General features: G+C 40.1%; 4 protein-coding genes and 1 non-coding gene across 12 annotated transcripts; 2 read left to right on the top strand and 3 right to left on the bottom strand.

Annotated features, from left to right (window-relative positions):
* Positions 1 to 7656: 7656 nt before the first annotated feature.
* Positions 7657 to 39309, bottom strand: LOC118895689 (vesicle-associated membrane protein 714-like). Of its 4 annotated transcripts, none has more exons than XM_036853127.1 (6): positions 39178 to 39309; positions 34251 to 34321; positions 31132 to 31228; positions 29417 to 29518; positions 22440 to 22598; positions 7657 to 8475 (listed from the first exon to the last, which is right to left on the bottom strand). In XM_036853127.1, exons 1-6 carry the CDS (start codon positions 39253 to 39255, stop codon positions 8338 to 8340), a joined length of 645 nt encoding a protein of 214 aa, XP_036709022.1. In that variant the 5' UTR covers positions 39256 to 39309; the 3' UTR covers positions 7657 to 8337. The 4 variants fall into 4 exon arrangements, with proteins under 4 accessions (XP_036709022.1, XP_036709024.1, XP_036709025.1 ...); XM_036853129.1 differs by lacking the exon at positions 39178 to 39309 and adding an exon at positions 37549 to 38005; XM_036853130.1 differs by lacking the exon at positions 29417 to 29518.
* Positions 39310 to 240261: 200952 nt separating this feature from the next.
* LOC118895532 lies at positions 240262 to 716522 on the top strand. The gene is made up of 5 exons (XM_036852742.1): positions 240262 to 240397; positions 353550 to 353597; positions 449632 to 449685; positions 661280 to 661363; positions 716386 to 716522. Exons 1-5 carry the CDS (start codon positions 240329 to 240331, stop codon positions 716404 to 716406), a joined length of 276 nt encoding a protein of 91 aa, XP_036708637.1. The 5' UTR covers positions 240262 to 240328; the 3' UTR covers positions 716407 to 716522.
* On the bottom strand, positions 279743 to 280057 carry LOC118895531 (PHD finger-like domain-containing protein 5A). Its single transcript, XM_036852741.1, has one exon. It carries the CDS (start codon positions 280055 to 280057, stop codon positions 279743 to 279745), a length of 315 nt encoding a protein of 104 aa, XP_036708636.1.
* TRNAG-CCC lies at positions 315858 to 315930 on the bottom strand. The gene has a single exon. It is a non-coding gene; the product is annotated as a tRNA-Gly (tRNA).
* A 52520-nt stretch (positions 716523 to 769042) lies between the features above and the next one.
* RASGEF1B (RasGEF domain family member 1B) lies at positions 769043 to 804797 on the top strand. Of its 5 annotated transcripts, XM_036852738.1 has the most exons (15): positions 769043 to 769193; positions 772090 to 772143; positions 781175 to 781357; positions 783030 to 783152; positions 783562 to 783699; positions 789166 to 789378; positions 789870 to 789944; positions 791724 to 791819; positions 791932 to 792034; positions 793493 to 793572; positions 793718 to 793813; positions 799487 to 799582; positions 799952 to 800075; positions 801231 to 801303; positions 803617 to 804797. In XM_036852738.1, exons 2-15 carry the CDS (start codon positions 772129 to 772131, stop codon positions 803639 to 803641), a joined length of 1440 nt encoding a protein of 479 aa, XP_036708633.1. In that variant the 5' UTR covers positions 769043 to 769193; positions 772090 to 772128; the 3' UTR covers positions 803642 to 804797. The 5 variants fall into 5 exon arrangements, with proteins under 5 accessions (XP_036708633.1, XP_036708634.1, XP_036708635.1 ...); XM_036852739.1 differs by lacking the exon at positions 772090 to 772143; XM_036852740.1 differs by lacking the exons at positions 769043 to 769193; positions 772090 to 772143 and adding an exon at positions 769348 to 769486.
* Positions 804798 to 867144: the final 62347 nt, after the last annotated feature.

Raw genomic sequence — 867144 nt, forward strand, 5'->3', positions numbered from 1 at the left:
TTTCAGTCATCTAATATCTAAGACCTCTTCCTCCAACCTGTGTTGTAAGTAGTAACCTGTTCTTACATGGGTGTGCATTATCTTTTATTCAAGTCTAAAGTTAACTTTCAGAGTTTGTTTCCTCCAAGATGCTTTTCTTTCCTGTTGCTTTGGCCTCTGCCTGTAATCTTCCTCAGATGTTTGGTGATCCTTGTCTCATATTTAGGAGTGCAGCATTTTTAAAGCAGCTTGGATGTTGTGAATTTGTGTGTGGGGCTGAGGGATGGGTACTTGTCAACCATGGGGTTCACTACTGGGTGATTGGGCTGTGTCATTTTATTGAGGAACCTCTTGATACATTTTTTTTTTCCTTCCTTGAGCTGATCAGGTTCATCAGAGAAGTCTTTTTCTACTCTGCTGCCTGGAGGGTAAAAAACCTGGCTGCCAGTGTTCTGAGATCCCAGTGAGGGGAGAAACCTGAGGGATCTGAACAAGTAAACTACTTGAACTCCTTTATTTTCATCACTGTATGCCTATTGAGTCCGAAGACCACCCTCTTACCTGCTTCAGACAAGTTTCTGCCAGGATGGAAGAGTTCAGTTGTCCAGCAGTACAGAGGGGATCTGGAGGTTTAACTGCTTGTCAAACAGACTTTCAACCAATCCTCTTTTAGTCCCTTTCACCTCTGTTTACAGAGATACCTGGGCTGCTGATTGCTAATAAGCCTTTGGGGGTTCTGTGGTACAATCTGAAATATCCTCACTGCTGACAGAATATTCAGTTTTCTTGTCTCCTTAGTTGCCATTTATTCAAAGGTTTGCAACTTCCAAGATTTTGTAGTTGTTTCCTCTCCCATTTTCTTTATTTTGTTTGTTTTTTGGCTGCATGGCTTGTGGGATCTTTGTTCCCAGTCCAGGGATTGAACCTGCGCCCATGGCAATGAAAGCACAGAGTCTAAAACCACTGGACCGCCAGGGAATTCCCTCTCCCATTTTCTTTGACCTTATATATTTTTTATGTTGCCCCCCTCTTTTTTTTTAAGTAATGGGTTTTAGTAGGTTTTCAGAGGAGACCAGAAGTGGTATTGTTTACTTTTAGCACCCTTTTTGTGTGCAGTAATGACAGATTTGGGGAGACAAAATGTAAGTAGTCCAGTACCCTTCTAAAATTTGGCCAGCAAAGTAGTTTACAAGTAGTTTGCTAGTTTATTATAGAACAAATCTCATTTACCTATTGGACAGTGTTAGGAAGCTTTGATTTCAGTTCTCCCATCAGTTTTGTAGACCCTGTTAGAGCTACGAACCCCCCTTTCTAGGTCTGTTGTCCTAAGTCAAATTTTGATACCTTTTGGTTTACTAGATGTTTGCTACCAGGTGAGTTAATCTCTCTTCCTGGGGTTCTGGGTTTCCTCTTACTCCTTTTCTAACCTTCAGATATGTATTGTAACAGGTTTCCTGTTGCCACATTACTCTTTCCACATTCGGATGGCAATTGCTTCACTGTTCTTTGTTGTATACAAGTTAGAATATAGTGTGTGGACACCTATCCAGGTGCCATTCATGCTGAGATAGTTTTGAAAGGTAGTCTCAATAACATTAGGATCTGATTATTAGGTCTTTGTATTCTATACTTTATGAGCTTTGTTTTACTGCTTGGGGAAGTTCTTTGAAGTTGTCTTGTACTTCAAAAGTACTTTATGTTTATGGCCTTGAGGTATTGGGAATTTTAAAACAAGGACTGATCCCACTGTCCATCACAGTATTTGTGTTGGTCCTGAAATGTATAATGAGTTTATTTGGTTTGGAGTCAGATTAACCTGAAATGTAAAAATCTAGATCCATGCATAATGGACGCACATCTCAATAAAGTAAATTTCTTTGGATGCAGTTTACTTAATAGTGCAATTTATCAGTGTACTAATACTTACGGATGACCCCAGACTTCATGAAGACTGACTGTTACTACCTACTTTTGAAAAGTTGAGAAGAATGCATACTTTATCCTTTCTTCACTACTGGCTATAATTAGGAGTCTAGTCTGAAATTTTGCATGTGTAACATGATTCTAGCAAGATCCAGTTGTGTAAGTTGGGTTGGGCTGTATATTGCTGTCAATTGCCTATAATCTGGAAAGTTGGGGGAGGGTTGATTATAATCTGGTTGGTATTTCAAAGAGATCTGCAGGCTATTTATATCAGAATCAGTATTGTTTGGAGGTGTTCCCTGGGATTCTGTATTTCACACAAAACAAGTGATCTTACCTACACTGAAGTTGTAAGGACTGTTGTTTTAAGGTGGTTAGAGTTAAGCTTGCTGTTTCATAAGGATTTTTTGTTTTTCTGTTTTTACTTTTATCTCGTGTAAAGACAAATAAAGGTGCACGTTTCATAAAACTTATACCACTCAAGCATTTTAATCACGGACCCTAAGTCTAGCTTGAAAGAAAAAAAATAGACTTAGCATTCTAATGGGAGTACAACGAGCAGCAGCGTACCACACCACGCCGGAAGGGAGGTGGTGGGGGCAGGTGGTTGGTATTCAACCCTTCAGAGGCAGTACATTCCCCTGTTGCCTGCATATTGCCCCCTTTGGTTTGTCACTGACTTCATTCATTCATTCCATTATTATTAATTGGTAATCAGCAACTCTGTTTGAAACTGACTTTTTCTGTTGTCTTGAGTTGGGCTAGTTATATATTGCCCTATTGTCCATAAGCATCTTTTAGATTCTCATGAAGGAGATAATTCCAACAGCTTCCCTTTATAAGTGGCTATAGTATAGTAGCTTTGGGTAAAGACTGCAGGATCCAAGGGAATATATAACTTAGGAAGACAGAGCAGAGGGGTAACTGCTAAATGTTAATTTTCTCCAGTAAGCTCTGTAGAGGTGGATAATTTGGGGGGACAGGTGCTTAAAGGGCATGAAAAAAGGACTTTACAAAATTATTTTACTACTTTAAAAGGGTGAGATACTTTGTAGGAATGAAATCCTAAGTAAGAACAAGGTGTTCCTTGTTTCAGCAGTCCAAATCAGTTGTCATGGGAGGAATTCTTGATAGTCTTCAGAGAAAGTACAGATAGGTCCGAATTTGTTAAACATTGATATTAGGGTTATTGGATTCTATTTTGAGAAAATTACCTAAGTTGCTCGGTGTTGGGAAAGATAGTTTATTTCAAGGTTAGTTGATACACATTTTATTTGTGTAGGCTATATTCTGTTTGTATTTTAGAATTTGAAAGCAAGGTTACTTTCCTGGCTTTTTGAAATTTTTCTTTAAAATATTGGAAGACACTTAACAGTTGTGTTAATGCCAGTACCTAAATGTGACATTTAACATGTCATAGAAAGCTATGCTTTGAATAAATACTTGAGAAAAGGAATTTATATAATTGCCCCTTTGTTGTATGGATGGCCTTGGGTTACACAGGGCTTTATCACATTTTTAGAGAACATTTGCCAATCTCAGACTGATGAAGTGGAACCCTTTTAAAAGTAGAAATTGGAAGATGGCTATATAATTATTGCAGTGTAGTTAAGAGATTGGCTAAGGCAATAAGGAAAACTTCGAAATACTCAGAAATTTGTTGTAAACTGCTTCTACAATAATTGATAAATAAAGCATGCTACAACTAATTAGTTATATGTATTAAGACCTATCAGCATGTCTTTTTTTAGAACCTGGTTGACTTGATTCTAAACCAACATAATGTTCTCTGTACCATTTGACATTTTCAAGACATATTCTCCCTAAGCAGATTTTGTTGGAACCAAGTGTTTCCAGTTCTAGAAGCCTACTTCTAGAATCTTCATGTGAAGTTTATAGCGGGCTTTAATGGGGTTTTGATTTGCACTATCTTTTCTGAAAGATTGTTTAAATTATAATGGAGTGCTTTTGTCTTAAAATTAAACTCTTAACAGCAGTCATGCATTTTTTGCACTGTCTTTTTTTTTTTTTTTTTTTTTTAAGGTTTCCCCTCTTGGATGAATTTCTTGAAATAACGTAGGTCTTATTTTCTTACTTGGGAAGGTAAGGCAACTACTGTCATGTTTAAAATGACAATGTTAAATGATGGGATTCTTTTTAAAGTTAGCGATGCATACATAATTGGTTAAACAGTATTACAAGTTGAGATTTTGATGGAAGAAAAAAGAGCAATTTCCAGTTTTCTCCAGAATGTTCATGAGAAAGGATACCAAGAGTAGGAATATTTTATATGGGGATGTTCAGTCTTTAGCCTCTACTGGGCTTGCTGTCAAATTGTAGTGAAACCACTAAAAGGGCTGGGAATGCATTTACTCTCTATGCAGACAAATTTTTCAAAAAATGGCAAATCGAATTAGATGTGTACAATAGCAATAATGTTAACCAAGGTACCCATACTCAACGTAAATACAGAAAGAAACTAACAGTATCATTTCATTATTACATTTCCTACGTTCCTCTGAGAACTCTTTAAGGAATGTGGGTCACTCAGTGCTGGCTTGCCAAGAGAGGTTCCCATCATGGTGGGTCATGGTGTGGTGCTGAGCAGGGGCTTCACCTCAAACGACCTGTTTTCCTGTAACCAGCCTGTGATTTGTCTAAAATTCGGGCCGGAATTAAATAATGCATTTTGTTCTAGCTTCTGCGAAGACTATAATGAGATAACGAATTTTCAAAACAAGTTAAAATAATTCTTTCAGATTTATTAGAATGTGTGGGACATTCTATTTTGTAGATATTTTAAAAATTCTTGTTTAATATGTTGAATGGAATAGATATTTCAAGTGAATGGTTCAGAGGTCCCACTCTGTCATTTGCCCTGTGATGTTGGGCAAATAAAATTGAACTTCTCCAACAAGCATCAGTTTTTCCAACTGTAAAATTAGATGTTCTTTAGGTATGGACATTAAATGATAGGTATGTGAAAAGTGCTTTGATGTTAGTCGTTCTCAGCTTCATACACTGAATGGGGTTAAACACATACACTTTGAGGCACCATCCCAACCTTAAGCAGAATCTTCAGGCTTGGAGCCCAGACAGCCTACACTGTCTTATTAGGATCCCCAGGTGATTCTGATGCTGAGCGTTGAAAACCAAAGCTTCATATTTATTGCTGTGGTCATGTTTAAGAGCTATGGAAATCATGCATATGAAAAAGTGTCAAATGTTAATGTCTGTCTATATGTGCTAGGCAGTCCGAATACAAAAAAGGCTGGAGGGGAGTAGACACACATAGTTGTCCACCATGATGGGGATGAGTGCCCTTTTTGAAGCTTGCCTGGGCACCTGCAGGGACTCCCTACTTTTGCTTCTGTCTCTCTTCTGGGCTTCCCTGCTGTGAGTCTTCAGGAGATTTCATGTGGAAGCTCTGTGATTTTGGTACTTTGGGAAAAGGAGATAAGCACAAGGGAGGAGTCACAGTAGACTAAGTTCTAGATCACAGAATAGCTGTGATCCCCTATATAGACACAGGAGATAAGGTCCAGTAGCAGTTTTGTGGGGAAAGGAAGAAGAATATATACGAGTTTTAGGATTTAATATTTCAGGTGTTTGCACGTTATCCAAGTGGATGTCTCCAGTAGAGAAAATGGTTTGGAATTCAGAAGGAAGGTTATTGCTGGAGAAGGCAATGCCATGGGAGTGAATAAAAGCACCCTGGAGAGTGTGGAAAATGAAGAAAACGGAAAGCTGAGCTCTGCTGCAGTCCATCTGAGTGAATGAATGAATGCACGACTGAACTCCCAAGGTCTAGTCCACTTTCTCCACCCACACAGCAAGCAGTGTCTTCATTTGTTCATCTTTTTTCCTCTTACTATGTTAGCCCAGTGGACTCTGGCAAGTGACCTAACTTGTGCTTCAGTTTTCTTATCTGTAAAATGGAAATAATAATAGTACCCACCTCAGGGCTGTTGTGAGGATTAAATAAAAATAAAGTACTTCAACAGCTACTGGCATATCAGTGCTCAGTAACAATATTAACTGGACTGCCTTTACCTATTGAGATAAATTTGATTTCTAATAAGGTCCAATTCCCATCCCACTTCTAAGCATGCAGATCTTCCTCAGTGACTGGAGCCAGTGTTGATCATTATCTTTCTTGTATTTTTTCCCTGCCACACAATGCATCACTTAGTAGATGTTATTTTAACGTGTTTATGATCTTTGTTGGTCTTGCCTCCTCAACTGGAATGTACGCTTCCCTTAGGATCAGGACCATTTCTTATACTTCTATATATACAGCCGTTAATTTCTCAAACATCTGTTATCTCTATCAATGTGGTAACTTAGAATAAATCCTAATGATTTAGGACTGTTTTGGTGCAGAGGAGGAACTCAACAATATTTGAATGCATAAATGAAAAATCTAAGGTGGTCTTAATATTTGTTTCTTTCTACTCAGGTACATTCTGCTAGATGTTGCACAAATAGCAGGGAAACACTTTACTAAATGAGTGCTTTGCTTACTTCTTCCTAGCAGCTTTCAACAGTTCATAAAAATAGAAGTCATCTGGAAAACTCTTAAACTCTATTTAAGACTGCCTAGGAAAACAGGTATTACATGGGCCGTGCTGCCTGGAACCAGGGTGATAGCCTGTGCTTTAAACACGCTGCAAGTGGAGGGAGGTTGCAAAGGCATTTTATTTATTTTTTAGGCTTCTGGGTCTTGGCATCCTAAAATGTAAAATTGGGGGTGGTGTGGTGGCTAGATTAGGTGTTAAATTTGATGTCTTTTGGCAATAAATATGCTAGTATTCACTGGCAATCAGGATACAAATACATTGTTTTGTACATAATTATAAATTATAGAAATAATTGGAGGCAAATTTTATAGGGCTACAAAAATAATGGCAGCAAAATGCATGACAATATCTCCTCTCAATATTCCTTCAGATTCCTATCTCTACCCCCCCAAAACAACCTACTAACCTGGTCCAAAGCAAAATAGTACTGATGTGTGTTGTCTGGCCCACAATTAATTTAAGGGGTCAGATAATATACTCTGAGTTAAACATGTGGGTTTCGTGACTATATACCTCAGTTAGTACTTGAATCAGTAAAATCTCAGCCTTCTAGCTGTGTGATCTTGAACATGCCATTTAACATTGCTATTTTCTCATATGCAAAATAAAAATATGAACTAACATTACATAGCACTTACGTGCCAGCCAGTTTTATGTGCTTTACATTATACTATCTTAATAGTTTTTACCTCTTCATGTCATTGTAAAATTTAATGAGACACCTCTCCCCCAAAGCACTTAGTACATATGTCAGACTATATTTTTTTTCCTGGGTATAAATTACAGAAACTCCAAAAGTTTCTAACATTTAAAATGCTTTAAAAAGTATTTTGTGAATGCAAAGGTGATATTGTGCTGGAGGAATTGGGACCTATTTAAAATGCTGATATTTGATCATTATCAGAATTAAAATGAGTTCTCTGGTAGTCAGGAACCCCTGTTCTAATCTTTTTATTCTTCCCCATGAATCACTATGATTTTTATGATTTTTAAAACCTACTTTAGACCTCAAGATCCCACTTAGGAAATAGAATTCATGAAACTTTGTAACCAACTGCGAAGTGAAGTTGAACGTTTTGGGTTTTAGAAATCTTAGTGATTCAAGGTTATTGGATGAAGTGTATCAGTTAAAAAGAAAAAAAAGCTGTTAGGGTGGTAAAATAGAAGACATGACCTGTGATTTATTAGAGAAATGATAAAGTTTCCTAATTTTTTAATCTTTACCCAAAGAAATGCCTAGTATAAAACACAATGGTTTGAATTTTCATTTCAAATGAAAGAATATGTAGAAGAGGTGACTGTGTATCTGGACTGTACTCATGTAAGGATTCTTATTTCTAAGGGAATTTTAAGGTCATTTCTGAGTAAGCAGTAAGATGATGGGGATTTAATCAATGCCATAAATGCAATCATCTTTCCTATTAAGTAATAGTTAACACTTAAATAGCATTTTCTATGTGGTAGACAACAACTCTATGCGGTATTATTATTATTAGCTCCATTTTAAAGATGAGGAAACAGGGTCAAAGGTTAACCAACTTGTCCAAAGTCATCTATATGGTATGTGGCAGAGTGGAGAGTTGAAGCTTGGCAGTCTGATTTCAGGGTATGTGCTTGTAGTATTAACAAAGAGAAGAGTAGTGGAGCAGTGGTAAAAAAAAAACAAATGGGATTACAGAAATGGGAGAGGTACAAAGACAAGAGTCAAGGAACACTAAAGGGACAAGGAAATACTTCCAACCCCCTTTTCCTCCATTCCTCCTACCACTAGAGAAGGCTTTTGTAATCGTTGGTTGTAGAACTCTATAATTACATATAACAATTTATTGGTACCTGCTGGGGATGGGGAGAAGGGTCAAGTTGGTATTACATTTGTACTTAAAAGAATGATGATGACTGAAAGGAGAATGGCCATGGTGATGACTGTAATCTTTTTGAAGTGTTTCCACCATATCCTCCCAAGAATCTTTCTTGTTTTTTGGGATTCTTTGGCCTGAAATGAAAATAAACACAAATTTAATGTTTTCTTTCCATTTCTGGATTAATGTGCACACTACAATACTTATTAGAATGATTTAGAGGAACAGATTTAATTTGTGTTTGACCAATCACAGAAAGTCTCAATAAGTCTGAGCAGCTATTATAAAATGATGCACCAAGATTCTTTATTGTGTTCAGCTATACTTTTATTGGCTTTATTAATTTTGTGACCTTGAATAAGTTACTAACTCTCTGAACTTCAGTTTCCTCATCTTTACATCATGATTCTACTTAAATTCCACTATCCCCTACAACCCTATTTAAAATTGCTACCCCATCTCCATTCCAGAAGCCCTATTCCTCTTCAATACATTATTTTTCTCCAAAGTACTTATCTCTTATCTAACAATATGTACATTTTACTTAATTGTTGTTTGTTGAGAACGTAAGTTCTATGAAGGCAGGGATTTTTTGTGTTTCATTCACTGCTATATTCCCAACAGCAAACAACATAGAGCAGGTGTTCAATTATAATAGTATTTGTTGAAAAAATGAATGACTAAATCTATTAAATGAGGATAATAGCATCTGCCACATAGTAGCCCAGATTGTGAGGATTAACTGAGATAGTGAATATAGTATATCGAGACTGGATATTAGAATAAATTATGCCATTATTATAATTAATTAATATTCTGATGAATAATGAGATGGACTTCGTAAAGTATGATACAAAAAGTTTCATATCTTAACCTAATTAACCTAAACAAAATAGCTCACTTTTATTAAATTTTATTAAGATTATTGAAAGAATCCAAGGAGCAGTGGAGAGAAATGAAACATGGTCACACGAAATTGTGAAATCCTTCCCCCCACCCCCTGAAGTAAGCTTTATTGTTTTCATTTGGTCTACTCCTTTTTATTTTTAAAATATATGTAACTGCTTTTCATATAGTCGTGATACAAATAAATTGCTTGATGCTTACATGGATTTCTGCTATCTGCCACCTGGATAAGTAAAACTCTAACATATTTCAGTTATCTTTCTTCGTGCATCAGATCTGCTTTTTTACTCTCAGTATATATGGTGATTTCCCAAGAACAAAATCAAGGTATGTACATGATTACAGTGCATGCTATAAGTGGCATGAGTCCTGGTATGCCACTCAGATGGCCTCATGACTCTAGTATATGACAAGTTATGGGAGCCCCAGGTTTATATATATCCAAGATGCTGGTGGTTATTCTCAAGGATCTGGCGTATGGAAGCTAGTGACTACATATACTTTCCAAGATGTTATAATTTATTGAATGCTTAAAGTGCAGGTACTATAGGACATGCATTATATGTATTTTTGCATAATAATATGCAATACTTATAATAACCTTAGGTAAATATTCCTGTTTTATAGTGTTGAAGAAAATGAGGCTCAGAAAGGTTTAAGTTACTTGCCTCAGATTTAGAGTAAGTGGTGGAGCTGGAATTCAAATCTAGAATTGCATGACTCTATACTGCCTCGTGTAGAAACAGTGAATTAAGGTATAAATGGACTTTATATCTTTCTCTTAGATTATTTATTCTCTTTTATTAATGTAGTGTGTATATATAGTTTGAAAAGTCAGAATTCTGTAAGGCTTATGAGTAAAAACTGCATTTTCCTGCTCTGCTCCTTCTCAACCTGATCCTATTTTTCAGAGGTAATCACTTTCAGCTCTTTTTTGTGTGTTTTGTTAATTGCTGTATCTCTATTTCCTGGAACAGTGGTTCTCACCCGGGGATAATTTTGCCCTCCAGAGGACTTTTGGCGATATCAGGAGACATTTTTGACTGTCATGACTGTAGGGGTGCTACTGGGCATCTAATGGATAGAAGCCAGGAATGCTGTTGAATATCCTACAATGCATAGGACAGTCCAGAGTGTGCCACGGTTGAGAAACCCTGACCTAGAACAGTGTCTGACATATAGTGGGTGCTCAGTAAATACTTGTTGAATGCACCTCATTTAGCTGTTTATTTTTTCCTGCTGTTTGTTTTCCTCTGTATTGCTAGAAAACATATATATATTTTTTTTTTCTTGATTTTTCCTGTTTCCAACTATAGAAAAGGGGATTTAACTCCTACCATACCTCCAAACCCCCTTCCCCAAACACACACCTTTCCTTTCTTTCCTATTCTTTTTGTTTAATTAAAGCTTTGTAACTATTCCCTGAGACATGGAGCATGTTTGACTACATTGACTTTAATGTATAGCTTTTTGGTTTCTCTAGAGCTAATAATAGGTAGGTAGTTAAAATGTTTTCATTTATTAGTTTTTAATCTACCAACAAGTAATTCATTCCTAAACTCTCCAAAGGAGCTGGAAAATATCCTTCCTTTGATGGTTCCTCTGTTGGATCCTTCTGCTTTATCTTGAAGTTCCTCACAGAGCCTTTTGATCTTCTCCAATGTGGTTTGGTTGGGGTCTAGGTTTGCTATACCTATAGCTTTAATCTTCAGATCTTTCTGCACCAGTATCCTGGGAATGCCCTTCTCTTGTGCTGGGCCTTTTGTTTTTTCAGTCTCATTTCATTCCCTTTCTTGATTTATTTCCTTCTGTTGGTGAAAAATTTCTGCTGAAAACTGCTTAGAAAGGGTGAGTGGGAGATATGTTTCTGAGAATTTACATGCCTAGAAATGTCTTTATTCTACCCTTGGTAATTTGGGTATAGAAGTCTAGTGTGGAAATCATTTTCCTTCAGAATTTTAAAAGCATTCCTTTATTTTTGTTTAGCACCCATATATTGCTTTTGCAAAATCTGTTATTCTAATTGCCAAGTCTTTGTTTTTTCTCTCTCTCTAAAAACCTTCAGAATCTTCTCTTCCTTTTTAACGTTCTATAATTTCAAGATTACATGCCCTGCTATGATCCTCTTTTGTTGTTCATTGAATCTGTAAATTCATGTTATTTAGTTGTAGGATTTTTTCTTGTATTAATCTGATTTTCTCCCCTCTGGTTCCTTCATTTTCTTTTTCTGAAAATCCTGTTATTCACATGTTGGATCTCTTAGACTGATTCTCTGTCTTTTCTCTCTCTTTCTGCTCTGCTCTCTGAGAGAATATCTCAACTTTATATTATAATCATTCTATTTAATTTAAAAATTTTACTGTTGTTTTAAATTCCAAAAGATCTTTTTGTTCTATGAATAAGCTGTTATGTAGCTTTCCATTCTTGTTTCAGGGTTGTACAATATTATCTTCTATTATTTCTCCCAAGACATTAGAGAGGTCTTTTTTTTTTTTTTTAATAAATTTATTTATTTATTTTTGGCTGCGTTGGGTCTTTGTTGCTGTCTGTGGGCTTTCTCTAGTTGTGGTGGGTGGGGGCTACTCTTTGTTATGGTGGCTTCTCTTGTTGCGGAGCACGGGCTCTAGGCACACGGGCTCAGCAGTTGTGGTTCGCAGGCTCTAGAGCTCAGGCTCAGTAGTTGTGGCACATGGGCTTAGTTGCTCCGCGGCATGTGGGATCTTCCCGGACCAGCAGCTTTTACTGCTCTAATGAGGCTCGAACCCGTGTCCCCTGCATTGGCAGGCAGATTCTTAACCACTGCGTCACCAGGGAAGCCCTGTTTGCTTCTTTTAAGTGAAGTATAATTTACAATATTGTGTTAGTTTCAGGTGTACAACACAGTGATTCAGATATACATACATATGTATATGTGTGTGTGTATATATATATATATATATATATATATTCCTTTTCAGATTCTTTTCCACTATAGGTTATTACAAAATATTGAGTATAGTTCCCTGTGCTATACAGTAGGTCCTTATTGGTTATCGATTTTATACATAGTAGTGTGTTTATGTTAATCCCAAACTTCTAATTTATCCTTCCCCCCAGAGAGATTTTTTTTTTAAATGAAGCTTTCTTTTGCTTCTGCATTATCTGTTTTGTCTGAGTTCCTTTTTTCTGTTTACTTTGATTTTTTTTTATCATAGAGATTTTTCTCAAATATCTCATGATCTAAAATGATGATTGGAAACTCCATATGAGTGAGTGAGGGCTATCATTTGGTGGGCTTCACTATAGGATAATCTGGTATGAACCTGACTATTTCACTGGGGGAATGCCTCAATATCTGTTGGTCAGTATCTGTAGGTCTTTTTTCCTTGGCCTCGTGAGTTTTCTTAGGGAGGAATCCTCTAATCTCCTGCCTGGGTGAAGCTGACTGGGAGAGAGCTTGGGGAATGGTCACCCTATTCAGGATGTGGAGTTATACTTAGTCCACCTAATTTTAATATGATGGTCACTCTGGCCTTAACTGCACCTGGTAAATGAGTTTAGAATCTCTTAGGTCTGTTGTCTTTAGATAATACAATTTATTATCCTTTGTCAGGGGTAAGGAGAGGAAACTGTGGCTGTAAAAAGTCAGGAAGGGGCTCTACAGGTAAAATGTTCCTTTTAAAGACTTTATACCCAGTCTCTTCTTTCTAGACCCATACTGCTTTTAGAAGTACCGTGTGTCTACTTTTAGAAGTATGATGTGTGTCCAATTTCTGATCCTTTCCAAGGTTCTATGGCCTGGATCATTTGGCATCTTAATATCTTCTGCTATAAGCTTGTTTTTCGAGCTTTTACTGCTCTAATGAGGCTATTAAGTACTCAGAACCCATTTTCCTAGCTTCCAAAATTTTGAAATTTCTTTTCTCTTGTTCTTTTTCTAAAAAGTCCTAGTGGTTTATACATTAAAATCTCTAATTGTTGTTTTACCTATCATTTTATTGGAGTTTTGAGAGGATACCAAAATAAATGTATATGTTTAATCTGCAAGTTAAAATCCATGACCCATATTTATCTGTAGGCAGACTGACAGAAAGCCTATTGGCCTACTTTTTGTTAAAAAGCCAAATCTGCTTTTTAAGAATAGTTGGGTCTTTTACAAAAAGATAGAGAGAGAGAGAAAATTAATTTAGCTAGGCAAAAATAGAGGGTTTAGTGAGAATGATTATGTGATATCTGTGTGAAAATAATCTCAGAACAATAGTAAAATATTTCAGTCAAATTTCATCTTTATTTTTTTTTCCTATTTTTTTTTTTTTTTTTTTGGCTGCACTGCGCATGGCATGTGGGATCTTAGTTTCCCGACCAGGAATCAAACCGGCAGCCCCTGCAGTGGAAGTGGGGAGTCTTAACCACTGAACCACCAGGGAAGTCCCAAATTTAATCTTTTATTGAGCTGCTTCTACTCAACTGGCTTCAAAGAGGAAGTCATTTTTTCCCATGTAATCATGAAAATACAATGGATACATAAAAGTGGGATTTGTTTGGAAGGCAGTAAAGTGAAAAAAAAAATCTCTTAATTTTTTTGCTATAACTTTCTGGGATTTAGATGTTGCCTCTTTTCTGATAAGAAAGAAACATGATCTAATCTAATAAAAAAGTAATAGATCCAGTGATATAGTAGATTATGTAACCCTATAACCCTGACACTATTACTACTCAGAAATGCTAGATAAAATATAAGAAGCAAACTTTTAAATGCATAACTGATTTGGAAGAAAGTAAGAGTAAGGCCAAGTGCAGGAACCTAGGAAAGCAGTGAGAAGTTGCTCTGATGGTGCAGCTCCTCTGGATTTGGGAAGGTGATGATGTTGGCCTCTACCATGCAGGCAGGGCTTAGGATTTAGTGCTCACAGCGGGCTAACCCTTGGGCTCACGTGAGGAAAGCAATGAAACTACTCAATTTCCATCCTTCCTGTTAAGTAGGCTCAAAGCTTTGGAGTCTTTCTTGACTCTCTCACCTCATGGCCAATCTGTCAGCAACTCTAATTCGCTCCACCTTAAAAATATATCCAGAATCCAACCACTTCTCGTCACCTATATTGCAGTCAATATTCATTTAGTGTTACCTACACCTTTACCACTATCTATAGTTCCTTTAGAATTTCCTTTAGTGATAAACTTCCAGATGTGATAAAGACAGCCAGCTATCCACTGAAGACTTTAGTTCCCCTTCCATAATGTACAGTTGTTGCTGGCAAGAGACTGTCCAATCACAGACCACATTTCTCAGGCCTTTCACCCCACCCCTTGCTGTGTCCCCTCTCTACCCCATGTACCTATGCAAAGCTATAAGACTAATTCCTACCAATAGATTGTGAGTAGAAATGATGGGTGTCACTTTCGGGCTGAACTGGCTCAAAGCAAATGTGCTTCTTCCACTCCCTGTTTAACCAGCTGCCACCTGAAATTGAAAGATTCTGAGGGGCCAAAGGCAATGACAGAGTCACAAAATGGAAAAAACTTGGGTTTCTGGATTACCCTGTGGAAGTCTGCTCACTGAAAGCCTGCCTTATACTGTTATATACCGAGAAATTAACCTCTGTTGAGTTAAAACACTGAAAACTTGAGGTATGTTGGTATAGCCAATGTTTCTCTAATAGTGAAATTGTAGTAGGATGAGATGTTGTTATTATCAATACAGAACTCTAAAACATGTAGCACTGGCTTAGCCATCAGGTGGTAGGCACAGAAGAAACTGATATTAGAGTCTGGAAAGATAGAGACCAATGCTCTGCAGGGTAAAATATTTGCTAAAACTATTGCCTGTGATAATTTGGAAGGCAGACAAAATACTACCGAGTCTGTCCTTTTAGAAGAAAAGGTTGGAAAATAGAAAGGTAGTAGTGTGAGTTCTTGTTACTGGCTACATTTAGCAAGGCAACTGGCTGGTTTGCAAGAAGAAATGAAAAGGAATAGAGAGACTGCAGAAATGTGGAACATTGGAAGATTGGATAAGCTGATGGTTTTTGGGCCCAAATAATAAGACATTAGATTGAAAAGGCCTTTTAATGACAGATGCCCACTAAGATTCTACCCTTCCTCAATTACAAAACCCCCCCAAACCTATTAAAAATGGGCAAATGACTTGAAATGCAAATCAAAGTAAGATACCACTTCACACCTGGTAGGATGGCTATAATAAAAAAAAAGAAGGAAAAATAACAAGTGTTGAACAGGATGTGGAGAAATTGGAACCCTCTTACATTACTGGTGGGAAGGTAAAATGGTTCAACCACTGTGGAAAATAGTTTGGCAATTCCTCAAAAAGTTAAAATAGAATTACCATATAATCCAGCAATTCCATTCCTATGTACATACATAAAAGAATTGAAAACAACTATTCAAACAAAAACTTGTACACAAATGTTCATAGCAGCATTATTCACAGTAGCCAAAAGGCAGAAACAACACAAATGTCCATCAGTTGATGAATGGATAAACAAGTTGTGGTAAATCCATACAATGGAATATTATTCAGCCAAAAAGGAATGAAGTACTGATACATGCTACAACATGGATGACCCTCGAAAACATCATGCTAAGTGAAAGAAGCCAGACACAAAAGATAACAGATTGTATAATTCCATTTATATGAAATACTCAGAACTGGTAAATCCATAGAGACAGAAAGTAGATTATTGGTTGTTAGGGGCTGGGGAGTAATTGCTTAATGGGCATGAAGTTTCTTTTTGGGGTGATAAAATGTTTTGGAACTAGATAGAGGTGGTGGGTACACAACATTGTGAATGTACCAATTGCCACTGAATTGTATACTTTAAAATGTTAATTTTTTGTTATGTGAATTTTACCTCAATTACAAAAAGATTGTGCCCTGCATTAGAGATCAGATTAAGGGTATAAGCTTCCTATCCAACCAAGCCTAATGGTCTCAAGGTAGTTGCCTTTAACTTGAGAGGGAGGCATGAGCAAGGAAGCAAAGAAAATACATATTGGAAAGGATAAAAAAAAATCCAGTCATTTTTCATATATGATGGAATTTCTATGTAGAAAATGCAAATAAATCCACAGACAAACAATATTACCATAAAAGAGTTCAGCAAGACTTGGGATACAAAATCAGTATGCAAAAATTGACTGTGTTCCTATTAACCAAAAATTTTTTGAAAATGTAGTTTAAAAAATATCATATACAATAGCCACAAATACTGTAAGATATCAAGAAATAAATCTCAGAAGAGTTGTACAAGACCCTTAGGGGAAAAATTATAAAACTCTACTGAAAGATTTTGAAAGAGACTTAGAAAAATGAAGAGACATAGCATGTTCAGAGAAGGGAAAACAGTATTTTAAAGGTGTCAGTTCTCCCCATATTAATGTAATTCCAACTAATACCCCAACAATTTGTGTGTGTGTGTGTGTGTGTGTGTGTGTGTGTGTGTAACTTGAGATGTAGAATCTAAAGTTCCCCGAAAGAGAAAGAAGCAAGCCTTGCCAACATAATTTCCAAAAAAAGAGAAAGTAGACGAACTTGCCCTATAAGATATTAAGACTTCTCATAAAATCACAGTAACTAAAATGGTGTAGTACTGGCCCAAGGAAATAGAAATAGATCAGAAGAATATAATACATACGAATCAAAAGAACGAAAATTGTTTACATATGGAAACATTATACGTGGCAAGGTTGGCATTACAAACCAAATGGGAAAGGCTGAGCTATTTAATAAATGGTCATTTGGGCAACTGGTTATTTATACAGAAAATAATAAAATTTGATTCCTACCTCATATTTTATGCAAAAATAAAATTCCAGATGTTTTAAAGATTCATGTTTAAGAAGCAGGAATAAAAACTTTTAGGAGACAACATAAGAGCATCTTTATAACCTGGGGAAAGGAAGGCGTTCTTAAGACACAGAAAGCATAAAGGGCAAGACTGATACATTTGCCTACATGAAAGTTAAAGACGTCTGTCCTGATAAATGGATAAAGAAGAAGTGGTACATATATACAATGGAATACTACTCAGCCATAAAAAATGAAATAGTGCCATCTGCAGCAACATGGATGCAGCTAGAGATTATCATACTAAGTAAGTCAGAAAGAGGAAGACAAATACCATATGATATCATTATATATGGAATCTAAAATATGACACAAATGAACCTATCTATGAAACAGAAACAGACTCACGGGCATAGAGAGAAGACTGGTGGTTGCCAAGGGGGAGGGGGCTGGGAAGGGATGGATTGGAGGATGGGGTTAGCAGATGTAACCTTTTATATATAGAATGGATAAACAACAAGGTCCTACTGTACAGCACAGAGAACTATATTCAATATCCTATGATAAATCATAATGGAAAAGAATATAAAGAATGTATATATATTGTTATATATGTATAACTGAATCACTTTGCTCTATAGCAGAAATTAATACAACAGTGTAAATCAACTACACTTTAATAAAAAAAAATAGTAAAGAGAAAAGACTTCTGTCCTAAAAAAGACACTATACACAAAGTTAAAATCAAGCCACATACGGGGAGAACATATTTACACTTTCTACAACTAGGTGTTAGGATGAAGAATTATATACTCATTCATCATTCTAATAGTTATAACATTAGTATTTTATATATATACTAAATTATTAAAAAAGATAAGCACCCCATTAGCAAAATGGGCAAAGGATATCAACAGGCCACTCACAGAAGAAACTCTAATGGTTAATAAACAAAAATTGCTCTCTGTCATCCCAAATTAGGGAAATGCAAATCAAGACAATAGTTACTTTCTTTCCCCTACCAGACTGTTAAAAGTTATAATCTAATAATCTCAGGTTTTGGAAAGACAGTGTGGGGCGACGGGGCATCTCATACAGCGCCGATGGGAGTATAAACTGGCACAACACTTTGGAAAGCAATTTTGAAACATTTGGCTAATTCAAAGGTGCACATATTTTAAGATCCAGCAATTCCATTTCTATGTATATATTATAGAACGGTGGGTCAAAAATGGGATCTAGCATCCCAGGGGGTTGTAAAAGATGACCCACTGGAGAGCAGGAAAATAATATTAGAACCATATCTATTTGTTCATTTTAATCTAAGAAACAAGAAGGAAATGAAAATATTTAAAATTTAACATATGGATAGGCACTGATATCTTCCCTAGGTATGATGTAAAATGGTAAATCATGAAAGTTAAGATGTTTTGAGGGTAGAGAGGAAATTCCACAGTGATGCAGAGTTGGCCACTGCAGACCCCTTTGTCCACTCTCTTGTAGTGTATTGCAATACCTACAATTTATATGGGTAAGTGAATTATGGGTAATACATGGGTAATATTATTTAGTTTTAACTAAGCTAAAGTAGACATGTGGCTTAATTATACTAACAAGGCAAAGATAAACAAGAAAATGACAAAGAGGATATATCTCTGCTTCTAGTTTGAACACTCTACCTGCCATATTTAGAGACTTAAAAAATAGTCATTTGTAATCAAATCTGACTTTTAATCACACTATCGTTAAAATACATTATTAAAATTTTTCTTAATCAGAGAGACATAGTTTTAATTTTCTTAAGAAAAGTTATTTAATATTTTATTTCATCTTTGTCTCATTCTTTTAATTTCTACTTAGTATGTTTTAATATATAACATTATTATAGAAGAATATATATAATTTATATATATTTAAATGCATTCTCAAGAATATTTTATGAATAAGTATATATGATCAAAAAACTCTATAGACCATTGTCTTAGAAACATTTTGTGAATGTGTACTAAAAGACATGTACAAGGGTGTTCAGTGTAGTGTTCATAATAAAGAAGTTGGAATCTACATTAATATTTATTCAAAGGGGAAAGGATAAGTATTTCTGTATTTCTTAAAATAGTAATGATATGCTGTCAGAAGCTAAATTGATGAATTAGAGCTAAGTGTATCAAAATGAATACATTTCAAAAACATAATGTTGAACTAAAAACTGAGGTTTCAGAAGGATAGGTTCATTATAATGTCATAAATACAAAGTTTAAAAATGCAAACCAATACTACAGATACATATATAGCTACACATATATAGCAGAGGAATCAAAACATGCATACAAATGATTCAAATCAAATTCACGACAGTGGTTCTTCTGGTGAGGGAGTGGAATGGGTTTGGGAAAGGTACACAGGGGACTTTAATTATATGTATAATTTTATTTCTTTAAGAAACAAAGGCCCAAACCAAATGTGGCAAAATATTAAGTCCAGATAAAGCTGGCTGATGATTACAAGGGTATTAGATGTATTATTCTCAGAACTTTTTCATAGGGACTTCCCTGGTGGTCCAGTGGTTAAGAATCCGTCTAGCAATGCACAGGATGCTGGTTCAATCCCTGGTCTGGGAACTAAGATCCCACATGCCGCAGGGCAACTAAGCCCGCGCCACAGCTACTGAGCCTGCTCGCTCTGGAGCCCACACGCCACAACTAGAGAAAGGCCTGTGCACCGCAACAAAGAGCCTGCACGCCGCAACAGAAGATCCCGTGTGCTGCAACTAAGACCCAAGGCAGCCAATAAATAAATAAATAAATATTTTAAAAAACCCTTTTCATATACTTGAAATAAATGTTGAATGAGGTAATATTGATTGTGGAATTTTCTGACTGTAATTTCAAAATGCGTTGTAAAAATGTAGGTACTATCAGATATCCACTGTTTGGCTGTTATTTGGCTGTTATGCTTTATCCATCTATTATGACACTTAACACATACTTTATATTGCAGTTAGGTTTATACAAATATGTCTCCTGCAGTAGATTAAACTGTGGCAAGTATCTTATTCCATTCTTTTATCCCTGAAGATGACAAGCATAATATCCTGTATATAACAGGCCCCCAAAGAATGTTTATTAATGAACAATGAATGAATCTAAATGGCTTGGACAGTTTTATCTGAACTCTTGTGTTATAACTCTCATAAAGACAACAACTGCAATGCTAGACAATGATTTACTTTATTAATTCTTCTTTGTAGATTATATAAACTGATGTGACCGCATCTTTTTCCTGCTATAAAAACAATGTAGAGGATTGCTTTGTTTAAGTAAGTAGTGTTTAATTTAACTAACATTGAGTGCTTGTTTGCTGGGGTTGTGGCTATCATATTCATCCTTATTATTCTTAGTGCCTATTATAGAGCCTGGTAGACAGTAGATCTTCAAAAGATATTTGTTTAATCGATCAATAAATACAAGGTACAGGGATGGCATAGATGAGAGAGGCATAAACTCAGCCTGGGCAGTGGATGAGGAGATGATTCTTGAGTTGGGTTTTGCTGGATGAGTAGAAGTTTTCCAGGGCAAGGAAAAAGAGGGAACAGTATGCATAAAGGTGTGAAATAATGCAACAGGTATTTTGGAGAACTACAAATAGTCTGATATTTTTTGAGATTTATAAACTACAAGACATGACCTCTGGGTGATATGACTGGCAATATAGTCAGAAGAAAGCTCATTAAGTTAGGGAGGTTGGACTCTACCCTGCTTGGACAAAGCGGCACCACTAGAGGGTTTTAAAAAGGCTACAGATAACGCTCATACTTGCATTTTAAAAGAATACTCTAGTGTCGGTGTGGAGGATGACTGGAGCAGAGTAGAACCAAAAATAGGGAGAACAATTAAATCTGGGAATTACCATAGTCAGACAAGAGATAATTGATCTTGGAGTGAGACAGTGAGTAGCACTGGGATGGGCAGAAGGTGTGTTTAAAAGAGATTTAGCTATCTGTGGAATATTATTTAGCAATGATAAGGAGTAACATATTAACACACAACAACATGAATATAAAACACATTATATTAAGTAAAAGATGTCAAACACAAAAGACTGTATTGTATGATTCTATTCATACGACGTTGTAGAAAAGACAACACTATAGTGACAGAAAACAGATTAGTGGTTGGTTGGGGTCAGGGTTGGTGAAGAGTCAACTACAAAGGAGGGCAGATTTTAGGATGGAAGAGCTAGTCCACAACTTGATTGTGGTCACACAATTGTACACAATTACCACAATTTGTCAAACTCCACACTTAAACTGGGTGAATATATGTGAATAATACCTTGGTAAATTGTTTTGAAAGGTGAAAAAAACGAGGCTTAGAACAAAAAAGATTTAGGAAGTTGAATCAATAGAACTTGATGAGTAAAATGTAGTGTGTATACTTTGCTTTATATGGTGGCTGTGTTTCTAGAAAAGATCTGTCAAAATAAAATTTAAAATGCTCGAAGCGGGGGAATTCCCTGGCAGTCCAGTGGTTAGGACTCCGAGTTTCCACTGCAGGAGGCACAGGTTCGATCCCTGGTTGGGGAACTAAGATCCCACAAGTCTTGGGATGCAGCCAAAAAAAAAAATGCTCAAAAGGAACTGTTGAACACTTGGTGATTGTTTTAAAACTATTTTCTAATAGAGAGTTTCAGACACATACAAAAGTTGACAGGATGGTATAATGAACCCTTGTATACTCAGCATCCAGATTTAACCATTGTCAATTTATGGCCAATTTTGTTTAATTTATACACCATTCTACTCCTCCACTCGAACTATTTTGAAGCAAATCTCAGATGTTACATAATTTCATTTGTAAATATTTTAGTATGTATCTCTAATAAGTAATGACTCGTTTAAAAACACAACCACAATGCCATTATCACACCTAAAAATTAATTATATTCCTAAACCTCATCTAATATCCAGCTAGAGTTCAAATATCTATTTGTCTCATGAAGTTGTAAATTTTCATTTTTATAGTTTGTTTGAATCAAAATCCAAATAAGGACCACACATTGCAATTGATATACCTTCTAAGTCCTTTTATTGGTAAGTTTCCCTCTCCTTTTTTTCCCTTGCAATTTATTTGTTGACTAACCTGTGTGTTTCTTAATGTAAGAAACCATTCTGTTACACAAATAACCACTTTCTACTTTAATGGGCTTTAAAATTTGGATTGTTTTATAATTATTCTTTTAATATTTTAGTTGCATTTCAATAATTTTTGACAAAGCCATAGTTTGGTGACATAGGATTATCTCACCAAGTGTCCCAGTATGTTTTTGCTTTTGGCAGTTTGTCTCAAGGGCAATGATCCTATGACTTAGAGCACTGTTTGGGTATTAAGACAGCTGTGTAACACTCACAGTTGTTTGCAGATCATCTGTTCTATCAGTGAAGATATTCAATCTTTCTTCTCTTTCCAAAATTTTATCGATATTTTGGGTCATAACATTTTTTACATCAGTTACTTGACTCTTCAGTGCGGATATCAAGCTGTCCTCTTGATTTTTATTGTATTTCATCTACATAGAAGTGAAATATAATATACATTTTATTTTCTATAAATGAGATCTATTGTAATATATTGTACAAATTAGAACAAAGGTGTCAAAGGCATATCTCACTTGTATTTCAGCATAAGGAATCAACTAAGCCTCAAATTGTCCTACCATAATCTTGCAGAAAAAATGGGGGGTGGCGGGAGAGGGAATATATCAATGTATTCAATCAGCAGTGGATTTTTAAAGAATTTAAATTGTGTATTTATTTGAATAGACTTTTTAAAAGAGCAGTTTTAGGTTCATGGTAAAATTGAGTGGAAATTACAGAGTTCCTGCATGCTCCTTACCCCCCATACATGCACGGCCACCCTCACTATCAACATCCTGCACTTGAGTGGTCCATTTGTCACAATGGATGACCCTATATTGATGCATCATTATCATCCAAAGTCCATAGTTTCCATTAGGGTTCACTGTTAATATTGTACATTCAGTGGATTTTGACAAATGTCTAATGACATGTATTCATCATTACAGTATCATACAGAACAGTTTCACTGCCCGTAAAATCCTCTGTGCTCCACCTATTCATACTCCCTTTTCCCCTAAGCCCTGGCAAAAACTGGTCTTTTTACTGTCTCCATAGTTTTGTCTTTTCCAGAATATCATATAGTTAGAGTCATACAGTATGCAGTGTTTCCAGATTGGCTTCTTCCACTTAGCAATATGCATTTAAGTTTCCTCCATGTCTGTTCATGGTTTAATAGCTCATTTCTTTTTAGTGCTGAATAATAGTCCATTGTTTGGATGTACTGTAGTTTATTTATCCATTCACCTATGGAAAGACATCTTGATTGCTGCCATGTCTTTGCAATTATGGATAAAGCTGCTGTAATATCCATATACAGGGTTTTGTGTGGATATAATTTTCAACTCCTTTGGGTAAATACCGAGGAGCACTATTGCTGGATCATATGATAAGAGTATTTTAGTTTTGTAAGTAACTGCCAAATTGTCTTCCAAAGTGACTATACCATTTTGCATTCCCATCAGCAGTGAATAAGAGTTCCTATTGCTCCACATCCTTGCCAGCATTTGGTGTTGTCAGTGTTTTGAATTTTGGCCATTCTAAGAGGTGTGTTAGGGGTATTTCATTGTTGCTATAATTTGCAATTCCCTAATGACATACGATGTTGAGCCTTTTCATATGCTTATTTGCCATCTGTATATCTTCTTTGGTGAGGTATCTATTCAAATATTTGGCCCATTTTAAAAATTCGGTTGTTTGTTTTCTTATTGTTGAGTTTTAAGAGTACTTTGTATATTTTGGGTTACAGTCCTTTATCAGATTTGCCTTTTGCAAATATTTTCTCCCAGTCTGTGGCTTGTCTTCTCATTCTCATGACAGCTTCTTGATCCAGTTTGACAATCTGTCTTTTAATTGGTGTATTTAGACCATTAACTTTTTAATTTAATTTTAATTAATTAATTAATTAATTTATTTATTTATTTTTGGCTGAGTTGGGTCTTCGTTGCTGCGTGCAGGCTTCCTCTAGTTGCGGCGAGCAGGGGCTACTCTTTGTTGCGGTGCGCGGCCTCTCATTGCGGTGGCTTCTCTTTGTTGCGGAGCACGGGCTCTAGGCGCGCGGACTTCAGTAGCTGCAGCACGTGGGCTCAGTAGTTGTGGCTCGTGGGCTCTAGAGCGCAGGCTCAGTAGTTGTGGCGCATGGCCTTAGTTGCTCCATGGCATGTGGGATCCTCCTGGACCAGGGCTTGAACTGTGTCCCCTGCATTGGCAGGCAGATTCTTAACCAGTGCACCACCAGGGAAGTCCTAGGCCATTAACTTTTAAAGTGATTATTGATATAGTTGGATTAATATCTACCATATTTGTTACCATTTTCTATTCATTGCTCTTGTTCTTTGTTGCTATTTTTGTCTTCCACTCTATCCATATTAAAAATGACCTCTACATCTGGAGAAAACCGTAATTTGAAAAGATACATGCACCCCAATGTTTACTGCAGCACTATTTACAAGAGCCAAGACATGGAAGCAACCTAAATGTCCATCGACAGAGGAATGGATAAAGAAGATGTGGTATATATATACAATGGAATATTACTCAGCCATAAAAAAGAATGAAATAATGCCATTTGCAGCAACGTGGATAGATCTAGAGATTACCATACTAAGTGAAGTAAGCCAGACAAAGACAAATATCATATGATATTGCTTATATGTGCAATCTAAGAAAAAAAAAGACACAAATGAACTCATTTGCAAAACAGAAAGAGACTCACAGGCATAGAAAACAAACTTATGGTTACCAAGGGGGACAGTGTGGGGAGGGATAAATTAAGAGTTTGGGATATATACACTACTACTTATAAAATAGATAATCAACAAAGACCTACTGTATAGCACAGAGAACTACAGTCAACTATATTCAATGATACTCAAAGTACTCAATACTTTGTAATAACCTGTAAGGGAAAAGAATCTGAAAGAGAATATATATATAACTGAATCACTGTGCTGTACACCTGAAACTAACACGGCATTGTAAATCAACTATACTTCAATAAAAAATGATCTCTAAGATATAGTGTTATATTTAAAAAGTAAGCTGCAGCTGCAGAAGAGTATTAAATAATAACTTATCAAGCACTTAGTATGTGCCAGGCACTGTTTTAAGCACTTCACAAGTATTAGTTCATTTAATTCCCAAACCATTATATAAAGTACTACTCTTTTCATCTTTTATTTTCTAAATAAGAAAACTCAGACTGAGAGAAGTTAATATATTGCCCAGTGTTACACAGCTACAGGCAAAACAACGATTCAGACTAAGAAGCTCTAGAGATTAAGCCTTTACCTATTGTACTAATGATCCCAGTTTTGTGAATTTATATATATATATAAAATTCTGGAAGCTTACACACCAAACTGTTCAGAGTGTTCGCCTCAGGGGGGTTTGATTGAGATTGTAGGAGATATTTATATTTCACTTTATATACTTTTGTATTATCTCACTTTACTAATGAGCATTATTTTTTAAATATAAAAATGATATTAAAATCCCCTGCTCTTTAGCAAGTGATCAAATCCACCTTAAACAGAACTCTGATCTTGGTCACTGGACCATGCAACTTACAATTGATGTTCTGTGAGGAGTTCACTAGTTGGATGTAGAAAAGAGGGAATTCCTAGTTGAACTGTGTCCCCCCAGAAAGATTCTTTGAAGTCCTAATGCTGGATACTTGTGAATGTGACCTTATTTGGAAATAAGGTTTTGGTGGCTTGTGTTAGGAAATGTTTAGTGGATGCCTCTACGGCTCATGGGTTAAAATTTTTTTAGGGGCTTCCCTGGTGGCGCAGTGGTTGAGAATCCGCCTGCCGATGCAGGAGACACGGGTTCGAGCCCTGGTCCGGGAAGATCCCACATGCCGCGGAGCAACTAGTCCCGTGAGCCACAACTACTGAGCCTGCGCGTCTGGAGCCTGTGCTCCGCAACAAGAGAGGCCGCGATAATGAGAGGCCCGCGCACCGCGATGAAGAGTGGCCGCCACTTGCCACAAGTAGAGAAAGCCCTCGCACAGAAACGAAGACCCAACACAGCCAAAAATATAAATAAATAAATAAAAATTAAAAAAAAAAAAGAAACTGTAGGAGGATAAATGTTTAAAAAAAAATTTTTTTTATTAAGACATAATCAAGTTAAGATATAGCACAGGGAACTCTACTGAGTGCTCTGTGGTGACCTAAATGGGAAGGAAATCCAAAAAAGAGTGGATATATGTATACGTATAACTGACTCACTTTGCTGTACAGCAGAAACTAACACAACACTGTAAAGCAACTACACTCCAATAAAAATTAATTAAAAAAAAACATAATCAAGTTAAGATAAATGGTGAATCTTTGATTTTTCTTTTTATTCCATTTCTCTTTTTCTCTCCTTTTAAAAAATGCTTAATCTTTTAAGATTAAGAGACTCATCTAAGTTTTGTTAAGATAATGTATTCATAGTCCATTCAATGGCATTTGGTACATTTATATATATAAATATATTTAAAACTCTCTCAAAACTACTTTTTTTTTGCTGTGTGCATTTTGCTAATTATAGTATAAAAAAGTCAACACCTTTTATAAAATTTTCTACAGATTTGAAGCTCACCAGGTTAGTTTATACATGTTAAACAAATTTCTTTGATGTCAGATGTGTTAACTGCTTAAAATGTGCATATTTTCGCATGGTTTTCAGGGAGCTATGTTAATTATATATTTTAGCTGTGTTGAGTATTGCAGAATTCTCCATAAGAGAATGTAAAAATTTAATATATCTATCCTTAGTTATTTCTTCAGGCATTGTGGTGGACTCACCCTATGGGGACCTCCACTGAGTCACATCTTTATAAAATTCCCTCCCCTTCAGTGTGATCTGCCCCTAACGAATGGAAGCAAAGGGGATGGATGTCACTCCTGTGATTACATCATATTATATAATATTTAGCAGACTGGAGTGAGAGATTCCTCTGCTGGCCTTGAAGAAGCAAGCAGCTGTGCTGAGGACGCCCTTGTGGCAAAGAACTGCTATCAGTCTTTAGGACCGAGGGTGTCCTCCAGCCAACAGCCAGCAAAAAGCTGCAACCCTCGCACAGTTCTTAGGAGATAAATTCTGCAACAATCTGAATGAGGCTGGAAGCAGATTCTTCCCCAGAGTTTCCAGATGAGAACATAGTCTGGCTGACACACTCACTGCAGCCTTGTGAGACCCTGAGCAGAAAACCCAGTTAAACCATGCCTTGATTCCTGACTCATAAAAACTGTGAGATGATAAATGTGTGTTGTTTTAGGCTGCTGATTTGTGGTAATTTGTTACCATACACATTTGTTACCATAAATAGAAAACTAATGCAGGTGTACTTAAAATATTTTACTATGGAAAAGTTCAAACATATACAGAAGTAGAGTGAATTGTTTAGCGTACCCATCACCTACTTTCAGCAGTTATCAACACATGGCCAATCTTATTTCATCTCTACTACTACTGATTACTCCTTCCCCAAATGTATTATTTTAAAGCAAGTCCTAGACAGTCTATTATTTTAATCTGTAAATGCTTCAGTCTGTATCTCTAAAAGATATGGCCTTGTTTTTCTTAAAAACAAAACCACGACATCATGATCACATCTAAAATAATTCCTTAGTATCATCAAATATTTGGTTTGTCCCTTATACACTGATGATGGGAATGTAAATTGGTACAACCACTGTGGAAAACAGTACGGAGCTTTCTCAAAAAACTAAAAATAGAACTACCATATGACCCAGCAATTCTACTCCCTGGTATATATCCAAAAAAAACCCAAAAACACTAATTTGAAAAGATACATGCACCCCAATGTTCATAGCAGCACTATTTACAATAGCCAAGATATGGAAGCAACCTAAGTTTCCATCAACAGGTGAATGGATTAAGAAGATGTGGTAAAAACAAAAAAACAAAACAAAAAGAAGATGTGGTATACATATATACAATGGAATACTACCCAGCTGTAAAAAACAATGAAATATTGCCATTTGCAGCAGCATGGATGGACTTGGAGGGCATTATGCTAAGTGAAATAAGTCAGACAGAGAAAGACATATCCTGTATGATATCACTTATATGTGGAATTTAATAAATACAACAAACTAAAGCATATAACAAAAAAGAAGCAGACTGACAGATATAGAGAACAAACTAGTGGTTACCAGTGGGGTCAGGAAAGGGGAGAGTGGTGAGGTAGGTGTAGGGGATTAAGAGGTACAAACTATTAGGAAAAAAATAAGCTACAAGGATATATTGTAAAACATAGGGAATATAGCCAATATTTCATAATAACTATAAATGGAGTATAACCTTTAAAAATTGTGAATCACTGTACTGTACACCCATAAGTTATATTGTACAGCAACTGTACTTTTATTATGGTAAAACATACATATCATAAAATGTACAATTTTAATCATTTTTAGCTGTATAGTTCAGTGGCATTAAGTATGTTCACATTAAGTATATCACCACCACCTATCTCCAGAACCTTTTTATTTTCCCAAACTGAAACTCTGTACCCATTAAACAATAACTCCTCCTCCTCCCTTCCACCCAGGCTCTGGCAACCACCTTTCTACTTTCTGTTTCTATAAATCTGACCACTCTATGTATCTCATATAAGTGGAATCACACATTATTTGTCCTCTTGTGACTGTCTTATTTCACTTAATAGGGACTACTCTTTTAAAAAAAATTTATTGAAGTATAGTTGATTTACAATGTTAATTTCTGCTGAGGGACTATCTTTAAAATATTTAATTTAATATTTGTGTAAAATATTTACACAATGATTATGATTATTATAATTTTTAAAATTGTGTAAACTATTTACACGGTCCCAAGTCGAATTTGCAAGACAAGTTTCATTCAGAGAGGTCTAGTTTCTATTCCTGTCCCCATCCACACACAGGCAACCACTGAAATGTTTTTGGTTTATCCTTCCTTTGTCCCCCCCATCCCCCCTTTTTTTTGCTATAAGCAAACATATTTGTATTTATTCCCTCTTTCTTAAATGGTTGCATATAAGGATGGTAAGTAAATAACAGTATACCATATATATTTTCTCTGTCTTGCTTTATTCACTTATCAATATTTCATGGATATCATTCCTTATCATTATATAGAGATAGAAGTTCTTAGTTCTCATTCACCTTAACAGCTCTTAACTCATAATTCCTAACTGATTTGTCAGATGTAATACTGACAATGTTTAGGACCACACTTGGAGGTTACATACCATATACTTTCCTAATACTTGTTGAAAATCTGTAGCAACTGCATTTGACGGAGAAAAATGTTCTTGTGACATCAAAGGATTTCTCAGAAAAGTCTCACTAACCTGAGGAAATTAATGGAAATATTTAAATTATATAGATAATTTCAATTGGAGAATTACATAGCAAGTGTTTATTTGAAGCAAAGTCTGGCAGAAACTTGCAACAAAAGAAACCAGAACAGTTCTAGATTTTTGGTGGCAGGTTATCTTTTCTATTTTAAAGATGCAGTATTAATGAAAACTGTGCTCGTATCTCATATCTCGTATCGTGAGATTGCAGGTGCTACCTTGATTCTTTGGTATTGGTATTTCTGAAGACTTGAAGGGACTCGCAGATGTTCACCTCTGGCAGACAAGGAAGGATAGGAGTCACTTGATATTCTCTAAGTAAGTGCTTTTCATTTTCCCCTCCTACTCTTACCCTCAAAATCCATTCAGTGATAACAAAACAATCCCAACTAAACGTCATGAGACTATCGTCCAAACCCTATAGGGTTGTTATATGATATTTCAAAGCTTTAAGAAGGAATTCTGACAACTGTTTGTACTTAATGTTGTATCAACCCAAAAGTAGTGGTAAAAATCATGCAGTTAGTAATTTTGTGTCATCTGGTTTTGGAAAGTTGAAAAAGTTGGGATGTTTTTCCATAATGGCAGAGAGGGAAAAAAAAAATTAGAGTATAGTCAGTTAAATGGCTAACATTGTTTATCATGTAGATGCTAACAACTGTCTAGGCTTAAATGTAGAGTGAATTACAATATTAGGCCTTATAATCCTTGATTCTATATATGGTTACAGTTTGAGTTGTGTTAAAACAAGTTGGCACACTAAACAAATGAAATATATGCATAATTCATGAATGTGACTGGAGAATAATTATTAATAGCTATAGTACAGCTGACCGATTTTTCCATTAATATTTTTTGTTAAAATATTTTTCCTAAATTATATATTTATGAATAAAATTGAAGATTAGTATTATTTACTTTTTAAAATAAGAAAAAAACATATATTTGGATCATAAAATTACCAGAATAATGGTTTAGCCCTAGTCTGTCTCTGAGACTGCCTTTCACAGTCTTATTCTAGTTGGAAGTTAGACACTGGGTGATAGTCAGCAGTAGATGATATCTATTGAGAAGGTTAATTAGCCTTTAAGAAATTTATAAAATCTCATGTATCTATGTAAGTACATACACATAAGTACTCTATCATATTTCATATTTGTTGGCAACTTTCAGGTAAAACGTTCTCTAAAGGTAGTATATCTTGATTAAAAAAATTTTTTTTTCATTTAACTCATAATTGATTCATATTTTCTGCCAGAAGTGTCTTATCTATAATTATTTGAAAATTAAATATATATGCTATTGAGAAGGTATATTAAATATTAGTAAAGCTCAATTTTTCTTATTTTTAAAGAACAAAATAAATATGAGAGATTCCAAAGATGATCTGGGTTAATCATCTTTGTAGATCTTGCTTTAGAGTTAGGGGAATTGTAGAAGCAGAAGACAGATGAGGGATGAAGGTAAGAAATCTCTGAAGGTCATTAATGGCTCTGCTATATAGACAGATCTGCTTTTGGTTAGGGACATTATTACCAATAAACTATAAAACAGACCTCATAATTTCAATAACTGAAGAAGTCAAAGCAGTAAAAGAAATTACTTACATTTTTAAGAAATGCAGATGGTGTTACAGTATCTAAGGCATTGTCTGAGGCACATAGGTAAGTGATTCCGTCAATAAAGAGAGTATGGTAGACAAAGCTTTGAAAAGAATACATTCAGTTACATGATAATATTAAAGAAATTAAGTACTGATACAGAGAATTTAATTTCGTTTTCAAGCTCTCATTAATAGTATAAAAAAATGTAGATAACTTTATTTATAATCAGAATAATTAGAAATCTTTCATACATTTGAAAAATTAAACTATGTTAAATAAAAACTCTCTAAAATGTGAGTATGCATTTAAAATTGCATCAATAAAAATAAATTACAATAGAGAAAATTCTAATAATCTAATCATATATATGTATATTTCACATGCCTTTGATGGAAGTCACTCTCATTCCAAGACTGAACCTAGATTCTGATCAAAGAGAAAATGCTATGTTCACTGATTTTTACTATCCTTATATTTTTAGGTAGACATATTTAATTTTGGCACTTCTTGGCTTTCTATTATGATAGATTAGAATTTGAAAGTTGTAAATTCCCAAGACAAATATTCTAGAGAACAGGATGAGTCCGGGAGGGGGAATTAAACTCCCCTATAGTAATCCAAAGTGTAGCTTTTCCTGACCACTCCAACTTCTAGACCTTTTGTGCCTTCTCAGACTCACTTATTAGGAGGCTAGAAGACTCTTGGAAAGTGCCTCCATCTTTACTACCCAACAATCCAGAAAATTTAGGAATATGGCAACCAGAATAGTTGCTTGGTGCATAGGCTTTAATCTAGTCATTTTTGAGCACCCTATATCCAAATGGTTAACCGGCAACAGACCTGTTCAAATGCTAAACTGGATAGATATGAGAATGAGGAATCTCAAAAATAGGTAGAAAAGATAATCCCAGGGGCAGAAAATTTAAGATATGTGCCCCTTCAATATAAATCCTTGATATCATATCATGAATACAATATGCTACGAATATTTTTAATGATGATATTAATTGACATGCATAATATCCACTAGGAAAATATTTTTATTTTTAAATAGGGAGGAGTCTTCACAGGAAAAGAGTTGCTAATTCTGTCATCTCTCCAAAAGTTATATATGTGATCTAAATTGATACTGGACGTGATTTTAAATTTATGCTTAGTGTGTTATTGGTAACACTCAGAAACCATCCTTAAATATTAAAAATCTTGAATACCTGATGACTAGGGTATATTGTTAACTGAAAAATGCAAGATGGAGAAAAGTGTGTATGATGTACTGCAATTATGTATCAGTCTCATTTCCTAACATAAGGGAAGTACAAATATATGTATGTGTCTCTTATAGAAAAAAAGAAGAGGAAAATGATAAACTAAGAACTTATTCAAAATGGTTACCTACATAGAGGGAGAGAGAGTAGTGTGAAGAAAGCAATGAAAATTAGACTTTGTGAAGGAAACTCATTTTGTAGATTTGACTTTGGAGCCATATAATGTTTTACATAATTATAAAATGTTATTAAATGAAACTTTAAAGAGTGTAATCCTTAAAAATCAAAAACAAAATAATAAAAAACAAGAACTTAACTTTGTATCAAGTAACCCAAGCAAGAGATGGTGGCAGAGGTGGTCAGATTCTGAATACATCTGGAAGGTAAAGACAACAGGATTTGCTGATGGGCTGGGTTTGGAAGTAAAAGAGACAGAAGTCAAGGATCACAAACGTTTTAGGCCTGAGGAACTGGAAAGGTGATAATGTGGAAGACTGCAGGAGGAGGCTTGGCTTTGGACAGAAGTTTGAGATGCCCATCAGACATCCAACAGATATGTGGAATGAGCAGTTGGATATACAAGTCTGGAGTTCAGGGAAGAGGTCCTCAAAAGATTCAAATTAGAATGTTCAATATAGGTAAGCCAAGAGTAGAGGAGGAAAGAATCTCTTTTTGAAATCATTCCAGCTAATAAGTGAAAACAAAACTAGAATTATCACCATTATGCAACCCCCAATAAATTAATGGCTCTAGGGTGTAGGCAATGAGTATCAATGGCTACTAGCATGCCAAAAGGAGATATAAGCAGGTATTATATACCGTCTGATGAAAAAACACCTACAGTCTTGCCAAAGGGATTAGGCCACTGGATCCAGCTGCTTGGACCATGGTGAACTGCATTTTGAATATGCAATCAGCAAAACCAGACTGAGGGAAACTCTATAGGTTCTTCAACAATAAATTGTAAGGAAAGGAAAGGGGTGGAGGGGGAATATGTGGATTAAAGAGACTTAAAAGACACCAAATTAAAAAATGGGCAGGATTGGGCTCTCGTGCCTGAGGATGCTTATTTAGGTGCTGAGGCAATGAAGAAACAGGATAAGTGACTGCTACAGAATTTGGAATGGTGGTTGATTTGGGGGGAAGGGAGGAAACTGTGAATGGGGCAGGATACGTGGTAGGGAGTTTTGGGGATACCTGGCAGCGTTCTATTTTTTGGCTTAGATGGTAGTTGCAGTTGGTTGGGGGAGGTCCTTTGAGAAACTTCATAAAACTATACATTTGCTTGATGTGGCTTTTGTATTTTGTTTTATTTTACAATATAAAGGTTAAAACAAACCTCCTCTTAAAAAAACAATGATGAGTCTAAAAATAATAGAAGCTCTCTTATTCCCCACCTGTTTTACTAGCAAAATGTTTACTTGGAACATTACATGGTTTAAGCCATACCATGTGATGTCCCAAGGAAAGTAGAGTGATGTTATTAAAGATATTTTCAAGTGGAAGTTTCCTTTTTTATTAATGAAATATTTTGGGGATAACTAAAAAGGTATGGAGAATAAGATAACAAGAACACTTGTAGACCTACCATTCAGTCAAAGTGTTACAGATACAATTAATGTCCCCTGTATACCCTTCCTCAACTTCTCCTCCCTTCTCTTTTGCAGAGGTAACCACTATCTTGAATTTAATGTTCATCATTCCCATTCATGATTTTATACTTTTACATATAGAAGTTCTCCTTTCTGAGGGTTCAGTCAAGAGTCTGCACAAGAAATATTTTTCCCCATGTCATTATCATTGTAATTATCAGCTGGTAATGATTAAAAAATAGACTTTTATTAGAATATACCTTACCTTCCCATTTGAATTATGGTCTTTGGTTCAGCTCTAAGAAGCACTAGTTTAAGCACTGTTGCCGCTGCTTCCTAAAAATAAATTGTCAGCATTTACTTTTTAGAAGATCGTAGTCTTTCATTACTCATCTGCTTAATTTACCAATGTTCTGTTTAGTTTATTAAGGAACAACTGTTCACTAGGAGAACTAATGGGTGGTTATTCATAATGCATGGTAAGAGGCAAGTTATCAAGAAATGTTCATATGAATATGAAGGAAAATATTAAAATTACATAAATATACATATACTTTGTGTATATACATATAAGTGTGCAAATATAAGTTGCACTAATTAGTCCTTTTCACAGCACATTATTAATATGACTGGGAAGATATTTGACTATCTAATCAAATATCTTTTCAGTGACTTCTACGAAGCTATACATAAAATGTTAATGGATTAAAAGTATTCAGCTTTTAGTCTCTGAATAACCTATGCAGTCTTCTATCTTTTTTTTTGATTAAGATAAAAATTTTACTCATTATTATTCACTGACATCTTTCTATTAAACTAATAATTGCTAAGATCCCTTCTACTTATTTCTTCTTTTTTTGTTTGGCTGCGTTGGGTCTTCATTGCTGCGCGCGGGCTTTCTCTAGTTGCGGCGAGTGGGAGGTTACTCTTCGTTGTGGTGCGTGGGCTTCTCGTTGCGGTGGCTTCTCTTGTTGCAGAGCATGGGCTCTAGGCATGCAAGCTTCAGTAGTTGCAGCACGCAGGCTTAGTAGTTGCAGCACGCGGGCCCTACAGCGCGTGGGCTTCAGTAGTTGCGGCGTGCGGGCTCCAGGCACACGGGCTCAGTAGTTGTGACTTGCAGGCTCTAGAGCACAGGCTCAGCAGTTGTGGCACATGGGCTTAGCTGCTCCGTGGCATGTGGGATCTTCCCGGACCAGGGATTGAACCCGTGTCCCCTGCATTGGCAGGAGGATTCTTAACCACTGCACCACCAGGGAAGTCCCTACTTGTTTCTTATAAGGCTCATTCTTTGGGAGAAAATTTGCAAGGTATTATGATTATCCAGAATACCTTAAATACAGTTAATTATACGGAATCCCATTAATTGACTTTAGAAGTGTGAAAGGAACCTGAAAGTTACCTAAGAAGACTTGAATAGCCAAACTCCTGATTAACTTTTCATTTTCAAAAAATGACACTTGAAATAAAAACTTTTTGGGAGAGAAAAGCTTGTTATTAATGGTAGAGAGTAAAACTTGAAATTCTTGGTATTACCAGAAAAATCCAGGCAATATTCTCTAGGAAAGGATTTCCTAAGAAACATTAAGGGAATTAAGAGAATACATAATCTTTCAGTTACTCTATTCTCATCACTGGAACATATTCCCCTAGCCTTCCCAAAGTGTCTCTTTTACAGTATATAAACTATGAAATCATAGAAAAATGTGAAACAAAGCAAATGGCAACATGAGGCAGTAAAATAATCGACACACTGGACTGTAGTGCCATTTCTGGAGTTGAAGTGCTGCACAACCTAAGAAAATGACTTGTCTGGGTCTGTTTCCTTGTGTGAAGAATGAAAGGATTGGGTAAGATGATCTCTACAGTCCTGTCCAGTTCCATTTGATTTCATGATTAAGCTTTGGTAGGTACTAATATTTTCTAACGAGTATAAAATATTTGTGACATTAATATTTAGCACTGAAGGAAGATATGATAGAACTGTGCCTTAAAGCTCCTTCTCCCTGGTCAGCCTTCCACACAGCGGTCATTGCAGACCTTTAATCCTGTCCCCCAACTGCATACTGCTCCACCACCTTCCACTTTCTTACCTCCCTGCATGCTTCATAATGAGAGGCCAATGGGCTTATAAACTTCTTCAACCTTCTGACTCTCTCCCTTCATAATTAATGAAGTAGTTATTGAGAACATACTATGTCCAGGCATTGTCCACTGTAAGGACAGAGATGAAAACAGTCCCTGTCCTGAAGGAGTCCGATGGCAGAGACAGATAAGTAAAAGAAGATTCCAGTTCAACCTGGCAAGTAGTTTGGTAAAGGGATGTAAATTAGCCTGGGCATAGAGAAGGCTTCAAGGAGGAATTGAGAAACATCTCAGAGCACAGAAGAGGTGACACTGCTAAAAAATGGAGACAAGTGGGTTCAGGGAGAGGGAACAGGAGATTGGAAGGGAGACCTTGGTGAGACTGGAGAGCAGCGTGAAGTTCAGGATGGCTGGAGCACAGGGACAGCTGGGGAAGAGAAGGAGGTAATCATGGAAAAGCCCTACCAGGGAGGGCTGTGAATGCCAGGCTAAGGACTATGAACTTTACAATGAAAGTAATCAGGTGCCACCCAATGATTTTAAGCAGGGGAGTGACAAGTTCATATTTGCTTTTAGGAACAATCCTCTGAGCAGCAGTGTGGAGGCTGGTTTTGAGAGGGACAAGGCTGAGGTCTGGGAGATGAGTTAGGAGGTATCTTCAATAACCCTGGTGAGAAGTAATAAGGGCCTTGATGAAGATGTGGTTCAGAAACAAGGAGATGGATTCAAGATATACTCAGGAGATGGAACTGATAAAACTTGGTGGCAAAGAACACATTTGAGGGTGCAGAAGAGGGAAAAATGAAAGATGACTCCCAGTTTCCAGCTTGAATGGCTTAGTAGAGCTATGCGGCAAGATTAGAAATACACGAGGAGGAATCCGCTAGGAAAGAATTAATTTAGTGCTGGACATGATACGCTTGAACTTCTTCTATTAGGCAACCTATTCGTGGAGAGAGATTACCTTGGAAGCAGATTTGGCAGTGATCAAAATAAAGGTGTCCATTGGTGTGAACAAATGTGTCAAGTTAAAAGAGGACTAAAGTTAGAACCCTGAAGAACATGGCATTCAAGGGACGGGCACAGAGGAGAGCCTCAGAAGGAGACTAAATTCCATGTCTATATCCCCACCCCCTCCTTTCCCCAAGAGAAAGACAGCATTCCTCTAAACCAAGGCTCACATCTCTACTGCCACATTGGATTCCATCCCTTTGTGCTCCTTCAGGTCTTGCGCTAACCAATAATCACTGCCCCTTGTATCTTCAACTTCTTCTCCTCTCCATTAGCCTATATGTTTTCCCTGTATTAAAAAATGAGGCCCTTTGCTGGACCATACTTCTTCTAGCTTTCACCCTCTCTCATTCCCTTTCTAAATTCTTGAAAGAACAGTCTAACTTCACTCTCTCTACTTCCTGGTCTCCCATTCACTTGGCCTAAAGCCATCTGCCTCTACCTCTACCACTAACAGCAGGATCACTTACCATTTCCTAATTGTCAGTCCAATGAACACCTCTTGGATCTTGTTCAACTTCTTTGGGTCATGAGACATTCTTGTAATTTTCTTCTCTCAGCTTTCAGAATACCACTGCTCTCATTTGGTGACCAGCCTCTCTACTCTATTCTTAACAGTGTTCTGCCTTTTGGTACTCTTTTCTTCTCACTTGGGCAATCTTACCCACTTCTACCACCTTTAACTGTTAGCCCTGACCCTCTGACTGCTACCTATTGGAACTTTTAATGACTTAAATCTTTTCGGAATAAGGTGGAGGAATAAACACACAAGTAGACTGGCTATTTCCAACCGGCAACAAAACTCAACCTGTCCCAAATTGTACTTTCCGCCCTGGCATTTCCTCTGACTTCTTCCCCCAGAATCCTGCTCCTCCATCTGTAGTTTCTATCTTGTTTAATGCCACCTAAGAAAAAAATCTGACAAATCTTCACATTGTACACCTTCAACTTACAAAATGTTATGTGCCAATTATATCTCAATAAAGCTGGGGAAAAAAAGATTAAAAAAAAAAAAAGAAAACTGAGAATCATCCTAGGCATGGCCCTGTCCCCTATCCTACATATCCAACCAGTCATTAACTCCTGAGGATTAGTTTGCAAAGTCTCTTTAGGATCTGCCCACTCCTCTCCTTCTTCACTGTCATTGTCTTAGCTCAGGCCTTTAGATCGCCTAGATAAACTGTAACACCACCATCCAAACTGGTTCTCTTCCCTCCAATCCCCCTTCTGTATTGTAACCAGACCAAAATTTCCAGAAAATGGATCAGATCTTGCTATTCCTCCATTTATAAATCTTTAACCGCTCCCTGGTTTCCCTCGGATAAGAGAACAAACTGAATATAGGACCTTTCATTAACTATTCGCTGTCCACTCTTCTGACCTCAGCTTTAGCTCCTATATACTGCGATCCTGTGCTCTAGCCACACTGAGGTCCTCGCGGTTCCCCCAGACACGCCATTCTGTTCCCTCTGCATGGAGTCCCCATTCCCCTTTCCTGTGGCAGGCTAGCGCTCACTCTTGTAATACTTTTAAGCCAAGCACCTCCTCTGTGGTTGGCAAGCAGTCACCCGTCCTGAGTGCTACAGGAGCAATCTCCATCTCCCGCCATTGCAATACTTTTTACACTGGAGGAGAACGAATGCAGCCCTTGGGTATAAAAGGACAATGTGCTCGTCAAGGGACAACTCCAGGCGCCGTCTTCTCTTCGTTGTTGCATCCCCTACACCTTTACTCCGGGATTTTGCAACTAAAACACGTTCAATAAATGTGTGTTGAACTCCAGGCCATTCCTCCGCGGGGGAGAGAAAATCTTTAAGGGTCTCCGGAATTAAACGGGACTGCAAATCACAAGTATGTCGCGTGCAGCACCAGCCCTAACCCCTGGGCGGCGCACTTGCGGCTCGGCCGGCCGGGAGCGCGAGAGGCTCCCGCCAGGGATTCACCATCTCGCAGGCTAGGCCGTACCCGGGGGCGGGGCCTCACGCCTCAACAGCCCGCTCCGGGCAGCCCCTCGGCGCTCCGTCCTGAGGCGCGGGTGCAGTGGGCGCCACCCTCGAAAAGCGGAACCTGCGAAGGCCGAGGTGACGACCCAGGGGTACCTGATAAGAGCCGCCGGTTAGGGCCAGCTCCGCTAGCACGGCTCGGCCATTTGCAATGCAGCTGTAGGTGATCGTCATAGTGGGCGAGCTAGTGAAGTACAGGTTCCCGCCGGACCTAACCGCCCGCGACAGTCTCGGGGCGCTGACTGGGGCGTGGCTCCGGGAGGGGCGGTGTCTGCGCAGGCGCGAGGAGCGATTGATTGATTGGCAGGGAAGGGGGAGGGAGGCGGCGGGGGCGGGGGCGGGGGCGGGGGCCCTCCCTTGCCTGGGCTGAAACTGTGATGAGACCTGGCGAAGTCTCTGGAAAAACTGGCTTTGGTAAAGTGAAGCCTTTCTTCGTGGTCATCCTTAAAATCATTTATGAGCCAGTTACTTCACAGTGTTTACCTACGTAGGATTCATTCGCAATCTAGGACATGTAAAATATAGACCTTGATTTAAAATGCGATTCATTCATGAATTCAGCAAGTACTTGTTGAACTCCCACTGTGCGCTCCCTAAGTGCTTGGACTAACAGGTATGCAAAAAGATAGGTTCCGGACCCTGACTTTTAGGAGTTCATGTTCTAGTAGTGGTCGCAGAGGCACATGTAGACAAGTGCCAATCTCAAGTGATAGGTGTGCACTATGATTGAAAGATAAACTAATCGCACAAGCTGGAGTGGAGGCAGCTAATTCTCCCTGGGAGAGGGAGCAAAGCTTTCAAAGTCACTGTCCGATCGAGAGGGTGGGTTGGAATTCTCTTAAATGGGGAGGAAAGGTAGGACAGTCTAGGCAGAGGGAACAGCTCTGTGAAGGCTTGGAAGAAGGCAGGCGGGTTCAGGGAATGGATGTGAGTGTGTGGCAGAGGAAGGGTGTGTGGTGGAGTGGGTAGGAGATGAGAAGGGTAGGAGTGGTAGAATGACTTGTTATCCTAGACCTCGAGTTTCTTGACAAGAATTTTTAAAAGTGCTTCAGATAAGCTTAGATATTTTCTTTTTTTTTTTTTAACATCTTTATTGGAGTATAATTGCTTTACAATGGTGTGTTAGTTTCTGCTGTATAACAAAGTGAATCAGCTATACGTATATGTACATCCCCATATCTCCTCCCTCTTGCGTCTCCCTCCCACCCTCCCTATCCCACCCCTCTAGGTGGACACAAAGCACCGAGCTGATCTCCCTGTGCATAAGCTTAGATATTTTCATTAGCAAGACATTGTGGTAGAGTTGGAAGAAGCCAGACACACTTGGATCCAAAATATAGGCATTGCCATTTACTCTGTGCCTTTATCGTAACTTAACTCTCTGAGACTCGGTTTGCTAATTTATAAAATAGGGATAGTTCTCAAGTTTAAATTAAGTAATTATGCAAAATACTTAGCATACCATAGATATGTAGTTGCAATCTTTAGTATGATAAATACATTAATGACAACTACTTTCTTGCTTCCAATGGTGTAACTTTAAAGGAAAAACAGTCGATGTCCTTCTGGGGTGCCTGGCAGGAAGTGAAGACAGGTAGTTGACTGAGTTTATTTTAACCCAGCACAATCAAATTGTATTTGACAAGCAAGCAGCAAAACTGGTCTGGACCGTAGCGCCTGAGAAAAATGCCTTGTTGAATCATTTTATATAAAGGAAATATTGAATCAATGTGTCTTATCAACTTAGAGATAATATCTCATGTTACAGGTGGATTGAGTGAATTACAAGCACTGGTCACATTACTTATATGTGGGAAAATGAAATATGTTAACTCTGAGGTAATGCACTGGTATATTGTTGCTTACTGTAAAAATAAGCCTAATAAACTTGGCCACATTGTGTTGCTCCTTCTGTTTAGTAAATAGTGGAGCTGGAAGCCACGGGGCAATGAAATCATGAGCTGTAGTAACAACAACAAGCATCTGATAATTGGAGAGGTGTATATGGGACTGTCCCCCTCTTGGGCTGAACTTGTCATATTAAAACAATCCTATGAAGCTAGTGCGGTGGGTCAACTTTGCACAGCCCACAAATTCCGGCCTACAGCAACGTAAAACATAATTTATAACACAACTCGACCTTTCTCATGAGCCTCATGTTACCCGATATCTGAGCTTAATCTAGTCAGTGCGAGGTGTCCTCAGTGAACTCAGAATTTCCCCCTTCCCTGCTTTCTACATGGGGTGGGGGGGTGCATCTATGTGTGTGAGGAACTTGGTGGGGGGGAGATCTCCTGAGTCATGATCTTCGTCTCTCTAAGGTGGCATCTGCTGCTAATGTTTGTTTTCTGTCTGTGGTCATCAGTTCACACGCTCTACTTGGAACCTGCAGGCTCCCTCATGCACTCTGGTTCTCTCGCAACCGCTTTTGTGGCCCTCTTAGGGGCAAAGGACACTTTCTGCTGCTCCCTCATGCCATTCTGAGGCTTTGGGAGGTTCAAGAGGCTGTCTCAGGACTCTGGCCAACACAGCAGGCTGCCACCCCTCCTGTCATGCTGTCAGACTGTTGTCATGGGGGAGCAGCTCTCAGACTTCACCTCACCTGGGAAGCAAGCCCTTGGATCCCCAGTTGGCTGAGAGTCTTCGCATCCCACACTCCATCACCCCTCATCTCCCAGCCGGGGCTCTGTGGCTGGATTGCTTCCTGTGGACCCTCTGCCCTCCTCCAGCCTGGGGAGACTCCAGCAGGCCCAGGTGGGGAGCTGCCCACCCTTCAGGCATTCTTCCCAACTTGTGGCATTACTGTTGGCTTCTGCTGTCGCCAACCTTTTCTTTCCACGGACTCTCTCTTCCGGGAGTTTCCAGAATCTATTCTGAAAGATTTAGAGCTGAGAGTCTTTGCCTTCTCTCCCCGCTCTTCATCCTCTGTTCCTCCTCCACCTCCTCCTCCATTTTCTGTGTTTTCTATTTTTATGCAAAAGGAATCATTGAGAATAAAAACCACAGCAGGTAATATAAAACAGCGCAGGTATTTCTGTCTTTCCCTTGATTGTTTGGCAAAATCTTGAGGGTGGAGCAGAAGGAGAAGATGGACCCCTGGGAAGGAGAAGGGGGACATTTCACTTTCGTCCATTTCTTTTAAAACAAGCTTTTAGACCTCATGACTACTTTCATGGACCAGCAAATCTACGGTCATTCCTTTTTTTTTTTTTTTTTTTAATTATTAGCACCTTTTAATTATTTATTTATTTATTTATTTATTTATTTATTTATTTATTTATTTATGGCTGTGTTGGGTCTTCGTTTCTGTGCGAGGGCTTTCTCAAGTTGCAGCAAGCGGGGGCCACTCCTCGTCGCAGTGCGCGGGCCTCTCACTGTCGCGGCCTCTCTTGTTGTGGAGCACAGGCTCAGTAGTTGTGGCTCACGGGCCTAGTCACTCCGCAGCATGTGGGATCTTCCCAGACCAGGGCTCGAACCCGTGTCCCCTGCATTAGCAGGCAGACTCCCAACCACTGCGCCACCAGGGAAGCCTGTCATTGATTTTTAGAGACTAGCATCTCAGAAGGAAAAGTCACTAATTTTGAATCATCCGATTTCTTAGGTCAGTAGAGAGCTTCCGAATATTCCACAATCTGGAGACTTTCAAGCACTCACTAATTCAAGATGCTTCTTGCGAAGTATTAAGTTCTCCTGTAAAGGACTCTTCTTTACTTATTGTTGTTTTTCAGAAATGGAAATATTTTTATAGTATTTTTTCTTGTAGTGTGTGATCACTGTTGAAATTCAAACAATACAGCAGTAAAAGTCTCCTTACCATCCCATGAAAATAACCATTGCAGTAATCTAATTTATATTTGTCTTTTCTTTTTTATGCATTTTATATTTAACATTAATGAATAACATATTTTTTCTGAACTCTGTTTTTTTTTTTTTGACCGTGAGGTGATGTATGCAGGATCTTAGTTCCCGGCCAGGGATCAAACCCGTGCCCCCTGCAGTGGAAGCACGGAGTTTTTAACCACTGGACCACCAGGGAAATCCGTTTTGTTTTGGTTTATTTAATTAATTAATTTATTAATTAATTAATTTTTGGCTGCATTGGGTCTTTGTTGCTGCTCGCGGGCTTTCTCTAGTTGCGGCGAGTAGGGGCTACTCTTCACTGCAGTGCGTGGGTTTCTCATTGCGGTGGCTTTTCTTGTTGCAGAGCACGGGCTCTAGGCACATGGGCTTCAGTAGTTGTGGCTCGCAGGCTCTAGAGCGCAGGCTCAGTAGTTGTGGCGCATGGGCTTAGTTGCTCCGCGGCATGTGGGATCTTCCCGGACCAGGGCTCGAACCCGTGTCCCCTACATTGGCAGGCGGATTCTTAACCACTGCGCCACCAGGGAAGCCCGGCTTGACAAATTTTTAAATGTTTATTCTGGGGTACTTTGGGTGCTCTTGTTAGTGGAATTTGTTTTCCATTATGTTTTCAAGCTAGCTGTTTCTGGCGTGTGGAAAATCTGTTGGCTGCATTTAATTTATTTTGCATGTAGTTCCTGCTCCATTATATTGTAAACTCCTTAAGGCCAGGGCCCTCACATAATGCTTTGCTCGATATGAACATGACATAGGATACTATTGTTGACCGTCTTATTAGGCTTTTCCATTATACTCAATGACCAAGTGGAGGGGAACCTCAGGTAGCAGTGATATTTGTGGAAACTGGATCGTGATCGAGATAGTGGGGAGAGATTGAAGGGACCTTGGAGTCAAGCAGGCCTGGACTTGCATGCTGACTTTGCCACGTTCTGGTTGTGTCATCTTGGCATCTCTGAACCTCAGTTTCTTCCTTAGGCTCACCTCTGAACCTAATTCACAAAATGAGCTAACATATAAAGCATTTCGTGACTGGCCCCCAGCAGGTGTTCCATGATCATTATGAGTCCATATTGTCATGTAACCAAATCTATCCAATAAGAGGCACATTTAAGAAGGCATGATCTGGTATATTGAATTGATTCTTTATAGATTCAGTGAACATATTGGAATCATCATTCAAGGCACATGTTACAGAAATTTTCTAAAACTCTTCCCTTTGAGAAATGTGCTGTATGTTGGTCTCCTCTCTCTAACTTGTAAGTTTCCTGAGAGTAGAGGCCGAGTATTATTAATTTTTTTTTAAATTTTTTATTTATTATTTTATTTATTTATTTTTTATTTTTGGCTGTGTTGGGTGTTCGTTTCTGTGTGAGGGCTTTCTCCAGTTGCGGCGAGTGGGGGCCACTCTTCATCGCGGTGCGCGGGCCTCTCACTATCGCGGCCTCTCTTGTTGCGGAGCAGAGGCTCCAGACGCTCAGGCTCAGTAGTTGTGGCTCACGGGCCCAGTTGCTCCGCGGCATGTGGGATCTTCCCAGACCAAGGCTCGAACCCGTGTCCCCTGCATTGGCAGGCAGATTCTCAACCACTGCGCCACCAGGGAAGCCCGAGTATTATTAATTTTTAAATCTTCAGTGCCTCGCACAATTGTGGACACAATATAGGTGGGCTGCATTTCACAGTATGAAGTATAATAATTTATTTTATAGTTCCCTTTTTATCATCCCCCCCAACTTTTTGTTGTTGCTGATACAAAAGAAGTTGAACTCTCATCTTTGCTAGGAAGTGTAGCTAAGTTTAAGAGAGGATATGCAGATGGCAAAGATCTCTGCAGGCCACCCAAATGTAACTTTTATGGGGCAGTTGGTTTTAAATCTAACTACTGGTCAGGGCCAGCAGAGGGCGCACAGAGCACAGCTTTGAAGGAGAAAGCAGACTACAGCTGTGCTGGGGAAGAATTAAAAAGGCCGCTCAGGGCGTTTGCAGAAGGAAATGAGAGCTAGGAAGAAGGCCGTTCCTCGTTTTCATTCTCGTCTGCTTTTGTAACTCATTCAGGTCCAGACAGGTCTGTTCTCCTCTTTTCTTTGGCCCTTGCTCAGCAGCTTTTCACAACCCTTCCCTTTCATCTAGTTAATTACTCAGGCAGACCCACAAGTGCCCTCAGGTTCTCCAGGCTGTTTTCTCTTTTAGTCAGGTCGGTTACTTAGCTCAGATTCGGGGGATGGACATTGGTGAGGGTCCCAGAAAAACACTGACGAACCCAGAAGCCTCACTTCACCATCCCCACTGAATAAAGCCATGTGGGGGGTACTTACTGGGCAGAAATGAGGGCTGGAGTTGGGATCTTCTCTGCATGAGGAACTGAAGAGGCAAATGAGAGCAGGCAGGAAAGGTTATGGGGAGTGGGGACAAAATGCTTTATTGTCTCGCATAAGAAGGTCTGTGGTGGGTACAGAGCCACACGTGACATGCTCCAACCATGTACAAACTAACATAGGCCAGAGTTTCTCAACTTTTTCTGTGGAATGCTAGGATATTAACAGGTGTTATGTGGGAATAAAATCTGTGATCAAATAAGTGTGTGGAAACTCTGGGTTAAAAAAACTGAACCGGTTTCTCTACTGTGGGAGTCCTTAGATCCTTTGGTAGGCTAATTAATATGGTTTGTGAATCTCTGACAGAAAAGGATGTGATGTGAGATTTCCCAATCTTATGTGGACTGAACCTTTTTAACAAACGGTATCTATGGGATGAGTATTCTATGAATTACCTTTGGAAAGTGCAGAAATAGACTTGTCTAGTGTTTAGGAAATTAGGCAGTTACTCCATGAAATACTTTAACAAGCAGCCATGAAGCACTTTAAAAAGGACAGTGTTTTCTTCAAAAGTCTCTTGTGGCTTCCCATTCCTACTGAGGGAGGTGTGCAGGGATGAGTGGAGTGCTGAAAGAAGGAATATCAGAATTTCAAGTGGGTTTTTTGAAATTTCTCATGTCCCTTACCACCCTTCCTCCTCAGATATCCTGATATCGTCCTCACTACCTCATTCCCATATTTGAGGATCTCTTGAATTGTGTGCCATTGCTGGCACTGGGAGCAATTGCATCTCTCAAGTGCATTGGAAGAGAGAAAATGGTTGTGAACTGTTGTCCTACAAGTGGAGTCCAAAATTCTCTGTCTGTTGTTTAAGGTTTTCTGTTGTCTTCTTAAACCCCAGTATCTCCCTAAGTTTAACCTTCTTCTCCTTCCCACATTATTTACCACTATAGTCTGCTCACTGATCTGACATCATATTATGCTGATTCCAGGCTGGAAGCTCTTGGACATATAATCTTTCCCCACATTCTCCTAATTCCTCTTCCATCCTTCAAAATCCAGCTTAAGTGTTACTTCCTTCAGAGGGCTCCAGTTATCTACCAGCCTACACCACTTATTTTTTACAATATTGGTTTCAACCATTAATTGCAGACAGCTAATTTTTTGTTAACAAATCTGTTGGATTTAAAAAGTTTATAAAGTGATTGTTTGGAATGTAGAGCACATTCCTCTGCAGAAATATTGTAACTGAGTCAAAGTGTATTTGAAATAGAAAAAGTAGAAAACAATCTCTAGTGATTAAACAAAACAGGGAATTAATAAGATTGAATTAGCTTACTCTCATTTATCTTAGTGCTGGTGTAAGGAAGAGCAGGTTTAACTAAAGGGGGATGAAGAGGTGTTGGAAATTAGTGGGTATTCTGCATGGGCCTTATGGGACAATTTCACAGAAGACATAGGCTCTTTGTTATGTCTTCATTACTTCACAACTCCTAACTCTTCATTCCCATGATGCTGGGGTCTGCCTACTAGTGCTTTTGTATTTAGCTGTGGTTTGGATCATTTTTGGCTTAAAAAAGGTTATGGGAGAATGGCAGCAAAAATGGCAGAAAAAGGACCTCCAAAGATTTTCCCCTCCTTAAGAGCAATGGAAAAACTGTCAAAAATTTTCAGAATCAACTTTTTTAGAACTCTGGAAATTAACCAAAGGCTTGTAGAAACCCAGGAATTGTTTATTCAAGAAAAATGGCTGAATCTTGGTATGAACAGTGAGCTCTGTGGCATTTTAACTTGCCATAGTCCACCCCTCCCCCACTTTCCAGCTATGTAATAGCCTTAAAAACTAACAGCCCACATTTCTGGGCAGCTTGGCAAAATGTATATGGGATTTATTCAAAGGCTCATTCTTATAGAATTGTTATTATCTGGTTTGTCTGGTGGTTCCCTGGGAGACTTCACTTACGAGGCTAGCTCAGGGCTCACTCAATGCTAAAAACCTTCTCCTCCCACAGGGGGCATTATCAAGAACAATTAAAGGCAAAGATTTTAACTTTGCAGGTGCCTAAGATGGATAGCAGTTGAGGGAAACGGTAGACTACATTATGGTGAATGCACTGTTCATAGGGGCTTTGAAAAGCTCTGAAATATTCTTGGTAATTTAGAAAGCCAGGTACATGGAAGAGCTGTGAGCATGCTTAGAAAAGACCTGAGAAGGCCCTAAGCTCTCGCTCCTAATTGACCACGAGGTTCTATGCAAGCAGGAAGTGAAGGCTAAGGTGGAGTTATAAACTGAGTTTTAAAGGCATGCTCCAGTATCCACACAGAGCCACTCATAGCAAAACCTGGGAGATTGATTGGTTCCAGAGGTTTAAGGAAATTTCTGTCTAATCATTAGCTCACTAATGAGTTAACCAAGTAGAGACACTAACATGACAAAGAATGTAGACTTTACAGAATTAGTTCAGGAAAGTCACTAAACAAATAGCAACAACTGTAACAAGTGTAGGTAGTGTGAGCAAATCTGATTGCCAGAGTTGTCACTTTATATTATTTTAAATGTTTAGTTTTTAACAAAAAATTGTGAGACATAATTTAAAAATATTAAAAAAATCACAAGGCATAATTTTAAAAACAGAAGAAAGAAAATATGCCGTGTGCATGGAAAAAGTGCAGTCAGTAGAAATTGTACCTAAGGAAACCCAGATGTTGAACTTACAAGACAAAGGCTTTAAATCAACTATTTTAAATATTCCAAAGAGCTAAAGCAAACCATATCTAAAGAATTTATGTGTGATAACAACATCTCACCAAGTAGAGAATATCAATGAAGAGACAGAAATTATGAAAAGAAAAGAATGGAAACTCTGGAGCTTAAAAGTACAAAAACTGAAATGAAAGAAATCACTAGTGGAGCTCAACAGCAGATCTGAACAGGCAGAAAAAAGAATCAGGGAACTTGAAGATGAATATATTGATAGTATCGAGTCTGGGGAAAGGAATGAAGAAAAATGAACAAAGCTGAACAAACCAATGGGACACCAACAAACGTACTAGCATAAGCATAATGGAAGTTCTAGAGGAAATGAGGGTGAGAAAAGGGCAGAAAAAAAATAACTGAAGAAATAATGGCTGAAAATTTCATAAATTTGATGGAAAACATTCATCTACACACCCAAGATGTTCAAAAACTCCACGTAGGGTAAACTCAGAGATCCACACTGAGACACAACATAATCAAACCATTGAAAGCCAAAGGCAAAGATAGAATCTTGAAAATAGCAAGAGAGAAGGGACTCATCACACATATAGGAACCTCAATAACATTAACAGCTGATTTCTCATCAAAAGCCATGGAAACCAGAAGACAGTTAGATGACATATTTAAAGTGCTAAAAGAAAAAAAAAAAACTGCCAACCAAGAATTCTATATCTGGCAAGGAGAAATTAAGACATTGCCAGATAAACAGGAACTGAGAGAGTTCATTTCTAGCAGATCTGCCCTGTATGAAAAACTAAACAGTAAGGACACTATACAGTAACCCAAATCCACATGAAGACATAAAGAACACTGGTAAAGTGGGTAAACATAGCTAAATATGAAAGATAATAAAAATGTAGCTTTTGTTTGTTACTCTTTCCCCCTCTCATATCTGATCTAAGACAACTGCATAAAGATAACTATAAATATATGCTGATGAGTACACAATGTATACAGAGGTAATTTATGGTAATAACAGCATAGAGGAGTGGTGGGGAATGGAGCTGTTTAGAGCAATTTTTTTACATACTATTGAAATTAAGTTAAGTGTTAATCAGAACCAGATTGTTATAAATTAAGATGTTAATTGTAATCACCAGGGCAACCAGTAAGAAAATAACTCAAAAATACATAATAAAAGAATTGACAAGGGAACTAAAATGGAACACCAGAAAATGTCTATTTAACACAAAAGAATACAGTATTAGAGGAATCAAGAAACAAAAAAACGTCAGATATGTAGAAAACAAATAGCAAAATGGCAGATGTAAATCCTACCTTATCAGTAATTAAGTATAAATGGATTATACTCTCCAGTTAAAAGGTAGAGATTGGGGGAATTCCCTGGCTGTCCAGTGGTTAGGACTCCATGCTTCCACTGCAGGGGGCATGCATTCAATACCTGGTTGGGGAACTAAGATCCCACAAGCCATGAGGTGTGGCCAAAAGAAAAAAAAAAATAGTTGGGACTTCAATGCCCCACTTTCAATAATAGGTAGAACAAATAGGCAGAAAATCAACAAGGAAATTGAAGAATTGTATAACACTCTACACCAACTAGACTAATAGACAACTGTAGAATACTCCACCCTAAAACAGCACAATGTACATTCTTCTTAAGTGCACACGGAACATTCTACAGGGTAGACCATATATTGGGCCATAAAATAAGCCTCAATAAATTTAAAAGTATTGAAATAATTACAAAATATTTTCTCTAATCACAATTCAATAAAATTAGAAACTAATTATAGAAGAAATTTTGCAAAACTCAAAATGTGTGAAAATTAAATAACATACTCCTAAAATAACCAATGGGCCAAAGAAGAAATCACCAGAGATATTCCCTCATACTTTGACATGAATGAAAATGAAAACACAACATGCCAAAATATAGGATGGAGCTAAAACAGTCCTTAGAGGGAAATTTATAGAAATAAAAATCCTAAATACAAATTCTATAAACAAATAAATACAGAAGGCATGTTCTCATGGTGATAGCAGAGGAGCAAGTACAGATAAACTCAATCAAGCAAGCTCTTTCCAAGGCTCTGCTTGTGTTACATCTACTAATATCCTGTTGGCCACAATAAATTACGTGCCTGAGCCAGAGTGAAGGGGAGGGGCACAGCACACTCCCCACAGTGGAAGGGCCCTGGTGCTCTTCACTGTATTATACTTCTCTGTAATGTTGCTTGTTTCCATTTCCCTGCTTTTGAAGTAGGCATAGAATTATAAAAATGCAAGATAAAAGCAGTGAAAACCATGTTGCTTTCATTGTTCAAGGTCTGTGGTTGTGAATTACTACTGAGTATGAGTTCAAAAGTTAGAAAACTGCTTTAATCATGTATTCTAATCATTGGTGTCCATGGAGGAAAATATTTAACCTGTTGTTACACATTCTCTGATCAGCAGTGTCGGTTCTGTTCAGATGTCATCGTTTAAATGGTACTGGAAAATGATTCATTAATATGGCTTATTTTGAGATTGTCCATCTTAAAGTAGTGAGTTCTACTGGGGTTCTATTTATTAGCCCAGAATTAATAACCCTTCATTAACCTGTGAAGTTGGAGGATGGATTTGGAAAAAGCCTGAATATTGTATTGTATAAACCGATTTTTGTATTGTCCACTTGGTGGTAGAGTTGTTTTTAGAAAGCAGCGCGAAGAGTAACGAGCCAAGTAAAAGGGAAATAGAATCTCATGAATTTCTAGCCATGAGAAAAATGGAGCATACACTTTTAGTAGGTATTCTTCTAGGCAGCGTCATTACTTTTATTAAAGTATAAAAGATAATGTGATCCAGAGTAGGTATGTTCATATAATAGTTTTTTTGTTTTGTTTTGTTTTTTTGCTAAGGAGGTGTGATAATTCCATTTCCCAACACATGAGATGAAGCAACTTGCTTACTGGTTAGAGTTCAGTGCTCAGAAATATAGATTTTAGAGACTGTCAATTTGGATAATCCTGAACATCATTTAATCTTTATTATTATTTTAATTTAGAAAATCCTTGTGTAAAGTAACACTCCTCATACAATGTGGTCTAAGTCCTTCTTCCTTAAAGCATGGTTTCCTGATCAGCAACACGGGCATCACTTGGGAGCTTGTTAAAAATGCAGAATCTTGGCCCTCACCCCAGATCTACTGAATTAGACCGCAATTTAACAAAATCCTTAGGTTTTCTGCATGCACTGTGAGTTGCACCATTCTCTGTTGGTAGAATGCAAGCAGTGGATGATGAGGTACAAAAGGAAGAGAAGTAGGGCAGGTATCAGGACTGGAATCATTTAACAGATATTCACAGATTTATCCTGAACCTTTAGTTGCTTATTTGAAACCATCCTGTAATGCCCATGCTCCGGCGCTGGAGATTGTATACATGAAGCCATCCTGAGTTCTTTTAGATTGTAAAAGAAAGAAAACAGAGTTTTGTCAGTCATTCACACACTTGTCAATCAATCACTAAAATACAGGAGATTCTGGAGACTGGTGTTCTATTCTGGTCCAACCGGTAACTGATTGTACAACATTTGGCAGGACATTAATCTCTTAGTCTTTAGCTTCTTTATCTGAAAAATGGTTTGGTTTTAGGTGCAGTCAGGGTTGAGATTCAGTTGGTAAACCCAGGTAGCCCTGTACCCATCTTTATGCTGACATCGGTTTAGAGTGGCTGGTACTGATGCCCCATTGGTTGTTACATAATTTGACTACTGTCAGCTGATGATTTCAGGGGAACTAAGTGTCAGGGACTGTTAGGAACTAGTATTATCACTGTAGGTTCCAGAATATTTGCATGTCATAGACTCAGACACATGCAAATACAGACCTGAGGTATAAGAAAGCTGAACCAAGTGGTGCAGGGAGTAGAAAGTACATGGGCTTTCATGTCAAACAGTCTTGGGTTTGTATCCTAGTCCTGTTGCATACTAGCTGTATGGGTCTAAAGTATATTGCCTAAACTCACTTGGTATCAGTTTTGCTTTTTAGCTGAAAAATGGGATTAACATAATAATACATGGCTCGAAGTGTAATTATGTGGATTTAATAAGATAATTTATGTAGAGAATCTGGCAAACAGTGGATGCTCTATCAATGCTAGTTTCCCTTCACTTATGTATCCATACTCAGACTAACTTATGTATAGATCTTTTCTTCTGGAAACCTCTATAATGTGATATACTGAATGAACAGAGACACTATGTGTCTTAATAATTAGAAAAAACGATAGCTAACTTTTTTTTTTAGTCGCACCACGTGGCACGTAGGATCTTAGTTCCCTGACCAGGGATCGAAACTGCACCCCCTGCATTGGAAGCTCAGAGTCTTAACTACTGGACTGCCGAGGAAGTCCCAAGATAGCTAACTTTTAAGGTAATTCTGATAATTCTAATTAGGGCGGGGGATGTTATACATCCATCTAGGGCTCTTGCTAAAATCAAAGATGACTTTTCATCTTTAGGCCAGTGATCTTTAAACATTTTTGCTTGCACTATGCCCTCCCTGGGAGTTTTGAAAACAAGTAAACAAACAAAAAACAAACAAAAACTGCCATGTACTCCACATACATTTTTAAGGTGACATCTAAAATTTTTCATCATAAACTTAAATAGTTGCAAAGGCTGCAATTTCTGGTGTACTATAAATATTACCATTACAAACGAAACTATTGTTTATCTTAGATTTAGAATAAAGTTTGTAAAATGTGTGCTGGGAAATTTCAATCTGCAAGGTGGACCACTCTGTAGTTTTACAATTCTTATTAGCGATAAACAGCCTGGTGAGGAGTTGCTTTCACCAGTGTCTCATTCTGTGCCCTGGGTTCTTATTTATAAGCTTCATTTCAAGGAAGAGAAGGTGAAAAGTTACATGTTTATTTCTGACCGTTCAACATGGCATCTTTGAATAAAAGCAGGGATTGGCAAACTTTGTCTTAAAGGGCTAGATAGTAAATAGTCATACGGTCTCTGTCACAAGTATTCAACTCCCCCTTGTAGTGGAAGAGCAACCATACCCAGTACAGGAGTGGACAGGGCTGTGTTCCAATAAAATTACTTACCCTACTAGTTGTCACTCCCTATTCCCCGCCCCCCACCCCATTCCTAGGAAACTACATATTTACTTTCTATCTCTGTAGATTTGCCTAGGCTGGACTTTTGGAAGCTTATTTAAGAGCTCGTTATGGTGCGGTTTTGTTTCGTTTTTTTACAGTTTTATTTATTTATTTATTTGGCTGTGCGGGGTCTTAGTTGTGGCGTGCGGGATCTTTTCTTAGTTGCGGCATGCGGGCTCTTAGTTGCGGCTTGCGGGATCTAGTTCCCTGACCAGGGATCCAACCTGGGCCCCCTGCATTGGGAGCGTGGAGTTTTAACCACTGGACCACCAGGAAAGTCCCCGTTATGGTGATTCTGTATGAACCTAATTCTCTGTATTAAATTCCTTTCTGCTTAAAATGCCTTGAGCGGTTTCTGTTTCTTGTACTGAACCTTGGTTCAGTCAGAGTTAAAGGAGAAAGATGAATGATGTGGCATTTTCAACTTTTAAAGAGGAGCTTGTTTATTAATGTGTGATAATGGGTGTCAAATTGCTATGATATTTAGAATCAATTGTATACAGTATTTACAGCATACCAAGAACTATATCTTTTGAAAGTATTTCTATTTATGATGAAAACAATTTAGATGTTTCACTTAAAATACTATACAAGATAAATAGCCTTCAAAACTCTTATAGGGGGGCTTCCCTGGTGGCACAGTGGTTGAGAATCTGCCTGCCAATGCAGGGGACACGGGTTCGAGCCCTGGTCTGGGAAGATCCCACATGCCACGGAGCAACTAGGCCCGTGAGCCACAACTACTGAGCCTGCGCGTCTGGAGCCTGTGCTCCGCAGCAAGAGAGGCCATGACAGTGAGAGGCCCGCGCACCGCGATGAAGAGTGGCCCCCGCTCGCCGCAACTAAAGAAAGCCCTCGCACAGAAACAAAGACCCAACACAGCCAAAAATAAATAAAAAAACAAACAAACAAACAAACAAAAAAACTCTTATAGGTGAGATGCAAGCAAAGGAGTCTGGCGTCCTGCTTTAGGCTGGGCATCATTATCTCTAGAATGTCCTTTGAATCTAAGGACCATGTTTTTTGGCTTCAGTCTTTAAAAAAGTTTACTAACTTCTACAAATCATTTTTGTTTGATTCCTTCCATGACAAAGCAAAATGTATTTATTATTTAAAACTTTCAAAACAATACAGATGTGATGGTCCTACCTAGAACCACACTTTTAGAGGTAACTATACTTGCCAGATTTTTATCCTGAGATCTTTCTCTGATGCAGGAGCTATAGGAGAAACTTACTGGGTTCATTAGATGACCTCTTGAGGTGCCTCCTAGCATCTGAGATTGAAATACAAATTTGGTGCCTTTCTCTGGGCTCTGAATTCCTAGCACAGTGCCCTACCTCTGCTACTTAATGATCTTTGTTGATGTTGACCTCTATTTTAAATGATTCAAAACCTCTAAAAGGAGCTAAAAAGTAGATCATCTAAGATGTGAGTCTGAAGTGCACATCTTTCTGTGTAGTAAAGATCCTGTGCAAAGCTAGTGCTTTTTTTTTTGCTTTCTTTTTTTTCTTCTTTTTTTTCATAATTAAAGATTACATTCACTTTTTAAAAAAGTGGATAACTATCACACAGAAATAACACATGTCTTTTGTTATTTAAGTCAAGTATTACCTTCTTGATCTTCCCAAAATGAAGTGATGCCTCATGCTATATCATTTCAGTAGAGATAATACTGATAATACTTGACATTTATAATTGCTTTATATTTAACAAGTACTTTGAGATGTATCTTATTTGAGCCTAGTGGCACAGACTTAGTAAGGATTATACCCATCTTAGAGATAGGGGCTAAAAGAGGTTCATTAACCTTCTCAAGGTCATGTAGTTAATTGTAGAGCTTGAACTAAAACATTTTGACTTTAGTGTTCTTTTCCCCACCTACACATTAAACATTGCCCAGAAATTGCCTTTGTTAAATGATAATTTGGGTAAGATGACTTTGGGGGGCAATTATAGGATGGCTAGCATATGCTTCTGCAAACTTTGCTTATTCTTGCACAACTTTCCCATCTTGGAAGCTGAGCGGCAGTTTAGCACCATTAATATAACTCAGTACATTAGTTGTGGCCTCATGAGGGTGCTCTTATTCAATGCATGGTTTGAAACCTGATGTTAAATTTCACTTATAAGTTCACACATGGCTTAAATAAATATGGCTTAAATAAATGAGTGTGAGTGTGAGTATGTTTATCTTGGACCAAATAGAGTATTTCGGTTCAGTTTCACTTTTCTTTTTTTTATCTATACAAAGAACTGGAATCTTGTTTTTTCCCCTTACTTTGAATATAACACAGTGTAGATTTAAAACAATAAGGAACATTCCAAAGATTGGATCGATTTAACTCTGACTCCAGAGGGAGAGTGTGGAGGGGGGAAAAGAGGCTGGATCGGTTCAGCACTGAGAAGATGGTCAGCAACTAGTGAAACTTTTTTAAGGAGCCCTTTGACCCTCTTCCCTCAACCCAGACCTAGCAATGCAGACATCACATAAATAGGGTTCCCTATGTATGTGCAGGCCCTCAGTGTTTGGATTAGCTTGCCTAAATTTTTGGCTAACACCAAAAGTTATAATATTTACATTTGTGTTTTTTGATTTACTGATAGAAAAGTTAACCTGAGCTCAGCTTTTGTTTCTGAGCTGCCCATTTATGGACAGACTTGGGTAATACCTTCCTGACTGGGCTGATTCCCTTCCCCAACCTGTCACCATCACAAACACATGCACACAGGTCTCTCTTGAGCAGGTGCTGTCCCATCCAACTAGGCCTGGGAGCCCCTAGACAGTATAGGAATGTCATGTGGCCTTCAGCCCAATAATCACTCTCGGGGCTTCCCTGGTGGCGCAGTGGTTGAGAGTCTGCCTGCCAATGCAGGGGACGTGGGTTCGGGCCCTGGTCTGGGAGGATCCCACATGCCGCGGAGCAACTGCGCCCGTGAGCCACAACTACTGAGCCTGCGCGTCTGGAGCCTGTGCTCCGCAACAGGAGAGGCCGCGACGGTGAGAGGCCCACGCACCGCGATGAGGAGTGGCCCCCGCTTGCCACAACTAGAGAAAGCCCTCGCACAGAAACGAAGACCCAACACAGCCAAAAATAAATACATAAATAAATAAATTAAAAAAAAAAATAATCACTCTCACTGGCTAGTCTGTGGATAGTTCCTTAATTTATTGAAATCCATTATACCACAGTACATTGAGTTTCTTAAATAGTGTCAGACAGCAGTGACTTTGCCACTTCCTAGCCTGGAAACTCTGGGCAAGTGATTGAACCTCTTCAGAGTGGGGCTAATAATAGTACCTACCTTCAAGTGTAGTTGTGGGGATTTAAAGATTCTGTAGGAAAACCGACTAGCATATGGCCTGATAAATACTCAGTATTATTAACCATCCTCGGTTGTAGGTCCCAACCTTAGGGAGTAGGGTTTTTTTTGGGGGGAGGGGGGTACAGGACTAATAAGAATAATTTTAGGAACAATAAGTTGCAATAGGGACCAAAGAATAATTTCTATAAACCCACAAGCGGAAACTTAATAATAGGACCTTAAGGGGGGAAGAGATTCAGGGTCCACAAAGGAAATTAATGTTCATTTTGGGAGATAGCATCCTGGGTCTGAGTGGCAGTAAAGGGGGCTCAGGTTAGAATTGGAGGTCCCAGTGACTCCCTCCCTAGGCAGTCTACCAGGAAGGATGACTCAGTGTTAAGCATCTCCAGGTCGAGGGCTGGAGCAGCTCAAGTTCAGCTCAGTGCATGCATTATACACAGGAAGAGAGAGGTAGGAAAAGTGTACAGATTGGTACCTGAAATGATGAAATCCAACAGCGTTTCATTGCACATCTACCCTTTTTTCCCCTCAGTGTTTTACTCTTTCAAAATGTATTTCTATACAGTTGAAATAATGTATGTGTCTAGGAGTTTTTAGTCAAGAAAGTGTTTGAAGATCTCAAGTATTTTTGGTTTGGCATTCTTTTTTTTTTTTTTTTTATGGCTGTGTTGGGTCTTCGTTTCTGTGCGAGGGCTTTCGCTAGTTGCGGCGAGCGGGTGCACTCTTCATCGTGGTGCGCGGGCCTCTCACTATCGCGGCCTCTCTTGTTGCGGAGCACAAGCTCCAGACGCGCAGGCTCAGTAATTGTGGCACGTGGGCTTAGTTGCTCCGCGGCATGTGGGCTCTTCCCAGACCAGGGCTCGAACCCCTGTCCCCTGCATTGGCAGGCAGATTCTCAACCACTGCGCCACCAGGGAAGCCCTGGCATACTTTTTTTATGGCAATAGATTATTGAAATCTTAGAGCATTTGAAGTGGTATGTTTGATATGATACGATTTTTTTAATGCTGAGGAAGAGGACTCTCCCAATATGGATAAAACCTTCTGGTGATGTTCTCTTTCTTATCATCATTTAAATTCGTGTTTTAAACTTATCCTCACCTTCCTTTTCTGTTTTCAGCTTCCTCAATGCTGCAGAGAGTGAATGAAATAGAATGGATGTGAACAAGACTTCCCTGAGAAAGGAGCATCTATTAGAGAGATAGGAGGCCTAGTGGACTCAAGAAAAGATACCAAATAGTAGTGTGTATTTCTGTGTGTGTTTGGGAGATGGGCTGAGGATAGTTAGGTAAAGGGAAGAATGTGATCAACTTAGAAGAATTAAACCTCAACCATCTATCTATTTAATTAATTAATTAATTAGTTTATTTTTTGGCTGGGCCGCATGGCTTGCGGGATCTTAGTTCCCAGACCAGGGACTGAACCTGTGCCCCCTGTGGTGGAAACACAGAGTACTAACCACTGGACCACCAGGGAATTCCCTATCTATTTTATTTTATTTTTTAAAATAAAATTTATTTATTTATTTATTTTTGGCTGCATTGGGTCTTCGTTGCTGCATACGGGCTTTCTCTAGCTGCGGCGAGCGGGGGCTACTTTTCTTTGCGGTGCGTGGGCTTCTCACTGTGGTGTCGTCTCTTGTTGCGGAGCACGGGCTCTAGGCGCGTGGGCTTCAGTAGTTGTGGCACCTGGGCTCAGTAGTTGTGGCACACGGGCTTAGTTGCTCCGCAGCATGTGGGATCTTCCCGGACCAGGGCTTGAACCCACGTCCCCCTGCATTGGCAGGCGGATTCTTAACCACTGTGCCACCAGGGAAGCCCTCCCTATCTATTTTTTTTTTTTTTTAAAGATAATTTTTTTTAATTAATTAATTAATTTGGTTGCACCGGGTCTTATTTATTTATTTATTTTTATACTTATTTTTTTGGCTGTGTTGGGTCTTCGTTTCTGTGCGAGGGCTTTCTCCAGTTGCAGCAAGCGGGGGCCACTCTTCATCGCGGTGTGCGGGCCTCTTCACTATCGCGGCCTCTCTTGTTGCAGAGCACAGGCTCCAGACGCGCAGGCTCAGTAACTGTGGCTCACGGGCCCAGTTGCTCCGCGGCATGTGGGATCTTCCCAGACCAGGGCTCGAACCCATGTCCCCTGCATTAGCAGGCAGATTCTCAACCACTGCGCCACCAGGGAAGCCCCCTATCTATTTTAAATGACATTCTTGGTTCCAAAATCTTAATGAAGTGGAGTGTAAAATCACTGATGGAGATGTAGCAGTCAGGCTAGGCTAACTAGCTGAAAATCTCAGTGGAACAGAAAAAACTGAAAATCTCAGTGGCTTAACACAACAAAGGTTTATTTCTCTTTTCTGTCATAGTCTGATGTAGATTGGGTGGCTCCCCTGCTTGACTCTCCTCCACGTGGTGACTCAGGGATTCAAGTTGCTTTTATCTCGCAATTCTGCTGTCATATAGTACTTTGTTTCCAGCTGCATGGACAAGAGAGAGAGAGGGTATGGATAAGGTATATCCTTCTCGGATTAGAAGTGACACATCAGGGGGCTTCCCTGGTGGCACAGTGGTTAAGAATCTGCCTGCCAATGCAGGGGACACGGGTTTGAGCCCTGGTCTGGGAAGATCCCACATGCCATGGAGCAACTAAGCCTGTGCGCCACAACTACTGAGCCTGTGTACTACAACTACTGAAGCCTGCATGCCTAGAGCTGGTGCTCTGCAACAAGAGAAGCCACCGCAATGAGAAGCTCACGCACTGCAACGAAGAGTAGCGCCCACTTGCCGCAACTAGGGAAAGCCTGCGTGCAGCAACAAAGACCCAACACAGCCAAAAAATAAATAAATAAATAAATAAATAAATAAATAAATAAATAAATTTATGTAAAAATAAGTGACACATCACTTTAACTCACATTCTGTTGTTAAGGATTAGTGACATGATACCAGTAGGCTTCATGGGAGCTGGGAAATGGTGAGGAGCACATGGAGTTTTGGGGGGCATTAGCAATCTTGCCATTGACATATTGCCTCCATTATGTTATTCTGTGTCCTTTATCTTCTCATGGTAAATTTCTCATAGAATTAGTATCAGGAAAAAGTTTTCCTTTTCTGAAGAGTGTGCTTTACCTCCTAGAGTAATGAAAAAAAAAAAAACAAAAATACACAAATGGGACCTAATTAAACTTAAAAGCTTCTACAAAGGAAAGAAGCAAAGGAAACCATAAACAAAATGAAAAGACAACCCACAGAATGGGAGACAATATTTGCAAATGAAGCGACTGACAAGGGATTAATCTCCAAAATATACAAACAGTTAATGCAGCTCTATGTCAAAAAAACAACACAAAACAAAACCAAAACAACCCAATCAGAAAATGGGCAGAAGATCTAAATAGACATTGCTCCAAAGAAAACATACAGATGGCCAAAAAGCACATGAAAAGATGCTCAACATCACTAATTATCAGAGAAATGCAAATTAAAACTACAGTGAGGTATCACCTCACACCAGTCAGAATGGACATCATCAAAAAGTCTACAAACAATAAATGCTGGAGAAAGTGTAGAGAAAAGGGAACCTTCCTACACTGTTGGTGGGAATGTAAATTGGTACAGCCACTATGGAGAACAGTATGGAGGTTCCTTAAAAAACTAAAATAGAAATACCGTATGATCAAGCAATTCCACTCCTGGGCATAAATCCGGAGAAAACCATAATCTGAAAGGATACATGCACCCCAGTGTTCATTGCAGCACTGTTTACAATAGCCAAGATATTGAAGCAACCTAAATGTCCATCAACAGAGGAATGGATAAAGAAGATGTGGTACATATATACAATGGAATATTATTCAGCCATAAAAAAGAACGAAATAATGCCATTTGCAGCAACATGGATGGACCTGGAGATGATCATACTAAGTGAAGTAAGTCAGACAGAGAAAGACAAATATCATATGATATCACTTATATGTGGAATCTAAAAAAATGGTACAAATGAACTTATTTACAAAACAGAAATAGAGTCACAGATGTAGAAAACAAACCTGCGGTTACCAGGGGAAACAGAGGAGAGGGATAAATTGGGAGATTGGGATTGACATATACACACTACTGTATATAAAACAGTTAACAAATAAAGACCTATTGTATAGCACAGGGAACTCTTCTCTAAACTCTGTAATGACCTATATGGCAAAAGAATCTAAAAAAGAGTGCATATATGTATATGTATAACTGATTCACTTTGCTGTACAGCAGAATCTAACACAGCATTGTAAATCAACTGTACTCCAATAAAAATTTTTTAAAAATAGTGTGCTTTTTCTTTTTCTTTTTTTTTGTAGTTAGGAACTTTAAATTTAATGCTAATGTCTACCTGATCTCAGATTTTTGGTAGCATCCTCTATCCTATTCCTCTACTGGGTTTCTGAAATCATTTTAGGATGGTTTAAGCAATAAGGGCTTTATTATCTGACATGACAAGCCTGGCATTTCAAGGACTGGTTAATTCAATGTTACAGCAATATCATAGAGGACCATGTATGCTTTATTTTTCTCAGTGTTTGGCAGTGTCTCCCCTCCTTGTCATGAATAGCTTAGTAGTTCTAGATGTCACATGTCATGGTAGACCTTGGTCAGGCACGTGCCTTGTGTTGCAGGAGACAAATGATGATCACAGACTGGCCATCATGACTTGATTGCAATATAGTGCCACTAGGCATGCATCATGCCTAGTCATTATGTAATATTGTATTATATAACCCGTGGAAAATGTTGCAAAATGATGCTGGGGGCAGAGCAAGAAATTGTATCCAGAGTTGGATGTTAGATCCAGGCAAATGGCTTGTTGGGAAAGGTTTTCGCAATCATATAAAGAAATCGTGTTGGCGTATTAGGTGACATGTTTGGTGGGGGGTAGTAGTGATAGAAGTGGTGAGAAGCAGCTGGATTCTGGATATAGTTAGAAGGATTTGCTTATGATTTGGATGTGAGGAGTGAGAGAGACAGAGATGTTGAGAATGGCTCTAAGTTTTTGGTCTGAACAATGGGAGGAATGGAGTTGCTATTTATTGAGATGGGGAATATGGAGGAGCTTGGTGGTGTTTCATAAAATAAAATGTGTCAGGTTGTTAACACAGACTGGAGGTAAGACATGGCAAGGAGTCTGGACTGGGGCTGAGGTAGAGAGCTGAGATGGAGAGCTGGAATCAGAGTACTGCCCCAGGACCCAGACAGGTAGAAAAGGTACCTGGCATGGGCAAGTACTCTGGTATGCTGGAGGCCCCTCCCCTTGTCCCAAGCCATGGTCCCCTCCAGGCATGATTGGCTACAAGTGTTCCTTTTACAAAGAGCTCTGATACCCATTTTTCCACTCAACCCTTAGGAGAGCCCTGCAATGTGGCGATTGCTCTTATGCCTGTGAGCAAAGACTTGAAAACAATCTCAGAAAAGTTGTTATTCATGCATTCATTTAAAAAACATTTATTATGTGCTGGCTATATGTCAGGAAATAAACCCCAGTTCTTCTGCTTCAAGGCCAGTGTTCTTTCCATATATCTACTTCAATATGCTGATTCCTATTTCACTCTCCGCCTAAATTTGCCTCTGAATTATTCCCCATTCTGTTGTGACTTTGAAATGTCTACAAATTCATTAATACTCCTCTTTTTAAGAAGGGGAGCTTCATCTCCCTCCCTGTGAATATGGACTGGTTTACTTCTAATGAATTAGAATAAAGCAGAGTGATAGTGTGTGATTTCAGAGGTTATGCCATAAAAGGGACTGTAATCCCACATGCTGCAGCTAAAGATCCTGCACTCGGACTTCCCTGGTGGTGCAGTGGTTAAGAATCCGCCTGCCAATACAGGGGACATGGGTTCCATCCCTAGTTCAGGAGGATCCCACATGCCATGGAGCAACTAAGCCGTGTGCCACAACTACTGAACCTGCGTGCTGCAACTATGGAAGCCCGCTCACCTAGAGCCCGTGTTCCACAACAAGAGAAGCCACTGAAATGAGAAGCCCACGCACTGCAGCGAAGAGTAGCCCCTGCTCGCCCCAACTAGAGGAAGCCAGCACGCAGCAACAAAGACCCAACACAGCCAAGGTAAAAAATTAAAAAAAATTTTCAAATTGAGATATAATTGACATATTAATATAACACTGTATAAGTTTAAGGTATACAATGTGTTGGTTTGACACATTAAAAAAAATAAAATAAAATAAAGATCCCGCACGTGGCAACAAAGATCCTGTGTGCCACAACTAAAACCCTGCACAGCCAAATAAATAAATAAATAAATAAATAAATAAATAAATAAATAAATAAATAAATAAATATTTTAAAAAAAGGAAAAAAAAAGAAACTGATTTAAAAAAAAAGGGGGACTGCAACCTCCTGCTTGTTCTCTTGTTCTCTCTCTTAAATCACCTGCTTTGGGGAAGCCAGCTGCCATACTGTGAGCAGAACTATAAAGAGGTCCATAGAGGGAAGAATTGAGGCCTCTGGCCAAGAGACATGTCAGTGACCTTGCGATCAGATCCTTTAGCCCAAGCCCACATCTTGACTGCACCCTCCTGAGAGACCCTGAGCTAGAACCACCTCAATAAGCTATTCTTGCATTTCTAACCCTCAGAAACTGAGATAATAAATACTTGCTCTTTTTAAAAAAAAGTTAGGTTTTAAAGAAGTACTGAAAAATGAAGAAAAAAAAGACAATCCACAATCTCATGAAAAAGGATAATATCTATTCCAACAGCGTAGAAAGAAAAAATTAAAAATCTTTCTCTCTTCCCTGATCTCTACCTTCCCCCTCAGTTTTATTTAGATATAATTGACATATCCAAGGTATGCAGCAAAATGATTTGATGTATGTATCTATCTATTGTGAAATGATTGCCACAATAAGTCTGGTTAGCATCAGTCACCCTGATCTTTAGTTCTTCATCCCAAGGTGACCAAGTTACTCTTCCACAAAATTTGCATGCATATGCAATTTTCATCTTAAAATCCTTTTAAGATGTTCATTAAAAAATCGTATTACACTCTTGAAAAACTTAATATGTCTTGAAGATGCCTTCCTATCAGTACATACACATCTATCTTATTCTTTTCTGTTTTTTATAAATTTATTTATTTATGGCCGCGTTGGGTCTTTGTTGCTGCGCGCGGGCTTTCTCTAGTTGCGGCGAGTGGGGGCTACTCTTCGTTGCAGTGCGCAGGCTTCTCATTTCAGTGGCTTCTCTTGTTGCAGAGCACGGGCTCTAGGCCCGGGGCTTCAGTAGTTGTAGCTCTGGGGCTTAGTTGCTCCACGGCATGTGGGATCTTCCTGGACCAGGGATCGAACCCGTGTCCCCTGCATTGGCAGGTGGATTCTTAACCACTGTGCCACCAGGGAAGCCCTCTATCTTATTCTTTTTAATGGATTTTTCATTATTTGAATGTATCATATTTCTTTAAATCAGTCTCCATATACGGATATTCAGGATATTTCCACTTTTTATTCCATTACAAGAATGTTGTGGTGAACATTTTCATACTTTTGTGGGTACCCTCAGGTAAATTCCTAGTGGTGGAATTCTGACATCAAAGGGTATTGCATTTAAAGTTGATACTATCCACCTGCTTCACAATCTTTGTCTGCAGTTTACACTGACAAACTATGAGAATGCCAATTCCCCACAAACCTGTGAATATCGTTGATAGTAAGCATCTTTTATTAATTTGTTGCCATTTAGTTTTCTTCTTTCGAGAATTACTAGTGCCTAGTAGAGTGCTTGTCTTAGAATACATAACATAATACTAGCAACATACAGCATTTTCTGAGCTTTCTTGTACTTTACATATATATTTTAATACTTACAAAGACCCTATGAAGTAGATACTATTATCATCTGCCCATGGTTGGTGGGAAAACTGAATCTTAGAAAGATTAAATAAACTGCTCAAGGTCACACAACTAGAAAGGGTGAAGCCAGGATGTGAATGATACTGAAACTAAAAATAAAAGTGAATAGTTATTGAATGAATGAATGAATGAATGAATGACATGTTTGCTTTCTTTGCTCATTTTTCTACTGTGTTTTCTATTTTATTGGTAGGAGTGTTTTTATGTATTATGAATATTAACTTCTTTCCTATTCTATGTGTTAGAAATATCCCCTTAGTCTATTATTTGTCTTTAACTTATTTATTTGCCACATTTCTTGTTCATATTAGAAAACCCCAAAGCAGTAGTTAAAAAATATGACCCAAGATATTGTTGTTAAAATTTGCACTGGCCATTTGAAAAAAGTAGTGATAATAATTTAGGTGTACAGAGGAACTATGATGTGGGTAATAACAAGGTCTCACGAAGTTCATCTAAATATGAAAAGTAACCTCAAGGGAATTAATTTCTTTGTTCACATTGAGGTCCTTTAAAATTACAATTCCCCTTTAGGCATATCTATAATTGAAAAAGAAGGAGTTGGGGGTTTTCATATGTATTAGATTGGCATTTGGGGAAATGAATTTTTACTTCATCTTCAACAAATGAATCCCAATCAGTTAAGTGGCTCTGGGCTAAGGGAACTATAGCAACTTCCTTCGCTCATTTTGTTTCCACTTTTTAAAATGCCCTTTTTGGCCCTATGAAACCCTCCCATCCTGCCGACCGAGTCACATGTCACTTCCCTTGAGGCCTCTAACCCTCCTCTGATCCCCTGAAGCATTTTACACAGAGGCTTTGGCAGACATCTTTCTTGCTGTCAGAGCCCCAGATTTGTTTAGGTGTTTACTTTCCCTCCTGCGACCTCAAGGGTATAATCATGCTCTAGCTTCAGAGGTCGAATCAGAATTTGTCAAAGCCTAAGCCAGTGTTCTCCAACTTTAGCATGATCACCTTCACCTGGGGGGCTTATTAGAACACTGATCGCTGAGCTACACCCCCCAGTATCTGATTCAGTAGGTCTGGGGTGGGGCATTCCTAACAAGTTTTGAGGTGATACTGATGCTGATGGTCCAAGGGCCATGCTTTGAGAATCACTGATCTAAGCCAGTCATGATGATCCAGCATCCTTTGCCCATGATTGGTTTAGTCATATTATTCTTGATCTTCTCTGTTGTGTCATGCAGATTATCCCACCTGGAAAGTGACACAAAAATAATTTCTCAGATGAGAGCTCTCAATATGTACTGTGTAATATATGGTTACCATTTTATATGATTTCTGTTTTTGTTTCTGAAGATTGTGCACATAACACAGAGCCAAGTATTTAAATACATAGGATGCATAAAGATGTGTTTGTAGCTCTGTAATTCAGGTTAACTGGGTTTGTGAGGAAATCTGGCACGTGGACTTGGATGTCAGAGTAGCTGTGTTTGAACTATACTTTTTCTGCACTGCACTAACTTACATGAACTTGGGCAAATGACTTAATTTTTTGAACTTTGATTTTCTCATCTGTAACCAAATTAGAAAATTGAAATTTCAAAATAAACCATGATGAAGTCCCCATTTTTCCCAATGTCCCTCTGCATTTGGTACATACAGTCGATAATGTCTGATAATATTCATGTGACTGCTTCATGCATTATTACTAGCTATTCATCTAAAATCTAATTTATCTGTAGGACAAGGGTTTACTCTGTCTATTTTTGTGAAAACTGACTCTACAAGCCATTAGAACTTTTCAAATACAGATTTTCACTGCACTTGTAACTACTTCAACGTTGGCTTCCAAATCTTTTCTAGTGGTATTATGGAAACCTTTTAGAGTCTTGTATGGGTCATGTAATTACAAATTATACCTTTTGCTCATTTTGATGCTTTTAATATTCTTCAAAAAAACCTTGAAAGGCCAGGGAAAATGCTTCACAGGGGAAAACCAATATAGGAATTTTATTTTCTCTTTATCAGATCAATGCAATTTATTTTTATCTTTTAAAACCTAAGTTGCTCAAATTGCTGAACCCCCCAAAAAATCAGTCCTGAAATGAAACAACAATTCCAAAACTGGCCTTTGCTCTAGTTTTTCTAAGGATAATCAGATTGTAAATATAGTTTCTAATCAGTTTGCACATCATTAGAAGCCACACATATTAAACCGGTTTGGACTTTCTGTGATTATCACTCAAACTTATTTACTAATTATTTTTCTAAATAGCAAGATAAATCTGCACTCAGTCTTCCCCGCCTCTGATAGTCCCATAAGAAATCATTTTGCTATTAGCCTGGAAATGTTCCAAAAACAGAACAGTGTGGTGGCAGTCTGCAGCATGGCCTCAAGGGAGACATCAGATGTTGGTTCAAATGTGACTTTTATGCTCTTGATCCCACATCTGAAAGTAAAGATGCAACGTGTCTCTGTAAAGGTGGTGCTGAACGGGAGGGTTCTATCTCTGTCAGCTCATCAGCCTCTGGGGAAGTGCAATCTAAAAGCCGTCAGTGGACTCCTGGGCATTGTCTTTAATCTGGGTCTTTTTTTGTGGTCTTGAAATATGGAGGCAGTAACCAATTTAAAGCAAGCAAATGCTAATCATGCAGCAGCCAGCTGTATGAACACTTCTCATCTAGGGATTTAAAGACACTTTGCAAAACATAAGTCATTAATCTTCACAGTGGCCCTCTGGAGTCAGAAACATCCATCACCACCCATCTTTGCCACTAGGAAATCTGGGATTTCAAAAGCACAGGGAAGGGCTACGCCCAGCGTCCCAGGTAGGTACTGCAATACCAACTGTGATCTGATCATCAAGCTCTGGAATTAATCTCGTGAGCAAGAAACAGTGGGCCCGTGGGGAGATGTGGCTGACATGGGGGGGCCATGTTTGGGTCTCTGGAAGTGCTGGTTCTATCTGGACTCCACCCAAATGCTATGTTTTATTTGAGGAAATGTTAATGGGAAAAGACTGAGCTGTTATGTCTCATCTTTTCCTTTCACTGATTATTTCTCTCCCTAGAGGTTCTTTTCTCTTATAATCACTCTCTTAATTTGATGTCTCATGTCTGAAGTCATAGATTCACAGCCTCTCAGAACACAAAGAAACCTCAGAAGTTGACCGCTTTTAATCTTTCCATAAAATTTTGATGATCCTAGGCAGGGGTATAAAGTTATTGACAGTGAAAACCCAGGCATTAGGGAAGAAAGCTGTTTCTGTTGCTTTATCTTTTCTCGTGAAATTTTCTGGCTCATGGCAGTTGCTTCATAAATGTTTCCTGAGTGAATGTATGAATGAGTAAAATCATGTTGGGGATAAGGCTTGGAAGAAAAGGGATTGTGGCAGTGATAATTGTTCAGATATTACTTAGGTAAGGCTCAGAGATTTACTAGATCATCTTTTCTTGTTGTTACAATGGTGCCTGGGAACTTTAATCTATTTAAGGCCCTAACTTTATAGACCAAAATACTAAGGACACAGAGAGTTTAAGTGACATGCCTAAAGTCTCATAATCCTTAAAAAATATAGTTATATAGTAAAATATGAGAAATCACTGGGTTCTTTCCTGCTTTGTAGAACCTAAAAGTAACTGGTATAATGTCTCCTGAAGTGACTTAAAGTCCTAGCCTGTCACTTATCGTGTGTGACTGGCCAAGATCACTTAATTCTAATGAGTAGTTGTTTCTTCATCTGTAAAATGTTAATAATGATATTAATCTTACAGGGTCACAGTAAGGATTAATAAGATAATGAATATGAGAGTGTTTAGTAGATGGTGGAGTATTATATATGAATAAATAGGTATTTTATAATTCTATTTGAATATAAGGTTCTTATTGGAGTTTTTTTCCTGAATTACTGAATTACATATAGTAATTTATTCATAGTGACTCCTTAGACTTCCAGACAAGTTTGGTTGTTATTAAGCAGAAGAGTCTGTCACCTAGAGAGGAAATGTAAATGTGTCTGGGTAATGTCAACCATTCCAAACAAAAAACGATTAGGTATTGCATCACTGACAGTGTTGAAATGAAAATATTAGAAAGTATGTTGCAGGAGGTTGGTTGGAGGCTTCTTGCATGTGAGGAGACAGGGGAGTGAGCATGGCAAGGGAGATAGAATGTGTGAGAGTGTCGTGAGCCATATGTTGTGACACGTGGGCCTTGAAGGCAAAACTTAGGGCCTCAAAGTTTTTTAAAAAAGGCTTTATCTTTATGCAGATATGTAAACATGTATGCACCCCTCTACCCACCACCAGCCCCATCCATACATCCTGTATCTATAGCTGTCACTTGGTTGTCTACTCAATACATATTTTCTACCACCTCTTCCCATCTAGAAAAGCCCACCTCTCCTGAATGAAGCTAAAAATGCCAGATTCTCATTTTATTAATGTGTTTGCAGCTAATGATACAGGTATGACCCAGTTCTGGTCAATGAGATGTAAGAGAAGTCTGTTGGGATGCAGCTGGGAAAGATTTCTCCCTGTTAGAGAGATTTGTATGAGGTCATTTTTTTCCTCTTCTGGTGTTGTGCACTATGGTGTGAGGACATGATATTTGGAGTTGTTTTAGCCATCTTAATACTGTGAGACAACCAACCAGAGGATGAAAATCCAATGTGTTGAGAATATCAGAGCAAAAGGATGGAAAGAGCCTGTGACCTGGATGGTCACTGAACTGCTGGACCAATTCTTGAACTGTATGTCTTCAGACTTATTACTTGAGAGGATTATGTGTGTCTTTAGAGTTCAAATCACTCTAAGTTGGGCATTCTGTTAACTGCAGTCATAAGTATACAGAAGTATTCTTTTTTTCTTTTTTTAAAAATTTATTTATTTATTTATTTTATTTTTGGCTGCGTTGGGTCTTCGTTGCTGCGCACGGGCTTTCTCTAGTTGCAGTGAGCGGGGTCTACTCTTCATTGCGGTGCACGGGCTTCTCATTACAGTGGCTTCTCTTGTTGTGGAACACAGGCTCTAGGTGCATGGACTTCAGTAGTTGTGGCACATGGGCTTCAGTAGTTGTGGCTCATGGGCTCTAGAGCGCAGGCTCAGCAGTTGTGGCACACAGGCTTAGTTGCTCCGCGGCATGTGGGATCTTCCCAGGCCAGGGCTAGAACCCATGTCCTCTGCACTGGCAGGCGGATTCTTAACCACTGCACCACCAGGGAAGTCCTACAGAAGTATTTTTTTTTTTTTTAAAAGCACTTTTCTTTTTTATAGCTACTTTATTTATTTATTTTTATTTTATTTTTGGCTGTGTTGGGTCTTCGGTTCATGCGAGGGCTTTCTCTAGTTGAGGCAAGTGGGGGCCACTCTTCATCGCGGTGCGCGGGCCTCTCACTATCGCGGCCCCTCCCGTCGCGGGGCACAGGCTCCAGACGCGCAGGCTCAGCAGTTGTGGCTCACGGGCCCAGCTGCTCCGCGGCATGTGGGATCTTCCCAGACCAGGGCTCGAACCCGTGTCCCCTGCATTAGCAGGCAGATTCTCAACCACTGCGCCACCAGGGAAGCCCCAGAAGTATTCTTAATTCACCTTTTCTCTTCTTTGTCCCAGGAAGAATTTAAGGCACCCACGATATAGTGTGATTAAAGAAATTTGAAATAGGTAAAAAATGATGCAACATAAAAACATAAAAAAGGGTAGGGAAGAAAGACGGGATGAGGACTGATGTTAACCCACAAAAGGTGTGCCATGAAATCCTATATACTTTTTAGAAGAGTGCTAATATTTTGTGGTCAAAGAGACACTGTCAGAGCACAATATTCAGTAGTTTCTCTTAAAAGTTTGTTGAATGACTAAATAAGAGTACAGGGCCCCCTGGGAAGGGGCTGCCTCCTTCTCTCTCCCCTCTACTGAGTATGAAGATTTTAGCTTGGAGAGTAAGGGAAGTCAATGACCAGGCATTAAGACTGAGGCACAAAGGTGGTTTCCTGATCCTGTTGGCCATTCTGCCAGGAGGAGAGGAACTCTTCCACAGAACTGTGGAAGCTGGGAAGATTAGATAACAAGTCCTTGGATCCTGATTCTGTGACTCTGTTAAAAAAATTACAAAACTTGGAAAGTGTTATCATTACGTAATTTGTAATGGCAACAACTGGAAAGAAATTCCAACTTAAAAGTGTGAGGGGGGTGCTTCCCTGGTGGCGCAGTGGTTAAGAATCTGCCTGCCAATGAAGAGGACACGGGTTCGAGCCCTGGTCCTGGAAGATCCTGGAAGCCACGGAGCTCCTAAGCCCGTGTGCCACAACTACTGAGCCTGTGCTCTAGAGCCTGTGAGCCACAACTACTGAGCTCATGCACCACAACTACTGAAGCCTGCACACCTAGAGCCCGTGCTCCACAACAGGAGAACCCACTGCAATGAGAAGCCCGCGCACCACAACGAAGAGTAGCCCCTGCTCGCCGCAACTAGAGAAAGCCCGCACGCAGCAACGAAGACCCAATGCAGCCAAAAATAAATAAATAAAATAAAGTGAAAGGGTGGGGGGAATGGTACAGTAAATTGTGGTTTATCCATTTAATGGAATTTACACAGCTAGTTTTTATTTATACACTTCTACCTATATTTATTTATTTTTGGGGGGCAGTTCTGGTGATTTGTTTATTCCTCATAAACACTTGTTTCTACAGTACAATTCAGAGAATAAATAGAGGCACACGGCTCTAATTTCCAGCACAATCTGCTGTTGAGACATTCAGTGTGAGGATAAGGGGCTGGGGGTGGGGGGGGCATGTTTGGATCACAGGGTAACTGGAGGCCTCTGTGATGAACTGTGCAGGGATCCAATCCATCAAGATCTGATCCCTAGGCCTGATGGTCAAGGCTCATGGTGGAAGAGTTACAGTGAACCAAATGCTCTTTTAGTTCATTGCCATCCCAAGATGGGTCCAATTCTACCTGAACCCCAAGGGGTTGAGGTGGGTCTGACCTACTGGTCCACTGGGAAGAGGCTGTGTCAGCCCAAGCCATCCTTAAGGATTCAGTTCACTCCATGACAGGGCCTGATGGGACCCACAGATATCTGCCCTTGCCCTGGACTAAGTTATAAATAAAAGTTATAAGATGACTGTTTACATCGGTTTCTTTCTGACTCAAGCGATCCTTTCCCATGTCTAAGGAAGGAGAGAGGAGTACAAATGATCTGCTTGTAAAGTCAAGGGAGAGGGAAATAGCATTCACTGAACCCTTCACAGGGGCAGTAAGCAGACACGAGGACCAGTCTGTTCAGACACAGTGGAAGGCCTGGGGCCATGATGCCAACCAGAAGCGAATGCAGGGGTAACATACAGAAAAGCTCTGGCCTTGACTTTCTCAGGACCGCTGTACTGTCTGAGCCACTCCTATCGTTTTCCTAATTTCTCCAGGGCAGCATAGAGCACTGGCCCTAATCTGGGGCTGGGATCATCTGCCCCGAATAGAGGCAGAAGGAAGAGACTCTGCACCACTTGGCAGAAAGTGAAGTAGAAGGCAGCAGCAGGTCTGCACGCACGGTGTTAGGGACAGAGAGTACCAACGAGCGAGAGAAGGGCAGGGCACACCGGGTAACCACTGCTGCAGGGCCACCGGCCCGAGCCCCAGAACTTCTGTGATGGAAGCCCTGCCTGGCAGGTGACGGGGCCCCTCCGGGGGCTTCTGCTCCGTGGTCATGCTCATCTCCTCTCACAGCGGGTTCTTCCGTTCGTGACGAGCGGGTGGCGGGGCGTTGCTGTCAGCTGGGCGCGCGGGTGGTGAAGCTCCGGGCTGACTCGGAGGCGCTCTGGACCCGCCGAACCACCGCCGAGCACTTCTCGCGCCGCCAAAGCTTGTTGTTCTCGAACAGACCTTCGCTGCGGGGTATTCCTTGAGAACCATCAGGGAAGTAATTACTATTACTGTTGATTATTAATTTTTGTATATCCTTCTAGTGTTTTATCTAGGGTTATATGTTTATGTATACATATTTTCTTTGCGAACAGTGGGATCATACTGTTGGTCAATTGCTTTAAAATAGCTTTAATATATTATGAACATATTGCATGTCATTAAGTACTCTTCTACCATGTTCTTTTGTTTTTATTTATTTATTTTTTAAAATTATAGTTGATTTACAGTATTGTGTTAGTTTCAAATGTACAGCAGTGATTCAGTTATTTTTTTCAGATTATATTCTATTATAGGTTATTACAAGATATTGAATATAATTCCCTGTGCTATACAGTAAATCCTTGTTGCTTACCTATTTTATGCATAGTAGTTTGTATCTGTTAATCCCGTACTCCTAATTTCTCCCTCCCTCCCTCTCTCTCCCTACCATGTACTTTTAAATAGCTATGTACTACTCCACTGTATGGTTGTATCATAATTTATTGACTCAAACCTAAATTTAGGTTGTTTCCAAATTATTGCTGTCATTAGTGATATAGTGAATGAGATCTTAAGGTAAAAATTTGAACACAGTTCCCAGAAGTATGATTGCTGAATTAAAACAATGGTAGATTTTAAGGCCTTTGATATGAATTACTAAACTGATTTCTAAAATGACTGTATTACCTTATGCAGTTGCCAGTGGGGTATGAGATTGAATTTTTCTAATACTGGGTGGTTTTCTTTATTTTTTTATTTTTTATTTTTTTTAATTTATTTTTTTATACAGCAGGTTCTTATTAGTCATCAATTTTATACACATCAATGTATACATGTCAATCCCAATTGCCCAATTCATCACACCACCATCCCCACCTCATGCTGCTTTCCCCCCTTGTTGTCCATACGTTTGTTCTCTACATCTGTGTCTCAATTTCTGCCTTGCAAACTGGTTCATCTATACCATTTTTCTAGGTTCCACATATATGCATTAATATATGATATTTGTTTTTCTCTTTCTGACTTACTTCACTCTGTATGACAGTCTCTAGATCCATCCACGTCTCCACAGATGACCCAATTTCGTTCCTTTTTATGGCTGAGTAATATTCCATTGTAGATATGTACCACATCTTCTTTATCCATTCGTCTGTCGATGGGCATTTAGGTTGCTTCCATGACCTGGCTATTGTAAATAGTGCTGCAATGAACATTGGGGTGCATGTGTCTTTTTGAATTATGGCTTTGTCTGGGTATATGCCCAGTAGTGGGATTGCTGGATCATATGGTAATTCTATTTTTAGTTTTTTAAGGAACCTCCATACTGTTCTCCATAGTGGCGGTATAGATTTACATTCCCACCAACAGTGCAAGAGGGTTCCCTTTTCTCCACACCCTCTCCAGCATTTGTTGTTTGTAGATTTTCTGATGATGCCCATTCTAACTGGTGTGAGGTGATACCTCATTGTAGTTTTGATTCGCATTTCTCTAATAATTAGTGATGTTGAGCAGCTTTTCATGTGCCTCTTGGCCATCTGTATGTCTTCTTTGGAGAAATGTCTATTTAGATCTTCTGCCCAATTTTGGATTGGGTTGTTTGTTTTTTTAATATTGAGCTGCATGAGCTGTTTATATATTTTGGAGATTAATCCTTTGTCCGTTGATTCGTTTGCAAACATTTTCTCCTATTCTGAGGGTTGTCTTTTCATCTTGTTTATGGTTTCCTTTGCTGCGCAAAAGCTTTTAAGTTTCATTAAGTCCCATTTGTTTATTTTTGTTTTTCTTTCCATTACTCTAGGAGGTGGGTCAGAAAAGATCTTGCTGTGATTTATGCCAAAGAGTGTTCTTCCTATGTTTTCCTCTAAGAGTTTTATAGTGTCCGGTCTTACGTTTAGGTCTTGAATCCATTTTGACTTTATTTTTGTGTATGGTGTTTAGGGAGGGTTCTTATTTCATTCTTTTACATGTAGCTGTCCAGTTTTCCCGGCACCACTTATTGAAGAGACTGTCTTTTCTCCATTGTATATCCTTGCCTCCTTTGTCATAGATTAGTTGACCATAGGTGCGTGGGTTTATCTCTGGGCTTTCTATCCTGTTCCATTGATCTATATTTCTGTTTTTGTGCCAGTACCATATTGTCTTGATTACTGTAGGTTTGTAGTATAGTCTGAAGTCAGGGAGTTTGATTCCTCCAGCTCCATTTTTTCACTCAAGATTGCTTTGGCTATTTGGGGTCTTTTGTGCCTCCATACAAATTTTAAGATTTTTTATTCTAGTTCTGTAAAAAATGCCATTGGTAATTTGATAGGGAGTACATTGAATCTGTAGACTGCTTTGGGTAGAATAATCATTTTCACAATATTGATTCTTCCAATCCAAGAACATGGTATATCTCTCCATCTCTTTGTGTCATCTTTGATTTCTTTCATCAGTGTCTTACAGTTTTCTGAGTACAGGTCTTTTACCTCCTTAGGTAGGTTTATTCCTAGATATTTTATTCTTTTTGTTCCAATGGTAAATGGGATTGTTTCTTTAATTTCTCTTTCTGATCTTTCATTGTTAGTGTATAGGAATGCAAGAGATTTCTGTGCATTAATTTTGTATCCTGCTACTTTACCAAATTCATTGATTAGCTCTAGTAGTTTTCTGGTGGCATCTTTAGGATTCTCTATGTATAGTATCATGTCATCTGCAAACAGTGACAGTTTTACTTCTTCTTTTCCAATTTGTATTCCTTTTATTTCTTTTTCTTCTCTGATTACTGTTGCTAGGACTTCCAAAACTTTGTTGAATAAGAGTGGCGCGAGTGGTCGTCCTTGTCTTGTTCCTGATCTTAGAGGAAATGCTTTCAGATTTTCACCATTGAGAATGATGTTGGCTGTGGGTTGTCATATATGGCCTTTATTATGTTGAGGTAGGTTCCCTCTATGACCACTTTCCAGAGAGTTTTTATCATAAATGGGTGTTGAATTTTGTCAGAAGCTTTTTCTGCCTCTATTGAGATGATCATATGGTTTTTATTCTTCAATTTGTTAATATGCTGTATCACACTGATTGATTTGCATATATTGAAGAATACTTGCATCCCTGGGATAAATCTAACTTGATCATGGTTTATGATCCTTTTAATGTGTTGTTGGATTCTGTTTGCTAGTATTTTGTTGAGGATTTTTGCATCAATATTCTTCAGTGATACTGGTCTGTAATTTTCTTTTTTGTGGTATCTTTGTCTGGTTTTGGTATCAGCGTGATAGTGGCCTTGTAGAATGAGTTTGGGAGTGTTCCTTCATCTGCAATTTTTTGGAAGAGTTTGAGAAGGATGGGTGTTAGCTGTTCTCTAAATGTTTGATAGAATTCGCCTGTGAAGCCATCTGGTCCTGGACTTTTGTTTGTTGGAAGATTTTTAATCACAGTTTCAATTTCATTACTTGTGATTGGTCTGTTCATATTTTCTATTTCTTCCTGGTCCAATCTTGGAAGGTTATACCTTTCTAAGAATTTGTCCATTTCTTCCAGGTTGTCCATTTTACTGGCATAGAGTTGCTTGTAGTAGTCTCTTAGGATGCTTTGTGTTTCTGCGGTGTCTGTTGTAACTCCTCCTTTTTCATTTCTAATTTTACTGATTTGAGTCCTCTCCCTCTTTTTCTTGATGAGTCTGGCTAATGGTTTATCAATTTTGTTTATGTTCTCAAAGAACCAGCTTTTAGTTTTATTGATCTCTGCTATTGTTTTCTTTGTTTCTTTTTCACTTATTTCTGCTCTGATCTTTATGATTCCTTTCCTTTTGCTAACTTTGCGTTTTGTTTCTTCTTCTTTCTCTAGTTCCTTTAGGTGTAAGGTTAGATTGTTTATTTGAGATTTTTCTTGTTTCTTGAGGTAGGCTTGTATAGCTATAAACTTCCCTCTTAGAACTGCTTTTGCTGCATCCCATAGGTTTTGGATCGTCGTGTTTTCATTGTCATTTGTCTCTAGGTATTTTTTGATTTCCTCTTTGATTTCTTCAGTGATCTCCTGATTATTTAGTAACGTATTGTTTAGCCTCCATGTGTTTCTGTTTTTTATGTTTTTTTCTCTGTAATTCATTTCTAATCTCATAGTGTTGTTGTCAGAAAAGATGCTTGATATGATTTCAATTTTCTTAAATTTACTGAGGCTTGATTTGTGACCCGAGATGTGATCTATCCTGGAGAATGTACCATGCTTACTTGAGAAGAAAGTGTAATCTGCTGTTTTTGGATGGAATGTCCTATAAATATTAACTAAATCTATCCGGTCTATTGTGTCATTTAAAGCTTGTGTTTCCTTATTAATTTTCATTTTGGATGATCTGTCCAATGGTGTAAGTGAGGTACTAAAGTCCCCCACTATTATTGTGTTACTGTCGATTTCCTCTTTTATAGCTGTTAGCAGTTGCCTTATGTATTGAGGTGCTCCTATGTTGGGTGCATATATACTTATAATTGTTATATCTTCTTCTTGGATTGATCCCTTCATCATTATGTAGTGTCCTTCCTTGTCTCTTGTAGCATTCTTTATTTTAAAGTCTATTTTATCTGATATGAGTATTGCTACTCCAGCTTTCTTTTGATTTCCATTTGCATGGAATATCTTTTTCCATCGCTTCACTTTCAGTCTGTATGTGTCCCTGGTCTGAAGTGGGTCTCTTGTAAACAGCATATTTATGGATCCTGTTTTTGTATCCATTCAGCAAGCCTGTGTCTTTTGTTGGAGCATTTAATCCATTCACGTTTAAGGTAATTATCGATATGTATGTTCCTATGACCATTTTCTTAATTGTTTTGGGTTTGTTTTTGTAGGTCCTTTTCTTCTCTTGTGTTTCCCACTTAGAGAAGTTCCTTTAGCATTTGTTGTAGAGCTGGTTTGGTGGTGCTGAATTCTCTTAGCTTTTGCTTGTCTGTGAAGTTTTTGATTTCTCCATCGAATCTGAATGAGATCCTTGCCGGGTAGAGTAATCTTGATTGTAGGTTCTTCCCTTTCATCACTTTAAGTATATCATGCCACTCCCTTCTGACTTGTAGAGTTTCTGCTGAGAAATCAGCTGTTAACCTTATGGGAGTTCCCTTGTATGTTATTTGTCGTTTTTCCCTTGCTACTTTCAATAATTTTTCTTTGTCTTTAATTTTTGCCAATTTGATTACTATGTGTCTCGGCGTGTTTCTCCTTGGGTTTATCCTGTATGGGACTCTCTGCACTTCCTGGACTTGGGTGGCTATTTCCCTTCCCATGTTAGGGAAGTTTTCTACTCTAATCTTTTCAAATATTTTCTTGGGTCCTTTCTCTCCCTCTTCTCCTTCTGGGACCCCATATAATGCAAATGTTGTTGCGTTTATTGTTGTCCCAGAGGTCTCTTAGGCTGTCTTCATTTCTTTTCATTCCTTTTTCTTTATTCTGTTCCACAGCAGTGAATTCCACCATTCTGTCTTCCAGGTCACTTATCCGTTCTTCTGCCTCAGTTATTCTGCTATTGATCCCTCTAGTGTAGTTTTCATTTCAGTTATTGTATTGTTCATCTCTGTTTGTTTGTTCTTTAATTTTTCTAAGTCTTTGTTAAACATTTCTTGCATCTTCTCGATCTTTGCCTCCATTCTTTTTCCGAGGTCCTGGATCATCTTCACTATCATTATTCTGAATTCTTTTTCTGGAAGGTTGCATATCTCCACTTCATTTAGTTGTTTTTCTGGGGTTTTATCTTGTTCCTTTATCTGGTACATAGCCCTCTGCCTTTTCATGTTGTCTGTCTTTCTGTGAATATGGTTTTTGTTCCGCAGGCTGCAGGATTGTAGTTCTTCTTGCTTCTGCTGTCTGCCCTCTGGTGGATGAGGCTATCTAAGAGGCTTGAGCAAGTTTCCTGATGGGAGGGACTGGTAGTGGGTAGAGCTGGGTGTTGCTCTGGTGGGCAGAGCTCAGTAAAACTTTAATCTGCTTTTCTGCTGATGGGTGGGGCTGGGTTCACTCCCTGTTGGTTATTTGGCCTGAGGTGACCCAACACTGGAGCCTACCCGGCTCTTTGGTGGGGCTAATGGCAGACCCTGGGAAGGGTCACCCCAAGGAGTACTTCCCAGATCTTCTGCTGCCAGTGTCCTTGTCCCCATGGTGAGCCACAGGCACCCCCCGCCGCCTCTGCAGGAGACCCTCCAACACTAACAGGTAGGTGTGGTTCAGTCTCCTATGGGGTCACTGTTCCTTCCCTGGGTCCCGATGCGCACACTACTTTGTGTGTGCTCTCCACGAGTGGAGTCTCTGTTTCCCCCAGTCCTGTCAGAGTCCTGCAATCAAATCTCGCTAGCCTTCAAAGTCTGATTCTCTAGGAATTCCTCCTCCTGTTGCCGGACCCCCAGGTTGGGAAGCCTGACGTGGGGCTCAGAACCTTCACTCCAATTGGTGGACTTCTGTAGTATAAGTGTTCTCCAGTTTGTGAGTCATCCACCCAGCAGTTATGGGATTTGATTTTATTGTGATTGCGCCCCTCCTACCATCTCACTGTGCCTTCTCCTTTGTCTTTGGATGTGAGGTATCTTTTTGGTGAGTTCCAGTGTCTTCCTGTTGATGATTATTGTTGGGTGGTTTTCTTAAAAGAATTTTGAAAATTTGGTAAGCAAAATGATGCTTTCTTTCTTAACTCGTATTTCTTTAATTACCAGTGGATGAATGTATTTTCATGTTTATTATCTCTGTGTGTGCATATGTATATGCGTATGTAGACACACACGTACACATACAGTATGCAAGTGTGTGTGTATAAGTGTGTAAATGGCCAATTATGTCCTTTGCCCAAATTTTTCTTGGCATGTTGAAAGTTTTCTATATTGTGTAATGCAAATATCTTTTCCAGTTTGTCATTTGCGTTTTACTTTTGTTCGTAGAGTCTTTTGATGTATTCAGTCAAATTTAATAATTGTTTCTTTTGTGGTTTTCGTTATGCATGGGAAAGCCTTCCCCAGCCCCAGGGAAGAGGAACTTTGACGGGAGGTGAGTCTTCTGTGGCGGGAAGGCAAAAGGGAGTAGACAGAAAGGCTGATTAAGCCTGTGGTTAACTCCACAATCCTGACAAAGGCTCTGGAAGTGCGTCTTCTACCTCCTTAATTTTACAGATGAAGAAGCAGAGGTCCCGGGAGAATAAGAAATAAGATTGAAGTAGCAGATTACAAAGTCTCCTAATAAGAGCTTATCCATAAAGGGATATATTACATTTTTATAAGAAATAATTAATTTAGTGTGGGTGAAAAACAAAAAAAAAAGATGCCTTTTGTGTTCTTTCCTAGATTCTTATGTCGGTCACAACACTGAAATAAAGAATTTAGAATGCCCCTGAAAGCTGATTACATCTTCACACGTAGAATGGATGGTTCTAATTTCTTTTTATTGATTGTGTAGCGTTTAATAAAAGCTGTATGGATGTCATGGTGCTTACCCAAAGCAAACTCACTGCAGCAATCATCATCCATCTATAATTGTTAATAGTTCTACAAATTAAACTGGAGCGACTTGAAACTGAAGAGGAAGAACAGGCTATATAGTATTCAATATATGGCAGTTTGTCTTGTTGGCTCAAGGAGTAGAAACAAACAGCAAATGATGGAATATTCCAGAAGCATGCCTTGCATCAATGAGGTGGAATATTAACTAATCTATGAGGCTGCCAGATTTAACGAATAAAAATATAGGACACCCACTTAAGTTTGAGTTTCAGATAAACAATGAATAATTTTAGGGTATATCCCACATAATGCATAGGGCATACTTCACTGAAAAATTATTCACTGTCTATCTGAAATTCAAATTTATTGAGGCATCCTGCATTTTATCTGGCAACGCTGGCAAGCGGGACCTTTTGTTACACATATTGAAATACTAAACCCGTTGCACGCATTGTACAGGGCTGGTTCTTTATCATTCCTATTACACTAGCCAAATGAACAAGGTACTTTCAAGGAAAAGTCCACCAAGAATCTCACATTGATGTGAAAATTAGCAATGAGAAGCAGAGACATTGTATTAGTTTCCAAAGGGCTGCCATGACAAAATACCACAGACTGGTGGCTCAAAATAACAGAAATTTGTTGTCCCACAGTTCTGGAGACTGGCAGTCTGAAATCAGCAGGGCCATGTTCCCTCTGAAATCAGTAGGAGACCCCTTCCTGCCTCTTCCTCGCTTCTGGAGGTTTGCCAGTAATCCTTGGTGTTCCTTGGTTTGCAGCTACAGCACTTGATCTCTGCCTCTGTTGTCACATGGCATTCCCCTGTGTGTCTCTGTCTTCACATGGCATTTTCCTTTTATAAGGACACCAGTCATATTGGGTTAAGACCCATCCTAATGACCTCATCTTAATCTGATTACATCTGTAAAGACCCTGTTTCCAAATAGTCACATTCACATGTACTGGGGATTAGGACTTAAACATATCTTTTTGGGGGACACGATTCAACCTACAACAAATGTGATCACTGAATATCTTTGATGATATATAAAAAATTGGAAAGTAACTTTAACTGTACTCATTTTATTATTTGCTAATTCCAAGTACAGATACTTATTGGGCAATCAGCTTCTATTCAGTTGTTCTCCACTGGAAAGATTTTCATTTTTAAAAGAACAAACAGAAATTTTTATGTGGGATCCTTGAATTTAACCTTATACCTTTGGCCTGCAACCCAAACTTGATGTTAGAAGGAGGAAGCTCTGGGGACTGCAGAAGTTTATATTGCCCTGAACATAAGGTGAAATGTTTTTTTAAAGGAAGATAAGAGTTATTGCTGTGGACTTTCAGGTGCGATAGTCACGTGAAGACTCCTTCTGCAGTCCCAGAGGGACCCCTCATATCCACATGACTTTTAGTACAATTGTCCCAGAAAAGGAGGGGGAGATGTTATAAAGCCTTCAGAAACTTTTACTTTCAAAACGTGTAGAGCATTTTTATCTTAAAGTGCTTTGGAGGAGTCTTCAGACAACGACAAAGTCAGAGCAACTTCTTAGTGACAGCCAGGTTGTAAAGGAGAGGCCGGACCAGCGGCAGAGGTGGCCAAATAACACTTGGGTTTAAGTTATGATATTAACAACACAGGGGATAGTTAATCAAAGGCTAGACCAGTTCAATTTTCTAATTCAGAATAAGTCAAGGAAAGAAGGGCATTTGAATATGTTTATTTTTGGAAAGATGATATGACAACATTAAAGAAATATTTGAAAAAAATTACCCTAATCTCAGAAAAGTTATACAAATATGTTCGTTTCTGTGACTTTCCACTCCTTTTGTAATACAGTGACATACCATTTTAAGGTTAGTGTTTCCCTATGAAAAGTAAAGCATATTTTTTGTAAATGAAAATATTTCCTTCTTTGAAACTAAAGGCCACCCAACTTTAAAAGACATCTCCTGCTTGGGCCTGTTATGGAAAAGATTACAATAAAAAATGTTAATAAATTGTTTGACATGATAAATAAGGTTGGTTTGTCATGTCAGGGTCTTTGGTTGTCCTTGGGGAGGGTTACATACTGAGTGTCTTAAGTGCAAACTTGTGATTCAGATTTACAGATGTTTCACCCCACAAACTTAAGTCTAGATATAAGGAATTATTGTATTTCCCATGATTTTTAGTGCTAATTTGGAGTAGGAGGAACTGCTTTTTGAAATGGATTAATCTCTGGTATGTTAATTTTTCACAGTGTATTTTTAGGCAACCTCTAGTAGTCGCTAGCATTGTTTCTCTGACAGCTTTCACTTTGTAATTAGAGTAATGTATTTTCTTGGCAAATCCTGATCCAGTATTCGATGCTAGGGTATTTCCAAGATAGGAAGGGCCTTGATAAAGTGGTGGCGGAGTGATAGGGGAGCCTGTCTGCAAGTTGAACCATTGGTTGTATCAACCCTCTCCTATCATTCACTTCCTTTGCTTCACCTTTTCTGGTGCCTCAAAGCTGGTGCCACTGAAGCCGCTTATATATCCACCCCATCCTGGCCCAGGTTCAGAGCCAGTCCTCACTGAGACAGGACATGCACCGTGTCAGGTCCCTTACTCTCTGCTTAGCAATAGTCATTTTCCTAAACCTGAGACGTGAGTACTCTTGGAGGCCCTTGCCCCCTCCCTGGTTCTCTTTTGTTGCCAGCCCGGGTTTCATGCTTCAGTGACTACTGGGCTCCAACACTCTCTTCTCCATCCTGTGTGTGCAGTGACCTGCTCTGGCTGTCAGCTTTGGTGCCTGTTAATTTGTCTTGTTCTTGCCAAGCCTCCCGCAATCTTCTCCTGCACTTCCTTGGTGGAACTTTGTTTCAGCCACTGATGTTCATTCCATTGTGCCCAGCCCATGTTCCTTTGCTGACTGGGTCTGTTTCAGGCAACTGTCCTAACCTGGTTCTGAGGCATATCTGCAGTATCCTTTACCCCCTTCCTTCCTGCTGGGAAACTCCATCTGTCTGATACTGAGTTCTGAGACATAACAAGATGGGCCCATTGTTTCTGAACCATTGGTGGGTTTTTGTCTTGACATATTGAGTCTCCCAAAGTTCCTTCCACTTCTGCATTACCTTTTCAGAACTGTGGTAGAGAGAGCTTATAGCACATGCAAAAAGCATTTGTTAATTGAGTGCATGAATGATTGAATGAATGAAGGAACAACCCATTGAGGGTTGTTCAGCTAAAAAATCCAAAGCTCAGGTAGGATTTTAGCCAGAGGTCACTCACAGTAGATAGAAGAGCTGGGATTCCAAACTACTTATGCTTGGCTTCAGTGCCCATAAGAAAACACCAAAAGTGACAGCTAATTGATGTAGTGGAAGCGATACTCATAATTTTCTCCCTTGCTAGGGAGTGTTTCGACAGCTAAAGAGGAAACATTGATACGTTTTAACCTTTTTACATGGTTTCTAGTTTTATTGATTGTGCCTTTAAGTGTTGACTGTGAACTATTATACTGCTGCAGTGTTGATTATGCTGGAGAAATGGCAATTGCTTCGTGCGTGAGTGACCCAGGCAGTGTGTGATGCTCCTCGATGGCAGTGAAATTAGAGGGGTCTCTTGAGAAGCCCCTGAGAGGAGAAAAGCACCCAATGGGATTTGAGACTTGATTAGTCCTATGGTTATGTTGTAACATGAGGCAAACATGTACCCCAAACAATGGGCCTGATATTTTGTCGTTGTATCTCAGGGCTGTTTTTTCTTATCGTGGGAACAAGGATGTTTTTTCTTATCATGGGAAAGTCTTAGGAAGGTGTTTGGAGGCTCTTATATCTGCCCCGGTGCTTGAGATACTCTGTGCAGAGGCTCTTAATCTGTTCTCCATGTGTGTGTGTGTGTGTGTGTGTGTGTGTGTGTTTGTGTGTGTATGTGTGATTTTGTTTTGTTTTTGTACCGTGGATCCTTTCGGCATTTAGAAGAATGTCTTTGAATGCATAAAATGAAATATATAGGATTACATATATATGTAACCGTTTTTATTGAAATCTAGTAATCACAAGGTAGTAGCTCTAGTAACTGCTGTAATTTTGAAGTAGTGATGTGTACAAATAATATGGCAAAAAGTCAGCAACAATGTGATATGCTAGGAAACATCTGGGATTTCTGTTGGTGGCCAATTCCTAGATGTTTCTAATTACTGTGGTTTGTGCTCTATATTATAATAGAAGGAAACCCAAGTTAGAGGTTTGTGGGGGAAAAAAACGTGATTATTTCCAACCCAAGTTCACAGTGCGTTGGTGAAGAACCCCTTCTCTTTGGGTAGGGGGACAAACTGGCTGTAAAGCAGTCACTACAAACCCAGTCACCCAGGCCTCCTCATAGGTGGCAGAGAGATCCATAAGGCAATTACTGTGTGACAATTGCGCCCAGATTCATCACTTCACCTCTTTATGCATCTCTTTCTTCTGTGTCACTGAATGAGATATGCGGGCTCCATCTTTACCCAAAGGTTAAATGTAGTGATCTATGTCAAATAAAATATGTCACATGCCTTCAGGTCCTTAGAAGCAAAGTCAATATTTAGTAGGTGTAATTTCATCTAGACAAATGTAGGGAAAATTAAATGGGAGAGATTAGTTTTCATTATTCATGATTCTATCTTTACCCAGTTTTTTTCTTTGATGCCCTTCTTAATAAATATTGCCTCGTGATGATCATTTCCAGGATCATTTTTCCGGGATCATAATGAAAACAAACTGGTTAGTCTCATTTCCTCCTTTAGTAAAATGTGGTTTGTTATCATATTATTATTGATGATTGATTAAAAAATTTCTTTGTTAGTTGAAAGATACTTAAAACAACCCCCAAAAAAAGCCAAAATAAAGAAAAATCACCTTCAATTCCTCAACTATTCTGGGGAGCTACATAAAAAAAGAAAGGAAAGTTATCGTGTTCTCTGAACCCCTACTCCACAAGATAAACACAGTTAATAGTGTGGGTTTAAAAAAATTTTTTTTTCAACTTTTCTAGCCTGGTATCTGTGTGTGTGCATACTTATTTTTCTGTGTATGTGTGCATGTGTGTGTGCATATGTGTTTGCGTGTGTGTGTGTCTTCATGTGTGTGTGTGTGTGTGTGTGTATGTATTTTACTTATCATTGTAATCAACCATGGTAACTCTAATTCTTTCTATCTGGGATGCTTTTCTATACCCTTTCTTTGGCAAGATCAGTGTTTTTAGAGATGGCACTTCTTCTATTCCATGTGGTTCTTGGGGTTGGTCACAGAGCACTGCTCACCCCTGATACAGGGGTGAAAATTGAGACCTGAGCCTGGCTGGCTGTAGGGATTGATTAGTCAGGAACAGGCATTTGTAGGATATTATCTTGGTTGATTCACTCGACAACCTTTCAACACCTGCTTCCATTGCTCTCCTTTGCTGTTGAGTTTGGAATGCTAAAATTTTCCAGATACCTTCGCAGTGGCTGTGAGCGCATGACACCATTCAGCCAGTAAGAAGGAAACAAGAAACCTGCATATGGTTTGGGGGAAGCCTTTGTTTCCCTGTTGCAGATGCTCCTTCTTTCTTCTCAGCCTGTCCCCAGAGATGCGTTAGCTTGAGCAACAGTTGCCACCTTGGGACCACAAGGAAGGTGGAGAGAACTGCGTGGCTGTGAACGGAGGCCAGCAGCTGCCTACTCTGGGGACTTATCGTGGTTTGGGGGAAAGGCCCCAAACTCTTATGTGTTGAAACTAATATTAATTGGGTTTTCTGTCACTTGCCTCTAAATGCAAACCCTGACTAATTCAACCTGTGTCTCAAGCTGGAGCTATCAGTTCCCCCTCAGACTTTTCTTTGGGAGGTGAAGGGGATGACAGCCTCTTCTTTCTCTGGGGTTGCTCCGTTGGATGGATGGGAGTCTGGGCTTCCAAGGGGCCGCTTCAGCTACCCTGGGGAAAGGGTTTATTTGAAGAACAAAACTAAGGAGTGACAGCCCAGGAGAGTAAGACAGGCCTGATGCATCCTTTGAGTTCCTGGTTGCAGCCTTGTCTAAAGCCAGGAGCTCCAGATTTATAACATTTCCTTTTTGCCCTGCGTGATTTTTAGCTATGTTTCTCTCACTTAGGATCAACAGACTTCTGACTAATTGGGTCTATAAGTGCCTCATTCTCCTGCACTCACATATATGCCTCCATTCCAGAGTTGCCCAGGGTTAGTTTAAGATGTGTTTTCCAAGATACTTATATTTATATTTGTGAGATACACACATACAATGCATATATACACATAGGTAGTTTATATTTAAACATAAATGGCATCGTACTTTATGTATTTTTATGCATCTTAACAACACATTGTGAATATCTCTCTATTTTAGCACGTATAGATCTACCTAATTCTTTTTTTTTTTTAATTAATTAATTAATTTATTTATTATTTTTAGCTGTGTTGGGTCTTCGCCTCTGTGCGAGGGCTCCCTCCAGCTGCGGCAAGCGGGGGCCACTCCTCACCGCGGTGCGCGGGCCTCTCACCATCGCGACCTCTCCTGTTGCGGAGCACAGGCTCCAGACGCGCAGGCTCAGCAGCTGTGGCTCACGGGCCCAGTTGCTCCGCGGCATGTGGGATCTTCCCAGACCAGGGCTCGAACCCGTGTCCCCTGCATTGGCAGGCAGACTCCCAACCACTGCGCCACCAGGGAAACCCCTACCTAATTCTTTTTAACAGATGCTTAATATTTCATGGAATGGTTTTACCAAAAATTTGTTTAATCATTTCTCTTGATGGACATTGAGATTATTTTCCTATTTCTCTGAACACAGACAATGCTGCAGTGAACTTTCTTGCAAGAAATCCTTTCACAAAAGTGCAAATATCTTCTAGGATGCATTTTTACAGGTGCATCAACGGATTTTTTTACAGGGTGTCAAAGGATTTGTATGTTTTTATATTTTAATGGATTCTGGGCAATTTATTTGCACAAAAATTATATTAATTTTTACTCCCACTTATCCCCATATACAATAGTTGATTTTAAAAATGTTGTCAAAACAATAGTCAAAAAAGCATCACATTGTTTTGGTTACATTTTCCTGGCTACTGATGCAGTTGAGCTTATTTTAAAATATTTACTGACCATTTATAGTTATTCTGTGACCTGCTTTTTCACATTCTTTGCACATTTTTTTCTATGAGTTTGTTTGCCTTTCTCTTTATTACTTTGTAGGAGTTCTTTGTGTATTAAGGAATGTATTAATTTTTTAACGGCTATGAGCATTGCAAATAATTTCTTCTAGGTATTTTTTGGGGGGGTGTATTTTATTTTCATTTCATACTTTGGAAAAATTAGGCCTAACGTGGGTTTTCATAGTTTTATAGTTTTGAGCAATTTATTACACTAGCACCAGTGCAGATGCTCCACTTGTATATTTTGTATCAATAAGCATTCATTGATTATTTACTATGTTCAAGCGTAGTTTCTGATTAGCATTCAATTTTAAGTTTATTGTTATTATGGTAAAATATACATAACATAAAATTTACCATTTTAACCATTTTTAAGTGTACAGTTCAGTGGCATTAAGTACATTTACAATGCTGTGCACAGATCATTACCATCCATCTCCAGGACTTTTTCATCATCTCAAACTGATATTCTGTATCTATTAACAGTGACTCCCTATGTCCCTCTTCCCCCAGCCCCTGGCAACCTCCATGCTACTTCTGTCTCTATGATTTTGGCTATTCTGGGTACCTCATGTAAGTGGGATCATACAATATTTTTTTTGTATGTGTGACTGGCTCATTTTACTTAGCATTATGTCTTTAAGTTTCATTTGTGTTGTAGCATATGTCATAATTTCCTTCCTTTTCAAGGCTGAATAATATTCTATAGTTTTACCACAAAAACAAAAAGGTAACTATGTGAGTGATGGATGTGTTAATTAACTTGATTGCAGTAGTCATTTCACAATGTATATACATATATCAAATCACATTGTACACTTTATTTTTTTATTTTAAAAATTTATTTATTTATTTGCTGCATTGGGTCTTTGTTGCTTCGTGCCTGCTTTCTCTAGTTGTGGCGAGCGGGAGCTACTCTTTGTCGAGGTGTGTGGGCTTCTCTTTGCGGTGGCTTCTCTTGCTGCGGAGCATGGGCTCTAGGTGCGCGGGCTCCAGTATTTGTGGCTCGTGGGCTCTAGAGTGCAGGGTCAGTAGTCGCGGCGCACGGGCTTAGTTGCTCTGAGGCATGTGGGATCTTCCCGGACCAGGGCTCAAACCCGTGTCCCCTGCGTTGGCAGGCAGATTCTTAACCACTGTGCCAACAGGGAAGTCCCTGTACACTTTAAATATATACAGTTTTATTTGTCAATTATACCTCAATAAACCTGGAAGAAAAGAAAACATTGCTTAAAGATACATGCGTGGGACTTCCCTGGTGGCACAGTGGATGGGACTCTGCGCTCTCAGTGCTGGGAGCCCGGGTTCGATCCCTGCTCAGGGAACTAGATCCCACATGCATGCCGCAACTAAGAGTTCGCGTGCCACGACTAGGGAGCCCATGTGCTGCAACTAAGGAGCCAGCAAGCCTCAACTAAGACCCCATGTAACCAAATAAATAAATAAATTTAAAAAAAAAAAAAAAAAAAAAAAGATACATGCGTAAAAAATATTTCATTGTATGTATAAACTGCATTTTGTTTATCCATTCATCTCTTGATGGACAGTTGAGTTGCTTTTCCCTTTTGGCTACTGTGAATAATGCTGCTGTGAACATTTGTTTGAGTCCTTGCCTCCAGTTCTTTTGGGTATATACCTAGAAGTAGAATTGCTGGATCATACGGCAGTTTTAGTTTTAATTTTTTAAGGAACCACCATACTGCTTCCACAGAAGCTACACCATTTTACATTCCTACCAGCAAAGCACAAGAGTCCTAATTTCTCCACATCCTCATTAACACTTGTTGTTATTATTATTATTTTTAATAATAGCCATCCTAATGGGTGTGAAGTATCTTAATCAGCATTTCTACATACAAGGTGTAGTGATCAGTTATGAAGTCAATTATGAGTAATTTTTTAAAAACTCAAAGGTACTAAAGTTTATAAATGGTTTACTTTAAAAAAATAGAGTAGATTTAACATAATTTCTTTAATAATATCAGCTTCATCTCTTTGCATTCTAGTATGCTTTCCTGAGTGGAAAAGTAAAGGGTGGAAGTCTATTTCATGTGCCAGGAATGAAGTATAACCTATACATTCAGTAATCTGAGCATGTCCATTTCATGTGCATATGAATGTTTTGCCAGATGTCAGTGAAGCAGATGAATAAAACAAGGCCCTTTGTCGTCTATTGCATGTTTACAGATGTGGGAGAAAATGTTTTATTAATGCTGTTAATGGAATTTGATGTAATAAAATGGCTATTTCCAAGATATAGCAAGTCATTTATATTGGACATAAGTCTTTATACCCCTTCTCAGAGTCCTTGAGTCACCTCCTTCTTATGAAGGAGCCACCTCCTTTCTGATGCTGTCACCTCTGCTGGTTCCCTTCCTTTCTGGAGTCTGAGTTGAGGCCCTGGATCTGTCTGGCATTCACAGCCCAAATGCTGAGCCCCACCTGTATGAAATTAGCCCTGTACTTCTGCATTTGGGCACTCAGGGCATGGGATCCAGCCTCCTGAGTGGGTACTGAGGTGCTGGATGGTGGACTCAGAGAGACCTTGATCAAGGAGCATTGAAGATAGTAGCGAACTGGGCAAATAAGCTCTCCTTTTTCCCTGCCTGGACTGTTCCAGGGTGCTTACTTCTTGTAATCAATTACTGAGAAACTCCAAGTACTAAGTGAACACTTGGCTGAGTGACCCATTGTGTCTCTGCAGATTGTTGTGAGGCGGTCATTGGCTTGCACCTTTCAAGTAAAGTACCAGCACTTTAATCCTTACTGAAAGTTCTGCTTCCTGGAGGATTTGGGCTAAGACATCACTCAATGTGTATTTTGTGCTGAATTGTTTTGAACTAGCAGACTTTATGACTATGGATGATTATAAGACTTAGTGAATTCTGTTATTTCCAAAAATGTCTTTTCTAAAAGCAGCTCAAGCTAAGGTCCCATTTCTCCTTGGTATTAAGCTGTGATTATTGAAGTTTACTGAAAAAGTCTTATTAAAAATATAAGGTCATCACTCCTTTCATCATATATGATTATCTTTTCCTGATCATACATGTAATACATGTTCATTGCAGATATATCAGAAAATAACATAAACAAGGGAAAAGAGAGTCAGTAATCACAATGCAGAGACCACAGTTGGTTGATACCTTTCCAGGCTCTTTTCTATATATGTGTGTGTGTACATAAGCATGTATATATATCTTTTTACAAAAAGCGGGACCAAATAATCCATTCTCTCTTGAAACCAGCATTTTGGATTCAATATTTCCATGCCATTAGTTCTACAACATCAGTTTTTTGCCTGGCTGCATAATAGTTCATTGTTGTTATAGTGTGCTCTGATATTATTTTAGGTAGGCTGTTGTGAGAATCAGAATATTGAATGTAGAATAATATACTTAAAAGTTCTTAGTAAACCACTATACTAAAGTAAATTGTAATAATTATTCTTTGTTGCTGAACTAGAAATTTGAAAACCTTTTTTTTGTGGTTATGTTTTTCTGCCTAATGTATCATTTTAGTCTTTATCTTTTCTGAGTCACCAATTCAGAAGAGTTTAAAATAATACTAAATGAGTTAGGGGAACTTCCTGCTCCAGGACATGGGATTTGAATTCTGTTGCCCTGAAGAAAACTCGAGAAGGGTATTATGTGAGTGTAAGTCATCTTGTATCTTTGGAGGCTGGTGAAGCTGATTCAAAAATGAATCACTCCGTATAATTCTTTATGCATGCTCGTCATTTTACATTCCTAATAAAAAATGTGTGACCACTACATGCTATTAGTGGGCAAATGTGCAGTGTAATTTCAGACATATCAACCCTTTCTGACACCGCCTAATGATTTTTGCTGTGCAAAGAATAATGTCACCCGGAGGGGCTGTAATAACGAGCAATTTCTTTATCAATAATAGATAGAACTAGTCAGTGCCAAGGTCCAAATTGTTGGGTAAATTGGTCCCAAGTCCCTAGTGGTCTCTGGTGTTTCTCCATGATTATCTGAGAATAGTTTCACTTACTGGATGCATGGAAAGCTGGGCAGATAATTTATGAATATCTCCTAAGGGATACCCTTTGCCTGGTAGCAAATGCCTGGGTTTGGATAGGAATTGGTAGAACGTTGGGACCTGTGTGTTGAAGTAATCTTTAGTTAAAGAAGTTGTTAAACATTTGCATCTTTCTATTACTCAGAAGGAAACTAAGGCACACACACAAGCCAAATAATCCAGGAAGGTATTTTGGTTGGCAGCTGAAGACAAGGTTTATTTTGCTCAAGTGTTTGACTGTGGTGTTCAAGATATTCAAGGTATTTTCCAACCTTGAAGATCCTTTGGGGGTTTTACCTGAGTCAGAAAAACCTTAGTAAAAGGAACAAAGCATTTTCCTCAAGAGTAAAAACTTCTGAATTTGTCCCAGAAAAATATGGATTGGACTTTAGCAGAGCATTCTTTTTTCAGGCAGGGTTAATAAGGATTAATGTTTTATTTATAATATTAGCTAGAGAAAATGCAGAGATTTCTGTTGCTTCAGAAATCTGCCTGAAGAATTAAAGAGAGATGATCCCTCCCTTTTCTGGGAAGGACACTGTTCATTGTTATAGCCCAAGGAGGCTTAGGAACACCTCCGGGGTGCTTTGGGCCTACCTCACTTTCCAGGCTGCTCAAGAAATGGTCTCATTTCTATACTTTCCCCCATCCCACCCCACCCTAATTAGATTACATACTGGAGAAATATGTGTTTAACTGCAATTAAATATCTAGAATTTTATTGTTAAAAAACATATAATGGTCCCCAATCAACTTGCAATGTAGGAATAAAGCAAGGGAATCATGAAATTGACAAAAATTGTTCAAGTATTCTTAGTAGTCCTGATTAGAGTTTTGGATTCTATTCCTATTGCCTGTCAAAACACAAATCTACCTCCAGTGGTGCTTAGCATAATGTTTGCTTTTCTTATTTATCAATTAAGCACTTTTATATTTACCTTATTAGATGATTTTTTTTGAAGAGGGGTGGTAGCTATTTATTTATCGATGGTTAAAATGTTGAACTTGACTCTAGATCTGCTTTGTCCCAGAAAATAGATTCTAACTATGACTTGTGTCTATTCTTTGATGATATTTGACGTAGTTTTCATTAGCAAAGCTGCCCTTTGCTCAATTCCAGTAACTGTTTCTAAGTGATTTCTTTATACTCCTTTTCTTCTATGAGTCTTGGAGAATGCTCTCTCCCTACTGTGAGATGTCACTCAGCCATTAGGATGTGTCATTGAGGAGACAGTCTTAGGAGAGTTCAAGAGGGGATTCAAAGGGAGGAGGGTCCATGCTGACACAATGTCAACTCTGTCACCATTGTCTCTTACATTTCATCCAGTGAACTCCCCGTATTATTTCCAGAGACTTCACCATCCTTCTCTGTTCCCACCTTGGCGTTTATATATTTGTTACCTGGCTACCTTTTTTGCCCCAATTGTGGACAGGTAATAACTCCAACAAGAACCTACTCTTCAGGATATACAAAGGAAAGACATTCTTCCCCCAGTTTTTTTCCCCTCAAGGAGATAAAGATAAGAATTATTTGTCATAGCACAAAATTATAAATAATTTCAATATCCATTATTGGGGGACGATTAAATAAACCAATTTATCCATACGCTGAAATACTGTGTGAATTTTTTTAGAAAAAATGGAGTAAATCTACATATACAAACATGATCATCTACAATTTTTTGTTGAGTAAAAATATCAGGTTTCAGAATGTGACTTGAAAGATGATAACATTTATGTAGAAATAAAATCATCATATTATTGGATTCATTTTCTTTATAATGTATTTTTTAATGTTGGGAATAATTTGATATTTTGCTTAATTTTTGCATGTGTATTCTGTTTTTTTAAATTTAATTTAATTTATTTATCTATTTATTTTTGGCTGTGTTGGGTCTTCGTTTCTGTGCAAGGACTTCCTCTAGTTGCGGTGAGTGGGAGCCACTCTTCATCGCGGTGTGCGGGCCTCTCACTGTCACGGCCTCTCTTGTTGCGGAGCACAAGCTCCAGACGCGCAGGCTCAGTAGTTGTGGCTCATGGGCCTAGTTGCTCCGCGGCATGTGGGATCTTCCCAGACCAGGGCTTGAACCCGTGTCCCCTGCATTGGCAGGCAGATTCTCAACCACTGTGCCACCAGGGAAGCCCTGCATGTGTATTCTTAAATCAATTTGGTCTTGTATCAGTTAGCTTTTGCTGTGTAACAAAGAACTCCAAAACAACTCCAAAATCATAGTAGCTTAAAACAGTGGTTTGGTTGATTGGATGGTTCTCATTCTACCCCCAATGTGGACATTCTGCCTCTATCTTGTTATTGGTCAAGGAGCTCTAATGTGGACTCAAGAAAGATGCTGATGGGAAAAGCCATCTTACTTTAGAGCTGTTCTTCTTCAGTGATGTATCTATGCTTTATTTAATTATGGTTAGTATCAGGCCAGGCACATATTAGTTGCTTAAAAATATTTGTTAAATAGTTAAAAATAATATTTAACTTTTGTGGAGTGCTTACTGTATGCTGGGTACTATTTTAAGTGCTTTCTATGTATTAACTCATTTAATTTAACAAATAAATGAATGCTATGAAAGATAACAGAAGAAAATGCTTCTGAATTGGCAGACATTAATTTAGTCCATATTTTATTGAAATTTCTGAACATTTTCAAACTCACTTTTGAGGTTAGTAGGAAATATTTACTAAATGCAGCTACTCAGCATAATAAAAATTTTACTCTCAATTTCTGTGCTTGCAGCAGGTGTTTAAATAATCTCAGGGATCTGAAGAATCAGAAAATAAATTTCCATCTCTCTTTTCTCATGTTTGTTAGAGTGGTTGGATTTTTGAAAGTTTGGAAGTTGTTATTATAGACCAAAATTATTAATCTTATTAGTATTTTCTTATATATGTTTGAGAATGGATATTACAGCTTTACACCACAAAAATTTGTGTAATAATAAACTCTGAGTGGATTGTTTTGTACCTCTTTTGCAGGGAGAAAATAACTGCCCTGAATATTATAAAAATGACTCATGTGCATTAATAAACAACATGGCATCTTATGCATCTTATACATCTTTGTCCTAGTTCAGGGCCTTTAACTTAGAATCTTGATAAGTGATTGTTGAATTCAATGATTTGGAAAGCAGGCAAAAAATCATTCATATTCTCATCAATAAACACATCCACGGTTAGCATTTATGGGTATTTTATTCTGGATCTTTTTTTCCCAAAGGATAATGAGAATGTTTCCACATGTTATTATTATAATCTTTGTAACCATCATTTCAACATCTTTTTTCAAAATGGAAATATCGTCCTATCTTTTTTCTTGTTATAACAGGAAAGAAATAACAAATTCAGACCTTTAGAAATGCATCAAGTGCAAAATGAAAATTCTTTATAACTTCACTTCCCAAAGAGAAAGTGTTTAACAGTTTTATCCATCATTTGAAATACCTACTTATGATTCCATTCAGTGGGTTTACTTACCTAAGTAGTTTACTTAGGTTTTTCATTACTATTGGATATTTAAGATTTTTCTTCCAATTTTTGCTATTAAAAATGATACTCTAATGAATATCTTTGCACATAAAGCTTTTCCTATATTTATTTCTTTAAGATAAAATTTAAAAAATGGAATTATTGTGTCAAAAGCTATGAATGAACTTAAAGACCTTTGAAAAATATTTCCAAATTGCTTTCAAAATGGTTGTGCCAATTTAAATTTTCAACAATGTTAAAAGGTTGAAACCTGGCATAAAAATACCAGTTTCACAACACGGGGTCTGTATAGAATATTATCATTCAACAAAGCACTTCCTGATTTCATAAGAAAAATAGCACTTTATTGTGGTTTTACTTTGTATTTCTTTAATTTCTACTGGAACATTTCTCCATGTTTGTTTACTTGTTGTATTTTCTTTTGTGGATTGTCTATTTATATTATTACGTTATCCGAGTTGTGGGTTTCCCCTTGTATATACGAACCCTATAAGTTGTAACAAGAACAATAATTTGTCTACTATATAAGTTCTCAGTTGCCTTTTAATTTGATTTTTTTTTAACTTGGAGATGTTTCCATGTTTTAGGTAGTAAGGCTATTGATCTTTTGTTTCTTCTATTGCTTTTTTTTTAAGTGTTTTATTTTTTATCCTTTTATTTTATTATTTTTGGCTGCATTGGGTCTTCGTTGCTGTGCGCGGACTTTCTCTAGTTGTGGTGAGCACGGGCTTCTCATTGTGGTGGCTTCTCTTGTTGCGGAGCATGGGCTCTAGGCATGCGGCTTCAGTAGTTGCAGCATGTGGGCTCAGTAGTTGCGGCACGTGGGCCCTAGAGCATGCAGGCTTCAGTAGCTGCGGTGCATGGGCTCAGTAGTTGTGGCTCACAGGCTCTAGAGCACAGGCTCAGTAGTTGTGGCACATGGGCTTAGTTGCTCCACAGCATGTGGGATCTTCCTGGACCAGGGATTGAACCCATATCCCCTGCATTGGCAGGCAGGTTCTTAACCACTGCTCCACCAGGGAAGTCCTTCTTCTATTGCTTTTGAACTTAGGAATTCCTTCTCCCTCTAGAGGATTTATAGTTTTTGTATGCTCTGAATGTAACTGCTTACGTCTTTGATCCATCTGGAGTTTAGTTATGACAAGAAAGGCAACTCTCTATTGGTTTGTTTTGAAATTTTCATCTCATTTTCTCAACATCATGTATTAAATAATTCTTCCCCTCTCTACTGGTTTATGATGACTCCAATATCATTAAAAAATTTTTAGGTACCAACAGTTGGCACCAAAATTAGACAGGGTCTAATTCTGAGTTATTTATGTGAATCTAGGCATGTGTGCCTTTTGTTTATTTACTTATGTATTACATGATTTTAACTACCTGATTTTATAGTTGACTCAGGACATATTTATTGAGACTTCATATATATCAAGCTCAGTAACTTAGTAAAAACATATCTTTTGTACATTAAAAAAAATTTTATTTATTTGGCTGCACTGGGTCTTAATTGCTGTATGCAGGATCTTTAGTTGTGGCATGCGATGTTTTAGTTGTGGCATGTAGGATCTGGTTCCCTGACCAGGAATTGAACCTGGGCCCCCTGCACTGGGAGCGTGGAGTCTTAGCCCCTGGGCCACCAGGGAAGTCCCTCTTTTACACATTTTTATTTGATATTCTTACCTGCTTACTCTCTAGGATGAATTTTAGAATATTTAAAGTCTCCTCGGGCTTCCCTGGTGGCGCAGTGGTTGAGAATCTGCCTGCCAATGCAGGGAACACGGGTTCGAGCCCTGGTCTGGGAAGATCCCACATGCCGCGGAGCAACTAGGCCCGTGAGCCACAACTACTGAGCCTGCGCGTCTGGAGCCTGTGCTCTGCAACAAGAGAGGCAGCGATAGTGAGAGGCCCGCGCACCGCGATGAAGAGTGGCCCCCGCTCGCCACAACTAGAGAAAGCCCTCGCACAGAAACGAAGACCCAACACAGCCAAAAAATAAATAAATAAATAACATAAAATAAAATTAAAAAAAAAAAAAGAATGGCTTGTCTGCAAGGCTGAGGACAAATCTGATTCCATCTTTAAAAATAAGTAAATAAATAAATAAAGTCTCCGCCACAATTCTGTTGGAATTTTAAATGCAAATATAAACTTTGGAAGTTTTGACATTTTTACAATAATTTTACCATTCTTGTTACTTAAATCTTATTCTATAAATATTTATCATTTTTCATAATATGCATATTTCTCATGGAAATTTTCCCTTTTAAGGTTTTGTTATTTCTCTAGTAAATAAAATATATTTTAAAATTATATTATCTAACTGGACTACTATATAGGAATACTATTGACTTAAAGAAATATTTATATCTGGCTATTTTTCTAAACTCTTTTCTTAGTTCTACTAGATTTTAGAATTCTCTATTTGAATATTATCTTCAAATAATGATAATTTTATCATTTCCTTTGCAGCATTCATAACTTTTATTTTTTCATATAAACAGTGTGAAATATAGGTAGTAGAAAGTATCATTGTTTTGTGCTTAATTTTAATATTATACCTGTAGAATTTCTTTATTAACTGTGAGGCCGGTTGTTGGTTTGATATTAAAAATAGCTTCTATTTATTGGGTACATATCATGTACCTGGCACTGTGTTATGTGTACATGAGGTTAACAGTGGTGTTACTTGACCCTGGGTCTGTTTAATTTCAGAGTTTTTCCTCTTCTTTCTCCTATTTTAAAGCTATTAACAAAATCAGGAATGGAGGTTAATTTCATCAAATACCTTTTTGGCATCTGGGGGATTTTATTTACAGATGTAATGATGTTATGAATGCATATTTGATCCTTTGTATAAATTGATATCCATCCTTATTCAAAAAAGGATTTCAGTAACGTCCAAGTATTAAGATTGCAGGATAAAAAAAATAGATGAAAAGTTGGGGCAAATGATTAAATGGAGAATTATCTTATGGATTTTCTTGTTTGGCTTTTTATTATAGCATATTTTATTACTACATTTCTCACCACTGGGCCATTCTTACTTTCCCTGTTTAATTCTATTTGGTTACCTTAGATGATATTTTGTTGAATTATATCTGCTAATATTTTATTTATAATTTCACTCATATTCTTAAGTGAAAAATTTCTAGTCTCCTCTCTTCTTCCCTCCCTTTCCTTTCCTCTTCTCCTTAAAAAATTTTTTTGTACTGTCTTCATGAGGTTTTGGTATTAGGGCTATAGTTGCTTTTCTAGAACTAATAAGGTTGTTTTCCATTTCTTCTTTATGTTCTACAGCTGGGTCCATTCATTTAATATATTACTATTATTTAATTAATTAATTAATCAATTTTTGGCTGCTTTGGGTCTTTGTTGCTGCACGCAGGCTTCCTGTAGTTTTGGTGAGCGGGCGCTACTCTTTGTTGCGGTGTGCGGGCTTCTCACTGCGGTGGCTTCTCTTGTTGCAGAGCATGGGCTCTAGGCACGTGGGCTTCAGTAGTTGTGGCATGTGGGCTCAGTAGTTGTGGCTCACGGGCTCTAGAGCGCAGGCTCAGTAGTTGTGGCGCATGGGCTTAGTTGCTCTGCGGCATGTGGGATCTTCCCGGACCAGGGCTCAAACCTGTGTCCCCTGCATTGGCAGGCAGATTGTTAACCACTGCGCCACCAGGGAAGTCCCCCATTTATTTAATATAACACTCACTGTTCCTAAAATTTTGAGAGACTTCGCTTGTAAAAGAATGTGAGCTAGGGGCTTCCCTGATGGCGCAGTGGTTGAGAGTCTGCCTGCCAATGCGGGGGACACGGGTTCGAGCCCTGGTCTGGGAGGATCCCACATGCCGTGGAGCAGCTGGGCCCGTGAGCCACAGCTGCTGAGCCTGTGCGTCTGGAGCCTGTGCTCTGCAACGGGAGAGGCCGTGATAGTGGGAGGCCCGTGCACCGCGATGAAGAGTGGCCCCCACTTGCCGCAACTGGAGAAAGCCCTCGCACAGAAACGAAGACCCAACATAGCCATAAATAAATAAATGAATAAATAAAAATAAAAATTAAAAAAAAAAAAAAAAAAAGAATGTGAGCTAGGAATACAAGCATTCCTGTAAATAAGACAAGAAAAAGTGTGGGAAGATAGTATACGTATTTTTATTCCTTGCAAATGTCTGCCATTCTTTATAAGTTAATTTCCCCTCTCAAATAAGAATAATAACAAGGACCTCTGTACTTTTGTGATTAATCCATATTTTAAACTGGAATTTTCCTGCTGCAATAATTACATTTGCTGCTCCATCAGTTTAGACTTGATGGTCTCTTGACATTAGTGGTCCCTGAAAAGCTTTTTGGTGGTTTATTATTATGTTTCTGTTATGCCCAGGCAACAAACCTACTTTTTTTCTTCTTTGTTGTCATCTATTTGAGATCATTTCATTGTAATGACTCTCGGGGCTTTCCCAGAGGGCACAATGTCTTTCTCCTTTGAGAGACAGTATGGTGCAGTCCTGAGAGCTTGGGCTACTTTGGAGCAACCACACTGCTTATTAATGGTTGCCTGTTCTAAGTCTCATTTTTTTCATCTGTAAAATGGGATCAGCAATAAAACTTAAGCCATTGGTTTTATGAGAAAATGCTTTTAAAATGCTGAGCATAGATTCTGGCACACTGTAAACACTTAATAATGGTAGCTCTTCTTGATGCTTCACATTCATTGCCTCTTTTTTATTACACCAACAATGTCAAAATGTATTCAGGTATGTAAAAAAGGTTAACATTTTTATTTTAAAAATTAGCTTTATTGAAGTATAATTTACTGTTTTGCTGAAAGCCTGCTTTCGGTTTTAAGGTTCGTTGGATTCCCTGGCAAAATAACCACTCGTTTCACACAAACAAACAGCTTTAATCACTTCTTTAATGAAAGGTGATTTAACTTAATTTTAATAAACAATCATTAGAAGGAAAGGAATAAGAATATTAGAGAGACGTAACAGGGTATACATCACCGAATTGGGCCGACACCTATTTCAGATCCAAACAGCAGCTGGGGTCCTGAGTGACAGCAGCCCGGAGCCCCAGTTGGGAAGGGTCCTGGGCGGTACGTCTACCCCACGGGTGAGACTTCAGATTGGAGCTCTGGGGGCTTCCATTTATAATTCCAGGCCGCAAACTGATATCATCAGTTTGCATGCAGAAATGCAGCTCTGGATTTACTTTAACAATGCTGTTGCTTTCACCATGTGGATTACAAGATTTTCCAGACCCCTGGGGACTGGCTAAGTCCCCAGGGCTCAAGATATTCCAAGACCCACTCCCTTTCTTATAGTAAGTGCCGCTTGACTTGCTAGCAGCAATTGTTAGGTGTGCAAGCAGGCACGCGGTCCAGGCAGGGTCACAGGTCGGTCAGAGGCGTGCTTCTGCCTCTGGAGCCTGAGCAAGACTACTTTATTAATTTTCCCAATATTTACATACAGTAAAATGCTTCCATAAGTTTTGACAAATGCATACACAATCAAATACAGTACATTTCCATCTGCCCAAATGGATTCTATATGTTCCTTCCCAATCAATCCCCATCTCCCAACTCCAGTTCTAGGCAACCACTTGTCAGCGTTCTGTCATTATAAATTTGTCTTTCATAGTTTCACGAGAATGGAACTATGCAGTAGACGCTCTTTTGCATTCTGTTTTTTTCCCACTCAGCATGGTGATTTAGAGATTCAACTACATTGTTGCATGAAGCATTTTTTTTTTTTAAATTGCAACTAGGTGTTTTCAGTTTTTGGCTATTATGAATAAAGCTGCTATAAACATCCATGTAACAATTTATTTTTAAATAATTTTTTTTCATGTGGACTGTTTTTAAAGTCTTTATTGAGTTTGTTACAATACTGCTTATGTTATATGTTTCGGTTTTTTCTTTTGGTGGCGAGGCATGTGGGATCTTAGCTCCCAGACCAGAGATAGAACCCACACTCCTTGCATTGGAAGGCGAAGTCTTAACCACTGGACCGCCAGGGAAGTCCCTCATATAACAATTTTTTAAAAACGACATGTTTTGAAGAGATACTTGGGGGGAGGAATATTCCTGAGTCACATGGTAAATGCATGTTGAACTTTCTAGAAAGCTGTCAGATAGTTTGTCAAAGTGGTTATATTGTTTTACATTTTCACCAGCAATGTCTGAGAGTTCCAATTGATCCACATCCTTACTAATATTTGATATTGTCAGTCTTTTAAATTTTAGCCATTTGAGGAAGGAAGTAGTGGTATCTCACTGTGGTTTTAGTTGCATTTTCTTTACGAATAAAGATGTGGAGCATCTTAACATATGCTCTTTGGCATTCCATACATCACCTTTTGTGAAATTTCTGTTCAGATATTTTCACTGGATTATTTGTCTTCTTTTTACTGAGTTATAAGAGTTCTTATAAATTCTGGATACAAGTTATTTGTGTCAGATAGATATATGTACTTTGAATATTTTCTTCTAGAAGTTTTATAGTTTGGTTTTTATGTTTAGGCTTATGATTGTTTTCAAATTAAATTTCGTGAATAGTGAGGAAAGGATCAAGGTCCATTTTTTCCCTGTGTAGATATACAATAGTTTTATTACCATTTTTTATTGAACATACAGATTAACCATATATGAATGGGTATCTTTTATATTCTATTCCATTGATCTATATGTCTTTTTTGTGTGTGTGTGTGCCAAAACCACTCCATTTTGATTACAGTAACATTATATTGTCTTTAAACAAGGTAGTGTGGGTTCTTTGTTTTTCTTTTTCAAAATTGTTTTGGCTAGTGTAGGTTCTTTGCATTTCCATATACATTTTAGAATCAGCCTGTCAATTTCTACAGTAAAGTCTGCTGGGATTTTGATTAATATTATGAAGACTCTATAGACTAATTTGTTGAGAATTGACGTCTTATCGTATTGAGCTTTCTGACCATGATATAGGTTATATGTCTCCATTTACTTAGGTATTTATTTTGTTTCAGCAATGTTTTGTTGTTTTCAGTGTAAGAGCTTGCACACATTAAAACATTGTCTGAAGTATTTATTTTGATCCTATTATAAATGATATTGTTTTTTAACTTCAATTTCTAATTGCTTATTTCTACAATTTAGGAATACAGTTGATTTTTGAGTATTGCCCTTGCATCCTGCTACCTTCCTATTACACTTATCATTTCTAGCAGTTTTTGTCTAGATTCCTCAGGTTTTTCTATGTACATGAACATGTCATGTCCGCTAATAAAGACAATTTTATTTCTTTTTTCCAATCTGTATGTCTTTTATTTCCTTTTCTTTAAAAAAAAATTATTTATTTATTTTTAGGCTGCGCTGGATCTTAGTTGCGGCATGCGGGATCTAACCCGGGCCCCCTGCATTCGGAGTGTGGAGTCTTACCCACTGGACCACCAGGGAAGTCCTGTTATTTCCTTTTTTATCTGTTACATTGGCTAGGACTTCCAGCAAAATGTCGAATAAGAGTGGTGAGAGAAGGAATTCTTGTTTCTAATTTTAGGGAAAAAGTATTCAGTCTTTCACCATTGTGTGTTGTAACTGTAGGTTTTTCATGTATCAGTTGAAGAAGTTCTGTTCTATTCCTAGTTTGCTGAGAGTTTTAAACATGAATGGATTTCGATTTTTGTCAAATGTTTTTTCTGCATTTTATGAGACAGTCATTGCATTTATCCCTTTTCTGTTAATATCATGAATTACATTGGTTTTCTAATGTTAAACCTTTCATTTCTGGGACAAACTCCATTTGATCATGGAATTTTACTCTTTTTACATATTGTCCAACTTAATTTTGCCTGAGATGCCAATCATTTCATAAGATTGGGGTGCAGATCACATAGGATTTCAAGTAGCATTGATGCTGTTCAAAGAGATAGTAAGATGCAAGGTGTAAGGTTGAAAAGATGTTTCTGTAAAACTGAGAGTAAGATTGTAGCCATCAAGAACAATGGGTGATGTGTTTTATTGCCATAGTATTAACTGACACTAAACCAAAGCTTTCTGTTTTACAGAAAAGTTTTTAGAAATGTGGGAAACTTCGTGGTGAATATAATTTCATAAGGCTTTTTCTTCCTTATTTTCTTGTTGAAGTTGTCAGTTTATATTCCTGCTAGTGAACTGTGGAAAGCTTTGCAAATGGACTTCAGTTATTCTACCTGACTTGAGAGCTGACAAATGCAATAACCTAGATATTTTACCTAGGCACTGCAATCCAATACCAAGGCCTTTCTTACCAATAGAATTTAAGTAGTGTAAACAACAAAAAAGGGGCATGGGGGAATGGAAATGTGCAGAGCAAGGTCCTTAGGAGTAAATCAGTTTTGAGTGGTGATCCAAGGGTTATACTTGTGATGCTTTTGAAGATTATTCTGCATTGCATTATCTGAGGCTATAACTGTAAAATGGTCTTTAAGATTGCCATTAAATTTGTCACAGTGGAATCCCTCTCTGGTAAAAGGTAAAGTTCTAACCAGAGCCTCCAGGGCAAATGGGTTGGGAGCACTTAAAATATATACAAGAAAAAAATCCCTTAAATTTACACTGAAGCGTGTGCATCCTTTTTTTGAGAGTGTCATCATCTTTTCCCAAGGACCTCCAGATTCTTCTAGTGCCCCATGCTGTGTCCATTTACAGAAAGGGATTGCCATTCCAAATATTAATCCAGAAGGCATCTTGCAGTAAAAAATCAGCACGAATCCCTTTATGTAGGAGACTCAGGAGTTCTACTCTGGTTTGAAGACTTCTTGAAAGCAAGCTCTGCACACCACTCAGTGAATGGTACATCGTAGGGCTCAGGAAATGTTTGCTAAAAGAATGTATGGACATTTCCATGAAAGAATGTGTTTGCTAATTTGATCAGAAGTTGTGATGTCAGAAATACCTGTATCTGTTACTATAGATACAGTCCAGTTTCCGGGTTACAGATTTTTAATAGCTGAGGAACATTAACTCTTTATCAACAGAAGAATATTAGATGAATGAGGACAAGAGGGGTTTGATGCCACATGTTTAACCTTATAAGGAAGTCACCATAGATCAATGGTTCTCAGAGTATAGTCTGTGTTCTGTAGACCAGCAACAGCATTATTACCTGAAAACTTAGAAATACAAATTCTCCGGCCCTACCCTAGATCCCATTGAGTCAGAAACTCTGGAAAAGAGGCCCAATCATTGGTGTTTTACAAGCCCTCCAGGTGAGTCTGAAGCATAGTAAGGTTGGGAACGCTGTTCTAGGGCGTGGGTTCTCAACCATGGCTGTAAAGGACAAGCTCATCTGAGGAGCTTCTAGAAACGTACTGATGGCTGGGCCCTACCCTACATCAGATAAGTCAGAATTTCTGAGAATTGGGGCCAAGGCATTGATGTTTGTTAAAGATTCCCCAAGTGAGTTTAATATTCAATCAGGGATGAGAACTACTGACCTAGGGCACTGGTTTTGTTTTGTTGTTTGTTTTTGTTTTTGGTGTTTGATTTTTACTTTGCTATTGAAGAAAAAACTTACAAAAAAGTAGATAAGTTACAAATGTGTATCTTGATAAATTTTTTTTAAAATAAATTTATTTATTTTTGGCTGTGTTGGGTCTTCGTTGCTGCGCGTGGGCTTTCTCTAGTCGCGGCGAGTGGGGGCTACTCTTCCTTGCGGTGCACGTGCTTCTCATTGCGGTGGCTTCTCTTGTTGTGGAGCACGGGCTCTAGGCATGCGGGCTTCAGTAGTTGTGGCTCGCGGGCTCTAGAGCCCAGGGTCAGTAGTTGTGGCGCACGGGCTTAGTTGCTCCATGGCATGTGGGATTTTCCTGGACCAGGGATCGAACCTGTGTCCCCTGCATTGGCAGGTGGATTCTTAACCACTGCACCACCAGGGAAGTCCTGGGAGTATGAATTCTTAACAAATTCTACATTTATTCTTTGCACTAAAATTTGAGAACTGTGAATACAATCATTGCTAACACCTTTTGAGAATCTTCTATGTGCCAAAACTATTCTATGTGTTCTTCATATATCTAACTCATTAAATCCTTACATCAACACTCTGAGGTAGATCCTAACATCATTCTCATTTTTCAGAGTATGTGAGGTTCCCTCAGTTAAGTGACTTGCCCAAGGTTATACAGCTGGTGAGAACTAGCCTCACTACACTCAGTCTCCAGAGTCTGCATGCGTTACCACTATCTTATTCTGTTTTGAGTAGGGAAACTAGGTGAAAAATGCAGATGCATCAGAATAACACTATCCCAACTCTAATCTTTTTCTAAAAATTGATATGGAATTAGGGAACATTCCAACTTTTTTGAGGACCACCCTTGTTTACTCACATTTCTTTTGGTGTTCTTTCATTTTTCATAAGTTGTTTAAGATTCCCATGTGAAGAAGTCATTTGAGAAAATAATAAAATTATTGTTAAAGTTTTAGTGACTTAATTTACTACCCCTCTAAATGGTTTCTTAAAAACTGAATCTACTCAGTGCAAAAAAAATGAAGTTTGAATGCAAGAATTTCAGGCCATAGTAGATGGGTAATTTCAGGTGGAAATGGGTATGTTTTGGGGCTTGGGGTCACATTAGGATTCGCACAGCCTGTTTCTTATAGGTTCTTATAGATTGTGCCGTGTAGCTCCTGGTCTGTTCGGTGAAAATGTCTGTTAGGTAGGAACTGCAGACTCATTCATGCAAATGAAACTCAGTTTCATCTTTTTAGAACAGGGGTTGGCAAATTCTAGACCCTGGGGCCAGATCCAGTCTTTGAGCTATGAATGGTTTTTACATTTTTAAAATGCAAAATTTAAGAGTGTTACCCTTTTTACTAGAACAATTATCTAAGAATTAAGGACATTGCTTCTTGGTTCATAAAGCCTAAAAATGTTTGCTATCTGGACCTGTATAGCAAGTTTACTGACCCCTGATTTGGAAGATAATTCTGACATTTCAACTTTCACCAAAGAAAAGTACTGCACTCATATTTGTTTATAACATATAAACTTAATTGAATTAGATGTGTTTGTTGGAGGGATATCATTGTGTTTGGGGTGTGTGTGTGTGTGTGTGTGTGTGTGTGTGTGTGTAAGCCAAAGGTCTAGGATCCCCTGCTTAATGGTGTTTGAGTGTAACCCAATATGGCAGCCCCATAGGGCTGATGGTGTCCTGCTTATTGACCGGCCACCAGCCTACTTGAGTTTAGCTGCCCTCAGGAGGTTAGGAGTTAGGTTAACCTCTTCCCATGCACATCTATATTTTCAAAGGCCTACTTATTTCCTTCCTAAGAAATCAGTAAGCATTTGATAACTATTCTTACAGAGTACAGCCTAAGATTTGATTATAGTCTCTCAGACAAGCTTGGAGCTTGTTGGGAGAAATGAACTTTCCCAATCTGTTTTCCTAAACTCCCCACATTACTGATTGCCTTCCCAGTGTCAGACATTGGTCTCTAAGTGTGTTGCATTATTTCATTTAATCCTCCCAGCTTCTCTGCGAGGTATTATTAGCTTCCTTTTACAAATGAAGAAATGCGAGGCACAGAGACTTTTCCTTGGGCTCTGGCTCCGATTCCTTAAAGTGAGGTGCAGGGATAAGGGACCCAAACAGGTGGAGCCAGAAACACAGAGGAAATCCCCACACTGAATAATAAGCCAAGAGAGCATTATCATCCAAATGCCAAATTCATCTATAAATAGGAAATCTATTTTTTTCTGGAATATGCAAGCAAATTAAAAATCATCCTTTACGCACAGCCGGATTTCAGAACAGATGTGTGCACTGTTGCTCAGTTTTCAATTTGAAGGCCATGGCAACAGGCCAGCTCTATATGTAAGTGGAATAGGAAACCGCGCAAATGCCTGAAATCTCTACAGCAACAACATGGGATTTAGGAATTTGAGGCAAGGGGCTTCCTTCCACTCCCCAATCCTTTCTGGCTACTCACTGATGCTTGAAGTATATATAACAAGGGACAAGGACTTTGAATCACTAATTGGAGGAACACTTCCTAGTAGCCACTCCCCGAGGCTCTCCTTTCGTTCTGTATGCTTTAATCCTAGTCCTTAGCACAGTGTATAGACCAGGACTGTGGGTTATATTTCTATGTTCCCAGCATCCAGCCCAGTGTCAGACCTAAAGTAAGGTGATTATTAAGTATTTGTGGAGTGAGTGGAAGTTACACTTACGCTTAGGTTTAAATGACTAATATCAGAACCTTCGGTGATTTTGAAAGGGTTTTGAAGGGGTTTGGGTAGGAAGGGGCCCCAGAAGGAGGAGGCTGAGAAGACTAAAGCAAACTTCAGCTCCTTCACAATTTTCCTTGCAGTCAGCCCCAGCTTGGCTGGCTGAGAATGGAGCTGCCTGAGCGACACGGGAAAAAACCTGTACAGTTGTTCTTGTGCAAAATGAAAAGTGATGGGTCCAAGTCATTATGAGTGTTTCCTCTGGTGCCCAAAGTGCATAGCACGCTACCTAGAACTGTAATCCTAGGACAGTAGGGAAGCCCTCTTTTGGACATTGAGTCTTAGCATAGTACTTGTTTTTGTGTGTGGCCAGATTTTTTTCTTCAGTGATGTGGCTAAAACCATATTTAGGGTTTGATGTTAGTGGCTGTTGACATCACTAACTTAATCGGCAGTTTCTCTGGGGCTGGTTGTGGGGTAATGCGGTCCCTTGCCTAGCAGGCTGGAATTAGTGACCCGTCCAAAGATGACCAGAAGTGCTGGACCAGAAATACCCAGGAATTCATCCCTCCAGGGAGCAACCCTCAACCAATGGCTGACGGGAGTTTGGGGACAAATCCCCCTCCCCCTTGCCTCTCTAGTGGGGTGGCCTGGGAAGGTGTGTTTTTTACTGTTTCTCAGTTTCCCCATGGGATTAGATGCCAGTCACCCCCAGTGGTGGTAGGTAGCTTGCCATCACACTTTCATTGCCCTCCTTCCCTTCCCTCTCTCACTTCCCAGTCACTTGCTGGAGGCAGTCAGTGCTTCCTGCGCCTCCTGAACTTGCACTTGAAAGGTTGCCATAGGGTCAAAGGTTGCTTCTAGGGAACCCAAACGAAGACAATAGGTTTTGCTCATTCCAGAGTGGACACTAGTGTCTTGCGGTCATCACTAAAGAACTGCTGGATTTGTTTTTTTTGTTTTTGGCAAAGGTTGGGAGGAGTGCAGGGTGGAGGGGGAAGGATAAGGATGTATGGGTTTCTGGTGACACTTGACTTCCCTGGCATGCTGTGGACTGTTAACTCATCAGTATTGAGGGGGTGAGAGTTCTTCTCATCTCCTAGTAATTGCATCATTCAGGAAAATCTCTTCTGTTTCAAATAGAGTCCTGTATGACCAGCCTATTCGTCAGTGTTAGCGAAGCTGATGTCAATGGCCTTGCTCAGGAGCCCCTCCTCAGAAAAGCCCAGATGAGAAAAGCCATTTAGCTTCCATTTCAATCAGGTACCAACACCCCTTTGCCCTCGTCCTCATGCACTTCCTTTTCCTCACCCAGGCAGTGTTGAACACACACAAGCGCGTGGCAGAGCATTTAGGGGAGGTGTAAGGGCTGTTGCTGCTCTGAGCTGCACAGCTTAGGCAGCGCGGGGAGTGATAAGACAGCACTGTCAGAGTATTACGAACGTGTCAGGATGATGAATTCACTATAACAATATCACCACTGGCAGCACACGCAATGCACTATATCTCAATCTGTCATTCTCCATGGTCATGCATTGTGTGGAATCAAGCTACTTTTTTTTCTTTTGGTTTTGAGTGATGTTTGTAATGGTGGTGGTGAGAAAGGCAGAAGTAGATAATGATTTTGGACAGCCTTGTTTGAGTTAACTGTTGTTGCCAGGAGACAAGGGGCTGTGTGTGTGTGGGGTGTGTGTGTGTGTGTGTGTGTATCTGTGTCTGTGTGACACACACAGAGACAGAGAGACAGAGACAAAGAGAAAGACAGAGAAAGAGAGAGAGGGTGTGAGACTAGGAAAGGGTGAAAGGGGATGGAAGCAAGATTATTATTAAAGCATTTAAGTCCTGGGGTAAAGTTTTTATTCCATTTAGGAGACTCATGCAACATATGAATTTGCCTGTAGTCCCTTTCCAGGGACAGCTTGCTCCAACAGAAGGTGGAAAGTTGGAAGCTTTTATTTGCAACCCCTATTCGGTTATCAATTTGGAACATGATCTTTAGCATCTCATGCTTTTCTCCTTTGCTTTAACTCTGCCATGACCACTCCCCCCCACTCACCCTGTGACCGCTGATAACTTCCGGGAACTCTCAGACACATCCCATTGGCAAACTGCTTCTTCTCTGGAAAGGGACAAGCAGAGAGTTTGATATGGACAAGGCATCCTTCTCATCTCCTGTCATATTTATTTATTCTCCACTCTTATTACCCACACCTCACACAGGGTGGTAGGAGTGTATTTGACTTTCTTTGCTGAAAAGTTGTGGAACAATTAAAGGAAATTAAAAGGTAGGAGTTGAAATTTTAAATCTGTTTGGTAAATATGACCTTTTAGAGGATCTAAGAGGAAAACATTGAAGAAATTAAATCCTTCACAGGAGAGTGCCTGTAGTAAGCTGAATAATAGCCACACAAAGATATCAGATCCTAATCCCTGGAACCTGTAAATGTCACCTTATAAAGAAAAACTCTCTGCAGACGTGATTGGACTAAGGATCTTGACACAAGGAGATTATCCTGGATTATTTAGTGGACCTTAAATCTGTTCACAAGTGTCTTTATAAGAGAGAGGCCAAAAGGAGATTATACACTTATATGAGAAGAAAACGTGAAGGTGGTGGCAGAGATTGGAGTGATGTGACCTTAAGGAGGAATGTTAACAGCCACCAGAAGCTGGAAGAGGCAAGGAAACTGATAGAATCCTTTTATGGGTATACCCCTGTCCTCAGAATTATTCCTGTTTCATATACTTTCTTCTTCTAATTTACCTCCCCATGAGAATCTCCAAATGCTGTTTGGGAAACCTTACACCTATCCATAGGAATTGATCTCATCCTAGGAACCATTCCTCTTCCCTCTTTCCCTCTTGGGAATCTATTTTCCCAAGTCTGAGTGGTTGGGCCTAAAGTAATGGCAGCACCCGCCTCCCCTGCCCCAGGGGAGATGAGATAGTAGATCTGAACACAGTAGAACTGTCTAGATGGAGGAGGGATTTTGGTAATCCAAGTCTCACACTGTGGTCCGGAGTGGGTGGGGTTCTCCCTTTTGTGTCTTCATCAAAAGAGATCTTAAAACCAGTTATGGGGCTTCCCTGGTGGTGCAGTGGTTGAGAATCTGCCTGCCAATGCAGGGGACACGGGTTCGAGCCCTGGTCTGGGAGGATCCCACATGCCGCGGAGCAACTAGGCCCGTGAGCCACAATTACTGAGCCTGCGCGTCTGGAGCTTGTGCTCCGCAACAAGAGAGGCCGCGATAGTGAGAGGCCCACGCACCGCGATGAAGAGTGGCCCCCGCTTGCCACAACTAGAGGAAGCCCTCGCACAGAAACGAAGACCCAACACAGCCATAAATAAATAAATAAATTAATTAATTAAAAAAAAAAAACAAAAAAAAAACCAGTTATGAGTTGAGTTACTCCTGTTTCCTCTCCCAAACTCATGCACACACACACTTCTTTTTTTTTCTTTTCTTTAAAAAAAATGATTTATTTATTTATTTATTTGGCTGTGCCGGGATCTTCATTGCAACTTGTGGGATCTTTTTTTTTTTTTATTTAATTTTCTAATGACTTTTTTTTATTGGGGTAGAGTTGTTTTATAATGTTGTGTTAGTTTCTACTGTACAGCGAGGTGAAGTAGATGTTCCCTGTGCTATACAGCAGGTTCTCATTAGTTATCTATTTTATAAATTTATTTATTTATTTATTTATTTTTGGCTGTGTTGGGTCTTCGTTGCTGCACACGGGCTTTCTTTAGTTGCGGCGAGCGGGGGCTACTCTTCGTTGTGGTGCACAGGCTTCTCATTGCGGTGACTTCTCTTGTTGTGGAGCACGGGCTCTAGGCATGTGGGCTTCAGTAGTTGTGGCATGTGGGCTCAGTAGTTGTGGCTCATGGGCTTAGTTGCTCCACGGCATGTGGGATCTTCCTGGACCAGGGCTCAAACCTGTTTTCCCTGCATTGGCAGGTGGATTCTTAACCACTGTGCTACCAGGAAAGCCCTAGTTATCTATTTTACACATATTAGTGTATGTATGTCAATCCCAATCTCCTAATTCATCCCACCCCTGCCTTTCTCCCATTGGTGTCCATATGTTTGTTCTCTACATCTGTGTCTCTATTTCTGCCTTGCAAGCCGGTTCATCTGTACCATTTTTCTAGATTCCACATATATGCGTTAATATATGATGTTTGCTTTTCCTCTTTCTGACTTACTTCACTCTGTATGACAGTCTCTAGGTCCATCCACGTCTCTACAAATGACCCAGTTTCATTTCTTTTTATGGCTGAGTAATATTCCATTGTATATATGTGCCACATCTTCTTTATCCATTCGTCTGTTGATGGACATTTAAGTGGCTTCCATGTCTTGGCTATTGTAAATAGTGCTGCAATGAACACTGGGGTGCATATATCTTTTCAAATTAGAGTTTTCTCTGGATATGTGCCCAGGAGCACACGCATTTCTTTTATGGACAAATATAAATTCCCTCCCAGACCCATAAGGAGAAGGAAAAATAATATCCCTAACTGCCTCATAATTTGTAAGGCGTGGTGCTCTCCACGGAGTCAGTCTGCTACACTATTATGCCAAGTGGTACCGGTTCATTTCCTTCATCCTCCCTTCCTAATTGTTCCCTGTTGGGGTCTGCTGGGAACAAGCAGAGGGTCTGGTGCTGGACCATTTGGCTCTTCATGGCTGTCCCCTTATTACCCGAAGATAAACACTGAGGAAACTGCCTTGATAAGGACTCAAAGTTTTCTTCTCATTTCTGTCTGGCAGAAGGGAGGTGAGTGACCTATTTTTCCAGTTCATTCAGTTGACTAGACCTGTGGGATTCAGTTCAGGGGGGCTGGGAGAGAAGAATTAGTCTCATGATAGGCATAGGAAGGGAAAGGTCTGGTTTGCTTGGAGGCTGGCATTTGATCATTGGTGAGATTTAGGGGAGGGCTAAAATGTCTTTTGCCTTGAAGACTTCTTAACCTTCTTACCAGCATACAATTGTACTAACTCCCCTTTCTCCTTGACTTGACATTCTCACCATTAACAAGAGCTTATTATACTACAGAAAGGGAGGTGTTGTCTCTAGAAATCTGGTTTTCTGGAAAGCAAAGTGGAGACTTAATTGGACTGTCTTCTCCTAGAGCCCTCACCCAGAACACATTAGCGATACATGAGAGTTTCTTTCTCTTAACATCTCAGCTGATTAAAAAGATTAGACATTTTAATCTTTTGCCAGATTTTCAAATAGGAAATAGTATCTTACTCTGGTTTTAATTTGCATTTCCTTCGTTATTCGTGAGGTTAAGCATCTTCTCGTCAGCTTATCAGCCATTTGAATTTTTTCTTCTACAAACTACCTGTTAACAGCGCTTGTTCCTTTTCTATTTGTGCAATTTAGGTTTCTCATATTAATTTATATGTTCAAGATACAAACTGATGTTGAATTATCTTAGGAGTGATTTTATTAAGATGGTGACGTGGGTGTTCCTGACTTCAGAGCCCCACTTCCCTGCTCCCATCACAAGAAGACCAATTAGCAACTGCCCACAGATAAAATACCACTGTGAAGGTCCTAGAACATGGGAGTGAAGCTAAAGCACTCCCTTGGACAGTAGAGACTGAGACAGATGGCATCTGAAGGGTGAAAGGAGCAACTACACTTTGACTGCATTGCCCCTCCCCCAGGCCAGCACAGTGCCTGTCACAACCAAGAGGGCCCCATGGTTTCTCCAGTGGGAAAAAGAGAACCCAAGGTGGACCTTCAGCTTCCCCAGCATTATGAGATGCTTCCTGGGAGGCTCACTGGGGTCTTACTTCACAGGGATCACTGGGGGCCTGCAGCTCCTCCTGAACTCCAGAATCCAGCCAATGGCACAGCCTAAGCCCCCACCCAGTCAGGAGAGGTTGTGGTGCATGGCCCCCCCCCCCCGAGCCCTGCCCAATTGTGGCATCCAACCAGTGACACTACACTGCCAGCAAGCACAGCCTGCAGCCCCACCTGACTAGAGGTGACTGTGGAGCCCGGCTAGTGGCCCCACCTGACCACGGAACACAGCCAGCAGCCCTGCCCCACCAGGGAGCCCACCCAGAAGCCCTGCGTGAACACACAAATGAAACTACAAAAGACCCTGAATAGCCAAAGCAATCCTGAGGAAGAAGAACAAAGCTGGAGGCCTCAGACTTCCTGATTTCAAACTCTCCTACAAAGCTATCAAGCAAACAGTATGATACTGGCAAAAAAAACAGATACATAGACCAGTGGAACAGAATAAAGAGCTCAGAAACAAACCCACACATGTACAGTCAACAAATATTTGACAAGGGAGCCAAGAATACTCAATGGGGAAAAGATAGTCTCTTCAATAAATAGTGTTGGGAAAACTGGATATCCACATGCAAAAGAATTAAACTGCCCCCCTATCTTTTACCACTCACAAAAATTAACTCAAAATGGATTAAAGACATAAATGTAAGACCTGAAATTGTAAGACTTCTAGAAGAAAACATAGGAGGTAAACTCCTTGATATTGGTCTTGGCAATGAGATTTTGGATATGATACCAAAACCACAAGCAATAAAAACAAAAATAAACAAGTGGAACTACATCACACGAAAAAGCTTCTGCACCGCCAAAGAAACAATCAACAAAATGAAAAGGCAAACTATGGAATGAGAGAAAATATTTGCAAATCATATATCTGATAAAGAGTTAATATCCAAAATATATAAGGATCTCATACAACTCAATAGCAAAACCTCCAAATAATCCAATTAAGAAATGGGCAAAGGACCTGAACAGACATTTTTCCAAAGAAGAAATACAAGTGGCCAACAGGTACATGAAAAGATGCTCAACATCACTAATCATCAGGGAAATGCAAATCAAAACCGCAATGAGATATCACCTCACACCTATTAGAATGGCTATTATCAAAAAGACAAGAGATAACAAGTGCTGGCGGGAATGTGGAGAAAAGGACACTTGTGTACCATTGGTGGAAACATATATTGGTATAGCCACTGTGGAAAACAATATGGAGGTTTTTCAAAAAGTTAAAAATAGAACTACCATATGATCCAGCAATCCCACTCCTGGGTATATATACAAGGAAAATGAAATCACATAGCGATATCTGCACTCTCATGTTCATAGCAGCATTATTTACAATAGCCAAGACATGGAAGCAACCTAAGTGTCCATCAAAGGATATATGAATAAAGAAAATGTGACATATAGAGAGAGAGTTCAACCGTAAAAAAGATGGGACTTCCCTGGCAGTCCAGTAGTTAAGACTCTGCGCTTTCACTGCAGGGGTTGTGGCTTCGATACCTGGTTGGGGAGCTAAGATCCCATGTGCCGCATGGCACAGCCCAAAAAAAAAAGAAACAAAATACTGCCCTCAAGGTAGTATTTTGAGGGCATTATGCTAAGTGAAATAAGTCAGGCAGAGATAAATACTATGATTTCCCTTATATGTGGAATCTAAAAAAACCCAAAACTCATGGAAACGGTAAATTGGTGGTTGCCAGGGGCAGGGGTGGGGTGGGAGAAGTGGGTAAAGGTGGTCAAAAGGCACAGACTTCCAGTTATAATATACATAAGTTCTGGGGATCAAATATACATCATGATGGCTGTAGTTAGCAGTACTGTATCGTGTACCTGAAAGTTGCTGAGTAGATTGTATAATTCTTTTTTTTTTTAGTTAATTATTTAATTTAATTAATTAATTTTTTTGACTGCGTTAGGCCTTCGTCACAGTGTGCAGGCTTCTCATTGCAGTGGCTTCTCTTGTTGTGGAGCACGGGCTCTAGGCGCGCGGGCTTCAGTAATTGTGGCTTGCGGGCTCTAGAGCGCAGGCTCAGTAGTTGTGGCTCATGGGCTTAGTTGCTCCGCGGCATGTGGGATCTTCCCGCACCAGGGCTCAAACCCTTGTCCCCTGCGCTGGCAGGCGGATTCCTAACCACTGCGCCACCAGGCAAGCCCACTGAGTAGATTTTAAAAGTTTTCACCACACACAAAAAAATGGTAACTATGTGAGGTGTTAACTAATCTTATTGTGGCAATTATTTTTCAATATATGTATGTCAGATTATCATGTTGTATACCTTAAACTTATCCAACTGTATATGTCAATTATATCTCAATAAAGCTGGGGGAAAAAAGGAAATGTCTTCTCTCAGTCTGTGGTTTTTCACTTTATTTTTTGCCATATGGGTTTTTAAATTTTAATGTAATTGAATTTATCAATCTTTTTCTTTACAGTTTGGCTTTTTTTCTATCTTATTTGAGAAATCCTTTCCTAACTTCAGATCATAATGATATACTACTATATCTCCCTGCAAAAGTTTCAGATTTTTCTTCATGTTTACATCTTTTAATCCATGTGGTTTTTAGTTTTTGTATACAATATAAAGTAGGGATCTAAATTATATCTAAATTTCTATTTGGAGTCCATTGTTTTAGCATTATTTAATTTAATTATTAAAAATGAGATCCATGCAATATTTCTTTCTGTGTTTGCCTTGTTACATTTAGCATAATATCTTCCAGGTTCGTTCACTTTGTTGCAAATGGCAGGATTTCCTTCTTTTTAAAGGCTGAATAGCATTTACTGAATCAAATTTGGGTCCACTCTTCTGTGCATAGTAAAGCCAATCTACTGACACCGGGTCGTGGTGAAGGAAAGTATAGCATTTATTGCAAGGTGTCCAACATGGGGCTAGGTAAGGAGAACAGTCAGCTCATGCTCAAAAAACTGGGTCTCCCCAAAGGTTGTCAGGGAAGCATTTTAAAGGCAAGGTGAGGAAGAAGATCACAGGGTGTGTGATCAGCTTGTGCACATCCTTCTCATTGGTCGGTGGCAAGGTAACAGGGTGATATTTCAGAATTTCAGTTATCAGTTTTTTGGCCCCAACCCATCTGGGGTCTACGTGCTGGTGGTCAGCAGGCAGTTAACTTCTTTGACTGGTGAGGGTTTTAGTATCTGCAAAACAGCTGAAGGACATGGCTCAGGATATTATCTATCACCCTCGAGGAGGAACTAAAGTCCTTGACTTTGTTTTATGGCTAACCTATTATTACTTTTCCTTGCTTGACTGTTTTCCTTTGTTTCTGCATTTTCTCCTCTGATGCAATTTGCTCTTTGGAACTCGGGGAAGGCCTAGGAGGCTAAAGCTTTTCTACAAACAAGAGACAGGCAGGGGGGATGTGGCGGTCTGTCCCCGGGAAGGACCCACCCGGTCCTGCTTGGTTTCAATACCACCTTTGAAGACTATACTTTCAGGGATCATTTCTATAGTTTGTCAATACCACCTTTGTTTATATGTGTGTGTGTGCGTGCGCGTATGTGTGTGTGTTATAAAACTTTTGTCAAATTTTATTTACGATAGCTCATACTATTTCCCTGTGTGCTGCATCATATTTTATTTAGCCATTCCCATATTGCTGGGCATTTAGTTTATTTCCATGTTTTCCTATTAGAAATAGCATCACCATAATGAACGTTTTTGTGCATAAAGTTTTTTTTCCATCTTTAGGATGATTATACTAGAATATCTTCTCAGAAATGGAGTATAATTATTAACAACTTGATTTTCAAAAGAATTGTACATTCTCACCAGGAATATTTAAGACTTTACATTTAAGTGCAGATCTTCATCGGCACTGGGTACTCTCATTTTTAAAATGAAAGAATAGCTCATCCTATTTAATAATTTTGCCTCTAGCTGGTCCTAAAGAGACACAATTTTCTAAAAACACTGAGAAATATTCCTAAATATTGAGGAAGGAATGGGCTAGCAATAGTTGCTTGCATGGGGATGGAATTTGAAGGAGGGAGAGAGGAGAGGAGCTTAAAGAAATTAATCCTAATGTGGCTTTTTTGACTTGGTGTCAGGCTTCAGGATATTTCTGTTGACTTCACTAACTGTACCTTCATTTCTTCCTCATGTCCCATGATTCCATATGCAGATTTTAAAATATAGTTGCTTTTTGACAGATTATTTAAATCCCAGTGAGGTGGAACAGTATTCAGATTGTTTATAATGACTATCATCAGTGGCAAATTAGTTTAGCCTGTCTCAGTTTATTCCCTTTGACAGCTTCATGTTTATTTCATGCCATAGAGGCTGAAAAAGAAAACACATATAAAGACCTTATTTTGTTGTCATTTAATTATATGAGTAATAACACGATCAAGAATGTATTTAGAAAAACAAAACAAAACAAAACAAAGCAAAAAAGAATGTATTTAGGACCCTGTCCCAGCCTCAAAAGGAAACTGGACCTGAAAGACCAAGCCAGTTAGACCTTTTTAATAGGTTTGCTTTATTGTTTTTTCTCACATACTAGTTTTTTATTGAATTCTATCACATCTATATATTTTTCCAGAAGTGGAAACAGGAAATAGACAAGTCATGGTAATTGCAAACCATCCGTTCCTTGGCCCTTGGAATATACTGTATGGAATACCACATCCTTTAGCCACGAGTTTGACAAAGGATACACTTTTACCTATTATTGCAATTAAAAAGTTAAGAATATATTAGGTCTCCAGAACTCATTCATCTTGCATAATTGAACCTGTACCATTTGACCAACATCTCCCATTTCCCTCTCTCCTTCACCCCTGGCAACTACCATTCTACTCTCTGCTTCTGTGAGTTTGACTATTTTAGATTCCACATAAAAATGAGATCCATGCAATATTTGTCTTTCTGTGTCTGCCTTGTTACCTTTAGTATAATATCTTCCAGGTTCATTCACATTGTTGCAAATGGCAGGATTTCCTTCTTTTTAAAGGCTGAATAACATTTCATTGTTATATATACACCATATTTTCTTTATCCATTTATCCACTGACAGATATTAAGGTTGTTTCCGTCTCTTGGCTATTGTGAATAATGCTGCAATGAACGTGGGAGTGCAGATACCTCGCTGAGATAGTCATTTTATTTCTTTCAGATATATATCCAGAAGTGGGATTGCATAGGGCAATTTAATTTTTAAGTTTTTGAGGAACCTCCATACTGTTCTCCATAGTGACTGCACCAATTTCCATTCCCACCAACAGTGCACAAGGGTTCCCTTTTCTCCACACCCTCACCAACACTTGTTATCCCTCTCTTTTAGATAATGGCCATCCTAACAGGCGAGAGGTGTTGTCTCATTGGAACAGCATGGTGACTACAGTTAACAGTACTGTATTGTGTACCTGAAGTTCACTAAGAAGGTAGATCTTAAGCGTTCTCGCTATCAAAAGAAAGAAAGAAAAAGCAAGAGAGAAAGAAAGAAAAATAGTAATTAAATGAGGTCATGGATATGTTAATTAGCTTGATTGTGGTGATAATTTCACAATGTATACAATGTTTTGATATCAAAACAAGATGTACACCTTAAATATAAGCAATTCCTATATGTCAATTATAACTTTATAAAACCGAAAAATTTTTAAAATCAAATTTAAAAAGGGTTAAGAATAATTTTTAATGTACCTATACATTTGCCTGTTGATAGTCTACTTGGGTCCTACATTTTCTGTGAGTTATTCCAACAGATATTTAGTTCTAGGTCTGTCTGTTTCATCCCTTCTAGGCCGTGTCTCTATTCAGCGCAAGGTAATATTGGTATTAGTATAAGCAGAACACAGTAAGAAAGAGAAATCTATTCATAGAAAGCATGTACAATTTTCTTCCAAAAATCTGCTTCCACTGAGAGAATGTGGGTATATCTACCTGGGGATGGACATTCACCAACACAGGAAAACAACCATTCACCACAACCACGTGCACGAGAGGAAGTATAGTGATGAGATAAGGAAAAGGGCTGCCTAAGCAGACTGTCTGGGTTTGTAACTTGGCACCACTACATACCAGATGTATGATCTTTATCAAGTTTCTGAATCTTTCTGTTCCTCAGTTTCCGCATCTGTCAAATGAAGCTGTAAATATTAAATGAGTTAACGTGTAAATTGTTTGACACATGTAAATACTCAGTAAATGCTGGCTGTTACTTGTTTGCATCTGCAACCCTGAGTGAAGTCCAAAAGCAGTGAACACATTGGGCCTCAGGGAGACTTCTCAGGCCTCATTCTGTTCTGAATGAATTACGTGCTAGTGTCACAGGTTGAGCTCCCGGGGAGCAGCCTCTGAGATGGAGATTGGCATGTTAGTTAGGGACTGTTTTTTGAGATCATCACCTGGGAAGGGAACGAAGCAGAGGTTGGGCAGAGGTGGTTTTTGTTTTCCTGATTAGATTTTGACTGATCCCTTCTTCCTCCCCCAGTTAGCAAGAAAACTGAGAGGGTAGGGGCTTTGTTTGGTTTTGCTCATGGAGGTATTACCTGGATTCAGCACAGAGACTGGAAGAAGCTTCAACAGCACTGCAGCCATTCTCAGTCCTGGACTCACTGTCACCTTCCAGACTATTCTGTGAAATCTCAGATGCTAACAACACATTCTGATGACAGTTTCAGGTTTTCTGACTCTACTTTCACTGCAGTTCAAAAGCAGCATAGCAAATGCAGAAGTTATGTCTTCTTTTTATAGTAACCTTTAATTGGAAGTAATATAATACTGTGTATTTCTTTTCCTTTCCTTCCTTCACTCCCTCCTCTTCTTCCCCCTTCTTGCTTTTTCCCCCTCCTGCTCCCCCTCCTCCCCTCCTTCTTCCTCCTCCTCCTCTTTCTTCTTCTTCTTCTTCCTCCTCTCCCTCCCCCATTTCTTTTGCCATGGCTGCCTGGAAGCCCAGAGCCAAATCTTTCACCTGAATATGGTAGCTCCGTCAATCACCCATTTATATTATTGGCTACATATTTATTTACATGGCTGCTAGAGTCCAGGTACCAGTGTTACAAAGATGAGTAAGATGTGGCACCTACCCTTTAGGAATGCTAATAGAAGAAACATGAGTACACATGCTATAATAAAACCAAGTCTAGGAGTTCTGTTGGAATGCAGTGGAAAGGCTGACTAATTCTGTGGAGGTATACGTAAGCTATCACAGAGGGTATGCGTCTTGAAAGATGGACACCATTTCTTCAAGTAGATAAGGAGGGGAAGGCAGTCCAAATAGAGGCAACAGCAAGAGCATTATTAGTATCAAGGACTAGGAGAGACTTCTTGGGCCTTTAGAAAGGTTGCAAAAGGTAGCTCAGGTCTGGAGTGCTATGTGGGGAGGGGCAGATCTGAGAGGGGAAAGTTGGGCCAACCAGATCATAAGGGCCCTATGAACTTTGCCAAGGAGTTCAGCCATCATACTGTGGTGATGGCAAAACCTTTGAAGGGTTAAAGTAGGTGAATACCATGATATAATTTGCACTTTATACATATAGTACAAATGAATCAGAGAGGTCTCAGACCAGAGGCTCTCATAATTATTTAGGCAAGAAATGATGCCTGAAATAAGGGGTGGTTGTGGGCTTGGAGATGAGGCTATATAGATGAATATATTTAAGAAGGTAAAACTGATAGGAGTTTTGGGTGAGTGCATGTTCTGGAGCCAGGTTGCCTAGGTTTGAATCTTGGTTCTCCCTCTTAGTAGCTGTGTGACCTAAGGGTACTTCTTAGGCTTGATGCTTTCATTTCTTCATCATATCCTATGGTAAAGCTTCAGTTACTTAATACATTAAAAAACCAAGTTAGAGCAGTATTGGCACATAGGAAATTATATTGAGTGAGGCAGGGATGAAATCAGGATGACGCCAGATTTTGGCTTGGAAGACACGATAAATGGTAGGCCTATTAATTTAGGAAAAAAGAAAACAGAAGGAATATCATGCTGGAGGTAGGGTAGCCTGAGTTTAGTTTTGGCTTTCTGCATTTGAGAGGACATCAGTTGCAAGCTGTGAACTGACCTAAGCCAATTTGTTTTTGCATTAACTATTAGGTTCTTTTTGGTTAATGATAGTAAGGACTCAAAAATCTAAGGTGGCTGAGGGTCAACTACTTTTCTATAGACTGATATCAGGTTACATTGATGGCAAGTCTTAGATCAATTTCTGCCATACACACAGACTTTCATGTTTAAGTTAAGAATTTATCAGCAAGCAGGCACAAAATAAGTCATATAAACTGTTGTGTAACGTTGATAGAGTCTTAGGACTCTGTCTTATTAGCTGTCACAATGACATCTTCATAAAAGGTTCACCTGGAGCAGGTACGTGGGGCAACTAGAGTCCTCAGTCCCAGCGGTTGCACTAAGTAGAGGACTATTGGACTATTTAAGTATCAAATCTCAAGCATTGTCCATAAAGAAACAGACTATGGGCTCTGCTATCTTCTCATTCTCTATTCTTATGAGGGAGGAGAGTGTCTCAAAAGTATTTTATTGAATAAATATCAGTGAAATACCACTAATTTCTCCATCGAGAGCTCATTTCTAATATCCTCTGGGCTGTTCATTTACCAGTGAAAACTTGTTTTTTAGCATTCATTATGCTAATTAGTCAACCTCTAGTGTTGATCAAAGAGATAAAGATAACAGAAGCACATGTAATAGTTGCAGCTGGAGCTGGAATTCTTTTTTTTTGAATTTTTTTTTTTATACAGCAGGTTCTTATTAGTTATACATTTTATACATATTAGTGTATACATGTCAATCGCAGTCTCCCAATTCATCACACCACCCCCCCCCCGCCCCGCCACTTTCCCCACTTGGTGTCCATACGTTTGTTCTCTGCATCTGTGTCTCTGTTTCTGCCCTTGGAGATGGAATTCTTGATTAGAGCACTAGCTGACCACCCCTAGGATATAGATTCCTGATTAGGTTAACTGATAACACCTAAAGTGCAGCTTAAACTTACTAATACAAATATACATAGAACATTGTCTATGTTGAAGCACTTTATTTATTTATTTATTTATAAAAATAAATTTATTTATTTATTTATTTTTGGCTGTGTTGGGTCTTCGTTTCTGTGCGAAGGCTTCCTCTAGTTATGGCAAGTGGGGGCCACTCTTCATCGCGGTGCGCGGGCCTCTCACTGTCGTGGCCTCTCTTGTTGCGGAGCACAGGCTCCAGACGCGCAGGCTCAGTAATTGTGGCTCACGGGCCCAGCTGCTCTGCGGCATGTGGGATCTTCCCAGACCAGGGCTCGAACCCGTGTCCCCTGCATTGGCAGGCAGATTCTCAACCACTGCGCCACCAGGGAAGCCCTGAAGCACTTTAAAATACAAATATATCATAATTCAAGTCCAACAGGAAATAGGATTATGTAAGGCTGGGGCTCAGGGGAAAAATCTGAATTGGAAACATATTTTTGGCAGTCTTTCAGTTGGCATATTCATTTCTACTTTTAAAAAAAATCACTGCTTTCCTTTTTTCATTCCTATTTTATGAACTTTTTAATGTACACTTATTCTTCCCTGTTAAGTTACTTTAAATCTTTTTTTAACATTGGAGGCTATAAATAAATATCAATAAATAAGACCTTCCCCCCTTCATATCACTTGTTTTAAATTTCTACTAAGAACTATTTCTTCTGCAACTAACTTTTAAAACTATGTGCAAGGTATTTATTGTCCCTGCTCTTTTTGTCACTTTCTTTAAATTCAAATTTTAAGTCAACTTCAGATGTGGATACACACACACTTTTGCTGTTGTTATTGCAAACCATGTTTATTTTGCTCCTATTGGAAATACCTCACAATAATGAAACGGATGCACTTTGCCACACAACTGAGAAAAGCAAGGTTTTACTCTTCATATTTTCAGGCAAGAACGTAAACCTAAATTTTTTTTTTTAACTGCTTCCTTCATATAAATTACTCTCTCCTCAGTTGCTAGCCCTCAATTTAAATGTCACCACTAGGTATATGGTTATGATATTTTTGTATTATATACTTAAAGGAGCAACAAATATTTTGATTTAGTGATATTTTAGGGATTTTTTTATAGGCTTGAAAAAACTTTTACATTGTTTTAAATAACAAACATACAGAAAAGTGAAAAATTCTAAGTGTATAGCCTAAAGAATTATCACAAAATGAACACACCTATGTATCCTCCACCCAGGTCAAAAAATAAAACATAACCAACACCTCCAAAGCTGCTCTTAGACAGCTCCCTTCTTCCTGCAGACATTTGTGTATGAGTTTTTGTGTGAACATATGCTTTCCTTTCTCTCTGGTAAATACCTCGGAGTAGAATGGCTGGGTTATACCTTAGGTATATGTTTAACTGTAAGTGACAAACTGTTTCCCAAAGTAGTTGTACCATTTTACATTCCCAGCAGCAGTATATGAGAGTTCTAGTTGCTCTACATTTTCTCCAACACTTTATTGGGTTCTTGGATCCAATTTCCATGTGGGATGAGGCATTTCCCCCATGCCACCAAGCAGTTCCCAGACTCCAGCTGGCTGTCCTACAATTCAGCTTAATTCTGATACTATCTTCCTAGAGATAGCATAGATTCCACAGGTTACGAGCTCACAGTCGGCAAGGGCACAGTCTTATGACTGTGCTCCCTCCACCCCCCACTTCAGATGCCAGTCGGAAGCCCAGGTTGTCACCTGTGCTTCTGACCTACCAGCTATAGATTGGGCGTTCCAACGTCTCCCTCCTTGGGTTCCGTTAATTTGTTAGCTTTTACATGGAACATTTAGATGCTTACATTTAATGTAATTACTGAAATAGTTTGTTATAAATCTATGATCTTCCTATTTGTTTTCAACTTCTTTCTTCTTGCCTTCTTTTGAATTAAAGTATTTTTATTATTCATTTTTCTCTATTAATAGGTTAATTATAAAATATTTTACTGTGCTTCTAATGTTTACTCCTGATCACAGATTACAATCTGTCCTTGACTTAACGAAGTTTAATATAAATAAGTACTTTCACCTTTTCCAAGAAAATTCAAGAACCTTTCAAGAAAATCCAAGAATTCTTTAACTCCATTTATACTCATCCTGACCTATTATTGCTGTATATTTAATTCTATCTGCATATTTAATTTTATCTGTATTTTAAGCCCTGCAAATATTAGTGTTATTGTTTTATACAATCAATATTTATTTTCTACTTTTTTCTCTCTTAATTCCTTTATTTCTTAAATTTTTAATATTCTACCTGGGATTATTTTCCTTTTGCCTGTAGGACACCTTTTGATATTTCATTTTGTGTGGGTCCAGAAGTGGCTTTCTTGTTTTTTTGTTTGCCTGAAAATGTTATTTTACTAGCATTCTTTTTTAAAAAAAATTTTTATTGAAGTATAGTTGATTTACAATGTTGTGTTAATTACTGCTGTATAGCAAAGTGACTCAGTTACACATGTATATACATTCTTTTTCATATTCTTTTCCATTATGGTTTATCACAGGATATTGAATATAGTTCCCTGTGCTATACAGTAGGACCTTGTTGTTTATCCATTCTGTATGCACCAGTTTGCATCTTTTACTAGCATTCTTAAAGGACATTTTCACTGGGTATAGTTTGGCAGTTTTTTTCCTTTTGAAGCACTTTGAAGACATTATACATTGTTTTTTGGCTTCCATTGTTTCTGTTGAAAAGTGATATTTTCTTTTTAGAAGGCAATATTTATTTTGGGGGAGCTGCTTTCAACATTTTTCTCTGTCTTTCTGTTTCAGCAGTTTTACTATGGTTTGCTTAAGTGTATTTTACTTTGCATTTATCTTGCTTGAGGTTTATAGGTCATTTCAGAGCTTTGGCTTGATATCTTTCACCAGTTTGGGAAACCTTCTCAGCCATTAACTCTCCATTTCTTTTGTCTTCTTCCTTTTATATTTAAATTACCCTTTCATTATATCCCCTATATGTCTGACCTATTTTTTTTATCCTATCAGTCTTCTTGTTTCTTTTTCATTCAGTTTGGACAGTTTTTGACTTATCTTCCAATTCATTAATTCTCCCTTTGACTGGGTCTTGAGTGCTGTTTAACACATATAAGAAATCTTTAATTTCAATTATTTTATTAAAAAATTTTATAATTCTCCTTTAGTTCTCTTTTATCATTTCTGATTTTCTTCCCAAATTAAAAATCTTGTTTTTTGTATCCTTGAACATGTTAAGCATAGTTATATTAATATTTGGGTCTGTTAACTCCATTTCTTTATCTCCAATAGGTCTGTATTTGATTGCTGTTGTTTACTTTTGTCTTTATTCATATTGTCTTGTCATCTCATGTTCCTTGATATTTTGATTGAGTGCCAAAGATTATGAGGAACTGGAGATAATTTGTAGCTCTGGATGTTATCTCACCCTCAAGGAAAACTTGTATTTGCATTTATGTAGGCTAGGTAACACTAGTAATCTCAGACCTTCTTAATTTAATCAATATTTGAAATGAAAGGAAGTTGAGTTTCCAGCTCTGTGGGGGCTGATCTGTTTTCAGTTCAGCCTTACTCATAATAGACAGGTCCTCGAGGATGTCAACCCTATGCCTTGGGAGGTGGGGGGAGGGTGGTGGATTTATCAACCCTATCTACTTCCCAGTAAGCCGTAAATTCCAAATTTTGTCCTCCTAGCCTTGTGAGTCTGTTAAAAACTCTGATCAGTTTCTCAGCCTCTCAACTGCTTCTGCTGGAACACTGGCACAGTTCTGTGGTAGAAAAGTGGCTCCAAATTCCAGGCTCACTTTTTGAGTATTCTTATTCTTCTGGACCTTGGCTATGTTATTTGTCACTGCCTTATTATTTCTCTGTGCCTTCAAACATTTAAAAAATGTTTGTTCAGCTTTTCAAGTCATTCTCAGCAGTAGGTTTGGTCTGAATCACCCAGTCTTCATTGATGAAAGCAAAAACCATTTAGAATGTGCTTTTAATACCCAAAGGACTGAATTTTTGCTACTCAAGAATTTCTGGAGGAAATACAAGTGAATGCTTTAAGTTAAGATGATATTATTAATTTAAATTTGCTTGAATTTGAATAAAAAGAGATACCTGTCTATAAAATCATAAATTTTCATGATTGAACTACATATCATCTTTTTTTTTCTTCAGGAACCATATCATCTTTTAATGTCCCCGGTTCTCTTTCAGGCTGGTCCCAAACATAGGGAAAATGACCTAAAATACCTTTGTTTAGTTCCTCTTAACACATTTGAAATAGGATGTTAAATGAAACAGGGCTTATGAACTGAGTGAGCTGGGACCTGGAAACTATGCTTTGTAAGTTTAAACCTTCAGTTCTCTGGATTTTTTCATCTCATTTGGAAATTAACTCTAGCTTCTCTGATATGGGGACAAATGAAATGGATTTTGGTTTAATACACATTTGAGTCATAATATTAAAGAGCATGCCCCTGAAAGTGGGAATGTTGATAACAAGATGGAATTGGAGAAAGAGACTCTTTCACAAGAGCAGATGAAACTGAAGAGGAAATAAACAAGCTTCCTACCAATCTACCACTCCTCACTCAGAGATTTTCCTTCCAGAGATGCTTTTTGCTCCACCATTGTAAAGGTTTGTCATTTCGTGCAATTTCTCTTATTTAGTAGACAGAGCTCACTGTGGATCATTAGATCATTAATTACTATTATCTATATCATATTACTATATCATCATCACTTATTAGCTGTATTATCCTAGCTATGCAATGTACCACATGTACCACCAAACCAAGGGAAATTGAGCTGATTAATATTCTTCTTGCTTTGATGAACCTAGAACACTTGGGGTTTGATTTTTTTTCGACTGGGGAAACAATAAAATTTATGTAGAAAACATCAATTCTCCAGAGACATATGAGCAAGCCAGAAGTTAATTCTTTTTTTTTTTTCTTCACATAACTAGACTGACAAATGACTAGGTAAATAGCAGAGAAATAAAATAAAATTTTCAATGTGGAGTCCAATGGAAGAATTTTAATGTCACAGCTTATCACAATATGGATAGATCAACTATGATATTTGGACAAATATTGTCAGAGAGAAAACAAGATGATTTCTTATTTTACGGGGCAGAAAATGCTCTCAGTACTTTTTTTTCATTTAGTAATACATGCAGACTTACACATTACTTCTGATTACACTGGTTACTTATGGCTTTTCGTATGTGGGTTATTATCATTTTGTAGTTTATATATGCACATTATATTGAATATTTCTTTAGTGTCAATGAGAAAATAAATCATTGGTATGAGAAAACACTGGCATTACAAGGTATTCATCTGGAATTATTCAACCTTTCACAAGCAAATGAGAAAGATTATAGGATTAGACCAAATCCTGGATTCCTTTTCTTCTATGCCCATCTGTATTCATTAGAGTTGAAAGACAGACAAATGAAACTATTGGTAGCTCAGTCTTTAAAGCTTTATTACAATTTAAAAGCATTAAAATAGAGAGAAAGTGGAAAAATCTTATCAAAGGCTGGAAATGATCATCATACTGAATAGTTGAATTTTCCGGCTTAATGACAATGAAAAATGAAGATAGGTGTTGTAAAGATATGACTTCATTATTGGTATCACTCAGTATTCTCAATTCCAAAGAATTGAGCATAGAGCTTTTAAAAGCCTCTGTCAGAATATAGAACTGACAATTGGGCACATCACTGGAGGAAATGAAATGGGTCAATGATTTTCAGTTCTATATAAACTGCATAGGACAAGCCCAGAGCCTTGGCTAAAATGCATACCAGAATCCAGGACTCCTCTGGACTGTTGCTCTGGTTATTGTTATTGCTTCTTGGACCCCAGGAATGTGGATTGAGAAAAGGGAAAGGCTGGAGAGCACAAAGCTGCTACATGAAATGCAGAGGATATTGTTAGTTTTCTCCCAGTATTCATTCTTCTCCCTCTTTCCAAAAGTACCTCTCTTTAAGGAATCTAACCTTTGCCACCACAGCTTAGGGACCCCAAGGGAAGTTGAGCCCACCCCCAGTTCCAGGGTAGTTCTCCAGTGCAACAGTGATTGATTCTGGAATAGACATGTGTCACAATAACAGATGCTTGCTGGAGACCTTGGGTAGAGTGTTTTCTTTGGTTTTGTGAGAGAGCCACCAGGCACGAGGATGCCTTCTCTTCCTCTGGACATACTTATGATGTTAGTCCTGAGACTACTGCAGCCAACTTGAAGCAGACACATGGAAAGAGGAGAAAGATAATCGAAGAGAAATGAGCCAGAATCCTGATCAAATCATATCTGACCACTGCTTTTAAGAGCTCTGAGTTAATACATTTCTTTAATTAATCATGCAAATTTAAGCGGACTGTTTCCTGCAGCCAAGATTATTTCTACTGGTAGAGAAAGGTGGTCCACTTCAAGCCCAAATTGCTCCTAATCCAGAGGACCACCCTCAAGGTCTATCTCAGGGATCCCTTAGCCAATTTGATCTAATGGGAGGGTCACAAAGATGCTTTCCTCTGCTCTGTACCAACTTTAAAATTTCACAACCTTTTGTGGTCATGCTCTTCAAAGTTCTCTAGTTTATAAGCCTAGAGCACTCCTTCAAAGGCTGCTGGAATGGATGCTTTGGATGCAGTCTGATCCAGGTCCCCAGCCTTGGGTCCAGAAATGCCTGCCACAGTTACCTCCAGCCTGTGGAAAACAGATCAAAGGGTTCTTCTCTCTGGTAGTCCATCATCTCCAACACAAAGTCTAATGAGAAGACCTTTCTGTGGGAGATGCATTCTCATTTAGACTCATTCCTGGCTTCTCTAATTTTGCACGCAACTTTGATTTTTACAGTAATTTTCGTCTAGGCACACAATCAGTTTTGGGAAAGCCTATTGAACCCTTATCAGCTAAAAGTGGAAGCTATTGTGATAGAGACAATTTGGGAATGGAAGCTATTGTGATAGAGACAATTTGGTCAGTTGTGATAATAAAGCTGGCATCCTAAGTGATCTCTAACCCCAGTAAGAATAGATGGATTGCATTCCAAGAGTAAGATACCTATTGTGGAGCTGCTATATAATACAGATAAACTTTTACAGTGAGGGATCTGTGGTGTGCATGGTGTATAATATTGTGAGCCTGCAATCATATGGGCAAGTTTTGTACTTTTGTGTAAATAAAACTAAGTCAAGACCAGTGGTTTTCACACTTGGTTGGGAGTTGTGGTGGGGTGAGGGGTAGAGCATTTGGAAGTCATGGTACTTTAGATACAACACCTTAAAGCAATGCTGTATTTATTACCATTCTAAACACAAGGCAGATTTTGGAGGCAGAAAATTTGACTCTAATGTCTATAACCCCAGTGATGCTGGACCTTTTTGTTCTTACCTTAGAGCCTGTCTCTATTCATTATTCCAGGCACAGAAACACCAGTCTAACATGTAAAAATAATTGCAAAGCAATTTAAAATTTTACTGTAGTCTCTTGGACAGTGCGAAGTGGAGATGACATTCATAAAACACTGCAAAACTTTAAAAAGTCATTTACCCATTTATCTTCTCAAAATCTCACTTATCATGGTGTGGTATGTGGCCCTAAGCTCTCTTATTCACCCCCCAGTTTTCAGAACTTCAAAAATAGCCCGTGCTGGCCTTTATCCTTTTGTCCCTACTCTCTTATCTTCTGGTATATTTTCTTGTCTTCTAGAGTAAAATTTTCCCTTTCCTGTAAAAATGAATCAAGCCAATCTAGGATTCTCTTATATCTCTTTGTCACCCATTACTTAGATCTGCACAAAGAGGCCCAGGAATTTCGCATGTGAGGAAGGAATTCTCCTTAGCATTATTTTAAAAGTCTTATTTATTTATTATTTTTGTTCCTTTTAGCATCAGTTTTTTTTTTTTTTAATTTTTAAAATTTATTTATTATTTATTTTTGGCTGCATTGGGTCTTTGTTGCTGCGCGCAGGCTTTCCCTAGTTACGGCGAGTGGGAGCTACTCTTCGTTGCGGTGTGAAGGCTTCTCATTGCAGTAGCTCCTCTTGTTGCCGAGCACGGGCTCTAGGCGTGCAGGCTCAGTAGTTGTGGCACACGGGCTCAGCAGTTGCGGCTCGCGGGCTCTAGAGCACAGGTTCAGCAGTTGTGGCACACGGGCCTAGTCGCTCCGCCGCATGCGGGATCCTCCCAGACCAGGGATTGAACCCATGTCCTCTGCATTGGCAGGCGGATTCCCAATCACTGCGCCACCAGGGAAGCCCCTTAGCATCAGTTTTGATCTGACCAACATCCACCTGTTCAACATCATTTCCCATGACAGCCCCACAGACGTGGCACACTTCTGCCACAAAAGGAACTTAAGCAGAGAAGTGGTGTGATCATATTTGCATTTTAGAAGGATTACTCTGAATAATCAGAGTTTGGAGAATGGATTGGGCTTTTGCTGGGGTGGGGAGGAGGAGAGGTAGTAGGGAAATAATTAAGAATAGGATTGTCTAGGAAAGAAATGTTGGTGGTTTGGACTAGGATGGTGGCAAAAGGAGACAGAAATAAGTTGAAAGCTTTGAGATATGTTTTGCTAATTTCTGGATGGAGAAGAAATGAGGTTGTTATCCAGAGTACAGAATATAGACACATCTAGTTTAGAAGGTAAAATATTGAGATTAGTTTTGGATATGTCGAGTTTGAAGACCTATGGGATATCTACTTGAAATGTTCATTAGGTATTTGACTTAGATAAGTCTGGGGGTCAGAGCTAGAGATATGGATTTGGAAGTTGTCAGTTTATAGATGGCTGTGGAGCCCATGAGTTTTTCTGAGCATATCCCAGGAAAGCTTACACACTGAGGGCATTAGAGGGCTAACGACAGAACCCCAGGGGAGGTACTGTCATCTTAGGACACCTGGGAGAAAACCAGGAAAAAAGGGACAAAATCTGAGAACTATTGTTTTAGACCAAGGAAAGTGGAGTCCTAAAGATTGATTTATTGATCAGACCATTGTAACCAGCAGAATACAGTGCTCAATTCTGAGCCCCAGCCTTTTACACGGACATCGATAAGCACAGTATGTCAGGAGGAAGGCCATCAGGATGGTGAGAAAATCCTGAAACCATGTCAAAGCAGAGTGGCAAGTGCTTTCACATATAGAGAAGTTATTTATGGGGCACATATTTGCCAAGTGGAAGGGGAATTTAGTTTTGTTTTTATGTTTCCAGAAAGAATAATGAGGAAGTACAAAGAAACACCAGTCAATATGAAGAATTAGTTTACAAGCTGTTAAAAAATGGAATAGGTTGGCTTGTTTGGCACGAGAACCCCTTTAGTAGAAGTGTCTGAGCAGGAACTGGTGACCCACTGATCAGGAATGATGGGGTAGGGATTCCTGTCTTGAGTAAGAGATTTACCTATTGAGGTAGCTTCTAATTTTAGAAGCCAGTGATTCTGTGAAATTTTTGTTTTTCTTTCTCTCTCTCTCTCTCCATATTCAGTGCATATATTGCAGGTCACTACAAACATAGGGCCAGTGTATCATGCAGTAAGCTTCGGGTGACTGTAAGGAATGACATTTTATTCTTTGGAGGCTCTAAGTGAAAGTGACATGAGTCCTCACCACGTTGATATCAGTACACATGAAATTTTGTTGAGAATTCCTCTGAGGGAGAACGTCTTAGTATTGAGTCAGTTTTGTGGCCTTGAGCTGAGACAGTTGACGAGACATCTTATAATAAGAGGGCAAGATGCCCTAAGGGTTTCACATGCATTTATATCAAAATGCTGTGAAGGAAAATCAATATTTTGCTTCTGGCAGTGAAAATCCAAACCTCACCAAATTCCTGGGATGAATACTTTATTTTCAAACACCAGAGAGGGGGAAAACACCCCAAGTTGAACAAATGCTTCACTATGGCTCTGGATGTAACATGGGGTGATAGACTTAGCAATGACCCTGTTTTGGAACTACAGTGACCTAATTCCTCCTTCCATTCAAGTCTTTTTTCAAAATCACCTCAGTGAAGCCTTTCTCTATCATGCAATCTGAAATTTCACCCTACCCAATACTTCATTCCCTCTTTCTCTGCCTCATGTTTTCCTTAACACTTGTCTCGCCCAGAAGCAAGATCTTAGACAAGGGTTTGAGTGCAAGTGGTTTACATGGTGATCCCAGGAAGGCAAGTCAGGTTAGGGTTAGGGTTAGGGTTAGAGTTAGTAGGAGAGTGAGACCAGGAGGGGAAGGAAGGCAATTAAGGGTATGGCAATCAGAGGTTACTACTGTGGGCAACTGGGACTCAGTCCTGCCGGGGAACTCGGGGAGACTGCATGGACATGCCTTGAAGTATGTCTGAGGCATAAGGAAGTGGGGTATTTATCCACCAATTCTCATCAATCCCTGGTTGAGGGCTGCCCTGGGGATGGGGGTGTGGAGCTGGGACTTTAACTTCCCAGCATTTTGCATCACTGCGCTTGGGCATGTGTCCTCCAGCCGCCTGAGGAAGCCTTCTGAGGCTCACAATAGGAGCCCTGGGGTCAAGTTGGGTGGGAATGGAGTCCAGGGGATCTGAGAAGGCCACTGGTAACATCTGCTGGAGAACTTGTTCCTCTTTACTGGACTGTATATTTTACTTTTTATCATCTGTCTCCCACTGTAACGTAAGCTTCATGAAGAGAGGGACTTTTCTCTGTTTTGTTCACCGAGTGGCATTGGAAACATGGTCTCTGAGTTGTTTATTCAATTTTAAACAACATTAAATTAGTGCCTGCTTGAACCAGGTACTGCCCTCACATCCTTTGACACTATGATCTCCAAGGGGCGGATTAGATCTCCACCATCTTTATAGCTAATCCTTAGCCTATAGTGAGTCAAGATTAAGAATTATAAGGCAGAGGGAAGGAGCATGTTATAACCAAGGGAGATGCCCTAGACTGGGATGTAGTGGGGTGGGGCAAGGTTATTCTGAGGCAAATGTAAGATAACACACCTAGTGTCTGGCACACAGGAAGGCCTCCATAGGCAGGGAGAGGAGCTAGGAGTTGGAAGAAGGAAGAAGAGGTGGTGGATGAAGAGGAGGAAGAAGACACAGACACATAAGAAGCTGGGATCCTGGGTTCATGAGCACCAGAGAAACCTTTAAGAAGAAAGAAAGAAAAAAAAAAGAATCACAAGTAAAGATGATAATTAGACAAACGCTTTTGTTGTAATGCGAGCATGAACTGCTAAATCAGAGAAGGATCAATAGCGGGTGGAAGAGAAAATGCAAACGAGAGATCAGAGTGCTTATTCTAACCCCAGCTTCTGCAAGGAGCCTCCTTGCTAACTGGGTCTGCACACATGGAACCCCAGTCCAAAGCCTACCTCTTCCCGGCAATTGGGTTCAGGTCTCAGGAGGAAGTTGCAACCTTAGGACCGTAATCAAGGAAGATGCTTTTGCTTTGGACTCCATGCTTCAGTTAATGCAGACTTAGATCTGCCAAATGGCACGGATGACTCACTGAGTAGTCAATTACTCTTCCAGAGTGTTTTAAAAACATGTATGACTGTTGAGTTACATCGCACCTGCTCTGAACTTTTCCCCTGCAATTCTAAACCCAAGTTTAGCATATTTTTAGCATATGCAAGCCAATGTTTAGCTCTCACTTATCTGCTCTGTCTTTTGACTTTTCATCTAATGCTTACTCCCATCCCACCTCCTGCCCTTTCCAACACACAGCAGATATGATTATTATTCTTGAAAACTCTGGGTCCTAGTGTATTTAAAATGTTTATCAATAAGAAAAATATAAGTGAATTTTGATTATACATTATTTGTATATAGGCACACCTCTTTCCCTTATATTAATGGTGTTTATCAAGGATTGACCAGACCGAAAATTCTTTCAAGTTACATTTCCACAATTTCTAATTTTGAATTTTTCCTCTGGGGTCAAATCTGCAGGCAGCCAAAGGTATAGATACATAACCCATAGCTCCAATTATTCTTGTTAAAATTTTTTAGTGTGGTTTTTAACTGGAGACTTTTCTGTACCCAACATGGGAATATGTACTGTTTTAAAATCATTCATGGGAACCCCTAGAGTGTATCCTCAAGGTTGGGGAGGAAATTTATTTCTAAATGGAAATGCAAACATTTTAAGTGTATAATAGCAGGGAAGAAGAAAATTTGGACATTTGTTTTATGCAGGCACATCTGGCTTGGAAGTAAAAACTCAGGAAGAGGTAACTTAGGGACTTTGGCAAATTAGATCATCATCATCAAAATAACATTTCTGAATATTATTTATCATGTGTTATTAAGCTGTGCATTACACAAAGCAAAGTGGTCATATCGAAATGCCTGTAGGAGAATTAAACATGGCTAGGAGGTTGTGTACCTTAATGCATCAAGGTTTACTGAGAGTGCCTGTGAGTAGAGGAATTAGTATTTCTGGGATCCTTCTCTCCCAAAGATGGTATTTAGACCACAGCAAATCAGCCAAATCATTAGGTTATGTTTGGATCCACCAAAGGCATGTAAGTCTTGCGAGACTTTGGCCTTTCCACTCCCATAAGTAACAAACAACAGTGGCACAAACAAGCACATGGACAAACCATGTGGTTGTACAAACACCAAAAAATAAATTAGACAAATAGAAAAAAAGCTTTTACATTGTGTTAAAAAATTTGGGACAGCAAAATGTACGTTTTTATCTGTGAGCTACCTTAGTATTCCATAAAGGTTTTCTCTCAAGTAAAACAATGAGCTTACTGGTGTGATAAATTAGCAGACACCTCCTTTGGTGTGAAGTATGCCTGTGTTGCAAATCACTGATTTTATTAGATGGCAGCTTTAGCAGCAATCTAATGCTGCCTCATGAAAAATCCATAACAATTCAATCTAATTTGAATGGTTCTGTAAACTAATAGTACATATTTGAGAACAGTCCACTTGCTCATATTCCCACTTTCTAGTCATGTCTGTTAGTGTGAATGTGATTCATGGACTTTTGTGGCTGTTTTTTTAAAAACAATGTACAAACCCCCGCTCGGTTTATCTTTACCTGCGCAATTCACACGTCATCTCTCCCCTCAGCATATTTCTTGCATCTTGCCTATGTTTCCGGCTTGTTTACTTATTCATTTGGTTTCTAAGCTCATCAGAGGAAGATCAAAACTAATTCAGTTGAACATTTGAATCCATTATGACACTTGCTCACGGAAAAGATGCACATAATGGCTTACATTTTTGTTGTAGAGAATAACTGAAAATAACTGTACCAACGATTCTCCTCAGACATATAAGAGAACCGGAGGATTTTCTAAGATAAACAAAAAATTGATGAAAGCCAATCTAGGAGTAGACTGTGACTCTGACTTATATGCCTTCTAATTTCATTTGTTTTCTTATGTGTAGATCTTTATTCATGTGACGCCTTCATTGTGTGAAAGTCATGCTATTTCCCTGTCAATGAAAACCCTCTGGGAATGCACAAGAGCCTGATGTGTACTCTCAACTAGATCACTGTCTTTTTTTCTTTGACTATAGTTAGAATAATTTGTCTTCCCCCATGGGCCCAATATTGGAAAAGAACAGGACGTTACTGTGTTTTTGTATGTTCCGGTGCTTGTGTTAGCACCACTGTTTATCCATTGATTAGACCATACACATCCTTCAAATATCTCAAGAGACTATGTTACTTCTCGAGTTCCACAGTTGTTTAAATTCCTTTTCTAGATATACATAGTTATCAGAACCTGTTCTTTGCATGATTTTTCCTGTTAGGAGCATCATTTATCAACAGCAAATATTTAGTCTACTAATAAAATATTAGTTAGTCTGTACCTATGTTTCTCTTACTATTTTCTTTATTTACGTGTGCTTTTAGTGTTATGTATTTTTATTGGCAAACAATTTCAGCAGTATGAAGACTGTTGATATTATTCTTTGTTTTGTTACATTTTAATGGTTTTAACCACCATTTGTTGTCTCCTGCTATTAAGAAATCTATCCTTTAATAGATATGCAGTACTTTGAAAATAGGTGGTAACAAGAATTTCCTGCGAGAAAATCAGAGTACTGAAATAATGATAGAAGTTTGTTCGGTTGCCTCAGTTTCCCCAGTGAGACTTAGAGTAGCTTCGTCTGGAGAGATATAGATTGAAACAAATGCAGTTAATTTGTGGACATTGCTGTGCAGGTGTGCACGCCTATATAGGACCATTTGCCCAACTCACCATTCTTGGAGGTTAGGGAGGTCACATTCTGTTATCTCACGTAATACATAATTAGCACTTTTGAAAACATTGGTGATCATTCCTAGAGGTGCTTGCCCTTTCAGAGGTCAGATTCCATCTATTTTTCTAGTCCTATATTCCTGAACTTTAAAGCCCAGTATACTTGCCTTATCCTATTGTCCCTCAGGTGAGTAAAAGATTTATTAACATACAAAAAGATAGAGAGCATAATCAAGATAGCCTGTTTATCTGGAAAACTATTGGACCATACCATATAAAAATCTACTGTCAAAAACCCAAAGGAGAAATAAGTAACTTAACATAAATTTTGGACGATATTTCTTGTGTCAGATGAAAATGTCAACGAACCATTCATGAATTCTCCAACAGAATTAGAGTATTCTGTTTTTTAATGGATTTTGTTTTTTTTAAGTATGAAAATATTTTTTTTAATTCAAATTGCAAATTTATTTCTCTAAGTATGAAAATATCTTACTGCAGCATTTTTTTTTTTTCTCCAGAAATATCTGCTGTGGAGTAGGCTGTGGGATAGTTGAACCTTTATCTTCTCCAGCCCATTTCACTATTGGTATTGATATCTTCAACTTGTAGATTCAGTCTCTCCAATTCCTAAGTCAGTCCTTGATCAATCCTGAGCAAGGCTTTAGAAAGGTATAATGGAGGGGCTTTATAATGGTAGACTTAGGCTCATGAACTGGTAGGTATAGAATTACTGGTCCAGTGATAGGTTCTGTATCCAGGATGCTTGGAGTAATGCTTGGGTTGTCAGCAGAGTTTGCTTTAGGGGTCTGCATGCTTTAATACAGATACAGTATTTATCAAGATGATTGTTTCTTTTATATGATTCATCCTAATACTAGCACATTGCCCTCTTTGTGACCGCTTTTCCACATGTTCTCGCTTGGTCTCCAGCCCCACTTTCAAGAGACTTAATTTGCCTGGATATAACAATAGGAGAAATACAGTTGTCCAGAAAGTAGTAAAGAATATCTCTAGAGCATATGGGGAAATTTTCCGGGTTTGGCCTAACATATTCACACTCTGAATTCTTGTAGTCTTCCTTATACCTAGGGAGACAACTTGCACCTTATGCTCACCATCTCCTCTTTTTTTTAAAAAAATAAATTTGTTAATTTTATTTATTTATTTTTGACTGCGTTGGGTCTTCGTTGCTGTGCGCGGGCTTCTCACTGTGGTGGCTCCTCTTGTTGCGGAGCACGGGCTCTAGGCGCACGGGTTTCAGTAGTTGTGGCTCGCGGGCTCTAGAGCACAGGCTCAGTAGTTGTGGCGCACAGGCTTAGTTGCTCCGTGGCATGTGGGATCTTCCCGGACCAGGGTTCAAACCTGTGTCCCCTGCATTGGCAGGTGGATTCTTAACCACTGTGCCACCAAGGAAGTCCCATCACCATCTCCTCTTAACTTTTCCTCAGCTTCTGAAGTTCTCCACAGTATCAGAGTAATGGATCCATGATGCTTTTGGTGGTTGGCACTGGTGTATGGGGAAGGTGTTTCACATGTTCCAAGAAATATATAAAACCATAAGACACATTGGTACAGTTCCCCAGAGGTCAAGCTATTACTTCTTAAAGTTCTGCAATTTAGGTTGGGCTTAGCAGGGTGGTTCTTCTCCACGTGGCAACTGCTGAGCTGGAGTATTTAAGATGGCTTCTTTACTCATGTGTTTGATGCCTCAGCTGGGAAGGCTGCATGAACTGATGGCTAGCTAGGCATCTCTCTCTCTCTTTCCACACAGTCTCTTGATTAGGGTTGCTGGACTTTTTTACATGGTGGCTCAGGGCACCAAGAGAAAGCATTTCAAGAGGACAAGCCCTATTGTGAAATCCCTCCTCTAGCTTCTTCTGTTTGCATCATACTTGCTAATGTTCCACTGGCCAAAGTCAGCCACATGGCCCAGTACAGACTCAATGTGAAAAGGGCTTGAATACTGAAGGCCTGATTCATTGAAGTTTGCCAACCTAACAGTATGGAGTAATATGCCAAATTTACATGAATTTTAAAGATGAAACAGGTGATTTCAAGACAATTAGTTTTATGGTGGGCCAGGACTCATCCACTGTGGATAATGCATTTACTTTTTTCCTGCTGCTGAGAACTGACCCAAACCAGCTTGCTGTGCACAACTATTAGGTTCTTTTTGGTATATCTTGGGAGTTTTAATGGTTGACAGTAATGAGGGTTAATTGCTCTCTCATAACCTTGTATCAGATTATTAGGAAAGCAAGTCTCAGACCAAATCCTGCTACTCATATAGACGTTTCTGCAAACAGGCACAAAACAATCATAAACCACTTCTGCAAACATCATTTAGGGATATTACCTAGGACTCTATTCCTAAGGATAAAGATTCCAGGGCTCACTAGAGTCTTACCTCCTGTTCTTGCAAGCACAGAGAGTATCTGTAAATTTTATAGCCAATTCACATTTCTCCACTGCCACTAATTTCCCAAATGAAAGCCTCATTTTTATCAATTAAAAAGCCACAAATTCCACCAATGAGAACCCACAAATTCCACCAATGAGAACCCACTACTGACATTATGCTGATTAGGAATGCTCTTGTATTGAAGGAGAAAACGATGACTGAAGACCTTTTAGTCATTACCCCTAGTGTATGACTTTTCTAATAATGCTTAGCTAATCATCCCCAGAAGGTGGGTTTCTGGTTTGGGCAACATTCTGCCCCAAGAGTGTAATTGTAACTGACATATACTGTCTGCACTAAAGAATATTAAAATAAAGTATAGATACCATAACATGTGCCTTAAAGAGCGCTTTGGTGGAAAAATTTGAGATGCTTTCACCAGAGTATAAGAAATTAGGACTTTAGAATTAAGCTTTGTGGATTCATTACTTTTGGAAACAGCAGCATTCCCAGCTATCAGGTTTCCAGAACTAAGTTTCATGTACATATAAAAAGACCATAGTTTAAAATTTTATTAAAATATTTATTTAATTGTTTTTATTATCTATTTTTGAGCATACACAAAAGTAGAAGCTATTCCCATCACCCAGCTTCAGTGATTATCCGTTATTACCAACAATCTCTACACCTCTCCTCAACTTCCCTCCCAGCTGCATTAAAGTAAATCCCAGGTACGTAATTTCATCTGTAAATACTTTGGTGTTTATTTCTAGCAACAGGTAAGGATTTTTCTATTAGCATAAGCATAACACTATTAATACACCTAAAAAATAAATAGTTCCTCAATATCCAGTCAGCGTTCATGTTTCTTTGAATCATAAATATCTATTTATAATTACTTTGTTTGATTCTGGATTCAAACAAGGTTCATAGATTGCATTTGGTTGATATGCACCTTGGGTCCTGTATTTCTTGAGGTTGGCTCAGAACTGGGTTTCCTAATCTCAGCACTATTAACAATTTGGACTGGATAATTATTTGCCATGGGGGGTTGTCATGTCACTGTAGGGTATTTAGCAACATCCCTGGTCTCTACCTACTAGATGCCAATAGCACCACCTTCCCTGTGTGAAAACCAAAAATGTTGCCTACTGTCCCCTAGGGGCAAAATTGCCCTAGTTGAGAATAGTTGGTCTAACATTCATGTTTCATATTTTAGCAAAAATATTTCACAGTTGGTATTGTATTTTTTTTATTGCCTCACAATTAAAAAGCACAAAACAATTGGTTTTTGATTAGTGGGTCCAAGTATTGTTTACCTGATTTGTCCACGCTACAGTTTGTCATTTACCTTTCACCCAAGGATTTTAATAGCTATTGATGATCATCGCCTATATCCCTTGTTTTATTAAGGATTACAGAATAGGGATTTTGTAATTTTATCATTATATCTACATTTATTAGCTGGGACTCTTCCATAAAGAAGAATGTTCCCTCATCAACAATTTGATTACACTGTAAATGAGGAAATACTGTGTTCCTCTACTCATAACACTGTAGGGCTCAGTCTCACAAGACTGCCCCCCACTTCAGATGCCAGTTGTAAGTCCCAGGTTGTCACTTGTACTTCTGGCCAGCTGGTTCTAAATTGGGGGTTCCCATGATCCATTCCTTAGGTTCATTCTTGAGCCTAGAATGGCTCACAGAATTCAGGGAAACACTTTACTTACTAGATCACGAGTTTATTATAAGGGGTACAACTCAGGAACAGCCAAATGGAAGAGATGCATAGGGCAAGGTATGGGGAAGGGCACCAAGCTTCCATATATCTGGTATATCTACCTGCTCACCTACCTGGGATCTCTCAAACTCTGTTGCTTAGGGTGTTTATGGAGATTGTGTCAGATAGGCATGACTGATTAAATCATTGACCATTTGTGATTGAACTCAGTCCCCTACCCCTCTCCCCTTGGAGATTGGGGGTTGGAGCTGGAACTTCCAGTCCTCTAATCAGGTGGTTGGTTCCTCTGGCAACCAGCCCGCCAACCTCCAAGAGTTACCTCGTTAGCATAAACTCAGGTGTGGTTGAAAGGGGCTTATTATGAATAACAAAATGCACTCCTTTCACCCCATCACTCAGGAAATGACAAGGGTTTTAGGAGCTCTGTGCCAGGAACTGGGGTGAAGACCAAATATTTCTTATTATGTCACAACATCACAGTCCCCTCTGGTTTTTGATACAGATCCCGTACAGTAAAATGACTATAAATATCCAAAGATACTGGCACAATACTGGAATCCATTCAGTCATTAATGATTATCCAGTCCATCATCGTACTGGATGAAAATGTCTCCCAGGGAGAGGCCACTCAGATTTGCAGAATTTCATTCAGTCTTGTCAGGTTCCAAAACAGGAGTCATCTCAGCAATATATGTTCTTCATTGCTTTTTTCACTTAATATATCTAAGAAAATGCTCTATAGTAGGGATTGTCCACTACTATGGACCAGACAATTTTTTGTTTTGGGTGACTGTCCTGTGTACTGTAGGATATTTAGCAGTATCCCTGGCCTCTACCCACTAGTTGCCAGTAGCACTTCTATCTGCCATTAGACAATCAAAAATGTCTCCAGACATTGCCAAATATCTCCTGGGAGGAAAAGTCACCCCTAGCTGAGAACCAGTGCCTTATAATGACACTGAGAGCTTTCTCCTTTCTTTTTATGACAGCATTATACTCCATTTTGTGAATGTACCATAGTTATTCAAGCAGTTCCCTATGGTTGGGCATCCAGTCTTTTACTATTACAAAAAGTGCTACAGTGAATGGTGTCATGCCCACATCATTTTGTATTTTTGCTAGTGTTTCTTTGGCAGGATTCCTAGAAGTGGGATTGCTGGGTCAATGGGTGAATGCATATGTAATTTATCCAGATATTGCCCAAATTCCCCTCCTTGGGGATTGTTCTATTTTTCATTTCCTACAGCAAGGTATGAGAGTGCATGTTTTTCCATAGTCTCATCATAGAGCATGTTGTTAAATATTTGGAATTTTGTCTCTATATTTAAGGGGCATTTGCTTTTCATTTTCTGTGAATTATATCATTTACTCATTTTTCTATAGGTATTTCCACCCTCTAGAATCATTAAGACCTCTTTGTATATTAGAGATATTAACACTTTAGGAGTGATGTAAGCTGCATTCCCCCCCTCAGTTTGTGTTTATCTTTGGATTTTGTTTATGTTATTTTTTTCATGCAAAAGTTGCTGTTTTTTGTGGTCAGATTTATCCCTTTTCCTTTATTGCTTCTGGATTTTACATCAAAGAAAAGTTTTCCTCATTTCCAAGTTATAAAAGAATCACCCATGTTTTCTCCTAATATGCGTATGTATGTATATATGCATTTAACATTTAGATCCATTTAGAATTTATTCTGGCATACAGTGTGAGAAATAGTTTCATTTATATATTTTCCTATATAACTAGACAGCTTTCTGTTAGTTCATTTTTTTGCTGTACTGATTAGAAATTGTGCTTTTGTAACATCCTAAACTTCCATGTTTGGTTTGGTGTGTTTTTGAATTTTCATTTCTTTTTCTATTGCTCTATCAATTCATGTGCCTACACTGAAGGCTTTATAATACGTTTTAATATCTAGTAGGGCTGTCCTCCCTGCTCCATTGTTTTGTTTTTAGTGTTTCCCTGGATATTCTTTTTTTTTTTAAATTTAATTAATTAATTAATTAATTTATTGGCTGTGTTTGGTCTTCGTTGCTGCACGCAGGCTTTCTCTAGTTGCGGCGAGCGAGGGGCTACCCTTTGTTGAGGTGCACGGGCTTCTCACTGTGGTGGCTTCTCTTGCTGTGGAGCACAGGCTCTAGGCGCGCAGGCTTCAGTAGTTGTGGCATGGGGGCTCAGTAGTTGTGGCTCGTGGGCTCTAGAGCACAGGCTCAGTAGTTGTGGTGAACGGGCTTAGTTGCTTTGTGGCATGTGGGATCTTCCCGGACCAAGGCTCGAACCTGTGTCCCCTGCATTGGCAGGAGGATTTTTAGCCACTGCGCCACCAGGGAAGTCCCTCCCTGGATATTCTTGGTTGTATGTTTTTTCAAATAAAATTTATAATCAACTTATCTAGCTCTGGAGAAAACACAGTATATATTTTTATTGAGATTATGTTAAATTCATAAAATCACTTAGGGAGAACTGACATTTTCATGATGTTGAGTTTTCCTATCTAAAAATGTAATATGTCTTTCCATTTGTCCAAACCAACTTCTGTGTCTTTCAGGGGTATTTTATAGTCTATAAACACTTTGGCTATCATACAGTGTGAGGAGTAAGGCTGTCCCTCTCCCATTTCACACACAACTTCCAAGCACATACGTGTTTTGAGACTCATCCTCTTACTTTTGTAGCTATGATCATTGAACCCTGATTCTACCTTTCTCGAAATTTGGGAGGTAGGAGAAGAACTGCATGTAGAGCAGCTAGCACAGTACCTGGCATTAGAAAGAGCTCATTTTCAGTGGTAGCTGATACTTGTGGGCACTAAATCATCTCAGTCTGTCCTGGTCATGGACAATTTCCAGTATGGATTGAAGACCATAACACTGGCCTTCTGCGTGTGTTTGAAAGCTAGGTGTCCATACATTACACATATATTTAAAAAAATAAATCCATCCATCTTCTGTCTATGTTAATTTCACTGGTTCCTGGCAATACCATGCTCTTTCGAGCTTTTCCTTTTTCCCATGAGTCGGCATTTTTTTTAACTTTATATTTTGTCTCATTTTTATAAAATGCTGGAATAACCTGCAAGTCGTCGTGGAAGCTTCGCTCATCTGAACAGTGATGGATCATCTTTCCAGGAAGCCATCAGTCAACAGCAGCTAACAAGAATATGGAGTGGGGCAGTAGTGGGAGGGGGTCTGAAGGTCACATTACTCGGTTCGCTGACTACATGCTGTGAACCCTTGTGATTAATATTGTGGAAATTTCTGCTGATTGCATCACTATTTCAGGTCAGGGTTGACTTGCTTTCCCCAAGCAGAGTTCTAATTTTAGTTGAGAATCAGCATTCTGAACTTTTGAAATTTCACACAGCAACATTAATCGAGCAGCCACTGTCTACTGAGCACTATGCAGCAGAGGTAGATGTAAGCGGAAGAGCAAGTGACAAGCTGTTCCAGGCTGGCGGTGCTGGGTTAGGCCTGGCCCTGCTCTGGGGATGGGGGCCTGGCTGACTGGTCAATTTACAGATTTGAGGAAGGTGGGCTGGTGAGTGCTGAGCTCCCATGGCGGGTGCGGGACTGGGAGTGCTGGTTCACCAGGGGAGACTCGTCACAGGGAAACCGACGTAAGGAGCAGGCATGAAGTCGGGATCCTTTACTGGAGAACAGGCAGTGAAGTTTGGTGCCGTGGCCAACAGAGGGAGAAGAGGCAGTCTGTAGTCTGAAAGCCTTGGTTGAAAACCGTGGAAACTGAGCAGATGGTGGGGCAGGAGTTAGGCCAAGATTAGAGGCAAGTAGCCAGCGTTTCTCTGGGGAGTGGGTTGTGATGACAGCGTGTGAGGTGCAGGGCCACCTTTTTCAAAGGGCAGCACAAGACATCCCTGGAGTCAAGCCAGTAAGGAGCTGTCCCTCATCTTAATGGGACCCTGTCATCAGGGTCAAAGAGATTCAGTGTCTGGAGCAAACTGTCTTCATCCTCTGTAAGCAAAGGCTGTACACAGCAGGGACAGAATCATATTAGTAATAATAGCACCTTCATTTATTTAGTGCTTTTAATACTTCAGAGTGCTTTCTCCTCTTTCACTGCACATGTATAAAGTGATGCCCTTTCCCTAGGAAGACGATGCCAATGGCTTCCCATTAACTCTGTCTTTGGTGTTGTTTTTCCAGAAGTGTTTATGGACTTGGGTTGACTAAACCACACTTTTTGGTCTCCTAGTAACCTCCAGGAGTTAGAGGTGTCAGAGTGAAACTATGTATTGTCTAAATACTCACACTGCTGTGAAATATGCATACATGCATGCATTTATTCAACTAAAAATTTTTATTATGCACCCACTAGGTAGCTGGCACTGCCTTGGTGCTATAGACGTACGAATATCTCTCTATAAAAGATATTTCTCTGTGTTTATTATCCTATAATATCACCTCTTATCCAGAGGTCAGACTGATGGCAGCCTCAACCACTCAGAACATAAATTGGAAAAAGGCAATGAGAGAGGCTTGAAGCTGCAAAATGCTGAAGACTTTATTTTGCAGGAAAGACAGAATTGCCCTCAGGCAGTTGCTCAGAACAACTGTGTATATAACGCAGCAGATGATCGCAGCAGGACTCACTGACTTCGTGAGAAATGATAGCTGACAGCAGACGGAGGAGACAGAAGAGCTCTCGAGAGCGGAATAATTTCTTTTGAATTCTCCCTAGTTCTTCAGCACAATGATCTGAGCCATTTAGTTTAGGAGAAAACGATGACAAGGGCTACTCTAACCTTTGAGAGCGGTACTGCATTAAATAGCACCATAATTGATGATCATAATGCTACTAGCTCAAATTTGCATAGCTTTTCTTTTTTTAAAAACACACTTCTTTACATTATGTGTAACATTACATTAAGTCAACACAAAATCCATGTGGCAGCGTGCATCAGAATCTTTACGTGTATAACTGAATCACTTTGCTTTGCTATACACCTGAAACTAACACAATATTGTAAATCAACTATACTTCAATAAAAAAAGGATCACCTGGAGTGTTTGTTAAAACACAGATGGTTGGACCCCCCCCTCTAGAATTTCTGATTCAGTAGATTTGTGATGGGGCCGCCAGATCTGCCTTTTTTTTTTTTTTTAACATCTTTATTGGAGTATAACTGCTTCACAATGGTGTGTCAGTCTCTGCTTTATAACAAAGTGAATCAGTTATACATACACATATGTCCCCATATCTCCTCCCTCTTGCGTCTCCCTCCCTCACGTTCCCACTTGCTGCTGATGCTGCTGGTCCAGGGCCACACTTGAAAACCACTGCCCTGTAGGGTATGTTTGCCCTGCTGATTACTTTTGTCTCTGTTTTACACAGGAGGAAATGGGATTTCAGAGAAGTTGAATTACTTAACCAAGGTCACACAGGTGGCAGATTTCAGACTCAAATTTAGATCTTCTGAGAATAAGCCATAGTGCTCTTTCAATCTAGGTGCTGTTGTTTCAGATTTATCCCTTAAGAATTAAGAGAAGGTTTAATACATTTTAGATTTTCATCAAAATACTTGCAACTAAAAAACATTGTCATTCTGGCTATTATCAAAATGACAAGAGATGACAAATGCAGGTGAGGATGTGGAGAAAAGGGAACCCTTGTGCACTGTTGGTGGGAATGTAAATTGGTGCAGCCACTATGGAAAACAGTATGGAGGTTCCTCAAAAAATTAAAAATCATATGATCCATCAATCCCACTTCTGGATATTTATCTGAAGGAAATGAAAGCAGGATCTTGAAGAGATATCTGCACCTCCATGTTCATTGCAGCACGATTCACAATAGCCAAAATATGGAAACAACCTAAGTGTCCATCAAAAGAAGAATGAATAAAGAAGACGTGGTGTATATATGTGTGCGTATATATATATATGCACACGTATATACAGGGTATTTTTATATGTATATTATATATATATATATATATATATATACACACACACACACACATAGTGGAATATTATTGTCATGAGAAAGAAGGACATCCTGCCATTTGGGACAACATGAAATCTTGAGGGCATTATGCTAAAGTGAAATAAATCAGGCAGAGAAAAACGAACACTGTATGATCTCACTTATATGTGGAATCTAAAAAAGCCAAACTAAGAGAAATAAAGTAGATTGGTGGTTGTCAGGGGCTGGGAGGTTGGGGAAATAGGGAGATGTTGGTCAAAGGGTGCAAACTTCCAGTTATAAGATGAATAACTTCTGGGGATCTAATATAGAGAATAGTGACTATAGTTAACAATACTGTATTGAATACTTTAAAGTTGCTAAGAGAGGAGATCTTAAATGTTCTCACCACCCATACACAAAGGTAACTATGAGGTGATGGATGTATTCGCTAACTTTACTATGATAATCATTTCAAATATATACATATATCAAATCATCACATGTATGCCTTAAAGTTTCACGTGAATTATATCTCAATAAAACTGGAAAAACTGCCATTCTAGCTTATTAGAACATTTATGTATATGGCATATATTCTTTTTTCACAGTGCTGGATGGGGTTTTTGGTATGTGAATTCCCTATAACACATGGAACATTTAAATTGAGGACTAAGAAATTAAGATGAGTGGATGGGAAAGGAATACAAGGAGGCAGTGGGTTTTGGGTTGACTGGGGAAGGTAAAAATCTTTTGGAATAGGGCCATGAAAGAGAGGGAAAAAGTGAGATTTAGTGGGTCAGGAGGAAGCTGGTATTTTAGGAGCATTTCCCTGCGTAGATGATTAACCAGGAATACTGTAATCATGTATCGACTTTGACTTCATGTTCCTCTTCTCTGGATGGAGCCTGCACTGGTCTTATCTAATTGAACATACATTCTACTTCCAGGGTTAGGATGTCTAAGAAAAATCTATTCTGTTCGTATTTATGTGCTCATTTTCCTTCTCTGGGAGTGATTTCCTATGAGCCTCTTTGTCTCAAGTTCTTTCTGAATCAATTAGAGAATTTTGATGAAGCCTCCTAAGAAAGAATCTCTAAAGGCATCTTAAATAAAATTCTGAGATCATTCCTTTCATTTCAAGACCTCAGTGATAGCTACCTCTCATGCGAAGAAATGACATTAGTCTCTCAGCCATAATCAGGCTGTATCAGCAGGGTTCAGTCAGGAAAACAAAACCACTGTAGGTATTTTAAACATGAAGAGGTTTAGTACAGGGATTGAGGTACTTACAAAATCATGGGAAAGGCCAGAAGAGTGAAAATCATGGAGATTACCACTAGGTTCAGGTTCACTGCCACAAAGAAGTGAAGAGCTGCTACCACCTTGAATCAGGAAACTGCAGGGAATGTGGCGGGTGGCCTCAGAGCTTCTGCCAGCTCTAGTGGCTGAAATGACAGGGAAACAAAGAGGCCTGTTTTAAAGACATATGTGGGAAACTCACATATCCATCTATCAGTGCTGCCAGAGGAAGAAGAAAGAATGCATCCTCTCTTCTACCTCCAAACTCTTGCAGGAGTGCAATCTCATTGTTGAAACCTAAACATGAGATTGCACTCTTGCAAGATTTACTTGTTTATTTAACTTGCTAAACAGGATCCACTTGGAAAGTAAAGTTTGTGTCACTCTACAGATGTGGCTATGGCCTCTTCCTCAAATTTACCAACTAGGGGTGGATACGTGGAGTCTTGCCGGAAGTGGAGGTCTCCACATCTCATTACCAAACCTCTGAGCCATGAAGTCTCACTGCACTTGCAGTTCCTGGATTTGATTTTGCTGGACAGATATTAATGACTTATTATTGATTGTATTTTAAATTATTGTAAAATCTTAATTCATAAGAATCTTGCTAAAGCATAAGCTTCCATTAATTAAATTTTCTCTCTCTCCATGCCTTATTTAGAAAGTTTTACCACTAGAAAACAAGCTCAATGAAAAGTATTAATTTTTATCCAAAAAATTAAAAAACATACCCAATTACCCAATTAATACATATTTATTGCACAAAATATGAAAACAAAATATTTTAACGTATATTTACACAGGTAAATATATTTGTTTAATCTGTCTCCTTTTATTAGAACTCTACTTCGTTACAGTTTTTATTTTTTGCTTTATTTACCAATGTTGATATAAATACTCCGATACATGCATCCTAGAATAAGCAATACCCTTGAATAAATTACTAGAAGTGGATTTTTAGTGCCTAAAATGATGCATTTTTAAAAGATTTTTAAAGCTTCTGGAAAGAATAGGACACTTTAAATCTCTTACCAGTTGTAAATAAGAGCCCCCAGTTCCCTGAACTCTCACCAACATTGACCTTACCATATTTAAAAAAGCTTTGCTAACCTGATAGTTAAAAATGGTATTTAATTGTCTTAATTTGATATTCCTTGATTGTTAGAGAGGTTGAACATTCATTTGTATGTTATTTTCTATTTATATTTATTTTCCTAATGAAATTATACTTTTAGCTTATTTTTTCTACTGGGTTGTTAGACTTCTATAAAAATTGACTTCAGTAGCTTTTTATGTATTAAGAATAAAATCACTTACTTCTTGTACATGTTGGAAATATTTTTCTCAAATTGCTGTTTGCCTTTTTGCATTACAACGTTTTATTTTCTAAAGAGTTCACATTTTTTATTTCATCAAAATTTCAATCCTTTAAAAAGTAGTATCTGCTCTTGAGGCCATGCTTTGAAAGTCTTTCATCCAATATTATGTAAATATTCAAGTATATATTTCCATGCTTTTAGAGTTTGATTTAAAATTTTTACACTTTAATTCCATTAGGAATTTCTTTCATTATCATGGAAAGATGAAGCCAGGGATGATGTTCAAAATATTTAACAACCAGTATGCCTTGGGTGCTGACCAAGCACCAAGCATTGTATGGTCAGATTGGTAGTTTTTGCTGAATATCAGCCCTGGTGAAATTGATTTTTTTTCCCCAAGTGATCAGCTGTTGGGCAAACACATATTACATATTTTCCTCATTGATTTAAAATGACTTCTTTATCCTATGTTAAATATTCTTAAAATTAGAATCTCTTTCTGAAGTTTACTATTGACTTCCCATTACATGACTGCCTACATTACCTATTCATAGTGAAGCAGTAAACTCAACACTGCTTCAGTTACTGTAGCTTCAGAAAACATTTGACTATCTGGTAGAACAATTCATTAATCTTCTTTTCAAATCACTATGACTAGCAGGCAAGGAAAGGTATCACCACCCTGACATCTGATCATCAGGAGGTGATAGGGCTGCTGTTACACACTGGGAGCAAGAAAGAATATTTTGCTCTTAACTGTTCCATTGGGACATCTTTTGAGGTTTCCATCCCAGTTTCAAAGGTAAATGGACAGTGAGAGATTGGTTCAAGATGACGGAGTAGAAGGAGGTGCGCTCACTTCCTCTTGCAAGAGCACTGGAATCACAACTAACTGCTGAACAATCATCAACAGGAAGACACTGGAACTCACCAAAAAAGATACCCCACATCCAAAGACAAAGGAGAAGCCACAATGAGACGGAAGGAGGGGTGCAATCACAACAAAATCAAATCCTGTAACTGTTGGGTGGGTGACTCACAAACTCGAGAACACTTATAACATGGAAGCCCACCCACTGGAGTGAAGGTTCTGAGCGCCATGTCAGGCTTCCCAACCTGGAGTCTGGCAACGGGAGGAGGAATTCCTAGAGAATCAGACTTTGAAAGATAGCGAGATTTGACAGGACTTCGACAGGACTGGGGGAAACAGAGACTCCACTCTTGGAGGGCACACACAAAATAGTGTGTGCATTGGGACCCAAGGGAAGGAGAAGTGACCCCATAGGAGATGGAACCAGACCTACTAGCTAGTGTTGGAGGGTCTCCTGCTGAGGCGTGGGGTGGCTGTGGCTCACTGTGGGGACAAGGACAGTGGCAGCAGAAGTTCTGGGAAGTACTCCTTGGCGTGAGCCCTCCCAGAGTCCGCCATTAGCCCCACCAAAGAGCCAGTTAGGCTCCAGTGTTGGGTCATCTCAGGCCAAATAACCAACAGGGAGGGAACCCAGCCCCACCCATTAGCATACAAGTGGATTAAAGTTTTACTGAGCTCTGCCCACCTGGGCAACAACCAACACTACCCACCACCAGTCCCTCCCATCAGGAAACTTGCACAAGCCTCTTAGATAGCCTCATCCACCAGAGGACAGACAGTGGAAGCAAGAAGAACTACAGTCCTGCAACCTGTGAAACAAAAACCACATTCACAGAAAGATAGACAAGATGAAAAGGCAGAGGGCTATTTGTAATATGTTACATCTGGTAATATGTTCCTATTACCAGATGAAGGAACAAGATAAAACCCCAGAAAAACAACTAAATGAAGTGGAGATAGGCAACCTTCCAGAAAAAGAATTCAGAATAAAGATAGTGGAGATGATGCAGGACCTTGGAAAAAGAATGGAGGCAAAGATAGAGAAGATGCAAGAAATGTTTAACAAAGACCTAGAAGAATTAAAGAACAAACACCTAGAAGAATGAAAGGACAAACAAACAGAGATGAACAATACAATAACTGAAATGAAAACTACACTAGAAGCAATCAGTAGCAGCATAACTGAGGCAGAAGAACAGATAAGTGACTTGGAAGACAGAATGGTGGAATTCACTGCCGTGGAACAGAATAAAGAGAAAAGAATGAAAAGAAATGAAGACAGCCTAAGAGACCTCTGGGACAACATTAAACACAACAATATTTGCATTATAGGGGTCCCAGAAGGAGAAGAGAGAGAGAAAGGACCTGAGAAAATATTTGAAGAGAGTATAGTCAAAAACTTCCCTAACATAGGAAAGGAAATAGCCACCCAAGTCCAGGAAGTGCAGAGAGTCCCAGGCAGGATAAATTCAAGGAGAAACATGCCAAGACACATAGTAATCAAATTGACAAAATTAAAGACAAAGAAAAATTATTGAAAGCAACAAGGGAAAAATGACAAATAACATACAAGGGAACTCCCATAAGGTTAACAGCTGATTTCTCAGCAGAAACTCTACAAGCCAGAAGGGAATGGCATGATATATTTAAAGTGATGAAAGGGAAAAACCTACAACCAAGATTACTCTACCTGGCAAGGATATCATTCACATTTGATGGAAAAATCAAAAGCTTTACAGACAAGCAAAAGCTAAGAGAATTCAGCACCACCAAACCAGCTCTACAACAAACACTAAAGGAACTTCTCTAAGTGGGAAACACAAGAGAAGAAAAGGACCTACAAAAACAAACCCATAACAATTAAGAAAATGCTAATAGGAACATACATATTGATAATTACCTTACACGTGAATGGACTAAATGCTCCAACCAAAAGAGACAGGCTCGCTGAATGGATACAAAAACAAGACCCATATATATACTTTCTACGAGAAACCCACTTCAGACCTAGGGACACATACAAACTGAAAGTGAGGCTATGGAAAAAGATATTCCATGCAAATGGAAATCAAAAGAAAGCTGGAGTAGCAATACTCATATCAGATAAAATAGACTTTAAAATAAAGAATGCTACAAGAGACAAGGAAGGACACTACGTAATGATCAAGGGATCAATCCAAGAAGAAGATATAACAATTATAAATATATATGCACCCAACATAGGAGCACCACAATACATAAGGCAACTGCTAACAGCTATAAAAGAGGAAATCAACAGTAACACAATCATAGTGGGGGACTTTAACACCTCACTTACACCAATGGACAGATCATCCAAACAGAAAATAAATAAGGAAACAGAAGCTTTAAATGACACAATAGACCAGATAGATTTAATTGATATTTATAGGACATTCCATGCAAAAACAGCAGATTACACTTGCTTCTCAAGTGCACATGGAACATTCTCCAGGATAGATCACATCTTGGGTCACAAATCAAGCCTCAGTAAATTTAAGAAAATTGAAATCAAATCAAGCATTTTTTCTGACCAGAATGCTATGAGATTAGAAATCAATTACAGGGAGAAAAACGTAAAAAAACAAACACGTGGAGGCTAAACAATACATTACTAAATAACCAAGAAATCACTGAAGAAATCAAAGAGGAAATCAAAAAATACCTAGAGACAAATGACAATGAAAACATGATGATCCAAAACCTATGGGATGCAGGAAAAGCAGCTCTAAGAGGGAAGTTTATAGCAATACAAGCCTACCTCAAGAAACAACAAACATCTCAAACAATCTAACCTTATACCTAAAGGAAATAGAGAAAGAAGAACAAACAAAACCCAAAGTTAGTAGAAGGAAAGAAATCATAAAGATCAGAGCAGAAATAAATGAAATAGAAACAAAGAAAACAGTATCAAAGACCAATAAAACTAAAAGCTGGTTCTTTGAGAAGATAAACAAAATTGATAAACCATTAGCCAGACTCATCAAGAAAAAGAGGGAGAGGACTCAAATCAATAAAATTAGTAATGAAAAAGAAGTTACAACAGATGCCGCAGAAATACAAAGCATCCTAAGAGACTACTACAAGCAACTCTATGCCAGTAAAATGGACAACCTGGAAGAAATGGACAAATCCTTAGAAAGATATAGCCTTCCAAGACTGAACCAGAAAGAAATAGAAAATATGAACAGACCAATCACAAGTAATGAAATTGAAACTGTGGTTAAAAATCTTCCAAGAAACAAAAGTCCAGGACCAGATGGTTTCACAGGTGAATTCTATCAAACATTTAGAGAAGAGCTAACACCCATCCTTCTCAAACTCTTCCAAAAAATTGCAGAGGAAGGAACACTCCCAAACTCATTCTAGGAGGCCACCATCACCCTGATACCAAAACCAGACAAAGATACTACAAAAAAATAAAATTACAGACCAATATCACTGATGAATACAGATGCAAACATCCTCAACAAAATACTAACAAGCAGAATCCAACAACACATTAAAAGGATCATATACCATGATCAAGTGGGATTTATCCTAGGGATGCAAGGATTCTTCAATATACACAAATCAATCAGTGTGATACACCATATTAACAAACTGAAGAAGAAAAGCCATATGATCATCTCAATCGATGCAGAAAAAGCTTTTGACAAAATTCAACACCCACTTATGACAAAAACTCTCCAGAAAGTCCTCAACATAATAAAGGCCATATATGACAAACCCACAGCAAACATCATTCTCAATGGTGAAAAACTGAAAGCATTTCCTCTAAGATCAGGGAGAAGACAAGGATGTCCCCTCTCGCCACTATTATTCAACATAGTTTTGGAAGTCCTAGCCACGGCAATCAGAGAAGAAAAAATAAAATAAAAGGAATACAAATTGGAGAAGAATAAGTAAAACTGTCACTGTTTGCAGATGACATGATACTATACATAGAGAATCCTAAAGATGCCACCAGAAAACTACTAGAGCTAATCAATGAATTTGGTAAAGTAGCAGGATACAAAATTAATGCACAGAAATCTCTTGCATTCCTATACACTAATGATGAAATATCTGAAAGAGAAATTAAGGAAACAATCCCATTTACCACTGCAACAAAAAGAATAAAATACCTAGGAATAAACCTACCTAGGGAGACAAAAGACCTGTATGCAGAAAACTATAAGACACTGATGAAAGATATTAAAGATGATACCAACAGATGGAGAGATATACCATGTTCTTGGATTGGAAGAATCAGTATTGTGAAAATGACTATGCTACCCAAAGCAATCTACAGATTCAATGCAATACCTATCAAACTACCAATGGCATTTTTTACAGAAGTAGAATAAAAAATCTTGAAATTTGTATGGAGACAATAAAGACCCCGAATAGCCAAAGCAGTCTTGATGGAAAAAAACCGAGCTGGAGGAATTAGACTCCCTGACTTCAGACTATACCACAAAGCTACAGTAATCAAGACAATATGGTACTGGCACAAAAACAGAAATATAGGTCAATGGAACAGGATAGAAAGCCCAGAGATAAACCCACGCACCTTTGGTCAGCTAATCTATGACAAAAGAGGCAAAGATATACAATGGAGAAAAGACAGTCTCTTCAATAGGTGGTGCTGGGAAAACTGGACAGCTACATGTAAAAGAATGAAATTAGAACACTGCATAACACCATACAGAAAAATAAACTCAAAATGGATTAGAGACCTAAATGTAAGACCGGACAGTATAAAACTCTTAGAGGAAAACATAGGAATAACACTCTTTGACATAAATCACAGCAAGATCTTTTATGATCCACCTCCTAGAGTAATGGAAATAAAAACAAAGATAAACAAATGGGACCTAATGAAACTTCAAAGCTTTTGCATAACAAAGGAAACTATAAACAAGACGAAATGACAACCCTCAGAATGGGAGAAAATATTTGCAAACGAATCAATGGACAAAGGATTAATCTCCAAAATATATAAACAGCTCATGCAGCTCAACATTAAAAAAACAAACAACCCAATCCAAAATTGGGCAGAAGACCAAAATAGACATTTCTCCAAAGAAGACATACAGATGGCCAAGAGGCACATGAAAAGCTACTCAACATCACTAATTATTAGAGAAATGCAAATCAAAACTACAATGAGGTATCACCTCACACCAGTTAGAATGGGCATCATCAGAGAATCTACAAACAACAAATGCTGGAGAGGGTGTGGAGAAAAGGGAACCTTCTTGCACTGTTGGTGGGAATGTAAATTGATACATCCACTATGGAGAACAGTATGGAAGTTCCTTAAAAAACTAAAAATAGAATTACCATATGATCCCTCAATCCCACTACTGGGCATATACCCAGAGCAAATCATAATTCAAAAAGACACATGCACCCCAATGTGCATTGCAGCTCTATATACAATAGCCGGGTCATGGAAGCAACCTAAATGCCCATCGACAGACAAATGGATAAAGAATATGTGGTACATACATACAATGGAATATTACTCAGCCATAGAAAGGAATGAAATTGGATCATTTGTAGTGACGTGGATGGATCTAGAGACTGTCATATAGAGTGAAGTAAGTCAGAAAGAGAAAAACAAATATCGTACATTAACACATATATGTAGAACCTAGAAAAATGGTACAGGTGAGCCGATTTGCAGGGCAGAAATAGAGACACAGATATAGAGAACAAATGTATGGACACCAAGGTGGGAAAGTGGCTGGGGGGTGGTGGTGGTGTTGTGATGAATTGGGAGATTGGGATTGAGATGTATACACTAATATGTATAAAATGGATAACTAATAAGAACCTGCTGTATAAAAAAATAAGTAGAATAAAATTCAAAAATTTTAAAAAAATTTTAAAAAAAAAGAAAAAGGTAAATGGACAACAAATATAGCAGCCATGATCTAAGAAGGGCATCATAACAAGAGGCTCAGATCCCACAAGGATGTATATCTGAGTCATCTCAGCAGGCAAGGGCCCACCAGAGGCACTTCCCTTCTCTTCCCTTACCCCCCTTTGCCCAATTGCTTTTCTTTTCTTTTCCCAGACTCCTTTTTTATTTATTATTTTAAAAATGGCATATGAAGTATACAAATATATATTTATTATATGCCATTTACACCATAGAGCTTTTAGTTTTAGATGCTCATTTCTTTTTTTTAATTGAAGTTATAGTTGATTTACAATGTTGTGTTAATTTCTGCTGTACAGTAAAGTGATTCAGTTATACATATATATGTATAAATATACATTCTTTTTTGTATTCTTTTCCATTATCGTTTATCACAGGATTTTTTTTCCTGGGGTTTCTAATCTTTTTATTTTTTAAAATTTCTTTAAAAATTTCTTTATTTTATATTAGAGTATAGTTGATTTACAATGTTGTGTTAGTTTCAGTTGTACAGCAAAGTGATTCAGTTATACATATATCACAGGATATTGAATAGAGTTCCTTGTGCTGTACAGTAGGACCTTGTTGTTTATCCATTCTGTATATAATAGTCTGCATCTGCTAACCCCAAACTCCCACTTCATCCCTCCCCCACCTCCCTCCCCCTTGGCAACCACAAGTCTGTTCTCTACGTCTGTGAGTCTGTTTCTCTTTCATAGATAAGTTCATTTGTGTCATATTTTAGATTCCACATATAAGTGATATCATAAGTATTTATCTTTCTCTTTCTGACTTCACTTAGTATGATAATCTCTAGGTCCATCATGTTGCTGCAAATGGCATTATTTCATTCTTTTTTATGGCTGAGTAATAGTCCATTGTATATATGTACCACATCTTCTTTATCCATTCATCTGTCAATGGACATTTAGGTTGTTTCCATGTAAACAGTACTGCTATGAACATAGGGGTGCATGTATCTTTTTGAATTACAGTTTTGTCTGGATATATGCCCAGGAGTGGGATTGCTGGATCATGTGGCAGCTCTATTTTTAGTTTTTTGTGGAACCTCCACAGCGTTTTCCATAGTGGCTGCATCAAGTTACATTCCCATCAACAGTGTAGGAGGGTTCCTTTTTCTTCACACCCTCTCCATCATTTGTTATTTATAGACTTTTTAATGATGGCCATTCTGACCAGTGTGAGGTGGTATCTCACTGTAGTTTTGATTTGCATTTCTCTAATAATTAGTGATGTTGAATGTCTTTTCATGTTCCTGTTACCCATCTGTATGTCTTCTTTGGAGGAATGTCTATTTAGGTCTTCTGCCCATTTTTCAATTGGTTTTTTTTTTTTTTTTTTTTTTTTTTTAGTTGTATGAGCTGTTTGTATATTTTGGAAATTAAGCCCTTGTCAGTCACCTTGTTTGCAAATATTTTCTCCACTTCCATAAGTTGTCTTTTCGTTTTGTTTCTGGTTTCCTTTGCTGTGCAAAAGCTTTGAAGTTTCATTAGGTCCCATTTGTTTATTTTTGCTTTTATTTCTATTGCTTTGGGAGACTGACCTAAGAAAACATTGGTATGATTTACGTCAGAGAATGTTTTGCCTATATTCTCTTCTAGGAGTTGTATGGTGTCATTCTTATAATTAAGTCTGTAGAGCTTTTATTGATCATAAGGAGTCTCCTTGTGTATTATAGATATAAATTAGCTACAAAAAGTATTTTCTTGGATTTTGAGTTAAATGAAAGTGAGTTATCTAAAACTCCCCCACCCCCATCATTCCCTAAATTTTTCCCACATGTATCATGTAGCCTGTGTAGATAATATGGAATATTTTTACGGTAAGAATCTTCAGTTTCATAAAACTCATAGTTCTATATGAAGGCTCTGCCCAGGGAATGACAAAATTAGGGATAAAACTACAGGCAAATGCAAGCTTGGCAACTGGGGTCTAGTTTAGGCCACATGTGAAGTATTTGGAAATCACTGATCAAATGCAGTCGAAGGAATGTTCCCAACCTTTGGGAAGTTAAAAAGATTAACTAGATGTAGATTTCTTACTTATAAAAGTCATATATGCTTTTGGTAAAAAATTAAAAGTACACAGAAGACCTTCCCACACCGCAATCCCACTTCCAGAGTTGACTACTCTTAACAAATGTCTTGTGTATCCTTCAGAAAGTTTCCATGTATACAGAAAAATATAGAATATCCCTTAAAATACCCTCCCCACTCCACCTCCCACACAGGATAATACTGAATGTGATGTTCTACATCTTGCTCTGTCAATTAACATGAAATCTCAGACCTCTTTTTACATCACTGTATATGTCTGTTACTCTTTATTATACACAGTAGTATGCTATGTACATATGCCATAATTTATTTTACTAGTTGCTTTTGATGCTCATTTGGTTGTTTCCAGGGTTTTGTTCTAAGAAAAAATGCTGCAGTGTGCATTCTTGTATTTATATTTATGTGGATTGTTCAAAATATTTGTGGATAAAATTTCAGAAGTAAATTCTTTCAGTAGAAGGAATGTGCATTTAAAATTTTGATAGATATTGCCAAGAACCAATTTATTTCCTTACCAGTAGTGTATAAAAATATACCGGCCGAGATGCATGACCGGAATCTAATCATGAGGAAACATCGGACAAAACAAATTAAGGGACATTCTTAAAACAAAACAAAATGGAACACTTGGCTTATAATCTTTAAAAGTGTCAAGGTCTTGTTAAAATAAAAATTAAAAAAGGGAATATAAAAGCAAAATTTTAATAATAAATGAGGTTGGTAAGTATGAAAAAAAAATCTTTCAGTCTTTTACTGAGAAGTGTAATGTTGGTTGTGGGCTTGTCAGGTAGGGCCTTTGTTGTGTTGAGGTATGTTCACTCTACTCACTTTGTTGAGCATTCGTGAATGGTTGTTGAATTTTGTCAAATGCTTTTTGTGCATCTATTGAGATGATCATATTATTTTTATCTTTCATTTTGTTCACGTGGTATGTTGTATTGATTGATTTGTGGATGTTGATCCATTCTTGCATCCCTGGAATAAATCCTACTTGTTCATAGTGGAAAAAAAAAAAATAGTGTCAAGGTCTTTAAAGTCAAAGAAAGACTGAGGCATCATTCCAGACTGATAGAAACTAAAGAGTCATGACTAATAAATGCAGCACATGGTTCCAGACTGGACGTTCTGCCTATAAATGACTTACTGGAAAAATTGGTAAAACTTGAAAGAGGTCTGTGGATTAGATGATAGGGATGTATTAATGTTAATTTCCTGGTTTTGATAGGTGTTTGGGAGGTTGTATAGGCTAATTATCTTGTTTGTAGAAAATATACACTAAGGTATATTTAGTGGATGGGGGTGATGGGCATCATTTTGGCAATTTCTAAAATCGTTCAGGAAAAAAAGTTATTTTACTACATTTGCAACTTTTCTATAGATGTGAGAGTGTTCAAAATAAAAATCTGAAAAACTATACAAAAGAAAAAATTTACAGGGTAATTTAAAATGTATATTTCATTAAAAATTTGCTCACCAAATAGATCAGATTTATGCAGTTTCAAACTAGAGTGCTATACTAGGCTTTTAGAAGCCAAGTTATATGAGGGAATAATCCAAAAATGACTAGGGGGCTTCCCTGGTAGAACAGTGGTTAAGAATCCGCCTGCCAATGCAGGGGACACGGCTTCCAGCCCTGGTCCGGGAAGATCCCACATGCCGCGGAGCAACTAAGCCCGTGCACCACAACTACTGAGCCTGCACTCTAGAGCCCACGTGCCACAACTACTGAAGCCCGTGCGCCTAGAGCCCATGCTCCGCAACAAGAGAAGCCACCGCAATGAGAAGCCCGCACACCGCAAGGAAGAGTAGCCCCTGCTCACCGCAACTGGAGAGAGCCCATGCACAGCAACGGAGACCCAGTGCAGCCAAAAACAAACAAACAAATAAATAAATAAATAAATAAAATTTAGAAAAAAAAAAAAGACTGAAAAATTAGAATTATTTCAAAAAACAGCATTAGTAGACAATAATTCTATAAAATTTCCATTTTTGAGTTGTAGCTCTTTCATAGTTTTCCTTAGGAGATTGTTTCTAATATTTCAATCATTCTTAATATTTGGAACATTTTGTTATTCATTTATCTGACTCTAATTTACCTCTGTTTTTCTTGATTTAATTCCCTTTAATCATGTTGAATAATTTCTCCCATTTCCTTTTTATTTTTAAAGGTGTTTTCGTAGATTAGCTAACTGAAATGCTACATTTTATTTATTTATTTATTTATTTATTTATTTATGGCTGTGTTGGGTCTTCGTTTCTGTGCGAGGGCTTCCTCTAGTTGCGGCAAGTGGGGGCCACTCTTCATCACGGTGCGCAGGACTCTCACTATCGCGGCCTCTCTTGTTGCGGAGCACAGGCTCCAGACGCGCAGGCTCAGTAATTGTGGCTCACGGACCCAGTTGCTCCGCGGCACATGGGATCCTCCCAGACCAGGGCTCGAACCCGTGTCCCCCACATTGGCAGGCAGATGCTCAACCACTGCGCCACCAGGGAAGCCCCCATTTCCTTTTAAAAGTTATTTTGTGTTCTCCATTTCTTACATACTCCTTAATTATTTTTTGTGTGAATCTGCCTTCATGCCTATATCATATGTGCCCACATTAGTAAAATGATAGTGCTGCTTGATATTATCTTGAAATGTCTCAGTATCTTCCTTGGTTAGTAAAGCCTTATGCATGTCTAAGATTAGTTATTGAAATAATAATTATTTATAAGACCTAATGTGATTTGGTTATTTTTGTCATGAATGTAAATAATAACGTACATTTAGATGTGATTTAATGTAACTCTTGTTTAATAAAATATAATCTCTGTAAGTAATTAATTATTGCTCACATTCTTCACTGATGGCCATTCATTAAAAATTTTTCAAAGTAATTCTGACAGCTTTACATTTCATATATTATTGAGTAATCTGTATAATGAACTTGTTTATTTGGAGAAGACAACATGATTTCATAGTTTCATGGAAAATATTATGATGAGATCTAGCAGCAATAAAAATATGGTAACAAATATTATTAACAGTTGTTATGTCTGGGTTATGGCAAGTTCTGTTTTTCTCCTTTTGCTTATCTATATTTAAAATTTTATTTATAATAGCCACATATTGCTTTGTTTAAAAAAAATAACATTTAAAACAGTTTATTTTTCAACAGAGCTCAGAGATCCATGAAAAGAGAGATAAAGAAGGGACTGCAGAGCATAAGGTTGTAGTTCATGGTTTGCAATTCTTTTCCTTCACTTGTTCTTAAGGGAGATGAACAAAACTAATCCTTATGTTCTTCACTCTTTCTAGGAATGCATTATTTAAGCAGGTGAACATATTTAATTTTTCAGTATTTATGACCTTCTATATGAAAAAGAAATGTGAGTGCTGGAGACTTTCTACTTGCAAATACTCTTTTTGGTTTTTCCTGACCACAAGAATATGCACTCCGAAATGAATACACTAAGCATCTGCATTAGTTTGCTAGGGCTGCCATAATGTATACGTAGACTGGGTGGTTTAAACAACAAATTTATTTTCTCACAATTCTGGGGGCTAGAAGTCTGAGATCAAGGTGTCAGGGGAGTTGGTTCCCTCTGAGGGCTGTCTTCTCCATGTGTCTTCACGTAGTCTTCCCTCTGTTGGTGTCCACGTCCAAATTTCCTCTTCTTATAAGGACAGTAGTCATATTGGATTAGGACCCACACTAATGATCTCACTTTAACTTAATTACCTCTGTAGAGATCCTATCTTGATATGCAGTCACGTTCTGAGATACTGGGGGTTAGGACTTCAGCATATGAATGTTTGGAGGGGCGCAATTCAGTCCATAAGAGCATCTGAAAAACATGCCTATTGATTCAGATGCTCTTTGGTTCCATAACCACACATGGCTCATATATAGTGGTATTTAGGTGCTTTTGAGTTAGGGACTATTCAGAATGAAAAGTAGGGGGCTTCTACCCAGAGAAATGCACATGTACAGTGAATTTCACATCAGGGAATTTACAGACATGCCCTGGACCCTGCCTCCTCACCCTGTCTGTGGATCCCTAAGGTCTAGATCCCCTGGTCCTGATGCTATTAAAACCACAAAGTCAGGGAATTCACTGATCAAATCCTTCACACTGGTTGTTTGTAAGTCACAAAACTTAGCAAGGTTAGCTAGTAGTAAATGACAATTTTAGATCTTTCACCTAAATGTTTATAGTCCATTGGCTATGAACTTGACAATTCAAGGAATTGAAAGTAGCTCTGTAAAAGGCATCCTCACCCTAGCAAAATCAAACTCCAAGTGCATGCCAGCAACTCTCCTGAATGACTGGAGCAGTTGTCTTGGTTTCCAAAGATGTCTTTTGATGCCAGATTTTAAGCACACATAAATGGTGAGGGATGCCAGGCCTGCTCTCAGGCGGTGCCTGGGTTTGGGCCTCTTAAGAATGACATGAGGCCACACCTGGCTACATCTGGAGCTCCCTTGGAGGTGTAGTCTGGCTTTGGCTAATCGGTGGATCAGAGGATAATAGGCTAATTAGGTTGATTTCCAACCGAGACCTTCTTCCATCTAAAACCTGAAGTCCTTTGGGGCTTGAGGCTCAAGAGGAACTCAATATTACTTGAGGCTGAGTCAGATTTCCAAGGGCTGGGCCTCTAACCAGTCCCTCAATGTGAGCAGGATTAGGTACCTTTAGCATTGTTTTTGCTTGTAAATAAAGACAAGGGAAAAATCGGAGCCAGCATTTATAGAAAAGAGCTCGAGATGGGCCCTATACCGACTGTCTGGCGCTTCCCATAGAATGTATGGACTTGAATGAATGTTTAGACCTGGTGCAGAGAAAATTTTGACGATCCTGCTTTTTTCTGGTACGTTATATAAATGTGTCCATCTGAAGCCAGTTACTGGTTTTTGTGTTGTTGGCAGAGCACTTTGGCAGGGTTTATGAATCAGGAAAAAATTGATATTTGGGTTCAATTTATTTCAGGGTTCTGAAACATGTGGTTCTTTCCAGCTTTTGTCTTACAGTTCATTTAGATTTGATTTAAGTCCATTGTCAAAATGAAATTTAAAATGCTTATTCAATAATACAGTGAAACTGGAAATCTCATAATTCCACATTATATAGCTACATCAAAATTCTGTATATAGGGCTTCCCTGGTGACACAGTGGTTGAGAATTTGCCTGCCAATGCAGGGCACATGGGTTCGAGCCCTGGTCTAGGAGGATCCCATATGCCGCGGAGCAACTAGGCCCGTGAGCCACAACTACTGAGCCTGCGCGTCTGGAGCCTGTGCTCTGCAACAAGAGAGGCCGCGATAGTGAGAGGCCCGCGCACCGCGATGAAGAGTGGCCCCCGCTTGCCGCAACTAGAGAAAGCCCTTGCACAGAAACGAAGACCCAACACAGCCAAAAATTAATTAATTAATTAAAAAAAAATTCTGTACATAGCCAAAAAATATAGTGAAGGAAAAAGCTTGCTAATCTACGAGAAATTCTTTAATTAAATTATAAATTTTTAATGTATCTTTTGTTTTGTGTGAGTGTGTTTTATTTTCTTTGTCCTTTTTTATTTGAGGTATAGTTGATTTACAATATGTATTAGTTTCAGGTGTACAACAAAGTGATTCAAAATTTTTATAGATTATACTCCATTTAAAGTTATTAAAATATATTAGCTATATTTCCTGTGCTGTACAGTATGTCCTTGTGGCTTATTTATTTTATACATAGTAGTTTGTACCTCTTAATCCCCTACCCTGTCTTGCCTCTCCCCTCTTCCCTCTTCTCACTGGTAACCACTAGTTTGTTCTCTGTGAGTCTGTTTCTGTTTCTGTTTTGTTATATTCATTTATTTGTTCTGTTTCTTAGATTCCACATATAAGTGATATCATACAGTATTTGTCTTTCTCTGTCTGACTTATTTCACTAAGCATGATACCCTCCAGGTCCATCCATGCTGTTGCAAATGGCAAAATTTTTATTATTATCATTATTTAAAAAAATTTGTTTAGCTGCATTGTGTCTTTGTTGCTGCACGTGGGCTTTCTTTAGTTGAAGCGAGCGGGGGCTACTCTTTGTTGTGGTGTGTGGGCTTTTCATTGCAGTGGCTCTCTTATGGTGGAGCACAGGCTCTAGGCTCGTGGACTTCAGTAGTTGTGGCATGCAGGCTCAGTAGTTGTGGCTTGCGGGCTCTAGAGCGCAGGCTCAGTAGTTGTGGTGCACGAGCTTAGTTGCTCCATGACAGTTGGGCTCGAACCCGTGTCCCCTGCATTGGCAGGTGGATTCTTAACCACTGAGCCACGAGGGGAGCCCAAAATTATCATTTTTTTATGGCTGAGTAGTATTCTGGTGTGTGTGTGTGTGTGTGTGTGTGTGTGTGTGTGTGTGTGTGTGTGTACACCACATATTCTTTATCCATTCATCTGTTAATGGACACTTAGGTTGCTTCCATATGTTGGCAATTGTAAATAATGCTGCTATGAACATTGGGGTGCATGTATCTTTTCGAATTAGTGGTTTTGTTTTTTCTGGATATATACCCAGGAGTGAAATTGCTTGGTCATATGGTAACTCTACTTTTAGTTTTTTGAGGAACCTCCATACTGTTTTGCAGAGTGGCTGTGCCAATTTACATTATCATCAACAGTGTCTGAGGGTTTTCTCCACATCCTCACCAGCATTTGTTATTTTTGTTCTTTTTGCTGATAGCCCTTGTAACAGTTCCGAGGTGATATCTCATTGTGGTTTTGATTTGCATCTCTAATAATTAGCGATGCTGAGCATCTTTTCATGTGTCTGTTGGCCATTTGTATGTCTTCTTTGGAAAAACGTCTATTCAAGTCTTCTGCCCATTATTAAATCAGGTTTTTTTTGATATTGAGTTGTATGAGCTGTTTATATATTTTGAATATGAACTCCTTATAAGTCTTATCATTTGCAAATATTTTATCCCATTCAGTAGGCTGTCTTTTTAAATATCTTCTTCCTTCCTTCCTCCCTCCTTCTCTCCTTCCCTCCCTCCCTCCCTTCCTTCCTTCCTTTTTCTTTCTTCTTGAGGGATCTTAGTTCCTGCACCAGCAATTGAACCCGTGCCCTTGACAGTGAAAGTGTGGAGTCCTAACCACTGGACCTCCAGGGAATCCCATTTCATTTTTTAAAATTTAAGTATAGTTAAATTACAATGTGGTGTTAGTTTCAAATGTATAGTTATACATATATATGTATTCTTTTTCAGATTCTTTTCCATTATAGGTTATTACAAGATATTGAGTATATTTCCATGTGCTATGCAGTAAATCCTTGCTGTTTACCTATTTTATATATAGTAGTATGTATATGTTAATCTGAAACTTCCAATTTATCTCTCCCCGCCCCCTCACTATTCCCTTTGGTACAGTAGGTTTTCTTTTTGTTTTGCTGATGGTTTCCTTTGCCATGCAAAACCTTTTAAATTTAATTAGGTCCCATTTGTTTATTTTTGCTTTTGTTTCCTTTGCCTTAGGAAACATATCCAAAATATATTGCTCTGATTTATGTCAGAGAATGTTTTGCCTATATTTTCCTCTAGGAGTTTCATGATTTCCTGTCTTACATTTAGGTCTTTAATCCATTTTGAATTTATTTTTTATATGGTATGAGATAATGTTCTAGTTTCACTCTTTTACATGTAGCTGTCCAGTTTTCCCAGCACCATTTATTGAAGAGACTGTCTTTTCTCCATTGTATATTCTTACTTCTTTGTCATAGATTAATTGACCATAAGTACATGGGTTTATTTCTGGGCTCTCTATTCTGTTCTATTGATCTATGGATCTGTTTTTGTGCCAGTACCATACTGTTTTGATTACTGTAGTGTTGTAGTATAGCCTGAAATCAGGGAGCATGATTCCTCCAGCTCTGTTCTTCTTTCTCAAGATTGTTTTGGCTATTCAGGATCTTTTATGGTTCCATACAAATTTTAAAATTATTTGTTCTAGTTCTGTGAAAAATGCCCTTGGTATTTTGATAGGGCTTGCATTGAATATGTAGATTGCCTTGGGTAATATGGACATTTTAACATTATTAATTCTTCCAATCCATGAACACAGTATATCTTTCCATTAGTTTGTGTCATCTTCAGTGTCTTTCATCAGTGTCTTACAGTTTTCTGAGTACAGGTTTTTTGCCTCCTTAGTTAGATTTATTCCTAGGTTTTTTATTCTTTTCGATGTGACTGTAAATGGGATTGTTTCCTTAATTTCTCTTTCTGATAGTTCGTTGTTAGTGCATAGAATTGCGACAGATTTCTCTGTATTAATTTTGTATCCTGCAACTTTACAGAATTCATTGATAAGCTCTAGTGCCTTTTTGGTGGTGTCTTGAGGATTTTCAATGTGTAGTATAATGTCAATGACAGTTTTATTTCTTCCTTTCCAATTTGGATTACTTTTATTTCTTCTTTTCCAATTTAGATTTCTTTTATTTCTTTTTCTTGTCTGATTGCTGCAGCTAGGGCTTGCAATTCTATGTTGAATAAAAGTGGTGAGAAGGGACATCCTTGTCTTGTTCCTGATCTTTTGGCTTTTAATCCTGAGTTTTAATCCTAATTTTTCCACTTAATTTTGGGGTGTTGGTCAAGTCATCTAAACTCTCTAAACTTCAGCTTCTTCATCTGTAATATAGAAATAATAATGACAGTAATACCTATCTCACTGAGTTGTAAGGACTAAATGTGACTATACAATGAACTGTAGTAATGACTGTCGGTATTATTGTTACTTACCATCTATTGACAATACTAAAGAATAGAGAGTTATCTAGAGAGCAGACGGTCAAAGATGATTTTTAAAAATGGGGGAGGAGGAATGGCATAGAAAAGCCACAACTTGAAAAACCCACTCAAAAATAAGCAGCAATTGATTGATGAGTAAAATTAAGAAGCTTTTCTATTTCTTGCCAGCATGTTTACATGAAAATGTGTAACATGGGGCCAGTTTTGTTACTTGGCATGTTTCTGGCCATTTGTAACAAAACGTCCAGCAGCAGTTGCCCTGGGAGGCTTAATGGATGGATGACATTTATGAATATGGTGATTTTCAGATGGAGAAACTGAGGCACCACGTGGTTAATTGTTTTTCCACATCCATGAAACATCCAATTTGAAATGATAGTTCCTGGATATATTCTGCCTTCCAGCTCTGCGCTGCAGAAAGGAATTGCCAATGGATGAGATGGTAAAAATGGGTGCTTCCTCTGAGGGAGGCCAGTTGAAGAGCCGTGCTTTTGTGTCTGGTACAGATGGCCAACTGGTAGTGCGTACCACTGGCTAGTGCTGTTAGTGCGTACCAGGGCTTCCCTCCCCTGCAGCCACCCACCCTCAAGTGACACCTTTTTGCATTTCCTTTTCTAATTAAACCACCAACGGAGAATGCCAGTTATATGCTTGCATGACACCTCTGAATATTAAGTAGCTTTTGTAATTAATTATTTTTGAAAAGCTAGATCCTCCATAATTAAAAAAAATCTTTGAGAATTAATAATAGATTAGCACGATATATGGACTAAAAAACACCATGAGCAACAACTTGGCAGTGAGGGAACAATTTTGCATCCAATATAGTGTCTCTATTGATTCATAATGTATTGTCTGAACGCTCCCAATACTAACATCACGATGTGTTTTCCTTCTTTTTCTTTTTTTTTCTATATTCCGTGCACCCAAGTGGAACCAATTGTTTCTGCACAGGATAAGATATAAAAATGTAGATAACTTAAATAACATACTGCCCAACAAGGCAGTCTGTGTCATACACGAGAATATGCCGCAAGTAGCTGCCCGCCTCGTATTGCCCTCTGGGTTATGACTGGGATGCCATTTAGAACCTTTTGCATCTTTTTGTGCTGGCGGTGACATTGAGGCCAGACAGTGGATTCTGGCAAGATCTTGAAATCAAAGGCATGGAAAGAGCGCCTTTTATCAGGTGTTTGTGTTCTCCGATGGTGAGTTTGTGGGTTGGAGCAGAGCTGGCCCACCCCAGAGGACAATCCATTATGCTACTACTGTCTAGATGCAGGGTCTGCTCTTTTGCCCTTGAGGGGTTGGGCAGCTGGAGAAGCAGGAGAATTGCTGCTGGGAGACAGTCTGTCTCTGGGCCTGGTGTTGTGTGATTTTGCTTTTTTGGTGGAGGCTTTTTAATCTTAGTCTGTACGGTCTAGATTGTTGGCAGCCAAAACTAGATTGTACAGGTGTTTAGCCAGAAGCAGGTGGGGGAAGGGAAGATGGAGTTAGGTGAGAAAAATGGGAAAGGGGGTCATACTCACATTTATATTTAAAGGCTACTTCCTGCCTTTTCCTTTCACTGGGTCTCATTCTCCTCCCTTCTTCCTTCTTTCCCTATCCTTGTCTTTCCCCTTGCCCACTTGTCCTGATTTTGCGTTTTTGTTTTAGTGGTTGGCACCAGTATTGTTTTGCTTAGATATCAACTTTGAGAATAGCAGGATCATGCCTCAGCATAATAGAATTTTAGATCTGGAAGGCATCTGGGGAGTTCTGGACCAGCCATGGAAAGTCTTGAATCTTAAAGATTCTGGGAAGATTCCAGGGTTCCTTCCAGGGGGTTGACTTTTTGTTAGATGAACCCAGGAGTGCTACCTGGCTGAGAAGCTTAGATGTAAAGGTGATGGTTCTGAAGATAGTTATCATTATAATGATTAACATACATTGACTGATGCACACTCTGTAAACTTTGTCTTTTGACATTTTAATTTTTTAACAGGTAATACATCACAATGCAAAATTATAAGAGATATTTAGTAAAAGTTTCCCTCTCCCCTCCACTGCGTTACCACCTCCCAAAGAAATAAATAACTGTTATCCATTTATTGTGTCTCCTCTCTGAGATGTTATGCATAAATAAGAAAATATGAATATAAACATATATGGTTTCCCCATGTTTCATGGCCAAGTAGGAACACATTATACATTGTTCTTTGCTTCACGTGTTGTCTTTACTTAATCCTCACAGCAGTCCTATGTGGAATGAGCTGTTATTACCCTATTTTACAATTAGAATTAAGCTCTAGCTGAGTAACTTGCTCAGGGCAACATAGCAGTGTGGAGGAGCTGGGATAACCCCGACTGTCTAACTTGATCAGCTGTCATCTCCATCACTAGGCTGTCCTGCCTCGCTGGGGCTGGTACGGACTCCCCAGGGTTCCTACTGATTTGCACAAAGTCCCTGGGGGCTCAGTGCAGTGCTGGCTCCTAACCACCAACTCCAGCCAGCAATGAGGGAATGTGGCAAAACTTAGCTCTGAATCAGTTGGCATTTCTTTTCTTTCTTTCTTTCTTTTTTTCATGAAGTAATGATTTTTAAAAATTGTGGTCAAATACTTATAACATAAAATTGACCATCTTAATCATTTCTAAGTGTACAGTTTAGTGATATTAAGTACATTTACATGATTGTGAAACCAATCTCCAGAATTCTTTTCATCTTCCTGGCAACCTCTGTTCTGCTTTCTGTGTCTACGAGTTTGACTACTCTAGGGACCTCATATAAGTGGCATGATACTGTATTTATCTTTTTGTGATAGGCTTGTTTCACTTAGCATAATGTCTTCAAGCCTCATTCATGTTGTGGCATGTGTCAGAACTGCTTTTGCTTTTAAGGCAGAATAACATTCCATTGTATGTATATACAGCGTTTTGTTTATTCATCTGCCCGTTGGTGGGCACTTGAGTTTCTTCCACATTTTGGCTGTGGTGAATAATGCTGCTGTGAATATAGGTGTACTAATATCTGTTTGTGTTTCTGCTGTCAGTTCTTTTGGATACATACCCCAAAGTGGAATTGCTGGATCATATGGTAGTTCTATTTTTAAATTTTTGCAGAATTGCCATACTGTTTTCCATAGTGCCTACACCATTTTACATTCAACAGTGCACAAGGGTTCAATTTCTCCACATCCTTGCCAACATTTGTTATTTTCTTCTTCTTCTTGCTTTTTTTTTTTTTGCTAGTAATCATCCTAATGATTGTGAGGTGGCTTTTCTTTTATAACACATTTCTTAATTCTTGTATTGGGCCCACCTGTCAAAGAATTCAGAGTTCTAGCCTCAGTCTCTCTTGCAGGCAGAGAGAGGCCTATGGATGAACCACCAGGCCGGAAGCCAGGTGAGACTCGTGGCTCAGCTCAGTATACCTGGCCAGACCCCTCCACGCACCTGGGTCTTTGGTGACCTCACTCTGTGCTTCGGTGTGGCTGCATCTTCTTGCTGGTTATTCCTCAGCAGAAAGATTTTCTTGACCTTTGCCAAAAAGACATGACGGGCTCCCAGAATGCAGAGGAACCTTTCCCATCTCATACATAACTCGCATTCTTTATCCATCCTTTCCAGGTGGTTGTTCACTTTGTTAAAGTGGGAGGTTTTTTAAACCTAGTAACATTTTCATTCAATAAGCCAGGTCATTGTTGGGTGTCCATCTTTCAATGTATGTTGTCCTTTGTATTATCCTCCCTGGGAAGAAGATGGGAATGTTTCCCACAGTGTAATATGCAGGATACATCATGTCTCATGTGGACTCCTCAGGTAAGTGACTCAGTCTGACACTTTAGGTGAGCCATTTTTTTCCCCACCTCCCAGCCCTGGGCTCTCTGAAGGTGTTTCTTGGGAATGATTAAGTGGCTTTAATAACTCAGGATCCAAGTGTGGCCTCAGAGCAGTACCAGAGTGAGGTATTTGTCTGTGTTCCCAGCTGCGTCCCCCGCATCTAATCCAAGGCTTAGCTGCCACTAGAGAGGAGGTGGAGCGCCTTCCTTTGTGGTGTAATCCATTCTTAACCTATCTTCTGTGCGTCCCTGAATATAGCCATTTTAAAAAGTGGTACTTTTGGTAAATACAAAAGCTAATACATGTTTAAAGCAGAAAACTTGGAAAAGGAAGAAAAACACACTACTATAAATATTGTACTGCATAGGATCATAACATAGGTACTGTTTTATAGCCTGCTTGTTTGCTTAAAAGATAGTGTGATCTTCCTACACTAACAAATATCCCTTTACCATATGAGTTTTAGTGATAATCCTCATGGCATAATATGGATATTCTATAGTTTATTTTAAAAGTCCTTTATTGTTGGAAATGTAGACAACATTCTCTTTTGACTATTAGAAACTTTCATGAACATCTTGATACATATGAATATTATACTATTTTTAAATGCTATTTTTGGAAATATGTCTAGGAAGGTCTATTTTATTACAGGTCAGCCTGACTGCTCAGGAAGGTGGGTTGACAGTGTAGGGACAAATGTTGATAAAAGGGAGTGGAAAGAGAGTGCCTTCTCTTGGAGTTTTAGGACAGAGTGTCCAGGCACTGACACCAACTCCAGAGAACTCAAGACACAAAGAGCATCACTATTGGTTTGCCAATTTCATTTGACACCCAGAGTTCTAAGATGTTCAGGATGCTCTGTTTTACTCCCTCTCTGCTGTTCATGGTCCTGATTAGTGGAATCTATGGAAATATCTCTCTAACAAATCAAGCCAATAGCCACACCCTCAAAATATAGATCTATGCCTTCTTTTGATTGTTTTGTGAGACGTTAGATGATCATAGCAGTGTATTTCCTGAAGTAGCCTATATTTCCCCAGGACATTTCTTTAGTTCTTGTTGCACGGACAAAGAGCATTATATCATTTTTTTTCTCATTGTTATTCTGGGTGTATCCTCTCTCTTGGTGATTTACTGCAGACAATCCTGGCTTTTTTGCCCCAACACATTCTTGGAGACTGTGTCCTCAAGCAGATTTTAAAAAATCACATTTTCTGATGAGAATAACACCACAATTGAAAGCCTGCAGGTTCCTACCAATTAACTTAGAATCACATAAGTCATAAGTATGGCAAATAATATGACATTAAAACAGAGAAACATCTTTCTAAATCTTCCTTGGAGCTATCAGAGTCATTCAAAGTGCTTCCACTAATTCAGGTCATATAAAGTGAGCATAAATGTATGGCACGTATTGTTTATTCAAAGGGCCCCAAATATACATAGAAAGTAGAAATACTGTAAGAACACAATTCCACAGCATGATAAAGTTAGCCCACGTCTAGATCTTTAGGGCTAAGGAACTTGAGAAAGGTCTATCTTGCCTTGTGTGTCGGATAAGGAAAGTAGGTCCCACCGCCTCAAGTGACCTGCTGAAGGTCACCATGCTGACATTAATTCAACATGTAATTAATGACAGTTTTGCCTCCTTTCTGAGACGTAAGTAGATCGTGTAGTGTGCTTATGAGAATCTCCCTTCAGGACTGAAGCCCTTATTACCCCAACTACTAGGAATATTGGCAGTGGGCAGTTCCCAGCTGTTTCTCTCCCGGGACTTGCCCTGGGCTGCAGAAAGCCTCTTTGCCCAAGGGTAGCTCCCATGTGATGAATGGGCTGCCTGGCTGATGCAGAGGAATAAAGGCCTGGTGCCCGCCCCCTCCCTCCCGGCCCCAGCTGAGAGGTTCAGGGTTCTGAAGGGCCAGTAGGATCAGCTGAAGCCTAGGTCGTGCATTGTGGCCTAGTTTCTCCCTCTGCCAATGCTGCTTCCTTCCCTTCCCTCCAGGTATTGATCCTGAGAGCACTTTCTAATAAATACCCCGCATGCAAACTCCATTTCAGGGTTTGCTTCTCAGGGAACTGAACTGTGACGTTAAACCTTTGGGGGATATTTTGGATCATTGAGTCTTTCAAAGAAATGTGTATCATGAAGTTTGAACTGACGTCTTATTTTTAATATTCTCTTTGTAAATTTTCTTAGAGAGTAAGCAGAGGTATTCAAAGTGGCTGTGTTAACTCAGGTTGGAATATATGTATACTAATATATTGTATTAATAATTGTATATAACATGTATTGTATACTAGTACACACATATTTCTGGTAATATTGCAGCATCTCAATAAGGACTTTAATTTGGAAAAGATGTATCATTTTTTATTGAAGTATAGTTGATCTACAATGTTAGTGTTAGTTTCAGCTGTACAGCAAAGTGATTCAGTTATATATATATATATTTTTTTCAGATTATTTTCTATTATAGGTTATTACAAGATGCTGAATGTAATTCCCTCTGCTATCCATAATTCTTGTTGCTTATCTATTTTATGTATAGTAGTTTGTATTTGTTAATCCCATACTCCTAATTTATCCTTCCCCCCTCCCTTTTCCCTTTGGAAACCATAAGTTTGTTTTCTATGTCTGTGAATCTGTTTCTGTTTTGTATATAGATTCATTTGTATTATTTTTTAGATTCCATATATAAGTGATATATAATATTTGTCTTTCTCTGTCTGACTTACTTCACTAAGTATAATATTCTCTAGGTCTATCCATGTTACTGCAAATGGCATTATTTCATTCTTTTATATGGCTAATATTCCATTGTATATATATACCACATCTTCTTAAGCCAGTTGTCTCTTTTTTTACATTTAATTAAATTAATTAATTTATTTTCTAACATCTTTATTGGAGCATAATTGCTCTACAATGGTGTGTTAATTTCTGCCTTATAACAAAGTGAATCGGCTATACATATATACATATCCCCATATATCCCACCCCTATCCCACTCCTCTAGGTGGTCACAAAGCACCAAGCTGATCTCCCTGTGCTATGCGGCTGCTTCCCACTAGCTATCTATTTTAGATTTGGTAGTGTATATATGTCCATGCCACTCTCTCACTTCATCCCAGCTTACCCTATCCCCTCCCCGTGTCCTCAAGTCCCTTCTCTACGTCTGCGTCTTTATTCCTGTCTTGCCCCTAGGTTCTTCAGAACTTTTTTTTTTTTTTTAGAGTCCATATATATGTGTTACCATATGGCATTTGTTTTTCTCTTTCTGACTTACTTCACTCTGTATGACAGACTCTAGGTCCATCCACCTCACTACAAATAACTCAATTTCGTTTCTTTTTATGGCTGAGTAATATTCCATTGTCTATATGTGCCACATCTTCTTTATCCATTCATCTGTCGATGGACACAGGTTGCTTCCATGACCTGGCTATTGTAAATACTGCTGCAATGAACATTGGGGTGCATGTGTCTTTTTGAATTATGGTTTTCTTAGGTTATATGCCCAGTAGTGGGATTGCTGGGTCGTATGGTAGTTCTATTTTTAGTTTTTTAAGGAACCTCCATACTGTTCTCCATAGTGGCTGTATCAATTTACATTCCCACCAACAGTGTAGGAGGGTTCCCTTTTCTCCACACCCTCTCCAGCATTTATTGTTTGTAGATTTTTTGATGATGGCCATTCTGACTGGTGTGAGGTGATACCTTATGGTAGTTTTGATTTTCATTTCTCTAATAACTAGTGATATCGAGCATCTTTTCATGTGCCTGTTGGCCATCTGTATGTCTTCTTTGGAGAAATGTCTATTTAGGTCTTCTGCCCATTTTTTGATTGGGTTGTTTGTTTTTTCGATATTGAGTTGTATGAGCTGTTTGTATATTTTTGATATTAATCCCTGTTGGTCACATCGTTTGCAGCTATTCCCCAAGTTCTGTGTTTGAGAAAAAGGGAGGGATGATTGCTGGGAATAAAGAGATGAAAGATAATTATGAGGTGATTTTATGGAAATTAAATCTGAGGATTAAAAAAATATAAAAAATAAAATGATGTAACAAATATCCATATATCTATTACACAGAATTAATATGTTAATAAATTGTCATATTTGATCTTTTAAAATATGAAATAAAAAGGTACAGACAGAGCACTTAGGATTTTCTCTTAACAATATCGCAGAGCTCATCCTGCCTGCTCTCAGTGCTTGGCTGAATCACTAGACACACAGCGGCCCATCTTTGACACCAAAAACACCAAAAGGGTAAATGTGGACAGGACAGCATTGAATGAGCAGGGTGATGAAATAAGTGTTGAAAGTAAAACACGTCTTCCCTGTATGTGGACATTTACCGTAATGGAGTCAGGAAGATACAAATTGAAATCTAGGCAGTGCAACTGCAGAGAACAAACTCTTTGGGAAAATACCTCTTTTTATAATACAGCCAGTAGCATTTAAAAAGTCTTCTGAATCTGCAGACGTTGAATGGCTTGTGTAAAGGGGTTTGGAATTCATGATGAATTCATAATTAACTCATCATTTCCCAAACGAGTTTTTCCTTCTCATTTCCTGTTTCAGTAAACTTACTGGCAAATCACATGAATCAGAGACCTGGAAACCTCCCTAGAATTGTCCTTATCTGACACACCCAATTGCTTTAGCCTTCTAAAGAATCGTTCAGATCCATTCCTTCCTCTTTTTTAAAAAACTTATTTATTTATTTATTTAGGCTGCTCAGGTCTTAGTTGCAGCACGTGGGATCTTCGTTGTGGCATGCAGGATCTTTAGTTGCGGCACACGGGATCTTTTAGTTGGAGCATGCAGGCTTCTTAGTTGCGACCTGCATGCGGGATCTAGTTCCCCCACCAGGGATTGAACCCGGGCCCCCTGCATTGGGAGCACGGAGTCTTACCCCCCTGGACCACCAGGGAAGTCCCCATCCCTTCCTCTTTATGCTTGCTTCTCCAGTCCTTATTGGAATCTCGTCAGTTCTGAGTTGGACTGTTATGGAAGTCTCCTAACTGGTCTTGATACCTTTAACCTTGCTTCCCCTACAATCTGCCTCACCCCACCTCAGAAGCAAGATTCACACCACCACAAGCGAAATCTTCCTAAATTGCAAATCTGGCGTATCATTCTTAAAAAGGAAAAATTCTTAGCAGTTCCCCACTGCTCAATAAATGCAATAAATAATAATTCAATAAATAAATTCAAGGTACTCCATGAGGCATTCAAGCTCTCCACATCCTGGCCTCTGGCCTTCAGTTTCATGCAGCACAACGCTGGGCTTCATACTTCAGGATCCAGTGATGCCCAGCTGATTGGATACACCCACACCAAATATTTCACACTTCTGTGCCTTTGGTCATGCCTCTTCCTTTTCTTGAACTAAATCAATCCTTGCTTCTACTCCTTCAGTTGGCAAACTCCCACTCATACTTCGAGACTTGACCTTAGAGTCTTCTCCTTGAGAGAGTCTTCTCCTTGAGAAAATCTTCTACAATTTCTTCCAGCAGGGCTGAATATCTGTTTTTATGTCTGCCCCTTATACTCTGGTATAAACTCTCAATCCTTTAAACTCTGCATCCCAGCATCAAACACAGTACCCACACTTAATATATGCTTCTAAATGTTTGTTGAGTGCTGGCTCAGTGCAGCTGGGAAAGAGGTTGAATTCAGAACACCAAGTGGGTGACCAGACCTAGCAGTATGTGGACTGCGGGTTGCTGGATAGAGCATCAGTGGGATGAGCTGGGGCATCTCCAGCACAGGGGTGTCACCTGCAGTGGTCTCCTCTCTAAGAATGAGGCAGAAGGCTGGGCACCAAGTATGTTTTTAGTCTTTGCCAAATCTCTGCGAGCCTCTTGGGCTCACATAGGCTAAATCACTGGAGTTGGGAGAGATAGTGGGAACTTCATGTCATTGGACGAGTGGAAGGGAAAACTGGAGGTGGTGGATGGAACAAGAGGCTGCTGAGCACTTCAGGAGTGCACAAGAACAGTAGCACATTTTCCTTGGAATGGACCAATGTGGAGCCATTTTCTTCCTCCTTCTCTTCATCTTCTTCCTCTTCCTTTCCCACTCTTCTCTTTCCTTCACTTTCCTTTTCATTTCTCTTTTTTCATCTTCCTCTGCCTCTTTCCTTTAGTTTTGGTGACATATTACGTTTTATGTCCCAAATAACCATTTACTAGTAGTGGTATAGAGAAAAAAGGTAGAGAAAAATCTGTAGAAGTGCAAAATAAATTTGGGCTTAAAGGGAGGTTGAAATTAAAGAGATGACAAGTAAAGTGGTTCTGTCATTAAGTTGTGCATCACGAGCTTTAAAATCAATTGTAAATCAAGCACTTGCATTATGTGAGGCATATTGCCTTGGTGCATAAATCTAGTCACATTATTGCTGCTAAAATAGAGTACAAGTCCAAGATGCTGGGTTATGAACCCAAATAGGAAAATACATAGTGTTAGGTGATATGGCATAATGCTTAATCTCCCTCTTATGCATGATTGACACAATCATGCATAAGATATTGAGTTTCTTTGGTCATTTGTGGATCGGAATTTGCATAAAAAATTTATGACTTTTCGCGAATGGTTTGCGAAGCTAAAGACTAATACTAAACTTCAGGGCATCTGCATCATAGGTGAAACCACCAGCGCTAGAATTAAACCACAGCAGAATTTTCATGCTGTTGAATTTATGGTGTTTTTGCTTGAAGGAGTTGTTTTCTGTATTTAGTTTAAAATATATCCACAGGCCAGGGCATCATTTCAGCCTCTTTACTCATGGTTTCTCACAACATGGGCCTTTGACCTGCATTAGAAAAACCTGGGTGCTTGCTTTGGTCCAGATTCTTGCGCCTCCCCACTCAGATCTACAAGATCAGAATACCAGAAAGGGGGTGCTGGGGTTCTGCAGTTGGCTTTAAAGCCACCAGGGCCCATTTTCTGCAGCACGCCCAAATAGAGCCTGCTGACTGTGTGTTATGAAAGTGATGCTTAGTGTGCAACTAGCATGGACTGAAGTGATGAAGCATCATGTCAGCTCTAAATCAGGTTGGCTGGAAGATGTGGTTTGTTGTCAGAAATTATTGGAGTCAGAATTGTAGATAATATCATTTGTGTCACACAGATGACAAATCCGGTGACCTAGTGACGGGCAAGGGCTCCTGGGTGGCTGTGGGAAACCCTTCCCTACTGAGATGACAAAGCAGTGGCTTGAACAGTTTCCATGACCCTGGAGGGGCCCCTGCCAGAGGGTCTTAACCACAATAGTGTTTGGCTGCCTGACTCATGCATGGGAGGTTTTTTCCAGAGTGTAATCCTGACCTTGAACAAAACCACACAGGGAAGCAGTCTGTTTTGTAGGCTGTGAATTGTATCCAAGCCACAGCCAAATTTATCTGCTGCTCTGTGCATCTCCTGAGCCTTCAGCTAGCCAGCCCTTCTGCCACTGCAGGGAAGCAGGTCTGCAGTAAAGCTTCGGGACCAGATGCATGAACAGCTGGCCTGCCATATCTTAGTGCATGGAACAGAAAGTCATATCATGATCCCTCTTCATGGCATTCAACCCATTTGATGGTATCCCAGAAGTATTTAAACATATTTTCGTTCTCTGATCCACTCCCTCTTCTGATAACCAAGAACATCACTATATCTTTCTGCCCCTATCAATGTAATTCCTAATAAAGTAGGTCATTGAAAATGCACCCCCTATTTGATTTATTAGAAGCATTACTGTCTGTGATATACTCACATGATGTCTTCGAAAAGGATATTGGATTTGTTCCAAGAAATTGTCAGGTTACTCTAGCATTGGGGAGTGTGTGAACATTCAGAACTAATTCTAAAAGTGGTTGTTTCCCTATTGTACACCCGACCAGATGCATCGTTGTTGGATCGCTTGTTTGGGCTCTGGGAGTTCCTGTCTGGCTACAAAGTAACACATTTGCAGGGCCCTCGAGGACTTGAACATGCCGCCATTCTGACCTCACAGAAACCAGCAGCTCTGCTCCTGCACCTGTCTAGGTTAGAGCCTTCCTGCAGACTCAAGATTGTCATGCTTGTAACACACTTTTGTAGGCTCCAGCAGGGCTGCCCATGCTTAGCTGGGAGGGAAGATAAAGTAAGGCAGAGAGCAAAGGACCTCTAATCAGGGCCTCTGATAGTCTTGCCCATTTGTTCCTGGCTTCTTGCTTTTATCTCTGACCTTCCAGACTCTGGACCTTATCTGTCTTGAGCTATGGTACCTGCCAGTGCCTCCCAGCTTTAGCTGACCTCTCTGGGATGCACCCCTTGTAAGACTGATTCTTTCAGCCTCATTCACTTGCCCTGCATCTCTTACTGATAGTATCTGTCAGATCCCCACCTGGCAAAGCAGGCCTCTAGTATACTGACCCCTCTTGGCTGTCTGGATCCTGTTTCCACTGGAACCTAGAACTTATCCACACCTTGACTTAAGCTCTATATGGGTGGGCATTATGTTGATTTGCTCTTTATTTCCTGGAGCAGTTACTCAATTAATGCTGGCCAAATGTTGAATGAGGCTGTGTAAAGACTTTCACATTTTAAAAAGTGAGTATAAATTATAGGATTGGCAACCTAGAAGGAAAATTATTTGAATAAAGAACACGAAAGCTGTGATTCTCTTTCTTCTGTTCACGGTAATTCCTGTGGTCCCCTCTGTTATCAAGAGATATTTCCCATATTTGTTTCAGCTCTTAGGAATAACAGGTAAAAACTGATTTGCTGTTCCAAGATACTTACCTAATAGGATTTCCTCCCTGTAATATGAACTGTTCGTAGAAGCCTAAAATTTACAAAAGGTCACTGTAATTACTACTCCTGACTCTGAAACAAATACTTTTCTTCTCCTCCACCCCTCCCCCTGCTTAAACTCGCATGTCATATGAGCCAACTTTTCCACCAGAAATTCTTGATACATGGTGTTGAACCAGAATAGAGTCAATAAATACATATTTTTTCTCAATTCTTACTTGCTGTAAGATAGTAAGAAAAATCACTTATGATCTTACTGCCTTACTTAAATCAACTGCTTGCCTCTATGTTCCCTCAAATTGGAGTATAGAGTCTTGTCTGAATTAAAGCCCAGGCTGAACCAGCATGGTGCCAATTCATCTTCCTATTTATTTATTTTTTAATCTCTGACTTGGCTTGCCTTCTTGGTGGTCATTGCAGCTTGTCAAATGAACTCCTGGGGCTGATATCACTATGAAAAATGTGCATAGACTGTTCTCTTAGAAAATTTTATTTTTCCTAAATAGTAGGAACTAGATAAACACACAGATCCTTAAGACAAAGCCAAACTCTGGATAAGAACGTATGTTTTTACATAGAATTTAAAAGAACAGAATGTACCGCAAGATGGGAATAGCCCAGTGAACTCTTAAATTGGTCTCTGCTGTGTGTTCATGAGGAGGAAAGATGGTTGGAAAAGGGATTCTCATATCTGACCTAAGGACAGCTCTAAGGGGCCAGCATCACAGTAGCGATTAGCACTGGTACAGAGCTGTAGGTCTGCCCATGTTTCCTTCGCTGAGTCTCTCAGCAATCTTGCGATGTAGTTGGATAGGCAAGATGGTTCACTAACATTGTCTTCTAAATAAGAAATTGATGCTCAGAATGTTGCTAAGTCTCACTCAGCAAATAAGTGTCAGAGTTGAAAATCAAACCTAGATCATTTGACCATAATTTTTCTTCCTTTCCACACACCAACTCCTGGAATAGTGACTGCTATACATTCTTCTAGAGCGAAGAGCAGGCCAACCAGTCTCCTTTGCCGTGGATTGCCTGAAGACTGGGGTTGGTGTGAGATATTTGCTTTTCATCCAGTTTTGTTTTGAGTTTCTTCTCTGAATATTTTTTCAAGACGATTTCCCTAGCATACTGTTGCTTATTAGGTCCAAATTCCTGAATAAATATTGGAACTTTACCTTCCTGGAATTAATTCAAATAAACTAATATCTTTGATATAAGCATAAGTCAAGCTACGATAAAGAGAAATTTGAAGCATGTTCAAGGGGTTCGGATTTCCTTCTTTGGCTGCTTTAGAACTGGGATGTTGGGTTTAAATAAATAAATAAAAATAAATAAATCATAAATCATAAATCATACTGTTCCTGACAGGAAATAGAATGGAAGCCTCATGGAACTGCCGAAATATATGGTTTTCCTTTAAATTCCTCATTAATTATGACTTGTGCTTCTTTTCTGTGGGAGGAAGAGACATTAAAGCAGAATTATTCTATAGCTAATTCTTGATTATACTTGTTCACAAACCATTACCTGCAATTATGAATTCCAAAAGGCTTTGAAAATCCTAATTTTCCCCCCATAATTTTGGTGCAGACTTATTTGGTGGAAATACAAGGTCTAAACTGAAATGAGACTATTTCTGGTCTTTATCCCATTTAATGTGGATATTTATGTATTTTGCTGCAGAACTATTAATACAAAGTGCCGCCAAGATCCTGTTTAGTGTATTACCTCAAATATGGTTGCACAATAACATCTGCAAAATTCTGAATTCTGAATGCATTTAGCCCAAGTGGTTCAGAGAAGGGACTGCAAAGCTCTTCTCAAGAAGAGAAGGGAGATGTGTGAGTAACACAGAGTAATGGAGAAACACAAGCAGTCAGCGGCAGAACCTTTCACCCACATTGATGCCCTCCCTGAGAGAAGATTACACATCTCCATCCTGTTGAACTCACGTACGCTCATGTGATTGATTTTCTCCGGAAAATAAAATGTGAGCAGAAGAGACGAGATGAGTCATTTCCAGGCAAAGCTTTAAGAGCCAACGTATAGCTCTGCATTCTTTTTCTTCTTCTGCCATGAGCTCAGCAGTGCTGCAGATGAAGGCTGGGATCCATCAGCTTGGATGCCCAGTGAAGCCTGGCACGGAGCTGTGGCTGATCAGCGCTGGAGATGTAATGTGACTGAGAAAGAAACCTTTGTTGTTGAAGCCTCTGCAGTATCACCTAGTCTATCTTCACTGACGCTTGCAAAATCAGTGCCCTCTGGGATGGAGCCATCCATTAATGTAACATCTGTGGGCACTGACACAATGAGCAACAAACAGTGTCCTCTAGGGGTCTGCAGTCCAGCTAAACAGATAAATAGTTAAGAAGTCAGGTCTGGCCTGCTGCAATGCTATACTCTCTCCTCCACCCCAGCATTGGTTTCCATATCTAGGCCCAAGGCCAGATGTCTCCTGCCTTCACCTATCCAAACACATGCTTGGATACTAATGCACATTTTTCATTCTTTATTGGATTTAACAAATTACGTAAGTAATTCCTGCTTACTATAATAAATTAAACAACACAAAGTATATAAAGAAAAAGTTTATTCTCTCTTCCTCTCTCTCCTTCCAGTGGTATGTATCCTTCTACAGCTTTTTATGTTCTAGGCAAATATATATAGATACATAGGGTCATTTTTTAATATTATCCTACCGTGAACATTACCCCGCCAAGGACATCTGTGCATTCATTTGTTAGCCTTAACTAGACGATTAATTCTTTTAATCATTCATAATCTCTTTTACTGAGTGCTTACTATGTCCAAATCACTCTTGAAAATACTTTATTTAATGCCTTTGTGAACCCTGTGAGGTAGGTACTGTTATTATCCGCTTTTGCCATTTGAGAAAACTGAGGCCTAGATAAACTGAGTAATTTGTGAGACTCACACAGATCAGGAAGCGGTGGAGTGAGAAACCCAGGCAGTCTGACTTTACACTCCACACCTTTAACCTGCAAGTTTTATCACTTCTATAATTGCATAGTAGTCCATGAATGAATGGACTATAATTTATTCAAGCATTTCTCTGTTGATGGAGATTGAGGTGATTTCCTGTTTTCCTCTTTTTATCTTGCTACTGCCAACCGTGTTGAAATAAACAACACTGAAATACATACCGATACTCTTTTTTTCTGTTGAAAGAGCCCCACGTTAATTTCTTCCCGCGCCTCATTTGGGAGAACACCACCAACTCTGACAGCCTCAGTCCTGCTTAGGCAGTGGGTCCTGGTTATCATAATTCATATTGCAATGACCAGTTAGGAATTTTTGTTTCACCAGTTCCTCTGAACCCTCCACATATCTCTCTAGTACAGGGCAGAGTGGAGAGGCCTGTTTAAGTCAATGCAGCTTACATTTAGAAACAGGAGGAAGTGAACTGTAAGGGATTATCTTCTCCTAGATGTGTCAGATGCAATCACACAGCATAGATTTATGAAGCGGAGTGAAATATTTGTTTTGATTGCTCACTGATTAAGAATACCTAATCTTGACAGACATCTAGGGCAGCTACACTTACTTTAAGAATCTGGGTCAGGGGTGCCCAGCTTCTTCTAATTCAGCAGTCTCATTTCATTAAAGGACTATGCAAAAAAACCTCAGTTTGGGTCTGTACAATTGGCTGCTTCATCTTCGGTATTTCACATTGCAGGAGCCCCAGCAGTCGCCAACGTTACTGTCTGTCAATTTGTAATGTCTTCTTCATAGTTGTTCAGTATAGAGTTTGGAAAAGTATCTGAGTATCTTAGGAAAAACGAACATACCATATGAAAAGTGGACATATAATTTAATACTAAAATAATTTATGAAGATATTTGAGGTAAGGTGTTAGACCAAACCCCACATGTTGGAGATGCTTAAAAGTGGGGTTTTGCAAAAACCTGAAAATTATTTAAAAGGAAATGGTTAAAAATCTCAAGAGGTGTGTTTTAAAAATTTAATCTAGAAGCTCTGCAGGGTAGGTATTTATCAACAGATTGCTATGGTGTGCTACTACGTGAAAATTGGACAGTAAAACACATTTGGTTATTTTAAGTTAAATTATCCAGTGAAACACAGAGGGGAAAATCATAGCATAAATTGGGAGATCTTGTGTCTGTGGCTGGGTAGTACTTTTGTATTTTTGTGTGAGGTGGTGGGTAGGGGTAGATAAGCATGTGATCGCCTTAAAATTTTTTTCTTTAGTACAATGTAAGCTTTAGGGTAACCAGTTGTTACTCTATACAGTCTATGTTTGAAAGAAATGTATTCAAGACCTTAAAAATTAATGATTACATATGTAAGAACTTCTGCTTTCAAAAGCAAAACATCACATCATCTCTGTCCTGAAGTGTTAGTGTGTCTGTTTACTCAGGAGCATTTAAATCAAAAGCCTCACCCTTAAGCATACAGGATGCAGGCCTCAATCCATTCTTTACTCTGTTCATGCAAGGGTGGGAAATGTGACAGATATTTTAACCAACCCACATTATCTTTAATACCACTGTTTTCACCAGCGAAAGCCTGTTTCTACATCCACGGTGCGAAGATGCTGCTGATTTCACCAAAGGAACTCAATTTCTGAAATTCTTTATACTCATTAGCAAAAGCACAGGTGAGGACCAAGAAATGAATACCCGAAGTGCAAGTAGCAGCAGTTACTCTGGTGTGTGGGCTTTTACTCCATGAATGTGGGTTCCTGATTAGGACATCTGGCTGTCCCTTGAGTAAAGCTGAAACCAGCTAACACATTATTGGGTCCCATGGTCTATGCTGAAGATTTTAAAGTAAATTGTGGACATTTATCTGTGATGGACCTACACAAGCCCTTGAACTCAGCTACTGTCCATCTTATTTCTTTCTGTATTCATTCAGATTTGCCTTTGGCCCCATATTATTCTCATTTCTAGCTCAGCTCCTGCCCCAGATTCATGCATGATGACACTTCCCTCTTTATACATAAGTATATTAAAAAGTATGCTTACTGTTTTTTGTTTTTTTTTTAAAGATTGATTTATTGATTGATTGATTGATTGCTATGTTGGGTCTTTGTTTCTGTGCTAGGGCTTTCTCTAGTTGCGGCAAGCGGGGGCCACTCCTCATCGCGGTGCGCGGGCCTCTCACTATCGTGGCCTCTCTTGTTGCGGAGCACAGGCTCCAGACGCGCAGGCTCAGTAGTTGTGGCTCACGGGCCCAGTTGCTCCGCGGCATGTGGGATCTTCCCAGACCAGGGCTCGAACCCGTGTCCCCTGCATCAGCAGGCAGACTCTCAACCGCTGCACCACCAGGGAAGCCCATGCTTACTGTTTTGAGTGATCATTTAGGTTACTTTATTTACTACTGCCATTGTGCTAAATGCAATAAGTTTTCACCTGAACGATTTAAAAGCTCTGCCAAAAGAGGAAAAAAAATGACAAGTTTCCCTTTGGTGCGAAATGAGTGCCTTCCACCTTAGTCTTCTGGGGCTCTGCTTCCTTTCACCTGCAAAGTGAGGAATTTGGACCAGAATAGCTACTCTTTCCCTGGGAGCTCTGATAATCTGAGATGTCTGTCCTAGCAGTTACACCTTAGGCTCAGGCTGCAGCAGCCTGTGAGGCAAATCCATGGAGGGCTTGCTGCCTTGGGTGTGGGTCTTTCCCCTTGTGGTGGTGAAATAGAGGACTCCAGACATCACTATTTGATAATCCAGCTGGCTATGTTCCTGTCGTGACTAACGGATGAGTCTGGTGATGGTGCTAAGACTCTGCCATAGGTGCGCCATCCTTTAGACCAGGAAGTACATCAAAAGGGGAATCCATGGGATTCAACTGTCTGCCTTCAGTTTTGACGCAGTCATTGATCAAATAAACATGAAGAGTGTAGCACATCTTCCCATCTTTGCCTTTAAACTGAGTTCTGGTCCCTCAGCAGGTTGCATAATTTTTTCCAAGGCAGCAAAGACCCTTTGCCTCTGAATATCCAGCGTTGTCTTTGAAGGAATAATGGGCTGGAGTTGATGTCTGTGTTTAATCTCAATTTAAATATTATTTTATAATAGGCTTTTGTTTCAATGTCCATTTAGTCTTTTTTTTTAAACATCTTTATTGGAGTAAAATTGCCTTACATTGTTGTATTAGTTTCTGCCGTATAACAAAGTGAATCAGCTATACATAAACATATATCCCCTCTCTCTTGCGTCTCCCTCCCATCCTCCTTATCCCACCCCTCTAGGTGGACACAAAGCACCGAGCTGATCTCCCTGTGCTATGCGGCTGCTTCCCACTAGCTATCTATTTTACATTTGGTAGTGTATATATGTCAGTGCTACTCTCTTACTTCGTCCCAGCTTACCCTTCCCCCTCCCTGTGTCCTCAGGTCCATTCTCTACGTCTGCCTCTTTATTCCTGGCCTGCCCCTAGGTTCTTCAGAACCTTTTTTTTTTTAGATTCCATATATATGTGTTAGCATATGGTATTTGTTTTTCTCTTTCTGACTTACTTCACTCTGTATGACAGACTCTAGGTCCATCCACCTCACTATAAATAACTCAATTTTGTTTCTTTTTATGGCTGAGTAATATTCCATTGTATATATGTGCCACATCTTCTTTCTCCATTCATCTGTCGATGAACACTTAGGTTGCTTCCATGTTCTGGCTATTGTAAATAGTGCTGCAATGAACTCAATGACCATTTAGTCTTTTTTTTTTTTTTTTAACATCTTTATTGGAGTATAATTGCTTTACGATGGTGTGTTAGTTTCTGCTTTATAACAAAATGAATCAGTTATACATATACATATGTTCCCATATCTATTCCCTCTTGCATCTCCCTCCCTCCCACCCTCCCTATCCCACCCCTCTAGGTGGTCATAAAGCACCGAGCTAATCTCACTGTGCTATGCAGTTGCTTCCCACTAGCTATCTATTTTACGTTTGGTAGTGTATATATGTCCATGCCACTCTCTCACTTTGTCACATCTTCCCCCTCCCCCTCCCCATATCCTCAAGTCCATTCTCTAGTAGGTCTGTGTCTTTATTCCCGTCTTGCCACTAGGTTCTTCATGACCTCTTTTTTTTTCCCCTTAGATTCCATATATATGTGTTAGCATACTGTATTTGTTTTTCTCTTTCTGACTTACTTCACTCTGTATGACAGACTCTAACTCCATCCACCTCACTACAAATAACTCCTTTTCATTTCTTTTTATGGCTGAGTAATATTCCACTGTATATATGTGCCACATCTTCTTTATCCATTCACCCGATGATGGACACTTAGGTTGCTTCCACGTCCTGGCTATTGTAAATAGAGCTGCAGTGAACATTGGGGTGCATGTGTCTTTTTGAATTATGGTTTTCTCAGGGTATATGCCCAGTAGTGGGATTGCTGGGTCGTATGGTAGTTCTATTTTTAGTTTTTTAAGGAACCTCCATATTGTTCTCCATAGTGGCTGTATCAATTTACATTCCCACCAACAGTGCAAGAGGGTTCCCTTTTCTCCACACCCTCTCCAGCATTTATTGTTTGTAGATTTTTTGATGATGGCCATTCTGACTGGTGTGAGATGATATCTCATTGTAGTTTTGATTTGCATTTCTCTAATGATTAATGATGTTGAGCATTCTTTCATGTGTTTGTTGGCAATCTGTATATCTTCTTTGGAGAAATGTCTATTTAGGTCTTCTGCCCATTTTTGGATTGGGTTGTTTGTTTTTTTCTTATTGAGCTGCATGAGCTGCTTGAAAATTTTGGAGATTAATCCTTTGTCAGTTGCTTCATTTGCAAATATTTTCTCCCATTCTGAGGGTTGTCTTTTGGTCTTGTTTATGGTTTCCTTTGCTGTGCAAAAGCTTTTAAGTTTCATTAGGTCCCATTTGTTTATTTTTGTTTTTTTTCCATTTCTGTAGGAGCTGGGTCAAAAAGGATCTTGCTGTGATTTACGTCATAGAGTGTTCTGCCTATGTTTTCCTCTAAGAGTTTGATAGTGTCTGGCCTTACATTTAGGTCTTTAACCCATTTTGAGTTTATTTTTGTGTATGGTGTTAGGGAGTGTTCTAATTTCATACTTTTACATGTAGCTGTCCAATTTTCCCAGCACCACCTATTGAAGAGGCTGTCTTTTCTCCATGGTATATTCTTGCCTCCCTTATCAAAGATAAAGTGACCATATGTGCGTGGGTTTTTCTGTGGGCTCTCTATCCTGTTCCATTGATCTATATTGCTGTTTTTGTGCCAGTACCATACTGTCTTGATTACTGTAGCTTTGTAGTATAGTCTGAAGTCAGGGAGTCTGATTCCTCCAGCTTCATTTTTCGTTCTCAAGATTGCTTTGGCTATTGGGGGTCTTTTGTGTTTCCATACAAATTGTGAAATTTTTTGTTCTAGTTCTGTGAAAAATGCCAGTGGTAGTTTGATAGGGATTGCATTGAATCTGTAGATTGCTTTGGGTAGTAGAGTCATTTTCACAATGTTGATTCTTCCAATCCAAGAACATGGTATATCTCTCCATCTATTTGTATCATCTTTAATTTCTTTCATCAGTGTCTTATAATTTTCTGCATACAGGTCTTTTGTCTCCTTAGGTAGGTTTATTCCTAGATATTTTATTCTTTTTGTTGCAATGGTAAATGGGAGTGTTTTCTTAATTTCACTTTCAGATTTTTCATCATTAGTGTATAGGAATGCAAGAGATTTCTGTGCATTAATTTTGTATCCTGCTACTTTACCAAATTCATTGATTAGCTCTAGTAGTTTTCTGGTAGCATCTTTAGGATTCTCTATGTATAGTATCATGTCATCTGCAAACAGTGACAGCTTTACTTCTTCTTTTCCAATTTAGATTCCTTTTATTTCTTTTTCTTCTCTGATTGCTGTGGCTAGCACTTCCAAAACTATGTTGAGTAACAATGGTGAGAGTGGGCAACCTTGTCTTGTTCCTGATCTTAGTGGAAATGGTTTCAGTTTTTGACCATTGAGTATGATGATGGCTGTGGGTTTGTCATATATGGCCTTTATTATGTTGAGGAAAGTTCCCTCTATGCCTACTTTCTGCAGGGCTTTTATCATAAATGGGTGTTGAATTTTGTCGAAAGCTTTCTCTGCATCTATTGAGATGATCATATGGTTTTTCTCCTTCAACTTGTTAATATGGTGTATCACGTTGATTGATTTGCATATATTGAAGAATCCTTGCATTCCTGGAATAAACCCCACTTGATCATGGTGTATGATCCTTTTAATGTGCTGTTGGATTCTGTTTGCTAGTATTTTGTTGAGGATTTTTGCATCTATGTTCATCAGTGATATTGGCCTGTAGTTTTCTTTCTTTGTGACATCTTTGTCTGGTTTTGGTATCAGGGTGATGGTGGCCTCGTAGAATGAGTTGGGGAGTGTTCCTCCCTCTGCAATATTTTGGAAGAGTTTGAGAAGAATAGGTGTTAGCTCTTCTCTAAATGTTTGATAGAATTCGCCTGTGAAGCCACCTGGTCCTGGGCTTTTGTTTGTTGGAAGATTTTTAATCACAGTTTCAATTTCAGTGCTTGTGTTTGGTCTGTTCATATTTTCTATTTCTTCCTGGTTCAGTCTCAGTAGGTTGTGCATTTCTAAGAATTTGTCCATTTCTTCCAGGTTGTCCATTTTATTGGCATAGAGTTGCTTGTAGTAATCTCTCATGATAGTTTGTATTTCTGCAGTGTCAGTTTTTAATTCTCCTTTTTCATTTCTAATTCTATTGATTTGAGTCTTCTCCCTTTTTTTCTTGATGAGTCTGGCTAATGGTATATCAGTTTTGTTTATCTTCTCAAAGAACCAGCTTTTAGTTTTATTGATCTTCGCTATTGTTTCCTTCATTTCTTTTTCATTTATTTCTGATCTGATCTTTATGAATTGTTTCCTTCTGCTAACTTTGGGGTTTTTTTGTTCTTCTTTCTCTAATTGCTTTAGGTGCAAGGTTAGGTTGTTTATTTGAGATGTTTCCTGTTTCTTAAGGTAGGATCGTATTGCTCTAAAGTTCCCTCTTAGAACTGCTTTTGCTGCATCCCATAGGTTTTGGGTCGTCGTGTCTCCATTGTCATTTGTTTCTAAGTATTTTTTGATTTCCCCTTTGATGTCTTCAGTGATCACTTCGTTATTAAGTAGTGTATTGTTTAGCCTCCATGTGTTTGTATTTTTTACCGATCTTTTCCTGTAATTGATATCTAGTCTCATAGCGTTGTGGTTGGAAAAGATACTTGATACGATTTCAATTTTCTTAAATTTACCAAGGCTTGATTTGTGACCCAAGATATGATCTATCCTGGAGAATGTTCCATGAGCACTTGAGAAGAATGTGTATTCTGTTGCTTTTGGATGGAGTGTCCTATAAATATCAATTAAGTCCATCTTGTTTAATGTATCATTTAGAGCTTGTGTTTCCTTGTTTATTTTCATTTTGGATGATCTGTCCATTGGTGAAAGTGGGGTGTTAAAGCCCCCTACTGTGATTGTGTTGCTGTTGATTACCCCTTTTATGGCTGTTAGCATTTGCCTTATGTATTGAGGTGCTCCTATGTTGGGTGCATAAATATTTACAATTGTTATATCTTCTTCTTGGATTGATCCATTGATCATTATGTAGTGTCCTTCTTTGTCTCTTGTAATAGTCTTTGTTTTAAAGTCTATTTTGTCTGATATGAGAATTGCTCCTCCAGCTTTCTTTTGATTTCCATTTGCATGGAATATCTTTTTCCATCCCCTCACTTTCAGTCTGTATGTGTCCCTAGGTCTGAAGTGGGTCTCTTGTAGACAGCATGTATATGGGTCTTGTTTTTGTATCCATTCAGCCAGTCTGTGTCTTTTGCTGGGAGCATTTAATCCATTTACATTTAAGGTAATTATCGATATGTATGTTCCTATTCCCATTTTCTTAAATGTTTTGGGTTTGTTATTGTAGGTGTTTTCCTTCTCTTGTGTTTCTTGCCTAGAGAAGTTCCTTTAACATTTGTTGTAAAGCTGGTTTGGTGGTGCTGAACTCTCTCAGCTTTTGCTTGTCTGTAAAGGTTTTAATTTCTCCATCAAATCTGAATGAGATCCTTGCTGGGTAGAGTAATCTTGGTTGTAGGTTTTTCTCCTTCATCACTTTAAATATGTCCTGCCACCCCCTTCTGGCTTGCAGAGTTTCTGCTGAAAGTTCAGCTGTTAACCTTATGGGGATTCCCTTGTGTGTTATTTGTTGTTTCTCCCTTGCTTCTTTTAATATGTTTTCTTTATATTTAATTTTTGATAGTTTGATTAATATGTGTCTTGGCGTGTTTCTCCTTGGACTTATCCTGTATGGGACTCTCTGTGCTTCCAGGACTTGACTAACTATTTCCTTTCCCATATTAGGGAAGTTTTCAACTATAATCTCTTCAAATATTTTCTCAGTCCCTTTCTTTTTCTCTTCCTCTTCTGGACCCCTATAATTTGAATGTTGGTGTGTTTAATGTTGTCCCAGAAGTCTCTGAGACTGTCCTCAGTTCTTTTCATTCTTTTTTCTTTATTCTGCTCTGCAATAGTTATTTCCACTATTGTATCTTCCAGGTCACTTATCCGTTCTTCTGCCTCAGTTATTCTGCTATCGATCCCTTCTAGAGTATTTTTAATTTCATTTATTGTGTTGTTCATCGTTGCTTGTTTCCTCTTTAGTTCTTCTAGGTCCTTGTTAAATGTTTCTTGCATTTATGTCTATTCTATTGCCAAGATTTTGGATCATCTTTACTATCATTATTCTGAATTCTTTTTCAAGTAGACTGCCTATTTCCTCTTCATTTGTTAGGTCTGGTGTGTTTTTACCTTGCTCCTTCATCTGCTGTGTGTTTTTCTGTCTTCTCATTTTGCTTATCTTACTGTGTTTTGGGTCTCCTTTTCGCAGGCTGCAGGTTCGTAGTTTCCGTTGTTTTTGGTGTCTGTCCCCAGTGGCTAAGGTTGGTTCAGTGGGTTGTGTAGGCTTCCTGGTGGAGGGGACTAGTGCCTGTGTTCTGGTGGATGAGGCTTGATCTTGTCTTTCTGATGGGCAGGTCCACGTCTGGTGGTGTATTTTGGGGTGTCTGTGGCCTTATTATGATTTTAGGCAGCCTCTCTGCTAATGGATGGGGCTGTGTTCCTGTCTTGCTAGTTGTTTGGCATAGGGTGTCCAGCACTGTAGCTTGCTGGTCGTTGAGTGAAGCTGGGTCTTGGTGTTGAGATGGAGATCTCTGGGAGATTTTCGCCATTTGATATTACGTGGAGCTGGGAGGTCTCTTGTGGACCAGTGTCCTGAAGTTGGCTCTCCCACCTCAGAGGCACAGCCCTGATGCCTGGCTGGAGCACCAAGAGCCTTTCATCCACATGGCTCAGAATAAAAGGGAGAAAAAATGGAAAGAAAGAAAGAAAGAGGATAAAATAAAATAAAGTAAAGTAAGATAAAATAAAATAAAGTTATTAAAATAAAAAATAATTAAGAAAAATAGTTTTTAAAAGGAAAAAAAAACAAAACAAAACAGACGGACAGAACCCTAGGACAAATGGTGAAAGCAAAGCTATACAGACAAAATCTCACAAAGAAGAATACACATACACACTCACAAAAAGAGGAAAAGGGGAAAAAATAATATATCTTGCTCCCAAAGTCCACCTCCTCAATTTGGGATGATTCGTTGTCTATTCAGGTATTCCACAGATGCAGGTACATCAAGTTGATTGTGGAGGTTTAATCCGCTGCTCCTGAGGCTGCTGGGAGAGATTTCCCTTTCTCTTCCTTGTTCAAACAGCTCCCGGGGTTCAGCTTTGGATTTGGACCCGCCTCTGCGTGTAGGTCGCCTGAGGGCGTCTGTTCCCCACCCAGACAGAACGGGGTTAAAGGAGCAGCTGCTTCCGGGGCTCTGGCTCACTCAGGCCGGGGGGAGGGAGCGGTACGGAGGAGGCGGGGCGAGCCTGCGGCGTCAGAGGCCAGCATGACGTTGCAGCAGCCCGAGGCGTGCCGTGCGTTCTCCCGGGGAAGTTGTCCCCGGATCACGGGACGCTGGCAGTGGCGGGCTGCACAGGCTCCCGGGAGGGGCGGTGTGGAGAGTGACCTGTGCTCGCACACAGGCTTCTTGGTGGCGGCAGCAGCAGCCTTAGCGTCCCATGCCCGTCTCTGTGGTCCGCGCTGATAGCCAAGGCTCGCGCCCGTCTCTGGAGCTCGTTTAAGGCGGCGCTCTGAATCCCCTCTCCTCACGCACCAGGAAACAAAGAGGCAAGAAAAAGTGTCTCGCCTCTTCGGCAGCTGCAGACTTTTTCCCGGACTCCCTCCCAGCTAACTGTGGTGCGCTAACCCCTTCAGGCTGTGTTCACGCCGCCAACCCCAGTCCTCTCCCTGCGATCCGACCGAGGCCCGAGCCTCAGCTCCCAGCCCCGCCTGCCCCGGCAGGGGAGCAGACAAGCCTCTCGGGCTGGTGAGTGCTGCTCGGCGCGGAGCCTCCGTGCGGGAATCTCTCCACTTTGCCCTCCGCACCCCTGTGGCTGCGCTCTCCTCTGTGGCTCTGAAGCTCCCCCCTCCGCCACCTGCAGTCTCCGCCCACAAAGGGGCTTCCTAGTGCATGGAAACCTTTCCTCCTTCACGGCTCCCTCCCACTGGTGCAGGTCCCGTCCCTATTCTTTGCCTCTGTTTTTTCTTTTTTCTTTTGCCCTACCCAGGTACATGGGGAGTTTCTTGCCTTTTGGGAGGTCTGAGGTCTTCTGCCAGCATTCATTAGGTGTTCTGTAGGAGTTGTTCCAGGTGTAGGTGTATTTCTGATGTATCTGTGGGGAGGAAGGTGATCTCCGCGTCTTACTCTTCCGCCATCTTCCTCAGCCTCCTCCATTTAGTCTTTAATGGTAGAGTTATTCGTCCTCACAGAGAAATTAAATAGACTGAAACTTGAAAAAGAATTTATAGATATCAGTATTTATTCAATATATGTTGCCTGTTGACTGAATTCAATTCAAGGAATGTGCAGCTCCCGTGGCTGGTATTCTAATGAAAGGACTTCTTCGTTTGTTCGTTTGTGGCTGTATTCTACCTGTTGTTTTTCTCTCTGTTCTCTCGGTCTTCAGTTGTCATGCTTTTGCTCATCTTCCAAAGGGGGCAGCTTAGCTCATGAGCCTACTATCCCCCAGAAAATATGGGGAAAGAGGATTGGCAGAAACTGTTGCTTTTTCAGCTCATTTTTTCCCCCTGGATAGTTTAGTTCAAATCTTCGCTTTTTCTTTAAGTCATCAAGCTATCAGGTCAAGCAAAGAAAAAACCAACCACACTTACAGTCATGTTTTGGTTACTCTTTATCAGAAAGTACAAATTTAAGGATATAATATTATTTTTTAATAGTCTTATTAAGTGTAATTTTTTATTATATTTTAAGCCAAGCTCTATCTCTCTCTACCTCCCACCCTCATCTTTTGGAATAATCAACCTTTCTTTGCCTCTTCTTGCTGACCCTGAAGAAATCTCATGACACCATGATCCTCACTCAAATTCATGTTTGGTCAATCTATTTCTTTTTTTTAGGTACACTCTTCCACCTTGTTCTGTGCCCCGGTGGTTGGACGACTTCACCAGACTACCTCACACTCTGGCTCCAGGTTGGTTTGGCCAGTGGGAGTGTTGGCAGGAATTAGAGCGAGAGAGGAGACAGAGGCCTGTGTGTTCATCACCCCTCCCCTCTCTTTGCAGCGGCCAGCGCATTGGCTCATTCTGGACTCCCTTATATTTTCTGTAAAATGTCTCTCCCCACACAGCCTCTTTGTTTTCAAATTCCAGCAGCCACCTTGCCCCTTCAGGCTTATGGGTGTTAACAGGGACCACTGGTACCAACTCTTCATTGTCTCTTGAGGTTCCCTACACCCTGCACACCCCACTGTAGACAGGCCCCATATTAAACTTTCCTCATGGTGTTAATTTGGAATGTGCCATCTGTTTCTTGCTGGAGCCCCGACGGATAGAATAATTCAATGAGTGCTTATATTACTGGGAGGTAGTATGGCATAATGGTTGTCTTCCATGTGACATCCGATGGATCTAGGCTTGAACACATCCCCATCACTTGCTAACTCAGGGTGGAGATTATTTAACGACTCTGAGCCTTAGCTTTCTCTACTTTAAAGTGGAGATTAGTATTACCTACTTCACAGAATTGTTACAAGAATATGTATGAATACTCAAAAATGTTAACTATTATATATAATAATATACAATAACATTAGAGAAATATATAATACTATATATTATAACATAAAATATTGTATAATAGCATATAATAATATTGTATTATCTATAATAACATTATATATAATGTTTTAGTTTCCCCTCAGTGTATACTGAATCACTTCCTTACTGGTAATGCCTGAGCAATTACAAAGCAGTCATTTTTGGTTCCTCTCCACCTCGTGCTGCTGATCTTGGTGTTTCAAGTTCCGCAGACCTCCTCTTCCCTTGTGCCCCACAAATTCCTGCTTATCTTAATGGTAGTTTGCTTCCCACAGGTGGTCCTGGCTGCTCTGGTAATCTTCCCTCAAGTCTGTGGAATTTTCACATGACTCTTCTTCAAAGGGTGAGTGCTAGACACAGGGGTCCCTGGTGAAGTGAAAATTTTTTGCTTATGTTTTAACCCTAAGCGTTGGCTACTTTTCTGCACAGGTGCTAGGCATCACTGGGTAATCCCATTGCTTTACAGCAGAGCTGTTTTTTGTTTCTACCTTCTTTAAACAATATCTCTAAACTGTTCTGAGAGTACTGGCTAAGCCCAGAGAAGTGTTGCAAGGATTAGCTAATTGATTATTTTAAATGCTTTGAAACTGGCAGAGTTTAGTGAGAAGGATAGGCTAAATAATTTTTGCAGGCTTGATGGGAGTACAAAGTGTACCAAACGGCCCTTCCAATTTGCTTTGGTATGTAGTAGAACTTGCTTATTGTATAACATGTCCCATTAAAATGAGTTATATATGTTACTGCATTTAAAACATGACTTGCGGAAATGCTTTAAAACAAAGAGAGGTGTTTGGAGGATATACAAAGCTTTTGTCAAATGGAGTTGCAGGTACTGAAACCACTCGGGATTTTCTGACTCAAGGGAAGTCCTATGAAGCACGATTCATAACATTTGTTTTCTCAGGGCCTGCTGTGTGTCGGGGTTGCATTGGTCACCATGGTTCCCAGCCTCCAAGGCCTATAGACTAGAAGAGGAGACAGATATACAGACAGTGAAAACCCTTTGATAGTATGTCAGAGAGGCTAAGATGGATGAATATACAAGGTACAGAGTGACGAAATCAGGGGGTAATTATCTGAACCTGGGGGAAATCAGGGACGATTCATAAAGGAAGAGAGGCTTTAAAGGGTAAGAGAAGTCTGTCGCATAATAAAGGGGTGAAGGACATTTCAGAGGGAAGAGCATATGAAAAGGCTCTCCTTCTCTCTCTCTCTCTGTTTCATTCAAACATCTTTAAGAGTCTCTACTTCCTCTATATCTAGCTCTATCTTATTCTTTGCACATAGTAGATATTCAATTAATACTTATAAATGTATAGAATGAGTGGTAGGATTATAGATAGTGATTTCAATTTTATTCATTAGGTTTTTCTTTACTTTCTAAATTTTCTGTAACAAACTTGTCTTTATTTTGTAATCGGAATTTTCTAAAATATTAAGGGAATGGTTATCAGAGTCGGTGGCTACCTTGGAGTTGGAGATGAATGTAGTCAAAGAGGTCAGTGAACTCTGGGCCATGAGGACAGTTGTTCACGTGGTGAGGCAAAGGCTTGAGACTGTGGGAGGCATCACTGGAAATGAAGCTGGAATGATAGTTTAGGAACTTTGGACTTTGTGTGGTAGACCACGAGAAACCATTGAAATTATTAGTCAGGAGGTCTGTGTTAAGGATTCTCTGGCAATACAGTAGAGCATGAACAGCTGGCTGCAGGAGAGGCTGGAGGGGAAGGACCAATTGTGACACCTTTATAATCCAGGTGGAGAAGTGCTGAAAGTTTGGGTAGTTGGAGAGAAGATAATGAGTTTGATTTTAGACAGGATGCATTTGTAGTGTCCGTGGGACAGTCTGTAGGAAGGCCGGTGGGGAGGAATCAGCGCCTAAAACATGACTGACATCAGAGACCTTGGAGAATTGGAGGCAAGGAGGCTCTGGAAAGCCCATGAGGCAGTGAGGACCATGGACAGCATGGTCACAAAGGCAAGAGAAAAACAAAAGAAAATGGTGCTGTCGAAATCATGAGAGAAGAAAAGGGAGAGGTGGTTCAGAAATGAGCAAATTATCTAGTCAGGAAGTATATTATTTTTCTTTCTCCAGACATTCCTCTTCCTCCCTGCCTTCAGGTTTCTGCTCAAAAGACATCTCTTCAGAGATGCTTTCCCAGACCACCTACGTAAAGCAGCACCCTTCGTCACTCCATGCTACCTTCCCTGAGCACTGTTTCAAAATGTAGGCTTTATTATTATTCAGGTATAGTGAGGATCAGGAGGTGATTGCCATTGAAAAGGTATAATAGTTTGTTACTCACAGTTTCTGAGGAGGGTATATGCCACGCTATGCAGGGCCACATGGGGGAAGCACCAGGGCCAGTCAGGAGGCAGAGGGAGGGTAGAAACATAGGCTAGAGATTTACTGTGGTTTCCATGGTAAGGAACAGGTGAGGCAGGAGGCAGGATAAGCAGACTTAAGATTGGCTAGTTTGAATAATTTTGGTGGGCCCTTGGGTGTAAGGGCCATGCCTTGTTGTCTGGTACCTGCCCCTGGGTGATTAGTGATCAGAAGCTAGTGACCTGAGTGAAGTGGTTGGGGTATGGGCTTGGATTGGTTGGTTTGCATATGAAAGACTTGCTGGAAAGGTGAGTTGTTTACTATCTCTAGGAACTGGCTAGCCCTTGGAGGGGTGATGAAAACATCAGAATAAAAGGCACGCTTAATAGGAGCACCACTTGACATTATACTGCATGTTTATTTGTTTGCAAAGCAGTGCCAGGGCTGAGACTGTGGTGCAGTGAATGAGGCATTCACCTTGGGCACAAAGTGTAAGGGGGTGGGTGCCAAAGAACTCAGTAATCAAGTTCAATGTATGTTGATTTAAAAAAAAATCAAAATGAACACAAAAATATACATGATGAACAAAATACCAAAATTGTAAATAAAGACAGGACCAGTCACAGTCTGTGCTGAAACAAAAGGAAGAATCAGTAATATGGATCCTGTCTTTTTGATTTTTAAAACTGTTACATTAAAATTATCCAGCCTTAAAAAGGAAGGCAATTCTGACACATGCAACAACATGGATGAACCTTGAGGCTAAGTCACAAAAAGACAGATAACTGTATGATTCCACTTACATGAAATACTTAGAGCAGTCAAAATCATAGAGACAGAAAGTAGAATGGTGGCTGCCAGGGGTTGGGGGAGAGCGGATTGGGGAGTTAGTGTTTAATGGGTATAGAGCTTTAGCTTGGGAAGTTGAAAAGAGTTCTGGAGATGGATGCTGGTGATGGTTGTACAGCATTATGAACGTTATTTGATGCCACTGAACTGTACACTTAAACGTGGTTAAGATGGCTGATTTTATGTTATGTGTATTTTACCATGGTAAAATAAATGTGAAAAAAACACTATTGCATTAAAATAGTGCTTATCTTGATTACTTGTTGGCACTCCTTTACATTTTGCACTGGCCCCCCCTCATCTTGAGCCTGGGGAGCACGGTGGGAGGAGCTGGGTGTAGGGAGGAAGGTGGTGGGGGATCAGGAACTGAGGTTTGGCCGTCCTCCTTCAGAGGAAGTGAGCCTTTTCCACTTATCATTGTTTGGAACCGTTTAGTTTGAAGGAGAAGAGGAACTGTATCAGTTAAGAATGTGTTTGGCTGCAAATAACAGAATACTATGGCTTAAGCAAATAATGGCTTATTTTTCTCACACTCCAAAATATCTGGAGGTGACCACTGCTGGGGTTGGTTCCGTGACAAGGTGGTTGGAGCCAATGTCTCTCTGTTTGTTTGTTTTGGGGGAAGGAGCGGCACCATATGCACCTGTCCTTTCCATCAAAGAAGCTCAAACCTTTTTGGAAACACACCTCCTAATAACTTCTTCTTAAGCTTCATTGTTTAGTCCTGAGTCAAATGGTACCCTGTCCCCCAGCTGCAAAGGAGGCTGAGAAAGCACGGTACAGGATTGTCAAGATTGACCAGGACCGATCCTGATCCACTGCGTATGTCTGGGCAGAGTGCCCTTTGAACAAGATTGGAATTGTTAGCAAGGAAGCAAGAAGGGAGGGAACTCCCCGGCGGTCCAGTGGTTAGGACTCTGCGCTCTCACTGCCGAGGGCCCGGGCTCAGTCCCTGGTTGGGGAACTAAGGTCCCACAAGGCACACGCGGTGCGACCAAAAGAACCCAACAACAACAAAAAGCCAAAAACCAAACAAACAAAAAAAGGAAGCAAGAAGGGAAATGGACATTGTGAAGGTAATTAACCATGTCTGCTACAGGGTCCTTGACTGTTGACTTCCTTCCATAGAAACGATGATACTGGTACCTTGGCATATTTGTATATTTTTCCTCTTGCAAGAGGAGTAAGCATTTTCTTCACTGTACTGTGTGGCATCTAGCAAATTGGTTTTTATGGGCTTAAAACCCTGAACTATTTAAGGGGTAACCCTATGGTACTGCTGTGGGACAGGTCCACCTCTCTAGCCTTGAGAAGTGATTAACATGGAAAGCATGAAAAACATGGCCCATTTTCTTTTTAGATGACTTAGAATTGGCTTAGTGTCTAATCATTTACTCCCGCCAGGCCTTCTGTCTTGTGTCCTGACCTCATCGTTGGAGACAGATGACTTTGCCGCACTGGCGAGCCGGGGAAGTGGATCATTACATTTTTCTTTTTAACTACACGCTGAATAAGCAACCTGCTATTTATTGATTTGGAAAACTTTCTATCTAGGATTTAAGATCCAGTCGAATAGGATGGAGATGTCTGAGGTTCTTACAAGACTTCATTAAAAAAAAAAAGATTATACAGATTCCATGGTCTAGATGTCCCAAGGTCAAACTCATATCCGGCTACTTCCCAAATATTTTTATGTGGAAGAAATAAAAACTGGAAGAAAGAAAGAGATGGGCAAAACATCCTGAAGAAGTAACTTGTCAGCTGAGATGCGGGCAGGGAGAGCAAAACCCAAACCCCGGGTGGCTATGGCAGGAGGAGTCCACACCGATGATGGGCAAGTGCCATGGGCCTCCCCATCAGTGCCGACTTGCCACGTGCCTCTTCACCCTTTTTTCCTCTGCTTCTCTGAGCCACAGTGAATTCAGAACCTCCATTCCTGGCTCCCATGATTACCTTCACTGGTAGGTTTGCAGGGGAGGCTCTTCATTTTATGCACATAGAGCACAGCTGTAGGTTGTACCATGTTTTACTACAAATCCTTAAAGTTAGGTGGGTCCTAAAGAAGGAACTGAGTCTAGAACTTCTTGCCTTCTCCTTTGAAAGATCCGCCCAGAAATGGATGGTGTCTCCATCCAAATAAAGAGACTTTGGCAGGGCTTTTTCTAACTACATTCATTGCAAACTACATTTAAAAGCCCTGATAAATATATAATTGCACATGGTAGTTTTCTAGGCAATGTACCAAGAAAGAGTTCCAGACCTGTCTTCTGGATACTTAAAATCGAAGAAGAAGTATAAAGTGTAGAATAATTGATGGGAGTGACTGTTTTAGTTCTTGTCTACAATGCACAGACATTATTATTATTAATTGCTGATATTTTCAAGAGTGTGAAATGGAACAACTCTCTCACCAGTTCTGCAGTGACAGTCTCAGAATGCCTTGCTTCTTGCTCAGAACCTTTCCTTTGCTTGCATTGACACTCAACTTAAGAAATCAACCAATCCAAAGATGCACCTGCTTTTGATATCCTAAGAACTCTAAGACCAACCTATACGCTATAAAAAAATGGACATTCACTTTCCCTAATGAAACACTATTTCAGAATTTGTGTGGTGCTCTCTTTTGCTTCAGTAATTCAATAAAACTCAAAATAATACTTAAAAATAAAACTCAAAATTAAAGTTTGCTTACATTCTCATAAGGGCTTTCTCATGTAGATAAAATAAATGCACCTTTTGAGGGTCTGGAGGAAGGTTGTGGGTGAGAGTGAAGTTCACATGCAGTCTGGATCTGCTGACCAGACTTTTGAATGTCCGGGTCTTTTCTGATCACAGCACCTACTTCCCCAGGTTCTCTGTGGCATCCCCAGGGGAGCTTCTTCCAGAATCATTTCAGTATATTTTAATAATTCTTGGCATAAATATCTGTTGGATAATCAAAGGGCTGAGCATCAAGGTTCTCTGAGCTTACAGAGGACTCAACATTTCTGAAGACCATCTCTGGAGATATTCAAGACTCCCCAGATTTACGAACACCTCTGTAACGTATTATTCCCCCACAAAATGGGTATTCTTTCCACTGGCTGGAGCAGTCACTGAAATAGTTTCAGGATACCCCTCCCCCCATTTTCATATACTGCATATTGTGGACTCTTTCAGGTCCTAGATCCAAGTTCATTGCTAAATTTAACATTCTATCCTTTAATGTATCCAAAATTCCCCTGGAAACTCATTCCAATTCCTCTAAGGAATCCCCAGGGAATTTCAAATTATGCTCCAAGTGGTAGGTATCTTTCATTCATCTTGCAGCATTTACTCTGATGCTACAAGATGGTACCTTGTCCATCCTATGTCAGCTACGCTGGCCACTGTGACAGTGTTCCTTTTGCTGCATGTCCTGAGAGTGGCTCCTATGTGGCTGATGTCAACTGAAGGCACTGCCAAAGCTAGTGCCTGTGTTGCTGATGCCAGCCAATACCTGTTCCCAGGATGCCTGGATGCCAATGCCCGATGGTGGGGCCCTGCAATCTGTACCAGGGGTGCTGGCTCCCAGGCCACAGAGCTGCCTGTGCCCACACCGAGTGCCTTGTCTCAGAGATTATAACTGTGTTGTTTTTCTTCTCACCAGGCACCCTTCCTTCCTTAACTAAGCTGAAGTACAAAATAACTCAAGATAGAAGAAGAGTCAGAAACCTTTGTAGGATAACAATATACAAGAGAAATGTTAGGAAGAGGTCAGTTTTGGCAATGTGAAAGGTCTGGTAGTCTTTATAATTGTTGGTATATTATAATTGTAGTATACCAAACTTGGGGAGTTTATTGCTTCTTCAGTTTTAAGGAGTAATTGTATTCTATACTGTGGCTAAATTCTAAAGCCAGGATGTAAAAAAAAAAAAAAGGAAAGTAGACAAAGTAGTCTTGAAATCCCCTTCAACTGCTCATAGACTAAAAGTATCCATGGCCATATTTACATGCCACAGTGAAGAGTGACAGGCCATCTTTTGATGAATCTAACACAGCTGGTTTTCCACTGGCATTGAAACAAACCATTTTTTCTTTGACTGACTGCTAAACGTACTTGACTTGGGTATAGGAGCCATGTTGTATCAGAAATGCAGATCTCTAGGTATCACAGTATTGTGGAATCCAGTAAGATGTTTTAATGCCTATGGGAGGCATTAAAAACCAAAGGCAACTAAGGGAAAAATGTGATGTATCCACTCTTTTCACAGCATAAGATTAATAAATTAACATTTATTGAAGACTTATGCGGTTGGGCACTCTTTTAAGCACTTTACATGTATTAACTCATTTAATTCTTACAACAATCCCAGAAAGTGTTTGTTGTTATTATATCCGTTTTTTGGAAAAGCAAGACTGAAGCACAAGGAGGTCAAGTGACTTGCACAGTTAAAAAGCGGCAGAACTGGAATCTGAGCTCAGGCAGCCTGGCTCTAGCGCTCTTGCTCTCACTTGCTTTGCTCTATACTTTTAACCACGACTGCACTACTTAAATGACTTTTTCTCTCCTTCTTTTCACTTTGGATGGAGTGGAATTTACCAATTTAGTGTTTTTAATGATGTGACTCGGTTGTGCTTTCTTGCTGTAGCAAAAATTCAAAGTATACTGAAAGGCATAAAATATACAAAAGGGTGATGTCCCATGTTCTCATCCTTAGATAGAACAAATGTTAATGGCTTGTGAATTTTCCCCCAGGATTTCTTTTATGCACGCACTTGCACACATATTTTGTTTTTGTTTGACTGTACTTTACTCAATTTCCTCTTTCACTCATCAGCGTCATAAGACCCCTTGCTGTCAGAATACAGAATTTCACCTCTTCCTTTTATTTTTCATTTTATTTTATTTTAAAAAATTAATTTATTTGGCTGCGTCGGGTCTTAGTTGCGGCATGTGGGGTCTTTCGTTGTGGTGCCTGGGCTCTCTAGTTGTGGCGTGCAGGCTCTAGAGTGCATGGGCTCAGTAGTTGTGGCACGCAGGCTTAGTTGCCCCATGGCACGTGGGATCTTAGTTCGAACCCACATCCCCTGCATTGGAAGGCAGATTCTTAACCACTGGACCACCAGGGAAGTCCCACCACCTCTTCCTTTTAAACAGCTGTTTTAGTAAGTACATATTATTCCACTGCATTAATAAACCATAATTTACCTTTGCATATTCCCTTACTGATGGATAGTCAGGTTAAAAATTTTTTTCCCAAGTTTTTACTGTTATAAACTCTGTGGCAAACATGCTCATTTGTTCTCCTAGTATTTTGCAGATTTATTTTTTAGTTTTAGATCTTTAATCCACATGGAATTTATTTTGTGCTGGAGGTGAGGTGGGGATTACAGCGATTTCTTGACTTTCCTCATTCAAATGATTCCTCACCTGAAGAGATTCAGTCTCCAGGCACCTGAGTAAACACGTTGCATCTGGTATAGAAATACACTGAAAATTGTAATAAGGAGAATCTCTATGGTGGAAAATAGTAGGTAGTGTGTATTGCGGAGAGGAAGCTGAAACAGCAGGCTCTACCAATACGGACTAGAGATGAGAGCTAGGCTTTCAGGTTGGAATGCTGCATTTTAATTAGCAATATTATTCCCAAATGTTTAGCTCCAACAGTGTGGGGATTAGAGACCCCTGCTTGCTTACCATAATTCAGAACCTGCACATCAGAGTGCCTAATTAGATCTTCTCACTTTTGAAAGGTCAACCAATAAAATTGTCGTGTTGTGTCATTCAAGGTCTAGAAGTTACTCTGCTATAAGCTTGATGGGTTTTTTTTTAAAGTTAAAAATTGCCTGTTCATGTCTAGGGTCTGTAAGTGAGCTTTGCTGGCCTAAGATTTTGGCAGGCCATCATGCAAAGGATCTCTGAAATCTTTCTGCCACTTAGAACAATTCGTGTCCTTTGTATTTTTTTCTTTATCACTTTGGACACTGCTAGAGAGAGCCTCCGTATCTTAAACCGTTTCGTAGATTTTCCTGCTCACAAGGAAAACAGCATTCAGTTCAGTCTTTGTTTTGGGTCTTGGGCTCTGTAATTGAATATTACTTTCAATTAATTTCCATGGGAAAAAAATCCCTAAATAAGCTGTGCTCTTCTGGACATATTATCATCATACAGAAATGAATGGAGCTAGATTTTCTCAATTTTAATTACTTGGTTATAAGCTAAGGAAGTTAGGGAGCTGTCTTAGTTCTTTTAAGCCACTAGGATCTTTTTCTTTTTAATTTTAATTTCATATTGGAGTATAGCTGATTAACAATGTTGTGTTAGTTTCAGGTGTACAGCAAAGTGATTCAGTTATCCATATACATGTATCTATTCTTTTTCAAATTCTTTTCCCATTTAGGTTATTACAGAATATTGAGCAGAATTCCCTGTGTTCTCCAGTAGGTCGTTGTTGCTTATCTATATTAAATTTAAAATAGAAGCCACTAGGATGTTAATTAGGATTCTGTATGAGGTGACAAGTTCAGAGGAAGAAACCGTGAATTATGGGCAGCCCTTCCTTATGACAGTTGCTGTTGTCTCGCTTGGCTTACCCTGCCCCAGTAGAGCGGCTGCCTCCTGGGGTTCATCAGACCTCACACCAGCTATCTCCCTGCTCAGAGCTGCGGGGCTTTTAGCCTAAGGATCTGAGATTAGGAGGAGGGGGTGGGGTAAATGATCATTACTCCTATTTCAGTTACATTAAGGATGAAATTGGCTTTTGTGGGCGTATAAAGAAAATCTTATCGCTACTAATAATGATATTTTCCAAAGTGTGGTTGCATCAGAAACAACTGGGTGTTTCATCAAAATGCCGCTTGTTGGAGTGCTTCCCAGAATCGGAATCTCTGGTGGTAGAGCTCTGGAGTCTATTTTTAACAAGCCTCCTATGCTATTCATTTGTGCATTAAAGTTTGAGAACATTTGATTTATAACATTACTTCTATGGGAAAAATGGACTCTTGCTTCCAGCCAGTCGGCTTCAAAGTGTACCTTTGGAATTTAGTGTGTGGGTACGTTGGGGCTTGCCTGTGTGTGAAATCAGTGGTCTGGATGACAGTCACATTTTAAAGGTGTAAAGCTAACAACCGGTGAGCAGATTATGGCTCTGGGTATTCAGGTTAATTAAGTTCTAAGGTATGGAGCTGAGGAATTAAAGCACACAGTGGATATTCAGATAGAAGGTGAAGCTGCAAAAATAGTTTAAACATCTGTACTCAGATGTCAGCTGATTACTCTGACACTTGAGCTTCAGATAAGATGGCTTAAACCCTTTTCTACATCCCTTGGAGTGTCCAGTACTCTTTCCAAGATTTCTGCAAATCCTGGAGGACTTACCTTCCCAGGATTACTTCTGGGGGATCCTTTTTTTTCTACTCTGCATCTTATGATGGGCCTTTATCTCTGTCCGGTATAGAAGGCCCCTTCTTTTTGATTCCTCCAGCAACAAAGAGCTGTTTCATTAATCAGAATATTCACAGAGGTTGGAGGAATCACTCTGCCACAGGGTAGGAGTCATTCTGCCACATCACAGATTACGACTTAACAGTCGTGTATTAAACATCCTTGTCCTTTTTTTTTTTAATACAGCAGGTTTTTATTAGTCATCAATTTTATACAAATCAGTGTATACATGTCAATCCCAATCTCCCAATTCATCACACCACCATCCCCACCCCCCCACCCCGCGGCTTTCCCTGCTTGGTGTCCATACATTTGTTCTCTACATCTGTGTCTCTATTTCTGCCTTGCTAACCGGTTCATCTGTACCATTTTTCTAGATTCCACATATATGTGTTAATATACGATATTTGTTTTTCTCTTCTGACTCACTTCACTCTGTATGACCATGTCTAGGTCCATCCACGGCTCTACAAATGACCCAATTTTGTTCCTTTTTATGGCTGAGTAATATTCCATTGTATATATGTACCACATCTTCTTTATCCATTCGTCTGTCGATGGGCATTTAGGTTGCTTCCATGTCCTGGCTATTGTAAATAGTGCTGCGATGAACATTGGCGTATGTGACTCTTTTTGAATTATGGTTCTCTCTGGGTATATGCCCAGTAGTGGGATTGCTGGGTCACATGATAGTTCTATCTTTAGTTTTTTAAGGAACCTCCATACTGTTCTCCATAGTGGCTGTATCCATTGACATTCCCACCAACAGTGCAAGAGGGTTCCTTTTTCTCCACACCCTCTCCAGCATTTGTTTGAACATCCTTGTCCTTGAAGGTATCTTTGGCTACACCCTCACAGGGGTGTGTCTTACTGGCCCAGCCACTTCATGCCATATCTGGCCTCTCTCCATCTTGCTGACTCCTCTGTCTCCTTTGCCTTGGCTACCTTTCCCGGCTTGCTCTCCCAACTCCAAATTCTTCTCATTCTTTTATTCAGAAAATGTCGACCCTCTCATGCCCCTCACACCCAAACTCATCCCCAGTACCACCTTTGCATATCCAACACCAGCCAAGGCGCTTGACTGAGCAAAAGGGCCATCCAGTCTTTTCTTTGACAGAATCCATCCTCCTTAGAGTACAGTTTGGGGATTAAACAGAATTTTCCTAAGATCTATTATGTATTTCTTCCGTGGAAAAATTAATTCTGTCTAGGTTCTCCTGAATGCTCAAGAGCTGAGAAAGAATCTTTTCTCTCTACATCATTAAAGAATCCTTTTTGTTGGGAGAATCTCATCTGGAAAAAGTTAAGCAGGATTTTTATAAGGTTTTAACAGGCAGGTGCACATCAGTGCGCTCCCATTAGTTAACCTCATCAGTCTTTACAGCGCTTCTGCTGACATGTTTGGGACTAGAGCATCTCTATTTGTAACCAAATAAATGCAAGCAGAATTATTTCCCACTTGCCAGCAAAAAGAGTGCTACTGACCCCAGGTGAGTGACATCTGCAAGGCCACTCAGGGCATTCTGTGTCATAAATCATATCTTGAGAATAAAGCAACAGAGTTAAATTGTTTTCAGAAGGGTTTGCTTTCTTGCTCTCTTATCTTTTGTATATCTGAGAGCCTTCTGCTTTGCTTGAAATGGAAAGTCATTTCCCAGACGAGAGATCATTTTATTTAGTGCTCTTATTTTCTTGGTAAGTATTCTGAATTTTTTCCTATTAATTTCTATATTTATGCACAGTTGTTCTCAATTGGTGAGAAAATTATGATCTCATAATATCTTTTCCTTGTACTTGCTGAATGATTAGCCTCATTTGCTGTGTGAGTTCCACTTCACGGTTGTGAAATGATGACTCTCCCTGACTCTGGCTAAGCATGTCGGCTTGATGGCTTTGACCTTTTCCACGAAAACAAGGGAGATGAAAAGATGTGACATGTGTGTAAATTGTCACTCAAGTGGGGTTATTTTGGCTAACGGCTCGGAATACATGCTTTGCTAAACTCCCAGAAGGCACCAGTGGAATGTTTTGTTTAGAGTTTTCTAAGACATTTGACAGTCTTGTTATTTTTAAGCAATGAGAAAAAATCCTGATTGGTCATTAAATACAAACAATAAATTTATATCCTGAATCAGAAGCTGTGTGAATAAATGCATTACAGATTCCCAGGAAAAACCCTGTTCTCAAGTGGTGCAGTTAAGTTGGCTTCATCTGCAGTGTGATGGATATTACTTCCACTGCACTTAATTGGGATAACTGACAAATTTAGATTCAGAACATTTCAATGACTCCAAGGGATGTATAAATATCTCACCAAATTCATTTAAATGCTATTCTGGATTTGGTCAGGGGTCTCACTGTAGTAATTTGCAGGTGTGACCGATATTAACTTATAAATTTCCCATGAATGGTCCTTTGTTGATTTCAGGCTTCCACCCTGTTCGGTAATGATGGCTCAGCAAGCATATTTTACCTTCCTTCTCTGCAGGCCCTTTATTGCTTTGAGATGTGCCTGGGTGTGTGTGTATGTGTGTATGTGTGTGTGGGCATACACACGTTTTTAATAGTAATGCATGAGGCAGTATTTCCCACTAGAGCATATTCATATGAGCTTGTGGAGCTGTTTCTTACTTGACATATTTCTCTCCATTTGTCTGTGCTTTTAGTTAAGGGGACTCAAACGATGTTTGACTGGATAAAGAATGACAAAACAATACCAATAGTAGAAGTATACACATGCTCTAACGATCTGTACATATCACACTTGACTAATGATCCTATGGTATGATTTTTAGTAATCACCAACAGGGTAGGTTTGAAGGTCAGCATAATAACCCTAACGTGTTGCTGTAATGGAGCCGATAAATTTACATATGGGTGGAAATGATTAATTTTTTAAATTCTTTTTCTTTTTCATGACTGAAAATGAGATTCTCATTCCCTGACATTAGAGCATAATCTTTCTATCATTTGCTCTTTTTTTCTATCACTAGAATTTTAAACTATATTGTATATGGTTGAATTTAGTTTTTGACTTATATTTCAGAGACTTGGAAAAATGAACTGTTACAAATATGTAAGATTATTTAAGGCAGAACTGCTTGACTTGTCTTATTAGTAATCACTGTCCTCAGCTAGTATCTCTCTGTTTAAATGAAGATCTTTAGGGTATTTCTTAGTACTTCAGTTAGATTTGAACCAGTTTTTTCATGAATTCATTCAAAATATATTTATTTATAACCAACTTAATTTTTTCAGATTTATTGATGTATTATTGACAAGTAAAAATTATACACACTTAGGTTGTGCAATATTTTTTTTTTTTGAAGTAGAAAAGAATAGCTTTATTGCTTTGCCAGGCAAAGGGGGCTACAGTGGGCTAATGCCCTCAAAACTGTGTGTCCCTACCTAGAGGGGGTAGTGAGGAGTTTTATAGTAATGGTTCAAGCAGGGTGTGATCAGCTCATGGACATTCTTCTGATCGGTTGGTGGTGAGGTAAGTGGGAGCATTATCAATCTTCTGGTTCCAACCTGTCTGGGGTCTACATGCTTGTGGGCAGCACACAGTTAACTTCTCCCACCTGGTGGGGGTTTCGGTATCTGCAAAACAGCTGAAAGATATTGTTATGTGTATCCCTTGAGGGGGAGCCAGAACCCTGCCCGAAGGCTGCACTATTGTTTTTTGTCTGTTCCTCCCTTATCTCTGCATCGCATCCACTCCCCTCACTTCCCTAATTAACAACTGTTTGAAATTGCCCATTGGAACTCAGGGAAGGTCGTGGAGGCTGAATGAATCCTGTTTCCTCTAATCAACAAATGCGGGACACAGAAAGGCTTTTGGAACTCCACAGGGTCCGGCTCAGTTTCAGCTCTATTTGGTAACACTTTGTTAAGTATTTTTGTGTCTGTATTCATCATGGACATTGGATTTTAGTTTCTTTTTTTTATTGTCTTTTTCTAGCTTTGGTATGAGGCTAATACTATACTCATAAAATGAATTGGGAAGTGTTTCCTTGTCTTGCATTATTCTGGAAGAAGTTGTGTGGAATTCTTGTTACTTCTCCTTTAAATATTTGTGGAACCGTCTGGGCCTGGAGATTCATTTTTTGGAAGTTTTTCAAATTATGAACTCAAATTTCTTAATGATTCTAGGACTATTCACATATTGACGTATTCTGCATAAGGTATGATGGTTTGTGCTTTTTTTCTGAGGTATTGGTTCATTTCACCTAAGTTGTCAAATGTATGTATAGAGTTGTTTGTAGTTTTGCCTTATTATCTTTTTGAGGTCTGCAGAACCTGTAGTAATATATCCAGTTACATTCCTGATCCTGGTAATTCAGTCTTCTCTCTTTTTTTTCTTTGTAAGTCTTGCTAGAGGTTTGTCAATTTTACTGATTTTTGAAAAAAACCTGAAATCTTTTATCATTGATTTTCTCTACTGTCTTTCTGTTTTCAATTTTATTTATTTCTGCTATTATCTTTATTATCTCCTTTCTTCTACTTACTTGGAGTTTATTTTGCTCTTTATTTTCTAAGTTCTTTTTTTTTTTTTTTATGTAACAATCTCTAATGGCTACACTTTATTAAGGGTATTATCTCATTTAATTTTAACTCACTTTAAGCTGCGGAAACTTCTCCGAGAGGTTAAATAACTTAACCAAGGTCACTCTGTTAGTTCACAGTTCAGCCAGATCTGCCTGGTTTCAAATCTATGCTCTTAATTGTTCAGGTCTTGGGATCTTAGGAATCTGGGGGCTTCTTGTATGATTAGTGGTCAATGCTAAATTGCTAACATTAATCTTAAGTGGTGTAAATAACAAAATATACCTTGTAAGATATATACGATGGTTAGTCTATAGGTCTACCTGTGAGATTTTTTTTTTTTACACACACACTGTGTTTTATTTTTACAAGAGATAAATAGACTGACACCAAGCATCGTAAATGGATGACCACAACAAAAGCAACAATGATTGCAATTACCAAACACGAAACACACTCATACTATGTCATAATATTGACACTCAGTCCAGTAATCCTCCACTGTAACAGCTCCTTTACTTTGCAGTGAAAATTGATTTGTATATTCTTTGCCTCTGAGTCCTTGTGGGATTTTTTTTTTTAAAATTCAAACAGAAAGTCACAAAAATTATAATCATCCTCATCAGTTCACTCAGCTCCATGTAATTAATTTTTTTTTTCATCTTGATCTTTTGTTAGCACTTTTATGAGTTCATCAGTTTTTCATTAGAGTTATGAAAATTCTTATTCATTCAGTTCAGCAGTACAGTTACCAGAAACCTGTACTTGTCAGAGTCTTTTCCATGAATTCCTTGAAGATGAAACCCTTTTATAGGAACATATTTGCAAAAGCATCAGAGTACACCCAGAACTGTCTGTAAATGACAAAAGACTTAAAAATGACCACAGTTAAAGATTTTATGAAAGTTCATAATAGTACAATTGACAAGGAAATTTAGTTATTTCTGAGATATACATTTTAAAGTAATAACTAGAATTATGACTTATAACATTATACCAGAACATATAAGATTTTTAGAAATTTCACGTAATGTCTGAAACATTTATATTAACATATTTCCATACAGATAACCCAATGAAAGTTTAATATTAGTTGTTTTGTTTGTTTGTTTTTTTATACTGCAGGTTCTTATTAGTCATCACTTTTATACACATCAGTGTATACATGTCAATCCCAATCGCCCAATTCAGCACACCACCATCCCCACCTCACCGCAGTTTTCCCCCCTTGGTGTCCATATGTCTGTTCTCTACATCTGTGTCTCAACTTCTGCCCTGTGCAATATTTTTTAATGGTGTACAATGTAATTTAATATACATATATTTTGTGAAATGATTACCACAATCAAGTTAATGAACACGTCTGTCGCTCCACATACTTATCATTTTTTTAAAAAGATTTGAGCCATTCTGGTGGTAAAACAAATTAGCAGAAGAGGTATTTGTATGGCCCTGTACGTATGGATATATCTTTTGTTAATAATGAAGAAGACAGACATTTCTAACATTTACTATCATTGAGGAGGCTTAAGATGAGCATAAAACCTATCTTAATGAGATGAGCCCTAAGATAAGGATAAAACTTCTAATAATAATAATAATGGCCATTATGTAGCAACAGTGGTTAATACTGAGAACTTATATATATGACAGTCGATGTTCTAAGTGTTTTATGTGTGTATGAACTTATTTAGTGTTCTCAAGAATCCTATGAGGCAGATATTTATTATCCTAATATTAAAAAGAAGAAACCAAAGGACAGAGAGGTAAATTAACTTATCTGAGTTCACACAGCCAGGAAGCCACAGAACTGAGGTTTGAACTTTGGTAGAATTGCCAGATTCAGGGGAAACACACACACACACACAAACACACACACACACACACCCCAACACAAAGCGCCATCAATACTTGCCTCCTTTTCTGCAATACTTGGGACATACTTAAACTAAAAAGTTATTCATTATTTATCTGAAATTCAAATTTAAATGAATGCCCTGTATTTTATCTGGCAAATCTAAACCTAAATCGTCTAGCTTTAGAGACTATGTTTTTAACCTTTATGCTAAGTCTGCCTAAAACCCAAGCTTAACTGATCAGTGTTGACTTGCAGGTCTCAGGTCAATTCCTTTTTTTTTTTTCCTTTTTAAACATCTTTATTGGACTATACTTGCTTTACAATGCTGTGTTAGTTTCTGAGTTATAACAAAGTGAATCAGCTATACATATACATATATCCTCATATCTCCTCCCTCTTGCGTCTCCCTCCCACGCTCCCTATCCAACCGCTCTGGGTGGTCACAAAGCACCAAGCTGATCTCCCTGTGCTACGTGGCTGCTTCCCACTAGCTATCTATTTTACATTTGGTAGTGTATATATGTCAATGCCACTCACTCACTTTGTCCCAGCTTACCCTTCCCCCTCCCTGTGTCCTCAGGTCCATTCTCTACATCTGCATCTTTATTCCTGTCCTGCCCCTAGGTTCTTCAGAACCTTTTTTTTTTTTTCAGATTCCATATATATGTGTTAGCATACGGTATTTGATTTTCTCTTTCTGACTTACTTCGCTCTGTATGACAGACTCTATGTCCATCCACCTCACTACAAATAACTCAATTTCGTTTCTTTTTACGGCTGAGTAATATTCCATTGTATATATGTGCCACATCTTCTTTATCCATTCATTTGTCAGTGGACACTTAGGTTGCTTCCACGACCTGGCTATTGTAAATAGAGCTGCAATGAACATTGGGGTGCATGTGTCTTTTTGAATTACAGTTTTCTCAGGGTATATGCCCAGTAGTGGGATTGCTGGGTTGTATGGTAGTTCTATTTTTAGTTTTCTAAGGACCCTCCATACTGTTCTCCATAGTGGCTGTATCAGTTTACATTCCCACCAACAATGCAAGAGGGTTCCCTTTTCTCCACATCCTCTCCAGCATTTATTGTTTGTAGAGTTTTTGATGATGGCCATTCTGACCGGTGTGAGGTGATACCTCATTGTAGTTTTGATTTGCATTTCTCTAATGATTAGTGATGTTGAGCATTCTTTCATGTGTTTGTTGGCAATCTGTATATCTTCTTTGGAGAAATGTCTATTTAGGTCTTCTGCCCATTTTTTGGATTGGGTTGTTTGTTTTTTTCTTATTGAGCTGCATGAGCTGCTTGAAAATTTTGGAGATTAATCCTTTGTCAGTTGCTTCATTTGCAAATATTTTCTCCCATTCTGAGGGTTGTCTTTTGGTCTTGTTTATGGTTTCCTTTGCTGTGCAAAAGCTTTTAAGTTTCATTAGGTCCCATTTGTTTATTTGTGTTTTTATTTCCATTTCTCTAGGAGCTAGATCAAAAAGGATCTTGCTGTGATTTATGTCATAGAGTGTTCTGCCTGTGTTTTCCTCTAAGAGTTTGATAGTGTCTGGCCTTACATTTAGGTCTTTAATCCATTTTGAGTTTATTTTTGTGTATGGTGTTAGGGAGTGTTCTAATATCATTCTTTTACATGTAGCTGTCCAGTTTTCCCAGCACCACTTATTGAAGAGGCTGTCTTTTCTCCATCGTATATTCTTGCCTCCTTTATCAAAAATAAGGTGACCATATGTGCGTGGGTTTATTTCTGGGCTTTCTAACCTAGTCCATTGATCTATAGTTCTGTTTTTGTGCCAGTACCATACTGTCTTGATTACTGTAGCTTTGTAGTATAGTCTGAAGTCCAGGAGCCTGATTCCTCCAGCTCCATTTTTATTTCTCAAGATTGCTTTGGCTATTCAGGGTTTTTTGTGTCTCTATACAAATTGTGAAATTTTTTGTTCTAGTACTGTGAAAAATGCCAGTGGTAGTTTGATAGGGATTGCATTGAATCTGTAGATTGCTTTGGGTAGTACGGTCATTTTCACAATGTTGTTTCTTCCAATCCAAGAAAATGGTATATCTCTCCATCTGTTTGTATCATCTTTAATTTCTTTCATCAGTGTCTTATAGTTTTCTGCGTACAGGTCTTTTGTGTCCTTAGGTAGGTTTATTCCTAGGTATCTTATTCTTTTGTTGCAATGGTAAATGGGAGTGTTTCCTTGATTTCTCCTTCAAATTTTTCATCATTAGTGTATAGGGATACAAGAGATTTCTGTGCATTAATTTTGTATCCTGCTACTTTACCAAATTCATTGATTAGCTGTAGTAGTTTTCTTGTAGCATCTTTAGGATTCTCTATGTATAGTATCATGTCATCTGCAAACAGTGACAGTTTTACTTCTTCTTTTACGATTTGGATTCCTTTTATTTCTTTTTCTTCTCTGATTGCTGTGGCTAAAACTTCCAAAACTATGTTGAATAATAGTGGTGTGAGTGGACAACCTTGTCTTGTACCTGATCTTAGAGTAAATGCTTTCAGTTTTCCACCATTGAGAATGATGTTGGCTGTGGGTTTGTCATCTATGGTCTTTATAATGTTGAGGCAAGTTCCCTCTATGCCTACGTTCTGGAGGGTTTTTATCATATATGGGTGTTGAATTTTGTCAAAACATTTTTCTGCATCTACTGAGATGATCATATGGTTTTTCTCCTTCAATTTGTTAATATTATTTATCACATTGATTGATTTGCATATACTGAAGAATCCTTGCATTCCTGGGATAAACCCCACTTGAGGATGGTGTATGATCCTTCTAATGTGCTGTTGGATTCTGTTTGCTAGTATTTTGTTGAGAATTTTTGCATCTATGTTCATCAGAGATATTGGCCTGTAGTTTTCTTTCTTTGTGACATCTTTGTCTGGTTTTGGCATCAGGGTGATAGTGGCCTCATAGAATGAGTTTGGGAGTGTTCCTCCCTCTGCTATAATTTGGAAGAGTTTGAGAAGTATGGGTGTTAGCTCTTCTCTAAATTTTTGATAGAATTCTCCTGTGAAGCCATCTGGTCCTGGGCTTTTGTCTGTTGGAAGATTTGTAATCACAGTCTCAATTTTAGTGCTTGTGATTGGTCTGTTTTTATTTTCTATTTCTTCCTGGTTCAGTCTTGGAGGGTTGTGCTTTTCTAAGAATGTGTCCATTTTTTCCAAGGTTATCCATTACATTGGCATATAGTTGCTTATAGTAATCTCTCATGATCCTTTGTATTTCTGCAGTGTTACTTCTCCATTTTCTTTTCTAATTCTATTGATTTGAGTCTTCACCCTCTTTTTCTTGATGAGTCTGGCTAATGGTTTATCAATTTCGTTTATCTTCTTGAAGAACCAGCTTTTAATTTTATTGATCTTTGCTATCGCTTCCTTCATTTCTTTTTCACTTATTTCTGATCTGATCTTTATGATTTCTTTCCTTCTGCTAACTTTGGGGTTTTTTGTTCTTCTTTCTCTAACTGCTTTAGCTGTAAAGTTAGGCTGTCTATTTGAGATGTTTCTTGTTTCTTGAGGTAGGATTGTATTGCTATAAACTTCCCTCTTAGAACTGCTTTTGCTGCATCCCATAGGTTTTGGGTCGTTGTGTTTCCAAGGTCATTTGTTTCTAGGTATGTTTTGATTTCCTCTTTGATTTCTTCAGTGATCTCTTGGTTATTTAGTAACATATTGTTTAGACTCAATGTGTTTGTATTTTTTACAGATTTTTCCCTGTAATTGATATCTAGTCTCTAGCGCTGTGGTTGGAAAAGATACTTGATACAATTTCAATTTTCTTTAATTTAGCAAGGGTTGATTTGTAACCCATGATATGATCTATCCTGGGGAATGTTCCATGAGCACTTGAGAGGAAAGTGTATTCTGTTGTTTTTGGATGGAATGTCCTGGAAATATCAATGAAGTCCATCTTGTTTAATGTATCATTTAAAGCTTGTGTTTCCTTATTTATTTTCATTTTGGATGATCTGTCCATTGATGAAAGCAGGTGTTAAAGTCCCCTACTATGATTGTGTGACTGTCAGTTTCCCCTTTTATGGCTGCTAGCATTTGCCTTATGTACTGAGGTGCTCCTATATTGGGTGCATAAATATTTACAATTGTTATATCTTCTTCTTGGATTGATCCCTTGATCATTATGTAGTGTCCTTCTTTGTCTCCTGCAATAGTCTTTATTTTGAAGTCTATTTTGTCTGATATGAGAATTGCTCCTCCAGCTTTCTTTTGATTTCCATTTGCATGGAATATCTTTTTCCATCCCCTCACTTTCAGTCTGTATGTGTCCCTAGGTCTGAAGTGGGTCTCTTGTAGACAGCATATATATGGGTCTTGTTTTTGTATCCATTCAGCCAGTCTATGTCTTTTGGTGGGAGCATTCAATCCATTTACATTTAAGGTAATTATCTATATGTATGTTCTTATTACCATTTTCTTAATTGTTTTGGGTTTGTTATTGTAGGTCTTTTCCTTCTCTCGTGTCTTCTGCCTAGAGAAGTTCCTTTAGCATTTGTTGTAAAGCTGGTTTGATGGTGCTGAATTCTCTTAGCTTTTGCTTGTCTGTAAAGGTTTTAATTTCTCTGTTGAATCTGAATGAGGTCCTTGCTGGGTAGAGTAATCTTGGTTGTAGGTATTTCCCTTTCATCACTTTAAATATGTCTTGCCACTCCCTTCTGGCTTGCAGAGTTTCTGCTGAAAGATCAGCTGTTAACCTTATGGGGTTTCCCCTGTATGTAATTTGTTGCTTTCCCCTTGCTGCTTTTAATATTTTTCCTTGTATTTAATTTTTGATAGTTGCTTAATATGTGTCTTGGCATGTTTCTCCTTGGATTTATCCCTTGTGGGACTCTCTGCTCTTCCTGGACTTGATTGACTATTTCCTTTCCCATATTAGGGAAGTTTTCAATTCTAATCTCTTCAAATATTTTCTCAGTCCCTTACTTTTTCTCTTCTTCTTCTGAGACTCCTATAATTCGAATGTTGTTGCGTTTCATGTTGTCCCAGAGGTCTGTGAGACTGTCCTAAATTCTTTTCATTCTTTTTTCTTTATTCTGGTCTGCGGTATTTATTTCCACTATTTTATCTTCCAGGTCACTTATCCGTTCTTCTGCCTCAGTTATTCTGCTATTGATTCCTTCTAGAGAATTTTGAAATTTTATTTATTTTGTTTTGCATCATTGTTTGTTTGCTCTTTAGTTCTTCTAGATCCTTGTTAAACGTTTCTTGTATTTTCTCCAATCTATTTCCAAGATTTTGGATCATCTTTACTATCATAACTCTGAATTCTTTTTGAGGTAGACTGCCTATTTCCTCTTCATTTGTTTGGTCCGGTGGGTTTTTACCTTGCTCCTTCATCTGCTGTATGTTTCTCTGTCTTCTCATTTTGCTTAACTTACTATGTTTGGGGTCTCCTTTGTGCAGGCTGCAGGTTTGTAGTTCCTGTTGTTTTTGGTGTCTGCCCCCAGTGGCTAAGGTTGGTTCAGTGTGTTGTGTAGGCTTGCTGGTGGAGGGGACTGGCGCCTGTGTTCTGGTGGATGCTGCTGGATCTTGTCTTTCTGGTGGGCAGGAGCATGTCCAGTGGTGTGTTTTGGGGTGTTTCAGACCCTATTATGATTTTAGGAAGCCTCTCTGCCAGTGGGTGGCTTGTGTTCCTGTCTTGCTAGTTGTTTGGCACAGGGTGTCCAGCACTGTAGCTTGCTGGGCTTTGAGTGGAGCTGGGTTTTAGCATTGAGATGGAGATCTCTGGGAGAGCTTTCACCATTTGATATTACATGAGGCCGGTAGGTGTCTGGTGGAGCAATGTCCTGAACTCAGCTCCCCCACCTCAGAGGCACAGGTGCGACATCTGGCCAGAGCACCAAGACACTGTCATCCACACAGCTCAGAAGAAAAGAGAGAAAAAAAGAAAGAAAGAAAGAAAAATAAAATAAAATAAAGTTATTAAAATAAAAATTAAAAAAAATATTAAAAATTTAAAAAATTACAAAGTACAGAAAAAAAGAAAGAAGGAAGAGAGTAACCAAACAAAAAACAAATCCACCAATGATAAGAAGTGCTAAAAACTGTTCTACGAACAAACAAAGAAAAAAAACGGACAGACAGAATCCTAGGACAAATGGTAAAAGCAAAGCTATACAGACAAAATCATGCAAAGAAGCATACACATACACACCCTCAAAAAGAGAAAAAGGAAAATATTGTATATATCTATATATAAAAAAAAAAGGAAGAGAACAACCAAATCAATAGACAAATCTACTAGTGATAATAAACTCTAAATACTAAACTAAGGTAAACATAAAACCAGAAACAAATTAGATGCAGAAAGGAAACCCCACGTCTACATTTGCTCCCAAATCCACTGCCTCAATTTTGGGATGATTTGTTGTCTATCCAGGTATTCCAGAGATGCAGGGTACATCAAGTTGACTGTGGAGATTTAATCCGCTGCTCCTGAGGCTGCTGGGAGAGATTTCCTTTTCTCTTCTTTGTTCGAACAGCTCCTGGGTTCCAGCTTTGGATTTGGCCCCGCCTCTGCAAGTAGGTCGCCTGAGGGCATCTGTTCTTCACTCAGACAGGACGGAGTTAAAGCAGCAGCTGATTCGGGGGCTCTGGCTCACTCAGGCCGGGGGGAGGGAGGGGTATGGAATGTGGAGCGAGCCTGCGGTGGCAGACGCCGATGTGACGTTGCACTAGCCTGAGGCGCGCCGTGTGTTCTCCCGGGGAAGTTGTCCCTGGATCTTGGGACCCTGGCAGTGGCAGGCTGCAAGGGCTCCTGGGAGGGGAGGTGTAGCTAGTGACCTGTGCTTGCACACAGGCTTCTTGGTGGATGCAGCATCAGCCTTAGCATTTCATGCCCGTCTCTGGTGTCCGCGCTGTTAGCCACGGCTCGCGCCCATATCTGAAGCTCATTTAGGCGGCACTCTGAATCCCTCTCCTTGCTCACCCCCCCCAATTCCTTTTAAAATCTAGACTGTTCAAGAAGATTATTCTTTCTAGAGGTAGCACTGCTGTCTATGATAATGAGAATATATAAGTTGGCAAATACGTACTTTTAATTTATTCCATGTTCAGTGATGTGTCAAAGATTGGTGAGATGTGGTTTTGACCCTAAAAGAGTTCACATCCCAGTAGATGAGATGGTTATGTAAAAAGCGAATTGTACTGCAATACAATAATAGCTTTGCTGAACTATGAGCTGTTGGCTCTTCCTAGGAGGTTTGGGGAAAGCATCACAGAGTGCGGAATATTTGAACTGGGTCTTGCAAGATGAATAGGAGTTCATCAGGGAAAGAAAACAATGGGTAGAAAGGAAACAACATGAGAAAAGGCAAGGATTTATAAAAGTGCATGGTGGAATCATTTTTAAAAAATGTAAGGTACATGTGCTCTACCTAGTAGTGGGTGATAGAATTGGAGAGTGGGATGTGGATATGACCTGAAGGACTTCAATGCTATACTCCAAAACCTTACCCTAGACAACTGGGAGCCAGCGAAGGTTTTTAAATAGAGAAGTGATCAGATATGTGTTTAAAAAAATAACTCTAGTAGCAGAGAGGCAGATAGATTGGGGAGGAAAAGATTCTCCATTCATCCATGGGACACATCATCCATGGGTCATTCATTTGGAAAAGACAGCTGTGGCTTGGAGATGTGGGTGAGTCATGTAGGTGGGTGGGTTTGCTCAGGAAAGTGTGCAGAACAAGGAGAGAAGAGGGTATGATCACATCCTGGGGAACGCTGAAATTTAATTTGGGAGCAGAATTAGAGAAGCCAGAAAAAGAGAATAAGAAAGGGCAGCAGAGTGTAAGGAGAAGCAGTAAAGAGCAATATTATGAAAACCAAGGCACAATGGGTAGATCAATGATGTCAAATAGTATGTGGGCAGAGATGATGCCATTGGATTGGACAACTGGGCCATTGTAATTTATTTTAGAAGTTTCAGCTTTAATGGGCCATTTTTGATAGCACTATTGACCACCTCTTCTCTGGGCTGGTTTGACTGTGGAGTTTGCTACAGGTAAGGACTTAAGTCACATGCTCTGAGTTACCTTCAAGTACATATTCTATAAGAACCTATTTGTTTACATGATGCTCCAGCTTCTAAAATGCTTACTTATTGTGTATAAAACAAGAAAACAGTTTACATGGGAAATTGTATGGTCTAATACTAATGCAGAATACTTCAAGGTATAAAGAAATTTGACTATTTCTTAGTGACATTAGAGAAAACTTGCCACCTGCTATTGAACAAATTCTGTTAGCTAATCTGCTTTGCTGGGTCTCTGCCTGCTTGGCCCTCCAGAGCCTCTCTTTGTTCTTGTCCAGGCCGAGGAAGCTGGCCTGTAAGGACTGCCTTACGGAGCTGCCCTTGCCTTCTGGTTTCTGGTTGCATTTGACCAATGGAGTGAACTGACAGGACATCTCAGAGGGGGAGGTGAGTGGAGTCCTGGCTTCCTCCCTCCTGGGTCATCACAGCTCGGCTGCAGCCCTCGCCTGAAGGTCACAGCTCCAGAGTTAGGCATGGGCTTTTCCACAGAGCTCTTCTCCCTGGGTTCTGGTAACCCATACCCTGTCCTTGCCTTTGTATGGTTCTATCCCTTCCTGGTTTCCCTAAACCTTAAGCCCCGCCCACACCCTTGTAAAGTCTCTTGTCGGTGCAGCAAGATTTAGGACACAGTGGGAGATGCTAACCTGGGAAACCTAAAGAAGGAAAATGCAAACTTCCTGAGAGAGTTGGTGCTTCCTTAGGTCATTTGTGTTGCAAGAATATTGAAATTTTTTTCGTTTTTTGTTTTTTTGGAGGAGAGAGTAGATTGTCTTAAATCATCAGAGTTCTTCTGCTGGCTTTTAGACGTTATATTGGAGAAGAGAATAGCTCTGTGCTTGTGTGTAAGTCCTTGAGGGTTCCTAGGGCTGTAAGAGAATGTAGTCTAGCATGGTACTGGGCAAATTAACCAAGCTTAATCCAGTGCCTCTGAGTCTTGGTCATCCTACATTAGCTTCTAAATTTTATTTTGTTAGAGGTGAAATAAAATTAGAAAAAAAATTGAGCCATAAATGCAAGATATTTCAGGAATGTATGTTTAGGGTATTACAAATCTGGGAAGGAAAACAAATTGTATAAGCTTAAGTATGGAAAGAAAGATCTGGATTTATATTATTAGTAAAATAAAGGTATTGTATAAAATGAAACACCCATTCATTTCATCACATGATATTAGAATATGCAGATGACTATAATATGCGTTGGGTAGGAAACAAATACATGTGAAACATTTTGCAAACTATGGCATCCTATATAAATGAAAGGTATTATAATAGTAATCCTACTTTTCAATATTATGCCATTATTACGATACTCTGTCTAGTCCTACTTTCCAACTTCAATTTAATTCTTTTAAGGAAACACTTGAGGGCCATTTTTTGATCAAGATGGCTTAAGTTTAATTTCATTTGCTGCAAGGACTTTATGATCTCCTAGGTTACCTTACAACCTTGTGCTTCTGTGAGATATAGGACATATTTCAGGAAAGATGATATAGCTCTCGAAAGGAAATATGAACTATATTCTAACGATCACATTTTGATGATGATGATAATTTTTGAATGTTCTGGATAAGCAATAGGAAGTCTGACCTAGGTAGAGAGGGTCCAGTAAAAATGGTCCGACTGCCATCTTAAATGCAGGTGGGCCTCAAAGGCATACAGTGTCCACACCTACACGTGTTCTCCACGGCACTTCATTATACCCCACCTGGCAGAAAAGGAAGTAGAAGCTGTTTGACTCTGGGTCCCAGAGCTAGGAAAACTGGGGCTATAATCCAAGCCTCCTAACTTTCACTTTTATGATAGATTGTCCCCATTTTCACTCTGGAATCCTACAACTCTAATGGGAAAATGTGCAAACGAGTTGAGGGAGAATGAAACCAAAAAGCCTGGGTCCCTCTGTAGTTAGTCTTTTAAAATTTCGTGACTTGCTGCTGGTGAGAAAGAGTTAATTTGGCAACAAAGCCACCATCAAGTTATATTCATCTGAGAACCATGTAGCTGGAATCCAACCCAGTCCTGTAATTGCCTGTTACAACAGGCTCCCTATCTGTAGCTCTGGAGCAGAGGATAGCTGTTGAATTCAGAGAAGGAAGGCTGATTTACATCTAGGGTCTCTCCCTAGCTGCTTTTCCTGATAGTTTTTGCCATCAACTCAGCTATGTTTGTGTTTGATAAAGTGACTCTTTCTACTTTAAATGCTTCAAATGGTCAAACCTTTATTTTTGACTTTTTTTTGGGGGGAAATCTCCTGTAAATAAACAGAACTCCAAGAGCCAAATGAATAATAGTGCCCAATTGTAAAATTTAATGTAGTGAAACTAACAGTTACAGCAAAGCTGCTCTCCAACTCAAGTAAATCAATAGCTTCCTAGTTGCATCTGTAGTCGAGAATCATTGTGGCAGTAGCAAATTTACTACTGCAAACTTGAACTGTGAAGAATTAATACCAGTGACATAGTATTCTATTAATGTTGCTGTGGTCGCCCAGCTGGAGTAGGGAAGGATGCTCTGGTGCACTTTTTATGGCCACTGCGAATTAGTAGGTAGTTGTGGGAATAAAGTTCTCTTCTTGATCTATGGCAGGAGATAGCTAATCTGCAAGAGTTCCTTTCAGTCTGTAATTAGTTCATTCATTAAGATTGGGGAATTCAATGACACAGCTGCATGAGGTACCAGTGGAAAGCTACCTGAACATATGGCAGAAGGATAATGCAAATTTAGTTCCTGAAAGAAAAAGGCAAAATGTTACCGCTTTGTGCTTTTGTTTTACATCCTGCAGTGATTTCCTGAAGGGGGGTGGTAAGCTGATTACACTCCAGACCTTCTAATATACATTGATTTTAGATTGGGGGGGTATTTACTTTCCTTGAATGTTACATATAACATATATAAATGTATATAACACATCCCAGTACACATCCCTAGACATCTAGATACATACACAAAAGACTGAATGCTGTTCTTTCGTTTCTAGCAAGAAAGGCTAACACCTATCTCTGTTTATAGTTTCTTTCTCCCCTTTTGTTTTTATCATTAATTATTAATCTAACAAGGTGTTAACTGATTAGAGGTGCACATACAGAGGTAAAATAAAACTGTTGGTTATATCTGACTTCTGTAAGACTTATGGCTATTCATACATGTAAAATTCAACCTTGCTTGTGAAATGCAAGCACTTGGATAGCAGAGATTCTCTTAAATCTGTTTTTTGTACTGTAAAGGCTAATCTGACTTCAGATGTAGCCATAGTTATGTAAGATTTAGAATCCATATAGTACTTGACTTACAAAAACCGAGGCCTCTAATTCAAGTAGGTTATAGAAAGAATTAAATCTGCATTGTTAGGAAGGAAGCCCAATAGGTTGAAAAAATTGATTGGAGCAAAGCAAAACTCAATTTGAACCATTAACCAAATTATTATTGTGTATCTCTTTATATTCTTCAGGTGTCACTAGTAAACATTCTCAGTGAAAATGTTATTGAAGTCAAAGCATTCAACTAGGGAAAAAAAACAGGTGTGGAATTGTGACAGATCCTGCAATACTTTTGTTCTTGGCAATTGATTTACTCTATTTTAGTGCCAAAAGCTATTTATCAACTATGCCATGTGCTCACATGGTTTCTTCTTCTTGTAACTCTCAATCCAAATTGATGGCTAACACGGATGAAACAAGATTCTTCTGCCAAAACCAAGATGTTAAATTAGGAAGGAACTTACAATGCACAATAAGATGTACTCGTGATTATTCCTTGGGTGTCTGATTATAAGGAAGCTTTGCATCCTATTTTGTGGTTTTCTGTGTTGTATAAATTTTGTTAAAGTATGTGTGTGTGTATGTGTGTGTGTGTGTGTGTGTGTGTGTTGCTTTCATAATAATTCAAAGCCTTTCAATTTCAGGAATGTAAATTTACTTCTGTGCAGAACCTAACATTTGTGGTTGTGTCTCTGAGCGATGAGAGGTGGCTGTCAGGGGTACACTTGTGGGTAAATGGGCAGGAAGGGGCAACCACAGCTCTAGGTGGCAGGTTAGGGAGATGGTAGGGAATCAGAGTGAGGATGCGATCTGAAACTAACACGCCTGTCAGAGCAAACCTAGCAGCAAATTCAGCCAAGTAATGGGTTGAATTAAGTGAACTTATTAAGAATCAAGTGGGGCTGCCCTCGTGGCGCAGTGGTTAAGAATCCACCTGCCAATGCAGGGGACACGGGTTCAAGCCCTGGTCGGGGAAGATCCCACATGCCGCGGAGCAACTAAGCCCGTGCACCACAACTACTGAGCCTGCGCTCTAGGGCCCGCGAGCCACAACTACTGAGCCCACGTGCCACAACTACTGAAGCCCTCGCTCCTAGAGCCCGTGATCCACAACAAGAGAAGCCACCGCAATGAGAAGCCTGCGCACCGCAACAAAGAGTAGACCCCGCTCGCCGCAACTAGAGAAAGCCCGCGCGCAGCGACGAAGACCCAACGCAGCCAAAAATAAATAAATAAATTTATTAAAAAAAAAAAAATCAAGTGATCATACAGGAGATCAGCTCCGTGCTCTGTGTCCACCTAGAGGGGTGGGATAGGGAGGGTGGGGGGGAGCCACAAGAGAGAGGAGATATGGGGATGTATGCATATGTATAGCTGATTCACTTTGTTATACAGCAGAAAATACCACACCATTGTAAAGCAATTATGCTCCAATAAAGATGTTAAAAAAAAAGAATCAAGTGACGATAAAAGTCAGGGAGTCAGGCCAGTAGCCTAATCCAGGATCTAGTCTGATGGTGGTCAATGAGAGCTGAAATGAATCAGAAGTCAGATGGTACAGATTCCAGATTCTCCTGGAATCAGGAGGCCCTCCTAGATAAGGCAGCTTTCTACCTCATTCTCCAAAACTTTCATATCTTTAGATAAAATAATCCCCACGACAGGGAGAAACCTACTCAGATGTATATAGGAAGAGGCAAGTGGAAGCGCTTTGATGGAATAGGGAGTACAGGGCTTGACCCCAGTTGCATTTATAGTCCCTGGTGTTAACTGCATGAAGATATTACTGTAGAGAATAACAAGACATTTCTCTGACAGTCAATGGACCGTTCTGCAATTTTTATTTTTTGTCTGTTTAATTTTTTCATTGAGGTATAGTTGATTTACAATGTTGTGTTAGTTTCAGGTATACAGCAAAGTGATTCAGATATCTATATCTATATCTATATAGATATAGACACACACATATATATATATATTCTTTTTCAGATTCTTTTCCCATATAGGTTATTACAGAATATTGAGTTCCCTGTGCTATACAGTAGGTCCTTGTTGTTTATCTACTTTATATATAGTAGTGTGTATATGTTACTCCCAAATTCCTAATTTAACCCTCACGCCAACCTTTCCCCTTTGCTAACCATAAGAGAAAAATAAGACATTTCTCTGACAGTCAATAGATGGTTCTGCAATTTTTAAAACAGTTTTTTCCTCCGGGAGTGAGGAGAGAAGCTGCAGAGTTCTGTGTCTCCAGGGATCACATTAATTTAGCTAGGTTGTATTGTGGGTTTAGTGTCTGGACTGTTCTGTCCTTCACATTGGGGATGGTGAAAGCTGTTCCTCCCCAGAAAATGTGTCTGCTAAGGAGTATCTATTAACTGATTCCTAATTACTCAATCCTCTACTGGTGTTTTGTGTCTGAAGAAGAAATAAAAGTTACAATCCCTGCCTTTGGGAATTTTATAGCCCTTTTGTGGAGGCAAGATACAATCGTGCATTCATTTTTACATTCATTCACTCACTATGCTAGAGGCCATGTCTGTAACAATAAATATGGTGGATACATCCTTGTCTTCAGGGAGATAATAGTCAAATGAATTAAGTGTTGCAGAACTTCTATTCTACTTGCCTGCTCCAAATGCCCTACCTTTTTTGCTTGTCACTTTTTATTTTGCAAATGTGGAATAGAAAAAACTTAAATAAGGCTTTGTAGTGTTAAAGCTTTGTTAATTTTACAAGGTGGTTTCAGCACATTTACTAGTGTCTGGTGAAGAATTGTGATAATTAAAATTCAGCTATACTAATTAAAACAAGTGAAAAAAGTCTTTAATGTTCTTTTCCTCACAATTTTTAATTTCCTTTTTGCTTACTCCTGACTTTGCAGAATTCTGTAATACTCACTGGGGTTTTTACTGTCATTAGGGCAATTTATGAAGTTATACAACTCAGGAAACCTGAAGAAATTCTATACAGTAACAGTAATATTTGAATAAGTGTAGGTTCCTTTGGGTCAACTTCTCAAAATCAATGAATTTAAACTGATACGTGTTCTGGAAGTCAAACTTTCATAAGAAATTCTGACCAATGTTTATTATTTTAATATGCTAAGGTTAAAACTGAATCCCCATGTGCTTTCCCAAGTCTGCTCAGGAATTAAAAGCTGTATCTGTGATATGAAATCAACTAAATAAAAACTGCACAGAAAAGAGACAGAAGGAAATTATACAAAATGCTAATACGGGTTCTCTCTGGGCACCGAGATCATGAGGTCTTTGTTTACTTGTTTACATTTTTTCTATATTTCTAAATCTCAGATTTAGCATATGGGAGATTTAGAAAACTACAATAACAGCAAGTGCTAAATGCTTTTAATGGTTGAGATTTCTGCCATAGATGGGACTTTTCTTTCAAAGGCAGGTCTCAACCTTCTTTCAAACAACCCATTCACATTTACAGTGGAGGCATCCTTTGGCTTATTTTGTTTCATGAATTGGTGTTTCACTTATTTCTTTCTTTAGAAAGAAATTTGCCAAGAACATTTATTTCTTTAGAACATTAACTCATCAGGTCCTTTCTGAATTAGTTTGATAATTTTATATTAATTTTATATAATTTTATATTGGACAACGGAGTGCTCAACTTCATGTTTTTAATTTAGTCTACCCTTGAAAATGTAGTGCTGCCTTGTATTTAGTATAACATCAATAATAATAATAATAATAAATAATGCTTTTACAAAGTGCTGAATCATATAAATGGGGGAGTTTTGAGGGAAATCAGATTTCCCCCTGTCAATATAATTCCCAATCCCACTCCCCACTTACCATGGAGGAACTTGGTAAACGGTTCCAAATGAAATGAGAGAAAGAGTTTGGCCCTGGCTTCATGAGTATGGGATGAAGTTTCAGGCCATGAGTCATGTACCCATAAGGATATGGGCTTTTGAATCTAAGAGCTGGTTTCAGCTTCTAGTTCTTTCACTAGGTAGCTGTGTGACCTTTGATAAATTATTTAACCTCTCTGAGCTTCCTAATTTGTGAAATGTAGAAGGTAATTTCTACCTTTCAAGGTTGTTTTGAGTAGGTAATATGCACAAAATGTTTACCATTTTGCTTGGCACATGTGGCTATTGTTGGAACAGGAGAAAGATGCCTATGGGTGGAAAAGTCCTCATGTAAGTTAATATTCCTGACTACCTGATTTAGGAAAATCAACCTTTCTCAAGAATAATTGTCAACTCTGACAGGAAGTTATGAAGTTTTGTAATACAGGATGTATTACAAAGCACTATTGGGGTGTAGAGTCTTGTTAATGTCACTGAGTGGTCCTCCAAGCATGGAATCAGAACTGTTGCCCACACAACGATTAACTTTACCCCTCATTAGTAATGTGCCTGCAGACATTATTTCTTTTTGCTCTATCTTATCTCACTAGGATGCCATCCAAGAGAACACTTAAATAAAAATCCAGTTGTTATGTCTTGCTGTTAGCTGAACAAGTGTAAGGTAAACACCATTAAGGTTAAATGTATTACGCTAACCTCCATTGCATGAGTGACAAGAAGGCCAAGAAGAACTCTGTCTAAGCTGAGGAACAGCTAATTTTGAGTGACAAAATGGAACCTTCTAAACTTGGACCTGAGTTCAATTAGGGGTGTTGGGCATTCTTACCTGAAATCACAAGAGAAAAACTAAAGTTGTTCCTTCATTTGGGGTCTGTTTATTACCTATAATTATTTTCCCTGTTCAAAATTACAATTGAGGATCATTTATATTTTTCTCTTCCTCCTTTTCCTTTTTCATTCTCATCAAGAATTATTTACTGAGCATCTATTATGGTCAAAATACTAAGCTAAATTTTGAGAGAGCCAAAAGCACAACAGAATTGCTCCTCTCCATACCTGTTTGGGCAGTTTAGTTACATAGGGGAGAGAATAGCCATAGTAGAAGGTAGTTTTTGATGATGAATGCCAGATGAATTTCTATATAAAATATTCTGAGTTAGCAGTTTAGTAAAAGAGATTGAGCCTGTAGTTCCCTCTAATTGGTGAAAACACATTATCTTCAATTTTCCCAAATCACAGCTGCTGCCTTGATCTACCTTTTTTTATAGGCATTAAAATTCTAAGGTGTCATCTGGAATTTGAGAGCCATGCTCCATTAACACTAATGAGTGACTTTTGGTTAAATCTTCATGGATCAGGCTGAACATCTCCCTGTAGGTATTGGTTCACATTTCATTTTGGTGGGCATCACACCAGCCTGCACTAAAATTGTTTGCTTCATTTAACCAGTAAGGGTGTCCAACAAATCTATGATTTATGGTTTGGAAAGTATCCAGCTTAGTCCAGGTTGTTACTGAAAATTTCCTGGTTTCTTATAGTTATAGATTCATGTTCAGGTCAAATACAATTGTAGATTTCCAAGCCCTCTTCGTTTCCTGTAGGACTTAGTTCAAAATACTTTATATATGGACTGATATGACTTTAAAATGAGTGTTCTAACAATAATGGAATCATATAAATTTACTTCTGAAAGCTAGAGGTTTAAGTTAAACATCCATGACAATTGAGTTGCCAGACTGTATATTTTTGTCATTGTAATGATTTGTAAAATAACCTTCAGATTCACAGGCATGTGGGTGGGCAATTTTTTAAGTTCTTTCATGAAAAACCCAAGGAACCTCCAAAAAAATCATTATTTCCATTTCCTACATAACTCTGAATAGTGTTTATATTAATTGCATCTACTTTGATTGCAAACGTAATGTCAGGAAACATTGTTGAGATGTGTCATTCAAGGTTAATAAGAAGGTGTTCGGTTATATGATTTAGTCATGAGCCACAGCTTGAGGCCTCAGCCTCCCACCACTAATGAATTTTCCTCTAAAGCTCCAAGATTTTGAAACTTTGAAGTGCTAGGGGTCGAGGGTGGGTCTTTGTACCTGTGTGTCTGCCCTTTTGTTTGGGGAACTGGTCCTCACCAGCATTTTCTTAACAAGTCAAGTCCCTATTGCAGTGTGACTGTTAGATTAGGAGCCATTAATAATTGGCAATTTGTAGCTGTCATAATGACGCTGGAGACTTTCCAGATGGCTTTTCCCTTTCTCTCTAGAAGGACTAAGACTTACGCTTATTCCCTTTGATGGGGTTTTAATCAAGCAGACATTGGTCATGGCCCTTGACCCGTAGTAGTGACAAGACTCTGTTGGCTCATCTTTGGTCTGGGGACAGGCCTGTGTCTTGTGTTCCCTAGGACAGACTCACATGCTTATCAGAGCTTTGGCTTTCTGATAAAAGGACAAGGCTTCGGGAGGGTAGGAATCGGGTATATTAGAATGGAGGGGTTGGAAGTATGGGGGTGTTGCAAGTATACCTTTGAAGGAAAAAGAAAGAAAGAAATGTCCAAGTGAATTTTTGAAATAACTAAACCGGTTGTGAAGGGAACAGGAAGTAGGAAGATGAGGGCATTCTCTCTCCTTTGGGCCTGTCTCTGTACTACTCGCAGGCTAGGCACTTAATATAAGTTTAGATTAGGAACAAAATGAGAGTTTCTGCTATTAACTTTAAAAGCTAATAATTTTCTCACGTCCAACTTTGTTCCCCTTCTTTTTCCATTACACCTCCCACCTAACCTTAAGAGAAAGAGAAAAAAATGGAATTTTCTGTAGAGTTTTATAGTTAATGTTACCTGAGCAGCATTATGCTTCAGAATAGGGATAGTGGTAGGTGGGAAATATCTTTCCTGGGGAAGTGATGAAGGTTCCAGTGTCAAGCTTCTTTCTGCCTCACAGTTCTCGTGCCTGGGCTGCCCTTTGACTAAGATCCTTGTCTTTGCCTTCACTGAGGTCTCTGCTTAGACAGTCCCTCCTTGCCTGCTCTCCCTGACCTGCTCCATCTGAGCTAGAGTCTCCCTGCCTGGCCCACAGTCTCCTCAGCCACCTCACAGTGCTTTCTGCTCCGTGGTGCTCATTGCTCTCCGGGAAACTGCTTCTCCCACCAGAAAGTAAGCTCCCTGAGGGTAGGCACTGTGTCTTACTGCTGTACGCTCAGGGTCTGGTACCTGGTAGAGGTTCAAAAAATATTTATCGAATTAACGTATTCATTTCTCACCTTAGGCTCTGTGTGTAGAAACTGAGTCTCTATAAAAATGCTGCTCTGCTCTGCCTGTTGGGGTATCTTAGATGTGCTATTCCGAGATGTGCGGTTTTTCACATTTTCACATTTCTGAAATCAGGATACACATTAAAAATACAGATTTAATTAGGTGATGGTTATCACCCATCAAAGCTGCAACTAAATCGATATACATCTTATAATTAAATGTGCCTTAGAATCAAGGACATTGTGGTAGACAGAATGCCCTCCCTACCAAAGGTGTCCATGTTCTAATTCTTGGGACTTGTGAATATGTCACCTTACATGGTAAGAGGGACTTTGCAGATGTGATTCAGTTAAGGATTTTAAGATAGAGAGATTATCCTGGGTTTTTCAGTTTGGCCCAATGTAATCACAAGGGTCTTTATAAGAGGGAGGTAGAATGGTCAGAGTCAGAGAGGAAGATTTTATGATGGAAGCAGAAGTGGAGTGATGCAGGACCACAGGCCAAGGAAGGCAGCCTCTAGAAGCTGGAAAGGCAAGGAAATGGATTCTCCCCTAGAGCCTTCAGAAGGATTGTAGCTCTGCCAACCATTTTAGACTTCCACCTCCAGAACTATAAGATAACAAATCTGTACTGTTTTAAGCCACTAAACTTGTGGTGGTTTGTTATAGCAGCCACAGGAAACTAATACAGGCATGTTATTACAGGCAATAACATGTATTACATTTAATCTCTCCAACAAGGAGGGGTGAGAATTGGTAGATACATGTCCTGCATCTCTGCCCCTCAGTGGGAATGTTCTGAGGCATGTTTCATACAATCTCCCAGAGGATACCCTTCAAGATTGAACCCTAATTGCTCACAGCACTCATTAGTGACCCTCTTATTGACTTGCCTTGCTACCTTGTCTTCAAGCTTCCTGGATTACTTCCCAAATAAGCCTTTTGCACCCTAATCCTCCCCTCAGGTTCTGCTTTTGGATGAACTCAAACTGGGATGTCACCCTAAGCTCAGAGCCTTGGCAGCAAGCATCTGGACCCTGTCTTCTCCTCTCTCTTCATCCCTGCTACCCTCCCTTTTTGGGCAAGGTAAAAGTTTGTTGACTCTCCATTTCTCTTGGCCTTTAAGATCTAATTATCTATTCTTATTCCTCTGAAGGGATTACAGAAACACAGTGAGCCCCGTGAGCAGGCTCTATGCAGGGTGCTTTCTGTGTGCCATTTCATTTCAGATCTGGCTCTAATGGCAGAAACCAGTCTGAATACAAAGAGATCTGCTGTGTGTGCTTGTGTGTGTGTGTGTGTGTGTGTGTGTGTCTGTCTGTGCGAGTGTATGAGAGATTGAAAGCGAGAGAGAGGGAAGGGGGGAGGGCTCGGCTTTCTCTTCTGACCCTCTGTCTGATCTGCTGTGAGTGCTGGACCAAACCATTCAAACTCCCTGTGCTCAGGGATGCAGTGAGGATTCCCCAGTTAGTGACAGAATCTGAGTGATTTGTAGGCGTTTGTGTACTGATTGTCTTGCCCTCTAGGAATGAATTGTGTTGTATCAGGAGGGCAAGAGGGCTCCAAATAGATTTAATATTCCTTGTATGAGCTTCAACCATCTGCCTGCCAGCTCTCAGTGTGAACATAATACATGTTTCCAGAAATCAAACACAAAGAATCTGTTTTTTTTTTTTTCTTTTCTTTTTCCTTTATTCAAAGGCTTTTAGTTTAGTTCATTTGTCTTTCCCTTGTCTTTTGGGGTAGGTCACTAGGGTCACCCTCTCTACAATTATATTTACTTTCATTTTGTTTTCTGATTCCTCTGGCATAGTTAAATAAATGGATTTCCCTTTCCCAATTTCCATGTACCCACTACAAAACTGTATCCTTGAAATTGGTGCATATCTATGAAATCTTGTGATGCACCTATGAGGTGGCTGGGATTGAACTGCAGGCATTCCCAATGGGTACAGATTAGACCCTGGACGTCTGAAAATTCTTCCCAGGCTAAATCTAAATGCTGTTCTCCTGAGTGATGAAACTTTAACTTTTTCCCTTCTTTCAAGGGAAATCTTGTGACTGTTGATGGGACTGTCCTAGTAGCTATAGCTCATTGAAGGACTAAAGTTATTTGGGTGTTGAGTGTCTTTGTCCTGGAACCCTTGTGTCAGTTAAGGTAACTGACACATGGGGGATCTTAAGCTCTGAAAGAGATGAAAATAAGTTAAAAGCCAATCAAACAGAGTTCTTAACTTAGAGAAATTTAGCAGGAGATCTGGGAAGCTCTTTACGTGAAAGTTGGGTGGGAACACAATTAGAGCTCTCCTAGCATTACTCAGCAAGCAGGTGTTAGGCACGGAGTGACTAGTGGAAAGTGAACTTGTAATATTCTCTTGTAAAAGCCTCAGGGCATAGGGGTCAAAATTCTTCAGTTTTGCTCATTTTCATTTAGTCAGCAAAATTTGCATTGTTTTGCATTAGACAGTGTATATTTAAAAACTGCTTCCTCTTTAAATGCATTTCACATTCAATTCTTCCTACAGGGGAAGGCTAAAAGAGCCCCATCCCTTGCTGCTCTTCTAGTCTATGTTGATGGAGTGTGGGGGAAGTATGTGGGTTCTGGAGGACTGCCCGCATACCTGGCCAGCCTCCATGTCTCTCTAGCTACGTGACCTTGGGAAGGAAATGAACATCTTCGTGCTGTATTTTCCTCAGTCGTAAAGTAGGGTACGATAGTGTCACTCAAAGGAGTTGATGAAATGATCAAATATAATAATGCATAATGGTATCTGTAAAGCGCTTAGCACAGTGCCTTCCACATAGCACCGTGTTGGGTATTGTTACTGTCATTACCATAGAGATGAAGGCTGGAGAAAATTGGGAGTGTGGATTTCCCATCATGACTTGTGCTGTTTGGCTGTGGAAGATGTCGTCTGAGACACCCCTCTGCCCGTGGAGAATTGAGAGGTCAGGGCTGACAGGGGAAGGAACAAAGGACATAGAAATAGTATTTTTTTTTTTAAGAAAAGCTTTGGTTTAAATATGTGGCTCATGGAGGTGTGTGGTTGGATGGGAACCATCCTTTCCTTCCTTTCAGGTTGGTGCCGGCTTAGCCTTGCCCTCTCCTCCTTTCAACCTCCAGGTGTTTAGATTTGGTCTGAATTTGAGTCATTTTTGTTTTGGTTGTGAGACTGATGGAGGCCTAGGGGCGACCTTGTCCAGAACCCTTTAATCTCACTGAGTGTCTAATGCAGAGCAGATCTGGGCCTCTGTGGATAGTTAGAACTGAACCAGCCTTATTAGGGGAATGGTGTGATTTGGGCCAGAGCCAAGAGCCTGTCCATTCACTGTCCCAGCTGTCTTTCATGTGGACTTTTTAAGGACATCGGCCACACCAATTAGGATGGACCAGTCAAAGGAGGGATTTGAAGCAATGAAATACAAAAAAAAAATGGGGTTTGCCTCAAGCCTCTTCTCCCCCTCACCCCCCATCTTTTGGATCTTTAGCTCTCTGGCTCCCGTAGGATCTCTCCTCAAGTGTTCAGGTCTATCCCTGCAGCAGCTCTGCTCTTTAGTGCTGCCTCCCTCTCTCTGCTCCATTGTTTGTGCCCTCTGTGGCCACCATTGCTCACGCGGTGGTGCCATGGCCCTGGCCTTGATGTTCCTTTGCCTGGTCTTAGCTACACTCCTGCCTGCTGCTGCCCATTGGTGCACTTGGCTCCAAGGATTTCATATCGATGCCCCACTTCCGTCCCAAGTGCACTTTGGCTCTGCACCCTTGAGCCGTGTTTCCGCAGGGTGTGGCCTAGCCTTGATGCCACTGTGGGTTTTGCTGTCATTATGCAGTATTAGTCCCCTCATTGTCATTGGTTCTAACCTAGGCACTCCCACCATTACCATGATGAACCAGGCCCTTTCCCACAAGTATAATGACACTTACATTAAGCCCCACACTGGGGGAGGTGTAACTTATTCTCTTAGTCTCTTATCACACCTGTAATACTGCAACTTTTCCATTTATTGATTCAGTGTCTCCAGACTGCACCTCTCTTGTGAGTCAAAATGTAAGTTCCCTCCAGGGTTGGGTTAGAAGGAATGACTTAACCCCTTAGATAGCCCAACTTCCTTTTGTGCTGACTGTCAGCCAATTATATTGGCCTAAACCGTGAATCTTTCCCATATTTCTCCTTCCCATCCCAGACAGCCAGAGCAGGGCTGGGAGGATCAGGTGTACCGCTTTGCTCATTAAAGAGCCTCTGGCCATCAGCTTCAAATATCTTGCAAAGATTCTTCCAGGGAGCCCCATTATAGCTTTTCAAATAAATAAACCATGGCAGTTCCCTGTACCAGGACTGAAAGCCCAAATTCCTGCATCAAAGGAGTAAGCTTGGCTGTAATGTGGGAGTGGTACCTAAAGGACAAGATACTGGGTCCTTCTCCATCTCCCTCCTCCCCTCTTTCTCTCTCTCTCTCCCTCCATTCCTCTCCCTCTCTCCCTCCCCTTTCTCGTTTTTTTCTTTTGTTTTGCACCTAGCTCAAAGAAAAGTTTTTTGGGGGCTAAATCAGCCCTGCCGTGATTTAGTGAAGATGTGCAGGGGCGCTGAGGAAGTAACTCAGTGGAAATAGTGCAGGTTATCAGGAGGTTTAGACTCTGGGCCCCACTACTGCTAATATACTAGCTGTGTAAACTTGGGCAAAAACCTGAATCTCTCTGTGCCTCTTATTCTGTCAAGTGGGGTTGGGGGAGGAGGAAGTGGTAGATTGGACTAAATTCTTAAAAACATTCTCTTTTTGATGGAAATGGGCTTTTAGCAACTAGTGATGGAAAAGGCCTAGTATGCACTAGACTTTCCTACCACCTTCTCGGTAAGGCAGAACGGGGGCCCAGACAGAAGCTACATGCTTGCTTGTTGTACTAAGAAAGAAGTGAGGCAGATATTAAGTTTAAATCAATAGTATTACTTGAGCACAGAAAATGGAACTATTTTCCCCCAAACTGTTTTGATTGCTGCCAGTAGCTGCTATTTGGTATGAAATCCATTCAGATCATCAAAAGTCAAAGGAACATACAGTGCATGAAAAGATGTTGTAATTGGCACCATTGTAACTCTATACGGTGTGTGATCTTAGCTGGGAGGAAGGGAGGGTTGTCAGATAACTTGTAATCTAATTTTCTTTGTTGTAAAATAGAATGTTACCATTGTATTCCTGTGGAATTATAATTATATCATCTCAGCCAAATAGAGCGCCTTTCTCAGGAGGTGCTTAAAGAGCTCAATAGACATCCATTCAGCCTTGTAAACATAGTAAAACCTGGCTCGCTTGCATTTCTGTCAACTGAAATTTCCTATCAGCCAGCGTGTCCCCTCATCCTTCCTACCGGGATAAATGATTTTATGCTGCTGAACCTGACGCCCCAAGAGACACTGAAGTACCTTCTGAATCATCAAAGAATTATGAAACCTTCAGTAGAGTTTCGGTGTTAATTGCAATTTATGACAGCCTAATTTTTTGAAAAGTGGTAATTCAAGTGTTGCATAGCTGATAATTAGTTGGAATAGTTGATTAATCAGACTGCTCTATTTTCTGACCATACTGAAGTACAGTATTTACAGTAACTGCAACACTGGCTCTCCCTGAGAGCCAGAAAGGAGGCAGGGTTTGAAAGTAGTATTCTTTATTTTATCTTTATTATGTTTTAATTGAGGTATAATTGACATACAATATTATATTAGTTTCAGGTGTACAACATAATGATTCAATATTTATATATTGTGAAATGATCACCACAATAAGTCTAGTTAACATCTGTCATCAAACATAGTTATAGAATATTTTTTCTTGTGATAAGAAATTTTAAGATTTACTCTTAGCAACTTTCAAATATGCAACACAGTATTATTAACTGTAGTTGCCATGCTGTACATTACATCCTCATGACTTATTTACTTTATAGCTGGGAGTTTGTACCTTATGACCCTCTTCACCCATTTCAGCCCCCACCCCACCCCCAATCCCTGTCTCTGGCAACCACCAGTCTGGTCTCTGTATCTATGAACTTGTTTTTTTTTTTTTTTTTTTTTAAGATTCCACATACAAGTGAGATCGTATGGTATTTGTCTTTCTCTATCGGACTTCTTTCACTTAGCATAATGTCCTCAAGGTCCATCCATGTTGTCACAAATGGCAGGATTTTATTCTTTTTTATAGCTAAATAATATTCCATTATAGATACACACACATATGTAAGATATTTTCTTTATCCATTCATCTGTTGATGGAGACAGTAGTATTCTCTAGACTTGGCAGGCGTACATTATTACTCATTCTGGGCAGATGATCATTTCCAGAACTTATTCTTGAACTTCTACATTAACTTCTAAAATAGATGAGAAGAGAAAATAGGAAAATTATAAAAATAGACTGTATTTGCTTCTTACGGCTTTGCGATCCCTGGGGTCATTGCTGATAATTAGACTGTTAGCTCTAACAGTAAAGGTGAGTGTCTCTGAAACTGAATTTTGTATGATATTTAGTAGAACCTCTTTACAAAGATTCCTTAAGGGGAGTATCAGTGCAGTAGATTTCATTGCATTAATTGGTCCATTCTAAATGTGTTACTAAAGGGATAAGATCTTAAATCAATTAAGATTAACTTGATAACTTTTTTTTTTAATCTCCAAGTTCTTAATGATGGGATCTTAAAAAAAAAGTATTAGAATTGGTGTTGTGCTCAGGTTCACTGCAAAGAATAGAAAAATTCAGGAATATGTAAGAAGAAAATAAAAAACAATCCATTATTCTATCACCCAGAGAGAACTATGATTGCCTTTTGGTATGTTTCCTTCCATTTTCTTCCTATGTATACACGTAAACATTTTACAAAGTTAGCATATACTACATGTACTGTACGCTGTCCCCCACCAACATTATGTAAGGGACATTTTCTAGGTCAGTAAATATTCTTTAAAAACATATTTAATGCTGACCATTTTTATGAATCAGAATTTATCAATCCAATCTCCTGTTGTTCGACTTTAGGTGGTTTACAAATTTTGGCTTTATAATGCTTCAACAAGTATCTTTCCTCATTCATTTGCCCATCCATTTATTAATTCAATCAATTTTTACTAAGTACTATGTGCCAGGCTCTGGATCAGTAGTTGAGGCTATATCATTAATCATAATCCTCCTAATACAGGGAGTTAACATTTATTACCATTACAACTATGGACCAGGAACATTATTAGTACTAGTATATTAATTATATGAATATGTATTAGTATCATAATCATTCTAATAAGCTAGTATAATAGTATTAACTAATTAAATCCTTATGAGGTAGGTATTATTATCATCCCTATTTTCCAGATAAGGAAACAGAGGCTTACATAATTGAAGTGACTTGTCCAAAAATCACCCAGTTGGGACTTGGAAGAGCCAGAATTTAAAGCCAGGCTGCCTGACCCCAGTCCTGCTCTTTTAACCACAGTGGCTACTATGTCAGTAAAAAAAGATACTCCCCTGCCCCTATGGACATGAAACAATTTTAAATGTAATACTCTTTGAGTTATTTTGATTATCTGATTTTTTGATTTGATTCTCTGAGTATTTTCTTAGGATAAAGTCTAGAAACAGAAATGCTGAGTCAAAGATTATGAATAATTCTAGTGAATAATACTGTGGTTAAGGTCCTAAATGGGGGAGGACCAAGGATGACAAGATTATGTATCTATCTATCTATCTATCTATCTATCTATCTATCTATCTATCTATCTATCTATCTATCTATCTATCCATCCATCCATCCATCCATGCATCCATCCTGGCTCTCTGTTGTTGCTCTACCAGCAAGGTAGACAGCAGGAAATAGGTGTAGTAATGATTCAGGCCTGGGCAGGCCCCGGAGAAGGTCTGGGCAATGCTCTTCCTATCAAGGCAGAGTCAGTGGGTGGCTGGCTGCCCTTCAGAAATGTTTCTCTTGACACCAGAAGATGCAAGATGGCAGAGGAGAGGCAGCACGGAGAGGAAGAGCTCATCAAAGAAATGAGTCTGGACCACAAGTGAACGTACAGCCCCTTAAAATGAATATCATCACAAGAAAACGCCTCTACTCACTAAAAATCACGAGTTCAGTTAAAGACTTTCTTATTTCAATTAGTATTTAGTATAGCCTTCCTTGCACCTAAACCATAAATTACTCACATATGGCAAATGACTATCTGTAAATATTCTTTCTGTTTCTTAAATTCCATACTTCTTCTTAAGTTCCACTCCCCCAAATGGACATTACCTGTTCTTTGCCAGCTTTCTGTGATGTAGTATCATGTAATAGCAAAAACACAGACTTGATTGGCAGCTGAACTAGGCTTAATTCCTGGCTCTGCCGCTAACCTGCTGTGTGGTGTTGGACAATCTTTTTAATTCTCAGTTTCTTCCTTTTAAAATAATACAGAGCTGTAACGACAATCAAATGAAGTGCCATGAGCAGAAAAAAATAACAGCTAACCTGTATTGAGTTCTTATTATAAGTATCACAAAATAAGACACTCTTCTAAGTGTTTAAAATGCATACATGTACTTATTCCTCATAATAATCACATGGTAAGCTGGATTCTAGATAGCTCTATGGCTTTCACCCCTGCTGTTACTTCTGTGATTATGTTACATTATGTGGCAAAAGGGACTTTGAAGATGTGATTAAGGGACTAATCAGCTGACCTTAAGATAGGAAGATTATGTAGGTGGGCCTGGATATTATAATCATGTAATCACAGGAGCCTCTTTAAAGCTAAAAGTTTTCTCTGGCTGTTGGCAAGAAAAGAAGTCAGAGAGATTTGAAGCATGAGACAGACTCAAGGCACTTGTTGCTTAGAAGATGGAAGAGGTCACTTGAGAAGGAGTCTGGGCAACCTCTCCAAGCGGACGGTGGGTGCCCTGCTGACAACTAACAAGGAAACAGGGCCCTCAGACCTATAGCTGCAAGGAACTGGATTCTGTCAACGACTTGTGTTTGAAAGTGGATTCTTCTCAGACCCTCCAGATGAGAGCCCAGCTGGCTCTATCTTGGTTTTGGCCTTGTGAGATCCTAAGCAGAGAACCTCCCCAAACTTCTAACCCACAGAACTGCGAGATAATAAATGGGTGTTGTTTTAAGATGCTAAGTTGTGACAGCAATAGAAAAAGAATACAGACCGCACGCAGTAGCTACCTTTATTCTTATGCTCGTTTTGCAGATGAGGAAACTGGAGCACAGAGAAGTAAAGTCACTTGCCTGAAGTCTCACAGCTATTAAATATCAGAAGTGGGATTTAAATTGAGGTAGTCTGTCTCCAGAGCCCACAGCCGAACACAGTGACACAGTGCCTGAGACATTTGTAGGTACTCATTGTGTATTAGTTTTCTTTCTCTTTTTAGTGTAGCTTAGAGGGCACCTAGCTGCCACAATTCTCGAGTTTGCTGCTGGTGGGGCATCTGGTGCTTCGGCAGTGGGCTTGGGATAAAGATAGTATACTTGGAACATTAGTCTTCCTCGTGGGAGTAGGTCTTTTTATATTATAACAAACCTGAATATTTCATAGGCTAGAATGCAAAAGATAAAACCAGAGATGTCAAAGAAACTTTGTTTTTGATGATCTCTTTACTGCGAAAAATACTTGATTGAAAAAAGTTTGAGAAGCACTGAGCTGATATATTCAAACTAATTTACACCTTTCCTTCTTATATTATTCCCTAAATTCACAGTGGGTTTGCTGTACCAGCTAGAATTCTGGAAAGAGAATCAGGAAATCTGGACCCAGTTATTCATCACCATCCATCCAACCAGCCATCCTCTATTCATGGAGTCAGACAATAATTTGTAGAGTGTGCCTATATGCCTGGAGTGTCTCTAAGACAATGTGACTTGATGAAGTAATACAAACTCTTCTAGTTCTGCTTCCTTGCATTTAAAACTAGGTGATATGACAAAACTTTCTCTGTCTATTACCAATCGAATGCTTTTACAGTTCTTGTATGTGCTGACCTCTGGATCTGACAAGGTAGGGTAATGTTTCTCAAAGTCCAGCCTGGGTACCACCTGCAGCAGAATCTCCTGGGTGCTTAATAAAAAACAAGCAGATCCTGAGGTTTCCCCAAATCTTCTGAATCAGAAACATTGGGAGTTGGGGACCAGGACTTCTGGTTTTAAACAAGCTCTCCGGGTTATTCTCATGCACACTTTAAGTTTGAGATGTACAGCTATATGGATGCAAAATAAATACATAACATAGGTCCTGTGTCCTAAAAATATCTCCCTTATTAAAAGACAAGCGTTATAGGTTTGGAGAGAAAAACAGGGCCATACCTTTCTGTATCAGTCTCCTGGCCCGGCTCATCCGTCCCCTACCCCACCCCCATCCCAGCCAAGGCTGTGATTCTGGGTCGTATCTGGCCCAGACCCTGTGCGACAAAGTCACCTTTCCTCTTCTGGGGTTTACCTGTGCCTGGCCGGTTCATTAAGAGGGGTCAAAGTGGACGTGAGCTGGAGGTCCCCCTCCCAGGCCTCGGGAGGCTTTTCCCTTTCCCTGAGGCAGGGTGGGGCTGGCGCAGGCCGCCGGGGGGACCCCTGCGGGCAGCTCGCGCCTTGCAGCCGTAACCCGCCGGGTCAGCCGCGACCTGAGCCAGCCTTTTCCACCTCCTCCGGCGCGGAGACGGGAAACTGGGGAAGTGGGGCACCCCGGCCGACCCCGTAAGCAGACGCTCCCCGGCGCTCGCCTCCCGCTTTCCCGCGGAGCGTCAGGCCTCGGCTGCAGCCGAGCGCTGTGGCTGGAGCGGCGGTGGCCGGGGCCGGGCCGCCAGTGCCCGTGCCTCGGCGCTCTGCCATCCGGTGCCCTTGCCCGCGTGAGACGCCAGTTCTGCGGCGCGTTGGCCCTCCCGTCACCCCCTCGGCGGGGCCCTTCCCTTTACTCTGGTGACAGTGACATTCAGCGGGAAAGGCTAGCGCAGACGGCAGCGCCCCGCTCCCGCGGCGCGGGAGGCTGGAGCGGCGGACCCGGCCGCGCGCGCTCGCAGCCCGCGCTCCGGGCGGCGGCGGCAGGGCAGCAGGCGAGCTCGCCCCCGCGGCGCCCCCGCCCGGCTCGGCTGCCGGCAGCCCCCAGCCCCGGGGCGCGCTGGCCGGCCGGCTGCGGGCGAGACCTCGGCGCCTGGGCTCTCGCGCCGGGAAAGGACGGATCCGGCGCCTCGGGAGAGCCCCTGCCTCACTGCTCGTATATGGCAAAGTTTCTCGCCAAGCTCCTGGGCTGCACGTTGCCGAGCAAGGGCGCCTCTCCCATGTGTGAGGTAGGTGGAGGGTGTGTCCCCGCAGCGACGGCAGTCGGCGGCGGCGGGCGAGCCCTGACCGGGGGCCCTGGACCGTCTCACTTGCCTGGTTTCCACCTGCAGGTCTGGGGTGGGGCGGGGAGGATGGCCAGGGGGAGGCCGGAAACCCGGGAGCCTGAAATCTAGCTCCTCTGGACCTCAGTGAATCTTTTTTTTCCCTTCCCTAGTTGACAGGCGAACACGTTTTCTGTCAATCGAGTTTTGGGAGTTGCTCTTTACCTAAAAGGCCAGGAATGTCTGAAAATGAGCGGGATCCTGTAGTCCCTCTTTGCTGCCTACTTTGTTTCTTCCTTTTTCCTTTTCGTCTGAAAAACAACAACAACAAAAAACAAAAGCAAAACAAAACAAAACAAACCCAGTACGTGCAATCTTCAGGTCAGAAGGCTTCCACCTTGCCGCCTCCTCTACTCCCCTCCCCCAGCCGCCAGCACACCGCAAACTCCACTGAACTTAACTCATTTCTTCCTTCGGGAGTGAGATCCACTGGGGACGAGAAGGGTTAAAATGGGATTTACCAAATCAGGTGAACAAATCGCAGTTCTGAAGGCAGGTACATCTAACTGCTCACCTGTCTGAAGAGGCAGTGACGCTGCTGTAAGCATGTCTACAAGGAGTCGTTTATGGGAAGGCCGGCTTGCCTCTCCTCCTGGGGCCAGTGGTGGCATAAACTGTTTTACAGGAAACCTATAGCGGCCGCTCAGTAGGGACCTGCGTCACACTGTGCACAGCCCCCCCGCCTACCCCCTCCCCCACCCCACCCCACCTCTACAGTGGGAACAGTGTGTGTCCTTTGTCTCCGTCTACTCCTGCCCTCCCCCAACAGGCTGCCGGACAGCTAGGCCTGGGCCAGGGGAAGTTGGCTGCGGCCAGGCTGGCGAGCGCTGCAGCGTGTGCCTGTGTGGCCTCTCCTCGCTGCGTTCGAGGCCCCGGACAACTTTCCCTGCCAGCCTCAGGCTGCTTGGGAGCTGCTGCAGCCCTCTGGCCTCAGTTTCCTGACTGGCCAGAGAGAAGCAGAATTCGGTCTCTTCTCTCGTGATGCAGGAGCTTGTCCTTCAACAAGCCAACTCTTCCAGATTCAAGCTCGTAGTCTCTTCCCTGGCTGCTCCTGACTCCATTCTCGCCTCTGGCAGCTCTAGGTATTCTTACCCTCTGAGGTCCTTTGGTCACCTTCCTTTGACTTTGGAGCTCAGGTTGTTCAAGCCAGGATCTCTGCTGTGTGACAAGACAGTTTTGAAACAGGGAGGTCCCAATAGTAGGTGATGAAGAGGAGCTGGGAAAATGAGAGCAGACTGGCAGAAACCAGACTGAAATACCTGGGTACTTGGTAGCCCGAAATCTCAAAAATAATGAAGAGCCCGGAGAAGTAAAGTATTCCAGGCCTGCAGCTAAAATTAACTGTCTCCTTCGGCATGTGGCATCTCTGCCCACTTGCTTCTCTGTGACATAAATGTTAGGCAGCATTTGGGGGTCGTTCTGGAGACTGGACGTACTCATTTTAAATTGCTTTTTCTCTTCACTTGTATTGGATTTTTGTTCTCAAATTACCAGAACCCATGCCAAGCGATTTCAGTTCTATGGGTTGCCTTTGGCTGTATATTCCTCCCTGTTGTATCCTCCAGCCAATAGATGCCCCACCTTGATTTCTTAGAATAATTGACTCCCAATCATGGCTGGGAGGAAGGGGCCTCAAAAACTAGTCAGAGACCTATTTAGATAGTTAAGAAAATGAGTGGCTGTTTTGTCTTTGAAGAGCTCTAGGGAGAGGGCATTCCCTCAGTCCTTGGTAACTCCTTGTTTCTTGCTTTGTGTTATTTTCTAACCATCTAGAGGCAGGAGCTACTGTGGCATCTGCTCTCTGCTTTCCACAGGTGATTGATGCAGTGCTGGCTGAATTAACCCCAAACACTTCACCCCGGTATCACTTTTGATCAGTGCTGCTGGAAGAGTTAAGTGATCATCCCTTTCCTACCTTTGGCGGAAAATCTGTGCCCCCAAAGAGATGAATAACTAAGTCAGGAATGTGTTTCGAGGATGCTTTCGTCTCAGGCAACAACTCCTTCAGCACACTCTTAGTCATAAATGAAGAGGCAGTTGTTGAGAGCTCTTGACATCTGGGAGGGAGAGAAATGTGTAAGAGAGAGATTCTTAAGCCTTTCTAAATATTCCTTTTCTAAAAGTGAAAGTAGTGCTAGGATATGAGAAAATTTTAGGCAGCTTTTCATTTCCACCGAATGCTCTGATCCTAACTTTGGAGGTTACCTTTAGTTTCAGGGAGATCAAGAGCAGAGATGGATGTTTTCATGATGCGTGGCCTTTGGTTTCATTTTGGTTAGGAGGTGGCCAGAATGCAGTTTCTTCCTACACAGGCCAAGTAGGTTTGCACAGAGGAGATTCTGCCTGAAAGAGTACTGAGTCCTGACAGGACCTCCGGTGTGTTTGCAGTTGTCTGACAAGGGAGAATGGGTGACAGGCTATGGAGAACATGGGAGCAAAAAAGTCACTGTGGTTGAAAAAACAATGCCAGTGCGTATCCTGCTGTGTCATCTTCAGAGGCGAAGACAGATGGTGTGCATTTGAAACACAGAGTGTCTCCATGATCATTTTGTTAACCTTTTTATTAGTGTTTAAGTTTACAAACCAAGTCTTTGAGAAACAGTTTTTTTAAAAATAAATTTATTTATTTTATTTAATTATTTTTGGCTGCATTGGGTCTTCGTTGCTGCGTGCAGGCTTTCTCTAGCTGTGGTGAGTGGGGGCTACTCTTCGTTGAGGTGTGTAGGCTTCTTATTGCGGTGGCTTCTCTTGTTGCGGAGCATGGACTCTAGGCGCGCGGGCTTCAGTAGTTGTGGCACGCAGGCTCAGTAGTTGTGGCTCACGGGCTCTAGAGCACAGGCTCAGTAGTTGTGGCGCACGGGCTTAGTTGCTCCGCGGCATGTGGGATCTTCCCAGACCAGGGCTCAAACCCGTGTCCCCTGCATTGGCAGGCAGATTCTTAACCACTGCGCCACCAGGGAAGCCCCTGAGAAACAATTTTAAAATTTCAAGAAAAAAGCAAAGGATGATAAGTTTACCCCCAGCCACAGCAGCATCCTGAGCACTGGGCTAGATGTTTGGAATAATGTTTGCACTGCACCAAGGCAGAGGTCCCGCAGAAAGAGTGGGCTTGCTGTGTATTCTGACGTCTAGAAAGGTAGGACATGCTAAGCACACGGGTAGGTGGTTTCAGACCCAGCAGGTCCTACTTATGTGTGTCCTGTATGCTTGGATGGATGAATGTCTGGCCCTGGCATCCATTCCTTCCCCTTTAAGTTCTGACATATGAACCTGCCACCCACCTCCAGCCTCAGTGTTGCTTTGCTTTGTGCCTCAGGGCTAGTCAGTGATGGGGGCTGGTTCCAGGACAGGTAGTGTCAAGAGAATCAGATAGTCAGAGGTGATGACTTTCTCTCCTCCCAGAGCCCTCTTCCCTTAGTCTGCAAGCGTGCCTCCTTAATCCTGCCATCCTACACCATCTAACCTAGTGGGGCACCTTTCAGGAGCCACATCCGTTGGGCAGAACACATCTGGCTCCACAGAAAAGGGCTGTCAGTTCCATGCCACTGTCATGGATGTGGTCTCTAGAATTGTCACACCTCATGTACATTCTACTTATTTCCACATTCTCTTTTCTGTCTCCACCAGTATTGCTGCCTAACTGTAACTATAGTTTTATTTACGTTTTTACGTAATACATAATAACTATCATTTATTGCCTACTCTGGGCCAGACATTGTTCTAAGGGCATAATATACGTGATATCAGCTCTCCTCTCAATAGCTTCACAGTTTAGGTGTTAACAACCACGTTTTACAGATGAGAAAATTAAGGTTTAGAGAGTTTACGTAATTTGCTTCAGGTCACTCTAGTAATATGTGCTAGAGTGAGGATCTCAAGGTTCCCCTCCCTCCTTCAACTATAGTTACTCAGTACTTAGTTTTTTTGCTTTGTTTTATTTTTTATTTTCTGCCTCGGCTTCATTTCTAGATACACTCTTTCTCTTTAGAAGTAGGAAAGGCAAACCCTCATTTCTCCACATTCTTTCTTTCATTCTTTCACTCCCATTATGTTACCATTGGGATGGCATGAGTACCTTACTCCTGGAAATGTTCAATCCAAGGCTGATTGAACTCAGAAGAATTGTTAAGGGAAAGATTCAAGTTCAATCGCTGTGACGCTTTACAGATAGCATCCATTTATGGAGCATTTCCTGTATGGTGTCCTGTCTTATTCCCCTATAATATCACGAGGGAAGTCGTGTTGTCTCCCCTGTTTAAGAAGTGAGGAAGCCAAATCTCAGAGTCATTACATGAATTGTCCAAGGTCACTTACCTACTGAGGGTCTAATCTGGGAGATAAATCCTGGATTCTGATTCCACATGCTTTGCCAGCCAGCTGTACTGGTTTACCTAACCTTTTCCTGGCCTCTGATCTCTGTCTCATCCACTTTGTCTTTTGGGCTATTGCCAAAGTCATCTTCCTTAATAGCCCAACTCAGCACAGTGCCCATTTATATACCCCAAATTCTTTGATGGATCTGCAAGCAGATTCGTCAGGGTATGCAATTCCCCTCGATAGTGTGTTCCTACCTAATTTCCTTGTTCACTCATACCTTCTTCCTATTATCCTTCTACCATTCCAACAAATTTAGTCTATTCCCATTTCTTGACCATATCCTCTCACCTCCAAGCTGTTCCTCTGCCTGGAATATTCTTCCCTTAATATCCACTTATTGATGTTTCCCCTTTCTTCAAGGTTCAGCTCCAATCTCACTCCAGATCCACCTCTTGGACAACATCCAGCCCTCTACACGAGCCCACTGAATGTTATTTGGGCTTGTATCTGTGAGACCTTGGACAACTTCCTCTTGTAGCTTCTTTCAGTTTTCTATCTTCAGTGGGGCTAACAGCAGTGCTGAATGCAGGGCGGTGAGGGTCAAATGAGTTAATGCCTGGAAAGTACTTAGAATAATGCTCAATATATGGTACTTGCTGAGGTTCTTGCCTGGGTGTCTCTGACCTCTTCAGCCTTTAGAACTAAGTACTTTTTCCTTCCACAGCACCTAGCAGAGGATTTTGCACACAGTTTTGCATCAGATAAATGTCTGATGGGTTGAATTGATCTTTTAACCTTGAAGGTTCATGATTTTCTTTGCCCTTAAATTATTTGTTGATTATCTGAAGTTCAGATTTAACCAGCATCCTGGGTGTTTATTTGCTAAATCTGGCAACCCTGTCTAGAGTCCAAGCCCATTCAATTGTGGAAGCCTTTTCCGCATCCTTCCCTCTTTAAAGCCCCTTCTGTGTCAGAGATCCTGTCCCAGACCAACAGTACCACCTATATGGAATTCCAGCTGGGCAACTGTCTGTCCCCACTGCCTCCCTAGCATGGAAATGTTGGAGTGAGGAAGCTTTCTACTGCAAGTGCCAGGGCTGTGCCTGAGAGAGATCTATTACTGGCATTCTCTTTATTCATTCTTCATGTGTTCACTGGGCCATTCAATCATTCATTCCTTTAACAAATGTTGTGAAATGCCAGCTTTGTGCTGGATGCCCCGTGGAAGCCTTGCTAAGAGACACTCAAACTGTTTTGACTGCGACCCACAGTCAGAAATATATTTTACATAGCAATCCTGAATGCACAGAGCTATTTATACCTATAACACTGAAGTTAAATTTCAAGAATAATACTTTTCCTTATGACAGGGATGTACTCTGAGCTTTACAATTTTGTTCTTTCCCTTCCATTACATTTATTACATTCTATTAAGAATTAAACTGGGAAAGACTCACTGTATCGAGTTCATGAGTTGTGACTCATAATTTGAAAAGCACTGCTATGGAGGATGGTAAGATTCTATTTTTATAGAACAATTAGTATTACTTCATTATCCCAGTACTATACTTACACCTTATTACACTATACATTAGGAGATTTTTGTGGCCTATCTTGGGAAGCCAGTCACCATGCATAACATTATTTTTGGGGAGAAAATGTTTTCTGAGTTTCAAACAATTAACTTACCGAATGACTTTTGATGAATATCCTGCCTCTAAATTCGGTGAAAGGTTTGGTATGTTACCTGATCATATTTTATGACATGGTTTTTTATTTTGAACACTGTACTCAAATTTTAATTTATTTGTCTCTTTGCATCCGCTAACAGCAAATGTGCTCCACTGGTTGGATTGATTCCCCAGGCTACATTTTTTGGATCTTTCTAGTTATATATTTTAATTGACTCCATCCCTTCTCTCTTGAAGGAAGTTGTACTTTGAAGCAGTTTTTTTCCCTCTAATTTGCCTGGTGAAGACCTTGATTTCATCCATTACAATGAGCTCCTTTGTCCATTTAAATGAATCTTGCACACTCTCACCCACTTGGTCATTCTGATCGCTTCAAGCATCTAAAGGAAGAACCATGTGGTCCAGCTGTTTTGAAGGCCAATAGCTTGGATGAGTGTGGCTATAGCTTCAGTGATTGGAGGTTGGTAGATGATCATAAAGGAGAAGTTTACTTTGAGAATAATAGCTCCTGTTGCCACAGCTGTGATTTCTATGAGGGTCATTTGAATTTTAAGCTAATGCATACTGAGTTTGTCCTGTAAATTCACCATTCAGTTGGTTTGAGGGCCAATTGGATGGCTGTACCACATCTGAGCCATTGTATACACACAGACAACTCTACTTACCTTTTGTGTTAGCTGCTTTTAAACTCTGCATGTGGTCCAAAATGCACGCATTTCATTTATAGGAATATTTGGTCCCATTATGATTACATCTGTCTAATGGCTTCTTGCTGAGAAACCGTTACATGATTTTTTTCCTTTTTGTATTTTGATAAGGAAAGGCTGGTGTTTCACATCTGTTAAATTACCAGTGCTGGTTGCATGTCATAGGGAGCATGGCTAGGAGCTTAACTCTTTGGTTTACTTCCTTTTGCTTAGGTCTTTTCAATTTGTCACGATGTTCTTATATATTATGTATCTCTACTTTCTGAATCTTTGATAAGATACAATAGGTCTAGTAGTGATGTTTATATTAAGGAAGTTCTACCTGCTTAGATTTGGTTATTGAAGTGGCCAATAAATAAAAGCATAACTTTAATTTGAATTTTGTGATGAGTACGGACTGTGCTTCCCACCCTTGGAGAGTCTTAAATGTGTTCTAGGCCTATTTCTCCAAGTATCTATAGTTTATTAACAGTATTCTAATGTCCCTTTCAAACCTCTACATTTTCAAACCAAAATGGAGGACTTATCATCCTCCCTGCTGCCCACCTGAAACCCACTTTTCCTTTCCAACTCCGTCGTCAGCCAAAAACACCCCATGTCTTCTTCTTACCCAGCGTAGCACTTTGGTGTCACCTTGCTTACTCTCTTTTCTTTTTCCTTTGTGAACAGTCTGTCAGTGACTCCTGCAGATTTCGTCTTAGATTTGTACCTTTCTTTTTATCCCTACTAGTTGTCATCCACTGATCTGACATTTATTGAGTATATGCTGTGACCAAGGACTAGTAGGGTCTGTAGGGGATTTTTTTTTTTTAATATATATTTATTTATTTCGCTGCTCCGGGTCTTAGTTGTGGCATGTGGGATCTTCGTTGCCACGTGCAAGATCTTTTTAGTTGAGGCATGTGGGATCTTTTAGTTGCGGCATGCGGGCTTAGTTGTGGCATGTGGGATCTAGTTCCCTGACGTGGGATCTAGTTCCCTGGCAAGGGATCGAACCCGGGCCCCCTGCATTGGGAGCGTGGAGTCTTAACCACTGGACCACCAGGGAAGTCCCTGTAGGGGATTTCAAGATAAGCCACTAATTGGTTTGCTCCCCTGAAGTCTCCCTCCTCTCCACTTTTCCTGAATATGCAGCTGGTATACCATGGTGCCTTTTCATTGTCTCTTTCCTACAGAAGAGTCTACATGACCTTCTACTTCCAAAGGCTCAAGTCTCTAAATTCCGCCTAGGTTATATGTAAGGTATTCAGTTAAATGTCTCACTCTGCCTACCCAGCTTTACTTCCTGCCATTGATTTCCTTCAGGGATACTCACATGTCAAATACAAATTCTTGCCCTGGGCCTTTGTTTATGCTCTTTGTCTATCCTGCAATATGACAACCTATCCTCATTCTTTCCATTCTTCCTACCTAAACACTATCTAATTTTCCGAGCCATAGTAAAGACCCAGTCCTTCATGGAGCCTTAACCAAATAAAGCAAAGAGGCTAAGTGTACACAGGCTGGGAAATCAAATACTTGACTTCCAATCCTGATTCCCCCGCTTCTTAACTATGTGACCTTTTAAAAAATTTTTTTTATTGAAACATAGTTGATTTACAATGTTGAGTTAGTTTCAGGTGTACAGCAAAGTGATTCAGTGATTCCGTGACACACATATAAGAATATATATATTCTTTTAAGATTCTTTTCCATTATAGGGTATTACAAGATATTGAGTATATTTCCTTGTGCTGTACAGTTGGTCCTTGTTGGTTATCTATTTTATATGTAGTGGTCTGTATATTTTAATCCCAAACTCCTAATTTATCCCTCCCCCTCTTTCCCCTTTGATAACCATTAGTTTGTTTCTATTTCTGTGAGTCTATTTCTGTTTTGTAAATAAGTTCATTTGTGTCATTTTTTTTAGATTCTACATATAAGCAATATTATATAATATTTGTCTTTGTCTGACCTACTTCACTTAGTATGATCATCTCTAGGCCCAGCCATGTTGCTGCAAATGGCATTATTTCATTCTTTTTTATGGATGAGTAATATTCCATTGTGTATGTGACCTTAATAAGTAAATTACTTCCTTGTGTCTCACTTTTATTTTCTGTAAAATTAAAATAATAATAGTACCTATCTTATTGAGTTGTTATGAGGATTAAATAAGATAATTCAAATAAAATACTTAGCATAGTATCTGGCATGCAGTAATTGACACATAGTAAATAATAATAATAATAATAGTTATTATAACATATATTCTCACCTTGATCCCCATACCCTGAGTATTCCCTCTTCTTTGACTATCTTACAACACATCTTATGCTTTTCTGAATTCTCCACAGTGCTGAGCACAACATAGGTGCTCAATCAATGCTTAGCAATTTTGAAAACATGCCACATGCTGTTTTATCAAAATCTGGGAACCAATTTATTTCTGGATATGTTAAATTGTATTTCATGGAAATGTGACAGCCATTGTCCTTTAGTGACTTTGTCCCCCAATCTATGGGATGTGTGTTGATGCTAACTTAGGCTGCAGTTGTATGAATGATGATCATGTATTTTCACATGCAACTGTGGCAGAAGCAGTACTTGAAAAATGTGCCAATTGTAAATGCCATTTAAATGAAATTCAACCATAGATTGCAATGTAATTAAACACAGGGTAATTTTAAGTTTTCACTTGGTTTGCAAAACATGTATCCTCAAAATAGGTCAAGTGAAGCAAAACCATGCCGTAAGTCAAGATTTTATTCATCAGACTTTTATGTTCCATGCTGTTGGTGGAGAATTCTGCCTTAAAGTCAGGTTAGATTATTCCAAAATTAATGTGCTCCAAAGGACACTTACCCAGTGGGCTTCCTCATCATATTTCCAGTGGGAAAGAGGGAGTAATGACGCGCTGCTTCCCTGGAAAACTCTGTTGGATGGCTGAAAGCATGGGAATTTACTTTCATGGAGATTATTTGAATTTGGTTGAAAGTCAAGTGAGGGTACCTACAGAGAGGCACATGGGGCTGAGAACTAAAGAATGGCAGCTTTATGAATTGCAAAGAACCTGCACCCGGAGTCTTAAGATCTGGATTCCAAGGCTGGCTCATCTCCTCACTGGCTGAGTGCAACTGGAGGAAATCTCCTTACCTCTCTGATTGTCAGTTTTCATAGCTCTAAAATGCAAGTATCAATATTCGATTTGCTTTATTCACAGAAATGATGTGAGGCTCTAGTGTGGTAATAGATGTGAAAGTCCTTTATGAAATGTCAAGCATTATACAAATGTGAATTGCCACCACCGGTACTGTAACAAAGAGGACGGAAACATAAGGTGTATACTTGGCATGCTGGGCATGCAGGAACCTGCTGGCAAGTGGACTGTTGGGGATGGTATGAATGGTAAAGAATAGAAATGCTTCTGTCTGAAAGGTCGAGAAAGAAATATGAAGCAGTCATAATTTACAACTAGAGCTTTAACCCTTGTGCAATAGCTCCTGGAATCTCTTTGTATCCAGAGATTTACTTCCAGAATAATGCACTTTTTGAGAAGTAAACTTGAACTAGGTTTATGAACGAAATTCTATCAACATAGGGGGAGGAATGTAGATATCAGTGACAGAAGGCAAATTGCAAGGAGGGACTGTTGGACCAGACTCAGAAAGAGGGTCTGAGAGTATAGGACTACAGATGGAAGAAACATAGTGACTGCTGTTTGAACTCACCCCCTACTCCTTTTGTCCCTTGGGTCTAGCTACCCTGTGGCCAGAAAAAAGAGCCTGACATACGATGACCTAAGCAGTCTTGCTGTCGGCCAATTCAGAGAGCAGAATTCAGAGGAGGGATCCTTTTCAAGGCAGGGGATCCACTGATAGTCTGGCAGAGGGGCAGTGAGTAGTTTGTGGCAGGAGCAGTACAGACATACAGGCAACCTGGAGCCAGCATGGTCCAATGGCTGCCTGGACTGGTTTGAGAGCTCACATGATGTAATTTCCCCCAGAGGAAACCTACCGATACCAAAGGATGAAGGGATCCTTGCAAGAGAATCTGACGTGCTCAGGGTTGGGGTGGGGTTACGTGGCTAGCAAAATTTGGGTGTAAGTGATAAGGTGACTTCATTTGTAACCACATTTGGGTACATAAAACTGGCCCAAATAATCTTGTCAATTTCCTTCTTTCCTATTCCATTCTTGAATCAGGGTAGGCCTTTTGCGAAATCTAATCCCCCAAGCCATTTTTTTTTGGCCCAACAAGCTTATTCTTGATGTTTATTTTAACCAAATTTCATATGTGTTAACGTGTATTGTGTGTCTGTTAAGAGAAAGTGGAGTGGTGTGGGAGAAGTCAGATGCACATACAGAGCCACACACAGACAGAGAGACACAGACACACAGTGATTTATTTGCTCCTGGAATGGCCAAGATGATTAAACAACATCATGATCAGTGGTTAAAATGAATCCAGAAATGTCTCTGATTTTATTAACCAACTTTGCTCCAAAACCTTAAATGTGCTTATGTACATGAGGCCAAGCTCATGGGACACTTCTCAGGGGTTAACAAACTGAACTTCCTCTCCCTTTGAGTCTCTCTTTTGCCTCCTTTGTCTCCTCAGGCTTAGGGAAGTCCTTTCTGAGAATCTGTGACATAGCTGTGTGCAATTTTCATTTTTTCCATCTCACTCTGCAAATAGAAACTGATTTCATTTTTGCTCATGTATAAAGAAATAGTGCATCTGATTTCACAAGCCAGAAAGAAATGATTGGAAAGCATCCAGCCAGGCCCTAGGGAAGCCCCTAAAATTATCCTCTACCTTATGGACTGTCCAGATTGTTCGTATGTGTGGCTGGGGAAGATGGAGGCAGGGAAGAGGGATTTGGGAAATAGAATTTTCTTGTGCCCAGATGCTATGAGTGAGTCAGATGGCTGAGTGAGTACCCCGATGCCTACTGTGATTTTTAGGAGTCCATTTGCTCAGTGCCAGGTTTGGATGTCCAAGCAGCTGGGTGGAAACTCTGGGGTTCCTAGCTAACGCAGCTCCCGCTCTCTGCACATGTGTGGACTTCCCTTATGTGTGAATACTTCCTGCATAAATAGACTTCTCTTGGCTTACCTTGAGTTACATCTTTGATTTGGAATTGCTGTGGGTTAGAATGACTAAGAAATATTCCCTCACTTAGCAGAGTTGACGGATCATAGACAATAATAACAATTCTTTAGAATTCACCAAAACAGGAGGACCTTCAAGATGGCGGAGGAGTAAGACGTGGAGATCACGTTCCTCCCCACAAATACATCAAAAATACATCTACATGTGGAACAACTCCTACAGAACACCTACTGAACGCTGGCAGAAGACCTCAGACCTCCCAAAAGGCAAGAAACTCCCCACGTACTTGGGTAGGGCAAAAGAAAAAAGAAAAAACAGAGACAAAAGAATAGGGATGGGACCCGCACCAGTGGGAGGGAGCTGTGAAGGAGGAAAGGTTTCCACACACTAGAAGCCCCTTCGTGGGTGGAGACTGTGGGTGGCAGAGGGGGGAGCTTCGGAGCCACGGAGGAGAGCACAGCCACAGGGGTGTGGAGGGCAAAGAGGAGAGATTCCCGCACAGAGGCTCGGCACCGAGCAGCACTCACCAGCCCGAGAGGCTTGTCTGCTCCCCCGCTGGGGCGGGCGGGGGCTGGGAGCTGAGGCTCGAGCTTCGGAGGTCGGATCACAGGGAGAGGACTGGGGTTGGCGGCGTGAACACAGCCTGAAGGGGGCTTGTGCGCCACAGCTGGCCGGGAGGGAGTCCGGGAAAAAGTCTGGAGCCACTGAATGGGCAAGAGACTTTTTCTTGCCTCTTTGTTTCCTGGTGCACAAAGAGAGGGGATTCAGAGTGCCGTTTAAACGAGCTCCAGAGACGGGCGCAAGCCTTGGCTATCAGCGCGGACCCCAGAGACGGGCATGAGACGCTAAGGCTGCTGCTGCCGCCACCAAGAAGCCTGTGTGCAAGCCCAGGGCACTCTCCACACCGCCCCTCCCAGGAGCCTGTGCAGCCCGCCACTGCCAGCGTCCCGTGATCCAGGGACAACTTCCCCGGGAGAACGCACGGCGCGCATCAGGCTGGTGCAACGTCACGCCGGCCTCTGCCGCCGCAGGCTTGCCCCGCATCCGTACACCTCCCTCCCCCCGGCCTGAGTGAGCCAGAGCCCCCGAGTCAGCTGCTCCTTTAACCCCGTCCTGTGTGAGCGAAGAACAGATGCCCTCAGGCGACCTACACGCAGAGGCGGGTCCAAATCCAAAGCTGAACCCCGGGAGCTGTGCGAACAAAGAAGAGAAAGGGAAATTTCTCCCAGCAGCCTCAGGAGCAGCAGATTAAATCTCCACAGTCAACCTGATGCACCCTGCATCTGTGGAATACCTGAATAGACAACAAATCATCCCAAATTGAGGAGGTGGACTTTGGGAGCAAATGTATACTTGGGGTTTGCTGTATGTGACTGACTACTTTCTGATTTTTGTGTTTATCTTAGTATAGTTTTTAGCGCTTGTTATCATTGGTGGATTTGTTTATTAGTTTCGTTGCTCTCTTCCTTTTTTTTTCTTTTAATTTTAATAATATATTAAAAAATTTTTATTTTAATAACTTTTATTTTACTTATTTTTATTTTTTCTTTCGTCTTTTTCTCCCTTTTCCTCTGAGCCGTGTGGCTGACAGGGACTTGGTGCTCTCGCCAGGTGTCAGGTGTGTGCCTCTGAGGTGGGAGAGCCGAGTTCAGGGCATTGGTCCACCAGAGACCTCCTGGCCCCACGTAATATCAGTCAGCGAGAGCTCTCCCAGATATCTTCATCTCAACGATAAGACCCAGCTCCACTCAATGACAAGCAAGCTCCAGTGCTGGACACCGTAGGTCAAACAACTAGCAGCACAGGAGTACAACCCCACGCGTTAGCAGAGAGGCTGCCTAAAATCATAATAAGGTCACGGAAACCCCCAAACACTCCACCGGATACGGTCCTGCCCACCAGAAAGACAAGATCCAGCCTCATCCACCAGAACACAGGCACCAGTCCCCTCCACCAGGAAGCCTACACAACCCACTGAACCACCCTTAGCCACTGGGGGCAGACACTAAAAACAACAGGAACTACAAACCTGTGGCCTGCACAAAGGAGACCCCAAACATAGTAAGTTAAGCAAAATGAGAAGACAGAGAAACATACAGCAGATGAAGGAGCAAGGTAAAAACCCACCAGACCAAACAAATGAAGAGGAAATAGGCAGTCTACCTCAAAAAGAATTCAGAGTAATGATAGTAAAGATGATCCAAAATCTTGGAAATAGAATGGAGAAAATACAAGAAACGTTTAACAAGGACCTAGAAGAACTAAAGAGCAAACAAACAATGATGAAAAACAAAATAAATAAAATTTAAAATTCTCTAGAAGGAATCAATAGCAGAATAACTGAGGCAGAAGAACGGATAAGTGACCTGGAAGATAAAATAGTGGAAATAACTACCACAGAGCAGAATAAAGAAAAAAGAATGAAAAGAATTTAGGACAATCTCAGAGACTTCTGGGACAACATTAAATGCACCAACATTCGAATTATAGGAGTCCAAGAAGAAGAAGAGAAAAAGAAAGGGACTGAGAAAATATTTGAAGAGATTAGAATTGAAAACTTCCCTAATATGGGTAAGGAAATAGTCAATCAAGTCCAGGAAGTGCAGAGAGTCCCATACAGGATAAATCCAAGGAGAAACACGGCAAGACACATATTAATCAAACTATCAAAAATTAAATACAAAGAAAAAATATTAAAAGCAGCAAGGGAAAAACAACAATTAACATACAAGGGAATCCCCATAAGGTTTACAGCTGATCTTTCAACAGAAACTCTGCAAGCCAGAAGGGAGTGGCAGGACATATTTAAAGTGATGAAAGGGAAAAACCTACAACCAAGATTACTCTACCCAGCGAGGATCTCATTCAGATTTGACAGAGAAATGAAACGTTTACAGACAAGCAAAAGCTAAGAGAATTCAGCACCACCAAGCCAGCTCTACAACAAATGCTAAAGGAACTTCTCCAGGCAGGAAACACAAGAGAAGGAAAAAGGAAAAGACCTACAATAACAAACCCAAAACAATTAAGAAAATTGTAATGGGAACATACATATCGATAACTACCTTAAATGTAAATGGATTAAATGCTCCAACCAAAAGCCATAGTCTGCCTGAATGGATACAAAAACAAGACCTGTATATATGCTGTCTACAAGACACCCACTTCAGACCTAGGGACACATACAGACTGAAAGTGAGGGGATGGAAAAAGACATTCCATGCAAATGGAAATCAAAAGAAAGCTGGAGTAGCAATTCTCATATCAAACAACATAGATTTTAAAACAAAAAGACTATTACAAGAGACAAAGAAGGACACTACATAATGATCAAGGGATCAATCCAAGAAGAAGATATAACAATTGTAAATATTTATGCACCCAACATAGGAGCACCTCAATACATAAGGCAAGTGCTAAAGCAGCCATAAAAGCGGAAATTGACAGTCACACAATCATAGTAGGGGACTTTAACACTCCACTTTCACCAATGGACAGATCATCCAAAATGAAAATAAATAAGGAAACACAAGCTTTAAATGATACAATAAACAAGATGGACTTAATTGATATTTATAGGACATTCCATCCAAAAGCAACACAATACACTTTCTTCTCAAGTGCTCATGGAACATTCTCCAGGATAGATCATATCTTGGGTCACAAATCAAGCCTTGTTAATTTAAGAAAATTGAAGTCATATCAAGTATCTTTTCTGACCACAACGCTATGAGAGTAGATATCAATTACAGGAAAAAATCTGTAAAAAACACAAACATATGGAGGCTAAACAATACACTACTAAATAACCAAGAGATCATTGAAGAAATCAAAGAGGACATCAAAAAATACCTAGAAACAAATGACAATGAATACACAACGACCCAAAACCTATGGGATGCAGCAAAAGCAGTTCTAAGAGGGAAGTTCATAGCAATACATTCCTACCTCAAGAAACAAGCAACATCTCAAATAAACAACCTGAACTTACACCTAAAGCAATTAGAGAAAGAAGAACAAAAAACTCCCAAAGTTAGCAGAAAGAAAGAAATCATAAAGATCAGATCAGAAATAAATGAAAAAGAAATGAAGAAAACGATAGCAAAGATCAATAAAACTAAAAGCTGGTTCTTTGAGAAGATAAACAAAATTGATAAACCATTAGCCAGACTCATCAAGAAAAAAAGGGAGAAGACTCAAATCAATAGAATTAGAAATGAAAAAGGAGAAGTAACAACTGACACTGCAGAAATACAAAGGATCATGACAGATTACTACAAGCAACTAACTATATATCAATAAAATGGATAACCTGGAAGAAATGGACAAATTCTTAGAAAAGCACAACCTTCTGAGACTGAACCAGGAAGAAATAGAAAATATAAACAGACCAATCACAAGCACTGAAATTGAGACTGTGATTAAAAATGTTCCAACAAACAGAAGCCCAGGACCAGATGGCTTCACAGGTGAATTCTATGAAACATTTAGAGAAGAGCTAACACCTATCCTTCTCAAACTCTTCCAAAATATTGCAGAGGGAGGAACACTCCCCAACTCATTCTACGAGGCCACCATCACCCTGATACCAAAACCAGACAAAGATGTCACAAAGAAAGAAAACTACAGGCCAATATCACTGATGAACATAGATGCAAAAATCCTCAACAAAATATTAGCAAACAGAGTCCAACAGCACATTAAAAGGATCGTACACCATGATCAAGTGGGGTTTATTCCAGGAATGCAAGGATTCTTCAGTATACTCAAATCAATCAACGTGATACACCATATTAACAAATTGAAGGAGAAAAGCCATATGATCATCTCAATCGATGCAGAGACAGCTTTCAACAAAATTCAACACCCATTTATGATAAAAACCCTGCAGAAAGTAGGCATAGAGGGAACTTTCGTCTACATAATAAAGGCCATATATGACAAACCCACAGCCAACATTGTTCTCAATGGTGAAAAACTGAAACCATTTCCACTAAGATCAGGAACAAGACAAGGTTGCCCACTCTCACCACTATTATTCAACATAGTTTTGGAAGTGTTAGCCACAGCAATCAGAGAAGAAAATGAAATAAAAGGAATCCAAATTGGAAAAGAAGAAGTAAAGCTGTCACTGTTTGCAGGTGACATGATACTATACATAGAGAATCCTAAAGATGCTACCAGAAAACTCCTAGAGCTAATCAATGAATTTGGTAAAGTAACAAGATACAAAATTAATGCACAGAAATCTCTTGCATTCCTATACACTAATGATGAAAAATCTGAAAGAGAAATTATGGAAACACTCCCATTTACCATTTCAACAAAAAGAATAAAATACCTAGGAATAAACCTACCTAAGGAGACAAAAGACCTGTACGCAGAAAACTATAAGACACTGATGAAAGAAATTAAAGATGATACAAACAGATGGAGAGATATACCATGTTCTTGGATTGGAAGAATCAACATTGTGAAAGTGACTATACTACCCAAAGCAATGTACAGATTCAATGCAATCCCTATCAAACGACCAATGGCATTTTTTACGGAACTAGAACAAAAAAATCTTAAAATTTGTATGGAGACACAAAAGACCCCGAATAGCCAAAGCAATCTTGAGAAAGAAAAATGGAGCTGGAGGAATGAGGCTCCCTGACTTCAGACTATACTACAAAGCTACAGTAGTCAAGACAGTATGGTACTGGCACAAAAACAGAAATATAGATCAATGGAACAGGATAGAAAGCCCAGAGATAAACCCATGCACATATGGTCACCTTATCTTTGATAAAGGATGCAAGAATATACAATGGAGAAAGCAGAGCCTCTTCAATAAGTGGTTCTAGGAAAACTGGACAGCTACATGTAAATGAATGAAATTAGAACACTCTCTAACACCATACACACAAAAAAACCTCCAAATGGATTAGAGACCTAAATGTAAGGCCAGACACTATCAAACTCTTAGAGGAAAACATAGGCAGAACACTCCATGACATATATCACAGCAAGATCCTTTTTGACCCACTTCCTAGAGAAATGGAAAAAGAAAAATAAAGAAATGGGACCTAATGAAACTTAAAAGCTTTTGCATAGCACAGGAAACCATGAACAAGACGAAAAGACAACCCTCAGAATGGGAGAAAATATTTCCAAACGAAGCAACTGACAAAGGATTAATCTCTGAAATTTACAAGCAGCTCATGCGGCTCAATATCAAAAAAACAAACAACCCAATCCAAAAATGGGCAGAAGACCTAAATAGACTTTTCTCCAAAGAAGATATACAGATTGCTAGCAAACACATGAAAGGATGCTCAACATCACTAATCATTAGAGAAATGCAAATCAAAACTACAATGAGGTATCACCTCCCATGAGTCAGAACGGCCATCATCAAAAAATCTACAAACAATAAATGCTGGAGAGGGTGTGGAGAAAAGGGAACCCTCTTGCACTGTTGGTGGGAATGTAAATTGATACAGCAACTATGGAGAACAGTATGGAGGTTCCTCAAAAAATTAAAAATAGAACTACCATACGACCCAGCAATCCCACTACTGGACATATACCCTAAGAAAACCATAATTCAAAAAGAGTCATGTACCACAATGTTCATTGCAGCTCTATTTACAATAGCCAGGACATGGAAGCAACCTAAGTGTCCATTGACAGACGAATGGATAAAGAAGATGTGGCACATATATACAATGGAATATTACTCAGTCATAAAAAGAAATGAAATTGAGTTATTTGTAGCGAGGTGGATGGACCTAGAGACTGTCATACAGAGAGAATTAAGTCAGAAAGAGAAAAAGAAATACCGTATTCTAACACATATATATGGAATCTAAAAAAAAAAAATTGGTTCCGACGAACGTAGGGGCAGGACAGGAATAAAGATGCGGGCATAGAGCATGGACTTGACACAGGGAGGGGGAAGGGTAAGCTGGGATGAAGTGAGAGAGTGGCATGGACATATATACACTACCAAATGTAGAATAGGTAGCTAGTTGGAAGCAGCCGTGTAGCACAGGGAGATCAGCTCAGTGCTTTTTGTCCACCTAGAGGGGTGGGATAGGGAGGGTGGGAGGGAGACGCAAAGGGGAGGAGATATAGGGATGTATATACATGTATAGCTGATTCACTTTGTTATACAGCAGAAACACACCATTGTAAAGCAATTATACTCCAATAAAGATGTTAAAAAAAATAGAACAAAGATTATCTGAATGTTAAATACATGTTGGGATTTGGAAGGGATCCAGCACATTTCATGCAATCACTAGACAGTAGTTTGTACTCATGACACCATTACAGAAGCTTCAGGGAAAGATGGGACTAGTGTAACTCTCTAAGAATCTAGCCTTCTTAGAGGAAAGAGGATTGTGTTACATCTATTTCCCTTTGCATGTTTAGTTCTTCATCTTTCTCCACTGTGTACTCCAGGAAGTCAACCTGTATGAAATACAACCACAGAGTTCTCTTGGTCTCAGCATCTAACTGAGTTTGGCCAGTGGGGAGAATTGGTTACAAATTAGAGGGAGTGGACATTGTGAGGGCAAGATGTTTATTACCCTGACTCTCCAGTTGCAAGGTCACCTTGAGCTGGTTGTCCCTGTACCTAAGATCACAGCTCCTGTAAGATGGCCCTCTCCACATACCCTGTCTCTAGCTTCCTGCAACTCTCCCTTTTCTTACTACTTTAAGGGGGGTAACTGGGTATGTTACTAGTCCCAAGACATTGTACCATGCCTTGTGGTTTTTCTTACACCGTTCTTGCATCTCTGAATTTTACTTAACTCTCCTTAAATTACTCAATTTGAGTATGTCATCTGTTTCCTACAAGAACCCTGAATGATAGAGGAACAATAGCAACTTCCTCTTGAAAGGTCAAAGTGACGGTCTGAATTACTGGTTTGTAAAACATTCTGCCAATTCATAAAAATGCTCTGTAGCTTTCTACATATTCAGGTGAAAGTGGGTGAATTCACAAGAATGACAAATAAAGACGTGGCTTGTGTTGGTTGTGACTGTAGTTATATGGAATGTCATTTGGTTCGAATGAGATGTTATTAGAGCTTCAGTAAATGCCAGAGTCTTAAAAGAGCAGAGCCTTTAGAGATGGAGTGGGAAGCTGAATGCATTGCATCGCAACTTCTCAACTTGCAGGTGAGAAATCTGAAGTGACAAGAAGTTAGATGAGTTGCCTAGATTAGCTGATTAGTATGTGGCAAAGCTGGGTCTTGAACCATCCTTTGTGACTGTAAGGCTAGTGGTTGTTTTACTGCTTCAAATTGTGGAAAACAGTTAAATTTAGTTTCCATTAAGCAGAATACATGGATTTGACGTTAATTGGTCAGCTTGTAATGAACTAGAAGTGTACTTGAGCATAGTGTTGTGGGTTTTGATTTGTTTTTAAACAGGAAATTAAGTGCAAGTGAAGAATTTCAGTTTGCAATAATTCATCTGTCATATCAGTTTAGCTAAATAGAACAATGTTATGAAGATGTTAATACTGTTTTAGAATTGGTCTATTCATAACGGAATTTTTTTGCTGTATAGTACTTTTAGTTTCAGAAACTATAATTTATACTTGTGTTGAGTGATGGATTATAAAAACGCTCAGAAAACAATCCTAATCTCTGAATGTAGTTCATTATTAAAAGAGTTTGGGGGGAACTGGTCTCTCATACACTGTCATACAATAGAAAAATGTTTGATTTTCTATTGTGTATGTGGTGTGTGTACCCTGAGAATTGGTGTAGTTGTTATATGGAAGGTATCAATGTTTCTGCCCTTAAGATAATAACAGCCTAATGCTGTTACATGGGATAGAGATTATGCCCCAACTGGAAAACAAACAGGATAAAATTCCTGCTTAATTCAACTGTTAGGAAGACCTGCAAGATAACCCCTTCAATTAAAGTGTAAGCCCCTGATGTCAAGGGTGAAAACTTATATTTCTTTCATAGTCTCTTCTACCTCTTTGCATAGTGGGCAAGGAAAATGATAATTACTTAGTAAATATTTGGTAAATAAATAAATGAAATCATGATAGATGTTTTTGTAGTATTTCAGGAATAAGAGAGGGAGTTCAGTCTAGTCTGTTGTTTTATCCAGTTCATAATTGCTAGGCTAGATGGCTTACACAGTGGGAGTATTACTTTGCTATACATTGTGTGTGAGTATGTTTTTTTTTTTTTCTATTTAGGTTTGCATATAGAAAAATTGGATTGTTAATTCAATATTATCTTTTTAAAAAATTAAAGGATGAAACTGTTTAGGTAAACAAATCAATAATAGGTTGATTTAAATCAATTTTACTATGAAACACCATCAATTTTCTTATATATAAAACCTTGAAAATTAATAAATATAAGCGGTTTGTTGGCTTCAGTTTTTGGGCTTTGATCCATAAAAACAGTGACTCACATCAACTAGATGTGTTATTTTTCCTTGTACCTTTGTAATGTGCTAGGATGGTCTTTGCTTTAATTCTGCTTTTTTGGATAATGCTGCACATAACCATATTACATGCATAGTTTAGAATTTTGAACTACCAGTTTTGCCCCGTGTGATGCAAATATATGTCATTCCCTTTAAAACATCATAAATGGGTCCTTTTTTTAAAAAAATGGTTGGCTTAATTATCTTTTGAATGGTGGAGGCTTCAGAGAAACAGATCTGTTGAAAAGATGACAGTCATCTGTACGCTTATCCATATGTAAAAATTGTATTTTGATAGTGACATTTCCTCCAAAAAGAAAGTTAAATAGAAAGTTACGCCATAGTCGTCTGGGGTGAGTATTCAATGTTACCTTATTGCTCATCCTACCAAATTACTTCTCTTCCTCATTTGACCCCAAGGTGGAGGAATGTGAATCTGACAGGTTGCAAGCCTCAGATCGGGCTATATCTGTGAGTTGGGGGAGTTTCCGTATGCATATCTGTCTCTTTTTCCTTCTTCCCTTCTTCTTTCTAAAATGGTAAGAACTTCCACTTGTGAAAATGCCCAGTTAACTCCCCCCCTTTTCCCTCTTTTTCTGTCTTTCTCTTTTGTACAGTGAGAGTAGGAAGCTGTTCCTTAGAAGAGGTACAGCAGGCTTTCTTGCTATCTCCAGATTCACTCTCTTCATTCCACACTGCCACAAATGTGGAGTTGCTGTCCTAGCAAGAAGCCCAATACTAGACAGAGAGAAGAACCGTGTTTATTTCTTCACTGTTAGATTCCCATCACATGGCAGTATTTCCTAGTGTAGACTTGTAGAATTAATAAACAAATGAATAAATTCATAAAACCACACCATACCTTTTCCACAGACCTTCCTCTTTCCCCATCACCAAGGAAACTTGAAAAATATTAGACTCTATGAATGTACATACTTAAGGATATAAGATACTTTTTTGATGAACTCCTTTCTCCTTTCGCTTTGGCCTTGAAAGCTCAAAGATTTGACTTTCTTTTAACCTGACTTCATTTGCTTTTAAATATTGAGGTGGATAGAAAGCAATGTTAGAATGTGATTTTGCCATCTTTGGGGAAGGCACTGGACCCTAAAATATTTTAGGATGACTTTGATGGTAAATTCGAAGACATGTTATGATAACAACTTTAACACTGTTTAAGTTGATTAACAATATTTGTATGTGTCTGACATTTTTAGTTGATACAGTTGAAACTGTTCATTATTTTCAAGTTACCAATATTCAATTGAAGAGCAGAAAATTTAATGTACTTTTAATTCACTTTTTTGTTAATTTTTGTGTGTCTATTTACATCTTTTGAGGCATTTCCTATATAAATCTTCAATTACTATTCATTGGAACACTTCATAGATACAGAGATTTCTTCACAAATTGTGTTATATTCCAAGATGTTCATAATTTTTGAAAGGTGGTTAAAAAAAATGAAAATGGAAAAATTTTCTTATTATCATAAGTACCACATTAACCTGAAGTAGTAAAACTGTGAACTTTTGCTACAATGGCTTCTAAAACACTTGGTTTTTCTGCTTGAATCAGTCATTTTCCTCCTTGTGACTGTCCATGGTGCTGAAAGCCTACTGTCTTAGATATAGTCATAAAATTATGGCAACATGAGAAATTTCCAGACTAATGCCCCCATTTTCAATGCAGAATTATAGAGAAGCAAACTCACTTACCTAATCTGTTATCATTTGTAATGGCTGATCAGGACAAGAATCCATGTGTTTTTTCCTACTATGCCAGGTTGGCAAACCTGGCTTCAAACCTAGAGGACCCCAGTAGTGTTAAATGCACAAAACTCTAGGGTTCAGTTTGAAAAAGCAGTTTCTTAATTATGGGTCTTCATTAACCCTTTGGACACAGGAAATTATATGGAGATTTTTTTTTCCTTGTTGGGGGTGCAGTGATGAGATTTCATCAGCTTGTAACAACTCTATTGGTGAGGGCTATAAATCCTTTTGGAAAAAGAAATTTTAAAAACTTTTGGATCATTTCTCACATTTGAGTATTTTGAAAGCCTTCTTAAAATTCTGAGTGACTTTGGAGTACTTTCCAAATATGAACAACTACCTCATTATCTTAGGACTAACTATTTAAATTCAGTGTCCACTCATGGTTTTAAAAAAACATTTGGGAAAGGTAACAAGGTATAGAAGAATAAATCCTGAGGCTTCTAGGTAAAAATTCTGAGATAAAATATGAGCCACCCTTATAAATGATGCTTAGAAGAATTTTATCTGGTAAAGGTTTTATTTCCCTTCCTAATAGTTTGAGATGCTACTTAGTTTGTTCTTGCACATTGGATTGCTAATTTTATTTTTCTCTTTATTTTTATCTTGGTTTGACTGTCATTTGGAAACATTTGAAATCAGTTTTGATACCTCCTTTGAAAAATTAATAAGATTACTTGTATTCTATTTAGAATATGGGGAAATTTTTAGAGGAATTCAGACATTTTGTCTTCCAAATGTATCTATAGGGAAAATAGCAGAAACATCCCTTAAGTTAAACCTATATATTTATTGTATTATGCAAGTGCATACTATTTACTCTTTTTTTTTCTATTTTTTTTGGTTGTAATATTCTTTAAAAAAAAATTGAAGTAGGGAATTCCCTGGTGGTTCAGTGGTTAGGACTCAGTGCTTTCACTGGTGAGGGCCCGAGTTCAATCCCTGGTTGGGGAACTAAGGTCCCACAAGCCACAAGGCGTGGCAAAAAAAAAAAAAAAATTGGAGTATAGTTGATGTACAATATTATATGTTACAGGTGTACAATATAGTGATTCACAATTTTTAAAGGTTATACTCCATTTATAGCTATTATAAAATATTGGTTATATTCCCTGTGTTGTACAATATACCCTTGTAGCTTATTTTATACATAATAGTTTGGACCTCTTAATCCCCTACCCCTATATTGCCCCTCCCACCTCCCCTCTCCTCACTGGTAAGTCTGCTTACTGGAAGTGACAAAAGCAAACAAAAATCAGTTGTTCACACAATGTAATTTTATTGCTGAACTCTCTATTGTGTTCCATTGATTTATTTGTGTACCTTTGTGCAAATACCAAACTATCTTGAATACAGTAGCTTTATGATAATTTTAAAAATCAGATCCTCTCACTTGGCTGTTTTTTTAAAATTTATTTTATTTTATTCATTTATTTAATTTTTGGCTGCATTGGGTCTTCGCTGCTGCACACGGGTTTTTTCTAGCTGCTGAGATCGGGGACTACTCTTTGTTGCGGTGCGCAGGCTTCTCATTCCGGTGGCTTCTCTTGTTGCGGAGCACGGGCTCTAGGTGCATGGGCTTCAGTAGTTGTGGTTCGCGGACTCTAAAACGCAGGCTTAGTAGTTGTGGTGCATGGGCTTAGTTGCTCCGCGGCATGTGGGATCTTCCCGGACCAGGGCTTGAACCCGTGTCCCCTGCATTGGCAGGCGGATTCTTAACCACTGTGCCGCCAGGGAAGCCCCTGGCTATTCTTTCTCAAAGTTGTTTTGCCTATTCTAGGTTCCTTGAATTGCCATATGAATTTTAGAATCAACTTAATGATTTTTACAAAATAGCATCCTGGGATTTTTTGGGGATCTGTAGGTTAATTTGGGGATAATTGATCTCACAACAGTATTGTATATTCTGACCTATAAGCATGATGTATCTCTCCATTCATTTAGGTCTTTTAACATTTTTGTCAGCAACATTTTATAGTTTTCCGTGTATAGGTTTTACATCTTTTGCATCTTTGCATTGTATATCTTTTGTCAGATTTATCCCTAAGTATTTGTATTTTTAATGTTGTTGTAAATTGCATTGTTTTTTGAATTTTAATTTCTGATTACTCACTGATTGTATATAAAAATACAATTGGTTTTTGTATATTGATCTTTGATCCTGCAGAATTGCAAACCTCACTTCTTAGTTCTAGTTGCTTTTCTGTAGATTCCATTATATTTTCTACATAGGCAATCATATTGACATATTTTTCTTTTATTACTTTAAAGATGTTACTCCATGTCTTTTTCTGTACCCTGTTGCCCATGAGAAATCTGCTGTCATCCTTATATTTGCTCTTGGGTATATAATATGTCTGTTTCCTTGACTGTTTTAAAGTTTTTTCTTTTTATCACTGCTTTGAGTGATTTTATTATGATGTGCTTTGGTGTCATTTTCTCATGTTTCTTGAGGTAAGTGAGCTTCTTGGTTCTGTGGGTTAATTTCAATTAAATTTGTAAAATTTTCATCAGTTATTCATTAAAAAATTTTCACCCCCTATCTCCTCTTCTTTGGGACTCTGGCACAAGCATATTAGACCTCTCAAAGTTGTCCCACAGCTCACTGAGTCCCCATTTGTTTTTAAAATTCTTTTTTTCTCTCTGTGTTTCATTTTGGAAAGTTTCTATTAATATGCCTTCAAGTTAATATTTTCTTCTACGACATATAACCCGACATTAATCCCTTCCAGTGTATTTCTCCTTTTAGACATTGTAGTTTTCATCTCTAGAAGTTGATTTGGGTTTTTTTTTTTTAATATCTTCCCTGTCTCTATTAAGTTTTTGAAAATATGAAATATAGTTGTAACAACTATTATAATGTCCTTGTCTGTTAATTCTAACATTTGTATCAGTTCTGTGTCAGTTTTAATTGATCGATTTTTTTTTCTCCTTAAGATCTATATTTTCCTGCTTCTTTGCATGCTTGGTAATTTTTAATTGGATGCCAGACATTTTGTATTCCTGTAAGTATTTTTGTGCTTTATTTTGGAATGCAGTTATTTGGAAACAGTTTATTCTTACCTGGTCTTATTTTAAAGATTTGTTCAGCTCACCTAGAAGTGTGTTAGTCTAGGGTAATTATTCCCCACTTCTGAGGCAACACTCTTCAGTACCCTACCCAGTGACCGATGCAGTGTGATGTTTCTCTGTCTGCCTTGAGGGAAGAGGCACTATTCTCAGACTTAGGTGAACTCTAGGTACGGTTCTTTCTAATCCTTTCAGGCGGTTCTTTCCCCAGCCTCAGATGATTTCCTCACATTTATGTGCAAATCAGTACCTTGCTCAATTTTTAGAGATTCTCTACAGATCTCTGGAGTTCTCTCTCTGTGAAAGTGTCTTTACTAGTTTTCTGTTGCGTACATTCTAGCTACTTTGGTCTTCCCAGGCTCTCACTCTGTCTTTTCAACCCAGGGAGTCAGCTGACTTCCCCTGCTGGATTCCCTCTCCTTGGGCTGCAGCCTGGAAATTCTCTCAAGGCAGTATACTGGCACAAATGTAGGTCTCTCCTTATTTGTTTCTTATCTCTCAAGGGTCACTGTTCTTCGTTGCCTGCTGTCCAGTGTCATGAAAATCATTGTTTGATATATTTTGTTTGGTGTTTTGGTGGTTTCAGGCAGAAGGGTAAATCTGGTCTCTCTTACTTCAAATACCCTTATTATTACTGGGGGATAATTATATGCTAAACCATGTGCTAGATACAATAAGTATAACTGTAGGAATTAAGTAGAAATAGAAGTAATTTCCAGAGTGATAGGAGAAGGATACATGAAAGAAGAGAATGAACTCATATTTGAAGGTTAAGTAGGATTTGGATATATACAGTGGAAGTATCACATCCCTTTAGTCAGAAATAGTCCTCTTATCGCAAAAGAACTATGGAGACATGAATGAGCAAAACTTTTGCTGTTGACTATTTTAAGGAACCAGTCTAGGGACTTCCCTAGCGGTCCAGTGGTTAAAACTCTGTGCTTCCGCTGCAGGGTGCATGGGCCGAATCCTTGGTCGGGGAACTAAGATCCCACGTGCCACAAAAAACAAAGGAGCCAGTGTACATGTTTACTTCAAGGAATTCTTTTTGCTTATCCATGTCTTTTCAATGGAAACTGTTAAGAGATACAGTGAAATGTAAATTTTAGCCATTTGGGGATAGGTTATTTGTTAATACCAGGTTTTAATTTTTCAACATCAAGTTATTTTACAATATGAGTTTTTATTGTAAATAATAAACAAATGTTAAATAAATGGGTTTTGGAATCAAGCAGATCTGTATTTGAACTGGCTTTGTCATTTATTAGCTGTGTTTCCTTAGACTAGTCACTTGTCTTAGTTTCAGTTTTCTCATCTTTAAAATGGGAATAATGAAGGTTGTTATCAGGATTAAGTGAGGTCATTCCTGTAAAGTACTTGGAACAGAGCCTGGAACGGATTGAATCCTCCATAAATGTTGGTTGCCCTTATATGTTATACCATGAAGGTGGAATGGCAGTTGCATTAAAATATTTTGTGGTATTTAGCTTTCTGACATAAAACTATCCATTTGTTTTTCTCATAGACTCTTATAGCCAAAAAAAACTATATTCAAGTGTAATATTCTTCTATTCATTTCTTAAGCTTCATTTTACTTAGTATTCTTAGTCTTTGCCCACATGATAACAAACATCTGGATAAAAAATGAAAAAGTATTAGATTTGGATGACTGGGTTCATCTTAATGGTCATGGATTGACCAGATGACCTTACCTGAATTAACTGTATTTATGTCTGTTTCCCACCTCAACTTTTTATCTGATCTTTTCTTTTTTCGTCTCTGTTATCCCTGTCCTGCTGAAGTTGGCATCTCCTCCCTGCAGTTTATCTTTTGTGGGTTTCGTTCTGGAAGGGAGCTGTGTCTGATTAGTTTTGAGGCTTTGTAGGAACCAAGCTCCCCCAGCCCCTCAGTTCTCCTGTTACTGAGAACCTATCGCACTACAAATGGAAATGTACTGAGTTCATCTGAGTTTCAGCCACTGCCTTCACATCGGCCCACTGTGTTTTCCAGTGAGCACTTGTTGGCCATTTTTGGGTTTTCCTGTTCTCAGATCCATCAGATACTCTTTGTTTCTTTCTCTTTCCTCCTACATGACAGGGAATACCACACGGGTCTTGCGGCTGCTGGTGGCTTATCCCAATCTGCTCATGTATTCAGGTTCCTGGGGAAATCTTATCACTTAATTGTCACTATTTGATGTAAATATTGTTCATAAGTTTTTGGGTTTGGTATCCTAGTTGCTCTGTCTGTTTTTATGGGGGAATTTGGGGAGATTTAAAAACTGTATTGTGGCTGCTGTCTTATTCCCAGAATCCCTCCATGATCAGAATGTTTTTCACATTTATCTCTCCATTTGAGACGTAGCCAACAGTTTTCTGGAAGCTCTGACCCAAAGGTTAATGAAATGGAAACTAGACTGTGATAAAAGAAACTAGCCTAGCTGGAGGTGGCTGGCTAGTGGGATTATTTTAATGCAACCATTTAATTTTTCTGGATGTGTCTTTCTGTGGCTTAGGAATACATTACTTCCTTATTATTTAATTTGCAAACATGATGACAGTGTATATATCATTTTTATGCATTTTAGATATGCCAAGAGTCAATTTCTGCTCTCCTGCTCTGTAAACATGAGAATTACTCAAAAATTTCTGATACAGCACCATTAGCTTAAAATTCAGGTATTGCTTTTATTCCCTATCACCAGAATTGTAAAGGGATTTTTACAGTTTTTACCACTTTGAGCACTTTTTTTTTTAGTCTTCTTGTTGAGCTGGGGTTGCTTTCTTTTCTCTTGCTGACCTCTTGTTTTTCTTGGTCTTAAAGATCATTCAGGTTGGAAATGTAGGAGGTAAAAAGCTTTTTAGGGTTTTCATTGGCTTCAAACCTAGAGAGTGTCAATTAAACCAATCCAATTACTTATGGAATTTTTCCTTTTTTTTTTTTTTTGAGGAAATTAATCACTGTAGAAATAAACATGTCATCTGGTCATTTGAAACCTTATAGATTTTTGTTCAAGTTTGAAATTGATTAGAAGTACTGGTAGTGGTGTGGGGTGAGTGAGAAAGGAAGGGAGCAGAATTAATTATCTCCTGAAATCTATCACACTCCAAGGGCATTTTCTGTAGCATCATTATTATGAGTGTATTGTTAGACCTCACCATGGAAGGCAAGTGTATTAGCAATTTTCCCTGATTCACAGGAGAGGAAAATAGGAATCTGAGAAATTCTTAAAAGTCCAGGAAGATATAATTAATTCCCAAATGTCTTCCTTGTGTTCTATGTTCTGCCACAGAAACAGCTGAACTTTTATCAGTAGTAATCATTAATGACCTATACTCTGTCTTACAATACCAATTTTCACTTAATTTTCAGAGGGATTCAGAAAGCTCTCATTTTGGAAGCCGTAGAAATTACTACTGACCACACACATTTTTGTGCACCAGTGAACTTCGAGGTACTTGGATGATTTATAGCAAGGAGAGGTTTTCTCTTTATCTGATTTCACTGCTTTGCTCCCAGTACAGCCCATGTGCTCCTCTCTTGAGTCTTGCTGTGCGCGGTACCCAGTTCATGACTGTTTAATTCCCAGTTCACCACCCTTGCCAAGCTATTGTCCGCTGCCTGAAAATCCTCCTAACATCAGCTTTGTTAATAAGAGTTAATCTCTCCATTCTTATCTAGTTCAAAACTCAGTTCCTACAGGAAGTCTTCTATTAAATGCTATTTATTCCCTCTGAAGTACCATTGGGGCAACATCCCTTCAGCACATATATTTTTGATTTGAATAATAATGCTTCTCACTGCATGTAATATAGCTTTTAGTCCAAACTGAGCTCTTAATATATGATTATTAACCAAGTAACCTATTACCTTTCCTTGTAGGAAAACCAGTAAATAAGCCTCATGTATCAGAAGTCTGTATTTATTGTTTTGAGTGTTTGAGGGTAAAACAAATGTTCAATGAAAACAAAAGGTGGATGAGTTTAGATGAATTGGGTTTTATACTAGAATTTGGCCATTTGCATGCCAACATTTAAGTATAACATATAGTAATAACTCTATATATGCTTTTCGGATGATAAAAATAGCTGCTATGTATTACTATGTACCAGGCATTCTGTTTAGGAACCTGGATTATCTTGTCTTATCCTTCCCATACTTGGAGGTATGTTTATTATTATAGTCATTTTACATGCAGGTGGTGATGTTGGTGCTTAAAGAAGCTAGGTAACCTGCCCAAGATCACCCAGGTACTAAATGGCAGAGATGTGGTTTCATTACAATCAATCTGCATCTAGAACTTATGTTTTTAACCACTCCATTCAAATCTTAATGCGAAGAAAAAGAACACCATGGTGAATCATCTTTTTTCCTGTCCATTTTATAATACCCAGGCAGATTAAAATAGTCCAGAGCAGTGTTTTATGAAAACTTTCCAGACAATGTGAATCAGAGACACTATATTGTAGGACCGATTCACTCACTAAGCGTGATGTAATCTAAGTGCAGCCTAAGTTTTTTCTCCCACTATCCTGGTTGTATTCAGAGGTCCACTTTACATTGAATCTTGCTTTAGGAGGTCTTCTTGGGCAGGACCTAAAACGGTGAAAGGCCTGCTCTCTCTCCCGTGTGGTCCACCTGTTCTAAAGGAAACGCACGTGCATCTCTTGCGCCTGTAAATTCTGAGAGTACGGACAGATCGTAGCCCCCAGCCGACTAGATTCTGTGGCTTCAGGGCACTTTGACTTTTTCAGAGGTAAGTGGAGCCATCTGTCTTTCAATGACCAGGAATACATTGCAAGTTCTGGGAGTGATCTCATGAGAGCCCCCTCTCTCTTTTCATACTCTGACTCTATTTTACTTCCTTATACAGATGAGGCATTGAATGTCATGGAACTGTTTTGAAATTTTTCTTTTGTAAATTCTGTGCATAGAAGGGGTGGGTGAGTAGGTGTGTTTTTCACTCGCTTGGTATCTATTGTATTGGTGCTTATGCAGAATACCTTCATTTTGTCCCTCCAGACCTGCTCTCCATCCCTATCCATCCTCTTGTGTGGCCCAAGACACTGACCTATTTGGACTTCACCAATGGACTCCCTTGCCTTCTGGCTTCATGTAGGGTTTGGCCAACAGGGAGTCTGGGGAGAAACCAGGAAGAAAGGAGGAGAGTGAGGTTGGGTTCATAATTCCCTGGCTCCCTTCCTACTGGGTTCTCTTGGGCTGCCAGCATCCCTCAACCAAGGCTTTTTTGTCACGCAGCCCTATCCTCTTCTCTGATTTTGGTAACAACTCTCTTCCCTTGTGTTTTTGGGTCTAGGGATGTTGGCAGTTACCATGGTGTTACTAGACCAGGGGCACTGCATCATCCCTGTGGTTTCCCTATAATCTGCCCACATCTTTTGTGAATACTCCCTTTATTGAACTTTCTTCATGTTACCCAGCTTCAGTATGCTGTCTGCTTCCTGCTGGGATCCTATATGATATGACACCTTAGTTGAAACTGACATAGAGATGCTGCCATTTTTAACATCCTGTTATATGTATTAAAAATATAGATTCCTTAGGCCCCCATTAGACCTACTGAATCACAATCTGTGGTCATGGCATTTGGGATTCTGCATTACTTTTAAAGATTTATTTTTATTTATTTATGTATTTTGGCTGCATCGGGTCTTAGTTGCGTCACGCGGGATCTTCATTGTGGCATGCGGACTCTTAGTTGTGGCATGCATGCGGAATCTAGTTCCCCGACCAGGGATCGAACCCGGGGCCCCTACATTGGGAGTGCCAAGTCTTACCCACTGGACCACCAGGGAAGTCCCTGGGATTCTGCATTTTTAACAAGCATCTCAGATGATTCTAATACTCTAAAGAGTCAGATTTAATAGAACTCTAACATCAATTCAGGAAGTAGAAATCAAATTTTGAGCGAGGCCCAACCTGCAGGGATTGAACTATTTTGCCAGCCTAGAAGGCTCACTGAGTTCAAATTGGTAAAGTGCTTTGAGAGTCAGTAATTGAACAATATTGTGTTCATACTATCCATGTAGCATTTATGTTTTCTTTTATTTTCTCTAAACTGGGCTGAATTCTTTTAGGTGGATTAATTGATATTTTTGACTGCCGCACATAGCTCCTATGCATGGTTATTTCTTATACTTTCCTTGTATAGACATGGCTTACCAGTATCAGTTCGAGTTAATTGTTGGCCTAATACATAGATCTAATACCACTTGCTGATACTTCAGTTTAATAAGCAATGTTTGAAATAACTATTACTGCTACATGTTTCCAGAACAACATTTCTTAAAAGGGAGATTTTTGGAATTAATTTTAATAAGGATGTGGCAGGCATAATATGGCCCACCAAAAGTGTCTATGTCCTAATCTCTGCAACCTGTGAATGTGTTAGGTTACATGGCAAAGAGGAATTGTGGTTGTAGATGAAATTAAAGTTGCTAATCAGATGACCTTGAGATGTTGAGATTATCCTGGAATATCTAGGCAGCTTCACTGTAATCATAAGGGTCCTTAACAGTGGAAGAGAGAAGCAAAAGTTGGCACACCGTGATCTGAGAAGGACTAGATCTGTTGGCTTTGTAGATGGAAAGGGGCCATGAGCCGAGGGATGAACTCCCTCTAGAAGCTGGAAAAGACAAGGAAATGTGTTCTCTCTTAAAGCTTCTGGGAAGGAACACAGCCCTGCTGACACCTTGATTTAGCCCAGTGAGACCGTGTTGGACTTCTAACCTACAGATATGTAAGATAATAAATTTATATTATTTTAAGCCACTAAGTTGCTGGTAATTTGTAACAGCCACAATAGAAAGCTGATACACAAGGTTAAAAGAAATGAGGGGAGGGAGATTTCAAGTAATAAATCCATACTTTAACTGGGGTCATTTACCCTGCAAACCTTGAAGTACGCAAAGGCTGTAATTGTCATGTCGGAATGTTTGAAAATGTAATTCATTCCTTAGGAGCTTTGGTGGGTGCCGTCAGGACTTTTTGATACTGTAATTATGGGGTTGGTACAGGAGCTCATTATACACAGAGAGCGAGAACTGGGAATGTGTGGCAGGCTCTTGGACCCATCCTAAGCCACATCTTGACTGCCCAGAATGTAGATGACCTTCAGTGAGTGGCAGGCCAGCCCTCTGAGAGATGATATCTCTATAAAGACCCTGTTCCTTTGTGTCTCTGGGAACCTGTCAGCCCATCGCCGTGCTGGTTATGGAGGCTAGGCGAGGAGCAGGAGTACCTATCTGATTATTTTGCTTATCTTTTCCATTTTCTATAGTATTTTTTGTTTTTCTTATTACCTCCCAATTCTCTTTTTTTAAAAAAATAAATTTATTTATTTATTTATTTATTTTTGGCTGTGCTGGGTCTTCGTTTCTGTGCTTTCTCTAGTTGCGGCGAGCAGGGCCACTCTTCATCGCGGTGCGCGGGACTCTCACTATCGCGGCCTCTCTTGTTGCGGAGCACAGGCTCCAGACGCACAGGCTCAGCAGTTGTGGCTCACGGGCCCAGTTGCTCTGCGGCATGTGGGATCTTCCCAGACCAGGGCTCGAACCCGTGTCCCCTGCATTGGCAGGCGGATTCTCAACCACTGCACCACCAGGGAAGCCCTATCTCCCAATTCTCATATTAAAATCTTTGCATTTGCTATCGTATTTTTAATTCCCAAGAACTAATTTTTAATTTCTGGGTGATGACAAGGCTTCACTGAGCCCCCTTCTTGACTCTGCCTCTCCATGGCCTGCCAGCCCAGTTTTAGCAAGAATCCTGCTAAGCTAGTTTAGTAAGAATTCCCCCCCACCCCGCCCCCCGCCCTTGGTATCCAATCAAATTCCTCATCCCCCCAACCTTTGATACCTAACAAATTTCTTCTTAGTGATTTCCCATCTGCCGACTCCCTCATCCTGCCTATGGGCTCTAAATCCCCAGCTGTCCCTATTGTATCTGGAGTTGAGTTCAATCTCTCTTCCCTACTGCAAATAGTCTTGATCCCTGTTGCAATAATCCCGAATAAAGTCTTCCTCGCCTGTTTAACTCTCCAGTGCAATTTCTCTTTGACAATGCTTCTTTCATATAGACTCTTTCCCTTATTTCTTTCAGTTCAGTATCTTCTCTTACCAATCAGAGAACATTAGTGACGGGCTTTTTAAAAAAATTTTTTTTTCTTTTCTCTGCATTTAAAAAAATACAAACCTAGGTTTATTTGAAAAACAATTTTTTTTTTCTGTTTTTCGTATTTAAGAAGCGGGCACTAAAGTTCTTATTGGAAGTTCTGTGTGTGACTTGTCAACTGAAAGGCTTCAGTGTAGGATGATTAGGCTAGGCCATTTCAGTTGCCTCTGCCTCTTCCTGCAATCCCCCATCAATGCCTGTGGCTCCATTCTCTGGAGCTGGCAAGTTTTTCCAGAGAGAAATTTCCCAAACTCCTGTCTGTTGGGAAAGAAATAAAAGCCTAGCTATGTGATTTCTGGATGCAAGGGTGGGTAAGTAACTGGGAATCTTACCTTTCAATATGTGGCTTTTATATGATCATCCTATCTTTAGTGTGATATCCCTTATTCTCTGTGTCCCTGGTGTCCTCTAGCCCATAATCCCTTCCATTCTCCATCTCCAGAGAGTGAATCTAGAGTCCTCTGTAGTTTGGGGAGGAGCAGTCTTGTGCAGACTCCCAATCAATCTTCCTGTTTTTAACCCTGCTCAATTTCCTACTCTTTTGGAGGTATATTACTAGTCTTCTACGTCTTTTAATCATTCTGAGGAAATAATTGGTTTGCTTTTGGTTTCTTTCGGTGCTGCTTTAGGATTAAGTTTTCTCAGGTCTGCTAAGTCAGGATCACTTGTCAATCTGCTCTTCATCCTCCAATATTCTGTTTCTGTCTTCTCCTAACTTTTCTTTGTCTTTCCTAAAATTGGAGTATCAGAAACTGTTCAATGCATCATGTTTAACTGGAAGTAGATGTACATTTTAGAAAGGTTTCAAGATATTAGCTAATTATCTTCTGGTTTCCTCTCAGTCAATAAGATATTCAATTTACCTTAACATCCCAGTTCCTCCCAACAAACACAGAATTAATAAATGGTGATGGAATGATTGAGTTATTATGTAAATAGACACACTGTATTTCCTTGACACTTTTTAAAGGATGTAAAGAAGTACCATATTAAATAAATCCAATTGAAGGCAAATAATTGACAATAGAGTGAATTACACTGCCTCACCAAGCATATTGCATTAGAGCTGAGGATTATCTCAGTAATCACCTAACAGTAGGGGTCCATATTGATTTTAACTGCTAATTATGTCAGGGGTATGCCCCCGAGTTAGAATTTTAAATCTCATTCTGTTTAATCTGAAAGCACTTCCTGAACTCTGAGTTGTAATTTAAACAGAAAAGATTACAAACACTGGCAAAACAACAGATCTGAGTAGCTTATCCCACAAGAACTCATTAAGAACTTTTTCATCATCTTTTATGATGGCAGAGTCTGGCCTTGTATTTTGGACCAAGGAGTCACAAACTGCGATACTTAAGGCCAACCCAAGTGGAGTAAAGCGCCCAACAAACTTAGAATTAATAAATGATGATGGAACTATTCAGCCATTAAGATTGGATATTTCCCTTGTTTGTCAAGGGCATTTGAGTATAATTTAAGGAGTAAAGTAAAGAAGAATGAAGAGTAAACATGGAGGAATATAGTGAGTTCCTATTTGGTAAAATCCAGGACTCATTTTTCTCTGCAATAATGCCGCAAATCCCTGCCTTTGTTTTAAAGGATATAGAAGAAAACACTGATGGCAGCATTTTCTCAAAGCCAAGAATGATTCTTGGATCAATCTTATCATGTTCTTCATTTACATAAATTAAATTTGATAGTGGCTGAGATTTTTAAGAAATATTTTAGGTCATTATTGATCAGCTCAGCCACTAAAAGGACCCTGTTTAAAATAGGTTCCTGAAACATCATATGAATGTTTCATTTCCTTGCATGTCTAGATCCAAAACAGGGCTTAAAATATCTTATTGGTAGATAGTTATGAATTTTTGGCTGTTAAGGAGATGTAGAAGATTAGTTGAATTAACTCCTGCTTCACTCCATTCTGAACATGTTATAATGTTCCAGAACATTTCCAAATTTTAAAAAATGCTTCTTATTGAAAACAGAGTTCAATAAGTTGATTCCAGGTGGTGAGGAGAATCTTTTACCTGTAAAATAAAACTTACATTCAGATACTCTTTCAACAAAGCCAAATAGTTTTCCATACAAGGAAATGTGTACTAGGTATGTTCATGTTGTGTCTTTAGTTTCAATACAATGAAACAGACTTAAACATTTTTTTGAACTACATTTGTCAAATATCCAGTTAAACTATTGCCTTGTCAATATTTCAGTCTGCAAGTATGTATCAATTAAATGTCTTAACATGCCCTGGGTTACAGAAAAACATGTTTTCTTGTTTAATTTTATGAAAACATCTACCACAGTGCCTTCATATGATAGGTGCCTATTAAACATTTTCTGGACTTCCATACCTGTTAAATTTGTTGACTACCCACTGAAAAATAAAAGGTCTTCAGAAATAAATTATTAAGCAAGACTTAGGCCTTTTAGGCAAGTGAAGATGAAGAAATGTTCAAATCATAATCTTAAAGTAAATACGTTATCTATAACTTACCCTTAGGCGCAATTGATATTTAGTTAGTATTGGATGTAAAATATCAACTATACCAGTTGGTGTATAACCACTGTTCTGAGTACCTACCTCTCTCTCTGCCCTCTGCATCCTGGACCTTCCTACAATCCAGTAATTAAAGAATTACAGCCTGGCACAGTAGGGGGTTTTCATGGCCTAGAGTCCGTTCTGACTGACAGATGTCTGGGATATACTGAGGTTAAGTATCTTGACTATCACCCTCTTCATTTACCAGGTGATGCTTAGGGAATGCAAATAAATTTGCTTAGGGAATGCAAATAAATTTCAATAGTAGCTGGATACAGATTTTATTAGCATGCAAATTAGTTTTTGGGGGGACTGGGGGGAGTAGAATTAGCATTTCCCAAGCTCTTTTTCACTGAAATATTGTTAGTTTACTTGAAAAATGCTGGATTGGGCAGTTACACCTATTCTTTGGTGTAGGACTTTTCAGAGCCTTTAATATTTGACTTTACATTTTTAATCTCTAGGATTTAAGGATTACTTGACTATGAAACCCTTTTTTCCCCCATGGAACACCAATTAATGTCAACTGATATAATGTGTATTAAAACTCTAAATATTTAAGATAGCCCTTGCTGCTTCTTATATATATATATATATATATATATATATATATATATATATATATATATGTATGTATATAAATTAGCATTATTCACTCTCTTTGTTTTTTTGGGTTTTTTTAATTTATTTTTTAAATTTATTAATTTTTGACTGCATTGGGTCTTCGTTGCTGTGCACGGGCTTTCTTTAGTTGTGGTGAGCGTGGGCTACTCTTCATTGCAGTGCACGGGCTTCTCATTGCGGTGGCTTCTCTTGTTGCGGAGCATGGGCTCTAGGTACACAGGCTTCAGTAGTTGTGGCTCGCGGGCTCTAGAGCGCAGGCCCAGTAGTTGTGGTGCAGGGGCTTAGTTGCTCCGCAGCATGAGGGATCTTCCTGGACCAGGGCTCGAACCCGTGTCCCCTGCACTGGCAGGCGGATTCTTAACCACTGCGCCACCAGGGAAGCCCAACTCTTTTTGAATTATCAATTTTATGGCAAGGCAGAAGAAAAGTTAATGTTGATTAAGGCAAAGAAAAGTTAGAGTTGACTATTGTAGTCAGGGTAGGCTAGGTCAAGCCATGGGAACACTCGATCCTCAAAGCCTAGTTGGTTTAACACAACAGTGGCTCACGCAAAGTCTGCTGTGGTTCGAGACACTGTCCTTCAAGTAGTGACCCAGTGATGTGGCTGCTTCCTTCTTACGTTGAGGAGCTGACGGAATGTTTGGTGAGACTTCCTGTCTCTGCTGAAACTGTACAGCAAAAATCAGTATTATGTAGTTTAGTATGTTGATTGTCCTTCATTTTAATTTTGGTAAATACATAAACAACAAGCTATGTGTTTTTACCTTGCTCCAAAAGTACTTTTCCCATTCTGCAAATTAGCCATGGGAAAGTATGAACTGGCTTTGCTTAGCTCATTCTTAGAGTGTCTATTCTTTTTACCATTACATGTTCAGGTTTTTAAATATTCAATTGATGCTGTAGACACACAAGAGTTGAGAGTCTGGTTATTAGATTTCTTGCTTTTTGGCATCTTGCTTACATATCAGTATTGTTCCTTTCAGTGTTACTTATTCTTTGTGGCTGGTTAATTTATGTGTAGATACTTAAAAAAGAACTCTACATTTTTTTCCTAAACATCACAAGTGCTTTCTCTTACCATGATTATTTTCTTTTTTGCATGAATCCCAATACCTTTATTCTGAATCACAAATTCCTGGGTGACTAAAATTCCTAGAGTTAAGATTAAATTGGGAAGGGGCTGACTACCAGAAAATAGGCTGACTACCAGAAAATAAACACCTGCTTTATTAATACAATAGCAACAGAAAGGGTTTCCAATTTTTAGAAGAAAAATAACATGAACCAGCACCACCTGGTGGGTGTTACAGATGAAATGCCCACACTTGTTGTTCTGAGAGCCCACTACCACCCTGCAGATGTTTCATCAAGGACAACTGCCATCAGAGCTGCTGCAAGAACGTGCTTCTCCCTGCAGCTAGCTTCACAGCTCCTCAAACAGAAGACTGAACTGATAGATCATTCCTGTTTTAGAAGCTTTTGGTGTACAGAACTTCTCGATGTGGATAACACAGTCTTGCTTCTTGAATTTAAGGAACGCCATGAACCAATCTATCCATTTTTCTGTGATACAGTCTGCCAGAGTGCTCTGAGAAGAATCTTTTTTTTCCATTCCTACCATGGCTGGGTGAGAGGAGAGGAAAGGGTGGAAAGGTGCCAGTGTACTAATAGGCAATTCCGGTAATGCTGTGTGCTCCATTTCCTTTCTGTAGGCATCTCTTTTGGCAGCTGCAGCAGCTTGATGGGGGGAGGAAGAGGCAGCCCACCAATCACCTCTTCTTGAAGCCCTATTTTTTGCGTTCATAGAAGAGATCTGTCTTAGAGCTCCCAAAACTGACAATCTTTGGGCAACCATCTCTGTCTTTCTCCTGGATGGTGCACTCCTTACAAAAATAGGCATCTGAAACTCCGGGGCCTCCACGGATCACACAGCGTCCCTGGTAAGAGCCATAGTTACATTCATCACACATGCGCACCAGGGTGCAGGGACACACATAGGAGTCACAGATCACACACTTGCCATCACATCTTTCACACAGTCTTCCAATGGCAACACGAGCCTGCTTGAGGCAAAAGATCAAGTCCGGGTGATGTTTAGCCATAGCTCCCTCTATGCCACCCATGATTATTTTCTAAAAGACACTCGCCAAGTGAGAAATATTCCCTGATTTTGTCACAGCTGACAGTCTCTGTTGAAGAAAGATTCTCGTCTTTGTTATCAAGGGAATAGTGCAAAGGATATGAACACCGATAGAACTTCATAAGAGGAGCTGAACTTGGTATCCTGTGAGGCCTAGTCTAAATCCATGGTTACTAATTTTTCAGTTTTGTGAGTAGCACATTCACTCACAGTTCTTCACATGTTAATAAAGCCTCCAGTATTACCTCCTGCCTCTCCCTGCGTGTGAACACTTTGTTGGAAGGAAAGGAGCTAACCTTAAGCTGGTGTAGACCGAGGCTGAGGGGTGCTGTGGTGAGGGAAGGGAAGAGCCCTTTCTACCCATTACTTAAATATTTTTCGGAAATGATTTGGACTTAACATGGTATGCTAATATAGTTTTTCTTCATGATGCTATAGGGGAGGAAAAATCTTTTCCTTCTACTCTTCTAAGTTCTTGGCTGGGACCCCTATAACAAGACAGATTAACAAGAAAAAAGCATACAAATGTATTTAATATAACTTTTACATGACACGAGAGCCTTAATAAGGAAACAAAGACTTGAAGAAGCGATTAAGCCAGAGCGTTTTCACGCTAGGTTTGATGAAGAGTGGAAAGTCGTGGAAAGATGCGATAGGATAACAGAGTATGAGCTAAGGGTAGTACATGGGAAAAGAGCAAGGCCTGTTCAGATTCCTTTCAACATCCTTCCACCTTGGAAATAAGGATGTTCCTTTCCTCCCTGCATAGGGAGGGCCCCTCTCCCATAAGGGTTTTGTGACCTACTTCAGGGGAAGTTCAGAAAGTCCTTCCTGCATGTGACATTTCTTAAATTTTTTTCAGTTTATGCCAAGGTGCCATATCTTGGGGTAGGTTTTCCTGAACACCATCAATGTTGTAAGTAAACATCCAGGAAACTCATTAGCTTCAATTGTACTTGATACTTTCCTTCTTGGGTTTCCTTACTCATCTTTCCCAAGTTCTCCCAGCAGGTATGGCCTTCTCCAATTTAAGAAATTCATAATGAATAAGTAGCAGATATAGTAAGCCGTAAATGGTAATATTTTCTCCTAGCCTTGTGAATTTGAGAACATAATTTTCCCTACAGAAAAGTTGGAGATGGGGTTTAGAGTCTTTAGCCTCTTGTATCTTTAAAATTAAAGATTTTAAAAAATTTAAATTAAATTAAAAAGCAATATATTTTCATTGTAAAAATATTAGAAATGACAGATAAGGAGAATAAGGAAAAAATGCATCCTTAACTGCCACCACTCTCCTACACAAAAATAATTACTATCATCATATCTGTGTATATTTTTATGACCTTTTCTCTATAGATATAAATATACCTATATAAATAATTTCTCAAGGTTGCAGTAATAGTATAGACACAATTCCATGTTTTCTTTTGCATTTACATTTTATAAACTCTTTTCCATGTTTTTTACATAATCTTCATAGTTACTATTTTAGTGGCTAACACCATTATTTGAAATTGAGTTATTATTAGAAGAAATGGATTCTTTGAGAAACGTGTCCCCTTCTATCCTTTTAGTTTGAGCAAGGTTCTGGAGTATATAGGACATTTTCCTCTCCGCCTTGGGCATGTGCTCACCCATTTCCTTATTCCCCTTTAACTTAATACTAGAAATATTTTTTCAATCAGGCATATGAATAATATTAGAAATTTATTTGGAAAGAAATAATAAATGAAAGAAGTATTCTCTGAGGAGGATCTTTTTGGATAGGGTTGAAGACAGGGTTTTTCATTTTATCTGCCATTGGCTTCCAAATGAAAATAGAAGGAATGGCAGCTGTATTTTCACTACAGAATTGTGCATATATGTGTGTCTGAGGAACTTTATGAAATAGCTTAGAAAATGATCATCAATGCCTTGAATAGATTCATCACAACGTGTGTACTTATTTAAGCATATTCTTGGGTACTGTGCATTCACATGGCCTGATTTGTAATATATGCCATTTTTTCCCCTGAGTTTGCATATCAGAGATGATGCCTTTTTTTTCTCCCAGTACTGCTGCTTCTGCCTCTACCTGGGATTATGCAGATTCTGGTTTAAACCTCTTTATTCTTTTCTGCAAGTGCACAGCATGATGGGCTTCATTTCTGAGAGTAAATGATAATGGATTTCAGCTTTCACCAGTGACATTTGGAAACTACAAGTCTTTAATAATATGTGTGCCACACAATGAAAATGGTCACCCTGTTCCAAGGATGTGAAAATGTAAATAAAATAGCAGTGCTGTAAACATGTAGAGGCTAAATCTTAAAATGAAGGTGGGGGTCCTAATTATTTTAATGGAACCAATTTTATGATTTTTCAAGTGGGATGTAAAGGACAATCTTATCTATAGTGGGTACTTGGGATAATCAAGGGAAAGCTCTTAGAAAGGGTTTAATTTATTCTGTCAGATATTCAAGGCTATAAAACATTTCAACAAATCAAAGCCATCATTTGAGAAATAATAAAGATTAAAAGCCAACATCAGACACCACAAACTTGGGTCCTTCCTGCCCTTTAATCTGAGTACCAGTTTTATATTAAATAAAGCGTGCTTATCATCGATTAACATTTATTTCTGTCTCACTGGGTATACAGTGCTTTTTGATGGTCCGGATGTAAAGGGACCCAATTTCTTGTCTAAAACAACTGAGTGTCTATCTTTTGTTGATAAACACAATGTGTGAAGGTCGTAAAGAGAGAGCTTTGATAAATTTGTCAGACCTGGGCTTCATGGCTGCATCTGCAGAGGGAGGAGAGGCAAGGGTATCTGAAAAGAGCAGGGGTATTTCTCTAAAGAGCAATGACCTTGAGAGATAAGATTACTGAAACCTCAAATCCCAGTTTTGGGTCTTGAGGTGAAGTAACCTTTGCCTCATTCCTGAATTTCCATTTTCCTTATTCCCATTTACTGCTAGCAGAGACTGGGAATCAGTTTCCTACCTTTACGAAAACCCAATTTATTGGGCTTCTCACTCCCATGCTACCTCTTCTGTAAGAGAAAGAGGAGGCTTTTCTGCTCCAAATGCCTGGGGAGGACCTTTCCTCATTTCCTATTCCTGAATCATCTGGGCCTTTGCACTTGAGTATTGACTGGTGGCAGTGACACCTCCACCTTGGTGTAATATGTCTTTCAAGCGAGAAGCCTTTCCTGGTCAATACTGAATCAATTTGCTCTGGCAGTCTAATTGAATGCCTCCCTCAGACAAATGGGTCACTGGGGGAAAGGGTAAAACCTTGATATGCAGATCTCAGTCGAAGCCCCAGAGAAGGCTGTTTTAAAAATATATATTCCTCTTGAGAAGCAGCCTATGTAACGAAAACAGTGCTAGTTATTTGCACAGCAAAATGGACATAAATCAATGTGTTTACATCTTTCTTTTTGTTGGACTACTATCTTACTTTAACTTGATCCCTGGAGAGAGAGTGAGACGGACAGACAAACAGACAGACAGACAGAAACAGAGGGAAGAGAGAGACCAAAGCTCTAGCATGACCCCTAGGATGAGAAACTTCTTGCCTTAAAATTTGGGGTATGTTGATCTCTTTTTTAGAATTCACGCCATTTCCATATAGCAAATTACATTGATGTTTAAATTGTTTGATATCCTTAATATTAATAAAACACAGCTTTTTCCTAAGATGATTGTGTTTTTTTCTCAGTGTTCCTTTGGGGGTTTATAAGAAGAAAGGGGCAGGTGAGTGCCCAGCATTGTGTTAGCTTGTTTGTAAAAACTCTCTTAGTCCTTACTCCAGCCCTATGAGAAGAGTAATCCCTGATTTACAGAGAAGGAAACTCACTCAGAGAGCTTGGTAACTTGCCCAAGGTCATTTAGTTACTTGTCGGTATGAACCGGAGTCTGGTATCTCCAAGGCCAGTGCTTCTTTTCCCATAGGGTTGGATTTTGACTCACTTTTTAAAAATAATATCTTGGGGACCATTGGTATCTTATTCATCTTTTTACCTACATGGTGTGAAAATGTATACATACTTTGTATGTTAGTTTCCTGTTGCTGCTGTAACTAATTGCCAAAAACTTAGTGGCTTTAAACAAAACAAAATTATTATTTTTCAGTTCTGGAGGTCAGAGTCCAAAAATGGATCTTACTGGGCTAAAATCAAGGTGCTGACAGGCTTGCGATCCTATCTGGAGGCTGTAAGGGAGAATGTGCTTTCTCACCTTTTCCAGCTTCTAGAAGCTGCCCTCACTTCTTGGCTCATGGCCCCTTCCTTCCTCTTCAAAGCCAGCAATGGCCGGTTGAGTCTTTCTCACGTTGTATCAGTCTGACTTCTGCTTTTGTCATTGCTGTATCAGTCTGACTTCTGCTTTTGTCATTGCTGTGATTATGTTGGGTCCAAGCGGATAATCCAGGATAATCTTCACAGCTCAAGGTCAACTGACTAACAACCTTAATGCCATCAGCACCCTTAATTCCCCCTTGCTATGTAGCCTGACATAGTCATAGTCAGGGGAGTAGAACATGGATGTCTTTGGGGGACCATTATTCTGCCCACCGTATGTTATGAAATCTTTTAACAGAATAACACAGTAGTGAGAGATCCAGGATTTGAAGTCAGATTGCCTGAGTTCAAGTCCTAGCCCACTGCTTTCTCACTGTGTGGTCTGGGGCAAATCAATTACATTCTCTGTGCCTTGGCATTCTCATCTATCAAACGGGAATAACAATTTGTGGTAGAGATTGAGATAATGTATACAGAATGTTCAGCATTACTAGCACATGGCATACAGTAGATGTCCAATAATTCTTGGCCGTTATTGTTTATGAAACAGTACATGGGTGCATGGTACATTGTGCTGCACAAAAGGTTTCACAGATATTATTTTGTTAGATTTTCCACTGCTCTGGCACTTACTGTTAATACATTTGTAGTTTATTGTGAAGTTATTTTTAATCCAAGTTGAAATTGTAAAAAAATATGGCTTAAAATTAAAGGGAATTTAGGGGGAAATCCACTTTTTAAAACTTCATTTTAGTTTCTTAATACTTATAAGTCTTTGCCTACACACATTCTATAGTTATTTATGAGCTTCTAGAAAGTAGAGACAGTGTTTTTGTTCATTCTCTAGGCACTGGCTTGAACATAATTAGCATGTAATGAATGCAGATAAATGCCTGAAGGGAATCCAAAGAAGCTGAAATGGCCAGAGGTGAGGGCATAGGCTGGGAAGTGCTGAGGCTTTTGCATTCTCTCCCTTTTTTTGCTGCATTGAAAGTCCCCCTAGTGGGTCCCTTGACCTTGATGTGTTTAAACTTTTCAACTCATTGAGGACATAGCAACTTATTAAGAGCTGCCTTGATCAATTAATTGAATTTGGCTTTAGCCATGTGCAGGTAACAGAAAACTGGTCTCAAATTGGCTAAAACAATGAGGCATTTATCAGCTCACGTAACTGAGAACTCACAGAGGTAGGTCAGGCTTCAGATCAGGCTGGAGCCAGTGGTTCATTGAGTCCATCATTTTGTCTCTTCCTTCCTCTTCTCTGTTTTCCTTATGCCTTGTGTGCTTTGCCACAAGATGGCTGCTAGCAGCTTCTGGCGGCTCTGTGCTTCCTTGCTTACGTCCTGCAGGGGTAGACAGCACAACTTTCAGTAGCAGTCACAAGAGAGCAAAGAACTATGTTTCTTAGAAACCTCCTCCAAGAAGGAGTTCTCCATATCTCATTGGCTGGGGTGGAATCTCACCTTCTTGTGACATCCCTGAAGCAATCACAGTGGCCAAGGCAGAGCAATGTGTTGATCAGTTTATACCAATTAGAGGTCACCAAGAACCACTGTGTGTGTGTGTGTGTGTGTGTGTGTGTGTGTGTGTGTGTGTGTTCAGCTTTTTCCTAAAAAGTTGCCCGATGAAATATAGGATAGAAAAAGTACTGAAGCTGCATGGGGGAGAGGAGGGTTCTGAGCGGCCAAACCCAGCAAAAATGGAAACAGCCCAGCACGTCTGAGGGTGTAAAAGAAGAAATTCTTCTCCTAGGTAGTGAAATCTGGCTGAGTTGGGGTCCTAGTCTCTTATACCATTATAAGCAGGTCTCTTGAGTCATCCTTCTTGCTCATCATCTTGTTGATTTACGGAGCATTTCCTAAAGCTTTTGAGTTTTCCTGTTAGAGTGTAAGTGCTTCATTATTCATTTGCAAGGATTTATCCGACAGCTACTCATGAGAGCTGCTCTTCGAAGCACTGGGGAATTCAGAAGTGAACAAAACATAGCCCCAAACTTTAAGGATCTTACCACCAATAGGAGAATAGAGCCCCCAAGCTTCAGGATCCTTGGTTAGTTTCAAGGGTAAAAACTTGTTAGAGTCTCAGTCTGACTATAATTGGGTCAAGAAAGCTACTTGTACAGGAGCATGAAGAACCCACTCACTTATCTCAAAGGGAGCGATTTAGGGAAGGACTCAAGTATTGTGGATGAAAGGTGAACAGTCAGTAACAGAGACAGACGTAGTTTAAACCTCTCATACTAAAGTCATAAACATAGGGTGGCCGGGAGCGGGACGGGGTGATTGAGACTGGCGTGCTGAGAGAGGTGGAAGCCTGAAATGCCTTCCATGGGGGCCTGGTGTGAACTGAACTGAAAGTGGTTTGAAACCGTGCAGTTACATCACAGTTCATGACCTCTATTGGGAGGTCCTAGACAGGAACCTAGGATCGAATCTGTCAGTTAAAATCCTATTTTCTCTCCAAGAAGTAGGCCCTCTGGGTCATCCTGTGAGCTTCCACTGATGATGAACTTCACATTTTAACTGCTTTCTCTCTAAGTAACTACCTCCCTATGGTGGAAGGTGTGGATCCCTTGGTGCATACAAAACTTACTGTAAGCAGTGAATCGACTTCCTGCAGGTCAGTTCAGGAAAGCCCACAGGGCAGGGTCTAGCTGGGGGCAAGGACTAGGGTTTAATCAGGTTGCTTAGACTGTATCCACTCAAGTGGTTGCCATTTTTGTAATGTTTGAGTGCTAGAAGAACAGAGGAAGACTAAATATATGGAAATACATTTATTAAATTTAACACATTACATTTCAAAGAAAAATCAGATGACCCACATGAATGGTATTTTTAGTAGTTATTATACATATGACAGTTAGTCATAGTGGAATTTTTTTGCCAGTTATTCTAATTAGTATTATTTTGACATAGCCAGACCAGTTTTGGGTGTTCTCTTTGCTTTGTTAGTTTTCCAATATCCATAAATAGCATTAACGTTTGTTGGGATCCTTGAAGGGAGCCTATTAAATAAAACCCTTTGTCCTGCCTGAGTGCTAAGAAAAGTAAGAATTAAGACAACAGAGTAAGGTAGATGAGAGCTCATCTTTAGTTACTCATAAAGGCTCAGTTGGAGGATAGATTTAATCCTACTTTCCCACCTGGTTATGGGCTGTGCCGAACCATGGCCGAGTCTCTGTGGGTGGGGCAGGGATGGAGGAGAAGGGATGTCAGGGCATGACTTGGGGCTACCCTGGAGGAACACAAGGGAACCAAGAGGTATAAAGGAAGAGCTGAACTGAGCATGTCCAGTTTATTCCTTCAAATTTATCAATCAGATAGGTTACTCCCAGAGAGATCATGGGAATTACACTGAATGAGTTCCCTTCGTCAGGAGGAGAGAAGAAGTATTCCCTTTAACTTTGTAAACAGTTTTTCTAGATGTTTTGTATAGTTTAATCCTCTCTTTATATACTGACTCAACCATACTGTCATCCAAAGACAAGATCTTGGATTTAAAACAGCCATAGTATTTCCTTTATCCTCTATCATCCTTTCTTCTACCCCATTCCTCCTCCTCTTACACTAAATCTGGCCCCGGAGCTCAGGCTTCTTGAGGTCCTTTTCTATATTTATTTAAATTATGTATATGAAATCCCATACTTAATCCCATTCAGGAAGTTCATAGCTTGTCATGTGCCAGTCATTTTATATATGTTATCCCATTTAATCCACAACAAACCTGGGGAATAGGATTTATTCTCATTTCTAGATGCAGAAACTATCTCTCAGAGAGGGTAATTCATCCAAGGTTAAAGAGATAGTAAGTAGTGAAAACAGCATTCATGTCCCTTCACTCCAAAGCCTGAGTCCCTTCACTCCAAAGCCAAGCACTTTGTTCTAGTCTTGGCAGTAGTGAAGAATGGGCGTGAGTGTGAGATGAAATGCCTCTGCATGAAATGAGCAAGGTCACATGGGTCTTTGGTAGAGGTGGGTACAGGAAAGAGCATAGTTGGACATGGAGCTCTCTGAAAAGGTGGAAGGAAGGTGAGAGAAAAGTAATTTGCATTTTTAATATAGGCATCTGTCCTCCTAACCCTACTCTATGTGGAGAGAAGTTAGAAGCTGGGCAGGCTACAGAGTTAACTTTTCTAACTTTCCTGTATGCCGTAGGACTTGGACTTGGGAAAGTCTTGATTTGGCTTTGGGTGGCAGCCCTGGGGCAGTGATGTTCAGGTGTGTCAACAGTTGAGTTCAGTAGTTTTTTGACCTACTTTTCTTAGACAAGGATCTTTTTTCCACTGCTGGCCTCCAAAGGCCTCTTCTCTCCTAGGACACCTCTTCCCTACCCTCCTCGCTTTCCTCAGGCCAGGAAGCTGGCGGGAGAGGAGTGCATTGCAGCCTGCAGTGCTAAGAACTCTTATGGTCCACGGTTAATAGGGCTTCTCTGTTGTTGATGGAGGAGAGAGAAAAGAAAGTGTGTATTCTATTTTTCTTTCTTGGAGAGTGGATAACTGTGCCCTTGCGTGACTGTTTTTGAGGACCTATGGTTTCCTGACCATCTTTGTCTCTGGAACAGAATGTTTTCCTTTACTTTCTTCTGGGTTGATAATGCCATAAACCTTGTCTTACTTTTTTCTCTGGGAGTGCTGTGTGTGCCACACCGCCCCTGTCACCACTAAACTAAATATTAAGACAATCAGTCATTCAGATCCCATCTGCCTATAGTAGTGCACTAGGAATAGTCACCAGGTTGACTGTAGCATGTGAACAGAATTTGCTTTTTGATTCAACAGAAACTTTCAAGTGTTATAGCTCAGGGATAATGTGCTGGTATATTTATAATAACTAGTTTTCTTCTTTCCCACTTACGTGGATACCTGATTAGAATAATAAACATCTCACCCAGAATTATGGGCAAGATCCTAAGCTTGTAGTGTGACAGTGACTAAATACTTGGCTGAGACTTATGAAATCCAGCGGTAATTTACTGGTCTGTTGTATGCTATGGGCCTGAGTTACATCATGAAATTCTTAATTACAGAGGGGTGGCAAAAGGAGATTTTAGAACATAATTGATAGTGTTTCTGAAATACTTAGGATTTCGCAAAGCAGGATCTTATTGCTTGATCTCTGGTCCATTTGTACTTCTATGGTCCATTGGCCTTTGTAGATTTATTCATTTTTCCTGTTTATACTAAAAAGTAAAATAAATAAAATAAAACACTAAAAATCCATTTTCTTCATTTCCACACTGCCCAAAGAGACTACACAGTAAGTACTCTAGGAAACTTATCTTGATTTTAAATTCTATCAGTAAACATGAGAAAGAAAAAAAAAACCATTTTTGATTGATTTCTTTCATTCTGCATCCATCTCCTTTACAAACAAACTGGAAACTCTGACAAGATTCTATTCCACTGATTTTTTTTCTTGGTTGGGGTGATGAGGGAGTCCATTAGTCATTTCTTTAAAATTGTATCTTTGAGATATCTGTGTTGTTCATGAAGTACTTATGAGTTTTGTCCTTGAACTGATTCCCAAGCAGGAACTCACTCACAGACTTCAGTAGAAGTATGTAACCCACATGTCCTTGAGTTTGGCAGGACCACTGGAAAAGTGTTCACATGTTATGTACAATATATCTTTTATAAGGCACCTTAGTGCCATGTCATAGATTGAAATGGGCAAGGTGATTCCGGTCAAGAACATATAGATTGTTGCTAGCTGGGGCTGGAGACGTTTGGTATATGTTTAGCTTGAAGTTTCCCTATCACCAAAGAATAGTTTGACTCAGTTTTCTTTGTATAACTGCAAAGATGAGAAAAAGTTGGGGGGAAATTCTTTAACTTTCCAGACAGTCCCCTTATCATCTTTCCTGTTAAGAATAGCTCATATTTCTTGAGAGCTAACTATGTGCTAGCCCTTGCACTAAATGCGTGGGTACACTGGTAAATGTTAAACAATCAGCTCTCAATAAAAAAAAAAAAAAGTTCTAATTTGTAGCATCTGCCAGTTTCTGTGGTGTGAATACTCCCACCACGACCAGTGCCAGGCCATATGTGTGATGTCACTGAAGGGAGACTTGGGAAGAGATGCTGCCCAAAGGCTCTTGTGAGCTAAAAGGAGTCAAGTCCAGCACACCCCCGGCTAAATGTTTTATAAAACATGCTAACTCTCACAACAAGTCTATGATTTGGGTACTGTAACAGCCTCGTTTCAAAGTTGAGAACACTGAAGCCCTGAGAGGTGAATTAACTTACCCACGTTACACAGCTAGCATGTAGGACAGCTAGGATCTGCACACAGCAATATGGCTCCAGAACCTGTGCTCTTAACCACAGTGCCGTGTCACCTGCAGTCTTTGTGGTGGTTTCGCCTTCAGTTCAGGAATTTCGTGGAAGTACTGTTTAGGAATATGAGGTGGTTGAGTGTGAAACCGATAAAGTAGAAAATATTTGTATTAATCTATACATTCACACCTGCGTAAGTTCATCTCTGAAAAATTACTTTAGGTAGTGGTTATGAGGGGCCATCATTTGGGGGCTAGTTAGTGCTCACATGGGGAAAAGCCTCTAAAAGTAAGTAAAAACCATCTCAAGACAGAGCGTATGAGTAGAAAGGTGGAGGATGGGGAGACCCTGTGGATGGATGGTGACGACAGGAAGTAAGGTTCTGTGAGCAGAGACAGACAGCCCAGGGTCCTGGCTGTGAGTCAAATGCCACCAAACTGGAACAGCTTCATGGAGCACTTCTACCTGGATTTCCTAGAGGAATGCTTCTGCTTGTCTGCTCACCTGCCAGTGAGCTTCAGAGAGCAGCTTGAACTCAACATACCGTAAGTGAGGGTGTCTCCATTACTTGAGCCATGAACTCTAAGAAAAGCTAATATGCTCCCTTAGTAACCCCTCTTTGGCTCCTTGATGTTGCAGTTTTCTTCTATGGGTGTAGTTATGTATGTAGGATTTTTTTTTTTTTTTTTAAAGGAGCCTGAAAGAAAACACTCTTTCTGTGCTCACAAGACTTCTGACACCAAATAGTTTTTTTTTTTTCCCCCCCGCACCATGCAGTTCTCCAATTTTCAGCAGACACCAACTGGGTATCCTACAGTTTCACTCAATTTTGACACTAACTGCCCGGAATTAGCTAAAGACAGGCTAAGGACTCAGTCCCACAAGACTGAGTCCCCCACTTTGGTTGCGACTAACTGGCTGTAAATTGGGGGATCCCACAACCCCCTCCTCAGGTGTGATAGTTTGCTAGAGCAGCTCATGGAACTCAGGAAAGTGTTTTACTTATTATTATTGGCTTATTATTAAGGATACAGCTCATAAGCAGCCAAATGGATAGATGGTTGGGCAAGGTATGGGGTGAGGGTACATGGAGCTTCTACAGCCCCTTTGGATGCACCACCCTCCCTGCACCTGTATGTGTCCACAGATCTGGCAGCACTCCAGACTCCTGCCTTTAGAGTTTTTATGTAGGTGCATTATGTAGGCATGACTGATTAAATCATTGGCCATTGATGATTAACTCAATCTTCAGTCTCTCTTTCCTCCCTGAAGGTTGGGGGCGTGAGCTGAAAATCCCAACCCTTGAATCTCCTTGTTGGTTCCTGTTGGTTCCGTCCTCCAAGAGTTACCTCATTAGCAGAAACTCAGGTACGGCTGAAAAGAGCTTGTTACGAATAACAAAATACACTCCTCTCAGGGCTATCACTCAGGACATTCCAAGGGTTTTCAGAGGTCTGTGCCAGGAATGGGAGATGAAGACCAAGCAGTGTTTCTTATTATATCACAACATCACAGAGCCTTTTCTCTGATTTAGGCAAAAGGGTCTGTAAAAAAGAAAATTATTACCAATCATAATTACTGTTTTTGACATTCAAAGTCTATACACTCACGCTGGTAAAATCCAGATGTCTCTCAAGGGAAGTTGTTTCCTGGTCACCTCTGGCTTCTAGTTCTGTTTGTAAATCAGCTACTCACTGTTTCACATGTGCTGTCCCACTATTGCCTGAACTCTAGTTTTCTTCCATTTTCTTGGTTTTCTGTTTCTCAATTTTTCTTTACTGGCTCAGCTACTCTTAAAAGTTCTCCTATTTCTTTGTGTGGTTTTCTCTACCTACCCCCTTCAAAGTCAGCTCCAGGCCTCTCTCTGCAAACTAAAGACCCATTAGTATACTCTGAAAAGCTTGGGCCTTTCTTCCTTCTCTAGTCATCTTTAATAGAGAAGAAACAGTGCAGAATAGATCCCCACTGGTATGAAATATGCACCCATGTATCCCCCCATCCCCTACCCTCCACCCCCCTGAGTAGAACTGGCTCGCTCACTTTGGTTCTGGTAACATTTAATTTGATTTTCCGTTTTCACATGGAACAAATATAATTCTAGAATTTGCTCAAATGCAGTTTGGCTGTAGAATAAGTAGTCACGATATGGCAGATAAAATCATTGCTTAGTGTGATTGTCTAACTACACAATCTGTTCTGTCCCTCAGGGGCTCAGTCTTATTTGTGTTTTCTTATCTCAATATTGGTTTTATCCTTTAAATCAGTCCATTAGCATAAAGGTAGGTTTACTAGAATATAGATTATAGAATTGTCTGGCAAGAAGCAGTGTATCCAGGTATGTTTGGAGGGTGGGTTCCTTTTGTGAACAGGCCTAAGCCAACTTGGATATGCTTTGGGGTAGATATCAGTAGCCCCTGCTAGTTAGAAGGACATGATGATTAGCCACCTCTCCCCTCCAACACACACAGACTCTTGATGCCAGGTTATAATGAATTATACTGAATTTTTCCCCACATGAAGGTGTTTATTAGCAAGCACAGTCGTACAAATTGTTCTGCAGGTAGATGAAGCTCCAGTTCTATCCTTTTTGGTCACCTGAAAGGTTTACCTTTCTTACCTTTTGCAAGAAAGGTTTACCTGAGGCAAGTGTGGCACTATTGCAGTGTCAGGATTCAGTGAACTGTGGGGAAACCAAAAGTCCTCTGACCCACTGGCTGGGCACAGGATGTTTAGAGATTAGGCAGCAACTACAGGACTTATTATATTACTATACTGTTTTCATGTGTACCTAGGTGAGTGTCCCAAATCATCTGTTCTGAATAATTCTAATTTCACCAATGGTAACCCATTTCTAGCACCTGTTTTGCTAATTAACAAGCCATTAATTTCACCAATGAAAACCCTTTTCAATACTTGTTAAGCCAGTCGTCAAAACCTCTGGTGTTGATCAGCGATAAGAATAGCTGAAGGCTTGTAGAAGTTGCCTCTGATTCAATGGTGACTGACTACCCCTGGAGTATGAATTTCTAATTAGGGCAACTGTAGTTAGATTGTAGTTTAAACTAACGATGATACAATACCATGCTGTAAACAAATAGGAGTTGTGAGGGGAATACCTCTTGTCCCAAGATGTTCAAGTATTTTGAATGTTCTTTCTAATCACTGGGCATCCTTACTCCTCCCTTCCAAAGAATGTCTCCTAGACTACAGAGAAAAGTGACAACTTTCCTTTCTCAGTGGTGCAAACAAAGAAGAGCAGAGTGCACTGTTGTAAATAGACATGAATGGAGACAGTCTGGTTTGATAGAAATACATTTGCAGCCATTGTAATGGATAAAATTGTAGAATTTTCTAAAGGGATAGGTATCTACTTTTCTGGCATGTAAACTTGGTCTCCTTAAAGTATGTAGTAAAAGAAATACTAGAAAAATGCAGAAAATAAATCCCCAGAAACCTCGATGTGGTTCCTTGTTTCTCATTTTTTTTGTGGTAAATATTGCTCACAATTTGCAGACCAGATAAATGCGTAGCAACTTGAAACTCTGACCACCATTAAGTCTGTTTTTTTCTTGGTAATTTTGTGTGCCAGTTCAGACAAACTGATGGCTTGTCCCATTAAGGAGAAAAAGACAAATAAAGGGAATAGACGATAAACCTTCCTAACCAACCTGAAAAATAAAATATTCGTGGAAACTAGGGTTCTTAATTAGCCAAGGGCGATGAAAAACAAGTTTATGAAAGGCCACTTGAAAATTAGGATTGCAAACCCATCTGAATTTTTACATTGTTCAAGGTAGATAGCAAATTAATTTCCCTAGTTAGGATCTCTAACAACTCAATGATAAAAAACCTTATGTCAAGTTCTTTGGGAGGATTTGGATATGAGTTAATGATTTTGTTGATACTCGTGTCCTAGAGAACAGGGTTCAAATTATGATGTACGTTATTTTAAAGACAGATGTGAATGAATGGGTTACTATCAATCATGGTGGGCTGCTTATTCTTGGAATAATTCTGCACTTTGTAGATGCCACATCTTTGAATATATTTCCTCTAGCCTGTACTGTTTTATTCTTGTTCTCACCCTGGCCTCTCCAATCTGAACTATATAATTTTTATTGTGCTAAGTTTAGGATTTCTTCGACAATAGGATAGTGAAGCCAGGGAGGAGACTTGGATTTGGATCTGTATCAATTCTGAGTCTTTGAAGTAGGGTCAGAGGGACAGATCCAACTGCAAGTGCTGGGAAGTAGGTAAGTGTGGTAAGTTAAACATGGTACCGAGTGAGGAGGGTAATGAAAAGATAATAGTCTGTGAAACAGGGTTAGGAAGGATACAGCCCTTGTACCCACCAGCCCTACCCTTCCATGCCAAGAACAGCTATCACTAGTTGATCATGACGTCCTATTTTCTGGAACCTAGACAAGGCCTTGGACTTCTTTCCAACAAAGTGTTCTAGGCAGCTAGTACACTGGAATGCATCGATATTTGTGGTCTAATTGGATGACCCATGTGGGGCATAAGAAACTACAGAGCAGGCAATATCTGAAGCAGCAGGCAAACAGGCCATAGGCATTTTTGGAGCAGGCTCCTGTCACTAAGTAGCTTGGAATGCCAGTCCTTTGGAGAGTGACAAGCAAAAGCAAGGCATGGAGCCCTCAATTGTTAAGGGTCTGGGATGTGGGCAAGTAACCAAGCTGGGGAACAGGGCAGAGTTCTTGAACTAGTGGAGCCAAGGGCTCAAGAAGAAAGAAAAGTCCTGTTATCAGGACCGGAGAGCAACACTGAAGCCGGTTGACTGCAAGGAGAGCTTGGTGCTATTCCCTGGAGTAATGGGAGAGAAAGGAGAGAGAGAAAAAAACCATCTTCATTGGGTGCCTGCTGTGTGCCAGGGACCGTTTGGTCCTTTACAGACCTGATCTGATTTCACAGGCAGCTTCTGTAATCCCTTCTGCCTAAGAGTAGATTTATTCCTGGGCTGGATCCAGGCCAAGCTGCAGAGCCTCGTGCCAGGCCAGAGCCATCACTTGCCACCTACACTCATTACTTGTCTTTTGAAACCCCCAGCTGGATTTTAAGCACTTGAGGGAATGCTTCTTTGTATTCTCCTCAGTGTCCTACTTGCTTTAGGCACTCGGTAAATATTTGTTAAATGATTGCTGTATCCTGGTACATGCGACATCTGCATTAGAAGAAACCTATTTCTGGGGATTGTGTCTCTGAGACCAAATCCTGATTGTCCTTGCACCACTATCTTATGAAGTCATTGAATGAGCAGGTAACAACAGGAAGAAGTAAAGTCCAGATCTAAATATGTTATAAGTGATTGGACAGAATCCACCCAATGGACGCTCTCCACACTAACCTTCTATGTAAGGAAGTGTCTGGGCTGAAAACTACAAAAGTCATGAAAGGAAACAGTATAGAATTCTTACCGCCTCTCTAAGCTGGGACTTCACGAGTCCCAGGATATGTCCTCCACACCCCCTCTTAACCTCAGTGTATCTTTTGTGTTGTCTGAATTTCCCATAGTGCTTACTTGCATCTTTGAGTCAAATCCACGAGAGTATATGTTAAAATACAGTCAACGTCTGAAGATTTAAATTAAACCAGTATCAGTTCTCTGTTTTGCAAAATCAAGATTTTATTACTCTTTCTGTTAGGGCTGTCAGGTGTGGCAAAATTATTTGAGAGGATACTTGTGTCTAAATTAAAAATAACCCTAAAAGACAGGCCCAGTCACCATTCCTCAATCTGGACCATCTCCCTTTAGGTATCCATGGTGGGTACTGAGACATGCAGGTGAAATAACAGGGGCTTTGGTCTTAGTTGGTAGTTTTACTTTGCCATTTACTTATTTGGGCAAGGTAATTAACCTCTCTGATTCTTTTTTTTTTTTTTTTAAACATTTGCTTAATCTTTCAAACTTCCTAAGCTGCTGTTTCTTTTCTTTCTTTTTTTTAAAATTTATTTATTTATTTTTGGCTGTGTTGGGCCTTCGTTTCTGTGCGAGGGCTTTCTCTAGTTGCGGCAAGCGGGAGCCACTCTTCATTGCGGTGCGCGGGCCTCTCACCATCGCGGCCCCTCCCGTTGCGGAGCACAGGCTCCAGACACGCAGGCTCAGTAGTTGTGGCTCACGGGCCCAGTTGCTCCGCGGCATGTGGGATCTTCCCAGACCAGGGCTCGAACCCGTATCCCCTGCATTGGCAGGCAGATTCTCAACCACTGCGCCACCAGGGAAGCCCAACCTCTCTGATTCTTGGTTTTTTTGTCTCTAAAATGAGGATAACAATGCCTGCATGCACAATTTTTATAAGGATTTAAGAGAATGATACAAACTGTGCATGTAGTGGATGTCCAATAAAATGTGGGTGTTATTACTAAACTTTTGATTGGTTTTTGGCAGTTAGGAGATGAACCCCTTCTCATCTGTTTTGATTCTTTTCTGACTTTTCCTTTATCCAAAAACCAAATCAACAAACAAAATACAAAGTCATTGTGATACATTTTTTGTTCTCTTTATTAATTGGATATGGAAGTATTTATCATTTATTCTTTTATCTCTCAGGCAACATGTACCATAATGTATGTGCAAATGCAAACATTTACCTATATGCTTATAGTTAGAGCATTTTATACAAACCACTAGGGAATTCACAGTAGAAAGACAAGGGCAAGATGTGTCTTTGATCTACGGATGCTGCTGAAAGAAGCAAATGTGAATCCCAAAATGCAAATGCTGAGGATGTCCCCCTACCACACCCCCATCTCTGCCATGTTCTTCCTTTAAAATTACAGTTTTGAGTATTTGTTCTAGCTTTCAGCCATCTTTCAGTCCTAAGTGATCTTCTTATTTAGGAGCTGTCTCTCAGATCTCTTAGGCAACCATGACAAATCAGAGTGAGACATACTAAGGCAATTCTAACCCAACAGCATCTTGGTACATCATTTTCACTTAAAGAAGAATACAAACTCATGATAAAAGAGAGCCTGCTATGTTGTATGTATATGTGTGTGGCCCTAGTCACTATAGAACTGTTTAATATTCTGCAAAAATATTTTTACAAGCTTAGTTTCAGTTACTATAATCATGACAATAAATTTTCACGCCCTGGCACCTATTAAATTAGCAACCAAGTTCTTTTCTTGAGCTATTATTCAAATGGATTCAGTTTGCATTCAAATTAATCTCAAGATCATAGAAATTAACAATGGGAAAAGTACATTAAATCACCTAGTCTATTTCTTTGCTAGGGGAGAATTGATCTTTACATCATAATCTCTAGTGCTTTGTCCAGTCTGTTTTAAATGTCTTGAATAAGCGTTATTCTGATTCTGGGTGGTCATCTCATCAAATTCCAGGGGAAATTCTTTTTCACAGCCTGCTAGAATATATATGGATTTTCCGATGCTGTGCAATTTGCCGGTGTTCAGAGCCGCCAGGAATCAGGCAATGAATTTTTCAGAGGAGTATGTGTGTGCATGTGTGCAGGTACGTGTATGTGTGTGTGTGTGCATGCGCATATTGAAGGGGGTTGGGTAGGCCATGTGAGGGGGAGAGAAAGACAAAAAGAGGACATCCTGAGAAGGATGGTACGTTTGATTATATTTGCGATTTGACAGTTGTTTGTTTTCATTTTGTAATATCCTGAGCGGCTTGGGGAATTCGAGGGAGAAGTTGATATAATCACAAAGCCAAGAGAGAGGCAATGCAATTTGAGTAGTAATTGTGAAGTTTTTATGAGGTCAAATATCTACAAGCCAAATAAAAAAATCTTTACCTTAAGGGTATATTTTATTAATCTTACATAGGGATAGTTTAAGTTATAGGCTGTAAAGCAGAAAGAGTGTAGGCATTCTAATGTTAGCTATTTTTCTGTCTTTATAATTCAGTTGCAGCATTCCAGTTAGACAAATAGGAAGGTAGATAGATAGACAGACAGACAGACAGACAGATAGGTGGAATAAGTTTCTATATTCACCATCCAGCTCAAGAAACAGAACATTAGTACAATGAACGCTTTCTTTTTTTTAATTGAACTATAGTTGATTTATAGTGTTGTGTTAATTACTGCTGTACAGCAAAGTGATTCAGTTATACATATATATATATATATACATTCTTTTTTTATATTCTTTTCCATTATGGTTTATCATAGGATATTGAATATAGTTCTCTGTGCTCTACAGTAGGACCTTGTTGTTCATCCATTCTATATATAAAAGCTTACATCTGCTAACCCCATCCTCCCACTGCATCCCTCCCCCAACCCCCTCCCCCTTGGCAACCACCAGTCTGTTCTCTATGTCTGTGATTCTGTTTCTGTTTCATAGATAGGTTCATATGTGTCACATTTTAGATTCCACATATAAGTGATAGCGTATGGTACTTGTCTCTCTCTTTCTGACTTACTTCACTTAGTATGATAATCTCTAGGTCCATCCACATTGCTGCAAATGGCATTGTTTCCTTCTTTTTTATGACTGAGTAGTATTCCACAGTGAACCCTTTCTTGACTGCTGTTGTATTGAACTCAAATGTTCTCTGTTTTCTTATTTACAAAGTGAGATAAACAGAAGGTATGAATCAAATCAATTCATAAATGTTAGGGTGCAACAAAAATAAAACACGTTTTATGATCTTATTACAACATGTGTGTTATTCAAATTTAACAAGTCTAATAGAAGACAGGGAAGGAGTTGGTGCCCCAGAACTGACGTGAAAAGCATAAGGCTCTCTTCCTTAAGAATCTCATGGAATCTAAGGATCAGAAAGCACTTTAAATTCATTCATTCAATCATTCATTCATTCATTCTGTTGTGCTGCTTGAATTCCCACTTTAGCATCCAGAACAAGTAGTCATTCAACTCCTGCTTGAATATCTTCTGTGATGAAAAAATCATTAGTACTCAAGGCTTCAGTAATAATGGTTTGAAGGTTCTTATTTCCAATGAGACCCAAACTCTGCCTGCCCAACCCTTTTATCCATGGGTCTAACAGTTAAGGGCTGAACAGAACTAATCTAATTGCTTATAATAGCTCTTCACACGTTTGAACACAGTTGTCATTGCCTCTCCCTCAACCCTCTAGGTGCTCCCACCCCCAGTTCGTTAAGCTAATCCACTCTTTCCCAGACAAGGTCACTCCTTCTGCTTGGCTTGCACCCGTCTTAAGTGGTGGCTCCAGGCAAACCCATTCTTCACCGTTTTCCTGAAATACATTCCTTCAGTGCCTGAGACGTAACAAGGGCTTAATATATAATTGCTAAATGGATAAGCTTAGTCTAGCCAATCATGAAGCATATTTATCTATACTGTAAACCTTAGTCTAGAAAAACTCATTTTCTTTAGTACCTCCCATATCATTCTCTTTCCAAGTCTCAGTCCTCAGAAAAGATGAAAATAGACTATCCTACAGAGGGAAGTAAGTCAGAAAGAGAAAAATAATTATCGTGTATTAACCTGTATGTGTGGAATCTAGAAAAATGGTACAGATGAACTGGTTTGCAAGGCAGATGTAGAGACACAGATGTAGAGAACAAACGTATGGACACCAAGGGGGGAAAATAGGGGGTGGGGGTGGTGGTGGTGGTGGGGTGAACTGGGAGATTGGGATTGACATGTATACACTAATATGTATAAAGTAGATGACTAATAAGAACCTGCTATATAAAAATAAATAAAATAAAATTTAAACAAAAAAAAAAAAAAAAAAGAATCCGCCTGCCAATGCAGTGGACACGGGTTCAAGCCCTCGTCCGGGAAGATCCCACATGCCACGGAGCAACTACGCCCGTGCGCCACAACTACTGAGCCTGTGCTCTAGAGCCTGTGAGCCACAACTACTGAGCCCACGCACCACAACTACTAAAGCCTGCTCACCTAGAGCCCATGCTCGGCAACAAGAGAAGCCACCGTAATGAGAAACCCGTGCACCACAACGAAGAGTAGACCCCGCTCGCCGCAACTAGAGAAAGCCCACGTGCAGCAACGAAGACCCAATGCAGCCAAAAATAAATAAATAAATAAATTTATTTAAAAAAATAAAACTCTACTAAGTTGCTGTTTAAAAACATATATATGTTCTCTTTAAAGGAAAATAAAAAAGTTTAACATAAAAAAAAAAAAAAAAAAAAAGAAAAGATGAAAATACAACCTTTGCTTCCAAATTCTTCAGTCTCTCAGTAACGGATCCATTCTTTCTGATAAGCCAAAAACACAGCAAGCATTATTTCAAGGCTTCCTGTCCTCCACCTACTCTTCGAAGAAAGGAAAACAGTTTGCATTGAACATATACAGAATTCCCTCAATGGCCAGCTAACAGGTACTGGATCTGAGCTGTGCCCACACTACAGAGCCCTCATATGACCTCTAGAGGACGTGGCATAGATTTTACAGCAGTGGCTGGTGTTACTCAGGTTGCTGCTGGCGTCAGGGAGGTCTTTGTGCAAAGCAGTAAAAGGGGCCCCTCTGGTGCCTCAGAGAAAAGTCCCCACCCCAGTATTCTGGCAACCCCACTTCCTTCTCCATCAGGCACCTTGTGGGCTCAACTCTCAGACAAGCCAGTAAACCAGATGACTGATAATAGAAAAAGCTCTTGGAAACATTTGTTGGTTAAAGGGTGATGTTACGAAAAGAAACAGACCAAATGCTAATAATTACTTTAAGGGGAATGAACCACACGAATTCCTTTACATTTAGCGATGCCTGCAAATCCAGTCCACTTTGCTCAGATGTGTGCATTTTTACACAGAAAAGTGTTAACAGAGCCCTGAAGGATGGGGAAGGCTTGTAACCTGAAAGGGGACCTGCTATGGGTCCTGATGCTATTGAGCCCCACTGCCTACAGGATCACTGCTTTTTTTTTTTTATAAATTTATCTATTCATTTATTTATTTTTGGCTGCGTTGGGTCTTTGTTGCTGAGCACGGGCTTTCTCTAGTTGCGCCCAGCGGGGGCTACTCTTCATTGCGGTGTGCGGGCTTCTCATTGCGGTGGCTTCTCTTGTTGCGGAGCACGGGCTCTAGGCATGTGGACTTCAGTAGTTGTGGCGTGTGGGCTCAGTAGTTGTGGCGCACGGGCTTAGTTGCTCTGCGGCATGTGGGATCTTCCCGGACCAGGGCTCGAACCCACGTCCCCTGCACTGGCAGGCGGATTCTCAACCACTGCGCCACCAGGGAAGTCCAGATCACTAGCTTTTGCTGTTCAGTTAAGTGTTGCTGCACAGACAGGATGTGGAGATGTAACTACCCCAGCAGGTTGCCTGCTGCTTGATGGTCCCGAGACTCAAGCCCACATATTTGTCTGGTGATGAAAAGCTGAGCTCATAAGGAAGTGGAGAGTGCTGGGAGAAAGCATGAGCACATCCCTTGTAGGGAGGCCAAACGTTAGATCAATCATGTCTTCCAGCCACTGCAGTGACTGGGGGGAATGAAATGTTAATTTCTTTCTTTTTTTTTTTTTTTAAACTTTGGGTTTATTTATTTATTTATTTATTTATGGCTGTGTTGGGTCTTCGTTTCTGTGCGAGGGCTTTCTCTAGTTGCGGCAAGTGGGGGCCACTCTTCATCGCGGTGCGCGGGCCTCTCACTATCGCGGCCTCTCTTGCTCTTGTTGCGGAGCACAGGCTCCAGACGCGCAGGCTCAGTAATTGTGGCTCACGGGCCTAGTTGCTCCGCGGCATGTGGGATCTTCCCAGACCAGGGTTTGAACCCTTGTCCCCTGCATTGGCAGGCAGATTCTCAACCACTGCGCCACCAGGGAAGCCTGAAATGTTAATTTATGCTCACCACCATCAGCAGCCTGGAAGTGAGTTCTATAATCTGTCTGATTCTCAGGCCCACGTAGCTGCCGCTCTCTAACATTTGGGCTCCAGTCAGGGGCAAACCCTTCCACTGCTGTGGCCATCACTGGGATTAGCAGACCAGGCCCTCCTTCCTAACTTCCTTTGTGCCCCCTGTGCTCCCCCACGAATTCTTCCTGCCTTCCCCCTGTAGGATGCCCTACAGGGGGAAAAAATCTGAGATGCCCTGGTAGTAGGACAATAAGGAAAACTTCGCATCCACGTAGAACAGTTAGTGACTGACTGAAAATGCTTTTCTACAACCCACAGGGACACAATGATGTGTGTGAAAATGAAATAGGTTTATTTCATGTGGTTTTAAGAGGCCATTTGGGACATCAGAAAATAGCACCCAGCTTTGTAGCACTGGAAGGTTGAACTTGCAGTTTGTTTATAATTTTTTTCCCCAAGAAAAGCCTATAATCTGTTTTTTTGGGGGAGGGGGATGGAGAAGAGGTAATGGAATGATCAGCAAGAAAACCAGAATTCACCCTCTAGCAATATGAATAATTGGAAGTTCTTGAATGGAAATTGGCAAGGTTACAGATGACACAACATTTGTTGATGTAAAATGGGATGTCCCCAGAGGCATAGATAGCTTTAATTGTTCTTCTCCGAGAGCTTTTATGAACCCGGGAATAAGCTGTTATTTTGTATTTTGTAGTATCTTTGTGGCAGGTGCCCTGGATAGCAACAGAGATATATTTAATAAAGTTCTCTTTCTAGACAGAGCCAGAAGACTCACAGGGCTGTACTTTGCACTGAATTGTGAGTATAATACGCCAAGGCTAATTTCCATTTGGTTTTTGTTTGTGTTCTGTCACATATAGGGCATCCTGTACAGTTTAGCCATGTGCTTGACCTTGATGAAGTTCTCTGTTCATTTCCTGATTACTGCAAGTGTTTCTTCCTCGGAGGTGCTGGGAGGAAAGGTGACATGATCGGAGTTTTAGAGAGGCGGGTGGGAGGTGTTCTTGGCAGGGTGTGTGGGAAAGTCAGATTGAGCAGACTGAGTGAGGGACTCCTGCTGGGGGGACCTCTTACACTGATGGCTCCTGCTCCAAGAGCTTGGAAAAATGTTATGGCTTTAGGTCATGGAGGACAGGTTTGTGCCATTATTTCTAAGGCTCGTTGGCTCTTGCTGTCAAGTTGCCATGGTTCAATGATTATTCCCCAAATCACAAAGAAACCTGACCTCAAGGGGCGATCTCTGCAGTGTGTCCAAATTCATATTCACTAATTTCTAAGCCTTCTACAGATCATGTCTCAGTAGAAATCATCTTTGAGCATACTGTATCCACGTTAATGTGCACTTGTCTTCTCCGTGCTCTGGTACAGCGGCGAAGACATTCCCGGACTGTGAGAAGTGCATCTTACTTCCATGGTTCCTCCGTGGGCACAGGCTTCAGCGAGGACTGGTCCATCTCTGAGGCCCAGACACTGCACTTGTCGCTCTTACCCACTCTCTTTGCGTTGCTCTTAAATCTTACATACTGGCCCTTTGATCTCACTGAGATGGCTATGCTCTCACTGAGATGGCTATGCTCTGGATTTTCCTCCTGGGTTTGTCAGCACTCTGATCTCCACTGCTTGCTCTTTCCAGGCTACATTTCATGGCTGTCTCTTTCATTCAACATTCCAGTTGGTGGAAGTGAGCTGTCCACCAACCTCACGTAGCTCAAAAGTAGAGGAGCCAGCCCTGGAAGGCAGGCAGACTCCTGGCTCCAGATCTCATGGCGTATGCTTTTAACCCCTGTGTGGTATTAGAGCACTAACTCATTCTCTGAAAATTGAAAAACAAACAAAAAATTTGTTAACTTGAGTCACAGGCACAATGTCTTCTTCATAAAACTATATTGTTTTTGAGAAATCTCTTTATGATCTAAAAGGCAAAGTAAACATTGAGCATCTTTCTCAGGGTTCTGGCTGACCTGCCAAGCACTGGCAAGGCTGGCATCCGGAAGTCAGGACCCTTTGGCAGTAGGAGAAGCCTTAAGCTAGCAGGAATGGAAGGGGGAGAGAGAGCCCTGAGAGACGCATTCTTCTGTTTGGTAGGAAATATGATGAGAGATATGATGGATATATGTCCTCAAATTTATTTGCATATTTTTTTCATATCTTTCCCCTCTCAATCAAATTTTCCACTTTGCTTTTTAAGTAAATTTTAACAAATGCTTCATCACTTATTTACTGTAATTAGGGATGTGGCCTAATCTCCCTGTGCCGATTTCCCCCTCTGTAATGATAAACTTACATCAGGAATAATGTGAGGAATAAATGAGTGTGTGTAAAGCTCTTAGCATAGTGCCTGGCATATGCATTAAAAATGTTCAATAAGTGTTAGCTATCATCATCATTATTCTTTTAAAAAGTCATGGTAAACTTATGACTGATATATTTCAACATGAGCCAAGTTTGAAACATATACGCTGATCATTTGGGTTAGAGATTTATTTTGTTCTAATTAAAAAATGTAAGAAAAAAGAATATTTATTGAGCCTCATTGTACATCAGGCCCTCTGCTGGGAGTTTACATACCGATTACCGACTTGATCTTAGCTAGCGTCAAGCCCATGAGCTACCTAAAGCAGAAACAAAGATTATTGCCATTTGATGTATGTGGAAACTGAGGCTAGAGAGAATAAGTGATTCTCAAAGTCATTCAGCTGATAAAAGGCAAATCAGGACTCAAATCCATGTTTTCTGACTTAAAACCCAATGCTTTCTCCATAGTACCAGTCTGTCACTCTCCCCTGACCTGCATTTGTCCGTCTCTGCTGATTACCATGCTTTCCCCAAATTCTGGCTTTGGCATAATGGCAACCTCAGTTCCTTTGCTGTAGTCTTCAGGATCTGCTTTCATTCTCCTTGCTTTACAAAGAATTTTAATTCTTAAAAAAGTTGTTTCTTTTACATGTGAAATTTCTTGTCTTGCAATTTCTCAAGTCTATAAATTCACTGTCTATATCCTGTATCTCATTAAAGAATTGGATGATGGCTATATGAGTAATCTTTAGGGTTTATGCTGAGTAACTTGAAAAGGATCATTTTAAGATGAAGGTAAATTCAGAGCTGGTAGCTCTGCCATCTATGAGGAAGACTCAGAGTACCACAGTGCCCACGTGTGTGTTTTAGGTAATGAATGAAAATCTGCCGAGTTGTTCAGGTGATTGTAGCAAAAGAGTACATGGGAGAATGTTTCTTTACAGAGTGAAACTTTAGTTTTGCAAAACTTAGTTTAGCTTGACTTTCGGCCTGGTTTTAATTTCACTCTTGCCCTTCCTCTTCTCTGGGCACGGCTCCATCCACTGTAACTCCCAGTGTCTCAGTCTTCCTAACAGTCCACTTGCTTGAATCCTGAAGAGCCCCGAACGGGTCCAGCAACAGTCAAGGCTGCTGCTGTGTGCTGCACGGTTGCACTGGCTGCAGAAATGCAGCAGTTTGAAGGGGACTCCCTGTCAGCTGGGTCCTGAGAGGGATGGGGCTAAACCCCTCAAATCCCTTTGTCATAGGCTGATGTCAGAGAATTACTGAGTAATCTGGACAGTTTCTTGTCTGTTCCCGTGGGGAGAAAGTGGTAAGGATCAGACACATAAGTGAGTCATTTGTATATTCATCCATTCATCAAAAAGTTTTCCAGGCCTGCTATGTGTTTCTCTCTAGAATGTAAGCTCCCAATACCCAGCACAGGGCCTTACATGACAATTTTCTCTTGATTCAATCAATGAATGAGTGGAGAAAAAACATTGTGCTATGGGGCAAGTGAGAGGGAGACTTAATTCCTCAGAGAAGACTCCAGGAGGAAGAGCTGTGTAAGAGGAGACTTGAAGGACGAGTAGGCATTAGTCATGAAGTAAAGAAATGTTTGTTTGAGGATCTGTATCCCCCAGAGTCCTCATCATCAGAGAAGGCAGAAAGTGGCAAAGATGGGCACAGCCAACCACAGAGAAACACTCCAGAATGAGAGAGGCTGGCAACACAAGAATAGAGCTGGACGTGGGAAAAGGGGTAGCTAGATCTATTTTTTATTTGTTTATTCGACAAATACTTATTAGCACTTAATATGAGTTGGGTATTCTTCTATGTGCTTTATAAATTCATCCTCATAGCAAAACTATTATTCCCATTTTACAGATGGGAAACCAAGGCACAAAGAAGTTAAATAACTTACCCAAGGTCATGTAGTAAGTGGTAGGTAGAGCCAGGATCCAAATCCGAGCAGCCCGGCTGCAGGGCCCATTTTCTTAATCCCATCACGATGCTAACTCTTGTGGATGAGCAAAATAGATGATCAGAGACTTGGTCTTTCAAGGCAGGAAAGGCGTAGTTATACCTGGACTCCTAGAGGCTATCTTTATACAGGGTAAGGAGGTTTCCTCTACCAAAACAGATAGATACTTTGTTTTTTTTTGTTTTTGTTTTTTTTGATACTTTGTGATAATACAGTAACCTACTTCCTGTTGCATTTAAAGAGGAAAAGGCTCTTCTTAACCTTTTCTGACTTTTGCTCTTGTTTGTGTGAAAAGGAGGAATAAGCAGAGAGAGAGAGGAGACTGGCTATATAAATGGGGGAAATTCTAGCTCAGCGTTTTGCGTATTCAGCCAGACTCTTTGTTCATTCCCAGAAAGTGATTCCTGCCAAAGCGTGCTCCTGTGTGCCCCAGTCCAGGTCTGGACTGTCCCTTCTGCTCTACATTGCTTCAGGAACAATCAGAATCTCCGAATGATTTTCCTTTTTTATTGTATCATGGTAAGACCACTTAACATGAGATCCACCCCTCTAACAAATTTTTGTGTGTACAGTACAGTATTGTTAATTGTAGGTACATCGTTGGACAGCAAATTTCTAAAACTTATTCATCTTGCATGACTGAAACTTTATACCCATTGCACAGCAACTCTCCATTTCTTTCTCCCCCAGCCCCTGGAAGCCACTACCCAAATAATTTTAAAGTGTCTGAAATGGTGGTGAGCAGAGTCGGTTTCAGAGACAATTTGAGGTTTCCTTCCCCCAAATTACCTAGACAAAAGCTTGATGGACATATTTGCAAAGTTCTAACAGATAGTTGTAATTACTACCCAGAAATAAAGAATTTGCCTATTTCTGACATTTCTAGAATGATACTAAAACAATTTCTATGTTTAAAGTTTAAAAAATGACGGCCAATTTCTCTTATAAACTTTTCCCCATGGAGCTCTTCTGACGTGCTGCATTTGCCAGTGAGTGTAATGCTTACGACAGAGTCAGGAGGAATCACTGAAAGGCCAGTGTGGGTAAGATTCACGGTATGAGCCTGTTGAAGGAGCGCTGGTGATTCAGATTTGCTGGATTGACAGAAATGACTTTTGGTGAAAACAGCATGTAGCTATTGTTTCCAATAGATTTTTCTTCTAACCTGTATTTAGTGAGTAGTCCCCACAGCCAATGGTCTACTGGCTTCTGGACCCAGGAGCTCAAGCTCATTTTTCTCTCCCTAAAAGCACTATCGTTTCCAGAGGGCAGTGCGTGTTAGAAACCTGTTCCTGGGGCTGCTTTGTCAGGAGAGGGAGATACAGTAAGAGTCTGTCGGGAACAAACAAAGACATCCTTGACAATGGCGATTTATCTTGCTACCTGCAACATGCCCTTTGGTTTGATAGCTGCCTGGGTTGGCTGGGATTATTTATCTTGCACGCACACTGATATACGGAGGTGAGCTCCTGGCAGGCTTCCTTCTTTTCTTCCTTCCCTGCCTGGCCAGTCTCCTCCGTTCACTCTTCCATATCAGAGAGCTGTCAGCCAGCGTTGTCCTGGGCAATGAGAGGGGAGGGCAAGTGCCTAGAAGTATCTTAGGAGAAATGATCTTCTTTGCAAGCAGGACTTGATCTAGTTTCTTTTTTCCTGTCGGTTCAGCCTTGGGAAATCAGAGATGCCTAGGAGAGTATCCGGCAGGTGTAAGGAATTTAGAACTGTGCTTCTCTCCAGCAGTGATCTCCTTTCAGCAGACCCTCCCTGTTCTTCTGCCTTTTCAAAGAATGGCTTCCTTCTGCTTCTCTGTGCTGCTTGGACTTATTTGCTAACATGTGACAGTTGCAGCAGAACCCCTGGCAGCAGCTCTACCTCCACTTGTGCCTTGGAAAATGCTACTCCCTCTGTTAAGAATCTTGTCTCCCCCTTACTCCCGACTTCCCCTGGATAACTCCTGCTGGATATTACATATTCAGCTCAGGCATGACCTTTTCTTAGCATCGCTTGTCTGGTTTCCCATCTCAGATTGTGCTAAAAGTTTTTCAGGGCAATGGGAAGGTGGAGAAAGTGTTATTGTTCAGGGTCCCTGAGCATCTTTCCCCACTCCCAACACAGGGATGCAGTACAGACAGACAGACAGACACACACACACACACACACACACTTCTGCGCTCTGCCCCCCAATGAGAATGGGGTCATAGCCTTGCTTTAGTCTACAAATCGTGAGCCTAGGGTCTGTAAATGTTATCAGGATGGCAAGAAATGGAAATTGTTTTCAAAAGACTTAAGCTGAGCAAAGTTTAATGAAGAGAGTTTCCAGCAGTGTGGGTGAATTAAGGAACCAACAAGGGGTAAAAAACTCAGGGACTGGTGACAGGAGGAAGGGACAAGGCTCAGGAATAAAGCTATTGGAGCCTTGAGAGAGATGGAGCTGTGGCTGCAGAGAAATTAAATCTCCCCTGGAAGCCTAGTGAGGCAGGGAGGGAGTAGGGGGAAATTCATATATCCTCCAAGTTGGGGAGGGGGAGTAGTAAAGGAAACCTGGGTGGTGAGTCCATAGAGGGTCACACCTGTGGGACACAGAGCAAGGCAGGGGAGAGTGGAGAGTGCAGGGCACGCGGGGCAGGGATGCAGGGGAGAGGTGGTCGTGGTGATGGGGAACGTGAAATGGCCAGCATATGAACATACCTTTTCTTCTATGAACCCCTTTGGCGATCTGGAACGCGAACAGATCCTTTTTCAAAATAATGTTTCTAAATGCAAAAAATAGAATACATAAGATTACAAAGGAAACTAATTATACTGAAATACAGTTATCAGAATACTAAAAATACAAAATTGTGATACAGTAATATATAATGCTTGTTTATTAACACATGGACTACAAAATCTAGGGGCAGAACTAACAGTTACCAAGCTTTCTAAGTCATGATAAGTGTGAATTATATTTCAAGATATCTACAACAGTTGAAATGAATATGAAAATATCTGGTGTTTTAATTGGTGATAAAGTCTTAGGCACTTTTAATACTACTGTGCTTTATTGCCTACCTTCATAGTTGAGGAAAATGCTAAATTTCAGCTGAGTAGAACTTAGCGATATAGATCAATATATATAAATATAAATTGTATTTATATAATATATTCAGTATATAATGTTTAGCCTAGTGCCTAGCGCCTGGCGCATGGTAAGTGCTCAATAGTTTGGAGCAATTATTATTAATTAACCACTAAAGCAGTGCACATCTAAGTTCACAGACCCTGAATTCTGTCCCAGGGCTCCTGAGGGGTCTGAAGGCCCCAGGTTGAGAACACTTGCTTTAGCTATCAGTGGAGGGATGTTAAGTTCTAGCGGAGTGGTGATGGAAGCCTGAGGATGAGAGGGCAGCAGTGTAGCCAGAATCCCCCTTCTTAACAGGAACAGGATCCAGGGCCCTGGAAAACCCATGCTAAGAAATGATGCATCTGCTCAACCCTCTGGTCATGATCTACTTCTGTTAAATACTATATCCTCGGGTCCGCTAGAATGTAAACTTCATGAGGACATAAAATTTAAAAAACTGGTTATTGCAGTATTATATACACATAAATATAAATGTAAATTTTATCCACCGTGTGGCGTAATGAATTTTCATGAACTGAACACACTGGTGTAGGCAGAACCTGGCTCATTATCAGCACCCCAGAAGCCTCCCTCAGGTCGCCTTCCTGACACGCCACCTCCCCTAAGGATAACTACTGTTCTGATTTCTAGCAACACAGAGTAGCTTTGCCTGTTTTGGTTCTTTTTATAAATAGAATAATATACTATATACTTTTTTGTGTGTCTGGCTTCTTTCTCTCAAAGTCATACTTGTGAGATTCATCCACGTCATTCCATGTAGCTGTAGATTATTCATTCTCCTTGCTGCATGGCATCCTATTGTGTGAATATACCATAATTTACCCATTCTGCTGTTAATGAGGATCTGGATGGTTTTGCATTCTCTGTCTTTTTCATTTCTGTCATTCTGGTGGTCGTGTATTGGTAGCTCTTTGTGGTTTTTTTTTCCTGGTGACTAAATACATTTTTACCCAGGTATTGGCCATTTGGATATCCTTGTTTATGAAGTGTCTGTGTAAGTCTTTTGTCTATTTTCCTAATGTCTGTATTTAGACAAATTATTTAATCATTCTCAGTTTCCTCATTGTTAAATTAGGACATTAATAGAACCAGTGCAAAGGGTTATCGTGACGATTAAGAGAGGTAGGCATGTAAAATGTTTAGCCTAGTACCTAGTGCCTGGCCCACGGTAAGTGCTCAATAATTTGGAACAATTATTATTAGTTAATCACTAAAGCAGTGCACATCGTGGATACTCTATGCTTGCTGCATAATCGAATTTTTAAAATATCACTGTAACAGCACTGTGAGTAGAATCTGCTAATCTTGGCTATAGCTGGGTGCGAAGCCCAGTGGCTTGGGGATGGGATGAAGGAGAATTTCTTATTTTTTATTCTCTTTGGTACCTTTTGAATTTTGTACTATGTGAATGAATTTTCTATTAAAACACATGAAACTGAAGTCCAAAACGAATAGCTGAAATAGAAACGGAAATAATCTAGAGTTCAGTTGAATCATGAGCTATGCTACTTGTGCTGCCATGTACACCCAGGATGTACATGGAGAATGGGCATGTTTAACTCTGGTGAAGAGGAAACCTTTTGAAGAAATAGATTGAGTTAGTAAGGTGTGATGTCTGTGTATTTCGTAAAAGTTATGATAAGGGAAGGAGGAGTAAATTATGACATACGGTTAATGTTTGAGTGACCTTAATGACATGGGATGTGAATTTACTGTTGGGAAACGAAAAAATATCAGGAGAGAGAAGTGGGATGGAATGCCTTAGTCATGTTCAGTCCAGCCTCTCAGGGTTCCAAGAAGTTTGAAAGGACATATTTTGGTCCAGAGTTCTCGAGGGTGAAGGCACACATCTCTGTGTCTCTTGGAGCTTTGTTATGCATAAAAATGCATTTGCCTTTCTTGGTGAATTTTATGTTGCACTTATCCAAGATAGGTCGCTTTTGAGTGACCCAGAAGGAGAAGCAACAGAACTCTATCAGGGTGTGTTTCTAAATTATTATTACTGATGACAGTACTGAAATTAACATCCTAATTTGCAGAACGTTTTTCACAACGTATCAAGTACTGGTAAGTATGTGCTCTTATTTGCTTTTCGTACTAACTCCTCAGAAAGGTAGCTGTGGTTATCTCCATTTTACAGGTGGAAGAACTAAAGGAAATGAGGGAGCCAGGACTAAAAGCTAGGTTAGTGCTGGAAAAAGTCCAAAGTACAATTCATAAGGTGACTGTTACGCCTGTGACAGTCACCTTGAGACGAGCTGTTTGAATGGAGAATGATGACTGGAGAATAATGAGAATAATGAATGGAGATGTTTGAAATGGAGAGTTCAGTGACTGCCACCACCCAGAGGGATGGTTGTGGGACCATGTCGTGTGGTGTGCCTCTGGGTCTGTCCATTCTGAACTTTGATGATGTCCCAGGACAGTGACTTTGTACCAACATTCAATTTAGTGACTTTTAAAATGGTTCTGCTTTTCTGTTTAGATAGTATTTTTGTGTTTGTGATTATTCTTAAAATGCATCATTTTAATCACCACGCTTCCTGAATCTTCTTTTCCTTTTGGATTCCTTCAATTACACCATCTCCCCTTAAACGATAATCACATTTCATTCTACCTGATTCCCCAGGCCAGTTACCTAGACTAATGGAATGATAGACCTGGGCAAGAGATTCAAGATCACTTAAGACAACCTCTTGAGAATTCTACAAATGAGGGAACTAAGACCCAGAGAGGCAAAGCGACTTGTCCCACATCACAAAGCTGGTTAATGTGGAGGATAGAATGAAATAAGCAGGAGGAGAGTAAGAGGGCAGAGTTGATTTTTCACAGGGAAGATTTTCTGTAGAAGTTGATTACGTTGAGTTTTCAGGAAGGCAAATGTTCTGGTAGTTCCATGGAAAGAGGAAGATTGCTCTCTGGACCAACAAGAATTTTACCCCACTGGCTGCCGGGTAGTAATGGCAGATGGTAGCCACAGGGTTATTGTAGGTATGGACTCATGAGGTCTCTAGTCACAGCACTCACTGATACACCGTCAGCTCTGCACTTTGATCCTGAACCAGTGCTGAAAATAGAAACTCCTTCTGAAAGGACGTGGCAGAATACTGAGATGCCCCCAAGATTATTGCCCCCCTTTTCACACATTCTTTATAATGCTCTTCCCCCTGAGTATGGACAGGTCTGTGTATATGACCAATTTCACTCCCATGATGAAGTTACATTACATGACAAAGATGAAGACATTTTGCAGATATAATCTCAGATCAGTTGATTCTGAGTGAGTCAAAAGGGAGATTATCTGGGATGGACCTGATTTAATCGGGTGAGAGTGATTCAGAAGAGACTGAGATTCAAAGGGAAAGAGATTCTCCTGCTGGCTTTAAAGAAGTAAGCCTGTATGTTGTGAGAGACTTACATGGCTAAGACCTGAGACAGCTCCCCTAGGGTGAGGTCAGCTGAGGGTGACCTCTGGCTGACAGCTAACAAGAAACCAGGCTCAGTCCTACAACCACAAGGAAGTGAATTCTGCTAACGACCTGAATGAGCTTGAAGAAGACCCCAGCTCCTGATAACACCACAGCCCCAGCTGACACCTTGAGACCTGGTGAGACCCTGAGCAGAGGACCAAGTTAGGCTGTGTCTAGACTTCTAATGTACAGACATTGTGAGATAATAAAATTTTGTTGTTTGAAAAAAAAAAAGTACCACTTTCCTGGAATGTCCCCAAGTTCAGGAGTGTAAATTCAGGCAAGAACAGCCCCTTGGGGAATACCTTGTTTCCACTTGGGGTCAGGGCTGATGTGTTTCTTTATAGTATAACCTATTAATTATGCGGCCGAGAACAGCAGATTTTCAGAGACTTAGCTCATCATAATTTCTGTGAATCATTTTGCAGAGAAACAATTTTCTAGGCAGACAAATCAAACTTTGTTAGAAGCTTTACTTTAGGGAAGATCATTTGCCTATTAGAGATTTGAAGTACATCTTCCCCTCTTGGATACAGCATTTCTTCATTTTAAGCAAACTCTTTGCTTTCCGATATATGAGGGAGCACACTTGTGCTTTTCTGCTCTGTTACCCTGTTTTCTAGACTACCTCTTAATTCTGACCTCTACTTACTAAACAGGAAATGCTAAACAGTATTAGTTTCTATTTGGTGCAAGGCATACTGGGGAGAGAAGGACTGAGATGTCTGAAACGGACTGGCCTTTTTCTTCCCTTTAGACAATGCCCCTTTGTTGAGTGGGCTCTCTCAGTCAACTGCATTTCTGATCATGCCCCTGCGTCAAAGCCTCTGCTCCACGATACTGGGCCCTCTCTGTTGTGAGGGGAGAAGGGGGTTGGCAATATTCTTGCTCAGGAAGAGCCGCTTGATGGGAGTTATTTGTGACATTTTCAGTACACAAATTTAGAAACGTAATTCTCAGTCATGGCTGAACATCTGTAAAGAAAAGATTGTTCTAATCATGTTCAGCTGTATCCTCCCGATTACCCTAGACGTTATGAATATTCAGCCCAAATCAAAACCAAAGACAAACTTCCTGCTTTGTGGGTCTCACAGAATGGGGCTTTGAGGAATCATGTCTGTGATCAAGGGAGCCCTAAGATATGGGGGCGCTGCATGCTTCCACAGTGCAATGCCCAGGCTCCTTTGTGAGATGCAGGCGATGAGGGCAAAGGGATGAAGTGAGAACACCGCCTCTGAGGAAACATGCCAGATTAGTTCGAGTTCATTTGACCGTCAGAAATAAGTCTCTAAGTGAGAATCCTTAACAGGACTCCACTCAGGAAAGCAGGAAGAGCACTGGCCTAGGCGTCCTTTCTTTGCTGTTCTACCAACCAATTGTGTAACGTTTGCCAATTTATAGAATCATTCCGAGCCTCAGTGTCCTCAGGTGTGAGCATGGGTATTTCTGTTAGCGGCCTTTGTCTGCAAGGAGCAGAAACTAGCTCTCACCAATTTAAGCAGAAAAGGACTATTTGGAAGGTGCTGGGCTGCTCACAGAACCTGTGGAGGCTTGAGACCCAGGCTGCGGAAGGGCAGGAAGCAGAGTGGGTCTGGGGTCTATAGAACAGGAGCATCTGCCACGGTAGGGACCACACAGCCTTGGTGGGCTCTTGGTTGGAGACTCTTGGTTGGAGGCATACTTCTTTCCCGTGTGAATATAGACAGTCCAGGGCTGGTACGGAGACTTCACAGTCATTGAAGATCCTCCTTGTCAAGTCCCTGGTTTTTGGTTTCTCACTTAGTGCAGATCTTTGGATTGACGATATGAATATGTAAATTAAAAGAAAAAAAGGTGGACTTTCCAGTCTTTCCTTTCTGGAATAGTTTCTCTTCTGGAATATATGCATTTGTTCAGCAAAATTTTGATTTGATCGAAGTTAATACAGTTTCTACCAACCTGAAGCTTGAAATGTTTAATGCAGCTCTAATTTTATTATTTAATGATATAAATAAGATGGAGAAGGCTCTAGGCTTGACAAGCTTAACATTTAAATCTAACTTTGCAAAACAATCTAGTAGGCAAGAAAAGTATTTCCTAGGCTTCCTCAGGTCTGCCTGGATATGTGGTTATAACATGGTAATGAGCTTCCCTAGAAGGGGCAAAATGCATGACTGAAGTTGCATTTTTATTTTGTGTTTTTTTGAAATAGATTCTCTAGATCAGAGACCTTTAAAATTATGTTTTCTCTGTGTTTTAGCCATAGTTACTATTAGAATTATGATTTGGGAAATATTTATAAGGAAGTACGCTGGCACTGAATACATCAGACCCTTTTTTTTGCTATTCTGAGAGTCAGTGGGAACTCAGTTTAGAGAAGTGCTGGTTTTAAGGAACTGAAATTCACGCCATTCATTCAGTTTACTGTATTTTTACAAATATTTATTTATTTATTTGGCTGTGCCGGGTCTTCGTTGTGGCATGCAGGATCTTCACTGCGGCATGTGGGATCTTTAGTTGCAACACGTGGGATCTTTTAGTTGCAGCGTGCGGGATCTAGTTCCCTGACCAGGGTTCGAACCTGGGCCCCCTGCATTGGGAGTGCAGAGTCTTAACCACTGGACCACCAGGAAAGTCCCAGTTTACTACATATTAATCACTTACTTGGGAGTTTAACCTTTCAGATCATTTTCTTCATCTAAAATGACTGAGAATATTTGTGTGCTGATGCCAGAAATATTTTTCATCAGCTATGTTAATCAGCAAGTATTAAGTAACTGCACAGATTTTTTTTTTTTTTTTTTAATACTAGGATATGGGTGAGGATCACAAGAGCCTCAATCTTGGCTTTACAGTCAGGTTTAGGAGACTATGGTTTATCTATGTATCTAGTACTTTCAAACAGCATTGTCCTCCCAATCATCAGTGACTAAGATGCGCTGTAGAAACGGGGTCTGTTGTTTTCCCATCAGATTCCCCAGGGAGCATCTCCCACAGGCACAGACTACCATGCATCCCCGAGTGATGGAGAGCCCACCTGGTCCCCATGGGAAGAATGTGGCAGAGGGGGCTAGCTGTACCCCCAAATTCATGCTTCTCTTTCTATAGTATGTAGTTGTCCCTGCTAAGTAGCTATCTAGCTGAGGTGAAATTTCCCAGCCCTTTTTTTTTTTTTTAACATCTTTTTCAGAGTATAATTGCTTTACAATGGTGTGTTAGTTTCTGCTTTATAACAAAATGAATCAGCTATACATGTACATATATCCCCATATCCCCTCCCTCTTGTGTCTCCCTCCCTCCCACCCTCCCTATCCCACCCCTATAGGTGGTCACAAAGCACGGAGCTGATCTCCCTGTGCTATGCGACTGCTTCCCACTAGCTATCTGTTTTACATTTGGTAGTGTATATATGTCCATGCCACTCTCTCACTTTGTCCCAGCTTACCCTTCCCCTTCCACGTGTCCTCAAGTCCATTCTCTAGTAGGTCTGCGTCTTTATTCCCATCCTGCCCCTAGGTTCTTCATGACCATTTTTTTTTTTTTTTAGATTCCATATATATGTTAGCATACGGTATTTGTTTTTCTCCTTCTGACTTACTTCACTCTGTATGACAGACTCTAGGTCCATCCACCTCACTACAAATAACTCAATTTCGTTTCTTTTTATGTCCCAGCCCTTTTTGCACCTAAGCATGGCCATGTAGCTATTTCTCACTAATAGAATGTGAATGGGGATGATGTGTGTCACTTCCTGGCCTTAACGTTTGAGAAGCGGGGATGCTTCCTCCATGTTCCTTCTTTCCTGCTCTACTGGCTGGATGCAGATGACTCCACCTGGGCACGGTGGAGCCACAGGATGGAACAACTGTGAGGAGCAGCGCCACCTGTCAGCTGGGAACATCTACCTTTTATTCTTACCTGAACAAGAAATAAATTTTTATTGTGTTTGAGATTTTGTACTTCTGTAGGTCTATTTGGTATACCTACTAGCATTACCCTATTATAGGAAATAGATTCCCTTGGGTAGACCTCTGATCTTGCTACCCTATATTTATTGAGTCTTTGAAATCCTTTGTCATTTTGAACTTACAGTGGAAAGAGAAGACTAGTCTACATCTTCTGTGCTTGTCAGATCTACAGACGTATGATTAAAAAATTGGCACTTCCCAGATTTATAAATCATCGTCCTAAATTCTCCTGAAATTTTAGCCTGTTGAGAGACAGTGTGACCTAGTGGTTAAGTGTGTAGGCTATGGAGACAGCATGCCTGGGTGCCTCTGTTGCTTACTATCTCTGTGAACTTGGGTAAGTTGCTTAACCTTTCTGTGTCTCTGTCTCTTCATCTGCAAAGTAGGGATAACAACACTGCCTACCTCAAATGGCTGTTATGAGGATTAAATGAATTAGTACAGCTTAGTGCTTATGGTGGTTTCTGGCTTGAAGTAAGCACACAATAAATGTCATTTCTTATGATTATTGAGGGTCCTTGTTGTTGTGGTTTAGCCTAGGATTTCTAAGGACCTTTGCATTTATATTTGGTTCTTGCACCTCAGTGTCAGGAGAATCCAGGAAGCTTATATATGAAGCGTGATGCCATTGTTAATGGCACAGAGGCAAATCTAATATTAAATAAAATGAACTACAAACACTAGCTACCTTGTGGATTAGAAGATCTAAAAATATGATGATGATAGTTTATGTTTTATAGTGCATAATAAGTGTTAGGCATTGTTTTAACTTCACATATATTAGCTTATATAATTATCACAATGACCTTTTGAGTAGGTATTATCATTTTTCCTATTTTATAGATAGGGAAATTGAGGCAGAGTGAGGTTAAATTACTCACCTCAGGTCACATACCTAGTAAGTGGCAGAGTTATTGCTTCAAATCCAGGCAGTCTGACTGCAGAGGCCATGCATGGGAAACTCCTATTCACCTTTAATGCCTAGTCAAGGGGCCCCACTTCTGTGAAGGTTTCTGTGAGGTCTTTCCTGATCTGTTCAAGAGGTTGTTCACTGCTTTCTATGGCCGTCACCACTCTATCTTGGACTGACTGGATTGCAATTGGAGCTGTGCCGTATTGTAGTTATTTGTTCATGTTTCTGTGAGATCCTTGTGCACATAGACTACACTAGTGCTTCTCAAACTTCAGTGTGCCTATGAATCATCTGGGGACTCTTGTTAAAATGCAGATTCTGATTCAGTAGGTGTGATGGTTAATATTAGGTGTCACCTTGACTGGGTGCCCAGATATATGGTCAAACATTATTTCTGTGAGGTGAGTCTGTGAGGGTGTTTTTGTATGAGATTAATATTTAAATTGGTAGACTGAGTAAAGCAGATTGCCCTCCCCAACGTGGATGGGCCTCACCCAATCCGTTGAAGCCCAGAATAGAACAAAAAGGTTGACTCTTCCCCAAGTAAGAGAGAATTCCTCCTGCCTGATTGCCTTTGAAATTGGACATTGGCATCTTCCTGCCCTTGGACTCAAATTGAAACATCAGCTCTTCGTGGGTCTCAAGCCTGCCAGCCTTGGACTGGAGCTACACCATTGGCTCTCCTGTGTGTCCAGCTTGCCTACTCACTCTATAGATCTTGGGACTTGTCAGCCTCTATAACTGTGTGAGCCAATTCCTTATAATAAGTCTCTTTGTGGGCATGTGTGTGTGTGTGTCTATATATATTTATCAATCTCCTATTCCGTTTCTCTGGAGAACTCTGACTAATACAGTGGATCTGGGTGGGGTCTGAGATTCTGCATTTCTAACAAGTTTCCAGGAGACACCGAAGCTGCCAGTCAGTGGACCATATTTTGAGAAGCAAAGAGAAGACTGTCTCATTTACCTTTTTACCCTTGGTCTCTCATACAGAGGGCACCCAGTGAATTTCTTTTTCTTTTCTTTTTTTTTTTAATAGTTCTTTATTGGAGTATAATTGCTTCACAATACCGTGTTAATTTCTGTTGCACAACAAAGCGAATCAGCCATATGCATACACATGTCCCCATATCCCCTCCCTCTTGAGCCTCCCTCCCATCCTCCCTATCCCACCCCTCTAGGTCATCGCAAAGCACCGAACCCATCTCCCTGTGCTACGCTTCTGCTTCCCACCAGTCAACTATTTTACATTCGGTAGTGTATATATGTCAATGCTACTCTCACTTCACCCCAACTTTTCCCTCCCACCCCATGTCATCAAGTCCATTCTCTATGTCTACCTCTTTATTCCTGCCCTGCAACTAGGTTCATTAGTACCATTTTTTTTTCAGATTCCATATATATGTGTTAGCATACGGTATTTGTTTTTCTCTTTCTGACTTACTTCACTCTGTATGACAGACTCTAGGTCCATCCACCTCACTACAAATAACTCAATTTCGTTTCTTTTTATGGCTGAGTAATATTCCATTGTATATATGTGCCACATCTTCTTTATCCATTCATCTGTCAATGAACATTTAGGTTTGTACCATGTCCTGGCTATTGTAAGTAGTGCTGCAATGAACATTGTGGTGCATGTCTCTTTTTGAATTATGGTTTTCTCAGGGTATATTGCCCAGTAGTGGGATTGCTGGGTCATATGGTAGTTCTATTTTTAGTTTTTTAAGGAACTTCCGTACTGTTTTCCATAGTCATTGTATCAATTTACATTCCCACCAACAGTGTAGGAGGGTTCCCTTTTCACCACAGCCCTTCCAGCTTTTATTGTTTCTAGATTTTTTGATAATGGCCATTCTGACTGGTGTGAGGTGATACCTCATTGTAGTTTTGATTTGCATTTCTCTAATAATTAGTAATGTTGAGCATCTTTTCATGTGCTTCTTGGCCATCTGTATGTCTTCCTTGGTGAAATGTCTATTTAGGTCTTCCACCCATTTTTTAACTGGATTTTTTTTTTTTTGATATTGAGCTCCATGAGCTGTTTGTATATTTTGGAGATTAATCCTTTGTCTGTTGTTCCATTTGCAAATATTTTCTCCCATTCTGAGGGTTTTCTTTTTATCTTGTTTATGGTTTCCTTTGCGGTGCAAAAGCTTTTAAGTTTAATTAAGTCCCATTTGTTTATTTTTGTTTTTATTTCCATTACTCTAGGAGGTGGGTCAAAAAAGATCTTGCTGTGGTTTATGTCAAAGAGTGTTTTTCCTATGTTTTCCTCTAAAAGTTTTATAGTGTCAGGTCTTACATTTAAGTCTTTAATCCATTTGGAGTTTATTCTTGTGTATGGTGTTAGGGAGTATCCTAATTTCATTCTTTTACATGTAGCTGTCCAGTTTTCCCAACACCACTTATTAAAGAGACTGTCTTTTCTCCATTGTATGTTCTTGCCTCCTTTGTCGTAAATTAGGTGCCCATATGTTCGTGGGTTTATCTCTGGGCATTCTATCCTGTACCATTGATCTATATTTCTGTTTTTGTGCCAGTACCATATTGTCTTGATTATTGTAGCTTTGTGATATAGCTTGAAATTGGGGAGCCTGATTTCTCCAACTCCGTTTTTCTTTCTCAAGATTGCTTTAGCTATTTGGGGTCTTTTGTGTTTCCATATGAATTGTAAGATTTTTTTGTTCTAATTCTGTGAAGAATGCCATTGACAGTTTGATAGGGATTGCACTGAATCTGTAGATTGCTTTGGGTAGTATAGTCATTTTCACAATATTGATCCTTCAATCCAAGAACATGGTATATTTCTCCATCTTTTTATGTCATCTTTGATTTTTTTCAAAAGTGTTTTATAGTTTCCTGAGTACAAGTCTCTCTCCTCCTTAGGCAGGTTTATTCCTAGGTATTTTATTCTTTTTTTTGCAATGGTAAATGGGAGTGTTTCCTTAATTTCTCTTTCTGATCTTTTGTAGTTGGTATATAGGAATGCCAGAGATTTCTGTGCATTAATTTTGTATCCTGCAACCTTACCAAATTCATTGATTTGTTCTAGTAGTTTTCTGGTGACATCTTTTGGATTTTCTATGTATAGTATCATGTCATTGGCAAAAAGTGACAGTTTACTTCCTCTTCTCCAATTTGTATTCCTTTTATTTCTTTTTCTTCTCTGATTGCTGTGGCTAAAACTTCCAAAACCGTGTTGAATGGTAGTGGTGAGAGTGGGCAACCTTGTCTCGCTCCTGATCTTAGAGGAAATGGTTTCAGTTTTTCACCATTGAGAACGATGTTGTCTGTGGGTTTGTCATATATGGCCTTTACTATGTTGAGGTAAGTTCCCTCTATGCCTACTTTCTGGAGGATTTTGATCATAAATCAGTGTTGAATTTTGTCGAAACCTTTTTCTGTGTATGGTTTTTCTCCTTCAATTTGTTAATATGGTTTATCACATTGATTGATTTGCTTATATTGAAGAATCCTTGCATTCCTGGGATAAACCCCACTTGATCGTGGTGTATGATCCTTTTAATGTGCTGTTGGATTCTGTTTGCTAGTATTTTGTTCAGGATTTTTGCATCTATGTTCATCAGTGATATTGGTCTGTAATTTTCTTTTCTTGTAGTGTCTTTGTCTGGTTTTGGTATCAGGGTGATGGTGGCCTCGTAGAATGAGTTTGGGAGTGTTCCTTCCTCTGCAATTTTTTGGAAGAGTTTGAGAAGGATGGGTGTTAGCTCTTCTCTAAATGTTTGATAGAATTCACTGTGAAGCCATCTGGTCCTGGACTTTTGTTTGTTGGAAGATTTTTAATTATGGTTTCAATTTCATTACTTGTGATAGGTCTTTTATATTTTCTAAGTCTTCCTGGTTCAGTCTTGGAAAATTGTACCTTTCCAAGAATTTGTCCATTTCTTTGTGGTTGTCCATTTTATTGGCATATAGTTGTTTAAATTGTGTTACTATTTTCTGCCATTTTATTGGCATATAGTTGTTTAAATTGTGTTACTATTTTCTTATAATCCTTTGTATTTCTGCAGTGTCAGTTGTGATTTCTCCTTTTTCATTTCTAATTTTATTGCTTTGTGTCCTCTCCCTTTTTTTCTTGATGAGTCTGGCTGAGGGTTTATCAATTTTTTTTATCTTCTCAAAGAAGCACCTTTTAGTTTTATTGATCTTTGCTATTGTTTTCTTTGTTTCTATTTCATTTATTTCTGCTCTGATCTTTATGATTTCTTTCCTTCTACTGACTTTGGGTTTTCTTTGTTCTTTCTCTAGTTGTTTTAATGGTAGGGTTAGATTGTTTATTTGAGATTTTTCTTGTTTCTTGAGGTGAGATTGAATTGCTATAAACTTCCCTCTTAGAACTGCTTTTGTTGCATCCCCTAGGTTTTGGGTCATTGTATTTTCATTGTCATTTGTTTCTATGTATTTTTAAAATTTTTTCTTTGATTTCTTCAGTGATCTCTTCGTTATTTAGTAGCTCACTGTTTAGCCTCCATGTATTTGTGTTTTTTATAGTTTTTTTCCTGTAATTGATTTCCAATCTCATGGTGTTGTGGTCAGAAAAGATGCTTGATATGATTTCAATTTTCATAAATTTTCCGAGGCTTGATTGGTGACCCAAGATGTGATCTATCCCGGAGAGTGTTCCATGTGCACTTGAGAAGAAAGTGCATTCTGCCACTTTTGGGTGGAATGTTCTATAAATATCAATTATATCTGTCTGATCTATTGTCTCATTTAAAGCTTGTGTTTCCTTATTTATTTTCGGTTTGAATGATCTGTCCATTGGTGTAAGTGGGGTGTTGAAGTCCCCTACTATTATTGTGTTACTGTCGATTTCTCCTTTCATGGTTGTTAGCATTTGCCTTATGTATTGAGGTGCTCCTATGTTGGGTGCATAAATATTTATAATTATTATATCTTCTTCTTGGATTGATCCTTTGATCATTATGTAGTGTCCCTCCTTATCTCTTGTAACAGTCTTTATTTTAAAGTCTATTTTATGTGATATGAGTATTGTTACTCCAGCTTTCTTTTGATTTCCATTTGCATGGAATATCTGTTTCCATCCCTTCACTTTCAGTCTATATGTGTCCCTAGGTCTGAAGTGGGTCTCTTGTAGACAGCATATATATGGGTCTTGTTTTTGTTTCCATTTAGCCAGTCTGTGTCTTTTGGTTGGGGCATTTAATCCATTTACATTCAAGGTTATTACTGATATGTATGTTCCTATTACCATTTTCATAATTGTTTTGGGTTTGTTTTTGTGGGTCTTTTTCTTCTCTTGTGTTTCCCACCTAGAGGAGTTTCTTTAACATTTGTTGTAAAGCTGGTTTGGTGGTGCTGAATTCTCTTAGCTTTTGCATGTCTGAAAAGCTTTTGACTTCTCCATTGAATCTGAATGAGATCCTTGCTGGGTAGAGTAATCTTGGTTGTAGGTTTTTGTCTTTCATCACTTTAAGTATATCCTGCCACTCCCTTCTGGCCTGCAGAGTTTCCACTGAAAAATCAGCTGATAGCATTATGGGGATTCCTTTGTATGTTATTTTTTGTTTTTCCCTTGCTGCTTTTAATATTTTTTCTTTGAATTTAATTTTTGGTAGTTTGATTAATATGTGTGTTGGTGTGTTTTTCCTAGGGTTTATCCTGTATGGGACTCTCTGTGCTTCCTGGACTTGGGTGACTATTTCCTTTCCCATGTTAGGGAAGTTTTCCACTATAATCTCTTCAAATATTTTCTCAGACCCTTTCTTTTTCTCTTTTTCTTCTGGGATCCCTATAATTTGAATGTTGCTGCATTTAGTGTTGTCCCAAGGGTCTCTGAGATTGGTTTCAATTCTTTTCATTCTTTTTTCTTTATTCTGCTCCTCAGCGGTTACTTCCGCCATTCTGTCTTCCAGCTCACTTATTCGTTCTTCTGCCTCCATTATTCTGTTATTGATTCCTTCTAGTGTATTTTTCATTTCAGTTATTGTGTTGTTCATCTCTGTTTCTTTGTTCTTTAGTTCTTCTAGATCTTTGTTAAACATTTCTTGTATTTTCTCAATCCGTGCTTCCATTCTGTTTCTGAGATTCTAGATCATCTTTACTATCATTACTCTGAATTCTTTTTCAGGTAGATTGCTTATTTCCTCTTCATTTTTGGTCTTGTAGGTTTCTACCTTGCTCCTTCATCTGTGACATAATTTTTTGCTGTCTCATTTTTTTTTTTTTTTTAATGAGTGAGATTGTGTTCCTGTTTTACTGGTTGTTTGGCCTGAGGCTTCCAACACTGGAGTTTGTAGGGTATTGGGTAGAGGTGGGTCTTGGTGCTGAGATGAGGAACTCTGTGAGACCTCACTCAGATGAATATTCCCTGGGGTCTGAGGTTCTCTGTTAGGCCAGTGGTTTGGACTCGGAGCTCCCACCGCAGGAGCTTCTGCCCGACCCCAGGTTCGTGAGTCAACACCCCCACAAGCTGCGTGGGGTGGCCAAAAAAAAAAAGAACAATAAAAAAGTAAAAAATAAAATTAGACTGGGAAACTAACAGATATGTTAGAAAGAATATAAAAATTAAAATATATATGAATCAACAACCGGAAGGTACATCAGTACCACAATAGTAAAAAAGAGGAGGAGGGAAAAGAAAAAAAAAGGGGGGGGAAGGCCTTCACTGTGGAGAGCTGGGCCTAAGCAAGGGTCAGGTTTGGACAGTGGGCAGGGCCAATGCTCAGGACCCACAGGGCTGGAAAAGGCCCTGGGGGATGTGGGGGGTGGGGCTTAGGCTCAAGGAACAGAAGGGGCCCAGGCCTGCCCCCCACCCTAGTCTCAGAGGGCAGGGCACCTCACCTGGGAGCCCAGCAGGCTTACTGGGCTGGAGTGGACGGGGCAAACACCCTCTTCTCCTTTCCTGCTCCTCCGGTCTGGGGTCTGGGAGGGCCCCTCCCACCTGCCTCTTCTGATCTCCCCGGCCTCAGGGGCACTGATCTTGTTTGGCCTCCACTTCTCCTCCCCGCTCGGTACCCCTGCATCCCACTGGTTCACTGTGGGGTTCCTCCCATCTCCTTGGGGATCAGAGTTGCCCACCAGCAGCTGGCAGGCCCCTTAGTCGTGGGGAGGTGCTAACTCTGTGTCTTCCCACACCACTGTCTTGCCAGTGAATTTCTTTTGAATGTTTTGGATGAAGTTTTCTTACCAGGTGAAAGATTCTGTAAACGAAAAGTCAAGGAAATAATGATAAGATGAAGTGATTTTGAAAACCGTGACTTCAACTTTAGTATAGTCCAAATTTGACTTAAATAAAGGGGAGAAAAGAGAAGGGAAAATCAGGAAAACAGCAGATTGTAAGGGCTAAATATCTAGGAAATGGAAAGTAAGATTAATGAGACTGATTGGAACTGACTGACTCTATCAGCATAGAGTATAGAGAAGAAATTAGTTTTAGCACTTGTGGTTTTAATAACATGGATTTGAAACTATGCGCTGCCTGTGTGTCTTAATGTTATAGAAAATTTAGTTCCTTGCATTCATGCATTGAAAGTCATTTTAATCATTTGTAAGTATGATAATGTAGCCATGAAGTTTGAGCCTGATAACCTTCAGTTAGTTTCATGGGTCATTATTTTCTGATGTGGAGATGGTGTGGCTCATTGGCTTTGTTTCCTCTTGGAACTTTGTTCCTGAAGTTTGGTTATGCTATAATCAGCTCAACAAATGCAGGGCTTAATTTCTGTATAGTAAGTGTTGACAACATGTTTCATCATTGCCTTCGCTTGTTTTCTCCTAGTAACTAAGGTTTATTTACCAGATTTACAGACCTGTGACTCTAAGACTGAAATTTCCCCAGGAAGCACATAAAGGATAAAAGTGCTAAAACAACAACAACAAAAGAAGACAGTAGGGGTGAGACACACACACAGACACACATATACAATTTAAGATGCTTTGATTGTAAGATGTATCATTAAGGTATGTACCGCTAAAATTGAAAAAAAAATGCTGCACTATAATAATTATATTATTATGTTATAATAATGTCACATTATTAGATTATAAGATACATTCCAATTTCAGAGATGTTAACATGTGAAAAAATGTGCATTTTAGAATTTTTGAAATACATTGTGTGTTTTTGTGTACATATACATATCAGTGGATACATAAATAAATATATATATATATATTTATAGATATCCACTTGGATGTATAGGCAATATTAAAAGCTATATGTCTCTATATGTTGAAGACCAGATTCTGTCTAGAAGGCTACAGATACTCTATGCAGAATGTGCAGAAAAATGTGTTTCCTCTGATTCTCTAGAGCTAGAATAGGAGACCACTAGTGATATTTTTAGCTTATTTTAAATATTGGGAATGATTGAAACAGAGTCCCACTGTAATGTTCCTAGGGCTTAATCTATTTTAGGCTTCAAAAGTAAATATTCATTTTGACCTATGAGATTGAGGATCTCTAGTTAACAAAGAAAATTATAACTCAAATAAAAGCTATTTGGTTATTCATATGAAATACATGCTCTGTGATATCTTTATGCTATCTTGGTTTTTCCAGACATTTTAGTACAAATCTGCCACTTTGTAAAATCATATTTGATCCAAGGTGTCACTGAAATTGACCCTGTTAATGAAACCAAATTGCCAAGGCTTTCACTGCCTGACCTTGGTTAAAATTGCAGGGCAAGTTCAGAATTGCTTCACACATACAGAGCTCCCCAAAGTTCAGTAATGATCTTTAGGGTATGTGGACTTTGTGACAAGTAGCAATGGACTTTATGTGAGAAGCAATTAAAATAGCATCAATACCTACTAATATCTTGCACCAAGGGATCAGAATTGTGAAAAAGCTATGAACCCTAGGAGCATGATGGATATCATAGGCAAACCACAGTTGTCATGGAAAAGCTAATGATCATTATTTTTCATGGATGAAACTTTCACACTGCCAATAAAACCTTTCAAATGGTGGACATGTGTCCCCCAGGAAACATGTTTAGGCATTGTTAGGATCTGCTTTCTTTCTTTTCTCTCCCTAAAGTCCCTTTAAGAATTGATTATTTAATGTTGAGCCTTGTTTTATTTCATGTTGCTTTCTGTTGATATCTTGTATTTGAATTAAGAAGACTAGCTTATTTACTGCTAAAGCAGGAGATAGAAGAGGAACCTTAAGGGGCTACCAAGAGAGTAAGACTATAGAAGTCAGTAACAATAAAACCTCATTTTTAAGGAGAGAAGGACCATGGGAATTTTGTAAAATATTATTATTATGCAAAGTAAAGGGTATTTTTGGTCTTGAAAAAAGAACCCACGCTATTTAAATAACTATAGGATAGGCAATGTACTTGTAATTAACAGGAATTGAGAGTTTCCTGTGAGCCAGGCACTGGCAACAGTCTTGTAAGACAGATACTCTTACTAGACTGGTTTTACAGATGCAGACATTGAAGCACAGAAGCATTAGATAACTTACCTAAGTGTGTCAGTTAAGGTTCTGGCAAGAAACACAGTCAAGTTGGGTAATTGGAGGAGAGTGCAGTAAAAGGATTATTTACAAGAGTATTGGCGGGGTTTAGGGAAACCAACACAAAGTTAGCAACATCGGGGGTCATTTCTGCTCCTAGGATTGAGGGGATGGGGGAAGGAACAGTTCCTGGATCCAAAGCTATATAGAGAGGACTACCTGACAGGATCTGTGGATTTTGGGAGAGATTTTGCAGGAAGGGAGCTGGGGCAATAAATATACAACCTTGCTCTCCTTCTGCCCTTCGATATCCTGCTGGTGCCTTCCATTGACTGAATCCCACTGGAGCCAGAGGGCAAAAGACCCCATTGATGCAGTCAGTCCCTATGACTCAGCCTCCTGGAATACAGAGTAGGATGGAGTGTGGTCTAATTCCAGGACCGGTGCTTTTAACCACTGCCTTGTGGCAGACGCCTTCAGTTCACCTTCAGAATGAATCTAGGATTAAAAAAATTCCATAGAAATGTCTTAGCCACCCCAAACATCATAAATTTGTTCTTTATTTTTCACTTAAAATTTTACTGAGCTTCCATTCTAGTATTACAAAGAACACTTTGTCCTTCTTTCCCTGGGTTGCATGAAGTTCAGGTTTATCTTTGGCTTTCAATGACTATGTGTTTTGTTACTTCTTCATCCCTTTGTGCAGTATTCTTTTATTTTTGGAAGCTCATTCCTAATAATTATTTTAGTTGAGAAGAAATAAGTTCTTATCTTAAAGTGATCTATAAGCCAGGTAGATTTGGGAGTATTTTGCAGTGTCAAGAAAGTGTTTGTTTCTAAAAAAGACAAGAAATTGCCTTTAATGTATGTGTCAAAAAGCTAAATCGTCTGGAAAAAATAATCCAGATAAATGATTATCCATTTTTGTATTATAGTTATTCCCATAGATACCTGATTCATAAGGATTATTTAGACAGTTGTGTTTTCCAAAGTCTATTTGAATTATATTTGGCAATGGTATAATAAACTTCTAACTTCTACTCAAATACTTCATGTTTTTCTTTAAAAAATTAATACAGATTAGTTTAATAAATTCAGCTTTCCATTTTTATATTCCCTTGCTACAAGATTCATTTTGGAAATATATTAGAGCTAATTAGTTACAATGATCTTGATTTTTATTTTTTTATTGTTGAAAAAAGTGTAATGAAGATTTTATGTTTTATATGTTGATGAGTTACAATGATCTTGATTAATATTTTTTTATTGTTGAAAAAAGTGTAATGAAGATTTTATATGTTAAAAAGGGGTGGTATTATGCTGATATTTTGACCAGAGCAAGCTATTCTTTGTAGGAAGTGGGGAGCCCCTGGTTACCCATCAGTCTACATCTGGTCTTGGGGTGTATGGTAGTCACAGAACTTAACATGGCTTCTGGTGGCCCTGGTAGACTGCCAGTTTGGTGAATATCCTGCTTAATATAAGTAATAACTAATATTTGTATACAGCTTTAAAGCTTACAAGGTACTTTTACATGCATACAGTATTTGATCTAATCTTCAACCTTGTGAGGAAGTTAAGTTTTTATCATTAAAATACAAACAAGGAGACTCATTGTTCATTTTTACAGCTAGTAGATGTTAAAGCCAGAATCCTAACAAGTTTTCTGACTCCTAAGTTTGGATCTCTTTCTGATTGTCTAACACTGACTCACGAAGTATCACCAACCCACCCAACTGATCAGACAAACCTGAGTTTATAGCTTACCACAGTGAAGAATACCATCTCAACAGAGCCTTGGCCGTGTCTCCTTCAACCTTGCCATGGCTGGGATTTTATTGAGAATTGGAACTGTGGTTAATGGTGGGTCTTTCAATGAGGGCACTTGATTACGATTGAGTAAGGATGGCAGTATAATAGTTTAGGATTGGTGAAAACAGCAAGGTGAGGGGGTCCAAGAGTGTTGATACTTATTGAAGAAGTGATGGTCTTTTGGGAGATTCTTGTGATGAACAATCAAGGTACTTGTAGCCTCAGCAAGTGTCCTCTGGGATAGTAAAGTAATGCTAATGAGGACAGTGGACTAGACAAGTCATGTTAAGTGTAGACAGCTGTGTGTGTGTGTGTGAAAGTAGGTAATTCCAAGACATTTCTTTAGTGTCCAAGTTGTGCATTGGAGGTACAGTTATTCCCACTTATCTGTGGGAGATACGGTCCAGAAGCTGCGGTGAAAGCCTGAAACCATGAATAGTACCGAACCCTGTATTATACAATGTTTTTTCTTATAGATGCATACCTATGATAAAGTTTAATTTATAAATTAGATACAGTCAGAGATTAACAACAATAACTAATAATAAAATAGAATGATTATAACAGTATACTGTAATAAGAGTTGTGTTAATGAGGTCTCTCTCAAAATACCTTTTCCATCTTAACTAACCACTTATCGTGCACTGTGGTCTTAACTTTTACCCTTTGAGCTGTGACGGCAAAACTAGCGTGAATTTCTTTTTTTTCACAATTTCACAGATAGAAGATTTGTTCTTACTGTAGATCTTAGCATATGATTTTTTTCTTTCCTCATTAAGTTGAGAACTTTCACCTTTTCACTTAAAGGAAGTACTTTAAGGCTTTTCTTTGGCACATCCAAATTACCAGCATCAATACTCTTGCACGTCAGGGCCACTATTAAGTAAAGTAAGGGTTGCGTGAACACAGGTACTGTGATACTGTGGAAGTTTATCTGATAACCCAGATGGCTACTAAGTGATTAAGGTGCAGGATATGCTGGACCAAGGGAGAAGTCATGCCCCAGGTAGGACGTGTGAGATTTCATCATGCTACTTAGAACTGCATGCAATTTAAAACTTAGAATTGTTTATTTCTGGAATTTTCCATTTAATATTTTCAGACTGTGGAAGACCTTGGGTAACTGAAACTGCAGATAAGGGGAGACTATTGTAGGTGGTTTAGGGTTCTTGTGTCCCCCTCGTGGCCATTCTTCAGCCTGAACTGAAAGATAGGTCAATTATATCTGGGCGTGTGATCAATCTAGGTCTTCACCAGTGTTTGAGGTATCACATTTGCATATCAAGTATCTGGAGGTGGTTGTTTCTACCTCTGTAAGTATCAAGTTTTCCCACTCTTTTTGCTCAATGATCGCTTGTTAGGTCATGAGGCAGAGGCTGCAAAGCAGCATTTAAGACCCTGGAGATCACACATCTGAACACTGTGACACAAATACTAAAAGAAGGCTTGTGGTCAGAGTTTGTAGTCTGCTTCTCAATCAGAAATCCAGAGTGCCCAGATTAATCCAAGAGATTAGGCCCCATACCAAATGTGAAGAGCCCACAGAACCAGATATGGGGTTATTATCTCCATTACCAAATTTCCTTTGCTTCCTGGATCATTTTTAGTGCTATTAAAGATCCAAGAGAAGTCTGTAAGGATGTAAGTACAACCTTCTTCCCCTGTAACAGCACATGCCCCCCTCAAAAGGCCAATATTATATCTCAGGCAGTCCTGTTCTGAACCACTGTCTGTCCAATTTGTTCTTACTCTTGGTCTCATTGTCTAACTTACCTGCGAGTCTCTGAACCATGGCATCTAGGATTCTTCTTACTTTCCTGGACTCTTGTAAATCACGATGTGAAGAGGTTTGAGAAAAGGAGAAGACAATCAAGAATTTCCCTGAGAAGTTATGATTTTAGTTCTCATATTGGGGTTCAGCTTTTCTCCTTTTTCTTAGAGTACAAACTTGATGGGTTAGAATGGACCCTGCGTGACATCAGGGACAATCCTGAAAGCAAGCATTAGTTTACTACAGTAAGAAGTTCCTGTTCAGTTCCTGGGTAGTTGTCAGTAGCTTATCTTCCACAAGTACAGGACCAGTCATTAGGGGCTACACAGTGATCTACTTTTGGCCCAAATACTCCTATAGAGTTATGAAATAATATTGTAACATTTTGGCGCCACTCAGGTAGAGTTTAGCATCACACAATGAAAATTTGTTATATTGAGATCATTAGGTAGGTGTGAAGCAAAAAAAAGAGAAAAAAGTGTCATACTTGTAAAATCTGTGAAAGGGAGACAACTTTCAAATACACACCAACTTAATAAACCACAACTACCTGTCCTAGTGGTGAATATTTCTCAGAAAATGAAGTAATTTTTTTCCCTGAGAATTCACTTATGCTTTCAATTAACTTGGGACTTTTTGAAATATGTCAGGCATTGCATATGTTGCAAAAATAATTGTCCAAGACCTTCTTTTTCCTTTTTTATCATACTGGAAATAAGTAGCATAGCTAGTGAACCCTGCATGTAGTGCAGCCCCTTCTGCTGCTATTGTGACCCTGATACACGCTCCTGTCTCAGCCCTCTTTGTGTTCCCATGGCTGCCCAAGTACTTCAGAATCCTGCAGTATACTTATGTGGGTCTGTGCTCTTGAAGCTGTATGTATTTTCAAATATGTGTTGATAATTATTTGGGAAAGGGAATTGACAACTGGGGAGGGAAAAAAGAGATCAAATGAAGAACACAGAAAGGTGGAAGATGTTTTCACAATGCAGCATTAAATCATGGAAAGAAACTGAGGTCTTGGGACAGCATTCCTGTCTTTTAGGACATAGCCCATGTGAAGCAATCTCGTGAGCCACATCAGAGTATCTTGCTATGTTTTGATGTGTTCTTAAAGGAAAGTATCTTGGGCTGAGTTACAGCTAGAGAACTTGTGTATTCAAGAGTGGGCTGAAGCAATATCATGAAGGCACATGCAGATTACACCTTAGCTAACAATACTATTACCACCACCACTGCCTTAACAACTATCATCTCTTGTCTGCTTGCTCTATGCCAGGAAACGTGCTAAGGGCTTTATGGCGTTTTCTCATTTAACCCTATAGCAACCTTATGAAGTGGCTATTATTAGTACTTTCATTTTACAGATGCAGAAATCAAGGCCTAGAAAGCTTAAGTAACATAGTCAAGAGCATACAAGCAGAAATATGGTAGAGCTCGTGTTTGAGGACAGGTCTCTCTGGCTTGGCAAAATGTATTAATAAAATCCAATTTGAGCATCCAAGTGATGGTATTTGGGAGCAGCCCCTATGAGATCTGAAAGTGAATCTCAATAACTTGGCATAGTTAGCAAGATCCCTAAACTCATAGCATGTCTGCAGTGGTGTCATAGAAGTACCAAGGGGGCTTTCTGGCGAAAGGGAGGTTTTAAGTAAATAACTGGGGAATTTATGTTTAGTGGCTAAAATTCCTCTGGGAGTCCTTTACAGAACTGATGTCTAAACGGGGTTGGATGAAGGAGAGCTGTGACCCCAAAGCCAAATCAAAGTGTTTGAATCCAGAAAAAGTAGAATCATCTTTTACACCATTGGAATAGACCAACAAGCAGAATTTGTAGGAAGTGGTGGACATACATCAGTCCTAAGAAATTGCCATATAGGTGGGAGTGGAAGTCTGATACTGAGATTTATGATTGGAGAAATCCAAATTGAAGTTTTATTATAGAGTAGGTAGCAGAGGAATGGATATACTTCAGAATACCAGGATTTTATTATACTTTTGGGGTCTCTGAGCCCTTCTTGTGAAATTTGTGGGGACTACTCTGATGTAGGAAAAGAACCCCTTGTGAAGAACACGAGATGCTTCTATTGGATACTTTCGGAATCTAGACTTCGTGTGTATTTCTTTCCATCATCTTGAGTGTTGGAAGAGGGAGCCACGGTAGTGAGAGCATGGAAATACTGGCCATAGCATACTGTCGTCTATCCTTTTAAGAAAATATAGGTTTTATTATTTGGTACTCACATTAAATTCTCCAACTAATTAAACAGGAAAATTGGAAGATCAGTATCTACATTTCAAAGGATCCTGTGCTTTAAAGAAAAGATTTACTGTAGGATTTTTTTTTTACACAGAGTTATTCCTTGGGCATTCAAGTATACATTTATAGAGCATTAATTGATTCAAAGTGACTAAGGAGAAAAGGAACCTAAATGTGAAGCTTTAGGAGCTGTTATCAACTGGAGATCAGTTATAAACAAAGATAAGTTTCTCTTAAGGCAAAGTGTGCGTCAATAGGAAAACCAGATTTGATTTACAAAAATTCTATTCACATAGCTTATCAAGCATACTTGTGCTGGTTTTGTGTAATGCTGTTGCTGAGTACCTTTCTTTGTCTTGGTGTTTTTTTGTGGTTGATTCCACAAACTATTATAGTCAGGAATGGGCAATCAGCTTTCAGTAACAGTACATTAAGGATCCCCTTCTTGGGTAAGGAGACTGCCCCTAATATAGTCATAGATCTGTCATCTGTTTTTATAATTTCAAGTCAGCACTCAGTGCTGACAGCCTATGGAGTAGAAAAATAATGGTGCCCTACCTATCTATAATCTATATTTATGAAATTTCTACATAGGATTCTCTACAGACGAGTTCAGTGTTGTGGTTGGAACTTTGTATTTCCTACCTTTTAGTCATTTATACATAATACAGAGACTGATAATTCATCACATAAATAATACAGAGGCTATCCATGACCTTATTTCTTTTTATTACCATTATTCCTACTTAGACCATTATAATATATATTTGAAGGAGAAATGGAATTAGTCCCTACACTTTTGAACCCCCTTTGTTTATTGTCACAAGGGAAGACATGAAAAATAAAAACTGAAATAACCTTAACCATTTAAAAAAACAAGTGAAATAACTAAACATTAAGGCAGCAGTCATTGATATACCAGACATTATGTTCAAAAGGTAATCTGCCTGTTTGACTTCTCCCCTGAGATGCCTCACAAACATCTCAAAAGCAGCATATCCTAAATGGAACTCTATTTTCTCCTCCAAACCTATCCCCTTATCTCCAGTTTTCCATTTCCACAAATGGCACACACATCCACCCAACTGTTCATGTAACTGTTTCTGATACACCTCACATACAATCTATAAGCAAGTCCTGCTGATTCTGAAATGTCTCGACTCCATAAACTTGATCCATGGACATTGCCATTTTCTTAGTCTAAGACATTCTTATTGTTCACCTGTACTATTACATTAGTGTACTCACTGGCCTCCCTTCTTCCACTCTTGGCTCCTCCCATCAATTATCCACCCACAGAGAGGAATGATTTTCCAAAGATATTTATCAGCCCATTTTATCCCCCTGGCTCTAGTTCATTAATAGCTTCCCATTGTACTTGGACTAAAAGCCAAAATCCTTTTAAGGGGCTACAAATTCTTACATGATATGGCTCTTCTCCTCAACCACTCACTTTCTAGTCTTCAGCCAACCCTGTCAAGTATCTTGAACACATCATGGGCTCTCTGCCTTAGGGCTCTGCTGCATCCCCACATCACACACCCAGTGTACACGTGGCTTACTGCTTTCCATCCTGTAGGTCTTGGCTCAAGTGTCAGCTCTTCAGAGAGACATTGCCTTATAGTTTTCACTTTTACTCTCTTTCTCAGTTTCTTTCTTTTTTTTTTTTTTTTAAAGATATTCACCATGTATTTCTTCTTTAGGTCTTTTTTTTTTAAATTTATTTTTATATTTATTTTTGGCTGTGTTGGGTCTTCGTTTCTGTGCGAGGGCTTTCTCTAGTTGCAGCAAGCAGGGGCCACTCTTCATCGCGGTGCGCGGGCCTCTCACTATCGTGGCCTCTCTTGTTGCGGAGCACAGGCTCCAGACGCGCAGGCTCAGTAGTTGTGGCTCATGGGCCCAGTTGCTCCGTGGCACGTGGGATCTTCCCAGACCAGGGCTCGAACCCGTGTCCCCTGCATTGGCAGGCAGATTCTCAACCACTGCGCCACCAGGGAAGCCCCTCAGTTTCTTGTTGTTTCATTTATAGCACATAACATGTTTGTAATTTTTTTTGTCTGCTTGCTTATGTATTTCTCACTTCCCAACCAGTATGTAAATTCCACAAGAACAAAGTCTATTCCTCTTGAACAAGTTCCTTGCTTAGTGTCTTGCACACAGTAGGTAACCAGTAAATATTTGTTGAGTGAATCATCTTGGAATTCACTGTCCCACAGAAATGTTAAAAATCATAGTTCATTTCTCAGGCACCTCATAAAAGCCTATTTATTTCAAAGATGTAATTTATCCATGGCTCTAGGATTAGCAGCTTGAGTTATGGGTTCTGAGAACTGGGGCTATGAAGTGAGGCTCAAGAAAAGGAGAAGGATAATTTGCTCTCATTTTCTTTCTTTTTTCTTGTGATGAAAATTTTTCAGATTTACTCTCTCAGCAACTTTCAAATATACAATACATATTATTAACTCTAGTCACCATGCTGTACATTACATCTCCACAATGTACTAATTTTATAACTGGAGGTTTATACTTTTTAACCCCCTTCACCCATATCATCCTCTCCCACCCCTGCCTCTGGCAATCACCCATCTGTTCTTTGTACCCCTGAGCTCATTTTCTTTTTTTGTTCTTGTCTTTTTTAGATTCCACATGTAAGTGGGATCACACAGTATTTGTCCTTCTCTGTTTGACTTTTTTCACTTAGCATAATACCTTTAAGATCCATCTATGTTGTCGCAAATGGCAAGATTTCCTTCTTTTTTATGGTCAAATAATATTACATTATATATATAATGTAATATTACACACACACACACACACACACACACACATACACCACACCTTCTTTATCCATTCACTTATCGATGGACATTTAGGTTGCTTCCATATCTTGGCTATTGTAAGTAATGCTGCAATGAACTTGGGTGTGTGTGTATCTTTTCGAGCCAGTTTTTTTTTTTGCTTTCTTCAGATAATATATCTAGGAGTGGAATTACTGGATCACATGGTAGTTCTCTTTTTAGTTTTTGAGGGACCTCCATACTGTTTTCCACAGTGGCTGCAGCAATTTACATTCCCACCAATGGTGTACAAGGGTTCCCTTTTCCCCACATCCTTGCTAGCAGTTATTTTCTCTTATCTTTTTGATGATATCCATTTTAACAGGTGTGAGGTGATAATTCATTGTGGTTTTGATTTGCATCTCCCTGGTGATTAGTGATATTGAGCACCTTTTCATGTACCCATTGGCCATTTGTATGTCTTCTTTGGAAAAATGTCTGTTGCCCATTTTTAATTGGATTATTTGGGTTTTTTGCTACTGAGTTGTATGAGATCCTAATATATTTTGGATGATTTGAAAATATTTTCTTCCATCCAGTAGGTTGCCTTTTCATTTTGTTGATGGTTTTTTTGCTGTGCAGAAGCTTTTTAGTTTGATGTAGTCCCAGTTGTTTATTTTTGTTTTTGTTGCCTTTGCTTTTGGTGTCAAATCCAAAAAATCATCACCAAGGCTGATGTCAAGGAGCTTACTTTCTTCTAGGATTTATATGATTTCAGGTCTTATGTTCAAATCTTTGATCCATTCTGAGTTAATTTTTGTGTGTGGTATAAGATAGGGGTCCAATTTTATTTTCTTATATACAGATTTAGCTATAGGCAAATTATTAAACTGATAAAGTTTGTCTTAAGCATCTTTATAATTCCTTCCCTGCAGCCTTCTTTATTTTATATTGACTGTTGTAAGGGACAGAGATCTATTCATGAAAGGCGAGAAAAAGGAGGTTATATAATGGGCAACCAAGGAAGGAACTAGATCTCAGAGAAAGAGGAACTGGGAAGCCATTGAGAAAAAGCTCAGTTTCTCTCTTTCTCCCTGTCTCTCTCTCTCTCTCTCTCTCTCTCTCTCTCTCTGTCTCTTGGGGCCCCAGCTATTCTCTGTCATATGTTCTATTCTCTGCTGTCTTGTTTACTCTGCTTACTTATAACTTGGGTTTTTAAAAAGTCATCACGGCCAACACTTTCTAGGATCCTTTTATACTGTAACTCTTAAGCTTTAGTTCCAATTTTGTACTAACTACTTCAGACTGCCTTCTGAGAGAGAGAGAGAGAGAGAGAGAGAGAGACAGAGACAGAGACAGAGAGAGCGAGAGATCTTATTGGTCCTCTTCATCTTTCTGAGCCAGGCTATAGGCTGCTTTCTAGTCTATTTGTTGGCTTCCCATTGGGTTACTTGTCTATCCTTGGACCAATCATCTGTGCCTGAGGTAAGGTGTGAGGCCATGTGTTGTGAACATGGTCATGGAGGCAGCAGGTGTTGTGAGTTTTTCACACTCCCTTAGAAAGGAATATGCATGGGCAGGAAAGATCTACATCTCCAGTACAATGTCTCAATTCATAATGCCCTCTTTCCAACCTACCGGCTCCCTTACTCTGGCCTAAGCATCCATTCCAAGCCCTCAACCTAAAACCTGCCCAACACGACCCATAAGTACCCACCCTTGTAACCCACCCTCTTCGTTCACTTAGAGCCCTTTACCCAGATAGGGTGGTTATGATCCCTATGTGACAGGCACTGTACTAGTCACTTGAGATACAAAATTGAATAGAATATGGTCCCTACTTTCAAGGAGTTTGCAGTATGGATTAAGGGGATGGTCCAGTATACCATCAACTACTTTTTCGTGTGCTCAGTGGTATTACAGATTGGTATAACTAAAGTGTGTTTTCAGAGTCCAGTGGTGAAGGTTAATAATTCTGCAGGAGTAGAAAGAGAGAGCAGGATAGGACTTCACAGAAGACCTGACATTGCAAGTGGGTTTTGAAAGATGAGTTGGAGTTGAGAAGGGGATGAAGTTATTAGCAAAGCGTAGCGCTGTAAGTCACAGCTTGTTAGACAACAGCTCTGTCTGATGTGTGAAGTATATGGAACAGGAGTTCTACTAAGATATGGGCTGGAAAACCGGGGTGGAATCCAACTACAGGTCATGGTGAAGCAATAGGTGCTTATTAAACTAACAATAGGTGTTTACTAAACATCTAATATGTGTCAAAAAAGAGCTCAGAAGAGAGCTACATTTATATGACATCATATTTAAACACACGGGTGTAGATGATATCTTCCAGGAAGAGCATGCAAAGAAAAAATGAACTGGGGGTGGTGGTGGAGGAGACACTGACATGAAAGATATCACAAATAGCATATTGACAAAGTAGGAGAGAACCAGGGGAGAGTAGAGGTAGAGGCCCTGGGAAGAGATTCAGGAAAGTAGGAGTAGTCAGCGGTGTCAGGAGCTGCAGAATGATCAGATAAGATGAAGACTGCAATTTGGCATTTAGGAAGTTTATTATGAGTGAGACATAGAGCGAAGAGGCAGTGGGGATTCTGGGGATAGAGGGTAGCAGGTAGTCACCTCCCAGTTTTGCCTGGAGCTGACCCTGCCCAAAGGAGTCTCATTTAAGTCAGTTTGAATACTTTGTTAGCAGCTCTTGGAAAAGGTTTGTTGAGGAAGGAGATTGAAGTTCTTGGCTTAAATGAAGGTTCTGGATTATTTATGGATTTAATTTATCCCTGTGACCCCCATGTCCCTAGTTGACACAAGCTATCAAGAGTTAGCTGCATTTTTTTCTTCTTGAAAAAGTAGGAAGAATATTTAATCACAACTGAGTTACACTAATAGAGATTTTGATGGAACTGGGCTGGGCTAGGACTGGGAGGTTGCATAAGCTACCTGAGAGTGAACGTTCCTCTGGGTGCACTCTGTGCACGGGCATAATTCTTAGGACTGATATATACTATTTAACCCAAAGAGCTCACGGGGTTTTCATAAATGCAGTTTAATTTAAAGTCCATGCAAATATGCATAGTACATAAACAGAATTTTCTGGGAATTTTAAGCCTCCGTATAACTTAGATAAAACGTAAAAAGAAAATGTTCGATAAATTTGATAGCATGGGTTTTTCCCTGGCAGTCCAATGGTTAAGACTCTATGCTTCCACTGCTAAGGGCCCAGGTTCGATCTCTGGTCGGGGAACTAAGATCCCACACACCAGATGCACAGCGTGAGAAAACCAAACAAACAAACATGAAGTCTCACCAAACAAAGAATATCAATAAAGATAAAAACTATTAAAAATTTTTGATAGCTGGCTCATTTAAGTTAGTTTACCTTCCATGGAAATCAAGGTAAAGACTATTGACTGAAACCCCGTCTCTCCTTCTACATATTCAGCCTTTTTTGAGGATAATTGAGAGGGTCTGAAGAATTGTCACCATCTGGAGCTTAGGGATCATTTCATACAGCTTCCCCATCGTGCAACGAGGAAACTGAGGGCCACAGAGGAGAAATGATGTGTCCAAGTGCCTAGCTGTTTCATGCCAGAGCTGGAGAAAGAATTGAGTTTAGGGTACTTGCTATAGGGTGAGACCCACATTCCTACTGATGTTAGCAATAAAAAAGCAACATGGGTACAATCCTATTAACTCTCCTAGCTCCTCTCTAGGCCTCTTTAATACTGCCAGAGCTTTCTTTCCAAAACAAATCTGTCTGTGTTATTCCTTCTGTATAAAATTCTTCAGTAGCTTCCCACTGCCTATGGGATGAAGTCCAGATTCCTTTGGATAATAAACGCCTACCCATTTCTCTGGTCCTTTGGGCCCACTTCCTGCTCCTCGAGCTCTGCCTTTCAGACACACTTACCTGTGGGCAATCCCAGACTCACGTTCTCATACCTTTTCTCTATCCCTTTCAGGGATCCCCCTGCCCCTCCCAGTGCTTACCAATGCCTGGTCATCGACCAAACTCAGCCGAAGCACCACCGCCTCCCAGAGGCCTTCCCGTACCTTTTCCCTTTGTGCTGTCTTTCTAGGAGGTTGCATATCTCTGTATAATACCTGCCACATTGATTGGAAGTCATTTGCTTATATGTTTGACTATTCGACTAGGAGATCCTTGAGTTCAGAGAGAATGTCTTACTCATTTTCACATGAGCGCACAATGCCTGGGATGTGTAGGTGCTCAGTACATGATTGTGGAATTGAATTGAACAATAACAACAAATCCGGTAGTTGTGAGCCCCTAATAGAAAATTTAGGTGAGATTATCCCACGAGCCCTTACCAGTTTGAAACTGCCCTACTTTGCCTACCTCTTCCATCTGTTCTTCACAGCCTTATGGAGAAATTGGTAAACTTGTTATTCTCCAGGGACACCACGTGCATTTATTCCTTCCTGCCGTGCCCTTGTCCGTGGTGTTATCCCTGCCTGGCAAGCCTGTCTTCTTGTTTATCTAGGAGTTATTGACTACCTATATGTCTGACGTTGTGCTCAGCTCTTATCTTCACCTGTCTAAATAGGACCCTGCCATTCCAGGTCACCTCAAGTCCTATTCACACTTGCATCTTCTAACCAATGCCCTCTTTATCACTTCCTATAGGTCCTGTGTATTTGATATTTAATATAAACTATCTTTTATGTTTAATTTTCATTCTGGGACTATTACGTACCTATTCAACTAAGTTATAAGACTCTCGAGGGCAGGAACTGTATCTTCAGCTCCTAACTTTAGGAAGTGCCTTAATAAATGTTGACCAGTGATTGAGAGGACTCAGGGGACTTTTCCATGGTGAGGATTTGTGATTTTGCTACTGGATTCAGCTGAGTCTGATTCTCATGGAGGCATTTCAGGCTGGCCATGGTCAGGGATTCTGGAATTGAAGGGTGACTTTCAGAAGCATAATTGTCCATGTTCATTAAAACTAAATATCTCCCAGATGGGAAGACTAGATCATGTAGAGATTTTTCCAATTTGCAGTGATTTATAGACATAATACAATAGCAGTTAAAATCTGATTGGGTTGGAGAGAAGAGTTTATCTGAAAGAATAGCCAGAATTTACAAAAGAATTTCTATTTTTGAAAGGCTGTCCCTATTAGATCTTAAAGCACAAAAAGTTATAGTAGTTAAAATATTTTTGTACTCATCCACAGATTGAAAACATACCAGTCTTTTGTTGTACGTATGTTTCATATTATACTATAATGCATATGTAAAAAATGCGTGTAACTGGTCTCATCTTGCTCTCAGTCTTCACTGGACCAATAGTGGAAAAAACCTTAATATGCTTTTTCCTTTCCCCTTCCTAGGGACAGCAGGGGAAGGAAGCGGATTATCCAAGAAAAGGTATTGGGAAGTATTTCAAAAATCCATGTCCCTTTCCCATGAAAATTTAGTTATATGAGTGAAGAGATAACATAAAACAGTGGCGAAGGGCAGATTTTTTCTTAAAAATATTGTTGAGATGACTACATAGCAAGTTGGGGGGATTAATTTAAGGTATCTAGTAAAATAAGTACCAAATAGAGAGTACAAAAAGAAAAAAAAAGTAAATATAAAAAAATCAGACCACAGTCTAGCATGAAGAAAATAACCTGAAGATTTATCGAACTTTAGGGGGGGGGGTGTATGTTACGTGTTTGGGGTTTAGAATGGCTTAATGATGACCTTGTAGCATGTAAAGATCTACAGTAATTGTCCTGACTATCCGGCACCGTGTCCCTAAGAGCACCTGGAACAAAGTGGTTCAGTAACTACTTGTAGAAAGTGGGGACACGTGGATGTCTGAGCGAGTGTGTACACCCTGCAGTGTTATGAGCTGTGAGAGTTCTCTGGGTGCCTGTTTTGACTCCTTTTGAACCCTGGAGAGAGGAGGCGGAAAGACCTCATGGGGCCATCACGCATCACTTCTGACCCTTCAGGGCTGTGCTAGTCTTCATATTCTATGGGAAGAAGGCAGAGGAGGATGAGATCTTGGAATCAAAAGATAAAAATATAAAGCTCTTTCAAGGATGTAGGATGAGGAGGGAGTGGATTGGTGGATGAGGTGAATTTCTAAATACTCTTTAATCTTTTTTTTTTTTTTAATAAATTTATTTATTTATTTATTTTTGGCTGTGTTTGGGTCTTCGTTGCTGCGCGCGGGCTTTCTCTAGTTGCAGTGAGTGGGGGCTACTCTTCATTGCGGTGTGCGGGCTTCTCATTGCGGTGGCTTCTCTGGCTGCGGAGCACGGGCTCTAGGTGCATGGGCTTCAGTAGTTGTGGCACGTGGGCTCTAGAGCGCAGGCTCAGTAGTTGTGGCGCACGGGCTTAGTTGCTCCGCGGCATGTGGGATCTTCCCGGACCAGGGCTCAAACCCGTGTCCCCTGCATTGGCAGGCGGATTCTTAACCACTGTGCCACCAGGGAAGTCCCTAAATACTCTTTAATCTGAATCCTCTTCTTTTTGTTGTGGTAAGTAAAACGCTCATGTCCCCTTTTCTTGCTAAAATAACTAATAGAGCGGGGCGAGTCGAAAAAGGCATTCCTTCGTCCGGATTTTTGTTAGTTTCATGAATAAGTGCTTACTTTGTGCCTTCAGAGAGCTAGAGAGAAGAAGACAGACATAACCCTTGCTTTGGAGTTTATCATGTGAAAGTAACTGGTCTTTATTAGTATTTTCCTTGTGGCATTGTGTTTTCAGAGAACGCTCAATGTTAGACTTCGGCACATTAATTAGCCTTGGAAGCGTATGAATCCAGAATACATTGTAGTCATTTGTCTCGGCCTTGCTCGTGTGCTGCGTTCATCTTTGTTTTATTTTTGAACACGGCTCCTTCTTTCCCTCTTGTCTGTTGCGTTATTAATAGTAGTAGGAGCTTCCCGGCTTCAGTCAGTGGCGTGCCTGAGGGGGACGTTCAAAAGAGATAGGAGGGATTCATCTCCCAAGTAATGTGTGTGCCAGGGAGCACCACTCCCTAGAAACCCTGTCCTTTGTAGCTGACGTGGTTCCCGATAGGGCTGGCATAGAGGGTGAACCACGGCCCCCAGGGTAGACAGGGAGAAACTGGACCTTAGAACTAAAGCCCTCCTCCCCGCCCCTCCCCGGGTAGACAGGTGCTAGGAGAGCGCCAGTAAGAGGCACCAGCTGACAGTGGGAAGAAAGAACAGGCAGGTAGGCAGACCACGGCACCCAAGCCAGGGCAATCCCGGAGGAGGGTGTGAATGTAGAGAGCAGGCAGCGGGGCATATGGGAGTTGATGATATTGCAGTGGTTAGGAAGGGCAGCTTTTAGAAGCAACACAAATGTCCATCGACAGATGAATGGGCAAAACGTGGTATATACATGCAATGGAATATTATTCAGCCTTAAAAAGGAAAGCAGTCCTGACATATGCTACAATGTGGATGAATTTTGAGGACATTATGCCAAGTGAAATAAACCAGTCACACACAAAAAAACACTGTATGTATTATTCCACTTATATGAGGTTCCTAGATTAGTCAAATTCATAGATAAAGTAGACTAGTAGTGGTTTCCAGGGGCTGGGGGAACTGGGGAAGGAGGCGTTATTTAACAGGTGTAGAGTTTCAGTTTCGTAAGATGAAAAAGTTCAGGAGCCCAGTTGCACAACAATGTGAATGAACTTAATATTACTGAACCGTACACTTAAAAATGGGTACTATGGTAAATTTTAGGTGTATTTTACCGCATTTACAAATTGGAAAAAAAATCAGAGATGATCTAAAAGGAAAAAAGGAAGGCAGCTTTGAAGACAGGCTGCCTGAGTTCAAATCCTGGCACAGACACTGACTAGATGGGTGCCTTTGGGCAAATCAGGTAACCTCTCTGAGCTTTGGTTTTCTTTTTCAAATGGGACTGACAATAATAATACCCATACTATAGGATTTGTTGTGAGAATTAAATGAGATACTATATGTAAAGCCCGTGGCACTTAGAAGAACACAACAGTGTTAGTTTTCACCATGATTATCAGAATAATATGTGACCTTTTAAGCGTACAAGCAGGCAGTTTTCTTTAGGATGTCTGTCAGCATTCTAAGGGCATAGGGTCCCAGATACCAGGCTCAGATTGAGGGATATGACTTCAGTTCTTAGTGGGGCCTATAAAGAACAAGGTGTGACCTCATGCCAGAGTCAACAAGTATTTATGGAGTACATGCTAGGGGCTGGGTTCTGCTCAAAGTGTAGAAAGACAATAATATAATCCTGCTCACAGTATGGTGGGTGTATTGTCAAGTTATTAAAGGGAAAATCCAGTTATATGAATTATGATACCTAATAAGGACTTAGATATATTGCAGAACCCCAGTCAGTTATTAGAATTATACCACAAGATAAAAATTAGATTAAAAACAAAGGTGATGCTATTTATTAAGATTTTGCCAATTCCTAGTGCCATAAATCCCAGTTGAAACTAGCTTGAGCACATAATTTAATTTACTGCTTTACATAGTGAACATCTGGTTGTATACCTGGCTTCAGGCATGGCTGGACCCAGGTGTTCATGCATTTTTCTTAGGCAGTTCTTTGTGATGGGAGTAACGTGGCCACTAATGCCCTTGGTTTATATTTTATAAAATCAACACTCCTGTTCTTCCTCTTTCTGTTTCTTTTCTTCCTCCAGTCTTTTCCTTTCCCTTTCTGAACCATTCCACGTAAAAGCCATTAAGTGGGGCTGAGCAACCTAAGACTCTGCTGGGGGCAGGGGTGGAAAGCCGAGGTGGCACAGAACAAGGTGTTGGACCCGATGGGGGTGAGGAGGGCATCCCAGAGGGAGGGTGTCCTGTGCAGGGGGGGATAACAAGAGCGCCCAGTAGGACGGCTGCTCAGTGTATTGTGTGAAAGCCTGAGTGGGGTGAGGAGGTGTCCATCCAATGCAGGTGCTGGAGATCAGGCAGGATCAGGGGGTCCAGAGCAGAGGATGGCCTGGCATGGAGTGTTGGAGCCCAGGCGGGATGAGGAGGGTATCTGTGGACAAAGGTGGCCCAGAGTGGGGTGCCAGCACCTGAGAAGAGTGACAAGGCTCTCCCTGTGCAGGCAGGCAGCTCCCGGAGAGGGTCCGAGCCCAGGCAGGGAGAGGAGGGGCCGGATTCCCGCTGTGAGAGAAACGTGGTGCAAATATGGAAAGGGAGAAAAATAAAATCAACCCTGTGATACTGGATTGGAATTGGAGGTATTGGTGTGAATTCATGATTTTCTGGTTGTGGATGGATGGATGGATGGATAGATAGATGGAAAGATAGAGATGTAGAGTAAAAGATCAATATAAATGCAAATGTGTGTCTCTGCAGTAGATATTGCTTTTTAAATATAAATATCCTATGGTTTCTAAATACCATTCTCCACTGAAAGGAGCCAGGGATTCTTGGAGAAATGGCTGATTGAAGGGTTGGGCAGGGAAGGCAAAAGATGAACCTGCAACATTTTGTGCATGAAAGTAAGGAAGCACTCAGAGAATGAGAGGGGCATGTCCAAAGGACTCAGGAGCAGTTAGAAGGGCTCCACAGGCCACATCTGGGACAATTCGAACTTCAAAAATAAATAACGACACTAAGAGGTTAATACCCACTGAATAAAACAGGGAACCATGAGTTCAAGCTGACATAGATAGAACGTTGATGAAGAACTATGAAGAACAGACCCATTAATAGTCTCACCATAAAATACTTATTCATTACGAAGGGAAAAGGCAGGGGGAGGTGGCGAGTCCTAAAGAAAGGCTGAAGTGCTGGTGCTGGAGATGTCCCGTTGCACGGGGAGGCTGACTTCTACAGACTCCTAAGTCCCTCGTCCTCTGGCTTCCACCCGCGTTTGGCCGATGGGCTGTGGCGGCAGGTGCTGGGAGGGTGAGGGGTAGACTTCTCTGCCTCTTTGCCAGCTGGCTTGCGGTGTGGAAGCTGCAGCGTTCCCCATAGTGCGCACTCCTAGGCTACAGCTCTCCCTTCGGTCAGCGGTGATAATTACTGACCACTGATGTTAGCTTGGGGTGCGTCCCCACCACCCCTTGCTGGTTTCCCTTGATCCTGTCTACACCTCCATGCAACATCCCTCCATTCAACTCTCGCTAGAGTGCCCTCTGTTTCTTGCCGGGAGCCTGACTGATACAGCCATATGGCACTGTTACCAGAGAGAAGGGCAGACAGATGTTCAGCAGCAACGATGGTGACTCACCACTGCTCCCAGATTAGACCATCCCGTCATCTCCCTTCGGATGGGGCTGGGTCCAGTGACCCAAGGTGTGAGAAGAGAATAAAATCAGAGAAAGGGAATCTAGAACGACCTGACAGCAGCTCAGTGACCAGAGAGGAACTTTGTCCCAGTCATTTATACTGGAAAGGAAGGACTCCTTAAACTTCTGCTGGAGAGTGCGATACTTTCCCTCTCCCTCAGTTAAGGAGGCGGGGCCCTACATGATGAAGAATCGCAGTTCAGAACATCATAGGCCTTTTGAGTTCAACCGTCTTTATGATTTCTTCCAAAGAGGATCCGATTAAGAAACAATCCACAGGGAAGGGGAGTATCTTCTTTCAATACCGTGCAGTCTTGACTGCGCTGTTATCACCTGGGAAATCATTAAGTGGCAGACGCTCTTGTTTTTGGAACCTTTCTGTTTCAGCCATTTCTTCTTTTGTGTTCTAGAAGGCAAGCACAGGCAAGGACGTGAAGTGGGAGGAGTTTTAATGTCACATCAATTCAGAGGTGTCCCTTGTTCCAACCTCTGAACATGGGGTGACACTTCTGAATACAGCCTGCTAAGAGAGCCGGCTAGGGCTCACATGACTTATTGGGTTGCTAATCACCCCATTTGAGAGTGAGCCCATTAAATTAGCCTGCAGCTCCAATTAAGGGAACTCAGACCAGAGACCATATTTAAGAGGGCTCCCTTGTCAGTTTCATCCAGGGGGTTTAAATTGAATTCTTACTGTTGATAGGGAAAACTGAAACATGTCCTAATTCTGCTAAAAGTAGCAGAGAAATCATATACTGGGGTGCCTTTTCCGATGTGGGCAGGATCGCTCGTGGGGAGAAGGGGTGGTATTTGCTGGGAGAGGTCACTTACATTCCCTTCTGGTTTCCATTCAAGTCCTGCTTGCTATGTACTCAATCATGACTGCAGACTTAGATGTCAGAATGCTCATTTTCATAAATAAGTCTGGAAAACAGAAGCACATTCATCTCTTGCTGTTTTCAACTTTGGAGTAACTTTACAGAACCCACTGTTTTAATTAACACTGACTTAACAAGAGTTCAGGTCAGAATTCCAGGACAGCTTGGTATAATTTGACTGTAGAAGAAAATCAAGGATTTCTTTTATAATGTTTCCTTCAGCTGCTGCTGCCACTTTTTTATGTACGCTGTGTGTATGTGGGGTGGAGGGTTAGCCTTATGAGGTAGGCCATTTTTATTTAAATGTCTTGAAGACTACAATAAAATACCATGCAGGCATTCCCCAGATTAGGTGCACCTGATTTGTGAATGTTTGTTGCAGATGTGGTGCCAGTTAATTAATAACCCTTCCCCTTCCTGCCTCACCACAAAGCCGCTCTGCTCTCCTTCCCTTCTGCCATTTGCTGCCTCTAGAGAACATCTTGGGGTCCTTGGCCACTGATGCCAGCTCAAGTCTGACTTGGGTACATTTCTGATCTACTACCTTTTCCCTACAACTTCCTTTCTTTCTCTTGAAACGATTGTTTGTGCAACACAGTTTCTGGGTATTCTCTGATTTTCACTACTCTAGACTTTGCTAAATTCTTCCCTGGGCAGTTATTCCCATATAAATAGTGTAGTAGTTTTTAAGACCATGGGCTTTGAATCAGACCAACTAGTTCAAGTCTTGGTTCTGCCACTTAACAACAGTATGAGTTTGGGCAAATTATTTTGCTTCCTATGCCTCAGTCTTCCCCTCTATAAAATTGAGATAGTAATACAATTATACTTATCTCTTAGCCATGTTATGTGGGTCCTGTAAAAGATGTAAGTTGGATGGTGTGCTGGGAACACATTGTAAGTGCTCAGAAAAGGTGAGTTGCTGATGTTGTTTATTATTTTTATTTTAGTTTCTTCTTTATCTTTCTTCCTTCCCCATCTTTCCTCTCTTTTCAATCTTATTTATTTGAGGAAAACAAACTTTTTCCCCCTTTTGATTGTCTCCCCTGATTCTGTGTTGGACCACAGGTGGCAATGGGCAATAGTCAGTCCCCAGTGAGGGCTGGCCTGGGCACAGTGTGCCCTGCCACAGGGAGATGCTTAACAACCGCTTTGTTTTCCTGCTTTTCTTCACCCCTTAGTAGTCCTAAGTGACCCTATTCATAGCTGCTACAGAGCAGAGTAATGCTGGGTTGCACTTGAATCAAGAAAAGCAAAACCATCTGCTTGGGAGGGGACGTGCGGGGGGAGCATCAGACATGAGCCATCATTCATTAGCAGTGAATACCATTGTCCTGAAATTTCTAGTAAGGCCACTTCAGAATTCCAGAGTTTCTACCTTAGTCTCCATCTTCTTCAAATTACACATGCTTTTTTATTGTTCAAGATGTATAGAAAAAGCAAAATGGTTTCTTAACTGATTTTTAGTATTTTTATGCTTTGTATAGGTGTTAGTAGTGTGATAGTATACTATTTTTTTTTTTTATTGAACTTGCGGAGCATTTTGCTTATATCAGAGGTTATATAGGCCCTTGTGTTGTAGCCTGTAAAACTACTTCTATGTGGAAATAAGCTCTAAGTCCTTAACACCTAACTAATGAAAGAAATTTTTAGAAGGCCACACTTTTGTAAGTGTGGACTTAATGTATAGCATGATATGTACAATGCAGGTGGTATTTTACCAGGCCCAACCTCCATTCTGTCTAGATAAGACATTTACCAGAAGATATCAAAGAACTCATTTAATGTCAAATGAAAATGTTATTTCTCTGGAACTGGATTGGCTTTTGTATTAATCAGGGTTCTCCAGACAAACAGAACCAGTAGAAATATATTTCTCTCTATATATATCTATATATGTATATATTTCTATGTATGTATATATTTCTCTCTCTTTCTCTCTCTCTATATATATTTCTTCAAGGGCAGGAAAAGACGGACCTCCCAATTCAAGAAGATAGGGAATTTGTTCTTCCTTAGCCTTTGCTCCCATTTGAGGCCCCAACAGTTTGGATGGTGCCCACCCACACTGGTGGGGCTGGACCTCTTTTCTCAGTCTGCTGAATCAAATGTTAATCTCTTCCAGGAACATCCTCACAGATATACCCAGAAATAATGTTTTACCAGATATCTGGGCATCCCTTAGCCCAGTCAAGTTGACATAAAATTAACCATCACAGCTTTTAATCCCTTTTATAAATGGAAGTCTTGTCTTTTAGGTCATGTTTGCTATTATGACTTTGAGTTGAGTATAAAGGCCATATTCACAGATGTTTATGGCATTTAATATGGTATAGAAACCCAGCTAAATTTCTAAAGATATACATAAACACAGAATCTGTGTGCTTATGTTTTTAAACTGGAGAGGTTAAAGAACCGTTGCAGATCTGCTTTTGGAGTAGTTTGAGTACTTTACCAACATTCAGCCTGTTTCAATTATCCTGTGCTACCCACTGGTTCAATCAGATTAAGAATTTTAACACCAGGCATTTAAAAGAGAAAGGGGAAAGAGGTTCATTTATTTGTATTCTTCAAAGAGAAAGAGAGAGAGAGGACATTAACGCCATTTTCCATATTTTCCTGCTTCTCATCCCAAGTTACTACCATTCTTCGTAGGCAAGTGGTCCTCAAGTTGTAGTTAGTGGACCATGTATCTATTTGAATTTCCTTAGATGCTTGTTAGCATGCACATTCCTGGGAGCCACCCCAGACCTCCTGACTTGGAATTTCTGGAATTGAGTTTCAGCAAATTACATGGTTAAGAGCCCCCTAAATGATCTTTGTGAACTCTAAAGTTTAAGAACCACTGATCCAGACATTCTTCCTTAGGGTGTATGTGGTTGACAATGAATGTGATGATAATGGCCCCTTTTGATTCATGACTTGGTTTTGCTGGGCTTCCATTTTTGGATTCTTTTTTAAAATTTATTTATTTATTTTTGGCTGTGTTGGGTCTTCGTTGCTGCACGCAGGCTTTCTCTAGTTGTGGCGAGCGGGGGCTACTCTTTGTTGCATTGCGGTGGCTTCTCTTGTTGTAGTGCACAGGCTCTAGATGCGTGGGCTCAGTAGTTGTGGCTCGCAGGCTCTAGAGCGCAGGCTCAGTAGTTGTGGCGCACGGGCTTAGTTGCTCCGCGGCATGTGGGATCTTCCCAGACCAGGGCTCGAACCAGTGTACCCTGCATTGGCAGGTGGATTCTTAACCATCGCGCCACCAGGGAAGCCCCCATTTTTGGATTCTTGACTTCTTTGGGATAGATTTGTCAGGGTCTATGTAATATCAGTTTGCTAGGGTTGCATAATAAAATGTTACAGACTGGGTGGCTTAAACGACAGAAATTTATTCTCTCACAGCTCTGGAGGCTAGAAGCCCAAGATCAAGGTATCAGCAGAGCTGGTTTCTGGTGAGATCTCTTTCTTTGGCTTGCAGATGGTGTCTTCTTTGTCTTCACTTGGTTTTTCCTCTTCATTTTATAAAGATGCCAGTCATATTGGATTAGACCTATCCATAGAACCTCATTTTACCTTATTTACCTCTTCACAAGACCTATCTCTGAATATGGTCACATTGTAAGATATTGGGAGTTAGGAATTCAACATATTAATTTTGGGGGGAAACAATTCAGCCCATAACAGAAGGAAGTGTACTCCTGATTGGTCTCTTGGTCTCTCTTCTAAGGCAGCAGGAAGGAGGTAGGGACGATTACAACTTGCTTTTCGTTGGCTTTGCTCCTCCTAAGCTCCATTTCTTTGAATGTCTAATTACTTGGATAGTCTAATTACTATTGACTCAACTGCTTTAAATGACTAAGAGCAGCAGTTCTCAAAGGAAATATGAGAAGCCAAAACTCTCTTCATAATTTATATTAAGAAGATGTTCTTTGCTTTTTTTACTAGGTAACATCTGCACTGATTGCGCAAGAGCAATGGTGGCTAAAACTGTTGATGCTTTAGCATGGATTAAGGCAGTAGCACCAAGTTGTACTAGTAGTCATAATTTCACCACTGTGCATTTGTATTGCAGGAAATAAAATAGCAGTTTCACTTAAAAATGCCCTTGATGAAGTAGGGAAAATTAAGTTTACTAGATTTCAGTCTTTGAAATTTTCGTATCATCTTTTTAGTATTTTATGTGACAAAATGAGAAGTATGCATAACGCGCTTCTACTGCATATAAACATTCAGTGGCTGTTTTGAAGAAAAGCACTTTGATTGAATTGTGAGCCAAATTAGCCTTTGTTTTCATGAAACACCATTTTAACTTCAAAGGACAAGTGATAGGTGAACTCTTAACCAGGGTCTTATTCAGACTCATGTAGCTGGCAGACATGTTCGCAGAAATGAGTGAAGTGAGCCTGTCGCTTCAAGAAAAACAACTGACAGTATTTGTTACCCATAATAAAATTCAAAGCTTTCAAGAGAAAATTAGAAGTTTGGAAAACTTGTATCTGTTACTGTGAGCTTGATAGTTTACCAAGAGTTGAAGATTTTTCTGGTGAGGCTGGTGATGAACAAACGTGAGTTTTTTCCATATTATGTAATGAAATGTGTCAGTGGTTGGGAAATCAGCATAACTCACTGAACCACTGTTTTCCAGATGATCCAATGCATGCTGCTACAAACATGTGTGGGTGAAAAATTTATTCAAAGTGCAAGATAGACCAACCAGTTTTTATGTAACAGAGTATAAAAAAGTTCATTGGTATGATTTATTCTACATAGTAACTAACCTTTAAGAAACTACCAATTGTCAAGTTTTGAGGTCATATCAGAGACGAATATTCACAATTATTTGAAAAGATTATTACAAATATTTTTTCCTTTTCCAACTACATAACTGAGCGAGTCTGAATTCTGTTCATTTACTTCAGCCAAAAACATATCATATCAAAATAGATTAAATGCAGAAGCTGGTATGAGGATCTGTCTTCTATTTAACCTAAACATCAGAGATTTGCAAAAACATGAAAAATATACCATCTTCTCACTAATTTTTTCTGTTTAGGAATATACATAAAATACATAAAAATATGTTATTTAACATGTAGTGGGTTTATTACTGCTATTTTAAAATGAATTAATAAATGCATATTTTAAAAAATTCTCATTTCCAGTTGCTAGGACAGTGATTGTCAGTGGATATAACCTACATAAACAAAAGCTCTTTGGGGACCCCTATAATATTTAAGAGTGTAAAGTAATCCTGGTATCGAACAATTTGAGGACTACAGACTAGGCTTTTTTCTAGGTACAGTGTAGTAATTCGTTTAGAGTTAACTTTGATTCATGGTACACTTAATGCCAAATGTATTCACTATCTGAATGCTAAACATAGTAAGCTTGATTTTGCTTTTTTCTCACTGGGAGAAAAATCATAATGGTATCTATACCAAAATATTCTTAATTAATGCTTGTTTTACCTTTCCTAATTCCAAATAAGATTAGATAATCTTGAACAAGTTGGAAAATAAAAAGCCCTCTATAAGAACTAATGTTTTTGAGAGCTTCTTTTCCACCTACTGAAAATACATTTAAATTAGCAGAGATTAAAATCTCTATTGAAGTGCACTTGAAAATCTTGCCATAAACGTGCCCTTTTCTTCATTCTGCCTCTATTTTCTCTTTTTTCCAATTTATAGAGCATTTTTTTTTCTTTTCTCTCCTTCTCTTCTTTCTTCCTTTCCTCTTCTTTTATTCATTTCCCCTCCTTTCCCTTTGCCTTATTATAGCTGGAAGTTATTTGCTCATGCGTTGCAGTTTTCAGTTTCTGCTGGTGTCCTCTAAGAAAGATGCTGAGTCGGTAAATATGAGGAAGGCATTGACAAAGTGTAGGTGCATCTTTGCTGTCTCAGCTCCAGGACTTAAGCAGTCTTCCATTCAGTATGTAAAACTCAACACTGGAGTCTATGCTCTGCTTCTATTCTTAGATTTCCGGAGGCTGTGAAGGAAGGTTAGGGGAAAGGATTTTTAAAAATTAATTAATTAGTTTTCTTTTGGCTATTAAATGAAAACTTATACCTTCTAGAAGAAATGACTTCAGAATAAGTTCTACCATTATATTATGTTCTTCATAAATTTCTTTCTCATTTTTCCTCTAGTCCAAAAGTCACTCCCGAGTTGGCCTGAAATCAAGCACCAAGCAAAAGGTATGCTATTTTCCCCCTCTGCATTGCTCCTTTAAAAAAATAATTAGTTTGGTGAGTGCTTATGTTTTTTCCTGAAAAGAATGACTTGTTTTTGGAAGGCGAGGATTACCCAGAAACAAAGTGTTTTTGGTTTTCATTTACTTTGCCTGCATAATTGCAAAAATGAAATTGGAGAGAGATCCTTGAATGGAAATGGAATCTAGCAGCCCAGTGACAGAACCTTGGAATTGCCATGGCTTACAAACCATTCTGAAAGCAAGGTCAGAAGGTACTCTCCCAGATTCAGCTCTTTTATTTTCTTAGCCCTTCACAGTGAAGGGATTTGTTCCTGTCTCAGTTCATATTTTTACTAAACTTCATTCTCTCAGCATCTGCTGTGGAGAATGACCCTCACCTATGACCTGTGGTGAATTGGCTAAATCATGAGCTCCGTGAGTCAGAAAGAATTGGCTTCAATTCCTGATTCTGTCACTTAACTAGCTATGTGACCTTGGATATATTTGTATGAAGATGATTGCACCTCTTAATGTAGTGTATTTTAAGGATAAAATGATATAATATATGTGAAAGCACTTATAACCCAGTGCCTAGCACAAAATAGGCACTTAGTAATTTTTTAAATTCTATAATATTTCATTGATATTTTAGATGTACAAAACAATAGAAAATTTGAAATTCTGGAATTTTAATCCTTAGATGCACACATTTTTTTTTTTTTTAGAGATGGAGTTGGGCTCTTGGTCTGAGGCTAGCAGGCTGCCACTCCTTCTTCTTTTTATTTTTAAATTTAATTTAAATTTTTTATACAGCAGGTTCTTATTTGTTATCTATTTTATACATATTAGTGTATACATGTCAATCCTAATCTCCCAACTGATCCCCCCCCGCCCCCCCCAACTTTCCCCCCTTGGTGTCCATATGTTAGTCCTCTACAGCTGTGTCTCTATTTCTGCCTTGCAAACTGGTTCATCTGTACCATTTTTCTAGATTTAACATATATGTGTTAATATACGATATTTGTTTTTCTTTTTCTGACTTACTTCACTCTGTATGACAGTCTCTATATCCATCCATGTCTCTACAAATGACCCAATTTGTTCCTTTTTATGGCTGAGTAATATTCCATTGTATATATGTACCGCATATTCTTTATCCATTCGTCTGTCTATGGACATTTAGGTTGCTTCCATGACCTGGCTATTGTAAATAGTGCTGCAATGAACATTGGAATGCATGTGTCTTTTTGAATTATGGTTTTCTCTGGGTATATGCCCAGTAGTGGGATTGCTGGATCATATGGTAGTTCTATTTTTAGTTTTTTAAGGAACCTCCATATTGTTCTCCACAATGGCTGTATCAATTTACATTCCCACCAACAGTGCAAGAGGGTTCCCTTTTCTCCACACCCTCTCCAGCATTTGTTGTTTGTAGATTTTCTGATGATGCCCATTCTAACTGGTGTGAAGTGATACCTCACTGTAGTTTTGATTTGCATTTCTCTAATAATTAGTGATGTTGAGCAGCTTTTCATGTGCCTCTTGGCCATCTGTATGTCTTCTTTGGAGAAATGTCTATTTAGATCTTCTGCCCAGTTTTTGATTGGGTTGTTTGTTTTTTTAATATTGAGCTGCATGAGCTGTTTATATATTTTGGAGATTAATCCTTTGTCCATTGATTCGTTTGCAAATATTTTCTCCTATTTTGAGGGTTGTCTTTTCGTCTTGTTTATAGTTTCCTTTGCTGTGCAAAAACTTTTAAGTTTCATTAAGTCCCATTTGTTTATTTTTGTTTCTCTTTCCATTACTCTAGGAGGTGGGTCAGAAAAGATCTTGCTGTGATTTATGCCAAAGAGTGTTCTTCCTATGTTTTCCTCTAAGAGTTTTATAGTGTCCGGTCTTACATTTAGGTCTTGAATCCATTTTGAGTTTATTTTTGTGTATGGTGTTTAGGGAGGGTTCTAATTTCATTCTTTTACATGTAACTGTCCAGTTTTCCCAGCACCACTTATTGAAGAGACTGTCTTTTCTCCATTGTATATTCTTGCCTCCTTTATCATAGATTAGTTGACCATAGGTGCATGGGTTTATCTCTGGGCTTTCTATCCTGTTCCATTGATCTATATTTCTGTTTTTGTGCCAGTACCATATTGTCTTGATTACTGTAGGTTTTTAGTATAGTCTGAAGTCAGGGAGTTTGATTCCTCCAGCTCCATTTTTTCACTCAAGATTGCTTTGGCTATTTGGGGTCTTTTGTGTCTCCATACAAATGTTAAGATTTTTTGTTCTAGTTCTGTAAAAAATGCCATTGGTAATTTGATAGGGAGTACATTGAATCTGTAGACTGCTTTGGGTAGAATAATCATTTTCACAATATTGATTCTTCTAATCCAAGAACATGGTATATCTCTCCATCTGTTTGTGTCATCTTTGATTTCTTTCATCAGTGTCTTATAGTTTTCTGAGTACAGGTCTTTTACCTCCTTAGGTAGGTTTATTCCTAGATATTTTATTCTTTTTGTTCCAATGGTAAATGGGATTGTTTCTTTAATTTCTCTTTCTGATCTTTCATTGTTAGTGTATAGGTATGCAAGAGATTTCTGTGCATTAATTTTGTATCCTGCAACTTTACCACATTCATTGATTAGCTCTAGTAGTTTTCTGGTGGCATCTTTAGGATTCTCTATGTATAGTATCATGTCATCTGCAAACAGTGACAGTTTTACTTCTTCTTTTCCAATTTGTATTCCTTTTATTTCTTTTTCTTCTCTGATTGCTGTTGCTAGGACTTCCAAAACTTTGTGGAATAATAGTGGCGCGAGTGGTCATCCTTGTCTCGTTCCTGATCTTAGAGGAAATGCTTTCAGATTTTCACCATTGAGAATGATGTTGGCTGTGGGTTGTCATTTTTGGCCTTTATTATGTTGAGGTAGGTTCCCTCTGTGCCCACTTTCCAGAGAGTTTTTAATCATAAACGGGTGTTGAATTTTGTCAAAAGCTTTTTCTACATCTATTGAAATGATCATATGGTTTTTATTCTTCAATTTGTTAATATGCTGTATCACACTGATTGATTTGCGTATATTGAAGAATACTTGCATCCCTGGGATAAACCCCACTTGATCACGGTGTATGATCCTTTTAATGTGTTGTTGGATTTTGTTTGTGAGTATTTTTGCATCAATATTCATCAGTGATACTGGTCTGTAATTTCTTTTTTGTAGTATCTTTGTCTGGTTTTATTATCAGGGTGATAGTGGCCTCATAGAATGAGTTTGGGAGTGTTCCTTCCTCTGCAATTTTTTGGAAGAGTTTGAGAAGGATGGGTGTTAGCTCTTCTCTAAATGTTTGATAGAATTCGCCTGTGAAGCCATCTGGTCCTGGACTTTTGTTTGTTGGAAGATTTTAAATCACAGTTTCAGTTTCATTACTTGTGATGAGTCTGTTCATATTTCTATTTCTTCCTGGTTCAGTCTTGGAAGGTTATACCTTCTAAGAATTGGTCCATTTCTTCCAGGTTGCCCATTTTATTGGCATAGATTTGCTTGTAGTAGTCTCTTATGATGCTTTGTATTTCTGCCGTGTCTGTTGTATCTTCTCCTTCTCATTTCTTATTTTATTGGTTTGAGTCCTCTCCCTCTTTTTCTTGATGAGTCTGGCTAATGGTTTATCAATTTTATTTATCTTCTCAAAGAACCAGCTTTTAGTTTATGGATCTTTGCTATTGTTTTCTTTGTTTCTATTTCATTTATTTCTGCTCTGATCTTTATGATTTCTTTCCTTCTACAAAGTTTGGTTTTTGTTTGTTCTTCTTTCTCTAGTTCCTTTAGGTGTAAGGTTAGATGGTTTATTTGAGATTTTTCTTGTTTCTTGAGGTAGGATTGTATTGCTATAAACTTCCCACTTAGAACTGCTTTTGCTCCATCCCATAGGTTTTGGATCGTCGTGTTTTCATTGCCATTTGTCTCTAGGTATTTTTTTATTTCCTCTTTGATTTCTTCAGTGATCTCTTGGTCATTTAGTAATGTTTAGCCTCCATGTGTTTGTGTTTTTTACATTTTTTTCCCTGTAAGTTATTTCTAATCTCATAGCGTAGTGGTCAGAAAAGATGCTTGATATGATTTCAATTTTCTTAAATTTACTGAGGCTTGATTTGTGACCCAAGATATGATCTATCCGGGAGAATGTTCCATGTACAATTGAGAAGAAACTGTAATCTGCTGTTTTTGCATGGAATGTCCTATAACTATCAATTATATCTATCTGGTCTATTGTGTCATTTAAAGCTTGTGTTTCCTTATTTATTTTCTGTCTGGAGAATCTGTCCATTGGCGTAAGTGAGGTGTTAAAGTCCCCCACTATTATTGTGTTACTGTCAATTTCCTCTTTTATAGCTGTTAGCATTTACCTTATGTATTGAGGTGCTCCTATGTTGGGTGCATATATTTACAATTGTCATATCTTCTTCTTGGATTGATCCCTTGATCATTATATAGTGTCCTTCCTTGTCTCTTGTAACATTCTTTATTTTAAAGTCTATTTTATCTGATATGAGTATAGCTACTCCAGCTTTCTTTTGATTTCCATTTGCATGGAATATCTTTTTCCATCCCCTCACTTTCAGTCTGTATGTGTTCCTAGGTCTGAAGTGGGTCTCTTGTAGACTGCATGTATATGGGTTTTGTTTTTGTATCCATTCAGCAATCCTGTTTCTTTTCGTTGGAGCATTTAATCTATTCACATTTAAGGTAATTATCAATATGTATGTTCCTATTACCATTTTCTTAATTGTTTTGGGTTTTTTTAATAAGTCCTTTTCTTTTTTTTTATAAATTTATTTATTTTGTTTATGATTTTTGGCTGTGTTGGGTGTTTGTTGCTGCGTGCATGCTTTCTCTAGTTTTGGCAAGCGGGGGCTACTCATCGTTTGCGGTGCGCAGGCTTCTCATTGCGGTGGCTTCTCTTGTTGCAGAGCATGGGCTCTAGGGTGCACGGGCTTCAGTAGATGCGACATGTGGGCTCAGTAGTTGTGGCTCACGAGCTCTAGAGTGCAGGCTCAGTAGTTGTGGCGCACAGGCTTAGTTGCTCCGCGGCATGTGGGATCTTCCTGGACCAGGGCTTGAACCCATGTCCCCTGCATTGGCAGGCGGATTTTTAACCACTGCATCACCAGGGAAGCCCTGTAGGTCCTTTTCTTCTCTTGTGTTTCCCACTTAGAGAAGTTCCTTTAGCATTTGTTGTAAAGCTGGTTTGGTGGTGCTGAATTCTCTTAGCTCTTGCTTGTCTGTAAAGCTTTTGATTTCTCTGTCGAATCTGAATGAGATCCTTGCCGAGTAGAGCAATCTTTGTTGTAGGTTCTTACCTTTCATCACTTTAAATATATCATGCAACTCCCTTCTGGCTTGTAGAGTTTCTGCTGAGAAATCAGCTGTTACCCTATGGGAGTTCCCTTCTATGGTATTTGTCATTTTTCCCTTGTTGCTTTTAATAATTTTTCTTTGTCTTTCATTTTTGTCAGCTTGATTACTGTGTGTCTTGGCGTGTTTCTCCTTGGGTTTATCCTGCCTGGGACTCTCTGCACTTCCTGGACTTTGGTGGCTATTTCCTTTCCGACGTTAGGGAAGTTTTCGACTATAATCTCTTCAAATATTTTCTCAGGTCTTTCTCTCTCTCTTCTCCTTCTGGGACCCCTATAATGTGAATGTTGTTGCATTTAATGTTGTCCCAGAGGTCTCTTAGGCTGTTTTCATTTCTCTTCATTCTTTTTTCTTTATTCTGTTCTGTGGCAGTGAATTCTACCATTCTGTCTTCCAGGTCACTTATCTGTTTTTCTGCTTCAATTATTCTGCTATTGATTCCTTCTAGGACATTTTTTCATTTCAGTTATTGTATTGTTCATCTCTGTTTGTTTGTTCTTTAATTCTTCTAGGTCTTTGTTAAACATTTCTTGCATCTTCTCGATCTTTGCCTCCATTCTTTTTCTGAGGTCCTGGATCATCTTCACTATCATTATTCTGAATTCTTTTTCTGGAAAGTTGCCTATCTCCACTTCATTTAATTGCTTTTCTGGATTTTAATCTTGTTTCTTCATCTGATACATAGCCCTCTGCCTTTTCATTTTGTCTATGTTTCTGTGTATGTGGTTTTCATTCCACAGGCTGCAGGATTGCAGTTCTTCTTGCTTCTGCTCACACACATTATGCTTAAATCATGTTAGTTGCTGGTGACACATAGGGCAGTGATGTAAATAGGTTTTTAGGATTTGGAGAAGTTTATGCTAAAAAATTATTCTTCTGATGTTGATGTTTGAACTCTTTGGAGACCTTGCCTAACCTCTCAGGATAATGGCTACCTTAACTCAGAATACCTTTCTTGATGTCAATTGATAGAGGAAAAAACACTTAAGAGGTGTTTAAGAAGACTAAAACAGGTAACATCTGTGAATGCACTAAGCCTAGTCCCTAAGTAGGTGGTAGCTATTCTTATTAGAGAAACATCATGTTGACTGGAAGAAGATGGACAGACGTGGGCTCTAACCCAGCTTCAACACTTTGAAAGTAATAGCTGACCTTGATATGGCCAATCCTGTGCTCCAGGTACAGTTATGAGCACTTTACAAGGACAAACTCATTTAATACTCTCAGGTAGGTGTTCTTGTGTCCCTCAGGTTCAGCCAGGAGAGTAAAATCATGCCAATAATTTGAACAGAGTGAATTTGATATGAAGAACTGTTAAGTGGTTATAAAGTTGTGAACCAAGTAATAGAAAGAGTGAAAAGAGAGCTCTAAGGTATAGGGTAGGGGTAGCAGTTCCAGGAAGCAGCTATTACCCCCAGGGCTGAGGGAACAAAGGAAAGAGTAGGGATTACTAAAACTTCTTAGATACTTAGAGGAAGGGCCCCACTGAGCTGAAATGCAGTCCTCTGAGGAGAGGGTGCTGGCCAGCAGACTCTAAGGCTGATTCTACAAGAACAGTACAAACTGGATTCAGTGGCTCTGCAGGAAGGAGAGAAGGGTGGGGCCACTGACTGAGGCTCAGAGGAAACACCCAGGAAGGAGCAAGTACCTTCTTCCTCTTCCAGCTTGGCAGCCCTCTCTAGCGCCCTCTACTGACAGAGCTAACACGAAACCAGCTGACTAAGCAGGAATGTGTTTTGCAGAGTCCCTGGCCTAGCATCACAGATCTATCTGGTCACAGAAAGATGGGTTTGGCTGTGAGAGACTGGTACACTTACTAGCTCCATGTGTGTTAAGCTGTGTTTACCCAGTGCTGTAGTGTGAATGTTTGCGTCCTCCCTCCAAATTCAGATCCTACCCTCCAAAGGTGATGTTGTTATTAGGAGGTGGGGCCTTTGGGAAGTGCTTAGGTCATGAGGGTGGAGCTCTCATGAGGGGAATTAATGCTTTTATAGAAGAGACCCTTCCACCATGTAAAGACACAGCGAGAAGTCTGCAACCCTCACCTGACCACGCTGGTACCCTGATCTTGGGCTTCCAGCCTCCAGAAATGTGAGAAATAAATTTCTGTTGTTTATATGCTACCCAGTCTGTGGCATTTTGTTATAGGAATGGACTAAGATGCCCATCTAGGAAGAGGCAGGGTCAGAATTTAAACCTAGGCAGCTTGGCTCCAAAGTTCATGCTTTTCAACCTCTTGAACAAGTGACCACGGGTAAAAACACTCCTCTAAAGTTTACTTTTAAAATGTTCAAAATGAGGATGATAATTTCTAAATTGTAAGGTTGTTCTAAGGATTAAATAAACAGTGTAAATGATGTGTGTATCATATTTCCTGGCACATAGCTTACTATATATGGCATTTTTCCTTCTTCGAGTATTCATTTTGCCTCAGTGAATATATGTGTAGTTTTGAAAGTATTGCCTTTGCCTTGGGGTGATCCCATCTCAAATGGGTTGTTTATTTAGTTGATTATCTCTCCAGCTTAGCATAGTTGGGTGTTTACATTGGAAAGTGAACAGCAGAGAGAATTTAGTGCTGGAGCTCGATCAGTGGAGACTTTATTGATGATGTCCTTAAAATCAGAGTTTATCAGGGCCTGTATCAGAGCACTGAGTTAGTCTTTCTCTTTGGATGTCAAGTGGTGGGGGAAATCATTGAATGCATTCATTCATTCCTTAATGCAACAATTATTTATTGTGTAGTTAATTGCAGCAGACACTGTGCTAGGCATGGGGGTGATATAAACAGACACACAGACCCTGCCCTAAAGGCTATTTCTTACAGTCCAGGTGGAAGAGTGATGCAAAAATTCAAGTGCTCATTTTCCCTCACTCCTCCTTGGCTTTAATAGGTGTGCATGTATGTATGTTTCTTGTTACGTAGATATAATGCCATCATGTGGATGAAATATCTATTGGGCCTACTATGGAGTCAACCAGTATCCAAGGGAGATTGTAGGGGGGTAGAGGTGTGAGGGGAAGGCCTGTCCTGAAGGACAAAGTCACTCATTAACCAGGGGAGAGGCAAGTCTCAGAACAGACACAGGGACTGGGAGGCAGCAGCACTGGAGAGCTCTTTGGTCCCTGGTGGTAGGTCATAAGATGTTTGTGTGCAGGGGTATGAGAGTTAAGGGCTCCAGGGTGTGTACTGTGATGCAATATGGGCCCATTTTCTCTAGAGTGTTCTAGAGAGAGCCTGGAATGGGCAGGGCCTTAGAGCCCTGGAAGTAGCTAATTGGTGGGATCAGGAGCCTCTCCTGTTTTTTTGCTCTATTTCCCCTCTATGTTTATTTTCTTTTTGTTTATAAGTGCAAAATATCTTAGCATCCCTAAGGGAACTAAGGGAAGGGCTTTTTGTGTGTGCTTTGGCCAGAACTTTAAGGGGAAGCTGGCCTTGGAGGCTAGCATGGTAGTAAAGGCATTCAGGATGCTCATGAGAGAACCCCAAGGTCGTGGTCATGTATTCAAGGTCATACTAGGTCTTGTTGATCTTTCTAGAAATTCTGGTGAAAATTAAGGAGGTTAGGTTATATTGAGATGTGTTTTGTAGGACATGGGAATGCCAAAACCTGTTCTTGACCCCCTCAGCTCAAGGGAATCAGAGGAAAATAAATACTTAGAGGGCATAGACAGGCAAATGAATATTCTATTACCCCAATGTAGAACCTCAGTGAGCTTTGCTAAAATAAATAGAAGACTCTTTTGTCTCGTTCCCACAAAACTTTCTGCTCCCCAAGTGTATTTTCAAGATTAATAACAATATTAATGGTAAAAATAACATGCAATCAATGTTCTGGTTGCTTTGCAAACACTCAGTGGTAGCACTGTTTTCCTTAGATTTTAATCAAAAAGAAAATTGAACTGCCAAAGCCTACAGTTAACAGATTATTTTAAATATTCTCAGTCTCCTGCCCAAACATTTCTGTGGCGTTCAGTGATCTCAAGTTTACTATATCCTTGCTTCCATCAAAGCCATCTCCTTAGATCTGAAAAATAAATTCACAGTAAGTTACACTTGAATTGTATGGCTTAAAGTATAATCTCTCCTAAGGGTATTTGCATTTTAATAGGTGACAGAGCTAATGAAATCGAGTTGAAGGGGTGGAATTCATGGCATTAGCAAACAGGGAACAATTTTTCGTTGGTAGAAAGATCTTATCCTTGCTCCTAAAATTACATCGTTTACTTATAAGACTGATTCAGAAGGAAACATTAACTGGTTAGATGACCTAGGGTCACAGATGTGTATAGTTGGTAGGGAGTCAGTGCTCCAGTTTGGAGCACGGAGGCCAGCCCTAGTCTGTTCAGCCCACGATCATCTCTTCCTCCCATCGCATTCCCCACCAACCTCATTGTTAATGAGTGTAATGTCCCTCTTTCCCACGGAACTGTAAGCTCTCTTCCAAACACAAATTGTGTTTTCTTAATATTTGTACCTTTCCTCTACCCCCTTCTCTCTGGCACCTAGTTTCTGAGAGCTCCCTAAATGTTGATAAGCATACTGAAAAACACCCCACGCCCCATTTACACCTGAGCAATCCATGCCATGGCCAGTAATGGAGCTCAGTGTTAGTCTCAGGTCCCTGGAGTAGTAGCTTCTAGCTTTTCCCGCTACAGAAGAAAAAGGCTCTTGAATGTTTTCCGTGGTATTGTTTTCACTTGCTAATTCTATCTTCACGCTCCACGAGTGGTGTTCTCTTGTCCTTCTGATTCCTCCATTCAGCTCCCCGCCCCCCCAAACCCCACCGCAGGACCGGCCTCCCCAGCTCTCAGTATCCCGCACCACAGTGGTCCATTTGTCCAGATTGATGAACCTACACTGATGCCTCATTATCACTCAGTCTTGGAGTTCGCTCTTGGTGTTGTTCATTCTATGGGTTTGGACAAATGTATGACATGTATTCACCATTGTAGTTTCACATAGAATAGTTTCACTGCCCTGAAAGCCCTTTGTGCTTTGTCTGTTCACGTCTCCACCCCCAACCTCTGGCAGCCACTGATCTTTTTAGTCTCCACTGTCTCCTTTTTCAGAACGTCATGTAGTTGGAATAATACAGTATATATAACCTTTTCAGATTGGCTTCTTTCACTTAGCAATTTAATGTTCCTCTGTCTTTTCATGGCTTGATAGCTCATTTCTTTTTAACACTGAACAATATTCCATTGTCTGGATGTACCACAGTTTGTTTATCCATTCACCTACTGAATGGATAAAACTTGATTGCTTCTAAGTTTTGACAATTATGAATAAAGCTGCTATAAACATCCATGCACACATTTGTGAGTGGATATAAGTTTTCAACTCATTTGGATAAATACCAAGGGGTACGATTGCCACATCCATTTTTCTTTATAATTTTCTTCTCGCGAATGACTCTTAGCCTTTGCTTGATTGTCCTCAAGTGTCTGCCCCAACTTGTGTGTTTTCCCACTTGTGCTTCCTATTCTTGTCTGGGTATTTCCTGAATTGAGCCTCTGGCATCCCCAAGAATGATCTGTGCCCCACTTGGAGGAATATAAGGAAAGAGAGAAACCCTATGAGAAAATAGCACAGAGAAGGTTTTAATGTAGCAGCTAGATTTGGGCAACTTAAGAAGAAGAAGCCATAAGCTGAGTTTATAGCACCCAAGAGTTAAATTCTGTCTGCTCATGCAGTTCTTACTGGCATCAGAAAGAGTCATTTGGGCCTTTTACATCGCTGTGAGGATCTGAATGCCAAATCTAGCTTAAGGGAAATTAAAAGTCACTGCTTTCTGGTAGCGACAATTCCCCTTGAAAGTCCTGACAGGCGATGGAAGGGAAATCAGGCTCCCTGAAGTGGAGTCCATATTATCTTTCATCCATGTTATCTTTTCGTGGCTGTGAAAGATGCCCAGTGGCTTTCTGGAAGATGCAGCCTGAATAAAAAATGACAAAACCAGCAAGATGAATTTAAAAGAGATGGAGATCATCTCTACAGACTCACAACAATAGGGGTTTTAGGAGAGCCTACTATTTTTTTTTCCCCAGTAAAACAAACAAATCAACCTGAATTAACATTTTTATATTTCAGTTTTTTAAAAATACTATTTCATTTTTCTAGAAAGAGGGAAGTTTTTGAGACAAATATTGTTTAAAGGACCAAAGGCTATGTGTATCAGACACACTGACACTAACTTTTACAGTCATCTCATTTCTGAATTTTAACCATAGAAGACTCAGACGAACAAACTGGGCATTTCAGCAGTGTAGGTCAAATTCTATTGCCATGTGCTCCAGGGAACTGGCTGTCCAGTGCCTTTCTTCCTCTTGAACTTGTATTATATTGAATAGTATTTGGCAAATACGAGCTTTGGGCTGAGGCTTTGGGAGAATATCATGGATTTTTTTTAAAATTAATTAATTAATTAATTAATTTTTGGCTGTGTTGGGTCTTCGTTTCTGTGCGAAGGCTTTCTCCAGTTGCGGCGAGCAGGGGCCACTCTTCATTGCGGTGCACGGGCCTCTCACTGTTGTGGCCTCTCTTCTTGCGGAGCACAGGCTCCAGACGCGCAGGCTCAGTAGTTGTGGCTCACGGGCCTAGTTGCTCCGTGGCATGTGGGATCTTCCCAGACCAGGGCTCGAACCTGTGTCCCCTGCATTGGCAGGCAGACTCTCAACGACTACGCCACCAGGGAAGCCTCTATCATGGATTTTTAATGTGGTATCTGTTAAGTGGATATTGGAATCATTTCGCTTTTCACTTCTTCCTTTTCTTTTCTCTCACCTTGGTGGAGAGCAGCCTGTCTTACCAAAGCTTGTATCCCTCCATGTCTCATTCCCCCGTGGTCCCGATCAAGGGTTCCCTTCAGTCCTGTCTTCTCGTCCTTAATTCTCCAGTACCCCGAGACATTCCAGAGATAGAATGCATGCTCAGGCTTGCTTTGGTTACAGCTTAGCATCTCAAACTCAAAAGAGTCAGCTTCAAGGGTGGTGCACGCCAATGGTTTTAAGAATCCCTTTCATCAAAGAGCAAATGTATTCGTATAAATCCTGTGGGAGGTGAGGCCTGAGTGGAATTGCTCAAAACATCCACCTTGTATTTCTGGAGCAAAGGAAAAATAATAATGCCTCCGAGTGTAGCTCTCTTTGTTAAGTATTAAATATGGTCACGGCCCAACTCCCCTGTGGTTCTCTGAGTTTTGGTAGGTCTAATGGGCTTTTCTAGCCTGTGAGTTACACCCAGTGTTTTGGAATGAGAGTCATTCTACAAGGAGAACCAATGAGCTTAAACCTAATAAGAGGTAGAGACTAGGTGAGTTTTTCTGGGACATGACACAAAGGATCTATAAAGCAATCCAAATGCAATGCAATCACTTCTCTTCACCGAAGGGAATATTAGCTCTGAAAAATTCATGGCACTTCAACTCAGAAAAGTTGGTCAAATACCCTTGTGTCAGGCTGTTCTGAAGTCAAAACTTTGATTTTGTGTCCTCAGTTTCCTCTAAGTAGCCTTTTCTTTCAGGTTCACTAAAGCAAAGAAGGTGTTTTGATTTGCAAATATTAAAATCTTCCACGCTTCAGAAATGCTCTAGATAGGATTTCAGAAGGAAAGAATAAAAATGTACCCTTTTCTCCCTTTTCTTTATAACAAAGATGACTCTCTTTGCGGAGGTTGGAAATTCACAGCTTAGTCGTGTCTTGTTTTGCCCATTTGAGTGATTTTTTAAAAGTACTGAGCCAATATTTTAAAAGGTGAGTGTTTTCACATAAATATCTGCATTTCGGGCTTGTCCTGAAAAATTGGAATATCTGGCAGCTTAGTATAGATTTCCAAATGACAATAATCTACTGGAGCTAAGGGGCCACTGCGCCCTCTGAACAGCGCACGGCACCTCCACTTCACCATGTGCCTCATTTTCCATCCCCTCCCATCTTCCCACGCCCTCCAACTCATGCCTTTCACTGCTTTCCCGGCCTCAAGAGGCATTTGAGGTTTTGACCTGTATTCTAGGAGATATTATGCTACTTCTTTCCTTTAAGAGTTCTAAGTCCTCATATATCAATAGATATTTTAACTGAGATCAACCCCGGGCTGTTTTGCAAACACATTCTATTTAGCAAATTCATTAATTAGGGTTCAAGTTTCCTTAGCAACGAGTTAGGCTTCAGCAAAGAGTTACTTTAAACATTCTTTGGTTTAAACTTATTTTCTTCTAAAGTATTAATGACATTTAGACTTTTTTGGTAAAAGATAATTCAGTTTCATAACTCTTCCATTTTGTATCAGGTACTTGACTTAAGAACAGCAGTTCTGCATTCTATTTAAGCTAAGAATAAATTTCCTTTAAAATGAAACTAAGGACAGGTGTCTAATACATGAAATATGCTAGCTTCCTATATAATGACATTAGTCCAAGCCCAGACGTTATTCCAGATACAAATTTTGCAAACAAAAATATTCTCAAACCTCAATAACTCAATTACACAACAATCAAGATAGGGATAAAATAGGACAGAGAAATAAGGTAGTCCACAAAAGGAAGGAGTAGCAAGGGAAATCTAGACATTAAAATGCAAATGACAGGATTCTCGAAGGCTCCTGCCTGAACCGATGGTTCCAGAAGCACAGCATCACTGCCATAACCAGGTACAGATCTAGAATGAGGTGAGTGAGGCAGGCGCAATATTTAAGAGGGTGCCAAGAAACTTAGTAGTCACGATAAATAATGTAATATTTTAAAATGTTAATGCACTATTTTATACATCGAAATTAATGCAAAAAACCCATGATGGATAAATGGTCTTGTTGGCCCACAGGCTGAAATTTGGGCAGCATTTAGGAGTTACTCACCCAATGCCAGGTATGGTGCTAAGCATTTTTCATGCTTTACAAAAACTTAATATACAGAACAGCTCCATGAGATAAGTTCTATTATTTCCTATCTTTCGCCACATTTTATAGCGGAGAAAACTGAGGCTTACAGATGTTGAGTAGCTTGCTCAGGTTAGAGCTAATAACTGACGGGGCCAGGATCCAGGCAGCTTGACTCTAGCAACCGCTCATGTCCACGGCACTATCCACCTCTGTGGGGATGGCTCAGCCCCCAGGTCATCAAGTTCTGTCATGCTGACGTGCCTCCACTATCCTGGCGTTCCTCCTGGATCGAGGATAGGCTCATGACCTCAGAGCAGCCATGTGTAGGGGGAGAGAGAGAATCCGGAAACACACACACACACACACACACACACACACACACACACACACAGAAACCTAAAGACAGTGAGGATAAGACAATGAGTAAATACCTGCTGCTGGGAGAGGCAAGAGCAAAGAGGAAGAGGCAGTTTCCCCATAAAGTTCAAGCCCAGTATGGAGAACAAGGGAACCCTGCAGCTGAAGGGAACCCAAGTAACTCAGCCTTAGAGCTGTAATGAAATGATGCTCCAGTCTCTGTGAGTATGCCTGAGTTCACTCAAACCTGTTTTCTGGCTTCCTTACTGTGTGTTCTTCCCCACTCCTTCTCTGAACATCCTCATCATAATAGACAGCTTGAAGTGTTCACCACGACCTGAAATAGCCCAATGGGCCCTCATTCCCAATTTCCCAGTACTGTCCTCCCAGTCTAAATTGTCCTGTCTTACCCTCCTTTCACTGCCTTCCCTCTTTTCCTGGCCACCCCGCCTCGTCTAGCTGTCACTGCACTTTGATGGAAGAGCATTCATCAGTGGAGTGACACTGGTTTTTTCTTTCTTGATGGCCCAGTTGTCTGTGATTCTTCAGCTGACTCTCCAGGTGCTTCAGTATCTGTCAGTTTCTCCACGCCCACAGGGCTGGAAGCAGAGGGTAAGCAGCTGAGAGGGCTGACCAGGAAGGGAGTCGTGTCTGAGAAGGAATGCATGGAGAGGTAAAAAAGAAGTTCAGTTAAATTAGCAGTACCCTGTAAGCACATCTGCCTACTTTATTTTATTTTATTTTATTTTTTTAAGAGATGGGACTCTTTTTTTAAAATTTTATTTATTTATCTGTGGCTGCATTGGGTCTTCGTTTCTGTGCGAGGGCTTTCTCTAGTTGCGGCAAGCGGGGGCCACTCTTCATCGCGGTGCGCGGGCCTCTCACTATCGCGGCCTCTCTTGTTGCGGAGCACAGGCTCCAGACGCGCAGGCTCAGTAATTGTGGCTCATGGGCCCAGTTGTTCCGCGGCATGTGGGATCTTCCCAGACCAGGGGTCGAACCCGTGTCCCCTGCATTGGCAGGCAGATTCTCAACCACTGCGCCACCAGGGAAGCCCATGCCTACTTTATTAGCATATTTCCCATAGAATATTTACCTTCAACTTCACACTTGCTGCTACTGCTACAACCAGATTTCATATACATAGGATAGATTTTCCAGTACCACTCAGCTCACTAAAAATAATAATTAACTGTCTAACTGAGTGGTTCTCTGTCCTATCAGATCCAATAATGCCTTTTGGAAATAAATGCTTAACAGACATTTTGTAATGATTCCTGTATTATGTGTGTGGCTAATATAACCTGTTTACACATACTTTTAAACAATGCTCTAACTGTACAAAAAAATGAAAAGAAAGTAAATTAAGTAAAAAAAAATAAAGTAAGTGTAAATTCTTGGGCAGGACTATATTAGAGACATATAAGGTTGTCAGATATTTTCAGCTCTCTTTCAGAGGCACTGAGAAGGAGACTGTGAATAATGCAGACTGATGCAGGTGTTTTATATTAGCGACTCAAAACCCACGAGCGGTGTGACAGTCAGTGACATGATTTCCCCAAGTGGTAGCTGTGGTAAGCAGAATAATGGCCTCACTGAGGAGGCTCATATGCCAATTTCTGGAAACTGAATACGTTACCTTATGTGGCGTAAGGTGCTTTGGAGATAGGATTAGGTTAAGGATCTTGAGCTGCAGAGATTATACTGAATTATCCCAGTGGGGTCAAGGTCATCATGAGGGTCTTCATGAGAGAGACAGGACTCTGACATGGAGACTCTGACATGTCTCTGACATGACTCCTCATGTCAGAGTCAGAGAAGATGTAACAACAGAAGAAGAGGTTGGAGTGGTGCAGGGCCATGAGCCAAGGAATGTGTGCAGCCTCTGTAGATGAAAAAGGGAAGAGAATGGATCCTGCCAGAACCTTCAGAAGGAACACAGCCTTGATGACCATAAAACCGTCAGATAATACTTATGTTTTGTCTTAAGCCACTAAGTTTGTGGTAATGTCTTACAGCAGCAAAAAGAAACTAATACACTGACCAATTCTTAGAAAATTCCAAACTCTCGAAGTTCAGTCGTTATAAAACTTGTATGATAGTTTCCTTTCTGGAAAAGTTATTGCGTAGTCAAAGTGTGCAAAAAATATTTTGTGATTATATGTAAAATGGAGCTCAATTCTAGACTGAAATAAGTATAAACGTAATTTTCACTGTGTTCCCAGGTCTTCTATTTTCTCACTCTTTTATCCTCTCCCTTCTCTTCTCTCACTCAATTGCAGTTTTGGGTTTATGTTTCGTTTAACTTCCATCTTGTTGTGAGGTCTCCTTGCTTTGTGGCTTCACCTTCCCTTTTCAGGGTAGCTTTTCAAGATGTTTTCCACAAACACCGTTCCCTCTAAAAGGCTGCCAGCTGTTAATATTCTTGTTCCAGGAGCACACTCTTCCTCTAGCCTAAAATGACCTTCAAAATGACCTTCCCTAGGTTTGATAGATGCCTGGTGGATCCTTCCAAAACTCAAGAGCCCTCATTTCCAAGCAGCTTCTTTGATCTTCACTGTCACTGGTAGTCCTCCTCTTGGGTTTTCATTGGTCCCTGAACTTACTTACCCTTATCACCTATTTTTGTTTTTTCTATGTGCAGACACTGTGCTAAGCACTTCAGATATACTTTGTCATTTATATCACGTACCAGTCCTATGGGTTAGTTATTATTTATTCCCATTTTACACATGGGGAAACTGAGACTCCAAGAGTAAACGTTTAAAATCTAAAGATTAAAAAAAAAAAGAATTCTTGCTCTTAGGATTCTTTATGTTCCTGAAAGATTAAATTTCAATGGATTACATTAAAAAGCATGAAATGTTTATAACTTCTACTCATTAGTAATCATTTATTATGCTTATATGTACATAGAGAAAAGTTTCCAGACTGTGCCCCAGATGCTTCTGGATGCCTGTTTTTAGAGTGGGCGAATGGTTTACTTTATGCATTTGCATCATTTGAACTTTTTACAGTGGTCAGTTAGTGAAGTCAAATTTATTTGTCTTTTGTGTATAACTTCTAAATAAAAAAAAATTTTTAAAGATAAAATTTTTATGGTAGTTTAAACCTTTTCTAGGCCAGTTACTTGTGTTTATGTATAATTTTTCATATGTAGGTACAAATTTAATTCACTCATGTATTGATTTGTTCCATACTTACTTACTGAGTGTTACTCTGAACCAGTTTCTGTTCCAGGCACTGAGGATGTGGCAGTGAACAAGAAAGACCAGGGAACTCACATTCTAGTGGGGGATATATTCAACAATACATCCAGTACCATATACTAAGAAGAGAAAGAAAGTAGGATAAGGTGATAGAAAGTGGTAGGGAGTTCTCATTTTATAGTCAAAGAAGACCTCTCCAAGGGGCTGTTATGTGAGCATCTGCCTGAATGAAATGAGGGAGAAAGCCTTGTGACTATCTGGTCAAATGTGTTCCAGAAAGTAATTTGTAATTTTTATGCAATAGTTTGGGATTTATTTTAAAATCAGAGTTAATCATGTCAAAAGTACTTATTGAGCATGTACTAGGTGCTTGGTGGGCTGTTGGATAACAAGGAAATACGAGATCTGAATTTGGCCACCTCATTTACAACCTCAATGGGAATTGAGAACAACACATATAAAAATATCAAGTGGTAAAACAGTGTAGAGTTATTTGGTGCTAAACTGTGTGACACAGATTCTAGGTTTTGGGGGTCCCCTTTGGTTCTTGCGTCTTCAGAAATGAAAGTCTAATTTTGCTAGATTCAAACATTTTTAAGGACAAGGCAGTAGACTGAAACCAGAGGTGGTAAAAATGTTGTTTCATGCAACTTTAGTTCTCACTCCTGTAGGGATTTCCTCCTCTTAGGAGGTGATTTATATTTAGAAATACAGTTCTAATTGGGGATGGCAAACTCTGTTGGGAATCCAGACCATTGATTTACCGTTTATGGCATCCTAAGAGGTGGTAGCATTCCTTGGACTGTGTTGCTACGGGATGGTGGGAAGGGTAGCAAATGCATTCTTTTCCCTGCTTCTCTCCCCCATTGCTCTCCTGTGCTGTGAAGTAGGAGTTGCCGTCTTGATTTAGACTTATAATCAGATTGAGACTATCCATCGTCTAGCACACAACTCTCAACAATGGTTCCCATTCTGGGCTCTCAATAAATGGTTTGTGGCTGGAATACCAATATGCTGCCAGTATTTGGGCTAGTGGAATTATGACATTTTGGCTGTTTTCCAAGTTTTCTGTTTTCCACAAATCCCAATCGCTCATAGCAGAGTTTCTGATTGTGCTTCAGTTTCTGATTCTATTACCATGGAAATTTTAAAAAAGGAAAAAATACTCTAATGATTCAAACAAATCATTGGATTCATTACATTAAGGAGTGCTTGTTCAGTGTGCACAATAGACTTTTCTCTGCTAAATTGTTTGTGCTTCAAAGACTCATGCTTGAATAAACTTTTTCTTTTATTTTGATCATGAGTATCATTGCAAGCCTTAATTATAATACTTAGTGTTCCCACTATGATTTTCACCCAAAATTGTAGAAACATATTTTTAAATTCAGTAATCCCTTAAGCTTAAACCTAGGCAGCAACATTTCTTACATTTTATAGAAAGGCTTGGAGGTTAGGTGACTACAAGAACAACAAACCAGATACATCTTTCTTCGACCTGATTGGAAATACATTTTTTTTTTTTGCAAAGCTGCCTAGTCCGTTCCCAAAGCTGTTCCTAAGGATGCTAGTGAGAAACTTTTCTGAAATAACATTTAAGTGCTGCTACAAACCTGAGTCGAAAGGCTTTCCCTGTGGTTTTGATTTATAATTTCATTAGCTGCACGATCAAAGACTAGATTCGCCCTTGTTTTATTCTCTGGTTTTAGAATTCCTGGCAATGACCTTGACGTGCTGCTTCTCGCGTGGGGGACCTTTGATCGTCTCAGATCTTTGTTGCAACGTTTAGTATGTCGATGTGCTGTGTCTCGTTTGCCTGCGTGTGCCTTCCTTGCCCTTCCTCTGCTCTGCTCCCTGTGACGGGGATCGAACCTGGCAGGCCAGATTGATTCCCAGGTTGCTTCTTGTCAGTTGGTCTTTGGTAGGGGTCCACCAGTGGGGGGGACCTGAAGGTGGGAAGAGGGCAGGGCACCAGCTCCTCCAGGGCACCCCAGCTGCTGCCTCCTTCCTTCATCCCTCTCGCCTAGGGCTGGTCGTGGCTTTCTGCTGCTGTTAGTCTCTGGGCTGCCTCACTTTCCTATTTGGTTTCTCAACAGCTCTTCCATCGCCTGTGCCACCACTCACCGGCTACTAAAGTCCCTGTTTTAGGTGTGTAAAGTAGTTTCTGATTTCCTATAGACCTTGATTGATACAGGTATCAGTTGTCAGGGATGAGTGTCAGCAGAATGAACCACTGTCTTTGTGAGAATTCTCAGAAACTTAAAGTTTATAAAATTTACTTCATTTTAGAGCTCAAGGAACAAGATAACATGGGAAAACCGAGAAAATAACTTTATCATTTTGTAGGCACGTACTTCTGAGCTGATGAATTATTTTATAGACTGCTATCAAATGAGACATGTTAATTACATCGACCTGTGAGTTTCTTTATTGTCCCTCTTGGATTTGTAACACTTTGTAATTAGTGAAGGATATAAAGCATGCTGCTAAAGTATATTAACTGAAATATTTAAAAGTTTATACCTATTGTACAACATGGGGAATATAATCAATATTTTGTAGTAACTGTAAATGGAAAGAAACCTTTAAAAATTGTATAAAAATTTTGAAACATTAAAAAAAAGTTTATACCTGAAAGCACCTTATCTTTGCCCTTATTTGGGGCAGGGACACTTCTTAGTAGTATTACTATAAGATATACTGAGAAATAAGTTTACGTGATTTTTCTGAGACAGAGGAAAAACGTCTGTCCTGGATGAGTGACCAGTATTAATAAGTAAGGGGATAGTATGTAGTGTCTTCTACATTTCTTTAACTACGTGACGTTCGGCAGTGGGGAAACCACCAGATCAGGAATCATAAAACATAGATCTTATCTTAGGTTGGGTTCCCGAGAAACAGGGATGTGCAAATGATTCATTGAGTGAAGGACCAGTAAGGAAGTGAGAGGACAGGACAGGGAAGGGGAAGAAGATGAGCAAAGGTGAAATCTAGCCTCGGCCCGATCACATGGGGAACTTGGGAGCGTGAATGACACCAAAGAGAAGTCCTACCTTGGGCAGGGTGGCTGGGCTTTGCTAGCTCTTTATCAGTCATTCACTGCGGGAAGCCCTAGAGTGGGGCAGAAGTACATACCCTCTCAGGCATATCTGTCCGAGGAGGGCAAGCTCTGGGGAGAGGTGTAGCTATGCGCTCTTAACAGCAGCACCTACAGCAGCTGAGAAATGGAGACACTGACCTGATAAAGGAGGTATGTGTGGGGCACCCACAGCATCAACTGTCAATATCAGGACACAGAGCACCCTGTCCCCGCCTTGTACAAACCCTTTGGTGCTGGAGGAGACACATAACCTCTCCAAGCCTCAGCTTCCTTATTTGTTTAAAAATGAAAAAGACTGGGAGTTGGTAATAACAACCACCCTATCGCTTTCCTTATCACTCATAAGTGTGCTATTTCTTTATTTGAAAGAAGTAAAGTTCTGTGGAAGTGTTGTCTCCCTGAGTAGCTAGCCTACAGGGGGAGAGGAAATGTAAGTTTGTAAAGTTAACTTGAAAATTCCAGTTAAAACGTGATCGCAGTCTTCCCTTGGATTCCTGAAAACATAGTCTGAAACAAGGAGGTAGTTTACTTTGCAGGCGACCCTAGCAGGCAGGACCGAGGGGCTGGGGAGGGTGAGCCAGGGACAGAGGAACAGCCAACCTACAGGGGGGCCATGGGGGCCTGCGGGGCTGTGGGTTGGTCACACACTGAGCTGCCGTCAGCAGGAAGCGGGTCAAGGCCTGCCTGTCACTGTTGGCCCAGCACACCAGAAGTGTCCTGTCTGCCACGCCGTGCTGTTGACACTGCTCCGATCCAGTGATGCTCTTCATTAATTCCACTGTCACTGTTCTTCAAGGACTAGGCTGACCCGTGCCTCGAAGGAGAGATTTAGCAGTGTAACAAGCCACAGTCCTCCTTGCTGCGGTGGATTCTGCGGCCACAATTAAAATCCGTCATCCTCCCTTATGCCCTCACCCTCACCCTCAGTTCCGAGGTTGTTGAGCCAGTAGGTGACCCAGACCCTCACCCTGTAGGGGTCTGAGACTAGGTTGATTGACTTTTCTGCAATCTCCTGTTCCCTGTGATCAGTGGGTACAAAACACCAAGAGATGCCCCAGGGAATCCCTCGAGATCCGGACTTTCACTTCTTTTTTTCCCATTGTGTAGCAGCGACCCTATCTCCTCAGATTATCACAGTCAGTTTCTCTGCCAATATAGAAACTCCATTCTTTGCCCGTGGTCCATGGGCATGAAGAGCCTGAGTGATATTGTGGAGTCGCAGCTTCTGGCTCAGTGTCCCGTGGAGAGACGCCCTCTAAGAGCCAGGACCTCTATTCTAGCAAAGTTTAAAGGTGTGGAAACAAGCAGTCCAAGTTAAGCAATTGTGTTATGGGGAGTGATGATGAGAAGAGCCAACCAATGCGTGCACCCCTTGGTGCCCAGACCTTTGTTTTCTAGCTTTGGGGTACACAGCACCATGTAGTGGCTATTGTTTCAATGCACAGAATGCATCCTGGAGAACAGCATCCCAACGCTGCAGGTTGTAGGCATGAGTGGTGCCACAGCTAGGCCAATATGAGGCCATTCTAATATCCTACTAGGCAGGGTCCTTCTGGGTGATGTGATATATGATAGGACCAGTGGATCCTGGTGTCATATTGGGTTGGCCAAAAAGTTCGTTCAGGCTTTTCCTTATGATGTTATAGAAAAATCCGAGTGAACTTTTTGGCCAACCCAATACATCCACTGTTGCATCATCTCTAGGAGAGGTGGTCATTATAAGGTGAGTCTAACTCACACAAATGTCCACCTCAACCATGGCTGAAAGCAGAGGTGAACCCCAAAGAATGTCAGTCGGGGCACCCATGTGTATCTACTATAGTCACTCTCACAGATCTTTGGTGAGATTCCTCCTTGTGTGTGATGCTGGGCCAGGGACTGTACTCACGAAGTGCTCCGGGAAGCACTGGCTCTGCCCCCTTTGGTCTTCTATCCCATTCACATATCACTGAGGAAATAGCAGGTAATTCTTACGTGCCAGGTTCTGTGTTAGGGATGCAAATATGAGTTAAGTTTCTATTCTTTGGGAACTCACCACCTAGCGCAAGGAACAGATATATAAATAGTGAACTATATTTTGTAATTGATATTTTAAATATAGAGAGCACCAAAAAGAGAGTAATTAATTCTTCATGGAAAAGTCTGGGAAGGCTTCAGTGAGGAGGTGATATTTGAGTAGACCATTAAACGATGGATAAATTTCCAAAATAGACCTTGGTAGATAGAATGCAGGCTGGGTGGATAAAACAGCATCGGCAAAGGCATTGAGTCGTGAAGGAACATGGCAAGGCTAGGGTTGACAAGGAGGTTTAGGGACTAAGTAAAGCGTGTGTGTTGCTGGTCGTGTGGGAGATGGGAGAGGGTAAAATGTGAGGAAGAAGGAAAGGCCGAACGAGGCCAAATTGAAAGGCCCTGTATTATATTTGAGGAATTTGGACCAGACAGGTATCTCCAGGTATGTGTATAGACCATGTGGTCAGCATAATGGAAAGGATACACCGGATGTGCACGGGTGGACAAGGCAGTGTTGGAGTGAGGGCTTCAGAGCCTGTGCCGCAGCACTGACAGATGGTGCAGCTTGGAGGGGCCTCCATTTTCAGATGTGTTTCAAATGAATCCTACGGTGGAAGTCAACATGGTCTGATGCAGTCAGAGCTGTTCTGATTGAAGCAATGAACGCAGTGGGGGAAAGGGAGTTGGATGGGAAGGGCCCCAGAGACCTATCTGAATGTCCCTTTGCTTTCTTTGTTTACCAGGGGAAAAAAGAAAAAGTCCCATGAAATCCGGTGTGACTCCTCTTAGGCTAGAACATGAATCTTTGAGAGTCTGAAACCCTTTCGCCTTATATTCTGTTTATATTCTTCAGGTATCAAAATGTTGTGTTGTAGTCTTCAGAATCTCAAATGACATGCGTGCAATTTTATTTCATAAAATGTTGAGTGGTAGTGAGCGTCCAATCAATGTTGGGTATCCTTCTTTTTTTAAAATTTTAATTAACCCAAGTGCTCAAACAAGTATGTTTTGGAAGCAGGTAAGGGGGAAAGTGAGGGAGAAATATGCTGAGTCCCTGCTTGGATGGGCCTGGGGAAGGGAAATGGGAGTCCCTAGTGGTGGGAAAGTTGTCAGAAGTTGTCTCTGATGTGCTACATTCCCGGCATCTGAAATTATTCCTCAGTCTCAGCAGTAAGCTTGGAGAATCAGCAAATAATGTGGAACTGGAGGTGACACCAGTTGGAAGGTGGTGGAGGCAAATTATAAATACTGCATCTCAGTTGCTCTGAGTCCTTATCTTTTGCCCCGTGGTGACATCTTCTTCATTTGATCCCTAAACTAGTTATCTCTGTTGGATGAGAGGAGCAGAGGGGGGAGGGAAAGGGAGAGGAGGAAACACACCTGTGAGGGCGGTAGCAGGACACAGGTGCCTGCCCGAATTACCTTGGGGATTTCTTCACACGACCCACCGTTCTTCCTCCATGAGCAGAAATGCTAATCACGCCCCCCTGTGGCAGAGGGGAGCTGACTAGCGAGTCACAGCAGAGTAAGCCCTGTCTCCTAGGCGTGGTGGGGAGAAAAGAGGTTCAGAACCCCTGATCTAACCCTTGCTTTTCCCTTATCTCTCTGATAGATTCTGGGGAGAATCCTGTCTAATTTCATGTTCTTCATGATATCAGAAAACTGCTAGCTCCCGTGCTTGTTTGTGTATTATAGCCCTTATAGTTTATAATTAATTCTAATTAATGATAGCATGATAAAAATGATGAATATCACTGCTAAAAGTCTTAGGCTCTGAAGGTAGACGGTTCAGGACAAATGTCCCCATTTCTTTCGTGTTTTAGCGATGGAGAATGGAGTAAGAGGGAGGAGGTTTCATATGTGTTTATTGCGATACTCTGTCATAAAGGCACCTGCAGTGTTCTGAGTCATTTTAAACACCTACAGTTAAGGGTGAATACTAATGATATGAAAAAGAAAGATGACTGCACAGGGCTTTGTATTTTGGTAATTGGTGAGCCATAGGGTGGATGAGGGGGAGGGATTAATAATTTACTACCAAATCTTTTAAATAAAATGTTTAGTACAAATGTGCAGCTTAGTTCCAGGAATGGAAAAGGTTTTTATTTCCCCAGTGTATTTTAGACATATTTAAGTTGTAAAAAGAAAGGGCACAGCGTTAACTGTACTGTAATTTCATCCAACTTTTTAAACTTAACATATATTTTTAAAATTTAACGCACAAATACATGCACTTGGTTTTAGAAGTCAAATGATGCTAAATGTGTGTATATATATATGTATATATATATATATACACACACACACACACATATATGTGTATATATAAATATAAAATAGTAGTCATTCCCTCCCTCACTTAATGCCATTCTCCAGAGGCAATTAACTGCTCCGAACTCTTTATTTGTTCTATGACTTCCTATTTTATGAAGCCAGAATTTTTAGTCTCATGCCCTATCTTCTCACCTCCTGTGTCCTTTTAATATAGTTATTTCACAATTTTGGGCACGGTTTTTAATATTTTTACTAGGAAAATATTATTTTTTCTGAGCCAAATAGTAGGCGATGATTACATTTGCTTTATTTTTAGTTTTCCTGAAATTAATAATTGCCTCATTCATTGTTTTTATTTGCTTCACTGCCTTCAAATTTCTGGCCCAACTCTTTCCCCATACCCTCCAACAGCTTTGTAAGCTGCCTTTCTTAAAGTTTTTCTTAGAGCCAAACCTATCGAACAATCATAGCCCGTCTTCCTTTTTATTTGTATTTTTCGAGACATATATTCTGTCGCCCTCAGGACTCTGTTCCATCCTAGGGTGGTTGCTTCCTGCTGCAGAACTGCCGTCCTGTGCCCAATTCACTTTGCTTCTCTCTCTTGTGCCAGGATTCATGTCATTTTCTCTCTTAGTTTATTTCTTCCTCCTCCTCAGTTTCCTGAAAAGCCATAGGAGGTAAATTTCCTGAGACTTTATATATTTGAAAAAGAGTATTTATTCTACTTTTACACTTGATTGTTTGGTAAAATCGAGGATCTTTGGTGGCAAATTATTTTCTTTCAGAATTTTGGAGCTCTTCCTACAATGACTTCTAGGTTATAATGTTGCTTTTGCACTTGATTGTTTGGTTAAATCTAGGATCTTTGGTGGCAAATTATTTTCTTTCAGAATTTTGGGGCTCTTCCTACATTGACTTCTAGGTTATAATGTTGCTTTTGAGAAGACTATTGCTTTTCTTATTTCTGAGTCTTTGCCTGTGACCGGTTTCTCCTTGCTGGAAAACTTTAAGATCTCTTTATCTCTGGTATGCTCAACTTTTACACTGCTATCCTCAATATGAATTCCTTTTCATTTATTTTGCTGTCTTTTAAGCAAGAAATTTATATCCTTCAGTGCTGGTAAGTTTCCTTGAAATGTTTCTTTGAGAACTCCTTTATCAGTGCTTTCTCTGTTCTCTTTCTGGCACTCCTATTGGTTGAACTGAACCTCTAAACTTCTTAAGTTTTTTTGTCCTATTTTCTATCTCTTTGTCCTTTTGTCCTACTTTCTAGGTGAAATCCTTGACCTAACCTTGCTGTCCTTTTACTGTTTTTTATTTTTAAATTTTAGCAATACTTTTAATATATAAAAGAATTTTCTTTTTTAACGTTTATTTTTATAATGTGTTTTTATTGCATGGGTGTAGTTTAAGACATTATGTTTAAATTGCCTATTTCTCTTCCTCTGTCAATAGAGAGTTAATATGTCCATTTGGAGGGAAGGAAGGAACTACTGCGCCTCTTAGGGATGATGTCATATCCCTTAGCATGCTGGGAGAACAGCTTCAGAACTCCTGAGGACGTTGAATAGAGTGTCTTTGTAGTTTTCCATTTCTTCCTGCATTGTCTCTGTTTTTTCTGAGTTCCTTTTAGTTTCTCATTATTTGTTTGCTTGTCTCACTTTAATATTGCTGACTATCCTCAAATGCCTAGAGGCCTTGGCTGTCCATTCCTGTTTCTGAGTGAATCTTTAGAAAGCTGATTGGAAGTTCTGTGTCTATTCATTGGACTTTTCGACTGGTGGCTTTCACTGTAGGGTCATTAGGATGATACAGCTTTTTCATCAGAGACCTTCAAACGTCAGAATTTGTAGTATTTTGTCAGTGGGGCATTCAGTTTTTCTAGAGAAGATTCCTTCAATCTTTTGCAACTTCTCTCTGTTCAGTCTGCAGACTTTCATTTAATCTCCCTGTTTTCATTTGTGTGCCTCACCTCCACTCTCCCTTTTACTTCTTGTCTCTGAGTCTGGCCCCTCACTTTCTCCTGCAGGGGTGTGGGAGGAATAGTCGGACCCAGCTTTACCCCACCTTCTGTGGTACTTGTGCTCCTAGCCTGTCTGGATTCTGTAGGTATTTTTGACTTGCCTCTCATCATTACATTCCTTTGCAAGCACTTAGATTTATTCTTCCTTCTCTCTAGCAAGCCATTTTCTTCTCTAATGCTTTCTGCCATCTTATAATTTAGTTCAGAATTAAAATTGTTTCCTAGACTGATCAAAGATTGAATTCTATTTCTGATTCTTACTTCCTTGAGCATTAGGGTGATTTTTAAGATGAGAGAGGTTGGAAAATGTCTACCGTCTTGAAACTGAAAATCCAGTAATCATCACTTTAATTATAATGGAGAATGATGGGCTAAATTAGTTGTTGTATGGAAAGACTTTTTTCTTCTTAAATTCCCCTTCTGTTGAAATCTGGAACACTGATATCATGAAAAAATATCTTTTTCTTAAATTTGTGAGGGTAGATGGGGAAACTGAAAGCAATTGATTATGGCTGAAAATCACATTGCAGCCTTTTTTCCCATCATTGATGGGATGGCGATTTCTTCCCTGCTTTTCATACAAATTCATACTTTCAGATCACACCAAAGTTAGAATACAGTGGAAGGAAACTGTGAATTTTTAGGCGGTCCATAGTACCCTGCATTTTTGCACAGAAGTCCCAAGTACAGTCTTAACCTGTGAGAAGAGTGGTCAGTATTCTGACATCATCTAAACTGATGCATCATGTTTAAAGTAACAGAGCCAAATGGCTGGATTAGGTTGAGGGAAGTATGTTAAGGTGCTTCCTGAGAGACAGGAGCTAGGTTCTCGGTGGTCAGATGATGCGGAAAATACCGTTACCTCTGTTTCACAGTTTAGGAAGCAGAGAATGAAGTGACTTGCCCCAATTTCCGCACAACCAGGATTCAATCGCTGGCAGTCTGATCCTGGAGCCTCTGCTACTAACCTGTTCTGTGGTGATGAAGAGCCATGGAGATAGCGAGTATAAAAAGGGAAGCAGCAACGCCGGACAAAGGACAAGAGAGGCAGCCTGTCCTGACACCATTCAAGGAAACTGTACCCCAGGGGTCTTGTGAGTATCGCTGAGAAGAGGGGGTGAGGAAAGGAACTGCATAAACATTTGCTTCTGCTTGAATGCGCACGTGCCAGCACCCCTCCACCAATTAGGAGAGCCGTCTTGAAGAATGAAGAATGCTGCCTTGGCTTCTGAAAAGAAGACCCCAGGACATGCATTAATGAGAGGAGGGGGAGTCACAGCTGACAGAAAAATAAAGCTCTCAGCAGGAGCCCTGTGCCCCCAGCCAGGCCTGAACTTGTTGACAGAGCAGCAAGAGACCCCTGCCGTTGGGCTCCCCCAACTCCGTAGCTGTTTCCTGCTGCATCTTGGAAGACCGCGCTCTCCCCCTGTGACTGGCCTTATATGGGACAATTAATGAGCAGTGCAGTGACAGCAGACACCTCTCCATATTGTTCAGAGCTTGGGCTTGTGACCAGACAATTTGCCGTTGCCCTCCGGGTTCCACTGAGGAGAAGTGCCTTCTCAGCAGTTTGTAGAATTAGGTTGTAAAAGCAAAGGGTACAGCGTTAACTGCATCACATCTTTCATTTATTTAGTCATCTGCTTTGGTGAGAAGCATAGGTTTAGAAGGGAGGCCTGTCTTGATCTCAGATGGAATCCTTCCTTGGTCAGTATTAGGACGCTCATTAAATTACTTTTGATGAGAGGGACTGGATTCTGTTACCCACTAATTCAGTACAAAAGGAAATCCCATAAAGTAGTTTTTGAAGGGCTTTCTTTTACTTAACCTGTTTTGATTCCAAGAGGAAGGTATTATTATTCTCTTTCAAAAGATGAGGAAACTGAAGCTCAGAGATGTTTATGTAAGGGCTGTACCCAGGGCCACTAGGGGTTGAAATGGAAGAGGAACTAAGGTTGACTTGCTTATAATCCTGGGCTCTTTCCTCAGCACCACGCTGAGTTGCTAAAGCCAATAACTCCTCAAGGTTTAAAAGGCCTGTTGTCACGAGGCCCTGGGAGATCATCCAGGAAGATCAGTCACTCACTAGGCGTTTCTTTTTTGATTATGTAAGTGCTCAGTACACTGCTAGGCACATGGAGAAAGGTCGGGTTTTATGTCTCTACTGAGTTTTCAGTCTCATTGGAAGATGAGTATGTAAACAGAATATTTAAAGAACAATTACGTTCTTAATTACAGCTAAATGGTAAGCGTAGAGTTGCTCAGAAAAGGGAAAGAGATGGCGCAGGCTGGAATTCTTCGGGAATGGAGAGGGTGGTATGTGAGTGGATATGGAGGGGTGGGTGGGGATGGAAGATGGATGAGACATAGGAAGGCAAGAAGAGGGTTTTCTACCAATGGAAACACAGAATTAGAACAGGAAAGGGAAGGTTCTGAGCCAGCCTAGGAGTTTGGGGTCATGATGTATTGGTAGAGGGAGTGAGGTATGTGTGTGTAGATATATATTTCTTTTTTTTTTTAATTAATTAATTAATTTATTTATTTATATTTTTGGCTGTGTTGGGTCTTCGTTTCTGTGCGAGGGCTTTCTCCAGTTGCGGCAAGCGGGGGCCACTCTTCATCGCGGTGCGCGGACCTCTCACTATCGCGGCCTCTCTTTCTTGTTGCGGAGCACAGGCTCCAGACGCGCAGGCTCAGTAGTTGTGGCTCACGGGCCCAGTTGCTCCGCGGCATGTGGGATCTTCCCAGACCAGGGCTCGAACCCGTGTCCCCTGCATTGGCAGGCAGATTCTCAACCACTGCGCCACCAGATATACATTTCTTTGATCTCTTTTGCTCTGCTTTTTTTTTTTTCCCTCTCACCGGAAAGCATAATTTAAAGTGAGACTGAGAAAGAAAAATGCCACTTTTTCTTGCACCTATACTTATTGTATTTCTTTCTTTTTTTTTTTTTTTAAAGAAATCGAAGTTGTGGTTTATTTATTTATTTATTTTGGCTGTGCCATGCGGCATGCGGGATCTTAGTTCCCCAGCTAGGGATCGAACCCATGCCCCCTGCAGTGGAAGCACAGAGTCTTAACCACTGGACCGCCAGGGAAGTCCCTGTATTTCTTGATCTATCCATTGTACTAACTAGTTTTCAAAGGCAGAGGACAGAAGTGCCAAATACCCAAAAAATTATTTTTAGGAGAGTTATTAGTAATCATTGAATATATTATCTGATTTTAAATTCTAACAACTTCCCCTTCCCTAATTGGTTTCAGGGATTTTTTTTTTTTTTTTTTTCAGAACAGGTCTCTATCAGAGTGTCCACATGGAAAGAATTTGTATTAATGTTATAAATTTGAAAAACGTAAGTAAAAATAAGATTGCCACGTAAATATCAGTGCCTCCCCAGGGGAGAAACTCCATAAATGAGGCCAGGCAGAGCCAGTCTTTCCCCCTCAGTATTTCCATGGTGTGAATAATCTCTCTTCCTCGCTGTACCATGAGCTCCTGGAAGGAAGAGACCATGTCATGTGCGTCCCAGTGTCAAGTATATACCTAGCTGGTAGAGGTTACTCAAATGACCTCTACCACTCATTTAGTTGAATGGATAAGTGAATATGTAAGAGCAAGAATAGCTTTCATCTCCTGTGCTAATTAGGGTAGTGCTAGCTGCCGTGACAAGTAAGCCCCCCAATTTCAGTTTTGTGCAACAAAACTGTAGTTATCACTCATGATAGTCTAACGTTGATGGGTGGCTTTCCTCTACTTGGTGATTCAGAGAGACACTCAACATCATGGAGAAGTATGGATTTTAGTGGACAGTTGGCCGTCTCTGCCGCATCTGGCTTTCAGCACTTCCTAGCTGTGTGCTCTTAGGCAAGTTCGTAGACTCTCCAGGTGTCAGTTCCTTCCTTGAAAATGGGGGTCCCGTAAGGTTGTTGTAAATATTGAATGACACAAGTATTTGAAGTAGCAAGCGGTAGTGCTGATGAGCATTTGCTTATATAGGAGAGCTATTATAATATTGTTACTTTTCACGTTCCAGTTCAATTAAGATATTTCTTGGGTTATTTATTTTTCTTCAGCCACGATCACGGCACATACAAAACTAGGGCAACGCAAGGAGACCACGTACTGTCACGTACGAAGGTAGAAGAATAGGTAGAGACTTTTAAATTAAGACATCCTACTGGGGCCATGGCACGTACTGAGGTTAGGGTAACATGTGGTACCTGTTTGGTAGTGTGAACTTTAGATGAAAAGGCGAATTTTCTCTTGAAAATTTACTGCAGATCTGCTAAGAGTGGGTGTGTACTGTCAGTGATTGGCTTGTAGATACCACCCCAACCTAGTGGAGGTAGATGGAATGGAATTATTACAGACTTGTCCCAGGGAACAAAGAGAATAAGAGGCAGGACCCTGGGGAAAGGAGAACAAAGGCGTGTAAGGACTCAGGGCCATGGGAAGAGAAGAGAGGGAAGGGTAAAGAGAGGAAGGGAAGGGGAGCAGCGCCTGGCCCCCTGGCTCTCCCTTTCAGGACTGAATTACTCATTCCCCAGCTGCCGGGAGCGTGTCAGCTTCTGAGAATCCTGGCTGAGTCCTCTCCCAGAAACTGTCCTTGGTTGAAGGGAGCTGCCTCGCCCAAGGTTACAAATCCCCCTAGTCGAGGTGGCACTACTAAGACCCATGGTGGGCATCTCTGAGGGCCATCCCAGCTTTGCAGTTCCTGGTGGGGTTGGCTGAGGCCTCAGTGGCAACTGAGTTCAACCTCTCCTTCTTCTCAGTTCTGCCCTCTCATCCCTTCACAACTGTGGTTCCCAACGCAGTTCCCAGGAAGGTTCCTGCACAGGGCTCTGCATCTCAGAGTCTGTGTCCTGAGGAACTGGACCTGTGAGAGTAGAGAAGGGAAAAGAATGGAAGAGAAGGGGAAGGAGAGAAGGCACAAGGAAGGGGAGAGGACCCACCGGAGAGGGCTTTTTTCCTTATGGATTGTCATATGCTGCAGTCCCCAGAGACATCAAAACGAGGGGATTCCTTCCTGTTTACCTCCGGGAAAACTCAGTGTCATTAGGCAGTATGATTCCAACTTGAAGTTAAGGGGCTCTGTGTGCATTCTTCTGGATTCTCTCAATACACTTGCCCAGCTAACGGTGAGTTTGTTCAATAATGGATTGTTACGCTTACCTTCCACTATCAATGGCCAGTACTGGTGTCATATAGTAAATCTTTATAAAGAATTGACTTTTTACAGAATCTGTTTTCTCCTTCCCTCCTACTCCCCACCAAACATAGTCTAACTCATCCAGTTCTGCTCTGAACAACAACAATGTACCTTCCAAATTCATGTGTTGGAAGAAAAGGGAAAATGTCTATTTCTGGCGTCTGTGGTGAGGGGCTTTCACTGAGAGGGCTTATGCTGCCTCTCTCCGCTGCCAGGAGGGTATGGAAGTGGGTTTCATGACCTTCTGTGCCAAACACACAGTGGGCCTGCAAAAAAGTGCATTTTAAAATGAATTGCACAGAGTCTGTAATATGTATGATCTCCCTGACTGGGGGTGAAGGGGATTCCCTGGAAACCTGACCTTCTGAGGTCATTCACTTTTAGGCATTCTCACCTTTACCTGTTTGATGCCTTTTTTGGAGACTTGTTTCACAAGAGCTCCCACTTCAAGGATACCGTAAATACTGTGAAATTTCCCTTTATTTCAAGAGGTTCCCTTTTCTTTGTGGGTGGGTTTGCCACTGTCAGATTCAATTTCCCTGATAGAACTGTGGTTTCTGGCCTCCCATGTGTGATTAATTCAGAGGAAACCTTTATCTGTTGTGATCTAAATGTGTATTTGTTTTACCCTCAGCCAACAAGACAATAACAAATGTCTTGCCTGCAACGACAGGCTTGGAAATGCAGTTGTCACAGTGAAAGCCACAAAGCGTATGAGTTCCAGGCTCTGTGCTGGCACTTGACTAGCTGAATACATTCAGGAGCCAGAAAGTGGAAAATTTTTTACAGGAGATGATGAATGCTTTTCTGTCCCCACAGAATCGGCAATGGGCTTTGCTTGTGCCTTAATTTGACCCAGAGTTGTTCCTGGAAGTGTGCAGGGTGACATGACTGTTTAACTTCCCTACTTTACTATGTGCCCGTGTGTATGTACTCCAAGAATATTAATTGTGGGGAAGTGTCCTGCCTTCTTCCTCCTGCCTCAGGGTTCTCATGGGCTCCAAAAGCTCTGATGGGCACCAGCATTTGGGACAGACACTGAGTAGATCTTGGAGAAGTGACTCATTCTGTATTCCGGAACTGGGATAGGGCCGGTGCTCACAGGGAAAAACTCACGGCTGGAGCGTCTCCCTTGCTATCCTGGAGAAGGTGGGGCCCTACTGGAACATAAATCCACGTCTCTCGTACTTATTTGCCCCAAACCCATTAGTCCTCTACTGTCACGTACTTAACATTCACAGTAAGTACTTTTCTGCCCGTAGTTCTAAAGACAGAGATGATGATGATGATGAAAATATACTGATAACTGTGCCATCTTTGTTATAAAAGCTGGAAAGAACATGACTTAGTTGGTGCCCTTCCTAGTGACAAGCCTGAGTGTTTAATGCTACCTTGAGATGGTTCCTTAGGGAGCCATTTTATGTCATTTTCTTGTAACTGTCACTCTAATGTGCTGGAGGGTAGTTTTACTGTCATTTGCATATTCTGAAAGTTTACTGAATTTTAAGAGATGTGTGCCTGAGAAATAACTTGTCTTGATATATTTAGGAATTTAGAGGGTTTTTTTTTTCCTGGTTGGAACTGCCAAGCTTGGCTGCTACCCTAGTCATTTATATAGTATAGCTTTATGTGGATTTAGTCCAAATACTTGGGATTTAAAGAGGATTAAATGATTCAGTGAAATGAGGGGACCGTATATGGGAGCAAGTACTTGGAGTCCAGAACCCTCAGCAGAGCTTCTACCAAGTGCTCTGAGAGTAGAGAGAAAGGAGGAGGGAAGAGCTGACCAAGTCACCATGGGATCCTGTCACAGTGGGAATGGCACTTGAACTAGGTTTTGAAGAATAATTCGGAGTTTGGAGGATGGGGAAAGGTAGTGAAGGCCACCCCAGACAGGGGGCAAAGCATGAAGAGGTGAGGAGATACAACACAATGGGATATACTTGTGGATTTGACAAGTGTTCTGTGGGCAAGAAGACACCTAGAGATTGTAAGCTTTGTAAGAGAGTCTAGGGGATTTGAAACTCAGACAGGTGGCGCCATGGAAGGCTTTTAGGCAGCAGAGCGAGCGTAAGAGTGAGCGACGGTCAAATACTGCGTGGAGAGTGAGTGAGATGAGAATTGAGATGTGGCTGCAGACAGGTCAGTCACGGGCCCTGGTGACCTCTGAGGGAGCAGCTGCAGTGAGGTGGTGCTATGGAACCAGGCTGCGAAGAATGACAGAGTAGGTTGAAGGTCAAGAATATTAGCGATAAAGACAAAGGGAGAGTGTGGTATGGTAGAGAGAGGATGAAGGATGGTTAAGGGAAGGTGGGATGGTGAAGATTTGTGTAAGTGTCACCACCCCTATGAACTACTTGTTATTTGTATGCTCTTCTGGACTTCTGTGATATATTTGACCCCCCTGCATTCCCCAAGTAGAGATGAGCATTGCTTGAACTTTCTTCTTGGCTTCCGAAATACTAGAGAAAACTTAGCTGCTTACATGTTTGCCTTCCCTTTCCAGACCATAAACAGTTTGAGGGCAGGGATTGTGTTTTATTAGTATTTGTATCCCCCATCCCTGGCACTTAGTAGGTGCTCAGTTGAGGTTTGTTGAGGAGGGATTGAGCTTGAAAAGCTGTAGGAAACTTCTTCCCCAAAGAAGGTGGGAGAAGAGGAGGCAAGGGAAGTTGCAGTAGTTCATCTGAGAAAGGCTTTGTTAAGAGAAGACAGCGTCAGTAGTAGGGGAACAGGTTTTAAGGGGAATAGAAATCATTCCAGGGAAGTTCTCTGAAGAATCTTCTAGGAAATATACCAGGAAAATTTTAGGGCCACCGTGGAACCAGGAATAGAGTAGATACCGTGGTCTCAATGAGCATAATTATGTGAATTTCACTGCTTAAATAAGAGTGTCCACTTTCCTCTTCCCATGTCTAGTATGGGTATAGACATTTTTCAGGTTATGGGACATCAGTACTGATCCCTGTCTCCTGATGCGATGATCCTCATCAGCCCCTTCCCCATCAGGAATTGATGCATGGCTTCTCTTGCTGTGGGTAGGATGGTGAGTGCTGACATCAAAGTAGCAGCTTCCTTGAGTTTGCCATTTCTTGCATTAGGGCGAGGAATCCACCACCCAAAGTCCCCCTTCTTTCCCAGACAGTCTGGCACCTCCAATTCTTTGACCCTTAGACATAAAGGGTTTACCATATCCCATCTCAGGGAATAGAACATTCCACTTGCCCCCTTTATCAAAGGGAAGCTACTGCAAGGAGGGTCTTCAAGTGTTTCCTAACCCTTCTCTTCTTTGACCTATTAACATTCATTACATGTCCAATACCAGACATCAGTGCTAACTGCCTGTTTTTCTACTGGTGACTACTCTGATTTTCTTTTCAGAGATTCAAGGGTTCTCATGGAAAAAAACATTAACAAACACAACAACAACAAAAGACCCACACACAAAAAAGAAAAAACAACCAAACAAACATAAAAACCCCAGTAATTACAAGCAGCAGCAGCAGCAGCACACAGGTGTAATCCCTGGCAGGCATGCTGTGGTACTCGCTGTGCACTGCTATGCTGGACCCTCTATCCCAAGGTCCCTCTAGTACGTGCTACACTAAAGGACGGGCTGGAAGGTTAAAAATCTTCTGAGGGTCTCTTCCCAGCATGATTTGGATTCCTCCTATGGGGCCACTAGTAAGAGACCTGATGTATAAAAGGAGCAGGAGGCAAGGTGTGAGGTCCTACTTTCCTGATTCATTGGCTTCTGCAGCTGCAGGGCTCTCTCCATCCTGGTGGAGGAGGCTTGCTTCCATCAGCAGCTCCCTGATGGGCTAGTTCAGCCAGGATGCAGGAGCTTTTTAGATCACAACAGAGGCTGAATGATCATGGGAGCTCTTCTTGGAAACTTGACTTACTCTGTTCCTTTGTCTCCTTTAATGATTGTGTTAAGCACCTAAAACCCAGCAGTAAAATATATTTTTTGCTTAAACAAATCAGGTATGGCAGTGTATGTTGTCCGCAACTGGACCTAAATGGATACAGTATCCCACCAGACCCACAGGTTGAGCTAGGAAGTCAAGAAAGAGATGGCTGAGTGTTTTCAGGCTTGATGAGTGGGAGAATAGGTTCGGTGGGAGGGGTGGGGCGTGAGGGGGGGAGGGAGGAGGGCGGGAGCCAGGACTCAAATACGCATTGAGATGGTGAAGCCAGGTGGAGACCGAGAGCTGGGAGGGGAGGAAGCCGCCTGGCACTGGGGGGTCTCCATGAAGGTAAAGGCTGCTTTCACTGGGTATAAACAGGGGAGGTACGCCTTGGCATCAATCAAGGAAACATATCAATACTTTTGTGAATCTCACAATATGCTATTACTCAGGTAACATTTAAATTTGATCACAGGGCAGTAAAGTATGACTGAAAAATTAAATGAATCTCTTTTAGACACCTTGTAATGCTTTTTCTGGGTGTGATTATGCATAGAGAACAATAAAACTGCAGTGTGACGTGCATGCTAGGCTATTGCTGGGTTCATTTACCAAGTTCATCCTCAACGAGCCGACTGGTATGTCAGGGCCCTGTAGGGGTCACTTGCAAATAGTGAAACCACAAGTACGAATGGGGTTTGTTTTATATGTTAGTTGTTGGCTTGTTTTTTAGTTAAACTAATAGATTAGATAATAAGTATGCTAACTAAATCTTTACTTGCTTTTTAAGTATTTCATATGTTGGTCAGAAATTTGTGGTTATTTAATGAATACCTGATAATTGAATTATTAGCCATACAAATGTAATTGAGACCTTAAGAGTCTATGGGTAAAAATGAAATCATCTTATCATTAATGTCCCATTTATAAAGCCTGAGCTGCTTTCTTATGCCTTGAGTGTCTCAGATCTCCCTCAACATTTTCCTCATTTATAACTAGCAAAGACCTGGGTTTGTGTAAATAGCAAATATTTTTATGGAATTTGGTCAGATAATTAAAAGATGTATCACTTCTGTTCTTCAGTGGGCTTCATATTTAAATAATTTATTACAAACCGAAGGCACTGTAAATGTGTTTTCTTTGCATGACTTTTATAAAATGTTTGAATTCATTGCCAAAAATAAAAATCAAAAAATCTTACCAGAAAACCCAGGTTTCCTAACAACATGGGTACCCTTTCTGGCTGGAGCAGAGTAGCGGCTCTGCCAATGGGAGGCGTATGGCAAGCTGGCTCCAGGCAGCCCCAGCCAGGCTTCCCTCATTTATATCGCCTGCCTGACTCCTGGGGGCATTTAAGTTTATGACCCATGTAATAGCTTATGATTGAATAAATAAAAGTTGTCACCTAGAACTGGAACATGGGGTCCTCTTAAAAAATCACGATGTTAAGAATATGCAGCCATTGGTCATTAAAATTGTACTTGTAATGTCATCTTCTTTGTGAAAAAAAATTATTTGGATTTCTGTTCTGGGATATGCAGGTTTTCAAGATTCACCAGTTAATTCCTATGCTACACTATCATTAGCCTCTTTATCCAGCACTCATTGAGCACCTTCTATTGCTAAGTTGTTATTTATGCAACTTGGAAAACACTTTTGAAACCATGGTATTTATTTGCCTGGTCCTCTTGGATTGTTCATTTCTTCCATCTTTTAGGAGTGTCTATCCTTGCCTGTTCCTGGGGGAGCTGGTTCTGCTCTGTTCCCTCCTCTTTCCTCTAGCGCATTGTTTTGTGCACTAATATCTGTATCAACTTTTTTTTTTCTCACTTTTTAGCTTGAAAAATGTATCACTTAATCATGAAGTGTATCCCTGGAAAATAAACATATACCAACAGTCACTATTTCGATAAAACGTAAACAAAAAGCCAGTATAGCTACTTTAATATATATCAAGGAATTAAATTTATTCATTCATTTGTTCACTCAGCAGCTACTTCTTGAGCACCTAATGAGTGCCTGATGTCTGTAGATCCTAAGGATGCAATGGTGAACCAAAGAGAACAGCATTCAGCTACACTCTAGTGGAGAGAAGGCACTCAACAGATGACTTATATCTTGTGAATAGTGCCAGCACTATGAAGAACGGTGATGGAGGGGAGGTGATCGAGTCCCATTGGTGCTATTCTAGATGCGTGAGGCAAGTAAGGCCTCGCTGAAGAGGTGACATTTGAGTAGAGACCTGAATGAAGCAAGGGGATGAGCCATGTGGATGTTTGTTGGTGCTTTACTGGGTGTTGGAACAGCTCTTGCAAAGGGCCTGAGGAAAGAACGTTCTTGGTGTGTCCCTTGAGGCTAGTGTGGCTGGAATGGAGTGACTGTGGGAGAAGGTTGGACGGGGTCCGGGTTCAGGTTAAGTAGGCTTTGCAGGCCATGAGAAGGAATTTGGGATGGATTTTAATTGTGATGGGAAACCATGTAAGGAAGATTTGCTTGTCTGTTCTTAAGATGGGAGAGCCCTGAGCATCTATGAGTATACATGCAGAGCAGAGGAGCTGGCTATGGAGAATGCCTGATCAGTGGTGGGTTGGTTCCCGGATTCAAGCTCAGGTTCACATGATTGAGGTGGAACACAGAGCTTGCTGTAACTATGGCCGGCTGTTGCTATTGCCCTGCCAGGGGCCCCCTGGGCTCCTTCCCTTCTCCCTGGCTCCCTCTTGCTGGTGTAGGGTATTCCCTGCAGAGTGTATCAGCACAGTGCAAAAGTGGGGCATGCCAGTTTCTCATACATTTGTGATTTGTGGTGTACCTGCCTCGGTGATCATTTGAGTCTTCCCGGGAGAACATGGATTCCAGGAACCACGTCTACATATTTGAATATGTGATCTCACCAGTATGAATACCTGAATGCTCACTCAGGGATGCACCCACGTTTATTGGAACTGACGGCGGACCCTGGCTCTGTGGCATCTTGCTGTTCAGAATCCTCCAGTTGCACATTTGGATGGGTATGCATTTAGGCAGGTGTATCTATCAAGAGGGATAATTTTTTTTTAACATCTTTATTGGAGCATAATTGCTTTACAATGGTGTGTTAGTTTCTGCTTTATAACAAAGTAAATCAGTTATACACATACATATGTCCCCATATCTCTTCCCTCTTGCATCTCCCTCCCTCTCACCCTCCCTATCCCACCCCTCTAGGTGGTCACAAAGCCCCGAGCTGATCTTCCTGTGCTATGCGGCTGCTTCCTACTACCTATCTATTTTATGTTTGGTAGTGTACATATGTCCATGCCACTCTCTCACTTTGCCCCAGCTTACCCTTCCCCCTCCCCATATCCTCAAGTCCATTCTCTAGTAGGTATGCATCTTTATTCCCGACTTGCCCCTAGGTTCTTCATGACCATTTTTTTTTTAATTCCATATATATGTGTTAGCATATGGTATTTGTTTTTGTCTTTCTTACTTCACTCTGTATGACAGTCTCTAGGTTCATCCACCTCACTAAAAATAACTCAGTTTCATTCCTTTTTATGGCTGAGTAATATTCCATTGTATATAAGTGCCACATCTTCTTTTTTTTTTTTTTTTAGGTCAATTTCTGTTTTTGTTTTTGTTTTTAAACATCTTTATTGGAGTATAATTGCTTTACAATGGTGTGTTAGTTTCTGCTTTATAACAAAGTGAATCAGTTATACATATACATATGTTCCCATATCTCTTCCCTCTTGCATCTCCCTCCCTCCCACCCTCCCTATCCCACCCCTCTAGGTGGTCACAAAGCACTGAGCTGATCTCCCTGTGCTATGCGGCTGCTTCCCACTAGCTATCTATTTTACATTTGGTAGTGTATATATGTCCATGACAGTCTCTCACCCTGTCACATCTCACCCCTCCCCCTCCCCATATCCTCAAGTCCATTCTCTAGTAGGTCTGTGTCTTTATTCCCGTCTTGCCACTAGGTTCTTCATGACCTTTTTTTTTTTTTCCCTTAGATTCCATATATATGTGTTAGCATACTGTATTTGTTTTTCTCTTTCTGACTTACTTCACTCTGTATGACAGACTCTAACTCCATCCACCTCATTACAAATACCTCCATTTCATTTCTTTTTATGGCTGAGTAATATTCCATTGTATATATGTGCCACATCTTCTTTATCCATTCATCTGTTGATGGACACATCTGTTGATGGACACATCTGTTGATGTCCATGTCCTGGCTATTATAAATACAGCTGCAATGAACATTGTGGTACAAGACTCTTTTTGAATTATGGTTTTCTCAGGTTATATGCCCAGTAGTGGGATTTCTAGGTCGTATGGTAGTTATATTTTTAGTTTTTTAAGGAACCTCCATACTGTTCTCCATAGTGGCTGTATCAATTTACATTCCCACCAACAGTGCAAGAGGGTTCCCTTTTCTCCACACCCTCTCCAGCATTTGTTGTTTGTAGATTTTTTGATGATGGCCATTCTGACCGGTGTGAGATGATATCTCATTATAGTTTTGATTTGCATTTCTCTAATGATTAATGATGTTGAGCATTCTTTCATGTGTTTGTTGGCAATCTGTATATCTTCTTTGGAGAAATGTCTATTTAGGTCTTCTGCCCATTTTTGGATTGGGTTGTTTGTTTTTTAATATTGAGGTGTATGAGCTGCTTGTAAATTTTGGAAATTAATCCTTTGTCAGTTGCTTCATTTGCAAATATTTTGTCCCATTCTGAGGGTTGTCTTTTCGTCTTGTTTATGGTTTCCTTTGCTGTGTAAAAGCTTTTAAGTTTCATTAGGTCCCATTTGTTTATTTTTGTTTTTATTTCCATTTCCCTCCCTAGGAGGTGGGTCAAAAAAGATCTTGCTGTGATTTATGTAATAGAGTGTTCTACCTACGTTTTCTTCTAAGAGTTTGGTGGTGTCTGGCCTTACCTTTAGGTCGTTAATCCATTTTGAGTTTATTTTTGTTTATGGTGTTAGGGAGTGTTCTAATTTCATTCTTTTACATGTAGCTGTCCAGTTTTCCCAGCACCACTTATTGAAGAGGCTATCTTTTCTCCACTGTATATTCTTCCCTCCTTTATCAAAGATAAGGTGACCATATGTGCATGGGTTTATCTCTGGGTTTTCTATCCTGTTCCATTGATCTATATTTCTGTTTCTGTGCCAGTACCATACTGTCTTGATTACTGCAGCTTTGTAGTATAGTCTGAAGTCCAGGAGCCTGATTCCTCCAGCTCCGTTTTTCTTTCTCAAGATTGCTTTGGCTATTCGGGGTCTTTTGTGTTTCCATACAAATTGTGAAATTTTTTGTTCTAGCTCTCTGAAAAATGCCATTGGTAGTTTGATAGGGATTGCATTGAATCTGTAGATTGCTTTGGGTAATAGAGTCATTTTCACAATGTTGATTCTTCCAATCCAAGAACATGGTATATCTCTCCATCTATTTGTATCATCTTTAATTTCTTTCATCAGTGTCTTATAATTTTCTGCAGACAGGTCTTTTGTCTCCTTAGGTAGGTTTATTCCTAGATATTTTATTCTTTTTGTTGCAGTGGTAAATGGGAGTGTTTTCTTAATTTCACTTTCAGATTTTTCATCATTAGTGTATAGGAATGCAGGAGATTTCTGTGCATTAATTTTGTATCCTGTTACTTTACCAAATTCATTGATTAGCTCTAGTAGTTTTCTGGTAGCATCTTTAGGATTCTCTATATATAGTGTCATGTCATCTGCAAACAGTGACAGCTTTACTTCTTCTTTTCCAATTTGGATTCCTTTTATTTCTTTTTCTTCTCTGATTGCTGTGGCTAAAACTTCCAAAACTATGTTGAATAAGAGTGGTGAGAGTGGGCAACCTTGTGTTGTTCCTGATCTTAGTGGAAATGGTTTGTTTTCCACCATTGAGAACGATGTTGGCTGTGGGTTTGTCATATATGGCCTTTATTACGTAGAGGAAATTTCCCTCTATGCCTACTTTCTGGAGGGTTTTTATCATAAATAGGTGTTGAATTTTGTCAAAAGCTTTCTCTGCATCTATTGAGATGATCATATGGTTTTTCTCCTTCAATTTGTTAATATGGGGTATCACGTTGATTGATTTGCGTATATGGAAGAAGCCTTGCATTCCTGAGATAAACCCCACTTGATCATAATGTATGATCCTTTTAATGTGCTGTTGGATTCTGTTTGCTAGCATTTTGTTGAGGATTTTTGCATCTATGTTCATCAATGATATTGGCCTGTAGTTTTCTTTCTTTGTGACATCTTTGTCTGGTTTTGGTATCAGGGTGATTGTGGCCTCATAGAATGAGTTTGGGAGTGTTCCTCCCTCTGCTATACTTTGGAAGAGTTTGAGAAGGATAGGTGTTAGCTCTTCTCTAAATGTTTGATACAATTCGCCTGTGAAGCCATCTGGTCCTGGGCTTTTGTTTGTTGGAAGATTTTAAATCACAGTTTCAATTTCAGTGCTTGTGATTGGTCTGTTTATATTTTCTCTTTCTTCCTGGTTCAGTCTCAGAAGGTTGTGCTTTTCTAAGAATTTGTCCATTTCTTCCAGGTTGTCCATTTTATTGGCATATAGCTGCTTATAGTAATCTCTCATGATCCATTGTATTTCTTCAGTGTTAGTTGTTATTTCTCCTTTTTCACTTCTAATTCTATTGATTTGAGTCTTCTCCCTTTTTTTGTTGATAAGTCTGGGTGATGGTTTATCAGTTTTGTTTACCTTCTCAAAAAACCAGCTTTTAGTTTTATTGATCTTTGCTATTGTTTCCTTCATTTCTTTTTCATTTATTTCTGATCTGATCTTTATGATTTCTTTCCTTCTGCTAACTTTGGGCTTCTTTTGTTCTTCTTTCCGTAATTGCTTTAGGTGTAAGTTTAGGTTGTTTATTTGAGATGTTGCTTGTTTCTTAAGGTAGGATTGTATTGCTATAAACTTCCCTCTTAGAACTGCTTTTACTGTATCCCATAGGTTTTGGATCATCGTGTTTTCATTGTCATTTGTTTCTAGGTATTTTTTGATTTCCTCTTTGATTTCTTCAGTGATCTCTTGGTTATTAAGTAGTGTGTTGTTTAGCCTCGATGTGTTTGTATTTCTTACAGATTTTTTCCCGTAATTGATATCTTGTCTCATGCCGTTGTGGTCGGCAAAGATACTTGACACGATTTCAATTTTCTTAAATTTACCAAGGCTTGATTTGTGACCCAAGATATGATCTATCCTGGAGAATGTTCCATGAGCACTTGAGAAGAATGTGTATTCTGTTGTTTTTGGATGGAATGTCCTATAAATATCAATTGAATCCATCTTGTTTAATGTATCATTCAAAGCTTGTGTTTCCTTATTTATTTTCATTTTGGATGATTTGTCCATTGGTGAAAGTGGGGTGTTAAAGTTCCCTACTATGATTGTGTGACTGTCAATTTCCCCTTTTATGGCTGTTAGTATTTGCCTTATGTATTGAGGTGCTCCTATGTTGGGTGCATAAATATTTACAATTGTTATATCTTCTTCTTGGATTGATCCCTTGATCATTATGAAGTGTCCTTCCTTGTCTCTTGTAATAGTCTTTGTTTTAAAGTCTATTTTGTCTGATATGAGAATTGCTACTCCAGCTTTCTTTTGATTTCCATTTGCATGGAATATCTTTTTCCATCCCCTCACTTTCAGTGTGTATGTGTCCCTAGGTCTGAAGTGGGTCTCTTGTAGACAGCATATATACAGGTCTTGTTTTTGTATCCTTCAGCTAATCTATGTCATTTCGTTGGAGCATTTAATCCATTTACATTTAAGGTAATTATCGATATGTATGTTCCTTTTACCATCTTCTTAATTGTTTTGGGTTTATTATTGTAGGTCTTTTCCTTCTCTTGTGTCTCCTGCCTAGAGAAGTTCCTTTAGATTTGTTGTAAAGCTGGTTTGGTGGTGCTGAATTCTCTTAGCTTTTGCTTGTCTGTAAAGGTTTTAATTTCTCTGTCAAATCTGAATGAGATCCTTGCTGGGTAGAGTAATCTTGGTTGTAGGTTTTTCTCCTTCATCACTTTAAATATGTCCTGCCATTCCCTGCTGGCTTGCAGAGTTTTTGCTGAAAGATCAGCTGTTAACCTTATGGATATTCCCTTATATGTTACTTGTTGTTTTTCCCTTGCTGCTTTTAAAATTTGTTCTTTGTATTTAATTTTTGATAGTTTGATTAATATGTGTTTTGGTGTGTTTCTCCTTGGATTTATCCTGTATGGGACTCTCTGTGCTTCCAGGACTTGATTAACTATTTCCTTTCCCATATGAGGGAAGTTTTCAACTATAATCTCTTCAAATATTTTCTCAGTCCCTTTCTTTTTCTCTTCTTCTTCTGGGACCCCTATAATTAGAATGTTGGTGCGTTTAATGTTGTCCCAGAGGTCTCTGAGACTGTCCTCAATTGTTTTCATTCTTTTTTCTTTATTCTGCTCTGCAGTACTTTTTTCCACTATTTTATCTTCCAGGTCACTTATCCCTTCTTCTGCCTCAGTTATTCTGCTATTGATCCCTTCTAGAGAATTTTTCATTTCATTTATTGTGTTGTTCATCACTGTTTGTTTGCTCTTTAGTTCTTCTAAGTCCTTGTTAAATGCTTCTTGTATTTTCTCCATTCTATTTCCAGGATTTTGGATCATCTTCACTATCATTATTCTGAATTCTTTTTCCGGTAGGCTGCCTATTTCCTCTTCATTTGTTAGGTCTGGTGTGTTTTTACCTTGCTCCTTCATCTGCTGTGTGTTTTTCTGTCTTCTCATTTTACTTAACTTACTGTGTTTGGGGTCTCCTTTTTGCAGGCTGCAGGTTTGTAGTTCCTATTGTTTTTCGTGTCTGTCCCCAGTGGGTAAGGTTGGTTCAGTGGGTTGTGTCTGCTTCCTGGTGGAGGGGACTAGTGCCTGTGTTCTGGTGGATGAGGCTGGATCTTGTCTTTCTGGTGGGCAGGTCCATGTCTAGTGGTGTGTTTTGGGGTGTCTGTGGCCTTATTATGATTTTAGGCAGCCTCTGTGCTAATGGATGGGGTTGTGGTCCTGTCGTGCTAGTTGTTTGGCATAGGGTGTCCCAGCACTGTAGCTTGCTGGTTGTTGAGTGGAGCTGGGTCTTGGCGTTGAGATGGAGATCTCTGGGAGATTTTTGCCACTTGATATTACGTGGAGCTGGGAGGTCTCTTGTGGACCAGTGTCCTGAACGTGGCTTTCCCACCTCAGTAGCACAGCCCTGACACCTGGCTGGAGCACCAAGAGCCTGTCCTCCACATGGCTCAGAATAAAAGGGAGGAAAAAAAGAAAGAAAGAAAGAAGAAGATAAAATAAAATAAAATATAATAAAGTAAAATAAAATAAAATAAAGTTATTAAAATAAAAAAATTATTACAAAAAAAAATTTTTTTAAGTAAAAAAAAAAAACCAAAAAACGGGCAGACAGAACCCTAGGACAAATGGTGAAAGCAAAGCTATACAGACAAAACCACACACAGAAGCATACACATACACACTCACAAAAAGAGAAAAAGGGAAATATATATATATATCATTTCTCCCAAAGTGCACCTCCTCAATTTGGGATGATTCGTTGTCTATTCAGGTACTCCACAGATGCAGGTACATCAAGTTGTTTGTGGAGCTTTAATCCACTGCTTCTGAGGCTGCTGGGAGATATTTCCCTTTCTCTTCTTTGTTGGTACAGCTCCCGGGGTTCAGCTTTGGATTTGGACCCCCCTCTGCGTGTAGGTCGCCTGAGGGCGTCTGTTCTTCGCTCAGACAGGACGGGGTTAAAGGAGCAGCTGCTTCGGGGGCTCCGGCTCACTCAGGCCGGGGGAGGGAGGGGTACGGAGGAGGCGGGGCGAGCCTGCGGCGGCAGAGGCCGGTGTGACGTTGTACCAGCCCGAGGCGCGCCATGCATTCTCCCGGGGAAGTTGTCCCTGGACCACGGGACCCTGGCAGTGACGGGCTGCACAGGCTCCCGGGAGGGGCGGTGTGGAGAGTGACCTGTGCTCGCACACAGGCTTCTTGGTGGCTGCAGCAGCAGCCTTGACGTCTCATGCCCGTCTCTGGGGTCCGCGCTGATAGCCGTGGCTCGCGCCGTCTCTGGAGTTCGTTTAGGCGGCGCTCTGAATCCCCTCTCCTCACGCACCCCAAAACAAAGAGGTAAGAAAAAGTCTCTTGCCTCTTCGGCAGCTGCAGACTTTTCCCGGACTCCCTCCCGGCTAGCTGTGGCGCACTAGCCCCCTTCAGGCTGTTCACGCCGCCAACCCCAGTCCTCTCCCTGCGATCCGACTGAAGCCCGAGCCTCAGCTCCCAGGCCCCGCCCGCCCCGGCGGGTGAGCAGACAAACCTCTCGGGCTGGTGAGTGCTGCTCGGCATCGAGCCTCTGTGCGGGAATCTCTCCGCTTTGCCCTCCGCACCCCTGTGGCTGCGCTCTCCTCCGTGGCTCCGAAGCTTCCCCCCTCTGCCACCTGCAGTCTCCATCCGTGAAGGGGCTTCTAGTGTGTGGAAACCTTTCCTCCTTCACGGCTCCCTCCCACTGGTGCAGGTCCCGTCCCTATTCTTTGCCTCTGTTTTTTCTTTTTTCTTTTGCCCTACCCAGGTACGTGGGGAGTTTCTTGCCTTTGGGGAGGTCTGAGGTCTTCTGCCAGTGTTCAGTAGGTGTTCTGTAGGAGTTGTTCCACGTGTAGATGTATTTCTGATGTATTTGTGGGGAGGAAGGTGATCTCCGTGTCTTATTCTTCCTCCATCTTGAAACTCCTCCCCCAGGAGGGATAATTTTGACAAAGTCATTTGTGATACCCCATTCATCGAATGACAAAAGCACTCACTTTCCCATACTCCAAAGCACCTCAGTAATTACTTAACTGTTTGGAATTATCATTTTCATGTTAAAGACCTTATTACTTTCTCTCTTGTACCACTGATTTACCTGTTTTTCCAGTAGAGACGGTGGCCCACCATTGAGTTCTAACTAAAGCGCACTGATAATAAGTGTTCCCCTTAGCAAAAATTCATTGTCATCATAAGTTCGAAAATTATTAGTGTATTGTTTTGTTCCTATTTTTACTTTGGCAAGATTTTTAACTCAGAGTAATACAGCAGCGCAACTCAGAATGTTACCTCATCTCCTGCTCTGTCTCTTGCTCTCTTCAGGACCCTGGCTTTCCTGTTTCCAGCCTCGGTTTTTGAACTTGCTGTTTCCTCTGTGTTGAACTCTTCCCAATTCCCACATAGCTCCATCCTTCATTTCCTTAAGGTTTCTGTACACGTGTCTGCTCACTGAAGCCTTTCCTGACCACCTTTTGTGAAGTAAATACCCCACCGTGGAACTATCTCTTTTGCTCTGCATTGTTTTTCTCTGTAGTGTCATCACCCCTTGGCATGCTGTTTATTTACTTGGTTACTTGTTTATTGCCTCCTTCACTAGAATGTAAGCTCTGTGAGAGCAAGGACTTTGTGTTTTCTGTAGGACTTTGTTTTGATCACTGCTTGTATCCTGAGTTCCTAGAATGGTGTCGCACACAGAAGAGTCATTCAATCAGTATTTTAAAAACTGAACTATGATGGTTAATGGCTGGTGAAGTGAAGTTCGAGCTCTCGACCGCCATTAGCAGCATATGCTTACCAACTGAGCTGGTTGCCTTGGAGATTTGAAAGCCCAAAGTAAGCAATTCTTCTAGCCACAGATTTGTACCGGACAGTTTTCTTTGGATATTGGGTTGTTTTCGCTTAGGAAAGAGACATTTGCCAGTGTGATTAACAGACTGTATTGGAGCGGGTCTCTGAATCCTTGCTCCTCAGAGCATGGTCTGCCCACCAGCAGCAGTGGCATCACCCTGAGCTCGTTAGAAATGCAGGATCTCAAGGCCCACCCAGCCTCCTAAATCTGAATCTGCATTTAATGCAGGTGATTCCTATGTATAATTAAAGATTGAGAAGTTCAGCTCTTAAGTCGCCTGACTTTGACCTAAAAATCAGAAGATATCTTTTAGAATTTGGTCACTTAACTTCGTTTTGGAAATCATCATTATTAAAGGGACCATTTTAAGTACTCTGTAGTCTTATTTTTTCTCTTTAAGTTGAGAACAGATGTATTTTGAATTGGTCACTTAATCTCTCTGTCCTCAGGTTCTTTGTCTCTATGAGGAGGCGGTGGTCTAAATGTGTGTGTGTGTGTGTGTGTGTGTGTGTGTGTGTTTATGTTTGGTGTGTGCCTTTCAGGCCCTAGTCAGAGCAGATCTGTCAGTTCTACTTTCCCCTCCCAGTTTCCTACTTCTATCCTTCTAGTGATATGTAGAGCCATAGATGGAGAAATTGACTTTCTGGGGAAAATGGTGACCATATTCTATTTGAAGAGAGCAGTCAAATGTGCTTGTCCCCAGAAAGAATCTCAGCTGATGTGTTAGTTAGACTGAAAAAATTACTATTTGAGCTCTTACTGTGTCTCAGGCACTATCTATGTGCTTTACATCATAAGCTTACATAATCCTAACAACATCTTGGTAAGATGAAACTGGTGCTATTGTCGTCCTCATTTAAAGTTGTGGAAACCAAGGCCTGAAAGGAGTCAGTACTCTGTCAAGTTCACACAGTTGCTAAGTGGACTGGCCCCCAGACCTGAGCGCTTCACTGTTTCTGAGGGAGAATCTTGCAAATTTACCAATATCTATTAGACAGAAGTATGGATGAAACGTTGGTCAAAGGCAATTGTAGTTTCTTCAGTGAGACTGAAAGTATGAAATGCTGAATCTTTAGCTGAGTGATCAAGCTTTATTTCTTTTGAGGCTCGTATTTAAACCTTTTGATATGCAAAGCTGCTGATGTGATTTTCCGATGCAAAACTCTCCAGCATGATGAATACATCGAATATATTTATTCTTATTATTTTTATTGAAGTATAGTTTATTTACAATGTTGTGTTAATTTCTACTGTACAGCAAAGTGATTCAGTTATACATATATACACATTCTTTTTCGTATTCTTTTCCATGATGTTTTATCACAGGATATTGAACATAGTTCCCTTACTGTAACTATGAACAAGCAGAATGACTTGAGATTCTTAAAGTTGCTCTAGCCACCTTCAGGCAATCCTGAACCTGCAAGGAGAGGTAGCACAATGGCAATTCCACAGCAAATTCCATGGCGACTTGGTGAGGGGAAGGGGGGAGAGTGAGAAGGAACCCAAGAAGTTTGTTCCACACCTGTGCTAGGTGTCTTACGTGCATTATCTTGTTTAATCTTCACAACACACCAGTGAGGTAGTATCATCTCCTCCAGTTTACAAAAGAGGGTAACCAAGGTTTGGAACCATTAAGTACTTGCTCTGAATCTTACAACAAACTCCTAACTGATGGAGGCAGGATTCAAGCCAGGTTCACTTGATCTCAAAGCTTATCCTCTTCCTAATTTAGCACTTTGGAGAAACATTGGGAGGTGCATATGGTGAATATGTTTAAAATATTAGAAATATGGACTTCATGTCAACATATTTATTTAAAAAAAAGATATCTCCCCATCCTGGTAAAATGATGCTATTCTCACTGCCTCCCAGCTCAGATTAGTTGACAACAGTAATATAAGTAAATTAAAAAAAAAAGATGAATGTTTTCCAAAGACATCACTGATTGACTAAAAACAAGAGTAGCGAACAATTGGTTTACCTGTAGTCAGACACATTAGCTATTACATCTCCAGTCCTGGTAAATTATCCATTTGTTCACTTTATTTGTGGGGGAGGTTGGCTGTGCTTGGAGGTACTTGAAGCTATAAATACACACGTATGTCTCCAGCCACCTTCTTAGCAGGGCACTCCATGGCCGGTGTGCATTGATCTGTGCTGCACACACGCCTGGCAGGATATCCACCGCAAGTCTTCATTCTAGTGATTTGCTTTGTTGGATGCAGTTGCCCTAATGCTGGCGAGTTCTCCAAATTAAAAACCCATGCTGAAAATCAAAACTACAATGAGGTATCACCTCACACCGGTCAGAATGGCCATCATCAAAAAATCTACAAACAATAAATGCTGGAGAGGGTGTGGAGAAAAGGGACCCTCTTGCACTGTTGGTGGGAACGTAAATTGATACAGCCACTATGGAGAACAGTATGGAGGGTCCTTAAAAACTAAAAATAGAACTACCATACGACCCAGCAATCCCACTACTGGGCATATACCCTGAGAAAACCATAATTCAAAAAGAGTCATGTACCACAATGTACATTGCAGCTCTATTTACAGTAGCCAGGACATGGAAGCAACCTAAGTGTCCATCAACAGATGAATGGATAAAGAAGATATGGCACATATATACAATAGAATATTACTCAGCCATAAAAAGAAATGAAATTGAGTCATTTGTAGTGAGGTGGATGGACCTAGAGTCTGTCATACAGAGTGAAGTCAGTCAGTGAAAAACAAATACCATATGCTAACAAATATATATGGAATCTAAAAGAAAAAAAAATTGTTCTGAAGAACCTAGGGGCAGGACAGGAATAGAGACGCAGATGTAGACTGAGGACACAGGGAGGGGATAGGGTAAGCTGGGAGTGGCATGGACATGTATACACTACCAAATGTAAAATAGATAGCTAGTGGGAAGCAGCCGCATAGCACAGGGAGGTCAGCTCGGTGCTTTGTGACCACCTAGAGGGGTGGGATAGGGAAGGTGGGAGGGAGACGCAAGAAGGAAGGGGTATGGGGAATATATGTATATGTATAGCTGATTCACTTTGTTATACAGCAGAAACTAACACACCATTGTAAAGCAATTATACTCCAATAAAGATGTTAAAAAAAAAGAAAAGAAAAACCATGCTGATTTTACCTATCCTTGTTCTTAGCTCCTACCACAGCATAGGAGACTTTGACCAACAGGTCAGCCCAGCCATCCCTATAAGGTGAGATTTCTTGACATATTTCCAAGTATGTTGATAAAGCAAAGTCTGCAAAGGAGAGGAGAATCTCTTTTTACTGAAAATGCACAGTATTTTTCACGTGCTAGAAGGAAGGGAGCCGAGCCTCTCAGTCACTGTGGAGGCATGCGGGCTTTCTGCATTTCGTAAAATGCCTTTCATGAGGTAGCAGCCCCAGAAATTGCTAGGGAATCAGCACATTTCCCCCATTCCCAGTTTAAGTGGTTTCTTCCCTTTAAAACCAAGGACTTCCTGGAAGTCCTCAAAACAACCCATTTCTTTGCTGCATCTTCCTGTGGCCTTTCTTATAGAGGAATCTTAAATGTAGTAAGTTGGGAAATTATTTTTGAATGTAGAGTTATCAGAGCTTGTAGAGTTATCAAAGCTTACAGAGTGATCATTCTAAATAATTTGAATCACCCTTGCAGTGTCTGGTGCAGAATGAAAAAGGGAGGCCAATCATGTCTTGGCTCCTTTCCCCCGTCGGGGCTTCTCAAAATCCTCTGGGTTATTCTCTAGTAACAGTATTTTTCAGCCTCCCGAGGCAGCTAGTGAAACTGAGGTAAAAGGATTTGTCGTTTTGATTCTAGTCGAAATGAAGCATTTTTTTTGTACAGTACATGAAAAAATATAGAAGTCTTTTCAGTGGATGAACAGCCTATTATCCATAGCAAAACTACTGTGTTTTATGTCTGTCTGAGAATTACTGATTGTTACAGCCCAGGCGGGAAGCAACTGAGCTGCTGCTGAATTGTCCTGGGGCCTGGAAATGTATGGGAGCTTTATTTTTTAAAGTAGTTTCAATTGGTGCCATAGTCTCCATTTTCTAAAGTACAAATGAGCTCCTTGCTTAGAAACCCTGATGGTAAAAGGCAGCCCCATAAATGGAGGAGACATTCTCTGACTGCCCGGTCAGTTTTGGAGTTGGAGGGGAATGATGGATCACCCATTCATTCCACTAGTGACAAAGCTGCCTCTTTGAAACCAGTTTACTTTTTCAGGATGATCCATCAACACTTCCCAGTTGTGTCCCTGATGAGCACTTTGAGAGGAAGATCAGTGCCTTTTATGACTAATATGCCTAAATTTTGGCAAGAGCACAGAAGTCTTTTATGGAGACTTACTACAGCTTCAGTATTCAGATGTCATGGCCACCAAGGTTTAAGCTTGCCTTTTCTGCTCCTTGGGTATAAAAACTCTGACTCCGGGAATGGGAGACAGGAAAAAATTTAATCACAGAAGGAGTCATTTAATTGAGAAATTGTAGTAATCCTAATGATATCAAGCTTTCTATTCCTGTACGCAGGGTCCGCTTCATGGTGTGCAGCCCACACAGTTGCACGGGGCTGGCTTTCAGAAGGGCCCTGTGCTTGGTTTGATGCCCTGCTGTCACCTTCTTGAAATTCTTAATTTTTGAGCAGGAAATCCTTCATGTTTATTTGTCACTAAGCTCCACAAATTATGTAGCCAGTTTTGCTTGTAGTTTAGTCTTAAAAGATGGTAAAGCAGGGACTCTGACCAAGTATTCCCACTTCTTATTTATTACCAGTTGACTTCTTTTTGACTTTTGTTCTGCTTTTCTCCTTCTGTTTCTTCCATACAGAGAGGAGATTTATACAATGTATAGATGAGACAGACTGGGTTGAGGTCATTTCTCATTTACTTGCTGTGTGACCTCAGACAAGTAACTTCATTTCTCTAAGCCTAGTTTAATTACTTGGAAAATGGGAATGATAATGGCATTTAACATAGGATGGTTGTGAGGATTAAATTAGATAATGCTTATAAAACATCTAGCATAGTACCTGGCAATGGTAAGCACTCGTTAAGAAAGAGCTATACAGTTTATCTTTTACTGATATTCTCCAACATTTTATTATGAAAATTTTCAAATATACAAAAAAGTTAAAGAATTTTATAGTGAGTACCCATACCCATGTCCTAGATTCTACCATTAACATTTTACTAATTTACTGTATCGTATATCCATCCATCTATCCATTTCTCTATCCATCCACCAATCCATCTTATTTTTGTGATCTATTTCGAAGTTGCAGACATGAGTACACATCTAAATATTTCAGCCAAGTAAATCATTAACTAGAGTTCAATATTTGTTTACATTTTTTCTTTTGAGGTAATATTCATAGAGTGAAACACCCAGATCTTGTGTATAGTCACTAGTTTTGACCAATGCTCGTACTTGTTTAACCCAAATTCCTATTGTTATAGAACTTTACCATTACCCCAGAAAGCACTCTCATGCTCCTTCCCAGTCAATCCCTGCCCCACTCTCCACCCCCAGAGGCAACCATTGTTCTGTTTTTTTTAAAACCTTATTAGTTTTGCCTGTCCTATAACTTTATATAAATGTAAACATACAGTATATACTCTTGTGTAAGGCTTCTTCCACTCAGCATAGTGTTTTTGAGATTCATCCATGGTAGTGTTTATTTGCTTTTCTTGATGAGAACTATTTAATATATGATTATACTACAGTTTGTTTTTCCATCTGCTATTAATGGACACTCGGGCTGTTTTCAGGTTTTGGCTATTATGAATAAAGCTGCTATGAACACTCCTGTAGAAAATTTTTTGTGGAATTTCTAGGTCAGGGAGTAGGTATATATTTCGTTTTATAAGAAATGGACATAAATTATCCCAAAGTTGCTGTACCCAGTGGGGTGTTGGTAAATGTTTATCAATTGACTCTGCAAAAAAAAAAAAAAAAAAACAGAAACAACAAACAAACAAGGAGGAGGAAAAGGAGAAATAGGAAGAGGAGGAGGAGAAGGACAAAAAGAGGAGGGGAAGGGAAAAATAAGAAGGAGGAGAAACAAAAAGAAGAAGAAGGAGGAAGGGGAAGAGATGGAGAAGACAACGATGATGCAGACCACTCATAACAGCAAGTGCAAAGTTGTCAGTTTCATGAGGTAAATACTCCCATTATGGCCAATTTCAGGCTACCAGTGTGAAGTCATTGAGAGCTAACATGGGAACAGATGTGCAGGATTGGCTTTTGTGAACCAGTGCAGACTAGCTCCTGCACGCCACTGGTTGTACTGTTTTATATTCCCACTAACGATACAGGAGAGTTTCAGTTGCTCCACATCCTTGTCATCATTTGGTGGTGTTGGTCGTTTTAGTTTTAGCCATCTTGGTGGATATTACTGGTATCTCACTGGGGTATTTTTAATTTGAATTTCTCTAATGAGAATGCAAATTTGCTTATTGGCCTTTCATATAACTGCTTTAATGAAGGATCTGCTGAAATCTTATCCATTTTTTACTGGAAAAATCCATCTAAGAAACATTTACCTTCTTCCAAGTGTGGAAGATATTCCCTACCTTTTCTTGTAAAAGCTTTATTATTTAACTTTTATGATAAGTTTGTAATCTATTTCTTTTTTTTTATAAACCACTTTATTGAGATAATATATCACACAATTCTCCCATTTAAAGTACACAATTCAGTGGTTTTTAGTATATTCACAGACTTGTGCAACCAACACCAGAACCAATTTTAGACCATTTTCATCAACACAAGAGATAATCCCACCCCCTCAATAAGCAGTCATTCCTCATTCCTGTCACCCCAGTCTCTGGTCACCACTGCTCTGTGTAATCTATTCCAAATTAATTTGTATTTGGTATGAAGTACAAATCAACATTCATTTTATTGCATATAGATATCCAGTTATTATAGCAACATTTGCTGTGACATTTTGTGTTGTCAAAAATTAAAGGAGTGTTTCTATTTCTTGTCTCTCTATTCTGTTACCTTGATTTGTTTGTTGATTATGCCAATAACATATTATCTTGATTGCTGTAGCTTAATAGTTAGTCTTGAAGTCAAGTAATATAAGTCCTCCAACTTTATTCTTGTTTTTCAAGATTGCTTTGGATATTCTAGATCCAGTGCACACATTTCCCCCATATTTTCCACTAATTTCAGTCTGAGAACATAGCAAATCATTTTTTACAATAACCTTTCCACTTTAAGCAGTTAAAATTTCCTTTTTAGCATTTAGCATATTATGAATATTTTATAAATACTCTGTACCCAATCAGCAATTCTCCAACACTGCAGTAAAATGTTGTCATTACTACTTTATTTCATGCAAAGAGTAGCTGGGGCAGAGGGGTTAGTTGATAATTGCTATATGGCAATTCAGTGGGGGTAGGAATCAGGTTTTCTGCCTTTAGAGACAGTGAATTCCATTAGATCACACTGCCTGAGGCAGTGCGATAAAAGGATACTAGATTTTCTACTGGTCTGCCATCAGGTAAATGTCTCTGACTGTTTCTGAAGAATAAACATGTACAAATAATTATTGGTTATTTTCAGTGACCTTTATTACCTTGCATCACTAGTATCACAGATTGGAAGGAAGTGGAACAGTGGACTGTTCCAAACAACATCCCCACTCCAAACACTATTTCCCGTCCATGTTTGAATCCCTTCTGAAAAATGTTAGAGCTTAAGGGAGCCAAGTAACCGCACTCCTCTTCCTTTTAAATTCTGAGCCACTTAGAATACATATGGAAGTTAGATGAGAATCAGACATTGACTCTAAGGCTGGCGAAGGTGGTTCAGAATTATGTGGTCAAAGTGGCTTCCTGTGTCTTATCACCTGGATGGAGTCTCTCACCCAGGTGCAGACTATACAGCTGGATGACTGGCGTTCTCCCCAGCCCCACTGGGTCAGGATCTGTCCTGTGAGCAGTCACACAAAGAGGAGACAGGATTTCGGAGAAGATGTGATCCATGTAGAGAGGCTCTGAAAGGGAGAGGCTGGAGACAGCCTTGGCTAAACGTGACCACCAAGTGTCTTCTCCTCCCGTGGGGAAGAGGAGCACAGAAGGGTGAGTAAAGAAGGCAGAGCAGGTTTTCCTCTAAAATGAGAGAGATGGGTCCAAGACAGGAACGGTGGAGGAAGAATCTGCTTGTCCCTTGATTTTTAAATACCTCCTCTCATGATAAAGCTCTTCCTTATTTCAAGTTAAAGCTGCCTCTTTAAAGTTCTACTTTTTGGTCCTAGTTCTGTTTTCCTGATACACATGGGATAAACCTACATATTGTTTCAGCAGACTTGAAGTACTTGAGGTGCTTGTTGTTATAGCTTTATTCCTTGGTCTACCTTTAGCCGTCCTTAACTTTCTCAGATTCTGAAATGTACACTATATGTTTTCACCTGCCCAACACCCATTCCCTCATTCTCACTTCTTCTGGTAACAACCCTCCGATCTTTCTTTAGGGAACCCCCCTCTTTCCTACCTGAGCTATTTAGTTGGATGGGATTGAACACTTTCTCCTTCCACTTCCCTTGCTTTTAGCTCCAGAAGTGGGTAATTGATCCCATGCCAGTCAGTGGATTTGAAATCACTAAAGTCGAGAACTCATAAGAACTTTCACTTCCAGGAAAATAACTGCATTCATTCCTAGAATATTTATCTTCTGGTATACTGCAATATCAAAGCATTATGGGCACTCCAAATATTTCATTGATGCCAAGTTTAGTATCCAGTCAATTTTCAGGAAGAATTAGACACTAGGTAAATATTTCGTCAGTTCCATCAACTTGCTATTGTTGGAGTGACCTCTACAATGGCTGGAGAGACAGTCCTTGGCAGTTAATATCTGGATCCTCTGCCCCTTGATAGCACACAGATGGCTATGAATATACAGGCAAGGTCCTTTCTGCTGGGTGAGATTGCCTCAGTGAAGCTGAACTGTTCTACTCTATAAAATAAAACGAAGTAATCTGTACTTCCATTTGGAGTCCTTTAATGTACAATGAATGATGAAGTTTTAAATTTTGCCCTCCTTATTTTCCAAAATTGAGAATGAAATTTATTTAGTGAACTGTACTGGCTACTTAGTGTTCCTGCATTACCCAAGGTAATTATTACTCAGAGCCAGTTCTTTATTGCTTGCATTTAAAGGTTTATTCTTCTTTTGTTGTGGTTTCTTGGCTTTCCTTCTGGCAGGGCAGACAAATTAATAGGCATCAGGTACTAAAGTATTTGCAATTAGAGCAAAGTGGTAATAAAGGTCACCTGTTCCAAGAAAGCTTTTCTTTAAAATGAAAAAAAACCCACAAAATCCTGCTTAAATCAATGCACATTGTGTATGGATTGTTCTCTTTGCTGCAACCCCTTTTCCGTAGTCAGGTTTTAAATATTTTTATGCTAATTTAAAATGGGTAATGATTGCAAATGTTAATCTTTAACTTTACCACAATTCCTTGATTGTTATCAGTTGTGTTTTGAGCTAGATTTCTCTGATATAAAATAAAAGAAACAGAAATAATGGCATCTATTTTAGCCCCCATCCCATTCATTTATTCAATAAATATTAATGGCGTACTTCTTATGTGCTCGCAGCTGGGGATGTAAAGCTGTAAGGCTAAGGACTTTCCCCTTGAGGTGTCACAGGTCAGTAGAGAGAGAGAGAGAGATAGAGGGAGGAATAATTGCTGAGCTATGTGGTTAGCTCAACAACAAAGGAATGTTGGAAACAGAGGGGTGGCTTTGACTAATTCCATCTTGAACAGTAGTCTTTAGGAAAGAAATGTGTTTTAAGGGGTGAGTAGGAATTCTTCCCCAAAACAAGTGGGAGAATAGCCTATTGGGTGGAGGAAGGAGCCTATGCAAACCAAGGCAGTGTCCAACAATCTTTCTCCTTTTGAGAACTACAAGCAGTTTGATGTTTCTGGAATGTAAGGTCTGAGGTGGGAGATCTGGAAGTCTAGGCTGGGGAATTACGTTGTGAAAGAACCTATGTTCTACCTGGGTTGAATTTTATCTTTTGGGGATAAAATGATTTTTAAAGCAAGGGAATGATGTGATTAACATTGAATTTGGTAAGATCCTCTGGAAGCAAAGTAGATGTTATTTGCTAATTTTAATGGACCATGTAGTCAGCAGCTGACTGTTTATGACAATATGGGTCTAGGAAAGCATAAATAATTGAAATTCTTGCTTGAAAATTATTTGGCATAATAAGTAAAAAATAGATATCAGGCTGGGTCCCATTCCATTGACACTAAGTAACTGTGACTTTGAGAAAGTTATTTAATGTCTCTTGGCCTTGGTTTCCTTCTGTTTCCTCATCATCTGACCAATGATGCAATTGAACACATTCTCTGAAGTCTCCTGCAGAATTAACTTTGTGGATGTCACCCAGTGGATGACATCGTTCCTCGCCATACCTTTTAAGAGAGCTTAAGTGGCAAAGAAGAGTGAATGTCTGTGGCCCTGTGCTACCACTATAGGATAGGACATGTTACATTCCCTCATAATAGGATAGTTTATTTTGATTAGCAGACAATTGCTGGGCCTCCTTCAGGATTGTTGTGCTTGGCTAAATCCAAAATTTCATATCCTGGGTTCCGGCTAAACGTTAAAAAGTCTGAGATGATTAAAGGCAGAAATCATGTTTTATTTATCTGTCTCCACTATCCTATAGTGAATTTTCTTTCTAAAGATGTAACTTGCAGAAATCTTTTTGGGCCCTTTTTTTAATCTTTTTTTAATGGGCTTTCTCGGTGCTCATCATATTTTCTATGCATCCACTCTTCTATTTCCTCTTAGTTTGAGGTATTCCTTTTTGTTTATCTCAAAGGTTATAGATTCAACAGAAAAGGCAGTGAAATAGCTGTTCTGTGTTACTGGAATGGGTTGAATGAAGAGTAGGCTTTTTCATGTAATGGTCTTCATCCAAAGTCAAAATGATACAGTGTCAAACTAGCTGTTCCTAAGTAAAGGAGTTAGCCAATGCAAATGACCTCAGAGAATCAAATACAGTTTGCTGCCATCTAGTTCGTTGGTATATGAGTTAGGATATACTCGTGGTCAGACTGAGTCTTTTCACCTTTACGTAATGTGACATACTTAACTTTTCATGTAAGTGATACTTTGGCCTCTCTCAGTACACGTGCTAAAGGGAGATGATATACCATATGAAGGTGGAGATCTGGAAATAGAGTCCTAGAAGACACTTAAAAACCATTGTAACATGACCATAGTGTTACAAAGATTACAACATTTTTCTATAGCATTAATTTACATTTTTTGAATATGTGACTAATTCAGTTTTCTATGAGCTAAAGTACCTAGAAAATCATATTATTGTGAAATTCACACTTAGTCCCTCACCGCTCGTTTCAGAAGGTGTTTATGTAAGGCTTAAAGAAAGAAAAAACAACCGCAGCTTCTCTTTCCCTAGCTTCATGCAGATTTGCATAGTTTGCATATGATTTACATAATTTAATGTCAAAATATACAGTCTTCTTCAATCTTTGCAGCTTTCTCACCAGTGTCTTTTAGTCTTACTTTTTCCTCTAAATAACTTAAACCGTGTTTCTTGATTATATTTACTTGCTTTTTAGTTTCTAGGATAAAATAACCTGTAGTTGGAGGAAATCCAATCTTCACTTCATCTAATAGTATTCTTTTTATCTGTGCAAGTTTCAGTGGGTCATTTGGCTTAGGATTGACTGGCTTCCTCATTATCCTAGGTTTTTGGGTATATATTTACTGACTGAAGTATACTACATAAGGACATTTTGTGATTGGCTTCATTCACGTGGAAGAGTAATAAATGACTTCCATTTAGGGAAAACATGTACTGTATGTTAACAGCATGAGGCAGTAGGATGTGACAGATAACAGCATGGGTACCAGATCCCAACTGGCTGGATGTGAACCCCGGCTCTGTCATTTATTGGTTGTATAAGCTTGGGCAATTATTTAAGCTCTCTGTGCCTCAATAGAGATAATAAACTATATCTATCTTAGAGAGTTTGTTATGAAAACTAAATGAGTGCATTCATTTAGAAGCTTAGATCTGTGTTAAAAAATATTCGCTATAATCATTATTTCATAATAATAATAATTAGACTTATTACTATTCCAAACACATACATAATCCTCTGTGCCACAGTAATCTATAATGCTGCTCATTCCTTTTCAACTTGGTACCAGAAAGGGTTATGGGAAAAGGGATCTGAAAAGTTTCTATTTTTTAATGTTAAGAAGGGCTCTGCACAGTTAAATGTAACTATATAAAACTGAGCTGCCTTTAAGTTAATCTCTGCCCTCTGTCACTAAGAACAAGCCAAAAAAAACCCCCCCAAAACAAAGCAAAACCAAAAATAAAACCCCAAACACCTTTCTAATAGTGCATTAAAAAATGCTAAAAATAAATTGTAATTTTGCGTCTCAGATAACCTCTTTATACAGTGCAAAGAAGGAAATAAAAACCCTTTCCCAATCTCTTTTTCTTTCAAGTGTATATTTCATCAGTGCATACAATAATGATGTACTTTGTGAATAGTAGCATCTCAGATGCAATGAAATAGGATGTCTCACGTGGCATAGCAGTTGCTCCCAAGACTTCTTTCCTCAAAGGACTCTGCTACAAACAATCTGCATTGTTTTTCGTCTCTCTCATTGTCTTCCTTGCATTTCTGGATCCCATTTTGCCTCTTCTCCCCTCTCCCCTCCTCTCTTTCCTCTCTTGATACAAATCACGTTAGCTGTTCTGACTCTTTCTGTTCTCTAATTCATCCTGTACCTCAGATCAATGCAGTGAAAGACCCAGGCCTGGCAGCCATCCTAGCCACAAAGACCCATTTCCCTGGTAAAGTAGAGGAAGGGGAAAAGTTATGACTACATTAATTTTGTTTTACAAATGGTTTCACAAGTATATCTGCAGAAGCATGTTTCCAATCCAGTACTCACCTTCCAACCTGATTTATCTGAGCCCGTTACCACTTGTCTGTAATCCCCTTTCTTAGACATCACCAAATTAGAGAGCATATACCCCCTCCCCCTCAATCTACTCTTGATAGAGAGCATGACTCACTATATTAGCACAGTGGCAGGTCTCAGATTTCCTGAGATTTATTTTGGAGTTGAAAATAGCTTATGTTTTCCTACAGCCTTTTTTCTCATATGGTTGTAATAATCATCTCTGCTTCATTGCTGAAGTGTTTGGAGCATAGAGCGATCAGTGGGAACTCACAGGAGGAATGGCCGTCTACCTGACGGGAAGGGATTTGAGAAGAGGTAATAATTCAAACGTATATTGAGAGATGAGTGAGTGTTGAATAGGCAGTTTGCTGGGGGAGAGTTAGGAAGGGATTGGGTAGAAATGAGGGAACATAAGATCAGTTCAGGTGAAGATATGAGCAAATACATAGAGTCAGGAGACTTTCAGAAGAGCCCATTCAGTGAACGATGAGGAGTTTGGTTTGTGTGAAGCGCAGGGCTCAAAGGGAGGGCAGGGAAATTTGATAAATTTAGTTTAGATGTGCTGAGTTTGTATGTCTGTAAATCACCCAGGTGAAGAGATCTAAGAGGATTGTGTATGGTTTGGAATAGTAGTAAGTCTATGAATGGAAATATAGATTTGGGAGTTTTGAACAATTTAAAGAACAGGAGTTGTTTGGAGAAATGGAATAATAAAGATGGATGGGCAAATGATTGTGGTCATAGATTGTTATATTACAGTTTAGGATTTTAGAAGTATTTTTTCCTTTAGAATTATTTTATTAAATCATAAATATATAACAGCTTCTTAACTTTACACATGCACTTAAATATTTTTAAAGGAAATGTGTTATGTCTTATTACACCATGATCCTGGCTGATAGCTTTTCAAAACTTTGCAAAAAATCTTCAAAAATGTTTCACATGTCACCTGTCCTGAGTGATAATAAACTCTAGGATGAGAAAATTAAAATTAAAATGATGGAAAATAGTGTAATTGATCGCTTTTATAATCACATTTGAAAATGACTTTGCTGTTTTCGGAATTCTTTTCAAGTAAAATAATGAAGAACATCATAAGAACTGGATTAGGTGTCCGAATATCTTCTTTTCCAGCTGCTCTGCCTAATTTCTTGTACAACTTAGCCCCTGGTAGAAAGTAGCCACTCTTAGGCTTATATAAACCTGGAAGTTTTTTAAGACTTCTCTAAAGGAGGGAGTAGGTTAAATCATTTGGTGCCTATAAAAGTGCTTCATGGGCAAAATAAGTTGCCAGCAGTAATATAATGAAGACATTAGAGATTAACTGTCCATAGTGAATGTTAATGTGTCCCAATATAGGAGGAAAGGTGATGGTCCAAGGCAGGTCTGAAAGTGACTATAACAAGAGATGAGATTGGGGCTTTCTGAGGACTGCTTCTAGGTTCTGCTCCTACTTACAGTGAAATTCACTTGGGTCATAGGTGACCGTGGGTTCCTGATCGTTATCTTATGAGAATGTTAATGAACTTTATATTGATACTCCTGCCTGTTCAGAGACTGTACAAGTTGTTTTGTCCTCAGGCCTTCATGAGGGACTGGTTTCTACCCTCTCCCTTACTTCATTCCATACAATGGTGCCCCATAGACGTTATGTTGTATTCACCATCTGAAGTCTTTTGGAGCTGTAATGGTTTAATCCCATTGCTGATCTATAATATACTTATGTGTTAATTATTAATTATATCAAGATGATTTTGATCATGATTAAACACTTTAAATACTTAACTGGCCATTTACCCAAAACTAAGGAGCTGTAAAGATACACACACATGCACACACATACACACACACACAATAAAGATTAGGCAGATGCATTCTCCTTATTACTGAGGTTTGAGGTCACAAACCATCCTGCAGTCTCCAGGTCTTCTGGACGGCAGTGTGTATGACCACTTCCCCCATAGTAGGTCTGAGGCTCAGACTGAAGACATGCGCCTGCTACTTCCTCAGCTTTCTTCCTGAAGTTTCACTCTGTACCATTATGTACATCTTGGAAGACGTACTAAAGGAAAAAGGAAAAGGAAGACATGTCTCTGGTGGCCTAGCACAGAAGGGCCGAGGCAGCTTCTACAGAACTCATTTATCCTGGGTCTAACGCCAGTGTCTGTTTGCCCTTCTAAAGAGGGGATATGTGGAGGCAGTGAAGGAAGAGGAGAAAAAGGATGGGGAGAAGAATGGCACCCCTACTGTTGGGCAGGAGTTGGGGATCCAACAGGAAGAGGGCAGGAGAGAGAATCCTAAAAGAAGTCAGGATTCTAAATCACCAGAAGGCAGACCTTTAGCCCATGTTATACCCAACACTTCACCCTCTGGGACCCAATATACTGTCCTTTCCTCCACCACCCCCATAACATGCTCTCCTTAGAAGCAGAAGTAGGAAAACAAGGGAGGAGCTGTGGGCTCCTTCTAGAGATCAACATTTGTTTATTTGTTTGTTCAACACATATTACTATTTATTGAGTACTTATTTGTGCTGGCGTTTTTCGAGACACTGTTGTACAAATATATGACGAGTGAGAAAGAGAGATTGAGAAGAGAAACTGAAATTTTGATTTTTTTTTTTAAGTTTAATTTTATTTATTTATTTATTTATTTATGGCTGTGTTGGGTCTTCGTTTCTGTGCGAGGGCTTTCTCTAGTTGTGGCAAGTAGGGGCCACTCTTCATCGCGGTGCGCGGGCCTCTCACTATCGCGGCCTCTCCTGTTGCGGAGCACAGGCTCCAGACGTGCAGGCTCAGTAATTGTGGCTCACGGGCCTAGTTGCTCCGCGGCATGTGGGATCTTCCCAGACCAGGGCTCGAACCCGTGTGCCCTGCATTGGCAGGCAGATTCTCAACCACTTCGCCACCAGGGAAGCCCATGAAATTTTGATTTTTATCTCTGGATTTATATGGAATGAAAAATACTCTCAATTACTCTGATATATTTAATCTTCCTTATGAACAAGTGTTATATAAAATGTGGGTGGGTAGTTTCTATATCATCAACCTGTGAGATATTAGAGTCCTTTGCTTCTATATATTTTAAAAGATTTTATTAATATATTGTATTGAATTACTATAGATTAGGAAATTAAACAAGTCTATTTTCATTCTAAGTTAAGAAATTGTATGGGAGATGTACCAATTTATTGTCTTGGCGGGTTGCTTAAAATGGCTGTATGGTTTTTAGTCTTCTGATAGCCAGGTTGAAGAGTGCCAGGTTATTTGGCAAGATTTCTGTCCCGCTGTGCAGTCAGACAGACATATGCTGAACTGTGGAATAAACCCAAAACTTTTCTTGGACTGCGGACCTGTGGACCCTCTGAGGATATAGGTCATAGTCACTAATATATAGAACTTTACATTGAAGACCTGCCAGTACATAGCTGAGATGGTAAATTTGTGGCTTTCTGTTGGTTGAGAGAAGATATGAGCCATTCTGACATGAGTTTCTGGACTGCTAGTAAATTAGCTAGAGATTACCAACACAAGGGTGTCCCCATGCTGATATTTGGCCAGAAAATCTTGGCACCATAGAAGGCTTTCTTGGCCAGCCCCCATGAACAAACTGGCCTAGAGTCTGACATTGAGAGTTGACAATAATCCAAGACTAAGGTGCATCTATTGAAGAACGTGTGAAGTCCTGTTTTTGCTCATCTTATTTTTATTTCTTTCCATAATTCATTTCTCTATAAATATTATAGTTAATAACTGAATGATAATTTTTTCTCTATAAATTTTTATATTAATAACTACATTTGAATTCAGCTATCTGCTCTTCTGTAATACTTTCTAAGTGAAATTGTCAGTTATTTCTAAAGAGAGAATTGGTATGGTGTTCCCTTTGTTTTCAGTTAAGTTTAAGAAGTTGAATTCTGTATCTTTGGGCAGTTTTGGAGGTTCCATACACTTCTGATGATGGGGTTTGGAAATCTCTTCCTAAGTGCGTAGGAGTAAAGAGTCTGTTAGGAATAACTGCATGTGAAAATATAAAATTAATGACCAAATGTATCATCTTATAATAAGTTTCGTGCCCCTTGTAGTGAACGTCTCTGTAAACATGGAGAGTGTGAACAGCAACAGGTTGCTTCCTTCACTTAAGTCATTAATTAAAAGTCCTTGATGACAATGGGGAGGTTTCCAGCAGGAGAGCAAAGTCTGCAGTGTTGGCGTGGTGTGCTGGAAGCTAGACAGCTCTATCACCTGGACCAACCTGGTCCAATCTTTTTGCTACTTGTTCCATGTTTTGAATAGATTAGTGTCCCTCTTGAGTGCATATATATTTAATCATTCATTCACATTTGGCTCTCTTTCTCTAGGTCTTCATTTTGCCTTGTTTATTGCAGGTTTTCATAGTATTTCATTATATGAAGACATGACTCATATATGTCTTATTTAATTATTTCTCCTGTTATAGCAGAGATCAATGACTTAATAACTTAGAAATATATATAACCAAGCATCAAAATACTCTCTATGAAAAAAATCATCTTCTTATAGCAAAATAATATAGAAATGCTAAAAGATAACTGTAGAAATTTAGCTGATGAAAAAGTTTCAAGCATTTTTCCCCCTGGAGAGTCTGTAGTTTTTTTAAACTACGGTGCAATAGTGTATTCACAGTAACTCTTTGGAAGAGGTTTGACTGAGAATCCTTCTGGGACGTCTGTAGTAGATCAGCGGAAAAGCAAATGCCTCTGTACTGGGTAGGGGCCTCATGGCTGCCCAGCTGGCCTGGAGGCTGAAGGGAAGTCACCAGCCTTCCTTATGACATATCCAAAGATGTGTGATGTACATCCAATGCGCTAATCAAACTAGATTGGCAGCTTTTCCCCAAACACTGCCACCACCCTTTATACCTCTGAGCCTTTGCTCTTAGCTGTTACATCTGTCTGAAATTACTTACCTACCTTTTTCATCTGCCTAACTCCAAGCCAGTATAGAAAGGCCGGTTGATCTTGAGTAGGTTAAGCGGGAAGTTGTAGTAACGTTTCACCTGCCTGCTCCTCTTTCTTTCTACTGTCCTACCACCAACCAAAAGCAAAACTAACAAAATCGTCTTCTCGCTGAAATGTTGTAGCACTTTTCACTTCTTTGTTACATTCTAGTTTTTACAGCAGTTGTTGTATATTATAATTTCTATTCCCTAACCAAATTTCAAACTCTCAAGGAAAAAAACACCCAGCCTTTGTCATTCACTTTTCATTGTTCATTCTCATCTGCCCTCTCCCTCCTCCCTTTCCACTGTACTTTGTATAAAATAGATATTCAGACAAATATTAAATTATCCTGATGATAAATTTCATTATTAAATGAAATAAGGTCAAAGCACATGGAATGCACCATTTAAAACTCTCTGAAATGGGAAGTTAAATCAAAGAAGGTAAAAGAACCAAGGGCCTTTTTCTTAACATCTTTATTGGAGTATAATTTCTTTAAAATGGTGTGTTAGTTTCTGCTTTATAACAAAGTGAATCAGCTATACGTATACATATATCCCCATATCTCTTCCATCTTGCGTCTCCCTCCCTCCCATCCTCCCTATCCCACCCCTCTAGGTGGTCACAAAGCACTGAGCTGATCTCTCTGTGCTACGTGGCTGCTTCCCACTAGCTATCAGTTCTACATTTGGTAGTGTATATATGTCCATGCCACTCTCTCACTTTGTCCCAGCTTACCCTTCCCCCTCCCCATGTCCTCAAGTCCATTCTCTAGTAAGTCTGTGTCTTTATTCCCATCTTGCCCCTAGGTTCTTCATGACCATTTTTTTTTTTAGATTCCATATATATGTGTTAGCATACGGTATTTGTTTTTCTCTTTCTGACTTACTTCACTCTGTATGACAGACTCTAGGTCCATCCACCTCACTACAAATAACTCAATTTCGTTTATTTTTTATTTATTTATTTATTTATTTATTTATTTATTTATTTATTTATTTGGCTGTGTTGGGTCTTCATTTCTGTGTGAGGGCTTTCTCTATTTGTGGCAAGCGGGGGCCACTCTTCATCGTGGTGCGCGAGCCTCTCACTATTGTGGCCTCTCTTGTTGCAGAGCACAGGCTCCAGACACGCAGGCTCAGTAGTTGTGGCTCATGGGCCCAGTCGCTCCACGGCATGTGGGATCTTCCCAGACCAGGGCTCGAACCCATGTCCCCTGCATTAGCAGGCAGATTCTCAACCACTGCTCCACCAGGGAAGCCCTCAATTTCATTTCTTTTTATGGCTGAGTAATATTCCATTGTATATATGTGCCACATCTTCTTTATCCACTCATCTGTCAATGGAATCTTAGGTTGCTTCCATGTCCTGGTTATTGTAAATAGAGCTTCAATGAACATTGTGGTACATGACTCTTTTTGAATTATGGTTTTCTCAGGGTATATGTCCAGTAGTGGGATTGCTGGCTCGTATGGTACTTCAATTTAAGGAATCTCCATACTGTTCTCCATAGTGGCTGTATCAATTTACATTCCCACCAACAGTGCAAAAGGGTTCCCTTTTCTCCACACCCTCTCCAGCATTTGTTGTTTGTAGATTTTTTGATGATGGCCATTCTGACCGGTGTGTGATGATATCTCATTATAGTTTTGATTTGCATTTCTCTAATGATTAATGACGTTGAGCATTCTTTCATGTGTTTGTTGGCAATCTGTATATCTTCTTTGGAGAAATGTCTATTTAGGTCTTCTGCCCATTTTTGGATTGGGTTGTTTGTGTTTTTGATATTGAGATGCATGAGCTGCTTGTATATTTTGGAGATTAATCCTTTGTCAGTTGCTTCATTTGCAAATATTTTCTCCCATTCTGAGGGTTGTCTTTTCATCTTGTTTATGGTTTCCTTTGCTGTGCAAAAGTTTTTAAGTTTCATTAGGTCCCATTTGTTTATTTCTGTTTTTATTTCCATTTCTCTAGGAGGTGGGTCAAAAAGGATCTTGCTGTGATTTATGTCATAGAGTGTTCTGCCTATGTTTTCCTCTAAGAGTTTGATAGTGCCTGGCCTTACATTTAGGTCTTTAATCCATTTTGAGTTTATTTTTGTGTATGGTGCTAGGGAGTGTTCTAATTTCATTCTTTTACATGTAACTGTGAAGTTTTAGCCACAGAAATCAGAAGAAAAAGAAATAAAAGGAATCCAAATCAGAAAAGAAGAAGTAAAGCTGTCACTGTTTGCAGATGACATGATACTATACATAGAGAATCCTAAAGATGCTACCAGAAAACTACTAGAGCTAATCAATGAATTTGGTAAAGTAGCAGGATACAAAATTAATGCACAGAAATCTCTTGCATTCCTATACACTAATGATGAAATATCTGAAAGTGAAATTAAGGAAACACTCCCATTTACCATTGCAACAAAAAGAATAAAATACTTAGGAATAAACCTACCTAGGGAGACAAAAGACCTGTATGCAGAAAACTATAAGACACTGATGAAAGAAATTAAAGATGATACAAACAGATGGAGAGATATACCATGTTCTTGGATTTGAAGAATCAACATTGTGAAAATGACTCTACTACCCAAAGCAATCTACAGATTCAATGCAATCCCTATCACACTACCACTGGCATTTTTCACAGAACTAGAACAAACAATTTTACAATTTGTATGGAAACACAAAAGACCCCGAATAGCCAAAGCAATCTTGAGAAAGAAAAATGGAGCTGGAGGAATCAGGCTCCCAGACTTCAGACTATACTACAAAGCTACAGTAATCAAGACAGTATGGTAGTGGCACAAAAACAGAAATATAGATTAATGGAACAGGATAGAAAGCCCAGAGATAAACCCACGCACATATGGTCACCTTATTTTTGATAAAGGAGGCAAGAATATACAATGAAGAAAAGACAGCCTCTTCAATAAGTGGTGCTAGGCCTTTGTTTTTTTTTTTTTTTTTTAAAGCACTTTTCTTTTTTATAGCTACTTTATTTATTTATTTTATTTTATTTTTGGCTGTGTTGGGTCTTCGGTTCATGCGAGGGCTTTCTGTAGTTGAGGCAAGTGGGGGCCACTCTTCATCGCGGTGCGGGGACCGCTCTTCATCGCGGTGCACGGGCCTTTCACTATCGCGGCCCCTCCCGTTGCGGGGCACAGGCTCCAGACGCGCAGGCTCAGTAGTTGTGGCTCACGGGCCCAGCTGCTCCGTGGCATGTGGGATCTTCCCAGACCAGGGCTCGAACCCGTGTCCCCTGCATTAGCAGGCAGATTCTCAACCACTGCGCCACCAGGGAAGCCCAGGCCTTTGTTTTTAAAGTCATTTAAATAAAAATAATGTTAGTAGTGTATCTAGTAGAACATTAAAAGGGCTCCTATTTGACCCTCATGTCAGAGTTCCTGGAGGCACACTCTGACGTGGAGATTTGTGTATAAGAGGTTTACTGGAGAGACCACCACCAGTGTGAGACCAATACCTGTGGGTGGGAGGAAGCAGGAAGCAGGACTGGGAGGTTCCGGCATAGTCCTCAGCAGATCCCCCGGAGATCCTGTAGCTGGATGTCACTTCAGAGTTATTCTATCCCACGTCAAGAGGGCCAAGTTTTTATACCACCAGTTGACCACTACTGGAAAAGTGTTGTGACCTTGGGCCAGATGGCACCTTTTGGCTCTGGAAAATGACTCAGCTGAGAGCCATGAGCTTCTTCGATGTGGGTGGTGGGGTTGGGTGGCTCAGTTCCAAAGAGGGGGTCTGGGTGACACAGCACAGCATCCACTGATGCTATGCCAACACGATGGGGATACTGGTTGATTAGTTTAAAAACTCAGTTAAAGGAGAGAATAGTAAAAAGCAATAAATACATCAACAGAATACTTTATTTCAACTTAAAATGTATAAATGTGTGTTTATTTGCCAATCTTTTCAATATAGAAACAAGGCCTTTCTTTGAGCAAGAACTCTCTGGTTGATGTTTTACATCTTTTGGCAAATGACATAGAAGATCATTGTGTAAAACGTCCTATTTCAATACTTGTGAATCATTGTTATCCTTTTTACACATAAGTTTGAAGGCAATATTTTTAGTGGTTTGCCTTTGTATGTCTTGGTTTTAAAATTTGATTTTATATTTTGTCATAGTGTAAATGCACATATATATTAAAGTATCAAGTAGTTCTATAAGCCTTATAATTAAAAACAGCAGTGCTCCATCCCACCTACCTCCCACCTTTGATTGTCTCTCCATAGGCAACCACTTCAACTCTCTTTTCTCTTTGTCACCTGGATTTACATCCGTATAAACATCTCTATGTTTATGTTGTTATTTTTGTCTTAATTTTTCAGTTTTGATGTTTTCTCTTGATGTCTACTATAGAAACTGATGATTTAGTTTTCTTATGTCCCCTATCTCTGTCTCCCTTGCCGCATTCTTCAATACATACTTCCCCTGATCTCTTTCAAATATGGTTATGTTCTAAAGTTGTGGTTTATATTATTGAGCCTATGTTACTGTCATTTACAGCTGAGCCATGTAGTATGTGTTATGATTGCATTTACTTTTCTATGTAACTTTTAGGGGGTTTTTGGAGTTAGTAATTACCAGAAACTCTCTATGCCTCAATTTCTTCAACAGTAAAATGGGGATAATAACTGGACCTACCTTATAAGGCAGTCAGAGCTATATAGGTGTTAATTGTTAGTTTTCATTGACCTTTTTTTTTAATACACCAATCCCTAAATCATTTCAAACTTCCTAACAGAACTGTAAATATGCTTTCAATACACTTCATCACATATTAAGTACTCAATCAATAAGTGCTGAAAAATATGCATACCCATTACTCATGAACAGCAAAATAGTTTGAGAGAACAATGCGTTTGGAATTGGGAGGCCTGGTTCGAGGCCTAGATTGGCTCCTACCTAGCTGTATGACCTTGGGCTAGCATAGTTGAATCGCAGTTTTATAATCTGCAAATAAAAGAATTGGATTAGATAATCCCTAGGGCCACTTCCAGTTCTGTGATTCTGTTAATGAAATAAAGGCTATGCAGAAAATAGCAAACATATTAAGATTGCAGTGATATTAGCTGCCACCACTTCTAGCACCACGTCCGGAAGACCTCTTAATAACCTCTGTCCGGCAAGAGTATGGGGACATCACTTACACTGTGATAAATGAGAATTTTGCTTAGTCATTTGATGGGAGCAATTGTCCCACCCCTCTGGGGCAACTGGTTGTAATTTGAGGGAGCCACCACTAAATGTCGCTATAGGTTACATAACTAGGTGGTCAGGAGGCATTCTTAAGTGTCCTTTTCCAAGCCTCAGAACTATCATGTGGTCTCCTTACAGATTTAGAACTACACACTTTAAATACTTAAACTCGAACATCAAAAACACTTAGATGGAAATTAACTATCATTTTAAAAAGAAGATGGTAATTCCTTCCAAATTCTTCCATTTGCTTGTGCCCTCAAATGCTGTTTCTACATATCTAGTTACTGGTGTAAACTGGGTAAACTGGTATTTAAAGGAATTCCCAATTGAGCAATTGCTTGACTGTTTGGCCTACACCTTCATGATATTTTTCCCCTCAAGATAAATAGATTAAGCTGCAGAAGGCAAGTATGGGATTCTTTGTATCCCAGTTCTTGCTTCTGTTGTGTCTCTAAGCTTTTCTGGAATCTTAGATACTTAGTGTATTTCATTGATTTTATGAAAATACACACATATTTTCATATTTTAACTTTTCTGAAATTGTGATGCTTCATAGAGTCAATGGAAACATATGATTAGCAGCACTTTTTCTTTTTTAGTGGTGTCTTATAATCCATGATGTCTTTTATGTGATAAAGTATTGTATCTGGTATTATGGTATATCCATCTTAATTTATTAGCAGTCAGTGCTCTGTTAAAAGTTTTTTGACAGATAGACTTCCTTTTCCAGTCTAATTTTTTAAGGAGCTCAAACGGGAAGAGAGAGCAATATTTATTGAATGTCCACCAGTGTCTGAGCTGTGGGCTATGCATAGATGATTGCATTTGATCCTTATCATACTATGAAGTAGGTTTTTTGTTTCCATTTTACAGTAGAGGAAACTGAGGACCATAAGGTTCAGTGACTTGTACAGTCATGCTGCTAGTGTGGGTCACTGCTGAAAACGGTATATTTATGTGTTTTGACTACACATCTTACACTTTTTGTGCCATATTACATGGATATTTTAGGGCACAGCACTTCTCTTTAACATCAGGTTTTTTTGATGTATTCCATAGAACTTAGCCCTCTTTGAATAGTGCACAATTGTTTTTTGACAGCCTTCTTTACCACTGGACCATCAGGGAAGTCCCCGGTTTATCAATTTTAGAACATGGCTCCCATCAGAGTCCACGGTGTCCTGGAGAGCCAAGCTGTATGCAAGATGTAGTTGGCAGGAAGGGTTTGGTCCCTCTCGCTTAACTTTCCAAGGGGCAAGGCTGAGAAACAACAGCACATTCCTTTCATACATCTTTGCTTTGACAGTCCCCTGTATGCAGATGGCACCCACTGGTAGTCAGGAAGGACGAGAGGGTGGAAGGCAGTTTACATCATGATCATCATTGTGTTTGCACAGGCCCAGGAGAGCTGAATTTTCAGTTCTCAGCAACTCTCAGAAATTGCTGAAATACATTCCATTGCCGAAATACATTCCCTGCCTCATGTCCTGAAGGGCATTTGTTGTCTACAGGCTGTACTTATGTTTTCCATTTCCAGTCCCTTTTATTTCAAGTTCTCATTTGTAAATCTGAAGACAAAACATTAGCAATCTGTCAGAGGTTCTGTTCCATTCATTTGTCTAGGGATTTATCATCAAAGTATTCCTTTTATATCAGCAACTTGGGGTCTTATGGTGATAAATAATCTGTGGTTCTACTTTGCAAGGATTCCTCAGATACAGGGCATATGATTATAACATGTACAGGATATAATAGTCAAAAATTCAAGGTCACTAAGCAATGAGTTGATTATAATTATTTAAAGTTCCTTGGCTTAAAGAGAGTACTATTTGCGGAAGTAATTTTGACATGATGTGTTTAACTTTCCATCTCTTAAGGGAAGTAATGACTCTAAAACTCTTGAAACTTCCAATGTGAAACTCAGGAGGGTTTGTGGGTATATGTGGTAACACCTAAGAATAGAAGTCACGCAGTATCTTCCTGAATACTAGAATCAGGGGGCATCTTTCATTCTCATCTTATGTGATTTCTTGACTGCATTTCACTCATGTATTTAATTATTCATCTCTTCAACTGTTCCAACAAATATTTATTGACCAGTAGATGTGTGCCATATGCTGTCAATAAGACATAGTCCCTGTCTTTGGGGAGCTAATATTCTATGAGGGTTGCAGACAAGTAGACAAAGTCACTGTGATAAGCCCTCTGACAGGGTTTAGTATGGAGTGAGGTGAGAGCACATATAAAGAGGATTCTAATCCTGATTTGAGAAATCAGGGAGAGCTTCTTGGAGGAAGTACTATCCTAGGTTTCTTTCAGGAAGTGCTATTCTGTGACAATACTATGGCTCTTCCACTCCTCTGACAGCTTTTCTTAATTTCCCTAGCTGGTTCTCCTTTCTTTTCACCCTAATAAATATCAATGCTCCCTAGGGTTTTGTCTCAATCCCTTATTTCTTATAATTATACATTTCCTAGGTACTTAAAATCATAACCATGGCTTCAACTACCCTTATACACAGTTGGTGCCTAACTATATCTTTAACTAACCTTAGACTGTTAAATTAGTGACTCATTCATTGTTTTAGCAAACATTCATTGACTATCTACCACATACCAGACTTTGCCCAGGGTAACAGAGATGAAGTTGACTTCTTAACACTCACTGAGTTTTCAGTCTCACTAGCAAGAACTACATTACGAAACTATAAAACATGTGAGAATTAAAAACTTTAGCAACACAGGAAGGGAAACTACTAACTGCTCCTGGTAGCGTCAGAAATCTTTGCAGAGGGAGGGAGGAAGGAATTGGCTAGGTGATTTAGGAGAAGAAATTTCAGGCAGAGGGAATGTAATAGTATGTGCAAGGACATGGAGGTCTCCCTGGCTTGTCCAGAGAACAATCAAACATTTAGTGTGACTAGATTTTAGGATGTGTAGTGGAAAACATCAGAATCTAGCCCGATGAAACAAACTGCAGTCAGATTGTCAATAGGTACCATGCTCAGAAACAAAGACATTTTCTTTTAGGCATTAGGGAGCCAGGAGAGATCTCTCAACTGTCAACCTGCAGAATCAGATTCTGCAATATCTGGTGGCATTGTAAAGGCTGGTGGTGGCATGGAGATCTGGTAGGAAATTAAATAAGAGGTGACAAGGATCTGAACTAAGGCAGTGGCAAAGCAATGAGAAAAGAAAGCTTTATGACTTGAGAGTTTTCCAAGGTCAAATCAATAAGATGTGGTAGGTAAGGAAAAGAAAAGAATCAAAAAAGACACTGAAATTTGTGGTTGAAAGAGGGAATAGATGGTCTCACTGTTAACCAAGATATGAACAACTGGAGACAGATTTGCAGTAGGAGAATACAGTGCATTCAGTTTTGGAAAAGTCAAGTTATAGATGCCTGTGGGACATTCCAGTGGAGGTATTTAATAGGCAATTGGAAATACAGAATTTGAAGCTTGGGAGGGGATCAGGGATGAATACACACATTAAGAATGAACATCATATAAAGAAGATGTGGTACATATATACAACGGAATACTACTCAGCCATAAGAAGAATTAAATAATGCCATTTGCAGTAACATGGATGGACCTAGAGATTATCATACTAAGTGAAGCAAGTCAGAAAAAGAAAGACAAATACCATGTGATATCACTCATATGTGGAATCTAAAATATGACACAAATGAACTTATCTATGAAACAGAAGCAGACTCACAGACATAGAGAACAGGCTTGTGGTTGCCAAGGGGGACGAGGGGAGGGAGAGGGATGAATTAGGAGTTTGTGATTAACAGATGCAAACTATTATATACAGAATGGATAAACAACAAGGTCCTACTGTATAGTACAGGGAACTATATTCAATATCCTGTGATAAACCATAATGGAAAAGAATATGAAAAAGAATATATATATATATATATAAAACTGAATCACTTTGCTATGCAGCAGAAATTAACATTGTACATCAACTATACTTCAATAAAATAAATTAAAAAGAAAGAATGAACATCATATAGCTAGTAGTTGAAGCCATAGAAGTGGATGGATTATGTTCATATTCAACAAAATTTAAAAAAAAAATCTATATACTAGCCATTGTGAATATGGGAAAAATTTTTAAAAAAAATCTATATACTAGCCATTGTGAATATGGGAATGTGTGAACTGTGAATTCACATTGTGAATAGGAATATTAGTATGGCATGGCCATCTGCTTGCAGAGTTCTCTGGGGCAAGGGGCATAATCAAATAAATACAATATGTTGTGGAAAAGGTTATTATAGAAATGTGTACAAGGTACAGAAGTGGCACAAAGGAAAAGAGATCACATGGGCAGGATGGAAGACACAGAAGAGAGGAAACCCAGGATCAGAACTCAGTAGAACTTCTTCAAAGAATATGAGAAGCTTCATAGATTTGCTTGTTATTTCTTCAAGGTACATGTCATATCTCATTTATCAGTATACTCCCAGCAGAACCCAACCTAATGCTTGCAACATAAGTGCTCAGTAATGTTTGTTGAGTAAATGGGCCCAGGGCAGTTGGAAAGACATGAAAAAAAAAAAAAATGAAGCTTGGGATTTTCCCAAGCCCTGGGGAACACTTTAATCATCTCTTATTAGCCTTTCACATGGAGAGCTGATGCAGGTGGAGCTCAAAATAAACTCTCTGAAGAAATGAAGATGCAGCAGTTTAGAACTAGGTTAAGGAATGCATCTGTCAGTACTCTAATTATGAAATATGCTTATGGCAAGCTAGACCTTTTATTTCTGGTGTGCAGCAAAATTGTGTAGCCGTCGATTTCCTGTCAAACCATCACTGAGAGTGCCTGAGAATGCCACATCACCATTCATTGATTAATGACAGTGCTGGTCTTTTAAACAGGAACCATCACATTGAGTCTTGCAACCTCCATTCTTGTTGTGCGTCCATTTAAATGATTTGTAATAGCTAGTAATTATGAAAATGTCTTTCTTTCTTGACCTTCTCCCTCCTCTCCTCCCCACCCACTGAATTTACAGGTTAGTATTTCATCAAGTTGGATTACGAATTAACATACTGTTTTTTTTAAAGACAGATCTATTTAGGTATATATTAGTACACAGAGTTCCTATGAAAAAGAAAAAGAGAAAGAAAGACACTGTGTGAAAGCCTCATGATAAAAGATATTCCTACCACTCTACCAGTAAGAATCCCTCCAGGGGCTGAGTGCCTCAACTTCATTGCCCAAGGCTGGCCATCGGTTTCATTAACATCTTACCTGAGACGTTTGAAGGAGGCAATCTTATCATCAAGCACCTACAACTAGGCTTGAGACTAACAGTGCTTTTTAACTACCCACCCCCTCCAAAATAACTAAATATGGTGTAATGTTTTTCATTGTTTTATCTGGCTGACATGTAGCTTTTCCAAGTTAAATTTGTTTTCCTGATCGTATTCTCTCTCTAGCTGCTGGAAAGATCCTGCTTTTCTAGAGGATGAGCTATAGAAGCTCCTAAAATATTTTCTCAATAATTCAGACCTGCAACCATAACCGTATGCGTGTATTGAAAGCGATCATTCATATCACTTTTCTTTCCTGTCAGGTACTGCACAGTATTCACAGTATAAGTCATTATCCATCTGGTTCAACCAGGAGCATGAAAATTTGCCAGCATATAATAACCTGGAGATCATTCGAGGGAGGAGAAGGCCAATCCCTCCTCCCTGCCCCCAGCCACTTGCTCTTGTAGAGCCCAGGCTTCAAGTAACCTTGTAGCTTCTTCCTTGCTTCCTCATGCACCATTATGGGTTTTAGTGGCACAGGTGTATCTGTGCCACTAAATAGGCATTTGTGAAGTCTGCTGAGTACATGTGGCTGAACACAAAGCTGGAGAAGAAGTCCAGAATGCTCTGAAATAATCATAATAGCTACTATTTTTTGAGTGCACGTCCTCTTAAATTCTTACAAATTACTCTAAGGTAAAGGGTCTGGTTCCCATTTTACAGATAAGGGATTGAGGCTCAGAATTTAAGTGATGAGCCCTAGCCACATAACATGGGCAGAGCCAGAATTTGAGCCCATGCCCTTTCTATTAAGCACCCTGCTTCCAAGAGGGATACCTTTGGCCCAGCCATGCTTTTCTGTGGGCATCTTTTAGAAGAAGGGCATCAAGTTGCTAAGAGATACTCAATCAGCATGGCTTTCTTCTCTGTTCTTTTGAAGGCGGGTGATGTGCCAGGGTGGAGGTGGGAATGGAGAAGAAGGCAACAAAGAGGATGAGGCTCCAGACATTGGTGGCAGCCAGGAATCGGCAAAAGATGTGGATTCTCTCCTATTCAAACATGAGTACGGGGAGTCAGGAACTGAGGATACGTTTAGTGACAACACTTGTTTCTACATCAAGGAAATGCACAGTCTTAGGGATGAAGGAGAATCAGAATAATTAATTTGGAGTAAAATCCCTATTTTCTAAGGACTTATGACCATGACCGGTTGTGCAACTAATTTGGAAGGGTCTTCTCTCATCTCCTCAAGGGCATAACTTAGTTCCAGGGAGATCCACAGTCCTATGCAGTGTGAGCAAAATGATATTTCCTCCTGTAAACTATTTTCTTTATTCCTCAGTGCTTTCTTTGGCTTTACCTTGTGCCAGACCTGAAAATCTGGAGCTGTCAGTCCAGCCCCTGCAGAGCCCAGTGGCAGGGTTCCAATTCCATACGGTGGCAAGTGTCAAGACAGTGCTGCGTGCAGGGTAATATTTATGGCTTCGTCAGCTGTTGGCACCATAGAAAGGAGCTCAAGAAGGCCAAAGGAGCTTTAGTGGATGATGAATGTTTGTTTAGAATGATGACCTAGGGAACTGAGTTACAGTACAGCCTCTCAGCAGAACAGTCCCTAAAAGAAATTCTTGGTTCAGCCATAGCCCCGGGTCAAATGTGACCAAAGACAATGAACATTTGCCTTGGAGTTGCTGTTTATCCCAGAAAGTCCTTCATCTGCCCACATCTTCCTGCCCTCTTGCCTGATCCATCTGAAGATGTGGGTGATTGAAGAGGCTTATGTCTTTGTTTCCACTCTGCCCTGGTTGCATGACTCAGAATCACTTGATCATCACCCTGACCTTACTGTTAATATTTATTTCTGAAGAGTAAGTCAGAGCTAAATATATCAAAGTATCAGTAGTGTTAACCATATACAAAGTATTTTAAAGTATATGATTTTTATCTTATCCTCATAACCTTCCAGGTGGGTAAGGAAAGGTTTATTTTGCTCTTTTGAAGATGAAAGTCAGTGATTTAATCAAAGTTACGAGAATAATAATCAGTGGAATCAGGACTAGAGCCAGGTGTTTCTGATTCCTAGATCCGTACCCTGGGGTAGACAACCTATAGCTTACAGGCCACATCTGGCCACTGTCTGTTTTTGTACAGCCTGCAAGCTAAGAGTAGTTTCCACATTTTTAAATAGTTGGAAAAAAACAAAAGAAGAACAACAATATTTCATGATACGAAAACATATGTAATTCAAATTTCGGTGTCTATAAAATAAACTTGTATTGGAACACAGACACACTTATTCATTTATGCATTGTCTGTGACTCCTTTTACGCTACAGTGACAGAGTTGAGTTGTTGTGACAGAGACCTTATGGCCCACAGAGCCAAAAATGTTTTTTATCTGTCCCCTTTTAAGGAAGAGTTTGTCAACCGCTGTAATAATGATCAATAAATAGAGACCCATGGTAGAGTCTCTCTGTACTAGTTTGCTAAGGCTACATAAAAAGTACCACAAACTGGGTGGGTTCAAAAAACAGAAATTTACCGTCTCACAGTGCTGGAGGCTAGAAGTCCAAAATCAAGGTGTCTGCAGAGCCCTGCTCTCTCTAAGAGTCTGAGTAGAATCCTTCCTTGCCTCTTCCTAGCTTCTGGTGGTGGCCCACAATCCTCGGTGTTCCTTTGTCTGCATCTGCCTCTGTCCAGTCTCTGCCTCCGTCATCACTTGGCTGTCCTCGCCTCCTCATCCCTCTGTGTGTGTCTGTGTCCAGATTTCCACATTTTTATAAGGGTACCAGATATATTGGATTAGGACTCCCCCTAATGACTTCATCTTAACTGGATCATCTGCAAAGAAACCCTATTTCCAAACAAGGTGACATTTACATGTACCAGGGGTTAGGACATCAACATCTCTTTTGGGGGGGGGACACAGTATAACTCGTAACACTTTTCCCCATGGAAGGTGTAATCCTGACATCATCATCATTCTTCCTTCTTTCCTTGCCCCCTCCCTTTGTACCTCCTTCCCTGCTTCTTCCTCTCTCCACTCTCTTGCCTCCCTCACCTCATTCACTGTACATTCAACAGACATTTATGAAGGTCCTACTGTGCCCTTGTCCCTATGCTCATCACTATGCTAAAGTGTAGTGCACAAAAGTGATTAAGACTTGGTTTCTGGCCTCAACTGTGCAATGTGGAAAAGCAACCATCAGTGATAAGTCCATCAGAGGGGTTTGTGTAAGGTACAGTAGAGATTTAGAGGGATCTTAGGAATCTAAATTCCCAAATATTGAGTCATAATCTTTTAAAATAATCGATGTGGTCTTATTTAAGGTACCACAGCTATTGACTCAAAAATTACAGATGCTAATATACATGGAATTGTAGGGTAGAGGTTCCTCACTATTCTATTCAAGTCATAATGTACGGAAATATTCTGCCCCTCTTATTTGCCTTAATTCCCTCAATCTCTCTTCCCTTTAGCACTTACCATGTCAGGTTAGGATTCTCTGCTCTTGGAAAAAACAGTGGGATGACCCTGAGGAGGGGGCTCTAACCTTGTTAGATTAAGTTGGATGGCTTTAGGGAGACTTGTCTGCAGCTTTGTGGGATGAAGCTCGACAGAACTCAGTGCGTTTGTCCCTGTAAGTTGCATTTTGTTGTGTCTTCTTTGAGGCTCTTTGTTGCTCTGCTGTCTCCTCCTGCCACTAATTGGTTACATTCAAATATAGTTGTGAAATGCATGAAATGTGTTCTGACAGTTTCTCCTCCCCTTGCCCCAGAGCTCAGCGTCTCGCTGGTCTGGCCGGATCCTCCTGGGTCAGGGGTGTGAGGGCGCAGCAAGGGAGGAGGTTCATCCTCTCTGCGGCGGTTCTGGTGGGGGCTCTTTGTGGACCGCATCCTCGGGTCCTATCGTTTATCTCTGTGCAGTTTGTAAACCATGGAGTTACTTTCTGCTCCCTGCAGATTCAGAGCTTCCTACTGGTTATCAACCCCAAAGATGCTGACCTGGTGAAAACATCAAAGATCCACTCCGTGCGGGAACAGGGGAACTGGTGCTAAAAAGTAACACCTCTTCTCCCAATGGCGTTCTCTTCCTAGGGTTCATAGTTGCTGCTGACCTTTACTTTGTGTCTGGACTTTATATATATATTTCTCAGTCTCTGTTCTACTTAGCCCCTTCTTTTTTAACATCTTTATTGGAGTATAATTGTTTTAAAATGGTGTGTTAGTTTCTGCTGTATAACAAAGTGAATCAGTTATACATATACATATATCCCCATATCTCTTCCCTCTTGCATCTCCCTCCCAGCCGCCCTATCCCACCCCTCTAGGTGGTCACAAAACACCGAGCTGATCTTCCTGTGCTATGCAGCTGCTTCCCACTAGCTATCTGTTTTATATTTGGTAGTGTATATATGTCCATGCCACTCTCTCACTTTGTCCCAGCTTACCCTTCCCCTCCCCGTGTCCTCAAATCCATTCTCTACATCTGCATCTTTATTCCTGTCCTGCCCCTACATTCATCAAAACCTTTCTTTTTAGATTCCGTATATATGTGTTAGCATACGGTATTTGTCTTTCTCTTTCTGACTTACTTCACTTTGTTTGACAGACTCTAGGTCCATCCACCTCACTTCAAATAACTCAATTTCGTTTCTTTTTATGGCTGAGTAATATTCCATTGTATATATGTGCCACATCTTCTTTATCCACCCATCTGTTGATGGAATCTTAGGTTGCTTCCATGTCCTGGTTATTGTAAATACACCTGCAATGAACATTGTGGTACATGACTCTTTTTGAATTATGGTTTTCTCAGGGTATATGCCCAGTAGTGGGATTGCTGGGTCATATGGTACTTCAATTTTTAGATTTTTAAGGAACCTCCACACTGTTCTCCATAGTGACTGTATCAATTTACATTCCCACCAACAGTGCAAGAGGGTTCCCTTTTCTCCACACCCTCTCCAGCATTTATTGTTTGTAGAGTTTTTGATGATGGCCGTTCTGACTGGTGTGAGGTGATATCTCATTGTAGTTTTGATTTGCATTTCTCTAATGATTAGTGATGTTGAGCATCCTTTCATGTGTTTGTTGGCAATCTGTATATCTTCTTTGGAGAAATGTCTATTTAGGTCTTCTGCCCATTTTTGGATTGGGTTGTTTGTTTTTCTGATATTGAGCTGCATGAGCTGCTTGTATATTTTGGAGATTAATCCTTTGTCAGTTGCTTCGTTTGCAAATATTTTCTCCCATTCTGAGGGTTGTCTTTTTGTCTTGTTTATGGTTTCCATTGCTGTGCAAAAGCTTTTAAGTTTCATTAGGTCCCATTTATTTATTTTTGTTTTTATTTCCATTTCTCTAGGAGGTGGGTCAGAAAGGATCTTGCTGTGATTTACGTCACAGTGTTCTGCCTATATTTTCCTCTTAGAGTTTTATAGTGTCTGGCCTTCCATTTAGGTCTTTAATCCATTTTGAGTTTATTTTTGTGTATGGTGTTAGGGAGTGTTCTAATGTCATTCTTTTACATGTAGCTGTCCAGTTTTCCCAGCACCACTTATTGAAGAGGCTTTCTTTTCTCCACTGTATATTCTTGCCTCCTTTATCAAACATAAGGTGACCATATGTGTGTGGGTTTATCTCTGGGCTTTCTATCCTGTTCCATTGATCTATATTTCTGTTTTTGTGCCAGTACCATACTGTCTTGATTACTGTAGCTTTGTAGTATAGTCTGAAGTCCAGGAGCCTGATTCCTCCAGCTCCATTTTTCTTTCTCAAGATTGCTTTGGCTATTCGGCGTCATTTGTGTTTCCATATAAATTGTGAAATTTTTTGTTCCAGTTCTGTGAAAAATGCCATTGGTAGTTTGATAAGGATTGCACTGAATCTGTAGATTGCTTTGGATAGTATAGTTATTTTCACAGTATTGATTCTTCCAATCCAAGAACATGGTATATCTCTCCATCTGTTTGTATCATCTTTAATTTCTTTTGTTAGTGTCTTATAGTTTTCTGCATACAGGTCTTTTGTCTCCTTAGGTAGGTTTATTCTTAGGTATTTTATTCTTTTTGTTGCAATGGTAAATGGGAGTTTTCCTTAATTTCTCTTTCAGATTTTTTGTTGTTAGTGTATAAGAATGCAAGAGATTTCTGTGTATTAACTTTGTATCCTGCTACTTTACCAGATTCATTGATTAGCTCTAGTAGTTTTCTGGTAGCATCTTTGGATTCTCTATGTATAGTATCATATCATCTGCGAACTGTGACAGTTTTACTTCTTCTTTTCTGATTTGGATTCCTTTTATTTCTTTTTCTTCTCTGATTGCTGTGGCTAAAACTTCCCAAACTATGTTGAATAAGAGTGGTGAGAGTGGACATCCTTGTCTTGTTCCTGATTTTAGAGGAAATGGTTTCAGTTTTTCACCATTGAGAATGATGTTGGCTGTGGGTTTGTCATATATGGCCTTATTATGTTGAGGTAAATTCCCAGTATGCCTAGTTTCTGGAGAGTTTTTTTCATAAATGGGTGTTGAATTTTGCCAAACGCTTTTTCTGCATCTATTGAGATTATCATATGGTTTTCATCCTTCAGTTTTTTAATATGGTGTATCACATTGATTGATTTTCATACATTGAAGAATCCTTGCATTCCTGGGATAAACCCCACTTGATCATGGTGTATGATCCTTTTAATGTGCTGTTGGATTCTGTTTGCTAATATGTTGTTGAGGATTTTTGCATGTATGTTCATCAGTGATATTGGCCTGTAGTTTTCTTTCTTTGTGACATCTTTATCTGGTTTTGGTATCAAGGTGATGATGGCCTCTTAGAATGAGTTTGGAAGTGTTCCTCCCTCTGCTATATTTTGGAAGAGTTTGAGAAGGATAGGTATTAGCTCTTCTCTAAATGTTTGATAGAGTTTACCTGTGAAGCCATCTGGTCATGGGCTTTTGTTTGTTGGAAGATTTTTAATCACAGTTTCAATTTGGTCTGTGATTGGTCTGTTTATATTTTCTACCTCTTCCTGGTTCAGTCTCGAAAGGTTGTGCTTTTCTAAGAATTTGTCCATTTCTTCCTGCTTGTCCATTTTATTGGCATATAGTTGCTTGTAGTAATCTCTCATGATCCTTTGTATTTCTACAGTGTCAGTTGTTACTTCTCCTTTTTCATTTCTAATTCTGTTGATTTGAGTCTTCTCCCTTTTTTCTTGATGAATCTGGCTAGTGGCTTATCAATTTTGTTTATCTTCTTAAAGAACCAGCATTTAGTTTTATTAATCTTTGCTATTGTTTCCTTCATTTCTTTTTCATTTATTTCTGATCTGATCTTTATGATTTCTTTCTTTCTGCTAACTTTGGGGTTTTTTTTGTTGTTGTTGTTGCTCTTCTTTCTCTAATTGCTTTAGGTGTAAGGTTAAGTTGTTTATTTGAGCTGTTTCTTGTTTCTTGAGGTAAGATTGTATTGCTATAAACTTCCCTCTTAGAACTGCTCTTGCTGCATCCCATAGGTTTTGGGTCGTCGTGTTTCCATTGTCATTTCTTTCTAGGTATTTTTTGATATCCTCTTTGATTTCTGCAGTGATCTCTTGGTTATTTAGTAGTGTATTGTTTAGCCTCCATGTATTTGCATTTTTTAAAGTTTTTTTCCTATACTTGATATGTAGTCTCATAGCATTGTGTTTGGAAAAGTTACTTGATATGATTTCAATTTTCTCTAATTTACCAAGGCTTGATTTGTGACCCAAGTTATGATCTATCCCGGAGAGTGTTCCATGAGCACTTGAGAAGAAAGTGTATTCTGTTGTTTTGGGATGGAATGTCCTATAAATATCAATGAAGTCCGTCTTGTTTAACGTGTCATTTATAGCTTGTGTTTCCTTATTTATTTTCATTGTCGATGGTCTGTCCATTGGTGAAAGTGGGGTGTTAAAGTCCCCTACTATGATTGTGTTACTGTTGATATCCCCTTTAATGGCTGTTAGCATCTGCCTTATTTATTGAGGTGCTCGTATCTTGGGTGCCTAAATATTTACAATTGTTACATCTTCTTCTTGGATTGATCCCTTGATCATTATGTGTGTCCTTGTTTGTCTCCTGTAATAGTCTTTATTTTAAAGTCTATTTTGTCTGATATGAGAATTGCTACTCCAGCTTTCTTTTGATTTCCATTTGCATGGAATATCTTTTTCCATCCCCTCACTTTCAGTCGGTATGTGTCCCTAGATCTGAAGTGGGTCTCTTGTAGACAGCATATATGTGGGTCTTGTTTTTGTATCCATTCAGCCAGTCTGTGTCTTTTGGTTGGAGCATTTAATCCATTTACATTTAAGGTAATTATCGATATGTATTTTTCTATTACCATTTTCTTAATTGTTCTGGGTTTGTTATTGTAGGTCTTTTCCTTCTCTTGTGTTTCCTGCCTAGAGAAGTTCCTTTAGCATTTGTTGTAAAGCTGGTTTGGTGGTGCTGAACTCTCTCAGCTTTTGCTTGTCTGTAAAGGTTTTAATTTCTCCATGAAATCTGAATGAGATCCTTGCTGGGTAGAGTAATCTTGGCTGTAGGTCTTTCTCCTTCATCACTCTAAATATGTCCTGCCACTCCCTTCTGGCTTGCAGAGTTTCTGCTGAAAGATCGGCTTTAACCTTATGGGGATTCCCTTGTGTGTTATTTGTTGCTTTTCCCTTGCTGCTTTTAATATTTTTTCTTTGAATTTAATTTTTGATAGTTTGATTAAAATGTGTCTTGGCGTGTTTCTCCTTGGATTTATCCTGTATGGAACTATCTGTGCTTCCTGGATTTGATTGACTGTTTCCTTTCCCATGTTAGGGAAGTTTTCAACTATATTCTCTTCAAATACTTTCTCAGACCCTTTCTTTTTCTCTTCTTCTTCTGGGGCCCCTATAATTTGAATGTTGTTGTGTTTAATGTTATCTCCAAGGTCTCTGAGACTGTCCTTAATTCTTTTCATTCTTTTTTCTCTATTCTGCTCTGTGGTAGTTATTTCCACTCTTTCATCTTCCAGGTCACTTATCCATTCTTCTGCCTCAGTTATTCTGCTATTGATTCCTTCTAGAGAATTTTTAATTTCATTTATTGTGTTGTTCATCATTGTTTGTTTGCTCTTTAGTTCTTCTATGTCCTTGTTAATCATTTCTTGTATTTTCTCCATTCTATTTCCAAGATTTTTGGTCATCTTTACTATCATTACTCTGAATTCTTTTTGAGGTAGACTGCCTATTTCTCTTCATTTGTTTCATCTGGTGGGTTTTTATTTTACCTTGCTCCTTCATCTGCTGTGTATTTCTCTGTCTTCTCAGTTTGCTTAACTTACTGTGTTTGGGATCTCCTTTTTGCAGGCTGCAGGTTCGTACTTCCCATTGTTTTTGGTGTCTGCCCCCAGTGAGTAAGGCTGGTTCAGTGGGTTGTGTAGGCTTCCTGGTGGAGGGGACTGGTGCCTGTGTTCTGGTGGTTGGGGCTGGATCTTGTCTTTCTGGTGTGCAGGGCTGTGTCCAGTGGTGTGTTTTGGGGTGTTTGTGCACTTAGTATGATTTTAGGCAACCTCTCTACTAATGGGTGGGGTTGTGTTCCTGTCTTGCTAATTGTTTGGCATGGGGCATCCAGCACTGGAACTTGCTGGCCGTTGTGGGGAACTGGGCCTTAGCGTTGAGATGGAGATCTCTGGGAGAGCTCTCGCCAATTGATATTATGTGGAACCGGGAGGTCTCTGGTGGTCCAGTGTCTTCAACTCGGCTCTCCCACCTCAGAGGCTCAGACCTGACACCAGGCCAGAGCACCACGACCCTGTCAGCCACATGACTCAGAAGAAAAGGGAGAAAAAAGAAAGAAAAAAATAATAAATAAAAAATAATAAAATTATTAAAATAAAAAATTAAAAAATTATTAAAGTAAAAAAATTAAAAAGTAATAATAAAAAAAAGAAGAGAGTAACCAAACCAAATAACAAATCCACCAATGATAACAAGCGCTAAAAACTATACTAAGATGAACTTGAAAATCAGAAACAAGTTAGCTGCAGACAGCAAACCCCAAGTCTACAGTTGCTCCCAAAGTCCATCCCCTCAGGTTTGGGTTGATTTGTTGTCTATTCAGGTATTCCACAGATGCAGGGTACATCAAGTTGACTGTGGAGATTTAATCCACTGCTCCTGAGGCTGCTGGGAGAGATTTCCCTTTCTCTTCTTTGTTCGCACAGCTTCTGGGGTTCAGCTTTGGATTTGGATCCGCCTCTGCATGTAGGTCGCCCTCAGGCATGTTACTGCCCAGACAGGATGGGGTTAAAGCAGCGGCTGATTAGGGGGCTCTGGCTTATTCAGGCTGGGGGGAAGGGAGGGGTACAGTAGTTATAATTGGAATGCAGGGCGAACCTGCAGTGGCAGAGGCTAGCGTGACGTTACAACAGCCTGAGACACGCCGTGTGTTCTCCTGGGGAACTTGTCTCTGGATCATAGGACCCTGGCAGTGATGGGCTGCACAGGCTCCCGGGGGGTGTGGATAGTGACCTGTTCTTGCACACAGGATTCTTGGTAGCTGCAGCAGCAGTGTTATCATTTCATGCCCGTCTCTGGTGTCTGAGCTGATATCCACAACTCGCGCCCATCTCTGGAGCTTGTTTAGGCAGTACTCTGCCTTCCGTGGGCAGACAGGGAAGGAATCCCCTCTCCTTGCGCACCCCGAAACAATGGTCTCTTGCCTCTTAGGCAGTTCCAGACTCTTTCCCAGACTCCCTCCCGGCTAGCTGTGGCACACTAGCCCCCTTCAGGCTGTCTTCACACAGCCAACCCCAGTCCTCTCCCTGGGATCTGACCTCCGAAGCCCGAGCCTCAACTCCCAGCCCCCACCCATCCCAGTGGGTGAGGAGACAAGCCTCTCAGGCTGGTGAGTGCTGGTTGGCACCGATCCTCTGTGCGGGAATCTCTCCACTTTGCCCTCGGCACCCCTGCTGCTGCGCTCTCCTCCGTGGCTCCGAAGCTTCCCCCTGCCACCGCCCCCCCCACCCCATCTCCGCCAGTGAAGGGGCTTCCTAGTGTGTGGAAACTTCTTCTCCTTAGGTGCAGGTCCCACCCCTGTTCTTTTGTCTCTGTTTTTTCTTTTTTCTTTTGCGCTACCCAAGTACATGGGGGGTTTCTTGCGTTTTGGGAAGTCTGAGGTCTTCTGCCAGCGTTCAGTAGGTGTTCTGTAGGAGTTGTTCCACATGGAGATGTATTTTTGATGTATTTGTGGGGAGGAAGGTGATTTCCACGTCTTACTCCTCCACCATCTTGAAGGTCCCCCATACTTAGCCCTTTTAAGGGAGCTTTTTTATAAAATTCACTTTGTATGCAAAGACTCTTCAGCTTTTATAAATGGTGCTGAGTAAAAAGAAATTAATATTTACCTATTGGTAAAGAACCTTTGACATTGATATGAGACTACAGTGACCTTGCTTTGTTAATTTTAAGTGAATTTCACATTTTACCCTAATGCTCCCAGAGTACGATTCTCATGGCACAGTCTACCCCAGAAATACTTCTGAAGGCCAGTGACCTGAATCTTGGTTTAACCACTTACTAGTTAAGAAAACTTGGACCAATTACTTAACCTCTCTGTTTTCTTATTGTCCTACAATGGGTGAAACAGATACTCTATAGGGTTGTTTGGAAGTTCAAGTGAAACAATATGTGTCAAGGGGCTTTAGAAATTGGACGTTTTATATAAATGTCACAAGGTATTAACCCTATTGTCCTAATTATAATTAGGCTATGGAAATTCCAGTCAGATATACTTCTTCTTCTTTTGTGAGATCATAAAAGGCATAGTTATCATTGCCATTAATTTGCTTTGAGTATTTCTTAGACCACTGGTTCTCAAGGTATGGTTCCCAGACCAGGAACATCCACCTTGTGTTAGAAATGCAAATTCTTGGGCCCCACCTCAGACCTCCTCAATCAGAACCTCTGGGATTGGGGCCCAGCCATCTGTGTGTTTTTTTTGTTTTGTTTTTTTGTTTTTTTGTTTTAAGAATTATTTATTTATTTATTTTTGGCTGCGTTGGGTCTTCGTTTCTGTGCGAGGGCTTTCTCCAGTTGCGGAGAGCGGGGGCCACTCTTCATCACGGTGCGTGGGCCTCTCACTATCGCGGCCTCTCTTGTTGTGGAGCACAGGCTCCAGATGCGCAGGCTCAGTAGTTGTGGCTCACGGGCCTAGTTGCTCCGCGGCATGTGGGATCTTCCCAGACCAGGGTTTGAACCCGTGTCCCCTGCACTGGCAGGCAAATTCTCAACCACTGCGCCACCAGGGAAGCCCCCATCTGTGTTTTAACAGGACCTCCAAGGAGATTCTCCTGACACTAACGTTTGAGACCCACTGGTTTAGAGTTATACCCAACTGCGTGTGTGTAGGCTCTGATTTGGCTGATGTTTCTTTAACCTGGCTTTTCTTTCAGACATGGAAGAGATTCTGAAGGACAAAATGTGTGTACCTAAGATTGAGTTGGGACCAACAGTTGACTTCCCAGAACATGCCTGCCAGCTAGGTGTGCCGTTTTAAGCATTGACATAGATCCTAGGAGCACAGGTCCTTAAAGCATCCCCTTGGTTAAACAACACTTGCTGGAGATATGCTGAGGGTCCAGAGAGACTTATCCTACTTAAGTGGGATAATAACAGTTGAACGAGATGAGTGGTGAACTATTTGGTGAAATTCAGTAGAGCTGCACTGAGCTTGATTCCTATTCTGGCTACCCTTGAACATCAGGTGTCTCCTTCCCTCTAATAGTCTTTGGTCTTCCTCAAATGAACCCCCCCACCTATTAATGAGTCTGGGGCCCACTCCTAAGTGCTCTGACAGGTCTTAGAAATAGCCAGGTGCCCCACTGCACACCCTGTGCTTTCCCGTCATACCCCTGGATTGCAGCTATGCCATGGCTGTCCTGACAGACAGATGGACGGTAGTTACTTTAAAGTGAAAACCAGAGCTCTAAAGGTAATTAAGATGGAAGAAGGAAAGTGGTAGGAAAACATTAGGGAAACCATGGTGCTGTCGGGTTGATCCACAAGGGCAGAGGTGCATGGTAGGTGTACAATAGCTACTTACGGAATGAATGAATGAGGACGGAATTTTGTGTTTTGGGAGCTATCCTGCCTACTTAACTTACGAGCATCTATCTTATTCCAAATGAACAGACATTATGCCTTGATTGAGTGAACTATTAGATATGTTTAGTTTTAAATGCAGACATAAATAGATTTGGTCTTTCTGTGGTTCGAATTTCCTCCCATCAGCTTTCCCTTAATTATCCACAAGTGTTCCAAACCTTCATTAGCTAAATAGGATGCAGATGATGGTCATTAGTCTGGGATGTAAATCCTGCTGGCACATTCAATAGCTTTTCATTTGGTTAATTGAAATTTTCAGTATTCATGGACTACAAGAAAACACTGTAATTTTATCATTTATTCAGGGGTATAATTTTTTTCCTTTAGCAGGTTGTATTTTATAATTATGCAGTTAAAAAAAAAATATGAATGCCACACTTTTCCTGGAGGGGATATCACTATTTTCAGTGCACATGTGTCAGTACTAGTCTACTAAAGCATGAAGACCAAATGGAAAGTCATACTTTGTCCAGAAATCCTAAAATTGACCAACTAAAATGTCTAAGAAAGCATTCAAGTAGTATGCACTTTGGGGACCCATTGATTCAAGCGTAAGAGACTTCCAAATTGTTAGTAATATGTGTGGGTCTGGTCTTGACATCTACCAATGAATAAGAAATCATCCAGTTTTCTGTGGGGTGCAAATTTCAGGTATCAAATGGAGATGCTTTATGCAGGCATTATTCCTTTAAATGGTTCTTAGCTTTCAACTGCATTTGACCATTTATCAAACCTAGCTGGCCTCTGGTGATATTTGGTTGAGAGTCACACACACACACACACACACACACACACACACACACACACACACACACACACACACACACACACACACACACACACACACACACACACACACACACACACACACACACACACACACACACACACACACACACACACACACACACACACACACACACACACACACACACACACACACACACACACACACCCCTGATACCTGAAATAAAATTTCACAAAATTACCAACTATCTCAGAAATTCAGTTTCTGAATTCCTTAATTTTTATAATCCAATACTTAAGCAATACTCTCTGCTTGCCCCCAACTTTGTTCCAATTTAATCGAGTAAGTGTCATATGTTTGCTGTTTTAAAAACATAAATCTTAGTTATAGACATTGCATGGCAGAAGTTGGCTCAGTAGAGGCAGGGTATATCTATTTCTGTTCTTTTTCTAAACCTAATTTAGTGGGAATGAAACAACATTGTAATAACTCTCAGAGGTAAACTCTCCCTTAAAAAGGAGTATAGAACATATGAAGTCTCTTTTCAGTGCTCAATCACTTTGCAAAACACACCCACCAGTGAGAATCAGGTAAGCAGCTGCCCTTCTAGAAGTCTCTTTTTGTAGGCTAGACTGGATGAACCATTGATCACTGGTCTTGTGTCTAGGTTGTCTTACCAAGGCCTTATCGGTCTCACTTGTTTGTCCCAAGTCACTCTTCCTTCTGGGTTGCTTTGGCCTTTTTGCCCACTTCGAATATTTCTGCAAACGATTCTTAATGTTAATTTAAGGAAGACATGTTTAAGCACCTCAATCTTCTAAATGAATCATTATTTTATATATACATAGATATATATAAGATATATATCTTAATAAATATATAATATATAAATATATTCAATATATAATATATAAATATAAATATTTGATATATATCTGTCAATATTTAATTTATATCTGTCTCAAAGTTGAATATAAAGACATTTTATAAGTTATGCTTTTGTGAATTCCCTGAAGAACTCTCTGTGCCTCTGTAGATAATCAAGAGCTGACCATGTTATTCAGCCAGATGTTCTATCCTCAGAGGATGGAGGAAAGAAGTAGGCACTATGCTCACTGATTTCCAAACAATGTGCCTGATAAGATCCAGCCCATTTTCTTCAAATTAGCCAGGGTTCTCATGACCTAAAAGGAAATGAATAGGGGTTTCCTCATTTCATAATGAAGAATTCAAGACCGCCAGGCCAGCAATCTGTCTTAAGCTCACAAAGTTAATAAGCTTGTCTCTTATTAAGAAGAGACAAGCGTTAAATGCCTAGACTCCTGAGCAAGTAGTCCATTTGTCTAACTGTCCAACGAGTCTGTCATAAAAGACCAGCAAACATATAAGCTCTAATAAGGGGTCACATTCAACTAGAGCACATCAGCCATAACCAGTATCTGCCCTTGGCAAAACTGTGTCAAATTAAAGTGTATTGTAGTGGATGGAGCAGTGCTTCACACAGACCTTCTAGCACGCTGCCCTCAGCTGTCAGCCCTTTCGGGAAATTGCCCTTGGCTGAACAAAGGCATCATGCCTAGGGTCTACCCAGCTTCAGAGTTCCCCACTGGGTTTGCTGAGACCTTTGTTGAACTTGCACCACAGCCCAACTCTCCCTCTGCTCAGTCCTGCACCCTTCCCTTCCCCTCTCCAAGTGGAGATCCCAGAGCATGCCCTAATAAACATCCTGCCTGCTAATCTCCATCTCACAGACTGCTTTTTAGGGAGACCACCCTGCGACCTGTGTGATCTTTTCCTTCGCATTGAGTGTCTTCATGATCTAAGTCTTCATTTCTCTCCTATCACAATCTGCTTTTGAAATTAATAGAAGACAAGAAGATTCTGCTTGTAGGAAAGGGAATGAATAAATTCATTCTCTCTAAGGTGTAACAGACCAACGAATATAATACTTGAAATTTCCAACTTTCCCGTTTGCGGTGACTCTTACACCCTAGTATCCCTCGAGGGTTTGTCTATTATGATTCAAAGCCTTATGCTAAAAACAGAGCTCTAATAAGTGAAATTTCAGGCATCAGTATAAAAATGGATAACAGTGGGGCCTCACCTTTCTAGATTCATTTTGGGAAATTGCTATAACTGTCCATATGTAATACCGTACACCCCATGCTGGTCGCCCTGCCAACAGCCTTAGAAGTCAGTGCTCTAAAAAGTCATTGTGCTTCATTGTGACAAACGCAGCATCAGGCAAACTTTGGTGGAGGGGACCCATTAGGAGTTACCTCTTTAGTAGAAAAATATTGATGCAACAATCAAGAATGTCACAGCATGGGTAAGTCACCATGTTTTGAGTCTTTCATTTTCCATAATTAAAGTGAACATATTATCGGAAGGTTTAGAAAGCCCACTCAAAGTCATTCACAGTAGCTGCAATTAGGAAATTGGAATGCGAGCGAAAGACTTTCGACGGAACGAAATGAGACTGACCAAGCATATAAGTACTGTCCCCTTAGAAAATGGCCAAATTAAGGATATGGACTCTCTTTGACCTTTGCCATACCTCTTTCACACTCATTCCATGTCCTGAGATTTCACTGTATGTTTGTCTTTTGGCTCAAGTGGTTCCTTGCTGCAAATGTAACATTTAGAGCTACCTGTATTAATTTTTTTTAGTGAAGCCAATTTCACCCATCTCTGACTCTCATTTCTCCTCCAAACCTGTTTCTCAGGTTACCTGAGACTGTTTTTGAAGGTTGAATGGTATTGTTTAATTTCGAAGATCATTTCCCCTGGGGCTAATGTCTGAATTCTTAGACGTGTCCATTAATTTACTCTCCCCAGTGATGTATCTTAAGCTTAGTTAAAAATGCAATTAGAATCGCTCAAGTTGCGCCCACATGGGCAACCACACGGAGTCTTCAGTAGCTGGGATTTGTTTCTCCCCTAGTGTTCTATTATGCTGCCATTTAGGACAGAGAGTGAGACTTGAAATCAGGAGCAGGAAGAGAAATTCCCACCGTTAGACTTCTGTTTCCTGGAAAAAATTTAGTTGCACTAGTCAGGGAATCAGAATCATTTCCATAACTAGCTCCTTTAGAGTTTAGACCTGTTGTTCTCAACTGGGGGTGATTTTGCCAGCCCCCCACCTCCCAGGGGACATTTGGCAATGTCTGGAGACATTTTTGGTTGTTGTGACTGACGTGGGGAGGGAGGTGTGCTACTGGCCTCTGGTGGGTAGAGGCCAGGAATGCTGCAAAACATTCTAGGGTGCTCAGTACCACAACAAGAATTATCCAGTCCAAAGTGTTCATAGGCCCAACGCTGAAAAATTGATTTAGCCAAACCAAGTGGATACTAGACAATAGATATATGCTAAAGAGAGAGGAAATGTATTTTACTACTATTCAGGAGCCTTTTGTGTCTCTCCCTTGGCTTCACTTTGTAATGCTATGACACGTGAGTCTGCTTTTCCAGCACTCTGCTTCCAAAACAGTGTTTTGGGATAAGGGCTGCAGTCATTTTTTTCTGTTGTTGTTGCATTTTCCCATCGAGTGCATATTTAGTGGATACCCTTTTTTTTTGTGCCAGGCACTGGGCTAGGTAATGGGGCTACAGCAATGTCCAAGTCTTGTTGGGTCTTTCCCTCCCTGGAGCAGAAATCTGAGAGTGAACATTGAGGTCAATCTCATGATACAGGGCTCAGTGTACAAACACGTAAAAATGACAAAAGTTTACAAACACGTAAAGATGACAAAAGATCACGAGGAAGGCATTTGGGGGGAAGATTGTAGGTGGGGTGTTTCAGTGTTACTTGTGTGAGCTGTTTGCTTCTTTGGCTGTTCTCTGTCTCCTTACTGGCTCAGTCTTGACTTTGGCTTTTCCTCTTTTTTTCTCAGCACCAAAATTCTCTCCTCCTTTCTCTTTTCCCCTTTTAATTCAAACTTTCTGAATATGTACCCCTTCCTTCACAAACAAAATAAAAACACAAATAAAAACGCCAGCGATCCAAATTTAAAGACCACACCCAACGTAAACCTTAAACTTAATTTTTCTTCATTAAAGATACTTTTTTTTGTATGTTTATCCATGTCTGTGTTTTCTGTCCTTTAATACTGTGTATTATTTTGGGCCAGAATATGTGCTGGCCCAGATTCTTAACTTTTTTTACTGCTTGTCCGAAAACAAATCAAAACCCTAGATGGGTTGACAAATATTTTTATGTTATATGAGGAAAGAGTGGGAGGAAGATTATATACATTAGATCTTTGAGCCATACCAAAGTCTCTGTTATACATTTCTTTTAGTTCTTTTGACTCTATTCAACCAAAATAAAATTATCAGTGGTATGTATAGATATACACATATATATACATACACACTGTATGTATATATATATACACACACATATATGTACATACCACACATGTGTACATGCATACATACACACATATACATAATACATATGTATACATATATGGCATATATATAAAAGAATATTTATTGCAAAGCAAAAACAAAAGAATAAAATCCTGGAAACCATCAAATATCCACCAATAAAGGAAAGCATACATAAAGTATGGTATATCCATATTATGGAATGTTATACAGCTATTAAGAAGAATGAGTCAATCTATGTGAACTGACTGGAAAGATGTTGATAATATAGCCTTAGTAGGATGGTATGGTCTCAAGAAGGAAGAAACTTCTCTATGTACATGTGTAATATAAAACACACAATTAACATGTAATACATGCATTTGCATAAAAATAGAGAAAGTGTGGAAGGATGAATATAAATTTTTACTACTGGTTACCTCAGAAGAATAGGTTAGAAAGGGGATTGGCTCATTAAGAATATATATTAGTTTTGTAATTAAAGAAAAAGTAGAAAATTTTACTGAAAAAAAATTTAATACCATTATGTCCATTGAACTCTTCATAGGATAGTCCAAAAGGAACAAACTTGCATGTAAATTCCAACGGGCCTTGAATGCCAGAGTGCCTTTTTAGTGGCTCATGAGGCTAAGACAATATTGACACAACTGTAAAAAGTCAATCACAGGGAGAACGAGTGAGCTAAGGAGAGTGGGGATGAGACGGCAAGAGCCCTGATACTGCTGTTCAGACTCAACACATCTCATGGATGGGGAGAAGCTCCGCTCCATCACTCAGGCTATTCACAGGTGTCATTTGAAAGATTTTGGCATTTGACAATATGCGCATATCTCTTTAAGATAAAGAGAGTGCCGTGTGTGGTTGAGAAGGTGGGTTTTTGAGTCAGACTGCTTCACTTTCATTCCCGATCTAACTATTTCCTAGGTATGACAATTAACCTAATTGTGCTGTGGTCCTTTATTTGTGAAATAAAGATAAATAAGAGTCTTTACTTCACTGGATCATCATTGGCCCATAGTGGATGTTCTGACTTGGAGGGGGTGGCAGTGGGAGCAGTGAAGGGCAGATACTTTAAAATCCAGAGAAATCAGTGGGGTCATAGGAGGTGGTACCCACCTTGGACTGGAGATGCATGGGGCAGGGTCAATATCATTACACTTTGCCAGTTCTAATGTGTCTCCCACCTTCTTGTTTTGCAGACCACCATTCTCAGCACATTGGCTAGTGAGAAGTCCTTATCTGACTGCAAAAAGGTAAGTCAGCCTCCAGAAATTGCAGCCTGCTGTCAGAGTAATAAAAAGCTTCAGAATTGATGACGTTCGGTTGAAAAAGCTGTGGTATCAATGAGAATGCTCTGCTGACATATTGTAGTCCTCTTTCCTCAGAGATGGAAATTCGAATGGTTCTCTTTAAGGCTGTGGAAAACTCTGTTATTGTTTGACAGCCTCTTCTTCTAAAGAAGCTCTGTTTCCATATATTTCTATCTCGCTATTATCTGATATTTTATTCTGCAAGGTGAGCATCAAGGGAGTTCAGGGCAAGCTGCATTGCAGGCGTCTCTATCTTTGTTTGCAAATGTAAATCTAATAAACCTAAACCCAATACAATATAAAAATGATTTCATATTTGGAAAGCTGATCATATAGCATAAAAATCTGGTTTGGATTCACCAGAGTCAAGTTTGAGAAGCTGTCATGCTTTGCGAAAGGATTAGCCTCACTGGCATCTGATGGAAGCCGTCCTGTAATGGATCATGTCTGAGGGCTGCCTGCTAGAGCAGCAGCAGCGTGTCTAATTCCTGGCCTTCGCAGTCCAGGGGGCACTTTTATCCGCCTCTTTAATCTCGGGTTTAACTAGATCTTCTCCTTCTGGAGGGGAAAGAAGCGATTTCACAGTCTGAAAGCTCAAATAAATTCTTTGACGCTATCTATTGATATGGAAAACCAGGTGCATTAGGAGTTGACCTGTGCCTGGTGTATTAGTTACTTGGCATTTCTAAGGATTTGATACCATGACATTGTTTGCTGGGCTGTTTCCGTTTCTGAATTTGCTTGATATGGAAATAGGTAGCGGGGAACTTCATCTTTAAAGGTGGTGTGAGGGCCCACTGTTCTGAATGCCATCGTTTCATTATCTTGATCGTTTTTTTATTGCCTATTAAGTCTCCATCTTGATTGAGTTCTGCTGTGTTTGTCTTGCTCTCAGCTCCCTGAGAGCAAAGTCCATGTGGAATTCTTAAAATTATACAGCTTAGAGAACAAAAGGACTTTAGGGGTTCTCTAGTCTCCCCCTTTTCCCACAGCGGGACTGCCATCGATATAATTTATAAATGGACCTCTAGCCTCCACTTGAATATTCTACTGATGGGAAACTTAATGACCCTACCTGTTCGCTAGTGAGACAAAGGATTAGAGAGTTAGTTCTTCATTTTACCGAGCCAGTATCTGCCTCCTTTTGATTTCTGCCTACCGATTTAAGTGTGAAGCCAGTTAATATGCTTTCTTCTGAATCTTCTCCCCACCCCATTGCAGGGCTATTCATTTTTCTTCTTTATTTCTAATAGGACATTGATAATGATTGATTTCCAAAAGCGTGGCTGCTGGGAGCTGGCTGTGTGGTTTCAAAAAATGGCTCTACCACTTGTGACTTACGTGACTTTGGGTTGGTGACATAACCTATTTGTGCCTCACTTTTATCATCTGTAGAATGGAGATAATAGTTGTACATACCTCATGAGGTAGATGAGTTAACATACATAAAGTGCTTAGAACAGTGCCCAACACATAGAAGTGCTATATTAACTATTATTATTATGGCTTCTAGAGCAGGTTATCCTTTTTTTGGGGGGCATAGTTTTTATAACCAATGTCAAGAATTGTGCTTTTTACTCTTCATTCAGCAAGCTGTGTTTACAAACTTTGTGTATGACAGGCACAGCAGAAGACATGGTCTATGATGAAAGGATAAGCTGTAGGCATTCTTGAGTGCAGCACTAACATTCTACTAATACACTGAAAGATGGCACAAGTTTCTATTTAAAAGCCATATCCTTCTGTTGACCATGTGAAGCTTAATGTCCTTCCATGAGCCCTTAAGACATTTTTACATGAGTTGATATTAAAACATGAATCTATTTTATATTTACATAAATGATTCTTTTAGTATGGATGCAGGCCATTATGTTTATTTTTATCCATTTAAAAAATTTTGATCAATTAAGGTAATTTAGGGCTTCCCTGGTGGCCCAGTGGTTAAGAATCCGCCTGATAATACAGGGGACACAGGTTCGAGCCCTGGTCCAGGAAGATCCCACATGCTGCGGAGCAACTAAGCCTGTGCGCCACAACTACTGAGCCTGCACGCCACAACTACTGAAGCCCATGGCCCTAGAGCCTGTGCTCCGCAACAAGAGAAGCCACTGCAGTGAGAAGCCCGTGCACCACAATGAAGAGTAGCCCCCACTCGCTGCAACTAGAGAAAGCCCGCATGCAGCAACGAAGACCCAACGCAGCCAAAAATAAATAAATAAAATAAAATTTAAAAAACAATTTAAAAAAATTAAGATAATTTATAAACCCAGGCCTGTTATCCAACTTATTACCACCTCTCCCAGTTCTACGTCATGTACAAATTAGAGTAGCGTAGTTGGTCTCTATGATTTCACTTTCATTCATCCATTCATCCATGTTGTCCATTCATCCAGTGAATAAGGGTTCACTGAGCATCTGCTATGGGACATGAACTGGAATATGTGGTAAACAAGTCACATCTGATCTTCACCCTCATAGATCTAGTAGATGGTCATTAAATAAGTAAAATTGTCATGGATAATATATTGTGATAGCAAAATTGTGACGGATAATATGATTTTTCTAAGTTGGGAGGTTAGAGATCATATACCAGGAGAAGCTAACCTAATCATGGTCAAGGAAAACTTTCCTGAAGAAGTGACTTTCACACACAGTAAATGAATGGGATTTGGCTGTGCGAAGACAAGGTAGAGGCAGAAAAACAGCAAGTGTGAAAGTCTGGAAGTGAGAGGTAGAGAATTACAAAATGTTCAGAGTGTCTGGAAATTACAACTTGAAATCGAGGATGGGAACAGTGAGATAAAAGGCAGCCTGGTCATGAAGGGCCTTGTAAAACCATAGGAAGAGTTTAGATTTATTGTGAGGGTAACAAGAAATTTTTAAAGGACTTTGAACTTGGGAGGGTAAGTACGTATGATGTGATATGATTTTTATTGTGAGATCACTTGGCTACTGAACACAGAAGAAGCAAAATTTTAGTTATGAAGTCTAGGTGAGAGGCTATAATCTAGGCAAGAGATGGTAGTGGCCAGAATCAGAAAAATGGCAGTGAGGAATCAAGAGATATTTGGGTGATAAAATCAACAGCATATAATAATAGTGTGGATACATGGGAGAAGAAGTAGCTAAGGATGATTCCCTGATTTCTGACATGGGCAATGGGCAAAATTGTGGTGCTATTTTCTAAGACAGGAACAGGGTTAGGGAGGAAGTTGGTATAGTTCAGATGAGTTCAGATGAGTATTGATTGGTATATGTCAAATGAGTTCAGATTGGTATATGTCAAATTTGAGAGCTCTCCTAGTAAGGATGGCCAGCAGGCATGTGGGCATGTAGATTTATAATTCAGGAAAGCTTTCTGGGCTGGAGATATGAATATGGGAGGAATATGCATGTAGAGAATGATTGAAAGAGTGGGAATGGATGAGATTGCCCAGGGAGGGTGTGGAGAGTGAGAATGAGGAGGGTTTATAAGACTCTTGAGGAATATTGATATATAAGGGCTGGGAGAAGACTGTGGACCTGTGAAAGGAACTAAGACAGCGCCATGGAGGTTGAAAGAAACGAGAAGAATGTGATGTCACAAAAGTCAAATAAATTTTAAAAAGTTGTCATTAAAAATGAGGCAGTAATTAATATCAAAACTGTTGCTGGAAAAAAAAAAAAAAACCTGTTGCTGAAAGGTTAAGTAAAATAAGGACTGAAAAGCATCCATTAGGTTTATCAATATCATAGGTCGTGTTGGTTTTAGCGAGAGCAAAGTGATGGGTGTAGAAGCCAGGTTGCAGTAGATTTAGGATTGAGTGAAGAAGGAAATAAAATGGTAACATAGAGTCTTCTTTAAAGGAATTTGTTGCGAAAGGAATGAGTAGTTGGAAGGGGGCTATAGGGTTGAGGGAGGGTCCCTTAGGATAGATTTGAGAGAGCGTGTTTAAATGCTGTTAGAAAGAAGACAATGGAAAGGTAAGGAGTAAGGTTCTTAGAAAAGAGAGGGGGAAACCTGTTGAGTGAGGTTTTTGAGAAGATTGAAGTCTTTGAATTCTAAAGCACAGAATTAACCTTAGGCTGATGGAGGGACACGTCTTGCTCTCTAACAGGAGGGAAGGAAGAAAGGATAGAACTCATGTAGGTAAGAATTATGGGAGCAGGGAGCTAGAATGGGGACATGCCACTGCATGACTCTGGTCAATTCATCTACTTTATTTTCTGTTTTTGTGTGGGGAGGTGGGATGATTATTCAACCAGCTTTGAGTCTGCACAGCTATACTATTTCAACAGGATGGAATCTACAGATATTCCCCCTCATATTTTGCTTAGATATTGCCATTCACATGATCAGCAATCTCCGGGCAATCTTGCCTGCACAAATAAGGTCTTTTTAAAGAAAATCACTCTCAAGTCTGTCCCAAGTATTCATGATCTCTTCCGAGGCCTAGATCTGTGTTGCTGACTAACTAGTAAGCAGATCTTGTCCACATATTCTCTCCCATCCTGACCTTTCTTTTTCTTCTCTTATAGTCACCACTTCAGTTAACGGCTTCACCATTCCAAACTAGAAACCTTGGTGTTATCCAGGACTCCTCCCTTTCCTTTCCTTCCCACATCCAACTAGCTATCAAATCCCATCAACTCCATCTTGAAATGTTTCTGGAATCTCTCCATCATCTCTTTCCTTGCTTCCTCATCCATCCTTTGAAAGGTTGTAACAACTCCCTGCTCGCTCTTTCCTTATACCAAGTTTTCCCTTCTCCACTCCATTTTCCAAAACACTGCCAGGGTTACTTTCCAGAAGACAAGCAAGAAACACAGCTGTGTGTGTCAAACCCTTACTTAAAAACATCTAAGGGATTTCAGTTTTTCTTCAAAATAGCCCCCAAACTCTGCATCACTTGGTCAGTCATTCCCGTTATCTTTAGCCGCATCCCCTGATGTTTTTCTAGGTGCTGGGGTCTGGAGGCCTGGAGCAGACTGCTAGAATGCCCTTCTGCCCTCTCATCTGCTTGGAAAACTTACTCTTCTGTGGAGGGACCCCTCCCTTTGTCACTTTCTTTTCAAGCATTTTTAAAAGACTTTCTTGGTTTCTCCAGGAAAGATGAGTGGTTTTACCTCCTTGCTGGGTTCATAACATTTTGTACCGACTCCAAGTATAACCTAACAACAACCACACCACTTGTCAAATGTTTACCATGTTCGCAGCCCTGTGAGAAGTGCTTTGCATGGATTATCTCATTTGATTTTTATAACGGCCCTCACAGGTAGGTAATAGTATTACTGCCATTGACAGGTGAAGAACTTGCTGGAGGAAACTCCAGTAGAAGTTGTTGCAGTCAGGATGTGAATCCAGGCTCTCTGACCTCAGAGTCATTGCTTTTAGTGTTTGTCACCTCCTCTGCTATTGGATTTTAAATCCTTATTTATGGGTCCAGATTCCCCCTAAACTATCAGCTCTTAGAGGGGAGGAACATGACTGATTCTGTTAGGAATAATAAAAAATACCCCACAGGTAGTAAGATCTCAATAAAGGTCTATTTAATGACTGGATTTGCTACATACATGGTTGTCCCTTAGCATAATATTATTATGGGGCCATTTTGTTCTAAGAAGTGTTTGTCTTTTTTCCTTTTCATAGGAGTTGAGAAAAGAATATTTTATATTCAGTGTTCACTATAAAGGTAATTTCTACATTAAAATAAGTTGTTAATGGATAGCTGGTGGGGATTGAAATGTTTAGCTTAGCCAAAGATAGCAAATATTCTAAGGCTTACTTCCTACCTTATACAGTTGTAAGAACCCTATTCTTATTTTCAGCCAAAGACCAATTCACTCCATAATTTGGAAAACCTAAAAACATCTAGGTAATATACATAAATTCATTCATTCATTCATAAGTATTTATTGAGTACCTCCTATTGCAAAGCAGTTGTTATTGTTAACATGTTATAGAGGAAAAACGAATATGCCAAGACATGAGATGACTTGCTCTAGGGCACATGTTAAACTCAAGGCAGACTCTTAGAGGAAAGGCCTAATTCAGATCCTCTGATTTTCTCTCTCTAAAACCACTTCACCCCACAGTTTTTAACTAGAGTTGACACATGGAGGGTATGTATTGGGTGGGCGAGCTACAGGGAATGATCCTCAAGCGTGCTTCATGATGTCTCCTGACACCTGTTTTATGTTCATGGATATTTATATTTTTGTGTCTTGATTCTTTTCCATCTCTCAGGGCAAGATACTTGGACCCAGATGTGTTTGACTCAGCAGGTTTCGTGTGGGGACATTCTGACCTAGCACTATTGAACTTCCAGCATTTTAATTGGAAGTTATATGTAAAACAGATATCCTTACCCCTTCTCCAAGGCTCCTCACTCTGACCCTGCCCCCCATCCCTGGGGCACAGGTCAGAGATAGTCAAGGGGTGACAGATAGGTGAGGGTGATGGATGGGGTGAAGGTCAGGGATAAGATGAATCCCAGAGATGGGTCAAAGGTTAGAAATTTCCATTTCACAAATTACTTGGAAATGAAAAGCAGTGGTTTTCCAGTTTGACATCAAAATGCCCTACCTTATCCTGCTGTAAATTCCATCTACGTATGGTAACCTAGACTCCCAACCATATAATAGTAGTCATATAAATAGGCTTCTCAGGTTGGAGAGTTTATTTTAAAAAGTCAGCTGTCATTTGATGGTTTATTGTACCTTGTGTGTGTGTGTGTGGTGGGCTCCATTTCTCTCTCTGTCTGTCTCTCTCTGTCCTCTCTCCTTGGACTTCTGATATTTTAACCCATATAAATGACAACCTTTAAAAAAGTAGTACATTTAGGAAATGTATCCTTATCATGTTAGAAGGTATTGGTTTGGGGAATATGTGCGAACCTAGAGGAGATCCGTCTGTTGATGGTGGTAATTTGTGGGAGTATTTGTGACTGCGTTGACTGTCCTTCTCTTCCATCTGACCGTTTGCTTTGACTCGGTCTCTCCACTGTTACCAGTGATGTATGAGTATGCAGAACACGTGCTTATGTAATTGCTTAACCCACTGGTTGATGTTTTTATTTTTAATAGACATAGGCTGTGCTTCACTCACATAGGCAAGGTAATTTTCCTTCAGGAAGAGGTGATTAAAATAGACAATGTAATGGGCTTTTGGAAGTTTTTCATCCATGTTGATGAATGGGTCTCTGTGTAAACACAGCCCAAGATTGTAATATCAGTGGTTAAGATGTTTACTTACAGTTGGTTCCTCAGCCTTTGAGACTATATTATATCTGGCTTCCTCTTTTAAAGACCAAGACTTAATGTCTAGACGGCGTTCACTGACCTCCACAGCCGGCTGGGCAGATTCCCATGACTCTTGGCCTCTTGGCAGAATTTCCAGGCTGGTAGGTCACGGTTGCTTCTTCCCATGCCCTGAGAAAGGGCACAAAGACCAAATCAACCCTGTCAGCATCGAGGAAAATTTTCAGTTCCCCCCTGAGAAAGACAGCATCCCATGTTCTGGGGCAGTCACAGTGAAGGGTATCATTTCAAGTACATTTAAATGCTATTTACTTTTTAAATAGTTGTTTTGGAAGCTACGAAGGTTCGTTTTTGGCAGAGTACTGTTTTGCTGACTTGCCGTAGGGCTCTCTGCTGGATAAAGGATGATACATACATATTTGCAAAGTTCTATCCGTTTTATCGTATGTGCCAACACAGGCCATCAATTTATGGGAAGGAAAGTTGTATTGCTTTAAACAGAGGGGCACCATTGCAGCCAGCCCCTCCCCACCTTCCTCCCACTTCTCCTCTCACTCCCCCAGCGAAGAATGGGCTCAGTGTTCATTTGCAATATTTGGGATAAGGATGGGTGATTCTGGATTCCATACACTCTCCTCTCAACTCTTATTGGTTGGTTTTGGTTCTTATTATTGCATTTTCCCATCCTACTCTCCTGAGAGGCAGTATGGTGCAGGGTTAAGAGCACAGACTCTGGAGACCAATGTCTGTGACTGGAGTCCCAGCTCTACCACCCATGAGCTCTACAACTTTGCCCAAGTCACTCAGCCTCTCTGTGCCTCACTTGTGTCATGTATAAAATGAGACAAATAATGGTATCAACCTATGGAATTGAGGTAAGGATTGAATAGGTGGATCCACATAAATTCTTAGAACAGTGTCTCAGTAAGAGATGTTCATTATTATTCCATCCCTGTGCTTGCAGAGAATAATTTGAGCTTTGGTATTTTGAATTCCACTTAATCTTTTTGCTCTAAAAGACCAACAATATTAAGGAAAGTACATCAATAGACTTGGGCTAACGTCAGCATTTGGAAAAAATGTAAACAGTAATTACATTGGAGAAGTACCCTCATATGGGCCTCTAATTCTTATTTACTCTAATTCTTAATTAGAATGCACTCAAGTTCAATATTGTTACAAGTTCCAGCTCCGTAGAAGCAGAGTAACTTCTTAATAAATGAAAGATAAAGCCTTCTTAATTGTACAGTGAATATACTTTTCTGTATCTCTAGCACCTGACACAATTTTGAGCACATAGTAGACATTTAATAATGCTTGTTAATTCATAAGCTCGGCTTGGTATTATGCTTCCCAAAGCCTCCAGAAGAAGGCTTGAAATGGAAAAGAAAGGAAGAGGAAGAGTCTACTCTTTGTAGATGGGCTTGTGGCTTTTCTCTTCATTGAAAGGGTTTGGGTTGGTGATTACGAAAAAGTGCTGTGGAAATGTTGGACTTCCTTGCTTTCAGTGTAGTAGCCATGGAGATAATTGAATAGAGTGAACATTGGTGATTCCTCCATAATATTATCGTTTTATATCCCTAGCCTAGGAATTTTTTGTTCTTGACCTTATGATCTTGAAATTTTCAAAGAAAGGCACATATTCCCACGGTCAGACCAAGTAGTCATAGGTCACTTGGTTTGGGATTAAAATTGGTTGTGGAAAATAGTCTTAGGACCAGATGAAATTCATTGCCTGTTTTTGTGTATGTCCTACCTTAAGCAAGAATCAAAGAATAAATTATAATCATTTTTTGGATGAGGTATAATTTACAGCAAATAAAACGTACTGATAAGTTTACAGTTTAATGATATAACTATAATTTTTTTAAATTTAAAAACAGAATCCCATCAGTAGCATTACCTTATGCCTTTTGGGGTGTGGGCATTTTCATGAATTGAGCCTTAGGGCTAAGGACAGCACCGATGATGCCAGAGCACACGCATTATTCTCTCCCAGCAGCTGCTGTAATTGTCACCATCCTTTCAGAATAAACAGCACATTTAGATCCATAGATTGTATAATATAGTCATTGTCCGCAACAGTAACACTGCTAATAGGAAGGAAGGTAGTTAAGGACAAATGTCATGAATTCTGTTGGTCTAATCCCTTTTGAGCTCTAATTATCCCTCTGTGTCTGCATTTGAACAAGTTTCAAGAATATGACCTTCGGCGTCTGTGGTTCATGCATAACTGCTCATGTAATATACATTTTAGGATATATTTGAAACAGTAATAACTAACAGCACCCTCCCCACCACACACACCTACACCTGAAAAAAACTATTTTGAGCTTCCAAAAAAAACTGTGAATTTTTGTCACAGCAATTCCGATTCGTTTAATGGGGTGGCAAAAATAAAGGGATGTTGACTAACCTTGCAAATTACACATGCAAAAGGGCATTTAAGAATTGTTTTATATGTATGTGTGTATATATATATATGCATTGTTTTATATGTATGTGTGTGTATATATATATGTATTGTTTGTATGTGTGTGTATATATATATGCATTGTTTTATATGTATGTGTGTGTGTGTATATATATATGCGTTGTTTTATATGTATGTGTGTGAGTGTGTATATATATATGTATATGCATTTTTTGTGGGGAGGGGATAAATGTCCAAAAAAACTACACTGTTCAGCTCTATCATCACTAGCTTGATTTCACTAGTTTCTTTATCAAGTACTAAAGATATTAAGGTGAGCTTTTGGCTGTAAATTGTGTTTCCCTCTTCATTCTAGAGAGTTTCCTTTTGGGCTGCTGTATTGCTGAGTCTCAAGGGCACTATGACAGCTTTCTCTCTTTCTTCTTTTTACCCATTTTGTTTTTGGATTTTCCAGACTCTTACATAATCAGGATTGGACTATAGTTATTTAAACAGGACTGTGTGCTTACACACACATATACACATTTAATTTTACATAATATGCTCTGAGAGATGAGCTTTCATAGAGATATTTACCTTGTTTTCTGAGTCTACAGCACAGTGTGCTGGATGTGAAAAGAAGCAGAAAAAAAGAAAGATGAATCAGTAAGAAGAATGGAGCAGAGTTTGTGTAAATTGGATCTCTACACTGGCTTACAACTCTTTATAGAAAAGTGGAGTAGTCAGAATACTTAATTTGCCTCAATTAAGACTGATCATTCTCGCTATTGCTGCTCAAAATGGGACCAAGTCACTCTACAATCAAGCTAATTGTAACCTCTGATTTAGCGGCTTAGCTCTGTGCTTTGCCTTTGTTTTCATAAATGATCTGTACAGCCCAAATAATCCCTCCCCCCCATGTTGATTGTTTCTCTTAATTGTTTTAATTCCACACTTAGAGGATTGCTATAATCTTCTGAAGCCGCTGCTCAAGCCAACCACTAAATAAGACAGCTGTGATGAGAGCAGAGTGCTCAGACAGGGAGCCAGTGTGGTGGCTGCATTGTGAGGTCCAGAACCAGCCCTGAGACACTGCTCTAAGAATTTTATGTGGCTCCACCTATTCAATCCTTACCTCAGTTCTATAAATTGATACCATTATTGGGCTTCCCTGGTGGCACAGTGGTTAAGAATCCTCCTGCCAATGCAGGGGACACGGGTTTGAGCCCTGGTCCGGGAAGATCCCCACATGCTGCGGAGCAACTAAGCCCGTGCGCCACAACTACTGAGCCTGCGCTCTACAGCCTGTGAGCCACAACTACTGAGCCCGTGTGCCACAACTGCTGAAGCCCATGCGCCTAGAGCCCGTGCTCTGCAACAAGAGAAGCCACAGCAATGAGAAGCCCGCGCACCACAACGTAGAGTAGCCCCTGCTCGCCACAACTAGAGAAAGCCCGTGCACAGCAACAAAGACCCAATGCAGCCAAAAATAAATGATAATAAATAAAATAAATATTAAAAAAAATTATTATTTATTGATACCATTATTGATACCATTATTTATCTCATTTTATATGTGAGAAAAGTGAGGCACAGAGAGGCTGAGTGACTTGGGCAAAGTTGTAGAACTCATGGGTGGTGGAGCTGGGACTCGTCACAGACACTGGTCTCCAGAGTCTGTGCTCTTAACCCTACACCATACTGCCTCTCAGGAGAGTAGGGATGGGAAAATGCAACAATAAAAAACCCAAACCAACCAATAAGAGCTGAAAGGAGAGTGCATGGAATCCGGAACCGAATATTGCAAATGAATGCTAAGAGCTCTTTCTTTGCTGGGCAGTGAGAGGAAGGGGAGAGGAGGAGAGGGAGGGAGGGTGGATGGGCTCCGCTTCTCCCCCGTGTTCAACAATGATTCAGCTGTATCAGCGTATCAGCATCTTCTCAGTGACCACCCTATTCAAAATTGCAACCTGCTCCTGTCCCAAGAACTTCCGAGTCACCTATGTTTTCACTTCACGTTCTAAGATACTATGTAATTCATTTTTCCTGTATTGTTTATTACCCGTCTCCTGACAATAGAATAAACTACAAGATGACAGGGGTATTTGGATCTGCTTTTTTCATGGATATGAACTGAGACTTGAACATAGTAGCTCCTCAAAAATACATGTTAAATGAATTACTAGGACTACTATTACCACCACCACTATCCTTAGTCATAGCAAGTAATAGCCATAGAGTTTTAGAACTGGAAGCGATCAGAGATCGTCTCTAGTGCAGCTCCTCCTTTTGTCAAGGCAGAGACTACTGAGTCATGTCCTGGGTCAGGGGCTGGAGGATGGTCTTCTCAAAGACTTGCCTGCGCCATGAAATGAGCGGGATAATTCTCCAGTTTAAAGTGGATAGCACTTTAAATATTGTCTTGGGAGATCATGCACTCTGTCTTGCTCTGGGGTTGAGCCTAAATTTAATGATCTTTAAAACCACAGACCATGATATGTTGAAAAAAAAAAAAAAAATGGTGCTGCTGGTGTGGAACTGTAAGATAAGCAGAGAACCTAGTAAATGACTCAGTGGGAGTTTTCCCCAAGGGAAGGGTAAAGAAAAGAGTGTACTATTTTTTGGCAATGGAAACTGACACTTAACATGATTATTGCAACTCCAGACACTTGGCTTTTCCCACTGGGGAGATCAAACGTGATAAAAGCAGAGCTGCTCTTCCAAAACTGAACCTTCATGAGCTCCAGTCTCCAACTGAGGTGTCAAAATGGCCAATATCCCTGGCAAGAAGAGTGTTTTAATTAATTAGAGCCGTGAGCTGGCAGCTTGCCACAAAAGTGCCTGACCACGGTTGCCTGTGAAAAGAAGTGCAGAGGGTCCCTGCCAGTGACTTGTTGATCCCCCAGGAGCGTCCACCCGTCTCCATGGGAAAGGCAGGTGTCGTGTCCTCCTGATGAGGGACCTGTTTCCCCTTCACGTTCTTTGGAGAGAGGTTTCTGGCAAAGTCTTTCCTCTCACGTAGTTCTAGAGGTGGGAAAAAGCTGAAAAGGAAATTGCTGTTCTCCAAGTGTGGAGAGCCACAAAGGTCAATATCTGGAGCAAGCAGAAGATGTCCAAGGAAAGGTTGCACTTCTAGCTGAATCAGAGCTCATCATCTTGCATTAACTCTGGAAATCCCAAGGTTATTTAAGTAGGGTGAAGTCTTGAGGCTCTTTAGTGTCAGTGAGTGATCTGGCATTTTGAGGCACGACCCCTGTGATCTCTTAAGGGACTTGGGGACTCAGTTGTCAAAAGCAGCATTGCCAGGTGTCTCAGTGGAAGCACACGCCCTTGTTTTGCTTGCATGCAGTACCTTCTGCTTCTGTTGCTACAGGGGATGCCCTTTTGAAGATGGGTTTCTGTTTACTTAGAGAAGCGAGAGATGTGCTGGAGGACAGAGCTGTGCTCACCTCACCTTGCAGAGACGTGCTGAGGTAGAAGTCATATGATTGTAACGAAGATCAGTGATACACCTTCGGGTCCTGATCCACCCAGAGCATCTGGCTCCCTTCCTATCATTTGATTCCTGGGCCATTTTTAATCTTGGTGGGGGCAATGCTTTCTGTGACCATTTCCTCAGTGCTCCTCTCAGCTCTCTAAAGTATTTCTAGAAATCTTTTAAGCCTCTAAAGAACACGATAATTTACTTTCACACAACAAATAGAGTTATTATAGATTTACTTGTCACATAGGCTACGTAATATGTAGAATATTTATTTATTTTTTAAACATCTTTATTGGAGTATAATTTCTTTACAATGGTGTGTTAGTTTCTGCTGTATAACACACTGAATCAGCTATACATATACATACATCCCCATATCTCCTCCCTCTTCCATCTCCCACCCACCCTCCCTCTCCCACCCCTCTAGGTGGTCACAAAGCACTGAGTTGATCTTACTGTGCTATGCAGCTGCTTCCCACCAGCTATCTATTTTACATTTGGTAGTGTATATATGTCACTGCTACTCTCTCACTTCGTCCCAGCTTACCCTTCCCCCTCCCCGTGTCCTCAAGTCCATTCTCAACGTCTAAGTCTTTATTCCTGTCCTGCCCATAGGTTCTTCAGAAACTTTTTATTTTTTTTAGATTCCATATATATGTGTTAGCATACGGTATTTGTTTTTCTCTTTCTGACTTACTTCACTTTGTGTGACAGACTCTGGATCCATCCACCTCACTACAAAAAACTCAGTTTTGTTTCTTTTTATGGCTGAGAAATATTCCATTGTATATATGTGCCACATCTTCTTTCTCCATTCATCTGTCGATGGACACTTAGGTTGCTTCCATGTCCTGGCTATTGTAAATAGAGCTGCAATGAACATTAAGGGGCATGTGTCTTTTTTGAATTATGGTTTTCTCAGGGTATATGCCCAGTAGTGGGATTGCTGGGTCATATGGTAGTTCTATTTTTAGTTTTTTAAGGAACCTCCATACTGTTCTCCATAGTGGCTGCACCAACTTACATTCCCACCAGAGGTGCAAGAGGGTTCCCTTTTCTCCACACCCTCTCCAGCATTTATTGTTTGTAGTTTTTTTGATGATGGCCATTCTGACTGGTGTGAGGTGATATATCATTGTAGTTTTGAGTTGCATTTCTCTAATGATTAGTGATGTTGAGCATCCTTTCATGTGTTTGTTGGCAATCTGTATATCTTCTTTGGAGAAATGTCTGTTTAGGTCTTCTGCCCATTTTTGGATTGGGTTGTTTGTTTTTTTGATATTGAACTGCATGAGCTACTTGGATATTTTGGAGATGAATCGTTTGTCAGTTACTTCGTTTGCAAATATTTTCTCCCATTCTGAGGGCTGTCTTTTCATCTTGTTTATGGTTTCCTTTGCTGTGCAAAAGCTTTTAAGTTTCATTAAGTCCCATTTGTTTATTCTTGTTTTTATTTCCATTTCTCTAAGTGGTGGGTCAAAAAGGATCTTGCTGTGCTTTATGTCATGGGGTGTTCTGCCTCTGTTTTCCTCTAAGTGTTTTATAGTATCTGGACCTACATTTAGGTCTTTAATCCATTTTGATTATTTTTATTTTTGTGTATGGTGTTAGGGAGTCTTCTAATTTCATTGTTTTACATGTGGCTGTCCAGTTTTCCCAGCACAACTTGCTGAAGAGGCTGTCTTTTCTCCATTGTACATTCTTGCCTCCTTTATCAAAGATAAGGTGACCATATGTGCATGGGTTTATCTCTGGGCTTTCTATCCTGTTCCATTGATCTATATTTCTGTTTTTGTGCCAGTGTCATACTCTCTTGATTACTGTAGCTTTGTAGTATAGTCTGAAGTCCGGGAGCCTGATTCCTCCAGCTCCGTTTTTCTTTCTCAAGATTGCTTTGGTTATTCGGGGTCTTTTGTGTTTCCATACAAATTGTGAAATTGTTTGTTCTAGTTCTGTGAAAAATGCCATTGGTAGTTTGATAGGGATTGCATTGAATCTGTAGATTGCTTTAGGTAGTATAGTCATTTTCACAGTGTTGATTCTGCCAATCCAAGAACATGGTATATCTCTCCATCTGTTCGTATCATCTTTAATTTCTTTCATCAGTGTCTTATAGTTTTCTGCAGACAGGTCTTTTGTCTCCTTAGGTAGGTTTATTCCTAGGTATTTTATTCTTTTTGTTGAAATGGTAAATGGGAGTGTTTCCTTAATTTCTCTTTCAGATTTTTCATCATTAGTGTATAGGAATGCAAGAGATTTCTGTGCATTAATTTTGTATCCTGCAACTTTCCCAAATTCATTGATTAGCTCTAGTAGTTTTCTGGTAGCATCTTTAGGATTCTCTATGTATAGTATCATGTCATCTGCAAACAGTGACAGCTTTACTTCTTCTTTTCCGATTTGGATTCCTTTAATTTCTTTTTCTTCTCTGATTGCTGTGGCTAAAACTTCCAAAACTATGTTGAATAATAGTGGTGAGAGTGGGCAACCTTGTCTTGTTCCTGATCTTAGAGGAAATGCTTTCAATTTTTCACCATTGAGAACGATGTTGGCTGTGGGTTTGTCATATATGCCTTTTATTACGTTGAGGTAGGTTCCCTCTATGCCTACTTTCTGGAGGGTTTTTATCATAAATGTGTGTTGAATTTTGTTGAAAGCTTTTTCTGCATCTATTGAGATGATCATATGGATTTTCTCTTTCAATTTGCTAATAGGGTTTATCACACTGATTGATTTGTGTATATTGAAGAGTCCTTGCATTCCTGGGATAAACCTCACTTGATCATGGTGTATGATCCTTTTAATGTGCTGTTGGATTCTGTTTGCTAGTATTTTGTTGAGGATTTTTCATGTATGTTCATCAGTGATATTGGCCTGTAGTTTTCTTTTTTTATGACATCTTTGTCTGGTTTTGGTATCAAGGTGATGGTGGCCTAGTAGAATGAGTTTGGGAGTGTTCCTCCCTCTTCTATATTTTGGAAGAGTCTGAGAAGGATAGGTGTTAGCTCTTCTCTAAAAGTTTGATAGAATTTGCCTGGGAAGCCATCTGGTCCTGGGCTTTTGTTTGTTGGAAGATTTTTAATCACAGTTTCAATTTCAGTGCTTGTGATTGGTCTGTTTATATTTTCCATTTCTTCCTGGTTCAGTCTAAGAAGGTTCTGCTTTTCTAAGAATTTGTCCATTTCTTCCAGGTTGTCCATTTTATTGGCATATAGTTGCTTGTAGTAATCCCTCATGGTCCTTTGTATTTCTGCAGTGTCAGTTGTTACTTCTCCTTTTTCATTTCTAATTATATTGATCTGTGTCTTCTCCCCTTTTTTTCTTGATGACTCTGGCTAATGGTTTATCAATTTTGTTTATCTTCTGAAGGAACCATCTTTTAGTTTTATTGATTGTTGCTATTGTTTCCTTCATTTCTTTTTCATTTATTTCTGATCTGATCTTTATGATTTCTTTCCTGCGGCTTAACTTTGGGGTTTTTTTGTTCTTCTTTCTCTAATTGCTTTACGTGTAAGTTTAGGTTGTTTATTTGAGATGTTTCTTGTTGCTTGAGGTAGGATTGTATTGCTATAAACTTTCCTCTCAGAACTGCTTTTGCTGCATCCCATAGGTTTTGGGCCATTGTGTTTTCATTGTCATTTGTTTTTAGGTGTGTTTTGATTTCCTCTTTGATTTCTTCAGTGATCTCTTGGTTATTTAGTAGTGTATTGTTTAGCCTCCATGTGTTTGTATGTTTTACAGTTTTTTTCCTCTAATTGATATCTAGTCTTATAGCATTGTGGTCAGAACAGATACTTGATATGATTTCAGTTTTCTTAATTTCACCGAGGCTTGATTTGTGACCCAAGTTATGATCTATGCAGTAGAATGTTCCATGAGCACTTGAGAAGAAAGTGTATTCTGTTGTTTTTGGATGGAATGTCCTATAAATATCAATGAAGTCCATCTTGTTTAATGTGTCATTTAAAGCTTGTGTTTCCTTATTTATTTTCATTTTGGTTGATCTCTCCATTGGTGAAAGTGGGGTGTTAAAGTCTCCTACTATGATTGTGTTACTGTCGATTTCCCCTTATATGGCTGCTAGCATTTACCTTATGTACAGAGGTGCTCCTTGTTGGGTGCATAAATTTTTACAATTGTTATATCTTCTTCTTGGATTGATCCCTTGATCATTATGTAGTGTCCTTCTTTGTCTCTTGTAATAGTCTTTATTTTAAAGTCTGCTTTGTCTGATATGAGAACTGCTACTCCAGCTTTCTTTTGATTTCCAATTGCATGGAATATCTTTTTCCATCCCCTCACTTTCAGTGTGTATGTGTCCCTCAGTCTGAAGTGGGTCTCTTGTAGACAGCATATATACGGGTCTTGTTTTTGTATCCATTTAGCCAGTCTATGTCTTTTGGTTGGAGCATTTAATCCATTTACATTTAAGGTAATTATCGATATATATGTTACTATTACCATTTTCTTAATTATTTTGGGTTTGTTACTGTAGGTCTTTTCCTTCTCTTGTGTTTCCTGCCTAGAGAGGTTCCTTTAGCATTTGTTTTAAAGCTGGTTTGGTGGTGCTGAATTCTCTTAACTTTTGCTTGTCTGTAAAGTTTTTAATTTCTCCATCGAATCAGAATGAGATCCTTGCTGGGTAGAGTAATCTTGGTAGTAGGTTCTTCCCTTTCTTCACTTAAATATGTCCTGCCACTCCCTTCTGGCTTGCAGAGTTTCTGCTGAACGATCAGCTGTTAACCTTATGGGGATTCCCTTGTACCTTATTTGTTGCCTTTCCCTTGCTTTTAATATTTTTTCTTTGTATTTAATTTTTGATAGTTTGATTAATATGTGTCTTGGCATGTTTCTCCTTGGATTTATCCTGTATGGGACTCTCTGCACTTCCTGGAATTGATTGACCATTTCCTTTCCCATATGAGGGAAGTTTTCAACTATAATCTCTTCAAATATTTTCTCAGTCCCTTTCTTTTTCTCTTCTTCTTCTGGGACCCCTATAATTCGAATATTGGTGTATTTAATGTTGTCCCAGAGGTCTCTGAGACTGCCCTCAATTCTTTTCATTCTTTTTTCTTTATTCTGCTCTGCGATAGTTATTTCCACTATTTTTTCTTCCAGGTCACTTATCCATTCTTCTGCCTCAGTTATTCTGCTATTGATTCCTTCTAGAGAATTTTTAATATCATTTATTGTGTTGTTAATCAGTTTGTTTGCTCTTTAGTTCTTCTAGGTCCTTGTTAAACATTTCTTGTATTTTCTCCATTCTTTTTCCAAGATTTTGGATCATCTTTATTATCATTATTCTGAATTCTTTTTCCGGTAGACTGCCTATTTCCTCTTCATTTGTTTGGTCTGGTGGGTTTTTACGTTACTCCTTCATCTGCTCTGTATTTCTCTGTCTTCTCGTTTTGCTTAACTTACTGTGTTTGGGGTCTCCTTTTTGCAGGCTGCATGTTTGTAGTTCCCATTTTTTTGGTACCTGCTCCCAGTGGGTAAGGTTGGTTCAGTGGGTTGTGCAGGCTTCCTGGTGGAGGGGACTGGTGCCTGTGTTCTGGTGGATGAGGCTGGATCTTGTCTTTCTGGTGGGCAGGACCACGTCCGATGGTGTGTTTTGGGGTATCTGTGAACTTAGTATGATTTTAGGCAGCCTCTCTGCTAATGGGTTGGGTTGTATTCCTCTCTTGCTAATTGTTTGGCATAGGGTGTTCAGCACTGTAGCTTGCTGGTTGTTGAGGTTAGCTGGGTCTTAACGTTGAGATGGAGATCTCTGGGAGAGCTTTCACTGTTTGATATTATGAGGGGCCGGGAAGTCTCTGGTGGACCAATGTCCTGAACTCAGCTCTCCCACCTTAGAGGCTCAGGCCTGACACCTAGCTGGAGTACCAAGACCCTGTCAGCCACATGCCTCAGAAGATAAGGGAGGAAAAAACAGAAAGAAAGGAAGAAAACAAATAAAATAAAATAAAATAAAGTTATTAAAATAGAAAAAAATTATTTAAAATAAAAAAATTAAAAAGTAATTAAAAAAAGAAAGAGAGAAAGAAAGAAGAGAGCAACCAAACCAAAAAAGAAATCCACCAGTGATAACAAGCATAAAAACCGTACAAAACGAAAAAACAAAAAACGGACAGTCAGAACCCTAGGACGAATGGCATAAGCTAAGCTATACAGACAAAATCAGACAAAGAAGCGTACACATACACACTCACAAAAAGAGAAAAAGGAAAAAAAAAATATATATATAAGGAAAAAAAAAAGGAAGAGAGCAACCAAATCAATAAACAAATCTACCAATGATAATAAACTCTAAATACTAAACTAAGATAAACATAAAACCAGAAATAAATTAGATGCAGAAATCAAACCCCAAGTCTGTAGTTGTTCTCAAAGTCCACCACTTCAATTTGGGGATGGTTTGTTGTCTATGCATGTATTCCACAGATGCAGGGTACATCAAGTTGATTGTGGAGATTTAATCCACTGCTTCTGAGGCTGCTGGGAGAGATTTCCCTTTCTCTTCTTTGTTCGCACAGCTCCTGGGGTTCAGCTTTGGATTTGGCCCCACCTCTGAATGTAGGTCACCTGAGGGCGTCTGTTCCTTCTCCAGACAGGATGGGGTTAAAGGAGCAGCTGATTCGGGGGCTCTGGCTCACTCAGGCTGGGGGGAGGGAGGGGTATGGAATGTAGGGTGAGCCTGTGGCAGCAGAGGCTGGCGTGACGTTGCAGCAGCCTGAGGCGCGCCATGTGTCCTCCCGGGGAAGTTGTCCCTGGATCACAGGACCCTGGCCATGGTGGGCTGCACAGGCTCCCAGGAGTGGAGGTGTGGAGAGTGACCTGTGCTTGCACACAGGCTTCTTGATGGCGGCACCAGCAGCCTTAGCATCTCATGCCCATCTCTGGGGTCCGCGCTTATAGCCGCGGCTCACGCCCATCTCTGGAGCTCGTTTAGGTGGCGCTCTTAATCTCCTCTCCTTGTGCACCGGGAAACAATGGTCTCTTGCCTCTTCGGCAGGTCCAGACTTTTTCCCGGACTCCCTCCCGGCTAGCTGTGGTGCACTAGCCCCCTTCAGGCTGTGTTCACGCAGCCAACCCCAGTCCTCTCCCTGGGATCCGACCTCCGAAGCCCAAGCCTCAGCTTCCAGCCCCCACCTGCCCCGGCGGGTGAGCAGACAAGCCTCTTGGGCTGGTGAGTGCTGGTCAGCACCGATCCTCTGTGCAGGAATCTCTCTGCTTTACCCTCTGCACCCCTGTTGCTACGCTCTCCTCCGTGGCTCTGAAGCTTTCCCTCCGTCCACCCCCTGTCTTCACCAGTGAAGGGGCTTCCTAGTGTGTGGAAACTTTTCCTCCTTAGGTGCAGGTCCCATCCCTATTATTTTGTCTCTGTTTTTTCTCTTTTCTTTTGCCCTACCCAGGCACGTGGGAAGTTTCTTGCCTTTTGGGAAGTCTGAGGTCTTCTGCCAGCGTTCAGTAGGTGTTCTGTAGGAGTTGTTCCTCATGTAGATGTATTTTTCATGTATTTGTGGGGAGGAAGGTAATCTCTGTCTTAGTCCTCCACCATCTTGAAGGTCCCCCCATGTGTAGAATATTTACAGCATTTGGTGATATATTGTCCAGTTTCTATGTAACTACTAATGACTCTGGAGCCAAACTACTCTAATAAAATGGTACCTTAGCACTCATTTGCTCTGTGATGCTCATCGTTACTGAAACCTCTCTGTGCCTCCATTTCTCCTCCCCTCCTTCTCCCCCACCTTCTTCTTCTTTTTTCGAGAAACCATCTGTACTTTAATAATTTAGAAAGGTCTGTCTCATTTATATTGCACAACTCAGTAGCAGACTTCCATACTGTCCTCAAGAACAGTTCAAAAAGCATTTTATGCAACCTACGATGTCAGATTGAAATCCAGAGTTAATGTGTGCTTTGTTTTCAAATTTGAAAAAAGACATAAATGCAAGATTAAAATATTCTGTTACTGAGTGCCTGAGTTAGCAAATTGTTTTGGTCCAAAGGAGAAAATAAAGCTTGGCAATATATGGATTTTTGTGTGTTTTCCTTACCATCTCTTCTTAAAATCAACATTCTAAGATACTTTAGTATTACTAATGATTTCAATTTGGGAGTGAGCAACTAAGGATATAGTTATTAAAGCTTTGAAAGTAAATGTAAACCCTCAGACATACTGAAAATACCAAGGTGCAAATCAAGGTGAAAGAAGTTGGGGAACATCACTATTTATGGGTCAAAGAAAGCAATGGACCAAAATGGAGACAAAGCTCTCAAGCCTGTAGAGAGGGCCAGAGAGTTTGAAGAAGCAGAGAAAAAAAGGAAATCCATTGATGCAGGAATGTCGTAGAGGTGGAGAGGAAAGGGTATTGATCATGGGAGCCAGAGGGTAAGTGCAGAAACTAACCTTGAGCAGGAGACACAGCACACCTGCAAAGAGAACATTTCAGTATGAATGGATTTGGGTGTGGCATCTCTTCATTCTTAAGATGGAAGTAACGATAGCACCCAGCTCATAGGGTTACTATCCAGCGATGACCTCAAGCCCAAAGTCCAGGACCTTGTGAGAGTCTCTATATCATTTCCAGATCTAGCTTCTCTTGATCTAGAGACAGATCTACCCACCCCCTCCACGGCAAATTATCTACTCCGCCCCCCCACCACGAAACAGGCAGTGGTGGAACAGAAACGAGATAACCACATGCAGTCCTCCTTGCAGAAAGGGGGAATCCAGATGCACGTAGCAGCTGCTGCGGCTACAATCCTAACATCCGTGCAGGCGCTGACTCTTGGGTAAGCCTCACTTCTGTTTCCAGGAGATAATTTCCCAGGCCTCTGGCTCTCCCTCTCAGAGGGTTTTCTTTTACTAGTGTCCTCCTTGACCACATGTGAAAATGGCATTAGGGACTATGCCCTCCTTGGGGGAGGAGATTCTGTCTCAGCCTTCTCCCTGCTTGTTGAATAGCCACAGTTCCTTTTCGTCCCAGGCTCTGTAACTCACTAGAAAACTTAGTAGGCTTTTTCTTGTCTGATTCCCAGTCAGCTCTATGTGCTCGTAGGCATACCTACAATTCTTGTATCTATTTATGTTAATTTACATCCCCTGCCTTTCTTTCTTTTTATTGAAGTATAACTCACATATAGAAAAGGCACATATTTAAAGTATACCAGCGCAAGCATTTTGTATATTCTCACTACCCATATTGGGAGATAGAATTTTCCAGCACCCAGAACTTTCATGCCCCCTGGTAAAGTTACCACTCTTCAGATTTCTCTCTCTGACTGTTGATCAGTTTTATTTGTTTTTGAACTATATATACATGGAATCATTGAATATTTACTCTTCTGCTTCTGGCTTCTGTCCAACATGATGTCTAGGAGAGTCATCTGTGGTATTGCGTGTAGCAGTAGTTCTTTTTCTTTCCAATACTGCTTCATATTCCATTGTAAGATACACCACAATTTATTAATCTACTCCACCGTTGGTACACTTTTGAGTTGCTTCAAGTTTTAGGCTATTGTGAATGACACTACTATGATTATTTTTGTACCTGGTTGTTTTTTTTTTTGTTTTGTTTTTTTTTTTTGGTGGCCACAAACACTCTTTCACCTGGGCCTACACACAGGAGTGGGATTTCTGGGTCATAAGGCATACATATGTATGTGTAACTTTACCAGGGACTTCCTAATCATTTCTGCAGTGGTGTGTCACTCCTTTTCATAGGCAGTAAGGGATAAATTACACTGACCTAAAGCTCCATGAGGCTGCAAACTCTACACCACTTATAATAGGTCTCGCCCCATTCTCCAGTGTTGTTCACAGAACCTGGATGAGGAATGTTTTTGACCAGAGCCCCTTGCTGGCATGAGCTACTTCAAATCCTGGTATGCTCCCCTCCATTCGGGGAATGGGAAGGTGGGGTCTGTTCAGGGTTCCAGGAAGTGTGTTGGCTCCTTGGTCCCCTTTTTGGGGGTCTCAATTAAGCTGCACCTCCTCAAGGGCCATCTTCTACTTCTTGGACTGGCGTTTTCCCTCGACCCTCAAAAAACCGCCAGTTCTCCTTGCATCCCAGGCATTACTGGTGAGAGGCTGGGAGTCACTCTCCTAAGTGAACAGTGATTCTAGAACTTCCATAAGAATGCTATTTATAGCCCATGTGCCACAACTACTGAAGTCCACGCGCCTTAGAGCCCGTGCTCCGCAGCAAGAGAAGCCACCGCAGTGAGAGGCCCACGCACTGCAACGAAGAGTAGCCTCCGCTCGCCGCAACTAGAGAAAGCCCGCGCGCAGCAACGAAGACCCAACGCAGCCAAAAATAAACAAATAAATTTAAAAAAAGAAAGAAGAAAAAAAGAATGCTATTTATAGATCAGCTGCCCCTTTGTTCAGAGAGTCTGTGGGGGGCGGAAGGGCACTGTGTTCTCTCATCTTTGGGGCTTGTTTCCTGATGTTTAGGGGGTTTATGGAGGCCAGCAGCCCTGACTTTGCCCAGACTGAGCCACTGGAGCCTCATCTCATCCTTCTTACCTTTTGAGTATTTCCTTCCTGAAGGACCTACTGACTAGTGACTATCAGAGCATCCAGCCTCCAGTTTATTCTCGTGAGTACTGAAAGGATTGAATTTAGCTCCAAGGTCAAAGAGTCTGAGGAACTGGTCAGGATTCTGGCCTCCAGGCCTGTGCCCAGGGTCTGGGAGTCCTGGGGATAGAAGCGGATGAGGGGAAGGAGAGGACCGTGCTAGTCCGCCAGGTAACGTCTGCTGGAATTTAGTCGACCCGGGGCTTTTAAAAAATGGAGCTTCACTTTTGTGTGATATGATTGGGCTCATCAGACTTAAAGGCAGAAGGGGTGGACAAATGTGCCTGAGGAAATTCTAGGGAGTGACCTGTAATTCCCAAAAGGCAGCCTGCTTGAGAGGAAGGTCAGAACCCAGATCTTTATGCTGTTAAGCTGGATGACATTTCTTCCTTTAGCTCACTATCCTTTTATTTCACTTGAATTCTTCCTATTAGATTTTAAAATGAGCAACTATAGAATTCCTTGCTTTATCCAACGTCTTCTACCCAAATGTCCCAGCTTTCACCAGGCTGTAAATACAAACATCAACATTGAATACTATATTTTGCCAGCTCCTAGCACCCACCTGTTGACGTAAGAAACTCAATTCTTTTTTTTTCTTAATTTTTTTTTACCTTTTAAACTTTATCAATTTGCATATATAAATTTTCCTTAAAGAAAAGTGGACACTGTTTTTCTTATACAGAGGATTTTCTCTAAAAATTGTTGATGCTAGCTACTTTATTTATTCCATCCTACAACCTTTTACATTTTATTTATTTATTTTTTTTAATCAGCCATCAGTTTTATACACATCACTGTATACATGTCAATCCCAATTGCCCAATTCAGCACACCACCATCCCCACCCCACCGCAGTTTTCCCCCCTTGGTGTCCATACGTTTGTTCTCTACATCTGTGTCTCAACTTCTGCCCTGCAAACCGGTTCATCTGTACCATTTTTCTAGGTCCCACATACATGTGTTAATATACGATATTTGTTTTTCTCTTTCTGACTTACTTCACTCTGTATGACAGTCTCTAGATCCATCCACGTCTCAACAAATGACTCAGTTTTGTTCCTTTTTATGGCTGAGACTCAATTCTTGGCCAAGTTTCTCTCACTGTGTGTTTCTGAAAGTTCCCAAGAGTTTTTCACATGGATTTCTCAGGTTTCTTTATGGAAGTCTGCTGACTAGAGTCACCTGAGGGAAGCTTGTCACTGCCTCGGCTGTCAGCTCTCCATGAAAGCCCTGCTTACCTGTCAGTCTGGAGGGCGGTGGGCACCAGCCCCAGGTAGCTCTCTCTACTCCAGAACCTGCAGACTGCTGCTGTGCTTCAGCAATGAAAGGGGAGAACATCCCTCTTCCCAGCTCTGGGAAGAATTGGGGCCCTTAGGTCTCAGAACAGCATTGTTCGTTCTCAGAGTTTCACAGCCTTTCCTGAACGCAACGCCTTTAGCTTCTGGCCTTAACTACGGTCCCCACTGGGCTCAAGACAGGTTCCTAAATCTAAGAGGAAAGGTCTATGCCACAGCATTCCCCTCCATTAAGCTCATCTACCCCTCCTTGTCTATATCTTCCCTTTCTCCTGAACACTCTTGCTCCAAAATTTCTGCCCCTTCATCTAGAAACAGCTCCCGGATATCTTTGTCCATAAACATATGTGCTCAGATGGTCACCAGCCCAATTCCATGAACAGGGAACCTTAGCATTCTAATCTAGACAGCTAGGATGCTCTGATAATTGGCTTCTCCAAGCTGGTGAGTAGCCCAAAGTCTGGGCTCAGAAGACTTCTAGTCCCAGAAAAGTGTTCGAGTTAATTACGCAAAATGTTGGTCTTTTTGTTCCTCCAGACACCAGTCAGTTGCTAGAGGAAATCCATGTTTATGTTTCTAATGCTCTTTATCTCTGTAATGTGCCTTTCAGCAGTGTCTGGATTTACAGGATTGAGAAAGCCAGAGTATCTGTCGATTCTTATCTTGACCTCCACTCATAGGAAAGGAAGCTAGATCTTTTATTGAGCAACTCCTTCGACATCCTTAGAACCAAGTTTGCTATCTCAGCATTTTAAAAGTTGCCTTTTGTCTCCAAACAATTTCTAGTGGAATCAGCAAGTACCAGATAAAGCCATGACCTGGCTGGGAAAACCTGTTAGTTTGGCTTCAACTTAATGTCATTTTATTGCCGTTTCTTACTGTGAAGTTAAAAAAATTTTTTTAGATGAAGGAATAGACATAACTCCAGGAGTAAAGGAAAACTGAAATTAGATCAATTCTATGAAAATTAGCCATGTGTGCTCTGGGAAAATAATATCAATTGATTCAGGGGAGATTATGTTGGAGTTAGCACAGGTAGTATAAAGACCCAGATCTTAGATCTGGTTTCATCACAGTATTTTTTTGTGTGTTTTGGGCACAGTGTCTTAATTTTAGCATCTGTTTCCTCATTCAACAAAGGATTATAATAGCATTTAGGCCCAATACACCAAGTGATTGTGAGGATTAACTGTGTACCTGCCAGAATGGCACGAATATGGTTTGTGAAGGTGAAGGTGAAGAAGGTGAAGAAGAGGAGACAAGGGAGGGTGCAGAAAGGAAACCGGTTTTGCTTTCTTTAAGGTCCGTGGGAGCACAGATGGGGAAGATTTTAAAAATTGTTGCAGTTTCTATGAAGGAAGGAATAAAGCAGAAAGATCTGATTAGGGGAAGTTTGTTCAGGCGTTTCATGCCTTCCTAGTGAGAGAGGCTGGGACAGTGCCCTTCCTTATGAAGCAAAATGTGGTGAGCCCTATGTACTACTGGCTCCTCCAAGCAGGAACCACAGTGTTGTCATTTCTGTCCTCGCAGCCCATCCAGACCAGGTGCTGGAACAGAACAGTTTTCCAATAGATGCACACTGAACAATGCAGCAATGAATGAAAACGTTCGGGTATCGCTTAACCACGTGAGGGTACAGAGCAATCTCCAGATGAATGCTGTTGCATGAATGAATAAGTGAATGCACAACTCATATCTGATGATTGTGCAATGAGGTTGATTTGAAGACTGTGAAGTATACAAATAGGTGGGTACAAAACAGGGAAAGTGCAAAATACCAGTAAAACATCAGGGAGACTGCTTTTAACCCCTGCTGCTGTTCAGGGTGGTTACGAATTTGTTCACGTTAGAGGAAGTGACTGTGTAAACACAGTTTGGGGACGTCCAAGTGATAACAGAATCTCTTTTGTACTTTCATCCTGAAGGTTTTTCTTCCAAAGCCCAGGGCTATTTGTAAAACCCCAGTGACCACAGTGATATGCAAAATGTGTGCTGGAAAGGACCAGCAGTCCCTGTAAAATTGGGTGAATTTGTAGATTGGCTCAAAGCTGTGTTCAAGTATTGAAAAGTCTCACCTTGAGGCATTTGCCAAAAATGTAGACTTTAAAGAACTGTAAACTCACCAGGGCTTTCTTTGTCCATTGTTGAAGCTGTGTTTACATTTGTTGCATGAATGAGTAAGTCAAGCGAAGTTGGATCAGAACTTCTAGAATCTTCTGTTCTTCTGTTAACTTACCAAGACATTAACTCCTAGAGAGACTGGGCAAATAGTGGATTGAGTAGATGGAAGGCTGTGATATTTAAACAGCTCCATTCACAGATCTGTTTAGCACTTGGCTAAACAGAATGGGAAAATGAGGTTATCTTCAGGCCTACATATTTTATTTAAGAACAAAGAATTTTAGCCAGTATAGGGAACAGCCAAGGTAAGCAGATATAGATATGACTCAGGAAATCATTTGAGTAAGAATATGCAGTCACGAGATGTGTTTTAGGGGTAAAAAATGAGAACAGTTGAATTTCTTGGGTCAACTATGCAAATTGACAAGAGTTTGCCGTCCTAGGGCAGAGACAAATACTAAAAGCCTACCTAGCTTTAGAGGCTCAGAATGAAAGAGAAAGAGGAGCTCCGATACTGGTAATGCCAAGCCACTTGAATTAGCTGAGCTGTCTTAAACCTCTGAGTCCTTAGTAGGCTGTTCCTTCTATGTTTCCCTCTCACTCTGCCAGGAAAGCTGTCCATTAGGATCCTGCTCACCTGTTACTTCTCTGACAGAGCCTTTTGTGATGCTCCAGGCTGCTTCCTATTCTTTGTTCCCCAGCACATTGGACATTTGTTTTGACAGCAGGCATTCACATACTCTCATTGAGCACCTACATAGTGCCAGGCAGTGTGATGAACAAGACAAAATTGTTGCCTGCAAGGGGCTCAGAATCCAGTAAAGGAAATAACATTTGCAGTAGAGTAATTAGAAACAGAGTACAGAAGATGTGCTGTGTGGAAGGCAGCTTGGTGGGGAGTAGGGCGTAGCGAGCATTTCAGATGGAGAGAACAGCTTCGGTACGTGTGGGGAGGCTAGAGGCGCCTTGTGGGTGCATTTCTAGCATTGTCAGTAGTTCAGTTTGTAACTGTCAACCTCATCTCCTGCACTTTAAATCGATGTGCCTGTAATGTAAACACACATGCTAGGTGACGGTAAAGAAAACCGCATGGGGCCCCGGCCAACCCCATCCCGCTCACATCCACGTGGGATCCAGACCTGCTCGCTTTACTGCTCATTCTTGTCATCCTGATTCTAAATTCCTGACTCTGCATCTCCACTGAGATAGAGACTCACCTCTGGGACCCCCCTCAGGTGGTCCCTGCTTCCTGACCCTCCTACTGGTTTCCCTTTCTCATCTGGCCCTTGTCTCTTCCAGGTGAACTCACTTACCTTAAGCCCAAGCAGTGCAGGTAGCCGCCTCTGCCTGGCTTCTCGGCTGGTACCATATACCTCCTGGGAGGCTGGCTTTCTGTCACCCGCCAACATGGAGCTACTACTGCCATTTTTTTTTACTGCCTGCGCCTGGGAAACACAGGCCTGGGTGAGAAGAGCATAACTTGGGCACAGAGGGCGGCAGATGGCTGTGCTGATGGGCACAGAGGCTGAAGAGAGAAATCCGGGTGGCAGAGTGGTGTGCGTCCCCGCCCCTGAGGTCAGGAGCTAAGGCGGAGGTCATAGGTCCTCACTCTGATTCAGCAACACCTGAGGAGAATGAGCAAAACCAGAGACCCCTGAGCTCGCCTTCCCTCCCTGACACTCTGATTCAATTGTCTTGGCAGGAGGCCTGGACACTGACAAATTTAAAAGCTCTCTGGAGGAGTCTACTGTGCAGCCAGAGTTGAGAACCACTGAGTTAAAGGAGCGAGTGGGTTCCCATGTCTAAGTCCATTTTCGGGTGAACTGGCTGTGGTGAAGTGGACCCAGCTTGCTACCCAACCTGGTCTCCCTCATGCCACAGGCACTGCTCCCAGATCCGCACTGCTGGGGAATGGAAAGCCCTGATACTTCCCTCATTGGCCTTTACTTGACACCACCCCTAATGGGACCTCACTGCTGTCTCTGTCTGGGGTTGTTTGAATTCACCTTGGATTCCTTAGATCTGCTCCTTAAAGCTCAAGTCCTGAGGGGTCTCTCTAAGGCCCACCTCATTTGGACTTCAGAGGGTGACAACTGGAAAGCACCTATCTAGGTGCTTGGAAATTCCTGAATGGGTGCTGCCATTCTCTTTGTGCAATGCCTCACTATCTTTTCACATAGTGCTTCTCAACAGAGACGTATGTCAAAGCCACCTGGGGGAATTTGTCTAAATATATTTACCCATCCTGACCAACCCATCCAAGCAGAATATTGGGTCTGTGAGTAGATCCAGATAGGATTTGTACATATATGGTTAGAAAAAACGTCCCAAATGACTCTAATCGTCCAGTCTCTGATTGAAATCCTCTGCTAAAGGTGCATTTGTTGGAACCAACATGATTTGAACATTACCTGAAAGAGACCAGTATGTATTTGAACTCCCGACCTGAAAAGTGTATCCACTTAGGATGGAAACTGCTAGGTTAGCAGCCCACCAAACCTATTCATCCCTTCTTCCATAGTAATCAGGGCACATGGCTATCCAGATAGGAATGACATTTCCCAGCCTCTCTTGCAGTTAGTTGTGGTCCAGGAGACTGCTCACTAATGGAAATTGAGTAGAAGTGATGTTTGCTTCTTCTGGGCTGGGGCTCTTAATACAGTGAGCAGTGAGCAGCCTTCCCTATAGTCTCTCTACACTTTTCCTGCTGGCTGATCTGAGCAGCCTTGGAAGCCACATGTGCAAGGTGGCAGAACTGTTGTCAGCCCGGGACCCTGAGGGACCAGCCAACCTGAAACACTCATCTCAGACTGTTATACTACAGAAAAATTAACCTCTGTTCCTAAATGATGTACAACTTCTGCCTGATCTTGACTGTTTCCATTGAAATGCATGTCTCCAACAATGAAGTGGCAACAGTTTTGTCCCCAAAGAAATGTTAGTTCCAAGTTAACTTCCCCATAGTTTGGAAGCACTACCTAGGAGAAGACCGTCTCCTATGACTATCCAGGGACACCAACAGAGCCTGGAGCAGCAGGGCAAACAGGTACCTTGACTAAAGCTGGGTCAGAAAGGCCTCAGTCTTCCAATATGGAGCTTTATATCCACTATACATCTGGCACATGAATGATCAACCACTTTTTCTCATGAGCCAGAATATCAGGGGGTGACAGAAACTCTGTGCTCTGAAAGATGTACCAAAGATCAAGGATACATTTAGTGTTCTTGAATCCATTTAGCAGCTGTAAAATATGCCATTCAGCAGATTTTCAGAGGAAATCTGGTGGAGTCAACCTGCAGATGCTGAATACTTGCTGGAATTCAGACTGACCTAGGGATGGCTTCCAAAAGGTATTAAATACAGAGATGGTAGAGTCTTGTCTAATGGATTATTTGTCTGTTAGTTATTTATATAAACAGGCAACTCAAATACTGTAGCTCTGCCGAATTGCCATATTACCAAACTAGCTGGCCTTTAAAAGCCATTCAAGACCCCGAAGCATGGCTATAGGGACTTCTGGTAGCCCTAGCTGGCAAATCCCATTTCTGCACAGCAACCGTCGAGATACACGTGCCTGGGCCAGACACACCCAGAATTCCGAAGGGGAGAATAAATTTGCTCTTAATTCACAAGGGCTGATAGACTATCATTATGATGAATTTCATCATGGACCTGCTCCCTTCCCATGGCTACAATGAGGGTTGATACCCTCACCAAGATGGCAGAACACAGAACACATAACAGTTAGTTGTACTCTGTTCCTTAGGGGAATTCCTTCTCCGCAATTAATATAAAACCTGACCTTTGATTCCAGGTATTTATATCATGAATCTAGAAGGCATGGTTCCAAATCCTGCTTGTCCAGAACCATCTGCCCTCTGAGGCTCATCCCCACATGAATGGTCTAATGGACCATATTGTGGCCCCTTCTACATAGAATCTGGCATGCCATGGATCTCAACCCTGCTAAATCTACGTATAATGATTTACAGCATCTCTCCATACAGAAAACCCTACAGTTTCTCTTATTTTTTTCTGCACCCCAATACTACCACAACCCCAGCATCTGGCAGGTACCTGGAAAAGCTACCAGTTACTTAAGAAGACCTATAAACACCATTTTCTATGTCAAGAAGCCCTTCAGTTCTAATTCTTACAGGCTGTGGGCATCAGGACAACAGTCTGAATGGAAGAAACCTTATTTTTCTAGGGGCCCACTCTTTGGAACTATTTAGGATCAAGAACAGTGATGGCATTCCATTTCCTACTATCCTGTGCCTGTGGACCCACCCTGGCTTTCACTGCTCCCTGTCCCATCTGCCCCTCAGAAACTCTGTTCCCACCCTGATTCTCAATCTACCCCTCAGAGCCTAAGGTAGAGAAACAGAATATGTGTGAGTGGAGTTGGCCACCACAGAGAGCAATGACAACTTCCAACACCTGCTGCAGGGATTGGTATGGGCCTCAGCCCACCACTCATCTCAACAGTTCCTTAGTGTGTGCCATCTGACAAATCTGGGGCAGCTTCAAGACCCACTGCCCAGGGACAGGTCATGAGAGAAGGGCATGTACAACGTTTACCTTATCTAGCCTTTTAAAATGGAGCCAACTATGAACAAAAGCTGCAAAGGCTAGCTGGTTGTGTTCAGAACTTCCACTACATGTTCCTCTTTGACTCTGACCCCCTTGCCCTCACTCTGTCTCTAAAATCTGCCTCATATCTGATTTCAACAACCACCTGTACACTTTTCCATATTTGTCATGCTTTCTACCTTTCCCACCAGGATTGTGGACTTCTAGTCTCCTTTAGGTCTTCTGGCTTAGCTCACTCACCCCACTTATCTTTGTCTATTCTGACTGCTGTAACCAAATATCATTGAAGGGTGGTTTAAACAAGAAATATTTATTTCTCACAGTTCTAGAGACTGGAAAGTCCAAGATCTAGGTGCTGGCAGATTCGAGGTCTGGTGAGGGCACATTCCTGGTTCATGGATATCTTCTTGCTGTGTCATCACATAGTAGAAATAGGGCGAAAGAGCTCTCTGGTGTCCTTTTTATAAGGGCACTAATCCTATTCATGAGAGCTCCATCCTCATGACCTAATTAGTTCCCCAAAGTCTCACCTCCTAATACCATCACATTAGGATTTCAACATCTGAATTTTGGGGGGAAGCAAACATTTTGTCCATTGCACCACTGCCCACCTGTACCTGAATATACATGCACAGGTATGCACACATATGCATGTGTATTCATAGGAATGCACACAGAGATATAGGTCTATATTCAGGGATCAGATGACAAATGGCCTCCCAAGTAGTTTGGATTTCATCCTGCAGACTGTGAGGATTCACTGAACAATTTTAAGCAGGAAAATGATCTGATGCGCATTTTAGAAAAATCTCCCTTTCTAAATGCAGTGTGTAAGATGCTTTAGACCTCATTAGGTCTAGAAGCAAATGCTAGTGTGTTAGCTGAAGCCTTTCCTTTTTACCTGACTCTTAGATCTTTAATTCACAGGATACTCATTTTCTACCTCTTCGTTCTGCCTTCCATATACTGGTTGCTCAATCAATGTTTTTAAAATTAAGCCAAGAAAGCAAGCTGGATCGGCACAATGGATGTAAATAAGTCTGGAACTCTTAGAGAAGTAGGCAGCAAAAGGGGACCAAGAAAGTGGGGGGAATAATAGGAAGGTGGGCTTTCACTTGGGACAAGGAGAGACAGGAGTGGGTAAAACATAAAATTGCTGGGGAAAATTAAATGCAAGTTAGAGTAGCCCATATGACACAAAAAGCATCAAGTGAGGGAGACTAACAATGCAGATTATGTGACTGGAGAGAAGAGAAACTTGATGTGATTTTAGTTCCAACAATCAAGCTGAATACAAAGGGGGAAGTCATTGTTCCTAAAGGAAGACAGGAGAGCTATACCAAGGTGAGATTTCTCTTGCATGGAATCTGAATTGGAAGATGTAGTTCATGAAAAATAAGAGACTTCTGAATGCATGACTTCTTCAAAAGATATGTAAAATGGAAAATTTATTTAAAGGCATACACCTTTCTGCACTATAAAAATGACAGTTTGGGGGAAGACATTAATTTACATCTTGAGAAAAAATGGTGGAGCCCAAAGCAACCAATGCTTGATATATGAAGCCAGATGCTTAGAATAACTTGATCAGAATATGGCATTGAAGCACAACATTCAAATGGAGTTTACAATATGGACATAAAATGAGGAAGCTGATTAATGAAATCAACAATAATTATATATCACAACCAATAACAATAGATACAAAATGTAAAGTGAATAAAATACTTTTTGAAACTCCAGCTATAGCAACAACTGATTTTTTTTTTTTTTCCTAAAAAGCTGGAGAAAGTTGATGGGTAAAAATTTGAAGCTGTTATAATTCCTATTAGAACAATGAAGAGAAGGGTACTCAGCTTATTATATGAAAGCGGACAAAGTCAAGTGACACTGAAGAAAAGCTGCGAAACTAGAAAATTTGATTGGGGAACTATCACATGGGCGTGAAAAGTGATTAAAAATGGGAAGAGGACAAACAAATCTCAGGCCCCCCAAAATGAAGAAGTAACAAAATATTTAATAGCAGGCATGGTAGCTTAGGAAGTGAATAGCACAATTGAGTTTTGAAGAATATAAGCATTCCCATGCTTGTGGATTTGCTGTTGCACTATACGAAGCTTTTTGAGGACCTTTGGCAAATAGGATGAAGGAGAAATAAATAATGAATGTCAAAGACTAGGAAAGATTTTAGAAACTGTAGGCCACCACCATTACTGAAAATTTATTACAGCAGATTTTACTTGCAGGACTACGTGCTGTGGTTGGCTAGATTAACAAAGGGCATGTCACAGGGTTTTGTAATATAGCCTATGTGATGGTAAAAACATGAATTGAAGAAAAATCCCAGAACATCCCAAAGGAAAAGAATAGAATCCACATTATATTTGAATTAATGATACCTTTTATTTTATCCAACAAACTAGGATTATTTTTCTTTAAGACCATGTAAAAATTTATGGTGCTAATAAGACAGGTTGAAAGATCTTTAAGTTACCCTCAGCCCATGTAACCAGCCCATGTGACCATTTTTGAAATTATTGAATAGAAGGGGGAGGAAATGAAAGCATGAGGGCAGTGAAACATGGCAGCCAACACATGGCTTTATTCTATGTATAGTCTATTGATAATCTCTGTATTCACCCAGATTTCACTGAGAGAAGCAGGACCAGGAGGAGACATATATCAGTAAATTTATTTTAAGGAATTGGTTGCACAGCTGTGGGCTGGCTAGGCAAGTCTGAAATCCATAGGGTGAGCTCAGGACAGGAAGGATTGAACTCTCAGGCACGGGCTGAAGCTGCTGCCCACAGGTGGAATTTCCTCTCCTTCTGGAAGCCTTATGTCTGCTCTTACGGCCTTTCAACTGATTGAATCAGACCCACTCAGGTTATCTAGGATGAGCTCCCTTACTTAAAGAGTCAACTGATTATGGACTTTAATCACATCTACAAAATACCTTCACAACAGCTAGATTAGTGTTTGATCAAATGACTGGAATTGTAGCTGTCAGATTGACACATCAAAAACCATCCCTGTTAAGCATTCCCATATGCTGTTGAGCTCTGGACCAGTTCATAGTAAAGCTGTGTTGGAAAGACTTCAATCTCCTGAAAGAAGACTATAGAATTGAAGTTTATCTGTGGCTGTTATATCCTTAAGTTTGGACATTTAACAGACCTTCTATTTTAACATGGGTCTGATTTATTTGCTGTTTCATTTTCCATAAAATTCAGTTGATTTAAGAGTTCATTTCTCTTACTGCATATCAAAATAGAAATTTGAACAATTGAAAAAAAAAAAGACTATCAAACTCTCTTAGGGAAATTTGATAAGAATGAGGTGTTAAATGAAAAGGGATATAATTATAGGAGCTCAGCCAAGGAGCATGCTGTTCATTTATTGTGACAATAAAAGAAAGAGAGAATGCATTTAAAGTATATGACTAGAATTTGAGAAATACCAGAGGGAGCAAAAGTCATTAATTCACTCACTTAATCATTCACTCACTCACGCATTGGGCATTAATCACACATTTGTTAGCTAATGTATGAGACATGGAGGTTATAACAATAAGACACAGCCTCTTCCAATGAAGAGCTCCCAGCCTGGTGGGAGAGACAGGGAAGTAAAAAGGCATTTATAAAATGCGTATTTTAGAACAATATTGTCGAAGCGTGTATATGCTATGGGAACAGCAAGGAAGACCAATGAGGATGGTAGATAAATGGATATGAACTTGTATTGAGGTGTAGAAATAGGTGATAGGCCAGTGAGAATTCTTAGTGTATGTGATAAAGGCTGAATAAAGAAAATGGCACTGACAATAGAGGAAGTAAAAAGTTAGCAGGCACGGGAGGGTAACATTTCTTATGCTAATTTTTCTCTCATGCATTCATGATGTGTGGTTCCTCCACCAATACACCAAGAATATGTGTGATCCCACCAACAGTAATGAAGATCCTTTTATGGCCTGTGGAAAAGTAGCACAATCTCAGAGGGCAGCTGTGCATCTGCTAGGCTAGAAGGAAAAGAATGTGCTGTATAGAATTTTTTCACACTTCAAGGTTACTGAATTACAACTTTAAGAAGCCAGAAGATAAGGATGATGGTTGAGTGTATGGGTAACTGAAATACCAAGTGCTTGAGTTGGCTGAGAAGACTCCACTGGAAAGAAGTAAGGTTTATAGTGAATTTATCTGTCCCCAAAGGCACCAAGTTATGTTTGCTCCTTTTCCTCCTGTCTTCCAAAATAGATCTCCACTGTATTAACTTGGACTCTTGATTGCAAGGAACAGAAATCAATTCAAGCAGGCCAAACAAAAAAATGATTATTGGTAAGAATGCAGGAATAGATCCTAGAACCAAGAGTGGGAAGGTAGCCAGATCTCAGACTGGAGGGTGGGTGTCTGGTATTTTCACCCTCACTCTGCTTGTCTCCTATCTGCTCATTGGCGGCTTCTTCCTCCCTGGGAACCAGAGGTCTTTTGTCTCCAATCCCCATGGTAGAATATCTGCCACTTCGTGGACTATTTGCTCCACGGTTAACAATTACAGCTGCAGCCATGCGCAGAGACTTTCCCAATTCTAAATCTGATTGTCCTGTTTTGGATAAGGTAGCTGCCCCATTCAGTCAGATATGGCCCAGGATGGGGGCCAGAGAGGGAGAGATGTAGGGGGAGAGATGGGTCATGGGCTAGTTAGATGTCTCCAGAGAAGCTCACAGAAAAAGAAGGGAGACATGGAGCACGTTATACACTTTCAGTCCCTCCTGTGAAGTTCTTGATTCCTATCTTTATTCTTTTTTTATCCTGACCTATGGGTGGGCCTTATTTTTGTAGCCCTAGAGAACTATGATGCCTAAGATCTAGAGTGAAATCCTTAGGAAACAACAGCCAATGTGCTTCATTTGTTTTTCCATTTTAGTAAAACCATGATAACACACTGAACTAAATGGCCACCCTTTTGGCTTCTCTTTCACTTTAGTCCACCTACCCCAGGAATTAAAAGACAAAAGCTCAGTGGGTCATTACGTGTCCTCCCATGTGTTTAGCATTGTGGAGATCAATATCAGGAATACAGAGGAAGCATAAGACATGGATCTTGCAAAATATAAAAAAGGCTTATTATTATCTACTGAAAAGAATAAAAGGAACGATTGAGAATAAGCCTTATTATACCAGATTAATATTCTAATACAACATATTAATAAAATATATATAATATCAGAAAGTACTAGAGGAATGAAATATTTGGGGAACTCTTTTCTCTGGGCCTCATGTGTACCTGTGGTCAGTCTTCTGGGCACAGGGAGAGAGAAGGCTCACCGTGTGTTTCCTCCCTCCTCCGGGAGAGAGGAGAAAGCCTGGTGAGATTGGGGCAGAAACTCCGAGAAATGCCTGGCTGGGGAGAAGGTGAACGTGTATGTGGAAATATTTCTGAGCCTGCCTAGTGGTTTTTGAAATCAAATGTATTAGACTTCTCTCCCCATTACGCCATACTGCCTCTCCATAGATCTATAAGTGATGGTAATTGCTCTATTTTTCTGAGCTTTAGCCCTCGTAATAGTCTTATAATGATAATATATTTTACATGGTAATATCCTAATAAGAATACTACATATAAGATTAGGTGAACTGCATTTGACAAATTTAATTTTAAAAAGCTAACAGAAAAAAACCCACATCCCAATGAGATTAAACTCTGACTTAAGTCCTCAAAGCGGGAAATTGCTGGAGGGTTAATTTTGCCTTTATCATGGCTCCACTGCCTCCTCCCAGAGGGCTTTGCAGCTGCTCTCAGAGCCTGCGCTCTTGCCTCTGAAGCACTTGCGGGGTCCTGGGTGAAAGGCAGGTGAACTTCAAAGTGAGTTTTTCCTCGTTAACGATTACTGCTTATCTCTTAATGGACCCTATAAAGATCAGTAAACAGATGAAATTTAAGTGAATGAATTTAGAGGTTTGTGGGGAAAGATGATCAATAGGTTTAAAAATAATTTAATATCCTCTGGATCATTTTCACCTTCCTTTATAAATAGTTCAACAGAGTAAAATCTCTATTAGTTTTTGATAGGAAGGGGCTGAGTAATTTTTCAGCATATCCGTAGTTTCAGAAGTTTGGTTTTGTAAAAAAAAAAAAAAAAAAAAAATCTCAGAGTGTAATAAATTTCTTGAAGCTAAATTTGAGTTTTGAAAGCAAACCTGTCACATCATGCTTTTAAGGAGATGGAATGGAGTCTCCCTCAGAAATAGTACCAGAAAGGGAGACAGCTCTAACTGCAGTCACCTTCTAAGGGTGTGAAGGAAGCAACTCGTATTGTAAGGACTCACTGGGAAACAGCCACAAGTTTATTATAATAAAGTAAATATAAAATTAAATTTAATGGTAATAGGAAATACAGTATTTTTGCTCTTGTCTACAGTTGTACCCAGTGTAGAACATAGAATATTCTGTCTGAGGTTATGATATTTCATGTGTCAACTTTATGATATTTTATGTGTCAACTTGGTTGGGCCACAGTGCCCAGATATGTGGTCAGATGTTATTCTGGACGTCTCTGTGAGGGTCTTTTTGGATGAGATTAACATTTAAATTGGTGGACTTTGAGTAAAGCAGATTGCCCTCCATAGTGTGGGTGGGCCTCACCCAATCATTTGAAGGCCTGAATAGAACAGAAGACTGACCTCCCCTGAGCAAGAGGGCATTCTGTCAGCAGAAGACCTGTGAACTTGAACTGCACCACTGGCTCTTCCCTGGGTCTCTAGCCTACAGGCACCCCCTGCAGATGTTGGATTTATTTAATTCCTTAAAGTAAATCTCCGTCTCTCTCTCTCTCTCTCTCTGTCTCTCTCTGTCTCTCTTTCTCACACACACACACACACACACACACACACACACACGCACCTCCTATTGGTTGTGTTTCCAAGACTAACGCAGAGGTTGAGTTCTATTATTTAAAGGAAAAAAAAAAGGAGAGAGAAAATGAAAAACAAAGCAGCTCCCTTTAAGAGTAGCTCCCCTTAAGAATTTCTTTAAATGATATAGACCCTATTACTTCCTTTAAAACACTGCCTCTTGAATGTAAGTTTATAAATCATTTAAAAGGTGCTTTATTTAAGCAAGCACTTAATGAACAAAAGCTGCAATAAGAAGTAGATTATGTGGGGATATATTTTAACAATTATTAGATTGTGAACTCATGGAAGACAAGGTCATTTACATCATATCAAGTTCAATCTCTGATCTATTGTACTGAACCATATGAAATTGCTGATATTTGAGTGTTTCTGACCTATTAAAAAAGAAAGCAATTACATATGGTTCAATCCAATAGAAGTATATTATATTCTTATATGATAAAGGCCAGAAAAGTGCATTTCTCGGTTTTTTTCCCTTATAGTTTTATTTGTTTATTTATTTATTTTTGGCTGCATCGGGTCTTCGTTGCTGTGCGCAGGCTTTCTCTAGTTGCGGTGAGCAGGGTCTACTCTTCGTTGTGGTGTGCGGGCTTCTCATTGTGGTGGCTTCTCTCATTGCGGAGCACAGGCTCTAGGCATGTGGGCTTCAGTAGTTGTGGCACGCAGGCTCTGTAGTTGTGGCTCGCGGGCTCTAGAGCACAGGCTCAGTAGTTGTGGTGCACGGGCTTAGTTGCTCTGTGGCATGTGGGATCTTCCTGGACCAGGGATTGAACCCGTATCCCGTGCATTGGCAGGCAGATTCTTAATCACTGTGCCACCAGGGGAGTCCCTCCCATATAGTTTAGAATCAGTTTTTTGTTTTGTTTGTTTATTTTTTTAGAACCAGTAAGGTGAGCGTAAGATGAAGGTAATCAAATACCTTATGGGAAGAATACATAAACTTGGGCAGGATGATTATTCTTTTAAGTATTTTTCATCAAATCTTGAAATTTCAGCTCTTTTTTGAGTATACTGCAACACTCTCAAAATCACAGATACAAATTCTTTTCCCCCTTAATTAGTTTCCACCTAAGGCGCATTCCATGCAAGTGGCCTGGCTGTGTGCCAGGCATTCATATAGATGCTATTGGAGTGCTAGTTGATGTTCAGTGTGTCTCTTAGGTGTTATTGATAAATCTGCACAAGAATAATTTATGACATCCCTAGTGATCCCTAGTAGGGCAAGATCTGGAACTGTGTAACGGTACCTTACATTTGGGTAGCACTTGACAATCTAGAAAACTCATTCTCCTTTCATTTTCACACAAACATCATAAAATACATTGTCTTTCCCATATTTACAATGGAGAAGATGCAGCCCAGACAGCTGAACTCACTTGCTGAGGTTACATAATTTAATGGAAGGACCTGGAACTTTAAATCACTCTGAGCACTGTTTCTTTACCACCGAGAGATCAATTTCCAGCTTTCTTGCACTTCGCTCTTCCTCTTCCAATTTCCTTCTAACCCATTTTGTGGATTAGCTCCCCACCGGACCCTGAGTTGCTCATGTCACAGGATTCTGTAAACATTTTCAAGGCTGTGTTTTCAAAGAAAATCTTAACAGTTCCCTGCTGCACTCTGGTGAATGGTCTCATCTGTTTCTGAGCTTGTTCATGTCCCAAAATACAGTGCTGACTTTGCAAACGGCCCATAAAGCAAGTGTACTTTGAAATCAAAGCCATCTGTGTGCAACAGAGCTAGAAATGTGGCATCAAGCAGCCAGCTGTTTACAAGACCACCTCACTTGCCTAGTCCATTCAAAGAAGAGACAACATCAGCATACCTCTGTAGCTGTTGTGTAGCAAGCTGAATTCAGAAACTGTGGAAAATGAGAGACAAAAAATTGGTGAGGGACTTCTTAAGGTCCTGCGTCAAGTGCTGGAGAACAACAGGGACTAAGTGGGAAATATGTGGCCATAGACCAGCCTCGCTGTTACCGACTATGGATGGATGAGTCCTTTAACAGCGAAGGTGCAGACAGACGGTTGGTCTCCGAGAAGACGCCCTGGAGTGCAAGGGCTGTGCCTAGTTCCGCTTCGTGTCTGCCAGAGGACTGTGCATACAGCCCAGACGCACAGATTGGAAGAAAAAAATTGTCAAAATCAGCAGAACGTTCTTTGTGGTTACAGAATACACTGACTCTCTAATTAAGGAAAAATTATCCACCTCTTTGCTTCAGTATGTTTTAGCACCTTTGCTGGTATCTTTTATTCTTGGAAGGAAAAAAAAAAATTGCAGTTCTTTTTTGCTATGGGTTATCCGAATCTGTCTTCACTACTGTATAAATTCACAGAGTTTGTGAATGTGTCTTCAGATTTAGTTCTCAATTTCCCTAATTATAGATTTTCTTTCTTGTGAATTTATTTTTTAGGCTTTTGCCTAGACATTTATAGTTGCTTCGTTCTTTCTGGCTCAGTGCCACAGGGACAATTCTGGCACAAAACAAACATTAGCAGGCTAGAATATAAGATCAATCTCTTATCTTACTAATTACCACCCATTCCCACTGACAAAGTCTTCAGGTCTTAAAGAGAAAATAAAGAATTTACCTGAAAAGCAGAGGCAGTCTATGTGTGTAATTTCACCTGGCTGGGTGTGTTCTGTCAGGAATTTTCAGTGCTGACTTTCCGGTTGGTACAACTTGAACAGCAATTGCAGTCACAGGTTCGCCTCTGGCCTTGAGTCTCTCAGCTAATAAACTGAACCACAATTTCCCCACATGTAAAATTGGAATAATCATAGCTACTTTATAGTGTTTGAAGATCAAATAAGTTGATGAATGAGAAATGGCTTCGTAAGCTGTAAAGTGCTCTAAGAGCTTTAGCTGTTGTCATGATGATTGCTATGATTTTTGGAAGTTAGAGAGCTTCTACACTGTCAACTTTAAGTTGTTCTTTCCTTTTTTTGTTTTCTTAATGAATGAACTTGTTTATAGGTATTACAATAAGAATACAGACACACACATACCACATGCATGATTCCTTATAGATTTCTTTATAAGAATTATCAAAAGATTGGTTTTAAAAATCACGACTAAGAGTATTGAGACGGGTTGGCAAACTATGGCCCACAGACAAAATCTGTCCAGCTGCCTGTTTTTGTAAATAAAGTTTTATTGGAACACAGCCTGCCCATTTGTTTACAAATTGGCTATAGCTTCTTTTGAGCTACAACAACAGAGTTGGCTACTTGCTGTATACTGTATGGCCCAAGAAGCCTAAAATATTCACATCTGGCCCTGTACAGAAAATGTTTGGTGACCCCTGAATTAGAGCAAAGGATTTGGCAAAATAAAAGAAATGTTAACTCCTCAGTCTGAACATATCCTATACTATCCCCAGTGGTTCAGTTAAGTGGACATTTTGATACACTGGTGGTGAGAGTGTAGCCTTTTTAAAGGGCAATTTGGCAATACGTATCAAGAGTTTGAAAATTTGTCATCCAGCTTTAATCAATGAATATAAATACAATGAATGTTAACAGTGTTTACTTCTGAGATACGGTACTTCAAATGCTTTTAAAAAGAAACAAACAAAAACTCTTCTCTTAAAATTCCCTACCGTCATTTTAGAATCTTCATAAGAACCTGATAAAAACACAAACATACCAACTTACATGATGTTGTGAGGAAAATATGCCCCTAGTTCAGTGCCACTTCAGTGGCTGTTGTTTAAGGAGCTATAGAGGGAAGCCTTTTTGTATGTGGATAGGCAGCCGGCATGTTGTTTTGCAAGTTTAGAGCCCTATTTTTAGGTTTCCTTTGGATCAAACAGATCCAGAGCTCTAAGTGCTTTTATGTACCTTCTGATCAAATATTTCTGTTTCTCTTATAATTGTACACACACATACCCAAAATCACAATTCAGTATTAGTAACAAAAATATTATTATCTGTTTTCAACTTCTCTTTTTCTGGAGCAGATAATTTCATGTGGAACATCCTCGTGTTTAACCAACAATTTCTTTTCTTTGAAAGGACTTACAGTGGCTGAATACATTATTTTAAAGATTCAGTAAAAACATTTTTTTCTGGTTAGAGCAGCTAAAGTTGGAATAGCAAAACTTTGCCCTCAAAAAGAAAAAAGAAAAAGAAATGGAGTACAAGTTTAGAGCCTTTGCTATGGTTTAAAAATGACTTTATCCTGGAATCTATTTGCATTTATTATTCTTTTGTAGTCAGTGGTAGTTCCCTTCATTGCTATCTTAACATTCTTCCTCCAGGGATAAATGCATCAGAGAAACTGGTAACCCATGGCAACCAAGCACTGTGTGAGAGGGGCAAACTAACTTGGAGGTGTGCTTAATATTTTCTTGGTGAGGAAACCTTGTGGAAATGATTTCCCTTTTCCCTATTTTCCTATTTTCATAATTCACAAGGAGCGCATGTGGAATGTCATAATGAATGCACTGTGAGATATGATACTGGTGGATGGAACCTAGTTTTCAGCTTCTGAAGTTCAGTTTCAAGACTGCGTAACTGCCTTAGAAGGCCTGGGGGCTTCTAAGTGCATATGCAAAAGCTAAATGAGTGCTTATCAAAAGCATGTGTTTTCTCACTCTTAGAGGTGCAGTTTTGGTGATTACTAAGTGACTTTTGCTTCAAGAAAGAGTCAGGAACCAGGCTTATGAAAAAATAGATTGTGTATTCTGTGTGCATATTGATTGAGATAAGCATGCATGCACAAATACGATTTATAGATAAACATGCCCTGAGTATAGAGATGGAGTGCTACTTTCATGGAAGGACTGGATATCCTGATAAAAATTTCTAAGAAAGACCTGTCCTTTCCCACTTACATACATAAACACATCACAAGGTGTTAATTGTTTCGCTGTGGAAATGGAGTATTGTTTCTGTTCTTACCATTAATTTTTTTTCTGCAAAATAGGAAAGCTTGACAAGCCAGTAATTAAATCTAAGAATATAGATGAAAGCATGAAATAGGATGTAGAGGAAAGGGCTTTCTGTACTTCACTCTTTAGAACAAAACTCAGCTACTACTCTTCTCAAATAAAAAGAAACCATTACGTCTTGAAGGATAAGAAATTAATGTGATTCTTTACGTTTGCAGAATGTACTACCTTCATTCCATGGGTCATGAACACATGTTGGCCTTATTAATTGTACTTTGCCCTGTGGGTTAAGTAGCAGAGCAGATTTTACCACAGGGGATAAATATCATTATAATATCTGTAAGTGTGTATTTGTGATATATGTGTATGTTGTGATATATATGTATTTGTGATATATATGTATGTGTGCCTACATATGTACATATATATCATACATACATACTTCAGCATTATTTGCAATAGCAGAAAACCCGAGGATCAAACAACTTAAATATGTGACAATAGGAAATGGGCTAAATAAATCATGGTTCTTTGAAGAACCTTTAAAAAGAATGAAGTTTGGAGGAAAGTGGTCAAAAGGTACAAACTTCCAGTTATAAGATAAATGGATACTAGAGATGTAGTGTACAACACGATGGCTATAGTCAACACTGCTTTATGATATTTAGGAAAGCTGTTAAGAGAGCAAATCCTAAGAATTCTCATCACAAAGAAAACATTTTTGTCTCCTTTCCTTTTTTTAATGTTGTGTATATAGGAGATGGTGGATGTTAGCTGAACCTATTACAGTAATCATTTCACACACAAAAAATATGTAAATCAAACCATTATGCTGTATGCCTTAAACTTGTACAGTAAGGTAGATCAATTATTTCTCAATAAAACTGGGGAAAAGAAAGGAATGAAGTAAATCTCTATCAGCTGCTATGAATGTTCTCCAAGATGTAAAATTAAGTAAAAAGAAAAAATACTAAACAGTGTGAATGATTTCATTTATATAAATAAAAGGATATATACACAGACACACATATGCTAGCCAATTATAACTTTTGGTTTTGGAAGGATGCATAAAAAACTATTGTTAAGTTAGATTTAGAGACAAGGTTTGGAGGAGAGAGAATTTTACATCTCATCTTATATTTTCCTAAACTACATGAATTTTTTACTATATGTGTGTAATGATTTTATCATTTAAAAATATTAAGGTTTATCTGGGGGTAGAAGTTTTGTTCTATATGCTTTTCAGCATTTGAAAATATCTATGTTAATAAAAATAATATTTGTTAGCTATAGTGGCAGTTGACAGCCTTTTTAGCCATACGGAATAGTAAGAGAATTTTAAATTTGCGTTGCTTTTTGTTCTACAGTTAATAATGAAGTCAAGTGGAACTTACTGTCACCCTCAGCCCTCCAGTCATTTCCATTATCCACAGAGGATGCTCTCTGCAGGTCTATCTGACACATGTATTTAACCACCACAGTTGCAGCTACAATTTCACATCTGACAACGCACAAAGTTGAATAGATCTAATAGCCAGTACTCTGATAATTGAAAACATCCAGGCTTGTAGTTCAGGGTTTAAATCTTGTAGAGGCTTCTAATTCTATAATCAAGAGAGCCCAGATTTCTGAGCTATGACTCCTCACACAGAAGAAATGAGAGAAAGAGTGAAGAGATCAATGTAACATCCAGGGGTAACCATACATCTGTATTATCATCTGTAGTATCTGATTTCTATATTTTATGTAGATAATATGACTCCAGCAAGTATATAAGTAAAGTTTTCATCAGTTTATAAACGTTTATTTGAAATCATGTTGTGAGACAAATCAGGAGGAAATATCACTAAAACATAGGGGTTTGTAATTTAGATTACTTTGGAGTTAACCCTCTTTTGGCTCATTCATGTAATCAATATTGTAAGAGAGAATAACCCCAAATCCACTCACATTAAAGGAGGGAATTATTGACTCATCTGTCAGGGAAGTCCAGTGGTGACTTCAGACATAGGTAGATGGCTAAATCAAGGGATCAAACAGTGCTATCTTTATGTTCTTATTTCTGTTCCATTTTGCTTGCATGTTGATATAATCCTTTGCTACTTCGTACTTGCCTTTTTTTCTACGTAACAAAAAAAATGGCTCCTGGAAACTCTCAGCTCATTGGGTTATACTTCTCTGTCCAGTGGGATAAAGACAATCTTTTTCCTAATGTCCATTATTAAAATAGTCCAAGGAGGACTCCTGTTGCCATCTTGAGGGTCATGTGCCAGTTTCATGGCTAATCATTGGTCCTAGAGGATGTAGTGCTGTGACTGGCGTGGCTTGGTTCATCTGCCCACTTCTGTGTACGGGGCTGGTGATTGGAGGGATTTCAGGATAGGCAACCCCAATAAAGTTCTTCCAGGGAAATAAAATTAAGCATGATGCACAGCATTTTGGAAATGAAAAAACTACAGCTTTTGTAGTCTCTATAAATGGCATCAAAAGCCATCATTTCCCTTTCATGCTTACCCTGAATGTAACACTATATACGCTTGTATATATATACTTGTATATATGTTTGTATATATACACTTGTATATATGCTTGTATAAATGTTTGTATATATACTTGTATATATACGCGTGTATACATACTTGTATATATGCTTAGATACAAGTGGACTGAGGCAAAGGATTAAGATGGAGTTTTGGCACTAGGTTTTCCAAGTATCTTTCATTAATAAAAGACTTCTTAAATCTCATTTTCTCTCATATTTTATAATAAAGTATTTTATGATAAAGTATTGAGAATTTTCAAAGCCAGGACTTCTTAATTTTTAGAAAGTCTTTGTCCTCCCAACCCTTCAATTAATAAAGATTGTTGAGAAACCAAAACAAAACAAAAATAGGCTTATTAAGTTACCCGGTTGGCCCATCAAATGAAGGTCAGAAGTTAAAGTGACGTCAGCAACATGACTGAATAAGATGCCCCTTGCGCGTATCCTCTCTTCAGCAACAACAATTTGGCATCTGTCAATGGATAAAAGTAGCGTTGTGTGAGCTCTGGGATCCAGCACCATACACTAAGGCATCCCGGGAGGGGTGTCACCCCTGGTACAGGCTGCCCAACCTCGGTCTGTGCTGTGGACTCTGCAGTGGCCCATGAATTGACCCTAGCCCCTCTTGGCTGTGTTCTGGCAGCCCCTGGAAAACACCATCTTAGACAATCACCTACAGATGAGAGAGCCTTTTTGGAAGCCCAGGTTTCCAGCACAGAAATTCCAGCAACTTCTGTTAGAACAAAAATTACAAGTTTGTATGCACTGTGGAGGTTAAGAGATGCAATTTGATTTTCCCAGTGTCCCCTCTCCGCCAAGATAGCACATTTCAGTGCCAAGAGAGATCTTCTCGACCGTGATTTCTTTCTCCGGTGAAAGTGGAGTGCTTGGCTTCTTCAGCTGTGCAGGATGCTGCCAAAGAAGCCCATTTCTCTCTCCCTCCATTCAGAGTACTGAATCAGTTAGCTGAATGACTGGGGGTGGGAAGAGGCTGGGAGATTCTCTGAGGGCATTAAAGGGATGTGGATCCTATTAACGGTGTCCGGGGTCCATGGAGAATCGTGCCCATGAGCTGCTGGCACACCTTGCCCATGGATCCCTGCAGCTGGCCCGTGAGCATCCCGGGTGCTGCGTGTGCCTCACCCCACACCCCCTCACGCTGTGGCCCGCTCTCTGTGCATGCTCCTGACGGTGGCGACACTGAGCTTTGGCAGATGGCTAGTGATCATACATAGACATACAGATGGCCAACAGGTACATGAAGACCTCACTGGTCACCATGGAAATGCAAATCAAATACTAATCACTAATCATCGTGGAAATGCAAATCAAAACCACAGTGAGGTATCTATCACTTCACACCTGTTGGAATAGCTATTATCAAAAAGACAAGAGGTAAGTGTTGGCCAGGATGCAGAGAGAAGAAAATCCTTGTCCACCGTGGACGAGAATGCAAATTGATGCAGCCACTTTGGAAAACAGTATGGAGGCGTCTCAAAAAATTAAAACTAGAACTACAGTATGATCCAGCAATCCCACTTCTGGGTATATATCCAAAGGAAATTAAATGAGGATCTTGAAGAGATACCTGTACCCCCCACCGCCCGCCATGTTCATTGCATCATTATTCACAATAGCCAAGATAACATCCTAAGCATCTGTTTTTGGATGAATGGATAAAGAAAGTGTGGTTTACATAGTGAACGGAATATTACTCAGCCATGAGAAAGAAGGAAATCCTGTCATTTGCAGCAACATGGATGGGCTTTGAGGACATTATGCCAAGTGAAGTCCAACAGAGAAAAACAAATACTATGTGATATCACTTATATGTGGAATCAAAAAAAGCCAGACTAATAGAAACAGAGAGTAGAATGGTGGGTGCCAGGGGCTGGAGGATGGGGGGAAATGGGAGATATTGGTCAAAGAGTACAAACTTCCAGTTATAAGATAAATAAGGTCTGGGAATCTAATGTACAGCATGCCTGGTGGTTATAGTTAATGATACTGTATTACATACTTGAAAGTTGCCAAGAAAGTAGATCTTCAATGTGCTCACCACAAAAAAAGAAATGGTAATCATGCGAGGTGATGGCGGTGTTGGCTAACCCTACTATGGTAACCATTTCACAATAGATAAACGTATCAAATCAAATCAATACATTGTACACTTTAAACCTATGCAATATTATATGTCAATTATATCTCAGTAAAGCTGGAAAAAAGTCAGAAGAAGTTAATCATGAATATAGAGTTTATATCTTACTATGCATACTTTCATTACGTTAGAGATGTGGAGAAATCCCCAAACTTGAGTAGAGCAAATCCCAGTGGGAGATTTGGCTTTTAGGGCCAATGGTGATGAAATCAGGAGACCACCATTGCTTTATGACATGGCATTGGTTAGAGATGATGTGGAGGACATCAGAAAAGTCTATTTCTTTCTCCTTTTTTTCTGGTGTTTAAAAAGTTTTTATTTTCTGTTTTCTTAGAAATAACATTTTATTTCCTTTATGCATTGTGGAGTGTACTTGTTTCCATTGAAAAGTCTATTTCTTATTGGGGAAATGATTAAAATTTTGTAGACACTGGGTCCTTTTCTCAAGGGCTTTGTAATCAGTGCTTTGCATAGCCATTCAATTGATAAGCTGCCTGGAGCGCTAGGTGAATATTTCTTATTTCCACAATTGTTTCAAGTCTCATTCTAACTAGGGAGCTCTGATCCAGGACAAGTTGCTTCAAATAATTTCTCAAGTATGATGTCCTCTAAATGACTTGAGTGTAATTTAGAAACTAAATTATAACATATCAAAGCTGTAGAATCATAACTTTTCTAAATATACTTTCAAAACTTTATTCCATCTTTCTTCTAAAAAAAAGTGCATATTTGAGTCTGTTGGTCCAGTATTTTACATGAAAAAACAAGTAGGTTTCAGACATAACTATGTTACTGAGGGAAGCAGGAAGGTACAGAGGTTACAATTGTTACAATTTGAGTCAGGGAATCCTGAGTTTTTATTTTGACTTAGCTGTGTGACAAGTTTCTTGGACAAAGTTCTTTACCTTTTTGAGTCTTGATTGTCTTCTTATTAAACATCAGAAATACTTATTAGGTAGTGTTGCAAATGCTAATGAGATAATATTGATAAAGGACTTACCCCAAAATCAGATATATAGTAAATGTGCGTGTGTGTTTGTTTATTGTTGTTACTTTTTACTATTATTATACATTTTAAATATTATAGGGAAAAATCTGTCAAAATCTGTACAGGATTGTGTGTCCCCTTTATTGATTTCTGATTCTGTATGCTTATTTATGGACCCAGCTATGTGAACCTAAAATTTTTTCTTGGTAAGTAAGGTGACTAGTTTAACTGTTACTTAAACCTCATCAGCTTCCATCTTTTCAGATGTTTCTGCATTTGCCCTGAAATTGTAAAGATAATAATTTTCTGTTACATCACCAAGTGATCCCTGCTCCCTCCTTACATAGGAAATTTCTATCAGAGTTTGGTTCTAGGAAAAGCTCTGTCTCCCTTGGGAAAGTAGTGAGTTTCCTCTTCTCAGATCAAAATGACTTATGTGATTTATCACATGTTCCTCTTAGTCTTGTTTGTCAGGAAGATTACAGTTGGTCTTTTCACTCAATCTCAACCACTAGACTCATTGTTATATTTTGAATCTTTACTTTTTTCCTCCTGTTTCCCATTAAAAATCTTAGTTTACTAATTTATTTTTTCTTCCTTTTACCAAGTTCCTCATATCCTTTTGGGAAATGGGGAGGCAGAAATATATATATATTTATATATATATTATATAAACGTGTGTGTATGCATATATATATATATATCTTCATGCATAAATATTTTTGTATTAATTTTTATTTAAAAGTTTGACACCCAAGTTTAAGTTCTGATATTAGCAACTTCTTTAATCCAACTACTGCTCTCTTTCCCCTTTTTACATTTCCTTCATACGTTTGTCCAACAAATATTTCTTGGTGCCTAATATGTTGGATTTTTAGGTGGGGAAGACTCTGAAAATGAATCAAATTGTCATCAGTGAGCCATATGTGCTGCTGGGGGATATGGAATCTTGAGAGGAAGAACAGGCCTAATGAGATCAGAGTGGCTTTCCATAAAAAATTTGAAATTTGAATACCATGCTACTTCTGATGTAAAATGACAGGTAGGAGTAAGGCCTGGGTTTTTTTCCTGACATTATTACTGAATCTAATGGGATTCCACTAGTTTGCCCACAGCCTCAGGTGAAATTGGTTTTTCTGTTCATTATCTTGGTGCCTTTTCTACAGTAGCTACAAATAAGATGCCCTTTCATATCTGCGAACAAAGAGAATGAATTTTGTTTTGTCACATCCCTGACTATACCCTTTTTTTTTTTTTTAAAAGATATTATACCCATTTTTTTTTTTTTTTAGTTTTTATTTATTTATTTATGGCTGTGTTGGGTCTTCGTTTCTGTGCGAGGGCTTTCTCTAGTTGCGGCATGTGGGGTCCACTCTTCATCGCGGTGCGCGGGCCTCTCACTATCGCGGCCTCTCTTGTTGCTGAGCACAAGCTCCAGACGCGCAGGCTCAGTAGTTGTGGCTCACGGGCCCAGTTGCTCCGCGGCATGTGGGATCCTCCCAGGCCAGGGCTCGAACCCGTGTCCCCTGCATTGGCAGGCAGACTCCCAACCACTGCGCCACCAGGGAAGCCCTGACTATACTCTTAAAGACAGGGAGAAAATATGGCTTAAGAGCCCCTGGTTGTTTAATCCCATTTTCTTGTCATAGTGTACTACACTTTTAGGATATTTCTCAGGAAAACTTACCTATCCTTGCTTAACGTTGTCATATTTTCATCCCCATGGTTGTTTATAGCAACAAGAGGCCTTTTATCCTATATAATGAGGAAATGCAATCAATTATTTTTTTTAACATCTTTATGGCAGTATAGTTGCTTTACTATGTTGTGTTAGTTTCTGCTGTGTAACAGAGTGAATCAGCTATATGTATACATATATCCCCATATCCCCTCCCTCTTGCAACTCCCTCCCACCCTCCGTATCCCACCCCTCTAGGTGGTCACAAAGCACTGAGCTGATCTCCCCGTGTGATGCAGCTGCTTCCCACTAGCTATCTGTTTTACATTTGGTAGTGTGTACATGTCAGTGCCACTCTCTCATTTCTTCCCAGCTTACCCTTCCTCCTCTCCATGTCCTCAGGTCCATTCTGTATGTCTGCGTCTTTATTCCTGTCCTGCCCTTAGGTTCTTCGGAATCTTTTTTTTTTTTTTTTTTTTAGATTCCATATATATTTGTTAGCATACGGTATTTGTTTTTCTCTTTCTGACTTACTTCACTCTGTATGACAGACTCTAGGTCCATCCACCTCACTACAAATAACTCAATTTCATTTCTTTTTATGGCTGAGTACTATTCCATTGTATATATTTGCCACATCTTCTTTATCCATTCATCTGTTGATGGACACTTAGGTTGCTTCCATGTCCTGGCTATTGTAAATAGAGCTGCAATGAACGTTTTGGTACATGACTCTTTTTGAATTATGGTTTTCTCACGGTATATTCCCAGTAGTTGGCAATCAATTATTAACGATTATTTTATTCATAAGTCAACACTGCCTCAGCAGAGCCTGGATCACTCCAAGGATAACTCCTCCTGTGTAAAGGGAGGTTTTCAGGTCATGGGTCTCTTTAGGGAAGTTTCTTTTCATCTCAGAGAATGTTTTTGACTTTAACATAATGGTACATTTTATTTAGGAAAGCAGCTCCCCTGTATTAGGGATAATGGCGCTTGTTTTGTACTTATATTCTCAATGCCTTTTGAACTGCCATTGTGATTTTTATGCCATGTTGGGACCTGGACTGAACGTAACTGCAATATTTTGTATCTTAAAACTGTAGTGAAGTCTGAAAGTAAGAATATAAGGTAGTTTGTAGGTCTATAATTTTTGTTGGTCTTCTCTCACGCTCTGATCCTAAGAAGAAATACTGGATATGGGAGGGGCTTAATGAATTTGGTATAGACCCTGTTATTGAATTTGGGGTGACCAATGGAACCAGTTTTTAGCACTGAAAATCCTGGGTCCAGGAAACCGTCCCTCTCGGGCACACTAGCATGGTTGGTCATACTGAATTTGAAGCTCAGATAGAAGCCGTGTCATAATAGGACCATAAGGTGGCTTGGACTCTAGGATCTCAGTTTCACATAATGCATAAAAACACAGCATTTTATTTGCAAGGAAACTATACCTATTTATTAGCTTAAGTAAAGAGGGTTTATTATAAGGAGGCTTATGGAAATAAAGAAAAACTGAGCAACCAGGGCCCAGGAGAGGTGAGACTCAGGTGGCTCTGAGGACCTCAGCAGCTTAAGTTCAAGGATTTTAATGTAGTGTTCTGCCATTAATATGAGCTAGCTCCCAACTCCCTTAGGCTCTATGCCTCTTAGTTCAAATTTTTGAGAACAAGAATTTCAGTGACTCAATTATGCCTATGAATTGGTTACTCTTTGGTCTTGTGTCCAAACCTGGTCTGCTTAGCAGCTGCCCAGGGCCCAAGTAATGATCATTGCAACTGACTGCCCAGCACCCATCACCCCAGCTGACCATGGTCATTCTGTTCCCTTTACCTGTGGTTGGCTTAGGAATGGATATGTTCCCAATTCTGGTCAGTGAGAACTGAGGGGAATCTTCTGGAGGACTTTTGGGACTGGTTCATAAATCCTCAGAATGAGAGACAGTGTCCTCTGCATACTGTTGTGTCTACTTGTGTTGCCTGGAACTACGGAAGCCGTCTTGCTAGTGTTCTGAGAATGAGGGCAACACAAGAAGGGCAGAGCAGAGAGAATGAAAAATCCTGAGTCTTTGATGAAATCTTTGAGTCAGTGAATCAACCCAGAGTGCGCCCTTCCACTGGACTTAGAGAGGTAATTAGAGAGGTAAAAATATTCTTCCCTTGTTTAAAAACATATGATGTACCCTGTATCCTAGGATGTATAATGCATCCTAGGGTAATAATAAAACATAATAATAATAATGATGATGATGATAGTAATCCTAACAAACACCAGTTGGCCAGTGGGAGCTGGTAGGGCTGCTCCTATGGGTGGATTGTATTCTTTAAGAAAGCTTGAGAAGAAAGAAATTGAGAGGTATTGCTTCTACATGGGTAAACCAGAGATTCACTGCAGTTCTTCTTTTTAACCTCTGCCTTAATGACTTGAATCCTGTTTTGAGTGTGCTGGATACATGCCCCCTCTCTCTTTAAAGAGAATAAGAGATAAAAGATCCTACATCCTTTTACTTACAGATGCAGTGGCTCTAATCACAACCTAAGAAGGGTTCCAATAAGCAGTGAGCCCTGCTATCTATTGCTTGCCAGAAGGAAGCACCTCAAAAAGAGAGTCATCATGATAGCTTAGACATCTTCTAAATATTAACTGGATTATAATGAACTCTATTCAGGAAAGCACCTTATCTGGTTACCCAGGACACATTTTGTAAGCAGTTCATTTTAGAATGTGTACAAGGAAGTTTCATTGCTCAAGGGCAAATGTTTTACAGGTGCTTTGCATATGTGTGTATATATATATTTTTTTAATGGTCAAGCTAGACATTTTATGATATCTAATTTTGTAACTGTCCAGGCTTAGAATGTTGCCATGTTTGTGTCCTTGAGCTCTGGATGTCATGATTGTTGATTCATCTGTGAGTTAGACTGGGAGAATCTTGATAAGAGGGAAGCTTCATGGGAAGGAGAGTATTCTTTCCAGGCCACCCAAGGGCATATCTTAGAATAATCTGACTAGTTGTTAGAGCATGTGGTCAGAGTTGGCTTCACAGGTGTGTGACCTTATACAATTACACAGGGCCCCTCCTTCAGAAAGGCCTTGTGCTTGGTTTAATATTCTACTACAGCCATCTTGAAATTCCTAATAATTTTGAACAGGGGGCTCTACAGTTTTATTTTGTATGGGTTCCTGCATATGATTCCTTACTCATCTGGATCTGGCAGCACCAAATAATTATATTCTTGGTCCTGATCAGAGAATAGAATTTTGAACACAGCCCTTACTTCTTATCAGAGCTCATAAAACAGCATTTGTGGGGATTGGCTGAAGGATTTGTGGCCTTTCTACTCCTCTAAACATGCTAAAATCAATTTCTGTATTAATCCACTGATTTCAGTGCCTGGACCTCACCATTTGCTACTCTTATCGCCCACCCCTGCCCCCATTGCTTTACTGAATTGCTCTTTGGGGGCAAGCCCTTGTATTGTGAGATGTCTAAAAAAGTCCGTATTGCATTCATCGTTGTATTTACTGGAAAGATATTGCTTTGTGACCACCTAGAGGGGTGGGATAGGGAGGGTGGGAGGGAGGGAGATGCAAGAGGGAAGAGATATAGGAACATATGTATGTGTATAACTGATTCACTTTGTTATAAAGCACAAACTAACACACCATTGTAAAGCAATTATACTCCAATAAAGATGTTAAAAAAAAACAAACCCAAATCACCCTGTACAGATTACTCATATAACCACTTTTATGACATATAAGAGGATGGAAAGAGGATTTCTCAGGGTACTAATTAATTATGAGCACAGTAACTTTGCTTTAAAATTAGTGATGTTGGGACTTCCCTGGTGGCGCAGGGGTTAAGAATCCGCCTGCCAATGCAGGGGACACGGGTTAGAGCCCCGGTCCAGGATGATCCCACATGCCGTGAAGCAACTAAGCCCGTGCGCCACAACTACTGAGCCTGCGCTCTAGAGCCCGCGAGCCACAACTACTGAAGCCTGCACGCCTAGAGCCCGTGCTCCGCAACGAGAGAAGCCACTGCAATGGGAAGCCCGCACACCACAACGAAGAGTAGCCCCTGCTCGCCGCAAGTAGAGAAAGCCCGCGGGCAGCAACAAAGACCCAACACAGCCAAAAATAAATAAATAAATTTATTAAAAAAAAAAAAAGTAGTGATGTTGAGCAAAAGATAACAGAAATGCGAAGGCATTTAATGCCTTCAAAACAGGTTTCGACTCTCCTACATCATACTTACTCTAGAAAAAAGGCATGGCTAAATTTTTCTCTTAAATTGGAAGTTCACCCTGAATAAAAGACACCCAGCTCAGGCAGTGATTCTAAACCATCAGTTGGCGGATCAGCTGCCTGAGAATGAGCTGGAGAACTTGCTAAAATATTGATTTTGGGGCCACACTCTTGAAACTATGACTCAGTTGATCTTGGTGAGGCCCAACTCTGTGTGCATATTAAAAGTTTTTTATTTCTGGTGGGAGAATGGATTAGATGATTGGAGAAATCTTTCCTGATATTCATTTAAAAATGCACAGTAAGATAGTTAAAATTAAAAATATCTATGTATTGCTCTTTGTAAAACAATGACAGAGAAAGCCACAGAGAGAGAGGAGGGGAGGGAGAGCGGAGAGAGAGGGAGAGCGGAGAGAGAGAGAGAGAGAGAGAGACATCTTGGACTTCAGGTCTTTAAAACTGTGAGGAAATAACCACACACACATTTTATCAGTAGTTGAGTTAGAAGCAGAATTATGGAATTCTTTGGGTTCAAATGTGATAAGGAAGCTTGACTCAACAGAATGAAGCAAAGTGCCAACCCTGGCGTGACCTGGGGTCTCTGCTGATTGTGGGTGGTCCACAGCCTGGGTTTTAATAGTCCACATGTGTGCTGCAGGAGGAAACAAAGTCTAGGGTCCCAAGCATATGGGAAGTCAGATCAGAGTTTGCACGCGAACCCAGAACTCTCCAAAGGCAATATGCTCAGGGTATGCCCAAAAATTGTCTGCCCCCGAGGTGATGTGGGTATGCACGTGTTTTAGCTTTGGTCCTGGGTGGAACAAATAAATAAAGAAAATTGCCTCCTCTGATAACCCCTGAGCACAAGCTCACACTCATGCAGGATTGTGGCTTGAATTCACACTATCTTGTAGGCGCCCAAACACTCCCGGCAGTGTATTGGATGTGAGATGGCCCTGGCTGGTGTGGCCTCCAGGTGGCAAGTAGAAGCCAGGCAAAACCTCCCTGAAGGTGCGCACTTTAGACAGGGCCTCCGGAAATCGCAGGGGTGGTGTTCCAAGTCAAATGAACTCAGAACGTAAAAAATCCCTATAGACATGAGGAAATAAGCCACTGTAAGTGAGAAATAGCAGTAGCAAAGAACTGCAGAGGCAGATGGGCAAACACTACAGGCATTGGAATGATCAGATATCAAGTATAATATGTAATAGAAAATAGAAGGTATTCATTTTACGATCAAGAATAAGAAGATGCCCACTACTGTTGATCTGTGTTCTCCACCGGGGCAGGAATGCAATCAATGAACTGTGGTTTACGTTGGTGTTTTTCTTATTTATTTAATTAATTTATTTATTTTGGCTGCGTTGGGTCTTTGTTGCTGTGCATGGGCTTTCTCTAGTTGCGGCGAGCGGGGGCTACTCTTCGTTGTGGTGTGCGGGCTTCTCATTGCGGTGGCTTCTCTTGTTGCGGAGCTCGGGCTCTAGGCACGTGGGCTTCAGTAGTTGTGGCTCGTGGGCTCTAAAGTGCAGGCTCAGTAGTTGTGGTGCACGGGCTTAGTTGTTCCGTGGCATATGGAATCTTCCTGGACCAGGACTCGAATGCATGTCCGCTGAATTGGCAGGCGGATTCTTAACCACTGCGCCACCAGGGAAGTCCCTATGTTGGTGTTTTTCGGACTTGTAAACAAATAAGAGTAAAATATATCTGTATTAGTCCGCTAGGGCTGCCGTAACAAAGTACCACAGACTCGGGGGCTTAAAAAAACAGAAATTTACTTCCTCACATTTCTAAAAGCCTGAAGTCCAGGATCAAGACCTCTCTCCTTGGCTTGTAGACAGCTGTCTTCACCCTGTGTCTTTACATGGTCTTCCCTCTATTTATCTCTGTGTCCAAATTTTCTCTTTTTATAAGGATACCACTTATATTGGAGTAGGGCCCATTCTAATGACTTCATTTGATTATCTCTTTAAAGACTGTATCTCCAAATACAGTCACATTCTGACGTGAGAGGGTTAGGACTTCAGTATGTGAATTTGGGAGGGGGGGATGTAATTCAGCTTATACCAATGTACAAGGGTGAAAAAATGCAATAGGGAAAAATCAGGTGGGGAAAGTGGCTGGCAATATCTAGAGGCTGCAATTTTAAATTGGGTTGCCAGGGAAAGTTTTGCTGAGAAGGTGACACAAGCAAATATCTCAAGGATGTGAAGAAACAGACTATACATATGTCAGGGAGTGTCTGGAGTGTTCCAGAAAAAGCAACAAAATACCATTTCATCTCCATGATATCATCAATAACTAACAAGTCTGAGGATATCAGTTTTTGGCAAGGATGTGGAAAAATGAGAACTCGTATACTGCTGGTGGGAAGGATATAAATTGTGATAAACACTTTGGGAAATATTTAGTCATTTCCAAGTAAGATCGAAGATGCCTATGTCCTGTGACTTAGCAATTCTATTCTTAGGTATACTCACAAAGAAACCGGTACCTGATTATTAGGAGAGAAGTATTAGAATATTCATGGCAACATGGCAAAATTCATAGCAGCAAAAAATTGGAAACAAACAACACAATGTCCATCAACAGGAGAATTAATGAATAAATTAAAGACTTAAATGTAGACCTGAAACCATAAAGTTCCCAGAAGAAAAGATAGGCAATACTCCCTTTGACCTTGGTCTTAGCAATATTTTTTGGATCTATCTCCTCACGCAAGGGAAGCAGAGGCAAAAATGAACAAACTGGACTACATCAAACTAAAAAGCTTTTGCACAGTGAAAGAAACTATTAACAAAACAAAAAGGCAGCCTACTGAATGGGAGAAGGTATTTGCAAACAATATGTTCAATAAGGGGTTAATATCCAAAATATACAAAGAACTCATACAACTCAACATTAAAAAAACAAACAACCTGATTTAATAATGGGCAGAGGACCTGAATAGAGACATTTTTCCAAAGAAGACATACAATGGCCAACAGACACATGAAACAGTGCTCAACATCACTAACCATCAGGGAAATGCAAATCAAAACCACAATGAGATATCACCTCACACCTATCAGAATGGCTATCATCAAAAAGACAACAAATAAGTGTTGATGAGGATGTGGAAAACAGGGAACCCTCATGCACTGTTGGTGGGAATGCAAATTGGGGTAGCCGCTGTGGAAAACAGTATGGAGGGTCTTCAGAAAATTAAAACTAAACCTTCCATATGATCCATGAATTCCACTTCTGGATATTTTTCTGCAGAAAACAAAGACAGTAATTCAAAAAGATATATGTACCCCTATGTTCTTTGCAGCATTATTTACAATAGCCAAGATATGGAAGCAACCTAGGGATAGGTTAAAGAAGATGTATATATACATATGTATGTATGGTATGTATGTATGTGTGTATATATATATATGTGTGTGTATGTGTATGTATGTATGTATGTATGTATGTGTGTGTGTGTGTGTGTGTGTGTATATATATATATATAAAGGGATATTACTCAGCCATAGAAAAGAATGAAATCTTCCCATTTGCGACAACATGAACAGATCCAGAGGGTATTAAGCTGAGTGAAATAAGTCAGATAGAGAAAGACAAATACTGTATGATCTCTCTTATATGTGGAATCTAAAAAACAAAACAAATAAACAAAACAAAACAATGCACACTCATAGATACAGAGAACAAATGAGTGGTTGCCAAAGGGGATGGGGCAAGGGAGTTGGGTGAAATAGGTGAGGAGGATTAAGAGGTACAAACCTCCAGTTATAAAATAAATGAGCCACGGGATGTAATATACAGCATAAGGAATAGGGTCAATAATATTGTAATAACTTTGTAAGGGGACAGATGGTTACTAGACTTATTGTGGTAATCATTTCATAATGTATGCAAATGTCAAGTCCCTTGTGTAGTACATCTGAAACTAACAATACTGTACGTCAGCTGTATTTCAATTAACAATGCAAAAAATAGATGTATTAATAAATGAAATAGTATATAGCAGAAGAAGTGGATGAAATGCAGCTATGTCTTTCAACATGAATGACTATCAAAGAAACAATGTTAAGCATATATACAGTATGCTTCTGCATAAGTAAAGTTCAAAAACAAGTGAAACTAAATGATTTCTTTTAGGGATAGACGCACACAGATGCACATGCGCATAGCACACACATGTTTGTGATAAAGCCATGAGGAAAAGCAAGGGGGTGATTAACAAATATTCACGATGGAGTTTACCTCTAGTGGGGAGGACAGGAGATTAAGTTGGGAAAGAGTACACAGGGGAATTTAAAGGCCTTTTGTTCTATTTCTTAAGCTGGTTTGTCACAGCATGGGTATTTAGATATTCAAATACCAAAGTTCATGACATGTTAAAGTTTGTATAGATAAAGTATATGTCATGAATTAATACATAGAAGATAGGTTAAGAACAGAATTTTTTCCCCTACATTGTCTCATCTGGTAATTAATTGGGAACGTATATTCTTGATTAAATGAGTGCTAGAAAATAGTGTTTTCTTTAACTACAGCCTTAAGTCTTGAATGGTGTTTTCGTTTTTAATTTAAGCATATATTTTCTGCGAGAGCTGGGAGAATTCTACCTAATTTCTCATGGCCACAGTAATGCTATATTTATTAATGTGCTTTTTCTTTCCACACGTTAAAAAAAAAAAAAAACCTAACATTTTATCTGTAAAAATGTTGAAGCAGATTCAGCACTAAGTAGTCAGGACCATAGTCTGATTCAAAGCGGCAAAGCTTTATTTGAAACACTAACCAAGCATAATTAACCCCATTTAAACATTCACTTCTTTTGTTTCAACTAACAGGGGCATTTAGTTTCTCTGACCAGCTACTTCTGTTGATGACCCAAGTAAACTCCCAAGGGAGAGAATATCAAATAAATTAAACTTATATTCCCCAGCATTGGGGTATTGAATTTGTGTGATTAAAATTTGAAATCATTTTCCTTGGTGGTATGTCTTTAATCATATTGTTACATAAGCTTTATAGTTTATCTGTAAGCATGTTCACATGTGTTTCCTGACTCGAGCCTTAAACCCTTGTAAGAGGTACGTACACAGTTGAAACTACGGAGGAGACAAATGTTCCTAGTGCCGTTTAGCCCTTTCGTTAATAAATGGAATGGTCAGAATTTGAGTCCAGTTCTTTGGACTCCTACACCTTTTCTCTTATAACATCTTGCCTTCATTAGTCCCTCAGTTTTCAGTTTGGGAAATACTTCATTTAGGAAGGGTTTGTTTTGTTTTGTTTTGTTAGAAGTAACAGAAAACACAATAATTGTGGTTTACATAAAGAGTGGCTTATTCTTTTCACAAGTTCCGAGCAGAGGTAGGTACTGCCAATGTTGGTTTAGATTAAAAGCTCAAAACTATTCTAACTGATGTCTCTGCTCCCTCATGATCACAAGATTGTTGTGGCAGTTTCAGATGCCATGTTCGTAATCAAGGCAAAAAGACAAAAATTGGAAAGGTGGTACCAACCAATTTCCATTTACATCTTTTTGTCCAGAGGTGTGATCTATAAATATCTCTCATTGAAAGAGATGCTGGGGAATTATTTTGTTTCGTTTTGTTTTCCGATCTCTATAGCAGAGGCCAGCAAAGGAGAATGGGGTTAAGACTGAGTTGGGTTTTGCATAAGCCAAAGCCTACAGTGCTTGTCGCAAGAAATTGGAGGCATAGCTTGGATGCTGATGTTGAAAGCTTTGATTAATCAATATCTGCACAGCCATTTCATTTTTAATCTTAAGAAATTCTTTATAAACCCTTCTTTATGGGTTGTTCCACAGTGAACCATAAGTAATTACTGAGATTCTGTCTATCGATTAAAAAGGGGATTACTGGGAAATTTAGCCCAACCATTAGCAGTGTTTTTCTCTGGTCACGTGACTTCCTACTCAATCTCTTGTAGGCAGAGAAGCTGGCCTTGCCCTTGGGTACTTACAGCTTTGCCTTTTGCTTTTACATCGCATCAGACAACTGGAGATTCAAGAGATCAAACCAGGGTCCAGATGTTAAGGGCTGTTCTTTGATTTTGTTTTTAATTCAGCAAAACGTAACTATAAATAGTCATCATTACTCTCTTGTGCACATTTATCTAAACCCTTGCTCTAAAATAAGGGCTGGCAAACTTTCTGTAAAGAGGCAGATAGTACATTTTTAAGCTTTGTGGGCGTTGTTGCCTTTCTGTTGGAACTAATCAACTCCGCCATTATAGAGCGTAAACAGCCACAGACAGTAGGAAAATGAATGGGTGTGGCTGGGTTCCAATAATGCTTTATTTCTAAAACAGGTGGAGGGCTGAATTTGACACCTGGGCCGTGGTTTGCCTGCTCCTTCTCTGGAGAGGTGCTCTGGAATAACTATTATAACTATTACAACGATACCAAATGATAGGCAAACGCATACGGTATTTATTATGTTCCAGACCTTGCTGTAAGCCCTTTTCAGATATTATTCCATTTTGTCCTCATAATAATCATCTGAAGTAGATACTATTATTGACTCATTTCACATCTGAGAAAATAGACACAAGTTTCTTTGTCTTGCCCAGCACCCTCAGGGAGTAGGACGAGAGCCTGGCTCTACTGTGTACATTCTCCTAAGATGGTTTTTGTAACTGTCTTTTGAGGAAAATTAGATAGTTAATAAAGCAAAAGTGTGTCCGCCTTTTGTCCACCCTTAGATCCACCCATCCATTCATTCAACCAAGTTAACAAATATTTCTTTACTGCCTCCCATGCAGTAGGCCTGTTCTAGGCTGTGGAGACATATCAGTGAACAAGACTGAGAGAATTTCTGTCCTTAAGGCTTGTTGTGAGGCACGCAGAGCCACACGGATAAGCCGGTGAGCCAGAAAGTGAAGACAATAAGCCTGGTTGAGGTGATAGTGCCTGGGTTGGCCAGTGAAGGCCTCTCTGCGGGGTATTATTTGATTTGACGCGCAAATCATGAGGGAAACTGGCCACGTGAAGATTTGGGAGAACGAGAGTTCCTGGCAGAGAGAAAATCAAGTGCAGTGCCCTGAGGTGGGAATGAGCTTGGCTCAAGGGATGCATAGAAGGGTGCAGAAAGGGTGTTACAGACAAGCCGTGTGAGGGAGGTCGGAGAGTTAGTCAAGGGACGGCACATAGAGGGCCTTTTAGGCAAAGATGGAGAATTTAAGTCTTATTCTAGGTTTGGTGAGGAGTCGTTGAGGATTTGGAATAGGAAAGTGAGTGATGTGATTTTCTGTTTGACATAATTACTCTGGCTTCTCTGAGGAGATTATGGGAGGGAATAGAGAGGCAGGAGGAGGGCAGTTAGGAGGCCAATGCATGAGTCCAGTGAGAAGAGGGTAGTTGTTTGGCTTAGGGGTTAGAAGTGGAGAGGGGAAAGAATACATAAAGTTTGGGATTTTACTTTTGTAGGCCAGGTAGACAGAAATGGTTGAATAGATTAGATATGGGGTCCGGGAAAAAGGTAATCCCAGACAATTCCTTCGGGTTTGGCCTGAGCACAAGGTGACATTTACAGAGGTGGGAAAGCCCAGGTGAGAGCAGATTTGGGAGGGAAAGAAGTGACCAGGAGCTCTATTTTGAACAAGCTTTTGAATGACTATTACATATCCAGGTAGAGATGTCAGGTAGGCAGCTATATATATGAATGTGTATTATAGAGAGGATGTGGATAATTTCAGAGTTATCTGCATGTAGGTGATTGTATCAATTACAGTATTTCCTGCTGCATGTAACAGGAAACCCAGATCCAAGGAGGTCAAATGATAATGACACATAAGAGTGTTACTGAACTCAGGTCTGCCTGCTCATGGCTCAAAAGCAAATACTTGAGAGGCAAATGTTGGTAAGAAAGGAAAGGTTGCTTTATTCCAGAGACTGGCAACTGGGGAGAAGGCGGACTTGTCCCCCAAAGCCAACTCCCCCTGCTGATCAGGGGGCAAGAGCTTTTAAAGGGGAGTTTTTCAGGGGTATAGAGGCAGGGAGAGGGGGCTGTATACAGAGCGGTACAGTCAGCTCTGACAGTCATCTTGAAATTGGTCCTGTGGTGGTCTGATCGGCTGCACCTTGATTGTTTTAAGTACAGTTAGTCTTCAGTTCCAGTGTCGGTTTCTTCCCATTTCTTTGAGGCCAATTCTTGTGCAAGATAGAGCAGCTTATGTCATGGCTGCAGTCTGGCCATCATGTAGTTAACTTCTTCCACCTGGTGGGAGTTTCAGTATCTACAAAACAGCTCAAAGGATTTGGCTCAGAATATTATGTAAAGCCCTTGAGGAGGAGCTAAACGTCCTTGAGCTTGCTTAATGACTAAACTATCATTATTTGGTCTTGTTTGACTACTTTCCTTTGCTTCTGCATTTTCTCACTTCTCTGATTAAATTTATTCTTTGGCTAAAGTTTTTCTACAGACAAGAGGCAGGTAGAGGACATAGTGCAGGTGGGGGTCTGTCCTGGGAAGACCCCATAGGGTCCTGCTCTGTTTCAAGAGGAAGCCCAGACATAGGTCAGGCTTCTGGTTTGGTTTATTCAACACTTCAGTGATGTCTTCAAAGACCCAAATGTTTCTGTCTCTTTATTGCTCTGCACCAGTGTTTTCTGTTTCCCAAAGTTGGTTTTGTATGATTGACATCAGAGCTATGGGTTTCCTCACTCCTATGTGAAAGGGAAGAGATAGACAAACAGAGAGACAGACAGACAAACACTGACTGGCGAACTATGGCTCTCTCTTAAGAATAAAAAAGACTTCTTGCCCAGGAGCTCCCAGCAAACCTTTGCTCACACCTTAAAGGTCCAAACTGGCTTAGACTTGCCCATCCCTGAACCGGTCACTGGCAACAGTCCTGGGGTTTCTACTACTGACCTAGACAAAGCACCTGGAGTGAACCCAATCTGGGGAGTCAACCTCAATGTCCACTGTTTAAACCCATGTGATCACATAGGGAAAATGTAGAGATAGCAGATGGAAGAGAATCCAGGCATGCCCTGTGGAATTCTAGTATTTAGAGACCAACCTGAGGAGTAAGTAGGAGGAGATGGTAAAGTAGACCGAATAGCAGAGGGCAGTGAGGGAATAAGAATACCAGGAGAGTGCCATGGCACAAAGGTTGAAAGAAGAAAGTGTGTGGAACTGTACAAAATGCTGCTCAGGGAAAATAAAGTGAGGCAGAAAAGTGATCTTTGCATTTTATTAGTGTCCGATGAGGCCATCAAACTGTAGGACATTCACTCTCTATTGGGTTGGGGCTGGAAGCAGGGTACTAACTCCACGTTCATAAAGTCCACTATTGATGAGTTATTCTCTCTGGATGAAAGGTAAGGAGCAGTAAGAGTTTATGGTTCTTTTCTCCATTTAGTAACTGTGAATTGTTAGTCACTTGGAAGAGTAGTTGTCCATAACTGGTCTTGTTATGCAGGTAAAAATGGCTCTTTTTCAGACCTTTATAGAGACTAGGGATCAGGTTTCACACATCGATATCCAGGTTTGTGATCCTTTATCACACCATATGCTGGAATTAAAAAGCAAAATGAATATGAACATTTAAAAATCTGATTTCTTTATCATTCTTCCTGGATTTCTATACATTCTTTTTTATTCGTAAGTGCCTGAGTAGACCACAGCTGTGCGAAGGCAGGTTCATCAAAATTCCTTGTGACTACACATTTGAAATTTTCATGGATGTCAGTGACAATTCCATGTTCTCTTATGCTGTGAGATAAAATCGGGGATGGATGGATGGATGATGATGGATGGATTGATGGATGCGCTATGATGGATGGAATACTAAAATGCTGCATGTTCAAAATTTCTTAATCAAGCCCAAGGCAAGACAAAGTCATAAGCCTTATAGATGAGGTGAGGGCCCAAAAGGAAAGGGAATATGGAAGAACGATAATATAGCAAGTTTTGCAGGGCGTTTGGACTTCTTTGTGTCTATTTGTTTAAAAGTCTGTTTCTTCCTCGAAATTTTTAACTCCTTTAGGGAAAGGACTGTATTTTATTTATTTTTGTATTTTCAGGACTTAAATAGAGTGCCATGTCTGTAATAATGTTAAGTAAATGTCAGGAGGAAGGTTGGATGGAATGCGATGGGTTGGCATAGGACTGAAGTTACATAAAGGAAACCAATAGTTTTGCATCTTTGTGTGAAGCCATTAGTTGTGTTGTGAAACCTGACAAAAGAACCCCCATGTTAAGAAATAAAAAGTTTCCTAGAAGGCCCCATCAACCCCATTAAGCCAGTGGTTCAACTAGGGGCGATTTTGCTCCCCAAGGCATAGTTGGAAACATCTGAAGACATCTGGTACCGTTTTCTGCATAGTAAACTGTGCATTTGTTTCCTGTTTCCTTGTAGAGTAGAGCCTTTAGTAATGATATCTGGAGAGGAGCAGAACCAATCCTAGATTCCATGGCTATGTGGAGCTTTTAAAAATATTCCATGTGGTATGCTTATCTGGGATTTTCAGACACCTTGGCTGTAAAGAAGTGGAGCTTCACCTGCTTATATTGTTTCTCTGGATAGAGACTTCATCATTCTTTACAGGAGGACCTAATCAAGACACCTCGAGTACACAACAGATTAAACAATGATTAAATTGTTTAATGAAATGTGCTCCCCACTCCCTGTGCTGTACTCAAATGGCATAGCACTTAAACATGCCACAATGCTGCTGTGTCCACTCGAGTTTCCCATTTGGAAATGAACAGCAGGTGGTGTCTGACAAGCTAAAGGATGCTGAATAAAGACTGCACAGCTGTAAATAGTAGGGAGCTCCCCAGGATAAGGCAGGGAGTGTTTGGATTCTTCCAAATCTTGCAGGCTTCTGTGCAATCACATCTGCGTGCGTGGTTGCAGTGTCTCTCATTACAATTTTAAATGATGAGCTTATTTTTTAATGCACATAAATTGCCTTCAATAGACTTGGTGATTGAACACAGTAAATATTTTTCTGTGCCACTAAAAATAGTAAGCACAGAAATGCTCCGGGTAGCGTTTCTCTTTCCTTTTCTTGCAAAGGCTTGTCTTTCTGCAGAGCATGAGCTCTTGAACACGATCTTGACACACATCCTTCTCACTGTATTTTTTGTCATCTCCTTTACTAGGGTGAGCTCTGTCAGGGCTTAGTTGAACCCCACTGCCCTTCATAAGGCTGAGCTGGTCCAGGGAATCTGTTGCCCTTGGTGTGTGTGCGTGTGCAGTGGGAGAAGGGCAATGCCTTTGGGAAAAGCTGCTGGACTTGGGACAGAAAGGGTCCTCCCCTAGCCGGCTGCCTTGTCACATGTCTGGGCTGCTGCACCTCTCTTCCTTATGGTAAAAAACCGGCTTGCTCTTTCTGCCTATTTTAAAGGGCCTGCCTTCTCCCAAGGAGCTGCTCATGCAAATGATATCTGGCAAAGGTTGTCCTTCCGTCTTATGTTTTCTGTGCATACCCACCTTTACGTTGCTGTTAGCAATCTTCATGTCAGTCTAAGGGGTCCCCATTACCCAGACCCCAGCAACTCATTCCTGTAAAATGCCCTTGGCTGGGGGAAGGGAACTTGTATAAAAAGAATCTATGCTTAGATGGTTCCAAGTATGATTGTTTAGGATAGCACTGAATAAAATAGCTTTTCCTCAAATTCATATAAAGGACAAGTGGATCGGAAATGAGAAATAGAAATCTACAGCCTAGGACAAAGTTCACAGATATTCAGAGGGATAGCCTTTAGACATTTCACTTTAATGTCACTCCGTATTTCCAGAAGCTGGTGCATTTCTATATCGCCTAATAGTTTCATGAAATTAAAGTAAGTTATTGTGCAGGAAAAATGGGTTTCTGTTGATTCTGTCACTTTGTTTTCTCATGTCAACACTTTTATATTTTCTCTTATAGAGGAAGTGCAGTAAATATTGCTAATATCTTCCCCTAACATTTGAGAAAGTTCTCATTCCACTGATGTCTCCTTTTGCGGGGCTGGAAGACAGCCCTTTGGACAAGCCATCCCAAGTCAATGGCAAGAATTCAGTGCAGGAGGTGGGTAGCAGCTCTGCCTGAGCCTTTACTGTCAGTCTCTCTTTTGACTCCTAATAGTCTACTGAGTTCTTTCAGCTCTAAGATGAGGAGAGCATGAGGTGTTCTGCCCCCTCTCCTACTTCTAGACCTTGGACCCCTGGACTGTTCATTGGTGAAGGTGAAGTAGGCGCTTATTCCTGATAACATGGTGATTGGTGCCTCAATCAACTCCATTCAAAAATTAGAGGGGAGATGTTTTTAAAGTCCCAGAGAAATTGCAGTGTCTGTTCTTTGAGGGGAAGATACTGGCTGAGAATCCTTCCCTGTCTGAGGGGTGTGTGTGTATGTGTGTATGTAGAGGTCACAGAAAGCTGCTGGAGTGGAGAAGGTCTTGGGCCCAAGTGCCAAGTGGGTCAGAGGAGTAGGGAAAGGACTTTGGGGCTTTGCAGCTGTGAGATGTGGTTCTCACCACTGTTGCTACAGTGGCAGCAGGCAAGGGATTGCCTCAAATATGCTGCTCAGAAGCCAAAGGGGCTTCTTGCCAGAGAGGCTGCTGCTGGGCAAGGCGAGAAGAGCTGTGAAATGTACCCCCCGCTGGCAGTGGGTCTGGTGGTTGCAGAAGGGCAGGCTTCATGCACAAAGCAAAGGAGCTCCGGCCATGATTTCTGGGTGGACCCCTTCTGGCAACTCTTCCCTGGAGCTCAATCCACAGGAATGACTAGATGATATAGACTCTCAAGTCCTCCATGAAAACAGATGTACTATTAATACATTCACAAATAAAATAAATTTATGAATGAGATTGCCAAGAAAATGACATCCACATAGTTATCTCTTTATTTCCAGTAAGTGTGTAAAACACTCCATGGTGTTTTTGAAAACTTTAGGACTTTGTGTAATGTTAAATTAAGACTCCAAGCTTTAGAAACTAGCTCGCTTGAAATTCTTCAGGCATCATTGTGAGGAAAGCAAATGAAGACACATCTCAAGAGAAGGGAAAGGGTGGACCCTGCTGATTCCTAGCACACAGCTCTACACATTCACCTTCTGTTGTGGGCTGATTGTGTCCACCCCCAAAGTCAGATGTTGAAGTCTTCACATCCAGCACCTTACAAATGACTATATTTGGAGACAAGGTCTTTAAAGAGGTAATTAAGTCAAAGTGAAGTTATTGTTGGGGGGCCTAATCCTATGTGAGTGGTGTCCTTATAAGAAGAGGAAATTTGGACACAGATGTGTACAGAGGAAAGGCCATGTGAAGACAGAAAGAGATGATCGCCATCAGTGGGAGGAGTCTCAAGAAGCCAACACGGCCGACTCCTTGATCTTGGACTCCTAGCCTTCAGCACTGTGAGAAAATAATTTTCTGTTGTTTAAGCCACCCAGTGTATGGTATATGGTGTCTTGGTAAGGCAGCCCTAGCAAACTGGTACACCTACCAATTCAGTTGAGAGTGATATGAAATGGGCTACAAATCTTAGCCCAGAGTCTTCCTTCACCCCATATGTAAAAGAAAATATGATTAGAATGTATTCTTTCAGTCCATCCAGCAAAGCAAAGAAGCAGATCAAGGAATATTAGCCAGAAGAGTATTATTCTCAGTAAAGAAGAGCAGCTAGACTATGATCCGTCAGCTAGTCCTCTGAACACTTCCCTCTCCCTCCTCCTTTCCCATCCTTCTCCCTTCCCTTCATCCCTCTACCCACATCATCTGGGTGGGAGGGAATAGTCCACATTCACTGGAGAACTGAAGGAGGCCTGTGTGGCTGGAGAGCTGAGAGCTGAGAGCAACAGAGACTGACATGCAACAAGGTTGGAGACGTGGGCAGGGAATAGATGAGTGTAGACTAGGGCAAGAATTTGTATCTTAATCCTGATAGCAACAGAAAACCATTGAGGGACTCTTAATTCAGCAGGTAACATAATCAAATTCGTATTTGAAAGGATCACTCTATCTGTGGTGTGGACAATGGATTAAAGGATGCATAGAGTAGATCCAGGTGTATGCATTTCTGTGGGATTGCTACAAGCCAGGCTTGTGGCAGTGGAGATGGAAAAAATGGATTCCAGAATTAAGAGGTTCACTTAACACCCATTAGGATGGCTACTGCCAAAGAACCAGAGAATCATAAATGTTGTTTAAGGATGTGAAGAAATTGGAACCCTGTGCACTGCTAGTGGGAATGTTAAATGGTACAGCCACTATGGAAAAAGAGTGTAGCAATTTATAAAAAAAAGTTAAAAATATAATTATTACATGATCCAACAATTCCATTTCTAGGTATGTGTGCAAAAGAATTGAAAACTAGGACTCAAAGAGATATTTGTGCACCCATGTTCATAGCAGCATTATTCTCAGTACCCAAAGGTGGGAGCAACCCAAGCACCCATCAACAGATAAATGGATAAACGAAATATGGTATATACATACAATGGAATATTATTCAGTCTGAAAAAGAAAAATAATTCTGACACATGCTACAGTATGGATGAACCTTGAGGACATTAGGCTAAGTAAAATAAGACAGTCACAAAAGGACAGATACTCTATAATTTCACTTATATGAGGTACCTAGGGTTGTCAAAGTCATAGAGACAGAAAATGGAATGGTGGTTTCCAGTGGCTGGGGGGAATAGGGAATGGAGAGTTACTGTTTAATGGGTATGGAGTTTCAGTTTTGCATGAAAAAGTTCTGGAGATTGGTTGCATAGGAATGTGAATGTACTTACTATTGAACTTTAAAATGGTTAAGGTAGTAAATTTTATGTTATGTGTATTTTACCACAATAAAAATTCATCTGAAAAAAAACCAAAAACAATTAGGAGGTAAGATGGAAATCACCAGGTCATGGGTTGGATATGGGGTGATAGAGGAGTATCAAGGACAGCTTCTAGGTTTCTGACTTGCATAATGGCTAAAAAGTGGTGTTACTCACTGATGTAGCAGACAAGATTATTGGACCCAAATCATAAATTCCATCTGGACATCTTGACTTTGAGATGCATTTGAGACATTCACATGGTGACGTGGAGTCGGCATCTGTATATATGAATATGGAGCTTAGAGAAGCAGCACAGGGTCGAGCTACAAAGGTCAACAAGTTACGTGTGAGTGGGAATGTGGGGCAAGGGATTCAAGGAAGGGAGGCCAATCAGAATCAGTTAATCAGGAGGTCATTTAGTATCTGATGAACTAAGTAATGATAGAAAAGAATTTCAGAGACACTTGTGATGTAGAATTACAAAAATATAGGGACCAGTTGGAGTGGGGGATCCATTCGAGGGTCATAGTTAACTCCTACAAGTTTCTAATTTTTGGAATTGGGTAGATGGTGAGGTCATTAACTAAACTCAGAAATTTAGGAGGCAGAAAAGAGGTAGGAAGGCATCCTATGTTTCAAATCTGTTGACCGAAAATATCCAAGTTGAGACATGTAATAGGCCGTCAGATAATATGTCTGGGTCTCTGTCAGGAGCTCTGTCCTGGGGAGACAGATCTGGAAATCAGCTGTGTACAAGTGAGAGTAGAAGGTGATTCTGAGAATGAGTAGCACAGGCCAAGAGAGCAGGCACAGTACAAAATAAGAAAGCTAATACAGAACCCTGAGGGCACCAACAGGTCAGGCAGAAGAGAAGGAAACCCAAAAGGAACATCAAATTATAGGAGAACGAGGAGAGAGTATTGTTACAGAATCCGGGGGTGAGGTTAGGAAGGGAGGAGCTGCTAACTGCTGTGACAGTGGGTGCAGCAAGGCCAGTGAGGTTAGAACTGAGAAATGTCCCTAGACTGGTCAATAAAGATGCCCTTGGTGGATGTGAATAAGAAGAGTCTCAGGAAAGTGGCTAAAGGGCTGGAAGGGTTTTAAGTGGTTGGGGAAATGGATGTGCAGTAAAGAAATGGAGATAGTGTCTGTAGATTATTCTTTGTAGAGATTGGCCAGAAGAAGACGACAGAATGGGGGAACTGGCTAGAGGAAGACACTGACTTAAAGGATGGTTTTTATTAATTGGAAAGGGGTGAGAAGATTTTGTAGATTGAGAGGAAGGGGCTATTGAAAAAAAGCTTAAAATATGGGAGGAAAAGGCGTGGGGAGGCCCAAAGAATGTTGGAAAAGGTAAAATTGATGCACAGAAAGGGGAACGTATAGTCCTCAACCATGACAGGGAATGAGGTTGGGAGAAGCATAACTATGGATAGTTCTGGTGATGGTGAGGAAGAGGAGGACGTTGAGGGGATTCATGCTTGGTGGCCTCTTTTCCTGTGAAGTAAGACTAAAGCTCATCTTCTGAGAGCAGCAAATAAGGGATGGGATCAGGGGTTCTAATATAAGGATGAAATACTGAAATATTGGGTGAAGTGCAAGAGAAAGTTCACTAGCTCAGGCCAAGGAATTGCTGGGTGGTCCTACAGTCTGCAAAGCTTGGAACCATAAGCTGTACCGGTTGATATTATGGTGTAATCTTCTCCAAAAGTGATCCATGGTCTGGGGAGAGGAACACAGAAAGCAGATGGTCTGTGAATTAAGGAATTTGAAGGGCAGGTGCCAGGAAAAAGTTTCAGTGGGTGAAGGAATTATAGATGGTAGTCAGTGAGGAGTTGAAGTAATCACGTCTTGTTGAGTCAATCCTGGGAGCAGGAAATGAAGCTAGGAGGAGAAAAGTGAGAATTCAATCCATATGAAATCGGAATGAAGTCTAAATACAAAGGTATTCAGAGTTAGGGATTTGAGGGCTCGTGGGATAGTATTTTGTGGTCAGAATGTGACATTTTGGAGTATAAGATTTTGGAGATGGAACAGCACCAGAAGAAAAGATTATGGTGGCAGAAAGGATTATTCAAGTAAAGTGTGGTTAAAAGTCATTGAAAAAAAAAAGGAAGAGGTTCATTTTTTTTTTTAAACATCTTTATTGGAGTATAATTGCTTTACAATGGTGTGTTATTTTCTGCTTTATAACAAAGTGAATCAACTATACCTATACATATATCCCCAGAAGAGGTTCATTTTTATCACAATTTACCATGAGAAATAAAACAAGGTGAAATATCCATGAGAAGAGACCAGTCAGGGCTGGGATTGCAGAAGATGTACTTAATGATGATTAATTATGAGAGATTTTTCCCCTGAGGAAAAGGCGTTTGCTTACTTATTTATTTTTGTGCATGCTTATTTAAATAAAAGGAATAGACAGTCTGGTTTTTCCATTTCTAATGTCAAATAAATCCCTAGGAACTGGAGAAAAAGCAACACAGATGTGATTCCTGCTCTAAATAATGAATTCTCCCTTAATGCCACCAAATTGCAAATGAGTCATGATACACTCATGATTATTTCTTTAATGAAAATGTGACATTAAGACATTCCCAGTGACACAGTAAACTTCTGTTTGCTGATACAGCCGGCCTTTCATTAACCTTTTCACACATGCCATAGGATCCATTTTCGGTTCATCAAAGCTTTATATTCAAATCCCTCATAAATATTATATAAATATAAACGGACTTGGAGAGTTTTCCTTTCAGCAAGTGAGAGAAGAAAGTAGAAGGCTCTACCTCCCAGTTCTACAAGCACCAAATCCACTAAAAGCAGGATTGATGGCTGAAACAAATTGAAATCTTGAATGACAGTTGTCGTGGAGAATTTTAAATCCCTATAAAATTCTCTTAGTGAACTGCTCTTACCTAACTAGCTCAGTGTTAGCCTTTATGTTTTATACTATTTTCTGTTTGCTTGTCTTGAGAAGGAAGTTGATAGAGACAGAGAAAAGAGGTGAGATAACTTGAAAAATGCTTATTTAGGTTAAGAAAAGTCTCTGAGACCGATCTATTTGGTTTCTAAGACTCAATTCTCTCCCTTTTTTAATTTTTATTTTTTGTGTGACTTTTTTTTAACCATTTTTTATTGAAGTATAGTTTATTTACAATATTGTGTTAGTTTTAGGTATACAGCAAAGTGATTCAGTTATATATATATATTATATTCAAATATATATGTAAATATATATATACATATACATATTCTTTTTCAGATTCTTTTCCATTATAGGTTATTACAAGATATTGAATACAGTTCCCTGTGCTATACAGTAGGTCCTTGTTGTTTATTTCTTTTATATATAGTAATGTGTATATGTTAATCCCAAGCTCCTAATTTATTCCCTTTCCCCCACCTACTATCCCCTTTGGTAATGGTAAGTTTGTTTTCTATGTCTGTGAGTCTATTTCTGTTTTGTAAATAAGTTCACTTATATCATTTTTAAAGATTCCGCATATAAGTGATATCATATAATATTTGTCATTGTCTTGAGTTACTTCACTTAATATGATAATCTCTAGGTCCATCCATGTTGCTGCAAATGACATTATTTAATTCTTTTTTACAGCTAAGTAATAGTCCATTGTATATATATATATATACCACATCTTCTTTATCCATTCCTCTGTTGATGGACATTTAGGTTGCTTCCATGTCTTGGCTATTGTAAATAGTGCTGCTATGAACATAGGGGTGCATGTATCTTTTCGAATTAGTTCCCGAGACTTGATTTTCTCACTTTTAAGTGATTTCTTAAACATATCAGGTCCAGGCTGTGCTCTGTAAATTGTCCATCAGGAGCATTCCAAACTACTTACGGTGCAGTTTTCATCTTCAGAGCTGTCTTAAACTGCTGCATAGAAAAAGCCAAAGCAAATTTACCTGAGCATGGCCTCTGTCAGCTGGTGAGGCATTGAGAGGGTCAGGGTGCTAATGAAACATGCATTTCTCAGGCTTAATTTTAAAGGGCCAGAAAATAACCTGCTCTTGTTCTCTTCTGTGTGGTTTCATGTTATACATTGTCGGTGATGCTGTCGTCAGAAAGTTAATTGTGCTGGTCTGGATCAAAGAGTTTAGTCAAACAGTGTGGGCCGAAGGAACACTGGAGAGCCACTGAAATGTTATTGGACAGAGCCAGAGATGAGGGGTGCACAGCAAGCAAGATTGTTCAGCTGACTCATGGGCTGCCCAGGGGACAGGTTCACCCAGCACAGATTCTGCAAACTAAGTGGAACCTCCCTCCCTGCACCTCCCCCAGGTATCTGGGGGTCTTGAATCTTTTCAAATGGACTCATGTTCCTTATATCCATACTGATATTTCCTGAAGCTGGCTGTTATTCTCATGTACCCCAGGCCACTGTTCAATGTCAAAGCATATAGATCTGCTTTGAATCAACAACACAGATTGTCTGACCTTGAGTACCTGATCTTTCTCTGGTCTAATCCCTACCAAAAGCTTGGTTGCAAGAAATCGTAATTATAACGGAACATTTGCGGATGTTACAATCCACCCACTGCTCCAGATATAAAACGCTTTTCCCTTGGATGAAGAAGACCGTCTACCTCCGCCTTTATTATCAGCCTTTGTTGAAGTGCTTTAGCCGGATTGCACTTCAGAATTTGAACTTCTCTCTTTGGCACAACAAAGGAAACCATCAACAAAGTGAAAAGACAACCTACAGACTGGGAGAAAATATTTGCAAGCGATGCTACCAACAAGGGATTAATTTCCAAAATATACAAACAGCTCACACAGCTTAACATTAAAAAAAAAAAAACAAAAAAAAACCCAGTCCAAAAGGGGCAGAAGACCTAAACAGACATTTCTCCAAAGAAGACATACAGATGGCCAACAGGCACATGAAAATATACTCAATATCACTAATTATTAGAGAAATGCAAATCAAAACTACAATGAGGCATCACCTCACACTGGTCAGAATGGCCATAATTAAAAAGTCTACAAATAATAAATGCTGGAGAGGGTGTGGAGAAAAGGGAACCCTCTTGCTCTGTTGGTGGGAATGTAAATTGATACAGCCACTATGGAGAACAGTATGGAGGGTCCTTAAAAAACTAAAAATAGAAGTACCATATGATCCTGCAATCCCACTCCTGGGCATATAACCAGACAAAACTATAATTCAAAAAGACACATGCACAAACATTCATTGCAGCATTATTTACAATAGCCAAGACATGGAAGCAACCTAAATGTCCATTGACAAATGAATGCATAAAGAAGTGGTATATATACACGATGGAATATTACTCAACCATTAAAAAGAATGAAATAATGCCATTTGCAGCAACATGGATGGACCTAGAGATTATCATATTAAATGAAGTAAGTCAGACAGAGAAAGACAAATACCATATGGTATCACTTATATGTGGAATCTAAAAAAATGCTATGAATGAACTTATTTACAAAACAGAAATAGACTCACAGAAAACAAACTCATGGTTGCCAAAGGGGATAGTGCAGGGGCAGGGGTATTGTGGGGCGGGGGAGAGGTAAACTAGAGTTTGGGATTAACATATACACACTACTGTGTATAAAATAGATAACTAGCAAGGACCTACTGTATAGCACAAGGAACTATACCCAATATCTTGTAATAACCTATAATGGAAAAGAATCTGAAAAAGAGTGTCTCTCTCTCTCTCTCACATATATATATATGGCTAAATCTCTTTGTTTTTTCGCCATTAGAAAGTTAGAGCTAAATTTGGGGCATAGCTCTAAACAGTATAATGCTAATTTACCCTTAGCTTTATTATATTCCCTTCCGTTTTACCTTATGTCAGCTCCTTCTAGAATTTTATATCCTTTTGTGATTGACATAATAACAAAATTGGCATAAACAATAAAAATGTGATTTTATGTGACTACAAAAAATTTCTCTCTAATCTGAAGAAATGATATGCAATCGTAAGAGTCTGCAAGTAAAGTAGTAAAAATATAGCTCTGATGCTTAAAGAAAATGAAAGTAATGAGCCCACACGAAGGAGCCCAGGAGTGGGCCTGGCTCAGTTCAAAGCATACGTACGTTGCAAAGAATGTCTGCCATTCAGCTTCATGTCATTTATTTTAAGTCAAAAAGAAACTAACACACCATTGTAAAGCAATTATACTCCAATAAAGATGTTAAAAAAAAAAAAAAAAAAAGACTTGGCTAGAATCAGTGTTCCCAGCAGTGTATTCCATAGGGCATTAGTTCTTAAAGGAGTCTATGTTCAAATATGTGTGGGACACTCAAGGAATATATTTAACTTTTTTTTAAACCTAAACTGTGGGATTTCTGAAAGTTCTTAACATACATTCATTGTGAATCTTCAGGAGGCAGACTGTGGTGCAGAGTTTCTAAATTTATTTGACCGTTTATTTTTCCTGGAGCATGTCCAAGAGCTAATCTTCTTTGAGAAATGCTAGGGTAGAATAATGCCATTATAATAATTATTATTACTAGAGAGGACTTTCTGCTTTCTCTTAAAAAGTATAGGGTGATGGCTTAGCTATTTATTGCTAGTATTCTTCATTTCTTATTTTAAAATTTAAAGTGAAAATGCTGAAAATAAAAGCAATAAAAACCTTTATAAGCCATGTGAGGTGTTTTGTGCATTTATTTAGTGGAGTCTTTCATATTTAGGTTATTCGTTCTTAATTTAATGTTCAAGTTTCTTAACTATAGGATAATGTGATGTTGAGATGGAATCGTTGGCAACATGCTGATTTGATGACATAATTACACTTCAGGAAGGCAGAGGAGTGAGTGGTTGGAGTCTGGAATAAGACATGGGTTCAGTTTATGGTTCTATCACTTATTAGATATGTGACTTACTGGATCTGTGACCTTGGGAAAACTATTTAAATTCTATAAGCCTTGGTTTCCTTGTCTGTAACATGGGGATTATTATATACCTATCTCATAAGCTTGTGAGGATTAAATTAATTTGTGTGTGTGTGTGTGTGTGTGTGTGTGTGTGTATGGTGCATAGCACAGTGATTTTCATATCATAAGAACCTAATAAATTGTAATTGTTATGATTTTTGGTTATTCAGCAAACATTTATTGAGCAATTGCGAGGCAGTGGGTACTGTGTTGTATGTATGGATGTAAATATGAATGAGTCCTAGGCCCCACCCTTGAAGAACATAGTGAAGTAGACAAATAACAGACAGTTACATAAATGTATAAAGTGAAGTGTTTATGGATTAATGATAAATATAAGTACAGAAAGAGTGGAGTCAGAGAAGAGATGGTTGTCAGTTCTTTTGGAACAAGGTGGAAGGTGGCTTATAGAGGATCCATGGTGGTTGCTCCATCACAGATGAGTTTTAAAAGGTGATTAAGTGTTGGCCAGGGAGAGGACAGTGAGGCCACGGGTGCTGGTGAGAGGGATTCCGGGCTGGCTTATGAGAATGAACAAAGGCAGAGTAAATTCAGGAAGCTGTAAGTAGCTCAGAATAGCTGTGAACGGCATGTGTGGTGCGGAGGGGTGGGATGAAAAAGAAGGTGGCCAAGGATGGCAGGGGCTAGATCATGAGGGTCTTAAATCCCAAAGTGGAGCGTCTGTAAATTGTGCTGTAGGCAATGGAGAGGCATCAAGGCATGTCAGCAGTGGAGTAACCATATCAGGTTCGTTTTAGATCAGTCTGACTCCGTGTGTGGGCTGTGTACTTGCTGTGTTACCATCACCTGAGAGCTTTATTAGAAATGTCAATTCTCAGGCCCCACCCAAAGCTACTGAATCAGAGTCTCAGAGTCAGCAGTTCATGTTTTGGTAAACTCTCTAGATGATATTTTGGTAACATTAAGCTGGAGAAGCACTGTTTTAGATAGATCACTCTACGCACTTTGTAAATGATAGGCTGGACACTCTCCAGTTAGAAGCAGGGAGATGAATGCGTGAAGAGCCATTGCTCAGGTGAGGAATGATGGCAGGGTCTGAACTACACCAGAACTGGAGAAAAAAGAGGAAGAGACAAAGAATAGAAATATTAAGGTTTACTTTATGGAACATTAGTCACCACCTGTTTACTGTGTGAGGGAAAGGGACAATTCAGGGGTGACCCCCAGGTTTCTTGCTTTATTAATAGGGTGATGCTATGCATTGAGATAGGAGTAAAGGAAGAGTATAAGGCTTTTTGCTTTATTTATTTATTGTTTGTCTGTTTGTTTGTTTTGGCAGTGAAAGGGCTAAATTATAATGAGTTTTGTTTCCAATATACGAGAGTGCCTGTAAGACATCCAGATGAAGGTGTACGGTTGGCTTTTGGACATGTGGCCTCAGTGCTGAGGAATGAGGTTCTGACCAATGTTATGGATTTAGGGGTCATGAACATCACAGGTTAGCTGTAGCAGCAGGAAAGGATGAAATTGAAAAGAGATCCAAGCACGTGATTTAGTGGGCCTTTATTATCAGGGCACGGTTTATCTCTCCGACCTCATCTCACACCACTTGCTCTCAGCAATCTACATACCAGTCAAATTAAACCACTTGAGGTTCTCTGAACACACATGCTATCTTAACCTTGAGGCCTTTGCACATGCTGTTCCCTCTGTCAGGATTGTCCCCTGCCTCATTCTCTTGCTCAACTCTCTGTGTCTAGCAAACTCCTATTGGTCCCTTAAGACCCACCTCCAAAGTAATCCTCTCCCCGGGTAAAGTGCCCCTTCCATGTGCTTTCCTAGGGTAACTACATTAAGTAAAATGGACATTTTGCTTCTCTGTTTCCTTTATGCTTAGGTCCTGCTGGTATGGCCTGTGTCTGGTTCAACATTTCATACCAGTCCCTGGCAGAGCGCCTGACACATAGCAGGTGCTCGATAACTAATTGTTGGCTGAATTATGAAAGAATGGTCAGATGAAGAAGAGTTGTCAAGGAGGACTAAGAAAGCATCATATTAGAAATAGAAAGAGTACAAGGAAGGAGTGATGGCATGGAAACCAGTGAAGGACATTCTAGAAGGGAGTGGTCAGTAGTGTCAAAAGCTTCCTGGCAATCATGTAAGATAAAGACTGAAAATGTCCATAGGATTTGATAATGAGGTCAGTGGTGCCCTTTGCCAGGATGGTTTCAGAGGGCTGAGCTGTAATAGTAGAAATCAGATTGCAGTGTTTGAAGAACAGTTGGCAGGTAAAAGTATAGCCTGAAGCTATGAGGAACTGGCCTAGGATAGACAGGATGGAAGGAGACATGGGTTCAAAAGAAAGCTCTTCAAAATAAGAGATGCTGAGTAAGAGGCTGGTATAATGAGGAACCTAAACTAAAGGAGGAAGAATGAGAACTGAATCCGATTCTGGCTTACAGGAAGAGATCAAGCTTCCTGAAGGAGGATTAATCTTGCTGGAAGAGGGCCCGGAAGGGATTGGGGATGGATGTGGATGTAGACACATTTATAGGGATGGGGAGGACATTTTAGAGAGTTGAGGATTGATAGCTTAATTTTCTCAGTGAAATAGTGGGCAAGCTAGAAGTTCCTGTTTATGAACTTGTGTGTGTGTGTGTGTGTGTGTGTGTGTGTGTGTGTGTGTGTGTGTAGGGAGTGGTTTGGACAAGCCAGGGGGTACGCTCGTGAAGAGGAATGAAGGTCCCAAGTAAGACCTGAGAGAGGGAGCTGACCAGAAGCACATTATTCTTTTCTTAGAAAAGGAAGTCCTATCAGTTTAAGGTTAGTGCCCCTTATGAATTCTAAGAGTTTATTTATTTAGATGAGAACTCTTTATTGAGTACATAGGGAGTGCCGTAAGGTCATTATTGACTTATGATATTATGCCTGAGAGACTATCAGTGAGGAAAAAATATTTTTAAAGGGCTATGCTTGAATAATTCAAAGAATGCTATTTGTCTCACCATCATTTATACACTATGTAAATGACCTGAACACTTAATAACAGTGTGACGCATGTCACCCTCCCACATTACAAAAGGAAAGGGAAGAATCCAACCATGTTATTACTTTGGTTGAGTTTGTCATATCCCTTAGTTAAATGCACGAGCAAGCCATGCCGGGCTGCCTTGAACAAGCTATTAATCAGTATGAAAGTAAAAAGATATGCACCTTAAAATTATGGTTTAATGTCCCAAGTGGTACATTAGCATTTATTGAATTCTTACAAAATAGTATCCTATAAAATTTCCTAGTATAATCTCATTGAAACTTCATAATCATTTCAGGAGGCAGGAAATATTTAAGTCCTATTTTATAAATAAAGAAACTGAGGCTTAAAAATAGGTACCTTTCTTCTCTTTTAGTTTGCCATTCAGAGGAGAATATGTTAAGTTCAGAGGGCCCGATATTTAGTCAGAGTTCTGCATTTTAACTGCAATTTTGAAACTTTTTCAATATTACAGCATTGAATTTCCTGTGTAGGGCTGTTTAAAATCCTGGACTAGGGCTTCCCTGGTGGCGCAGTGGTTGAGAATCTGCCTGCTAATGCAGGGGACACGGGTTCGAGCCCTGGTCTGGGAAGATCCCACATGCCGCGGAGCAGCTGGGCCTGTGAGCCACAACTACTGAGCCTGCGCGTCTGGAGCCTGTGCTCCACAACAAGAGAGGCCGCGATGGTGAAGAGGCCCGCGCACCGCGATGAAGAGTGGCCCCCGCTTGCCGCAACTAGAGGAAGCCTTTGCACAGAAACGAAGACCCAACACAGCCAAAAATAAAATAAATAAATAAATAAATAAATAAAAGAGCCTTCCCTAAATTAAAAAAAAAAAAAAAAGAAAAGCAGCTTCATTATTAAAAAAAAAAATCCTGGACTAGCCCTCTGATCATGACGGACAAATACATGAAATATGTGCCTTCCCATCCCACTCTGTGCCCATTGCAGACATTGGTAATCGATCGTAGCACACCTTCCTTGGGGCTCAGAATTAGTGTCAGAAACCCTCATGAGGTGGTGATCCAGGCAACCAGTACTAATTGATTTGTCATCCAGAAGCTAATATACCCAATTATTTTGTGAATCTCACTTGGTGGACAGAACTGTGTCTTTTCAGATCCTCTGAGAAGCAGCCAAGATGGGATAAGACCTACAAGGGCTTTACTGGGGGAAATGCCCATGAAGATAAAGGGGAAGGGAGAAAGGGAGCCGTTGCAGAAAGGGAGGGTCTTCAGACTACAGTGCAGCTTTGCCACTGGTGAAAGGAAGGAAGGATTGGATAGGTAGGGCTTCTGAATATAGCCCAGTTCTAAGAAAGTCTCAGCCAGGATGATGGGTTTCCTAAGCAAAGGTGTCTCTTAGAAGAATCCCGCCATGGGCAGGAATGGGCTGGCTCTCATTCCTGTTCCCCTTACCATGTTCAGTAACTGGCTGCGGGGAAACACGGCCTTGGAGCTGGAAGCCACAAGTCAACTAAATCCTCGGTGAGGATTTGAGTGCACACTTCCATGGCAGCCATGACAAATATTCCCTGGAAATATCTCAGCTGATCCTCTATTGATCAACTAGGAATGATTGTGCTACCAAAGCTGACAATTCACAAAGCCACCGAAGGTGTCTTAGCAGCTAGAAGATTAGAACTCCATTTCATTTTCCTGGAGTAGTGGCTCATTTTCGTGAGGTTTAAGGAGTTGTGTGTGGAAGAAGTTCCTGTTTGTTTGTGGAGCCTTGATTCCTCCCCTAACCATCAAGTTCTGAGAAAGAAGAGGAAGTGGGAGCCACTATTCTTCTCATTTTGCCAACTGATTCCTGGTCTTATCACTTCCTTCGGTTGGAAATTATGTCTCACTTTTTCACTTAGCAAAAGCTAACCTCTCTATGTTACAAGAATCGTAAAACAATAACGTGTGATTTATAGAGTATCACAAAACATTGGTATCTACAGGGAATATGTTTAAGATCTTCAAATATTCCCTAAAATTACAAATATAGAAGTATTTAAACAGCTCATTGGCTTTCTCCCAAATTATATTTTCACTGAAAGACACAAGCATTTATCTTTATCATGAGATGGACATTTTTTTTCTTAACAAAGAAACAAAGATTTTGCCACTTTAAGAGTCACTAACGAGAAGTAGCAACTCAGCAGAGCTGGTAGTCTGGTAACTAAGTTTATTCACTAGTTAAGTGAATCGGTCCTGTACATCACTCTCAGAACGTGTGGAATTCAGATGTACTTTTCATTAAGATTACACTTTACCACACATTGTAATGAAGACAACAATCAGTTATTACCTACCATCTATTTATTGCTCATTGCCAAGGCACCGTATCTGAAATACATTAATATCAGATATATATAACAACCCTGTGAGGTAGATGGTACTACCCCTTTTAGAGAGAGAGGACATTTTTAGAAAAGCATCAGAGAAGTTAATGAAGCTACAAAAGTCAAATAGGAAGTGGCAGAACTAAGATGTAAAGTCACACATCCTTTGACATTAAAAATAGAAAACAATTTCTCTGTTTTTCTCAAAGTTATCTGGAGGCCAAGGGTGGTGTTATAAGCTCTAGGTGAGCAGACTCTAGGTCTGGTTTGTCCCCAGCTCCTAGCACCACGCTTGGAACATAAGGGAAACTCCATATAGACATAGCATGAAGGATTGCTGGCACATCTGGCTGCTGATAAAATGTGATACTCACTTAATAGAAGATTATAGGCAGGAAAAGAATATTGTAGGCTCACTTAAATTAAGATGGGAAAAAAAGTTCGGAAAGTTGGATGCCCTGAGTCTGATCAATAGTCTACTCTTCTTTGAGGTTGAGGGTGGTTCTTTGTAGATTTGATGTTCCTAAAGGGCTCAAAAAGGGGCAATTGGCTTAGCCATTGAGAAGAGAAAATGAAAAGGAACATCTGACCAGTATTTTTTTAAATGCTTTATTACAAGTCCTGGAAAAATGTGTGCAGATCAAAACAGCCAGGTGTTTGGATAACAGCCCTCTGGGGCCAGCTGGCAGAGGGAAGCTGGTCATCAGAGTAGATGGAAAAAACATCTTCTAAAAAATGAGGCGTGAGCCTAAGAGTGGGGCCAGGAAAACACCCAGTGTGGAGGAGGCTATGGACAGACCATAAATTATGAGGATAAAAAAGGATTAAAGGAGCACATTTTAGAAGGTGCTGGGGTCTAATAAAAGGTCTCTTCAATCAGCAGAGGCAGTCAGCTAGGGTGTCAGTTGACCCTTCCGGCGTTGGTGGGTCAGAAGACACGCACAGCCTTCAAGAGCGGGAGAAACTTACTTCAATGCCGGCTCTCATGACACTAAGCACCTCCAGCAAATGAACCACTGAACTCAGGGTTCTAAATTACAAGGCAAGCCTCTCCAGGTTGAATGCAGGAGATTGAAAACTACTAAAATTGAGACAAATACCATGTGATTAATGGCCTTACGGGGAAGTAATCCAAAATATCCATCTTGGATTTTGAACTTCTCATCCAGTAAAATTATGGATTGTATAGCTGGCTCTCCGTATCTGTGGTTCTGCATCTGCATATTCAACCAACCAGGGATGGAAAATATATATTTTTTTAAAACTTCCAGAAAGTTCCAAAAAGCATAACTTGAATTTGCCTCATGCTGGCAACTATTTATATAGCATTTACATCGTATTTACAACTATTTACATAGCATTTACCTTGCGTTAGGTATTATAAGTAATCTAGAGACTATTTAAAGAATACAAGAGGATGTGCACAGGTTATATGCAAATACAAATACTATGCCATTTTATATGAAGGGCTTGAGCATGCATGGATTATGGTATCTGCAGGGGCCCAGGAACCAATCCCCCTCAGATACTGAGCGATGATGGTATTTATAAAGAAGAAGTTTCAAGTATTACTGTGGTCTCCCTTTTGTCTACCCCCTCCACTCTCCTCTGACCCCACTTACATTTCCAAGCCAACAACATACTGTAAATAACAATAACTAGCATTGTTTGACCCTGTTCTAAGTGTTTTACATAAATTAACTTGTTCATCCTCATAGTAGCCCTCTAAGATGATACTTTTATTACCCCTTTTTACAGATGAGGAAACTGAGTCACAGAGAGGGAACTGACTAAAGAAAAAAGAGCACCTAGCACCCAATAGGGTAAGAAAATGTAGTCCCACCATTATTAAAATAAGCAGCTGGTTACAGTGACTGAGAGCTGGCAGACGGGAGAAATGGGCAAGAAATGAGACTAGAGGAACAACCTTTTTAAGAGGGTGAAATACTAGTCTTAAAAGAAGAAAAGTAAGAAATACGTCTACAGTCTATAAAATTAGACCAATATTTACTTATTAAAGGGAATTTAGAGCTAGAGGACCATCTCTAAACCTTGAAAATAAAACACATTTGGTCTGTTTCCTCAACTCAGCCTAATGAGTACAAACCTTGAAAAAGCACTGAGAATAAAAGGAAGTGACAGAGAGGGGGAAGGGACAGCACATGCAGGGGTGCAAGAGGATGCAGAGTCGTGCTGTTGACTGTCGGAGATGCCCATCTGTTGTGGCCTGCAAGCCCTCAGGGCTTTGGCTTCCAACCCTGAAAACTCTCACATCTTCTTTGGGGTCCTCGGAGGGAATTCACCCCACCCGCCCCCCTCCTCCGGCCCGACAGGCTGTTGTTACACATAGGTTCAAACTGCGACCTTGTCTTCTATGAGTAGCTGGTTTTCACTTACACGTGTGTGAGCTGAATCAGCCAACCAACCACTTGGGGTCCCGGGCCATTCCTAGCTGATGTCTGTCCCAGTCACCACACTTGCTGGGCCCCCTCCCCAGCTTCCACTGTTGCCTTTGAAGCAGGCCCACCAACGCCAAGTCCTATAGACTCAACTGGTCCATGTTCAAGGGCTCTCTCTGCCTCAGGATTCTTATCTCCAGTCACAAGAGACACCGTTGCCAAGAACTAGGCCAGTGAAAATACAAAGACATTTTTCAACCAGGCAAAACTAAGCAAACAAACTGGTTTGAAGGGAGGTGTGAGGCAAATCCAGAGTCTTCGCTTCTGAGCTGGAGCAGAGGGAGAGAATTGGGGAATCCATGTGCTTGTAGCTCTGAAGTAGAAATGTAGGGAATCCCTGGCTTTGAGTATCTTTGTGGAGCCTGAAAACTGAAAAATAAAACCAGAATACAGCAAACTTCATCACACTGACAAGTCCTCAAAACACAAGTTTAGATTAAAATCTCTCTTCTCTCGTTTCGTAAGATGCCTAATGTTGCTTATCTGAAGGCTTCACATAGCAAATATGGAAGGGTTCTTGCTCCTTCTAATTTCCTCTCTGCTCTCGTGTGACTTTGGGAGCACCCGATTCCTGGCTACTCCATCCCTCGTCTGCTGTATAAGGAGAAAATCTCCTCCCTGCCATTTTTTTTTTTTTTTTTTTTTTTTTTTTTTTTAGTATCTCAAAGGTCACTATCTCTTTTGTGAGGAGTTACCTAATCTCCTGAACCATGATGTTGAGGGAATGAGATGGGCACAAACAGTAAACTTCCTGAGAGGAGAGAGGGGCAGAAATACCTCTCTCAGTTAGAAATCATAGCAAACTGGGGCAAGCAGAAGGGCGTGTGTGTGTGTGTGTGTGTGTATGTGTGTGCGTGTGTGCATATCAACTGATTGCCAGCAACATCTATCTGGTCAATTTATCAGGTAAATCTTCAGAATTAACTGATTACAGACCTCTATGTAGGCTTCTTTGTTTTCTCAATGTATTGTTATACTCAGGCATAGCTATGTCGTTTAGTCCAACAGCAGTTGTCAACATTGGCTGTACGTTGCCATTATCTGGGGAGCTTTAAAATACCCTGGTGCGTGGGAGAGTCAGATTCAATTGGTCTGGGTGTGACCTGTGTGTCAGGACTTTTAAAAGCCTTCCAGATGATTCTAATTCAAAGACTAAGTACCGAAGGTGTAGCGTTACTTTCTAATGAGAAACTGAGGAGGACTCCTCAGGCTACTGGGCCAGACGAAAGGACATGTTATAGTGACACCATTAGTCAAAAGGAGGAAGAGACATTGGAAGTAAATATCTAAATGCAGGCCTTTCTGTTTACAAAACAGCAGCAACAACAGCTCTGAGTCCATAGGGGAGGCCACAGAAAACACTTGATCTCTTCCAAGTTTCCTTCTTGTCGTCAATCTGTTGGCATTAAGGTGTGTTACTGTCCCCCCTCTCTTAAATACTAAGAGATGCTCAGGCAGCCTGGAAGCCAAAGGCACAGCTTTATTAGCAAAGTGTCCACTGGCTCTCCCTGGAGTTCAACAACAGAATAATCACTACAAACAAACCCCACTGCTTTCAGTGCACATCAAGATAGACACCAAAGCCAAGCTGTTTGGTCTGTCACCCCTGATGTCCAGGTGAGTAAACTGTGAAACCAGAAAATTATGCCGCTGAGGGTTTGGACAAGACAATGTCAGTCAGATTCACGAGGTCTTTCTGCATCTTGGACACCCAGGCAACTTTTAAGATATGACTTGAATTTAGTCAGGGAATTCCCTTCCTTACAATTCTATCAAATACTATCACTGCTGTGTATATTCCAGGCATTCTGCCAAGGGCTTTATATGGATTGTCTCATTTCATTGTCGCATCCTGAACAGGAAGTAGATGCTGTTTTCCTCATTTTATAGGTGAGGAAATTGAGACTTACTGTGGCTTTGTGACATGGGCATTATTTTGTAGATAGTAGATGATAGAGCAATGGTTTGATCTGGATCTGTGACTTTAAAATCCAAGGTTCTATCCCTGAGCCACTGCCTCTGGTTTATAGACTTCCGGGAAAAAACAATTCACTTCTGCTTCTTTTTCAGTCTCTTGGTTTATCCCTTCCTAGAATCTGAACCCAAGTCATTATAATGATATGGAATTTTTTTTGTGGTTGATTTCTTTAAAAATGAGTCTTTCTCAAAGAGTTTGCCAATCCATACGTGAACTTCAAGCAAAAGCTGACTTTACAACTGAGGATTGAGATGTCTTTATGCAATCCGATTAATCACAAGAAGGAGGCAATAGCAATAAAAATTTAAATAGTGGCTGAATAGGCTCATGTGCTCACTCATACCACCGGTGCTGCTATTTTGTCAGCACTGAAAATTGGATTTTATACTTTATACCGCTCCTTTTCTGTTTTAGCTAATGATTGTTATAACATTTTGCTCAATCTGCCGGAGATACTTGAAAATCTTCCCAAAGCTATCATTAGCAAGTAATGCAGGACAGGGCCAGCCAGCACTTCTCTGCCTACCAGTAGGTGGGTGTATTGTATGAATATACAAGGCGCGATGATACCTGAGTTTTCTAACATTGATGTATTGCTATAAAGTAAACAGAAAGGAAAGGAGGACCGCGAATGAAGGTTTTGTTAATTTGCATTCGAATGTATGTATATAAAGGGGTCCCCATGTACACGTCTTCTACAAACTTCTGTCCCGCACATTGAATGTATGCCCAGCCTCTGAGAAGCGGTGTGTGCTGAGTGAATAGCTTGGCCTTAACTACTGTCTGAGCTTGCCCTGTCCTTCCTAGGGCCTAGATGGAATGGCCCTTCTCTGACAGGGATGTTTATCTGGCTGTTATAAAGTGGTCAGGGGGTCTTGCCTGGGGCTCTGCACTTGAACTCACCATGTCAGTGGGTGAAGGCCGTGCATGTGGATTTATGGAGTCTCTAGCACCTTTAAAATCTGTTGCAACTTGTCAGAGTCTTCTGAGGCCAGATAGTCTAGAATAAATAAATCTCAAAGATCGGTTTATTCCCTCTGAAAGGTTTTACTCCTCTGAGGACATGACCAAATTTTTTTACCTCCCCAAATAAAGCATATAATGACGTGTCCTTTGGTGCTGTGGAATCCTCTAACTTCTGAGCTCAAGGACAGGATGGAATTGAAAAGAAATCTTATAGACTCACTGTGGACACGTAGAGAGAACAAGAAATACTTTTTTCTTCTTTTGTTATTTGAAACTACTGAGTTATGGGGTTATTTGGATTGACAACATAGTCTGATTGACAAGAAAATCAACATATTAAAGCTCCCATATTGAGGGGTAGTAGAAATATGACAAAGGAAATTGCTTGAGAGGAAAGACTTGGAAATTTGTTTGTTTGTTTTAACCTTAGGAACTGCTGGCCAGCAAGTGTGGGAAAAGATTGAAAAGATATTAAAATGCCCAGGCCAAGCCCTATAAAGCTTCTGCTTTTAAAAAAAGTTGTAGTAAAGTTTGCCATTTTAACCATTTTTACATGAACTGTTCCGTGACATTAAGTACATTCACACTGTTATACAACCATCACCACCATCCATCTACAGAACTTTTTCATCATCACAAACCGAAACCCTGTACCCATTAACAATAACTCCCTGCTCCCCCTTCCCTAATCCCCGGCAACCACCGTTCTACTTTCTGTCTCTATGACTTTGACTTCTCTGGATACATCATATAAGTGGAATCCTGCAGTATTTGTCCTTTTGTGTATGGCTTATTTAAAGCTCCCCCCTTTTAAAAAAAAGATTGCATTCTAGTTTTTGCTAGCAACCCCTCTATCTGTCTAGCTATTTCTAAGACAGTCTTTGCTCAAAGAAGAGGGAGGGATGACAAGAATCTGCCTAATCACTTACTCTGGCAGTGGGTTGAAGTGCCTGCATGCTTTCTAGGCCAGAGGTTAGCAACCTTTCTAAACTGGGATGTCAGAGTTCCAAGCCCTGCGCTTCCTTTGGGTCAGAGGTCAAGGATGGTTTCAAACCCTGAGTGACCAGGTTTTGCCTCCTGCTGATGTGGGGAAGGCAGATTGCTCTCCTGCAAACTGAGGTGGAAAGACAGCTTTGATTTCTCTCAGTTGTAGAGGAAAGGTTGAGCCCAGTGACAGCAGGTGGTTATAGCTTTCAGGAGAAGATGTGACAATGGTGACAGGTCAAGTCCCAAAGGCGTAGAGCACCATCCCATGGGCCATCCAAGAAGGAGGGAGCTTCTTTACCACTCCTTTCACCTGAAGAAAAAAGTAAGTTGTCAGAAGTTGCCTGGGGAAGTGATTACCTTTTTGGTCATTGCTTTTCTTTCTTCCAGAATTACAGTTGTTAGCAATATGCGGATAGCCTAAGGTGGACCTTGGAGGGGTGAGGGGTCAGAGGATGGCAAGTTGGTGGATGCGAACTCACCTGCATTGATATGGTGCCCAAGATCCTGTTCGGGGAGGTGGGCCACCCTTGGAGGAGACAGGTGAGCCCTGCAGCCTGCCTCGGAAATCTAGCCTCTGCCTTCTCCGTGAGATCTGAGGGCCACATGGGCAGAGTGGTGAAATCCCTGTCTTCTGATAATATTGAAGTTTTTGTTTGGAAATTAGCAGGATCGGAGGTTTACTTTTTTAAAAGGGTCATAGGAAAGTTCCATAATTGCTGTAGAGATAATAAAACTGTGCTCTGGTTTACGCGTTTGCTCAGTAGGTATCAACTTTGTGTCAGGCAGTTAGCTAGGTGCTGAGGATGTAGCAGAAGCATAAACACACGTGGTTTCCTCCTTCATGTAGCGCCCAATCCAGGGAGCAGACAAATATTAATCAACCTATAAGTCAGTCAGTAAGTATTTATTGAACATCCATTATGTTCCAGACACTGGGGATATTACAGGAAGCTAAGCAGACACAAATCATGTAAAGCAAATGTCAGATTATAACTCTGAAGAAGGCTAGGAAAGGGAGGTGTTCTGTACCACGAGAGCCTATGATCCAAGCTTAATAGCCAGGGAGAGCTTGTTTGGAGATCTGAGGGATGGAAGAGCTTCACTAGGTAAAAGGGAGACAAGAGTGCATACTACGTAGAGGGAACAGCACATGCAAGGATTCTGTGGGAGGGAGCTTGGTGAGGATGAGGGTGAAGGAAAGCCATATGTGGTTGGAGGATTACGAGAGGGATTGGTGGACAAATTAAGGTTGGAGTGGTAGGTGGGAGCCAGTCAGGAAAGACATCCGCATAAAAGTGAGAGGAGTCTGACTTGTCATTTTTCTTGTTAGAATGTCTTTTTGTCCTCAGCACAGTACTGTTTAAGAACGTGGATTCTGGAGCCAGACTGCCTAGGTCAGATCCCTGCTCTCCCACTTACAAGCTGTGTGACCATAAGCCTGTTACTTAACCTCTCTGTGCCTCAGTTTTTAAATCTGTAAAATGCTGAATATAATAGTTCCTACCTCATAAATTTGTTAGGAAAATTAAATGAGTTTATGTATATAAAGTGTTTAGAACAATACCAGACACTAATTATAAGCGCCACATAAATAAGTACTGTTATTATTACTCTGTATGGTAGAGAGCATTATTATTCACCAGATATTCCCCAATCAGTTTATAAATAAGAAATCCACACTGAATTATATCCAGAACACATAAATGTCTATATCACAGACAGATAAACCCTAAGACAAACTGTAGGTCTCTTTAATGTCCACTTATGGTATGGAAAAATGCATTTCTCAAGTAAATCATCTTGGAAAAGTGCCTTTTCAGAGCCGAGAGAATTAAATGCCTTATACTTTGCTCCATGTGTATTTGAAATTTGGGGAAGAAATTGCACTCTTGTTAATGATTCAGCTGATACTCAGAACTGACTAAGGGCAGAAGGTACCTCAAATTCTTGCATCATTTTATCAACTGATGGAATTGAGCAATCAGAAAGGTAGAGCCGGAAGCAACCTTGGAGATCAGTTGGTCATTTGTTCTGATTTAATTGACTATTGGTTTCTGCTTGAAATGATCACATTAGAAGAAAGAGCTGGAAGCTTAAGAATTTAATAGGCAAGTAAATTAATTTAACTGAGACGCCTCTGTGAAAATCATAAATACCACCTGCAGCTTCTCCTTTGGTAGGTGGTAATGCACTTTTGCTGAAGTTTTTCCTTTTTTTTGGTAACTATTTTTGAAAAATAAAAATAACAAGCAGTGTTACTTTGTACCTATAGATTTTGTAACATTGTAAGTCATCAAGTCCTCTGTGTGCACAGTGGTATAGTACTGAACAAACAAACTTTTATTGAAAGCGCTCACTATGTATGAGGCCTTCTGATGGATGCTTTTGTTTTTTTTTTTTTTGGCTGTGTTCGTTTCTGTGCGAGGGCTTTCTCCAGTTGCGGCAAGCGGGGGCCACTCTTCATCGCGGTGCGCGGGCCTCTCACTATCGCGGCCTCTCTTGTTGCGGAGCACAGGCTCCAGACGCGCAGGCTCAGTAGTTGTGGCTCACGGGCTTAGTTGCTCCGCGGCATGTGGTATCTTCCCAGACCAGGGCTCGAACCCGTGTCCCCTGCATTGGCAGGCAGACTCTCAACCACTGCGCCACCAGGGAAGCCCTGGATGCTTTTATATGATGCTTCATTTAATCCTCACAGTAATTATATGGAGTCTTGGAGCCTGTATTGCCCTTCCTCTGCTTTGCTGTGTATTGCAGGGGCCTGGATCTTAGAGCTGCATTTCCTAGCCTCTCCTGTCCACTAGTTCCTGGCTGGAACTGGGCACTGGGAGGCACTGGTGGAGGTGTAGGGTGAGATGGTGAGAGAAGTTGTATTTCTCCCATCTCTCTCTGCCTTGGGCTGCATCTTCTCTATGGCTCCAGTTCCCATGGGTCTGGCAGACCACAGTTCTAGCTTCCACCTGGTGGATCCACCCCTAGGCTCCAGTAACACTCTCTCCTCCTTTGGTCCCTCCAGCCACGGGTTGGTAGAACTTTCTGCTCTTGTTCATCTCTGGATTACCCCATTGTCTGCTCTTTGGCTTACAGTCTCCATCACCTTTATAACCAGTTCCCTGCATTAAACTCCCTCTATTAAATATAACTGAAGTAATTTGTTTTTTTCTTATTTAGGCCATAACTGATAGAGTTCAGTATAATTATACCTGGTTTTCTTTTTTTCAATCTATGAGGAAACTGAGGACCATACAGGCTACATGTCACAATATTAAGCCCCTCATCACAAATCTACCAATTAAATCAAAGTTGTTGCACTTCTAAGTTCATATATACTTCTTCTACTATTATACTCTGGTGACTTCATGACTTTCTAGAAAGGGGAAATCTGTTTTTATAGGGGATAGCCCCCTCTTGGGTCATCAGAACCAGGAGTTTTACTACAATCTCATTTTAGTTCAGTTGGATTGATGACTTACTGCAGGATGAGTTTGAGGGTCAACGTCTTACATCTCTCCAAAGACAGAATTATTAGACCCTCATGCAGCAGATCAGAAAGATGCCCACTTGGATGTATCAATACACCAAAGCTGGGTTCCTTGGGAAATTCTATACAGATTCATGGAGCCACCAAGTTATGGCCACTCTTCCAGGCCAGGTGATAGACTCCCTTTGTTTCAATTCAAGTAGAAAATTGAGATCTTTATTCTTCACCTTGAATTTACTCAGAATCAGGATAGGAATACTCTTAAATTATCGTTAATCCCACATAAGATCAAAGACTTTGGACTTTACCATAATTTTAGGCTTAATTTTTAGACTCTTTTCATAGGAGTAAATCATAGGCTAAAATGTCTGTGGTCTGAAAACACTGAGGGAATCTTAGGATGCCATTGATTTACATATAGAGACTCTTCTTATGAAGAAGTTGGCATTCTAAAAAGGACAAATAAAATGCTAAACCAGCAGTAGAAAAACAACCTCTGAATTCTCCCTGTATGTTAAATAGTAAGAATAGGTAAATAGGACCAAGTAGTGGAGAGTGATGAACTCTTGGTTAACGAGTGTGTGTGTGTGTGTGTGTGTGTGTGTGTGTGTGTGTGTGTGTGTGTAGGGAGGCGGGTACAGTGTAAAGCCATCAAAGCAGTGAGTGATTTAACTATGTGTTTAGGAAAACAGGTAAAATTGTGTTGGTTGAACTTAGAGATGGGGAAGAGGGTCTGGATAGAGGGTACTATTATAATACTACTATAGATTGTATTCATAGCAAATCTATGTATCATTATACTGTATGGTAGTTAAGAAGAAAGATGAAGACTTGAACTGAGTGACTTTGAAATGGAAGCTACAGGTGGATGCGTGAGGGTGATGTGGAAGTAGAATTGATAAGATTTGATCATTGATCGGGTAAGAGGTGAGGGAGGAGAGAAAACTTGAGGGTTGTTCTGAGGTTTGGCGTCTTTATGACTCTATTTTTTCTTTTTTCATATAATATCCAACTCAAATAACTTTGCATCCTGTTGTGAAACTTTCATACTACAACTGGAAACTGGTTGATAGTCATTCTTCTTTGATTAGAACAGAGAAACCTACCAAGTGGCTTTAGCACAGCTGCATTTCCATCTGAGGCAGAGAGAGAGCAACTTGGAGATTCTGAAGTCATCAGTACTGCTGACCATGTACTGAGACCATGGATGTAAAGTAAATGGGGCACCTGGCATCTATTCATCACACAGAGAGCCACAAAAAATCAAAGGGCTTGACAGTATTTTTATTCTTTTTTAATATCTTTATTGGAGTATAATTGCTTTACAATGGTGTGTTAGTTTCTGCTTTATAACAAAGTGAATCAGCTATACGTATACATATATCCCCATATCTCCTCCCTCTTGCGTCTCCCTCCCACCCTCCCTATCCCACCCCTCTAGGTGGTCACAAAGCACCGAGAGCTGATCTCCCTGTGCTATGCGGCTGCTTCCCACTAGCTATCTATTTTTAGATCTCTAGGTAAGAGCTAAAGATCTCTGGGAAAGAATTTTGTACAGAGTCAGACAAGGGGTGAGGTAATTACCCACCTCAGATTCACCTGGAGTCGGAAGTAAGCCTTGCAGGGTGGTTCTCTTACCTAGCACAGGCCTGCACTCCAGTCGCGCTGGTCTATGCACGGCCTGAGGACAGATCTTGTCTTCTCACCGCCGTCCTTGGCCGATCCCCTCACCTGCAGGACCTACTCCTCACCACCATTCATATCCTCCCTCCTCAGAGCCTGAAAGCCTCCTGCTGCCCAGTGTCCTTCTCAATACTTTGCTTTCCTTTAAACTATTAAGTTGTGTGTATTTCACGTTATTATGTACTTCATTATACATTGCATTTTATTACCCTTTCATTTTTCCAACTGTGTTAGTCTTGTCTTTCAAGTATCTCGCAAACTCCTTGAGGGAAGGACTATTTCTTACTCTTTATCATCCTTCACAACACCTAGTATAGAGTGAATACTTGTTGAGTAATTGATTTAGTGTGAAAATTTTCCCCAGTCTGCCCTAGCTCCTAGCTCCTGATCTGCTTAGCTACCTATTGCTTCCTTCTTGAGCTGTTGGGCTGCGACCACACAGTACAAGTTCTGAACACTCAAATATTTCCTCCAGAACATAAAGAGCTCCAGACAGGGTTGTGAAGAGGGAGGGAGAAAGAAAGAAAAATGCATTTAGAAACACAGCTTGTTCTTTGACCTGGGAGAACTTGTTTGCCAGAAGTTACTGAAAAGCAAAGCTGCTCAGAACAATTATCAGTCCATCTTCAGACTCTGGGATGTCTTAAAACAACAACCCAATAGGAAATGACATAAGCCAAGATATTCTTGGTGGAACATTTGGGTAAAAAGGGTTTTCTGCTTTAAGAACATTCATTAGCGGAAGACTACTGTATAGCACAGGAAACTCTAACTCAATATTCTGTAATAACCCGTATGGGAAAAGAACCTGAAAAACGTATATATATAACTGAATCACTTTGCTGTATACCTGAAACAAACACAGCATTGTAAATCAACTATACTCCAATATAAAATAAAAATTAAATTAAATTTTAAGAAAAGGACATTCATTAGCTTTGATATCACTATGAGAGACCAGTAGCTATCATTTCTTGAGCCAGGAATGTTATAGCAAGTTGTATCTACATGTTGAAGTTTTCACCATTAGTATAGGTGTAGTATTCTAAATTCCACTAAAAATGAGAAAACTTAGATCTAGAGAGTTTAAGTAACTTAACATTAATATATTGCCTCCAAAGGAAACCATAAACAAGACCAAAAGACAACCCTCAGAATAGGAGAAAATATTTGCAAATGAAGCAACTGACAAAGGATTAATCTCCAAGATTTACAAGCAGCTCATGCATCTCAATAACAAAAAAACAAACAACCCAATCCAAAAATGGGCAGAAGACCTAAACAGACATTTCTCCAAAGAAGATATACAGATTGCCAACAGACACATGAAAGAATGCTCAACATCATTAATCATTAGAGAAATGCGAATCAAAACTACAATGAGATATCATCTCACACCAGTCAGAATGGCCATCATTAAAAAATCTACAAACAATAAATGCTGGAAGGGGGTGTGGAGAAAAGGGAACCCTTTTGCACTGTTGGTGGGAATGTAAATTGATACAGCCACTATAGAGAACAGTATGGAGGGTCCTTAAAAAACTAAAAATAGAACTACCATACGACCCAGCAATCCCACTACTGGGCATATACCCTGAGAAAACCATAATTCAAAAAGAGTCGTGTACCAAAATGTTCATTGCAGCTCTATTTACAATAGCCAGAACATGGAAGCAACCTAAGTGTCCATCATCGGATGAATGGATAAAGAAGATGTGGCACATATATACAATGGAATATTACTCAGCCATAAAAAGAAATGAAATGGAGGTATTTGTAGTGAGGTGGATGGAGTTAGAGTCTGTCATACAGAGTGAAGTAAGTCAGAAAGAGAAAAAACAAATACAGTATGCTAACACATATATATGGAATCTAAGGAAAAAAAAAAAAAAAGGTCATGAAGAACCTAGTGGCAAGATGGGAATAAAGACACAGACCTACTAGAGAATGGACTTGAGGATATGGGGAGGGGGAGGGGTGAGATGTGACAGGGTGAGAGAGTGGCATGGACATATATACACTACCAAATGTAAAATAGATAGCTAGTGGGGAGCAACCGCATAGCACAGGGAGATCAGCTCGGTGCTTTGTGACCACCTAGAGGGGTGGGATAGGGAGGGTGGGAGGGAGGGAGATGCAAGAGGGAAGAGATATGGGAACATATGTATATGTATAACTGATTCACTTTGTTATAAAGCAGAAACTAACACACCATTGTAAAGCAATTATACCTCAATAAAGATGTTTAAAAATATATATATATATATATATATTGCCTCCTCCAAGAAGCCTTCCGTGGACCTTCAGGATGGGGTAGGCACCATTATGTCTCCCATAGCAACCTGTGACTATCCTAGCTTTTACATACTATCTTACGTAGTAAATGTAGTAATGCAATATAATAATCTGTTTCGTCTATCCGTCTCCTCTATTAGAGTGCAGCTTCCTTGAGGATAGAGAAAGTTCTGTTTCCAAGTCCAGTGCTTTTTTTCTCTGTGTTACACTGCGATTCTCATACATGCCATAGACCTGGGAGTTTTAAACCACAGAATGCCCTTCAATCATTGAGGAGAATTACTAGCTTTATCACACAGTCAAGGTTACTCGGTGTGTCCTCCTTCTCTCTGGAAGGGAATGTTTAGGACATTTGCTTTCTTATGAGACACCCTCCCCAACTGCATTTTAGTGGAGGGGGAGGCTCTGTTTCCAGAAGTTAACATCAAAAGAGGATTGCTTATAGTTAGAATTGCTCCCTGGAGGAAAGGTTGCCATGGACACTGGAGAACATGCACGGTTAATTTCATAGAACCATGGCTAATGGGACAAATAGCTCGGCCATGGAGACTCCTCAAGCTGAAAGGGCATAAAGAGGTGTAAAGAGGGAAGCAGGTCATGGACTCTGCCCCGGGATTCTGAGGAGGTTCACGGCCAGGAGAAAGCAGGCAGCTGTGATGCACTGCGTTGGCTGTGGGCGGCGTTGGACTCAGCTGTCACAGCTGGGCTGACATCTGCAGCATGTGATTGACATCAGTGCAAAGACAGCACCAGCCAGCCGAGGGTGTGTGGCAGGGACAACCAGGGTCTGAGCCTGTGAGAAGAACATCTGTTGGGCGACACCAAATAGCAGCAGCGAGCCCTCTCTTTGTGTCTAAAATCCAACCAGGCTCAGCTGACTTGGAGCACATCAGAGAGGTGCTGTGACTTGTCCTAGATCACACAGAATGTTAGAGGCCAGGTGGGACTAACAACTGGGTGGTCAGACTCTCAGGCTGGTGCCTTCTCCATAGACCCTAGAGAAAGGGAGACATAGGCAGATTTTTAAGAAGTTGTGAAATCAGGTTAGGAACAACCTGACTCTTGCTTCTTCAAAGCACAGAAGGTCTTTGGGGTGTTCAGTGACTGCAGTGATTTGACACAGCAGCTTGTCATTATTTCCTGGAGGTGATTCTTATAGATTAAGTCAGAAAAATATTGTGGTAGTGCAGTCATCATGCATGTGCTGATCTTTGTTGATGTATAAGAAGCAACGACCATGATGCATGCAAGAAAGAGATTTAAGTGGGATCCCTTCCTGTAGAAGCAACACCATGGCCGTCAAACAGGAAGCAGTAGTGCATAATTTAAGACTAAATAGACATTTCTTCAAAGAAGACATACAGATAGCCAACAACCACATGAAAGGATGCTCAACATCACTAATCCTTAGAGAAATGCAAATCAAAACTACAATGAGGTATCATCTCACACCAGTCAGAATGGCCATCATTAAAAAATCTACAAACAATAAATGCTGGAAGGGGGTGTGGAGAAAAGGGAACCCTCTTGCACTGTTGGTGGGAATGCAAATTGATACAGCCACTATGGAGAACAGTATGGAGGGTCCTTAAAAAGCTAAAAATAGAACTACCATACGACCCAGCAATCCCACTACTGGGCATATACCCTGAGAAAACCGTAATTCAAAAAGAGTCATGTACCACAATGTTCATTGCAGCACTATTTACAATAGCCAGGACATGGAAGCAACCTAAGTGTCCATCGACAGATGAATGGAGAAAGAAGATGTGGCACATATATACAATGGAATACTACTCTGCCATAAAAAGAAATGAAACTGAGTTATTTGTAGTGAGGTGGATGGACCTAGAGTCTGTCATACAGAGTGAAGTAACTCAGAAAGAGAAAAACAAATACCGTATGCTAACACATATACATGGAATCTAAAAAAAAAAATGGTTAAGAAGAACCTACGGACAGGGCAGGAATAATAAAGACACAGATGTAGAGAATGGACTTGAGGACACGGGTTGGGGGGAAGGGTAAGCTGGGACGAAGTGAGAGAGTGACATGGACTAATATATACTACCAAATGTAAAATAGATAGCTAGTGGGAAGCAGCCGCATAGCACAGGGAGATCAGCTCGGTGTTTTGTGACCACCTAGAGAGGTGGGATAGGGAGGGTGGGAGGGAGACGCAAGAGGAAGGAGATATGGGGATATATGTATATGTATAGCTGATTCACTTTGTTATAAAGCAGAAACTAACACACCATTGTGAAGCAATTATTCTCTAATAAAGATGTTTAAAAAGAAATCCAAAACTATAATATTCTTTAAAATAATTTGTAAAGGTAATAACCAGCTTGAATTTGCTACATACTTCACTTACTCAACATGCTTTGGCAAATCCTGTCTCATTTCACCTTTATAGCTACTTCTACATAACTTAGGAGGCAATAGCAGTCCCCCATTCTGTAGATGAAGAATCTGAAACCAGAAAGTTTTGGTGATCTGCTCAAGATCACACAGTACTTACTGTCAGAACCAGGACTAGAATTTTGCTTCTTTATCAAGTGTTGTTGTGTAGGAAAGTTCACAATCCCTTCCTTATCTGAAATTCTGAAATCCAAACAAAAACAACAGAAGTCTATTTTTCTTTCCCTAACTTACTTGGTGGCAAAACTTTACCTGTCCTGAACTACTTTGGCAACAAAACCTGTTTTGAGATGATGTGAAGCTCTTTATTGTCCTCTTTAGGGAGAATATTCATATATTTTATTACAGAAATTTTAACATATTCAATTACAGGATGCCCCAAACCAGTGTGTCATCTTTGTTATATGAGCTATCTTACCTTTCTAAAAGTCCAAAAAAAAATTCTGATTTTAGAAGCAAATCTGAACAGAAGAGTTTTGGATAATAATTGTAACCCTGAAGTAGACCAGCTCTATAATCTGACGGTCAGGAAGTGAGGTTTTTATATTAACCAGATATAGTCAATATAGGTGCCATACATGCATTACTATATCGAATAAATTAGACTATAATGAAATAAACTTAATACCGACTCAGCAGTTGTTGTGAGGGTTAAATATGATAATTCAGGTAAGTCATTTGGCACAGTATCTGGTTTACAGGACACATTCCGGAACTAGAGTGTTAACTGTTACCTTTCTTGATAAACTTTGTATCCCCAGGAGAAGGCGGTGACAGGCAGAGAGGTTAAGTTACTTGCCCAAGGTCACATGGCTAGGAAGTGGCACCGCCAGGACTGGACACAAGGCTGTCTCTTCCGCCCAAAGCATATGCAAAACCAGTAGGGTAGAGATAATTCTGGGATCTTCCAGGGGGCTCTAGAAATCCTTCCAGATCATCATTATGAAAATTAATTACCGAATCATTGGACTGGAGCATGTGGAAGTGCTGTTTAATAGCCTGCTGGTTAAGCCAGCTTTTGCTGGCTATGGAGGGAGAGAAAGAGAATGAAAGGAAGGGAGGGAGGAGGGAGAGGGAGAAAGAGAGAGAAAGAGAGGGAGAATGCCTTATAAATTAAAATGTTGGAATGACCTTACGGAGTGATTGGCAAGCCTCTATTCCAGAGAATCTTTACAAGAACATAACTTCCTTGGATATTCGTGAGGTCTTTCTGGGGATTAGAGCAAAGAAAAGACTTTTCTTTCCCAGGACTTTCCCCCCAAATTCTGTGAATTAGGGCAATGAAATCTATGGTTTGGGAGGAAAATAATCCACTCCCATCCTGCCAGCTACCTTCACAATGGCTTTTTTTGCCTTCTCCACGTCCTTACTTTGAACCCAGGACTTTCTGTTTTCCGACCACGCTTTGGACGTGAGTGCTGACGTGAGGGTGGGGAAGTGGGAGGGAGAAGGACAAGGATGACAGACGCCTATGATGCAGAGACACGGGAGATGAGAGGAGGGCAGTGCTTGCCTCACAAATGGCTTCTCATCCCACAGCTCCTTCTGGTCACAGCTCACATCCCAGATGGTGGGAGGAGAGCTGTGGTCTGTCAGGACGGGCTGGCGCGAAAGCGAGCCCCTCGGCAGCCCAGCCTGAGATTAAGGGGACCTCGGTACCATTGTGCTGGCAGCTGCTCAGCCTCACCCGTGCGCCACGCGGCATCGGTCCACGTCTGGTCTTATTTGCTGTTGGGGAGGCGACACTTGAAAGGTGGCCCCTCCCCCAGACTCCTTGACATTTGTCCAGAGATTAATTGGGCTAATCCCCTTCTTGGAAGAATAGGTTGGAGAATATGTGTTCGGGGAGGGTGAGGAGGCCGGCTGGGATTGAGGAGACAGCATTAATGAAGGCGCTGGGGCTTACTGGAGCCTTTGAAGGAAGAAAAGAGCAGATTCTCTGCTGTTCCCAGACGAGGCTGACAGGTGGGCAGGGAGACTGCAGTTCTTCTGTTCTGCCCGGCTTTGCCAGAAGGTCTGTGCGCACCAGCAGTAACGACTTCTGACAGCACCAGCTGTCGCTCAGGGAGGAAGCACTCCCAGCTCACCTTGGCCTGCCGTTCTCATCTCTTGTAGCGAGGGCAGAAGGTGAGAGTCCCAAGCTGGGCCGTCCTGGCTAGCTGTTTCCAGAGCGCACGTTGCTTAGATCCTTGTCTGGGATACTTACAAACCTACATTTAAATTTCATTTTGAATCAAGCATTCAAAATAAGCATCATTTATCATTTGAGGTTTTTGGCAGGGGACCGTAGACAGTGTTTTCTTGTGCTTTATGCAGCTGTCCATATTTGGGAGGGGATGCAAAGCTTTTCACCTTATTGTCTAATAAGAATAGCTAGCATTTATTGGGAGCTTAGTAGGTGCCAAGGCATCATTTTAAACATTTTACATGTATTAATTAATTTTTTAATTCGTAACAACCCGTATGAAGTAGATGTTAATATTGTCTTCATTTTACAGAGCTAGTAACCTGCCCGGGATCATTGGTAAATGGTGGCACCAAAATTCAAACTCCTACAGTCCAGTTCTCAGCCCCACCCTCTTAACCACTGCATTAGTCTGTGCTGCTAACAGAGAAAAGGGAATAAGCATTACCAGGTTAGAACATGACTTCAGTGAGATTGAACAGTTAATTGAGGATAATGCACCCCAGGAGAACTGAGGCTAAAGATACATGGAAATACTTTGAGGTCCCTGGGAACCTCTGAAAGATACATGCTTCATTGTACTATAGGTGGAAAATTTCTTCCGGTTACAGGATTCCAATCATGTGCTATGTTTCTTTGTAAATTACTGCAGACACTGGCAGAACGAATATGAAAAGAGTGATGGTTAATCAAATGAACTCACAAGAAGAGAGTTCTTGAAGTAGGATTTATATTGATGCCCATTCTAAAAACTATCAATAGTGAGGAATTTTTAGAATGTCACTGCAAGGTGAAAGGAAGTCGGCAAGGGCATGAATATCTGTTCATCCTTTATCAGACGTAAGATAACGAGGTGGCAGAAATTGCTTTGGGGGGACCTGAAATGACAGATGCTAATGTCAGAACAATGATTGGAGAGCTGGGAGCAGATCTGTGGTTTTTGAGCACGAGGGGCAATCTTTGACTTAGGAGCATCTAATTTAAATGTGTTTCTCCCTTCTATGTCACCGCTGTCCACCCAGCAGGCAGCACACACGGCCTCTCCTTTTGCAACCATGTTTCCCCCCCTCCCCCCCCCGTTGTGAGGATCAGTTTCCGGGCCCTGGAGACCAGTACGGATTCTCAAGTGGGGTAAGGAAGATAAGGGAGAGTAGATGTTAGAGTCAGCTCACCTCCTGTTTGATCTTCGAAACCATCCGAAGAAGGAGTGCCGTCCTCACTTGATGGTGAGGGAACTAAAGATCAGAGAAGTTGCTAAGCGGAGACTATCCAGTGAGTAAGTAGCCAAACTGGCTTTGTGTACAGGCAGCAACGCCCAGAATGCGGCTTCCACAATGCGTGTCCGGCACCAGGAGGTAAGGATGGGGAAGGAAGGAAGGGGAAGACTTCATCCTGCCACCTTGGTTCCAGCCCCCTCCCTCCTCTGCTTTGCTGCCAGGTCCTTTTACCACACCCAGAGTCGTCTCCTCGCTGTAGGAGGGGAAGGGGGGGAGGGGAAGAAAGTGGGCATCCTCCCCTCCTAATTTCTCATTTTGTAACTTTCTCCCAGTTCCCACAGCTCCCCTCCCACCTCCCATCTCTGCTCGCATGCCACGCAGAGCCTCACTGCTCAGTTGGACCTACGAGAGGCTCCACCGCTGTTTACTCCTGCAGATAGAAAAATCACTTTAGATTTCTTCCTCCGTAGTGGGGAAGCGGGAGGACAGCCTCTAGGTCACCACGCGCCATCTGCGCCTCCGGGCACCAAAGTGCCTGCTCAGCGGCCGGCGCTGTGCCACCCGCCTGGTGTCTTGTCTTAAACAAAAACAGAGACAACAAAACCAAACCCCCCCAACTTTAATAAAGACAAAAAAGCAAACTCCAGAGGGAAAAAAAATAGAAAATGATTTTAGTCATCTTTACTAGACTCCTGGGCCTGACAGATCTGAGGGATGAATCCTTCTGTGTACTCAGCTGTTTTTCGATAGTCATCACCGATGCAGGGATTCCGTTGAAAGTTTACTACACTCAGAAGAAAACTTGATGCTACAGTTTTTCAGAAGAGAACCTGTTCCAAACAAACTATTGAAACAAGCTCTTTCTGAGTCGGGAATCACTAGCCCCATCTCCTGTGCCTCCATATATAGAGTCTTTAGTTTCTGAGGAAATGCTCAGTGGTTTTCAAGTTGTACTAACTTTTGCACAAGCTCAATGTCTTAATTCCACAAAGTAATGTCTCCTACATCCATTTGACTTTATTTTAACATGGCTTAATTCGATAAGTGACAGGATCAAACCCAACCTTTCCTCCCTGGTGCCTTGGGCACGCATACCCCGCTGCAGTCATTCACTCACGTGCCTTTGACTCACATCAGATGTGAACTCTTTGGTCGCACAGACCACGTTTTAACTTATTTTGCATCTTAGCGTAACATCCTTCTGCTCTTACCCTGTCCAATCCATTTTCCACACAGCAGCCTAAGAGAGCTTTTGAAAACATAAATCAGGCTGTGTCACTTTCTTGCTTAAAACTTTTCAGTCTCCCCACTGCCTTGAAATACAGTGTGCACGCCTGGTTGGGGGTCCTCGCCCCCTGCAGGTCTGGGCTCTTGTCTCTTCCCCAGCCTTGCTCCAGGCCTGCTGGCCTTTGCTCAGTGCTCTGCTGCCTCAGGGCCTTGGAGCTTGCTGTCGCTCCGTCTGGAATGCTCCTCTCCTGGCTTTTGCATATCTGGCTCCTTCTCTTGCCTCAAGTCTTAAATGCTTAAATGTCACCTTAAATGTCAGAGAGACCTTTCCCTGAATGCTCCATCTGAAGTAAGTCTTCCCTGTTACTTTCTATCTCTGCATTCTGTTTAATTTCTTTATAGTATATATCGCAATCAGCAATACTTTATCGACTCGTTTTGCGTTCTCTATTTCTCTTATTAGAATGCAGGCATCGTAAGAGCAGGGCTCTCGTCTGTTCACAGATCTATCTTCAGCACAAAGAGTAGTCTTGGCTTGGAGCCGTATGTCTTATGTGTTTAATAAGTCTATGCGTTTAATAAATGAATGCTTGAAAAAACAAATGAACAGTCCCAGAGCTTTTTTTACAGTCATTACCCAAAAGGAATTATGTGTAAAGATTCTACCAAGGGTTTGTAACTTTTGTGTGTACCCAAGTGGAGAGTGTGACCCATCACATCTGTGAACAGACCAACCAGAAGGAACCAAGAGAAAGACAGCTCTTACTAGAAGAGCACTGCTTGAGAGCAGAGATGGTGTTCAAGGGTCCCAGTGCTTCTCTGCTGCCAGACTCCTCCTGCTGAATCCTGCATCTTTCCAAGCCCGAGATGGCCAGACTGCCTTCGGACGCTCTAAGTACAAATAAGAATGAATTGGGAGATTCTCACTCCTGAATTTGGGAAACTCTTACTCATAGCTCTTTAAATAAAGTATCTGTTTTTAAGGGAAGTTTTAAAATCAATGGGAGTGGGTAACTGGGATCTAACCCCTAAGGCTGCTAGCTGATGCTGACCATCTTCAGAAATGGGTTACTTGTACTGTCTTATCTAAAGCCCAGTGTCTCTCTTTCAGGTCTGTTTTAGCATCCTGAGAAGCAAGGGAGTGAGTCCCACTAAATCTACAAGCATTTAGGGTGACTTATTTTTTGGTTCAATCGTTTATCTTAAAATAAAGGAAAGATGACAAGACCCCAACAGACCAGGGTGTCCTCAGTACCTCTGTTGCTCGTCAGTTTGTGCAGGAAGGCCCTGGGAGCCTACCTCCCCCCAAGCATGGAGAATAACTGCCCCCAAGCATCCAAGTTGTATAGGTTATTTGAAATGTATTTTCTTGGACGAAGATGCTATTTTGTCTTAAACTTTATATATGTCTATATTTACAATGTTTACCAGAATTTTCAGTATGGCATTTTGGTTAAGTTCCTGGAGCACTATTAATGATAACTAACATGGACTCAAAATAGAAAATGACAGGGATTGTTCTAAGGAAAAATTTATGTCATCCCTGCATTATCAGCTCTTTTGAGATCGAAAACTAATTGCCTAAATTGTGGCCTAAGGTGATAATCTCCTAAATACAGTCTCCTCCCTCAGTGAAAGAGTTGGAATCCTTACTTTGTTTATTGCCTTTGAATCATTTATGGATTTAAAGCCACCCCACTGAGCACCAACTCATCTCTGCCAGGTGCATTGGGCCTCAATGGGTTGGAAGTGAGATGTGGGGTCCCAAGCAGGGAAAGGGACGGAAACCACAGTCACAGTTTATTTGCTCACAGATGTTCACATAATAGAAGCTGAAATTTAAGAAGTAGCTTCTTTCTCTTTGTATTTGACAGAAACAAAGAAAAACAGTTGTGTGGAGGTTGGGAAGGCAAGAGTCAATGAAGCCGTGAGAAGCATTGGAAATACCCATGTTCCCCAACCCTGGCAAGACAATAAACTCCTTAACAAGAGTATTGATTTTCATTCCCAGAAACACAGACTGGGCATTTGGCTCTGGATGGTTCATCAGCCAAGTGACTTTGACATGAGGAAGGAACTAGGGCTGATCCTGGATGAGGACCTGACCATTGATTTCTCCCCTCTCCCAGTGCCCTGAAGAGCTTCGAGGGAATCATCACACAGCATCAGGGTCATGACAACGCCTGATGCTTTGTGATACTACTAAGATGTCAGCTACAGATTTCCCCTCTGACTGTTGTCAGCGCCGTCAGCTTTGGTCTGTGTTTACCGCAGTGACTTGTCACCTTGTGGTACTGAGTTCTCTGTTTTCTCATGCAAGAATAGGTGGGAGGGTGTGAGTGAAAGGGAGACATCTGTGACTTTCTAGGCTCGGACTTTCTAGGCTAGAGGTTTAGAAGCTGTTCTGTCTCCTCCAGTGTGTGGTGGTCTTGTAATCGTGGTCAATGATCAAGCAAATAATTGCTTCTGAATTATGATTTTTATGGTCTGAACAGCTAGATTTCTTTCAGGTGTGGTTAAGTGAATCACTGTTTAAGATGCTTTCCCAGTATATTATGATTCTCCTAAAAATTGTATTTATCACATCATATGTTAATTTAACGTCACCCTGGGGTCTCAGGTTTGGATTTCTTTCCTCTCCCTTGCCCTAGCAACCAGTGCTTATCTCTACTGAAGCTGCAGTGCAGAGGGGACCATGCTTGATTTTCCGGTCCAATAGACATTATTCTGTTGACATCTCCAAGTATCTTATTTTTATCAGTATGAAACTTAAAACAAACTTATACATGCAATTGAACTCATATCCCTTGCTTTCTCTAAGACTTTCACTTTATGAATAGTAGTAGTAATACTCACCAGTAAGGGCAGGCTTACTGCTGTATGAAAAAAACCTCACACTTCAATAGCTTAATACAATAAAATGTGTGTTTCTTATTCAGATGGGAGGGGTGAGGAGATGTTCTACTCAGCCATTCAGAAACTCAGGGTCCTTCCATCCTGTGGCTCTTCTAGAGCCTCAGTGACTTGTCCATTCAGCTGGTGATGAGAAGAGGATTAGTATTATGCACTGGAGCTGTTGATGGGTCAGACCTGGAAGAGTCCACAATACATCCACTTAATTTTGTTGACTAGAATTTGATCACACAACCACACCCTAGTATGAGGGAGGTTCAAAACATAGCCTCATATAAGGCACTACGTAAACTTTTTAAAAGATGGCTTTAAGCTGCTATCAATGCTGTAAATTTGGTAATAGCTACACATGCCACTGGAACAACATTAACTACAAGATCAGATTGTGCAGAGTAAGTATTTGTCGAATGACGATGTCGAATGCACACTCATCGGCATTATCTCCAGCAGCATCTCCATCCAGAGGTGACTCAGGGGCACCTGGAGTCGAAGCAGTAGCAGATACAGATGTTGTAGGAGAACGTTGGATGCCTTCTTTATGATGTTTTGATGTATGCTTCTGGTGGAGATCAGTTTAGCTCATAGATATTTTGTTGACTGGCTCACAACATTGAATAAACATTATAAATAGTAGTTGAGGATAGGCTATTGTACTTAGGAATTTCTTCTTTTGTATTTCTCAAGAGATTTTTGAGTTAATGATAGATTCACTTGGCCAGTTAAGGAAATCCATCCTAACAATCACCTTGTGACTACCAAGATCATGGGAGGTAAAGATGTTCTGTATTACTCTACTTTTGACTAAAGTTGAACCATTGGGGTATCTGGGTTACTAAATACTGGATTATCAGACATCTGCTCTATAGTAAAATGATCTATGTTATGTGTTTTTGGCCCATTGACTCCTTGAGCCCTGGGACTTGTTTTATTCATATTGTGCCCTTAGCTCCTGGTTCATTGTATCTGACGCTGTAGGCCTTCAATAAATGCTCTGTAGTGGTTCTCGAAGTTTGGCCCTGAACCAGGAACATTAGCATTTCATGGAAACCTGTTAAAAATGCAAATTTTCAGGCTGACCGTAGACCTACTGTGGTAGAGCTCTGCAATTTATGTTCTAAAAAGCCCTCCAGGGTGCTAATACATGCTAAAGTCTGACAACCACTCCTTTAGTAAACTGAAATGGGAAGATCCTAACAATCATATATATATTGATGTGTGTGTGTGTGTGTGTGTGTGTGTGTGTATATATATATAGTGGGTACTTCATTATTGTACACTGTTGTCAATCATGTTTAATCTGTCCTTGGTTTTACTTCGAGTTTAAGAAAAATACATTGAGAACCTTTTCTAGAATTGGACATTTCTTTGATTTATCCATAATAATGGCATTTCTTCAGTTTCACCAGATGTCCCATAAAGTCCCAGTTGATACCTTGATTTCGGTCTGGTGATGCTGATTTTGGACTTCTGGCCTCCAAAACTATGAGAATAAATTTCTGTTGTTTATGTCACCAAGCTTGTGGTAATTTGTTAGAAAGCCACAGAAAACTAATACAAGCAGCATTCTCCAAATTTTTTGTTTTTGTATCAGCAAAATGTTTTGAGCATATCATACAAAATATGTTTACTCATAAATATTTACACATAACATTATGCCAATATATTATATACATTATATGATACACAAAATAAGAAACAAAAATTAACTGTTAAGAAGGGAAATAAATATCTTATAAGTAATTTATATTACTAATGATATAAAAATATTTTATTTCTACTAAGAATTATTCTATTTTAGTGAAAGCAATGTGATTGAATATGCTTCATTAGTTTAAAATTTTTGCTTTAACACTTTGTTAAAGATCTTTGTTAACACTTTGTTAAAGATCTGGTTCAAAGTTGAGTTTATTTAGATATTTTATTCTAATGGCTATTGTAGCTGAAAAAAATACCTCACAAGGATATGCAGATCCAAAAGAAAGAAGTGCATCCTTGACTATGCTTACGGAATTAGGACATTCTTTTATTTTCCAATCCCATTTACTAATTTTGCAGATGAGTTTATAATCTCATTCAGATAATGCGTTTCCACCTTAACCTTGTCAATCAGTTGCTCTTCGAAACTAACCAGATGATGTCAAGGTCCTAAACTTTCAACAAATAGGTTCATCTCACACTCGCCTAACAAATAGGTTCAAACCCTACTGAATGTCTTTATTTGGAAGATTTGAAAATAGATGCAAATCTTTAAAAAGAGCAGATAAGAGAATATTTTAAGTGAGACATAGTGTTTTCGGACAACAGGATCACGTAATCATGGAAATATTTCTAGACATCTGTTTTCAAAATGTTCCCTTTTTTAGAAAGCAATTTTTAAATTCATCGCTGAAATACTCCTCTATCATGGAGGGGGAGATTGAAGAGAATAAAGAGAATTAAATCTTTGGAAAGTTAATTGGTGGATTTATTGTTTTGAAAGAATATCTTCTAGATACCTACCAGGGTAGGCAATCTCTTGTATTACAGAAAACAGAAAATTTGGACATGTATTCTTGAAAAGAGGACTATGAAATTCATCATCAAATGTGACAGCTCTTCAATACTGCCGTGAAATAGCCAGTGAACCTCTGTGGAGTATGGGAGTTCCATGGGTACTGCTGGTTCCACTGCAAAATACTCAAAGCAGTTTATGGATGGTAATTGAATGTATGTGGGTGTGGAGGAGGGTTTACTCCAAGCATTTTAAATAAAATACTTAGAATTTGGGACAAGAAAGATGTATGCAAGAAGAGAAGAGGAGAATCCTTCCTTCCCTACAGAAAACCAAGAGATCTTTAAAAAAACTCATTTGGGGGGCTTCCCTGGTGGTGCAGTGGTTGAGAGTCTGCCTGCCAATGCAGGGGACACGGGTTCGAGCCCTGGTCTGGGAAGATCCCACATGCCACGGAGCAACTGGGCCCGTGAGCCACAATTACTGAGCCTGCGCATCTGGAGACTGTGCTCCACAACAAGAGAGGCCACAATAGTGAGAGGCCCGCGCACCGTGATGAAGAGTGGCCCCCACTTGCCACAACTAGAGAAAGCCTTCGCACAGAAACAAAGACCCAACACAGCCATAAATAAATAAATTAAAAAAAAAAAAGTTAAAAAAAAAAAAACTCATTTGGGGATTGACATATATACACTACTATATGTAAAAGAGATCTAATAAGGTCCTACTGTACAGCACAGGGAACTCCACTCAATACTCTGTAATGACCTCTATGGGAAAAGAATCTGAAAAAGAGTGGATATAAGTATATGTATAACTGATTCACTTTGCTGTACACCTGAAACTAACACAACATTGTAAATCAACTATACTCCAATAAAAATTAATTTAAAAATAAATAAATAAAACCCATTTTTTATTCCAAAATCTTTAGGTCCTTTCAAACCCCTAGGCATTTCTAAACCAAGGCCTGAATCTTCTCTCTGCTGCTGGTGGTCAGTCATAAAAGGGCAGGTGGTCCCTTGTTTATAGTAGCCCAGGGGTGGGAATATCAATTACCTATTAAGAAGGGACTTGAGGTCCAGAGGAGACAGTCAACCCACCAAAGGTCACATGAGTCAATGACAGCTTAGGACCTAGAACATTAACTGGAGCTTTATTCACTTGAACACCCAGTTTTCCAGGACAGAAAGCAAGCTGGTTTCTCCTCAAAGATGGATACTTTTTCTGTGGTGTCTGACACTCCATTTTTCTTAATTACTTAGTTGTGGTGCTCAAGAAGATAGGAGTGTGTCTTTGTGGGACTAAAAGAGAAAAGTCAGACTGTTCAAATATGAAACATTGTGTGAACTGAAAGGGACATATTATCATCAACAAAGTGTCAGAAGAAATAATCATGAAAAATTTCCTTCGAAGAAAACTGATTTCTTTATCGAGAGGAATCAGAGTTTCCAAATAATGTGTGATGCTATATATGCACTAGACTGGGCCTTAACCCATACCTTCCCCTGGGGCATAAACAGCAGCCCATGAGTTGTATAGCTCAGAAGTCCTGGGGCCCCATGAGGGCAGTGCCAGGCACATAGTAGGTACTCAACCAATATTTGCTGGATGGATAAATGCATTGGCTGCTCTCTTCAACTTCCAGAATCATTTTCCTGCTAGACTGTAGCAAACCCTCCTCTAGTCTTCCTGGTTAGTATGTTAAAACACAGGTGGGGTTGTGTGACCTATTGTTTACAAGGCAGGTACCATTATTATCTTCCTTCCATAGATACGTGTGTGAAAGGCTAGTGTACTGAGGATTTAGGAACCAGAATGCCTCTGGTTTCACCTTTGTCCTAGAGCCCTGACTTGCTCTATTGTCAAATAATAGTGAGTTAGCCTGGACCTACACAATAGTGGCCATCCAACTAGCCATTCGACAAGCACCTTTTGAAGACCTGCTATGGCCAGGCATTAAACTATACTGGGCGGGGTGGGGGGGTACAAAGATAAATGATACAGACTCTGCTCTCAATTAGTTCATTATTTAGTACCTGGCAGCCCCCAGAAGATTAAGGGGTTGTAGGAAGGGGGTAAGTCTACCAGTACAGGGGCTGCCCGAGGTATGTGCACTTGAAAGAAGGCTGTGCTGCTGGCATCTTTTGTGGGCCCCTTGGGACATAGTGTAAGATGGAGCTGTCAAAATTGAATTTTAATGATATTCAGGGAAACAAATGAGAAAGATGAAGCTTCTGTGGCTCACTCTTAGCCTTACCCTCTGTTCCCCAAGCGTGAACCCGGGCAATGGTCAGTTTCCCTACCCAAGGCTGGGCCCACAAGGATCCCTGTGGCAGCAGTGTGAGAACGGCAGGAGAGTGAAGTTGAAGTCTGAAGAAAACACGACTGGTTTGGGGGCCGTGGAGGAGTGGTAGAGACGTTACAGAGAAAAGGCTGGGTATGAAAGATGTGCTGTGTGTAAAGAGGTCATCAAGATTGATAAATAACTAATGTTTATTGAGTGCTCACCATTTGTCAGACACTGTTCTCAGCACTCTACATTCATTATTTCCTTGAGTCTTTACAACAGCCCTATGTGGTTGCTATTATTATGATGATGGTGTTTTTCAGAGGAAGAAACTGAGGCATGGAGTTGCTAAGTTACTCTCTCAGGGATCCACAGCTAGGAAGTGGTAGAGGCAGGTTTTGAACTCTTAACCTCTACTCTATGCTTCACTATACTTGACTGATTGGATGCAAGAAGTGCGTTGAAGAGAGGGCCCAAGGTTGACACAAGGTTTCTGGCTTAGAAACCACTCCCCATGATGTCTTCACTGTGGTGGGGAACACACAGGAAGAGCAGATTCGGGAGGTCAGGAAAGAGTGTGGTCTGGGACCATTTGAGAATGAAGCACCTTTGGGACCTGCAGATGGAGATGTTCGATTAGCGGATGGCATACGGTTCTGGAATTCAGGAGAGAAATCTGAGCCTCAAATAACTTGAGCTAGATCTGAACAAACAAAAACAAACAAACAAAAAACACACATAGCAGGAAACCAAACATTTTTAATAATACTTGAAAAAAAAATTTTAAATAATTCTTGAAAATTTGACGTTGTATTTTGACCTGCTGATATCCAGAGTCACCAGACATCCCAATCCCTGGCATTTATACAAAACTGGCTCTATGCACGGCCGGCATCATTGGTAGAGTTTGTGTCCACGGAACTAATCAACATATAGAGACATCAGATGCAGGGCATCTGGCCCCCTGGCACCACATACCCACCAAAGGGGCTGACCGGACAGCAGTACCAAGAGAGGGGATGCTGTTGACATTTTTACTAGCCTGTAACAATGTTTCAAGTCTTATCTAGTCAATAAATCTACTTCCAAAACGGATGGAACATTCTATATTGTGGGGAAGATAAATTAGCCTCATGCCCATGCAGTTCTTTGTTCCCCATTCAACAAAAGGGGCTGCCCACATGCAACTGTTGCCCACAGGAAACTGTATTTCAGTCTTTAATCAAGGATGTCCTTCAAGGGCTGCAAGTGCACCCTCTCCAACCCCAGATCAGAATAGGTCCCCGTTTTCTGACCTTTGTTGAATGCCTATCAGGGAATCAGTTTCATGGGGATCTTAGGTGATGAGTGGTGTAAAACCACAGGTCTTGGCATTAGGTCAGTGATGGCACCCTGTGGCAGGAAGTCATTCCCGTAAACTCACAAAACTTCTCTCCATCTTTCCGAGGGGCAGGGTGGTAGACAGTACTGCTCTACACCAGAACTCAGAACCCCAGGGACATTACTAGCGAGAAAATGGACAGAAAATTACCAAGAGAAAGACACCAATATGTTAAACACCCAATACATTAAGCGGTGGAAATTCACTCTGAAGAAAAGCTGTGCCTGCAGATTTCTGAATAAGCAGGATGACAGGTGCCCCAGGACATGCCTCTCTTTCTCTCTAATAGGAATTGCCTAAAGGGCTACTCCTTCTCATCTCTATGTAGCCAGGATAGCTGTTGCTAAGGGATTTACCTCTGAGAGAAACCCATGTTTTTTCTGAAAGGAGATTAGCATTATTCTCCCTTCTCTCTTTAAGCTACAAGTCTTTAAATTTTTTTTAACATCTTTATTGGAGTATAATTGCTTTACAATCGTGTGTTAGTTTCTGCTATATAACAAAGTGAATCAGCTATACATATACGTATATCCCCATATCTCTTCCTGTCTTCCCATACCTACAGAAAAAATACTTGAGTAAAGATTCTCAATAAATGTATGTATTCTTAAATTGTGTGTATGTGTGTGTGTGTGTGTGTGTGTGTGTGTGTGTTATGAACATTATAAAATTCTACCCCTTGCTCACTTAAGTTAACCATATTGGAATGCCCATGAGTGAGACTGGCATTATCATTTCAGTTATTAATTGTCAGTAATTGTTAGTGAAAAAGAAAACTTTGTTGTAATGCAGTCTGTCCATATATGTCTCGATATCCCAAACTGAGAAAGCTTGGATTGGACACAGAAAAGGCTGAGAGGGACTTCTGCTGGAGTCCCCAGAGGAGCGATGGTAGAAGTCAGCACATTGGTCTGTTTAACGGGTATGCAGTGCACACCTACTTTGTGCCTTGGAGCAAAGCAAGTCCCATCTAAATGGACCTCTGCTCTCAGCTGAGGGGGCCCAGCTGCCCTGTTACGCGACTCAAGTGGGTGCCATTTACAGAAGCTACATGGAGGCCCTGGGAGGGGGTGGCGTTGGTGAGGGAAGTGAACGAGTCTGCTGGGTCAGGTAGAATAAGCTCTGAGGAAGGATGGGGCAGAGTGAGGGGGAGGAGAGCACGAGGGACTGCTCTTTCTGATGTGGGCAATTTTCTGAGAAGGTGGAACTGAGGTTTGACCTGACTGCGAGGAGGCAGCTAGTCCTGCGGTCTCCGAGGAAGAGCATTCTGGGTGTTCATTCTGGGTCCCTTCCTTGCATCCCTGGCTGCAGGTGACCACAGCCCAGCGGGCCTGAGGGCCTGAGAACGACCTCCTGAGGGGCTGGCCGGCTCTGGGCGACCAGGAGGCCCATCCTCAGCAGCTGTGAGCTGCCACGTAAATAAGGCACCAGAGCTTTGTTACTCTCAGTCTGCTCCCTGTCAGCCCGACAAGGCAGCCCCCTCTGTGCTCGCGAATGATGGATTTGCTTTCTGAGGCGCCATCCGGTTCTGAAGCATTAACAGTGAACTGGTTAAGCCCAGCTCCTCTCTCCCCACTTCTCCCTCTACAAGGCCAGGTCCTCGGAAGTTTTAAAGACTTTTACGAACGAACGTGGATTGCCATTGTCTTGTATAAAATGAATGTCCAAGACGTGCAAGCAGTTTGATCCCCAGCTGGCTAGCTCTCAGCCTGTAGTTACCCAGTGTTTTAGACAAATGGGCCTATAGGATACCGCTTGTAAGAAGAAGCCGAGGTAAGAAGTATGAACTTTTGCTGTCAGGACAATCGGGAGTCTTCAGAGTGTTTCCCCATATGTTTCTACTGAACTTTTTTTTTAAATTACAGATATAACATATTTCTTAATAAGTCCAAGAATACAATGGTATTTTAAAAATTAACAATTTCCAACCCTATCCTTCTGTAATAACTTGTATCATAGAATAGTGCAGAGTCAAGAGTATAGGCTCTCAGTCAGACAGCCTGGTGTAAAGCCTGCCTGCCACTTGCTAGCTGTGTGACCAGCAGGAGTTAATCTGTTTTGGCCTCAGTTTCCTTATCGGTAAAATGGGGGAGATAACTATCCTACCTTATGAGATTGTTGTGAGTATTAAATGAGTAGCACGTAATGCACTTAAAATAAAACCTGGTAAAAAAGTAAGCACTCTATTCATATTATGAGATGTCACTTCACTTTTTTTCCTTTGTTTTCTCTTAAATAGAATCATCGTATAGAACTTAGCAACCCTTTTTTTTTCCACTTAATCTCTTACAAGCATCTTTCTAGATCCAAATCCAAACATATATAGATATTATTATCAATTTTTAACAGCTGCGTACTACTATTTAATATGAATTGCCAATTATTTGTTTGAACATTACAGTTTTTAATAGGCATTTGGTTGTTTCTAAGTCTTTACTCTTACAAACAAGGCAGTAATAAAGACCTTTGTACATCTATCCTTTTGTACTTTGCTTTTGTTTCTAAGAGATTCTTAAAAATGAGAATTCTGGACTGAAAGTCATGAGATTTTAAAATGGTAAAAAAAGTCCCAAAATATCATAGCAATTTGCACTCCTACCAGAAATATATGAGTGCTCATTTCCCCATGTGCTTACCAGCAGTGGATATTATCAATCTTTAATGTTTTCCAGTCCACCAGGCAAAAAATAGAATCTCATTGTCCTTTACATTGACGTTTCTCTGACTACCATTGAGATTGGGTGCATTGAAAGCTTCTAAGCTGCGGCATCAAATAGTAAGATTTCTGCTTTGGAAGCTCACCGGGGCTACAATATGGAGAACAGATTAGGATGGGAGTGGGGAAGGCTGATCTGGAACAGGGGAGAATGGTCAGGAGGCTCTTTCTGTTCTCCTACATTTACCCATCATTTTGACAATAACCTCTACTCCCAAATGTCAGCCTCTAACCTTTATTCTTTGTCCTGGGTTCCAGCAGCACATTTCTTTTCCTGAATTAGACATTACTCCGTGGGTGTCAGTTGTAGAGGCAGCTCAAACTCCAGATGTCCAGAATAAGTTCCTATCCTCTATTTCCCCTCTCTGCCAAACCAGTTCCTCTCTCTTATTTTCTTGACTTAGTTCATGGCCTCACTATCCCCCTAACTCACCCTAAGGTTAGGTTTAGTTAGTCTTGCCTAAACTACAGAATTTGGAGTCACTTTCCAGTCCTTATCCTTTACCTCCCACAGCTAATCCATCCCTAAATCCTATGATTTTACCTCTGGCTGGTCATTCAAGTCCTCCCTGCCTGCCATTCTCTCTGAGCTGCCATGTGCTTACAGCTTCATCGTCCTTTCCTTGATTACTGTGTACCTTCATGAGTTCCCAGCCTGATCATGTTTCTTCATTTTATTCTCTCTGCTTGGAATTTTCTTCCATCATTTACCCCCAGATAGGGAAGCGAAACTTTTTTCCAAGCTCAGTTGAATGTTCCTTTTCCTGTGAAGCCCCCTGTGAAGCCCACACTCCTAATCCAGGCAGAACTCATAACTCTTGTGCACCTGCTGTGCTCTTTACATTCTTAGGTTGCAAGACTTACCCCCTGTGACCACCACTTGAATCCATAGCATTCTCTTTCTCCTTCAGATGCCTGTGACCTCCTCGAGATCATGGGCCATGACTTCCTCAGCTTTTTATGCAACACACTGCCTGGCAAAGGTAGCAGTTAACAGTTTGTTGAATCAAGGAAGGTACCCCGGGTTAAACTTTTGCCACTAAGAATGAAATTATTAGTAAAATATCTTATCTTTAGAATTCTTTAAAATTTTAAATTGTAAAATACCACTTACTTCTTGTAGAAAATTTAGGGAACATAATGAAAAGTAGAAACAAAAAGTGGTAGCAAGTCGTCCATGCTCCCATTTATAATTTTATCTTGCCTTTCCCCCTCTTAGTTTAATGATTACATAACAATCTATAGTGGGATGAGTTGCCCCTCCACTTCCATGTCCCCATTCCTAGAGTCTGGGACTCTAAGACTAAACTAAAAAGGAGGGAGCCTGCTGTAATGTCAATGAATACTGGGAAGAGAAGGGCAATCCCTTAATATAATAAAAGTAAAGAATGTTAGCAGAAAGTTAACCTTCACAGTTTTTTGATAAGATGTAATATTTTTCAGTGTGGTGCCACAGGGTCTAGAGTTAAGTTCTTGTAGGAATTGAACTGGAGATGAAATGAATAGATTATGAGTGCTCATCTTGACTCCCTACCACTCAGTGTATGCTTTATCACTCATCATGTGTTGTTTTCCTTAGCAATAGTATTTCTCTGGTGAGGTTCTACTTATCTGCCTTTTTCATTTTCAGTGACCAACTAAAACAATTGAAACAGGAGGGAAGGGGAGAGGGTACAACCTTTAAAAGAATGACATAGCCATAGGATATAACAAAGACTGCTTAGAACAAACTAGGTCCAAGATGATGGAAGATTTGACTTCCAGTAGACCTTGAGCCTCATTATACGCTCATGGGAATCCATTAGCTAAATGACACACACACCAGCACCATGACAGTTCTAAGGCCAACCATCAAAGGCCAAAAAGTGGGCAGTGGCCCAGTTCCTGGAAATCCCCACCCCTTCCCCCAAATAATTGGAATAATCCTCCCACTCATTAGCCTATGAAATTACCCAGCCCATAAAAACGAATCACGCCAGGTTTAGGAGCTCTCTCACCTTCTGAGATGGCCCACGCTCTGTCTGTTAAGTACTTTTCTCTCTAATTAAAAACCCACTTTTTACCTATCACTTCATCTCCAAATTCTTTTGTGACAAAGCAAGAACCTTAAATTCACCAGGACCACAATGAGCAAACTTGTATTTGTTGTCTAATTTATAATAGGCTTGAGGAAAGACAAGAGAAATGGGACGAATCTCATCCTACCAGATCTTTGTATCATTAGACCCAGAAACAAACAAACAAAGCTGTTGAATTTCCTTTGGGATTTCTGGTGGATGCTTCATCAGCTATGGCAGTAAATCTATTTTGTAACTCACTTTTCTCCCTCTCTCTTCCATGATGAGGGATGTGACTGCAATTTCCATTTGTTTGATGTAATATCTTAATTTGTGTACACAATGCCATGATGTTGGACATTTAAGTTTTTCCCTTTTTTACAATTATAATTAATAAATATTTGAGGGATTAGACATTTTTCAGTATTTCAGCTTTATATCCTTAAACCTGTTCTAGAATTACTGAATCAAAGGATAAGAACAGTTTGAGGTTCTTAGTACATTTTGCTCACTTTTTTTCCAGAAGAGTTTTTCAAATTTATACTCTCTCCTGTAACGTACAAAAGGGGCCATTTTTGTCACATCATTTCCAAGAGTGAGTGTTGACAATTAAAAAATAAAGCCCTGCTAATTTTCTAGGTGATAGGCTGTTACAGAGTTTTTATACAGTGTCCCTACCTCTTCAGGAAATCTCTAAACTGACCAAGAGTGTTCGTCTCTCTGTAAAGGTTTTAACTGGGCAAGAAGTCTATTATAGATGACTTTAAATGTTCTGATAGTCCTATATTTCTTGGCTACCTTGAGCGTTATTCCCATTTACAAGGTGCACAGTTGTGCTTCAAAAATGGATAGTTATAAATAATGTGGGCTGTGTCATCTTTGTGTAGGAGGAATAACTGTGTAAGAGAGATGGCAGCTGGAGGCCCCAGGGAGAAAAGAAAGGAAAGAAGATGTTTGATTAGGGATAAGTTAGGTAATCTGGGGAAAGATTAACTCACCGAAATTTGCTAACCATAAATCATAGTTTTATAACCAAAGGACTGTTAGAGAGTATAACTAAGGGCCTGCTTTCTTTGGCAGCTTAAAAAAAAAAAATCATATGTATAATCCTCTAGGTAAAGGCAGGGGATTGGAAAGGAGGGAAAGACACAGCAAAAACCTTGGGAATCTGGACTGCCTTTATTTATTTATTTATTTACTTATTAATACATTTATTTATTTATTTATATTTATTTTTGGCTGCGTTGGGTCTTCGTTGCTGCTCGCGGGGCTTTCTCTAGTTGCAGCGAGCGGGGGCTACTCTTCGTTGTGGTGCGCGGGCTTCTCATTGCAGTGGCTTCTCCTGTTGCGGAGCGTGGGCTGTAGGTGCGTAGGCTTCAGTAGTTGTGGCTCGCGGGCTCTAGAGCACAGGCTCAGTAGTTGTGGCGCACGGGCTTAGTTGCTCCACGGCATGTGGGATCTTCCTGGACCAGGGCTCGAACCCATGTCCCCTGCATTGGTAGGCAGATTCTTAACCACTGCACCACCAGGGAAGCCCCTGGACTGCCTTTAAATTAGAACACTCTGAACACTCACTGGGACTCATTGAGTGTCCCTGTCTTTCATGACATTTGGTTGCTTCTCTAGCTGTCTGCCTTTCCTGAGTGTATACAATGCAAAACGCTAAGTTTGGATTTCAAATCACCATTTGGAAAATCATTTTGAAGCCCCCAGAGTAGGAAGTTGCTATTTGTGGCAGATGCTTCTCAAACATTTTCTAACACTTCACAGATATTTTCTCACCAATCACCATGTATTTTTGTTGCTGTTTTTTAATAGGAAGGTTGGTCTGGTGGGATGAGATTCTGCTGTTCTCCCTTATTAATTTTCAATTCTAACTAAAGCAATCGACGAATGTGTACTGTTGTCTACTTTGTGCTGGATCTTGAAAAGGATCAAGAAGGCTGGCTAATGAATCTCATCTCACCAGATCCTTCTGTTCAGGAAAAAAACTCAAGATGATTAGTAACTAAATAAAGTGCTGCTTTCAAACAGACTATGGTCAGGTTTGGTAGAGAAACATGTTGTACCAATAATGGAATTGTTTCAGTGTGTGATGATTAGGTACCAAATGTTGGGGTACAAGTGTGAATGCAGTTCAAGATTAATAAATAACAACTTTTCTAGAGCCTAACAATTTAGAAAGAACTTGTAAATAAATTATTCTTATTTGAGCTTCACCAAAACCCTGTCCAGTATTTTAGTCCCCACCTTCAGCTAAAGAAACTGAGGCTCAGAGATTTTAAATATCTTGTTAAGCAGAACCCCGTGAGTAAGGACGTAGACAGGAATAAACTCACAAGTTCATGACTCAGTGAGGAGATTCGCCTACCTGGATTAGAGGATTCTACAAAGTGATCTGCAGAGAATATGATTTCAGAAGTAGGGTAGAGCCTTTGGAACTAAATTAGAGGTCTTTGATTTTTTTTGAAAAGTTTTAGGCAGGAATATGAGTATTAAAAATGATGCCTGGTATAGGTATACAGGTTGAATTGGAATGGGGAGAAGTTGATTTGTAGAGGTTGGCTAAATAATGTTGTGATAGCCCATGTATGATACACTGGACTTAAATGTGGATGGAAGGATGATGTAGGATAGAGAGGAGAAGAACCAAATGAAGGAAATATCAAAAGAAAAACATGGAGGTCTTAGTAATGAAACGGACATGGTTGCTGACAAAGAAGGGGAGAATAAAAGGTGATTTGGTTTTGAGACTGGGAACAAGAAGAATGGCAATTCAGCTGACACAGAACTGCCTCCTTGAATTCTCAGGCAATGAAGCAATTCCCTGAAAGCATTTCTGGTGCTAGAGGAACACAGAGGTGGAGAGTAGTCACATAGCAGGAGTTTTCTGGCTTGTTTATAGTCACTAAGTTGATTCGATGAGGGAAGCTATCAAATAAGAGATAGGGAGGAGTGACTATTATTATTATTATTTTATTTAAATGGTATTTCCACTGTTAATGAGGAACAATAACAATAACTGTTACAAGAACAATAACACTAAACTACTTTATCCAGTTTTCTGCCTTGTTTGGAGATGGTATTTCTTCAAGCCGCAACCTGAGACAGATAGAGACTAGAATTATTTAATAACAAGGTTTTTATTTGTGAAGATTTGTAAAGTTTTCAGTCTCCTTGAAGAATAGTAGATATAACTATTATGACAATTTGTATTTCTCTGGCTTCTACTGAGTAGCACAGCTTCTGAATGTACCTTTAAAACACATTACTGCTATTTTAGTAATGTGGGCATTTGAACAAGTCAGTAATAACAGAGGCCTTTGAATACAGGGGTGTCCTGAGCAGATTTCAGTATAATTAGTGGCTCATAGAATAATTATATTCTCAGGTTCCAGAGTTTCCCTCATTTCAATAATGAGAAATGTTATATAAGGGGAATATTCTATAACCACATTTCACAGCTTTTGGTGAATAATGGTGAGGAGGCGACATTAGGCATCTTCCATGGACACAGAAGATCAGGACTTTTAAATGGCTTTTTAATTTACCTGAGTCTCTTGAGTGAGGCAACAAAGCAAAAAGGTAATAGGAGTTTTTAAGTCCTTTTGTTCCAGATCTTTTTTGAGTGCCTGAGACCTTGAGCCAATACAGACACTCCCTGACTTAACGATGGTTTGACTTAGATTTTTCGACTGTACAACAGTGTGAAACTGATGTGCATTCAGTAGCAACCATACCTCGAACTTTCTGGATCTTTTCCCAGGCTGAGGACGCTCGGTACGATATGCTGTCATTACGCTGGGCAGCAGCAGTGAGCTGCAACTCCCAGTCAGCCATGCCGTCCTGAGGGTAAATGACCGATACACCTTTATAAAATAGGATTTTTGTTAGATGATTTTGCCCAACTGTAGGCTAATGTAAGTGTTCTGAGCGTGTTTAAGGTTGGCTTGGCTAAGCTATGATGTTTGGTAGTTTAGGTATATTAAATGCATTTTCAACTTCGAGAAATGTTTAACTTACACGATGCGTTTATGGGGATGTAATCCCATTGTAAGTCGAGGAAGATCCGTAGCTGTAATCAGTGGCTTCCAGATGCAGACGCTTTGATCTGAAATGAAAAAATTTAAAAAATGGAATGTGACCAATGACCTTCCAGTGTCTGGGGCAGAAGAGAAGCTGAGACCTCTTTCTTCCTCTTCCTTCTCCACACACTCTTTCTCCTCCATCCAATGGCTGGCTCCTGCATTCTCCTAACTTTGCTAGGCTGTCCGTATGGACTTCCTACTCTGGAAACTATTACAGATTGTGTCCTAAAAGTGTATTCCAGGTTCTTTACAGCAAGGTGATGAGAATTTCCTGAAAACCTACTGTATGCCCTGTGCTAGTTCCTGTGCAAAAAATCTCCTCAATGTTGACAGAGTCTGGCTCTTTGTCTCTATGGAAACCTTGATAGAAAGCTAAGTAATACTCCCAGTAGGATGCCATTCGGTTTGGGATTTGGACAATGCTGGGACAAGAGTTCCTTAGTGAATTAGTAACATATGCTACTGAGACTTCTCAGTACTAGATTCCTTTCAGCAAGTATGAGCCTTCCCTGATATATATATATATATATGTCATAACGTATGTATCTCATGCATATAAATATATATGCCAGAGGCTACTATTAAAGAAACAGAGACAGGATGTAGTGAAGCAGTGAAAAGAGACCTTGAACAGAGGATTTCTAGATTGGAATTTCCCTAACCTGCTGCGAGGCTTTATCCTGGTTGTCTGACTCTGGGCAAATCCTTTGGTTTCTCTGTACCTCAGTTTCCCCATCTGTAAAGTGAATGGTTTGTCTAGAGGTTGCTTGTAATTTCTGCCCTTTCCCCTAGCTATAGCATTCTGTTATAAAATATTATACAATTTTTGTTAGGAAAAAGTGGTACCTTCTATACCCTCAGACTGCAGTAAACTGATATAAACTGTATTAAGATGATAGTATTAGTAAAAGATGATTCAAAAGCACACTTTTTTCCATTACTGGAAAATAAATCTACTTGAATGGATTATTTGTGTGATGTTACTCTCATGTCTCTTTTAACTTGGATGTTTTATGTATAGAAAATTAGTGTAACTTTTTTCAAAAGAGATAAAGCCTCAGCATTCAATCAGACCGTTTCACTGCATCTGCTATCTGGGGGCAGTATATTTTCGGTTTTTTTCAGTAGGCTAATATGGGCACATCATATTTCCATGGTGGGAATGGGGAATGAGGTTGGTATGTAGGGTTGAAAAAATACAGAGGAGACGGAACTAGGTAGGAACACAATGGACCCTATTAAGTCTGTGTTTCCTTTCAAAAGGAAAAAAGACGCAGCTGCTCCTGTGAATCTAAAATAAATAAATAAGGATTTGTTGTTTAATTATTCAGTTACATAATCCATGTTAGTCATGAGAGTGAAGGGAACTGAATAGTCTATTTAAATTAAAGTGTCACAGGACATTCTTCTGGGCCTTAGCTGCTTCTCTGACTCATCCTGAGAAGTCTGCTTTCATCTTTGGCATCAGCCCAACCATGATGGTCATGTTGCCCTTGACAGCGGGAAAACTTAAGTGGTGGGGAGGCGGTGGGGCGTGGGGCAGGAGGGGGCTTGGGACACTTGCACTTATCTTCCCAGACTCAATCAGGGAAACGCACGCCCTGTGAGAATGCAAACCCCTGCCTGGCCCTGTGATACAGGGTACCCTGTAATTCTAGGGCAAAATCATCATTCTTTTGGTTACTTTTGAGACCTGTTCTTTTGAATCAAAGTTGGACTCTTCCACAAGATTTCCTACCCAGAGTTTAAAGCTCCCTCTAATCTTTCCCCGATTCACTGCAAGCTTTTATTCTGTTGCCAGGGTTCTATAACCGTCAGTTACAAGACCCAGGTGCGATTTTGTTAGCAGCTAAATCTGGTCCCTTGATAACTACCAAAGGCAATGGCTTCCAGCAGAGGCTGCCCTGGCCTTGGGCTTGTTGTGTGGTCAGACTACCAATTGCTGCCTCTGACATTTGTCACAGATGCTTAGGAATGAAGATATTTTAGTCTAAGATTCTTTTTTCTACGCTGCCTGTGAATTCGAAGTTGCACATAGATGGTTCTAAAGGGGAGCAAGTAGGTTGCCTGAGGTCACAGTTCCTCTCTGGGTCTCACATTCCTCATCTATATAGGAGAGGGTTGTCTGAGGTCATTGCAGCTCTAACATACCAAGATATCACAATATCCACATCTTTATCACTGTTTTCCTACCAAGTTCCTGCTCAAACCCCATCCACGCTCTGAGGTCTCTTTGTCCCCTGTCTCCATCAAAATTAATGTCTGTCTTTGCAATATCATCTCACCGTGTTCTATTTTAACCCTCATCACAGCCCGCTTTATGTTTCAGACCTTGGATCTGTGTCTGTCTCCCTGACCAGACTGTTAACTCCTGGGTATCAGGACAGCTCATGTCTTATTTATCTTTCCATTTCTCCCAGGGCCCTCTGCATTGCAGGCAGGCACTGGAGAAATGTCTGAGTTGAACAAAAGTTTTCACTTGCAGGAAGCAATCTGTAAGCAGGTCCTTAGGAATACAACAGGTAAAATCTCAATTCCTATTAACCTCTTTAGAAGATTAGCCATTGAGGAAGCCGTTAACTCCTTGCTCCCAGGCTGAAGTTAATTAAAAGGACAGTTGGCTCCAAGAATTCTAGTTCCCTAATGCATTTTTAAAGTTCTGTTGCAGATAAGGTTATTTCAATTCCTGCCAGATTAATGACCCCACAGAGAAGCTGCCTCTACAGATAGTCCAGAGATAGCATGTCTTGGAATCCATTGAAAACAGAGAGCGGTCAGAGCTCTTTTTTATCCTGTTGTGGCAGAAAATCTAAAATGGTATCATTTCAGTGTATTCTTCAAAGATTTATTGAGCCCATGGTATGTTCAAGGTATGGCAGGACATACAAAGATGAGGGAAACACAGCCTCTGCTCTTAGGAGCTAGTGGCTTTATAGAAGTTTATAAGAAATCGCTTATATGACTCCAATGCAAGGCTGAGTTTAATAATTGCAATTAGCAAGTGAGAAAATAACAGTTATGGGATTCAGAGGAGAGAAAGCTCATATGTGACTGGACTAATTCAAAAAAGCTTTTATTTTAGTTTAGTTTTAGTTTTATGCAATTTTTAGAGGTTACTTTCCATTTATAGTTATTACAAAATGTTGGCTACATTCCCCACGTTGTAATACAATACACCCTTGTAGCCTATCTTACACCCAATAGTTTGTGCTTCTCACTCCCCTACTCTTACATTACCCCTCTCCCTCCCTCCCCACTGGTACCGCGAGTTTCTTCTCTATATCTGTGATTCTGATTCTTTTTTGTTATATTCATTAGTTTGTTGTATTTTTTGGATTCCACATATAGGTGATATCATACAGTATTTGACTCTCTCTGTCTGACTTATTTCACTTAGCATAATGCCCTCCAAATCCATCCATGTTGCTGCAAATGGCAGAATTTCGATCTTTTTAATGGCTGAGTGATATTCCATTGTATGCATATACCACATCTTCTTTATCCATTCATCTGTTGATGGACACTTAGGTTGCTTCCATATCTTGACTATTGTAAATAATGCTACTGTGAACATTGGGGTGCATGTATCTTTTGGAATTAGTGTTTCATATCAAAAAAGCTTTTAGAACGTAGAATTTGAGAATGGCATTGAAGGATAAATGCAATTTTAATAGATAGGGGAACTGTATGAGCAAGGTGAGGAAGTGGGAAATGTGGAGAAATAATAGTCTAGCTTTTTCAGAATGGAGATTATGTATTTCAGATACATAGTCTAGCTTTTTCAGAATGGAGATTATGCCTTAATGGGAGATAAGGCAGGGGAGGTAGCAGGGGTTCATACTGTGGAGGAGATTGAATCCCAAATGGATAGTTTTCTCTGGAACTGGTAGGATAGGGTGTGAGAAAAAAAATTTTGAGAGGGGAGTGAATATTTTAAACGAGAGATCAGCAAGCTTCTGCCTGTGGGCCAGATCCAGTCTGCTGTCGTATTTTATTGGAACACAGCCATGCCTGTTTATGTATTGTCTACGGCTGCCTTTCAGCTACATGGGAGAGTTGAATAGTTGTGACAGAGACACTGTACGGCCCACAAAGCCTTAGCTATTTACTCTGTGACCTTTTATAGAATAGTTTGCTGACCCTTGACATAAACCTCATTCATTCATTCAGCCATCCATTTATTTACTCACTTATTGATTGATTCAGCAAACATTCAGTATTTAATAAGTGCTAGGGATACACTCTGGTATTTTTCCCCATTATTTAATTTCAGGTTGGGTCCTTATTCAAATTGCCCTTTAGAATTGTTCAGAGAGATTTTAATTCTTGTGTACTTCTTTGGTAATCCATTATTAGACATGCAGTTTCTCCAAATGTCATGAAAATGTTCCTTCTACAAACATTCTTGGCTAATCTTATCAGGGCTAAAGTTCAAGCAATGTTTATATCAGTGATTCAGGTGGAAAGTGATAATATAAGATTATAAATTAAATAATGCAGCAGAGAAGGTTAACTACAGTGTAAGTTAAAGACAAGGAGGCCAACTGTACTATGTAAGTAAAAATTAGTTTGGCCTCTTCATCGATAGCCGGTTGTCTTAACTTTTCTTCTAAGGAAAGATGGCAGCAGAAGGGAAGAGTGTGGCCCCGTCTCCCCACAGCCTCACCGCCCCTACAGCTGCTGTTACCACCACTGTGTGTGCCACTTCTACCGTTACCTCTTGTGGTGTTCAGCTATGGCACATGAAAGTAGCCCTACGATAGCTGTGTTAGTTTGCTAGATCTGCTATAACAAATATCAGAGACCAGGTGGCTTAAATAACAGAAACTAATTTCCTCACAGTTCTGGAGTCCGAATGCCCAAGACGAAGGTGTCAGAAGGGCTGGTTTAATTCTGAGGCCTCTCTCTTTGGCATGTAGATGGCCGTCTTCTGCCTCTGTCTTCACATGGCTTTTCTCTATGTGCCCACCTGTCTGTATCTAAATCTCCCCTCTTCTTCTAAGGACACCAATCATATTAGATTAGGGCCCATCCTAATGACCTCATTTTACTTTTATCACCTCTTTAAAGACTATCTCCAAATATAGTCACATTCTGGATTACTGAGGGTTGGAACTTCAATATATGAATGCAGAGGGTCAATTCAGCCCATAACAATGACTAATTTGTAAGATATGTACATTAATTTAATTCAAATGGTAACTATTTATGAGAACCTATTACGTTTTAGGAAGTACACTAACCTCAGTTCCATTTATGAGCAAAAATTGTGACACTGTGGCCATGGAACAGAGAGAAATCAGCCTACAGATGTATTAATCCATGGCTTCCATCTCTTTGGCACCATCCTTTGCCCAGCTGACCTCCAGCAGAGAGAGCCTCTAGTCTCCCTCACACCAATGCTGTTGGATTCATTTTTCTAAAGGGCAACTCTGATTATGTCTCTCCCACCACAGTGAGCATTTTAAGGGAAGGAATTTTGTCTGATTTATCTATGAACCTTAGGAACCTCGCTCATTTCCTGGTGAATAGTAGATACTCAGTGAATGTCTATGGAAATGAAAGTGAGATGCTACACCTGTAAAATAGGTACTGTTCTAGCTACTAATGTTGCACAGTAAGTGACTCCAAAATGTAGTCACTGAAAACAACAACCATTTTGTTATTCACGGATTCTGTGGCTCAGAAATTTGAACAAAGCACAGCAGAGATGGTTTGTGTTTGCCCCACATGTGCAGAACCTTGGCTGAAGAGATTTGAAGGCTTGGAATGACTTGATGGTTGGGACTTCTTGACTCGGATACCTTGTGCCTGGGCAGAGCTGACTTGACAATGCCACCTAGAGCACCTATTTATGGGTTTTCTTTGTGGTTTGAGCCTCACAGCTACAGGGTAATCAGGCTTCTTACCTGCTGGCTCAGGGCTCCAAGCACAAGAGTTTTAATGAATAGAGCAGAAGCTGCATCTCCTTTTATTGCTCAGACTCAGACATCGCACAACATCATGTCCACCATACTCTAGTGGTAGATACCAATGTGTCACAGGCCTGCCTAAATTCAAGGAGAGTACTACTTGATGGCGAGTGGTACTCTCACATGGTATAAAAAACGTGGGATGGGAGTTATTGTTGTGGTCATCTTTGGAAAATAAAATCTGCCATTTAAAAAAAAAATCAAACCTACCCAATCAACAAATACTATACAGAATTCTTTTTAGTTACCAAATGTTAAAGAGGCTTGGGAATGAATACTAAATTACTCATTTAATGTCAACAATAGAGAAATGGCTGGATAAACCCTCTCATTGGTCTTATCCACCTATCAAAAAAGCTGTTTATTTACAAAGATATGTTATAACATGGAAATTTAGCTACATTACTGGTTAAGCTAAAATGGAGGAAGCAACTCGACTTATGGCCACAATCAAGCTTTCTATCAATTCCCTTCCTGAATTAAACTCTTTCACCCAGAATTATAAGCCATGTTGCCTCAGGATAAGAAGAGCCAGGATATATGCTTATGCAATCATACAGATCCTGGAGGTAGAGAACTTGTGTGTTGAGGTTTTTACCCCATTAACTCCACCCAAATGGAGTTTTATGTGGACCAGTGGCACAGTGGACGTCAGATTCACCAGCTCACGAATCAGATCCATCACTTCCGCACATAGACAGTGAGACTGCACGTGTTTCTCCTACATTTTCCCTATAAGGGAGCACTTTCCCCTTCAAGTGAAATATGAATAGCACAGTTGTGTTCTGCAGCTAACATTTATGTAATAAGTGAAAAAAGCCCATAGCAAAAATATGTGATTGTAACTGTATATATAACATCTGTGTATTATATATAGTGCCCTCTCTCTTTTTCTCTCTCTCTATATGCGTATATATAATTAAATATACAGTTATATCATCAAATGTGATATATATATCACTATATAACACACACACATGCACATATGCACACACACACACATATTTAAACCCTATGTATAAAGAAAAGGAGACTGAAAGAAAATAAACCAAAATAATAATACTACTTATCTTTTGGTTGTAGGATTAGGGATACCTTTTCTTTTCTTCATGTTTTAGTATTTATCAAATTGTCTGTAATTAATATGAATTACTCTTTAATGAAAAAGTATACTTACTAAAATTTATAAAGTAAATTATTAAACTATTCATTCCTCGACAAGTTATTCATGACAAAACTGTTGACACTTCCCACTACCTCTCTAGGAATAAGCTCTGCCATAGAATTGCTGCAAGAATCAATGAAGCACCTTGAGAAAGAATATTCTAAGAGCATACTTCTCTTTCTGGAAAGTGAACAAAGAAAGTCAAAATCTAAAACTTGGCTAATCTAGGAAGAAGTGAAAAACTAATAAGAAAAAAATAAGAATACAGAACAGGTAAAAATACAAAGTTCTAAACATAAATATATTTTAAACATTGTTTCCAGAAGGATTATGCTAATATGGCAACCCTGATTATCTCTGGGTCTTAGACTTAAGTGCCTCTTGCTCTCTTAATTAATACTTTGCTGTGTTTCTGTCATGATGATGTAGTACTTTAATAATCAGGAAAAAAGAAAGGCAGAGTATTCAAGAGGTAGCTTGTCAGCAAGATCAACAGAGAGGTCCAATTAGGGCACTGCCCTGGACTCGGGTTTGGTTAGTGTAATTTTTGCTAGCAAGATAAGGAAATTTCTTCCATAGGAAAGGTAGTGGAATCGAACACTTTTCCCCCAACTTGAGCTTGGTCCTGGCCTGGGTTTGGGCTCAACAATCTGGGGCTTTTTGAAAGTGGAGAACAGTCATTTTCCCCACAAAGGCACAGAACAAGGTTCCCCTGCAGGTGCCTGGGGTATGCAGACAGTGGGCCTAAGCCATGAGTGCAACCCACTTGTGTTTTTTTTGGCCTGAGTAGTGTCTTAAGAAAATTGGGAAATTTAGGAAAAAAATCTAGAATTCTATCTTCTAAAAAAACCTGAAAATATTCGGTACGCATTCCAGCATGCCCCAGCTACCGGTGTAAGGCAAGGGGGCACGTTGCTGCCTCTGGCCCCTGTTATTTCCCAATGCTGTCATAGAGTTGTGGTTGCAATCCATCATCACACTTGTACCGCTCCTTTGAATAGAAAGCCAGGCCGCAAGCACTTCGTGTGTCAAGAAAAAAGTTTTCCTGAGGGAAAAGTGAGGTGTTAGTAAACCTCTGATATGAATGCATCGGCCTTTTACTCATTTAGGTCACCTGCCTGCCCCTGTAGTGATTTGAAGGGGTGACCCTCCTGTGGACATTGGGGAAGTGATGCTGAGAGTCTCCCAAGGGATAACAGAGCCCAAAGGAAACAGGTATCACAGCGCAGGCCCAGGCTGAATGAGACTGAGGGGAGGGGGAAATTGTAGGAGTACTACATGCGTCCCTCTGTCGTCCTCCCACAAGTCCTGAGGAGGGCTTTACCCTGGTGAAAAGCTGAGTCAGCCAGAGAGGCTTGGTGACGCTATGGAAACAAATGGCCCTCAAATCTCAGTGTCTTAAGGCAGTGGGTTTAATTTCTTCCTTGCACCACACATGTCCATTGTGTGGGAACTGCAGGCTCTGCTTTGTGCCAGCGTCACTTCAGCATCTCAACTGACAAAGCAGGCACCACCAGGAGCAGTGCCAACAGCTGGGACAGAGGGAAAGAGAACTATGGCAAGTTGCTCCCCGGCTCTTCAAACTCCCCCTTGGAAATAACACATGTTATTTCTGCTCACCTTTCATTGGCCAAATGTCATGTGGCCAGGTCTAACTACTACGAAGATTATGCTTCATGCAATCCTACCATGCCCAGAAGTCAGCGAGTTGGAAACATTTGGTAGATAGCTCAGAGGACTAGGACATTCACTTCTAGAGAATCTCTTTCAATTTATTGATACTGCAGAAGGAGTTTGAATCAGTCCACCTTAAATTGAACTTTAGAAAGAAATGACTGATAAAAATTCACGTGACCAGTCATGTTGACAGCCAGGGAATCAAAGACCACATGCTTGGACATGAACTTTGAGGAAGTGGGCCCTGTTTGTCCAGTAGGAGTTGCCCTTTGGCCAACTGAGCCTAGTGAGCTTTTAAAGGATTTCTAACCCAAAGCATTCAAAGCATTCCCATTGTGACAACACAGCAGAAGGACTGGAGCTTTTGTTTTCTTCCAGAAAGAAAAAATATATAAAACCATTACTTTGGCCCTTCATTGCTCTCTTTCTCATCTCACCCTCAATATGACTTTCAGCATATATGCTTTTGGACATGGCGTGATTTGAATGGTGTTGACAATTTAGTGTATTCCTTTAAAATTCCATAAAATGTACACAGACAAAAAAAAAAAGAAAGAAAAAAAAATTTACACAGACATTCCCCAAGTATGTTTGTATAGTGGTAGTAAATAGCTTGTTGAGCATTTAAAATTGGATCATCAAATAACCAAGTATGATTTCAGAAAACTCTCAGGACTTCTAATCACTAAGTCAGTGCACTTGACTGGTTTATATTTTCCTAAGGGAATTCATCAGTATTGTTCCCTGAAAGATGTTGGTGGTGTAGAGGTATTCAAACAGACATCTTCATCTTTCAGGGGAATTTTAGCTGCTGAAAAGTCACAGCTACTGTCATCAAGATTTATACTGCTTTTTATTTTTAAAGTTCCTCTGTATGATTTATCTTAGTAGAGAGAAGGTTAATTACTGAATGTTCATACAGAAATAAAAGTATATTGCCGAAAAATGTGACCAGCAGCTGGGAGTAATGTGTGGTCTGACCAGACATTTATGTTCTTTACTCAAGGAGGGGTGATAAGGAATATTTCTATATATTAGTTAAATAGAAGACATAGAAGACACAGATAACTGAAGTTCCACATGTTGGGGGAAATAAATGCCAGAAAACTCTATTTTGTTTATGTATAATTTGAAGTTCTTTTATTTTCATCAAAGAATCAAAAACCTTTTTGTGAGTCTCTTTATGTTTTACTTAGCTTGTTAACAAGGAGAAATGAAAAATATAGTTAGAATTTCTTTTTCTATACATCTTTTTTTCTAAAACACTTAATCCATAATGACATAATTATTTGATCTCCTCAAGTCAAGATCCATGAAAGACCCAGAAAGCAAGATCACACAACTCAATTTGATTGGTCGTCTCATATTACATGAAAGGTCCTAGTTTGAGTCATACCTATCAATGGATTTCTAATGACTGGCTTTGTGTAAGTATAAACCCTTTGATTAAGAGCAGGAATGAAGATGTCCTCAACAAAAGAGACAATAGAATCAACTGTCCATTTGAGAGAATTGAATGTAACCACCCTGAATGCCAAAAAACAAATTCCCAAAATTCTCATCTGGCATCCTGGCTTCCTGCAGACTGGTTGTTTTCAGACTCCTTCTGCGGGGCCAGTCCCTAGGTGGCCTTTAGGAAAGACATCTGGTACTCTCGTTTCCCCCAAAGAAAAGCAATTCTATTCATCCCAGGAGCAGGAGGTTGCATTTCTTCTTTCCATAGCAATACGTTCCTTCTTTTCATCTAAGGATCGCTGGAGGACTTTGCAAAGAGTAAAGAAATACTTGCAGATCATGGAAAGCATGTTATTCCATTTTACAGACAGAGAAGCTGAGCCAGAAAGACTTTAAAAAAAAAAAAAAAGCTATTTTCCCTAGTACAGCAGAAACCAGAAGGCATAAATCATGACTGATTCTAATGGAGTGATCTGATTAAACCGCAATTCATAGCACTTTTGTTTTGTGTCTTCAAAATCAGCCCTGCAATTAAAACATAATTATGCTTTGCTCTTTCATGATACCTTTCACCCAGGGAACAGAAAGTGCTTTACCAACATTAATTAAGCAGCAAAACATCCCTGTGAGGAAGGTAAGAATTATCCTTCTCTTAGATGTTGGTGACATGGAAATTGAAGAATTTAGTAACTTATCCATGATTACAATGGGAATTGTCGCTCAAGGTTCCATATGGGTGAAGTCTCTCTGTGGTCTTATCCTTTAGTTACATAGTCTTTGAAATGTATTAATAATCTTTTGTGAAAAGTATTTTTGACTGTTTATTCTTATTAATATTCAGTGTTTTTTTAAAAATCTATGCTTTTGTGAATCCTTTTCATTATATATATTATAAATTTTAAGTATGAGCTTAATGATAGGGAACTTTTTAATATTTTTATTGGTTAGAGTACTCTAAATATCTAGGGTCTCACCTGAACCTGAAAGTCATGAAAATATCTTTTAGTAAACTTTTTATGGAACTATATTGAAGTAATACGTAGATACAGAAACAGTGCAAGAATCAGAAATATAAGGTTTGATGAATTTTCACAAAGTGAATACATCTGTGTACCAGCACAGAGTGTTCACAGCACCCAGACCCACTTGCCCTGGGTGCCCCCTCCCAGTCACCTCCTTCCCAAAGGTAACCAGTAGCCTGTGTGCTAACAGCATAAATTACATGTGCCTGTTTTTGTACTTTAGATGCATGAAATCACACTGTAGGTAGTTGTTTGTCTCTGCCTTCTTTCATTAAGCATTATGTCTGCGAGATTCACCCATGTTGTTACCGACAGTTATATTAAGTTCATTCTCATTGCTATAGAGTATTCAACTGTTTAAAACGCCACAATTGTCTCCATACTCCTCCTGGAGAACAGACCTTAAAACCTTGAGAGAGGCAGAATAACTAGGAAGAAGTAAAAGAGAGAAAAGTAAATGAAAGTCCTCAGAGAAGAGAAATGGACAGGAACTAAGTGATCAAAGCAGGCAGTGGTGGCTGTGTCCACTCTCTGACCCACATCCAAGTGTGAGTAAGAACCGTGACCTTCCGTTGCTTTGGACCCTGTTCGATCCTCAGAGGACAGGAAACAGAGTTGGCAAGCTGCCCCCTCCTTCTACATTGATTGATGAATTTCAGGAGAGACCTTCAAGATGGTGGAGGAGTAAGACATGGAGATCATCCTCCTCCCCAAAAATGCATCAGAAATACATCTACATGTGGAACAACTCCTACAGAACACCTACTGAACGCTGGCAGAAGACCACAGACTTCCCAAAAGATATATATATTTTTTTCGTTTTCTCTTTTTGTGAGTGTGTATGTGTGTGCTTCTTTGTGTGATTGTGTGTGTATAGCTTTGCTTTTACCATTTGTCCTAGGGTTCTGTCTCTCCATTTTTTTTTTTGTATTGTTTTTAGTGCTTGTTATCATTGGTGGATTTGTTTTTTGGTTTAGTTGCTCTCTCTTTCTTTCTTTTTTTTATTACTTTTTAATTTTTAATAATATTTTTTATTTTTTAGTTTAATAAATTTTTAATTTAATATTTTTTTTCTTTCTTTCTTTCTTTTTTCTTTCTTTCTTTCTATTTTTCTCCCTTTACTTCTGAGCTATGTGGCTGACAAGGTTTTCGTGCTCCAGCCGGGTGTCAGGCCTCTGCCTCTGAGGTGGGAGAGCTGAGTTCAGGACACTGGTCCACCAGAGACCTCCCGGCTCCATGTAATATCAAATGGCAAAAGCTCTCCCAGAGATCTCCATCTCAACGCTAAGACCCAGCTCCACTCAAGGACCAGCAAGCTACAGTGCTGGACACGCTATGCCAAACAACTAGCAAGACAGGAACACAACACCACCCATCAGCAGAGAGGCTGCCTAAAATCATAATAAGGTCACAGACACCCCAAAACACACCACAGGATGTAGTCCTGCCCACCAGAAAGACAAGATCCAGCCTCATCCACCAGAACACAGACACCAGTCCTCTCCATCAGGAAGCCTATACAATCCAATGAACCAACCTTAGCCACTGGGGGCAGACACCAAAAACAACGGGAACTGTGAATCCACAGCCTGCAAAAAGGAAACCCCAAACACAGTAACTTAAGCAAAATGAGAAGACAGAGAAACACAGAGCAGATGAAGGAGCAAGGTAAAAACCCACCAGACCAAAAAAAATCAAGAGGAAGCAGGCAGTCTACCTGAAAAAGAATTCAGAGTAATGATAGTAAAGGGGATCCACAATCTTGGAAATAGAATGGAGAAAATACAAGAAACGTTTAACAAGGACCTAGAGGAACTAAAGAGCAAACAAACAATGATAAACAACACAATAAATGAAATTAAAAATTCTCTAGAAGGAATCAATAGCAGAATAACTGAGGCAGAAGAATGGATAAGTGACCTGGAAGATAAAATAGTGGAAATAACTACTGCAGAGCAGAATAAAGAAAAAAGAATGAAAAGAATTGAGGACAGTCTCAAGACCTCTGGGACAACATAAAATGCACCAACATTCGAATTATAGGGGTCCCAGAAGGAGAAGAGAAAAAGAAAGGGACTGAGAAAATATTTGAACAGATTATAGTTGAAAACTTCCCTAATGTGGGAAAGGAAATAGTCAATCAAGTCCAGAGAGTGCAGAGAGTCCCATACAGGATAAATCCAAGGAGAAACATGCCAAGACACATATTAAACTATCAAAAATTAAATACAAAGAAAAATATTAAAAGCAGCAAGAGGAAAACAACAAATAACATACAAGGGAATCCCCATAAATTTAACAGCTGATCTTTCAGCAGAAACTCTGAAAGCCAAAAGGAAGTGTCAGGACGTATTTAAAGTGATGAAAGGGAAAAAACTACAACAAAGGTTACTCTACCCAGCAAGGATCTCGTTGAGATTCGATAGAGAAATTAAAACCTTTACAGACAAGAAAAAGCTAAGAGAATTCAGCACCACCAAACCAGCTTTAAAACAAATGCTAAAGGAACTTCTCTAGGCAGGAGACACAGGAGAAGGAAAAGACCTACAATAACAAACCAAAACAATTAAGAAAATGGTAATAGGAACATACATATCGATAACTACCTTAAATGTAAATGGATTAAATGCTCCCACCAAAAGACATAGACTGTCTGAATTCATACAAAAACAAGACCTGTATATATGCTGTCTACAAGAGACCCACTTCAGACCTAGGGACACATACAGACTGAAAGTGAGGGGATGGAAAAAGATATTCCACACAAATGGAAATCCAAAGAGAGATGGAGTAGCAATTCTCATATCAGACAAAACAGACTTTAAAATAAAGACTATTACAAGAGACAAAGAAAGACACTACATAATGATCAAGGGATCAATCCAAGAAGCAGATATAACAATTGTAAATATTTTTGCACCCAACATAGGAGCACATCAATACATAAGGCAAATGCTAACAGCCATAAAAGCGGAAATTGACAGTAACACAATCATAGTAGGGGACTTTAACATCCCACTTTCACCAATGGACAGATCATCCAAAATGAAAATAAATAAGGAAACACAAGCTTTAAATGATACATTAAACAAGATGGACATAATTGATATTTATAGGACATCCTATCCAAAAACAACAGAATACACTTTCTTCTCAAGTGCTCACGGAACATTCTCCAGGACAGATAATATCTTGGGTCACAAATCAAGCCTTGGTAAATTTAAGAAAATTGAAATCATATCAAGTATCTTTTCCGACCACAACGCTATGAGACTAGATATCAATTACGGGAAAAGATCTGTAAAAAATACAAACACATGGAGGCTACACAATACACTACTTAATAACGAAGTGATCACTGAAGAAATCAAAGGGGAAATCAAAAAATACCTAGAAACAAATGACAATGGAGACACGACGACCCAAAACCTATGGGATGCAGCAAAAGCAGTGCTAAGAGGGAAGTTTATAGCAATACAAGCCTACCTCAAGAAACAGGAAACATCTCAAATAAACAACCTAACCTTGCACCTGAAGCAATTAGAGAAAGAAGAACAAAAAAACCCCAAAGCTAGCAGAAGGAAAGAAATCATAAAGATCAGATCAGAAATAAATGAAAAAGAAATGAAGGAAACAATAGCAAAAATCAATGAAACTAAAAGCTGCTTCTTTGAGAAGATAAACAAAATTGACAAACCATTAGCCAGACTCATCAAGAGAAAAAGGGAGAAGACTCAAATCAACAGAATTAAAAATGAAAAAGAAGTAACCACTGACACTGCAGAAATACAAAAGATCATGAGAGATTACTACAAGCAACTCTATGCCAATAAAATGGACAACCTGGAAGAAATGGACAGATTCTTAGAAATGCACAACCTGCCGAGACTGAACCAGGAAGAAATAGAAAATATGAACAGACCAATCACAAGCACTAAAATTGAAACTGTGATGAAAAACCTTCCAACAAACAAAAGCCCAGGACCAGATGGCTTCGCAGGCGAATTCTATCAAACATTTAGAGAAGAGCTAACACCTATCCTTCTCAAACTCTTCCAAAATATTGCAGAGGAAGGAACACTCCCCAACTCATTCTACGAGGCCACCATCACCCTGATACCAAAACCAGACAAAGATGTCACAAAGAAAGAAAACTACAGGCCAATATCACTGATGAACATAGATGCAAAAATCCTCAACAAAATACTAGCAAACAGAATCCAACAGCACATTAAAAGGATCATACACCATGATCAAGTGGGGTTTATCCCAGGAATGCAAGGATTCTTCAACATATGCAAATCAATCAATGTGATACACCATATTAACAAATTGAAGGAAAAAAACCATATGATCATCTCAATAGATGCAGAGAAAGCTTTCGACAAAATTCAACACCCATTTATGATAAAAGCCCTGCAGAAAGTAGGCATAGAGGGAACTTTCCTCAACATAATAAAGGCCATATATGACAAACCCACAGCCAACATTGTCCTCAATGGTGAAAAACTGAAACCATTTCCACTAAGATCAGGAACAAGACAAGGTTGCCCACTCTCACCACTATTATTCAACATAGTTTTGGAAGCGTTAGCCACAGCAATCAGAGAAGAAAAAGAAATAAAAGGAATCCAAATTGGAAAAGAAGAAGTAAAGCTGTCACTGTTTGCAGATGACATGATACTATACATAGAGAATCCTAAAGATGCTACCAGAAAACTCCTAGAGCTAATCAATGAATTTGGTAAAGTAGCAGGATACAAAATTAAGGCACAGAAATCTCTTGCATTTCTATACACTAATGACGAAAAATCTGAAAGTGAAATTAAGAAAACACTCCCATTTACCATTGCAACAAAAAGAATAAAATATCTAGGAATAAACCTACCTAAGGAGACAAAAGACCTGTATGCAGAAAATTATAAGACACTGATGAAAGAAATTAAAGATGATACAAATAGATGGAGAGATATACCATGTTCTTGGATTTGAAGAATCAACATCATGAAAATGACTCTACTACCCAAAGCAATCTACAGATTCAATGCAATCCCTATCAAACTACCACTGGCATTTTTCACAGGACTAGAACAAAAAATTTCACAATTTGTATGGAAACACAAAAGACCCCGAATAGCCAAAGCAATCTTGAGAACGAAAAATGGAGCTGGGGGAATCAGGCTCCCTGACTTCAGACTATATTACAAAGCTACATTAATCAAGACAGTTTGGTACTGGCACAAAAACAGAAATATAGATCAATGGAACAGGATAGAAAGCCCAGAGATAAACCCACGCACATATGGTCACCTTATCTTTGAGAAAGGAGGCAAGCATATACAGTGGAGAAAAGACAGCCTCTTCAATAAGTGGTGCTGGGAAAATTGGACAGATACATGTAAAAGTATGAAATTAGAACAATCCCTGACACCATGCACAAAAATAAACTCAAAATGGATTAAAGACCTAAGTGTAAGGCCAGACACTATCAAACTCTTAGAGGAAAACATAGGCAGAACACTCTATGACATACATCAGCACAAGATTCTTTTTGACCCAGCTCCTAGAGAAATGGAAATAAGAACACAAATAAACAAATGGGACCTAATGAAACTGAAAAGCTTTTGCACAGCAAAGGAAACCATAAACAAGACCAAAAGACAACCCTCAGAATGGGAGAAAATATTTGCAAATGAAGCAACTGACAAAGGATTAATCTCCAAGATTTACAAGCAGCTCATGCAGCTCAATAACAAAAAAACGAACAACCCAATCCAAAAATGGGCAGAAGACCTAAATAGACATTTCTCCAAAGAAGATATACAGACTGCCAACAGACACATGAAAGAATGCTCAACATCATTAATCATTAGAGAAATGCAAATCAAAACTACAATGAGATATCATCTCACACCGGTCAGAATGGCCACCATCAAAAAATCTAGAAACAGTAAATGCTGGAGAGGGTTTGGAGGAAAGGGAACACTCTTGCACTGTTGGTGGGAATGTAAATGATACAGCCACTATGGAGAACAGTATGGAGGTTCCTTAAAAAACTACAAATAGAAGTACCATGTGACCCAGCAATCCCACTACTGGGCATATACCCTGAGAAAACCATAATTCAAAAAGAGTCATGTACCAAAATGTTCATTGCAGCTCTATTTACAGTAGCCAGGACATGGAAGCAACCTAAGTGTCCATCATCGGATGAATGGATAAAGAAGATGTGGCAAATATATACAATGGAATATTACTCAGCCATAAAAAGAAATGAAATGGAGGTATTTGTAATGAGGTGGATGGAGTTAGAGTCTGTCATACAGAGTGAAGTAAGTCAGAAAGAGAAAAACAAATACAGTATGCTAACACATATATATGGAATCTAAGGGAAAAAAAAAAAGGCCATGAAGAACCTAGTGGCAAGACGGGAATAAAGACACAGACCTACTAGAGAATGGACTTGAGGATATGGGGAGGGGGAGGGGTGAGATGTGACAGGGTGAGAGAGTGTCATGGACATATATACACTACCAAATGTAAAATAGATAGCTAGTGGGAAGCAGCCACATAGCACAGGGAGATCAGCTCGGTGCTTTGTGACCACCTAGAGGGGTGGGATAGGGAGGGTGGGAGGGAGGGAGATGCAAGAGGGAAGAGATATGGGAACATATGTATATGTATAACTGATTCACTTTGTTATAAAGCAGAAACTAACACACGATTGTAAAGCAATTATACTTCAATAAAGATGTTTTAAAAAAATAAATAAATTAAATAAATAAATAAAATCTTCCAACAAACAAAAACCCAGGACCAGGTGGCTTCACAGGCGAATTCTATCAAACATTTAGAGAAGCGTTAACACCTGTCCTTCTCAAACTCTTCCAAAACATAGCAGAGGGAGGAACACTCCCAAACTCATTCTACGAGGCCACCATCACCCTGTTACCAAAACCAGACAAAGATGTCATTAAAAAAAGAAACTACAGGCCAATATCACTGATGAACATAGATGCAAAAATCCTCAACAAAATACTAGCAAACAGAATCCAACAGCACATTAAAAGGATCATACACCATGATCAAGTGGGGTTTATCCCAGGAATGCAAGGATTCTTCAGTCTACTCAAATCAATCAATGTGATAAACCCTATTAACAAACTGAAGGAGAAAAACCATATGATCATCCCAATAGATGCAGAAAAAGCTTTTGACAAAATTCAACACCCATTTATGATAAAAATCCTCCAGAAAGTAGGCATAGAGGGAACTTACCTCAGCATAATAAAGGCCATATATGACAAACCCATAGCCAACATCGTTCTCAATGCTGAAAACCTGAAAGCATTTCCTCTAAGATCAGAAAGAAGACAAGGTTGTCCACTCTCACCACTGTTATTCAACATTGCTTTGGCAGTTTTAGCCTCAGCAATCAGAGAAGAAAAAGAAATAAAAGGAATCCAAATCAGAAAAGAAGAAGTAAAGCTGTCACTATTTGCAGATGACATGATACTCTACATAGAGAATCCTAAAGATGCTACCAGAAAACTACTAGAGCTAATCAATGAATTTGCTAAAGTAGCAGTATACAAAATTAGTGCACAGAAATCTCTTGCATTCCTATACACTAATGATGAAAAATCTGAAAGAGAAATTAAGGAAACACTCCCATTTACCATTGCAACAAAAAAATAAAATAACTAGGAATAAACCTACCTAAGGAGACAAAAGACCTATATGCAGAAAACTATCAGACACTGATGAAAGAAATTAAAGATGAAGCAAACAGATGGAGAGATATACCATGTTCTTGGATTGGAAGAATCAACATTGTGAAAATGACTATACCACCCAAAGCAATCTACAGATTCAGTGCAATCCCTATCAAACTACCACTCGCATTTTTCACAGAACTAGACCAGAAAATTTCACAATCTGTATGGAAACACAGAAGACCCTGAATAGCCAAAGCAATCTTGAGAAAGTAAAACGGAGCTGGAGGAATCAGGCTCCCAGACTTCAGACTATGCTACAAAGCTACAGTAATCAAGACAGTATGGTAGTGACACAAAAACAGAAATATAGATCAATGGAACAGTATAGAAAGCCTAGAGATAAACCCACGGCACATATGGTCACCTTATTTTTGAATAAGGAGGCAAGAGTATACAATGGAGAAAAGACAACCTCTTCAATAAGTGGTGCTGGGAAAACTGGACAGCTACATGTAAAAGAATGAAATTAGAACACTTCCTAACACTGTACACAAAAATAAACTCAAAATGGATTAAAGACCTAAATGTAAGGCCAGACACTATAAAACTCTTAGAGGAAAATATAGGCAGAGCACTCTATGACATAAATCACAGCAAGCTCCTTTTTGACCCACTCATAGAGAAATGGAAATAAAAACAAAAATAAACAAATGGGACCTAGTGAAACTTAAAAGCTTTTGCACAGCAAAGGAAAACATAAACAAGATGAAAAGACAGCCCTCAGAATGGGAGAAAATATTTGCAAATGAAGCAACGGACAAAGGATTAATCTCCAAAATTTACAAGCAGCTCATGTAGCTCAATGTGAAAAAAAAAACAACCCAATCCAAAAATGGGCAGATACCTAAATAGACATTTCTCCAAAGAAGATATACAGATTGCCAACAAACACATGAAAGGATGCTCAACATCACTATCCTTAGAGAAATGCAAATCAAAACTACAATGAGGTATCACCTCACACCAATCAGAATGGCCATCATCAAAAAATCTACAAACAATAAATTCTGGAGAGGGTGTGGAGAAAAGGGAACTCTCTTGCACTGTTGGTGGGAATGTAAATGATACAGCCACTATGGAGAACAGTACGGAGTTTCCTTAAAAAACTACAAATAGAACTACCATACGACCCAGCAATCCCACTACTGGGCATATACCCTGAGAAAACCATAATTCAAAAAGAGTCATGTACCACAATGTTCATTGCAGCTCTATTTACAGTAGCCAGGACATGGAAGCAACCTAAGTGTCCATCAACAGATGAATGGATAAAGAAGATGTGGCATATATATCCAATGGAATATTACTCAGCCATAAAAAGAAACAAAACTGAGTTATTTCTAGTGAGGTGGGTGGACCTAGAGTCTGTCATACAGAGTGAAGTAAGTCAGAAAGAGAAAAACAAATACCGTATGCTAACACATATATATGGAATCTGAAAAAAAAAAAAAAGTTCTGGAGAACCTAGGGACAGGACAGGAATAAAGACTCAGATGTAGAGAATGGAGTTGAGGACACGGGGAGGGGGAAGTGTAAGCTGGGATGAAGTGAGAGAGTGGCATGGACATATATACACTACCAGATGTAAAATAGCTAGCTAGTGGGAAGCAGCCACATAGCACAGGGAGATCAGCTCAGTGTTTTGTGACAACCTAGAGGGATGGGATAGGAAGTGTGGGAGGAAGATGCAAGAGGGAGGAGATGTGGGGACATATGTATATGTATAACTGATTCACTTTGTTATAAAGCAGAAAGTAACACACCATTGTAAAGCAATTATAGTCCAATAAAGATGTTAAAAAAAAAACCCACAATTTTTTTTTTTTAAAGGTGTAGACTTATTTATTTATTTATTTTTGGTTGTGTTGGGTCTTCGTTTCTGTGCGAGGGCTTTCTCTAGTTGCGGCAAGTGGGGGCCACTCTTCATTGCGGTGCGCGGGCCTCTCACTATCACGGCCTCTCTTGTTGCGGAGCACAGGCTCCAGACGCGCAGGCTCAGTAATTGTGGCTCATGGGCCTTGTTGCTCCGTGGCATGTGGGATCTTCCCAAACCAGGGCATGAACCCGTGTCCCCTGCGTTGACAGGCAGATTCTCAACCACTGCGCCACCAGGGAAGCCCGCCCACAATTTCTTTATCCTACTCTTGATGAACAATTGGTGGTTTCTAGTTTGGGGCAATTTAAGTATTCTTTTAAAGGTATGCTTCTGTACAGGCTCTTCTTCAATTAGGTTGAGATATATCAAAAGTATCTTTTTCACATGATTTACTATGAAGGCATTGTGATAAATGAATGATGTGTACTAAGGAGTTGCCAGATGTTATTCACATAAAGAGGAATGAGAGTCTTAAGAACCTGTTTCCCAATTGCAGGGTGGGGATAATTAAACTTTTTCTCTAAACCTGAAAATGTTACCTGCCTGTATTCGTTTGTTGAGTTCACAAGAGGCATCTTAGAGAAGTTCAAAGAGCTCAGATACCAGGTAGACCTGGGTGTGAACTCTATCGCCACCACTTACTAACCATGTGAGCTTGGCCAGCTCGGCCTCACTCAACTCCACTTTCCTTAACCATCAAATGGTCTCTAGGCTTGTTGAAAGATATGAAGTTAAAATATTAATACATATCATGAAGTAGGAACTCAGTGAATTGCATATATTATTAGATATTTTCTGACCCAATATGACTCTAAGTCCTACCAAATTGTAGCCTGACTGAACTGGGTTATAGTTTTGGATTACTAAGAATGATTATTTGAGAAATTCAATAAATAACTGTACAGTGAATGTAGAAACATCTATATTCAAAGAGACCTCCAAGCTAAAGGGACCACCAACATTAAGGATTTCTATATTTCTTTGTGAGATATATTCATGTTGAATATACAGTGGTCAATTGATTCAATCTTGGCCTCCTTGAAAGAGTTTATCATAGATGTAATAAAAGAGCAGGCCAAGTATCATTACAGACATACTCTGTAAACAGCTTGATTTTAATGTATGGTTTAGGTTGGAAGATTGTTGGCTCTAAGCTCAGGATTCTTTGGAAGTGGAAACTTGGGCAGAGAATTGTTATGCAACTTTGCATGTGTTGGCTCCTAGATCAAGGAGTCTCATGTTAAATGATATTTTAGAAATGATAATAGTTGGAGTGAACTGAATGAGAGAGGTGGATATTTTTTTGTGCCTGATACTCATGTGACTGGCTGCCAATTAAATTAAATTCATTTCGTATATTCTTGAATTTCCACTGGAGAGTCATTTGTCTGAATCACTACCTTGTCCTGTTCTACCTTTTCCCATCTGAAGAAATGGTACCCAGTTGCTGAAGCTAGAGCCTGAGTGTTCTTGACTCCTCATTCTACCCAGACCCAACCAATCCAACAATTCTTGCCCATTCTACCTCCTAAATGTCTTGTGAATCTACCCACTTCTCCCTGTCCCATTGCCATGACCACAGTCTAGTCTGCCAGTATCTCCCACCTGGAGCACTTCAGGTGCCTTATACCTAACCTCCCAGCATCCATTTTTGCCCTTTCACAATTCTATCCCTACGTTACTGCTAGAAGTGATCTTTTAAAACAACAAAGAGATCAGTCCTGTCTTCTGCTTCAAACCCTTAGTTTCACACTGAATTTAGGGTAAAGTTCATAATCCTTAACTTAGCCTAAAGAATGACCCTTCTCTGATGCCCAGCCCCAGAGATTTATGTTACAGCCACACAGGCCTTCTTTCTGGTCCCTGAATGTTGTGTGTTCTTCCTTCACATGCTTTTCTCTGTACCCTCTCTTTTCCTAGCAAACTCCTACTAATTCATCAGGTCTCAGATTTAACACATTTCTTTGGGAAATCATCCCATGATTCCATGCATTAAACTATTAGGTCCTTCCTTTGTATACTTTCATAGCACTTTCTACTTATATTTATGATAATGTTCATACTTAGAATTTTGCATTTAATGTTACTTTCCCTACTAGTCTATAAGTTTTATGAGAGCAGGGATTCTGTCTACTTTGTTTAATTATGTGTCTTCATTGCTAATTGCTCAATAAGTATTATTGATTGATGAGTCATGTATTTCTATAGGATAAGATTAGGTTGTTTATATCTCCAGAGGAAAGAGTGGACACATTTTTATGTCTTCATAAATGTTGAAATAATATTTTAAAACAGGGACAGAAATTGTCAGTGTTGTTTGTGAAATATAGAAAACCCTTCAAAAGGAATTATAATGGTTTTATGCTGCTACTTGTTTTGACCACTTTTCCTGATTTATTTTGTTAGCAATAGATAGGAATTCACAGTATAATTTAAACAACAACAAAATACATGTATACGGTCTCTGATATCTCAGGGATAACATGCAATAGCAAAATATACCTTGAAGGAGCCCCTTTTCCTACCTTTTCTATCTTCTTAACTACTTCTCTTCTCCATATACTGAGCGTCTACATCAAGGCCATCTGCAAGCTCAGAGACGATGCCTCTTTCCTTTGCTACATCAGCAGGTGCAGTGTTAGTTCCTCAGAGTGGAGCACACAGAGCATTTCATTCAGAATCACCTGGGGTTTTAACTACGAGCACAGATTCTTGCTCCCATCAGAAACTCTGGAATTAAAATCTCTGGTGGATGAGGCCTAGGGAACTATGTCTTTAACGAGAGCCCAACGTTTGAAAACTATCAGCCTAGTTCCTAGACATTGCAGGTTTAGGAACTGACATGGCATACATAAGGCTGACTTTGGGGAGCACAGATTACAATTCATGCATGCCTTCGTCAGCAAGGCCACTCTGTTGGCTTTAACCTTGAAATAAGGAGTCATACAAACACAAAGATAAAAGGACCTTAAAAGACCGTTTGATTAAGCTTTATGCTTCAGGCATATTTATACCCAAACCACATAGGGCTGCCAATGGTCTGTTTTCTTGCTGGAGATGTTTAAGGACAGAGAACCCATTAATATATCTGGGGTTTATCACTGAGACAATCAGATACTCTAAGGTGGTCTTTCAACTCGAGAAACCTTTCGGCTTTACTTAGGGTCCATTTCTTCTTGTTGGTACTTTGTAAACATGGAGAACAGACTAATATTCTCATCACCTTAAAACAATACATGTAGACATCTCATCATCCATCAGGACTCGTTCCCGAGAGGAACCTTCCCCACTGCACACAGACTCATTGAGTTAGAGCAATCTTAGGCACCACTTAAGTTGACCTCTTCATTTTACAGATGTGTAAACAAATGCAGGGATTAGATGTCATTCAGTTACAAATCTGACAGACTTATGAGTGTATTTCGACATCTCAGATTCATTTTTATCCTGGGTTATATTTTCCCATGGTGCAATTTGAAAGTATCTGGTCCATCTAAATTTAGATCTGGTTCAGATCCTTCTCTATCACTAACTACCTGTATGATTTCAGCACATTATTTGACAAACCTGAGCTTCATTTTCATCATATGGTATATGAAGATAAAAATCTGTGTTGTATAACTGTATTGAGGATTAAGTAAGAAACAGCATAGTGCCTAGCACATAGTAGGTGCTCAGTTAGAAAACTGTTGTGTTTGGTGTTGGTACAGTATTTTGGAAGGCAGTTTGGCAACATGTATCAAAATGTAAGTTATGCTTTCCTATGACTTGGGATTTCTACTCATCATAAAGAAATGAGGCACCACATACAACATTCCAAAAAGCAGCTCACTATTACAAGGCTTTTGTTACACAGTGGGTCAGAGCTTATTTTCTTAACCAAGAACCCAGAGTAAATCTTGATACAAGCCAAATATCCTAGAACAGTGGTGCTATCTTCTGACAACCTTCTGGAAGAATTTAACTGCAGCTACTTTAGTCATAAGAAGAAAAAAATGGTGATAAATGAGTTAATAGTTTATGTAATGTGTATTATGTGCCAACCCTAAGGTTATTCACTTAATCTTTGCCATAACCTTTTGACACAGATACAATATTATCCATTTTTTTAACATCTTTATTGGAGTATAATTGCTTTACAATGGTGTGTCAGTTGCTGCTGTATAACAAAGTGAATCAGCTATACATATACGTATATCCCCATATCTCCTCCCTCTTGCGTCTCCCTCTCACCCTCCCTATCCCACCCCTCTAGGTGGTCACAAAGCACCGAGAGCTGATCTCCCTGTGCTATGCGGCTGCTTCCCACTAGCTATGTATTTTACATTTGGTAGTGTAAAGAGATTAAGTAACGTGTGCATCTTTGGGGGGGTAGTAGCGTGTCAGCGGTTGTCACATAGTTTGTTAGCAATTGAATCAGGATTTGAACAGAAGTTGTTTTGATTCCAGAGCCAAGTACTCAACTCTGTAACTCTTACATGTGGAGATGAAAACAAAACAAACATTAATGTAAGGGCCCATCCCAGATTTTCTGAACCACAAAGATGCAAGACAGGCAGAGTTGAGAACAACCGTTATAACCATTATGCTTTTCTGTCTCTATGTGCCTTGTATGTGGTCTGCTTACTAGAAAGAGAATATACTACTATACATGACATGAGATGACCTTCATCACTTATTGTGGCCCTATTTTCACCCATCATACCCTCCAGACAGCATCTTTGAATTGCCTCAGGGTATGGGGTCCCCATTTGAAAGATCTTGATGAAAAACCCTAATTAGGTACAAATGCACTTGAATGTTTGTTTTACTTACTAATGGTTGGGTGTAGGTTTCCTTCTTTTCCCTTGTCAAGGAAGCTGAGGTTCTGAGGCAGCCACAGACTACAACATAAATATGGGGAGGAAGGGAAGAAAAATCTTGGAAAACTCAATAGCCTGCTACTTCCCAGACGAGACCCAATCTGCTTTTGACGTCACTCCAAAAGGAGTGGTTTCCATAGCAGAATGTAACTTAACGCGATCCTCCTGGAGCCATTCCGCATTAGACGCTTAAGACGTTCGCTTTTTCTTCCTTGCAGCCGGGGACTCTATTCTTCAGTTCCACTTGCTGGCTGCTAAGAGAGGAGAGGGTAGTTGGGCTGTGCAGGCCAACAGCTGTCTTCATGGCAGCCTTTTTGTCATTGCTGCTTCCTTCTCCATCAGCATCACTAGGTCCAGTGGGAATGATTTGTGGCCCCAGGTTATACGTGTAGTTGACAAGTGTTCACTAATTATAATCCCTCCTCTTACTTCTAACGACCCCTGCCCGGTAAGCAATCTGAGAGCTAAAACAGTTTCTCTTTACATTTGGCAGCAGAAAAGACTGAGAAAGGTTTGGGAGGTGAAAGAGTCTGCCCACGGCAGCATGGGGATGGAAGCGGAGGCAGACAGAACTCAACTCTTAGCGCTTCCAATCGATTAGGCGAGATTACCTCCCAGTTTGCCATGTGGGCTGTCTCCTTCTCCTTGTATCTTCTGACCCGAGTTTTCCTTCTGAGACCCACAGCAAGGTTGGAGGAAGGGTCAGACTCGGGGTGACTTGGCAATAGCTTCCATTATGACTGCTTCTTTCTCCAGAATGATGAAATTCAATCTCACAGTTTCAGTGCTTGTCCCAAAATATTTCAAAATGTGAAATGCATGCGAGCCAAATGACAAAAATGTTTTTTAAAAAAACAAAAACATGGGCTTCTTGTCATACACCACACTGGCTGTTTCAGTGTCTGTTCAGTCAGTAAATTATTCTTTCTGATCTTCATTTCTGATGATATCCAGATGGTCTAAAAGTCAATCTTTTTCTGCAAGAGAGAAATTCTCTGTGAAGTTAAAAGTGAGTAGCCCTCATGTTCAGATAGTATTGCTAGGAATTAAGTGGAATGACATAGGATTGTCTGTACCCAATTAACATAATATTTAAATAATTACAGCACCTATATATTCAGCTTGAGGTTGGGCTTAATTATTAATGTTCTTAACTCTTAAAGGGAGGCTGTATCTTTCTCCCTAAATTATAGGACACTTTGTAAAAACCAAAATTGCTAATGTTAACTTTTCTTCCTTTCTATTTCCTCCAGATCTTCTAGAATTAAAATACTATTTTAATGGGTTCAAAGATGTTCTCTAGAATTGAAATACTATTTTGGTGGGTTCAAAGATGTTCTCTAGTCGACCTACCACAGGTCGATTCTGAGGGCTTGAAATGGATCATGGAGTGGATGAAGATCTTTAAGATTTATTCTGTTTCTTTTTAAATATAGCCTTAAAATGACTAATTCATAATAATAACGAAATGTTAATATAATTTTTAAGTCACCATTATTTATCAGACTTTGAAAAAAAGATAATATTCTTTTTCAGAATGAGCAGAGTAATATTAGCTTCTATTTATTGAATCTACCACGCACTAAGCATTATAATAGATGCTTTCATTTGTTATCTCATTTATTTCCTTTTAGAACCCAAAAGATGGACATAATTATCCATATCTTATAGATGCAGAAACAGAAGCTCGAAGAACATCAGTAATTTTCCCCAAGTTGCAAAGGTTTTAAGGATAGGAATTCAGGAATGTTAGGCTCAAAATCCATGCACTTTCCACTATTCTAGCAGTTTACCAAATTAAAATCATCCACAGACTATGTTCATATACAGTAAAAGCAAGGTAAGCTTTGTTACAGTTGCTCATTACTGCTAGTAACCAAATGAAATAGGCGATGCTACACTTCCCTTCCCACACACAGATATGTTCATACTGGGTTCTAGAACACAAGTTGGTAGTTACTGATTTTCTTACTGGCTGGAGTTCGAGGGAGAGGGCCCTACATAATTGTACATTATATGGCAGATACTTAGACACAGAACTTCAGAAATGCATTTAGTTGTGAAGATCAAATAATAAAATGTAAGGATTTGAAAAATACTCTGGGGGGAAGAAAACTGCAAAATAGATGTTGCTAAACACAGATTGAATATTTGGAGAAGGTCAAAGACCTAAAATCTCCCACTTTTCCTCCCCTTTTCTTTTCCTCCTTCCCTCCCTCCCTCTCTCCCTCTCCCTCCCTCTTTCTTCATCTCTCTCTTGCTTTTGTTTTTATTCTCACTCCCATGCTTTCTGATTATAAACAATTTTCTTCTCTCACTCACCAGGAGTTTTTTCTTCTCACACTCAGTGTGAGAACTCACTGTCACCATAAATGGAGGTGGCTTGCACACCGATGTGGAGTTTGAAGTAGCTCCTTAGATCCTTGCAACTCAGAGTGTGGTTTGTGAATCAGCAGCATTTGGCATTACCTGGGAGTCTGTTAGAAATGCAGAATCTCAGACTCTGTCCCAGACCTAAAGAATGAGAATCTACCTTTTCACAAGATCCTCAGGGATTTTATATGCATAGTAAGTTTGAGAAGCACTGTCCTAGAAGAGTCTAATAGGTCTTTCCCTCTAGAGCAGAATCACTACTCTAAAGGAAAAAGGGGTCATCAGAGAATAGCCGTCCCAGGCTCCTTCTGTAGTCTGCTGTAGTCAGAACCGGGGCTGTTCTGTGGGTGGGGAGAAAAGTGTTACTGCAGGTAACAGAATAGGACAACCTGTGCAGATAGCAGAGTGTCTCGTGGGAATTGTGGTTACCATTCTGTTACCACCATTGACAAGGTTGCCACAGTGAAGGTCCTTTAGGGCCTGGGCTCTTGTGGCAGCCACTTCCTCAAGTTCTTATCAACAGGCGCATACGCACACACACACACGCGCGTTTGCACGAGTGCTGCCACCCACGTCCCAAATACCCGTGTGTGCACCTAAAGGAAAGGGAGGAGAGAAACCCAAATGTCTTACATTTCCTGTGTGCCAGACATTGCAGCAGGTGCTTTCATTTTAAAGACTAGACAGCATATAGAAAATCAGATTATTGTGAGCACACGTTCGATTACTAGCCAAACTTTATTAACCAGAACCTCCGTACGTTAAATAGAACCTCCAGATCTGTAACTGCTGTTTTTAATGATGACCTCATTAAATGATTAAGTTAAATGATGAGATCCTAAACATCTAAATCATAAAAGAGTAATTAAATTATATTAATTATATTAATTAGAGTTCTCATGTTTATAACATCATCTTAAAAGACAGTTTCCAAGTGACTTCAAATGCAAGAAACATATTCTAGTCTAAATATTATACACTTAACCTCAGATGTTAGTGGCTTGAAAGGGACCCTCTTTTCTAAGAGTAGCTTTCTGAAGTTGGAGACTATGCTGTGAGTACTATAATTTAAATAGTTATTTCCTTCCCAGTCTCTGGGAAGCCTGTCTTTTACAATATTCCTTCAATATTCCTTTCTATTATGGGACCTAAAAGTTCCCCAGTGCTTACCCTCTACAAGGACCAGTGTTCCCAGCATGGAATTGTGCACAGAGTCCTTGAATGGATTCTAGTCCTGTAACTGCTCTGATTGGCTGGGAGGTTTGGGGCTGTCACTGAATCCCTTTGGGTCCCAGGTTTGTCCTCTATAAAAAGTAGTGAGCTTGACTGGACTCTAAGATCCTTTCCATCCTACGTGAATATTCTGGAGTCTGTAGACAGAATATTTTAAAATAGAATACGTCAACAGGGATTCAAATAGATTCAGCTGGGTCTCATCACATGCTTCTGGTGTTTCCAGGCATCCCAAAGTCTGCATCTCTCACACCACCTCTTCCCACAGGCTTGGCTTGTGTCAGACGGCAACTCAGCTACTGGACAAGAGGCAAGACAGCAGGTGCTGAGGTACTGATTGGTGATCACTAAACAGAGAATGTTGGTGTCCTGACTACACCATGGCTTTTCAGAAAAGGATTAGGGTCTCTGTAATCAGTTCATAGGTTACATGTTTAATATTTTCTTTTGTTTTTGAAATTTTCACCAAAAATTCAGGACAATGCAAAATGTGTTTGTTCTCATTATTTGAAAATTATAAACCCAGTGATAGTATAGGGGGTAACTCTCTACAGAAGCAAGTTTTTGATTGACAACCCATGCAAGAGAAAGAATATAAACTTTGAAGTTGGAAGGACCTGTATTTGCATAGTACCCCTTACTAGCTGGGTGACTCTGGGCATGACAGTTACATTATCTGAAACTCAAATTCCTAATCTCTTAAGTGGGGGTAATGATATATACTTCGTAGACTTACTATAAGGAATCGAGACAATGTCTACAAAGCTCCTGGCATATAATAGATGCTCAATAAATGTAAGCTATGATTTGCAATTAGAAAAATGGTTACCAAATGCCAGTTTGTGAATCAGCATGATCTTTGACACCATTTTACCATTCTGTGATAAACAGTGTAAAATAATTACAGTGTAGCTAGTTTTTCACAAATTTAAATTTATATGGTGTTTCTTTTTTATGAAATGATATTGACAGTGGATGCTAACGATTGTTTTTAAGTTATTTAACAAAATTTTAAAAACTGGTAATTCTAAGACATCTGCCCATATTTTCCTTGTCTAATTTGTCTGATCTACAAGTCCAAAATAATAGGTCTCACTGAATTAAGACATCCTAATCATACTGAATATTAGGGTCAATTGAATCAAATGACTTTCACTTTTAAATCATTTTAACGGGGGCAAGGGGATTCTGAGCATTCCTTAGCCACTTTGTACTGCAACCAGTTATTATCTCCTGAATTCCTGCAATACCTATCATCGGGATAACTCGGTTCACACTGTGTGTGTGTGTGTGTGTGTGTGTGTGTTCTTAACACCAGTACTCCATTCAGTCTCAGTGTGTCTTGTATCTGTGTCTGATTTTGGAAACACAACAATGCAATGAAGCCATATACTGTTGTAATAGAGTCTGGGCTCTGCAATCAAACTGCCTAGGTTCAAGTCCTAGATTCACCACTGGGTAGCTGTATAATCTCAAACAACTAACTTAGCTTTACTGTGCCTCAGTTTCATCACCTATCAAGTTTCGAAACTAACATTACCTACCTAATAGGGTTGTTCTGAAGATTTACTCCGATAATCCATGAAAGCATTTAGTATAATGCCTGATACATAATAAGCACTCAATAAATAATAGGAAAAACAACAGACAAATAACAAGTAAACAGAAAACTCTAGGGAGTCAGACAGGCTTGAGATCTGACACACCCGCCTCTGTCACCAACCCCTCCTCCTCCATTGCATTGCATGGCTTTAGGCAAGTTACTTAGCACCTCTGCATCTTATTTGCCTTGTCTATATAATGCCTACCTCACACATATGTTGTCAGCGTCCAATAAGTTATTATATGTAAATTATTTAATATTATGCTTGACTCATTGGAGTTGCACAATAAATGTTTTATCAGTTCCTTCCACTTTTACAAATCTGTATTCCACACAGCTCTTCCTCTGTACTTTGCACATAACAGTAATTAATAAATATTTGTTGCAGCCTTGTACCCATCTCTCTGTCTTACTGCCTGTCACCTGCTTTGTCAGTTATTCTACAAGGAAGAATAGAGACTAAACACAGAACAGGAATCTTACTGGTTGGGAGTCGGATCACTTAGACCTGTTGGCCATTCCTCTGCTTTGGCCGAGATCGATCCTGATAGATTTCTCTGATGACAAGACAGCTAATCAGAAGGGACACTGCATTGGGACATTTTGTGATATCTTGTCACAGATGAGAGAGTTACGGACCCAACACATTATTTTAAAGACAAACTCTTTTTTAAGAAGTTTGTGGTTTGGTGTCTCTCTCTTTCCTGAGAGCTCCACCTCAGCCTCTTCCTTTATGTGATTCTCACATTGTCAGCTCATGAGGAAAAGGTGGACTGCCTTGTTGGACTTGACCACCAAGCCTGGCACGCATGCGGAAAACTTGTAGGGCATATTTTCAGGCTTATCCCGATAAGTTCCTCAAGTTAAATAAATTCCATTGCTCTTTTAAAAAAAGGCATCACCCTTTCAAAAGCCATTTTGGAGCAAGATAATGTTTATTTTCACTGCTGGAATGAAGGTGAGTGATTACAGAATAAATCACTAAAATAGTTTTTAAATATTAAAAAAAAAAATCCTGCCTTGACATTAACATTCTAATGTATGAGGATGCAGTGCATTAAACTCTGGTCCTGTGTCTTTTCCTTTTCTCAACCTCTTCTTTGCTGGAATATGTTTCTTTTCCTTTTTTCTTTTTAACATTTTCTTTCAATCAGTGCAGCATTTTAGGAGAGACTCCTCCTAAAAGTGAGAATTTAGAAGGGGTGGTTAAAACGGTGACTCTTTGTGATTCCGAGATGTACTCTGACAGTTACGGGGTTATAAAGCAGAGGGTACATTCTTCAATGTGGGCTGCAGATCTGGCGGCAGAGGGCACCTTGCCAAGAACAGGAACCACGGATGTTCACTTTGGGCACATTTATTACTGTGTGTTGATCCTCAGCTGTGTACCATTTCCATTGCTCAGGATAGAATGTTCCTTTACTACAATTCAAGCACCTACACCAGCTCCAAAAACACTACTGTTTCCAACTGTTGGGAAAGAGGTTTTGTAAAATTTCATTAAATATTGACACTCTTGCTCTGCTGTCAGAAGAATGAATTTAGACTTGCTTTGGTGCCCTTTCTAGGGCACCCTTCTTAACATTCCTTTTGGCTACTTTGTGACACTTTCTTTTTTTTTTTTTATTACATTTTCATTATTTTTATTTCTTTTATAATTGTTTCCCTTTTTTCTCTTGGCATAAAAAGCTAAATAAATTTCTATTTTTTATTTTTTAAAAATTTTTATTGGAGTATAGTTGCTTTACAATATTGTGTTAGTTTCTACTGTACAGCAAAGTGAATCAGCAATACATATACATATATCCCCTCTTTTTTGGATTTCCTTCCCATTTAGGTCACCACAGAGCACTGAGTAGAGTTCCCTGTGCTATACAGTAGGTTCTCATAGTTATCTATTTTATACATAGTGTGACACTGTGTCTTGAGTAAAATAAGGTTAGGATCTCAAAGAACATCACCCCCTATCAGGGAGACAAAGAAGAGCAAGAAAACAAACCTTTGTTAACATGAACCAGACTAGATCAGCTTTTCCCAAACTTAAGTTATTCAAAGACTGTCATGATTTTTCCCTTATCTGTATCACTTCTCTTATAACTTCATAGGTTTTTTTTTTTTTTTGCTTTAAATTGATGCACTTTTAAAAAATATAGCTCTGTCCTGAGGAATATCTAAGAAATTATAGGTTTTATGTTCTAATTTCCTAACACATATAAAAAGAAACCCATGACAGCTAAAATTAAATTTTTAAGTATGTGTGTCACTTAAAATCATCCCGTGTAACACTAGTGGTAGCACTAAACTTTGGGAAACTTTGAATTGGGTTGTCTGCTGTTGAAGCTGATATCAAGAATCAAGACCACATTCACATTCCTTACATGGGATTAAGAATGTAGGAGTTCATTTGCAAAGCCAAGGTTGGTAGAAATACCTGTAGGTGTGCCAGTTATTTAAGGCCTCCTTCCCTCTCTGTCTGCTTTCAACCACTCTATTTTAATCCTGTGTGTCTGAACCTTAGGACTCTCCCTCCTCTTCTTTTGTGTTCTTGACCTCCATTCTTAATCACTGCCCTTGCTTCACCACTGACTGTGCTCTGTGAGCTGCCAGCCTCAGACTGAAGACCTGATGCCTACATATAGACAGCCCTTTGGATTGGTTTACTTTTGGCCTTTTTGACAGTGGGCTTTCCGTCAATTTCTCTTATTATGGAGGTAGTAACAGCAAATTAGTACAAAACAGCAAATTAGAGCTGAAACTGCTCTGGGAAGAACCTGATCTGGAAGGACTTTGTGTGACTAGGAATGAGGCCATTATCAACTGAAACATAAAATCTCGTGAGAAGAGAATTTGTGAGAAGCTTAAAATAAAAATAGAGTGTCTGCTTATATCTCTCATAAACATTTTATATCTTAGCTGTGAAAAATGTGGGCCACCCTCACTGTTCCTCTCATTATCTCCTGAGCCAAAATGATGTTCCATGCTGCAAGGGTCACTTCCAAATATTCTTAAACATGAGTTCACCATTCTTCACATGCATCTCCAGGGACCACGGACAGTTTTAGGGCTGGAGGAATAGGAGTTCTAAGACATTGAGGAAATGTACTAGTCTAAACCTCAATCTTCTACATACTGATTTAGGACTCTCTTCACTGATCTTTGTGTCTTCATTTTTCTTAGCTCAAAATAATTTGTATAGTTTGGCATCAAATAAAAAACACCTAAGACTTTTCTTTTAACAAGATATTCTCTGAACAAGATGTGGATTTTTTTTAAGGGACAAAGTCTGTAAATAGCCCTGCTAAGTAGTATTAGAACTGTAGTTGGTTTGTTCAATTCACAAGAATGCCTTTGATAAAAATACCAACTGAATGCTATACTTCTGGTAAATGGGATCACATTCTGGGAACATGAGATTCCACTATCTGCACTGATAGTTTTCACCTGGAGTCTTTTTTATGCTGATGCAGTTGTGCAAGGCACCTTTTAGGCAAAAAAGAGTCACGTCATCAACATAAAAATGGAGGTATATCCAGAGAACCCAACACTTTTGGATTCTTCTTCCTCTTAAATGTCTGAATTTTAACTGGGCTTTGGAAATATGAAATTCCTGAGTCATACTAACTAGCATAAGCGAATTTCAAACCAAAGTGGCATATCCGTGAAACGTCTGCTGCCAAGGGCTGAGGTAGAAAAATGTCAGTGTCCTTGAGGCCAGGGCAGAATATTATTCACGTGTGTGAGCAGCTGTTGCGTTTGGAATCCTCTGAGAGATAGCAGAATGTGCTGTGCCTGCGCTACTGACTCCTTTTCTCTATCCCAGCTGCGTAGTTGCATGCAAGCCCTTTTCGATGGCATCTACAAATTCTTGCTCTTGGTTTTGCTGCACACAGTCATCAAGAGCCAAAAGGACTAAAAAGCATGGTTAGGAGAAGCAGAAATGGAAACCTCTCACCAAGTGTTTCCATCAATTGATAACGCTGAAAATGTTTACTCACATAGCAGGATCAAAACCGGCATTGTAGGTTAAGAATATCAGAATAACGGAGACTTGGTCTTGACTGATGCCACCCACCCAAAAATGAACAGAGAGACTACTTCCAAGGAAATCTAGGTCAAATTTCCCTTTTTACTAGTCTGTGTTTCTGTCTCACCTCCACATTCCCCATACATCTACCTTGTGTCTCCACAGTTTGTAAGGCAAGGATGAAGCCCTTTAAGATGGAAATGATTTGTTTATTTGTAATTCAGTTCATAACTCTGCTTAAGTAAATGAACTAATAAATAATTGCAGAGTTCCTTAATCCTAGCACTCTTTCTTTGGCCAATTAGATTTCTTTACTTGACTTTAATACCATAAACACTGATAATTCATGTACGGAAAGAAAAGGACTAATGTTTTTTGCTGAGCAGCAACCCATAACAGCTCCATCTACCAAATGTCTGCAGATACCTTTCAGAAAGAGTCTGCCCTGATGGTACCCATCAACAGGATTCTTACACTCATGGGTGAGAATTCAGGTTGCATCAGCTCAAAACCCTCTGTGGTCTAAGTAAGGCAGTACATCACAGCAGAAAGAGCACTCGAAACATACTTTCAAATTCTGGTTTTGCCACTAACTAGTTTTGTGACTTTAAGCAAGTTATTTAACCTTTCTGGACCTCACTTTTAATGAAACACAAATGTTAGATCAGATCTGGGCTTGTCTCAAGTGCTAATTCAAATTTATTGGTAGTAGTATGCTGGAGAATGTTGAGAACAATTGTAAGTCTGTGTCCAGGCACAGTGGGAATGAGTATCCTTATTGACTGATTCAGACTCAGGCTTATCCTAATAGATAAGCTATGTGTGTCCTGTACAGGTAATGGCAGGAGTACCTCGTATGTGTTAACCACAACCAGAAATGCACTCTAAGGTGCATTTCATCTCTATTTGAGAGAAGGTAGAAACATTTCAGAAGCAGCAAGATTATTTTATAATTTTCAGAATCAGAAGTAGAAAATTCTCTTGAACAAGACAAGTTTTCAGAGACAATTCTTCCTAATTCCTTGGTCCAGCATTTCATAGTTTCCTTCTGACTATTAATAACTAGTTGGAACAAATGGCCAGATGATGCACCCTGCCTGGGGAATAAATGGAAGCACCCAGAAATTCCTTCCTCACTCACGCTGATTAGGCAGGACTTGGAAGGTTTACTTTGCTTACCAGTCAACGAACTCATAATATGTTAGTATGAAGTGTTTAGAGTTAGTTGTAAACTAGAATTTATATAATTTTCATTTGATGGGATCAACTTTGAGAGGTCTTTAAATCAGGCAGAAATCATAAAATTATTTAATTCTACACAAGCTTTAGGAGAAAGTTTGCCATATAAGTGTAATATTGACTTCTACACTTTGGAATTCATGGTAAGTGCCCTGAGTAGCTTCAAATACACAAGTCTGTCTTTTGTTAGTTTGTTTGTTTAATTTTACTACTTCCTAAAAATCTCAGAAATTTGAAGGAGATTTGGACCACTGTTTATCTATCCATTAGACTAATTTGCTTGAATTAAAGCTGAGGCTTTGGAATCACCATTCATTACCACTTGACTGTGTACTTAATATTTGACTAAGAGTCAGGGTTTGGGGCTTCTGGTCCTTTGTTTTTTTGTTTTTTTGTTTTTAACTGGATCTATTCCTAAATTTAGGAAAATTGTTGAAGCACAGTCTGTCTGCTTCCCTCTCCAAACAATTGGATATTTGCTTTTGCCCCTTGACCTCAAAGATATTCGAGGAATCAAAGAAGTTCCAGGAGGTCCATTGAGGGTCTCTGGTGAGAGTCACTCATGCCATTACCACTGTTGTTACCTAATCTGTGCCTTCATCTTTTTTTTTTTTTTTTGTAATTTTATTTATTTATTTATGGCTGTATTGGGTCTTCGTTTCTGTGCGAGGGCTTTCTCTAGTTGCGGCAAGTGGGGGCCACTCTTCATCGCGGTGCGCGGGCCTCTCACTGTCGCGGCCTCTCTTGTTGCAGAGCACAGGCTCCAGACGCGCAGGCTCAGCAATTGTGGCTCACGGGCCTAGTCGCTCCGAGGCATGTGGGATCTTCCCAGACGAGGGCTCGAACCCGTGTCCCCCGCATTGGCAGGCAGACTCTCAACCATTGCGCCACCAGGGAAGCCCTGTGCCTTCATCTTCAACAGCCCTGCGTGTTCTCCTGAGCACAGTGATGCCATTTACATGCCATTTACATCACCCAGAAACTATAGAGGCTCAGAAGAAATCATTTTGACTGTGAAGTACTACTACAATTTTTATCTTAATCCACGAAACAAGTTCATCTACTTTGTGATTTCTCAAATGTCTGGGAGAATTTATGCAACAAAAGCTGCTACCAGGGCATAAGGGTGTGTTGGCAGATGTCCTAAGCAGGTTTTATACCCTCCAGACTCTTGTAGTCTCTTCTGTTATGTTCGTTTTTTCTGTTAAAGGCAAAAAGGAACAGGAGTAATGTGTCATGGCTTCATTTTCCTTAAAAATCTATTAACTTCGAGAGGACAGACGCATACATCTTCAGAGAATATGATTTTATTTCACTGGTCCTCTCCTAGACTATAATTTTAGTGGATTTTCTACATATTATTACACTGATTGACTGTTTTGCTGCCAATATCCATTTTTTCTCCTTCCCAACCACTCTCCCCATTCTTTATTCCATATGAGTAGTGGTGCATGAGTCAAGGCTTAAAAACTGGATCTCTGAAGACAAAAAAAAGAATCATGATTTGTAGCACTTGCCAATTTTGTGGTGTGAATACTCCCGGCATGGCCATTTTTGTGTTACCAATATGGCATCACTGAACACAGAATTGGGAAGAGATGCACAGTAGATACCATTGTATAGTATTACCACCACCCAAAAACAATAGATGTAAATGAACCTGAGAGCATAGATAATAGTAAAACGTAGTAAAATAATTAGGAAGTGATGTTTTTAGTATATATTACCCTTGTTTTAAACATAATTTATTTGTTAGTGCATATAATTTAATTTTTAATAACAGCCATGTTTAACAACCGGCTCACCAATTTCCTGAAAATGTAAGTTGGTTCTTATGAGCTGGCGTGGCTTGGTTCCAGCACACCAGTACAAATCAGTTACTTAGAGACTGAAGTTTATTAATTCCCTGGGAATGCTTGAAAAACTGGGCAGGGAAATGTAAGTGATTCTAAACTCCCATCCTAAGCAAAGTAAATTAAAGAGCAGGAAAGAGCAGGGATGTATCCACTTAACGTGCTTTATTTGGTGCCAGTACAAAGCCCTGGCATTTGTGCATTTAATGCATAGATCATATCAATAGCAAAGAGTGGGGACACCAGGCTTGCCAGATAGGCCACTCCTAAAAACATCAAAAAGACTCTTTAAAATTTTGAAAGGAATATAAACACAACTGGACATGAAACCAGAAGAACTTGGAGAGAGAGATTTTTTAAAGTTAGTTTAATCTAGACAATATAAACACAGAGATAGTATTAAATCTGTCTGGGAAGGCAGCACTGTAGATATCATTGTTCATTGTGTATGAAGTGAAGGAAGTAAAGAAGACAGGCCAAAAGGAAACAGAGCCTTAGAGTCTGATGTGTGTAGGTAGATTAAGAAAATATTATTTGTATCTGCTTTGGATGCAAGTGAATGGATCTGAGACCACCGTAAGTCAGTCTTCAAAGCTTGGCTGCTTGGTTAGAATAGCTCAAGTTTCCAGGAGGGAACATGAACTCTACTGTGTCTAGCAATAGTGGGAGAAGAAAGTGAAAATGGTCTTATAGTCTACATATCTTTCTTCTCTTCCTCCAGAAACTGCCTCCAAGCCACACACTCTCCAAATCCTGTTGATTCTGCCTTCTCTCCTCTTGCCAAGCGTTTACTTGGAAGTCTCTTTCTTGCCTTGTCTCCCTCACTGTCTCCTCCCAACTTCTGCTGTTCTTGGAATTGCAGCTTGAGTATCAGTTCCAGGAAGCCTTCCTTGACCCCCAAGTCCTGGCTGGAAGACACAATGAGTTGGCATTCTGTGTTTATTGGTATGTCTCTCCCAATAGACTTAAAACTGCTTACAGATGGAAATGTATCTCATTCTATTGTATCCTACGTGCTGAGAGCAAATCCTGATCGTGTAATGGGTGTTCGACAAAGACTTTCTCTGCACGAGTAAAATAAATGAATCAAGGCCCATAAAGGAGATAGAACCCAAAGGAACCTGGGAGGCTTCCCATTGCTTACGACACATAGTAACACCTATATTGCTGGATGATAATCCTGCTGGTACCACCCTCTCTGAATAAATGAGTAGAACAAAGTCAATTATGAATTTTCCTTCAATGAACATACCTTCTGTTGCCTTTCCTCATGCCAGTCCCTGTTATTCTCCCATCTCCCATTAACATCCTTTTCCCTCTTTCCCCTGATTGCCTTCTGGAACTCCTTGCTTACTGTACCAAGTATAAGAGATGGTCTGTAATTACCTGGGGTGAAATGAACAGTAGGTTCCAATGGGAGGGACTCGCCACCTTTGAGTGCCTGTGTCACTTCTCTCTTTACCTCTACCTGAATAATTAAATGCATGCTCTTCTGTATTTCTCTTCAGCACTCTGGCAAACACTGCTCTCTACATATTCATGGAGACAAAATAAAATGGAGTAAGGAAAAAATTATAGGTGAGACAAGTGTCTGGTGATAGCCTAAGTTATTATCTTTGCAGAAAGCTAAAGGTTGACATAGGCCTTTTACACACCTCCAAAGACATGAAATTCAGGTTCTAAATTAGAGGTAGAATTACATTATGTAGCTTGATATTTTATTCTCAGGTGTGTGGGAGATGTCTGGAAGTAAAATAGCTTTAGCCCCTGTTAGACTGGTGCTGTTTAAGTTGGGAGGTATGTCACAGGCATTATTTTTAATAGGCAGAGATGCCCTGAACTTTGACTTTTCAGAGATTTACTTCCTGCAGCCCACTAGGGTAAACATGGATTTTCTCAAAGCCATTTAGGCACAACTGATGACCATCTGTCAACACTGAGAAGAACTTTTATTCCTTTGTGACCATAGCATGTGGAATGTCCTGTTGGCATGGGTGAGATTATCAGTACTTACCTACACTTTTTCTGCTTGACCTTATTACCTCTACCAGGTACGAGAGTCTCAGGTACCCTCATTACTCCTTCAGAGGCTTCCAGAGCAAAGTGAACAAGCCTTCGGCATTGAGGTTATCTCCTTTGCCATTGGAAATGGCCATTTTTTCAGCTCTGGGTATTTTTTAATGGTCTCCTTTCTCTTTGTTGAATTAAGTAGCAACTTTTGTAACTGGCAGTAATTTAAAACCGGGAGGTTCCAAAAGAGATTTATATTCAACTTTTTTAAAGGATCAAAAAGAGTCCGAATGTGCTTAATGTAGAACTTTGTCCCCATCAACCCTTTAGGACACCACCCAAAAGTTCAGAAGAGTTTATATCCGATTACATCTCAGGAGTATTGGTTCAAAATATTTTATCTGTATGAATGTCGTTAAGAAAATATACAGTAATTATTTTCAATGCAGTCTTTAAAGCACTGTTTCTCAAAATGTGGACCAGTCTTCCTGCATCTTACTTGGAGAGCTTGTTTAAAATGCAGATCCCTAGGCCTGATACTAGATACTGTGATGCAGAATATCCGAGGATGGGACCTAGGAATCTGCATATTTAGCAAGTTCCCAGGTGACACTGATGTACTTTACAGACTAAAGACCATCAATTTAAAACATTAAGAAACAAAATGCAAGAAATACCCTGTCATTTTTCTTTAAACACGTTGCAATAAGAGCCTTCCTCATTACTGCTGTGAGTTCATAAAAGTATATTTATTGGGCAGCCATGTAGGTGAGTGTGTGTGACAGAATCTGAGCCATGATGGGTGGGAGTTTGATGTAAGTTCTAAAAATTGGTAGATCTGTGAATCAACAGCAGAATGGCCTACAACTGAACATTATACACTGTGCATGAAATGGCCTATGTAGAAGAGTCAGATTCAATAATCCAGGTGGAACTGAACAAGTAAGTTTCCTCATGATGTCTGTAGATTAGGTGAGATAAGGGCAAGATTTCGTAGGACTATTCATTCATTCACTCATTCATTCATCCATTTGGCAGATAATTATTGGGTACTTACTTTGTCTCAGGCACTACGCTGGATTCTGGGAATATAGATGTGAGCAAAACTGATGTGGTCTCTGCCCTCATGGAACTTAGATCAGCATGAGAAGCAAGATTTCAAATAAATAATCCTAGAATCACAAAAATAAGTACATAATTATAATTTGTGGTAAATGCCATGACGAAGAGTTACACGGTGCTGGGAGTGACGAGAGTATCTAATACAAAGCAGGATGTAACACTTACATTGGTAATGAAACTGATAACTCTGGCAGAACAACCTGAGTGCTTCTCCTCCATCTCTTTTTTATCTATGTAACAAATATCATCAAAATAATAGCTAACATTATTGAGTGCCAACTATCACTCTTAGCACATTTTACAAATGTTTTCTCGTTTGACCTTCTCAGTGACCCTATGAGTTATGTCTCAGGTCACACATAGAAAAGTCGAAGCTCCCAAAGCTGTTAAATGCCTCCACTGGGATTCAGGTCTGATCTATCTGATCCCAATGCCTATATTCTACTCACTGTTCACTCTTCATTAGACAGATGCCATAGATTCATAGAGTGTTCAGGGATGGAATATCAGAAATCACTGAGCCCACTACCAGACACTCTATTTTGCAGATGCAAACACAGGGATTAAGCACCTATCAAAACTCTTGTCGCAACTTGTTGATAGCAGAGCTGAATCTAGAACCCATGTCTAGAGTCTCAGTCCAAAGCTCTTCTCACTCTATCATGTTGCCTCTGTGTCTCACACATAATTACTTGTGCCCTAATAGGAATTTGGCATTTAACTGATTCCCTGTGCTAGATTTTTAAAAACTGGTTGGTTTAGGTGGCAGAAATAATTCCCAGTTATCAAAACTTGCCCTTTATTGTTCTTATGTATCAGCACCGTCGTACTCCTAAGCATTCGAAATCCACCTTGTGATCATTAGTAGTAACCTGCTGCTTTTTAGGTGCAAATAATACGCTATTGGTGCACTCTCTGGAAGGAAGGGACCTCTCCGTTGTATTTTCAGTAGTGGAAATGGATTTATTTTTTCTACTTTTTACCCTGGGTTACAGTAATTCCAAGGGCAATGGCAAGGTGCCTGGGACCCGTAGACCTGCAAGATAAATATGGTACATCTTCCTAGAGCATTAATTTAGCCAACAGCAAGTTTTTTAAACCCCTTTCTTTAACATTACAGCAAGCATGAATACATTATGGAATAGAATGCAAAATTAGAGTGAATTTTTTAGGTAAATAAAAGACTTCAAAGAAATTATGTGCATGCAGCCGAATGCTTCAGACTAACATCCTCAAAAGCACACCGTATCTCCTTCCCTCCAACATGTGCTCACACCCACTTATCCACATACCTTCACTCTTCTCTGCCGTTAGGGATGATTTGTTGAAAAAAATTAGATGAAATGTGCCTTAGATTCATTACACTCTCAGGCCTTTGTCTATTCCTGAAGGCATGATGTAGAGGAAAAAATTTGTGCTTTGGAATCAGTGAGACTTGAGTCTGAATCTTGAAATCACAACTCCCCAGCTGTGTGACTTCTGTACTCCGAGCCTCAGGTTGTTCAGCTGTATATTGGAGATGTACTCTGTACACCACAGGCCTATTTTGATGATTAAATGAGATAAATGTAAAGGTGCCAGTGTCTGGGACATAGAAGGCACTGAAGAAATGGCAGGTGATCATGAGCTGATGTCTCATGGAGGGGCATGAAGGGTGGCCAGGGAAATGAGAAAGCTACTGGTCCCAGAAGGGTTTCCACCATGTCTTGGCTTCTGGAGCATTGAAACAAGACGCAAGAGCAAAGTACACACACACACGTACACACACACACATACTCATATACCTGTACTCATGGGAAGAGAGGAGAAGCAAATGGGTGGGAAAGATTGAACCATGGGAATGAGGCTTATGTAGCTTGGAGCATTTGAGATATGAGGCGTATGAATCAAACTTTCATAAGAAGACCAAGAGTTACTCTTCCATTTTGCTGCTTCTTCTCAAACACCAATTTATAAAAGGTTAAGGAAACAATTGGGATAAGATTTTTTTTTCTCCCACAGACATTTTGTTTTAAATCTAGTCTTTATTTTCTTCACAGCTGTTGTGGGACTGATATTATTTGTGATGTCAGGATCAGAAAATACATTGTGCCAGAACTAGTGCCACTCAGATTTTGCCTTAAATCAGAATGTTTTGATTTTCTGGTTTATTTTCCCACTTCCCGTTTCCAAAGCCAAGAGCTTTAAAAAGATCAGAAAATAATAATCACACAATATTAGGCCCATAGGAAAAAAATGTTTTTAGGAGTCAAGTGCTAATTCGTCAGAACTGTATAGCTTAAAATATCTTCAGAGGCTATATATAAGTTTGTAGGCAAAAAACCCCTTGGATTCGATTCATCCAAGCTATGAAAACTCTGTCAGTTGACAAAACCAGCTGACAAATTCCTATACTCCCTATGCATTGTGTTTGTGAGTGCCTCCCACCCTGGCACCACGCATGGTGTGTGAAGGCCCAGACAACAGTTCTGTATAGATCCACCTTCGGTCTGGTTCTTCCAGGGAAGAAGTGAAGAGAAGGCAATTGCTCTGAAGATCAGAAGAGTGGTGAGCTTGGCTGTTGGCCTGGGGGAGGTAGATAGAATGAATTCCAGACTCTCCTCCAGAGAAGATACTCTACCCACCTCTGTTCTATGTCAACTGTGTGTCAGTCTCACCACAGTCTTCAGTATAAGACTATAAGACTATCATCTCCCCTAGCTCTAAGAGAAGACAAATTCACGGTCTCTATCTTCAAACCAGTAACATCTCCGTGGGTTTCTTGATTAAACATATAAGGAGTTTTAATATCTTTGTATTTCTTATAAAAGTTTTAATGTTACTTCTAAAAATAGAAACATCTAAGAGAAATAAGAACCTCCCTAAACCACATTCCCCAGTGGCCCTGTGATACCTGTTGCTCAAATGTACTTCTCAGGGCCTCTTTTCATTACGTCTTTTGAGGCTATTCAGAGATACCTGTCCCTTTGAGGAAATCAGAAATAGGTGGAGGTGACAAAGCTCTCAGAAATGCTTACCTTTTTTTCTTCCCTGCTAAACGTCTCTGAACCATTGCATCACACCCAGATCTAACAGGGAAAATTCTTGCCTAGCTGGAAGGTGTCATTAGCTGGCCTGCTTTGGAGAGAAGATCCACTGATCATCTCAATAGCGTATGACTAAAGTATAGAGGCAAGAAAATGCTGACAGTTTTGATCAAAGACAGAGGTGGTCTAAACCGGATGCAGGCAATTGTCAGGACTAAGAGGTTAGGCCCGATGAATCATACTTGCTTCACAGACATGGTATGAGGCATAGGGACTTAGGAACTTGCTCTGTCTTGTGACAAGGTGAAAAGAGAAGGTATTGCAGGTATCCTAACAAGTACTTTTTGAACATCAGCTTCCAAAGAAATGACTGGGTGTTTGATTTTCACACGGTAAAGAGTTTAGACAGATTTCCTTCTCCACTCAATTGACTGTCATGTTATAGACACACATAATTAGGAATGTTTATTTTCGTAATACGTACTTTCAGATGACAACTCTCAGGGCAGAGGGTCAATAACGTGAATTAACTGAGGTCAAGAGCACTTGGCATATAGAATGAATTATTGTTGCCTACCTCCCTTTCAGCAGGAGAGGAAAGTTTAGAGTTTGAGGCTAGGTACAGGCTTTCCTAAGACTCTTCTTAGACATGGGTGATTACCTACTAAATGTGATACGTGGAACATTTCTTCATTCCACAATTATTTATTGAGCCAGGCACGATGCTAGATGCTGGGAGAAAACAGAAGAGGAAAGTCCCTGTCCTTGCAGAGCCTATAGACCCACAGGAGAGAGGCACATCAAATATTCACACAGGTGGCTGGAGGCCCAGACCTCCCAAGGGCCCCCACCAGCTTCACTAAGTGCTTTGATTTCTCAACTCTGTCAAGAGTGTCCTCAAAGTTTGGCCCACCGATCTGCTATATCTTTGTCTCCTGGAGCTTGTTTGCAGTATATATTTCTGGGACTCACCCCGGTCCTACAGAAGAAAAATCTCTGACCTTTTAACGAGTGTCCCCAAATACTTCTGATACCATAAATTGTCTCATTGCACACTTTAACCATGATAAGGCTTTATTTTACAATGTTTCTGCAAGAGGGAACACATGAGCAAACATGTTGGTTTGTGATGGAGTGAGCACTGAATCTGTGGCTTTTAGACATGGCTTTGAATGTTGATTCCTCCAGTTACAGCTCTGCTTTAGAGTCTCAGTTTCTTTATCGCCCAGCCCACTGAAGGATTGTATGTGACAGTGCCAAGTCCACAACGTGTGATCGCTCCTTTTGGCTTCTTTATCAAATAATTTACTCATAAACAACGTTAAAACATAAGCCAAGGACAGGGAGAAGATACTTGCAATATTTATATATAATACGCAAATTACTATTGTTCTGAATGTGTAAAAAAAAAGAATTCCTACAAATCAGTAGACAAAAGACAAGTAATAGAAAATTGGGCAATGGATGTAAGCAGACAAGTCACAGAGAAGGAAATTGAATCAGAAAAAAAAACCTCAATCCGTTACAAGGAAATGTGAATCAAACCAAGCATGAGGCAGACACCTTTCATTGCAGACTGACATTAGCAAAAACTAACAAGTCTGACAATTTCAACAGTTGTCAGGGTGTGGGAGAAATGGTATCCTCCCTCATTAGTCTTGGGAATACAACGGGATACACCCACTTTCAAGCTATATTGACAGCATCTAGTAAAATTCAAGATTTAATACCTAGGTCTCAGTAATTCCACTTCTGTGTATATATCCAACAGAAACTCTGGTGTATGTGCACAGGGTCATGTAATAGGGTGGGCATTGCAGCACTGCTTGTAAGAGTAAACAAAGTTGGAAACAATTCACACTCCACTGTAGAGGAATACATGGGCAAATATAATGAACAGGTAAAAATGATCATCTAAATCAACTGGTTAGAGCTCAAGAACTTTATGTGGAGTGAAAACAAGGAGAAGAACAAAACAGTCAATATGAATCACTTATATAAACAAAAGACAAAAATAATATTATATTATTAACAAATATATGAATAATAATAAACAATAACATATTCTTAATAAAAACAAAAATATAATAATATTATGGGTTGTCTTATAATCCATGTTTATGTATGCAAATTTTTAACGAAATAAAAGGAATCAAAGCTCATGATATTTGTTGCCTGAAAGGGTAATGGAAAAAGGATAAGGCTAAAGCTCTTGGACTATATCTGTCATGTAATTTCGTAAAAACAAAATATTAAAACCTGGAAGAGATACAACCAAATGTAACAGTTGCTACAACCAAATGTAACAGTTGCTAAGTCTGGATAGTAGGACTATGAGGGTTTGTTGTTACGTGATTCTTTGTAGTTTTATACAACGCTAATTTTTTGAAAATGAATAAATGACACTGATTAGTCTCCATTGTCTCATGGCTGAAGAAACTATCTGGACAGACAAGAGGTGGTCACTGACCTGCAATGCAGTGACGGGTCCTGGTTTACCTACCGGAGGGTCCAGGGTTGGCTGGAGGGTGTTGCGGGGCCCCAGAAGACTCCCATGGAGGGAGGCTCCAAGAATGTGAACCGTGTTTGTAGTATGATTGTATTTGTTTTTAATGCTCTCAGCTACTGTATACGTAGACAGTGAAGTTACCACTCAGAGACTCAGAAGGTAAAGAGCTCTCTCTCTTCTCTTCCGCGTCCCCCCTTCTCACCCCCTCTCGTCTGTGGTTTGGCAGCCCCGCTCGACTGCTTTACAGTTGGCTGCTCTTCTCCATTTCGGTTTTATCTTCCTGTCTGGTAGGTGGCCTGCTGTGGGAGTATGAAGGAGACAAGGAAAGGAGAAAACAAAGAGGGAGAGTGTAATCAACTCTGGATAAAGGAAGGACATCTCTTGGTTTCTCATGCAAAGGGTCAAGTTTCATGCCCTGACCCGCACATGATTTTAAGGATGGGGACACCAGGGATTTTTCACTTCCAGGCCCCTGAGCGGTTTTGTAGCGATCCTTAATTTTCTTGCAGCCTGTCCTCCAGAAATGCGGCACACAGAGACACAGAGGCACGCACGCATACACTCGATCCACACTCCCACCTCCCATGCTTGAGGAAGACCTCCAGCTTGTTTGGGCAGCATCTATACCCATGAATAAAAACCAGTGTTCAAGAGAGTGGAATAGAAGGCATCACATTCATTTTCACCTGCTTCCCCACATATGCATTTAACTTGCAAGCTCCAGGTGATATAAGTCAAAGAAAAAGAGGGCCTTTGCAATTAATGTGTTATCATTTGGCTTTGATATGCCTTCTAGGTTTTCCTCTTCTTGGAAATAGGATAGATGATTGTTGATTCTGTCCTGCTAGAAAAGAGCTGCCTTGGTAGAGTATAAAGCAGTGGTTTCCAAAGTGTGTTCCCAGTACTAACAGCGTCAGCATTACTGGAACCTTGTTAGAGATGCAAATTCTTGGCCCTACCCCAGACCTGCTACTAGGTGAAGGTCCAGCAATCAGTATTTTAACAAGCCCTCTGGGTGATTCTGATGCATGTTAAAGTTTGAGAGCCTCAAGTATAAAGAAACAGCATGGAACCAGAAATCTGGAGATACAAGTTCACATCTCGACTCCTTTACTTACCAACTGTGCCACTTTGGGCAAATAACCCACTAGGGTAGAGTATTTTTATAAAATGTAAACAGCAGCTAGTTACTGAATGAGTCATGTCTATGAAAGTTCTCTGAAAACTGTAAAAGGTCATGTAATGTACATTGTTACTGTTGGTGCTATCCTGGGAGTGCTTTTGTTTGCTAAATCAGATGCCCTGATTTCAGCATCTCTTCTGCTACTCTTAGAAGCTGTTTACTACTATCTACAAAAAGCTGCCAGATCCAGCAGATAAAAATACAGGACACCCAGTTAAATTTGAATTTCTAATAAACCGCAAGTATTTTTAATATAAATATGTCCCAAAATCGAATGGACATACTTATACTGAAAAATTGTACATTGTTTTTAATAAGTCCTATATTTAATCTGGTGTCCTGTATTTACTCTGGTGACCCTTTTTTTAAGGTGTCCTTTTTAAGGTTAGGGACCAGTTTTTATTAATTTCAAAATGTTCCTGTATAAAAAGAAATGCTTTAAGCTTGAAGTAACAGAAACTCTCAGTGTTTTTAACAAACAGAGTTTATTTTTCTAACACAACAGGTAGTCTTGGAGGGAGGTGATTGTGGAAAAGGTTCAGTAGCTCAAAGACATCAAGGATCTGGTTCTGGGTTCCTGTGATTCTCTTGGTCTTTCCCTCATTATCACAGAATGGCTGCAGTAGCTCTCAGCATCTATCTGCACAAGCTTTCTTGTCAGATGCCTTTATAGTGTCAGGAAGAGAAATATCTTTCCCAAAATCTTCCTAAAAAACTGGTTAAGTTACCTAGCTTTTCCAGTCTCCAGAATGGAGGTAACCAAGGAGGGATGGGCTAGGAAAGCACTTGCGGTAACTCAGTGAAAGTGTCTGCCAGTGTTGAGCAAACATTTCTTGAGTGCCTACTGTATGCCGATCTCTGTGCCTAGCGTTAGAGACACAGAATGTATAAGACAAAGTTTCTTCCCTCCAGGAGCTTATACTCTATTCAGGAAGGCAGATGTGTGTTGGGTGAATTGATATGATTAGCTATGTGCTTTGTTAGAGTTGTGTGCCAAGTGTAATGAGAGCTCACAAAAGGGCCACTTCTCTCGGACCAGGAGATTAGAAAAGGCCTCTGGAAGAGATTCTGCTTAGCACGTAATAGATACTTGGAATCCTGTGAAGATTAAACCAGTTTATGTACATACAAATCTTCATTGTGGTTTCTGGCACGTATTAAGGATACAATAGATGTTAGCTGTTATAATGATTATTATCCCACCCAGGGAGCCAGTGATTGGCCTGTCACATGGGTGCCCATCTAAGTTAGGGTGTGTGACCTGCCTTACCTGACACAGGATTAGGAAGTTGAACAAGGAGTGGTGAGAATGAGCAGAAACTAAGCAGATGGCAGAACCAGGGAAATTAAAATTCATAGATCTGAAGAGCTGTCTAATCAGTGGTTCTCAAGATTTTTACAGCCCTTGCTCTTTTTTGTATATGAGTGTGTGATCTTCATATGATTATTGATGTGAATTGAAATTTATTCAAAACTGTAACTAAAAACAAATCAAAACAATGGGATAATTTGCTGCTTTCTTTTCCAGTTGTATCACGTCTCCCCTTGCCCCACAAAACCCATTTAGGTAACCTTCGTCTGCCTACTGTGTTAGTTTAATACATTATTGCTTTGAAGATCATATGGTTTGGTGGGTTTTTATTCTGTGATTCCTCAGTTCTCTGGAGGGTGCCATAGAACTACCTCAGGGACTAGTGAAAAAGCCAAGTTTTCTGCATTCTCTTGTATTAAGAATCTTACATGCCCCCTTCCCCAATAGCATAAACACAGACACACACACACACACACCAAACGGGACTTCCATTTAGCCTGGGGGTTAAGAACCAAGGCTGGAGAGTCAGACTCCCTGCTCTTTCCTAGCTGTGTGATCTTGGGCAAGTTTCTTAACTTCTCTGTGCCTCAGTTTCCTCATTCATAAAACAGGAATGATAATTACATCTCGTATTTTATACTGTTAAGAGTGAGAATTTAAATGAGGTCGTCTGACACAGATGTAGAGAACAAACTTATGGATACCAAGGGGGGGAGGTGGTGGGATGAATTGGGAGATTGGGATTGACATATATACGCTACGATGTATAAAATAGGTAACTATGTATGTAAGATAGAGAACCTACTGTATAGCACAGGGAACTCTACTCAGTATAAAATAGATAACTATGTATGTAAAAATAGAGAACCTACTGTATAGCACATGCTCTCTGGTGACCTAAATGGGAAGGAAATCCAAAAAAGAGGGGATACATGTATACGTATAGCTGATTCACTTTGCTGTACAGCAGAAACTAACGCAACGTTGTAAAGCAGCTCTACTCCAATTAAATTAATAAATTTTTAAAAATCAGGTCATCTACCTGGAGTGCTTAGTACAAAGCCTGGCAGAGTTTAAGTATGCAATTATTGTGAATTATGAGTAGTAGAGATATTGGGGGTTTGAATATGATTTATGTCAAGAAAGAGTTCCACTGCTAAAAAAAAATGACCACTGTTCTCATCAAACCCCCTTGTTCTGTTGCTGAAGCCATTGAGATCCAGAGAAGCTGTGACTTGTCTGAGGTCATTTGGTTAGTGGTAGATTTAGGTCCAGGCGCCCGGTTCCCCAGACTCTCACTGCAGAGCCTGTAGAGTCTCACAGTGCACAAGGTTTTTACAGCTCAAAAGAATTTTACTTGAATTATTGTCACACTGGCAACAGATAGCAGGCGTTTGTGGGAATATGCTTCAAGCACGGGTTTCTGTGCTTTGAGGTCTGATGTGAACAGTGGGTATACCTACTTCAACAGCAGGTATTAACATCCACTTGGCCCACTGACAGGATTCCCTTCCAAATTTCTTTTCAGTTGCTACCCCAGACCCAGGTTCACTCTCAGTGCTTTTAGAAAACAGTCTCTCCTATCCAGCTGACCTCTCACTGAGCCACATACTCAGAGAGATGGGCTAGAAAACGAACAAGTTCTCCCAGAGGAGAAAGTAACCCATACTCCTTATAGGTAGTCCCGTTCTCACAGGCTCCCAGTCTAGAGACTCAGAATTTATTTCTAATTCTTCTTTCTCTTCCCCACATTTCTATTTTACTTTCTCTAAAACCTTCAGAGGCCTTTTTCCAAAACCTTGGTCTACATGGTTTCACTAATGTGATCTCTTACATTAGCCAGGTCATTCTCTTCCCTGGACCCAGCAAGTAATAAATCCAATGAAAATGGGCTTAGACAGTAGGAGTCATTGTCTCACACGACAGGAAAACTAAGGAAGGCAGTTAAAGAGTTGATCGTCAAGGGTGGTACAGAATCTGTCTGTAATTTTCTCATGTTCATCTCATGGTACTAGATGGCTACCACAACTCCAGGGCTTATGTCACTGAAGAACAGTGTCCTGGGCAGGATTTTCCCCCCACCTGTCTCTCCTTGTTCGTGATAGAAGAAGACTTTTCCCAGAATCCCTCAGTAGACTTTCCCTTTTGCGCCAGGATGGGTGCACTTGTCCATGGTTTAGCACCGAGGGCAGTTGGGAGACCCGACGCTGGAGGTGAGCTCTGCCAGGTAGAAGATGGGAGGGGAGGAGTGGCTGATTAGTTTGCTCAGGCTGCCCTCACAAAATACCAAGACTGGCTGGCTCAAACAACACAAACTTACTTTCTCACCGTTGTGGAGGCTGAAAGTTCATGATCGATGTGCTGACGGGATTGGTTTCTTCTGAGGCCCCCTCTCCTTGGCCTGTGGTTGGCTGTCTCCTTGCTCTGTGCTCACGTGGTCTTTCCTCTCTCTGGTGCCTCCCTGTGTGTACAGACCTCCTCTTTGTATAAGGACACGAGTCAGGTTGAATTAGAGCCCATCCTAACGGCCTCATTGAACTTAATCAGCTCTTTAAGGCCATATCTTCAAATACAGTCACATTGTGAGGTACTGGAAGGGTTAGAGCTTCAACATATGCATTTTGAGGGGGACGGAATTCAGCCTATAACAGAAGACAAGCAGCTGTACCTGTCGTATTGCCAGTGACAGATTCCTTTCTACCTCTCCCTGAGCCTTTATTTGTTCCATCCTTATTATCCAGAATTACTTTCTCTTCTCCAGATATCCAAAAGACATTCATTCAAAAAAAAAAAAAAAAAAAATTCCGAAGCCCACCTCTCCCAGGAATCCTATTCCTGCACCTTTTCTCATCTTCCCGGTCCACTTCAGTGGAACTCTGCCTCAATCCATATGCATGCATCTTTATCACTGAAGACTTGTGAGCCCGGGGATAACTTGATTAGAGCCGAAGAAATATTATAGACAAGTCATGCATCACACAGTGTGAGTTATTGTTTAGACAAAACCTGGGTTTGAATGAACTTTGGCTGAAGTAGGGGAAAGTCATCGTGCTGAGATGGGAATGTGATCTGAGATCTCTTCTAAAATCTGCATGTTAGTTCATCAGTGTTGAAGAGAGAACTTCAGAGGAACTTAGAGGTCAATCTGGAGTCTTTCAAGGGGACTTTAGAATAAGCAACTGTAAAACCAGTTTTAGTTACAAAAGTGGGATCGGTTGGGCACCGTTTTATTTACTGTTGAATTCCTGATGCTCTCTACCTATTATCTTGGTATAATGTATTAGTGTGGAGATGGGAAAATGGCAATTTCAAAATTTAAAAACTCAGCTCATAGACTTTTGTAGCAGCAACCCTGGCACAATGGGATTTTGAAATGTGTAATTAACTTCTTAGTCCTCTACAAAAAGAGTGTTTCTCAGAGGAGGGATTTGGAGTCCCTTATTGATAAGATCCTCCTGGGTCTGGAATTCTTATTTGTGACAGTTTCTCTTGGTGACTTTTTAACATGGATTATTGCAAGATTATTTGAATCTGAACTTAAAAAAAACCTGTTACTGTGTGGGCCTGCTTAAGGCATCACGCTTTCAAGCTTGCTCCCCCCTCTCAGTGCAAAGGTCTTTTTATCTCTGATCAGTGCTGGACTTCAAAGAGAGGGACACGTTTTGCACATCTTGCCTCCCCACCACTCCCTTTCTTTGCTGCTTCTGTTGAAAGGAAGCCAGCTCACACCTACACACAGGACATGCACACAAAATACCAGGTGTCCTGGGCCAGGGCCTTCCAAAGGCCACCCACCACCCCTATCCCAGTAATGTTATGAGCTGTGAAAATGGTCTTTCAAGTCAACAGCACTTTATTGTCGGACTCATAAGGATACAGCATCAGAAGTTTGGTTTTATGTTGGAACAATCCACTCTTTTGTTACATGCACATTTGCCGTGCTTTCTTATTTAAAATCTGCAGCAGCCTATGAACTATAATACACTGTGCTAAGTGCTAATGACTGGTATAAACGAAGTGCAGCAGGAACGGTGTTGTGAAGCACCAATAAATAAGGTACCATTCGTTCTGTCTGACAAGGGAAGACTCCTAGACAAGTGGAGTGGGAAGAAAGCCTTGAAAATGAACGGAGAAGAATCTTGCCAGGTTGGAAGATAAGGAATTCTCGGCAAAGGCAAGAGCATAGAGGAGTGAAAATGCCAGGTCTATTGAAGGAAAGAAGAACGGTAGCACTGAGGTCGGGACAACAGGACTGCGTGGGTAGATAAAACTTTAGAGGGAGGGAATAAATGCACAAGTTAGGTCTCCAAGGATGCAGCGTACTGAGAGCGGAAAAGGGAACATCCACGGAATAAAAAGCACACACACAGAAAGATCTTGGCACTAATATTTTACACAACTGGAGTGACTGTAGACTCATACTTGTAAAGCAGTTAGAGAGCAAGAAAAGGATTGTATTATCATGTTCTCAACTCAGTTACCCGGACTGTAAGTGCATATTTAGATACAGGGTATGTTCAGAGGTCAGTATATTCAAGGAAGTCTTCCTGGAGTGGGTGGAGATGGGCCGAGGTCTGGCAGGTGAAGACTTGAATTATCAGAGAAGGGAGGAGAAGGCATTCGCCCTGAGCCAATGAGTAGGACTGTGGGAGCAAAGGTGGTAGATATGAAGGACAAAAAAGAGATCAGCCTAGCAATTAGGAGGCAGGCTCAAGCTGGGAGTCAGTTGGTTTGTTTCTGTGCTTCTCAATCTTGACTGCACCTTGGAATCGCCTAGGGAGGTTTTTAAAATATTGATGCCTGGATCCCATGCCCAGAAGTTCTGACTTAATTGGTGTGGATGTGTCCTGAGCAACAGGGTTTTGCAAAGCTCCCGCTGATTCTAGCGTACATCCAGATTTAGTACGGAGAACCACACGTTCCAAGCTGAGGAATTTGGATTTGGCTCCATAGGCATCGCATGTTCTTAGGTGATGGAGAAACAGAATAAATAAAGAGAAGTGGCCTGTTAGAAAGAGGAGGCTGGTGATCGAAAAGTGGATTGGAAAGAGGGTGAAGCTCATGGAAATGACCCCAACCAGAAATTCATGGAGAAAATCCTGGCGTGAGTTATCTATCTGAGCATCAGGCCAGCACTGTGTCTGTGGGAAAGGAAGGGGCAGGGCAGACCCCAGAGACACATCAAAGAATCATCTCGGGAACCTGATGACAGGGACAGCAAGATTTAGCAGAAAGAATGGTGATTCTGGGAGTGAATGGACCTGGGTTCAAATCGCAGCTCCACCCAATTTCCAGCATTATGAGCTGGGCAAGGCCTTTAACTCCTCCTTTGTATCATTTCTCTGCTGTAGAGACAGACATAATAATACTGACCTAGCAGAGGTGTGGTGAAGAGCAGTGAGATTATGTATACAAAGTACCTGGCATAGAGCGAGTCTTCAAAAAAAGCGATCTGTGGTACCTTTCCTATAGGGAATAAGAAAGCCGGCTGGTTAAAAGCATCCACTTTGAAGACAGACCCGTGACCTAAAGCTAGCTCAGCCCCTTGAGGGTTGAGTGACTTTGGATAAGGGACGCAATCTCTCTCAACTTAAATTTTCCCATTTGTGAAATCAGTGCTTACTTCCTTTCTATGGTTGAGTAATAATATTCCATTGAATGAATATGCTGCATTTTATTTATCCATTTCTCAGCTGATGGACATTTGGGTTGTTTCCACTTTGGGGCTTTTATGAATAATGCTGCTATGAACAGTTGTGTACAGATTTTTGTGTGGACATGTGTTTTCATTTCCCTTGGGTCTATACTTGTGAATGGAATTGATAGATCATGTGGTAACTCTGTTTAACATTTTGTTTTCCACAGCACCTATACTATTTTACATCACTACCATCACAAAGGGTCCCAATTTCTCCACATCCTTGGCAATGCTTTTCATTATTTGTGTTTTTTATTATAGCCATCCGAGTGGGTGTGAAGTGGTATCTTGTTGTGGTTTTTTTTTTTTTTAAAGTAAAAGCTTTACTTTTATTTACTTTTTAAAAATAAAAATTAGATATATTTAAGATGTACAACATGATGTTTTGATATGCATGTACACAGTGAAATTATTACTATAGTCAAGCTAATTAACATATTCATCTCTTCATAAAGTTACCATTTTTTTTGTACTGTATATGGCAAAAGCACCCGAAGTCTACTTTCTTAGCAAATTTCTAGCATACAATATGGTATTATTAACTGTAGTCACCATGTGGTACATTAAATCTCTAGACTTATTCATCTTACATAACTGCAACTTCGTACCATTTAACCAACATCTCCCCTGTTTCCCCTACCTTCCCACCCCTGGTAACCATGGTTCTACTCTCTGCTTCTATGTATTCAACTTTTTTTTTTTTGACTTATCTTAAACATTTTATCAAGAAGGCACTTTTTTTTTTTTTATACAGCCGGTTCTTATTAGTCATCAATTTTATACACACCAGTGTATACATGTCAATCCCAATAGCCCAATTCATCACAACTTGTGGTTTTGATTTGTATTTTTCTAATAGCTAATAATGTTGAGCATTTTTTCATGTCCTTACTGCCATTTGTAAATCTTCTTTGGAGAACTGCCTATTTAAATCCTATGCCTGTTTTAAAATTGGGTTATTTGTCTTTTTATTGTTGAGTTGTACAAGTTCTTTATATATTCTGGATGCATATCCTTTATCAGATGTGTACTTTGCAAATATCTTCTCCCATTCTGTGGTTCACTTTTTCACTTTCTTGACAGTGTCCTTTGAAGCACAATTTTTTTTTTAACTTTGATGAAGCCTAATTTATCTATTTTTACTTTTGTTCCTTGGGATATTGTATCTGAGAAGATGTTGCTTAACCCGAGGTCGTGAAGATTAACTCCTATGTTGTCTTCTAAGAGTTTTAATAGTTTTAGTTTTTACATTTAAGTCTGTGATCCATTTAGAGTTAATTTGTATCTACAGTGTAAGGAAGGAGTCCAGCTTCATTTTTTTACAATGGATATGCACCATTTGTTGAAAAGACCATTCTTTCCCCATGCCATTATTTTGGCACCCTTGTCAAGAATTTATGTCTAGTCTTATGCTGCCTTATCTTTTGAATGAGAAAATAATACAAGTTTGGGATATCTTACAGGACTTGCTGCTACCATTCTCTTCTGTTAGATTTATTTTATTCCATGGAAACATTTTCAGTGATCTACCATTACCTTTTAAAAATGTGATTGATCTGACTTAGACTTTATTCTATATTTCACATTAAAAATTAGTGGTGAGAAAATTATTACCAGTTTTTGTTTTGTTTTTTTTTTTTCACTTTTCCAAGAGAGAAAAGCAAAAAAGCACACCGTGGAGATCTGGCTTGAGGTCACAGCCATGGTACACACACTGCTTACCGTCTGTCACACATTTCCCCAAACATCTCTCTCTTGGCATTCTTTCCTTAATGATAATCCCACTGGAACAACAGTAGGTTTTGTGGCTAGGTAACCATACTTAATTCTTTCTGTATGTTCAGCAGTGTGGATTTTCAGTAGACCTCTGGCGGTCTTGTTTACCCCAAATATCTCAAAAATCCTTTTGAGAATGTTCATTGTTTCTCTGCCCTGAAGGTAAAACACAGCAACCTTGTTTAACAGCAAAGCTCACGTGGCTAGTAGTTCAGGAACAGAAGGACTGATTGTCTTTCCTCTGGGCCTCGTCCTCATTTGCTCAGCTAAAGAATGAGGAGCAGAGCTGAAATAGGGCGGCCAGGCTGGCCGGGCAGAGCCGCTCTCCATTGACGGGAAGACAGCGCATGGGGCTGCCTTTCATGGGCCTGCGGAGTGTGTGAGAGGCAGACGGTGGCCGCAGGCCTTGGGGCAGAGTTAATCCGTATCCCCAAGGGCACAGACCATTTCCACATCTTCAAGCTGCCCGGGTTGTGGTATCGGGACCCCAGACGAACAGAGCAGAGGGTGATTTGGACCCAGAATGGACAGTAGAAAGTGATTCTGGAATGGAACTTGGTATCTACCGATCCCTCCCCTGGCCCAGACTCTCAGTGATTATCTCCTTAGTGACATATGCTATGGAATTTTATCTTTCCCTGTAGGGAGGAGCAAGGTGGACACACGGGGAAATGAAGTTTAAAGCATCCAGTAATAGCACTAAAAAGACAGACAAAATCTGATCAGCCTTGTTTCATTTTTGTGAGATGAGGTAAGGAATGAATGCTAGGTTTTGTTTTCTCGGAAGCTAGTGCCTGGATAACTCTTTAAAGTAGCCCAAGAAATTAATTTGCTGACAATTCTGAAAGACAACAATAATTATTCCATTCACATAATTTGTGCCAACTTCTGCTTTCTTCTCTGTGTGTGCTCACCAGACACATGGAATTGGCCTACTCTACATCAGAAAAGAGAACTTACATCCTTGCTTAGGTTATTTCTTCTTTGTAGGTGAATAGAGGATAGAAAGGTACAAGTAACGTGAATATCATTTATTTAATTTGGTTTTTCCTTTGAAGAACTGTGTATTTATCCATTTAATTTGTAAAGTGGATGTCTTCTGAAGCACTTACCTTCAGTCAAGCTTTTTACTCTGAAGTTCTAGATCCCTTTTCTAGATCTAAACCTTTTCTAGGCTAAGAGTTTCCAGTCTTCCTTGGTTGAGAGATGCTTTCAAATTCAAAATACTCATGAGCAGGTTGTCAATGGTGGACAGTCTAACCTGTGGAGGGTGTTTAGAAAAGTGTTGTCACAGAGACTGAGGGGACAACTGGACCGTAGTGGACGGGTCAAGAGATGCTAAACGTCTTGCTGTGTGAGGGACAGTCCTGCACAACAAAGAATTCTCCCACCCAGAATGTGAACAAGAGGCCCCTCTCCCACCCCGCACTGAGAAGCGGATCCATTCACTTGAGGCTGCGTCTTATCCCTGGGCTTTCGAGTGGGCTGATGGGTACTTGTCTGCATATCCTGAACCAACAACCATAAAAAGCAGTCACAGGAAGGTCGGATGCAGTTACAGCATCACCTGGTCTATGGTGCTTATTCCCCTTCCTGCTTCCCCTGTGATCCAGACTCAGTCGAACTGTCTTCCCTCCGCAGCCTCAATACTGCCATCTGAAGCAGGATATTAATAACAACTAGCATTTACTGAGTGCTTAACTTGGCATCAGGGCAGACACTGGATGATTTTTTATATATTATTTTCTTTTGCTACCACCGTAATCCCAAGAGGACATTATAATATCCTTCACAAAAATGTTTTGAGGGGTTAAATAATTTGCTTACAGTCATACAGAGGGAACAGAGAAGACGCGGAGCTGGAATTTGTTCCCACACCTGTACACTTACTTACAAAACCGTACCCTCAGATCTGCTGCGCTGCTTCCCCAGCCTTTGTCTCTTGGCGACAGACCCTGCATTGGCTCCGCTGCCGGCTCCCTTCCTCGCCCTACATATCGCTCCCTCTGTTAGGAAACTTCTTCCTTCCTCATCCTCATCCCATCCTTCACTGCCTGGCTGATTCCTACTTGGTTTCCAATCTCACTTCCTTGGGGGAGCCTTGGTGACTTTCCCCATTTTGAGTTAGGGGCCTCATCTCTGTGCACCCTCTACTTCCCCAATCGTGGGCAATAATGGCACTGTTATCAACGCAGTTCACATGTCTACACCCCTTACTAGACACTAAGGGACTATGGCTTGTTCGACACTCTGTCTCTGATGCCTAGCTCTGGGCCTGGCACAGACCAGGTGCCACACGGATGTACGTGGGGTGTGGAGAGGGTGGCCTGGGCTCACCCCTCTAGCTCTTACCGTTCCACGAGTGTCTCCGTGGGTACTACCCCCAACCCCAGCCCTCTGATCACAACTAGCCTTCTTGACTGGGGCACTCTGCCAGGCCAGCTCTAAGTGGGAAGCATGAGCGGAGCTTGGTTGGGGAGACCAGGACTGATGGATATAAAGGCAGGGGTTTTCATGAGCGAGGTGGCTGGGAATTTGTGGTCCCACAGCAGGACCTATAGGACAAATAGGACAAACTGTCATAATGTGGACTCCCTGGGCCACAGAAGGAAGTAGAAATGGCTTCCTGATCCACTAATTTCCTCTAACCGCATTGTGCCCTTAAACTAAAACCCTAACTGGATCCAATGGGGTTCCTACCCCCCAAAACCTCCAGGTGACTTGATAGGGAAAAAAGCTATGGGTTTTATGAGAAAAACAGTAGAGAAGAGACATTTCTTGAGTAATGCTGTTGGCATTTAACACGAAAGAAAACCAGTTCATTACTCAGAAGTCAGCAACTCAGGCACATTTTTATAGGATTATATAGATCCCCCACGTAATTATTACCTTATGATGGTGCCTACTATATGCTAGGGACATTAAACATACCTGCGTGGGTTCATTCATTTATTTCTTTTTCTCTCTAATGTTTACCACAATCTTACGACGTGGGTATGATGTCCCCTATTTTACACAAGGTTATATAACTCACTCAAGGTCATGCACCTTGTAAAGTGGCTGAAAGGGAATTTGAACTCAGGTCTGTCTGAACACAAAGTCTGATGAGTTGCTGGTTGTCTCATGCAAAAGCATCACCCGTCTCATTATGTACCAGCCCCTCCACGCCACAGCCCTTTCACTTCCTCATTCTTGCAGTGTCCTCTGTCACCTGCGGTGAGCCATGTGGCCCAAGAAAGCATGAGCAAAAGAAGACTCAGGCATGACGGGGTGGGTGTGTGAAGAGGAGGAAACCTGGCCTTTCTTTGCCAGAAAAGGGGATAAAACCTCTGCCAAGTTGCAGGCGGAAATGATCTGTGATAGGAATGGGCAGCCTTTCTTTTCCTTTAGGACCACTCTTCATCCAGCAGAAAGGATTGAAAATGCTCCAGATCAAAGAATTTCCCTAACTTTGTTTAGTCTTATCCAAATTTTGTTTTTTAAATCCGGAACAATATTCAGTCTGACTCAGCCAGGAAACCTATACTCATAAAGAGATCCTCCTGAACATTATCAAAATGATATTTTCTCCTCTGGGCTAGACCAGCCCTGGCTGCCTGACTGCAATGATGCATTGATCTGCCAGTCTCCTGTGCCGTTTCATTTTGTCAATCCACACTCATTTCCAGGTTCTGCAAAGAGTTGGCTTTTTTTTTTTTTTTTTCCTCCTGCAGCTCAAATCCTCCCAGTCTCCAGAGGCAAACATGACTGCTGTAAGTCAGATCGAATTTGCAATTCCCAGGGGTGCCTTTATCACTGTTGTGCAAACACCATCCTCCTGAAAACCTGTCTGGAGCAGCATTTGATACCTTGGTGTCACCTGACTCCATGAGGTCAGAGTAGAAAAGTTCTCTTTCCTCCGCACACATTCTTGTGACGCCAGCACGGATTGGGCCTCATCGTATCATGAAAGGGCTGTTCTTGTCTGGAGTGTCCCCCTCATAGGTGGCTCCATGAACACGGTGGGTCATCACTTAACACAGGAAATGAGGGGGTGGAAGTGGGGATTGTACGCGTTCTCTGGAGGTTAAATATTTTAAGTGTGTACATAAGTGTGCCTGCCTTTGTCAGAGTCCCTTTCTGTCCCGGGTGCCCCCTGTGAACATAGGACAACGTCAGGCGGTGTGTGACGTGGATCATTACACGACGTGCTGCACGGACATATTTACAGTTTGTCCGCAAGAGCACTGTGCCTGCCAGGCAGGTAAGGGCTCTGTTTCCACGGTCCAGAGAGAGAAACTGATGAGAGGAGGAGGACGGCATTATAGCCTGTGTCTGTCGGCACCGATGCAATCAGCTTTCGATAATTTAGGAACTGTGTTTCTGTTCGGTGAGTGACTTAGGGCCTTTTATTCTGTGATTGCGAGCACTTCTTCCACCAGAAGGGCAGAGGGAGGGGAAACGAGACGAAAGCGAAACACGTCCGTGTTCCAACTCATTGGCAGTTTTGCCAGTAGCTGTGATGCCTTGGAATGGTTTTTGCAGGAAGGATATTTAATGTATCTGCATCACTCTGTTCATTAGAGTTGACACAGATGAGTTTTTTAGAAAACCAGGAAGTTGGAGCTCCCATTTCTGTGCCCCAACTCTAAGGTATAAGAAGAGAATGTCCAGGTCACTGTGATTAAAGGTCTCGCCCAGCATTTGGTGCCATAGTACACACCCTGCTTCTTGAAACTGTCTCTTCCTCGTATTTCCCTTAGCCCGCACTCTCTACTACCTCTTGACACATCCTTAACCTCCTTCGCTAATTCCTAATTTTTTCCACTCAGCTCTGTGATGGGGGAACTGCCTTAGGATCTATAGTCACCTCCCTTCTCTGTTGCATCCTCTTCCCCAGAGCGATTCCATCCACTCCTATGTCCTCAACTCAAACTTAGGTCCTTTCCTGTCCGCGCTGAGCATCTCACTGCCTGCTGGGTATCAACATGCAGACGCCCAGCAGGCCTCTTAGACTTGATTAGTCAACAATGGAACTCAACTACGGTCCTTTCTTTCCCCTGTACCACCCAGGCCCCCACTCCTCACAAGTGCACATCATCACCAAGATTCCTTTTATTGCTGGTAGAGCAAACATTGCTTCACATTCTTTCAAAAGAAATCTGGAAAACTCAGTTACAGTGAAAAGTACATATACTTTTTAACCCAGCAATCCCACTTTTGGGTTCTCTTATTGCAATCAAAGCACACCTCTATATAGGAGTATATACGTAAGGATGTTTATTGTGTGTCATGGTGGGAACTTGGGAACAAACTGAATGCCCATCGGGGAGAATGGATGACAGTGAATTAGAGCCATTATGCAGCTATTTGCTGTGGAAAGATGTCCATGATGTATTCTGAAGTCAAAAAGCAACTTGCAAAGTAATAGGTATAATATTATCTATTATATTAGGTAATACTATGTAATTATTGTACAAAGTAAATATAGAAAAGCCCTATATGTGTATATATGTTTGCATGCTTGAATGGACACGAGGAAAGCAGTAGATGGATATTCGGCAGACTGTTAGTATTGTTTCCCTGGGTGGGGCAGCAGCCAGAAGGACGGAGCATATGTTGCTTTTGTAATACTTGGAAAAATATTTAATTGCTCAACCTCCTGTATTTCTTGCTAGTCACTCAAGTAAGAACCTTAGCATCATCTTAGGCACCTCCTTCCCCCTTCCTCTTTCCAGTGAGTCATTGTTTTTATGTTTGCATTCTTCACTAGGCTATAAAGTCATTGTGAGCAAGGGCCTTCTGCACAGAACCCTGCATATATCTCTCAGTATATGGTTATTGATGTGAAATGAAGATTTTAGTGTCATTGTTCCATATTTCTATTATATGTCTATCCCTAAGCTGTTATTTCTAATTCAGAAGAATACCAGTGCTTTCGCCAAAGCCCTCAAATACACATCGCCTTCCCCCACCCTGCTCTGGAAAATGTGCCCTTGGAATATGAGGTGTTACGTCATGTACTCTTTCGTCCCAGGTTTACTTATTTGATCTTCTTTTATGTGTATTCTTATTCAATTCTGCATCCTGCTTTCAGTATCATTTAGAGTTCCTTGGATGGGAGGCAGGTAAACAGGGGATAAACAGCCCCCTGAAGGGCTATGTGCGTATTGGCACTGAAATAAGCAAAGAACAGCACGTGTCAAACATAATGATGAAGAAATTCGTCCAAACATCCAGGTGTCTCCTGATGTCAAATCTTTGGCAATATGAAACCACAACATTCAGACATTTTAGAACCAATTCTTAAAATAGTCTAATCTCTATAATAAAGGTTATACAGGGAACATTTTGCCACACCCAAGGAAACCTTTCAGCACACCCACGACCTTCATACACCCACATCCACACCCACAGCCAAACACACACACACACACACACACACACACACACATTGCATTGAACTTTACCTGAACCTCAACTTGCTGGATTATGATTCCACTGGCTTAGGTCCAGTGGCTTTCCAGGACTGAAGGTTCACTTCCAAGTCGCCGGAAAGGGCAGTGGTTGATGTGCAGTCAGACTTGATGGGTGAATTGCTCCTATTTCGGTCTGCATTTCAGAACCTCGAACAGATCCTGATACAAAGATCTGTGATTGACCATCCTCACAGTGTGTGGGATCGCACAGCACATTGAATGACCAGGCATGAGAATAAACAAGAAAGCAGATTGAGTTAAATCATTGGCATGCTATTTATATCCCCAACATTTTTCAGACTGAGGGTTCAGCATAATAGCAAATATCAATCACAACTCTCCTTTGTTCCTGGAAGTTGCTGTTTATCACTATTGCCATTTTACTAATAGGGGAATAGGGAATAGCTCATAAGAGATAGAATCTGGCATTCCATTAAAGAACATAAACTCTGCAAATAGTGAGACCCAAGAAGTGAAAAATAATTGATGTGAAACAAATTGTGGTTTTTTTTTTAAGAATGCTACCCTTTGTGATGAGATCTATACATAGTTATATCAATAAGTTCCAGGCTGAACATAGCCAACGGATAGAATTTCATGCAGGAGGTATGCTTCTTGAACCCTCTGTGTATGTGTTCTGCGTTTTTAAGGGTTGATGTCAAACTGGTACCTGTTAGGGGGCTGTATCTCCCTCCACTGGTAGTGAATTCTGAACATGGCCTCCTCACTGCAATCAGTTGACTATTCTGATTTGAGTCAACCCCTTGGAAAGATATTCTTATGTACCTTGGCTCTTTATTGAGCCCTCCTTCTCTACAACCCCCCTCCCCCAAAAAACAGGAAATAAATACCACCTGAAGCTTCAAAATGTCCTCGGAGTGAGCATAATCTCCTAGCATCAGAAGTTAGTGGGAGCTTTGTCGAGGGAGAGGAATTAGAAATCAGCCCATAAAAATAAATGAATCTGTTTCCATAGTGACGGAGATCTTTCTCCTCATAGTTTTTACCCTGTGTTCCCCCACGGATCCCTTAGGCAGAATAACAATAAACTCGAAGAAAACATTTTATTATCTTAATGGAGTCTTAATTTAACGGCAAAAGCCTTTACATCATCTTCCCGAGGATACTGTTGGCCATAACTTTTGGAATTGAATACCTGAACAGAGTTGCAGGAGGACTATCACCTCTTAGAACCCAGCCCAGCGGGGGGAGACGGAGCGGGGAGGACCTTGTGGGTTACACAAGCGTTTTGTATGCAGCTTTCCTGATGGGTAACGCACCTGTCATGTTTAATATTTCATTGGTGGAGGAAATGTGCATCTGTCTGTGTTCATCTGCCGAGCGAAATTCTGCATCGATGGAACCTGCGTGTGGTGAACACAACAGGGCTCCCTCATTACGCCCCTAAATCGTATTCTGCAGCAACCAGGAGGAATCCAGACTAGCGGCAAAGCCTGAGCCACTGCACTTTCCCCACCAGCCGGCTCCAGGGAGCCCTTTACCTATGTTTCTGCAGCTGCAGCTGGGCCTGCCTCTGCCATCACACGGTCCAGCAGCTTTACTGTCGGAAGGGTAGCTGCAGAGACAAAGGATCCAGAGGAGCAAATCCCTGGGCACCTAAGGTGCAGGAATGTCCTAGGGTGCAGGTGAGGAACTGGGAACCCCTGGGAAGGCAGAGCTAGTGGAAGTGTCCTGGTGTCAATGTGGCAAACTCATAAGACAGGGGGTCGGTCCCTGTGTGGAATGGTACAAGCCCACATGAGTGGAAATTATTTCAACTCATTGCAAACAGAAGGAGAAAGGTCTGAGTAAATACCCTCGATTTTCTGAGAAGTCATCTCAATAGAAGAAAAGTCACGACTCCCTTCCTTATTTCCTTATGAGGGTGAACATAGGTCCCAGTTTTCTTGGAAGGTTTAAGGTTCATGTCTAGTGTCCCAGGATAACGATTAATGCCACCTCTTTCCGTTCTCAAAAGTATCTCAAAGGTTTGAACAGTAAACGCTAAGGTCACCCTACTTAAAATCCACAAGTGTAAGTCTAGTCTTCCACCACCGGCATTATCTCTGTTTCTTTCCATAAATATTACATGCTGTTTCTAGACAGATTTGTGCCACTTTCCCATAATGTAGCAGCTGCCAGGTGTAGACTCTTTCAGGCTAAAGATAAGTGGTGCCATGAACACATGATTCTCAAGATGAAAAGTGGAGAATGGAGTTGCTTCTTCCTTACATTGTAATACTTAAGTTGTAAAATAAAAGCCCATGAATTACATTTGTACCCTAGATAAAAATTTCTTGAGGACAAAGAAAGAGTATTACTTATTTTTCTATTGCCAGGGGCATTTATAGGCATTCAGTAGAAGCATGTAGCTGTAATCATAAATGGATGAATACAGCAGTAGTAAGGAGAGAGTCTGTTTGGGCCCAACACCAAGCAAACTTTGGAGGAGTGGGGTTGGATAGTAAGTAATACATGACAGTGGAGTAGATAAGGCAGGGGAAAAAAGAAATTTCAGAGACTATCATTTTCTTTCTTCCCATCATTCATTAACTTTAAAAAAATTATTACATGCTTCTTGTATAAAATTAGAAAGAGAAACAGGCAATAGGAAAGGAAGACGACTTAAAAAGATCACTCACCTCCCAGAATAATCACGATGAACTTTTGGGGGTGTGGGTGTCGTGTGTTTCTCACTCATATTCGCGTATGTGTAAATGCGTGTCTGTATATTTGTGTGGTTTATTGGCATCCGGTCTCTCATCAGGATCACTGGTCTGGGACGGACTGCACTGTCAAGACTTGTCACGAAGTGCAGCCTGCCACTACTTGTTCAGGTGGCAAAGGAGCGCTCAGAGTCATTTGGAGAATTTATATGAGTACTCCAAGTGATGGAAGAGAAACTTGAAGAAAGAGCAGGGATTGGTTCCATTACTTTATTCGGACTCAAGTTTTCCATATCCTTTTCAAGGATACTCTGCCTTTGCCAGAGTCTTCTGACACTAAGATCAAGTGAGTATGGCTGGGAACACTGGACTTGGAATCAGAAGATTGGTACCTATTCTGAATTAATCACTTATTTGTTGTCTGAACCCGGGCTAGTTCTGTAACCATTCAGTTTTATCACCATGGAGGCATTGATTCTCTCCACATAGCATCAATATAAGGGTCAAATGAAATCAGAAACATTCTCGATAGTCTAGAGCATAGGCAGTGATCAGTACACAGTGGCTGATGTCAAGAGCGGTAAAGATGTTATTTATAGTTCGGTGTTTTCATGGGAAACAAACGACTTGGGACATGGAGTTGGGTTTGAGATTGTGCTTAGCTCACAATGACTCTGTGATTTTAAGGCAATTTATTTAACTTTTTTGAGCCTTTGTTTTCTCATCAACTACCTGAAATCACTTACATAATAAAGTGTTAAATTAACAAATCAAACTTCACATAATAATAATAATAATAATAATAATATGATGATGATGATGATGGTGATGATGATGCTAGTTTCCTTATTGGCCGAGTTGAATGGAGAAGGAAAAGAGGAGGAAGAAGGGTTTATCATGCTATTATAAAGTTAGATGAGATGGACTTCCGTGATGGCGCAGTGGTTGAGAATCCGCCTGCTGTGCAGGGACACGGGTTTGAGCCCTGGTCCGGCAGGATCCCACATGCCGCAGAGAGGCTGGGTCCGTGCGCCACGGCTGCTGGGCCCTGTGCTCTGGAGCCCGCGAGCTGCAACTACTGAGCCCATGTGCCACGACTGCTGAGGTCCGCGCGCCTGGAGCCCGCGCTCCGCGGCAGGAGAGGCCACCTCAATGAGAAGCACACGCACCACAACGAAGACCCAACGCAACCAAAATAAATAATAAATAGGTAAATTTATTTTTAAAAAATAAAGATAGATGAGAGAATGATATTTTTATTATTATTCCTTAAGTCCTACACTTTCAAACTGAGGTCTATTTTATTTCAGCTATTTTCAACCATGGCTGTGCATTAGAATCACTGGGAAAGTTGAGAAAACAAGTAAAAAAATAACAAGTGAGACGTAGTTAAATGAGAGGCTCGGAGGGGTTATGTTGGCTATCATTATTTGTAAAAGCTCCTTAGATCATTGTCATAAGCCGTCAGGGCTGAGAACTGCTGCTATATATACATGCTTCCAGAAGGAAGCTACTGGTAGGAAGTATGACTAATTTTCACAACTCAGAAGGGCTCGGACAGGAAACTTGTTGGGACCCAGTACCCTGTGTTGGCAGGAAGATGGAGAAGCTGGGGAAGGCAGCCAGTCTGTGGAAAGTAGCCTCCTCCCAAGTTGCTGGGTGTTTTACAGAACCAAGTTCATAGGCAGCAGCGGTGAGCTCAGCTCAGCCGGGAAGGCCTCACTGTGATTCTGGGCATTCAGCCCACATCTGCATAACTGCTGCAACCCCCTCACAGTCTCCCCGTCTCTAGTCTTAATCCTTGCAAAGCTGTTTTCCACACAGTCCAGCAGAAGCCTGTGTTTGTTTTCTGCTGCTGCAGAGCAAATCACCATGAACGTGGTGGCGTAAACCCACACCCACTTGTGAGCTCACATTGCTGGAGGGATGGAGTAGAAGGTGTCTCTGCTCAGTACCTCACCAGACTGAAATCAAGGTGTTGGTTGGCTGTGTTCTCATCTGGAACTCAAGATCCTGTTCCAAGCCCCTTCAGGTTGCTGATAGAATTCCGTTCCTTTCTGTTGCAGGACTGATGCTCCCATTTCCCTGCTGACTGTCAGCCAGGGTCTACTCTCAGCTCCTGTGCACCATTCCCACTCCTTCTCACATGGCCCCCAAGCAGTGGAGAGTCTCCCTCGTGTCAAATTTATCTCATGCTTTGAATCTCTTTTGCTCAGATGAGCACAGTCCCTTTGAAGGGCTCACCTGATTAGGTCAGGCTCACCTAGGATAATCTCCTTATCTTAAAGTCAACTGACTTGGGACCTTAATCACATCTGCAAAATTAGTGTTTAATTCAGTAACTGAGAGAAGATAGGTGTACACATTGGGCTGGAAATTTGAGGGACTACCTTAGAATTACAAAGTCCAAATATATGCTTCCTTTTCAGTGGGCACTCATTTTATTTATTAAATAAAACCCATGCTCCTTAGTATGGCATACAAGGCACTAATAATTTGGCCTTTCTCTCCAGACTTGCCTCTAGTCACCCTATGCTCTGCACCTTACTCCAGCTCCATTATATGTGTCTGCACCAATTTGTTCATACTCCGTGTCTTTGTACACTGTTTTGTTTCTCACTTCTGAGCTCTAGCTAGTGCTGTTCCCTGTGCTGAGGATGGCTTTCCCATCTGTATTTATATGAAAATCCTTTATGATTCGGCACAGGCTTCATCTCCTCTAGGAGACTTTCCCTGAATTCATTCACTCAACACATATTTATTGAGCACCTACTATGTGTCATTCACTATCTCAGGCACTGGAAATATAGTACTGAATCTGGTAATGTCTCTCTCCCTCTTGCAGAGCTTACCCACCAGTGGTGGAGACAGGAAAAACACAAAAATAATGATAAAGTCTGTCAGATGGTGATAGTCCTATGAAAAAGGATAAAGCAAAATAAGAGAGAGGGAGTGATGGGCAAGTTGTCATTTTATATACCATCAACCCATAATGCTTCTGTCACAGGTGACATTTAAGCAGAAACCTGAAAGAAGTAAGGGAGTAAACATCGCAGAAGTATGGGGAAGAGCCTCAGGGTCAGTCTTTTCTGTTTCTTTTGTGTCCATGACTTGCTGAATGGATGGATGAATGAAAAAAGTGTGTTCCAGGCAGAGGGAAGAGCAAGTACAAAGCTCTAAGGTAGCAAGTCTTTCAATGCTCAGTTAATATTTACAAGGCCTGATATGAGCAATTAGACTTTTCAGGGTAGAACTCTAGCCATCGGAAGCTGAGAGGGAGGAGAAAGAATGGAAGTCATGGTCCAGTTCCTGGGCAGTGACACTGGCAAGCAAGACAGGGTATCATCAAGCACCAGCTAAGTAGTCTGGATTCACTGTGGAGTGTTAAGTCCCATGGGGTCTCTAGGCCTGAAACAGGGAAACTGAGGCTGGAAGCCTAGCTGTAGGGACAGACTCAACACACTGAGGGTAAGGAACTCAGGGACAATGGGCTGACCCCTGGCTGTGGCTGCTGATGTGAGGTGTCATCCCGGATACTCACTTTGCAAATCTCTTTTGCCATTTATCTCATCTCATTGAAAATATGGTTTACAGGCTTGTTTCCTGGCCTCCTGGAGGTGGGAATCAGTAAAGATCTTGCTTCTGTTCTGGTTTCTGGCACAGTTGCCATCAAACGTCTCCTCTGGCATAGTTGTTGGTTCACACCCCGGGAGCTTCCCAGATGAGATTAGAAAGTGGCCCCAGACAGGGAGGGCAGGGAGAGACTGAAGATAGAGGCAGACCGCTCCACTTTGGTAGGTGGTGATTTTAATAAGCAAGAGAACTAACGTAGAGCTGTGTCTTGGGTGGCCATAAGATGAGTAGATCTCCACGCCTACCCACCAGAATCTTAACGTTTATATAGAGGCCCATCTTAATGGGATTCAGCCACATACACAGTCCAGATGGTCTCAACAACACACTGCTCTCTCAAGGCTGAGTCCTTGAAGTAGCTTTGGCTGTGAGAACAGTGGGCAGAACATTCCAAGGACAGGGGAGGGGGTGGGGAGCCTCCGATTGCTGGGGTTCAGCTCACAGATCAATCAGTGGTCAGGGACTTCCCTGGTGGTACAGTGGTTAAGAATCTGCCTACCAATGCAGGGGACATGGGTTTGATCCTTGGACCAGGAAGATCCCACATGCTCTGGAGCAACTAAGCCCATGCGCTACAACTACTGAGCCTGCACACCACAACTACTGAAGCCTGCATGCCCTAGAGCCCGTGTGCTGCAACTACTGAGTCCACATGCTGCAATTACTGAAACCCGTGCTCCTAGAGCCCATGCTCCACAACAAGAGAAGCCACCACAATAAGCCTGCTCACTGCAACAAAGACTAGCCCCCGTCTACCACAACTAGAGAAAGCCCATGTGCAACAACGAAGACCCAATGCAGCCAAAAAAAAAAAAAAAAAATCAGTGGTCAGGTCCTCTCCATGACCTCTTTCAATAATGCCAAATGGAGTGTGGTGAAGCACAGAAGCTGCCAGGACCAATAGGGTCTGGCCGTTGACTTGTCTTTTCTGATTTACCTTCTCAAGGTGACTTGGGGGGAAGTGTTTGTTGTAGGGATGTATATTGCTTTAGTATTCTCTTTAGAACTAAAACTGGACAGCTCTCGTGGTACAACTCTAGGGGGTGATAAGGAACACTCGCTCACCTTCTTTCTCTCTCCTCTCTTTTGGGACCCATCTCTGAGTGTCCACTTGTTTTGCTTTCTTTGCTATGAGGCTTTTTTTGCTTGCTCATAGTTTCTATTGCCTCATAATTTTGAATTACATGTGCCTTTGGCTTGCCATGAACCATGCTTCATGGCTTTTTTCAGCTTCAATTCATAGCACCAGCTGGTATACTCTGTCTGCATGACTTAAGTCAGACTTAGGAGACAGAGAACTTAGTCAACCCAACTCATCTTTTTTTTAACACCAGCAAACCAAAGGCTTAGCTTTGCTCAGGTTCTCACCATTAGCTTAAGTACCTGAAGCCTGGATGGTAGGAGGAGGGAAATAAAGAAAAGGGATTGTGTGTATACAATGTAGTGGCTTAGCTATCAGGGGCTGAGGGTGGGAAAATTTCCCTCCAAAGATGGTGTAGGTGAGGAGACATCAGTTGACATCTCTTATTCGGAGAATGAGATGAGTCCTTGAGGGGGAATTGAGAGTTAACTCAAGAGTTTAAATATCATTCCTAAGTGCTAAGTGTCAAGAGTAGGCTTGTGAGGGAAAAAATGAAACCAATATTTAGCAAAGTCCAGCAAAGTCCAGTTAGGAACAGAAGGCAGTGAGCTGTCTGAGGAGGAGTCAAAGGAGCAGCTCTAATGGAGGCTGATCTATTTCTTTTCCAAGTTAGCACCTGCCACTCCTATTTTATTGGGCAATGGAAGAAATAGGGCAAGTCCTCAAGGTCATACACATATAGAGAGATGTATCGGACTGATCCAAGATAAAAGCTGAAGGGAAGCTGAGGGTTCATATAAACGTAGGTAGTATGCTCCAATGGCCCTCATTCATTGAAGACTTAACTCAGTACTCGGTTCCAGGCATTGTCATAAATACTGGGAGTATGGCAACTCTTCCTCACCATTGACACTCCCTATCCCCCTTCCCTGGTCTATTTTTGCTAATACCACTTTTAACTTTCTGAAATACTACCTATTTCACTTACTTCTTTATTTTTTATTCCTCCCTGGAACCTGAGATCCATGGTGTCTAAGCTCTGTGAAAGCAGGGATGTTCTCTACTTTTTCAGTGTTACATTTGCAGCTCCAGAAAGTGCCTTGCTCAAAAATAACTTGCTGAATAAATTAATGAATTCCATAATTTATCTGTGTTACTTGTGCAGGATAGAAGAGAGATCATATTCGTAAGTCAGAAACTATCTGAGTGTTCCCTGGAAACATCGATGAGGCATGTATACATTTCTGTATTAATTAGAGGATTTTCCTCTCTTATTGGGCATAAATATGTCTCAACATGTTTACCAGTATATTAATCAGTATAGGCTACAGTATGCTGTGATAACAAATTAGCCCCTAAATCTCAATGGCTTAACTCAACACAATGTACGCAGTGTTGGGTAGCAGGAGGTTCTGTTCCATAGAGTCACTCAGGAACCTAGGCTAACAATGTCTCCACCATTCTTTGACGCTAGCACCTCAAAATGGTACTTCAGAGTTTGCTGCTGCAAGAAAAAGGAGAACAAAGATAATTTACAATGCTCTTCATGTTTGCTCACAGCTTGCTCCTTTCTCTAGTAGGACTACATCTTTTCCCAACATGACCTCACGGGAGGCTGGGAGGGCTTTCTACATATCCAGGAGGCAGAGGAGAACAGTTACAGTAAGCACACATCTCTAGCACAGCCAGTGACCAGTACTGTGGAACTATCACTAATGTTTAACATAAAAAGCCCTTGGAGAACACAGAATTGACTTTTTGGGGTTAAGTTGTTTGGTTTTACAAGATTTGAAATACAGGGCTAGAAATAAATAATGATAATTACATAAATGTTACTGCATATGTATGAACAACACTTGAAACAATTTTTTCAGTTAATTAAAGGAAAAAAATCACACAAAGATGCCAAAAAGTAGTCACTGACCCACTCAAGTAATTGGGTCAAGACTCTCTGGCCTGTTGTGAAAATTTGTATCTGAACCAGCTCTCTCAGTACTCATTTCCTTTCCTCTCACTGAGAGGGAATTTGTTTTCATCTGCTATTAATGTGAAATTGCTCCAGCAGAATCCATCTTTCTGAATAGAGATGTCTATTTGAACCTGACCTCCAAGGCCCCATTAAGCAGGAAAAGCGAGTGCTTACTATCTTCTAAAGACAACAGATTCTGGCTTTTTATCTTATTGTGAAGGAAATTCCATCATACGAACAGTCACTGACCTTGAACTCTCAGGCTTGGCAGGAGGAGTTGTGTGTAGTCTAAACAAGCTCAGTTATCATAAATTCACCCTACGCTTCATGGGAGATGTTTGCAGAAACTGGTGGTAGAAGCAGGCAACTGATGAACTTATACTGACACATCATAATCACCCAAAGTCCATAGTTTACCTTTGGGCTCATTCTTGGTGTATAATAACATGATAACATGTATCCAACAACATATAGTATTACACAGTAGTTTCACTGCCCTCGAAATCTTCTGTTGTCTGGCTGTTGATCCTCTCCCCTACCTCTTGGCAACCACTGAACTTTTTATTGCCTCCATAGCTTTGCCTTTTCCAGAATGTCATAGAGTTGGAATCATGCAGCATGTAGCCTTTTCAGATTAGTAATATGCATTTAAATTTCCTTCATGTCTTTTCATGATTTCATAGCTCATTTCTTTTTAGCACTGAATGATATTCCATTGGTCTGGATGTACCACAACTTATTTATCCATTCACCTACTGAAGAACATTTTGGTTGCTTTCAAGTTCTGGCAATTATGCATAAAGCTGCTATTAGCATCCACGTACAGGTTTTTGTGTGGACATAAGTTTTCAGCTCCCTTGGGTAGATACCAAGAAGCATGACTGCTGGATTGTATGGTAAGGGTATGTTTAGTTTTGTAAGAAATTGCCAAACTGTCTTCCAAATGGGTTGTACCATTTTCCATTCCCCTGTTGCTTCACACCCTCGCCAGCATTTGGTGTTGTCAGTGTTCTGGATTTCAGTCATTCTAGTAAGTGTGTGGTGGTATCTCGTTGTTTTAATTTGCATTTCCCTGATGACATATGATGTGAAGCATCTTTTCATATGCTTATTTGCCATCTGTATATCTTCTTTGGTGAGGTGTCTGTTAAGATCTTTGGCCAATTTTTTAACCTAGCTGTTTTCTTGAGTTTTAAGAGTTCTTTGTATATATATATATATATTTTTTTTAAGATCTTTATTGGAGTATAATTGCTTTACAATGTTGTGTTAGTTTCTGCTGTATAACAAAGTGAATCAGCTGTATGTATACATATATCCCCATATCCCCTCCCTCTTACGTCTCCCTCCCACCCTCCCTATCCCACCCCTCTAGGTGGTCACAAAGCAGTGAGCTGAGCTCCCCATGCGATGCAGCTGCTTCCCACTAGCTATCTATTTTACATTTGGTAGTGTATATCTGTCAATGCTACTCTCTCACTTCGTCCCAGCCTACCCTTCCCCCTCCCCATGTCCTCAAGTCCATTCTCGATGTTTGCATCTTTATTCCTCTCCTGCCCCTAGGTTTGTCAGAACTTTTTTTTTTTTAATTCCATATATATGTGTTAGCATATGGTATTTGTTTTTCTCTTTCTGACCTACTTCACTCTGTATGACAGACTCTAGGTCCATTCACCTCACTACAAATAACTCAATTTCATTTCTTTTTATGGCTGAGTAATATTCCCTTGTATATATGTGCCACTTCTTCTTTATTCATTCATCTGTTGATGGACACTTAGGTTGCTTCCGTGTCCTGGCTATTGTAAGTAGTGCTGCAATGAACAGTGTGGTACATGACTCTTTTTGAATTATGGTTTTCTCAGGGTATATGCCCAGTAGTGGGATTGCTGTGTCATATGGTAGTTCTATTTTTAGTTTTTTAAGGCTCTGTGTATTTTGGATAACAATCCTTTATCAGGTATATTCTTTGCAGATGTAGTCTCCCAGTCTGTGGCTTGTCTTCTCATTCCCTTGACATTGTCTTTTGCAGAGCAGAAATTTTAAATTTCATTGAAGTCCAACTTATCAATTATTTCTGTCATGAATTGGTGCCTTTGGTGCTATATCTAAAAAGTCATCAACATACCCAGGGTCACCTAGGTGTTCTCCTATGTTATCTTCTAGGAATGTTATAGTTTTGGATCTTACATTTGGGTCCATTTTGAGTTAATTTTTGTGAAGGGTATTAGGTCTGTGTCTAGATTCACTTTGGATGTGAATGTGGATGTCCAGTTGTTATAGCACCATTTAAAACACTATCTTTGCTCCATTGTATTTTCCCTTTGCTCCTTTGTCAAAGACCAGTTGAGTATATTTATGCTAGTCAGTTTCTGGGTTCTTTATTCAGTTCCATTGATTTTTTCCCCCCATTCTTTTGGCCAGTATCACTCTGTCTTGATGCTGTAGCTTCCTTCAGTCATTTTCATTTTTATTTGTACACACACACACACACACACTTCAGGAGATTGAAGCAAATGGGCATGGCTGCAGTTTACAGCTGCTTTGAGTGTAGACTATTTTCAAATCAAATTCACTGTCAGAGTGTATGAGAATTCTCAGACCCTCAAAATCAGGACACATGCATTGGACTGACATAAGATACAGAAAAGCAGGTAAACACCTGCAACTGCCCCATGATTTTCACTAAATTAACACAATTCAGAGCTACATTTCGAGTGTGTAGATGGTACCTTCAAAAAGTAACCAAGCAAGTGAATCCTCTCACTCCATGACAAGGTTTAATATTAAGCTGAATTCTTAGTTAATGTTCAGACTAACACTGACCTTAGCTGGATTACAATATTTCAGCCAAAACAAATAGATTCATGAGACCAGAGTTCAAATTCAGTCAAAGAGCAGGGAGAGGGACTTCCCTGGTGGTGCAGTGGTTACGAATCCGCCTGCCAATGCAGGGGACACGGGTTTCAAGCCCTGGTCTGGAAGATCCCACATGCTGCGGAGCAACTAAGCCCGTGCGCCACAACTACTGAGCCTGCGCTCTGGAGCCCGCGAGCCACAAGTACTGAGCCTGTGTGCCCACAACTACTGAAGCCCACGTGCCTAAAAGCCTGTGCTCCACAACGAGAGAGACCGCTGCAATGGGAGGCCTGTGCACCACAATGAACAGTAGCCCCCGCTCGACGCAACTAGAGAAAGCCTGCGTGCAGCAACTAAGACCCAATGCAACAAAAACTAAATTGAAAAAAAAAAAAAAAAAAAGAGCAGGGGGAATCTCCTGGATAAAAATTGGTAAAACAACTCTTCATATCAATTCTGTCATGTTTTCCATTACTCTCTCATCTATTTGGTGGTTAGGAACAGAAAGTTCTTTGTTCTTATCATGCCAGGTCAAGGTGAGTCCAAGTATAGACCAAATGTAATGATAAATTAAGGTAGATCAACTTCTGTTTTTCTTTTCTTTTTGCTATTTGTATACACACAGTAATATTAAAGGGTAAATCCTGAAGTTAAAAAAAGAAGGTTAAGAAGAATATAGTGGCTGTGTTGCCATGTTTAATTTGTATTTTTAACTTTCTCTAAGACTTTAAATAAAGAAAAGCCATTAAAATCATACCTTGCGGAATAAGGAATTAGAGGGAGGGTGACTCAGAGAAACAAAACATCAGGCTGGCACATGAAACACCTAAATACTAGGTTCCAAACCAGCAGTGGTGCCTCATCCTCTGAGTTTCTTAGATGGATTTTTGTTTAAATTCAGATCCTAAATGGATTGTTTTCCATCAAGAGCTGAATTCTACTTCAATCTGTCTTTATCTCTCAAGTGCACTTTTATGATTCAGAAGTCATTTTATAATATTTATGATTATAAATTAAATGGAGACACTCAGGAAGAATAAACTGTCCAGAATATTGAGGATCAGGAGAGTGTTACTTGAATACTATTAGTGGGGTTTGTATTTTCCTGGTGATGCGCCAGTGGGTTTTGCATCTGCTAGATGTCTGCCCTTCTCCAGAGGAAGATGCCTTTCCCCAAAAATTGGAAGGCGTTTCCCTGCTCATAAATACGACTGAGGATGAAGCACATGAAGGTGTTCAGACTTACCTGGTGTAAGCTTGAACTTAATGACACAACTTGTATCTAGCAATCACTTGTCAATTATAAGCAGCAGGCAGCAGATGATATTATTACTGTCTGCTGGATAGTAATTTTTAGAGAGGAACGTTCAAAAACAGAATTGGTGTAGGAAACAATGTAATTAAATAAGCAGCCAAGAGAAAAATATTTCAACTGTTCTTATTGCCCTACTCTACCCCTCTCTATTTGGCTGACAGAAGTCTTTTCTTAGGGGTTGATTGTTACTAGCAATTTCTAAGTGGATTCCAATGTTGCCTTTTGATGTGACATGATTTTATAATAGCAGCTACATGATATGCCAAAGCTATTCAATCTAAATTGTTTCCTTTAATGTTATCTATATTTTAGAATAATAGAAACTTAAGAGAATTAAGGGAAATTCCACCCAAGGGGGATCCTCTTTATTTTAATAAACTGTGCCTGGATCAGTAACACTCTATGGCAATCAAACATCAAAAAACTATCACCAGCGTAACAACAGCAACAAGGCCAACCAAGCAACAAACAAAAACACATCAATCTCATAATCGTAAAATTCTTACAGGTTAAATCAGTTCGATATTTTGAACTGAGTCAGATTTAGTGTTTATCTGTAAAAAATGAAACAACAGAAAACAATTATATTCCTTCTCTACTCTGTACTCACTCTGAAGAAAATGGCATCTTTCAAAGAAAGACTTTGGATGGTGAAGAAACATATACTCTTTACGACCTAGCAGTGTTCTGACCTATAATGTTTTAGAAAGGGTGTAAAATATTTTATGAATATGAATTACCATTATTACCTAAGACTCTATTTAGCAGAGCTGGAATGCAGCATCAGTATGTGCCAGTAACTGAAGAATATTGGCAAACAGTTTGTAATATGCTCACCACTCCCTGGAATGTTCACCCTCAGACACATCTACCTCCTTGCTTAGGATGCTCTACAACAGACACTGGGAAAAAATAAAGAATCCCGGAAGATGGTTGCTGCTATTTGATGTCATTTAGAGTTAACAGGATCTGCTCTAAATGTCCTTCTAAATTAATCAACTATTTTCTTAGCTTTTAAAAGAGCAGTTATCAGTGTGATATATTGGTGAACAGCATAGATTTTGGAGGCAGACAACGTTGGGTTCAAATTCTTGTTTTATCATTGTATATAGATGATCCTAAGCAATTTACTTCAGTTTATTAAATGTCAGTTTAATAAATGATAAATGTCTGCGTAAATGTTAATCATACTTACTTCACAGGGTTTTGCCTAACCCAGTGCCTGGTGTATCACTGTCGAGTGAGAATGATTAACTAGGGTTATCTCTGGATATCTTGCTATCGATCTAGGTGTGTGTGTGTGTGTGTGTGTGTGTGTGAACACTTAGGCACAGTACCTGCTTAGTAAGTAATCAATATAAGGTAGTTACATAGTGGCCTCAGGGCCTTTTTCCTCATTACTCTTTTTTTTTTTTAATTAATTAATTTATTTATTTATTTATTTTTGGCTGTGTTGGGTCTCGTCTCTGTGCGAGGGCTTTCTCTAGTTACGGCGAGCGGGAGGCCACTCTTCATAGCGGTGCGCGGGCCTCTCACTGTTGCGGCCTCTCTTGTTGCGGAGCACAGGCTCCAGACGCGCAGGCTCAGTAGTTGTGGCTCACGGGCCTAGTTTGCTCCGCGGCATGTGGGATCTTCCCAGACCAGGGCTCGAACCCGTGTCCCCTGCATTGGCAGGCAGATTCTCAACCACTGCGCCACCAGGGAAGCCCTCCTTGTTACTCTTACCTGTAACACTCCCCTCCAGGTTTTCCCACATGTCTTGTGAAGTTCTTATTTGCAAGCAGCAGGAACCAGCTCTGGCTAATAGAAACAGAAAAGAAATGTATTAAAAGACATTTTCTAATGAAAGTTATATAACGTTATAGATCAATGTTACCTCAATAATAAATAAATAAATAAAAGACACTGCTAAAGGAAGTCTAAGTTTGGTGAAGTGCATGTTGGTACAACCACTTTGGAAAACTCTTTGGCCTTGTCTACTAAAATTGAGTATATACAGAGTCTGTGATCTAGCAGTTTTTCTACCACATAGAAAAAATATACATATGTGTACCAAAAGGCAATGGTAAGGACGTGATAGCAGTACTATGTATAATAGCTCCAAACCGGAAATAATACAAATGTCCATTAGCAGTGATGAACGGATTAAATTGTGATATATTCAGAGGATGGTACTACACAGCAATGAAAGTAAATGGACTATAGCCATACACAATGCCATGATGAACCCCCCAAAAAATAATGTTAAGGAAAAGAATGGAGATTCAAAAATATATATTCTGGGGTAATTTTATTCATATGGAATTCAAGAAGGCGGGGAGGGGCAAGTGTGGGAAACTGTGGTGTTAGAAATCAGGATAGTGGCTTCCTTTGAGGAGTGACCAGGAGGAAGCATGGAGGAGATTCTACCTGGATGGGACCTTGACTGGCCCTCGGGTTGCTGAGCAGGAGACCATCTTTCCCAGGGAGGCAGAGAAAACATCTATCCTCCTTGTCCTAGCGATCTGGTAAGCCACAGACGGTCTTGATTAGAGATGTGAGAGGAGAGTCAGACCCACTAAGGGACAAGAGTCAGAGGTGACTCCATGTCCTAAAATATATCTGCTTTAAAAATTTTTACCTTTCATAATCAAATTCAGATTAAAATGTCACTGGCATGCATCCTCTCTACTAAAATACCACTGTACATTCCATTTCTTTGTTTGCTTGAGAGAAACTAACGTTTGTGTGATACTATACATTCTAGTTTTTAAGTCATGCTCTTCGGCTTTGTCTCATGTGGAGTATTGCTTTGGGAGTTAAAGACAATGTCAAACATAACCTCAGTCACTGTGCTGACCAGAGTGGCCATTCATAACAAAGCTCTGAGGTGGGCAGGGCAGGTAAGAGAAAAGTTGTAGCAGTGTCTTTACTTTCTTTTTGAGGAATCAAAAGAAAAAAAGGCTCAAACCCAGATCTTCTGACACTAAATTCTGTGCCCTTCAACCTGAATGCAATTGGATAATGGATCACAACTTCTAATAAAGAAAACCAAGCAAGCTGATTTAATGATTGAACACATACACATGATGCTGTGACAAGAACCCCACACCAGATGCCTCCCTGAGCAAGTCCAAGTAGGAGTCACCTCTGCTCTTGTTCTAAAGTCCAGCCCAGAGAGGGCTATCCTGCCATCAGGAAGAACTCGTCTATTGATGAGTGAAGAACTGCTTCCATAAAACACCATTCTTGTTCCTGAGAAGTATAACCATAATAACATTTAAATACCTGAAATAATACAAATTGCATGGTATGGAGTCTACAATGTGGACCATTTTAGGATTTTTTTCCCTATTAAACTGGAGATTAAAATGGGGAAGACTGCTTCTGGCCTATAAATCAATGTGACATGTAACACATGACAGGGAACGCCAAGATGCAGTGATGGGGCAGATGCGGAATCTGGTACCCCACTGCGTCTCCCTCAGTTGCAGTCATTGGTTACTCCTCCTCGCTCTATTTCTATCAAAACCTGATCTTAAGAGATTATTCTCCCTCAGTCATGTTCCCCTGATTGTGAATTAAAACCAACATGCCATCTCTCCCAGGGAATTTCACACATTAAACCTTTTGCTAACTGTTCATTACAGAATGAATGTCTTTTCCTAGAAAAGAAATTTCAGGTGCAGATAATCAAAGGGTGGGCTTCCTTAACCTCTGCACTTGAAATTGTATCACCTATCTGCTCTCTGAGAGAATTATGTCCATGGGTTATGGTTCCATTCATGATCTGCCAACTGACCTCACTTAATTTCTAGTAACACAAGAAATTTTAAGGATGACTAGTTAAGGGCTATTATTGTTTGAAAATGTATTACTGTACACATCTCTTAGAAATGGTAGAGGAACTCTGAGCAATATTGTAGCTTCAAGGAGAGAAGTGTGATAAGATATTTTTACTTTACTATGTTTAGAGCTGAAAAATGAATCCAAGAGTCACTATAAGGAAGATTTAGAGTAGCAGGCAAGGGCTCCTGGTGGTGCAGCGGTTGAGAGTCTGCCTGCCAATGCAGGGGACACGGTTCGAGCCCTGGTCTGGGAGGATCCCACGTGCCGCGGAGCGGCTGGGCCCGTGAAACCATAATTGCTGAGCCTGCGCGTCTGGAGCCTGTGCTCTGCAACAAGAGAGGCCACGATGGTGAGAGGCCCATGACCGCGGTGGGGAGTGGCCCCCACTTGCCGCAACTAGAGAAAGCCCTCGCACAGAAACGAAGACCCCAACACAGCCATAAATAAATAAATAAATACTTAAAAAAAAAAAAAAAAAAGAGTAGCAGGCAAAATGCATCTGCTTGGGGAACAGAGAAAAGCCCAAAAATGTGAGAACAAAAGCTTATTCCCTGTTCTTTAGAAGTTGTATCTGAGTATAAAGCATGCATGGATATTTTCATTTTAAAATTATTTTAACATTTGCATAAATTTAATTAATATTAATAGATTTTTATCTTTGAGAACAGAAATTTGTCTATATAGTCTCAGAATCCAAAGCTTACCTTGAGCCTGTAGTTAGAGCATTCCCAGGTGCTTGGAACAGATGAAGCTCATGTATTTTCAGACAGATCATTTTTAGTGATTTTGGAATCCAATTTGACTATCTTTGTTACTTGTATTTTACCTGAGCTCCCGACTTGGAAAAAGCACTGCAATGTATCAAGTACAGTTTGTCATAGTCCCTCTAACATTATATCAAGATAAATTTGCCTAAGAGTGTAATTAGGCCATGCACACTGTGGCAGTTATATATAGATAAACCAGTTTTAAAATGCAAATAAAAGACAAATATCATATGTGGATATCATATCACTTATATGTGGAATCTAAAAAAAATGATACAATTGAACTTATTTACAAAACAGAAATAGACTCATAGAAAACAAACTTATGTTACCAAAGGGATAGTGAGGTTGGGGGCGTCAGACAGATAAATTAGGGGTCTGGGGTTAATATATACACACTACTATGTGTAAAATAGGACCTACTGTAGAGCACAGGGAAACTATACTCAATATCTTGTAATAACCTATAATGGAAGAGATCTGAAACACTTTGCTGTACGCTTGAAATAACATAACATTGTAAATTAACTATGCTTCAATAAAAAAATTGGTCAGGGAGGTAGTTTACTATTCCTTTAAAGATAAAGCAGTTGTATATCATGACTTTTCCTTTCCACCTAAACTGATTAATGTTGTGTCCGTTACAATGTGTCATTAAAAAATAAAGCTTAAATTAATGTCACAATCATGAAAAAAAACACAGTAGCATTTTGTTAGCAATTGAATTTTGTTAGCAATTTTTTAAGTGGTTACCAACAGGTTTGGTGATTGTCTTACTGCTGTTTTTGGTACCCTGGCCATGCTTAGACTTTCAGCAGGCCCCTTGGTTCAAAAAGCAGGGAAAAATGCTGTTAAAACATACTAAAATATAAAGTGTTTTCCTTTCTTCTGCAGTCTCTCTCTCAACTTGTCATGCTGTTCTTTATTTGCTACTTGTTGTCATTCTAAGTAAAGAAATATTAAATCAAATTATTAGTATGAATTTTATCATTTATATCTATATTGTACAATATCAGCTTTAAATGTCCGTGTAAGAGCATTTAACTTGTATGCAGACAATGCATGTTTAGTAGCTTGTGCACGTATGAGTATTTCATTCTTAGCAGAACGGTGAACCCACTGCACAACAGGGTGTGTGCATGGGAGAAAGCAAAAAAATTTGGTGGCAGCGAAAAATTTTGAGTCGAGGTAAGAAGGCAAGTTAAGACCAAAATGTAGTACACAATTTACATCCAGAATAATACATTTAAAATCAGGACTCTGAAGTGGTGAGCGCTCTTTGCGCCTTTTGGTGCCTGGGCGTAACCTGATGCAAACGAACTGCCCCTCACCTGCACCTTCCCATCATGTCCTTCCCTTCTCCTGGAGTCTGTCAAATCTGTGCTCCTTGTCTCTACTTTCCTCACCTCTAGACCGCCTGTCTTTCCTGGTTTGTGATAACGGTAGCCTAAACGTTTACCAAGCTTACAGTCTTTTCCTCCTCTCAAATGCATGCTCCATCTCCTGGCCAGGTAATCCATTCAAACACTATTATAAAGGAATCGTGGGCTTCCTGCCTGCCTATCCAGGGTCATCTCTCTGCACCTCTGTCTCACTCTTTAAGATCTAACAGCCCCAAATGAATCTGTGGTTCACATAAAACTCAACATTTATTTTCATTTCATACCTCTTGCCCTTATGACATTTCCTCTTCCTGCACACCCATAAACCTCTTTCCATATCCCCAGGCCCTCCCTCCCCTCCCTGCCCCACTCCACTTCTTTGACTACCTAACTTTTGTTCTGTCCTTCTATCCTCAGCTCCTGTACTGCCTCCATCTAGAAGCCTTCCGACCCCAGGAACTCCTCTCTTGGCTGAGTTAGATGCTCCTCCCTTGCTCCCACTGCATCTTCTATATGTTGGACATCTTCTCCAATGTCCTGAATATGCACCACTCCTTTTGAATGTTATTTGTTCATCTCTCTCCCCTACTAGACTTGGGGGAGCTCCTTGAGAGTAAGACAGCATCTTATTCTGCTGAATATCCCCAGGGCCTGCTCAGTGCTGATGTACAGAACTCTGCCCATTCAGACTTCTGCCTCTGCTTTGTCACCAGTCACTGCAACATCTTCTCCCAGTTCATTTGGAAACCGTTCCTACACTGACTGCCTAAAAGCCCCAAAAGGCATCTCTTCTAAAGGCCCTTCCTCCTGATACTGAATCTTTTTATTTTTTTCTAGGAATCTTTTTGTTAGTTTTCTAGGGTTGCCATAACCAACTACCACAGACTGGGTGGCTTAAACAACAGAAATTTCTTTTATCATAGTTCTGGAGACTAGAAATCTGAGATGAAGGTGTCAGCAGAGGTGGTTTCTTCTGAAACTTCTCTCCTTGGCTTATAGATGGCCATCTTCTCCTTGTGTCTTCACATGATCTTCCTTATGTGTGTATCTGGTCTATAATTTCCTCTTCTTATAAGGGACCCAAGTTATTTGAATTGTGGCCCATTCTGATGATCTCATTTTAACTTAATCACCTATTCAAAGGCCCTCCCTCCAAATACAGTCATATTCTGAGGTGCTGGGAGTTAGGACTTCAACGTATGTTTTTGCAATCAACTTAGACTTGCACTTACCCACTGATACCTTTCCCGAAAGGTTTGGTGCTGGTCTCCAAGTAGCCCCCATCTCCCAAGAGGCAAGTACAGCATCCCAGCTCCTTCCTCACTCCTGAAAGCTCCGTGTGATTATTTTAGATTGGACCTCTCAGGAGGCCCATACTTCGGGATCATTTTGCACATGAAGTTGAACCTCCAGTGATACGTGGGAACTGTGGAGAACTATTTCTTCTCCTATGTGATGTTTTCTCATGTTTGAATAAATGATGACTTTGCATTTTCATTTTCCTTCCTATTTTTTCTGAACTCCTAGAGAATTTAGGTTCGTATCATACAAGTGAATGGACTGTTGTATGGTGTAACAACCACATCTTGATTTTGAAGTATCAAAAAGATGTACAATTTTATGTATTGTTTGATTTGAATGTTTTCAAATACATTGCCTTATTGGATCTTCTAAAAAATAGCAAATTATATACTATACATTTTATTGCTAAAGAAATATGGAACCCCAAAGAGGTCATATATCAAATGAGTATCAAAGCTGTTCTCAAATCCAAGACTTTGGAATGGGGGCCAGGGCGCTTTCTACTTTATCATTATTGTCTTGTTTATAAGGTCCTTCGAGCCAGACATATACTTTTTTTTTTTAACATCTTTATTGAGTATAATGCTTTATAATGGTGTGTTAGTTTCTGCTTTATAACAAAGTGGATCAGCTATACATATACATATATCCCCATATCTCGCCCTCTTGCGTCTCCCTCCCCGCCTCCCCTATCCCACCCCTCTAGGTGGTCACAAAGCACCAAGCTGATCTCCCTGTGCTATGCGGCTGCTTCCCACTAGCTATCTATTTTACATTTGGTATGTATATACAGACATATACTTTTAAGATAAGCATTTTAACCTCTGTGGCCCTTAGTGTCTTCATCTATAAATATGAGGTTAACTGTGGCATCTTCCTCATAAGTTTGCTGTGTGGAAAAATGTGTGTGTGTATATACATGCATATATACATGATACATATATGATATATGGTAGCTGTGTAAACTGGTCCAATCCTTTTGAAAGCAGTACAGGTAGAAAATAGCAAGAGCCATAAAATGTCCGTATCTTAGGCACAGGAACCCTATTCCTGGAAAAATATTCTAAAGAAATGATTCAAAAGACCAAAAAGTATATTTTCACAGGTATTATTTACAGGGAAAAGTAGTTTGATAGTTCCTCAAAATGTGAAATATAGAGGTGTCTTATGATCTGGCATTTCCACTCCGAGGTGTATAACCAAGAGAAATGAAAACTTGTGCATGAATGCTCGTAAATGCCTTATTCATAATAGTCCCAAAGTAGAAACAACTCATATGAATAAACAGATGCCTAACATGTGGTATATCCATTCAATGGAGTTTTTTTGGCAGTGAAAAATGATGAAGTGATGATACATGCTACAACGTGGGTAATCTGAAAACATTACACTATATGAAAGTCACAGAAGACAACATAGAGTGTGATTTCATTTATATAAAATGTCCATAATAGGCAAAAATATAGGTAGAAAGTTGACTAGTGGTTGCCTAGGGCTTGGGGAGGGGACAGGAAGGATGGTGAAGACTCCTATTAGGTAAAGTGTTTCTTCTGGCAGGGGACACAAATACTCTAAAATTACATTCTGATGATGGCTGCACAACGCTGTGAGTGTATTAAGAAACATTGAATTGTGCACTTTAAATGTGTGGAGTGGATGGTATGTGAATCGTATCAATAGAACTGTTTTAAAAACTTCAAAAAAAATTAGGGAGAAAAATGGAAATAATCAAAATATGTATCAAGATAGCAAATACATTATACTCCATCCTGTTGATGGAACATGATGTAGTCACTAAATATTATAAACCCAAAGACTATGTAAAAACACAGAAAATATGTAACGTGATGTTAAATGGAAAATGTATAAGAGTGATGCGAAATGGCATTGTAGCTAAATATACATGCATTTGGATAAAGGCTGGCTGGAAACTCAGAGACAGGAGAGTATGGTGAAGGAGATGTGCCACTTTCTTTCAAAAGTCCCACTAATGGTGTTGAGTGTTTCGAAAGCACTTGTTTTAATGTTTCTCGTAATGGCAGCCTTGTGGTAGGTACAGGTGGTACTGAGGATGCATAAAACATAGGAAAGGAAGGAAAAAGCACAAGGGACATTTAAAAAATTCACATGTAAAAATCTAAGAAATAGAAATTCAAATGCAAAAATTCAGCAGAGCATTTATGGGAAATGGGTATTGAGGGAGGTGCTGAAAAATGTATAAGCAGGTCAGGGTCTAACAAGATTCTGCCCAGAAACTTAAAAACCGGAATGCTTGTGAGGCTCTTCTCCCCCTGCCTCTCTCTGCTCACAAGTTTTGAGGGGAGGGGATTTTCATATACCAGAGCTGGTGTAGGTCTGTGATAATAACCCAAAGGAAGTAGGAACATTTAGCAGTGTGCACAGTTTACTTAAGTTCACCAAAATTGTACTGGAATGTGGAAAAAGGGAGGAAGTCTGGTCAAGCCTGAGTGAGTCAACATTTAATGGCCCTCCACCCAGCTCTCCTCCCTTCCCAAGGCCACCTCACCTCTGCGTCTGTGTGCTTGACCCTTGCTAAGAAGGAACTCCAGCTGGCGTGGGTGGGGCGAACCCAAATTCCTGTTCATTGGCCTCAACCATTAGGTTGGGGGGGCCAGAGAGAAGAGGAGTCAGAGCAATGGGGTCTGGCCCTTCCTCTCTATATATCTATATCACGTCCCTTTTCAGGAACTTTCTCCTTCCTTGGTTCCCAGTGAGTGTTTGAAATATCACAGTTCTCTCAATGTCCTAGGTCCCAGGAACAGCTCAGGTTTCTGTGAGGAGCAACTAAACTGCGGTGTCAGCAGTTCTTTGAAAGCACTCTATAGATGGAAGGTGCAGTTGTTTTTATTCCAGGTAAAGAATGGGTGACAAGTTGAGGCTGGATAGAAGAATGGCAGTCTTTAAAGTAGAACCTGCTTCCATCTCAAAACAGATTACATTGTTCCTAGCCCTGAGGTGGGAGGAGAAGGGACAGACAGTTGATGGATATCCACTTCCATGTTTTCTGTAGGGTATAAGATCGAGATTTCTGAGGGAAGACGCGTTCTTTCCTTGGGAGTTATTAGGGTCGTTTGAGCTGGCCAGGGACGCACCCTTAGGCAGATGCCACCTGGACGGATTCCACTGCTCAGCCAGGTAGCTGAGTTGCCAGATGATCCCGGCATCCTTCCTCATCAAAATCCTAGATTATTTCTGTCCTTTGGCGCCAGGAATTGCCCTTATACTTCAGACTCCAGGGTAAACACTGAAGGTTGTAATTACAGTTCACAGCCTTAACCACTTCTTTGGTCTCCTTTTAGGAATCCAGTCTCAGAAAAGTGACCCCAGGTACCTGTCATGTGGAGAGCTCTGAGTGGTTCTGTAGCTTCTCAGGAATGCTCTGAAGTTATGATGGGAAGAAGATAAAGCGGCAGTTTTGCCCTTATTTTGCAGAGAGCTAGAGAGGATGGCCGACTTGCCTGAGGCTTCAACAACTTTTCTCTAATTCTCTCGTTCCACTTTGTCCAAGTCCATCCTCAGTGCCCTGTCCCCATATTTAGGTGAGTTAGATGGGGAACAACTCTTACCACTAGCCACTCAACCATCCAAACAACAGCAACAGCAAACCCTGTGTGGAAAGCCTGAAAGGAGGAAAGGAGATAGGGAAAGGGAAATAATATTTAGTAATAACTATATACCCCTGACTACTCTGCATTTTGCGTGTGAACCCATTATTTCAGAAATACCCTTTTATATATGGCGCAGAATCATCACATATTTTCCCACCACACAAATAATTTCTAGGTAAGAAGTCTATGCTTTGTGACTCTTGGGTTGTTTTTGTCTTAAGTATACCCAGTGCAATCGTATCAAGGGACTCTTTGGTCTAAAGAAAATCAAGCTCCACAACAACCTAAGAAAATGAGTTACATGTTGCCATAGCAACCGGACCAGCCTCAGAGGGAAGGGCAGAGTTTTTCAGATTCATCTTCTGCATCTGCAGATTGACTTCCTTGAAACTGAATCATGTGTCCTGATCATCAACACTGAGCCTGTTATTTTCATTAAAAAAAAAAAAGTTGCAGTCTCAGTTGATGTATTTTGGCCTTTTCCCTGGTGCCATTCAATGTCTTTTTATCTCTGAAAGGTGGGATTGGGTAACTGGATCCTTTGGAACTTTCATTCATGCATGCATTAACATGGTTGGGACCTAGGCCAGTGGGTTTGGTAGTAATTAAACTTTGATGGCTGGAACATGACCTGTGAAATGAGTTGCTCGTCTCAGTTTAACTCCTAATGGACGGAAATCCATATCCCTCGGAATCCAACCATAACCCCTGTTTCCAGACCACGGGAAGAAGTCAGAGGTTTGAATGGCTTCTCCTGGGGGTAGACTGCAGGGCCTCTTCCTCAGGAATTATGCTTTGCATTTCCAGGCCACAGATAGCTCCACAGTTAGTCTCAAAATACCCTGCGAGATGTGTGTAAATAACACAAACCACATTTACAGGCAGGGCCACCCTGGTCGAAAGTACAAGTAATTTGCCCAGAGTAAGATAATTAGTAACAGCAGGGGTAGAGATTCCAGAGGGTCATACTCCATTCCTTTGCTAAGACCACTGAAAAATTTTCCTTTCACTCAAGAAACATGGCCAATTAATGGACAGCGGGAGGTGGGGATGGGTCAATGCTTGCTGATTCATTTTTAAAGGTCATTTTTATTTTATGGGGTTGTTGGTACCTATAGTTACGTTTTCTTTTCAATAACAAGTCTCTTGATGTTTCCTCTAATGACACTGAAAAATGTGTGTAGTGAGAATCAAAGCTGGGGGCTGGAGAGAGCCGGATCTGCTGGGATGTTTCTACATAAAGAAAAGATTCAGCCGACGAAAGGGAAGAGTGCTCTAATGGAAAGCACCTACATCTGTGTCTTAGTCCCTTCAGGCTGCTATAACAAAATACCACAGACTGGGGGTCTTATAAACAGCAGATATTTATTTCTCACAGTTCTGGAGGCTGGAAGTCTGAGATCAGGGTGTCAGCATGGTCGAGTGAGGGTCCTCTTCCAGGTCGCAGACTTCTACTTGTATGCTCACATGGGAAGGGGGCCAGCAAGCACCCTGGGACCTCTTTTACAAGGACGTTAATCCCATTCACTTCCCAGATCACTTCCCAAAGGCACCACCTCCTAATACCATCACTTTGGGGCTTAGGATTTTAACATATAAATTTTGGAGGGACACATTCAGACCAGAGCAATGCATGAGATCTGTGTTAGATTGTGAAGGATACAAAGATAACTAAGACATGAGTCCTGTCTTCAGTAGCTCACCTTCCCAGCAGATAGTGACAAGTACTCTAATAATAGTATGGTAAGTCCCCTAAATAGGAACGAGTTCAGTTCCAAGAGCACGTTCATAAGTCCAATTTGTTCCTAAGTCCAACAAAGTTAGCCTAGGTACCCAACTAACACAATCGACTATATACCGCTGCTTTTACATTAGCTTCCAGACATCCTGGGCTTGAAATAAAGATACTGTACTCCTGTACTTTATACAATACTGTACAGTAAAGTACACAAAAGCACAACCACTTGTAGAGGATGCACGCACGTTACAATGTATGCCAGACACGTGAACTAACTTACGTGATTGAACATGCGAACGCATGTTCGCATCTTGAAAGTTCACAACATGAAGTTTCATATGTAGGGGACTTGCTGTATGTGGATCCTGTGTTAGGGAGAAATGTATTCTGACTCTCACCAGAACGGAGGAATATAGAGAAATGTTTCTTAGGGAATCTGAGCTGGGCTTTTTAGGACAGGTAGGAAGTCATAAGACAGACAGTGAGGAAAGGATCTTTTAGGAACTAGGAACAGTATAAACAAAGGCATAGATTGGAGTCTATTTAAGAATAACACATTGGCCAAATGTGGCTTGAGGTTTAGGTTAAACTGTAAGACAGAGTTGGAACTAAAGCAAAAAAGTGAAAAAGAGCCACATTTTGGAGTGTTCTGAAAAGCAGGTAGAGAACTTTGGACAGTATCCCATATAGAATCAGATATTTGAAAACCAGAAGTTTAACTGTGGTCAGTGTTTTTATGCAATGAGATGAGATATTAATAAAGTTATTTTTTTAAAAAAGATTCACATAGCCTAATCTATGTTCTAGGAAGATGCCTTAACAGATTAGGCTGAAAATATTCTGCACTTTTGTCAACATTCCTTCAAAATGTCATAAAAGGTTTTGTAATATAACCCTGTAAAAGGTTAAATGAGTTTGCACAGACTGCAAACTGAAGATGCCTGTGCATAAATGCTGACTCAGGTATTTCAAGTGACAACCATTACGGTTAAGTGCTTGAGGCACTATTGTGGGAAGCAGGGAAATGGCTTCATGCAGCAGAAAGGCCAGCCAAGTCCCTGAAATCTCTCTCTCTCTGTTTCCTTTCTCATAGGAACAGCAATGGAAATCTTCAATGTACAGCAGCATTACTCCAATCTGCTTTACAAGCCCTCCAATTGAGAAGCCAATTGGCAAAGTAAGAATGAATTCATTTCTTGTTGAACAGTATGATCTGAGCCTGTTGGCTCTTCTTTCTGTTTGTTTTGAGCTACCTGGGTGACATAATCAAATTGATCTCATAAAAGTGGCTGATAAAAATCCAAATTTTGACCTATTTGGTTTGCCCTAGTTGCATTTGCCCTAGGCAAAATGTTGAGCTGAGTGACATTGATCTGAGATTCCCTGGCCTCAGCTTCTGCCCCCACGTGCATTTTGATGATGTCCTCCCCAACTCCCTTCAGTGCCCTGCTTTCTCAGCTCTTTGACCACCTTCCCCGCCTATCAGAACTTACTAGAAAGAAAGAGGTGGCTTTTAGTCATTTACATTGTAGGAGAAGGAAAAATTCTTTTTCCTCTTCTCTTCTAGGCTTAGTACCTGGGGTGATGGAAATTAAACAAAACAAAACAAAAAAAATGGGTAAACAGGAGGAAAGATTTATTATCATGAATAAAGAGGCCTTCATAGAAAAGAAGTGAAGACCCAAAGAAGCATTTGTATTTGGGGCTTATATACCATTTTAACAAAGAGTGATTAACTGTGGAGAAGTGACAAGAGAAAGGAAAAGGGATTTGGGCTTCTCTGGGCCATAAATTGTGAGATGGTAAATATGTGGGGACAATTAATGGAAGATTAAGTGTTATTTCGTAAGGTTTGTTATGCAAACTCACGTTGGTACCTTTTCTATTGATAAGAATCATCTCCAGTGATCAAAAGTCATCTTCTTCCTGGTATGGGAAAGACACCTTTACAAATTTATGTTACCTTTACAAAGGGAAATTTATGTTCTACTTTTAGACAGAAAGGGAGAGGGCAGAGAGCTTTTCCTACATCTGCTCTTTCTCAATTGCCTTTGACTCAAGATAATCCTTATGCCGTAGTGGCATATCTTGGGGTGCAAACTCTGATCCGCTTCAACGTCTTAGTGTGAAATCCAACCACCATACTACCTCTTTCAAACATATTTGCTTTATTTAAATTATGCTGTGGAATGAAAGACTTTGCCTCCAGAAGAGAAACTACAGGTATTTGCCTGAACTGCAAACTGTTCTGAACCTGAAATCACACCCATCAGTCCCACTAGGGAGTGTGGAGCTGGATGATTAAGAGTGTGGGCTTAATGGCGTCCGGCTGCCTGGGTTCAAATCCTGGCTCCACCGTTCACTGGCTCTGTGACTGAGCAAATCACCTGTAAAGGGGGCTTCATAATAATAATACTGCCTCACGGGACTGTCATCAGAATTAAACAATTTAGGGCTTCCCTGGTGGTGCAGTGGTTAAGAATCCACCTGCCAATGCAGGGGACATGGGTTCGAGCCCTGGTCCAGGAAGATCCCACATGCCACGGAGCAACTAAGCCCGTGCGCCACAACTACTGAGCCTGCACTCTAGAGCCCACGTGCCACAACTACTGAAGCCCATGCGCCTAGAGCCCGTGGTCCGCAACAAGAGAAGCCACCGCAATGAGAAGCCTGCGCACCGCAATGAAGAATAGCCCCCGCTCGCCGCAACTAGAGAAAGCCTGCGCGCAGCAACAAAGACCCAACGCAGCCAAAAATAAATAAATAAATAAATTTATTTTTTAAAAAAAAGAATTAAACAATTTAATATAAATTCACAAGAGCAAGGATTTTTTTAACCCATTTTATTCACTGTGTATCCAAATACTCAATGAATTATGCAAATGAGTTGAATGAATCAATAAATGAAATGCTATACACATGGTAAACTTAGAGGAAACACGTGCTCAATTTGCTCATCCCAAGAAATGGGAGCTGGGGCGTGTTATATGTCAGTGTTACCGAGTCCAAGCTTGCTCTGCTCACCTCACAACAGGCCAATAAATCGGGAGACAAGGTGTTGAGTCAAGGAATACGACTTTATTCGGAAAGCCAGCAGACCCAGAAGATGGCAGACTAATGTCTCCAAAAAACCATCTTATCAGGGTTTGGATGCCAGTTTCTTTTATATAACAGAGAGGGGGGAGGAGATGAGGAGGTAAAGTAAAAAAAGGCCGTAAGTTTTGCAAATATCCCCTGGAATGGCCAGCCTCCGGGAGGGGATGTGTTAATTTCTTCTTTCTTGCAGCCATCCACAGGTGGATAGGCTCAGGATGCTTCCCTGAACAAAGGCACTTTGGTTTAACATTTAGGCAGAGGGGCAGGGTTCCCCGAGGCAGGCCATTACATATAGACAGTATCCTTTCAGTGAACAAAAGCAGCGGAAAGAAAAGGTTAATGTAAAAGAAACAGATCCAACATGTAGTTAGATGTGGCTCTTCCCTGTTACATCAGGAAGGGAGGCAAAACTCTGGCGAGTTTGTCAAGGACACTTTCCAGGCACACCTTAACTGAAGGGCCAGTCTACCTGGGATAGCAGCCACCTTCCTATCCTTTGCTACAGTGGTGCGTCTCTGGACCACACGCGCTCCAACAACTAGGATGAGACATAGCCACTGTCCAGACAAGTCAAACACAAACAAAAGTTCTTTCAATAGGGCTTTTCTCTCCAACTTATATATATATGTGGGCAGAACTGAAGCTTCTGTAGTTTTTAAAAGGAAATGAATCTATTTTCCCAGCAATTCCTGGTAATTTTGCCTTGGCGGCAAGTCCTGCCAAGACAGCTTTCTGCAGGGCACAAGCTCCCAGTCGAACAGGAAGTCTCCTGCCCGCTGTCAGCCCGCTGAGGTTTTGCAGGCGTAGCAGGGGAGCAACCCAAGCTTCTAGGGACTGACTTTCTGTACTTCGGGTTCAGTAAGGTCTGCACTTCCCCTCTGCTGACTTTGGTTCCAAGTAAGGGGAGTATCCTTTGACCCAAAGATTAAAACAACAAACAAACAAAACACTCCCTGAACATCACAAAATGTGCTGGCAACAGCTCCATTTCACTGCCTTCCCCTGGCCTCCGTCCCCTCCAGCCCCGCCTCCTTTGACTTTTTATAGGTTCTAAACAGAACACCACTCTGTGGGGATGGAAAGAAGCTGTTTCAAAGACTGAGGTCAGAAGTCCGTGAACGCTGGAGGGGTCTTTTCTGACTAAATTGCACTTCAATCCAATAGATAGTCCTGAGTTTACTGGATGTTTTCCTAGACCTGATTAGAAACACTAACAGCAGTATAGAAATGGTAGAGAGTAACTTTGGAAAATGCTTGTCAGAAAGCAGAAGGAAATCAAGTGCAGTATGACCATTCTTGGTTCAGTGATATTTCACTGTGTGTTCCTCAGGTCTCCCTCCCCCCCAGGGCAGAGTGAGCAGGTAGGTGTCTTTCTGCACAGTGACACTAGGACTGTCCTGGGGTGAGTGGGGCTGCTCCCAAAGGATACTCTTGCTCTCTTTTCTCCCCATAGCTCTGGCTTCTGGGCTTAACACACGTTCTGTAAAATACGCTAATGAATTCGTTTTGCAATCAGCTCTGTGATCCATCCACCTGGAGGGGAAAATGATGCCAAATATGTAAGAAAGTCAAGCTTTAATTATAGGGGTCAGTGGAAGCCAGCATTGTGGGTGGATAATTAAAACCTATGGTTAATCTGCCCAGAATCCAAACTCTCTTCCTCACTGCCAAGAAACTTTCTGTTGGGTAAAAAGCTGCAAGCTGGACCCAGAGGCAATGTCTGCCACCCACATTAGGGTGAACCAAGCTGAACCAAGGACCAGTGTTTCCTTCCTACGGGTGGTGGAGGGGAGGAAAGGTGTTGAGAAAACACCAGTTGGAAAACAGAGGATTCCAATGTGAGCTCATAATAGAAAAAAGAATATTTCGGGGCCAACTCCAATCTTACCATTAAATGATAACTCTTTTCATTAGTGGTTATGATTAGAGGGTAGGAATAAAGGAGGGAAACTTCCTTCTTTTCAGGGGAGAAGCTTTGGAAATCACTCTGGGCAACAAGCAAGCCTGGGTTGTGTGATTATCCACTCTCAGACATAGAAGAGTTTCCTCTTTTATTTTACATAATTGGAATCAGCGCCTTTTGAATGGAGCATACAAATTTATGTAAATAAGAATGCAAATGATAAAAATACGTGTCTTGGGATTTCCTGGGGATGACCTGGCAGCTTTATCTTTCTTGACTTCGCAGCAGCTAAATATTGTTGTGAAAACTCAGGATGAACTTATTTCCCCAAATGCCACAATGTTATAAGTAGAGGACTTTCTTTGTAATTTGTAAGAGATACTCTGGAGAATGAATTAAGACAGACTACTTTAATGTATTTGACAGTAAACATATTCCCCCCAAGAGGCTGCACAGGCTAACAGTAAATGCAAAAGGGATTGGAGAATTTCAATAAATTAATGGCAGATTCAAAGTGGACTGTTGAAAGGGAATTAGAGAATAATGATGGAAACAAAAGCAGGGATTTAGGGAGATAGGTAACATTGGAAGATGACATAAAATTCAACTTCCAGGCTCTCCCACAAAATTCTCACTGGTGCTACTGACAAGACAGGAGAGTGGGCTGAGAGAAGTATTAGTTCAACTCAGCAAAGCATTGCGCAGCTCATGCCAAGTCAAAACGACCCAATAAAGTGCCTTGACCTCTGAAAGCTGCATAGAATACACAAGCAGAGGGAGCTGTTTTGAATTAAGAGCTGCCCATGACCATGGCTGTGCCAGCCTACCTTTCTCAGTAGAATTTAAGTGACAGGTATACTTGTCCTCGGTCTAAAGAAATGTAACTTTAATGCATTATTTGATTTTACCAGAAGGAAATGGAGGGAGATAAACAGCTTTGCAGGATAGCAGTGTTATTACATGGAAGGGTGGCTAAGAAAGTTATCGAGGCTCCCTGGGCCTTCTGTATTTCTGGGTGAGTGAAGGGGAAACTGGAGGAGCTAGATGGAAGTAACTGGATAAACAACAGATAAAAAGAAAGGAACTGGTGAACTCAGAATCAACAAAATATAGAGCTGCTTTATTTCAAAATTGGGAGGCATCTATGAGAAGAAAACAGACAGAGGTGTCCCTTTTTGCAGATTGATCTTTAGCTTCTTTTAGCACTGGAGAATTTTTCTTACCAAAGGAAAATTTAGCTTAGCCAACAAGGGCCATTTTAAGAATAGTCTTCTAAGTCATGGCCCGTTGAGAATCACTGAACGTTACCTCATTATATCATGGCTGGGTCTGAATAGACAGCACCAATTCTATGAGAAGTAGCTTGGGACTTAATATTTAGGGCTCTAAGTGACCCAGGAAGATGGAAAAGCCAACCCACAAGCTACTCTGTGGCCTATTGCTGCTTCCAAAAACAATACCAGAAGTCAGGAATAGAATAATCAGAAGATAATAATAATTTTGAGCTCAGGAAGCCACTATAATTGCTACAGTTGTAGATAAACAATTTTTTGAGGGTAAGTGCCCCTGATTTTACTGGATCTCTTTCTTTATACATTTAGCTTCTGGTCACTGAGGCAAAATACATTAAGCCAAATATTTTTCTTCTAGGCCTTCTTGTGACAAGGTGAAAGAAACTTTCAAGTTAAGGGGTCAATTTTCTTCTTCCTCTAAGATTGTGGAGGATTTAGTTGGGCATACGTCCACCCAGCTAAAGAGCACATTTTTCAGCCTCCCTTGCAGTTAGATGTGGCCATATGATGAGAATGTGGCCAGTGGGATATGAATGGAGGTGATGTATACAATTTCTCAGTCATGCCCTTCATAAGAAAGGCAGACCCCACTTGCTGGCTGGAATACAAATATGGTAGCAGAAGCTGAAATAGCCACCTTAGACCAAGAGAGGATGGCAGAGAAACAACATAGAACCATTGCCTGCTGTTTTCCGACTGCTATTGCCTGAGACAGAAATCAACCTCCACCTTGTCTACACCACTACTAGTTTGGCCATTGGTACAGTAGCTGCAGTGGTATCCTAGCACACAATTAAAGCAGGGGAGAAGTGGACTGCATGCCCTATAAGAAGTCACTTAGGATCAGTGAAAAATAGAAGGCAGAGGCCCGGTACAGTAAATATCAGTTAAAGGGATGAAAATGCTGAGTTGCTGACACCTGTCTTCCAAATCAAGCCTGGATGAGGAAGAAGAGATAAGGAGGCTAACTTCTGGTTCTGAGGATAAGGTGATAAACAGAACTCTGCTCAGCAGAGATCCCCATCTTTGAGCTCTAACATAGTAAACCTAGATATCTATCATATCCTGAATTTTGGAGAAGCTCTCCTTAGAACTGAAGGAAACAAATTTCTACTGAAAATACTCAAATTCAAGCGCTGTAGTGGAACCCGTTATCTGGTCAAATAACATTTCTATTGATACTTATTGTATGTAGGAGCTGTCATTAGTTTGGAAATATGTATAAGTATCTTCATATATTTGGCATAATATTCTATTCTTTCATCATCTGGAGCAGGTATGGATTCCCCGGGGCTCTAGGGAATCATCTTGGGTTTCAGCTTTTGCTGTAACTCAAGTTACACAGGATTTTATGGGACAAGTGCATTGTTTACCTCATACCTCATTCTAGATCAACTCTCCTTTATTAATATAAAATAAACACATTGTTTTGGTTTAGTAAATTAACCCTCTAAAACATCAACATCATCAGGGACTCTTACTGCTACCCCACATTAGAGTCTGTGTCATTTTCCCCACCATCTCTTCCCCCAAGAATTCCTGACCAGTGACATTCACACAGTAGGCAGGTAGTATTGTCCTCTGATGGTTACATGAATATGGAATTTTAGTTTGTTATCCAGCTTATCTTCAATCTTCTTATCCTGTTCACATGGTTGTTGAATAGTATTCTATGTGAGTGGGCTACTATATCTACAGAAGACAAGAAAAAATTTTAATCAATACCAGTAGCAACTGTCCTATAAGTATCAAGTAACTAGAGGTGAAAATAGATTTGCCCGCTAATTTAGATTCCTGGATTCTCACTACCACTCAAGCAAAACCTAGGCCTGAAATTACTACAATTAGGTCCATTGGTAAGAGTTCAACTGGTAAGAATGCACCTGACTCACAGAGGACAAGAAGTCTGTCCATCCTAACATTCCTAACAGGCAGATGACTCTATAAACAGACTTTGTAAGCTCCAAAGAGTTGGAATAAGGTTGAACAGGTAGATGAATTAAACCAATGACAGTTCAATTTATGTCCTCCTGTAAGCACAGAAACATATTCAATTCCAGGTCCCAAGCCTACAGGAAATAAGTGAAACAATATCTATAGAATATATTTTATTAGGCTTATAAAATTCATTAATTCAGAAACAGGTAGATGCTTATACACTATAAAAATGGGAAATAGCAAACTTAAAAATCATTCTTGTTCTCTGATCTTGCTTTACAGCTTATCTCTAACGGCTGAAATGTATGATACAACATGTATGACCCAACTGCAAAGTACTTGATGTTTAAATTTAAATGTGAGATAAATGTCTTGTTAACAGCACATACATACACACGTAATCACCAGACCCTTAATATTGGGGACCGCGCCATTATCAAAGGTCTCAGAGTCTTATTTTTATTATATGGAACTATTGTTTATTCTTTCCTTGTCTCAATGTGCTGACACTTCCCCATTAACGGTGCCTTGATTTCTCTCTCAGAACCTGGTTGCAAAATACCATGTGGAACTTTTGATGGAAAAATGCTAAGTAAAACTACTGCCTGTTCTGTTTTTGACCAAAAAAGAAACTTTAATTTGTCCCACCTGGAAACAGGGGAAAAAAATGACCTGGGATTGGCATAGTATGCGTGTACTCTATTCACATAGATCAGAAAAACATAACATCACTATATTCTGAGACATAGCACTACAGAATTATCAGCAGAATTTATGTAGATTTGCTACCTTCTCAGTACTCGGGGTACCCTTGAGAAAGCCAAAGGAAGCTCCTCTTGGAAATATTGCATTCTAAGCATTCTATGCCAGCTGCTTATTTCCATTAAGAAATAAACAGACATTGAATGTCTTCCAAGTGTGAGGCCGTGTGCTATAAACAGTAATTCAGGGCAATTGGGTATAAACAATAACAGCAATAATCATTATTATAATAGCTTCCATTGTTTGAGAACTCTGTGCCCAACACTACCCTGAGTTCTTAATATCCAGTCTCTCATTAAATCGTTTTACAAATGAAGCCTGGAAAGGGTAAAGAACTTATTCAAGGTCACAGACTGGCAAACGGTACAGCTGGCATCCAAAACCAGCATGCTTGACTTAAGAACCTACGCCTTAACCACCTGCTGGAGAGATTTTTAAAAAAATTTATTTGGACAATCTCTTTTTTATTCCTAGTTGAAATATAATCAAAGTTTCCTGAGAGGATGCAGAAGGATGCCAAAAAAAGTATGACCTGGCTTATATTATGCGTCACTCTGGCTACGGTTAACCAACCTTAGATTTTCAGTTTCCAAAAGGCCCATTATAATAGCAACCCTGCACAAGTGGGAAATAATGTGTGAGCATGCAGCGTTAGGTTGCCCCTGTAAAGGCAGTTGCTTTACAAAGGACTTTAAAAGGGGGTATGAACTGCAAAGATAACACCATGAGGTTACTCAGATCAAAATAGTATTCCTCAGAAGCCATTCCATATATTTGGGTGTCCCAGTTTCTCTCCTCTGGAGAAGGAGGCTTGGTACTCACCTAATCCATGAGGCATGCATTTAATTTTAAGAACTTTAACACTCTCAATGAAAAGGGTCAAAGTGGTATTATTAAGTACAATGTAACAAAAGAATCACCATACAGACAAGGGTAGAGCTGAAAATCTCCACTTGCCATAATGCCTTTTTCAGGTAGGCAGTTTGGATGCCTGGTAAAATAAAGGCATCTGTTCTCTTTAGTGAACAGAGAGCAGATTCCATAAAAGTTTATGGTCTGAAAAGTAGGGAGGTAATTAGTGGTGGGATGAACTCCCCAATTGTGTCTATGTTTTTAAAGGTCATTTCCTGGGTTTTATGAGAGATGGGGAATTACATTTGGGCCCCCATAGAACTTTGCTTTTACTGCTATGAACGTTTTTTTCAGCCTACCTTACTTTAGGGTTGGCTGATTGCGTGTCTGCCTTTTTGCAGGGGCTTGTAATCTCCTTGTGAGGGGGCAGAATTGTGCCTTATTCATTATTTATGTCCCCAGAGCACCAAGCGTAACTCTTTCCATATCTTAGCTGGTTATTGAGGAGGGGGAAGTGGTAGAAAAAGAAAGGGAAAGAAATTCTCATTTTGTTTATCTGAGATCGCTGTTTTCAAATTACCTGGGTTCAGGCTGCTTTTCATTAAATGCCTTCTGAAACCTCTCTAACCAACAGCTTAGTGAAAAAATTCAACTTTACCTTAAAAGACCTTACTAACAGAATAACTCTTAAAGGCTCTATTCATTTGCAAAGGCAGAAAACTGCAATTTTTACACTAAAGACTTTCAAAGAGAATCAGATATAAGAGACATGTTGAGATTAAAACAAAATAGAAAAAGAGAGAGAGTGAGAGAGAGAAAATGTTCTCATGCTTTGTGGCATGGAAGTTGTTTCCTTCCTTCGCTGCACCAGTGAAAGTGATCTTGCCAAGGTCAACAGGAAAATCCTAACTGCTAAACCCAGAGTACACTTCAATTCTTTTCGAACTTGACTCAGTTGACCTCTTCTCGAAAGTTGTTCCTCTCTTGAGGGATTTTATGAGAGTTGACTGTTCTAATTCTCATCTGACCTTCTCAGTCTCTTTTGCTATTTCATCTTCCCTCAATAATACCTCCAATTCTGTGTTCCCCAGTGTTCCATTCCTGGTGCACTTAAAAAAAGAAAATCAACTCTCTCTCCTTGAGCAATATTCTTTATTTTCTTGTTTCATTTGCTCAACACGATTGAAACTAAACTAGTCAGCGCCTCTTTCTGGTCTTCTGATTCCCCTGCTCTACAGATGTTCTGTTCCTCTCTCAGTGAATGTTCCTACCTTCTACCCAGCAATTCAAGCCAGGTTCTCGGGTATCATCCATAATTCTTCCCCCCTACCTCATCCTTTCAGTCAGCCATCCAATTGGGATGGTTCTAAAGCCTTAATATCTCACCCTCTCCTTCCCCGTAGTGATTGCTGTAATTAAGGCTTTCCTCATCTCTCATCTGGTTCTAAAGGAACCGTCTAACTGGTTTCCCTACCTTCACTTTCATCCTCTTCTTTCAGTACCTCATCAATATCACTACAGAGTTAACCTTTCAAATTGCAAATATGATCAAGTTACTTACTTGACTAAAAGGTGGAATGGCTTTCCACTGACTACTGAGCTAGTCTGCATCTCTCTGAATGGTCGGGGGAGGCATGTGTGAAATACTCCCCCTCCTCTCGCCTCAGCTCGCATTGCTCATTTCCCCCAAATCCTACACGACACTCTATTTCACGACTCTGCCATTGTGCATGCTGTTCCTTCTACTTGGTCCTGCCTAATCCCCTCCTCTTTTTGAAAATCTGTCTTAACAGTTTACTTCTACTTCTCTTTTGTCCCTCCTACAACCTCTATTCTGAGTTAAACTGCACTTTGTATATTTCCTATTACAGCACTGCTCTCACTTTGTTGAAATTGCTTGCACCTCTGCCTCCTCTTGGTAATGGAGTATGTTTCTTATCTTGTATTCTTCCGGGTGTGGCACAATGCGTGCACACGCCAGGATTGGACGGCCCAGAAATCCTGTTGGTGCCTGTGAATATCTTGTCCATTTCACCGCAAACCCAGAATTCAGAGCTCATTCAAACCCACAATTTAGAACTCTTCTCCCCACTTACACATTTTAAGATTTTCTTGGCTAGTGTACCTGACTCTAAACTTTCATTAATGAGGAAAGTAAACACTACTCACAGGTGATTAATGCCGATTCCTATGCTGAAGCTCATCATAATAAAGGGGAGATTTTTATCACTTGGAAACCATGAACACAGCACCCTGGCCTATGTGAATTCCTTCCTCTCAACTGGTAGCAGTGAGATAACTGAGGAGATAGACATATGACCTTGTTCAGGTAAATCAACCAGATCTATTTTATTAAATAGAATTGCAGTGGGAGTTAGAAGTGCCCGCAGTGCCTTTAGTAGGCAAGAGTGATCATGGTCAGTGTTTCCAGATGCTGTCTGTACAATGGGAAGGAAAAATGGTTACTGGCTCCAGCTTGGACTTTGGATGGCAGGTCAGTTACCAAAGAAAGTTCAGCCTTTTGTACCTTGAAAATATCTGACCAGTTTAAAATTACGCATTCTGATAGGGAAATGCCAAGTGTGAAAAGATGAGAGCTTTGAATATACCAATTTAAATGTCCCACAATGGAGAGTTTGTAGCACTAAAATTTGTACTCTTTAGTTTTAGTCAATATAGCAATCATAAAAATAAAATTTAGTGGTATGCTTCTTTTAGAGGAGAAGAGATGAAAAAAAAATCAAGAATTCTCACACAACTTCATTTTAGCATGGAACGATTCTTACTATGAGAAAAATACACACTTATATAATCAAAAATGTTTATTAAATATAGTGCTAAGTATTCTGGGAGACACTAAAGAAGTTATCCTGTCTTAAGGGATATAGAATGACTTATTCAGCACTGGAAGCTAATTTAAATGTCCTCTAGCTCAACTTCTCATCTAATGCTTAAATATATCCTACAAATACCTGCCAAATCTCCTCTGAATATCTCCATTTAGAGGGAGCTTTCCACCTCCTGAGGCAGTTCATGTCATATTTAAATAGCTCTTATTATTAATGATAATAAATAAAATTTATTGAGTGCTTACTATATGCCAGACACTGAGCTAAGCATTTTGTATTCAAAAATCCTATTTAATCTTTATCACAACTTTATGAAATGGTACTGTTATTATTTCCATTTTACAGGTGATGGGGAAACTGGGCAACTGCCCAGCATCACATAGCTGGCAAGTGGAAGACCCAGCTTTGACTGTGTAGTTTGCATTCTTAAACAGTATACACATGCAGCCTCTCTAACTCAACTTCTTCCCTATGATGCCCTGAAATCTGCCTTCTTATAGCTTCTATTCATAGGTCCTAATTTTTTTTTTTTTTTTTTTTTTATTCACACACACACACACTGTATTTTATTTTTACAAGACATAAATAGACTGACACCAAGCATTGTACATGGATGACCACAACAAAAGCAACAATGGTTGCAATTACCAAACATGAAACACACTCATACTATGTCATAATATTGACATTCAGTCCAGTAATCCTCCACTGTAACAGCTCCTTTACTTTGCAGTGAAAATTGATTTGTATATTCTTTGCCTCTGAGTCCTTGTGGGACATAGGTCCTAATTTTTAATGAGATAACACTAAACATCTCCAGTCTTGTTCCACATGTTAGCTCTTCAAATAGTTGAGGGCAGTTATCTTATCCACTCTACCCCTTCAGTATTTCTAATGGATACACAATTGCATTGCTTTCCGTTTTTCCTTGTGTGAGATGGTCTCTAGGCCCTTCAGCATCATGATTATTGTCCTCTGGACAAACCCCACTCTGGGGTCTTATACATTTAACACAGCATCAAATCATATAAGCTTTGTTGTAAGAGTGGAAACACAAGGTTGAGTCATATGCTTGTGGTCAACCAAAGCCACTAAGCGTTCTGCGTATATGTTGGTAAGCTATATCTCTGCTATCCTCTCTTCACACAGCTGGTTTTTTGGAACTTGAACTTAGAGCTTTGTACGCAAGTCAGTTATATTTTATCTCAATAGTGTAGTTTATGGCTGTAGAATGCTAAAATCTTCTAGGATCAAGATTCTGCCATGTGAAAGTTTTTACCCTTTGTATTCATTAATGTTGCCATGTATGAAGCCATCCCAAAGTTAGTGGATTAAAAAACAATTTAGCTTCTAATTCTATGTGTCTGAACTTAGGCTGGGCTCACTTTAGTGGTTCTTGGACTTGACTGGGCTTACTCATGCATCTGTGATCAGCTGCTAGGTCAGCTGGGGGCTGGTGAGTCTAGAAGAACCTCAGCTGAAATGGCTAGTCTCTGTTCTGCATGGTTTCTCATGGCTTCTCCAACAGGCTAACCTACTCTTGTCCACATGTCAGAAGAGGGGTCCCAAGAAAGCAAATGAAACCAAGAGAGGCCCCATGAGTCCTCAGCTCAGAACAGGGACGCCATCATTTTCCCTGTATTCTGTGGGCCAAAACAATTCTAAGGCCAGAAACCTTCAAAGGCTGGAGAAACAGCCTCCATATCTTGATGTGAGGAGCTTCAAAAGTCACTTTACAAGGGTCTAGATAGGAAAAGAAAACATGACAATTGTGTCCATTTTTTAAAATCGACCACACTCTCACGGTTATGCCATTTGTGGATGTGATAAGCACATCATCAAAATGATCCTTTAAAAATTCTTAAGAATTTTATTCTAATAAGATCTAAAAATAAAGTCCTATGTAGCATACTACTTTTGCTCCTACAATCTAGTTAGACAACTATAACAAATATACTGTAAACAGAAAAAGAAAAAAACTTACATGCTAAACTATACCATTTTGTTTTTAAAGAGGCATATTTAAAGAACAAAGAGATCTACAAAGGCCACCACCAAGCAAATGCTTGTAGATGAGATTTCAATTGCTATGTATGGATTTTTTTTTCTAAAGGCTAGACTCTGGGACTTTCCTGGTGGTGCAGTGGTTAAGAATCTACCTGCCAGTGCAGGGAACACAGGTTCAACCCCTGGTCCGAGAAGATCCTACGTGCTGCGGAACAACTAAGCCCGTGCGCCACAACTACTGAGCCTGCTCTCTAGAACCCGCGAGCCACAGCTACTGAAGCCCACGTGCCTAGAGCCTGTGCTCTGCAACAAGAGAAGCCACTGCAATGAGAAGCCTGCGCACTGCAAAGAAGAGTAGCCCCCGTTCGCCACAACTAGAGAAAGCCCACACGCAGCAATGAAGACCTAATGCAGCCAAAAAAAAAAAAAAAAAAAAAGCTAGACTCTGTACTGGGTAAGAGAAATTGTAAAAGTGTTCAGATTAGGGATTAGCAAGTGCAAAAGCACAATAGGCTCAGAGAATAGACTAGAGTGAAAATATTGAAGAGTTACTCTGAAGAATGAGTGGTAGGGGAAAGGATGGCTAGTTGGTGGGTAATCCGTAATGAAAGAACATGGAACTAGGAGCTGGAATTTGAATTTGACTCTAAGCAGTTGGGCTCTATGGATGGTTCTTGAACAAAGAGATAAAGTGCTTAAAAGTTTTGCACAATTAGCCTAGCATTAGTTTGAATGGGATATTTTTGTAGTCAGGGAAATCATTGAGAAAAGCCTTACAGCTATTTTATTTCTGATTAAAATCAAGTACCTAATACCATTTATGCTACAGTAGTTAAAAAAAAAAATGACCTAAATAATTACCCTGCCAATTTAAGGAGAAGACAGAGGTGCCAATATCTGGAAAGAGGTGACTATGTTCTTTTTCTTAAAGAAGAAGAAAAGAAAGTTTAACAACTTCTGCTTAGATTTGAGTCATTATGTCATGTGTACAGATTTTTCAAGGTTATTTCCCTCAATGGCAAGATGATGGTTTATGGAAATAAAAAGCTGACATTTTCAAAATTTGAAAACTTAGTGATGGAGCAAAGCCCTGAGGACTCACAAAAGTCTTAGTTTTCCGTCTGGTATAGAAGTACTTACTTACTGTGAGAAAATGTAATAGCATCCCAACCTTCTCAGATACTCTCTTAGTCTGAGTCCTACTGTCTCTGTAAATAATGAAATCTCTCTCTAATCAACGTTCCAATGCCAGGACACCAAGAGTATTGGAAAAATTATTAACTGTTTGAAAAACAGTTTGGGACCCCCTTAGGAAACACTGTAGCCAGTCAGAAATTCCATTGCTAGTTACATGGTGACTACTTGTCCAAAGACCTTCTTGCAACACATCCTTTCTAGAAGAAATCAATTTAAATCCTCATTTCCCTTGTACACTGAAGTGAATTTCAGGTTGATTCAAGAGTTGAATGTTTAAGTACACATACACACACACAATAAAGTCGTGAGAAAATATTTAGTGATCTGATATTGTAAAAGATTAAGGCTTTCTAAGCTTAAGAACATCACAGACCTAGGGCACTAATGGATCTAGAAAACAGTTATCAATGACCATTAAAAATGTTAGCTCAAATGTTGATTAGGAATTCTATAAAGGATATATCAGGTTTACAGTCACTGCAATTAGTAGTTAATTTTAACATCGCTAAAAGTGGGATAGTATTCAGACATCATGTGTCCCATGACATGATGTAAAAGGAGGTTCACAGTACCTTATGTCCCCCAAAATTAAACCTGAATTTTATCAAATCTGTAGATCCAACTATCGCTTGGTACACTTGGTAGAAAATTCAAGGGATAGAGGAATGTGGTAAATGACATCACAAGAATACAGTCATCCAAATCCAGAAAGTGGGATATTCCTTAGGACAGATGACCCAGTTTCTTCAACAAATACAGGGCATGGAATCTAAAAGGGAGGGGAAACCTCAGTGACATATCAACCAAATACGGCACATGGACCCTATTTGAATCTGGGTTCAAAAATCCTATTCTGAAATGACACTTTTTTTAAATTAGAGAAAACTGAGCCTGACTGGGTATTAGATATTAAGGAACTATTGTCAATATTGATGGGTGTGTTGGTTGTTATTTGAAAAGCTCTTATCAGCTAGAGATATATTCTGAAGTATTCTCATGTGACATAATATTATGTCTGAGATTTACTTTAAAATTCTTCAGCAAAAGAACAATGAGGGGATGGGAGATAATAGATGAAACAAGAATTGCAGAATGGTGACAATTATTGTGCTGGGTAATGAGTACCTTGGACTCATTATAATATTCCCTTTACTTTCGTGAATGTTTGGAAATGTCTGTTCAAATTATTTTAAAATTGTTGGAAAATTCATGAAGGCAGAAGTTAATACAATCTATGACATAAACAAAGTTAAGAATTTCTGTGCCTTCTTAAACAGCAGTCTGGGGAAAATATTTGTTACAAATATGGCAGACAGAGTTAACATTCTTTTTCATACAAATGCACATATGTGTGTGCGTATATATACATATATATGTATGTATATATATCTTCATATACACACATATATAGAAGCTGATAGGACAAATCTAAGAGTCCAACAGCCAAATGATATAAACAGAATTTGAAAGGGGAAATGCAAATTGCTTAAAATATCCCTTTAGAAATAATCATTAAAAAATCAAGATGAAATTTTTTTGAACTGCTAAAGCAAGCTATTCTCCAGAACATATATGCCTTTTATGTCCTGGAAAACAGTCATTTCCTATGATCAATAGAGAAATCTTTTAAAATAGTAGCAGCCTTTTTATTAAATGCCAAAATAGTGTCACGTACTGTACAGTAAGGATGATTTTTGGAAAGCCTTTCTAACACTACTTCGGTGCTGATAAAATTTTGGCCAAGAATCCCTGCTGGGGCCAAAGAGGGAGTGCTTGAAAAAAATGAACTCAGGGGAAGCTTGTGACAAGGAAGTCTTCACGGGGTGCTTCTGTGGGTGTTGGCAATGTTCTTACTGCACTTGATAGTCATACGGATGTTCCTTTATAACTATTGCTTAATAGTGATTTCTTATTTGTACATACAGATTTCATGCCCTTTTAAAAATATATGCAGTATATTTTATAATGAAAGTGTTTTTTTTTTAAGTAAACTCCAAAAAAGTGTCGTCACTCACATGACTTGAGTTGCCTTATGTGTTGTTCTGAAATCACCCTGATTGAGCAAAGGGGAGCATGACCGCCTTGGAATGGAGTGGGCTTGAGGTTCTGTAATTGTAGAAGCTATTTCCCAAGATGCACTCTGAACTCATGTTTGGCTATAGGGGTTCCCCAGAGGCATTGTTGGCTCTTGGAGGAGTGTTCAGCTCTGGAACTACCCTAAAGTTAGAATACCGTAGGAAAAACCCAAGAATCCCCTGAGACATTGTTCTTGTTCTTTTTAAAATCCCAACCATATGGGATATGTTTAATGACCAGAAGAAATCTGTGTACATTATCCATAAAAATACTGGCATCTGGACTTTCTAAGAATGAGCAGACTCTAAGATGGTTTTCTAACAGTGAAGATGGATTTATTGTTACTTATTTTCATCTTCTTACCTAATTCCTCCAGGTGACTAATGCATGTTTGCAAGGTAGATGGCAGGGGTAAAGGAATGGATGATTGGTTAATCTATGATCTTAAAAAGTAACCGAGTTAGTTCTCCAACATTAGCTTTCAGCTTTAAGATGCAGTGTCCCGTTTGTAATTGCCGGAAGGCTTGTATGTTAAGCAGTTGTATCTGGTCAATATCAAATCCTATTCTTAGCATCAGGTGCCCAACAACGATTTGTCCATGGTCATGCAAGGGGAAAAAAAAAAAGATAAATGATAAAAACAACCCAAAAATATCAAAGAAAAATGGGACCGTTTGTTGGCCAAATTGTGGAGGTATTCTGTTAGAAAGAGCTTTTTAAAAAACCTACTGTGCCAGACAAATGGGAAAATGTAAATACAATAATAATTCACCTTTAATGGCTTCTAATAATTCATTGCCTACTTTATCATTTAGAACAAGGCACTAAGGCTTTTCCTGAAACCATACAACTCACATTATACTCTATTAATATAATTCTGTCTCTCCACATCTCTCTCCAATTCTCCCCAACTTTATCAAGTTACCTGGAACCTGACAATTATATTCTGTCCTCAAGAAAGTCTCTCCCAGGGATAAGGGATTTCATCTTTTAGTTTCATCCATGAGTTTGAAATATCAATTAATGACAAACAGGAATCACATTTGATTATCAACAATAGAATTTGGATGTCTTTTCTTGGTTCTTAAAAAAACTCTTCTGATTATGGAAGTAATACTCTCTCATTCTTCCTCATTATGGGTAATTTGGAAAATTCAGGGACAGTCAGAAGGAAACAAAGATTTCCACAAACCAAAGATAACCACAGTTAACATTTTGGTGTATTTTCTTCCTACTTATGCATACATTTGTATTATAACTGAGATTATTCAACATATGCAGTATTCAATAACCTTTAACTTTATATTATTGTGTGAGCATTTACAACATCATTACATAGGTTTTTTAAATCATGATTTTTAATAAGTGAGATTTGAGTGTATCACTATAGCTTAAATTATTTTTACAACAAGCCAACTCTGAACCTTCTGGTTGTTTTTAACTTTTGTCATAAATAATGCTAAAATAAATAATGAACATAATTATAGAGAGATCTGTGTGTGTTTCTCTGATTATTTCTTTATAACTATTCCTAGAAATGGCAAAGGTTGGAAACTTTTAAAATTTCACAATGTGTACTGCCTAGTTGCATTTCAAAAAGATTGTTCAGTCTGTATTTCTACTAGCATTATATAAGAATATTAACCTCACTATACCTCCATCAGCTTGACTATTATAATTTTTAATCTTTGCTAAGTTAAATCATGGTATGTTTTCATTCGTTGTGTACTAGTGGGGTTGATTTTTTCCTATATCCATTTGTTTTTTATATTTCTGCTTCTGTATTGTGTATGTTCATATCCTTTATTCATTTTCTATTGGAACTTTAGTATTTTTATACTGACTTTTTATATGTATGACTGAGGTAAAAGGAAATTATATTAAATCACGAAAGTTTGTAATCCTTCCATCTCTCTCTTTTCCACTCCCCATTTCTCTACTCAGAAGAAGGAATGATGAGCCTTTATCTCAGCTAATTGGATTGAGTCATGGTTGGGAGAATACAGGCTAAATTAATGTAGATGAGAAAAGGCATGGAAATATATTTTTAAATGTGGAAATATGGAGATAACTGATGAAAGGGGGTGAGTTATGAAAATAGCAAGAATTTGGAGACACTTGGCAGCAGAGAGAAGAGAAAAATAGCCAGAATGGACTACGGTTTTTGGGATAGGATGATAAGGGAGATGAGGCTTTGATGGGAAGGATAAGCAAAGAGGGTCTTTAGTATATTTTGCCATGTTTTATGCAGTGAAACCTTGTGTTTGCTGCCACCTCTGCCCTTCAACCAAATAAAACCATCTTCAATAAAGTATATACATTACTCTTCAAAGTTGTGGAATTAGATTTGTGTTGGATGTGTCGCTGGGCAAGGATGGGTCTTAAGAGAGGGTAAGATAGCCCAGGTTTACTATTAAGGTTAAACTTATATAATTAATACAAATAATCCTGTCATATTTTTAAACAATTATTTTCCCCTACTGGCTGTTTAATTTTGTGTATGAGAATTTGGAAGGTGGAAATAGCAACTTACAAAACTGAGACTGAAAAACAGTCTTCTGTCTGGGAAAGATGTTTTCTTTTAACCAAATGTGTGGTATTAGACACACATACAATATAGTGATGTTTGAGAGGACCCCTCCTGTCCAAGCAGATCACTTGGGTCAACCCAGGCAATCAATTGTCACAACCAGGAAGTCTGCTCATATACAGTTGTACTGTTATGATACTTCTCCACATTTAAGTAAATATCTGTAGCTGTATATCTCTCTCTCTATATGGTTATGTTTACAAGTCTGTGTGTGTGTTGGAGTGACCCAGCATTATCACCTTTCTTTTTTTCCAGTTTTTCTGTGGCATCAATATTAAATAATTATGGGATGAATGACTTTTAATTTGTAGGATGAGATGAATATCTATGTTGATTATTTTTTAAATTATCCCGTTTGTTCTCATGTCATCATTGGAGAGTTCATTCCTTCCCTGTTAGTATGTGTCACTCACTTTTTTACATATCAAGTTCTCATAAGTATTAGAACCAGTGGACTTTGTCTCTTCTTTTTTGGTAGCATACTATGTTGATTTTTGTAGATTTAGAGTACCTTTTGATATTCCCTCATCACTTTTTCTAAGTTATTTTGGAAATGTTTTAAAATTTTTTTGAAACTGTATCAAAAGTACATTAAAACTATAAATTACTTTGCAGAGAATTGACATCTTTATCACATTTGTTCATCACGTTCAGAATAAAGAATAGCTCCCAGTTCCAGTATTCTCTCTGTTCCATCAGAAAAAATTATACTTTTTCCTTATGTAAGGTACCACATGAATTTTAATCAAAGTTATTGTTATTATTTTATATATTCTGTTGCTTTTATAAATGAGAATTTTCCCCTTTCATAGTTCCTAACTCGCTGTCGCTAATACATAGAACAACTTTTTTTTTTTTTTTTTTTAATTTATTTTTGGCTGCGTTGGGGTTGGGTCCTCGTTGCTGCATGCGCGCTTTCTCTAGTTGCGGTGCATGGGCTTCTCACTGCGGTGGCTTCTCTTTCCAGAGCACGGGCTCTAGGTGTGTGGGCTTCAGCAGTTGTGGCGCAAGTGCTCAGCTGCTCCGCAGCATGTGAGATTTTCCCAGACCAAGGCCCAAACCCGTGTCCCCTGCATTGGCAGGCGGACTCCCAACCACTGCACCACCAGGGAAGTCCCCATAGAACAACTTTTGAATTTGGAATATTTATTTTGAATCTGATCACCATACTGAACTTTTTTAAAAATTAATTCTAATGTTTTATTAGTTGATTCTCCTGGGGTTTTCTAAACAGAGATTTATATTATCTATAACTAAAAATAAAATATCAGAAAGGAGATAAAATCAATTCCATTTCTTACATTTTGTTTGGAAATTTTTTCAGGAATATTTTTACATAATATTGAAAAACAATAGCGAGGTCATAGCTCACTATGAAACACCAGAGATGTTCCTATTTAATTCAGAAACAAGACAGGAATATCCATTAAGACCACATTACAAACATCATTTAATCTTCTCACTAATTTAGTGTATGTAGAAGGCATTATTAACACAGAATACATTTAACCTTGATGAAATATACATCAATATTACCATATTACAGATAAGGAAACCAAAAGAGAGTGGTGAGGAACTTGCCTAGGGTCAAATAGATAGGATTTGAATCCAGGTCTGTGATATTCCAGTCTTTTCTGTTCACTAGACCTTTTTGCTTACTTGACCTTCCAGCAAAAGTAAGTAATTTTATTTGTTAATCGCTTAAAATTTAATAACATACTTTTATACACTCCATCTCACATTTTCTCAGAACTAAACTTTGAGTAAAGTAGGCCCATGATCATTTCTAAGTAATACTAAATAAACACTAAAACCCTGTCTCTTACTTCATAGGTGGTTTAGCTACATCAGAGTATCACCCATTCCCTGAAAAAAGATAAGGCAAAACACTCAAATAAAGGTACTTCGAATTCAGAGTTGCCCCTGCTACTTTAATTACACCTGTGGGTTTTCTCTCTCATATAATTTGATAATACTGAATTGGTGTAATTTTGTGAGAAAATTGGTGTGAGTTTAGGGGTTTGGGAAATACCCAGCTAGAAAGAGTAATTTTCTTCTTATGTTGGGAAGGAGAACTACACAGGAGAAATTTCAAATTATCATGTGGATAAAATTTGTACGAGGAAAAAAAAAAAAAAATTTGTACGAGGGAAGGTGATTAACTTTTTTCCCAAACAAGTTCCAAACCCACAAGGAGCAGCATTTGATATTATATTTTGAAACAGAGAATGGAGCCAGGATCCCTCACACCTTGTCCAAGGTTTTACCAAGCATTGGTGCCAGTCTATGAGCTGATATCATTTTCTTACAAAGGGCAATCATGACATTTTATGTTCTTTCAATCTTTCCATTAGAAAGAATATGTAGAAACAGAAATAGAGCACGGATGCAGAAATCAAACTTATGGTTACCAGGGGGTAAGGGCAGGGAGGGATAAATTGGGAGACTGGGATTGACACATACACACTACTATAATAGAATAGATAACTAATAAGGACCTACTGTATAGTACAGGGAACTCTACTCAATACTCTGTAATGACCTATATGGGAAAGGAATCTAAAAAAGAGTGGATATATGTATATGTATAACTGATTCACTTTGCTATACACCTGAAACTAACACATTGTAAATCAACTATACTCCAATAAAAATTTAAACAAAAAAAAAAAGAAAAAGAAAGAAAGAATAGGTAGATTTAGGGTATAGGTGCATGTGCTGATTCTGTGTGTCTAACCTGTTCGTCTGGACTTCTCAGTGACCCTTATCCCAGATGTTCTTGTCCTGTGACTAAGATTAGGTTAGGGTGGGGCTATGCCTGCCTTATTATGAGTTACAATGGCATGGTGAAGCTGGAAAAACACCCACTGAGCCCTCATAAAAACATTTATAATGGGTTCAGTTAGGAAAATAGTACTCAAGGGATTTTTTGAAGGCAGGCTAGATTTCTCCACACTAAATTCTACTGACTAAGCTGGTGTGTGTGCCTGTGTGTGTTGCCACATCTGGTAGGTAAAAGGATTTATGCAAGAATATTGGAAGTCTTCCTGGATCATTTGAGCAACCACAGGTCTTAGATTTCTTAATGCCCAGGTAATAATTTCAATAGCATTAAAGTAATCAACTTTGTTGTCATTTAGGTTTCTTATACAGTGTATTCATACTATGAAATACTACTTAACCATTAAAAACTATGTATTTAAAACATATGTAATAACTTGGGGAAATAGTCAATAAAAAATGTCAATTCAAATTTAAATTGTTTGAGTCAGGTGTCTTTTGGCTGTCTGTAACATTGACCCAGCTCAGATAAAAGGGGCTTTGAGTATGTTTCAGAATTCTCATGACAATCAAAGCTTAGGAATCAAGGACAGATAGATCTCTTGAAAATTGAATCTGGAAAATCACTGAGCATAAGGTTTCTTTCTCAGGCAACTGGATTTCCCTGTGGCCTCTTCTCCATCTTTCTCTCTCTACCGAGCCAACCATCTCTCCTTAAGCATAGTTTTTTGCTGTCTCATAAATTCAGCTTGCACATAGTTCAAAATGCTTTTGTTAGCTTCTATTCTATCATCTTGCATGTGTTCATCTCAGCTTCATTACTCACTGGCTTCACCTCTCAGTCTTCCAAGTCCAAATTCCTAAACTGATTGGCTCAGCTTGTCTTTCTGAGCCAGACGACAACTCACAGGTCCTGAGTCAGTCTAAGAACGGGCCACCCTTGAGTCTGGTGGCCAGAAGGATCAGCTCGCTTTACGCTTAATGTAAAGGAATCCTAGGTAGGAAGCATCATAAATGTGTCTAGTACTTAAATGCTATGTAGATATACGTGTGGATAGAAAGTAGAATTAGGGAAATTAACCAAAATATTAACAGCAGTTGTCTCTGAGCAGTGATAATACAGAGTTCTTTTTCATTTTTTTAAACTTTTCTTCAGTGAATACATATTATTTTATAATTACAAACTTAATAAGCTTCAAAATACTAAAAAAAAAAAAATTTTTTTTTAAGAATGATGACCTTAAAAAGAAAAAAGATTTCAGGATAATTTAATTCAACACCACTTCAATCTACAAAAGTTGAAACAGGCCCACATCATTAAGTGACTTAACCAAAGTCACAGAGCAAAGGAGTGACTAAGCTCCAAGTCTCTTGACTTATTCCTAAATGACCTCAGCCCCACACGGTACTGCCTTGTCTGAACCAAGTGAGATCGACACCCCTGGTTGCAAGTCAAAGCCTGTGGGTAGCGGATCTCTGAGTGTGAGATCTAACTGTAAACCATGGGCTAAATCTTTAGGACTTGAGCAAGTTTGTTAAAATAATACCCAGTTGACTTGAAACAGAACAACACACCCCAGGTTTCATTAAACCATCATTTTGCTATGACCTATATTTTGCTAAGGGCTTCTACTTACACACCGAACTGTCAGCTCTGCTTTATATTAAAATAATACCAGCAGCAGAGAAGCAAAGGAGGAATTAGGGAATTTCCAGACATAAAGTACACGCTCCCTCTACGCTTGTGTCTGTCTCTCTACTCCGGTGGTTTTGGCTTCCTTCCCTCCAGTGTGTTTTTTCTTGATGGATTAACGTGATCTCTTAAGAAGAGTATAAAGTCTTTTGGGGTGAGAGTGAAGTAGAGGCTGGGAGGGGCATAAAATCAGATCTACTCTAAGGGAGAAAAGGAAAGAAAAGTTAGATGTCTCTTAAGGTTTCATTCAAAAACAGGACTTCAAGCTGAAATAAAATACCTTCCTGGCAGGAAAAGGTTCCCACACAGTTTGAAACTGGCTCCTGATTAACCTAAAGGAAACAAAAGCCCTGAGGGATTTAGTCAGTTCTGGGCATCAACATGCTCAGAGATAATCCCAGCTCTAAAGCATTTACAGTGTGCTTTACGGTGTGTAAATTCCTCCTGCATCGAACCTCAGAGAAGCTTGAGATATGACTCAGGTAGAAACCCCTGGACCACTTAATATTTATTTCACTGTTGGCTTAGGGGAGGATGAGCTAATATGACATATGTCAAATGAATGATAGGCTCAAGATTCAAAAAGTCTCAATAGTCTGTAATGATATCTTGAAAAATTATTCCTCCCAAAAATGAAATTTAAAAAATTAATGTATAAATAAAAAGTCCTAAACTCAGAAACAAACAAAAATGAACCATACAAATAAAAGATAGGCCAATGTTGTCTAATGGAAGTTGACATAAAAACAAACTGTGGTTACCAAAGGGGAAGGGGGGGGGATAAATTAGGAATTTGGGATTAACATATACACACTACTATATATAAAATGGTTAACCAACAAGGACCTACTGTATAGCACAGGGAACTGTACTCAATATTTTGTAATAACCTGTATGGGAAAAGAATCCAAAATATATATATATATGTAACTAAATCACTTCGCTGTACACCTGAAACTAACACATTGTAAATCAACTATACTTCAATTAGAAGGTTAATTAATTAACAAATATTTGAAGTCTCAATTTCAAGTTTAATATGAGTTAAGCATGCCCAAGACAATGAAAATAGAAAAAAAAAAAAAGTCCAAAATAATTTTTTTTTAGGTCTTAGTATTCCACGTTAGAAAAATGTCACAAGCAGATTGGAACATGCCCAAAGTAAGGAGGAGGGTCTGTAAACCATGTCTTAAGGAATCAGGAATATTTACTTGAATAAGGATATTCAGTATGGGGGAGGGAGGAGGAGGAATGTATAATAAAGGTTTTCAAATGCTTGAGGGATCCTCGTGGAGTTAGAGGTCTTTGATAAAGGACCAAAGGGTTGAATTTATGGTAGGTAAAATTCAGTTCAAAATGAGGAAGATCTTTAGAACGATCAGAGCTATCCCCCAACTGCCTTGGGAGGGACTGTGTACTCTGATAGTAGAAGAATTTAAGCAGAGGCTAAAAAATGTACTAGTTTATGATGGGGGTTCTCCTAAGACTAATTATATGAATCTGTGTACTGAAAACTTAGTCATTTAAATTATTTTTCTCTTTTTATATTGTCCTCTGCATTAACTTAGTGGTATCCCTGCCCTGGTTATGTCAAGGTAGATATTGAGAAAATAAGGACATGAAAATGACTTGACAGCAAAACACCAGCAGTCAAGGTTGCCCCATGCATTCCTTAAGTAATGAGTTTGCTTACACTTATGGGGATGCTATGAGACCTCTACAATATTTACTTACAATTCTCTCCACCAACATTTATTGAGCATCTGTCCTGTGCTAGGCAGGCACTGTGCCAGGGTCTAGGATACAAACATGAAAAAGACGTGGTTCCCCCGCATGCAGTTGTATTTGGGGTTATAACCTATATAATGTGCAGGGTGTGTTATGTTCTTAATGCTGAAGTGAACTTCGCTTTAAGCCTTTTTTTAAATTTAATGCTCCCTCATTTTGTTAGATGTTTTGACATCCTTAGATGCAAGTTGTTCAAGTATACCTTGGCGAGCCACCCCTAACATAGTAACTTTCAGTTGAACCCTTTCGATACATGCAAGTTAAGAAAATGGTTTTCTTATATTCTATTTAAGTGAAATGGAAAACAAAGAAGTGTGTGTTTAATACAAGCCTTGTCCTCTATGCTGCTGTCATTGAATACCTAGTGGATTTATTCAGTACTTATACCTAAGGTATCGTTTTATCTTACGAGTTGAGCTGGTAAAATTCAAGTTCTGAAGAAATCGCTGATAATTAGGGGCCCTTTGATCTGGAGTATTCCACAGTTAATGTGTTAGCAGATGTTGGCCTGCATTGAGCATTCAGATCAAAAAAGAGTTAAATGGGAGGTTAATTTTACAGAAGTCTTTAGTGGTATCCAACCAATTCTTTGGACTTCTGCTTAGCCAAGAGGCAACCGGCAAATTAAGTTCCAGTGTTATTTGTTCCTTGACTACTTTGCAGCTAGCTGCTTTCTTTGTATTTTTTACAAATTACATCAAGTTGTTTTTTTAAAAAAAAAAGTAACCTCTAAAGTTGCCTTTTATTTGCTGAAACCACCACAAACCATCTGTGTGTACAGATGAGAAGGATGGAGGAGGGGATCCTTGACCCAGCCTGTTCTGGTACTTTTGGACTGAAATGTGATCCTTTTCAACAGAAGAACAGGCAGATTAATTTCCCAACGGGGAAAAGCCAGGCTGCTTACCAAGCTGACCGCCTCTTTATCATTTCTTGTTATTTCGGTTTGGCTATCTTAAGAATCCGTGTTCTAAGGACCCAAGCATAGGAGTCATGTTCTTAGAAAGATTCATATCCACTTTTCTGAGTACCCATCTCCTTAAACAGACAGTACAGCACCACTGAGTGTAGATAACTTTACTTCAGAATGTCCAACAACTATTTTAAAACAATAATGATAACCTACTACTGTTTTGGTTTTAACGTGTCAGCACTGAAACAGCGCCACTGGTGGTGAGACCCACACTCAGTCAGGAAAAGTACAACTGTAGGAAATCAGATGGAGCATAATAACAGTGGACCACAAATCATCACATTATATGATACCCCCCTTTTTGCCTACTTAATGCAATCTTAGGAAATGCAGGAAGGACCCTTTTTCAAAGTTGTGTCTGTATATACTAGTGGGAACAGAAATATCAGATGTCTTTAGCAGTTGCTGGGTTCTGAGAAGAATCACTGATCTGTGATCCTTTGGTAGAGGGGGCTGAACTAGCCAGGCCTGGTGAGTTTAGAGGAGTTCCTCCTAATAATACTTTTGCTTGATGACCCTGGAAAAAGCATTTTCACAGTCCTCCCTGCTGCCGTATCTGGACCCTGGCTCTTGTAGAAGACAGGCCTGTGATAAACTCACAGTAGCAAGAACACACATTGATCTGCTCATGGTTCCTTGTAATATTTAACAGTTGTGTCAAAAATGAACAAAGATTAAGAGCAGACTCAAAAGAATCCATTTTACCTGTATTTGTTTTATAAGTTTTCATCTAAGGCAGGACAGAGAGGGACCATGTACATACGTCTTCAAGACTGACTTGTCTTTTTCAGTGTGGAATGAAATATGTTCAGTCCTGGTATCCTTACCAAGCTGTTTCATCCTTTCAGCATCCTTTCATGTTCATATCATACAGCATGATACTATCAACCCAGGTAAGTTTCAGTGCCACTCATTTCTGAAAGCCATCTGAGAGAACTACAAAATTCATTGCCAGAAATTCCCAAGTATCACTCCCATACCAACAGGGTTGTAACTGCTAATGTGAAGGAAGGAACAAGAAACACTGATGCTATTTTGCATCATAATTAAGAAAGTTCTACAGTCCTGCAAAATCAGTAGAGATCCCTGTCTTAGGATTCTTAATCACTTTCTATGGCTCTCCTTGAAGCCCCTTGCTCACAAATGAATTCTAGGGAGGAAATCATGCTATTATCTCAAGAGCTTCTGAATGCACTTGTGTCTCCTGGTTTGATAGGAATCAGTCTGAACTTCTACACATTAAATGTACATTCTGACTCTAATAACAGGGTGAATCAGAGATGCTTTTGAATATCAAACTATCAGTTGGAGCTGGCATACAATAAATTAAGGTCCACCTTTACAGATGGGTCGGGATATCAACATTGGATATAATAGCTCTTCCGACTTCAGTAAAGCATTTCACAAAAGACTCTCGTTTAGCATCCTTGATGATGAATCTAAGTAGGACACTGATAATCGCCTAAGAAAAAGGCACCAGCCGTGATACTGTATTAAAAAACGCAAATGAATTAATAGGTATTTTTGATGGTGTTACCTCCAAACTCAGACCAACCAAGGCCCCAGGGCAATGAGAGCCAAAGGGCTCTCATTAGAGAGCTTTGGCTCTCAAAGGGATCTCAAAGCATTAGAGCTGCTCCCCATCCCTGCTCATTGGCGAGTGGAGTCTGGAAGCAGTGTTTCCTCTGTACCTCTGCTTGAACTGAAGTCTAACGGCTTTGTGAGCGTCAAGCCACAGCCTCCTTAAACTTTATGAGCATGGCAACTCTGAGTACCTGGCCCATCTTCTAGGTCCCTGGTGCCTAGATACCTCTTTTAATTCTTTAGCCCTAGGTAACTTTCTTACTCAGTTTCTTTATGATCGTTTTCCATTGAACAGGACTTTGTTTCTCACCACCTTTATTTACCTCATCATGGGCTTCCAAGGTTAACTATATATTTGTACCATGGCCCACTAGAGCCAAATACTGTGAAACCCAGACAAGATAACTTCCTGACACCCTCAGTCTGTCTTCTCTTTGATCACTGAATCTGACCCAGATTAGACTGGGGTTCCTCACCCTCCTTTAACACTTGTTTTGATCCAGCAACACTTCCCAGCTTTTTCAAGGACCCTGACTTGGCACTGGGTTAGTTTTTTCTCCTAGGCAAAAGCTTCTATTGCAGCATGGCTTTGGATGACCCATGTATGAGACTTAGAAGTATATTGCATAACCCAAAGTAAAGGGAGCTTTCCAAGAGCATAGGCGATCTAAGGCATTTCAGGCATTCTTACAGATGAGAGACTTCAGTAGGTAACCACTAACATTCTGTTTGTAGATGCAAGGGCATGGCAAGCTTAAGAAAATATGCCTTTCAAAATCCATTAAAGTGTAAACCAGAAGTGTGTTGTCAAAGTCACATCACATGGAATTAGTTGATCTTTATTATTCTTTAATATTAAGATATGTGAATTGGATGTATTCAGCTGGTATAGAGCAATACATCTCAACAAAATTTAGTAATAGCTCTTAAATGATTTTATTGCAATGAGTGCCAGATGAATTTGTTTCTAATTATAGTGTATCAATAATCAGAAAAATAATTTATCCCAAGGTCCTCTGCTTAAGTTGAGAGACTATGTAACCACAATCGACATTGCTGAAACTGCAGTGTAAACATACAGAATGGCTTTTGCACAGAACAGCTTCTACTTAACCTTTTGCGAGGCCTAGGAAAACCTCTCAGAAAGGGAAGCAGTTCACAGAGACAATAAATGGTCAATTTAATCATCAGAAGAGACCAACTGTACAAAGTAGCCAACAAATATACCTGGCTATTACCAAAGAAAATTGGAACTTATAAGTAGGATTGTGCTATTACGTTTGGACCCCACCAATTCACTACGTCATTTGAATATTAAGAAAGTACCTTTTTGTTTGAAGAAATAATTGATGGCTGAGTTCTGGAGGTGGTATAATCTGAAACAGTGGTCTTCAAGTGTTCCAATGCATGAGAATCACCTAAAGAGCTCCTTAAAAGCGCAGATATCCAGGCCCTACGGTGATTGATTCTGGTTCAGTAGTTTGGGGGTGAGGCTCAGTAATCTGCATTCAAAATAAGCACCCAGATGATTTTGATGCTGGTTTCATGAAACACACTTTGAAAAGCTGAGGAAAGAATATGGATTTTGAAATCAGACAGAAGCCTTCAAATCCTAATTTAACCACTTATTTGTAGCCTGAGGCAAGTTACTACACTCTCTGAATCTGTTTCCTGATCTGCAAAATGAGGATGTAATACTCTCATAGGATTGTTAAATATAGAATGAAATTTATATGGAAAGCACATGGGACATTTACTAGGTGCTCAATAAATGTTTGTTTTCTACCTAAAGTCCTTGGTGGGTTATATCAAAGATCTAACAGTGAGACTTTGAGGGGAACTCTATATCTACTATTAGTACCTGACTATGTAACCTATTGCCCAAACTGGGACACTTTTGAGAATGAAAGATGCTATTAATAATTATGCTGAGACAACCAGTGTAAACCCAGAACTGTGTAGTCACCCTAATTATTAGTAAGATAAAAGAACACATAGTTATACTGCCTTACCCGAATCTATTCTACATTGTTAAGCTGGGAGAACTGGACGTGGTCTTTGCAGTTGTTTACTTGGTGAAAGCTTCTCAACCACTGTTGGTAATCTGCTTGCAGTCAGACTCTGTCCTTAGTCATTTTTACTGTCTTCACAATGCTTAGTATTAGTACCATGTACTGAATATGGTCTGTTCCTCAGAAAATACTTTTGAATAATTAAATGATTTAGTTTCTGTGTTAATCCAATTATTCCTAAATAAAAACCATTCTAAGTCAATTCCTATTTCCTACTGTGTCTGAAACAAATAACCAAAATAATGAGGATCATAGCACAATTCTAGGCAAATTCTTCCATTTTTTCCTTCTATATAGAATATATAGAATAAAACTCTCTCAGCTCATGAATCTCAGAATGCAGACATCTTCATTTACCCATGGGTGCCATTTTAACAATAGAAGCTGATTGATCTTTCATTTTAACAGGATCTCATACTTTCTGTCAATAGATACTTTCTGTCAAATGATAAGAGAGACAGAAAATAAAGTTTTTAGCTCTTTAATACTCTTGACGTTTAAATCATTTGACAAATGGAATATTAAGGAATATTGATTTGAGAATATTAATTGTACAAAAGTTTGTATTAGCATAAGACCAGAAACAATCTAAATGTCCAACAAGGTGGGACCGGTTAAATATGTCATAACAGCAGTTCTCAAAGTGTGATCCATAGATCCATCTAATACTCAGATGGATTTTCTCAGCATTAATTTATAATACATAGACATCTATGCATAATAAGTATTGTATATAAGTATCAATATAAGAAGAAATCTTTGGACACTTCAGTAATTTTTAAGAGTGTAAAAGTTCCAGAGACCAAAAAGTTTGAGAACTGCTGAGTTATGGTATATTAACAAAATGGAGTTCTTTGCAACAGTGGAAAAGAATGGGAGAGATTTGTAAGTGCTTGTTGGAATTCACTCCATTATGTATTGTTAAGCAAATGAAGTGAATTGCATTATAATATGTATAGTATTCTTCCATTTGTATAAAAATAGGGGAATAAAGATGTATAAGAGTATAGTTACATATACATACAAATACATGTATTTTTATTTGTGAATGGCGAGTTCTTGTATATCCTAAACTGTGGTTGCATCTGGGAAAATGACCTGGGATTTTAGTAGATGGAAGAATAACTTTCGCGGTATATCCTTTTGTATTAAAAAAATTCTGTTTTACAATGGATGCATGCTATTAAGAAAGCCATTTAATGATTTTTAAAAAACAAAACGCATACAAGGAGGTGATAAATCATTCAATATTAGACAAAAATACTCAATAGGACAGAATTGGAAATAGACCCTAGGTATATTAACACTGAGTTGGCCAACTTTGGCTCACTATCTGTTAAAAGAAATGTCTCCTTTTGAGTTCAGTTTCAAATGTTAACTTCAACCATAGCAAATAAGTACTTTTTGTCCTGCTTCTTATCTTTCTGCAAATATTTGTTTTTCATTAATGTTAAGCAATTCCACTGGCAGTGCTTATTTTTCTTAAAGTGGAATGGCAAGATGTCACAGGCAGGAAATGTCCTTTCTTCGTCGTAGATTCAGTTTGTTGGAAGAGGGGAAGAAAGACAAATAGGACATGAAGGACAGAAAAGACAAGGAAGTTACCAAAAAGAATAAGGAAAAGGATTAAGTTGAGGAAAGGAATAGATGACAGTGGGAAGGGAATGAGACAGGGAAAGTGAACTGGGAAAAAGAGTCCAGAACATCCTGGAAAGAAACCAGGAGAGGAGGAGACAGAGTTAGTACAAGGTTAAAGAGCAAGTGCTTAGAGATAAGAGGACACGGGAAAGAAAAGCAGAAATCCAAACAAGGGGAAGCTGAGTTAAAAACAAAAACTAATCAATCGAAAAGAAATAGCCTTGTCCGCAAGTAACCGAAGGATGGCTGACTTTGACTCCAAGAGAAAAGGGAGTGAAAATCACTAGATAGAAATTCAGTGGAAGGTGAGACATTGAGTGGGACATGACACTTGACAGGAGGGGATCTAGAGTATTTTGATTTAGATGAGACTTTTTTTAAGATATAAATTCTGAGTAGAGAGTTTACAGGCACAAATGATGGGTCCCCTCACCATCTGGAAGGCTGACAGCATAGCGAAGGAGATGCTGAACTGTGATTGGGGGGCCGGGGGATGCAGAAACCGAGAAAGAAACTTCTGTGATCCCTTATCCTGGAGGAAGAGAAAGGGAGGGGAACCCTTTATCTGCTGGCCTTGCAGCTGGAGCCTGACTCTGTCTCTCCAGCTGAGCGTCAGCCCAGTCACTTCTGACTCAGACAGTCCCTGACACACAGCAGTACGCCCACCAGCCTTGGGCTGCAGCCAGGAGCTGTGGAAGGTGGGGAGTAAGCATAATAACCTCTAGACTAGAATATTAGGGAAATGGAAATTTTGAGAGAAAAGGGGAAAGAGAGGATGACCATTAGCAAAAGTGAAACTTCCACAGTAGAAAAACTTGAGTACTTAACTTGGGGAACAAAGGTAGCAAGGGGAGCACGTGATCAGAGTATCATCAAACAAACTACACCCAACTGGATTTTGACTTAAGGATATGCTTATTATTCCTTTTCAGGAATATTATTTATTCCGGGATGATAAAGAATTTGGGGGTTCTAGGTCAGCACTTTGTCGGTGTTGTTATCAACTCCTGAATCCTAGGTCCCCCGATTTTATCTTTTAAGGCTGAGCTCTTGCAACCAGAGTAAGTCTAACCATGATCTGCTGTTGGCAAGCAGTTAGTTGTGTCAAGGCACCAAAGAACTAGCCACACAAGAATAACTTACCGATTTGCTAGTGTAAGACATTTATTAGCCTACAATGGCTACTGGATGAACATACATAGAAAGCAAGGATGGGACAATTTAGTAACACTCTTGTCTTTATATGCTGTTACCTTTTGTCTGCGTGGTATTTGTCTATAGGGGAACTATTAATATAACAGTCCTCATACTTGGCTAACACTAACCAAGTAGGAAGTATTCTCAAGTGATGAGAAAAGTGAGCAAAAGGTTAAAAGATTACAAAAAAATAAATTATCCTGAAACATCTGGGGATGAGTCATTCAATGTAGTTGACAATTTGTCTATCAAAGCACGAGAATATTTTTTATTGTAATTGTTTTCTGTGGAAATCGGATGAAACAACATAATTCATTCTTCTCTTTCCTAAAGAGTATATTCTGATTATATTTTTGCCCTTCCTTTATTACTCAGTGTTCACTGTTGTTAAAATTATTTTCTTCTGCAATTGTAGAGTGATGATGTGGGTCCCTCGGAAGGATATAAACTTGTTTGCCCCTCTGCTCTATTTCTAGATCAATGGAAGTTTAAAGGTTTTTCTCCTGAATTTTCTTTTTATGGCTTTCTGTTACTTTCCTTGTTGCCAGCTGTCAGCAGCTGCTCCGCCCCCTCCCGCCTCAAACTTGTTGTCTGTAATCAACTGAGGGCTTGAAAGTCAAATAGCTATGTGTACAAAAGTTATGGATGAGATACCAGGAAATAGCTCTAAATCAGGACAGGAGCAAAACATCTGAACTTCAGCGTGTCAGATTTGTTGGTCTGTTGGTTCTACTGTGTGACCTTTGTGACACCATTTGGATGCTCATGGTTGTTTTGGTTTTATTTGATATTCTCATTTATGATCTTGTTAACAGAGACTGCCAGGTAAATTCCGGAAAAATGAAGTACTTTGAGCATAAATTGAGGAAATCTTTAAATCTTGTTGAAGCTTTATCAAACACAAACTTGACAGTGAAAATAATATTTGTAGAAAGGGAGGGCAGATTCCAACACCCCCACTCACTCCCAAACAAAACACGTTTATTACTCTCAAAACTCAAATTCACGGTAATTTTACACAACTTCAAAAATAAAGAAAAAGGAAAAACAAGTATCTCAAAAATATTATCAAAGGTACCCATTATTAACATTACTATCTTTCAGGAAGCACCATTTAAATAACTGCTGGTTTTCTTTTACATAGGAGTAATAAGACAGAGGAGTTACATAATTCTAGTCATTTTGTATATACCAGTTTGTAGCCTATCTGCTTAATATATCATAAATATTTTTTGCCTTACTACACAATCTCCATTGAGTTCAATTACTGCATAATATATTGAATGGATGTACTTTAATGTGCATATTTAATACATCCCAGTGTATTTTTCCACTTATTTTATGAATTTATCTATTTTGGTATTTTGAACATAATTTTTCTTTCATCAGATTGTTGTAATATCATTCCTTAATATTTAATTTGTCAGTTAGTTTTAACCATACTACTCAAAATGGTAATTCATTTTTCTAGCAAAACATATTTTACAAATATAAACTAAAAAATAGAATACATTTGGATGAAAATTTTGTTGACAGCAAGCTCTGTGAAAACACACTAATCAAAGACATCTGAGGTTGTTTTGCTCACTCATATGTCAAAAAGTTCTTTCTCTCTTGCTCTTGCTGTTGTTTATTTTAAACTGTCTTCTTTTTCTTATTCAAAATAATGATTTTTAAAAGGCCACCCTTTTTCTGCCTCTATCATATTCTCCAACTTATGAACAAAATCCTTGACTCAATTTCAAATAGCAGTGGCACAATACTTATATTTAAACAGGTGTATTGTTTATATATCCATTGGTAATAGAAGATAATATTACTTCACAGCATCCAAATGAAACAAGAAAATTGCTATTATAGAATGTATATGCTGCAGAGAAATCTGCTCGCTGTAGATCTTCCTCACAAATATCTTGAGAAAGAAAACACAGCTTTTACTTCTCTGCTTTGCAAGTACATGAAAAAAAAAATAGCAAGGAATTTAAAATCAGATTACGTGTCTTATCACATTTATTAGAATTGTATTAACTGTCTAGCATGAATTTCCATAAAAGGAGAAACTTTCATTTGGAAACTCAGTAATAGATTTAAAATACTTAAGTCGGATATTACACCTCTCCCAAAGATTCAAGGTACCCTTGAGAAAGAGTCTAAACACAATAAGTCAAAGGAACATAACTAATCTGATGAGGGGCATTTTAGCATCTCAGATCTGCCAGGAACAGGCTTTCTGACCTTAGGCTCATCACTAGTCTGCCTAGGCCTCTGTCTTCTCACTTGTAAAATGAAATGGTTGCATGACCAGATCTCAGAGAATCACAGTATGCTGCAACTGGGTGGAATCTCAAAGAGAGTCAGCATTAGAAGTTTGATCCATCTGAAAAGCTAAGCTAAGGGTATCCTTCAGTTAAGACCCTGACTCAACTACCTATAGAAGTTGTAGGGGAAAAACCAAGACTGTCCCACTTTCATTATTTCAGCTGCTGGTTTCATTTCCCCCTTTGTAGGAACCCCCTGCTGTGACATACAGAAAGGATGCTTGAAATGCAACTGAAAGCAGAAACTCCAGGCAATATAGGAAACACCAGGTGAATTTATATGCCTGCAAGGGGATGCCGGCTATTTATTGTTCTGAGTAGTTTGGAAGGAAAGGTATTTAACAGTAGCCACTTCCTCAACTAATACCTTCTTTAAGTGAATGTACTGCCTAAAAGATATTAAACGTAAGAGTCAAAATTTCAAGGTAAAACCTCCCTAGGAACTTTCTTATAAGAGAAATAAATGTCACCAACTGTCAGAGGTCAACTGGAATTTTTTGTTCTAAGTGTCTATAAATGTACCATTAAATAAACTGGGGAGCCATCAGGTATATAGAAAAGCTTGTGAACAAGGCTGGTGATAGAGATGTCTTGTAAAGAGAATAGATTCATCAAAAATTTATTTATGAGTGGCTAGTTCAAGCCCTTGCAAAGTACCATTTTATTTTGCCAAATATGTGACTTGGTATGGGTATGGACAGGCTCCTAATGAGGGCCAAAGACACTCCCCAAATTCAGCATCTCTCTGCTTGGTTGCTCATGCTCCAAGCTGTTTTCCATAGCCATGGCCACCTCTAAGGCTGCGTCTGGAATAGCATTTTTAGACCTTTTTTGACCACAGCCCACAATAGAAACACATTTTAAACCATAAACCAGTTCTCACATATGTGAATGTATGCATGTATGTGTATAAGTAAATAAAGCTGAAAAAAGTCCCAGGAAGTGATCCATTCACCATATGGGATGCACTCTGAAACTTTTTGTTTTAGTCTATGCTGCTTTATTTATTAAAATGCTGTAACAACCCACTATATAGACTGTAAAACCCATAAATACATTGCAGTCCACAGTTTGAAAAACATTGGCCTACATTAATAATAATGATGATAAGAAATGTAATAATAGTACATAATAATAATAATAATACAATAAAAGCATCAGCCAGGACCCTGAGCCTTATTTAGAAGAATAAGAGTTATTTATGAATGACCTAGCACAGAAGCTGTGGAGGAACTCTCCTCCCATCCAGGAGAATTTTTGAGATAACAGCTGACAACAATTTGGGAGGTTTTGTCCCCAATCCACCTGCATTCCTGATTCATCTAAGTAGTGCTGCATTAGATGTTTGAAAGATCTGGTTTTATATATTCTCTCATCTTAACTGGATTTAGGAGTTAAAAGGAAATTCAGTTGTATAGCACACTGTTATTTTATGAACTGCGAAGGAGAAAATGCTGTCAATTATGATTGTAAAGTGCCAGCAGTTATATATGACCTATCTTTCTTTCAGATATGTAACAATATAAAAATATATGTACATTTTAAAATCAACACTGGATTAATCACTTGGAGCACTCTTCTCAAGTCTTCTAGGTCCCTTGTTTTTCCCTTGAGGAGACCAACAAGGGTTTTCTTATCCATGGGGAAAATTACCTAGGACTGTATTTTATTAATCTCATGCAATTTCATAGAATTCTAAACTTGAAAGGCATTCTCAGTGATAACCTGGACTGTTCCTCCTCATGTTACAGTTGGAGAATCTGACACCCAGGGAGATGATGTAACTTAACCCAGATAACACACCAAAGTGGAGACAAAAAAGAATTTAACACCAACAAACAAAAAAATCTAGGTTGTCAGACTAGAAAGGAGAAAGAGTAGGACAGAAAAAATCAAGGCTGAAAGCAAAAGCCTCTGGTTCATTTAGTCTGTCTCCTCAGTGTTTGATACAAAATTGATCATATCAAAACAAGGTCATTGGACTTCCCTGGTGGCGCAGTGGTTAAGAATCTGCCTGCCAATGCAGGGGACACGGGTTCGAGCCCTGGTCTAGGAAGGTCCCACGTGCCGCGGAGCAACTAAGCCCATGCACCACAACTACTGAGCCCACGTGCCTAGAGACCTTGCTCCGCAACGAGAAGCCACCTCACTGAGAAGCCCACGCACCGCAACAAAGACCCAATGCAGCCAAAAATAAATAAATAAATAAATTTATACTTAAAAAAAAAAACAAGGTCATTAAAAGGAGGACCATTGGTCCCTTCTTTCTCTTGGACCCAGTATCTCCATTCTGTGAAGAGAGATAAATTATTGCCAGACACTGTCTTCCTCAAACATCTTTTTAGTTGCAATATTGTTCCCTCCTCAAGAATGCAAGGGCTACCTTGGTTTCAATCTGATTATTTATTTTCTGTCAGGCCATCAAGATCTTCCACTAGCAACCGAATTTGTCTATATTTATAATTTATATCCCACCCATTTCCCATAAGGATTAGTTGGATCTCAGCCTTCCCACCTAGTTAACTTAATCCAGTCCCACTGTCCTTATTCTCACTGATTCCTGACAAAGTCCCAATCTGCTGTTTAAGTAAACCCCTCTGCCATCATCCTTGCACGATGTGAGGCTTCTCACTTCCATTACTTTACAAATGTTCCTCCTACCAATTCCTGTTTATCTTTCCTTTTAAATCCAATATTTACCCCCCTCTGGAAAACATTCTTTAATTAATGTTTTGTGGTCCCTACGTACATATTCTACATTCCTTTCATTTTTACTCAGAAATTTTCGCGAAAGGTGCTTTCTAACTGATCTCAACTTTTACATGCTGTGTTCTTTTAAAGGTACCACTTGTGCGTTGCCCATAACTTTGCAGATGATGCTTAGTAGGAAGGAATATTCAATTACACACACACACGCCACACCGAGACACAGAAAGGAACATATGAACAAAACAGCAAAACTGTATTAATGTTCATTCATAAAGGGTTAGTTCATCACCTAATGAACAGCCGAGGGTGCAGAATATATGACTAAAGTAGAGCCTCTGATATCTTCTCCCAGCACTCACCATCTGCATCTTAATACTTGACTCATACTTAATTGTCCAGCTCCGCAGTGATGCTTTGCCACACCTCTGTGCCCTTACTGGTAATCTTCTTAGCCTAGAGCACTCCTTGCCGCCTTCTTCACCTGGATCACATGTATTCTTTCTGAAATCTCTCAAGAGAAATTCTGTCTTATCACCGCTCTGTCCATGGTCCCCTTCACTGTGTATCCATGGAACCCTGAGCAGCTATGACCCATCTTAGCACTTGTCATTGTATCATAACTGTCTGCTCACAGGTTTCCATTCTCAACTAGCCTGACAGGTACTTGACAAGAGGTGCCAGGGAGCCTCTTTGAAGCTTTGGCACCTAGAATGGTGCTGGCGACTCTAATGCGTGGTGAGTTCATATTGTCCCAGGAAAACGAAAAGAAAATAAATTTGAGAGAAATGCTATACCCACCACTGAATGACTCTTGCTAGGGTCAGTGAACAAACAGAACCACAGTTATTTCTCCTAGATATTAAAAATTATTCTTAGAGTCGGGTTGTTCTTTAGAGCTCATCTTCGGTGTGGAATAAGTTATATAAGCTTATTAGCCGTATCTTAGAGAAAACTATTATCGTCTAAAGGTTAGAGCCAGTTGGACTTCCGTTCAATGACTCATCAGGCAGCCTTAGAAATGCCATTTCTCTCTTTAATGCTGCAGCAATTTTACTGCCATAATATTGTCTGGGTTGGATAACTCACGTTATGTTGATTTCCTCATTTCTCTTGAATTATGGTTTTCTGTACCCTTTAAAACTAGTTATGTATGTATTAGCTTTAATAAAGTTTTATTAATTCATTTCAGTTTCCTTATTCTCTGCTATTGTTACCGCACCATTGGCAATGTTCACAGAGCCAGGAAAGGATCCTCTTACGGAATGAGAAGGCAATTAAAGTTTATTTTCAAATATTCAGTGCAAAACCTGAATATCAGTCAATATGCATTCTGGAATTCATAATCTGAGAGGTATTTCCTTTACTTTGAACCACACAAGAAGGACAGCTCTGGACAGACCAATGGGTGGGACGCAAATATAAGTCATATTAGAGTTACTCACTTTCCTGCTTTGCTAGACGTCAGGAAGTTTAGCATAATGGAAATGGAGTGGACTCCGTAGCCATATTCCAGCATCTGTGGAATGCCACATACATTGTAAGGATAATGCAAAGAACACCTGAGTCACAAAAAGCTTGATTAACCCCTCTGCCATTTGCTACCTGGGAGATGTTACTCTCCCTCTATGCCTCAGTTACTTCAACTGTAAAACAGGATTTAAAACACCTGCTTCATAGAATTGTCATGAAACATGTATGTATATAAAAGAGTATATGTAAAGGCTCATATATATTAAATGTCAGATAAATCTTTAAAATGTTGGTTATTACTAGTATCATCACTTCCACGTTATTATATAAAATTGTTACCTCGTTAAATAATTTTTTATTAGTATCTCACGTTTTTCAGAGGTTTAAATTTGAAAAAAACAAAAACAGTCACTAGCCTATGGGGTGTCAGCACTAGCATTGACATTGTAGGTTTAGGATTTCTTATGTAACTTGTTTTCTTTTATTTATCATTCAGGATTTATTCCTGGCTTACCTCGTGCCAGGCATGAGTATTATTACAAAGTTGAATCACTCATGAACCCAGAATACCATTATTGATATTCGACAGAGTTCCTGTCGAATATCAATAATGCTCTCTGGGGGCTTCCCTGGTGGCGCAGTGGTTGAGAATCTGCCTGCCGATGCAGGGGACACGGGTTCGAGCCCTGGTCTGGGAAGATCCCACATGCCGCGGAGCACCTAGGCCCGTGAGCCACAACTACTGAGCCTGCGCGTCTGGAGCCTGTGCTCCGCAACGAGAGGTCGCGACAGTGAGAGGCCCGCGCACCGCGATGAAGAGTGGCCCCCACTTGCCGCAACTAGAGAAAGCCCTCGCACAGAAACGAAGACCCAACACAGCCAAAAAAATAAAATAAATAAATAAATAAGTCAGGAGCTCTTAAAATAATAATAATAATAATAATGCTCTCTGGTGGTTTCTTTTGGCTGAATCAATTACTTTGGAAGTTTTCATTGATTCAGGAAAAGCCTGAGCTGGAGAGACAGTATCATAAAATGACTCACAAATCCACAGATAGCTTCCAAATTACTTTGTCCATGATATGTAGGAAGACAGCTCTTGGAAAGTCCTCAGAAACAAGAGGGACTTATTCCAAAAAATTAGGCATGCCTACTTAGGCCATGAGGGATGACCTCAAGGTTCTGCTCATAGATTCAAGTCTGTGGGGCAGATTCTGTAAGCAACAAATCTATTTAAAAGAATATGGCATTTTGGAAAGTTGTTCACAATTTAGTTTTAAGTGAAAAGACAAATTCCAAAATACAGAAAATCTAGATATACAGACATTAGAATGTAAAGAGGAAGTGGTGGGATTGCAGGTGACTTTTCTTTCATTTATGCGTCTCTCTAATGTTTAAACAGGAAGCATCTTATGTGATAAGATAAAAGTCACATAAAAAAGAAAGTGAATGAGGTTCAAAATTTATCTGAATGAAGTTCAAGGATTTCTATAGCCATTCCTATCACCTGGTAACAAGTCACTTAAGTATTGATATATCAGTGAAAGGAGAATGGATTATATTGCAAGTATCCAAAGAGAAAAAGAAATACTGTATGCTAACACATATATATGGAATCTAAAAAAAAAAAAGGTCATGAAGAACCTAGGGGCAGGATGGGAATAAAGACGCAGACCTACTAGAGAATGGACTTGAGGACACGGGGAGGGGGAAGGATAAGCTGGGACAAAGTGAGAGAGTGGCATGGACATATATACACTACCAAATGTAAAATAGATAGCTAGTGGGAAGCAGCCGCATAGCACAGGGAGATCAGCTCGGTGCTTTGTGACCGCCTGGAGGGGTGGGATAGGGAGGGTGGGAGGGAGGGAGATGCAAGAGGGAGGAGATATGGGGACATATGTGTATGTATAACTGATTCACTTTGTTATAAAGCAGAAACTAACACACCACTGTAAACCATTTATATTCCAATAAAGATGTCTTAAAAAAAAAAAGAAAAAAAAGAAAGTATCCAGGCTGAGAGGCCCCTAGAAACTGCAGTGCTTGTCAGAATGCTCAACAGTGCCCAGGAAAACAAGATAGATGTCTACATTTGTTTCCTACTTGTGTGGGTAAAAGCATCTTCTGCAAAATATTTTCAAAGGCACTTTTGCCAGGATCATTGAGACCAACATGCTTCCTACAATATTTCAGTAAAAACAGTTGCTATAAACTGTTACATATTTGTTAAAACTATGATCCTATCCTAAGACAAGAAGAGTCTGCTTGTCATTGCCAGGGAGTGGCACAGAAACCTCTTGGTAAAGAATTGGTTTATCTTACTAGTAATAAGCTTGCAGAACTTATTCTAAATCCAGAGGATTAAAACGAACTAAACAAATAGAATTTTACCCAAACAATTTTTATATTCATAAAAGTTAAGATTGGCCATATGAAGCAGAAATTTTCAAAGAAATACTAAGCCTTCCTTGCTTTCTAAAGTTAAAATTGTAGTAATTAGAATTCAGGAAACAAACAATACCAAGAATTGCTGTATAATTGCTTACCACCAAAGAACAAAGCACACCAAACATCAGACCACAGAATCTCACAGAAATCAACTTCTTCCTAAATCAGGAAGGATAAAGGCATTTGTAAAATAAAGAATGTTTTGTGTTTTAAATTTTGGTTTAGACTTGAGGTAGTAAAGAGTCTCTTTATTAAAATGAGGCCAAGCAATCTTGAAGGTGAACTCTGCTGGCAAGAAGCCATTCGACCTTGAACTTTCAGGTAGAGCTCAGTTAAAGTAGGCCTCCAAGTCAGCGAGAGAAAACCCAGAGGCAGACTCCTTGAGCGACACATCCAATAATTCCACACCTGCTAGGGGGTGAGCCTCACCCCCTTGTCGAAGAAAAGCTATGTTGGTTGAGGGCAAGGGCAGGAAAGATACTGGGTATGCCAGAGAAGTATGGTGTGATATAGTTTTGTTCGGTTTTGTATGGCTGTTTCTTTCAGATCTGAGTCTTTCATGACTGAGGAAGTAGAGTGTAGGTTAATTATATACTTCTTCATTCTAATCAGGTTTTGTGATTAGCCTCTGCCTTTTCCTGCCATTCTAAACACTGCTTGTCTTGAATGATAAATTATATGTTCTGTGAGTCATTGATCTTTCTTAGTTATTAATTCTTATTTATCCAGAAATCCATGGAAAAGTAGACCCCTCCAATAGGCAGTCTAAGCAGAGATGGGCAGTGATAGTCCTAGTCTTCTATTTGTAGACTTTTCAAGGCTGGGTCATAAGGAGAAATTCCAAATTGTTAAATACATATTTACTTGAATAAAGGATGATTTCTACCATTATAGTTTCACTTCCCTAACAGAGTTAAGGAGAGTAAAGTGAAGCAGTATATCAGGCTTATTTCATATTATATAACTTTGCAATTGATGTATTAGGGTCAGCACAATAGGAAGTAGACTGTGAACTCCATGTAGGTATCTAGTAGTATGTACCTATAAGACCAATAACTTTAATTATAATAGAAAGTATCTTTTCTCTCCATGTATTGTGCAATTCTATAAGCAGAATTTTTATTGGTGCAAAGTGTTGCCCAAATATTTTTTAACTAAGTACTATATAATTTCCTGCCCAGAAACATGGTACTTTGATCATTATAAAATCTATAGCTGTGTGATTTTTGTTTTAAGGATAGATTCTGGATTGTTCATTCAAAGAAATATTTATTGAGCATCTGTTATTTGCCAGGTAGTAAGGAATTCTGATCTCCAGGCATTTATAGTTTAGTGGAGAAAATAGGTAAGAAACAATAAGAATTCAATTTGATAAATACGAACTTTAGGCATAAGGACAGTATGCTATAATAAATTTAGAAATTTTTTGACTCTTTTTTCTGAAACATATAATGTTACACTAGCCTCAGGGCCAGCTAGATCTAGGGGCTCAACAATATCATTAGGGCCAGGGTGTCTTTCTCTCTCTCCATCTGTCAGCTTTGCTTTTTTTGAGACAGTGTCATTCTTAGGCAGCAGATTGGCTCCAATGGCTCAAAGCTTACTCCCACCAGAACAGAAATTTCATCCCATTAGTTCCTGCAAAGGTCCCAGGGCTGGCTCTGATTAACCTTTCTTGAGTCACGTGTCCACTTCTGATGTAAGCGCTATGGTTCTGTGGTACGCCACTCTAATTGACTACTTGCTGATATGGACTTAGTTAGGGATGGGTGAGTCTCCAAGGAAAAATCAGGGTGCTACTAGCAAGAGAAACCACAGATGTCCACCGTATATGATTATCAATTATATTGAACAATTAGCTCATTAAGCGTGCACTCCCATAAGCATTAAATTCAATAACTCTCTATGCTGTATCAATTTCTCCTTTATACCAAATGTATCTATTCTATACTTTAATATAGTCCGTAAGGAGAGGTCTATACTAGACTATTCAAGATGAACACACAGAATCACTTACTAAGACTAAGGTCCATCAAAGAGCTGAGCAACCTTCAAATGTACCACTGAGAAGTCCAACACATGAGCAGACACGGTTAAAAACAAGAGATTGCCTTGAGAAGTAAGGTGGAATAAAGAAAAGGAAAGGGAAATAATGTAAAAATAAAAGAAACATGGTTGACTCAATAGAGCATACTTCCAAATCTCTGAATCCATTGATATTTAGGAGCTGACATTATGAATGATTTTAGAGATTTGTCCCACCAGCTCAGAGAGATAATATAGATCAAATAAGCTACAGTGTCTTCCAAATAATTTAAAAATTTCAAACTAAAAGATGTGTTTTTGGGAATTCCCGGGTGGTCCAGTGGTTAGGACTTCGTGCTTCCACTGCAGGGGGCATGGGTTCGATCCCTGGTTGGGGAACTAAGATCCCGCAAGCTGCGCAGCGCAGCCTAAATAAATAAATAAATAAACACCGCCCACAAAGAAATTTTCTTTAAAAAATGTGTTTTTTAACTCTTTAATTTTTATCTTGGATAACTGAACAAAAGCAAGAAACAAATTTAAAAGCTTGAAATCAATCTTTTCTTTTCAGAGAAGGATATTTGTTTGATTTTCCCAAATGTTGCTTGAATGACGCTTTAACGTGGCAAGTCAGTTACATAAGCAGGGAATAATTTATCAGTAAACACATAACTGTGTTTTTCCACAGGAGCAAGATGTTCTAATGGTTTCCCAGTAAATGAGTTTATTTTATTAAAGATCTGTTTTCATAAGCTGAAGGTCATTACTGGTCATTGCTACTATGAGTATGCCCTAAATAAATCCCCAGATAAGCACATTAAACAAAAACTAGGGTAGAAATCCAGGCTTAGGAATAGTCATGTATCAAAAAATTTAGACTAAGTACTTATCATCTTTTATATGTTCTCAGATCTTTCCAATTTAGAGATCACCTAATGATTATATTTAAAAATACTTGTTCCCTCCTCTGTACTTCACAGCACTTTATGTGCCTGTTATTTTTTTTATAAAATTTGTTGTGCCTGCCTTTTTGTGGTAAAAGATTTATGACAGGTGTCATTTGCTTCTTTACATGACTGCCTTTACACCTGGAGTGTGAGCTCCTTAAGGACAGGGACTAAATCTTTATGTTTTGATCCCCAGAAACTGTGTTTCGTGCCTACGAAGTACTAAATAAATGCTGAGTAAAACAAAGAATGAATAAGTGATTTAATGGGCTCTTCCATTTAAATTAAATCCTGAACTCCTGTTTATTATCTTTATTAGTTTCATGTTTGAAGTGCTTCAAAGCTTAATTCTACCTAAGTAAACCAGCTCCCCAGTATATACCTGCCTACAAAATTAGATTATGATTTATGCAAAGGTTGGGGAATGACAGCTTGGGCCTGGCTCAGGTCCCCTGCTGGAGGACAGGCATGGTTGGCAGTTTCTGGTTACCTCGCAGGACAGACCACCAGCTGCCTTTTTGTGTTGAGTAAAGAAGAGACTCCTGGTGACATATCGATCAACTGTATTTATTGCTTACAACTCTATTTACCCATACACATGTGGGTATGTTTGGCAAATTCTGGAGTCTGCTCCAAAGAAGATTTTCAGGTTGGGGGACTGTGATATCCTCTGGAAGAGAATTAATTTTAAGGGAAAATAGCTAAGCATGACAGGCCAAGCCAATGGCACATCCTTCCTTACTTTGGAAGGGAAGGGAGTTCTGTGCTCAAGCAGGTCCGCCACTTGGATTGTCTCTGCCCGCCCATTAGACCCAGGGAACTCAGAAGGACGATGAGCCAAAGCCAGAAGGACTCTTAATAAACTCTCTAACATCTGGAGTATATTTTTACAGTACTTAATCTCCCATCTTCATGTTTTCACAGAGGAAGGAACTTCCCTTCTCCTCATCAAAGCTGTGGCTTTGAAAGAAGGCATCTAGCTTCTCTCCCAACCCCATACTTGCTTGCCCATGAAGGAGGAAGGGCAGTACTCAGGAGAACGTCCCTGTGTTGAGAGTGACAGCTCCTACACAAGTTTCCTGCTCTCTAGGACCTGCAGGGGAACAGTGGGCACTCAGGCTCTCTAGCTCTTTGTTTCTATATGAGAAAGCAGTACGGGAGAGAATTCACCTCTTATCCTTCCCTCTTCATTCTCTGGTCAGCTAGTAACAGGGTTGAAGAGTCAGGCCTGTGATCCTCCTGTGTACCTGGCTGGGTGGTGTGTTTGTGCTGCAGACTCATTTCTCTTTTCTCCCCCACCCCTGAGCCCACCCCAGGTTCCAATGGTCCCAAAGTCTGCATTTGGATGGGGATGGGATGAAACACTTTGGCTTTAGATCCAAATTGCATTCTCCAATCCAACATTTACTTGGATTTTGCAGAGCCTCTTGGGCACTTGCCCAGTTCATTAATAAATTTGGTTCATTAATAAACCCACAAGTGATCATCAGTTAGCTATCAGTTCCGAGAGTCTGTAGTTTCTCCACTGGAATCTGGTGGGGAGTCAGAGTGGATCGTAACTTCCTCTCCCATACAACCCAGATATTGCTCTGACACTGTCAAGGCCCAGGGAAACAGTGGGCTGTGCCCTGCAGGGTAGTGGCAGAGGAGTGACATGTACCCTAGAAAAGGCAGCATGATTGACCTGATGGAGTGTTGATGAAGTACAGGAGTGGCTGGGCCTGGTGGAGCAGCTGAGCATTGAGGGTGGGTCTGCAAGTACCCAGCAGGGGTCTATTCATGATCACATGTGAGAATACAAGATACCATACCAACTGGTGGCTTCCAGAAATGTTTGAGAATGGGGAAGTCTTACCTGGCTATTGAGGGTATGTATACATACATCATGTAGGTGAAGCCAGTGTAAATTAAATGATGATTTTAGGTGATCTCATTCATAGTCACAACCTGATGGCTGCTGGGAAAATCGTGGTTCCCCCCAGTTCACTCTCTCTCTGAGCACTCGTTCACTAGAGCACCTTGTCCAAAATGGGCAATTATCGTAGGGATAGGAACTGATTAATTTACTTGAAATGCCAACCATTTCACATGTTGCTGTTTAAAGGATTATCAGCTGAAAGGAGAAAGCTGCTACTGTTATAAGGTGTTAATGTGCTATTTCAAGAATTTTAAATTTTTGTTCATTTCTATGTGCCCTGGCTTTGGAGTATGGTGAAAAGTAAGTCCTGCAAACTAGCAATGAAGGCTTATTCCTTAAAAAAAAAATTTTTTTTAAGCCGATGTGATTATCTAAAGCTGATTCTTTATGTCCTAAAGAAATTCTCTTTCTTCCTACCTCAAAACCACGTTGCCGATATAAACTGTTTAGTTTCAAATTGAGTATCTTTCAGCTAAGTTATTATTTCAAAAGATAATGCCAAATCGGCCTACAGTTTACGTTTGAAAGTTGGTCCGACAAGTAGATGCTACTTAATACATTTTTTGAATTTGATATTTGATTTGGCACCTAAATATATTCATATATACACATGCATACACAAAATTTTATTTTGCTCTAAAATACATTTTTTCACCTGCCAATATTATGGTTGTAATTTTAGACATTTCCCAAATTTTATGACATTTTCTTTTTTTCTATCATAAACAATTACTTATTCTTTTCCAAGTAGTGGCAAAATTTGTTTCCTATTTTCATTGAAATGGAAGCAAAGGGGGATGGGCGAAATAGGTGAAGGGGATTAAGAAGTACAAACCTCCAGTTATAAAACAAGTCATAGGATTGTAATGTATAGCACAGGGAATATAATCAATAATATTATAATAACGTTAAGTAGAGTATAATCTATACAAATTTTAAATCACTATGTGTACACCTGAAACTAATATTATAAGCCAACTATACCTCAATAAAAAAACTAAAGCAGGGGCTTCCCTGGTGGTGCAGCGGTTGAGAATCCGCCTGCCAATGCAGGGGACATGGGTTCGAGCCCTGGTCTGGGAAGATCCCACATGCCGCGGAGCAACTAATGCGCCACAACTACTGAGCCTGCGCTCTAGAGCCCGCGAGCCACAACGACTGAGCCTGCGCATCTGGAGCCTGTGCTCCACAACAAGAGAGGCCGCGATGGTGAGAGACCCGCGCACCGCGATGAAGAGTAGCCCCTGCTCGCCGCAACTAGAGAAAGCCCTCGCACAGAAACAAAGACCCAATACAGCCAAAAATAAATAAATTAATTTATTAAAAAAAAAAAAAAACTAAAGCAAAATCAAAAAAAAGAGGAAACTAATATAATCCTGAAACCACGGAAATACTTTTATTTATATTATACTATTCATATAGTTTCTATTCTTTCTCCTTTTAAGAATAACTTTTGTATCAGTTATTCTCTGTAGCTTGGATCAAGTATTAGAATTTTGGGTTTTTCAAACGGCAAATTTGCATCTAAATTGTGTTTGATTAACTTTCACATCACTAATCTATGCCATATATTTAAGAGATTAGTTAAAAAATGACATGTGTTCTCAATATTCTCAACAATTAGGCAATCCTTGGGATGTTTTCCAGCTGTGTTGATAAATTGACAAATAGATTTTTGCAATCCTGTCCCAGTAGCTTTATCTCAAAGGTAATAATAATAATGCTCTACTCGGATCATGGAAAGGTGGCTTGATATGGTGGAGGAAAAGAGTGGACTTTTGAGAAAAGCAGACCTGGGTTCAAATCTCAGCTCTACTACATACTAATACTAGCTGTGTGATCTTGGGTAAGTTACTGCACCCCTTTAAACCTCCGTTTCTGCATACGTGAAATAGGAATCATGCATCTGTGCTGGGCAGATGAAACAAGACAATGTTTGTTGAATACTTGTAACGTGGTAGGCACTGAAAAATGCCAGTTGTATTATCTAGTAACATTTCTCCCTGGAAGCTCAGCTGTTTCTATGGATTTAATATACTACTCATCTTTTTAATAGTTGTAAAGCCATAGTACTTTGGGGCTACAAGTTACCTTAGAGATCAATTAATTAGTAATATTTCACAGATGGGGAATGTGTGGCACTAGAAAGTTAAATGGTGCAAAGACTCTTTTTCTATATGTTTTGTATAATAAAGAAATTGGAGACAGAATCATTACTTGCTCAAGTTTCCATTTGAAAAAGGTAGGCAAAACCAACCCTCACAAAGGTGGTACCAGGTATGAGGCAAGCCTCAATGACAGTTTACAGTTTACACCTAAAGTAAGATAAAGCCAACCTATTTTGAGAGAAGGGTTACTTCACTTTACTATTTTAAATGCATCTGAATGCTTCGGAGAATCCTGAAAATTATGAACTGAATGTCTATAATCAGTTGTTCAATATCTAAGGAAGTATATTCACTGTGATTACTAACACTACATCCCGAAGGTTTTTCAGATACACTTGAGATATTTTCATCTGAGGCTAATTATTATTACTATGAGTTTGATTCTGAGAAGTAATAAATCCTAGGCCCTAACTCCCGTAAACTGGAGAACAAAAGAATTGAATTAGAGGAATATTTCCCACATTGCAATCCTTTACCACAGCGACAGTTTTCATTGTATAACACACCTGTAATGTTATTTGCTGTTTTAAAGTGGCCTCATTTTGTAAACTTAACCTAATCCTAAACATATTATCTGGGCAGTGGCACATTTGCTATATTGATTCTATTTTTTTTCTAATATAAAGGTAACTTCATGACTACTAAAATAAAAGATTCCTGTATATACCACCTAAAATCATCTCATGTATCATGCTGACTTCTTTACAGACCTCCTACTCCTGCTTATCCCCAAGTTTCATCAGAATGAAGTAAGATTTGCAATGACAAAGCCCTTTCTAGGCTCAAGTGTTTAGTCTCTGGTATTAGAAAAAAAGCCATCACCCTGGGTTCATCCTGGTTTTTTGAGGATGGAGAGGCTCAGGGTAGGATCTATGTGCTTTGGAATAGACACTAAGAGAACATGCAGCCAAATCCAGTAAAATTTCCTGTTTAAAATATTGTTTCAAGGATTGACCCACCACCATTAGGAAGTATTATTTATTTTCAGATTAGTCCCAATAACATCAAATTAAGTCCAAATCTTTCATAGCAATTTGTACTTACCCAAGAAGATTTCATCTAAAAACTAACATTCTTAGTAACATTCCTGAAAGCCTATGGAAATTGTAACAGCCCCTAAAACAACATTCCTTCAAAAAATAAAATCTTTGAATAGGAACAAGTGGAAGAAAGTACATTAAAAAATTAGCCCTCATTAATGAAGAATGTATATTTTGGAAAAGATCTTGGAGAGTAATCTCAGACCCACATACACATTTCCCCGTAGACGCTGATCTCTTGGTTGAACTGGTTCATTGCTCATTTTCATGAAATTCCTTCTCTTCACCAAGAACTTAAAATTGCATTCTGCCATTTCTTTCAAATCTAGTAAGTGCATTTTCTTTTTTTGTTTTCATTAAATATATAAATAGAATCATGGCTATTTTCTATTAGATAGATAGAGAGATTGAGAGATAAATATAGTATACACACATAATATATATGTATGTATATATACAATTATATAATTAACAGAGACATAGAATGCTTTATTTTGGAGGACTTCAGTGTTCATTGAGCGCAGCACCACCCAAATTGTGTTCCACAATTTCCATGCAATGTTGAGTGGGTGTTCCATTGAAAAAGGGATCCATGATCAAATAACTTCGGTAAACACTGGGTTAAACAAAACTTAACTTATAACACTTTATGCATTTTGATTTCCAAGAAGAGCATGCATCAGTGCTTCTCAAACTTTAATATGTATATAAAATTGCACATTGAGTAAGTCTGGAACGGGGCCTGAGATTCTGCATTTCTTTTTTTTTTAATATAAATTTATTTATTTGTGGCTGCGTTGGGTCCTTGCTGCTGCACGTGGGCTTTCTCTAGTTGCGGCGAGCGGGGGCTACTCTTCGTTTTGGTGCGCGGGCTTCCCATTGTGGTGGCTTCTCTTGTTGCAGAGCACGGGCTCTAGGCTCGTGGGCTTCGGTAGTTGTGGCACTCGGGCTCAGTAGTTGTGGCACACGGGCTTAGTTGCTCTGTGGCATGTGGGATCTTCCCGGACCAGGGATTGAACCCATGTCGCCTGCATTGGCAGGCGGATTCTTAACCACTGCGCCACCAGGGAAGCCCCAAGATTCTGCATTTCTAACAAACTCCTGGTGATGCTAATCCTTCTGGTTCAAGGACCACACTTTGAATAGCAAGAGTGTCTTTCTTAAAACCTTATTTTACCAGTGAACTGTATCCCACTTACACATAGTTGGTGTTTTGAAATTTTTGGTTGGTTGATTGATTGGATGACTGGCTTGTTAGTTAGTGTTTGTTGGTTTTGAAAGTAAACATCAGTGATTTACAATTTTTGAAACTGTTAGTATAGCTGAATCCTCTCATTTATAGGATGCCATTATAGATGTCAGTTTTTCAAAATCACCCTAAATTTAGCTAATGAACTTTTACCTTTTCTGTGGCTTTGCCTTGTTTCTCTTGGGTTGTGCTTGGGAAAACTTGAAATCTTATACCATTGCAGGAAGGGATGAAGGAAATAAAAGGACATGTGTCCCTTGAGTTCTATTCCAGTGTGCAGTGAAAAATGTGCTCACTTTATCAGCACACTAAAAAATAAACTTGACTCTTACAGCCAGACTAAAATTTACTTGCAAACAATTGTTTGGATTTATATTATTGACATTTTTTGTTGGCTGTTCAAATCATGGGATCATACAGAAAATCATCTATTTTAAGTATCCAGCAAGCCAACCACTCAGTCCTCTTCCACCTACGTATCCACCCACCACTGTTGACCTATTCATCCGCCTGTCTAACGATACACTCATCCACTTGCACATCCAATCTCCACCTATCCTTTCAGTCACATGCTCACCACATGCCCACCCACCCATCCGTCTGCCCATCCATTCCTTTATATCAATTTGTTCCACAATATTTATATGACGTTGTTTCTTGGCAAACATGGAATAAAAGCAAAATTAATCTGTGAGTTTAAGGTAGGTAAAAGAGTCAATTACCTGTTAGTTTACAGTCTCCTAATATACTTCCTTAGGTGCTAAACTCTCAATCTGTAAAAAAAAAAAAAAAGAGTTATTTCAATGGTAGATTTTAAACAGTGGCTGGGATGGTGCCAGTGTAGGGAGAGAAACAAGATGTCTGTGTGCTGAGAGCTGAGCTGTCCAACGTATCTCCTCAACCTGACACTCCTACTGCTTCATTCCATGAAGAATTCATTCAGTCCTTTCTACCACATTTCCTGGCATTCCTGTTCATGCTACTCTCCAGCTACCTAAACTGAGCAACCTGAAATTGCCCAACCCATGCCTTTGATTGTACTTTTTCCTCCATCTGGACTATGCTTCCTGACCATCCTAGATATCTTGTTCATAGCCCAGTACATCTCTTTCCTTCCTAAAGTTTTCCCAGATCTTCTCTGATTTGTCATCTGTACGTCTCCTCTGACATTCACCACTTTTGACCTTACATTTTAGTTTGTATGTGCATGTCTGATCTCACCTGTTAGGCATAAAGCTCCCTAGAAAAATGAGGTATGTATCTGATTTATCTTTGCATCCTTCACAGAATCTCAAATAGAGCCACTAGGTGAACATTCCTGGAATAAATGAATCAATCCATCTATACTTCTGATTTAATGAAAACTTTGAGTGTGCTGATTTCAACTTTGAGTAACTGAAGAGTTTGAGGCCCAGAAATATCCTGGTACCTATAAAATTCTTTGTTAACTGTTTTAGTGGATTATTACTGCTGAATCTCTTGTACTTTGCCATGCCTTTACCTGAGGATGTCGGTATGTTTCAAAGTGATGGTACAGTCTTGAGTTAATTAAAGTGTTGACTTTCTGGAGCGTAAGCTATTAAAACAATATATCCTTACTCCTAGATCTATTAACTGTAACACCATTTATTTTTTCCTCTAAAACTTTTCTGCTATTAATAGTCAGTTCAATGTCAAAACTTGTAAAGAATCACATGGAGTTGTAGCTTGGAACTTACTATCCAGTGACAACTTCTACTGTTCCCTTTAGCTGTCAGATCACTTGGAGGTGCAAAGTCTCTTTATCATCAGCAAAATTCTTACCTACTCTTTTCCATTTAAGAAAATGATTATAGCTTTTGTTGTTGTTGCTCTTCATTCCTTTACATTGTCCCAAATACTGTATGAATTCTCAGTAATTATTATATGAAAGAGAGAGAGAGAAAGAAAAGAAAACGACTCAGCTGGTAGCTCAAAATCGTAGCCTGCAAGTTGTCCCAAGGCTGGAGACAAAAGTGAATTTGTGTTAAAATTCTTTCTTTCCTACAAATGTATCTCTTTAAGTCGTAGTCTGACATTTCAGGTCCTAGTCTTAGCGACATTGCTAATTTGTATGATTGTGTTGAGGTAGACCTAGATTATATCTTGTTTTTTCCCCTTTTTCATGAAACTCTTTGATTTTTACAATGTCGATTTTGAAAATTATCTTATATACATACTTTTACTTTGATTAGTGACAGGAAATATAAGAAATATATATAATATATGTAAAGTATATATAAAATAAAAAATATAAAAAGTGTTTTATTAACATTGATTCAGTTGTCGATGTAGATTTACCTGGACCTTTTCAGATGGTAAGTGGAATTGGCAAGCTCTGAGGGATGGAGCTGCTTCCATAAATGCCCAGAATCTCCTGACTTTGTTACTCAGTGACCATACTTCATCAGCTCTGTCAACAGAAGGGACTCTTTAATTCAAAAGAAATCATTTCACTTTGGTGACAACAAATAATAGTCTTTAATGCATATATAAAATCTTCCCATGGTCTCCTCCTGCCAGGATCATTCTTTCTCTGCTACTGCCGTGTTTCCATTGGCCTTGGGCTGTCATCCCACCAGGAATGGGGTTGTTATGGCTTTAAGCACTCAGGATTTTTGCCCCTTCATTAAAGTAGAGCAAAAGAAAAAAGGACAAGGAAAGTATACGTCGTCCAGACAGTAGTTTTCCCTTTCTCTGAGCCTTGAACGGTGTGCTAGACAAATGTTTAGCCATGCTTTTTTTTTTTTTTTTTCATGCTTTTTAATTTCCAACAGTCCTGAAGGTTACTTTTCTTCAGGACTTACAAATGGGTCCTCTGACACTTACTGAAGTCCCATCTGGCCTCCTCCCTTGAAAGTTTCCTTTGCCACTGGCATCCTCCACTGAGGGGCCCTCCCCTGCGTATCCCACCCCCTGTCACTGTCAGCTGCCCAGGATGGAGTGCCACTTAGAGGTGGCCCCGCAGGGACTCCCCAGCCTGGGTGTAACAGCTTCCCTTTGTTGGATGTTTCTGCTGACTCTACAGTCTTCCCCACCAAACCCTTCACCCCGAGGGGCCTTGAAAGCAAGAGGGTCTCCAGGGGAACTTCCAGCACTGTCTCCTTTAGAGACCTGGAGAGACTCTGTCCCTCATTTCTAACATGGTCTCCTTTGGAAAAGGTAGATGAAATTCCAAATAATCAGCTTTCCAATGAATTTGGAAAGCAGACTGTGTTTGATTTGGGGACTGTGTGTACTTACACTGAGGAAGTGGGGTTGCATGTATAAACTGAAGTCTGACTGCTGAGTGAGCACTTAACTTTTTTTCATAATTTAATTCTCTGAAGACAGGAAGCTGCAGGCAGCTGCTTTTCCACCATTCAAGAAGCACTTTGCTCCTTTACAGCAAAGGAGCTGAACTATGAAATGAACTTTGCTGTCTGGACTGGGGCTAGGTATTTTGGCAGCCATTCAAAAGTCTTTTTCGATGGAGTGTCCATCAAGTTGCAAGTTTGTAAAGTACTGCTTAGAAATACTTGCTCTTATTCTTTGAAGATTAGGGCAGGATAAGGAGGGAGCAGGAATCCAGAGTTACACATAATTTTTTTTTTTGCAGCTGGAGAAACTGAAGCAATGAAGAGAAGAACATTATGCAAGGTCACAGAGGGGAGCCTGAAATTTTGAGAAAATGATCTTCATTTACTCTGTCATTTCCAGGCAGCTGGTTGAAAGCTAATCTTATTTTTAGATAAGCTTAGTTGTCTGGGATATTATTGGCCACTCCGTCGTTGGGAAAGGTGGTGTGTTTTAGGAATAAGGTTAGTTATCAGACTTCTATCAAGGACAAAATTTAAGAAAAAAATAGACTTTTTTCCTTATAAAGCTATATTAACAAGTTCACTTTTTATTGTTGCATACAAGCAAAAAAAATTAATGTAACACAAATTGAGGAATATATTTGTTATGAAACATAATAAACCCCCCCAACTTAAGAACTAGAACATTAACAATGCCATAGAAACTTCTGGTATGTTCTTTCCCAGTCTCCTCCACATCCCCCCTGCCTTCCATACAGAGGTAGCCATGCTCCTGGATTTTATGTTTGTCTATTCTGTGGCTTTATTTGAATAGTAGTTTTAAATAAGCATGTATCATTAGACAGTGTAATATTAATTTTCCTTTTTTTAGAGCTTCATTGAAATGGTACCATATTGTATGTATTTTTTTGCATCTAAGTTTTTCATTCCAATGCTGTGTTGCTAAGATGTATATTGTTGCACAAAAGCTGCGGTTTACTCATTTTCACTGCCGTGTAATATTTATCATGTGACTACATCAAAATTTAGCAAGGTGCTCTTGACAGTGGAGTTGTGGGTTTGGGCGTAAAGGATCAATCATCAGGACTGGGCTGACGTGCTTGTCCAAAAATCTCTCCAGGTCAGAGGCTTTCAAAAAACGTTTTTTCACTCTTATCAAAAACAAATACTTCATATTGCATCTCAGTGCACATACACATATAAATAATTGAAAAAAAAGTTTAATGAAATAATACTATTTTCATCATGTGTGATGTACTCTCATATTTCTATTCTAATCCATTCTATTTCATTTTTACTATTTAATACTTAACTAGCCTTCAGTGAGGCCCACCAAACTGATTTTGTTTCCCTCTGTGTTGCAGATCACAATTTGAAGCACATTGCTCTAAGTCTTGGCGCGAAGAATGAATTAGTAGGTCCAGAAGTATAGCATGCTTATTTTTAATAGTATGAATTTTATTGGGGTCAGGAAAAGCAATATAGCAAAATCCATATAACATTCATGCACAGTGTTCTTTATTATGATCATTGTAAGATTTTTAATCAATAAAGCCCCCTTAATGAGATTTTAAAATGTTCCACAGGCTTAAACATTTCTAGAAGAGTCTTTTTATCAAAACTAAATTTTGAAAATGTTCAGCACAACACTGAATCTTTCATAAAGTAAATTTTCATATCCCTTTAGAAAATTTAATTTTGTGATCAGAAAAAGCAAAATACTTTTTCCTTTCCTTCGCCGTAGGAGATAAGATGTGGCTTTCCAGATTAGGAGTCAGAAAGCTAAGCACGCACAGACCTTGTACTTGATTGTGTCCCCTGTGAGTTTCCAACTCTAAGCGGCTGTCGAGAGATACTGATATCTTAAGGTCTATACCCACTCCTCTTACTACATAGACACTAGGAAAAATTCTATATTTTAGCCTCCTGAGGGGACGCTGGAGAAGAATCTCTTCCATCTATCCCCAAATGCAAAGCAGCCCCAAGAGTTCCTTTTTATACTTTATCAGAGTTGATGAGGAATTTATCATTTTTACCCCAAATTACAGACATCTTCAAACCTCAAGGGACACAATTTCCTTCCTGTTACAAGAGAATTCTGTTAAGCTGGGTAGATCTGCATGCCAGGTATCCTCAACCCAACGAAGACAGAGTTAAAAGAATGAATTCTGTTGCCACTTTCCCCTTTGCACCTCATACACCCAGGGTGAGGAACGGGTTAAAGAGTTTGGGGTCCTCAGCGAGGTATCCGAGATTTTAGAATATCCTCTTTGTCTCTAGACCCTCTCTCTCTTGCTTAGGAATGGAATTATTCTATGTCAGAAGAATTACTAGTGTCCTCTCCAAGTAAAGCAGAAAATATTTTTAGGAAGAGTTAAAAACATATTTTCATAATGATAATAACATTGGTTTATTCTTGGATCATAAATTAGTTTCTTCCTTCTTAACCTTCCTTTCTTCAGAGACTAGTGAAAAAGTTAGAAATATTTCCATTTCTAAATCTTTAAGCAGAGTTTTAATTTTTCATGATCTTTCTTCCTTTCTGTAGGATTTTATTAAGGAGTTTTGATTAGCTTTCAAATAGTGCCTATCCCTTTTTCCCCTTTATTTTTGTTTGTAAATCATTGGTTGTTTTACAGTTTTTATTTAAGAAACAATGTTTATATAAGGGACAATTTACATTTTAGAAGGAGTCTTCAGTGGTTAAGAGTGAGTGTTCTGGAGCCAGATTTCTCAGGTTCAAAGCCTGGCTCTTCCACCTACAGGTTGTAGGACCTTGGCAAGTTACTTAAACACTTGTGCCTCAGTTTCTCCATCTGTAATATGGAAATAATATCTTCTGCATGGGACTTTTGTAGGCTTAAGCAAGTTAATACATAAAGTGTGTAGACCAGCACCAGATATATAGCAAAGGTTCAATACATATTATTCTTGTAACTATTGTCCTTACTACATTATAATATAGTTATTATATTATGTGGTAACCCACAATTTCTCTCTTATGCGTAAGAACTTAAGACTGATTTTTCGTTTCCAAATTTGTTAAAACCAACACATTTTTTCTCTTTGAGGAACTATATAACTAACATAACTTTCTGATGAAAGTTTAGCTTTGCTTAGTTATCAAGTGAGAGAAAGTCTATAAAGTACTTTGTAAATCATAAGGTACTATACAAACGTCAGTTATTATAATACATACTATTAGGAAAATGTCTATTTTCTGCATGCCATTATTTAAGAAGTCTGATCTTTCCTTCTGGAAATAAATTTGAGGTGATTTTCCCATAAAGAATAATCTTTACGGTGCCTCAAAGATCTTAGACTAAGATTTGTTGATGGCATTTTTCATTATTGGGATAAGGATTTAGATTGTATCAGATTTAAACATATTTGCAATTTCAGCTTCTCCTTTGACAAAGATATGAACAGATTGCTGTCCCTTGTCTATCAAAAAAAGCAAAGCACTCTTGGTTGCAGGAATTTCAAAAATAAATGTTAAATAAGACAGGTTCGCAGAAACTTCAACTCTCAGACCATTTCATGCATACTTCATTTAGCTAACTGTAAAACTGTAATTAATTGTGTCTCTTAAGAAATTTCCTAGGAAGGAGACATCCAATCTGCAGACTAATACTCAACTGCTGAAATTTCTTAGACCATCAACACACAGTATTCTCTCCTTCTTCAATTTCCTTTTGTATACATAATGCAAGTCTCCCCTAAATAAGACCTTATCATGATGTATATTATCCTTTCCCCAGGCTGTCAGCCCTACACAACCTGGCATTTCGTTATCAGCATATAAGGTTATCCTATGTAAAATTATTTCCTGAGTGTATTTGCCTCCTCAGCTAAATTTTAAGCCCTTGAAATCAAGGATCATATTTTATACTATTCATAATCTTTTTTTATAATGGCCAGCAAAGCCCTAAGCATATAATGATTGCTCAGGGAGTGCTGATTGATTGACTAATTGAAATTCACGAGCCCACTCTAGAATCCAATGAGACAAAGCCCGTATTTTCCCCACATGAAACAAGCCCTCATAACAGAATCTTTTTTCACTTTTCCTCAGCCTCTTCTACAGGCTCCTCTGATGCTTCTGTGACCTGCAGGTATAGCAGCACAAAAGAGAAAAAGCTTCTCTTGGGGTTTCAAGTGTCTGGGTTTCAAGTGCTAAATGTAAGCAGGATACTTGACCTCCCTGCGCCTCAGTTTTCTCATCAATAAAATGGGAAAAGTAATGTCTGGACCCTCCAGATCCACTTTATTTTGAGGATTGGAGAAAATATTTTATTTAAAGTGCCTAGCACAGCACCTTGCTGGGGCACGATAAAAGTAGGCCAGTAAACACCTACTTAAGTGGAGGTACTGACTTGAACTTTAGAGCTGGTGTTCGCAAAGACTCTGTATGTCTAAAACCAAGCTCATGATTTTCGCCAGCTCCCAAACCTGCTAGAGAATGGCACCACCACCCATCCACTTACGCAAACCGAAATCTAGACTTCACACCTCTTGTACCCTCTTCCACACCTCTCATTTCCAAACCAGCACAAACTCGTTGCCTTCGGAGTCTTCCCACACCTCCCCACATGCTACAACCCCCAGATCAGTAAAAGCTCCCATCACCTCTCTCTGGGACCACCACGACACCTCCAAAGGAGCTCCCAATTGCTCATAGGACACAAGTGACCTTCCTTTATGAACGCAAATCTGATTACATCTTTCCCTTGCTGCCCATCACTTTCAGAAAGACAAATACCCAAGTCCTTCCCCTGGCTGATAAGATCTGGTATGCCCTGGCCCATTCTTTCTCTGCAGGATATTGTCCATTTGCCCCTCCAGATCCTCTTATTCTTCTCTACCCCACTCTGTGCCCTGGGAGCTGACTTGTTATAGGCTGCGTCACAGGGCTGCCTCATCATCTGACCTACAATTCATTCCAGTAAAGAAAGGTCAGAGATGATGAGGTGGCTGGAGATTGCAGTACAGGATTTATTCCCCTGAATCTCTACCTGCTGTGTAGTCTCACACTGACTGCAACTCCTTACAGCCACAGCTACTGTGAGGTATATCTTTCCTATAGCTATTTTCTCTGATAAATACTCCTGCCTTCCACCTCAATCCCAGGCACAGGGACAGCTTTCCATTCTTGGGTACCATACAGCCCTGTTGACTTCCCTTAACCATTCAGACACCATTACAAAGAGTCCCTTTATTAAACTGTCCTCGATGGCCCTATTTGAGTGTGCCCTGTTTCTGCTGACTGAATCATTCTTCACTCCTTAAGCCCTGGCCTTTCAGATTCCGAATATTCCATGCTACCTTCCACCTCTGCCTAGATGAACCTTTCTCTTTCCCTAGTCACCAACACCAACTCATCCCTCAAATCTCAGCTCAAATATCAACTTTGTAGTGGAAGCTTTTCTTGTCTCCCAAAGTAGGTCAAGTAACTCTACAACATGCTTTCCTACTTCTATGTAATTTTCCACAGCACTTATAATAAGATAACAAATACATCATTTAATTAAAGTACTTCTCTGCTGTGAATGTAGGAATCACATCGATTTGCTTATCACTATACCCTAGTTCCCAACACAGAGGCTGACACATGTGGTTCTCAGAACATAAACGATAAAAGAATGAATGCATTCAATATGCTAACTGCTAACTAGAAATATGCCAATCTTCAGGTGTGTAAAAGTGGAGCACATTTACCTGTTTATTTTGTAGATCCATGTCCATGTGTTAATCATACTTTGGACAAAGAGATTATTTTTATTATTTCTCCCAATCACAGTTTCCAAAGCCAAGCATTTCAAAATCACATTATTTAGGGATTTCCTGGCTGCCTATTTGCCTCCGATGACTGTCCCTTTCTTTTCTTCCCATATTCTGCTCTTTGTATTTTTCTCAATAAATAGTTTTCTGCTTTCTATTCTCTCTTATTTGTAGCTTGGAATGCCCCCACCCCCTCATATCCATGGGACTAACTCCTTCACCTCCTTCAAGGCTTTGCTCAGACGTGTCCTCAGTGGCGCCTACCCTAACCACGTTGTTTAAAATTTCAGAAGCAACCTTCTCTCCGAGTCTCCCATACCCTGCTCAATATTTTGATAATTTTTATTATCATCTGGCATCATTTATATTTTTATAATGCCTACTTATTTTCTGTCTCCTCTAGTTAAATCTCTGCATCTCAAGTGCCTACAACAGCACCTGGAACATAGTAGGCCTTCAAAAATATTTGTTGCATGAATTAAATCAGTGTCCTTTTCTCAATGTTTGACTGGCCTGCACCTCTTCATTCACATCTACTCTTTTCTCACAAACCAAAAGGCAACTCTAGATTTAATGATTCTCACTTGCCCTTTCTGCTACCTAGGCAAAAACCTTACCTATGCGAAAAATTTAAAAGAAATCTCATGTGATTTAAAGGAAATGCCCTTACCATACATACTTCTTAAATTATTATTTAAGCCATGTGAACACACGAATCATGCTTTTTTGCATTAAATGTCCTACACTCAGTAAATATTTTGTTATGAGGGCAGTAAAAATGAAAGCAAGTGTTAATGAAAGTCCATAAAGGGGTAAGTAAAATGCCTAATTTCTATTTGCTAAGCAATTTTCTCCATTTTATCTGCAAGTCACTTTAGAAATACTGCATAAAAAGCAAAATTGTCACATAATCTAGCAAAAGAAACCTCTCATGAATTTGTACTTCTGCCATTCTGTGTTATATTCATCATCGATATTCAAAACAATTAGTCAAAGCTCTAAAAGATCCCAAAATGCCTTCTGAATCATTAAGCATTAAATTTTCAAGAACATTTTAGGCCTCATCTTATTTACTGAATATTGGTTATCCATGTCCTGTATACATGGTTACCCTCTAGTAACCAGAATATTCCAACCAATCAATCTGACAGGAAGTAGCTATTAAATGACTAGCATGTGCTTATTCTCACATTGTTTTATCAATCAAAACACCATGCCTCTGAGCATGCTAAATGCTGCAAATTTACTGTATTACTAACAACTGCGTATATCCAATAGTCTGAAATTACTTTTACCCAGATGCCGCTAAACAGCTGAAGAAAAGGAGAGGTGAAGCTGGGTTAACCGTCGTTGTCGGTTCTCCTGCCTTCGTTACGCTGCCTCTTCTCTGAGGCATATACCTCCTTTCTCCTCATGATTAATCGTGTCGAAGCTCTAATCGTTTTTTCTCCTTTAAGGGAAACATGGTAGAACATTTCATCTGAAATATTTTACATGTCTCTTTTTCTCCCTTTTACCTTACATGTTAGTAAAAGAGCAATTAGGAAGTACAGAGAGGGAAACGAAAAAAAATTAATTCCCTATTCTCCCACATAGTTCATCACTAAAGATAGCTACTGTTAATTTGGTGACATGTTTCTTTTCATGGTTTTTACACACACACACACACACACACCACTGTGATCTGAAACATGCCAACAGCGGTGAGCTAGAAAAAGAACAGTCCAACCCTATAAAAATGACATCTATAAAAAACATACCTAAAAAAAAAAAAAGAAAGAAAGAATGAAAACCTAGCCTCCAGGGTAAAGGTTAGCCACTGAACTGTCATTTAGAGTTGATGATTTGCTTTCCCCAAAGCTTAGAACTTTCAGGGAATTAGTTTATGATCCCAGGCAGCTTTCTGGGCAGGGGGGAGGATACCCAGTTAGCCCTAATTATGACATTGTGTTTCACGTTCCCACTTAAACAGCTAACCTTTTTCCTAGTAGGTCTGGACTCTGGCAGCCACAGCTTGAACTGACTGAACTGTTCTTTCCCTAAATGGCCTTTTGTGTGTGGGTAATGACTCCACTCTCTTGAATAGGGTTTTTGTTTTTTTTCTTTTTCTTTTTTTTTTTTTCCAACTTGCTGTAGCTAAATGCATCCTTGGAAAAAACAAAGCAGAGAGAAATTGCAGTAAAATGGTACCTGATGGCCCCCTGGGGTGGGGGGTAGGCTCGACTCTCAGACTTTCACACTTTGCTTCGTTTAAAGTTTTCTACAGAATAATGTTTTACCTCAGAGCAGGGATGCAGGGGGTGTAGATTTGGGCCATGTTCTGGGCTGAGATTTGAGAAGACAAGCAGTCACTGAGTTAAGGGGTGCCTGGGTCTTCTCAGTACAAATACTGCTCTGCTTCTTAAGCCAGCTTCTGGAGTGAGAGCCTGCCTCAGAATAAGTGCTCAGAAATGCAAGTTGCTTCTTGGTCAACCTCAGGCCTCCAAGGGACGTTGTCATTCTTGTCCTTGTGCTGCAATTCTGATGTGCTACCTGAATGTACTGTGTCCAGGGCACAGGAGAGAGCCTTGTGAAACAGATGAATGAAAGCTTTTGGAAACCTGCTTTATGTACCAAAGATTTAGAGTTATATTAACAAATTTCCATACAATAGAAGGCGTAAGGGTATCAAAGTTTGTAAAACTGTAAGGCAAATTTTGATCGACCAATGTTACAGTTTAAATTAATTAAGGGGATATCTTGATTTCTTTGTAGTCCCAATATATTTCCTTACCTCAGTGTGACAAAATCATAATAAGGCATTTTAAGGTCTAAAGATTGTGTGTGTTAGTGGAGCCTTCCTACCTATACTAATTCACTATCCTCTTCACTCCTTTTGTTTAGTCTCCTCCTGTATGTAAAAAGCACTCTGTAAATAACTAGACATTGTGTAAATACTAGTCTGTGTGATCTAATCGCTCACCCTTCTCTCCTGTACTGAATTCCCCCCATTGCACTTTATTTACTTGGCTCTCAACTGATTCCTACCAATCTATTTCTACCACCTCATCCGTTGCGTATTTTAATAGTTTCATTTAATAAAGTAATAACCCATAATGGGTTAATAAAGAGCACTTAAGGATGTTAGGGTACAGCCCTTTGAAGATCTGTAAGGAGCTTCCCTAAGGGGATTTATTCATTCCTACTTCTGGGTGCCTTGGACACCTCATCTTAAAGGGCGGTAATAATAACACATATCTTCTTTACTCAAACACGCGAAGATATAGGTGTGGCAGGTTTATGTGTGTTTAATACTTTTAAAGTTCGGCCTCTGCATAAGCAAGAGGGCAGGAAATAGGACTGAAACTCACACAGAAGGAAGCTGAGGAGATTGTTTCCTACCGAAGACTAACTTTGTGAGGAGAGACAAATATTAGTAATGACGGTATATATTAACTGAACTTGATCATTTTCGATTCATCACCAGAAATTCTGAATAGGTTTCAAGCATGTTACACTTTTGTAAAATACTATCAGTTTTAAGAATCCAGCGGGGTTTGGAGAAAGTTCAGGCAATCAAACTCATTCTCTATGAGGGTGTATTTCAGCCATTTATAGATATTCCTACCCTTCCTGGAAAATTTTTGAGGCAAGGGCAGTTTTGCCCAATAGCTTTGGGCTGCAGGTGCTGAAGAGGAGCGTGGAACTAAGGAGAAAAACAGATTGGTTTATAAACCTTGACTTTACACATGGACTGAGTCACTTTTGACTCTATCAAATCTACCCTTTAGATGTGACTTAATCTTTAAAACCCACGTGAGAATCTGAAAGGTGACTAAAGTTTCTAGGACTAAGAAGGTTGATAGGTCTTAGAGTAACAACCCTCCTACGTCCCCTTTGTTAGTCTAGTGTTATCATGAGGCAAACCGTTTGCTAGTGACCTGGATCTGCACAAACAGCCTTGGGACACTTTCTGAGCAGACGCTAACCAATGAAGACTAAAATAAAAAAGGTCATGGACTAGGGGCAGAACAATTACAATTCAGTCGTTACTGATGAAATGGTGGCATTCTATGTCACTTTACACTCCATGTGGAATTCATTCATTCATGTATTCACAAATCTTTGTTGAGCATCTCTTACTTGCTAGACATGGTATTAAGGTCCAGCAATTCAGAAGATAAATAAAACAGGATTATCACTTCCCTTAGGAGGTCACATTCTACTGGAAGAGAGTGAATATAAATAACAAAATAATAGCTCTCATTTACTCATGCCAAGTGAGTTCCTGTTACTGTTCTAAATGATTTGCATGCACTCGCTCACTTAATCTCACAATTATATGGGGCATGTGTTATTATTATCCTTCTCCACAGATGATTGAACTGATGCCCAGAGATGTTTGTACTGGTACAAGGTCACACAGTAGTAGGTGATAGAGTCAGGACTCAAACCCAGGCCCCACGCTCTTCGCCACTGCCTCTGATACCATATTCTGAAAGGAAGGTACAGAAAGGGGATCAGGAATCCCTGGGAAGGGATTAGCACTGTTGTTAAGCCTTTGTTTTCATCCTACCTCCCATATATAACTACTGTTAAGAGTTTGGTGAATTTCCTTTCATCTCAACCAGTCTATGCACCTGGTTTTGCTGCTTTAAAAAAAAAATAGCTGTAATCATATTGTGTGTACACTTTTTAACATGTAATTCTGAAGTCTGTCTGTATGCCTTGAATGTTATTAAGCAATGACAGAGGAAGTCCTTGAGAATCATTGTTGAAGGGCTTTCATGGCCCAAGATACCATTTTTTACACTACCTTTAAAAAACTTAATTCACTGGGAAAGTATTCATTTACTTACATGAGGTGTATATTATAAAAATAAGCAATTTATCTGTATGAATCATCATGAAGCCTCACCTACATATTGAAATAACTAGGAGTCTTGGGTATGAAAATGATATTTAAACACATTTACATCCTCTTGCTATTTAACCTAGGCAAGTTAAATTGGTGCATCAGAATTGTAAATGCATTTATAATTTTAGAAGGCTCCACAAATATTCATCAAGAACTCAGTGAAAATAATGTTTCTTTCACAGCAGTGCTAAAAATTGGCCATGGGGGAAGGGGATTTAAAAAAATCATAATTAGAGCCAGTCTTTCCATAAAGTGTATGTCTGTTTAAATTTTAATGGTGGTATAAACAGGAGTACCTTGCACTCCATGGATTACACATCTCATCTATTAAGAAGGCACATGAAACTCTTATTAGAAAAATAAGGAAGTGGGTGGGGGAAGGGGAAGAAAATGTGCTTCAGACTTTTAAACTGTAGCTACTGACTTTCCTATCAGAAGCCAATTCTTACATCTGAAACCCCAACTGATCTGAGCATATTTTTTGCTTGCCAACTAATGAGTTTAAAAATGAAGCCCTCCTGTTGTTGCTTGATTTTCTTTCTGCTTCAGTTGTTCTTTCGAATAAAATGCTGAAATGCTAAGGAAGCTATTTTCAGAAATGCATTGGTAGCTAAATCACAGCTGTATGTTGAGATCACATGTAGGTGGACTTCATTAGTGTTACCTAAAGCCTCTGTAACATTCTAATTTTATTTAAAGGCAGAAAAATCAGTGCTTAAGGAAGGGAATTTCTTATCCTGGGTAGGCAAAAGCAGAGTAAAATTGCATGGTCATGAAGTCATAAAAAAAAGTCTAGTCTTTTCCTTATGATTGCCACATTCACTAAAACCTTGCTCTAACATTGATTTGATAGTAAATTCTTCAATATAAGACAAATTTGCCTAAATCTGATCCAAGATAGGCTTTTAAAAAGCAATAATATTAGACCCGAGCACTTCCCTTAGATTATCTCATTTGATCCTCGTAACAACCATATGAGATATCTACCATAATTTCCTTCGTTTTCGAGATAAGAAGGTTGAGGCACAGAAATTTTTAAGTAACTAGCCCACGTTTACAGTTAAGGAGTGGCAGGGCTGGAATGTGAACATAGATAAGGTTTCCCAATGCCTTATTTTTTGTCACTTCCTCCTTCAAAATCTCCAATGGAAGCTAATAGCCTTTCAATCTAAATGATAAGAGATGATATATTTCTTTGGAGATATCTTGGGAGAATAGGGAATGAACGAAGGCATAGGGAAGTGAAGGCACATTTTTTTTTTTTAACTCAGTTTTCATGAAAGTTGCTAAAAGATTAAAACTTAAAAGTTCTCATTACAAGGAAAAAACATTTTTTTGTAGCTCTGTGTGGTGATGGATGTTAACGAGACTTATTGTGGTGATCATTTCACAATGTATATAAATACCGTATCATTAAGTTGTATACCTTAAACTCATATAATGTTATATGTCCATTATATCTCAATAAAAAGAAAAACAGCTTTCAGTTTCAATTCACCCAGTGGGCTAGTGATTCTATTTTCCATTCTCCAACCTTCTCTCTCCTGCTCTCATGTCCTCTGGCTTCTAGTTGGGTTCAGCCAATGGGAGGCCCTGGCAGGAGAACGGAGTGTTGGAGGAGAGAGAGGTCGGGTTATTTCTTCCTCACATTCTCCCCACTTCAGTACTTGTCTCTGGTAATTACAGCATCTTTTCCACCAAATAGCTGCTCATTTGGTGAGCCCTGTCCTTTCAGCCTCAGTGCTGATATCAGCCTCCTGTTGCCAGTCTCATCCCTTATTCCTCTCCTTAACCATGCCTCCTGAAGTCACCCCTTCATTAAAGTGGAGCTTGAATTATCTGGGGGAAATTCTGTTTCCTGCTGAGACCTGATAAACTTTGTCTTTCTGGTCTTATTCCCCTCTCCTCTCTACATATTTATTCATTCATTCATTAAGCAAATATTCACTAGCCAGGTCCTCTTCCAAGGCTGGTGGTGAAGAACATCAGGTGAATAATATGGATGAAGTCCTTGCTTTCTTGGAGCTTAAACCATCTCATGCTTTCATGTCCCCATGCTTTTGTTCATTCCCTACTCCTCACTCATCTCTTGACAACTGTAATTCTTTAAGCCCCAGTCCCAAATATTTCTTCTTCAAAATTGCAACATTTAGACTTCTTTTGAGTACTGTGATGGGCTAGGTTCTGTGCTAACAACAAAGATTCTAAAAAGAAGTCTGAAAGTGTTCATTGGTCACCCCCGCATTCCAGATCCTCTTCTCAAGAATCCATAACTCTAAAAAATCCACGGGAGCAGTTGGAATTTTCCTGAGTGGACAGCTGCTGACTATTTGCCCCTTTGAAATGATTGACTTTCCCAGATGATAAAGAGATGTTGGTGTCGCAGGATAATTTATAGGATTATAAAAGTATTTTTCCCTAACCATTTTCCAACAGTTAGCAAGGCTTTGGGGCTCCTTTGCCTCAGGATAAGGGTGTGTTGTGGAAAGCAGAAGTTTTCCTCAGACAACCTGCCTTCATGACTTTTGTTTCTAGAGGACCAAATTCTTGGGGAAATCATGGTGGTGGTGAAAGGAGGGGTGAAGGTGATTGGAGGCAAGAGAAGAAACTGGTAAAGACTCAAGAGGGGGCAGAGGCCGCTACAGGGCATTCCAGAGAGGTGACTGTGGCTCTATGTGTCCTCAACAAGTCTGACTTATAGTCTCTTAGCCAGGATAAAGGCCCAGGAAGGCTAGACCAGGGTGTTCCTGAGCTCCCTGAATCCCCTGCCCAGATTGGTACCACAGTGCACACACCCCGCCTGCAAGGGACACAGATAGCAAAATGCAAGACCACCTTACTCTCCTCTGAAGTTTGGTTTTCAAATAAGGTAATTACTCACCTCAGATGCTGATGTAGCTTAATTTCCTAGCAGCTAGACATACTGTCTACTATTGGTTTTTTTCCAGGATCACTCATGATGTTTAGTTGACATCAACTCAAATCTGTATCTAAATTTGTATGTGAATCATTAAATTGTATTTACAAAACCCTAAGCTGCTTATAAGAGAAATAAAATTGTAGCTCCCTGGGTAAGTAGGAGGATTTCTTCCAAAAGGGCCTTCTGTTTTCCTTGTCTACTTGTAGTTATAGAAGAGAAGGAGAAAGAGAGAGGGAGAGGGAGAAGGAGAGGGAGAGAGAGAGAGAGAACTGACCAAGTTCAAGAGATGTTTTATCAAATCATTGTCGTTTAGGGTAGGAGTTGGCAAACTATGTCCTACAGGCCAAATCCAGCCACCACCTGCTTTTGTATGGCCCATGAGATAAGGATAATTTTTACATTTTTAAATGGTTGAAAAAAATCAAAAGAAGAAAAATATTTGGTGAGACATGTAAGTTATATGAAATTCAAATGTCAGTGTCCATAATAGAGCTTTATTGGAACATAGCTACCCTTACTTGTTTATGCGGCTGTTTTGTGTGACAATGCTGTTGAGAAGTTGCAACAAAAAGACCCCCAAAAACCTAAAATATTTACAACCTGGCCCTTTATAAAATTTTGCTGACCCTTGATATAGAGTGAATGTGGTAATTCTTGTTCCTAGGCTTTAAACCTGGGTGTCCAAGAGAGGATCTGGTTACTTAATACCCAGATTTGTTTCTATTTATATAAGGAGTAGACAAAGGTTATTACTCACCCAGGGGTAAGGTCAGCATCAGAATAAATGAAATCCAAAAAAGGGGCCATCTCTATGAGTTAAACAGAAATCAATACATTTTGAATGAGCTTAGCCTGAGGAATTGCTCCCAGAGACATTATAATAATAGCTTCCACTGACAACCCTTACTATATGCCACATACTTCATTAGCAACTCAATTTAATCTTCAAAACAACCCTGAAGGGACTTCCCTGGTGGTCCAGTGGCTAAGACTCCGTGCTTCCAATGCAGGGGGCCTGGGTTCGATCCCTGGTCAGGGAACTAGATCCCGCATGCCACAACTAAAGATCCTGCCTGCTGCAACTAAGACCTGGTGCAGCCAAATAAATAAATAAAAAATGTTTTTTAAAAAATAGACCCTGAAAAGTAGGTATTTTAAAGATGTTATGAAGGTAGGGCAATGAGTTGAAATATAAAATCAAAAGATGTGTTCAATCCACATAAAACTCTAGAGGTTGGAAAGCCATGAGAAAGTGCTTCTAAAGTACAAGGCCAAAGGTTGAGATTTCTGCCCACCTGACATGAGGTCTGGTCTTGGGGCAGCTAAGAAGATCAGCTTTACAGAGTTGTCATAGGGAATCAGTAACCTAACTCACGGAAAAACTAACAGTGTCTGGCAAGTAATGGCTGCCCAACAAATGTTGGTTTAGTTTCTTCCCCTTTTTTTTCTAATTAAATTTCGTATTTACAAAATGTATGTGGGTTATACATAAAGAAAGACTGTAAGATTACAGCAGGAATGAATATAAGTGGTTATTGGTAGGGGCTTGGCAGGGTACAGGGCAGACAGGGACAGGAGTGGGAGCATTGCTTCTCTACCTATTATTTTCATATTGTTTTTTTTTTTTTTTTAATTTTCTACTAGGGATAAGTTTATTTATTTTTTTCTTTTTCTTTTTTTCTTTTTTTTTTAACATCTTTATTGAAGTATAATTGCTTTACAATGGTGTGTTAGTTTCTGCTTTAAAACAAAGTGAATCAGTTATACATATACATATGTTCCCATATCTTTCATATTGTTTTGATTTTCAACCATGTAAATATATTTGCTATCAAAAATTAAATGAAAAATATGTAATGAGGTTTAATATGGGACCTATACATTTTAGAGCCTCCCTACCTGACAAGCCTACTCAGTTTTATGATAGGGGTTCACTTCTGTATATAGATTTCATTCCATCCTATTCTTTTTGTTTTATTTATTTACTTTGGAATTAATTGATTCCTTGATTTGAAAACGTAAGTATCCCAATTTCCTTGTTATACAAATAACTCCTGTGCATAATAGTGATTCTTAGCCAGTAGTTTATTTATTTTTTTATTTTTTTATTTTTTTTTATTTTTATTTTATTTTGGCTGTGTTGGGTCTTCATTGCTGCGCGCGGGCTTTCTCTAGTTGCGGTGAGCGGGGGCTACTCTTTGTTGCGGTGCGCAGGCTTCTCATTGCGGTGGCTTCTCTTGTTGCGGACCATGTGCTCTAGGGTGCATGGGCTTCAGTAGTTGTGGCACGCGGGCTCAGTAGTTGTGGCTCGCAGGCTCTAGAGCGCAGGCTCAGTAGTTGTGGCGCACGGGCTTAGTTGCTCCGCGGCATGTGGGATCTTCCTGGACCAGGGCTCGAACCCGTGTCCCCTGCGTTGGCAGGCGGATTCGTAACCACTGTGCCACGAGGGAAGGCCCAGTAGTTTATTTTTATAACCAAAACATAGTTTCTGAGAGCTTGTTACGTCTGGTTTTCAGGTCCTTTTTATCTACTATTTCAATCCAGTAGCATTATTGCTTCAACCACATGTATTCTGTAGTGGGTAAGATACTGACTATTTACCAATGCTATGTCAAATTAAATAATAACATACTCAGAAGTTAAAAGAAGTGTTTCTAAACTTACTAAAACATGTCAATGGCTTGTGATTATAGAGAGATTCAAGTCCTAGCTCTGTAAGTACACAGCCCTCTGGGGCCTAGACTCCGCCTTCCTCTCTGCAGCCCAGAGCCTGAGGCCCCCTGATTGGTGCTTCCAACATCCCTAAACCACTCAGCTTCCTCATGCTGTTTCTCACCTAAATGCCTGCCACTTGGTAGATGCTAAATCAATATCTGATAAATTGATGAATGAACGGCCAATAAACTCTCTGATACTGATTTAATTTTCCAGAATGCGCTTCCTATTAGAGAGGAACGAGATAGGCTAAATTACTTACCATACCTACAAGCCATTCCTCTTCACAATTGTGTGTAGCTTCCTAAATGCTTACATTGGCTTTTATGAACAAATCTCTTCTGAGTTTAGTTGCTATGGATAAAACCATCTATAGGTAAATTGGTGGTAACAAGTTTCAAGATCCACTGAGCCTATGGCTTGGAACGGACGCTTCAGAAGGAAGCATTTGAGAAGCACAAACAACTTACCTCCCCTCACATGACTCTTCAAGAGGCCCTGGGCCCACACCGTGTCCCCAGCCTACCCTGAAGAGCCACAGCTTCTCCAGAACTCTGCTTTCACTCTCTTTCTGAAGACCTCATAGATCATACTCTATCAATTAGGATAATATTCAAGGCTCTTTATCACTTGGTCCCAGTTTACTTTTTGTGTGCCATTTCCCCCCATAAAGTGCTCTGCTCTGGGTCGGTCAGTTTCCTGAAGACATATACTCTGTTCACTTCTACCCTCAAGTCTTCAACCATATTCTTCCCATTAAAAAAATCTCCTAGGTTTGTTTGTGTTTAAAGTGGTTTGTTTTGTTTATGCCAATTTAGATTCTATATCTCATAAAGCCTAAATAAAACCCATGTCTTTCCCATAATCTTCCCTGGCACTGGCTATTTATACCATAACATCTAATACTTGTCTATAGGTGCCCTCATTGCTTCCCAGTTGTAAATAGGAATTTATTTATACATCTTGTCTCCTCAAACAAAAGGAATGTTCTTCTGAGACATAGTCTGGGCCTTCTACTCCTTTATTATTTCTCACAAGGCCAACCACAGAGCTAGCTGGACTGAGGAGTCATTCTAAGGATACCAATTAAACTGAATCTCCATAAAGTATTTCCTAATTGGGAGGAATAAAATGAATATATAATACCTGCCATGATAGGTGTTTATTCTTTGTTATCTAAGGTAATCCTCACAAAATACTGCCGAGTATGTATTATTAGCCCCATCTTTTAGAGATGAAGACACAGATGTTCACAGACATTTAGCAATTCACCCAACATCACTCATTTCGTATGTGGCAGAACTGGAATTTGAAAACACATCTGCTTGATATCAAAGTTTTTTTCTCTCTCGTTCCACTTAATCTTTTCCTAGTAGCTGATGTGGTAGCAAACTTTAAGACCGAAGGGTATAAAATGTTAGTATGCATCCTTAGTAGGTAATTTGATGGAAAAAATTAGTTTTGCCTATAAAATGGCATTCTTATCTTTCTTTTAAAATTAAAATTGCATAAGGGACAGCTTCTCTTTATCAAATAAAATACAGAAACAAGGGGGGATCATTAGGGAAATAAAGTCAATAGTTAGAGAAATAAAGCCTTGCTCACCTTAGTTAACTAACACAAACGTCCTGAGTTCAGACGAACTTCAGGCTCCCCGATTTCTTGGAGAGGCAGCAAGAATATCGGGGTACATTTTCTACTGCCTGCAAAAAGGGTCTTTCAAAGACAGAAATTTTTTTTTCTTTCTCTCTTCTTTAACGTTAGAAGACAAACTCAGATAGTAGTACAAGTTTAATTTCTAATATTTTCCAAAATAAAATCTAGGCCCAATACGCCAGGAGGGCAAAATGGCACAAAAAAAAAAAAATCTTGTAAAATTCTTTCTTGAAACCCAGATCCTCTTTCCACCTATAAACCTCAGCTACATTACCCATTCTCTGCCCCTGGGCCCTCCACCGACCCTGGAAACGGAGCTTGTGTTTGTTTCCTCTGCTGGGCTTTTTCTTCCTCTTGTGGTTCAGACCCCAGTGTCCTGTGGCGGCTGTGCTGGGTGTAGGCAGACAGTATCTCCAGAAGCTGCCTGACCCAGGCAGGGTGGCATATGGCAGACAGAAGGAAGGATTCAGCCTGACTCACATCTGGGCAGCTCCCCCTGAGAAACTTTGAAGCCCCCGTTGTGAAATGACTGCAGAAAAATATATTTAATGGACATCATTGTTTCTAGTTGTTCCCACCACCTTTCCTTCCAGTGAGATCTGGAAACTCACATGATAAGTCATACCCCTGGAAGTTCTCCAGCTGACAGATATCATCCTGAGGCTGGATAATAAGAGGAAGGGAAAGGATGAGGGGGAGGGAAGGGGCTTTTTGGAGGCGGTTGAAGCTTTCTTTGCGAGGAAAAACCATTTCCTTTTATTCTAACCTCGGGCTTGTTTTAATGTTAAGCTATTAATTTGAAATAGCCAATCAGGTGCCACGGGCATACACACATTACCAAGACTGCAAAATGCCTGTCCTTTTCTAATCAACCCCAAAGTGATCACGATTTATATGCATAACGTGCACTTAGCCTGAAAAGCCCAGGCACTTTCTATAGGATGATTTATAGAGATTATTCAGTAGGATTTTCTAATCCATACTAATGGCTGAGAGTGGCAGGGAGAATTACAGTGTTTTCACAATTGAATACGAGAGTGAAGACACACTTTATAAAAAAAAACAAAACCAAAAAAACCACAAACTCTAGGAAGAGCTTTCACAAAGCTTCCTTTACCCAATTATTTGGACAAGTGTCATTTTGTTTTGAATGTTTATCATTCTCAATGCAGTACTTATGGAAATGTCCTAGGAGCCCCCAAAGAAAAGTAAGGTTTACATAGCATGAGCTTTCGTTGCTGCTCTGATACCAAATATTTACTGGGAAGCAGGATGGGTTTCTTCATTTAAATGAGAATTATTTGGTTTGGCTTAATGAAGCAAGAATTCACTGTTAGCTCTATCACTTAACCCACTGCCGTGATGTATCTATCTTTATTAAGGAAACTTAGTACAGGCTGGCAGGTCACAGCAACACTATACATTTGAGGGAATTGATAAGAAAGAAGACCATTGATTCTAATTGAAATGACAGCAGGAATTTGAGCAGAATGCAAGTCTGCATTGAAATGTTACCGCCATGCCAATTAGAGTTTGTGTCCTGTTTTCTACCCAAATGGTCCATCAGACCTTCACTGACCTTGCAAAGCAATGTTTTGACCACCCCCTTAAATCCCACTCTGGGAACTCCATTTCCGTAATGGGGCGGTCTCTCAAGGGAGAGCACAACTAAAGCGTCATTAAGTGTCAAACTCAGCATAGCAACTTCCCTTAGAGTCCTGCCATTCAAGTCAACTGCAGTGCTGACCCAATTGATATTATGAAATATCTTGGGAACATCATAATCCTAGGGGACATGGTTGCAAAGGGATCGCTTTACACCTGCTTGAATTTGACTCATCTTTTCCAAAAAGCCTTTCTCACACTAAGGTGTATTCAATATCGTAATTAAAATATACTCAATATTCAAATGAGTAGATTTCTGAGGCAAAACATGCTTATTATTAGGGTCATTATAGTATTAGAGATAGGGGGGTTACAAGAAAAAACGAATGTAGGAACTAAGAGAAGTAACTGAAAATTAGTTTTTCAAGTAGAAATTCTATTCTATATGCTACTTTATGATAGTGTATTTTATTTTAGTGCCTGCCTCTCAAAGATCTCAATATACTTTACCAAAGGTATCCTTTTTTATTATTTTGTCTCAGGTTCCGAATTTTGTAGCTTCAAAAATATGCCTTTTCCCGGTAATAAAAGAGAATCCCTTAATTTTTTATACCAGATCCCTGAAACATCATTTTGGAAGAATAATTTTTTGTCCCTTTCTAGGGATCTTTGTTGCTGTTTCCTAACCTAATATTTCAAGAGAGAAAGAAATCCTATACTGCCTAGAATGGTCTGAAGCATGAACATCTTCAGGCCACAGTCTCCTTAGGAAATTTGTTTTCAGTTTAGTATCAGAAACATGGAAAAAGAAGCCAAAGAATACAGGATTAACTCATTGTGTTGCATGTCACTAATGCCAGAATTAGGGTTGCCAGAATCAATTGGACCTCAGATCCAACAGGTGCCCAGTAACTTTTTGCATATTTACAGATTGAGCAATTATTTGGTTTAATATTCCATTGTATATATGGAATATACATACAATGAATATATATACAATATTCCATTGTATATACGTGCCACATGAAGATATGTCTGCAGAGCACATAGATACCTTGGGAAGATGTATCGATAATTCAATTCCCCTCAGCCAATTCTGAACAAATCCCTGTATGTATAAAGGGAACTGAGTGTGCTTCTGAGAGATGCCCTGTAGCTCTTCTGGTCTAAGGTTTCTCTCTTCTTGTTCTAACTGAGGTAATCCCGTTTTAATGTGCCTGTTAGCTTTCAAAATGGATGTCACAGTACATTTCCCCCACAGGAGATGGCTTCGGTGGATAAGTGATGCAGAGATATCTAGATTGTCACACGCTCTAGAAACCTGTTGGGTTTTACAAATGCTCTAAATTTAGAGTTGCTAGTTTTAGGGTGTGTGAGTGTGTGGGAGACTGTCAATCAAAAATGGAGCTTAACATTTACCTTGACTTTTGATATTGAAATAGGATTCATTTTTATCCTGTTCTGTAAGCTCAGAAATGAAGTGGAACAAGTTAATTAAAACACTGGTGGCTTAATACTTTTCAGCCACTGATAGTTTCCAATCAACACCTCTCGGGAACATTCTTTGTTATTGTGAAGCTCATCCGGAGCCTATAGGAAGATTCTTTAACAAACACAATAATTTCTTCGAAGCTCTTTCTGCCCTCTCTTTTAAGATCTGAAGGCAACAATTTTGTGGACTATTTGTTAATGCTTTAACCCCTCTACGATGCCGTGGAAAATGTGGGTGAATATCACATTTTATAAGCACATACTTAGAAAACAGCTTTATCAGCAGGCATCAACTTATCTTTACCTACGCATAGACTTGGAACAGTCTGTCCACCAGCAGTCGGCTAAATCCTGAGGAATAAATAACAACAAAATCCTTCATAGGATTTTTAAGGTTTTTAAGGTTATTTTTGGTTTTTAGGTTTTTAAGGTTATTTTTGGCCCTTGGTGTCCTAGATATAGAAATATGCAGGAAGAGATTTATTTGTATGTTGAACTCTTTGCTCTGTGTGGAATTATTTGAAGAATTTTCTTTTTTTTTAAACTAAAATATTTTACTATACAAGGAGTGAGAATGCAATCATGGAAAGTTCCTCTTTCAGAAGTTGCTCACTGGTGGCCCATAGGCCACATCCAGCCTGCAGACATGGTTTTTGTGGTCTATGTGTTTTTTTAATTAAGTGACTTCGGAGCCCTTTTATGTGAACCAGAGATTTCACATAAAAATGGATTCTGGGATTAAAAAATAATCTGTCAATAGTGGGTCTGCACTACCTCGAGGTAGGAGCGAAGTAACAACTGCCCTTTAGATGGGGCTTGGCCCCTCCAGTAGATGGGGGTGGAACCCCTTATATCAGGCGTAAATCCTTTAACTGGCCCCTCCAAATGGGACACGGGTCTTCCAGTCACCCCCTTGGGATGAGCATGGGCCCTCTAGTTTGCCACAGTGCTCCACAAATCACAAACCAAATCCTACTGTAGGGTTACCAAAGACATTTACACAAAGACTTTTGTGATCACTGCTCTTGACAAAGAACTTTTTGGTATCATAATCTTAATTAGCAGTAACAAGAGAGAAACTTTGATAAATGCTTTTTTGAGTTCCTTAAGTGACTTTCTTTGTAAGAAGGTGAACCATCATTCATTAAGTGCCTATCATGTGCCAGGCACTGTTCTTACCCTGTCTCATGTGATCATTACAACAGCTCCATCAAGTAGTTATTTTACAGACAAGGAAAGTGGAGCTCAGAGAGACTGAGTAACTTGCCTAAGGTCACACAACTCTTTTTTCTTCTTTTTTTTTTCATTAAAAATTCTTTAATCACATAATTTTCAAAAACATTTCACCACAGAGATCAAACTGGTGGCCTGTGGCTAAGTCTGGCCCATAGGTGTATTTTATTTGGCCTTTGTGATGTTCACAAATGTTTGAATTACCTGCCTATATATATATATATATATATATATAATATATATATATATTTATATATATATGTATATGTATTTTTTTTTAATTAGGGTATAGTTGTTTTACAATGTTGTGTTAGTTTCTACTGTACAGCGAGGTGAAGTAGAGTTCCCTGTGCTATACAGCAGGTTCTCATTAGTTACCTATTTTATACTTATTAGTGTATATATGTCAATCCCAATATCCCAGTTCATCCCACCCTCCCCCTCCCCCCTTGGTGTCCATATGTTTGTTCTCTACATCTATCTCTATTTCTGCCTTGCAAACCAGTTCATCTGTACCACTTTTCTAGATGCCACATATATGCGTTAACGTACGATATTTATTTTTCTCTTTCTGACTTACTTCACTCTGTATGACAGTCTCTAGGTCCATCCATGTCTCTACAAATGACCCAATTTCGTTCCTTTTTATGACTGAGTAATAAATATTCCATTGTATATATGTGCCACATCTTCTTTATCCATTAGTCTGTCGATGGACATTTAGGTTGCTTCCACGTCCTGGCTATTGTAAATAGTGTTGCAGTGAACATTGGGGTACATGTGTCTTTTTGAATTATGGTTTTCTCTGGGTATATGCCCAGTAGTGGGATTGCTGGGTCGTATGGTAGTTCTATTTTTAGTTTTTTAAAGACACACAACTCTTTTTTTTTTTTTTTAAGCATCTTTATTGAAGTATAATTGCCTTACAATGGTGTGTTAGCTTCTGCTTTATAACAAAGTGAATCAGTTATACATATACAATATGTTCCCATTTCTCTTCCCTCATGCATCTCCCTCCCTCCCACCGTCCCCATCCCACCCCTCTAGGTGGTCACAAAGCACCGAGCTGATCTCCCTGTGCTATGCGGCTGCTTCCCACTAGTTATCTATTTTACATTTGGTAGTGTATATATGTCCATGACACTCTCTTACCCTGTCACATCTCACCCCACCCCCTCCCCATATCCTCAAGTCCATTCTCTAGTAGGTCTGGACACACAACTCTTAACTGGCTAAATTGCATTTCTAGGCCTGCCTGGTTCCAAAGCCCAGACTCCTCCCCTAAACCTCTCAAAGATTTCAGATGACTCCATACAAAATCTCATTCCTATTACCACACCCCTGTTGAGAGTAAAGATTGAGTCAGAGAGGTGGAAGAGGGAAAGAAAAATTTTAAACTTTTTTTCTCAATTGCAACGTAATCATTTCCTTCTTAGAACCGCAATAAAATTTCCTGTTTCAGTTGTTGTAATTCCTCATAAGCTATGAAACTTATGTGTGGCTCCTGTAGGCCGCTAGAAGGTTGGCATCCATGTGGCTTTTATTTTTTCATCGGCTGTGTATTGTCACCTCTCAATTGCTGCACAGCTGTACAAAGCTCCAATTGTAATAAAAGTGGTTTAGTGCCAACTGTACCTATATAATGGTCTTTGATTTCCCCCTATGCTTTGCACGTGTCTCTTAATTATCTGCCTATAGGCTTGGAATTACTTTGCCAAGTCTACCTTCATTTTCTGAAGTGTCTCCAGCGTACCACTTTTAGAGGAATTTCTTCAGAAGTGAAAATGGGCCCCAAGCCCTCATGTGGGGGAAGGTCAATGCAAGTGATGAGGTTGACTTGAAAACTTATTCCAGTGAGGAAGCCTCTTAAGAAAAAGCACTTGGGGCCCATTCTGTTAAAAAAAAAAAAAAAGTTGTAAAAATGGGAATGAAGGAGGCACAGAAGAACACTATACAGGCCAGAACTGGGGAAAAACAATTTAGTTGAGCTGATGCCCTGGGTGGAAGTGAAGCTTTCTACTGCTCTGTGTAGCTGTAAATTCTTGCTTTTGCCCCAATACACTTATACAACATTTTTCATACCTTCATTCATCCAGTTATTCATTCAAGCCATCTCTGGGCACCTAGATAAAATGACACCTCCATCCCTCTCTAGCCCCTTGCCCTGCTTTACTCTTTCCTTTTCATGCTTATCACTGCCACATTATATTATATATTCAATAATTTTACATATTGTTTGCCCTCTCACCTAAATGTCAACTCTCTGAACACAAGGACCTGGGCTGTTCTGTTCATGGTTATATCCCTAGCACCTTATGCATGACACATAGTAGGAACTCAATACATATAAGTTAGTGAATTCCCACTACTATGTACTTAGGATTTGAAAATGAATAAGACATGGCTTCCACCTCCAAAGCATTCATAGGCTTTTTGGAGAGACAGATATAAACATAAGTACAACTCATACTATGAGAATTTGACTTGTATTCATGACTTTAGCAAAAGAGATTTAACTGATTAGCTGTTGAGCACCATAGTGGGATGGTTGGTTTTATATGTCAGCTTGACTGGGCCATGGAGTACAAAGATATTTGGTTGAACATTATTCTGGGTGTGTCTGTGAGGGTGTTCCTGGATGAGATTAACATTTCAATCAGTAGACTGAAGACAGTAAATTGTCCTCCCTGATGGGGTTGGCCTCATCCAATTGGTTGAAGGCCTAACTAGAACAAAAAAACATACCACACCGGCACCGGCACAACCCCCCTACCCTCCCACACCCCCAGGAGTAAGAGGGGACCCCTCCTGCCTGAGTACTTTGACATTGGCCTTTTCTGTTCTTTGGACTCTGACTGAACCATCAGTTCTTCTTGGATCTTGAGCCGGCCAGCTTTCAGAGTGGAACTTAAACTGTCAGCTCCCAGGCCTTCAGCTTCCAAAGGGAACCACACATTGGCTCTCCTGAGTCTCCAGCTTGTCAACTGTAGACCTTAGGACTTCTCAGACCCTACAATTACATGAGCCAATTCCTTATAATAAATATATATCTCCTGTTGGTCCTATTTCTCTGGAGAACACTGACTAACACAGTGGGACAGGCATACACACTTTGGAAAGTGTTATGCCTTGCTTCTCCTAGAAGCAGATGCCAAACGGAATTAAATGTGCAAGAGGTTAACTGAAGGAAGTGCCTGTGAAGGATGAGGGGTAAAGTGGGAGGGAGCAGGAGTAGCCAGGGGTAGCCTTCAGCCAACGATACAGGTCTGAGATCTTTAAAAGGAAAGAGGAAGGAAGGATTGAGTAGGAAGAGTTTCAGACCACAGCACAGCTCTGAGAAACTTTTGGTCATCCTGATGGAGAGTCCCCAAGCCAAAATTGCCCATTTGAGGAAGCCCCCTTGAGACAGGAATGACCCAGCTCTAGCTCCCCCACTGTGCTCAGACGATGGCTGGGAGCAGCCCTGGGGAAGTGTGGCTTCAGAGTAAACACTGTAATGGATCCAAACCTGGCAGCTGAGGCTGTCAATCAGCTACACTCCACGACAGGTTTTCTGAGCAGGGTACCTCCATGCCCTGTTCTTCTAGAACGCCCTTCCGCTTCTGGAAAGCCCACTGGCTTTCACATGTTTTGATAATCATAGAATCTCTATATGCGAGGGACAGTATGTTTTCAAGGGGAGATCCTAGGGACTTATCTTAGAATATATGGTCTTACTCAGATTGTATATTTACCAAAGCCAATCTTAAAGCCATCCCTGCCCACAAGCAAGAATGGGATTGGTTGAGGAAGGATGGTGGCGGGAATCAGGGGAAAGGGGGGCACAGAAGCTGGACTATCTGTCACTCTGCCAAGGCCAGTGGCATTGGAACAGCAGGCACTTACCATTCTAAGTGATAGGAGGAGGATCTGTTTCTTTTTTTTTTTTAATATTTTATTTATTTATTTATTTATTTATGGCTGTGTTGGGTCTTCGTTTCTGTGCTAGGGCTTTCTCTAGTTGCGGCAAGTGAGGGCCACTCTTCAACGCGGTGCGCGGGCCTCTCACTATCGCGGCCTCTCTTGTTGCGGAGCACAGGCTCCAGACGCGCAGGCTCAGTAATTGTGGCTCACGTGCCTAGTCGCTCCGCAGCATGTGGGATCTTCCCAGACCAGGGCTCGAACCCGTGTCCCCTGCATTAGCAGGCAAATTCTCAACCACTAAGCCACCAGGGAAGCCCAGGATCTGGTTTTTGAAACCAATAATACATCAATCCATGGACCAGCTTTGGTACCACTCTACTTGACAGACCTCTGGGTGAGACTTTTAGGATCTGGATTCATTTCAGTAGAGCTGGGAGGAATGTGGCAGAGATCAGCTCTCCTTAGTTGGAGCAGAAAATCTCCCGTGAGTGGGCAGGAAAAGATAGTAGACCACCTGTTCTTCTCGCAAAGCAAATAGTGCTTGTTTTGTTAAATGATGAAAAATCAGGTTCTTTCTTTTGTTTCTCCTTTAGAATCAGAATTTATTAGCAGTTCAGAAGATTTGTGTGGGCTGGGCTCCCCTATAAACATTTTCCTTCTTTAGTGTATTTCCCCACCTCTACACATTAAGAGAACTGCCACTTAAAGCTTGTCAAAAACTACCTTGTCAATTAATTCTGATGGAATCATAGTGATAAAACATTAGTGCTAGCCAGGAATTTGGAGATCCTTGATTGTTACATATAGGGAAATTGAAACCCAGAAAAATAAATGATTGCCCAAGGTCACTGGGCTGACGGATGGCAGAAAGAAGGCTGGAACCCAAAGCTTTAGATTTTAGGCCTGAGCTCTGCCCATCACAGCAACCTAGCTTTCTTCTCCAATTGCACCCTGCTTTTTATTTTAAGTTCTTTAAGTTAAATACATACTTGGTTAGCCAAAGATTTTTCATAACACATTTCTAGGAAATCACTTTTTTCTCTGGCTAAGAGTTTTGCAACCTAACTTAATCTCAGGAAAAGCAAAACCAAACCAAAAAAAAAAAAACAGTGCTGTGATGCAGCAGCCTGTGCAAATGCCATTGCCTTGAAAACTGACAAGGCAATAGCCTAACATAAACCCTGTGAAGGGAAAAGGAGGTCCCCAAATCACCCGGCTTTGTAACTAGTAGAGCCAAGCCTCATTTACTGGTCTGTAAAATTCCACAGTGATTGTCTGCAGACTCTGAAACTTCTTTGAGCTGTGAGGAACCTTGACAATTATCTATGAGAAAACAGCCCCAGGAGAAGCAAGTTAGGACTGGAACCCACACTTTCTGACTTTTAGCCAGATGATTGTCTACAGCAAAATACTTCGAAGGATCCAATGATGAGGGTTTTAATTGAAGACAAGCAAGGGCAAATTAGGAAGTCGTGTCAAAAGTCAGAGCACACTGGCAATGAGAATCACTACTGAGTCCTTCTTATGTTCCAGGCACTGTTCTAGGTGCTTTACATGGTTGGAGAACTTCTATCACTGGGCAGTGAGTCAACTTCACCAGGTTATGTTCCAATAACAACCCCAAATCTCAGTGACCTTATAACACAGTGGCTTATTTCTTGTGTGTTGTATGTTGGTTGTCGTGGTTGAGGTTCTGCTCTACATGGCTTCTTCATTCAGGATCCAGCACGAATGAAATGACCCTATTTGAGATGGATCAACCTTGTGGCAGAAGAAAAAGGGTACAATGGCCCTGAAAGCCTCTGCTCAGTCATGGCATATTTCATCCAAATTCCACTTGTCAAAGCAAGTCATAAGGCCAAGCCTGATGCCAATGAAAGGAACACAGCAAGTCATGTGACAATGGGTGTGGTGTGTGTGTGTGTGTGTATGTGTGTGTGTGTACTTTTTTAACATGAAAGGCAGCAAAGTATTTGAAACAATATTGCAATCTACCACAATGGAATCACCACTTCACATTTATTATCTCCTTTAATCTTTATAAAAAACCTGTGAGGTAGGTAAAAATATCATTTGATATTCAAAGTTTATACAACACTTAAGAGACAAAGCTGATATTTGAATCCAAGCAGTCTGGCTCAAGAGCCCACACATAATCAATAGGCTGTGCCACTTTTCATACTAAGATGCCTTTAATTCGATAACCCTCTGACACGGTTCCCCTCTCCCCCTCTCCCTCTACCAACTAGTAAAGTCTGCCTAATGCCCCACGCAGAGACTTCAGCCATCTGTTATTTTTACCTGCTTTGCCACATTCACTTATTTATTCAAAAAATATATATGGAGCATCTGTGAACATGAAATGATACAAAGCAGTAGGCAGAGAGTGGTTACAAAGATAAATCAGAAATAGATGATGGGCCCTGTTCTCAGAAACCTAGTCAGGATATATATAACTAAAATGCATGGAATAAAGTAAGAAATCATCAACACGTATGAACCTACTGCTAATTGTTATGGGGAAGTTACAAGAGATTTCTTCTGAGGAGGGAGGCCTAGAAAAGGATGGGAGAGGGGCATTTACTTTGGCCTTTGAAGGAGGGGTTGGGTATGAAGATGTGCAGATGGAGGGGAAGGAATGGGATGCAGGAAGATAGGGCCTGGGGGGACGCAATGGGGCAGCAGAGCCATTAGTTCAAGGCACACATTCAGCTGGGGGCCTCAGAAGACTCTGTGCCCTGTCTCAGCAATGCATACCCTGGCAAAAGTACAGAAGACCTTGTTACCCTATTTTAAACTGGTTCCAATACTGGGTCACACTGCCTATAGTGACTCAGAAGGAATATTTTTATAACTCCTGTAATTATCTTTGAATGGCACAATTATATTCCATTGTGTTTAATAAACAGGAAAAGCATTAATTTGATAAACATTCCCTTCTAAAATTAATCAAACATTTAAAAATCGTGTTTTGGTTTTTCTTCATTTAAAAAAAAATATAACAACAGCCTCAAAAAATGAAAGCAGATTTTATATCTTTCAATGCCCAACAGGCTCTACAGTAAAAAGCCTGGTGGAAAGAAAGTTACATAATTTTGGCTGGGAAAATTGTTTTCATTCATTCATTCATTCAACCAACAAATATTTAATGAACACTTACTATAAACAAGCCTTGATTCTGGGTATTGGGGATGAAGCAGTGAACAAGAGACACAAATTTCTGCCCCCATGGACTCTGCAGTCTGCTGAATACACAAAGATTAGTGAAAACCAAAAAACTAGATTGTACATTTATGGAGGAGACGAACCTTGATTGTCAAGCTGACTAGTCTCGTTTTTCTTCTGAAGACTGTGGAGTGTCATCGAAGGTCTTCCACAAGGAAGAGAGAGGTTCATAGCCTAGTCTCTGGTAGGAGCAAGGTGGTTTAAGCCAGAAGTATATAGAATGGGCTTTGGCACCAGATGACCCTAGCTTTGAAGTCTGGCCTGACTCTTAATAGCTGTGAAGTTTTGGGGAGATTGTTTAACCCCTCTGAGCTTTAATGGCCCCATCTGGAAAAGCAAAATATAACCCCTAACTTGCAGGATTAAATAAGATGGTAAATATAATGCACAGAACACAGACTGAGCTCTCAATCAGTTTTTGTTGTGATTATTATGGTTACATGGGAGATGAACTGGCTTGGGGTATGCATTTGAAATAACTGCAGGACATCCAAAGAGAGGTGGTGAGTGGACAATCAGAAAGATGGGAGGCCTTACACAAGCCCCTAAATTAATAATGACAGTACATTCATGTCTATTTTGTGAGCATCTATTGTGCTAAACATTTAACAACCTTTAACTCAATGAGTTTCCCAGCAAGCCTATAAGGAAGATACGGTTGTCATCACTATTTTAAAATGAAGATATAGATTTTGTTTCTAAACTTAGCCCAGTCTACAGAGCTGATGAGAGGCAGAACTTGAATTTGGGTCCCCTTGACTTAAACATTCAAAGTTTGGAGTGGCAAACCCAGAGGTGGCACTTCATTTAGTTTAAGAACAGTTAACTCCCCTGCCCACCCACACTCAGACACCTCCACGAGGCTGGCCCTGATTCTCCTGCTGTGCTTTTTTTTTTTTTTAATTATTATTTTTGGCTGTGTTGGGTCTTTGTTGCTGCGCATGGGCTTTCTCTGGTTGCGGCGAGCGGGGGCTACTCTTCATTGTGGTGCGCGGGCTTCTCATTGCGGTGGCTTCTCTTTTTGCAGAACATGGGCTCTAGGCACGCAGGCTTCAGTAGTTGCAGCATGCAGGCTCAGTAGTTGTGGCTCACGGGCTCTAGAGCGCAGGCTCAGTAGTTGTGGCACACAGGCTTAGTTGCTCCGCAGCGTGTGGGATCTTCCCGGACCAGGGCTCGAACCCGTGTCCCCTGCATTGGCAGGCAGATTCTTAACCACTGTGCCACCGGGGAAGTCCCTCCTGCTGTACTTATGAAGGGAACCACCCTGCCCATCTGAACAGCGCCTTTTGTGGATTGGAGCAGATTTTGTGGTTCCACTCAGATACTTACAATCACTGACAGCTCTTTTGGCTCTGGAAAGGTACTATATCTTTCTCTAGTAATTTTGACCAAGCTCCTTGGGGCTGGGAGCCAATGCAGTGAAAATATACTATACTAGCCCAAGAAGTCAAGACCCAGGTTCAATTTGGGCCTTCACTATTTACTACCTGTGTGATTTGGGGAAAGTCCCTTATCCTTTTTGAGCCTGTCTCTCTCCCTCATTTGCAAATCAGATAATGACCCCTGGCTCAGATCAAACAACAGAGAAAAATAAGGTGGATTGCCGAAGGAATCACAAAGTAAATAGTGGCTGTTCCCTGTGACGTTTCTGTCCTACCAGTGGCCAACTGGAGGCAGAGGGACAATCTAGGCTCTTAGCCCCCAGAAGATTTTGTCAGTCTTGAGCCACAGAATGCTCCCAAGGGAAACATCTCTCCTGACCCTTTAATTAGACACCTTGAACTTGTGTACAATCTATTTCAACTCTTCTTTTGTTTCCCAAGTGCAGCTATATTGAGTCATTTTTCACTCAAGAAAAAGTGTCACATTCACAGTTCTGCCCCTTCTATTTTGATGTTAATTTTAGCATTACCTGTGCAGATTACAGGTTTCTGATCCAAAACAAGTCCTACTTAGGATAGAATGGAGGCAGCTCTCTGACTGACTTAACAGTTTAATATCAAGCTTTGCCATTTCTCAGTGAACAGATTCTGGCAACAAAGTCTACTGTGGTGTTCTTTTCTAATAATTTTCTGTGTGAGGATCTGACAAATTGGCTTCCAAAATCCATGGCACAAAGGTGGCATCTGTCAGCTAGTATTTGGGAAGAATTTGATATGATCAGAAGAAAGCATGAGGCAAATTGTTCTCTATATAAGTCAGGGAAGCCTGACTTTGTTTCTCATTCTAAGTCAATCTCTTGAAAATATTAACTCATCACAGAGAGCAGAGACCTGCCTTTTCATGGACATCCACTCCACTTACACTGTCTCCCAAGCAGGCATTTTCTTGTTTTCCTTCCTTTTCCTTGAATGTACGATCTGGCCTGTCAAAGGAAACACCAAAATGCCAGAGCAGTCGAGCGAATAATCGGCATTTAGGCCGGGCTCTGCTACATTTTCTAGCCAGAAGGACGGCAGAGTTGAATGAGTGGGGTCTCTAGAATTGTGGCTTTGTTCAGCAGGGCTGCCAAGCATTACTATTCCAGCCCTTAAGCCTGTGCCAGACTGTTAATGTCTTAATGCTTATTCAAGTGTCAGGGAGTGCTGCAGATGTCAGGGAGAATGGGAGGCTGTCAATAAGGAAATTACTTACATTCACAGGGTGATTGCTGCAGTCTGTCAGGTAGCGTTTGGCAGGATGTCAAGCTGAAAACGAGGAGGCAGAGAAAAAAAGAAGGTGGCAGCAAACAGCATTGGGGGAGGGTCCCTTTTTTTTTTTTAATATAAATTGTTTCAAGATATTTTATTTGCCTTTTATTTCTAGAGCTAAACACCAGATACAGCAGTCATAGGTCAAGAAATAAACAAGCAGTTGTTTCCTATTCCTGAAGACCTTAAGGATAAATGCTGCATGGCTGGGGGCTTTTGATTTTGACACATGACAAATAATTCAAGTTCTTGCCCAAGAAGGCCGCAAGAGTCAGTTCCCTGGTCATCAGGAAACACATATGGTTTTCCATACGTTCTATATTTCATTAGGCAACGACTTACTCACTACCTGCTATGTGCCAGGCGTGGTAGGTAACCCACAACTCCATGTACACAGAAATGTATCTAAAAACACATTCTTGAAATGCTGGGGAGGCAAAGGCTTCCTCTTTGCTGTGTGGTTTTCAGATTAAGAATTTGAATCAAGTAGAATCCCACCCATGTACCTTTGACAGCGCCTGCCTGTCTTCTTGCCTGTGTGGTGAGGAGACTTGGGGAATACAGCTTTGGAGAAAGAGGCTTAAAGGCCATTTTGCCTTTAAAAGCTTCTCTTAGTTCTGGATTTGCTATGCTGATTCTATTTATTGCCCCCTTGTGCCTGTAAAGCTCTGTTCCTGTCTTACTGGTCTTTATAAAGACCAGTAAAGACCCCATCCCTCTGTGTATGTATATGTGTGTGCTTGGAAGAGGAGGGGGCAAAAATACTGATGTCATTGGCCAGTACAACAGTCTAATTACAAGGGGGGAAATGCACACATGCTTATAAAACTTACCTTTTGTGAGTGAAAGGATGGGTCCCTCAGAAACACCCTGGAAACATGAGACCCCTCTGATGTTTATCCCAGATAATGAGAAAACCACCATTGCATTTAAAGGGAATATGGCAATTCCATTCGTAGTTCATGGTGGCTTTTTAAGGGTTATCTAGGCTTAACTTCCCATATCTGCTATTGTAACCTAGCTCCCTTTAATATTTTATCAATAGAAACTCTCCCAGAGGAATAGAAGAGAGGAAGTTAATCACATGTGTTAGTTGTCTTTGGACTACTTAAAGAAAAGCAAGTATTTTATTGATGGATACTCCAAGGTTAAAGGTGCCCAGGAATACAGGAATCAAGGGCAGGGAACTTCCTCCCACAGTACCTGAGTCGACTAAGCTCCTGAAAGATGCTGATGCAAGGACTGGACTCGATGGGGGCGAAACGGGCTGGGTGTGATGGGGTGAAAGCTGAAGTCTAGACTTAGCCTGGACAGAGAAGTGGCCCAATGGCTCCCGTGGGCCCCTCCATGCCTCCCCTCCTGTCCCAACTGTTCAGATGACTCGGTGTGGAGTTTGGATTCTGGACAAGAATGTGTTCGGTCCACATCATCACAGCCCCTCAGGAGCACCCCGACCCCTGCCGCTCCAGCTGTGTACTCGTGGATTTCCAGGGCACATACCGCATACCTTCACGCTCTAGTGGTGGGTGAGGCCCCTGGCCTTTGGAAGTGTCCTCTGAACCTTTGAAGTGCTCTCCCCAAAGGGGCATCTGCAAATTTCTCTCTGAAAAATGTGGCATTACTTAACCCATCCCCCGAGGCATTCTTCCAGGGACACCTCACATTTCAGGAAAGAGTAATAGTTTCTATCGGCTGAATTTACAACAGCTTTCCTTCTTTTCCTTGCTCAGTTGACGCAGAGAGCAACAGAATGTATGCTCTGTGATCCATATATCAGCTTTGAAACGTCTTTCCTCATTAGTGCTACAGGTTCCTTATCCTCACCCCCTCCACCTTCACACACCCAAGTAAAGTCAGTCTAACCCCATCTCCTATATGCTGCAATATTAAGCTCTGGGTAAAAGAGCATATCAATCAGTCAATCAATCAATCCAGGACTAAAGCTGAAAGAAATACTTAAAAATCCAGGAAAACATGCTATCAGCCGACCTAAGCAATATTAGGACAAAATTCTGGAGGTGTCAGTAAAACATTATCAAAGCACTGTGTTTCCTGTATGCATTTATTTTCCCATTTGGTTACTTAAAATATACTGCTCGTTTACTGAAACACTCGATTTTTAAAAAATTAAAATCCATAGCATTTTCAAAATATTTTCTTTTTTTCCCGTCTTTCTACTTTTATGATTCCTATTACTATAAATCTTTGTTTCTTTTATCCTGTTCTCTAACTGGATACTGGTCAGGGAGTAATGAGAAAAATGAAAATAACGAGGCCAACTGTGTCATTAATTAAGTACTTACTAAGTACTGGGTTAATCTCTTCACATTGTCTCACTAAGATTTTAGGACAATCCACTACCCCTATGTTACAGGTGAGGATTGAAGCTTAGAAACGTTAAACAGCTCAAGGTCTCAGGTTTTGTAATCCCAGCTCAAGGTCATTTCCATGGTAACCACCCTCAATTAGGACATATACCTTTTTAAATGTTCTTATAATCATATAATATCTTGTAACTTTCCTTCATACTTCTTATGAGAGTTTGTAATTTTACATTTATTTGTATAATTATTTGATTAAAGTATTTCTCCCCACTACACTCTGATTCTAGGATAGCAGAAGCCATGTCTATTTTTGCTATTACTGAGCCTGGTACATAGTAGGATTATAATACATACTGAATGAATAAATAATGAAATGACTTAATTAGTGAATAAATGAGTCTTTATCTAACCCCAGAATTTGAGAGTTTTAGATTAGGCAGCAAAATTGCTTTCTAAATGAAGTACTAGGTGACAGAATATTCAAAGTGCTATATAATATGCCACATCGAGAAGTACTAGCTCAATGGCCTGGGTGTGAATCCCAGCTCCACCACTTTTTAGCTGTTTGATCTTGGACAAGTTACTTAACTTCTCTGTGTCTATTTCCTCATTTGCAAAATGAACATAGTAATAAAACCCACCTCATACAGTTATGAGGATTAAATGAATGTGTGCATTGTGCTCATAGAACAGTGCAGAACAATGCATGGTGCTTAGAAAGTTCTGTGTATACATTAGATATTATCATTATTCAGGAACTTAGTACAGAAAAATAAAATGCCCCAGGCTAATTTCACTCAAAGACTCCCATGTGATAGTGTTTATTCATTGGCTCAAACCCCCTGTTTTGGTCCTTCCTAGAGGAGGATCCTAAAGGTGTTCATCTTAAAGATGTGGCCCCAGGTTTTTCATCTCCAACAGAAAATACCCAACATGAGTTCATCTTGAGATTTTTACTAATCTTTCACCTTCTAAGTTCAGAAAGAAAACACTTAGTGAAATTATTTTAAAAATTTGAGCATGTATTATAAATATCCCTTAAAAAATATCTAATGCTCTCCCAACTGGGCCCAAATCCTCTACAATCTTTTATCAATGATCATAGAATGAGGCAGAGTGATCAGGGACCTGACCCAGAGTCCCACAGTCCCAGATTTCATCACAGCCCTGCCACCGATTAGTGGTCTGGTCTTGTGTAAGTCTGGTAACTGCTTCTTGTCATGTTTCCTCAACTAGAAAGTGGAGATGATATTTACTAGATGGTTGTGAGGGTTATATGAGATAAAGTTCTACAGGCCCTGGTAAGTCAGAAATGCTTAGTAAAAGTTTTCTTTTCTTTTTTTTAAAATTTTTTATTGAAGTATAGTTGACTTACAATGTTGTGTTAGTTTCAGGTGTACAGCAAAGTGATTCCATTTTATATATATATATACAAATATAAAATATATATTTTACATATACTATATATATTCTTTTTCAGATTCTTTTTCCTTATAGGTTATTACAAAATATTGATTATAGTTCCCTGTGCTATATAGTAGGTCCTTGTTGGTTATCTATTTTACACTGGGTTGGCCAAAAAGTTCATTTGGGTTTTTCCATAAGATTTTACAGAAAAACCCAAATGAACTTTTTGGCCAACCCAATATATAGTAGTGTGTATCTGTTACTTCCTTCTTATTTTCCCATAACCATCCCAACTAGGACCTGGACCAATACTCTGCTATCCTTTTGCACCTTCTCTAATCACTTCTTAATGTTTCCCCAGTCTTCCTAGGACAAGAGTCATCAGGTGGCCCTTCTTCATATTTTCCATGTGCTCTCAAGGCTCAAAGTGACAGAAGTGCAGTAGTGAAAAGAAAAATGAGACATTCAATGAAAACACCTGAATGGGAATTTGTCTTCAGGTCTGCTCTGACTGGCTACTTGGGTTTGAGCAAGTTATTTAACTTTTCTAGGTTTCCTGTTGTCCATCTGTGAAAATGAGACTAATTCTCCATGAAGCATATTCTGGAATTGCTTTTTCCTTCCTCTGCCCTATCTGTTTAGATCTGTGTCATAACAGCAGTAATAGTAGTACTGTTTTCAATTTACACTTTCCAGAATCTTTCATATTATTTGGTCACCATATCAAAATTCTGAGGTTTTCCAGTTGGACACTATCACTCCATTTCCAGATAAGGAAAGTGAGCTAAGACAGGGAGGGGATATATGACTTGGCAAGGTCACAGAGACCCTTCAACACAGATGTATTTGACTGTGGTCTGTCAGACTTCTATGGTACATGGTATTCATTGCGCTGGGCCAAGCACTAGCAATAAAACAACAGTCCCATACTTTTTTATAATAGAATACACACACAAAGATAACTGATATCCTAAGGTAATAGATGTTAAGAGCCAAATGAGTAAACCACAATTCCTTTTCATCTTATTGATTAGCCTGTGAAGAAAGAATCCCTTCTGTTCCTTAGGTGGAATTCCCCTATTGTTGTATGACATAGCCCTATCTCTGGCGGATTCCATGAAAATCTCCATGGGAGAAAGAGATTAATTTTACTTTATATTATTACTTCAATTTTAGGAAAGCACTAGCCTTGGGATGGGTATCTTTCAACAATGGTCTATTTGGACTTTAAATAGTGTATGTTTTGATACATAATTTGAAATTCTGTAGCACAACAAAAATCAACGTTGGAAGTTATCTTGATAATTTTCTTGTGAGTTTTTTCTTGAGCCCATGTTTTAGGTCTGATTGTATGAAAAGTATGCAGAGTTTCAGTTTCATTTTTAGTGAAACTGAGAAGTAATAGATTGACTTTGAAACTCCACAACAAGAATAAACACTAAAAGAATGTCTGGGATTTTTTTTTTCTATTAAAAGAATTACATTTTCTTAGGACTTTTGGTAGCGCTTTTAAGGAATATTTAAAATTTTGAATGTGTCATGTATTCACACAATTCAAACATGGTGAAGTATGAAAAGGTGTCTTGAGAAGTTCCCTTCCTGTCTCTCCCTCTCACTGCCTTCCTCCTATGTAGTTCCCATCTCTTCCCCCAAATAGCTAACCACTATCAGTTCCTTGCTTATCTGCCCAAAGATTTTTCTATGTAAAAAATAATACAATACAAATATATATTCCTTCTTGTTTCCTTCTTTTATATACATTATAGCACACACTACATAATAATCTGTACCTTTTTTCACTAAATAGTATATGAACATTTCATATCAGTACATAGTTTCTTTATTATTGTTTATTATACTAGCTAAGTGTTTGATTCTGTGAATGTATCAAAACGTATTTATCCAGTTCTCTAAGGATGGACAGTCAGTTGCTTCTAATATTTTACCTGAGGAAATGAATTACTTTGTTCATGTGTTACTTCACATACTGAGTGGAGTGTATCTATAGGATAATTTTCCTTAGCTCATATGGGTGGATCAAAAGTTGTGTGAGCTTGTAATCCTCCATGACAGTGGATTTTTGCTAATCTGAGGAGTGAAAGAAAAAGATATCTCAGTATAGTTTTAATTTTGTCAGTATGAGTCAAACTGAGCATTTTTCATTTGTGTAAAAGCCTTTTCAGATACAAACTGTGTGTTCATATCCTTTGCTGATTTTCTATTGGGCTGATGATGATTTTCATTAAGAACAAGTACAATTAAATAACTGTATATTCACTATTTCCTAACTTTGCTATGGGATAAGCATCTTTATTAGGAGAAGGTGGCCATTCTTACCTCCTTTGTATTTGAAGCTATAGGTGGTTAGTTTCAGCAAGCCCTAACGAACCCTGCGTCTTTTCTTTCTGTTTTTAAGATTTGGCCAAAGTTGAATTTGAACAAATAGAAGCAAAATTATCCCCAAAGTCCTTCTCTTTCTATTGCACTCCTCCACATGGTTGAAATCTGCTCAGTATATTTGAAAGAAACAACAATTTCAACTAAGACAAACTCCCAGTCTTTCTTCCTCTGTAAGTCATTTTAAAATCATTTCACCCGTTCTTGCAATAAGAACTGGAAGAACTGATAATGTGAAAAGAAAAAAAAAAGCAAACACGGAACTGTCTACAACAGAATGAATCTAACACTATCACTAAACGATTGCTTGCTCTTTTTTCCTCCCTTAGAAGTTTGAAAACCAATGTTTTTTCAATCGATATACAGTTTTTAGAAACTTGGAAAAATAATGGCATGTTCTGATTTCTCCAAACATGCTGTAAAATTAACCTATTGGCTTCCTAGTACACCACATAGAAAACAAGGAAAAGCTGGAGTAAGAGAGGAGGATGAGGTGGCCTATGTGCTGAATATTCACTGATTGATTGATTGATTGATTGAGCATGTATTTTTTTTTTTTTTTTTTTACAATTTTTATTTATTTATTTATTTATTTATGGCTGTGTTGGGTCTTCGTTTCTGTGCGAGGGCTTTCTCCAGTTGCGGCAAGCGGGGGCCACTCTTCATCACGGTGTGCGGGCCTCTCACTATCGCGGCCTCTCTTGTTGCGGAGCACAGGCTCCAGACGCGCAGGCTCAGTAATTGTGGCTCACGGGCCCAGTTGCTCCGCGGCATGTGGGATCTTCCCAGACCAGGGCTCGAACCCGTGTCCCCTGCATTGGCAGGCGGACTCTCAACCACTGCGCCACCAGGGAAGCCCGAGCATGTATTATTGAGCAGTAATTATGAGCCACCAGGCTTTCCACTGAACACTGCGAATATGTAAATAAGGAAGGTGTGCCCCTTGCCTTCTCAGAGCTGGTGCCCTAAACCCGTCTCTCTTTACCCTGATTACAATGAGAATCATCTGGAACAGCTTCACAACAATACGAATGCCTGGGCCTGAGACAAGAAATTCTAGGGATGCAACTCAGGAACAAATATTTCTTAAAATTCCCCAGATGATGCTAGTGAAGCCGGGGTTGAAAACCACTGGTCTAACCATACCCCCAGAGGTAGCTACGAAACCACAAAATATTTTGAAGAGGAAGTGGTCATGGAAATTTTGCTGTGATGTAATGTGAATTACATAGCATCGACTTTGAAGCATTCTTGCCATGTGTAACTTAAAAACAATAAAGCTTTAAGACCCGCTTTCCAATTTATGGATAACTTAGAGGATAGAAGGAGAAGTTAAATGGCACCTTGAGGAAAAATATCAGACAATTCCAGAAAGTGCTTCTTTCCCCAAGACAAATTGATTGGTTTCTTCACAAAAGGCAAGGTCAAGAAAAGCAGAAAAGGGCTGGGAGTGGGATGGAGACTGGTACAGATTAAAAGAGAATAAAGAAACAGCAACCAAATACAACACTTTGATTATATCCTGGTTCAAAGAATTCTTGGAGATAATTTTGAGAGACAATTTAGGAAATTTAAATTATATACTAGAAATTAGATGATATTAGTTAATATTGCTGATTTTGCTTAGGAGTTTAGATATATCAATATTTATGCCAAGAATGTCCTTATATTTAAGAGATGCATACTGAAGTATTTAAGAGTGTCAGCAACTTTCAAATGGTTCTTCAATAACCCAAAATGGAATCACACATACAGATAAAAATATATAGTCATATTTTTTTTAAGGAATTCTTTTATTTTTATTTATTTATTTTTCGCTGTGTTGGGTCTTCGTTTCTGTGTGAGGGCTTTCTCTAGTTGTGGCAAGCGGGGGCCACTCTTCATCGCAGTGCGCGGGCCTCTCACTATCGCGGCCTCTCTTGTTGCGGAGCACAAGCTCCAGACGCTCAGGCTCAGTAGTTGTGGCTCACGGGCCCAGTTGCTCCACGGCATGTGGGATCCTCCCAGACCAGGGCTCGAACCCGTGTCCCCTGCATTGGCAGGCAGATTCTCAACCACTGCGCCACCAGGGAAGCCCCAGTCATATTTTTTTAGGAAGTTTGGAAGAGCCTGAGGTGTTACAGATGAAAGAGGCTGCTGAATAGTGTTGATAATTATATTTAATTAACTACTTTTTCTTGACTTCTCTGTTCTAGATACTGTACTAATGACTTTATACGTATGGTACTATTTCATTTTTAAAGCAAGCATTATTTTTTTAATTTCACCAATGAGAAAACTGAAGGTTGAATAAACAGCTTGTTCAAGTTCACACTGAGCCAGATTTGGAACCAAGCTCTTCCTGTTTCCATTGTGGGTGATCTTGATCTTTACGCAGCAGCATTGCTCCGCCCCCAAACAGCACCATAACCACTTATGTGGTAAAGGAGAGTGCACGCGCTTTGTATCTACTTCCATTACAGCACTTATTACAATGCAAGCAAACCCACCTAATGCTCATGTGTCTACTCTATAGACTGTGTCCTCCTTGTCATACAAAGACCATGATCTTTGGAGTCAGGCCCACCTGGATCCAAATCTTGGCTCTGTCATTTATGAGATGTTTGTTCTTAGGCAATTTTTAAAAATCTCCCTCAGTTTTCATTTCCTCTTCTATGAATATGGACATAATATTAAGTGCCTTATAGGATTGCTATGCAGATTAAATAAATATCTAGAGAAAGCACTTAGCACAGTCCTGGCATGTAGTAAATGCTCAGTAAATGTCTCCCCTTTCCCCACCTTTAAAAAAATTTAATTTAGATGGCTACAAAGGACTTCTGTTTATACAGAGAAACCCCTGATGCTCTGTGATTGCCAATGCTGGATCCTGCAATTGTATCCATTACCTATCAACTTGGCATCAGGGACCATGGCTTTGAATCCCTAAAACCTACAACAGAACTCAACTAGTGTTAAACAAAACGTGTTTGTTAGTATTAAATTATCAGTATGATAGCCATTGTGACTTGATTAAGGTTGTGTCAGGTATTAAAAGTTCCGTCTAGGAACTTAGGATTAAGATATTTTCAATGGGTTTCTAAAATTCAGGCAGAAACAGTTATTTGTAATATATTTTGGGACTATTAAAGTTCAAATGGAACTTTCAGGTAAATGGAATAGTATGAGAAAAATCGTAGAAATGGGAAAATGAAAAATTTTTTTCCAGAGAGAGGCAGTGAACTCAATTGGATTCCTATGTATATAAAAGCATAAATAAGAGGTAAGATTGTTGGGAGATTGGATTGACATATATACACTAATATGTATAAAATAGATAACTAATAAGAACCTGCTATATAAAAAAAATAAATAAAATTAAATTTAAAAAGAGGTAAGATTGGAAAGTTTGGTTGAAAACCTTCATGCTTCAATATAGCAGACCACCGTCAGTTTTGGAGCAAGTGAACAACTCAGGTTCCTGAGATACCACATATCAGGGCTAGTCTCATCTAGATGTATATTGTATGTGTATCCGTATGTGTCTTGTTGGGCAGATGCAGTGGTGGCAGTCAAGTAGGTGGTCATTTCTCTAATCTCTGAATGCAATGGGACTGGAAATGGCAAGGGAAATCAAGGGAAATCTGGGGGGTACAAAAACAAGAGGATATAGCCGCTGACTGGATATAGGCAACAAGCCTGGATACAGAGGCCAAGCTGGTCTTGAGGTCTCAAGCCTGAGTAACTGGGAAAATAAAGGTACCATGATCAGAAGTGAGAGAGTCGTAACGGAGAGCTGTTTCAAGGGATGTGAGAAATGTCCTAATGGAAAAGGTGAGTTTGCTAGACCTCTGCTTTCTTTTAATTAGTACCACCACAACCCACCGATAGAAGCAGGTCATCATAAAGCTGAAGCCTTAAAACTATGAGACCTATCTCTCCTTAACTTAGGTAGCAAAACACCTAACATCCTATGAGCTGATACCTCGGCACAGAGCAAAGGAAAGGGCTTGAAAAGTCTCTCCTGGAGCCAGTAGGCACAGACTGGCTTAGAATAGCCCTAGCCTGAAGCTTATGGGTGTTTCCATAGGATCTATATCTCCATTGCTTTATCGACAGTCTGGTTGAGAAAAAGGATATAATTGGGGGAAAGTAAGTTTCAGGGAGCTACACTGTAGATCGAAATATTTCACTCCTTTATTTATTCAATAGACATTGAACACCTACTAAATACCAAGTATTGTGAGTACTGTTGGCATTATAGATTAGGTCTTTGCTCGAGTGCATTTTTTAGCCTAATTATTCTATTAGCATTTGTATTCTAAATCTAATTCTAATAGTAAGCACATAAATGGATAAATAAGGTAATTTTAGAGAGTGATAATATTCCCCTAAGGTTTTCTTGAAGTGCCTCTTCATTCTTAGAAATGACCTAGAACTTACCTGTCCCGCCAATACTCATGACTGACTCCGAATCCGTCAGGTCTTACTTAAGAGGAATCTTCCCTGACCCTTCTAAGCAGAGCCCCACAGATCTTCTGCATCCCAGGACTGATCACCATCTGTAGTGATTGGTTATTATTTATTCCCTTGTTTAATGTCTGTCTTGCCCACATGGATGGTAGTCCCATGACGATAGGAATCTCATCTGTTTTGTTTTCTTTGGGTTTCCTTTTTCCAGGGCCTGGCCCATAGAAGGTCCTCAGTAAATATCTGGGGAATTAGGGTGAGCAACCATGCCAGTTTGCCAGGAGCTGGGGGTTTGCCCAAGGCATAGGGTTTTCTGGGCTAAAACCAAGTTAGTCCCGGGCAAATTGAGATGGTCAGTCACCCGATATGGAATGCATATCCGTTGGATAAGAAATTAGTCCCCAAAATTCGTCACAGGCCTTCCATCACTGAAGCTGAATGTCAAGTCTTATTAAACCAGACCCAGAGCAGAGGTATCACTATGCCATGGGATGTTTAGTTGCAGTTATTGCCTGTAATGTAGGCCGAGCCTTAGGGGAAAGTGAAAGCAGATCCCTAGGGACTCTTTCAAGCATCATAATCACTATAATAAGACAGACATTGAACTCCAGGGAAAGATAGCCCATAACCATGACCATAACCATAACCAAGTCAGTGGAGTTGGGTCAAGTCCAGCACTTCTGGGCCATCTCAAGCCTCTTGGCCGGCTGCTGAGGTATCCAGATGGAACCAGTCTAAAAGCTGACAATTAAAAACAGTCTTAACATGAAGTAGCATTTGCCAACTAGAAAACACCTCTGAAATCATATCTCCAATCCCCTCATTTTACAATTGAGGAAACTAAGAATCTGAGATGTTAACTTCACCAACAGAGAGCCAAGTTCTATAGGATCCTTGTTATTTGTTCCTACACTAACCAGGGTCCCTTTGAAAGAATGGTCACTGCTTTCACTCTACAGGTGAGAAAATGAGTCGCTTCCATTGCTTGCTCTCAACAGGCTGTCCTGTTTTGCATTTTCTTCCTCATTTTGTGTGCTCTGGAACAAGTTCTGCTAGCCTTTTTGCAAATGACTTATTTCAATGTACTGGTTGGTTGTCCCTAAAATAACTGTCTAACAGGTTCAAACATTACCTCTTTGTTGAATCATGGGTTGGTTACTCCGAGATTTAGAGTAAAAAAATTCACCACTATGTAAATTGCAGAGAAAGAAAGAAAGAGAGAGAGAGAGAGGGAGGGAGGGATGGGGAGGAAGGGAGGGAGGGAGAGGAAGGAGGAAGGAAGGAAGGGAGCAGGGGGAGGGAAATAAAGAAAAAGAAAAGAAGAGAAAATAAAAGGAAAGAAAGTCTAAAAACTCCGATATAAGTTTGTGAAGCCTAATATAGGCACCTCATCAGGCTAGATAGTCCTGGATTTTATGTCACTGTGACATACTTTAAAGTCTTGGTTCTGGCAATATATACAGGTCTTTTCTTCACCAATGGAAAGGCACAGTCCAAAATACACATTCATTTTTATTTTGTTGTATGTTCTGAATCAAAAAATGACAATTGTCTACCATTAGCCTTAATGCAAGAGCAGGGGCAGGGCTAACCAAAATCGCATCTATTTAGAAGTATTTTCAAAACAGTATGTCCTAGTTCAACTATTTTGGGTGGAAAAGTACAGCTTGTTAGTATCTTGGAAGTTAGAAAGTTTGGGCTCACAACTGCCTTTCGTAACAGCTGGTGTTTGACTTTTAACTTAGGAAGGCAGGGCATTTCAAAGAGAGTTTGTATGAGTTCTTAACTTAAGACAATTGTTTTATTTATCTGGGAAACTTTATCCAGACTAAGACATTTTATTTGAGCTCCCGTTATGAATTTCTTGCTGTGAGAGGTGTTAAATTCATACCTCCACAGAGAAGGCTTTGGTCTTTCTTAGGCTTATTTCCTTACATGCTTTTTCTTCAGAGATAATCTCTTTAAAGTCACAGAGCAACACAGTCTGGGCCAGAAAATTCCTATTTCTTCCAATTCTTTCCAAACTTCACCTCTACAGGCAACAGGCATGTCTTTCCACCTCATTTACTCATCCAAACACATCTCAAAAGCATACACCCTGACTCTCTCAACAGACCTGAAGTAAAGGGACTATTCCACTAATAGGGATATATTTCCATATATTCAACCTCCATTTTCCTTTAGTTCTTTTATTTTTTTTTAATTAATTAATTTATTTGTTTTCATTTTTGGCTGTGTTGGGTCTTCGTTGCTGTGCGCGGGCTTTCTCTAGTTGCGGCGAGCAGGGGCTACTCTTTGTTGCGGTGCGCGGGCTTCTCATTGTGGTGGCTTCTCTTGTTGCAGAGCACGGGCTCTAGGCGTGCGGGCTTCAGTAGCTGTGGCACGCAGGCTCAGTAGTTGTGGCTTGCGGGTTCTAGAGCGCAGGCTCAGTAGTTGTGGCTGATGGGCTTAGTTGCTCCGCGGCATGTGGGATCTTCCCGGACCAGGGCTCGAACCCGTGTCCCCTGCATTGGCAGGCGGATTCTTAACCACTGTGCCACCAGGGAAGCCCTTTCCTTTAGTTCTTGACTACTCTTCGGAGATAGCTAATTGGAGATAATTATGTGGGTAATTGTAGATTCCAAAATTATCACTAGTTAATTCCAAGCCCTAGAAATATTAGTCATACACTAATGGTGTTAGTCTGTGCAAGATTTGACTTTAAAGCAGGTTTCAGTCAAAAATCAAAGCTCTTTTGTGTGTTTACTCATAATACACATCACAGTCTGAGAGAGTATACACAGCATCACATCAAAAAGCAAGAGGAGGCTAATTTTGATAAACTCTGTGAGATGCATAACATTTTTTAACAAACTTTTCACATATTATACTTTTGTATAGTAGGACAAAATCAAATTTGCCGGACTTTTGATGAACAGTCATACTTTATAAATGTGATTAATCAGTGAGCAGGAAAAGGTAAAACAATAACTTTACCAGTATATATTGCCTTAAAATGTAAGCTTTAAATATAGAAGTTTAAGGTTGTATAACATAGTTAAATGACAACGTCCAATTTTGACCAGAAAAATCTTTTGGTTTTTTTTGGAGAAATTCCCAAAAAAAAAAAAAAAGTATTGACACCTGTGTACCCAACACTCACAAATGATAATGTTGAACATTTTGTCATGTCTGCTTTATGTCTTTCTTTATGAAACAAACAAACACTACACATAAAGTTGGAGTCCCCTTTGTCTCCCATCCCCAATCCCACCCTGACCCCTTCCCAGAGACGGACATTCTAATTCAGTGACATAGTTAAACTATGTGATCTGCTCCATTTGTTTTTGTGCAGAATAATATAATTAGCATTATGTTTTTCCACAGCAATATTTACATATATTGTACTGAAATGCTGATTTTACTATGAAAACAATGATTAACCATGAGTCAAAGTGTTTGGACATTTTACAAAATTAAACTTCACAGAATTATCTAGAAATCACAACAATGCTATAATATTTATGAAAGATGATACAGTCTTATGAAAGTCAATTATTTTATTACATTAAACAGAAAATACCTTAGGTATATGTTTTCATGATGACAACAGCAAATACTGTTTTTGATCAACATAATTTCTTGAATATAGTTTATGAAGTCTGATTAATAGTCTAGACTATGGTTACTTTAATGATAAAGCAACCAAGAGTTTACTATTTTACTATCTTGACTATTAAATAAAATAAATGATATTAGCAATATTTAGAGAATTCTAATAAAAGCTATTAGCAACACCTAAAGAATTCTCCTTTATCATTTCATCAAGAAGTATTTAGTAGAGACTATTTGTCATAAATATTTGAAAACAAATTGTACTTCTGTAACGTCAAAGTAGCTCCATAAATTTCAGCCCTACAGGAATAATTAGTAAGCAAAATCATAGTTTTTGAAGTTTTGGGCTTATCGTCCAGGCTCTTTGACTTGTGTAACTTTGCTGTTATCTTGTTGGATGGCCTTAGAGAGATCATTTAATCTCTCTAGGATTCAATTTCCTCACCTCAAAAATGCCTTGGTTGGTGGCATTGGGGTGGGGAAAGATGAAAAGAGATGATCATTAATATTTCCCCCAGCTCTAAAATTTTATTATTCTATTATTCATTTTCTCCCTCTCACTCAGTGTTCTAGGACATAGATTGGTAATTAGTCAAAACTGAGGGGACCTTCTAGCAAAATAATCAGACTTAACATTGAAGGCTATAAGAATTTGCAACAGAAAAACCTTTTCTTAATTCATTATAAGATCAACTCACTCACAAGAAACCAGACAAAAACTGCTAGAAAGAGAAATGAGAACTAGAGAAATATATGTGTATTTACTATTCACTGTAAAGATTTTACAGGATAAAGAATATTTATCCAAAGAAACTCATGTTAAATATAATTGAATTTCCACTCAAAAAAATGCTACATTGTATCAAAATAATGTGTTTAAGGTTATGAAATATTTTGAATATAGTTATGAAGTCTGATTAATTTCTAATTAATTTCAAAGAAATTAATTAATTTCTTTGTATAGAAAAAATAAGTCACTATGCATTATATAATCAATGATGATAAGACTGTCTCATAACCTTATGATCAGTCCAAGTACTATTATTTCTCAATATCAATATCCCTCCTGAGTTTATTACAACTAATTACTTTGTAAGAGTAAGTAAAAATTGGCAAATGAGCAAAACAACGATGCTTATAAAGGAAAAATAATAAATCTGCTGTTCAACAGTTCTTGTCTAGTATAAATGAACATATGGTAACTTTGTACATCTTCTTAGGGGATGGTGAAAACCTACTATATCTGTTGTGGAATTTCCCATGCAGTTGTTACATTCTTTTGTACAACTTTAAGATCTGGTAGACAAAAAGTGACAGTGAAAGAGGATCACCTAGACGTGTGGAAGAAACTTCCCTGAACTTATCTTTTCTAGTCGATTCCCTTCTATTTAGTGGTATCTTCTTAGCAAATCTAAATGAATGGCTCCCTGTAATATTTTTAGTGATCCCAGGAAAGGAAAATATATGCCTCTGTAATGACTACCATTAGAACTGATTGACCCTCACAGACCCAATATTCTCCCTAAATGAGACAATGATGTGAAAGAACACTGTAAATGATAACAATTGTTAGGAATTATTATTGAGGAGACCATTCCAAGGCTGACCCAATCATGTGTTTCATCACAAAAATTCCTCCTAAGTGGCAGGGTTCATTTTGTATTTATGAAGGGCCCAGGACTCGGAATCTTGAATATCTAAATTTTCATGTCTGGCGTTCATCATCCTTCTTTCAAGTTCCAGGGAAAGGTATGAATAGAGGTCGATGTCAAACACATACACGCTTTATTACTATGAAATCCCAACATGGCCCGCTCATAAGCTAGGTTGGCCCATGGGCAGAATCCCTTTTACTCAGGCTAGAATGAGGAAGAGGGCATGAAACCAAAGCATGCCAAGCAGCTTCCTTCCCCCTTTCACCCTAGGCTCTCAGATGATGAGGAAAGGGAAGTCAGGGAAAATCATGCTAAAAAGCAAGGGAATATAAGGGGTTTTCTCTAAGGTCTAGAGCCAGGCTGGTCTAACTGACCTAACACCCCATCATACCATTGCAGCCACGTGGGAGAGAGAGCCCAAAGAGAGAGGATCCCAAGGCATGGAACCCAGATCGCAAGAAATGAGACCTCTGGCTCCAAAATATCTTTGTCTCTACCTAGCCACACCGCTACCGTTATTTCCTCCTCCTCTGTGAAAGGGGTGGGGCTGGGGGGAAAATCATGCATTTTTTTTTTTCTTCCTCTTCCTTTAAATCTATTCTCTGTGCAAAAGCAACTGCTTTTTTCTTTCTTTTACATAAAATAAATACTTTGGTATCTGTGCAGTACTTAGGTATTATAGGGTTTATTTCTTACCGGTTTAAAAAAAATAATTGGGTTTGTGTGTTCCAGAGAAGCTGTGATTAGTTCAGAGATGCTAAAGGGCAAGTTAACCAGCTACAAAGTTATATTTACATACCTTGCTTAGGAATTGTTCAATGATTTTCTCAAAATTGCATCTGATCATTCTTCACGTTTTTGTTTTATGAAATTCTTGTAATCTTTTATTGAAATACACGAGAGGCAATATACATCATACTTATAAAAAATGGGTTTGTCTTCCTTGGCTTTGAAAGTGAGAAGTTTGAGGCTGAGGTCTAGATTGGCTGTTGATAACTAGTGTGACCAATGCCTTCATTTCCTGCCATTTATAAACTGGGGCTAAGATTCAGTATCCTTGGACTCTTCATCTTCATATTTCAGAGTGACACTAAGAAACTAAATGAAAGAGAATACATGGAAGTGTTTTGGAGAGTTACTTGGCCATTTCACAAGGCCCTTTATGATCCAGAGAGAAGGAATTCAATACCAAAAAAAGCTGCTGTTCTACTTGGAGCATCGTTAATGTTTTTCTTACCCTGAAGCCTTGATCCATTCCCTTATACTTTTCCCTCTTTAGTCCTATCTGGTGTCTGAAGCCTCATTCCTCTTTGATAGGACAGTTTTTAAATATTTGAAGGCCGTTATGCTTTGTGAGATTTTCATTTAAAGTTCTTGTGTCTTCAACTGCTGAGCTGGCACTCCACAACTACTAAGCCCGTGCACCCTGGAGCCCAAGTTCCGCAGCAGGAGAGGCCACCGCAATGAGAAGCCCGCCCACCGCAGCGAAGAGTAGCCCCCGATCGCAGCAACTAGAGAAAAGCCCATGCACAGCAATGAAGACCCAATGCAGCCAATTAATTAATTAGTTAATTAATTAATTAATTAATTAAATTAAAAAGTTCACACTGACCTTTAAAAAAAAGTCTACAACAATCTCTTTAAAAAAAATAAAGTTCTTGTGTTTTAAGATCATAAATCACAAATAATGATATTAAACTTGCATCTGAGACATAATAAACGCTGCTTTGCAATGACAAGAACTGACCTCTGGTTTAAGTACATATATCTACTAGTTTTAACAGCAATGAAAAGACTCTGGTTTAATTTAAATACACATATCTACTAGTTTTAACAGCAATATCTTGGACATATAAAATGACCAAGAGTTAGAGGATTTTTTTCAGACATTATTTCAAAAATCTTACAGTAATTAAATCCATTTTGTAGAGTGAGAAGACGGGAACATTGGAATCAGAGAGATATGGGTTTAATTCATGGCTTCTCCAGCTGAATGGCCTTGGCAGTTATTTACCTTCTTAAGCCTTATTCCCTTATCTCAGAAATGGAGAAAACAGTACCTATATCTCAGAGTTTTAGTGAGGATGAAAGAACATGTAAGCAAAAACCGTAACACAAATATGGTGAAATACTCAACAGTGAGTAAACGGAGTGAACAACATCAATATATGTCAACATGGGTGGATGATCAAAATCAAAAGTTAGAGAGAAAACAGTGAGAAACAGAATGAGACAGATTGCACAATAACATTTAAATAAGTATACTCTTGTGCTCACATAAAACAATACACCATTGTTCATGAAAGGCGGATCGAAAAACTCACACTAAATACAGTGTGAAGGAGTAAGTGCCTTTGGGATGGTGAAAAGGATCTTAGATGGGAAATGAAAGAAAGTGAAATAAAAGGAAGAACGTTGGACATGGATAGTCACGACAATTGTTCTAATTTTGTGAACCTCAGGTCCAAGAGGAAAGGAGAAGAAAACTAATGTTCGGCACAAAGCCGGCCACATAGCAGAAGCTCAATACAAGTGGCTATTTTTATTACTGGAGTAAGGTCTTACTCAGCAGGGGTTTATTTGCGTCTATTTGACCAGTATTACTGAGCTTACCAAGATTTACAGAGACAAGCGTTGAGCCAATGGAGTCAAAAGACCAGAAAGAAACTATGACGAGTAAAGAATAGACAGAATATCTTTTCATGATAGAGAATACTTAATACATACTCATAACAGCTATTATTTACTGAGTGCTTACCATGGGCTAGGCATTAATTAATTAAGTAAGTAATCCAACCAACATGTACTTATTGAATGTTTATTGTGCGTGAGACACTGTTCTAGACGTTGGAAATACAGCAGGAAGACAACAACTACAATGACAACAGACCCGGCTCTTCTGGAGCTTATATTCCAGTGAGGGGAGGGAGGGAATGATCAGTAAAAGAGACAGTATGTTAAATGGTGGTACAAGGCCTATGGAGGAAACAACGCATCAGGAAAGGGAATGACAAGATGGAGTGGGGATGATGAGACTGCAGTTGTTAAGTAGGAAGGTCAGGGAAGGCTTCTCTGAGGGACACCGTTCCAAACTCATTTTGTGTATTATCTCTTTTAATCTTCTTCTGTGAAGAATCTGCTTTTCTAAACCACGATTGCTGTTTCTCAGATGAGTAAACGGGGGCCCAGAATCTGTCCGTGCATTTTCTGAGGTTTGATCGCTGGCTAAGTGATAGAGACAGAGTTAGGGTTTGAGCCACCTAACTCTGGAGCTGTCTCCGTATATATTCTCTCTCATATAGGGAGATGGAAGGGGTCCTGGGGGATCGGCCAGAATGGGGAGCAGGAATGTGGTTTGGTAAAGCATTGAATGAACAGTCTCACGGTATCCATTTTATATTTTTGAGAAATTAAAATAAACATCTTTTGTTTTGGTGGGAAAAAAAACTTCAGAATGTAAAACTGGGCAAAATCTTCTGGGCTGGTGGGTGTAACCGGAGGTTACAAAGGACATGTCAAATATTTCCATTAAGAAATCATGATTTAGTCCAAGTCTTAATTTATTGCTACAGGACCAGGAACCTCAAGATTGTCAATGACTTGCCCAACCTCATACGGCTTGTTTGTTGCAGAACCAGGGTGGAAAACTGAGCTTGAAAGACTAGCCAACCAGCACAACCACAACAGCTGGGCTGGGCAGAGCCACCCAAGCCTTGGTGCTTTACTCTGAACAGCTGGACCCGCCAAGCCTTCTTGGTCTTAGGGCTCCTTCTTCAAACTGCTGAGAAGCTCAGATAGGTGAGAGTAGACAACGGAGTCACAGGAGACCCATTTACAGAAGAGAAGGAGGGAGTATAATTAGGCAAAGAGAAGTGAGAGGAGGCACAGATGAAGAAAATAAGGGGAGGAATCAGCTAAGAATAGGCAAGGTGAACTTCATGCTGTTTGCCACCCAGCAAGGAGGAGGCGGGAGGGAAGATGGAGCAGGGACAGAAAGAGTCCCTCTATCTCAGTAATCCTAATTATAGCCCTTCAGGATAGGTATGAAGAGTGTTGTTTTACACATGGGAAAACTGAAGCTCAGAAAAGCTACTTTACTTACTCAAGGTCACATGGCAGGCAAGAGAGGCTCCTGATGATTTAAGATTTTGTTCTTTCCTTGCGTCTCTTCCTTCCCTTATTTGTTTTCATCGTTTCTTCCCTCCAGCCTCTTTTTATTCGTACAAATTTTTCTTAGAAAAAAAGTTTTACCGTTTTTCCTTTAATAGTTATCAAGTATCCAATGATAGAGCATGCGGTTACCACGACAGCACAGCCTTTACTGAGGTCAGACCTCCCCTCTTTACCTCCAGAAACATATTTCACAGCAGTTTTCCTTTCTTTGTGGAACTTGTTAACTGCCGCAATTTTACATTTTGTTTGGGTGACCATTTGCTTAACGTTTGTCCACCACTTAACTGTAGGCTTCCTAATGGCAGGGACCAGCCTGGAGTGTGCCCCCAGCGTTTGGCACAAAGTCTAGCACTCAGGCTTCCTGTAAATATTTGCTGAGCGAATGTTCTTGTGGTTTCTCTCAGCTTTCTTCTGAAAGTTAGACGGACAGTAACCTCTAGCTCATAATTATGTTAATAGATACTGTATAACAAGTCGGGCCGGTATTTACAGGTAGCACACAGGTAAATGAACACACACAGGCATACACATGACTGCACAAACAAGCCCCCAGCAGATGCCCTCAGGAGGAAACGCACGCCGTCCGAGCGAGCCGAACCAGCGTAGTTAAACACGCCTGCGCCGGGCTCCGCCGGCCTCCGCAGCGTGGGAGGACAACCCGCAGCCGAGCCACTGGAGTCCCGGGCCCCGGGGACGCGTGGGCTGGCCGCGGGCGCCGGGGGCGGTGGCGGAGTGGGCGGTGAGCTGCGCCGTGATTGGTCCGCGGGGGCCGGCAGGGGGCGGGGCTGGCGGCGGGGGCGGGCGCTCGAAGAGAAGGGGGTGTGCGCGGCGGCGGCGGCGGCGGCGGCGACGGCGGCAGTAGTTTCAGTATAAACAAGGCACCCGACTGGTTGGACGGAATATTTTGCGCGCTTTTGCTTCCTCTCCTTTGGTTGCGTTGGTGGGCACGCGGAAAACAGCCGGGAAGCCGAGGACCCCGGGTCCATCTGCAGGTGGGTTGTTCCCTGGTCAGCAGTTCTCACTGGAGAAACCGGAGCCCGGCAGCGGGAACACGCCACCCTGCTGCGCGCTGCGCTCTCCCAGGCGGCCCGGGAGCTGCGCGCGGAGCAGCCCGGATCTCTGACTGCTCCCCGGCTGCCGGTGCCCCTGGAGGCGGCGGGAGATTCCGGCCAGCGAGCGCTCGCTGGTACAGAGCGTCCCGCAAAAGCGGGGGAAGTGGGGAGTCCTCCTGCCTGGCCGCCGAGGGCGTCTGGGGCCGCTCCGGGAGCGGACACGGTGCCAGCAGGTGCGGGCCCCAGCCGCTGGGGCCCGGGCGGGGACAGGCTTGGGTTTTGCTTCGCTTCTCTCGCCCCGATCCGGCAGCCAGGCCTTCTGTCTCGAGATCTTGGTACAGTTTTTGAGGATTTGTCTGAGTTCTAGTCGCTTTCATCCTTTCTTCATCCTTTTTTCCCTTCCTGTGCACAGCTAGGTTGTTTCCTTCTACTTCTTGGCTAGTTTTCGTGAGTGTGTGTGGGGGTGGGTGGGCAGGTGGGGGTCCTGCTTATTTTTGGTGACGGAGCCTTATAATCTAAGGTCTGACTCTCAGGAAGAGACAAGGGAACAGAAGTCACGTGCTCGCCACTGACGAGGTGATATTCTTTCCTTTCTCCGTTCACCTGGTAACTTGGGACACAACGTGTCGCCTTGCTCTTGCCTGAGCTCAGGTGAGTCGTCTCGGGTCACCTGGCCGGGCGATAATAACGTGAACTGTGGGTACCTGGGAGCCTCTCGGGCTGCTAGGGGGGGAGGCTCCTCTCTCTAGGGGAACCGGGGAAACAACTTAAGCGCTGTACAAGCGGAACAGGGCGGAACAGGGGGGCTGGAGTGTAAGTGTGTGTGTCTGTCTGCGAACCACTGGAGTATTGATTCCCACCTTACCCCAACCTGATCCGCGCAGCTCAGGCGAAAGCAGCGTAGCTAGGTCCTCTGACAGTGCGGAGGGCGGCACAAGTGTAGTAAACCGCAGGAGGGGATCTCTAGGGAGCCACTTTCTCTTCTGAATGTAGATGTGTCCGTCTTCGCCGACGAATTCGGTGGGTATAGTGTGTATGGAGGAATATGCACAGAAATTTGTGTATGTGTGTTTGGGCAGAAGGCGTCTCCAAGGAGTTCTTCGTCAGCAGCACCATGTGACGATGGCCGAGGACCGCTGGTGTGCGTAGATCTATATTTAGCCCTGGATGATCTCTAATGGCCGAGGGAGGGTCTCTGAACTGAGTTCATAAAGGGGAAGAGTTCAGGGATCAGGGTTTTGCACTCTTGAATAATGTCTGGTACAGTCATTCTCAGATGGGGTGAATAATTTTTCTTTCCTCCCGAAAACAGTAGCTAGAGCTTGGCATGTGATAGCTGTGTCTTAGTTTAAAACATGGACCATGGTGATAAGCCTGTGCTAAGAAACAAGGAGGTTACAGTTAACCAGAGTATATGCCTGATTGGAGATTTGGAAGGAAAACAACTAGTCAGGTGAGGTTTAGAGCAAATGTAGAATTGACTTCTAAAAGGGAAGAAAAATTCTTGGCTGTCGAGATTTTCATAACAGATTAAAAAGTGTGGCAGCTTGTTAGGTCCTATCATTAATGGTTAGTTTATTGGGGGGGGCAATGGTTGGGCAAGGAAGACCTAGGGCACTTGACAGAAGTCAGGGTTCACAAGCTGTGCTCTGTTATGCCTTTCAAGCAGGTTTTCTGGCAAAGTGGAGAAGATCAGCTACTGATTAGCAAGTGTCTTGTTGGCATTCTTCCACGACATGTGGGTCAATCCTTTGTTTTCCTAGAGGTGGCAATATTTCTGGCTACTAAGTGTAGTACTTTTCAGTGGTCTAATGGAGTGTTAAATTCTTAGGATTGATTTCTCCCCTGGTGCATTTTCAATCTTGCTCTATTTTATATGCTCCATTAGACATTTAATCTGATTCCTGAGATTATTCTGTCTTTTGGAACAGAAAATCACCATAAACTATTTATATTTATTGCTTTTTTTAATTTAATTTATTCTTAGGCATATATTGTTAAATATTTTAAATATTTATTATTTATCATAATAATTCACATTTCTTATATTATTACTAACATTACATTCTTACAGTCTAACTACTGGCCAATATACTACAATAGACCCAAAAAAAAAAAAAATCAATTGAATAACACCTATCTAGGAAAAAGTAAGAAAATTGAAGGGGCAAAGCTAGGTGACTGTTTGTGTTGGTAAGTTACCTAATATGGCACCGGAAGTGGTGGGATCAACTTTATCAATCTCCAGAGGTGGCCTGGAAGAATTCGACTTTGGAGGAGCATCTGGATGACCCCAAAGACAGTACCTGCTTGGACAGGAGATGAGAAAATGAGGGTATCCTCCCTTACTTGGGAGAAGAATCTGGAATCCCTGAAGCAGGGACTTAGAATCTTGATTCTGGTGCCACAAATAATAAATGGAAAAACCATTATAACGTTTTGTAAGGTCTTAAAGAGACAAATTGTGCTGTTGAAAACACTGCTTAAGATTGATGGGATTTTTGGCTTTAGTGGTTGAATTCAGGTGTTACCTCCCCTTTAGTTGTCCTTTTTGGTTTTCCAGTTAAATCTATAAAAATTAGATTTGTGCAACCCTTGATTATCCTAGGATGACAGGTGTAGCCTAGTGCTGTGGGCAGATTTCCCGCCTTGGGAATAGAGCCTAGGGTTCTAATCAATATGGAACCCTAACAAGTCACTTACTCTCTCCCTATACCTGCAGTATCTGTGAAATTGATGAGGTGTTGAACTAGATGATTTATGAGTCTCTTTTAGCTCTGTGTTAACTGATTTATCTTGCTGTACTATCACCTCGTTTATTCGCACCCTTTATTAGCTGTGGAAAAATGAAGGCTGAAGAATGGTCTGCAGTTAGATGTTCAGCTACTTGGTGCGTGGAAATGAAGAGAGGAGAGTGAAATTTCTTCTTATTGGTGAAAATTATGTAGAGATTTATTATTTGCTTGAACTGTTTTTTGCTCTTGTTTTTCTCCTACAAGTGTATTTTAAAATGCTATTTTCAAGAAGGTTGAGTCAGCAAAATTTTTTGGACTTTTTAAGTCAGTGTTACTATTTTGTCATTTTAAAACCAGTCTTTTGACCAATCATTTTTTCTTAGGTTTGTGTGCTTATTATTTCATTTCAAGGTACATTTATATCTGGAAGTCATTCAATTGATTCAAATTTTATTAGTAAGGCCTGGCATGAAAATGAGTTTAACACAGGGAAAGTGCAAATTAGTCTTGTAAGAAAGGAAAGCACTTTATAGAATGCTAGTATCCTTCTATTTATCTAAAAGGGAAGAATGGAGGGGGGTGTGGGATAAGGGTAATTTTTCAAGAACTTGCAGCCAAAAAAATAAAATTATCCCGGTAACCATGTTCCACAATAAATTGTAAATAGAAAATTCTACTTGTTTACTGAATGTCCTCACTAAGTATGCTGAGGTGAACTGGATTTAGAAACATAAACCCTTTTAGTAAAGGATGCTCCCCGTTTGATATTCTATAATTTGGCTTGAGATCTATCATGTATAAATGATTCAACTACTTATATCTTTGCTGTTCAAGGTAATGGCCAGTGCTATTCAGTAAATAGCCACATGGGGATATATGAGCTTAAGTTTAACTAAATTAAACAAACAAAAATTGCCCTAGCCACATTTAAGTGTTCATAATAGCTACGTGTGGTGAATTGCTGCTGTATTGGACAGAAGAGGAACATTTCCAATATTCCAGAAAGTTCTTTTTTGACAGCACGTAATTAGATAATGATGATTCTGATTTTCCAGAAGATCACTTTTATTCCTCTGGGAAAATGACAATTAATTCTCATCATAGACAGGCACCCAAGACATAAGGAGATAAGACTGACTGACTTTATATGTTTTCAACTGTATATCATGAGCAATGCCACTTTCCACAGTTCAATAATATTCCACGATCCCAAACACCAATTTCTCACATTTTTCCCCCAGAACTCTAATTATCCTTTGACTTTTCTAAACCAGCACCTACTGTTCCTGATAGAAAGCACCAATCCTTTCAAAGACAAGGCACGTGGAGCCATCTACTGTTACGCTCAGGAACTGCATGGCAGTTGTAGCCGATTAAAAACATTGCAGGAAGAATGTCAACATGTGCTGTGATCAGTTCCTACAAATAAAAATTAGTAAAGATTTATCTCATAGAAAAGTTTTAAATGATTCTCCAGGCCCATTTCTAGTTGCCACGTACTGAATTGTTGTTTTGTGTCTTAATAAACTGCTGACAAGATAGTCCCAAGACAAAAGATGACAAATTTTAGCTTTGTTTTTCTTCCAGGGAAACCAAAGATGGTAATTATTTGAGTCAGAATCCCTTTCCTCCATTAATTAGGAATTAGTGAAGAAAAATTTAAGTAGCATCTAGGACAAATCAAGCAAAATGCACATTCATTTTTTAATGTGGACTCCTATAATAAATCAGGAAATACCACCATTTCATCATTGTAGAGAGAAATAGGACCTTCTTTCCTCAAAAATACTGATTATTTCCCCTTGACCATGAAATTTACAAAGCATTTGGGGCTCAGTTCCAAAGAATGTACTTATCTGGGAGTTACTTACTTTTTGTTCACATGCCAAAGAAGTGAGTTGATTCTGAGTCGTCTACTCTGTTTTGTTTGTAATCTCAACACAATACCTCTTTTTTCAAGGAGGTTAGCAGAGGTGTAGCATTTCTATTGTCCAGAGATGCTGCTAGAAAGAAATGAGAAGATAATCTTTGAGACTTTTTTCAAGCTCAAAATAAGCATGTTTTATATAGTGTGGGAGACTTGACTTTTACTTTCCCCCAACTTGAATCCATAGTTAGAGAAACACTTTCTGAGCGTACAGTCAGCACTTGTATTCTGAGATCCAGCCTTGCCAAAAGGAGGCTAAAAGTACTTGAGATCCCAGCTGGAGTAAAGTTGAAATATGTGAACTCTTTCTCATTCCAATCTCTGGAGCCTCAAATGAAAAAAGGAAAGAGGCTGCATCTCACCAAAGTGCAAAGTTCCTTTGGAATTTAGATGGGAATTTGGGAACCAGTCATTGCCGGATCTTAAATTAAGCCTCTCCTCCCTAAACAAATATGCTTTCAAAGTTCAACTGTGATACGGAGTCCTTCCTCTACCTCGTTTGGACACATGCCCAGCATTTGAACAGAAGCGAAAGGATAGCGATCAATATAAAGACATTGGATTTATTAATTATTTCACTGACGCGCTCTATGATGAAATAGGGGCTGAAATAAACCTTTTTTTTCTTGGACTCCTACCTTTGCTATCTCATTCTCCTGAGTGTAAAGGAAATGCTGACTTGACATCCTGGCAGAGATTTACCAAACACCTAAAGCAGATGTTGAAGGATGGCTTTTGATTTAGTTCCCACACCCATCTTTTCCTGGCCCTCTTCCAATTTGAATTGTCACCTGAAACCACCTTAGCCTGATGCACCTGCCTCCTCGTAAATAACCTTGTGCAAAAGCAGCCACTAATTCAAACACAGTCTGTTGTTTCGAAAAAGGCAGCTTTTCATCTGGTGCTTTAGTTGGTTTGAAACCATTAGGCATGCCTTTCAAATCCATTCATCCCTTAAATCACCTAGGGCTTGCTTCCTTGCTGCTGGATCAATGTCATGCTGAACTTTTGCAGGGTCCTTGGAAGGACATGATATATCTTTGTGACTGAATTAGCTGCCCCCGTAAGATACCTTGTCTGTCAACCAACTTTTCAGCTTCCCAAATTAAATTTAAGAAAGAACATTCATTGTTTTTAAAACCAAAATCTGTTTCCCATTGTTTCATTGCCTCCCCCTTATCCCAAAGTGCTCCCTCAATTTGGGGGGGGAGGGGCTATTTAAATATCTCTACGCAAACCAAAAGAAGTGTCTTTTTCATTCTCTTCAACGCCATTGGATCAGTACTACTAGAAAATATTTACATGTATTGGTTGATTTCTAAGGAGCCAGTCTTCAATGTGTTAACCCAAGGTTCCCTTCAGAACCACTATGTTCTCCTTCTTTGAGGAAGTAGATAAATATGATCCAGGTTCTGTACAAGCCAGCACATGTGCTTCCTAATCTGGGGTCTGAACTCCCTGAAAGTATATACAAACTTGTTGGTCGATTTCTCTGGGGGCAGTGTGTGGAGAAGTTTGTGATCTTCCTAGAAAGTTAAGAGCTACTGGCCAAACAATATATTTTGAGTTTCCAGCAACTGGCTTACAAATGAAATTTTGCAAGGTGAGAATTGCTTGTGAGATTAACCTGTCCTCTGTCTTATCTTACTGGTAGTGATTTGAATAGAGTCAGCAGCTTTTTCAAGCGTCTCATATAAATCTCACCTTTTCCAAAGGAGTTAGCTACTTTGAAGTTTGACTTAACAGCAAATTAAGGCCAGTACTTAATGCTGTCACATATTCTCATTTTGGAAATAGTTTTTCCCAAACCAGAGTTTTGGTTAGCAGGTCCCCATAGCAGGTACATTGGGTCGGACAAAATTTGTGCTAAAGAAGGATGGCAGACAGTGGAGAAGTTGGTGTTGAGATTATGTTGGAAAGGGTAGAGAAGAGTAAATTGAGAGTTTACAGAACCCAACAGACAGAAAATAGCAATTGTGAGAGCTGTAAAGAGAAGGTTTGCTGCAGATAAGAAGTCAGAGCTACATTGAGATTAAAGAAAATAAATGGAAGCTGCGGGGTAGGAACTGCCTTACACTTAGCCCTCCTTCCACCGGGGAAGCTCTAGCAAATGGTTCCTGGAGTTAATAGCATCTGGGGCTAAATGCTTCTCTGGATTCTCATGTGCAGTACTTGGATCTTCTATGAATTTGTTTTCTTAAACAAGAACCAAGCCAATATTTAATATTCTGAACTTCACTTTCTATCATTCCAGAACCGAAGCAGGTAGAACTAAAGTCTTGGATGTCAAATTTGAGTAATGCTGAACAAACAGTGGTTCTTGATGTGGGTAATAAGAAGAAAGGTACTTGAGAGGAAAAAAAATCTACTATGTTTATCTTCTTAGGTGCTTAAAAATCCACTTCACAAGCAGTACTTTCTGTGCCATTCTGCTGACCTTTCCCCTTGTTTATCAAATGCATCTATTACACAAGGCAGTTGATCTTTCTGGAAAATGGTTAGACTGGCCACTTGCTCGAGATTGTCCAGAAATTCGTTACATGTACCGTGATCCATGATCTCTCTTTTGGTCATTTGTCTCATCAGATCTTTTTTACTGGAAATCTGTAAAGTACATACAAGCAAGTATTACTGTATTTCGTTGAATCTAAGATGTCATCCATTGTAAGATGCTCTTTTATTTTATATATTGCTAAAGAAAAGACTGTCAGTTAAACAGGTTTTCTTATCACTCAACTATTTATGTGCACCCCAATTTCAAAGAAAATAAAATATGAAGAAGTGTATATTAGAATTTCTGAAGTCTCTGTCTAGATAGGACTATGCTTTGATTGCAAAGGTCAGTAGCTTAAATACTTTTGTTGATAGTGTTGCTTTTTAATAAGAGTAATTAATGACGTTCGTACATCTTTGGGGCAAGGATTTATGTAGAACATGTAAATTTTTCTAATAGCCTGCAATTTGGGACAGACTGACAGGCTTTTCATTTTATGGTTAAACATTAAAAGTTCAAAGAAGACCATTTGCAGTATAACATGTTGTAGTGTAATAAATTTTGAACCTGGAATCTGAAGGCTAGGTTTGAAACCCTGCCTGTTTGTCCCTTATCCGATGTGTAACCCCAGCTGAGTAATGAAGTTGTTCTGAACCCGTGCTTATGCAGTCAAACACAGTAAGGATCCCTGCCAAACAAGGTAGATATAATATCCAAAAAGGCATTTGTAGGCAGTAAACCTTACACGGACGGGAGCTGCTGACATTCTCAGAGCCTTGCACACCGTGCATCTAGGCATTTCTCAGGGGAGCGGCCTTGAGCAGGAATCAGAGAAGTAAAGGACTGTGGACTGTGGAGACCTTTTCCAGCACACAGGATCCCATAGTAGAAGGATGCACACTGAGGAAGTTGGAGGCCTAAGGAGTTGACAGTATATGGCAAGGTGGGAAAATAGAACCATTGTGCATGTAAGTAAGGGGCTGGGTCTCTTCAAGTGACTTAAATCTCAGCCATTGGTTGTTGCTCTACGCAAGTTCAACAGTCAAGTTCGTTTGTGGTCAATCAGCTGATGGGCAACAGAACTTTGGGCTAATTAGAAGGCAGAAAACAACCTATGATAGATTCTCTTCTTAAATTTGATTTTTAAGTATAATAAACTATAACCTCAATTAACTTATCTCGGTCTGGTGTCCATTGCTATTCGTAGTATTTTCTTTTGGTGCCTGGTTGGAGAGGTTTTTTTGTTGTTGATATTTTGTGCCTCCTCAGAGAAATCCTGTGACACATTTCCAAGGAACAATACAAAGACCTTGTGCCATTGCTCTAAAAATGCTCTAACTTCGCTATAAAGAAAATGGGTAGTTTTGTTGTCATCTAGAATTTTGGAAGGAGTGAGCAAAATTGGAAATAATTTTCCAGGTGAAAAACATACCTGGGGGCAGGGGCTGAGTAAGTGACTTTTCGAAGTTTTCACAGCTCTTAAGCCCTAGATTAGGGCTTCATTAAATCTGGGTCCTTGTCCGCTTTATGGGAGTAAATAATTATAAGTACAAATATTAGGTGGCTTTTGGTGCTGATTCTTTGCAAGGGAACTCTGAGTGACCTGTGACTCTTTTGTGGCTACTGCTTCCTGTCAATCAACCAAAGGCAGCAGGGGTGCAAGATTCAGAGGGGTGCCGTGGGGCTCACGTGGCGCTGTAGCCACGTGGCTGTGTGGTCCTAGCCTGGTCACTTCACCTCACTGCCCAAGGTCTCAGTTTGCACACTGATGGACAGAGGAGAGTGGGCCTGATTGTCATGACGCTTGGGCCTTGGCTTCTTCCGTGACTGTTTTGCGGTCATTGCTAATCCCTTAGCACACGTTCCCCACCCGGTTACAGCCTTTGAGCCCTCACGCTTCATCCAGCCTTTTGGCAACCACTTTGGATTGATGGCAGGTAGGAAGTGAAATGCAATCTATTTTCCATCTTGGACCATTTGATTTCTATGGTCCTTTTGAACTTTTAACATTTTCTGATTTTTCTGAAATTCCCAAATCCTGGCCAACCTTCTCCCCAAAGCAACTTAATATTAGGACGGTTTCAGTAGTAATGAGTAAGTGGAGAAATCAAGGAAAATTCATGGTTCTTGGCAGAAAAACAAAAAGAAAAACAACTTCAAGGGCATGAATAGAGTGAGTTCCACTTGTCATCCTGGATACCAAGGGTATTGTGTGGTTTTAACCATCTAAAGCTTTTTTTTAAGCCAGAGGCAGGAAAACCACATCCAGAGGGAAGGTTCCTTCCAGGCTGGAAGAAGTAACTTTCAGGTGTTTCTCGTCTCAGGTCCTGGCGTCCCAGTTTAAGGACGTTTTGAGTTTCTCAGGGCAAGGGTAGACAGGCTCTTGTTTTTCTTCCCACCAGGGACAACCCATTTGTAAAGATGATATTGCACATGAAACATACTCATAGAAAACTGGCAATTTGAAGAGGACAGAAACATACTTTGTCCGTTGCCTTATACAATGTTAACATTGAGTTATTCATTTAACCATGATTCCTATGTGTGAGGTCTTAGCAACTAAGTGGGGAGCATTTGTGTTAACATTTACATTCTCAGTTCCTGATCCTTTGGCCATTATGACCATGTCCTGCCCAAGCGAGAGGGATGGCATTGATGACTCTGGTAGTGACAAGTCTCCCCAGACAGAGTGATTCTCAGTCCTCACTTTCTTCCCATCTGTAGCTTTTTTTTTTTTTTAATTTTTATTTATTTATTTTTGGCTGCGTTGGGTCTTCGTTGCTGCACGCAGGATTTCTCTAGTTGTGGTGAGCGGGGGCTACTCTTCGATGCGGCGCGCGGGCTTCTCTCTGTGGTTGCTTCTCTTGTTGCAGAGCACGGGCTCCAGGCGCGCAGGCTTCAGTAGTCTGGCACGTGGGCTCAGTACTTGTGGCGCACGGGCTTCGTTGCTCCACGGCATGTAGGATCTTCCCAGACCAGGGCTCGAACCCGTGTCCCCTGCATTGGCAGGCGGATACTTAACCACTGTGGCGCCAGGGAAGCCCCTGTAGCTCTTTTTTGAAGTATAGTTGGTTTACAGTGTTGTGTTAGTTTCAGGTGTACAGCAAAATGTTTCAGTTTTACATATATATATTCTTTTTTGGATTCTTTTCCATTATAGGTTATTATAAGATATTGTATATAGTTCCCTGTGCTATAGAGCAGGTCCTTGTTGTTTATCTATTTTATATATAGTAGTGTGTATCTGTTAATCCCAAATTCCTAATTTATCCCCCCCGCCTCCTCTGCCGCTTTCCCCGTTGGTAAACCCAAAGCTTTGTTTTCTCTGTCTGTGAGTCTTTTGTTTCTGTTTTATAAATAAATTCATTTGTATCATTTTTTTAAGATTCCACATATAAGTGATATCATATGATGTATGTCTTTCTTTCTCTGTGCTGGATCCTTTTATGTTCTCCCTCAGCATTGGTTTGTGGATGGGACAGAGCACAAAATACGGAAGCTTTTTTTTTTTACTGTTTCTCTTTGCTGATGCTTCTTTCCCTAAATGCCACTTTCACCTGCCAAGTCGCCTTATAATGGACGTTGTTTTTTCCCAGCACCCCACCCCGGCCCCCCCCTGCCCAGGCATGCGCACACATTGTGATGCTGTGGGCCCCATTAGTGGGAACCGGAACAGATGCGCTTGGAGTAATGGATGTGCCTCCTCAGACAGGCCCCACGCCCCTCCCCCTTTCGGATGCAGGTATCTTTCAGCATCTTGAAAAGAGCGATCAGCCCAGGTTGTGTCCTCCTGCAGCCTCTGCACACCATGTCCCTGTGAGTCCAAGCCCTGGGGTTTGGCTTCCCCTCATTGTTTGCCTCTGAAGCCCTCACTCTCTGCACCTCCTGAATGCCTCCATTGTGCAGATGTGCTGCCAGAAACCGGAGCCTGTTTTTGGGGCCGGGAGCTCTGTCCCTAGGAATCCAAGTAATAACTTAACAGCCTTTGGCCTCTACCGAACATCCTCTGACAAGGGCTTTGTGAGTTGCAGAGCACACAGATGAAGGCAGTGCTCCTTGTTCCCCAAATCAGGTGTTTTCTCAGCCTGTGTGTTTACTGAGAACTGAGGCTTTATAGAGCTCTCCACCCCAAAAGAATATGACACAAAGGGGTGAAAATCAATAGCATCCGATCTTCCAGTGAAAGCTGGGGAGTCAGCATTAAATCTCTTGATATATGCGTGCATCTATAAACACACACACACACACACACATACTTTGGTTCTAGGCCTCTTTTACAATTTCATTTTTTCAACTTCTGTTTTGGTTATCTCCTCATATGCCCAATGCTAGTCTGGTATTTCTTAAGTGTTATGTAATTCTTCCCATCCAACTTTGAAGGCCTACACATTTCCACCTTAGGATAATACTTGACTCAGGGGATTAAAGCAATTTAAAGCTCAGTTCCCCTCCCTGACTTCATAACCGAATGTGAAGGAATGATATCTAAACACGGCAGCCAGAGACTTGAATTTAAGTACAGATTGGAGCCTTTGATCCACGTGTTTCATGGTATTTTATTGGATAACATTGGTACTCAAAAATATGCATACATGTGTTATTCAAAGAGCAATTTGCTTCTTGATGGGTTCTCAGAGTGTATCAGAACCTAACCTATTTTAAAAATTGCCAGTTTCCTCGTGATTATGAAAGCCTAATGCCTATTAAAATTTACTTTTCTTTTGCATATTACTGACACTGTTTTTTCCTTTTTTATTCATTTTAGGAAAGCATGCCTCAGACTCCTCCCTTTTCAGCAATGTTTGACAGCAGTGGTTACAACCGAAACCTCTATCAGTCTGCAGAGGACAGCTGTGGAGGGTTGTATTACCATGACAACAACCTCCTTTCCGGATCTCTGGAAGCACTCATCCAGCACTTAGTACCTAATGTGGATTACTATCCGGATGTAGGTATCCATGTGCCCCTGAAACACGTCCTTGGTATCCAGCAGAATTTACAATAGAATAGACAGGGACCCTAGATGCTGCAGAATTCTATCTGGGTTCCTAAGAATTTTTCTAATAAGAAATTGCATATTGATTATTGAGTGCTTTGAGATCAGATTGAGCCTGGCCATGATATGTCTGTGTATCAGTTTTCCTTTCAGGGTTGGTATCACATTGTAGTCAGTCAGAGACCATCTAAATGAAATACCTGTAAGGTTTGACTCATGCATATACCTTGGTCCTTACATAGAAATGCCAGAGAACATTAGATGCTCCTAGAATGGTTAGCGCCTTTTTGGTTTCCAAAACTATGCTGAGAAAAGTGAAGTTACACAGGGAAACTTCACAGAAAAGAGAGCAAGAGTTACATTCAAGATGCAATTCTTTATAGATTCGACATCAGATGACAGGTTCGCTTGTTTATGTTTTATTTTGATAACTGACATTTGTATGGATAATCCTTTCTAATTTAAGGAATTCGTTTACATTTTCTCAGTCTTTATAGCAATTCCAAGAGGCTAGAGAGGAAGAAATTGAAATTCAGAACGTTGAGGAGTTTGCACATGGTCTCACTCCCAGCATCAACATTCAAACCCAGGTTTTCTGTTTCTGGGGCACGTGATGTTTCTTCCCCCTTCCCTTGTGCTACGGCTGCCCCTGTTATGCAACAGCTGCTTGTTGATAAAGATTTCATGAAAATATCCAGACACTAGATTCGAATGTTTTTATAAATATAATAATGACCTTGGTGTGCAGAGGGTAGTTTGTGCTTGCCACTGTAGTTCACCATAATGTTTCTTACTGAGGTATCTCTGTGTGTGTGTGGTTTGTTACGTAGCATTTTCAAATATGTTACCACACAGGGAAAACTTCTAATCAAAAGTAAAAGGCATCCCTTGTTCAGCCCTGTGTTTATGAGCTACAAAAGGCACCTAAGGGGAAGAAAAACCCATGGAATTTTTCTTCTTATTGGGAGTATGAAACTATTGTAACAAATAAGCTTTACTTCATTACTGGCTTCTGGGGAGACATTGTGGTTAAAGAAAAGTATATAGTTTGATATTATGTTTTATCAAATTGCTTAGCCTTTGAGCAAGTAAATAGATTACTTGAAAGTCTGTCTTTGAATGTTCTGACACAAGCACACAAATGCTCCAGTGTGTCATACTGGACCCACTGGAGATTTCTTGAGCTGATGTGGGTTGGGTGATTTTTTGGTTTCCATTGAGTTACCATAATATTTGGACACAGAACAAGATTCTGTACGGGTGGTATATTTAAGTTAGATTGATCTCCCTGGGCTGAATTTCATTCTTCTTTACTAGACTGAGTTATATGTCCTGGTATCCTGGCTCCCAGAGGATGGATGTAAAAATGTACTGTGAATAATTTAGTAGCTAAACTTACCCTATACTTCTGTTATTTTTAGTATGGTTTAAGGGAAAATATATATCACAAGGTAAAGGAGAAATCCATCTTAGGTTGTTTTACTACTAGTAAGCGTCACTTTTGAAACTGTAGCATTTTAACTTTGCTAAAGAGAACTTAGTGATATATGATGTATAATATATAGGAAAGATACTAGTTTCAGAGAGAATATAACCATGATGACTTTTTTTTCTCTTGCCACAGAGAACGTACATATTTACCTTCCTACTGAGTTCTCGGTTATTTATGCATCCGTATGAGCTAATGGCCAAAGTTTGCCACTTATGTGTTGAGCACCAGAGACTAAGTGACCCTAGTGGTGATAAGGTAATGATACCTTATTTGAACTTAACGTTTTTTTCCATTAAGTTTGGTAGCTTTATGGCTTCGATTTTGTGAAGTTGGTTTCCTTAAGTAACCATAGCTTCTCCCCAGGCTGAGGTCCATAAACGGTATCATGGCTATGCAGAGGGAATTGGAAAGGTACGAAGAACAAATATAAATCTAGTGCCACGGAAGATCCCTCCGTCCTGCCTTAAGTTGGTAGCACTTGACATTGACTTGGGAAAGGGGGACTAGAGTCTTCTTTAAGCCCAAAGACTAGAGTCTTCTTTAACTCCAAAGACTAGAGTCTTCTTTAACCCCAAAGACTTTGCACTAGAAGTTTACCATTAACCCTGTTCGTAATTATTTATTTGATAGATATCACTGAATTTGATTTGCTTTTTCTCCCTAGAATCAGATAAGAAAAATTGCACCCAAGATTCTTCAACTCCTGACAGAATGGACAGAAACGTTTCCTTATGATTTTCGGGATGAACGAATGATGAGAAACTTAAAAGATCTGGCTCACCGAATAGCCAGTGGCGAGGAGGTTGGTAACCTGAATTTAGTACAATTACTCGAATTTCCAGGCAGGGTCTTGGTGAGAAGTGGTGCTAAATTATGCATTGGCATCTGCTGCTTCTTTTCTGTTGTTGCCTTTGGGCAAGTCCTCTCCATAGCATACTGGTCTGTTTGGTGTGTCAAAGGGGGATGATTATACAATCCCACTTCAAAGGGATGTGATCTAGAGTTTTATGTGATTAATTTGGGGGTATGTTCATGTCAACTCAAGCACAGGATTCATGATGCAAGTGTGTTTTCATTTTATTTTATTGATAACTTTCTTCCTTCCAAAAAGATTTGACCTAGCAAGTTAGATTATAAATATCACGTTAGGAGATATAAACACTAATACATGTAAAATAACATATTTATATATTAACAGGTAATGAGTAATATATTAATAAATCAGAAATAGAGAGTTTGTATCATGGAAGGGAGAAAACAAATGTGCTAATACTGAGAATCAGTAGAGTAGGACAAGATTGCTGTATTTTAACTGTAAGCTCCAGGTAAAAGGGAAATACAGTTGGTTATGTAATTTTCACTGTCAGAAAAGAAAAAGCGTAGTAATCCTTCAAAGCATTACATTAAATGAAATTTTAAAAAAATTTCCTGCAAGGACTTTGTGAATGAGGTCATGGAAACTGTTCTGTATAGTGTTTATAACAAATGCTCCTTGATAAAAACTGAGGCCATAAGATTAATATATAAATTAGCAAAGGTAATTCTTTAGGAGTGGAGAAGACAAAGAAAAAAGGATCCAAGTCTTGTGCCTGGAAGTTGATTCAAGGCTTAGCACCTAGACTTAGATGGAGATGGAAAGTAAATCTGTTAGATAATCTTTCATAAATATCACTTCCCTCAACTGAGCTACCTAGCTGTGACAAATTCGAGGTTATCCTCTTTGAAGCAGTCCTGGAAGGCTGTTACTCTGTTTTGAGGCTTGTTGGGCAAGGATATCTTTGTAGTTTCTGTACTTAGGCACAGATACAGTGTTAGAAAAAGGTAGATGAAGCATTTGGCAAAGGCTGTGATGTCTTGTTTCATCCATCTTAAAATGCATTTTCCCATTATGAATAACCTACCTGGAGAAATCATTCTTTCAGTGCTGTGCTGTCAAGATCACGGAACAAGACACCTATCTAGTCTGTCTACTTCTGGTGAAAACATTTTAATACTGTTTCCCCTAACTTTAAAAAAAAAAATCAGACAAATTATATAAGATTAGCACTTGAAAAATATACACTTGCTTCCCGCATTATGTTTCCATGAAAATGGAATTAACCCTTTTACACTTCCCCTGTGACATTATATTGAACACTGGTGCTCAAGAGAGCCATTACTTCTGCAAGGCTGAATGAGTGGTTCCCTGAATCCTTCTGCAAGTTATGACTATTCTAATCATTTCGTTAGTTTGCGTGTAACAAGGTTCTAGCAAGGTAGGAATTGGTAGGTCCGTCACTCACAAAGGCAAAAGTTAAGCATCACAGTTTTGTAGTAAATCTTTTCTTAGAAGGGAAGCTGTTGCGTTGCTTGGCAGGGTCAATGCTGGCTCCGTGACCTAAGTTTATGGCAAGCTGCTCAAAAATTAGTGGCATCATAAGGGCTTTTTCTTGTGTGGAGGCTGAGCTCTAAGTCAGGCGGTGCTTCATTTCAGTTAAGTTCTATTTCAGTACTTAACTTGACGTGGCAGTCAGAGTCCCTTCCTTCTGTGGCCTTTTTAAAAGGTAGAAACGACAACTTGTTTTTCCCAAAAGGAACACCTTAAAAATCTTTTTCAGATACAATGCCAAATGGATGGCTTTTTGTCCTTCTTGTCATGGGAATCCATGAGGGGGGTCACTTCTATCTGTGTTGGCCAGATTGGTTCCGATCTCTTTTTAACAGGATCAAGCCACTCAAGAATTGGATGGAACCAAGCATGGGGACCAGATAGTCTTGTGCCTGGGCTTCTTATCAACCGTCCTGTGTTAATGTTAATAACAAATCCTTGATAAACCTGAGATCTTCAGACGGTTTTGAGTGTGAAAAGAGATGAGAAGATAAGCCTAGGGCTTGAGTGGAGACATGTCACCTGCCGTGATCAGGTTGGGTTTTCCAGTGAGATTGTATTCCTTCAGTCACTTCTAGACAGTATTCAGAATCGGGTCCACGTTTGGCAGTGGTTGATTTGAGTGCTTTGGCAAGTCCCCGAAAGTCTCTGCTCCTCCTTCATTTCTAAATCATAGAGGTAACCTCCCTGTAGTAATGTCCCTTTCAGCCCTAAAATTTTGTGGTGGATGCTCTTTTCCTCAGTTCTGTGCTTGGGAGGCCATTTATCTGCCATGTGCTTAAGTGTCTTTCCTTGCAGACACCTTCCCTGGCCTCCCCAGCCATGGTCATCCCCCATTACTGGCTCTCACCACCCTTTCTTTCAGAGCACTCTGTGATTAGTAATTACTTTCTTTATGACTTGTTTTTCCTCACTAGACTCCGTGCTGTGCTCCTTTTGTTCAGATAGCATCCTTAACTCCTAGCCCAGTATCTGGCAGTTAATAGGCACTCAGGAGTGTTTGAATGAATGAATGTATGAACGAATGAGTGAACAAACTAATCAGTTACTGGAATAGGAAAAAAATATTTCCCTCCACTGAAAAGTTATCTTCCTCCATGGGAAGGAGTGTGCACTTGGGTTGGGACTTGCTGCTTCTTGCCTGGGACTTTAGGGATTTTCTTTGGCAGTCAGTGGATCCAGGTGTGCCCTCTACATAATTTAGTTGAGTTCTTCTGAATCTGCTAGAACAGTTCCACATAGTATGGCTTAATATGTTTCCCCCCTAAGGATTTGACCAAACTGAAGAGGTTTATTAGGACTTGACAGCAAGAAACCCGAAATGAAACTGATGATTCAATTACATGACAAATGACTATAGTGGGTACAATGCAATTTTCTCTTCCTTAAGGGGCCTGTCTTTATTCTGTCTTTATTTGCCAGGTAATTACTGTCACTGGCACTTGAAGTTATAAAAAAGAATAAGTACATATTTGGCAATCCATGATTCAGTAAAAAAGCATGCTTAGCAACACAAAGCTTTGGTTTCTCGAATGGAATCAAGTGGCAGCAGCAAACTTTTTAAAGAGGTCACACACATACATATTCTTCTCTCTCTCTCTCTCTCTCTCACACACACACACACACTCACGTTCTTTGTTACTTGAATAGCTTTTCCCCTATACCCTATTGCGTACATGTTCTCCTCATATTTTGCTGCGTTTTGCTCACTAGCTGAATCCTCCACTATACATTACTCTACCTCTTTCCCTAAAAAGCATTTTTTAAAGTGTAGAATAAGAGTCTTTCACCAGATATGCTTTGCTGCATGTCAGAATCACCCGGGGAGCATTTATTATGACATTTGGGACAGAAGACTGAAGAAATCATTTTAAGTTCATCGATTTTTATGTAACTCAAGATTATGAATGTAGAAGAAGCAAGGGAAATAGGGATGCAGGTTTTATTTTATTTTTATTAATTTATTTTTATTGAGGTACAATTGACATGTAACATTCTATTAGTTTTAGGTATACAACATAATGATTCAGTATTTGTGTATATGGCAAAATGATCACCAGAATAAGTCTAGTTAACATGTCACCTTCCATAATTAACAAAATTTTTTTCTTGTGATGAGAAATTTTAAGATCTACTCTCTCAGCAACTTTCAAATATTCAATACAATGTTATTAACTATAGTCACCATCTTGTACATTACATCTCCATGACTTACTTATTTTATACCTGGAAGTTTCTGCCTTTTGACCCTCCTCACCCATTTTCCTCACCCCCAGTGAGGGATTTAAAATAGCCCTCAATTTGGCCTTAACTGCTTCGAATTCCAAAGAAAGAGGCATTTTCTTTGAGTGACAACCATATTACCAAATAGATACCATCTTCTAAACTGATAACCTTAATGTGGTGTGGAAGATAGCTTCTTTGAAGGCTCAATTTTTTAAACACTTAGGTATTTCATTAGTGACTTTAGGGTGGTCTGTGAATGTAGAGGGGGAAAAGGTCATCTAATGGACCAGTTTAAAGAACTCAGAGGAATATACACCAGACAAGTAGAGAAGAAGAAAAGAAAGAAGGTCGTGTGTGCCTTTTTGCCTTGACTATATGAGAATTGATCATTTCCTCCTGTTTTTAATTTTCCTTGGCTTAAGTATGCAAATATCTATTCATTTAAAGTTTTATAATATGCTCTGGTAAATCAAATTACTTCTGTAAAAAAAGATGGTTCTTAGACTTGTAGGTAAGATGCCATTTAATTTTCAGATAATTAATCTCAGAAAATGATATTGTGGTACCTTTTTAAAAGGAGCTGATTAGTTAGTAAAGCATGGACATAGGGCTTTCATCTGTAAATTCACTAGGACTGTCCTCCTTTGGAGCTGTTAACCTAAGGACCACGTTAGCATTGAAGCAGCCTGTGTGCCTTTCTTTGATAACAGTCGTCACAGCTTACCCAGAAGGATAAGTGTTAGTTTGGCAATTTTTGCCTGAAAAAGGAAGAATAAAAGAATACCCTAACTTAACACATGTAACTCTACCTTAGGAATTGGTTGATTGTGGAGCTCTTTCTTGGACTTAACTATTTTAAAAGTCAAGAGGTTGACATTTATCTATAATACACATATTGCTTTAAAACCAATTTCTCTTAAGTATTGTGGCGGTAGCATGATGTAGTAACAAACAAGGTGTCACCTGGTAGTAGCATTATGGGTAGAATTGCCATGTGGAAGAGTTTGGTGGTGAACATTAGCACTGACTCATGAATGCAAAAGAAATGGACATGAACCAACTGGAAGTCAGATGCCACAAAGGAATATCCACTGCTTTGTTTTGGTGGTAACTCACGTTATATGTGGAAGTCAGGAAGGTGGTTGGGGGCTGAGTGGGAAGTGATGGTGTATTTCTATTAAGTAGCTGTCTGTACCCTTAGACTAATGAGATTGGGAATGCTAGAAGGAGAAAAATCTAGAAGGGGACCCTAAAGAAAAAGAATTAGGAAAAGAATGCTCTGACTTGAGATCAACACATTTTAACCTACTAAAAGAAAACTAGTACATTCCTATGCCAGCCCAGAGAACATTAGTTATATGTGGTTCTTATTATACTGGATTCCCTCAGTAGCTCATCTAAATCATCCTTGTAGTGTTTTCATGGCCCAACTTGAATTGTACTCTCAAGAGCAGCCTGAGAAAAGAACTAAATCTTACAAGTCTGACAAGACACCTTACGTGTATGTGTCTCTTTTAAACTGTTGGCGCAAAGCTGAATCCTCTAACTGCCCTCGACCAAGGTGGTTGTCCAATGTGAAGGTAAAAACATTGAAGTACAGAGTCTCTGAGCTTGCGTAGTGGTGAAAATAGACAGGCAGAGCGAGGAGGTAATCCTTTGCTTGTTTCCTGGCAGACATATAGGAAGAACGTCCAGCAGATGATCCAGTGTCTAATCCGCAAACTTGCCGCGCTCAGCCAGTATGAGGAGGTCCTGGCAAAAATCAGCTCCACGTCGACAGATCGGCTCACGGTTCTCAAGACCAAGCCACAGTCCATACAAAGGGACATTATTACTGTCTGCAGTGACCCTTACACGTTGGCCCAGCAGCTGACTCACATAGAGCTAGTAAGGCCATGGTCATCCTTGTCCTTTATAACCCACACTTGATCTGCTTTGACAACCAGACAGTGTGTTTGTCAGCAGTAATGTCAAGGGAGAGGTTAGAATAATCCAAATGGGAAATAATCTATGAAATAGCTGGAACGTGTTTTGTTTAGACATTTGAATATGACTATTTCTGATACTTTGGGAGTTCACTTTAAAATAAGTACTAAGCAAAACTGAAGAGGACAGAGTTTATTGACCTGCCTCATGTTCCCCCTCTAGTTAATTTCTCCATAACTCGCTCAGCCTTTTACTCTCTAGTGTAGCACTTACCCAAGCAGAAAACTGCCTCTGCTCAGACCTTGAAGATGATGACAATTTTGAGGGTTAAAGGCTTATTTCACAAGCTACATTAAAAAATGAGGGTAGTGTTAAAAGTCAGTAGACAGAACGGAAAGACCATTTCTTCTCCTTTTGTTTAATACTGTTGACCTGCTGGGTTTGTGTTTCAGGAGAGGCTCAATTATATTGGCCCAGAAGAATTTGTTCAGGCATTTGTGCAGAAGGACCCTTTGGACAATGACAAGGTAATTGGTCTACCCAGAGGTCAGCCCTGAAATTGGCAATGGGATTCTTTTTTTTTTTTTTTTTTTTAATTTTTTATAGCTACTTTTTTTTAATTTTTATTTATTTATTTATTTTTGGCTGTGCTGGGTCTTCGGTTCGTGCGAGGGCTTTCTCTAGTTGCGGCAAGTGGGGGCCACTCTTCATCGCGGTGCGGGGACCGCTCTTCATCGCGGAGCGGGGACCGCTCTTCATCGCGGAGCGCGGGCCTTTCACTATCGCGGCCCCTCCCGTTGCGGGGCACAGGCTCCAGACGCGCAGGCTCAGTAGTTGTGGCTCACGGGCCTAGTTGCTCCGCGGCATGTGGGATCTTCCCAGACCAGGGCTCGAACCCGTGTCCCCTGCATTAGCAGGCAGATTCTCAACCACTGCGCCACCAGGGAAGCCCGGCAATGGGATTCTTTAGTCTATGGTAGTGGGTACAAGAGACAGAAATTGGAACAATTTTGTTTTAGGTTTTGAAAAAAAAGTTTTTTGTTTTTCATTAGCCATATCTGATTCATTGCATTTTTTTCTTGAGCCTGGTCTCTAAGTGCCTTGACAATATTCTTACCCTACTGCCAACTTTTAACCTCTCTCCCTCCTTATTGGGAAATTTAATAAGCAAGTAGGTGCAGGCATTTGTGGTGGTGAAGGTAGGAGATAAAAGGGTAATGGTTTTAGCAGATTAAGTCAGAAGGAAAATACGAAAGGATGCTCTGCTCATGATTCAACAATAGCAGGGGCTGTAAAGACAGGATGTACATCCAGTGTGCTGAGGATGGGTCTTTACTGCCTTGCTTTTTGTTTTAAGGTGAATCCCTCATGACAGGTTTGTTGCCTGATGCAGCCCATATGGAAAGAAACTGACACTAGGCATGGGCTGTAAAACCGGTATACACACACATAAGAAATTTTTCCCCCAGTGACCTCCAGGAAGTATTTCAAATTGTTAAGCAAAGACTGCATCACCCACTAATGAAAGCCCCCCTTTGGGAGTAGGGGCAGCAGCTGTTTTCCGCCCTTAGAATAGTTTTGCTCAGTACAGGAAGTGAAGATTAGGTTTTGCAATAGGAGGCTAGTGGACTTTTTTGAAATTTGTTTGTTTCATTTGGAAGGAAGGAAAGAGGGGTGTAATTAACCTGTTCAAGTTTGGCCTTGAACTGCGAGATGAGCTTAACTTCTTTTTGTTTTTGAACAATATGTCACTCACCCTACTAAAGACCAGGATGATGTAGGCTTCCGTTTATCTACCTTGGAAGATATTTAGTTTCTTGCTACACAAAGTTCCAAAATTCTCTCCTAGACTTAATTTTAAGAGAAAATTTTCTAGTCTTCTGCGCTCTCAGCTTCTCCATGCTGTGCGGACAGCAATTGGTATTCATACCCCATTAATTAGTCAAGATTGTTTTAGAATGCAGCCAAGACCCTTTTTTTCTTTTTGAATTGTGCTTCTGAGGACAGTTCCCCCCGAGAGTAACTTAGCTTCCTAGGAGAGAAGGCACTGTCATGAATGCAGCAGAATAGATTTCTAGACCTTCGGGTTTTCACTGGGCTATACTAAGAGATTTGATATTTCTGTAAGGAGAGTCAAGAATGTTAGTGGTTCCCTCTCTCTCTCTTTCCCCTCCCAACCCCCACTCTCATCCTAGAAAGCCTTCCTAATTCACACACTGAGAATAAAGGCCCACATTTGAAAAAAATGAGAGCCTAATACACCCTTTTTTTCTCCAACTCATCTGCTCACTTTACTTTCTCTATAGAGTTGCTACAGTGAACGGAAGAAAACACGAAACTTAGAAGCGTACGTGGAATGGTTTAATCGTCTCAGCTACTTGGTTGCTACAGAAATCTGCATGGTGAGAAAATGAATTTTCTCTTCTAGCCCTCTATATTATCTTTTCATACTTATTTTACATCTGTTGGGTCTACGTGTTGGATAACTGCCCTCTTTTTTCTCTTTCTATACAGCCTGTAAAGAAGAAGCACCGAGCAAGGATGATTGAGTATTTCATTGACGTAGCTCGGGAGTGTTTTAACATTGGCAACTTTAATTCCTTGATGGCAATAATCTGTGAGTGTTTTCTGAGAGATATGAGTCCTTTATTTTTATAGATCCTGTGAAATGTATCCACTGAAAGTTTGCAGATAGTACAGTTTTGTTAATGAAAACTGTATTGTTTAATCTAGACTTGTTTCAGAATGTCCAGAATGCTTTAAATATCCAAATTGGTACAAGTATGTATAATCTTTTTTTAAGTATATAAGAATTCATGGAATACATTTAGTCATTTTATCCTCATCTGAATATTTATGTATAAAGGCTTATATGTGAGATATGTGCCTAAATTAAGGATTTTAGAAAGTGTTTGGGTAGCTTGTGTATCAAGCATTATAGAAATATATGATCTGAGACTAAATCAAATGATTCCATCAGCAAGAGAAGAGGGCAGCCTGAGAAACTGGAACATTTTCTGACTACCCAAGTCACTAGTACTTACCATCCGCCGACCTCATTAGCCTAGCATATAAACTTTGCTCCTCCTCTATATCATGGGGATTTTAATGCCAGTGACTGTTCATTCTATAAACATAGGGCAGTCCCTGTTCATACCTGTTTTCTTGCCACAATTATGGTTAATGACTCTTTCATTAAAAAATATTCTAATTTATATGATAAATGATATGGCTATGCTACACATTTTAGGTACTCAGTAAATATTTGAATATTTGCCTGACTCTTCAGAGTCAGGGTCAGTTTGAAGCCAGAGAACCTACCAAATTTAATTCAATAATTTTGATTCTAATAAATCCCTCCTCTCACCAATTCTTTTTTCCATTAAAAAGATTCTTTTTCCCCTTTGTCTCCCCCATAAAAATACTGGCCAAGCTTCAGGTCTCTATCTGGCTTACTCCATGAAAATAGTGAACAGATGTTCATCTACATCAAAGACCTGAAAGAGCCACAGTCTAGGTAATAGAAGATTATTTAATTCCCCTCTTGTACTGTTAAGAAAATGTCAAGGCAATCCATTTCACGGGAGAAAGTATTTGTAATACATCTAGCTAAAAAAGAACTTGTACTCAGAATCTATAAAGGACCCTACAAAGCAATACTAAGTAGACAAATAACCCAGTGAAAAAAAGAGCAAAATACTTGGACACTTCACAAAAGAAGATATACTGATGGCTAGTAAGTATATGAAAAGATGCTCTACATCATTAGTCATCAGAGAAATACAAATTAAAATGAAAATCACAGTGAAATAGCATTTCACACATGGGAGTGACTGAAATTAAGAAAACTAGTTGAACCAAATATCGTGAGGATGTGGACCAAGTAGAATTCTCAGACATGGGTGGTGGTATGAGATGGGACCACTACTCTGGAAAATCGTTTGGCAGGTTTTCTGTATAAAGTTAACTTCCTTCCACTTAGTAATGAACACTTTTTCAGAACATAGGTTAGAATGACCTCTCTTATTTCTCAATTTCCACCTTCTTTTTCTCCCCCTCCATTTTAAATTGGAAGCTGGCATGAATATGAGCCCAGTCTCTCGACTGAAAAAAACTTGGGCCAAAGTGAAGACAGCCAAGTTTGACGTTCTTGAGGTATGTGGAGCTGCTGTTTTGCTGTTACGTAACATTTTGCGCCTGAATTATTTGGAATTTTTTATGTGGCATTAAAAGTAAGGTCTCGTAAACTTTCTGCAGGTGAGAAGTGTGTAGTTAGTACTCTCCTCTCTTTTGTCTGCAGCATCAGATGGACCCTTCAAGCAATTTCTACAATTATCGGACTGCTCTTCGTGGGGCGGCACAAAGGTCTTTAACTGCTCATAGCAGCAGAGAGAAGGTATGTGTTTAAAGGAGTTTTATTCATAGTAGAGTTGCCATGTGTTGCACTGAAATGTGAACTACCATACCGAGCTTCTTTTAGTTTAGATCTAAGAAAGCAAGGCCGCGTGCTGTAGACATTTTTACCACTTGCCACAGAGGGAAGGGGAGTGCTAAAGGAAGGGTGGAAGGAGGAGAGGGAAAGGGAACTTGGTGGAGAACTTTGCAAATGTTATTATCGCATTATTTAAATGATTATTTTGTAACGTGTCATAGTTGCGTTTCAAGCAGTAAACATTAAGTCCTATGTTAAGGTGACTAATAGCATTGGAGAGTAATTTGATTTAATGGAAAACATACATTTACACTCTGCACAAGGTGGCTGACTTAATACTTTTTTTTTTTTAATTTATTTTATTTATTTTTGGCTGTGTTGGGTCTTCGTTTCTATGCGAGGGCTTTCTCTAGTTGTGGCAAGCGGGGGCCACTCTTCATCGCGGTGCGCGGGCCTCTCACTATCGCGGCCTCTCTTGTTGCGGAGCACAGGCTCCAGACGTGCGGGCTCAGTAGTTGTGGCTCACGGGCACAGTTGCTCCGCAGCATGTGGGATCTTCCCAGACCAGGGCTCGAACCCGTGTCCCCTGCATTGGCAGGCAGATTCTCAACCACTGCGCCACCAGGGAAGCCCAAGGTGGCTGACTTAATGTAACCTTTTCTCTTAAAGAATTAGCTTACCTCCCATGGTTAAGTCATTTATGTGCAGAAAGTAGGTTAGTTGCTGTAGCATTAGGCCTGCTGTTACTAATTGGATATGTGGGCGGCAGAGAAGGTACAGCGATGATGTCTGGAGAGGAATGATCCTCACCCTATCTGCCCTGCCCTTAAGCAATTTCACATTATCTTGGATCAACTGTACTTCTGACTCAGAGGGTCCTTCATTGGCACATTGCATACATGGGAAGGAGAAGTCATTCTGACATTTGGAGATCATGTTATTTGAGAAGTAAATACCTGGTTGCAGTAAATGGGCTGATGAAGGTTGCTTGATGAAAGCTATTTTCTGCTGAGATTCTATCCATCTTCTAACTGAAACTATATCTTCAGCAAATAAAAGAAAATGAGGGTAAAAAATTTCAGGGCCTCTCAATCACTTCCTCTAAAAAGCTTCAGCCACCGTGATCTAAAATAAAAACAGACACAAAAAGAAACCCCACCTTTTAAACATGCTAAATTGCTTCTCAACAAAATCCAAAATATCAGTTCTGATAATGTTTGAGAGATATTATGAATGCATTAATTTTTTTTTTTTTTTTGATAAAGAAACAAGGTCAGAGAAGGGGTGAAGCAGAGATAACTATCTCGATTTAGCCTGAGGGAGTTTACCAGCTTTTAAAGTTTACCTGCCTGGGACTTCCCCGGTGGTCCAGTGGGTAACAGTAAGACTCCGAGCTCCCAATGCAGGGGGCCCAGGTTCAATCCCTGGTCGGGGAACTAGATCCCGCGTGCAGGCCGCAGCTAAGAGTTCGCATGCCGCAGCTAAAAAATCCCGCATGCTGAAAGGAAGATCCCGCGTGCCACAACTAAGACCCAGCGCAGCCAAAATATAAATAAAATTTAAAAAGAAGGTTAAAGCTCTTTGAGAAAGAGCAAGGATGAGGAAGATGAAAAAGAAAAACATAAAGTTTTTTTTGCCCACATCCCAGTACTCCTGTGACTACTTTGAGAAAAATCTAATCAGAAGTTTTTCAAGCTTTGGGAAATGATCACATGCATGGGAGGATCCCAGTACCCTGAAGTGTGAAGACCTGTGGTGGGCTGTCTGCAGCCTTTTCTTCACCTCTCCGTGTTGGATGCGAGGCTTTCTCTGCAGGACCTCCGTGAGTTAGAGGGCCTCTGCCTTAGCGAGGAAGAGGCTGTAGAATCATCTCTCTCGGTCAGGAGCTGTAGCACTGGCCAGAGTAATTCTGAAGTCCAGCCCTCCCACAAAGATCTCCCTGAGTGTTGTACTTGTGGGACTCTAATAGCTTCTCCCAGTATTTACCCTTTCCATCATTTACTAAATTCTGTCTGCTTTAGTTTTGTTGTTTTTTAACCAGTTTTGTGTGAGCGTATGGATTGTGTTCTCTAGTTCGTAAAACAAATGATCCCACCACCAATTTAAAGAAATACGCCATTTCTTTTTCACAACTGGTCTCAAAGGCCATGAATGAAAACATTTGGGGATAAAAATTCATCTTTTATTCAAGAGAATTGGGATTCTGTTTTCTTTTTTGAGGTGAGGGTAGACTCTCCTTATTCCTAAGTCAGTTCCTATTTTAAAGTCTTCCTGGCAGCATGAATAAAGTAATATAATCTTTGATATTCTTTGAATTATGTTGAGGTGGCCAATGTGGCACGTCTGTAGGTACCATATAGAAAAAAATCTATCTTTCACATCGGGGCCATTAAATGATCTTTAAATAGCTGTTTTTTTCTGTGAGTCCTTGTGTCTCCTGGTTTTTAACCACTTCTCGTACGGGTACGTGGTTTTCAGTCCTCTCACCGTTCCATTTCTGATCGTGGGAACTTGTTCCTGCTCATCAGCATTCATTTCTAGTTGTGGAACTGATAATGCCTTTAAGGTGTAGTTGCCAAGAATATTGTGAAAGGGAATTAGAAAAAAACATTACTACTTGAGACGTTCTCCCACTAAAGCCTTCACTGAAAGACCTCTCAGAAACCAAACTTTTGCCCCTGTTAGTAGCCTGTACTTCCACCTTCACTCTGGAAATCCGGAGTCCTTATAGTCTCCCGATTTTTTTTTTTTTTTATTTATTTTTGGCTGTGTTGGGTCTTCGTTGCGGCGAGCGGGGGCCACTCCTCATCACGGTGCGCGGGCCTCTCACTGTCGCAGCCTCTCTTGTTGCAGAGCACAGGCTCCAGACGCGCAGGCTCAGTAGTTGTGGCTCACGGGCCCAGCCGCTCCGCGGCATGTGGGATCCTCCCAGACCAGGGCTCGAACCTGTGTCCCCTGCATTGGCAGGCAGATTCTCAACCACTGCGCCACCAGGGAAGCCCCTCCTGATTTTTACAGTGGTAGATTTATGTAGGGGCTGCACATCTGAAGGGAACCATCCCTGAGGAAATGACAAGTTGAAGAAGACTATGAGACTTCTGTCTGGCACATGGGCATAAGGAACAGTGCAGGAATTATCATAAGGGAGATTGTTTCTATCGCTGTGTTCTTGGAAGAGTGGTTCAGACAATTAATACTGGATCAGTCCAGCAATCCCACTTCTGGGTATTTATCTGAGGAAAACAAAAACACTACATATTTAGAAAAGATACGTGTACCCCCTTGTTCATTGCAGCATTATTTACAAAGCCAAATATAGAAACAACCTAAATGTCCATTGATGGATGAAGAAATTGTAGTGTGTGTGTATGTGTGTGTGTGTGTGTGTGTGTCTGTATATTTATATATACACACATATATACATATATATAGTACATATACATACAAGTACATATACTATAGTTTCTTTATTCCATTATGTATATATATGTATATAAAATGATTCATGTGATCAGCACCACATGAATCCCACAGCCCAGCACTACAGAACAGAGCACAGAAGTAAAGTTCTGCTTAAAAGCTGTTACACTAGGCAGATATTACATCCTGATAATAATTCAGTCCTCATTTTCCTTATGATGATACATCAGTAATACTTGTCCCCTTGTATGGGGCCCATTGGTTTTGGGGGAATGCTGAATTGAGGTCAAACCTGTGTTGTTGAATTTAATCCTCACCACAAGTCAGTGAGGTACTGTTCCCATTTTAAGGTGAGGAAACTAGGCTTTCTTAGCCTTATACCAGGGGTTGGCGAACTCTTTCTCTTAGGGGCCAGATCCTAAATATTTTAGGCATTGTAAACCATACGGTCTCTGTTGCAACTGCTCAGCTCAGATGTGGTGGCACAAGAGCAGACATAGACGGTACGCAGGTGAGGGGATGAGCATGCCTGTTTTCCAGTAAAGCTGTCTGGACACTGGAATTCTAACTTCATTTAATTTCATGCTCATGAAATATTATTCTTTTGATATTTCCCCAGTCATTTAACAATGTAAAATGTATGGCTTCTAGGCCATTCCAAAACAGGCGGTGAGGTGGACTGGCCCTCAGGCCACAGGTGGCGGACTCCTGGCTTGTACGTCCAGTCAGTTGTGGAACCACATTTTAAACTGAGGTCTAGCAGAGCCAAAGCCCAGCACCCCCCAGTGACAAGTGGTCTTGCAAAGAAGTGAAGTTCGGGTGTGCTTTTATCCTTGTTACCATGGCTGTTTAGAGAAAAATAATAGAGATATAGTCAGTAATATTTGAAGGAGAAGGTAATGAGGGTATCTTTACGAATTCAGTTTAGAGACTTCCAGACAATAGCAAATAATTAAAAGTATATTCAAAAGGGCTGTCGAAATTGAAGATTCATTTTGGCTATTTTCAGAGATCAACAAAACAAAAAATAATCAAAGCCTATCTTTTTTTAAATGACTTTAGGGGAAAATCTGAATTTCCCTCTAGAAGTGAAAATTGATACTTAATGTTTTTGCGTGTGAGCCAAAATGTATGTTTTCCAGACCTGTCATTCATCTAGTATAGGTGTACCACATGAGTCATAAGCTTAGGGAACCTTCAAAAACCTGCTCTTGGGTAAACAACATAGGTCCAAGGTTTGTGTCTGCAGCATTATTTACATTGTAGCACATTTAGAATCTTCAAAAGCATGTCAGCCTTTGAGAGAAAGTGGAAGTTACAAAGTGGAAGAACAAAGAGCTTTGTTCTTTGTTCATTCTGGGCTTTGTAGAATTTAGAGTACTCTGTTACAGATTATTATTTTAGATTAATTAATTAAATACCACCATATCAAACCAAAGATGTGAGGCAGGAAAGTCTTACTAAAGAAGGCTCATTGTTTTTTAAACAACCATTAATTTTAATTTGCACATTTATATTCCTCCTTCACCTGGGCCTGCCTCACAACATATTGTGCAAGGTACCACTTTGGTGATTTCCTATCAGAACAGGTGCTTACTTGCTCTGTCACAAGAAGGCCAGGTTTACTCAACAGGAAGTTTATGGCAACTATTACCAAAAACCCTGAGCTCTCACGTTATCTTGAGCAGTATCTTCAAGGGAAAGGAAAATGTTCCTCTAAGAAAAAGTTCATCTAAAATGTAGATGTCTAAATGATAAAAACAGTACAGATTCTCACAGAGAGATGGGTCACACATCTTAAGCTCTTAGTACCTGCAGTGGCAGGTATTCTATTAATACTTTGCTCTATCTAAATGAAAAGTAAGAGTTTTTAGATCTTTTTTCTTTGATTATAGCTAGAACTCTCAGATTTGATTATATGCTATTGCCCTGAGAAAAATGGGGGAAACTAGCAACAAGGTGAAGCCAATCCGCCTCCCGGTGCCACCCATCTTTGCTGCATTTTGGTTATTATAACAGCATTTTCATGTTATGCAAAACTATATAAAGAAGGAAACTGCTCTCATGGGAGGCAAAGAAAACACTGTACCTGTCTTAATTAATTATAGCCTACTCTGTAATCCAGAGTCAGTGCTGTTCATTAACTTCTTATATTGTTTGATGAGAGTCTAAATGGGTATTTGCCCAAAACAAACCAGAGCTTTTTGTTTTCTCTAGATTGTGATACCATTCTTCAGTCTTTTAATCAAAGATATTTATTTCCTCAATGAGGGGTGTGCCAACCGCCTTCCCAACGGCCATGTCAACTTTGAGGTAAGGCTGCAAGATCTGAGCCCAGAGAAGGACTAGCTTCTCCAGCCACTGTAGAGAGCCCAGGCCATCTAAGCTGCTTCTGAATTTCTCGAGCCAAGTTTTCTCTTTCCCTACTAATTTGTAAGAAGATAACATTGCTGACTAGAATAAATTAGCTGCACCATTATTATAAATTATTATCCAGAGGTACTTGAGTAAATTTTTACCTCTACCTAGCAAATATCTATTGCTAATTTTTATTAAATTAAGAAAATTGTGGAGTTCAGAGGATTAGAAGCCAGAGGAGAACATTAAATGGAGTGATCTCATCCAAGCTCATGATTTTTGATAACTGCCTTTAAATTCAACTTTCATTTTATTCTTTTCTAGAAATTTTGGGAACTGGCCAAACAAGTGAGTGAATTCATGACGTGGAAGCAAGTGGAGTGTCCATTTGAGAGGGACCGGAAGATCTTACAGTACCTGCTCACAATACCAGTCTTTAGTGAAGATGGTGGGTAGCCTGTTCAGCCGGGGCCGCCACCAGCATCCACAGACCCTACGATCAGGAAATCAGCATATAAATGCTTGGTGCCTGGTTCCTCATGTAGTATGAGGCCTGTCTTCTGACTTATTCCATCTTAAGAACTTTCTGTTGCACAGAAAACCGTATGATTTATCCCTAAAATGTTTGAGTCAGGCACTCACTATTCACCGATAAGCAGTACGTTTCTGTGTTTAAACATTCTTTATAATATTAGATCTGCAGAACTTTGGGCACAAATGGAAAGTTATTGAAGGATTATTTGCCCTTGTTTAGGCTTGCTTTAATGGAGAAAAAAGGTGTTTCATGATACGTTGACATTCAAGGTAATTTGAAAAACAAAACAATTGCTAGTCCCCGCTGTTTGTCAAAACAAACAGTGGAAAGTCTTAACCTGTTAAAACATTAGGGAATTTGAGGCAGAAACGGTGATTGTGTATAAAAAAAATTGACCAGAAATTTAAAGTTTGTCAAAGACTTGGGGATTGACTATATTAATCTGTTACATCCTAATATTATAGAAATCAATAGCATTATTAACTATTTCTCATAGTAGATTGGTAGTGTTTGTGATAATGACTAAAGAACATTTTGAATTAATATGACCCATTCCAGAGGGGACTTGATTATTAACCTCTACAAACAGGATTAATAACAAGCTTTTAAATCTTTGGAATTCTTTTTGACTTAATATTAAAGAGAAAAACATTAGAAGAGTGAAAAATTGGCCTAGAAAACCTGACTTTTTACCTGCTAAAATGTCTTTTAAAAAAGCTAACAGGAAAGGCTCCCCTTCCCATCCCCCTTCTTTATAAAGAATATAAATGTGAGCGTATGATCACATCCTGTGGCTTGCCTTTTTAAGCTTTTTTTGCCTCATAAATTGTCTTAGTTAACCAAGTGCCGTTTTGGCCTAAGAGGCCCTTGGGGTTTTGTTGAGATGGTCAGTCAGGGGCAAAGTGTGGTATTCTGTGTTCTTAAAGCTCCCCGCTTGTAATTTGATATTTTAAAGAGTGTGTTTTGCTGTAGGGTTTGGTTCAGGTTGAATGGGGGATGGATGGAGGTGGGTAACGTATCAGGAAAAGGCTTCAGCGTTAATGCATTCGTACTTTTGGTTGATTGTAGCTCTCTACTTGGCTTCCTATGAGAGTGAAGGACCTGAAAACCATATAGAGAAAGACAGATGGAAGTCCTTAAGGTGGGTCTCATTGCTTCTCATTGCTGTACAGATCTAATAAAGACGTTGGCCTTAAGTGAAGAAAGCCGCGTGCTTGTCATAGGGAGTCCCTGCCTGCGTGTTCCAAGTCCTCTCTGTAGCTTATCTCCTGTTAACTGAATCTTTCTGGCTTGGAATCCTCATCACCATCCTTCAGTTTTATTCTCTTTTTTTTTTTTTTTTTTTTTTTTAGTACTGGCAGATACATAGTGACTCTGTTCTTCTTTCTCCCATTATTTTATGGAATGAGGAACTGAAATTACCCTGTGGTATGTTAAAAAGGGCACTGACACATTTTCTTCATCTAAAAGATAAGAAGTTCAGACTGTACTTCTGAATAGTTGTAACAGTAAAATCTTATTTCACCTGAGATCAAAGAGACCCAAGTACCAGCTGGTTCAGTAAATTGGAGTGTGTCACTTATCGACTAGATCTTGGTCCCCTCTTTGGTTTGGGAGAGAGTTGGGACTTTAAATGTAATACAGAATCTCTCCAAATTTAAAAATGTTGTTAATCTATTAGTATTTTCAAACAAAACTAGGATAGGTAAGTTTGTATTTTAACCATCTGAGATGCTTTAATGGGCAAAAGTAGCCCAGGATATAGTATTACTATAACCAAAATTGCTATATGTATATTTCTACTAAGAGACTCTGGGAACATGTGCCTCTTTTTTGTTTTTTAATATTTATTTATTTATTTGGTTGCACTGGGTCTTAGTTGAGGCAGGAGGGCTCCTTAGTTGTGGCATGTGAGCTCTTAGTTGCAGCATGCACGTGGGATCTAGCTCCCTGACCAGGGATCGAACCCAGGCCCCCTGCGTTGGGAGCGTGGAGTCTTATCCACTGTGCCACCAGGGAAGTCCCATGTGCCTTTTTGTACCAGGTTGACAAGCCCATTTTCTCTTCTTCCCATAGTCACTTGGGAGCCTTCATTAACTTGATCTTGGGCTAGGTTTTGTGAGCCAGGGTATCTAAGATGTATTTGGTTTTGTGTGATTTTATTTGTTTCAAAGGAAAATTTAGGCATTCTTTGAACCTTTCATTGAGGAGGGATGAGGTACAGAGGCATTGGAATTATTATGCTTACAACAGGTCATGGTGATAGGCAAAGGATTGGAGATGTTTCTTCTTTTCCCTACCACTGTGTGAGCCCTTGAGGGGGAGCACAGGGTCTTCCCTCACATGTGTCGCAGCTCTGGACCTGCTCCTGTGCTGTTGAGGAAGGACGTTGGGTTACTGCAGGTGTTGGCTGAGGCCGAGCACCCCCAAAGAGGATAAAAAAGAAGTACGCTGTGATCCTTTGCAAAAGGATCTATCCACATATGCTAAGTGGATAGATACTAAGGTTCATCATTCTAGAATGATAGTACCTGCCTGAAAACGTGTACACACATTAGCTTTGCAGGCAGTAGGATATTTTTACATAGATGCTTCTCCTGCTGGTCCAAGAGTCACTCATTCAGACACCTTGAGTTCAGCAGTGGCAATGACAAATACACCTGTGAGGGGAGACACCTTTCTTGTCGCTTGATATTTAAATGCTCTCATTGGGCACCGAATGTGAACTCGTTCAGATTTACTAAATATCCCATCTGCCATGAGACCAGTATGGTTCTAAAAGCTTTTTATCATTAATGACCTTTGTGTGTGTGTGTGTGTGTTAATATAAAGCCACTCAAGGTATAGATTTACCTGTAAACAAAGTTTTGGCCATCTCCACTAATATATATTTATTTTAAGTGACTAACAGTTCTCCCAGAAAACCTGAAGGACTTCAATGCTTAATATTTTTCTGTCCTTCTTTAAAATTTTTTTTTAATTAATTTATTTTTTATTAAAGTATAGTTGATTTACAGTGTTTTAATTTCAGGTGTACAGCAAAGTGATTCAGTTATATATATATTCTTTTTCAGATTCTTTTCCCTTATAGGTTATTACAAAATATTGAGTATTGTTCTTTGTTGTTTATCTACTTTATATATAGTAGTGTGTATATGTTATTCCCAAAATCCTAATTTATCCTTCCCCCCACCTTTCCCCTTTGGTAACCATCAGTTTGTTTTCTACGTCTGTGAGTCTATTTCCGTTTTGTAAATCAGTTCATTTGTGTCATTTTTCTAGATCCCACATACAAGTGATACCATATGATATTTGTCTTTGTCTGGCTTACTTTAAACTATGTAAAATCAAACTTCAAACATGGGAAAGATGAAACTAGTATTAGGTGAGGCTCTTCATCCTCATTCAGATCATTTGCCACCTTCCTTCTTATCTTATCTTCTTTATTACTCAGGTCCAGCCTCCTGGGCAGAGTTTAACACACGGGATGCCGGCTGCTGCGTTCAAGCAGATCATCGAGGGGTTGGCCTTTGTTTTCGGGCATCTAGCGCCACAGAAAATCGTGACGTCCCTGCAAGCACGCTCCCTCAGGAGCAGATGGGGACCTTATTCCCCACAGCTGACAGATTGACTCAAATTTTGCGAGACTGAAATGTTCACTGAGGACACTCGAGAAAGAATCCTCTAAAGATCCCAGCTCTGCAATGATTCATCTCCTGGAATTTCCATGTGAATCACAGCTCTGCACCTGGATGGAGCTTTCTTTTGTGTGTGTGTGTGTGTGTGTGTTTTTTAATTTGGTTCAACATTTGCTGCTAATGGGACTTGCCCAGCTGAGTGCTGGCTCTTAGGAAGCCCATGTTTCTTTGTTAACTTAAAAGAAAAAGGGAGAAGAGGGAGGGGAAGCAAGCCCTCCGTTTAGATCCCAAACTGCAGCTCAGCGGCATTGCCGGGAGGGGTCAGGCTGGCTGGATGCCAACTTCGGACTTTGTTTCCCTGAGCGCGGGCTGTGTTGTGAATTCCCCTCCTCCCTCTTCCTACAAGATTTTGAGTTGGCTGCTGGTTAGCAAACTCCTTTTTACCCATATAAGTTATTTAATATAATAATGAAACTAACACTGTGGTAGGAAAATAGCCACTAGAAAAAAAAGCAGAGTTTGTCATTGGACTGTGTAACATTCTAGAAGGACCTTCTGTTTTCTTTACTACTGACCACTGTGTTCTACAGATGTGTTTTTCAGTCGTTTTTTTGTTACTTAGTTTTCCATGACGCCTATTTCTTTTTTCCTCTTGTAAGTTTAAATTATCTGACTTTAAGGGTCTTGGGAAAAAGCCCATGGCCTAATTACAGTTTAATTTTTTAAACAGACTTATTTTTCACTACCTTTCGTAGTCTGTTGGCGACTAAACATGTGAACAGAGAACAAATGGGAAAAGATAACCCCCGCCCACGAGAGCAGTGAACAAAACAAATGAAAAACATCTTGCTGTTGACTCAGAGGTCGAACTAATTGTGAAATAGTTCACCTTGTTAAACATCTAAATAAATCTGTAGTGGCTCTGCAAACAGCCATTATATTTATTTACTCTAGGAAAAACTGTAGTAGTAAACTGTGCTAATGAAAAAAAAAAAAACAACGACATCATGTTCAAAACAGAGATGTATTTGCAAACTTAATGACATGGTTTCAAAAACACAGAGCATGTCTGTATGCAGCACGGCATCTCAGCAGACCTAAAACGTCTCCAAGCTGTCCCTTTACAACCATCAATATATTTGACACTCTGCGGCCAGGAGTTGTGGTGTCTTTGTTTTCTTTAATGGATGGGGTTGGTGGGGGGTATGGGGGGAGCTGCAGTCTCAGTCATTCAACTCAAGTGACTGGCTGAAAATGTGTCTGTCCTTCGGGAAGTGGCCTTTAGGAGTATGTGCGTGGGCCTTGACTTTTTGAAACTCAATCATAGTAAACAGTTAATAAGCATCACTTGCCAGGCACTTCCAAGTGTTCGGCCTGGATCATCATCTTCGCCTCTTAGGCGTGGAAACAGGCATGTTAATAATAATAATAACTTGTCCGCGGCCGTATAACTAATGAGAGACACAAAGATTTGAACTAGACCTTTAATTCCAGAGCCCAGCCTTGAGATCGCACCGCCAAGCCTTCTGAGACTTCGGTATAACCTTCAAGCTTGCAAGGAGCCTGGGGATCTCGCTGACCTGCAGATGTGGATTCTGTAGGTCTGGGGTGGGGCCCAGGCGATGCTGAAGGTGCTGGTCCTGGAATCCTGGGAGCGGGGCTCCCTGCGGCACTGCCGCCTGGTCCCTGCCTTGCCTTTCCCTGAACTCTGCACCCTGCGTGTGTTGCCATGACAGCAACAATGTCCATCTTTCAGCCTTCTATGTCTGGGGGGTCTTCAAATGATGGGCTGCTGGCCAAGTCTACCCCTTTTGTTTGAGCCACAAGGTGACAATTGTTGAAAAAAATGGAAAGAAGAGTATTTCGTGATACATGAAAATTACAGGAAATGCAGATTTCCATGTCCATAAATGAAGTGTTTGGAACACAGACACATTCATTTGCTTACACACTTTCTCATGGCTGCTTTCTGCTACAAATCAGAGTCTTGCAGTTGCAGCAGAGACTGGATGGCCCACAAAGCCTCAGATATTTTCTCTCTGCCCTTTACAGAAAGAAAGTTTGCTGACCTCTGCTCTCTAACTGGTTGTTCTGAGCATTACAATGAGTTTGCAAAAATGCTCTAAGGTGTCTATTAAGGCATTAGATAACATAAATGTGGCTACTGAGAAATTTTTTCCTAAAGTGGTATTAGGCTTAACAAATTAGGGATTCTTAGAGATTCTAAGGCTATTTAAACAAAAAGTCTTCCCAGAAAGAGTTACCATTCTCATACCTGTCTCTTGTTTTCATGTTCAGATAAGCCAGCGGTTTAAACCAGGTACTAACTTATCTGTGGAAATCAGTCACCATTCTCCTCTGTGCACCGGCTGTGGGTTCGGGTCTAGGTGCATAGATCATTTCTGGGGCCGGGTGGAAGCCTGGGCAAACACAAGCATAAGCAACATCACGTGATGTCAGCCCCTAGATGTGGATTCAGGAAGCGTTCTGTCCAGGTACGCCCTGAATGCCTAAGCAGCGGGCTCTGAGCTGAGGCTGGAGGGAACCTCACAGCAAGCTGGGTTGGGTGAGGAAGGAAGAGAGCTCCTTTCACAATTCGAAGTGTCCCTTGTTTCTGAGAACACAGGCCCGAGTTCCCCAGCTGTGGCCCGCCTTTCACCTAACAAAGAAAATCATTGGAAAAGGGTTGACTTGCCTCTCTCTTTGAAGGTTTTCAGCTTTCCCTCTCCACTGGACCCGGCTCTGACACCCCTGGCATTTCCTCACCCCTCCCGTAGCTTTCGCACACTTTTGATTCTTTCTGTACTTTCTTTTTCCAACTGCCGCCCATCTGCCTCCTGCACTTAGGATCCCAAGAAAGCACAGCCCAGCACTGGAAGCTGAGTTGCTAAACTATACAGGAATGTTCAACTGTAGATGATTGACATGCTCTGCCTTCCACTTCGGTGCATTCTGTTTACCCTGTGGCTCATCTCAACAAAAGCCTCTGCCTCTATTCCAAACGTGTCTTGATATTCTGATGGAGAGCACACAACCGAGGATAGAAAAGAGTGTTAGGCTAATTTTTTTTTGGAGCTAAGGGTACAAAGGAATTCCTGAATTTGCTTCCTGGAGAAAAATGTGCTTAGTGACCTGGAAACTAAACATATCAAACTCACAGATTCTGATGGTGACTCTATTAACTTTACCCTTAAGACATTTTAAAAGGAAAGACTTTTGTCAAACCTGGGCTTCCAGAGTTTTAATAGAAAATTGGGGCTCTTCCTGGATAAGTCAAGCCAAAATTTTTTTCTGGGTTTGGACGGTTAGATAATTGCCTCAGTTCTCGGCTTCATGTAATCAAGGTCACTTGACTCTACACGAGGCTAACAGAAGAGATGTTGTGGTTTGAGGTGTATGTATCCAAACCTTGCAGAGTAAGGACCTGTCATTCACAACTAGCAAATAAGGCCAGCTCCATGCAAAATAGACCCTAATTCAAAATATGCCTTAATTCTGTACTTAAGAATCAACTCGTCTTAAAGGATGCATTTTTTTTTTTCTTAATGCAATGAGGAAATTCCCAGGTAGCCAATTCCCTCTTTAGTACTAGAAGCCTTCAGCAGGCTTAAATCCCACTCCACAAGGCTAAAACCCTGCTTAATTTCTCTGAGATTCGATCTAATAAGAAATGAAACATCCCAATGTGTGCTCACATTCTAGGCAGCTGTCTTAGAATAGTTAGTTATTAGCGTACTTAAGTTTAAACGTGCACAACATCCAACATTTTAGGACTTCTAGGTAATGGTTTATGGAACACAATTTAGAGAATTAAGGGAACTAATATTTCTCAGAATAAGCAAGTGAAGTATGTGTTCCTTGAAGAGTGCCAAACCATTGGGTTTTCTACCGTGAAACCAAGTTTGCTTTCCTTCCCTCTTTCCACCTACGCGGCTTGGAGAAAATGAAAGTTAGCGTGAAATCATCTTTCTCTGGATGAATCACTGTGGGAAAGTCAGTTCAACGGAGTGTGTTGTTAACTTGGTTGAGACACAGCAGCTGGAGGACCCATAGGCATTGTTCATTTTCTTGCAATGGGATTATGGATCCTTGTAAGTGCAGGTGAGCCATGTGGAGATTTCATGCGTGTTCAGTACATCTACGCTGAACCCATGAGCAAGCCGGTTATCAGTCGGTATAGGAGCTTCACAGGTTTTTGCTTTATTGGAGTTGAATAAATCTCACACGTCCCCCTACAATACCTGGACTTTGGAAATGAGCGTAAATTCGGATCCATTCTCATGGGTGGTACTATCCTCAGAGATGAGCAAAGGAAATCCAAAGCACTGAGGGCTTTGTTTTTATTATGATTATTAATTAGATTAACACACCTCTGTGTTTATTAGTATACAGCTAATGATCATGACAAGAACCCCATCTTTAAAAATAATATAAAAATCCATCATTAAGGGGGCTTCCCTGGTGGCACAGTGGTTGAGAATCTGCCTGCCAATGCAGGGGACACGGGTTCGAGCCCTGGTCTGGGAAGATCCCACATGCCACGGAGCAACTAGGCCCGTGAGCCACAACTACTGAGCCTGCGCGTCTGGAGCCTGTGCTCCGCAACAAGAGAGGCCGCGACAGTGAGAGGCCCGCGCACCGCGATGAGGAGTGGCCCCCACTTGCCGCAACTAGAGAAAGCCCTCGCACAGAAACGAAGACCTAACACAGCCAAAAAAATAAATAAATTAATTAATTAATAAAGTTCCTCTTTGGAAACATTTAAAAAAAAAAATCCATCATTAAAAGAAAAACTGGGACTGACTGTTTAAGGTCATGGAATAAGTCTGAAATACACTCCGTAAGGGTATTAGATGAGCAATGAGCAAGAAGACTGTGGGCTAAACCTCACCCTCCCTAGATTTCTGGGGCTTTGGGGGAAGTCTCCCCACCTTTTAGACCTCAGTGTCCTCATCAGGAAGTAATGGGTCTGGACTAATTGATGTGGGCTGGCCGGTCTGGATCTGAGAGTCTGCGGTTTGGGAAAGCACTTTCTCAGCTTGCTGGACAGAAAGGTGAATTAGCAAGTAAATACAGTTTCCTGCATTTGTGCTTCAAACTTCCCTTCGTCCTGCCTGGCAATTTTGTGTTTTGTTTGTTGTGTTTGAAGAGGGAAGGGATAAGAGGCTAATTGCTATTTGATTGGAGACAAAGAAGTGATAAAGGCTCAGCTACCCCCTCCAATCCCGTGCCACACAACTGGATAGAGTACTTTATAGTAAAGAGAAATTGCTACCAGACCAGAAACCAGAAAATACCCTCTGTGCAAAACCAGTTGTATGATTTAAAGGTGCTAGATGAAGAAAGCATAGTTTCCAAAGACTACAAAAATACTTTGTTGTGTAGAATAGATCTTTGCCATGGCAGCTGTTGCAATTATGCTGGTTTATGTAGATAAAATCATAAATAAAGTGCCTGTTCACACCTAGTCATTCACAAATGAAACACTATTTGGCTTAAAATAACAAGACTCAGACACGTGATGATAGAGTCCACTTCTGCATTTTGTCAAGTTTCATTTCTTGAAAATGATTGGGGACCTTCTCTGAAGACTGTCCAGACAGTGGTAAACTCTTGAATTTGACATGCCTTTTACAGGAAGTCCTACCTGGAGGGAAGCCAGCACGGGCATGCATCAGTCTTGTGAGGCTGGATACCTTCTTTCCTTGGGCTACAAATGCTCCATGAATCCTAATCCAGGAAGACCTCCGCAAAAGAGAAAAGATCAGAGAAGAAAAAGGCAAACAACTCAGAAGAGGGAGAAAACTGTAGAGGGATATGTAAATAACAAATCTTTGGCAAGCGGGAGAGTTTAAGAAGAGGTGTGACATTAGCAGTGTTGGAGCTTCTGTAATACTCAAACATTTAAGACCTAATAAGAAAACAATGAAGTAAGAAGTTCTGTTCTCTTGGGAAACTACAAACTATTAGCTGTTAAAATAGGTATTAGGTAAATGGATAGAACTAGATAACTAGGAGGATTTTTTTTTAATTAATTAATTTATTTTTGGCTGTGTCAGGTCTTTGTTGCTGCACACGGGCTTTCTCTGGTTGTGGCGAGTGGCGGCTACTATTCATTGTGGAGTGCAGGCTTCTCATTGGCTTCTCTTGTTGCAGAGCATGGGCTCTGGGGCCGCAGGCTTCAGTAGTTGTGGTGCGCAGGCTCAGTAGTTGTGGCGCACGTGTTTAGGTGCTCCGCGGCAACGTGGGATCTTCCCGGACCAGGGCTCGAACCCGTGTCCCCTGCATTGGCAGGCAGATTCTTAACCACTGTGCCACTAGTGAAGTCCCGGAGGATTATTTTTAATTACAGTACTTTCCTGAACCAACTCCATAAAATAAAGTTCATAAAATGCTGGAAAATAATAGGCATCACCAACCCTTCTCCACATATTCAAAAATGATCAAGGCCTTTGGGCAGGGCAGAGAAGAGCTAGCAGGGGTGCTTGCTTTCTCAGCCAGTTTAGACTTAGATGAGAAATAAGGATAACCCACAGGGTTCTTAGGTGTCCCCACAAAGGCTCGGGATTTGTAAAATGCTTTTATTTCCTTCAGAGTATTCTCTTGGCTTACAGATAAATCCAGCCCTGCTGCAATGGGATCCCTTAGCTCTGCCCTTAAATTTTATAAGGAGATGGGGGTGCAGGCCTATTACCAAGATAATCTTACAAATAGAACTTCGTCTATTCAGAGAGTTCAGAGTATGATGCAAACAGTGCTTGGTTTTTCTCGCATTAATTTTTCAGCCAGTCCTCTGTCAATCTGGAAAGAACCTGAAGGGAGTTTTACTCTGCCCTCATGGAAGGCATGAAGGAAGAGAGTTTTATTACCGCTAAGACTGGCCACCTCTTTCAGCACAATTCAGGTGCTGTAGTATCTATAGGGTCTCTTTTCTTTCCCTTAACAAAGAGTCCTATCAATTATCCTTGCTTGGAATGGGCCTGGGCCCCAGGAGGTCAGCAGTCATGTGCCCTAGATGATAGGGGATGAATGGAGGAAACTCAGCCTTGTCAATAACAGACAACACTATTCCCAGTAAGGCTGGCACAGTCCCAGCTCCCATCCTTCCACCTTAACATGGTCTGTGCCCTGGAGCTTCCCCTCTCTCCTGTCTCCAAATCAAGATGTACATTTTTTCAGGGACTGTTGATTTTAACTAGCGATTTGAAGGTTTAAATTTATCAATCTAACTCATATGATTGTGTGACTGAGAATCATTTCATGTTCACTTTCTAGCTGGTGGGGTTTTAGGACATATAGTAGAGAAAATTTTTTAAATTTAGGCAGCGAGGGGAGAAATGTGAACAAGAGAACCTTATAAAACCACAAAATAGAAGAGCTTTAAAGGTTTTACCAAGTGATTGATTCCTCTAGCCATCAAGCTGGTTGGTGAATGGCCTGGGACCAGAACCACAATCTAGCACTGCTCCCTGGCACTAAGCAGCTTCCCTCCAGAGCAGGCCAGCCTGCGTGGGACTTTGCCCAGGTTCACACCATCAGCGACTTGTGGTGTTTTCAGCTGTTCCAGCACTTCTGAATTCACAGATTCTCTACTTGTCAAGAAAAAAAATGGAAAAATCTCATTTGAGATGTACCGAGTATGCCACACACTATGCTGAGTACTGACATAGTGGGGTGTGACTAAGACCCAGCACCTATGTTGAAGGAGCTCACCTTCCGCTGAGGAAACCACCTTGCAGTGTAACAGGTGTTGGAAGTCGGTCCTGCCTTGATGCTCCCACAGAATCCTCTATTCTTAGCTAATCGGCTTGGGAGATCAGAGAGCTTTTCCTGGCAGATGCAAACCTGAGATCTTATGAATGTTTGCCTGGGGAATTCCCACTGCATGTGTGTACAGGGCCGGGCAGCCATATATGGTTATATTATTTTGTTCTGTACTGGAGGAGGAGGAGGAAGAATGGGCCCTGAAATCCAGCCCCAAGCTGCGTATGAACTTATACGGAGGCAGCCTCCAACAGGAGGGAGGGGGACTTTATTGTAATTCATCCTCCCCGATGGGGTACCTTTTCCCACTTGACACAGAGACTCTTGATATGCAGAGAGCAGCCTTCCTATAGGGCACAAACAAAATGCACTATCAAAGAACCACCTCGTATATACGTTACGGCTGAGTTAGGGTTCAAGCTGAGGCTTGAGAGGTAGTCAGGATCTGGAGGAGAGGCTGGAGATCTGTGCTGAGAAATTGCACTTTATCCAAAAGGTCTATATGAAGCCACTGAGGGATTTTAGCAGTGAGGTGACAAGGTCAGAGGTGCATTTTAGCAAGAAAACACTGGCTGCTCAGTAGAGGATGAATTGGTGCTGGGGGGAGGGCGTAGGGAGGATGGGGAGTTGGGGCAGGGGTAGCGGTGATCATAAGAATAACGTAGAGGAACTGGGTAGGAAAGTCTTGTCTTAGACCAGACAATAAATTAGGAGGGTCTGAGCCGAAACAGGGAAGATAGAGAGGAGGAAATAGATTCATAAAATGTTAAGAAGGCAGAGATAAAAGCCCTGGGAGAAGTAGACACGCAGTATGGGTGTCCTTGAGGATGAAGAGGAACTGAGGCTGGGGGCAGCAGTTGTTTGTGTTATGGGCCAAATTGTGTCCCCCCTAAAAAGGTGTGTTGGAATCCTGGCACCTAGAATTGGTACCTACGTGCTACTCCTAGTCTCAGTACCTCAGACTGTGACTGTATTTGGAGAGAGGGTCTTCTCAGAGATAATCAAGCTAAAGGGAGGTTATTAGCTTGGGCCCTAAAACAATACAACTGGTATCCTTCAAAAGAGGGAAATGTGAAGACAGACATACACAGGGAGAACGTCATGTAAAGATGGGGTTACACTGCCACTAGCCAAGGAACCACCAGAAGGTAGGAGAGAGGCCTTCCCTTGTGTCTTCAGAGGGATCATAGCTCTGCTGACACCTGTGTCTCAGACTTCTGGCCTCTAGAACCCAGAGATAATACGTTTCTGTTTAAGCCACTCAGTTTGTGGTACTTTGCTACAGCAGCCCTAGAAAACCGTCTGTCTCTTTTATGATTAAATTATGTGTTAGTTGGAGTCTGACGTTAATTAAATCCCTCTAATAAAGAGGAGGTTTATAAAGGGATTAGGTAATACTTCCTACAGTTTACCTTGAACTCTGCAACTACAATCATTCCATTTTATTGCCAAACATCCTTTTAAGGTTCCATACTTTATTTATTACCTTCAAGTGCATCAATCTTAATCAACGTAAAATGAATAGGGAACTTGAAATGTTTACACAAATCAGTGAATGGTATTAAATACATATTACGAAAATTGATGTGATCCAGTCCTGAGTTCCAACCCATGGTGACATGGAATATGTGGGCGAAATGGCAGAGTCATAAAGGAATCTGGAGAAAATAATATACCCCTCATTTTATAGATGCATATACTAAGGTCCAGAGGATTTATGTGACCCGGAGCTAGTGAATTAATAAATTGGTGACAGGGTTAGAAGTTAAGATTTCCTCTCTTGACCTGTAGTCTATTCTTTCTCCTTATACTGCTGGTTCAATGATGAATTTCTCTTTGAACTGAATTGGTCTGAGGCCACCCCAGGTTTTTGAATGCAGGTGTGAAAAGTCAAATGATCCAGGACTCTCCATTTTGCAGTAGTTCAAGAAAAGAGATGTAATAAAAAATAAATAGCAGCAATAGTATAAGGGAGCAAGCACAAAGTCCATGTAAAGAGAAAATAATTTTTTGTTATCAAATCTATCTCATTGGCTACTTCTCAGTTTCCCTTGCTGATTGCTTCTTAATCTCAGAACACTGGATTACCCCAGGGATCAGAGACTCCTTTATCATCACTACAGTGGTGACTTCATTCAGTCCCATTGCTTTAAAATCCTCTGTTACCCGGTGACTGTTAGCGGGTGACTCCCCATTTGCAGTGCTACGCCTTCTTCTCAGAGATGGAGTCACTTCGAAGCTTGCATAGCTTAACCTTTAGGGCCTCTCACTTGTACAACCCCTTCTAAGATGCTGTACCTAATTTTGAATTGAATCTTGAATTCTTTGTCTTTTTTTTTTTAATTGAAGTATAGTTGATTTACAATGTTGTGTTAGTTTCAGGTATACAGCAAAGTAATTCAGGTATACACATATACGTATTCTTTTTCAGATTCTTTTCCATTATAGGTTATTATAAGCTATTGAATATAGTTCCCTGTGCTATATGGTAAGTCCTTGTTGTTAATCTATTTTATACATAGTATTGTGTATCTGGTTTTTTTTTGGGTGGGGAGACACATACTTTGTTTTAAATATCTTTATTGGAGTATAATTGCTTTACAATGTTGTGTTAGTTTCTGTTGTACAACAAAGTGAATCAGCTATACATATACATATATCCCCATATCCCCTCCCTCTTGAGCCTCCCTCCCACCCTCCCTATCCCACCCCTCTAGGTGGTCACAAAGCACCGAGCTGATCTCCCTGTGCCATGCAGCTGCTTCCCACTAGCCATCCATTTTACATTTGGTAGTGTACATATTAATTCCCAGCTCCTAATTTATCCCGCCCCCTTGAATTCTTTAACTTAGAAAAACTTCCCCTAGAATTATATAACTCTTGGTTCCACAAGCTAGGGTCCACCCCTTACTGTCCCCTGGGCCTCAAACTTGTGTACTACACCTCCACTTGGATGGCTGTGTCCAAAAACCAAAAACAAAAAACCTCCTGATTTTCTCTTCAGTGGTAGTCATTGGTACTAGTCACCAAATATTTCCACCTCTCAGATTCCCAGGCATGTGGTAGGGTTGCATTTCCCATCATCTTCTTTGAAGTTAGGCAGAGCTCTGTGGTGGCTTTGTCTGATGAAATGTGAGGGGAAGTGACTTCCCTTCCCAGCAGGAGCTTGAGAAGCCAGAATACAATTCACTAGGTTCCCTTCCAATTGCAGTGGTGATGGAGGACGAGGGTCAGGATGAAGCCTCAGTCCCCCTGGGTCCCCAAATTAATAATCAGAGAAGAGCTCCCTGCCATGGCAGTAGACATGCACTATGAGTGACAGAGAGAATTTGGTGGGTTAATCGAGTGAAACTGGGGGTCTGTTTGTTACCACAGCATAACCTGATGGATACACTTCCCCAATCTGTGCCTCTTCTCATCGTTCCACTCAATAAATACCATTCAATCTTCTGGGTTGCTCAGAACGAATCACTTGGCCTCACCCTGGACTCCTCTCTCTTTCACTGTATGTCAATAGTTCTGTAGACGGCACGGTCAAATACATCTAGAGACTGAATGCTTCTCTCCACCTCCAACATTTCCCCCGTCAAGATGCTATCATGTTGTGCTGGATTATTGCAAGAGTCCCAAACCCTTGCCTTCCTATGGCCTCTATGCCACATACCAGCTAGGGTGGTGGTTTAGAGCACAGGTCCCCTTATGCCACCCATCCCATCATTCACATTCCTATAGTGGTTTCACATTTCACTCAAAGTGAAATCCGAGGTCCTGTAAGAAAGACATAACCCTGCCTCTCCCCCACCATCTTCCCCCTTGTTCATTCAGATGCAGTCATGCTCACCTTGCTAGTCCTCACACACACTAAGACTTGTCCTAACCATTCCCTTGGCCTGGAGTACTCTTCCCCAGACAGCCCCATGGCTCAGTCCCTCTTCTTCATCAGCTCGGCTCAGATGTCTCCTTCTCAGTGAGGCCTTCTGATTGATCCTCCCCTGTGATACTGTGCTTTAGAGTAAGAACTACATATTTGGTCTTCGTCCCTGTTTCTGGCACACAGTTCCTAAACTCTTAGGATTTCCTAAGTGAAGAGAGTGATAAAGGTGTCTTTTGTTGTATTAATGAGGTGACTTTTGGACCAAACTTAAGGATGGGTGCTGGTTGCCAGGAGAATCAACCATGAACCAATCATGGGATTAAAGGGTTGGATCTTTTAGTCCCACCCACATCCCTTGACCCCAGGGAAGGGGAGAGGGCCTAGAAGTTGATTCAATCACCAATGGCCAATGATTTGATCAATCATGCCTATGAAATAAATCCTCCATAAAAACCCAAAAGAGGGGCTTCAGAGAACTTCCGGGCTGGTGAACACGTGGAGATTCAGGAAGAGTGGCATGCTCAAAGAGGGCATGGAAACTCCTTGCCCTTTCCCCATACCTTACCCTTTGCATCTCTTCCACCTGGCTGTTCCCGAGTTATAACCTTTTATAACAAACTGGTAATCTAGTAAGTAAATATGTCTCTGAGTTCTGTGAGCCACTCTAGCAAATTAATCAAACCCAAGGAGGAGGTTGTGGGAATTTTCAAAACATAGCCAACAGGTCAGAAATACAGGTGACAGCCCGGACTTGCGATTGGCATCTGAAGAGGGGGAGGCAGGCAGCCTTGTAGGACTGTGCCCTTAGCCTGTGGGATCCGACTCAGAATTCAGCTGAATTGTAGGAGCCCCAGTTGGTGTTGGAGAATTGCTTGGTAAGTGTGGGAAACCCCCCTCCACACACTGAATTTGTGACCAGAATTGCTTCCCCTAAAGCAGCAAGCCCCTCCCCAATGTGCCCATTAGTTTGTAATAACGTGTATTGAACTTACTGCTGTTATGTTAGGTTCTCTGTTAAACTCTTGATAGAGATAAACTCATTTAGTTACAACTATCCTATGCAATAGAAACCATTCTTATTCTTACTGAAGGGGTAGAGAAGCTGTGGCATATAGATGTTAGAAACTTGTTTAATGTCACAAAAACTGAGTGCCACAACTCAGATTTATCTGTGTCAGACTCTAAATTCATGTTCTTAATTGCTCTGTAGTTTCGCTCCATAGATTAGGAGAATTTCGAAGTCATAAGAACACTTGATTTTTGCCAATTTTTAAGATAAGTATTCATGCTATTCTACTGGTGAACAAATTTAGGCCTTTCACAGCACAGAATTCAGAGCTCGCTGAACAACGGTGCCCACAGACTGTGGATGGGTGTCACTGTAGCCTGGATACAGGTTTGGAGCGGAATGACAGCATTCTCACTCTGTCCTGGTCCGCTCTCGTTTTTATCACTGACCAGCATGAAGACTGAAAAGGTCACAAAACCGATGTGGCATCAATATTCAAAAATTTTTGTTTTGCTGCAATAAGGAATAAAAACAAATCAGATGAAGCTTGACAGACTCTTAGGTTCCAAACTCACTCTTGTAAATTCAAGTGGAGAAAATGGGTCTTACAAAAGTTCAGGTAAAGGACCCTAGTGATTTAAATTGACCTGTCTCTCCACTGGACCAATAGTGTGACATCACACAGGTGCTTTTAGCAGCCATCTCAGTCTCACTAAGAAAAATCCTGCATCCAGTTGGAGGAAGACTAAGGGTCTATGGCCAACTGTGTTGCTAAACCGTATCTGTATTATTCCATCCTAACATTTTTTCATCCTATTGTTTTCAGTTCTGAAGCTTTTGGAGGGATATTGATAAACTCCGGAGCACCAAGAAGACAGTGATAAGGATAGTGAAGTTTTAGGAATCAAAGCTGGGTGAGACTTTGGCAGGACCCAGAGTTCTTGAGCCTGAAGGGAAGACCTGGTGAGAAATAACCACTGTCAGAAGGTTTTAGTCTATTGTGTAAAAGAGAAGAATTAGGGTCCAAAAGTGAAGATTACAAGGAAGAAGATTTCAAGTCAATGGAAAGAATTTTCTAATGAACAAATATGTCCTGTGTCCCTAATGGTTACAGGAGATATTCTCATGGATAGTGATGGAACCATACCCCTGCCTTCAAAGTGCTCACTGACCAATAAGAGAGACAGTTCGTTGACTTGTAAACATTGACTTGCTTAAATGCAAGCTTTGAAGTTGCTGGAGAAGTCAGCAGTGGCACAGGGGAAGGAGTGATTGATTCTCTCTCCCTAGGTGGTCAGGGACACTTCACAGAAGTGATAATTAAGCATAACTTAGAAGCACAGGTATGAGTTTTGCAGGGGGATACGTGCGAGGGAAGTGTTCCCAGGAGAAGCCAGTAAGGGAGTTCGGGATACAGTAAGTCTCCTACATACAAACAAGTTCCATTCTGAGAGCTCATTCATGAGTCCAATTTGTTTTTAAGTCCAACAAAGTTAGCCTAGGTACCCAATTAACACAATCAGCTATATAGCACTCTACTGTAATAGGTTTATAATACTTTTCACACAAATAATACATAAAAAACAGACACAAAAAATAAAGAAAATACTTTTACTCTTATAGTACAATACCTTGAAAAGTACAATAGTAAGTACAACAGCTGGCATCCAGGGGCTGGCATCGAGTGAACAGGCAAGAAGAGTTACCGACTGGAGGAGAGAGAGTTGGTGGGAGATGGTAGAGCTGAAGGATCATCAGCAATAGGAGATGGAGGGCAAGCTGCAATTTCACCCACGCCTGACGCTGATGGCACAGGTTCTGGTTCCTTGCTGGATTCTATTCTATCTACCCTCTTAAAACAATGACCCAGTGATGTCTGGGTAGTAGCTCTTTTATTCTCATCACAGATGACACGGTAGCACTGGATTGCATTCTGAACGGCTGCTGCAACCTTCGTGTACCATTCTACATTCCGGTCCTGTGCCTCAAAAACTAACGGTGCCTCCTCAAATAAAGAAAATCCCCTCTCCATTCCCTGCGTCGTGAATCTCTTCGGTTCTTCAGTTCCTTCTTCCTCTTGTCTCTCTTCGTCCTTTCTCTGGGCCTCCAATTCCTGGCTCTTCTTAGCAGTACCAGCTACATCACCGCTGCTTTTAAAGCTTGCTTCCAGACATCCGGGCCTTGAAATAAAGATACTGTACTACTGTACTCTATACAGTACTGTACAGTAAAGTACACAAAAGCACAACCACTTGTAGGGGATGGACGCATGAGACAATGTCTGTATGCCGGACATGTGAACTTACGTGATTGGGCGTGCAAACGCACGTTTGCAACTTTAAAAGTTCACAACTGAAGGTTCGTATGCAGGGGACTTACTGTATCATATAAGGATGGGAAGAAGCTAAGCAAGAGTTCCATTTCACATGCAGTCTCAGATTCACCCCGAGCTCTGGAGCGTCAATAACACCTCAGTGTTTGTCCTCCTTGGAGTGAGAGAGCTGGGCTTCTCTACTTCCACACCAGTCTGTCACTGGTAACGGGCGACAATGATGGATGAGCGGAGGGAGGGGATGAAACTCCCAGGCATATCAGGAATAGGCAGGGCGTCTCCAGGGTCCTGGGTGCCGGGGGGGAGCCACTTGCTGCAGAGCAGGCAGACGTCAGAGGAAGGGTGCCAGGTACGGTTAAAGGATCACATATGGTTCCAGGAATCTGGGTGCACACCAACAAAGTCCTCTCTCAGAGCCATGGAAGGGAGGGCCTTCTAGCAAAAGAACCTGAGTGCAGGTGTAAAACATGATGTGTGCTTAGAAAAATAGACTCAGTGTTCCTCAACATAAAGGATGAATAGAACATAAGGGACAACAGGCTAAAGAGCTACAGTGTGGTTAGACTTCTGTGGTGCCAAGGGGGAAACATGCCAGCAGGCTCAGGAGAGGCAGGGATCTCAAGTAAGTCTAAGGAGAACTGCAGTATATGGACAAGTGATGGAGGCTGATTCTGGAAGGTGATTCAAGATTCGAGGATACCCTGAGGATCTCACAGGCAGGAGTTAATGGCTTAGTACTTTAGTTCTCTGACAGATTTTCTCAAACTTTCCTGGTTCAAAAATCCAGGGTTGAGAATCTCTTGGCCTAAATAAACATCACTAACCTTGTCCGAGCAGAACTTTTTGTATCAGCACGCTTCTGAATTTGCTGTAAAACTTCGGGGAGGTGCCTGACCCTGGTGCCCAGCAGCTGTCACCAGGAGTACAGGGCAATATGTCATAGGTCACAGCTACCCAGACACATGTCACAGGACACAGCAGGGAGATTAAAGGACTGGTGGCCGTGGTACGGGCGCTGTGATTGGTCAGAATAAACCTTCCAGGAGCCGGATGGAGAAGATCCTTGTATCATTATCCATGGCTGTGTAGCCAACTACGCAGGACCAGGACTAGGGTGAGGTGAGGGAGGTGAGTAAGGCGCCTTCGGTACAAAATGTAAGGAAGCTCACGTTCAGGGTCGCGGAAATATGAGTGAAGTCCTGCTTACATTTTGCACCCTGGGTGCTCACTTCCCTGACCCTTGTTCCAATCTTCAGCCACCTGAAAACTGAGTGGTTTGGCTCACAATCCCGTGGGTTGGTAATCTGGGGTGAGCTGAGCTGGGCAGTTCTTCTGCTGGTCTAGGCTGGGCTCGTCCATGTGTCTGTGGTCAGCTGGGTTTGGCGGGTTGATGATGGCCTTGGCTGGAATGTCTAGGGTGACTGGACCCTCCCTCCTTGTGGTCTGTCATCCACTGACTTGCTCATGTGGATGTCTAAAGGTCTCAAAGGAAAGCAAGAGAGGGCTTCTTCATGTGTCACGTGTCAACTTTGCTCTTGTCCCATCAGCCAAAGCAAATCACACGCCCAAGCCCAAGTTAAAGTGGTGGAGAAGAAGACTCCATCTCTTGATGGGAAGAGCTGCAAAGTCCGTTTGCAAAGGTGCATACACACAGGGAAGGGAAAATTTCATTGCCAATTTTCAATTTACCAAAATCTCATGTGCAGAGGAAAGGAACATGGTTTCCATCCCATGGCCAAGGGAGCCGTGGATGTCTTTTAAGCCAGGGAGTCATGATCAGATTGGGTGGCGAGAGATGTCACTGTGGCAGCTGCAAGAAAGAAGGAAGACTGGCAGTGTGAGGTGGGAGATGGGAAACAATCAGGTGCAGGTGAAAAGTGATGAAATCTTGTACCAAGAGAGCAGCAGTTAGGATGGAGAAGAGAGGGCAGGGTCAGGAAAGTTTAACAGAATGAACAATCATGGATGATGTAATTGGCTGGAAAAGAGAACTGTGGGAGTGCAGATTGAAGCCACTTCCCGGTCAGGGTTTCCGAATTTAGCTGGGCTCTCAATGATTCCCTCTTCCCGTGGTCGGTCCAGCCTTCACTTTTTTAAAGAAATGATTTTTAATGGCCTTTTCCATTACGCTTTATCACAGGACATTGAATATAGTTCCCTGTGCTATACAGTAGGACCTTGTTGTTTATCTGTTCTCTATATAATAGCTTGCATCTGCTAATCACAAACTCCCACTCCGTCCCTTCCCTGCCCCCACAGCCTTCACTTTCAAAACCCCTTCCATTGTCATTCCTGTTCTCTCTCAGCTGACCATCTTGCCTCCTGATTTACCAAGAAAATTGAGGTCAACACGGCACCATCAACCCAACTTCCATCTTCCTCCATCTACTCCTCACGTTCCTCTTTAACTTGTTTGTGTTTGCACCCAGTGTGACTATTTGCCAGGGCTCTCCAAGGACAGTCTCTTCCCACCCAAGGTTAAGACCTCTTCCTGTGATCGCCATCCCATCTTCTCTGCTCTCCTTGAATCTCACTCTATCTCCTTTTAAAAAAGGTGATTGTCCCTGTTATAAAGTTTGAGCATTATGGGGACAAAGACATTAAATCTATTATAATATATTATAGAGGCGCATTTGCAAAATTTCTGTTATGAGTACAGCTGGCAAATAGTCAAGGACTTTTTTTTTTTTAAACTTATAACAACATTTATCTTTTTTTAAAAAAATTTTTATTTATTTATTTATTTATGGCTGTGTTGGGTCTTCATCTCTGTGCGAGGGCTTTCTCTAGTTGTGGCAAGCGGGGGCCACTCTTCATCGCGGCGCACGGGCCTCTCACTATTGTGGCTTCTCTTGTTGCGGAGCACAGGCTCCAGACGCGCAGACTCAGTAGTTGTGGCTCACGGGCCTAATTGCTCCGCGACATGTGGGATCCTCCCAGACCAGGGCTCGAACCCGTGTCCCCTGCATTGGCAGGCAGACTCTCAACCACTGCGCCACCAGGGAAGCCCCAATAGTCAAGCACTTTAAAACCAGTTTGGACATTTTGTACAAATAACGTGGCCCATAATGAAGTTTCTTTGTTCCTGGTTCCAACTTTGGAAAAGGGTATGAAAAGGGTTAACCCGAGTCTGCACACCATAGCTTCCTTCTGGGTAACTCTGGTGGTGTTTTACCTAAGGCAATAAATTGTCAGTGAGGTGCTCTGGGGCCCAAAAGAGATGGAAATACTGGAAGAAGATCAGAGGGTAAGGACAGACATGACTGAGGGAGTAGGAGGGATTCGTTTATGTGGAAACATGAAAGCAAGACTAACTAGGCAGTGACTAATGATATGATAACTGTCTACAAACACCCATGTGTATGATGTGAATGCCAAGAAGTCATTGCCTCATTCGGCACAAAGTTACAGTCTGAGCGGTAACACGGTAGACGAGAAAAAAAAAAAAAGAGAAAGAGAAGAAAAAAAGAGAAAAAAAAAAAAAAAAAAAAAAAAAAAAAAAGAGCATCCTTAATTACAGTCACAGAAGAAAAAAAAAAGAGTAGATACTGACATGATTTCATGAAGACTACTTCCTTTCTCTAAGGACAACTCCTATTAATTAATTAATTAATTCCTTTCTTTAACAAACTTGAAATACTTAAGGAGCTATGAAGAAGACACCTCTTCAGCTTTCCCCGTCCCACCTCAGAGGTCCCAGTTGCTTTCCTTCATTTCCTGAGTGGCTTCCTGAATCCTCTCCATTCAATGGTCGGCCAAGAAATTATTGCTAAAAAGGCCAAAGCAATAGCATCTTGATGTATAATTTAACTCATCTCAGGAAAAAAAAAAAATCCACAGAAGGCTTGACACTGCATTCAAGTTGCCTGTTGATCCTGGAAGCATGCCATCCTAGAAGGATGAAGGTTCAGCATGGGGTGGTCACCACCACTGTAAAAGCCCACCAAGGTTTGTGTCATGGACTCCAGGTCAGCACACTGCTCAGTACTCCCGCGTCATGAACAAATTCTCCCCTTGTCCCGTGTGACATTGACTCACCCCTACAATCATCGTCTTCATGGGTCACCAGGGCCATTGCAAGGCCCATGTCAAAGCAGACGTACGGACAGTGTGCCTCCTCTGGGGAAATTTATCACGAACATCACTGAAGCAAAGGAAATCGCAGTTGCACAATGACCAATTCATTCAAGAAACCCACATGGAGTGCAGACATCACGCTAGGCTTTCTGCTGAAAGCTTAAAGCTGGTCTCACGAGGAATGCCGGAGACGTGGTCTCAGCTTCAAGGAGCTGCCTGAGGGCTGCTTGCACCACTAGGTACACTGAGTTAGGAACTGCATTACACAGTGTCCGTGTCTAAGGCTGTGTGGAATGATGGTAATGGAGGGTCATGGGAGTTAGGTGTGTGGATGGCATAGGGCCAGACAGGAAGGAGTTGGAAATTCAGAAACAGTTTGAAGGAGGAAGCCAAGAAAGCTTAGTTAATTGTGGAGGGATGCGGATTAGAGGTGGGAAAATTAATAATGTATTAGACCAAGCACAGAGAAAGTGTGAGTCTGAGAATCCTGTGCTAGCTCCCAGAGACAGCTCAGACAGAAGGGGAGGGCCTTGTGAAAGGTCAGGCAACCTACTCACAGCATCTTGAACAGAATGAGACTGGGAACTATGGATAAAGGCACAGACTGCTGAACTTTTGGAACTGAACTACCAACTTTCTTTTTTTTAACTCCACTGATAACTTCAGGAACAATAGGAATTTTACAAAATTTTATTTAATTGAAGTATGGTTAATTTACAATGTTGTTAGTTTCAGGTGTACAGTGAAGGGATTCAGATACATATATATATTCTTTTCCAGATTCTTTTTCATTATAGGTTATTACAAGATATTGAATATAGTTCCCTATGCTATACGGTAGGCCCTTGTTGTTTATCTATTTTACATACAGTAGTGTGCAGAATTACCAACTGTCAAAAAGAAAATGGGCTTTAGATGTTGAACGGGTCTTTATCGCCATCAAGTGGTGGAACAAGGTAGCTCTAAAATAATCGGCTGTGAATTAATTTTTTTAAGCCACAGAGAGGCTGGAAGTTATTAAATTTGAAAGTAGAGTTTGAAAGTCTTTATTCCTTTAGCACACCATCACAATTTTGGAGCTTTTCCTCTTTTTATATGTTTTGTGTTAGTTGTCCTCTGATTTCTACTTCTAGCTAGATCAGCTGATTCCTCTAGCTTTTGTTGCTGACGACTGTATGGTTGGAGAAATGCTGCCACCTTGTGGGAAATGTGAAAAGAAGCACTGAGGGCAAAATATAAATGGTTTAGCTTTGTGAGAGGGAAAATTGTGAGGCTGGCAGAACGAACCTTCGACATTTCTGTCTTCCTTTTTGCAGGGAAAGGACATATGCTATTTTTGAATTGTAGTTTGGTCACTTCTGTGTGGCTATAGGTAAATGAATTTTTTAGCCTTACTTTCCTTGTCTGTAAAGCACACACAATGACACATATATAACACAATAAGTATTATTTTCCTTATTTTTTGTCTTCTTTCTTACAAGAGCGTCTTGTCTTTTTCTATCCCCCAAATTGAAGAAAAGCACCCTGTTTACATTAATTCTCCTAAAGTATGCGTAACCGCTCTGCTCTTTTATAGTTATGGCAGTCCATGAAGTGCAGGGGTGCAAAAATAAATCTTTATTTTTACAACTGAACATAATCTTCTAGACCTTGAATCTTCCCCACCCCTCTCTTTGCCAATTTCTAGCTTTTTGAGTTCCACTCGGTAGAATTCCAGTCAAAATGATGGTTCAGTCCACTGGGTCCCTGTTTAAAGCCCCCACGGCCACTTCCTCCCACAGGTCACCTTGGGCCAGTCATCATTTACTCTGGTCCCGGTCCTGCACACACGGCAGATCCTGAGCGCAGGGGAGCCCACAGGACTCACAAGACACAGGTCTCCCAGAAAACAGTTCAAGGACGTTGTCTAAATCCTATCTGCTTAAGAACATGGAACCCCGGCTTACATATTCTTTTTCTTCCTGTTTCTTTACAGTGGTAAAGGGAGAGATAGATAATAAAACTGGGAAAATGCTTTTTAGGAAATCATTATTTTCAACAATGAATAAGAAACAGGGCCACTGATTTCCATTTTCCAGAATAAACACCTCGAAAGATGGGAACCCGTGAACCGGAAACCTGCGAAATTCTTACATGACTTAAATTTCCCAAGACATTTTGCTTATTTCCTGCAGGTCCCAAGTGCCACCTGCCTTCTTTAATAGTATGGTAGTTGAGGAAAACACAGATTCCCAAACCTTATGTGGCAGATCCTGAGGGCTCTGGATTTTCTGGGGAAATCTTGCCCTTCCCGGTGGCCAGCAGGGGGAGGCCTGCGGCTTTCTCTGAGAGGAAGGCTTGGCCTCAGCTTGGGGTCTCCTTGGCCCCTTCCCACTCCACAGATCCTTCTCCCTGCAGGATTCTTAGCTTTGCTTATCTTTTTTTTTTTTTTTTTTTTTTTTTTTTTTTTTTTTTTTTTGCTTATCTTTAATTTACAATATAAGAACAATAGAATCATAGATGCTTCAGCTCCAGAGGGACCAGCCCTATTTACAAATATATTTCTTAGGAAACACTTAGAAGGCCTCAACCTTGAGTTTTAGGTAAATGTGGAAGAAGGAGCAATTACATAATAAAGTCATTTCTGTGACAAGTGTAGTAATTGCTGAGGGGTGAGGAATGGGTTTAGGTGGGATTTCCAAAACGTCTCCGAAAATTACTCTGCAAAGTTTAGACACAGGTAAGATGGGTGGGTATTGCGGCTGGGTTGCTACCTGTTACCTGGTAGTGTTTTGTTACTACACGTGCAGGGCATTACCTTCAGGGAGAGGGCACCTGGTTTCCATTATCGCCTTGGGTTCCTACTTTGTTTCTGAAAGGTGTTTCCGAATATCTCGACGTGCCCACCGGTGGGCCTGGCAGAGCTCACCGTCAGCCTGTCGCTCAGGAATCCCGCAGGGGAGCATTCTTTTAGCTCATCTCCTTCCAATAGTGACAAAGGTATTTTGCCTCCCACTCAATTCCATCTCTCCGCAGCCCTTCGGCTCCTTGGAAACATTTCGATCAGAGGCGGGTCCTCAGGTAGGCGGTATGGACAATTCCTTTTCCTTGATGCAGGGGCGGGGGTGAGTCAGCCCACAGCAGCAGGCACGTGCGTGAAACGTGTGCACGCGCTCCCGCCTCCCAGGCGCCCATCCCAAGCTCTGCGTCTGGGTCTGACCCTGTCCTCACCAACACCAGGGACCAATGACCATGATACTTCCTCTTTTCTGATGCTTTGGGATAGAATTATTATAAGTAAGTGATCCTGACCTGGAGTTCGTGGATAGGTTTCAGAGGACCTGTGACCTCCTGAAATTGTAAGTGATGTGTATTTGTATGTGTTTTGCTATGTATTTTTTTTTAATTAATTAATTATTTATTTATTTTTGGCTGTGTGTTGGGTCTTCGTTTCTGTGCGAGGGCTTTCCTCTAGTTGTGGCAAGTGGGGGCTACTCTTCATCGCAGTGCGCAGGCCTCTCACTATCGCGGCCTCTCCTGTTGCGGAGCACAGGCTCCAGACGCGCAGGCTCAGTAGTTGTGGCTCACGGGCCTAGTTGCTCCACGGCATGTGAGATCTTCCCAGACCAGGGCTCGAACCCGTGTCCCCTGTATTAGCAGGTGGATTCTCAACCACTGCGCCACCAGGGAAGCCCCTGTATTTTTTTCTGAAGAGAAATTCCATATATTTCCTAGAATTCTCAGAAGGACTCATAATTCCTCAATGGCTTGTTAAATGGCTTTCCAGAGAATACCAATCTGGTCCTTCAGACCAGTGAGTTACCTTCTTGGGACCCAACTGTTCCATCTGCTAAAAGGAAAAGATGGAAGTCAACCAACATCCACGGAACATCATCTCTATGCCAGGCACGTCCATAAAAAGTGGCTCATCTCATCATCTCAACAACCACGCAAGGTCACTACCATTCCCCTGTTCGCAGATGGGGGAGTGGAAGGCCACAGAGGTCAAGTAACTTGCCCAACAAAACCTGGCATTCAAGTAAGAACAGGCAAACTTCGGAGATATTGCGGGTTTGGTTCCAGACCACTGCAATAAAGTGAATATTGCAATAAAGTGAGTCACACGATTTTTTTCGGTTTCCCAGTGCATATAAAAGTTATCTCTATACTATACTGTACTTTATTAAGTGTGCAATAGCATTATGTCTAAAAAAAAATCAATGCACATACGTTAATTAAAAAATACTTTAGGGCTTCCCTGGTGGCGCAGTGGTTGAGAATCAGCCTGCCAATGCAGGGAACACGGGTTCGAGCCCTGGTCTGGGAAGATCCCACATGCTGCGGAGCAGTTGGTCCCGTGAGCCACAATTACTGAGCCTGCGTGTCTGGAGCCTGTGCTCCGCAACAAGAGAGGCCACGATGGTGAGAGGCCCGCGCACCGCGATGAAGAGTGGCCCCCGCTTGCCACAACTGGAGAAAGTCTTCGCACAGAAACGAAGACCCAACACAGCCATAAATAAATAAATAAATAAATAAATAAATAAATACTTTATTGCTAAAAAAAATGCTAACCATCATCTGAGCCTTTCAGCAAAGGGTAATCTTTTTGCAATAGTAACATCAAAGATCACCGATCACAATCACCATAACAAATATGATAATAAAGAAAAAGTTTGAAATACTGCAAGAGTTACCAACATGTGACACAGAGACATGAAGCAAGCAAACGTTGTTGGAAAAATGGGCCCAATTGACTCATTCCACGCAAGGTTGCCACAGACCTTCAATTTGTAAAAAAAAAAAAAAAGCATTATCTGCAAAGGGCAATACAGCAAAGTGCAATAAAATGAGATATGCCTTAACACAGGGAGATCAGCTGGGTGGTTTGTGACCACCTAGAGGGGTGGGATAGGGAGGGTGGGAGGGAGGGAGATGCAAGAGGGAAGAGATATGGGAACATATGTATATGTATAACTGATTCACTTTGTTATAAAGCAGAAACTAACACACCATTGTAAAGCAATTATACTCCAATAAAGATGTTAAAAAAAAAAAAAAGAGAGATATGCCTGTATTCCAGACTCCAAGATGCACACCTCAGCTGCCACCCCTAGGCACTGATAAGCCGGCATCCCGCTTGGCTTCTTTGTCAACTCTCTCTTCATTCTTCCTCTTCAGCCACCCTCTGTTTTGTGAAAATCAACCCATTCCTATCTGGCGGGTGTCTGACCCTTTCCTCACTCGTTCTTTGCCTACACGCTGGTGGGCCTTGGGTCAAATCTGCCCTGCAGGTATTTTTTACGATGAACAGTATTTTACCAATATTTAGGAAGTAGAATAATTCACATAAAAGTTTGGATGCCAGACTGCTTTGGAAAAAAATCAGAAGATCCGGCAACACCAAGCCCACGTTCTCTCCTGATCAGCGCGGGCTGGGGCTGAGTAGACAGGCCAGTGTTCTTCAGATCACCGCGGTCCCCACCACCCACTCTGGACTCTCCTCCTGGCCAGCGCATCACTCCCCCACGTCATTTGCTGGGGGCCTTCGGCATCTGAGTATTCAACTCTTGTCTTCTCCCTTCTCTTGCTTTCTTCTTCTCCCTCCCTCTGGCTTCCATACTCACCCAGCTATGGGTTCTCCCTTCCCACAGTAAACTGCTGGGTGTCTTTGCCTTTCTCTCTCATGCTCATCTCTGCTCTCTTTCCCCTTCTGTCCTAATAAAGAACCACAGACAAAGAGAGACAAATGGAGACAATGCCGTCTCTCCACTAGAACGTATGAGCAAGGCACTAAGTAGGGTGAAGTGGCCCAGGGCTTCCCCTGGTCAATTAATATCTCCTTTCTAGTGTTTCCCTTAAAAAGAAAAGGAACAACCTGACACACATGAGCATTTTAGATGCCAGTTTTATTCCAACTGTCTTGCCTCTCAAAACAAACCAAAAAAAAGCAAAATGATCAAATCGGAGGTACTGAAGAAACAACTGCAGGTACATTGATTCCGTCTGTGCCTCCCATCTTCTGGACCCTGTCACACACTCAGACACTTGCGGTTTCTTGGCTGCTGAAGGCTTTTTCTGGGATGCTGGGTGTGTGATTGATTTTCAGCATTCCACTCTCTGAGTTAAGCTTCTCAAGGCTAATGTGATTGGCTGTGCGACCGCGTGGACTCATTTTATGGAGATTTTCTTTAGTGTTAAGTTATGCTCAAGTTCCAACGTGTCACCCTTTCTCTTTTGCAAATCTGGGAAGCAGGAGATGAGGGGGAAAGATGTCCTGGGGGATAGAGTAGTACTAAGGGTTGCCCTCCTAATGGCAAAAGTGCATTTATCAAGTTCTCTAGGGTCAAAGTTCCTGCTCAGTTCAGGGATGGGAAGAGGGGAAGGTCAGTGCCTCGGGGAGGGAGTGGCACATGTTATTTGTGAAGAAACCCACAAGACCCTGTTAGTGGCTGTCATTTTGCCCCTGCCAAATTTACACACAGCGCGGCCTTCAGTGCCCCACTCTTTGTTCAATGGACTTGTCCTAAGTTGTATGTCATTGCAGTGGGTTTGGTGAATGGAAACCTATTTTCCCATTGGCAGTGGGCATCCCACTTCAGAGACGTTTAATCAGAATCTCTGGCTGATCTTTAGTAGATAGTGGCTCTTACCTCTAAGTTTACTTACCCATACCAATTTCTTCATTACATTTTCCATCGTGGTTACACCTCATACGTTTAACGAAATCAGCTGGTCCCATGACTTTAAACTTGAAGACTAGAGATCCCCGAGGGTAGCTAAGTTTGTGCAGGAGGCCAGGACACTGGCACTGCCGGTACTAGTCTGTACTGACTACTGACAGAATGATGAAGGATGGGCTAAACTGTGTGAGAACACAACTAGGTGGCAGCGGGGCACTGCCCCCAGGTGGAGCTCCCCCTGCATACCCTGCACCAGCAGAGGACCCCACAGGGGAATCCTTTGGCAGCAGCCGCTTCACTATGTCTGCAAAATATCGTTGGTGGTATTAATCTGAAGCACTCCTTGTTTTCCTGCTCGTTAGTTTCCAGTGCGGCGTGAAATGGAAGGCCAGTGTATGGAGGAGTAGGTAGGGATAGAGAGTTACCTGTACTGTGGTTTCCTCTCGTCTGTCTTAACTCCCTTCTCTTCGCTTGTGGGCCACAGTCGACATCATTCTTTTAGCGAACAAAATGTACCTTCCAGGGCTTCCCTGGTGGCGCAGTGGTTGAGAATCTGCCTGCCAATGCAGGGGACACGGGTTCGAGCCCTGGTCTGGGAAGATCCCACATGCCGCGGAGCAACTGGGCCCGTGAGCCACAACTACTGAGCCTGTGCGTCTGGAGCCTGTGCTCCGCAACAAGAGAGGCCACGACAGTGAGAGGCCTGCGCACCGCGATGAAGAGTGGCCCCCGCTTGCCGCAACTAGAGAAAGCCCTCGCACAGAAACAAAGACCCATCACAGCCAAAAATAAATAAATAAATTAATTAATTTAAAAAAAAAAGTACCTTCCAGACATTGTGGAGCTTGTCTCTGCTCTCCTAATGCCTTTGACGGAGGCCCTGATGTTGGTGTGTGGTGTGTCCAGGAATCGCATGAGACCTGATAAGATTTCCAGAAGCCCTGCCATCTGTCTGCTCTCTTCTGTCTCCTGATGGACCATTGCCCACTGTGAAATCGTACACACAGGGAACGCTTTATTTGACCTTGAAGAGCTTATTTAAGGTTCAAGAGTTTTGATTTTAACCTGAGACCTGCCACCAATGTGTCCTATGGCCTCGGACTATTCATTGGGTTTCTCGAGTTCTCTCTTTCACGCACTCATATGTAGGATTGTTAAATAGAGCGTGTCTTTCTTTTTGGAAAATATTAGCTGCTTCTTTTTTTTTTTAATTAATTAATTAATTTATTTATTTTAAACATCTTTATTGGAGTATAATTGCTTTACAATGGTGTGTTAGTTTCTGCTTTATAACAAAGTGAATCAGTTATACATATACATATGTTCCCATATCTCTTCCCTCTTGCGTCTCCCTCCCTCCCACCCTCCCTATCCCACCCCTCTAGGTGGTCACAAAGCACCGAGCTGATCTCCCTGTGCTATGCGGCTGCTTCCCACTAGCTATCTATTTTACATTGGTAGTGTATATATGTCCATGCCACTCTCTCACCCTGTCACATCTTCCCCCTCCCCCTCCCCATATCCTCAAGTCCATCCTCTAGTAGGTCTGTGTCTTTATTCCCGTCTTGCCACTAGGTTCTTCATGCCCTTTTTTTTTTTTTTTTCCTTAGATTCCATATATATGTGTTAGCATACTGTATTTGTTTTTCTCTTTCTGACTTACTTCACAGCTGCTTCTTTTAAGGAATGTATTTCAAATATTTCACATATCTACCACATGCATGTAAAACACTATAGTAGATACTGGGGTAGGGGAGGAGATGCAAAGCAAAGAAAGGAACCAAGAACTTTATGATGAAGGTGTTATTCCCATTTTACACATAAGTAAACTGAGGCTTGGAGAAGCTAATTAAATCATAAAAGGGCCACCAACCTTGGAAGCTCTGACATTCAAACACAAGTAGATTTAATATCAAAGGCTATGCGTGTCCTTCTCATTTTCCCATATTTGCTACAAAAATGATTGAAATATGGCTTCTGTCCCCAAGGGGCTTTCAGTGTAGAATGGGTGATAGTACATAAACAATAGCTACAATTCAAGGAATAGTCTTAAGTTCTGCATAACAGAAAAAGCATACAGCTGTGACAGAATAGTAAATGCAACAATTACTTAGGGTTATGTTTGGGTCTTTGTTATTGGTAGTGTTGTTACCATAGTTACGGCTTGAACCTTAGAATTCTGAATTAAAAGCCGCACAGATGTCGATGATGATACTCTGACATTAATGGCTAAATCCGTGCCATAGATGACAGCAAATGCTGGTGTCAAAGATGTTCAGGGAGTGGTAAACGTTCCAACAGCTGTGGGGATCAGGCACTGGTGCGTTCCCCCGACTCCACCCTGCCCTTTCTACCCACGGTTCACAATTTAAGCCTCTTTGCAGCACAGTGATGTAGCCAGCTCCTCTAGGAACCGGGGTTGATCTGAGCTCGCCCTGCCCGTGCTACCTAAGGTGAAGCGAACACCACTCCTCAAACGTGGGAATGAAGGATTTCGAAAGTCCCACTGCAACATTCCGTAAGGGACCAAACACTCATGCTCAGCAAAGGTTAAACCCCAGAACGGATTCCAGATTCTTATACTCTGAAGCTCTAGGAGAGAGTTATTACTGCATTCAGAGAATAAGGATCTGGCCCAATAAAAACAAGCCAAGTTATAACTGTGTGACAGACACATTCTGCCTATAACTCTCAACTAAGAGGCACTCCACGCTAGATGTGCAGCCCCATGACCGTTGTTCCTGTCACACCCAAAGCAGCTTCATCTGATTTTTAGGTACGGCATTCTTGGGATCGGACCCACCAGGTTCTGCAGCCCCAGAAGGCTGCTGGGTTTGGAACACCTGTAGCCAGTGCACGGGGATTAAGAAGCACTTGTTTCAGCCCTAAGCGTTGCCAAATGTCTCCACACCACAGAAATGGGATCTGGCCTGTGCGGAGGCCAGAGGGCCCCCAGCTCGCATCACATTCTTCCAGGCTTAATCTACCCAGCAACCAAAGTGGAAACAGCTATCCCCGACCCCGTGGCCAACCGAGTGTACAATAGAGTCTGCTGTGGCCACAGAGCAGGCTTCATGGGTGACTGACTCTGCCCTGCATTCCCCCAGAGAGCTTTCTAGAACTCTGCTGAGGGCACGATTTGGGGGACAACAGTTCTTTCACAGGAAGGAGAATAACCTAATATGCATCTGGAAAAAGGTGAAGCTTTGAATGGCAATGACAGTTTAGTTCATGTTTATCTCTAAATTTCTTCTTTGATTCAGTGGAACAGGTAAGACGTTATGGATGTGGCACAATAATACAGAACAGGTGGTTCTGGAAATTCTGTTACAACTATGATCTTGTGCCTTCAAGTGGGACCCAGCTGGATGGGCGGACATACAGTGTCTTCAGGGCATCTCTCCGTGACTTTATTCCTCAGAGCAGGAACTGGGCAAGGCCGCTTGGCGCTGACTTCACAAAGTATGGCCAGGTGAGCTCTCTGAATCGGTTCCAGGAAAGGCGGAGCCCTGATGGTGCTTCAGATTTTCTTACCCCCCTCGGCCAGCTCCCCAGAGGAGGACTTTTCAAAGATAAGAGACAAGTGTCATCTAGTGTTTGTTTAATAGTTTTGTTCACACTAAATCCATAATTTCCAAAAGTATTTCTAACAAGGGTCCCTTTGTCACCTAACCTGTCTCATTTTCATTTCCTTTATCCTGTCTCTTCTTCCTTCAGAGGGAAGATAATAGAGTATCCTGCAGGAGACTTGGACCTGATTTTTTTTCCCCCGAAACTCTGATTGAGGAGAAACCAAGAAAAATGTCATTTAAAATTATTTCAAGTATTTCCTGCCTTATTAGAAATGGCAGGTTGGATTTACCTTTGGGACATACTATCCTTTTGTTCTGGGCAAAACTAAAACAAAGCAGAAATACTTTATTGGTAGACCAGTTTCGTCTTGAAAAGTAGCCATCACTGTTCTTGGAAGAAAAACTCAATGCAGTGAAGCAACTGAAAACTGAGAAGTGAAATGTTCTGTTGGTAATGCAGTCAGTGAACGTTAGTAACACTGCCTCTCTTATTTCTTGCTGTATTGTGAATGCTGAGAAGGGGTTAGTGTCTGTTGCCCAGCAGGCACTCAATGCATATGTGCTGACTGATGGCCTGACCTGTGGCTACAACTTTAGAAGTTATGGGGGTTCCTTTGTGCCAGATTGGGTGGGTTTCTCATCTTGGACTGCAAGAGGGTGGGCCTTACCTTAAGCAAATACTATGTGTTTCTCAAGTGGTGTCCAACTTGAATTCTTACAAAATAATCATTTAAAACGCACCAGGAAAAAAGCATTTAGAGGACCCCACTGTGAAACTTTCGTGGTGATTATCTTATAAAGATGAAGGTGGAATATGTCTTATTTGTTTGCTTTTGTTTTTTAAAGCAGGCCATGTTTGTAATTCGTTGGGATTACTACCACTGATAGAACTGAGAGTTTCTTTTGCCCCCAAAACTCTGTGTTTGTTTTCTTCTTACTTTCTTTTTTTTTCCACCGCAAAATTTCCTTTTGGTTTTTATTTTTCATTCTTAAACAAGCCGTCCATCCCACAGGCTACTCTCTGGCCACCTGTGTGTTGCCCGGACTGATGTTCCATCAGCCCGTTGGAAATTTCTTACATTGTTGGAAATGATTATATCTCACCATATCAATTTCCCTGAATATTCCTGCTGAGGTCTTACAGGAAATTTGTTCTGCATGCGTGCAACTTTTGTTCACTGATGGGAAGGGGTCTCCTTTGTGCCCCTCAGGAACATTGAGAGGGGAAGATTCTGGAAAGAGACTGTGAGTTTTGGTTTGTTCTGTTCTCCAAATAGCTCCTATATGAGTGTAGTGAGAGGCAGAGGGCAAGTGCATAGAGAACCACTCATAAGTTGGAAAAAAATCATTCAGACCCCCAAGGAAGAGAGGACAAATAAAGATAAAGCCCCAGGACAACTGAAGTCACCATATTCGTATTCTTGCCTAAAGGATATAATGCATTACTAGGGAATGCACTACAGTCAGATGTATGGCATCTCAATTTAAAAGAAGACGAAGACGAAGAGGAGGAGGAGGGGAAAGAAATCCCACAAGCCAAAACAATAAAATTATTTGGTTATGTAGTACTTATGGTTGCCTAATGTGTTTTTTGTTTGTTTGTTTGTTTGTTTACAGGCCAGTCTTATCTTTATTTAAAACTTTGATTGTTTGCTCATCATGAATTTTTTTGCGTTAACTTTTTTTTATTTTTTAATTTTTAAAAATTTTATTTATTTTTTTATTGGAGTATAATTGCTTTACAGTGTTGTGTTAGTTTCTGCTGTACGATGAAGTGAATCAGCTATACATATACCTATATTCCCTCCCTCTTCGACCTCCCTCCCACCCGCCACATCCCACCCACGTAGGTCATCAGAGAGCACCGAGCTGAGCTTCTTGTGCTTTATAGCAGGTTCCCACTAGCTATCTATTTTACGCATGGTAGTGTATATATGTCAATCCTAATCTCCCAGTTTGTCCCACCCTCCCTTTCCCCCTCTGTGTCCACTTGCCCGTTCTCTATGTCTACATCTCTATTGCTGCCCTGCAAATAGGTTCATCTGTACCATTTTTCTAGATGTCACATATATGCATTAATATACGATATTTGTTTTTCTCTTCCTGGCTTACTCCACTCTGTACAACAGACTCTAGGTCCATCCACATCTCTACAAATGACCCAATTTCGTTCCTTTTTACGACTGAGTAATATTCCATTGTATAAATGTGTTTGTTTTTAAGCACTATTTGTCTTCAAGTACAGAAGGATCTTCTCATAACAGCTATTGATTATATGGGTTCAATACCTTATAGGTCTGATGTTTCTGGAATCAGGGCAGCTACAGAGGATGATAGCCTAATGGATCACAGCTGTTAAGCTCCTAGGTTAAGGGTGAATCCAGTTCCTTTGTCTGTGGCCTAAAGAGTTTCTACTGTGTCTGTCACTTAAAAATACTAAGCTCACAGTTCGGTCCCACACCAGCCTCGTGGGCTCCTCCCTCCACAGCCTGTGAGTGACAGCCCTTCGCTCACACCTGACTGGGCCTCTGGAGTGAGGAGGTGCTGCACGAAAGGAAATCTGAGGCACAGAGAAGTTAACTGCTTGGTCCAAGATCACAAAGCTAAGCCATGTGGCTGACAGGGTCTTGGTTCTCTGGCCTGGTGTCAGGCCTGAGCCTCAGAGGTGGGAGAGCCGAGTTCAGGACATTGGACTACCAGACACCTCCCAGCTCCATGTAATATCAATCAGTGAGAGCTCTCCCAGAGATCTCCATCTCAACACAAAGACCCAGCTCCACTCAACGACCAGCAAGCTCCAGGGCTGCACATGTCATGCCAAATAACTAGCAAGACAGGAACACAACCCCACCCATTAGCAGAGAGGCTGCCTAAAATCATAATAATGTCACAGACACCCCAAAACACACCACCGGACTCGGTCCTGCCCACCAGAAAAACAAGATCAAGCCTCATCCACCAGAACACAGGCACCAGTCCTCTCCACCAGGAAGCCTACACAACCCACTGAACCAACCTTACCCACTGGGGGCAGATACCAAAAACAATGGGAACTACGAACCTGCAGCCTGAGAAAAGGAGACACCAAACACACTAAGTTAAGCAAAATGAGAAGACAAAGAAGCACACAGCAGATGAAGGAGCAAGGTAAAAACCCACCAGACCAAACAAATGAAGAGGAAATAGGCAGTCTACCTGAAAAAGAATTCAGAGTAATGATAGTAAAGATGATCCAAAATCTTGGAAATAGATTGGAGAAAATACAAGAAACGTTTAACAAGGACCTAGAAGAACTAAAGAGCAAACAAACAATGATGAACAACACAATAAATGAAATTAAAAATTCTCTAGAAGGAATCAATAGCAGAATACCTGAGGCAGAAGAACAGATAAGTGACCTGGAAGATAAAATAGTGGAAATAGCTACCGCAGAGCAGAATAAAGAAAAAAGAATGAAAAGAATTGAGGACAGTCTCACAGACCTCTGGGACGACATGAAATGCACCAACATTCGAATTATAGGGGTCCCAGAAGAAGAAGAGAAAAAGAAATGGACTGAGAAAATATTTGAAGAGATTATAGTTGAAAACTTCCCAAATATGGTAAAGGAAATAGTCAATCAAGTCCCGGTAGTGCAGAGAGTCCCATACCGGATAAATCCAAGGAGAAACATGCCAAGACACATACTAATCAAACTATCAAAAATTAAATACAAAGAAAAATATTAAAAGCAGCAAGGGGAAAGCGACAAATCACATAAAAGGGAATCCCCATAAGGTTAACAGCGGATCTTTCAGCAGAAACTCTGCAAGCCAGAAAGGAGTGGCAGGACATAATTAAAGTGATGAAAGGGAAAAACCTACAACCAAGATTACTCTACCCAGCAAGGATCTCATTCAGATTCGATGGAGAAATTAAAACCTTTACAGACAAGCAAAAGCTAAGAGAATTCAGCACCATCAAACCAGCTTTACAACAAATGTTAAAGGAACTTCTTTAGGCAGGAAACACGAGAAGAGGAAAAGACCTACAATAACAAACTGAAAACAATTAAGAAAATGGTAATAAGAACATACATATCGATAATTACCTTAAATGTAAATGGATTAAATGCTCCAACCAAAAGACATAGACTGATTGAATGGATACAAAGACAAGATCTGTATATATGCTGTCTACCAGAGACCCACTTCAGACATAGGGACACATACAGTCTGAAAGTGAGAAGATGGAAAAACGATATTCCATGCAAATGGAAATCAAAAGAAAGCTGGAGTAGCAATTCTCCTATCAGACAAAATGGACTTTAAATTAAAGACTATGACAAGAGACAAAGAAAGACACAACATAATGATCAAGGGATCAATCCAAGAAGAAGATATAACAATTATAAATGTTTATGCACCCAACATAGGAGCACCTCAATACGTAAGGCAAATGCTAACAGCCATAAAAGGGGAAATCGACAGTAAAACAGTCATAGTAGGGGACTTTAACACCTCACATTCACCAATGGACAGATCAACCAAAATGAAGATAAATAAGGAAACACAAGCTTTAAATGACACATTAAACAAGATGGACTTAATTGATATTTATAGAACATTTCATCCAAAAACAAAAGAATACACTTTCTTCTCACGTGCTCATGGAACATTCTCCAGGATACATCATATTTTGGGTCACAAATCAAGTCTTGGTAAATTTAAGAAAATTGAAATCATATCAAGTATCTTTTCCAACCACAATGCTATGAGACTAGATATCAATTACAGGAAAAAATCTGTAAAAAATACAAACACATGGAGGCTAAACAATACAATACTTAATAACCAAGAAATCATAGTAACTGAAGAAATCAAAGAGGAAGTCAAAAAATACCTAGAAACAAATGACAATGAAAACACAATGACCCAAAATCTATGGGGTGCAGCAAAAGCAGTTCTAACAGGGGAGTTTATAGCAATACAATCCTACCTCAAGAAACAAAAAAAATCTCAAATAAACAACCTAACCTTACACCTAAAGCAATTAGAGAAAGAAGGACAAAAAAACCCCAAAGTGAGAAGAAGGGAGGAAATCATAAAGATCAGATCAGAAATAAACGAAAAAGAAATAAAGGAAACGATAACAAAGATCAAAAAATAAAAGCTGGTTCTTTGAGGAGATAAAGAAAATTGATAAACCATTAGCCAGACTTATCAAGAAGAAAAGGGAAAACACTCAAATCAACAGAATTAGAAATGAAAAAGGAGAAGTAACAACTGACACTGCAGATTACAAAGGATCATGGGAGATTACTACAAGCAACTCTATGCCAATAAAATGGACAACCTGGAAGAAATGGACAAATTCTTAGAAAAGTACAAACTTCTGAGACTGAACCAGGAAGAAATAGAAAATATCAACAGACCAATCACAAGCACTGAAATTGAAACTGTGATTAAAATTCTTCCAACAAAGAGAAACTCAGGACCAGATGGCTTCACAGACAAATTCTATCAAACAGTTACAGAAGAGCTAACACCTATCCTTGCAAACTCTTCCAAAATATAGCAGAGGGAGGAACACTCTCAAACTCATTCTATGAGGCCACCAGTACCCTGATACCAAAACCAGACAAAGATGTCAAGCAAAAAAGAAAATAACAGGCCAATATCACTGATGAACATAGATGCAAAAATCCTCAACAAAATACCAGCAAACAGAATCCAGCAGCATATTAAAAAGATCATACACCATGATCAAGTGGGGTTTATCCCAGGAATGCAAGGATTCTTCAATATATGCAAATCTATCACTGTGATACACCATATTAACAAATTGAAGGATAAGAACCATATGATAATCTCAATAGATGCAGAAAAAGCTATTGACAAAATCCAACACCAATTTATATAAAAACTCTCTAGAAAGTAGGCATAGAGGGAACTTACCTCAACATAATAAAGGCTATATATGACAAGCCCACAGCCAACTTCGTTCTCAATGGTGAAAAATTGAAACCATTTCCACTAAGATCAGGAAAAAGACAAGGCTGCCCACTCTCACCACTATTATTCAACATAGTTTTGGAAGTTTTAGCCACAGCAATCAGAGATGAAAAATAAATAAAAGAAATCCAAATCAGAAAAGAAGTAAAGCTGTCACTGTTTGCGGATGACATGATACTATACACAGAGAATCCTAAAAATGCCACCAGAAAATTACTAGAGCTAATCAATGAATTTGGTAAAGTTGCAGGATACAAAATTAATGCACAGAAATCTCTTGGATTCCTATACAATAATGCTGAAAAATCTGAAAGAGAAATTAAGGAAACACTCCCATTTACCACTGCAACAAAAAGAATAAAATACCTGGGAATAAACCTACCTAAGGAGACAAAAGACCTGTATGCAGAAAACTATAAGACACTGATGAAAGAAATTAAAGATGATACAAACAGATGTAGAGATATACCATGTTCTTGGATTGGAAGAATCAATATTGTGAAAATGAGTATACTACCCAAAGCAGTCTACAGATTCAATGCAATCCCTATCAAATTACCAATGGCATTTTTCAGAGAACTAGAACAAAAATATCACAATCTGTATAGAAATACAAAAGACCCAGAATAGGCAAAGCAATCTTGAAAAAGAAAAACGGAGCTGGAGGAATCAGGCTCCCAGACTTCAGACTATACTACAAAGCTACAGTAATCAAGACAGTATGGTACTGGCACAAAAACAGAAATATAGATCAATGGAACAGGATAGAAAGTCCAGGGAAAAACCCACGCACCTATGGTCACCTTATCTTTGATAAAGGAGGTAAGAATATACAATGGAGAAAAGACAGGCTCTTCAGTAAGTGGTGCTGAGAAAACTGGACAGCTACATGTAAAAGAATGAAATTAGAACACTCCCTAACACCATACACAAAATAAATTCAAATGGATTAAAGACCTAAATGGAAGGCCAGACACTATGAAATTATTAGAGGAAAAAATAAGTCACAGAAAGATCCTTTTTGACCCACCTCCTAGAGTAATGGAAATAAAAACAAAAATAAACAAATGGAACCTAATGAAAGTTAAAAGCTTTTGCCCAGCAAAGAAAACCATAAAAAAATATGAAAAGACAACCCTCAGAATTGGAGAAAATATTTGCAAATAAAGCAACTGACAAAGGATTAATCTCCAAAATATACAAGCAGCTCATGCAGCTCAGTATCAAAAAAACAAACAACCCAATCCAAAGATGGGCAGAAGACCTAAATAGACATTTCTCCAAAGAAGATATACAGATTGCCAACAAACACATGAAAGGATGCTCAACATCACTAATCATTAGAGAAATGAAAATCAAAACTACAATGAGGTATCACCTCACATTGGTCAGAATGGACACCATCAAAAAATCTACAAACAATAAATGCTGGAGAGGGTGTGGAGAAAAGGGAACCCTCTTGCACTGTTGGTGGGAATGTAAATTGATACAGCCCCTATGGAGAACAGTATGGAGGTTCCTTAAAAAACTAAAAATAGAACTACCATACGACCCAGCAATCCCACTACTGGGCATACACCCTGAGAAAACCATAATTCAAAAAGAGTTATGTCCCACAGTGTTCATTGCAGCTCTATTTACAATAGCCAGGACATGGAAGTAACCTAAGTGTCCATCAACAGATGAATGGATAAAGAAGATGTGGCGCATATATACAATGGAATATTACTCAGCCATAAAAGGGAACGAAATTGAGTTATTTGTAGTGAGGTGGATGGACCTAGAGGGGAGGGGGAAGGGTAAGCTGGGACAAAGTGAGAGGGTAACATTGACACATATACACTACCAAATGTGAAATAGATAGCTAGTGGGAAGCAGCCGCATAGCACAGGGAGATCAGCTCGGTGCTTTGTGACCACCTAGAGGAGTGGGATAGGGAGGGTGGGAGGGAGACGCAAGAGGGAGGGGAGAAGGGGATATATGTATATGTATAGCTGATTCACTTTGTTATAAAGCAGAGACTAACACACCATTGTAAAGCAGTTATACTCCAATAAAGACGTTAAAAAAAAAAAAAGAAAAATACTCAGTTCACACAAGCTATAGCTAACAAAGGGTCCGACAAGGAAGTTGAAAAATCGATTGGTTCAATTCCCTGGATCTCAACATCAGCATGATTTTGGCTGACAGGTAAATACTGACTAAAGCAGACCTGAGAGCTGAGAGGAGGCAGACACGCAGAAAAAAATCCCTTCCTCGTTCCTGGGGCAAAGGCCACAGATTTTATTTTTCTTAATGATAAAAGGCTGTTGGAAGTCAAGCATCGCATGGCGATGACAATGTGCTCCCTTTCACCTCTGTAGGAAATGTAGCTAATTCTGTCACCCTCCTGAGGCTATGACCGGAACTCAAGAAAATAGGCAGAGGGAAAAATCAGGGAGTGTGGTGCAGTGGTTTTAACATGTTATAACAAAGACGAGAGTGGAATAACCGGCCAGAGGTGACTAGAGATATGGATTAGGGTAAATTTTTAAGCCAGGGACGTGGAAAGTTATTTCCAAGATGACCATCCTGTACTCACCCTTAACAAATTTGGTTTTACAAATTCTGCTCCAATATAGCAAAGTGTCTCTCTAATCTGTCATTGAATATGAATTAATTTTAGGGTCTGCTGTAGGAATGATATTAAGTTGATGCAGAAAGTGGGAGAGTAACATTTTACAGCAAATTACTTTTTGCTTCTTCTGGAAATGAAGACATGCTTCCCTGACTGAATAATGAATACCAATAATAGAGAGCATTATTCAGCCTGAAAGGCAAATTGAGATATCTAATGAAAATAATAGCTAACATTGATTGCATACTTCTGATATAACAGGCATTATTCTAAGTGCACTGCATGGATTATGTCAGTCCCCATCTGGTCCTTTGAGGTCCAGTGGCCGAGGTGGATTCGTCCGCCCTGGCGCTGCCATTGTCTCCCATGCCCTCTGGCCTGGTGCTAGCCTGCCTCCCCTTTTAAGTATTGGGGTGCCATCTAACTGGTCTTCTTGGCTTCCCTGTACATGCTGCATCCCCAGTGATGTTCTTGAAGCCAACACAGGTCTTAGCTGGATTAGAAATGGATACTCGCTTAGAACAGATTAAGCATCTGAGCTTTCCCAGAAAGTAGAGCTAGCTATTGCAGACCCATGGTTTTAGGCAAATGAGTAGGACTGAGCCAAAAAGATTCATGAGCGAAGTTGGGGGGGGGGGGGCCGTGTCAGAGCAACATGATGGGAAGTGAAGGAGGTGATTTCCCAGGCCACTCAGGACCATTGTAGTTTAGATCAAAAAGTGCCTTTCTCACACAGGAGATCAACAGGGAGACAATGCCAGGAGGTGGGTGGACAGAGCATGCAGGAGTCAAGTCTGGCAGAGCTCAGAGCTCTAGATGTCTGAGACCTCGTGTGAGGAGGAGCGAGCCTGAGGTGGGGTCTGCACTGTGGGTGGGAGAGGGGGAGGGCAAGTAAAAAGGGCACAGTCCTTTCGCTCCCTTTGCCCACAGGTCTTATTTTTACTTCTGTAGTATCTTTTCATCATTGACGTAAGAATGGTTATGTCAACACATTTCTTCAAACACTTGTTGGGAAGGTCCCACATTGGACAAATATGCCGCTCCCTGGTCCCCACCCCGGGCTGCTTCAGTTCTGACACCTGCAGCCAGACCAGAGAAGGTGGCTCTGTGAATGGTCTGAGGATCCGCCCAGACCTCGCCTAGCATGGCGGCCAAATGCAAATGACCATGGCTGAGAGCATGGCCCAGCCCTGGTCCTGATGGGCTGATGAGAAGGAACCAGAATCTGTGCTTGAAAGGACATGAGCTGAAAACCACTTTGGGCTTCATTAGCACCAGGAACCCATGCTCTGAAACTCATCCATTTCTCTGCTTTTGTGTTTTCCTTTCTTACCTTTGGTTGCTCTTCTACTGTTGTTTTGTAGTGAAATTCTTTTAGAAACATTCTAATCTTTCCTCAGTTGAACTGAGAGGCTGGGCCCAGGTGAGAAGAAGCCACAGAAAGGGAACTGCTTTGTTATCCCCCCAACATGGGTGCTTTCATTAAAATGGAGTCTTGATGGTTCGGGTCAAAGGGAGTCCCTTGTTGGGCATCTAATACCTTTCAAGAGCACTTTGTCAAACATTAGTGAAGGTAAGTGTTGTATCATCAGTTGGAAAAGATGAGCCAGAGGAGACTGAATAATCTGACTCCTGACCACTTCCTGGGTCAGGGGTCACAAGGAATCGCTTGCATCCAAATTCAGCCCTTAGGAGTCTGAGTTCAAATTTCAGATTCTTCAACCAGTTTACTAGACACGAGTATCCTGAGGAGAGGAGAGAGCATGAGAAAAGAGGTAAGAGCATGGGCTTAGAGTCAGACATACCTGGGCAGAAACCCTGCCCTTTTATAGCTGTGTGGCCTTGAAAAAGTCCCTTAATCCCCCTGCCTCAGGTCCCTTGATGGCAAACTGAGGATAAGAAGTCACTGTAGAAACATCTTAACAATTAGATGAGATAATATAAGTAAAATTATCATTAGCACAGACAGTGGCCCATAATAAAATCTCCTAAATGGAAATAGTACTTATTTATCTTGTACCTAATTGAGTGTCTGGAATATTGGAGGTATATAATCATTATTTGTTGAATTTAATTGAATCCCAATTTTTTTTTTAACTGGACATAATCCAATGAAGTGAAGTGATGGAAGTTTAATACAAGGTTCTAGGGACTTCCCTGGTGGTCCAGTGCTTAAGACTCCGTGCTGCCAATGCAGGGGGCACGGGTTCAATCCCTGCATGCTGCGAAGCTTGGCCAAATAAATAAATAAAAATAAATTAAAATTTTTTTCTTTTTTTTACAGTTAGTTTGACTCAGGTTTCAAACAAAGTGCACCCATTGCACTGAACTTTAATCTTTTTCAATCAGGAGCAGTTCCTAGTCCAACTTGAATGTCCCACATTCTGGATATTTCTATGTATTTTCTCATTGTATCATTTAACTTGATTCTTTAGCTCCTGTATTTCTTGTAAACTGGAAGTTAGTTTTAATCACATGAAGTTAAACGTTTTTGGGGGTTTGGTGCAAAAGTCCTTTATAGGTGGGACCGTGTAGTTCTGTTGCATCACCATGGGGAGGTATAAGATATCTGGCTGCTGTACTTTGATGGTGATTTAATGTCATCTAACTCGTGTCATAAACTACAGCCCACGGGTCAGATCCCACCTACCACCCACTTTTGTAAATGAGGCGTAACTGGAAGACAGCAAAGCTCATTCCTTCAAGGATTATCTACGACCACTTTTGCCCTACGATGGTGGAGCTGAGTAGTTGTGACAGAGATGGTATGGTCCACTGAGCCTAAGATATTTATTATCTGGCCTGTAACAGAAAAGCTTGTTGATCCCTGGTTTAGTGTGGTTATGTCATGACAGACTTATCCTCTAAATGAGGACCCTACACTCTAAATGCTGAATGGATTTGTCGCACAGGCAGGGAGAGAAGGAAGCAGGGTCCTCCGAGCCTTTTTTCTGTAGATTCTGTCTCTGCTCCTTCCTCTGCTCTTTGCCCTCCCAATATCCTAAAAATCAAGTGGTCAGACACCAGTAAAAGTTTCATTCTATCCCTGGCCCATCAGCATTCAAACAGAGCTGGAACCCTGCTATTTGACAATGCCCAGAGAAGGACATGTAGTCTGATGTTTTTAGCTGTAACAGAAATCTGACTCAAAGTGGCTCAAACAGGAAATGTATTAACTCTCATAATTTGAGGTTAGTGGTGCCCTCGTGGGCCTGGGTTCCTTCTACCCCTCTGCTCTGCTCCGTGCCTATTTCATTTTCAAGTTGGTTCCCCTCGTGGTCTCAGACGGTGGCCAATGGTAATCAAGGCTGCAAGCATCCTTGCCACACCCAGCAGGAGAGAGAGATGAGAAACCTTATACTTTCAAAGATGGTGTATGAGTCCTTTCCTGTAGTTTGATTAAGTACCCCCTGTCCGTCTCTGGAATAATAAGAGTAGCCGGAGAATTCATTAATTGACAGAGAATAATCAAGAGTCTCCCTCTAGGGCTAGAAGTGGGGTGAACACTTGAACAGCAATTAAGATTCTGTTAAAAAGAAGGGAGGGGAAAATCAGTTTGAGGGAGACCTGTAGTTTAGGATCTTTGGGGACTAATAAAACTAAATATTTCCAGGGTGATTAAAGGATGTTAATTGCTAACTAAATTTATTGTCTCCAACCAACTGTGTTACTGTAAATTAGTTTTTTAGTTCAGAAATTCTGATTTAATCACCTCCCCCTGACCAGGTAATTCTAGCCTACAGTCAGCTTTATTTGGATCTAAAGACAAGCGAAGACCCCACAGAGGTGCCTTCTCTTCTGGGCCTAGACCTTAGGTCTGGTGTCTAAACCTGAGACCTTAACGGTCATATTTCATTGATTCTAAGCGGCCCTCAGCCTCCGCCCACCTCCACCAAACCTGTATATACAGTCTCTGAAATTGGGACGTAGTCAGCCAGGCTAGGTACTCAGCCTGCCTGAGCGTGTGCATTATCACCTGTGACAGCAGTTTGGAGGAAGATGCTGGGACCAGTACAGTAAGTCTCCTATATACGAACCTTCAAGTTGCCAACTTTCAAAGATGCAAACGTGAGCTCCATCAGTGTCAGGTGTGAGTGAAATTGCAGCTTGTCCTCTGTCTCCTATTGTTGACGATCCTTCAGCTCTACCATCTCCCACCTCCTCTCCCTCCTCCAGTCGGTAACTCTTCTTTCCACTCGATGCCAGCCCCTGGATGCCAGCTGTTGTACTGTACCACTGTACTTTTCAAGGTCCTGTACTGTAAGATTAAAAATGTTTTCTTTATTTTTTTGTGTTTGTTTTTTTAATGTATTATTTGTGTGAAAAGTGTTATAAACCTCTTATAGTACAGAACTATATAGCCGAATTTGTTAGTTGGGTACCTAGGCTAACTTTGTGGACTTAGCAACAAAGTGGACTTACGAACGTGCTCTCAGAATGGAACTTATTCGTATGTGGGGGACTCACTGTATTGCAGTCCTTTAAGAAATGTGGTATATCATGTGTTTCACGGACTCCCATGACTCTCAGTCAAAAAGTGACTCAGAAAAGTCAATTCTCAAAGAGAGGGAGTTTTGGACATTCTTTAACCAGCTTATTTTGCATAGATTTTTCTTTTCAGGCATGCACAAGAGCAATGCATAATAAAATCTGTCCAAGCCAATCTAAAAAAACTCTTGCAATAAATATAAAAAGAAAAATTCTAAGTGAGTGGAAAACTTTGGGTCATCATTTAATAGGTAGCAATGTTATCTCCTTTCTTGGTGATACAGAATATAATGGTATATCTTGCAACCAATGATATCTTAGATTTCATGAAATATGGTATCAATGTAGTGTTGGAATAAATATATTTTCAAAAGAAAAAAATTATTGATTATAAGATGGACAGCATCAAAGAAACACTCTTATTTCTTTACTCTTCCTCCTGTGGCAACAAGATACTTATTTGAAAATCAGCTTCTACTTTTTATCTCAACAAGGTTGTCTCTGTACTTCAATCAACATGGGGCTGTCTATCCAGATAGTTTTTCTGACCCTGCTTTCAATATCCTTGGTCAACACTGGTTTAAGGGGGAGTCACTAGCTGCTTTGATGGCATACTTTGAAGGATGCTGAGAAGTTTGTCATAGACAAAAGCACTATCCCTCAGCAACACCCAGACTTTAATAGACAGAGATTCTTTACTTTGGGTTAAGGCATTATCATTAGATGGTGTTCAATATATGCTTGACAGAGGCAGTACATTAAATACCTCTTTCTCGACTAATAACTTAGTAAATTCATTTATTGGAGTATTTCAAGTGTGTGGTCATCTGAGGATAGGATTTGAGATGGGAGATGGGGAGGGAGAAAGAGTAGAGAGATGTGTCCAAGACACTGGTATGCTGGTATAGGTTTAACAACTGGCTGGATCTCCAGGGAGAAAAAAAGCCCTGATCTGTAACATTTGCCAATTTCCATGGTGTAAATACTCCCACCATGGCTGATTTCAAGCTACAAAGTGGTCACTGAACATGGAGTCGGGAAGAGACTCACAGGGTCAACACACGTGAGCAGGCAGGAGTTGGTTCCAGCACGCCCCTGGGACACCTGGGGGAAGTCGTTCTGAGAATCCAGGAGATAGAAGAAACACAGGGGAACCTGGGAAAGTTCTCCAAGCAGACAGAAAGATAAAGAGGGCAGAGAGGAGAAGGTTTTGTGCCTTCCTCAGGCCATGCTAAAGGAATGTGTCTTCTGCCTCAGGATATGTCCTCAACCTATTTCTCTTTCCCAGTTTTTCAAGTATAATGGACACAGAGTTGTAATCGCACCATTATTTTTTTTAATTAAAAAAATGTATGGGGTGTGCTCATGACATCATAGTTCAATGGAGCGTGGTTTCTTTCTCCAGCTAACATGTGTAGAATTGAGCTGTAAATCTGTGTGTCTGGCATGTTCAGTTAGCTCCAGTCACATGGTGGACATGCAAGTATTTCTGGCTTTAGATCAAATAAATTAGAGGATTCTCATATTTATGGTCCTCTTGAATGGATATACCCCATTATTTGTGGGGAAAAGGCAGATGCCCAAGTACCAATTAAATCCAAGAAAAAAATATTATGTCATTTTTATCTTATTAGCAGTTATTCCTTAAAAGAGGATGTCTGTTCTGCTTTGCCCTTCAAAAGAGAGGGAATCATTGCGAGGCTTATGAGGTGTCAAACATTTCAAACTTTTGAGAAAAAGAATGAAATAGTAAGTACTTGAAATAGGCATTTTAGACTCTAAAGAAAGAATAAACTTTTCCTAGAAAGAGATGTGGGTTAAAAGCTGCCTTTGGGATTTTTTTCCCCTAATTATTTCTAATTAGTTATGTGTTGATGGTATGTGTGTCCCACATCAGTCATTTAGTTCCTCCCCTGAGATCAGGCCCTCAGTCATCAAATGTCAGGATCCTCTGGTCAGAAAGAAACTGAAACGATTTTATTTATAATGACATAGTGGATATAAAAGGCATAATAAAAAGGAAGATTTTAAGTAAGAGCTAAAGAAGTATAATATAATCCCTTTACCATTTTTTAGCAGAAAAGGGATTTTAAATCTCTAAATTTATGATTCTACATGAAACTTACATATGGGCTCAGATTCAGAAGAGTAGTTTTTGTCAGGTTTTTCTCATTTAATGCTTTTCCTGTCCTTCCAACTCTCTCCTCTCTCCCAGAAGATGAGGATCTCTGTCTCGGGAGAGGCTCACAGACCACAGACAGTCAGTGAATAAATGCTTTCCGGCACCTTTGCTTTCACTGTAGTGATTTTTGTTCATTTCACGGTCATTCGGGCCCATCAAAAATGTTTGTTGAACTTAGAAAAGTGTCAGGGTTTGGATGGGTCTTGAAAATAATTGTAATAGTTTTTTTTGCCCTTGTTCTTGTTTTTTTAACAAGAATGTCATGCCCCAGCTGCCATTTAATAGAAAAACAAATAAGCAGTAAAACACCCTGACATATAAATTCTGGTGGAATCCCTAATTTATAGATTATGTGTCCAGTTGAGTAAATCTTTGTTTAGTTAATACAAGTAGAGAAAATTGGACTAGGAGTTTTCAGCAGATAAGATACAATTTATGAATAAATAAAACTAATTGTCACTAGTATCAGAGACAGATGGATATCTTTGTTTCTTTAAGTATATAAATTTTTAAAGATATATTTAAATACATATATGCATATATTTCCAGCCCTATGAGCTTTATGAAACGTTTTGTTGGCTGGCTTTGTTGGTGAGCACTCCTTAGCCCCGATCTGCAAGCAGACTGACTTCCTTGTCCTCCATTTGGTAATTTTTGTCAATTCTTTGGAAATATAAATATTATCCCTTGTAACTCTTCGATTGTTCATGCCTTATGACAACAAAGCAAATCCTTCCCCATGATGGCTGACTTCTAAATTGCTAAGGTTTTCCAATAATATGACTGGGTGAGGAATATACAAACTTCATGGAAGGGTGGCTTTGACTATTCGGGTTCGCCTTTTTGAGCTGGGGTCAGTGTTTGATACTTCTCTTTCTTCCCAGGCCACCTCTTACTCTCTTCTTGAGTTACTAGCCATCTCAGCCACGAGGTCCGTATGCCTCCAAAGTGTTTATGGGGCACCTGCACCTGAGAATTTGATAAGGAATTCCTGCTGTGATAAAAAGTGTTCTGAGGTCAAATGCGTAGTGGTAAAATTAATTGTTCTGAGACTGTGTGTCTCAAGCCATCTATAAAAGCCATATTATTTACTGCCTAGGATGCCACCTGTATAATGCAGCCGTCTCAACCGTTTTGCACACATATACACACCCACACACACATACAGATTGAGAGAGACAGAGACAGAGAGAGAGAGGGAAATTATATTCGAGGGGACGTTTTATTTGGGTTAAAGCCGTACTCTCTGGAGGTTTTGCTTTCCCCTAATTGAAAACACCTACAATACTTCTGCCAGAGAAACCAGAACACGGGTCAACCTGGAGATGGGGCCCTCTCGTCTCTAAACCATGAATCACTATGATCTTGCCTCATATCTAGGCCCAAGTATTGTCCAAGGTTCTGCTTATCAAATAAAAATAGTAGCAAACAGCAGGATCCCTGAACTGACAGCTACCTGATTCTCAGCCAAACAATTGTCATTAGGCTTTCAGTCCCCAAATGTTTCTTGGAAGTAGCTGAAGTGAGGCTAATTTTAAATATCTCAGGGAGCTCAGGGAAAGGTCTTTTCTACTTGTACTCCCTGGTGCATGGTTTGTATTGCCATTTGGAATTTTCTTGCCTCTGTAGCCCAACTTCCTTTCTTCTTATAGATTTGAATAGTAACAAGGCCTCGTTCAGTTCATTTATCTCAATTAATATATGAATCTCAAGTTAACTTATCTCTGAGATCTAGGACACAAAGAGAGCAAAGACCATTCCGAGGCCAAAAGAGGGGAGGCTGGAGAGGTTACTGTTTCTTCAGCCTAGATCAGGGCTTGGCAAACTGTAGACCACACGACAAGTCTGACCTTTTGCCTAGGTTTGTAAACAAAGTTTTTTAGAACACAGCCGTGCTCATGTATTTGTGTCTATTGCTGCTCTGTCATAACGCAGACTTGAGAAGGCGTGACGGTCCACAACACTGAACATACTAATTTTCTGGCTCCTTATGGAGAGCATTTGCTGACCCCTGACCACTAGGGGTTAGTGTTTGAGGACTTTCCTGGGTGTTGGAAACAAGCAAGCAAGTGGCCAAACTCTTGAGCCTGTGAAATAAAGTATAAGAGAAACCTCTGGAAAATGACGGCAGCAGGACAAATCTGGCCTTTGTATACATCAGTGGTGGGCTGTCTGTGAGAACTCACCACCCTGGGTGTATCTAAATGTGGAGAGGATATATGGAATTATGTTTCCCAAACGTTGCTTCGTAGAACCATCATGTCCTTCCAAAGTGAAATCATTTCATGATGAAGGGATTCCCTTGTGGAAGTAAGTTTATTAAATACTTGGGCTAAACAAAGTTCAAGAGTTTTCTTTACTCCAGGACTTGTAATTCACTCATGTGCTGTGGAACACAAGAGGAGTATAATTTGTACTCAAATCTTACTTGCCTCTAGAAACCTTTCTCTGGGACATCTAGAGATATCTTATGAGCTACATTTTCTCATGGAACACAGTCTAGGAATCTTCTCCAGGGTCCCAGCACACATGAAATCTGAGTGTTTTCTTTTTTCAAAATTAATTGCTCCAATTCTCTTTTTCAGCTGGTAGCACTGGTATTTGCTAGGCACACAACAGTACAGTTTGTCCAGTTGTTAAATGTCTTGAAATACATATCAGTTGGCAAATAACAGCTTCTCTGAGCCCTCAGGTATCTCCTGCAGCCCTGGCTATCCTGGCTCCTTCCCTGAGATTGTCCAGACTTCTGCTCATTCTAATAAATAAAGGTTATCATGTGCAGAGTAGTGGGGGGAAGAGGCTCTAGGACTATGTTCTAACACTACCTGTGTGTGTTCTAAATGGTCATTGCCCACACCCTATGGGCTGTTAAATATTTTGAATATCACTATCCAAATTGCAGCACAAGTGGGTCGATTTTCTACACCACTAAGAAATGTCTTGCCTGCCATGATGTAAATGTCACAGCATTGCTGAAGCCAAACAGATTATGGTGACACATCAAGTTTAGCAACATCAGGACCATTGTATAAGTGAGGAACTGGAAGGTTAGAACAACGGCTTAAATTCTCAAGTAGGCATGTTATTTCTCCCAGCCAAGTAAAAGTGACATAAGTGATGTAGAAGGTATCATGGGGATTCCAGGAGTAGTCTCTAAACTATCAAAAAATAAATAAATAAAAGGTAAAGTTTGGAATTTTAATGATTATTAGTAACAAACTGGTGAGACATCTGAAAAGTAATTAATCCATATCAGTGTGTAAGAAGTGTTGGTCTAATGGGGGACTCAGACCAATAAATGGCCATTGTAATGTGATGGATAAAGGTGATGGGAAGAAGCACGGAGCTGAGTAGCTCAGTGGCACTTAGGCAGGAGAAATTGATCATAAAATATTTTCTGGAGGAGGAGACATGTGAGCCAAGTCTTAAGGTAGGAGCTGGTTAGGATGGGAAGGGGGTTGGGGGAGGGTGTTCCAGGTAGAGGGAACAGAGTATTCTGAGCTGAATTCTGTTTCTCATTCTCTTCTGTCCCACTCGTGTCCCAGAACCTACCTGCTGTGAAAAGCTCAGCTCAAATGTTATGTCTGGCTTTAAATTCCCTTACGCCCTCAACCTGGTGGCCCTCTGCTTTGTGCTACTGTAGACCTTGGTATTGCAGGGCAGGAAAAATAATTTTCCCTTTACTCTTCTGAGTTCCTAGCTGAGACCCCTGTAATAAAAGACATGTTAACAGGAGAAAAATAAACCGAAGTTTACTAACCTGTATACCTCATGAGCTACCCAGAGGAAAATGAGTAACTCCCCGAGGTGACCTCTAATTCAGGATCAAACGGCATCTTATAGGGAAAGCAGAGGGAAGGTGTAGGACTCTCAGGGGAGAATAAATGATTTTTAGGAAAGCTGAACGGGCCTTTAGAAGAATAGGTGGGAGGTGTGATAGTTTGTGACAAGGTTAGTCAGGCTGTGTGTCCACTTCTAGACTCCTCTCCTGTGATGAGAGTCAGTCTTCCCCAGTTGATGAAACTCCCTGGCAGGGGGATCTGTGACAATTGAGTATTGGGGGAGGGGGGGAGGGGCGAGGAGGGTCTGTCTTTAGGCAGATAAGGGAAGTTCAGAGAAAGCCTCTCCCTGCAAGTGCTGTTTTTCAAGTGCCTTCAGCTCAAGGTAATCAATATACCAGAGTGGCATATTTTGGGGTGGCATGTCCTGCTACCCTTTGATACTTCCCTTGTAGTGCATTCCCAGACTTCTTAGTTTGTACTGAATTTGTACTTCTTATTTGGTACACTTATCTTATCTCGTCTATTAAACTGCAGTCTCTTAGAGAGCAGAGTCTCACTATCTTTTTACGTATTCACCAGTACTTTGTATGTTGTACCAGCTTAAAAAAACTTTTGTAAAATTAAGTTGGGAAAAGTCCCCATTCATCTCATCTCCTGCTTTTCATTTCTTTTTTCATAACCTGTCAGATTCTCTTGCCACGTTCCTTTTTGGAACTCTTGGAGAGAGCTAGATAATGTCTTTTATGTGTAGGGCACAATGGACGGTACCCTTTAATAGAAGGTAAATATGTTCTTGAGAGGGAAGTACTATAATCATCTGCATCTTGAGAATCTGATATAATTTCACAGACTAAAAATATTTTTGGATAATTTTATTATTCACTTATTATACTTTGCCCATATTGTTTGGCTAAACATGAATTTGGAAAACAAGGAAGGGATAAATCCCAAATTGGATGAGTCAACATTTCTCATTGTAAACTCGATTTTATTGTCTTAGTATTTTTATCATCCAAAGATACATCTCCATCAATTGCTTTGGCAAACCCACATCAAACCAGTAGAAATGATGTTTCAGTTCTTTCCTAGAGTTTCCTAACAAGCGTCTTAAAGATTTCTAAGGACTTCACACTCAAGCACATAAAGCCGTTACCAAAAGAGCTAATCACCACGTGTTAGGTGCTATTCTAGGGACATTAAGATATGGTTTTAGTCAAATCTCTTTTGAGTGCTAAGTGATAGAAATCTGTTTCCAACTATTTCATGTGTAAAGGGATTCAATGTGAGCTTATTGAATTAACTCCTGGATATAAGGTCAGGAAGCTAGCAAAATATCATGAAGAACAGGGACTAAGAACTGGACAGCTATCCAGAACCCAGGGGACGTGTTCTCTCATTTTATTTTTTCGTCCCCTTACCTCTTTCTCTTATTCTTTGGGCAGCTTTTCCTGCTTTGGCGACGCACAAGGCTAAATACCACCACCCACATTTTATCTCCTCAGCTCAAGTAACCAACCTAGATTTCCTAGGGTTTCTTATTTCTAGGCCAAGATTGTGGAAAGATTTATTTGGATAACTTACTTTCTATTCAGTCTTGGAGATAGGGCTACTGTCACACAGAACAAGTGCAGTTCCTGTGAGCCTCTTAGGTCCTATGGGGGTGGAATAGAGGTGTAAAGCTTGTCTGTGATGCTTATGCCACTTAGTATAACAGCAATCCTATGAGGCAGCTCTTATTATTTCCACCTTATTGAAGAGGTAACTGCGGTTCAGATGGACTAAATGACATCCTCCAATCACAAAGTCAAGATCCCAAATCAAGCATATCTGACCCCAAATCTGTTCTCATCTATTTCCTCTCAGTTCCTGGAGAGAAAACAATTTGTTTCAGACGGGAGACCGTAACATACTTGGGCAAAGTAGACTGAATACTTGTCTGATATGACAGGGGTTGTGATGGTAGGTTAGCCATTCCCCACTTTTATCCCCTTTCTCATCTGAGAGCAGAACCAGAGGAAAACAAAGAGTATTTTCCTGGATCTTGTCTTAAAGGGAAGTGGCAGAGTCTTTGGTCCAGAGTGGCATGGACTTGGGTGATGCTTGAGGCATCCATAGTACCTTCTGATTTCAGAAACTACCTGTACTCTCAGAGACTGGCTGAATCATGAATATCTTCAGGAACATGTAAAAACTATATAGATAGAAATTTTAAAAGATATCTGGAAACCAAGATTCAGAAATTAGCCTGATATTTTTCTCGTCCAACGAAATATATCTTCATACATAGAAAAAGTAGAACTGCTTTGGATTATTCAGCAATGCAAATGGGCTCCTAAGATTGTCTTGATACTCTTCATTCTTCAGTCCCTGAAAAGCCTGAAAACAGGTTTACATGTGGTCTCAATTATGGGTCTCACTCCCTCGAAGGTTTTGCTCCCTTTCACGTAAGCAGGATTTTTCAGCAGGTTTGTGACACTCAGCTAGACAAAGAACTGTAGACCTTCTTGCCTGCCCTCACTTTGCCCTCTCTTTGCCCATATTTCCCCCAGAGGAAGTTCTGCTTATTTTCCCCTCTCTCAAAGGGCAATTTTCTCCTGTTTACTTCTCATCTTTGCAACGTTTTTTCCTTCATTCTTTTTAAAATCCAAGGCGTCATAATGCATTAACTTCCTTAAAAATGTTACACTTAGTTCTTCATCCTTATTTAATTAAAGTTTGTATAAAGCGATTCAGGGATGTAATTTGGCAGTGCCGTTGTTAGGCACGTTTCTTCATTCTCAACTAAGCTCTCAGCCTCCCTGGTGAGGCGTTTCTAAACATCTGTCCTGAAGTTCACATTGGTGAATCCTCCAGTGACACCTCACCACTTCTGTGATACCTCCAGACCCTTCAGCTGCCTTGCAAAGCATGCAGGCAGCACATCACAACCATCCAATGATTGCAAAATGCAGACTTTCATCTGCATGGTCTGGGAATTGTCACTCAACAGCTATTGGTTAAGCACTTGCCTGTATGGCCCTCCACACTGTGTGGAAAGCCCTGGAGACTGGAAAAAAAAAAAAAAAAAAGAAGAAGAAGCAAAAAAAAGAATACACAGGTCTTGTTCTGAGGAAGTTTACAGTCTAATAGGGACAATACTAAGTCACACAAAGACAACTAACAATAAGAGGAAGAAGACAGTAAGTGCCAAAAGAGAGGTGTGGTCATTAGTGGGTTTTAGAGACCAGACACAGGAGGAGAGCACTTCTGCTCAGGGTGGGCAGGGAGGGCACAGGGGAGAGATGGGGAAGAGTGAATATCAAAAGACAGAAAAGCTCATAGAACGTGTTAAGCACTTTCTCTAAAATGGAGGGATCGACAGTAGTGGGAGACGAAACTGTGAAAGTATTTAGGACAATTTGGGAACAGGACTTAGATATAAAAAAAATAAAATCAGGATTTATCCTAAAGACAACCCCAAATTTAAATTCATGAATATTGTACAGTATGATCTGTCATTCTCCCTCTCTCTGTTCTCTCTCTCTCTCCATTTGTTTATACAGTTGACCCTTGAACAGCATGAGTTTGAATGATGCAAGTCCACTTATACGCGGATTTTTTTCAATAAGTAGTTACCACAGTACTACACGATCCGAAATTGGTTGAATCTGTGGATGCAGAACCCCGGGTATGGTGGAACCACGGATATGGAGGGTTAAAAAAAGTTGTACATGGATTTTTGACCATGTGGAGGGTTGGCACCCCTAATCGCAATCCCACCACCTGCATTGTTCAAGGCTCAGCTGTATATGTATAGAGATATAATATTCATCAAATATTAAAAATATTTATTATCAGGTGGTAAGACTTGGGATCATCTGTGATTTTCTTTTTTTGTACGTTTCTTTGTTGCTTAAAACTTTTTTTTGTCATGAATGTGTATCATTTTTATAAAAACAAAGTCATCATTCTAAAAAATTATAAGTGTAAAGTCACTTGCAAAATGATATCCTAGGGCTTCCCTGGTGGCGCAGTGGTTGAGAATCTGCCTGCTAATGCAGGGGACATGGGTTCGAGCCCTGGTCTGGGAAGATCCCACATGCCACGGAGCAACTAGGCCCGTGAGCCACAACTACTGAGCCTGCGCGTCTGGAGCCTGTGCTTCGCAACAAGAGAGGCCACGATAGTGAGAGGCCCGCGCACCGCGATGAAGAGTGGCCCCCGCTTGCCGCAACTAGAGAAAGCCCTCGCACAGAAACGAAGACCCAACATAGCAACCAATCAATCAATCAATAAAAAAAAATAAATAAATCTTAAAAGCAGAAACCTACCATTAAAAAAAAAAAATGATATCCTAAGTGTCACGTAGAACACAAGATACAGGGAGGCCATGCGGTCTCATTACACACAATGACTCCAAGTGACAGTGGGAAAGTCCAGGTGAATTCTTTGTGAGAGTTTTTGTTTTTGTTTTTTTTAACATCTTTATTGGAGTATAATTGCTTCACAATGGTGTGTTAGTTTCTGCTTTATAACAAAGTGAATCAGCTATACATATACATACATCCCCATATCTCCTCCCTCTTGCGTCTCCCTCTCACCCTCCCTTTGTGAGAGTTTTTAAACATTTTCATTTCTGAGGCCAAGTCAAATGACTGAACCAGCTGGAAAGTGAAAACTGAAGTCTAATTTCTTAACACCAGCAAGTCAAATGGTGTCAATCATCTCAATAATTTTCTAAGCTTTTTAAAACAGGTCTGAGATTCACACATCCAGCAACTTTCCACTTGGCTTCTTTCTATCCAAGTGAGAAATAAAAACAATTAATAGGCAAACACTAAATGATATACACATTTAAAACATTTTTTTTTCAAAGTACAAATGGCTTTACTTATAATAGAAAACACATATAATTACACACACATGTAACTTGGTCTTATTAATCAGTTTACAAAATACTAAGCTTTTTTTTTTTTTTTTAAACCAAGGACCACATAAATTGCTGATTGGGGTATGACTCAAAATTGCAACAAAGATGAGGGAGACCAAGCTTATCATCACTCCTTTGAACCTAATATTAAACATGACCACTTTGCTTCAAAATGGAATCTTGATGGCCCCGTATTCTAGGAAGTGGTGTCAGCGGTTTTTCAGTGAGTTTTCAAAAGGAAATCACCTTTTCTGCATATTAGTATCAAAAGAAGAGATTCACTGCTTCAATAGAAAATGTATCAATTATATGCACTATAATATCACATTCATATCTTACACATTATCATTGATCTTTTTATCAAGAAATGTTCTAATTAAATTTGCATTTTATTAATTTTTGACTTAAGACATTTAAAACATTTTTAACAGTATCAATTTATTTGGGATTTCGCCACCTACTCATCCACACTCTCTTGCAAATGTGTGAAGAGGCCCTGGGCACCCTGATAGTGTGAGGAATGCAGACTTTGAGTGTTCGCCCAACTTCAGGAGAATGAACAAGCACTGGACCATTCAGCCCCAAACTAACAATTGCTGCAGACATTACACTGTGCATTGACTGTTTCAGGTCATAGGGAGAGAGAGGTTAACATAGATTGATGTATAGATGTTAAGTCAGAACTCATCTTAGGATTTTGTTCTAATTATAAGGCATTTACAGTTCAGTTGGTTTTTGAGAAAATATACATTTGCTTATAGCAAAGTCCATTATTGCACGGTCTCCTTTACATTGTCAGTCAAACATTTCACCAAAACGCGCCTTCATAGATTACTATCTAAGTAAAAGCCTGATATATGTACCACTCTCGACCTACAAGGCTAATTCGTCCTATACCCCAATGCCAGCAATTTGTGGCAGTCTGTAGATTTTTAACACTTGATACTTCCTCTGCTTTTTGATAGATATTTAAATTTGCATTAGTCAAACAACACTTTGGTGACTACAAGATTGAGAAAGAAAAAAAACTGAGACACCTCTGGAGCTCACACAGGATTGTGAAATTTAATTCCCAAAGGGTCAATGTATAGATGGATGAGTGAGTAAATCAGCTGGGTATTACATAAGCTTCATAAGGAGATTTTTTCACTCACTGAAAACTTAATGTAAAGAAAAACTCTGACTTTTAAATGATTATCTGGATGGTTGTTTCAATTCCTCAGTGTGCTTTGTTAGAAAAAGAGGCCCAGTTATAGAACAATTGCATTTTAGAGCTGGAAAGGACCTAAGAAATGATTTCACTCAACTTTTTGAGGGTGAGAGCAAATGACACATTATTATCTATGATGCTTTCCCAATTCTTCATTGAGACTTAAAAAATCTTATTTATGATTATCAAGCTATTAGATGCACACTAAAGAAAATTTGATGAGTACAAAGTCTTATTTAAATCTGGTCTATTTCCTTCCAGAGTTTTTGCCATATACCTATTACATAATGTCTTATCACAATACCCTTAAAAATGTTTTTTAAATTGTTGGGGGACATTCCATCATGTGGATGAACCATACTTAATTTAATACTTTAGTTACATTTTTGGACACAGATTTTTTTCTGAATTTTTGTTATGATAAAGCTGTGCTTACCTCTCTTTGTGTGCACCTCTGATTATATTTCAGGATTAATTTGTAGAGGTGGAATTCTTGTTGAAAGGTAGGGATTGTTAATCTGCTTTTCAGAAAATACAATAGCAGTAGAGGAAGATGCCAATTTATCTTTCTTAACTGCAGCACTTTATGCTTTCATAAATGTGCAAATCATGTTGTTTCTGGTGCTATAATTAGTTGAGGACATGCCTACATCATTATAGAGATAAGGAAACCAAGAACCAGATTGTGTGGTTGAATTGCCCAAGTTCACATAATTAGTGGTAGAGCTAAAGTTAGAACCAGACTCTCTTGATTTCCAATCTGGTGCTCTTTTGCTATAATTCTTTACACAGTCCTTAACCAAATATATTTATTATCATTATGTCTCTAACTATATATTTTTATTCATTTTAAAGACATTTATAGGTGGACACTAAGACATCAAGGTACTCAGTGTTTTATGCTGTGCTCTTTCCTTTATTTAGGAAATTTCCTTTTCTCCCCCTCATCCAAGTACCAGAGATTCTAAACTTGCAACATCAGTATCGTCTTGTTAGCTTGTTAGAAAAGTAGAATCTCGGGCCCTATCCAAGTCAATGAATCAGAATCTGCATTTTAACAAGATCCCTGGGTAGTTTACAGGCACATTAAAATTTGAGAAGTATTGTGCTAAAACATGTGGGTTATCTTTCCTGCAAACTAGAAATTTTTTTTAATTGTCATATTAGAAGGAAATAAAAACATGTATTAACACCTTGAATTGAATTGATGGATGATATCTTTCCCCAAAATATGACTAAATAGTTCCTGGACAGACATAAGTTGGGCCATAATAAATAAAACCTTTATTTTCTACAGTGCAATAATAAACTTAAGGATTTGTCCCTGGAAGCCAATTTCTACCATAAAAGCAGCAAATCTGATCACAAAATAAAGAAACATAATATAAAACAGAAATTAAAAATTTTGGACTATTAGGAAAAAAATATTTATTTGGTAAAACCAAGCATCTTTTGCTGTCTTTTGAGGTTATTTCTGTAGGGATTGAATTGATGATGTATCTTAAAGTACACATCCAGTGAAGTTGGGAACATAATATAGGTTTTTATCCCTGGCAACCGTTTGTATTGCAAACAGAGGTATTCTTCATTGCTCCAGACTTCTAAATTTTATTCAAAATTATGGCGATTGCTCTTAAAAAAGTTCTTGCAAATTTGATGCATATAAATGTTGGAGAAAATCTTTGAATGAGAAATGCCAGGGCAGCGCTGGGGTCCTTTGTTACCTTGTGGTGGCCTCCTGCATTCCGTTCTTTGGTTGCTCATTAAGATGAATTTCGTTTTTCCTTTGGATGGCTTGTGTGTGACAGAAAAACTTGTAAGTGGTTCATAGGGTTTTTTAAGATCTAGATCTCTATTTTGATGCACCTCTAGGGGAGGCCCATTGCCTACTGACTTCGTGGGCAGTTCTCTGAGAAGACTGATCTGCTGGCTGTGATGGGGAGAATGGGAGGCCGCTGTAGAGGGCACACCCCTATTCACTAAAAGTTTTCTCAAAACTTTCAAGGAGTCAGAAGAAAATGTTAAATTCAAAGCTTTTGACTTTCAAAGAGTTAGTGTAAAAAGACCCTTGAAATTAAAAACTTAATATAGAAATTATAGCAACTGCCAACATTTAAGACACTTTTTTTGGTCACTTTATAAGATTTAATGACAATTTGCTGTAGGATACAAAAACATAGCTGAAAAAAAAAAGTTTTACTTTCCAAACATGAGATCCATTGATTTGGATTTTATGAAACCAAAGAACTCATTTGATTATCATCAACTTATCTCCCCCCCCCGTCACCCCACCCCGACCCCCTAAAAATGTACCGCTAGATATTGATTCAATCTTACTTGCCCTTCTAGAGAGAAACCAGTTAAACTGCTTACCCACAAAAACTGTATCTTTTCCATTTCTGTGCAAACTTCTTTAACTTATGGAATAATAGTTCCACTTTCCAAAATGCTCTCAGAGAAAAAAAAGAATAATTTTAACATAACTTCTTTTTAAAAATTTATTAGCCAAAAGGGATTTTTCTCCCTCAGTCTCCCTCTTGGTAAAAATTGATTTCTTCTTTACAATGTTGATAATCAATAAAAGCCTTTACTTAAACTCCCCAAAGCACAGGTGGTAACCTAGTCCTTCGATAAATCTAAGGCCTCTCCCAGGGGTTTCCAGGCCAAGCCACCCCACCACTTTTATGATGATATATGGGGGTCAGATCCAGGGACTTACCCCACATTCTCTAAATTAAAAGTCATTGGAGCAGGTAGTTTAAGGAACAGATTTATAACAAGTTTCAAATGAAACAAAGGTATGCCTCACAGCTGTGAGCCATCTGCAACCAATTTTCTCATACTCAGTGTATACTGAAGATAAATATTATCCCCGTACCCATCCCACCCCCTCAAGCACACACAGAGACTCGTATAACATGCCACCCAGAGGAACCTTAACATTTCCGAAGTGTACAGCTGCTCAGCCTCCCTTTAGCCTTTCTCTTGTAGTTCATATCAATTGCAAATCTCTACTACACTTATTACGCAGACCCTTACATTGTTGTTGAGCCTGAATACGCTAGTTGGAAAAGTAAGGATCATTTAATTGCCACGAAGTTCACTGCTATGACTGATTGTTCAATGTGGTGGTGAGTAATATTAGAATCACAGTCTGGATAATTTCCCATAAGAGTGCAGAGAAAAATAGGGATATAGAGCAATGTATCCCAGTGGTCCAGAGCAGGGCTTGGATCTGACAGACCTGGGTTAAGGCCTTCTCCTAGCTGTGTAAACTTGGCCTCCATTTTCTCAACTATAATCTGGGGATATGAATAGTACCTGCCTCAGGGTTCTTGGGAAGACTAAATATGATAATGCATGGAAAATCTCCAGAAGGTATTTAGCTTCCAGTAAAGATTAGTTATTATTATCTTTATGAATGATAATATGTCCAAAGTTACTTTTATTAACCATGATGTCATATAATAAAATATGAAAAAGTGATCAGGTGATCTCTTTGATCTGTCACCTCATAGCACTGCATCCTACACTACACAGCACAAACTGTGTTTATTCCAGCATTTACTTCCCAAGCTGTCCTTCACAGAACATCAGAATCCCATAAGATGTAACAGCTCCCACTTTCTCTATTGATAAACAAGATAGAGAAATGCTGCGATGAATACAATCAAATAGTCTTTCCTGCCAGAACTTCACAGAGTCTTTAATATACTGATTGCCACTTTCAGCATGGTGGTGGTAGCAGCAGTGGCTACTTTAACAGGGGGATGGTGAGGATTACATTTTACATCGTTTACCAATCTTATTTTACCAAAGAACACTTTTTCATTGTTTGTTTTTCTCAGAATATCCATCTATGTGGTTTATTAAATGGTCTGAATTTGGGGTGTGTATCTTAGTCTGTTTGGGCTGCTATAGCAAAAATATGGTAGACTGGGAGGCTTAAACACAGAAATCTATTTCTCACAGTTTGGAGGCCGGGAAGTCCAAGATCAAGGTGCCTGCAGATAAGGTGTCTGATGAGAGCCCGTTTCCTGGTTCATAGATAACTGTCTTCTTGCTGTGTCCTCACATAGAAGAAGCGGCAAGGGAGCTCTCTACAGTGTCTTTTATTAGGGCACTAATCCTCTTCATTAGGGATCCGTCCTCATGACCTAATCACCTCCCAAAGGCCCCACCTCTACATCTCATTGCATTGGAGATTAGGTTTCAACATAGGAATTTTGGGGGGACACAAACATTCGGTCTATAGCAGTGTGGTATAAACATGAAATAATTTTTTTTTTAGTTACCTTCTTCAACTACATACCTTGTGCCGAAGTGATACGGTCAGATCCCATAGCTTTCTAGTCAGTCTAGTCCAATCCAGTCCAGATAAAAACTTCAGTCTCCTTTCCAGTGTGGTACTATACACCATTCTCTTCCCTCAGCACAGGCATTCAAAATAGGGAGGGGGCTTGGTTTGCCCTTTCACCTCTTTTCTCTAACTTCTGGGTTCTATTTTGTCTGTGTTGGGATAGGAAAGAAAAATTAAAGGTTACAAAGAGCAAATTTTCTTTCTGTGTGTGTGTAAATGGAAATGTAATTTAATACACTATTGTGTGTCACTTTGGGTGACCTGCTTAACTGTGAAATCCTATGTGTGACGCGGCAAGACAGACATTCAAATGCTACTTCTCTCATAGGGCCCTTGTTTACTTTCTCTGAGATGTGGATCTTCACAGCATAATGCACTGATGAGCTCTTGGATTGATCTCTTCCAACATTTCTCAGTTCCCACCTGCGTGGTAGACCCTACAGCCTCTTGCTTCTGGGGACCCCTCATCAACTGGCTGCCCTCCCAGGTGGAGCACTGGCTCAAGTCCAGTGATCTTCATGGGAGTGCAGGTTGTTCCACTGCCCCTTCTCTCCACCCTGGCTCCTCTCTGCAACCTAGCTCAGACAGCCACAGATAGTAGACTAGCAAGTCCATCGCATATGTGGACATTTGACCAGGGACTTAGATGTCTATCCCTCCTTCCAGAAGGATCTGCCAATTTCTAAAGGAGTCTCAACCAGCGCCTTCTTTACTTGGTTTTTGGGGTGAGGAAGCAACCCTTCTTTTCAGAGGGAGGAGAGGGAAGAGTTATAGTACTATGGGGAGAGCTTTGGCACTTCATGCCCTTGAATCTATGCCTTCTCTTCTTCCCCTCCTTCCTCCCTATTCTTCATGCATGGAAAATGGGTTTGGGCTTGGTTGACGATGGCAGTTATTGGAGGTAGTTCAGCTGCCACTTACTAGTTCAGCTGTCACTTACTAAGCCTAGACATAGTAAGAATCTTGTCTCCAATTGCTTACAATTCTCTTTATCCTTTAGAATAAGGATTGTTCCTGACTTTGTGTCCTGTTCAGCAGAAAAGTTTGCTCAACATTTTGCAACCATTATTAAGTTCTTGTAGGACACTGGGGACCTGTGAGACAGAGTTCAGCGAATGCTGGATTCCAGGTTTCATGTAGACAGGGTCTGTGATTGTTTTGTTCATTTGCATCCCCCAGTATTTTGTAGGAGCTCAGTAAATGTTTGTTGAATGAACATATTAATGACTAAATGATCAAGCCTAGACATTATTTAAATTTTAGAATAGAATAAGAATCACTTGTGGAGCTTATTTTAGTACAGATTCCCAGGCTTCAATGGCAGAGATTCTCATTTAATAGGTCTGAGGAGATGGGACACACTTTGAGAAATACTGGTTAGTCCATGCACAGCTTAACCTTGTATGGTTCTACACTTACTGGTTAATGATTGCTTCAACACAAGTGTTTAATGCTGATTTCAACAACTTTCTACTGACTGCATATGAAATAATTTGTATATATCCAGACATGCAGGCACAACTGCACACACATCACACACAGGTAAGAGAGGAGAGGAAATAAGATACGAGATTGATGCCTGAATCAATACTTTGGGACTCATGAACACATAACCTCGAGGAAATTGTCCTTGGAAAACCCTATAACCATTTCTGACTTTTACAAATGCATAAAAGTTCCTTTCCTAATTGTGATTAAATCACACGTTTGTATGCTGCAAATCAAGATTCCTTAATTCCCAGGATCCTTGTCAGTGGTGAAACCCAGGAAGGAGCCATGGGTGGGGCTGTGGTGCTTCCACTTTGCAGGTGGTACCAGTTATAAGAATAAATTATGGTTTCCTTTGCTGTGCAAAAGCTTTTAAGTTTCATTAGGTCCCATTTGTTTATTTTTGTTTTTATTTCCATTTCTCTAGGAGGTGGGTCAAAAAGGAACTTGCTGTGATTTATGTCATAGACTGTTCTGCCTATGTTTTCCTCTAAGAGTTTGATAGCGTCTGGCCTTACATTTAGGTCTTTAATCCATTTTGAGTTTATTTTTGTGTATGGTGTTAGGGAGTGTTCTAATTTCATTCATTTACATGTAGCTGTCCAGTTTTCCCAGCACCACTTATTGAAGAGGCTGTCTTTTCTCCACTATATATTCTTGCCTCCAACAAAAAGACAATCCTCAGAATGGGAGAAAATATTTGCAAATGAAGCAACTGACAAAGGATTAATATCCAAAATTTACAAGCAGCTCATGCAACTCAATATCAAAAAAACAAACAACCCAATCCAAAAATGGGCAGAAGACCTAAGTAGACATTTCTCCAAAGAAGATATACAGATTGCCAACAAACACACGAAAGAATGCTCAACATCATTAATCATTAGAGAAATGCAAATCAAAACTACAATGAGATATCATCTCACACCGGTCAGAATGGCCATCATCAAAAAACCTACAAACAATAAATGCTGGAGAGGGTGTGGAGAAAAGGGAACCCTCTTGCACTGTTGGTGGGAATGTAAATTGATACAGCCACTATGGAGAACAGTATGGAGGTTCCTTAAAAAACTAAAAATAGAACTACCATACGACCCAGCAATCCCATTACTGGGCATAAACCCCGAAAAAACCATAATTCAAAAAGAGTCATGTCCCACAATGTTCATTGCAGCTCTATTTACAATAGCCAGGACGTGGAAACAAGCTAAGTGTCCATCAACAGATGAATGGGTAAAGAAGATGTGGCGCATATATACAATGGAATATTACTCAGCCATAAAAGAAACGAAATTGAGTTATTTGTAATGAGGTGGATGGACCTAGAGTCTGTCATACAGAGTGAAGTAAGTCAGAAAGAGAAAAACAAATACAGTATGCTAACACATATATATGGAATCTAAAAAACAAACAAAAAAATGGTCGTGAAGAACCTAGGGGTAAGACGGGAATAAAGATGCAGACCTACTAGAGAATGGACTTGAGGACACAGGGAGGGGGAAGGGTAAGCTGGCACAAAGTGAGAGAGTGGCATGGACATATATACACTACCAAACGTAAAATAGATAGCTAGTGGGAAGCAGCCGCACGGCACAGGGAAATCAGCTCGGGGCTTTGTGACCACCTAGAAGGGTGGGATAGGGAGGGTGGGAGGGAGGGAGATGCAAGAGGGAAGAGATATGGGGATGTATGTATACATATAACTGATTCACTTTGGTATACAGCAGAAACTAACACACCATTGTAAAGCAATTATACTCCAATTAAGATGTTAAAAAGAATAAATTATAGATTTGACTCTCTGGAGTTTTAAGTACAATGTATTTCATAAGCACAGAATAAAAATTGTAATCTCAGTACTTCCAAAGAGTGGTCATCATCACCATACTTGTAGAAAATCTACTTAAACTATATACCAGGGTTCTATGAATCCCAAAGATTCTGATTTAATTGGGAAACATTTGAATTGTCAAAGATAAATATTTTTAACAGACGTGAACTCAGACAGCTACAACTTATTTCATATATTTCTTGTAAAAATTTTTTTATTAAATAAACATACATACAACAAAATGGACTTCATACACTTGTTCTTATTTTCAAGTTGTATAACAAATTCTGTTAGAGACAGGATAAATATTCTAAAATATATTTATTATTTGAAATGAAGTTTCAATTATAACCATGGAATACATAGTTGTAGAGGTCCATTTCACCAGATTAGAGTATTATTTTGCAAGCCGTGCTATTTTCACATGTTTTCTAGAAAGTTAGAGGACATTACATGACATTTTACTATTAGATATAGTTGACATCTCAGAGAAAAATCAGGCAAGATATAAAGTGAAGGAGTTCACAATTTCAAGGGTTTAAAGTGATGAACTTTTCAAAGCAAATGTCAGGAAGTACTTCTAGCCTTCAAGCTTCTGAGTTATGTAATAGCTCCAGTAGCCCCTTTGCCTCAAAGATACTGCTTAGAATGAGAGCTATGATGATAAGAAGAAAACTCAGGGGGATTGATGCCAAAGCTTTCTTAGATACAAGTAGATACTCAAAGATTCATGACACGATGTAAATTATGGGATGTAAAAATATGTCTTACCAAGAAATAAATCAGCAAAATTCAAATCTTCTGTCGTGAAATGCAACAGGTCATTTGTAGCTGGATATTCTGCTATGCCCTCTCCTCCCCTCCCCTCTGTTTCTTGCCCCTCCCTTCCTTCCTTCCTTCGTTCCTTCCTTCCTTCCATTTTGTTTTGTAACTTCAGATTATTAATTTCTATTTGGACAGACTTAAACTCCTTATAAGGAAGAGGCTACAGTATGGATAATAAAAATGAACCACTACTCTGTCCCTAAGTCCTAGAAGAGAGGTCTTTCTTGAGTTTGTATTAATATCTCTGGCCCCTTGGGGACATGTGTGGAAGGAAAGAGAAAAAACTTGGGGAAAGAAATAGGACCAGGCATTTTTAATCACCTATGACATCTACTCAGGGCAGGCTTGTTAACTTGTCCAAAGCATTCCTGA

This window comes from Balaenoptera musculus, chromosome 5, assembly GCF_009873245.2.
Source record: "Balaenoptera musculus isolate JJ_BM4_2016_0621 chromosome 5, mBalMus1.pri.v3, whole genome shotgun sequence".
NCBI lineage: Eukaryota > Metazoa > Chordata > Mammalia > Artiodactyla > Balaenopteridae > Balaenoptera > Balaenoptera musculus.

What these genes read in the sequence shown, in the direction of transcription:
- LOC118895689 (XM_036853127.1), bottom strand. Translation starts at nt 39,255, where the DNA reads ATGACGATCACCTACAGCTGCATTGCAAATGGCCGAGCCGTGCTAGCG. An exon ending in AAGTATTAGGAAAGTATATG is followed by an intron (nt 22,599 to 29,416) that starts GTATGTAACCTC and finishes ACTTCTATGTAG; the next exon opens with ATGAAATACAATAAAAATCA. An exon ending in CAGATGATCTGCAAACAACT is followed by an intron (nt 8,476 to 22,439) that starts GTGAGTGTTACA and finishes TTTTCATTTCAG; the next exon opens with GCCAAAGAATCCCAAAAAAC.
- LOC118895532 (XM_036852742.1), top strand. Translation starts at nt 240,329, where the DNA reads ATGGCAAAGTTTCTCGCCAAGCTCCTGGGCTGCACGTTGCCGAGCAAG. An exon ending in AATCAAGCACCAAGCAAAAG is followed by an intron (nt 353,598 to 449,631) that starts GTATGCTATTTT and finishes CTTGTTTTGCAG; the next exon opens with ACCACCATTCTCAGCACATT. An exon ending in TTGAGAAGCCAATTGGCAAA is followed by an intron (nt 661,364 to 716,385) that starts GTAAGAATGAAT and finishes TTTTTTTTGCAG; the next exon opens with CTGGAGAAACTGAAGCAATG.
- LOC118895531 (XM_036852741.1), bottom strand. Translation starts at nt 280,057, where the DNA reads ATGGCTAAACATCACCCGGACTTGATCTTTTGCCTCAAGCAGGCTCGT.
- RASGEF1B (XM_036852736.1), top strand. Translation starts at nt 780,100, where the DNA reads ATGGATGTGCCTCCTCAGACAGGCCCCACGCCCCTCCCCCTTTCGGAT. An exon ending in CCAAGTTTGACGTTCTTGAG is followed by an intron (nt 793,573 to 793,717) that starts GTATGTGGAGCT and finishes TTTTGTCTGCAG; the next exon opens with CATCAGATGGACCCTTCAAG. An exon ending in ACCAGTCTTTAGTGAAGATG is followed by an intron (nt 800,076 to 801,230) that starts GTGGGTAGCCTG and finishes GGTTGATTGTAG; the next exon opens with CTCTCTACTTGGCTTCCTAT.